Raw genomic sequence first — 1,124,830 nt, forward strand, 5'->3', positions numbered from 1 at the left:
CATATGCTTGAAATATGCCTTCTTCTTGAACAGTTATTGTTTGCAGGAGTTTGACATATCTGAAAGGCTTGCAAAACCAATTCAGACAGCATTTAAGACTGAACCACGTTGACATCAGTAATGAACTTGATTTTGTGTATGTAACGTTTTCCTCTAAATTAATGTAATAAAACAGAATATCTACTAACTGCATGGTGAAAGTAGTTACTGCAATATAAATAATTACACCGTCTCAAAATGATGTGTATTCAAGACATCCTGTAAATCACAGAATCACACATTGAGCTATGTAACAGTCACTAATAGAAAGCCTTGGCAAGGATATCAAAGGCTTAAAAAGCACAAATATACCTCTGTCACTATATTTAGTTTCTAAAATAACAACTTTATCAATTTCTGATAAATAGGAGAACTTTGTGGTTCATACGTTTTACAAAGGTTTTTAAACATAGCTTTTATACATTGTCATTTGTGACAAGCGCCATTAAAATGCTGACGTTGGCATGCCACCAATATTGAGCTACATGAAAATGAAGAAACATTTTATATTACATCAGTTTTCAACATTAGTTTATATCATTAAATTTAACTAATTAATTATATGCTTAGCGATTTAGTTTAAGATCCTGTGATTTTTCTTTCACCCTACTTGAATGCATTTTCACCAAGACATATTTTTGTACTGCTGCTCTACAAGCCTAGAGTTGATATTATCATTTAATAATCGCTCTGGTGATCGATGCCAGCATTTCAGCACCACATACCTCAGTTGAAGTATATTAGATCAATTGCGATCACAACGTCACGGTCCCCCCATATTAAAACAAAGGGCCTGGAATGAGAGGTGAGCCACATTCCCCAGGGCCCATAGTTTCCACCTACATTGAAATAGAAATCTCAGCATTGCAGTCTTGTCTCATCAGAAAATAATGTCTTCTGAAATTGTAAATGGCATTCTAAATCTTTTGCACCACTTATAAGTTACATATTTGATGGCCATAAAATGTAGTCATTATTTATGTAGTCATTATTTGTGAAGCATGTAATCTGCTACATAATCCCACATCAATGTAGCTGAATATAATTCATTGTGCTACCACACAAATTATCCTGTAACATAATGGAAATTAATGTGTATTTCATGTAGTGTGAGCATTCACATTATCCAAAGTTATATGAATTGGCCCCACATCAACTGACTCAATTTCTGGTTCATTCTATCATTTTTCAGCCTTTAAATACATACCTTACTGCTTTAAAATATGTTGTACTACAAGTACAAACACTTTCAAAATAGTAGTAAAATTGTATAAACTATATACCAAGCCATAGGTACAATCAGGTAATTTTATACAAAGATTTTTGAATGAACCGAAAAAATTCAGCATTTTGTGAGATATTAATAATTAAATACATAAAACCAACTAATCTATTTGAAAATATATACTTTAAACTATCAATGTAACCACTGAATGATATATATATTTAGGATAGAAAATCAAGATTTTAAAAAGATACCAATACACCAGTGTACTGGAAAAATAAAATTAGAGTAAAGAATGCGGTTTGACCTCAAGGCTAGCACAATTTTCTCTCTGCCCTTTTCACAAAGTGTGGCAATTCTTTTTGTTTCAAAAAGTACTATAAAGTCTTATGGACACAATTATTTTCCCCCAAAAAATATACTTCAAATTTAAATTGCAGAAATAAAATAGTTTTGATTTGCAGAACAATTGTGAACAATCATACATATATAATATTGACATAAATATGTCAACAATATTTTGACCTAAGAGAAACTGAAATTGCCTGAAAGGTAATGCATTGGTCTCTTCTTACATGCAGCAATTAGATCATAACAAAAACTGGATTGTTAGAACATTAGAGGTACTGAGAGAATAGGTTTTTTTTTCCAGATAATTCAAGATCAAAACAACACTGGGTGTTTGTATCTTATCACTACCGTAAATCTTTGGTGTCATTCAAAATCATTAGTCATCAAGTGCTTTAGCATCACAACTATTTTTTTTAACCAAAGTATGTTAAATTTATAATTCATAGGACAAAGGTTCGGCACAACATCGTGGGCCGAAGGGCCTGTTCTGTGCTGTATTTTCTATGTTCTATATCTATTCCCCAAATACAGCAGTAATTTAGGTGTTTATGTATTTTACTTGAGTATTGAAATAGTTATCAACTACCAGTTACCACACTTAAGTAACCGTAACAGAATACATCTTTGGATAAATGAATCTTTTGAGCTTCCAATGGCTTTTTTGAGTGGCATCTAAGCAAAAATGATCATCAACATCCTATACTAGTCTACAGTGAAAAATGAAGTCAAGGATATCTAAATGTTTATACAATGCAGTTCATAATATGATCAAGTAAGTTAATTGATTCATTATAATTAAAAACACAATTTGGGGATAATTTGGAAAAGTATCAGAAATTCTGCCTGAAAGAAAATCATGCCAGCTAGATTCAAATCACAGACGTGTATAAATACAAAATTTGTGTAGCTACTATAATGTGACAGTCTTACATCTTGTAAAATGATGGTTTGCGCTGTGGTGTTCAACTCTGTATTAAGCATTACCTGGTGTGGCTAAGGACCCCACTCTGGCATGGTAGTCTCTGCCGAATATAATGCAAGACAGATGGCTGAGATAATTTAAGATGTAGACATTTCTTCTTTCTCCATCCAATCTGACATTTTTCAACAAAATTCACAAAAATCAACAGCAAGGTACAACTTCTGTTGTTCATACAGTTCTGATATAGCCCATAGTGCTTAAAATAGGGAGTCTTGAAATACAAATGCTACCACTTTATGAAATATATATGTTGTATTTATATACTTAAATTTGATCACTTTTACTATTTTCAATACTGCAAAATGAAATGATGTCAATAATTATGGCTGAGATTAGTAATTTCTGTGAAATCAAACAATTATTGATTCAAATCACAATCCTGTACTCCATACCATAAAAAGGCATATATTCTTCAAACGCAAATATTCCAACACTTCTGACTGCCTGACATCTGTTAAGCTGTTTTGGAATATTGCTCAGTTTGTAACATTTTGTTCACCATGGATACCATGGAGATTTTCTCGTCTTGCCAGCAGTTATCAAAGAAAGGCAACATAATTTGCAGGGATCAGTCCAGTTTTTCCATCATATGTTCCCTGTAGCCATCCTGGTTCCACTGATGTATGTACTAGAATAAACAGAATGAAAATGATTTAATCATCATTAAATGTACTGAATTTTAACGTTAAACTTTTATTACCATTAAATCTAAGAGCTGAAGGCAACGTAAACATTTTTTCTGAAACAAGCTTTTTAACTGTCAGCGTAACTGATATTACAGGAAAGCAATATGATAGTTTAGACAATCAAATAAAGTCGAAACAAGAGTGCAAAGGAAAATTTAAATATACATAATGAAAAGAAAATTGGTATTCCCACAAATAGAATTGATCTCAAAAGCAGAACCAAATGGATTTTAAAAATGCATAAAGCAATGTTTGGTGTTGAGGACCATGGGCTGGATTCTCTGTTTTCGGGACTATGTCCCCATGTCGTCGTGAAAACTGTGGTCTTTTACGCCAGGAAAACTGGTGTCAAAAGGCCACAGATTCACTGCTTTGCAGGGGGCTAGCAAGCAGCTGTTGTGGAGCTCGCAGCTCCAGCTGCCTATACGGCCATGCCATGCTCCATGGCAGACTCAGCCCGTGGACCTGAACTGCCGAAATAGTGCCCCTGATCGGCTGCTCGCCCGACCCAGACCGCCCACATGCATAGCCCCCAGTCCCGAATGAGGCAACCCCTGCCCTCCAATCGGGCCTCCCCCGACTGTGGTGGCCGTGGACTGAGTCCGCAGCCGCCTTGCGAGTTTCCCAAATGGCAGGACATTAGAAATACGCCGTCGGGAATTCGGCCGGTCGGGGGCGGAGAATAGTGGATCCGACGCCGGTCCCGATTTCGTGCGGAAAAACAGGGGCGAAATTCTCCGGTATCGATGTCCGCCGACTGGCACCCAAAATGGCGCAAATCAGTCGGGCATCGCGCCGCCTCAAAGGTGCGGAATGCTCCGCATCTTGGGGGGCCGAGCCCCAACCTTAAGGGGCTAGGTCCGCGCCGGACGAATTTCCGCCCCGCCAGCTGGCAGAAAAGGCCTTTGGTGCCCCGCCAGCTGGCGCGGAAATGACATCTCTGGGCGGCGCATGCGCGGGAGTGTTAGCGGCCGCTGACGGCATTCCCGCGCATGCGCAGTGAAGGGAGTCTCTTCCGCCTCCGCCATGGTGGAGACCGTGGTGAAGGCGGAAGGAAAAGAGTGCCCCCACGGCACAGGCCCGCCTGCGGATCGGTGGGCCCCGATCGCGGGCCAGGCCACCGTGGGGGCATCCCCCGGGGCCAGAATGCCCCGCGTGCGCCCCCCTCAGGACCCCGGAGGCCGCCCGCGCCGCCTTGTCCCGCCGCTAAGGTAGGTGGTTTAATCTACGCCGGCGGGACAGGCATTTTAGCAGCGGGACTTCGGCCCATCCGGGCTGGAGAATCGCGCGGGGGGGGGCCCGCCAACCGGCGCAGCGCGATTCCCGCCCCCGCCGAATATCCAGAAAATTCGGCAACCAGCGGGGGCAGGATTCACGCCAGCCCCCGGCGATTCTCCGACCCGGCGGGGGGTCGGAGAATCTCGCCCCAGATTCTCCACCAGATCGCCGAATGCAATTTCGGCGTTGGGGTGCGGAGAATCCAGCCCCATATATGGAGTACTGTCACCCTGTCCTAATATTTACTGTAACTCATTATTTTCCAGAATTTCAAATCAGGAACTCTTCATTTTCCTCGGTCTTCCATGTCTCGGACAACGTGCTGGCTTTAGAAACATAACCTTGGCTCACCTAGCCTTCATTACTTGCTCTTTTCAAACTTGGTGGCATTTTGTACCAGGTTTCGCCCTGATTTTTCTAATACTTATCATTTTCAATTGAATGAGAACGATAATGTGGGATTAGAATTAGAACCTTTCAGATTTTATCTGATCTCAGCCAGACTGGCAGACATCATTCCAATTATTATCAGTATCTAGAAGGAAGGTGGGTAGGGTGAAACGAATTGCCTAGAACTCCAATCATTATCCTTCTCTGGTGAATCCTGCTGGAAAGTACACAGGCATATATACATCCATGATTAGGCTTCGTGCTGATACTTCTGAGGTTGAATAACTACAGCCTTTGTTAAATTAGCCATACATTTCTAATTCATCTTGTTGTATTATTGTTGTTATTAAATTACATTGTTATATTAAAATAACCACTTGGTTGACATTGAAATCCTGGAACTATGTCACAGCACAAGAGGAAGAAAGATTTATATGATATTCAAAATTAGATATGTATAAATCTAAAAAGCAATTGACTGGACTCAAAATCAAATGAAACAAACTTCCCGTGACAGAAAAAACATAACAATGGATCAAATATCACATGAACAAAATATAGATGTTTATCTTCAATGGAAATGATGTCAACTTTGAAAAACGTATGTACATGAAATTAGTAAATGTAATACAAATGTTCTGTCTTCCTTCCAGCTGAGAGAGAGAGCTTCTAATCAGACTGTAACAAGTAAAATTTCTAGCTGGAATCTTCACTTAACTTATGAACATTGAAACAGAACTACAAAAATGCTTTAATGAGACTACACAGAGGTTCTGACTGATAAACTAGAAATATAGCCATAAGCTGGGTTTTTCTTAGCAGGGCTATATTGGGACAAAATGCAGGTCCTGAACCCATGTAGGTGGACAGCTGGGCCATGGCAGAAATATTCCCGATGGCGGTCTGTTAATTGACTGCCAACGGGCCTGCCACTCAATTGAGATAATGGGTTTGCTCTTCAAATCCAATGTAGACCACGAGCTCTGCAGCATAGATAGCACTACCGAGGGGTGCTGCAGATTCAAGAGTGGGCTTCTCCATTCTGAGGTCCCTCATCGCGAGAACATAGAACATAGAAAATACAGCACAGAACAGGTCCTTTGGCCCACGATGTTGTGCCGAACCTTTGTCCTAGATTAATCATAGATTATCATTGAATTTACAGTGCAGAAGGAGGCCATTCGGCCCTTTGAGTCTGCACCGGCTCTTGGAAAGAGCCCCCTACCCAAACTCAACACCTCCACCCAACACCAAGGGCAATTTTGGACACTAAGGGCAATTTATCATGGCTAATCCACCTAACCTGCACATCTTTGGACTGTGGGAGGAAACCGGAGCACCCGGAGGAAACCCACGCAGACACGGGGAGGATGAGCAGACTCCGCACAGACAGTGATCCAAGCCGGAATCGAACCTGGGACCCTGGAGCTGTGAAGCAATTGTGCTATCCACAATGCTACCGTGCTGCCCTTAAGAACAAATAAATCTACACTATATCATTTTACCGTAATCCATGTACCTATCCAATAGCTGCCTGAAGGTCCCTAATGTTTCTGAATTAGATTTTGGTTACTCTACTGGGGAGCTGCTGAGAATTAGTCCCTGTGCAGTTGGCCAGAGAATGGGGGGTATACATTATGCTACCAGCAAAACCGGCAGCCCTAGAAATGGCCCTTCATTGGTCTTACATCTGGCTAAGTTGGATGCCTGCCTCTCGATGCGGTAGCCAAATTACTGCCGATCCCACTGCTGTGGGGATCCACAGGGGTGGGACTGCATCTGGAAGACTCTCCAGCACATCTCAATGGCAGTTTATTGTCCCTGCCACCTCCTGGAGGCCAGTAAAACCTTGTCCATTGTAGCAGTAACAACATTAGGAAAAAGAAAGGAAACTATTGCACAAAGAGAATTGTAATTATATTGACTCAAAACAAAGCAACCCATTCCTTAAAAATGCTATAGGTAACATTTACAGACCCATTATACTGATCCCAAACTCACACTTAAAACATCTTTGGAAGTCTTGCCTAGATATACCACATCACAAAAAAGCACCAAAGGACTACCCAGTAAAGTTGCTCCCCAGTAAAGGCTTGTGAATTAAAACCTACTTTGTCTCCATTTCGTGCATTAATTTCAAAACACCATTCCTCAGGATCAGCTTACACTATTACTATGCTTGCTACAGGTGTTGCTAATACAGAGGCACTGGAGAAGGATACCACTGAATACATTCACATTCATATTTTATTATGATACGCAACCAATTTTTTCTTTGTACCTTCCTTTATTACGCTACTTTGCAAACCTCAATTTTGATTTTATTCACTTAAAATATTTAATCTGCTTTCTTCCAACCTCACAATATTCTGCATCAGGTTCCTTTTTTTTGTCCTCACAATTCTGTCCTTTTTCTCAACATCTTCATAAACCCCCTTTCTCCTGTCCATTACCGCAACCTCTTCCATCTGTCGGCATCCTCTTCCCTTGCTACTCTCTCCTGGGTTCAACTAACTTTTCACTCACTAACCTTGCTTGACCCGAATACTGCACTTGGTTTTGATTTCCACTGTATGATGCCACAGGAGGAAGAAATAAGACAACGTTATTTCTTAGCGAAGAGAGAAAAATAACATAAGGGACACTTTTGCACCTGCACAAGGAACCAACAGGACTACTGTCTCTCTCGTATATATAGCTTTTGATGAACTTTATACTTAATTCCATTAGAAGAGCTGGTGAGACATTGCAGGGAGAAGGCACAAGGAAATCCACAAAATTACAGTAAGACGTTGGTATACATGGTAAATACATATGGAAATTAAGCGTATTTCAAAATAAAAAGGGGGCAAGCCACAGATGCTCTGTATGTGGAGACTAAACTTCAAAGACCAAAGACTTCTAGTTGTTCTTTCTAATTGCATCTTTGCTCTCTGTCAGTGTAAAAACAGGTAGTGCAGCTGTGACAGTCTATGGATGGGATTCTCCACCCAGAGAGCCCGGATCGCATTCCCTGACGGGGCGGAGAATCGGGAGAAAATCGGGATTGGTGCCCGAATGTGATGCTCCACCCCCTCCCCCCCGCTGGTGGTGTGAATGAGGTCTACGATGTGTGCGGTGGAGGGGGGGGGGAAATGTGAATAAATGCAAATTGACCTTAATGACCCATTTGCATCTATTTAGCGGGCCCGGCACCCTACATTCCGACCCTCTGTGATTCTCTGGTCCCCGTGGCTGGGAATTGTGGTCTCTACCAGCATAGCCCTCGGATGGTGGATGTCGTGGTGGGCCAAGTGTGCAACCATTCCCCCTTGGCCCACTGCGAGGTCCACCATCCGAGGGCCACCCCGCCCAACAATCCACTACCTGCCCACTTCTCCTGTATCAGCCCCCCCATGGACCTCTGTAATAGGGGCACCCCGCATGGACCCCTATAATAACAGGACCCCCACAGGGGCCCCTGTAATAGCGGGACCCTCCACAGAGACTCCTGTAATAGCGGACCTCTGCAATAGGGTGACACCCCCAAGATCCCCTCTAATAAGGGGACCCTCCCCAGGCACCTGTGTAATAGGGGGACCCCTACAGGGACCTCCTTTAATAGGGGACCCACCCAGGCATATCTGTAATAGGCGAGACCCCCCCCCCATGGACCTCCAGTAAAAGTGGGACCCCCCACCACAAGGGCACCCCCTCCACACACCCCACCCCCACAAACCCAAAAAAGTTAACTGAGTTTAATTTAGTGTTTTAGAAGGGGAAAACTCTAGTTAGATTCATGTTAAACAAAGGTGTTTACACATCTGGGGGAATTTTGGTTAAATTTCAAAATGTGTCTCTATTGTGCTTTGAGAGGTTATAGTAAGAAAATTAAACAAGAGGTTGGAGAAGGATTCAGCTGTTGTTGAGCACCAGGGGCCACTTTTTAGGCGGGAAAAATGTTTAAATTTAATTTAAAGCTGAACCTACAGCAGAAGGAGCTTAGAAGCTAGAGAGTGAACAGCTCTCAGCACTGCCAGGAGCAGAACAATGCAGTAATAGACAAGAAAGCAAGTCACAGAGAAACTAAAGGACAGTTAGTCTTGATTCCAGTCTTTGGAGTAATAGTATTCAGTTGGGGACTGTATACCTGCGAGATTAGGTGAAAGTTTGAAAGCTCGTGACTATTCAAGACAAAGGAATACTGAGAGTTGGAAATCCTGCAGGTAGACCCTTGCTGAAAACAGCTGAAGGAAAGCATTGTTTGTAAGAAGATTCTAAAGCGTGTCTTCTGAGTGGAGTTTGGAAACCCTCATGCAACATTATAACAGAGATATATTTTGCACCCAGTGTTATCCTTGAAACTGGTGTACATTTGTAAAGTCTTTTGAGCCAGAGTTCCATTCGTGAATACTCCCATCCAGTAGTAACATCAACTGGGATCACAAACACCAATCAGCATTTTTCCACTCTTGTTTCCTACACGTTCAAAATGCAATATTATGGATGATGTCCTGATGCTCCATTTTGCTCCTCCCCTTGTGTGATAATGCCGGAGAGCGCCTGTTCAATTGAATTGAGGAACTGTTGATTTTTAACTGGGTAATCAGTTTGAATGACGATGATACTTTTTTCAAATCAGAGGGAAGCTGTGATCTGATTGGTTGAGAGCAAATCTGCCCCAAATTTAAAACACAGCTAAACTCGTAAACTTAAATTAAACTAATTAATTAATTAGAGATGGCTGGTCAGGTGATTTGCTTGAGCTGCTTGATGCGGGAGCTGGCAGATCCTATTGCAAGCTGCAGCGACCACATCTGAGTAAGTGTTGGTTGCTCGAAGAGCTCCGGCTCAGAGTTGATGAGCTGGAGTCTGAGCTTCAAACACTGAGGCACATCCGGGAGGGGGAGACTCACCTGGACACTGTGTTTCAGGAGACAGTCACACCTGTCAGAGTAAGTAGTTTAAATCCTGCCAGTGGCCAGGGACAGCAGGGTGTGACTGCAAGTCAGGCAGGTAAAGGGAACCAGCAGTCAGGAACTCAGGAGCCTCAGTCTTTGACCCTATCCAACAGGTATGAGGCACTTGCTCCCTGTGTGGATGGCGAACAGGGCTTCAGGAAGGATGAGTCAGCTTACCAAGGCACCATGGTTCAGCAGGCCATTCAAGGGGAGGGAGTAAATAGGCAAGTTGTCCTTGTAGGGGATTCTATTATCAGGGGGATAGATAGTATCCTTTGTGAGCAGGATAAAGAGTCCCGCATGGTATGTTGCCTGCCCGGTGCTAGGGTGCGGGACATCTCTGACCGTCGTTAAAGGATACTGGAGAGGGAGGGGGAGGATCCAGTTGTTGTGGTCCATGTCGGTACCAACAACATAGGCAAGTCTAGGAAAGAGGACCTGTTCAGAGATTATAAAGAGCTGGGATTCAAATTAAAAAACAGGTCCTCAAGGGTCATAATCTCCGGATTACTGCCCGAACCATGTGCAAATTGGCATAGGGAGGCAAGAATAAGGGAAGTTAACACGTGGCTGAAAGAGTGGTGTGGGAAAGAGGGGTTCCTTTTCATGGGACACTGGCATCAGTTTTGGGACGGGGGGACCTATACCGTTGGGATGGTCTCCACCTGAACCGAGCTGGGACCAGCGTTCTGGCGAAAAGAGTAAATAGGGTGGTCAATAGGACTTTAAACTAGAGATTGGGGGGGGGAAGGGAAAGTCAGGGAACCAAAAGGTGAAGTAATCAGTGGGAAGCGTAGCGTAGACAGAACTCAGGAGAGGTTACGAACTAAATAAGTACTTTGCGTCAGTCTTCACAGTAGAAGACATGAGTAATATCCCAACAATTCCGGAGAGTCAGGGGGCAGAGTTGAATATGGTAGCCATCACAAAGGAGAAAGTGCTAGAGAAACTAAGAGGTCTAAAAATTGATAAATCTCCGGGCCCAGATGGGCTACATCCTAGAGTTCTAAAGGAGATAGCTGAAGAAATAGTGGAGGCGTTAGTTATGATCTTTCAAAAGTCACTGGAGTCAGGGAAAGTCCCAGAGGATTGGAAAATCGCTGTTGTAACCCCCCTGTTCAAGAAGGGAACAAGAAAAAAGATGGAAAATTACAGGCCAATTAGCCTAACCTCGGTTGTTGGCAAGATTCTAGAATCCATCGTTAAGGATGAGATTTCTAAATTCTTGGAAGTGCAGGGTCGGATTAGGACAAGTCAGCATGGATTTAGTAAGGGGAGGTCGTGCCTGACAAACCTGTTAGAGTTCTTTGAAGAGATAACAAATCGATTAGACCAAGGAGAGCCAATGGATGTTATCTATCTTGACTTCCAAAAGGCCTTTGATAAGGTGCCTCACGGGAGACTGCTGAGTAAAATAAGGGCCCATGGTATTCGAGGCAAGGTACTAACATGGATTGACGATTGGCTGTCAGGCAGAGAGTTGGGATAAAAGGTTCTTTTTCGGAATGGCAATCGGTGACGAGTGGTGTCCAGCAGGGTTCAGTGTTGGGTCCACAGCTGTTCTCTTTATATATTAACGATCTAGATGACGGGACTGGGGGCATTCTGGCTAAGTTTGCCGATGATACAAAGATAGGTGGAGGGGCAGGTAGTATTGAGGAGGTGGGGAGGCTGCAGAAAGATTTAGACAGTTTAGGAGAGTGGTCCAAGAAATGGCTGATGAAATTCAACGTGGGCAAGTGCGAGGTCTTGCACTTTGGAAAAAAGAATAGAGGCATGGACTATTTTCTAAACGGTGACAAAATTCATAATGCTGAAGTGCAAAGGGACTTGGGAGTCCTAGTCCAGGATTCTCTAAAGGTAAACTTGCAGGTTGAGTCCGTAATTAAGAAGGCAAATGCAATGTTGTCATTCATCTCAAGAAGCTTGGAATATAAAAGCAGGGATGTACTTCTGAAGCTTTATAAAGCATTAGTTAGGCCCCATTTAGAATACTGTGAGCAATTTTGGGCCCCACACCTCAGGAAGGACATACTGGCACTGGAGCGGGTCCAGCGGAGATTCACACGGATGATCCCAGGAATGGTAGGCCTAACATACGATGAACGTCTGAGGATCCTGGGATTATATTCATTGGAGTTTAGGAGGTTGAGGGGAGATCTAATAGAAACTTACAAGATAATGAATGGCTTAGATAGGGTGGATGTAGGGAAGTTGTTTCCATTAGCAGGGGAGACTAGGACCCGGGGGCACAGCCTTAGAATAAAAGGGAGTCACTTTAGAACAGAGATGAGGAGAAATTTCTTCAGCCAGAGAGTGGTGGGTCTGTGGAATTCATTGCCACAGAGGGCGGTGGAGGCCGGGACATTGAGTGTCTTTAAGAAAGAAGTCGATAAATTCTTGATTTCTCGAGGAATTAAGGGCTATGGAGAGAGAGCGGGTAAATGGAGTTGAAATCAGCCATGATTGAATGGTGGAGTGGACTCGATGGGCCGAATAGCCTTACTTCTGCTCCTATGTCTTATGGTCTTATGATACAAGGACGGCATTGCTGCTTTGAATGGAAAAACCTTCCAAGGATTGCATGCTAACTCTAGTGTCACCAGAGAATGATCTGTATCACAGTCAGCACTGTGATAGCTGTTTCTGTTGGCAGAACCTGGTTGTTAGCATCCACCTGATTCCCAGCATGGTTTCAGAACTGAAAAATCTACAATTGACATGATCCTCTCAGTCTGGAAATTGCAAGAGAAATGCCGTGAACCAAGGCATTATGTATTGCCTTCATCGGTCTTACCAAGGTATTCGACAATGTGAGCAAAGGCAGTCTATTCAAGTTGCTGAGTGTGATCTCCTCTGGGTAAGATCAGCTATGACGGGACAACATTGGAACCCTTTGAGATCTGCAGTGCAGTCCACAAAGTGTTATGACACCCTGGGCTATCAATTCCAGCCCCACTTGACCCAGAGTTGCAGCACAGTTGAAATTAAGTCTTAATTTTAAAAATACCCAAAGACTTTGGCTGCCAATAATTACAGTCATCAGGTTTGTAAATTAATGTTTATTAATAAGAATTATTATAATTAAAAAGGCAACAAATACAATTGGTAAACTACTATCTAATTTCTAACGCCCCCCCCCTCTTTAACTCACCCCACCCTCTACATGCACACAAGACAGACAAACATAGAGGGGAAAGAGGGGTGTAAAAAATATACTAAAAGTAAAAGGCTATAAGTCTGTTTCACATGGACGTCTTCCAGTTACATTTTTCTTCAGTCTAAACCTGAGATAACGTCTTTGCTTTCAGTTTGTAATGGTTTTCACTGTAGACTCATTAAGATGTCACAAATTCTCTGCAGACTCAGAAATAGCAGACAGGAAACACTTGGGAGAGAGAGAGCAACACATAGCCTTCCCTCTCAGTGTCTAGGAAATTTCTGTTGGGTTCTCTGAAAACCCCACCTGACAGGACCTAATCGCTATCTGTTGCCGGGCAGAAAACGCCCCCCCCCCCCCCCCCCCCGGCTAATCCAGTGACCATCAGCCAACCAATCAAACTGAATTCTTCCAATCTCTCAGGTGCCATAAAGTCTGAGTTCTTCTGTTCAAAATCTAAATCTTCATAGCAGAGTGTACTATTTTTTTCAATTTTTGAGTTCCTCACTTCTACTTAAAGTCATGTCTCCATTAAAGATCCATGGACCAAAAAGGATAACTACAAAGTAAAATAAATACGAAATAAAGGAATCAACAGGCAGAGCCCTTACACAAGGTTGTGTGCTGACATTAACCCTCTTTGACATATACGTCTTTTTGCTGCTGCCATATGCCTTCAGGTCATCTACAGATGATGTCCAATTACATACTAGAACTGGCAGATAATTGTTCAGCCTTGATCACCTGAGATCCAGCACAAAGGTGTATCAAGTCCTGATCACGGAGCTGTTCTACGCTGACAATGCCACACTAGAATTCCATACCGAGAAACACTTTCAGCAGCAAATGGACAGATTCTCGCCTGTGAAGCATTTGCATTGACCATCTGTATCAGGAAGATAAATATCACGATCCAGGATGTTGCCTTACCGACATCTATCAGCATTGACAATGTGCTGCGGGGAAAGCAGCTTTTCCACGGGCTCTGGCGCCATTCACTTTATGATATTTTAACCTGTTTGTCCGGTACATGCTCGCCTAATCCAAAAGTTATATTTGGTAGTATGTCCTTGGAAGACCGTTGGATGATTATTGAAGAAAGAAAATGAAGAAACAGTGATAAAGTGCACAGTTAGATACGGCGGGGGTGGAGCCACCTTTTCAATATGACGACTTGATCCTCGAGCGCCGCTGAAAATAATGACTGCAAAACTATCCGAGTAATAGATCAAAGACTCAGCTTGCTGACACAAAATTTGAATGCTCATGAGGCTGAGCTGCAGAATTCTAATAAAAGGCTTGATGTAACGGAGGAAAGAATCCTGAACATCGAAAATGTTGCTTCCACAGCTGAAGCTCATATTCAATCCTTGGAAAACTAGCTATGTATCATGTCAGAAACCCTGGAAGATTTGGAGAACCGAGGCTGGACAAAGGATATCCAGGTTGTCGGTCTGCCAGAAGGAATGGAGGGCAAGGCTCCTGTTAAGTTCTTTGAGAACTGCTTGTAATGTCTTCTTTTTTTTAGAAAATATTTTATTGAGGCATTTATAGTTTTCTGCCATGTCGTCTTATGCTGGATGTGAAAGCTGGGTGTTTCAAATTGGAAAGGATATACCACATCCTGTCTTTGAGGTTGAGGGACAATCAATGTCCCAGACCTATAATCATTCGCTTCCACAATTTTAAAGATTGCCAGTGGATCCTGGTGAGGCGTGGTAGACCCTGGATCCATGAGGGGGGGGGGGGGATAATTGCCTTTTTCCAGGATCTTTCGGCGGCGACACAGCTAAAGCATTGAGGGTTTGACGAAGTTCTAAGGCAACTCAAGGCAGCTGGAATGAATTATGTCATGCATTATCCTGCGACCTTGTAAGTGATATACAACAATTCAGTTAAGTCTTTTGATGATCCGACAAGCACCTTGGCCTTTGTTAAGTCCATAGAGGGCAAGGAGTTGGACTGATAATCTTTAGCTCAGAAAATTTTAAATCCATACTTGCTTCCTGTCATGTTGCTGTTTGTCTGATTTCCTGCTTACTGGGAGGTGTTAACATTTGAGCGCTGAATGTCATTTGCTTGTCTTTAAGTATCCCAGGGACTTTTATTATTCGTGGTAGCTGTACCATGCGCTAATTATCCGCCATATTTTTGTATTATATCCTCTCTTTAATCATGTCAGAATCGAATGGCGCCATTGCCGGGAGGTGGGTGGAGGGTGCAGGTTTTCATGGGTGAGTTCAAAACACGTGAGGGGCATTTCCCATTCCCTTGTTAGCTTTTTTCCTCTCCACCTTGTTGAGGAGTCTTCTCATGATAATGACAGCCATAGGGTTAGCCTATGGGTTTTCAACATTTTGACGATTGTCCCCGAGAACTATTGATTGTACTTGTAATTCTTTTGCTTTTTTGATCTTTTGGGTTTCTATATTGTTGACTATATCCTGCACTGGGACTGAAGATCTTTTATCCGAGAGAAGAACATTTTAGGGATATTCTGGCACCTCTGGTTTTGCTTGAGATGAGGGAAGGGTGTTATGGCGCATGCCTGAATGTGGCGTGAAAATCTAATCATACTTTTTTTCTGGTGGTCTATGCAATGACAGTAATTAATTTAAAATGTTGCTCTTGGAATGTACGTGGATTTCATAATTCTATCAAAAGGAAAATGATTCTTTATTTTCTTACGAAGGAGAAAGTGGACATAGCCTTGTGACAGAAGACTCACTTGGATGATAAGGAACACTTAAAGTTAAAGTGGGAATGGGTGAGGCACGTCTCTTTTGCTTCCTTCTCGACAAACAGCAGGCGTGTGGCAATTATGGTCAACAAGAATGTCCCCTTCAAGATGGAGAATTGCGTTAAGGATAAGGGAGGCAGGTATGTGATTGTTAAGGGAGAAACATGTACGTGGAGAAACTGTTTCAATAATAAATGTATACGGCCCACTGAATTACTCCCCAGAATTTATCACAAAGGCTCTTTTGGATTTTGCAGAGCTAGCCTTGGCTAACTCTGGTGTGCGGAGACTTTGTCACCAAAATCCCTTGATGGACAAACTCCTGGTTATGCGTAGAACCAAAGGAAATGGGTGAAATTCTTAATGAGTACTTTGCATCAGTATTCACAAAGGAGAGGGACATGTTGATTGGTGGTGTCTCAGAGGGATATGTAAACACTTTAGAACAAGTCACTATTACGAGGGAGCAAGTGTTAGGTGTGTTAAAAAGCATTACGGTAGACAAATCCCCAGGGTCAGGTGGCATCTATCCCAGATTACTGAGGGAGACTAGAGATGAAATCATTGGGCCTCTAACAGAAATCCTTGTTTCCTCATTGCCCACAGGTGAGGTCCCAGAGGATTGGAGGATCGCCAATGTGTCCTGTTATTTGCGAAGTGTAGCAAGGTTAACCCGGGTAATTATAGGCCAGTGAGCTTGACGTCAGTGATAGTGAAGTTGTTGGAAAAGATTCGCAGAGATAGGATCTATGCACATTTGGAAGTGAATGACCTTATTAGCGACAGACAGCATGGTTTTGTACGAGGAAGGTCATGTCTCACTAATCTAATTGAGTTTTTTGAGGAGGTGACAAAAATGATGGACGAGGGAAGGGCTGTGGATGTTGTCTACATGGACTTTAGTAAGTATTTGACAAGGTCCCTCAAGGCAGACTGGTGCAAAAGATTAAATCACACTGGATCAGGGGTGAACTAGCTAGATGGATTCAGAACTGGCTTGGCCATTGAAGACAGAGGGTAGCAGTGGTAGGGTATTTTTCCGAATGGAGGTCTGTAATTAGTGGTGTTCCGCAGGGATCAGTAATGGGATCTCTGCTGTTTGTAATGTATATTAATGGCTTGGAACAAAACGTAGCTGGTCTGATTAGCAAGCTTGTGGATGTTACTAAGATTGCTGGAGTTGCGGATAGTGATGAAGATTGTCAGAGAATACAACAGGATATAGATAGGCTGCAAAATTGGACGGAGAGATGGCAGATGGAATTTAATCCGGATAAATGCGTGGTGATGCATTTTGGTAGATCCAATTCAGGTGGGAGCTATAAAATAATTGGCAGAACCATCAGGAGCATAGACACACAGATCCTTAAAGGTGGCAGCACAGGTGGAAATGGTGGTAAAGAAAACATATGGCATGTTTGCCTTCATCGGACGGGGCATCGAGTATAAAATCTTGGAAATCATCTTACAGTTATATAGAATGTTGGTATATTTGGAATACTGTGTCCAATTCTGGTCACCACACCACCAGAAGGACGTGGAGGCTTTGGAGAGAGTACAGAGAGAGTACAGAAAAGGTTTACCAGGATGTTGCTTTGTATAGAGAGTATTAGCTATGAGGAGAGATTGAATAAACTGGGATTGTTCTCCCTAGAAAGATAGAGGCTGAGAGGCGACCTGATAGAAGTTTATAAACTTATGAGGGGGATAGATAGGGTGAACAGTTAGAGGCTTTTTTCCAGAGTGGAAATGATAATTATAAGGGAGCACAAGTTCAAGGTGAGGGGAGAAACGTACAGTGGAGATGTGCGGGGAAAGTTTTTTTACACAAAGGGTGGTGGTGGCCTGGAATGCACTGCCAAGTGAGGTGGTTAAGGCAGATGCATTAGTGACCTTTAAGACTTATCTACATAGACACATGAACACACATGGTACAGAAGGATACAGGCAGTTGGTCTAGCTAGGCCATGTGATCAGTGCAGACTTGAGGGCTGAAGGGTCTGTTCCTGTGCTGTACTGTTCTTTGGTTCTAGAAATCCTCCCACCCTGCAGGCGACAATGCTTGCCTCAGCATGTGAGGAAATGGAATATCTGGAGGGTCTTCCATCCTAGAGATAGGGATTTTTCTTTTTACTCACCCCCTCACCAATGTCACACTAGAAATAACTATTTTTAACTATCCTACATTCAGTGTCCTCTTGCTCTATTGACCATTCTCCTGTTTTTCTTGAATTTTTGCTTGAGAGCTCTCTTTCCCCTCCAAGGTCTGGCTATAGTGTTTCAAAAGATTCAATTACCGGATGATTTAGACAGTGAGTTCATCAGGTGGCATCCCCTACCAATGCATCACCAAATTCGTGCAGTCTACAATGTAGCACACCTGTCAATCTCTAGAAACCAGGTCTTATGTCCAACATTCCGTCTCAGCTTCAGACATTTACCAATCTCACCCACATCTTGCAGCTTCCACACAGTTCCACTTTTCAACTATGACAGACACATCACCCAAAACCCTTGTAATACACTCATGACACTTTCCCCTCACCCTTGCAGGACTAGGTTGCAAAGACTTGTGTTCCTCAGCTTGCCACGCACTTGGCCAAGTGGTTCCAGTATAACTACAACACTGGTATCTAGCCAGCAATGTGGAAAATTCCTCACGTATGTCTTGTACACAAAACACAGGACAAATCCAACCCAGTCAATTACCGTGCCTTCAGCCTGCTCTCGATTATCAGTAAAGTGATAGAAGGGGTCATCAACAGTGCTATCAAGTGGCACTTGTTTAGCAATGACCTGCTCACTCACTCTCAGTTTGAGTTCTGCCAGTGTTACTCCACTCCAGACCTTATTACAGCCTTACTTCAAATATGGACAAAAAAAGCTAAATTTCAGAAGTGAGGCAAGAGTGAATGCCCCGGACATAAAGGCAGCATTTGGCAGAGTATGGCATTAAGTGCCCTAGCAAACCTGGAGTCAATGGGAATCAGGGGGTTGAAACTCTCTGCTGGTTGGACATAAGAAGATGATTATGGGGTTGGAATTCAATCATCTCAGTCTTGGAACATCACCGCAGGAGTTCCTCATTAAAGTGTCCTAAGTGCTATCATCTTCAACTACTTCATCATTGACCTTCCTTCCACCATAAGGTCAGAAGTGGGATGTTCGCTGATGACTGCACAATGTTCAGCACCATTCGCAACTCCTCAGACACTGAAGCAGTCCATGTGCAAATGCAGCAAGACCTGGAAAATATCCAGGCTTGGGCTGACAAGTGGCAAGTAACATTCATGTCACACAAGTGCCAGACAATGACCATATCCGACAAGAGAGAATCTAACCATCACCCCTTGACATGCATTGGCATTGAGATGGATAGAAAACTGGTTAGCCGACAGGAAGCAGAAAGTTGGAATAAATGGTCGTTTTCTGATTGGCAGGCAGTGACTTGTGGGATACCATAGGGATCTGTGCTAGGACCTCAACAGTTCACGTTATATATTGATGATTTGGAAGAGGGAACTAAATGTATTATCTCCAAATTTGCAGATGATTCAAAGCTGGGTGGGAGGGTGAGCTGTGAGGAGGATGCAGAGATGCTTAAGCGGGATTTAGACAGGCTGAATGAGTGGGCACATGCATGGCAGATGCAGTATAATGTGGATAAATATGAGGTTATCTGCTTTGGAAGTAAAAATAGGAAGGCAGGTTATTATTTTAATGGGTGTAAATTGAGAGAGGTGGATTCTCAGCGAGACCTTGGTGTCCTTGTGCATTAGTCGCTGAAAATAAGCGTGCAGGTACAGCAGGTAGTAAAGAAGGCAAATGGTATGTTGGCCTTCATAACGAGAGGATTTGGGTATAGTAATAAAGATGTCTTACTGCAAATGTATAGGGCATTGATGAGGCCACACCTGGAGTATTGTGTGCAGTTTTGATGTCCTTATTGGAGGAAGGATGTTCTTGCTATGGAGGGAGTGCAGCAAAGGTTTACTAGGCTTTTTCCTGGAAATTAGGACTTTCAAATGAGGAGAGACTATATCGATTAGAATTATATTAATTGGAATTTAGAAGAGTAAGAGGGGATCCCAGAGAAACTTACAAAATTCTAACAGGATTAGACAGAGAAGGTTCAGAAAGAATGTCCCCAATGATGGGGGAGTACAGAACTAGGGGTCATAGTTAAAGGATAAGGAGCAAACGTTTTAGTACTGAGGTGAGAAGAAATTTCTTTTAAAAAATATATATATTTATTAAAGTTTTTTAACACAATTTTTCTCCCTTACAAACAATAACCCCCCCCCCCCGTAACAAAAAAAAAAGAGAAATCGCACAGAGCAAGATGGCAAAATGATATATTTACACAGCTTTGCACACTGGCCCTCACCCGTACGTGCCAGTTTCCCCAACCCTTCATGTTATCTCTTGCTCATCCACCCTCCCAGGCAGTCCCCCCCTTTCCCCGCCCCCTCCCAGGACATCCACTCCACCCCCCCCCACCCCCCAAGGTTGCTGCTGCTGCTGACTGACCTTCCTCTAACGCTCCGCGAGATAGTCTAGGAAAGGTTGCCACCGCCTGTAGAACCCCTGCGCAGACCCTCTCAAGGCGAACTTAATCCTCTCCAACTTTATGAACCCAGCCATATCATTTATCCAGGCCTCCAGGCTGGGGGGCTTCGCCTCCTTCCACATTAGCAAGATCCTTCGGCGGGCTACTAGGGACGCAAAGGCCAGAATGCCGGCCTCTTTCGCCTCCTGCACTCCCGGTTCGTCCACTACTCCAAATATTGCTAGCCCCCAGCTTGGCTTGACCCGGACTTTCACCACCTGAGATATTGCTTCCGCCACTCCTCTCCAGAACCCCTCCAGTGCCGGGCATGACCAAAACATATGGACATGGTTCGCCGGGCTCCCTGAGCACCTTCCACATCTGTCCTCTACCCCAAAGAACCTACTCAACCTCGCCCCCGTCAAGTGCGCTCTGTGGACCACCTTAAATTGTATCAGGCTGAGCCTGGCACACGAGGAGGAGGAATTAACTCTACCTAGGGCATCAGCCCACAGACCTTCCTCGATCTCCTCCCCCAGCTCCCCCTTCCATTTACCCTTCAACTCTTCTACCAGCGCTTCCCCCTCTTCTTTTAACTCCTGGTGTATTTCCGACACCTTGCCCTCCCCGACCCATGCACCCGAGATCACCCTATCTTGAACTTCTTGTGCCGGGAGCAACGGGAATTCCCTCACCTGTCGCCTCACAAAAGCCCTCACCTGCATATATCTAAAAGCATTTCCCGGGGGTAACTCGAACTTCTCCTCCAGTGCCCCTAGGCTCGCAAACGTCCCGTCGATGAACAGGTCCCCCATTCTTCCAATCCCCGCCCGATGCCAGCTCTGGAACCCCCCGTCCATCTTCCCCGGGACAAACCGGTGGTTACCCCTGGTCGGGGACCACACCGATGCTCCCATTGCACCCCGGTGCCGTCTCCACTGGCCCCAGATCCTTAGCGTTGCCGCCACCACCGGGCTTGTGGTATACTTTGTCGGCGAGAGCGGCAGCGGTGCCGTCACCAACGCCCCCAGGCTCGTTCCTTTACAGGACGCCATCTCCATCCTCTTCCATGCCGCCCCCTCTCCCTCCATAACCCACTTGCATATCATCGCCACATTTGCTGCCCAGTAGTAGCTCCCCAGGTTTGGCAGCGCCAACCCTCCTCGGTCCCTACTGCGTTCCAGGAACCCTCTCCTTACTCTCGGGGTCTTATTCGCCCACACAAACCCCATAATACTCCTGCCTACTCTCTTAAAAAAGGCCTTAGTGATCACGATGGGAAGGCACTGAAACACAAACAGAAACCACGGAAGGACCACCATTTTGACTGACTGCACTCTACCCGCCAGTGAGAGCGGTAACATGTCCCATCTTTTGAAATCCTCCTCCATTTGCTCCACCAACCTCGTCAAATTCAGTTTATGTAGGGTCCCCCAACTCCTGGCTATCTGGATCCCCAGATACCGAAAGCTCCCCTCCACCCTCCTCAGCGGTAGGTCCCCTATCCCTCTTTCTTGGTCCCCCGCCTGTAAAACAAAGAGCTCACTCTTCCCTACATTGAGCTTATAGCCTGAAAACTCCCCAAACTCCCTTAGAGTCTGCATGACCTCCACCATCCCCTCCATTGGATCCGCCACGTACAGCAACAAGTCATCCGCATATAGCGACACCCGATGCTCTTCTCCCCCTCGGACCACCCCCCTCCATTTATTAGACTCCCTCAATGACATGGCCAATGGTTCGATCGCGAACAACAGGGGGGACAGGGGGCACCCCTGCCTCGTCCCTCGGTACAGTCGAAAGTACACCGACCTCCGCCGGTTCGTCAGTACATTCGTCATCGGGGCTCTGTAAAGGAGCTTAACCCAATTGATAAACCCTACCCCGAACCCAAACCTACGCAGCACCTCCCAGAGGTACTCCCACTCTACTCGGTCAAAGGCCTTCTCCGCGTCCATAGCTGCCACTATCTCCTCCTCTCCCTCCTCCGATGGCATCATTATCACGTTTAAGAGCCGCCGCACATTGGTGTTTAGTTGCCTGCCCTTTACAAATCCCGTCTGGTCCTCGTGGATTACCTCCGGGACACAGTCCTCGATCCTTGTGGCCAGCACTTTTGCCAGCAACTTTGCATCCACATTGAGGAGCGAGATCGGCCTGTACGATCCACATTGCAGTGGGTCCTTGTCCCGCTTTAGGATCAAAGAAATTGTCGTTTCCGACATTGTCGGGGGCAGGGTCCCCTCCTCTCTTGCATCATTAAAGGTCCTCACCAGTAGCAGGGCCAACTGGTCTGCGTACTTCCTGTAGAACTCCACCGGGAATCCGTCCGGTCCCGGGGCCTTCCCCGCCTGCATGCTCCCCAAACCCTTGCTCAGCTCCTCCAACCCAATTGGTGCCCCAAACCAGCCACCTCTTGCTCCTCCACCCTCGGGAATCTCAGCTGATCTAGGAATCGTCTCATCCCCTCTTCCCCCGCTGGGCGCTGGGATCTGTACAGCTCTTCATAAAAGGCCTTGAATACCTCGTTTATTTTCGTCGCACTCCGAACCGTGGCTCCCCTTCCATCTTTGACTCCCCCTATTTCCCTCGCTGCCATCCTCTTACGGAGCTGGTGTGCCAGCATCCGACTAGCCTTTTCCCCATACTCGTAGGTCGCCCCCTGCACTTTCCTCCACTGTGCCTCCGCCTTCCCTGTGGTCAACAGGTCAAACTCCGTCTGGAGCCGTCGGCTTTCCCCAAGTAATCTTTCCTCCGGGGCCTCTGCGTATCTCCTGTCCACTCTTAAAATCTCCCCCACTAACCTCTCCCTTTCCATACCCTCTGTCTTCTCCCTATGAGCCCTAATGGAAATTAGCTCTCCCCTGATCACCGCTTTCCATACCACCCACCCGCACCTCCCCGTTGTCGTTGGCCTCCAAGTACCTTTCGATACACCCCCTCACCTTCCCACACACCCCTCGTCCACCAGCAGTCCCACATCCAGCCGCCACAACGGGCGTCGGTCCCTCTCCTCTCCCAGCTCCAGTTCCATCCAGTGCGGGGCATGGTCCGAAACGGCTATAGCTGAATACTCCGTCCCCTCCACCCTCAGGATGAGCGCCCTACCCAGAACAAAGAAATCTATCCGGGAGTAGGCTTTGTGTACATGGGAGAAGAAAGAAAATTCCCTGGCCTGCGGCCTTGCAAACTGCCATGGGTCCACTCCCCCCATCTGATCCATAAACCCCCTAAGTACCTTGGCTGCCGCTGGCCTCTTTCCAGTCCTTGATTTGGAGCGGTCCAGTGCTGGATCCAACACTGTATTGAAGTCCCCTCCCATTATCAGGCCTCCTGTCTCCAGGTCCGGAATGCGCCCCAACATGCGCTTCATGAATCCTGCATCATCCCAGTTCGGGGTGTATACGTTTACCAACACCACTCACGTCCCTTGCAGCCTACCGCTCACCATTACATATCGCCCTCCATTGTCCGCTACAATAGTCTTGGCCTCAAATGACACCCGCTTTCCCACCAATATTGCCACCCCTTTATTCTTCGCGTCCAGTCCCGAGTGAAATACCTGTCCTACCCATCCCTTTCTTAGCCTGACCTGGTCCGCCACCTTCAGGTGTGTCTCTTGGAGCATGGCCACATCCGCCTTCAGTCCCTTTAAGTGCGGGAACACTGAGAAGAAATTTCTTCAGCTAGAGAGTGGTGAATCTGTGGAATTCGCTGCCACAGAATATAGTTGAGGCCAAAACGTTGTGTAATTTCAGGAATGAATTAGATATACCCACTGGGGCTAAAGGGATCAAGGGCTATGGAGAGAAAGTTGGGATCAGGGTATTAAATTTGATGATCAGCCATGATCATAATGAATGGCAGAGCAGGCTCGAAGGGCCAAATGGCCAATTCCTGTTTCTATTTTCGATGTTTCTATTACCATCACTGAATCCCTCACTTTAATCATCCTGGGATTACCATTGACCAAAAACATGACTGGACTGGCCATATAAATACTGTTGCTACAAGGGCAGGGCAGAGGCTAGGAATCCTCAGTGAATATCTCACCTCCTTATTCCACCATCTGCAACACACAAGTCATGAGTGTGATGGAATACGCTCCACTTGCCTGGACCAGTGCAACTCTAATAGCACTGAAGAAGCTCAACACCATCAAGGACAAAGCAGATCATTTGATTGGTATCTCTTCCATAAACATTCACTCCATCCACCACCGACACACATATGTAGGAGTGTGTACTATCTACAAGATGCACTTCAGGAACTCACCAAGGGTAGAACAAAGTACAAAGAAAAGTACAGCACAGGAACAGGCCCTTCGGCCCTCCAAGCCCGTGCCATGCTGCCCGACTAAACTACAATTTTCTACACTTCCTGGGTCCGTATCCCTCTATTCCCATCCTATTCATGTATTTGTCAAGATGCCCCTTAAATGTCACGATTGTCCCTGCTGCCACCACATCCTCCGGCAGCGGGTTCCAGGCACCCACTACCCTCTATGTAAAAAACTTGCCTCGTACATCTACTCTAAACCTTGCCCCTTGCACCTTAAACCAATGCCCCTAGTAATTGACCCCTCTACCCTGGGGAAAAGCCTCTGACTATCCACTCTGTCTATGCCCTTCATAATTTTGTAGACCTCTGTCAGGTCGCCCCTCAATCTCCGTCGTTCCAGTGAGAACAAACCGAGTTTATTCAACCGCTCCTCATAGCTAATGCCCTCCATACCAGGCAATATTCTGGTAAATCTCTTCTGCACCCTCTCTAAAGCCTCCACATCCTTCTGGTAGTGTGGCGACCAGAATTGAACACTGTACTCCAAGTGTGACCTAACTAAAATTCTATACAGCTGCACCATGACTTGCCAATTCTTATACTCAATGCCCCGGCCAATGAAGGCAAGCATGCTGTATGCCTTCTTGACTACCTTCTCCACCTGTGTTGCCCCTTTCAGTGACCTGTGGACCTGTACACCTAGATCTCTCTGACTTTCAATACTCTTAAGGGTTCTACCATTCACTGTATATTCCCTACCTGCATTAGACCTTCCAAAATGCAGTATCTCACATTTGTCCGGATTAAACTCCATCTGCCATCTCTCCGCCCAAGTCTCCAAACAATCCAAATCCTGCTGTATCCTCTGACAGTCCTCATCGCTATCCGCAATTCCACCAACCTTTGTGTCGTCTGCAAACTTACTAATCAGACCAGTTACATTTTCCTCCAAATCATTTTTATATACTACAAACAGCAAAGGTCCCAGCACTGATCATTGCGGAACACCACTAGTCACAGCCCTCCAATTAGAAAAGCATCCTTCATTGCTACTCTCTGCCTTCTATGACCTAGCCAGTTCTGTATCCACCTTGCCAGCTCACCCCTGATCCCGTGTGACTTCACCTTTTGTACTAGTCTACCATGAGGGACCTTGTCAAAGGCCTTACTGAAGTCCATATAGACAACATCCACTGCCCTACCTGCCTCGATCATCTTTATGACCTCTTCGAAAAACTCTATCAAGTTAGTGAGACACAACCTCCCCTTCACAAAACCATGCTGCCTCTCACTAATACGTCCATTTGCCTCCAAATGGGAGTAGGTCCTGTGTCGTGTGTCGAAGAATTCTCTCCAGTAATTTCCCTACCACTGACGTAAGGCTCACCGGCCTGTAGTTCCCTAGATTATCCTTGCTACCCTTCTTAAACAAAGGAACAACATTGGCTATTCTCCAGCCCTCCGGGACATCACCTGAAGACAGTGAGGATCCAAAGATTTCTGTCAAGGCCTCAGCAATTTCCTCTCTAGCCTCCTTCAGTATTCTGGGTAGATTCCATCTGGCCCTGGGGACTTATCTACCTTAATATTTTTCAAGACGGCCAACACCTCGTCTTTTTGGGTCTCAATGTGACCCAGGCTATCTACACACCCTTCTCCAGACTCAACATCCACCAATTCCTTCTCTTTGGTGAATACTGATGCAAAGTATTCATTTAGTACCTCGCCCATTTCCTCTGGCTCCACACATAGATTCCCTTGCCTATCCTTCAGTGGGCCAACCCTTTCCCTGGCTACCCTCTTGCTTTTTATGTACGTGTAAAAAGCCTTGGGATTTTCCTTAACCCTATTTGCCAATGACTTTTCGTGACCCCTTCTAGCCCTCCTGACTCCTTGCTTAAATTCCTTCCTACTTTCCTTATATTCCACACAGGCTTCGTCTGTTTCCAGCCTTTTAGCCCTGACAAATGCCTCCTTTTTCTTTTTGACGAGGCCTACAATATCTCTCGTTATCCAAGGTTCCCGAAAATTGCCGTGTTTATCCTTCTTCCTCACAGGAACATGCCGGTCTTGAATTCCTTTCAACTGACACTTGAAAGCCTCCCATATGTCAGATGTTGATTTACCCTCAAACATCCGCCCCCAATCTAGGTTCTTCAGTTCCTGCCTAATATTGTTATAATTAGCCTTCCCCCAATTTAGCACATTCACCCTAGGACCACTCTTATCCTTGTCCACCAGCACTTTAAAACTTACTGAATTGTGGTCACTGTTCCCGAAATGCTCCCCTACTGAAACTTCTACCACCTGGCCGGGCTCATTCCCCAATACCAGGTCCAGTACAGCCCCTTCCCTAGTTGGACTGTCTACATATTGCTTTAAGAAGCCTTCCTGGATGCTCCTTACAAACTCTGCCCCGTCTAAGCCCCTGGCACTAAGCGAGTCCCAGTCAATATTGGGGAAGTTGAAGTCTCCCATCACAACAACTCTGTCGTTTTTACTCTTTTCCTAAATCTGTCTACCTATCTGCTCCTCTATCTCCCGCTGGCTGTTGGGAAGCCTGTAGTAAACCCCCAACATTGTGACTGCACCCTTCTTATTCCTGATCTCTACCCATATAGCCTCACTGCCCTCTGGTATCCTCCCGTAGTACAGCTGTGATATTCTCCCTAACCATCCCCCTCTATCCCACCTGAAACATCTAAATCCTGAAACGTTTAGGTGCCAATCCTGCCCTTCCCTCAACCAGGTCTCTGTAATGGCAACAACATCATAGTTCCAAGTACTAATCCAAGCTCTAAGTTCATCTGACTTACCCATAATACTTCTTGCATTAAAACATATGCACCTCAGGCCACCAGACCCGCTGTGTTCAGCAACTTCTCCCTGTCTGCTCTGCCTCAGAGCCATACTGGCCCTATTCCCTAGTTCTCCCTCAATGCTCTCACCTTCTGAGATATTGCTCCAGTGCCCACACCCCTGCCATACTAGTTTAAACCCTCCCGTGTGACAGGAGCAAAGCTCGCGGCCAGGATATTTATGCCTCTCCAGTTTAGATGCAACCCGTCCTTCTTATATAGGTCACACCTGCCCCGGAAGAGCTCCCAGTGGTCCAGATAACGGAAACTCTCCCTCCTACACCAGCTGTTTAGCTGCTCTACCTTCCAATTTCTAGCCTCATTGGCACGTGGCACAGGGAGTAATCCCGAGATTCCAACCCTAGAGGTCCTGTCTTTTAACTTTCTGCCTAGCTCCCTGAACTCCTGCTGCAGGACCTTATGCCCCTTCCTGCCTATGTCGTTAGTACCAATATGTACAACGACCTCTGCCTGTTTGCCCTCCCCCTTCAGGATGCCCTCTACCCGTTTGGAGACATCCTGGACCCTGGCACCAGGGAGGCAACATACCATTCTGGAGTCTCTTTCACGTCCACAGACGTGCCTATCCGTGCCCCTGACTATAGAGTCCCCTATGACTATTGCTCTTCTGCGCTTTGACCCTCCCTTCTGAACATCAGAGCCAGCCGTGGGGCCACTGCTCTGGCTGCTGCTGTTTTCCCCTGATAGGCTAGCCACCCCGCCCCCCCCCCCGACAGTATCCAAAGGGGTATACCTGTTCGAGAGGGGGACAACCACAGGGGATTCCTGCACTGACTCACCCATTTCTCTACCTTTGGTGTGACCACATTTATATAACTGCTATCTATGACGCTTTCCGCCACCTGCATGCTCCTAAGTGCATCCAACTGCTGCTCCAACCGAACCATGCGGTCTGTGAGGAGCTCCAGTTGGGTGCACTTTCTGCAGATGAAGCCATCCGGGACGCTGGAAGCCTCCCGGACCTGCCGCATCTCACAGTCAGAGCACTGCACCCCTCTAATTGACATTGCGTCAATTAATTAGTAAATTAAATTTAAAAGTAAAAAAAAAGTTACTGTTAACTATATGTTTCCTAGCACTAGATTTCTACTATAAATGTGAAAGCTAAATACTGTACTCCCCGATCTCTGGCTTAGACACCCCTCTAAATTATAATTAAGTAATTATGTTTAATTAGTTTACCAATGCTTAATTTTTTAAATTTAGTGTAGATTCCCAACCAGCCAATCAGGTCACAGCTTTTCTGTGATGTCACTTCAGTGTCCCCCCCCCCCCCCCCCCCACACACACACAATTTGAAAAGGTAATAAAAGTAAAAATGAGTAGAAATCACTTACTTACCTTCCGAGGGTCTCAGATGCTCTCTGGTTCTCTCCCTGCTGATTAAAAGTTACAGGCCAGAAGAAAGAGAGAGAACAAAACAGTGGGGGAAAAGCACCTTCTCCCACTCTGCACCGAATTACCTCACTGCACCAAATTATCAAGTTCCAAATTCCCACTCTGGATGTGTCTCACTCAGGCTGTGTCTCTTTGACCTGCGCAAAGCTTACTGAGTGCGCTTTCTGTCTGTCTTTTATACAGACTTCAGCTGACCAGGTTGACTCACACTACTTAAATTTCAAAGAGAAAAATACAATGTGCACCTTTGTGCCCCTAAACAGGCCTCAGGTGACTGACAGATAACTGCCTCTCAGCAATTAGGGTGGGGGCAGCTTCAGCCAATCAGACATTAATCTACACACTGCACTTTTGACTGAAAACAGCAGAATTAGACTTACCACTTACGTTTCCTGATTACCTCACTGCACCAAATTACCAAGTTCCAAATTCCCACTCTGGATGTGTCTCACTCAGTGTCTCTTTGACCTGCGCAAAGCTTACTGAGTGCACTTACTGAGACAACACCTTCCAAACCCGTGATCGCTAACATCTAGAAGGCAAAGGGTAGTAGGCACATGGGAACACTATCCCCTGGGGGTTCCCCCCCAAGTCACTCACCATCCTGACTTGAAAACATATCGCCATTCCTTCACTGTCACTCGGTCAAAATCCTGGAACTACTTCCCTAACAGCACTGTGGATGTACTTACACTTCAGGGACTGCAGAAGTTCAAAAAGGGAGCTCTCCACCACCTTCTTAAGGACAACTAGAAATGGGCAATAAATGTTGGTCAAGCCAGCAACGCCCACATCCCATAAATGAATTTTGATTTTTGTTATAAAACGAGATACCAGCAGAGAATTGAGAGACTTCATGCATGCTTTTCAGTTTAGCTGCCCGCTTCCGTGTTTCTTCAGCAGGATTGTCCAATCTGTGCAATTATAATTACATCAGAGCAAAGTTATTCTCCTGTCTTGTTCAACGTTTCCTCTAATTTCGATTTATTGTGTACAGCCTGCTTGTTGCACGACGCAGTTCTTCTAAGATTGCACATATCTTAAAGGGAACTTTTGCCTGTGCATGACCTGTTCTCTGTGTGGCACATTCTCAACTGCTTCATGGCTGCACATCCATGCATAACAACTGTGACATTTCAAAAGTAATCTGTTGGTTGGTAAAGCAGTTTGGATGTTCTGAGCATATAAAAAGTACCAGTTTTTTTATTTTCTTTTGTGGTGATAATACATATACCTCAAAGGAAAATTCCATGCATATATCTTTGTTGTTGAGAGCAACTATGTGATACTATCTAAAACATCTGAGGGAAGGTATTCATCTTGAATTCTTATTAGATGGAAGAGTTCAAGAGTCTGAGCACTTAGATCAATCTGAATACCTGCACTTTTGGAATTCCAAGGCAATGCAAATAAAATCATGGGATTTGCTATAAGTGCAATAGATGAGGACACAGCAACAAAAGACTTGCTCAAGAGTTCTTTCAGTCAATATCTTGCATTTGAAGTAGCTGATCGAGGCTGATGCTTTAGCTGGGAGTATGCAGTCATGGAGCATCTCTTTCTTTTGCACTTTGCTTTGGTATCCACCTCAAACTATATTTGAGCTGAACTCAAATTTATCTACTTCAATATGAAGGTGAAAAGCTTTTGATCACTGGCACAACTGAACCAACATTGGACTAATTGCTGAACATAAGCCTGCATGGATTAGTGACTAGTTCTGCAGAATAGTAACACCATGCAAACTACTATAAAATACAAATTAACCGGAAAATTCTTTCTGAATCTTGCTGAGAGTTGGCATTGGATTCCCAACCTGATCTAGAGCTGGTGATATCTTTTATGCACAACTGGAACCCAAGGTTTTGTTATGGCTGAAGGAATTAAGTTTGGATGTACTTTCATCAGTGCGACATCACATTTATTGAAATGGCTGCAATGTGCTGTTGTGTAGAGTTTACTACAGGGTTTACAATTTGAAGGTTCATAATTAAAATAAAAGACAGCAGACACAGGTTGCAGATATAAGTTACTGGAAAGGTTAAAACCAAGAATTAGAACTGAAAGCTGCCATTGATCAGAAGTCGAAGAGTGGTTAACTAAGATTGAGCCAACTAAGTCGGTGAATCAATGCAGGAATGCAACACACATCTGTTGAGGACTTAAAAACATAAGTTGATAAACTTGCAAAACTTTATTACAACATTATTTTCAGTGCACAAAACACCCAAACTGAGCAAACAGACCCAAGAAACCAAGAAATGATGCAAATGTGCTGGACAACAGAGAAAATTGAGTCACACTAAAAGAGCCTGGTCTGGGGCAAGGCCTTGCCCACCGCACAGATCACATGATCAAGATGGGTATAAAGATGAAATTCCAAGACTTCCGGTGATGGCGGGCAGGAGACAGCCGCACACTGGTAGGCGCTCACTCGGGAATAGGAATTTCGGAGTTTTAACGCCCGGTCCCGGGGCAACGGAGGCTGAAAAGGCTGTAAGAAGGCACAGTGAGGAGAAATGTCCAAGTTTGGAAGAAATACGGCTGTGAAAAAGGGGGTTAACGGAAGTCCACCGGGGAGTGAAAAAGTCAGCGCAGGAACTGTAAGGAAAGCGGAGGCTGGAGCACCAAGGAGAAGCCGCATCGCTCACAGCAGAAGAAATGACCAAGGTGATGGCTGTGGAACTTGAAAAACAGTTCACAAAACACATGGATGCGATGAAGAAGGAGATGGGGGCGGTATTGAAAGTGCTGGTGGAGGAGACGATTGCCCCGGTGACGGCGGCGGTATCAAGCGCAGTGGCGGAGGTGCAGGAGCAAGGTGAGACACTGAAGGAAGTGGAAGAGGCATTATCGCAGCACAGTGATCAACTCACCTCGATGGGGAAGGAGTTGCGGAGGGTGATAGAGACCAACAAGGGTCTGCGAGCCAAAATGGAAGACCTGGAAAACAGATCCAGGCGACAGAATCTGAGGATTGTGGGTCTGCCCGAAGGGGTGGAAGGCCCAAGGTCGACAGAGTATTTTGCCACAAAGTTGGCGAAGCTGTTGGGGGAAGGGGACGATCCCTCCCGATATGAACTGGATCATATGAACTGCCGCCAAGAGTAGTAACTGTGTTTCCGTAGGAGAAGCGTGAAAGAGAAAGTCCTGTGCTGGGCAAAGCAGAAGCGGGTGGTCAGTGGGCTGGAGCTGGTATACGCATATACCAGGACTTTACAGTGGAGCTGGCGAGGAGGCGGGTTGCCTTCAGCCGGCTGGAGAAGGCACTGTACATCAGCAAGATGCAGTGCGGCATAGTATATCCAACTAAGTTGAGGGTGACCTACAAATCCAAGGACTTTTATTTTGGGACGGCGGAAGCAGCGGAGGAGTTTGCGAAGGCAGAAGGACTGTGGCAGAATTGAGAAATGGTCGTGTACCAATGTAGCCTCATGTAACTTTATTTTTTCACTGCGTGTTGGTGCATGTACTAAATGAATCGACGCTGTACATATTTGGACAAGGGAAGAGATGGGACTTTCATTTGCAATGATGGTTCTTTGGGGCTTGGGTGTGTATGCGGGCATTGTGTGCTCAAGGAGATTTCTTGGTTTTCCTGGGACCAGGCAAGGGTGAAGGAGACCCGGGCGGGAGCCTCCACGCTGGCCGGTTTAAGCCGGCCAGTGAACGGGAGTGAGGTGGGGGGAGAGGCTGCGGCCATCGGAGTCTGGTGTAACAGGTTTCGGTGAGTCTAGCCGGGGTGAAAAGTTGGGGGAAGGAATCGAAGTTGGAGGGGGAGTTTACAAGAGGAAGTGGAGGGAGGTGTCTGGGAGGGGATGGTGTCTACGATTCATGGGTGTCATTCACGGTACTCTTTCGGGGATTGGATGGCGTTGAATATTCGAGGGGGGGGGGGGGGTTGGGGGTGTGAACTGTATATGTCAATGGTGACTGACCATACGCGATTCCTGATTCCTTTTTCTTTTTTCCTTTTTTTTTCCACCTTGGGAGGGTTTGTTTTATTTGATGCTTATATTGTCAGATGGGTTGTTGTTTGGGGTGGTGGGAGGTTGGGATTGTTGTTGTTAATAAGGGGATTGACATTGTATTCGTTATCATTTACTGTTTGTTGGTGGGGTGTAAATTCTGAAGAAAATGTGAAAATGGAGAATAAAAATATTTATTTAAAAAAAAGATGAAATTCCAAATCAAATTTGCTTTTGTCCTACTCCTAATTAGATGAGGCAAACTCTTAATTGCAGGCAAAGATTAGATGAATATGTAACATTTTGTGAATCTGAAGGTAGAACATGCATTTGAAACTATAACCTGCTTTTCCAAATAGATAGAAGCACCATCTAACAATGAATGTATATTTGAACTGTTGATGATACGACACGTTAACTATTATTTTAATTTGAATGTTCCAACAAGAATTCCAAGATAAATATTCTTAGTACTTACCATTAGTGAACATTGCCCCCTGTGGGAAAGAAAGCTCGTGACTGTGCTCTGCTTTACAAGCATACATGGCTTTGGCTTGGCTGTAAAAAAAACAGAAAGCACTTGCAGTACTATTACTAGTAAGTAGAACATTTCTTTATATTACTTGTAAACAAGATAGCCATGAGAAGTAAATATAATACACAACAAATCCTAAATTACTTTTCCAAATAAAGTATACCATCCTATGTAAGTAAATGTAAAGCCACCACAGTCCCAGATGACCATAGGCTGCTTTCTCCTTTGAGGGGGAGAGGTAACTGGTGGTGATTTAACCTGGGGATCACCGCACCTCAAGCGAGGGGTAAGGTTGAGAAGGTAGGGCCTTCATGAATAACCTAAGCCGGTACGGGAATTGAACCTGCGCTGCTGGCCTGGTTCTGCATTATGAACCAGCTGTCTAGCCAAGTGAGCTGAACCAGCCCAATGACATGGTAGCACAGTGGGTAGCACTGTTGCTTCACAGCTCCAGGGTCCCAGGTCCGATTCCCGGCTTGGGTTACTGTCTGTGTGGATTCTGCACGTTCTCCCTGTGTCTGCGTGGGTTTCCTCCGGGTGCTCCGGTTTCCTCCCACAAGTCCCAAAAGACGTGCTGTTAAGTAATTTGGACATTCTGAATTCTCCCTCTGTGTACCCGAACAGGCGCCGGAATGTGGTGACTAGGGGCTTTTCACAGTAACTTCATTGCAGTGTTAATATAAGCTTTCTTATGACAATAAAAATTATTATTTTACTGTCACAATTCAATTACGGTCTGGAGTTCATCTCAAGTAGGTTTGAATGTGTCTTCTGCTGCATACTATGCACAGACTATTTGTGAAGTTTTGAGTTTGATGGATGTCATTGATAATCTTCAAAACTGAAACCTTTCATTTAAAAGTGATGCCAATGCTTTATTACTGTTTACAAGACCTACAAATGCTGTACATTATGAGGCCATGGGGACTTCAGGTTTTTCTTCCAGAAAAGTCAATTTTACAAAAGATTTTAAATAATCAGCTAATGACTAATATTATACTTGCACTCAAGTGTATTTCCAAATATGGATTGTTACAAAGGCTTTGAATTTTTAAGTGTTTTTTTTATCTGATATAAAAAAATAAAAATCAGTCTCGAAATACTTAATTTGCCTCAGTTGGTTCAAAAATATTACAAACATCTTCTCTATGTTGATGGCATTATACAATATTCATCTTTATGGTTACAGACATGAATTCTAATAGTTCTGGGCTGAAATGCAGAGCTGATCAATATTGGATGAACCTTAGCTATGAACTGGCCATTTGAGCAAGCCACAAGTAAAGGTGAGCTTAAAATTACATTTTGTATTTTTGTTCCAGTATTTCAGGATTTTGCTCCACCTGGCAATGGCAGTTTGTAAAATTTTTTGTACAATTGGCTATCGACCAGCTTACCTATTAAGAAACATATGCTGTCAGGTATCAGCAATGTAAAGGTATTACATATGTGATCAAACTTGGCTTGTTGTTTGCCCAGATCCTTCTGACTGACTGAAGTGCAACTTAAGAAACAGTTAGAAGTCTCACAACACCAGGTTAAAATCCAACAGGTTTGTTTGGAATCAGTAGCTTTCGAAGCGCAGCTCTTTGATGCAAGATGATACTTTGAATGAGAGGTTTTTCCAGGTAATTAAGTCTTTACAGGTACAGACAGTGCAACTGAAGAGAGAGATAATCACAGGTTAAAGAGGTGTGAATTGTCTCAAGCCAGGACAGTTGGTAGGATTTTGCAAGCCCAGGCCAGATAGTGAATGTAGTGCGTCATGAATCCAAGGTCCCGGTTGAGGCCATACTCATGCGTGCGGAACTTGGCTATCAGTTTCTGCTCAGTGATTCTGCGTTGTTGTGCGTCCTGAGGCCGCCTTGGAGAATGCTTACCTGAAGATCAGAGGCTGAATGCCCTTGATTGCCGAAGTGTTCCCCGATTGGAAGGGAACATCCTGCCTGGTGATTGTTGCGCGATGACCGTTCATCTGTTGTCACAGCTTCTGCATGGTCTCGCCAATGTACCACGCCTCGGGCCATCCTTTCCTGTAGCGTATGAGGTAAACAACGTTGGCCGAGTCACACGAGTATGCACCGCGTACCTGGTGGGTGGTGTTCTCACGTGTAATGGTGGTATCCATGTCGATGATCTGGCATGTCTTGCAGAGGTTGCCATGGCAGGGTTGTGTGGTGTTGTGGTCGTCGTTCTCATGAAGACTGGGTAGTTTGCTGCCAACAATGGTCTGTTTGAGATTGCGCGGTTGTTTGAAGGCAAGTAGTGGGGGTGTGGGGATGGCTGTGGCAAGATGTTTGTCTTCATCGATGACGTGTTGAAGGCTGCGAAAAAGATGTCATAATTTCTCCACTCCGGGGAGTACTGGACGACAAGGGTACTGTCAATGTTGTCCCGTGTTTGTCTTCTGAGGACGTTGGTGCGGTTTTTTGTTGTGGTTTGTTGGAACTGTCGATCGATGAATCGAGCGCCATATCCCGTACTTATGAGGGCGTCTTTCAGAATCTGTAGATGTATGTTACGTTCCTCCTCGTCTGAGCAGATCCTGTGTATACAGAGGGCTTGTCCATAGGGGATGGCTTCTTTAATGTGTTTAGAGTGCAAGCTGGAAAAGTGGAGAATCGTGAGGTTATCCGTGGGCTTGCAGTAAAGCAAAGTGCTGAGGTGAATGTCCTTGATGGAGATGCGTGTGTCCAAGAATGCAAGCGATTCTGGAGAGTAGTCCATGATGAATCTGATAGTGGGATGGAACTTATTGATGTCATTGTGTCGTTTCAGTGGTACTTCACCGTGGGTCCAAAGGAAAAAAGTGTTATTGATATATCTGGTGAAAAGCGTCGGTTGAAGGTCCTTTGCGGTGAAGAGGTTTTGTTCGAACTTGTGCATGAAGATGTTGGCGTATTGAGGTGCGAATTTTGTCCCCATGGCTGTTCCGTGTGTCTGGTGAAGAACTTGTTGGCAAAGGTGAAGACGTTGTGATCCAGGATAAAGTGGATGAGTTTAGAATTGCGCCTGAAGATTGGCAGTTGTCAGTGTTGAGTACTGAGACTGTTGCAGCAATGCCGTCGTCATGGGGGATGCTGCTGTAGAGTGCCGAGATGTCCATTATGACGAGGAATGTTCCTGGTTCAACTGGTCCATGTGTGCTGAGTTTCTGCAAGAAGTCCATCGTGTTGCGACAGAAGCTGGGGGTTCCTTGTACGACGGGTTTCAAGATTCCCTCGATGTAGCCAGAGAGGTTCTCACACAGGGTCCCATTGGCCGATACGATAGGACGATCTGGTGAGTTGGCCTTGTGTATTTTCAGGAGGCAGTGAAGATCTCCAACGCAGGGAGTACGTGGGATGAGAGCACATAGGGTGCTCTGAAGGTCTGGATTCAAGGTTTTGATCAGTCTGTTGAGTTGCTGGGCAACTGTCTGTAGTGTTCCTGGTTGTTGAGTTGTCGGTACACTTCTTTGCAGTAGTCCATTCTGTTCAGTATGACGGTAACCCCTCCATTGTCTGCTGCTTTGATGACAATGTTGCGGTAGGTCTTGAGAACACGGATGGAGTTGCGTTCTGCTTGGGTGACGTTCGGAGCTGTCTTGTGAATGCGACTGATAAATCGGGCAGTGACACAACTCCTGACGGCTTGAGCATACATGTCGAGTCTAGGGCAGCAGCCTTCCAGTGGGGTCCAATGCGACTCTTTCCTCTTCGGTTGCTGCACCGCAGATCGTTGGGTCTGTTGTTCCGATTCATTGGCTGTCTCATTGGGTTCACTGTCAGCCTTTTGGGGTCTGTGGATGAACTCCCGGAGCCTCATTCGCCTGATGAATTCCTCCGTGTCTGCCGCGAGACTGATGTGGTCCATTTTGGTGGTGGTGCAGAAATTGAGCCCTCTGCTGAAGACTTCGATATCGTCTGGTTGAAGGGTATAGTTCAACAAGTTAACAATGGATTTCCCTGTATTGTTTTCTACTGTGGTACCGGGGACGGCTTGGTTGCTGCTGCTGGTGATGCCGAGTTTCTCAAGCTTCCTGTTCTCGGTGTGCATATAGGTGGCGTAGTACTGTTGTCTCATCTGCTTGGCGGCGTAAGAAACAGTTACCAGCTGATTTTAGTCAGTTTAAAGTCAGTGGGTCTGAAATTGCTTGAGTCTCCAGCTGTTGTTATGCGACAGGGGACTGAACAATTGTGCTAACTTGAGTGGACGATAGAAGTTGAGTTCCAACTTGGAATTTGTTTAGAGGGGGTGTTTAGAGGGACAAGGGGATGATGAAGAATGGGGAGGTATAAAAATGTTACTGTAAACTGGAAGGGTTGGACAATCAGAATATCTTTGTTAAAAGCTGGGGAGTTGGATGAGTTAGTGTTTCTGTGAACTAGGTCCAGAAAGATAGGGTGCCTCTATGAATTAGATTAGAGGTGAGGGATTCATCAATATCGGTGGCTGAAACTATTTTTATTAAGGAGTCATATGATTAACTATGATCATAGCATGTAAGCAAGAGAACCTCAATTATTCAATTTGAACATTAGAAAATGACAGTGAACCCATCATTAATTAGTCACAGGGTTGGCACCTGGCTCTTCATGGAAACCATTTACTGCTTCAAAAGATTCATGGTTTGTGGCAACAGATGATAAAAAATGTGATATAAATACGGATTTAAAACATATAAAGTTAGGTTCTTACCGTCTGGAGGAATTTTGTTTAGGAGTACCAATATTTTCAAACAACTGAGCTCTGGATGCAACCCTGGACAGGGAGTAAATAATTCAACAAATCAAGATACTTAGTCTTTTGATATCACCAATTTTATCAGAATTCACCCTTTTTATATAATGTTAATGCATTAAAGTCCATAATAAACCATTAAAATAGCATTTATTAGTCTAATAAACAGAGTAATCTGAAGAAATGAAAACGTGGGTGTATTTTCTGTAATTCCTCTTGTATTTAAAGAAGTACCTCTACCTGCTAGGAGACATCTTGATATTTTTTACCTGGCATGGAGATCTGCTATTTTCTCTTCCCCTTTCACCTACTTATTCCTGTTAGCCCATCCTTTTTCAGCGCCTTACCCCAAGAGTGCCTCTACATCAGAATTAAGTTCTAATCTGAGCAATAATGGAAGCCGCTCCTCAAAGTTGTATCACTGGAGTAAATTAGAAGGACAAAAATATGCTATCAAAACTGGAATATTCATTGATGGTGAGAAATGATAAGTATTTTGTGGAAAGCTTTATCCTCCCCACTTTTGATTTTTTTCTTGACTTTATTTTCAACAACTGTTTGTTCAGCTGGTTTTGGGAGAGTAAGGACAATATTTGCTTATTTTTAATGAATTTTGCTAGTTCAAGAATCACCAAATGAATACTGCTTTACCAGTCACATCATTGTGACATCTATCATTTATCTATATATTTTGTACAATATACTTCCATAGGAAACACTATCAAAATGAGATGTCGAGGAGCAATTTGTTCCCCAATATCTATAAAATAAAAATATGTGTGTGTGAAATGTCTGTCTGATTGTTTATTTGTTGGCATATTGCTCCGGTCCTTGGACCAATTTCAATCAAAGTTCGTGAGATGATATCTTGAACCAATGGGCATTGATATCTTGAACCAATGGGTGTTGACATCTAACCACTCCCACAGTGGGATTACCATTTGTCTCTGAGCAGAGGATCTTGTGACCCTGCCTACACTGTATCCCTGCTGACAAGACAGGCTTAAACTGCTGTCACAGTTTTGCATCTCAATGTTCAAAGGGACATACAGGTTTTTAAAGCAGTCCAGCAATATGTCCTCCAAAGGATTGCTCAGGCATGCCTTGGGGAGTGGCACTGGCAACAGTATTTGTGCTCCCACCACTGCACTGAACAGTATTTTTACTACTGCCCCTCAGCCAGTCAGACAAAACCACTGCCCATGCCAAGGTGATGCAGCTCTAAGCTGCACAAGACCCAGAGTTTCTCAGGAACATACTGAATACCGAATGACCCCCTAGTCCCCACCACTAGCGTATCTTTGCGAAGCTCCTTCAAATAAATCGTAGTTAAGATGTCCACCTGAAGAAGAAAATGCTTAGCAGCTTACAAAATCATCCTGTTATATCACTGCAAACCTGGTGTCTCTTTTTCATTTGAAATGTAACCCAAACTTTGCCATCTAACGTTCCAAAGATCTCAGACGAGCACTCAATTTATGTTATGACACCCCAGGCTAGTGCACAGTCGATTCCAGCCCTACAGGCCCCAGAGTTCCAGCACAAGTGAATTAACCAATAATTTGTATAAAAATTCACAAAACTGTTGGCCCTTGGCTGCCCAATAATTTACAGACACCAGGTTTGTAAGATGAAACACAATTACTGCCTATTTATAACAGAAAAAAAATGAAACATACAGTAATTACAATGGAGTAAAGGCAAGCTAACCTAATACTCCCCTTTTATTGTCCCACCCTCTACCCCCCACACACAAAATAGACAAACACAGAGGGGTGGAAAGGGGTAAAAAAGAATAATAAAGATTTAAGGTGAAAAAAAATAAAAGAGTCCTTGCTTTCAATGTTGAATTCTTTGCAGCAGGCGATGCTCCCAGCAGGCTGCTGATGGAAGCCACTGGTGTACAGTTGGTGATAGTCTTTATGCAGAAACATTCATTCTGTACTCACAGGGAGTAGGATTTCTTCTGGAGAGACACTTTAGGCTTTATTAAACTGGGCCTTCAACTCAAAGGTACACCTTTGAGTGTACTTCTCTCTTCAGACTCTTTGTCTTCCAGCCCGAGTTTTAATCCCAATCCTTTGTAGTTTCATTAAAATGGCATCCAGCCTTACTGGGGAAAAGAGTTCTAACACTGGATTTTTGGGGAGATTTCATCATAGCAGTGATGGATTATTGCTTTCTTGATTTATTCATGGTTTTATGTGCTAATTGAATGCATAACTAAAGAGTAAAAGTATTAAAAATGTCTTGACTGTGTGAATACAGTCATTGTTTTAGATAATGAATAAACCATCAAACTTTGGTGCCATGTTTGCAGAAATGCAAAACATTGTTTCATGTCATGTATAAAAGCCCATTGTAATGCTTAAAATGTCTGAACAGCAAGGTTAATGTAAGCACCATATCTTTGTAGGAATGGCGTAAGTGGCAGGTGCACGTAAACTTAGGTATAGGGGCACGTTTAGGGGCTGGTTTACTGCACGTATAGGGGCTGGTTTAGCACAGGGCTAAATCACTGGCTTTGAAAGCAGACTAAGGCAGGCCAGCAGCACGGTTCAATTCCCGCACCAGCCTCCCAGAAACAGGCGCCGGAATGTGGCGACTCGGGGCTTTTCACAGTAACTTCATTTGAAGCCTACTTGTGACAATAAGCGATTTTCATTTCATTTCATTTCAACTTTTAATTAATTTGATGGACAATAGTGAATTTTAAGTAATGACCAATGCATGGATAACAAATCATTTTCTAAGTGACAGACAGTTGTTTGAATAAACCAGAAAGCCTCAGCTGAGAATTAGAACCAATGAGGGTAAATAACAGGTTAGACCATAGATATGGACTCCCTTAAAAATAACATAAGAACATAAGAATATAAGAACGAGGAGCAGGAGTAGGCCATCTGGCCCCTCGAGCCTGCTCCACCATTCAATGAGATCATGGCTGATCTTTTGTGGACTCAGCTCCACTTTCCGGCCCGAACACCATAACCCTTAATTCATTTATTCTTCAAAAAACTATCTATCTTTATCTGAAAAACATTTAATGAAGGAGCCTCTACTGCTTCACTGGGCAAAGAATTCCATAGATTCACAACCCTTTGGGTGAAGAAGTTCCTCCTAAACTCAGTCCTAAATCTACTGCCCCTTATTTTGAGGCTATGCCCCCTAGTTCTGCTTTCACCCGCCAGTGGAAACAACCTGCCCGCATCTATCCTATCTATTCCCTTCATAATCTTATATGTTTCTATAAGATCCCCCCCCCTCATCCTTCGAAATTCCAACGCGTACAGTCCCAGTCTACTCAACCTCTCCTCGTAATCCAACCCCTTCAGCTCTGGGATTAACCTAGTGAATCTCCTCTGCACACCCTCCAGTGCCAGTACGTCCTTTCTCAAGTAAGGAGACCAAAACAGAACACAATACTCCAGGTGTGGCCTCACTAACACCTTATACAATTGCAGCAGAACCTCCCTAGTCTTAAACTCCATCCCTCTAGCAATGAAGGACAAAATTCCATTTGCCTTCTTAATCACCTGTTGCACCTGTAAACCAACTTTTTGCGACTCATGCACTAGCACACCCAGGTCTCTCTGCACAGCAGCATGTTTTAATATTTTATCATTGAAATAATAATCCCTTTTGCTGTTATTCCTACCAAAATGGATAACCTCACATTTGTCAACATTGTATTCCATCTGCCAGACCCTAGCCCATTCACTTAGCCTATCCAAATCCCTCTGCAGACTTCCAGTATCCTCTGCACTTTTTGGTTTACCGTTTATCTTAATGTCGTCTGCAAACTTGGACACATTGCCCTTGGTCCCCAACTCCAAATCATCTATGTAAATTGTGAACAGTTGTGGGCCCAACACTGATCCCTGAGGGACACCACTAGCTACTGATTGCCAACCAGGGAAACACCCATTAATCCCCACTCTTTGCTTTCTATTAATTAACCTATCATCTATCCATGCTACTACTTTCCCCTTAATGCCATGCATCTTTATCTTATGCAACAAACTTTTGTGCGGCACCTTGTCAAAGGCTTTCTGGAAATCCAGATATACCACATCCATTGGCTCCCCGTTATCTACCGCACTGTTAATGTCCTCAAAAAATTCCACTAAATTAGTTAGGCACGACCTGCCCTTTATGAACCCATGCTGCGTCTGCCCAATGGGACAATTTCCATCCAGATGCCTCGCTATTTCTTCCTTGCTGATAGATTCCAGCATCTTCCCTACTACCGAAGTTAAGCTCACTGGCCTATAATTGCCCGCTTTCTGCCTACCTCCTTTTCTAAACAGTGGTGTCACGTTTGCTAATTTCCAATCCGCCGGGACCACCCCAGAGTCTAGTGAATTTTGGTAAATTATCACTAGTGCATTTGCAATTTCCCTAGCCATCTCTTTTAACACTCTGGGATGCATTCCATCAGGTCCAGGAGACTTGTCTACCTTTAGTCCCATTAGCTTGCCCATCACTACCTCCTTGGTGATAACAATCCTCTCAAGGTCCTCACCTGTCATAGCCTCATTTCCATCAGTCACTGGCATGTTATTTGTGTCTTCCACTGTGAAGACCGACCCAAAAAACCTGTTCAGTTCCTCAGCCATTTCCTCATCTCCCATTATTAAATCTCCCTTCTCATCCTCTCAAGGACCAATATTTACCCGAACCACTCTTTTTTGTTTTATGTATTTGTAGAAACTTTTACTATCTGTTTTTATATTCTGAGCAAGTTTACTCTCATAATCTATCTTACTCTTCTTTATAGCTTTTTTAGTAGCTTTCTGTTGCCCCCTAAAGATTTCCCAGTCCTCTAGTCTCCCACTGATCTTTGCTACTTTGTATGTTTTTTCCTTCAATTTGATACTCTCCCTTATTTCCTTAGATATCCACGGTCGATTTTCCCTCTTTTTACCGTCCTTCCTTTTTGTTGGTATAAACCTTTGCTGAGCACTGTGAAAAAATCACTTGGAAGGTTCTCCACTGTTCCTCAACTGTTTCACTATAAAGTCTTTGCTCCCAGTCTACCCTAGCTAGTTCTTCTCTCATCCCATTGTAATCTCCTTTGTTTAAGCACAAAACACTAGTGCTTGATTTTACCTTCTGACCCTCCATCTGTATTTTAAATTCCACCATATTGTGATCACTCCTTCCAAGAGGATCCCTAACTATGAGGTCCTAAATCAATCCTGTCTCATTACACAGGACCAGATCTAGGACCGCTTGTTCCCTCGTAGGTTCCATTACATACTGTTCTAGGAAACTATCGCGGATACATTCTATAAACTCCTCCTCAAGGCTGCCTTGACCGACCTGGTTAAACCAATCAACATGTAGATTAAAATCCCCCATGATAACTGCTGTACCATTTCTACATGCATCTGTTATTTCTTTGTTTATTGCCTGCCCCACCATAATGTTACTATTTGGTGGCCTATAGATTACTCCCATCAGTGACTTTTTCGCCTTACTATTCCTGATTTCCACCCAAATGGATTAAACCTGATCCTCCATAGCACCGATGTCATCCCTTACTGTTGCCCGGATGTCATCCTTAAATATCAGAGCTACACCATCCACTCTGTCCTTCCGAAAAGTTTGATACCCTCGGATATTTAACTCCCAGTCGTGACCATCCTTTAACCATGTTTCAGTAATGGCCACTAAATCATAGTCATTCACGATGATTTGCGCCATCAACTCATTTACCTTATTCCGAATACTCCGAGCATTCAGGTAAAGTACACTTATATTGGCTTTTTTTTACCTCTGTTCTGAATCTTAACACCTCGATCAGTAACCTCTCCTAAGTTATATTTCCTCTTAATCTTTCTCCTAATTTTCCTTGTCGTTGAACCCATATCTTCATGTAGCAACCTGCTGCGTCGCTTACCATTAATGTTTTCACTTCCCGTTTTATTTATTTTAGTATTCCTGGTCCTATTCACTGAGCTCCCCTCAGCCACTGTACCTTGTACTGTCGCCCTTTTTGATTTTTGACTATGGCTTCTCTGCCTTACACTTTCCCCCTTACAGCTTTTTATTTCTGTCCCTGTTTTACTACCTTCCAACTTCCTGCATCAGTTCCCGTCCCCCTGCCACATTAGTTTAAACTCTCCCCAACAGCTCTAGCAAACACCCCACCCCCCTTCCCAGGACATCGGTTCCAGTCCTGCAGGGATGCAGACCGTCCGGTTTGTACTGGTCCCACCTCCCCCAGAACCGGTTCCAATGTCCCAGGAATTTGAATCCTTCCCTCTTGCACCATCTCTCGAGCCACGCATTCATCCTCTCTATCCTGACAGTCCTACTCTGACTAGCTTGTGGCACTGGTAGCAATCCTGAGATTACTACCTTTGAGGTCCTACTTTTTAGTTTAACTCCTAGCTCCCTAAATTCAGCTTGTAGGACCTCGTCCCGTTTTTTACCTATATCGTTGGTGCCTATGTGCACCACGACAGCTGGCTGTTCACCCTCCCCCCCCAGAATGTCCTGCAGCCGCTCCAAGACATCCTTGACCCTTGCACCAGGGAGGCAACATACCATCCTGGAGTCTCGATTGCGTCCACAGAACCGCCTGTCTATTCCCCTTACAATTGAGTCCCCTATCACTATAGCCCTGCCATTCTTCTTCCTGTCCAGCTGCGCAGCAGAGCCAGCCACCGTGCCATGAACCTGGCTGCTGCTGCCTTCCCCTGGTGAGCCATCTCCCTCAACAGTATCCAAAGCGGTATATCTGTTTTGCAGGGAGATGACCGCAGAGGACACCTGCACTGCCTTCCTACTCTTGCTCTGTCTTTTGGTCACCCATTTTCTATCTCCCTCAGTACCTTTCACCTGCGGTGTGACCAACTCGCTAAACGTGCTATCCACGACGTCCTCAGCATCGCAGATGCTCCAAAGTGAGTCCAGAGCCATCAAGCGGTCTAACAGGAGCTGCAACTGTACACAATTCTTGCACGTGAAGGAGCCAGGGACAGTGGATGTGTCCCTGAGCTCCCACATCGCACACGAGGAGCATGACACGGGTCTGAGATCTCCTGCCATGTCTTAAACCTTCGGTTAACTTCAACAACTACAATTTCAAAAAAAAACAACAAAGAAAAAATAAATAAATATGCCAATGAAAAGAAACAGAAAAACAGAAACACCACTTACCAGTCACAAAAAGCACTTCCTCCCCACCCAGCTTCGAATTCCCACCTAGATTCAAATTCCCAAACTCACTCTTAGCTGTGTCTCACTCCTGGCTCTGTCTTCTCTCTGGCTCACTGGGAGTGAGTTTACAAGTGGCTCTTATTAAACTGTCCTGAATTGACTCCCCTCCCCCACCTGCTTTTAGATCAAGGTAGATTTAAGTGACTGACACTTAACTGCCAACCAGTTATGTGAGTGGGTGGGGCAGCCCTTGTTAACCCACACTGCACAATACTAGATTAATTTAAACTCCTGAAATTTAAAAGGAACTGCCTTACTGATTTAAATCAATTCCCACCTAGATTCAAATTCCCAAACTCAATCTTAGCTGTGTCTCACTCCTGGCTCTGTCTTCTCTGGCTCACTGGGAGAACTCACTGTAAGATCACATGGGCGAGGTTTCATTCATGAATTCCTGCCTTCCTGAGTTCTTGAATCATCTGTCTGTTCATGTTTAAAATGATTTCTTTATGCTTTTATGCTTAATTCTTTTCGCTATGTTCTGACCAGTTTATGTATTATTTGATCTAAGTTTTGATTCAGTTCTTATGCAAGTGTATTTAAGTGAATATTTAGTGTGTTTTGGACATCTCCATCCACTGGACTTTGTACCTTATTTTTGGGAGAAAGATAAGAGATCCTACAGCAGCGAAAGCAAAACTAAAAAAAAACAACTTTACTGGGCAGAGACATTCCAGAGAATTCAGAACCAATCACCACTGGTTACCGGCAAAGTCCAGCATTCTGAGCCAGTTTATTGGCCGTCAGCCAAGACAGTCAAATGGAGTCATCACTGATTTCTCCTGATTGAATCAAATGCATTAAAGTTACAGGCCCATTAATCATCCATGGATCAAAATCATAATAGCTGAAAAAAATGGGGACAAACAGGGAATAAACAGGGTTTAAACAGGAGGATCTTGACATTATTGCATGAGCGTGTGCAATGTGCAGCACGATGGAACGCAACCTCACAGCCAAAGTGTGCATCTGCAGTGATTAATTGTATTATACGTTAGCTGCTACCGCAAAGGATCTTTCAGAAAAACAGCACTTACACTGATCCAGGTTTCTGATAGCCATTGCTCGTTGATGTGTCTAACCTTCGTCTAATCGCTGTCTTTGGAGGAAGTGCTGGGTTGGATGCAGTTTTGGGTGTATCTTTTAAATCCATTGAAGAAAGATTTTGAACAGAACTGCTAAAAGTTCTGGTATTAGTACCTGGAAAGAATTTAGCAAAAACTCTTCAATTTATTTTTAACTTTTCAATTTGCAACTTTAACCATTAAAAAAATGACCTGTGAACCTACCATCTGTTGTAGGGAGAGAGGTTAGGGAAGTTGTTATTGATCTTTTAAGTCCAGTATATTTATAGGATCCCTCACTGCACAGGTTTAATGGCAGAGGTGGGTTTTCCACATTAGTAACAGACAACAGACTCTGTGAATCTGCCTGACCATCTGTTTTAACAGTATCTTCACTGGAGCTTGATTCTGGGCTTGTGGTCCAAACAATTGTGCCCTTTTGTCCAGGCAATGACACAGGTGCTGATACCCATTGTATTCCACTATCTCCTATTTCCCTTGGCAAATGATGCTGAGAGGAGCTGGTTTTCGAGGAGCTGTTTAATTCTGATGAATGAGAGGACAGAGACTCTATGCTTCCCATTGGTGTACTGTCTGGGCTGCTGCTGAAAGCATCACCTGAAAAAAGGAACAAATATAAGAGTATGTACAAATTCCACCCCAGATAATGGAAAAAGATAATAGTACCGACTTATGTGATTTTCTATTGCATATATACAACCAGCATAGATCATAGATCATAGATCATAGAATTTACAGTGCAGAAGGAGGCCATTCAGCCCATCGAGTCTGCACCGGCTCTTGGAAAGAGCACCCCACCCAAGGTCAACACCTCCACCCTATCCCCATAACCCAGTAACCCCACCCAGCACTAAGGGTAATTTTGGACACTAAGGGCAATTTATCATGGCCAATCTACCTAACCTGCACATCTTTGGACTGTGGGAGGAAACCGGAGCACCCGGAGGAAACCCACGCACACACGGGGAGGATGTGCAGACTCCGCACAGACAGTGACCCAAGCCGGAATCGAACCTGGGACCCTGGAGCTGTGAAGCAATTGCGCTATCCACAATGCTACCATGCTGCCCCATGCATGATGAGGCATAAGAAGCTTTTCTAAATATTCTCAAGTATACTGCGAGAGGACACCTCAGAGGGCAGTGAGGCTATATGGGTAGAGATCAGGAATAAGAAGGGTGCAGTCACAATATTGGGGGTATACTACAGGCCTCCCAACAGCCAGCGGGAGATAGAGGAGCAGATAGGTAGACAGATTTTGGAAAAGAGTAAAAACAACAGGGTTGTGGTGATGGGAGACTTCAACTTCCCCAATATTGACTGGGACTCACTTAGTGCCAGGGGCTTAGACGGGGCGGAGTTTGTAAGGAGCATCCAGGAGGGCTTCTTAAAACAATATGTAAACAGTCCAACTAGGGAAGGGGCGGTACTGGACCTGGTATTGGGGAATGAGCCCGGCCAGGTGGTAGATGTTTCAGTAGGGGAGCATTTCGGTAACAGTGACCACAATTCAGTAAGTTTTAAAGTACTGGTGGACAAGGATAAGAGTGGTCCGAGGATGAATGTGCTAAATTGGGGGAAGGCTAATTATAACAATATTAGGCGGGAACTGAAGAACATAGATTGGGGGCGGATGTTTGAGGGCAAATCAACATCTGACATGTGGGAGCCTTTCAAGTGTCAGTTGAAAGGAATACAGGACAGGCATGTTCCTGTGAGGAAGAAAGATAAATACGGCAATTTTCGGGAACCTTGGATGACGAGTGATATTGTAGGCCTCGTCAAAAAGAAAAAGGAGGCATTTGTCAGGGCTAAAAGGCTGGGAACAGACGAAGCCTGTGTGGCATATAAGGAAAGTAGGAAGGAACTTAAGCAAGGAGTCAGGAGGGCTAGAAGGGGTCATGAAAAGTCATTGGCAAATAGGGTTAAGGAAAATCCCAAGGCTTTTTACACGTACATAAAAAGCAAGAGGGTAGCCAGGGAAAGGGTTGGCCCACTGAAGGATAGGCAAGGGAATCTATGTGTGGAGCCAGAGGAAATGGGCGAGGTACTAAATGAATACTTTGCATCAGTATTCACCAAAGAGAAGGAATTGGCAGATGTTGAGTCTGGAGAAGGGGGTGTAGATAGCCTGGGTCACATTGTGATCCAAAAAGACGAGGTGTTGGGTGTCTTAAAAAATATTAAGGTAGATAAGTCCCCAGGGCCTGATGGGATCTACCCCAGAATACTGAAGGAGGCTGGAGAGGAAATTGCTGAGGCCTTGACAGAAATCTTTGGATCCTCGCTGTCTTCAGGGGATGTCCCGGAGGACTGGAGAATAGCCAATGTTGTTCCTCTGTTTAAGAAGGGTAGCAAGGATAATCCCGGGAACTACAGGCCGGTGAGCCTTACTTCAGTGGTAGGGAAATTACTGGAGAGAATTCTTCGAGACAGGATCTACTCCCATTTGGAAGCAAATGGACATATTAGTGAGAGGCAGCACGGTTTTGTGAAGGGGAGGTCGTGTCTCACTAACTTGATAGAGTTTTTCGAGGAGGTCACTAAGATGATTGATGCAGGTAGGGCAGTAGATGTTGTTTATATGGACTTCAGTAAGGCCGTTGACAAGGTCCCTCATGGTAGACTAGTACAAAAGGTGAAGTCACACGGGATCAGGGGTGAACTGGCAAGGTGGATACAGAACTGGCTAGGCTAGAGAAGGCAGAGGGTAGCAATGGAGGGATGCTTTTCTAATTGGAGGGCTGTGACCAGTGGTGTTCCACAGGGATCAGTGTTGGGACCTTTGCTGTTTGTAGTATATATAAATGATTTGGAGGAAAATGTAACTGGTCTGATTAGTAAGTTTGCAGACGACACAAAGGTTGGTGGAATTGCGGATAGCGATGAGGACTGTCTGAGGATACAGCAGGATTTAGATTGTCTGGAGACTTGGGCGGAGAGATGGCAGATGGAGTTTAATCCGGACAAATGTGAGGTAATGCATTTTGGAAGGGCTAATGCAGGTAGGGAATATACAGTGAATGGTAGAACCCTCAAGAGTATTGAAAGTCAAAGAGATCTAGGAGTACAGGTCCACAGGTCATTGAAAGGGGCAACACAGGTGGAGAAGGTAGTCAAGAAGGCATACGGCATGCTTGCCTTCATTGGCCGGGGCATTGAGTATAAGAATTGGCAAGTCATGTTGCAGCTGTATAGAACCTTAGTTAGGCCACACTTGGAGTATAGTGTTCAATTCTGGTCGCCACACTACCAGAAGGATGTGGAGGCTTTAGAGAGGGTGCAGAAGAGATTTACCAGAATGTTGCCTGGTATGGAGGGCATAAGCTATGAGGAGCGATTGAATAAACTTGGTTTGTTCTCACTGGAACGAAGGAGGTTGAGGGGCGACCTGATAGAGGTATACAAAATTATGAGGGGCATAGACAGAGTGGATAGTCAGAGGCTTTTCCCCAGGGTAGAGGGGTCAATTACTAGGGGGCATAGGTTTAAGGTGAGAGGGGCAAGGTTTAGAGTAGATGTACGAGGCAAGTTTTTTACGCAGAGGGTAGTGGGTGCCTGGAACTCACTACCGGAGGAGGTAGTGGAAGCAGGGACGATAGGGACATTTAAGGGGCATCTTGACAAATATATGAAAAGGATGGGAATAGAAGGATACGGACCCAGGAAGTGTAGAAGATTGTAGTTTAGTCGGGCAGTATGGTCGGCACGGGCTTGGAGGGCCGAAGGGCCTGTTCCTGTGCTGTACATTTCTTTGTTCTTTGTTCTATGGCTCATGGCATATTGTTAAGAAGTGAAAATGTTTCCTATTCAACTTAAAAATTATTTCATAAAACAGTTAGGAGGAGATATTTTTAACATTACCTGAACATTTTTGACAAAGTTTAAAAAAATAATTTTAGAGTACCCAATTATTTTTTTTCCCAATTAAGCGCCAATTTAGCACAGTCAACCCATCTAACCTGCACAAGTTTGGGTTGTGGGGGCGAAACCCACGCAGACACGGGGAGAATGTGAAAATTCCACACGGACAGTGAGCCAGGGCTGGTATTCGAACCCGGGTCCTCAGCGATGCAGTCCCAGTGCTAGCCACTGCACCACATGCTGCCCCATTTTTGACAAAGTTTAAAAAAATATATATTTATTAAGAATTTTAACACAATTTTTCACCCTTACAAACAAACCCCGCCTCCCGTAACAAAAAGAAAGAAAGCGCACATAGCAAGACATGAACATGGTAAAACAATATGTTACAGAGCTTTGTACATTGGATTCCTCCCGTACATGTCAGTTTTCCAGATCCTTCATGTATTTTCTTGCTCAAATACCCCCCAAACAAACCCCCCTTCCACCGCCACGCAAGACAACCCCCCTTCCCCCCCCCGGGTTGCTGCTGCTGCTGATCGACCTTCATCTAACGCTCCGCGAGATAGTCTCGGAACGGTTGCCTGTAGAACTCCTGCGCAGACCCTCTCAAGGCAAACTTTATCCTCTCCAACTTGATAAACGCTGCCATATCATTTATCCAGGCCTCCACGCTGGGGAGCTTCGCCTCCTTCCACATTAGCAAGATCCTTCGCCGGGCTACTAGGGACGCAAAGGCCATCTCCAACCTCTTCCATGTCGCCCTTTCTCCCTCCATCACCCACTTATGGATCATCGCCACATTTGCTGCCCAGTAGTAGCCACCCAGATTCGGCAATGCCAACCTTCCTCTGTCCCTACTGCGCTCCAGAAACCCTCTCCTTACCCTCGGGGTCTTATTCGCCCACACAAAACCCATAATACTCCGGCCTCTTTCGCCTCCTGCACTCCCGGCTCGTCCACTACTCCAAATAGTGCTAGCCCCCAGCTTGGCTTGACCCGGACTTTCACCACCTTAGATACTGTTCCCGCCACTCCCCTCCAGAACCCCTCCAGTGCCGGGCATGACCAAAACATATGGACATGGTTTGCCGGACTTCCTGAGCACCCCCCACATCTGTCCTCTACCCCTAAGAACCTACTCAGCCTCGCCCCCGTCATGTGCGCTCTATGAACCACCTTAAATTGTATCAGGCTAAGCCTGGCACACGAAGAAGAGGAATTAACCCTACTTAGGGCATCAGCCCATAGCCCCTCCTCAATCTCCTCCCCCAGCTCCTCCTCCCATTTACCCTTCAGCTCCTCTACCAACGCCTCCCCCTCTTCTTTCATCTCCTGGTATATCGCCGCCACCTTGCCCTCTCCGACCCATACACCCGAGATCACCCTGTCTTGAATCTCCTGTGCGAGGAGCAACGGGAATTCCCTCACCTGTCGCCTCACAAACGCCCTCAGCTGCACGTATCTGAAAGCATTTCCCGGGGGTAGCCCAAACTTCACCTCCAGTGCCCCGAGGCTCGCAAACGTCCCATCAATGAACAGGTCCCCCATTCTTCTAATCCCTGCTCGATGCCAGCTCTGAAACCCCCCCGTCCATCCTCCCTGGGACAAACCGATGGTTACCCCTGATCGGGGACCACAACGAGGCTCCCATTGCACCCCTGTTCCATCTCCACTGGCCCCAGATCTTTAGCGTTGCCGCCACCACCGGACTCGTGGTGTACCTTGTCGGCGAGAGCGGCAGCGGTGCCGTCACCAGTGCCCCCAGGCTCGTTTCCTTGCAGGACGCCATCTCCAACCTCTTCCATGTCGCCCTTTCTCCCTCCATCACCCACTTACGGATCATCGCCACATTTGCTGCCCAGTAGTAGCCACCCAGATTCGGCAATGCCAACCTTCCTCTGTCCCTACTGCGCTCCAGAAACCCTCTCCTTACCCTCGGGGTCTTATTCGCCCACACAAAACCCATAATACTCCTGCCTACCCTCTTAAAAAAGGCCTTGGTGATTACAATTGGAAGGCACTGAAACACAAAAAGAAACCTCGGGAGGACCACCATTTTGACCGACTGCACTCTACCCGCTAGCGAGAGCGGCAACATGTCCCATCGTTTGAAGTCCTCCTCCATCTGCTCCACCAGCCTCGTCAGATTAAGTTTATGTAGGGCCCCCCAACTCCTAGCCATTTGGATCCCCAAGTACCGAAAGCTCCTTTCCGCCCTCCTCAGCGGTAGATCATCTATCCCCCTTTCCTGGTCTCCTGACTGTACTACATTAAGCTTATAGCCCGAAAAATCCCCAAACTCCCTTAGAGTCTGTATGACCTAAACCATCCCCTCCACTGGATCCGCCACATACAGCAACAGGTCGTCTGCGTAAAGCGACACTCGGTGCTCCTCTCTCCCTCGGACCACCCCGCTCCATTTCCTAGACTCCCTTAATGACATGGCCAAGGGTTCAATTGCTAATGCAAACAACAAGGGGGACAGGGGGCACCCCTGCCTCGTCCTACAATACAGCCAAAAATACTCCGACCTCCGCCGATTCGTAATCACACTCGCCACCGGGGCTCTGTATAGGAGCTTAACCCAACTAATAAACCCTCCCCCAAACCCAAACCTACGCAGCACCTCCCAGAGGTACTCCCACTCTACTCGGTCAAAGGCCTTCTCCGCGCCCATAGCCGCCACTATCTCTGCCTCTCCCTCCACCGATGGCATCATTATCACGTTTAGCAGCCGCCGCACATTGGTGTTTAGCTGCCTGCCCTTTAAAAATCCCGTCTGGTCCTCGTGAATCACCCCCGGGACACAGTCCTCGATCCTCGTAGCCAGCACTTTTGCCAGCAACTTAGCATCCACTTTGAGGAGCGAGATCGGCCAGTACGACCCACATTGAGGTGAGTCCTTGTCGCGCTTCAGGATCAAAGAGATCGTCGCCTCAGACATTGTCGGGGGCAGGGTCCCTCCCTCCCTTGCCTCATTAAAAGTCCTCACTAGCAACGGGGCTAACAGGTCTACGTACTTCCTATAGAACTCAACCGGGAACCCGTCCGGACCTGGGGCCTTCCCTGCCTGCATACTCCCCAGACCTTTGATCAGCTCCTCCAACCCAATTGGTGCCCCCAAACCAGCCACCTCCTGCTCCTCCACCCTCGGGAACCTCAGTTGGTCCAAGAATCGTCGCATCCCCTCTTCCCCCGCTGGGGGCTGGGATCTGTACAGCTCCTCATAGAAGGCCTTGAATGCCTCATTTACTTTCGTCGCACTCCGCCCCGTAGCTCCCCTTCCATCCTTGACTCCACCTATTTCCCTCGCTGCCATCCTCTTACGGAGCTGGTGTGCCAGCATCCGGCTCGCCTTCTCCCCATACTCATACGTCGCCCCCTGCGCTTTCCTCCACTGTGCCTCTGCCTTCCTTGTGGTCAACAGGTCAAACTCCATCTGGAGACGTCGCCTTTCCCTAAGTAGTCCCTCTTCAGGGGCCTCTGCGTATCTCCTGTCCACTCTTAAAATCTCCCCCACTAACCTCTCCCTTTCCATGCCCTCGATCTTCTCCCTATGAGCCCTGATGGAGATTAGCTCTCCCCTGATCACCGCCTTCAGCGCCTCCCATACCACCCCCACCTGCATCTCCCCGTTGTCGTTGGCCTCCAAGTACCTTTCAATGCACCCCCTCACCCTCCCACACACCGCCTCATCTGCCAGCAGTCCCACGTCCAACCGCCACAATGGGCGTTGGTCCCTCTCCTCCCCCAACTCCAGTTCCACCCAGTGCGGGGCGTGATCTGAAATGGCTATGGCCGAATACTCCGTTCCCTCCACTTTCGGGATCTGCGCCCTGCCCAGAACAAAAAAATCTATCCGGGAGTAGGCTTTGTGCACGTGGGAGAAAAAAGAAAATTCCCTGGCCTGCGGCCTGGCAAACCTCCACAGGTCCACTCCCCCCATCTGGTCCATAAACCCCCTAAGCACCTTGGCCGCAGCCGGCCTCTTTCCGGTCCTAGATCTGGAGCGATCCAGTGCTGGGTCCAACACCGTATTAAAATCCCCACCCATTATCAAGCTTCCTACCTTCAGGTCCGGAATGTGCCCCAACTTACGCTTCATGAATCCAGCATCATCCCAGTTCGGGGCGTATACATTTACCAATACCACCCACGTTCCCTGCAACTTACCACTCACCATCACGTATCAACCTCCATTGTCCACTACGATATTCTTGGCCTCAAATGACACCCGTTTCCCCACCAATATTGCCACCCCTCTGTTCTTCGCATCCAGCCCCGAATGGAATACCTGTCCTACCCATCCCTTTCTTAACCTGACCTGATCCGCCACCTTCAAATGTGTCTCCTGAAGCATGACCACGTCTGCCTTCAGTCCCTTTAAGTGCGCGAACACTCAGGCCCTCTTTACCGGCCCATTCAGGCCCCTCGCATTCCACGTTATCAGCCGGATTGGGGGGCCTCCCCTCTCCCCCAATCAGTGTGCGTTCCTCCATTCCCCTCCCCTCCGTCCTTCCCTAGCACGGGAAAAATTCTGCGCTTTCCTAAGCCTGCCCCGCCCCCTCTGGCGCAGCTCCTGTCGCGGCCTTGTCTCATTTCCCCCATCCCCGAGCCTCCCCTCCCTCCAGCACCGGCGCCCACCGTCTCGTACGGTCTTCTCACCCGGTCCCTTTCCCCATCCCCATCCATCCCCCAACCTGTGGAACATTTCCTGCGCGTGATTAACACCCTATGTACAACAAACATCGAACATCCCCCCCACCCTCACAAACCCTCAGTTTGAGTCCAACTTTTCAGCTTGAATAAAGGTCCAAGCCTCCTCAGGCGTTTCAAAATAGTGATGTTGATCCTTGAATGTGACCCACAATCGCGCTGGCTGCAGCATTCCGAATCTCACTCCTTTCCTTGGCCCGGTTGAAACCCGCTCTCCTCTGCTACCTCCGTACTCCAGTTCGGGTATATTCGGATCTCCGCATTCTCCCAGCTGCTGCTCCGCTCTTTCTTGGCCCATTTCAAGACCCTCTCTCTGTCCGTGAAATGGTGAAACCTCACCACAATCGCCCTTGGCGGCTCATTAATTTTGGGCCTCCTCGCCAGCACCCGATGTACCCCATCCAGCTCCAGAGGCCTTGGAGGGGCCTCCGCGCCCATCAGCGACTCGAGCATCGTGCTCGCATATGCCCCGGCATCGGCCCCCTCCACTCCTTCAGGGAGACCCAGGATCCGAAGATTCTTTCTCCTCGACCTGTTCTCCAGGTCTTCGAATCTTTCCGCCCACTTTTTGTGCAGCATCTCGTGCGCCTCCACCTTCACCGCCAGGCCCAATATCTGATCCTCGTTCTCATTAACTTTTTTCTGCACCTCCTGGATCTTTACCTAGTGGGCCTTCTGGGTCAGCCCTAATCCTTCAATCGCCGACAGCATAGGCGCCAGCATCTCTTTCCGCAGCGCCTCAAAACAGCGCTTAATGAACTCTTGCAGCTCCGGCCCGCCTTCCACTTTATCTCCGGCCGGCGCCATCTTGTTTTTCTTCCCTCGCTTCTCCCGCTGCTCCAACGCCGCTTTTTTAGCCGTTTTACTTCTTGTCCGATCCATAAACAGTGAAGGGGGACCTCACTCTCACCTTCCCACACGGAATGTCTTCAAAAAATTCCTGTTGGGGCTCCTCTAGAGAGCCCGAAAGTCCGTGATCACGGGAGCTGCCGTATCGTGAGGCTTAGCTCCGCATCGCCGCAACCGGAAGTGATTTTTGACAAAGTTAACACTTGCATCCACTTGTAATATTTTGATTGGCATCAATACAACATGGAAAGCAGAATCTTCCATTTAAGAGACTTAAGTATGGTGGCAGATGGTTTCAATGGTGTGTATGCCGCTGGCCAGAATGGTGGGAACCCATGTCCAATTCAATGCTTAGAAGCTAATTAATTATGCACAGGCGAATATTATGCCAAATGATCTGACATGTCAGGAGCTGATTCGCCTGCCCGCCTTCAGCTGGCAGGTTCGAAGGTCTGGGCGCGATATTTAAATGCATGTCCAACACATACATCCAACTCTCTCCAGCCCACCTATCTTCAGGACACATGCAGAGATGTCTTCCAGTGACAAGAAGAAAGCTGAAAGCCTCAAGAGAAAGAAATATCCCACTTTACCCACCAGGTACTCAAGGCCTTGATTAGAAGACTGCGGGTGCACAGGCATATCCTGTATCCCACGGATGGCTTCAAGAAGCATGCCAACCTCACATCTTCTGCCTGGGAGGCTGTGCAGAGCAGACCAGCATTGCTGACAGCCACACCTGAAGCACCATCCAGTGCAGAAAGAGGATGAATGATCTCATCTGCTCCATTAGTATAAATCATCCTTCAACTCCCTGCAACATGAAACTCTCATCATGGCATCCTGCACTCAAACGGCCACTCTGTTCACAGATCTCACATAAGCATTAGAGGGGGACACAACCATTAGGCGGAGACTTTCACATCACCACCATCCCAGATCTCAAGTTGTTCACACCCATCCTCTGACCCTTCTGGGGAGGACTTAACACACAATGGGACATGCATCTTAGCCAACCTCTGCTCTATCCTTTCTCATTGCATTCCTTTCTTTCATCATCATACAGGCCAAGATGGCACACAAGATGGCACAAAATCTGGCAGACCAGGGGGCAGGGATGGCTAACATCATTGCCCTAACTGAGTTGGCTGGAGAGGACAGGGATCGCCATTGTGGGAAAGGGGAGAGCGGCCTCTCCCAGAAACCTAGTACAAACTATAGCTCCATCACTTCCTCAAATCCTGACAATCACAGTGAGTCGCATGCAGTCTTATATAACTCATCAACTAAAACTCTTGTTCTCCATTTTCTAGGCACCAGCAATTTGAAATGAAAATGAAAATGAAAATCGCTTATTGTCACAAGTAGGCTTCAAATGAAGTTACTGTGAAAAGCCCCTAGTCGCCACATTCTGGTGCCCGTTCGGGGAGGCTGTTACGGGAATCGAACCATGCTGCTGGCCTGCCTTGGTCTGCTTTCAAAGCCAACGATTTAGCCCTGTGCTAAACAGCCCCTGATTTGAGGCCTGCAAGGCAGCTAAACAGCTGTCCAAGCCCCCAGCCAGACCATGTCTGAAGAGGAAGCTCTGGAAGAACCATCACTGTGCTGAGCCACACCCTCCACCAGCGCAGAGACAAACACCTCAGTGGCACAGCTCTATATTAGACTCGGGCTCACTGACACGTGTCCCCAACAGTTGGAGGCAGGGGCAGCCCAGGTCTCCCGCACTCAGAGGGCAGCTGGAGACCTGTCACCTGCTCAGTACGAGTAAGGTGATGAAACTCTTGAAGTGTCCGCCAACTCAATGCTGGAGGTACAATACAGGTGGCAGAACATTAGGCAGAGATTTGACAGTTACTCAAACTAGGATGAACAATGGAGGACACTGTACACATCCCGTCTGATGATGTGGCTCTGAAATGCGAGTGCCTTCGTCACCATGGGAAAGTTGGAAACCCCACCATGAAGACCTTGGTCCAGTATGTCTTGCTGGATTTGCACTCAGCCTTCTACCCCGTGGTCACACACCCTGGCGGGCACCATCAAGATATAGGTGACATGGAGACAAGGCACCTTGACCTCCCTCCAAGAGCACCATTTCTTCAGGCACCCATAAAGAGGATGAGTTCCAGCTGGATATCCTGGAGGCCTCCGCTCGGGACACTCCAAGTGTGTGCAGCGCTCACAGTCCCCTTGGCCTGTGACCATCCAATCCAGCGGCTCAGGCCGCTGAAGGCACTTCTGCCCCTGAATAAGAAACCCTTAACAGTCTGGGTTCACCATGGTCATCGAAAAGATCGTGGCATAGTGTAGGAGTGTTTCCAAGGACTGGGTATTGAGTTGGCTTTTACGTGGGGTTCCTCCCTCTTAGTTACAGCTCAGCTGAACACAAAGACCTGCAGACACATCAACTCTGGTTAAGACGGCTTTATTTTTCCAAGCTTAGTCCACGGAAGAGGGACAGTGATTTGAATAAATGCCAAAACCACTCACTCTACTTTACATTGGTGTAGACGCCCCAATTATATAATGTTCAAAAAATCAATAGCCCACCTCAGTTGGACTTGACCAATCCTTGGAGCTGTCAACTTTATATTGACCAATCAAGGTTACTTTAAGCAACATGGTGACTTCTGATCAACTCATGATTTAACCCCATCCCGCCAGCTGTTGTTTACCAGGATACTTTATCCGTTATGACTTTGTTTTGCTGCCATTCCGATGTTACTTATCTCAGCCAGTTCCTGCCCATCTTATTATTCATCTAGGGGCAGGATGTTGAAGTTGGTTCCTCTTTATACCATGGATTGTCTGAGACAGGATGTTGGGGCCACAAGAACTGCTTGCTGAGCTGACTGCGTTATTGCTGACCACACTATTTCTGTATAAACCCTAACCCAAAGGTCTTAAAAACATAGGCAAGTTAGCTAGCTTAAATTCCATCATGAATTGCGGCCACTGCTTTTAGCAAGAGTCTGAATGCTTGTTACTGTTATGTTCTAAAAATACAACTTTTAAAAAATATATATTTTTATTCTCCTCCTTTTTCGCATTTGCTCCCAAATTTGCACCCAACAATAAACAATAATCAGTAACGAATGCAATGTCAATCCCCATATCAATAACGAGTCCATCCTCCCACCAAACCCCCAAACATTAGCCCGTATGTTAACATAAAAAAATGACAAAAAAGAATCAGCAATCACCCATAGTCACCATTAACACATACAGTCCTCCTTCTCCCAACCCTCCCAGCCCCCACCCTCCTAATGTTCAATGTAATCCAATTCTTGAAAGTGCATAATGAATAATGCCCATGAATTGTAGAACCCCTCCATCCTTCCCCTCAGTTCAAATTTGACCTTCTCAAACGTTATGAATTCCAGCAGGCCCCCCCCGCCACGCCAGGGCACAGGGTGGAGAGGTTGACCTCCACCCTAACATGATCCGCTTTCGGTCGATCAACGAGGCGAAGGCTACAACATCTGCTTCCGCACCCGTTTCCAACCCTGGCTGGTCCGACACCCCGAATATGGCCTCCCGAGGGCCCGGGTCCAGTTTCACATGCACCACTTTAGAGGTTACCCTAAAAACCTCCTTTCAGTAATCCTCCAGCTTTGGACAGGACCAACACATATGAATGTGGTTTGCGCACCCCCCGCAACATTCACACACATCTTCTACCCCCACAAAGAGCCAGCTCATCCTCGCCCTTGTAAGGTGTACGGTATACATCACCTTCAGCTGTATCAGCCCCAACCTCGCACACGAGCTGGAAGTGTTCACTCTCCGGAGCACGTCACACCAGAACTCCTCCTCCATACCTTCTCCCAACTCTTCCTCTCCCTTTGCCTTGACCCTTCCAGCGGCGCCTTCTCCTCTTCCAAAATAGCCCCGTAAACCACCGATACTACCCCTTCTCCAGTCCCCCTGTCATCAGCACCACCTTCAGCAATGTGGAAGCCCGCTCTACTGGGAAGCTCTGTATCTCCTTTCTAGCAAAGTCTCGAACCTGCATGTATCTAAATATTTCCCCCTGCTCCAGCCCATACTTTGCTCCCAGCTCCTCCAATCCTGCAAACCGACCCCCAAGAAACAAATCTTTTAGTGTCCTAATTCTTTTCTCCTCCCATCTCCGAAAATTCCATCTCACTTCCCTGGCTCCAATCTCTGGTTCCCCCGAATCGGCATTTCCCTTGACCCTGCCCCCAACTCGAAATGCTGGCGAAACTGCCTCCAAATTCTCAACTAAGCTATTACTACCGGACTCCCAGAGTATCTCCCCGGGGTCGTTGGGAGCGGCGCTGTTGCTAGCGCCTTCAATCCTGACCCCCTGCACAAACTCTCCTCCATTCTGACCCATTGAGTGTCAACACCTCTGACCCAGCTCCGTACCTTCTCCACATTCGCCGCCCAGTAATAATACATCAGGTTTGGAAGACTAAAAATACAACTTTAATGGTTAATAATGATTGCTGGGTATACTTTCTGTGATTTGACTCAATCCTCAATAAACTAACTTATGTAGAACTATTCCAGTGTTATCCTAGCTATCCGGTTTTAAGGGGTCTCATTTCAGGACACCCCCCTTCACATAGTAGTCAGCTAGCTGTCTCCACGTCTGCTGTGGATGTTAAGGCTGCACCCAGGCATATTGGTAGGGTTAGGAAAGTTAAAACTATTAATGTCACTTTTGGGTCACGGGTGTGCTATCATTGCAAAGAAATTGCTCTTTTGAAAACACACTTGATGGTTATGTGAATGTTTTGGTCAATTTAAGGCTTTGTGATTTTGTACATCAAAATCTTCTTACGTTGATTTTTAACCCACTCAGTGATCGTGTCCCACTGGGAGATTAATATTCATGTGATGTCAACCTCAGTTGATCTAGTCTCCACACCCTGGTGTGATGTCAGGGAAATGTGTTTAAATCTTTATTTGAAGTGTGAATGTTTCTAATCCCTCTCTCAAAAAGAACACGATTGAGTGAGAACAGCTCATTAGCATTGAAATTCTAGTGGCATTTGTGTGCCCTCAGTGGTAGTGCAGAAGGTAGGACATGCACGGAAAGAGGAGATCCCATGGCATGTCCTCATCACATTGGCAGCAGTGTTTGTATCATTGGATGGCTGTGAAAGCTTCAAGGGTGGTGGCAAAAGCTTCAAGTCTTCTCTCACAACATTGCTCCTCAAAGGACTCTCAGTTCCCGAAGTGAGCGCATTCACAGGATACCATGGATCAAATTGAGATCATGGTCTGGCGATTCATCAAGCCAGAACACACAAATGTGAATGCAGGACTTGTTCTTACTGTGAGTAGTTGGACACCACCTGAGACGAAAGGAAGCATTGAGGTCTAGGAGAGATGTGGTCATATGCTGTCACTTAACTTTGCTCTTCCTGCAACCTGTCAGCAATTAAAGTATCACAGGCACATCTTCCTTCCTCCATGGCATCATGGTGCTCATACTGAAGCGTTCTGAGCTTCCCAGACCTCCGGATCTTCATCCTCCAATGAGCTCTCATCCTCTTCCAGGTCACCCTCTGACAAGTAATCACCTCTTTGCATTGCCAGATTGTGAAGGACACAACACACTGCCATATTGTGGGAAACCCTATCAGGAGAGTATTGTAATGAGCCATCTGAGTGGTTCAAGCATTTGAAGCACATCTTCAGAATCATAGAATTTACAGTGCAGAAGGAGGCTATTCAGCCCATCGAGTCTGCACCAGCCCTTGGAAAGAGCATCCTACCTAAGCCCACTGCTCTTTGGACTGTGGGAGGAAACCGAAGCACCCGGAGGAAACACATGCAGGCATGGGGGAGAAAGTGCAAACTCTGCACAGACAGCAACCCAAGCCGGGAAGCGAACCTGGGACTCTGGAGCTGCGAAGCCACTGTGCTAACCACTGTGCTACTGTGCCCCCCTATGGTCTGCTCTATAAGGGAGCATGTGAAGCTGTGAGCAGCATTGTGCCTCTCCTTGGAATTAATCTGGGTGCGACGCACTGGTGTCATCAGCCAGCATTTCAGTGGTACGCCTTATCCCCAAGCGACCATCCCTGCAGACATAATGCCCCCCCAAAAATCTTCAGCATCTGGAAGTGACTCAGAATGTAGGAGTCAGGCAACTCTCAGGATACCAGGTATAAACATGTAGTAAGTGCTTCTAATGATCCAACAACAATTGTGCATTGATGGAATGGTAGCACCTTGAGGTTTATAAACATTAGCGTCTGCTGCCATGGATCCTGTACAGCCACATGGGTGCAGTCTATTGTATCTGTCACTCTTGGGCAGCTTGAGATGGCGGCAAAGCCAGTGAATCTCGCAGCCTCACTATCTTCATCCAGAGCAAACGTGACATAACGATGGCCGTTCCTGTAAAGCACCTGTGACCTTGTGATCATCACTCATTTTCAAATTGGTTGGAAGCCGCCGTAAATTCCCACTGGCATGACGCAAGATTGGAAGGCGCGAGGAGATTCTGGAGACCAGCTGTTTCAATGAGCATTCACAAGATTTAAATGAATGCAAATGGTCTTCACACCACTCGGCAGCGGGATAACCTACCTGCCATTGACTGCTATCAGGAGTATTGCAAACTGTTTTTACATTGGTATTTTTTTGACTTTTGCCTGCCTCTATATTTTCTACTCCGACCTGTCACAAAACTCATTGCAGGCAGGATGGGAGAATTGCACCTTCTATGTGAATCTTCAATGTCTTTCACTAGTAGAAATATCCCCATGGAACCGACTGTAGAAAATAACCACTTGATAGAGCAAAATAAAAATGTATTGACAGCACCAATAAAAAGGTGGATATTGCGAAACAAACATAAAAAATGAGGAGCAGCAGTCCATATGACCTCTCCAGCCTGCTCTGCCATTTATTAGAATCATGGCTGATCATCATGTTCTTTATTTGCTTGTCAGAGAAAACAACCTCTCAGTGCCTTCCCTTCAAACGCCTTCAGAAATGTGTATGTTTCAATGAGATCATCCCTCTTTCTTCTAAACTCCAGGGAGTTTAGACCTAATTTACTCACCCTCTCATCCGAGGAAGCAATCCAATGAACCCTCATTGTACTATTGCCTAGGCAAGTAATATACTGCCTTAAATATGGTGACCAAAACTGCACATAGTACTCCAGGTGTGGTCTCACCAAAGCCCTGTACAATTCTAGCGAGAGCTCCTTCTTCTTGTCATCATATGCCATTTACATTGTGAATTGCTTGTCCTACATGCTAACTTTGTATTCCTTTTCGAGTACATCCAAGTTCCTTTTAACATCAACATTTACAGGTTTCACGCCTTTAAAAAAATATTCTGCTTTTTGATCCTTACTATCAAAGTGTATAGCCTCACACTTACCCACATATCCTCCATCTACCACCTTGTCACCACTAATTAAACTTGTACACTCACTGAACACACCTCATAAACCCACCCCAGAAAGTCTGTATGACCGACACTGCACCTGAGCTGTGTTTTCTCCACACACTGCACACGGAGGCGGCATGGTGGCACAGTGGTTAGCACTCTTGCCTCATCACCAGGGACCCGGGTTCTATTCCAGCCTCGGGACACCGTCTGTGTGGAGTTTGCACTTTCTCGCCCTTTATGTGTGGGTTTCCTCCGGGTGCTCCGATTTTCTCCCACAGTCCAAAGATATGCAGATTAGGTGGATTGGCCATACTAAAAATTACCCCTACATGTCCAGGGATGTACAGGATAGGTTATGGGGTTACAGGGATAGGTTGGGGTGGACACTTGTAAATGGGCAGAGTGCTTATTCAAAGGGTCGGACAGGCTTGATGGGCCAAATGGCCTCCTTCTGCTCTGTAGGGATTCTATGACTGACACAGTACTTAACTCACTTAACGTACTCACACTAGGATAACAGATTATGTGGTTTAACACAGTATCACTGGAAGCAAAGGGGATCAAATTATTGCCCTCCAGCTCCCCTGGAGCAGAACATGGATGGCAGTCTAGTGGCTCTCCTGAGTAATGGCTCTCCTGGGCCTGCTCTGGCCTCTCTATTAGTGGAGACTCTTTTTTTTCGGATTCTTTTTGTCAGCCTCCCAGAAGTTGGTAAAGGATTGGTGACAGTGCAACTAAGAGTCCATTTGCATGACAGTCATGGGACCAGCTAGAATAATGGCTCCAGATTCTCCATTCATAGGTTTCCTCCCTCCCACTCTTTCTGCTCTCCCAATCATGGAGAGCAAATATGGGAGAGATAGAGATATTATGGAAACAGATAGGTTTGATAGAGGTAAACTATTTCTATTTGTTGGGACTAGGGGGCATAATGTGAAATTTGAGCCAGACCTTTCAGGAGTGAGGTTACAGACTTGGTATGGTGCAGAAGGAGGCCATTCGGCCCATTGTGTTTGCACAGGTTCTCCAAACGAGCATTATGATTTAGTGTCATGGCCCTGCTTATTCCCCATACCCTTGCACATTGTTTTATTCAAATAATTATCCAATACCCTCTTGAATGCCTTGATTGAATCTGCCTCCACCACACTTGCAGCAGTGCATTCCAGAATAAATCACTCACTTTGTGAATAGTTTTTTTTTAAACATCACATTTGCTTCTGATGGCCTCTCTTTCTCGATCCTTTTACGAGCCAGAACAGTTTCTCCTGATATCTACTCTATCCAGATTCCTATCTCTATCCAATTTCCTCTTGGCCTTCTTCTCTCCAAGGGGACAGTCCCAACTTCACTAAGCTATCCTCATAATTGAAGTCTCTCATTCCTGTAACCATTCTTGGAAACCTCTTCTGCACTAAAGGATAAAGAAATCTGATAAATTATTTGGTATCTATTTTTTTTACTATAGCCAAAGGAACCTCTTCTAATACATCTCTCAATTGTAGATATTCAGAAAAGATTTGAGTTTGTGGTTTGCATTTTTCAAATGAGGGCGTGTTGTCAAAAAAATTAGTATAGCTTTTTATGTTGTGCTTACTGTCTGCATCCGCCAGGCACAAAGTTGGGCTGTAGATGCCTCTTGGCCTTCTTGGACCTGTTGACAGGCAAGTCGCCTTGCTTCGCCTAGATCCAGATCTCTGCTCAGGTTGAGGAAGAGGAACATTTGGGTCAGGTAGAGTATGGAATATCTATGAATGAGGAAAACAAACATGCATTGGTAGAACATTATAAAATACTATAACATTTATAAATGTACTGAAATAGAAAATAAGCTGCCCAGCAACAAATTATTCAATTACTATTTTAAACAAACAAGCTAACCATAAAATACATCAATTAGGATATACACACATGGATACATCCATACACACACATAAACGCAAGCATCACAGAGATTGGCACGCCCTTTAAAAAGTGACAGTTCAGGCTTCCCCACCCCAACATCGCAGGCATCAGGGCTTCAATGCCCCCCACCCACCCTCGCCTGTATCAAATCCCTCACTCCCAAGGAACGCTGGCATTGGGGCTCTCCCAATGGGTCTCCATTCTGCCCCCATTCCTGTCTCGCCAGCATCAGGACCCCTTCCCCCAAACACCAGTACGACCACCTCACTTCCCCCAGGTGAGCGACGCCCCTGCATGGAGTCGCCAAAGGCCTCCTCCCTCATTCATGTCCCCCTTTCAGGCTCAGCTCTCTTTCAGCCCTTGCCCACTTGGCAGTGCCAATCTGGCACCTTGGCAGTGCCAACTTGGCACTGTTAGTGCAACCTAGGATCCTGGTCGACATTGCTAGGGTTTTACCATGTCCCCGACTGCTCAGAAGCTCCAATGTCCCTTGAGCCCGCTGGCCTGGTCATCACATCTGGTGCCCGGTGGTGGAGACCAGTAGTGATTCTTGTGGACCTCCCGGTGCCATTGGGGGGGGGGGGGGGGGGGGGGGGGGGGGGGGAAGAGATATACCGGGAGCCGGGAAAATATGGTTTGAAACTGATCCAGCATATCTAAATGATATGGTTCACGCTCAACAAGTACATGAGCCAGATTATGTCTGTTGCAGTGAGTCGGGAGCATCTGATCGCACCTGCCGCGAACTCCGTTCACGGGCTCTACCGCTACTCTTCCGACACAGCGGGATGTACGCCGGCACAACGTGGCCAAAGAATTGCCCCCATAGTGTTTCCATAATAAGCCAATCAAAACCCAAAGCTGCAAAAAAATCTCTTAACCTTCTTTGCTCTACTCCAAATAAATAGTCTCAGTGTCTCAAGTTAGAAAATAAAAAAAGTAATTGCTGCACATTAGAGTAGTTATATTAATTAAACAGAAATTACAATCTTGTATGAAATATATGCAAAACTAAACAAGAAGCATATAAAGTATAATGGCGTAACCAGCCAATAATTAAACAAATCTTAAAGCCCCACTGCTAGTGCTCTCCATTTCAGTATTGAATTACAATACAATATGTAGAACAAAGACATTTTTGTTTTAATTGCATCGGATATTATTAATACTGAAGGTTTGAGTTAGCGTTTTGAGAAACCCCCCCAATGTCGCTAACCCAAACTCCCGACTTCGGGGACTCCGACTCCCTCCGTCCCAGTAAAATCCGTCTCCGGGCCACCAGGGAAGCAAAGGCCAAAACGTCGGCCTCTCTCTCCCCTGGGTTCTCGGGTCTTCTGACACTCCAAAGATCGCCACCTCTGGACTCGGAGCCACCCTCACTTGCAGGACCTCTGACATGACGTCCGCAAATCCCTGCCAAAAGCACCCCAGAACATGTGTACATGATTCGCAGGACTTTCCCCACATCACCTGCACCTGTCCTCCACCTCCTCAAAGAACCTGCTCATCCGGGCCACAGTCATATGAGCCCATTGGACCACCTTGAATTGGATCAGGCTGAGCCTGGCACACGACGATGATGCGTTAACTCTCCGCAGGGCTTCCTCCCATAACCTCGCCTCCAACTCCACCCCCCCACCCCCCAAACTCTTTTTTCCACTTTATCTTCACCTCTCCTACTAGAGCTGACTCCCACTCCATCTGCTCCCAATAGATCTCCGAGACCTTCCCCTCTCCAACTCCTGTTCTCGACATCACGTTATCTTGTAACCCCCTTCGCGGGAGGCGTGGGACGCTCGAGACCTGCCTCCATACAAAATCCCTCACTACAGATACCGGAACCCGTTTCCATCTAGCAACTCAAACTCCTCCTCCAGCTCCTCCAAACTCAGAAAGCACTCATCAAGAAAGAGATCCCCAAATCTCTCGATTCCTGCCCACTGCCACCTCCGAAGGCCCCTGCCCAGCCCCCCCGGAACGAACCAATGATTATCGCATAACGGTGCCCACTCCAAATCCATGTGCAGCCACCACTGTCTCCACACCCTCAGGACTGCCACTAATACCGAGCTTGTGGAGTATCGAGCTGGCGAGAACGGCAGATGTGCCATTAACAATGCCCTTAAACTCGTGCCCTTACAGGATGCCGCCTCCACTTGCCCCCCACACTGACCCCTCCCCCACTATCCACTTCCTCACCATCGATATATTCGCCGCCCAATAATAGTTAATAAAGTTCGGAAGAGCAAGCCCCCTCTCCCCACGCTCCCACTCCAGCAGCACCTTCCTCACCCTCGGGTTTTACCGGCACAAATAAATCCCAAAATTACTGCATTCATCTTCCTAAAAAACACATTGGTGATAAAAATTGGGAGACACTGAAAAACAGACAGCAACCTCGGAATGACTGTCATTTTCACAGTCTGTACCCTTTCCACCAGAGGCAGAGGGAGCGCGTCCCATCTCCGGAAGTCCCCCTTCATCTGCTCTACTAGCCTACCCAGATTCAATTTGTGGAGCTGTCCCCATTCCTGTGCCACCTGAATGCCTAAAGCTCCCTCCAAGGATCTTGAATGGCATCTTCCCCAATCTCCTCTCCTGCCCCCTTGCCTGGATCGCAAATACCTCAATTTTGCCCATATTCAATTTATACCTGAAAACCGGCCGAATTCCTCTAGTATCCCCATAATCCCTCCAATACACCCCAATGGGTCTGATATATACAAGAGCAAATCGTCCGCACAGAGCGGGACCCTATGCTCCACCCCCATTGTACTATCCCCTGCCAGACCATCGAAGCTCGCAATGCCATTGCCAAAGGCTCTTCGGCCAGGATAAACAGCAGTGGGGAAAGTGGACATCCCTGCCTCGTCCCCCGGTACAGCCTAAAATACTCTGACCTCACCCGATTCATGCACACGTTTGCCACCGGTGTCTGATAAAGCAATCGGACCCAGTCCACAAATCCCTACCCAAACCTAAACCGTCCCAGGACCTCCCATAAGTACTCTTACTCCACCCGATCGAAGGCCTTCTCTGCATCCATAGCCACCACCACCTCAACCTCGCGCCCATCTGCAGGCATCATGATTACGTTCAAGAGCCTCCTAATATTTGTCGTCAGGTGTCGCCGCTTAACAAACCCCATCTGGTCTTCCGCTATTATTCCTGGGACACAATCCTCGATCCATGTGACCAGGATCTTTGCCAGCAGTTTAGCATCCACATTCAATAAGGAGATTGGTCTATATGACCTGCAGTTTTCTGGGTCTTTGGCTGCTTGAAAATGAGAGAGATTGATGCCTGCGACAACATCGGGGCAAGCACTCCCAGCTCCTTTGCTTCATTAAATGTCCATACCAACAGCGGCCCCAGCACCCCCGAAAACTTGTTATATAATTCCACCGGGTATCCGTCCGCGCCCTGGGCCTTACCCGATTGCATCGCTTCCAGCCCCTCTATTACCCCCCCAAGCCTAATTGGGGCCCCTAGGCCCTCCACCAGTTCCTCATCCACCTTTGGGAGCTACAGCCCTCCCAAAAATCACCTCATCCCCTCTTCTCCGGCTGGGGGTTCCGAGTTATACAGCTTGCAATAGAAATCTCGAAACACTCCATTCACCTCCGCCGGAACCAAGGCCATCTTCCCCCCTGTATCTCTCACTTTCTCAATCTCTCTCGCCGCCTCCTGCTAATTTTGTTTTACTTTTATACATGACCAATGACAATAAAGAACTTAAAATATAAATAGCTCAGACAGTACCTTTTCATAATTCTCAATCAGAATAATAGCTCAGGCAGTACCTTTTCATAATTCTCTATCAGAATCTCAACCACAATGTTCTGAAATTTGATGTTCATCATAGCTGCTACAGTTTCCTCTTGGGATCTCATTAGCGTTGGTCCAAAAATAACACCCAAGTTGGAAACAGTCATCAGGTTTTTTTGACTGTGAGTGGATACTCTGCAATTATATAACATGAAAATATTCATTTATTGTATTGAGATGTGTTAGTAATTCACATTTAATGTTAACTCAAAAACAAGCGCAAAGAAAATCTAAAGCTGTAAGAACTGCAGAAATGTTGAGGTTGAACGAGATCTCTACAGTTAATCTGACGATAGATCTCTAGTACCTTCAATCACTTTCTCTGCCAAATATCTATCCCATAAATATAATCGATCTTCAATAACTTTGTGAATAGACTGCGCAACATATTTATCATCATCTGTGTTACTGTGTAAAGAAGTGTCATTATGCCATTTGCTCACCTTCCACTTCTGGACTCAGTCTACAAGTTGATTATCATTTCCTGAGATTTATGATTTATCTCTCTGATCCAACTCCCCTACTACTGCTACCACATGCTGCAATGAAACTTGGTCTCAAAGACTTATGCACAAAGTACTTCCTGTATTACATCCTATGCACGATTACCATTTAGCTGCATTTCCATTGTTTATTCACCTTCCAACTGCCTTTTCCAGTCTCAACTTTATATTTATCTGCTACTTTTCATCCCGCCCCCTCATGAAGGGCAGCACGGTAGCATAGTGGTTAGCACAATTGCTTCACAGCTCCAGGGTCCCAGGTTGGATTCCCGGCTCGGTCACTGGCTGTGCGGAGTCTGCACGTTCTCCCCGTATATACGTGGGTTTCCTCCGGTTTCCTCCCACTGTCCAAAGATGTGCAGGTTAGGTGGATTGGCCATGCTAAATTGCCCTTAGTGTCCAAAATTTCCCTTCGTGTTGGTTGAGTGGGGTTACTGGGTTATGGGGATAGGGTGGTGTGGGCCTGGGTAGGGTTCTCGATGGGCCGAATGGCCTCCTTCTGCACTGTAAATTCTATGAATACTATGAATTTATTCAATTTCTTCCATATTTGGTTAATCTGTTTCATTTGTACAATTTAATCAATGCATTACAATTATGGAGATTTGAGTTGTTCTGCATCCTAATATATTTTTCCAATTACATTAAACATTGAATTTGGTGCACTTGTATGTGATATTTGGTGCATTGAGAATTATCTATCAGGCCAACATGGATTTCTGATAAATCTCCTATTGCAACCCCACCCTTCATTCCCAGTCATGCCTACCACCCACTCCGTCTTTGTTGTATTTGTTGGTTTATTGCAGGTACTGCTACTCAATTTGGTGTTGACAATTCTGTGAGGAAGCCAGAAACAAAAAAAAGAATTTGGCTGGAGGTTGTTGTGTCAAGTGTCTGTCATTATGTTGTCCCAGAATTTTTGGGGGATTGTTCTAAAATTACATCACCATAGTAGGCACAAGCCTATCAAGCATGGACGGGATCATTATTCAGCCTTTTCAACCTTACTTTGCTCCTCATTTGTCCATTAGCCATCCAAATGGAGATACACATAAAGAAATTTGGCAATGGAACTTGAACCAGGAACCTCATGGATTGGAGGCTCTGCCGCAATTTGAGGGCAACACAAAATGTTTGCTTCTTCCTGAGTTTGCAGCTTCTTTTCTGAAACCTCTTGCCCCCTGGTGTCAGTGCAAGGTTCTGCTATAAGTCAGCCATACACTTGACTTGTGCATTGATAATAGGCATAGGCAGGAAAAATTGGGGGCTACTCTCCCCTTAACGGTACAGTTCCTTCAGTTACAATTCACCTATTGAGTGATCCGGGAGAAAGTCAGCATGCTTGGTTTGCATGCTTTTGTTTTTGAATATATTTCATTAGTATTGGCTCCTTTTTAATATGTGGTTGATTAGATTATTTTGTTTATTTTTCTATTTTTTACAGTTCTAATATTTTCCTTCATTTTTATGGTTATGAGTATCCTCTCATGATTTTAACTTTTAATTTGGACTACAATGTACTTTTCTTTCAATGTTAACTGTTTTTCAGATTCATGGACATCATACTGGATGAATGTAATTAGGTTTTTTTGTACATTCTAGGTCGTCTTTGTATGGCATGACTAATTCACCTCCATCACGTCCTCTATTTTTCTTCTCACAGCTTTTGTTATTACTTGTAATTGATGTAACTGCGATTGCCCTTTGAGTGAATAACTTGCTGGCACACACCATTAAGGCTCACACTTGTATAATGGTCACTTTGGGCAGAATCCTCTGTTCTGCAGTCTAAGTTAGGTGGTGGGACCGAAAAAGCAAATTTTCTTGCTTTAATAATCATCATTAAATTATCATTTTATTTAATGATTACTCGTGGATCAGCTCATCAGCCATGCATGCACAGGGAAAACTATGATTGTCGCGGTGGGGCAGGCAGGAAGTCATTGGTTTCGCAACTGACTCTGGGGTCGTAAGGTCCGGGCATCTTATTTAAAAGGGGCTTTTCACAGTAACTTCATTTGAAGCCTACTTGTGACAATAAGCAATTTTCATTTTCAATTCTCACCACTCTGACTTGGAAATATAGCGCTGTTCCTTCACTGTTGCTGGGGCAACATCCTGGATCGGCCAGCAGTCCCACGTCCAGCCGCCACAGCGAGCGTTGGTCCCTCTCCTCTCCCAGCCCCATTTCCACCCAGTGCGGGGCATGGCCGAATACTCCGTCCCCTCCACCCTCGGGATGAGCGCCCTGCCCAGAACAAAGAAATCTATCCGGGAGTAGGCCTTGTGCACGTGGGAAAAGAAAGAAAATTCCCTGGCCTGTGGTCTTGCAAACCTCCATGGGTCCACTCCCCCCATCTGATCCATAAACCCCCTGAGCACCTTGGCCGCCGCCGGCCTCTTTCCCGTCCTTGATCTGGAGCGGTCTAATGCTGGATCCAGCACTGTGTTGAAGTCCCCTCCCATTATCAGTCCTCCAACCTCCAGGTCCGGAATGCGCCCCAACATGCGCTTCATGAATCCTGCAACATCCCAGTTCGGGGTGTATACGTTTACCAACACCACTCACGTCCCTTGCAGCCTACCGCTCACCATTACATATCGCCCTCCATTGTCCGCTACAATAGTCTTGGCCTCAAATGACACCCGCTTTCCCACCAATATTGCCACCCCTCTATTCTTCGCGTCCAGTCCCGAGTGGAATACCTGTCCTACCCATCCCTTTCTTAACCTGACCTGCTCCGCCACCTTCAGATGTGTCTCTTGGAGCATGGCCACGTCCGCCTTCAGTCCCTTTAAGTGCGCGAACACTCGAGCCCTCTTCACCGGCCCATTCAGGCCCCTCACATTCCACGTTATCAGCCGGATTGGAGGGGCTCTCACCCCCGCCACGCCCCGCCGACTAGCAATCTCCTTTTCTGGGCCAGTCCCGTGTCCACGCCTCCCTCACCCTCCAGTCCACCAGAGGGGGGACCCCCGTCCCGACCACCTCTTCTGTGTCCCATTCCCTTTCGGCCAGTGCAGCAGCAACCCCCCCACCCCCCCCCCCCCCCCCCACCCCCCCCCTCCCCCTGCTAGACCCGTCTAGCTTTTTTGCTCCCCCCATGTCACTCCCGTAAGTCAGCTGACGCCTGCTGACCCCGGCTTTCCCCGCCGTCTCATTGACCTCCCTGCGTGGGAGTCTCCCAATCCATATGCATTCCTTCGTTCCCCTTCTCGCCTTTCTTCCCGCGCGCAGGAAAAAACCCCGCGCTTTCCAAAGCCCGCTCTGTCCACTCTGGCGCAGCTCCTGTCGCGGCCTTGTCGCTCTCCCCCAGCCCATGTAACATTTCCTGCACGTGATTGACCCCCTATATACAACAACCATCACACATCAAACCCCAAAACATCCCCCCCCACCCTCACAAACCCTCAGTTAGAGTCCAACTTTTCGGCTTGTACAAATGTCCACGCCTCTTCAGGCGTTTCAAAGTAGTAGTGTTTGCCCTTGTATGTGACCCACAGTCGCGCTGGCTGCAGCATTCCGAATTTCACTTCTTTCCGGTAAAACGCCGCTTTGGCCCGGTTGAAACCCGCTCTCCGCTTTGCAACCTCCGTGCTCCAGTCCGGGTATATTCGGATCTCTGCATTGTCCCACTTACTGCTCCGCTCCTTCTTGGCCCATCTCAGGACCCACTCTCTGTCTGTGAACCGGTGGAACCTCACCACCATCGCCCTTGGCGGCTCATTTGCCTGGGGCTTCTTCGCCAGCACCCGATGTGCCCCGTCCAACTCCAGCGGCCTCGAAGGGGCCTTCGTGCCCATCATCGTCTCGAGCATCGTGCTCGCGTATGCCCCGGCATCAGCCCCCTCCACTCCCTCAGGGAGACCCAGGATTCGCAGATTCTTTCTCCTCAACCTGTTCTCCAGGTCTTCGAGTCTTCCCGCCCACCTCTTGTGTAGCGCCTCGTTCTGCTCCACTCTCACCGCCAGGCCCACGAGCTTGTCCTCGTTCTGACTGACTCTTTTCTGTACCTCCTGGATCTTAGCTTCGTGGGCCTTCTGCGTGATCCCAAGTCCTTCAATTGCCGAAAGCATAGGCGCCAACATCTCTTTGCGCATCTCCTCGCGCTGCTCCTCGAAGCAGCGCTTGATGAACTCTGCAGCTCCCCTTTGTCCCTGGCCGCCGCCATTTTGTTTTCTTTCCCTCGCTTCTCCCGTTGCTCCAGTGCCGCTCCTTTGGCCGTTACACTTCTGGTCCGTTTCATAGAAGTTGGCAGTGTTTGCTTCACCAGTCTGCCCCAAAAAGTCTATGGAAACTCCTGAAAAAGGTCTGAGAGTCGGTTCCAGACGGGAGCTGCCGAATGTGCGACCTACTCCTCCATGGCCGCCACCAGAAGCCTCGTCCCCGCCTCTTCAATGGCCTTGGTAGATTCTTTCACAGTTGTTCCCTCTGCTGCTAGAATTCACCTTTGATAGAGTCAAGCCAGATTGCAGCTTTAAGCTTGCCCTTCCCCCGCCTGCATGCTGGAAGGGGCCTCTGTCTATTGCTGCAGCTCAAGCCAAATCCTTCACTGTTTCTGCCGGGTCTGGCAGCCAAAAGACACAACATTCCTGGGGGACACCGTCAGGGGAATGCTGCAGTCTTCTTCCCACACCGGGAAATGTCAAACAAATGCCGTGGGGGCCCTGTAAAAGAGTCCAAAAGTGCGTTCCAAGCGGGAGCTGCCGAATATGCGACCTAGCTCTGCATAGCCGCACCCGGAAGTCTCCACCAAGGGCTTTTTCAAGAGAGTAGGTAGGAGTATTATGGGGTTTGTGTGGGCGAATAAGACCCCGAGGGTAAGGAGAGGGTTCCTGGAACGCAGTAGGGACCGAGGAGGGCTGGCGCTGCCAAACCTAGGGAGCTACTACTGGGCAGCAAATGTGGCGATGATCCGCAAGTGGGTTATGGAGGGAGAGGGGGCAGCATGGAAGAGGATGGACATGGCGTCCTGTAAAGGAACGAGCTTGGCGGCGTTGGTGACGGCACCGCTGCCGCACTCGCCATCAAAGTACACCACGAGCCCGGTGGTGGCAGCAACGTTAAGGATCTGGGGCCAGTGGAGATGGCACAGGGGTGCAGTGGGAGCCTCGGTGTGATCCCCGATCAGGGGTAACCACCGGTTTGTCCCGGGTAAGATGGACGGGGGGTTCCAGGGCTGGCATCGGGTGGGGATTAGAAGAATGGGGGACCTGTTCATTGACGGGACATTTGCGAGCCTAGGGGCACTGGAGGAGAAGTTTGAATTACCCCCGGGAAATGCATTTAGATATATGCAGGTGAGGGCTTTTGTGAGGCGACAGGTCATGGAATTCCCGTTGCTCCCGGCACAAGAAATTCAAGACAGGGTGATCTCGGGTGTATGGGTTGAGGAGGGTAAGGTTTCAGCAATACACCAAGAGATGAAAGAAGAGGGGGTAGCCCTAGCAGAAGGGTTGAAGGGTAAATGAGAGGAGGAGTTGGGGGAGGAGATCGAGGAAGGTTTTGGACTGATGCCCTGGGTAGGGTTAATTCCTCCCCCTCATGTGCCAGGCTCAGCCTGATACAATTCAAGGTGGTTGTGGTTCAAGAGCGCACTTGACGGGGGCGAGGTTGAGTAGGTTCTTTGGGGTAGAGGACAGATGTGGAAGGTGTTCAGGGAGTCCGGCGAACCATGTCCACATGTTTTGGTCATGCCCGGCACTGGAGGGGTTCTGGAGAGGAGTGGCAGGAGCAATATCCGGGTCCGGTGAAAGTCCGGGTCAAGCCAAGCTGGGGGCTAGCAATATTCGGAGTCGTGGATGAGCCGGGAGTGCAGGAGGCGAAAGAGGCCGGCACTCTGGCCTTTGCGTCCCTAGTAGCCCGGCGAAGGATCTTGCTAATGTGGAAGGAGGCAAAGCCCCCCTGCGTGGAGGCCTGGATAAACGACATGGCTGGGTTCATAAAGCTGGTGAGGATTAAGTTTGCCTTGAGAGGGTCTGTGCAGGGGTTCTACAGGCGGTGGCAACCGTTCCTAGACTACCTCGTGGAGCGTTAGAGGAAGGTCGGTCAGCAGCAGCAGCAACCCTGGGGGGGGGGGGGGGGGCGGGGGGGGGGGGGACGAGGGACGAGAGACTGTTTAAGGGGATGGATGAGCTGGAGATAACATGGAGGGGGGGGGCGGAAACTGGCATGTGCGGGCGAGAGGCAGTGTATAAAGCTATGTAAATATACCATTTTGCCATGTATATATCTTACTCAGTGCGATTTTGTGTTATTTTGTTACGGGGGGGGGCGCGGTTATTGTTTGTAAGGGGAAAAAAATTAACCAGTGATGTCCACATCCCCGTAAATGAATTTTTAAAAAAGCATTACTGTTGCTGTCGTTCTCACAACCTTGGGAGACATTTCTGTACAAGGGGAAACCAACTGGTGCGACCAGTGATGTCTCAGACAAAGCAACGAATGGCGTCACATTTCAGTGACATTGGGAAAAGGTGGGATGTGTTCTTTCCCAGAAATGGCAAATGAGGCCCTCCTGCCAAACCAAGCTGTGTAGTATTCTCATGAAGTTCACTCACTACTGAGGGGGTTTGGCTTCAGTCAGCCCATGGAGCTGCCTGTTAATTCCTCTGATTTGAACTGACCCTCCTCCCACTGCAGGTGCTCAATACTAACAAAGGACTGTGTTGTGACGTTGAGGCAGCGAGAATGGTGCATATTACTTTTCATCAATGGCCCACCACCTTCGACCCTTCCCCATCCCCTACCACCTTCCCCTTTACAAGTGACAGTCTGAATATTATAATTATCCTCCTCTTCATCCCCCTTGATCCTCCCCCATAAACTTGGACTCAATTACTGTCGCCATTTACATACCTGCTCTCCCCACTGACCCATACCCATCACTGTATTTCCCTATTCCCACCCTGATCCTGGAACCCCATTATCGAGGCAACTTTATCCTCCCAGAATACCACCACCCTCCTTCCCTGATGTCATTGACCTCCCTCCTATGACCCTAGAACTCCCACACTACCATGTCACGGTAGCATGTGGCTAGCACAATTGCTTCAAAGCTCTAGGGTCCCAGGTTCGATTCCAGCTTGGGTCACTGTGCGGAATCTGCACATCCTCCCCGTGTGTGCGTGGGTTTCCTCCGGGTGCTCCGGATTCCTCCCACAGTCCAAAGATGTGCAGGTTAGGTGGATTGTCCATGATAAATTGCCCTTAGTGTCCAAAATTGCCCTTAGTGTTGGGTGGGGTTACTGGGTTATAGCGATCAGATGGAGATGTTGAGCTTGGGTAGGGTGTTCTTTCCAAGAGCTGGTGCAGACTCGATGGGCCCAATGGCCTCCTTCTGCACTGTAAATTCTATGATAATCTATGATGTCACAATCTTCACTATCACTGTTACTGTCTCAGTGACTGCACAGTACCCTCAGCTCAATCTCCAGGACACCTCCATTGACACCAATGACCCTGCCCATTAGGTTCATCTATCATCAAGCCTCCCTCCCCACTAATCCTCCCCCTTCCTTAGCACTGACACCCTTGCTGTCTTCCCTTTACACCCTTGCCGCCTTGCCTGCATAAACTGCCCTCCTCCATGTACAATACCCCTCATGCCTTCCCTGGTCACACTACCTCCCTTAGTCAGGCTTCTTGCCATGGAAAAACTACCTCCCTTGTCCAGGTACCTTGTAGAATACCTCCCTTGGCATGCCTCCCTGCTCCGCACCCTTATGGACTGTCCCCAAACGTATTTGGCTTGGCATAGGCAAATGTTTTTCGAAGAGCCAAAGCAGTGGGTACTCAACAGGAGGATGAAGACCTTGCCTGCTGCAAGTGACTTATATGCTGTCAGGTTTCTAAAGGCATTTATTTCTTGTTGGTGGAGAACTTAATTGGGAAAAGACATGTAATTCTGGCAGGTTGGGGTTTTAATGACCGTACATAAGATGCAAATGCATAAAAAGAGCTTCCTGCCAATTACTGTCAGGAAGCTCAGCGCACCTTTAAATTTCTGACAACGTAATTCCAAAAGTTCACCCTGCCATCGGGTTTCTAAATTTTGGCCTCCTGCTTCACGCCCACCTTTCTTCCCACTCTCTGCAAAGGCATAAGATTACACCCTTTGTGTTAGGCACAAAGAGCAGATCAGCGTTCCTATTACTGTACCTCAGAAAGCACTTTTTGAAGAAAAAGGAAGGGAAGAAATACACACAGGCAAAATAAAAGTTCAAACATAAGACCAATAAGGCCTAAATGGGTGGACAACTGTACATACCATCCTCTACAGTGACTGATCACAATTTAAACTGACCGTTTCATGTTAATATTTGTAAACCATCATGATATCAAATAAGGGCAGTCAAAACCAATTGATGCTGACAGGCGGGGATAATTGAACTAAGTCACACACATGCAATTAAATCCACATTTTAAAGATCTACATTTTGTCCTTATTTTCTATTATACATTGTAATTTTATACATTTTGCTCTTTAATTATAAACCAAGATAAATTTGGGAAGAAAGTAAGTTGTTTAGAGCATGGGCTTTTCTCTGCATTTGAGGTTGAGGGGCATTAAAAACTGAAGTGCCACAGTATCAACTCTGGTGTGAGGGTGGTAAACACAAATATCACTTTATAATAACCACTTCCACTATAACATTTAAATGCAGAAATTTGTAATAGGAAAAAAAGGTACCACAATTTGGCAGATTCATTTAATATAATATACTATCTGTTACAGTACCATTTCCAAAGGAAACTTGAGGCAACTACAGTAATCTCCATATATAGTGTGAAATGTAACTAAATAGAAACAAAGTCCCATAGCAAGTGCGTTTAGCCGCGTGTAACCCGCCACTCACAGTGCCGAGAAACACAACGCTATAAAATGGCACCCGGGTTAGATACGGGGCCTCAGCAGGGACTGTGTAGCCCTGTTTTGTGCACTGAGGAACTCCGCTTGGGGGTACTCCACAGTGTAGCAAGAGATCAGGATGCCACAAAGCGATCCCCAATCTCCCCCCACATGCCCCAACGCACTATGGGAGGGTCCTCGGGCCCGACCGCAACCCTCAACATCTGAGCAGGTACCCCGGCCAGATCGCCACCGCGTAATAAATGCCAACTTGGCAGTGCCCCTGCAATCTGGGCACTTGGCAGTGCCAGGCTGGCACCCAGGATACCACCCTGCCAAAAGGGGATGAATCTGGAGGCTGCCGATCCCCTGAGAGACTCCCCACGAGTGCCATTCCGTCTGGTCCCCGTTTGTGGAGACCAGTGTTGAATGGCACTCGTCTGAGGTCTCCAAGGCGAAGGGGATTGATCGGATACCTCGGGAAACTGCATATAAAAGTGTCTCGCTTTAATATGCAGATTTGCCAAAACGTGAAAATGAATTGGAAAATTAATTTCATCAGAGGAAGTTATGAATGTTACTACATTACTCAAACTTCAATGTCACCATTACTGGCATGACCTGTAGCCTTCATTTAATAGAATCATAGAATCTACAGTACAGAAGGAGGCCATTCGGTCCATCGAGTCTGCACCGGCCCTTGGAAAGAGCATCCCACTTAAAACCCACACCTCCACCCTATCCCCATAACCCAGTAACCCCACCAAACCTTTTTTTTGGACACTAAGGGCCAATCCACCTAACCAGCGCATCTTTGGACTGTGGGAGGAAACCGGAGCACGCGGAGGAAACCCACACAGACACTGCGAAAACGTGCAGACTCCGCACAGACAGTGACCCAAGCCGGGAATCGAACCTGGGACCCTGGAGCTGTGAAGCAACTGTGCTAATAACTGTGCTACCATGCTGCCCTCCTAGGGTAAGAGATTACACCAATGAGTTAACACCAAGGTATCCATTATCATCTGCTAAATGTTACTTGAGAAATGTTTTATCTCACGAGACAACAAAGATATGAGCATCAAAAAACAGTAAATGACATCTTAAATCTGTTCAATTACATTTCCAAAATGTAACATAAATTAGTTTAGCATAATCGCCTTTGGTAGAAGTCTTGTAATGGCTAAAGAAAGATATAACTACTTACTTCACTAAATGTTTTAGCAAAAGGTCGAGCATCTCTCTGTTCTTTTCTGGAAGTTTATAAACCATTGCATGAACAGCACGAACTCTGTAATTCTGGTCATCTGACTCTGCAGAAAAGAATAATAGATTCAACATATTAATACTCATTGAAATACCAGCAATATTGGGATATAAATTAATACTTCAGCTTGACATGAATACATTTTGTTTAAAGCAGAACATATTTTAAAATAATGGTGACGTATGGCTTAATACACCAACGAACTCCCCCTTGACAGATACAACAATCTAATCAACTGATCGGAAAATGGAAATTGTTCAATGCACCATCCGCAAACTGACTGCCTTGACACAATGGAAAAACTGCCACTTTACTAATTGAATTTTCTTCATGACATAATTATGGCCGGATTTTTCTGACCATTCACACCAGTGGGATCTCCTGGTCTTGCCAAGAGCGCACCTCAACTGTGGGTTTCCCAGCGACAAGAGGTGCATTCAATGGGAAATCCCATTGACAACGGCGGGACCAGAAGGTGCCACCGCCGGCCAATCACCGGCCACCTCACGGCAGGCTGCGTGGAAAAGTCCCGCCCTATATCTGATTCTCTAGTAGTTGGTCCAAAGATCTAGAAATGTTATAATGTCCAAAAAACGGTTTACATTAATGCATACAATATATAAATCATTGTCTTCTTTCTTCCACTGCCAATTGCTTGGCAAGGAGCGATATAGGATCAGAAGGCATAGAATCTCTGTGGGTAGTGTTGAGGTAATGGTAAAAAGACCCTGATAGGAGTTATGTACAGGCCCCCTAGCTGTAGTCAGGATGTGGGGCAGAAAATAAACCAGGAGACAGAAAAGGCATGTAAAAAAGGCAATATTACAATAATCACGGGGGTCTTCAATCTGGAGGTGGACTGGGAAAATCAAGTTGGTAGTGGATCCCAAGAAAAGGAACTTGTGGACTGCCTCAGAGATGTTTTTTTTGAGCAGCTTGTGACAGAGCCTACTAGGGAACAGGCAATTCTGTATTTGGTGATGTGTCATGAGGCAGACTTGATTAGGGAACTTAAGATGATTGAGCCCTTAGGGAGCAGTGACCACAATATGATAGAATTTACCCTGCAGTTTGAGAGGGAGAAGCTGCAAACTGATGTAATGGTATTACAATTAAATAAGGGTAACTACAAAGGATGAGGGAGGAGCTGATTGGAAAAGGAGCCTAGCACGGAAGACAGTGGAACAGCAATGGCAGGAGTTTCGGGGGGTTATTCGGGAGGCACAACAGAAATTCATCCCAAGGAGTAGGAAACATGTTAAGGAGAGGACAAGGCCTTCATGGCTGATGAGGGAAGTCAAAGACAGCATTAAAACAAAAGAAAAAGCATACAAAATGGTGAGGATCAGTGGGAAGCCAGAAAATTGGGGGGGGGGGGGGCGGGGAGAAGATGAAATATGTGTGCAAGCTAGTAATATAAAGGAAGGTAGGAAGAGTTTTTTTCAATATAGAAAAGATAAAAGAGAGGCAAAAATAGACATTGGACCACTGGAAAATGTGGCTGGAGAAGTAATAATAGGAAAAGAAAATGGTAGAGGAACTGAATAGTTACTTTACATCAGTCTTCATGGTGGAAGACACCAGTAGGATGCCAGATCTCCAGGAGAATCAGGGGACAGAGGTGAGTGCAGTGGCCATCACTAATGAGAAGGTTCTGGGGAAACTGAAAGGTCTGAAGGTGGATAAATCACCTGGACCGGATGGACTACACCCCAGGGTTCTAAAAGAGATAGCTGAGGAGATTGTGGAGGTATTGGTGGTGATGTTCCAGGAATCACTGGAGGCAGGAAGGGTCCCAGAGGACTAGAAAGTGGCTAATGTAACACCACTGTTTAAAAAGGGAGGGAGGCAGAAGACAGGAAATTATAGGCCAGTTACCCTGACTTCAGTCATTGGTATGATTTTAGAGTCCAATATTAAAGATGAAATTGCAGAGTACTTGGAAGTGCATGATAAAATAGGACTGAGTCAGCACGGCTTCAAGGGGAGGCCATGTCTGACAAATCTGTTTCGAGTTCTTTGAGGAAGTAACAAGGAAGTTAGACAAAGGAGATTCAGTAGAAGTGACTTATTTAGATTTCCAGACGGCCTTTGACTAAGTGCCGCATAGGAGACTTTTTAATGAGTTAAGAGGCCATGGTGTTAAGGGTGACATCCTGGCATGGATAGAGGATTGGCTGACTGGCAGAAGGCAGTGAGTGGGGATAAAGGGGTCTTTTTCAGGATGGCAGCCGGTGACTAGTGGTGTGCCTCAGGGGTCGGTGCTGGGACCACAACTTTTCACAATATACATTCATGATCTGGAAGAAGGAACTGAAAGCACTCTTGCTAAGTTTGCAGATAATACAAAGATCTATAGAGGGACAGGTAATATTGAGGTTGCAGAAGGACCTGGACAGGCTAGGAGAGTCGACACAGAAGTGGCAGATGGAATGCAATGTAGAAAAATGTGAGGTTATGCACTTTGGAAGGAGAAATGGAGGCATAGACTAATTTCTAAGTGGGGAAATGCTTAGGAAATCAGAAGCACAAAGGGACTTGGGAGTCCTTGTTCATGATTCTCTTAAGGTTAACGTGCAGGTTCAGTTGGCAGTTAGGAAGGCAAAGGCAATGTTAGCATTCATGTCGCGAGGGCTAGAATACAAGACCAGGGGCGAAATTCTCCGGAAACGGCGCCATGTCCGCCGACTGGCGCCCAAAACTGCGCCAATCAGACGGGCATCGCGCCGCCCCAAAGGTGCGGAATGCTCCGCATCTTTGGGGGCCGAGCCCCAACATTGAGGGGCTAGGCCGACGCCGGAGGAATTTCCGCCACGCCAGCTGGCGGAAACGGCCTTTGTTGCCCCGCCAGTTGGCGCGGAAATGACATCCCCGGGCGGCGCATGCGCGGGAGCGTCAGCTGACAGTTTCCCACGCATGCGCAGTGGAGGGAGTCTCTTCCGCCTCCGCCATGGTGGAGACCGTGGTGGAGGCGGAAGGGAAAGAGTGCCACCACGGCACAGGCCCGCCCGCGGATCGGTGGGCCCCGATCGCGGGCCAGGCCACCGTGGGGGCACCCCCCGGGGCCAGATCGCCCCGCGCCCCTCCCAGGACCCCGGAGCCCGCCCACGCCGCCTTGTCCCGCCGTTCAAAAGGTGGTTTAATCCACGCCAGCGGGACAGGCAATTTATCGGCGGGACTTCGGCCCATCCCTGCCGGAGAATCGAGCGGGGGGGCCCGCCAACCGGCGCGGCCCGATTCCCGCCCCTGCCGAATATCCGGTGCCGGAGACTTTGGCAACCGGCGGGGGCGGGATTCACGGCAGCCCCCGGCGATTCTCCAACCCGGCGGGGGGTCGGAGAATAATGCCCCAGGAATGTACTTCTGAGGCTATTGAAGGCTCTGGTCAGACCCTATTTGAAGTATTGTGAGCAGTTTTGTGTCCCGTATCTAAGAAATGATGTGCTGGCCTTGGAAAGGGTCCAGAGGAGGTTCACAAGAATGATTCCTGGAATGAAGAGCTTGTCGTATGAGGAACGGTTGAGGACTCTGGGTCTATACTCGTTAGAGTTTCGAAGGATGAGGTGGGATCTAATTTAAACTTACAGGATACTGCGAGGTCTGGATAGAGTGGATGTGGAGAGGATGTTTCCACTTGTAGGAAAAACAAGAAGCAGAGGACCAAATCTCAAACTAAAGGGACGATCCTTTAAATCAGAGATGAGGAGGAATTTCTTCAGCCAGAGGGTGGTGAACCTGTGGAACTCTTTGCCGCAGAAGGCTGTGGAGGCCAAATCACTGAGCATCTTTAAGACAAGAGACAGATAGGTTCTTGATTAATATGGGGATCCGGGGTTATGGGGAGAAGGCAGGAGAATGGGGATGAGAAAAATATCAGCCATAATTGAATGGCGGAGCAGATTCGATGGGCCGAGTGGCCTAATTCTGCTCCGATGTCTTATGGTCTTATGCTTCTTAAAACATCTCTGCTCTCCCTTTCCATAAATGTGATTTTATTTTATTTATTTGCTCAATCACCACCATAATGTCAGAAAGCTCATGAATGTTATTGTCACTAAGACTATCTAATCACTTACATAAGAACATAAGTACTAGGAGCAAGAGTAGGCCATTTGGCCCTTCGAGCCTGCTCCACCATTCAATGAGGACATTGCTGATCTTTTAAAGAAAATAAATTTAGTGTACCCAATTCATTTTTTTCCAATTAAGGGGCAATTTAGCATGGCCAATCCACCTACCCTGCACATCTTTTGGGTTGTGGGGGCGACACCCATGCAAACACGGGGAGAATGTGCAAACTCCACACGGACAGTGACCCAGAGCCGGGATCGAACCTGGGACCTTGGCACCTTGAGGCTGCAGGGCTAACCCACTGCGCCACCATGCTGCCCTCATTGCTGATCTTTTGTGGACTTAGCCCCACTTTCCCACCCGAACACCACAACCCTTTATTCCTTTATTCTTCAAAAAACTATCTATCTTTATCTTGAAAATATTTAATGAAGGAGCCTCAATTGCTTCACTGGACAGGGAATTCCATAGATTCACAACCCTTTGGATGAAGAAGTTCCTCCTAAGCTCAGTCTTAAATCTACTTCCCCTTATTTTGAGGCTATGTGCCCTAGTTCGGTTTTCACCCGGCAGTGGAAACAACCACACCCCATCTATCCTATCTATTAACTTCATCATTTTATATGTTTCTATAAGATCCCCCCGTATCCATCTCAATTCCAACGAGTACAGTCCCAATCTACTCAACCTCTCCTCGTAATCCAACTCCCTGAACTCTGGGATTAACCTAGTGAATCTCCTCTGCACACCCTCCAGCGCCAGTGCGTCCTTTCTCGGTAAGGAGACCAAAACTGAACACAATACTACAGGTGTGGCCTCCATAACACATTATACAGTTGCAGCATAACCTCCCTAGTCTTAAACTCCATCCCTTTAGCAATGAAGGACAAAACTCCATTTGCCTTCTTAATCGACTGTTGCACCTGGAAACCAACTTTCTGCGACTCATGCACTAGCACACCCAGGTCCCTCTGCACAGCAGCATGTTTTAATATTTTATCATTTAAATAATAATCTCTTTTGCTGTTATTCTCAACAAAATGGATAACCTCAAATTTATCAACATTGTATTCCATCTGCCAGACCCCAGCCCATTCACTTAAACTATCCAAATCCCTCTGCAGACTTCCAGTATCCTCTGCACTTTTTGCTTTACCACTCATCTTAGTGTCATCTGCAAACTTGGACACATTGGGCGCGATTCTCCACTCCCGCGCCGGTCGGGAGAATTGCCTGGGTCGCCAAATTTTCCCGCGACGCCGGTCCGATGCCCTCCCGCGATTCTCCCAAGTGGCGAGAACGGCCCCGTCGAGTTCACACCTGGTCGCTGCCAGCGGGAACAGCGCGGGAATGCTGGGGGGGGGGGGGGATCCTGCACCGGGGGGGGGGCCTCAAATGGGGTCTGGCCCGTGATCGGTGCCCACCGATCGTCGGGCCGGCCTCTCTGAAGGAGGACCTCCTTTCTTCCGCAGCCCCGCAAGATCCGTCAGACATCTTCTTGCGGGGCGGACTCGGAGAGGACGGCAACCACGCATGCACTGGTGACGCCAGTTATGCGGCGCCGGCTGTGTCACGTATGCGGCGCCGCCTTGACGTGGCGCCAAGGTCTGGCACGTGTAAATGACGCGGCGCCGCTCCTAGCCCATTATCGGGCCCTGAATCGGTCGGGATAGGGGCCGTTTCGCGCCGTCGTGAACCTCGCCGATGTTCACGACGGCGAAAACACTCTGCCTCTATTTTGGAGAATCCCGCCCAATGCACTTGGTCCCCAACTCCAAATCATCTATGTAAATTGTGAACAATTGTGGCCCCAACACTGATCTCTGAGGGACACCGCTAGCACTGATTGCCAACCAGAGAAACACCCATTAATCCCCACTCTTTGCTTTCTATTAATCAACCAATCCTCTATCCATGTTACTACTTTACCCTTAACGCCATGTATCTTTATCTTATGCAGCAACCTTTTGTGTGGTGTTGCTCTCTTTGGCGTTGTCTCTTAATTTGGCTCTGTTTAATTACGTTTGCTCAAGAGTCGCCAGGTATCTTTTGACACCGCCACAAGGTTCAGAACCGAATACTGATCAAAGACTCGATACACCAGTTAGTAAGTTCAAAAACAATACTCGTTTATTTACACACAGTCAAAACTACTCATGCATAAACTCTACAAACTAAACTATCACTATTACTAAAAGCCGATACTTAGCTTCGGGTGCCCACTCAGTCAGAGGAACAATGGCCGTTGCTCAGTTCTGAGGCTGCTGGGTTGAGCTGTTTACAGGATAGCAACTAGGAGCGTCTATCTCGTAGCGTGCGTTGACTTGGAACTTACTTGGTCTGGCGTAGCTGCTCGGCTGGTCTCTCTCTCCGCTGAGAGCCAAGGCCAAAGAAGAAAGATTCTCTCTTGGGGAATACCTTTTATACCTAAAAGGGCTTCACGCGCTTTTGGGTGGGCCTTGAACTTGGCCTCAATTAATTGGGCCTTTCCCAATCATTCTTATCGACCTTCCTCCAATAGAGGGGTGGGTTCCCTGGTTGCTGGGCATGTCCTAGGTGGCCGTTGGTTTGCTTTGTTTGAGTCTCCTCTGGTGCCGGAGTGTCTGCCTTAACATTGTTTATCTAAATGTTTCCCTTTTGTCCCCGGAGATGGCTCATTAGTATGTAGATGGCTTAGCAGTTTCTGTCCTGTCTGAGAGCCAAGGCTCTATTCAACAGACAGACCTTGCACCTGCTTGTTTATCAGTATTGTCCAATTTTCCCTGCATTCTTTGCAAGTGTCCATTTTGTAATCGGGCGTGGCCATCCCAGATGGCTTCAGTGGCACCTTGTCAAAAGCTTTCTGGAAATCCAGATATACCACATCCATTGGCTCCCCTTTGTCTACCGCACTGGTAATGTCCTCAAAACATTCTACAAAATTATTTAAGGCATGACCTGCCCTTTATGAACCCATGCTGCGTCTCTCCAATGGGACAATTTTCATCCAGATGCCTCGCTATTTCTTCCTTGAAGATAGATTCCAGCATCTTCCCTACTACTGAAGTTAAGCTAACTGGCCTGTAATTACCAACTTTTTGCCAACCTCCTTTTTTAAACAGTGGTGTCATGTTTGCTCATTTCCAATCCGCCGGGACCACCCCAGAGTTTAGTGAATTTTGCTAAATTATCACGAGCGCATTTGCAATTACCCATGCCATCTCTTTTAGTACCTTGGGATGCATTCCATCAGGGCCAGGAGACTTGCCTACTTTTAGCCCCATTACCTTGCCCATCAGTACCTCCTTCGAAATAACAATCTTCTCAAGGTCCTCACCTGCCATTGCCCCGCCACTGGCATGTTATTTGTATCTTCCACTGTGAAGACTGACCCAAAAAACCTGTTCAGTTCCTCAGCCATTTCATCATCTCCCATTATTAAATCTCCCTTCTCAACCGCTAAAGGACCAATATTTACCTTAGCCACTCTTTCTTGTTTTATATATTTGTAGAAACTTTTACTATCTGTATTTATATTCTGAGCAAGTTTACTCTCATAATCTAATTTACGCTTCTTTATAGTTTTTTTAGTAGCTTTCTGTTGCCCCTTAAAGATTTCCTAATCCTCTAGTCTCCCACTAATTTTTGCCACTTTGTATGCTTTTTCCTTCAATTTGATACTCTCCCTTATTTTCTTAGATATCTACGGTTGATTTTCCCTCTTTCTACCGTCCTTCCTTTTTGTTGGTATAAACTTCTGCTGAGCACTGTGAAAAAACCCTTGGAAGGTTCTCCACTGTTCCTCAACTGTTTCACCATAAAGTCTTGCTCCCAGTCTACCTTAGTCAGCTCTTCTCTCATCCCAATGTAATCTTTGTTTAAGCATAAAACACTAGTGTTTAATTTTACCTTCTCACCCTCCATCTGTATTTTGAATTCCACAATATTGTGATCGCTCCTTCCGAGAGGATCCCTAACTATGAGTTCCTTGATCAATCGTGCCTCATTACACAGGACCGGATCTCAGATCGCTTGTTCCCTCGTAGGTTCCATGACATATTATTCTAGGAAACTATCGCATATACATTCTATAAACTCCTCGAGGTTTCCTTGACCGACCTGGTTAAACCAATTGACATGTAGATTAAAATCCCCCATGATAACTGCTGTACCATTTCTACATGCATCAGTTATTTCTTTGTTTATTGCCCGCCCCACTGTAATGTTACTATTGATGGCCTACAGACTAGTCCTATCAGTGACTTTTATGCCTTACTATTTCTGATTTCCACCCAAATGGATTCAACAGCATCCTCCATAGCACCGATGTCATCCATCACTACTGCCCGGATGTCATCTTGACATAGTGAGGGATGCCAACTTGACCCTCTTATTTTCCCCTTACTCCCCAAACCAAAGCTGCCACATGTTCCCTTTGCTGAAGCTTTTCATCCGCATATCTCTCTTCTATAACACCCATCTGTGGGTGTACCTACACCTCAGGGTCTGCAAATCACCACCACCTTCAGAAGGGTAACTAGGGATAGGCAATAAATGTTGGCCTAACCAGTGACACCCACATCCCGTAACTGAATAAAAAAAATCTTCCCTCATATTCTCTCCAAACTCATTTTCTCTGCAAGAATCATCTCCTGTGGTAGCACTGCAGTCTCACGGCGCCTAGGTCCCAGGTTCAATCCCGGCTCTGTGTCACTGTCTCCTCGTGTTTGCATGGGTTTCGCCCCCACAACCCAAAGATGTGCAAGGTAGGTGGATTGAACATGCTAAATTGCCCCTTAATTGGAAAAAATGAATTGAGTACTCTAAATTTATAGGAAAAAAAAGAATTATCTCCTGTATCCCTGACACCATTCTCACTAAACTGCATATCCTGAAACTTCCCTTCCTGCCTCTCATATTAGCTGGCGTTGTAATTGGTTTCCTTTCAACAACTATCCCTTTCCTTTTCATAACTATTGGTATCACCTGCTCCCTGAAGACACATATTCGACTCCCACTATCCTTAAAAACAAATATCCTATTTAAAATCTCCCTTTCCTCTACAATCTCCTTGAATATATTTCAATCCATTGACACTCTCCCATGCGACATATTTATGGGCACCTCAAAAAATTCAATAGCTTAATCATATATGCCATACTCCTCAAAAAGCCTGCTGACTATTTTTGAGAACTTGGGCGAGTAGGAGTAGATCAGTCACTCCATTTCTGATAATAGATTTTACATAAAATTCCGACAATTAATATTGAACAGGAGTTATTTGAATATTATTAGATAATTGCTCTGGAAAGAGTGCAGAAGAGACTTACAATAATGTTTCCAGGGCTGGAAAATTGCAGTGATGAGGAAAGATTATGTAGGCTTGTTATCCTTGGAACAGAGAAGGCTGAAGGGTAACTTGATTGAGGTGTAAAAAATTATGAGGGTCCTAGATAGAGTAGATAGGGAAGACTTATTTCCCCCAGCCATAAGACCATATGACATAGGAGCAGAAATAGACCATATGACATAGGAGCAGAAATAGGCCAGTGTAGTCTTTGGTTGCCTGAGGAAGAGAGTGTTTGAAGACCAGGATCTCAGATCCGGCACCAAGCTCATGGTCTACAGAGTAGGAGTGCTACCTGCCCTCCTGCATGGCCCAGAAACATGGGTAGCAGTTTTCCAGCTGTTCACATAATCGGGACCTTCCAGTCCTGCCGGCAATGCAGCCCCACTGCAGGTTTCCGGCGGTGAGGGGTGTATACAACGGGAAACCCTGTTGACAACGACGGGACCAGAAGAACTTGCCACTGGTCCTAGTCCTAGGCGGGACATAACAACTGCACCAGAGGTGCTTATGCTTTTCAGTGTGGACTTCTGTTGCTAAGCAACAGCTTAGGTTTTTTTATAATTCTATTGTTTTTCCATCAAAAACCCTCAATTACAATGCAGGCAGAGTTTGAAGTAAAACTGAAACCTATAAACATACAAGTACCTCTAATATGAAGCTAAAGTAAAATTTTAGCCCTTTTTAATTATTAATTCATGGGATGTGGGCATTGCTGGCTGGGCCAGCGTTTATTCCCCATCCCTGAGGGCATTTAAGAGTCAACCACGTTGCTGTGGATCTGGAATCACATGTAGGCCAGACTGGATAAGGGAGGCAGTTTTCCTTCCCTAAAGAATATTAGTGAACCAGAAGGATTTTTACAATTGACAATGGTTTCATGCTTATCATTAGTCTTTTAATTCCAGATTTTTATTGAATTCAGGTTTCACTATCTGCCATGGTGCGATTTGAACCTGGTTCCCCAGAGCATTACCTTGGGTCTCTGAATTACTAGTCCAATGACAATACCACTATACCACTGCCTTCTTAGCACATAAGTATAGAAACACAAATTAAGCTTAAATTTGAATTATACCTTATTTCCAATTCCCACAATACACATATAAATTACTTAAACCAACTCTGTTTCTTTACAGTGGCTGGAAAATTGCAAAGGAAGTAGGCTGGATAGTGCACCCATTGCCTTTTTCTTCATGCCATCATGGCATTCTGCCACCAGCAGGGAAATTGGGGGATGGCCGTCTTGTTGTCCTGAAAAGTTCAATCCAATGAGGGTGAAACTATCATGGACTGATTGAGCCAAATAGGTTGTTTGCCTGTTGTCATTGTAAGTATTTCTGGGATGTAGAAACCAAATAAAGTCTCCAGTGACCCCAGCAACTACTGGTCTGTCAGTCTGTTGAACTGTTTAAGAAAGCCCAAATATGGCATGATGACATTGGGTCAGTAATTCAATGTCATTCTGTCAGTCTCCAATAAAATGGAAGGCCAGCGGGTATTAAAATTGGAAGCATACTCTTTTGAAAAAGACAACCAACAGGCTATCACGCTTGTTATGCAGCTATTCGGCAAATTTCGGTTGCACACTCCATTTTTCACTAGTTGCATGGGAAAAAGGTTATGCCGGATATGAGGTGGTGACATAAGAATAGATGAAAAGGCCTTTAAACACGATGATGGCTGCATGTATTGTTCGATTGATTTGTTGTCACATGTACCCAAGTAGGGTGAAATTTATTTTTCTTTGGTCAAGGGAACGTACACAAAAAGTAGACAAAAAGAATAATCGACAGAGTACATCGACAAATAGTACATTGACAAATAGTGAGCACGGTAGCACAGTGGTTAGCATTGTTGCTTCACATTGCCAGGGTCCCAAATTCGATTCCCGGTTTGGGTCAGTGTGGAGTCTGCACGTTCTCCCTGTGTCTGCGTGGGTTTCCTCTGGGTGGTCTGGTTTCCTCCCACAAGTCCCGAAAGACGCAAAGGATGCCTGTTAGGTGAATTGGACATTCTGAATTCTCCCTCAGTGTGCCCGAACAGGTGCCGGAGTGTGGCAACTAGGGGATTTTCACAGTAACTTCACTGCAGTGTTAAAGTAAGCCAATTGTGACACTAATAAAGATTATTATTACTCTATTCCTTTAGCCGTAAGTGCCAAAATTCCATTTGCAATCCGTATTACCTGCTGGAGCTGCATGCTAGATTTCTGCGATTCATGCACGAGGACACCCAGATCCCTCTGCACCGAAGTGCTCTGAGGCTTCTCTCCATTTGGATAAATAAATTGCACTCCATCTGCCAAATTTTAGCCCACTAACCTAACCTATCTATATTCATTTGAAAATGTATTATTTCCTCATTGCAACTTACTATCCCACCTCTTTTAGTGTCATCAGCATATTTGACTATAGTACCTTCTATCCCTGAATCCAAGTCATTCATATAAATTGTGAATAGTTGGGACCCAAGCACCAATCCCTGTGGCACCCTACTAGTTACATCTTGCCAACCAGAAAAAGACCCATTTATCTCACCTTCTGACTTCAGTCAGTTAGCCAGCCTTCCATCCAAGCTAATAAATTACCCGAAATCTCATGTGATCTTACCTTGTGTATTAATCTTTTGTGCCGCACCTCATCAAATGCCTTCTGAATCCAGATATACTACATCTACAGGATCCCCATTAACCACTTGCCTTGTTACATTTTCGAAGAACTCTAGCAAATCAGTCAAACACAATTTACAATCATACTGCATGATATTTACTCACTGACAGCTGCAATTAAATCCTTATGAAGTTTGTAAGTCATTAACGGTTCCACAAGGCATCTAGGATAGAAAATAAAATATCTTTATTTAAGTTTTAAAACTTTTGGCAGTCTACAATGTACAACTTCAACATTATTTGTAATTTCATAACTAACCACGAGTAACTAAATAAACCTAAACCGGATTACGACTAGTTATAGCTACAAAATATCACTATTTTCACATGTCTTAATATTTCCTGAGTCTCAAAAAAATATTGCCATAGACAAAATTCCAATGGGCATCCTTTGCGTATATCTAGAGAATTGTACCTGATAACATTGGAAAAGAAAAGCATAAAACCAACAAGAGTGTTCTAATAATTTTAAATTAAGTCTAACAGTCCAAAGATGTGCAGGTTAGGTAGATTGGCCATGCTGAATTGCCCCTTAGTGTCTAAAGATGTACAGGTTAGGTGGAGTTATGGGGATATGACAGGGAAGTGGGCCTCGGTTGGGTGCTCGTTCAGAGGATTGGTGCAGACTCCATGTGCCGAATGGCCTCCTTCTGCACTGTAGGGATTCTATGATTCTAACACAGCCATTCCAAGCATAATTGAAAAAAAAAAACAATGAACTGAATTTACCTAATTTTGGGGACAGGCTGAGATGGAGGAGCTCTCTTCCTATCATGGAGAAGATATCGGAGCAGGAGCCTGATATCGTACCATTGTTATGGCATGTTGCCAGCAACAGGAACCTGAGGGGCATCGACGTAGACCGGCTGGCCAATTAAGGCAATAAATTTCCAGTTAAGGCACTTCCTTCGTCTGCTTACATTTTACCTGTGTGAGGAGAGGCTGTTTCTACATGGTGCAAGTGTCAGGTAAACCCTAATGGCTTCCCAGTGGGTTACTCGGTGACCTCCTAAATTGATGCTGTTCCTCGCAGCCAAGCAACACTACTGGAATAAACCCCTCCCACTATCCCAGGGGTCTGCCTGTCTACTCAGCTCAGGCATTAAGGTGTCCCCTCCTTCATACTGCAGCCTCAGCAATGGCTGCCACTAGTGTCGAGGCTGACAGTTCCCTGACTGGGCTGGCAGCTCTGCAGGCAAGTTTACTGTGGCTGTTAATTAGCCTCAGCGCAAATGTTGCCTCATGCTCCACCTACTGCAGAGGGAAGTTGATTCCCTCTTTCAGGACTGGCGGCAGAACTTGATCTTGTTCAGGAAAATTCAGTCCAATATTTCAGGTTAGAATCACACATTACTTAGCCAAACAAGATTTATTGTTTTGTGGTAATGGAGAAAAGAGGATTTTACTTTTACCAACATCTTTATCAATTATCAAAGGGAACTATTTTGATGTTCTACAATTTGCTATTTAATCAAACATTCTGCCTGTAACCCAGTAACTGAGACAGAAGGAAAACACAGGCCAGAATCTTCCATTCTGAAATCCAAGTTCAATGGTGGGTGTTGTGGTATGTGACCTTGTCTTTGCAATGATTCATATAGAACTGCTAGTGACTTAACTAGAATGCTGAATTATTGATGTACACGTGGTAACAATCAGAATGCTGTACAGACTATGTTACTGATTGAGTGACATAGACTCTCCTGGAACTACCCTTATGTAGTTGGTGTACGCAGTACAAACTTCTGACGATCGCCGGTTGTCACATGACTAATGTCTGACACCACCTGTTGGTGGGAGGTTGCATTGCTGAGCGTATGCAATATTATTCACCACAGTGGAAACAAAGATTGGCGTGATTTTTGCCAGGGGAATGGGATGGCTGACCACTCACGATCCTGCACTATTTAGCTCTTGACCTATGCATCCACAAGGTCACCGAACCTTGTGGCAGGGCGGGCAGGACGTCGTTGTCTCCACCATTACTTCATGAGATTAAGGGTCTGCCGCCTTATTTAAAGGACATCCATCAGCCCTCATTCACTGCAGGTCAGCAGCTCCGGGTTACTCACCCAGGGTGTCCCAGACCAGACTAACTGTGGCCTCATGGTTCAGCGAAGCCTCCCTGGAAAGGTGGGAGATCCTGTTTCCCCAGGATTTCAGCAGAAGACCTACCCAGCTGACCATGGAAGACTGGACGTAGGTTGCAGCAGAGGTGAGCACGCATAAGGCCAGCACAGAAAAGTCCAGTAGTGCCGGAAGAGGATGAATCATCTGTTGTACTTACTGTGAACTGACACTCATAAGGGCATTTAGGCAGTCTAAGTGTGCTAGTGCACAGGGATGTCAGACAGGATTTACATTCCAGGCAGTTCATGCTTTCAATCGTCTATCAGTTGCAGGACATACTGCTTGGGAAGCACTTACTGGAGAGGGCTCAGCAGCTGCCATAGGAACGCATGTTCCTGGTCATGTCATGCAACTATTGAGATAATAATCAATCCTTGTATCTTTCTGCAGGACAAGAACGCCTTCAGTGAATGGAAGTGATTCAAGATCAGAGACTGTATATGAGACATCAGAGCACTCACCACGTATGAGGATCAGGCTGCTAAGACAGCTGGAATGAGTAAGACAGTGCCTAAGTTGATGTCAAGATCAGGGGCGGGATTCTCCGCAATCGGCACGATGTCCGCCGACCAGCGCCAAAAACGGCGCGAATCAGTCCGGCATCGCACCGCCCCAAAGGTGCGGAATTCTCCGCATCTTGAGGGGCCGAGCCCTCACCTTGAGGGGCTAGGCCCGCGCCGGACTGATTTCCACCCCACCAGCTGGCGGGAAAGGCCTTTGGTGCCCCGCCAGCTGGCGTGGAAATGACTTTGCCGTGTGGCGCATGCGCGGGAGCGTCAGCCGCCGCTCACGGCATCCCCGCGCATGCGCAGTGGAGGGGGTCTCTTCCGCCTGCGCCATAGTGAAGACCATGGCAAAAGTGGAAGGAAAATAGCGCCCCCACGGCACAGGCCCGCCCGCTGATCGGTGGGCCCCGATCGCGGGCCAGGCCACCGTGGGGGCACCCCCCACCGGGGCCAGATCGCCCCGGGCCCCCCCCCACAGGACCCCGGAGCCCGCCCGCGCCGCCGTTCAAAAGGTGGTTCAATCCACGCCGGCTGGCGTGGGTTGACAGCGGCGGGACCTCGGCCCATCGCAGACCGGAGAATCGCCGGGGGATTTCCGCCGACCGGCGTGATTCCCGCCCCTGCCGAATCTCCGGTGGTGGAGAATTCGGGACACGGCGGGGGCGGGATTCACGCCGGCCCCCGGCGATTCTCCGACCCGGTGGGGGTTCGGAGAATCGCTCCCAAGATTCACAGGAAGCCAGTGAGGATATCTCCAGTCTACAGTTGTCAGCTGCACCCACAGTGCGATACATTGATTTAATTAAGGAGCCTGTTTAGCAATCACAAAATCTTTTTCTCTATTCCAGGTACTAGCAAGAAAAAGGAGGCGCCAACAAGGTGTGACATTATGTAAAATGTTCAGAATACAAAGGGTTAATGTCATATCATAATTAACCACTAGATGGAGCTAGATGCAGAACTATATAAAGTACTGACTCACAGGCTTTTGGGAGAAGGCTGGAGAGGAGCAGTGAGAGTGTACAGTACAGTTATAGATAGTGTGTATCGACTGGTGTTAGTAGAGTGTAGATTACTAGATAATTGTTTACTGCAGAAGTAAGTGGTCGATCTTTAATAAGTAGTGTAAATAGTTAGCTTTGTTAATGGACTTAGCTTCTGTGGTCTTTGTCAACACTACAATATCCATCCTGATAACAGAATCACAAAGAACACCACACAAGGTAGACCAGGCACAGCACTATGTCTAGCACCACCACTGAGGGAGGATGCCTCAGAAGCATCAGCAGATGCACTGTCATGGCTTTCACCTGCTCCTCCACCAGTGCAGATACAGTCATCTCAGTGGGATCATTAGAGTAGGTGTGGGGTCACAACCTGGTGAGCACATTACTGACATGGATCCACAGCTGACTGAGGAAATGACAGTCGAGGTCTCTGACACTCAGAGCATTGGTGACCAGGCCACTGCTCAGACCCTTGCAGATAACATGCCTCTGGATTCTGTCCTAAAAGACATGTTTCCCTGCCTGTCTCTGCATCTCCAACATCAGGCTGAGTTGCCAGAGACAATGTGTAGACTTGACCCAAGAGTAGTCCGTACATGTGTGTGATGTCGTGACTCCAGCATGAGTGCTTGGCTGCCTCTATGAAACGTGGGGTAGCCGCCTTGGGGGACCCAGGTCCAGCAAAATGCCATGGCTACATTACAGCAGTGACTAGGGGAAAGGGATCTGGAATACTTCAATCTCCCTTCACCTTAATGCTATTGGGCACCCGCAGGGAGCAATACCAGCCAGCATCCCAGGATACTCCAAGGGTATCTTGCTGTTCCACCTTCCCTCTGCCAGTGACCCCCTCGCCTCCTGCAGATCAAGCCAAGGAAGGTGCACCTGGATTTGGGCAGGAGATTCTTAACAGGTTAGGTTCTTTAGGCCTTGGGCCAGATTGATGTCTGCCAAATTGATCAGTTAACAGGGTATAGCAGTCAGCAGGGTGCCTCCACCTTAGCTGCGGATGTCGAGGCTGCACCTAGACGCAGTGGCATGAAAAGAAATGTTAAGATGCTTTGAAGCCAAACAAATATCATAGTGCACAACCTTTCTATATAGTTTTGGAGCTTCTAAGTATATGCGCACCTGCATTATTTTGAAATTTCCTGGATTCCAACCCTCTGCAAGTTACTTCAATAGCCATGGGCCTTTAAGTCTGTGGAATTTAGGCCTCCATCAGAACTCAATAAGATCTGACGGCTAGCCTTGCAAAGAAGGTGACTCAATCTGGTTTGGGATGGGGGTGGTGGGGGAGAGCACAGCGAGGCTGGTATGGTGTTGCAGGTAGAGGGTGGACGAATTAACCAATTAATGCACTTTTGTCTGTATAGGAGAAGAGAAGTGATGTTGTTGTGAAGCACACACAAACGGGTTTTGAGGTGGCCAACCTATTCATATTAACCAAGTTCATGACGGAGGCCAAGTAAGAGTGCAGACACGGAGGAAGTTCCTCAGGTGGCAGAAAGGCAGCAGTCACAAAGGAAGGTAAGAGTCCAGTGGGCAGATGCGAGATTGGCAGAGAGTGCAAACAGCCAAAGAGTCAAACAACATTTTGTCGGCTCATCGCAAATGAGCAGTATTTTTAAAAAATAAATTTAAAAGTACCTAATTATTTTTTTTCAATTAAGGGACAATTTAGCGTGGCCAATCCACCTAACCTGCACATCTTTGAGTTGTGGGGGTAAGACTCACACAGACATGGGGAGAATGTCCAAACCCCACACAGTGACCCGGGCCGGGATCAAACCTGGGTCCTCAGTGCCATATGCAGCCGTGCTAACCACTGCGCCACCGTGCTGCCCCACACATAATCAGTACTAAGCAAGAGTCCCCAATTATTCTGAAATCAAAATGCAACCATGATGCAGTTGTCCATAGACACACCAGCCCGCTTAGCATGCAAATTGACTATTTGCTGATTGATACTATTGGAGTCATCCTCAAGAGGCAGCCAGGACCCTGAGGATCCTCCTTGACACACAAGGAGGAATCGTGGACTCCATCATGCCTGCCCTCGGAACCTGGCAGCAGCACAGATACAAGCATGTCGCTGGCCTTTAAAGTTTTGGCTCAGATGGTAGTGCACAATGGGCGGGCAGAACACTCTTGCGAGGAGCTGGTGGAAACAGTGTTGTCATCAGTGGGAGGCCTGCTGAAGAGCAGGATCATGTTGAATCTGAGGCAGATGGTGAGCCTCTGGAGTCATCCATCAGATGCTTTACATCCAGCAGGATGCATGAAAGTTCTGGCGGAGATCCCACAGGGTCTGCTTGCCATAGTATCTATCACAGAGGAGCCCATGCAGAAGGTGAGCACTCTTCCTCCCTTGAGAGAGTGCTGACTCTCATAGGAAGGCAGCTCCAGGAACAAAATCAGGGGTTCCTGGAGTTGTGCTTGGACCTGCAAGCCCGTGCATTGGCAGGGAACTCGGGAGGCCACTGCCAGTGTGAGAGATGGATGAGGCACCTAGTCTCTCTATTCGCAACTCATCCATCTATGGTGGGCAGGGAAGTCCAAACCCACCTTACATTGATTTGTGCTGGCATAATGGCACAATGGTTAGCACTGCTGCCTCGTGGCACCAGGGACCCGGGTTCAATTTCAGCCTCGGGTGACTGTGTGGAGTTTGCACTTTCTTCCCGTGACTAGGTTTCCTCCGGGTGCTCCGGTTTCCTCCCACAGTCCAACGATATGCAGGTTAGGTGGATTGGCCATGCTAAATTGCCCTTAGTGTCCAGGGATGTGTAGGTTAGGTTTAGGGATTATTTGGATCGGGTGGAGTGCTTTGTCAGAGGGTTGGTGCAGACTCGATGGGCTGAATGGCCTCCCTTCTGCACTGTAGGGATTCTATGATTGTTGGATGAGTTGCCTGTCATTTCTGTGAGCACTCCAGGTGAGGGCAGCAGCTATGCCGCCCATGTCAGTGATGGTCATATCTGAGAAGACCGCAACGACTGAGAAGTACCCAGTCATCGCGCATGATGCACACTCCTGGGTGGAGCTTTTTCAAGCTCTGCTGGCCAGAGGGTGACAACCAAAGTCATCAGAGCTGAAGGAGTCAGAAGACTGTCTCCAATGCCACTGACAGCGCGGGGAGATGATAAAGACACCTTGTAATATTTGATTTGTGTATGACATTTAACATATTCTTACATTATGTTCATTCTTTGTTACTGTGTACAATATGTAAGTGTTGATTTTTGTTTCCGTGGCCTCTGCATCCTTCATGTGCGATATAAGAGACTGCAGGGGTTGCAAAGCTTATGACAGAGGTTATTATTCAACACTGGGGGCGATAGGATTGTGTCCTCAGAAATGTTTAAGGAGGCGGTGTTCTTGCCATGAAATAGAAGCCATGCCAAGGTAGCCTAGTCGAAGGAGCATTGAATTAAGACATCCTTGGTGTCCCTGCCTCCATGCAAGTTCCTGAAGTTTGCTTCCACACCCTCACCCTGTGCCTCCCTGGACTCCTCATCAGATCCATCACTACAGTCACCCTCTGCGGCTTGTGGTGCTGCCTCACTACCCTCATCATCCATTGGATCCCCCCTTGCCAGATCCAGACTATAAGACCACAACCATGCTTTGGAGGATATTGCAGTGCCCCCGAATTGATCCCGGCATCTGACCCTCATCCTTAGTAGCCCAACGGTCCTCTCAACCACCACCATTGTGAAGGCATGATTTCTATTGTCCTTTTCCTTTGCCTTGGTTCTGAGGTGCTGGAGTGGTGCCATCAGCCACCATTTCAAGGGATAGCCTTTGTTGTCCAAGAGCCATTCATCCAAACAATCTGGAGCAATGAACAGCTATGGACCTGGGACCTTCCACAGACTGGCAGAATCAGCATCTCGCTGTCGCAGACTACCCACATGTTCATGGAATGGAAGCACTTTCTGTTCACCATCTGGCACCTTGATGCTCACGTGAGTACAGTCTATGACACTCTGGATGCAGGGAAACCCCGAAATTGTGTCAAGCCTCTGACTCACTCCACCCTGCTGGCTGTAGTGATATGCATCACTGTATATACACAAGGGGTTAATGTAAATACACTACAACTAAGTAACCACTAGAAGGAGCACCAGAGATGTCATGACATGCAGACACGCAACTAATGGGTCATTAGAACAGGACACAACCAATGGGCAATCAGGACACCCAGAGGTGGCATTACCACAAGGGGGCACTACACGACCCATATAAAAAGGACAAGGCACACACGCTCTGCCCTTCCCACCGGCAGAAACCAAGAGAGCAGAACAGGGTTGATTATAAGCAACATCATACCCTAGCACACGGTCGAGAGCAAGCTTGTATAGTTAGCAGAATATACAGAGTTACTAAAGGCAGATTAGTAGAGTGTCGAACTCGTTTAAGAGCATTGTTAATCGTTCAATAAATACGTTAAACTTATCTCCGAGTCTGGAGCATCTTTCAGCAGAGCCTACATCAAGTGGCAGCTTATGTTGCTAGCAATACCATAACACAACACTGGCCTTGTCCATCTGGAAAAACAATGAATGTCATGACTTGTCAGAAGAGAGTGACCAGCTGGATGCAACTGTGGGCAGCAAATTGGGACACACCATGCAGATGCTCCACTATCCCCTGGAACAACCTTGAGTCAAAAATGTTGAGGAATACAATTGCGTTTCGAGCCATTGGCATAGGGTGGCCACTCACACACTTGGAGGTGATGTCCAGCACCATCATCTGGCAAATGGAAGTTATGATGTGCCTAGAGAGGCGGAGTCTCCTCCGGTACTAGACTTCAGTTGTGTTGAGGAAGCTAAATCTCTGTCTTTCCACTTTGGCTGGAGGATGGTGGCATCTTCTGAGGAACTTTCTATCTTGCATTCCTTGCTGATCCTGCACCCAAAGTGTCTGCATCTCTCCTCCCACAGGTGATTCCCTGGGAGACTCACCGCAGACACCTGGCCGGCTTTCCCTTCTGTCCTTACCTTCCTTTTCAGATGAGGTCCGACCAGCAGAATATACAATCCCCATATGCAGATATACAGATAGCACTGTCTTGTACACTGTGGGGTGCACTCAAAAGAATGAAAGTCAGGAAAATTAAGGTTTCCTAAAAGAAATCTTCCAATGCAAACAGTTCAGCAGAAATATCCCTTTCTTGTGTGAAAGGGATATTTCACACCCTTTCACACAAGAAAGGGTGTGAAATATCAGCAAACACTCACCTGAATCCTTAACAACTCGTACTGCCATTGCTTTGGTCCCCTTTCATCCCAATCTTGGATGAGGAAAGTGAAAAAGACAGAATTGCCGCCTGTTCGTGTTGCCCTTGCAACGATCGCAAAATTGCATGCATAATGTCAAGTTACCCTGAATTGTCCTTTTAATTGTCTTCAGTGGCTGATGTAATTGTAAGCTGACCCGCTTCTGAGTCCTGGGGTGCCTGCCAATTGTAATATTGCACGAGTGCGCTGCAGCCATCTGGGATGGCCAGTTACAACCAGGAACAGAGAAGGTCGCAAAGCATAGCGGGAAAAATGAATAATGCGAGATTCAGGCAGGCTCAGAACCTGAAATGTATATTTGTGAGTGAGGAATCCAGACGGTATCGAAACCCCAACTGATTAGCATTTGATGGACCGATTAGCATTTGATGGCCCATCTCCACCAGACAAAGGACCGGTACAGTCCCAGACATTTTGGCGCCACACCCTGTACTAGGGAATCGTAAACAACAGGGTCAGTGACCGCTTGGGACACGCCCAGCCATCAAGGCACCCGCCCATTTATTGGTTTGAATCGAACATAGTGATCAGGGATCACCCAATTAGTTGGGTCCAAACTGAAGGACCGCCCAAAAGAGCGCGAAAACCCCCAAGCATAAGAAGAGAGTCCACCGTGTGTTCGGCCACTTTTGGACCTGGTGCTCCGGCAACGTCCATCTCCAATCACAACACCACCAGAAGCAAGTTCAAGTTCAACGCCCGCTACCCGACGGATGAGCCTAGCTGAGCAGCAGTTACTTCTACAGACCCGATAGATTCAGAATCGAACAACGGTCACTGTTCCTCTGACCTAAGCCGGGTGCCTGAAGGTAAGTACAGGTTGTCATAGTCGATAGGTGTAGTTTAACTAGTAGTGTTTATGTTGCATGATTAATTGTGTGTGTAAATAAAGTACCCTTGACCTTGAACTAACTAACTGGTGTTTGGCTCTTTGCTCGATAGCCAGTTGAACCTTGTGGTGGTATCATTTGATACCTGGCGACTCTGAGCATTAGAATATTGATATCCAAAGGAAGGAGGGCAACCTCACTGACTGCCATATTTACAGTAGGTAAAAAAGGCTACAGCGCAATGACGCTGGGACATCTTCTCACAAGATTTTGCACTAACTTGCATCAAGCGAGTGCTCGCTACTACTGTGTTAAATTCTGGCTTATGAGGCAGGAACAAACCTGCTGTGTGTGGGCTTCACCATAGTATGGAGAACACAATTTAGCAAGGTTCACATCCAGCTGCCCTCATGATTATTAGGGTTTCCCTTTAGTTGGCCAATTGTGCTGACCTTGAAATCCACCCACCTGAAAAGACCCTCTCCCTACTTTGTGGCATCACAGTTTTACATCAACTGTGATTGCAGAAGTAAGAATTGAAAAATGTTTTGCGTTATATTTCAGAATCACTCTGTAACCTTCTACCCTCTTCCATCACCTACCAACTTCCTCCCATCACAGAAAATACTGGACAATCTCAGCAGGTCTGACAGCACCTGTGGAGAGAAAAGGGAACTAACGTTTTGAATCTGGATGACTCTTTGTCAAAGCTTCCAGACTTGAAATGTTAGCTCCCTTTTTGCTCCTCAGATGCTGTCAGATCTGCTGAGATTGGCCTGTATTTTCTGTTCTTGTCTCAGATTCCAGCATCCGCAGTAATTTGCTTTAACTTCCTCCCATCACCCTTGCATCTATGATCACCGCCCTCCACATGCCTTCCCTCCCCTCCTAGGCCTACAACCCCATGCCCATTTTGACTTTGACCCCTTCCATTATCCGAGACACCCGTGTTGTCTGTTTCTACCCCCCTCTCAACAGCTACCCAACTATCACGTTGGACCTGCCAACCGACTTCATTCCACTGTCCCCTTTCACTATGGTGGTTTTCTCCGCTGCCCGGTACCCTCAGTTCAACCCTCAGGACCCCACCACAGATATAAATGAACACTCCCACTATGACCCTCATTCTTTGTCCCGTGAGGTCTCCCTCTCCTCCGTGGAGAGTCTCTTCCTTCTCTGGAGAGCCCCTACCTGCTCCAAAAGTCTTCCTTGTGGACAGCCTCATTCCATGCTCTAACTGTCTTTTCCTTCCCTGGACAGCATTCCCCCCTTCCACGCTTCAGATGTCTCCCATGTCCAGCCTTTGCTCCACCTTCCACCTTACTCACCAGCCACCTTTTCCCTTCGTCCCATGTCCAGCCTTCGCGCCGCTTGACTCTCAAGTCAAGTTTTGTGAACGAATCATAAGGTGGCCAAAGTAGTGTCTACACACGTTAAAGTCATGGAAGAAGTCAAAATTGCCAGATGCACACCACTCATATACAGTCGTAAAAATAAACATTCTAATTTCTGATTGGCAGAGCACTTAATTTAGAGCAGGAACTTAAGTCCGGTTAGCATGTATGATATGGTGGCCATCTTCTAAGATTCTATAGACTCTGGAACAGTTCTTACAGATTGGAGGGTCTCAAATGTAACCACACTATTTAAAAAGGGAGGTAGAAAAAAAACAGGGGATTATAGACCGGTAAGCCTAACGTCAGTTGTGGGGAAAATTCGAGAATCCATAATCAAAGATTTGCCAGCAGAGCACTTAGAAAACAGTGGCCAGATCGGACAGAGTCAGCATGAATTTATGAAAGGGAAATCATGCCTGGCAAATCTACTGGAATTTTTTGAAGATATAGTAGAGATAGTGAGGAGGAGCCAGTGTATGTGGTTTATTTGGACCTTCAGAAGTCTTTCAACAAAGTCCCACATAAGAGATTAGCGTGTAAAATTAAAGCACATGGGATAAGAGGTAGTGTGTTGAGATGGATAGAAAACTGGCAGGAAATAAAGAATAGGAATTAACGGATCTTTTACCAAATGGCAGGCTGTAACTAGTTGGGTCCCGCAGGGATAGGTGCTGGGACCCCAGCTATTCTCAATGTTTATTAATCATTTAGACGAGGGAATAAAATGCAATAAATCCAAATTTGCGGATGACGCAAAGTTGGGTGGGAGTGGGAGCTGTGAGGTGGATGCAGAGACCATACAGGACAAGTTGAGTGAGTGGACCAATGAATGGCAAATGCAGTATAATTCGGATCAATGTAAGGTTATTCACCTTGGTAGCAAAAGTGGGAAGGCCGACTATTATTTGAATGGCCATAAATTCCCGTTCAATTCCCGTAACAGCCTCCCCGAACAGGCGCCGGAATGTGGCGACTAGGGGCTTTTCACAGTAACTTCATTTGAAGCCTACTTGTGACAATAAGCAATTTTCATTTTCATTTTTCATTCATTAGGAGAGAGGAATGTGCAACACGACATGGGTGTCCTCATATACCAATCGCTGAAGGTAAGCATGCAGGTACAACAGGTAGTAAAGAAGGCAAATGGTATGTTGCCCTCCATAGCGAGAGGATTCGAGTACAGGATTAGGGATTTTTGCTGCAATTATACAGGGCCTTGGTGAAGCCACACCTGCAATATTGTGTGCAGTTTTACTCTCTTTATCTGAGGATGTTCTTGGTCTGGAGGAAGTGCAGCAAAGGTTACCAGTCTGATTCCTGGGATGGCAGGACGGCCATATGAGGAGAGATTGAGTTGGTAGGATTCTATTTGCTGGAGTTCAGAAGAATACGGGGGGAATCTCATAGAAACCTATAAAATTCTAACGGGACTAGATAGTGTTGATTCAAGAAGTATGTTCCAAATATCCAGAACCAGGAGTCACTGTCTGAGGATATAGGTTAGATCATTTAGGACAGAGATGAGGAGAAATTTCTTCTTCAGAGAGTGGTGAGCCTGTGGAATTCGCTACCACAGGAAGCAGTTGAGGCCAAGACACTAGGTGGCACAGTGGTTAGCAGGGTCAGCACATGGGCACTGCTGCCTCACAGCACCAGAGACCCGGGTTCAAATCCGGCCTCGGGTCACTGTCTGTGTGGAATTTGTAAATTTTCTCCCCCCGTGTGGGTTTCCTCCGGGTGCTCTGGTTTCCTCCTACAGTCCAAAGATGTGCAGCTCAGGTGGACTGGCCTTGCTAAATTGCCCCTTAGTGTTCAAAGATGTGCAGGTTAAATGGGGTACCAGGACAGGGCGGGGGGAGACCTAGGTAACATTCTTTTTCAGGTGGTCAGTGCAGCCACAATGGGCCAAAGGGTACTATAGGAATTCTATGCTCTGAGGTATGTTTTCAACAAGCAGTTAGATATAGCACTTGGATGAAGGGGATCAAGGGATGTAGGTGGGAGGCCGTTTTAGGCTATTGAGTTGGAAGATCAGCCATGACCATAAATAATGGTCTATGTTATATATGTCTATGTTTCTACGTGTTAATGCATGCGAAAGGGCTTCCCAACATTGTTTATCGGAAGCTCGACTTGCCTTTAACCTGCATTTAAAGTCCCAAGAATAGAATTCTAAAATTCACCCTTAATTTGGGATACGGACTTTTTTGTTGCACATGAAATTAAGTTTCCCTCCCGCCAAGTTTGCCACTGATGGCAGGACAGGAAGATTCCACACAGAAAAATTGTTAAGATTTCATTTGACTATTACATGCTGGATAGAAATTATAAACAAGCCAGCTTTTGTCCTACCCACCACAAATATAAAGTATGTACTACTTGTTCTTTCATAGAATGAATAAGCTGAAATCATCACAATTTCAATAATAGGAACTCAAGACCACATAGACTTTTACTTCCGTCTCCTTTTTAAGATTACCATTGAACAGAATGATATGGGATAAAATTAGGCTTTTTAAATTCATGCTATAAAATTATCTGAGATCTTACCACCACTAGATCAAGAAAACCATTAGTAAAATGGCCTAGTAAGATGCATGCAACTCTCTTACTGGTGTATAGTTGCATTCAGGTATGCAGATGGTACCTTTAAAGCATTAAGGAGCACTGAGAATCTGTCAATCACAATGGTATGCTATCTTTGTGCAGTGATTCATGACAAAACAACCGGCTGCTTTAAAGAAAGCAGATTTGGGTAGAGAAGGAAGCCATATTTTCTTGCGTGGCTCAGTGTCAAATGTTGTTAGATTATACTCCTGTGAGTGTCTTGAATTTAAAGACGCTAAACAAATGCAAAAATAGAACCAGTAGATGCCCGAAATTATAGGTAGGTCATGGGTAACATTTCAAGTTGATGGTGTTTTGTCAAATGCAAGTTGTTGTTTGTGTTAACATTTCAGATCAAAGGGGCAGCAAGGTGGCACAGTGGTTAGCACTGGGACTACGGCGCTGAGGACCCAGATTCGATTTTTTTTATTGTCACGTGTACCAAGGTACAGTGAAAAGTATTTTTCTGCTAGCAGTTCAAACAGATCATTTAGTACATGAAATGTAAATAAAACAAAAATAAAATACATAATAGGGTAACACAAGGTCCACAATGTAAATACATAGACACCGGCATCGGGTGAAGCATACAGGAGTGTAATAATAATCAGGTCAGTCCATAAGGGGGTCGTTTAGGAGTCTGGTAACAGCGGGGAAGAAGCTGTTTTTGAATCTGTTCGTGCGTGTTCTCAGACTTTTGTATCTCCTGCCCAATGGAAGAAGTTGGAAGAGTGAGTAAGCCAGGTGGGAGGGGTCTTTGATTATGCTGCCCGCTTTCCCCAGGCAGCAGGAGGTGTAGATAGAGTCAATGGATGGGAGGCAGGTTCGTACAATGGACTGGGCTGTGTTCACGACTCTCTGAAGTTTCTTGCGGTCTTGGGCCAAGCAGTTGCCATACCAGGCTGTGATGCAGCTAATTCCGGCATTTTCTGATTTTATCCCAGATTTTCAGCATCGGAAATATATAGCTTTTGTTTTGTTCTTTTTTACAGGGTTCAGAATAGTGTTGGAGGTAGCTATTTAGCTTAAAAATAATTTAAAGGTTTTGTGAGTCATGAAAGAATCAGAGGACCACAGGATTGAAAAATAGAAAGTTCAGGAAATTGGACAGTTATAAAATATTTTGAATAACTAAAAATAATTTCCTGTTCACCAACTACTCCTAAGCCTATTTGGAAGTACCATTTCTCATTGTATAGTCATACTAGAAAAAAGGCATGAAATGTTTACATATTCCGTCTTTGAAAGTCGTATTTGAGATTTACAAAATTAACAGCATAGCATGACCTGGGAAGAAATATGAAGCTACATCATTTTTTTCTTGGTAATTTGAGTTACCTACAGCCTGCTGACTGGCATCCCACCCACTATCTTAAACATCACTCTCTTCACCACCGATGCACAATGACAGCATTGTGTACCATATGCAAGATGCATTGCGCTGACTCACCACGGCTCTTCAAAACAGCACCTTCAAAACCAGTGACATCTACCACCTGGAAGGACAAGGGCAGCAGATGTATGGGAGTACTGTCACCTGCAAATACCCTCCAAGCCACACACCATCCTGGCTTGGAGCTATATTGCATTTGCTTCACTTTACATGGGTCAAAATCCTCGATCTCTCTCCCTAACAACACATGAACTGTAGTGCTTCAATTAGGCAACTCACCAGCATGTTCTCAAGGGCAATTAGGGATGGACAACAAATGTGGACCTAGGCAGCTACACCCAGATCCTGTGACAGAATATAAAACTTTATACTAGCACTGCCGGACACTGCCTTGTCAATGCTTCATCACATATTGATTCACTTGATCTTGGTTGTGCACTGATGTGGATGTGAAAGATCCCAATGTACTAAATAAAGAGGAGGAAGTTCTTATAATGTCCTAGTCAACATTCCTACATTATCTAACACTGAAGGAGAGCTATCTGCTCTTGACCTCATGGGACTTTTCCGTTTATAAATTGGCTGGCAAAGTTTGCTGACATAATTGGTCTTGTAATGTTGAGGACATGATAAGGTACTTGAGAAAAGAAAAATCTTCTTCAAGTTCAACAGAACTAGGTTTCTTCAGGCTGAAACACATATCCGAAACCAGGGGTGGATATTAAGGCCACAAATCAGGCATCGTGAGGGCCACCCCACAACACCTGCCCCCACCGCTTATATAAAATATGGCATGATGATGTCAGGTCAGCACTCTAACATCGGAGACTGGCAGGATGTCAATACAGAATGTGAGCAGGTGCTGAAATCAGAACTCTGCCTGACCTTTTGAAAAAAAAATTAACAAGCTCCTGAGGTTTTTAAAAAGCTAATTGACTGCAATTTACCACTTCCAATTCTATTTTTCGCTAGTTGCATGGGAAAAACATTGGGAGTGAGTTATGTCAAGTATGAGGAGTGGTGGATGAAAAGGTCTGTCATTGGCTGGCTGGCTTCTAATTGGCTGGCCAATGCTTGATTAGGAATGCTGAAATGGCGGGGGTGGTAATGGGAGCTAGCGAACCATGCACTTCCTGTTTCGGCTCCCTTACTGTGCCAGAAACCGTAAAATTCAGCCCCAGGTTAATAAAGGTGCAGTTTTGATCCTGTTTTTACCATTAACCCATACCTGAGATAGGTTTTAAGGCCGCTTGTAATAGTCTTCATGTCCCACAATTCAGTGTCAAGTTCCATGTCAGGAGCTGCTTTTGGTGCTATTAAGACAAAAATGTAATAAATTTGGTATAATATCAAATGATTCAGTTTAACAAAACATGTAATAATTGAAGAAAAAAGACAAGGTAAACATCCCAGGCTCAGATCAACTAATTTGCACAGAACAAATCGTCTTTCAAAAATCAACTCTAACTGTTCATGCTGAAGAGCCTACAGGAAGACGGTAAATCATTTTCTGAGCCAATCCCAATTGTATGGAATATCATTCAGTATAAAAAAATTAGTTTATTCATTTTTTTGTATCTTGCTATGGTTATCCTGTGTGACAGCCACCATCCAATTCTCATAACTTTCAGTGCATAACGATGCTTGAAAATGTTGCTTAACAAAAATGCTGGACCTAAAGCAGCACCAAGTGAAAAGGTTTTATTGCAAGTGTGGAAGATGAAAAACCATGCAGCTCTACTATATTGGTGGCAATAGCTGACAATGGGAATCATTCTTTAGAGAGGTGTGACCCAGTACTTGGAGTTGAATTGTATGACAGTATGTGGTCAGGCATGATTATGTGGTCAGGCATTATTGCATTGTACTATGTTCAGGAAAAGTACAGATCAGTGCATACATGTGTAAATAAAAATAAAAGTACAGCTGACTTCAGTTGACAGTATAATGTAGTTAAAGCAAAGCGAAGGTGCTGTCAGACTTGTTGCTCAAGTAGTCTTGCCAGAGATCAATGTATATAAAAAAAAATCAATGTTTTCATTCACCAAAAACTACGATATAACAGCTCCATAAAAATACCATCTGGGAGTGCAATATGCGCTGGCAATTTTTTTTCTTCAGTCAACAAGCACTCAAACAAAGACCCAATATTTATGTAAGATGCAACTCCAAAAAGGGCAATATTCAATCTGTTACACATCTGGTGATGTTGGAGAATGACAATCTAAAATCATTGGCTATGCTACATAATACTGACTTACAGAAATACAATTAAAGAGGCAAATTCATTTCCCCATTTCAGTTTTATACTACTTAGTTTCATAAATATCCAAAACACTAATTTCATAAATCTAATTATGAACAAAAAAGTATTTAGTTACTCAAAAACAAAAAGGATTATTCAAACAGAAGTTTATTCAGCTTTAAAAGGAAAGAACTCCTTATTAAAAGTAGGAGGAAAGTCAACGTATTTCTCATAATTAATCTCAATAAGTAATCATATGGTCACTATATTTGACACAGCAATAATGTAGGAACAGATATATTTCCAAGTCAGGATGGTCTGTGACCTGGATAGGAACTTGCAGGTGGTGGTGTTCTCATACACCTGCTGTCCTGGTTCTTCCAGATGAGAGAGGTCAGAGATTTGGAAGATTCTATCGATGGGAGTCTGGCAAGTTCCTGCTGTGTTTTTTATTCGACAGCACACACTACAACCACTGTTGTATAGATAGCACTGTAAATGACACTTTACATCACTTCGCTGTTGATTGGGAGTAGATGGAGGGAGTAATTTACTGAATTGGATCTGCCCTGCTTTTTGTGGACAGGACATACCTGGTCAACTTCCCACATTGTCAGATAGATGCCATTGTTCTAGCTCTCCAGTAACAGTTTAGCTGGAAATGAGGCTAGTTCTGGGGACAGCTCTTCAGCACTACAGTTGGGATGTTGTTAGAGCCCATAGCCTTTGCTGTTTTCACTGCAATCACCCATTTCTTAATATCATACGGGGTGAATTGAATTAGTTGAATACTGTGAAGATGGTGATCTCTGGAAAAAGCCAAAATAAATCCTCCATTCAGAATTTCAGGCTGAAGATGATTGCAAGAGGTTTGGCATTATCCTTGGCACTGACTTACTTCGCCATCATTAAAAATGGGGATATTTTAGGAGCCCTTTATTTGGTTCATTGTCCATCACTGGGTGCAGCAGGACCTCAGAGGATTGATCTGATCGTTTTTCAGTGGAATTACTTTGCTTAGCTTGCTGCTGCCATGTGTGCTGTAGTTTCATCAGGTTGGCATCTCATATTTAGGTATGAGTAGTGCTGTTCTTGGCATGCTATTCTACAATTCATATTGAAGCCAGGTTGGTCCCCTGACACAGTGAGTGATTTCCCGGACCATGGGATTACAGATTGTGGTGCATTACCATTCTGCCTCAGTAGATGGCCTATGCGCCTCATGGATGCTCATTTTCATCTGCTGGACCTGTTCTTAATCCATCCCATTTAACACAACAATAGTGCCGCACATAACAATGGTTGCCTGTCCATACAAATAGGATTACTAACATGCATAAATGTACACCCAAAGGCAATAGTACCTAGAAGATATATATACATTAATATATAGTTAAATCTGTTGTGTGTTTAATTCTTTCATGTGTTGTGAATTCATGTTTATTCCTAGTGGGAACAAGGTCACTTTAAGAGTTCGATCGTGTGACATACTGATGACGTCATCGGCAGTTTAGGCAGGCCAAAAGTCGGTCTAGACTAGCAGCCTGTAGAGTAGATACCATTCCAACAGAGCTCTTATTTGTTTCTGCCTTTGTGGTCTGCAAGCTGTATTTTAGTAAAAACACAAAGAAACTGGCAACGAGGAGGGAAAAACATGTTGGCAGACTCCCAGAGAAGAAAAAATATAGAAAAAATTGTTGATCCGTGTGCAGTCATCCAAAAGGATTAAGATGATAAAAAACATCACCACTTCAAAGCTGGCAATTGATTGCTGCTGAAAATTAGCAGCAATCAATGAAGGAACCAAAATTTAAACACAGATTTTGCAGAAAACAGCACCAAAAGAAGCTTGCTATGTTCTCTGCCCAGAAAGCTCCAGAAAAGTGCTCCCTCTACTGTGAGTAACAAGTAAAGAATACCCTGCAACAATAGTTTGGAGCTGGGGTGTTCCAAACTCGGAATGAAATAAACTGAATTCAGGGATACCTTGTTTGAAAAAGAAAGTGAGGTAGTGTTAAAACATTTCGAGGCACATTGTGCTTATATAGTAAAAATGGCAGGAATATTTGACACCACGAGGATGAAAGCACCAAGTGTTGGTGCTCATACACTGAAAGATTCAAATACTTTGTTCAGGTGAACAAAATTTTGGCGGACATGGTAGTTCTGATTTTCCGGAGTACAATGGAGTTTGGCGGGGGGGGTGGAAAACCTTCAACCTCCTACAAAGTCTGATGCAACCAGAGAGACCAGAAATTAGCTGCATTTTTTGAATTTGAAGATTGATGCTCTATCAATAACTCCAGAAGTGAGATTGGAGACAATTGAAGGCTTTATTGTACTAGATGTTTCCCCCAGCAGCGCAGGTACAAAATGCAGCTGCTGGGGAGACACAGGCTCTTATACTCCGCCTTACTGAACCAGCAGGCAGGCTTCCCCAATGAAACAGCAGTCTCAGGTACCTCCCACACCAATGGTCTTACAGCATTTTTCAGGGTACCGTAAAACCCCTAATACAGACTACCACATTCACCCCCTGCGGGGGTGGTGGTCTCATGTTATACAGTGGTAGAGGTTGAGGTTATGGTGGTACCCGGTATACATTAGCACAGTGTTTTGCCTCGTTACATGTCACAACTATTTATAGTAATTATTTACAGTCAGAATGAAGCAATTAGTTGATTGGGGGCCCTGGTCGTCCTCTGCGATCGTCGTAGCTTCGGCGGTGATGCGGGCACCGGCTCGGGCATCCGTAGCTCCAGCAGCATGGCTTCGGCTTCTTCAGCAGCTTCATCAGCCCTAGATGGGACCAGTGGAAGGACCGATCCACCTGGGAAGGGGGCGGCTGTGGGGTGCGCCGGTGGGAAGGAGGGTGGGGTCAGTGGTGGAGGTGTGGGTGGGGATCCAGCGGGCACCAGGTCCCGTAGGGAGACCGTATCCTGTCAGCCATCGGGGTACACCACGTAGGCGTATTGAGGGTTAGCGTGAAGGAGGTGGACCCTCTCGACCAATGGGTCCAATTTGTGTGCCCGCACGTGTTTGCAGAACAAGATGGATCCAGGAGCTGCCAGCCAAGTTGGAAGCGAGGTCCCGGAGGAGGACCTCCTAGGGAAGCCAAGGAGACGTTCATGAGGGGTTTGGTTGGTCGTGGTACACAGCAGTGATCGGATGGAGTGGTGAGCATCCGGGAGGACCTCATACCAGCGGGAGACTGGGAGATTCCTGGACCGTAGGGCCAATAGGACGGTCTTCCAGACTGTTCTGTTTCCCCTCTCCACCTGCCCGTTTCCCCGGGGGTTGTAACTGGTCGTCCTGCTCGAGGCAATGCCCTTGCTGAGCAGGAATTGACGCAGTTTGTCGCTCATGAAGGAGGACCCCCTATCGCTGTGTATGTAGGCAGGGAAACCAAATAGCATGAAGATACTGTGCAAGGCTTTTATGACGGTGGCTGTGGTCATGTCGGGGCAGGGGATGGCGAGTGGGAACCGGGAGTACTCGCCAATCATGTTCAGGAAGTACGTGTTGCGGTCGGTGGAGGGGAGGGGCCCTTTGAAGTCCATACTGAGGCGTTCAAAGGGGCGGGAAGCCTTTATCAGGTGCGCTTTCTCTGGCCTGTAGAAGTGCGGCTTGCAGTCCGCGCAGATTTGGCAATTCCTGGTGGCGGCCCTGACCTCCTCGAGGGTAGGGCAGGTTGCGGGACTTAATGAAATGGAAGAATCGAGTGACCCCCAGGTGGCAGAGGTCCTCGCCCGGAGGCGGTCCACTTGTGCATTGGCACATGTGCTGCGGGATAGGGCATCTGGAGGCTCGTTTAGCTTCCCGGGACGATACAAGATCTCATAGCCGTAGGTGGAGAGCACGATCCTCCACCGTAAGATCTTATCGTTCTTTATCTTGCCCCGCCGTGCATTATCGAACATGAAAGCAACCGACCGTTGGTCAGTGAGGAGAGTGAATCTCCTGCCGGCCAGGTAATGCCTCGAATGCCGCACAGCTTCTACTATGGCCTGGGCCTCTTTTTCAACTGAGGAATGGCGGATTTCTGAAGCATGGAGGGTGCGTGAGAAGAAGGCCACGGGTCTGCCCGCTTGGTTGAGGGTGGCCGCCAGAGCTACGTCGGATGCGTCACTCTCGACTTGGAAGGTGAGGGATTCATCGATTGCATGCATCGTGGCCTTGGCGATGTCCGCTTTGATGCGGCTGAAGGCCTGGCGAGCCTCTGCCGACAGGTAAAAAACTGTGGATTGAATTAGTGGGCAGGCCTTGTCCGCATAGTTGGGGACTCACTGGGCATAATACTAAAAAAATCCCAGGCAGCATTTCAGGGCCTTGGAGCAGTGGGCGAGGGGGAACTCCATGAGGGGGCGCATGCGTTCGGGATCTGGGCCGATAACTCCATCATGCACTACGTAGCCGAGGATGGCTGGACGGTTGGTGCTGAACATGCATTTGTCCTTGTTATATGTTAGATTAAGGATTTTTGCGGTATGGAGAAATTTTCAGAGGTTGATGTCGTGGTCCTGCTGGTCGTTGCCGCAGATGGTGACGTTATCGAGGTACGGAAGCATGGCCCACAAACCATACCGGTCAACCATTCGGTCCATCTCCTGTTGGAAGACCGAGACTCCATTTGTGATACCGAAGGGAACCCCCGCCCATCTGCTTCGAATGCGGTGTATTTGCGGTCGCTGGGGCGGATTGGGAGCTGGTTGAAGGCGGATTTTAGATCCACCGTGGAAAAGACCTTGATTGTGCAATCTGATTGACCAGATCAGATATGCGGGGTAGAGGGTACGCGTCGAGCTGCGTATACCTGTTGATGGTCTGACTGTAATCGATGACCATCCTATGCTTCTCTCCAGTCTTTACAACCACTACTTGAGCTCTCCAGGGACTGTTGCTAGCCTCAATAATACCTTCCTTCAGTAACTGCTGGACTTCTGACCTAATGAAGGTCCGGTCCTGGGCACTGTACCGTCTGCTCCTGGTGGTGGCGGGTTTGCAATCGGGGTGAGCTTCGCAAAAAGGGAAGGCGGATCGACCTTGAGGGTCGAGAGGCTGCAGACAGTGAGGGGGGGTATAGGGCCGCCAAATTTTAAAGTTAAACTCTGGAGGTTACTTTGGAAATCTAACCCTAGGAGCGTGGCAGCGCAGAGGTGAGGGAGGACGTAGAGGCGGAAATTTTTTAATTCCCTTCCCTGGACCGTGAGGTTCGCTACGCAGAACCGTTTGATCTCTACCGAGTGGAACCCGGAGGCCAGGGTGATTTTTTGATTAACTGGGTGGATGGGAAGAGAACAGCGCCTTACCGTGTTGGGGTGTATGAAGCTCTCTGTGCTCCCGGAGTCGATCAGGCGGGATGTTTCGTGCCCATTGATGAGCACGGTCGTCGTCGCGGTCGAGAGCGTTCGGGGCCGAGACTGGTCCAGGGTCACCGAGGCGAGTCGTGGCAGAAGTTGGAGGTTTTCCTCGGGCGGCGTGTGGTCATCCGAGCCGGGATCCTGAGGCTCCAAAATGGCGATGCCCACTGGTCGCACATGGTTGGGGGTGTGCAAGATGGCGGCGCCCATCCGTCGCACGTGGTCCCTGGGGTACAAGATGGCGGCGCCCGGGGCCCGCACGTGGCCCTGGAACAGGAATATGGTGGCGCCCGCTGGCTGCACGCGGCTCGTGGCGAGTGTTGGGATGACGGTCTCTGTTCGCCCCCGGAGACCGCAGCGACCGCCCGGGCCTGGCATACCGCCACGAAATGGCCTTTTTTGCCGTACCCTTTGCAGGGGGGGAAGCGGGCCGGGCAGCGATGCCTGGGGTGCTTGGCTTGCCTGCAGAAATAGCAGCGGTGCCCCCGGGTAGTCACGCAGCACATGCTTGTGGGGCGATGGGCGATGCATTGGAGTCGGCTGCAGGGGGGTTCCACGCTGCCCAAGGGGCCGCCGCACGGTCGGATACGTAAGCGCGGGCCTTTCGGGAGGCCACATCCAGGGAGCTAGCAAGGGCCCATGCTTCCTTGAGGCCTAGTGTCTCTTTTTCTAGCAGCCGCTGGCGGATTTGGGAGGACAGCATATCTGCAACGAATCCGTCCCGCATCAAAAGTTCTGTGCGGTCGCTGACTGAAACTTGTGGGCAGTTGCTGCCTAACACCAGGATTGCCTGGTAGAATTCGTCCAGCGATTCCCCGGGGATTTGTCGCCTCGTCACTAGTAGATGACGGGCGTATACCTGGTTTACTGGACGAATATAGTGTCCTTTCAGCAGGGTAATTGCGACCTCGAAATCGTCCGTATCCTCGATGAGGGTGTAGATCTCTGGACTCACCCTTGAGTGGAGAACTTGCAGTTTCTGGTCCTCCGTAAGTTCGGTCGTGGCTGTCCCGAAGTACCCTTTGAAGCATGCCAGCCAGTGTTTGAAGGTTGCCGCTGAGTTTGCCGCGTGGGGCCTGAGTTGCAGACACTCCGGCTTGATTCGGAGCTCCATTCTTTAAAATCTAGTACAATAAATTGATGCTCGATCAATAACTCCAGAAGCAAGATTGGAGAAAATTGAAGGCTTTATTGTACTAGATGTTTCCCCCAGCAGCGCAGGTACAGAATGCAGCTGCTGGGGAGACACAGGCTCTTATACTCCGCCTTACTGGGCGGAACCAGCAGGCAGGCTTCACCAATGAAATAGCAGTCTCAGGTACCTCCCACACCAATGGTCTTACAGCATTATTCAGGGTACCGTAATACCCCTAATACCGACTACCACAAAGATGTCTTGAACTACACCATTAGAGACAGACTTGTGTGTGGGTTAAGAAGCAAAGCTATACAGAAAAGGCTGTTAAGAGAAACCAACTTCAACCTAAAGAAGGCTTTAGATGTCATGATCTTTATAGAACTAACAGTTAAGGAAGCACAATTATTAAGCTTGAACATTAAAATCCATAAGGAATTAGCTGAAATCCAAACACTGACAAAGGTTTGAAATTGCCATCAATGAACAAAAATTGGACACTCAGCAACTGATTGCTGGAGTACAGATGCAAAATGCAAGAGTTGTGGTAAAAAGGGGCACATCAAACGTACGTGTTGGAGAAAGAAGTAACAAGTTTCAAACAAGAATTATAAAAAGAACCAAATACATCAAATGAAAAATCGAATAGAGGGAAAAGTATCCACGTGATACAAAAAGGGCATGAGAAAGGACCAGTCATAGTCAGAATATGAACTGGAATACAAGCTGGTGTTGTAAGTCTTCTTACAGAATATGAACTGCCATTGGGCGGCACAGTAGCATAGTGGTTAGCACTGTTGCTTCACAGCACCAGGGACCTGGGCTCGATTCCCAGTTTGGGTCACTGGCTGTGCGGAGTCTGCGTGAGTTTCCTCCAGGTCCTCCCACAAGTCCCGAAAGACATGTTTGTTAGGTGAATTGGACATTCTGAATTCTCCGTCAGTGTACCCGAACAGGCACTGGAGTGTGGCGACTAGGGGATTTTCACAGTAACTTCATTGCAGTGTTAATGTAAGCCTACTTGTGACACTAATAAAGATTATTATTATTCTTGAACATACTGGTCATTTCTAGTGCAACAAACTATTACTGGGTTACTCCTTTATTGGACGGATAACCGGTGAAAATGGAGGTGTATACTGTTGCAGTCATTTCATTGGCCCCAGAAACTAGTTACCAAGAGAAATTATGACATACCACCTTGAAACCATCAAAGAAAATGCTCAAAACATATACCAGGGAAGTAGTGCCGTCGAGGGGTCATATCAATATGAACGTCCAGCTAAATGGATAGACCACAGACTTGTCCCTGCATGTCGTTAAAGGTAACTAGCCAGCCCTAATAGGGAGAACCTGGTTGGAGTGAATCAAGCTAAACTGGACCAAGGTGAATCTCATGTCAGTGTCCAAAGCAGGACTACCGTAGATCCTAAAGATACATGCTATTGTCTTTAATGGAAAGCTGTGAAGCATGAAAGATCTCAGTCAAACTATAGATTAAGGTCAAAAGCCAAGCAAAATGATTAAAGGCTAGGTCAGTGCGGTATGACATCATATCTAAGGTCGAGGCAATTTCAAGAAGCTGGTTAAGATGAGGGACCTCAAACTTGTTAATGTAAGTGATTGGGTAACATCCAAAGTACCTGTGATGAAGAAAGATGGTTCGGTATGCATATGCAATGATTTTAAATTAACTATCAATCTGGTACTGTGGAGAGCATTCCCCTATGCGTTAATTGATGACTTATTTGCTAGGTTAGCTGGAGGCCAGCACTTCAATAAAGTTACCTTGGTCAGGCTTATGTCTAGATAAACGTGGATCCAGATTCGCCACAATATTTAACAATCGTGACAAATGGCTATTCAGATATAAAAGACTTCCATTTGACATCATATCTACACCTGCGTTATTCCAGCGTGCCATGGATCACATTCTAAGCGGACTAGAATGGGTCCAGTGCGACTTAGATGATGGCAGGTATCCACTTCTCATTGGTTATACAGTATCTTGTCAATATTTCCTGACATTTCTGAAAAACATGGCATTTAGCCCTGTTCTCACATCTCAAAACCCCATTTTGCTGTTTTCTCTCAACAATTTCTCTTGTCTTAGGCGTCTTCAGCAAATCAAACGCTGTGCATAACTGATATTTTATCATGGGTAATGCCGGGGAACTGTGGGTTATCGAATGTGTCATTAGGAATTGGTTTAGTCATTTTGACAATAATCCTTGTTAAACGGTCATGCTGGATTGGATTGGATTGGATTTGTTTATTGTCACGTGTACCAAGGTACAGTGAAAAGTATTTTTCTGCGAGCAGCTCAACAGATCATTAAATACATGGAAAGAAAAGGGAATAAAAGAAAATACATAATAGGGCAACACAACATATACGATGTAGCTACATAAACACTGGCATCGGATGAAGCATACAGGGTGTAGTGTTAATGAGGTCAGTCCATAAGAGGGTCATTTAGCAGTCTGATGACAGTGGGGAAGAAGCTGTTTTTGAGTCTGTTCGTGCGTGTTCTCAGACTTCTGTATCTCCTGCCCAATGGAAGAAGTTGGAAGAGTGAGTAAGCCAGGTGGGATTATGCTGCCCGCTTTCTCCAGGCAGCGGGAGTTGTAGATGGAGTCAATGGATGGGAGGCAGGTTCATGTAATGGACTGGGCGGTGTTCACGACTCTCTGAAGTTTCTTGCGGTCCTGGGTCGAGCAGTTGCCATACCAGGCTGTGATGCAGCCCGATAGGATGCTTTCCATGGTGCATCTGTAAAAGTTGGGAAGGGTTAATGTGGACATGCCGAATTTCCTTAGTTTCCTGAGGAAGTATAGGTGCTGTTGTGCTTTCTTGGTGGTAGCGTCGACGTGGGTGGACCAGGACAGATTTTTGGAGCTGTGCACCCCTAGGAATTTGAAACTGCTAACCATCTCCACCTCGGCCCCGTTGATGCTGATAGGGGTGTGTACAGTACTTTGCTTCCTGAAGTCAATGACCAGCTCTTTAGTTTTGCTGGCATTGAGGGAGAGATTGTGAGATTGTTGTCGCTATAACACTCCACTAGGTTCTCTATCTCCCGCCTGTATTCTGACTCGTCATTATTCGAGATCCGGCCCACTATGGTCGTATCGTCAGCAAACTTGTAGATGGAGTTGGAACCAGGTTTTGCCACACAGGCGTGTGTGTACAGGGAGTAGAGTAGGGGGCTAAGTACGCAGCCTTGCGGGGCGCCGGTGTTGAGGACTATTGTGGAGGAGGTGTTGTTCATTCTTACTGATTGTGGTCTGTTGTTCAGAAAATCGAGGATCCAGTTGCAGTGTGGGGAGCCAAGTCCTAGGTTTTGGAGCTTTGATATGAGCTTGGCTGGGATTATGGTGTTGAAGGCGGAGCTGTAGTCAATAAATAGGAGGCTGATGTAGGAGTCCTTGTTTTCGAGATTCTCTAGGGCTGAGTGTAGGGCCAGGGAAATGGCGTCTGATGTGGACCGGTTGCAGCGGTATGCAAATTGCAGTGGATCAAGGCGTTCTGGGAGTATGGAGGTGATGCGCTTCATGATCAACCTCTCGAAGCACTTCATTACGACTGAAGTCAGGGCCACTGGACGGTAGTCATTGAGGCATGTTGCCTGGTTCTTCTTTGGTACCGGTATGATGGTGGTCTTCTTGCAGCAGTTGGGGACCTCGGAGTGGAGTAGGGACAGGTTAAAGATGTCTGCGAATACCTCTGCCAGCTGGTCCGCGTAGGCTCTGAGTGCACGACCAGGGATCCCATCCGGGCCCGTCGCCTTCCAAGGGTTCACTTTCAGGAAGGCCAATCTGACTTTGGAAGCTGTGATGGTGGGTATGGGTGAATTATGGGCTGCTGGGGCACTCGACAGCGGATTGTTGGTTACCTGCTCGAACTGAGCATAGAATGCATTGAGTTCATCGAGGAGGGGTGCGCTGCTGCCAGAGATACTGTTCGGCTTCGCTTTGTAGCCCATGCTAAATTGCCTCTTAGTGTCCAAAGGTTAGGTGGGATTACGGGGATTGAGTTTAGGTACAATGCTCTTTCGGAGAGTTAGTGCTGACTCGATGGGCCGAATGGTCTCCTTCTGTACTGTAGGGTTTCTATGATTCATGAGTTACCTTCAATGAATGCTTCATTGTTTTAACAAACCTTTCAGCCAGCCGATTTGTGACAGGATGATAAGGAGCGGATTGGATGTGTTGGATTCCGAGTGTGGAGAAGACACACTAATCAGCTTTTCCCAGCTAGAATAGGATTGCCAGAGGCAGAGACAGATTGCCAACTGAAAACCTGTACATACCTGAAAACCTGACAATACCGAAAGGAACTGTGGGAGACAGAACTCAGCGGAGGACATTTCAACACCGAGTCAACCTTCAGATGCTTTACTCCGGTTGAGGCAACAACGGGTGATGTCCAAACTCAATCAAAAACATCAGCGGTTACAGTCAAAACAAAAAAGCAGATACTTGAGATTCGTCAAAAACCACACAGGAATCAGTATCCTTTGATATATTTAACTTATTGATTGTTGTGTTTGTTAATTGTTCATATTGTAAATTTTGATTGTTAACGTTATACTGTGTTTCATTGCAGGAACCTTTAATGTAAAGGGGGAAGAAAGTGTTGTGTATTCATGTTTGTTCCTAGTTGGAACAAAGTCACTTTAAGAGTTTGAATATATGACATACCGATGACATCATCACGGTTTGGGAGGGCTAACAGTCAGTCTAGTATAACAGTCTGTAGAGGAGACACCTTTCCAATAAAGCTCTTGTTTGTTTTTAAGCAGGTCTGCACATCTGTATTTTAAAACTACCACATTTTGAAATACCTTCTTCTTAAAAAAATGTTTTTTTATTGATTTACAAGATGTGGGCACCGCTGGCTAGGTCAGCATTTATTGCTCATCCATAGTTGCCCTTCAGAAGGTGGTCATGAGCTGCCTTGTTGAACCGCTGCAGTCCATGAGGTGTAGGTATACCTCAGTGCTGTTAGGGAGGAAATTCCAGCATTTTGATTCAGTGACAGTGAAAGAACTGTGACTCGGAAGAGAACCTCCTGGTGATGGTGTTCCCAGTATCTGTTGTGTTTCTCCTTCTAGATGGTAGTCGTCATGGAACTTTGGTGAGTTCCTTCAGTGCATCTTGTAAATCAGGAGTTTTCAAACATAGGATCGCGACCCGCGGGTGGGCTGCAAGCAGGTTCCAGGAGGGTCGCAGCCCTCGGTCGCGGCATCCCTATTGAGGGAGGAACATTCGACTGCCGCGACCAGCATTTAGTAATGTCGGCAGCGACTTACTTTTGAGGTTGCCGGCCATCCCGCGCATGCGTGCCGGATTGAGCAGTACGCAGGCCCGGAGCTCAGTGGGCTGGACCGCCTCCTCCTGATGTCAGCACAATGTCCAGGGCCAGTTTTTTTCAGAAAACGACAGAGTCCTCCCAACGAGAAAGGCGGCAGGGAGCAGGTCATGCCCCCAATGCACTGACATCATGTGTTATGGCGTGAGAGAGATTCCTCCATTTTGCAGCTTCCAGCAGTGCTGGACCTCTGGCGAACAACCCATGAAGAAGTAGTTGAAAACAGGAATTGAGCAGCATAAAGATGATTAATTGAAATGTGGGTTATTAATTGTTCCCCTGCAAATCAAGATTCAAAGATCATGTGTGTTATATGCAGGGAAGCACTGGCAAATGAAAGTTAAAAACGCTCAAAACTTCAAAGACATTTGAAGACTTAACATGACGATTTCGAGGACAAATCTTTTTTTTTCAACGGATGCAGTGAGATCTTAAATCATCAGCGGAAGACATTATCAGAAATGTAGCATTGAATAACAAAGTAAGTGATATCATGAGGGCAGCACGGTAGCATAGTGGATAGCACAATCGCTTCACAGCTCCAGGGTCCCAGGTTCGATTCCGGCTTGGGTCACTGTCTGTGCGGAGTCTGCACGTCCTCCCCGTGTGTGCGTGGGTTTCCTCCGGGTGCTCCGGTTTCCTCCCACAGTCCAAAGATGTGCAGGTTAGATGGATTGGCCATGATAAATTGCCCTTAATGTCCAAAATTGCCCTTAGTGTTGGGTGGGGTTGCTGGGTTATGGGGGTAGGGTGTGGAGGTGTTGACCTTGGGTAGGGTGCTCTTCTCCAAGACCCGGTGCAGACTCGATGGGCCGAATGGCCTCCTTCTGCACTGTAAATTCTATCTATCTATGAGGATCAAGCAGGCTCACCTGCCACTGTAAAGGTAGTGAAAATGGTGGGTCGCGAAGGTCGGCCAGTGTGGGTCCCAAAGGATGGCTGGTTGGCAAAACGGGTCCCGGGCAAAAAACGTTTGAAAAAGTTGTAGATGGTACACATGACTGCCACTGTTTGTCGGTGGTAGAGGCACTAAATGTTTGTGGAAGGGGTAGCAAATCAAGTGGGCTGAATTGTGTCGAGCTTCTTGAGTGTTGCTGGAGCTGCACTCATCCAGGCAAGTGGAGAGTATTCTGTCACACCTTGACTTGTGCCTTGTAGGTGGTGGGACAGGCTTTGGAGGGGTCAGGAAGTGAGTTACTTGCCTTTGAATTCTTAGTCTCTGACCTGCTCTGGTAACCACAGTATTTATATGGCTAGTCCAGTTCAGTTTCTGGTCAATGGTAACCTCAAGGATATTGATGGTGGGGAATCCAGCAATAGTAATGTTATTGAATGTTCAGGACTGATGGTTATTTCCTCTCTTGTCAGAGGGTGATTGCCTGGCACTTGGGTGGTGCAAATGTTACTTGCCATTTGTCAGCCCAATTCATCCACGTGATGTGGCTGGACGAGTACTTATTGCCCCTAACTGAATTACTTACTAGGGCATTTAAGAGTCAACCACACTGCTGTGTGGTCTGGAGTAAGTAAGCTAGATCAAGCTGGCAGATAAGCAAAGCAGATTTCCTTCCTTAAAGGACATTAGTGAACTAGGTGGGTTTTTACAATAAGTGACAATGGTTTCCTGGTCATCATTAGACTTTTAATTCCAGATTTTTATTGAATTCAAGTTTCATCATGGTGGGATTTAAACCCGGGCATTGCTCTGGGCCTCTGGATTACAGGTCCGGTGACAATCTCACTACCGCCTCGCCTCCCTATCTCTGAAAGTCAGCCTAGTGCACCCTAATTTTCATCACTCTATCTGTGGTGGTTCTGTATTCAGTTGTATTAGCTCAAAGCTATGAAATTCCCTCAATTATAAACCCTCTGCTTTTCTTCCTCATTCTGCAGGTGTAAGTTGCTCATTAAAATCCAGCTATTTGACCAAGCTTATGTCAACATTTTATTTGATGAGGCTCCTGTGCAGCACCTGGGATGTATTACTACATTGAAGGTACTACATAAATGCAAACTGTTGTTTCTCTTAGCAACGACAATAATGTGGCACTGTTAATATTCCTTCAGATTGATTCTTTTTTTTTAATTGGTACAATCTTTTCAATCTTGAAGCTAACACAAAGGCTGAGGGTCAGAGTGTAAAACACAGCCAAAGTTAAAATAATGAAAGAAAAGATAAGGGGCGGGATTCTCCTTTTCTGAGAAATAAGTGTTGACGCCAACGCAGAGTTCACAAACTTTCGCGAGAGCAAAACTGGCGCCGCACTTGGATCGATTCTGCTACTGTTAAGGGGATAGAACCGGCGTCACATGGAACACAATTGATTCCAATGCAAAACCATGCTGGATTCACCATGTGATGAAAGATTACTGCCTTATCATCATGTAAGGTGATGTCCCCTTTAAGACCGGGCTTGGAAACTTGGGGACTCCGCCTCTGGCTCCGCCCATCTGGGAGCCATACATAAAGGGCTGCCTCATGGACTGCTTCGAGGCCTACCTGGACTCTGCAGAGACTCCCATCCTGGGGCCACGCAAGCTGCGTCTACTCCACGCCCGGGTGAGTCACAGAATCTCCGCCACGCTCGAAAAGGCGACGACTTATGATGCGGCAATCGATTTGCTCCGCAAGCGGTTTGTCAAACCCATCAATGAGGTGCATGCCCGGCATCTACTCTCTACCTGCCGGCAGCGCTCGGGGGTTAACCGGCTCGTCCATTTCATCAAGTCCCGCAACCTACCTTACTCAACCAAGGAGGTCAAGGCCATGGTCAGGGCCTGCCAAGTCTGTGCGGAGTGCAAACCGCACTTCTATCGGCCAGACAAGGTTCAGCTCGTGAAGGCCTCGGGCCCCTTTGAGCGACTGAGCGTGGACTTCAAGGGGCCCCTCCCGTCCACCAACCGTTATGCCTATTTCCTCACTGTGATCGATGAGTTCTCCCGTTTCCCATTCGCCATTCCCTGCACCGACATGACCTCAGCCACGGTGATTAAGGCACTGCACAGCATCTTCACCCTGTTCGGTTTCCCTGCTTATATCCACAGCGACCGGGGTACATCGTTCATGAGCGATGAACTGCGTCAGTATCTGCTCAGCAAAGGCATCGTCTCGAGTAGAACGACCAGTTATAACCCGCGGGGAAACGGGCAGGTGGAGAGGGAGAACGCGACCGTGGGGAAGGCTGTCCTTCTGGCCCTGCGGTTGAGAAATCTCCCAACCACCCGCTGGCAGGAGGTCCTACCCGATGCCCTACACTCCATTAGGTCACTCCTCTGCACGGCCACGAATGAAACCCCACACGACCGATTGTTTCTCATCCCCAGGAAGTCTACCTCCGGGGTCTCACTTCCACCTTGGCTGATGGCTCTGAGACCTGTTCTTATCCGGAGGCACGCGAGGAGCCATAAAACGGACCCCCTAGTTGAAAAGGTCCGACTGCTCCACGCCAACCCCAGTTACGCCTACGTGGAGTACCCCGATGGCAGGCAAGATACGGTTTCCCTCCGGGATCTGGCACCCGCTTGATCCTCCACCACAGACGCCCCTTCCCGCGCCGCTCCCCTGCAGGATCCGTCGCCCCCTACAATACACCCCCTTCCGGCCCTACCACCCGTTGGTGAGCCCCTACCGTGCGCCCCCCCCCCCTTGCACACCCCGCCGGCGCCGGCACCGCTACCCCCGGCCCTGCCTAGTTTACCTGCCCCGACCCGAAGCTCCGACTGCTGTGCTCCCGGATGTGCCCTCAACCGGGACGTCTGTGCCCGCCGCACCACCGCCCGAATTAAGGAAGTCGAGGAGGGCGATCCGGCCACCGAGATGGATGGACCTATGATGGCACTTCACACCCGCCGGACTCTTTTTTTAAACAGGGGGTGAATGTGATGAACGGTTACTGCCTTATCATCATGTAAGGTGATGTCCCCTTTAAGACCGGGCTTGGAACCCTGGGGACTCCGCCTCTGGCTCCGCCCATCTGGGAGCCATACATATAGGGCTGCCTCATGGTCTGTGCAGCAGTCAGCTCTCGTCTCTAGCATAGTTATTAGTCTAATAAAGCCTTCTTTACAGTTTAATCTCTAAGCGTCATTATTGAGGGTACCTCACACCAGTTCTGCGATTGACACGGAGTAGGTTGACAAGCAGCAGCCGCATGTACACACTGCACTCCCCACACCATTCCAGCCAACAAGATGGCAGCGAGGAGAGCAGCCCTGAGGTTTACCGATGCTGAGCTGGAGATCTTCTTAGACGCGGTGGAGGATGACCCTGTACCCCGGCCGGCAAGGAGGCTGTCAGCCGCCGCCATTCGCCGTGCCTGGGCACAGGTGGCAGAGGCTGTCAGAACAGTGGGCAACATCGTCCAGACTGGCCAGCAGTGCCATAAAAAACTGCACGACCTCCTCAGGGTGGCCAGGATCAGTAGGCAACACTGTGCCCCGGCAGTAACCCCCATAACCCGACCTCACCCCCCCCACACCGGGACAGCTGCCGAACCCCCACCCTGCACCTCATGCTTGCACCCATACCGGCCGCCATGCCCAGGTGCACGGCCGCTGGGGCCACCAGCTACGCACCGCCTGGGCTGCATGTGTCGGACTGTCTAAAGCTGTTGTCTTCTGTTTGCCCCCTTCCCCCCCTCCCCCAGGAGGAGGCCACGCACAACCGCCGGGAGCGGGAGAAGACAGGGTAATAATGCATCTTGTCTTGTGTCTTACAGGACCTGCTGGTGATGGGGCGGGTCCATCAGGCATTCCCCACTCCCAGCCAATGCCACAGCCAGAGCTCCCCCGTGAGTCAAGCAGTGATGGGGTTAGCAGCTTGGACACCAACCCTCCGCCCTAAACCCCAGAACTCGAGTCAGAGGATGACACTGATTTCTCATCACAGCTGTCTCCAACGCCCTCCGCCATCCCAGAGTTACTCACCTCGGTTGGGCACTTTAGTGAAGAGGCTCCTGGGACTACATGGTGCTCATCACGCAGCTGATCCGGTACAGAAGGTGGAGGTAAGAACACCCGAGGGGGCGGACGGTTGGAGGGCAAGCTGACCCCAGGGACTAGCTGCCGTCCAGATGGGTTTTAGGCTTCTGGAATGGACAGTCGCATCTATAGTGGAGATGCAGTTGCAGAGCCAGGGACTACATGAAGGGTTGCCGGCGAGCATCCAATACCTGCAGGCGCAGTTGGAGGAGTCCAACTGTGTGCAGCAGCAGGAGGTGGTGCCAACAATGCATGCCACCCAGGCCAACACCGCATGGGTGGCATGCATGTTGGATGCATTGGGGGTGACGGTACTGGCTGTGGATCAGTATGTCCAAGGCCTGGGGCATTCTGTGCAGGCGCTGGCCGAGGCCTAGGACAGAGGTGCCGTCTCACAGGCAACCATGTGCCAGAGCCACCTGGACATTGCAACGGCGCTTCTGAGCATGAGCCAGTCACAGCAGGCCATGGCTGAATACATCAACAGCATTGTCCAACGCTGGCCGACGTGGCGCAAACGCAGAGGGAGGTGGCCCATTCCCAGAGGGAGATGGCGCTGTCACTGGCTGACTTGACACAAACCCGGAAGGTGGTGGCATAGTCGCAGCGTGATGTGACGCAGTCCCAGATGGAAATTGACTACTCTCTGTGCTCCATGACCGTGAGTGTGCAAACCCTGGTCGAGACCAGAGCGGGCCTACAGGACTGGCAGTGCCAGGTGGCAGGGGAGTCTCAGGGGATTTCTCCACTCACACCCCCGTCCCATGGATTAGCCTGGCGGCCATCGGGCATCGCGAGAGGAGGAGGAGGAGATGTGGCCTGTGCCAGTGACTCCTGCAGGGGAGGTACCGGAACACCACAGCACCTAGGACTCCCTCCCCTTGTCTCTGGTGCATCTGGTGGGAGTGGGCAGAACAGGGTGGCACCACGCCACCAGGACACCCAAGGAGCCCCAGAAGACGCCCGCTAACGAGGACCCAGGTCGCAGGGCAGGAATCACAGCAGGCCGCCTGGAGAACCATCAGACGTAGCATTAGGCGCCCCAAGGCCAGTAAGTTAGACACCAGTTAAGTTGGCACAGGTGCAGGGCACAGTTTAATGATAGGGGTTAGGGCACAAACCTGTTAATATTTGTTCACATTAAACACCTGTTGCCACTGTTACAACCTGCCTCAGTGCTTTGTCTGATGGATGTGAGAGGTGGACAAGTCTAGGCTGGCAAGAGAGAGGGTGGGGGGTGCGGGGGGGGGATGGGTGGACGCCGTGGGTGGGCTAGACTCCCCACCTCCTATTCCTGCCCCCCCCCCCCTCGACTGTCCCCACCACCACCACCCCAGGGATCCGATAGGATCGTGTGATGGAATGGCCAGCTCGCATGCAGGTGGAGAGTGCTACCGTGGGCAGGAGTCAGAAGTTGGCATACAATGCAGTGCACACCAGAGCTCATCGCAAAATGGATTGTCATCATCCTCCATCCCATGGACCAGACCTGGTGCTACTGCCAACCCAGGGCCCACCCCATAATGCGGCAGGTATGTATCATGGAGGGAGTTGCAGGCAGTGGAGTGGCTGGGGTGTAGGGTTTGGATGCGGTGTCCATGCCTCCCTCCAAGTCGGTGAATCTGGAAGCGACAGAGCGTCCCATGCGTGTTGGCCCTGGCGCATACATCGTGCAGCCTCCCTGTGCCTGCTTGGGCCCCATGGCCTGCCCATCCTTGCCCTCCCCCGTATCCTCCTCATCGGACGAGGCCTGGTGTTCATCCTCCTCCTCCAGCACATCGCCCCTTTGCTGCGCGATGTTGTGGAGGACGCAGCAGGCCTCCAAATGCGGGCGAAACGTCCAGCATCATACTGGAGGGCCGCTCCAGTGCGGTCCAGGCACCTGAACCGCATTTTCAGGAGGCTGAACCACCGCTCGATCACGCCCCTGGTTGCTGTACGGGCATCTGGATAGGTGTCATCAGCCGCAACCGCAGTGGACAACCCCCGCCATCCAGGACCCAACCCCCAGCCGGGGGGGTGGGGGGTGGGGAGGTGGTCTCTAACATGTCAGGAATCGTCAAGTGTGCCAGGATGAAGGCATCGTGCACGCTGCCGAGTATCGGCCGCAGAGGTGACTGATGCGTAGCTGATGGTCACATATCAGCTGCACGTTCATCAAGTACCCCTTTCGGTTGGTGTAGAGTGGCCTGTCATCTACAGATGCTCGTAGGGTGACATACATCCCGTCGATCACCCTTTGGACCCAGGGCATCCCAGCGATGGCAAATCCCGCCATGGTCCGCATTGAAATGAATGCATTGGGCATATAGGGCCTCCGTGATTGCGCGGATGCACCTGTGCACCGAAGTCTGTCAGATTCCAGACATCTCCCCACTCGGTGCCTGGAAGGACCTCATTGCGTAAAAGTACAAGGCAACCATCACCTTTTGAAACCTGCCCCTTTCTTTAGGTGTGGTGTTGACATCCGCAGCAGAGGTGCAGGCCATTGCTGACTGCTGTGCCCTGTTGTCTGATTGCTCTGGAGGACCGAGACTGGAGGTTCCCAGCCTACTAGGTGTTTCCTGCTTTGGGGTTGGTGCGCTCTCCTCGGCATGAACTGTTGGAGATGGTGGGGTACTAGCAGAGAGGTGTTGGTGCAGCAAGGCACCCTTGTAATCCTGGGTGGATGCTCCCAGGGTGCCTGGATGAGGCTCTCCTCTCTGTCAATACCCCATGACACCTCCTTGACTTCTCAAAAACACCCTCTTTTATTAAGCTTAACACTCGTATTGCTGACTTACCCTGTGTTTTACTGATAACTATCTGAGGTGCTTTTGAAAGCTCTTTAAATTAAAGAAACTGTGTAAATCCAAATGGTTTCAAAATACCAAGAGATGTATCTTTTGAGGACTAGTAGTATTGGTGAAAAGACAAGATCCTTTGGGGAAAGATAGAGGCTGGTTCTGGAAGGTGCTTTGTGAGCAACAATTTTCCTTCTGTGCCGTCTGTGAGCAAGGAATATGCTCTTTCAGTCTTGGTCAGATTTGACAATAATAAGAGTTGAGAGTCATGAACACAGCCCAGTCTATCATACAAACCCGTCTCCCATCCATTCACTCTGTCAACACCTCCTGCTGCCTTGGGAAAGCGGGCAGCAGAATCAAAGACCCCTCCCACCCGGGTTATTTACTCTTCCAACTTCTTTCATCGGGCAGGAGATACAAAAGTCTGAGAACATGCACTAGCAGGTTCAAAAACAGCTTCTTCCCCACTGTTACCAGGCTCCTGAATGATTGCCTTATGGACTGAATTGATCTCTTTTTGGGATGGCCCATACAGAGAAAGAAGAAGAAAAGCAGTGCCATGAAGATAAGTACCACGTTCATCCACCCCGCACGATGAAATGTAACAGCAACCATGAATCATGCAAAGGAAGAAAAGAATGAAAGCATACCCAAATGCCAGTCCAACTTCCAAATCAACAATAATAACCAGAACAAAAAGAGCCTGCCACTCTTCCGACAGAATAGCAAATAAGATGTGGATCACCTGAACCTGAACCAAGGACTTGAAGGGGGAAGGTGGGGTAGTGAGAAGGTGGTTAATGCTAACACTGTAATAACAAAATTGTTCGAATAGCATAAAGGCTGTAACAATAAGGCAAATGTATAACACTCATGTAAGGATCACCCTGCTTAATCCCTGTCTGTTCCCTTTTTCTCCTTTTAATTTCTGTTGTTTTGCTATTACAATTTTTGTACACGGACAGTTAATGAACTGTTGCCTTTAAGATGGACTTTTACTTTAATTCAAGTGGCTGGTTTTAACTGAAGAGCGATTTATGAAGCTAAGGCAAGGCAGGTTGCATGAAGCTATTTACATTTCACCCCAACAGTTTCCACAGAGATCAGTGCTGCCACATCTTGATGAACTTGGCTGTCGGCCAATTTACTGACATGATTTGCTGGACCTTGTCAATGATCACTGCCGATTGTTCGGGATTTTCTCTGGAATATTCCTTGCATTGTGTGACTGTGTTTTTCTCTTTTACTTTTGTTTTTGGCTCGCAAGGCTGGAAGGAGGCAATCTGGCCCTCTCTCTCTCATCAAATGGATTATTTCTAATGATCAGAGTTAAAAACCTCTCTCTCTGCACAGCCAGACCGAACTACAAGGAAATCCGGTCCAGCCATCAGCTGCAGGCAGAGTTCAGTTGTTTAAAACTCTTTTAAAATTTCGAGTGGTTTCTCAGTAAGGCTGTTGGTTATTCTGGTGGAATTGGAAACAAGTAAGAATTAAACAGCCTGAGGCGATTCCTTTGAAAGAAGGCCCAAGTTAATACAAGTTTAAGTGACTCTCCAGAGTAAATCCTATTGTCTGGGAGTACGGACTGAATGCTGCTGCCAGACACATTAACACACCGGTAGCTTTGATCCGTAAGAATTCTGGGAGTGACGAATGTGATATAAAATAGTTACTTTAGAGATACTAGTTAATGTAATGTAGAAATAAGCCACTTTGATTTTTGCAGTTAGGGACAAAGGAATTTGGGACCGCATGGAAAAAGCAGGAAGAGGTGTGTCTATAAGAGTGAGGATGCATTGATAGGGGCCAGAGAAAGGGATTGGAAGTGAGCCAATCAGAATGGATTAAACAGGTCAGGAGGGACCTAGGCTGACCTATGTCCGTCGAGTATGTGAAACTTGATACCATTTGAACTGATTTTGCAGAGATTCCTTTGTCTGTTAGTTCAGTCGTTTTCTGGAGTGTAAGAGGCAGGACGTCCTGTTACATTCTGTAAGATGATTAAGCTTGCAAGCTAAATAAATAACTTCTGTTTACGTGCGAATCCGTCTCAACTTTTATTGAGGCCAGACTGACAGAGAAAGAAAATAGGAGATCAACATTTGGTGCCGAAAACCGGGATTTCTCTGGGCGATCCTGTTCCAACTGCGAAATCAGAATTAGACTGATTATGAACAGGAGGACGGGAACAAAGGGCCCTCAATGTAGAAATGGAAAACGACCAGCATTGATTGTTCCCCTCTTCTTATCGTCTGATTAGTCTGGTCACTCGCGGTTGGCACAGAAAGACCGCCTCGACGAAATCACAGGTCAGTCTGGGGATTAGCACTTTAATTGATGGGATTTCATATTGTTGTTTCGGCTTGGGTTAGGGTTTTGGGCTGATGTGACTTTAAATAATAAAGGTTCAGTCTATTATTGGGGTTCAGAGGCTGATGTGACTTTAAATAATAAAGGTTCAGTCTATTATTGGGGTTCAGAGGCTGATGTGACTTTAAATAATAAAGGTTCAGTCTATTATTGGGGTTCAGAGGCTGATGTGACTTTAAATAATAAAGGTTCAGTCTATTATTGGGGTTCAGAGGCTGATGTGACTTTAAATAATAAAGGTTCAGTCTATTATCGGGGTTCAGAGGCTGATGTGACTTTAAATAATAAAGGTTCAGTCTATTATCGGGGTTCAGAGGCTGATGTGACTTAAATAAATGGGGGTTCAGTCCAGTATAACTGTTTTTAAATCTGAAGATGGTTCAACTCTATGTGTGAGTGTTTTAAATATATAGTTGATTAAGCTAAAATTGTCTCCTTGGACTGTAAAGTTCCGAGGTCTAGTTGAGATTGTGAGGTTGAAGCAGAAGTCTCTCAAAGGGTTAACAGCAGCAGGCGGAGTTGAAAACAGACAGTGCTTCTCACTCAGGCCTTGAGATAACAGTCTGCAGTGTAATCGGATACCTTTCCTTTGAGTCAGTGAACACCAGCAAAGTTACGTTTTGAATTAATTAAAGGAAACCAGTGGGTTTCTCCACCTCTTTGATAAAAGTTATTATTTTCGAAAGCAATTGATTGAAATTGCCAGAATCTTAAATTTTACTTACTTGAAATAAGGTTTATCTCATTTTATCTGGAGATTAATAGAAACTTAAAGAAGATAATGGACACCATTTTAAAAAGTGTCAATTTGAAGATGATAATTGATTTTGCTAATACTTATGATAGTTGATTTTGCTAATAACAGTATGTATGTAACAGAAAAAAAAACTTGTTAAAAGAAAAAATTGTTAAGATAAAGAAATAATTAAGTTGTAAATGTTATACAAGTTTGTGTTAAGCAAATTGTAAATTTAGTTCTGAGTTGAGATCAGAGCTAAGCTTGCAAGTTGCAGTAATTCAATTTGAATTTTCAAACATTTTGAAGTTTTAAAAAAAAAAGAGAGCAAATAGAGAAAAGAAGGACACAGATCTTGAATGCGTTGAATAGCACATTTCAGGGGCCCATGAATCTTTCTGTTATCTTAGACCTAAAACCTAGGAAGATTGGTGAGCCATAGGAATGTCTGGGGCGTTTTAATGAAATCTACCGGGGGCAGTCAGGCGATTTGCTGTATCAAAATGGTCAGAATTCCCCTCAATACTGTGCTATGTTAATGCATTGCCTACCACCTTCTGTGGTTACTGCTGTGAAATGTAATAACATGAATTGGACAGAGAACGACCCTTCCCAGATGGCAAGGGCAGTCAGATTTTACTGGAAGGAGGGTGTAGGCCAAGAAGGAGGCTCAGTTACAAAGGTTAAGACTGAGTATGTAATGAAAAAGGATGATCTGCGATCCCAACAAGCGGCAGAAATGGTAGTTTACCAGCAGGAGCTCCAATATAGTGACTTTGGGTGGGTGGATCAGCGAAGAGGAGGATGAGACAACAGTGCTATATTTCTATCACCCCCCAGTGGTGGACGTTAGACATTGAACAGCCACTATCACTGCATCACGTTACCCTGGCCTATGACAGAACTGGACGAAACAGGGAGTTGGAGGACAAATACTGGCCATTACTTGAGACCGAATGGCCAGTCAAGGTTACAGCCACAGTCACGGGAAAAGAAGGTACAGCCGATTTTGTTACAATATCACCACATTTATGGCCACAGTCAGCTTCGGTAAGCCCTCATATTACACGTCAGGTCCATGACCAGTACCATGCCAGGGATATGGGGCGAATGGTCAGCATCTTACCGCAGCTCGTCAGAATAGGTATGAGATATACCTTTTGAACAATCCACGTCTGACATTTAAATACTGTACCACTATCAATCCAGCCTGTTTTCTTAGTGGTCCCCCTGTCCATGAAGACGCACCTGGCCACGACTGTTTAGCCTTGATTCAGGAAACTACCACAATAAGGGGCGATTTGAGTGACATTTCGTCAGAACAACCTGACATGATTATGTGTGGTCAAATATCCCACCGGGGTTTAGTTAATGACCTACTGCAGGCCCTCCTTCTGCCAGCGCAGATTTCCGTTATTAAATGTGCTGCCCACACGAATGGTACAACCCCAGTTGACGTTGGTAATGAACGAGCAGATTGTGCAGAGCGCACAGCCGCACAAATTCAGCAAGTGATGGTGCCTAAAATGTTAAGTCAGACTAAACGATCTACTATGAATGTGTCTGCTTCTGACAAGCCAATGCCAACCATCCAAGACGTCATAAGGTTACAGGAGGACGCTCCTGAGAGTGATAAACAAATGTAGAAACGGTTAGGTTGTACATATGATTCTGTTTCCTCTTTATGGACCACGCCTGCACATCAGACTTGTATGTCTGATGTGCTGGCTTTATGGGTCATCGAATGTGTACACTTTGCAACTCATTGTGGGGCTCGGGGGACTAGTGATTTGTTGCTGGACACTTGGTGGCACCCTAAAATGCAGGGGTTGGCCCAAAGTATCAGTAATCGGTGTTTGATTTGTCAGCAATATAACACCGGAAAAGGTATCCCTTGTGGGAAGGGGCAAACCCCGTTGCCCAGTGGTCCCTTTGAGACGCTCCAAATGGATTACATTGAGTTGGAAAGGTGTCAATGTTATAAATATGTTTTGGTCATTGTGGATGTGTTCAGCAGATGGGTTGAGGCGTATCCGACTATCTATAGTAAAGCTGCTACTGTGGTTAAAGTCTTGATGAGGGAAATCATTCCCCGGTACGGTATACCAGCTCAGTTAAGTTCTGATAATGGGCCTCATTTTATTGGACAAATTAACAAGGAGTTTTGCTCCCAGTTGGGCATACGCCAGCAGTTACACTGTGCTTACAGACCACAGGCAGCCGGGGTGGTTGAAAGACACAATCAGACCCTCAAAACTAAATTGGCTAAATTAAGAGCAGACACGGGACTGACATGGCTTAAGTTGCTCCCCGTTGCCCTCTTCCAGCTGCGGGTTACACCTGCGGGACCAGCCCGGCTCTCTCCCGCCGAGATTCTCTATGGCAGGCCTCTTAGAACTCCTTGGAGCCTGCAGGTTCCCAGACGGGTTCAGTTTCATCAGATGACTGAGGAAATGACCACCTATGTTCTGGCCCTTACGCAAGTGCTCAAGGAACTCCATGGCCAGGTCCGCGCGGCTCACCAGCCATTGCCCCAGTACCTAGCTCACTTTCAGTCCAGCCCGGTAGTTATGTAATGGTCAAAAATTGGACTAGGAAGGGGTCGGAGCCGCGATGGGACGGGCCCTTCCAAGTTCTCCTTGCCACCCCCACAGCAGTTAAAGTGGAGGGGCGAAGTGCTTGGGTCCACCTACATCACTGTAAATTGAGCCCATCTCCACTACTGTAAAAGGTCGGATACTAACCTGCCTCCCTTCTCCAGTGCTATTTTACAGGTGTGGAGCATGATGGAGTGGCTACGCATCGTCTGTCTGATATTTGGCCTCACTTCGCTTGGCGTGTTATTGGCGATGGACATGGAAAAGGGGAATATTATGTATCTGTGTAGCCCCAACCAATCTACAAGGATACATCACCTATGCACAGGTGATGTTCTTCACTGCCCCCATATACGAGGACATGGTATCGACTCATGGAAGGTCATCAAAGTTAAGGAGAATGCGGGAGTCATGAAGCAGTTGCACCGGTCCCGGCGATGGGAAGGGAACATTATATGGACATTGCCTTGTTTTTGGAATACATGTAAATTTGATTTTGGATGTGTTAAAAGTGGTACAATAAAGGTAACATCAAGCTGTCAGAAGAGTGTAGGAAGAGACCATGAGAAAGAGAAAGGGACTAGAGAGAGGACGGGGCGTGTGAGAAGGGAAGTACAGCTGGAACGTAGGTTACCGGGAGATGCACGTAAGTTAATTAAAGGCCAAACTGAGGAAAACCCTGGTAGTATGAATCTCTTCTACCAGATTTACCACCGTCTGTATGGCCAGGGACGGGTTGTCTGATACCCAAACCCCGCAGCGGTGTCTAGGTTATTTTCTGTTTCACCGCTTTGGGGCACTCCCCAAACGGTGGTTCATTGTCAGCGTTCCGAGCCATTGCCCGAGCAAGTCACTCTTCCTTACGATCCGGATTCAGCACCACCGGCTATTTGCCTTCCCCTCCCTCGGGATAATTCCCATTCACAGTACGATAGGCTGCGACGGTGGAGGGCGTACATACCTAGCCACTTCACTCCCAATAGGGATTCCCGGTCGTACGAGAATTGCTTCAGCAGTGAAGGATATGGCTGTTTGCTGGTAGAGGTGGACACAAATATAACATGTCTGTTTCCCACCTGTACGGACAGGAGGTGCCATATCACCCAGGCGTCTGGCCAATGCGTTTGTTATAGCACCACTTGCGTTCCATTGAACGCTGGCCTCCAGCTCCTTTGTGGCTGGGCGAATGTCTCTCATATCACTGTCGGGAATAGGGCTTTCCGCATTGCTGGGCGGCCCGAATGGGCATTTCAAAATTGGATAAACTGGGCTACTGGGAGGTCCTTACGCAACCGATATACTGATTGTGATGCTAGTCTCCACACGGAACAAGGATACTACTTTTTATTTAATGGTACGGCGACCAACGTTTTGTCACCCCCATTTCCCCGCCGAATTGCTATAGGGACTCTAGTCCCTACCACAGTCCCCTGCCCTTCGGCGTGGAACCTGCATAATCAGTTAGCACGCCGGGCAGTCTCTGCTGAATTTTGCGAGAACTGGAAAAAACCTCAGGTTCTTGCACCCAACCGGGGCCACTCAGCCGGGTGGGGCATTCTGAGCGTATTGACACTGGGAGGTGTGGGGGGTTCCTTGGCTGTTAGTGATCGGAATTATTTTATTTGCGGCCTTACCCTTTTGGGAAATGAAACCTTGGGAGCCCTCGGGGCAATAACTAAGGAGTTGTCTCAGCTACGGTTGTTTGCAATGCAGAACCGGTATGCTCTTGACTATCTTCTGGCCCGTGAGGGTGGGGTATGCGCCATAGTACAGGGCAAGTGTATTATGGGGATTCAGGACTTGACTGCTAACATTACTAAATTTATGGATCGCATACGGGATCACTTGGACGGGATGCAGGATCCTGGCTCTTGGGGTAACTGGGGATTTGGAGGATGGAAGGACTGGTTGATAAATATGGCCATGTATCTAGTGGTAGCTATCGGCTGCATCTTTGTGGGCCTGGCCATCCTTAAATGTGTGATGGGTAGAATGCTGGGTGCACTGGATCAGATCACCGCCCCAATCACCGAGAAAAAAATTTAACTGTTAAAATCCATGAGGGTGAAGCAGATGAAGGGGGGCTAAGACAGGAATTGGAAATGCAGCGACGAATCTTTTTAGATGAGGAACCGTAGCTATAGATTGGATAGTTCGGTTATCATGGAATGATAAAAGGAGGGAATGACGAATGTGATATAAAATAGTTACTTTAGAGATACTAGTTAATGTAATGTAGAAATAAGCCACTTTGATTTTTGCAGTTAGGGACAAAGGAATTTGGGACCGCATGGAAAAAGCAGGAAGAGGTGTGTCTATAAGAGTGAGGATGCATTGATAGGGGCCAGAGAAAGGGATTGGAAGTGAGCCAATCAGAATGGATTAAACAGGTCAGGAGGGACCTAGGCTGACCTATGTCCGTCGAGTATGTGAAACTTGATACCATTTGAACTGATTTTGCAGAGATTCCTTTGTCTGTTAGTTCAGTCGTTTTCTGGAGTGTAAGAGGCAGGACGTCCTGTTACATTCTGTAAGATGATTAAGCTTGCAAGCTAAATAAATAACTTCTGTTTACGTGCGAATCCGTCTCAACTTTTATTGAGGCCAGACTGACAGAGAAAGAAAATAGGAGATCAACAGGAGGACAGACTGCTGCAACAATTTCAACTTTCACCCATTTTCCTCCCCCTGCGTGCGCCTGTCTTCTGTATGTTTGGGTAGAGAGTGGGACGATTAAGGGGGGGGGGGGAGGAGTAGTAGATTAGCTGGCCGTTATTCCGTTCTAATTACTGCACATTTCAACTTTATTTCTGTTATAAATAAACAGCTATTGTGTTCAATTTACAAACCTGGTGGCTCTAACTTATTGAGCAGTCAAGGGGTCAAAGATTCTGCAAATTTTGTAAAATTATTCATTAATTTGCTTGTGTTGGGACGCCAGGGTCTGTGGGGCTGGAATCGACTCTGCACTACCCCAGGATGTTGTAACACTTATAACAATGTATGGCTTAAAGGAAACTTAAATAACTCTATATCCATGTGATAAAGACTGTTTGGGGGTGTAGGGGGAGTAGTATAAGGGTCTTGTATATACAGGATTAATGTGGGTCTGGATACAGTACCACCCATACAGTGACGAAAGAAGGCCCAGTGATGAACTAGACCAAGGATCAGTGTGGTGTGGCCAGAGACATGTTAAGGTCTAGACATGGAGATAGCTCTTTGTCTGTACCTGTTACCGTATATATGTATATAGTTACAATAAATACTTGCTGTTAATATACAGAAGGTTACAAACGCTTCCTGAACAGACACATTCTGTAACCAACACCATTACAATACTAATAAGAATAAGTAAGGCATAGCTGATACTAAGAGTGGGGGACTTTCCGGTCCTACCAGTGATGCCATTCTCCAAATTTTCCGGTCCTGCCTGTGACTTTTCCTGCCACTGGCAGGACCAGAAAATCGTGACTTAAGTCTAAAATCTAATAATTTGTACTGATATGCACTTGTGTATCTACACCAGAGTGTCTACTGACATTATGTCAGTCAATGAGTTGGGAGAAGAAGATCTGTAAACAATGTATTTTATTGCAGAGAAAATAACGTTTATTTACTGAGTGAACTGCAAAGCAAAGAAGCCAGTCTAAAAATGTTTTCACAAACAAAGAAAACTCATGATAAAACTGTAGCAACTTCTTCTGATAAAAGAACAGTAATTTCTCAAGGAAAATTCAGTGTGAGTAGATTCATGCTAATAGACGCAAGACAGTATAGAACTGGAGCACTGCTGAAAATAGAGACATGCTGTTGAAGATTTATGTCTTATACTCATCAGGACAGATGAAAGAATGTCAAATTTCAAAGGGAGCAACAATTTAAATTGCTTGAGAAAAGAGTTCTGGTTTGTTGGCAAGTCAACTCTGATTGGTTGAGGCATTTCCATGAGAATGCACAAGGGAATTATTGTTCTTTCATGTTTTGTATAATTCAAAAAAGGTACACTACCTGGACATGCTCTTTTGCCTGACAAATACGTCTCTGCCTACGAATATATATAGCCTCTAGCAAGTGAAAATGAGCCACATTGTGAGCCTGACTGATAATTGTTTGTTTTGTGTAATTTGTAGCACATTAAGCATTGTTCAGCAAGTGCTATTCAATTGAGGAATCTTATCTAATGTTAGATATTATGTTCAGAATTTTACAAGCACTGGTTCATTGATTACAAACACTACTCTTCCAATTACGGACAACTGAAGGGGGTTGTTGTTTGAAACCATCTGCCAGTCATTGGGCCATGCCACCTATGCACCTGACATCGTACTGGCACTGAAATTCATATACTACAATACTCATTTATGTGATAAGTAGATCGTCTTTTTGGCTTGACGGCAGCATCCTGTTCGTGGAATATATCACTTTTGATGTTACTACATAATAGCAGTGGGAAATGGCTAGCTTCAGATATTATCAAATTTTTGTGATATCTTACTCTCCAGAGTAATGTGAAGCAGACTGGGTACTTTTCAGGTACGGAAATGGTGGCTTCAGGCCTATGCATGATACACAGTAAGCAAGGATCTGATCAGAGTAGCCATTATCCTGCAGGATGGCTTTGATGTGCCCTACTTCGGCATTAAGCTTGCACGATGAGCAAATGGCTCGGACCCTTTTTACAATATTATCGATAAGGCCAATTTTATAGCCCGTGTGGAAATTTCAAAGCCTATATTGAAAAGTGAAGCAGGCTTGCAGTAGACAGTAGTAGAGAACCCATTCGTGGAATTCTCAGCCAGCACGTGGAGCAAAGGTCTGCGCCACTGAAATTGAGCAGGAGTTGGAGCACATTAAGGTGTGTAAGGAAATTTTGTTTTTTGCAGCTGCAGATTCAAATATAGCAAACATATCATCTACGTATCAGAAATATTCAATGGGTCATTTTATCGAAAACATGTCTCTCATGGAAACCTACAAAAATGTTAGCAAGAGCTGGACTTTGAGGGCAGCCCAGGGCAACACCATTTATTTGGGCATATATAGTGTCATTAAAGCTGAATTTCAATGCGCGAATTGCGTTTGTAAATTCAATGAATACAGAAATGCAGATTCAGAAAATGGCAGTGCATGTGGATTGCAAATGCCCTGCCCGGTAATGGCATGTCATATTTCTCACTTTTAAGATACATACTTCATTTAATAGGGACTCTTTGAAATTGTTTTGTCTTTAAAAAAATGGACAATGTGATGCATACGACCTACCATGTGTATTCAAAAACTTGCTGTCAAACAGAGACAAAAGGGCACATCTCTGGTGAAAATATACTAACTGCACACATTCTGAGATCATCAACTGACATTCCGATTTAAATGGTCATTCTTGAAGCAAAGAAGTCTTATCCCCCTAAGGATGATTGTCTTCAAACAACAAAACAATAAACCAGGATGTGGTTAATCAACCCAAGGCCACCATCATATTTGGAAGAGGAGCTGCATCGTGAGGAGTCACATGGAAGGCGACCACGATTGTCCCTTTTAATCTTTAAAGTGATGTCTGCCGAGAGACAATAGCAGCAGAAAAGGCAGTAGCATCTTTGCCTTGGAAGAACCAGAGGCTGCAACATTGCAAGTTTTCAAGATGTTCTTTTTCAAAATAAATTTAGAGTACACAATTCATCTTATTTGTCCAATTAAGGGGCAATGTAGTGTGGCCAATCTACCTATCTTGGGTTTGCAGGGGTAAGACCCACGCAGACACTGGGAGAATGCACAAACTCCAAACAGACAATAATCGGGGCCGGGATCTAACCCAGGTCCTTGGCGCCGTGAGACAGCAGTGCTAACCACTGTACCTCCATGCCACCCCTATCCAAGGTGTTCTTATATTAATACACAGGGAGCTGTCCGCTGCAACCAAAGAAACTTGTCCAGCGATAGTGCCTTTTCTTAATTAAACAAAAGCATGGGGGCAAAATAATTCCATGGCATATTCGCCATGTCAAGGCCTCCACCAATCAGAGTAGTGTAGTATAAATTGTTGCTCCCTTCTGGTGGATGCAGGACAAAAAACTTTGACAGCATGTCTCTTTTTTTCAGCAATACTCAAGACACAAATTGAGTATTTTATGGCAAGTGCAACAAGTGGCGGATAATTACATGCGGAAAATTAATCCTATCCTATCCACACTAAAAGAGTGTGGTCTCCAGACATGATTGACAGGGAACTTACCTAATTATTTTCATTTTGGCCAGGTATCACTATCGGCACTCCATGTGTACACTTCATACACAAAGCTTTCAAAATATTACACGTGAACCAATTTTTCTGATTAATTTTGAATACGCACAGAAATGTACCCAGTGGCCCATGCTATTTTTTTTTTTTTTAAATCATTTACAGGATGTGGGTGTGGCTGGTTAGACCAGTATTTATTACCCACCCTAGTTTCTCTTCAGGAGGTGTGGGTGAGTTGCCTTCTTAAACCGCTTTGGTCCTTGAGGCATAGGTACACCCACTGTGCTGTGAGGGAGGGAGCTCCAAGATTTTGCCTTAGCAACAGTTAAGGAACAGTGATATATTTCCAAGTCAGGTTGGTGAGTGACTTAGAGGGGAATCTCCAGGTGCTGGGGTTCCCAGGTATCTGCTGCTCTTGTTCTTCTGAATGGTAGTGGTCGTGGGTTTGGAAGGTGTTGTTTAAAGAACCTTGGAGATTCCTCAAGTGCATCTTGTAGATGGTACGTTTGGCTGCCACTATTCGTCGGTGGTGGAGGGTTTGAATGTTCGTGGAAGGGGGAGCAATCAAGCGGGCTGCTTTGTCCTGAATAGTGTTGAGCTACTTGACTATTGTTGGAGCTGCACTTATCCAGGCAAGTTGAGAGAGTTAACATAGAATATACTTGCAGAAGGAGGCCATTCGGCCCATCGAGTCTGCACCGACCCACTTAAGCCCTCACTTCCATCCTATCCCCGTAACCCAATAACCCCTCCTAACATTTTTGGTCACTAAGGGCAATTTATCATGGCCAATCCTCCTTACCTGCACGTCTTTGGACTGTGGGAGGAAACCTGAGCACCCGGAGGAAACCCACGCAGACACGGGGATAATGTGCAGACTCCGTACAGACAGTGACCCAGCGGGGAATTGAACCTGGGACCCTGGCGCTGAGAAGCCACAGTGCTAGCCACATGTGCTACCATGCTGAGAGTATTCCATTGCACTCCTGACTTAGTGTCTTGTAGATGGTGGACAGTCTTAGGGGATTCAGGAGGTGAGTTACTCATTGTAGGATTCCTAGCCTTTGACTAGCTCTGATAGCCACAGTATTAATATGGCTAGTCCAGTTCAGTTTCTGATCAATGGCAGCCCTCAGGATGTCGATTGTGGGGGATTCAGCAATAGTAATGCCATTGAAAGTCAAGGGGTGATGTTTAGATCCTCTCTTGCAGGATCATGGCACTTGTGTGGCATGAATGGGACTTGCCAATTGTCAGCCAAGCCTGGATATTGTCCAGGTCTTGCTGCATTTGGACATGGACTGCTTCATTATCTGAGGAGTCGCGAATGGTGCTGAACATGGTGCAGTCATCCGCAAACATCCCTACTTATATCCTGTTTTCATCTGTTGCAGGTGAATACATTATTATATTACGCCTTACAACAATGTAACACAGGAATTGATTATGCACAATGTCATGACATGCATTCAGTTTAAGTTCAGTTTAAATTTAAATTCATAAAAATAAATGCTGAAAATTTTCCTAACAAAACTCTTTACTGAATAATGAATACGAGTATTTTCAGTATGATTTACATGTAAACGTTGAGGAAAAGATATTCTCAACAGTAATTATAATCCATATTATTAATTAGTTAACCTTCTTTCCCCCACCTCCAAAATCAGACCGGACGATTCAGGCTGGATTGGAGCTATAACATGGACTCAAGCTAATGTCAGTTATTCAGCATTGGCCCAGTTAGTCAGCACCGACATTGATATGAAGACATCAGCAGACTTATCAATTTCTGGAAACCTAGTCATAGTAATATTTCCATGCTCTTTCCATCAGAATAACCTTCAAAATTAACGTGGAAAGGAGCTGTTCATTTCAATTTTCATTATGTTTCAAAGAGAAAAGTTCACTGAAGCACAAATTTACTTGGTTTTAAAAGCACTTCAACTACTATTCCAACTACAATGCTTTGAAGGTATGACGGGTGCAATCCCCCCCCCCCCCCCCACGTCGGGTGGGAGAATCGCCGGGGCGCTGCGCGAATCGCGCCACGCCACCCCCCCGACCCCCGCACGCAATTCTACCACCACCCGGAAACTGCGGCGCGCGATTCACACCGGGCCGCTCGGAGAACTGGCGAGCAGCGATTCTCCGGCCCGGATGGGCCGAGCGGCTGCTACGACACGACAGGTTCCCGCCGACACCGTCCACCCCGGTCGCTGCTAGCGGGAATGCTGGGGGGGGGGGTGGGTGGCGCGGACTGTTGGGGGGGGGGGGGGGGGAAGAGGGGGGCTCCTTCACCGGGGTGGCATCCGATGGGGTCTGGCCCGCGATCGGGGCCCACCAATCGGCGGCCCGGCCTCTCCCCCCCTCCCCGGGCCTACCTCCTTCCGCGCGCGGCCCCAGAACACCGGCTCCATGTTGGTGAGAGGCCGGCGTGCGTAAGACGTTCCCCACGCATGCGCAGGATGACGCGGCCCAACTGCGCACGCGCAGGATTGGGCTGCCCCAACTGTGCATGCGCGGGTTGGCATGGTGCCCATTTGGCGCCACGTAAGGACGCTGGAGTGTCTTGAACTGCTCCAGCGCCGTGCTGGCCCACTGTGGGGGCCAGAATAGGTCGTGTCCGGGCCCTGTTTGCACCGTCGTGAAACACGACGGCGTTCATGATGGCGCGAACACTTGGCCTCAATATCGGAGAATCGCCCCCGACATGTTTAAAAAATGTAAAGCATTACATATGGCAGACTTAACAACATACAAGATTTGTTCTGTACCAAAGTTGCATTTTTGCGAGGAAATGGATCCACACTCCTTCTTTGGCAGAGATCCATAAGGAGTCAATATTTCCTACTTACAGCTAGAATATATATTAAGGAATTTGAGGAATAAGTGAAACCGATCACAAGTTCACATAAAATTTTAAAGCTGTGTTTAAGAATAGAAATTGAGAATTTAAAAGCAAGATCAAAAGTTACATAATTCCTGTATATAAAATGGACAATATGCAATAAGCATCAACCTCTTTAGAATCAAAATAAAATATCTTACCAAATACCGTGTTCATTAGCTTCTGCACTTTGGAATTTACTCCGCTCATTCTGTACAGTCCCATGGCATTAATACCTAAGAGTACATATGTCAAAGTTTCAAACATGCAGAAATCTGATGAATCAAACAAGCCCTTTCATGTAATTTTTAAACATCAAATGGAATATCAAATTCCTATTTATAATGTGAAAGTGATCAAAATTGCCCGTGTTTGATTTTCTCTAATGTAAAAATGGAAAATGCTGGAATTACTCAGCAGGTCTGACGTCGTCATTAGAGAAAGGAACAAAGTTAACATTTAAGTCAGTGAACCTCCATCAGAAAAGATTTTTGGGTTGAAAAATACAGGAAGGGTGGGTAGGGAGGGCGGAAGCAAAGTCATGGTTACATCCCGCAGCCTTAAAGCACTGTGGTGTGGCTAAACGTGGGCCAAGTGAGACTTTGCCCCTGAGGAGGAGGGCCCGCACTCTGAAGCGGACAGCCAATTCAAATGGCCAGCAGCTCCATCAGTCCTGACTGCAACAAAGGGGGATAAGTGGCAGCTGCTGGGACCAGGGGATAAGAAGGAAAAAGGCCCATGGATCCCTGGAGCAAGTAAGTCTTGGGCAAGGAGATTTTGGGTAGGTCAGGAAGGGTGGCAGGGTGCGATGCCACCCTTCCTGGGTGGGGGGGGGGGGGGGGGTGCATGGGTTTACTGCTGCTGACAGTTAAGGAGGAGTGGGATTTTCTCTTAAGGGCCTACCTGCGATCAGCAATGGGTAGCCCCCAAAGTGTGAACACCCTCCCTTTGAAGAGCATTTTCAAAAATTGGGCTGATCGTTCCTGCCCAGTTCTAAAACTTTATGGCATTGACAGCCTAGTATCAGGGTCTGTTAATAACAGGCCTAATTAACTTGATTACGTATTTGAATATGGTGGGTTGACTTTGGCATCGACCCACTCCCTGTAATATGGGGGTTGGATAGGAGGTGATGGGCTAGACACCCACCCTACTTTACGTCCCCCCCCCCCACTTCCCATTGCCTAAAATGCATCTAATGAGTGGGGGGGGGGTGTAAAATATACCCAATTAACTCCATTTCTTTCTCTACAGATCCTGCTAGACCTACTGAGCATTTCCAATATTTCCTGCTTTTATTTGAGTTCCAGCATCCACAGAATTTTGACTATTATTTTAATTTTCTGTACTTCAGAATTTCAGTCTTTTATAGCATTAAAGGAGTAGTGCATTAGAAAATTTAAACTTCTCTAAAAAAATATTTTCGAGCAATAGCAAATGTTTTAACTGCAGTTTGTTGATGGACAACGGCAAGTAGGTTTAACTGAGCTGCCATTTTTGAGGCAATATAGTAGGATCTCTGGCACATGTAATGGCCAGACAATCATAGAATCATAGATTCCCAAAGTGCAGAAGCAGGCCATTCAGCCAATTGAGTGTGCTCCAACCATCTGAAAGAGCACCCTACCTAGGCTCTATGCCCCACCCTCTCCCTGTAACCCCACCTAAACTTTGGACACAAAGGGGAAATTTAGCAGAACACATCCATTTAACCTGCACATTTTTGGACTGTGGGAGGAAATCACAGCACGCGGAGGAAACCCATGCAGACAAGGGAAGAATGTGCAAACTCCACACAGTCACCCGGGTCAGAATTGAACCCAGGTCGGTGGTGCTGTGAGGCAGCAATGCTAACCATAATCCCGGAAACTCATCAGGCATTCACACATCTCTGCTCACAGGAAGAAAATGAATTTTGTCAATTGTTGATAAACTGTGTTCAAACATGAAGGATAGATATGATTGAACAGCATGAATTTCTGCAATACTAAGGTACAGTTACTATTGGTCAGTCACGGAGTGGCACTCACTCGGATTATAAAGTGCCAAGTAATTGAGACTGCGGGAGGAGTTCTCCATTGCGAGTCCACCTCACTACCGCTGCCAGCGAGGACAGATATTTGGCGCTCAGCCAAATCTCCATACTTTGCAGCAGGAACAGAGAATCCTGAAGGCATGAACGAACAGTGGATCAAAGTCTACATATTCACCATAGCAGAATAATGTGCTTAGAATCATAGAATTTACAGTGTAGAAGGAGGCCATTCAGCCTATCAAGTCTGCACCGGCCCTTGGAAAGAGCACCCTACTTAAGCCTTAACCTCTACCCTCTCCCCGTAACCCAACCTAACCTTTTGGACATGAAGGTCAATTGTGCACAGAAAATCTGGGGAAGTCGGTGGTTTTTACCATCATGCTGGCAGGGAGGGGCCTGATAGAGCTGGAAATGTTGGCTCCACAGAGATCAGGGCACCATTTTTAAAGGGCTCCTTGATCTGCACAGAGAAAGTACTCCCCCTTGCTCCCGTGGATACGGGGAAACCCCCAACAAGCACTGAGGCAACCCCCGCCCTCACGTATATGAAGAACACACCCTCCCACAAGCAAGTCAGGAGCTTCCTCCCTCACACATAAGGGGAATTCCTCCCCAATTGAGCTCCCCAGTGTACCTGCCCCAGGGTAGCAGGGACACATGTCCCTCTCCCCCCAGGGGTTATACTCAGCTTTGTGCCCCCGGCAGGTTCCCTTCGACTGCTTCACATTTGTAAAATCCTGTTAGGGAGGAATTCTTTATTTGGTGGAGCATATGGCAGGAGAGCTCTTTTAGCATATTTAAGTTTTTTTCAAAGTTATTTAAATGAAGACCCCGTCCATTACATCACCATGAGCGGTGGGGAAAATTGGAATATCCCGCCAGTGAGAATTTTGTTTTCTGATTCTCAAGAGATTTTACGCCAAATCACTGTTTATGCTCCCATGGATGCAGGCACAAAATCGCGCCCCCTCCCCAATATATATTAATTACTGTGTGGGTTACAAATTTGATTTCAAAGGGTGCTTAAAACTCCTAAGGCAGGCTCAGTCAATGGAAAACCTGTAGTATCAGTTATATCTTTAGGCAGGGTGGCACAGTGGCGCAATGGTTCGCACTGCTGTCTAAGGTGCAGAGGACCCGGATTCGATCCCGGTCCCGGGTAACTGTCTGTGTGGAGTTTGCACATTCTCCCGTGTCTGCGTGGGTTTCACCCCCACAATCCAAAGATGTGCAGGTTAGGTGATTGGCCACGCTAAATTGCCCCTTAATTGGAAAAAAATAATTGGGTAACTCTAAATTTTTTTAAAAAGTTATATCTTTAGGTATTGCTGTGATTGATAAGAAGCTAAAAGATCTGTTATGAAAGTTGAGCTCCTAGACCAGCACTGGAACTGTGCAAGAATGTGTTTGCTCCCTGAACCAGGCTGTCAAGCTAAATACTAATTTTTGAACTGGCTGTGAATTGCAATAACAACCTGAAACAAACACACTTTGAATTTTATTAAAATTCCAACATGAACCTTTCAACGCAGCTTAGCAAAGCTTCCATGCACTTTGGCACAGGGGTTAAACACCACCAGCCCCACAACCCCTCCAAGAACATTCATCCTCTGCTGGCAGTTAAGTCTTCTGACTTAGCACTGTTCTCCTTTTCCAGCTGCACATGGGACATGCTGGTGCCAGTACGAATACAAATCATAAGCACAGTCATCGATTTCTGCAAGTGTGAGTACTGCACTATCTTGGGCTGTTAAATATTGCCTCACACTGGAGCCATAGCCATCTTACGATTTCAACCATATTCACCTGCATGTCTTCGGAACCAAGCCCTTGGAATATTTTCTGATCTCACAAGCTCACGACTCCTAAAGATATATTTTCCAGAGTCCTTCGGCCTCCCATTTTGTGTTCAGAAACACAGAGTGCCTTAACTCCTCCTTCACTGACGCTCTGCATAGATTTTGCCCCTCACCCTGCTCGTCACCTGTCTCCAACCATCCACTTCCCCTTTCCATGTTGTAGACCCTGCCACTAGCCTCCTCATCATTCCTCTCTCTGCATCCTGTTTTTCTCCCCTTTCCTCTCTATTTTCCCCTTTCCTCTCTCTTCCTCCTTGCGTCCTTATCCTTCCAATTCCATTTACCTCCTTGCCACAATTTGTGAAATTAATTTCATCCTGTAACACTGCTCAACCTGAATAATATACTTAGACTGAACTCTTTTTGCAATGCTATGGATCATAGACTTATGATTTTAATACAATTGCCAGTTTAGGAGTCATTGCCTACAAGTATTAAGAAACAGCAGTCAGTCTCATACCTCTTGCTTCCACAGCTTCAATGCACTTCTTTACAAAATTAAAACCGGCCTCATTAAGGTACACTGCAAAACAAAATTGAGTCCCTTAAGTCTCACAACTAATTAAAAAATTAAGTCAGTAAATTCAGGAGAACAAAACATAGAAATTACAGTGTTATTCTTGTTAGTCATGCACCTTAAATTAGATTTCATCAACATTAACTTGAGTTTTAATCACATTCCAGCAAATACCTATGTAGAATTTTAAAATCTAAGTCTTTGTTTTTAATTACTGAAATTCCCATGGCTACATGTATTGTCTCTGCCTACAGTTTTTATGGAAGGGAGCATAAAATTAACTTGCTAAATATTCAAAAAAGAGGCAATTGATGCTTTTTATTCCCTATGCTAAAAGTAACATTGAACAGGTGATAAACATATTTGAACTGAAAATGATGCTTACTACAACAGAATGTTACATTGCCAGCAGTCTCAGCCAGCTAACTGAGTAAAAGATTAAAATTCTTTATTATGGAATACATATTTAAAAGGCTCAACATCAATAAAAATTCAAAACAGTTATAATGCCATACTGAGGTGATTCCCCACGGGCTCAGCAGCAATTTTTAAATAAAGCAAAATTGATTTTTTGTAAATCTCATCATGTTAGGATAAACATGAGAGAATATGGGGGAGGCAGGAGGCAAAGAGGAGACATTGGGCTTGTTAGCTACAAGTGCCTTTATAGCTCCAAAATAGTGTGCATGGCTTACATGTACACTTGTGATCATGTACACTTGTTAACTGCACAGAGCAGATGGATTTAACACAATTCACTTCAACACTTCAGCACAGTAGCACGGTGGTTAGCACTGTCGCTTCACAGCTCCAGGGTCCCAGGTTCAATTCCCAGCTTGGGTCACTATCTCCCCATGTCTGCGTGGGTTTCCTCCGGGTGCTCTGGTTTCCTCCCACAGTCCAAACATATGCAGGTTAGGTGGATTGGCCATGCTAAATTGCTCATAGTGTCCAAAACGGTGTGGTTACTGGGTTACGGGGATGGGGTGGGGTGTGGGCTTAAATAGGGTGCTATTTCCAAGGGCTGGTGCAGACTCGATGGGCCGAATGGCCTCCTTTCACTGTAAATCCTACGATTCTAAGAGACCCTCAATGGTCCTTAAGGCCAATCTTGAATGGCTCTGGATCTAGCTCTGGACTGCACTATGTTGAAAGGGGGAACAGCAGTCTGGGCTGGCTGGCTAAAAAGGAATAGAAGGAATAGCAAGGCATAGGGCAGCACGGTAGCACAGTGGTTAGCACAGCTGCTTAACAGCTCCAGGGTCGCAGGTTGAATTCCCGGCTTGGGTCACTGTCTGTGCAGAGTCTGCACGTTCTCCCTGGGTCTGCGTGAGTTTACTCCGGGTGCTCCGGTTTCCTCCCACAGTCCAAAGATGTGCAGGTTAGGTGGATTGGCCATGCTAAATTGCCCTTAGTGTCCAAAAAGGTTGGGTGAGGTTGCTGGGTTATGGGGATAGGGTGGAGGTGTGGGCTTGGGTAAGGTGCTCTTTCCAAGGGCCGGTGAAGACTCAAATGGACTCCTTCTGCACTATAAATTCTATCATTCTATGAGGACATAAAGAATCTACAATGGGATATAGATACTGATAGAGTGGCAGGGGTGCGGAAACAGCAGGTTCGTGCTCTACTGAGTCACTGCCACTCCCCTCAGACATCACCTCAGAAATCCGAGTAATCTGGTGAATGACTGATCACTAGATTGCGGTGACATCCCAATGCCCTTTTTCATGCTGTAATACACAACCATGATAGCAGCAGTTTCAGCTTGTAGAACTGTAAGCTGACCTTGCATGACTAATTTAACTGAATATTTTGATGAGTCAACAGAGAATCACTTGGTTGCATGGTGTATCGAAAACAACCTCTTTCTAAATGTTGGAAAGACCAAGGAACTGATCATCGACTTCAAGAAGCGTAGCATGACACACATGGCTCCAAAGTGGAGATGGTCGATAGCTTTAAGTTCCTGGGGGTCACCATCACCAACAGTCTGTCCTGGTCCACTCACATTGATGCAACAGCCAAGACAGCCCAACAACATCTCTACTTCCATGGAAGCTAAAGAAATTCGGCATGTCTGCATCAACTCTTACAAACTTCTATAGGTGTGCCATAGAGAGGATCCTATCTGGCTGCATCACAGCTTGGTATGGCAACTGCTCGGCCCAAGATCGCAATAAACTGCAAAGTGTGGTGAACTCAGCCCAACGTATCACACAAGCTTGCCACCCTCCCATTGTATCTGTCTACACCTCCCGCTGCCTCAGGAAGGCAGACAGCATTGTCAGAGACCCAGGCTTTGGCCTCGTCCAGATCTTTCCATCAGGCAGAAGATACAGAAATCTGAAGACCCGCACATCCAGACATAGGAACAGGTTCTTCCCCAGAGCTACTAGACTCCTCAACGACTCTCCCTCGGACTGATCTGTTCCCTGTAAGAACACTATTCACGATGCCCTATGCTGCTCTCCAATCACTGTTTGTCAATATACCATTTGTCAATGTACTCTGTCGATTATTCTTTTGTTTACTGTGTACGTACTGTGTACGTTCCCTTGGCCGCAGAAAAATACTTTTCACTGTACTTCAGTACATGGGATAATGAACATCAATCAATCAATCAGAGAAGGCTGATGAAGAGAATTCACCAATGTTTGTATGAATTTTTTAAAAAGGGTTTGTCAAAGCACCACATAAAAAGCTAGTTAAAAAATCTGAATTATGGTGGCAACGGGTTTCGGTACCTACAGGTATGGGACTTTGTCTGGAGGCAGGTTCCAGGCTTTCCTCGCCTCCCCTTGAGGGGAGTACAGGATAAGGTAATGTCAATAATGCGGGTTGGGGAGGGGAGAGTCTCGGAGATATATAAGGAGTTGATGGACTGGGAAGGGGTCCCTATCGGGAAGGTGAAGAGGAAGTGGGAAGAGGAGCTGGGAGGAGAGTTGGAAATCAAAATTTGGGAAAAGGCTTTGAAGAGAGTTAATTCATCCTCGTTGTGTGCCAGACTTAGCCTGAACCAGTTCACGGGGTTCATAGGGCCCACATGACGGTGGCCCAGATGCGCAAGTTTTTTGAGGAAATGCAGGATAGGTGCCGACGCTGTGGGGGAAGCCCGGCGAATCATGTACGTATGTTCTGGGTGTGTCTGAAGTTGAGGGGATTCTGGCAGGGATTTGCAGACGTTATGTCAGAGGTCCTGGAAGGGAGGGTGACTCCAAGTCCAGAATTGGCAATATTTTGGGTATCAGAAGATCCGGGGGCCTAGGGGGGGAGGGAGGCCGATGTTCTGGCCTTCTCCTCCCTGGTGGCCAGAAATGGGTTTTGCTGGGATGGAGAGACTTGGAACCTCCAAAGTCAGGAGTGTGGATCACTGACATGGCAGGGTTTCTCAGGCTGGAAAAGATTAAGTTCACTTTGAGAGGATCAATTCAGGGGTTCCCCCAGAGGTGGCAGCCGTTCATCGAATTCTTCAAGGAAAATTGAACGTCAGCAGCAAGGGGGGGGGAGAGAAGTAAAATGGGAGGCAAGGTAGTGTAAGACAAGGACGGGGAACTTAATATAATTAACTTAGTACACGGGTAATTAGGAAATAGGGCGGGGGTAGTAGGGGGTGTTGTTTTTAGGTTTTTTGCATGTGTCTGCTCGTGCGGTTGTTTAAGGAATGTTAAAGTGTGAAACTGTAAACTGTGAAAATTACAAATGCTTCAATAAAATATTTTCTAAAAAAACAATCTGAATTATGAAGGAGGAACAGTTTAAGCATAGATTAAAACAAATTGGCTTAAAGATAGAAAAAACAGTGAATGAATTGTTGCTTTTCAGTCTGGAGAATGTTAGACAGTGCTGTTACCCAAGGTTAGTGCTGGATGCATTTTGCTCGACATGGTAGGAAGAGGAAAATTGACATGATGACGCAATTCTCAAGGGTGTGCAAGGACAAAAAACATTGGTTCATAAACATAGGTCTTTGAAGGTGGCAGGATATATTGAGAGAGTAGTTAGCAAAATATTTAGGATCTTTGCCTTCATAATAATGGTATTGAGTCCAAAAGCAGGAAAGTTATGTTGAACTAATATAAACATCTGGTTCGTTTGGCCACAAATTTCATAGAATTTACAGTGCAGAAGGAGGCCATTCGGCCCATCGAGTCTGCACCGACTCTTAGAAAGAGCACCCCACCCAAGGTCCACACCTCCACCCTATCCCCATAACCCAGTAACCCCACCCAACACTAAGGGCAATTTTGGACACTATGGGCAATTTATCATGGCCAATCCACCTAACCCGCACATCTTTGGACTATGGGAGGAAACCGGAGCACCCGGAGGAAACCCACGCACACACTGGGAGGATGTGCAGACTCCGCACAGACAGTGACCCAAGCCGGAATCGAACCTGGGACCCTGGAGCTGTGAAGCAATTGTGCTATCCACAATGCTACCGTGCTGCCCACGGTATTGTATCTAGTTCTGCTTGCCACACTTTGGAAAAGATATGTGGGTCCTTGAGAGTGTGCAGAGATAATTTACCAGAATGGCTTCAGTGATGATGGATTTTAGCTACAAGTTTAGCTTAGATGTTCTCCTTGAAGCATAGGAGGTTGAAGGGAGATTTGTTAGAGATCAGTAAGACGATGCAAGGTGTAGATAAGGTAAACAACAAAAGTTGTCACCATCAGCAGATGGTACAAAGAAAGTAAGGTGGCACAGTGGTTATCACTGCTGCCCACAGCACCGGGAACCTGGGTTCAATTCCAGCCTTGAGTGACTGTGTGGAGTTGGTACATTCTCCTTGTGCCTGTGTGGGTTTTGTCTGGGTGCTCCGATTTCCTCCCGCAGTCCAAAGATGGGCAAGTTAGGTGGATTAGCCATGCTAAATTGTCCCTTAGTGTCCAAAAGGATAGGTAGGGTGCTCTTTCAGATGGTTGGTGCAGACTCGATGGGCCGAATGGCCACCTCCTGCACTGTAGAGATTCTATCCAGATTTAAGGTTTTAGATAAGTGATTTAGGGGTATGTGAAAAATGAATATTTTTAAGCAGCTAGTGGTAATGACATGGACATTGATGCCAATGAGGCCAGTGGAAGCAGAGATGATCAATGATTTCAAAAGTAAATCAGATAGGCAATTGAGGAAAATAAATTTTCATGACTCTGATGTTACAGCAGGGGTTAAGAGGACTGACTAAATTCCAATCTATAAAGAATCAGCGTGGTTTTGATGGGCCAACAAGCTCTTTCGTGCTATTGTGACAATAGTAAGTTTTTACTACAACACTCAGGCATTGGGTAGGTTGCAATGGAAGCTGCTACAATGGACCCCAGACAATGCACTCTGATTTGGTCCATAGTGTCTGAATGGAGTTGCTCACCACTTCCATCCTAAAAAAGATGGTTTCCAAGGTTTGAGCAGAGCCCCGCATCAACTTGGTGCTCTATTCTTCATGCTCTTTGACAGTGAACGGCAGGATTTCCAATGCAACAAGCATTCTTCCATAGGCTGCCCCATCACAGTTCTCATTGACATCCTTTGCAGCAGAACCTATGTGCAATTTCATCCTCCGGCAACCTGGCCACTGCACTAACCTTACCCTATTCCTAGTTGGGAGTCATTTGTACTTGGTGTTTCAGAACATGCAAAGTCTCCTTCTAATCTATTGTGTAAGATGTGTGCAGTGACAGTATCTGAGCTGTTGGCCTCTTGGAATGTAAATATGAGGCTTTCAAGAATGCTACGTTTGTGAGCGTGAAGTGAAGTATATGCATGTTAGGTATGATTTCTGATTGATCGAGATTGCTGGTGATTGTGTGATGTGAATGTGGTGGTTTGAGCAGTGATTGAGGCTAGTGTCGCAGGTACTGGATATAGCATTTGAAGATGCATTCACTTACCTTAATTCTGTGAGAGATCATTTAACTTGCATCACTACAATCAAGTTTGTTTTCTATTATTTCATGGGATATAGGAGTCACTGGTAAAGCCAATATTTGTTTCCTATCGCTAATTGCCCTGGAGAAGGTGGTGGTGATCCACCTTGTTGAACCGCTGCAGTCAATCTGGTGCTGGTATACCCACTAGGAAGGGAACCCAAATCCTCTCTTGAGATTGATGCCAAAACTATCTGATTCTACTGGCTTTTTAACTGTGTGTCTGGAGTGCCTCATTTTGCTCTTCCACACCGCCATCTTCCCCCATCCAAAAAAACACTGCTTCTGTGAATACAGGATAATTCTCCTCCTCATTTCCTCTAAGATCATCCATGCAATGTCTGAAACTCAGGGAAGCCTGTTCCCTCCCACGTGTCTATTCTTTTCTCTTTCCCAAATCATGTAAGTCTTCCAATACCAGCTCCTGTCGCAATACACTTCTCCTTTAAGAGGTGCAGGTTGCTTTAAGTAGTGCTGGAAATTATTGATTTTTGGCACGGCAAGCAGTCACCTTTTCAGGAACAATGCTTCAGTCCCTGACAATGAAGAGTCAAAAAAACATTTTTCATTTCCCTTCTATATCTTTTGCAAACGATTTTGAATCTATGGTCAGGATTTTCTGGACTTCCCCCTGGTGGGATGTTTCCGTCACACCGAGGGCGAACCCCATGGCAGGTTGGCCTGTAGCGCAGCTGGCGAGAAATGCAAGCATTCATTGACTTTGGCGGGACAGGAAGAGCTTGCCAGCAGCCATTGGCGAGCCATTTTTACCGCTGGATAACCCGCTGTGGGGTAGGGGATTCTAGCGTATGATTTCTAGCTATTTATCCACTCATTAGAGGGAATATTTTTTTCCACTCATCATCTTGGCAACCTCTGTTCAAGCATCTCTTAAACTTCTCTGTTCCGAGGAGAATAGTTTACCATTCCAACCTCTCCTCATAACTTAGGTTCTTCAGCCCTTGTAACATCCTGGCAAACCTCCAGCATACCTTTCTATTACATTTACATGTTTCCTGAATTGTCCATAATACTCTTAACGAAGCTCAACCAGTGTTTTTGATGCTGGGGTGAATGCCCCGATGGCAGGACTGGATGTGAGTGAAACTTCCATACTGAGGCAGGGCGCTGGCCACGCTCAATCACACTACACACAGTTGATGGCATGGTCAATTGTGTGGCAGTGCACCATTACCTCATGGTAATTGAAGGTCCAGGCACCATATTTAAAAGGCATGCAGACAGGCATCCATTCCCCGCAAGGCAGTAACATAATTCTGGCTGTCTAAGAGAGGATTTTGCCACCGCCTCCCTACCTGCCATACTTTAATTCCTCAAGCTTATTGTCCTGCACTCTCTCTCAATCACGTTTGACCTCTCCCCCCAATGCCCACCCATCACCCTTGACCATCCTGCTATCATCCTACCTTAACCACACACCATCATCTTTGATCAACTGTCAACCTAGAGCTGCCACTCATCACTATCAAGCTGTCCCACAATGCACTGGACCTGCCGCACATTACCCTGAACATGCCAATTGTCATATTCACCCTCCCTCTATCCCCCTGACCTGCCCTCGGTTACCAGTAATTCTCCCAGCCTCACGACTGATCTGGCCACAATCATCCTTGATCTCCTCTCCATCATGCTTGAGCTGCCTTTGCATATTTGACAATAGTGACTTCATTTCAAAATCATTTATTAGCTGTGAAGCCCATAGGGACATCCAGCGGGCCTGGAAGGCACTACACAAAGGCAAGATTGTTATTTTTTTGCCTGACGGCTATACATTTTATCGATTTAATTGATGGAAGGAATGGGATTCTTTTGATATGCCACAGAATTTCAATTTGGTATTCCAAGGTCCAGAATAATTCCGATGAATTTCATGGCCTGAAATACACATTTCTATTATATCATTTGAAGGGTGCTGGCTGACAATTTATGCTACTGTGCTTTGATAGTTGATTGTTACCTGGTAGAGTTACATCCTTATCTTATTTGCATTCATTTGAAATAAACAGCCATCTATTAAAAACACTAACAGAGGTGTATGTGAGGAACACTGAAAACGTGCACATTTCTGAGAAGCCAAAAGATTTCTTACACTCTTCTTTCTTGCTAAGAGGCGGCAAGGTGTATATCTGGAAAAAAAATGATATTATTAACAACTTGACAATTTTGATACCAAGCAAACTGGTATTAATTCTTCATTGTAATAATTTGATCTAAAATCACAAATTGAGCACTTAAAGCATAACATTAAGACTGGAACAGATTATTTATTGTGCAATATTCTGAGAATGAAGACAGTTCATAGAATATTTTCCGTAGTTTACTTAAAATATTGTTCATTTTTTGTTACATCTTCCATTAAAAAGGAATAGATTAACTTCATTCTTACTAAACTTGCAACAGAAATATTCCAACTATATTTTATTTCATGATATAAATAACAAAACATGTACTGCCAGCTGGGGTGCAAGTTCAGGACTCAAACTTCCAGTTTGTCTGAATTAAAAGAAACCACTATTGATACCACTTCAGGAACTGCATGAGTCCTTGGCACTCTGCTGTCACTTTGCTCCACGGAATATTACAGCAATCCTATCCCAAATGTTCTTGTTCTAATTTAGCCTGTGTTTTCTTACTACTAACTTCAGCAATTTTGTGCCACATGATAAGAAAACATTTTAAATGTTTTATGTGGATTTTAGGGTGTCTGGAATAATTAATTTTGTATCTTGAAATACATTTTAACAAATCAGATGCTGTAATTTGCATTTGTCATTTACAAATATGTTAATTGAAATATGTCATGCATATGTATATTCTTCTATGCTATGACTTTTTAAAAATAATTTTGGAGTATCCAATTCTCTTTTTTTTCCAATTAAGGGGCAATTTAGTATGTCAATTCACCTACTCTGTACAACTTTAGGTTGTGGGGGTGAGACCCACGCAGACATGGGGAGAATGTGCAATCGTCACAAGGACAGTGACCTAGGGCCAGGATCAAACTCGGGTCCTCAGAGCCATGAGGCAGTATGTCGCCCCTCTTCTATGCTATGACTGAGTGTTCCTATAGTCTGTCTCAACGAGCTAGTAAATGAGATAGCCAACAGAGAAAGCAAATGCGAGAATTATAAAATGGAGGAAAATGGTTGCTCATTTGACAAATGAAGCTTCTTTTTTATTCCATTTGTGTGGAGCAGTTGTACGGTCATGGGAGAACTTTACTTCATGGTAGCAATATGAATGTTTAGGCTCAGCGGATGTTGGGCAAATGACTTCCATATCTGTCAAGGATAATTGCTATTGTTTCTCCTGGTCTGCCTCCAAATATGGTAAATCATGAGTGGGCAGGTTTCACAATACTGAATCCATCCTCCAGCATCAAATAAAATACTAATAACATTCTAAACTACATACAAAAGCAGAAAGAAATATACAATCAAAACACAAAATAAAGGCCGTCCCTGGCTAAACCAACCAATCCGTAAAGACCTAAAGTGCAACTCTGAAATTAGAGATTTCTGAGGAACAGTTTTACATTAAACTACACCCCCATGCTATTTATTACAGGTGAGTTGAGTGCAGAGACATTCAGTTACATCACTGCAACCTTTTCAAGTGTAAATGTTAGGAAAGTCAGATAAGCTTGAGAGTGTTTTTCAGGATGCAAAAAGGAGCTATATGGAGTACAGCACAGGAAAATCTTCCTGTTTTGCACCATTTCTCAATTGAAAAGGCAGCCAGTTTAATAATCTATTACTAGAAATATGTCTACACATACAGACCAACTTTGACTTACACAGTAACACACTAAAAATGGTAGCAGGGTACTGCTAAATTTTCAGCTATCATTTACATAGTTTTATTCAACTAAATAGCATACCTACAATGTATAAAATCTTACACCTGTGTACATTCCTGGTCTGCATTTGGCTTACACAGGGACATTAGGAACAGAAACAGGCCATTCAGCTGTTCTAACCTGTATTACAGAGGAATATGCCATTCAACTTCTTCTATATTAAAAATAGGCCAGGCAACCCCTCTAGCATGCTCTACCAGGCAATCAGATAATGAATGATTTGCATTTGGCTGTCATGGTTCTATATCCCTGAATGCTTCGTGAGGTTGAAATTCAAATGCTTAATGCCCCCGAACTACATTCCCCTTTGTGCTAGATTTAGGCAAGCACTAGCCCCTTTTAATTAAACCCTTTTGCTCGTCAGAAACAGTGGTTGACCTTGGCGAGGTGAACAGAGTTTGTACTGTTGAATTGAGACATACAGGGCAGAATTCTCTGACCCCCCCCCGCCAGGTCGGAGAATCCCGGGGGGCGACGTGAATCCCGTCCCACCGCTCCGACGCCGGCTGCCGTATTCTCCGGCGCCGGATTTTGGGCGGGGATCACGCCACGCCAGTCGGGGGCCACTGGCAGTGGCCCCCCCCGGCAATTCTCCGGGCCCCGATGGGCCGAGCGGCCGTCGGCTTCTCGCCAGTCCCGCTGGCGTGGATTGGACATGGTCCCACACAGCGAGACTTGGCAGGTACGTTGGCTGGTGCGGTCCTCGGGGGGCGCGGGTGGATCCGACCCCGGGGGGAAGCCCCCACGGTGGCCTGGCCCGCGATTGGGGCCCACCGATCTGCGGGCGGGCCTGTGCCGTGGGGGCACTTCTTCCTTCCGCACCAGCCCCTGTAGGGCTCCGCCACGGCCGGTGCGGAGAAGACACCCCCCTGCGCATGTGACAGAATACGGCGGCCGGTCTGCGCATGCGCTGAACCACGCCGGCGGTTCTGCACATGCGCTAACCTGCGCAGTCCCTTCGGCGCCAGCTAGCATGGCGCTATCCCCTCTGGCGCCGGCCTAGCCCCCGGAAGTGCGGAGAATTCCACAACTTCCAGTTGGCCTGTCGCCAGAGTGGTTTGTGCCAGTTTTTACCCAGCCGTCGGGCCATCGCACCGTTTCGGGAGAATCCCGACGTCAGAGTGTGGGATTTTCTTGCCCTTCATGCCAGTGGGGTTCTCCGGTCACAGCAAAGACAACCCCCGCAGCATGTCCCTTGGCGGTGGGCGGGTGCGCATTGAAGAAAGGCGTAGACTTTGGCAGGACCAGGAGATCCTACCGGGGGCCAAGGGCGAGGCACCTCCTCCGCCGAAAAACATGCTGCGGGGAGAACCAGAAAATTCCACCTAGAGCTTTTAGTGCTTCAACTCTGCACCCGGAATTATTTTCTACATACTGCCTTCAATTGAAGAATTTTCTGCCACATTATTAGTCTGATATGTCTGTCTCAAAATGCTTTGTGAACTTTAACTTTTAAAGAACTCATTTAAGATGATTAGCTGCAATAGATGGAGTTTGACAATAGGGGATGGGACTAACATATATTCTTATTTCAGGAATAATGAACTGTGCTCCGTTCCTCCCCTAGTCCCACAACTATAGGTATGACTTAAGTAGAGAGGGATGGAGAAGGCTCATGTGCAGCGTAAGCATTAGTATGAATCTGTTGGGTCAAATGGCCTATTTCCACATTATAAATAGGTGTAGGCTCAATGGTAATGGAGGAGAGTTCTTTGTATTCAATTGCTTATTGGAGATTGAAGGGTAGTGAATGGGAGGATTTTAAAATGTAGGTTCATTGACATTTACAGCAGTGAAGGAGGCCATTTGGCCTATTGTGTCCATGTCGGTCAACAAAGATCTGACCACACTAATCTCATTTTCCAGCACTTGGCTCACAGGTCTGGAGGTTACGGCAGCACAAGTGAATATCTAAATACTTCTTAAATGCTAGGAGAGTTTCTGGCTTAACCACTTTTTCAGGCAACGAGTTCCAGACTCACTCCCACCATCCTCTGAGTGAAAAAGTTACTCCTGAACTCCCCTCATAGCCTTCTTCAACCTTAAATCTGTGGAACCTGACTACTGACCCCTCTACTGGTAGAAAGGTCCCTTTGTATCCACCCTATCCATGCCTCTCATAAACTTTAAAAAAAAATTTAGAGTACACAATTCATTTTTTCCAATTAAAGGACAATTTAGCATGGCCAATCCACTCAGCCTGCATATCTTTGGGTTGTGGGGGCGAAACCCATGCAAACACGGGGAGAATGTTTAAAATCTACACAGACAGTGACCCCGAGCCGGAATCCAACCTGGGACTCGGCACCGTGAGACAGCAGTGCTAACCACTGCGCCACCGTGCTGCCCTAGCCACTCAATCTTATACTCCTCTATCATGTCCCCTCTCATCCTTCGCTGCTCCATGGAAACCAACCTCAGCCTATCCAATCTTTCCTTTTAGCTCAGACCCTCCAGCCCAGCCAGCATCCTACTAAATCTCCTCTGCACACTCTCCAGTGAAATGACATCCTTCCTATAATGTGGTGACCAGACTTGAAGACAGTACTCCAGTTCTGGCCTAACCAACGTTTTATACAGTTCCAACATGACTTGCCTGCTCTTGTATTCTATGCCTCAGCTAATAAAGATAAATATCCCATATGCCTTCTTAACCACCTTATCTACCTGCCCTGCCACCTTCAGGGATCTGTGGTGCGATTCTCCAGAAAAAGTTTGAAGTTCATTTATGGCGTGTTTTTCAGGGAGTTCCTCACCGCTATTCAATGACATTTAGGGCACGATTCTCTGGCCGCGTTGTATTCAAGGGAAACCTACTTACGACCGACTCACGTGGGACCCACTGGCCTCCGTCGATTCTTAGGCCTCCGCAGAGAGGCTGCAGCCCGGCGCCGATCAGTGCTGGTCCACACAAATGTGGACCAGGTAGAACGGCACCCAGTCTTGGTTTTGCTCATTTGGAGTATGCAGTGAGAGAGAAGGCAGCTCTCACAGATCTGATAGAAGCAGTTGGTTTAGAAGGTTAGAGAGGGAACATCTCTCTCAGCTTTGCTAGAAGAAAAGCAATACTATGGAGTAATGGTTTGGAAAACAGATGCCGGATATCTAAAGTTCAGCTGATTAAGGAAACTAGAGAAATGAAGAGAAGTGTCCAAGCAGTCTGGAGTTAAGTGAACAGAAACCAAGGTATTGTTCAGAAGAATTCAAATTTGAGTAAACAAAGTATTCAAAGTTAAACAGACAATTGCAGTAATCAGATTTAAAGTGGGACAGCAGCCTTCAATGGTAAATCAAACATCTGATGCCATTTTAATACAGCCTGGGAATCGAGAGTTAAAGCAATTGTGAACAGTTTGCATAGCAGTCAAGAGAAAGAAGTCCTCAAGGGCTTGGTATAAAATCTTGGACTGGGGTCGCTGTTAATAGTGGAGCAGAAGGATGTCTGGTGGCGGCCATGGAGTGAGTGGTTGCACATTTCGTGGCTTCAGCTTGATTGGACTGGATTTTGTTTATTGTCACGTGTACGGAGGTACAGTGAAAAGCATTTTTCTCCGAGGTAGAACTGTTTGGGAGGAGCGTGTGGGAGGGGGGATGCTGACGTGGATTGAATTGGTGTGGCACAGTTTGTTAAATGGGAATGGCGGCGGACATCCTGGGAAGGCCCCGAGGGTGAGGGAGGCGTGGATCTGGGTAAGCTGGTTAAAGAGAGGTTACGGTTGATTGGGGAGGGTGTTGGCCAAGTCTGTTCATTACATAATAATAATCTTTATTGTCACAAGTAGGCTTACATTAACACTGTAATGAAGTTATTGTGAAAATTCCCAAGTCGCCACATTCCGGCGCCTGTTCAGGTACACAGAAGGAGAATTCAGAATATCCAATTCACCGAACAGCCTGTCTTTCGGGACTTGTGGGAGGAAACCGGTGCACCCGGAGGAAACCCACGCAGACACAGAGAGAACATGCATACTCCACACAGACAGTGACCCAAGCCGGGAATCGAACCTGGGACCCTGGAGCTGTGAAGCAACAGTGCTACCCACTGTGCTACCATGCTACATGGAACGTTCGGGGATTGAATGGACCGATTCAGAGGTCTCACGTCTTTGTGCATTTAAGGAGTTTGAAGGTGGAAGTGAACATAGAACATAAAACATACAGTGCAGAAGGAGGCCATTCGGCCCATCGAGTCTGCACCGACCCACTTAAGCCCTCACTTCCACCCTATCCCCATTACCCAATAACCCCATCTAACCTGTTTGGTCACTAAGGGCAATTTATCATGGCCAATCCACCTAACCTGCACGTCTTTGGACTGTGGGAGGAAACCGGAGCACCCGGAGGAAACCCACGCAGACACAGGGAGAAAGTGCAGACTCCTCACAGACAGTGACCCAGCGGGGAATCGTACCTGGGGCCCTGGCGCTTTAAAGCCACAGTGCTATTCACATGTGCTACCGAGCTGCCCGAAAGGTGTTTCTTCAGGTGACACGTTTGAAGGTGGGGACCAGATGAGATTGAGGAAGGGCTGGATGGGTAAGTATTCCATTCGTGGTTGGGCATGAAGATGAGAGGGGTGGCATTGTTGATCAATAAATGGGTAGCTTTTGAGGCAGGGAATATAGTGACAGGCCCTGGGAGTAGATTTGTGATGATGAGTAGGAGATTGGAGAGAGCTCCAAATTGGGATGATGTAGAGTTGTTGAGGTGGGTTTTGGCGAAGATTTCGGACCTGGACACATACCGGCTGATTAAGGGGAGGATTGATTTTAAGGTGCAAGGACTGGAAGCCCCGATTGGGCTGAGGGAGGTAATGGATTGCATAAAGTCAATGCAGAAGCGGAAGGTCTCAGGTTTGGATGGTTTCCCAGCTGCGTTCTACAAGATTTTGGGTTGGAGATGGGGCCCCCGTTAGTCAAGATGCATCATAAGTCGACGGTGAGAATAGAACATAGAACATACAGTGCAGAAGGATGCCATTCGGCCCATCGAGTCTGCACCGACCCACTTAAGCCCTCACTTCCACGCTATCCCCATAACCCAATAATCCCTCCTAACCTTTTGGACACTAAGGGCAATTTAGCATGGCCAATCCACCTAACCTGCACGTCTTTGGTCTGTGGGAGGAAACCGGAGCACCCGGAGGAAACCCACGCAGACATGGGGAGAACGTGCAGACTCCGCACAGACAGTGACCCAGCGGAGAATCGAATCTGGGACCCTGGCACTGTGAAGCCACAGTGCTAGTCAATTGTGCTACCGTGCTGCCCAAATGAGAGAGGAGAGCTCCCCCACCATGCTGTCTCAAGCCTCAATATTGCTCATTTTAAAGAAAGACAAGGACCCTGAGCAGTGAGAGCCGTACCACCCGATTTTGCTGTTGAATGTAGATGGAAAGTTGTTGGCGAAGGTACTGGCGACGCAGATAGAGAATTGTGTGCTGAGGATCATAGGTGACGGCCAGACAAGATTTGTGAAGGAGCTGCAGCTGTTGACGAATCTTCAGAGATTATTGAATGTCATTATGATGCCCTTGGAGGGCGAGAAGTTGAAGTGGTCATGGCGAAGGACGTGGAGAAAGCTTTCAATCGGGTTGAGTGCGCGCACTTATTCGGGGTCCTGGGGCAGTTGGGGTTTGGGCAGGGATTTGCGGACAGGGTTCAGCTGTTGTATAAGGTGCCTAAGGTGAGTGTTCAGACTAACAAGGTCAACTCGAGAGTATTTTGGTTTGCATCGGGGGATGAGGCAGGCGTATCCGGATAATCTCCTGCTGTATAATTCTGACGTGGTCGGGAGCTTCGACAGGTTCATGGGGATTTTTGAGAGGTTAGCCTCTTATCGGGGTATAAGCTCAACATGGGGAAACGTGTGATATTCCCAATTTTTTTTTTGTAAAATATTTTTATTCTCCATTTTCACATTTTCTTCAGAATTTACATCCCACCAACAAGCAGTAAATGGTAACAAATACAAAGTCAATCCCCATATCAACAACAATGATCCCATCCTCCCACACCCCACACCTGACAATATAAGCACCAAATAAAACAAACCCTCCCACGTTGGGAAAAACAAAGGGAAAAAATAGACAAAGGAATCAGGAATCGCCTATGGTCACCATTGACCTATAGAGTCCACCCCCCTCCCCCAACATTCAATGTCATCCAATCCCCGAAAGAGTATCGTAAATGATATCCATGAATTGTAACCCCCCCCCCTCCCCGACTCCTCCCCTCCACTTCCTCTTATAAAACTCCTCCCCCCAACCTCTGTTCCTTCCCCCCCAACTATCCACTCCGGCTAGACTCATCGGAACCTGTTCTGCCAGGCTCCGATGGCCGCAGCCCCTCCTCCCACCTCACTCCCGTTCACTGGCCGGCTTAAATCGGCCAGCGTGGAGGCCCCCACCCGGGTCTCTTTCCCCCTTGCCCGGTCCCAGGAAAACCAAGAAATCCCCTTTAGCACACAAACCCCGCATACACACCCAAGCCCCAAAGAACCATCATTGCAAGTGAAAGTCCCATCTCTTCCCTTGTCCAAATATATACAACATTGGCTTATTTAGCACATACAGCAGCATGCAGTGAAAAAATACAGTTACATGAGGCTACATCGGTACATGACCATTTCTCAATTCAGCCACAGTCCTTCTGCCTTCGCAAACTCCTCCATTGCTTCTGCCGTCCCAAAATAAAAGTCCTTGGATTTGTAGGTCACCCTCAACTTAGCTGGGGACACTATGCCGCACTGCACCTTACTGATGTACAGTGCCTTCTTCACCCGGCTGAAGGCAGCCCGCCTCCTCGCCAGCTCCACCGTAGAGTCTTGATATATGCGTACACCAGCTCCAGCCCACTGCACCAGCCGCTTCTGCCTTGGTGATATTCCCAATTAATGCCCAGGGACAAGAGAGGGGTTTGGGGGGGCTGCCGGTTCAGTTGGTAGGGGCGAGTTTTTGTTATCTTGGGATACAAGTGCTGCATAAGTTGAATTTGGCGCAGTTGGTGCAGGGAATGAAGGCAGACTTTAAGAGCTGGGATATGCAGCCATTGTTGTGGGCTGGCCGGGTCCAGACGGTAAAGGTGACGATGCTACCAAAGATTCTGGGCGGGATTCTCTGAAATAGAGGCAGAGTGTTCGCGCCGTCGAGGTTCACGACAGCGCGAAATGGCCCCTATCCCGACCGATTCAGGGCCCGATAATGGGCTAGGAGCGGCGCCGCGTCATTTACGCGCGCCAGGCCATGGAGCCGCATCAAGGCGGCGCCACATACATGACGCGGCCGGCGCCGCATAACTGGCGTCACCCGCGCATGCGGGTTGCCGTCCTCTCCGAGTCCGCACCGCAAGAAGATGTCAGACGGATCTTGCGGGGCTGCGGGAGAAAGGAGGTCCTCCTTCAGAGAGGACGGTCCGACGATCAGTGGGCACTGATCGCGGGCCACACCCCATTTCAGCCCCCCCCCCCCCACCCCAGCATTCCCGTGCTGTTCCCGCCGGCAGCGACCAGTTGTGGACGGCGCCGGGGGGAACCCGCCGTTTTGGGTTGGCCGCTCGGCCCATCTGGGCCGGAGAATAGCAGGGGTGCCGGAGAATCGCCATTTTGGGTGTCTCAGGCGATTCTCCGGCCTGCGCCGCACGGACCTCGACGGGGCCGTTCTCGCCGCTTGGGAGAATCGCGGGAGGGCGTCGGACCGGCGTCGCGGGAAAATTTGGTGACCCAGGCGAATCTCCCAACCGGCGCGGGAGCGGAGAATCGCGCCCTCTGAGTTTCAGAACTTCCCGATCTTTGTGCCCAAATCCTTTTTTGGGAAGGCTATTGGGATGATTTTGAGGTTCGTGTGGGTGGCTGAGGCGTCCCAGGCTAGGAGGGTATTCTTCGAATGGGATCGATGGGATAGATTAGCGTTGACAAACTTGCAAAACAATTATTGGGCAGCAAGCATTGCAATGGTTAGAAAATGGGTAGTGGAGGAGAGGTCGTGTTGGGGCGGATGGAGGTGGCCTCATGTAAAAAGACCAGTTTGAGGACACTATTGCTGGCGCCTCTTCCATTCTCGCTGGCCAGATACTTCACGAGCCCGGTGGTTGTATCAGCATTAAGGATGTGAAACCGTGCCGGCAGCATTTTAGAATTGAAGGCATGTCCCTGTGGGCTCTGATTTGTGATAATCATAGGTTTGCCTGCTAACCACTGTGTCACATGCCTCCCCCGCCTTAATACCATATTGGTTTATTGCTGCTCGACAGCCAGTAAATTTCCTACCACAAGTGTTTCCACTTTTATTGTCAAACTTGCATTTCAAACGTATGCTGAGAAAATAAATCCATCACTTGGACTGAACAAACTGGCCACTGTTCACTACCAATCTATTAAAATGCTTTCTGAAAATTTTTCATGCTTCGTTTTCTCACTATGACTGACACCAGGGATAAGAAGTTTTAGTTATGAAGAAAAATTGGACAAATAGGGGGCGGGATCTACCGGCCGTGTTGCACTCGAAAGGCAGCCGCGGCCAGTAGACGCCAGGAGATCCCACTTCCGGAATCTACGCGGTCGCCACGCCTCGCGAGATCTAATATAATCTTGCGAGACATGACAATGTGAATCCTGCTCATTGTTCCTGTGATCTAACCAAGGCTTGAGATCTAACATCTCGCCTTAGAGACATCGGACGAGCGCTGTCCAGTGCTGGTCTCCACTAATGGGGACCGGAAGGAACTGCACTTGTAGCCACCTAAAATGGCTGATTCCCTATTAATTTGGCCAAAACCCGATTTAAAATGGCTAACCGAAAAGGCTGATGGGAAAAGCAGCCAACAGGACACAAACGGACAGCTGCAGACAGAATAGCGTATTCGACTCTGGGGAAGTCGGCCCAGATCGATACTCAAGACTATTAGCAGCACATCAACCCAGACATCTGCAGTTTAATCGGCTATCCTCGGGAACAATTGCAACATATTAACAATTGAAAGCCGGGCCAGACCTGTCGCCGCCTGCAGTGGCCGAAACAAAGACAGGTGAACGACCACCCCCCGATCGAGGAATCGCCCCGTTATTGGACATATCAAACCCAGTGATTGGGAACAAGTCCAATCACTTGGGACTCAGGGTCAAGGGCCGCCCCGAGAGGCGGGAAGCCCCTGGGCCCTATAAAGTGAGGGGCCAAGTTCAGATCTCTCTCTCTCGCTCCCTTCTTCACCTGCTCGCAGCCTTCGCAAGAACCTTCAGCAAAGAACCGTAAGTTTGACTCCAGCGATCGCTACCCAATAGAGATTCCTAGCCATCGACCCGTATCAGCCTTTTTGAATCCCGCAGGCCAAATCCAATTCAATAAGCCATTTGTTTCCCTGACCTGGTGGGCCCTTCCTAAAGTTAAGTATTGGCCAGTAGTGGTAGGTTTCGATATAGATTGTAGGATTATTGTGTAAGCATTAATTGTTGTATATAATAAATGACCGTTGATTTCAATCTTACTAAGCGGTGTGCTGACTTATTAATCATAACTTGAGCTTGAACCACGTGGCGGTATCAGAAAGATACCTGGCGACTCGTGAGCAAAGGTGACATAATCAGAGCTAATAAACTAAGGCTAAAAAGAGCAACACACTCATGGGGGTCTCCCAGGGGACCGGAGGCCCCCAGATGCATGACCTTTGGTGAGGATGGCACTGCTGGTGCCACCTGGACACCCTGACAGTGCCAGCCTGGCAGTGCCACCTCGGTGCCAGCCTGGCACTGCCAATGTACCCAGATGGCACTGCCAGCTGTTGGGGGTACTGCAAGGGTGTCACTGGTCATTTTGCATGCAGAAGGGATCGGGCCACGGTGCCCTGTGTGGGTGTGAAGGGGTGCGCCCCCTTCCCACCCCAGAATCCCTTACAGTGATTTAGGACTTAAGGGAGGAGGGGGGGCATGTTGGGGGCTCGAGAGATTGGGATGCCATGAGTGGAACTCGGCAGTGCAGGGAATGGGGCTAAGTGGGGCCTCGATGGAACATTCCCCATTGAGGCCCCCGATCTACCCGGATGGGTGTTAGATAGCAGAGTTTTTCTTGGCCCTCCTAGCGCTGGGAAAGACACGGCTAATTGCACTACGGGACTCTGTCCTCATTCGGGTAGATCGAGCCCAGGATCTTTTCAGAATGACAGAGAAAGTTGAAAGAAGATCTAGTTCACAGTTCATGTCAATATCTTAGATATAGTGTTTAGTTTTGCTAAGATTGTTGTTGTGAAGATATGGTAATTAAAATACTGGTCTTTAGAGACTGCCAGAACAACCAAAGAAAATGGCAGCTCAGAGTTGTCTATATTTGTTTAATAGCATCAAAATAGAAGAGATGGAGCCATAATGCAGCAGGTGGGCCTACATAGCTGGAGAATTGGAGATGGGTCCAGAACTTTCAGGTGCCTGCCAAGTGAAGAGTCGGCTGGGAACACTATCTGCCAACTCCAGCAGGCCCAATGTCATTTCATTCTCTAATGAACACTGAATGACAGAAGGTGGGACTTCAGCCCGTTACCTGCCTTGGAGAGCTGCCGGCTAATCTGATTGGTTGACAGCTCTCTAGTCATTCCAGGAATAGCACTACAGTAGTCATAAGGGACACAGTACCTTGCTGCCTGGAATTAAGTGCCAAGAACCAGAGGAAAGGAAGGTGGTAAGTGCAACAGCCCCCTCTCCCACCCCTCTTCGGCTTCCCACAAGGAATTTAATTTTGGTTCCCCCTCAGCCCCCCAAATCTAGCATTTTCCCGTCAGCCTACAAATCGAGGATGGGCAGAAAAAGGCCCTTAAAATGACCATTAAGCGGTTTAAGTGATTTAATTGGGGCAAGAACGGACTTCCCCTGTGAGGCCTGGTCCCACCCGGAGTATAATCGCAACCAAGTCAGGACTGCAGGATCGTGGAGGCGATTTCATGCATGGAATTTCACAGCCTCCCCTGACCTCCCATCTTAGAAGCCACCGAACGGAGCGTAAAATAATGTCCATGATGTCTACATTAATTGCAATTGAAGTGCAGTCCAAAAGATGTTTTGTTTTGGGAGTCAGAATTAAATTAGGTTTAGGGTTAGGGTTACGTTAAATTAGTTTAAAAGCATTTATTGAATCCTGAAAGGCTATAGTTGTAATGGAGATGGGTGAAGCGTAAAAGGATTCTCTGTTTGCTGAGAGAGTTGGTTGCAGTTTGGACCTCATGTGGTTTGCAGATCACAGGGAAGCCCTTGGAGTTGTTAGCAGGCTACAGGCAGTTCGGGATCAGAGAAGGTCTGGGGAGCTGAGAAAGTGCTGGAAGGTTGCTGGTTCTGTGCCAGGAAGTTAAAGGATTCAAACAGAGAGCTTTACTAGGGCGTGAACGGGCTATTATTTCTGTTTTGTACAGAGCAATGATCATTTCTCTAATGCAAAATCTAAGTAAATGATATGAAGACCCATAACATTGCATCTCAAACCCTTTAGTGTTACCCTTAGATTGAGGAGATTCCCGCACTGCCACCTCAAGTAGATGCCACTTCAACGAACCAAGGATGACATAACTCTGCCTATCACCTCATTTTCCTTTCTCTGTCTTTGGTAGGTGCCCATTTGAAGAAGCACCAAAAAGGACTGAGCCATAAATTCAGCACCAGCCTGTATTGGAGGGAATAAGGAGGGATGGAAACAAGGGGCAGGGAGCCCAGAAAAAGTACCCCCCACAACTGTTCCCAAGATGATCTTCAGAGCATTGATGCTCTGGATTCTGCTACATGTGCAGCATAAAGATGAGTATAACTGTAAGTAGTACAAATGACTATATCTCTTATAAAAAAATCTCATACTGGTTCCTTTCCATCCATTGCTTCTAACCAAAGTTTTCTGTTTGCTTCAGACTGAGCCTGGAGTGTAACGATGCCATGCCTGTAAAAAGAAAAAAAAGACCAAGGAAATTAAAAATACTGAAAATGCTCACAAACATTTATTTTATTGAATTTTCAAATTTTATATCCCAATTACAAAGTATCCCAAGTATCAAACCCAATTACAGCATAACAAAAAGACAACCATATTACCTCTGCCGCAATGATTTTCCTTGTCATCCATTCACCAAAACCTTCCCCAGCAATTTTTCCATTTCCCATATCAATTATTCTCATGTCTGAGATTATCTACCCCTTTATAGGGAAGGGCATCGATGCCTCCATGGATCAAAACCTTTACTTGATTGTCCTCTTCACATCCTTGTGCAGTTGGTCCTGGTCAATTCTCTATTTCTGCTCAGGTACAACAGCTAACACCGCAGCTTCAAATCTAAAGAACACTTTATTAGTGAGTGAACCATAAAAGGCAAGTGGAAAGCACTGCTAATCACATTTAGTTCTGTGATCACTCCTATGGCTATGTCTTCTCACTGCTACTACAGGGGAATAACTCTAGATTTGTCTTGTACACCAATCTCCTCCAAATAATTTCTACCATACACTCCATATTCACCTCCGATGCAAAACACAATGAGCATTTTGGCCCTGTCAACCCTGCAAAATCTGCCTCACTGACATCTGGGCGCTTGACATCTGGGGACTTGTGGCAAAATTGGGTGAGCTGTTTCACAGACTGGGCAAGCAACCTGACAGTCACACCTGTAGTGATCTGTATATCTGCTGGTATGTAAGGGGTTAACATCTGCAAGATAACCACTAGATGGCAGCACTAGATCGATGTATATAAACTGCACTCAAAGGAGATTCCCGCCTCTTTGTATCAGGAGTGACTAGTGAGCAGAGTGTTAGAGATATAGCTCAGTTGGAAAGTGAACAGCACAGGCATTGCTAAAAATGAGGTGTCAACCTGGTGAAGCTACATCACAGAACTATGTGCATGCTATAAACAAAAGCAACATTGAATAGACAGAGCTTAGTGAACCCACAAAGGGTCAGAACTAAGTTCTGCAGTTCTGTCACATCCAGCCATGATTTGTGGTGGACAATTAATCAATTACCTGAAAAAGAATGCTCCACAAATATTCCCATCCTCAATGATGGAGGACCCAAGCACGTTATTGAAAAAGACAGCTGAAGCATTTGCAGCAATCTTCATCCAGAAGTTCTGAGTAGATGTTCCATCTTGACCATCTCCAGAAGTCACCATCGCAGATGTCAGTTTTCATCAATTCAATTCACTCTACATAATAGGCTGGAGTGTCCCCTTCGTGATGCCGGAAGTAAGAATTTTGATCGGGGGCAGAATTGCGCAAAATGGAAAAAAATCCATTTTGCATCTGGCGCAGATTTTGACTCCATGCTCTGATCCCTCGCTGGCGAAGATATTGACGTTTGCACCCCATGTCGGCTGTCTCCATCCCTCTGCGATACTTCGCTCCTCTTAGCCATAATTCTTGTGGCACAAATTAGTGCAAGTGTTTATAACAGGGACTGGGCGCCATGGCTGCAGTGGGGGGGAGGGGGAGGCTACAAAAACTCTGGAAAAGCCTCAAACATTGTCAGGCTTGCTGGGGATGGGGCGGGGGGGGGGGGGGGGTGGCTCCCCATGCTGGGAACAGTAGAGGGGAACAATTTGGTGTTAAGTCTGTGGACTCTCGGTGTCCCCTTGGGATCAGGGTGGTCTGGCTTAGACCACCATTGCAGCAGTTTGTGATTTAAATGTACCTCTTTGATGCTTACAGGCTCCTGGCTGCTCACACTACACCCTCATACCCCAGCTGTGTCATCGAGGGGAAATGTCAAGCTCAAACAGTGGCCCACCATGTGTTGGCACTCCTCAGGAGCGCTGTCCCATTGCAAAGTAAGCAGGGGATCAGCAGAGCTCACCCCAACCAAAGGACACCTGCATCGTGCCCTTTGGAAACATCCCTATTTCTTTGCCCCACTCATGGCAGAGGCTTCACAACAGACTCCCACCGCTCAGGATCACCATCTGTCGCCTCCTGGTGTGGATGGCAGCTCTGACAGCATCTGCCACCTCCGATACTCGGCACTTTTCAAGAGGACAGGTTTGAGTCTGCTGCCTACCCTAGGGAAGAGGGTGCCCCTCCTCTCTAGCATGGAGCTGTGGGTCCACATCGGATTCCAGAAATCAGGGGGGCAGCTCTTCTGTGAGTTATCTTCGTGGCTGCAGTGAATGTGTGGTGAGTGGAGCTCTTAAAAACACTCCAGCTGTCAGGCTCTTTGGCACTAATTCCGGCCCCAGCGGTTACAACACCCGCTGGGCCTGGAATTGCTCTCAATTCTCACCGGTGGATTGATGGCCAATTTGCATGTCCTGACTCACTTACCAAATAGCGCCCCCAAAAGAAGAGGGAATCGCCTGCTAATCAGTCCTGATGGGAACACTTAGGACGGGATTCTCCATTGCCTGATGCCGATATCGTAATTGGAGATCGGGCAGAAGATTCCGGTTTACGACCGAATCGAGATGGCGCCTGTTTTCAGATGCTCCGCCCCCTTCAAAACTGCATCATCGAGGAATACGCCGCACGCCATTGGGACGGCCTCAGGGCGTTACCTGAAGGCCCTCCCCTGATGCTCTGCCCCGATGGGCCGAATTACCGATGGCGCGGGACACGTGTGATTTCAATTTTTGTGAACCCGGCGTGGCGGCTGCGGGCTGTGTCCAGCGCCGCCACAGTCTGGGTGGAGCCATGCTGTTAGCAGGGGGTGGCAAGGAGGTGTCGGGGGGGGCACTATCTGCCTGGTCGGGGCCGAGCGCAGCTGGCGCCATGTTGTACGGAGTGGCCGCTGCATGTCATTGCCGTGCACATGCACGGCCACGGACCCGGCAATTCTCCAGGTGTTTATATCGGGCAGGCCGTGCATTTTACGTGGCGCAGTTGCTAGCCCCTCACCGGTTGGAACATTGGTGCTGGGGTCTCAACAACTTTTTCGGCGTAAAACCAGTCACTTCCTCCGGGCATAGCCTCAAAATCAGAGAATCCAGCCCTTAGTCTCCCAAGCGGAGAATCCCGGCCAAAATCAAGAAATGACTAAAGGCACTGAATAATGCAAAGGCTATGGGATCTGCAACATTCCAGCAACAGCACTGAAGACTTGTGCTCAAGAACTAGCAATGCCCTTCGCCAAGCTGTTCCAGTACAGCTACTACACTGGCATCTGCTGGGCAATGTGGAATGTTGCCCAGTAATGATCTGCCCACAATAAGCAAAACAAATCCAATCCAATTACCACTCCATCAGTCTACTCTCGTTCATCAGTAACTTGATTGAGGAGTCATTGCCAGAGCAGTAAAGTGGCACTTACTCAGCAATAACCTGCTCACTGATGCAGTTTGGGTTTCATCAGGGTCATTCAGCTTCATTGTAGACTCAGTCCAAACATGGACAAAAGAGCTGACCTCAAGAGGTGAAGATGACTGCCCTTGACAACAAAGCAATGTTTGACCAAGTGTGGCATCATGGAGTTCCAGCAAAACTGAAGCCAATAAGAATCGGGGGAATATTCTCCAATGGTTGGAATCATACCTGGCACAAAGGAAGATGGTTGTGGTTGTTCGAGTCAATCATCTTAGTCCCAAAACATCACTGCAGGCGCTTCTGAGGATAGCCTACCATCTTCAGCTGCTTCAATGATCTTCCCTCCATCACAAGGACAGAGATAAGACTGTTTGCTGATGATTATACACTGTTCAGCACGAATCGTAACTCCTCAGATACTGAAGCAATCAGTGTCCATATGCAGCGAGACCAACATTGAGGCTTGGGCTGATAAAACAGCAAGTAACGTTCGTGCTCTGTAACTGTCAGGCAATTGTCATCTCCAACAAGAGAGAATCCAACCATCTCCCCATGGCATTCAATGACATTACCATTGCTACATTCCTTGCTATCAACATCAAAGGGGCTACCACTTATCAGAAATTAAACTGCAGAGTCATATAAATAGTGTGGCAAAAAGAGCAAGTCAGAGGCTGGGAATTCTGTGAAGAGTAATGCACTTGCTGACTTCCCAAAGCCTGTTCAACAAGGCTCAAGTCAGTAGTGTGATGGAATTCTCGATGATTACAATTCCAACAACAGTCAAGAAGCTTGACAGCATTCAGGACACAGCAGCCCACTTTATTGGCACCCCATGCATCAACTTCCAACATTCAATCCCTCCATCGTGACAGCAGTGTGTACTATCTACCAGATGCATTGCAGCAATTCATCCAGACTCCTTCAAAAGCACCTTCCAAACCTGCAACCTCTAGATGGACAAGGGCCGCAAATGATTGGGAATACCACCACCTACATGTTCCCCTATAAACCACACACTGTCCTAATTTGGAACAAAATCACCGTTTCCTCATTGTCACTGGGTCAAAATCCTGGAAGTCCCTCTAGAACAGCACTATGTGTGTACCTACAACAACTAAGACTGCAACAATTTAAGAGGGAAGCTCACCACCATATTCACAAGAGCAATTAGGGATGGCGAATAAAAGTGATGCCCACGCCCATGAAAGGATAATAAAAAATAATTGTCTAAAATCAAGGGTATCTATCCTTCTGCCCCTGGCCCTTCTTCCTTTCAGCGACCCCCTCCTTCTCCTTAAGACATCCATCCTCTATTATTTCATAGACCCCCCTCTCCCACCCTACCGCATCAGCAGTTACTAATCTTATTCATGAGGACTCCTTTGGCTCTTCCCATCCATGTTGTTTACCACTCAACATCACTTTCCCAGTCCTAGATCAACAAAGGACATTTGGTGATGTGATGTTATGTGAACTTCCAGAAAACTATGGAGAATGTCTTACACTCCAGGGCAAACTGAAGCGGCACAGAATTAAGCGAAAAGCAGTTTATTCAAAGTGTTTGGAAGTAGGTCGTGGTGTCACACAGCATTCCACTCTGGGATCTCTTCCATTCACTGTGTACATGGGCAGCACGGCAGCACAGTGGGTATCACTGTTGCTTTACAGCTCCAGGGTCCCAGGTTCGATTCCCGGCTTGGGTCACTGTCTGTGCGGAGTCTGCACGTTCTTCCTGTGTCTGTGTGGGTTTCCTCCGTGTGCTCCGGTTTCCTCACACAAGTCCCGAAAGCCATTCTGTTAGGTAATTTGGACATTCTGAATTCTCCCTCTGTGTACCCGAACAGGCGCCAGAACGTGGTGACTAGGGGATTTTCACAGTAACTTCATTGCAGTGTAAAAAATGTAAGCCTACTTGTGACAATAAAGATTATTATTATATCAATGATTTGGATATGCGGCTAGTTAGTGTTCAAATTTAACATATTGTTAAAATGCGAAGTACAGCAAATAACTTTGAAAACTGAAAAGGGCTATTGATAAGATAGAGGAATGAGCCAATGTAATTCAATGTGAGTATGTTATTTTTATATACACTTTGATTAAAAACAGGTTATAAATATGATTCAAATAGGGGAAGGCTTGGTGATATGTAAGAGCAGAAGTATTTGGGGAGACACATTTGTAAAATAGCAAAAACAGCACAAGTGGAATAGGCCATCAAAAAGCAAAAGGAATGTTTGATTCTTCAAGAAATGTAGAATATAAAAGTGATGATGAATATACCCTAGTAACGCTATATCTAGAGTACTGATTCAGATTTGGACTTCATATTTCAGGAGTCTACTCTGTATCATCAGCAAAGTGATGGAAAGAATCATCAACAGTGCTATCAAGCGGCACTTTCTCAGAAATAACCTGCTCACGGATGCTCAGTTTGGGTTCTGCCAGGGTCACTCAGCTCCTGATCTCATTACATTCTCGGTTCAAACATGGACAAAAGAGCTGAATGCCATTGGTGAGATGAGAGTGACTGCTCTTGACATCAAGGCAGCATTTGACCGAGTATGACATCAAGGAGCCCAGCTAAACTGGAGTCAATGGGAATCAGGGCGAAAACTCATCGCTAGTTGGAGTCATACCTGGCACAAAGGAAGATGGTTGTGGTGGTTTGGAGGTCTCAGCTCCAGGATATCACTTCAGGAGTTCCTCAAGGTAGTGTCCTAGGCCCAACAGTCTTCAGCTGGTTCATCAATGACTTCCCTTCCATCATAAGATCAGAAATGGGAATGTTCGCAGATGACTGCACAATATTTAGCACCATTCGCGATCCCTCAGATAATGAAGTAGTCTATGTCCAAATGTAGCAAGACCTAGACAATATCCAGGCTTGAACTAACAAGTGGCAAGTAACAGTCGCGCCACACAGTTGCCAGGCAATGACCGTCTCCTACAAGAGAGGATCTAACCATCGCCCCTTGACATGTAATGGTATTACCATCGTTGAATCCCCCACAATCAACATCCTGGGGGTTACCATTGACAGAAACAAAACTGGACTAAATATATTAATGCTCCCAGGGCAGGAGAAAGGCTAGGAATTCTACTGCAAGCAACTCACCTCCTGACCCCCCAAAGCCTGTCCACCACCTACAAGTCACAAGTCAGGAGTGTGATGAAATACTCCCCACTCGCCTGAATGAGTGCAGCTCCAACAATACTCAAGAAGTCCGACACCATCCAAGACAAAGCTCCCCCTTCACAAACATTCAAACCTTCCACAATAGATGAAAATTGGTAGCGGTGTGTACCATCTGAAAGATGCACTTCAGTAACTCGTCAAGATTCCTTAGCACCTCCCAAACCCACAACTGGATATCTAGTAAGGCAAGAGCAGCAGATACGCAGGAACCCCACCAACTGGTGGTTCCCCACCAAGTGATTTGGGAATATATCACTGTTCCTTCACTGTCGCTGGGTCAAAATCCTGGTACTCCCTCCCCAACAGCACAGTGGGTGTACCTACACCTCAAGACTGAAGCTTTTCAAGAAGGCAGCTCACCACCATCTTCTGAAAGGCAACTAGGAATGTGAAATAAATGCTGATCTAACCAACGACCGATGATTTAAAAATCCTATGCTGGGGAGATTGCAAGTTACGACCAAAATTCTCTTTCCTTGTTCTTCCTACGGAATGTATTAGTTCACACTTCCTTAAATTAAGTTTCACATGTACTTGTCCATTCCATCTGCCTTTTTATATTCTCTTGAAGTTTACCACTATCCTCACAGTTCACAATACGTCTAGGTTTTGGGTTATCTGCAGTTTTGAAACTGTTTCTGCACACTCAAGCCTAGGTGATTAATTTATATCAAGAAAGATAATGGTCCTAATCCCCACCCTGGGGAATCCTACCATATTCGTTCCCCCAATCCAAAAGCAACCATCACAACGGTGTTCTGTACCCTGTCAGTCAGTCCACATTATATCCATGCTGATCCTGTCCAACTCAACTTTGTGAACAAACCTGTAATTTTGCACTTTATCAAACACCTTTGGAAATCCATGTGCACCATATCAACCATATTACCTTCAAAATACCTGAAGTCAGTGTCCTCTGGCTTTTGACCCTTCCACCAATGGGAGACAATTCTCCCCGCACCCCAATCTACTGTCAAGACCCCTCCCTCATTATTTTGAACACTTCTATTAAATTCCCTCTCTATAACTTCTTGGAAAAATTCAATCAAATTGTTGAAACACAGTTTACTTTTAAATTAATCCACATTGATTCAAGTGTGTGTTAATATTGTTCCAGGTCACCATTTCTTTTTTTTTAATAAATTTAGAGTACCCAATTTATTTTTCCAATTGGGTGATTTAGCATGGCCAATCCACCTACCCTGCACATCTTTTGGGTTGTGGGGGTGAAACCCACGCAAACACGGGGAGAATGTGCAAACTCCACACGGACAGTGACCCAGAGTCGGGATTGAACCTGGGACCTTGGCGCCGTGAGGCAGCAGGGCTAACCCACTGCACCACCGTGTTGCCCCAGGTCATCATTTCTAAACTTTCTCCCATCACTGAGGTTAAAATAACTTACTGGCCTGTAGTTGCTGGGCTTATCCTGACAAATCTTTCTAAACAAGAGTTGCAATTCGCTAGTCCTCTGGCACCATGCCTGTATCAAAGCAGCACTGGATGATTTTGGCCAGCACCACTGCAATTTCTACTGTTTCTTTCCTCAGTATCATTGGATGCATCACCTTGGGTCCTGATGACTCATTAACTTTACATGCAATCAGCCTAATAACTCTTGAGCGATTATTAGTCTATCCAATGTTTTAACTACCTTCTCTTTCACTACAACTTGGCAGCATCTTCATCATCGAGAAAGGCAGATGCAAAGTACTCATTTCGTGTCACAGCCATGCCCTCTGCCTCCATGCATAAATCCCCATTTTGATCATGAAACACACCTATTCCTACAATAACCACCTTTTAACTATTTAAATGCCTGTAGAATGTTAATGTTCGATACTTTACATGTGTAATTAAAAGCAGCTGCCACCAATTGGGGAAATATTAGGGATTTATTGCAGGTGTATCTAAATCATTTCACACTGAGTGATGGGGGGGGGGGACCAAGAGGAATCTGTGCCTGTACTCAGGGTCTTGGAAATAAATCTAGATTAAGGAAAAAACTGGTTTCAGACTCATCCTTTCAACGTGTGACCAACATGGTAGCAGAGGATGAACACTGAGCTTTGATGGTTGGATGTTGAATGAAAAGTTTTTTGCCTCTGGGAAAGGAAAAATATACTACTCCGGGCAATCTCTGGTACCGAATGGCTGAGACCCAATGTAATATCTCAATCTTTGATCGTCTCCGGTTCTTTTTTCCACCTGCTGCGGGACTGGAAATTCCCACCCCAAATCAATGGACCTTTTGCTGATCCATCAAACTTTCCATCCCACCCGCGATGAATCCGCCACTGGTGGGACTGGAAATTCCTGGCCATGGCAATGGAAAATGAGTTGGTACTGGACTAAGAACACCAATGAAACGTTCGACAGATAATGGAGGAGCATTTGCAAATGATAAACTTGGGACATGGGTGAGAATTTGAATACTATAGTCATGAACACTGTGGCTGAGAACCTGTTCAGTAATGGTTTACATGAGAGGAATTGTGCAATAATTGACAAAATATTGCATAAGATGTTGGCCAACCACCAAATTGCAAGTTGTAAATGGCATTGAAAGTTGCCATTGTCCCAGAGGGCCATAGGTGGCGGCTTTCCCCTTTGAGAAAGAGAGCTGATTGGTGGTTATTTAACCTGAGGGTTACCACAGCTAAGGCGAGGGAAAAGGTTGAGATGGGCTCCATGGTAACTCTGATAAGGACACGAGAGTCCATGCCGAGTAAAATAAGAACAAAGTTTTATTTACACAAACGATTTATACACTACCAGGTTCCTCTTTGGGAACAAAGTTTTATTTACACAAACGATTTATACACTACCAGGTTCCTCTTTGGTCGGTGCTTAACTAGGCGACCTTATATACATTGGTTAATTAAGATACCCTGCCCCTTGCGGTGGAGCTCTTACTCCACAAGGAGATCCTGGAAGACAAGCATTCCCACCCTGTAGGTCCTGTGTGGGATATTACATTTCCCCCTCCCCCCCCCCCCCAACACCACAAAGTCCAAAGACCCCCTTGATGAGCGATGAAGCTGAGAACGAGAAGCAGGGGGAGGACATTGGAGTCTCTGGTAAGTTACCATGGAGCTGATGCACCAAATCAGTCAGCATATACCGATGTCATCTGTAGCAAGAATGTCGTGGCACACAATCATCAGGAGGCAGTTGAACTACGGAGTTGACAGCCAAGACCTCAGAGGTCTGTATCCCCATTTTGGAATCCAAACCTTGCCACCAGATGTAGCTCCTCGCCAGCATCATAATTTTGGATACTCTGGAATGTCCGTTGTGAAGGTCCTTCTACATGACAGCCTATCCTTTCACTGACACAACAACGATGGTGCTCCACACGAGGATGCCGTCCTTCACGGTCAACTCTGACAATTTGGACGAGAAAGCTTTCAACCCCTCTGGTAGCTGCCACTGTATAGCGCCAAATGTCACAACTTGACAAGAACAAGGTTGGTTTGCATCCAGTCACGAACACATGAGGCAGTGACAGGCAACGAGATTCAGTTCAGCAATCACTTTGTCCACTGTAAGAAGGTTCATGGATTCTATCTGCAGGGGAAGATGGCATAATGCATCAGCATGCGCAATCTGGATCCCTGGGCAGTGCTCGAAAGAGTATTCGCAAGCAGCCAATAACAGAGCCCAGCACTGAATCCGTGCAGATGCTACTGGTGGAATCACCTTGTCTTCACGGAAGAGGCCTGACATTGGTTTGTGATCGGTGACAATAAAAAAAATGGCAGCCATGGATGTATTGATGAAATCGCTTGACACCGAATACAGCCACCAGGACTTCTTCTTCGATCTAGGGACCTGGGTTCGAATCCTGCCATGGCAGATTGTGAAATTTGAATTCAATAAAATAATCTGGAATTAAAAGTCTAAAGATTACCAGGACACCATTGTCGATTGCCTTAAAAACTCATCTGGTTCATTAATGTCCTTTAGGGGAGGAAATCTGTCGCCCTCACCTGGTCTGGCCTGCATGTGACTCCAGACCCATAGCAATGTGGTTGACTCATAAATGCTCACAGGGATGGGCAATGAATGCCTGTCAAGCCAGCAACGCCCACATCCCATGAATGAATTTTTTAAAAATAGATATATTCTTGGCTAACGTACTAAAATACCCCTGTCCCAGGGAAAACATTGCTTGTTTGACATAACCTGGTATGAGGTGGCATGAATGGGGTGTGCGAGTGTGTGGGGGAATGTGGGACTTTGAGGGGTGAGGCTAGAAGACTTTCTTTTTAATTGTGACTGGGTTAAAGTCTTACTGCATCAAGGTGGGCCTTTTAAAATGCCCGCCTCGGCACATAGCAGCCCCTTTAACTACCTATAACCTATTTCCTGGATCAGCTCTAGCCCGAAACCGTCCCAGCATTGAAGATCCCTTATTTCCCTGCACATAATCCAGAGGAGGGTGCGGAAAGCCTGGAATTTTACCAACTCGTGCTACCCGCTGCAAAGATGAAAATCCAGGCCTTGATCCACTTTTCTTTTTCAACATTTAAGAATAGGTTAGATAGGTGTTGAAGGAAAGGTGGATAAAAGGAATATAAGAACAAGATACATGCAATAAGAATTACTGCTCACGTGCAGGACAAATACCAATATGGACTGCTTGAACTGAATTTTTTCTTCCATGCAATAAAACTTACACCTATTATACCTATTGACCTTAAGTAGTCAGAAAGAGTATACATTTAACTCACCTTTCCACGACTTCTATATCAAAACAAAAGCGTTTATCAATTGAGTCCGTCTTCCTTCGAATGCAAAATTTCAGTTTGAACATTTCTGAAGCTGTTACAAGGCCATTCTATTTAATTGCAAATAAATAAGTCAGACATGTTCATGGTAAATACAACACACATTCAGACAAGCAACTCTATGGCAGATCGACTGAGGTAAATCAATATGTCAACAGAAAAGGAATTGATTGTTCTTGTCTTTTCTATGTATAACAGCTTCTACAATCCTAATTCTGTTGAAAGGATTAATACAAACACTTATTACACCAACTACTAATAATAGGTCAAAAGAAATTACTCAACCAAACAACTCATTTGCAATGTTGTTATTACAAGTACTTGCATTTATATAGCATACTTAACATCGTAAAAAGCATGTTACCAAACAAAATTTGATGTTAAGCCACACAAAGAGGTTTAAGGACAACTGGCCAAAAGTTTGATCTATTTGAAAGGAGCAACTTAAATGTGGAGAGTGGTTGAGAGGCAGGGGTTTACAGAGGGATTTCCAAAGCTGTGGGCCCAGGCCACTGAAGGCACAACCACCAACCATGGGGTGATGAAATTTAGGGATGTGCAAGAGCAGTGATCTTGAAGAGCTGCTGGGAGGCCAATTAGGAGAGCATAAGAATCAGACTGAGATATCAAAAGCTTGGAAGAGGATTTTAACAGCAGATGAACTGAGGCAGGGGTAGGGACAAGCGATTCTTTGGAAGTGTTAAGTTGATGCTCTTGGTGATGGAGAATATATGGGGCCAGATGCTGAATTCAGGGTCAAATAATATGCAAATGATCTGGTTGAGTCTTAAGACAATGGCCCAGGAAAGGGATCAATTTATTGGCTAGGGAACGCATTTTGTGGCAGGGGTTAAAGAAATTGGCTTAGGTATTCTCAATATTTAATAGGTAAAGCAACTGCTCATAAATTACTTGTGGGATAAGCAGTATGACAAATCAGGAGCTGAAAAAGGTATTGGTCACATATAGCAAGGTACTGCCGGTGCACATCTTGAACATGATCTGTGTTTTCAGATGATGTTGCTGAGGTATAGCATGTGGATGAGAAATACGAGTGGGTGATCCTTGGAAGACTCCAGAGATAGTGGGAAGAAAGCCATTGCAAGTGATGCTGGCTACAACTGGATAGATGTAGAGGGATAGGTTACTATGATCATGGTTGCATAAGCTGTAAATTGTGCCTTTCAAAGGGGCCATTTCAGTGCCATGGTGGGGTGGAAAACTGATTCGAGTTGTTCAAAATTAACATTTACGAAAAAGATGGGCATGGATTATCTTTCGATAATGTAAGCGAAAAGTAAATTTTTTGTCACTTATATGAGATAAAATTTTGAATTTACCAATTTCCCCCCTGACTTTGGTTCACATAAAGTCATTGAAAATGTCTTTGTTGCTTTTTCGTAGGTACAGTAGTGTTTTATCCATGCAAACCCAAGGGGTCCTAAAAAAGAAAGAACAGCTGTTATACAGCTTACATATAACGATGCAATGCCAGTAAGAGTGTAAATACAGCAAGGCCTGGATTTTTATTCCCGGGTCGGGAGCGCAGTCAGGACATCTCCCGACTTGGCTAACGCAATCTGGGAGAAATGCCCCAGTTGTTGAGATTTTTGTTCCAGGGCGGCGGAGTCTCTGGGAGTTTGGCCAGACAGCCCTGGAACAAGTGGAGGCTGCTGGGCTTGGAGATGGGCTGGGCTTGGTGCTCTGGCACATATTGCCCCATCCATAGCCCCTCCTTGGCAATCTGTTCCTCTCTACCCACCCCAATGGACTGTTATTTTCTTTATGTTAACCTGTACCTCTCTGCCCACACTCCATGGTTCCTCATTCTCCCCATGCCCTTCTGCTCCACCCACCCCCCCTCCAGGGCCCTTTGTAGCCCACTGATCAATGCATGCCAACCCATGACCCCCTCACCCCCCTCCCCCACCACCCGTTGCCCATACACCTACATGCCAGCTCACCCAGTATCCACCTTGGGCAGACCATGCTGAGATGAAATAATATAAAGTTCGAAGTGTCCATTGTAGACTTCATGGGCGAAATTCTCCAGTATCGGCGCGATGTCCGCCGACTGGCACCCAAAACGGCGCAAATCAGTCGGGCATCGCGCCGCCCCAAAGGTGCGGAATGCTCTGCATCTTTGGGGGCCGAGCCCCAACCTTAAGGGGCTAGGCCGGCGGCGGAGGAATTTCCGCCCCGCCAGCTGGCGGAAAAGGCCTTTGGTGCCCCTTCCAGCTGGCGCGGAAATGACATCTCCGGGTGGCGCATGCGCGGGAGCGGGAGCGGCCGCTGACGGCATTCCCGCGCATGCGCAGTGGAGGGAGTCTCTTCTGCCTCCGCCATGGTGGAGACCGTGGCGAAGGCGGAAGGGAAAGAGTGCCCCCACGGCACAGGCCCACCCGCGGATCGGTGGACCCCGATCGCGGGCCAGGCCACCGTGGGGGCACTCCCCGGGGCCAGATCGCCCCGCGCCCCCCCCAGGACCCCGGAGCCTGCCCGCGCCGCCTTGTCCCACCGGTAAGGTAGGTGCTTTAATCTACGCCGGCGGGACAGGCATTTTAGCGGCGGGACTTCGGCCCATCCGGGCCGGAAAATCGCGGGAGGGGCCCACCAACCGGCGCGCCGCGATTCGCGCCCCCGCCGAATATCCGGTGCCGGAGAATTCAGCAACCGGCGGGGGCAGGATTTACGCCAGCCCCCGGCGATTCTCCAACCCAGAGGGGGGTCGGAGAATCTCGCCCCATAATTTTTTTAAATCACTCATTCATTAAAAAGTAATTTACTACATCGACATTCAAATACATAATCGCAATCGGAACCAACATTTAATTCATACAAATTAGCAACAGGAGTAGGCTCTCAAGCTTCCTGTACCATTCAATTAGATCATGGCTAATCTGAATGTAACGTCAACCCTACATTCCTGCCAACACCGATAATCTTTCATCCCCTAGCTCTGTCATAAAAATATTCAAAGACTCTGCTTCACTGCCTTTTGAGGAAGAGTGTCCCAGAGGCACAAGGCCCTCTTGAGAAAAAACATTTCACCTCCTCTCAGACTTAAATGAGTGACCCTTATTTTTAAACAGTGACCCCTAGTTCTATATCCTCTGACAATAAGAGACATCCTCTTCATGTATACCTTGCTAATATGCCTCAGGATCTGAAAGATTTTGATCAAGTCGTCTCTTACTCTTCTAAACTCTAGTGGATACACATCTAACTTCTCCAACCTATCCTCAAACGACAATCCATCCATTCTTGTTATTAATCCAGAAAAACTCCTCTGAATTGCTTCTAAAGCATTAACATATTTCCTTAAATAAGGAGACCAATGCTGTACAAAATTCAACTACATAATTTTATTATTTAATTTTAAACAAACATGCATTGGAATAGATAGTCCCAATTAAAGAGTCTATAACTACTTGGAACTGTAAGTCAAATTGTAAAATGTCAGACACCCTATTGTGATAATTAAGGTTTGTGAAATCAGTTATGTAATGGCAGCGCTCAGGCTTATGCCAACAGAGTGAAATAGAAAGAAATTATTTTTAAAAACACTCCAGATATATTTTTCAGATTTAAAGGGTGGGAATTTTAAATGTCTTTACAGTTTGACAGCATCTTTTGACAGTCCATTTGAGCACGTTTGATAGTTTATTTTGACACTTTTGACAGTTCCAATTAATTTGAAGTTAATGAGTTTATGCACATTTACACATATTTATGCCTATTTTTAACAATTCCAAAGGACACCTGACCTCCCCAAAGGTGTTCTGTGGTAAATTCAACAGGGATACCCTGAAGCTCCAAAAGGGTGCCCCAACTATCCAAAGGATGCCACAAAATTCAGACCTGCTCCTACAGGTCTAGCCTGCATACATTAGGTTTCACACTTGGATCAACAAAATTAGACACGAGTGGAGGCAGCTTCTGTTTCATATGGCAGCTGCCACCCCGAAACATGCATGTGCAAATCCTGACGCGGGCCCCTACAAAAATGGTAGGTGCTGCGTTCAAGGGCAAAACCTCCAAATTATGGCCTCCTCCACCATTTTCACAACTGAGAGGTTCTCTGTCATTGCAAAAATCCAGGCCCAAATTTAAAAATAATACAGCACTTGCTTGAAGACCAAACTGGAAAAAGGGATAAGTGGAGAAGGATAATGAAATAAAAGACCCAGCCCCGGGGTGGAATTTGTACATTCTCCCTGTGTCTGTGTGGGTTTCCTCTGGGAGTTCCGATTTCCCCCCACAAGTCCTGAAAGACGTGATGTTCGGTGATTTGGACATTCTAAATTCTCCCTCAGTGTACCCAAACAGGCGCCGGAATGTGGCAACTAGGGGATTTACACAGTATCTTTATTGCAATGTTTTCATTTAAATTTAGAGTGCCCAATTCATTTTTTCCAATTAAAGGGCAATTTAGCGTGGCCAATCCACCTAACCTCCATATTTTTGGGTTGTGGGGGCGAAACCCATGCAAACACGGGGAGAACGTGCAAACTCCACACGGATGGTGACCCAGAGTCGGCATCAAACCTGGGACCTCGGCGCCCATGCTGCCCTTATTGCAGTGTTAATGTAAGCCTACTTGTGACACGAATAAAGATTATTATTAAATGCATCAATGACTGCTGCTAGGGCAGCAGGCATTCACCTGCACGATATGCTGAGCATAACCACATACCAATTACCCATTCCGGGAGTGAGTCCTTTGTGGTTCGTGTACATTTATGCAGTCAGATGCAGTGCCTGTAAAACCATGTATGTGTAGTCAATCACACTCTGCACATACAAACATACAAAATAGGAGCAGAAGTATGCTATTCAATCCCTCAAGTCTGCACCGCCATTCAATAAGTTCATGGATGATCTGTTTGTGTTCCAAATTTCATATTCCCATCCATTCCCTTCTGCACTATGGGGAGAGCACGCTATCCTGACAAAGCAATACCTGCTTTTCTCTGGTCAGAGAGAACACAATGTACTTCTCTCCCTCAGCATAAAGAGGGAGAATTTCCTCCCTAATACAGATGTGGATGGCAAACTGAGAATGTTACATATTTTGCATGTCCGAACTGGAAGCATCCTGATTTGAAGGAGGTCTAGGCCATGGTCATCTTCATCGCCCTTAGCAGCACTGTCCTTGCTTATCTTTGAGGTTGTAGGTAAGAAAAGTGCTCCCAGAAGATCCAAGGTTGGTAAGGCCCATTGATGAGTGCTCTCCTCCCCCTCCTCTCTCTCTAAACAGCCTATTCTCTTCCATGCTGCTTCTGCACAATCTTTTTCTCAAGCTGAAGATCAATGAGGATGGTTATTCTGTATTTGTGACTGGGAGCGAGTGATGTCAACAGTACTCTTGAAGTCAGAATCCCAATATGCAGCACCATCTTGACTTTAAGCAACTTTGGAAATCACCAAGCACTTCTGCTGGCTCAGTCAGAGCCACTAGAAATTAATTTGCAACTAACACAGGAGTGGTTGGCAATCCATTTGAATAACTCTGTTTTGGGCTCCTTTGCTGCTTAACACACATTCAGTTTAAGATTGGATTTACTGGAATGGTGAAGTTGAAAATGACAATGCTGGCATCAAATCAGCTGATATTGCATACTCCAGCACATGGTCCTAAAGCCACGCAACCAACCTTCCGAAAATGTGCCCGATATGTTAACCCATGGTACAGATGCCATTTTGAAACTAAAATAACAACCCTAACACTGCAACTATGAGCAGTAGGGAATCAAAATTTTGTGTTCATGGACTTTTCAAAGAAATGGATGATATACAACATAGCAGACTTATTAAGAAAAAATAAGAAAATAGGATTAAAAGTATGGTGGTAAGTAATTGGCTGAGGGATAGGGACAGCGAGTAGTGGTGAATGGGTGTTTTCCTACTGGAAAGCAGTATGTAGAGCCGTCTCCCAGAGATCACAGTTCTTTCTTAAAAATGTATTCTTTCATGAGATGTGGGCATCGTTGGCTAAACCCCCATTTATTGCCCATTCCTAATTGCCCTTTAGAAGGTGGTGGTGAACTTCCTCCTTGAACCGCTGCAATCCATGTGGTGTAGGTAACCACAGTGCTGTTAGGAAGGAAGTTCAAGGATTTTAATCCAACAACAGTGAACAGTGAAGGAATGTCAATATAGTTTCAAATCAAGATGGTATGTGCCTTGGAGGGGAACTTGCAGGTGGTGGTGTCACCATGTATCTTCTGCCCTTGCCCTTCAAGGTGGTACGGGTCAAGGGGTTGGAAGGTGCTGCCAAAGGATCCTTGATGAGTTGCTTCAATGCATCTTGTAGATGGTACAAAATGCTGCCACAATATGTCGGTGCTAGAGGGAGTGAATGTTTCTATTTAAAGCAGTGGATAGGGTGCCAATTAAGCGGCTTGCTTTGTCCTGGATGGTCTCAGGTTTCCAGAGTATTGTTGGAGCTGCACTTAGCCAGGCAAGTGGAGAATATGCCATCACATTCCTGATTTGGGCCTTGCAGATGGTGACCAGGAGGTGAGTCATTCACTGCAGTATTACCAACCCCTGTTGGTGTAACCAGAGTATTTACATGGCTGATTCAGTTCAGTTTCTGGTCAATGGTAACTTTGATGAATTTGATGGTGGGGTTAGCGGAATAGTGATGCCATGTCAAGGGAGATGATTACATTTTCTCTTGTTCAAGACAGTCATTGTCTGGTACTTGAGTAATGTGAATGTTACTTGCCACTTATCAACCTAAGCCTGAATATTGCCCAGGCAATGGACTTGGTTTGCTCCATTACCCAAGGAGTCTAAAATGGTACTGAATATTATGCAAGCATCCCCAATTCCCACTTTATAATGGAGAGACGGTCATTGATGACACAGCTGAAGGAGGTTTGGCCTAGGACATTACCCTGAAAACCTCCTACAGCGATGTCCTGGGACTGAGTTAATTGACCTTCGAAGATCATACCAATCTTCTTTTATGCCATGTTTGACCCCAATTAGTGAAGAGTCAATCTCTGGATTCCCATTCACTCCAGTTTTACTCGGGTTCCTTGATGCCACATTCTGTCAATTGCTGCCTTAATATCAATGGCAGGCAATCACACCTCACCTCAGCTCCTTTATCCATGTTTGGACCAAGACTCTAAGGAGATCAGGGGCTGAATTACCCTGGCAGAACTCAAACGGAGTGTCAGTGAGCAGGTTATTGTTGAGTAAGTGTCACTTGATAGCATTGTTGATGAACCCTTCCATCACTTTGCTGATGATGGGAGTGATTGGCTAGATTGGATTTGTTCTGTTCATTCTGGACAGGACACACATGGGCAATTTTCAACATTGTCAATGTTGCAGTTGTACTGGAACAGCTTGGCTAGGTTGCAGATTTTGGTTGAGTACCACTCTGCTGCTGATGGCCCAAAGCGCCAGATGGATGCCCAGTTTTGAGTAGTTAGATCTATTCAAAATCTGTCCCATTTAAAGGGTGGTAGCGCCACATGACATGATGGATGTAAAGGCAAGGTGTAATCAGGAAGTTTGCTTGCCATTTTTGAGACGTAATAGGGTTTGGAGTCAATGTTGAGGACTCCCAAGGCAACTTCCTATTGACTACATATCACTGTGCTGCCATCTCTGGTAGGTCTCCTACCAGTGGGACAGGGCTTACCAAGGGATGGTGATGGTATCTGGGATATTGTAACATTTTCCAATTTTGTAAACACTTGGCAACATGGTAAATAATGGGATGATAGTAACAGATTACAGAAAGGAAGGCAAACTAGTGAAATGAGCTAACTGGTGAAATGAGCTCACCAAACCAGTTGTAATTTAATGAAGTATGGAGTGATTCTGTTTGGGAAGAACCATGGCAAAATAATAAAATCTGCATGGTACTATTTTGAGGGTAATCCAAGGTAGTGAGGTTTGGGGATGTGTGGACATAAATCTTTGAAAGTGGTAGGACAAGTTCAGAAGGCTGTTAATAACGTATACGGCATCCCACTGCATCCTTGGTTTTGTAAATAAGGGGAATGAATACAAAAAGAACTAAGTCACGCTGAACTTTTAAAAATTACCAGATTAACTTCAGCTGGAGTATTGTGATCAATTATGGTCAGCACATATTAGGAAGGAAGTCAAATCTTTGGTAAGGGTGCAGAAGGGGTTTATCATGATGGTAGCTGGACTGAATGGAGAGATTATAGAAACTAGGATTGCTGCCATCAAAACAACATAAGTCAAGGAGAAGCCAATTAGAGGTATTCAAATAATGTTACTCGAACAGGTTTCTGGGCTCTCAGCCAATCATATATAATAAGGCTGGTTGAGAGCCTAGGTGTCCATTAGGTTTGATTAAGAAGCTGCTCCTCAAGGAAAACATTATTTGATACATTACTTAGGTTCTTTGTTCTCTGCTGTCAATCTCACAATGTTGTTTTAGACAATTTGTAAGTGGTTTCAGAGGTTTATGGTTTAGGTTATTGATACTTTAAAGGACTTAGATGATTGACACTTTATTAGCTTATAGTGAAGACGCTTTTTTCCATTTCCAAACATAGGAGAAAGTTATGAATGAATTACTTGTTTTCAAAGATTCTTTACACGTACCACTATATACAATAGTTGATTCTAAAATATGCACAGCGGGTACAATGGTTTATTGGCAAAGCTTGAGGTACACTGCTCCCAGTGATATCCAACCGGGTGTGAGTGTGGCCAGCCCCCAACTGGCCAACCTTCTATACAATAGCAATTAAGCTTCCACCGCCTCCTTAGCGGGGAAGCTTGTATTCCGCAAAGGACATGGGAATACAATCATCCCCACTCCATTAGTCCCATGCGGATGCAGGTTCTGGCACTGTCTTTAATATGACAAGCAATATAGCGCACAGTGATCATGGCATCTGATGTGTTCAGTCAAAAGAACTCCAAAACTCAAATAGCTCAGTAGCATTGTTAGAATTATGCATGCACTCTATTATGTTATATTCTCTTTTTTCACTTTCATTTTACATTCCTACTGAGTTTTGGCAGTCATTGGAAGGAATTTCAATGCTGAAGTATTTGAACACTTTTTGATCTCAAGACACTCATTTGCGGCATTAAGTATTCATAGGTCAGGTATACAAATCACAACCGTTTAAAGGTTCTCTTTAATCTTCCAATTTGTTTGAACTCCAATCCGAGAACATATGCTTAATCTGCCAGTGTAAATTTTTCTCCTTGTATACTAATTAGCTTCATGGCCTGAGTAAGATTGACAATTTGTGTTGAATTACGAGAAATTTAGTGTGGTGGACACTTACACACACTTCCCTGCCCAAAACCCCATCTCGGTAGTACTGGGAGGAGACTGCACAAATGTATTTAATTTATAATTCATTAACCAGCAGAGTGAAAGACATTCATCTCATAAATCTAAAATGCAATTGAACCAATAACTTAAATGTGAACAGGCAGTGTGCTATTAGAACACCAATAAATATAAGATTTTTTTAAATCATAAAGAAATGCAATTGAAAGATCTTTAAAAGGCAGCAGGAAGTCTACTACTATATTTTATTTTAAAATGGCAATTGGTAAGAGAATAAATAACAAGAACAGCTTTTGTGCACTCACGTTTTTCCTGCACATAGAGATATCCTTCCATTGTCCATTGGCCAGGCGGTTTGTAATCCTGAGGGGCTGATTTCATTCTCTGCATCAGTCTTTCCACTTCCTGCCTGGTACTTTCAAAATTGTTTCTGGTCTTGAGATAGAATAAAATCATTGTATTGGCCTTAAGGCTTAGCAATCAAAAGCATGATGGAATTTACTAAATATGCAAGGCTAACAGTGCTCTCCATTTTTACTCCCAAATCAGACAACGACTGCGAGGTACATATACGCAGCTGAACACAAGAATCTGAAAAATTATCTCCAAGGTGTGCTGCACCTCCACAAGCTAGGAAAAAGCTACATCTCACCAAACGGATTTCCTTTTAAACATATTAATAGCATGAAAGTCCAAAATCCTAAACTCACAAGAGAAATTTAGTCAAATCATTCCAGTCTAAGTACCTTTTAGTTTTACAGCATAAGTCCTGCCAAACTAACACTCTGGCATTGAAAATGAACTTCAAATGTGGAATCTCATTCTTTAGTGCCATTTGGCCCAAATCCAGGCCTGCTACAGGGAGGACAAACTGGTCAGTCCCATTCCCCTAGTTTATCCTGTAACCCTGCTAATTTATTTCCTTCAAATGTCCATCTAATTTCCTTTTGAAATTATTGATCGGCTCTCTTTCCTGGGCAGTGGGTTCCAGGACTTTACCACTTGCTGTTTAAAACCATTCTTCCTTACATCTCCCTGCATGTTTTGCCCCAAATCTTAGATCCATGTCCTCTAATGCTTGTACAATAAGCTGAGGGGACTGTTTTTTTTTGTCCACTTATTGAAACATCCATACTAAATCTCCTTTGCTCCAAGGAGAACAACTTCAGCTTCTCCAACCCAATTGTGTAGCTAACATTTCTCTTGCATGAAACTATTCTGGTGACTCTACCCACCCTCTGAAGGACCCTCGTATATCTTTTCTAACATGTGGTGATCAGAAATGGTCACAATACTCTTCTGGCCTAATAGCTCTATGCATGAAACTCAAGATCCCATTTGCTTTGCTAACTATTCTCTCAATATGTCGCAAAGATTTACACACATGCACTTCCAGGTCCCCTTGGCCTTACACACTTATCAGAACTTTGCCATTAAGTCTATCATTGGTTCTCCCTATGTCTTCTCCCCAAATGCATCATTTTGCACTTCTCTTTTCAAATCCATCTGCCACTTATCTGCCCATTCTGCTAGCCTACCAATGTCCTGTTGCAGTTGATTCCCGGCATCCTCAATTTTTGTCACTACTCCAAGATTGGTATCATCGGCAAATTTGGAACTTTTACTCTATATGCCAAGATCCAAGTATCATGAATTTTATGGCAATAACTATTTTCCCAGATGGTACGACAGGGCCAAAAAAAATTATTATTGCAGTAGAGACCCAAAAATACATATTACTTTGATTTCATTACTGTTAGCTTGTGTCTGTCATTTGTTGATCTGCAAGCAAAACTCACTAATAGCATAATTGAAAAAAAACAAGTGGATAAAAAGAAAGAATGAGATTGCAGGTTTAAGGATATGTACAGATATGGATGACCAAAATAATGAGAAAATATGGCCCTGTTCTGCTGCAACCACAAAAGCATCAACTGTGCATTCCAGCAAGTCATGGTTGAATAATATTGGTTCCAATATTAGGATATTCCACATTCTTGGTAAATAATTTTTGCAGATCCACCTTCCTGGATGAATGCAGCTCCAACAACACCCAAGACGCTCTACACCATCTGGTACAAAGCAGACAAAGGGGTAGCTTGATTGCTACCCCTTCCACAAACATTCAATCCCTCCTCCACCACCGGTGAACAGTGGCAGCCGTGTGTACCATCTACACGATGCACTTCAAGAACTCACCAACGTTCCTTAGGCAGCACCTAACATGTGGTGTTCAGAAATGGTCACAATACTCTTCTGGCCTATCTAGGACAAGAGCAGCAGATACCTGGGAGCCCAACCACCTGGAGGTTCCTCTCGAGGTCACTCACCACCCTGACTTGAAAATATATTGCAGTTCCTTTACTGCCACTAGGTCACAATCCTGGAACTCCGTCCATACAGCACTGTGGGTTAACCTACACCTCAGCAGGGACTGCAGCGGTTCAAGAAGGAAACTCACCACCACCTTCTGAAGGGCAACTAGGGATACGCAAATAATTCCACAAATTAATTTTTTAAATCCTAATTTTAAATCCACAGCTTTACCACAAATAAACTTGCGAATCTGTACATTCCACGTCCAGGCAAAAACGCTGAACACGATAGGTGAGAAGTAGAGTGACAGATGGATAAAATGGGGCAGGCAGAATTTGAAGCACGCCATTGTGGAGTTTTTAAGTGTATTATCAAAAGGGAATAGCCTAACTTCTGTCTCTCTATATCTACGTCACTACTTCTCCATATCTCTGTACCAATCTCCCTATATACCTTTGTAACTCAAATTCTACTTTGACATACAAGAGTGCTGAAGTAACTGAGACAGGCATGATGCTGGGGGAAGAAAAACAAAATTGGCGGGCAGAGACACAGAGAGAAAATTAAAGTTGCAATTTGGGAACAGGGAAAAATAGAGAGGCGAACAAGGAGCAGGAGAGTGACTCGGATAAATAGGAACAGAAAGAGAAACAAGGAGACAAATAAATTCCTGGTGATAAAAGAAAAAATGGAAAAAAAGAGTCATCATTAGGAGAAACCCAGGAGAAGAGAGACTTACAATGTTTCAGTGAAAAGGGGAAATAATGTCAGGCACGGAGATAATGACAATCAGACATGGTGGAGGATGCAGAGCAACTAGTAGGTAGATAAACATTGATAGGAACAGAGCGAATCCGAAATGATTTTGGATACCCCAGGAAGGGATGGGGGGGTTCACTTCATCCCATTTCCTACACTCAGGAGCTCTGCTCGCTTGAACTCCTCAGTGCAGGAGGACGACCCTCTGACATGACCATCAAACCCCGCCCCCTAAAGCTCAACTCACTTATAAGGGGGTCCATGGTCTCTCTCCTACGCCACCTCACACGTGCAGGGCACCCCTGGGCCCAAACCCCAGTACAGGAAAAAAATCCAGCCTGGCACCCTGGCAATGCCCATGTCATCTAGCAGTGCCACATGGGCAACTTAGCAGTGCCAGGCTGGCACCTAGGTGGCACTGCCAGGGTGTTAGCGTGTCAGGCTGGCAGAGCAAAGGTGCCCAGGTGGCACCAGCAATGCTAGGGTGCCACCCTGCTTAGAGAGAAAGCACTTGGCGGCCTCCAAACCCCTGGGAGACCCCCACACGTGTCGCTCCAGCTGAATGGCGCTCGGCCGAGCTCTCCGAGGCAAAGGGGTTAGATCCCAATGCCTCCGGTAGATCAATGGAGTGCATATTAGAATGAGTGCATATTGGTACAGAGATAGAGAGAAGTAGTGACGTAGACATAGAGAGACGGAAGTGAGGCTATTCCCTTTTGCTAATACACTTTAAAACTCCACAATGGCGTGCTTCAAATTCTGCCTGCCCCATTTTATCCATCTGCCACTCTACTTCTCACCTTACGGTGTTCAGCGTTTTTGCCCGGTCGTGGAATGCACAGATTCGCAAGTGTATTTGTGGTAATGCTGTGGATTTAAAATTAGGATTTGTAAAAATTAATTTGTGATATGTGGGCCTCGCTGATTAGGAAAGCATTCATTGCGTATCCCTAGTTGCCCTTCAGAAGGTGGTGGTGAGTTTCCTTCTTGAACCGCTGCAGTCCCTGCTGAGGTGTAGGTTAACCCACAGTGTTGTAAGGACGGAGTTCCAGGAATGTGACCTAGTCTCACTCTAATATGCAAGTTTGCAAAATAGTGATCGCAGCCACATTGGGTGGGATTCAGATCGTGTTAGATCTCTCAAGATGTGGCGAGCCTGGTAGATCTCGGAAGGCTCTTCCGGCATCTACCAGCCACGCCAACCTTCAGGCACAACGCGACCGGTAGATCACGGCCAGAGAGAGGGGCATGTTTTCTATGCGCTCCAGTTACTCTGCGCGATGCAGATGGGGGCATGCTTCCTTCCTAGACTCACCTAGCCTGAGGAAGGAAATTTGGGATAGACAAGATGCAAAGCCAATGGAGTGAGGTTGTGACGACCAGGCAGGCTCACCTCTCACATTAAAGGGAAGCGAATGTGGCGTGGGTCCCAAAGGTCGGCCGGCGTGGGCTTTGAAGGTCGGGCAGTTGGCAAAAGTCGGTCCCGGGAAAGAAAGTTTGAAAAACACTGCTGTACACCACTCTTCCAGGGCAGACCGGTTCCTACCCTCCGCCTCCATGCGAACCTGGTCCTCATGGACAACACAATGGCGCTGGACCCATTGACCCTCAGTATAGCCCCTGGGGTTGGGGAGTACAGGGGTCTCTTTCCCCCTTATGTCACACACATATCAACAATCCTGGTTTAGCTCAGTGGGCTAGACAGCTGGTTTGTAGTGCAGAACAAGGCCAGCAGAGTGGGTTCAATTCCCGTGCCAGCTTACCCGACCAGGTGCCGGAATGTGGCGACTAGGGAATTTTCGCACTATCTTCATACTTGTGACAATAAAAGATTATTATATTATTATTATTATTATTAACAAAGATCTGTGGCTGGATTCTCCATTCCTTGGACGAAGTGTAGCTGTCGGGGCAGGATTCATGGACTTCCACGACAGCAGAACTGGTGCTGCACCTGGACCGATTCAGCGACTGTTAAGGGGCTAGCACCAGTGCCACATGGAACACAATGATTCCAATGAGAAATGATGCGAGATTCACTGGGTTTGTGATTGGCACTCAAGCTGCAGCCACATATACACACTTTACCCCCCACACACACCATCCCAACCAACAAGATGGCAGCAAGGCGCGCGGCCGCACGCTTACAGATGCCGAGCTTGAGTCCCTCCTGCAAGCTGTGGACGAGAGGCAGGCAACCCTGTACTCGGGCCCGGGAAGGAGGCTGCCAGCCGTTGGCGTCTACTGTGCCTGGGTGCAGGTGGCAGAGGCGGTGAGTGCCATGAGCAACACCATCCTGAAGAAACGGCACGAGCTCCTCAGGGTGACCAGGTGAGTAGGCAGCACTGTGCCCTTGGCACCAACCCCTGTCCCACACACATGTAACCCCCCCCCCCCCCACCAGAGGGGGGTAGAACCCCCACTTGCACCCATACCAGCTGCCATGGCCGGGTGCCCAGGCCAGTGAAGCCACCAGCTACGTCAGACTGTCTAACACTGCATTTTCTGTTTCCCTCCCCACCTCCAGGAGAAGGCCGCCCAAAAGGGCCGGGAGTGGGAGCAAACTGGAGTGGGACCGCCAGACCTGTGGCCCTTCATTGTGGCAGAGCAGCAGGCTCCAGATGTGGTTGGCGGGCCTGAGGAAAGGGAAGATGCCGGGGTGGAGATCGGCCACGGGCAAGGAAGTGAGATCCCGCTTAGCGTCAGTTCCCCTTTCCACGTGTGTCAACCACTCTCAACCCATCCCCACCCTCACCCCCAACTTAAAACACCCACACCATCACCCTAAACCCCACATCACCCTCACCCGCACACCACCCTCACCCTCAACCGCCCTCACTCGGCCCGCGGTCTAATCATGTGTCTTGTCTTGTGTCTTGCAGGAGCTGCTGGTGATGGGGCAGGTCCATCTGGTGTCCCCTGCCCGCACCCACAGCCAGTGCCACAATCAGAATCTCCCCCCCCACCCCATGTGCCGAGCAGCGATGACCACACCGACACGGAGTTGATGCATGTGCCTGAAACCCAGGACACCCCGGAGCTTGATTTCCATGTGGACACTGATTTCCCGTCACAGCTGTCTCCAACACCCTCCACCTTCCCAGAGACACTCACCTCAGGTTGAGCACTTTAGTGAAGAGGCTCCTGGACACCCTCTACTATGCACCACACAGCTGCCAACGGTACATCAGGTGGAGGTAGGAACACCCGAGGGGGCTGACGGTTGAGTGGTGGGCTGTCCCCAGGGACTAGCTGCCATTCAGACAGGTTTTGGGTTTCTGGAACGGACGGTCCCATCGGTTGTTAAGATGCAGTCGCAGAGCCAGGGACTACATGAGTGATTGTCGGCGAGCGTCCAACACTTGCAGGCACAAGTGGAGGAGTCCAACTACGTGCAAGAGCAGGAGGTGGTGACGACCATGCGTGCCACACAGGATAACACCGCACATGTGGCAACCATGGTGGAGGCCTTGGAGGTGAGGGTTTTCGCTATGGATCAGCATCTTCAAGGCCTGGGGCAATCTATGCATGCATGGTCGGGGTCCAGGACAGGGCTGCCCTCTCACAGGCAGCCAGGTGCCAGAACCACCTGGATATTACAGCGATGCTCCTGAGCATGGCCCAGTCACAATGGGCCATTTCTCAGAGCGTCGGTGGCATTGCCGACGTGTCGTAGACGTAGAGGGAGATGGCCCAGTCCCAGAGGGAGAAGCGCAGTCACTGGCTGATGTGGGACAGACCCAGAAGGTGGTGGTACAGTCACAGTATGATGTGGCACAGTCCCAGACGGAGATGGTCCGCTGCCTATGTTCCATGGCAGCGAGCATGCAGACCATTGCCGAGATGAGAGCGGGCCTCCAGGACTGGAGCACGGGTGTCTCAGGGGATAGCTCCGCTCACACCCTCACCCCAAGGAGTACCCCGGAGGCCATCGGGAACCCCGAGGGAGCAGGAGTGATGGGGCCCGTGCCGGTGACTCAGGGGAGTTGTTGGAACACCTCAGCACCTCTGACACATCGCTGGCACATCTGCTGGGCAGCAGGCAGAACAGGGCGGCACCACATCACCTGGGATTAACGAGAAGCAGCTGGTCCCATCCAGGCAAGTTCATCCCAGAAGACGGACGCTGACGTGGACCTTGGTCGCAGGGTGGGAATTGCAACAGGCCGCTTCCACTCCTGATGTACTGTCTGGGGATCCATCTAAACGTAGTGTTAGGGCCCGTAAGGCCAGAATGTTAGACACCAGTTAAGTTGTCACGGGTGCAAGGCACCATTTAGTTATAGGGGCTAGGTCATGTATGTGTATATGTTTGTTCACATTAAGCACCTGTTTACACTATTACAACCTGTCTCGGTGCTGTCAGATGGGTGTGAGTGGTGGGCTGGTCTGGTCTGGCCAGAGAGGGGGTGCGGGGGGGGGGGGTGGGTGGATTGGGAGTGCTGACACCCCTGCCTCCTCCCTGACCATCCCTAGCTCCGCCACCTCAGGGATTTGATGGGACCGTGTGATGGGATGGCCAGCCTGCATGCAGGGATCACCCAGGTGGACGGTGAGAAGTCCCATTGTGAGTACCGTCCATCCCATGGACCAGACCTGCTGTTACTGCCAGCCCAGGGCCCATAGCCCCGTAGTGGCAGGTATGTATCATGGAGGGGGTTGCAGGCAGGGGTGTAGTTGGGGAGGGGAGGGGGGGGGGTGAGTGAGATGTGGTGTCCTTGCCCCTGGCCTGTCACCCCCCCCAGTCGGTGAATCTGGAGGCAATCAGAGTGTTCCGTGTGTGCTGGCCCTGGCTCACACTTCGTGCAGCCTCCCGCGCCTGCCTGGACACAGCAGGCCGCCACGATTCGGGCGACCCCCCGAGCACCATACTGAAGGATCCCTCCAGAGCGGTCCAGGCACCTGAACCGCATCTACAGGATGTTTAAACACCACTCGATCACACTCCTGGTTGCTGCATGGGCGTCATTGTAGCGGGTCTCCGCATTGGTCTGCGGCCTTTGGATAGGTGTCATCAGCTACGACCGAAGCGGATAACCCCCATCGTCCAGGAGCCAAGCACACAGCCGGGGGAGCGTCTCGAAGAGGCAGGGAATTGTCAGGTGTGCCAGGATGAAGGCATCGTGCAAATTGCCTACGTATCGGGCACAGACTTGGCACCCATCCGGTGCCCTCATATGGGATACAGTGGACGTTGCCCTGTGTGGGCCGCCAAATGCCCGGCCTGCAGGTGGTGGCCATTTTGGGTTGGGGGTTATGGCGGAGGTTGGGATGTGGGGATGGTGGTGTGGAGAGTGGGGGCTGGGGTGCGGGGGGTGGTGGGGTGGGGGCACCCATATGGCCGGTGTCACTCTGCAGACCAAGGACCAAGATGGGTGGTCAGTGGGGTGCGCAGTAAGATGGCTGCCTTGCAGGCTGCGGCAATGTTGGTCCGTGCCTGGACACCGCCCTAGTCCCATGAGGTTCACCCCAGTCACACAGCCCGTTCCCCCGCCGCCAACCCCCTTCTCCTTCGGCAGGGCCCCCCCACCCCAGCCAGTGGCTGGCCCAGCAGCCCACAGTCGCGCCTCTCTGTGTCCTATTTCTTCTCACTCCTTCATCAGCCATAGCGCCAGTTTAAAAGCGCAAGTGAACCTCGCCTTCAGGAATTCACCCCAATGGAGGCGGAGAATCGCGGAAGTCCTGGAGAATACCAGGTCGGGCCCGCTAATGATATGCGAAGATTGTTTGCTTTACGTGCGTCGCATTGTCGCCACTGCCGAGATGACAGTATTGCGATTTTGCGTGACACTAGCGCCCACTTTGATTTTGACATCGGAACCAATTCTCCGCCCAATCGCATTTCCCAATTCCGCCATCGGCCGACGGAGAATCCCGCTGTAGATGTTTGACCGGGGTGGCCTGACGAAGACAAGGGGGAAATGCAGGAGAAGGAGCTGTGCAAGGCGTTTGGGGGGCGGCGGGATGTTCTACATGCAAGGATTCACAATGGCACACAGAGGGGCAAGCTGGTGGATGAAGAAGACTAAATGATGAAAGGGAGTAACATCCTTACTAGGGGAAAATTGAAGCAAATGCATAGTTCCTTAATTTTTTAATTGTTTTCCAGGAGCTTGAATATTGCAGAATTCCTTGCCTCCCAAGTTATTCTTTCTTGTTGAAAGCTTCAAGCTTAAAAAAAAAACAAGATTGGCATCACTAATCCCTATTGCCTGATTTGTCTCTTTTTATATCATGGTATAATCCTGCATTACTGATCATTGTTTTTATAAATTTAGATTAACCAATTCTCTTTTACAATTAAGGGGCAATTTTAGTGTGGCCAATCCACCTAGCCTGCACATCTTTGGGTTGTGGGGGTGAGACCCACACAGACATGGGGAGAATGTGCAAACTCCACGCGGACAGTGACCCGGGTCCTCAGCGCCGTGAGGTAGCAGTGCTAACCACTGCACTACTGTGCCGCCCTTCCTGCGCCACTGATCTAAACTTTTCACCATGTTTTGTAACAGAAGGTACCTTACATTTTGTAGATTGTACTGTAGCTGTTGTTTGTAAGGTGCAAATTCCTGTGCAAGCTCATAACCTTCATGGTAGAATGTGAATAACCCTTGAAGAAATGCCAACAGCTGTGGAAAAATAAGCAGATTTGTACAGAACAATTAATAAAAAAGACAGTATTGCATAAGATTTACTCTGCCGTGCTTCCACCCCCCAGCACCCCCCCCTACCCCCAACCCCATGCTCTGGGGCAATGTATATTTGAAATGGTATTTATTTATCCATCAGACCAAAGATAATTATAAATATCATGAGAAGGATTAACAGACAATTGTTTTCACATTTTCGTATATAATTTCGTAGGAAATATAGAGTACCCAATTTGCCAGAATGATTCAATTATTTCAAATGTTATCACAAAAAACCTGTTGAAACAAAAATCTTCCATATATTTCATAAATTTACTAATTAAGGTGTGAGGTGTTCCACATATATCAAATACAATGAAGCCGATGGAATTTGTAATGCAGGGTGTTAAATGGGCGGCATGTTAGCACAATGGTTAGCACTATTGCTTCACAGCTCCAGGGTCCCAGGTTCGATTCCCGACTTGGGTCACTGTGTGTACGAAGTCTGCACGTTCTCCCCGTGTTTGCGTGGGTTTCCTCCGGGTGCTCCGGTTTCCTCCCACAAATCCCGCAAGACATGCTGTTAGGTGAATTGGACATTCTGAATTATCCCTCAGTGTACCTGAACAGGTGCCAGAGTGTGGCGACTAAGGGCTTTTCACAGTAAGTTCATTGCAGTGTTAATGTAAACCTACTTGTGACAATAAAGGTTATCATTATTCAAATTCAAATCAAGCCATTCATACCAAACAAAAATAATGACTTGAATGATGTGTCACTTGCAAAGTTCATTGTGTTCACATTAAAAGAACAAACTTTCATGTAGCACCTTTCATGATCTTTAGATCCTAAAAACCTTCAACCAATAAGATACTTTTAAAGTGTGGCCACATCTATAGGGAAAATCCACAACCAATTTGCGCACACCAAGGTCCCACGAACAGCCATGAATAAGTGACCAGTTTTTGTGGTGTTAGATTAAGATTAGATGTTGGCAATGGACTCCGAACTCCATAACTTTTCTTCATTCTAAACATCCACCACCCTCTTTTGTAAAGTCGTTAAATCTAAACTCTCTACAAGTTCCCTCTTGGAAATAGGGATGATGCCAAATCATTTTTCTATTCCCTTAAAGGTCTTGATGTGGAGATACCGGCATTGGACTGGGGTGAGCACAGTAAGAAGTCTTACAACACCAGGTTAAAGTCCAACAGGTTTGTTTCGAATCACTAGCTTTCGGAGCGCTGCTCCTTCCTCAGGTTTATATTCCTGTGATTTATACTCTGTTACTCTATATCTCAAGATCCATTCAGCGTTAAGCTACCACGAACTGTGTTGTTAAATTTCAGTGAGCTATCCACCAGATCCTTGCTGTTTCATCCTTTGGTCTAGAGGTATTTATTTTATAATCCCATTTATTTCCTTGATAAAACTTCATCACTTTCCATACATCTACCTTAAATTACATTTGCCACTCGTCAGCCCAATTTCAGCAAATTTCATGGTAATTGGTTTTCCTGTTCTTAATTATTTGAAATCTGCTCCCACCAACATTTGATACCATTTGCAAATATAGGCAGTTTTGTTTCTGTACTCAACTACAGATCAATTATAGACCTTGTGTCCCTGTGACTCCTGCAATTTGGTCCAGCTCCACTAACAGGAAGTAACGTGTCACAAGGATATTTTTGCATTCAGTATGTAGTCCATTTCAGTTTTTGATATTTTTAGTTAACTTGGGCAACAAGAAAGACATAACTGGCTTGGATTTATGTATGGTAACACCTTATTATATACTCAGGATCGCCCAAAGCATTTCACATCCAATACAATACTTTTGAAGTGAAATTACAACAAGCTACCATAAAAATAAATCAAAGGAAGAATCATTCAATCGAGGTAATCAATTCTTGATTATGTTCATTCCGGGCGGAATAATGCCCCACTTTGATTCTGCTATGGGTCCTTTTGTGTACACATGATTGGGCTTTATTTAAACGGTTTGTCTGAAAATTCACGAATGGTACCTTAAAAAAAATTTTTTAAAGTAAATTTAGAGTATCCAATTTTTTTTTCCAATTAAGGGGCAATTTAGTGTGGCCAATTCACCTAACCTGTACATCTTTCTGGGATGTGGGGGTGAGACCCACGCAGACATGGGGACAATGTGCAAACACCACGTGGACAGTAACAGTAATCTGCTGCCGGAATTGAACCCTGGTCCTCAGCGCCGTGAGGCAGCAGTGCTAACCGCTGCATCACCACGTTGCCCACTCACAAGTGGTACCTAAGTCAAGTCCCAATGATTGGCGGATGGTATCAAATAGCACGCAATAGCTAAAATATTTACCTTACTCAACCAACTCATACTTGCAAAACTCAGAACTATAACTGGTGGAATCTTGCAGTCCATCCAGCAGCAAGAATCATGGAGACTGGGGAACTTAATTTAGCAGATGCCAAGAATCTGTTTTCCAATATCGGGGTGACCTATTAGAATTTTGTTCTTGGGACTTCTCAATGAACAATTTTGGGAAGCCTATTTGCAGAAATCTTGCAAATGCTCATTAGTCTGCCCTGCAAATTAATTTCCCCACCAGTGAGAAAATAGAACATTCAGTTTACAACCCTATATATAGGCCAGGGGCTGGCTATGGAAGACAGGACCAGCAGGGAATTGTGCAGCATAGACAGGACCTTGTGGGGGGTGGGGGGAACAGAACAAGCGGGGTTAGGGCAGAACAGCAGGCCAGGGTGGGTATTTGTCCTGGGAAGGAGGACAGACTGCCTGCGGCATGTTTCAAAGGCAGTCCCATGGAAGGAATCCAGACAGTCCCGGGTGTATTAGAAGGTCAATGTGTCTTGGTCCGTTGTAGGGTGGTTGAATGTCTCACTGGGCAGTGTGAATTGTAGACATGTGTCAAAAGGGTGTGGTCTATGAGTTACTTAAATTGGTCCAAAGGGTTTAAAAGAGCAGGTAGGGTGCAAGGCTCATGGGAGGCTAGTGGATGGTCTCGTGGTGGGGGACGGAGGAGGTGGTCACAAAAGGTCAGGGAAGGGTCAGGGTTCTGCCTTGAGAACAGGAGATGTCAGGGTGAGGAGGAGCATGGGCACATCAACAGTAAAATGAACAGGCAGGAAGAGGAGGAATGTCATTAACTCCTCCCACCTGTTCTGAGACCCCTCTGAGGTTTTCGTAACTGTGCAATGACTGTTAGATTTTAAGATTGTTGTATTTGAGGTTTGGCAGGGCTTCCAACACATTCTACCCTCCCACGTCACCCACCAAGTTCCTCCTTCTTCCTCCTACAGTTATCACCTAATTACTCTCCCTCCTGTAATTATTCAGCCCCCCCCCCCCCGCCCCCCATTACCCTGGACCCAATTATTATTTATGTTGACATTTTGGGCCGGATTCTCCGGCCACGTTCGTCCCGCGACCAGAGAATCCCGCCTGACGTCAATGGATTTTTCCATTCTACGTGACTCGCCTGTGGCGTTCTTGCGGCAGGTGGGGCAGGAGAATTCAGCCCTATATAGTTAAATGTTGTTTATTTGCTGTATAAGAGCAGTCTTTTACAGTTAACAGTATAGTGCAGAAATCCTGGCGTACTGTTAAGGAAAACATTGCAACAACATGTCACTGGTTTGGAAACTATGGAGCAGGTCAGGATCACTGAATTGAGAAAGAAGAAAAAAAAACTGTGATATCACAGCAAAGCCATGAGTTGATTGCGCAGTGAATACTGTGGCTTGATTTCTCTTTCTACAAAGTTAAGGAGTTAGACTGATAAGCTTGGAAATTTAATAAAATAATGAGCTGGATTCTCCATTTCTGAGACTAAGTGTTGACGCCGACGCAGAATTCGTGGACTACCACGACAGCAAAACCGGCGCTGCACCTGGACCGATTCAGCTACTGTTCAGGAGCTAGCACCGGGTGCGCCACATGGAACACAATCGATTCCAATGACAAATGGTGCGGGATTCAACCGATTGGCACTCAGGAGGCTGACAAGCTGCAGCCTCATATACACACTTCACTCCCCACCCACGCCACCCCAGCAAACAAGATGGCAACAAGGAGAGTGTCTCCAAGATTCATCAACACCAAGCTGGAGACTCTCCTGGACGCGGTAGAGGAGAGGCCGATGACCATGTAACTGGCCTGGGAAGGAGGCTGCCAACCGCTGCCGTTCATCGTGCTTGGGCGGAGATGGCAGAGGCGGTCAGTGCCATGGGTAACACCATCCTGTCCGGCCAGTAGTGCCGGAAGAAACTTCACAGGGCGGCCAGGATGAGTAGGCAACGCTGTGCTCCTGGCACCAACCACACCATCTGATAGGAATCGACTATTTCCTGATAGACCTGATAGGTAAAAGAAGGCTATTTAGTGTAAATATTAAGCCCCAGTTTTAATACCCATTTTAAATTGAGGATTTCAGCACTCATAACCTCAGGTCATGATAAAACACACAGCTTCAACAGGGACACAATAAACCTGACACATGCATAAACTCATTGGAGATTGAAACAACATTTTTACTATGCAAAGATGAAAAAGCTATTGTTTTAACAAACATATTTTCAAAGACAGTTTGACATTAGGACATGAGCTGTAGCAGTAATCTGACCAAGGACGAAGCAGGCACCATAGCAACATGAAGGCACTATTGTTCATAATGTGGATAAAGCGAAGTCAGCAGAAAACCAGTAGAAACTAGTCTTGATAATAGCACAGAATTGCATTCCATAACATACACAAATATTCAAACATGAAACATTCAGAACTTATGTTGCACATTAAGGATTGACAGCTAACCGTTGAATCAAATACATTTGATTCCAACCCAAACCAATTAGGACGACATAGAGGTGTAGATAGATGGCTCAAGACTGATAAGATTTCCAATAAACATGATGGTACGTACGGCCATCTTTATTCCGGGATCATCCTGTACTTTGATCTAAACTATTTGCTATCTCTATTTTTCATATTTTCACTTTTCCACTCTAACTCTTAGAAGTAAATACAAGCTGTTTTGCCGTAAGCAAGAAACCATTTCTGTATTATTTTGAAAGTTAAATTGTGTACAAGTTACTTCTCTTTACGTCCTTTTGCTAGCTGGACTTTATTGAGAATAGATTTAAGTTTCTCTCAATTGTAATCAAATAGAGGCAATAAAGATTTTAGTTTGCATCCAAGAAGTTTAACTCAAATTTCTACTGAGTTTTAGTGTCGCAAGACCTCACTAATTCCACATGATAGATCTCATCACCATCCCACACACCCCTTAAACCGACATCCACCCCTCCCCCCCCCCCACCCCCCAACACCCACACCCAATTCCCTGAGGGCAGCCGAAAACCCACCCTGCACATGTCGGTACCAATGCTGGCCGCCACCCTGAACACCGACCTCACCCTCAACCTCACATTAGTCTCACCTGCACACCACCCTCACCTCACCATCCCCTCCCCCCCCCCCCACCCACATGCTCAACCCCAGCACCCCCACTCTCCCCTGGCCCGCGGTCTGATCATGCATCTTGCCTTGTGTTTTACAGGTCCTGCTGAAGATGGGGCGGGCCCATCTGGTGTCCCCTGCCCCCAGCCAGTGCCACAGCCGGAGCTCCCCCGTGAGCCGTGCAGCGAAGAGGATAGCAGCTCGGCAGCCAGCCCTCCGCCTGAGACGCAGGACACCCTGGAGTTCAATCCTGAGGATGACACTGACTTCCCGTCAGAGCTGTCTCCAACACCCTCCCACCATCCCAGAGACACTCACCTCGGTGGGGCACTTTAGTGAAGGGGCTCCAGGGGCACTCTCTGGTGTGCACCACACAGTTGATCCTGTTTAGCAGGTGGAGGTAGGGACACCCGAGGTGGCGGATAGTCGGAGGGCGGGCAGGCCGACCCAGGAACTTGCTGCCATCCAGGCGGATTTTGGGCTTCTGGAACATACAGTCCCATTGATTGTGGAGGTGCAGTTGCAGAGCCAAGGACTACATGAGGGATTGTTGGTGACCATCCAGTACCGGCAGGTGCAGTTGGAAGAATCCAACCGCGTGCAGGAGCAGGAGGTGCTGCTGACCATGTATGCTACCCAGGTCACATCGCACGGATGGCATTCGCGGTGGAGACATTGGGGATGACGATTTTGGCTATGGATCAGCATGTCCAAGGCCTGGGGCATTCTGTGCAGGCCCAGGCCCAGAACAGGGTTTCCGCCTAACAGGCAGCCATGTGCGAGAGCCACCTGGAAACTGCAGCGGCGCTTCTGAGCATGGCCCAGTCACAGCGGGTCATGGCTGAGAACACCGGCAGCATTGCCCAGGCACTGGCTGATGTGCCGCAGGCACAGAGGGAAGTGGCCCAGTCCCAGAGGGATATGGCGCAGTCACTGGCTCATGCGACACAAATCCGCAAGGTGGTGGCACAGTCAATGGGTGATGTGGCGCAGTCCCAGATGGAGATGGTCTACTTGCTGTGCTCCATGGCTGTGAGCATGCAAACCCTGATCAACCAGAGTAATCCTCCAGGACTGGCAGCGCCAGGTTGCGGGGGAGCGCCAGGTTGCGGGTTAGCTCTGATCATGCCCCCATCCCATGGAGTAGCCTGTAGGCCATTGGGCACCCCAAGGGAGGAGGAGATGATGGGGCCCGTGCCGGTGACTCCCGCAGGGGAGTTACACCTCCCCAAGTCCCTGGTGCATCTGGTAGGCAACAGGCAGAACACAACAGCATCATGCCGCCTGGGTCACCCGAGCAGCAGCAGGGCCCATTCAGGCTCGGTTGCCCCAGAAGACGCCCGTCAATGGGGACCAGGTCGCAAGGCGGGAATCACAGCAGGCTGCCTCCACTTCTGATGTACCCGTCTTGGGATCCACCAAGATGCAGTGTTAGGACCCGTAAGGCCAGAAAGTTAGGCACTAGTTAAGTTGGCACGGGTGCAGGGCACAAATCTGTATCGAGAGGCGAGGCCATATTGGATTTGGTACTGGGTAATGAACCAGGACAGGTGTTAGATTTGGAGGTAGGTGAGCACTTTGGTGATAGTGACCACAATTCGATTATGTTTACTTTAGTGATGGAAAGGGATAGGTATATACCGCAGGGCAAGAGTTATATCTGGGGGAAAGGCAATTATGATGCGATGAGGCAAGACTCCATACATCGGATGGAGAGGAAAACTGCAGGGGATGGGCACAATGGAAATGTGGAGCTTGTTCAAGGAACAGCTACTGCGTGTCCTTGATAAGTATATACCTGTCAGGCAGGGAGGAAGTGGTCGAGCGAGGGAACCGTGGTTTACAAAAGCAGTCGAAACACTTGTCAAGAGGAAGAAGGAGACTTATGTAAAGATGAGACATGAAGGTTCAGTTAGGGCGCTCGAGAGTTACAAGTTAGTTAGGAAGGACCTAAAGAGAGAGCTAAGAAGAGCCAGGAGGGGGCATGAGAAGTCTTTGGCAGGTAGGATCAAGGATAACCCTAAAGCTTTCTATAGATATGTCAGGAATAAAAGAATGACTAGGGTAAGAGTAGAGCCAGTCAAGGACAGTAGTGGGAAGTTGTGCTTGGAGTCCAAGGAGATAGGAGAGGTGCTAAATTAATATTTTTTGTCAGTATTCACACAGGAAAAAGACAATGTTGTCGAGGAGAATACTGAGATTCAGGCTACTAGACTAGAAGGGCTTGAGGTTCATAAGGAGGAGGTGTTAGCAATTCTGGAAAGTGTGAATATAGATAAGTCACCTGGGCCGGATGGGATTTATCCTAGGATTCTCTGGGAAGCTAGGGAGGAGATTGCTGAGCCTTTGGCCTTGATCTTTAAGTCATCTTTGTCTACAGGAATAGTGCCAGAAGACTGGAGGATAGCAAATGTTGTCCCCTTGTTCAAGAAGGGGAGTACAGATAACCCCGGTAACTATAGACCAGTGAGCCTTACTTCTGTTGTGGGAAAAATATTGGAAAGATTTATAAGAGATAGGATGTATAATCATCTGGAAAGGAATAATTTGATTAGAGATAGTCAACACGGTTTTGTGAAGGGTAGGTCGTGCCTCACAAACCTTATTGAGTTCTTTGAGAAGATGACCAAACAGGTGGATGAGGGTAAAGCAGTTGATGTGGTGTATATGGATTTCAGTAAAGGGTTTGATAAGGTTCCCCATGGTAGGCTACTGCAGAAAATACGGAGGCATGGGATTCAGGGTGATTTAGCAGTTTGGATCAGAAATTGGCTAGCTGGAAGAAGACAAAGGGTGGTGGTTGATGGGAAATGTTCAGACTGGAGTCCAGTTACTAGTGGTGTACCACAAGGATTTGTTTTGGGGCCACTGCTGTTTGTCATTTTTATAAATGGCCTGGAGGAGGGCGTAGAAGGATGGGTGAGTAAATTTGCAGATGACACTAAAGTCGGTGGAGTTGTGGACAGTGCGGAAGGATGTTACAAGTTACAGAGGGACATAGATAAGCTGCAGCGCTGGGCTGAGAGGTGGCAAATGGAGTTTAATGCAGAAAAGTGTGAGGTGATTCATTTTGGAAGGTATATCAGGAAGACTGAGTACTGGGCTAATGGTAAGATTCTTGGCAGTGTGGATGAGCAGAGAGATCTCGGTGTCCATGTACATAGATCCCTGAAAGTTGCCACCCAGGTTGAGAGGGTTGTTAAGAAGGCATACGGTGTGTCAGCTTTTATTGGTAGAGGGATTGAGTTTCGGAGCCATGAGGTCACGTTGCAGCTGTACAAAACTCTGGTGCGGCCGCATTTGGAGTATTGCGTGCAATTCTGGTCGCCACATTATAGGAAGGATGTGGAAGCATTGGAAAGGGTACAGAGGAGATTTACCAGAATGTTGCCTGGTATGGAGGGAAGATCTTATGAGGAAAGGCTGAGGGACTTGAGGCTGTTTTCGTTAGAGAGAAGAAGGTTAAGAGGTGACTTAATTGAGGCATACAAGATGATCAGAGGATTGGAAAGGGTGGACAGTGAGAGCCTTTTTCCTCGGATGGTGATGTCTAGCACGAGGGACATACCTTTAAATTGAGGGGAGATAGATATAAGACAGATGTCAGAGGTAGATTCTTTACTCAGAGAGTAGTAAGGGCGTGGAATGCCCTGCCTGCAGCAGTAGTGGACTCGCCAACACTAAGGACATTCAAATGGTCATTGTTTTAGACATATGGACAATAAGGGAATAGTGTAGATGGGCTTTAGAGTGGTTTCACAGGTCGGCGCAACATCGAGGGCCGAAGGGCCTGTACTGCGCTGTAATGTTCTATGTTCTATGAGTTATGGGGCTAGGGCACAAATCTGTATATACGTTGCCACATTAAGCACCTGTTCACACTGTTACAAACTGCCTTGGTGCTCTGTCAGATTGGTGTGAGGGGTGGGCTGGTCTCGGCTGGCCGCAGAGTGGGGGAGTAATGGGTGGAAGTTGGGGGGGGGGGGATGGGCAGATGTTGTGGGTGACCTGGGCTCCCCGACCTCCCCCCACCACCCCCCGAACCCACCATCTCCACCACCGTCACCCCAGGGATCCGATGGGCAACACGGTAGAACAAGTGGCTAGCACTGTGGTTTCACAGCGCCAGGGTCCCAGGTTCGATTCCCCGCTGGGTCACTGTCTGTGCGGAGTCTGCACGTTCTCCCCGTGTCTGCGTGGGTTTCCTCCGGGTGCTCCGGTTTCCTCCCACAGTCCAAAGACGTGCAGGTTAGGTGGATTGGCAATGATAAATTGCCCTTAGTGTCCAAAAAGGTTTGGAAGGGTTATTGGGTTACGGGGATAGGGTGGAAGTGAGGGCGTAAGTGGGTCGGTGCAGACTCAATGGGCCGAATGGCCTCCTTCTACACTGTACGGTCTATGTTCTATGAATGGCCAGCTTGCATGCAGGGATTACCCAGGTGGACGGTGGAAAGTACTACCGTGGCCAGGAGTCAGATACTGTCAAACGATGTGGAACACCAGACCTCATCGCAGAGCAGGTTGTCATCATCCTCCATCCCATGGACCAGACGTGGTGTTACTGTCAACCCAAGGCCCCCACTCCATAGTACAGCAGGGTATGTATCATGGAGGGGGTTGCAGGCGAGGGAGAGGCTGGTGGTGATGGGGGGGGGGGGCCTGGCCAGTTCTCCCTCCTCACCACCGTCTAGTTGGTGAACCTGGAGGCGATTGGAGCATCCTGTACACGTTGTGCGACCTCCCATGGCTACCTGGGCTCATGTCCTGCCCATCCTCCACCATCACCCACATACTCCTCATCGGAAGAGGACTGGAGTTCATCCTCCTCCTCCAGCACGTCACCCCTCTGCTGCACGATGTTATGGAGGACGCAGCAGGCCACCACGATGCGGGCGACCCTCTCAGTATCATACTGGATGGCCCCTTCAGAGCGGCCCAGGCACTTGAATCGCGTCTTCAGGAGGCCGAAACACCGTTTGATCATGCCCCTGGTCGCTGTATGGGCATTGTTGTAGCGGGTCTCCACGTCAGTCTGTGGCCTCCAGATAGGCATCATCAGCCATGACCGCAGTGGATAACCCCAGTCACCCCCAGCCGGGGTGGGGGGGGCGTCTCGAACATATCAGGAATCGTTAGGTGCGCCAAGGTGAAGGTGTTGTGCACACTGCCCAGGTATTGGGCGCAGACCTATATGAAGCGCTGCTGATGGTCACATATCAGCTGCACGTTAATTGAGTGGACCCCTTTTGGACCCGGGGCATCCAGTCGATGCGGCGAACCCCGCTCCTCGGGCATCCTAGTGGCTCGGTCCACATTGCAGTGGATGTATTGAGCCGCCTGGGCATACAGGGCCTCTATGACGGCACGGATGCACCTGTGCACTGAGGTCTGTGAGATCCCATCCTGGGCGTCTGCCTCCTGTTCCTCAGCAGAAAGCTCTGCTGCTGCAGCTTCCTCCTCCTCGAGCAGCGCCAGCCCGTACAGCCGCAGGGCATCCCCCAGGGCTGCAGCGACGAGCAGGATGGTAACCATTGCTAGTTGAATTCCAATATCCATTGTCTGCAGGGTGAAAGGCCGAAATGTTAGCATGCTGCGTACCCCCGTGCCCAACCAGGTCGACCGGATTACATGGTGCCCCCAGTTGGCACTGCAGGCTCCGCCCCTGCATGGCCCCTCCCCATCCCTGCCGGGACCGTGGGGACCTCTGGCGCCTGTCCCTGATGCCAGGAATACCGTCAGCTGGCACTGCCCTTGCCACCGGTAAGCGCCGCAGCCCCCGCCGGTGCCCTCATTGGGGCTACAGTGGGCATTGCCCTGGGTGGGCTGCCGGCGTGTGGTGGCTGCTTGGGTGGGGAGAGGGTATAGTGGAGGGTGGAGTGCGGGGGGTGGATGCACCCATATGGCCAGTGTCACTCTGCCGAACCAGGGGCCAAGGTGGGTGGTCAGTGGGGTGCACAGCAAGATGGCTGCCTTGCAGGCCACTGCACTGCCCCAGTCCCCCGGCCAGTTCCCCTGGCACCCCCCCCCCCCCCCCCAGGCAGTGTCTGGCCCGGCAATTTATTTGATGATAGAAATTCACAAAAGCATTTTAATTAATCTCTCTATTTTTAAGTGACAGCAGAAGGAGGCGTGAGTAGCAGGTGACTCTATTTTGACTAGTAAGGTTTATAATATATCAAGGAATGTTAGGGCAGCTTTGACCCCTGGAGTACATATATTGTTCTATGTAGGAACGTATATGTGCAGGAAGTGTTTTGGTGTTTGAACAGCAGCTGGTGTCAATGTGTTGCAATCGCTGAAGGTTGAGAGCTTTGTATGTAGCACGTTTATAGACGTAGTCACTCCACAGCTTAAAGAGTATATAGGGAGAAAGAGAACAGGTAACCACCAGGCAGCCAAAAAAATAGGCTGGTAGTGAGAAGATATTAGGAGACTAATATAATTCAGAATCACTTTGAATATAGAAGGAAATTGATAAAGCAAATAAGGAAAGCAAACAGATAGTAGGAAAAGAGACAGGCAGCAAACATAAAATGGATCCAAAAGTTTTCTATAGGCACATAAATAGTAAAAGAGTGGTAAGAGGATTCTTAGGGCCAAGTAGGAACCACAATGAGATTTATGCAGGACTGAGATATCAAATAAATACTGTGCTTGTCTTTACCAAGGAAGAAGATGTTGCCTGTGTCATGGTGAAACAGAAAGTAGTTCAGACACTTTGAGGGTTTAAAACTAATAAGGAGGACATTTTGGATAAGCTGCCTTTACCTGAAGTTAATAAGGCATCAGGACTAGATCAGATGCATCTAAGGATGTTGAAGGAAGTATGAGCAGAAATGGTGCAGGCAATAGCCATAATTTTCCAATTGTCCGCAGACTGGAAAATGGAGCCAGAGGAGTGGAGAATTGCAAATTTTACACATTGTTATAAAAGGCTGCAAAGAAAAGCTCAGCAACTATAGGCCAGTCAGTCTGACCTCAGTGGTGAGGAAGCTTTAGAAATGATAATTCAGGACAAACTTAATCACTTAGGTAAATGCAGGCTAATTACAGAAAGCCACCATGGATTTAAGAGCAAATCATGTTTAACTTGCTTGAGATTTTTAGATGAGTTAACAGAGAGTGTTGATGAGGGTATTGCTGTTGATGCAGTCTACATTTGCTTCCAAATCACATTTGATAAAGTGCTGTATAAGAGACTTGTGAACAAAGTTAGAGCTTATTAAATGCAAGGGACACTAACAACATGGATATTAAATTGTCTAAGAGACAGGAAACAAAGAATGGCGATGGATGACTATTTTTGAACAGGAGGATGGTTTACTGAGGAGTTCTCCACAGTAGTGTTTGGAACCCTGCTCCTCCTCATATATATTAATGACTTAGAACTTGGTGTACAGGAAGCTATTTCAAAAATGATGGCTCATACGAAATTTGGAAGTATCGTGAACCATGGGCGGAATTCTCCCCCCCACACGCCGGGTGGGAGAAACGCCGGGGCGCCACGCTAGTCCTGCCACGCCGCCCCGACACCCGCACGCGATTCTCTCACCCCTCCCAAACCAGCGCCGCGAGAACCACGCCTGGCTGCTCGGAGAATCGCCGCTAGCCGTTTGCAAAAGGCGAGCGGCGATTCTCCGGCCCGGTTGGGCCGAGCGGTCACCCCAACACGACAGTTTCCCGCCGGCGCGTCCACAGCTAGTCGCTGCCGGCGGGAACTGCGTGGGAACGCTGGGGGTGTGGCCTGTGGGGGGTGGGGGGGGGGGGGAGGTTCCTGCACCGGGGGGGGGCGGCCTCCGTTGGGGTCTGGCCCGCGATCGGTGCCCACCGATTGGCAGGCCGGCCTCTCTAAAGGAGGACCTCCTTTCCTCCACTGCCCCGCGAGATCCATCCACCATCTTCTTGCGGGGCGTCCTCGCGCATGCGCGGGTTGGCGCCGGGCAACCCGCGTATGCGCGGGTGACATCATTTACGCGACACCGGCAGCGTCACTGACGCGGCGCCGCTTTTTACACGGCGCCAAGGCCCAACGCGCGTAAAATACGCGAAGGCGATCCTAGCCCCCCGGGAGCAGGAGAATAGGGGGCTAGGAGCGGGCTCCGACGCCGGAGTGAAACACTCCGGTTTTCACACCGGCGTCGGGACTTTGTCTCCATTTCGGAGAATTGCACCCCATGAGTACAGTGCAGAATATCAAAGAACATACTCAAGTTTGTGGAATGGATGGATAGGTGACAGATTAAATTAATTCAGAGAACAGAGAGAGAACAAAGAACAGAGAAAATACAGCACAGAACAGGCCCTTCGGCCGACGATGTTGTGCCGAACCTTTGTCCTAGATTAATCATAGATTATCATTGAATTTACAGTGCAGAAGGAGGCCATTCAGCCCTTTGAGTCTGCACCGGCTCTTGGAAAGAGCATCCTACCCAAACTCAACACCTCCACCCAACACCAAGGGCAATTTGGACATTAAGGGCAATTTATCATTGGCCAATTCACCTAACCCGCACATCTTTGGACTGTGGGGGGAAACCGGAGCACCCGGAGGAAACCCACGCAGACACGGGGAGGACGTGCAGACTCCGCACAGACAGTGACCCAAGCCGGAATCGAACCTGGGACCCTGGAGCTGTGAAGCAATTGTGCTATCCACAATGCTACCGTGCTGCCCTTAAGAACAAATAAATCTACACTATATAATTTTACCGTAATCCATGTACCTATCCAATAGCTGCTTGAAGGTCCCTAATGTTTCCGACTCAACTACTTCCACAGGCAGTGCATTCCATGCCCCCACTACTCTCTGGGTAAAGAACCTACCTCTGATATCCCTCCTATATCTTCCACCTTTCACCTTAAATTTATGTCCCCTTGCAACGGTTTGTTCCACCCGGGGAAAAAGTCTCTGACTGTCTACTCTATCTATTCCCCTGATCATCTTATAAACCTCTATCAAGTCGCCCCTCATCCTTCTCCGTTCTAATGAGAAAAGGCCTAGCACCCTCAACCTTTCCTCGTAAGACCTACTCTCCATTCCAGGCAACATCCTGGTAAATCTTCTTTGCACCTTTTCCAAAGCTTCCACATCCTTCCTAAAATGAGGCGACCAGAACTGTACACAGTACTTCAAATGTGGCCTTACCAAAGTTTTGTACAGCTGCATCATCACCTCACGGCTCTTAAATTCAATCCCTCTGTTAATGAACGCGAGCACACCATAGGCCTTCTTCACAACTCTATCCACTTGAGTGGCAACTTTCAAAGATGTATGAACATAGACCCCAAGATCTCTCTGCTCCTCCACATTGCCAAGAACTCTACCGTTAACCCTGTATTCCGCATTCATATTTGTCCTTCCAAAATGGACAACCTCACACTTTTCAGGGTCAAACTCCATCTGCCACTTCTCAGCCCAGCTCTGCATCCTATCTATGTCTCTTTGCAGCCGACAACAGCCCTCCTTACTATCCACAACTCCACCAATCTTCGTATCGTCTGCAAATTTACTGACCCACCCTTCAACTCCCTCATCCAAGTCATTAATGAAAATCACAAACAGCAGAGGACCCAGAACTGATCCCTGCAGTACGCCACTGGTAACTGGGATCCAGGCTGAATATTTGCCATCCACCACCACTCTCTGACTTCTATCGGTTAGCCAGTTCGTTATCCAACTGGCCAAATTTCCCACTATCCCATGCCTCCTTACTTTCTGCATAAGCCTACCATGGGGAACTTTATCAAATGCCTTACTAAAATCCATGTACACTACATCCACTGCTTTACCTTCATCCACATGCTTGGTCACCTCCTCAAAGAATTCAATAAGACTTGTAAGGCAAGACCTACCCCTCACAAATCCGTGCTGACTATCCCTAATCAAGCAGTGTCTTTCCAGATGCTCAGAAATCCTATCCTTCAGTACCCTTTCCATTACTTTGCCTATCACTGAAGTAAGACTAACTGGCCTATAATTCCCAGGGTTATCCCTAGTTCCTTTTTTGAACAGGGGCACGACATTCGCCACTCTCCAATCCCCTGGTACCACCCCTGTTGACAGTGAGGACGAAAAGATCATTGCCAACGGCTCTGCAATTTCATCTCTTGCTTCCCATCAAAAGTGATTCATTTTGATAGGAAGAACACAGAAAAAGAATGGGTGTGACTTTCTGGTCCCGCCCACCCCAAGACCAGAAATTCCCACCCGTGGTCAACAAACCTTTCACTGGTCTGTCAAATTGTCTGTTCTGTATGCGATGATTCACGTGGCTGGCAGACCTGGCAAACTTACCCTAATATAAAATAAAAGACACAATTCTAAAGGGGGTGCAGGAGCAGATGGACCTGGGTGTATATATGCATCAGTCAATGAAGGTGGCAGCACAGGTTCAGAGAGTGGTTAATAAAGTAGACGGTATCCTGGGCTTTATAAATAGGGCTATAAGTTACAAATGCAAGGAAATTATGTTAATCCTATAAAAGACGCAGGTTCAGCCTCAACTGGAATATTGCGTCCAATTCTGGGCATCACACTTTGTGAAGGATGAGAAGGCATTTGAGAGGATGCAGGAAAGATTCATGAGAAGGTTTGAGGTGTGAGGAACTTCAGTTATAGAGAAGTTTGAATTATTTTCTCTGGAAAACAGGAGGTTGACAAGGGATTTGAGATTCAAAATTATGTGGGGTCTAGACAGAGCAGACAGTGAATAACTATTCCCAGTGGTGTAAGGATTGAGAACTATAGAGTCATAGATTTAAGTTCACAGGAAAGAGAAACAATGGCAATATTTAAGAAAAGCTTGTTCATGCAGTGTGCATGGTTAGGATTGGGGATGCACTGCCTGCACCTGTGGTTGAGGCAACGTCAATTGAAGTTTTCAAAAGGGAATTGGATCATGAACACAAAAGGAAACCATTGCAGAACTATGGTGAATTGCTGCTTCAGAGGACCAGTACAGACACAATAGGCCAAAAAGTCTCCACATGTGCTGTAACCATTTCATGATTCTATGACTTACAGGTTCAACAAACTCAAATTTCTTCTTTTCCTGAACTTCTTGTACTTTGATCACATACTCCAATGAAGCTTCATAAAAATTCTGTCGTTCCTTGTCAATTTGTGTGTCAGCCTGTAAATAGAAAGAATTTTAATTTTGTTAAATTAAAATTAACAAAATGTTAATCCTATGTAGATATTCACATCAATCAAAACCTCAAAAGTTTGAAGTTCATCAGATTGAATGCTGGTGCATAAATAGTTGAAAATAGGTTTTCGCATATCCTCCAATATAATTCCAGATTGACTTTTGCAATTAGTAAGTCATTTAGCATAATTTTAACTATTTCCTGCTTTTTAAAATCATGTGTTCACATGTATTTATACAACAACCGAAACAAGTTGTCAAAGGTTACCATTTCTGTTGGTTTTTGTGTGTTCTTTTTGTTATGTTCATCACAAGGGGCCTGACTTATTTTCAAGTAATCACCTAGGGTTTGTACCTGAATTGTTCATCTCTGTTTTCTTTCTTCAGGTGCTGACAAATAGGTAAATTACCATAATATGAGAATGAAGTAAATGTTGAATTAATTTGCACGGTTCACACTAACAACAGCTAAACAAAAATAGCATCAATTTTTGATTTTGTGCAATTTATTTTGGAAATATTTTACTTGGTGTTAAGAGAGATATTGAAATGGTAGTTGCCCAAAGGCTGAACAGGATTTTGAAGATAGGCAATGAGTCGGATTATACTCCAGCAGGTAAGAGACCAATATCCATAGAAGATAATTCTTTTTAGACCAGCACGTTGAGGAACCCCAACTGGGGAACATGCTATTCTACATATGGTATTATGCAATGAGAAGGGGTTAATTAATAATCTTGTTGTGCCTGGTCCCTTCGGGAACAGTGACCTTAACATTATAGCAGGGAGAGTGAAGAAGTCTGATCTGTAACTAGGGTCCTAAATCTAAACCTTTCTGGCACAAAAACACAAGAAAAGCGCCCAACCATGGCTCACAAATAAATTAAGGGTAATATTAGATCCATAGAGTAGTCATATAAAGTTGCTACAAAAAGAACCAAGCTCGAGGATTGGGGACAGTTCAGAATTCAGCAAAGGAGGACTGAGAGATTAATTAAGAGGTGAAAAATAGAGCTCCTGGACTTCCGGTGGCGGCTATGAAGGAGTAAGTCGCACATTTGGTGGCTTTCGCTCGGGTCGGACTTTTATACCTTTCCCCCCAATTTTCTACCGGACTTGAACTGTAAAACTGAAGACAGAGGCAATTGTGTACTGAATTCCCAGATCGGTGCATGGAGAGAAGGACGAGATGTGCTCGTAAAGGTAGAAACAGAAAGACAGAGAAGGCTTGGGCTGAAGCTGCAGCGGGAGACACCATGGTGGAGGACCGGGCCCTCTGGTTTGTCGACCCAGCGGTCAATGGAGCAGCTGATACAAGTTATTCAGGAAGGCTTTGCTAAGCAGAAACGGGACTGCTTGGACCCGATAAAAGAGTCAATTGAGTGGCTGGAGCTTAGATTGGACGCCCAAGATCGGGCGATCCAGAAGGTGGAGAAGGAGCTGGCTGAGCAGGAGGAACATCAAACTGCAGTGGAGTTGGAGGTGGGGGTGCTGAGAGACCAGCAGAAGAAGCTCCTGGAGAAGGTGGAGGAGCTAGAGAATAGGTCCCGCCGGCAGAACTTGAGAATCATTGGGCTCCCGGAGGGGTCCGAAGGAGCGGACGCTGGGGCATACATCGCAGATATGTTTGAGAAGCTGCTGGGGGATGGGGCATTCTCCCGACCCTTGCAGGTGGATAGGGCTCATAGAGCACTCGCGAGGAAGCCGTGAATGGGAGAGCCCCCCCCCCCCCCCCGAGGGCATTCTACAGTGGGCCAAGCAGACACGGAGCTGTAAGTGGGACAATAGTATCCTGCAGGTCTACCAAGACCTGAGTGTGGAGGTGGCCAGGAGAAGGGCAGGCTTCAACCAGATTAGGTCGCTCCTTTTTAAGAAAAAGGTGAAGTTCGGACTGTTGTATCCGGCCCGTCTCTGGGTCACGTACGAGGAACAGCACTATTATTTTGAGTCGCCTAAGGACGCGCTGGACTTCGTGAAAAGGAAAGGACTGGTGTTGGACTGAGAACTTTTGAACTTTGCTGCAGCATTCGTGTTTTTTTTTCTTTTTGTTTCTCTGTTCTTTTTTAAAAAAAGTTTCTTGTTTTTCATTTTGTGGAAGCGGTTTGCAACACCTTCTGTATTGACTTTGAACCAGTGGCAGAGCTGAGTGAGTTAAGGTTTTCATTTGCACGGTTGGGGGATGGAGGTGTGCTTGTTTAGATTTTGGTGTTTTTCTGTCGGGCAATTGTGTGGGGATTGTTTGATGTTGGAGTATGTTTGCATGAGTGGGGGAGGGAGGGGGGAACAATAGGTGGGAGACTATCCGGCGCCAGGGATGGGGGCCATCAAGTTATCTGGGCGGGCTAGCTCTCGGAAGCGCAGTGGGGGTGTGCATATGTTCAGTTTATCAAAGGGGTTGGGTTACAGAGTGTTGTTACAGGGGGGGTAGGGGGAAATATTCTGCTGACAAGCGAGGGACTTGGGCCAAGGGAAAGAGAGGAGGCTGGGGGCAGAGGCAGCCTGGGGGCTGGCTGTTGGAGGCATGGAGGATGGGCTGGAGGTGGCTCCAAAAAAGGGGATGGCTGATCAGCGAGGGGGGGGACGGACAATGAGCCCCCAACTAGGCTGATCACCTGGAATGTTCGAGGGCTAAATGGGCCGGTCAAGAGGGCACGTGTGTTCGCGCATCTTAGGGGACTGAAGGCAGACATGGTAATGTTGCAGGAGACGCACCTTAGAGTAACTGACCAGATTAGATTGAGGAAAGACTGGGTCAGTCAGGTCTTTCACTCGGGACTGGATTCAAAGACTAGAGGGGTCGCGATCCTGATCAATAAGCGGGTGGTGTTTGAGGCGGTTAGAATAGCTTTGGATGTGGGAGATCAGTACATTATGGTCAGTGGGAAACTGGAGGGGGTGCAGGTGGTATTAGTAAATGTGTATGCGCCAAATTGGGATAATGTGGAGTTTATAAAGAGGATGCTGGGGAGATACCGGACCTGGACTCGCACTGGTTGGTTATCGGAGAGGACTTCACAGTTATTGACCCTGGCTTGGACCGGTCAAGCTCGAAAACGGGCAGGGTGCCAGCAATGGCAAAGGAACTAAAAGGGTTCATGCAGCAGATAGGGGTGGGGGGGCGGGGGGGGGGGAGGATCCATGGAGATTTGGGCAGCCGAGGGTGAAGGAGTTCTCCTTCTACTCACCCGTGCATAAAGTGTACTCCCGGATCGATTTCTTCATTTTGAGCATAGCCTTACTGGCAGGGGTGGTGGGCACGGGGTACTTAGCGATCACAATCTCAGACCATGCTTCGCACTGGGTTGACCTGCAGGTTAGTAAAGACAGTAACCAGCGCCCGCACTGGAGGTTAGATGTGGGACTTTTGGCTGACGAAGGGGTGTGCGAGCGGCTGAGGAAATGTATCCAGAACTACCTGCAGGTCAACGACACAGGGGAAATTTCAGCAGCGATGGTTTGGGAAACACTGAAGGCGTGGTCAGAGGGGAGCTGATCTCGATACGGGCCCATAGTGAGAAGGTGGACAGGACAGAGACGGACCGACTGGTTAAGGAGATACTACAGATCGATAGGAGGTATGCGGAGACCCCAGAGGCAGGGCTTTTAAGGGAACAGCGGAGGCTACAGGCGGAGTTCGGCTTGTTAACCACAGGGAGGGCGGTGGAGCAGCTGAGAAAGGCGAGGGGGGCGATCTATGAGTATGGAGAGAAGGCCAGCAGAATGCTTGCACAGCAGCTTAGAAAGAGGGAGGCAGCCAGGGAGATAGGGAAAGTAAATGACGGAGATGGGAACCTGGCTGGAGATTAAGATAGGGTGAATAAGAAGTTTAGGGATTTCTACAGTAGGCTGTATAGGTCGGAACCTCCTGCGGGGCCGGAGGGGATGAGGCACTTCTTGGGGGGGCTGAATTTCCCAAAGGTGGCCGGGCGCTGGTAGAAGGGCTGGGGGCCCCGATCGGGTTGGAAGAGATAGTGGAGGGTCTGAAGACCATGCAGGCGGGTAAAGCCCCGGGGCCGGACGGGTACCCCGTGGAGTTTTATAAAATGTTCTCTGGGATATTGGGGCCAGTGTTGATGAGGATGTTCAATGAAGCAAGGGAAAGAGGGGTGCTGCCCCCGACGATGTCACAGGCCACGATTGCGCTGATTCTGAATTGGGAAAAGAACCCGGAGCTGTGTGGGTCCTACAGGCCGATATCCCTGTTGAATGTGGACGCCAAACTGCTGACCAAAATCTTGTCCTCCAGGATTGAGGATTGTGTTCCAGACGTTATTGGGGAGGACCAGACAGGGTTTGTTAAGGGTAGATAGTTGGTGGCCAATGTAAGAAGGCTGTTAAATGTGATCATGATGCCCCCGGAAGGTAGGGAGGTGGAGGTAGTGATCGCAATGGATGCAGAAAAGGGAGAATGGGATTATCTGTGGGAGGTACTGGGACGGTTCAGATTTGGGCGGGGCTTTATTGACTGGGTCAGGCTCCTGTGGCAAGTGTACAGATGAATAGGACAACATCGGACTATTTTAGACTGCACCGGGGGTCGAGACAGGGATGCCCCCACACCCCACTGTTGTTCGCGCTAGCTATAGAGCCATTGGCAATTGCTCCGCGAGCCTCAAGGTGCTGGTCCGGGGGCGGGGCGGGGGGGGAGCACAGAGTCTCGCTCTATGCAGACGACCTGCTTCTGTATGTCTCGGACCCATTAGAGGGGATGGAAGAAATCATGAGGATTCTAGGGGAATTTGGCCGGTTTTTGGGGTATAAGCTCAATATAGGGAAAAGTGAGATGTTTGCGGTCCAGGCAAGGGGATAGGAGAGGCAATTGGGGGAGCTGCCGTTCAGATTAGTAGGGGGAAGCTTTAGGTACCTAGGCATTCAAGTGGTGCGGGAATGGGACCGACTGCATAAATTAAATCTGGCCCGGCCAGTAGACCAAATGAAGGACGATTTTCAGAGTTGGGACGCGCTCCTGTTGTCATGAGCTGGGAGGGTGCAGACGGTGAAGATGACAGTCCTCCCGAGATTCCTGTTCGTGTTTCAATGTCTCCCCATCTTTATTGCGCGGTCCTTTTTAAAACGGGTCAACAAAGTGATCTCTGGCTTTGTTTGCGCGGGCTAGACCCCGCGGGTAAGGAAGGTAATGCTTGAGTAGAGTCAGGGAGAGGGTGGGCTGGCGCTGCCAAATTTTAATAACTATTACTGGGCGGAGAATATAGCCATGATCAGAAAGTGGGTGGTGGGGGAGGGGTCGGCATGGGAGCGTATGGCGGTGGCTTCATGCAAGGGCACCAGTTTGGGGGTGTTGGTAACTGCGCCTCGGCCATTCCCGCCGGCACAGTACTCCACTAGCCCTGTGGTAGTGGCGGCTCTGAGAGTCTGGGGACAATGAAGGAGACATATGGGAGCAGAGGGAGCATCGGTCTGGTCCCCAATCTGTAATAATCACCGGTTTGCCCCGGGAAGTATGGATGGGGGGTTCCGGTAATGGCGGAGAGCAGGGATTGATAGGATGGGGGATATGTTTATGGAGGGGAGCTTTCCAAGTATAAGGCGCCGGAGAAGAACTTTGGGTTGGCGAGGGGAAACAAATTCAGTTATCTGCAGGTGCGGGACTTCCTACGTAAACAGGTGTCAACCTTCCCGCTCCTACCCCTAAGGGGGATTCAGGAGTTTCCAGAGGGTGGGTAGGAGAAGGGAGCGGCTCGGACATTTACAAGGAACCTATGGGGTCAGAGGAGATGCAGACCGAGGAGCTGAAGTGCAAGTGGGAGGGGGAGCTGGGAGGAGCGATAGTGGATGGTCTATGGGCGGACGCGTTGAGTAGAGTCAACGCGTCCGCAACATGTGCCAGGCTCAGCCTGATACAATTTAAGGTTGTTCACCGGGCTCACATGACAGTGGTCTGGATGTGCAGATTCTTTGGGGTGGAAGACGGGTGTGCAAAGTGTGCGGGAGAACCAGCGAACCATGTCCACATGTTCTGGGCATGTCCGAAGCTTAGGGGATTTTGGCAGGGGTTTGTAGATGTCATGTTCACGGTGTTAAAAACAAGGGTGGTGCTGAGGCCAGAGGTGGCGATTTTCAGGGTGTCGGACGACCCGGGAATCCAGAAGGAGAAAGAGGCAGACGTTGTGGCCTTTGCTTCCCTGGTAGCCCGGAGACGGATATTATTAGCTTGGAGGGACTCAAAGCCCCTGAAGTCAGACACCTGGCTATCGGACATGGCTAGCTTTCTCTGTTTGGAGAAAATCAAGTTTGCCTTGAAAGGGTCACTGTTAGGGTTCGCCCGGAGGTGGCAACCGTTCGTCGACATCTTCGCGGAAAATTAATGATCAGCAGAAGCGGGGGGGGGCGGGGAGGTTAGTTCAGCTTAGAGTAGGGGGTTAATAAAGGTGGGACCTGTAGGGGAGGGGGAGGGCTTTTGCACTATGTTTATAGTTCATGTACATTGTTTATTGTGTTGCTGTTATAATACCAAAATATACCTCAATAAAATGTTTATTAAAAAAAGATAGAGCTCCTGGATGCCCTTTTCCATGTTCCCATGGGAGAGTGACAATTATATGGCCCTTTTCAGATCCAAGGCTGATTCCGTTTAACAGCTACCTTTGAGTTGCCATGTTCTTAATACCACACAACAAACAATCTCTCAACATCTCAGGGTGGGATGGGCCAAAGTCACAATGTTTGGCCAACTTACAAAGGCACATTAGAAATTCCGTAACTCATTTCCCAAGGGTTTGCCCTGCTGTATTGAACAGATATCTCTGCTTTATTATTGACAGCTTAGGGTCGCAATGATCCATGACAAGTTCCATGAGTTCACTAAAGGTTCTCAAGTTGGGTGACGTTGGGTAGGTAAAGCTCTTGATTGGGCTGAATGTCAGGCCCCGCAGGCAGTCAGGAAAATTACCTTTTGTCACTCGTCTCCATCAATACCATTTGCCTGTAAGAAATACAGCATCTGTTTGGTATACTGGGCCCAATATACTTCACCTACATCAAAGGCCTCCAGTCGTTCAAAAGGCGGCATTTTTAATGTCACACGATCCCAGTGCCGGAAGGCTTTTATAAAGCAATTTTACGAACCCCAAGTGGTCGGGTTCCACAGGAAGCTCGTATTCCAGGAGTCCCATGGGGAGATCAATTGGGGTGTCCCCATGAGTCTCGTGAGGGTTATTACACAAATGTAGGCACCTTACACTCCAAAATAAGAGAATTCATAATAGGGTACAAGGAAATGGCAGAACAATTAAACAACTACTTTAGTTCTGTGTTCATGTAGGAAGACACAAATAACTTCCCAGAAAAGCTAAGAAATCAAAGGTCTTGTGAGAAGGAGGAATGGAAGGAAATTACTAGAAAAATAATGCGAGAGAAATGAATAGGTTTGAAAGCTGACAAATCCCCAGGGCCTGATAATCTACATCCCAGGGTACTAAAGGCGGCGGCCATGGAAATAGTGGATGTTTCGGTCATCATTTTCCAACACCCTGTACATTCCGGAATAGTCCCAGCGGATTGGAGGTGGAAAATGTAACCCCGCTATTTAAAAAAGGAGGGAGAAAACAGGGATCTGTTAGCCTGACAAGAGGAGTAGGGAAAAGGCTAGCATTTATTATAAAGGACATGATAACAGGACACTGAAAAAATACCAATGGAATTAGACAAAATCAGCATAGATTTATGATATGGAAATCACGTTTGACAAACCTACTGCAGTTTTTTGAGGATGCAATTAATAGAATAGATAAGAGTGAACCAGTGGAAGTGGTGTTTTGGATTTTTAGAAAGCTTTTGATAAAGTCCCACCCCACACAAGAGATTAGTGTGCAAAATTAAAGCACATGGGATTGGAGTAATACGTTAGCATGGATTGGGAATTGGTTAGCAAACAGGAAAGAGAGAGTAGGAATAAATGATCTTTTTTAAAGTAGCAGACAGTGACTAGTGGGGTCCCGCAGGGATCAATGCTTGGGCCCAACAATTCACAATATATGTCAATGATTTGGATGAAAGAAACAGAATGGTGGGGTATTATTTAAATGGTGATAGATTGGAAAATGTTGACGAACAAAGGTACTTAGACGTCCTCGTACACCAGTCATTGAAAGCAAGCATGCAGTACAGAAAGCTGTTAGGAACGCAAATGGTATGTTGGCTTAGTTGTGAGAACACTTGAGTACAATAACAAGGATGTCTTACTGCCGCTTTACAGGGCCTTGGTGAGACCACACCTGGAGTATTATGTACAGTTTTGGTCTCTTTATCGAAGAAATTATATACTTGCCATAGAGGGAGTGCAGCAAAGGTTCACCTGGGATGGCAGGATTATTGTGTGGGGAGTGGGTCGACAGGGTCTATATTCACTGAAATTTAGAAGAATGAGAGGGGATCTAATTGAAATATATCAAATTCTGACAGGGCTGGACAGACTGAATACAGGGATATTGCTTTCTCTGGTTGGGGGGGGGGGTCTAGAACAAGAGTCACAGCCTCAGGATAGGGATAGGCCATTTAGGACTGAGATCAGAAGAAACCTCTTCACTCGGGGTGGTGAGCCTGTGGAATTCTCTACCACACCAGGCTGTGGAGGCCAAATCAGTGAAAATATTTAAGGAGGAAATAGATTTTCAAGACTCGAAAGGTGCCAAGGGTATGGGGGGAGTGTATGAGTGTTGAGATAGAAGATCAACCATGATCGTATTGAATGGCAGAGCAGGCTCAAAGGGTCAAGTAGCCTACTCCTGCTCCTATTTTCTATGTTTCCATATCCAAGAGTGAGGCTGCCCAATATCAGTTTGCAGGATTTGGGGCCAGGTTTTCATGTAGCAAAGGGAAAGTTCCTGACTCTGCAAAATGCCTCTGTTAAGGAGGCCCCACCCACCATATTTTCATTCCCAGGAGGCAGGGGCAAATTGGGGTCAGCTCCCTCATCTCTGGAGGCAGGCCTGAGGCAGCACCTGAGGTGGGCAGATGGCAAGACCAGCAGGCTAGAATGCCTGCCTTCATTTACTGGGACATCATTCAGCTGTAATCATGTCTGTTAGACCCCCTTCATGACCGTTAGGGCCAGACTCCTCCATGCCTCCCCATCCCCATGCTCAGAACCTCAAATTCCCTCATATCACAATGCCCCCTCCTTGCCACCCCCCATATCTCCTTTGCCCTCACATCTTCCATGCCTCATGTGCACCATCCATATCTATTTTCCCAATATCTATGACACACAGATCCAATGAGCCATTGGCAAGTCTTCGAAATGTTCTTGACATTGACAAAACAAGCAGAGGCTTTGAAAACCTTAAACACTGCTCTTTAGAACCTTGTAAAAGTCAATCATCCACAGTTACTCACAATATCAATGCAAGAAACCTTAATCCACTTCCAATCTCTTAACCTTGTGTAAATAAATACAGCAGGGTTGACAAAAGAGCAAGGGAGTGTGCAAAACCTTAAAGACACAGCGGGGCTGAAGAGAGCAAGAGAAAGCACAAGGCTTTGGAGACACAGCAGAGCTCACAGAAGAGCAAGAGAGAGCAGGAGACGGGAGACACAGCGTGACTGACAATAGAGCTAGAATGCGTGCAAGACTTAAGAGACACAGCTAACTAAAACAAAGTGTGAGAGAACATGCAAGACTTTGAAAACAGAGCGAGGCTAGCTGTAGCCAATCTGTGGGTTCAAAGCCTGCTTTCAGAAGCAAAAATCGAAATATGATATCACAGGGCAGCAGTAGGTGATTGGCTATTGAGTATTTCCAAGGGAATTTCAATCAGGTTAAGTAAAACAAAAATGAACGTGATAAGATTATAAGCACAAACAAGACTAGACACATTAATTAAAACATTTAATTCAGAAAATAAATAATCATTTAGTTAATCAAAACACAATGAAGTTGGCCAGGCTGGTGATGTGTTGCGATTGTGGTCTGTGGGAGCTAATAGTTGCCTGTGTGATTCATGGTAACCACATCTGCAATAAGTATCTGCGCCTCGAGGAATTTAGACACAAATCATTGAGCTGAAGGCTGACACTGTAATGCATCAGAGAGGGAAAGGGGTGTGGGACGGGAGAGGGAAGTTGCCTGGATACTTTATTTCAGAAAGCAGTCACAGCCCTCAGGTTAGGACATTTGATTTGGTCCATGGTCAGGGACAGGAGGGTATGACTACGGGTGCAGCATGGGGACACAGTCTCAGGATATGGGGTAGACCATTTCGGACTGAAATGAGGAAAACTTTCTCGACTCAAATGATAGTGAAACTGTGGAATTCTCTACACAGAAGGCTGTGTAGGCCAAGTCACTGAATGTACTTGATAATTTTAAAAAGATAATTTTAAATTTTTTAATGGCTTTGAGATAAAGGATCAACCACGATCATATTGAACAGTGGAGGAGGCTCAAAAGACCGAATGGTCTACTCCTGCTCCCCATATCTATGTTTTCTCTGTTTCTAGATGATGCCACTGCCCTTGCAATTGTCGAACATAGGTTCTTACAGCTTGCATAGAAGAAAACGTGGCCTGCAGGGCAGATAAGCAAACTGGTACAGGAAACCATTCAAGCAGGGTCTGTAAATAAGAATATAGTGGTACATAGAGGACTGTATGGTCAGAGGGGTTTCTCTATAATCGAGTGTTACGTGACCAGCAAGGACTTGGGACATCCACTCTGGGCTGGAGATGAACCTGTAATGGGAGGGAGAAGATCCAGTTGTCATGGCCCACATGGTACAAACAATAGGATCAGGATCGAGGTTCTGCTGAGTGAAAATGAGCATAGAGAAAAATCTCTGGATTATTACCTGAGCCACAAGCAAATTTTCAGAGGGTAATTAAGATTAGGGAATTGAATGTATGGCTCAAAGATTGGTGTGGAAGAATGAATTTTGATTCATGGGATACCAGTTCTGGGGAAAGTGGTACCTTTGGGGCAGTCTTCACTTGAACTGTTTTGGGACCAGTGTTCTAGGACTTGAACCTAATTAGTGGGGGGGGGTATCGCGTGAGGGTGATGTGATAAACTAAAGGAAAAGGACAAGGCAAAAGAACAAGGCAGAAGAAATGAATCAGAGGGTGATGATATGAAGGGATAGAGTGTACAAACGTAAGAGTGCGACTTCAGATAAGGCCAGAGTTTGCAAAAATAGTAAAAAGGCAGAACTAAAGACTCTGTATCTGAAAGCCCATAACATTCAACAATTGTCAGCTGAACTAGAAATAAATATGTGTGACCCAATAGCCATTACAGAAATGCTGCAAGGGGGCCAATGCTGAGACCCAAATATTCAAAGGTACTTGACATTTTGGAAGGACAGGAAGCGTGGAATAGGTGGTGGGGTTGCTCTGTTAATTAAGGATGACAGCACAATAGATGAAAGATGATCTTAGTTCTAAAATCAATATGTGGAATCAGTTTGGGTAGAGATAAGTATAGCATAGGAAATAAATCAATTGTTAGAGTTTACAGGTCTCCTAACAATAACAATGCTGTAGGATCAGGTATACAGGAAGGAATAATGGGGGATTGTAGTAAAGACACTCACAGTAACTTCATTGAAGCCTACTTGTGACAATAAGTGATTATTATTATTATTCAATTATCGTGGGTGATTTTAATCTACATATAGTTTGGAAATTTCACATTAGCAAACGTAACATGAAACATGAATTCATTCCAATGAATTCGGAGTTCAGAAATGTTAACTTTATTTCTCTCTCCACAGATGCTGCCAAGCCTGCTGAGTTTTTCTAGCAGTTTCTGTTTTCAGGTCTCCATTATCCACAGTATTTTACATTTATTTTAATTTGTAGCATGTTTTCTGGACAATTTCTTTGAGCAGCGTTCTATGGCTAACCTATTCGAGACCTAATACTGTGCAATGAGGCAGGATTAATTAATGGATCGCAGTGTGAAGGAGCCTCAAGGTAGCAATAATCATAACATGATTGAATTTTGCATTCAATTTGAAGGAAAGAGTGGCCCCTAGGCTAGTGTTAAGAGTAGGCAATTACCAGCATGTGAAATCAGAGCTGGCTAAAATGACCTGGGGAAAACGGTTGAGTGGTACGTCAGTAGAAATATAGTGGCAGATATTTTAGAAAACATTTCAGAATGTTCAGCAAAGATATATTCCAGTGATAAAGAAAGACTCTAGGTGAAAGATGCACCACCATCTGTGATTAACTAAGGAAGTTAAAGATAGTGGGAACAATTCAATGGGAACATTTCTGAGATCATTTGTGGAGGGTTTCTCAGGGAGTTTCCTGTCGGCTCTGCTGGTGTGTTCCCTGTGGTGATGTGCATCAATGTAAATACATGTAGGCAAGCGAGACACTAGAGGGAGCACCAGAGACATCTCACACACACACACTCAACCAATAGATCGGTTAGATAGGACACGACTCACAGAGGTGACATTACACCAACCCATATATAAAGGACACCACAGACATGATCTGCCTCTTTCCAGTGGAGACAGTCAGTGAGTACAGACACAGGGTTGATTCAATATCACTCCCACCACATGGTTTGCAGCAACTGGTTAGTCAGTCTGGGTAGCTATAGTAGGATTAGCAGTAGTGTCGAACCCAAGTAATAGAAGTATAAATAGTTTAATAAACGTGTTGAAGTTATCTCCACGTCTGAACCTTCCTTTGTCAAGTGCACCACAAGGAAGCCGCTTATGCTACACCTAGAGCATAACAAATCATGGTACCAGCAGTGACCTGTTTCAATCCATATAGCCATACCTCAGCGTACAGTGACAACCAGCAACAATACCCAGGCAAGATGTTCGAGATCCGGGTTCCGCAGCAGCTCCAGTGCCACGGCGATCTCCGCGAAAACTGGCGGGCATTCCGGCAAAAGTTTGAAATCTTCCTGGTAGCAGTCGACCTACAAGACGTGGCCGATGCTGAAAAGACAGAGCTTCTGCTCACCATCGCCGGTGCCAGAGCAGAAGAAATCTTTTAAAAATTCAATTTCTCCAAAGGGCAAAACAGGAGCGACTTCCAGGCAGTCCTGGACAAATTCGGCAAATACTGTGAGGAAAACACACTCCAACCAGCAAGAAAAGGTAAGAGAAGCACCTGTACTCACCACGAGGCTGAGATCCCAGAGCAGAGAACAATTTTGATCGGCGGCCATCTTTCTAAAGGGACTGCACTTGCGCAGTTGCGCGAGAAGCGCACAGAACGGAAAGGTCCGTTTACGCATGCGCGACACGCCACGCATGCGCAATCACGAAAACGGCCCCGGTACAGGAACAGCGAATTGCACACGCGCAAACACTTCCTACGTATGATGTCACATGCGTCATGACGCAAAGACCCCGGACCACGCCCATTTAAGGGGGAAATGTCCCAAATCAAAGAAAAAAATCTTTTAAAGCCGTAAAACAACCTTCTTTCACCTGGAATGACAGCACAATGCCTCAAATTGAACCAGGAAATGAAATTAACCTCCGAAGAACCCTGCAACAAGCAGTTACCCAAGCCCAAATCGATGATTCCGACCTTGAATTCTTCGAAACCGACCTTTACATTTTCTCTGGACCTCGCGAGCCCAATGCGACCTCGGACGCAAACCGTGATGATATGGTCCTAGAAGACTATGACTCGGACAAAGGTTTTTTCATTAGAAATGGCGACCCCCGTACTGAATCCAACGCAGACGCGGGTTTATTCTTCGCATTTGAGGATCTTCAGCCCAGCATCTACAATACACCGACTCGTGAGTGCAGGATTATGTTGTGGCCTGAAACAAAGAGACAGAGAGCGGTACAAGCCCACAGAGAGCGGCCTGCTGCCACACAGAGCGTGGTACATGCACCGCTCAAGGTTCCCGACTCTACGAAAGAAGACACGCAAGACTCCACACCGCAGTCCTTACATGAGCAAGAAGTGACTCCAGTGTCACAAGCCTCCACAGCGAGCTCGTGGACAGACTCCACAATTGCAGAAACGCAAGACTCCAGAACGCAGTCCTTGCACGAACAAGACGTGACTCCAGTGTCACAAGCCTCCGCAGCGAGCTCGTGGACAGCTTCCACGATAGAAGCAATGCAAGACTCTGACATGCAGTCCTTGCAGAAACAAGACCATGAGGGTCTAGCAACCTCCTCTGACCAACTAGCGGCACACGATGCAAGTCTGCCATGCTCAAGTAAACAGCAAGAATACTATGACAGTCTACCACGCTCCAGTGCACAGCAGGATGACCATGACGGTCTATCATGCTACAGTGAAGAACAAAGCGACGATGACAGTCCAAGCCCAAAAGGACAACAGCAAGATAATGACAGTCCACCCACATTGTTTGCACCACCAGATGAAGACTTTGACAATTTACCCAACCCAAGTGAACAACAAGCAGCTACTGAGGCTCTACCCACGGTATGTGAGACGAGTGACGACAGCATCCCACTTCTCATGCAAGATGTGCAAAGTGACAGACCTCAGCTAGTGTGTACAGAGGCACTCGGCGATCACTGTGAGACCACTGGTGACTCCGGTGACACCATGATACTTCCACCCTCATTCGCTCGAACCTCTCCACAAGTTAATGCATTCCTGCATGTTCCGACTCCAGACGTGCAGCTTCAAGAAATCTTAGCTGACTCCAGTGAACCTGCTGAGACTCCGGACGGGGGGCATCAACAAACCAACACTGACTTAGTTAAAACAGACCAGAGTCCAGATGGGGAGCAACCAAACGCCGACTCTGATTCACGTAAACGGACTTTACTCCAGACAGGGAGTTCCGCAACCTCAGTGATGGCACGCTCAGGGTGACAGTAGATGCCACAATGACAGGAGATGGATCACACTGCGTCAGTAATAACAAGCAGCGGCTGCAGTCCAAGAGGAATACACCAATATTCACCACAGCTATATCCACACATTTGTTCCACATAAGCAGTGCAGCCAATGACAGCTCATGCTGGACAAACCCAGTATTCAGGCATGCAGCAGCCAGCAGTCTATGCAGCATATTCTCAAACAGGCCAGCACTACGGATTGCCCACTAATGGAATCAAGACCAAAGGAGGACTACCGCAAGCGCAATCTGCACGACAGACTGGATGCCTTAGTTACAGCCCAGAATTTGCTGCACCCCAGCCTGGCCAGACGGCATATTCCTATCAGATGCAAGGTTCTAGTTTCACACCATCACCAGGTATTTATGCCAGCAGCAATTCTGTTTCCAACTCGACAAGCTTCAATGGTTCTCAGCAGGATCACCCTTCCTGCACAGCATGTGGCCAGAACCAGTATGTACAGTCTTATCCAACTTCAGCATATGGCACATCCATGACCTCGAATGATACTGTTGATGGTATCTCTTCAACGTCAACACCTTATCAGCTACAAGATGCCATCCGACAGCACCATCACAAACATCGAAAAAGAAAGGGACTCCAAATCAGAGAGCGAAGTGATTTGACCACTTCTTGGTTCCTGTGGCACAGGGACGTTGATGGCATTCATAACGAAGAGAAACATTTGACCATGATGAGTGATGATTTTTGGACTTATTGTTTAATCACTGTTCCCATGACTTGTCTATAACTTAACATATCTACCTGTTTTTTGTTCAATTTTCTTAAAGTGTACAGAAAATATGTAACATATAAAAAGGGTGGATGTGGTGATGTGCATCAATGTAAATACATGTAGGCTAGCTAGACACTAGAGGGAGCACCAGAGACATCACACACACACACTCAACCAATGCATCAGTTAGATAGGACATGACCAATGGACATTCACGATACACACAGAGGTGACCAACCACAGGAGGGCATTACACCAACCCATATATAAAGGACACCACACACATGATCTGCCTCTTTCCAGTGGAGACAGTCAGTGAGTACAGACACAAGGTTGATTCAATATCACACCACATGGATTGCAGCAACTGGTTAGTTAGTCTGGGTAGCTTTAGTAGGATTAGCAGTAGTGTCGAACCCGAGTAATAGAAGTGTAAATAGTTTAATAAACGTGTTGAAGTTATCTCCACGTCTGTACCTTCCTTTGTCAAGTGCACCACAAGGAAGCCGCTTATGCTACACCTAGAGCATAACAAATCATTCCCCACCACTATCCAATGACACTTGGTCACTTTTTGGGGCCCTGGGGAGTTTCTCACCGGTTTAGCCCACACTTTGGGCGGGATTTACCAATCAGCCTGCCAAATGGTTTTCGGGGGTAGTTGGCCCAACAGAGCAGGGTCTACTGGTCCCGCCGCTGCGCTGTCATTGAGATTTCCCGTTAACAGCACCGCTCACCGCCGGGAAACCTGTGTAGTGTGGTGGGACCGGAATTTCCCACGGGCGTGAAATGCCATTAAATCCCGCCCTTAGAATCATTTTCAGCACTGGGGAGCTGATCATAGTTCCCATGTGTGGGGTGACATTGCACTGGGTGGGGAGTGTGGGGTGGGGGGGGGGGGGGGGGAGGGGGGGGGGGAAGAACCCACAAGCTCACTTAGAGATTGGGGCACTCTTTCAAATCATCGCCCGGAAGTGAGGCTTTGGGTCCCCCCACACTATCCACCCATGGGCAATGTCATGGCTCCACACACATGGGAACTATGTGAGGACACCCCGCTATAGGGTCCTGGGGGTCCCGGCTCTTCAGGCCCCCCCCCCATACCTCCTTATAGGCCTCTCCCTTCCAGGATTCCGGCCCGTCACTCCCCCAACTCCCAGAGGCCCCTGTTTACCGGTTATGAAACCCCCACTTTTCGAACCACCTTTCCTGCCTTCCTTTCATGGGCATGGCCCCCCTCGGCCCATGACCCTTGCACTGCCACCCTGGCACAGAGGCAGTGCTCCTGCCAGCTTGGCAGTGCTACACAGGCACCTTGGACATGCCAAGGTGCCACCTGGGCAGTGCCAAGGTGATGCGTTCCGGGGGGGGGGGGGGCAGGGAGCCACCCTGCACTGACCCTGACCACCCAGGGGTCTCCAATAGCCCGTGCGACCCCTTGGGTGCCGTTCTGCCTGGTCCATGTTTGTGTGGGATGGCCAATAGATCACGGATAAGCACGGTGAAGTTGGTTTAAAACCGACTTTGGCAAACACGGTTTGGTCACACCCCATTTGGGCATGATTCTGATCCGACACTTCGTGGGACTTCGGTTGATCCCGCGAGGTGTGAAGGCTGCCTGGAAGTCCGCGGGAGGCCCCTCAAGGGATCTACCGGCCATGTTGCGCTCGAGTAAGTACGCAACACTGGGTGGATCGTGCCCAGTGTCGAACAGTTTCAAATTGAAAGAAAAAGGATATGACTCTGTGAAGATTAGTGGTAGGTTAGAATTTAAAAAGCAGAAAATATTTTGCATGTGTCTTCTCTATAGAAGACACAAAGAACATTCAAAAGATGAAAGGGATGGAGAAACTTAAAACAATTACAATCACCAATTAAATGGTACTAAGAACATTGATGCACGATCAATTACACAAAGACGAGAGTTGGATGTAATCGAGGCTTTATTACACTAAGATGTGTGGCCTCCTACAGCAGCTGGCGAAATGGTTGCTGTACGAGGAGCACACATATTTATACTCCGCCTACTGGGCGGAGCCAGCAGGCAGGTAACTACCCCCGTACCTGTAGTACAGGACCTTACCACAAAGCACCTAATAAAAACATCAGTGGTGACTACCACAAAAGATTTTAGGACTAAAGGCTGACAAGTCACCAGGCCACGACAGACTTCATCCTAGGGCCCTAAAATATTTGGCTGCAGAGATAGGAGATGTACTGGTTTTAATTTTCCCTAGATGTGGAACAGTCCCAGCAGATGGGAAAACATATTCAAGATGATTTTCCTTTATTCAAGAAAGGAAGGGCAGAAAGCAAGCAACTACAGGCCAATTTGTCAAAGTGAAAATGCAGGAATCTGTTATTAAACAAGTTATAGCAGGGCACTTAGAAAATCTTAATGCAATTAGGAAGCGTCAACATGGTTTTGTGAAGGAGAAATGATATTTTACTAATTTATTAGTTCTTTGAGGAAGTAATAATTAATGTGGATAAAGAGGCATTTCCAAAAGGAGTTTGATAAAGTGACACATCAAAGGTTACCACATAAATAAGAGCTCATCATGTAGGGGGAAACCTCACGGATAGAGGTTTGGTTAGCTAGCAGAGATTAGGGATAAATGGGTCATTTCCGTATTGGCAAGCTGTAACCAATGGAGCTCCACAGGAATCAATGCTGGATCCTCAAGGATTTACAACCTGTATAAATGACTTGGAGAAATGGTTGCTAAATTTGCTGATGACATAGAGATAGTTAGCAAAGTAAATTGTGAGGAGGACATTAAAAAGTCTACAATGGGATTTAGATAGGTTAGGTGAGTGGGTACAAAATTGGAAGATGGAATATAATATGGGAAAATGTGAACCTGTTCACTTTGGCAGAAATAATAGAAAGGCAGTGTATTATTTAAATTGAGAGGGATAGCAGAACTCTTGAGATACAGGGATTTGGGTGCCCTGGCACATGAATCCAAAAAAGTTAGTCTGCAGGCATAGCAAGTGATTAGAAGGGTAAATTGATTTTTTAAATTCATTCATGTGGGTGTCACTGGGTAGTGAATATTTTTAAGGCTAAGTCAGTCAGATAGATTCTTGATTAACAAGAGAGTCAAAAGGTAGCGGTTGACAAGAGAGTAGAGTTGATACCTCAATCAGATCAGCTATGATTTTATCAAATGTCGCAGCGGAATCAAGAAATTGAATGGCCTACTCCCTCTCAGTTTTATGCATATACTTGCATATTTAAAGAAAATAACTATTACAAGGTATTAGAGTTATCAATCAAATAAACCTCTCACACTCTAAAAGGTGGCTTAACATAGCATGCTGTGCTGAGTGTGTTAATCATTTTTGGACCACAGTCAAGCATTCAAAATGAGGCGATCTGACAACTGTTTCAACAGAAGCAAATATCTGTTTTTCCAGAAATATTACCCTCACAAGAAGTCAAGAGGTGAGCAGGAAAAACTGGCAAGAGAAAACTCATATACTGTGAAGAGGTCTTCCACAACAGCACTGATATCCCAAATATTTTTCATTTCTTGCATTCCTCTTCCTACAATCGTGGTCCAGAAGGGTGGGAAGCTCTTTTCAACTCTGCAATGAAGAAATGGAAGGACAATCTTCCAGTCAGCCTGGGCTGACTACCTCTAAACAATACCAATATTGTTTGATACCAATCCAGTATGATTCGCTCTCCTTAACCTTTGACATGAACATAAGCTGTAGAGTCATGACCCAGGAACATTAAATAATCCAATATGTCTTCTGAAATAAAATTCTTGAAAAAACAGTAAAATTTTCAATTATTCAAAATAAAAATAGTTGATTTACACATCATTAAAATTGGGTATTTCTGGAATGATCAAAAGCTGACCTGACAATTAAGGGAATCTAAAAGTTTGAATAAATATTTGCATTCCAAGTTGCAATAAATATCCCTGCAAGACAAAAAACGTTCTTACCTCTTGTAAATGTGCTTCTTTTTTCCTTGATGACAGATTCAAATGCTTCTCCAATATAGAATAGTATTTCTCGCTTTCTTTATCAAATTTTTTCTTTCCATCCTGCAAAAAAAAAAAAAAATCTTTGGAAACAATTGACGAGGAACATTTCAATGTTTTATTTTCTTTGTTTATTTGGCATTGGCAATATTGGGCTGTTAGGGGAGTGGATTCCAATTTCTGTACAAGGTGAGCAGTGATTCATTTATAAAAATTCAGTAAGAATGGAAAAGAAACCATTTAGTTGAAGCGACCACAATTCATCTACTAATCTTGAACGTTGATAATTGATTGAAGGGTACTTATTTTCCCTGTGTCTTTAGTCTCTTAAAACATTGCTTATCAATGTAAGAACTGAAAAAATAATGCGATTTTGATTAACTCAGACCAAATTTTTTTCCATAGCCCGATGCTGAAATCGGGATCGGCGATCGGGCAGGAAATGGCTTCCGACGCCAGATTCGGGGCAGGCACCGGTTTGACGCCAGTTTGCGATGCTCCGCCCCCTCCAAATTGACGTCATCAGGATGCACGCCACATGCAGTTGCAAGGCCGTTGGCGCATCATCAGCTGGCCCACCCACTATGCTCCGCCCCCTATGGGCTGAGTTCCCTGATGGCGTGAGCCATGTGTACTCCCAGCGGTTGGGACTCTGCCACACCGACTGCGGACAGTGTCCAGTGCTGCCACACTCGTCCAGGATCCGTGCTGCTGGCTGGGAGACTGCTGCTGGGGCTGGGGGGAGTGGTGGCCTTGGGGATCGGGGTGGGCGAGTTAGGGTTCCAGCATGGCCAGTGCCATGTTTTCCAGCGCAGTTCGTCGGCCCTGCTCACCCGCGGCTTGGGACCCGCCGATTCTCCGGCTGTTTTCTGTGTGGTCTGCAGGTGTTCCATGTGGTGCCAGTGCTAGCCCCTCACTGGTACCGGAATCGGTGAGGGGTTCGCGCCAATTTTCCCATCATGAATCACCCGCAGATTCTCCGTTGGCACTGTCACTTTGTCTCAGGAACAGAGAATTCCGCCCATTGTTTCTTAAATCAATCATCTTATATTGGTTGCAGGTGTGAAAATAAAAAGTTAGTATTTGTAGGGATTGCCCCATCAGGATAATATTTGAATGCATTATATCCAAATACATTTTCCCTTCAATGTAACTAAGTCTTCATTTCAATATAAAACAATATTTGTCTCATCAATTTCAACATTTGTCTCATCAAAGATTATTCAAAATTGGCTGAACAATGGGTTTACATGAGTGTTTGGAAAAGAAAATGAAGACCAATACAAAAATGATTACATTTCCTTCTAAGGCTGACATGGATTTTAATGCTTCTGTCATAAAAAATCTGCCTCAATGACTGAAACAAATTGAACTGGTAAAATACATAATTCCATGAAAGAGCAAGTAGATAAATCCATTATAAAAACAGTATTTTGCTTTTTTATAAATAGGTGCATAGAGTATGAATAAACAAGTAATCAAAGTTTATGCAAGATACTCGTTAGCATGCACTGCAAATTCAGTGTTCTATTAAAGAAAGGACATTAAAATCCAAGAGAGCATACAAAATGATTTCATCAGGATGATGCCAGGGATACCAACTATGAGGAGAAATATGAGGACTGAGGACTATTTTCACTACAGCAGAGAAATCTATATACAAACATATGGATTCAGAACAGGAGTAGGCCTTATCACCTCAAATCTGCTTCACCATTCAATAAGATCATGGTTGATTTTAACCTCAACTCAACATTCCCACCTACTGCTCATCAAGAACCTATCTACCTCTGCCTTAAAAATATTTTGACTCTTCTTCCACCGCCTTTTGAGGAAAGACGTTCCAAAGACTCTCAACCCTCAGAGAAAAATAATTCTCAGGTTTTCCTTAAATGGATGACCCCTTATTTATTCACCTGACAAAGGAGTAGTGCTCCAAAAGCTGGTGATTCGAAACAAACCTGTTGGACTTTAACTTGGTGTTGTAAGACTTCTTACTGCCCTTATTTATGAACATTGACCTCCTAGTTTTGATTCTCACACAAAAGTAAACATCCTTTCCACATCCACCCTGTAAACATCATTCAGGATTTTGTATGTTTCAATCAATTCACCTTACTCTTCTAAACTCCAGCAGGTACAATCCTAGCTTGTCGAACCTTCGCTCTTTAGACAAACTGTCAATTCCAGGTATAAGTTTAGGAAATTTTAATTGAATTTCTTCCAAAGCATTTGCATCCTTCCCTCATTAATATAATAATATTAATCTTTATTAGTGTCACAAGTAGGCTCACATTAACACTGCAATGAAGTTGCTGTGAAAATCTCTTAGTTGCCGCACTCAGGAACACTGAGGGAGAATTAAGAATGCCCAAATTACCTAACAGCACATCTTTCGGGACTTATGGGAGGAAACCGGAGCACCCGGAGGAAACCCACACAGACATGGGGAGAACGTGCAGACTCCGCATAAACAGTGACCCAAGACAGGAATCGAACCTGGGACCCTGGCGCTGTGAAGCAACAGTGCTACCCACTGTACTACCGTACCGCCAATACTCTACACAATATGCAAGGCATGGTCTCACCAATGTCTTGTACGACTGATGCCCCTTGCAATAAACAATAACATTCTATTAGCTTTTCTAATTATTTGCTGTATATACATACTAATGTTGAGCGATACATACACTAGGACACCCAGATCACTCTGCATCTCCGAGCTTTGCAATCTCTCACCAGTTAGATAACATGCTTTTTTTATTCTTCCCAAGCAAGTGAACAATTTCATTGTTTCCTACATTACACTACAGTCCATTTGCCAGATCTTGGCCCAGTCACATAATCTATCTATATCCCTTTGTAGCCTCCTTAAATCCTTATCAGAACTTACTTTCCGACCTGACTTTTCAACATCAGCAAATTTATCAACCATACCTTTGGGCACTTCATCCAAGTCATTTATATAAATTGTAAAAAGTTGAAGCCCCAGCTCTGATCCTTTTGGAACACCACTTCTTACACCTTGCCTACCAGAAAATGAACTGAAAATAAATGGAGGACTTTAAAATTATAAATGAACAATAAGACTGAGGAGACAGGTTAGGATCAATTTCTTTACATGGAAGGTTGTTGGAACATGCTTTGCCACAGGAAGTAGTTAAGGGAGTCCATTTGCACCTTTTAAGGAAAGGCTGGATAAGTATGTGAAGCAGAGGAAGATGCTGTAATATGAAGGCAGATAAGGCACTAGGGATTAGTTCTGGAATGCTCCAGCAAAGAACTAGCACAAAACCACAAGCTGACTGGCCCCCCGGGCTGTCGATCTCTATGAACTAATGTCACGGTGGCACAGTGGTTTCACTGCTGCCACACTGCACCAGGGACCAGGTTCAATTCCGACTTTGGATAACTGTGTGAAGTTTGAGCTTTCTCCCCGTGTGTGCAGGGGTTTCCTCCGGGTGCTCCGGTTTTCACCCACTGCCCAAAGATATGCAGGTTAGATTGTCAGGCCATGGTAAAATTGCCCCTTAGTGTCCTGGGATATACAGGTTAACTGGGATTACAGGGATAGGGCAGGGTACTCTTTCAGAGGGTCTGTGCAGACTAGATGGACTGAATGGCCTCCTTTTGCAATGTAGAGATTCTCTGATCTGTTTGCATGAATAAAATTGTAATACTGGTATGTAACAAGCATTTTAACTTCCAGCAAGATTCAGAGCCTCACTTTATGAATTGTAAAGTAATTGCACGGGTAAAAAGTGTGTTTTGACTTTCTGAAAAAATTGGAACGTGCAATATACACAGCCAGTTGTCCAGATATATGTGCACCACCTATCAACTAAGACAAGCTCATTGACTGCAAATGTGCAGGTGAAAAATGCGGTATCACGATTAATTGTGCAGCCTACTACTAAATACCTTTAAAATAAATATGACCATAGTTTAGATGATATTCACCATTAATATAGATACTTATAGAATGTTTCCTATCACATAAGAAACCACCTTTAGAAAATAACCTGCTCTTTCGCATCTCTACACATTTTGCACACTAACTTGGTGGAAGTGTACCATAGTGGTCATGTTACTGAACTAGGAATCAAGAGGCTTGAATTAATGCCCTGAACATACAAGTTCAAATACCCACCATGGCCGCAAAAGGAATTTAAATTCAATTAATAAACCTAGTATAATATGCTAGTCTTTCCAAGCTTGTCAGTGAAGATTTGCACAAATCCTCATCTGTTTTAATGTGGCACCCTCTACAGAAAATCGTAGGCATTGTAAGCAGGAAAAGCAGGAGCAAAGTTCTTCAATCACTCAGGTTGAACTATACACCATGTAAATGTCACCAGAGGACCATAGGCTGCTCTCCCCTTTGGGTGCGGACTGGTGGTGATTTAACCTGAGGGTCACCAAACCGCAGGCAAGGGGCAAGGTTGAGAAGGCGAGGTCTTCATGAATAACCTCAACTGAAACGAAAATTGAGCTTGCGCTCTTGGTATTGCTCCACATCACGAACCATCTATCCAGCCAACTAAGCTAACCGATCCCCTGCAAACAAGAAGAAATAACGGAACATAGAAATTACACCTAATTCATTGCACAAGGACTGAAATAAAGATTGTGATCTGCAGATTAGATTAGGAGATAGAAACGAGAGTAAGGGCAGCACGGTAGCACAGTGGTTACCACTGTTGCTTCACAGTGCCAGGGTCCCACATTCGATTCCCAGCTTGGGTCACTGTCTGTGCGGAGTCTGCACATTCTCCCTGTGTCTGCGTGAGTTTCCCCCGGGACCTCTGGTTTCCTTCACAAGTCCCGAAAGATGTGCTCTTAGGTGAATTGGACAATCGCCTCGGTGTACCCGAACAGGCGCCGGAATGTGGCGACTAGGGGCTTTTCACAGTAACTTCATTGCAGTGTTAATGTAAGCCTACTTACTACTTAATATATTATAGTATTATTATAACACAGAAATCTGGAAAAATGTTTATCTTTAAATCTGCAAAATTAATTTTCTCCTGAGGAAATAAAACTCTACACATCTAAAAAAAAAATTCAGGGCCAGAAAAGTTGTTCATCAGTAATTATCATTGATTATGATATTAAAAACTTACTACAGAGGATACAGGTTGGGTATCCAAAATCTGGTTGTCTGAAAACTGGAATAGTCAGAAAATGTTAAATTTTTAAAATATTGAATTTGATATTCAGTTAAATAAAATTTGGTCTTATCACCCAAATACCAGGTAAATTTGGTTCAACACTAGTTATCAATGGTGCACTGGACTAGTTATTGGCTTCACAGAATCCTTACAGTGCAGAAGGAGGCCATTCGGCCCATCGGGTCTGCACCAGCCCTCTGAATGGTCATTCCACCCAAGTTCTCCCTGCCCTCCCCCATCCCAATAACCCTTTAACATAACCTACACATCTTTTTGGGACATTAAGGAGCAATTTTAACATGGCCCCAACCTAACCTGCATATTTTTGGACTGGGAGAAGAAACCGGAGCACCAGGAGGAAACCCACGCAAATACGGTTGAGAACATGCAAACTTCACACATAGTCGCCCAAGGCCAGAATTGAACCTGGATCCCTGGTTCTGTGAGGCAGCAGTGCAAACCACTGTGTCACCCTTATTTGTTTACAGTGGTGGGCTGGTCTTCTTTCTATGCTCCACATCAACGTGATTGCCCCTCGACCTCCCAAGGCCCCAAGTGTCCAAAATTGGGGGAAAATCAAAATCTGAATTTTGGGTATTGAACATGTTGCCATAATTCTTATGACTATTTTTAATGTGGAATAAATGGTCAATGAGCCAAAGGTCACACAGTAATACTGATTTTGGTGCAGATCCTATTGTTAAAGATTGTAAAAGCAGCAAGGTAGCATTGTGGATAGCACAATTGCTTCACAGCTCCAGGGTCCCAGGTTCGATTCCGGCTTGGGTCACTGTCTGTGCGGAGTCAGCACTTCCTCCCCATGTGTGTGCGTGGGTTTCCTCCGGGTGCTCCGGTTTCCTCTCACAGTCCAAAGATGTGCAGGTTAGGTGGATTGGCCAGGATAAATTGCCCTTAGTGTCCAAAATTGCCCTTAGTGTTGGGTGGGGTTACTGGGATATGGGATAGGGTGAAGCTGTTGACCTTGGGTAGGGTGCTCTTTCCAAGAGCCGGTGCAGACTCGATGGGCCGAATGGCCTCCTTCTGCACTGTAAATTCTATGAAAAGCACAGTAAATGGAAGGGGAGAGGGTATACTTGACATTAACTTCTGAATTTCATGTTTAACTATGCATACACTGTAGCCATCTGAGTTGGCCAAGTCCCGATTTAAAATGGCGAACGGCAAAGGCTGAAGGGAAATTCAGCCAACACAGGCAGAAACCAGAAGGTGCAGGTTTGCTGTGTATTTAACTCTGCAAAGGCCCAGACAGCATCGACACTAGCAGCCATCTGCATAATAATGTAGCAACCATCTACATACTAATAAGCGATCCCCGGGAACAATAGCAACATTTGGGACAAACAAAACTAAGCCAGACTCCTCGGCGCCAGCAGGAACCAACACAAAAGAGGTTAACGGACACCTCAAGACCGCCCATCGATCAGGGAACCGCTCCAGTATTGGAGAAATCGAACCAAGCGATTGGAACGAAGTCCAATCACCTAGAACCAGCTACAGGGTCCGCCCCGAAAGGCGGGAAGCCCCTGGGGACTATAAAGCTAAGCCCCCAAGTTCAAATCGGCTCCTCTTCTTCTTGACCGGGTCACCCAGCAACACGAACCAACATTGACCATGACCGGTCCAACGGCCGCCGAGAGATCGTAAGTCTTAAGTCAACGCTCGCTACGAGAAAGGCGCTCCTAGCTATCACTCCGTACCAACTTCGAATCCCGCAGACTCAGAAACCGAACGAAAGGCCATTTGTTCCCCTGACCTGGTGGGCCAGTCCGAAGTTAAGTACAGGCCTGTTAGTCGTAGAAGTAGCTTAGACGTAGAATTTGTGCATGAGTAGCGATTACTGTGTATAATAAATGTGCTTTGATCTAAATCTTACTAATCGGTGTATTGAGTTATTGGTTATTACTCAAACTTGAACCTCGTGGCGGTATCATAAAGATACCTGGCGACTCGAGAGCAAAGGTTATAAAACAGAGCCAAATGAACCAACCAAAAGTTAGTAACAACACGAACGGCAAATGTTACTGTCAGATTTACCCTATAATACTAGTGAGCACTGATAGCCTTGCCATTATTATTACAGCAAAATGTAGACCAGGAGGTACTATTCAGCTATTTAGGTTTGTGTAAGCTGGTCTCTTTCTAGAGTTAAGATCATGGATCACATATTTTATATTTATTTTAGATTAAAAGATGTTGGTCAGTTAAGAGTTGTGTTGTTAAAAGTGTTGGCAATTTAAGATTATTTTGCACTTATAATGTGATGCCTGCACGTACCAATGGGATATTTTCAATATACCCACGTTTTATGTTTGTGTGTACTCTGCTGCAGTCTGCATTTTCACCACTAGAGACCATCAATGAACCACGGAAGAGTTCTAAACTCCATGAGTCCTTCAAAATGTACAGGTGGCAGTCAATTTATGTACAACATTACTGCACATATTTTACATAATTTACAGAACCAACAGCTCATAATTGCATTCCTAATGTTTTTAGTCTCACATTGGTTAAAAAATGGTGACAGCTTTCAAACCACTTTACAGACCTTGCCCAAGTATTTTCAGTTAATAACTATATCTCTGTATCACGTAGTCTCACCATGTTTCTTGAAGTTGTTTCCATTTCTGTCACTAACCGTCCAGTGACCTCAATTATATTATAATTTAATGCCAAATTATTATACTGCAGTTATTCATTCAATCTAGATTTAAGCTGAGCAAACTTATTGGGCATAGAATCGTACAGAATCTTATGGTCATACAGAATCTTATGGTCAGTCAATGAAGCAGAATTCAAACATATCAATCTGGGCCAGATTTGAACCTAGGTCCCAGAGGTCAAAGGCTGGTGTCTAAAGCACTGGCCCACCCAGTTCCCCACCATCTTGTCTAAAAGCACCACTGAAAGAGATGCAAATTAACTCCGATCAGCTCTGGCTGCAGCTGCATTTCCACCCTGAACAAGCAAGCAAAGCAGTTTTTCCCGTCCTGGCCTATATTGATTTTTCTTGGATATCTGAAAACTCCCTAGCAAGACAATCAAAATCCTAATAATGACATCACTAACTGCATGGGCACAAGATTTGTTCCTGAGATTGCTGCAAAGTTGCACTCACAGATTTCATTATTAAAATCTTATTCTTAAAATATTAAAAATAGCAATCTGATCTTGTGCTCAGATTTTCTCTTCATTCTTGTCAGAAGGTGCTTGTTTTCTGCTAGGTATTTCTCATAGAAACACAGATGAGAACAAGGATTCTGACAAGTTGCCAACTCTAGTTGGGGATACTTCTGGGGGTTTCATCACACAATCTCCCTTTGTTAAGAGCCCTGGCCCCATCGGGTGGAATTTTATGGCACCTCCCACCGGCAGTGTCTTCTGGTCCCACCAAAGTCAATAGACCTTTGAACGGTTCACCACATTTTTCAGATCTGCTGCGCTGCAGTGAGGCCAGAGAGTTCCACCTATATCTAGCCATTAGTCACCAAGCACTTACACTGTTGTAGTACGCCAACAGCAAATCAAACAGCCTCTTCATTACCCAACTACATGATTCCTAATAGTAAATCAACCTTCTTCTCTAATCTCCAATGATTTTTATACGATAAATTAGTTTTTAAAGGAAATGAAAACACTTTTTGAAGGGATGTTTATCCCAAGTTGCTCAAGGTAGTGTTCAGGAGATTATATTTATATCTTGGTGACTCCGGGACAGTCCTGGAGAATTGGCAACCCTTAAGCTTTATGAGAAACAAAGGCCGGAGTTCTCCCTTTTTGAGACTAAGTGGGTGGTGGGTGGCTTCGTCAGCGCCTTTCTCTGGCCAGAATGGTAGAATCCCATGCCAGATTCTGCGCTTGGAATTCATTAATTATGCACAGGTGAGTTCCCCTCCGAATCACCTGGAAGAATATCCCACCACCCTGCCATATATAAGTATCACTCTCTCCAACCCATTTACCTTCACGAGACCCCCACTTCACAGTATAGTCACAGTGCTGAAGGAGACCATTCAGCCCATAATTTATGCACCATCTCACCAAACAAGCACCATGGTTTAGTGCCATTCCACAGGTTTTTCCCCGTACTCCTATGTTTCTAACCAAATAATCATCTAATGCCCTCTTGAATACCTCGATTGAATCTGCCTCCACCACACTTCCAAGCAATGCATGTCAAGCTCAAACCCCTCATTGTGTGAAAATGTTTTTTCACACATCACATTTGCTTCTTTTGCAAATTGCTTCAAATCTGTGCCCTCTCGTTCTTGATCCTTTTACGAGTGGGAACAATTTCTCCCTATCTATTCTGTCAGCAGCCCCCACGATTTTGAATATCTCTGTCAAATCTCCTCTTAGGAGAACAGTTCCAAACTCTCCAATCAATCCTCATAACTGAAATTTCTCATCCCGGGAACCATTCTTGTAAACTGCTTTTGCACTCTCTCTAATGCATTCACATCCTTCTTATAGTGTGACACCCAGAACAGTACACAATATTTCAGCTGAGGTCTAACTAGTGTCTTGCATAAGTTCAACATAATCTCCTTGCTCTTATACGCTATGCCCCTAAAGCCCAGGAAACTCTGGGCGCGATTCTCCGAAATGGAGACTAAGTGTTCCCGCGTCGTGAACGCCGTCACGTTTCACGATGGCGCGAAGCGGCCGCGGGCAGTAGTGATTCTGACCCCCACAGGGGGCCAGCATGGCGCGGGAGCGGTTCACGCCGTTCATGGCGCGGCGCCCATTTGGCGCCGAGAAGGGAGGCTGGAGCGGTTCACGCCGCTCCAGCCTCCCTTCTCGGCGCCAAATGGGCGCCGCGCCAACCCGCACATGCGCAGTTGGGCCACACCAACCCGAGTATGCGCAGAGGACTTCTTCAGTGTGCCGGCCCCGACGCAACATGGCGTAGGGGTTCAGGGGCCAGCCGCGCAACAAAGTAGGCCCGTGGGGGGAGGGGGTGGGGGGCGGCCCGCCGATTGGTGGGCACCGATCGCGGGCCAGACCCCATCGGAGCCCCCCCGGTGAAGGAGTGCTTTTCCCCACCCCACAGGCCGCCACCCGACCCTTTGCGCAGAGTTCCCGCCGGCAGCGACCAGGGGTGATTCTCCACACCTCGGAGAATCGCGCGCCGACGTCGGGGTGGCGTGGCGCGGTTGTGGCGATTCTCCGGCCCAGCGCAGGGCTCGGAGAATCGCGCCCTCTATGTTTTATTAAGTGTTCTCTCCACTCAGGTCCCTCTGCTCCTGTACTCTCTTAAGAATTTTGCCTCTTATTTTCTATTGTCTCTCCATATTCTTCCTACCAAAAGGCATCACTTCACAGTTCTCTGCATTGAACTTCATCAGCACCAATCATATGCCTACTCCACCAACTTGTCTATGTCCTTTTGAAGTTCTACACTGTCATCTCAATTTACAAGAATTCCAAGTTTTGTACAATCTGCAAACTTTGAATTGTCCCCTGTGCACCAAGATTTAGATCATTAATATACATCAGGAAGAGCAAGATCGCCGTACGGACCCCTGGAGAACATTACTACAAACCTTAGACCAAGTCAACATGGATTTATGAAAGGGAAATAATGTTTGACAAACCTACTGGAGTTTTAAGAGGACGTAACTAGTAAGATAGATAACTGAACGTATGAATTCGGATTTCCAGAACATTTCTGATAAAGTCCCACATAAGAGGTTAGTGTGCAAAATTAAAGCACATGGGATTGGGGGTAATATATTGGCCTGGATTGAGAATTGATTAACAGCTAGGATACAGAGAGTAGGAATAAATAGGTATTTTTCAGAATGGCAGGCAGTGACTAGTGGGAACTGCAGGGATCAGTGCTTGGTACCCAGCTATTCACAATAGACATGAATGATTTGGATGAGGGAACCAAAAGTAATATTTTCAAGTTTGTTGACAACATAAAATTAGATGGGACTGTGAGTGGTGAGGAAGAAGTTTCAAGATGCTTTCGACAAGTTAAGTGATGGACAGATACATAGCAGATGCAGTCTGTGGATAAGTGTGGTTATCCACTTCAGTACGAAAAACAGAATGGCAGAGTATTATTTAAATGGTGATTGATTGGGAAATGTTGATGTACAAAGGGATCTGGTGTCCTAATACACCAGCCACTGAAAGCAAGCATGCAGGTGCATCAAGCAGCTAGGAAGGCAAATGGTATGTTGGTGTGTATTGCAAGAGGACTTCAGTACAGGAGCAAGGGTATCTTACTGCAACTGTACAGGGCCTTGATGAGACAACAGTTGGAGTATTATGTGCAATTTTGGTCTCCTTACTCAAGAAAAGATATGCTTTCCATAGAGAAAGTGCAGTGAAGGTTCACCAGACTGGCTCCTGGGATGGCAACATTATCGAATCAGGAGAAATTGGGTTGACTGAGCCTGTATTCACTATGGTTTAGAAGAATGAGTGGGAAGCTTATTGACACATTTCAAATTCTGACAGGACTGGCAGACTGGATGCAGGGATGATTTCCACTGGCTAAGTGGTCTAGAACAATGCGTCGCAGTCTCAGGATACGGCATAGGTCATTTAGGACTGAAATGAGGGGAAATGTCTTCACTCAAAGGGTGGTGAATCTGTGGAATTCTCTAGCAGAGAAGGCTGTGGAGGCCAAATTACTGAATATATTAAAACAACAATACATTTCTAGACACCAAAGGCATCAAGGAATATGGGGAGAGAGTAGGGGTATGGTGTTGAGATAGAGGATCAGCCATGATCATGGTGAATGACTCAACGGGTTGAGTGACATCTTCATGTCCTATTTTCTATGGTTTTTTTCATTACATGTTTCCATAAAGAGATGTCAATAACATTGGAGTGAAGGGAGAAAGGGAGCAGAGGGGCCAGCCCTAGATTCAATGAGGACTCACTCAGAGCTCTCCTATGTGCAACATACTGATGTGAACAGTTATGCCAGCCCCTGGCAAGAGGAGGAAGCCCAACCAGACACAAGCTGTGTGGGAGGAGGTAGTCAATAAATAAATAATAAGTAACCTTGATTGTCACAAGTAGGCTAACATCAAAATGAAGTTACTGTGAAAAGCCCCTAGTCGCCGATTTCCGGCTCCTGTTTGGGTACACAGAGGGAGAATTCAGAATTCTCAGCTGGTACGGGAATTGAACCCGCGCTGCTGGCCTTGTTCTGCATCACAAACCAGCTGTCCAGACCACTGAGTTAAACCAGCCCATTTGTGTGGGTTTGGTCAGAAGGACTTGGTCCCATTGGCAGAAAAGGTGCAATTACCTAATGAGGTCAGCCAGGAAGAATATGATTTCATTATGAGCTATCTTGGTCCAGTGTGCTAGAGTTCACTTTTACAAATGCAGGAGGTGACTGCATTTGGCTGCTTTTCAAAGGCAGCATGATTCTATAAGAATACAGCTGTTCTTGACAATGTCTTTGTGCATTTCAAGCAATGGTCTAATTATAGGGCGGTTTGCAGGATGTGTATATGACACATGACCTCTGAGCTTCTAAGCTGGTATACACTGAAGAATATGGGGTTGGAGACATACAATAAGAGTTTTTAAAATTGTTAATGATTGATCTCTCAAATCCTTCCAAGTGAAATGAGCACGCAATACCACAAAAGAAACTGTAGAGGCAGGGGAGTTCCAACCTGAAAGTCTTGGGTTATTTTGAAGAGGAGGTGCTGGCACTAATGGACTCTTTGCGTATCAGCAGAGATACAACAGGAGGAAGGTCTGGCTCACGCGAGGTGGCAAAAGGCTCACACTGTTAGGAAAGGGAAAGGGCCATTGGAGGTATAATGCAGGGTAGGCATTATCCAAACCGGATAGTGAATATAGTTTATACATTAGAAACATGACAGGCTTCATAATTTGAAGCTCAGATGATTGTTCAAGGGCACATTGCATCTGCCGAGTCCAGTCGGATCAACAGTAAAACCTCCACAGATAAGGGTCGTGTGATCGGGCTGATGTGGCAAAATCTCTAATGTCCAATAATCCTCTTACTCATGTATCTGTTTCAGGAGAAGTCTCTTCCACTCACCGTTTTCCAGAAGTCAGGCCACCACCTCCCTCTTAGGAAAAGGAACCCTAGAAGGATGTAGCATCACCTCCTCTCTCAGCACCAAGCGTCATTGCAGATAACTGGCAACTCAGAAGAGGGTCATGCACGTGCTGGTTAAGGCAGAGAAACAGGCCTCAGACAGTCAGAGGAGTGTCCAGGTTATCCAGCGACCAATTCCAAGTTGGATGATGAGCCTTTGGAGTCGTCTGTGAGGCAGTAGATGCTGGATGTTGAGCACGAGGTCCATTAATATTTGGCAGCTACACCAGAGGGGTTGCATGCTCTGGCCCGAACTGTGGAGGTGTTCACCTAGGACACGTGCACTGTGATCAGCCACTCTTTGGAGCACGAAGATTCCTCAAAGGACAGATTGTAGACTGCCCTGCAGGAACAAACCAAGCACAGTGCAGACACTACCATGTCGATGTACTCTGGCCTGCACACCATTGTTTTGGTTCTGACCTCAGAGGGGCTGAGCCAGGGTGGGATTTGGGAGCTTACTCGCAAACCCAGCTGGAACCTTGCCGATTGGCAGAGAGGACCAATCAGTTCTCGTGGGCCAAACCTTATGTTACAATGATTTTTTAAAAAAATATATTTTATTGAAAATGTTTTCGATCAAAATGTTTTCCCTTCACAGATCGAACATAACAGTAAAGAAAGTTTAACAATAAACAAATGGCTAATCAACATGGTAATCTAATCGTTTAACATAAACTAAAACTTCCACCCCCCCCCCCCCTCCCCCCCTGGGTTTCTGCTGCTGGTCATCTTTCTTCCCTCTAACGTTCCCCTAGGTAGTCGAGGAATGGCTGCCACCGCCTGGTGAACCCTTGAGCCGATCCTCTCAGGGCAAACTTTATCTGCTCCAGTTTTATGAACCCCGCCATATCGTTTACCCAGGCCTCCAGTCCGGGGGGTTTCGCCTCCTTCCACATGAGTAGAATCCTGCGCCGGGCTACTAGGGACGCAAAGGCCACAACGTCGGCCTCTTTCGCCTCCTGCACTCCCGGCTCATCCGCAACTCCAAATAGAGCTAGCCCCCAGCCTGGTTTGACCCGGGCTTTCACCACCTTGGAAATCACTCCCGTCACTCCCTTCCAATACCCCTCCAGTGCCGGGCACGACCAAAACATATGTGCGTGGTTTGCCGGGCTTCCGCCGCACCTCCCACACTTGTCCTCCACTCCAAAGAACCTGCTCAGTCTTTCTCCCGTTATGTGTGCTCTATGTAGCACCTTGAATTGAATCAGGCTAAGCCTGGCGCACGAGGAAGAGGAATTTACCCTGCTTAGGGCATCAGCCCACATACCCTCCTCTATCTCCTCCCCTAGCTCTTCTTCCCACTTTCCTTTTAATTCGCCCACCAACTCCTCCCCCTCCTCCCTCATCTCTCGGTATATCTCTGACACCTTGCCCTCTCCGACCCACACCCCCGAAAGCACTCTGTCCTGAATCCCCTGTGCCGGGAGCAGTGGAAATTCCCTCACCTGTTGTCTTGTGAACGCCCTCACCTGCATATATCTAAGGAAGTTTCCCAGGGGCAACTTATACTTTTCCTCCAATGCTCCCAAGCTCGCAAACGTCCCATCTATAAATAAATCTCCCACCCTCCTAATTCCCAACTGGTGCCAGCTCTGAAATCCTCCATCCATTCTTCCTGGGGCTAACCTATGGTTGTTCCTGATTGGGGACCCCACCAGGGCTCCCCGCACACCTCTCTGTCGCCTCCATTGTCCCCAGATATTCAATGTTGCCGCCACCACCGGGTTCGTGGTAAACTTTCTTGGTGAGAGCGGTAGCGGCGCCGTCACCAGCGCCTCTAAGCTCATCCCTTTACAGGACTTTCTCTCCAGTCTTTTCCACGCCGCTCCCTCTCCCTCCATCATCCATTTACGAATCATCGCCACATTGGCGGCCCAATAGTAGTCGCCCAAATTCGATAGCGCCAATCCTCCTCTGTCCCTGCTACGTTGTAGGAACCCTCTCCTTACCCTCGGGACTTTCCCTGCCCACACGAAGCTCGTGATGCTCCTGTCTATTTTTTTAAAAAAGGTCTTAGTGATTAGTATAGGGAGACATTGAAATACAAATAAGAACCTCGGGAGGACCATCATCTTAATTGCCTGCACTCTGCCCGCCAACGACAGAGGCTGCATGTCCCACCTCTTGAAGTCCTCCTCCATTTGTTCTATCAATCGTGTCAGATTAAGTCTGTGTAAGGCTCCCCAGCTCCTAGCGATCTGAATCCCCAGGTATCGGAAGTTTCTTTCCACTTTTCTTAGAGGCAGGCCTTCTATCTCTCTACTCTGGTCCCCTGGGTGTATCACGAATAGTTCACTCTTCCCCATGTTCAGCCTATATCCCGAGAAATCTCCGAACTCCCTCAACATCTGCATAACCTCTATCATCCCCCCCGCTGGGTCCGACACATACAACAGTAGGTCATCCGCGTATAGCGAGACTCGGTGTTCTTCTCCCCCTCTAATCATCCCTCTCCATTTCCTGGAGTCTCTCAACGCCATGGCCAGAGGTTCAATTGCCAACGTGAACAACAGTGGAGATAGCGGGCATCCCTGTCTTTTTCCCCTATATAATCGGAAATACTCCGATCTTTGCCGACCCGTGACTACACTTGCCGTTGGGGCCCCATAAAGAAGTTTGACCCAGCTAATAAACCCGTTCCGGAACCCAAAACTCCTTAACACCTCCCATAAATACTCCCACTCCACCCTATCAAATGCCTTGTCTGCATCCATTGCCGCCACTATCTCTGCCTCCCCCTCCACTGGAGGCATCATTATCCCCCCTAATAGTCGTCGCACGTTGACATTCAGTTGTCTCCCCTTTACGAACCCTGTCTGGTCTTCGTGCACCACCCCCGGGACACAGTCCTCTATCCTCGATGCCAGTACCTTTGCCAGCAATTTGGCGTCCACATTCAATAATGAAATAGGTCTATAGGACCCGCACTGCAACGGATCTTTATCCCTCTTCAGAATTAGCGATATCGTCGCCTCCGACATTGTCGGGGGTAAAGTCCCTCCTTCCCTGGCCTCATTGAACGTCCTCACCAACAACGGGGCCAACAAGTCCACGTATTTTCTATAAAATTCCACCGGGAACCCGTCTGGTCCCGGAGCCTTCCCTGCTTGCATGTTCCCCAGCCCCTTAATAACCTCGTCCACCCCAATCGGTGCCCCCAGGCCTTCCACCTCCTGCTCCTCCACCCTCGGGAACCTCAATTGATCCAGGAACTGCCGCATCCCCTCCTCTCCCTCTGGGGGTTGGGACCTATACAGTCCCTCATAAAAGGTCTTGAACACCTCGTTTATCTTCCCTGCTCTTCGCACCGTGGCTCCCTTTTCGTCTCTAATTCCCCCTATCTCCCTCGCCGCTGTCCTCTTTCGCAACTGATGAGCCAGCAGGCGACTAGCCTTTTCCCCATATTTATACCTCCTCCCCTGTGCCTTCCTCCACAACACCTCAGCCTTTCTGGTGGTCAGGAGGTCAAACTCTGTCTGGAGTCATCTCCTCTCCCTGTACAGTCCCTCCTCCGGGGTCTCTGCAAATTCCCTGTCCACCCTTAAAATCTCCCCCAGTAATTCTTCCCTTTCCTTGGCCTCTGTTTTCCCTTTGTGGGCCCCAATGGAGATCAGCTCTCCTCTGACCACCCATACCACTCCCACACGGACCTCCCCGTCGTCATTGACCTCCAGATATCTCTCAATACACCCCCGCGCTCTTCCACACACTCCCTCGTCCGCCATCAATCCCACATCTAATCGCCAGAGTGCTCTCTGCTCCCTTTCCTCTCCTAGTTCCAGGTCCACCCAGTGTGGGGCATGGTCCGAAACCGCTATGGCTGAATACTCAGCTTCTTCCACCCTTGAGATCAACGACCTTCCCAGAACAAAAAACTCTATCCGGGAGTACACTTTATGGACATGGGAGAAGAAGGAGAACTCACTGGCCCTCGGTCTAAGACATCGCCATGGATCCACTCCCCCCATTTGGTCCATAAACCCCCTGAGCACCTTGGCCGCTGCCGGCCTTCTTCCGGTCTTTGATCTGGATCTATCTAGCCCTGGGTCCAGCACGGTATTGAAGTCCCCTCCCAATATCAGGTTTCCTACCTCCAGGTCCGGTATACGACCCAACATCCGTCTCATAAATCCCGCATCGTCCCAATTCGGGGCATATACATTAACCAACACGACCTCCATTCCCTCCAGCCTGCCACTCACCATTACATATCTACCTCCGCTATCTGCTACGATGTTCTTTGCTTCAAATGCTACCCGTTTCCCCACCAATATGGCCACCCCTCTATTCTTTGCATCTAGTCCTGAGTGGAACACCTGTCCCACCCATCCTTTCCTTAACCTAACTTGCTCCGCCACCTTCAGGTGCGTCTCTTGGAGCATAGCCACGTCTGCCCTTAGTCCTTTCAAGTGCGCGAGCACTCGGGCCCTTTTAATCGGTCCGTTCAGGCCTCTCACGTTCCACGTGATCAGCCTCACTAGGGGGCTACCTGCCCCCCTCCCGTGTCGACTAGCCATCACCTTCTCTAGGCCAGTCCCATATCCCGCCTCCGCGCTCCCACTCGCTCCCCAGGCGTCGCATTCCATCCCCGTCCACCCACTCTTTAGCCATTTCCCTTTTGATTTCCGCAGCAGCAACCCAGTTGTCCCCCCTCCACCCCCCCCCCCCCCCGCCCCGCTAGATCCCTTTCTAGCGTGATTGCTCCCCCCATATTACTTCCGCAAGTAAGCTGACTTCAACTGACCCCGGCTACTCCTGCTCACTCCTTGACCCCCCCGTGTGGGGAACTCCCATCCGCCTTGCGCCTGTCTTCCCGCCATAATCTTTCTGGCGCGGGAACATCCCTTTATCTGACCCGCCTCTTGTGGCGCAGCTCCCTTTCCTCTTCCCCTCCCATTCCTCATTCTCCGCCTATGTCCCTTCTTTCCCCCCTCACCGGCGCCCACATTTCCTAGTGTCTCCCCCCATCCCAATTTACTTCTCTATTTACATCAACCATAACAATAACAATAACATTCCCTACAGTATCAGTCCCTCAGTTCCGATCCAATTTCCCCTCTTTAATAAAGGTCCATGCTTCTTCCGCCGTATCGAAATAATGGTGTCTCTCCTGGTACGTGACCCATAGTCGTGCCGGCTGCAGCATCCCGAACTTCACCTTCTTTTTGTGTAACACCTCCTTGGCTCGGTTAAAACTTGCCCTCCTTCTCGCCACCTCCGCACTCCAATCCTGGTACACCCGTACCACTGCATTCTCCCATCTGCTACTCCGCACCTTCTTAGCCCATCTCAGGACCTCTTCTCTACCTTTAAGGCGGTGAAATCGCACGAATGTCGCCCTGGGTGGTTCTCCCGCTTTTGGTCTTCTCGCCGGGATCCGATGTGCCCACTCCACCTCCAAGGGGCCCGTAAGGGCCTCAGCTCCCATCAATGAGCTTAGCATCGTACTTACATAAGCTCCACAGTCCACTCCTTCCACTCCCTCAGGGAGACCCAGTATCTGAAGATTCGTCCTTCGGGCTCTGTTTTCTAGGGCCTCAATCCTTTCAATGCACTTTTTATGGAGTGCCTCGTGCGTCTGTGTTTTGACCGCCAGGCCCAGGATCTCGTCCTCATTATCCGTCACCTTCTGCTCCACCACGCGGAGCTCTGTCTCCTGGGTCCTTTGTGCCTCCTTGAGCCCCTCAATTGCCTGTAGCATCGGGGTCAGCACCTCCCTCTTTAGTAGCTCCACACACCGTCTCAGAAATTCGTCTTGCTCGGGCCCCCATGTCGCCTGGGCTTTCTCCGCTGCCATCTTGTGTCTTCTGTCCCTTTCGTCGACGATTCCTCGCGCTGCAGCTGCCGCCGCCGATATTTTCCTCTTTCATTGGGGGGGGGGGGGGGGGGGGGGGGGAGGACTCCCTATTCACTCACCCCACACCGGGTTGCGTCGCCCAAAAATTTCCCGTTGGGGCTCTTAAAAGAGCCCGAAGGTCCGTTGGAGCTGGAGCCGCCGAAACGTGCGGCTTAGCTGGGCATCGCCGCAACCGGAAGTCCTTATGTTACAATGATCACTGTCCCCTAAATTTTCTCTGAGGAAAATCCACTTGACCCACCTCATTCCCAAGAACCAGGTCTAATAGTACCTCCTTTCGGTTTTTTTTTTCAAATTTTGATTCAAACAAAATTTTACAATATTACAAAAATAACCCCAACACAAAACAACCCATGCAAACCAAGTGTTATATCAATACTACCTCGCCCCAAGAGTATGTCCTTTCTTGTTGGGCTGGAAACATACTGCTGTGGAAAATTTTCCTGAACACACTATGGGAACTCTTACTCCTCATTGCCTTTACATTACGACTAACTCAGTCCATAATATGGCATTAAAGTCCCTCATTATAAATTTCCTAGAATTTTTGAACCTCGATAATTGTCTTGCAAATTTGTTCCTCTACATCTCCCCCATTAGTTGGTGGCCTATAGACAACACCAAGCAGTGTAATTACATCTCTTTTGTTCCTAAGCTCTCTTCAAATAGATTCCATCCTAAATCCCTCTGGGACATCTTCTTTCTCCAGCATTGCCCACCCTTTTCTTCCTTTCCTATCTTTCCTGAAATCCAGGTATATTTAAGACCCAGGATGGAACTATACCATCTGGGACTTCCGCCCCATTGTAATTAATTATGCATCCGGGGTGTTTGTGCGGTCTCCATAGCAGGGCTGGCTTGGCTTGATGGCGTGCATTCCGCCGTCATATCTGGATGCCATATTTAAAAGATGCCCAATATCACTAATCCACTGTTGAAGAAAGAAGATGGACCTCCAGGGACACTCTTGAGTCTGAAAAATGGACATCCTCGATGAAACTGAAGATGGAAGATCCACCTGATAGATGTTGCCCCCGCCCACTGCTGTGGTGTTCCATAGTCCAGAATTGCTGGTGACCCCCATTCCAAACTCCTGCTGTGGTATTCTGGAGCGGTGTTTTGTCCTGCTGGCATCACAGAGAATCAGTCGGGCCTCCTTCCATATCCGAAAAGCAGGATGCAAATTGATTTCACACCGGCCTCCAGCAGGATTCCCGAACTGCCATAGCAGGCAGCATCAGAAGGTCCAACTATAATTTCAAGCCAGTGTGAAACTGATTTTTGTGCCTTCTGCAGACTTGTATACTCTTTTGTGTAAAACAAACAGCCACTTAAACTAAATCAAACAAACTGAGGGACAAATTAAAGGAGCAACCCCTTAAAGGAATACTGCAGAAACCCCCCCAGAAAATTCAAAGGAAACTTAAAGCATTGAGCCAAAATGTGACAAAAGGGGTCAATAAATGTTGAATCCTGTACACACTTCCATTTGATTTGAATCAGGATATTACTACTTTTGAGGTCCTACTCATTAATTTTCTACCAGCTCCCTAAATTTTGACTGCAGGACCACATCCCTCTTTCTGCCTTTGGTGTTTGCACCAATGTGGATTACGACTGCTGAATGTTCACCCTTCCCACTCAGGGTGCTCTGCAGCCACTCAATGACTTCCTTCATCCTGACATTAGCTAGGTAGCAAACCTCCTGGATTCACTTCTGCCACTGCAGAAACACCTATCTATTAATATCCCTTAACTATTGAATCAGCTATCACTCTTGCTTCTTCAGTCTAACTTGAATCTCCCAGTGTAGCTAAATCCCACCCATGGTGACATGGACGTGGCTCCGATTTTACTCCCCAGATGAACCATCACTTTACTCTCATCAGCATTCAGAACTGAATACTGGTTGGAGAGTGGGATGCACTCTGGAGACGCCTTCACTACCTACCTGTTCCTATTTGACTGCCAGTCCCATTCCTTCTCTTCCTGCATACTTTTAAGTTGTAGGGTGGCCACATATACTCAAACATGTTATTCATAAAGCTCTCAACCTCATAGGAGTATTGAAGTAATGCCAGCTGCTGCTGACGTTCTAAAACCTAGAGCTCAAGCTGCTGCAGTTGATGACATTTCCTGTACAAATGGTTATCCAGGACATGGTAGGCATCTTGAAGTTCCCACATATCACACCATCACTTCACCTCCACTGCTTCTACTCAAGTCTGTAACTCCATTGCGCTGCCCTCAACTGCCAACTTGACTCACCAAACTTTCCTCCCAAACTCCTTGTTCCAATTAATTTCTCGGTACCATCTTAAACCATTCTAAAATCTTTTTAGCCAGCCACATCTAACTTTACACCATAACTCAACAGCTGTGCTATTTCATTTATACATTTTAGTTTTCTCCCCTCTATGTCAAGCATCTGGGACATTTGTCTACATTAAAGAGTGCCTTATAACAGGAGTTTTATTGGAATTTCAATCGATATTTTAAGACTTCTGCAGAGTGACCCTGAAGCATTCGTTGGTAATTAGTTCCTGGAAGAAAATCTAGTATTTTATTTATTTGTTACAGTTAGATTAATAAATAGGTAGGGCAGCTACATAAATAAGCCTTGTGCCAATGATCATTGTTTTACATCTCACAGTATAAACAGTATTAAGTACCATCATACCCCTCTTCGTCCCCCTCTATTTCCATCTGTCAAAGCAAAAATTAAGCATTTTATAATAGCGTTCTTTATCTTAAAATTTGGAATTTGTTTTCACATTATTTGCAAAAATAAAGTCAAATACTCTTACAGCCGAAGGGAAGGGAGAGAAGGATAAACTGAGTAACTCTTAACCAGTTAATTTAATATTAGTTACACTAAAACTCTTTGTAGCCATTCCAGATAAAATTTGTAAACATTTAGAAATTCATGAGTAATTCAAAGTCAGCCAGTGTACTATTTGATAAAGGCAAGTTGTGTACCATATGTATTATAATATTTTTTGATAAGTTAAAGGAATGAAAGAGGTATAGTGTATTTGGATATTCAGGGACAATTTAATAAGGTATCTCACAAGAGGTTTGTTAGAAAAATTCAGATATGCATCATAAGAGATGAAACCTTGCAGCTAACAGGAGTCAAAATAAGAGTAAACAGATGTCGCTGAGACTGGAAAAAGATGAGATGTGGGTACTGGGTTTACGTTTTTCTAAACAGAGAAGATATGGAATTCAGTGTAGGGAGAACAATCTGTAAGTGATTTGGTAAAAACTGAAGAGGATAAGAAGTTGCAGGAAGACAGATAATCAGAATGGATGGAAAGGTGGAAGATGAAATTTAACATGAACAAGTGGAATGAAAACAATTCCCAATGCTATTCTTCAGATTCTCTCTTGACCCATTCCCTTTTTCTCATCCGTGTCTTCGCCCCACACCCCGTTTCATCATCTGTGCCCCTCTCTCTATCCATTCCCTGGCTTCCCTTCTTCAGATTCCCAATCCGCTGCAGTGGACCCTAACTGGCCACACTTCCAAGCCACCACCACATCCTCCCCCACACCTATCTCTAACCTCAATTTTCTTTTAAATTATTTACTGGACATGGGCATCGCTGGTTAGGTCAGCATTTATTGTCCATCCCTAGTGCCCTTCAGAAAGTGGTGGTGTGCTGCCTACTTGAACTGCAGCAGTCCTCGAGTTGTAGGTACCTGTTCACCCATGCCCCAAATTTTTCCCTGCTCCTGTATGACTCCATTCCTGCCTCCGTTCTCACTTCTGCCTGGATTTTGATCCTTGAAGCAGAAGGGAGAGTTAGGAAAATTCCTGGCTTGACCCAAAAGCCTTAGGAGAAAGTACGATCTTCATTACTGAAGGGTGGATGCAGTCTGTACTTGGGTCAGCCAACCAGGGAAGATGTTTTGAGGCAGCCAAAGAGACGGGCTGTTTAAAAAGCCCGCTTCAGTGCTTGCAACTTTGGTCCAGCTAAAATAAATACACAAAGGATCTCCACCCCTCACACCCCTTTAACCTTCAGAACTTCACCCAGTTTACAGGGGTAATTAGGCATGGAAGGGCCATATCTTGGTTTAGGGAGCATTCTGGGGCCATAAGGGGTGGGTAAAAGGGCATGAGGAAAGGGAGAGCTTGGCATTGTGGGGGAGGTTGGGTGGAAGGGCAGGTTTTGGCAGATGGGCTTGAGGGGCAATGGGGTGGGATAGATGGGGGCTAGACTTGGCATTGGGGGCATGAAGGAGTCCTTCTGAACTCACGTTTTAAAAAGATCCCTCATCAGACTAGGGTTCACATCCCTCTCCTCTCTAACAACACCCCACTACCACCCCTCTCTCCCTGCACCATCAGTTGGTCCAGTTTCCAGGCAGTCTAAGTGGGCACTATTCTGTGGTTGATGGGTGAGGTGACATCACCAAGCTGGAGGTGGCTAAGTGACAGCTAGCAATATCATGGACTGGGAGTGGGACACCATGGTGCCAAATTTAAAATATAAGGTTCTCCAAAGAAGCTAGAAGTAGAACCTGGGAGATGCATGTTCAAATTCAAGAAACTTCCAAGCAATCCTGGAAAGTAGGTGTTACACCCATGAGGACCATGTGGAAACCATAGTTAGAATAGAATAGAATTCCTACAGTGCAGGAGGTGGGCATTCGGCCCATCGAGTCTGCACCGACCCTCTGAAAGAGCATCCTAGCTAGGCTCACACCCCCACCCTATCCCCATAACCCCACCTAACGTGCACATCTTTAGGCACTAAGGGACAATTTAGCCTAGCCAATCCACCTAACCTGCACATCTTTGGACTATGTGGGAGGAAACCGGAGCACCCGGATGAAACCCACACAGACAAGGAGAAAATGTGCAAACGCCACACAGTCACCCGAGGTCAGAATCAAACCCTGGTCGCTGTGAGGCAGCAGTGCCACCGTGCCATCGATCTCCCCATAGGACTTGTGGGGTACGAGCTTCCCAGATAGGGAGTGGAAGCCACCCAGCTGGAGCGCATTATAGCAAATATAGCTAGCCCAAAGCAGGGCCTGGTGTGGTTAGTTCTCCCAGCAAGGACCGTACTGGGAGCAAGTTGCTGCCTTGAGCAGAATATTGTATATCGTTAAATAAACCTCTGTTCCCTTAAGTGTGGCTTCCTGAAGTTACTAGAGTTGACAACCATATCCGCACTGCACTATGATGTGCTGGGAATTGTAGGTTTAGGCCTGGTAATTAAATCTAATCTGCTAACCCAGTCACAGCTCTGAAAGCAATAAACTCTAGCCTTTATGGGTGTCTGACCTATCTGAGAAAAAATAACGTAAGTAGATGAGAACAAAATATAATTCTATTGGTGAATTCAATTATATTGAGCATGTAATGTTCTTCTGAGATGGTTGGGGTTTGTGAGAACTAAAAATGAACTAAAAACAGAAATAAATTAGTGATTTCATTAGTTCAAATTCTATTTTTTTTAAGTGATAGATTTTCTTATTTGATATTGTTACACTGAGAACCAATTGGAAGATGGGGTCAATACATTGGCATGTGAAGCATAAACAAACAAGGGAAAATTGTCAAATTACATCAAACTAAAGGCCAAAATATGAAACGTTTTAGAAAATTCTCAATTTCAATTAAATGATTTAAGAAGCATAATATTGGCTGGAATTTTCCAGCGCTTCATGCCAGCGGGATCTTCCGATACCACTAATGTGAACAGAGATTTCAATGGCTCGCCGGCCCTGCCGCTGGGGGTTGGAAAATTCTGGTCATTCTTTCTCATTTCAGACCACAAATTATCTCAACAAGTGAACACAATGTTGTGGGAAAACAGGTTTTTCAGTATTCTCCAGTACATTATTAAGTAAACAAAAAAAGCTATTCTGAATGTCACCACATATGCCACGAAGCAAGAAATAAACAACAAAGCCTACAAGCAAGATTCTGAACATCTGGAAAGATAAGGTTCATTCACCAACTTTTCGCTGATCGGTGCTCTAAATTCTTCATATTCTTTTTCCAGGATTGGACAGACAGTAGCCAGAGTGTGGTTGGGCACAAAAACTGCTTTTACATTTTATCTGGTAGTTTTTTCTTGTTAATGCCAAAATACAGTTTAAAATTCTTTGTAATGGATTTCAACTTAAACAGCATTCACAAAATATTTAATACAACCAGCATTTTTAGGTGAAAACATCAGTTGTTTTGGAATTTAACCATTAATTATTTAGCCATTGATGTAACCAGTCTGTAAAAGTCATTGGACATTAAAATAAATGTTGTTAAATGTCTGATGAATTCAATGAACCAGGGCAAAGGAAATCACAATCATTTCCTAAAAGTTATCAGCCATATGCCAACAAAATTACTTCATGCCTGAAATCCTTTCCGAGTTACATCATCAAGCTACTATTTACATTAGCTCAGGCACTGCATCGGCTACATATCTAAGTGGGACCTGTAATTCTTTTGGTTTCATAGAACGAATGACGCTTGGCTAACACATGCTAAGTCCTTGTTATCGTAAGCCTTTATGTACATAGTATACAAATTTCCAATAACCAAGGAATCCAAGAATAACCTGTTGTTGCAAACACAATTGATGCAGTGCTGCTTCATTGATAAATGAAGAAATTCATCAAAAAGTAGTTTATAAAAGTACTGTTTCTCTCCTCTGATGAGAAACTTTAAAGATTTCCGACCATCACTTCTCAATTTTTCTCCTCAAGGCTCTAACACATGCAAGCGTGCAATTCTATGGACACCAGAAGCCTCCTTATCTTGCCCAACTAATCATTTTTCACACATGTCGAGACTACAAGGGTGGAATTTTCCGTTCCAAAGACTAAGTGAGGTGGTGAGGCGGTTTTCGCTCGACTTTCCTGTGACATTATGGGAAATGTTCAGTACACACAGAGTTAATGTCATATCACAATTAACCACTAGATGGAGCTAGACACAGATATATAAAGCATTGACTCACAGACTTCTGTGAGAAAGCTGGAGAGGAGAGCAGAAGAGCGTGAGAGAGATCAGAGTACAGTTATAGATAGAATGTAGTAGTGTTAGTAGAGTGTAGATTATATAATGCTAGATTATTGTTTACTATAGGAGTACGTGGTTGAGCTTTAATAAGTAGTAGTGTAAATAAATGTTAGCTTTGTTAATGAACTTAGCTTCTGTGGTCTTTGTGAACACTACAACATCCATCCTGATAACAGAATCACAAAGAACACCACATTTCTCGCTGGCATGCAGGTCACAAAATCTCATCCAATTTCACACTCTAAGGTCATTAATTATCATCAGTGAGTAGCTCTCCGAATCACAAGGCACAATTCATCTACCCCTCCGTCTCCAAATGCAATCATAGTTGAAACCCAAATTTAAACACCACCCAAACCACACACGTTACTCTCAGCAGGCCAACTGTTTGTCAGGAATCTTCTCGGTATGACTCCACCAAGAAAAAAAAGCTCCCAGGTTCTGCAATGACTCACTTAAGGCCCTCCTCTATGGAGTCTGCCAGCACTGGAATTGTCTTCGACTTGAAGGATGGCTCCAGCAGGCCTATCAGCCTCGCCTTGCTGACCAAGGAGGCAGTAACAAGGGAGGTCAGTTTGCCAGGCACCTGCCAAGAATCACCATCCAGTGTAGGAAGCAGATTAACGATCTCATCCACTCCGACAGCGTAAGCTAACCTTCAGCTCACTCCAATGTCACACTCTCGTAATAACATCATAGGTTCAAAGGATGGATTTCCGGTGGTGGTTATATGGTGAGCAGTCGCACATGCAGTGGTTCCCACCAGGGTACTTGGTTTTTGGCCCTTTTTGCCCAGTTTATTGCTGATTTTTTAGAGCAAATTGGCTTAGTCCAATGGAATAAGTTCCCCTCATATGAGTAATGGCTGCTAAATATAACATAAGGCAGAAGTCAGGCAAGGGATTGTCGTCAGACTCAGAAGTTCCTTGAGCCTCAACAGGCGGAAACATGGCAAAGGCTTCTGCTGAGTTGGTGGCCCCTCAGTGGTCGACAGAGATGTTGGTTAGCTTCTTGCCCGACAAATTTAAGAAGCAGCGGCAAGCGGTTGCCGAGGATCTGGAGAAGGCAATGGAGGGGCTTTAGTCCCAATTGGGGCACATATGGAAAAAGTGGACAGGCGGACATGAGTAAAATGGGCGACAATACAGAAGATAGAGGTCTCTGACCATAGCGATTGGATTGTTTCCCTGGAGGCAGAGATGGCATTACTAGCTGAGGAGAGTAGAGTGCAGAGTCAATGGATGGGAGGCTGGTTTGCGTGATGGACTGGGCTACATTCACCTTTTGTAGATTCCGCAGTCTTGAGCAGAGCAGGAACCATGCCAAGCTGTGATACAACCAGAAAGAATACCTTCAATGGTGCATCTGTAAAAGTTGGTGAGGGTCGTAGCTGACATGCCAAATTTCCTTAGTCTTCTGAGAAAGTAGAGCAGTTGGTGGGCTTTCTCAACTCTAGTGTCGGCATGGGGGGACAGGACAGGTTGTTGGTAATCTGGACACCTAAAAATTTGAAGCTCTCGGCCCTTTCTACTTCGTTCCCCTTGATGTAGACAGGGGCATGTTCTCCTCTATGCTTCCTGAACTCAATGAAAATCTCCTTCATTTTGTTGACATTGAGGGAGAGATTATTGTCATCGCACCAGTTCACCAGATTCTCTATCTCATTCCTGTATACCACTTGGGTTTTGATTGTAGGGCGCAGGAGGCTACTGTGTTGATTAATAAGAGGGTGTTTTTTCCTACGGTTAATATCTTGGCAGATCCAGGTAGGAGGTACGTAATCATCAATGGGTCATTGAAAGGCACACCAGCGGTGTTGGTCAATTTGTACGCATCGAACTGGGATGACATGGCATTCATTAACAAGGTGCTGCCGTCTATCCCAGATCTTGATTCACATCAGCTAATTATGGAGAGGGGGGTTTCAATTATGTTTTGGATCCTAGATTGGATAGGTCGAGTCTCAAGTCTCCGAGTCCATCAGGGAATCAGGGGTGGCGAGAGAGTTACTGGTGTTCATGGAACAGGAGTGTGAGGCAAACCAGTGGAGATTTAAGTTTTCTTTTTTCCCCCATGTCCATTGGGCCTACTCCCGGATTGACTTCTTCAAGGTGGGTAGGTCTCTTTTCCCTGGGGTCAGGGTAGTGAGGTACTCGCCGATCGTTATAGCAGAACATGCTCCACATTTTATGGGCCTGTTGTTGGAGCCGGGTGGCTCTCAGCGCCCGCCGTGAAGATTGGACATGGCGTTGCTTGCAGATAAGTGATTTAGTGAGCGGGTATTCTCTGCCATTGGGGTGTACATTGAGTTCAACAGGAATGAGGCGTCTTGCCTTCCATGCTCTGGGAAGCCTGAAGGCAGTTATTAGGGGGGAGATAATCTCTTATAAGGCATATAGGGATAGATCTGGGAAGTGGAGAGGCAGAGATTGGTGGATTCCATTCTCATGGTAGATCGCCAGTACTTAATCGCCCCAACACCGGAGTTACTTACGGACAGAAAGAAGTTGCAAACTGATTGTATCAACGGGTAAGATGGTGAGCCAGCTGCGTCACTTGAGGGGGATGTTTTATGAGTATGGACATTTTATGAGTATGGGGAGAAAACCAGCCGTCTGTTGGCTCACCTGGTGTGTCGGCAGGCTGCCTCCCAGGAGATAGTACAAGTCAGAGACTCGGGTGGCGAGTTGGTTTTTGCCGAAGAGAAGGTTAATGAAGTGTTTGAGGCCTTTTACCGTGGGTTCTATGAGTCAGAGCTCCCAGAGGAATGTTAATCACCCCTGGAGGAGTGTTAATCAACCATGCAATTTTTGGTTGGGTAGACCTTCCCGGAAGTGGAGCAGGAGAGAAGACAGAAGTTGGAGATGCCAGGCTGGAGGAGATCATGAACTGTATTCATATTAATATAGATGGGTAAAGCACCTGGTCCAGATGGATTCACCATTGCATTTTACAAACAGTTTGCTGATCAATTGGTCCCACTTCTGCTGGATATCTTTAACGATTCCGTGTCCGGAGAGGGGTTGCTGGTTACGCTGATGCAGGTTTTGATTTCCTTGATCCTAATGAAGGACAAGGATCCCATGGAATGTGGGTCGAATCGGCCTATTTTGTTGTTAAACGCAATGCTAAGTTTTTGGTAATGCATTTGGAGCCCTGCCTACCAGGGGTAATTTGGAAGAAGCAGACTGGATTAGCTGAGGGCCGGCAGTTGTCAGCCAATATCAGCTGATGTGTATCCCATCTTAACTTTGCTTCACTTCAACATGCTTGCCTTCACACCTTTTGATGTTTTTAACCTTTCAGTTTAACTAAATTTGTGCCACCCACACACAAGCCCAGACCACAATATACCACAGGGATATTAGGAAAATATTATATTTCTTTCCAACTCTGACTAGGACGATAGTCTTTCAGAGAGCTCTTTAACTCTCGAGTATCCCTTCTCCCCACCCCCAAATTAGTCTCTGTGCAACCTGTCTCATGTGCAACACATCCTTCTTGCACCACACTAACACAACACCCCCTCTCCTATTCGGGATTCTGCATGCATCCCCTCCCATTCATATATTTCGATTCTCATCCACCCCCTTCTGCATCTGCATTCTAGTATTCCATGTCGAGCTCCATCTTCCCCATCCTCGGTCTCCCATCTACCTGTCATCATTACCTTCAAAGCCACCATAACCTATTGACTCTTCTCCCCCCCCCCCCACACCCCCCACCCCCACACACCCAACACCACCACTACTTAATCTCAATGCTGGTCTCTGTTTCATACACATGAACATGCAAATAGGGCACAGGAAAAGGCCATTCAGCCCCTAAAGCCAGCTTCACCATTTAATAAGATCATGGCCGATCTGATAGTGAACTTAAATCTGCATTTTGCCTACTCCTGACAACCTATCACGCTCTTGCTTATGAAGAATCTATCCATCTCTGCCTTAAAGATATACAAAGACTCTGCTTCCACAACCTTTTCAGGGAGAGTCCCAAAGACTCACAACCCACTTCAGGTAAAAAATAATCTCAATTTTAAATGGGACTACCTTTATCTTTAAACAGTGAAGGCTAATTTTTTTTTGTTGGTTTCTGTGCATTTATCTGTATCTCTCATTTTTGTTCCATCTCGTAGGAGCCAGTAATTAGAAGGTTTGGCCCACATCTTCTGGTGAACAGCAATCACCAAGATGGAACTTACAATAGGATGGAACTCCACATTTCTGGCCCAGACTACTGAACTGGGTTCCCTTCAAAAATGCCTGTTCTGGGAGTCCTCCTTCATAGCACAGGACTGGGGATGGGAGTGGGGGAGCCAAGTCAGGCCCCTTTTCTCCCTTTTTACGGCACTAGCAGCTATATTTTATCCTCATTCACTAAAATAATGAGAAGCTTTTAGATTTAGATTTGTTGTCATGTGTACTGAGATACAATGAAAGGTATTGTTCTGCATACAGTCCAGGCAGATCGTTCCACACATGAAAAACATAGGACATACAATAAATACTGAATGTAAATGCATAGACATAAATATTAGCTGAAGCATATGGAATGCTGTGCTACACAATAGAGAAGATGAGTGAAGATATCAGTTCAATCCACAAGAGGATCATTCAGGAGTCTGGTAACAGCAGGAACTAAGCTGTTTTTGAATCGGTTAGTGCGTGTTCTTAGACTTTTGTATCTCCTGCCCGATGGAAGAAATTGGAAGAGTGAGTAAGACGGGTCGGAGGGGCTTTTGATTATGCTACCTGCTTTCCCAAGGCAGCGGGAGGTGTAGGCAGAGTCAATGGATAGGAAGCAGGTTCGCGTGATGGACTGGGATGTGTTCACGACTCTCTGTAGTTTCTTATGGTCTTGGGCGGAGCAGTTGCCATATCAAGCTGTGATGCAGCCAAATAGGATGCTTTTTATGGTGCATCTGTGAAAATTGGTGAGAGTCAATGTGGACATGCTGAATTTCCTTCGTTTCCTGAGGACGTATAGGCACTGCTGTGCTTTTTTGGCTATGGACGAGGACAGATTGTTGGTGAAGTGTACACCTAGAAATTTCAAGCTGTCAACTATCTTCACCTCGGCACCAGGCAGACAGGGGTGTGTACGATACTTTGTTTCCTGAGGTCAATGACCAGCTTCTTAGTTTTGCTGACATTGAGGGAGAGATTGTTGTCGTTGCACCATGCCACTAGGTTCTCTATCTCCCTCCTGTATTCTGACTCATCGTTGTTTGGCTTCCAACTCACTTGTAACAGATTACAAAGAGCTTACAAGATCTAAAAATACTTTTTGCTATATTGCACAAATCCCTTCAGCCTCCATTCTTACACAGAATGGAGATCACTATTGCCAAAGTGACAAATAACAACTTAACTGGTACATTACTTCATTTTTTCTATGATCACGCTGCTCAACACATCTACCCTAAAGCAGTTTGTGCCTCCATGCAGCAATTAGAGATGGGTGATAAAACTGACCATCTCAAGAATGAATTTTTAAAAATTCTCCCCATCACCTTATGTCTGCCATCAAGCTACATGGACTGGCCTTTTACAGTTCTAAAAACAGAACCAGTGCATCTCCAACAAATGTTTCCCTTCTCACCCTTGCATGATCACCTCCACAATTCCTGAAGGATCTTTCCTTGGGCTCACTCTTTTCTTGTTGCTATCATTAATGTGCAAAGGAGTCAAAATTCATGCACATGTTGATGGCATCCAGTAGTACTTCTCTAATATCTCGAACATCTCAATTTCACCATGATTTGGTTTTGTTAGGCTGTTATTCTTTTTCATTATTCTTTCACAGGATGTGGGCATCACTAGGCCAGCATTTAATGCCCTTTTATCATTGTCCTGAGAAGGTGATAGTGAACTGCCTTCTTCAACCATTGCAGTCCATGTGGTTTAGGTATACTCACAGTGATAGTAGGGCTGGGAGTTTCACGATTTTGACCCAGCAACATTGAAGGAATGATGATGTGGTTCTGAATCAGGATGGTGTGTGGCTTGGAGGGGAACTTGAAGGTGGTGTTTTTTCATGCATCTGTTGCCCTTGCCCCGATAGCAAGCAGAAGTTGTGGGTTTGGAACGTTCTGTCGAAGGAATCTTGAAAAGTTGCTGCAGTGCATCTTGTAGAGGGTAGACAATGTTACCATTGTGCATTGATGCTAGAGGAAGTGAGTGGAGAAGGGGATGGATGGGGTGCCAATCAAGTAGGTTGCTGTGCCCTGGATGGTATCCATCTTTTTGAGAGTTGGTGGAGCTGCACTCATACAGGCAAGTGTTGAGTATTCCATCACACTCCTGACTTGTGCATTGTAGATTGTGGACAGTCTTTGGGAAGTTGTGGGATGAGTTGCTTATCACAGAATTCCTAGCCTCTAACCTGCTCTTCTGGCACAACATTTATATGGCTTGTCCAGTTCATTTTCTGGCCAACGGTAATCCGCGTGGGGAATTTAGTGATGGTAATGCCATAGAATGTCAAGGGAAGTTGGTTAGATTCACTCGTTAGATATGGTTATTGCCTGGCACTTGTGTGGCATGAATGTTACTTGCCACTTATAAGCCCAAACCCGAATGCTATCCAGGTCTTGCTACACATGGCACAGACTGTTTCAGTATCTGAGGAGTCATGACTGGTGCTGAACATTGAGTAAACATCAGTGAACAACCCCAATTCTGTCTCTAAGATGGAGGTATAGTCACTGATGAAGCAGCTGAAGATAGTTGGGCCTTGGCTACTACCCGGGGAATTCCTTTAGCAATGTCCTGAGAGTGTGGTAATTGACTTCCAACAACCACAACTATATTCCTTTGTGTTAGTTATGACACTCAACAACTGAAGAGTTTTCCCTGTGATTCCCAATAACTCCCGTTTTGATCAGGCTCCTTGAGGCCACACCCGGTCAAATTCCACTTTTGTCAAGAGCAGTCACTCTTGATTTACCACTCTCAAGTTCAGCTCTTTTCTCCCTATTTGGATTAATGCTGTAATGAGACCAGAAGAAGAGTGGCCTTAACAGAACCTTCCACCTCCTCAAGGATGGACAATCAATATTGGCCTAGCCAGCAACACCCTAATCTCATGAAACAATAATTAGCAAACAACTGGGAAAATATATTTGTAATGTCAAATTTAATAGAATATAAAAAAGTAAACTTGCATTTACCTTTGCTGCTCCAATTTGATCTTTACGAAACTTCTCCAGTGGTGCAATTAAAACATCATTGGCATTCTGAATCTTGAACAGAAATGCAGAACAGTATTTTAAATGATGTAACAACTTGCATTAATCTACCATTGTGCATTATACTAAACTTAAACCAGAGTTTAACTTTTCTGGAAAGAAATACTTAAATTCTCACATGGATGATTTTCTTGAAGCAAGATATTGAAAACATTAAACAAGAGCCTTTTAGAAGACTTTTAATGCAGCTCCAGAAATAAAAATTATAGGCTAGAAGATGATCCAATCCTATCAAAATAATCTTCAGGCGGGCCAAACTTTTCTCTGGCTCAGAAAAATGGGACGTATACACTTTCACAGTTCACAAACTGCATGTCCGATTCGTCTATGACTTCACTTGTCAATTTGCCTTTTTATCCTGAGGTTAGAATTTCAGTGCAGTTTGTGAGGTGCACAAGAGAGCGTGAGGAGTGTGGGTGCTAAAGGAGGCTGGCTTAAAAGGTCTGCCTTGGTTCTCAGGCATATTATCCCAGCTGCCAACAGTATTTAAAGGCTTCCTAAACCTTATCTCTCATCTCCCTCATATCAGCCATCCCTCCATGCCAGTGCATGGCCTCTCAAATCACCCAAGCAACCTTATCCTACCTCTAAGGCTCCATACATCTTCATAAATACCTATATTACCTACGCACCGTCCATGCTCCGCCACAACACCCATGCCACCTTGAGTCCCCTCATGTATCCTTCATGGAGACTCACCTAGTTTGCACTATGTTGTGTCCTCAGACTCCATACAATATCCAATGCAAATATTTTACATTCCGTGAGCAAAAACGAATCCTCTCACCATCTAATAAAAGTTTCCACATCATTGAACTTGATAAAAAATGCATTCTGCAAAGTGATAAAACTTGTAATCCTATTTAGCTTGATTCAACAAACCACAAAGGGCCAATCTGTTATTACAACTCCTTGAAACTGTCATTCATTCTCAGATGGATTGAATAGATGCTTCGCTGAAACCCATTAGCACTGAAAACTCAAGTTACTGGCCACAGCTGGACAAACAATGGATTACTCCAGGATTTCTCAAACATTTCCAGCCACAGAACCCTTTTGAGTTCCCATGAGTACTGAAGGAACACCTGAGAAATAACCTTATTATACTGAAGAATTAAAACACAAAAACCACAGCCTTGGCACTTCTCCAGCTACATAGTCCGGCTGGCCTAGACTCAGCTCTTCTCAGGAACCCTCTCCCCCCCTTCCCCCCCCCCCCCCCAACTTCGCCTCTCATCCCGCCCCTGGCTTTAGCTCTTCTACCCCTCCCCAGACCAACCACAGGACCCCTGCAAAACCCGGGACTACTCTTTGGAAGGTGAAAATAACAGGTTTTCATTTCAATTTCAAAGCAAAGCAGTGAGTTGCGAAAAGGGGGTCTTTTGCAGGTTGGAGGACAGTAATAAGTGGAGTGCCACAGGGATCAGTGCTGCGACTGCATCTCTACACAATATATTAATGATTGGGAGGAGGAAACAAAATGTACTGTGAGCAAATTTGAGAATGAAACAAAGTTGGGAGGGAAGGTAGGATGTAAGGAGGATATAAATAGTTTACAGAGATATTGGCAGGTTAAGTGAGTGGGTAGAAAACTGGCAAATGGAAATCAGTGTGGGAAAATGTGAGATTGCACATTTTGGAAGAAAGAGTGAAGAGGTTGGTTATTATTTAAATGGAGGGAGACGGTCTAAAATTGCAACATGGCTTGGGGGCACTTGATCATGAAACCTAGAAAGCTAGCATACAGTAATAGGGAAGTTCAATTAAATTCTGGATTTTATTGCAAGCAGACAGGTTTGGTATCCTTATTTTAGGAAATATATATTATTATTGGAGGCAGTACACAGGTTTACTAGAAAGACTCCAGATATTGCGGGACTGCCATATGAGGAAAAATTAACAGTTGGGTCTGTATTCCTTGTAGTTTAGAAGAATGAAAGGTGATATAATTGAAATATAAGATTCTTAAGGGGTGAGACAGTGTAAATGTTGGGAGGATGCTTCCACTCATGGGGGGGGGGGGGTGTAGGACAAGAGGGCATAGTCACAGAATAAGGGGAGCTCATTTAAGATGGATTTGAGGAAGAATTTCTTCTCTCAAATAATGATAAATCTATGGAATTTTTCACACCTCGCAGCTGTGAAAACAGAGACCTTGAACACTGTCAAGGCTGAGGCCAATAGATGTTTAATCAGTGTAGGAATGAAGGGTTACAGAGAGATGGAGGAAAGTGGATTTATTGAGTATTAGATCAGCCATCATCTTATTAAATGACAAGCAGGTTCGAAGGGTTGAATGGCCTACACCTGTCCCTATTTCTTATGGCCTTATTATCTAATCAATGAGCAGGTTATTAGATTTTTTCAAGCATCAAAACAAACGCGTTAATCAGCAAAATCCATTTAAATCACTGTAGAAATGATGACAGCACTAGCTATGGACATTTTGCAACATTTTTCACTGAATTATGGTTTTTTTTCTCCATTGGAAAAGCACTGTAATGCATTAGAATAAATACACATGGCTCTCAATGTAAGGATCGATTCACCATTTAAAATGGGGAACCTGATCAGACTGGGGTCGGGAATGTGGAGGAAAATCATATTTCCCTAAAAAGAAACTGTGGTCTTTTGCGCACCGAAATGTGCCTCTGCACCCTGATGAAAATTCAGTCCTGGATCTTTATTCTTGGAACAAGTTATGAAAGGAGCAGTTGGCTACCTTCAGAGTTGGATTCCCAATGGAGGAAAGTTTACCACCAGGGATAGACTTTTAAACTTGCCAATGCTGTCATTTTTTAAGCTGTGGGCCTGACCTAGTATTCTCATTAAATTTTAGTTTAAGAAGTAATTACTAGCACAAGAAATTTCACATTTAAACTTGGTGATTGTTTCCTGCCGTACACTTCTGTTTATCTTTGTGTCTTACAGGTGTTAGTAATTAGAATTTTCACACCTTCGAACTTTCAGTAAGTCATGCTTAATCAAGGAACAGAGGCTTTGTTGTCTTCAGAATTCAACTGATTTGTTTTATTAAGTGAGAACTTGAATTAGGGTGAGAAAATTAGATGTGTTGGTAATTTTGCTGGTTTAAGATTTCTGAAAATTATAGGGTACAATTCAAACACCAACTAAATTTATTACAACAGGTCAATCTGTATAGTATGGGTGGGATTTGTTGTCATCCCCCCCCCCCCCCCCCCCCAGTTGTGTGTTTCTCGGCAGCACACTGTTCACTGGCGGTGGTATTTTCTGCTCCCGTTGCTGTCAATGGGAATTTCCATTGAAGCCTCTTCACACCGCCAGAAAACCCTCAAATGGGGGTGTACTGCCGGTGGGATGAGAAAATCCCACCACCCGCAAATGCCCGGAGAATTCCAGCCTAGGGCATTGTGTCTCTGTTTCTCACGTATACACACATTCTCCACTTGAAAAACACTATATGATTTAACCTGAAGAGAAACAGTCAAGTAAATTATATTAGAGACTGTAACAGCATGTTTTTGAAGAAATTGTGAGCACTACACACACTCAGACCTTGAACCTGCGTGAAGCTCAAAGTCACTACTCCAAGCAAAAATACCAAGTTCAAGTCCAAGGGTGCATATTCCTGGTCCTGTCAACGGTGAGGATCATAGCAGGTTGGGGCACAACATTTGGCAAAGTCAGTTTTTCACCGGAGGAAAGGTAAGTTGATATTTTCTCCTTCCAACTTTCATGGCGGTCTAATGGCAGATTGATTTTTCCGCAAATCCAAGCCCAGAACCATATTTGCATCCGTTTCTATATCATAAATACTAATTAAAAACCCAGCTTGCGAGAATCACGTTCACCCTCCAAATCTAATTGCCAAGCCAGTCAATGATTAGACTGATCTGATTCATGGTCATATATAAGTGGAGTGCACCTGGTGACCTTCACTTCACTTGTGACACATCGTTCACATACCTTTAACTGGGCTGCTGTCATATCTTGCAGCTGCTCTGATTCTGCACCAAGGCTGTGTAGGTTGCATACAGCATGCTGTTCAGTGGGTGGTCAGTCAATACATTTGGTTCCCGGGAGCTAGTGGCTTGGTATTGGGCAGCAGATGGCACTGTCACAGTCAAGGGGGACATCAGCAGCCTGTAAATGGGAAACTGTAAGGGAGGTGGATAGTCAATGGTCTCAAGGCAAGTGGGTAGGTCAACATAGGGCATGGGGACATCAACAGAAAACGGTTCGGGGGAGGACAGGAATATTGAAAACAAACATGATGGGCTCTCGGGTTAAAATGGAAGGCAAGAGAGTGATCAAAGGAATAGAAAGTTGGACATAGTGAGTATCGAAGAGGATAGGAGGAACTTGTATGTTAACAGGTGGAGGTTGGAAGCTGTTCTTGAAGCCAAAATACAGAGACACCATTTTGATGGTTTGATTAATGGTTAGGCACGGATTGATGCCAAGTCCCCAGCATGACATCGCTCTTCAGGATGCTGTGATCTGTCATTCTCGAGTGTGGAAGCGAGTCTGGTTCCCTTGGAGTGCACAGCGGCCCTGGGTCACTGTGCATGTGAAGTTTGCACATTCTTCCCATGTCTGCGTGGGTCTCATCTCCACAACAAAAAGATGTGCAGGATAAGTGAATTGCCACGCTAAATTGACCCTTAATTGGAAAAAAAGTATTCGATACTTGTGTGCAGCATGGTAGCACAAGTGGCTAGCACTGTGGCTTCACAGCGCCAGGGTCCCAGGTTCCATTCCCCGCTGGTCACGTCTGTGTGCGGAGTCTGCACGTTCTCCCCGTGTCTGCATGGGTTTCCTCTGGGTGCTCCGGTTTCCTCCCACAGTCTAAAGATGTGCAGGTTAGGTGGATTGGCCATGCTAAATTGCCCCTTAGTATCCAAAAAGGTTAGGAGGGGTTATTGGGTTACGGGGATAGGGTGGAAGTGAGGGCTTAAGTGGGTGAGTGCAGACTCTATGGGCCGAATGGCTTCCTTCTGCACTGTATGTTCTATTTTTTAAAAATACTCTAAAGTAAAAAAAAACCTTTGTGTGCACAGAAAGTGCTTCAGCAGTATCATCATGACTGTGCATTCGTCAGGACCCTTGCAATTTCAGGTCAGCATTGGTTTGGCAACTGGGAGTGATGTGGCCCAGTTAATGTCAACACGGCAGTTAAGGATAACTTGGTATCCTCGTAAATACTAAAGACCACTCAGGAAATGTGCAGAAGCTTTGCTCTCATCGCACTATAGTGCTTCACATTTTCATTCTACCAAAATGCGATGTCTACAAGGAAGCTTAATATACTGACTGCACTGTTACATTCAGAGATCCATGTCGATTGGCCTTATGAGACCTTGCACAGCAATTCAGTAAAGCCACGTCAGCCAGTTCGACAGGTACAAATTTAATTCCATTCCTCACATGCAATACACGGCCATTATGAAGTTAGGCACATGCCGATAAGATTGCATTCTCATTGCTGTCTAGCAGATATTATTAGAGTCACCATTGTTCTACATGCCGAGGGTGGAAACTAATAAAAGAGTACGGTTCAACTGTAAAAGCAGTAATGAGCTAACATGTGTTACAATCCCAGTTGATCTTGTAACTGGATGGGAAGATCCCAGAATGGAATCCTGGCTCAAAAGACTCTTGATCTTTTTAAAAATAAAACATGGAGGGACTTCCGGTGATGGTGATGTGCTGAGTAGACGATCTCCTCCAGACCATAACAAAATAGGCACTTTTAGGCGCATTTTGCCCGAAAATTCTAAAGCAACTCACCCTTAATCGAGAAAGGAAATAAATGGAACCATGCCAGGGAAAGGGAGCTCAAGAGGCTGAAGGGACAGTAGAAGCGGTAGAAAAGGACACGAGCAACAGGCGGACGAACCAGCGGACCCATGAGGCGAGGGGGCACCGGTCACCCAAGAGAGAGGGAGACCAACAACCCGAGCATCAGCCGCCCCACCACTACCTAGAGACAGATGGAAGGCATTCCTTATGAAGGAACTCAGCGCAATGAGCGAGACGATAAAGGTCTAAATCCAGGTGGCAGTCAAGGTGGCGATTACAGAGGTGATGATTTCCATGCAAAAAGCAATCGATGGATTGGGGAAGAAGGTGGAAGCGCAAGAAAAAACGATCCAGGAGCTGGAGAAGGCAGCGACAGACCAGAGCGACAGGATTGTCGCCCTGGAGGCAGAAGTCAAAAAAAGTTAGTGGCAGCCCAGGAAAGCTTGAAGGAGAAAGTCAAGGACCAAGACAATGGGTCTCGATGCCAGAACATTCAAATTGTGGGCCAGCCAGAGTGGATCGAGAACAGGTACCTGACGGGCTACATCATCCAAATGCTGGGCAAACCTAGTCGGGAAAGACAGCTTCCCCCAACCCCCGGAGATCGACAGAGCGTCCAGGTCGCTCTGACCGAAACCCAAGGCGGGGGTACAACCGAGGGCGATCATCGCAAAACTATATCGATACCAGGATCGTGAAAGGATCCTGAGGTGGGCGATACGGTCCAAGGCGAGTAGCTGGGAAGGACGCAAAATCCGGGTACATCAGGACATTCAGGGGGACTTGGCAAAATGCAGGGCCGAATTTAATCAGGCAAAACTGGCCCTGTACAAGAAAGGGGTAAGATTCGGAATTCTGTTTCCAACCAGGCTTTGGGTCACGTTCCAGAAGGAGCAACACTATTTCAACACACCGGCGGAGGCGGACAGGTTTGTTTGGTCAAACGGCCTGGACACGGGGTAGGCGAGGCAGCAATGAAGGTGAAATAGGAAGAAAGAGAGAGATAAAGAAATCTAATGGACGCATGATATGTTTGCGCGGGACTATGCTGCCTCGCTTTGATCAGAAAGACTGGGTCACAGGTAAGGGCGAGGGCAGTGGAACGCAGGTGAGGGTGAGGCATAGGCAGAGGGAGCGGACAGACAGCAGGCATAAGGCAAGGCGGTGCACCTCTAGGCAGGGAGAGAGTGTCTGGTTGTGGGGGGGGGGGGGGAGCACAGGGACAAGGTAGAGACCACTGAAGGTGGAGAAGGGGAGGGGGCGACAGAGGTGAGGGATTGGGGGGGGGGGGGGAACACGAAGGGGAGAAAGGATTGGTTTTCACATTGGCTTTGGCAGGTTCAGGGAACAAGATGGCGCCGCAAGCAGCCACTTTGGAGGGTCCCTAAACAAAGTGAGACCCCGGAGTGCAGAGCGCACCCACAATTGGCAGCAATTTTGGGTGCGCCCTGGACAAAGAGAAACTCTGGAGTACAGGGGTCCAACCTCATGGTGAGAACAGTGACTGTAGCCATTTTGGATGGCATCCTAACAAAAGGAAACCCCAGAGTTCAGTGGCACAACCACCAGGTGAGTATGGTTGTTCCCGCAGAAAGGGGGAGGGGCAAAAACCCCTCACCAGGATTATCACCTGGAACGTCAAGTGACTTAACTGCCCAGTGAAAAGATCCAGAGTCTTTGCCCACTTTAGAAGTTTGAAAGCCGACATAGTCTTCCAGCAAGAGACACACCTGAGGGAGAAGGAGCAACTGCAGGTAAGGAAGGGCTGTGTGGGACATACAATTCACGGGTGTTACAGGACGTGGGCTACGGGGGTAGCCATACTGATTAGCAAGGGGACGGTGTTCACGGCGAAAAGAACGGTTACGGACCAAGGGGGACGATACGTCATGGTCAGCGGTGTCCTAGACGGGGCACCGATAGTTCAGCTAAACGTGTACGCTCCCAAATGGGACGACGTAGACTGCATAAAGAAGACCATGGCCAGGATTCTCCAAAATCCCGGCCAAGTGTTGACGCCGGAGTAAACACTGGAGTGGTGTTTACGCCTGCTGGCCCAGCGATTCAGAGGCCCTTGGGGGCCAGCACGGCACCGGAGTGCTGCGCGCTGCACCGGCACTGAAAGGCGGCTCTGCACTGCAGGCGCCGGTCCGTGCATGCGCATGGCGGCCGTCTCCATGCTGGCGCATGCGCGTGATGTCTGTTTCTGCGCCAGCGCCAAGCAACAAGGCGGAGCCCTACAGCGGGCCCACGCAGAAGGAGATAAGCCCCCCTCCAGATCGTGGGCGCCCACCGATTGGTAGCCCCTGATCACGGGCCTTGACGCCGCGGAGGCCCCCCTCAGAATCTGATCCCCCCCCACCCCACCAGGACGGCCACCGGGGCCGCAGGTCCGAGCCCCCACCGGGTGGTACCAGGTTGGAACCACGGCAGCGGGAATTCGGCCGGTTGACCGCGGAGAAACGCCGCGGGTCCTTTATCACCGGCGCCACGTCGACCACGTGGGGGCACGATTGCCAGCGATTTTCCGGTCGCCATAGAATCACGTCCCGGCGTCGGAGAGGCATGGCGGGGATTTCCCACATCACTGGCGATTCTTCGACCCGGCGCGGGCTTGGAGAATCCCGGCCCATGGTGGAAATTCCCAACATCAACACACTCCAACTGATCATGGGGGCCGGCTTCAACTACGTACCGGACCCACTGACCGACCGGTCAAACCCCAAAACGATGGCTAGGGAACTGGGATCTTTCATGGAGCAGATAGCGACAGTGGACCCATGGCGGTTCCTACACCCTGGTGAGAAGGCAGTCTCATTCTTTTCGCCAGTGCACAAAGTATACACAGAATCGACTTCTTTGCAGTGAGGAAATTGGGTGTAAGGGCGGAATTCTTTGCCATAGTCATCTCCGATCCCTCTCCACATTACATGGATGTGAGGTTGGAGACGAGCCATGTCCAATGTCCTACGTGGAGGTTGGACACAGGCCTTTTGGCCAACAAGGTTTTCTGCCAGAAAACATCACAGGCCATAAGTGAGCATATAATTTACAACCAGAACGGGGAAGCCTTACCTTTCACTTTCTGGAAGGCACTGACGGCGGTGATTAGCGGAGAGATTATAGCCTACAAGGCACATAGAGATAGGGAAGAGAGGGTGGATAAGCAACAATTGATCGATTCCATCCTGGAGGTCAACAGAAAGTACCCCAAAGCCCTGAACGTAGAGCTTCTGGTGGAGAGGTAAAAGCTACAAACGGACTTTAACTTGCTATCCACCAAGAAAGCCAAGTGGGCCAACTCCGACATACATGGAGGGCCTTTACAAACACAGAGAGAAGGCTAGATGCCTGCTGGCTCACCAGTTGAGAAAGCAGGCAGCCACAAGGGAGATAGCGCAGGTGAAGGATAGAAGAGGTGGACTGGTAGCCCCCGGTAGGTGTGGGGCCAAGGTTGGTGCAAATTCGGCACCTTGCCCGCCTGCAGTGTAGCTGAGCCAAAAAAGGTCAACCAAGCATTTGAAGCACTCTACCGAGGACTGTACACCTCTGAGCCCCACGACGGGGACGCGGGGATGAAATGGTTCCTCGATGGACTGGACATGCCAGTCATGGGGGACGATAGGCGGAGGGAGCTGGAAGCGGTCATGGAGCGTATAAACTCCATGCAGGCGGGGAAGATGCCGAATTTGCACCAAGCTTGGCCCCACACCTACCGGAGGTTTTTGCGGATACCTAGCGAGGGGCACCCTGCCTCCAACACTAACACAGGCCACGATATTGCTGATTCCCCAAAAGGACAAACACCCACAGAATGTGGATCATACAGACCCATTTCACTGCTCGATATGGACGCAAAGATATTCGCAAAAGTCCTGGACAAAAAACTGGAGACCTGCGTACCAGAGGTGGTCGCAGAGGACCAATCAAGCTTTGTTAAGGGTGAACAGCTAACTGTGAACATCAGGCGCCTGCTGAATGTAATAACCCCATCTGGGGTAAGAACACCAAAGGCGATCGTCTCCATGAACGCAGAAAAGGCCTTCGACAGAGTCGAATGGAAGTACCTCCTTGAGGTATTGGAGTGGTTTGGGCTAGGGACAGGGTTCACCGCGTGAGTGAAATTCCTGTACAACGCCCACAAGGTAAGCTCTGAATAATTCCAGTTGCATAGAGGTACAAGGCTATGCCCACTGTCCCCACTCCTGTTCGCCCTGGCAATCGAACCCTGGCGATCACTGTTGTCATATGAGGAGAGATTGACCAGGTTAGGATTGTTCTCGCTGGAGTTCAGAAGAATGAGGGGGGATCTCATAGAGACTTATAAAATTCTAACAGGACTAGACAGGGTAGATGCCGAGAAGATGTTGTCAATTCAAACTCCACATGGATAGTGATCCGGGGCCAGGATCGAACCCGGTTCGTCGGCGCCGTGAGGCAGCAATGCTAACCACTGCACCACCATGTCACCACAAAATATAGTTATAAAGGTGCAAAGCACATACAGGGACAGAATGGCCATGCCACCATTGTGCTTGCTGTACTTCTTGACTTTCCTAACCCTACTGCTATACGTAGGTCTAGTTCTGACATTTGAACTACAGGTGAAGGTAGCCTACTGACTGCGATGCCCAGTTGTCTGGAGATGACCTTGGCGGGCATCTTCTTGAGGCCTGGAGGCCCTCAGTCTGTCCTGGAGCAGGTGCACCCTCCTTGGCCTGACAAGTTGACAGACAAAGGCAATTTAGAATGGCTGGACAAACACAGGAGTGTCCTGGGTGGATGCCCTGGGGTGTCCAGCAAACATACCTCCTCCCTGTGGTTGCCTGAAGACTCCTTTTGTAAGGGCCACGAAGAATCCAGCACGAGTTTTAAGGATACAAAGTAATAACATTTATTTACTGTAACAGATATACATAACAGTAGCAATAACTTCCCTTGCTACATACTCCTTCCTGCTGGTTCCTGAACTGGCCAGCTTTAATTATACTAGGAGTTTACTAGTGGTTTCTCCGCCCCCCTCATTGGGGAAGCTCATACTCCCACAGGATTGTGGGATAGTCATTAGTCCCCAGCCAATGGCAAGTAGGCAGGTTATAACATCCCTCCCCCCCAAAGTCCAAGGAATCCACCGAAGACCCTGGCGAAGGAGGGCGTCGGACTCGTTTGGCCGCAGGCCGGACACCATTTGCACGCGGCGCTGGATCAGGCGGCGTGTAACGAGATGGAGACCGGCGCTTCCGTGATGAACGGCGCAACGGTTGTACATCCACGGCCCGTGGACCCGAGGATTCCCCCTCTGATGCATCCTGTGTCTCCATCTCGGAGTCAGAGTCTGCTGCCTCCGTCATGTCAGCGTCTCTATCTCCATTCGGTCCCGTAGCGACCTGCACAGGCTTCGAGTGAGGCACCAGTGGAAGATTGTGAGGACTACCTTCCCTTGTCTCTGGTCTCTGCGGCTGTTGAAATGAGCTCTGGGGGCGGGGAATCTTTTGAGGGGGTGGTCTTCTGGACCGAACGTGGTCTACATGTTTTCACTGGAGACGACTGTGGTAGTATGCATTAGGGGGTCATGTGGGACTGTGAAGCCGTGATGTCATTGGCTGACAGATCCCGGGTCCTGGTTGGCTGTTGAGCTCTAGCTCCGCCCTGAAGGTGGAGTATAAGAACCAGGAGTTCTCCCCCGCAGGCCAGTCTGTTACTGAACTGCGGGGAACAAGTCACGCTTAATAAAGCCTCATCGACTTCATCTCTATTCGTCTCTCGTGAGTCTTTGTGCGCTACAATTTATTAAGCGTGCTTAAAGGACTATGGAGCTCAGGATCATCCCGGAATGCCTGAGGATCAGCCCCAACGCAGTGAACTCAGCAGCAGTTTTTAAACACTGGCAGACTTGTTTCGAAGCATACCTCCGAACGGCCCCCGGCCGGGTCACAGAAGACCAGAAACTACAGGTCCTGCATTCGAGGGTAAGCCCGGAAATTTTCCCTCTCATAGAAGACGCAGAGGATTTCCAGACAGCGTTCGCAGCACTAAAAAGCATCTATGTTCGCCCAGTGAACCAGATCTACGCACGCTACCAACTTGCAACGAGACGGCAAAGTCCCGGAGGATCGCTAGACGAATTCTACGCCGCGCTGCTAATTTTGGGACGGGCCTGCAGCTGCCCGCCGGTAAACGCGATTGAACACACGGACATGTTAATTCGCGATGCGTTTGTGGCTGGTATGAACTCTCCCCAAATCCGCCAAAGACTTTTAGAAAAAGAGTCGCTAGGACTCTCAGAGGCAAGGGCCCTTGCAGCCTCACTAGATGTGGCCGTACGGCCCCGACCGCGCGGCAGACCCTTGGGCTCCATGGACCCCCGTCGCGACAAACCCCCCCCACCCCACAGGCTTGCGCGGTTCAGACGCCAAGTCGTCCCGGGGGAGCCCACTGCTATTTCTGCGGCCAGGCGAAACACCCCCGGCAGCGCTGCCCGGCCCGCACAGCGATTTGCAAGATATGCGGGAAAAAGGGCCATTTTGCGGCTGTGTGCCGGTCTCGGGAGGTCGCCGCTGTCCCCGGAGAAGAAGGAGTCCTGCGCGTTTCTTTTTTTTAATATAAATATTTTATTGAAAATTTTTGGCCAACCAACACAGTACATTGTGCATCCTTTACACAATATTATAACAACACAAATAACAATTACCTATTTTATAAACAAAAAAATTTTTTTTAAAGTGAATAAATAATAAATAACAAAAATGAAAACTAACCCTAATTGGCAACTGCCTTATCACAAGTAACTAGCTTTTGGAGCGCTGCTCCTTCCTCAGGTGAATGAAGAGGTCTGTTCCAGAAACACATATATAGACAAATTCAAAGATGCCAGACAATGTTTGGAATGCAAGCATTAGCAGGTGATTAAATCTTTACAGATCCAGAGATGGGGTAACCCCAGGTTAAAGAGGTGTGAATTGTCTCAAGCCAGGACAGTTGGTAGGATTTCGCAGGCCAGATGGTGGGGGATGAATGTAATGTGACATGAATCCCAGGTCCCGGTTGAGGCCGCACTCATGTGTGCGGAACTTGGCTATAAGTTTCTGCTCGGCGATTCTGCGTTGTCGCGGGTCCTGAAGGCCGCCTTGGAGAACGCTTACCCGGAGATCAGAGGCTGAATGCCCTTGACTGCTGAAGTGTTCCCCGACTGGAAGGGAACATTCCTGCCTGGTGATTGTTGCGCGATGTCCGTTCATTCGTTGTCGCAGCGTCTGCATGGTCTCGCCAATGTACCACGCTTCGGGACATCCTTTCCTGCAGCGTATGAGGTAGACAACGTTGGCCGAGTCGCACGAGTATGTACCGCGTACCTGGTGGGTGGTGTTCTCACGTGTAATAGTGGTATCCATGTCGATGATCTGGCACGTCTTGCAGAGATTACCATAACAGGGTTGTGTGGTGTCATGGTCACTGTTCTGAAGACTGGGTAGTTTGCTGCAAACAATGGTTCGTTTGAGGTTGCGCGGTTGTTTGAAGGCAAGTAGTGGGGGTGTGGGGATGACCTTGGCAAGATGTTCATCGTCATCAATGACGTGTTGAAGGCTGTGAAGAAGATGACGTAGTTTCTCCGCTCCGGGGAAGTACTGGACGACGAAGGGTATTCTGTCGGTTGTGTCCCATGTTTGTCTTCTGAGGAGGTCGGTCCAGTTTTTCGCTGTTGGAACTGTCGATCGATGAGTCGAGTGCCATATCCCGTTCGTACGAGGGCATCTTTCAACGTCTGTAGATGTCTGTTACGCTCCTCCTCGTCTGAGCAGATCCTGTGTATACGGAGCGCTTGTCCATAGGGGATGGCTTCTTTAATGTGTTTAGGGTGGAAGCTGGAGAAGTGGAGCATCATGAGGTTATCCGTGGGTTTGCGGTAAAGCGAAGTGCTGAGGTGACCGTCCTTGATGGAGACGAGTGTGTCCAAGAATGCAACTGATTTTGGAGAGTAGTCCATGGTGAGTCTGATGGTTGGATGGAACTTATTAATGTCATTGTGTAGTCGTTTCAGTGATTCTTCGCCGTGGGTCCAAAGGAAAAAAATGTCATCGATGTATCTGGTGTATAACATCGGTTGAAGGTCCTGTGCGGTGAGTAGGTCCTGTTCAAACTTGTGCATGAAGATGTTGGCGTATTGGGGTGCGAATTTGGTCCCCATGACTGTTCCGTGCGTCTGAATGAAGAACTTGTTGTCGAAGGTGAAGACGTTGTGATCCAGAATGAAGCGCTTCTGAATGAAGAACTTGTTGTCGAAGGTGAAGACGTTGTGATCCAGAATGAGGCAAAGGAAAGGGGACAGCTGCCCCCGACTATGTCTGAGGCAATGATATCGCTTCTCCTAAAGAAGGAAAAGGACCCGCTGCAATGCGGGTCCTATAGACCTATTTCCCTCCTAAATGTAGACGCTAAGATTCTGGCCAAGGTAATGGCAATGAGGATAGAGGATTGTGTCCCGAGGGTGGTCCATGAGGACCAAACTGGGTTTGTGAAGGGGAGACAGCTGAATACGAATATACGGAGGCTGCTAGGAGTAATGATGATGCCCCCACCAGAGGGGGAAGCGGAGATTATGGTGGCGATGGATGCCGAGAAAGCATTTGATAGAGTGGAGTGGGATTATTTGTGGGAGGTGCTGAGGAGATTTGGTTTTGAAGATGAGTATGTTGGATGGGTGCAGCTGTTGTATAGGGCCCCAGTGGCCTCCACGGAGTAGGGGAGGTTGCGGGACTTTATATTGGTCACGAATGGATGGGGATCTGCATACCTTTGGCTCCATAGAGGGACAAGGCAGGGATGCCCTCTGTCCCCGTTACTGTTTGCACTGGCGATTGAGCCCCTGGCAATAGCATTGAGGGGTTCCAAGAAGTGGAGGGGAGTACTTAGAGGAGGAGAAGAACACCGGGTATCTCTGTATGCGGATGATTTGTTGTTATATGTAGCGGACCCGGCGGAGGGGATGCCAGAGATAATGCGGACACTCCGGGAGTTTGGAGAATTCTCAGGATATAAACTGAACATGGGGAAAAGTGAGTTGTTTGTGGTGCATCCAGGGGAGCAGAGCAGAGAAATAGAGGACTTTCCGCTGAGGAAGGTAACAAGGGACTTTCGTTACTTGGGGATCCAGATAGCCAAGAATTGGGGTACATTGCATAGGTTAAATTTAACGCGATTGGTGGAACAAATGGAGGAGGACTTCAAGAGATGGGACATGGTATCCCTGTCACTGGCAGGGAGGGTGCAGGCGGTTAAAATGGTAGTCCTCCCGAGATTCCTCTTTGTGTTTCAGTGCCTCCCGGTGGTGACCACGAAGGCTTTTTTCAAAAGGATCGAAAAGAGTATCATGAGTTTTGTGTGGGCCGGGAAGACCCCGAGAGTGAGGAAGGGATTCCTACAGCGTAGTAGGGATAGGGGGGGGCTGGCACTACCGAGCCTAAGTGAGTACTACTGGGCCGCCAATATCTCAATGGTGAGTAAGTGGATGGGAGAAGAGGAGGGAGCGGCGTGGAAGAGATTGGAGAAGGCGTCCTGTAGGGGGACTAGCCTACAAGCTATGGTGACGGCCCCACTGCCGTTCTCACCGAAGAAATACACCACAAGCCCGGTGGTGGTGGCGACTTTGAAAATTTGGGGACAGTGGAGACGGCATAGGGGAAAGACGGGAGCCTTGGTGGGGTCCCCGATAAGAAATAACCATAGGTTTGCCCCGGGGAGAATGGATGGGGGATTTGGAATATGGCAAAGAGCAGGAGTAACGCAACTGAAAGATCTGTTTGTGGATGGGAAGTTCGCAAGTCTGGGAGCGCTGACCGAGAAATATGGGTTGCCCCAAGGGAATGCATTCCGGTATATGCAACTGAGGCTTTTGCGAGGCAGCAGGTGAGGGAATTCCCGCAGCTCCCGACGCATGAGGTGCAGGACAGAGTAATATCAAAGACATGGGTGGGGGACGGTAAGGTGTCAGATATATATAGGGAAATGAGGGACGAGGGGGAGATTATGGCAGATGAGCTGAAAGGGAAATGGGAAGAAGAGCTGGGGGAGGAGATTGAGGAGGGGCTGTGGGCGGATGCCCTAAGTAGGGTAAACTCATCGTCCTCGTGTGCCAGGCTAAGCCTGTTTCAATTTAAGGTGTTACACAGGGCGCATATGACTGGAGCACGGCTCAGTAAATTTTTTGGGGTAGAGGATAGGTGTGCGAGATGCTCGAGAAGCCCAGCGAATCACACCCACATGTTCTGGTCATGTCCGGCACTACAGGGGTTCTGGGTGGGGGTGACAAAGGCGCTTTCAAAAGTAGTAGGAGTCCGGGTCGAACCAAGCTGGGGGTTGGCTATATTTGGGGTTGCACAAGAGCCGGGAGTGCAGGAGGCGAGAGAGGCCGATGTTTTGGCCTTTGCGTCCCTAGTAGCCCGGCGCAGGATACTGTTGATGTGGAAGGAAGCCAAGCCCCCGGGGGTGGAGACCTGGATAAATTACATGGCAGGGTTTATAAAGCTGGAACGGATTAAGTTCGTCCCAAGGGGATCGGCTCAAGGGTTCACCAGGCGGTGGCAACCGTTCGTCGAATACCTCACAGAAAGATAGAGGGAATGGAAAACAAGAAGGCAGCAGCAGCCCAGGGGGGGGAGGGGGGGGGGGGAGGAACCAGAAGGAGTCTCAGGGTTATTAATATATATGTATAATATGTATAGGTCGTTGCTATAAATAATTGTATATTGGACTGTTAAATCATATTTTTGGAGAGTGTTTATCTGAGACAAGGCAGTTGCCATTTAGTTTTAGTTTTAGTTATATATTATTTATTCTTTGTTTATAAAACAGGTCATTGTTATCTATACTGTTATATTATTGTGTAAAGGATACACAATGTACTGTGATGGTTGACCAAAAATTTTCAATAAAATATTTAAAAAAAAAAAAAATAAAGCCTCATCGACTTCATCTCTATTCGTCTCTCGTGAGTCTTTGTGCGCTACAACGACCCTGGGCTTGCACTTGGTAAGATATAGGGCCCGTTTGGCGAAAGATTACACCAGGAACCCATTGGGCACCACCAGCAAAATTCCGAACGAACACTGGGTCGCCGGGCGCAAACTGCCGAGTCGGCCGATGCCGAGAAAATCCCTGTCCCTGCCGTTCTTGTGTGCGGCGTACTTTTGCGCCAATGTCCGGGAAAACCATACTAAGGCGGGTGCGAAGTCTCCAGCCCATTAGGAGTTCTGCGGGAGCTACCCCAGTCACTGCATGGGGGGTGGTCCTGTATGTAAACAAAATGCGAGCCAGTCTCGTGTCCATTGATCCGAAAGACTGCTTCTTTAGGCCTCTTTTGAATGTCTGCACTGCGCGCTCTGCCAACCCATTTGAAGACGGGTGGTAAGGGGCAGTGCGGATATGGCGGATGCCGTTCATCTTCGTGAACCTCGCAAACTCCTCACTCATGAATGGAGTGCCGTTATCCGTGACCAGCACCTCGGGGAGGCCATGCGTACTAAACGATAAACGCATCTTTTCAATTGTTGCGCAGGACTTTGTCCCCTGCATCTTATGCACCTCTAGCCATTTGGACTGGGCGTCAATGAGTAGAAGGAACAGGGATCCTTGAAAAGGGCCTGCGAAATCTGCATGCAAGCGTGCCCAAGGCCGCCCTGGCCATTCCCAGTGATGTAGGGGCGCGGCCAGCGGAAGCTTCTGATGCTCCTGGCAAATGGAGCAGTTTTGGGCCACCTTCTCAATGTCGGCGTCGAGGCCTGGCCACCAGACATAACTCCGGGCCAACATTTTCATTTTGGTCACGCCTGGATGCCCATTGTGCAAGTCTGTTAGTATCAGCTCCTGGCCTTTTTCCGGGACAATCACATGCGTCCCCCACATGAGGATGCCGTCTTCCACGTTGAATTCTGACAGCTTGGAGGAAAATGCCCGCAACTCGCCTGGGAGCTGTCTATGCTGCCCACCATACAGGACTATGTGCCGAACCTTTGACAGGACTGGCTCCGTCTGGGTCCACTCATGGATCTGTGATGCCGTGACAGGCAAGGTGTCCATAAAATTTAGGGTTGCAAGCACCTCGCCGGTTGTGGGGGTCGACATGGGGCCGGTCGATAAAGGCAATCGGCTCAGTGCGTCGGCATTTGCTATCTGCGTACCTGGTTTGTGCTCCAGAGAATACTCGTATGCAGCAAGCAACAAAGCCCAGCGCTGGATCCGTGCAGAAGCAATGGGCGGTATTGGCTTATCCTCTCTGAAAAGTCCCAGCAGGGGCTTATGATCAGTCACGATAGTGAAATGGCGGCCGTACACGTACTGGTGGAAGCGTGTCACCGCATAAACCACTGCCAGGCCCTCCTTCTCGATCTGCGCGTACTTTTTCTCTGCTGCTGTCAATGTGCGGGATGCGAAAGGTATCGGTCTTTCGGCCCCGTTGTCCATCTTGTGGGACAGGACAGCCCCAATACCATACGGGGATGCATCACATGTGACGAGCAAAGGCTTTCCAGGATCCTAGTGGGTTAGTAACACAGACGACGACAATTGTTGCTTTACCCGCCGGAAAGCGGTTTCTTGCGGCTGACCCCAAACCCAGGTGTGATTTTTCTTTAGCAGAAGGTGCAAAGGGGCCAGCGTAGTTGCCAGATTGGGGAGGAACTTCCCGTAATAGTTTACGAGACCGAGAAAAGAACTAAGATGCGAAGTGTCAGTCGGGGCGGGGGCATGTTGAATTGCACGCACCTTCTCTGTGACGGGGTGCAGACCTTCGCGATCCACCCGATAACCTAGGTAGACTACTTCCTTTGCCTGAAATACGCACTTTGTGCGACGTAAACGGACTCCAGCCTCCGAAAGGCATCTAAGGACAGCCTCCAGATTTTCCAAATGTTCCTGCTCCGACGTCCCTATAATCAAAACGTCATCTAGGTAGACAGCCACACGTGGTAAATCTCTCAAAATGCCCTCCATAACACGTTGAAAGATTGCACAGGCAGAGGATACTCCAAAGGGCAACCGTGTATATTCATACAGGCCCCGGTGTGTATTAATCGTTACATATGGTCGGGAGGCAGGGTCCAGCTCCAACTGCAGGTAGGCGTGACTCATATCTAATTTTGTGAACGAGAGTCCACCTGCAAGTTTCGCGTAGAGATCCTCTATGCGAGGCATTGGATATCAGTCGAGTCGGGAAACCGTATTCACTGTAAGTTTATAGTCGCCACACAAGCGAACTGTGGCATCTGGCTTCATTACAGGTACAATTGGTGCTGCCCAGTCAGCAAAACAGACGGGCCTGATAATACCCAAACTCTCCAAACAAGTGAGCTCCCCTTCTACCTTCTCGAGCAAGGCGTAAGGCACTGGGCGCGCCCGGAAATAGCGCGGCCTGGCTCCTGGTTCAACTTGGATACGGGCTACGGCCCCTTTTATTTTCCCCAAACCAGGCTAGAATACATCTGGGTATCGTCCTAGCACCTCAGTCAACCCTTCAGAAACTGTTTGGAGGATGTGCTGCCATTGCAACCGCAAAGGTACATGGATTACGGGAAAATTATATAGTGTAGATTTATTTGTTCTTAAGGGCAGCACGGTAGCATTGTGGATAGCACAATTGCTTCACAGATCCATGGTCCCAGGTTCGATTTCGGCTTGGGTCATTGTCTGTGTGGAGTCTGCACGTCCTCCCCGTGTCTGCGTGGGTTTCCTCCGGGTGCTCCGGTTTCCTCCCACAGTCCAAAGATGTGCGGGTTAGGTGAATTGGCCAATGATAAATTGCCCTTAATGTCCAAATTGCCCTTGGTGTTGGGTGGAGGTGTTGAGTTTGGGTAGGGTGCTCTTTCCAAGAGCTGGTGCAGACTCAGGGGGCCGAATGGCCTCCTTCTGCACTGTAGATTCAATGATAATCTATGATTAATCTAGGACAAAGGTTCGGCACAACATCGTGGGCCGAAGGGCCTGTTCTGTGCTGTATTTTCTATGTTCTATGTTCTATGTTAAATTGCGCAACCAGTCCCGACCCAACAGGCTGGGCCCATGGCCCCGCACCACGATAAGTGGGAAACGTCCCTCCTGGCGTCCATAGACAACAGGGGTCATTGTAGTTCCTGCAATGTCCAGTGGTTCCCCTGTGTAGGTGGCCAACCTGGCCTGTGAGTCGGTTAATGTAAGGGTCTGTATACCCTGCTTGATGAGGTCGAATGTCCTCTGGGCGATCATGGAGACCGCTGCGCCAGTATCCAACTCCATCTCAAGCAGGTGGCCATTGACCCGGACTGTCACCTTAATGGGGGCCACACGGGGAGCTGCCACACAATGCAGCTGCAGGCAGTCGCCCTCCGTCTCCACGTCCTCAGGAGTAGTCGCCGCAGGTTCATCCACATGGAAGGTACGGCCTCTGGGCTGGTCCCAGTTACGGCCCCTGGGCTGGTCCCAGTTTTGGTCGGAACGGCGCCCCCAGGACCGCCGTCCGCGACGGGGTCGGCGCCTACAAGTCTGACACGGACATGGCTCCCCATCCATTGGCTCTGCAGAAGGCTCCCTTCGGGGAGGAATGTCCGACCGCCACGGGCGTCGGTCCGGACGTTGCCTCGCCCAAGGTACCGCAGGAGTGCGGGGGGACGTTTTCGGACGGAAGGGGTTGCGCCCCAAGGCATGCACTTCCATTCCCTGTAGCTCCTGTACTCCTCGCTCTGCGCTCTCTCGGGACAATACTATTTGAATGGCCTGTTGAAAAGTCAATGTTGGCTCCGCTAACAACTTTTTCTGGGTGGCCGCATTGTTAATACCGCAAACCAAACGGTCGCGTAACATTTCTGACAAGGTCTCACCATAGTCACAGTACTCCGCAATCCTGCGTAGCCTGGATAGAAAATCGGCAAGGGATTCTCCAGGGGTCCTCTCAGCGGTATTAAACCGGTAACGCTGGACTATCGTGGACGGGGTTGGGTTAAAATGTTGCCCCACTATATTCACAAGTTCATCAAACGTTTTGGTGTCCGGCGCAGCTGGGTACGTAAGGCTCCTAATCACCCCAAATGCATGCGGGCCGCAGGTGGTGAGCAATATGACCACCTGCCGCTCGTTTTTGGTGATATTGTTTGCCCGGAAATAGTAACGCATCCGTTGTGTGTACTTATCCAGCTTTCCAGCGCAGCATCAAAAACATCCAAACGCCCGTACAGAGGCATGGTATAATAGAAAACAACTTCCAACCAGTATCCAACAAAAATCCAGGGAGGTGGCTTCAGCAGTGTAGACAGCTGTTCACTTTAACGTTCGTCGCCAGTTTTGTAAGGGCCACGAAGAATCCAGCACGAGTTTTAAGGATACAAAGTAATAACATTTATTTACTATAACATATATACATACCAGTAGCAGTAACTTCCCTTGCTACATACTCCTTCCTGCTGGTTCCTGAACTGGCCAGCTTTATTTATACTAGGAGTTTACTAGTGGTTTCTCCGCCCCCCTCATTGGGGAAGCTCGTACTCCCACAGGATTGTGGGATAGTCATTAGTCCCCAGCCAATGGTAAGTAGGCAGGTTATAACAACTCCTCCCTGACTCCTCGAGAAGAACGGACACCTCCCTTGTCCCACTCTCACCTAACCACTAATGGATCTTCACTCATGGCTGTAGTGATGATGTGCACATCCAGCACAAACTGCCACACCCTTCTCCAACATGACCTTCATACTTCTCATGGAGATTTCGATGTACTGACATGACAGAGTCATTACATCAGACAGAATGTGGATGGAATCCTCCATTCATCATCAAATCTGCTTACAGCTTCGGATAACCATGCCTGTTGTTCCCCTGCCTGTCTTTGAAGTTCCATTATTTCTTGGAGCGGCAATTCCAGAGACTTGCCATCGAACCCGAACTGAAACTCAGCTAGGGCCTGGTCTCCAGCAGACTCCGAGTGTCGGAGAGCTTGGCTGTCACTGCCCGTGTCTTTGAGGGGCTCACCAGATAATGACGCTAAGCTTACTCTAGAACTAGTGTCCACCAAGCTGTGTGTCTCTGTGTTGTTGGAAGGTGCATGTGAACGCAGTGAAGAGTATTCCACGGATGCTTCCTCAGGATCCTCATCTGATGTGGTGTGGGGCTGATGTGCTGGCTAGTGTTCTGCCTTTGTCTTTTCTTGCTGAAATAGATAATTAGTCATTGCATCCTAATTGGGTTAATAGGTCACTCAAAGTCATTGTCCATGTGCAACCAATGTATGCTGTGTGGACCCTCACTGGCTTGATGCGGGACACTGATATTGCCTTCCATGCAGGCATGGACGCTGTCCTCTCTGGTGAGATCTGCTCTTTGTATGGACAAGAGTTGTTTCAATTCTGCCATCTCCCTCTCTAGTCTGAAATCTTTCCTTTTTGTTGTAGATCTTATCCTGTGTAAATACAGATATGTTGACTGAACACCACGGATGAAAGAGAAGATCAGAAGCATGCAGCCTGTTATGTGCACTGAGCCGTCCCCAGTAAGGGCTGATGGCATGTTTTGTTGCAGGATGTTACATGAGATGGTGATGTTGAAGTATCTGTCAGAGAAGTAGTGCTGATGTTCTTCCTGCTGGTAGTGCATGAGATCTTTGTGAACTGTAACCATTAGACTTCCTGACGAGAGTGAGAGTTTGGTGTGAGAAGGATGACTTACGGGGGCTGAACAATGAGATCATTCATCCCCATCCTGCACTGCAGGGTGATCCTCTTCGGAGGTCCACACATGCTGACCTCTCTGGCGACCTCCTCAAAAGCTAGCATGGTGAGGTTAGTGGATCGCCAGCTCCCATCCCAAAGGTAGAGGACTTCCTGCTGGTGCTGGACCATCTGAAGGAATCTCCAGAACTTGGAGGTTAGTCCTCATGGGGCTATTTTTGTCTTTACCACAACAGGTTCTGGGATGTTTGTGGGTGCCATTTAAATATGGCATCCTGCACTTCAGCTACAGGAGGTAATGGTGGGCTGGACAAATCCCCACTTATGTATAATTGATGCTCTGGTATGAGAACCCGCCCCACTACCCAGGAAGTATTACAGCAAGTTTTGCATCCCCCGCTGGACTTATTCTCCAGAACATAAAACTCTGCCTCAAATTTGGGGGTGGGGGGGATAGGCAGAAATTGTTTTACAGAGGCCATCAGAAGACATAAAACAATTCAACTGATAAATGCAATTATACCATAGTAATATATGTCAACTTTAAAGATTTTGAATGTGTTGTTACGGAACCGGCCAGATCCCCAATTTAAATTGGGAAACCAGATGAGAAACCCCAACAATTTTTCAATTTGTAAATTGTGAGGAAAGAGATTTTTTTGCATTAAAACACAGTTTATTAGCATTAAAGAAAAAAATGCTTTTCAATTAACAGTTAAACAGTTCTTTAAAAAGTAAAGGGTGGGATTCTCTGAAATGGAGACAGAGTGTTCGCGCCATCGTGAACGCTGTCGAGGTTCACGACGGCGCGAAACAGCCCCGGTCCCGACCGATTCAGGGCCCGATAATGGGCTAGGAGCGGCGCGTTTCATTTACGCGGGCCAGGCCTTGGCGCCGCGTAAAGGCGGCGCCGCATACATGACGCGGCCGGCGCCGCAAAACTGGCGTCATCCGCGCATGCGTGATTGCCGTTCTCTCCGAGTCCGCCCCGCAAGAAGATGTCTGACGGATCTTGCGGGGCTGCGGAAGAAAGGAGGTCCTCCTTCAGAGAGGCCGGCCCGACGATCGGTAGGCACCGATCGCGGGCCAGACCCCATTTGAGGGGTACCCCAAGCGTTCCCGCGCTGTTCCCACCGGCAGCGACCAGGTGTGGACGGCGCCGGGGGGAACCCGCCATTTTAGGCAGGCCGCTCGGCCCATCCGGGCCAGAGAATCGCGGGGGTACCGGTGAATCGCCATTTTGGCTGTCTCGGGCGATTCACTGTACCGCGCCGCGCAAAACGCGATTGTGCCGATCTGGCCACCTCCGTGAATCGCGAGGGCGTCGGACTGGTGTCGTGGGAAAATCTGGCGACCCAGTCGATTCTCCCAACCGGCGCGGGAGAGGAGAATCGCGCCCAATGTCTTTCAGCTTACTTCCCATCTATTTCTAAAATTATAATTAAGCAATATCCACACACAGGTCAAATGCCATTTATTAATACACTTAACACTTAGTGGCTTACAGATTTATTCACAAAGTCCTTGGAGAGAAACTTTCATAAGTGAGACTAAGAAACATAACTCCTTTTGTCAAAACCCAGAGCAGAACACTAAAAGGAAACTAAACAACAGACACAGGACAGTGCTGAAAAAACTAAAAACTGACCCAGCCTCTCCCATGAGTGACATCACAGCCTGCCTAGCAGTTAATCCCTTAATCATAGCTTTAGCAGACATTAATGGGAACAATGGCCCACAGCGAGCACATTTAGCCGCGTGTTTCCAGGTGTTTGCAGCGCCGAGAAACACAACGCTATCACACGTCACTCAGGTTAGATAGGAGTTCACAGCAGCTGAGGAGCTCCACTCACCGGAACTCCTATTTCAGTTAGCTAATCTTCTTAGCCATATCAGTTTGTGAACAGGACAACAGAAACTGCACTAATGGCAGGAATAGCAAAGTATGTTCCATTCAGTCACATTATTTCAGCAGACAAGATGACAATTTGACTAAAATGGTTAATGTAAAGTAAATTAAAATAGCGCTGATGTTTCTGGAGTATCCAATTGTTAGTGAAGAATTGGCAAACAATACACATTTTGGGATCTTTGACAATGGCTTGCATTTCTATAGCTTTTAATGTAGTCAAACATTTAAAGGCACTCAAGTGGTACGTTGTAAGAAGTGTAGGAGATGAAAGGCTTTCAGCTGAAAATGAAAAAACGAAGCAAAAATGCGAAAGGGTGGGAGTTCTACACATTCCAAGGTGTTTCACAGCCATTGTAGAACTTTGAAATGCAACCACTACTGCAATGCACTGAAACATAGCTGTAAATGAATGCACATGGTTCCAAAAATAGCCAAATAATAATAACCAAATAATTTGTTCTGGTGATGTTGTACAGGACAGCAGGAAATTTCCTTTTGATTAGTGCCATAGGATCTTTTATGTTCTTTCAGGGAAACTTGACTTAATGTCTCATCTGTAAAATGACACCGACATCATGCAGCACTTAAATGTCAGCCGAGATTATTTGTTCAAGCCTCTGGATTGAACCTTGAACCAATGGCTTTCTCAGAGAGGTGAAGGTTCTATCACTGAACCACAACTGGCAAATTAGTGTGGACATGGAGGTGGAAATTAAATTCAAGTTGTCTTTTTACCAATCTGAAAAATTTACTGAAATTTACTAAATTTTGAATATCCTACCACTTGCACTTGAAAAAGAACCATGGGCGGGATTCTCCGTTAGCTGATGCCAAAATTGGGAAATACCATTGGACGGAGAATACCTTCCGTCGCCAAAATCGTGGCATGTAGCGATTTGACAACAAATCGTGATTCTCCGTCACCTCAAAAACGGCGTCAATGTGTTTCACTCCGCACGTACAATAAACACCGTTTGCATATCATTAGCGGGTCCGACCTGGTATTCTTCGCCTCCAATGGGTCGAGTTCCCGACGGCGTGATTCACTTGTGCTTTTAAAAATAGAGAAACCGGCATGGTGGCTGCTGAGGGAGATGGACGGGGTACAGACAGTGTCCAACATTGCCATTGTTTGCTGGCAGTTGCGCTGCTGGCCGGGGAGCATCTGCCAGGGCCAATGGGCGTAGTGGGGATGGCCAGGAGGTGAGCTATGGGGTGGGGGTGGGCAGGCACGGAGCACCATTGCTGCAGCCGGCAAGGCAGTATGAAACTGTGCACACTGCTAACAGTCCACTAAGAACACGAGTTATAAACGTGTCCCCCAGCCGACCCATCAGCTGTATGAGTGTGCTCCAGCACAATCAGTGCCATCGTTTTGGCTCATATAAATGTGTGTGGAGAGTGTAATGTATGTGCGGCTTCAGTTTGTCAGTCTCCTGAGTGTCCACCACGGACCGAGCAAAACCTGCACTGTTTTTCATCCGAATCAATGGTGTTCCACCCGGCACTTGTGCTGGCCCCTAAATAGTTGCAGAATCAGTGCAAGTGTGGTGCCAGTTTTTCTGTCGTGTAAGTCCACAAATTCTCCGTTGACGGCTACACTTAGTATCAGAAACGGAGAATCCCGCCCATTGAGTCTTGAGTCACCAATAAGACAGCATTGTTATTTTTCTCCTAAAATCTATTTAACCTGCAACACTAGGATGGATTTTATGTGCCTCCATTGGATGTGTTTTTGGTGGGGATGCATGTAAAATAGAGTGGGTGTCAACCTCACCATTCCCGAGTTCATTTCCATAATACATGTGGGGGTGGGGGTAACTGAAATCGGCAGCCCACCCACCATTATTTAAATAAATAATTAAGGGGAAATTGAACTTCTTAACAAGCCAACTGACATCAATAATATGCTGCCCTACCATAATAGGGGAGTCAGGTGGGCCGTCAATTTGAAATGCGTTATAAAAGGGTGGAAGGAAGGGGGGATAATATTTTCGGAGATGTCCCAAGACAATAGGCCCCTTTCCTCCTGCTTTATATAACACACCGCCCCTAAACTATCCAAACCCTCCCTGCCCAAAGCCCCAAACTTACCTTGCTCCGGGAACATAGAATCATAGAATCCCTACAGTGCAGAAGGAGGTCATTTGGTCCATCAAGTCTGCACAGACCCTCTGAAAAAGCACCCAACACATCCCACCACACCAGCCCCATACGCCCCACCACCCCAGCAACCCCGCAACCCCAACTAACCTTTAGACACTAAGGGTCACAATTTTGCATCGCTAATCCACCTAACCGGCACATCTTTGGACTGTGGGAGGAAACCGGAGCACCCGGAAGAAACCCATGCAGACACATGGAGAATGTGCAAACTCGGGCGGCACTGCGGCACAGTGGTTAGCACTACTGCCGCATTCTGCTGAGTGCCTGGGGTAAATCCTGGCTCCGGGCCACATCGGTGTGGATTTTGCACCTTCTCCCCGTGGCTGCATGGATCTTGTAGTGATCTGTATATCTGCTAGTTTATTAAGGGTTAATAACTGTATCATAGTGTTCATGTATTCATGTATATAAACTGAACTCAGAGGTTCTTCCCTCTCTTCGAACCAGGGGTAACTGGACAGCAGAGTGTTAGAGAGATATAGCTTAGTTGGCACGTGTAGTTAAACATAGTTCATTCTTCTTCTGATTTACTTTATCATCAGTTATAGTTGTGGAGAGTGAACGCATTCATTAGTGTTTATATTCGTTATTTATTAAATGTTATTTGTTTTAAATTGAAGACTAATACAACCATCAGATCATTCTGGGAGTAAGCAAAGAGTAACGCCGTATTATGATCACGTAATATAACAGGTCTCACCCCCACAACACAAATATGTTCAGGGTAGGCAAATATGCTAAATTGCCCCTTAATTGGAAAAAAAAGAATTAGGTACTTTAAATTTATAAAAGTAAAGAATGTGCAAACTCCACACAGTCAACCATGGTGGGAATCGAACCCGGGTCCCTGGCTCTGTGAGGCAGCAGTGTTAACTATGGGCCTTCTTCTTGGGCCTGCTCACAGTGCCAAATAATGTTTGCCTAATGCTGTTAGATCGGTAGAAAATTCGCTCCACACCAACTTTGCTTCTATGGGAGGAGGAAGTATTGTGTTGCAAATGGAGCTGTCCATCTCGCTCAATAACTGGCTGCCCATTATATGAGAATAACCTTGTTTCAAGGATTTGGCTGCTGTGGAAAATATGTCTGGGCACTGCGTCAGAATTTAAAAGATCATCCACAAACTAAATATCAATGGAAATATCAATTTTTGTCACAAATGAGACAATCTTACATGTGGGTCATGGTGGTCCAGTGGTATTGCTATTGTAGTAATAATCCAGAGGTTGAAACTAATGCTCTGCGGACACAGATCCAAATCCCACCACAGCAACTGGTGGAATTTAAATTCAACTAATAAAAAATCTAGAATTGAAAAACAGGGTGAAATTTTACCTTTTGTCACAGACTGTGGAAGTGCAACATTTAAGACAACGACACCTACGCCGGCTTTCCCCACCCTACTGTTAGGAACATAGTGCAAAAAAAATGGGTCCTACAACATCAGGTTTTTAAAGATCAGGGTGCCTTTTTAAAGGTCACCCATGTGCACAAAATTTAAAATGGATCCCCCCTCCAACCCGGCACTCGCCTGTGACACTGCCCGGCAAGTGTAATGGGGCAGTGCCGGTAGCAGTTTGCAGGTATGACCCTCCTCTGAGCGATGCACTCATCTGACTTTCTCTGGGAGGTCTGCCCACTGGGTGCACGTCACGGGAGACCAGCTGCAATTCACAAAGACATGCCCTCATATCGCTATGAATGGGTTATTTAACATGGGGGTGGATTGAATGAGGGGTTGATCAGGCATAGAGGCCTGATAAAGAGATTCAAACTAATTGTAATGGTGTTCCCCATGTTGAACAGTGGGATTCCCAGAACATCATTGGCGGAGGGTGGGGACAATTGGGTTGAGACTTCCCGCCAATATAAAACATGATTTGGGCCTCTTTTGAGATTTTCCATTCCCATCATCGAACCTGCCCAAAAGACAAAGAGCAAAAAGTCCCGGCCATAATCTCAGTAATGGATTTATTTAGGTCCATTAGGGAGGAAAATCTGCCATCCTTACCTGGTCTGGCTTAAATGTGACTAAACCCACAACAATATCATTGACTTTTAAAGTGCCTTCTGAACTGGCCTAACAAACTGTTTAGTAAAAGTGCAATTAGGGATAGGCAACAAATGCATGCCTTGTCAGTAATGTCCACATCCCATGAATAATTGATTTAAAAAATAGCTATTGAAACTGTTATTTTCTGAATTCAAGTCAGTTTGTTGAAGACTGAAGATGCATTAGCTTCATTATTATCTGCAACTATGACTAATTAGTAACAATCAATATCCCTTGTTTCATTGTCCACATGAAAGATTCATTAGAAATATTTGAGCTGTGAATTAATAATAATAATCTTTATTATTGTTCCAAGTAAGCTTACATTAACACTGCAATGAAGTTACTGTCGCCTGCTCGGGTACACTGAGGGAGAATTCAGAATCTCCAAATTACCTACCAGCATGGGCTGGATTCTCCCAAAATGGGACTATGTCCCCACGCCAGTGTAAAAACGCTGGAGTTTTACTCTGGAGATTCCTGCGAAAAGATGAGCTGATTCAAGCATGGGGCTACCAGTACCCAGAATAATGCATGCAGCTTTAGCTGCGGACACAGGCCCCATCACTTCCGGTTTTGAGTCTGTGCATGCGCACGGCGGCTGCCTCCAGCGGCCATGGCGGACACGAACCGCAGAGCCACACGTACAGACTAACACCCCCCCCCGGACCGGCCGCAAGTCCGAGGATCTGACCTCGCGGTTCTGTCCCTCGGCCGCCTAAAAGGCCCTCCCCCCTGTCCGATTCCCCCACCCCCCACCAGGGTGACCATGAACGGAGTCTGCAGCAGCCACGCGAGCATCCCGACCGGCAATAGCAGGTTTGTTCCACGCCATCGGGAACACGCCCGGTCGGGAGCGGAGGATTGCTGGGCTGGCCTCTGGCAATTGGCACCCAGCTGCTCTGAGTACTCCGCAATCACGCTGATTCTCCGGTCCCGGAGAATCGCCAGACCTGCACCGGGCCCGATTTCGCCGTGAAACTGGATTCTCCATCCCTGCACCGAATGCGATTTCGGCGCGGGGCTGTGGAGAATCGAGCCCCACATCTTTTGGAACTTGTGGGAGGAAACTCCGCGGAGCATCCGGAAAAAACTCACGCAGACACAGGGAGAACGTGCAGACTCTGCATAGACAGTGACCCAAGCCAGGAATCGAACATGGGACTCTGGCGCTATGAAGCAACAGTGCTAACCATTGTGCTACCATGCCGCCTCACTGGAGTAGTAATGCAACTTGCATTATATAATTCCTGGTAATCACTGGTGTTTAAACCAAGACTGCCCTGTGATTTAGAATCTGCAGATCTCCACGGTCAAGATCAGTAAATATGTGTTACACAAGTAGCATCCCAATCCCACCACACTTACCATATCAGCCCATAACATTTTTATTACATATTTGGATTAATTTTTGTTTGCTGTGACTGCCTTTGATCAGGAAACAGTAACAGTAAGGGACATTTGCAATTACTTTTAAAAGCTTGGGAAATCTGTAATAATTTTGAAAAATGTTTTGATAAGGAATTTTAAGAGTTTGTATCAATTGTAAAATATCAATTATAGTTCCATTTGTTATGGGCAAGGGTTTAGAGAACCCCAAAGTGTATCATGGAGTTCACCTCACCGACAGCTTTGAATAGATTGTGGTATGGGGCACACGGCCCACTCTACAGGTGTGGTACAGCAGAAATGGAAAAGTATTTTTTAAAGCGAAACAATGTTTATTCTATGAACTCAAGTTAACTTTTTAAAACATACAGTGAACATCTCAGCAACCATCAAGTCAAATACAACCCCCAAAGAATACAACACTAAGTAATCCTTTAGATGCCCTCCCGCGATTCTCCCAAGCTGCGGGAACGGCCCGGTCAGGTTTCGCGGGCCGCAGGCCGGAGGATCGCCGGAGACACCGAAAATGGCGATTCTCCGGCACCCCTGCTATTCTGAGGCCCGGATGGGTGCCCACCGATCGTCAGGCCGTCCTCTTTGAAGGAGGACCTCCTTCCTTCCGTGGCCCCGCAAGATCCGTCCGCCATCTTCTTGCGGGGCGGACTTAGAGAGGACGGCAACCACGCATGCGCGGATGACACCCGTTATGCGGCGCCAGCCGCGTCATCTATGCGGCACCGCTTTTACGCGGGCGACAAGGCCTGGCGCGTGTAGATGACGCGGCCCCGATCCTGGCCCATTGTCAGGGCCTGAATCGGTCGAGACCGGGGCCGTTTCACGCCATCGTGAACCTCGACGGCGTTCACGGCGGCGTGGCCACTTTGGCGTGGGAGTTGAGAATCGCCCCCTTTATCTCCACTGGCAAAACCACAAACTTTGGATTTCTTGTCTGCTACCCGTTTCCTCACATTTTGTGCAACTTTCAAATGTTGTCTAGCCAATTCACCTGCTCTATTTAATCGTTCCCGGAAATTTGACACGTAATCCAATAATGTAAGTTCTGATTTCTCACTCACCAATTTTTCCTTAATCAATTTAAGTGGTCCTCTTACATCATTACCAAAAGTTAGTTCAAAAGGACTAAATTTGTTTGACTCATTAGGTGCATCCCTAATTGCAAACAGTACAAATGGAATTCCGTTATCCCAATCCTCTGGATAATCTTGACAATAAGCCCTCAACATTGTCTTTAATGTCTGATGCCACCTTTCTAACGCTCCCTGCGATTCTGAATGGTACGCAGTTGATTTAAGTTGTTTTATTCCAAAGCTATCCATTACTTCTTTGAATAACCTCGAGGTAAAATTTGATCTCTGATCCAATTGTATTTCTGTGGGTAGTCCATATCTCGCAAAGAATTTAAGTAATTCCCCCACAATCTTTTTAGCTGTAATATTACGTACTGGAATGGCCTCTGGAAACCTAGTAGACACATCCATTATAGTCAAAAGATATAGATTCCCACTTTTTGTTTTAGGAAGCGGTCCGACGCAATCAATTAGGACCCTTGTAAAAGGTTCCTCAAATGCTGGGATGGGTATTAAGGGCACTGGTTTTATCACTGCTTGAGGTTTCCCTGTCACTTGACATGTGTGACATGATTGACAAAATTCAACTACATCTTTATGTCGTCCAGGCCAATAAAAATGTTTTTGGATTTTAGCTTGAGTTTTCCTTATTCCCAAATGACCTTCCACTGGTATCTCATGTGCAACTTGCAACACCTCCTTTTTCTACGCTACCGGCAATACTACTTGATGAATTTCTGTCCACTTTTCATCCACCTGCACATGTAAAGGTCTCCATTTTCTCATCAAGACATCACGTTTACAGTAATAACACTCTGGTAAACACTCAGATTCCTCTTCCGTATATGCTTTCTGATACATCCGTTTTATTTCTATATCTTTCTGTTATAACTCCGCCAATTTTCCTGAACCAAAAATATCCGCCTCATCCTCCACCTGTTCTTGTTCATTTTCAACCATCTGATCAAAAATAGTTTCTGATAATTGCACTTCATCTTCACTCTTTGATTTCTCCTCTTGTCTTAACCTGTGACTTTGCAACCTTGTCATTACACAATCCGGGCAACTCTCAGGATATTCATCCTTCAACATTTCAGTTGTCTGATTTTACACTGGCTTATCCACCGCAGTAGGCATCACTCCCTCCTGCGATCCAGCTATATCATCACCCAAGATAAACTGTATTCCTAGACAAGATAGTTTCTCTATTACTCCTCCTACCACTTCACCACTCTTCACTGGACTTTCCAACCTTACCTTATATAATTGCACACTACTCCCCTCACCCTGAATTCCACATATTGCCACTTTTTCTGGCAACATTCTTCCCAAACTACATAACTCCTCATCTCTTACCACTAAAGATTGACTAGCTCCCGTATCTCTTAAAATTGTGACTTCTTTACTTGTTCCTCCTGATACACATGAGTAAACTTTACCCACACAAGTAAATTCTTTAAAGACATCTGGCACCTTCTTATCAATCACCTCTTGAACAGTCTGTACAATCTTTTGCACCTCCTTCGCTTCCCTTGGGCTTTCCTTTCCCACTTTAACAAACCCTACTGTCTGATCCTGTTTTACCACATTAGATTTCCCAGTGCTTTTCTTCAATCACCAACACTGTGACTTTACATGGCCTAGTTTATTACAGTGAAAACATTTGAAACTTTTTATTTCTTTTCCACCCTCCTGGATTTCTTTTTTAATCTGAGGTACACGCTCCTTATTATCTCCCATCAGATCACCTTTACTTTTACCACTTGAGTATTTCTCATGTCCCCAGTTTCTATCCCTCACAGGCTGAAACTGATGTCGGAAACCAAGCTTCGATTTATGAACTAATTCATAATCATCTGCCATTTCTACTGTTAATCTCGCAGTTTTAACCCTCTGCTCTTCCACATGAGTTCTCACTACATCAGGAATTGAATTTTTAAACTCCTCCAAAAGTATAATTTCTCTGAGAGCTTCATACATTTGGTCTATTTTCAAAGCACTTATCCACCTATCAAAATTACTCTGTTTGAGTCTTTCAAACTCCACGTATGTTTGAACAAATTCTTTCCTTAAATTTCTAAACCTTTGTCTGTAGGCTTCGGGCACTAGTTCATATGCACCTAAGATGGATTTTTTCACCTCCTCATACGTCCCAGATACCTCCTTCGATAGTGATGCAAACACTTCACTAGCCCTACCTACCAATTTTGTTTTAATCAGTAATACCCACATGTCCTGTGGCCATTTCATTTGTTTAGCTACCTTCTCAAATGAAATGAAAAAGGCTTCCACCTACTTCTCGTCAAACCTTGGCAATGCTTCGACAAATTTAAATAGATTCCCATCAAGCCTTTGACTTCGACGCTCTTTCTCACTATCCTCATCACGATCATGCAACTGTACGTTTCCCTTTAGGTCTGCCAATTTTAACTGACTGTCATGTTTCATGGCCATTTTCTGAAGTTCAAACTCTCTCTCTTTATCTTTTTCCCTGATCTGTATCTCCCTTTCTCTTTCTTTTTGTTCTGCTAGGGCTATTCTTTCTTTTCTCCTTTCTTCTCTCTCCTTTGCTTTTTCCTCTCTCTCTTTTGGCTCTATCTCTTTCTCTTTCCGCTCTCTCTCTCTTTCTTTTTTCTCTCTTTCGTATTCAAGCTGCTTTAATTCTTTCTCATGTTCCATTTGTTTAAGTTGTAACTGAATTTTTGCCATTTCCAATGAGTCAAACTGTATCTCAGGCAACTTCAAATGCTTAGCCACCACCATAATACCTCAACTTTTCGCATTTTATCAGGTAATGTTAACTGCAATGTTTTGCCAAATCTAAAAGTTTGCTTTTAGTCTCTGTCCATAAGGTACTGCGTGTGACCGTCTCCACCCCCAAAAACGTCAGAGCCTCTGAAAGAGCCATTGTCCACAACACACTCCCTACTTAAACTAGAATACCACACCTGAAAAGCAACCACAATATGCTCACCTCTCACTGTCTTTAAGTTCACTAAGCCATTCCAATAGATAGACATGTATCCCCCTCGAGCCCCCAGTTTTTTATGGGCCAGGGTTTAGAGAACCCCAAAGTGTATCATGGAGTTCACCTGACCCACAACTTTTAATAGATTGTGGTATGGGGAGTACACGGCCCACTCTACAGGTGTGGTACAGCAGAAATGGAAAAGTAGTGTTTTAAAGCGAAACAATGTTTATTCTATGAAATCAAGTTAACCTTTTTAAAACATACAGTTAACATCTTAGCAACCATCAAGTCAAATACAACCCCCAAAGAATACAACACTAAGTAATCCTTTAAGCTTTCCTCAACATCCATATGACTTAAAATGTCTTTTACCAGTAGCACATCAGGTTAAAGTCACTACTGTTATTAGTTTTAGATCACCAGGATCGTTTTACAGTCTTTAGATTACAGAGAGAGATTTATACACCTTCTGGCTGTGACTACAGCTATCCAGCTCTGAAAACGAAACTAAAATACACCCTGCGACCTGCTCAAAAATGAAAGTAAAAAGCTGACAGACAGCCCAGCTCCACCCACTCTCTGACATCACTGCAGTAGTAAACACCCATTTTTTAAAGGTACTCTCACTACAGGTATTTATATACACACCCATTTATAAACACTAATTTCTTAAAGGAACTCTCACATGACACCTTGAACTGGAAGCAGCATCAATGGGAAAGAAGTTAAAATATTAAGTCTTTGTGGCAGATAAGAACAGAGCAACCTAGCAAAGACCAGAGAGTAGAGAATGTTCCAGAAAGAAGTGTGTCATTGTGTGGAAGATTGCATGGGTGAAACATGGTTTATGAAGACCATGTTCCATTGCTGTTGCAGAAAATAGGCTATATGCCCTTGAAAGAATGGGATTCTTGGAAGAACTGTGGAGCTGAAACTGGGACCATACAGGTGGAGTAATCTGTCTAATACCACTGTATTTCATGTGTAATTTATAGTCTGTACTGATAATTTGCCTGTTGATTCATGTTTGTGTTGATTCTGATTTATGTTCAAGTAATGTTACAAAAAGTGAAATCTTGTCCAGTAATTTCATCATTCAGGGGTAATTTGGCAAATTTGGTTATTTTGGTTTTAAAATCCTCACAGGGTTTGCAACATCACGCTAAACGAAGAATGGTTAACCTCTTCACATTGATCCCGTATTGAATAATCCAAGATCAGGTAAAGGATGGTGGGCACAGTGGTTAGCGCTGCTGCCTCACAGTGCCAGAGACCCAGGTTTGATTACGACCTTGGGTGACTGTCTGTGTGGTTTGCACGCTCTCCCCATGTCTACGCAAATTTCCCCCGGATTTGCTCCAGTTTCCTCCCAAAGTCCAGAGATGTACGTTAGGCAGATTGGTCATGCTAAATTGCCCCTTAGTGTCCAAAGGTTAGGTGGGGTTGCGGGATTAGGGTGGTGGATAGGGCCTGGGTAGGGTGCTCTTTCGAAGGTTCGGTGCAGACTTTTTAAAAAAATAAACATTTTGAGTTATTTTTTGGTATTATAACAACACAATAAACAATGTACATGAAACTATAAACATAGTGCAAAAGCCATCTCCCTTCCTTACAGGTCCCACCTTTATTAACCCCCTACTCTAAGCTAAACTAACCCCCCCCCCCCCCCCTTTCTGCTGACGATTAATTTTCCGCGAAGAAGTCGACGAACGGTTGCCACCTCTGGGCGAACCCTAACAGTGACCCTCTCAAGGCAAACTTGATTTTCTCCAAACAGAGAAAGCTAGCCATGTCCGATACCAGGTCTCCACCTTCAGGGGCTTTGAGTCCCTCCAAGCTAATAGTATCCGTCTCCGGGCTACCAGGGAAGCAAAGGCCAGAACGTCTGCCTCTTTCTCCTCCTGGATTCCTGGGTCTTCCGACACCCCGAAAATCGCCACCTCTGGACTCAGCGCCACCCTTGTTTTTAACACCGTGGACATGACATCTGCAAACCCCTGCCAAAATCCCCGAAGCTTCGGACATGCCCAGAACATGTAGTTCGGTGCAGACTTGATGGATCGAATGTACTGCAGGGATTCTATGTAACTGCAGCATAAAAATCTCTCCATTCTCCATCAAAAATGTAACTCAACTTCAAACTCAAAAAGACATGCTTTAGCACTTATGTTACACTTATACTATATACACTTGAAGGAACTTTAAGTGAGAATGGGTACAGTGCCAAATTTTTTATGCACATGTGTTGTGAGCATGGTTGATACTATCCGAAATAATTTTAGGCAAGGTCACTAAAATCCAGAGGCTTTCTAGCACTTAGTCTGTATTATCCTTTACCTTACTGCACTCCCTTTTGCTATTCTATCGCCACCATTGTTTTTAAGCAGTATTAGACAACCATACAGAGCACGGGTAAGCAAGATTTGATCCCTAGTTTATACAAAATAAGTAATGCAGATGCTACCATTATTCTCTATGTCCTTGAAAAACAGGGGAGGAGGGAGGATACTGTTTGCCTATTTGAGGTCACTATGCAACGATCCCTGTTGCAAATGAATATATGTGGACACCTGGAAGCAAAGATTCAGACTCAGCTTTCATTTATGGTTCAATTATCCATCAGCACCCACCCTCTAGAGTCTAGACTCAAATTCGAAGAATTACTATTCCAATGCGTGAAAAAGAATCATTCTTATACCCTGTATGAAAAAAATGGGTACGCCATGAATTTCTGCAGTGGGTTGTCCTGATCGCTCATGATAATTTCAATGGAAGACAGGAATAAATATCTGAAAACTGAATTTTAGGCCGCTTGTCAAGGGATTCTATCAACCTATTGTTTAAGTTATAGCAGAAAATAAGACCAATCCCTACAGATCATAGTCTGTTAAGTTAATTTAAAACAACTGAAAATAATATTTGGCTTGTTGAAGTTAATAATTCAATTTAATTCCTGTAAATTATTAACAATTCAAGATTTGCTTTAATTATGAAGATATTTGAGTGGTTCTGATGAAGAATACTTTTCAAAAGAAGTATTTGTTGAAAGAAAGATTGCTCTTTCCACACTTAAAACCCAACAGATTCATTTTATGCTGTCACAGGTGGGAAAGGGTAATTTTGCCAATTTAAGCAGGGAGTACATCACTGAGTGGATCTTATAACATTCTAGTATGGATTGAATCATTCTCCCAAAATAAAAAGCAACATATTATGATCCAAACAAGTAACAGCAGCCAAACTGTTAATTTTTAATTAAGTCAGGACAACCTGGCAACTAGGAAAGGACATCACGTTGATCTACTTCACTGCAATGGTTGTCACCAACTAGGTCTTCTGAGTGGAATTAATAGCAAAGACAAATAATCAATCCATGGACAAAGGTTGAAGAGACAATGTTGAAATAAGCATTCTTACGTCACCTAGCAATAAGCAGAAGATGATAACAGAAAACAGAAATCTGTCTGAAAGTACTCAGAATTGACTTTTATTTGCACTTAAGGAATTCTAAAATCAGGAGCAAAATGCATTTACTCAGCAATTCTGTAGAGGATTCCAAACTCAGCTGTAAGCAAACTCAGCTTTAAACTTTATAAACATTTTTACAAACAACATCCAGATGTTAATGAATATTTCATATAATGGAATTAGAAATCCTTTGCAAAGCTTCATGGGAGGTCCATTTCAATGCAAATGAAACAAAATCACTCAATCATTAAAAGGCCTACACAAGTATTTAAGTGAATATTTAATCCTCAAATATTATTGTATGCATGACTTTTTGATTAATTTGTCCTGTAATTAAAATGCAAAAATCTATGGCTGCTAGAAGGAATTCTGAATAGGTTTTACTTAAAATGCAATTGCCCCTGATACAGAATGAAACATCTGGCAATATTTCAATGAAAATTCAGGTTAGAAGATGCATTCTTTTCTGTATCCAAACTAGAAAGCAAATTCAAAAGCCATGTCCAAAACCACAAACAGTAATTGAATTCCGGATGCATGAGACCTTCCATACCCCAAACCAGCCCTGGCTTATTTCCAGTTGGCAGTTTACATCTCAGTCAGAGACAGGATTATTGGTGCAAAGTCAATCATTAGTCTACTTACCAACTAAATACAGAAAACCGCCTGATGGCTAGTAACGGGCCTGCGGTAAATAAGATAATTAGAATTGGGTTGCAACAGTTCACACTCTTGTTGCTTTATCATGTACTCTTCCCACCTTCGTGTGTATCTTTTTTGCATACTTTGTATATGAGTGTGCATGTGGCTCTCTCATACACACATGGCTGGCTTTCCATGTTTGGGCTAGGACCCAGACTTTGGGATTTTGACTGGGGCCTAACCTCGCAAATTGCAATTTTGAAATAAATCGACAATTAATGACCAGAAAAAATGCTTGCATCCAATTAAGGGCCCACAACGCTGGAGGGCCAGGTAAGGGAGAGGGAGAACGCCTCAAGGGCCATCTCAGCACTTCTAAAAAAAATTTAAATTAAAAAGGCGATATTGCCAGACTGTCGGTGTAAAGGAAGATTTTATAGGTATCTAGAGCACTAACGTGGTGCCACTTTCTTCCATTGGCCATGTTTCAACCGCCGTGGGAGCCTGCCTGCTTATCGTAAATTTCCAGGCCTCTTATTCGCTAACTTCTGCTCATAGAAAGATAGCCATTTCACCCCCGATAAATGGCCCAAAGGAAAGATGGGACAATATCGTCAACAAGCATGCAGGCTGCAGTAGGAATTTCTGTGCCCACCCACCACTTGGGACTAATTAAAGATCCGGCCCAAAAATTCTCTTCATCTCTCTCACACACAGCTGGATTTTACGTTGTACAAGTGGTTTACTCGCCCACTACCACCGAGTCCAGTGGTCCTACAGCAATCTCATGGCTAATTAATAAGACCTCCTTCATCTCTCTGGCATCCCGCTCTGCTGGCCTTCATTGTTGGACTGAAGATGCCTGGTGACGCTCCAGGTCACCATCTGCCAGTTCTTCTCTTCTCTGCGATGCCAAACTGTGTACTTGACAGCAAATGATGATGGTCAAGGAGACACGATTGGTTGTGCAATGCAAGGCACAAGTTGATCAGTTGAAAAAATCTTGCAAAATCTCACTTTGAGCAGACCAGTGATCCTCTTTATGTTCGGGCTAGTGGAGGTATAGTTCACATTATACCTTTCCTTTCCCCAAGAGTTTGTTCCCACTAGAGTTGAATATTCCAATATGGTCCTGGTTAACCTCCCATCTTCAATCCTAGGTAAAATTATACCCATCCAAAACATTACTGCCCATATTTTAACTTGCTCCATATCTCATTCAATCATCACTCCTGTGTTTGCTGATCTTCACTGGTTCCCATCTGACAATAACTAAATTTTAAATTCCTCATCCTTGTTTTCAAGTTCCTTCATGGCCTTGTACCTCACTATCTATATGGTCTGCTCTAGTTTTATAAACCTGTACGGCCTCTACACTCCAACTGTTGCCATTTGCACATCTCTGAATTTAACTGCTTCACTAATGGAGGCCATGCTTTCAGCTGCCTTGGCCCTTAGCTCTAGAATTCCCACTCTAAACTTTTCCACTTCTCTCTCTTCTTTTAAGATGCTCCTTAAACTCTACCTGTCCTCTGTCATGATTTCTCCTTTTGTGCCTTAGTGTCAAAAAATGTCAGAAACATTTGCTAAGTGCCTTGAGACGTACGACCAGTTAAATGTGCTGTGTAAATATAAATTGGTGCTGTTGGTATTGTTTAAGGAAAAGGTGAACACATGAGAGTAACGATATGTTGAAGGATTAGATGAAGTGTGCAAGGAATCTCCTGCGCAGCATAAACACCAGCACAGACTCTGTGCAATTGTCTCTTCTGTCTTTATATGGCTGCAAGAATATTCCTAATGGCTGTACTGTATATTATCTGGTCATGTGCAGTTTCAAAAAGAAGTTATAATTTGATGACTGTAAAAGCATGTCAGCCTATCCAAAGGAAATTCAAAGTTCCACAGGTAGCCATTTCAAAAGAAAACAAGATCTTGATAGCAGGAAGTCATATAAACTCTGGTGGTGATTATCTGAATTTGCAGTAACACACAAATACAGCATTTTTACAGATAGCATGCCTGACAAAAAACTATATTGGGTGCAACAGCATAAATCTAGGACAAAACAAAATGTACAAATGACACACAATGCAACTTTGTATATCCTACATAATACTGATAAACCTTGTGCAGGATGAGTTAAATAGAAGATCCAGGATAGTACAGTAGACATAAATAAATGATGCATGATGTTGTTCTATGGATTAGAAAAGTCCTTAATCTTCCCTTCAAAATAAAAAAATGTAATCAGACATGGAAAAGCATTGCGATATAAATAAAGAAATATCTGTAAATCCATTTTTACATTCCTCAAGTTCTGTTTCAAGATACTAAGCAATACATTTTAACAAAGCACAATGAACATAAATGTAGTATTTGTGGATAGCAGGCATGGGAACAGCAGCTTTTCCATGGGTGCTGGCTCTACTCATTTTTTAACCTTTTTTTATCCTGCTTGCATGGCACATGCTTGCTGAATCCCAGAGTTAATACCCCATCATATCTCCCTAGAATATTTTTGGTTAAATGTTGGAGAAAAAATACAGAGTAATCCTAAGAAAGCTGGAGACAAAAGGGAGCAGTCAGATGCAATGGTGGTGGAACTGTCTTCTCAATATGGCAACATGATCCTCGAGCAGGCTCTTAACCCGGCACTTTTGAAGGCGCTGCAAATGATGACTGCGAGCATTATCAGAGCAATAGATGACAAACTAAGGGTAATGGAGAAAGAAATACAGAGGAATCCTACGAAAGATGGCGATAAAAGGGTGCAGTCAGATGCAATGGCGGTGGAGCAGTCTTCTCCATATGGCGACCTGATCCTCGAGCAGGTTCTCAACCGGCACTTTCGAAGATGCTGCAAATGATGACTATGAGCATCATCAGATCAATAGACTACAAACTCAGCGTATTGACACAGAATATAAATGCTGATGAGACGGAGCTGCAGAATACTAATAAAAGAACTCGAATAAATGGAGGAAAGAATCATGAAGGTCAAAAATGGTGCGTCCTCAGCCGAAGCTCGCACTCAATCCTTGGAAGATCAGCTGCATGGCATGTCAGAACTCCTGGATGATCTGGAGAACCAAGGCCTGAGGAAGAATATCTGGGTCATAGATCTGCCAAAAGGAGTGGAGCGTAAGATCCCTATTAATTCTTTTGAGAGCTGGCTATCATGTTTCCTTAAGCTGGAAGTGAGGCTGGACGTTTCAAGTTGGAAAGGGCAAATCGCATCATGTTGTTGAGGCCTAGGGACAATCAAAGTCTCGGATCCATAATCATTCGCTATTACAACTTCAAAGATCGCCAGAAGGTTCTGGAGGGAGGCAGCGAGGCGTGGTATGGCAAGACCTGGCTCCTGTCAGGCTGAGGATCTCATTTTTCCAGAAACTCTTGGTGGCAACTCCGCAGAAGTGAAGAGGCTTCGATGAAGTCAGAAAACAGCTCAAGGCAGCTGGAGTGAATTATGCCCTGCTTTATCCTGTGACCTAGGGTGATAGCCGTCAACTCCAGTCTTTCGATAATCTGGCTAGTGCATTGTCATTCGTAAATTTCATAGAAGTCAAGGACATGGATTGACGGTCTGCAGGTTATTGAAATATTTGGACTTTCTCCCTCTTATAATGCCTTTTCTCTGATCTTATTTTGTCTTATATCTAGTTTATTGGGAGGTATTAAGAATTGAGCTGAATGTTTTATCCTTAACAATCTCAAGGACCTCCATTTATGGTAGCTGTGCCATGTGTTCGTTATTCATCATATGGCATTTTTTCATCTTTATAATAGTAATACTGAATATTTAGTATCCTTTAATTAACCATGATAGAATCAATTGGCGTCATTGCTGGGAGGTGGGTGAAAGATTCAGGTCTTCCTGAGTGGGCACAAAATGTGGAAGGGAGATTTGGCTCATCTCTCCTAGAGGAAGAGTATGTTCCCTAATGGTAGTGATGGTATGGCCATAAGGTTAGCCTTAAGGGTCCTTACTTGCATTGAGGAACGTCCCCTTGGAACTAATTGTGCTCATGAATTTTTTGTCGTTTTATTGTGTTGGGGTTAGAAAGGTGTTGACTGGATCCTGTAATAGTACAGACAGGTCTAATCTGAGACAAGAACGCTATAAGGACTTTATGGTTCCTCTGGTGTGACTTCAGATGGCGAGGTGAGTTTTGGTGCATGCCCGAATGTGGTGTGAAAATCCTATACTATGGGCTAGATACTCTCGCATTAACCACCGCAAGAACACCACGAGCGAGCCACGCACAATAGAGAACTCCATTGACCTCGGTGGGACTCTCCATTCGCCGGGAGGACGCGGCCGGAGACTCCCGCCCCATATTTCTTCTGGTGAATTGTCCAATGGCAGTAGCGTTATGATTGGAAGATGTTAGGAAAATTGGATTATAAACATAGTGGGCAATTTAAGAGTTAAAAGCCTAGGTTAGACTGTGTTTGTTTAAAAATAATTCTGTTCTGCAGGGCCTGGGTGGTTTTAGCAGCCAGCAGATGTAATTGATGAAGTGTGCTTTCAGTCTGGGCTAATACACAGTGGTTTGCCTGGAGAAGTCCCTGGGGAGTTAATGTGCTTTGCAGCCTGCATAGGTAAATTGTTTTCAGCTTTGGGAGATGAGGTCATTGCTGGGTGGAGCCAAAGAAGGCAGAGAGACATTTTGAAAGCATTAGAGAGGCAGTTGGTGGATAAACTTTGGAGAGAAGAGTTGCCTTCTGATCTGCCTGATGCTGAGTCTACAATTCTCCTACAGTAAGATAGATTAAGGTCTGTGTATTTCTTTTTTTGTTGCTTTTTGGAAGTTGAATAGTAGTGTTTAAAGTGTAAATTGTAAGCTGTTCTTTTTGGATGTGAAGTTAAAAAGTTTAAAATTGTAGTTATAATAAAAGATTGTTTTTAAAATAACCAAGTCCTAGTTCTTCATGCAATCACTTACTGGAGCAAATCATTCTTTCCGCACAGTTTTTCAAATAAACTAACATATTGGGGTTTTGGTCCAGTATCCTAGCCACTTTTAGGGTCTGGTCTGGGATAGTAAAAGTAGCTCATTTAAAACCATGCTCCTGGATGTGCGGGGAATTCATCATCACATCCAAAGGAAAAAGATCCAGGGCGGGATTCACCGTCAGCCGTCACCGATATCATAATCGGCGATCGGGCGGAGAATCCCTTCTGACACCCAAATCGGGGACGGCGTCGATTTGACGCCAGTTTTCTATTCTCTGCCCCTTCTGAAATGACGTCATGCGTCGTGTGGCGCACACCATTGGAACGATGTTGTAATGTCACCTGAAGACCGACCCCTAATGCTCCACCCCACATGGGTCGAGTTCTCGACCGCGCAGGGGATGTGTGGTCTCAGTGGTCGGGAACCCAGCGTGGCAGTTGCAGACTGTGTCCAACGCAGCCATAGTCAGCCGGGAGCCGTGCTGCTGGCCCGTGAGGGGGGGGGGGGGGGGGCGCAGGGAGGCAGTATTTGACAGGTCGGGTCCGTGCATGGCCGGCACCATGTTCTACGGCGCGACTGCTGCAGGTCGTCGCCATGCACGGTCACGGACCAGGCCATTCTCCAGCCATTTTTGTCATGGGAGCAGGGAGTTTTACCAGGCATGGCTGCTAGCCACTCACCGGTTCCATGATCGGTGAGGGTTTGACGCTGATTTTAGCAACCCACGCCGGCGTCGGCACTTAGCCTCAAAAACGGTCAAGCCAGCCCACAGACCTTTCTTAAAAAGGAGAAAGGGAACATAGCCTTGTTACATGAGACTCATTTGAATGACAAGGAACACAAAGTTAAAGCAGGAATGGATGGGGCAGATTTTCTTCGCCTCATTCCCGACCAATAGTAGGCAAGTAGCAATTTTAGTCAACAGAAATGTTCCCTTGGAGAATTGTGTGAAGGGTAAAGGGAATAGATGTAATTGTTAAGGGTCTTGTATATGGAGAATCTGTTTCAATAATAAATTTGTACGGCCCTCCAAATCATTCCCGGGAATTTGTTACTACAGTTTTCATGGACTTTGCGAATTGGCCTCAGCTAATTCTTTTGTGGGCGGGGACTTTAATTGTCACTTAAATCCTTTGGTGAATAAGCTCCCAGTAACGAGAAATCCCCCCAAGTTTCAGGCAAGGATGTTGACGTCCGTTTGTAAGAAGATGGATTATTTAGATGTGTGGAGAACATTACATCCTAGAGATAAAGCATTCACATTTTTCTCAGTTGCTCATCATTGTCAAACTGGAATTGACTATTTCTGCATACCTAGAGCAATCCTACATTTAGTATCCCTGCTCAATAGGTAGCATTGTGATCTACGGCCACTATGACCATGATCCTATTTTCGTGAGCTTTTACGTGAAGGCCCCCTTAACCTCCACACCCCACCACCCCCCAATCTAGGTCAAGAGGTTTTGATGCATCCTTTCTTAGGGATAAATACTTTACTACACATGTTGAGAAGGAGTTTGAATTTTTAACTCAGTTAGCTCCCTTTCTGGGTCCCAGAGGACTGGAAAATGGCTAACGTAACAGCCCTGATTTAGAAGGGAGGGAAGCAGATGACAGGAAATTATAGGCTGGTTAGCCTGACTTTGGTTATTGGTAAGATTTGAGAGTCCATTATTAAGGATGAGATTGTGGAGTACTTGGAAGTGCAAGATAAAATAAGACTGAATCAGCCTGGCTTCATCAAGGGGGGGTCATGTCTGATAAATCTGTTAGTGTTATTTGAGGGGGTAATAAGCAAGTTAGACAAAGGAGAACCTGTGGACGTGATTTATTTAGATTTCCAGAAGGCCTTTGACAAGGTGCCGTATATGAGGCTGTTAAATAAGTTCAGAGCCCCTGGTGTTAAGGCTAAGATATTAGCATAGATAGAGGGTTGGCTGACTGGCAGAAGGCAGAGAGTGGGGATAAAGGGATCTTTTTGAGGATGGCAGCCGATGGCTAGTGGTGTACCTCAAGGGTCTGTTGTGTTCAGTGATCTTGTCTAGCAATGATTCTACAGAACCACTGGTGACTTAGTCAGAATGATGATATATTAATGTACACGTGATACGGTAACGATTAGAATTCAATACCGACCAAGTCATTACAAAGGAACATAGAACATACAGTGCAGAAGGAGGCCATTCAGCCCATCGAGTCTGCACCGATCCACTTAAGCCCTCTCTTCCACCCTATCCCCGTAACCCAATAACCCCTCCTAACCTTTTTGGACACTAAGGGCAATTTAGCATGGCCAATCAACCTAACCTGCACATCTTTGCACTGTGGGAGGAAACCGGAGCACCCGGAGGAAACCCACGCAGACACGGGAGAACGTGCAGACTCCGCACAGACAGTGACCCAGCGGGGAATTGAACCTGAGACCCTGGCGCTGTGAAACCACAGTGCTATCCACTTGTGCTACCGTGCTGCCATTAGACTCTCCTGGAACTACCCTTATGTGCAACTGTCCTCATGTACGCCGTGTAACTTTTGCTGGTAGCCTGATTTGACTGGTGTGGTGAATGTATTCACCATAGTATAAGCTGTCTGTATAGCACTGTGGCACAATGGTAATGTGATCTCCTTCCAGGTATTGTACTGGAACCTGGTGGGCTCCGCCCCCCTCGGACAGTATATAGACCAGCCACCTGGGGGCAGCGCTCATTTGTACAGCAGTCACAGGCAGGCAAGTTCTTGGTGAATAAAGCCTATGTTCACTCACTCTCATCATCTTGTAGTGAATTAATGGTACATCAATTTATTAACCAAAGACATCACTATGGAAGCCACTCTAAAACCTGATAAACTGGAACTCGACACACGAACAGCAGAAGCTAAGAAAATCTTCTCCCACTGGCTCCGCTGTTTTGAGGCCTACCTCGACTCCTTCGAAGCGCCTCTCTCCGATGCCCTCAAGCTGCGCATCCTCCAGGGCCGACTGAGCCACCGAATATCAGGTATGATTCAGGACATGGCCACGTACGAAGTGGCAGTCGCGATCCTAAAGAGACAGTTCGTGAAGCCCGGGGACGAAGTGTTCGCGCGGCACCTCCTCACTACCCTCCATCAACGCGCCGGGGAAATCGCTGGACGAGTACCTAGAGAACCTGACGCTACTCGCCCGCAACTGCAACTGCAAGACGTGACGGCCGATGAGCACATGAAACTAATGATCCGGGACACCAACGTGGCTGGGTCCGGTCTAACTACATCCGGCAGCGAATGCTGAAAAACGGGGCCACTGACCTACAGGATACGGTAAAACTAGCCACCTCGTTGGAGGTGGCCTACCAGAGCCTCAGCGCGTTCCCTGCAGACCCAGCAAACCCCTCGTGGGCACCACAGACACGGCCGTCACCAGACCCGACCCGACTAAGTTTCAGGCCTGTGCCACGCGGCTGCCCGTGCAGCCCGGGGGATTGTCGTGCTACTTCTGCGGGCAGGGCCAACACCCCCGGCAAGCTTGCCCAGCTCGCACCGTGACATGCATCGACTGTGGCAAAAATTATTTGCCAGAGTCTGTCTGGCCCGATCCAAAGCCCCAAAGTCGAAAGCTCACCAGGCTCGATCCACGGACTCACAGGCCCACAGACCTCATAAGGTGGCTGCGTGCCTGCCGGTACTGCCCCCTTCAGACACGCACCCGCCTCGTGCAGCTCGTGGGGCGGGGGGGGCCATCTTTAACTCAGCCCGACATGTGTGACCCGTGGGGGCGGCCATATTGGCCGCCATCTTCAACACCAGCTGACACGTGCGACCGATGGGGCGTCCATCTTGGTCGCCATCTTCGACTCAGCCCGACACGTGCAACCCGTGGGGGCCGCCACTTTATGACCTCGCTACTTCGGACCCTTGGGTAGGGTGCTCTTTCCAAGAGCCGGTGCAGACTCGATGGGCTGAATGGCCTCCTTCTGCTCTGTAAATTCTATGACTACCTGCAGCTCGGCGCAGTAATCCTCGACCAGTCGCGGCCAAAGCATCTGAGGAATTCGATGATGGCCGTCCGGGTCAATGGGCACGAGATCCCCTGTCTTTTCGACTCCGGGTGCACAGAGAGTTTCGTCCACCCCGACACGGTAAGGCGCTGCTCCGTCCACATGTACCCCGCATCCCAGCCAATCTCCATCGCCTCCGGATCCCATTCGGTACAGATCCGGCGGCACTGTGGTGTGAATCTCGCGATACAGGGCGCTGAGTACGCCCAATTTAAACTGTATATCCTCCCTCACCTCTGCGCAACCCTACTGCTTGGACTCGACTTCCAATGCAGCCACCGAAGCCTGACGCTAACGTTCGGCGGACCCCTACCCCCCCTCACTGTATGCAGCCTCGCGAACCTTAAGGCATTCCCCACCTTTGGAAATCTCACCCAGACTGTAAGCCCGGCGACACCAGGAGCAGGCGGTACAGTTCACAAGACATAAGACCATAAGACATAGGAGCGGAAGTAAGGCCATTCGGCCCATCGAGTCCACTCCACCATTCAATCATGGCTGATTTCAACTCCATTTACCCGCTCTCTCTCCATAGCCCTTAATTCCTAGAGAAATCAAGAATTTATCAACTTCTGTCTTAAAGACACTCAACGTCCCGGCCTCCACCGCCCTCTGTGGCAATGAATTCCACAGACCCACCACTCTCTGGCTGAAGAAATTTCTCCTCATCTCTGTTCTAAAGTGACTCCCTTTTATTCTAAGGCTGTGCCCCCGGGTCCTAATCTCCCCTGCTAATGGAAACAACTTCCCTACATCCACCCTATCTAAGCCATTCATTATCTTGTAAGTTTCTATTAGATCTCCCCTCAACCTCCTAAACTCCAATGAATATAATCCCAGGATCCTCAGACGTTCATCGTATGTTACGCCTACCATTCCTGGGATCATCCGTGTGAATCTCCGCTGGACCCGCTCCAGTGCCAGTATGTCCTTCCTGAGGTGTGGGGGCCAAAATTGCTCACAGTATTCTAAATGGGGCCTAACTAGTGCTTTATAAAGCTTCAGAAGTACATCCCTGCTTTTATATTCCAAGCCTCTTGAGATAAATGACAACATTGCATTTGCTTTCTTAATTACGGACTCAACCTGCAAGTTTACCTTTAGAGAATCCTGGACTCGGACTCCCAAGTCCCTTTGCACTTCAGCATTATGAATTTTGTCACCGTTTAGAAAATAGTCCACGCCTCTATTCTTTTTTCCAAAGTGCAAGACCTCGCACTTGCCCACGTTGAATTTCATCAGCCATTTCTTGGACCACTCTCCTAAACTGTTTAAATCTTTCTGCAGCCTCCCCACCTCCTCCATACTACCTGCCCCTCCACCTATCTTTGTATCATCGGCAAACCTAGCCAGAATGCCCCGAGTCCCGTCATCTAGATCGTTAATATATAAGGAGAACAGCTGTGGCCCCAACACTGAACCCTGCGGGACACCACTCGTCACCGGTTGCCATTCCGAAAAAGAACCATGATTTTTATCAAGTCGGAGGTCCAGCGACTCTTGAGGGATGGGATCATCGAGGCCAGCAACAGCCCCTGGAGAGCACAAGTGGTGGTCGTCAGGACCGGGGAAAAGAATGGGATGCTTGTGGACTACAGCCAGACCATTAACCGGTTCACGCAGCTTGATGCGTACCCCCTCCCCCGCATAGCGGAGATGGTCAACCAGATCGCACAGTACTGGGTGTTCTCCACAGTCGATCTGAAGTCTGCCTACCATCAGCTCCCGTTCCACCTGGGAAAGCGCCACTACACTGCTTTTGAAGCAGCCGGCCGACTCTTCCACTTCCTCAGGGTCCCTTTCGGCATCACTAACGGGGTCTCGGTCTTTCAGAGAATGATGGACCAAATGGTGGACCAGTACGGGTTGCAGGCTACATACTAGTATTTGGACAATGTTACCATCTGTGGCCATGATCAGCAGGACCACGACGCCAACCTCCAGAGGTTCCTCCAGGCCGCCCAATCCCTCAACCTCACGTATAACAAAGAGAAGTGCGTTTTCCGCACTACCCGGCTAGTCATCCTCGGCTATGTCGTCGAAAACGGGGCTCTGGGGCCCGACCCCGGCAGCATGAGCCCCCTCATTGAACTTCCATTTCCCCACAGCCCGAAGGCCCTCAAACGCTGCCTGGGGCTATTCTCCTATTACGCCCAGTGGGTCCCCAACTATGCGGACAAAGCCCGGCCACTTATCAAAGCCACGATATTCGCCCTGCCGGCTGAAGCCCGCTCGACCTTCAGCCGCATCAAGGCAGATATTGCCAAAGCCGCGATGCACGCGGTGGACGAGTCCATCCCTTTTCAGGTAGAGAGCGATGCGTCAGACGTCGCCCTGGCCGCCACCCTCAACCAGGCGTGCAAGCCAGTAGCCTTCTTTTCTAGAACCCTCCACGCCTCCGAGATGCGACACTCCGCTGTCGAGAAGGAAGCACAAGCCATTGTGGAAGCTGTGCGGCACTGGAGGCACTACCTAGCCGGTAGGAGGTTCACCCTCGTCACCGAGCAACGGTCGGTAGCCTTCATTTTTGACAATGCACAACGGAGCAAAATAAAAAACGACAAAATCTTGAGGTGGAGAATCGAACTCTCCACCTATACTTACGATATCAAGTATCGTCCTGGGGAGCTCAATGAGCCCTCAAATGCCATGTCCCGCGTCACGTGCACCAGCTCGCAAGATGACCGACTTCGGGCCATCCACAATGACCTCTGTCACCCGGCTCATCCACTTTATTCAGGCCTGCAACCTGCCCTACTCCACCGAGGAGGTCAGGGCCATGACCAGGGACTGCCAAGTCTGCGCAGACTGCAAACCGCACTTCTACCGGCCAGACAAGGCCCACCTGATAAAGGCCTCCCGGCCCTTTGAGCGTCTCAGTATCGATTTCAAAGGGCCCCTCCCTTCCACCAACCGTAACGTATACTTCCTGACCATCATTGACGAGTACTCCCGCTTCACCTTCGCTATCCCATGTCCCAACATGACCTTGGCCACGTTATAAAGGCACTGCATAGCATCTTCACCCTGTTCGATTTCCCTGCATACGTCCACAGTGACCGGGGCACCTCTTTCATGAGCGATGAGCTGCGTCAGTACCTGTTCAGTAAGGGCATCGCTTCGAGCAGGACTACGAGTTACAACCCGCAGGGAAACGGGCAAGTGGAGAGGGAGAACGCGACGGTGTGGAAGGCCGTCCTTCATGCCCTTCGGTCGAGAAGTGTCCAGATTCCCCGCTGGCAGGAGGTCCTCCCCGACGCGCTCCACTCCATTAGATCGCTCCTCTGCACAGCCACGAACGAGACCCCTCTCGACCGTTTGTTTGTCTTCCCTAGGTAGTCCATCTCCAGGTCTCGCTTCCATCCTGGCTGACGACTCCGGGACCTGTCCTTCTCCGGAAGCATTCGAGGAGCCATAAGACCGACCCCCTGGTCGAGAGGGTCGAGCTGCTGCACGCCAACCCCCAATATGCTGACGTCGCTCACCAAGACGACGGCAAGACATGGTCTCCCTCCGGGACCTGGCGCCCGCTGGTTCCCAGGCCAACGTCTCCCCTCCCCTCCCCCCACCCACTACCACCCCCCAAATCTCTTACGCCCCCCCCCGGGGCTCCTGTACTGTCCTGAGCCTACACTGCCGCCATCCACCACCCCCTGCCGCCATCCACCTCCCCCTGCCTACCCCCACCGCTCAACCGTCGCCGACACACCGGACCAAAGCTCCAGACAACACGCTCTCTGAGTCAACAACTGCAACGCCCGTACCCGCCGCACCGCCAGAGCTGAGGAGGTCCAAAAGAACAATCTGGCCTCCAGACAGACTGAACATATGATGATCCCATTTCACCCCCGCTGGACTTCATTTTTTTAAACAGGTGGTGAATGTGGTGAATGTATTCACGATAGTATAAGCTGTCTGTATAGCACTGTGGCACAATGGTAATGTGATCTCCTTCCAGGTATTGTACTGGAACCTGGTGGGCTCCGCCTCTGGCTCCACCCCCCTCGGACGGTATATAGACCGGCCGCCTGGGGGCGGCACTCATTTGTACAGCAGTCGCAGGCAGGCAAGTTCTTGGTTAATAAAGCCTATGTTCACTCACTCTCATCGTCTTGTAGTGAATTAATGGTACATCAACTGGACTGATATCTGATGCCATCTGTTGGTGGGAGATCACACTGCTATGTACATGGCTACCTGCTGGTGGGAGGTCACACTGCTGAGTACATATAATATTATCTACAGTCGTATCACCACAGGGTCGGTTTTGGGATCACAACGTTTCACAATATACACTACACAATCTGGAAGAAGGAACTGAGGGCACTGTTGCTAAATTTGCAGATGATACAAAGAGATGCAGAGAGACAGATAGTATTGAGGATGCAGGGGGGCTGTAGAAGGACTTTGACAGGCTAGGAGAGTGAGCAAAGAAGTGGCAGATGGAATACAATGTGGAAAAGTGTACGGTTATGCACTTTGGAAGGAAGAATGGAGGCATAGACTATTTTCAAAATGGGGAAATGCTCAGGAAATCAGAAGCACAAAGGGACTTTGGAGTCCTTGTTCATGATTTTCTTAAGGTTAACGTGCAGGTTCAGTCAACAGTTAGGAAGGCAAATACAATGTTAGCATTTATGTTGAGAGGGCTAGAATGCAAGAATGGGAATATACATCTGAGGCTATATAAGCCTCTGGTCAGCCTCACTTGGATTATTGTGAGCAGTTTTGTGCCTCATAGCTAAGGAAGGATGTGCTGGCCTTGGAAAGTGTCCAGAGGAGGTTCACAAGAATTATCCCTGGAATGAAGAGGTTGTCATATGAGGAGCAGTTGAGGACTCTGGGTCAGTACTCGTTGGAGTTTAGAAGGATGAGGGGGGATCTTATTGAAACTTACAGGACACTGCGAGGCCTGGATAGAGTGGACATGGAGAGGATGCTTCCACTTGTAGAACTAGAGGGCACAACTTCAGACTGAAGGGACAATCCTTTAAAACAGAGATGAGGAGCCATTTCTTCAGCCAGAGGGTGGTGAATCTGGGGCTGTGTGGGCCAAATCGCTGAGTGTCTTTAAGACAGAGACAGATTAATAAAGGGATTAGGGGTTATGGGGAGAAGGCAGGAGAATGGGGATGAGAACAATATCAGCCATGATGATTGGCAGAGAAGATTCGATGGGCCAAATGGCCTAATTCTGCTCTTATGTCTTATGGTCATTGAACTTTGGAGTTGCGGTATGTATAGGATGTGGGCACACGGGGAAGGGGGTGGTTGGATTGGCGACGGTTATGGCGATGGGAATGGAATATGCATTTTGCTTTTTCATGCATGTTTGTTGTTTGGGGGAATGGGGGTTGAAGGGCGGATTGGGGAGGATGAGGGATGTATGCTAGCTGGTTCGAAGAGTTAATGGGAGTGAAATGGGGGAGGGGGGGTTGTCCCCTTGGTATCAGATTTTGTTGGGCTGGCGGGACTCGGAACCGGCAAAGGCGGGGGTATGGGTGAGCAACCTGGCAGAATTCCTCTACTTGGAAAAGATGAAGTTCTTATATGGGGACCGGAGGACGGGTTCACCCCGAGGTGGAAGCCATTTATCGACTTCTTTAAAGTGAAATAATATTTCTATGTATAGTGCTATTAGTAATTTGGGCATTCTGTATTCTTCTTCTGTATACCTGAACAGGCGCTGGAATGTGGCGACTAGGGGATTTTCACAGAAACTTCATTGTGACAATAAGGATTATTCTTATTACATTCTACCCTCATCCAAAACTTGCCTGTTCATGCCTTAACCAAGTCATGTTCTCCTAGCACCCAGGCACTCATTGACCGAAGTTGGCCCCCAGTCAAATGGAGTATTAATTTTAAAATTCACATCCTTGTTTTCAAATCTTTCCATGGACTTGCTCCTTCCTGTCTCTGTGCTCTCATCCAGCCGCACAACCTTATGAGCTATCTGTGCTTTTTGAATTCTGACCTCTTGTGCAACCCGTTTTAATTGCTTCACCATTGTTGGCCATGCCTTCAGTTGCCTGTGACCCAAACTTTGGAATAATCTCCCGACTCGTGGGGCAGCACGGTGGCACAGTGGTTAGCACTGCTGCCTCACAGCACCGGGGACCCGGATTCGATTCTGACCTCAGGTGACTGTGGTGTTTGCACGTTCTCCCCGTGTTTGCGTGGGTTTCCTCCGGTTACCTCCCACAGTCCAAAGATGTATGGGTTCGGTGGATTGGCCATGCTAACTTGCCCCTTGGTGTCCAAAAGATTAAGTGGGGTTACAGGAATAGGGTGGCCGTGGGTACAGGTAGGGTGCTCTTTTGGAGGTTCGGTGCAGACTTGATGGTCCCAAAGGTCTCCTTCTGCACTGTAGGAATTCTATGATTCTATGATATGCAAAATGCCGTTAATAAAAATATATATTTTTAAAAGATATTGAAGTAAGCCAGTCATTGCATCCTTTACAGGCCATGTTCTTTTTCAGGGATTTTAGATCAGGCTCTGCTAGGTGAGAGAACCCAATAATTATTAACACCCTTAGAGCGTTGAGGATAGTCCGTCAATTAGAAGAAGAATCTAAACTGACATCTGTTCTCTCCCCCAGGGAAACTCAGACTTCCCACCAGGTCTTATGGACCATAGATTCAATATTGGGAGAGATAGAGGCATTGGAAGCTGGGAGGTATGTTCAGTGATGCCTCCTTGTCATCCTTTGAAAATGACAAGTGATGCAATCTACTAAAATAATTTTCAAGTATTCATAAAAATTATTACACATTTCAAAAACACTTTAATGAAATTTCAAATTTTCCTTCCTTTACAACTTCTGGAGCTAATGTCTTCATAACAGCTGGCTTTTCCTTTTCAGAACACTTCATTGCCCTGGATGTTTCTCCACTTGCAACAATGTTATGCGAGTTAGCACATTTTAATACCTTGAAAACTACCCAGGCTTAGCTTGAAGTTGTTCTGTGTTTGATTTTTCATCATGGCTTTTTTTTAAGATCATCATACAAACTCCTAGCCTTTTCTTGAATAAGCATTAAATTTAGAGGCAGATATCGTTGAGTTAGATGTTCAATCCAAATGGTTAGCAGCCTTTCCACATCCATCTTAATTCCACTCTGATTATTTCTACTTAATCCATCAGCAGCCGAGGGAATTGTTAGCCTAACAAATTCTTATTTCATTATTTTTTTAACATTTGTCCTCAACTTTGTTGCTGCAAGTCAATAGCTCCAGCAATATCCACTGAATGTTCACCCATTTCACAGCACTTTATAATATTGAATTTCAAATGAAGTGTTACTTCTTTTGCTGTCTTTTCTCAGTAGAAAATTATAATCACTGGCATTTTTCTTAATTCATTATGAACACATTTTATAGTTAAAATTAATGAATAATACCTAAACAATTCAAAACAACCAACATGGTTATTTGTTGTTTTGTGTTTTGTTCACAAAATGGCACACAGCATACTTATCTCATTTCCTCTGTGCAAGAATCCAAACATTTAATTAGTGATCTTTAAAAGGACCAATGGAGACCACTTGATGCACTAAGCGTCAAGAACCACAAAGACATGTGAGACTTTAACTAAGGCTTTAATATACTACATGGGAGGCTTACCCGACACAGACGACCCCAGACAGAATGGGGCCGGTCCCAGAAGAGGGTTCTTATACGTAACTCCCGGGGGAGTGGCTAAGGCAGAGCTCTCCGTGGCCAGGTTGGGTTACCTACCGGTGACCGAACCTCTACAGAGCTACAGTACAATACACAGTATTACAGGGCCACGTCACACACAACTATTATATACTATGTACAATGGTAGGGAAGTGCAGTGGTGTATCACCACACCACTACAGAACAGTGCAAACTGCCCCTGTAAATATAAATATCTTGCAGTTTCTAACCTGCCTGAGGCTCATAACTATCTTCCAAGATTGACTGCACCACACCTCACTCAGAAACCCAGCACTCGAAGGATCAGTATGGCAGTAATGCAGGAACATCCAGGAGTGACATTAACATAAAACAGCAGCAACGCAATGTGAATGCAAGGTCCTGTGTTTGTGAAGTTATTACTGAACTATCTTCATGTACACCTCCCCAACAGAGAGGGCAATGTAACTAAATGCTCAAATCTTGTAACATACTACAATTCTTCCCGACTAAAAATAGTTTTTTTTAAATTAATTTATAGGCTGTCTAGGCCAGCATTTATTGCCCATCCCTAGTTGCCCTTCAAAAGGTGGTGGTGAGTTGCCTACTCGAATCGCTGCAGTCCTTGAGATGTAGACCCACTGTGCTGTTAGGGAAGGAGTTCCAGGATGTGGCACCAGCGACAGTGAAGAAACGGCGATATATTTCAAAGTCAGGGTGGGGAATGACTTGGAGGGGAACATCCAGGTGGTGGAGTTCCCAGGTATCTGCTGCTCTTGTCCTCCTAGATAGTAGTGGTCGTGTGTTTGGAAGGTGCTGTCTAAGGAACCTTGGTGAGTTACTGCAGTGCATCTTGTAGATGGTACACATGGCTGCCATTGTTCGTTGGTGGTGGAAGGTTTGACTGTCTGTTGAAAGGGTAGCTGTCAAGCCAGCTTTGTCCTGGATGGTGCTGAGCTTCTTGAGTGTTGTTGGAGCTGCACTCATCCAGGCAAGTGGAGAGTATTCCATTACACTCATGACACTTGCCTTATAAATGGTGTACATGCTTTGGGAGGTCAGGAGGTGAGTTACTCGGAGGAATCCTAGCATTTGACCTGCCCTGATAGGCACAGTATTAATGTGGCCGGTCCAGTTCAGTTTCTGATCAATGGTAACCCCGAGGGTGTTGATTGTAAGGGATTCAGTGGTGCTAATGCCATTGAATGTCAAGGGGCAGTGGTTAGATCCTCTCTTGTAGGAGATGGTCACTGTTGATAGGGCTGTAATTGGCGAGGTTGGATTTGTCCTGTTTCTTGTACACATAGCACACCTCAGCAAGTTTTCACATTGCCGGGTAGATGCCAGTGTTGTAACTGTACTGGAACAGCTTGGCTCGGGTGCGGTAAGTTCTGGAGCACATGTCTTCAGTACTATTGCCGGAATATTGTCAGGACACAGCCTTTGCAGTATCCAGTGCCTTCAACCATATCTTGATATCATGGGGGCTAAATCATACTGGCTGAAGACTGACAGCTATGATACTGGGGACCTCTAGAGGAGACCGAGATGGATCATCCACTTGGCACTTCTGGCTGAAGATTTTGGCGAATGCCTCAGATGTCTTTTGCACAGATATTCTGGGCTTCTCCATCATTGAAGGTGGGGATATTTGTGGAGCCTCCTCCTCCAGTGAGTTGTTTAATTGTCCACCACCATTCATGGCTGGATGTGGCAGGACTACACAGCTTAGATCTGATGCGGTTGTTGTGGAATCTCTTAGCTCGGTCTATTGCTTGCTGCTTATGCTGTTTGACAAACAAGTAGTCCTGTGTTGTCGCTTCACCAGATTGACACCTCAAGTTGAGGAATGCTTAATGTTCTTTCTGGCATGCTCTCCAGTACTCTTCATTGAACCAGGATTGGTCCACTGTCTTGGTGGTAATGGTAGTGTGGGATGTAGCCACCTAAAATGGCTGATTCCCGATTAGAATGGTCAAACCCCGATCTAAAATGGCAAACGAAAGAGGCTGATGGGAAAATCAGCCAACAGGACTCAAACGGACAGCTGCAGGTAAAACAGTGTATTCGGCTCTGGGGAAGTCAGCCCAGACCGATACCTGCAGCCATCAACATCACAACAACCCAGCCATCTGCATGTTAAGCAGCCATCCCCGGGAACAATTGCTACACATTACAACATAAAGCCGATCCAGACCTTTTGGCGCCAGCAGGGGCTGTGACAAAGGAAGGTAGACGACCACCCCCCCGATCAAGGAATCGCCCCATTATTGGAGCATATCGAACCAAGTGATTGGGACCAAGTCCAATCACTTGGAACCAGGTACGAGGTCCGCCCCGAGAGGCGGGAAGCCCCTGGGAACTATAAGAATAGGGGCCAAGTTCAGATCGACCCTTCTCTTCCTGCTCGCAACCTTAGAGACCCTTCGACCCAGAAAACAGTAAGTCTTACTCCAACGATTGCTACCAGATAGGCGCTCCTGACTATCGACTTGTACCAGCTTTGAATCCCGCAGGCTCCGAACCAATTCGAAAGACCATTCGTTTCCCTGACCTGGTGGGCCATTTCCAAAGTTATGTATTGGCCTTTAGTGGTAGGTAGTAGTCTAGAAGTAGGATTATTGTATAAGTATTTATTGCTGTCGATCGTTGATTTAACTTTTACTAAGCGGTGTGCTGCATTATTAATCATTACTTGAGCTTGAACCACGTGGCGGTATCAGAAAGATACCTGCCGACTCGTGAGCAAAGGTGACAGAATTACAGCTAATAAAACTAAGGCTAATAAGAGCAACAGGGAGATATGCCAGGCCATGATGTTCAATACAAGTCTGTTGCTGCTGATGGCACTCAGCTCCTAATGGATGCCCAGTCTTGAGTTGCTAGATCTGTTTGAAGTCTGTCCCATTTAGCACAATGGTAGTGCCTCAGAACACAATCGAGAGTATCCTCAATGTGAACACAGAACTTTGGCTCCACAAGGACAGTGCGGTAGTCACTGTAGCCATCTGGGATGGCCACGTCCCGATTACAAAATGGACACTTGCAAAGAATGCAGGGAAAACTGGACAATACTAAGAAACAAGCAGGTGCAAGCTCTGTCTGTTGACTAGAACCTTAAACTCTCAGACAGGACAGAAACTGCTAAGCAATCTACATACTAATGAGCCATCTCCGGGGATAAAAGGAAAACATTTGGATACACAATGTTAAGGCAGACACCCCGGCGCCAGAAGAGGCTAAAACAAAGCAAACCAACGGTCACTAGGACACGCCCAGCAATCAGGGAACCACCCCTCTATTGGAGGAAGATCGATACGAATGATTGGGAAAGGCCCAATTAATTGAGGCCAAGTTCAAGGCCCGCCCAAAAGCGCGCAAAGCCCTTTTTAGGATAAAAGCTATTCCCCAAGGGAGAATCTTTCTTCTTTGGCTTTGGCTCCCAGCGAAGAGTGAGACCAGCCTAGCAGCTACAGCAGACCAAGTAAGTTCCAAGTCAACGCGCGCTACAAGATAGACGCTCCTAGTTGCTACCCTGTAAACAGCTCAACCCAGCAGCCTCAGAACCGAGCAACGGCCATTGTTCCTCTGACTGAGTGGGCACCCGAAGCTAAGTATAGGCTTTAGTAATAGTGATAGTTTAGTTTGTAGAGTTTATGCATGAGCAGATTTGACTGTGTGTAAATAAATGAGCATTGCTTTTGAACTTACTAACTGGTGTATCGAGTCTTTGATCAGTATTCGGTTCTGAACCTTGTGGCGGTGTCGAAAGATACCTGGTGACTCTTGAGCAAACGTAATCAAACAGAGCCAAATTAAAAGTCAAACAGCCAAAGTTAGCAACAGTCATTCCTCCCGATATTGCCACTGCGCCACCGTGCGGCCCTAACTTTAACAAAACTGACCGTACCGAAAAATACCTGACTCTAGACGCATCATTTAATCCATATACACATTTGTTCAACATTTGTCACAGACAGTGACCCAAGCCGGGAATCGAACCTGGGACCCCGGAGCTGTGAAGCAATTGTGCTATCCACAATGCTACTGTGCTGCCCCTGGGCATCAGCCCAATAGCAATTAGTCGTGGCCAGGTTTCACAAAAAGACGCAATAATTTCAAAGATGGAAAAAGAGCAACTGCGAAGATTAATTGGGCAACTGAATTGGTTAGGTAGACAGGCTAGACCGGACGTGAGTTTTGATGTCTTAGAGTTGAGTACAAAAATGAATGATCCCAAAGTGCAAGACCATAAGATCAAATAAAGCGTTGGCCAAACTAAAAATGCAGGAGTGTGTTTTGAAGTTCCCAGTTTTAGGTGACCTTAGGCACTTGAAACTCATAGTTTATAGTGATGCGTCCTATGCAAATTTAAGTGATGGGGTTTCAAGCGCAGGAGGTTTTATAATTTTCCTTTTGGGGAACCATGGTAAATCTTGCCCTCTTGTGTGGGAAACAAAGAAAATAAGGAGTGGTCAAAAGCACTTTGGCTGCTGAGACGTTAAGCCTTGTAGAGGTGGTGGATATGGCCTTGTATATATCTCAGATATTGACAGAAATTTTGAGGTTAGGGAATTTGGATGATATAACTATTGACTTTCACATTGACAATAAAGCCCTGTGGGAAAATGTGCACTCTACAAAAAGTGTCAATGAAAAAAGGTTAAGAATCATAGAATTTACACTGCAGAAGAAGGCCATTTGGCCCATCGAGTCTGCAACGGCTCTTGGAAAGAGCACCCTACCCAAGCCCATACCCCCACCCTATCCCCATAACCCAGTAACCCCACCCAACACTAAGGGCAATTTTGGACACTAAGGGCAATTTAGCATGGCCAATCCACCTAACCTGCACATCTTTGGACTGTGGGAGGAAACCGGAGCACCCGGAGGAAACCCACGCACACACGGGGAGAACGTGCAGACTCCGCACAGACAGCGACCCAAGCCGGGAATCGAACCTGGGACCCTGGAGCTGTGAAGCAATTGTGCTAGCCACTATGCTACGTGCTGCCTAAAGGATAGACATCGCAAGTTTGAAGCAGATGTTGGACAGAGGGAAATAGCAAAAATTAAATGGGTCGACAGTAGCTATCAATTGTCAGACTGTTTTACAAAACGAGGGGCTAGTTCACAGAAACTTTTGGATATTGTTAATGAAGGGCACCTGTTTCTATGACTTGTTTTTTTTCTTCCCCCAAAAAATGAAAAAAAAGTGGGGAAATTGCGTGTGTTTTGAGTTTGTTGTAATTTGGTTTTTACCTAATAATTTTTTTTTCTCCAAGGAACGAGAGACTGTTAAGTAATGGGTTAAGAGACATTCCAATTAGTTGTCTCATACCTGCTGCCTCATGGCGCCGAGGTCCCAGGTTCGATCGCGGCTCTGGGTCACTGTCCGAGTGGAGTTTGCACATTCTCCACGTGTTTGCGTGGGTTTCGCCCCCACAACCCAAAGATGTGCAAGGTAGGTGGATTGAACACGCTAAATTGCCCCTTAATTGGAAAATATGAATTGGGTACTCTAAATTTTTTTTTTTAAGTGTTCGCGTGGGTTTCGCCCCCACAACCCAAAGATGTACAGGTAGACGAGGGTAGAGCAGTTGATGGGGTGTATATGGATTTCAGCAAAGCGTTTGATAAGGTTCCACACGGTAGGCTATTGCAAAAAATACGGAGGCTGGGGATTGAGGGTGATTTAGAGATGTGGATCAGAAATTGGCTAGCTGAAAGAAGACAGAGGGTGGTGGTTGATGGGAAATGTTCAGAATGGAGTACAGTCACAAGTGGAGTACCACAAGGATCTGTTCTGGGGCCGTTGCTGTTTGTCATTTTTATCAATGACCTAGAGGAAGGCACAGAAGGGTGGGTGAGTAAATTTGCAGATGATACTAAAGTCGGTGGTGTTGTCGATAGTGTGGAAGGGTGTAGCAGGTTACAGAGGGATATAGATAAGCTGCAGAGCTGGGCTGAGAGGTGGCAAATGGAGTTTAATGTAGAGAAGTGTGAGGTGATTCACTTTGGAAGGAATAACAGGAATGCGGAATATTTGGCTAATGGTAAAGTTCTTGAAAGTGTGGCTGAGCAGAGGGATCTAGGTGTCCATGTACATAGATCCCTGAAAGTTGCCACCCAGGTTGATAGGGTTGTGAAGAAGGCCTATGGAGTGTTGGCCTTTATTGGTAGAGGGATTGAGTTCCGGAGTCGAGAAGTCATGTTGCAGCTGTACAGAACTCTGGTCCGGCCGCATTTGGAGTATTGCGTACAGTTCTGGTCACCGCATTATAGGAAGGACGTGGAGGCTTTGGAGCGGGTGCAGAGGAGATTTACCAGGATGTTGCCTGGTATGGAGGGAAAATCTTATGAGGAAAGGCTGACGGACTTGAGGTTGTTTTCGTTGGAGAGAAGAAGGTTAAGAGGAGACTTAATAGAGGCATACAAAATGATCAGGGGGTTGGATAGGGTGGACAGTGAGAGCCTTCTCCCGCGGATGGATATGGCTGGCACGAGGGGACATAACTTTAAACTGAGGGGTAATAGATATAGGACAGAGGTCAGAGGTAGGTTCTTTACGCAAAGAGTAGTGAGGCCGTGGAATGCCCTACCTGCTACAGTAGTGAACTCGCCAACATTGAGGGCATTTAAAAGTTTATTGGATAAACATATGGATGATAATGGCATAGTGTAGGTTAGATGGCTTTTGTTTCGGTGCAACATCGTGGGCCGAAGGGCCTGTACTGCGCTGTATTGTTCTATGTTCTATGTTCTATGTTCTATGTGCAGGTTAGCTGGATTGGCATCACTAAAATTGCCCCTTAATTAATTGGGTACTCTAAATTTATTAAAAAAAGAAAAGAAAAAAAAGTTTTGTTAAAGTTAGGCTGTTGCCAGTTGAAAGCAGATCCGGCAATGTTTTACTGTCACCATAGGGGAAATCTTTCTGGCATCTTTATGATGCATGTTGACGATTTTTTGTGGGGTGGGACTAGTGATTTCGAAGCTATTGTAATCTCTGGTTTGAGGAAAGAATTCAGTATTGGAAGTCAGGTTTCCGGTGCATTTAAATATATTGAACTGGAAATCGGACAGACTAAGTTAGGGGCAATCGTTTTTGGAAAGCATCTTATCATAGCATTTACAGTGCAGAAGGAGGCCATTCAGCCCATCGAGTCTGCACCGGCTCTTGGAAAGAGCACCCAACCCAAGGTCAACACTTCCACCCTATCCCCATAACCCAGTAACCCCACCCAACACTAAGGGCAATTTTGGACACTAAGGGCAATTTATCATGGCCAATCCACCTAACCTGCACATCTTTGCACTGTGGGAGGAAACCGGAGCACCCGGAGGAAACCCACGCACACATGGGGAGGATGTGCAGACTCCGCACAGACAGTGACCCAAGCCGGGAATCGAACCTGGGACCCCGGAGCTGTGGAGCAATTGTGCTATCCACAATGCTACTGTGCTGCCCCTGGGCATCAGCCCAATAGCAATTAGTCGTGGCCAGGTTTCACAAAAAGACGCAATCATTTCAAAGATGGAAAAAGAGCAACTGCGAAGATTAATTGGGCAACTGAATTGGTTAGGTAGACAGGCTAGACCGGACGTGAGTTTTGATGTCTTAGAGTTGAGTACAAAAATGAATGATCCCAAAGTGCAAGACCATAAGATCAAATAAAGCGTTGGCCAAACTAAAAATGCAGGAGTGTGTTTTGAAGTTCCCAGTTTTAGGTGACCTTAGGCACTTGAAACTCATAGTTTATAGTGATGCGTCCTATGCAAATTTAAGTGATGGGGTTTCAAGCGCAGGAGGTTTTATAATTTTCCTTTTGGGGAACCATGGTAAATCTTGCCCTCTTGTGTGGGAAACAAAGAAAATAAGGAGTGGTCAAAAGCACTTTGGCTGCTGAGACGTTAAGCCTTGTAGAGGTGGTGGATATGGCCTTGTATATATCTCAGATATTGACAGAAATTTTGAGGTTAGGGAATTTGGATGATATAACTATTGACTTTCACATTGACAATAAAGCCCTGTGGGAAAATGTGCACTCTACAAAAAGTGTCAATGAAAAAAGGTTAAGAATCATAGAATTTACACTGCAGAAGAAGGCCATTTGGCCCATCGAGTCTGCAACGGCTCTTGGAAAGAGCACCCTACCCAAGCCCATACCCCCACCCTATCCCCATAACCCAGTAACCCCACCCAACACTAAGGGCAATTTTGGACACTAAGGGCAATTTAGCATGGCCAATCCACCTAACCTGCACATCTTTGGACTGTGGGAGGAAACCGGAGCACCCGGAGGAAACCCACGCACACACGGGGAGAACGTGCAGACTCCGCACAGACAGCGACCCAAGCCGGGAATCGAACCTGGGACCCTGGAGCTGTGAAGCAATTGTGCTAACCACTATGCTACGTGCTGCCCAAAGGATAGACATCGCAAGTTTGAAGCAGATGTTGGACAGAGGGAAATAGCAAAAATTAAATGGGTCGACAGTAGCTATCAATTGTCAGACTGTTTTACAAAACGAGGGGCTAGTTCACAGAAACTTTTGGATATTGTTAATGAAGGGCACCTGTTTCTATGACTTGTTTTTTTTCTTCCCCAAAAAAATGAAAAAAAAGTGGGGAAATTGCGTGTGTTTTGAGTTTGTTGTAATTTGGTTTTTACCTAATAATTTTTTTTTCTCCAAGGAACGAGAGACTGTTAAGTAATGGGTTAAGAGACATTCCAATTAGTTGTCTCATACCTGCTGCCTCATGGCGCCGAGGTCCCAGGTTCGATCGCGGCTCTGGGTCACTGTCCGAGTGGAGTTTGCACATTCTCCACGTGTTTGCGTGGGTTTCGCCCCCACAACCCAAAGATGTGCAAGGTAGGTGGATTGAACACGCTAAATTGCCCCTTAATTGGAAAATATGAATTGGGTACTCTAAATTTTTTTTTTAAAGTGTTCGCGTGGGTTTCGCCCCCACAACCCAAAGATGTGCAGGTTAGCTGGATTGGCATCACTAAAATTGCCCCTTAATTAATTGGGTACTCTAAATTTATTAAAAAAAGAAAAGAAAAAAAAGTTTTGTTAAAGTTAGGCTGTTGCCAGTTGAAAGCAGATCCGGCAATGTTTTACTGTCACCATAGGGGAAATCTTTCTGGCATCTTTATGATGCATGTTGACGATTTTTTGTGGGGTGGGACTAGTGATTTCAAAGCTATTGTAATCTCTGGTTTGAGGAAAGAATTCAGTATTGGAAGTCAGGTTTCCGGTGCATTTAAATATATTGAACTGGAAATCGGACAGACTAAGTTAGGGGCAATCGTTTTTGGAAAGCATCTTATCATAGCATTTACAGTGCAGAAGGAGGCCATTCAGCCCATCGAGTCTGCACCGGCTCTTGGAAAGAGCACCCAACCCAAGGTCAACACTTCCACCCTATCCCCATAACCCAGTAACCCCACCCAACACTAAGGGCAATTTTGGACACTAAGGGCAATTTATCATGGCCAATCCACCTAACCTGCACATCTTTGCACTGTGGGAGGAAACCGGAGCACCCGGAGGAAACCCACGCACACATGGGGAGGATGTGCAGACTCCGCACAGACAGTGACCCAAGCCGGGAATCGAACCTGGGACCCCGGAGCTGTGGAGCAATTGTGCTATCCACAATGCTACTGTGCTGCCCCTGGGCATCAGCCCAATAGCAATTAGTCGTGGCCAGGTTTCACAAAAAGACGCAATCATTTCAAAGATGGAAAAAGAGCAACTGCGAAGATTAATTGGGCAACTGAATTGGTTAGGTAGACAGGCTAGACCGGACGTGAGTTTTGATGTCTTAGAGTTGAGTACAAAAATGAACGATCCCAAAGTGCAAGACCATAAGATCAAATAAAGCGTTGGCCAAACTAAAAATGCAGGAGTGTGTTTTGAAGTTCCCAGTTTTAGGTGACCTTAGGCACTTGAAACTCATAGTTTATAGTGATGCGTCCTATGCAAATTTAAGTGATGGGGTTTCAAGCGCAGGAGGTTTTATAATTTTCCTTTTGGGGAACCATGGTAAATCTTGCCCTCTTGTGTGGGAAACAAAGAAAATAAGGAGTGGTCAAAAGCACTTTGGCTGCTGAGACGTTAAGCCTTGTAGAGGTGGTGGATATGGCCTTGTATATATCTCAGATATTGACAGAAATTTTGAGGTTAGGGAATTTGGATGATATAACTATTGACTTTCACATTGACAATAAAGCCCTGTGGGAAAATGTGCACTCTACAAAAAGTGTCAATGAAAAAAGGTTAAGAATCATAGAATTTACACTGCAGAAGAAGGCCATTTGGCCCATCGAGTCTGCAACGGCTCTTGGAAAGAGCACCCTACCCAAGCCCATACCCCCACCCTATCCCCATAACCCAGTAACCCCACCCAACACTAAGGGCAATTTTGGACACTAAGGGCAATTTAGCATGGCCAATCCACCTAACCTGCACATCTTTGGACTGTGGGAGGAAACCGGAGCACCCGGAGGAAACCCACGCACACACGGGGAGAACGTGCAGACTCCGCACAGACTGCGACCCAAGCCGGGAATCGAACCTGGGACCCTGGAGCTGTGAAGCAATTGTGCTAACCACTATGCTACGTGCTGCCCAAAGGATAGACATCGCAAGTTTGAAGCAGATGTTGGACAGAGGGAAATAGCAAAAATTAAATGGGTCGACAGTAGCTATCAATTGTCAGACTGTTTTACAAAACGAGGGGCTAGTTCACAGAAACTTTTGGATATTGTTAATGAAGGGCACCTGTTTCTATGACTTGTTTTTTTTCTTCCCCAAAAAAATGAAAAAAAAGTGGGGAAATTGCGTGTGTTTTGAGTTTGTTGTAATTTGGTTTTTACCTAATAATTTTTTTTTCTCCAAGGAACGAGAGACTGTTAAGTAATGGGTTAAGAGACATTCCAATTAGTTGTCTCATTTATGTTAAGTATCCAATAATTGACACTGATATGTAAAGGGGCTTCAGGTGACCTTTGTGTCAGGTGATGTGAAGATAGAGTTCTGTGCAGAGTCTGTTAAAATGAAATAAAGGTGTTTGTAAAAAGGAGCAGTACCTTTGAATCTTTATACAACAGCAGCTAAACGTCTAACATGGGCCCTGGCTACAGCAGCACTCCCATCCCCCTCAACAAGATACACAAGGAGCCCGATGGTAGCAGCCATGCTGAGAAAGTGGGCCCAACTGAGACAACACTACGGGCTAACTAAAATGTCCCCCATGGCCCCCATCTGCATTAATCATAGATTTCCCCCAGTCATGCTAGATACCACCTTCAAAAGATGGAGGCAGAACGGGGGCACACTGACGGTCGGGGACTTCTATGTAGGGCACAGACTGGCAACACTGGATGAACTGACGAGGAAGTACAAACTAACAAAAGTACAGGAAATGAGACACATCCAGATTCCAGATAAGCCACTTCCTACGCAAAGAGAAAGCAGAGTACCCCGAGCCCCCATAAACCACACTACTGGAGGATCTAATAGGCACAAGCAGCAAGGAGGGAGGGTGGCTTGGGGGGGGGGGGGGAGGGGGGGGGGACTGTGTGGGACAATATACGGACAGTTAATGTACAGAGCTCGGACACCACTGGTCAAGACCAGACAAAAATGGGAGGATGAACTGGGGACAGAGGTAGGGTGGGGACTCTGGAACGAAGCACTGAGCAGGGCTAATTCCACCTCCTCCTGCGCAAGGCTCAGCCTAATGCAGCTCAAAGTGATGATCAGAACCCTAATGATCAGGTTCTTCCTGGAGGTGGAGGAAAATGTGAACGGTGCCAGTGGGGCCTGGCCAACCATACCTACATGTTCTGGGCTTGTCCCAAACTTGCCGGGTTCTGGACTTCCTCCTCCAAGGCAATGTCCAAGGTTGTGGGTGTGAGGGTGAAGCCATGCCCCAATAGTGGAAATGTTCGGGTTATCGGAGCAGCCAGAACTACACATGGGGGGGGGGTATAAATATGAGAAATGGCAATAAAAAGATTTGTTTTTTAAATGATTTGAATGGCACTATAGGAGGCATGGTTAGGAAGTTTGTAGATGACACCAAGATTGGTGACATAGTGGATAGTGAAGAAGGTTATATAAGATTGCAACAGGATCTTGACCAATTGGGCCAGAGGACCGAAGAATGGCAGATTTGGATAAGTGTGAGGTGAAGCATTTTGGTAGATCAAATCAGGGCAGGACCTATTCAGTTAATGGTACGGAGTTGGGGAGAGTTACAGAACAAAGATATCTAGGGGTACAGGTTTATAGCTCCTTGAAGGTGGAGTCACAGGTGGACAGGGTGGTGAAGAAGGCATTCAGCATGCTAGGTTTTATTGGTCAGAATATTGAAGACAGGAGTTGGGACGTCTTGTTGAAGTTGTACAAGACATTGGTAAGACCACACATGGGATACTGTGTTCAGTTCTGGTCACCCTGTTATAGGAAGGATATTGTTGAACTAGAAGGAGTGCAGAAGAGATTTACAAGGGTGCTATCAGGACTTGATGGTCTGAGTTATAGGGAGAGGCTGGATAGGTTGGGACTTTTTTCCCTGGAGGGTAGGAGGCTTAGGGGTAATCTTATAGAGGTCTATAAAATAATGAGGAGCATAGAAGGGTAGATAGTCAACATCTTTTCCCAAAGTTAGAGATGTCGAGAACTAGAGGACATAGGTTTAAGGTGAGAGGGGAGAGATACAAAAAAGACCCAAGGAGAAATTCTTTCACACAGGTGATGAGCATCTGGAACGAGCTGCCAGATGCAGTGGTAGAGGCGGGTACAATTTTGTATTTTAAAAAACAGTTAGACAATTACATGGGCAGGGTGGGTATAGAGGGATATGGGCCAAATGTGGGCAAGTGGGACTAGCTTAGTGATAGAAACTGGGCGGCATGGACAAGCTGGGCTGAAGGGCCTGTTTCCATGCTGCAAACATCAATGTCTCTTTGACACTCCGATCCAGACGTGAGGAAGAGGCGGGGAAAAAAGAGATGCACGACCGACGGCATCTTTGCTGTGGTGCAAAATCAGAAACGTGGTCCGAGCAGCGGCAATTTTCAAAAACTTTCGGAGCACAGAATTTTGTGCCAGAGGTGAGGCAGAACACACTGTCCGAGAAAAATCCCTGCATTTGGCAAAACTTGTGCCAGATATGCCAAAAAATCACTTTGCACAGCAATGCGTGTTCGATGAAAGGAGGCAGCAATCAAAGAGCGTGAATGTAATAGCCAAAGCTACAAAAACTAGCGATTCTAGCTGGTGCAACACCAAGGGCCCAGCAAAGTTACCGAGACAGCCTTTGATCCCTACCCTGGCTGTTGAATTACTGATGACCATGAGCCACACCAAAAACTTAGCCATCAGGATGTAGGCTGCACATCAATACATGACTATGGGGTAAGGCAACAGTCAAGAGTAGAAGCACTTTGAGTCACGGTTCCAAATCCATGGCTCTTTTCATGGCTCAACTGCATTTCCCATGTAGCAATGCAATGGAAAATGATTTGCTGTAAACCAGTAGGGTAGTGGAAGTCCAAGGCTAGGAAATCATTTATCCTGTTTAAAGTGGCATTTAGAATATGAAAGCCACTGTTGAAGGCCTGCAAACATTCATGTGATTGGCATATTTGATGCTTCGTGCAGGCCGAAGCAAGGCAACACCGCAAAGGCTTGAACAACATGTCATTTAAGCTAAAGGCAGACTCTTCTAAGCCCTCTGAAATCACGCAGTGCGCTTAGAACACCTGCCAGTGTATCATACATTTTGTGGTGTTGCTCAAGGGGTACTCTCTTCATCGCACGCTGGGGTACAATATCTGTGCCCAGCTGAGCTGAGCAGTCCCGAATCCTCCAACTGCTTTTAAAATGTTCTTCTGAGGAAATGTGGTTCCATTCAAAATTGTATTTTTAGGGTTGGAAAGGTGGTTTAGTAGTAATTGTGACATAACAGACCATTTGAAACCCAGTTATGTTTAAAACCATTTTAACCTCAATTAAAGAAGGTTTAGAATTTTCATTTTTCTTTGCAGAGTGTATAGTGTATATAGTATATACTTGAAGTTCACGACAAATCAATAATTTCGAATGATTCACCTCTGAAGGTACAATGGTATGCCCTTTAGAAGAATTTGGTCAACATCTAGTCCTATATCTTATGTTAATAAATAGTTAATTTAGGGGGTAAATTGTATTAATTTGTATAAAACGAATGCATAGTTGGACAACAGACATTTCCTTGCATGGAGAAAATGACCAAGACTAAAACAACAACTCAAATCAGCAAAATACCGCAGATGCTGGGATCTGAAACAAGATAATAATAATCTTTATCAGTGTCACAAGTAGGGTTACATTAACACTGCAATGGAGCTACTGCGAAAATCCCCTCGTCGCCACACTCCGGCGCCTGTTTGGGTACACTGAGGGAGAATTCAGAACTTCCAATTCACCTGACAAGCACGTCTTTCGGGACCTGTGGGACAGAGGATGCTGCAAAAACTCAGCAGGTCTGCCAGCGTCTATCAGGAGAGAAACAGAGTTAACTTGTCGAATCCTTTAGACTCTTCATCAGAATTGAAGGGAGGGAGAATGTGTTAAAACTGCAGATATTGCAATTAAACGTTGCAACTTTAAGAACAAAAGACAGGTGACCTAGAGTGAGATGGGGGGGGGGCAGGGGTCTGCGGGGAGGAGTCTGTGTTGAGGTAATACATGTATGGGATATTTTAAAAATGTGGGGGGGGTGGGGGTTAAAGATGGAGGAGAAAAGTCAAAATCTAAAGTTGCCGAACTTCACATTGAGACCTGAGGGCTATAATGTGGCCACCCGGAAGATGAAATACTGCTTCTCCAGGGTTTCACTGGAGCATTGCAGCAGGCCAAGAATGGACATGTGGGCAACTGACTGCTCCATTTTATTATTTTTTGTACTATCTTCACAACATAGATAGAAGGAAATCAGAACAATGATTGAATTAGGTCATTCCGCCTAATTCATACTATCTTGTCATTTTAGATGTCATAACTGGAATTTTTCTTTCAGCTGCACAGGTATGCCAAGGCTCGCAAATGTCTCACAAATTGATGAAAGCAGTCACATTTTGTTTTAAAAGTGATATTTGGCCCTGAATTGAAATTAGCCCTCTGGATTCCTTTCTCTCAAGGTTTTTCATTAAATATATATCATTCAATGCCCTGTGCACAAAAAGCAGAACAAACCCAACCTGGCCACTTACCGCCCTATCAGTCTACTCTCAATCATTAATAAAGTGACGGAAGGGATCATCAACAGTGCCATCAAGCGGCACTTACTTAGCAATACCCTGCACACTGACACTCTGTTTGGGTTCCACCAGGGTCACTCAGGTCCTGACCTCATTACAGCCTTGGTTCAAACATGGACAAAAGAACTGAATTCCAGAGGTGGGGTGAGCGTGTCTGCCCCTGACATCAAGGCAGCATTTGATCAAGTATGGCATTAAGAAGCCCTCGCAAAATTGGAGTCAATGGGAATCAGGGGGGAAACTCTCCACTGGTTGGAGTCATACCTAGCACAAAGGAAGATAGTTGTGGCTGTTGGAGGTCAATCACCTCAGTCCCTGCACTACCTCAGGGTAGTCTCCTAGTGTCAACCATCTTCAACTACTTCATCAATGATCTTCCTTACAACATAAGGTTAAATGCAGAGATGTTCACTGCAATGTTCAGCACAATTCGCAACTCCTCAGACACTGAAGCAATTCACATGCAAATGCAGCAAGACCTGGACAATATCCATGCTTGGGCTGACAAGTGACAAGTAACATCCATGCCACACAAGTGGCAGGCAATGACCATCTCCAATAAGAGAGAATGAAACCATCTCTACTTGATATTCAATGGCATTGCCATCACTGAATCCCCCACTATCAACAGCCTGAATGTTATCATTAACTAGATACTGAAATGGACTTGTCATATAAATAATTTGGCTACAAGGGCAGATCAGAGGCTAGGAATCCTGCAGCGAGTAACTCATCACCTGACTCCTCCTGTCCACCATCTACAAAGCAGAAGTCAGGAGTGTGATGGAATATTCCTCACTTGCATGGATGAGTGTAGCTCCAAATACTCGAGAAGCTCAACACCATCCAAGTCAAAGCAGCCCGCTTGATTAGCACCCCTTCCACAAACATTCATTCCCTCTACCATGGACGCACAGTAGCAGCAGTGTGTACGATCTACAAGATGCATTGCAGGTACTCACCAAGGCTCCTTAGGCAGCACCTTCCAAACCCACGACCACTACCATCTAGGAGGTTAAAGGCAGCAGATACCTGGGACCACCATCTGGAACTTCCAAGTCACTCACCATCCTGACTTGGAAATATATCACCATTCCTTCACTGTCACTGGGTTAGAATCCTAGGACTCCCTCCCTAATAGCACTGTGGGTGTATCTATACCACATGAACTGCAGCGGTTCAAGATGGCAGCTCACCACCACCTTCTGAAGAGCAATTAGGGATGGGCAACAAATGCTAGCCAGTGATGCCCACATGTCGTCAAAATGAATTTTAAAAAAATTATTAGCAATTTGACAAATAATAAAAAAGTGAAATGTATATGAGGAATAAAGAGAACTGACCTTCCTACATGAGAAAATAAAATCATATTTAACTAATTAACAAAAAAGCATGAGAACCATTGTTAACTTGGCAATGTTTAAGTGCCTTGGGAACTCTATAATAAGAAAATCTAAGAAAAACAATGTTCACAATAATAACAGAAAGCTAAAGATTTCTTACGAGTGGGAATGCAATTTAGTTTTCCCACGGGACAGATCAGATTCAGAGACAGTTTAAAAACCTCCTAGCTATTTAGCAAATGTTAACATTTCCTCAGAAATGTTGCACAAATTGCACAAGTATAATCATAAAGGCTCACCATTTTTGCAAGGAGTAAAATGCTTTACTCCTAGATTGGCCACCCTGCCTGCACACTATTGTATGTTTTAAAAAGGTAAAACATTATTCTGTTGAACATTAAAAAAATATAGATTGTCTTTTCCTTGGTTGAAAAGGTTGATGACGAAAAACAAGGAGGTGCTGAAAATGTTTGGAGGGTTTTGTTTAAATAAATGGACTAGTGTGTGCAAAAACATGATTTTTGTAAAATTGGGGTTGGCTTATATGTTGCAATTTACAATAGCTATCTCTTAAATATCAAGGACCGTGAAGTTTAATATGCATTATTAAAGATAGCCTGTCAATGCTTTTGGTGGCAACTTGAGTGCAGTCAATGAGCCCCTGGACCTGGCACAATCAATCGATGACAGCAAAGCCCAATGCCTTTGTGCTTATACTGATCCATCTGTATCAAAAAGGATGTCGTCAGTTACCCACCCTCCTGGATAAGTCATCCATGGCCTACCTGACGAACTGCCATATGCCAGTAACTCCCAAGTCAGCAGCATCAGCTGGAATAACCTGGATGCCAAAACCTCAAGGTGTTGGTGACCTTGATGGCTGAAGATATGGATTGCCTTGGGAATCATGGTACATCAGGTCATTGTGTCCAAGTACAACTACCTGGACAGGTGCGGTCTCCTATTGTCCCAACACTCTTGCCATTTGTAAGTTGCCCACTTGTGGACAGTAGCTTCAATGTCTTGGGTAATGCTTTCTTCCCCTTGCAACCCTTCTCTGTGCTCCACTGGCCTCCACCTGACTAGTTCCTCCTCACTACATAGTCCAAAGTCAGTAGCCTACTCCTATTTCCACTCCCGCAAATACACACCTTGACAAATACACACCTCTCAACATCAACTGATTGTGCAGCTGAGTATTATTCTGCCTCTTTTAAGTTAGTTTCTCTGTGTATCCATTGGCCGTCATGGCTCTCCACTATGGTAATGGCAGCTGCGCCCTGAGGTGCCCTAGACACCGCGTGATCCTTGTGCCTGCCAATTGAAAATTTGAAACTGTTTCTCCGAGTCCTTTTAATGAGAGGCATTCAGGCGCTGCCCCCTCCCCAACCACCACCACCCTCCCTTCGAAAATCACATCACATTCCGGAGGCAGGAGGATCTGGTGTAGCGGAGGCGGTGGCGTAGTGATATTGTCACTGGACTAGTAACCCAGAGTACTTTGGGGTTTTAGGCTCAAATCCCGCCACTATAGATGGTGAATTTAAATTCCATAAAAATCTGGAAGTAAAAGTCCAGTGATGGCCATTGTTGATTGTCGTTAAAACCCAGCTGGTTCACTAATGTTCTTTAGGGAAGGAAATCTGCCATCCTTATAGGCCTTATAGGTGCAGACCAACAGCAATGTGATTGACTCTTAATTGCCGCTCAAGGGCAATTAGGGATGCACAATAAATGCTGGCACCGCCTGCGATGCCCACGTCCCATGAAGGAATTTTTTTAAAGTATCCCAGGAAAGCAATTTTCTGATTCCACCCGCACCCAAATGGCAATTCCCAAACGGCAATTGAAAATCCAACACCTAGGGCAGGATTCTCCCCTACCCGGCGGGGCGGGCCATAGCGGAACCGAGGAGTGGCGTCAATCACCCCGGCGTCAGGCCGCCCGGAAGGTGCGGGGGGATTATTCTCTGCGCCGGCAATGGCGGACCGTTACACCGTCCGGCGCAGAGGGAAAGAGTGCCGCCAGGGCACAGGCCCGCCTGCGGATCAGCGGGCCGCGATCGCAGGCTAGGCCACGGTGGGGCCCCCCGGGGCCAGAACCCCCCGCAACCCCCCCCCCGTCCCCCGTCCCCCCCAGGTCTCCGCAGGCCGCCCGCAGAGCCAGGTCCCGCCGGTATGGACCTGGTGTATTTAACACTGGCGGGACCCGCCGAAAACGGGCAGCCACTCGGCCCATCGCGGGCTGGAGAATCGCCGGAGGAGGGCACTGCCAACGGTCTCCCACCGGCGTGGCGCGATTCCCGCCCCCGGAGAAACCGGCAGCTGGCGTCGGGGCGGGATCCACACCCCCCCTCCCGCGATTCTCCGGCCCGGCGCGGGGTCGAGAATCCCGCCCCTCATGTTTTCTTAATTGCCCTATGTGTGACATTTTACAAATGTACAGCACGTGAAGAGTTAATGCGACGTTAAAACTAGCCAATTGAAGGAACTAAGGGACAGGACTATAAATTGCACTGACTCTTAGATTTCTGGGAAAGTGAGCTGGAGAGTGTAGATTAGAGTTAGAGGAGACTGGAGTAGAGTGCATTGTAGAGCTAGAGAAAATAGAATATAGTTGCAGTTGGAATATAGAGATAGTGGGGGCAGCACTGTGGCGCAGTGGTTAGCACTGGGACTACGCCGCTGAGGACCCGGGTTCGAATCCCGGCCCTGGGTCACTGTCCGTGTGGAGATTGCACATTCTCCCCGTGTCTGCGTGGGTTTCACCTCCACAACCCAAAGATGTGCTGGTTAGGTGGATTGGCCATGCTAAATTGCCCCTTAAGTGGGAAAGAAAAAAATATAGAGATAGTGTTCGTGAGTTTAATAATATATTTAATAATAATCTTTATTATTGTCACAGGCAGGTAGGCTTACGTTAACACTGCAATTAAGTTACTGTGAAAAGCCCCTGGTCGCCACACTCCGGGACGTGTTCGGGTACACTAAGGGAGAATTCAGAATGTCCAATTCACCTAATAGCACGTCTTTCGGAACTTGTGGGAGGAAACCGGAGCATCCGGAGGAAACCCACGCAGACACAGGGAGAACGTGCAGACTCCGCACAGACAGTGACCCAAGCGGGAATCAAACCTGGGACCCTGGTACTGTGAAGCAACAGTGCTAACCACTGTGCTACCGTGCCGTCCGTTTACCATAGGAATAAGTGACGAACTCTAAATCAAGTAGTATAAATAAAATTAAGTTTAGTTCATGAAAAAAACTTCAAGTGTCTTTGTGATCACTACGCTTTCCATCCTGAAGTCAACCTCACAAAGATCACCACACTATGAAGCACAGATCTGACGTGACACTGATATCATTTATCAAGTGCTAAGACACTTGAAGTAGTCCTTCAATTTGGAGAAGATAGCAGGAGGCACCAAGAAAACATCGTTGCTCTTTATAATTGCTGCATTATCAGCCTGCATGTCATCACATAATTGTTTCAAAACAATGCACTCTGCAGGATGAGAACAGAACAGCAAACCTTGATAACTTGGACTTGTTTCTGCTATAAGTTGCAATTCATGATTTTTGGAGGACTGATAGCCAATATCATCGCAAATCCCAGAGCTCCTTCAATAGTTAAGAGTTCGGCCTTTCCATATTTTGAAATTAGATTATAGCATTCATTGTATAATATGCAACCAGGTGCTAAAATGCCTGGGGATTGAAAAATCCAAGAGAATACAAGCTTTTTTAAAATCTGAAGTTCCTTAAACATAGAGGAAATTAATACTTTCCAGCCACTTTGCAGAGAAAGCCTAGCTCCCAAATAGCGAATACATGTAAGGAACACATGTTTATGGTACAATTGAGGAAAATGTCTTAACATACTTAAACATTTTCCAAAAAACCATCACAATTATGGCATTTAATGAACAACGCGTGTGTTCTTACTATATCTCAGAAAATATTATGCAAATAGTAGTTTTAATCTATCCTGTGATAGATTTTCTAGATTTACTTCACCTCCCAGTTGGCATTTTAGTGGACTGAATACCAACATATCCAAAATTACATTCCCCAAACTGCCAAATTTCAAAAACAACTGAAACATAAGGGACACACATCATTCATCAATCTTGATGAAAAACCATCATACGCAAATTTAATTTCTCAAATAAAATGGGTGCACAAGAGTCAATTGTGTCATGCGACATGCATGCTTATCCCACAGTGGAACTACTTCGCTTGATCTTTGGATTGGGCTGCTCTGTAGGCACCTCATAATGATATTCAAACAATTGCCCTATGTGGTTTTTTCTGTTTTGCAAACAGCTTATTCCAGTCATGAGTGGTCTTATGGGTCTGCTTTGTGGCTGGAGGATGAGGGGGAGAAGTAGAGACAAGACATGAGGAGCATATGGGAGTAGACAGAGGAGGAAGGCACATCACTGGATGGCAAACCCACAATGTGTCTTCAAAGGGGACTTCAACTTCACTGTGCCTGCACTTCGCCAAGGAAACTGACCCTATGTTAACTGCTGCAGCCACACTGGATACAGGATAGAGCAGGCCTTTCAGACCATCCATTCAATGTCAGAAATGAGCACATTGGGTAACACTGCACATAGCAGTCAGGGTCACCTTGAGTTTTCTGTGCACTGCTGAATCAGGGAAGTCACCAAGACTCTCTACAACAGGAAAAGAAACTTCCAGTTCTTACCCCATATACAGACCGAAGCAGGATAAGACAGCATTAGCCTTCACAGTGTGTACACAGTGACACCGTTGCCTTGCATGCTCACCATCACCGACCTGACGTCCTTAATAGAAAGGGGTCACTACTCCCTGAATATGTCACTTTTTGCAACCGCAAGCAATACATCATACAGATCTATGCCCAGTTTCCTGCACAGTAAGAAGTCTTACATCAGGATAAAATCCAACCGGTTTGTTTCGATATCACTAGCTTTCGGAGCGCTGCTCCTTCCTCAGGTGAATGAAGAGGTATGTTCCAGAAACATATATATAGACAAATTCAAAGATGCAAGACAATGCTTGGAATGCGAGCATTAGCAGGTGATTAAATCTTTACAGATCCAGAGCTGGGGTAACCCCAGGTTAAAGAGATAAATTTGAATTTGTCTGTATATATGTTTCTGGAACAGTTGCTGGAACAATTGTTTCACAGCTCCAGGGTCCCAGGTTCGATTCCGGCTTGGGTCACTCTCTGTGCGGACTCTGCACATCCTCCCAGTGTGTGCGTGGGTTTCCTCTGGGTGCTCTGGTTTCCTCCCACAGTCCAAAGATGTGCGGGTTAGGTGGATTGGCCATGATAAATTGCCCTTATGTCCAAAATTGCCCTTAGTGTTGGGTGGGTTACTGGGTTATGGGGATAGGGTGGAGGTGTTGACCTTGGGTGGGGTGCTCTTTCCAAGAGCCGGTGCAGACTCGATGGGCCGAATGGCCTCCTTCTGCACTGTGAATTCTATGAATTTTATACTTCTTCATTCACCTGAGGAAGGAGCAGCGCTCCGAAAGCTAGTGATATCGAAACAAACCGGTTGGACTTTAACCTGGTGTTGTAAGACTTCTTACTGTGCTCACCCCAGTCCAACGCCAGCATCTCCACATCACAGTTTCCTGGCAGCAATCACGATTCCTTCATCATGTGCCAATTCTGTGATGCCTTATTCTAACAAGGCCATCTGGTCTTAATTTGGTTACTTTGCAACAAGGGATAATTCTTGAATTATGGCACTTGACCCTGTTAGGAATACAGACACAGACACAGGAGTATACAGCAACTAAAGCCATGCCACCACCAGAAATACAATTCTGCAGATGATCAGAAGTTAGTTAACCCTTTATGCTGCCTGGACAGTTTGGCAGGAGCTTAGAACTATACGCCTGACCATGTTTACAGATTTGATTATAATATGCTGTCCAACTTCACTATATTGAGGGACCAACGTCTGCCACTAGTAACGTAGCAACAGTTGGAAGGGTAACTGCATGAAGAAGTGTTACCGCAAAGGGATTCAACACCAACAGGGTAAACAGCATATCCCTTCTCCTGTCTATCTAGGGGCTGGTTTAGCACACTGGGCTAAATTGCTGGCTTTGAAAGCAGACCACGGCAGGCCAGCAACACAGTTCAATTCCCGTACCAGCCTCCCCGAACAGGCGTCGGAATGTGGCGATTAGGGGCTTTTCACAGTAACTTCATTTTAGCCTACTTGTGACAATAAGAGATTTTCATTTCATTTTTTCATCATATAGACCAGGGACTAAAATGTAGGTTAACCTGGGATCACAGTCAAGCCATATTTGTTTTCCATATTCTTGGGATGTGGGCATTGCTGGCTGGGTCAGCATATATTGCCCATCCCTAATTGCCCTTGAACTGAATGCCTTGCTACACCATTTCAGAGGGCATTTAAGAGTAACCTATATTGCTGTGGATCTGGCAGATTCCTTCACAACCTTTCTTCTTATCTGCAACCACAATGCACCTTTCCTTTAAGAGGAACTGGCATCAGATGCACTCAATTCCTAGTACCTCGCCCCCCAAAATATGTAGAACTTGTAGTGTAGGGACATTCTATCTGAATGCCCTTTTACAGGCATGATCAAATATCTAGGTGCATAATTTTTCACAAAAAGTAATATATCGTGCAAAATATTATAGACTAGATATAAGCACTTACATGAAAATGGACCCCTTCTTCAATTGTTGTTATGGGTATTTTATCATCCACCCTTGCAATTTGGATTTCAGTTTCATATCTCATCCAAAGAATCACACCTCTAACAATGCAACATAGTAGCACCAGGGACCCAGGTTCGATTCCCGGCTTGGGTCACTGGCTGTACAGAGTCTGCACGTTCTCTAAGTGTCTGTATGGGTTTCTTCCGGGTGCTCTGGTTTCCTTCCACGAGTCCCGAAAGATATGCTTATTAGGTGATTTGGCCATTCTGAATTCTCCCTCAGTGTACCCAAACAGGCGCTGGAGTATGCGGCGACGAGAGGACTTTCACATTAACAATGTTAATGTAAGACTCCTTGTGACACTAATAAAGATTATTATTATTAAACTCTTTCAGTACTAGATTCTGCAAGCCACAAGCTGGACAATATGATCGCTCTTCTGAAGCAAAATCCACCATCAGATGTGGTATCTTCAGACTGAACTAAACCTCCTTCAGGCAATAAACCATTCAAAATTGCTGTGGGGAGCCAGTTGTCCAACGGCTTGCATGTTTCACTGCAGGTGGAAAAGCGAAAAAGGCCACCCTAGCTGAAGAATTTGAGTGGGTGGTTAGTGCTCCAATGCCAAGGGATTCATAATGGCTAAAAATCATAATAAGAATAGTTTCAGCAGGCAACTGGAGGAATAATTTGGGGTTTCAATGGGAGAAAAATCTACCAAGAAGAATTCTGTTGATAATAGTAATGTGAGGACTGAATTCAGTTGCTCCGGCTGATTAATTATAATGAAGAGCTCCTTGACATTGGCTCATAAAGCATCACTATCGTGAACTACTATTGCACATTTTATAGCTTACGCATAACTGCTGTTAACCCATAATAACAATTTTGTTATACCCTGTAGATGGCAATGTGTAAAATAAATTTGAAAAGCAGCAGTAAACTGATATTCTGTATTTAAAATGGGGTGGGAACATAAATATGACTGCATTGTAAAAATGATTCATCTTACTTAATTTGCACTGACACAAATATACTTTCTGACAAAAGAAACATATTTATAACACTTCTTAAAAATGTAATAATTTCTTAAAACACTAGCCCCTGCAATGGTGGCCAGAATTTGCGAAAGCGACATTAGCGTCAAACACCTCAAAATAGGCCAGAATTAAAATATGTTTCAGTGAGCATAGCAGTTTAGGAGCAGCATAGCTGACATAATTCAATATGGCGTCCAATGCAAAAGAATAGATTGGCTCAGATTGCACAGTTACAGTGACAATGTTTGCTGTACAACTATGAAACTCTAGCATCCATACATGCAGTTAAACACAGGAGTCATCAGTGATTCTCTCCTTCTCCACAGGAGGAATTGAAATGCCCACAGGTGGCAATCTTTAAAAGCCAAATTCCGTTTTTAGGCTGACATATTGCTTTAATAAAAAACATTCACCTTGTGAAACAGGTTTTCTGGCAAGAAAATTAATTTCTATTTGTTTGATGCCAAATTATTACTCCATGAGCACGATCCAACAGCCACGCTGCCCTGGAACAGCAACTCGCCGCGGCTCAATGTGGCTGATAAAAGCCTGGAGACCCTGCTCCCAGAATCTACCCAGCTTGCAAAGCCTCGCGAGTTCCAATGCGATCTCGCAAGATGTTGCGATGTAAATCCCACCCACAATGGGCTCACTCTAATATGCACATTCTCGAGGTACTGGACACTTTGGGATTCATCCCTTTAGTCTCGGAGACCTTGAGCGAATGCCTTTCAGCACTGATCCCCACAAGTGCAGACTAGACGGAACGGCACTCGTGGGGGGGCCCCCAGCTGCATGCCCACTGGGAAGAGTGGTGCCCTGGTACTGCTGGAGAAACCAGGGCACCTTGGCAGTGTCAGCTTGGCAGTGCCAACCTTTGAGCCAAATTGGCACTGCCAAGGTGGCACTGCCGAGGTGCCACCCTGGCATTTTTGCACGTGCGCGATTGGGCTGTGGGGTGCCCTGCCTGGGTGTTGAAGGGGTGCGGAAGAGGGCCTCAGAGATCAGGGCGTCATTTAAAAATGGTGTCCTGATCTCTAGCTACACTGGGGAGTTCCACAGAGCGGAGCTCCTCCACTTTGCAAAATGGGGCTATGTGCGGCTTCAGCCGTGTGTTCTCTGTTCAGGCCCCTTATACAACGCAATACGTGTTGAATAGCTATGTTTTTCTAGACACTGTGAGAACCGAGAAACATGAGGCAAAACACGCTCGCTAGGGGACTTTCTTCCCTTTTGGGAGAATCGTGCCCTATGATAAAAGTTTTGTAGGTTTTTAATATAATTATTTTAAAAACATTTATGATATTGCAGCTTCTGCTTCTACCAGCACAGGTTGAGAGAGTCGTTAATAAAGCATATGGCATCCTGGGCTTTATCAATCAGGGTAGAGAGTACAAAAACATGGAAGTTATGTAAAATTTGTATAAACACTGGTTTAGCCTCAATTGGAGTACTGTATCCAGTTATGGGCACTTTAGGAAGGTTGAGGATGCACAAGGATGTAGCATTTGGTGTTTTTCTCCTTGAAGAGACAGTTAAAATGAGGTTTATAGAGTGTTCAAAATCATATCTGGACAGAGAAGATCAGGAGAAACGGTTCCCATCGATGGATGGATTGAGAATCAGTAGGCACAGATTTAAGGTAACTGGCAAAAGAAGCAGTGGTGTTGTGCACAAAAATCTTTTGCAAGCAGTGAGTGGTTAGGATGTGAAAAGCACTACCTGGGAAGTGTGATGGGGGCAGGGTCAACCATGACTTTCAAATGAGAATTGAATCATTGCCTGAGAAGGAAAAAATTGCAGGGCTATGCAGAGGACTGCACTAGGTGAATTGCTTCTTCAGAACCACAACAGACACAATGGGCTAAATGGCTGACTTCTGTGCTGTGACCATTCTATGATTCTACTTTATTCCAATTTGTGTGTCCCAATCTTTATTTTGCTGTCTGCAAAATGATTTAGAAGAATTATTAATGCATTTTACTTCATTGTTGGCCACCTTAGAATTATTTTTTTTATTTTTATAAAAGTTTTACATAATAACCAACAACCAGCTAAAACACTAAAATGTAAAAATCACAAACAGCAAAAAAAAAAACCAATTGACTTAAACACTAAAATGCTAAAAGAGGACTGTGTCTAGATTCTTAAAAAAGGAAATAAATGGTAACCATTTCAGGTAAAACCGCTCCACTGAACCCCTGATGGTGAATTTAATTTTCTTCAAGCATAGGAAGGAATTTAAGTCTCCCAACCAGGAGATTTCAGGAGATTCAGAGAAATTAAAGACCCGTGACGCCAGGAGAAAAGGGTGTAAAGATCAGTTTTACAGCGGGAGCCACCTCATGCATGTCTTCCCCTCACATTGTGCCACTGGAGGTACCTGCTATCTTAGAATTCTATAAAGTGGTTGGCTATTTAGTATTCTTCATGACATCACTCCTGCTGGATGCCCTTAACCTGGCACCAAAATCAAACTAACAGCAGGACAGGTGAAATCCATGCCATAGATTAAGAGATCTTTCTTCAAAATCAACAGTGAGTGTCAGAACTTCACATTGACTGCAAATTCCAGGCCAAAATTTAATATATAACTTAACCCAGGCTTTAAAATCATTACTGCAACAGATGGGCCGGTTTAGCTCAGTGAGCTAGACAGCTGGTTAGTAATGCAGAACAAAGCCAACAGCGCGGGTTCAATTCCCGTACCGGCTTACCCGAATAGGTTTTGGAATGTGGCGACTAGGGGCTTTTCACAGTAACTTCAAACTTGTGACAATAAAAGATTATTATTATATAAAATATAATATGTAACAGTTTCTACATTCATCACACACTGATCTGACATCACAAGATGGGTGCTAGTATGTGAGGAAACAATGTCCAAGTGGATTTAATTTGATTGATTAGTTTAACAAATATATAATCTGACAATGAGAAAGGTTTGGCACATATTTATTTTCATAATATTGTGCAGTTTCTAACCATATTGCATTACCGGTCACCATCTATGCTTAGCGCAAAAGCACAATAATTAAGATAAATTAACAACGGAGGGAAAATAAGGAAATGCTATGCTCTCAAAACACTTTTAATTGAGGTTTAGGATTTAAATGGAGTTCCTTGAATAAATCAGTAAAAAATGTGTTACTCTCAATTAACCTGCTAAGCAACTGAATATTTTACTGTTTCTGAGCCCAGCAGCCGGTCATTCAGTAACATAACAGTATTTGTCACAAACACAGAGTCACAGTTCTCCTTTGATTTCGATGGGCACAAAATAATTAGTTGTTTAACTTCTTATGGCAAGTATCTGATGACTCAGAATGCTCTTTTGCCACCAGATTGACATCTGCTGCATGTGTGCACTTTATTAACCATACTGGATGCCATTTTGATGAGTGCATGAGCACCCAATCACTGGGAACATCCATCAGAAGTATACAGATTGTGACATTCAACAGTATGCAACAACGTTTTGATATGCCGTTGATGCCATTTTGGAGCTCAATGCTCCATCTAATGCCATTACCGAAGCACAATTAAACATCTATTCAGCAGATAGGATCCCCACTCCAACAACATTTTTTAAAAAGATCAATTATTTTCTGGTTAATCAGCTAGCTCTTCTGCGATTGTGGAATAGTTTGATGGGGATTTCTAGACTCCTCTAAAATTAAAGTGTACAGGGAGTGATGTGGCCTATGCTGATGGACTTTGCCCATACTTCAAAATTCTACAGAAACCAATTGTTCCCGGGCACGAATGCAGTAGTATGCATCCACCTTCGCCTACATGATGATGAGAATGAGTAGAGATGACAAAAAGCAGGACAAGCTGTTACAACAGGAAGAAGGAAGGTGAAAAAGAATTTCAACAGGAGGCGATGTCAGCCCAGGTGTCCCAGGGGCAATTCTCTTATCTCAAGCCCAATGCAGAACAGTGTGTCAGAGATTTGTGCTTCACTGAGGAGAGCCTCATTGAAATCTGACACTTGCTGCAGCCACAAATGCAGGCTCAGAGCACAATGAAAATGGCACCACTAGTGGATACGAAGGTGATTGTGACCATGAATTTAATGCACCTGGCTCTGTTCAGGCTGTGGCAAGCGATATTTGCAACATCTCCCAGCTTGCCATCCGCTGTTGCATAAGGAAGGTCACGAAGGATCTGTGATCTAAGAATGCAGAACACATTTCATTCTCTTTTGCCATATTGAAGCAGAGAAAATCAACCAAGTGGCTTTGTAAGGATTACAGGCTTCCCCAATATGCAGGGTTCCATTGAATGCATGCATGCCATTTTGAGGGCACTGCACGTTAGCTTGGAATGCACCACAACCAAAACTGATTCTACGTTTTCAATGTCGAGCCAGTGTGAGACCATCTGCACTGTATCATGCAGGTCAACGCCTAGCATGCTAGAAAAGACCACAATCACTTAATTCTGCAGAAATCTGCTGCGCCTCCCACAGTTAAGCCACGACGACAAACTGGAGGGTGGCTACTGGGTAATAGGGATATTCTTTAAAGGAATCCTCATGACTTTGGTGGGTAACCCATGCACACATAGGCAGCATGTATGTAACAAAAGAAAATCACTGTAAAGCAAACCATTGGCATCTGAAATAATGTTTTTGCTGCTGAGACTAATCCAGGAGAACCATGGAGCGGTATGAGCATAGTTAAAGCACAGAAGATGGTCATTTAAACTTGTCGAGTATGTGCCACCTCTCTACAAAAGCAACTTAGCTAGTCCCACTCCCCCGCCTTTGTCCATTAATCCTACAAATATTTGCTCTTTAGATGCTTACCCTTTTGGTGTTCGCAATTCCTCCACCACACCTAAAGGCAGTGTGTTCCAGATCATAACCAATCACTTCATAAAAATATTTCACCCTGTAGCACCATTGGTTCTTTTACCAATTATATTATATCTATGCCCTCTGGTTCTTGACCGCTATGCCAAGGAGAGAACATTTTCCCTCTATTCACTCTGCTTGGACCCTTCTGATTAAGGGCACCACTGTTGAATTTCCTCTCAAACTTCTCTAAAATCAGTTTCACCAATCTATCCATGTAAGGGTAGGTACGGTAGGGCGGCATGGCGTAGTGGTTAGCACTGCTGGTTCACGAACTTCGGGAGACGGGGATGTGCTGAGCGGGTGCACAAAAGGTAGCTCGCCTGAGAATTTGAATTTTGGCTCCCTTAATCACAAATAGTCCTCCAGAATCAGAAGAAAAAACATCCCCTCACCCTCTTCAAACAAAACGGAACGAGAGATGCCGAACAGCAGCACTGCCAGGGGTCGAAAAGGAATTAAAGTGGCAAAAGCCTGGAGAAACGAGTGGAGGAGATGGCGGACACACGGGGCGACAGGACCCCAGAGACACCTGACAGAGAGGGACGACTAAGAAGCGCACGGAGCTCCCCCACACCAGGGGGCGGATGGGGAGAGTTCCACGCCAAGGAACCAAAAGAGGCCATCGAGCCATCAAGGCCGATACAAAGGCAGCGGTCAAGGTGGCAATGACAGAACCATTGGTCGCCATACAGGCAGCCCTGGACAAGGTGGAGAGGCAACTGAAGACCTAGGGGAATACCATTAAGGAGTTGGAGAAGGCCTCAACTAACCAGAGCTATCAGATCGCCGCCCTGGAATCGGAGGTAACGAAGTTGGTGGCAACACAGGGGAAGCTAAAAGGGAAAATTGAAGACCAGGAGAATCGGTCGGGGTGCCAAAATCTAATAGGCCTGCCAGAGGGAACCGAGGGCAGGGACCCCAGCTAACGGGTGGAATTCCCCGGCCTCCCAGCCGCATATTTCTCAGTGGCAGGAGGCAGCGCGCCGTTCACTGGCGGTGGAATTCTCTATTACCGCTGCTTGTCAATGAGATATCCCATTGAAGCCAACCTATGCCAGCAGGAACCCCGGGGGCGGGGGGGGGACTGCCAATGGCAGCAAAGAATCCACCAACGAGCGGCTGAAGAATCATGGCCAAGATAAAAGAACAGATTCAAATTATGGCAAGATGGGCATTTCAGGAAAAATATAATTTTTGAAGATGACCTCGAGTCGTCAAAATAATTTTGAGTTGAAATATCCCAGCTCAAAGCCATGTATTGAAGAAGTTAATTTTAAAAGAAACTGCTTTGTTGTGAGATAAAGGAAAATTTCTTACGCTTACAAGATTTTAATAATTTTACTCATTAAAGTTAATTTTTTAAACTTTCATTCTTCGAATGTGGCTGTCTCTAACATTTACAAGTCACTCTCCCCTTCCCAAGAATGTGGTGCTGGGCCTTCTTCCTGAACCATAGAAGCCATGTGATGAACTTGTTCCCACATTGCAGTTAGGTAGAGTTTTAGAATTAGGCGTCAATGATGATAATTGCAAGTCGAAGTATGTCCAAGTCAGGATGATGTGACTTAGTGCGGAACCTGAAAGCAATAATATTTCCATGCACTTAGTTGCCTACTTTTCTAGATGGTGGGTTTGAGAGGTGTTGCCCAGAAAGCCTTGCTGAGTTATAATGATAATAAAAAAAATATTCTTTATAATAACCTTTATTGTCACAAGTATGCTTATATTAACACTGCAATGAAGTTACTGTGAAAAGCCCCTAGTTGCCACATTCTCACGCTTGTTCGGGTACACTGAGGGAGAATTCAGAATATCCAAATTACCTAATAGCATGTCTTTCGGGACTTGGGAGAGGAAACCGGAGAAAGCCCACGCAGACACGGGGAGAACGTGCAGACTCCACACAGACAGTGACCCAAGCTGGGAATCAAACCTGGGACCCTGGTGCTGTGCTGTGAAGCAACAGTGCTAACCACTGTGCTACTATGATGCCGACGGTATCATTGTGTGTCCTGTATATAGTGTACACTGCAGCCATGATGTATCGCTGATATTTATTTTTACTGTTTAATTTTAAGATGTGGTGCTGATCAAACTGGTTGCTTTGTCCTGGATGGATCCGAACTTCTCAAGTGTTGTTGTAGCTGCACGCATGCCAGTAAGTGGAGATCATTTATTTCATCACATTCCTGACATGCCTTTTAGGTAGTGAAGAGATTTTGGCAAGTGGGAAAACATTAATTAATAGGTACCCCTTTCTTTGTTGGTAGAGACAAGATATTTACTGTTGTCTTTGTGTTATAACCTGCCTGTATACTATTGGCTGTGGACTATTGGGGATTCCATAACTCGTGGGAAGTATGAGCTCCCCCAATGAGGTGGGCGGGGAAATCATTAGCAGTTTCACCTGTATTAATAGAGCTGGCCAGTATGGTACCAGCTAGAGGAGTGAAGCAGTGGTGAAGTACTACTGCTGCTGTATCTATAAAATTGTAAATAAAGTTATTTCTTTTGACTCTACAAACTTATGCTGTATTCTTCGTGGCCCTCACAAAAGGGGGTTAAATTATTTATATGGTTTCCCAGAACAAAGGAAATGTTTGGAAATGTGGGATAATGAGTTTGGATCTCTATCTGGTACAATCCAGCTGTATCACATTGCTGCGAGGATAGATTGTAGCATTTTTCCCAAGTTGGGTTCTGTCTGCGGTTTTCTCAAAAAAGGGTAGTTGCAGTTGGAGCCTAGAAGCCGCTTTGAGAAAAGCACAGCGAGAAATCCACCAGAAGCTATATACCAGAAGCAAAAGGGGAGTCACTGAGCAACAAAACAGTGAGGGTCATACTTGAACAGGGCTGCCCACCATTGTGAGCTGCTTAAACAGAGATAGAGGATCACCCAGCTTGGTTCTAGAGGAAGGACTCCAAAAAATATCAGACCTCAGGAATATGGAAGAGGATCAAAGTGAATTTCCAAGAGCTGTGGCACACCCTGGTTTGGTCCTAGGAGAACTGAAGGAATTCTCAAGATCCTGTAAAGTATAGGAAACTCCTGGTGGATATTTTGGGCTTAAAGAATAAGTGCTTACAAAATATAGTTTAAATTAATAGTACTTGATTTGTTTAATTAATGTACAATCAAATCCTTTGTCTAAAATATAAAATCTTGTACATAATTCTGTTAAATCTGAGAGTTCAATTTTTTGGAGGGAGGTTAATGTTCTCCTTCGAGACATAGCAATACCCAGCCCCCGGCCATCAAGGTCACACGACTTTTATGGCTCTTCCAGTTGAATTTTCAATCTTAGCTGACTCTCAGGATTTTGATTGTGATGACATGGCAATGATAATGTCACTAAATGTCACAGGTAGGTAGTTGGGATCTGTGTTGTTGGAGATGGTTATTGCCTGCCACTTGTGTAGTGCAAATGGCAATAACTAAATAAGCCCAAAAGGTTGTCCATGTTTTCCTGTGCAAAGTGATGGACTGCTTCAACATCTGAGAATTTGTGAGTGGAACTGAAAACCACAATTATCAGAAAACAATACTTCTGGCTTTATGATACAAGAAAACTCATTGGTGAAGTTGCGCCTAGAATGCTGACAAATGCCTGCAAAGATATGACTGTCCTTCCATAACCACAAATAATCTTCCTTTGTGGCAAGTATCGGTTTATCCACTGGACCATTTCTCCTAATACCCAAAGACTATAATTCTTTTATGGTTTCTTAATGCCACATTTGGTAAAGTGCTTCTTTCCCATCACGAGCAATTATTCTATCATCTCCTTATGGAATTAATTTTCCATTCATATCTGGACTGAAGGTAATGGTACCCTTGCACAACCCAAACTGAGCATCAGTGAGTGGATTACAGGTGAGTAGATGCTGCTTGATAGCACTGCTGACGGTCCTCCTGATTGGGAGCAGGTCTTCAGGCACATAGTTAGCTGGGTTGGATTGGATAGCTGGATGTCAGTCTTGTAATTGTACTGGACCAGCTTGGTTTAAAAAAAATATTTTTATTAAGAAAAGTTTTCCCAATACAACACCTTCACAACCATATTTGGATCAGGTTGGTTAGGGGTTTGTCCCATTCTAAATTACTATAGCCAGAATGCTTTTTATGGCTAGTCAAGTTGAATTTCCAATCCCAGGATGTTGCTTATTGTGCCGTGGCAATGATAATGCCACTGAAACCTAACTGAACATTGATGAGCAGATTGTTGCTCTGTGAGGGCTGCTTTATTGCACTGTCAACAACCTTACATCCCTTTGTTGATTATGCAGAACAGACTAATGGGACGGTAACTGGTCAAATTGGATTTTCCTGGCTTTTTAAGGTTGTGTTGCCAGGACCCATTTGACCTTTGCGGTGTCCAATCGCTTAGCCATTTCTGGAGGTCATATTGTGTGAATTGTGGTGTTGGGGCCTCAGAAGGTGGTTTAGCAGGATTGCCACTCAACAGTTCAGGCTGAAGATGGAACAATTCAGCCTTGCCTTTTCATTTATATTGCTGGGTTCCACCATGATTGGAGGTAGAATACTCATGACAGCCTGTCCTTCCCACTAATTGTTTATTTGTTCACCATCAGTACATTCTATAACCTTACTAATCTCAGTGCGATTTAACAAGGAGGATTCATCAGCAGAAGGCAGGTCACATGTTGCAATCAGCATGAGGTTCTTTACCAAACTATAACACGATTTGTTGGGTCCAGAGTTAATATTCAGTATTATTGTAAATCTGAGCTGTTAAGAAAATGGAGTACTGAGCAGTAGAAAGCATCTGTCACTGTTTACTTTATCATAACCCTTCAAGAATATATGCCTGGAATATTCTAGTGAGTCCATTTTCCTCATTACTAACATCTACTTATAATAGGGTACCACAACATCTATATCCTCCACAATTGTTCTACTATCTTCATCACTTTGACATTCCTCTAGTCCCAATCTTGGTGTCATTAGCAAATGTTGATAGTATTTAATCTAGCAAGTCCTGTCATTCTTGCATTTAGCAAAAAACACTGGTTCCAAAACACACACATGTGGCGCACCACATCTTTTCAACCGGAGAAACATCTCTTTACCCCTAGTGCTTGCTTTTTGCCTCCAATCATCGTTTTATCCATATGGCCACATTCCTGTTTCTGTAAGAATTTTAAAATGAAGATAATTCTCACCAATCTTCTTCGCTCTTCTTCAACTGTATGGAGAAGCTGTGCAAACTCTTTGAAGGACTGAGCTGGAAAACATAGGTTTCACATGTGAACTCTGGAAAATCACATCTCATATAACTTTTAACCCACAATTCACTACTGGAACAAATTATTTTGAAGAATTGCTTAAAATCAGTACAAATGGACATTTGTAAATGTTCCAATATTACATGAGAATGCATTATACAAAACGTGACACAGTCAATATTGAGAATAGAAAGACTCTGCACCTTGAGTACAGTTTAACAAACAGCACACAAATCAGACAATGCTTTGGTGTGAAAAAATGATTTTAATAACACTGCAAATTCACAGAAGCTGGGAAATATCAAAATGTATTGGATGTGTTTGAGTAGTGTGAAATTCCGATGGCAAGGTTATCGCAATAAATGAATGCACTACAAAACTGAGCATCGGTAAATGGAACTTGTTAACAACAACATTTTAATAATTTACCTTGCTCTGATCATTCTCTACTGAAAAGAATTCTGGAACAGAAAAAGGAAAATAAAGACAGAGTAAGGAATTTTTTATGACCTAAAATTCCTTTGGTTTTTATTATGCACTGGGTCCTGCTATAACATGTGCCATGGGGACCTTATCAGAAGACTATATTATACTAGAGACCATGGGCTGGCTTCTCTGTTTCTGATGCTAAGTGCTGGGGCCAATGGAGAATCCGTGGTGGTCCACGGCGGAAAAATCGTCTCGAATCCCTCACCGATTCCGGTACCGGTGAGGGGATAGCACTGGCGCTGCGTGGAATACCTGCAGATCGTGTGGAGAATGGCCGGAGAATCAGCGGGTCCCGGGCCGTGCATGCACTGGGCTGACAAGCCGCACACGCCTACAGCCCACCGGTCACGGGGAAACATGGCACCAGCCAGGCTGGACCGCATACATGCCCACCCCTCCCCCCCCCCCCGCCCCTCCCCCCCCCCCCCCCCCCCCCCCCCGCCCCTTGGCCCAGCAGAAGCCTCCCGGGCAGCGGTGCGGATCTCGGCGCTGGAACTGTCCACAGTCGGCATGCCATAGTCATGACCACTGGGACCACACGTGGCCCGCGCTGTTCAGAACTCGGTCCATTGGAGGCGGAACGTCACGAGTGAGCCGGCTGATGACGCGCCAATATCATTGCGGCTTGCCACGGCGCTTGACCCAATGATGCCAGTTTGGAGGAGGCGGAGCATCACGAACCGGCATCAAAATGGAGCCTGTCCCGATTCCGGCGTCGAAAATCATTCGCCACCCGATCACCGTTCCCGATTTCGCCATCGGGCTATGGAGAATCCCGCCGCCTGTTAAAATTACGTCCTTTCATAAGCATCAGTTAGTAGCCGGAATATTGTAGAACCAAGTAAATGACTTCAAGCAGATAAATCATCTGATAATAATAATCTTTATTGTGGTGATGTGCATCACTGTAAATACATGTAAGCAAGACAGACACTAGAGGGAGCACCAGAAACACCACACACACACACTCAACCAATAGATAAGTTAGATAGGAGGCGACCAATGGATATTCACGATACACAAGGAGGTGACACGACCACAGGGGGGCATTACACCAACCCATACATAAAGGACACCACACACATGATCAGCCCCTTTGGCCAGTGGAGACAGTCAGTGAGGAGAGGCACAGGGTTGATTCAATATTACACCCACCACGTGGAAGACAGCAGATGGTTAGTCAGTTATATAGTTATAATAGGATTAGCAGTAGTGTCGAACTCAAGTTATAAAAGTGTACATAGTGTTAATAAATGAGTTGAAGTTATTTACACGTCTCGACCTTCCTTGACAAATGCAACACAAGGAAGCCGCTTATGTTAGAAAGGAAACATAACAAAACATTTATAATAATCTTTATTGTCACAAGTAGGTTTACATTAACACTGCAATGAAGTTACTGTGAAAAGCCCCTAGACGCCACATTCTGTTGCCTCTCAGGGTACAGTGAGGGAGAATTCAGAATGTCCAAATGACCTAACAGCATGTCTTTCGGGACTTGTGGGAGGAAACTGCAGCATCCGGAGGAAAGCCACACAGACAAAGGGAGAACGTGCAGACTCCGCATAGACAGTGACCCAAGCCGGGAATCGAACCTGGGACCCTGGCGCTGTGAAGCAACAGTGCTAACCACTGAACTACAGTGCCGCCCATGATATGATGTAAACAAACAAACAAACTTCTGCTCACAAAATGAAGTTAATCACTTAAAATAAATTACATTTGATTTAGTCGCTTGGGAGTACAAAGCTCAAGTATTGCTGAAAAAAGCTTTTCACCTTGCACTCATTAGGACAGGCACAAGAATGTCTAAATTCAGAGGGACAAACATTTTTTACTGAGAAAAGGGAGTTGACTAGTTGGCAAGTTGACTGATCAGCACGGGCTGTGGAACTACTCCCCACGCTTTTGTTTAATTCAAAAATGGTGCAATGGCTGGACAGCCTGAAAAGTACCGAAAAATTACCTCGGAACGGCTAAATATATTAAACATTTGTGCAACAAGTGAAGCTAATCTTTTCAGCTAATACTACTCAGTAGCAACATGAGTGCATTTTCCTCCAACAGGCCTATGAGACGTTTCGCCTACCACACAAGCTTAATGGCGATGTGATGTCAGGCACGTAGGCAATATGACCATTGGGGGAAGGAAGAGAGAGGAGGAGGAGAGGGGTGGGGAGGGGGGGGGGGGGGGGGGGGGGTTGACACGACGTAGCAGGGGGGGAGAGATAACATGGTCAGGGTCGGAGTAGGGAGCCATCTGGAATGGGCTAGGTACAGGGTGGAATGAACGGGACTGGAGTTAAGTGGGGAGAATGACGGACAGTATAGGGGAATGGAGGCGTAAGCCTCCGGTACGGCTGGTAACATGGAATGTCCGGGGACTGAATGGGCCGGTTAAAAGGTTGCGGGTGTTCACGCGCCTCAGGAGCTTGAAAGCGGGAGTTGTCTTTCTGCAGAAGACGCACCTCCGTGTGAAGGGCCAGGTTAGGTTAAGGAAGGGGTGGGTCGGGCAGGTTTTCCACTCTGGGTTTGCTTCGAAATTGAGGGGAGTGGGGATTTTAATGAGCAAAGAAATGGGATTTGCCAATGCGAAGGAGGTGAGGAATCCGGGTGGGAGATGTGATTGTGAGTGGGGTATTGGAAGGGGCACCAGTGGTGTTGGTAAATGTGTATGCCCAAATTGGGATGATATGGATTTTATAAGGGGTTGCTGGCAGCAATCCCGGATTTGGCCACGCACCAGTTGATCATAGGAGGAGATTTTAACTGTGTCCTAGTGCCGAGGGTGGATAGGTCGAGACCCAGGTCGATGGGTAGGGTCCAAATGGCGAGGAGCTGGGGGGGTTTATGGAGAGGTTGTGTATGGTGGACCCATGGCCTTTTCAGAACACAGGAGGAAAGAAGTATTCCTTCGTTTCACATGTACATAAGGTGTATTCAAAGATTGACTACTTTGTAGTGAGTCAGGAGATTTTAGTTGGGGTGGAGAGGGCAGCGTATGCGGGGATAGTTATATCGGACCATGCGCTCCACTGGCTGGAGATTCGGTTTAGATCGGGGCGAGAGCAAAGGCTGGGGTGGAGGTTTGACTCAGGGTTGTTGGCGGATGGAAGTTTTTGTGAAAAGGTGCGGGTGGCGATTATGGAGTACGTGGAGTTTAATCAGAATGGGGAGGTGTCGGCGTCCATTATTTCGAAAGCACTGAAGGCAGTGGTCCAGGGGGAAATTATTTTGTTTAAGGCTCTTGCGGATAGGGAAAGGAGGGAGGAACAAGGCCGTCTAGTGAGCGAGATAGTGGAGATGGACAGGAAATATTCGAGGGTGCCTACCACGGAGGGATTGGTGAGGAGGAAAAAGTTGCAGGGGAGTTTGACAGGCTGAAAACTGGGAGGCCAGTAGGGCAACTGCTTAGGGCACGAGGGGTGCAATATGAGTATGGGGAGAAGGCGAGCCGCATGCTGGCACACCAGCTGTGGAGGCAGGCCGCGTCCAGGGAAATATTAAAGATATGGGCAGGGGCTAGGGATGTGGTGTCGGAGCCAGGGAAGATAAACTGGGCGTTTCGGAAGTACTACCAGGGACTTTATGAAGGGGACCCAAGGGTAGAGGAGGGGGGTATGGGGCGGTTTCTGGACAAGCTGGAATTTCCCCAGGTGGAGGAAGCAAAGAGGCAGGCATTGGAGGAGCGCCTGGGGCTGAGGGAGGTGCTGGATAGTATCAAGGGTATGAAGTCGGGGAAGGCCCCTGACCCGGATAGGTACCCGGCAGAATGTAATAAGAAATTTGCGACGGTCCTGGCACCATATTTGTTGGGGGCGTTTAATGAAGCACTGGAGAAGATGGAGTTGCCGGAGACGATGACACAGGCAGTAATCACACTAATTCGGAAAAAAGGGAAGGACCCGGTGGAATGTGAGTCCTGTCGATCCATATCACTATTGAACATGGATGTGAAAGTGTTGGCTAAGTTGTTGGCAGGGAGGATGGAGGATTGCATCCCGGGGTTGGTTGCCGAGGATCACACAGGCTTTGTGAAGGACAGGCAGCTTGCGAGTAATATGAGACGGCTGTTGAATGTGGTGATGAATCCGTCGGGGGCTCTGGTACCGGAGGTGATGGTGTCCATGGACGCAGAGAAGGCGTTTGATCGGGTGGAGTGGCGGTCCTTGTTCGAGGTTTTGGGAAGGTTTGGGTTTGGGCCGACATTTTTGGCATGGGTGCGGTTGCTGTATGTGGCACCAAGGACAAGGGTGAAAACGAATGATATGAGCTCACGAAGCTTTGACTTACGCAGGAATGTCCACCGTCGCCGTTGCTGTTTGGGCTGGCCATAGCACCATTGGGGATGGCTTTTAGGGGGTCGGCAGAGTGGCAGGGAATGATGAGGGGACAGAGGGAGCATTCGGGTGTTGCTCCATGCCAATGTCCTCTTTCTGCATGTTATGGATCCGTTCGCGAGTGTGAGAAGGATAATGGGCATGCTGGGGAGGTTTGGAGGGTTCTCGGGACACAAACTGAATGTAGGGAAAAGCAAGGTTTTCCCGGTGAATGAGCTGGGACAGTGGGCTAATTTAGGGGGGGGGTGCCATTTACGGTAGCGAGGGACAGGTTTAGATATTTGCAGATTCAGGTAACGAGGCAATGGGTGGGACTCCATAAGTGGAACTTAACAAAGCTGGGGGAGGAGACCAGGGAGGATCTTAAAAGGTTGGCGGGGAGGGTCCAAGTGGCAAAAATGAATATTCTGCCGAGGTTCCTGTTTATTTTTCAGCTTCTCACAATCTTTATACCAAAAGCCTTCTTTCGGAAAGTAGACACGATCATTTCGGACTTTGTATGGGCGGGGAAGGTGCCGAGGGTGGGGAGGACCCTGCTACAGAGGCAGCAGGGGGGGGTTGGCGTTGCCGAACTTGCTTCATTATTATTGAACGGCAAATGTGGACAAGGTGCGGCAGTGGTGGGAAGGAGAAGAGGTAGAGTGAGTTAGGATGGAGGAGTAATCTTGTAAGGGGTCTAGTTTGAGGGCTATGGTGACAACAGCGTTACCAATGGCTCCGAGTAGGTATTCAGGGTGCCCTGTAATGCAGTCCACAGTGAAGATATGGAATCAGTTGAGGAACCATTTTAGGATGGAAGGGATAGCGGTGTTGACGCCGCTGTGTGAGAATCATAGGTTTGAGCCGGGGGGGGATGGATAGTGTATACAGGAGGTGGAGGGAAGTAGGGCTGGTCAAGGTGAGGGATCTGTATTTGGAGGAAGGGTTCACCAGTCTGGAGGAACTAAGGGAGAGGGTAGAGTTGCCGAGGGCGAGTGAGTTCAGGTATCTGCAGGTTAGGGACTTTGTGCAAAACGTCTGGAGGGGGTTCCCTAGGTTACCTGGATACATCCTGCTGGAGCAACTGCTGCTTCTAGATGTGGAAGGGGAGGGAAGAATTGGGGATAGACACAAGCGGCTCAGGGAGCAGGGAGGCGAGCGGGTGATGAAGATCAAGGAGAAATGTGAAGCAAAGTTGGGAGGAGAAATCAATTGGGGAATATGGAGTGAGGTACTGCGTAGAGTAAATGGGATCTCCTCTTGTTCAAGGATAAGCCTGATGCAGTTTAAGGTGGTGTACAGAGTGCATATGACTCAGGCGAGAATGAGTGGCTTCTTTCGGGGGTAGCAGATGAGTGTGAGAGGTGTGGGTGGGGGCCAGCGAATCACACGCACATGTTTTGGGGTTGCGAAAAATTGGGAAGATTCTTGGCGGGAGTGTTCGCGGTCTTCGCCAGGATAGTAGAGGAGGTGGAGGACCCGGACCCTTTGGTGGCGACATTTGGGGTTTCAGAGAAGCCGGAGCTCATGGTGAGGAGGAAGGCCGATGTTGTGGCCTTTGCCTCTCTGATTGCACGGCAGCGAATTTTATTGAAGTGGGGATCAGCATTGCCACCGGGGGGGGGAGGGGGGGAGGGGGTGCTAAATTGCCCCTTAATTGGAAAAAAATAATAATTGGGTACTCTAAATTTATTTTTTAGAAAAAGAATCGAACCCGGGTCCCTGGCACTGTGAAGTAACATTGTTAACCACTGTGCTACCCTGCCGCCTTTTAACTCAATAAAGGTAAAGTCGCCATAGTCCCAGATGACCATAGGCTGCTTTCCTCCATGAAGGGGAGAGCTGACTAGTGGTGGTTTAACCTGAGGATCATCACACCTCAGGCATGGAGCAAGGTTGAGAAAGCGAAGCCAACAAGCAATAGCTGTTGATCAACTCACGTGTCGAACTCAAACGTCACCCCAGTCAGAACAGTTGGCCAGGCTTTCTCAAAAGCTGCTTCACTGCTCACTGAGTCTTTGACTCAGGGTACTCTTCTGCGATGGTTGTTCCCAGGTTTTTCACTGATGAACTTTGTATCCCTGCTTCTTTATACTATTTCTTCTAGATTTCCAAAGATTCGATGATGTCAGTTTTATTACCCTCTGGCTGCAGAGGTTGTGTTTCACAGATCCAGTAAACGGGATCAATTTATTCCATTATGCCATAAAACTACTTCCAGATTAACAGCTTCTGTGACTACAAAAGTTATGTAGCCCCTTCATTCGGCTTTCCTTGTCACATAGCTGTTATCTTTTGCCTTATCACGTAGCTGCTAATGATCTCCTTTTGAAGCTAGGGGCCGCCTGCAGTCCAGCATCCTGCTGTAGAAACTGCATTTCTCGATATTCTCAGGAGAGCCTCTGTGACTTCTTTGGTATCTTTGTTACTTGGCCACATTTATCATCAGGTTAGTGTCTTTTGTAACTTGGCCATATTTTCCAGTAGGCTTAGGGCTAGATACTGTACTCTCCAGAAACTCCAAAATGGCACACCTATTGCATTGGATCATAACACCCAAGAGAACCACGGGAAGCCAGTGTCGATCTCCCTGTGGGACCTGTGGAGTACGAGCTTTCCAAGTAGGGGTCAGAGGCAACCCAGCTGGAGCTCGCTAGACCTACATATAAAGCCAGCCCAAGCAAGGCCCGGACGTGTTGGTGGTCCCAGCACCAACTAGATTGGGAGAGAATTACTGCATAAGTAGAGTATTGTCCATAGTTCTCCTACTGCTGGCTTCCTAATTACTAAACACTGCCATTTCCATCTCGCCTTATTTTATGTTTAGTGAAATTTTATGCAGTATAATTAATATACTTGGTTTCATTTTAATATTTTTAAACTAATTAATTAGATTAAATTATGACTTTAATGAAGTATTATAAACAGGTTCCCACTCGTAACATCTTTATGCCTTACGCTTACACAAATCACTATAAGTCATAAAGTGTCAAAACGAGCACCTGTTGCAATCTGTGGTTTTGATCTGTGCCACAGCTCCCCAGCAACCCATCGCTATGCTGCCGAACCAGAAGTTTCTCTGAACAGCCAGCAATGTAATGGAGCAGGGGCATGAATGGATGCTGCTGTGGCAGGAAAGGAGCTGATCTCCTCGGCTGCTAAAGACAGCATTCAGGGAGGAATCCAAACATACACCAAAAATTCAGAAGGTGAGGGATCCCTAACTTCAAATATTAGTGTGTTAAATCGATTTCCAAATCCCAGTTCTCAGCTGATTTTTCAAGATCGTTGGCACAACTATTTCGTACAGTATATACAATGACCACTGTGAAAATGAAGGATACCTGATTCTAGTCCTTTAGGTTTCACTATAAATTATTTCAGAACAATTATATGTTGTTGGGGAAAAAATGGATTGGAAGATACGGTCAGAAGGGAATTTTGTGAGATCAATACGTCATAGACTTCATAGGCCGAATGAACTTTTGCTGATCAGACTTTTAATAAATGATCTGGCCCCCATTCGCTCCTCCCACCCGTGTCATAGATACCTCTGGAGTAACCACAAGGATCTATCATTAGCCCCCTCCTTTTCCTCATTTGCATACTTCCATTTGGAGACATCATGCAAAGAAATTAGGTCAGGTTACATATGCATAGTAAAAACAGCCAGTTCTACCTCACTCAATCCTATGATGTCAGGTAATTCATTTAACATCCAGCCCTGGTAAGCTAGAATTTCCTCTTGTTAAACTTTGCAGAGACCAACATCATTATCCCCAGCCTTGCCACAAATATGTACCCTCACCATTGATTCCAGCCCAACCGCTACTATCTAAGGTAGAACCTAACTAATAATAATAATCTTTATTAATGTCACAAGTAGGCTTACATTAACACTGTAATGAAGTTACTGTGAAAATCCCCTCGTCGCCACACTACGCCGCCTCTTTGGTACACTGAGGGAGAATTCAGAATGACCAATTTCTGCATGTCTTTCGGGACTTGTGGGAGGAAACCCACGCAGATACTGGGAGAACGTGCAGACTCCGCACAGACAGTGACTCAAGCCAGGAATCAAACCCTGGTCCCTGGCCCTATGAAGCAACAGTGCTAACCACTGTGCTACCGTGCCATCCTACTTGTAGCCTCTGAATTCTTTTTGTCCCACAACGGAGATTCTGACCCCATCACCACAAAGACCACCTACTGCCACCACCATCACATCACTAAATTCTGCTCCTGCATTCACCCACCTTCTGTCAAAAGCTATCGTCCACACTTTTGGCAGCTCCAAACTCAACTATTATATAATGCTCTCCTGTAGGGCATGCCATCCATAAGTTTCAGCTGATCCAAAACTCGATGTTTCCTTCCTACCCACACCAAGACACACAGACTACCCAAATGCTACTGACCTCTAATGCCTAACTACCCATCCAATATCTAAAATTTAACATTCTAACTGTTGTGTTTAAAATCTACTTTATTGCATCATTCCACTCGCTTTCTCTGAAACCTGCTCGAACCCTACAACCATCTAAGAACTCTGAATTCCTCAAGTTCTGGTCGCTTTGGCAGGTACAATGCAATCATCTTGGACCCAACTATCAGAATTCCCTCCCCAAAGCTCTGCTTTTCTACCTCTCTTTAAAAACCTGCACTGATAAAGTGTTTTGGAGTAATTTTCTATGTTAAAAGGTTCGATACGAAGTTAAAATTGTTTATGTGAAAATAAATTATGTAACACGTTTAACTACATAACAGGGTAAATGACTCTGGTTATATGCAGTGCAAGGTCAGGCACACACAACCAGCAATTTTGGACATAAGACTGCTAAAGCACTCTGGCTACAGCACTCTGAAGAGCTTGATAACATAAATGGCCCCTGCAACTCATGCTAAGTTTCATGAGTTATTTAACATATTTTTGGTTCAATATTTTTCCTCACATCCTTGGACACACTTTAAGAGAGGTCAAAGATGTGCAAACTAGCTTCTCCTGCTCCGCTTTGCTCTGTTAGAATCCCCATGGAAACTGATCATTTTTAAAAACAGATTTGAAAGAATTTAAAGGAATCGCACTAAAGATTTCAAGTTTTAAGACCTTCACTATAACAAACAAACCAAAATCGACATACACTAAACATTACTTAATGAGCAATTAACACTCTAAACGACAAAAAAGATAACCGTTATTAATTTCTTAACACGACCCGTAACCTCACATCGCAAGTGGTGTTCGATTGTTTGTTTCACCTGTGTTTGGTTATGCTAGTCTGTTAATTGATCCTTGCCTGGAGCTAGGGAGTTAAGAAATAAGCAACTATTGCTGAAAAAAGATGTGTTTTGCACTCATCAGGACAAGCACAAGAAAGCAGTATCAGGGAAAGAATAACTTTATACTTTAGGAGAAGAGAGTGCTGATTAGTTGGCAAGCAGACACTGATTTGTAGAGGCGTTGACATGGAGAATGCACATGGATAGTGACTGACAATTAACTTCCAAGCATCGTTTGAAATTCAAACCAGGCAGCTTAGCTCTGACTGGTCAAGGCATTGTCCTGTGGAATGAAGTAGCGAAAGGCTATCACTTATTTTGCTCAGCTGAAACAGGTGAAATGTGCATATATGTTTGTTCTGTTTCCAAAGAACAGAGCCCTGTGTATTAATGTATGTAGCTTCCAGTACACACTAAAGCACCTACCAACTGCAGCACCATCAACCAGTCAAGTTCACGGACCCACGATTACTACCTGAAGGACGAGCCGCAGCCTAGAAGTACCTGACAACTTCCAGTCGCCGCACATGGGGATTCAGACAAAGGCCTTGTCTAACCTGCACAGAGCCGGTCACTTGAAAGTTAAGTAAAGGTCATTTAAACTGTTAGGTATAGTTTAATGTGTAGCCACATGTAGATTATTACACATAGAACCAAGCCTGTGTTTAGTAATAAACAATAATTGAACTAATATGCTGGTTGTGTGGTCATTTGACCAATACACGGAACATACTTGCCTCTTGTAGTTATTATTGATAAAGATAAAAGAGCAACATAGGTAAGACAGGCAACTGGATGAGAACCATGCTCAATAGTGTTGTGTTTTTGGTCCTGGTATCTTTAAAGATAAATCAGTGCACAAGTAGACACAGGGGGTGATTAACATTGCAAATGTTCTTTATTGCTGTTGCAGTGGAACAAATAAGAAAACATGGATCCTGCAATCCCACAATGCACTGGCTTGAAAAATACAGTAAGCCAACCAAAACACATAATACATAACAAGTTGTGTTGTCTTCTCCAAGGTTAAGTCCACATGCTAGCAGATTTTTTCCTGACTCATGGGTTTTATAAAATCGAGGCCCCAGCAATGTTTGGAGTTATAGTTCATTCTGTGCTATTAGCTACCTGCTGCGGTCAGAGGGAAGGAGGGAGAGAAGGAGGAAGGGAGATAGGTAAGTAGGTCAATGCCTCCAAGTAGCATGGTTGATGGACGGCAGGAAACTCCCGACTCAAAACTCCCTGGTGATTGGTCATGTCTGACAAGGGCTCATGTGGTTCTTCTTTCTATACCTCTCAGGCAATGGTCTCTAGAGTCTCAAATAGAGACAAGCTCCATAATATTAGAGGGAGGATTCTTGCACATGGCTGTCATCGCCCCGGTCAAAGAGCAATGCCCTCATGCGCGCCCCAGTCAAAGAGCAATGCCCCCATGAGCACCTCAGTCAAAGAGCAATATCCCTCATGTGCACCCCAGTCAAAGAGCAATGCCCCCATGAGCACCCCAGTCAAAGAGCAATGTCTCCATGCACACCCCAGTCAAAGAGCAATGTCTCCATGCACACCCCAGTCAAAGACCAATGTCCCCATGTACACCCCAGTCAAAGAGCAATGTCTCTATGCGCCACCCCAGTCAAACAACAATGTTTCCATGCGCACCCCAGTCAAACAGCAATATCCCCATTTGCACCCCAGTCAAAAAGCAATGTCTCCATGCACGCCCCAGTCAAAGAGCAATGTCTCCATGCGCACACCAGTCAAAGAGCAATGTCCCCATGAGCACCCCAGTCAAAGAGCAATGTCTCCATGCACCCCTAGTCAAAGAGCAAGGGGCGCATACCAGTTAAAGAGCAATGTCTCCGTGTACATGCACATGCTAGATGACAGGACTGGGGGCATTCTGGCTACATTTGCCGATGATACAAAGATAGGTGGAGGGGCAGGTAGTATGGAGGAGGTGGGTAGGCTGCAGAAAGATTTAGACAGTTTAGGAGAGTGGTCCAAGAAACGGCTGATGAAATTCAACGTGGGCAAGTGCGAGGTCTTGCACTTTGGAAAAAAGAATAGAGGCATGGACTATTTTCTAAACGGTGACAAAATTCATAATTCTGAAGTGCAAAAGGACATGGGAGTCCTAGTCCAGGATTCTCCAAAGGTAAACTTGCAGGTTGAGTCCGTAATTAAGAAACCAAATGCAATGTTGTCATTCATCTCAAGAGGCTTGGAATATAAAAACAGGGATGTACTTCTGAAGCTTTATAAAGCACTAGTTAGGCCCCATTTAGAATACTGTGAGCAATTTTGGGCCCCACACCTTAGGAAGGACATAGTGGCACTGGAGCGGGTCCAGCGGAGATTCACACGGATGATCCCAGGAATGGTAGGCCTAACATACGATGAACGTCTGAGGATCCTGGGATTATATTCATTGGAGTTTAAGAGGTTGAGGGGAGATCTAATAGAAACTTACAAGATAATGAATGGCTTAGATAGGGTGGACGTGGGGAAGTTGTTTCCATTAGCAGGGGAGACTAGGACCCGGGGGCACAGCCTTAGAATAAAAGGGAGCCACTTTAGAACAGAGATGAGGAGAAATTTCTTCAGCCAGAGAGTGGTGGGTCTGTGGAATTCATTGCCACAGAGGGCGGTGGAGGCCGGGACGTTGAGTGTCTTTAAGACAGAAGTTGATAAATTCTTGATTTCTTGAGGAATTAAGGGCTATGGAGAGAGAGCGGGTAAATGGATTTGAAATCAGCCATGATTGAATGGTGGAGTGGACTCGATGGGCCGAATGGCTTTACTTCCGCTCCTATGTCTTATGGTCTTATGGTCTTAAAGAGCAATGTCTCCATGCGCACCCCAGTCAAAGAGCAATGTTCCTATGAGCACTCCAGTCAAAGAGCAATGTCTCCATGTGTAACCCAGTCAAAGAACAATGTCCCCATGCACCCCTGGTCAAAGAGCAATGTCTCCATGCGCACACCAGTCAAAGAGTAATGTCTCCATGCACACCCCAGTCAAAGAGCAATGTCCTTATGAGCACCGCTGTCAAAGAGCAATGTCTCCAGACGCACCCCAGTCATAGAGCCCATGTCCCCAGGCGCACACCAGTTAAAGAGCAATGCCCCCATGTGCACCCGAAAAAGCAATATCCCCATGCGCACCCCAGTTAAAGAGCAATGTCTCCGTGCACACCCCAGTCAAAGAGCAATGTCTCCATGCACACCCCAGTCAAAGAGCAATGTCCCCATGTGCACCCCAGTCAAAGAGCAATGTCACCATGTGCACCCCAGTCAAGGAGCAATATTTCCATGTGCACTCCAATCAAAGAGCAATGTCTTCATGCGCGCCCCAAGTCAAAGAACAATGTCCCCATGTGCACCGCAGTCAAAGAGCAATGCCCCGATGAACACCCAGTTAAACAGCAGTCAAAAAGCAATATCCTCATGTGCACCCCAGTCAAAGTGCAATGCCCCGATGAGCACCCAATTAAACAGCAGTCAAAGAGCAATATGCCCATGTGCACCCCAGTCAAAGAACAATATCCCCATGTGCATCCTAGTCAAAGAGCAATGTCCCCATGCACACCCAAGTCAAAGAGCAATGTCTCCATGCACACCTCAGTCAAAGACAATGTCTCCATGTACACCCCAGTCAAAGAGCAATGTCCCCATGTGCACCCCAGTCAAAGAGCAATATCTCCATGTGCACCTCAGTCAAAGAGCAATGTCTCCATGCACAGCTCAGTCAAAGAGCAATATCTCCATGCGCACCCCAGTCAAAGAGCAATGTCTCCATGCACAGCTCAGTCAAAGAGCAATGTCTCCATGCACAGCTCAGTCAAAGAGCAATATCTCCATGCGCACCCCAGTCAAAGAGCAATGTCTCCATGCACAGCTCAGTCAAAGAGCAATGTCCCCATGTTCACCCCAGTCAAAGAGCAATATCTCCATGTGCACCTCAGTCAAAGAGCAATGTCTCCATGCACAGCTCAGTCAAAGAGCAATGTCTCCATGCACAGCTCAGTCAAAGAGCAATATCTCCATGCGCACCCCAGTCAAAGAGCAATGTCTCCATGCACAGCTCAGTCAAAGAGCAATGTCTCCATGCACAGCTCAGTCAAAGAGCAATATCTCCATGCGCACCCCAGTCAAAGAGCAATGTCTCCATGCACAGCTCAGTCAAAGAGCAATGTCCCCATGTGCACCGCAGTCAAAGAGCAATGTCCCCATGCGCACCCCACTCAAAGAACAATGTCTCCTTGCACACCCCAGTCAAAGAACAATGTTTCCTTGCACAATCATATACGAGCAGATAGAACATTCAGTTCTGGTCCTCCACGACTTCAAAAGGGAAGGGCGTGGTGGAAATGAAGCATCTAGATGGAAACCAGGCACAGGGCTTCGGACTAGCTGGGTGAGTGAAAAGGAGCCAAACTTGAAGCCTAGATACTGCAGGCTCCAGACAATCCTGCCTTTCTACAGGCTATCTCCCAGATGACGAGGAAGGCGGCCCGTCACAGGTTGCCGGAAACAGCAAAAGCCCGAGTAGCAACAGGCAATGATGTCTGAAGCAGGTCAAGAAGGATAAACAATACAGATAACTATATAACTATACACTATTATAACAAACTAGTTCTATCTTCTCTCACTCTAGCTATTCTATGTCTTGCTTGTTCACTGTTCTGAATCACATCATCATGTGAGTAGAAAAGGTGGGAAATTAGTTCTTATAGTATCTGACTGTGAGCCATCTAGTGTTGAAATGACTGTACTACATTTCATACATTGATCATGTATATTGATATCTGAATATCACTACAGGTACCCGAGCACAGTCTCCTAATATTCTAGGCAGGCTCACCCATTGGGGGCGGAGCATCAGGGTAGGGCCTCAGGTGACATCCTGAGGCCATCCCGAAGGCGTGCGGCATAAAATACACTGTTTTTGAGGGGGCAGAGCATTGCAAAAGCAGAGCCACTCCGATTTTGGTGCAAACGGGGATTCTCCGAACGCAATTCCGGCGTTAGCAACCGGAGAATCCCGCCCATTGTTTCCCAACGGTGTATGAAACAAATAGGGCTGGTTTAGCTCAGTTAGCTGGACAGCTGGTTCAGGATGCAGAATGAGGTCAACAGCACAGATTCAATCCCTGTACTGGCTGAGGTTATTCATGAAGGCCCCGTTTCCTCAACTATGCCCCTCGCCTAATGTGTGGTGATTCTCAGGTTAAATCACCATCAGTCAGCTCCTCAAAGGGGAAAGCAGCCTATGGACATCTGGGACTATGGCGACTAAAAGATTAAACAAATAAAACCAAGAACAATAAACCCCTAAACCCCCTTTTATGGCATCTATTGAGCAAGTATTAGGATTACTAACACACAACGATCTTTAGTGAACAATCTGCATTTGAGAACGGTACCTCACTCAAAATCATGCAATTCTGCAAGGAATGTATCTTAAATTAAATGTTCAACAGAAAGGCGACACAAATGATTCACTCACACTACATTTACCCACCACAAGTGAGACACCACACTGCAGGCAAAGCCTTATAAAAACCAACCTAAAAGTGGAAACTGACATTTTTCAATTTCCAGGCAAAACTGCGATAAGAAACTAATTCCAGGATGTCACGCCTCCTTCGCTGACTGAGATGGAGTTGAAGGTAAGAGGGAGAGTCAGGGCGGGGAGCCTCCGCCTGGGGGGCTGGAAAGTGCAGGAGGCGCGGGCACGTGGATGGCCTAAAAAAGGATATGGCTAGTCGGCGGGGAAGGGGGTAGTCCGCCGATCCGGCTGATCACGTGGAACATGAGAGGCTTGAATGGGCCGGTCAAGAGGGTCCGGGTGTTTGCGCACTTAAAGGGGCTAAAGGCAGACGTAGCTATGTTACAGGAGACGCACCTGAAGATCGCGGATCAGACCAGGCTGAGGAAGGGATGGGTGGGGCAGGTTTTTCACTCTGGGCTGGATGCGAAAAACAGGGGGGGGTCGCAATCCTGGTGAGTAAGCGGTGGCATTTGAGGCTGTGGGTATTGTGGCAGATAAAGGGGGTCGATATGTGATGGTGAGTGGCAGGCTGCAGGGATCCAGGGTGGTGCTGGTGAATGTGTATGCCACAAACTGGGACAATGCAGGGTTCATGAAGCGGATGTTGAGTCAGATCCCGGATCTGGAGGCAGGTAATCTGATAATGGGGGGGGACTTCGACACGGTGCTGGACCCGGCACTAGATCGGTCTAGGTCGAGGTTGGGTAAGAGGCCGGCAGCGGCCAAGGTCCTGAAGGGGTTTATGGATCAGATGGGGGGAGTGGATCCGTGGAGGTTTGCCAGGCCAAGGGCGAGGGAGTTCTCCTTCTTCTCCCATGTGCACAAGGCCTACTCGCGAATAGACTTTTTTGTGGTAAGCAGATCCCGAGAGTGGAGGGGGCGGAGTATTCGGCCATTGCGATTTCGGATCACGCCCCGTACTGGGTGGAGCTGGAGTTGGGGGAGGAGAGGGGCCAGCGCCCGTTGTGGCGAATGGATGTGGGACTGCTGGCGGACGAGGAGGTTTGTGGGCGGGTTCGGGAGTGCATCCAAAGATATGTGGAGGCCAATGATAATGGGGAGGTGTCGGTGCGTGTGGTCTGGGAGGCGCTGAAGGCAGTGGTCAAGGGGGAGCTAATTTCAATCAGGGCTCACAGGGAGAAGAGGGAGAGGATGGAGAGGGAGAGATTGGTGGGGGAGATACGGAGGGTGGATAGGAGATACACAAAATCCCCCGAAGAGGGGCTGCTGAGGGAGCGCCGGAGCCTCCAAACGGAGTTTGACTTGCTGACCACGGGGAAAGCGGAGGCCCAGTGGAGGAGGGTACAGGGAGCAATGTATGAGTATGGGGAGAAGGCAAATCGGATGTTGGCACATCAGCTGCAGAAGTGGAAGGCGGCTAGGGAGATTGGGGGAGTCAGAGATACAGGGGGGAACATGGTGCGGAGTCCAGCTAAAATAAACAAGGTCTTTAGGGACTTTTATGGTAAGTTGTACAAGTCAGAATCCCCGGAGGGTGGGGATGCGCCAGTTCCTGGACCAACTGAGGTTCCCATGGGTGGAGGAGGGGCGGGTCGAGGGTTTGGGGGCCCCGATCGAGATGGAGGAGCTAGTTAAGGAGTTGGGGAGTATGCAGGCGGGCAAGGCCCCGGGGCCGGATGGGTTCCTGGTTGAGTTCTACAGGAAGTTCTCGGATCTGTTGGGCCCGTTGTTGCTGAGAACCTTTAATGAGGCGAAGGAAAAGGAAATCCTTCCCTCGACGATGTTGCAGGCTTTGATCTCGTTTATCCTCAAGCGGGATAAGGACCCGCTGCAGTGTGGCTCTTATAGGCCGATTTTGCTCCTCAATGTGGATGCCAAGCTGTTGCAAAAGTTTTGGCCACCAGGATTGAAGATTGTGTCCCGGGAGTGATACATGAGGACCTGACGGGATTTGTGAAGGGGAGGCAGCTGAACATGAACGTGCGGAGGCTCCTGAATGTGATTATGATGCCTTTGGAGGGGGGGGGGATGCAGAAGTGGTAGCGGCAATGGTCGCGGAGAAGGCCTTTGACCGGGTGGAGTGGGAGCACCTGTGGGAGGTGTTAGGCAGATGGGGGAGGTCATGCGGACCCTTGGGGAGTTTGGAGACTTCTCGGGATATAAGCTCAACGTGGGGAAGAGCGAGCTGTTTGTGGTGCATGCGTGGGGTCAGGAAAAGAGGTTGGAGGAGCTATCACTCAAGATGGTGGAGAGGAGTTTTCGGTATTTGGGTATCCAGGTGGCTAAGTGGACCAGATGGAGGAGGACTTCAGGAGGTGGGACATGTTGCCACTCTCCCTGGCGGGTAGGGTGCAGTCCGTGCAGTTCCTGTTCGTCTTTCAGTGCCTGCCCATTCTCATCCCCAAGGCCTTCTTTAAGCAGGTAAACAGGAGCATTATGGGATTTGTGTGGGCAAATAAGACCCCGAAGATTAGGAGGCTGATCTTGGATATCAGTCCAGGGGAGGGGGGGGATTGGCGCTGCCGAACCTGTGCAGCGAATGTGTCTATGATTTGGTAGTGGGTAATGGAGGGCGAGGGGGCAGCGTGGAAAAGGTTAGAGGCGGTGTCCTGTATAGTTATTAGCCTGGGGGCACTGGTGACGGCACCGTTGCCGCTTCCGCTGCCGCGGAATACCACGAGTCCAGTGGTGGCGGCGACATTGAGGATTTGGGGGCAGTGGAGACGACATAGGGGGGAGGTAGAGGCCTCAGTTTGGGCTCCGATACGGGACAACCATAGGTTTGTTCCAGGTAGGATAGATGGTGGGTTCCTAATCTGGCACTGGGCGGGAATTAAAAGGATGGGGGATTTATTCATCGATGGGACTTTTGCCAGTCCGAGGGCGCTGGAGAAGAAAATTGGGTTACCTCTGGGAAATGCCTTTAGGTATATGCAGGTTCGGGCGTTCATGAGAAAGCAGGTAGGGGAATTCCCGCTGCTGCCTGCCCGAAGGATACAGGACAGGGTGGTTTCGGGCGTGTGGGTCGGGTAGGGTAAGATATCGGAGATATACCAGGAGCTGCAGGAGGCGGAGGAAGCCTCGGTGGAGGAGCTGAAGGGCAAGTGGGAGGAGGAGCTGGGTGAGGAGCTGGATGAGGGCCTGTGGGCTGACGCCCTGGGCAGGGTCAATTCCTCCTCATCTTACGCCAGGCTCAGCCTGATCCAGTTTAAAGTGGTGCACAGGGCGCAGATGACAGGGGCGAGGATGAGTAAGTTTTTTGGGGTGGAGGACAGGTGTGTGAGGTGTTAGTGGAGCCCAGCAAACTACGCCCATATGTTTTGGGCATGCCCGCCGCTTAAGGAATTTTGGAAGGGCGTCGCAAAGGCTATGTCCAAGGTCTTGGATACTCGGGTAAAACCGAGCTGGGGGATAGAGATATTTGGGGTATCGGATGATCCGGGAGTGCAGGAATCGAAAGAGGCCGGAGTTCTGGCCTTTGCCTCCTTGGTAGCCCGGAGAAGGCTCTTGTTAATGTGGAGGGACGCGAAGCCCCCAAGCGTAGAGGCTTGGGTCAACGACATGGCGGAGTTCTTTAGATTGGAGAAGATAAAGCTTCGGTCCAAAGTCCCCAACCCACTTTCACCCCCAGTTCGTCCTCCCATTTTCATCTGGCTTTGTCCAAAGGTAGTCTTGCCCTATCCAGTAACCATCCATTGATGTATCCACAGTTCCTCCCCTCCTTTTTGTCTGTGTTCATTAGTTACTCTAGTAGTGTCTCTCGGGACCCTCGGGTGTCTTACACGCTGTAGCAGAGGATCCTTGGCCGTTTCCTCACAAATATGGATGACCCTCTCGTCAGTGGCCGGAAGGTTGGAGGCACACAATTGCACTTGCGCATCGATTTGGCAGACAAAGTCAGTTTGTTCACACGGTGTGGTGATAGACCTGGAAAAGGCATCTGCAACAATGAGTTATTTGCCTGGCGTGTAGACAAGTTCAAAGTCATAGCGGCGTAGCTTGAGAAGGATTCGTTGTAACCAAGGCGTCATACAAAGAACAAAGAAAATTACAGCACAGGAACAGGCACTTCGGCCCTCCCAGCCTGCGCCGATCCAGATCCTTTATCTAAACCTGTCGCATATTTTCCAAGGATCTACTTCCCTCTGTTCCCCGCCCGTTCATATATCTGTCTAGATGCATCCTGAATGATGCTATCGTGCCGGCCTCTACCACCTCGGCTGGCAAAGCGTTCCAGGCACCCACCACCCTCTGCGTAAAAAACTTTCCACGCACATCTCCCTTAAACTTTCCCCCACTCACCTTGAAATCGTGACCCCTTGTAATTGACATCCCCACTCTTGGAAAGAGCTTTTTGCTATCCACCCTGTCCATAGCTCTCATAATTTTGTAGACCTCAATTAGATCCCCCCTCAATCTCCATCTTTCCAATGAAAACATTCCTAATCTACTCAACTTTTCTTCATAGCTAGCACCCTCCATACCAGGCAACATCCTGGTGAACCTCCTCTGCACCCTCTCTAAAGCATCCACATCCTTCTGGTAATGTGGCGACCAGAACTGCATGCAATGTTCCAAATGTGGCCTAACCAAAGTCCTATACAACTGTAACATGACCTGGCGACTCTTGTACTCAATACCCGTCCGATGAAGGCAAGCATGCTGTATGCCTTCTTGACCACTCTATTGACCTGCGTTGCCACCTTCAGGGTACAATGGACCTGAACTCCCAAATCTCTCTGTACATCGGAACAGCAATTTTCCCCAGGACTCTTGTCATTCAAATCCTTCTGGATTATGTGGACTAGTGGCCTGTGGTCCGTCTCAACCGTGAATTTTGGGAGGCCATACACATAGGCATGAAATTTGTCGATTCCCGTTAGGAGACCCAGTCATTCCTTCTCGATCTGAGCATACCGTTGCTCAGTGGGCATCATGGCTCTGGAGGCATACGCAACTGGGGCCCATGAGGAGGAGTCATCCCGTTGGAGGAGCACCGCCCCAATACCGTCCAGGCTCGCGTCAGTGGATATTTTAGTCTCTTTGGTAGGGTCGAAGAATGACAGAACCGGGGCTGTGGTGAGTTTTGCCCTCAGCTCACGCCATTCGTTCTCATGAGCGGGCAGCCACTGGAATTCCATCGACTTTTTGACGAGATGGCAGAGGGCTGTGGTGTGTGCTGCCATGTTGGGAATGAACTTCCCGAGGAAGTTGACCATCCCTAGAAAGCGGACGACCGCCCTCTTGTCCTCTGGGGTCTTCATGGCGTTGATCGCCAAGACTTTGTCAGCATCTGGCCGCGCGCCTTGCTGCGAGATGTGGTCATCAAGGAATTTGATTTCTGATTGACCAAACGAGCACTTGGCTCTGTTGAGTCGGAGGTCATGCTCATGGATTCTGTGGAATACCTGCTTGAGGCGATCGATGTGTACTTGAGGAGTTGCAGACCAGATTATGGCATCGTCAACATACATGCGCACCCCTTCGATACCCTCCATCATCTGTTCCATGATGCGGTGAAATACCTTGGAGGCAGAGATGATGCCAAAAGGCATCCGGTTGTAGCAGTAGCGACCGAACGGGGTATTGAATGTGCACAGCTTGCGACTGGATGCATCCAGCTGTATTTGCCAGGACCCTTTGGAGGCATCCAGCTTCGTAAAGAGTTTGGCATGAGCCATCTCACTGGTCAACTCCTCTCATTTTGGTATCGGGTAATGTTCCCTCATGATGTTGCGGTTTAAATCCTTGGAGTCGATGCAGATTCGAAGCTCCCCTGACGGCTTCTTGACGCAGACCATGGAGCTGACCCAGTCCATGGGTTCTGTGACCTTTCATATGATGCACTGGTCCTGGAGGCCCTGTAACTGCTGCTTGAGGCGGTCCTTGAGGGGTGCCAGCACCCGACGTGGTGCGTGGATCACAGGGGTGGCGTTCGGTTTGAGCAGGATTTTGTATCGGTATGGGAGTGTGCCCATTCCGTCGAACACGCTGTGGTACTGCGTGATAATGTCATCAATTTCAGCCTGGAAGTTCTCATCGGGTGAGGCCGTCGCCTGTGAGGGTGACATGGCGTGGCCTCGCTGAACCAAGTTCAGAAGTTTGCAGGTCCGAGCACCGAGCAGGGATGTTCTGTCAGGTCCCATGATCTCAAATCGCAGTGTCGCTTTAAATGACTTATTGGAAACTCCGAGTTGGCATGAGCCACTGGCAGCTATGGCATTGCCATTGTAGTCAAGGAGCTGGCAGGCCGGTGGAAGAATGCTTGGTCTGACGTGGATGGTGTCGAGATCGGATTTGGAGATGAGGTTCGCCGATGCGCCGGTGTCCAGTTTGAACCAGGTGCGAGCCTTGTTGGCTGTGAGGACAGCACACCACTCATCATCGGGATCCACGCTGAGGATCGGGAGATGCTTCGCTGTCTTGGAGAAAGGCAGCGCATGCTTCGTAATGATGCCCACCCGGTATGGATATTTGAAGAACGCAGCATCAGGATCTGTTGGGCTGTCGGGGTCGGAGTCTGGCATGGCCTGCTGTATTGAATGGACGCTTCTGCACCGCAGCTGGGATCGCTGGATGCTGGGCAGTGGAGCAGATCTGCAAAGGGCTGCGTTGTGGCCAAGCTTGCCACACTGTAGGCACCGTCGTGATTTTGCCGGACATTGCTGCTTTAAATGGGCGGAGCCACAATTCGGACACGTCATGATGCGGCCTTGAGGTCGGTGGCTTCTAGATAAGAGTTGGAACTTTTGTTTGAAAATCTTCCAATTTGCACCGAGGTTACCAGCGATGCGGAGCTGCGGAGGAGGGCGGACGTTTTCCATGTCACCGGATGGCTGTTTGCTGGTCAACGTTGATTCACTCAAGGTATGTCCGTCTGTTTGCGGGTCAACGCTGATTCACTCAAGGTAGGTCTGTCAATTTTCAGCATCACACCTTGGTACCATGATGTGTTGGGTAGGCTGGGTCAATGTGGACTGCACTTGATGCAGTGTAGAGAGAGACAGACCTCCAACACTTGATAAGATGCAACAGGATTTTATTTAACATCTAAACTATTATACATGTTCAACTGTGGGTTGACACTATGCTGACTTGACTGGAGACCTGATACTATCCTAACCAGACTTATTAGCTACCACATGGTGTTTGCACTGGCCAGCTCAATACCTCTGACTGTCTCAGAGGCTGGGTCCCGAGAGAGCGGGAAAACTGGTGCCCTCTGGCTTTATTGTGGTCGTGTCCTGTCTGGTGATTGGCTGCTCTGTTCTGTATGCTTACTGGTCATCCTGTGTGTCAATCACTGCCTGTCTGCACTCCATTGTATACATAGATGTATATTATGACAGGGATCTCAATTGTTTACAATTTATATAGATGATTTGGAGTTGACCAAGTGTAATGTGTCAAAGTTCTCAGATGACACTAAGATGAGTGATAAAGCAAAGTGTGCAGAGGGCACTGAAAGTCTGCAGAGGGATATAGATAATTTAAGTGAGTGGGCAAGGGTCTGGCAGATGGAAAACAATGTTGGTAAATGTGAGGTCATCCATTTTGGTAGGAATAACAGCAAAATGGACTATTATTTAAATGGTCAAAAATTGCAGCATGCTGATGTGCAGAGAGGGACCTGGATGCCCTTGTGCATGAATCGCAAAAAGTTCGTTTTCAGGTGCAGCAGGTAATTCAGAAAACAAATGGAGTTTTGTCCTTCATTGCTAGAGGGATGGAGTTTAAAAGCAGGGAGATTATGTTGCAGATGTAGAGGGTGCTGGTGAGACCGCACCTGGAGTACTGTGTACAGTTCTTGTCTTACTTGACAAAGGATGTACTAGCATTGGAGGGGGTGCAGAGGAGATTCATTAGGTTGATTCCGGAGTTGAGAGGATTGGCTTATGAGGAGAGACTGAGTAAACTGGGACTATACTTATTGGAAATTAGATGAATGAGGGGGATCTTATAGAAACATATAAAATTGTGGCAGGAATAGATAAGATAGAAGCAGGGAGGTTCTTTCCGCTGGCAGGTGTAATTAGAAATGGTGGCATAGCCTCAAAATAAGGGAGAGTAGATTTAGGACTAAGTTGAGGAGGAACTTCTTCACCCAAAGGGTTGTGAATATGTGGAATTCCCTTCCCAGTGAAGCAGTTGAGGCTACTTCGCTAAATGTTTTTAAGGCAAAGGTAGATAGATTTTTCAACAGTAAGGAATTAAGTGTTATGGTGAGCAGGTGGGTAAGTGAAGCTGATGGACCATAATATTATTGAATGGCGGAGCAGGCTTGAGGAGCAAGATGGCCTACTCCTGCTCCTAGTTCTTATGTTTTTATGTTCTTTGCCTGGCCTAGTACGCTTACCCAGTACTATCCGAGTAAATGCAGCATAGCTAATGGGAGACTGCTGACTTTCAGCTGGAAGGCTGCAGATGATGTTACATGCCGACCCAAAACAGCTCTGAGCCTTAAAGTTGCAGCTTCGGACAGCATCACCTCGGTTTGGACGGCTGTAGTCTGGGCTCCACAGCTGAGAGGCTATAACAACTTCTGGGATGGCAGGGATGGAAACACAAGCCATCAATCAGAGAGAGGACAACAGGTTCATCCTCCACAATATGACTGCTGCTACCTGGGGTGATGCCCCAGCAATCCTAGTAATCAGTTGGGAGGACAAAGTGATGGAATGCTGCTGGAGCCTGAATATTCCTTTGAACAGTCTGAGCCTCCATGGCAATAAATATGGATCTCGTGATATCAGACTAAAGTTCTGCAACAGCAGATAGAAATATCAGGTGTTTTCCACCTGTGCTATCATGGAATCTGAGGCAGTGACCACCAGATGCTGGATTATGGAGTTGGTTACCATTTTGAATTATAGAATGGTTACAACAGAGAGGAGGCTATTCATAGAATTTCATAGAATTTACAGTGCAGGAGGAGGCCATTTGGCCCATCGAGTCTGCACCGGCTCTTGGAAAGAGCACCCTACCCAAGGTCAACACCTCACCTTATCCCCATAACCCAGTAACCCCACCCAACACAAAGGGCAATTTTGGACACTAAGGGCAATTTATCATGGCCAATCCACCTAACCTGCACATCTTTGGACTGTGGGAGGAAACCGGAGCACCCGGAGGAAACCCACGCACTCACGGGGAGGATGTGCAGACTCCGCACAGACAGTGACCCAAGCCGGAATCGAACCTGGGACCCTGGAGCTGTGAAGCAATTGTGCTAACCACTATGCTACAGTGCTTCAGCCCATTGTATCAGAGCTAGCTCTCTGCCAGAGCCACTGAGTTCATTCCACTACCCTGTCTTTTCTGTGCAGTCCAGAAACTCTTTTCTCTTTATAATCCAGTTCCTCTCTGAAAGTTGAATCTGCTTACATCACGCTTTCAGGCTGTGCATTCCACATTTTAACAACGTGATGCGTAAACAGTTATTTTTTGTGTCACCTCCTATTCTTTTGCCATTCACCTTAAACTAGTGTCTTCTGCTTCTCGATCAATTGAACTGTCACTGTACCTACTCTATTCAGAACCCTCATGATTTTGATTTTGAACTCTGTAATCAAATCTTTTCTCAACTTTCTCTGCGCGAAAGGAGAACAGTCCCAGCTTCACAAATTAATTCTCATAATTGAAGTCTTTCATTTCTGAAACTTGTTTTGCACCCTTTCCAATGCCTTCAAATTCTTACCAAGTGTGGTGCCCAAAATTGAATATAATATTTTAGTTAAAATCACAGAATTGTCACATTGTAGGAGACCATTTGACCATCTTGACTACAATACAACGTAGTTCTATTCCCTTGCTTTTCCCCGTACACCTTCACATTCTTGTTTCTATTGAAATGATCATCGAATGCCCTCCTGAATGCCTCGATTGAACCTGCCTTCACCACACTTAAGTGCATTCCAGACCCCAACCAACTCCTTTGAGAAAATCTTTTTTCTCACATCACATTTGCTTCTTTTGCAAATCACTTCAAATTTGTGCCTTTTACGAGCAGCCTTTTGTAGCCACCAACTCTTCACAACTCACTTTCCTACCGACCTTTATGTCATCAGCAAATTTATCAGGCATACCATTAGTCTGTTCATCCAAGTCATTTATATAAATTATAAAAGATTCTTGCCCCAGCACTGATCCCTGTGGCACACTACTCATCACATCCGGCCAATTAGAAAAAGACCCATTTATGACCACTCTCTGCTTCCTGTTAACTAGCCAATCCTTTATCCATCGCAGTATGTTACTCCCCTCTATCATGAACCTTTACATACCGCAATAACATCTGACAAGGCACCTTATAAAATGATTCCGAAAATCTTAGTACAGTAAAATCCATCAGTTCCCCTTTATCCACAGCATCCATTATTTCTTTAAAGATCTCCAATAAATTAGTAAACGTGATAGATTATTGACTTATTGATTTATAAATGTTTTTAGGTACTGATTGAGTGCATAGCTAAAGAGTGAAATTATTCAAAATGTCTTGACTGTGAAAAGTCATTGTTTCAGATAATTAATTAACTATTGAACTTTAGGGTCTGCAGAAATTTAGACATTGTTCCAACGAATGTTTCATATAATGAATAGATCACTGTATTTCAGTGCATTTAGTAATAAGAATATCAAATAATTGGTTACAATAAGGTCTATGGTCAGCAGTGGCGTGAGAAACCTATTTTCATGAGGTGGCACACGTAGACACTGAATTATTCCTGATGGATACCAGTCAATCTTAAATAATGGCCAATGTTTGATTAATAAATCGTCTCTCAGTAACAGACATCTATTTGAACAAATCAGGAGGTCTCAGCTGAGAAGTAGAAAGCAATAAGAGTAAATAAGGGATTAAACCATCTATAAGGATTCCCTTAAAGTAAGACCTCGTGGCCAAGGTCAGCCTCCTGAGTTCCTGCCTTCCTGAATTCTTGAATCATCTTATTTGTTTATTTTGAAAGTGATTTCTTTATGCTTTTATGATTTATGCTTTCCTTTGCCATGTATTTGACCAACTCATGTATTGTTTGATATTGCATTTCTAAGTTTTGATTTAGTTTGTATGCAAGTGTATTAAAGTGAATAATTAGCAATAAAGTTGTATTTTCAACACCTCCAATCAACCGGACTATCGACTCTTATTAGAAGATAAAATAAGTGGCCCTACCACATGGTTTCCCTTTCACACAACCATGTTGATTCTGCCTGATTAGCTTGAATTTATCTAAATGCTCTATTATAACATCTTTTAACAACAGCTTCTAACATTTTCCCCATGACAGATGTTAAGTTAACTGGCCTCTGGTTTCCTGCTTTCTGTCTCCCTCACTTCTTGAATAGCTATTTCCCAATCTAATGGAATCTTCCCCAAATGTAGTGAATTTTGAAATGTTAAAACCAACGCATCAACAATCACACTAGCCACTTCCTTTAAAACCCTGGGATAAAACCCATCAGGATCCAGGGACTTGCCACTGCACATTTCCAACAATTTGCTAAGTACCACTTCCCTGGTGTTTGTAATTTTCTTGAGTCCCTCCCTCCCTTCCAATTCCTGATTTACAGCCACATCTACAATATCACGTCTATCTTCTATAGTGAAAACTGATGGCATTATTAACTCCGTAGACTCACTTTCTATCAGACCAATACTCACTTTGTTAACTCTTTTTAAAATATCTATGGAAATTTTTACTATCGGTCTTTATATTTCTAGTTATCTTTCTCTCGTACTCTAATATTTCCCTCTTTATGGATCTTTTCATCATTATTTGTTTTTCTTTGACTTAATTAAGGAAAGACTCATCGGCTACTCACCAATCAGCTATTTCCCTTGTGCTGGTATCACTTTATTTCAAAGGGAGATTAACTTAAGTGTTTTACTTAACTCTTATTACCAGTATATTTCAGATTTTAATTTATTTCTCTGCTGGAAAGGATGGATACCAAGCTCTGTTCAATGTCAAGTGCAAAATTGCAGCCCAACAGCTCCACACTTCTGAAAGGTGACAACAGATTGACTGGTAGGCCTGCGCTAAACATCTTACTATACACCCTCATCAGAGTTCACTTGTATCATGATAGGAGATATTTGGAACTTGGGTTCAGAAATGGGGTCCAAGATGTAGCAGGAAATTGAGGGGGTTAACAGACTGAAGGAAAAGACTGCTAGCAGCAGAGTCAGGAGGATATGCCCACAGCCTGAGTTACCGTGTCCCATTCAGATAACCTCATTAGTGGAAATACACAGGATGGCCTGGTTCAACCAGGATGACCTACTCAAAATCCATTGTCATTCAGGACAAACTTGTTTGACTAGTCATTATCCCATCACAGAATCTGATTACCTATTTGTCTGCTAATGGAAGGTTGGTTGCACATGAATAGCACAGGTCTGTTCTTCTGTAGAAACGAGGAGTGGGAAATCAGACAGCCAAGGTAATGATTTACGTCTGGCCACCTCAGGGGAGAACTTTTGTTGAGGGGGTGGGCAGAGCTTAGAGAGAGAAAGAGAAAGAATGCTGTTCTGAACAGTTACAGGCAGAAGGCTGTGGAAATTGACCAGAGAGGTCATGAAAATTGCCACTGAGGCAGGCTTTGAAAAAGGGTTCAGAACGAATGTCGGTACCAGAAGAAAAATTGCTTTGTAAATGCAAGTATTATTGTTGTCTGTTTGTGTGGAATGAGAGCTGCATATTCTGTTGCAGAGTTGTTTCATGGGAACTAGTGTATCAAGGTTAAGAAACTACATGTAATCTGTTAATATTAGAGTTGAAGTACGTTTAAATATTGTTTTCTTTCGTTTTAATAAATTGGTTTATAAAATAATCAAGCCCTATTTCTTGAATTATCACTCCTGGAATGAATCAATCTTTCCGCTCCATCTTAAAACTTTACAAAGTTATGGCCTCTGGCCCAGTCTCTTAGCCATTGTTGAGAGCCGACAAGGTGTCCACACCTGCATGCTACCTCTTTCAAGTCCTCATCAAAGTCTCCAACTACAAAGCTCATCTGTGACCTCGCCCTCTGGGAAATAGGCAAATATATTGCCCAACCCCCCAGCCCAGCAGCCCATTTATGCATCCATTTTAAAAATAAATTTAAACTAATGTGGCAGGGGGATGGGAACCGATGTAGGAAGTCAGTGGGGACGGAAACAAAAGGCAGGAAGGGAGAGTGTGTAAAGCATGACCAGAGAAAGCAGGGCAGAGAGCAAGGAAAGTCTACATTAAACTGCATTTATTTCAATGCAAGGGGCCTGACGGGCAAAGCGGATGAACTCAGGGCATGGATGGGCACATGGGACTGGGATATTATAGCTATGACTGAAACATGGCTAAGGGAGGGGCAGGAATGGCAGCTCAATGTTCCGGGGTACAGATGCTATAGAAAGGATAGAACAGGAGGTAAGAGAGATGGGGGAGTGGCGTTTTTGATTAGGGAGAACATCACGGCAGTACTTAGAGGGGATATATCCGAGGGTTCGCCCACTGAGTCTATATGGGTGGAACTGAAAAATAAGAAGGGAGAGATCCCCTTGATAGGACTGTACTACAGGCCCCCAAATAGTCAGCGGGAAATTGAGGAGCAAATATGTAAGGAGATTACAGATAGCTGCAAGAAAAATAGGGTGGTAATAGTAGGGGACTTTAACTTTCCCAACATTGACTGGGACAGCCATAGCATTAGGGGCTTGGATGGAGGGAAATTTGTTGAGTGTATTCAGGAGGAATTTCTCATTCAGTATGTGGATGGACCGACTAGAGAGGGGGCAAACCTTGACCTCGTCTTGGGAAATAAGGAAGGGCAAGTGACAGACGTGTTAGTGAGGGATCACTTTGGGACAAGTGACCATAACTCCATTAGTTTTAAGATAGCTATGGAGAATGATAGGTCTGGCCCAAGAGTTAAAATTCTTAATTGGGGCAAGGCCAATTTTGATGGTATCAGACAGGAACTTTCAGAGGTAGATTGGGGGAGACTGTTGGCAGGCAAAGGGACGGCTGGTAAATGGGAGGCTTTTAAAAATGTGTTAACCAGGGTTCAGGGTAAGCACATTCCCTTTAGAGTGAAGGGCAGGGTTGGTAGAAGTAGGGAACCTTGGATGACCCGAGATATTGAGACTCTGGTCAAAAAGAAGAAGGAGGCATATGACGTACATAAACAACTGGGATCAAGTGGATCCCTTGAAGAGTATAGAGATTGTCGAAATAGAGTTAAGAGGGAAATCAGGAGGGCATAAAGGGGACATGAAATTGCTTTGGCAAATAATGCAAAGGAGAATCCAAAGAGCTTCTACAGATACATAAAGGGAAAAAGAGTAACTAGGGACAGAGTAGGGCCTATTAAGGATCAACAAGGACATCTATGTGCAGAGCCACAAGAGTTGGGTGAGATCCTGAATGAATATTTCTCATCGGTATTCACGGTGGAGAAAGGCATGGATGTTAGGAAACTAAGGGAAATAAATAGTGATGTTTTGAGAAGTGTGCATATTACAGAGGAGGAGGTGCTGGAAGTCTTAAAGCGCATCAAGGTAGGTAAATCCCCGGGACCTGATGAAATGTATCCCAGGATGTTGTGGGAGGCTAGGGCTGAAATTGCGGGTCCCCTAACAGAGATATTTGAATCATCGGCAGCCACAGGTGAGGTGCCTGAAGATTGGAGAGTAGCGAAAGTTGTGCCCTTGTTTAAGAAGGGCAGCAGGGAAAAGCCTGGGAACTACAGACCGGTGAGCCTAACGTCTGTAGTAGGTAAGTTGCTAGAAGGTATTCTGAGAGACAGGATCTACAAGCATTTAGAGAGGCAAGGACTGATTCGGGGCAGTCAGCATGGCTTTGTGCGTGGAAAATCATGTCTCACAAATTTGATTGAGTTTTTTGAGGGGGTGACCAAGAAGGTAGATGAGGGCAGTGCAGTAGACGTTGTCTACATGGACTTTAGCAAAGCTTTTGACAAGGTACCGCATGGTAGGTTGTTGCAGAAGGTTAAAGCTCACGGGATCCAGGGTGAGGTTGCCAATTGGATTCAAAAATGGCTGGACGACAGAAGGCAGAGGGTGGTTGTAGAGGGTTGTTTTTCAAACTGGAGGCCTGTGACCAGTGGTGTGCCTCAGGGATCGGTGCTGGGTCCACTGTTATTTGTGATTTATATTAATGATTTGGATGCGAATTTAGGAGGCATGGTTAGTAAGTTTGCAGATGACACCAAGATTGGTGGCACAGTGGATAGTGAAGACGGTTATCTAGGATTGCAACGGGATCTTGATCAATTAGGCCAGTGGGCCGACGAATGGCAGATGGAGTTTAATTTAGATAAATGTGAGGTGATGCATTTTGGCAGATCAAATCAGGCCAGGACCTACTCAGTTAATGGTATGGCGTTGGGGAGAGTTATAGAACAAAGAGATCTAGGAGTACAGGTTCATAGCTCCTTGAAGGTGGAGTCGCAGGTGGACAGGGTGGTGAAGAAGGCATTCGGCATGCTTGGTTTCATTGGTCAGAACATTGAATACAGGAGTTGGGACGTCTTGTTGAAGTTGTACAAGACATTGGTACGGCCACACTTGGAATACTGTGTGCAGTTCTGGTCACCCTATTATAGAAAGGATATTATTAAACTAGAAAGAGTGCAGAAAAGATTTACTAGGATGTTACCGGGACTTGATGGTTTGAGTTATAAGGAGAGGCTGGATAGACTGTGACTTTTTTCCCTGGAGCGTAGGAGGCTTAGGGGTGATCTTATAGAGGTCTATAAAATAATGAGGGGCATAGATAAGGTAGATAGTCAACATCTTTTCCCAAAGGTAGGGGAGTCTAAAACTAGAGGGCATAGGTTTAAGGTGAGAGGGGAGAGATTCAGAAGGGCCCAGAGGGGCAATTTCTTCACTCAGAGGGTAGTGAGTGTCTGGAATGTGCTGCCAGAGGTAGTAGTAGAGGTGGGTACAATTGTATTTTTAAAAAGCATTTAGATAGTTACATGGGTAAGATGGGTATAGAGGGTTATGGGCCAAGTGCGGGCAACTGGGATTAGCTTAATGGTAAAAACTGGGCGGCATGGACTGGTTGGGCCGAAGGGCCTGTTTCCATGCTGTAAACTTCTATGATTCTACCCAATAATTTTTTTTCCACTTAAGTAAAAGGCAATTTAGCGTGGACAATCCAGCTACTCTGCACATCTTTTGGGCTGTGGGGGTGAGACCCACGCAGCCACAGGGACAATGTGCAAACTCCACACGGACGGTGAAAGCTGGGTTCTCGGCACCATGAGGCAGCAGTGCTAACCACTGCACCACCATGCTGCCAATGCTGACTCACCAAGTGAAGATTCCATATCTACATTACCCTCTCAGGTACTCGTACCAGTATTGGAGTCGTTGGCTGCGAGTGTCATATCCGGTGAAGGTACTTATTAAGCAGAGATCTAAAACATCTCTTGGCCTTTCTCATGATGCTGCAGTGGCTGTCCTGGCATCAAATATTAAGTATTTGAAAAGATATATCTCGAAGATAAGTGTTATGTTGAGGTAGAAAGCAAAATATCCATGGTCACACTATCTGCAGCTTGCACCTCATGCCAGATAGCAGTATGAGTACAAGTTGGAATTTGAGAAGGATCATTGGATGTGAACATACCATCATTCTGAAAGTTCTTGGTAATGCCTAATTTAATGGGTTCTGTCAAAACCTCCCCACAATGCAGTGCATAATTTTCTCCAGAGGGCTCAGATGGTGCAGGCATTCCTGTTTCCTCCAGTTCTGATCTGCTCCCTCTGGTTATGGGCCACGTTGTCCTGCTAGAGAGAAGTAAGATTGGCAGTGACGGTGTTGCAATGTGTTACGGTGATATGTCTTGCCGTAGTTGAATAGCTGGAGGAATGTGCAAGCATGAAGCGGTGGGTGTGAGATTGACAGCATTGAAAGGTGTGGGAAAGAGTAATGGAGTATCTGAAAGTTAGGCCTCAAGTCCTGATTACTAGAGATAGCTGAATGGTGAGTGATTGTGGTGTGGTCCATTGAGCAGCATGAGAAGATGACAACACAGTGCTCAAAGATGGCCTTTAAAGATATAACCACTTCAACCTTGACCACTTGAGGTTGTCATTGAATGTCTTCAGACACTGTTATCAGGTTCTAGGTGCTGGATTCCTGGAATTGAGTCTAGCCACCTGCTCATAATGCCTTCTGAGGTTTTGTCTTGAGAACCTCTTTAACCGCTGTGGAAGCATTTTTCCCCTCCAATTTCGACCTCTTGCACTGATGCCTCTAGCACCAAATCAAATATCCTGGGAGTTCTCTCTCTTAGCCATTTCTCCATTTGGGTGTCTTTCCTTGCAGTCAATTCCTGCAGTCAACAGTAGCCTCCTTTATAATGAGTGTTGTGTTAAAAGAAACACATTGCCACTAAGAGATGCAGGCTAGCTGAAATACATGCAAGTCATGCATACTGCTGGACTCTATGTTGTGTGGGCAGTCAGCCCACATAGCATTCGGCAATTGGCTGCACGTTCAAATCATGAAAATGTGGAGGCAACATGTTTGCATACTGCCTAGCTCAAAGCGCCAAGGCATGAGAATCATGAACCCCTGCAACTAAAAACAGGAGCAACTCAATGATATAATACAGGCAAGTTACAGAGTACAATGAAGGCTAATCACAAACTTTAATTTTAATAGTGTTGATAAGCAGTTTCTCCAAACAATCAGTAACATTATTAGAGAATATACAAGGAAACTATGTGGATTCCAACTCTTAAATCAGGCTTCTAAGCTTATCCTGTTTACAAAGAACAACAAAGAACAAAGAAATGTACAGCACAGGAACAGGCCCTTCGGCCCTCCAAGCCCGTGCCGACCATGCTGCCCGACTAAACAACAATCTTCTACACTTCCTGGGTCCGTATCCCTTTATTCCCATCCTATTCATGTATTTGTCAAGATGCCCCTTAAATGTCACGATCGTCCCTGCTTCCACCACCTCCTCCGGTAGTGAGTTCCAGGCACCCACTATCCTCTGTAAAAAACTTGCCTCGTACATCTACTCTAAACCTTGCCCCTCTCACCTTAAACCTATGCCCCCTAGTAATTGACCCCTCTACCCCGGGGAAAAGCCTCTGACTATCCACTCTGTCTATGCCCCTGATAATTTTGTAGACCTCTACCAGGTCCCCCCTCAACCTCCTTTGTTCCAGTGAGAACAAACCGAGTTTATTCAACCGCTCCTCATAGCTAATGCCCTCCATACCAGGCAACATTCTGGTAAATCTATTCTGCACCCTCTCTAAAGCCTCCACATACTTCTGGTAGTGTGGCGACCAGAATTGAACACTATACTCCAAGTGTGGCCTAACTAAGGTTCTATACAGCTGCAATATGACTTGCCAATTCTTATACTCAATGCCCCGGCCAATGAAGGCAAGCATGCCGTATGCCTTCTTGACTACATTCTCCACCTGTGTTGCCCCTTTCAGTGACCTGTGGACCTGTACTCCTAGATCTCTTTGACTTTCAATACTCTTGAGGGTTCTACCATTCACTGTATATTCCCTACCTGCATTAGACCTTCCAAAATGCATTACCTCACATTTGTCCGGATTAAACTCCGTCTGCCATCTCTCCGCCCAAGTCTCCAAACAATCTAAATCCTGCTGTATCCTCCGACAGTCCTCATCGCTATCTGCAATTCCACCAACCTTTGTGTCGTCTGCAAACTTACTAATCAGACCAGTTACATTTTCCTCCAAATCATTTATATATACTACAAACAGCAAAGGTCCCAGCAACAAACAGCAAAGGTCCCAGCAACAAACAGCAAAGGTCCCAGCAGATCTCATTATTCTTACGATCCATCTTTTCTCTATTAAATCTGGTAACAGACGTTGAGTGGTCAAATAGCAAGCAGGTTCAGAGCAGCAAGCACTTAGCTAGCTCCCTTCTCCAAGTAATTGTAAAATACACTGGTATGCTTCAGGAAGGATTATTATCTTCTTCGATCAGGCATTTCTCCTGTGTGTTTTCTCAATAAAGGCCATTTGCTGGACCTTTCTTCTGAGGCAGCAGATATAGAACTTTGTGGAAATATTTTAGTTATAACAGTTGCAAATTACAACTTGGTTTTTGATAATTGCTTTGCTATTTCCTGGTCTATCACCAGTTTTAATGTAACTTCCACGGTTTTGGAATTATTTCTTCCGGAAAGAATCCAGTCATTTTTAACAGATTTCAAGAATTACTTATTTTAAATGTTAGCTTGTACATTTTTTTTTTTTTAAATATACATGAGTTCTTATTAGGGACACTTCACATCAGTAGATCTTTAAACTTTAACACTGTTTATGAATGTCATTTTGAAAGAATCATAATTCAATACTTTTTGACAAGAATGATATTTTTTCTTTCCCTTAAAGGTTTAACATCCTGGTGTTTTCTTTGTCGATCTATAATGTGAATGACTCAGTAGCCTAACCTCAAATAAACTTATACATTGGAGTCGTGTGTCCACTCATTTTTCCAATCGTAATATCAGCACAATCCAAGTGCAATTAACCAAACCAGTGTATAAGACTAATGAATTTTAACAATGTTAAAATGGCTGAATTACAGCCCAAATCACTTGGACTCATGGTTTCCACAACCTTTTGTATGCCAATGTAAGATTCCATTCATCAGATCGGGGATTACTTAAGATGAGGAACTGTGTATAACATATCCAGGTTTGCGGATGACAAAATTAGGTGGGAAAAAGCGGTGAAGATGAAGAAAATAAGCTGCACAGGGATATAGACAGGTTGAATGAGTGGCCAAGAACTTGACAGGCGAAATGCAATGCAGCAATGTGCGAAGTTATCCACTTCAGTCGGAAAAATATAAAAAGTCAGAATATTTTTGAATGGCAAGGCTAAGTCATATATACATTCATATATACATCCAGATCGGCCTGGGTGCCCTTGTACATGAATCACAGAAAGTTAGCAGGCAGGTACAGCAAATAATTAGGAAGGCAAATTTATGTTAAGTTTTGTTGCAACGAGTTTAGAGTTTTGGGGGCCGGTTTAACTCAGTTGGCTAGACATCTCGTTCGTGACGCTGAGCGAGGCCAACAACACGGGTTCAGTTCCCATGTCAGCTTTTACTCAGCCTTCTCACCCTTGCCATTTGACTGAGGTGTACTGATCCTCAGGTTAAATCACCACCAGTCAGCTCTCCCCCTCAATGGGGAAAAGCACCCGATGGTCATCTGGGACTATGGCGACTTCACTTATACTTTCGAGTATAAAAGTAAAGAGGTCTTCCAACAACTACAAAGAGCATTGATGAGGCCAGACATAGAGTACTATATGCAGTTTTGGTCTCCTTGCCCTAGAAGGAATGCAACAAAGGTTCACCAGACTGGTTCCCAGGATGACAAAATTGTCAATAAGGGGAGATTAAGTTGAATAATCCTGGAGTATAAAAGAATGAGAGATGTTTTCGTATGAAATTGTTAAATGGCTTGACAGAATAGATGCAGAGAATATGTTTCCTCTCAGCTGATGAAATCTCAGAATCACAGAATAAATCTAGAACAAACGGTCACAATCTTTGCGTAAGATTGTGAATCTTTGACAAAGAGTTGTGGATGCTCAGTGATTAATACATTCAAGAAAAGTTTGATAGAATTTGGGTGGTAAGGGATAAGGGGATTATAGTGCGGGAAGGTAGATTTCAGGCAGAACATCAATCATGATCTTGCTGAATGGTGGAACAGGCTTGCTGGTCCAAATGGCCAACTCCAGCTCCTATTTCTTATGCTTCTGTGACTGGAAACTCTTATTCAAATGGCTATTTTTGCTGATCAACTCATTACCAACAAAATTAAGAAAACTGCACCAGATTACCACTCAAATACATCAAGTTGTTTTAAAAAAAACAATGTTGTGGACCCCTGAAGAAGTAAATTGTATTCATAGATATATAAGCATGGGGTGAGTCTCAGGCCAGTGACATTATTTTCATTTTTGTATCACCTTTGCTGCATTCAGAGTAATCACATTAGGTGACAAGGTCATTGATCTATTGTGGTTAAATAAATCAAATTTAATTTTAATTCCGAAATCTTCATTGAGGATCAATCGGGATCAAGTTAATTTTCACCATTAATTAGTTTGTGAAAGCTGAAGGAGTGACCTTTGGACTCAGCTCATCTGGTGCAGAAAATCTCATCCATGTCTGTATCCAGTGCTCTCCTTGCTGTCCTCCCATCCTTCAAATCCCATAAAATTTGAATGCACCCATGCTTCTGCAGTCAATTTCCCACACCAAGTCCCAATCTCCAGAGTCTCTACTCTTGCCACCTTACATTGGCTCCTGATTAGCCAGAGTCTCAAATTTAGCATTTTCACGCTAGTGTTTAAATTTCTCCACAACTCGTCCCCTTCCATTTCTGCAACTTAATCAACACTGTAAAGTTCCCCACCCAAACATTTCATTCCTATGATTCTTGCCTCTTGGGTATCCCTCCTCCTTTGCAGCTGTGCTATCTGACACCATGCTCTGGATTTCCTTCCCGAAAACCATCTGACTCTCCACAACACTCTTCTCCTTTGAGACTCATTTCTCTGACCAGACTTTTTATTATCTGTTTCTTTGTCTCAGTATCCAATTTTTCCTTACACCTTTTGAGCAGAAACCCGTGGTATTAATACATATTAAAACGTAGGAAGCATAAGAAATAGGAGCAGGTGCAGGTCATGCTTCTGCTCCACCATTCAGTAAGATAATGGGCAATTTTCCTGCTCAACTCCACCTTCCTATTGTACCTTCATATTCCTGGATTCCCTTTGTCTCCAAAAATAGATTAAACTCATCCCCAACTATACTCAATTATTGAGCATCCACAGTTTCTGGGTAGCATTTCAAAGATTCACAACCCTCTGAGCAAAGAAATTTCCATTAGCTCTTTGTGTTGAGACTATGACCTGCAATTCCAAGCTCTTCAGCGATGGGAAATAGTCTCTCCGCATCTACTCCTTCAAATCTCCTCAAATTTTATACGTTTCAAATAGAACATCTCTCATCTTCTAAAATTCAGAGAACAAAGACCCATTGTGTTCAATCTTTTCTCACACAAGAACTTTCATATTAATGCAATATTTATATTATGCAAAAGTGTTCAGTACTTACCAATATTAATTTCATCATCAGTCTCTGCATCACCAATGCACTCAAACTGAAAATCCTGCAATGACTGTGAAAATCTCTGAACAGCTGCAGATAGATCTGTAAAGATAATGTATAAATACTGGATTTAGCTGAATTTTCTAGAGATAAAACTCAATCAAGTTGATAACCTTCACAGTAAACAATTCAAAAACAGCCAGTGAATAATAATGCCCATGGCCTTTTCTAAATAAAACTTAGGAATCTCTGTTGGCCTTGTTGATTACTCTGTCAAGTAATGCAAGGATTAGAATCTTACAAGCATGTACCTTGTTAAGAATTATTCTATTGCAAAAGTGATATTTTGTATCTTCAGGTCATAAAGTTTAACAGCCATTGAGTAAAAGCTGATTCATTTCAGCATTTGATTACTTGCTGGCAATTATCATATCCTTCCTTCACTATGCCTTCCTTTTTACAACTGTGACAGCTATAGTGAATTAGGAGGCAGTTTGCATTCTGCCTCTGTTATTTTCTGTTCCTGGGGAATGTTTCTTTACAATATGCTTATATTTGGATGGTTTTACATGTGCAATTTGAAAACCTTTTATACATTTACTGGTAAAATGGTAAGATAAAAATAGTGTGCAAGTAATTTTTTGCTGTTGTGAGTTCCTGATTTCCTTGGTTACTAAATAGTAGTAGATGTTTGATAGGTAAATATATATATATATACACATACATATATTGTGCGTCTATAGTCAGCAATTTCTACTAGACAACATGATGGCTATTAAAGACAGGCGAGACGTTTTACAATTTACAATAGGGAAGCAAGTGGGTAGGTGGTTGAGTGGGTGGAGGAGTAAGTGGGTAGGGGTGTAAGTGGGTAGGGGTGTAAGTGGGTAGGGGTGTAAGTGGGTAGGGGTGTAAGTGGGTAGGGGTGTAAGTGGGTAGGGGTGTAAGTGGGTAGGGGTGTAAGTGGGTAGGGGTGTAAGTGGGTAGGGGTGTAAGTGGGTAGGGGTGTAAGTGGGTAGGGGTGTAAGTGGGTAGGGGAGTAAGTGGGTAGGGGAGTAAGTGGGAATGGTGGGTAAACAGGTGAGTGGGCAAGCTGGTAAACAGCTAAGTGGGTAGGGGTGGGGATAAACAACATGGGTAGGTGAGTAAGGTGACAAAGTTGGCAATTAGTTATAGTGGGTAATTAGGCCAAGTGGTAGCAGTGTGTGATGGGCAAGATGAGGTGCATGGGTAGACATGTTTAGTGGGTGTGGGGTTAAGTAGGGATTGAATGGTGAGTGAGTAGTCCTGTGGTTTGGGGGGAGGAGAGGGTAATCAAGTCTCAGGGCAGTCAGGTTGGGTGGTAGTGGGTCGAGTCATGAAGGTAGTTCGATCAAATAGTTTGTTGGATGGTCTGAGGTTATTGAATGGTCAAGAGGGTGATTGAATGCGAAGAGGGTCATTGAATGGTCAAGAGGGTGATTGAACAGTATGAGCAAAACAAGAGCTACTGTATGAACTTTAAAGTCTGGCACTCTAAAGCACCATGGCAAAACGAAATGCATTTTTCGTTTTTACCCTAGGTAGCTAGATTTCAAACTTGCTAATAATGTTTGTGTTCCATCAATACATCCTGGGCTGGATACCCTTTACATTTAGCTGCCGTTGATGTGGTGAGGGGCTGGCAATCACAGCAAGAATGTTGATAGGCTATCAAGGGATTTCAAACCCTTGGAAGTGTATTGAACATAAGAACACAAGAACTAGGAGCAGGAGTAGGCCATCCGGCCCCTCGATCCTGCTCCGCCATTCAATGAGATCATGGCTGATCTTTTGTGGACTCAGCTCCACTTTCCAGACTTATTGGGCTTAGAAGGAAGTCTCTGACATGTGTAACAAACATTGCTTTGAATATTTCTATCTGAGGCAACAGATGTTAGGAAAGGGTAAGTAAAAATGCAGCGATTTTTCAGCCTACTGCCTGGACTGCTTTTCAGATTTCAGACAAGGGACTCTGATGGCTAGGGGGTTAATTCCTGTGGTGGTGGGTGGGAGGATGCCCCTTCTTGACTGCATTGGGGGGGGGGGGTCAGCCACCAGACCTTGTTATCGGGCCACCTGCTCAAAATGACGTCCAGGTAGCAAGATTTCAACAGAATAGAGAGAACTTAAACTCACAAACAGAGAATCCAGCCCCCTGTGTATTTCTGATAAAGACATTTTATTAAGTATATGTAGTGGAAAAAGTGCAGTGTTTAAACTGTACATTTAATTTGAGTTAGCACTTAGACCACAGTACAATAATATAACATTAGAACTGGGGACGGGTAGCCCTCCAAGCCTGTTTCATCATTCAATTAATCCATACTGATCCATATCTCAATTCTATTTATCTGCCTTTGAAAAATAATCCCTTGATTTGCTTAATAAAAATGTGATCATGCATTTCCCAATTTCTCAGTAAAGTAAAGTTGTCAATTCTTGTAGGACATATTCCTGGAAGTTTCATCACATAAGCCCCTGCCTCCAAATGCTCAAACCAGTAAAATAGTCTTCCATTTAAAAACATCTTACCTCAGGGAACATAAGAAATAGGAGCAGGAGTAAGCCATTTGAGCCTGCTCTGCAATTGAATAAAATGTTGGCCACAACTCCATGTTTATGCTCACCGCCACCCCCTAATCTGCTGTTAACATTAAACATCTATACTCTTATTTTCTGTATTGCACTGAAGTTATCCCCCCCCCCCCCCGCCCAGTTTATTTTAAGTTTACATTAAAAAAAGGCAAAAAAAATCAAATATTTAAATCCCTACAGATAGAAGGTACAGAAGCCAAGGATCCAATGCATTTTCATTAATATCCTGGATAATTCTCTATACAGTATGATTTCAGGCACATACAGCACAATTATTATAAACCGAACATGAAACTGTTTAATAAAAGCAAATTACTGTGCATTCTAGAAATCTGAACCAAAAACAAAGTGCTGAAAAGGCTCAGAAGGTCTAGCAGCATCTGAGGAGATGTAGACTGGATGGAGGCGGCAAATGGAATTCCATTATTTAAAAAAGAGGGAGAGAGAAAATAGGGAATTACAGTCTTGCTAACCTAACATCAGTAGTAGGGAAAATGCTGGAGTCTATTATAAAGCAGGCATTTTCAAAGTGGGGGGGGCGCGACACGCGGACAGATATCGGGAGGGTCACGGAGCCGTCCATCATGGCATTCCCGATCGTGGGAATACACACGCAACAGCCGCAGCAGCTGGCTTTTAACAATGCCGGCTGCGAACGACTTTGAAAATGACCCGGGGTCAAAGTGCGATAGCGGCATGGCGGCGGCTGACTGCGTGGTGATCACCAATGATGAGCAAGGCTATGACCTCGACCTGTTTTGCATCCCTAAACATTACTCAAATGATCTGCAGAGAGTATATATTCCTCATGGGTTAATCATGGACAGAACTGAACGTTTGGCAAGGGATATAATGAAAGCCATGGGAAATCATCACATCTCGCCCTTTGTGTACTGGAGGGTGGCTATATGTTTTTTGCTGACCTTTTAGACTACATTAAAGCATTGAATCGAAACAGTGACCAGTCAATCCCAAAGATAGTGGACTTTATCCGCCGGAAGAGCTACTGTAATGATCAGTCAACAGGGGAGCTACTCAGAGTTTACGAACGGAGGTACGAAATCCATGCTTTCCTCCTCGATAAATTGGCCTCACTGGCTGATTCATTTCCTGATGAAACTTGCATGCTAACTATGTCTTACTTCTCCTCCTGTGATCGGAGTGAGATTGTGAGGACCAAGTAGGCTCACCTCGTGCATTAAAGGCAAGAGAAAATGGTGTTTCGCGAAGGTCGGTCAGTTGATAATATTGGGTCCCCAGAAAAAAAGTTTGAAAACACTGTTATAAAGAATGTGATAACGGGACACTAAGGAAATAGCAACGGAATTGACAAAATTAACATGGATTTATGAAAAGGAAATCATGTTTGATAAACCTACTGGAGTTTTTGGAGGATGGAAATAATAGAATAAAAATGGTGTATTTAGATTTTCAAAAAGCTTTTGATAAAGTTCCACATGAGAAGTTAGTGTGCAAAATTAAAGCACATAGGATTGGGGGTAATATATTGGCATGGATTGAGAATTGGCTAGTAGACAGGGAACAGAGAGTAGGAATAAATGGATCTTCTGGGGGAGTGGCAGGAGTTGTCGAGTAGGGTACTGTAATGATCAGTCCTTGGACCCCAGCTATTCACAATATATATCAATGATTTGGATGAGGGAACCAAATGTAATATTTCCAAGTTTACTGATGACACAGAACTAGGTGAGAAAGTGAGTGGTGAAGAGGGTGTGAAGAGGCTTCCAGGCAATTTAGAAAAAGTGAATGAGTGGGAAATATATGACAAATGCAACATTACATGGATAATTGTGAAGCTATCCACTTCAGAAGGAAAAACAGAATGGCAGAGTATTATTTAAATGGGGATAGACTTAAAAATGTTGATGCACAAAAGGACCTGGATGTCCTGTACACCAACCACTGAAGGCAAACAACAAGATACAGCAAACAGTCAGGAAGGTGTTATAACCCACACGGGTCTCACGGGGTAGGGACGAGTTTGCAGAATATGAGCTCCCCCGATAAGGGGACAGGGACCCTTAACACAGTTCATGTGCCTTTGTATAAATAGAGTCGACCAGTCACGCACCAACTAGAGAAGACCCAGTAGGGGACTACTGGAGCTGTAGATAATAGATAACATGTTCAATAAAATACATTTTGTTTTTCTCCACAACTCAGTGTGGACTCCTTTTGTTGACCCTTACAGAAGGCAAATAGTACATTGGCCCTTGTAGCAAGAAGATTTCAGTGCAGGAGCAAGGATGTATTACTGCAGCTGAAATTGTACTCCAGCCCTGACTTCCGACACACTCCCCAAACCATACCCAGCCCCCCTTTGCCCCTTCGCCACACTCCCCAAACCATACCCAACCCCCATGCCCCCTTTTGCCCCTTCTCCAAAATGGAGACTAAGTGTTCGCGCCGTCGTGTGTGTAAACCATATGTTCGAGCCGGCGAGGTAGATTCCAGAGATGGGGAAGAAGGGGGTTGCTGTGATGAAGGTTTGTTTGTGGAGGACCGATTTGCAAGATTTGAGGAGGTGAAGGCAAAATTTGGGCTTTTGCAAGCAGACACGTTTAGATATTTGCAGGTGCGTGACTTTGCCATGAATATTTTTCCATCTTTTCCTGTGATGCCCCATTCCTTGTTGTTGGAGAGGATTCTGGTGTTGGCGGAGATGGAGGAGGGGAGTATGTTGAGGATTTATGGGAGGCTTATAGAGGAGGAGGGAGCATCCTTGGTTGGGGTCAAACCAGGTGGGACAAGGAGCTGGGGTCTGAGCTGGAGGATAGGATGTGGTGTGAGATTCTGCGACAGGTGAATGTGACATCGTCATGTGCAAAGTTAGGGCTGATACAGTTGAATGTAGTGCATAGGACACATTTGACCAAATCCAGGATGGGCAGGTTGTTTGAGTGAGTGGAGAATGAGTGGGGGAGGTGTGGGAGGGGCCCAGCCAACCATGTGCATATGTTTTGGGGCATGTCCTGGGCTCATGGGATTTTGCATCTCTTTCAGCACCATGCCAGCAATTCTACAGGTTGATGTTAAGCTCTGTCCAATATTGGCCATATTTGGAGTGTCAGACCTGTCGGAGCTGCAGACAAGGCCGAGGGGCGATGTTCTGGCCTCCGCCTTGCAGATTGCTCGTAGGCGGGTGATAGGGTGGAGATCAGCTTCTCCACCCAGTGCCTCAGTATGCCTGGGGGATCTTATGGCATTTTCTGTATCTCAAAAACGTTAAGTAAACCCTGAGGGGCGCAATCGAGGGGTTCTACCGAAGATAGCAGTCGTTCATTTGGTACTTCAAAGAGCTGGTCACGTGAGCTGTTAGGGGTGGGGGAGGGATAGCTGTGATTATTGCTATTGTTTGTATTATGTATAAAATTGGAAAACTGAATTAAAATATTTTTTAAATAAAATAAAATTTGACAGGAAACTACAGCGCCTATACTTCCTCAGGAAACTAAGGAAATTCGGCATGTCCATATTAGCCCTTACCAACCTTTACAGATGCACCATAGAAAGCATCCTATCGGGCTGCATCACAGCCTGTTATGGCAACTGCTCGGCCCAGGACCGCAAGAAACTTCAGAGTCGTGAACACCGCCCAGTCCATTACACGAACCTGCCTCCCATCCATTGACTCCATCTACACTTCCCGCTGCCTGGGGAAAGCGGGCAGCATAATCAAAGATCCCTCCCACCCGGCTTACTTACTCTTCCAACTTCTTCCATCGGGCAGGAGATACAGAAGTTTGAGAACACACATGAACAGACTCAAAAACAGCTTCTTCCCCACAGTCACCAGACTCCTAAATGACCCTCTATGGAATGACCTCATTAACACTACACCCTGTATGCTTCATCCGATGCCAGTGCTTATGTAGTTACATTGTATATATTGTGTTGCCCTATTATGTATTTTCTTTTATTCCCTTTTCTTCCCATGTACTTAATGATCTGTTGAGCTGCTCGCAGAAAAATACCTTTCACTGTACCTCGGTACACGCGACAATAAACAAATCCAATCCAATCAGGACTAGGGGCCTTATACGATTGCAGCAACTCAAAGCCCTTCAGTACTTCTTCCTGACTCAACGGGGCCCCCAACACCTCCTGCCTTTCTCTCTCCATCACAGGAAAAGACAACCCACCTAAGAACGGCGACATGTCCAACCTACTCTCTGGGGGCTCTGATCTTTCGACATTCCTGTAAAAAGACTGAAAGACTGCATTGACTTACTTTGGGGCGCAAACCAAACTGCTGCCCGAGTTTTTAATTTGTACAAACTGTTGTGAAGTCCCCTGCCACCTCAGTTGGTGGGCTAGAAGACAGCTGGCCTTCTCCCCATATTCATTTAAAAAAAAGCTCTCGAGTGCCAGTGCTGGCTCACTGCCTTCCCAGTGGACAACAAATCAAACAGGGCTTGCAGCTTCTTCCTATTCGCAAGCAACTCTGGGGTAGTGTCAGATGAATATTGGCTATCTGCCTCAAGGAACACATCCACCAGTCATTGCCGCTGCACCCTCACCGTGCTATTTAAATGTGCCTTAAAGGAGATTACCTTCCTCCCTTACAACCGACTTAAGGGTTCCCCACAGTGTGGAGGGACAGACAGTGTTGTTCCTATTTAATCTAGTGTATTCCTCGATGGTCCTGGACATATGCTCTCAAAACCCCCCGTCTGCCTACAGCGCTGCATTAAGCCTCCACGATGGGCGCGGGTTAGGAACTGTTTCTAAATCCACGAAGGGTGGGACATGATCTGAGATTACAACTGCCGAGTATTCTGCTCTCCGCTCTCAGGGTAGACGGGACCCACCCATTAAGAAGAAGTCAATCCTGGAATAAACTTTATGCACATGGGGAAAAAAGGAGAACTCTTTGCCCCAGGGTACAAAAACTGCCACGGGTTTGCCACCCCATCTGTTCATTAAAGGCCAGGAGCACCTTCACCATCCCAGAGCGAGCAAACGATTTAGGCCTGTAACAATCTAGTTTAGGATTCAGTACACAGTTGAAATATCCTCCAAAGATCATTTGGTGTATGTCCAGGTCAGGAATGGAGGTCAACATTCTTCTAACAAGTGTCACACCATTCCAATTTGGCATGTAGACATTTACTAGTACCACCGAGGTACCCGTCACTGACCATCACAAATCTGCCATTAGGATCCGCCACGAAAAAATAACCTATTTAGTAACTAAGATCGCTGCACCTTGGGCAAAGCCCAAATTGAACACTTGCCTCAGTGGATGCACCACCCCAAACCAAACTCCTTTCTTGTACAAGACAGCCTTAGCCTTGTTGAAGGCTGCCCACTTCCCACCAGCTCAGCTCCCACGTCCAGCTATACCCAAACGGGAATGCATTCCCACCTTCCAATCCCGGTGAGCCTTGGCCCATTTCAGGACTTGATCATTTTCTTGGAAATTATGAAAGCGCACTATTACCCATCTGGCGTCTCTTTCGGCCAATGTTTTTGGCGAATGGTCCGGTGGGTTCTGTCAAGCTCCAAAGGGGGAACGGGTTCACCCTCCTCCATCATTTTCACAAACATTCGTGCAAGATATGCAGCTGGATTCAGGCTCTCTATTCCCTCTGGCAACCCTACGACTGAGGGTCTGCCTCCTAGATCAGTTCTCGAGGCCATCGGCCTTAGCCTTCTTCATCCTGTTTTCATCAGCCACTACCGCTATTTCAGCTTCTCGCGAGGCAAGCTGGTCCCAGTGTCTCATCAGCACTTTTTCCATACCTTTGATCATCTCGCCATGCTTTTTTACTGATTCCGCAGTTGTTTCCAATTACACCCAGACAGGAAGACAGGACCCAGAGCTTCCTCAAACGACTTTCGTAGGTTCTCTTCCATCCAGCTTCACTGCTTGTCGAAGTGGGCATCAAATTCCTTGACTCGCACACCGGCCAGCGTGTCTGCAGTAATCAGGGAGGCTGCCATCACCGACAAAGCTTCTACAATTTCTTCTACGGAGGAGCTGCGCGACACCTCCGAGTCGGTCGAAGAGTTATTTTCTGTGGGCTGTTTATGCTTTCGGCATTGCAGAAGGTTATGGATCCTTTATATTCAGTTAGAAACATTTCTGTGAAAAAATATCTAGAAAGAAACAGACAAAAAGAGCAAACAATTGTTCCTGGTGGGAGTTGCTATGTGAGCGTCCTCACCTCATATGATGTCAATGGAAGTCTCCCAGCAGTACCCTTCTTTAATAATCTGATCAGTTAGGCTGTGATGAGTAAGCAATATTATGAATCTACATCAGGAAGCTCTGCCTGTCATCAAAATAGACATTTACAAATAGGCAAGTCAGTACAAGGAAATTCTGGATTATAAAATGCTGGTTTCATTCAAATCTTGAAATGCCAAAGATAGAAAACATCCATCATATTTTCACTGAACACTAGTCTCAAGGCTTCTTCCTCTCTTCTAAAATGCTAATTTCCAATCACACAAACAGAAAGTTGCACAAAAAACCCACTTGACAGTGCAAAAATTACAGACAACAAATTTCTGCAGTGGTGCAAAAATACAGCCATAATTGCTTTTTACTTACATTCACATTTTATGAAAGACAATTATCAAAAGAGAAAGGAAAAACACTTATTTATTGCATCAAGGAAATTTCTTCAAAGCTATTCATCTCCCTTTCTGATAATGTAGTTCATGCTGTTATGACAGTGAACTTATTTTAATGTTGAGAGCGGGGGTTGGGAACTTCAACTCCCGATAGGCCTTGGAGCACTATGGAAGACGAGTGTCCCAGGAAGGAGCCAAGGCGAGTTCCAAAAAGAGTCCCAGAGTAGGCAAGGGTCAGGAAAAAAATCCCAGTTTGGTTAAAGTTCATAAGAAATAGGAGCAAAATTAAATAATTTGGCCCATCGAGTCTGCTGGGCCATTCTATCATGGCTGATACGTTCCTCATACATAGATACATTTAGATACATAGAAGATAGGAGCAGGAGGAGGCCTTTTGGCCCTTCGAGCCTGCTCCGCCATTCATCACGATCATGGCTGATCATCCAACTCAATAGCCTAATCCTGCTTTCTCCTCATAGCCTTTGATCCCATTCTCCCATAGTGCTATATCTAGTCGCATCTTGAATATATTCAATGATTTAGTATCAACTATTTCCTGTGGTAATGAATTCCACAGGCTCACCACTCTTTGGGTGAAGAAATGTCTCATCTCTGTCCGAAATGGTTTACCCTGAATCCTCAGACTGTGATCCCTGGTTCTGGACATACCCATCATTGATAACACCTTCCCTGCATCAATCCTGTCTAGTCCTGTTAGAATTTTATAAGTTTCTCTGAGATCCCCCCCTTATTCTACTAAACTCCAGCGAGAACAATCCCAACCTAGTCAATCTCTCCTCATATGACAGTCCTGCCATCCCTGGAATCAGTCTGGTAAACCTTTGCTGCACTCCCTCGAATGCAATAACATCCTTCCTCAGAGAAGGAGACCAAAACTGCACACAATACTCTAGGTGTGGCCTCACTAAGGCCCTGTATAATTGCAGCAAAACATCTGTTACGTACAATGCTACAGATGAAGAGCTGGATTGCAAATTCTGCCAGAGCATCTCCTTGCTAGAACACATGATCTAGGAACAGGAATTGGCAATTTGGACTCCCGAGACTAAAAAACTTTCAATGCGAGTGTTCATGGCTGATCCCATCATGGCCTCAACTCCACTGTCCTGCCCGTTTTCCATAATCCTTCAACCCATTGCCAATTAAAAATCTGTCTAACTCTTCCTTAAATTTACTCACTGTCCTTGCAACCACCGCACTCTGTGGTAGCGAATTCCACAGATTCACAACCCTTTGGGAGAAGTAGTTTCTCCTCAAATCTGTTTAAATTTGCTACCTCTTATTCTATGATTATGAACTCTTGTTTTAGAATGCCCCACAAAAGGAAGCATCTGCTTCACGTCTACTTTGTCCATACCTTTTAGCATCTTGTGTACCTCAATTTGAACTCCCCTCCTTCTTCTAAACTCCAGAGAGTATAGGCCTAAACTGTTCAATCTCTCCTCATACGACAAACCCCTCATCTCTGGAATCAATCCAGTGAACATTGTCTGAAGTGGCTCCAATGCCACTACATCTTTCCTCAAATAAGGGGACCAAAACTTTGCACAATACCCCAGGTGTAGTCTTACCAATGCCTTGTATAGTTGCAACAACACTTCCTTACCTTTATACTCAATTCCTTTTGCTATAATGCCAGCATTCCATTTGCTTTCCTTATTATCTGCTGCAGCTGCATGCTCGGTTTCTGTGATTCATGCACTAGGACACCCAGATCCCTCTGTATCTGAGCAGCCCGAAGTCTCTCCCCATTTAGATAATAAGTTGCCTTGCCATTTTTTCGGCCAAAATGCATGACCCACACTTAGCCACGTTAAACACCATCTTCCACATACTGCCCCATTCTCCAAATCTATCTATATCCATTTATATTTCCTCATTGTAACTTACGGTCCCACCTATTTTTGTGGCTAAAGAACCTTCGATCACTGTATCCAAGTCGTTAATATAGACTGTAAATAGCTGGGGCCCAAGGACCGAACCCTGTGACACCCCACTAGTTATATCTTGTCATCCAGAAAAAGACCCATTTATCCTGACTCTCTGATTCCTGTCCATCAGCCAGACTTCTATCCAAGCTAATGATTTACCCCTAATCTCATGTGACCTCACCTTGTGAATTAACCTTCTCAAACGTCTTCCGAAAGTCCAGATATACTACATCTACAGGATCCCTCTTATCCACTTTGCTTGTTGCATCTTCGAAGAACTCTCGCAAATTAATCAAACCTGATTTGCCCTTCATAAAACCATGCTGACTCTGTTGGATAGTGCTTTGGCTTTCAAATTTCCCTTTATTACATCCTTGATAATTGATTCTACCAATTTGCCAACAACAGATGTTAAACTCACTGGTCTGTATTTATCCACATTCTGTCTCCATCCCTTTTTGAATAAGGGCGTTATGTCAGCATTTTTTCAATCCACTGGAACCTTTCCCTTGTCCAGAGAAATTTGGAATATCCACTACCTCTGCTGCCACTTCCTTTAACACCCGAAGATGTAGGCCATCAGGCCCTGGGGACTTGTCTCTCCTTCATCTCAAGAGTTTGTTGAATACCGTTTCCCGATTGATGCTGATTGTTCCAAGTTCCACCCTTTCTAATAAGTTTTTGGTATTGTGCGCTAGTTTTTTTGTAATTTACCTGAACTCTTTTTATTACTTTTTAACATCCCTTTGTTTATGTTTGAAAGTTTCCCGATCTTCCATCCTGCCACAGGCTTTTACAATGTGATATACCTTAGTTTTTGTCTTTATAATGTCCTTGACCTCCTTGTTTAGCCATGAATGTTTTTTACGCCTCTTACTATCTTTCTTCATCACTGGGATATATTTTAGTTGTGAGGAATTGAGTTTATCTTTAAACAACTGCCACTGCTCATCAGCTGTTCTACCTTTTCAGCCTTCCTGCCCATTCTACTCAGGCCAAATCTGTCCTCATGCCTATGTAATTTCCTTTGTTTAATTCCAGAACACTAGCTTGGGACTCCACTTTCTCACCCACAAACGGAACCTTGAATTCTATGAAACTATGGTCACTACTCCCTAGCGGATCGTTAACTACGAGGTCATTAATCAATCCCTCCTCATTACAGAATACCAAATCAAGAGTAGCCCCCTCCCTGGTTGGTTCCCCAACATACTGTTCCAGGAAACAATCTCTAATGCATTCAATGAGCTCTGCCTGCAGGCTACCTTTACCAATTTGATTCCTCCAGTCTATGTGCATATTAAATCACCCATTATTATTGCCGTACCTTTCTTGCAAACCCCCCAGTATTTCCTGGTTAATACTGTGCCCCAATACTGTGCCCCACTGTAGAACTACTGTTTTGGGACCTACAGATTACTCCTACCAAGGACTTATTCCCTTTGTTACTTTGCATTTCTACCCAGACTGAGAGAGACAAGCAGGGAAAAAAAGAATATAAATAGGAAGCAGGCTGTTGGTAGAGGACTTTAAGTGAAGAGGGCTCACGGTAATTCATGGTAATCAAAGAGTGCTCAGGAGAAATGCTGAAAATCCAAGCAATCAGCCAAAGGTTGGTAGCTCTGTGTTGGGCTTTAGGCAAAGGTACCCATTGTTTGTCTCGGCGCAGCTAAAGATCTGAAATTATGCTTGCGAGTTGGTGCTTGGTTGCATCCTCAGGTATCTAGGGGAATGGAATCTTGGGAGACTGGACTGAAATTCTACAAGGTAAGCCATTGTTGTTGCCTTGGGTTGGAGCAATTTTTGGAGGGAATTCCAAAAGTAAATCTTCAACGGTAAAGTTTGGAATCCCTGATGAGATAGACAGAATTTAAATGAGATTGGTTGTCCCACATTTTTATCGACGTCGGGGATTGTTGAGAAATCCAGTGTCTCAGTCTTGGTCACATTTGTGTAGTGCTGTGTGTTCCACCAATTTGCCCGTTAATTCACATGTATCCCATATTAACTACAAGTGTTAGAGCATAAGCTAGATATTATGAATTGTTTTATTTTTACAGACATTTGTGAGGATGGAATTTTCAAAGTATTTTCAGGAATATTCTGTTATTCTGTGAAGAAGGATGTGTGTGTGTGTGCCAATGTATGTGCAAATTACTTAATCAAGCTGGGAAAAGGTTAATGAAAGAGCTTCTCCGAGAGAATTGAGAGAAGAAAGGGGTAGAGGTGTTGATTACATCCATTTGCAATGAAGCTATGGTCAAGTGGATTTAAAAGTAAATAGATTGAGTTTCGAAATTTGCATTAGGAGATAAGATAGAGTTGTTTTTCCCAGCTGTCAAATTTCAATGGGGTATATAGAACGTTTACAACTTGCAAGGAAGATTATTACATTTTATTTGACCTGAAAGTGGGGGTCATGGGAAAACATGAAAGATTTTTACATTTTGGAAAAGATGAATTAAAAGAGATGCTGAGGACAATGGTATTGAAGATGACAAAGAAAAAATTATATTTAAGGAGGTATGTTGAGTTGTGTTGGTGGTGTGGGAAAGACATCCTGGAAACAGCATTGTGCTGGGAAAAGGTGCAAAGTCTGAAGTAGCCCATCTAGAAATCCAAAAATGTCCAGGGTTTCAGAAAGTAGTCTTACTTCTGAAGTTTCTTGGATTTCCACAGCAAAGTGGAGGAGTTTGAGAGGTGAGATGGCATATCATAACTACAGTGACAGCAGTTTTGCCTTGGGTAATATTACTGACTTTTTATAGTTGAATATTTTTAAGGGAGTGTTGCTTGGAAGGTGTTCATTTGTGGATATGACCATGCAGGTTTTTGTGGGGGGGAAGGATGTTTTGCAAGACTATTTCAACTATGTCACTGTATTTTTGTGCGTTCAGTCTTCTTTTCTTGCTGTTAATAAATGTTTTAGATTTTTTTAAATCCCAGAGTATGACTGGAATTTTATTTCACTGAGATCAGTAGGTTTCTTCTCATTTTCAGAATATAAGCAAAAAGGGTTATGGGGTGTAAGTCAAGTTTCCCTCTGGGATTTGGCAATTAACATTTGCTGTGGTCATAACACCTTGTGTAGTCACGTTTATTTATTTATTTTTTCAAACCGGTGGAATCTCTTGGCTTTCTTTACTGAGTAAGTATTTTGAATTTCAAACTTTATCTACTTCAAACCAAACATGATTGATCCCCAACCTGATCTTACCGATGTCTTGGGGACTGATCAAGGATAATAATAATACTACAAAATACATCATCTTTACTATTATATATAGAGGCATTTATAATCAAGAATGCACAATAGGAGACATAGAAACAACAGAACAATTACTTCACTGGGGCAAGCTCCAAGTCTACACCAAACTAAATTTTAGCATTTTCCTTGCAATTTTCTATCAATTATCTACTGTTATGAAAGCTATACTTACCTTGTTAAGCTTGGAAGACAGGAACTTTAACTCCCAATGGACTTTCTACATATGCACAAGCCAGGAATACGCTGTCCATATGTGGGTCTGAATCTATAAGTTCTTTGGGCCAAGGATAGACCCAGTGCGCCTGAACATAAAGAGAAAGGAAGGAAAACGGTGTGAAAGATCAGGTCAGGTAACCAGGAGCAGAGTGCCATGGAAGACTAATATCCCAGACAGGGGCAGGGAGAGGTCTGAAAAGAAAGTCCCAGGTAGGAGACAGAGACAGGAAACAGAGATATGTCCCAGTTAATTTTACCATAGAGGGCTGTAGAGGCTGGGTCATTAAGCTTGTTTCAAGGCTGAGATAGACCGATTTCAAATCAGTAAGGGAATCAAGAATTATGGGGATAAAATGGGAAAGTGAAGTTGAGCATTATCACATCAGGGCAGTCATGATCTCACTGAATGGGAGAGCAGACTCGATTGTTCGAATTGCCTACTTCTGTTCCTACATCTTATGGTCTTTAGTTTAGAGAGAAGCAAAGAAACAGGATCTAAATTTGAGAAAGGCTGGCAAGGAGCAGACTTTAAGTAAAGGTAGCAGCTCTGGTAATTGAAGAGAGTTCAGAAGAAATCCTAAAGACCCTTGAAGGTAGCCAAAGGTTGTGACTCCATGCTGCGGGCTGTTGGGGCAAAGGTCCCCCTTCGGAACAGTAGTGTGCTGCTTGGCATGGCCAAAGATCTGAGGTTATGCTTACAATTTGGTACTTGGGTGTATGCTTGGGAATCCAGGGGAATGGAATCTCAGGAGAGTCGGGAAGCCTGCAAGGTGGGCGTTTCTGATGCCATCCAAGCCTGGAAAGCAGCCAAAGGTTGGTGACTCTGTGTTCCTGGATGCCAGCAGTAGATTTCCACTCGGCATGGCAGAGCTAAAGTTGTGTTCATGAGGTAGTGCTTGAATGGGTACTTGGTAATCCAAGACAATGAACACGCAGGAGATGAGTTCAAAACCCTGCAAGGTGGTTCGCTATTGAAGCCATCCAAGTTGGAACGGCCTTTGGAGAGAATTCCAAGACAAGATCTTCAAAGGTGAAGATGAGAAACCCTCATGTGAGATGGAGTTACGGTGAGATTGATTGATACATGGGTGGGTTACTGAGAAATCTGTGGAGTTTGTTTTGATTGCATTTGTCATTTATTGTGCAGTGTGGTTTGCTTGACCACAGTTTGCCTGTTTACACATATGCATCTCAAGTTAACCCTGAATGTTAGAGCATAAAACAGATTATTGTTTCATCTTTCTGATCTTGTATAGTAAAGTTTATTTTTGTTTGTTCAAAACCTGTGGCTTTCTTTACTGAGAACATGTTTTGAATCTCAAATTTTTAGCCTACTTTAAACAAAATATTATTAGGCCCTAACCAATCTCAACAACACTATTCAGAGATAAATGATGGTATGACTCAAGCCTACTTGTGTAATTGTGGTTGTTTCAAGCAGTAATGAAGTCCACTCAATTCTTCATCTTCATTTACGGGGCATATGCTTGGAACTGCTTTACAGTAAAATATTTGACCTTATGCATCATGTACTGAATCATAGTATTTGCCCTGTTCATCACTGTCATCATTCCAAACCCCAACGAGGGAGGCTGTGGCATAGTGGTATGGTCACTGGATTAGTAATCCAGAGACCCAAGATAATGTTCTGTTGGCCGGGACTTGAATCTCACCAAGACAGATGGTGGAATTTGAATTCAATAAAAAAATCTGGAAATAAAATCTAATGATGCCCATGAAACCATTATCAATTTTCGCAAGAACACTGGTTTACCGATGTCCTCTACGTGGTCTGGTGTACATCTCCCGATCCAGAACAATGTGGTTAACTCTTAACCACCCTCTGAAATGTCCTAGCAAGCCATTCAGTTGAGGACAATAAGAGATGGAAAATAAATGCTGGCCCAGCCAGTGACGCCCACATTCCATGAATGCATTTTTAAAAAGCCATCAAAGATAGTGAAGAAGAGTGAAGTAACTCCAATCTTAATTTGTGTTCTGTTTGTGTATTCCTGGTGTGGCAAAATCCTGAATCCTAGCACTCATTATTGCATACCATCCTCCTTCACCACCATACTGCCTGGTTTCTTTTTATTTTCTTTATCAGTATTGGTAAAAGTGACCACTGCACAGTCCTTCTTCACAATGAGGATACCCTCCATCGTGTTGTGTGGCTTGACTACTGTGCTAAATGGGATGGACTTCGAACTGATCTAGCAACTCAAGACTGGGCATCCATGAGACGCTGTGGGTTATCAGCAGCAGCAGAATTGTACTCAACCACAATCTGCAACCTCATGGCCTGGCATATCTCCCACTCTACCATTACCACCAAGCCAGGGGATCAACCCTGGTTCAATGAAGAATGCAGGAGAGCATGCCAGGAGCAGCATCAGCATACCGAAAAACGAGGTGTCGACCTGGTGAAGCTACAACACAGGACTACTTGGAAGCCAAACAGCTTAAGCAGCAAGTAATAGACAGAGCTAAGCGATTCCACAACAAATGCATCATATCTAAGCTCTGTAATCCTGCTACATCCAGCCGTGAATAATGGTGGACATTTAAGCAACTCACTGGAGGAGGAGGCTCCACAAATATGCCTATCCTCAATGATGGGGGAGCCCAGCATATATGTGCAAAAGACAAGACTGAAGCACTCACAACAATGTCAGCTTTCAGCCAATACGATTCCGTCCACGTGATAACAAATGGCTGAAGTCACTGGATACTGCAAAGGCTATGGGCCCTGACAATATCCCAGCATTGGCACTGAAGACGTGTCTTCCAGAACTTGTCGCACCCCTAGCCAAGCTGTTCCAGTACAACTACAACTACCCGGCAATGTGGACAGTTGCCCAGGTGTGTCCTGTACACAAGAAACAGGACATTTCCAACACAGCCAATTACCGCACTATCAGTCTACTCTGCATCATCAGAAAAGTGATGGAAGGAGTCATCAACAGTGCTGTCAAACGGCACTTACTCAGCAATAACCTGCTCATGGATGCTCAGTTTTTGTTCCGCTAAGGTCACTCAGCTCCTGACCTCATTACAGCCTTAGTTCAAACATGGACAAAAGAGCTGAATGCCAGGGGTGAGGTGAGAGTGACTGCCCTTGACATCAAGACAGCATTTGACCGAGTATGGCATAAAGGAGCCCAGCTCAACTGGAGTCAATGGGAATCAGGGTGCAAACTCTCCGCTGGTTGGAGTCATACCTGGCACAAAGGAACGTGGTTGTGGTGGTTGGAGGTCAATCATCTCAAACTCCACAACATTACTGCAGGGGTTCCTCAGGGTAGTGTCCTAAGCCCAACCATCTGCAGCTCCTTCATCAATGACCTCCCTTCCATCATAAGATCAGAAGTGGGGGTATTTGCAGATGACGGCACAATGTTCAGCACCATTCGTGACTCCTCAGATAATGAAGCAGATCATGTCCAAATGCAGCAAGACCTGGACAATATCCAGGCTTGGTCTGACAAGTGGCAAGTTACATTTCTGCCACACAAGAGCCAGGCATTGACCACCTCCTACAAGAGAGGATGTAACCACCACTACTTGACATTCAATGGCATTACCATCGCTGAATCCTCCACAATCAACAACCTGGGGGTTACCATTGATCAGTGATGCACAATCAATACGCTTGAGTCCACGTGGAGTCATATCGATTCAGCTTTAATCAGATAGAACTGTAACCAGCAGCGAAGTTACAGAAGTGAAGGCTGCTGGGGAAGGCACAGGCTCGTATACCCCGCCTCTCAGGGCAGGGCTATGTACATTGCCCAATGGCTAGACCCCGTGGTCTAGCCAATGGTTATTCCTCTCTCTGGTACCGCAATACCTGGTATTACCACAATCAGAAACTGAACTGGATTAACCACATTAATACTGTGGCTGCCAGGGCAGATCAAAGACAGGCAAGTAGCTCACCTCCTGATCCTCCAAGGCCTGACCATCATTTGCAAGGCACAAGACAGGAGTGTAATGGAATATTTTCCACTTGCCTGGATGAGTGTAGCTCCATCAATACTCAAGAAGCTCAACACCATCCAGGACAAAGCAGCCCGCTTGATTGCTCCCCCTTCCACAAAATTTCAAACCCTCCACAACCGACAGTGGCAGCCATGTGTACCATCTACAAGATGCACTGCAGTAGCTCACCAAGGTTCCTTAGACAACACCTTCTAAACACATGACCACTACCATCTAGAAGGACAAGAGCAGCAGATACCTGGGAACCCCACCATCTAAGAGGTTCCCCTCCACGTCACTTACCACCCTGACTTGGAAATATGTCGCTGCTCCTTCACTGTCGCTGGGGCAAAATCCTGGAACTCCCTCCCTAACAGCACAGTGGATGTACCTACACCTCAAAGACTGCAGTGATTCAAGGACGCAACTCACTACCACCTTCTGAAGGGCAACTAGGGATGGGCAATAAATGCTGGCCTAACCAGTGATGCCCACATCCAGTAAATGAATAAAATAGAAACTTGACTTTCTCGAGGTATAGACACTCCATCAGATCTCCCAGCCACACTGAAGCACTGGGTGGAGAGGCCTGTTGACTCAAATGCATCTCAAGTTAACCCTGACTCAATGTAATCCATCCCATCAGCACTCGCCTCCGAGCAATCAGCAAGGTGAAGGCCAGCACATCAGACCCGGGCACCCGTCTGAAGCTCCGGCAAGTCTGGCACCCCAAATATGGAAAGAATGACTTGACAAGATTTCACGTTTTAGAACTTTTACTGCAACAAATTACTAAACAAAAACAAATGACTGAACGATATTTTTGTTTTGTCGGCAACCTATTCTTTTTTTATTTATTTAGAGTACCCAATTATTTTTTCCAATTAAGGGGCAATTTAGCATGGCCAATCCACCTACCCTGCACATCTTTGGGTTGTGGGGGTGAAACCCACGCAGACACGGGGAGAACGTGCAAACTCCACAGGGACAGTAACTCAGAGCCGGGATTCGAACCCGGGTCCTCAGCGCCGTAAGCAGCAATGCTAACCATTGTGCCACCATGCTGCCCTGGCAACCTATTCTTTAACTACAGAAAGTGACATTCCCTTTATATACGTATCGCCCTTCGCATTCTCTGCAGAGTTACTGTCTTTCTAGCAAGAATTCCAAAGTTGCTCCCAGTTTCCAATGGGTTCCCGTATCCCTATTTTGGCAAGTAGCAACTTCGAGTGACCACGTCCAGGTGCTTGGCTCAACTTTTGGGGAGTTCCTTATATCTGCCACCAGCAGTAAAGCTTGTTCCAATTATTATTCTTCCCCCAGACATGCCAGAACCTATCTCCCAGAATCTTGTAGAAGGTTGCAGGATGTCTTTTTGACTCAAGATGGTCTTCTTCCTGCATTCCGATGAGGTAGTTCGTAAAGTCAAGATGACTTTTTCTCTGCTGATCACACATAATTGCTGCTGTCCATCTCTGACATTCAGTGATTTATAGAGAAATCTGTGACCTGATCTCAAAAATTGATTCCTTTGCTCGCTTGTCCATGGCAACATGAAACACATTCACATTGCATCTAGGTAGAAATGTTAATTACCAATCTTTAATCCCAACTCCCTTTTATCGTGTAAGTAAATGGACAGTTTACAATACAATTGTTTATAACCCAATAACAACAACATTTTACTGAGACTTGGGTAAGCTCAAAGACTGCTGTCATTGTCACCGAGCATAAATACCTTGCACCTTCTTCTCAGTGAAACAATCAAAGCCTTTCTTTGGTCTTGAACAATCAAACAAGTTTACTTTCAGAATAGGTCACACAGGCTTTGGTGCCCGCCATGAACTGAACAGTTGCATGAAAAGCAGCTCTCATCTAAGAACTTCGACTATGGTCTTTTAACCCCAACAAACAAGTACTCATAATCCCCCAGACAAACCCCCATCAACCGCACTGCCAAGAATGGATGGGAAAGAATCAGCCGCCCAGCTGAAAAGTCAGTGAAGACGATAGGAGGGGAACCTCAGCCTCTGGACAGGAAATTGCACATTGAACTGCACAGAACCAGGGAGGGTTGACCCTGCAGAGTTTCCAGCGCAGATACAGGCATTGATGGAAAAATTGACATAGGGAGGAAATGAGAAAAGACCTCCTGACAGCCGTCAAGGCAGGAAGCCGGGACGGCTCCCATGAGGGAGCCAATGGACAATACGGAGCAGAGGCTAGAGGCCCAGGAGACGACGACATGGCCCATCGAAAAAACCACCGCCGACCAAGGGGATCGAATCATGACACTCGAGGCCGATGTGGCGAGCCTGGTCAAGGCCCAGAAGGAGTTGAAGGATAAAGTTGATGACCAGGAGGAACGATCGCGTCGGCAAAACCTGAGAATCATGGGGTTCCTGAAGGGAACAGAGGAGAGAAACCCCACCGAATAAGTAACAGCAATGCTCGGGAAGCTAGTCGGCACAGAGGGGTTTGCCAAGCCTCCATATGTAGACCGTGCCCACAGGTCGCTTCAGAAACGGCGCAGGGCTGGGGAACTACGAAAGGCGATAATCATGAAGCTCCACATATACCACGTTATTACTGAGGTGGGCAAAGAGCGCAAGAACGTGCTGGTGGGAAGGACATTCCAGCCGCCTGTACAAAGACATTTGTACTGACCTGGTCAAGCGCTGGTCAGAATTCAACGGTGCCAAATCCGCGCTGTACAAAAGTGGGGTGTGGTTTGGTATGCACTACCCTGCCAAGCTATGGGTTACATACCAGGATAAAGAACATTACTTTGACGCTCCGGAAGAAGCCAACATGTTTGTCCAGAAAAATGGACTAGGCAACAAACGATAGAGGGCAATGACCAGAACACGGGCTGCCGGAATTCGAGAGGGACAGGGGTGACCACAGACAGAAGCACTGGGTGGGTGGGTTGGAGGGGGGGGGGGGGGGGGGGGGGTAGTAGTAGATGGGGGTTAAATAGGGGATCAGACCTGTTAGGGGAACCGGGCTGCTGTATGGAAGTACAATAAAGGAGGGGGCCGCAAGATGCCTCCTGAGAGGGAGAGAGCGCCTGGCAGAGAGGAGGGGAAAAACAGAACTTCAGGGGAAACAAACTCAAAAGGGGGACGGACTAGGAGGTGGGAGTACAAGGGTAGGAGGGAGGGTTGAGCGCTGGTTGCAACAAACAACACGTGGAGATGGTGAAAGGACTGACTGCAGGTAAGGAAGGTCTAGAATGACATGCTTCATTCATGTTTCGACAGCAGAGCAAGAGGGGTGACCATACTAATCAACAGGACAGTTTCATTCACAGTGATGAGAACAGTGACGGGCCCAGGGTAGGGGGGACCATACATTATGGTCAGTGGGACCCTGGAAAGTGCCCCTGTCCTCTTGGAAAATATATTTTTTTTAAATGATGGCCGAAATCCTGGACCTAGACACCCACCAACTTATCATGGGGGGGTGTACTTTAACCGACAATGGACAGATCCAGCCCCAGGAGAGTGAGAATTGAACTCCTTTATGGAGCAGATGGGGGTGGGGGGTAAGGCCTGTGGAGGTTCAATCACCCAAGAGAAAAATAATTCTCCTTCTTCTCCCACATGCACAAGGCATACTCACGCACAGATTTTTTTGTTGTAAGGAAAAGAGTGCTTCCAGGGATAACAACAGTGAAATACTCCACAATCTTTGACCACGCGCCACATCACATGGACGTGAGGTTGGAGAAGGGTCACCCCCCTCCCAACCACTGACCACCTGACGACATTCCTCAGCACACCCATCCTACCCACTTACCTTACAAACCTACCTTCTCCCCAGTTTGAAGGTGGTTGGACCTTTAAACCTTGCTGCTTTATGGCAGCAAGTTCCACAAAAAGGCTGGGGTGGCCTCCTTATCTTCGACAATGCAGCCCTTGACTGAAGGCTTAAGAAGCATGTTGCCCTATGTAATTCTCATCATGCCGAGGTCGGGCAGGAAAGTATAATTTGGATTTTGTCGTAGGAAACTAGGAGAAAAGTTGCAATCCGACTCAGATTGCCCCAACTGCTACTAGTTTCCTACCTCAGGCCCAATATGCCAGCTTCTAATAGCTATATTTCAATCTTTATTTCACTCCCACTAAAATTTACAGAATGTGAAGAATATTATTTGCACTGTACACTCTGGTTTGCTGTCTGAGAGAATTCTTTAGTATGACTGGCTACTTACTATGGTTAATGGCATCACTGTTGCTGAATGCCTGGAGATTCTTTGCTTGGTATCAGATTCAAATTGACATCACAAAAGAGCAAAATCCACATGACATAGATTGTTAGGTCTTCGTTTTCTTTGAGGTCAGTGGCATGCACTATCGTTTCACTGCTAAATCTAAGCCATAAACTGGTTGTTCATTGCTCTTGTTGCACCTTGCTATATGCACATTGATTCCGGAAATTGCCTGTAAAAATGACTACACTTTTTTATTTATTCTTTCATGAGGTGTGTTTTCATACCAGATTTTTTTTATTTAGGAATTTAATTCATTAACTGAATTTAAATTCTACCAGCTGCCCTGGCGGGTTTCAGAATTACTAATGCGGTGACATTACCACTACGCCATCATCCCATTATAAAATATTAACTTCAAAAGTAATTGATTGGCTGTGAAATGCTCTGCAACACCCTGAAAGACACAGTACGAATTCAAGTCCTTTTCAATTTATTCCATAGCCATCTCTTCAGACTTACCCATTTGGGCTGACTATTTCGTCTATCTGACAAAATATTAATTTTCTTTTGTGGACAATCTGGCAGGACTGCAATCTGGGAATAATCAAGTAGGTCCTGAGGATAAGACGGACTTGTTATCAGAATGGAAGGGATGGTAATTAGTGTTAAACAGAAGGTAAGGGCCTGGTAGAGCAGGATGTGGAGACATTGAAGTTCTATCTTGGTGGGCAAAACTAAAGAGTGATGGAAAGATGTAGAGGCAGCTAAATGATGATCCTTTCATATCAACAAAGGCATTGTTGAGCTCCTCACATTTGTTAAGCATGGGAGTGATGGAGCAGTGAATAGTGTAAAAGGCAGATAGCAATGGCGCAAAGGTTATATTATCTATGGTCTTTTAGGATTATCCTAGCACATTCAGTCATTTGAAGTGTATCTCTCTAGTGGCCTCCCACAGAGAAACTCATGTTAGAATCCATCTGTATTTTGAATATCCCAGATGATTTCACTTTGGTTACTCAGCTTGCCCAATGATTCCAAGGACATCCTTTGTTTCTTCATTAATAATTTTATCTCATTCTGTTTTAACTTTCTTTATAAAATGCTGTTGCAAAATAAGCATGTTGACTCGTAATTATGCACTCATTTTCAAAATGTTTTTTTCTTATTCATTCAAGGGGCTTTGCTGGCTAGGCCAGCATTCATTGCTCATCCCCAATTGTCCTTGAGACGGTAGTGGTCAGTTGCCTTCTTGAACTGCTGCAATCCATGTGCTGTAGATAGTGAAGGTCGGGAGGCAGTTCCAGGATTTTGACCCAGTGACAGTGAAGGAACAGCAATATATTTCCAAGTCAGAATGGGGAGTGCCTGGAAACTGGTGGTGTTCCCATGTGTCTGCTGCCCTTTTCCTTCTAGATGGCAGTGATCATGGGTTGGAAGGTGCTGTCTAAGGAGCATTGGTGAGTTCCTGCAGTGCATTTTAGATGGTACAAACTCCTGTGACTGTGCATCACTGGTGGAGGGAATTAATCTTTGTGGAGGGGATGCCAATCAAGCAGACTACATGGATAATGTTGAATTTCTTCAGTGTTCTTGTAGATGCAGTCATCCAGGCAAGGGGCAGAATTTCATCACATTCCTGACTTGTGCCTTGTAGGTGAAGAACAGGCTTTGGAAGTCAGGAGGTCAGTTATTCACCGCAGGATTCCTAACCTCGGAACTGCTCTTGTTGCCACAGTATTTATACGACTAGTCCAGGTCAGCTTATGGTCAAAGTAACTCTGAGGATAGTGATAGTGGCAGATGCGATAATGATAATGGCACTGAACTTCAAGGGGAGATGGTTAGATTTCCTCTTGTTGAAGATCGTCATTACCTGGCACTTGAGTGTTGAGAATATTACTTTCCACTTATTACCCAAGCCTGGATATTGTATTACTTTCCACTTGTTACCCAAGCCTGGATATTGTCATGGTCTTGGTGCATCTGGGCATGGACCACTTCAATATCTGAGCAGTCATGAGTGGTGCTGAACATTGTGTAATCAGGAAACACCCCCACTTCAGACCTTATGATGGAAAGAAGGTTGTTAATGAAGCAGCTGAAGATGGTTGGGCCCAGGATGCTCCACTGAGAAGCTTCCTGTGCTGATGCTGTGGAGTTGAGATGCCTGACCTCCAACAACCTTAACCATCTTCCTCGGCGCTAGGTATGACTCCAACCAGCAAAGAGTGTTTCCCGATTCCCACTGACTCCAGTTTTTTCAGGGCTCCATAATGTAATTCGGTCAAATACGGCCTTGATATCAAGGAGTCACACTCACCTCTGGAGTTCAGCTCTTTTGTCCATGTTTGAACCAAAGCTGTAATGAGGTCAGATGTTGAATGGCCCTGGCAGAACCCAAACTGGGTGTCAGTGACCAGGTTATTACTAAGCGAATGCCACTTCATGTCACTTTTGGTGTCCCCTTCAATCACTTTACTGATGATCAAAAGTAAACTTATGGGACGGTAATTGGCCAGGTTGAATTTGTCCAGCTTTTTCTATACAGGACTTACCTGGGCAATTTTCCACATTGCTAGGTAGATGCCACTGTTGCAGCTGTACTGGAATAGCTGGGCTATGGCATGGTAAGTTCTGGAGCACAAGTCTTCAGTGTTATTACTGGGATGTCATCGGCGCCCATTGTTTTTGCAACATCCTGTGCCTTCAGCCGTATCTTGATATCACTTGTTCACTTGGAGTGAATCAAACTGACTGAAGACTGCTATTTGTGATGCTAGAGACCTCGAAAGGAGACTGAAATGGATAATCCACTCGGCACTTTTGGCTGAAGATTGTTGTGAATGCTTCAGCCTTATCTTTTGCACGGATGTGCTGGGCTTCCCCATCATTGAGGATAGGCATATTTGTGGAGCCTCCTCCTCCAGTGAGCTGGTTAATTGTCCACTACCATTCACGACTGGATGTGGCAGGACTGCAGACCTTGGATCTGATTAATCAGTTGTGGAATTGCTTAGCGGCAGACATCACGTGCTGCTTCTGTTATATGTTGCAAAAATAGCCCCTTGTTGCAGCTTCACCAAGTTAGCATCTTATTTTTAGGAATACCTGGTATGCACCTGGCATGCCCTGCTGCACTCTTCATTGAACCAAGGTTGATCTCTTAGATTGGTGATAATGGTGGAGTGGGGAATATGCCGGGCCAAAGTGCAGTACAATTCTGCAGCTGCTTATGGCCCACAACGCCTCCTGACTGCCAAGTTGTGAATTGCTAGATCTGTTCGAAGTCTGACCCATTTAGTATGGTGGTGGTGCCATACAACACCGATGGAGGGCATACTCAATGTGAAGACAGGACTTAGTCTCCACAAGGACTATACGGTGGTCACTCCTACCAACACTGCCTGTGGCATGTGCATCTGCAGCATGCAGGCTGGTGAGGATGAGGTTAAGTATGTTTTCCCTCTTTTGGTTACCTCACCATCTGCCGCAGACCCAGTCTAACAGCCTTTAGGACTCAATTAGCTTGGTCTGTGGTGGGTCGACTGAGCCACTCTTGATGACGGGCAGTCCCCAATCCAGTACTCTTGCCACCCTCCAGTGCTTTCGCCAAGTGTTGTTCAACATGGATTCAATTGCAGAGGTGGTGTGGCATGTGATAATCAGGTATGATCTGGGAACTGCAGGCCGGTGAGCCTGATGTCAGTGGTTGGGAAATTACTGGAGAGAATTCTTCGAGACAGGATCTACTCCCATTTGGAAGCAAGTGGACGTATTAGCGAGAGGCAGCACGGTTTTGTGAAGGGGAGGTTGTGTCTCACTAACTTGATAGAGTTTTTCGAGGAGGTCACAAAGATGATTATTGCAGGTAGGGCAGTGGATGTTGTCAATATGGACTTCAGTAAGGCCTTTGACAAGATCCCTCATGGCAGACTAGTATAAAAGGTGAAGTCACATGGGATCAGAGGTGAGCTGGCAAAATGGATACAGAACTGGCTCGGTCATAAAAGGCAGAGAGTAGCAATGGAAGGGTGTTTTTCTGATTGGAAGGCTGTGACTAGTGGTGTTCCGCAGGGATCAGTGCTGGGACCTTCGCTGTTCGTAGTATATAGAAATGATTTGGAGGAAAATGTAACTGGTCTGATTAGTAAGTTTGCGGACGACACAAAGGTTGGTGGAATTGCGGATAGCAACGAGGACTGTCAGAGGATACAGCAGGATTTAGATCATTTGGAGACTTGGACGGAGAGATGGCAGATGGAGTTTAATCCAGACAAATGTGAGGTAATGCATTTTGGAAGGTCTAATACAGGTAGGAAATATACAGTGAATGGTAGAACCCTCAAGAGTATTGACAGACAGAGTGATCTAGGTGTACAGGTCCACAGGTCACTGAAAGGGGCAACACAGGTGGTGAAGGTAGTCAAGAAGGCATACGGCTTGCCTTCATTGGCCGGGGCATTGAGTATAAAAATCGGCAAGTCATGTGGCAACTGTATAGAACCTTAGTTAGGCCACACGGAATATAGTGTTTACTTTTGGTCGTCACACTACCAGAAGGATATGGAGGCTTTAGAGAGGATGCAGAAGAAATTTACCAGGATGTTGCCTGGTATGGAGGGCATTAGCTATGAGGAGCGGTTGAATAAACTCGGTTTGTTCTCACTGGACGACAGAGGTTGAGGGGCGACCTGATAGAGGTCTACAAAATTATGAGGGGCATAGACAGAGTGAATAATGAGAGACTTTTTCCCAGTGCTGAGCGGTAAATTACTAGGGGGCATAGGTTTAAGGTGCCAGGGGCAAGGTTTAGAGGAGATGTATGAGGCTAATTTTTTTATACAGAGGGTAGTGGATGCCTGGAACTCGCTGCTGGAGGAGGTGGTGGAATCAGGGATGATAGTGACGTTTAAGGGGCATCTTGACAAATAAATGAATAGGATGGGAATAGAGGGATACTGACCCCGGAAATGCAGAAGGTTTTAGTTTAGATGGGCAGCATGGTCGGCACAGGCTTGGAGGGGCGAAGGGCCTTTTCGTGTGCTGTACTATTCTTTGTTTTGTTCTTTGTAAAATATCTTCACTCTTCAGAGGCTTCGCAGAGGTCCGCATATAGACACAATTAACAGAAACTCACCATGGTGTTTAATTCAATTTGAGCTCATGACCAATTTTGTGGGCAGGGGTACATTCCAGCACAAAGTTTTTAAAAGCAATGACATAAACGAGAAAAGGACCTCCTGACATTTTTTAAATTTCAGATTTCCAGTATGCATTGTATTTTGCTTTTGCAGAAGATCACAGGAACTCAATTGCCACTGGTGTAGTGTAAAGATAACAATGGCACAGATAAAGATTTCAACATCAGGTGACCCGAGGGAGGGGCAGAGTCAGGGGCTGTCACAGAGGTGGAAATAGCCATAAATGCTGCTGGAAATTCATCTCAGGGTCAAAGTTAATAACACGGGTACAAAAAGTCTGCTTCAATCTCAGACAGTTACAATAGGGAGAGGAATGGAGTTGGTGGCGAGGGAATAAGTTGTCCAGAAACCAAAGAAAACAGCTTCAGTCTTAGCAATATTTAGTTGGAGGAAATTGCTACTCATCTAAAATCAGATTTTGGACAAGCAGTCTGGTACAGATACTGGAGGCTGGAGGGGTCAAGAGTGGTGGTGGTGAGATAGAGTGGGGTGTTGTCAGTGCACATATGGAAACTGGTGCTTCACTTTCCATGTAAACTATCAGAAGTGGTACATAGTACCCTGCAGCTGGTCACAGCATTTGGGGGAAATGAAGAGAGAAAAAGAATTAGCCAGAATTCCTACTTTAGAAATGCTTGCTGAAACTGTATCCACATGGATACTGGGTGATGACTCTTTCGAATCAAAATCGTCGAAAAAGTTACCATCAAGGCTCACTATAAATGAATGGCACCCGAAGTCAATGGAACAACTATTCCATCAAGAGATTAATGCCTTCATAAGATACAAAGACAGGAGGCAAGAATAGTGGCCAGCTCAATAAATTAAGAAAAGTTAAGTAAAGCAGGAAAAAATAAAAGATCAAGAGAGTGATGAAAGTAAACAACTTCAACATGGACAAAGTTTCTCCAGGAGTCTCCTTGTTCAACTTTCTTAACATATGGAAATTTGTATCTACTGATGTATTTCACTTATGTTCTTTCAATCCTAATGTAGCCTAATTCAGCTAACAGTGAAAACTTATTTTTCAGAGAAACATCAAACACCAATTGATGCGACCATCAATTCACACAAAACCAGGAGTAGAAGTAAACTGTGGCTTTAATCAACTAGAACAGTGCCTGCCTGCGACTGATCTGTTAGTGGGTGCCGCCTACAGGGCGACTGCTCTTATACCTCCCCTCAAGGGGTGGAGCCAGGGGCGGAGCCCACACAGGCCCCAACATGCTACATCATAGGTAATACCTTACAATGGTCCATAGGTGGAGCCTGTAGCCATCTGGGATGGCCACGTCCCGATTACAAAATGGACACTTTGCAAAGAATGCAGGAAAAATTGGACAATACCGAGAAAGCAGGCAGGTGCAAGGTTTGTCTGTTGATTGGAGCTATAGCTCCCAGACATGACCGAGACTGCAGAACCATCTACATACTAATGAGCCATCCCCGTGAACAAAAGGGTAACATTTAGGTAAACAATGCTAAGACAGACAGCCCGGCGTCAGAGGAGACTAAAATATAGCAGATTAACGGCCACCTAGGACACGCCCAGCAATCAGGAAACCCATCCCTCTATTGGAGGAAATTCGATAAGAACGATTGGGAAATGACCCAATTAATTGGGACCAAGTTCAAGGCCCGCCCAAACGTGTGCGAAACCCTTTCAAGTATAAAAAGGACTCCCAAAGAGAGAATCGCTCTCTTGGCCTTGGCTCTCAGTGAGGAGAGACCTGCCAAAGCTGCTCCTACCAAGTAAGTTCCAAGTCAACGCACGCTACGAGACAGACGCTCCTAGTTGCTATCCTGTAAACCACTCAACCCAGCAGCCTCAGAACCGAGCAACGGCCATTGTTCCTCTGACTGAATGGGCACCCAAAGCTAAGTATAGGCTTTTAGCAGTAGTGATAGTTTAGTCTGTAGAGTTTTATGCATGAGTATATTTGACTGTATGTGTAAATAAATGAGCATTGATTTTGAACTTACTAACTGGTGTATCGAGTCTTTGATCAGTATTCGGTGTTGAACCTTGTGGCGGTATCGAAAGATACCTGGCGACTCTTGAGCAAACGTAATTAAACAGAGCCAAATTAAGAGAGAACACAATTAGCAACAGAGCCCACATGTGCAACAGCGTAATACAGATATGTACATGGTGAATTGTTACAGCAATACATTCACTACATTCACCCCCTGTTAGAAAAATGAAGTCCGGCAGGGGTGAAGGTTCATACGTTCAGCCTGTCCTGCGCACGGATTGTGCGCTGTGATCATCGAAGCTCTGGTATCGCAGCTGGCCCGGGCGTCGAACTCAGCCGTGTTGGCATTGGTAGTGAAGTCGCCGGTGCAGACACAGACGTGGACTCTGGGAGCATGTCTTCTGAGGCTTCATTCCTGTGGGTCGGTGAAGGGGGAATGGCAGGCGGGAGGGAGTGCGGGTGCCATGTAGGGGCGGGGGTGCTGGTCAGCGTCGGTTGGGTGGGGTAAGATGGGGTGACGGTGGTAGTGGAACCTGCGGGTGCCAGGTCCCGGAGGGAGACCATATCCTGTCGGCTGTCAAGAGTGTTCGATGTATGCGTACCGGGGGTTGGAGTTTAGGAGCTAGACCCTCTCGACCAGGGGGTCGGACTTATGGCTCCTGACGTGTTTGCGGAGCAGTACGAGCCCCGGTGTCTTCAGCCAGGACGGAAGCGAGGCCCCTGAGGTGGATTTCCCAGGGAAAACAAACAGGCGGTCATGAGGGGTATCGTTTGTGGCCATGTAAAGTAGGGACCTAATAGAGTGGAGTGCGTCGGGGAGGACCTCCTGCCAGTGAGGAACTGGGAGATTCCTAAACTGTAGGGCCAGGGGGACGGTCTTCCAGGCCGTCACGTTCTCCCTCCCCACCTGCCCGTTTCCCCTGGGGTCATAACTGCTAGTCCTGCTCGAAGCGATGCCCTTACCGAGCAGGTATTGACGCAGTTCGTTGCTCATGAACGATGAGCCCCGGTCACTGTGAACGTACGTGGGGAAACCAAACATGGTGAAGACACTATGTAGGGCTTTAATGACGGTGGACGGGAGAACTCGTTGATGATGTTGAGGAAATATGTGTGGCGGTTGTTGGAGGGGAGGTGCTCTTTGAAATCGATACTTAGGTGCTCAAAGGGCTGGGATGCCTTTACCAGGTGGGCCTTATCCGGTCGATAGAAGTGCGGCTTACACTCCGCAGATTTGGCAGTCCCTGGTCGTGGCTCTGACCTCCTCAGTGGAGTAGGGCATGTTGCGGGCCTTGATGCAGTGGAGAAGCTGGGCGTCCCCCGGGTGGCAGAGGTCATCGTGGATAGCACGTAGTCGGTCATCTTGCGCGCTGGCGCATGTGCCGCGGGACTGGGCATCTGGGGGTTTGTTGAGTTTCCCAGGACGAAACATTATATCGTAATTATAGGTGGAGAGTTCGATCCTCCACCTCAAGATCTTATCATTCTTGATCTTGCCCCACAGCGTATTATCGAACATGAAGGCTACCGATTGTTGGTCGGTGACGAAGGTAAACCTCCTACCAGCGAGATAGTGCCTCCAGTGCCGCATGGCTTCCATGCTGACTCGGGCTTCCTTTTCGACTGAGGTGTTTTGAATTTCGGACGTGGTGAGGGTTCAGGAAGAAAATGCTACTGGCCTGCCTGCCTGATTGAGGGTAGCGGCGAGGGCGACCTCTGATGCGTCGCTCTCCACCTGGAAGGGGACGGACTCGTCCACCGCGCGCATTGGGCCCTGGCGAAATCCGCCTTGATGCAGCTGAAGGCCTGGCGGGCCTCAGCCGCCAGTGGGAAGATGGTGGCCTTGATTAGTGGGCGGGCTTTGTCCGCAAAGTTGGGGACCCACTGGGCGTAATATGAAAAGATTCGAGGCACCTTTTCAGGGCCATGGGGCAGTGAGGAAGGGGGAGTTGCAGGAGGGGGCGCATACAGTCAGGGTCAGGTCCTAGAACCCCATTTTCCACGACGTAGCCGAGGATGGCTACTCTGGTTGTGCGGAAAATGCATTTCTCCTTGTTGTAAGTGAGGTTATGGGTTCGGGCGGTTTGGAGAAATCTCTGGAGGTTGGCATCGTGGTCCTGCTGATCATGGCCGCAGATGGTGACGTTGTCCAAGTACGGAAATGTGGCCCGCAGCCCGTACTGGTCCACCATTCGGTCCATCATTCTTTGGAAGACCGAGACCCCGTTCGTAACGCCAAAGGGGACCCGGAGGAAGTGGAAGAGAGGGCCGTCTGCCTCAAAAGCCGTGTAGTGGCGGTCCCCCAGGCGGATTGGGAGCTGGTGGTACGCAGACTTAAGATCCACCGTGGAGAACACCCGGTAGTGTGGGATCTGATTAACAATGTCTGCCATTCGGGGAAAGGGGTACGCATTGAGGTGCATATACCGGTTTATGATTTGGCTGTAATCTACAACCATCCGGTTCTTTTCCCAGGTCCTGACAACCACCACCTGGGCTCTCCAGGGGCTGTTACTGGCCTCAATGATCCCTTCCCGCAAGAGTCGCTGGACCTCGGACCTGATAAAAGTCCTATTCTGGATGCTGTACCGCCTACTTCTGGTGGCGACTGGTTTGCAGTCGGCGGTGAGATTCGCGAAGAGCGGTGGCGGGTCGACCTTTACGGTCGCGAGGCTACATACGGTGAGTGGGGGTAGGGGCCCGCCGAACTTCAGGGTTAGGCTCCTGAGGTTACATTGGAAATCCAGTCTCAATAGAAGAGGGGTGCAGAGGTCGGGGAGTACATATAATTTAAAGTTGCCGTACTTGGCACCCTGTATTGCGACGGTTGCGGTAGTTCATCCCCGGACCTGCACCGAGTGCGACCCGGAGGAGAGGGCCGGCAGACATGCAGCCTCACTGCGGGATCTGCGGGCCTGTGAGTCTGAGGGTCGGGCCTGCGATTCAGAGTTTTTGGACCTGGCCAGGCAAACTTTAGCAAAATGTCCTTTTCTCCCGCAGTCAAAGAACAAAGAACAAAGAAATGTACAGCACAGGAACAGGCCCTTCGGCCCTCCAAGCCCGTGCCGACCATACTGCCCGACTAAACTACAATCTTCTACACTTCCTGGGTCCGTATCCTTCTATTCCCATCCTATTCATATATTTGTCAAGATGCCCCTTAAATGTCCCTATCGTCCCTGCTTCCACTACCTCCTCCGGTAGTGAGTTCCAGGCACCCACTACCCTCTGCGTAAAAAACTTGCCTCGTACATCTACTCTAAACCTTGCCCCTCTCACCTTAAACCTATGCCCCCTAGTAATTGACCCCTCTACCCTGGGGAAAAGCCTCTGACTATCCACTCTGTCTATGCCCCTCATAATTTTGTATACCTCTATCAGGTCGCCCCTCAACCTCCTTCGTTCCAGTGAGAACAAACCGAGTTTATTCAATCGCTCCTCATAGCTTATGCCCTCCATACCAGGCAACATTCTGGTAAATCTCTTCTGCACCCTCTCTAAAGCCTCCACATCCTTCTGGTAGTGTGGCGACCAGAATTGAACATTATACTCCAAGTGTGGCCTAACTAAGGTTCTATACAGCTGCAACATGACTTGCCAATTCTTATACTCAATGCCCCGGCCAATGAAGGCAAGCATGCCGTATGCCTTCTTGACTACCTTCTCCACCTGTGTTGCCCCTTTCAATGACCTGTGGACCTGTACTCCTAGATCTCTTTGACTTTCAATACTCTTGAGGGTTCTACCATTCACTGTATATTCCCTACCTGCATTAGCCCTTCCAAAATGCATTACCTCACATTTGTCCGGATTAAACTCCATCTGCCATCTCTCCGCCCAAGTCTCCAGACAATCTAAATCCTGCTGTATCCTCAGACAGTCCTCATCGCTATCCGCAATTCCACCAACCTTTGTGTCGTCTGCAAACTTACTAATCAGACCAGTTACATTTTCCTCCAAATCATTTATATATACTACAAACAGCAAAGGTCCCAACACTGATCCCTGTGGAACACCACTGGTCACAGCCCTCCAATTAGAAAAGCATCCCTCCATTGCTACCCTCTGCCTTCTATAGCCTAGCCAGTTCTGTATCCACCTTGCCAGTTCACCCCTGATCCCGTGTGACTTCACCTTTTGTACTAGTCTACCATGAGGGACCTTGTCAAAGGCCTTACTGAAGTCCATATAGACAACATCTACTGCCCTACCTGCATCAATCATCTTAGTGACCTCCTTGAAAAACTCTATCAAGTTAGTGAGACACGACCTCCCCTTCACAAAACCGTGCTGCCTCTCACTAATACGTCCATTTGCTTCCAAATGGGAGTAGATCCTGTCTCGAAGAATTCTCTCCAGTAATTTCCCTACCACTGAAGTAAGGCTCACCGGCCTGTAGTTCCCGGGATTATCCTTGCTACCCTTCTTAAACAGAGGAACAACATTGGCTATTCTCCAGTCCTCCGGGACATCCCCTGAAGACAGCGAGGATTCAAAGATTTCTGTCAAGGCCTCAGCAATTTCCTCTCCAGCCTCCTTCAGTATTCTGGGGTAGATCCCATCAGGCCCTGGGGACTTATCTACCTTAATATTTTTTAAGACACCCAACACCTCGTCCTTTTGGATCACAATGTGACCCAGGCTATCTACACCCCCTTCTCCAGACTCAACATCTACCAATTCCTTCTCTTTGGTGAATACTGATGCAAAGTATTCATTTAGTACCTCGCCCATTTCCTCTGGCTCCACACATAGATTCCCTTGCCTATCCTTCAGTGGGCCAACCCTTTCCCTGGCTACCCTTTTGCTTTTTATGTACGTGTAAAAAGCCTTGGGATTTTCCTTAACCCTATTTGCCAATGACTTTTCATGACCCCTTCTAGCCCTCCTGACTCCTTGCTTAAGTTCCAGTCGCTGCAGTTTGCGTTCCGGTCCGGCCAGCGCTGCCGGGGTTGTTGAGGCTGGCCGCGGAAATAACAGGGTAGCCTCCCATGGTGGGCGGGCAGCTGCGCTGCACAGGCCTGGGGTATTCTTTGGTATGGGGTCCACGAGGGGGTCGCGTGATCGGACGGGAATGCATTAAGGCTTTGGAACGCTACTTCCAGGGAGGAGGCTAATTTTACCGTGTCTTCCACCCTTTCGAGTAGGCGCTGTCTCACGTAGTTGGACCTGACTCCAGCCACGTACGTGTCCCGGATGGTGAGGTCCATATGTTGAGTGGCCGTAACGGCCTGGTAATTGCAGCTTCGTGCAAGGACTTTTGAGGTCACGTCGGTACTCTTCCAGCAATTCCCTGGGATGCTGGCGGCGAGTTGTGAGGCGATGCCGCGCATATACCTCGTTCACGGGCCCTACGTAGAGGCACTCTAGCGTCGCAAGGGCGTCTGCTTAGATGGAGGCTTCCTCGAGTTGAACAGAGATTTGATGACTCACCCGTGCATGGAGGAGACTCAGCTTCTGTTCGTCGGTGACGGAAGGCGAGGAGGAGGCGGCGAGGTAGCCTTGAAAGAGCGGAGCCAGTGCGAAAAAATCTCTTTCGCCTCCGCGGCCTGCGGATCGAGTTCCAGTCGGTCAGGTTTGAGGGCCGATTCCATAGTGGCGTTGTCGTTGATTAAATTGATGCGACCATCAATTCACACAAAACCAGTAGAAGTAAACTGTGGCTTTAATCAACTAGAACAGTGCCTGCCTGCGACTGATCTGTTAGTGGGAGCCGCCTACAGGGCGACTGCTCTTATACCTCCCCTCAAGGGTCAGAGCCAGGGGCGGAGCCCACACAGGCCCTAACATGCTACATCATAGATAATACCTTACAATGGTCCATAGGTGGAGCCCACATGGGCAACAGCGTAATACAGATATGTACATGGTGAATTGTTACAGCAATACATTCACCCCACCAAGCTTATTCTAAAATCTAATTCCCATGCATAGTGTCATTTAGAAGTCTACCACCTACTTCAAAGTGATACAATTGTCAGCAAACCTACCTTCAATGGAATATTTATTTAACCCATTTATTTTCAGGGAAATAAACTTTTTAAAAATTCTTTTAGGGGGTGTGGGTGACACTGGCAATGCCAGCATCGGATTGCCCATCCCTAATTGTGTGGCTTGCTAGGCCAATTTAATAGGCATTTAAGAGTCAACAACAGGTAAGGATGACAGATTTATTCTCTACAGGACATCAGTGAACCAGATGTGCTTTTACAACATTCAATGATGGTTGGCACGGTCACCATTACCAAGGCCAGCTTTATATCCAAAATTTATTAATTAAATTCAAATTTCACCAGCTGTCATTAGCCTGGGCCTCTGGATTATACTAGTCAAGTGACATTACCAGGACATCACCGCCTCCCCATGTTGGATCAAACTGTAGGACCCTACACACAATGCTATGCACTTCATTTGAACTGGACAGCCTTCGTTGATTTTTAAAACAAAAGAGATATACAAATACAGAGCTAAAGATTTCCAGGCTCCCAGTATTCTTTCTCACGCATTACTGAAATATTTCAAAGCTTTGCATCAGTCCCTGACAGTGTCCCGAGTGGCAGCATCAGCAGATTAATTTATACTACTGAACTACACAGAATCCCATAAAGAAATAGTATATTTAAACTCACACAAGACAACAGGTGTATGGAAATAAAAATTTAGGGGTTTTTCATTACAATATTTGCTTGATTTTGGCATAACATTTAACAAAATAAGAATGCGATGTCAGATGAATATTTCCTAATAATGTCGGAACAGTAGTTTTACAAAAATAACAAGTTTTGAAACAATGAAATCAAAAGACTGAAGCTAGAGGGATTGATGAAACTTACATGCTTGAGTCTTACTGTGAAAGATTTTTCCATGGCTTGAACTGTAAATGCATGTAAAAAGGCTTGGTTCTCCACACCATCCCTTTTAAATCCCTTGACATCCCTCATCATTCAATAGGCAAGATGTTTCTTAATGATACTTTGTATGAAACACTTTCTCAACGGCAGTCCAGAATGACAACTTTAAAATTATAAACTCACCACCGTTCTTACTGGGATCCACTCCCATCTGTCCAGACAACCTATTTTGGGTAACTTTATCTGATGGCATGGACAGGAGGATATGCAAACCTCTATACCTTCAACTCAATGGTCTCGCACATCTTCATATCAACATTTATATGTTATATATTAAGACCACCTACTAAATTACATTTATGAAAAATTCTAGCTCAATCAATAGTGTGGTGGGTAAATTCACCATCCTGTGTAGCATAGGATCACAAGTTGTTTATTGTCAAGTTAGTAGATCTCAGCCAGATTGAGCATGGGTGACATTAGCATCTGCTAAATGGTGCTCACCTTCCACCTGGGGGCGGCACTGTAGCACAGTGGTTAGCACTGTCTCTTCACAACTCAAGGGTCCCCGGTTTGAGTCACTGTCTGTGCGGAGTCTGCACATTCCCCCCACGTCTGCGTGGGTTTCCTCCGGGTGCTCCAGTTTCCTCCCACAGTCCAAACCTGTGCAGGTTAGATGGGTTGGCCATGCTAAATTACCCTTAGTGTCCAAAAAAAAGTTAGGTGGAGTTACTGGGTTATGGGGATAGGGTGGAGGTGAGGGTGTTTTGGTACACTTTCCGAGGGCTGGTGCAGACTCGATGGACCGAATGGCCTCCTACTGCACTGCAAATTCTATGATTGTGTTTAATACTTGTGATTCCTGCAGCAAATGCTTTACTTGACACAGCCAGAATCAGTTTCAGTTGTGCCTCTTAAGTTCCACAGTCGTGGACCAGGCATTCCGGCATGAGGGGGTTCCCCTGGGTGGTCGGGCCCCGGGGTGGGTGTTATCCTGGCACCCCGATGCCACCCAGGCACCATGGCACTGCCTGGGTGCCACATGAGCAGCACCAGAGAGCCCAGGTAAGGTGCCCAGGTGGCAATTTGCCCACGCTGGGGATCGGGTCCGGGGGTACCCTGTCCTTATGAGGTGGGATGCGGAGGGCTCAAGGACCCCTAATCAGTAAGTTGGTGGAGTCTAGAGAACAGGGCGCCATTTAAAAATGGAGCCCCATTCTCTTCCTGCACTGGTGGACGGCGCTCATTAGTGCAGGTAATGGAACTAAGTGCAGCCTCGGCAGGGCACAGAAATGAAGCAGAGTCCTGTTTAATAGCGGGGTCGTTCTCAATGCTACCAGCCGCCCCCGACATGGGACTCTGTTTTATTTCCATTAAATTGCACCCTACATCTTACACAAATACAGGCACCCACATCACTTCCCATAAAAGAGTGGCACCATGTGCAATCTCACTGTCTTCTCAACTTGGCTTCCGGTACTTGGGGTCTCTCATTTTCCAACTCAATAAATTAATTCCTCAAGTTGCGTGTGTAATGATATATAGATAAACAAGTTAGTGAAGGGTTAATTATTACATCTCATTATAAATAAAGCACTAGAGGGCGCCACCACTTCTCTGTATTTATGTCAGACCCTGAGGGAATTCTGGGAGTAGCATTGGTGAAAGCATGGCGACAGCATTAGGAGAAGATTAGATTCGACAAGAGTTAACACAAGATGAGATCATAGTGTAATTAGTGACTATTTAGTTTATTGAGTACTGCTAGACAGATTCAATATTGCTTAATTATTAACTGAAGCTCTGTAGAGTGTGCGAACTTCATTTACTTAATAGTTTTAATAATAAATTAGTTTTGTTTCATAAATTGGATTGGTGGATTCTTTGTCAACAACATAACATCTGTCGAACTCAGCCTGAATATACTCAATGACGCAATCTATACTGCTCTCTGTGGAAGAGAATTCTGAAGAAACATTACCCTCTGAGAAACATTACCCTTGTGCGTCGGCTCTGTTTGAAATGTTTTCACCGTTACATTTTTGCCCTCCTTCCAGTCAATCTTACAGCCTGCACACCCCGAGATTTCTAGTTAATCGAAAAACGATTTGGACGGCCACGACTCCACTTCATATTTCTTCGTGAGCACCCAATTTGTGAAATACTCATCAGGTTAGAATTTAAACTCCAGAGTGAAGTTCCACGGCTTCTCCTGCTCTGTCCATTTAATATTCACATCTCGAGATGCTTTATTACAGGCTCTTTATGCTCCTATATCATGGCCCTGAACACATGCACATTCTTCAAGACTGTTAATCAGAACCGCAAAATGCTCACTGACTGTTCCACCTTCTCGTCTGGATTTGTCATCGTCCACCTGGATTTGCTCTAAATCCTCATACAATGCCTTGCAGTGCGCGCTCTGGTGACTAGCTATGTTCTAGTCTATCAGTGCAATGAGATCAATGAAAAAAAAAATTCAGTGTTTATCTCATCTATTGCATGCACTGCTCATGCATAATCTATGGCGGAACGCGCAAAGCACTGCTTTGCAAAGTGCCCAACACGGCCGCACCTGGAACAAATGTTTCCATAGGCCGGACATTGCCGTGGGGAATGTCGAATGCCACATTTTTGGCACAAGATGGCGGTGGCAGCGCCTGTCGGACGCTTAAAATGGCCACCCGCACTGAGACCACGTTTCTTTATGACGTGCGTCACGGCACTAATGGCGCTGGCTTCTTCATCCATGTTGCCACCCAAAATCTTTTGAGCAGAGTGCACCTATTCTTTGTGCAGCAATCCCGCTGGCCTGGCAAATCTTCACTGCCTTTTCCAGCACGAAACCTTCCTCCCGCAATAATATCACCCGAAACTTATCATCAAGCAAACCAAAGACAATTTGGTCGCGGATTTAGGAAGATTGTAAGTCACCGAAGTTTCATGACTGGGCTTCAGCCTGAAGTCGGTGACAAAACTGTCAAATGATTCGCCAGGTCTCTGCGTAAGAATACAAAACATATAGCGCTCAAAGTGTTTATTATTCTTGGGGGAACAATGCTGATCGAAGCGCTTTCTCACTTCATCAAAATTCTTCTGATTCCCCTATGTTTAAAGGCAAACTAGTTATATAGTTCGAACGCTTGTGAACCTGCCAATGTTAGCAGCAGCGCAATTCAACTTTCATCAGGCTGGACCCTGCAGGCCCACAGCCAAAACATAAATTTTGAACTGTTGTTTGAACAGTCGCCAGTTCTCACCTAAGTTACCGGATATCAGAAGCTGGTCGAGGGCCCTCAATCCGTCCATCTCGAGCTTCAGCATTTTTGACGCATTAGGTCGCCTCAGGTTGCAGTTCACCAAACCGGTCTTCAAGCCGAAGCCTAATGTTGTCACTACCGTTGCCAACCTCAAATCTTCAGCACACATGGTACCATGTTGTGTTTAGTCCCTTGTACTTTATGAAGTAGCACAGCAAACACCACAATATGTCTCAACCAGGATCCTTTTATTTTGTCTCGTGTGGTAGGATGGCAATCTGATACAGAGCACGTTATCATGGAGTCTTGCTACTCCTCTGGAACTTACACCTAGCCCTGACCAATTACATGTATTACCCTCTCAATCTTCTTCTGAAGATGGCCGATGTGTCTCTCTTAATATCTGGGACCCAGGTCACATGACCTTGGTCTGGAGACCTCAAGGTGTGTCTCTATCGCCACCTGCTGGTTGGAGGTCACACACCTACAAAGAACAATGTACAGCACAGGAACAGGCCCTTCGGCCCTCCAAGCCCGTGCCGACCATGCTGCCCGACTAAACTACAATCTTCCACACTTCCTGGGTCCGTATCCCTCTATTCCCATCCTATTCATGTATTTGTCAAGATGCCCCTTAAACGTCACTATCGTCCCTGCTTTCACCACCTCCTCTGGTAGCGAGTTCCAGGCACACACTACCCTCTGTATAAAAAAAACTTGCCTCGTACATCTACTCTAAACCTTGCCCCTCTCACCTTAAACCTATGCCCACTGGTAATTGACCCCTCTACCCCGGGGAAAAGCCTCTGACTATCCACTCTGTCTATGCCCCTCATAATTTTGTAGACCTCTATCAGGTCCCCCCTCAACCTCTGTCGTTCCAGTGAGAACAAACCTAGTTTATTCAACCGCTCCTCATAGCTAATGCCCTCCATACCAGGCAACATTCTGGTAAATCTCTTCTGCACCCTCTCTAAAGCCTCCACATCCTTCTGGTAGTGTGGCGACCAGATTTGAACACTATACTCCAAGTGTGGCCTAACTAAGGTTCTATACAGCTGCAACATGACTTGCCAATTCTTATACTCAATGCCCCGGCCAATGAAGGCAAGCATGCCGTATGCCTTCTTGACTACCTTCTCCACCTGTGTTGCCCCTTTCAGTGACCTGTGGACCTGTACACCTAGATCTCTCTGATTTTCAATACTCTTGAGGGTTCTACCATTCACTGTATATTCCCTACCTGCATTAGACCTTCCAAAATGCATTACCTCACATTTGTCTGGATTAAACTCCATCTGCCATCTCTCCACCCAAGTCTCCAAACAATCTAAATCCTGCTGTATCCTCTGACAGTCCTCATCGCTATCCGCAATTCCACTAACCTTTGTGTCGTCTGCAAACTTACTAATCAGACCAGTTTCATTTTCCTCCAAATCATTTATATATACTACAAACAGCAACGGTCCCAGCACTGATCCCTGCGGAACACCACTGGTCACAGCCCTCCAATTAGAAAAGCATCTTTCCATTGCTACTCTCTGCCTTCTATGACCTAGCCAGTTCTGTATCCACCTTGCCAGCTCACCCCTGATCCCGTGTGACTTCACCTTTTGTACTAGTCTACCATGAGGGACATTGTCAAAGGCCTTACTGAAGTCCATATGGACAACATCCACTGCCCTACCTGCATCAACCATCTTTGTGACCTCCTCGAAAAACTCTATCAAGTTAGTGAGACACGACCTCCCCTTCACAAAACCATGCTGCCTCTCACTAATACGGCCATTTGCTTCCAAATGGGAGTAGATCCTGTCTCGAAGAATTCTCTCCAGTAATTTCCCTACCACTGAAGTAAGGCTCACCGGCCTGTAGTTCCGTGGATTATCCTTGCTACCCTTCTTAAACAGAGGAACAACATTGGCTATTCTCCAGTCCTCCGGGACATCACCTGAAGACAGTGAGGATCCAAAGTCCAATTACGATATAGCACATAGGCATATCACCACAACCTGATCTAAGCAAAGATAGACTGACATTGGAGGCAGTCCATAGAAGGTTCATTCTGGGTATGGAGGGATCTTCTTATAAGGAGAAGTTGAGTAGGTTGGGCCTGTATTCATTGGATTTTAGAAGATTGGGAGGCAACCTTATTGAGACATAAAGGATTCTCAGGGGGCTCGATGTTGAGAGGGTGGATGTTGAGAGGGTGGATGTTGAGTTTGTTTCCCCTTGTGGGAGAATCTAGGACCAGAAGGCATAACCTCAGAATTAGGGGTTGCCCATTTAAGACAGAGATGAGGAGGAATTTCCTCTCTCAGAGAGTAGTGAACCTGTGGTATTCTTTACCACAGAGCTGTTGAAGGCTGGGTCGTTAAGTATATTCAACGCTGAAATAGAGATTTTTAGTCAGTTGGGGAACCAAGGGTTATGTGAGTTTGCAGGTTCTCCCAGTGTCTGCATATGTTTCCTCCAGATGCACCAGTTTCCTCCCAGTCCAAAGATGTGCAGGTTAGGTGCATTGGCTATGTTAAATTGCCTCTTAGTGTCCAAATGTGTGTAGGTTAGGTTATGGGATAATAGGAATAGTGCAGGAGTGGGCCAACCTAGAGTACTCTTTTGGAGGGTCGGTGTAGACCAGATTTGCCGAATGGCCTCATTCTGTACTGTAGGGATTCTATGGGTGGGATTTATCGACACCCTCCGAGTTTTTCGGCGGGGGAGGTGGCCCGTCAGCAGGATCTACCAGTCCAGCCATTGTCAACTGGATTTCCCGTTGACAGCACCATTCGCCACAGGAAACCGTGCGCCGGCATGGGGCTGGAATTTTAGACCGACGTGAACAGTCGGCAAATCCTGTCCTATGAATGTACTTTCTTACCTATCTTTGTATCATCAGCAAATTTGACTACAGTGCAGACTGCCCCTTCATCCAACTCATAGATATAAAATTCTGGGCGGGATTCTCCGTTTGAGTGTTGACGCCAACGCAGAATTTGTGGACTTACACGAGAGAAAAACTGGTGCCACAGCTGGACCGATTCCGCTATTGCTAAGAGAATAGCATTGGTGCCACGTGGAACACAATCGATTCTAATGAGAAACGGTGCCGGATTCGCCAGTGTCGCGATTCACACTCAAAGGCTGACCAGCCGCAGCTGCATGTACACACTTCACTCCCCATACACACCACCCTAGCCAACAAGATGGCAGTGAGGAGAGCAGCCCCAAGGTTCACAGATGCCAAGCTGAAGATCCTCTTGGACGTGGCGGAGGAGCAGCGGATGATCTTGTACCCTGTTCCAGGAAGAAGACTGCCAGCTGCCAGCATTCGCTGCACCTGGGCACAGGTTGTGAGCGCCGTGGGCAACATCGTCCGAATGGTCCAGCAGTGCCGGAAAAAACTGCACGACCTCCTCAGGGCGGCCATGTTGAGTAGGGAGCACGGTGCGCCTGGCAGTAACCCGCGTCTCACACACCCGTAACACAACCGCCCCCCCCTCCGCCCCCCCCACTAGGAGGATGCCGAATCCCCACCCTGCCCCACATGACGGTACCCTGGCCACCGAGGCCACCAGCTACCCACTCCCTGGGCTGCAATCGTCGGACTATCTAACACTATCACTTTCTGTTTCCCTCCCCCCCCCACCCGGCCCCAGGAGAAGGCCGTGCCCAACTGCCAGGAGCGGGAGAAGACAGGAGGGGGACCGCCCGACCTGCAGCCCTCACCGTAGTTGTGCAGGTGGCTCTGGACATGGTCGGTGGCCAAGAGGAGCAAGAGGTCGCCAAGGTGGAGCTGACGGAAAATTGTGGTTTGGCATCAAATCTGCACCCGCCACGATTTTATCGTTGGAGCCTATTCTCTGCCCAATCGCGTTTCCCGATTCCGGTGTCGGCCAATGGAGAATCCCGCCCTATATACTTGAGGCCACAGCACTGATCCCTGTGGCACCCCAGTAGTCAGTTTGTCAACCCAAGCTTGACAATTATCCCAACTTGGTTTCCAGGTAATTAGTCATTCCTCTATCTCGGTTAATATTTCACCCCCATGAGCTCCTACCTTGTGTAGCAACCTTTTGTATAGCACATTATCGACTGCCTTTTGAATCTAAATACATTAGTGGTTTCCCATTATCGATCTTGTGTACTGCAATCTCAATGTACTCCAATAAATTCATCAAACATTGGGTGGAATTCTCCCCTCTGGGACTAAGACCAATAGTGGAGGCGGAAACGAGGAGTGTTTATCACTGTGGAGGCCAGTATCTTCCTGCCCCAACCTCATTAATTATGCAACCATGTGTCTTTCACCATATTCCCTGGCGGGGAAGGCGTGATTGTGCACAGTCTTGACATCATATTCGGGCATCATACTGGAAAGCCACACATCATCGATCCACTACTGAAGATATTGAAGATGGACCTCCTGGAAAAAAAGATGGATCTCCAGGAGCACTCAGAGGCTCGTAGATGGATGGATGGGCAGCACGGTAGCACAGTGGTTATCACAGTTGCTTCACAGCTCCAGGGTCCCAGGTTCGATTCCCGCTTGGGTCACTGTCTGTGTGGAGTCTGCACGTGCTGCACCTGCCCCGTGTTTGCGTGGGTTTCCTCCGGGTGCTCCGGTTTCCTCCCACTGTCCAAAGATGTGCAGGTTAGTTGGATTGGACATGCTAAATTGCCCGTAGTGTCCAAAAAAAGGTTAGGTAGGATTACTGGGTTACGGGGATAGGTTGGAGATGTGGGCTTAAGTGGGGTGCTCTTTCCAAGAGCCGGTGCAGACTCGATGGGCCGAATGGCCTCCTTCTGCACTGTAAATTCTATGATTCTATGATTCTGAGAAAGAAGGTGGATCACAGGAACATCCTGGGGTGGAAAATGGGTTTCCTGAGAAAGAAAATGGATCTCAGGAACATTCTGAGGCTGGAAGATGGACCTACTCGATAATACTAAATCTGGGAGATCCACCCGGGATGCTCCTCTCACCTACTGCTGTGGTGTTAGAGTCCAAGGTTGCTGGTGGCCTTAATTCCAAACTCTGGAGGCAGCCCCAGGCATTGTTCTAGTGAGTCCTGACATCTGCACATGATTTTGTTCCAGGTGTGTTTTGCACTGGTGTGTTTTCCCGCTGGTGTCATGGGGAATCAGGCATAGGTTGGAAGATTCTGGTCAAGCTTTGGTCTACATCCCATTAACAGGATGCAAATCACTTTTGTAGCCACCTAAATTGGCCAACTTCCGATTTAAAATGGCGAACGGCAAAGGCTGATGGGAAAGTCAGCCAACAAGACAGAAACCGGCAGGTGCAGATTTGCTGTGTATTAAAACTCTGCAAAAGGCCAGACAACATCGATACCAGCGACCATCACCATAACAATGTAGCAGCCATCTGCATACTGATGAGCAATCCCCGGGAACAATAAGTAACATTTGGGACTCCTCGGCGCCAGCAGGAGCCAACACAAAGGAGGTGAACGAGCACCTCAAGACCGCCCATCGATCAGGGAACCGCTCCAGTATTGGAGAAATCGAACCAAGCGATTGGGACAAAGTCCAATCACTTGGGACCAGGTACAGGGTCCGCCCTGAAAAGCGGGAAGCCCCTGGGGACTATAAGAGTTAAGCCCCAAGTTCAAATCGCTCTCTTCACCTCTTCGTCCTGCCCGGGTCACCCAGCAACACGAACCAACATTGACCGTGACCGATGCAGTGACCGCCGAACGAAGTAAGTCTTAATTCAACGCTCGCTACGAGATAGGCGCTCCTAGCTACCAATCCATACCAACTTCGAATCCCGCAGACTCAGAACCTGAACGAAGGGCCATTTGTTCCCCTGACCTGGAGGGCCAGTCCGAAGTTAAGTATAGGCCTGTTAGTTGTAGAAGTAGCTTAGACGTAGAATTTGTGCATGAGTAGCGATTACTGTGTATAATAAATGTGCTTTGATTTGAATCTTACTAATCGGTGTATTGGGTTATTGATCATTACTCGGACTTGAACCTCGTGGCGGTATCATAAAGATACCTGGCGACTCAAGAGCAAAGGTAATAAAACAGAGCAATTGAACCAAAGAGAAAGTTAGCAACACTTTCAAGCCGACCTCCAGCAGGTTTCCCAATCCGCCATGGCAGGCATCAGCGGAGATACATGGGGAAATTCACACCAGCCTGAAATTGATTTTTGCACCCCTGCCAAATTCTCCACTCCATCCCTCCCACCATTGAACCTGCCAGTGAGGCCATGGGGGAATTCCATTATTTCTCTTTCACAAAACCATGATGACACTGCCGGAATTGATTATGATTCTCCAAATGCCCTGCTATTACTTCCTTAATAATAGATTATGACATTTCCCAACTGGCCTGTGGCTTCCTGCTTTTTGTCCCTTTTTTCTTGAACATAAATTTTGCATTTGTGGTTTTCAAATCCACTGAAACCTTTTGAATGTAGGGAATTTTGGTAGATTACAACCACTTCATCCTTATCTCAGAAGTCATTCTTCTAAGACCCTAATATGCAAGGCCATGTGGTCCAGGGGAATTTTCAACCTTTAGTCCCTATAGTTTCCCAGTATTTTTTTTGTTATTGTTTTAAGTTCCTTCCTCCCTTTTTCCATTTGATTTCTTTACTATTCTTGGGGTGCATTTTATGTCTTCAACTATGAAGACAGGTACAAAATACCTATTCAAAGTATTTTGCCATTTCCTTATTTCTCATTATTAACTCTTCAGTGTCATTCGGGACCAATAGTTACTGTTTTCCTTTTTTATATTGCACTTGTATAAGCTTTTACTGTGCTTTTATATTTATTGCTAGTATTTTCTCATTCTCTCATTTTTCCCTCTTCTTTTTAAGAAAAGAGTGTGACACCAATGAGTTGTGGACAGGAAAGAAACTTCAGTTAGTTCAATTTTGCACAGAATAGCCTCCGATTTCCTCACATTTTGTGTCCAAGGTGAATTTGAGAATTGTAGAGAAGGAAACGCCATCAGGATGATTTGTTTTGAAAAGAGGAGTTTGAAGTAATTCTGCTCTCCAGGATAATTTTTTAGCAGTAAGCAAATTTAGCTTGATATGGCCAAACCAGGTTTATATGTTATTGCGTATTCTAAAGAAAATGGCCAACTGAAGCCATTTCATACTGCTATGGGGAATATTATCATAATTGTCAACACTCAGTTGATAGCTGTGTAAGTGAAGGTAAATAGTCATTAGTACAGATATTGACCTACTTCAGAATAAAAGTTATCATTTGAACAAATCAACATTATATTGTTTTAAAACATGCAACAGCAGAGATCACAAAACTGTCAGTACAGAATTCAAGGATTTGAAGTATCAAGTGCCAAAAGGAGGCGTAGTAGTATCTTCACTAGATTAGTAATTCTGAGCCTCGGGTTCAAATCCCAACATGACAGATGGTGAAATTTGAATTCAATAAAAATGTGGAATTAAAAGGCGAATGGTGACCATGAAACCATTGTTGTAAAAACCCATCTCGCTCATTACCGTCCTTTGGGGAAGGAAATCTACCATCCTCACCTGGTCTTGATATGACTCCAGATCCACAGCAATGTCGTTGACTCTGAATGGGCTGGCAAACCATTCAGCTCAAAGGGAAATTAGGATTGGGCAATAAATGCGGACCCAACCAATGATGACCACATTCCATAAATTAATTTTAAAATATATAAATTCCAAGTGCGCAGCATCTTGCGCCTCAGACCACTTTAAAATAAGGAAAGCACTGTGGGGAATTCAGCGAGACTTTTTAAAAAATTCTTTCATGGGATGTTGGCCAGCATTTGTTACCCATCCCTAATTGAGAGGGCGATGGTGAGCCATCTTTATGAACACTGTAGTGCATCTCCGATAATGCTGTGAGGGAGGGAATTCCAGTATTTTGATCGAGCGATAGTGAAGGAATAATTATATACCTCTTAAGTCAGGATTATGTGTGGCTTGGAGGAGAACTTGCAAATAATGGTGTTTCTATGTGTCTTCTACCCTTGTCCTTCCAGGTGGTACAGATCACTAGTTTGGAAGAGGTTGTGAAGAATCCTTAGTGAGTTGCTCTATTGCATCTTGTCTAGTACACACTACTGCCATTGTGCACTGGTGATGGTGGGAGTGAATGTTGAAGTTGGTAGATGAGGTGCTGATTAAGCGGGCTGCTTTTCCCTGGATTGTGTCGGGCTTTGAGTGTTGTTGAAGTCAGGCAAGTGGGGAATATTGCACCACACCCGTGTTTTTGGCCTTGAAGATAGCGAACAGCCTTTGGGGAGTCAGGAGGGGAGTTATTTGCTGCAAAATTCCCAGTCTCTGACATGTCCTTGTAGCCACATCATTTATATGGCTGCCCAGGATGGTGACTGTGGTGAGTATGGGGTATTTTCTTAAAATATATGCAATGCTTAGGGTTGGTTTTCCATGGCTGGATGATTCCTCCCTATTGGAATCGGGGTCTGAGCAGGCAACAGCCCCTTATTTACATATGCAAAGGACTAATGGGATAAAGAAAGCCATTTGTTTCTCCTTACTTAATTTGGCACATGGTGCATGCCTGGTCCACCATTACAGGGCCTTAAGAGGTTAAGAGCCTGTGGTAATACCAGGTATTGCAGTACCTGAGAGGTGGATGCCCATTGGCTAGACCTAGGAGTCTACCATTGGCTAACGTATATAGCTCCACCCTGAGAGGTGGGGTATAAGAACCAATGACGTCCCAGCAGCCTTCACTTTCTGTATCAAAGCTGCTGGGTACAGTTCTAGCTGATTAAAGCCGATTAGTTATGACTCACATTGTCTCGAGAGTAATTGATTGTGCATCAATTTAATCAGCTATTAATTCTGAAAGGATGGACTTCCGCATCAAGCCGGAGTGCCTTCAGCTCAGTCCCCACGCAGGCAACTCCGCTGCTATCTTCAAGCACTGGCTGGCGTGTTTTAAGAGCTTCGTCGACACGGCCGCCAACACCCCCACGGGAAGGCAGAAAATGCACCTTCTACGCTCCCGAGTCAGCCCTACAACCTACCCTCTGATCGAGAAGGCGGAGAATTATGCTGTAGCTATCGAGCTGCTAGAAGGACATTACATCCGTCGCCTGAACCAGGTCTACGCCCGTCACCTGCTGGCAACTAGAAGGCAGAGCCCTGAAGAAACACTGGAAGACTTCTATCGGGCTCTACTAGTGACTAGTTACGATAGTGACATTTAAGGGGCATCGTGACAAATACATGAATAGGATGGGAATAGAGGGATACGGACCCAGGAAGTGTAGAAGATTGTAGTTTAGTCGGGCAGCATGGTCGGCACGGGCTTGGAGGGCCGAAGGGCCTGTTCCTGTGCTGTACATTTCTTTGTTCTTTGTAGTGCTGGGCCGGAACTGTGGCTTCCCAGCAGTCACGGGGAACGAGCACACGGAACTTTTAATTCGGGACGCTTTCGTGGCAGGTATGACTTCCCCCGACATCCGCAGAAGGCTCCTTGAAATGGACATACTGGGCCTCACTGAGGCACGGGCCCTGGATGTTGCGTACAAAAACGCACTGGCTTTTGCTCCCGGACGCACGGCGCCCCCCTGGGCTGCGTGGCACCCCGTCGCGGCGGCCCCCCAGACTTTCCCGCTAACCTCGCAGGCCTGCGCCGCTAGATCGCCCGTTTTCACCGCCGGCCAACGCTACTTCTTCTGCGGCCAAGCGAATCATCCCCGCGCGCTGCCCGGCCCGCACCGCCACCTGCAAAGGGTGCGGAAAGAAAGACCACTATGTCGCGGTCTGCCAGGGCCGTGCCGTGGCAGCGATTGCCAACGACTATCAGCAGCCTTTGTTTCAGGTCCCAGCCGTCCAAGGCGCATCGCCGCCCTGCTATCCCCAGGCAACATGCGACCCACGGGCGTGGCCATTTTGCCCCCCGGCCACCACGCTGGATGGGTGGGCGCCGCCATTTTGTCCCTCACCGACGCCATCTTCTGCATCCCCGGACTCCATGTGCGACCCGTGGCTGACGCCATCTTGGATGGGACCTCAAGCCCCCAGCACTGCCGACTCCACGCTGCCTGACCAGAACTCCCCCTTGCTGCAGCTGGCCTCCGTTACCCTGGACCAGAGTCGGCCCTGGATGCTAGCGAAAGCCACCACAACGATCGGCATCAACGGCTCCGGGAGCACAGAAAGCTTTGTCCAACCTGACACGGTAAGGCGCTGTTCTCTTGTCACCCATCGCGTAAACCAACGGATCTCCCTGGCCTCTGGGTCACACGCGGTGGAGATAAAGGGGTTCTGCCTAGCGAACCTCACTGTCCAAGGCAGGGAAGTCCGCAATTTTCGCCTGTATGTTCTGCGCAGCCACCCTTCTTGGGCTGGATTTCCAGTGTCACCTACAAAGCCTGACCTTTAAATTTGGCAGCCCTCTACCCCCCCCTCCCTTACTGTCTGCGGCCTCGCGACCCTTAAGGTCGACCAGCCTTCCCTGTTTGCGAACCTCACCCCGGATTGCAAACCCGTCGCCACCAGGAGCAGACGGTACAGTGCCCAGGACCGGACCTTCATCAGGTCCGAGGTCCAATGGCTGCTGAAGGAAGGGGTCATCGAAGCAAGCAACAGCACCTGGAGGGCTCAAGTAGTGGTGGTAAAGACCGGGGAGAAACATAATGGTCATCGACTATAGCCAGACCATCAACCGGTTTACGCAGCTGGACGCGTACCCTCTCCTCCGTATAGCCGACCTGGTAAACAGGATTGCGCAATACAAGGTTTTCTCCACGGTGGATCTCAAGTCTGCCTACCACCAGCTGCCCCTCCGTCATGGGGACCGCCAGTACACTGCCTTCGAAGCAGATGGGCGGCTCTATCACTTTTTAAGGGTTCCCTTCGGTGTCACGAACGGGGTCTCGGTCTTCCAGCGTGAGATGGACCGAATGGTTGACCGGTACGGCTTACGCGCAACGTTCCCGTATCTTGATAACGTCACCATCTGCGGCCATGACCAGCAGGACCACGACACCAACCTCCGAAATTTTCTCCAGACCGCGAATATCCTTAATCTGACCTACAATAAGGGTAAATGCGTGTTCAGCACCGAGCGTCTAGCCATCCTCGGCTACATCGTGCGAAATGGAGTCATAGGCCCCGACCCTGAACGCATGCGCCCCTCATGGAGTTCCCCTCCCTCACTGCCCCAAGGCCCTAAAGCGCTGCCTCGGCTTCTTTAGCTATTATGCATAATGGGTCCCTAATTACGCCGACAAGGCTCGACCCCTGATCCAGTCCACAACCTTCCCGCTGTCGACGAAGGCCCGCCAGGCCTTCTGCCGCATCAAAGCGGACATCGCAAAAGCCACGATGCGCGCCATCGACGAGTCCCTCCCCTTCTAGGTCGAGAGCGACGCGTCCGACGTAGCTCTGGCGGCCACCCTCAACCAAGCGGGCAGGCCCGCGGCTTTCTTCTCTCGCACTCTCCATGCTTCCGAAATTCGCCACTCCTCGGTCGAAAAGGAGGCCCAGGCTATAGTCGAAGCTGTGCGACACTGGAGGCATTACCTGGCCAGCAAGGAGATTCACTCTTCTCACGGACCAATGGTCGGTGGCCTTCATGTTCGATAATGCACAGCGGGGCAAGATTAAGAACGACAAGATCTTGCGGTGGAGGATAGAACTATCCACCTACAATTACGAGATCTTGTACCGTCCCGGGAAGCTGAACGAGCCTCCTGATGCCCTGTCCCATGGCACTTGTGCCACCGCGCAAGTGGACCGCCTCCGAGCCCTCCACGAGGACCTCTGCCACCCGGGGATCACTCGTTTCTTTCCTTTCATTAAGACCCGCAACCTACCCTACTCCATCGAGGAGGTCAGGGCAGTCACCAGGGACTGCCTAATCTGCACGGAGTGCAAACCGCACTTCTACCGGCCAGAGAGAGCGCATCTGATAAAGGCTTCCCGTCCCTTTGAACGCCTCAGCATGGATTTCAAGGGCCCCCTCCCCTCCACCGACTGCAACACGTATTTCCTGAACGTGATTGACGAATACTCCCAGTTCCCATTCGCCATCCCCTGCCCAGACATAACCACGACCACCGTCATCATGGCCCTCCAGGGTATTTTTACACTGTTCGGGTTCCCCGCCTACATACATAGTGATAGGAGGTCCTCCTTTATGAGCGACGAACTGCGTCAATTCCTGCTCAGCAAAGGCATTGCCTCCAGCAGGACGACCAGTTACAACCCCCGGGGAAACGGGCAGGCAGAGAGGGAGAACGGAACGGTCTGGAAGACCGTCCTGCTGGCCCTTCGGTCCAGGAATCTCCCAGTCTCCTGCTGGCAAGAAGTCCTCCCAGTGGCCCTTCACTCCATTCGGTCGCTGCTCTGTACTACCACAAACCAGACACCTCACGAACGTCTCCTTGTTTTCCCCAGGAAGTCCTCCTCCGGGACCTCGCTCCCAACCCGGCTAGTGACACCCGGACCTGTCCTGATGCGGAAACATGTGAGGGCGCACAAGTCGGACCCGTTGGTCGAGAGGGTCCACCTGCTGCATGCCAACCCCCAGTACGCCTACGTAGCGTTCCCCGACAGCCGCCAAGACACAGTCTCCCTTCGGAACCTGGCGCCCGCCGGAGCCCCACGCGCACCCGCACCATTGCCCCCCCCACCCCCCCCCCCCCACCCCCTCCCCGCAGCACCTGACCGGAGGGTCAGTACTGCCGCCGCCCCTACCCAGCGCCGAACAGGCACCGACGCCCCCTACAGGCGCCCCTCCCCCTGCCCACTTTTCGCCCCAACAGCGCCGCCTAGGGGTGATGAAGCTGCCAGGGAGGAAGACACCACGTTCCCGGAGCCACAACCACCGGGGCCCCCACCGAAGGATCATCGCCGAAGCCCAGACACTCCAGAAGGACGACTAGGCCACCCAATCGTCGGATTGCTGCACCATAAAACAATAAAAACTTTCTCTGTTACCCTCAACATCACAGTACCTGCAATACCTGGTCCGACCATGCAAAAGACGACAGTAACGCTGGCCATCACCCCGTTGGGTTCTTTTTTAACAGGGGGTGAATGTGGTAATACCAGGTATTGCAGTACCCAAGAGGTGGATACCCATTGGCCAAACCTAGGAGTCTACCATTGGCTAACGTACATAGCTCTGCCCTGAGAGGTGGGGTACAAGAACCAATGCTGTCCCAGCAGCCTTCACTTTCTGTATCGAAGCTGCTGGGTACAGTTCTAGCTGATTAAAGTCGATTAGTTATGACTCACCTTGTCTCGAGAGTAATTGATTGTGCATCAGAGCCATATTGCGCCTAAAAGACACAGGGCATGATCTAAGGCTGTGCCCGACTCAGGATGCAATGCAGCCGGTAAATCCCACGAGAAGCCTCACGTAAGATTTACCTGGCTCGTCATGCCTCGCGAGATCTAACGGGACCTCAAGAGACATCGTGATCTGGATCCTGCCCACAATTGGCTGGACACAGACTTGCATATTCAAGTGAATATGTTTATGCTTGATCGACCCAGCAGCTGGTATCGAATCCGCTCGCCCTGGAGACCCTTGCTGGGCCAGGCAGAACGGCACTTGGGGAGTCTCCTCCGAGGCGATCGGAGGCCCCCGTGCGGTCAGCCTCTGGGCATGGTGGTACCCTGGTGCTGATGCCAGGCTGACAGGGGCAGTGCAAGGTTGCACGATTGGCATTTTGCCTGCATGGATATTGGACCTGGGGATGTCCTGCCCTTATGAGGTGGGATGCGGGGGCTCGATGACCGCTTTATAGGGTCGTTGGACTGTCTCAAGGCCGTGGAAGGGGCGGGGGTGCTAGAGATTGGGGTGTGATTTTAAAATGTCGCCCGATCTCTTCCTGCATTGGCGGGCAGGTGCTAGTTAGTGCAGGGAATGGAACTAAGGTGCGGCCTCAAGAGGGCGTGCCTCGCTGAGGCCCTGGAATGAAGCAGAGACACATTTAATAGCGGGGTCATTCTCGCCGATGCCAGCTCTAGGAAACACCCGGCTAAAAGCGCTCGACATGGAACTCTGTTTCATTTCCATTTAATCGTGCCCACAGTTTGCACCCCAATTTAAACACTTCCTCATTCCCACCCCATCCCTCATGGTTTAGCACACTAGGCTAAATCGCTGGCTTTTAAAGCAGACCAAGGCAGGCCAGCAGCACGGTTCAATTCCCGTACCAGCCTCCCCGAACAGGCGCCGGAATGTGGCGACTAGGGGCTTTTCACAGTAACTTCATTGAAGCCTACTTGTGACAATAAGCGATTTTCATTTCATTTCATTTCATGTGCTTTATTACTTCTCCAGTTATTTCCTTGCTTCATTCCAGTTGAAGCTTGGCAATCTACTATAAGCATTGAACAAAACAATCAAATCCACAATTACCATTTAACAGGAGTTGAACCAATGCCAGCTAGGATGCTGAACTGCTTCCAACAGACACAACTCTTTTGGTGGAAATGACAAAAAGTCCATATATGCCTATTGTGCCTTTGTACCAATTTACTAATCGTTTGAACAGGATCTATCACACAGCACAGGAGCAAACATATTGCAAAAAATGTATTTACAAATTTAAAAGTTGAACAGGTAGCAACAATGCCCTCCTCATAACATAAAAACAATTTACTAATCACTTGAACAGGATCTATCACGCAGTGCAGGTGCAAACATGTTGCAAATAAATGTATTTACAATTTTAAAAGATGAACAGATAGCAAAATTGCCCTCCTCGTAGCATAAATCATTTCTCACTGTTTTAACAAACAATGATCCTATGCATCTCCTCCATTGAAAATCACAAATCAAGCACAAAAACTTCCATTCATCATTTTAAAATAATTTCCATCCCTGAATATATTTTTAGCATGATCTTAGTAAAAAAAGGCAGCAGTAAATGGGTGGTAGAAACAAAACAGCTGTATACAATTACTCATAACCACCCCCTATTGCTAATGTAGTCTTAAATGATGGAATTCACAGTGAATCATTCTGCACCAAATTCACACAACCATTAAAGGGCATGTTCTGCAGTCATTGCTTAAACAGATTATCCAAAGCTCGGATATGTAAAAAAAAAATATTTGGCTCCATAATTGAAAGCCAAACTCATTCCATTCTTGTACTATGGTACCCAGAATCCATTTATTTTCTCCTATAATGATTACTGCTACCCTTTGTAATAATATAAAGCAAAAGCGAAAAGGAAACGATACACTATTGTCAGTGTTTTCCTCTTGTACACTAGCCAGCCTGTGACTTGCTTATCGATTAAAAGAGAGAAAGATCCCAAGCTGGTAAGTTATCTCCATGTGAAACTGTAAACAAACCCCAATAGTTTAGGGTCATACATTCAAAGAATCTGAACAAAATGGTTTCAGTACATTTCAATTCAATGCTTGATTACAAGAAGAAAAATAAAGAGTCCAATTCATCATTTTGTTTTTTTCAGTTAGATGTTTCCACAGGTTTATTTCGAGTAATTGACCTGAAGCTATATTTTCCACATATAGCAGTGGAGAATGAGAAACGGATATAGTACATCATCATGCTAGTAGAAAAGGTTGTCAAATGAAATTCTCCAATTTAAAAAGGTATTATGGAAAAAAGAGTTGTAATTATATTGTTAGAATCGCAACTGATGTTAATACTGGCCAAATCAGATCCCAGAGTGAAACCTGGCTCGATAAATTCCAACTTTTTTTTTTAAAGTTGAGGATGAAAGTTACTTAACAACCCCATCCTTATACCAAAGGCCTTTTTCGGAAATTGGGAACAATCATTTTGGACTTTGTATGGACGGGGAAGGTCCCGAGGGTCAGGAGACCCTGCTACAGAGGCAGAAGCAGCAGGAGGCGTTGGCGTTGCCGAACCTCCTTCATTGGACTGGGTGCGGCTGTGGTGGGAAGGAGAAGAGGTAGCGTGGGTTAGGATAGAGGAGGAATCTTGCAAGGGGTGCAGTTTGAGGACTATGGTAACGGCAGCGTTGCCAATGGCTTTGACTAGGTATTCAGGTAGCCCGCTGGTGCAGTCCACAGTGAAGATATGGAATCAGTTGAGGAGGCATTTTAGGGTGGAAGGGATGTCTGTGTTAACGCCGCTGTGCGAGAAACATGGGGTGGAATTCTCCCCCCCCCCCCATGTCGGGTGGGAGAACCGCCAGGGCAGCGCGCGTGTCCTGCCACGCCACCCGCACGCGATTCTCCCACCCCCCAAACCGACGCGGCGAGAATCACGGCTGGCCGCTGGGAGAATCGCCGTTTGCAACGGGCGAGCGGCGATTCTCCGGCCCGGATGGGCTGAGCGGCCTGCCCAATACGATGGGTTCCTGCCGGCGCCGTCCACACCTAGTCGCTGCCGGCGGTGCACACCGATCGGCGGGCCAGCCTCGCTGAAGGAGAACCTTCTTTCCTCCGCCGCCCCGCAAGATCCATTCGACATCTTCTTGCGGGGCGGCCTCGGGGAGGACGGCAACCGCGCATGCGCGGGTTGGCGCCGGCTAACCCGCGCATGCGCGGGTGATATCATTTACGCGGCGCCGTTATTACTCGGCGCCAAGGCCCGGCACACGTAAATGACGCGACACCGCTCCTAGTCCCCTGGGGGCGGGAGAATGTGGGGCTGAAACACTCCGGTTTTCACTCCGGCGTCGGCACTTAGACTCCCGAAGGGAGAACTGCACCCATGGGTTGGAGCCAGGGTGGGGGGATGGATAGTGTATACAGGAGGTGGAGGGAAGTGGGGCTGGTCAAGATGAAGGGTTCACTAGTCTGGAGGAGCTAAGGGAGAGGGTAGAGCTGCCGGGGCGGACTGTGTTCAGCTTTCTGCAAGTTAGGGACTTTGCCAAAAGGTCTGGAGGGGGTTCCCTCGCTTGCCGGGATACACCCTGCTTCTGGGTGTGGAAGGGGAGGGAAAAATTTGGGATATATACAAGTGGCTGGGGGTTCAGGGGATGAGCGGGTGGTGAAGAATAAGGAAAAATGGGAAGGGGAGTTGGGAGGGGAGATCAATTGGGGAATATAGAGGGAGGCACTGCGCAGGGTCAACGGGACCTCCTCCTGTACAACGATGAGCCTGATACAGTTTTAAGGTGCTACACAGGGTGCATATGATTCGGGTGAGAATGAGTGGGTCCTTTCAGGGGGTAGCAGATGAGTGTGAGCGGTGTGGGAGGCAGCCAGCGAATCACGTGCACATGTTTTGGGGTTGCTAAAAATTGGGAAGGTTCTGGGTGGGAGTGTTTGTGGTCTTAGCCAGGATCATGCAGGAGGAGGTGGACACGGACCCTTTGGTGGCAATATTTGGGGTTTCAGAGAAGCTGAGGCTCATGGAGAGGAGAAAGGCCGATGCTGTGGCCTTCGCCTCTCTGATTGCACGGCGGCGAATTTTACTGGAATGGCGTAGGGCATCGGCCCCTGGGGTAGCGTCTTGGTTAGATGACCTGTACGACTTCCTGCGGTTGGAAAAGATAGGGGGCGATTCTCCGATATTGAGGCCAAGGGTTCACGCCGTCGTGAACGCTATCGCGTTATACGACGGTGCAAACAGGGCCCGGACATGACCTAATTCTGGCCCCCATAGGGGCCTGCACGGCACTGGAGCGGTTCACGCCGCTCCAGCGTCCTTACACGGCGCCAAATGGGCGGCGCGCCAACCCGCGCATGCGCAGTTAGGCCGCGCCATCCTGCGCATGCGTGGGGAACGTCTTACGCATGCCAGCCCCTCACCAACATGGAGCCGGTGTATTGGGGGCGCGTGCAGAACAAGGTAGGCCCGGGGGGGGGGGGGGGGGGGGGGGGGGAGAAAGAGGCCGGCCCGCCCATCGGTGGGCCCAATCGCTGGCCAGACCCATCGGAGGCCACCCCGGTGAAGGAGCGCCCCTCACCCCCCCCCCCCCACCTACCCCCCCCCCCCCCTCCCCCACAGGCCGCCCCTCCCAACGTTCCCGCAGAGTTCCCGCCGGCAGCGACCAGGGGTGGATGGCACCGGTGGAAACCTTTCGTGTCGATTTGTGCGGCGCCCCGGCGATTCACCCACCCGGCGTGGGGAGGGAGAATAGCGCCCATTAGATATGAGTTATGGGGCTCTGCAAGGGGTTTTGAGAACAAGTGGAGGATGTTTGTGACCGTGTTTGAGGAGCTGTTCGTCGCAGTGGGGGATGAAAAAGGGAAAACATTTGTACAGACTGTGTAGTTGATTGCTGGGAAATATGTTTCCTGGGGTGTTTATTTGCAGTAACCTGTTTTAATACATGTTTGTAATAAAATACATTTTTTTAAAAAGTTACTTCACAAATTCACAGAGTCTACTGATGGACTTTTAACACAAATAATGAAATATTTATTCAACAAGAAAAATTAACTATATTCCACCAGGCAAAAACCGTGAAAATCTCAATACAAACACAAGATGATGATTACAAATTTTGAAAGATAAAACAAGGTAAAATATCTAACTTATACTCTAATATTCAGCTAAGTATGAAGTACATGGCGAACTGTGGTCAGACGCACCACACTCTAAAATAAATTACAGATGCGACCAAAGCAGATTCTGTGGGTTTCTTAGCAACCCACTCAGACCTTTGTCACATCCTGAACAAACAATTCCACTGAAACTTGGTCTTTCACATGGGAATTTTGAATTGCCTCATCTGAAGAACTTTCTGTGGAATTCTCTCCAAACAACACTCCCACTTGGATGGCTGAAACAATGGTTCACCTCTCAGGACATAAATCTCACTTCCTAAGATTCCTTTGCCCTGGATCATTCAAACTTCACCTTCCAAGTACAATCAGATCCTCGGCCATGCCAAGCAAAACGTCGCAGTAAGGAGTCACCAACCTTCGGCTGCTCCTCAGACCTTCAAAGCTGCTCTCAAATCCATTTCATTTCAAGTCTGCTCCTTGCATTTCTCTGTTTAACTCTGAGCCTATTGCTCTGCTCCTTTTCTTTAAGTTGACCCTGGGACCTGTTTCTAATCCCTGTCTTAAACCCTGCCTGGGACTTTTTTCTGGGACCTCTCCCTGTCCCCTTCCTAGGCCCCTTTCCTGGGACATCCTCAGCACCATGATGCTCCATTAGCAGGTCACCTGACTTGCTTTTCACTCCTTTCTACTTCTTTTCCTCTACACATGCATGAAGAGCCGGTTCCCAGCAATGAAGAAGATAAAATAAACAAACTGTGCATGTACGGCAATTTCCTAGACTAAAGCATGCACAAAAAATTCAAGAAACTGGATTTCCTAACCTCCAACTTCAGCTTAAGGTCACAATAATACGTTATTAAGTCTGTCAGAAACACTTCAAAGCACTTCACATGCAATTAATTTCTTCAGTAGCCATAGCCAAGTTCCTCTCCAAATTCCACACAGTTTTGATTTGGAAATTGCTATGCCTTCATCATTCAATGGGTTAATACCCTGGAATTTCCTATTCAATCAACAGCATTGTGGAAACACCATCACCAGGACAAAAACAGCTCCTGGAGAGTACCACCACCTCTTCTCAGGGCAACCAATGTTTGGCTTTACAGCATCACCCCTAAAGCTATTTAAAAATGTTTTAATATAAAGCTGGATATTAAGTATCCAACAAGAGCCGACAAATAAGTCTGAAATGAATTACCAGGTTATTTGTTTTTGGTTGACCAGGGAAAACATGTTCTTTTTATAGTGACTTCTTTCAACATCCATTTCATTTTTTTTTAAAGTGGGGACATGCATTGCTGAATAGAGGTTACAAGTTCAACTTAAAATATTTCTACAATTCTATGGGAAAGTTTTTTTTTCCCATGTCCAAAGGTTAATGACTTATGGTTGTATCGCAATTTGTCCCATTTTGTCAAATGCAAGATAGTTGGGGGCCCCCTCTAGCAAGTTTTTGGGATAACAAAAGTCTCACACTTATCAACTTACAATGAAATAAATCTTAGAATTATGCACTTGACAACATGCTTTGGGGAGAAATGTTATAAATAAAAATCTACATCAGTAAAATGAAGGTATGCTTATCTACAGCATCAGTTTCGGGCAACTTTTAATTTGACTTGACCACTACCCCACCCCCCAAATTGAATTATTTTGGTGATTTTTGAAAAATAAATGAGCTAGTGTATCTCTTGAACTGCCCCATTGAATTCCAAGCATGTCAGAAGCAGACTTTAAGAAAACAAAACTTCACAAGAGAAGTAGTTTGATCTAGCCAGCCCTCATTCATTTTGGGTGCTCTCTCAATGAGATTTTTAAAAAACAGACACAGGTTTAAGCATAGGAAATCAAAGGAATGCAAAACCTTTCTGCTTTTCAATGGCATTTGTTTCTTTTCTAGCTGTTGTAAACATGGTTAAATAATCCCTGTCCTTTAGTGGTTATATTTTTCACTCTCTATTGACCCTGGATGGGATTTAACTAAATGGAAACATAGCGAATGGCACGAAACACAAAAAATGGCACTGGCGTTAGGGGGCCTCAGCAGGAAACGCGCGGCTGAGGTCACACATATCATAGTTTTCTGCACGGAGGAGCACTCCTCAGTGCAGCGAGAGATCGGGATGCCATTTTAAAAATGGCGCCCCAATCTCTGAAGCCCCTAAGCAACCCCCGACACCCCCTCCCCCCAAGCCCAACACATTAAGGAAGAGTGTGTCACTCCTCCACCCCCCTCCCCCCCTGACACACAATCACCCGCGCAGGGCACCCCCAGCCAAATCGCCACAATGCTAAAAATGCAAGCTTGGTGCTTTGGCAATACCAGATTGGCACCCTGGCAGAGCACACAAAAAGGAGAGAATGCACAAAAAGGAGAGTGAAAGAGAGCAGGCATGAAAAGGAAAGAGAGAACAGAGAAGGAGAGAGAGTGAGTGTGAATAAACAAAATGGAGAGAGTGAAATCACAAAAAGGAGAGAGAGAGAGAGATAGAGTGAAAGCACAAAAAGGAGAGAAAGTGAAAGCACAAAAAGGAGAGAGGGAGAGAACGCACAAGGAGAAGGGAGGGAGAGAACGCACAAAAAGGAGGGAGAGAATGCACAAAAAGGAGTGAACGCACAAAAAGGAGAGAACGGAAAAAAAGGAGAGAATGCAAAAAATGGAGAGAACACACAAAAAGGAGAACACACAAAAAGGAGAGAGAACAAACAAAAAGGAGAGAGAACACGTGCAAAAAGAAGAACACACCCAAATCGGAGAGCGAGAACACGCCCAAAAAGAGCAAACATGCCCAAAAAGGGAGAGACAGCACGCACAAAAAGGAGGGAACACGCACAAAAAGGAGAGAGGGAACACGTACAAAAAGGAGAGAGGGAACACACACAAAAAGGAGGGAACACACACAAAAAGGAAAGAGAACACGCACAAAAAGGGGAGTGTACACGCGAAAAAGGGGAGTACATGCACGAAAAAGGGAAAACATGCACGAAAAAAGGAGAACACGCACAAAAAAGGGGAGAACATGCATGAAAAGGAGAGAAAGAATGCACAAAAAGGAGAGAGAACACACACGGAAAGGAAAGAGAGAACGTACAAAGAGAGACAGAGCACACGAAAAGGAGAGAGAAAACGCACGAAAAGGAGAGAACGCCTGAAAAGTGGAGAGAGAACACCCACAAAGGAGAGAACACACAAAAACGAGAGAGAGAATGCACAAAAACAAAAGAGAGAATGCACGAAATGGAGAGAATGCACAAAAAGGAGAGAGTGAGAATGCTCAAAAAGGAGAGAACACATGAAAAGGAGAGAGTGCATGAGAGCGAGAGTGAGCAAAAGGGACAGTGAGAGAGGGAGAGAGAGAGAGAGAGACAGTCGGAAAAGTCAGAGAGGCAGATAAACAGACAGCGTGGAATAAGAGAGAGGTAAAAACCGGAGTTTTCCAGCCCCTCATGCCAGTAGGATTTTCCAGTCCTGCTGACGTGAGCGAAGATTTCAATGGCTCGCTAGCCCCATGGCAGGAGGCCAAAGATTGGGAACGAAGAGAGATAGAGAGTTGAAAAGGCAAGGTGAGTGGACTTGTGCGGGAGTGCGGTGGCAGACCGTGTTTGGAAGGAAAGAAGGCAAAACGTTGAGCTCAGTTTCAGCAGTGCCATGCGCGAGACAGGAGCTGTACTATTTAGGGCTTGTTTGGCTGATTCAGTGTTAGCTAATTTAAAGTTATATAGTATTTCTGCTATTTTCAATGATTTATTTTATTTTTCCAAGCTATTCCAGCCAGCAATTCATATATCTCCACATGTGCTAAACAGTACAGTATTTCAATTTGTTCATTTTTTTCCCAGGCAAGAAATGTCCCAAAGAAACAAACTTGGACTTGAACACTGATTCCTGTGGGAACCAATTATTTACATAAATTGTTGCATTTAACGCAACCACAACTTTAAGTCAGGACTTGCTGCATCTTCATGCCTGTACTATGCATGACAAAAGGAAAATTCAATCTTCATATTTCAACATTCATACACAGTGTTTTATTTTTCTGAAATGTATTATTTATTGGTAAAAACGTCTTAGAACCATAGAAGTTACAGCACAGGAGGCAATTCGGCCCATCGTGTCCATGCCAACCAAAGGACACCCAGGTGCCCTTCCTAACCCCACATTCATATATCCAGTCCGTAGCCCTTTAGCTAACAGCACAGAAGTTACAGATCTTGTGGTGAAAAGGGGGCACTGCCAGGATGCCAGGTTGGCGCTGCCAAGCTATCATTTTTTGCGTGCGCGCGATCGAGCCAGGGGTGTCCTGCATGGGTGTGCTTGGGTGTTCAAGGGGTTAAAAAATGGTGTCCAGATCTCTTGCTACACTGGGTCCAGTGAGAGGAGCTCTCCAGTGTACAAAACGTGGCTCTGTGCAGCCTCGGCCGCGCACTCCCTGCTGAGGACCCTTATACAACACTGGGAGCACGGCTAAAAGAGCTCGCTAAGGGACTTTGTTCCCAATTAGTTGAGTGATGTCCTAAAAAATCTGCTTGCTTTTTGGACGGTCTACCGCTGGGCGATATGTTTTACTGTGGCTGCTGTGTTTAGAGTAGCTATTAGGACAGATTGAATAGCTATTGATAATTTTAAACATAATAGATGATTACGCAGTGGGTAACATAAAAATCCATACGAAGTGTGTGTAATGCAAGTGGATTACGGTATGAACATTTAATGGGTGGGCTTGGTAAAATATCTTACAAATTCAGTTATGGTTGGTACAGTCATAGTGAGTAAAGTCTTGTAATGGGTCGCAAAGTTCGAAAACACATTTTCCACTAACAACATTTTTTTTTTTTAATTTTAGAGTAGCCAATTATTTTTCTTTTCTAATTAAGGGGCAACTTAGCGTGGCCAATCCACCTAATCTGCACATCTTTGGGTTGTGGGGGTGAAACCCACACAGACATGGGGAGAATTTGCAAATGCCACACGGACAGTGACCCAGGGCCGGGATTCAAACCCGGGTCCTCAGCGCCGCAGTCCCAGTGCTAACCACTGCGCCGCATGCCGCCCTTCCACTACCAAAATTTAAACCTCATATGAAAGTGCATGTACATCCTTTTCTTCTGTATTATAAATAAGCCAAACTGCTAACTCCTACACTGCCCTTGCATCATCTGGAGGCTAGGCTTGCACACCTGCACCAGAAGGGATGTCTCATTCAGGCTTCATATTGCCCTCCTCCACTTCTGGTGGCAAGTCATCTTCTGGCTGAATGCTCAGTCCATGCTGAATGGAAAAATTATGCCCTGCACAACACACAACTGCTAGGAGTTTCATCTTCACTGTTAAGGCAGTGCAGCAGTTAAGAGTTTGTCTTCAGGTCTTCGTTCAACATTTCGCAATGGCATCCCATTGATTCCTTGCTGAAGCACAGTTGCCTGGCACACATCTCGTCTGAAATCATTTTGTATGATGTCCTTTGCTTTCACACTCTAAGGGGTGGGTAATTGATTCACCTCCTCACCAGACAGACATACAGCTTGACTCCTGGGGCGTCGGGTCGCCCCAAAGGTGCGGAATTCTCCGCATCTTTAGGGGCCAAGCCCTCACTTTGAGGGGCTAGGCCCACGCCGGAGTGGTTTTCGCTCCGCCAGCTGACGGGAAAGGCCTTTGGCGCCATGCCAGCTGGCGCAGAAAGGTCTTCGCCTGGCGACGCATGCGCGGGAGCGTCAGCGGCCGCTCACAGCATCCCCGCGCATGCGCAGGGGAGGGGGTCTCTTCCGCCTCCGCCATAGTGAAGACCATGGCGAAGGCGGAAGAAAAAGAGTGCCCGCACGGCACAGGCCCGCCCGCGGATCGGTGGGCCCCAATCGCGGGCCAGGCCACCGTGGGGGCATTCCCCGGGGCCAGATCGCCCCGCGCCCGCCCCCCCCCAGGACCCCAGAGCCTGCCTTCGCCGCCTTGTCCTGCCGTTCAAAAGGTTTAATCCACGTCGGAGGGCGAGGGCTGACAGCGGCGGGACTTTGGCCCATCGCGGGCTGGAGAATCGCCGGGGGTGGGCCCGCCGACCGGCGCGGCGCTATTCCCGCCCCCGCCAAATCTCTGGTGGCAGAGAATTCGGGACATGGCGGAGCGGGATTCATGCCAGGCCCCGGCGATTCTCCGACCCAGTGGGGGGTCGGAGAATCGCACCTCAGATTTTGAATCTATAATATAATAATCTTAATTGTCACAAGTGGGCTTATATTAACACTGCAATGAAGTTACTGTGAAAAGCCCCTAGTCGTCACATTCCGGCGCCTCTTTGGGTACAAGAAGGGAGAATTCAGAATGTCCAAATTACCGAACAACACGTCTTTCGGGAATTGTGGGAGGAAACCGGAGTACCCGGAGGAAACCCACGCAGGCACAGGGAGAACGTGCAGACTCCGCACAGACAGTGACTCAAGCCAGGAATCGACCCTGGTGCTGTGAAGCAACAGTGCTACCCACTGTGCTACCGTACCGCCCCATTGGATTCTGCAGCACCTGTCTGAGAGATTGTCCATATTATCTTACAGGAGGCTTCTATACGTTAACCAAGGCATTAACCTTTGCTAAAACATTTGAAGTAATCACTGGTGCTTGTAAGTATGCAAATTAAATCGGGGGAATCTCAAATAACACTAAAATACACGCAAAATCCAAATTTACTTTAGCTCTGCACCAGCTGGGAGAACAAGCATAGGTAGGAACATTATCATCCTTGAAGGAGCCAAGAGCACCAATATCAAGGCCATGATCATCCGAATCCAACTCCTCTGGGCTGGCCATGTGCTTCGGATGTCAGTGCCCCGACTGCCAAAGCAAATCTTCTTCTCCCAGCTCAATGAAAGATCCCGAACAACAGGAGGTCATAGGAAGCACTTCAAAGACACCCTGAAGGTTTGCCTCAAGAAATGTAACATGGACATCGATGCCTGGGAGATCCTTGCTCAGAAGAGACAGACTTGGGACACAGTTCACCAAGGATACCCAATGGCAAGAGGAGGCCTGGAAAAGGAGCCCGAGAAAGGAATACCCACAATGTAGGTCCCAAGGAACAATCCCACTTACCAAAACCAACTGTCAAGTGTGCGGTCAAAGATGCAGCTCTAAGGTCGGGCTCATCAGTCATGCAAGGACCCACAGAACCCATGGTCAGTAACACAAAGTTTCTTCGGTGGACAATCTTACTCATTAGCAAGTGATTGCCAAAGATTACATACACTCTAAAACCATTCTATCTATTTTTCTTCAATGGAATTAACATCCTCATGACAAATCAACATTTTGAAAAAACCTTTCACTTTTGTGAGTCACTTTATACAGTAAAGTACTTTGTATACAGTAAATTAACAAGCTTCATGACAAGCCAATGTTTAAAAAAAAATCTTTCTTTCACTTTATTTGCATTTTAAAATATTTATAAACACTAAGTACTAATATTATAAAACATAATTCCACCAAAAGAAATGGCTCCCAATGTTTGATGCCTCTGCTCAATGATTCTGGACCAGGAAAAAATGCAAAACCAGAATGTGTAAAAACTTTCCTAATATCGGGGCAAGCTGGCCAAGGTAGCGCTGTCCCGTGATTTTTAATACAGGTGGTTCAGCGTAAAGGTCGAAGGAAAGCAGGTGAAAAAAAACAGCCCAATAGTTTAAACTATCCAGCGCCCATGTCCGTGTGCTGGGACTTCCACATTGTCCCGACACGCATGTGCAGCGGAGAATCTCTGGAAACAAAAAAAAAGGAACAAATGTTACAGGCCAATGAGGCAAATTAGGAGTTTAAAGAAAAGAAGAATTTGTTGTGTTGGGTGTTCTGGTCTACAAACAGGTCAACATGGCTGGAGATGGTGTAACTCTATTTGATTAACAACTCAACTGTAATAACATACTGTAAGCTTGGGTACATGCATTACCAGCTTATCTGTGGACCCTGACCTATCACTATCTAGGTGAGGCATTCAGCATGTTGCAGGCTGTGAGCTCTGTGCTCTGAGCTGGCTGCTGCTCGAATGAGCAGGAACTCTGGTGTCCCCTGTCTTTATAGTGCTTGTGCTCTCACTGGTAATTGGCTGCGATGTTGTGTATGCTGGTTGGTTCTACTGTATGTCCATCAGTGTGTCAGTGTGTGTGTGATTGCACCATGATATGCTGATGTATATCATACAGAATTGACTCAAATCATAGATCAACAATGTGTAAAATGTAAACAGGAAATGATGAGGTCTCACAGTTATGAAGTGAGGCTTGAGAAAATAGGACTTTTTAAATAGAAATTAAGAAGTATAAGGAACAAACATGACTGAGGATTTCAGAACTAGTAAACATTTTAAGGCAAAAGTAAAGATTTTTCTACTAGTTTGGCATAATCATAGCACGATGGGATATATGCAAGGGGAAAATGTGGAAACTTGTGCATATGGTGAGTCATCTCAATTTCAAGCAAAACAGGTACTATATGAATATAAAAGCAAAATACTGCACATAAGACGATAAGATATAGGAGTGGAAGTAAGGCCATTCGGCCGATCGAGTCCACTCCACCATTCAATCATGGCTGATTTCAACTCCATTTACCCGCTCTCTCTCCATAGCCCTTAATTCCTCGAGAAATCAAGAATTTATCAACTTCTGTCTTAAAGACACTCAACGTCCCGGCCTCCACCGCCCTCTGTGGCAATGAATTCCACAGACCCACCACTCTCTGGCTGAAGAAATTTCTCCTCATCTCTGTTCTAAAGTGATGAAACAAAAACATAAAATGCTGGACAAATTCAACAGGTCTTTGGCAGTATCTGTGAAGAGAGAAAATAAGAGTTAACGTTTTGAGTCAATTTGACTCTGAAGAAGTGTCATAGAGACTCGAAACATTAAATATTTTCTCTCTCCATTATATAAATATGTTATGGCAAAAGTTACACCACCCGAAGGGCCAAGTTAGTCTGATAGTACCCATTTGCTTCATTTCCATCCTCACTTTCACCACTACCCTGTCACATCTGGAACTTTGAGGGTTTGCTTTAGTCAGCTGTTCAATTAGTCACATAAATAATGAAACTTAATTACCAGAAATAGATTAAATATTTAATAAATCTACATGAAACTTGAATTATATTTCTCATCGCTTTGTCTCGGTCATTAGAATTCCCTCCTTTCCTCCAAAAGTAAAGATTTAATCTTAGCTTTGTGGCTTTGTTATATGCACAAGATTTTTGTTTTTAAAAACTTGCATATCAGCAAGCAGACGTCAAAAGAAACAAGTTTTTTGAAAACATTGCTACATTAATGCAAATGCAAAGCCAAGAGGAGAAACTAAGAGCCAGTTACAAGAGAAAAATCTGTTGCTCATGTCCATGCATGAGCACAGCTATCACAGCCAGCGGGCAGACGAGTACTCGTTCATCTCATAGATGCACAAGATTTTGGTTGAGGCAAGTGCAGAAGAAAATAACATGCTTTACATGTAATTCAACAACATAATGCATTTGGATATTAATTGATCATGGCAGAGGTGTGGTTCCTCATCCTCATGTGCCGTCAATTTCAGCTAACGGACAAGGCAAGAGAGTGCAGCTGCTCTTGTACCTACTTTCAGGCTAAGGGCACAATAGCAAAGGCCTATCCACATATTATCTGCAGAGCAACCAAAAAGAATGGTAGAATATAAGGACATATCTTAAATTTAAAGTTTCAATATACTTTATACTTGATATAATTTATTCATTGTATTTGTAATGTTCTCTGTATGCACGGATGGCGAAATCCTTGTATTTGAAGTGATCAGAAAACATACGGCTTTGTAAATGAACAAAACTGTTCATTAACAAATTAAAACACTAAGAGTTTCTGTGATGTCTACTATGGTTACAGTTGGATACTATGGCTAAATACAAATAACAAATTTAATTAGTATTAACTAGTATTGACTAAGGAGCCACTCGATATGCGACTGGACTCTGCGACTGCTATCACCTTCTGGCTCACATGTGGCTGTGTTCCAGTAACATTCTCCTGTAGCCACGCCACCTCTGGTCAGATGCTAGAATTGTAATCTGTACATACAGGCACATGTGTCTGTGTTCCATTAACATTTTCTTGTCACCAAGTCACCTGTGTTATACATACAGGCACTAATGTTTATATATACTGTGGTTAGTATATTATATACACAGATGATAGTTCAAATATCATCACAGTATTATTCCACTACAACTCTTGTGGGAAGGGACAAGACAGGGTGATGGAGAGCACGGATTTCATTTCAGAAGGAGGGAGAGCAGAGTGAGATATAAAGAGCTAAATACACAGCCCGCATTCGGAAAGAAAAATCAAAATGTGACATCACAGGAAGACAGCTAGGTAATTCGCTTGCGATATGCCTTAATTATGTTATCTAAACCAGGGAATTTCAATTCAGGAAATCAGAACATGAAAACTAAAATAATAAGAATATAAGTACAAGCAGGACTAGAGGGCTTAATTAAACTTTAATTAAGTAAATGTTTACAGGTACTGGACACCATATCTGGGAAGCTCGGGACCTGACGTGTACTGGATACAAGCATTTTCCAGATTTTGGGTGTTGCATTACAGATAATTTAAAGCCGGGCTGATTCCTCTACTGAGATGTACCCAGCCGGGCCGGGAAAAATAAGGGATGAATGGTGGACAACGCTGACATCCACCATTAATCCGGAATCCAAATAGCAGGGATCAGCGTGCCGCTGTAAATTAGGAAATGGAAGGGAGGGAGGAACTCAGGAAAATTACAGACACCAGGGAAGTGGTACTCAGCAAATTGTTGAGACTGCAGGCTGATGAATCCCAGGGTCTGGGTGGACTTCAGCCACGGGTCTTAAAGTAGCAGCTAGGGAAATAGTTGATGCATTTGTTCTAATTTTACAACATTCCCTAGATTTGGAGCAGATTCCATTAGATTGGGAAACAGCAAATGGAATTTCTTTATTCAAAAAGGGAAGGAGACAGAACAACGGGAACTACAGGCCAGTTGGCCTGAAACCTGTCATAGGGAAAATGTTAGAAAAAGATATTATAGCAGGAATCTTGTAAAAGTTCAAGGCAATTGGGCAGAGTCAACATGGTTTTATGGAAGGGAAATCATGTTCAACCAGTTTACTGGGGTTCTTCAAAGGAGTCACGTGCAATGGATAAAGGGGAACCAGTGGAAGTACTATACTTAAATTTCCAGTAAGAAATTGATAAGGTGCCACATCAACAGTTATTGCAGAAAATAAAAGATCATTGTGTAGGACGTAACATAATGGCAAGAATAGAAGATTGGCTACCTAACAGGAAACAGAGAGTAGGCATAACGAGGTCTATTTCTGATTGGCAGGATATAATGAGTGGTGTGCCAAAAGGATGAATGAGAGGGCTTCAACCTTTTATAATTTATATAAATGACTTACATGAAAGGATGGTTGCCAAATTTGCGGATGAACAAAGATAGGTAGTAAAGTAAGTTGTAAAAAGGACATAAGGAGGCTACAAAGGGACACAGATAGGTTAAGTAGGTGGTCCATACTTACCTTCATTTCCTGCACTGTGGAGTTCCACTTGTCAGTTCAGGAAGAGATTGGGACACCATTTTCAAATGGCGCCCCAATCTCTCGATCCCCCAACACCCCAACATACCTGTTGGGGGGGTGGGGGTCCTTGAGCCCCCCGCCCCCCACCTCATAAGGGCAGGGAGCCTCTGGGCCCAACCCTGCCCAGAGGCCGACCACCCAGGGGCCTACCACCTGAGAGACTATGTCTCCCAACCACCCCCCACCCCACTCCCAAGTGCCGTTCTGTCTGGTCCCCATTTATGGAGACCAGTGCTAAGCTGGGGTCTCCTCAGTGAGGCAGTTAGATCCCAGGGGCTGGATGGCACTGGTGGAGACATATTTAAGTGTGCAAACATATGCAAATGTTGGTCCCTCCTATTGTGGGCAGGATCAAGATCGCGATCGCAGTTAAATCACGTCCATTTAAGACGGAGATAAGGAGAATTATTTTCCCTCAGAGGGTCGTGAGTCTCTGGAACTCTCTTCCTCAAAGGGCAGTGGAAGCAGAGGCTTTGAATATTTTTAAGACAGAGCTAGATAGACTTGTGATTAACACAGAGGTGCAAAATTATTAGGAGTCGGCATAAATGTGATGTCGAGCTTACAATTAGATCAACCATGATCTTATTGAATGGCAAAGCAGGCTCCAATGGTCAAGTGGCCTACTCCTGCTCTGAATGCACATGTTCGTATCAACCCCAGACAGCAGAGTAGCAAGAAGGATAACGCAACAAGGAAGTGACAGAAAGGGACATAGAACAAGGAGCAGAAGTAGGCAATTCAGCCCTGCGAGCCTGCTCCGCCATTCAATCAGATCATGGCTGATCTCTTCCTGGTCAAAATCCAACTCCCCACCTGTTCCCCATATCCCTTTAACCGTTTTCTTAAAATCAGAAATATATGGGCGGTACGGTAGCACAGTGGGTAGCATTGTTGCTCCACAGCTCCAGGGTCCCAAATTCGTTTCCTGGCTTGGGTCACTGCCTGTGCGGAATCTGCACATTCCCCCCGTGTGTGCGTGGGTTTCCTCCGGGTGCTCCAGTTTCCTCCCACAGTCCAAAGATGTGCAGGTTAAGTGGATTGGCCATGCTAAATTGCCCTTAGTGTCCAAAAAGGTTCGGTGGGGTTACTGGGATAGGGTGGAGGCGTGGGCTTAAGTGGGGTGCTCTTTCAAAGGGCCAGTGCAGACTTGATGGGTCGAGTGGCCTCCTTCTGCACTGTAAATTCTAGATTCTATGATTCTATCTCCTTCTTGAAACCAGTTAATGATTCTGATTGGATTGTTGGATTTGTTTATTGTCACGTGTACAGAGGTACAGTGAAAAGTATTTTTCTGCGAGCAGCTCAACAAATCTTAAGTACATGAAAAGAAAAGGAAATAAAAGAAAATATATAATAGGGCAACACAAGGTACACAAAGTAACTACATAAACACCGGCATCGGGTGATGCATACAGGTGTGTAGTGTTAATTAAGTCAGTCCATAAGAGGGTCGTTTACGAGTCTGGTAACAGCGGGGAAGAAGCTGTTTTTGAGTCTGTTCGTGTGTGTTCTCAGACTTTTGTATCTCCTGCCCGATGGAAGAAGTTGGAAGAGTGAGTAAGCTGAGTGGGAGGGGTCTTTGATTATCCTGCCCGCTTTCCCCAAGCAGCGGGAGGTGTACATGGAGTCAATGGATGGGAGGCAGGTTCGTGTGATGGACTGGGCGGTGTTCACGACTCTCCACTGCACTATGAGGCAGCGAGTTCCACAAATTCACCACCCTCTGCGAGAAGTCATTCCTCCTCATCTCAGTTCTAAATCTTTGTCCTCTCAACCTATATCTGTGACAGAACGGACAAACCAAAGAGTGTACCATAGGTTGCAAAAATAGTAAAAAGGCAGGGCAAAAGCTCTGGATCAAAGTACATAAATTCAGATGAATTGTCTGCTTAAATAGAAATAAAATGCATGACCTGATAGAAATTACAGAGACGTGGCTGTAAGGTGACCAGAGCTGGCACCTGAATATTTAACAGTAGTTGACATTTCGGAAGGACAGGAAGCTGGGAAAAGGTAGTGGGGTAGCTCTGTTAATTAAGAATAACAACTGTGCAATAGTAAGAGAAAACTTTAGTTACAAAGATCAAGACCGAGGCCAAGATTTTCTGCTCCCATTCTCAGTAGGCAACAAGGCTGCGAGCAAACAATATCACAAGATGGCCAAAAATCATTGTAAAATAGGTAATTGAGCACTCCAGCCTTCAATGTCAGACCACGTTTCCACAGGACTTGTAGAGTACTGAGCCGGCGAGAACGGCAGGAGTGCCATCAGTAAAGTCACCGGGTCCGTGATATAAAACAACAAATCGTCCGCATAGAGAGAGACCCTGTGCTCCACACCCCCTCTCACTGTACCCCTCCAGGTATTCGCTGCTCTCAGAGCCATTGCTAAGGGTTCTATTGCCATGGTAAACAGTAATGGGGAGAGTGGGCATCCCTGCCTTGTCCCCCGACAAAGACTAAAGTATTCTGACCGATCGCGGTTAGTTCTTACATTTGCCACCAGGGCCTGGTACAGTAGCCGGACCAAGGCCACAAATCCCTGCCCAAACCCATACCTACCTAAAATATCCCATAGATACTTCCACTCCACTTGGTCGAAAGACTTCTCCGCGTCCATGGCAACTACCACCTCAGCCTCGTGCCCCTCCGCTGGCATCATAATTACATTAAGAAGCCGTCTAATGTTGGATGTCAGGTGCCTGCCCTTTATAAATCCCGCCTGATCCTCTCCAATTATCTCTGGGACACAATCCTCTATTCGAGTGGCCAGGATCTTTGCCAATAATTTGGCATCTACATTCAAGAGGGAGATTGGCCTGTACGATCCACAGCTCCCCGGATCCTTGTCACGCTCCAGCATGAGAGAAATTGATGCCTGTGATAACGTTGAGGAGAGTACTCCCAGCTCCTTGGACTCGTTGAAAGCCTTAACCAGGAGTGGCCCCAGTAACCCAGAGAACTTCTTATACAATTCCACTGGGAACCCATCAGCTCCCGGGGCTTTACCCGATTGCATCGCCCCCGTCCGTCTATCACCTCCCCAAGCCCAATCGGGCCCCCCAGGGCCTCCACCAGCTCCTCATTCACCTTCAGGAACTCTAGCCTCCCCAGGAATTGATTCATGCCCTCCTCCCCAACCGGGGGTTCCGACTCGTATAGTTGGCTATAAAATTCCAGTAACACTTCATTCACCGCCTCCGGGTCCGTCACCGTCTTCCCCCTCAAATCCTTTATTTTCCCTATTTCTCTCACTGCCTCCTGTTTCCTCAACCGATGTGCCAGCATCCTGCTAGCTTTCTCCCCATGTTCATATATTGCCCCTTTTACCCTCCTCAGCTGTGGAAAGGAGCCCAAACTCCATTTGAAGTCTCTGACACTCCTTCAGGAGGTCATCATTTGGAGACTCCGAAAATCTCCTGTCCACCTGTAAGATTTCTCCTAGGAACCTGTCCAGCTCCGACCGCTCAGTTTTATCCCTGTGAGCTCGAATCGAAATACATTCCCCTCTAATGACCGCTTTCAGTACCTCCCAGACCACCCCAGCTGCAGTCTCTCCAGTGTCATTGATTTTTATGTACCCCCGAATGGCCTCTCACTCGCTCACAGATCTCCTCATCCGCGAACAGCCCTGTATCTAGTCTCCACTGTGGGCACTGGGACATTCCCGTGTCTGCCCATAGGTCTATTCAGTGTGGTGCATGATCTGAGACTACAATTGCTGAGTACTCAGTGTCCTCAACCCCTGCTAACAGTGTTTTATCTAGCACGAAGAAATCTATCCTGGAGTACGCCTTATGTACATGGGAGTAGAATGAATAGTCCCTGCTCCTTCTTCTCTCAAATCTCCACGTATCCACCCCTCCCATGCTCTCCATGAACCCCCGTAGTTTCTTTGCCATTGCTGACAGCTTTCCCGACCTAGCACTCGACTGGTCCTACCTCAGGTCCAGGACCGTATTAAAGTCACCCCCCATGATCAGCCGGTGCAAGTCAAGGTCTGGGATCTTCCCCAACACCTTCCTGATAAACGGAACATCATCCCAGTTTGGGGCATATATATTCACCAGCACCACTGTCATTCCCTCTAGCTTCCCGCTAACCATAATAAATCTGCCTCCCGGGTCTACCTCTATCCTCCCCACCTCAAATGTCAGCTTTTATTAATCAGGATAGCCACCCCCCCTTGTTTTAAAGACCAGTCCTGAATGAAACAATTGGTCGACCCATCCCTTCTTTAATCTAATTTGGTCTCCCAGCTTCAAGTGTGTCTCCTGTAACATAGCCACGTCCGCTTTTAACTGTCTCAGGTGTGCGAACACACGAGCTCTCTTAACCGGCCCGTTCAGTCCACGAACATTCCATGTAACCAATCTGGTCAGGGGTGTTGGTCAACCATGACCTTTCCTAGGCCAGCTCCTAGCCCGTGTTCCGCACCTCACTTGATCCGTCCCTCGGCGGCGACCGGCATCTGATCTCCATCTCCAGTCTCCTAACTATCCATTACCCATCAGCAGTACCCCCCCCCCTCCCCCCGCACTTACTCTTTCCTCAGCTCTCCCCCCACTTTGTTCCCATGAACCAGCTATCCCAGCTAGCTCAGCATCTCCCACCCTCTGGCATCATAAAGCCTGCTGACTGCCAGATTCTATCACACCTAGCAATAACACAAGCACTCAACACAGTAACACCAATCCCAAAAAGCAAATATACCATCCCCCAACACACAGGCAATGAGGCAAACCCCTCCCCCTTTAACCGATTCTTATCAGTCCTATCACCTTCAAACAGAATCCAACGCAAAAGAAGCTTCAAGCAGCTTAAGCGAGATTATGCACGCAAGAATCAACCATCCTTCTTGCAGAAACTAAAACACCCCATTGCATCTTAAACGTTCTTCCCTCTATCCAGTACATAAAGCAATAAATCAAAATCAAATTACACACGAAGAGAGGAAAAAAATAAATAAAACACCAAAACCCTTTTCTTCCCAAACATCGCAACTGAACACAGAGTTAAAAGACCGAAATATTAAACAAGTCATAGCAAAACACAGAACCATTTTTCTCACCTCCCCGCCATCCTGTCCCTTCCCCCAAACTCAGACCAGTTTGAGTTTAAAAGTCGTTACACCAGATTGCCAGATTCTACCCCTCCCCTTGAACCGATGCTTATCAGTCACATCACCTTCAAAGATAATCAAACACAATAGAAGAAGCTTCAAGCAGCTTAATCAAAATTATGCATGCAAGAATCAACCATCTTCGTTACAGAGAATAAATCAAAATCAAATTACACAAGACGAGAAAAGAAAAGAGAGAAAAACATTTTTTTAAATAAATAAAACACCCAAACTATGTTCTTCCCAAACATTGCAACTGAACTCACAGAATTAAAAGACTGAAATTTTAAACAAGACAAAGCAGAACCCAGAACCATTTTTCTCTCCTCCCCGCCACTCCATCCCTTCCCTCAAACTCAGCCCACCACAGTTAGAATTTAAGACTCCTTAAACCAGATTATTGCCTTTCATGAAAGTAACCACCTCTTCCGGAGAATTAAAGTACAGCTCCCGGTTCTTGTAGGTCACCCAAAGACGCGCCGGGTACAACAGTCCAAATTTAATGTCTTTCTCAAACAGAGCCGCCTTAACTTTGTTGAAACTTGCTCTCCTCTTTGCGAGTTCTGGTCCGCAGTCTTGGTACACCCGGATCTCTGCTTCTTCCCACATGTACTGTTTTGTCTGCCATGCCCACTTCATGATACGTTCTTTATCGAGGAATCGATGTAGCCTCACCACCATGGCCCTCGGGGGCTCACAACCTCGGGGGCTTGCGTACGAGCACCCTGTGCGGCCGGTTCACCTCCAGCGGTTTGTCAAACACATCGGCGCCGACCATCTCCTGCAACATCTTCCCCACATACGCTCCCACATCTGATCCCTCCTTTCCCTCTGGCAGCCCGACGATTCGGATATTTTGCCTGCAAGATCGGTTCTCCAAGTCTTCCACTTTATCGAACAGTCGTTTCTGGCTGTCCTGTAGTATGCTAATTTCCAAAGCCATTGCAGTGGACTCCTCCTCTCATTCAGTCGCCAGCTCCTGCAACTTCAGAATCTCCTGTCCCTGGGTCGTCATTTTCTCCTCCACCCGGCCAACCACCTCCTTAATCGAGGTTATCATCTGGGTTACATCTTCTGTACACTCCTTGCGATGCCAGGCGAACTTCTCATCCAGGTTCTCGACCCATTGCTCCATCGACCAGTGAGCTGGCGTGGACACACTTTGTCTCATTACCATTGAGCTCGATGACCTCTGATTCTTGCTTTCACTCATCTTTTGGTTTCTCCTTTTTCGACTCTTATTTGGACACGATTCCATAAATTGAGGGTCACCTCCTTATCCTCTCCCTTTGATTAACTTATGTTGAGAAATTTTCGGGAAAATCCAGCTTAAACACCATAAAAAAAACACTAAGGGCGAGAGCTGCTGAATGCGCGACCATTTGCCCCGAGACCGCCACTGGAAGTCCTACGCCAGCATTTATTGCCCATCCCTAGTTACATGTGAGGTAGTGGTGTTGATCTGCCTCCTTGAACCGCTGCAGTCCCCGAGGTATAGGTACACCCACAATGCAGATAGGGAGAAAATTCCAGGATTTAGACCCAGGGACAGTGAAGTGGCTTGGAGGGTGTTATAACCCCCACGAGGACCATGGAGAAACCATTGTTAATCTCCCCGTAGCACTCATGGAGGACAAGCTTCTCAGATATGGGGCAGAGGCCACCCAGTTGGAGCTTGTCACAAACTAACATAAAAGCCGGCCCAAAGCAGGGCCTGGTGTAGTTAGTTCTCCCAGCAAGGACTGTACTGGGAGTTAAATAAACCTCTGTTCTCTTACCGCTGGCATCCTCAAGTTACTAAAGAGGGGAACCTCCAAGCGGTGGTGTTCCCAGGTACACCCTTTCAACTTCCCGAATCGTCGCGCCCTGTGACTCCATTCTCTTAACCACCCTTGCCAAAGCCCTGCGAAGAGGAGCTACTGCTGCCTTGATCACCCTAGACAGATCGTCCTGCATCTCCTGCCAGTGCTTCTTAAATTCTCGGAGATAAACTCCATTAACTGCTCCATAGGCAATGAGGAGGACGACAACAACATGGCCAGTTTCACTATACTTACTTTCGCTGCGCAACGAGTCATCCAACTTTTGAGCAGGGGCTTTATTTCACTTCAGCCTGGTATTATAACCCACTGACAATCTTCAATTTCTTTGTCCGGTTTACCATCAAAACGCCCATTAATCAGGTAGAAAGGGCCAAAACCTAAGCCACCAAGCAGGATCCACCTTGTGTGCGACTAATCAGTTCACGGCTGCCACCAGAAGTCAAATGTTACTTATCACTTGGCAGCCCAAGCCTGGACATTGTTCAGGTCTTGCTACGTTTAGATATAGACTGCTTCAGTATCTGAGAAGTCATGAATGGTGCTGAATATTATGCAATAACATGTAAATGGAGTTTAATGTGGGGAAGTAGGAGATAGGAGGAATCAAAAGGCAGATTATCAAAATGAAAAGAGACTGCAGGTGAGTGAAGAAAAGAGGGATATGGTGTTCTAGTGCATGAATAACAAAAGGTTAGCAGGCAGGTCCAACAAGTAGTTAAGAAGACAAATGGCATTTTGGCCTTTATTGCAAAGAGGTTGGAGTTTAAAAGTATGGAGTTTGTTTTTACAATTGTACAGAATTTGGTGAGGCCTCACCTAGAATAATAAGACGATAAGACATAGGAGCGGAAGTAAGGCCATTCGGCCCATCGGGTCCACTCCACCATTCAATCATGGCTGATTTCAACTCCATTTACCCGCTCTCTCTCTCCATAGCCCTTAATTCCTTGAGAAATCAAGAATTTATCAACTTCTGTCTTAAAGACACTCAACGTCCCGGCCTCCACCGCCCTCTGTGGCAATGAATTCCACAGACCCACCACTCTCTGGCTGAAGAAATTTCTCCTCATCTCTGTTCTAAAGTGACTCCCTTTTATTCTAAGGCTGTGCCCCCGGGTCCTAATCTCCCCTGCTAATGGAAACAACTTCCCTACATCCACCCTATCTAAGCCATTCATTATCTTGTAAGTTTCTATTAGATCTCCCCTCAACCTCCTAAACTCCAATGAATATAATCCCAGGATCCTCAGACGTTCATCGTATGTTACGCCTACCATTCCTGGGATCATCCGTGTGAATCTCCGCTGGACCCGCTCCAGTGCCAGTATGTCCTTCCTGAGGTGTGGGGGCCAAAATTGCTCACAGTATTCTAAATGGGGCCTAACTAGTGCTTTATAAAGCTTCAGAAGTACATCCCTGCTTTTATATTCCAAGCCTCTTGAGATAAATGACAACATTGCATTTGCTTTCTTAATTACGGACTCAACCTGCAAGTTTACCTTTAGAGAATCCTGGACTAGGACTCCCAAGTCCCTTTGCACTTCAGCATTATGAATTTTGTCACCGTTTAGAAAATAGTCCATGCCTCTATTCTTTTTTCCAAAGTGCAAGACCTCGGACTTGCCCACGTTGAATTTCATCAGCCATTTCTTGGACCACTCTCCTAAACTGTCTAAATCTTTCTGCAGCCTCCCCACCTCCTCCATACTACCTGCCCCTCCACCTATCTTTGTATCATCGGCAAACCTAGCCAGAATGCCCCCCAGTCCCGTCATCTAGATCGTTAATATATAAAGAGAACAGCTGTGGACCCAACACTGAACCATGCGGGACACCACTCGTCACCGGTTGCCATTCCGAAAAAGAACCTTTTATCCCAACTCTCTGCCTTCTGCCTGACAGCCAATCGTCAATTCATGTTAGTACCTTGCCTCGAATACCATGGGCCCTTATTTTACTCAGCAGTCTCCCGTGAGGCACCTTAACAAAGGCCTTTTGGAAGTCAAGATAGATAACATCCATTGGCTCTCCTTGGTCTAACCTATTTGTTATCTCTTCAAAGAGCTCTAACAGGTTTGTCAGGCACGACCTCCCCTTACTAAATCCATGCTGACTTGTCCTAATCCGACCCTGCACTTCCAAGAATTTAGAAATCTCATCCTTAACAATGGATTCTAGAATCTTGCCAACAACCGAGGTTAGGCTAATTGGCCTATAATTTTCCATCTTTTTCCTTGTTCCCTTCTTGAACAGGGGGGTTACAACAGCGATTTTCCAATCCTCTGGGACTTTCCCTGACTCCAGTGACTTTTGAAAGGTCATAACTAACGCCTCCACTATTTCTTCAGCTATCTCCTTTAGAACTCTAGGATGTAGCCCATCTGGGCCCGGAGATTTATCAATTTTTAGACCTCTTAGTTTCTCTAGCACTTTCCCCTTTGTGATGGCTACCATATTCAACTCTGCCCCCTGACTCTCCGGAATTGTTGGGATATTACTCATGTCTTCTACTGTGAAGACTGACGCAAAGTACTTATTTAGTTCCTCAGCTATTTCCTTGTCTCCCATCACTAGATTACCAGCGTCATTTTGGAGCGGCCCAATGTCTACTTTTGCCTCCCGTTTGTTTTTAATGTATTTAAAGAAACTTTTACTATCATTCCTAATGTTACTGGCTAGCCTACCTTCATAATTGATCCTCTCTTTCCTTATTTCTCTCTTTGTTATCCTCTGTTTGTTTTGTAGCCTTCCCAATCTTCTGACTTCCCACTACTCTTTGCCACATTACAGGCTTTCTCTTTTGCTTTGATGCATTCCCTAACTTCCTTTCTCAGCCATGGCTGCCTAATCCCCCCTCTGATAACCTTTCTTTTCTTTGGGATGAACCTCTGTACTGTGTCCTCAATTACTCCCAGAAACTCCTGCCATTGCTGTTCTACTGTCTTTCCCACTAGGCTCTGCTCCCAGTCGATTTTTGTCAGTTCCTCCCTCATGCCCCTGTAGTTACCTTTATTTAACTGTAACACCTTTACATCTGATTCTTCCTTCTTTCTTTCAAATTGGAGATTGAATTCTACCATATTATGATCACTGCCTCCTAAGTGTTCCCTTACTTTAAGATCTTTAATCAAGTCTGGCTCATTACATAACACTAAGTCCAGAATGGCCTGTTCCCTCGTGGGCTCCATCACAAGCTGTTCCAAAAAGCCCTCCTGTAAACATTCAATGAATTCCTTTTCCTTGGGTCCACTGGCAGCATTATTTACCCAGTCCACCTGCATATTGAAGTCCCCCATGATCACTGTGACCTTGCCTTTCTGACATGCACTTTCTATTCGTGGTGCATTTTGTGCCCCCTATCCTGACCACTGTTCGGAGGCCTGTACATAACTCCCATTATGGTTTTTTGCCTTTGTGGTTCCTCAACTCTACCCATACAGACTCCACATCATCTGACCCTATGTCGTTTAGTGCTATTGATTTAATTTCATTCCTAATTAACAAGGCAACCCCGCCCCCTCTACCCACCTCTCTGTCTTTTCGATAGGTTGTGAATCCCTGGATGTTTAAATGCCAGTCCTGAACCCCCTGCAACCACGTCTCTGTGATGCCTACCACATCATACCTGCCAGTCACAATCTGGGCCACAAGCTCATCTACCTTGTTCCGTACACTGCGCGCATTTAAATATAGCACCTTTAATTCTCTATTGACTGTCCCTTTTTGTTTTCTTAGTGTGGTGGACCTTGGTTTACTGAGCCTTTCCATACACTGTGTCATATTTTGTGGGATGGGGACTATCGTAACCTCTCCTGAGTTTTGTCTTTTTGTGCTTTTTTGTATTCCTAAGCAGCTACGCTTCCCACTGATTACTTCATCTCTTGGTTCCCTGACTTTCCCTTCCCCCCCCCAATCTCTAGTTTAAAGTCCTATTGACCACCCTATTTACTCTTTTCGCCAGAAAACTGGTCCTAGCTCGGTTCAGGTGGAGACCATCCCAACGGTATAGGTCCCCTCTGTCCCAAAACTAATGCCAGTGTCCCATGAAAAGGAACCCCTCTTTCCCACACCACTCTTTCAGCCACGTGTTAACTTCCCTTATTCTTGCCTCCAATGCATACAGTTTTGGTCCCCTTACCTAAAAAAGCTATAATAACATTTCAGGTACTCCAAAGTAGATACACCAGGCTAATTCCTGGGATGAGAGGGTTGTCCAATCAAGAGAGGCTAAACAGTCTGGCTCTGTATTCCTTGGAGTTTGATGAGTGAGGGGTGACATTTTTCAAACATAGGTGGGCTTAACAAGGTAAATGATGAGATGTTTTCACTAGTGGGGGAGTCTCAAACAAGGGGACAAAGCTAAAAGATAAACGGCCAGTCGTTTAAAACTGAGGTGATAGAAATTTCCTCTCGCAGAGGGTGGTGTATCTCTGGAATTCTCTGTCCTGGAAGGTGGTGGAGACTGGATCATGAGTGTTCAAAGTGGAGGTTGATAAATATTTGATAGAATAGAGGGTTACGGGGAAATGGCACAGAAAAGAAGTTGAGGCCGGCATAGATTAGCCATGATCATATTGAATCGCGGGACATGATTGAAACTATTGATTCTATTTCTTATATTCTCGTGTATTGATGAGACAATACAACTCAGGCCAGGTAGGTGTATCATGTCTCAGTGCTAGCAGAACCTGGATAAAAGAAGGAACACGAAACACATGATCAGCAAGACTCCCGAATCTCTGAGAGCATCCATCGCAAAAGAGGAGCCTTAAGCTCGAAGCTCAGAGAAAAAGATATCCACACCGAGTAATCATGGCCTAGCCAGCCTCCTTCACTAGTGTGGATAATACCTATGGCTCAGTAGTGAATCTGGTTCATCTCTGTACTATGGGCGCAATTCTCCCATCAGATTACTAAGTCCCGACGCCGGAGTGAAAACCGGAGTGTTTCACTCCGGCGCGGAGGTCGTTCCAAGCCCCCTATTCTCCCGCCCCCGGGGGGCTAGTAGCAGCGTCGCGTCATTTCCGTGTGCCGGGCTTTGGCGCCGCGTAAAAGCGGCGGCATGTAAATGACGCGGCCAGCACCGCGTAAATGACGCGGCCGGCACCGCGTAAATGACATCAACTGCGCATGCGCGGGTTGACCGGCGCTAACCCACGCGTGCGCGGTTGCCGTCCTCCCCGCAAGAAGATGGCGGATGGATCTTGCGGGGCGGCGGAGGAAAGGAGGCCCTCCTTCAGAGAGGCCGGTCCGCCGATCGGTGGGCACCTAACGCGGGCCAGACCCCTTTTGAGGCCGCCCCCGGTGCAGGAATCCCCCCTCCCCCCCCCCCCCCCCCAGCATTCCTGCACTGTTCCCGCCGGCAGCGACCAGGTGTGGACGGCGCCGGCGGGAAGCCGTCGTGTTGCGTGAGCCGCTCGGCCCATTTGGGCCGGAGAATCGCCGCTCGCCCGTTACAAACGGCGAGCGGCGATTCTCCCAGCGGCCAGCCGTGATTCTCGCTGTGCCGGTTGGGGGGGGGGGGGGGGATCGCGTGCAAGTGCCGGGGCGACATGGCGGGACTCGCGCGGCACCCCAGCGATTCTCCCACCCGGCGTGGGGGGGGGGGGGGGGGGGGGGGATTCCGCCCTATATTTTCAGAAATCACGATTCAGATTTAGATTTAGATTTGCCATATATACCGAGGTACAGTGAAAAGCATTGTTCTGCGTACAGACCAGGCAGATCGTTCCATACATGAAAAACATAGCACGTACGATAAATACACACTGTAAATACATAGACTTAGACATGGGTGAAGCATTCGGCGTGTAGTGCTGCACAGTTGAGAAGATGTGCGGAGATCAGTTCAGTCCATAAGAGGGTCATTCAGCAGTCTGGTAACAGTGGGAAAGAAACTGTTTTTGAATGGGTTAGTGCATGTTCTCATACTTTTGTATCTTCTACCCGATCGGCGAGATTGGAAGAGAGAATAACCGGGTGGGAGGGGTCTTTGATTATGCTGCGCAATTTCCCAAGGTAGCGGGAGGTGTAGACAGAGTCAATGGATGGGAGGCAGGTTCACGAGATGGACTGGGCTATGTTCATGACTCTCTATAGTTTCTTATGCTTTGGACTGAGCAGTTGCCATACCAAGCTGTGAGGCAGCAAGATAGGATGCTTACTATGGTGCGTCTGTAAAAATTTATAAGTGTCAAATGTGGACCTGCCGAATTTCTTAGTTTCCAGAGAAAGTATACGCGCTGTTCTCCCTTTTTGGTCATAGCGCCGACATGGGTGAGCCAGGGCCGATTGTTGGTGATATGCACACCGAGGAATTTGGAGCTGTCAACCATCTCCACCTCAGTCCTATTGATGCAGACAGGGGTGTGCACAGCACTTTGCTTCCTGAAGTCAGTGACCAGCTCCTTAGTTTTACTGACATTGAGGGAGAGACTGTTGTCGTTGCACCACTCCACTAGGTTCTCTATCTCCCTCCTGTACTCTGACTCATCGTTATTTGAGATCTGACCCACTACAGTGGTGTCATCAACAAACTTGCAGATGGAGTTGAAGCCAAATTTTGCCACGCAGTCTTGTATGTGTATAGGGAGTATAATAGGGGGCTAAGTAAGCAGCCTTGCAGGGCCCCGGTTGAGAGGACTATCGTGGAGGAGGTGTTATTGTTTATCCTTATTGATTATGGTCGATGGGTCAGGAAGTTGAGGATCTCGTTGCAGAGTGAGGAGCCAAGTCCTAGATTTTGGAATTTTTATATAACCTTGGCTGGGATTATGCTGTTGAAGGCGGAGCTGTAGTCAACAAATGGGAGTCTGATCTAGGAGCCTTCTGAATAAAGTAGAGTTGTACTAAATGCAGGTGTCTTCAATTTGTCTGTCTAAACTGGTCTAGCAGGGTCTTGTCAACACAGGGGCTAACAAACAAATATGCACTGAAGCATGACGGGATCAAGGAATACAGGGATGAATGAAGAGAATGTCTCAGCACTAGCAGAACCTGGATAAAAGAAGGGACATCGGAAGATATGGTCAGCAAAAACTCAGGGATCCCTGAGAGCAACCATAACAGAAGAGGAGCCCTGAGCTCGGAGCGCAGCTAGTTTCCTTCACTGGTGTGTGCAATACCTCGATTTCAGTAGTGAATGTGGGTCATCTCTACTTTATTCTCAAAAATCACAATTAAATTGAGTTGTACTAAATGCAGGTACCTTTATTGCGTCTGTCTAAGCCGATCGATCAGGGTCTCGGTCAACACAGGAGAAGAAACAAAGAAGAAATATGAAATGTGTTGCAACCTACAACACACTGGACCAAGAGCTGTAATGTGGGTGTAGGTTGGATAGCTCTTTTTGGCTGGCAAAGGCATGATGAGCCAAATGGCCTCTTTCTGTGCCATAAAGTTCTATGATTGTGCGTAATGTCACAAGGATATTCAGGAAATGAAATCTTGATTACATTCAACCCTGAATAGAAGCTTCCACTAGCCCAGTGCATCATGATAAAATAACGTTAATATCAATCTTTTTAGAAGTGGATGGGGTGTGAAATCAGTGCCGATTTCAAACAGACCACTATTTCACTATACCAAGGGCCTCATGTGCAGGGTGGGAGTCACCGATTTATGGAGAAGCCACAAATGCTTGTGAAAGGCAAGTTTACAACTGTAAATCTATTAAGTTATTTAAATCAGAGAGAAAATATTTGGCACACTGTCCTAAAACAGTGAGCCAAGCCAGGCAATGTTCAAACTTGAGCTGCCCACCTCAGAAACAGAGCTCTGGCCCATAGTTTATACCATAATGAAACTTTCATCGTGCTTCACAGGAACATTAGAGAGCAAAATATGACATTGAGCCACAATGGAGATATTAGGTCAGATGATCAAAAGGTTGGCAAAGAGGTACGTTTTCAATAGTACCTTAATGTATGAAAGGGAGCTGTAGGGAGGAATGTCCAGAGCTTGGAGCCTAAATGAATTTAATGCAAAAGTAGGGGAACAAAAATGAAAGACTAAGAATAGAAATCGCCTGAGCCAAAAGTTCACAGTTGTGGAAGCAATTAAGCTGTTTAATGGAAAATACAGTGTTACAAGTATGCAAGAGTAGGAATATACCAGACATTAGGCAGTTCTTTCTTTCCCACACACTAACAAGCTACTGAAAGACATTGCCATCTGGTGTGGTGGGTGTTAACTCTTTGTATGATGCCAACGGGGGAGTTGGACTGGGGCCAAGAAAGCATCATTGCCATGTCCCAGTATATTCTGAACTTCCAACTAATTTTTATATCTGACGGAAAACTGACCACAGAAGATTTCAACAAGTTGACTGTCCAAGGATTAGCTGACTTCTCTTGTAGATTGAAGCCAATCCTCCATCTCAAGCAAGAGCAAAATGAACCTTCCAGATTAATGTTGACTCAATGCCTTTCCTGAAACTAACTCAAAAGGATAATTTTAAATTGAACGGTTAATTCTTCAACTCCAAGGTGTAAAATCCACAACAATGAATATAATCGATCTAACCACCCACCTTATTTGGAAAAGAACTTTAAACTTGTAAAAAGTCTCATAATGAGAAAACCATGTTTTTTCTTTGCTTTAAAAAAAGCAAGAAGCTTTTCGATAGAGTTCCATCAGAAAGCCATTGAACCAGCTGTCATTCATCCAAGCCATTTGGTTGTAATACCTTGAAATTCTGAGGGCTCTGCATGGCGTGCATGTCTTGGTCCTGGTCTTGGAAAAGGGAAGTCCTCTCTATCCAGTGACAGTCATGCACAGCATTGTGTGCAAGGCATGGTCAGTCACCTAAGGAATTTAGTCCTGGGGGTTAGGGGCATGGTACTGTGACAGCCCAGTCATGTTCAATGAAGGCATCTATATCCTGTAAGTTGGCAGCTGAAAAGTCATGGGGGGATGGTCTCAATGGTGGTAAGGAGTTCCATAAAGTCAGGGTGCATGTGGCCGAAAGAGGAGGTCAGGCTGACAAAGAGCAAAGGGATTTTAAAATTAAAAGAGTCCGGCAAAGAGGATCCCCTGTTCCTGTCCCTTGCAAAGTGGACCGCCAGGGCACAATTATGCGGAAAGATTTCCGAGTGTTGTAGCGAGTGGGAATTGCCGTGAGCTTCCTAGCACTCGGCCCAGCGAGGACGGCAACGCTATTCAACATTAATTGGTCCACTTAACAACGCCTCACAGGCTTCTCACCAAAAACGAAGACTCGCCAGCTGATTCACCGGGACTGCACTCGACAGCCCCCCCCGCTAACAAGGTCGAGCAGCACTGAAGCTGCATTTGCTCAGCCAGCTCGCAACAATAGCGCCGAGGAGACCAACCCCATGATTCGGGGATGCAGACCTGGGGAGATTCCTAGACTCAGTGGGGGTCAGGAGGGGTGTCCTGTTCCCCCAAGAGTCCAGCATGGTCAGTCATAGGGCTGATGGTGGCGATGGCAGTGAGCTTGAGGAGTGTGCCCAGGAGGCCTGGCCTCCAGTGCAGGAAGGTCAACAACCTACAAAAGGCAGCATGAGTGAGTAGAGCCCCCCCCCCCCCCCCCCCCCCCCCCCAGCAGAGAGCTTTCCGCCCTCAGGGGAGCATCCACCCCCTTCAACCCCCCCAAACCCTTCTTTCACAACACCCCCCCCCCACCAGCCCCACAACAACCACCATGAACCACCGTTCACATCCAGCGCCCCCAGGCTCTTTGCCTGTGAGCAAAGATGGCTACTCACCTCCTCGGCTTCCCACAGAAGCCCTTCCGCCAGGTTCACGTTTTTCAAAAGGAGCACTAATTGGCGTCAGCATGACCACTAACTGGGGAGGCCAATGAATAACAGGAGGCCATTGGATATGGGATGGCTCTCGTTAATTGTATGGAAATGGGGTTTAAGTGGTGATGATAGGTTTCTCGCCACACTACGGCGAGATCCCGATTTCACCTACGGGAGTGGGCCGGTTACATTGTAAACTGTTTGGCACCTGGCGCGTTCTCATTTTCTACCGTCCCGCTATTCACCGGCCTCGTTTCACTTGAGCGAGAGGGTAACGAGGCCGGAGAATTGCATTCCCCATCTTTCCTGGACAGCCTGAAGAAGAATGCCTCAGGAGATTTTGTTGAACCATGGAGCAGACAGTTTGAACATTTGGTCAGCATACTAACATAGACCTTCAGCACACACCTGGTATGCAGTGAGTGAGCGTTTAATAGGGCACCAGGACTTTGATCCCATAAGGTAATGGAGGAGTGGCCGAATTACTGCCCACCTCACCACGAGATTCAATAAGCTCCTAACTGATGCATAAATAATGAGCTGCAAAGTAGAAAATCGAATGCGGAAATCATCCTCGGTGCACAGTGGGAATCACACTGACTTTCCCGCCACCATCGCACTTAAACCCTCAGAACAGAAAATTCCAGTTTTTTTCCTTTTGGCCCTGGGAATTTTACTCTATTTTTTGCAGCATCCAATAAATTACATAACTGTGGAATTGGGAAAAGGGAATGAGTGCTTTGCCACAATACTCCAGCTATAATGTTCCAGAGCAGGATTGATAAATCAACTGATTTGCTTGTCACCGTCACGTGTTTATATAACAGAATCCAGAGAAAAGGTAGGAATTGGGTTTTAAAAGAAAAAGTGTTGCTTTGCCTCACAAAATGACAGAGCAAGGTGGCGGTTAAGTGGCTTGTTCCTGTTACCTTATTGATGGAAACAGTAGGGGCTTACAGTAACAGAGTGACTGGTTTTTGTCCACCATAAAGATGTCAAATCAATTAAACATTGGAATAGTGCATGAGATTTGGTATTTTATATGGTGTTTAACTGAAATTATGTTTGCACATTGTTTGCAGAGGATTAATCAAGAAGTTGCTCAGAATGTTATTTGACCTCTCCCAAGAGATTACATAGCTGTAGGACTGGATAATAAATAGGGGAAAATGGAATAAATATTTGGTCACAATGCTCCACAAATCAGGGGCTGGATTCTCCGCCCGCGGGATGCCCCGTCTTGCCGGTAGCCCGGGGGTTTCCCAATGGCATGGCGCTGCCCCACAATGGGAAACCCCATTGATCAGCCAGCGTAACAGAGCAACCCGCCGGCGGGGCGAGAACAGCTGGAGAATCCAGCCCCTGGTTTAATGATCTTGGCACCTTAAACATTAAAACAGGATTGTAAAATTCAGCTTCTTCTGAACAGTTGTTGGGATCATTCAAGGACTCAGAAGAAACATCAAAGATATATGAAAATTTAAAAAGTCTGAATTTACGAATCAGAAGTACCATTTTGCCCAATATTAAAGATTTCATTTCACAGACATTGTCCAAGATAATTTACCAATTTTGAACTTTCCTGTATTCTTGCATATATTGAACTTTCATCATCTTTCACGCAAGACTATTTAATAACTGTAAATAAAAGTTATTTTAGTCCCTGAAATACAGTCAGTGTTTAATAAATGCTATTTTGAGGAGATGTTTGTCGTGCAAACAAGAGACCATACTAACTTCAAAACTGGAAGATAGCCACAACCAGGAGAGCATGTAACCACAGTTTTACAAGGTTTTTGGGGACTACTCAGGGGCAGGTAGGCTGGCAAAATATTATGCAAGGTGGCACTGGTGTGGCTAATGTCTATTCACTGCCGTGCCGCTTTGCCAGTGGCAGAAAATGTGGCTGATCCGCCTGGAATTCAACTTAGCCATTTAAGTAGCCAATTAAAGGCTTTTTTATCCCTCCATTGGCATTTTACCAGCAGCAGACCCTCATCTATGTGCGGAAGAAACCAGGTTAGCTAGTGGGCTCCAAGCTGGATGGGGCATCTTTTTTAAGCATCTACGAGCCTTAAATGCTTTCATTTCAGCTAGCATGGCTGTTATGGTAGGAATTATGGTGCAAGAAAGTGCATGTTTAAGTTGGTAATTAAGAGCAGCTGCTCCCAATTGGAGAGGGCATCATTGCAAAAGTAGAAAAAAAACAGTTCACAGGGGTGTTGGGGGGGCGGGGGGGGGGGGGGGTGGAGTAGTGAATTTGCGTCTTTACTCTGTAAACTTGGAAATAAATCTGTTTTAAGGAAAAAAATGACTTCAGGTTCATCCTTCCCTCAATATATGAATGCAGTAAGAAGTCTTACAACATCAGGTTAAAGTCCAACAGGTTTATTTCAAATCACTAGCTAAGAGGTATGTTCCAGAAACATATAGATATAGACAAAGTCAATGATACAAGACGATACTTTGAATGCGAGTCTTTGCAGGTAATTAAGTCTTTACAGGTCCGGGCGGAGCAACTGGAGAAATGAAAATATGAAATTGTCACAAGTAGGCTTCAAATTAAGTTACTGTGAAAAGCCCTGAGTCGCCACATTCTGGTGCCTGTTCGGGGAGGCTGGTACGGGAATTGAACCGTGCTGCTGGCCTGCCTTGGTCTGCTTTCAAAGCCAGCGATTTAGCCCTGTGCAAAACCAGCCCCTGGAGAGACGGATAATCACAGGTTAAAGAAGTGTGAATTGTCTCAAGCCAGGACAGTTGGTAGGATTTCACAAGCCCAGGCCAGATGGTGGGGGATGAATCTAATGCAACATGAATCCAAGGTCCCGGTTGAGGCCATACTCACGTGTGTGGAACTTGGCTATAAGTTTCTGCTCGGCGATTCTGCGTTGTCGCACGTCCTGAAGGCCGCCTTGGAGAACGCGTTCTCGAAGATCAGAGGCTGAATGCCCCTGACTGCTGAAGTGTTCCCCGACTGGAAGGGAACATTCCTGCCTGGCGATTGTCACGCAATGTCCGTTCATCCATTGTCGCAGCGTCTGCATAGTCTCGCCAATGTACCACGCTTCGGGACATCCTTTCATGCAGCATATGAGGTAGACAACGTTGGCCAAGTCGCACAAGCCCTCCGTATACACAGGATCTGCTCAGGCACTACAGAAGCTGAAAGATGCCCTCGCACAAACACCGCTCGTCTCATTAATCGACAGTTCTAACGCGCCACTGCAACAAACCGCACCGACACCCTCAGAAGACAAACACGGGACACAACTGACAGAGTACCCTTCATCTTCCAGTACTTCCCCGGAGCGGAGAAACTACGACATATTCTTCGCAGCCTTCAACACGTCATTGATGAAGATGATCATCTTGCCAAGGTCGTCCCCAGTACTTGCCTTCAAACAACCGCGCAACCTCAAGCAGACCATTGCTTGCAGCAACCTTCAGAACAGCGACCACGACACCGCACAACCCTGCCATGGCAATCTCTGCAAGACATGCCAGATCATCGACATGGGTACAACCATTACACGTCAAAACACCACCCACCAGGTACGGGGTACATACTCGTGCGACTCGGCCAACATTGTCTACCTCATACGCTGCAGGAAATTATGTCCCAAAGGATAGTACATTGGCGAGACCATGCAGACGCTCGACAATGGATGAACAGACATCGCGCAACAATCGCCAAGCAGAAATGTTCTCTTCCAGTCGGGGAACACTTCAGCAGTCAAGGGCATTCAGCCTCAGGTCTTCGGGAAAGCGTTCACCAAGGCAGCCTTCAGGACGCGTGACAACGCAGAACGGACGAGCAGAAACTTATAGCCAAGTTCCGCACACATGAGTATAGCCTCAACTGAGACCTTGGATTCATGTCACATTACATTCACCCCCGGCCATCTGGCCTGGGCTTGTGAAATCCTACCAACTGTCCTAGCTTGAGACAATTCACACCTCTTCAACCTGTGATTATCCCTCTCTCCAGTTGCTCCGATTGGACCTGTAAAGACTTAATTACCTGCAAAGACTCACATTCAAAATGTTGTCTTGCATCATTGACTTTGTCTATATATCTGTTTCTGGAACCCACCTATTCATTCACCCGAGGAAGGAGCTGTGCTCTGAAAGCTAGTGATTCGAAACAAACCTTTGGACTTTAACCTGGTGTTGTAAGATTTCTTACTGTGCTCACCCCAGTCCAACACCGGCATTCCACATCTCAATATATGACTAACGGAATAAACAATGACCACCCCACATGAGCTTAGAAACATCAACGTCCCCATACCCCTTGCTGGGGCATACGTGAATGGCCCTAGCGTCATGATGTGGTTCAAACAGCTTGATAATCAGCCTGCTAATTGTTCCAACACTTCCCCAAAATTAGGAAAAAGCGTGGAGGAAGATGCAAAACAAATAAAATGTGACTCCTGGCCCTGCCACCCACTGAGGTAGGGACACCTCCAGCTTTTGTTCCTGGCAATAGGCCCTCTCCACGTCAAATAAATCGCAACCGGTGTGTGAATTTGTCACTTCATGAGCAGCCAACATCAATAGGTTCACTATGTGTAGGTCATAATTGATTGAAATTAAAAGGGATTCAGGAATTTAATGACCTTCCTTCTATTATATGGTCAGAAGTGGGGATGTTCATTGATGATTGCACAACATTTTGCACCATTTGCGACTCCTCAGATACTAAAACAGTCCATGTCTAGCTGCAGCAAGACCAGGATTGGACTGATAGATGGCAAATAACATTTGGGCCACAGAAGCACCACGCAATGACCATCTCCAACAAGAGATAATCTAACCATCATCCTTGACATTCAAATGGCATTACCATTACAGAATCCACCCACTAACAACATCCTGGACTTACCATTGACCAAAAGCTGAACTGGAGTAGCCATATAAGTACTGTGTCTACAAGAGATCAGAGGCTAGGAATCCAGCAGCGAGTAGCTCAATTCCTGACTCCCCCTAGGCTGTCCACAATGTATAAGACTTAAATCAGGAGAGTGATGAAACATTTGCCACTTGCAATAAGTACAGCTCCAACAACACTAGAAGCTTGACACCATCCAGGACAAAAGAGTCTGCTCGATTGGCACCCCATTCACAAACATTCACTCCCTCCTCCAACGATGCACAGTAGCAACAGCATTTACAAGATGTACTGCAGGAATTCACCAAAGCTCCTGAGACAGCACCATCCAAACCCAAGACCTTGGCCATCTAGAAGGACAAGGGCAGCAAATACATGGGAACATCACCCCCCGGAAGTTCCCCTCCAAGCCACTCACTATCCTGGCTTGGAAATATATCGTTGTCCCTTCACGGTCACTGGGTCAATATTCTGGAACTCTTTACCTGACAACACTGTGGGGTACCTACACCATATGGACCTCAACGGTTCGAGAAGGTAGCTCCCCACCATCTTCCCAAGGGAAATTAGGGAAAGGCAATAAATGCTGGCCGAGCCAGAAAAGTTCACATCTCTTGAATACATTTTTAAAAAGGTGACAAGGTGAAAGCCTCTCGAGAACCTTTATGCTCATTCATATCGTGGAACATTGGCTCACATACAGCTGCTCAACATCTCCTGTGCCAACATTGACTCATTTTTTGATTTAGCAGTTTAAACATTTGGGACTGGACAACAGATGCAAACTAATCCGAACTAAAGATGCACAAATGTAATAAGTGTTGTTTACTTGGAGTTCAGACTAAAATTGCCAGTACAGTTGCATCCTGAAGGATTCAAATCACATGGAAGGCTTCAGACAAAAGTTACACAAAACAGCAACGACTGTTCAAAAAAAAAAAAAAAAAAAAAAAAAAAAAAAAATCGGACAGCCACAGGAAGCTTAAAGAAAGTTACATTTTCAATTCAACATCTGGTAAAATCACAAGTAAAGACTCTCAAATATCAATTATGCATCTTTTTAGAACCTGGAGTATTCTATCAAATTCAATCTACATTGGACATTTCCAGGGTGAAGGCAAGTCACAAAACTAAAAGAAAATATAAAAATATCAAATAAGTTATAATAAAATGACTATTTGAAAATATGTTAAGAATCAGAAGAGACCTTTAACATTATAGACAACCCATAAAATCAGAGCCATGCAGGACTGCTCCTTTGCTCTGGTCAAGGGATACATCAACCAGCAATACAATCTGTAACACAGATTCAATAATAAGTTCATCCGTTTATGACAATCTCTGTCTCCACAATTATTTTATCAGGCTTAATAAAGGCCAATTAATGTAGAATTTTTCAAATCATTAACAGTAACTGAACAGCCAAACTGTTGCACTGTAAAGTTTTCAACTAGAAAGCGTGCATCCAGTTAAAAGACAGCGCTGGCTCTTCATCACATTATATAGTTCTTACAACATGAATTACTGCTTTCCAGGAATCTTTTTCTCTTATCCACTGTATTTCTATTGGCTTTGTAAAATTGTTGTAAAGACACATCTTCTACTCAAAAACAGTTTGAAAATACTTTTCCCTTACACTTTTGTTTTCACAGCTGCATCAACAACTTTCAGCAGTATAGCATTTAAATAACCACGTCACAAACAGATCCAATGACAAAATCACTCTCACCAATTATTTCATTTCTTGATTTCATTGAGTTAGCTATTGATTAATTCAACGACAGACCTAATGAAGAACTGACCTTGGAGGCCAAAGCTGAATTTGTCTCACGCCTACTTCTCAGCTATTTTGAATCTAATTAAAACAATCCAGAGTGGTATTAGGAATTCCTGCTACATTATAAGAAAAATAATGCACCTAATGAAGTGCAATGAAAGCCTAGTATTGTTACCAACTTTTATCCTGTATTGGATCTGTAAATAAAAGCTATGTAGTATTATTTACAAAGGAAGAATTTCCACTGCAGCTCAGCAGAGAAGAAAAATTCCATTCATTGAGTGGGAAGGAGTTTTAATCACACACAATAAATTTCTCACATCACTCAATAAGAACTAACCTTAAGGTTGTCCATGTAGAAGAATGTGCAAATGAGGAAGGTAGTCATCTGTTACATCCTCTTAACAAATAAACTAAATTCTGTACACAAGTTCTTTAAAGGGTTATCTGACAATTTCAGGAACTAACCACTAATCATATAAACATTGAATGGAAGAATTTTAATTGTGGATCTGTATATTCATACTTCATTAAAATAAGCTTTTTAATTGAATAAATGAAGAGTTCAGAAAGATTTTTGTTTATTAACTCAATCAGCAATGTGTCAATAACATGAGCAATTGCACAAGACTATCAAGGATTGCCAGGCATCAATTTAGTCTTTTCTTGGTCATACCTTGAGGTATGTCGAAGTTCACCTAAATTCCAGTATGTCCAATTTGTGCACTACATAATATAAACAGTTCTCAAAGAGTAAGCTATCGACAAGAACTGATAATGTATAGTTACAGAATATGGAAAATCATAAATAATCTGCATAAAAGTAACAGAAAACTGAAAGTTAGTACTGTTCATTTCTTCTGGTTTGATAGTAGTTAAAATGCAGCTAAAATAATTCTGGGGTCCAAATAGTACTCATTCATAACTCAGTATGGAGTTTTACCTCCTGCACAAAAGTATATTATTAATTGCGATCAAAACACATTGTGTGCTATTATATACAGGTTATGTTAGACAAGTACAACATTACCTATGTGAGAAAGATCACAGGTTTGGATCCAGGTCATTAACATTTGGTATATTGCAACTAATGTGCAAAGTGGACAAATATAAAAAGATGAGAAAAATAAATTTGCATTCAGAAAAACAAGAGATTAGCTGCTGCTTAAATTCTAATGTACGCATACATGCTGCACAAAATGAGGGCCAGGAACTATTAACAATAGAGCTAACAGATTCTCAACCACAAACCACTTTCACAGTCTATTCAAAAGAGGTAATACAGTTATATAAGGAGAGTATTCCATCCTGAAATCATCTCCACCCAGAAGTACAGACAAATTAAACGAGTAAAAAAGGTTTCTTCCAAAAACATTTTTCATTTTGCCATCTGTTCCCAGCTTTACTAAATAGATTAACCTCAATAAATTCTCCCTGCAGACTGATTATTCTGATTTCTTAATTTTCTGAGACATATTTAGGAGTATTTTATGGGCAAATAAGAAAATCTACAAACTCAAAAATGTCTGTTTCTAGATCTCAGTTATGACTAACAATATATTGCATTTCTGTATCATAAATTTTACATTTTGACTAACAATGAAGAAATGTTGCTTCCTTCTCCCCTAATCAATATGACAGGCTTATGTTCTCAAGTCTGAAGATTAGGCCTTTGTTTCTATACTTATCTCTTGCCTTCTCAACACTTTAGGCATGATGATTATTTTTTAGTATCTATTTCATCTACTACACACATTCCATTGGCATTTTGACAGAAGGAATTCTTCTTTCATGTGAGGCATAGTACTGGGCCAAGCAGATCAGAAAGATTCTGCATTCGATCACTGGTCTGTGCAGAGTTAACGGATTTCAGCTAGGCTGGTTATGTAATTGGTTCTATAATTTGCGTTTACACCACGGGGAGAGAAACAAAAAATCAATCAGCAATCTTACTGACTGCCTACCAACCCTTACTGAAAACTGGAATATGGGTTTAGCCCGTCAACACCATCTAGGCTCCTGGTACTTGCTACTTGTTGGGGTGGAACTTGGGGGTGGGGGAGCTGGTGCCCCCCCCCCCGCCTGCATTGTATCTAAAATGGTATATCTGTTAGAGAGGGGATGGTCAGAGGGGTCCCCTGCTCACACCCATCACCTGCATGTGGTGTGCCAGGGCAGGAGGGGTGGGGGTGTCCAGGACCACCATGCCCAGGGGACTGGGGCAGGGGATTGATGGTTGGCCCGCACTGCGGAAAAAAGAGCCGTAGGAGTCATATGTCTCAGATGCGGATTGAGCCCCTGTGTCATCTGGTTCTGCCAGCCCAGGTGACTACCAATGCCTGCAGTATGGTGTCGACGCCCTGAGCGATGCTCCTCAGGTATCCTGGGGCATTTTCTGGAGTGCCCCGACAATACCTACCTGCAACTGCGACATGCTCTGGAGTGCCTCGGTAATGCCCACCCGAGGCTGGGACTTGCTCTGCAGCGTCACATAAAGGTCCACCTGGGACTGAGACAGGATAATAATTCCTCTGTTGTAGAAATAGAGGTCAATAAATAATTCAGCTACTTTATTTCCATTTGGAATCGTGCATAATTTTCCTTTGGAGATCACAAAGCAAATTCAGAACACATCAGGATTTATCCAGCGAGACACGACAGTACGTACGTTCCCCAATTGGAAACCACGGCTTAACCGGGAGATTGACTGCCTACTGAAGGACAGGTCTGAGGCATTCAAGTCAAGTGACCCTGACTTGTACAAGAAATCCAGGTACGACTTCCGGAAAGCCATCCGGGATGCCAATAGACAATGTAAGACCAAGCTAGAGTCACAAACGAGCATTACAGACTCTCGTCAGTTGTGGCAAGGCCTAAACAACATAATGGGCTACTAAGCGAAGACAAGAGGTATCTCCGGCAGCAGTGCACCTCTCCCCGATGAACTCATTGCACCCTATGCTCGGTTTGAGCAGGAAACCATCAATTTGCTGTCAAGTATCCCAGAAGCCCAGGACACACCCATACCTACTATCACAGCTTCCGAAGTCAAATCGGCCTTCCTGAAAGTGAACCTTCCAAAGGCGACTGGTCCAGACGGGGTCCTGGTCCTGCACTCAAGTGCCTGCATGGACCAGCTGGCAGATGTGTTTGCAGACATCTTCAACATGTCCCTACTCCACTCCGGTGTCACCACCTGCTTCAAGAAGACCACCATCATACTGGTGCCAAAGAAGAACCAGGCAACGTTCCTCAATTACTACCATCCGGTGCCCTGACATCAATCATAATGAAGTGCTTAATGAAGAGGTTGGTCATGAAGCAAATCAACTTCACACTCCCAGGATGCCTAGATTCCCTGCAATTCGCATATCACCACAACCAGTTCACAGCAGACGCCATCTCCCTGGCCCTACACTCATTCCTGGAGCATCTCGACAACAAGGACTCCTACATCAGACTCCCTCAGCCTTCGACACCATAATCCCAGCTAAACTCATTTTAAAGCTCCAAAACCTAGGACTTAGTTCCTCACTCTGCATCTGGATCCTTGACTTTCTGACCCACAGACCGCAATCAGTAAGAATAAACAACAACACCTCCTCCACAATATCGGGTCCCGCAAGGCTGCATACGTAGCCCCCTACTATAATCCCGATATACACAACGACTGCGTGGACATATTTGGCACCAACTCCATCTACAAGTTTGCTGACGGCATGACCATAAGTGGGTCGGATCTTGAACAACGACGAGTCAGAATACAGGAGGGAGGTAGAGAACCTAGTGGAGTGGTGTAATAACAACATTCTATCCCTCAATGCCAGCAAAACTAAAGAGCTGGTCATTGACTTCAGGGAGCAAAGTACTGTACACACACCCATGTCTGTATCAACCGAGCCGAGGTGGAGATGGTTAACAGCTTCAAATTCCTAGGTGTGCACATCACCAAAAATCTGTCCTGGTCCACCCATGTCAACACTACCACCAAGAAGCCATATCAGCGCCTTTACTTCCTCAGGAAACTAGGCAAATTCGGCATGTCCACACTGACTCTTACCAACTTTTACAGATGCACCATAGAAAGCATCCTATCTGGCTGCATCACAACTTCTTGGCTGAAGACTACAAGAAACCTCAGAGAGTCGTGAACACAGCCCAGTCCATCACACGAACCCGCCTCCCATCCATTGACTCTATCTACACTTACCACTGCCTTGGGAAAACGGGCAACATAATCAAAGATCCCTCCCACCCGGCTTACTCACTCTTCCAACTTCTTCCATCGGGCAGGAGATACAAAAGTCTGAGAACACACACAAACATTCAAAAACCGCTTCTTCCCTGCTGTTACCAGACTCCTAAACGACCCTCTTATGGACTGACTTGATTAATACTACACTCCTGTATGCTTCACCCAATGCCGGTGTCTATGTATTTACATTGCGTACCTTGTGTTGCCCTATTATGTATTTTCTTTTCTTTTCATGTAGCAAATGATCTTTTGGGCTGCTCGCAGAAAAATACTTTTCACTGCACCTAGGTACACATGACAATAAACAAATCCAATCCAATCCATTGATCATGGCCAATCAACTTAACCTGCAGATCTTTGGACTGTTCTCATGGTGCATTTGGCCTTGGCTGTCTTCATCATGGTGGATTCTTTCTTCCATTCTCACACCAGTTTTTCACTGAATTGAATTCCCTCACTGCAGCATTGTTTTTTGAAAAGTTAGAAAATGTTACTTTTAGCTTGAAACCAGTTTCATACCTCATTTTCTTTGTCAGAGTAGCCACTTCTGATCATCATTCGCCATGGGTAATCTAATCTATGGGGGCCTGTCTTAAATTTTCATGCATCTTGTGGCAACACTTATTGCCTGCTTGAGATCCCATGGGCTGACTGGCGAGTAAAACACACATCATGGAGGTAAAAGAATTGAGGCAAACCCCTACAGCAAACTCCTACGGTGAGTCTACCATGTCTTAACGGAAAGGGGAGGATCGACTTAGACGCTGAGCATAGGCCCAAACATGATTTTTGGTGCCCAAAAAAAAGGTCATTGTATATGCCTCGATCTACAGTACATGGCTCAGAGGGAGTACGAAGTATCTGTGTCATTATGCAGGAGATATCACAATTATAGGGGGAAGGCTAGAAAGACTAATTAATCTTTTACAGTCTCTCATTTTTATTTGCTTCTTTCCTCCTGGAGTATTCCACTGTAGTGGGCATGGCTCTGAGTAATTTTTTAATGTTCATTAACAAGAATATGTTCTAAATGTTCTCTTTATTCTCCACACCAAGTATCATAATATGGTCCCTGTACTTAGTCAGGAAAATACCTTGAGATTCTGGTTAATGCCACTCAGCAATTGGGAATGGAATGTTTGAGCAAATTTCAACATAACTCAAATACATTTTCTCCTTGTGAGAAGCATCACCAGATACCTCCAATAATAGGAAATCAAAGTGTCAAACTGCATCCTTTTACTACCTTCCATTTTCGGGTGCATACTATTCATACTTTACATATCCACCAATTGACTTTACTTGTTAGATAGTTTTTCATTACACATGTGAGCAGTCATCACAAATACATTTATTTACAATGACCTAAATTGTCAATAAACACAACTCAAAATCAGCTCAAAAGTCAGCTCAAAAGTCCAGTCCAAAGCCATACTTGCGTGCTTTCTGACCATATCTCCATAAAATTCCAAAATCCCATGCACATATCCTGCCCTTCATTAAATGCGGCATTCTCATTATTCTATGCTTACCAACTTCAAATGGCTATTCATCCTCTAGCCCATTGAATTCAAAACCTATCAACCTCTGCAAACTTCTCACCCCTTATGTCCTAGTCCTATTATTTTCAACTCAGATTTGCGCTCTCTCTCCTTCCTCCATTCCAACAGGAGTGGAATGGATTTTAGTTACTTCAGACTAATCTCTGGTGGCCCCTTGCCAAAACACCAACATCAACGACTCTTTAAAATTTCCCTCTTAACCATTTCCCTAATACTTTTATAAGAGACCAGAGACTGCAAATGGATTTCTCCAGAATTATAGAAACATCAAAGAAACAATGGCACGTTTAAAAATAACTTTTCACCAAGATTGAATGTCAAATCATTCTTCAAATACAGATATTTAACAAATAACCAAGCTTGAACCAACAGTAGAAATGTTTTGAAGACAGGAACTGGATTTTCTACAATGGACTCTAAATAACAATACGCTACATCACCAAGTGCTAATCTGAATAAAACCTCACCACAGGACTATCATTCCACGCTGAGTCAACCCTTTCTTTTCTAAAGAAACTTTTTTAAATATAGCTCAAATTAATAGGAAATCATCCTACAGCCTCAACATATCCAAATGTATTGTCCACGGTGTCATGATATTCAGGTAAACATCATGGTGCAAACATACATACATACTGATGGACAGATCAACGGACCAATCAATACACACACAACAGCCAATCATAGGCAAGAGCATACACACTATAAAACGGGGAACACGACACTTCCCACTCATTCCAGCAGGAGACAGCTCCGGGCACAGAGCTCACAGCGAGCCACTCAGACATCCACCATGTGCTGAGGGCCACTCCAAGATAGTGTTAGGGATAGGTCCACAGATTCAAAGGTAATGAACGAACCACAGTAACCAGTTTACCATTGTAAATATTGTTAGTAATAAAACTGAGTTGTACCATCCGCAACCGTGTTGGTTCATCTGTGTAGCAGAGCACCCAACACGACATAGTACCAAGATTGGAACCCGGTAACTGTGAGACCTACCTACGAATCCTCAGGAATCCGCCATCCTGCGCCATGGACACAGTCAGCACGCCGCAGCCGTTACAAATCGCTGGATACCTCAGCGTCAATTGGAAGCTGTTCAAACAGCGCTTCCAGTTCTTCCTGGAAGCCACCGAAAGGGAGCGCGCTTCGGACACCAGAAAAATCGTCCTCCTCCTCTCCACGGCAGGGCAACACGCCATCCATATCTACAACTCCCTGGTGTTCGCGGAAGGTGAGGACAAGACCAAGTACAAGACGGTCCTTCTCAAACTCGAGCAACACTTCAGCGTCGAGGTAAATGAGAGTTTCGAGAGGTATCTCTTCCAGCAGCGCCTGCAGGGTAAGGATGAGCCCTTTCAATCTTTCCTTACACATCTCCGTATCTTTGCGCAGTCCTGCGGTTACGACACCACCTCCGATTCAATGATTCGGGTCCAGATTGTTTTTGGGGTCACCTCAGGCGCCCTACGCCAGCAGCTCCTCAAAATTAAAGGCCTCACCCTAGCCTCTGCAATCGAAGCCTGTGTCCTTCATGAAAACGCAACCAGCCGCTACTCCCAATTTCAAGCGGCCGAATCGGTGCGGCAGGGGTCCTACGCGCCCGAATCGGCAAGGCAGGCGTCCAACGAGGCCGAACGGATCCAGGCAATCGAGTTCCTCCCGGCCTGCGGCCCGGACGAGGGCGGCCATTTCGCGCGCTTTCCGCGGTCTCCCGCGTCTGTGCCATGAGCTGTCTCCTGCTGGAATGAGCGGGAAGTGTCGTGTTCCCCATTTTATAGTGTGCACACCTAGGAATTTGAACACAACACTTCCCGCTCATTCCAGCAGGAGACAGCTCATGGCACAGAGCTCACAGCAAACCACTCAGACATCCACCATGTGCTGAGGGCCACTCCAAGATAGTGTTAGGGATAGGTCCACAGATTCAAGGGTAATGAACGAACCACAGTAACCAGTTTACCATTGTAAATAGTGTTAGTAATAAAACTGAGTTGTACCATCCGCAACCATGTTGGTTCGTCTGTGTAGCAGAGCACCCAACACGACACTCGGCACTGAAACAAACCATCTTGCAGTATCTTGTAACAACTTTGTTCACTATGCCAATCTATCACACGATGGTCTGGAAGTCGATCCCCGTGGCGGGTTCCCCAATAGTGGGGCCAGCGAGCCATGCAAATTGCCACTGGCTTCAGCACGACTGGAAGATGCCAGCGAGCCATGCAAATTGCCACTGACTTCGTCAGGACTGGAAGATGCCGCCGTCGGCCAATAGCTCGCTGTCCCGGACGGTAAAAAGAGGGAAAATTGACCGTGGATATCTAAGGAAATAAGGGAGAGTATCAAATTGAAGGAAAAAACATACAAAGCAGCAAAGATCAGTGGGAGACTAGAGGACTGGGAAATCTTTAGGGGGCAACAGAAAGCTACTAAAAAAGCTATAAAGAAGAGTAAGATAGAGTATGAGAGTAAACTTGCACAGAATATAAAAACAGATAGTAAAAGTTTCTACAAATATATAAAACAAAAAAGAGTGGCTAAGGTAAATATTGGTCCTTTAGAGGATGAGAAGGGAGATTTAATAATGGGAGATGAGGAAATGGCTGAGGAACTGAACAGGTTTTTTGGGTCGGTCTTCACAGTGGAAGACACAAATAACATGCCAGTGACTGATGGAAATGAGGCTATGACAGGCGAGGACCTTGAGAGGATTGTTATCACCAAGGAGGTAGTGATGGGCAAGCTAATGGGGCTAAAGGTAGACAAGTCTCCTGGACCTGATGGAATGCATCCCAGAGTGCTAAAAGAGATGGCTAGGGAAATTGCAAATGCACTAGTGATAATTTACCAAAATTCACTAGACTCTGGGGTGGTCCCGGCGGATTGGAAATTAGCAAATGTGACACCACTGTTTAAAGAAGGAGGTCGGCAGAAAGCGGGTAATTATAGGCCAGTGAGCTTAACTTCGGTAGTAGGGAAGATGCTGGAATCTATCACCAAGGAAGAAAAAACGAGGCATCTGGATGGAAATTGTCCCATTGGGCAGTCGCAGCATGGGTTCATAACGGGCAGGTCGTGCCTAACTAATTTTTGTAAGGGCCACGAAGAATCCAGCACGAGTTTTAAGGATACAAAGTAATAACATTTATTTACTATGACATATATACATAACAGTAGCAGTAACCTCCCTTGCTATATACTCCTTCCTGCTGGTTCCTGAACTGGCCAGCTTTATTTATACTAGGAGTTTACTGGTGGTTTCTCCGCCCCCCTCATTGGGGAAGCTCATACTCCCACAGGATTGTGGGATAGTCATTAGTCCCCAGCCAATGGTAAGTAGGCAGGTTATAACATCCCTCCCCCCCCCCAAAGTCCAAGGAATCCACCGAAGACCCTGGCGAAGGAGGGCGTCGGACTCGTTTGGCCGCAGGCCGGACACCATTTGCACGCGGCACTGGATCAGGCGGCGTATAATGAGACGGAGACCGGCGCTTCCGTGATGAACGGCGCAACGGTTGTACATCCACGGCCCATGGACCCGAGGATTCCCCCTCTGATGCATCCTGTGTCTCCATTTCAGAGTCAGAGTCTGCTGCCTCCGTCATGTCAGCGTCTCTATCTCCATTCGGTCCCGTAACGACCTGCACAGGCTTCGAGTGAGGCACCAGTGGAAGATTGTGAGGACTACCTTCCCTTGTCTCTGGTCTCTGCGGCTGTTGAAATGAGCTCCGGGGGCGGGGAATCTTTTGAGGGGATGGTCTTCTGGACCGAACGTGGTCTACATGTTTTCACTGGAGACGACCCTGGGCTTGCACTTGGTAAGATATAGGGCCCGTTTGGCGAAAGATTACACCAGGAACCCATTGGGCACCACCAGAAAAATTCCGAACGAACACTGGGTCACCGGGCGCAAACTGCCGAATCGGCTGATGCCGAGAAAATCCCTGTCCCTGCCGTTCTTGTGTGCAGCGTACTTTTGCGCCAATGTCCGGGAAAACCATACTAAGGCTAGTGCGAAGTCTCCGGCCCATTAGGAGTTCTGCGGGAGCTACCCCAGTCACTGCATGGGGGGTGGTCCTGTACGTAAGCAAAAAGCGAGCCAGTCTCGTGTCCATTGATCCGGAAGACTGCTTCTTTAGGCCTCTTTTGAATGTCTGCACTGCGCGCTCTGCCAACCCATTTGAAGCCGGGTGGTAAGGGGCAGTGCGGATATGGCGGATGCCATTGATCTTAGTGAACCTCGCAAACTCCTCACTCGTGAATGGAGTGCCGTTATCCGTGACCAGCACCTCGGGGAGGCCATGCGTAATAAACGATAAACGCATCTTTTCAATTGTTGCGCAGGACGTTGTCCCCTGCATCTTATGCACCTCTAGCCATTTGGACTGGGCGTCAATTAGTAGAAGGAACATGGATCCTTGAAAAGGACCTGCAAAATCGGCATGCAAGCGTGCCCAAGGCCGCCCTGGCCATTCCCAGTGATGTAGGGGCGCGGCCGGCGGAAGCTTCTGATGCTCCTGGCAAATGGAGCAGTTTTGGGCCACCTTCTCAATGTCGGTGTCGAGGCCTGGCCACCAGACGCCTGGATGCCCATTGTGCAAGTCTGTTAGTATCAGCTCCTGGCCTTTTTCCGGGACAATCACATGCGTCCCCCACAAGAGGATGCCGTCTTCCACGATGAATTCTGACAGCTTGGAGGAAAATGCCCGCAACTCGCTGGGAGCTGTGTATGCTGCCCACCATACAGGACTATGTGCCGAACCTTTGACAGGACTGGCTCCGTCTGGGTCCACTCACGGATCTGTGATGCCGTGACAGGCAAGGTGTCCATACAATTTAGGGTTGCAACCACCTCACAGGTCGTGGGGGTCGACATGGGGCCGGTCGATAAAGGCAATCGGCTCAGTGCATCAGCATTTGCTATCTGCGTACCTGGTTTGTGCTCCAGAGAATACTCGTATGCAGCAAGCAACAAAGCCCAGCGCTGGATCCGTGCAGAAGCGGTATTGGCTTATCCTCTCTGAAAAGTCCCAGCAGGGGCTTATGATCAGTCACGATAGTGAAATGGCGGCCGTACACGTACTGGTGGAAGCGTTTCACCGCAAACACCACTGCCAGGCCCTCCTTCTCGATCTGCGCGTACTTTTTCTCCGCTGAAGTCAATGTGCAGGAGGCGAAAGCTGTCGGTCGTTCGGCCCCGTTCTCCATCTTGTGGGGCAGGACGGCCCCAATACCATACAGGGATGCATCACATGTGACGAGCAAAGGCTTTCCAGGATCATAGTGGGTTAGTAACCCAGACGACGACAATTGTTGCTTTACCCGCCGGAAAGCGGTTTCTTGCGGCTGACCCTAAACCCAGGTGTGATTTTTCTTTCGCAGAAGGTGCAAAGGGGCCAGCGTAGTTGCCAGATTGGGGAGGAACTTCCCGTAATAGTTTACGAGACCGAGAAAAGAACGAAGATGCGAAGTGTCAGTCGGGGCGGGGGCATGTTGAATTGCACGCACCTTCTCTGCGAAGGGGTGCAGACCTTCGCGGTCCACCCGATAACCTAGGTAGACTACTTCCTTTGCCTGAAATACGCACTTTGTGCGACGTAAACGACTCCAGCCTCCGAAAGGCGTCTAAGGACAGCCTCCAGATTTTCCAAATGTTCCTGCTCCGACGTCCCTGTAATCAAAACGTCATCTAAGTGGACAGCAACACGTGGTAAACCTCTCAAAATGCCCTCCATAACACGTTGAAAAATTGCACAGGCAGAGGATACTCCAAAGGGCAACCGTGTATATTCATACAGGCCCCGGTGTGTATTAATCGTTACATATGATCGGGAGGCAGGGTCCAGCTCCAACTGCAGGTAGGCGTGACTCATATCTAATTTTGTGAACGAGAGTCCACCTGCAAGTTTTGCGTAGAGATCCTCTATGCGAGGCATTGGATATCGGTCGAGTCGGGAAACCGTATTCACTGTAAGTTTATAGTCGCCACACAAGCGAACTGTGGCATCTGGCTTCATTACAGATACAATTGGTGCTGCCCAGTCAGCAAAACGAACGGGCCTGATAATACCCAAACTCTCCAAACGAGTGAGCTCCCCTTCTACCTTCTCGAGCAAGGCGTAAGGCACTGGGCGCGCCCAGAAATAGCGCGGCGTGGCTCCTGGTTCAACTTGGATACGGGCTACGGCCCCTTTTATTTTCCCCAAACCAGGCTGGAATACATCTGGATATCGTCCTAGCACCTCAGTCAACCCTTCAGAAACTGTTCGGAGGATGTGCTGCCATTGCAACCGCAAATGGCGCAACCACTCCCGACCCAACAGGCTGGGCCCATGGCCGCGCACCACGATAAGTGGGAAACGCCCCTCCTGGCGTCCATAGACAACAGGGGTCATTGTAGTTCCTGCAATGTCCAGTGGTTCCCCCGTGTAGGTGGCCAACCTGGCCTGTGAATCGGTTAATGTAAGGGTCTGTATACCCTGCTTGATGCGGTCGAATGTCCTCTGGGCGATCACGGAGACCGCTGCGCCAGTATCCAACTCCATCTCAAGCGGGTGGCCATTGACCCGTACTGTCACCTTACTGGGGGCCACACGGGGAGCTGCCACACAATGCAGCTGCAGGCAGTCGTCCTCCGTCTCCACGTCCTCAGGAGTAGTCACCGCAGGTTCATCCACATGGAAGGTACGGCCTCTGGGCTGGTCCCAGTTACGGCCCCTGGGCTGGTCCCAGTTTCGGTCGGAACGTCGGCGCCTCTGGCGCCCCCAGGACTACCGTCCGCGATGGGGTCGGCGCCTACAAGTCTGACACGGACATGGCTCCTCATCCATTGGCTCTGGAGAAGGCTCCCTTCGGGGAGGAATGTCCGATGGCCACTGGCGTCGGTCCGGACGTTGCCTCACCCAAGGTACCGCAGGACTGCGGGGGGACGTTTTCGGATGGAAGGGGTTGCGCCCCAAGGCATGCACTTCCATTCCATGTAGCTCCTGTACTCCTCGCTCTGCGCTCTCTCGGGACAATACTATTTGAATGGCCTGTTGAAAAGTCAATGTTGGCTCCGCTAACAACTTTCTCTGGGTGGCCGCATTGTTAATACCGCAAACCAAATGGTTGCGTAACATTTCTGACAAGGTCTCACCACAGTCACAGTACTCCGCAATCCTGCGTCGCCTGGATAGAAAATCTGCAAGGGATTCTCCAGGGGTCCTCTCAGCGGTATTAAACCGGTAACGCTGGACTATCGTGGACGGGGTTGGGTTAAAATGTTGCCCCACTATATTCACAAGTTCATCAAACGTTTTGGTGTCCGGCGCAGCTGGGTACGTAAGGCTCCTAATCACCCCAAACGTATGCGGGCCGCAGGCAGTGAGCAATATGACCACCTGGCGCTCGTTTTCGGTGATATTGTTTGCCCGGAGATAGTAACGCATCCGTTGTGTGTACTGGTTCCAGCTTTCCAGCGCAGCATCAAAAACATCCAAACGTCCGTACAGAGGCATGGTATAATAGAAAACAACTTCCAACCTGTTTCCAACAAAAATCCAGGGAGGTGTCTTCAGCAGTGTAGACAGCTATTCACTTTAACCTTCGTCGCCAGTTTTGTAAGGGCCACGAAGAATCCAGCACGAGTTTTAAGGATACAAAGTAATAACATTTATTTACTATGACATATATACATAACAGTAGCAGTAACTTCCCTTGCTACATACTCCTTCCTGCTGGTTCCTGAACTGGCCAGCTTTATTTATACTAGGAGTTTACTAGTGGTTTCTCCGCCCCCCTCATTGGGGAAGCTCATACTCCCACAGGATTGTGGGATAGTCATTAGTCCCTAGCCAATGGTAAGTAGGCAGGTTATAAAACTAATTTAGTGGAATTTTTTGAGGACATTAACAGTGCGGTAGATAACGGGGAGCCAATGGATATGGTATATCTGGATTTCCAGAAAGCCTTTGACAAGGTGCCACACAAAAGGTTGTTGCATAAGATAAAGATGCATGGTATGGCATTAAGGGGAAAGTAGTAGCATGGATAGAGGATTGGTTAATTAATAGAAAGCAAAGAGTGGGGATTAATGGGTGTTTCTCTGGTTGGCAATCAGTAACTATTGGTGTCCCTCAGGGATCAGTGTTGGGCCCACAACTGTTCACAATTTACATAGATGATTTGGAGTTGGGGACCAAGGGCAATGTGTCCAAGTTTGCAGACGACACTAAGATAAGTGGTAAGCCAAAAAGTGCAGAGGATACTGGAAATCTGCAGAGGGATTTGGATAGGCTAAGTGAATGGGCTAGGGTCTGGCAGATGGAATACAATGTTGACAAATGTGAGGTTATCCATTTTGGTAGGAATAACAGCAAAAGGGATTATTATTTAAATGATAAAATATTAAAACATGCTGCTGTGCAGAGAGACCTGGGTGTGCTAGTGCATGAGTCGCAAAAAGTTGGTTTACAGGTGCAACAGGTGATTAAGAAGGCAAATGGAATTTTGTCCTTCATTGCTAGAGGGATGGAGTTTAAGACTAGGGAGGTTCTGCTGCAATTGTATAAAGTGTTAGTGAGGCCACACCTGGAGTATTGTGTTCAGTTTTGGTCTCCTTACTTGAGAAAGGACGTACTGGCACTGGAGGGTGTGCAGAGGAGATTCACTAGGTTAATCCCAGAGCTGAAGGGGTTGGTTTACGAGGACAGGTTGAGTAGACTGGGACTGTACTCGTTGGAATTTAGAAGGATGAGGGGGGATCTTATAGAAACATACAAGATTATGAAGGGAATAGATAGGATAGATGCGGGCAGGTTGTTTCCACTGGCGGGTGAAAGCAGAACTAGGGGGCATAGCCTCAAAATAAGGGGAAGTAGATTTAGGACTGAGTTTAGGAGGAACTTCTTCACCCAAAGGGTTGTGAATCTATGGAATTCCTTGCCCAGTGAAGCAATAGAGGCTCCTTCATTGAATGTTTTTAAGATAAAGATAGATAGATTTTTGAAGAATAAAGAGATTAAGGGTTATGGTGTTCGGGCTGGGAAGTGGAGCTGAGTCCACAAAAGATCAGCCTTGATCTCATTGAATGGTGGAGCAGGCTCGAGGGGCCAGGTGGCCTACTCCTGCTCCTGCTCCTAGTTCTTATGTTCTTATGTCCCAGCCAATGGCGAGATAACCGCTGAGTGCAACCACAGTACAACTCGAGCATCTAGACCATACTCCATCATACTCTGGAAATCAACAAACCTTAAAAAGGACAGAAGGTATTTTGCTGAACAATTGAGCAGATTGAAACAAAATATGTTTCACTTAAAATTTTTCATAAATGTATAATGTTATAAAATACACTTTTGGGGAGTAGCAACTTCAACCATTTTGTAATAGGGCAATGGTTTCAGAGCAAGTCCAATGAGTGCACCAAACATAAATTATACCCCCTGACAATTTAACATACCATTGATTAACAGGATTATGATGACATCATTTTACACCCAAGTCAATACAATGCAAGTGATAACAGTCTAAATCAGAGAATGAATTCCAAATAATTTTAGTGAATGTTCAATGAGGTAGACCTTTTTTTGCAAGTTACATTAACATCTATCTCAGACCATGAGCTTTCCGTGAGCTAGTAATGTAAAGATTATTTCTGAATTGTAGTAGACATGCCTGTATCAATACCAGAATCAGTCCTAGCTTACATGGCACTTTCCCACAACCTTTAGATCAACATACAATTAGGGCATCTGGTTTCTTTCAAATCCCAAATCTCCCTGCAACAGCTGCACTGGCATTGTATACTGCTCTGCATAGACATATTTCACCAAGTACTAAAAATAAAACTCAAATCACTGGTGAAGTTAACTCTCATTCATATAATATACATCTAACAAAGTTATCTCAATGCCAGTGTGTAGCTGGAGCTGGCGACATAACCATATATGTCAATCCTTTCCCAAAAAAAAGTAATAAATGTATAGAACATTCCAATACTCCCCCAGTTCCTTTGTCACTTCTCTTAACCTTTCTTTCCTGTGTTTATGTATTATCCAAGTGAAGCAGAAAAGGAGTTACAGCCAGATGCAGTGCAACCCTGCTGGCCTCAGGGAACACAATTTAAATAAAATATACAGTTCATACTATCTTGATCAGCTCATCAACCTTTAAATATCAAATAAAGAATTACACGTTAGCATTGATTTAGTTCATAAAAAGGAATACAACAGCTCAGCACACAATATTTTGATGTATCATTAGCAGCATTTATAAACTTATGAAGTGAGTTATTGGAGACCATCTGTCTCAGGAGCCGATGGACTGTAACCAGGGTGTATGTCACTTCTATACTGAATATCATTGGTGTTGGCTCCAGAGGCCAATCCATGAGTGACAGTCCCTTGCCACACCTCGCACAGATGAAATGCATTGGTCTGAGGTCCATGATGTTTGTTCCTTTCATAGGGCTCTCTTTTCCACTATATGGTCATTTCTTTGGACTACTGCTTTAACCATGCTCTTCCCGACTCTCATCTGCAGGCACCTAAGTTAGCAACCAGGACTTCCCATGCACTGACTCTGATCCCAGTCAATATTAAATCTTGTTTCCAAACATCTTAAACCATCTTTGTCTTAAACCAAGAGGAAACTCACCATAAGACAGGACTTTGGGGTTGTGACCATCATCTTTCAGCTCCCATGACCCGGCCAATGGTGTCACCACTGTCTCAAGAAGACAAACATACTGGAATGCTTGTATGCTGGTGTACTTCCATATTCAGCACTCTTGTGTTGCCAAGAGATGCCCAATATTCTTTGATGTAGTAGAGGTGGAAGCTGTTCAGCTACTTTTCTTGGCTTACATAAGTTGTCCATGCCTTGCTACTGTAAATGAGGGCATTGAGAACACAAACCCTGTACACACAAGTGCTCTATTTTCAGTTAGTTTGCTGTTGGTCCACACTCAAATTCTCAACTTTAACATGACAACTGTGGCCTTGACATTCCTGGTACTGATTTTGACATCAAAGGATAGTTTGCTGGTAATTATTCATCCACGGTATACGAGCTGTCAATAACCTCCAGAATGAGGTTGTCAGTTTTGATGGGAAGTGAAGTCTCTACACCGTGGCTCATAATTTTGGTCTTCCTTGCGCTGACTGTCAACCCAAACCCCTTGCAGGCCAAGGAGAACTGATCCACAAGCTGTTGCAAGTGAACTTCAGTATGGGATGCCAGAACAGCACCTCATGCACTTTGGTCTTTTACAAACTGTGGTGTATTATATTATGCTACCAAGGATAATATTTGATTGGGCAGCACGGTGGCGCAATGGGTTAGCCCTGCTGCCTCACGGCGCCGAGGTCCCAGGTTCGATCCCGGCTCTGGGTCACTGTCCGTGTGGAGTTTGCACATTCTCCCAGTGTTTGCGTGGGTTTCGCCCCCACAACCCAAAGATGTGCAGGGTAGGTGAATTGACCACGCTAAATTACCCCTTAATTGGAAAAATGAATTGGGTATTCTAAATTTATTATTTTTTTTTTTTTAAAGGATAATATTTGATTTATCTATCATTAATTAAAATCATTATGTGGGACACCCATTTCATTGGAAACTCATGAGATCTGCAATACCTTTTATTCCTCTGTACAACAATGCAACAAGTTTTTCAATCTTAAAGACATCACACTCTGTGACGCACAACAGCTTTGCACTTAATTGGGAAAATATGTTCATCCTGTGATTCCACAATCTGGCCACCAGTCCTACTCTAACTCACTCAAAATGCTCTCTTGGAAAGAAATTTCACCAGATTACTTTCTTCTCCAACAGATGTTTCTGATGCCCAAGATAAGGATTTCAACAAAGGTTAAAAATATGTTTTAAAAGAATTGTTTCATAATAGCAAAGGTTTCACAAGTAGATAGAGAGTTGTTTGTGTGGTCTGAGATGAGAACATACGGTCTAATTATTAGAACCAGACCTTTCATGAGTGAAAAGTAAAAAGGTGATCGTTTGGAATACGTCACTGCAATTGATAATTGATGCAAGATAAATTGTTCATTTTAAAACTAAGATTGATAATATCTTTTGGGTAGCAAAAATCTAAGAGATATGAAGAAAAGGCAGATATGTGGAAGTAGGTCACAGGTCACCCATGACCTCACTGAATGGCAAAATTGGCTTGAACAGTTAAATGCTCTTGTTTCTACATTCCCATACTAACTGCGAGTTCTCAAGTTAGAAAGTCTTTTCCAGAACCTTTGCAAAATGATTGAAATCATAATAAACCCTGTCAGTTGAAATTTAATAAAATTGCATGTATAGCACCACTTCAAATAAACATATATCAGATTGAGGGAAGACATCAAAGACCAGAAACCACTAACATTTTTAAGGAAGCGATGCTTTGGAACTATTAACCAATTCTATGCTTCAAAAACTTCAAACCCTAAATGATTTGAAACATTAACATAAAAAAGAAAGAAAGGCAGATTTATCACAGTTGGAGGTGATATAGTGCACAGTGACAAAAACATCGGATCGCACGCAAAACAATATTTGTTTGCAAGGACTATTCTCCTTTTCTAATGAATGGGCTGAAGATGCAGTTTGAGGCAACACTTGCTGTTTAGCATGATTTTCTACTTTTTTCTTTTCTGAAGAAAGGGTTACAGCTGTTTAACTTAAAATTCAAGTTCTGAGATGTCCATGCAAGGACAAAATAGTTCCATAAAAAGTTCATAATGGACAATGTAGTCAATAGCATAGTATAAAAATAATGCTATTTCCACACTGTTGTTATAAAATATAATGATATCATTTAATTGCATAAACTCTGTACAAACAGTGCAACAATGATTATAAGGAACTATCTTTAGACTATTTTACAATGTCAGAATGTCCAACTACCTTTGGAAGGAATATTTTATTTATATAATTGCAAATTCTAATGTAATATTTTGAAATTTAAAATAAAATTGCATTTTGAGCTGGTTGTTTCTCTTCTGCAAAGTGGAGCTCAATTCATTGTTCTGTCATTGGGAAGTGATGCTACGGAACATTTATCTCAACTGACACTCAAAATATAATCGTTTGATTCACGTTATGACCTCACAAATATCATACTCCATTTACATATGACATATTCCATGTTTTGCCAGTCAGATGATGTGCTGTATAAAGATGGTTTATTCAGCAAGCTAAAAGAAACAAAAGTATTTACACAACATTTCACGAGCTATATACCAACATTTAAAATGCTAATCACTTCGGAAATGATCAATCAATTATGAACTTAACATAAAACAAACATTTCCTGCAAAGTTTTGAGCGATAAAAATACTTCAAGTACTGTCATTATCAAGGAACTCCTAACTTTACAGTAGATCTTTTACTAGGTGTTCCGGGTACCTGTACTTAATCTGGCCAAACTGAATTCAGTGTCAATGTCCTTTTAAACTGAGCGCAATATTTTGACGATATACACGCAAGAACATTAGTTAATTTGCACGCCTACACAAATGATTCTTTTGGCCTGAATAAAATGTATGTGCCTACCTATAACAATCATTGTGACACAAATTGTAGTTTTTCTATATCAATTTGGCAGTATAACTTTGATAAGATAGCAGGGTCTTTAAGCAGGGCATAATTATAAAACGTTCACCAGATTGCACAGGAACATAAACTTCCATACAGATTTTCAAATGAAACCAATACAAAATACATTCTTAAATTTAGATTAACTTTAATTAGAAGGATCCTCATTGTATTGGAGTCCTGGAAGACAAATTCATAATACGTTGCAGGAAAGGGGAAACAAGGATACAGGATCAGAGAAAACACACGGATTTAAAGCTGCTATTTGTGCAAAATAAACAACTCACACGGTTTATGCAGAAAAAACAGTTTTCATTTAGTAACTTTGGTATATTCTTACATTGGATATTCGGACTTGAGAATTACAATTGAATACCATGTCTTCTGATCACCACTGGAACTCAGATTTGAATCTGGTTCAAGTTAATAGGATGTTAATCCAGAGTGTGGCAGAAAGGGACAGAGCAGACAAACATAAAACTGCATCAGCAAATCAAGTCAGAGTAGGGAGTAATAGCAGAAAGACAGAACTAAAAACTCTTTTTTATCTGAATGCACATTGCATTCATAACACATGAATTAATAGCAGATATACAAATAAATGAGAATATGATAGCCATTACAGAGAAATGGATGCAAAAGTGACCACATCTGGGACCAGAATATTTAAGGATATCTGACATTTCGGCATGACAAGAAGAAAGGAAAAGGAGCTGGGTGGTTCTGTTGATAAAGGATGAGATCAGCAAAATGGTGAGAAATTATTTTGATTCTAGGGGTCAAAATATAGTTCGAACGGAATTAAGAAATACCAACATGGAAGTCACCGATGAAAGTGGTTCATAATGTTCCTAACAGTAGCAACACTGACAATGGTGCGCAAGTGGGTGATGGAGGGGGAGGGGGCTGCATGGAAGAGGCTGGGGACGGCGTCCTGTGTGGGTATGAGTCTGGGGGCGCTGGCAACGGCGCCGCTGCCGCTCCCTCCAAGGAGGTATACCACGAGCCCGGTGGTGGTGGCGGCCCTCAAAATTTGGGGGCAGTGGAGGCGGCATAGGGGGGAAGTTAGGGCCACAGCGTGGACCCCATTACGGGGGAACCACCAGTTCACCCCAGGAAGAACAGGTGGAGGGTTTTCAGGGTGGCACAGGGCAGGGATACGAAAGTTGGGGGACCTGTTTGTGGACGGGAAGTTCGCGAGCTTGGGTGAGCTGGAGGAGAAGTACGGGCTCCCCCCGGGGAACACCTTCAGGTACTTATAGGTAAGAGCGTTTGCCAGACGGCAGGTGGTGGAATTCCCACGGCTACTGCCACACACAGTACAGGACAGGGTGCTCTCGGGGGGGTGGGTGGGAGTGGAGAAGATCTCGGAAACTTACCAGGTGATGCAGGAGGAGGAGGAGGCCTCGGTGGTGGAGTTGAAAGGAAAGTGGGAGGAGGAGTTGGGAGAGGAGATCGAAGAGGGGACGTGGGCAGATGCTCTAGGGAGGGTGAACTCTTCCTCTTCATGCGCGAGGCTCAGCCTCATACAGTTTAAGGTGCTGCACAGGGCACACATGACCGGGACAAGGATGAGCAGGTTCTTTGGGGGTGAGGACAGGTGTGTTAGGTGCTCAGGGAGCCCAGCAAATCACACCCATATGTTCTGGGCATGCCCAGCGCTGGAGGAATTTTGGAAGGGCGTAGCGAGGACGGTGTCGAGGGTGGTAGGATCCAGGGTCAAACCGGGCTGGGGGCTCGCAATATTTGGGGTGGCAGAGGAGCCGGGAGTGCAGGAGGCGAAAGAGGCCGGAATTCTGGCCTTTGCGTCCCTGGTAGCCCGGCGAAGGATTCTCCTTCAGTGGAAAGATACGAGACCCCCAAGCGTGGAATCCTGGATCAGCGATATGGCAGGGTTCATTAAATTGGAGAGGGTGAAATTCGCCTTGAGAGGGTCAGTACAAGGGTTCTTTAGGCGGTGGCAACCGTTCTTAGACATTCTGGCAGAACGATAGACATTGGTCAATGGCAGCAGCAGCTCGGGGGGTGGGGTTACTTTATTTTTGTTTATGTTATTTACACTGGAAGGGTCTGAGGGGGTGTATACACCTGTTGTCTTACGTCGGGGTGTTAATGTTAATTTATTATTTAGGTGCGGGGGGGGGGTTTGGGGGGGTTGCTTTTTTAGATTGGGTTTTGTACTTAACCCTGTTGGGTTCTTTTTTCTTTCTCATTTTGTTATTGATATTTTATGAAAACCTTTAATAAAAATTACTTTTTTTTAAAAAAACAGTAGCAACACTGTAGGGCAGAAGATAAACCAAAAGATAATGGGGGCTTGCAAGAAAGCTATAGCAGTCTCCTGGTAGATTTTAAGCTTCATGTAAATTAGACCAATCAGATTTTCAAAAGTTGCCTGAAGGACGAGTTCGTCGAGGGTATTCGGTACAGTTTCTTAGACCAATACGCTCTGAAACCAACCAGGTAACAGGCTATTTTTGTCTTGGTAATGTAACTTGAATTAATTAATTACCTCATGGTGAAGGATCCTCCGGGTAAGCATGATCATAACATGATAGAATTTCACAATCAATTTGAGGCTGAAACCTTTGGGTCTAAAACTAATGTCTTCAACTTAAATGAAGGTAATTAAAAGTGTATGAAGCCAGAATTGGGTAACATGAACAGGGAAAATAGGTTAAAAGGTAAAACAGGAGCGAAGCAGCACAGACATTTAAGGAGATATTTTATAACTCTCAACAAACTGATAAGCTGATATCTAAAATTGCATCAAAACTTCTAATTCATTTAAACATGCTCCTTGCCTTGTTGAGTGATGTCTGAAGCATATATTTTGCATCTTTAATGCTGTCAAATGCTAATAATATTTAGAGGTGCACTGAACAAGTGATATCTAAGACATTTATTCCACAAATATTAGGGAATCTCCCCTGTCTTTGTACATCATAATCAGGAATATCTTAATGTCACAATAAAGATAGATATGTTGCTGAAGGTTTTCATCTTGCACTCGTCAGTACAAACTCACAAATGCCAAATTTCAAACAGTCATAAATATATGTACTGTAAGAGAAGAAGGGTGCTGATCGGTTGGCAAAACAACTCTGATCAAGGCATTGTCATGGAGAAAGTTACAGGGTTGATCTGATCTGGATAGCCATTGTCCCGTCGGTTTGCTTTGATATGTTCTATTTCTGCATCCATCTTGGATGTTCATTCTTTGCGAAGAATTGTGCAAACTCATAAATTGGCAGTTTAGGCCCTGAGAAGTGCCCAGTCTACCTCAAATTATCCTGGAAAGACAAAGGGATCTGAAAAGTTTTAACAAGAGGTTAAGCAAAAAGTGTTGCATGCTGCTACTATGCATTGGCTACGCAAGTAGTATTTTCTACTGACGACATGATGCCATCAGTCCAATATGATGTGCTGCCTACCACACAATTGAGCAACATTGTGAATGAATTTCAGTGCTACATGTTACCAGGAATGTACGCCATACATTCCAGAAATGGCTGATCGAACCAAACAACATGTTTCTTCAGTTGCTCAGAATAAACTAAGTACAGACGTTATTCAACCATTCTGTACTTTTCAAATCCAAAAGAGAATGTATACTGTTAGATATGATTTCCAGATAGGGAAGTACTTGCTGACCAATCCTGAGCATACTAATAGCTACATGAACAGCCAATTTAAGATAATCAGTCAAGCTCATAACGTGGCTCATTTATACTTGCTAGAAGGAACATGCAATTGTAAACATGGACCTATTCTCTGCAAATGAAAATAATATGTTCAAGCATTGCACCTTTTTTTTTAAATTGCCAGAGGTTTGGCCTCAGCCTCAAATTGAGGGAAGCAAAGAATGACCTTTCTAAAGAGCCTCACAGACTGGATGAGTATGCCACCAACGAAGAAGTTCCATGTCTCCAGAGCAAGATGAACATGTAATTTGTTTACTGGTGATCATCATTGACAGATCTACCGAATGAGGGAGGGAGGGCTCTGACACCTCCCAATCACTTTGAGATCAGTTTTCTATGTCAGCACTCAGTAACTTGATCATCAGTTATTCGCTCACTTAGGTTTTAGGTTCCTGATCACAATCACATTGCCATTAATCTAAGAAATACAACATGACATTAGTGAATGTCATCATGGTTTTACTGTGCCAAGGAGGCCAACTTCAGACGTCCTGCCTGGCCTGACCTGCACGCAAGTGTAGTTCTATGCTATGTGATTGAGAACTATGAATAAACAACAACTACTGGTTTTCCAGTGTCACCAACATCCCAAGACGTGCAGGTTAGGTGGATTGGCCATGATAAATTGCCCTTAGTGACCAAAAAGTTTAGATGGGGTTATTGGGTTACGGGGATATGGTGGAAGTGAGGGCCTAAGTGGGTCGGTGCAGACTCGATGGGCCGAATGGCCTCTTTCTGCACTGTATGCTCTATGAATCTATGAAGAAGAGACCGATTAAAAAATAGGCATAACTTAAGTAGTAACTGTATTTTTACTACAAGCAAATCTCATTAGCTCTGTCCCTATATCAAATCCAAGGGAGTAGAGCTTTTTCAAGCATTAACTGACTAGAGTAAGATGCAAGTTTCAAACTCACTATTGTCATAGGAAAGACCATCAAGGATGAGCCTATCCTATGGTTCTCTGCCCTGCATCTCATTAAGATACAAACAAAAGATTTATATTCTAACAAAAGTTAATCTCCCTGCCTTTTCAGGTGACTAAAGGGAGAATTCTGATAGGCGGTAATAAGATAGGAAAATGTTGATAAAGTGAAATCCAAAATGCACTGTATTGAAACAAGCAAGATGCTTCCTGAAGAGTGACAGAAAAGGTCAATCAACACTTTTTATGCATCATTTCATGGTCAGCTGAAAAAAAGTGACAGAGATCCAAGATCAAGTATCTGCTCACCCTTAAATATAAGCTACATTGGAAAAAGCAAAATACACTGTAAGGGGAAACTAAATATAATTCTCATTTATTTTGAATACTAATTTCTTGCAAACCATTTGATCCAAATTTAAATATTCATCAACGTAATTGTATGTACTTGGAAAATTGTGTTGTTCTTTCTAACGTTTATAGAATAACTGGTGTTATTCCATCTTCATTAAAGGTTGCATTTTGCTTGTGGCAGTTAGTCTGTTAACAGTAGACTCCCACAAAAACATTGAGCAATTTGAACCACACTGATATTGTACCATGTCAAATTAACTGAGATGTTACAGTATGACTTGAACTGGCATAGTATTGCATTTTACTTCAATGCACATTAGAGGAACAGCATATTTTATACTGCAACATCCTGTCACCCCAATGGAGATAAGAGTTCAAACTCAGGCCAAAGAAAATGAATATCTACTCTCAAAGAGATCTGGTTAAGTGCCTCTCCCTTCACAGACAGCTGTTGAGGGTCACTGGTAAGCAGAGTTCTCAGTTTAAGTCTAAACCTCAGACATGACTCAACTGCTGAAAGCAAAATCCCATCTGTAAAAACAGCAATGTTTGGAATTGAAAAGAAAGGACATAACCATTGAATGCTGGTTGCCTCCTTTATCGAGATATAATAAATAGTATAAAATTCAGCATTCTTAACATCAAGAGACAAAGGGAAAATTGGAAAAATAAAAGCAAACACCTTTAATGATGGACTTTTGAGTGCACAATCATGGTCTATGTCAACTCTTGACAGCAACCATTTGTCATGTCTTCTTGTCAGTAATTATCACATTTAAATTATTAGAGCAGTCTGATAATGTTCAATAAAAACCAAAAATTCTGAAGATAAATATAGGGTGCATATTACATTTGGGAAAGCGGAGTTGTATTTTTGCAATTACATTATTTTAGGAACATTTAGAACACTACATCAACTGAAATACTACATTTTGAGTGATAAGATTCAGAAAAAATTAAATTTTGCCAAAAAAGTTGCAATAAGCCTTTCATGTGCTTAATGTTCACTTTTTGGAGTTACAGACTCTTGAAATAAATATAAAAACGTAACATTGTGAAAACAATATTGTAACCGTAGAAGAACATTTTTTTCAGCTTTGACAGTTGAAAAGTATTCCTTGATGACAGAAAAATATGCAGACGCATGTTGCTGAAGGAGAACTTTTATTCACTCGGACACAATGGCTTAGATTTCCAATCCTGGATCGAGTCCATAGATATAAAAAAAATTCCGGTTCAGCAAACTCTACCTTGGGCAATCCCAGACCCTAGTCTGGGCAATCCCAGACCCTAGAGGCGGGCCTGACACGTTGGGTGACTTGGGCGCAGATAAACAGAGGCCTTTCAGAAAGGCCCATTTGAGAGCAAATTGTCAATGGAGAAGTCCCTGTGCCTCAGGGGAAATGTTATTATCTTGTCAGATGAATGTCAAAGGCGTATATATTGTCCAACGGTTAGCTGGTGCTGGAACGGGTGGCCCATCATAGGCTTTCCCTATTGGAGAACTGTTATTGCTGCTGCCTCATCAAACTGTACTCCACTGAACCAATGAAAGCACTGAGTGGTTTCACAAGACACAGCCATGGAGATGGCAAGATCTTGCCGCAACTACCTTTTTCAGATATCATGCAGTTGTGTAGTTAGCTGCAAAGACTCAATAGGTGGATGAATGATGAATAGTGCCATGCTCACTGTCCCATCCACTTTCCCTCTTGCCACACTTCAGGATGCCCCAACACCATTGACCCTTGGCCAAGTCTTGCATAGTTACGGACCATCGTATCATAACAATGAGAATAAAGGGAGGAAACTAGTAGGGCTGTCAGCAGAGCACAGTGTTCTACTTTGGAGTGACAGCCTCAACATATGCGGCACCAAGCATTTGCAAAGAGCCATTTTCTCCACCAAACCGTACCAGTAACCACTGATGATATGGTGAAAATAGTTAGTGCATATAAACACAGAAAAGTGAATAGTATATTGTAATCTGATTGGTTCGCAATCTATTTGTGTCCATTTGTATTTGTGGAATGTCACAGAGGGAAAGGATGAATCCAGCTGTCCCATAATTTTCTGACCAGAATGTTACAGACGCCTGGTCAACTCTGAAAAGTGGCTAAGAGACTGGACCAAAACCATAACTTCTTAAAGTTTTAAGACAGTGCGGAAAGACACTCGTTCCAAGAGTGATAATAAGAAATAGGGCTTGGTTACTTTACAAACAAACTTTATTCAAACGAAAGCAAACAATATTTCAACTTCAACCCTAACAATAGCAGATTGCATGCAGTTTCTTAACCTTAACACACTAGTTTCCATTAAACAGGAATTTAACAGAACATCTAGTTCTCATGCCACTTACACAGACAAACAAAGGCAATACTTGCATTCACAAAGCAATTTTTCTTCTGTAGGGACATTCGTTCCGAACTCTTTTCCAAAGCCTGCCTCGGTGGCAACATTCATGACCTATCTCAGTCAATTTCCAAAGCCTTCTCCTCCTACCTGTTCAAAGCAGGATTCGTTTTCTCACTCTCTAAGCTCCACAGAACCCCCCAAACAATGGTTCTTTGGAGGTTTCCAGGCTTGAGCCTATCATTGTTATCTTGGCTGTTTGATGGCCCATTCCCATTTAGCCTCCCGAGCCTAAACGCCTTCAATGTGATCATGGCTGATCCCATCATGACCTCAACTCCACTGTCCTGCCCATTTTCCATAACCCTTGAACCCATTGCCATTGAAAAATCTCGTCTAACTCCACCTTAAACTTACCCACTGTCCCAGCATCCACCACACTCTGTGGTAGCGAATTCTACAGATTCACAACCCTTTTGGAGAAGTAGTTTCTCCTCAAATCTGTTTTAAATTTACTACCTCTTATTCTAAGATTATGACCTCTCATTTTAGAATGCCCCACAAAGGGAAGCATCTGCTTCATGTCTACTTTATCCATACCTTTGAGCATCTTATATACCTCGATTTGATCTGCCCTCCTTTTTCTTTTTTAAATATATTTATTAAAGTTTTTAAACACAGTTTTTCTCCCTTACAAACAATACCCCGCGCCCCCCCACCCCCGGTAACAAAAAAAAAGAAACGAGAAATCGCGCGGAGCAAGATATATACATGGCAAAATAGTATATTTACATAGCTTTGTACACTGGCTCTCTCCTGTACGTGCCAGTTTCCCCGACTCTTCATGTTATCTCTTGCTCATCCACCCCCCCAGGCAGCTCCCCCTTCCCATCCTCCCCCTCCCCGGACGTCCCCGTTCCCCGTCGTGACCCCCCCCCCCCACCCCCAGGTTGCTGCTGCTGCTGACCGACCTTCCTCTAACGCTCCGCGAGATAGTCTAGGAACGGTTGCCACCGCCTGTAGAACCCCTGCGCAGACCCTCTCAAGGCGAACTTAATCCTCTCCAACGTTATGAACCCAGCCATATCATTTATCCAGGCCTCCACGCTGGGGGGCTTCGCCTCCTTCCACATTAGCAAGATCCTTCGCCGGGCTACTAGGGATGCAAAGGCCAGAATACCGGCCTCTTTCGCCTCCTGCACTCGCGGTTCGTCCACTACTCCGAATATTGCTAGCCCCCAGCTTGGCTTGACCCGGACTTTCACCACCTGAGATATTGCTCCCGCCATTCCTCTCCAGAACCCCTCCAGTGCCGGGCATGACCAAAACATAGGGACATGGTACGCCGGGCTCCCTGAGCACCTTCCACATCTGTCCTCTACCCCAAAGAACCTGCTCAACCTCGCCCCCGTCAAGTGAGCTCTGTGAACCACCTTAAATTGTATCAGGCTGAGCCTGGCACACGAGGAGGAGGAATTAACCCTACCCAGGGCATCAGCCCACAGACCTTCCTCGATCTCCTCCCCCAGCTCCTCCTCCCATTTACCCTTCAACTCTTCTACCAGCGCTTCCACCTCTTCTTTCATCTCCTGGTGTATTGCCGACACCTTGCCCTCCCCGACCCATGCACCCGAGATCACCCTGTCTTGAATTTCTTGTGCCGGGAGCAACGGGAATTCCCTCACCTGTCTCCTCACAAAAGCCCTCACCTGCATATATCTAAAGGCATTTCCCGGGGGTAACTCAAACTTCTCCTCCAGTTCCCCTAACCTCGCAAACGTCCCGTCAATGAACAGGTCCCCCATTCTTCTAATCCCCGCCCGATGCCAGCTCTGGAACCCCCCGTCCATCTTACCCGGAACAAACCGGTGGTTACCTCTGATCGGGGACCATACCGATGCTCCCATTGCGCCCCGGTGCCGTCTCCACTGGCCCCAGATCCTTAACGTTGCTGACACCACTGGGCTCGTGGTATACTTTGTCGGCGAGAGCGGCAGCGGTGCCGTCACCAACGCCCCCAGGCTCGTTTCTTTGCAGGACGCCATCGCCATCCTCTTCCATGCCGCCCCCGCTCCCTCCATAACCCACTTGCGGATCATCGCCACATTTGCTGCCAAGTAGTAGCTCCCTAGATTTGGCAGCGCCAACCCTCCTCGGTCCCTACTGCGTTCCAGGAACCCTCTCCTTACCCTCGGGGTCTTATTCGTCCACACAAACCCCATAATACTCCTACCTACTCTTTTAAAAGAGGCCTTGGTGATCACGATGGGGAGGCACTGAAACACAAACAGAAACCTCGGAAGGACCACCATTTTGACCGACTGCACTCTACCCGCCAGCGAGAGCGGTAACATGTCCCATCTTTTGAAGTCCCCCTCCATTTGCTCCACCAATCTAGTCAGGTTCAGTTTATGTAGGGCCCCCCAACTCCTGGCTATCTGGATCCCCAGGTACCAAAAGCTCCCCTCCGCCCTCCTCAGCGGTAGGTCCCTTATCCCTTTTTCCTGGTCCCCTGCCTATAATACGAAGAGCTCACTCTTCCCTACATTGAGCTTATAGCCCGAAAACTCCCCAAACTCCCTCAGAGTCTGCATGACCTCCACCATCCCCTTCATTGGGTCCGCCACGTACAGCAACAGGTCATCCGCATATAGCGACACCCGATGCTCTTCTTCCCCTCGGACCACCCCCCTCCATTTATTAGACTCCCTCAATGACATGGCCAATGGTTCGATCGCCAATGCGAACAGCAGGGGGGACAGGGGGCACCCCTGTCTCGTCCCTCGGTACAGTCGAAAGTACTCCGACCTCCGCCGGTTCGTCACTTCACTCGCCACCGGGGCTCTGTAAAGGAGCTTAACCCAACTCATAAACCCTCCCCCGAACCCAAACCTACGCAGCGCTTCCCGGAGGTACTCTACTCGGTCAAAGGCCTTCTCCGCGTCCATAGCTGCCACTATCGCCGCCTCTCCCTCCTCCGATGGCATCATCATCACGTTTAAAAGCCGCCGCACGTTTGTGTTTAATTGCCTGCCCTTTACAAATCCCGTCTGGTCTTCATGGATCACCCTCGGGACACAGTCCTCGATCCTCGTGGCCAGCACTTTTGCCAGCAACTTTGCATCCACATTGAGGAGCGAGATCGGCCTGTACGATCCACATTGCAGTGGGCCCTTGTCCCGCTTTAAGATCAAAGAAATTGTCGCTTCCGACATTGTCGGGAGCAGGGTCCCCTCCTCTCTTGCCTCGTTAAAGGTCCTCACTAGTAAGGGGGCCAACAGGTCTACATACTTCCTGTAGAACTCCACCGGGAACCCGTCCGGTCCCGGGGCCTTCCCCGCCTGCATACTCCCCAAACCCTTGCTCAGCTCCTCCAACCCAATTGGTGCCCCCAAGCCAGCCACCTCCTGCTCTTCCACCCTCGGGAATCTCAGTTGGTCTAGGAATCGTCTCATCCACTCTTCCCCCGCTGGGGGCTGGGATCTGTACAGCTCTTCATAGAAGGCCTTAAATACCTCGTTTATTTTAGTCGCACTCCGAACCGTAGCCCCCCTTCCATCCTTGACTCCCCCTATTTCCCTCGCTGCCATCCTCTTACGGAGCTGGTGTGCCAGCATCCGACTAGCCTTTTCCCCATGCTCGTAGATCGCCCCCTGTGCTTTCCTCCACTGTGCCTCCGCCTTCCCTGTGGTCAACAGGACAAACTCCGTCTGGAGCCGTCGTCTTTCCCCAAGTAATCTTTCCTCCGGGGCCTCTGCGTATCTCCTGTCCACTCTCAAAATCTCCCCCACTAACCTCTCCCTTTCCATGCCCTCTGTCTTCTCCCTATGAGCCCTAATGGAGATTAGCTCTCCCCTGATCACCGCCTTCAACGCCTCCCATACCACCCCCACCCGCACCTCCCCATTGTCATTGGCCTCCAAGTACCTTTCGATACACCCCCTCACCTTCCCACACACCACCTCGTCCGCCAGCAGTCCCACATCCAGCCGCCGCAGCGGGCGTTGGTCCCTCTCCTCTCCCAGCTCCAGTTCCACCCAGTGCGGGGCATGGTCCAAAACGGCTATGACCGAATACTCCGTCCCCTCCACGCTCGGGATGCGCGCCCTGCCCAGAACAAAAAAATCTATCCGGGAGTAGGCTTTGTGTACATGGGAGAAGAAAGAAACTTCCCTGGCCTGCGGCCTTTCAAACCGCCATGGGTCCACTCCCCCCATCTGATCCATAAACCCCCTGAGCACCTTGGCCGCCACCGGCCTCTTTCCAGTCCTTGATTTGGAGCAGTCCAGTGCTGGAACCAACACTGTATTGAAGTCCCCTCCCATTATCAGGCCTCCTATCTCCAGGTCCAGAATGCGCCCCAACATGCGCTTCATGAATCCTGCATCATCCCAGTTCGGGACGTATACGTTTACCAACATCACCCACGTCCCTTGCAGCCTACCGCTCACCATTACATATCGCCCTCCATTGTCCACCTCAATAGTCTTGGCCTTAAATGACACCCGCTTTCCCACCAATATTGCCACCCCTCTATTCTTCGCGTCCAGTCCCGAGTGGAATATCTGTCCTACCCATCCCTTTCTTAACCTGACCTGGTCCGCCACCTTCAGGTGTGTCTCTTGGAGCACGACCACGTCTGCCTTCAGTCCCTTTAAGTGAGCGAACACTCGAGCCCTCTTCACCGGCCCATTCAGGCCCCTCACGTTCCACGTTATCTCCCCCCCCCCCCCCCCCCGCCGACTAGCCATCTCCTTTTCTGGGCCAGTCCCGTGTCCACGTCTCCCTCACCCTCCAGTCCACCAGACGGGAGACCCCCGTCCCGACCACCTCTTCTATGTCCCATTCCCTTTCGGCCAGTGCAGCGGCAACCCTTTTTCCCCCCCTTCCCTCCCCCCCACTAGACCCCTGTCTAGCTTTTTTGCTCCCCCCATGTCACTCCCGTAAGTCAGCTGACACCTACTGACCCCGGCTACCCCCGCTATCCCATTGACCTCCCCGTGTGGGAGTTCCCCCTCCCACCTTTCTTCCCACGCGCGGGAAAAACAAGAAACCTCGCGCTTTCCAAAGCCCGCTCCGCCCCCTCTGGCGCAGCTCCTGTCGCGGCCTTGTCTCTCTCCCCCAGCCCATGTAACATTTCCTGCGCGTGATTGTGATTGACCCCCTATATACAACAACCATCACACATCAAACCTCAAATATCCCCCCCACCCTCACAAACCCTCAGTTAGAGTCCAACTTTTCGGTTTGTATAAATGTCCACGCCTCTTCAGGCGTTTCAAAGTAGTAGTGTTGGCCCTTGTATGTGACCCACAGTCGCGCTGGCTGCAGCATTCCAAATTTCACTTCTTTCCGGTGCAACACCGCTTTGGCCCGGTTGAAACCCGCTCTCCGCTTTGCAACCTCCGTGCTCCGGTCCGGGTATATTCGGATCTCTGCATTGTCCCACTTACTGCTCCGCTCCTTCTTGGCCCATTTCAGGACCCACTCTCTGTCCGTGAACCGGTGGAACCTCACCACCATCGCCCTTGGCGGCTCATTTGCCCGGGGCCTCCTCGCCAGCACCCGGTGTGCCTCGTCCAACTCCAGCGGCCTCGAAGGGGCCTCCTTGCCCATCATCGCCCCGAGCATCGTGCTCGCGTATGCCCCGGCATCGGCCCCCTCCGCTCCTTCAGGGAGACCCAGGATCTGCAGATTCTTTCTCCTCGACCTGTTCTCCAGGTCTTCGGCGTCTTCCCACCCACCTCCTGTGTAGCGCCTCGTTCTGCTCCACTCTCACCACCAGGCCCCAGATCTCGTCCTCGTTCTGACCAACTCTTTTTTGTACCTCCTGGATCTGAACCTCGTGGGCCATCTGGGTGATCCCTAGTCCTTCGATTGCCGAAAGCATAGGCGCCAGCATTTCCTTACGCATCTCCTCGCGCTGCTCCTCGAAGCGGTGCTTGATAAACTCCTGCAGCTCCACTTTGTCTCTGGCCGCCGCCATTTTGTCTTTTTTCCCCGTTTTTTCCCGTTGCTCCAATGCCACTTTTGTGGCCGTTACGCTTCAAGTCCGTTTCATAAAAGTTGGAGGGGGACCTCCCCCTTACCTTCCCCACGGGTTAGTATCAAAAAAAGTTCCGTTGGGGCTCTTCTAGCGAGCCCGAAAGTCCATGGTAGCGGGAGCTGCCGAATCGTGCGGCTCAGCTCCGCATAGCCGCAGCCGGAAATCCCCTCCTTTTTCTAAACTCGAGAGTGTATAGGCCTAAACTGTTCAATCTCTCCTCATACGACAAATCCCTCCTCTCTGGAATCAATCTAGTGAACCCCCTTTTAACTGCCTCCAATGCCACTACATCTTTCCTCAAATAAGGGAACCAGAACTGTGCACAATACTCCAGGTGCAGCCTTGTATAGTTGCAACATTTCCTTACCTTTATACTCAATTCCTTTTTCTTTCGTTATTATCTGCTGCACCTGCATGCTCATTTTCTGTGGATCATGCACCAGGGCACCAGGACACCCAGATCTCTCTGCATCGGAGCACCCCAAAGTCTCTTGCCATTTAGATAATAAGTTGCCTTTCTTTTTTATTGACCAAAGTCCATGACCTCACACTTATCCACGTTAAACTCTATCTGCCACATTTTGGCCCACTCTCCGAACCTATCTATATCCATTTGTAAGGTTCTTATTTCCTCACTGCAACTTACTGTCCCGCTTATTTTTGTGTCATCTGCGAATTTGGCTATAGAACCTTCTATCCCTGTATCCAAGTCTTTAATATAGACTGTAAATAGCTGGGGCCCAAAGACCAAACCCTGTGTCACCCCACTTATTACATCTTGCCATCCAGAAAAAGACCCATTTATACCAACTCTCTGTCTCCTGTCCATGAGCCAGTTTTCGATCCAAGCTAATAAATTACCCCTAATCCCATGTGATCTCACCTCGTGAATTAAGCTTCTGGCGGCACCTTATCAAGATATACTTGATGAGCCATCAATTAACACAAGACGAGTAGTGAACGAAACTGTGGCTTTAGTAAGCTAAACAGAAAGCCTCCTGGCCACTGATCCTGAACTGGGGCAGGGCCGGAGGTCAGCCACCTTTATACCGAGCCCGAGGGGAGGCAAGGCCATCAGGCAGTGGTTTACTACAATACATGTAGTACAGTAACAGTTTACCACAATACATATAATACACTAACAGTGGTTTCCCACATTCACCCCCTGCTAAAGAGAGTCCAGCGGGGGTGGAGTGGACTTAAATGTCGAGTCTGTCGCGGGCTTTGACCTTCCGCCGTGATCGCCTCTGCCCCGGCTGTGGTGTGTGCACTGGTGTCGAGACCTGCGTGTCCGGGAGCATGTTGTCTTCTTCTTCGTCCAGTAGTTGAGTCGGTGGAGGGGGGGGGGATGGTGGTGATGGTCACCGGTGGGCCTGCGGGTGCCAAATCTTGAAGTAGCCGGGTAGTGGTGGAGGGAGACGGTGTAGGGGGGGTGATGGTCAATGGGGAACCTGCAGGTGTCAAATCCCGGAGGGAGACTGTGACCTGCTGCCCGTCATGATGTGCCACGTAGGCATATTGTGGGTTGGCATGGAGGAGCAGGACCTTCTCGACGAGGGGATCCAATTTATGACTCTTCGCATGCTTCCGGAGGAGGACGAGCCCTGGGACTGTCAGCCAGGACGGGAGCGAGACCCCTGAGGTGGATGTCCTAGGGAAGGCAAACAGACGTTCGTGAGGGGTCTCATCGGTGGTAGTGCACAGGTGCGACCGGATGGAGTGGAGCGCAACGGGAAGGAGCTCCTGCCAGCGGGAGACTGGGAGACGCCTAGACCGTAGGGCCAGAAGGACGGCCTTCCAGACCGTTGCGTTCTCCCTCTCCACCTGTCCGTTTCCCCGGGGGTTGTAGCTGGTCGTCCTGCTTGAGGCGATGCCCTTGCTAAGCAGGAACTGATGCAACTCATCGCTCATGAAGGAGGAACCCCGATCGCTATGGATGTAGGTGGGGAAACCGAACAAGGTGAAGAGACTGTGCAGGGCCTTGATGACAGTGGCAGAGGTCATGTCAGGGCATGGGATGGCAAAGGGGAATCGTGAGTACTCGTCAACAACGTTGAGGAAGTACACATTACGGTCAGTGGAGGGAAGGGGCCCTTGAAGTCGATGCTGAGGCGCTCAAAGGGGCGGGAGGCCTTTACCAGGTGTCCTTGGTCGGGCCGATAAAAGTGCGGTTTGCACTCCGCGCAGACCTGGCAGTCCCTGGTCATGGTCCTGACCTACTCGATGGAGTAAGGCAGGTTGCAAGCCTTGATAAAATGAAAACAACGGGTGACCCCCGAGTGACAGAGGGCATTGTGGAGGGCCCGAAGTTGGTCTACTTGTGCGCTGGCACATGTACCGTGGGATAGGGCATCTGGGGGTTCATTGAGCTTCCCAGGTCGGTACAAGGTATCGTAGTTGTAGGTGGAGAGTTCGATCCTCCACCTCAGAATCTTGTCATTATTGATTTTGCCCAGCTGCGTATTATTGAACATGAAGCTAACCGACCGTTGGTCAGTGAGGAGAGTGAATCGCCTGCCGGCCAGGTAATGCCTCCAATGTCGCACAGCTTCTACAATGGCTTGGGCTTCCTTTTCGACGGAGGAATGTCGAATTTCAGAGGCATGGAGGGTACAGGAGAAGAAAGCCACAAGCCTGCCCGCCTGGTAGCGGCCAGGGCAACATCCGACGCATCGCTCTCCACCTGGAACGGAATGGACTCATCCACAGCATGCATTGCGGCTTTGCCAATATCTGCCTTGATGCGATTGAAGGCCAGGCGGGCCTCAGCCGTCAGGGGAAAAATGGTGGATTTAATGAGTGGACGGGCCTTGTCCGCATAATTGGGGACCCACTGGGCATAATAAGAGAAGAACCCCAGGCGACTATTCAGGGCCTTGGGGCAATGGGGGAAGGGAAGTTCCAGGAGGAGGCGCATGCGGTCGGGGTCGGGCCCTAGGACTCCGTTTTCCACAACGTAGCCAAGGATGGCTAGGCGGGTTGTGCGGAAAACGCCTTATTGTATGTGAGGTTAAGGAGCTTAGCGGTGTGGAGGAAATGCCGGAGGTTTGCGTCATGGTCCTGCTGGTCATGGCCGCAGATGGTGACATTATCGAGGTACGGGAACGTGGCCCGCAGCCCGTACTGGTCAACCATTCGGTCCATTTCCCGCTGGAAGACCGAGACCCCATTGGTGACGCCGAAGGGAACCCTGAGAAAGTGGTAGAGGCAGCCATCTACCTCGAAGGCAGTGTATTGGTGGTCCTCCGGGCGGATAGGGAGCTAGTGGACTTCAAGTCAACAGTGGAGAAGACTCGATACTGCGCAATCTGATTTACCATGTCAGATATGCGGGGGAGGGGGTATGCATTGAGCTGCGTGTACCAGTTGATCATCTGACTGTAGTCGATGACCATCCGGTGCTTCCCCCAGTCTTGACGACCACCACTTGGGCTCTCCAGGGGCTGGTACTCGCCTCAATGATCCCCTCTCGTAGGAGTCGCTGGACCTCCGACCTGATAAACGCCCTGTCCCAGGCACTGTATCGTCTGCTCCTAGTGGCGACGGGCTTACAGTCCGGGGTGAGGATAGCGAAGAGCGAGGGTGAGGCGACCTTAAGGGTCGCGAGGCTACAGACGGTGAGGGGGGGCAGGGGTCCACCAAATTTTAAGGTAAGGCTTTGGAGGTGGCACTGAAAGTCGAGCCCCAGTAATAGGGCAGCGCAGAGATGGGGGGAGGACATAGAGCTTAAAGTTAGTGTGCTCTACGCCTTGTACCGAAAAGGTTGCGACACAGTACCCCCGGATTTCTACGGAATGTGATCCGGAAGCCAGGGAGATTTTCTGGGTCGCGGGTAAAATTGGGAGGGAGCAGCTCCTTACTGTATCTGGGTGGATAAAGCAGTCTGTGCTCCCAGAGTCGAAGCGGCAGGCCTTCTCGTGCCCGTTGATCCAGACGGTCATCGTGGATTTTGTGAGATGATGAGGTTGAGACTGGTCAAGTGCGATGGTTCAGAAGGTGGTGGGTGGGCTGGTCGGAGGTAGCGGTGGCCAGCGTATGACCGGGTGAGCAGGGGTCCCGGGAGGCGGCAGAGTGGTTGGAAAATGGCAGCCCCCATGGTTCGCGCGTGGCGGGTGGCAGCGAAGATAGCGGCCCCCACGGGTCGCACATGGCGGGTGGCAGCGTAAATCGCAGTGCCCATGGGTCACACATGGTGGGTGGCACGGCAGATGGGGGCAGTCCCGACAGACAACAGGCAGCGCTGCTGGGCCTAGGAACTTTATGGACAGGTCGGGCCTGGCAGACTTTGGCGAAGTGGCCCTTCCTCCCACACACGTTGCAAATCGTGTTCCGTGCAGGGCAGCGTTTTTTGGTGTGCTTACCCCGACCACAAAAGTAGCATTTCAGGCTTCCGCGTTGGTGGGCTGCTACGCAGCACAGGCTTGCGCCGCACTCGAGTTGGGCGATGGCGGCGCCAACGACGTCCAAGAGGGTGCCGCGTGTTCGGAGGTGTAGGCCTCCATGTTCTGGAAAGCCACTTCCAGCGAGTTTGAAAGCTGCACTGTCTCTGGGAGGTCGAGTGTACCCCCTTCTAGCAAGCGCTGGCGGATGTAATTGGATTTGATGCCCGCGACGTAGGCGTCCCTGATCAGCAGCTCCATGTGTTGGACAGCAGATACCGCCTGGCAAGCACAGTTCCGGCCGAGTACCCGCAAAGCACGCAGGAATTCGGCCTGTGATTCTCCGGGGTGTGGTCGCCTCGTGGCAAGGAGGTACCTGGCGTACACCTCATTTACTGCCTTTACGTACTGTCCCTTCAGCATCATTATCGCCTCCGTATACGAGGGGGAGTCTCTGATAAGAAGGAAAATTTGCGGGCTCACCCGTGCGTTGAGTATTTGAAGCTTTTGGAGGTCGGTGACGTTGGCGGTGGAGGATCCGAGGTAAGCTTCGAAGCAACTTAGCCAGTGCTCGAATGTCGCAGTGGCGTGGGCTGCTTGTGGGTCCAGCTCCAGGCGATCTGGCTTGAGTGACGAATTCATCTTAAACGTTTAGCTTATTAAATTGATGTGCCATCAATTAACACAAGATGAGTAGTGAACGAAACTGTGGCTTTAATAAGCTAAACAGAAAGCCTCCAGGCCACTGATCCCGAACTGGGGCAGGACCGGAGGTCAGCCACCTTTATACTGAGCCTGAGGGGAGGCGGAGCCATCAGGCAGTGGTTTACCACAATACATGTAGTACAGTAACAGTTTACCACAATACATATAATATACTAACAGTGGTTTACCACAATACTACAGTTACAGGATCGCCATAATCCACTTTGCTTGTTACATCTTCGAAGAACTCACCAAATTAGTCAAACATGATTTGCCTTTCATAAAACTATACTGGCTCTGATGGATAGAGCTTTGGCCTTCCAAATGTCCTGTTATACGTCCTTGATAATTGATCCTAACAATTTTCAAAGAACAGATATTAAACTAACTGTCTGTAATTTCCCACATTTTGCCTCCTTTCCTTTTTGAATAAGGGCATTATGTTAGCATTTTTCCAATCCACTGGAAACTTACCCGTGACCAGGGAATGTTGGAATATTATAACTAATGGGTCTACCACCTCTGCTGCCACGTGCTTTAACACCCTAGGATGGAGGCCATCAGGCCCTGGGGACTTTTCTGCCCTCAATCCCAAGAGTTTGTGGAGTACCATTTCCCTATTGATGCTAATTGTTCTAAGTTCCACTCTTTCTATTAACTCTGAATTGCCCATTCCTATAGGAATGATACTAGTGTCCTCCACTGGGAAAATTGAGGCAATGTATTGATTTCGCATTTTTGCCATTTCTGCGTTCCTCACTATTATGTCACCGGTTTCATCTTCCAAGAGGCCAACATTCACCTTAGCAACTCTCTTCCCTTTTATGTACCTGCAGAAGCTTTTGCAGTCCTTTTTTATATTCTGTGCTAGTTTTTTTTCGTAATTTACCTTCATTGACCTTTATTACTTTTTTAGTATTTTTAGCATCCCTTTGTTTATGTTTGAAAGTTCCCCAATCTTCCAGCCTTCCACTGGCCTTTGCAATGTGATATAACTTAGTTTTTGTCTTTATAATGTCCTTGACCTCCTTGTTTAGCCATGGATGTTTTTTACTCCTCTTACCATCTTTCTTCCCGACTGGGATATACTTTAGTTGTGAGGAATTGAGTATCCCCTTAAACAACTGCGACTGCTCATCTGCTGTCCTACATTTTAGCCTTCCTGCTCAGTCTATACGGGCCAAATCTGAACTCAAGCCTATGTAATTTCCTTTGTTTAATTCCAGAACACTCGTGTGGGACTCCACTTTCTTGCCCCCAACTGAATCTTGAATTCTACCATACTATAGTCATTACTCCCTCGTGGATCCTTAACTATGAGGTTATTAATTATCCCTCCTCATTACAGAATACCAAATCGAGAGTAGCCTCCTCCCTGGTTTGTTTCCAACATACTGTTCCAGGAAACAATCTCGAATGCATTCAATGAACTCTGCCATTAGGCTATTCTTTTATTATAATAATAATATAATAATCTTTATTGTCACAAGTAGGCTTACATTAACACTGCAATGAAGTTACTGTGAAAATCCCCTAGTCACCATACTCCAGCGCCAGTTCGGGTACACTGAGGAAGAATTCAGAATGTCCAAATTACTTAACAGCATGTCTTTCGGGACTTGTGGGAAGACACCGGAGCACTCGGAGGAAACCCATGTAGACACGGGGAGACGTGCAGATTCTTAACAGACAGTGACCCAAGCCGGGAATCGAACCTGGGACCCTGGTGTTGTGAAGCAGCAGTGCTAACCAGTGCCACCGTACCACCCTATTTGATTCCTCCAGTCTACGTGCATATTAAAATCACCCATTATTATTGCCTTATCTTTCTTGCAAGCTCCCTGTATTTCCTGGTTTATACTGTGCCCCACTCTAGAACTACTGTTTGGAGACCTATAGATTACTCCTACCAAGGACGTATTCCCTTTGTTAGTTCTTATTTCTACCCAGACTGATTCTACATCTTGATCGCCAGTGCTTATGTCATTTCTCATTACAACACTGATCCCTTTCCTCACCAGCAGGGCTTCCTTTCATCCTATCTTTCTGAAATACTGCATAGCCGAACAGACAGCACGCCGACAGTTCCAATTCATTATCGGCGACAGTGTGATAAAGTGAGGGGAGTCCAATGAGTTTCTTAAAAGTCTTTTTATTCTGCAACAGCATTATCCACACAGGGCCTGATTACATTTCACTGGGTCCTCGCTCCTTTTTAGCGGGCTCTACAGCAGCCGTCCTTTTATACTAGTGCTGGGTTAACTCAGTCCAATGAGCAGAGGGAAACAATCATCCCCATCTGGATGAGTCCTGTGCAGGTTATTACAGTACCCTTGGATATTCAATTCCCAGACCTGGGGCGGGATTCTCCGACCCCACGCTGCATCGGAAAATCGGCAGGGGGCGGCGTGAATCCTGCCCCCGCTGGCTGCCGTATTCTCCGGCGCCGGGGTTTGGGCGGGGGCGGGAATCACGCTGCACCGGTCGGTGGATGATGGCAGCGGCCCCCCCGGCGATTCTCTGGCCCGCGATGGGCCGAGTGGCTGCCCATTTACGGCGGGTCCCGCCGGTGTAAATCACAACAGGTCATTACCGGCGGGACCTGGCTCCACGGGCGGCCTGCAGAGTCATCGGGGGGGGGAGTGGGGGGGGATCTGGCCCCGGGGGTAGCCCCCACGGTGGCCTGGCCCGCGATCGGGGCCCACCAATCCACGGGCGGGCCTGTGCCGTGGGGGCACTCTGTCCCTCCGCACCGGCCGCTGTCAACCTCCGCCATGGCCGGTGCGGAGAAGAACCCCTCTGCGCATGCGCTGGGATAACGCCAGCACACGCTGCCGCTCCCGCACATTCGGCAACTAGCGGCGGCTGGCGGAGGCCCTTCAGCGCCGGTTGGCGAGGCGCCAAGCCCTTCCGCGCCGACTGGCATGACGCCACACACTCCGGCGCCAGCCTCGCCCTTAAAGGTGCGGAGGATTCCGTACCATTGGGGCGTCCGACGCCGGATTGGTTCACACCACTCCTCAGCGCCAGAGTGGCCCGCCCCACCGATTCGCGGAGAATCCTCCCCCTGGTCTCCTTGCAACCACGTTTCAGTAGTCCCCACCAAGTCTTTAACCTTTTGTTTCTATTTGCGCCGTTAGCTCATTAAGTTTGTTACAAGTGCTTCTTGCATTTAGATACAAAGCTTTTAAATTTGTTTTCATGTTAGATTTCCCATAGTCTTCCATAATTCCTTGGTGCATAAAGACATTCATCTGTTCTGTCCCCCACTTTTATTTTCTGGTAACCATCCACCACATTGCTAACCTGCACTCCTACCTCCTCCTTTAAATTGGGTTTTCTAGTTTCCCCTACAACAGAACCCACACTCCCCCTACTTTTACTACCCCCGATTACGACTACATTTCTTTTCTCTCCCCCCACTTGAATGGCTCCCTGTACCACGGTGCTGTGGTCAGTTTGCTCATCTATCCTGCAGTCTCCATTCCCATCCATGCAGGGAGCAAAAATCTCAAACCTGGTGGGCAAGGATAAAGGCAGAGGTTCTTGCAACGCTACCGCCTGGATCCCTCTACCTTCCTCACTCGCAGCCACACCCTCCTGTCTCTGACCACTGGCCAAATCTAAGTTAGTTTTTCTAAGGGGTGTGTCTGGCTCCTGATATAGAGTGTCCGGGTACCTCACCCCTGGATATCTACCCAGTGTGTTGCAGTGTCTGAAGCTCAGACTCCAGCTCATCGACTCTGAGCCGGTGTTCCTCAAGCAACCTCAACCACTTACTACAGTTATGGTCACTGGGTACCACAGTGGGGTCCATCAGCTCCACATCATGCAGAAACAACACATCATCTGACTCTCCATCTCTATTTTATTCAATTAGTTGTTAATTTGATTTTTAAACTCTTTAATTTTTTATTTTATCAACTTTTTTTTAGAATCTCTCTGTCCGCTTTCAGTGTCCTGTTCCTCTTGCATGACACCTAGTGGTCGGAGGCTGTATACACTTGTTATATACACTGTTACTGCATATATTACAAGCAGAACATCAGATAGTGGGAGCTTCTGCAAAGCCACCTGATTAAGTAGTAATATCAACCAAGTTAAACAATTCTCATGTTCACGTCTCTGCCTAGCAGGTAAGCAGTGCTTGGCATAAAAATACCAACATTTATGTATTGTGAAATCAAAATGGTTTCAGATAACAGGGATTTTCTAATCCCCACTGAATCATAGTTCATTAATATCAAAACAAATTTCACCTGCTGACCTGGATATCTCAATGGTGTTAGATAATTCCTATTCCTTTCACAACTTCAAACTTTGACCGTGTAAAAACAGAAGGACAAAGTGTGAATTGTATAATCAGTATTCGGTGGTGCCAGACACCAGGGGCGAGATTCTCCACACCCGTGCCAGTTGGGAGAATCGCCTGGGCCGCCAAGATTTCCCGCGACGCCGGTCCGACGCCCTCCCGCGATTCTCCCAAGCGGCGGGAACGGCCCCGTTGAGTTCCGCGGGCCGCAGGCCGGAGAATCGCCGGAGACACCCAAAATGGCGATTCTCCGGCACCCCCGCTATTCTCAGGCCCGGATGGGCCGAGCGGCCAGGTCAAAACGGCGGGTTCCCCCCCCGCCGCCGTCCACACCTGGTCGCTGCCGTCGGGAACAGCGCGGGAACGCTGGGGGGGGGCGGCCTGCGGAGGGGGGGGGATCCTGCACCTCAAATGTGGGATGGCCCGCGATCGGTGCCCACCGATCGTCGGGCCGTCCTCTCTGTAGGAGGACCTCCTTCCTGCCGCGGTCCCGCAAGATCCGTCCGCCATCTTCTTGCGGGTCGGACTCGGAGAGGACGGCCACCACGCATGCGCGGGTTGGCGCCGGCCAACCCGCGCATGCGCGGGTGACTCCAGTTATGCGGCGCCGGCCGCGTCATGTATGCGGCGCCGCCTTTACGCGGCAACAAGGCCTGCCGCGTGTAGATGACGCGGCCCCGCTCCTAGCCCATTATCGGACCCTGAATCTGTCGGGATAGGGGCCGTTTCACGCCGTCATGAACCTCAACGGCATGGGCACTTCGGCGCGTGAGTGGAGAATCCCGCCCCAGATTTTGGAATGATAGATTTTCAAATAAAGTCTAATACAATTAGACGGGCAGCACGGTAGCAACGGGCAGCACGGAACATTATGGTTAGGACAATTGCTTCACAGCTCCAGGGTCCCAGGTAGATTCCCGCTTGGGTCACTGTCTGTGCGGAGTCTGCACGTTCTCCCCATGTGTCCGTGGGTTTCCTCCGGGTTCTCCGGTTTCCTCCCACAGTCCAAAGATGTACAGGTTAGGTGGATTGGCCAAGCTAAATTGCCCTTAGAGTCCAAAATTGCCCTTAGTGTTGGGTGGGGTTACTGGGTAATGGGGATGGGGTGGAAGTGTGGACCTTGGGTAGGGTGCTCTTTCCAAGAGCCGGTGCAGACTCGATGGGCCGAATGGCCTCCTTCTGCACTGTAAATTCTATGTAAATTACCTTGAGAAATTTTTAAAAATAGCAGGGAGAGGTTCCACAGCTGTGGAATCAGAACATAGAATGAAAAGAAAACAAATCATCTCTGTGCCACTTGAGAGAAAAATGAAACTCTGCAAATACAGGCACACATATTCACATACAATCATTCAAATGTCAGTTAAATTTGAACGTTGGCAAAGAATCGGCACGTCATATTAGGAAGCTTTAAATTTCACTTGACATTGTTCCCAGTAGTTTTGGAGCACGAGCCAAATGAAGCTGTCAGAACATTTCCTCAACATAGTTTCATACCGCTTGCTGAAACTCTGAAATTATATCAGTGTTTACTAACATTCTTTTGAAACCACTTCATCTTAACACAAAATGAGGGTAAATTGGCCTATTTCCATTAATCTTAAAATTAAAATGCTGTCAATTATAGAATTAGCCAGCCTGTGTCAATGTATCAGCAATTTCATTGTTTGCAAATGTTTTGCAATTACATTATTAAGTAAATTAAGTCTGTTCAGCCACCAGGGAAACAGTGAGTTTTTAATCACTGGACTAGTAACCAGAGACCCAGAGCAATGTGCTGGGGATCCAGGTTCAAATCGCATCAGGGCCGATGGCGAAATTTGAATTCAGTCAAATAAATCTGGGATGAAATCATTGTTGATTGTCGTAAAAATCCATCTGGTTCACTAATAATCTTTAGAGAAGGAAATCCTTAGATGGTCTTGCCTACATGTGACTCCAGATCCACAGCAATGCGGATTAGAATCATACATTAATTAGATTCATAGAATCATACAGTACAGAAGCGGCTCTTTGGCCCATCAAGCCTGCACCAACAAAACAAAACTAATCGACACTAATCCCACTTCTCAGCACTTGGCCCATAGCATTGAATGTTATGACATTTCAAGTACACATCCAAGTACTTTTTTAAAATAGTGAGGTTTCCTGTCTTAACTACCTTCCCAGACATTGCATTCCAAATTCCGACCACCCTCTGGGTGAAAAGAATTTTCCTCAAATTCCCTTCCTGCCTTTCAATTTAAAATTATGCCCCCTTGTTATTGACCCTTTAATTAAGGGCAACAGCTGCTTTCTATAGACCCTATCCATGCTGCTCAAGAATCTTTTACACCTCATTTAGGTCCCCCTCAGACTTCCCTGCTCCAAAGAAAACAACCCGAGCTTATCCAGCCTCTCTTCATAGCTAAAATGCTCCATCCCTGACAACATCCTGGTGAAACTCCTCTGGACCCTCTCTAGTCCAATCACATCCTTCCTATAGTGCAGGGATCAGAGCTGAACACACTACTCTAGCTGTGGCCTAACCAATGTCCAACATAACCTCCTTGCTCTCATAATCCATGCCACGAGTGATAACGGTAATGTTGTGTTCTATGGCTCCCCTTATCATGAAGACACACATAGAACATATGAATAACGAGTATTTATTATTAAACACGTGGACAGGAAACCAACAAACTTATGTACAGACAATTATATCAAAGTTACTGGAAAGCTGTGATGAGTTGTGACTGTCCTGTTGTCCGTCCTGCTACCAACTGCCTGTGTCGCGTCAATCATCTGATATATATATGTGTTTCTGGCTCCACTTACTGGCAGGAGGTCATAACTCTCATTACATGTATTGATGATCAGCTTTATACATTGATACTGTTATATACAGCTACATACGTTGGTACAATTATATACAGCCAGAGACAGATATGTATATGTGCATATCACCACATCCCCCTTCCTTTGGAGACAAGTGCATTTACAACCACATTTCTGGAATGTTCAGTTACAAGTTCAGCCTATCAGGCTTGCGCCTAATTCTGGTCGACCTTCTGAGCACCTGCTGGGTTGGTGAGCATGCCTCACCTTCATCAATCGCTGGCCTTTCCCTCACCACCACAGTGGATGCATCATTAGTGCCAGGCTGTGCTGGACACTGTGTCTTTCTCTAGCTTGGGATTACACCCAGACACATCTACAGGGTGAAGAACAAAAGGTTGTTGTACAAAAAGTGCTTGTCGGTTCCAACGCAGACGTGAGCCATCCTCGGTAAACACCATATATGAGTGCGCACCCGCTTGATGAACAACCGTTGCCATTGATTCTGGTCCTTGATTCTGACCGTGTCCCTTATTTGCAAGGGCTGAATGCCCTTACAGACCTATCGTAGATCTCTTTCTGCTTTTGTTTCTGCAGAATCAGGTTCCTCTGGACCGTGGGCATCACCATGAAGGGCATTGTTGTCTGCAGCTGCCTGTTCATAGGTAGCTGTGCTGGTGACAGGCCATTTACCAGTGGGGCTGAACGGTAGCTGAGTAAGGTGAGATACACGTCTTCCCGGTTGTCCAGGACCTTCGTCAGCAGCTACTTCACAATGTATGCGCCCTTTTCCGCCTTCCCATTCAACGAGGATAGAACGGGCTCGAAATAATGTTTTTGAAGTCATGCCAGCAAGCAAACTTGGTCCATTCATGATTACTAATGGACCACTGTCCGACATGACAATAGATGGTATGCCATGCCGGGCAAAGATCGATTTGACCTGCTGAGCTGTCGCATTGGGCAGCTGTGTCAACTCTGGGTAATTGGAGAAATAGTCATTAATGACCAGGTAGTCTCTCCTCTGAAAGTGGAACAAGGCCATACCGACTTTCGGCCATGGGCTGGTAACAACGTCTTCCACATGCATGGGTTCCTTGCTCTGTCTGCAGCAAAACCTCGGACAGGTATCACATTGCCTTACCATACCCACAACGTCTTTGGTAATGCCCGGCCAATATATCGTCTCCCAAGCCCTACGTTTGCATTTTTCAATGCCAAGGTACCCTTCACCCTTCGTGAAGCTTTTTTAGCATGAGCGGCCTGAGAGAATGCGGATGACAATCCTGTGCTCCCTTAAAAGACTATTCACCTCACAGAGCTCGATACGAACATTATAGTATGCAGGGCAGGAGCCTTTTGGCCAACCTTCTTTGAGACACTGCTGACCTTCTGACGTACCAGATCTTTGGCCATTTCTGCCTTAATTAGCCTGGACTTCTCATCAGAGAGCGGCAGTGACACAGCCACCATGTCGCCATGTAGCTGAACCTCGTCAGCCACTGGACAGACCTCACTGATGGCGCAGCTCTCGAGAGTGTGCCTGCGACAGCCAGAAACTTGCCTGATGTGTACATCAGGTTAAAGTCATACCACTGGAGTTTCATCATGAGTCATTGTATCCTCGGGGACATCTGGCATAAGTTCTTGTGGACTATCGCAACCAGAGGCCTGTAGTTCATCTTAACCAAAAATGTGGGCAACCCATATACATAGTCATGACATTTTTCGAGGCCTGTGACTAGCCCCAGGCATTCCTTCTCGATTTGCGCATATCTGTGCTCTGCTTCCGTCATGGCCCTCAAAGCATAGGTCACCAGCAGCCAAACCCATTTGCACTCTGTTGCAGAAGTACTGCCCCAATTCCATCCTGAGACGCATCCGTGGAGATTTGTGTCTTCTTGGCCGGATCGTAAAATGCCAGGACAGTCGCCATTGTTCACGACGCACATAGCGCTTTCCATTCCTGTCCGTGCTTCGGTGACCACTGGAAGACTTTTAATTAAATATTTTTTTTATTCTACTCCTTTTTCATATTTTCTCTCAGGTTTACACCCAACAATAAACAATAATCAGTAACAAATGTAATGTTAATCCCCATATCAATAATAACGATCCCATCCTCCCACCAAACCCCCAAATATTAGCCCGCATGTTAACATAAACTAATGCCAAAGAGGAATCAGGAATCACCCATAGTCACCTTTAACACATACAGTCACCCTCCCTCCAACCCCCCTCCCCCCAACCCCCCTAATGTTCGATGTGATCCAATTCTCGAAAGTGCATAATAAATAACGCCCATGAATTGTAGAATCCCTCCATCCTTCCCCTCAATTCAAATTTGACCTTTTCAAGCATCAAGAATTCCAGCAGGTCCCCCCATCACGCCAGGGCACAGGGTGGAGAGGTTGATCTCCACCCTAACAGGATCTGCCTTCGGGCGATCAACGAGACGAAGGCTGCAACATCTGCCTCCGCACCCGTTTCCAACCCCGGCTGGTCCGACACCCCAAAAATGGCCTCCCGTGGGCCCGGGTCCAGTTTCACGTGCACCACTTTAGAGATTACCCTGAACACCTCCTTCCAGTCATCCGTCAGTTTTGGACAGGACCAAACATATGAATGTGGTTTTCGGGGGCCCCCTGCAACGTTCACCCCCTCAAAGAGCCGGCTCATCCCTGCCCTTGTAAGGTACGCTCTATACACCACTCACGTTCAGCTCTATCAACCCCAACCTCGCACACGAGGTGAAGGCGTTCACCCTCTGGAGCACAACATCCTTTTTAATGGATTCCCTGAGCTGTGATGTCTTTGAGGCAAGGTTGGGAATGAACTTTCCCACAAGTTAATCATGCCCAGAATGCGCAGCACACCCTTTTTGTCCATGGGTCTTGGCATCTTGATGATGGCCTTGATCTTTTCATCATCCGGTTGCACATCTTTGATGATAGACTATCTCTCAGAAAGGACCACAATACCATTGGTTTTAGGGTACTTTTGGATAGGGATGAGGCTAACCCTCGGGTTAAAGTGCTAAACTGTGGAAAGGCAAATTACAATAACATTAGACAGGAATTGAAAAATTTGGATTTGGTGCGGCTGGTGGAGAGTAAATCAACATCGGACATGTGGGAGTCTTTCAAGCGGCAGTTGATTAGGGTTCAGAAAAGCCAGGTTCCTGAGAGAAACAAGGACAAGTATGGGAAGTTTAGGGAGCCTTGGATAACAAGTGATATTGTGAACCTCGTCAAAAAGAAAAAGGAGGCTTTTGTACGGTCTAGAAGGGTGGGGACAGTTGAAACCCTTGAGGAGTATAAAGAAAGTAGAAAGGTACTTCAGCATGAAATTAGGAGGGCTAAGAAGGGTCATGAAAAGTCCTTGGCAAGTAGAATTAAGGGGAATCCCAAAGCTTTTTATTTATATGTAAAAAGCAAGAGGTTGACCAGGGAAAGGACCATTTAAATGCAGTGGGGGGAATCTATGTGTTGAGCCAGAAGAAATGGGTGAGGTACTAATGAGTACTTTGCATCAGTGTTCATCAAAGAAAAGGACTTTGTGGAAGATGATTATTGGGTAGGGTGTTTGGATAGACTGGGTCATGTTGACATCAAAAAGGAGGTATTGGGTGTTTTATAATATATTAACGCAGATACGTCTCCTGGGCCGGTATACCCCAGAATACTGAGGGAAGCAAGGGAGGAAATTGCTGGATCCTTGACTGACATCTTTGTATCCTCATTGGCTACAGGTGAGATCCCAGAGGACTGGAGAATAGCTAATGTGGTACCACTGTTTAAGAAAGGTAGCAGGGATAATCCAGGAAACTATAGGCTGGTGAGCCTCATGTCGGTAGCAGGTAAATTATTGGAGAGAATTCTCAGGGACAGGATTTATACCCATCTGGAAACAAGTGGATTCATCTGCGACAGACAGCATGTTTTTGTGAAGAGGAAATCAAGCCTTACTAACTTGATCAAGTTTTTTGAGGGGGTGACAAAGATGATTGATGAAGGGAGAGTGGAGGATGTTGTTTATGTGGACTTCAGTAAAGCCTTTGACACGGTGCCTCATGGCAGACTGGAACAAACAGTGAAGTCACATGGTATCAGAGGTGAGGTGGCAAGGTGATGTGAGGTGGCAAGGAGACAGAACTGATTCCATTATAGAAGGCAGAGGGTAGCAGTAGAATGGTGTTTTTCTGAACGGAAGGATGTAACTAGTGGTGTTCCACAGGGATCAGTGCTGGGGCCTCCGTTGTTTAGTAGTATACATAAACGAGTTGGAGGAAAATGTAGCTAGCCTGATTAGTAAGTTCGCGGATGACACCAAGGTTGGTGGAGTGGCAGATAGTGTTGAGGATTGTCAGAGAATACAACAGGACATAGATAGGTTGGAGACTTGGGCAAATAAATGGCAAATGGAATTTAATCTGGAAGAATGTGAGGTAATGCATTTCGGTAGGTCTAACATAAAGGGGAAATATACAGTAAATGGCAAAACCCTGAGGAATATAGAAAGTCAGAGAGGTCTGGGCGTACAGATCCACAGATCTTTGAAAGTGGTTACACAAGTGGACAAGGTAGTCAAGAAAGCATATGGAATGCTTGCCTTCATTGGACGGGACACAGAGTATAAAAACTGGCAAGTCATGCTGCAGTTATATAGAACCTTGGTAAGGCCGCACTTGGAATATTGCGCACAATTCTGGTCGCCACACTGCCAGAAGGATGTGGAGGCTTAAGAATAAATCGACCTGAGGTAAAAGACTAGATTTAAACTCATTCTTTTACCAGAGACAATTATTAGGGTTATCAGCCGGCGCCCTTCTATTTACAAAAGCTGATGGATACACAGCGAACAAATCCATTTCAGATGGGTGGCTTCATACAACACTTTTGCTGATGGCTAAAGAGGCCAATCCTTCAGAAGCAGGTTCTGGAACAAGAGCCACATACAACACTGTCAAGTGTCATTGTGGGTTGTTTTTTTCAGCATTGATATCTGCTGCCAAACTACTGTAGATACTTGTCATCATGGTGGTGCTTACAAGTACACAGGAGGTGGTGTCGCAATTTTTCTATCATCAGCTAATAACTTAAAGAATTAGATTGTTAAAACACCACTGTGAACTCTTATTTGTTTATGCCTCAATGTGTCCAAAATTTAAATATGCGTATTTCTAATGTCAATTTCTAGAGGACACACCATCTGAAAAATTTAAATAATTAAAGAACAGATTAATTAGCCATGATCTCCATTTCATCGGATTTAGTGCTTGTACCGGGGGAGAAAAATCATGTAGCTGCATTCTGCTCCACCTACTCATCATCTTAGGAGTCCTAGTTAAGGATTTTCCTGTGTTTAACATGAAATGTTAGCATTCATTTCGAGAGGGCTATAATATAAGAGCAGGGGTGCACTGCTGAGGCTTTATAAGGCTCTGATCAGACCCCATTTGGAATATTGAGAGTAGTTTTGGGCCCATATCTAAGGAAAGATCAGCTGGCCTTGGAGGGGGTCCAGAGGAGGTTCACAAAATGATCCCGGGATTGAAGGGCTTGTCATATGAGGAGCAGTTGAGAAATCTCCGTCTGTACTCGATGGAGTTTAGAAGGATGAGAGGGGATCTCATTAAAACTTTACAGAATACTGAGAGGCATAGACAGAGTGGACGTGGAGAAAGAAGCTGTTTCCACTGATAGTTGAAACTAGAACCCGAGGGCACAGCCTCAGACTGAAGGGGTAATCCTTTTAAACTGAGATGAGGAGGAATTTCTTCAGCCAGAGGGTGGTGAATCTGTGGAACTCATTGCCACAGGAGGCTGTGGAGGCCAAGTCACTAAGTGTCTTTAAGACAGAGATATATAGGTTCTCGCTTTAATAAAGGGGATCAGGGGTTATGGGGAGAAGGCAGGAGAATGGGGATGAGAAACAGTTCAGCCATGATCAAATGGCAGAGCAAACTCGATGGGCCGAATGGTCCAATTCTCCACCTATGTCTTTTGGTCCATGGCAGGGTTTTTCAAACTCAGGGTCACGACCCACAGGGGGTGTCAGGAGGGTCACGGAGCAACCGGTCCCGCCGTTCCCGTGGTGGTCCCAATCGCGAGAGAAGCACCAAACAGCCGTTATCAGATTTTAAATGGAAAATTGCAGCCACTGCCGTCTTTCTAATGGATACAGATTAGGCTGCATGGAGTCTTCCGGCCAGAAGTGGCAGCAGAGAGTAGGTCACATAGGAGGGAGAGAGAAAACAGAGAATTATAGACTAGTTAGCCTGACATCAGTGGTGGGGAAAATGCTGGAGTCAATTATTAAGGATGAAATACTGAGCATTTGAAAAGCTGTCATTGGCCTGCGGCGGAATCTTCTGGTCCCACTGTTGTCAACTGGATTTCCCATTGAATGCACCCCTCACGGCAAGGAAACCACTGCCGAGGTGCATCGTTGGTCATACCAGAAGATCCCACCGGTGTGAATGGCTGGAAAATTCCAGCCATAGTTTACTAACAGTATTGCGTCCAGCTTTATCTGCAAGTCCAGGACCGCAACTCCCACATCCTAAAACCAAAGATACAGGAACAGATGATGGCAATGCTTAAATATAACCCAAGGAGCAACAAGTGAAGAGCACAGTGGCTGAAAGGAATAGGAAGGGAACTGACTGCAGAAAAAGAACAGCACAGAAAAATCGTCAACCTAACTCCAGAAGAAGCAACAGTAAAAGGAAGAGATTTAATAAATCCTACTTCTGCCGAGTGCTTCAACTACTTGCAACACTTAGATTAAGCCAAGTGTCAGAACTGGTGTCACAGATATTCCAGGTAAGGAACTGCATCAGAACTTTCAGAAAAAAACTAGCAGAGAGCAGGTATTATACATGCCATCAGCAGTAGTGCATAAGACATTAAAATCTGACAGGCATAAATGAAGACGCAGCATCATATGAAGTAGTTATTAAAACCTTCAATACTTATTTTAAGCTTCCCAAGAACACCATAATTGAACAAGCAGAATTTAATAAGCACACCCAAAGACTGTGTTGGAGCATAGATTCTTTTATTCATGAACTATATCGATCAGAAGAAAATTGTGAATATGGAGCCCTCGAGGACTAACTATTTCAAGATCACTTTGTCTTGAGAGTCTTAGAAGAGACACTCTCCAGTTTTTTTCAGTCACAGAAAACTTGATCGTATCAAAAACGGTACAGATAGTGAGGCAAGCAGCAGAAGAGAGAAAGCAAAAGAATTTTTATGCGAGGCAACAAAGAAGTCTTGTGGAGAAAAAAGTTTGGCAAAGTCCAGTTTACAGCACAAAAACATTGTAGTGCACTTAGTCCCAAACAGAGTCGAACAGAAAAGGATGCAGCAGCCTTTATTATTCAGCTCCATTATTCAGGTTCCTCATTGTGGTGGGAAAAGGATGCATTGGCATGAAGAGAGGCCATTTTAAATCAGTTTGCCACAGCAAACAGCTTTCAACCAAACAATTGAAGGAGAAACAGACAAGATCACATACCATTCAGGAAATTAAAGAGATTCGGGAGAATGAAGATGAAAAGGAACCAGAAGTGCCATTGTTGGGAGAAATCACAGGATCAAATGGAAATTTTTGGAGTGCAGATATGGTCAACTAACGTAAAACCAACTTGAGGTTAGATACTGGAGCAGGGATTTCATTTTTGTCAGAGAGGTGGCTAAAAGCAGAGATTCCAGCCATCAATTATAGGATTACATGGTTCAGGAAGGATTCAGCTGAAAGACTGCAAAACTCCAACATAAAGGAAGAGAAATTACAGAAACCTTGTATGTCACTTTAATCAATAATGTTCACTTATAAACCAAAAAAGGTTGAACACATTTACAACCCATCTACAAAGTCAATGAACTAGTAAGCTCAGAAAAAAGCAATAGCATTAAGGGCAGAATTCCCAAAACTATTCAGAGGTCTGGGAAAGCTAAAAACAGCCTATCGCATTACACTGATTCATAGAATGATTCATGGAATCCCTATAGTGCAGAAGAAGGCCATTTGGCCCATCAAGTCTGCACCGACCCTCTGAAAAAATACCCTTCCCAGGCTCAATCCCCGCCCGTTCCTGTAACCCCACTTAACCTGCACATTTTTGGACATGAAGGGACAATTGATCATGGCCAATCCAGCTAACATTGACATCTTTGGAGCAGATGCAAATGTGCCACAAGGAAGATCCCACACCCGCATTTTAAAGATGATGAAACAAGAAACAGAGTGCATGCTGCATCTGGGAGTCATCTCACCAGCTACCATAACCACACATTGATGTTGAGGGTTCCGGTACCTAAGTGGCTCAATATGCATGTACGTTGACCTCCCGCTATTGAAAGGGAGATGCACCCAATGACATCTGTGGATGAGAGACTGGCAAAGATAGCAAAAAGTAATTTTTGTACAAAGTTGGATGGTAACTGTGATTTATGGCAACTAGCTCTGGATGAGGAATCCAAACTACTGGCAAAGATTTTCCACCACCTTACAATGTTGCGGAGCTCAATCACTTAAAGGGAATGGTCAATCGGGCAGCGGAGTTCCTCCCTAATTTGGCACATATGAACAAACCACCAAGACAACTGCTCAGATAAGAACAAGCATGATGTTGGGGAGAACAACAGCAATATCATTCAACTTCAAAAACATGCTCATTTCATCAGACACACTGGCACAATATATAATATATAGATAGTTTAAGTGAGTGCGCAAGAGTCTGGCAGATGGTGTTCAATGTTGATAAATGGGAGGTCAACCACTTTGGTAGGAATAACAGCAAAATGGACTGTTAATTAAATGGTCAAAAATTGCAGCATGCTGCTGTGCAGAGGGACCTGGGAGTCCTTGTGCATGAATCACCAAAAGTTAGTTTGCAGCTGCAGCAAATAATCAAGGCGGCAAATGGAATTGTGTTCTTCATTGCCAGAGGGATGGAATTTAAAAGCAGGGAGGTTCTGTTTCAGCTGTTAAGGGTGTTGGTGAGGCCATACCTGGATTACGGTGTACAGTTTTGGTCTCCTTACTTGAGAAAGGATGTACTGGCCCTGGAAGGTGTGCAGAGGAGATTCACTAGGTTGATTGAAGTTGAGAGGATTGGCTTGTGAGGTGAGACTAAGTAGACTGGGACTGTACTCATTGGAATAAGAAGAATGAGGGGGAATCTGATAGAAACATATAAAATTATGAAGGGAATAGATAGGATAGAAGCAGGGAGTTGTTTCCACTGACAGGTGAAACTAGAACTAGGGGACATAACCTCAAAATAGAGGGGAGCAGATTTAGTACCGAGTTGAGGAGAAACTTCTTCACCCAAAGGGTCATGAATCTGTGGAATTCCCTGCCCAGTGGAGCAGTTGAGGCTACCTCATTTAATATTTTTAAGACAAAGCTAGATAGATTTTTTTAAACAGTAAAAGAATAAAAGGGTACGGTGAGCAAGCGGATAAGTGGAGTTAAGTCCACAAAAAATCAGCCATGATCTCATTGAATGGCAGAGCAGGCTCGAGGGGCCAGATGGCCTACTCCTAGTACTTATGTTCTTGTGACCCAGAACTGCTCACAGTAGTTGCTCTAGATGTATCAGAAACCTGACTGAGATATTCCAGATCCTCAAAAACCGGAATAGACCTGTATATTATGCATCCAGGTAATAAACCAAAACTGAAAAAAGGTACACGGTGATTGAAAAGGATACACTGGCCGCCACATGGATCCAGAACAGGAGGACAAAAATCTTAATCGAAGTAGTAGTCATACAGATCGATCATAATAACATTTTCACCAACAACCACACAGAAGCTAAACAACATGAAGAATGCGCTAAAATCAGAGAATACTGTGAAAATGGATGGCTAGAATATGCTCCCAATAATATCCTTATCAGTAGTTCAAGCAATGCAAGCATCTCAGTATTGCGGACAGCTTATTAATCTATGATGAGAGTGTAATAACCTGCACGGAATACACAGGGCTGGATTGATTGTTTTCCCCATGTGGCTCGAAGAATATGAGCTCTCCCATTAACTAGAGAGAGAGAGGGAAAGAGACCCGGTGAGGTTCAATTGGGCCTCTTTGTAAATATTACGTATTATAAATAAACGTATTCTTTGTGTTACTCGTCTGACTTCCATTGCCTTTATTAAACATGAAGAAACTGAAACTGTCAACGTGCTACTCTGCCGCCTACCCAATTTCTCCGTGACTTTGCTTCTCTTGGGACTAAGGTATACCATTGGCTACTTCACTATGCCTTTGCTTGGTTGATTGGATGCTTTGGACCTGCAGTTCAGTCTTGGAATCTGTATGTGGAACGCTTGCAATATCCTTTCAGTGCAAATAACATAACTGAACATGAGCGCCGGACTGTGATTCTATTGACAGTCTGCGGTGCGCACATATTTGGCATAATTAGGGGCCTCATGTTTCTGGCAACGCCAGATATGGCAACATTTGACCAGCTCATCGCACTGGTGGGGAATCATTTCAACCTGACACCATCCATCATTGTGCAATGGTACAGATTCAATGCGGTGGGTGGAAAGGGAGTCAGTTGCAGAGAAATTTTCCTGGTTATGGAAAATCACAGAGTTTTGTGAATAAAGGGCACTGTTGGCGGATGGGCTTCATGTTTTTTTTGTTTGCGGTCTTAACAATCTCGACATACAAAAAAGGCAAGGCTTCGAAGTGAAAATTGCCCAACATTCCAGCAGGCTTTGCAAATTTCTCTTCAACAGGAGAGGGCCGCTTGGGCATGCAGGAGCTTCAAGGAATGGAGGTAAATGTGATTCGATGCACACCCACCGTGCCTTTCAGCGAGTAGAACAAACAACCACGATGCAGTAGGCCAGAGGTCTCAAGGCCCTAGGCCGCGGGTACACCCTCTTCAAATTCAGGAGGAGCCATTGGAGAAGTGTGGGCATTGGAGTCGCCAAAACTGCCGGTAGCGTGAGGGAAAACACCCTGACCACCCGGGACGAGGCAGGCATCAGCCCCAAGCTTGGGCCCTACATTTGGATGACTCTGAAGAAGCTGCAGACGAGTCAGAAACACAGCTGAACTGTGTGGCTGCAGCACAAGTGGCCTCTATTTGCATCCTGGTACGGATCAACGGGCACTTAATTCGGATGGAACTGGATACGGGTGCTGCTGGTGGAGAGAGTGAGAGAGCAGAAACCAAGCAAGGAAGGCAGCAGCCATAGTGTGGGAGGGGAAACGGCCATGGACAAAGGAGGCAGTGACCTAGGAGTGAGGGACAGAGATGAGAGTATGTGTGTGAGAGAGAGAGAGAGCACAAGCAAGCAAGCGTGCAGGAGACGAGTATGTAAGAGAAGGGTAGGTGGGTATGAGAGAGAGGAAGGCCAGTATGTGAGAGAGAGTGTGTGTGTGTGTGTGTCTATTAGAGCGGTTAGGGGCAGCATGTGGCGCAGTGGATAGCACTGGGACTGCGACGCTGAGGACCAGGGTTCGAATCCCGGCCCTGGGTCACTGTCCGTGTGGAGTTTGCACATTCTCCCCATGTCTGCGTGGGTTTCACCACCACAATCCAAAGATGTGCAGGTTAGGTGGATTGGCCACGCTAAATTGCCCCTTAATTGGAAAAAAAAAAAATTTTAATTGGGTACTCTAAATTTATTTTTAAAAAGAAAAAAAAAATTAGAGCGGTTAGTGTGGGTGAATGTTGAAATATGGATGAGAATGTGAATGAGTGTGCACGCATGCATGCACTTGTGCTTGATATGAGAATCCATCTCTCCAGCAGCATTCTTAATACTAAACAAACTTGAGCAAAAGAAGCAGTATCACTCCTATTAAAAATGACAAAATGGACTTAAGCAATTATAGAACATAGAACGATACAGCGCAGTACAGGCCCTTCGGCCCACCATGTTGCACCGACATGGGAAGTCAAAAAAACAAAAGCCATCTAACCTACACTATGCCATTATCATCCATATGCTTATCCAATAAACTTTTAAATGTCCTCAATGTTGGCGAGTTCACTACTGTTGCAGGTAGGGCATTCCACGGCCTCACCACTCTTTGCGTAAAGAACCTACCTCTGACCTCTGTCCTATATGTATTACCCCTCAGTTTAAGGCGATGTCCCCTCGTGCTAGCCATTTCCATCCGCGGGAGAAGGCTCTCACTGTCCACCCTATCTAACCCCCTGATCATTTTGTATGTCTCTATTAAGTCTCCTCTTAACCTTCTTCTCACTAATGAAAACAACCTCAAGTCCATCAGCCTTTCCTCATAAGATTTTCCCTCCATATCAGGCAACATCCTGGTAAATCTCCTCTGCATCCGTTCCAAAGCTTCCACGTCCTTCCTATAATGAGGTGACCAGAACTGTACGCAATACTCCAAATGCGGCCGTACCAAAGTTTTGTACAGCTGCAACATGACCTCATGACTCCGGAGCTCAATCCCTCTACCAATAAAGGCCAACACTCCATAGGCCTTCTTCACAACCCTATCAACCTGAGTGGCAACTTTCACGGATCTATGTACATGGACACCGAGATCCCTCTGCTCATCCACACTTCCAAGAATTTTACCATTAGCCAAATATTCCGCATTCCTGTTATTCCTTCCAAAGTGAATCACCTCACACTTCTCTACATTAAACTCCATTTGCCACCTCTCAGCCCAGCTCTGCAGCTTATCTATGTCCCTCTGTAACCTGCAACATCCTTCCGCACTGTCGACAACACCACCGACTTTAGTGTCGTCTGCAAATTTACTCACCCACCCTTCTGCACCCTCCTCTAGGTCATCTATAAAAATGACAAATAGCAACGGCCCCAGAACAGATCCTTGTGGTGCGCCACTTGTAACTGAACTCCATTCTGAACATTTCCCATCAACCACCACCCTCTGTCTTCTTTCAGCTAGCCAATTTCTGATCCCCATCTCTAAATCACCCTCAATCCCCAGCCTCCGTATTTTCTGCAATAGCCTACCGTGGGGAACCTTATCAAACGCTTTACTGAAATCCATATACACCACATCAACTGCTCTACCCTCGTCTACCTGTTCAGTCACCTTCTCAAAGAACTCGATAAGGTTTGTGAGGCATGACCTACCCTTCACAAAGCCATGCTGACTATCCCTAATCATATTATTCCTATCAAGATGATTATAAATCTTGTCTCTTATAATCCCCTCCAAGACTTTACCCACAACAGGCGTGAGGCTCACCGGTCTATAGTTGCCGGGGTTGTCTCTACTCCCCTTCTTGAACAAAGGAACCACATTTGCTATCCTCCAGTCCTCTGGCACTATTCCTGTAGCCAATGATGACATAAAAATCAAAGCCAAAGGCTCAGCAATCTCTTCCCTGGCTTCCCAGTGAATCCTAGGATAAATCCCATCAGGCCCCGGGGACTTATCTATTTTCAGCCTGTCCAGAATTGCCAACACCTCTTCCCTACGTACCTCGATGCCATCTATTCTAATAGCCTGGGTCTCAGTATTCTCCTCCACAACATTCTCTTTTTCCGGAGTGAATACTGATGAAAAATAATCATTTAGTATCTCGCCTATCTCTTTAGACTCCACACACAACTTCCCATCCCTGTCCTTGACTGGCCCTACTCTTACCCTAGTCATTCTTTTATTCCTGACATACCTATAGAAAGCTTTTGGGTTTTCCTTGATCCTACCTGCCAAATACTTCTCATGTCCCCTCCTTGCTCATCTTAGCTCTCTCTTTAGATCCTTCCTCGCTACCTTGTAACTATCAAGCGCCCCAACTGATCACACCTCATCTTCACATAGGCCTCCTTCTTCCTCTTAACAAGAGATTCCACTTCTTTGGTAAACCACGGTTCCCTCGCTCGACGCCTTCCTCCCTGCCTGACCGGTACGTACACGCAGTAGCTGTTCCTTGAACAAGCTCCACATATCCAGTGTGCCCAACACTTGCAGCCTGCTTCTCCAACCTACCCCCCCCCCCCCCCAAGTCATGTTCTAATGGCATCATAATTGCCCTTCCCCCAGCTATAACTCTTGCCCTGCGGGGTATACTTATCCCTTTCCATCACTAACGTAAACGTCACCGAATTGTGGTCACTGTCCCCAAAGTGCTCACCTACCTCCAAATCTAACACCTGGCCTGGCTCATTACCCAAAACCAAATCCAATGTGGCCTCGCCTCTTGTTGGCCTGTCAACATATTGTGTCAGGAAACCCTCCTGCACACATTGTACAAAAAATGACCCATCTAATGTACTCGAACTATATCTTTTCCAGTCAATATTTGGAAAGTTAAAGTCTCCCATAATAACTACCCTGTTACTTTCGCTCTTATCCAGAATCATCTTCGCCATCCTTTCCTCTACATCCCTAGAACTATTTGGAGGCCTATAGAAAACTCCCAACAGGGTGACCTCGCCTTTCCTGTTTCTAACCTCAGCCCATTCTACCTCGGAAGAAGAGTCCCCATCTAGCATCCTCTCCGCCACCGTAATACTGTTCTTGACTAACAGCGTCTCACCTCCCCCTCTTTTGCCTCCTTCTCTGAGCTTACTAAAACACCTAAACCCCGGAACCTGCAACAACCATTGCTGTCCCTGCTCTATCCATGTCTCCGAAATGGCCACAACATCGAAGTCCCAGGTACCCAACACTGCCAGTTCCCCTACCTTATTTTGTATACTCGAAATTAATTAGTTGAATAAGAGAACTTCTTAAGTATAATAAATGGATGCATGTAGTAAAATAGAAAAGACTTTCATCGATTTTTGTTTGTTTGTACCTATTGCATAAAAACAGTAAATTTTGTGTGGTTTAACTCTTCAACACAATAAGGATGTTTCTCAGGGTCATTACCTCTGGGAGGTCAAAATGGTTCCATGGTCAGAAAGGTTTGGGAAACCCTGCTCCAAAACAATTGGTTGGCTTGGACAGCTTTATGACATTATTGTATCTGTGATAGGCTGGACAGTAGAACAGGTTAAATACAGAAGGTTTCATGAGGGCTTGCATCCCTGGTTAGCTGACAAGAAAACCTCTGTCGTAGTTAGTAACACATTATCAAATAGGTAAAAGGGCTCACTCATTGGAGTGAAAAGTTACTGTAGGATATCAAGGAGAGGCAGAAGTCATCTCCTTTCTACTTTGGGACAGGTCGTTGTCCTCCAAGCATCACCTGTGCACTGCTCACTGGCCCCTGTCAGAAGTCAAAAGAAACTATTCTTCTCCTCAACATCCTGATCACCTATTAGCCCCAACACCTCTGGTAAGGCACCCACCCCCACCCTGATTGCTGGCATGGCCACCACCCCTCCTCAGTATACCTCTTTATCATCACCACCCCCTCCAGGCCTGCCCCTCATTTCCGCCCCCCCCCCCTTCAAGCTTACCTAATGGCAGTGCCAACCTGGCACCTTGCAGTCCAAGGGGGTGATAAATATGTGGGTACCCTCCCTAAAAATCACCTGGGGAGCTGAGGAGGTTTCCTTCATAGGCTGTTGGGGATCAGGGGGCTTCTGCTGGAAGGAGTCAGGTCGGGAGTCTTTCTTGGGGTGAGGTTGTTTAGGTGTCTTCCCATCTGCAGACTTTAAGCCATTTAAACAGTCTGTCAGTATGCCAAGTTTAATGATCTGTGAGGTTACGGTAAAATGATTCCCTTTAATGTGGTGGAAACCTTTGAAGTGGTTTTCTCACAGTAAATTTCATTGCTCTTTCAAGTAATCAAGCGAATTTGTAGGTCTAGAACGCTAAAAGCTTTAAACTGCATTGTTTTAATTCAATTTCTCGCAGCATTGCATCTTAAAAGCATTTTGATTGACAGGTTGAGGCAGGTTCAAAGGGTTGAAGATTGTTTATTTATATAGCTCTGCAAGGCTCTATTAACTTACGGGAGAAGCTGGTTTTCTAACTGCAGGGTTTTTTAAAAGAGGGCTGTGTCTTTATTCTCAAGTGCTTTCGAGAAAGAACAGGTGCTCCCCACACCTGCTCTTCCTGAGAAGCACTTGAGAACAAAGACTGTTAAAAAATCTGTGGTTAGAAAACCAGCTTCTACTCTGAGTTAATGGATCCCTGCAAAGCTATATAAATAAACAATATTTTTAAAAATAAATTTAGAGTACCCAATTCATTTTTCCAATTAAGGGGCAATCTAGCCTGCACATCCTTGGGTTGTGGGGGTGAAACCCACACAAACACGGGGAGAAGGTGCAAACTCCACACGGACATTGACCCAGAGCCGGGATCGAACCTGGGACCTCGGCGCCGTGAGGCAGCAGTGCTACTCACTGTGCCACCGTGCTGCCCCATAAATTAACAATCTTAATCCCCACCCCCTTTGAACATCAACACTGCACAATCTCTCATCATGTAAAAAAAAACCTTGCATTTCTGTTTTTCTCACAAAGTGGATAACGTTATGTTTCATAGAATCATAGTATTTACAGTGCAGAAGGAGGCCATTCGGCCCATTGAGTCTGCACCAGCCCTTGGAAAGATCATCACGCTTAAGGCCACACCTCCACCTCATCCCCATAACCCTGTAATCCCATCTAATCTTTTGGACACTAAGTGGCAATTTAGCATGGCCAATCCACCTCACCTGCACACCTTTGGACTATGGGAGAAAAGTGGAGCACCCAGAGGAAACTCACGCAGACAGAGAGAAAGTGCAAACTCCGCACGGTCACTCGAGGCCCGAATTGAACCCAGGGCCCTGGAGCTGTGAGGCAGCAGTGCTAACTACTGTGCCACCATGCCACCCTATTTCTCCACATTAGATTTCATCTGCCCTGTTCTTACCCACTCACTTAGCCTGCCTAAATCCTCTTGAAACCTCTTTGTACCCTTCCTCACAATTCGCATTCCCACCTCGTTGTCATTAACAAACTTGCAAATATTACACTTTGTCCCTATCATTAATGTGGATTGTGATTAGCTGACGCCCAAACATCAATCCTTTCAGTGCCCCATTAGTCAGAGCCTGCCAACCTGAGAATTATCTGCTCATTCCTGCCCTGTCTTCTGTCTGTTAACCAATTCTCAATCCATGCCAGTATATTACATGTAATCCCACATGCTTTAATATTGCTTTCTAAACTCCTGTAGGGAACTTACCAAAAGCCTTCCGAAAATTCAAATATACCACCACCATTGGTTCCCCTTTATCCATTCTACTACTTGTATCCTCAAGACACTCCGTTGGTTTGTCAACCATGACTTCTCTTTCATAAATCCCAATCCTACCATTATTTTCTCAGTTGCCAGTTATCACATCCTTTATCATAGATTCTAATATTTTCCCAATTACTGATGCCGAGCTATCAAGTCTGTAGTTCGCAGTTTTTTTTCTCCCTCCTTTCTTAAATAGTGGGGTTACATTTTCTACCTCCCAATGTGCAGGAACCATTCCAGAATCATAAACATTTTGAAAGATTTTATATAGTATACGTATACTTTCTGCCCAATTACTTTTTAACATTTTGCAGTTATAAAATCAGATTATTTCATCAAAAGAAGTTTATCAAAATTCAGTTTAATTAATAGACTACAACTTGCGACATCTACTAAAATTTTAGTAAAGTAAGATTCATGCATATGATCAAAGTATTTGGAGCCTTTCCCACATCAATTAAAGTTACGCAGCAATGACATCTGTAAACACTTCACTGCGTTCTGTTTATACTGAAAATTATGAACCATATGCCTTAATGTAAAATGAAGTCAGTCACTATTTTGCTTAAATGTTATAACTGTGGCAGCCATAGTACAGATTATAGTGTTTAAATATGTTCAACATAAAATTACCATAATATTAATTAGGTGCTTTTGGATCATTTACGTAATGAGCCTGTGAAAATAAATTTTAAAACTTGTGTGTGATATTTTGTGTTTAAACGAAAGGCATCACTTCAGGCAGCTGTTGTCAGATCTTTTTAAATCTAGCTCCCTCTATGTTGCTCCGATTCCTCAGCAGTGTGTTTCCAATACAGCCTCAAAAAAAACCGACTCCCATTTCCCACACTATCCATCCTGCAGTCTCCCACAAATTAGGAACATTTGCATTCCACAGACTGGGAATGCCCAAGCTTTATATTTCTGTGCACATGTACCATCGAATCTAAGTTCGTAGCAGTTTCCCAAAACGTGCATATAGTACATCTAAAGTTGCTTACCCTTCTTAGACTTAGAATTTTTCAAACTGAAAAAAAATCTCTTAAACGGCTCTCTCAAACTTTCAGACCTAAAAAATTCAAAAGCACAACCTAGCAAATAAGAAACTAATATGCATAAAGGACTGTATTGTTTGGTAGTCAAGGTACAAATTGTCACGGTTTGAGGCCCCATCTGATCCACAAGTCACAATTTGGACACTCTTATTGTAGACACATATTCCTGAGAAACTGCACGAAGACTGTCCAACCAATAGAAGGCCAAGTAAAATTTAAACTCCAGTTGCAGATTTTTTTTTTAAAATAATTTTTATTAAGGTTTTCATCGAATATCAATAACAAAATGAAAAAGGAACCCAACAGGGTTAAGTACACAACACCGTCTAGAAAAGCAACCCACCATACCCCCCTTCCCCCTGTACATAAATAATAAATTAACATTAACACCCCGACTTAACACAACAGGTATATACACCACCTCAGACCCTCCAGTGTGAATAACAGAAACAAAAATAAAGTAAACCCCCCCCCCCGGCGAGTTGCTGCTACAGACCAATGTCTACCATTCTGCCAGAAAGTCGAAGAAAGGTTGACACCGCCTAAAGAACCCTTGTATCGACCCTCTCAAGGCGAATTTCCCCCAAAGAACCGGCTCATCCTTGTCCCGGTAGTGTGCCCTGTGCAGTACCTTAAACTGTATGAGGCTGAGCCTCGCACACGAAGAGGAAGAGTTCACCCTCCCTGGGGCATCTGTCCCCGTCCCTTCCGCAATCTCTTCTCCCAACTCCTCCTCCCACTTACCTTTCACCTCCACCACCGAGGCCTCCTCCTCCTCCTGCATCACCTGGTAAGTTTCCGAGATCTTCCCCACTCCCCCCCCCCCCCCCCCCCCCCCCCCGAGAGCACCCTGTCCTGTACTGTGTGTGGCAGCAGCCGCAGGAATTTCACCACCTGCCGCCTGGCAAACGCCTTTACCTGTAAGTACCTGAAGGTGTTCCCCGGGGGGAGCCCGTACTTCTCCTCCAGCACACCCAGGCTCGCAAACTTCCCGTCCACAAACAGGTCCCCCAACCTTCGTATCCCTGCCCTGTGCCACCCCGAAAACCCTCCATCTGTACTCCCTGGGACGAACCGGTGGTTCCCCCGTATTGGGGTCCACACCGAGGCCCCAACGTCCCCCCTGTGCCGCATCCACTGCCGCCAGATTTTGAGGGCAGCCGCCACCACCGGGCTCGTGGTATACCTCCTTGGAGGGAACAGCAGCGGCACCGTTGCCAGCACCTCCAGACTCGTACCCACACTGGACGCCGTCTCCAGCCTCTTCCATGCAGTCCCCTCCCTCTCCATCACCCACTTGCGCACCATTGTCGCATTGGCGGCCCAGTAGTACCCACAGAGGTTGGCAGCGCCACCCCCCCCCCCCCCCGGTCTCTACTCCGCTCCAGGAACACCCTTCCCACCCTCGGAGTCCCTCGCGCCCACACAAACCCCATTATACTCCTGTTGACCCGCCTAAAAAAGGCATTCGGGATAAACACGGGGAGGCACTGGAACAGGAACAAAAACCTCGCGAGCACCGTCATTTTGACTGACTGCCCCCTACCCGCCAAGGACAGCGGCAACGCGTCCCACCTCTTGAACTCCTCCTCCATTTGCTCCACCAGCCTTGTGAAATTATGCCGAGCAGGGCCCCCCAGTTCCTGACCACCTGGACCCCCAAATACCTGAAGCTCCTCTCCGCCCTTTTTAGTGGGAGCTCGCCAATCGCCCTCTCCTGGTCCCCTGGGTGAACCACGAACAGCTCGCTCTTCCCCATGTTGAGCTTGTACCCCGAAAAATTCCCCGAATTCCCTAAGAATCCTCATTACCTCCGCCATTCCCCCCACCGGGTCCGCCACATAGAGCAGCAAGTCGTCCGCATAAAGCGACACCCTATGCTCCTCCCAACCCCGCACCAACCCCCTACAGTTCCTCGACTCAGTCAGTGCCATAGCCAGGGGACCAATCGCCAGTGCGAAGAGCAGGGGGGATAGGGGACACCTCTGCCTCGTCCCTCGGTGCAACCGAAAGTACTCGGACCTCCTCCTGTTTGTGGCCACACTAGCCATCGGGACTTCATATAACAGCCTAACCCACCTGACAAACCCCTCCCCAAACCCAAACCTCTTCAGCACCTCTCACAGGTACCCCCACTCTACCCTATCGAAGGCTTTCTCAGCGTCCATCGCCACCACAATCTCCGCCTCCCCCTCCCTCGCCGGCATCATGATAACGTTCAAAAGCCTCCGCACATTCGCGTTCAACTGCCTCCCCTTCACGAACCCCGTCTGGTCTTCGTGAATGATCTGCGGCACACAATCCTCAATCCTCGTGGCTAAGACCTTCACCAGCACCTTGGCATCTACATTTAGCAACAAAATTGGTCTGTACGACCCACACTGCAGGGGATCCTTGTCCCGCTTCAGGATCAAGGAGATCAGTGCCCGGGACATCGTCTGGGGCAAAGCCCCCCCCTCCTTTGCCTCATTGAAGGTCCTAACTAGCAACGGGCCCAACAGGTCCATATATTTTTTATAGAATTCGACCGGGAAATCGTCCGGCCCCGGTGCCTTCCCCGCCTGCATGCTTCCTATCCCTTTGGTCAGCTCCTCCAGCCCAATCGGGGCCCTCAGTCCCTCTCCACCTTCGGAAACCTCAATTGGTCCAGGAAGCGGCCCATCCCTCCCTCCTCCCGTGGGTTCTCGGATCGGTACAATTCCTCGTAAAAGTTCCTGAAGACCCCACTGATGCCAACCCCACTCCGCACCACACTCCATCCCCTGTCCTTAACTCCCCCGATGTCCCGAGCAGCGTCCCGCTTCCGAAGCTGATGCACCAGCATCCGGCTTGCCTTTTCCCCATACTCGTAAATCGCCCCCTGGGCCTTCCTCCACTGCACCTCCACTTTCCTGGTGGTCACCAGGTCGAATTCGGCCTGGAGACTGCGCCGCTTCCTCAACAATCCTTCCTCGGGCACCTCCGCATACCTCCTGTCTACCCTCGCCATCTCCCCCACCAGCCTCTCCCTCTCCCCCCGCTCCCTCCTCTCCTTGTGGGCCCTAATGGAGATCAGCTCTCCCTTAACCACCGCCTTCAGCACCGCCCATACCATCCCCACTCGGACCTCCCCGTTATCGTTGGCCTCCAGGTACCTCGCTATACTTCCTCGGACCCGCTCGATCACCTCCTCGTCCGCCAACAGCCCCACCTCCAAGCGCCACAACAGGCGCTGGTCCCTCTCCTCCCCCAGCTCTAAGTCCGCCCAATGCAGGGCGTGGTCCGAAATGGCTATCGCCGAATACTCGGTATCCTCGACTCTCGCTATCAGCGCCCTGCTCAAAATAAAAAAGTCAATTCGGGAATAAGCCTTATAGACATGTGAGAAGAATGAAAATTCCCTAGCCCCCGGCCTTGCAAATCTCCAAGGGTCCACACCTCCCAACTGGTCCATAAACCCCCTCAGCACTCTAGCCGCCGCCGGCTTCCTACCCGTCCTAGACCTGGAGCGATCCAGTGCCGGATCCAGCACCGTGTTAAAGTCTCCCCCCATTATCAGGCCCCCCACTTCCAAGTCTGGGATCCGACGCAACATACGCCGCATAAAACCCGCATCGTCCCAATTCGGGGCATATACATTGACCAGTACCACCCTCTCTCCCTGCAACTTACCACTTACCATTACATACCTACTGCCATTGTCTGCCACAATGCTCGACGCCACGAATGACACCTTCTTTCCCACCAAGATCCCCACCCCTTGATTTTTGGCATCCAGCCCCGAATGAAAAACCTGACCTACCCACCCTTTCCTCAATCTTACCTGGTCTGTCACCTTCAGGTGTGTCTCCTGGAGCATAACCACATCCGCCTTCAGCCCCTTCAGGTGCGCGAACACGCGGGCCGGTTAAACCGGCCCATTCAGTCCCCTTACATTCCAGGTTATCAGCCGGATCAGGGGGTTACCAGCCCCCCTCCCCCACCGAGTAGCCATAACCCTTCCTCGGCAAGCCACTCGCCCGCACCCCATGCCCGGCCCGTTCCCCACGGCGGCAGACCCCCGTCTCGACCCCCCCCCACTCGCTCCAGCTCCCCCTTGACCATAGCAGCAGCAACTCAATACCCCCCCACACACTCCCCCACCACCCACCCCGGCTAGGACCCATCCTAGCTGATTTACTCCCTCTATTGCACTTCTGCAAGTCAGCTGACTCCTGCTGACCCCGGCCACTACCGCCTCCTCCCATTGTGTGACACGCCCTCCTCTTCCGTTCCTCATCCACAGGCTCTCCCCCTCCCCCTTCCATCCTAAGCGCGGGAAACAACCCTCGCTTTCCCACCCCGGCCCCGCCCCCTCTAATCATCAGCGCGGGAAAAAGCCCGCGCTTTCCACCTACCTGGCCCCGCCACCTCTGACGCAGCTCCTTTTACAGGCCCAGTCCCCTCACCCCGACTCGGGCCTCCCCCTCCCCCGGGGGACCCCATCTCACCGCCGGCCATCCACCCCTGTTCCATTTGCTTACCCCCCTCCAAGAGCCCCCCGACCAACTCAGCCAGAACAGTGCCCAACCCGCCCTAACCACCCTCACTGACCAGAAAGAGAAAAACACAAAGAAAAAGAAACCACGAGCAAAGGCCCCCCCCTTAAAAAGTAACATATCAACCGCAGTCCCCAAACGCCCATCCCGACCCTCAATCTGTGTCCAACTTCTCGGCCTGAACAAAGGCCCATGTCTCCTCACGAATGGTGCCGGTCCTTGTAGGTGACTCACAGTCGCGCCGGCTGCAACATGCCAAACTTCACCCCCTTCCTGTGCAGCACCGACTTCACTCAATTGTACCCGGCCCTCCTCTTTGCCACCTCCGCACTCCAGTCTTGGTATACTCGAACCTCCGTGTTCTCCCACCTGCTGCTCCTCTCCTTCTTGGCCCACCTGAGCACACACTCCCGATCAGCGAACCGATGAAACCGCACCAGCACCGCCCGCGGAGGCTCGTTAGCCTTGGGCCTCCCCGCCAGCACTCTGTGGGCCCCTTCCAGCTCCAGGGGCCCCTGGAAGGACCCCACTCCCATCAGCGAGTTCAACATGGTGACCACATAGACCCCCAACGCCGGCCCCTTCAGCCCCTCCGGGAGGCCCAGAATCCGCAGATACTTCCGCCTCGACCGATTCTCCATCTCCTCAAACCGCTCCTGCCATTTCTTGTGGAGCGCCTCGTGCGCCTCCACCTTTACCGCCAGGCCGAAGATCTCGTTCTCATTGTCGGAGATCTTGTGTCGGGCCTCGCGGATCACCACCCCATGGGCCATCTGTGTCTCCAGCAGCTTATCAATAGAAGACTTCATCGGCTCTAGCAGGTCCGCTTTAATCTCTCTGAAGCAGCGCTGGAAACCCTCCTGCTGCTCCTGCGCCCACTGCATCCACGCTGCCTGGTCTCCGCCCGCCGCCATTTTGTTCTTCTTCCCTCACACCTTCTTCGGGTCCACCATCACCTTTTTAGTCGCCCCGCTCCTAGTAGAAGCCATATACTATCGGGGAATTGTTATAATCTCCTTCCCACACCGGGACACGTCGAAAAAGTGAAAAGAGCCCAAAAGTCCATTTTTGCAGGAGCCGCCGAATGTGCGACTTAGCTCCGCATAGCCGCAACCGGAAGTCTCCAGTTGCAGAGTTGAAAGAATAGTATGCATCATTTGTTTGTCCCCAATTTTTCTACTTTTCATTTCCTGGGCCACTATTTTTACAAATCTTAAAGATGCAATTCATAACTTAAATTGGATAATACTTTGGGGTCTGCAATTAATGAAAATATTCCATCACTACCTGCAAAAATGCATTCTAATAATTAGCATATTAGGACCTGGATGAGCTGAAATTTTAATCAACAAAACGTTAAAAAAAACATCTTTGGCTGTCACCTGCAACTTTGAAATATGACTAATCTCCCCAGTTATGAACTCAGGCTAGGCCCAGAGGTTACAGAAATATTTAGGTGATTAAGGCCCTTCAGGCGATTTGATCTCATCCTTCTAGAAATTAACTTTATCATCTTCCCATTACAAATGTATTATTCAAGTACCCTTTCCCAAATATTATCCAATTACACATTGTTTCAGCCATCTTCAAGCAACCAAGCTCCTCCAACATTGGTTTACTCTTTGCTAATCTCTCCACTCCACCATCTGCAGTCATTGAAGTTACAATAATCTATTCTCTGAAAATCCTTCCATTATACTTCCATATCTGCTTTCAAGGCCTTTCTAAAAAGACTTGGCTTCAATCGTGTTTTCACGCATCTCTCAGGTCATGGCCATGCAGCCTCTCAGACATGTACTGCCAATCAGAGGTCATGGTTGATCTGTATTCCATTTCTATTCAGCTAGCTTAGGTACATAACCTTTATTGAGTTATATTCAGGTTGGCGGATTGCAATAAGTGAGCTGCTGCAGGATCAGTGCTTGGGCCTCAGTTATATTTCTATTGTTTCCTTCTCTCGTCTAGTGGTATAGGTCACTGAACTAGTAAATCACTAACCTTGGCTCGAATCCCACCACAGTAAATGGTAAAATCGTCCTGTGGCAGGCATGGGTGGGCTGAAAAATTTGGATTCCCGCTGTAACAGAATGGTATAGGTTACTGAACTGATAAACCATAAACCTAAAGCAATGCTCTGGGGTTTCAAGTTCAAATCCCACCACAGTAGATGGTAAAAATCATCCTGTGGCAGATATGGGTGAACAGAAAAATGTATTTACAATCTATATCAATGGCTCAGATGAGGGGGCTGAGTGTAATGTCACCAGTACAAAACTAGTGTGGTGACCAGTACAAAACTAGATTCTCACAATAGTGAGGAAGGATATTAGCTCCGACAATGTGCAAATTGTAAGGGTAGAGCTGTGAAACACCAAGGGGCAAAAACATTATTAGGGGTTGCATATAGACCCCCAAACTGTAGTCTTGATGTTGGGAATGGCATTAAACAGGAATGTAGAGATGCCTGCAATAAAGGAACATTTGTAAATATGGGCTATTTTAATCTGCACATACATTGGACAAATCAAATTAGTCACAATACCATAGAGGAGGAATTTCTGTAGTATATACGGGATTTTTTTTGGACCAATACTTTGAGGAGCCAACTAGAGAACAAGCCATCCTAGACTGCTTTTTGTGTAATGGGAAAGGGATCATTGGTAATCGAGTTGAGAGACATCCCTTGGGGATAAGCAAACATAAGATTTTTTATTTTTTAATATAAATTTAGACTACCCAATTATTATTTTTTCCAATTAAGGGACAATTTAGTGTGGCAATCCACCTAACCTGCTCATCTTTGGAGTGTGGGGATGAAACCCACGCAGACGGGGGGAGAATGTGTAAACTCCACATGGACAAGCAACCATAATATGATAGAATTTTTCATCAAGATGTAGGGTGACATAAGATTCGAAGACAAGGGTCCTGAATCTTAATAAAGGAAACTACGCTGGTATGAGGGATGAGTTAGCTGTGATAGATTTGGAAACATTACTGGATAGGCAATAGCAAACATTCAAGGGTGAACTGCAACAATGGTTTATTCCTGTCTGCCACAAACAGGAAAGGTAGCCGAACCATGGCTTACAAGGAAAATTAGAAACAGCATTAGATCCAAGGAAGAAGCATACAAATTGGCCAAGAAAAATAATAGACCTGAGGATTGGGAGCAGCTTAGAATTCAGCACTGGAGGGCCAAGGGATTGATTTAAAAGGGGAAAATAAAGTATGAAATTAAACTTGCAGCGAACATAAAAACTGTCTAAAAGTTTCTATAGATATGTGAAGTGAAAAAGATTGGTGAAGAAAAATGTAGGTCCCTTGCAGTCAGAAACTGGGGAAATTATTGTGGGGAACAAAGAAATGTCTGACCAACTAAATACATACTTTGGTTCTGTCTTCACAAAGGAGGACACAAATAAGATACCAGGAATGTTGGGAACACGGGGTTTAGTGAGAGACAGAAACTGAAGGAAATCAGTGTTAGTAGAGAAATAGTGTGGGGGAAACTGATGAGATTGAAGGACGATAAATCCCCAGGGCCTGATAATCTACATCCTAGAGTACTTAAGGAAATGGCCCGAGAAATAGTGGATGCATTGACAGTCATCTTCCAAGATTCTATAGACTCTGGAACCATTTCTGTAGATTGGAGGGGAGCTAATGTAACCCCACTATTTAAAAAGGGAGGTGGAGAGAAAACAGAGAATTATAGACCAGTAAACCTGACGTCAGTCATGGGGAAAATTCAAGAATCTATTATCAAAGATTCTACAGCAGAACACTTGGAAAACAATGGCAGGATCAGACAGAGTCAGCATGGATTTAAGAAAGGGAAATCGTGCTTGACAAATTTACTGGAATTCTTCGAGGATGTAACAAATAGAGTTGATGAAGTGGAGCCAGTGGATGTGGTTTGCCTGAACTTAAAGAAGGCTTTCGACAAAGTCCCACATAAGAGATTAGTGTGTAAAATTAAAGGGCATGGGATTAGGGGCAGTGTATTGAGATGGATATAACTGGTTGGCAGACAGGAAACAAAGTGTAGGAATAAACGTTTTTTTTTCCAAATGACAGACAAGTGGGGTGTCACATGGATTGGTGCTGGGAGCGCGGCTATTCACTTTATATATTAGTGATTTAGGTGAGGGTACTAAATGTGATATTGTAAGGACCCTTCCTAGTTGCAAAATAATATACTGTGCTATGAAGATTTAGATCTTTAACAGAAGAACTCAGAATTTCTGGCACTTGAGAGATCAGAGGGATTCAGTTTGATTGGTTGGCTGGTGGCCAACGGATTGACCAGAGGCTGTATTGTGCCCGGCAACAGAAAGACAGTGATTGGCTTCAGGAGGACCCAGGAAGGAACCAGAACACTTCTGGACGCTGTGAGAAGAAGCTGTGAGTCTCTGTCTCTCTCTCTCTCCGTCTGTCTGTCTCTCTCTCTCAAAAAAGGTTTCTTGCTCGCAGTTTTTCAATCTGCAGAAGTCTTGAGATTCTGACGAATCTAATCAAAACTATTACAGACTGAAAACAAAGACCGACCCCAACTGAAGGCATAGATGCAAAATAATCAAATTGCAAGACATCCATCTGAAACAAAGACTTTATCCTTTTACTCTTCATATTATTTTTCCTTCCACCCTCTTTCCCCTCTGTATTTTTCTGTCTTGTGTATGTGTGCATGTAGAGGGTGGGGAAAGTTAAAGAGGGGGGTTAGAATTAGGTAGTAGTTAACCAATTGTATTTGCTGCCTATTAATTATAGTTGTTGTTATTAATAAAAATTAATTGTGTTTAAATTTACAAACCTGGTGACTGTAGTTATTGGCAGCCAAAGATCATAGACTTTGAAATTAATTTTCTGGAAACGAATAATTAATTTCAATGGCGTTGTAACTCTGGGTCAAGTAGGACTGCAAATGACCGTGTACTAGCCCAGGGTGTCATAACAATATCTCCAAATTTGCAGATGACACAAAGCTGGGTGAGAGAGTGAGCTGTGAGGAGGATGCAGAGATCCTTTAGTGTGATTTGAACACATTAAGCGAGTGCACAAATGAATGCTAGATGTAGTATAATTTGGAGGTTATCTATTTTGGTAGCAGAAACAGGAGGGCAGATTATTATCTGAATAGCCATAAGTTAGGAGAGGAGAATATGCAATGAGGTCTGGGTGTCTTCGTACACCAGTCGCTGAAGGTAAGAATACTGGTGCAGCAGGCAGTAAAGAAGGCAAATGGTATAAGTAGGGGTGTCTTACTGCAATTTTATGGGGTCTTGGTGAGGCCACACATGGAATATTGTGCGCAGTTTTGGTCTCCTTATCTGAGGAAGGATGTACTTTCTCTCGAGGGTTTACCAGACTGATTCCTGGGATAGCAGGACTGACGTATGGAGGAGAGCTTGAGTCGGTTAGGATTGTATTCGCTGGAGTTCAAAAGAATGAGAGGGGAACGCACCTGTACAAAGGGAAGGGAAACAAATCCATTGTAACAATCATTGTGTTATTTCACTTCTCTCCATCTTAGAAAACAATTATGTAAGGGTCATTTTCAACATGATTGTCACTCATTTTACATACGCTGTGTACCCACGCTGTGTACCCACAAATACAATGTGGCTTTCGTACTGGTGAGAAACAGTCAACATTACCTTTGCAGCACACCAGATTCAACAGAAGTTCAGCAAACAAGTGCGCAGTTTTGGTCTCCTTATCTGAGGAAGCGTGTTCTTTCTCCAGAGGGAGCGCAGAGAATGTACATGGTGTTCACTGACTTGACCAAAATCTTCAACATAGTAAACCGTGAAGGCCTATTGGAAGGTGCTGCACAATATGACTGCCCTGAAAAGATGATCAGGGTCGGCCACTCATTTCATGATGGCCAGTGTGATGCCTTATCAGATGCCTTTTCTGTCACCGAAGGCAGCAAGACTGTAATGGCTCCAGTTCTGTTGGCCAGTTACTTTTAGGCCACATTCATGTATGCGCTCAAAGATCTTTACAGAGGAGTCCAAATTCAATTCAGGACAGAGAGCAACATCTTCAATCTGCAAAGGCTGAAAATTGGCATATAGATCATAAAACAGCTACTAAATTAACTCTTGCTTGCCGACGATAACGCTCTCATGGCACACACTCCAGCTGTTTGTTGACCACTTTGCCCAGAATATCTTGGCTTTACAATAAGTGTGAAAGAGACATCTTGTACTAACTTGGCTACAAACTCAAAGATCCCATAGTCACAATCAATAATAGACCCCTCAACTTAGTTCAGACGTTCTGCTATTTTGGAAGAAACCTCACCAATACCACCACTTTGGATGATGAACTCACCTGATAAATGCAAGTTCAGTATTCAGTAACAGGCTTTGGAGACAGCATGAAGTTTGTCCCAAAGCAGAGATCAAAATCTACCAGGCAGTAGCTCTCACATCACTTCTGCGAGACATGGACAACCAACCCACCAGTGTCACATAAGGCAGACGTAATCCATTTTTGCTGCTTACAATCTGTCTGCAAGTGGCAGGACAAAATTTTTAACAATGTTTCTGCAAGTCCCGCGAATCTGGTAGCAAGAGCATGCTCATCCCAACTCCACTCCACTGGATCAGCCACGTGGTTCCTATGGAGCTTTCCTGAACATCAAAGGCAGTATTTTACAGCCAGCTGAGCACAGGAACCCGCATGATAACGTCTTACACAAAGACACAATTTACATTCTGAAAGCCAATTTCCAAGACTATGTAGGAAAAAGCAACCTTGGGTAGATGCAAATGGATTCATCTGTAACATAACATTTAAGAAAAAAAGGGTCAGGTCATTACAGGTCAAGGGAGCACACTGCAAAGCCAGTGCCTTCACTCGCCCTTCCAAACTATGTATATAACATCTGCAATCGGAACAGCAAATCAAGATTTGGTTTAACATCACATATGAGACAACACAACACCAACTTAGCTAGTAAACAACTGGTCTCCTTGCTGAGCACTAACCCGCCAAAGATGTGCAGGTTAGGTAGACATGCTAAATTGTCTTTTAGTGTACAAAAGGTTAGCTGTGGTTACGGTGATAGGGCTGGGGTAAACAAGGGGGTAATTACTCTCCCAGACTTGCCTCCAGGGTACCGAGGGGGGGTCCTTTAGGGGAGGTGGGACGTTTGGCTGGTCTTCCCATCAGTACCCTTTAAAACCGTTAAACTGTCTGTCAGCACGTCAAAATAAAACATCGGAGAATGAAATGAAATTCTTCTCTCTGTAGCCCTAAATCCTTTAAACTGTCTCCCAGAATATCAGTATGAAAGATTTGTGAGATGAAGATAAAAGTATTCCCCTGAATGTGGGGGAAACCTTTGAAGTGTTTTTTTTCCACCGTTAATTTCAATGACCTTTAACGTTTTAAAAACTGTGCAAGCTTAGAAGTCTAAAAGCCTTGAACTGCATTGTATACATTCAATTTCTCTGCACCTGGTCTTTTGAGGAAGCTCTTCAGAACAAAGAGACAGCCTCTTTTTTTTAAAAATGCGCTTAGAAAGAACAGCTGCTCAAAAGAGGAAGTACTTTGAGGTTACAGCGAGACACAAAGGTTGATGGAATTGCGAATAGTGATAAGGACTGTCAGAGGATATAGCAGGATATAGATCGGTTGGAGACTTGGGTAGAGAGATGGCAGAAGGCGTTTAATCCGGTCAAATGTGAGATAATGCATTTTGGAAGGACTAATACAGGTGGGAAATATACAGTAAATGGCAGAACCCTTAAGTGTTTTGACAGGCAGAGAGATCTGGGTGTACAGGTCCGCAGGTCATTGAAAGTAGCAATGCAGGTGGAGAAAGAAGGCATATGGTTGCCTTCATCGGCCGGGGCACGGAGTATAAAAATTGGCAAGTCGTGCTGTAGCTGTATAGAACCTTAGTTAGGCCACACATGGAATAAAGTGTTCAATTCTGGTCGCCACACTATCAGAAGGATATGGAGATTTTAGAGAGAGTACAGAAGAGGTCTACAAGGATGTTGCCCGGTACGGATGGCACTCGCTATGAGGAGAGGTTGGACAAACCCGGTTTGTTTTTACTGGAAAGACGGACATTGAGTGGCGACCAGACAGAAGTCTACAAAATTATGAGGGGCAAGGATAGAGTGGAGAGTCAGAAGCTTTTTCCCAGGGTGGGAGACACAATTACTAGGGGACATAGGTTTAAGGTTCGAGGGGCAAAGTTTCGAGGAGATGTGAGAGGGAGGCTTTTTTTTTTATACAGAGGATAGTGCATGCCTGGAACTCGCTGCCGGAGGTGATGTTGGAAGCAGGTACGATAATGACATTTAAGGGGCGCCTTGACAAATACATGAATAGGATGGGAATAGAGGGATACAGACCCCGGAAGTGTAGAAGGATTTAGGTTAGACGGACAACATTGTCGGTGCAGGCTTGGTGGGCCGAAGAACCTGTTCCTGTGCTGTACTTTTCTTTGTTCTTTGTCCTTTAATGGACCCCTTAGAGTTATATAAATAAACAATGGTAATCCTTCCTTTGAAATTGCCTGTTAATCAGGAGGCTTTTAAAAAGGAAAATGGTCTATGAAATTGAATGTAAACAATGCAGTTCAATGATTTTTGGCTTCTGAGCTTGCACAGAGACTTCATTTTAAAGGGCAATGAAATTGACTGAAAAATCAGGTATCCATCCCATATTTGGCCTCACGCCCAATTCACTGGGCCATCGCAATTCCCGCTGCTGCCTAGTGGCCCCGGAGAATTCGCTCCCATAGTTTGAGTGCTCTACACAGTTGTGGTCTCTTTACCTAAGGAAGCATGTGCTTGCCTTGGAAGGGATACAATGATTAACACAGAGATAAATAGAAATACCCTCCCTCAGAGGGCTGTGAGGAGAGGTTGGATAAACCCGGTTTGTTCTTACTGGGAAGACAGACGTTGAGTGGCGACCTGATAGAAGTCTACAAAATTATGAGGGGCAAGGATAGAGTGGAGAGTCAGAAGCTTTTTCCCAGGGTGGGAGAGACAATTACAAGGGGACATAGGTTTAAGGTTCAAGGCGCAAAGTTTAGAGGAGATGTGTGAGGGAAGCTTTTTTTACAGAGGATAGTGCATGCCTGGAACTCGCTGCCGGATGTGGTGTTGGAAGCAGGTATGATAGTGACATTTAAGGGGCGTCTTGACAAAGACATGAATAGGATGGGAATAGAGGGATACAATGATTAACACGGAGATAAATAGGAATACCTTCCCTCAGAGGGCTGTTAATCTTTGGAATTCTCTTATCCAAAGAATGGAGATGCTCAATCGTTGAGTATATCCAAAACCAAGATTGCCATATATTTGAACACCAGGAGGAAATCAAGGAAAGTGAGGATAGTCAGGGACAGTTGAGTTGAGGTAGAAGGTCAGCTATGATCTTATTGAATGGCAGAGCAGGACTGAGGGCCTCAGGTCTACTGCTGCATCATGTTGTCATGTTCTTGACTAGCAAAAATCTATCAACCTCATCTACTGCTTTTGTGAGAGAGTTCCACACTTATACCACCCTTTTTATGAAGCAGTGGAGTTGTTTCCTAACTTCTGTCCTGAGTGGCATGGCTCTGATTTTAAGGTTAGGCATCCTTGTCCTAGGCTCCACTTCCAGCAGAAAATGTTTTCCTCTATCTATCCTCTCAGTTCTTTTAAAATTTCTAAAATCTCAATCAAATCACACTTTAACCTTCAGGGAATACATGCTAGGTTATGTCATAATTCTTTATAAATTAAACCTTGGCATTCTGGTAGCATTTGCTTCACTAAACTATTATATCCTTTCCAAAGTGTGGTGCCCAGAACTGTACACAGTAATTCAGATGTGGTCTAACTAGCGCTTTGTATAAATATGAACCCCCCCCCCCCCATTTATATTCTAGTCTTCCAGATATAAAGGCTAACATTCATTAGACTTAACTTTTTTTTGTACCTGACCACTACATTTAGGAATCTATGCACATGAAATCCAAAATATCTTGTTCCTACCTTATCACCATTTTAAAAATACTCTGATCCAGCCTATTCTGGTTCAAAATGAATGATTTTCTATTATCCATCTGCCACAGCTTTGCTTACTCAATTAATATATCAGTACCTCTAATACCCCAACTATCTAGCAAACTTGGATATATATTATGTTGTCTAAGTCATTAATAAATATGGTGAATATTTAAAACGCCTGCACAATCTTTGTGGGTCACCACGAGTAACTTCCTTCCAGTTGGAGTACACAATCTTTACTGTCTTCTAGTAACAGTGTCCTGGCCAGTATTTATCCCTGACCAACATCACAAAAACAGATTAAGTGATCAATTGCTGCTTGTAGTGCACAAATTGGCTGCCAGATTCTCTACATTACAACAATGCCTACATTTCAATCGTACTTTATTGGCTGTAAAGCATGTTGGGATGTCCTGAGCTTGTGAAAGATGCTATTGGTGCTGGTCTTTCTTTTTTTAACCATCTACTTGTATTCACTATCAAATAAAAAGCTCCAAGATGTTACTCAATATATGAAAAGTATTCTGAAAACATATTTAGTTATTTGTTGCAGTACAAATGTTTCCATAACTACATATGTCTGATATTTTGACAATACATCAAAATAAACTTGTAGAATTATGTATAAATAGGGAAGGATGATCAGCAACAGTTATGGAAGAAATACAAAAATCACAGTCTATGAGCCAGTCAAATTTGTCATGTATTATGATCCCTAACAGTAACTAGGATACAGGGCCGAAAATACCAATATTTTATTTTATTTTTTAAGGCTGTGTGGAAAGATCAATTTGCTCCAGGAATGATTGCATGAAGATATAGGGCTTGGTTATTTTGAACTAGAATAATTTATAACTAGAATATTAAATACTTTAATTGCAAACCCAAAAAGAACTGCCTGGTTTCCTCCCATAAGTCCTGCTTGTTCGGTGAATTGGACATTCTGAATTCTTCCTCAGTGTACCCGAACAGGCGCGAGTGTGACTCAGAGATTTTCACAGTAACTTCATTGCAGTGTTAATATAAGCCTACTTGTGACAATAATAAAGATTATTACATGCACACTTTAAAATTACTATTCAATTTCCCATTAAACAACAAGAAAATACACATACAGCTAGCTCTTAATCCACCTTAAACAAGCAAGGCATAAAGTGGTACATGCATTAAAAAGCAGATTCTGGCTCTTATGAAAACCCTTTTTTACTCTGTCTGAACGTCTTCCAATGGCTGCATCACTTGATTTGTAAACTATCTTACTTGGAAAATAATTGTGGACTCAGAGTCAGACATATGGGAGCTCAATTTCTCTTTCTCTCTAATCTTCCTCAAACTAATTGCCTTTCTACTTGTGGTCTCAAGAAAAACCAGGGTAGCCAGATCAGACTTCACTTCCAAAAGCCTTTTGACTAAACCCTGTGTCTTTTCCAAACTACCTCTCTCCACAGCTTCTCTAAAAATGGTCCTGTGTCTCTCTGAGCTCCGATCAGCACTGATCTCACCTCCTCAATATAAAACTGCAAATCATTAACTCTGTAGGTACTTCGCCCAGTCAAACCACACTAACCCTTAAATTGCGACTACATTTATAATCCAATTTCCTAAATTCTTCCAGTCGTTACACGTGCAACTCAGGTGTGATGTCTTGTATTTATCAGACTAAAGATTTGCAACACTTTCAGAGGGTTGTATTTGACACAGACTGCTTCAAGTTAGAGTGGAATCAACACCCCATACATTGTAGAAAAAATTCCACAGCACCAAACATAATCATTTGCAAATCCAAAAACTCTCACAATTTTCAAGTTGAATTCTACATTTTTCCCCTGCAGCCAAGGAGATTGGTACAGTCCAATGTCTGGAAAATCACACCACCAGATCAAAAGAATAATGCTGGCTGGAACAAAAGCTGGCCATTTGCATCACTGCTCTTGCACTACACCCTGCAGAGGCACAAGAACATGTAATTTCTTCAGGGAGGTCTAGACACTTCTAAAAGCACAGTACCAACTCTTATATAGCATTAAAAATCTCAGAACAGGCACTCTGCAGTAAATGCAGCATTTTTTTATAATTGTTAGTCATTTAAGATATTTCAAAAGTTTGCCATGAGATATACAACAGATACAAACATTCACCTTGCCTCTGAATCAGAGTCACAGATCCAAGCTTTATTGCAGGAACTCAAACATTGAACCTTGGCTGACATTTCAGTGCAGTACTCATGAACTGTTGGTGGTGTAGTTTTTCAAATGAGACGTTAAACTAATGCCCCACCCACCCCAAAAACATCCAACCTTCTCAAATGGATAGAAAAGATCCTTTGGCACTATTCAAAAGGCAGGACATTATTTATCCTTCAACCTAACAACTAACAGATTAGCAGTTATCTCATTGATTCCCCGCTGGGTCACTGTCTGTGCGGAGTCTGGACATTCTCCCCGTGTTTGCGTGGGTTTCCTCCAGGTGCTCCTGTTTCCTCCCACAGTCCAAAGATGTGCAAGCTAGGTGGATTGGCCATGCTAAATTGCCCTTAGTGTCCAAAAAGGTTGGGTGAGGTTGCTGGGTTATGGGGAAGGGGTGGAGGTGGGGGATGGGTAGGGTGCCCTTTCCAAGGGTCAGTGCATACTCGATGGGCCAAATGGCCTCCTTCTGCACTATAAATTCTATGATTCTATGATTCTTGTGGTGCAATGCTGTTCACAAATTGACTGCCATATCCCCTACATCGCAATACTGACTATACTTGCAAGCCCCAAAAATGTGCAAGGTACCACAGAAGTGTGTTTCTTCTTTTTACCTTCCCAATGTCTCTATATTGTTTCATCTCATATGGATTCAAAAACTGTGCACAGTATTTTAAGTGTGTTCTGCCCGAAATTTTACTTAAGTTGTACATAACTTTCGAAATGTATTCCAGAAATGAACAGCAGTGCTTTGTTTACTTTTTTTTTACAGCTTTGTTGACCTGTGTTGCTACTTGTAATGATTTGTGCGTCACCACCTCACATCGTGTGCCTCTACTCAACTCACGAATTTATTCCTCCAACCAAATGCTCATATTTACCGATATTAGAAATTTCTGTGCCATAAATACATCCATTCTGCAAGTATTTGTGTCGCAGTCGTGCACAGTATTAAAAATATACACGTCATTTGGTGCTGACAACAAATTTTGATAAATTTCAATAAATCTTTAATTCATGAACCCAACCCATTTATGCAAATAGTGAACAGTGAACTTCGTAATAAGTTTGTGGAAGACTGATACCTGTCTCCCACTAGTCTTGAGTGACTGTTTTTGCTAGCCTAACTACTTATTCCCAATCCACGATGCTCTAATCTTGATCATGAATCCACTGTGTTGTACTTTTTGAAAGTCTATGTATATCCCATCCATTATATTACCGTTTTCTATCTTTCTGTTATTTTCTTCAAACAATTCAATAAAGTTGATCAAACATGACCGTCCCTTAAAATTCGTGTTGACTTCTTTAAAAGTATTTTTGATTTCTAGATTTTTTTTCCCCCATTACATCTTTTGAGAAACGATTCCAAAATCTTCCCCATTGTTGTTAAGCTAACTGTTTTAACTTGATTTCCTATCTTCTTCCTGAATATAGAAATACCATTGCCTGTTAGGAGTTGTCCCCCACTCATCCGACTCTCAGACGTCTGGATTGCAACTCCTGCTTTAACCTCTCTGGATTTGATCTACTCGTCTATTATCAATAATAACTTTGGGTGGTTGCACTTTCCAATTATTCTTACAAACTTCGTCACATTAGTGTAAAAATAGATCAGGGGAGTTGCTTGTTTTATTCCTCGAAAACATTGACTCAAGCCTCAAAAGACCCAAGAAGGCAATTTCTGTGGATGTATTGGCCACAGCCACGAGGAGCGCTCTTCCCCGTTCATTCAAACTTTTTCCCACAGTCTCAAACACGAGATTATTTTTTTTTTAAAGCCACTTACTTTTCAGCGCGTTAATCAGCATGAGGCCGTCTTTAATCAGTTCCTTGATGAATTTGTTGGTACGCTCGAGCTCGATTTCATGCGCTTTCAGTCGATCCCTGAAATCCGGGCTGTCCAGGGAGCAATCTGTGAACTCCAGAGTGGGGAGCCCCATCGCAGCTCGCGCCCGGACCCGAACCCCCAACTGCCGTCACTCAGCCTCGCGCCAGCCCGGACCCCCTCGCTCGCGTCCGCAGCTCGAGCCGCTCCTGGGGAACGTTCCAAATGTGCAGCGATGCGCCGCAACCCTCACAAAAGCGCAGCACTGCAGTCAGGCAACTCCCAGCACCTTGTCCACACACACCCAAGCCTCTTTTCGGCTTATTTTTCTTTTTGCCCCTATTTCTCAGCCAAGACTTAAAGCGAGAGGCCTTGGAGTTTTACGGATATTTAAAGGAGCAGGAAAACAGAGAGCTGGCTATGTGTTAAAGCCGTCATACTGTTCGTTTGCTCTGTCAGTCCTATACTTTAGTCCTGGTGTCCGCATCGCTCTTGGTGCCGCCCCTGAACAGAACACTTCCGCCTAGTCCAACGCCGAAGTAGCCCACCACTTTACATTCTTGCAGGGGGAGTATTTTCTGAGATTCGTATTTCACACTTTGATTTTAGGGTACTCGATACTTAATCGTGCTAAAGGAATACAATGTTTTCCGTGCAGGTGGTGTCCGTCTACAATGGCTGGTATTCTGGTCTGGACGATAGCAATTTCTGGTTTAGGACTTCGGTTTCCGAATGCATATACAGAATTTGATCCCATTATCTTTTATACGTTTAAGTGTGTTACTTTAAAATAAAATACAACATTAACATAGTTTTACCAGTTAAACTCCCACCTCTGTATATATTAAATATTTAAATCAACTGCCCTTCTCGAGGGCAATTGGGATGGGCAGTAAATGTTGAACATACCAGTGACATTCTGGCATCTTCGTGGTCTTAGGGGAGCTCATTATGGCTCTCCAAACATTTCTGTGCCATGATGTCACAACGGAGTAAGAAGACTCCAAGAACTACCTCAGTCCATATAGGTGCTGAAACCCCATGCTATCAGCTAATGGAGCAACCAGCCCCCTCGGTGACATTCACATCCCAAGGATGAATAAAAAATACCCAGTGTTTTGAAGTATCATTAGGTATTCAAGAATCTAGCCTGGCGATTCAAATATTCCGAATTTGATGTTGAAGCCATATGCTGCCAATGTTCCTATCCATATTAGGGTGTGGTATAGGAATATTTTTGGCTCTGTTCCTCATTCAATGTTTCAAATACACGAAAAGGCCATGTTGGGTTAGACAACTACATACAGAAGGAAGGGGGTAAGGACCAAGAAGTCTGGAAAAGGAAGGTGAGTATAGTCATGCAAGGAGAGGCAGGCGGAGACTTTGAGAGCAGGTCAAGATGGAAAGGGAAGAGAGAGGGAGGGAAAGGTAACAGTGGCCAAAACATTGGGAGTTGGACAAAGAAATATGAGCCAAAGTGCTGAAATATTAGGAAGGGAAGAGCTTTCAAAAATACTGATTATTGGGACAATCGCTAAGTGAGGGAAATTGCCTCCTAGGGTACGTGTTGACATGGAACCAAAATGGTGCTCAATCGGAGATAGTAACTCCATGTAAAGTTGTTTGGTGAAGGGGTATTGGCAAAATTCCTGATGAGTGGTAGGAGGAAGGCTTGAAGCTAATCTGAATAGGGATGAATGTGCTGCAGCCACAAAGAGAGAGATTCTAAAATCAACCAAAAATGTGACCGGAGCTAGATTGGTGCATTAAACTAGACTGCCTATGGATTAAGGCAGTGTTTGCAATTCCTGACAAGTAGGGGACTTGTGGAATTGGTTTGTGGTTTATGGAGCCTTGAGAAAAGGCAATAGTGTGCAGAACAATGACTGTTTAATGGTGATGGCCACCTAGCAACAATCCAGAGCTAAATGAGTGAGCTTCCAGAACCTACCATTGGCTCTTAGTGGAAGTCCATTTGAGAAGGTTAGGGGTCAAGGTGGAAAGCTGCTGTTCTGGAGAGCTGGGTAAAATTAATTTAAACATTAAAATATTTAAAAATCAGAACTCTTACCATTTAATTAACCTATAAGAACAGAGCCACAGTCTCGAACATTCAGACTGCTCCAAAATAACACCATATTACTATGGCATGCAGACTCCAGTAGGTTCATTGATGTTTCTGCTAAAATAGTGTTTGAAATGTCACATGACATATTGAAAACAATGAAATACTACCTATCATCTAGCATTACATTTCTAGCACTACCTACAGAAACAATACCTTTGGAAACTTAAGTCAGCTCGCTGTTTTTCAGATTTAATAGTTGTGCTAACTCAGGATATGGATTTTGATCCATAGAAGAGTGGATCAGACAATTTTCCTGTGCGATTTTCAGGCAGCCTGCTGCATAATACTGTTGGTGGTAGCCCAATCCCTTTTGAGAAGTAAACATCCTTAAAATAGGACACAAAAGCCGCAGGTAGAAAACTAGACTCCCCAGGGGCAGCAAGGTGGCGCAGTGGTTATCACTGCTGTATCACGGCACTGAGGACCGGTTTCTATCCCAGCCCTAGGTCACTGACTGTGTGCAGTTTGCACATTCTCCCCCAGTCAGTGTGGGTTTCACCCCCACAACCCAAATAGATGTGCAGGGTAGGTGAATTGGCCACACTAAATTGCCCCTTAATTGGAAAGAAAGAATTTGGTACTCTAATTTTCATTAAAAACTAGACCTCCCCAGGGCAGCCAGTGACCCTGGACTGCTAAAATATTAAGGTTGGTCTGGTCTGTAGATTGAAGATCATTCTTGGGACACTCCAATGTAGCTGTGGCCCAGATTGTTTCTGTGGAACATTTCTGCTCTTCCTGACCCCACAGAACTAAATTGAATCTGACCTTCTTTTCTCTTTTACGACTGAGTCATTTGTTGTAAGAGTGTGAATAATTTCTAAGACGACAATGGAAGTCTGAGCTATATCATAGGATCCTAATTTGCATCTGAAAAGGGCCTATCGACTGACTCAGGTGGACAATCTTGATAGCCTAAGTAATTCCTTGGGAAGATAGTATTGATAAAGCGTCATTGGTAGTGGGCAATAAATCATACCCCACCATTTTTAGGCTGCTATAACCTGTTTCTGTATTGCAGGTGGTCAGTAAGTCAATAAAAGATCCAATATTGAAGGTTAATCTAATCGTATAATACTATCTTAGACATTTAACTTAGAGAAAAGTAAACCTTTTGTGGTTGAATTAAGATGGGGCTTGGTTTCTCCTTGTGTATTACTTACTTCCAGCTGTTTTGTTTTGGTGAATTGTGTATGCACTGCAGAAGCTGCACAGCAACAGGTCAAATTTGTCATGCGCACAAAATGTGAGCTCAGGTCAGAAATTGCAGCTCTGGGCTAAGGTGATGCCAATTGGGGAAGGGAAAGCATAAATGATGGACACACAAAGGGAGAGAAAGATGGCACATACAAGAGAAGAAGAAAGAGACAAACTTCACTGGAGAACAACAATGAAAGAAAGTGTGAAGGGTATTAAGTGGAGCACAGGATATGTGCAAATCAATGTGATGTAAAAAGAGACCATGATAGTGAGGGGACATGTAAAAAGACAATGGCCAGGATCCCCGGGTACTACTGGAGTGGTAACGCACCCTGATGACTGCGTTCAAGACTGTAGCCTTACCTTTTTATGTTGGAGGCTTCGGAACTTCCTCTCCCAGCTGCAGCATGGATCCATCATGCAATGGTGCAATTGCAGTGATGCAGCTGCCCCTTTTATGCCAAGAAGTAAAGACATGCCCTTTGAGGCTTGTCTTCTGTTCACTAACTTTCAATATTTAAATTGGATTGTCATCCAAGTTTACGTTTATGTCCCCTCCCCACATCAAACCCATCACCTCTGGTTCTGCTCAATCCCCTCCTTCCCACACACCAAATACTGGAGCCCAGGCTCACCACCTAAAATCTCCGGCTCCTTATTTCAGCTGATGTGAGAGGAGGGTTGATGATGTCAGGATTTGAGCAGTGTCAGGGGTTTGTGTGAGGGCTTGTCAGCAATGACAGCAGATGCATGGGAACACCACTACCTACAAGTTCTCCTCCAATCCACACACCATCCTGATTTGGAACTATATTGCTGTTCTTTCCAGGTCAAAATCCCTGAACTTCCGCTGCTGAGGATGGGGACAGCTGTGGGATTGAATCCTTCAAGTTGTTGGTATTCTCAAACCAGCTCTCCTTCTCACATCCCACTCTTCCCTCATTTCTCACATCCCACTCTTCCCTCATCACACAATCTCTTCTGACCAAACTGTAGATTGTAAAAGCGTGCACTTCTTGCTTTCCCTCTCCCCTCAGCACAACCTTCCCACTATGCCCTTTTCCTTTCTGACATGCAAGGACTGCAATTTGGCCAGGTAATGGAGGAAAACCAACAAGAGAGTTGGATTCACAATCACAGCCAGCAGCTCAGATACAAGCATTGATACTGAGCGTATCTTAGAGGATGGATTAAAGCCAGAAAATATATGTGGTTGGATACCACACTCAAGTGCACTAGAGCCAGGGCAGGGTCACGGGTAGCACAGATGGCAGCTCACTGCTCACTACACACAACCATGCTCACTACCGTGGGCGCACTGTAGCACAGTGTTTAGCACTGCTGCTTCACAATGCCAAGGTCCCAGGTTCGACTCCCAGCTTGGGTTACTGTCTTTGCAGAGTCTGCACGTTCTCCTTGTGTCTGCTTGGATTTCTTCCAGGTGCTCCAGGTCCCTCCCACAAGTCCTGAAAGACGTGCTGTTAGGTAATTTGGGCAATCTGAATACTCCCTCAGTGTACCCGAACAGGTGTTGGAATGTGGTGACTAGGGGCTTTTCACAGTAACTTCATTACAGTGTTAATGTAAGCCTACTTGTGACAATAAAGATTATTATTATTATAGAGTGTGAGTTTACACACAAGTTCTGCTGCAGATAAGCACTTTGATGTGGCAGCTTTCAGAAGACTGATAGAGATGCAAAGTAAATGCATGGTGTATTGAGAAGGCCTGCGATCCATATCAAGGAGCATGGTGGAGTCAAGACCAACTTGGGACATGGCTTTGCACAGACCTTGGAGACCACCCTTCCCAGCATATAAGTAGTGACCAACTTCATCAATACACTGGTGGATTCAACTATTATGCAGCATCTGATGGATGATATCTCAGCTTCCATTGCAACACAACAGCTTCCATCAAAAGTTGTGGTGTTGCAATAGAAGTTTAGACTTTTGTCAAGCAAGCTCACACTCCTGCATAATGATACCAGTGTTCAAAGAGGCATGCAAGATCTCACAACAGTGCAGCATTGTGTCCTCAAACAGATTACTAGGATTGCTGAGACGATGTCACGAGAAAGTAGTGGTGACTCCATGGACCAGAAGCATGCTGCCCAATCTAAGAATGATAGGGCTTATGCTCCCAATCTGACATGCTACTGGTGAACATGTCAGACAGACAGCCAGACTGCTTTGACCCATGCCGAAATGGTGCACTCTGAAGCCCTGCATTCTCGACGCAGAGCTACTTGCGGTCACCCTCTAAGGCTAACAGCTGCCTCCTCAAGGTAAATACTGCCTCAGTAACATGCAACTGTCTGGAACATTGGTTGCCATTGAGGCTGAAGTAGGAGAATTACTCCATGAATACCCTGAAATGGCATTGTTGCTAACTTTGGTTGGCTCTTAATTCGTTGCTCGTTGTGTCTTTACTTAATTTGCTCTGTTTCTATAACCTTTGCTCTAGAGTCGCCAGGTATCTTTATGATACCGCCACGAGGTTCAAGTTCAAGTGCTGGTCAATAACTCAATACACCAATTAGTAAGATTCAAATCAAAACACATTTATTATACACAGTCAATCACTACTCATGCATAAAACTCTACTTACTAGACTGTCTCTAACACTAAAAGGCCTATACTTAGCTTGGAACTGGCCCACCAGGTCAGGGGAACAAATGGCCTTTCGTTCGATTCTGAGTCAAAAGCTGGTATAGACTGGTAGCTAGGAGCGCCTATCTCGTATCGTGCGTTGACTGGAGACTTACTTGGTTGATGCGGCAGCTAGGCAGGTCACTGTCAAGGGTTGTTTCGAGCTGCTGAGTGACCCTGCCAAGAAGGACGAATTGAACTTGGGGACTCTACTTTATAGTCCCCAGGGGCTTCGCGCCGTTCGGGGCGGACCCCATATCTGGTTCCAAGTGATTGGACTACGTTCCGATCACTTGGATCGATTTCTCCAATACTGGAGTTGTTCCTTGATTGCTGGGCGGTTCCTAAATGTCCGTTAGCCTTCCTTTGTCTTGGCTCCTGCTGGTGCCGAGGAGTATGGCTTGGCCTTATTTGCCTTAAGTGTTTCAATTGTGCCCGGGGATCGCTCATTAATATGCAGATAGCTGTTGATTTCAGTGCTGTCTGGGTTTCTGCAAAGTCAAATACACAGGAAACTTTGCACCTGCTAGTTTTTCCTGGCTTGACTGAATTTCCCTGCATTCTTTGCGGATCTCCATTTTAAGTCGGGAAGTGGCCAACCCAGGTGGCTGCAGCATCCTGCAAATGCACATCTCCCTCTCCCCTCTTCCCTTGTCCTGCAAATTGTCCTACTTTGTATGGCCTTTTCTCATTCTTCCAGTCATGTTGTATTCCAAGAAGAATGCATACCTGTCTATGTGTACCATGTCTGGGAGCAACTAGTGAGTCTGAAGCCTTGCAGTCAGCAAAATCAAAAATTAGCTTTTGCCACATAACTACTTGTAGACATTTAAAACTTGAAATAGCTACAGAAAGCACAAAAACGTGTGGAATTGTGATTATCATTGATGATTTCCATGAATAACATTTACGGGGAATCTTCCTACTGCTAAACACATCTTCACTGTGTAATCGTAGTAGGTGAAATAGTTGAAGTGTTAAGTTCCAAAATGGTGCTGCTGCCATCAAATCAACATGTACACTGATCGATGTCATGATTTGCCTTCCCTGTATATTTTCTGCAGATGTTAGTTGCACATGTGTTAATTCTTTTACTAAGATGGTGTCTCCTGTGCTTCACATCAGAAATATGCACACTCCAAGGATGCCCTGTTAGAAATCCAAAAGCACTCATAGTGCTCACAGAGGCACTAAGGAGCCCAATTTCTCACCCTATTTGTTCACAGAATAGGTCAGACACTTCATTAACTAGAATTATCAGACTTAATATGACTGCAGAATGGCTTTCAACGACTATACAGCTGTATGCCATTTGCAAAGTGGCATTCTCATTGGATGTTTTATACCCTTTTAAATTTCTCCTGAGACTCACTGGGACTGCATTCTTTTTTTGAAGTGGATGTGCTCAAAAACATTGAATATGAGTAAAGGGCTGATTGTGCATGACAAGCTGGCTTGTTTAAGCATGTATGGAGCAGTGGTTCCCAACCTTTTCAGTAACGGATGCACTTCAGTGACTCAAACAATTCCACAACACGCCCACTCTCTTCAGCTGAATCGATTGCTCATAAACATCACACTTACTTACATTTACTATAGTTACGGTCCTACTAAAGAGGTTTGCAACATAGTGCATACAACAAGATAAATAAGGATCAAATGAATTAATGTTACAAATCCATCACAGAATATACCATCTTCGACAGCGAGCACAAGCACATTTTCAAAATCTACTCAACTCAACAATTTCTAACTACTCATAGCCCAAAATCTGTTCCTCACGTGGCACTCAGTTCAGACATCTGAATTTCACCTTTTCGCTTTATGGATTTCATGTCTGTAACAATATTTTTTAAAGTATAATTTTTATTAAATAATTGGACTGATAAACAATTGAAATTCAATGGATAAGAGCAAAATGCAAAGTAAACTATATTTGGCATTTTAACTTGCTTGGTGCCATTGCAGTGTTTGCCAATGTCTCTCTGCAGATGAGACATTCAAGCAAGGGGCAACTCTTATCCATGAAAGTCCAAAGGCAAGATAACTCTTATTATATTGTTTCTGAACATTTCGTGTTTTTTTTTCTTGGAGGTTCAGATGTTTCATCAATGATTGAATAAGTGGAGAATTCAAACTTATCCATTTCTTCTTAGATCAGGGGATATAAAATAGATCCGGCAAAGAAATGTAGATACGGTCAATTTTGTTCCGTCTGTTAGCTCGTTTTACTTTGTTTTGCCATCGATAAAAAAGCGTGCGATCACCGTTCCTTGATTACTATGATGGGTAACAACAACTATCACATTATCACAATTTTACCCTTTGGTCATCTGCATTTAGAATGTTCATGTTTTAGAATTGAAAGACCGATACCTCACTTTTAAACTATTTAATGATTAATTTTCATGGGTTTTAATTTTGATTGGATTGCATATTGTTTAAGATGAAACAATGGCCGTGATTTAAAAGCCGTGTTGCACTCGGCATGGATCGGAGAGGCCAAAATCGGGATCCGCGCTGGGCGCGAACCAGTTTGCAGTCTAACTGGCCCACTCCCATTGGCGGGTTCCAGATCCTTCCCAGACATGGCAAGACACCAATTGAGTCCAATTAAGAGCAATCCCCATCTCATTAACGAGATGGAAGCCCAACCTAATAACCGGCTCCACAGCGAGAGGCCACAGGCGCAGTTTAGCATTCCTATTTAAAAATGGGAAGCTGGTGCAATGGCAGCTGAGGGGAGCTGAAGAGGTGAGTAGCTATTTCCAATCCCTGGCATGCAGCCCAGGGGCACTGGAGCTGCTGGTCCAGTGCTCAGGGTGGGATGCGGGACACCTCAGGGGGAGGAACATGGGTGATGGGTTGGGCGCCATAGGTCGGGGATCGCCCCTGGGCTGGGGGGGGTGATGGGCTCGGTGTCTGCGGGGCCTACAGGCCATCCTCCAATATTGTGCATAATCGTAACTAGGGCAACTATAGCTTCCGCCTGTCAGTCCTACCAAACACGTCCAGGACAGAGTCCTGTTCATGATTATATGCTGTCGATCACTTTCACTCCCTTTGACTGTGAGCAGCCTCTAGCTGCATAGCTGAGGGCTATTGATAATAAGGGATCGGCATTGTTAATTGTGAGAGCACAACACAACTGCAGGTTGTGTTAGCTGCTTGTAGCTGCAAATGCCTGGAGGCTCCTGTTGCTGTTTCCTTTCTTTTCTGTAGCTGGAATGATGGGCAATTTTTTCTAAGATACCTGGAGCCTGGAACACCGGGCTCAGGGGATGTATGAGTCCAGGAGGTAATCCGGTTTGAAGCAAGAGGATGCTGCGGGACCTGGTATGCGGCATTGATCCAAATGGGTCACCTGATGACGCCTTTGAAGAAATGCTTTCACAGATTGCTGATGCTTTTGATACTGGTATGGTGAGTGCTGCAAGTAACTGACATGTCACCGCGGGTTAAACACGCTGGAAGTCAAGATGTTCAACTGCACTTTGAGCACCAATGGAATAAGTGGATGCCAGGATTTGGTTCCTGTGAGACTGGGGTGTGTGGGAGGGCCTGCACAGCCGTGACTCCTGGATGGAGAATGCACTGAACAAGTCACACATTGATGGACAGCTCTTTCCAAGACAAATCTCTGGACATGATAACACATTCTCAGGTTTCTCCTCCATTTCTGTGGAGGAACCTGTGAGATACCTTTTTTTGTGTGAAAATGAGCTGCTATAGCTTTGTATTGATATCAATATGGAACGGTGCTGTTTCCTTGTTGTTTAATGGTTATAGTGATTTGTGGAATACAATACAGTTGATTTTCAAATCTTTGTTAATGTTGACTGTTTAATAAACAAAATATTCTCAAATGCATTCTCATTGGTACACGTGCCATGTCTCAGACGAGTGTTATTGCCTCGTATTCCAATCAAACTGTGAGGCATGGACACTTTGCCTGAACACTGAAGGCATCAGCATCACAGAGGCAGCATTCAACAATCAAACACTTTAGAGTTGGGCTTCGGCACTGGAAATATCCCCAAAACTAGAGGTTGAGCATGTGGATCAGGGGAGGGCATTTGAGCACGGACTCCCTGATGTTCCTGGCATGGATCTGGGATCTGGGGGCTGTGGCCGGGGGTTTGTGTGCAGAGCAGGGTCCTCCAGCACAACTGGCTCGGTGGATGGCACTCTGAGAGAATGCGGGACACATAAGGGTGGGGGAGACCCGGGGGATATGTAGGTCTCTGGGTGGAAGCCCTAACTGATTGTCACTCTCTCTCCTCCAGTTCCTTAAAAAATCAAGATGGATGGTGTTGTTCACCCTGCAGCAGCAGCCCTCACAGTGTTAGTGACAGCCCAAGCAGCAAGACACCAGAGAAGGCAGCAGCGTCGCCGCATGCTGGAGGCGATACCCCGTGTGCAGGGGGCCGCCGCACACTCTGCGGAACTGGCCACCCATCAGGTCGAGGAGGAATCCAGAGGAGGACGCCAGCAATGGTCCAAGGAGATGACGGACAAAGCATGCTGCAGGAGACTGTATGTCACCTGTGCATGTCCTTGCGGAAGTGGCACCCCATGGAGGAGGAGGACACCCGCTCCCGGTGGCCTTGAAGACCACCACAGCCCTGAAATTTTGTGGGTTCATTGCAGAGCTTGAGTGGGGTCATTTGTGGCATTTCCAAACCCACAGACCACAAATGCATCTGTGAGGTCACGATGCCTTGTATGCCAAGGCAGCTGACTATATTAACTTTGAGCTGGACCAAGCCCATCAAGATGCCCAGGCACCAAGATTCTTTGCCATTGCCGGGATGTCCCAGGTCCAGGGGGAAATAGATGACAAGCATGTCACCTTGCACTCACTGGGGCATCAGGGAGTGCCCTTCCTAAATAGGAAGGGGTTCCACTCGCTGAATGTTAACTTACGTGTGACCACCACCTCTGGATCCTGCATATCTGTGTTCACTTCCCAGGGAACGTCAGGGCAGCCAAATCCTGTGGCACTTGGAGATCCCCAGCATTTTCGAGGAGCACCCAGGATGACTGGTTGGTTCTTGGGGGATAAGGGGTACCCGCTGAGGTCCTGGCTGATGATGTCTGTGGGGAGGTCGGAGACCAATGTGGAGACTCGATTTTCAAGGCCCATGTGGCCACCTGGGCTGTCATTGAGTGCTGCATTGGACTGCTCAAAATGCGGTTCTGATGCTTGGACTACTCTGGTGGTGCATTGCACTAAGGTCCCCGTGGAGGGTCTCCCGCTTTGTGGTAGTTTGCTGTGCCCTGTGCAACCTGTGCACAACTGTGGGGCGACGTATTGGAGGAAGAGGAGGAGGATGGAAATGCGGCCTCATCTGAAAAAGAGGATGAGGGACTGGACCAGAAGGGGCAGGAGGACGAGCCTGGGGAGGACCTGTGAGAGAAGCCGGAGAATGGAGGACAGGCGGTGATGAGGGTCTGGCATGCACAGAGGGCCAGGGTGGCTCTCATCCTCGCCCACCTCTCATTTGACGAGGACTTGTCTGTCAGCTCACGCCCCCCAACTCCCCCAATCATCCCATCCCAGGTGGAGGTGGAGTGTGGGCAAACCTGCTGTGAAGAATAATGTGTCAGAGCCTTCACATGTATCAGGTGTAACATGTTTTGATAGTGAACATTCAAAACCCCCATTCTCCCGGAGTACAGATGGTGCCCGCCACCCTCCCCCCACCCCCGTAACTCCCTGTGTCCACTCAGTGATCCTCAATCTTCTTCATCTTCCTTGCTCAACCATTACGTCTAGGTGTATCTCCAGGATGGACATCAGAGGAGGAGCAGCCTGCCGCTTATCGCACCCTATGTCTTTTGATGTCCTTGGGGGTGGGGGGGGTCCTCTGTGAGGGCTGGAGTTAGAGGGCCTCGTCCGATTACCAATATCACTAACATTGCCGTGCCACCCATTTCTACCCATTGTCCTTGAGATGCACTGGTGTCAGGAGGGGGGGGGGGGGGGGGGGCGGTGGTGGGGGGGCGGGGGGGGGGGGGGATTCAGGTGAGATGGAGAGCACGGTTGTCTCCCTGGTGGCAGGCCACAGGTTGACCTCCAGTGCTCCCTCCTCCTGGACGGTGCCCATAGGACCCTGGGGATCTCCATGGGACAGAGCAGCAGCCAGAATGAGCTGCAGAGACCCCTGCATCATCCGTCTCCTCTGGTCCTGGCACCTACCCGTTATCTGCACCATGGTGTTGACACCCTCGGTGGTGCCCCTCAGTGGCCAGACAATGTCCATCTGCATCTGGGACAGTGACTGGGACATGCTGTTGAGGTCCTCAGCCATGACCGACGCAGACTGAGTCACGCCTTGGGCTCCACCAGTCATGACATTGGGCTCGATGCCACGTATTGCCGCCACCATTTTCTGCACCCGTGGCCTTTGAGACTCTTCCAATCGTTTGTGCACTCGCCGGAGTATCACTGACATCCCTTCCTCAATCTCAGCTTCGTGCCCTGTCATCTGCATCAGCTCCAGGATAACCTTGCACAGAGACTCAGCATCTGACTGAGACCCAACTGAGTCCTGAGATCCAGTAGACCTCTGACTGCTGACTCCCTTTGATGTTCCTGCCTCCACCTGATGTGCATCAGCAACTATGTGGTGTTCACTAGATTGTACCTCAGAAGCCTGGCCACTAATGTCGCCACTGAGATGTGTGTATCTGCGCTGGTGGAAGGTGGGGGTGACAGCTGTGTTGCGTCGGCGGTGATGATCGCCTCGGAGCTATCCTCCAGGGTGTTCTGTTGGGTGGCGGGTGTTGTGGGTGTCCCGAGATCTCCCTGTCCCATCAGGTGGAGATCCTGCAAGAGAATGAACATGTGGTCAGTGAGAGGGAAGGATCATTTTGTCTGACATGAACAACTCAAGGTCATCTGGGTGAAAGGGCAGTGGATCCACATCTCTGCAGCACAGGCCAACCTTGCAGTCGGTGACTGCTTTCTCCTCGGCCAATCCCGTGATCTCCAGAATCCATCCAGGGGTGAGGACTGTGAGGTCCGAAGCCCGCCTTCTGTCTGGGTCCTTTCCCACCTGTTACCTCATCATAGAATTTACAGTGCAGAAGGAGGCCATTCGGCCCATCGAGTCTGCACCGGCTCTTGGAAAGACCACCCTACCCAAGGTCAACACCTCCACCCTATCCACATAACCCAGTAACCCCACCCAACCCTAAGGGCAATTTTGGACACTAAGGGCAATTTAGCATGGCCAATCCACCTAACCTGCACATCTTTGGACTGTGGGAGGAAACCAGAGCACCCGGAGGAAACCCACGCACACACGGGGAGGATGTGCAGACTCCGCACAGACAGTGACCCAAGCCGGAATCGAACCTGGGACCCTGGAGCTGTGAAGCAATTGTGCTATCACAATGCTACCGTGCTGCCTGGGCCAGCTTTTCCTGCAGGGACAGAGAGGGGGCATTGTGAGTTGCACACTTGTTGCATTGTGGGCTCGGGGCAGGGGGGTGGGGGGGTGATCGGGTCTATGGCAGGTGGCATAAGTGGGTTCCACTCCTGGGCATGGAGAGGCTGTGCTGGTGGGTGACAGGGTGTGCTGGGGCAGAAGCACGCTAAAATGTTATTGGGGGGGGTTGCTGCGAAGTGTCAGCGGCGTCTTGCTGGGGGGGAGGTGGGTGCCTGAGGTCCGGGTGTCGCAGGCAGGACTGATGCCAGTGGGCCGGAGTTAACTTACCCTTGCGACCTGGTGGAGGTTGTTGGCCTTCATCCGACATTGGACAGCGGTCCTACTGGTCACGCTGTCCGAACTGACGGCCACTGCCACTGCCTCCTAGGCGGCATTGGCAGCCCTGTTGCTGGTCCTCTGACCCCCTCGGCAGAACAGGGTGCCCCATCTCACCTCCACGGTGTCCTGCAGCCTGGCCAGGTCAGCATCTCTGAAGCATGATACAGGTCTACGGGCTGCCATGGTCGTGTGCTGCCTGGGAGGGAATTCAGAGTGTTTCTGAGCAACTCCCCCTTGTTAGTGGGGATCTGCCGGGCACGGTTCTGGAGAATCAGCTGGCAGGACAGCCAGTTCCGCAGTGAAGTTCGTGGGGATCACTTCCAGCACGAAGTGCCATTAAATACGGATTACAGTCTCACCGGCTCAGCCGTCGGAAAGCACCCAGATGTCGCGCCCGACATGACATCTAGAACTTTCCTTGCTAAATCTCGGTCACTATGTTGTTTTTACATCAATTTTGATTACTTTGAACAAAATTTCATGGCACACTTGAACAGTTGTCATGCCATACCAATGTGTCCCAGCATACCGCCTGAAAACCACTGAGTGTTCTTCATCTGTCAAAAAGATCATCAGGCATAAATCCTAATCTATGACACACAAATTGGCGTGTACTCATCATTTAATGCTGAATTCGCACCTGAAACATGGGATTAAGCCTGGAGTTTAGCAAGAAGTAAAAGAGGAATTCTGGATATAGATTGTTGTTGTCACTCTCTATCTAATTGAAATGTATCCACAGTTAGCATTAGTTGTATAGAACAGGTTTTACGGCATGTTTATAACAATTTTATTTTTCTTTATTCTTGAGTTTAACTTTTGAATCAATACAGTTTAATGTGTTTCTTTTATTTATTTCTGGTAAATCATGTTGTTGTTTGCTTTTTGGTGCAGACTATAATTTTGGTCAATATTACACAATAGCACATGTAGCAATGCAACTAATTATTATGACTTCCTGTCAGCTGATTTCCTAATCAATAGGTGTGGTATTAGAGGTATTACGGTACCTGATAGGCTGGCGCAACATTGGTGGAAACTGTATGCTTTCTATTGGTTAGGATGTATGGAAGCTCCGCCCTGCTAGGCGGGGTATAATAGCCCGTGCCGCCCCGGCAGCCTTCATTCTGTACCTGAGCTGCTGGGGGAAACATCTAGCTTATTAAAGCCTTCAGTTGGACTACAACCTCGCTTTAGTGGTCATTTATCGTGCATCAATTTAATAAGCTAGTTTTTTTTTTAAAAAGGATGGAGCTCCGAATCAAGCTGGAGTGTCTGCAACTCAGCCCCCACGTGGCGAACTCAGCGGCAACCTTCAAGCACTGGCTGGCGTGCTTTAAAGGGTATCTCGGGACGGCCGAAAACACACCCACCGGAGAACAGAAAATGCAAGTCCTGCACTCATCGAGGAAGCGGAAGACTTTGATGCTGCAATAGAGCTGCTAAAAGGACATTATATTCGCCCGGCCAACCAGGTCTACGCCCGGCACCTGCTTGCAACAAGGCGACAAACCCCTGGGGAATCACTGGAAGAATTCTACCGTGCACTCGTGGTGTTGGGGAGAAACTGCAGCTACCCGCAAGTTTCGGCGAGCGAACACACTGAACTCTTGGTCCGGGACACTTTCGTGGCAGGTATGCTATCCTCACAAATTCGCCAGCGACTGCTAGAGAAAGACACTCTGGGTCTCAAGGAGGCACGGGCCCTTGCCGGCTCCCTGGACGAGGCCTCCGGGAACACCCACGCTTACGTTCCCGACCGCGCGGCAGTCCCCTGGGCAGCCGACCCCGAGACATCCCCCATCCCCCCACAAGCCTGCGCTGCAAGGCGGCCTGGCAACCCCGGGGGGCCTCGCTGCTACTTTTGCGGGCAGGCCATGCAACCCCGCCAGCGCTGCCCGGCCCGCGCATTCACCTGCAAGGGATGCGGCAAAAAGGACCATTTCGTTGGGGTATGTCAGGCCCTTGCGGTAGTCACGGTCTCCGGCAGCGAATGCGGACCACCACCACAAACTTCTCCATGGTCCCCGTGCGGCCAGTGGTCGCCGCCATCTTCCTATTCCAAGGCCACGTGCGGACCTCGGGCGCCGCCATATTATCCCACGGACGCCACGTTAGAGGGATGGGCACCGCCATTTTGTGCACCCCCAGCCATGTGCGACCAATGGGAGTCGCCATCTTGGATGAACCACCAGGACCCCAACTCGGCTGACCACGCACTGCCCGAAGAGAACTCTCAACTGCTGCGATTAGCCTCGGTGACCCTGAATCAGTCCCAGCCTCGAACACTCTCAACTGCTACAACGACTGTATTCATCAACAGGCACGAGACGTCCTGCCTAATCGACTCTGGGAGCACGGAGAGCTTCATACACCCCGACACGGTAAGGTGCTGTTCTCTCCTCATCCACCCCATTAATCAAAAAATCTCCCTGGCCTCCGGTTCACACTCAGTGGAGATAAAGGGGTTTTGTGTAGCGAACCTCACAGTCCAGGCAAGGGAGTTCAAAAATTTCCGTCTCTACGTCCTTCCCCACCTCTGCGAGGCAACATCCTGGGTTTAGACTTCCAGTGTAACCTCCAAAGTCTAACCTTCAAATTCGGCGGCCCTATACCCCCCCTTACTGTCTGCGGCCTCGCGACCCTTAAGGTCGACCCTCACCCTGGATTGCAAACCCATCACCACTAGGAGCAGACGGTTCAGTGCCCAGGACCGGATCTTTATTAGGTCAGAGGTCCAAAGGCTACTGAGGAAAGGGGTCATTGAAGCCAGTAACAGCCTCTGGAGAGCTCAAGTAGTGGTGGTAAAGACCGGGGAGAAGTATAGGATGGTCATCGACTACAGTCAGACCATCAACAGGTTTACGCACTGGCAGGTACCCTCTCCCCCGCATACCCAACCTGGTAAAGAGGATCGCGCATTATAAGGTCTTCTCCACGGTGGATCTCAAGTCCGCCTACCACCAGCTCCCCATCCACACTAGTGACCGCAAATACACTGCCTTCGAGGCAGATGGGCGGCTCTACCACTTCTTAAGGGTTCCCTTCGGTGTCACCAACGGGGTCTCGGTCTTTCAGCGCGAGATGGACCGAATGGTTGAATGGTACGGTTTACGGGCAACATTCCCAAATCTCGATAATGTCACCATCTGCGGCCACGACCAGCAGGACCACGACACCAAAGTCCGAAAATTCCTCCAGACCGCAAAAATCCTTAACCTTACATACAACAAGGATAAATGTGTGTTTAGCACCGACCGCCTAGCCATCCTCGGCTACGTAGTGCGAAATTGAGTTATAGGCCCCGACCCTGAACGCATGCGCCCCCTCATGGAGTTCCCCCTCCCTCACTGCTCCAAGGCCCTGAAGCGCTGCCTAGGGTTTTTCAGTTACTACGCCCAATGGGTCCCCAACTATGCGGACAAGGCACGTCCCCTGATCCAATCCACAGCTTTTCCCCTGTCGATAGAGGCCCACCAGGCCTTCAGCCGCATCAAAGCAGACATTGCAAAGGCCACGATGCACGCCATCGATGAGTCCCTCCCCTTCCAGGTCGAGAGCGATGCGTCTGACGTAGCTCTGGCGGCCACCCTCAACCAAGCAGGCAGAGAGGTGGCCTTCTTCTCACGTACCCTCCATGCTTCTGAAATCCGCCACTCCTCAGTCGAAAAGGAGGCTCAGGCCTTAGTAGAAGCTGTGTGACATTGGAGGCATTACCTGGCCGGCAGGAGATTCACTCTCCTCACTGACCACCAACAGTCGGTTGCTTTCATGTTTGATAATGCACAGCAGGGCAAGATAAAAAACGACAAGATCTTGCGGTGGAGGATTGAACTCTCCACCTACAACTACGAGATCTTGTACCGTCCCGGGAAGCTAAATGAGCTTCCTGATGCCCTGTCCCGCGGCACATGTGCCACCGCACAAGTGGACCGCCTCCGAGCCCTCCACGAGGACCTCTGCCACCCAGGGGTCACTCGCTTTTTCTATTTTGCCAAGACCCGCAACCTGCCCTACTCCATCGAGGAGGTCAGGACAGAAAACCAGGGACTGCCAAATCTGAGCGGAGTGCAACCCGCACTTCTACCGGCCAGAGAAAGCACACCTGATAAAGGCTTCCCGTCCCTTTGAATGCCTCAGCATGGATTTCAAAGCCCCCCTCCCCTCCACCGACCGCAACACGTACTTCCTGAACATGATTGATGAGTACTCCTGGTTCCCATTCGCCATCCCCTGCCCCGACATGACCGCAACCACCGTCATCAAGGCCCTCCATAGCATCTTTGCACTGTTCGGGTTCCCCGCTTACATACATAGTGATAGGGGTCCTCCTTTATGAGCGACGAACTGCGTCAATTCCTACTCAGCAAGGGCATCGCCTCGAGCAGGACGACCAGTTACAACCCCCGGGGTAACGGACAGGTTGAGATGGAGAACGGAACGGTCTGGAAGACCGTCCTACTTGCCCTATGGTCCAGGAACCTCCCAGACTCCCGCTGGCAGGAAGTCCTCCCGGATGCCCTCCACTCCATCCGGTCACTGCTTTGTACCACTACCAACCAGACACCTCCCAATTGTCTCTTTGTCTTCTCCAGGACCTCGCTCCCGACCTGGCTGGCAGCACCCGGACCCATCCTGCTCCCAAAACACGTGCGGGCGCACAAGTTGGACCCGTTGGTCGAGAGGGTCCATCTGCTCCATGCTAACCCCCAGTACGCCTACGTGGCGTACCCCGACGGCCGACGTGATACGGTCTCCCTACGAGACCTGGCGCCCTCCGGAGCCCCACGCCCACCCCAGCCACCAGTCCCACCCTCCCCTCCACCGGGGCACCTTACAGGAGGATCGGTCCTTCCGCCGGCCCCGTCTAGGCCTCCCCACCCACCGATGCTCCCCGCAGGCGCTCCCTTCCCAGGTCAACCGTTTTCCCCACCAGCGCCGTCTATCGGTGCCGAAGCTGCCATGGAAATCGAAGCCACGCTCCCGGAGTCACAGACGCCCGAGCCTCCACCGGAGTCACCGCCGAAACTGCGACAATCGCAGAGGACGACCAGGCCCCCGATCCACTGATTGCTTCATTTTAAATTGTAAACTGTAAACTGATTGATCCATTTTAAATTGGAAACTGTAAACTGTAAATTTAAATCATCAATTGTAAATAGCTACCAGAATTGTAAATAGTTACAAAACACTGTGCGGAGGTATTACGGTACCACCATAACTAATTCTACCACGTTGCCATGTTTGTAGTATCAGGCCACCACCCCCGCCGGACTCTTTTTTTAACAGGGGGCGAATGTGGTATTAGAGGTATTACGGTACCTGATAGGCTGGAGCACCATTGGTGGAAATTGTTTGCTTTCTATTGGTTAGGATGTATGGTAGCTCCGCCCTGCTAGGCGGGGTATAAGAGCCCATGCCGCCCCAGCAGCCTTCATTCTGTACCTGAGCTGCTGGGGGAAACATCTAGCTTATTAAAGCCTTCAGTTGGACTACAACCTCGCTTTAGTGGTCATTGATCGTGCATCAATAGGACTTAATTTGATAAACATGGTTCACATCGCCACATTTAAATTTCCTGAACCTTGTTGTAAAGTCATGGCGATGATGCAACTCAGAGGTTCTTTAGTCACAATAATTTATTGATACAAACTCGTTTTTTTAAAACTCATACATCTAAGGGTAAACATAGAAACTAAAATTATTATATAGTCTCTCACTCTTTGCAATCATTTATTGTACCAGCTGAAGAACAAAACTTTATGTTACTTTTGGGTTATGAGACTAATTTATGCATAAGTCAACGCAGACACTTTTTTACAAAAAAGTTTTCATCATGTCATAAACTTTTCTGAAAGGATCACAACAGTTCAACAGGATTTTAAAACCATATTAAAACGTCATATCCAATAATGAATTTCTAAAAACAATAATTGAGGACACAAGATACACAACCAAAATATAAAGTGACTGTATCATGCCACATTCGGCTATTTTGAACAGCCCAAGTGTCTGCATATGCTCTTTCCCTCCTTAACTGTCTTCACCACTTGATTATTGTTTATATAATTATGATTGCACTGTAGACTATACTACAAGTAAATCATTCTGTTGGTATTCAAAATAGTTTCATATCTTATTGTTCTAAAAATAGTTTTCCCATAATTACAATCATATTCTCCAATGGATTGAATGGACAAATATGGTGCTGTGTTATTACATAGAATTACATAGAATTTAGAGTAAAGAAATTTAGATTACAGAATTTAGAGTACTGAATTTAGAGTACTGAATTTAGAGAAGCAGGCTATTTGGTCTGACTGGGCTTTGGCAGGATTTATGCTCCACACAAGCCTCTGCTCACCTTACTTCATCGAACCCTACAACATATAGTTTTATTCCTTTTCACCTCAGGTTCTTATCTAGTATCCCCTTTGATTGATAGCATCTAACTGTTCCTCAAATGAGTCCCCAGAGCTTCTGTATTTCTTTGTCCGAAAGATTAATAGCATCCTTGCACAGTTTCTCCTTCTGCCAACCATCTCCTAATCTCTCACCTCACCATGGGTTTAATCTTTTTTTATTCATTCAGGGGATGTGGGCTTTGCTGGCTAAGGCAACATTTATTGCCTACCCTAATTGTGGCATGGTAGCATAGGGCGGCACTGTAGCACAGTGGTTAACACTGATGCTTCACAGCTCCAGGGTCCCAGGTTCGATTCCAGGCTTGGGTCACTGTCTATGCGGAGTCTGCACGTTCTCCCGTGTCTACGTGGGTTTCCTCCAGGTGCTCCGGTTTTCTCCCACAGTCCAAAGATGTGCAGGTTAGGTGGATTGGCCATGCTAATTTTCCCTCAGTGTCCAAAATGTTTCGGCGGGGTTACTGGGTTAGGGGGATAGGGTAGAGGTGTGGGTGTAAGTAGGGCTCTCTTTACAGGGCTAGTGCAGACACATTGGGCCGAATGGGCTCCTTCTGCATTGTAAATTCTATGATTCTATGAATTGCCCTTGAGAAGGTGGTGATGAGTTGCTTCCTGAACTGCTGCAGTCCATGTGGTGTAGAGACACCCACAATGTTGTTAGCGGTGGGGTGGGATGGGAAGTTCCAGTCACCGACTCAACGACGGTGAAGGAACAGTGATATATCTCCAAGTCAGGATGGTGAGAGTGAGAGGCCGAGAGAGAAATTTCCAGTTGATGGTGTTCCCATGAGTCTGCTGCCCGTGCCCTTCTACACGGTAGTGGTCATGGGTTTGGAAGGTGCTGGAGCCTTGATGAATTCTTGTTATCTGTTACTTTGCATTTTCTCTTTCAACTCCCCCTGCCCTCTTATTTTCCAAGCTGATCTCTTCCAGGACACCCACCTTCTGCCTCTTTGATTCCTTCTCAATTCAACAAATCATACATAATTTATAATTTTCAATAGTTTCTTTTATTAGTTTCTATCCATCGACCTATTAATACTGACATCATCACTTTCCCAAAAGTGCTCCTATACCTTCCATTGCCCAATGACCTTCCAACCTCTAACAGTCTTCTCAAATGTAGCATTGCCTGCTCACAACAATTTACAACTACACAGCACATAAAGTTAGACCCACTGGGATTGAAAATGGACATTGGTGCAAATTCAAAACAGGTGCTATCACATTTGTTGTCTGTTCTATGCTCTGGCCAAATGACTGGGATAGAACTGAATTTTGGACCTGTCGTATAAGCATTGGTAATACAATTCTGCCTGCTTTATTGTGTTCTGCCCACTTCCAGTTTCACCCTGACTGAGGCACCTGCCTCTATTCTCACAGAACTTACCCGTGAACAGCAACAAAAATGAAAATAAAAATCTATATGATTGCAAGATTTGCATTTGGAGTGCAACCATACCATTGTATCTGAAAGGTGCTGCTCCTTGGGCAGCACAGTAACACAAGTGGATAGCACTGTGGCTTCACAGCGCCAGGGTCCCAGGTTCGATTCCCCGCTGGGTCACTGTCTGTGCGGAGTCTGCACATTCTCCCCGTGTCTGCGTGGGTTTCCTCCGGGTGCTCCGGTTTCCTCCCACAGTCTAAAGATGTGCAGGTTAGGTGGATTGGCCATGCTAAATTGCCCTTAGTGACCAAAAAGTTTAGGAGGGGTTATTGGGTTACAGGGATAGTGTGGAAGTGAGGGCTTAAGTAGGTCGGTGCCGACTTGTTGGGCCGAATGGTCTCCTTCAGCATTGTATGTTCTATGTTCCTTGAAAGGATTTCAGGACAGATTTTGCATTGGCGCCGCATCAACTTCCAGGCAAGACACACACCAAAAATAATCAGACAGAGAACTGTCGACTGATTTCACATGGCCAGCTGCCAATTTCACATTTTTTTACTGGACATTTAATACTGTCAAGGTATTTACTTACAGTGCAATTAATTTATTCTCTGCAGGGTTTCTTTTTTAAAAGCTCTGCCATGGAAACAGCCCACGTGCTCTGTTGCCGCAATTTCCCAAAAATTACAGCTCAAGTTTTCCTCCTCCCAAAGGTAGTTTCCCCACTACAAATGGGAAACTATCCAGCTGACTGCCCAGATGATTCAATAGAGGCTGATATTGGTAAGCAACAGGATACACAAATGGGCACAAAGTCCATCCACAGTGATGTGTTGGGTGTTCTGGATCACAAACAGGTCACCAACATTGGAAGTGGTGCAACTCTATTTTATCATAAAGTTAACTATATTAACATACTTGAACTGTGGGTAAATGCAATACCAGCTTTAACTGTTGACCTTGCCTAGTCCTAACAAGTTGGGGTTGATGTTCTCCATATTTCAGGATGCCGGAATGCTGATTAGTTGCAGGTGGGTCTCAGATGTGCTAGTATGCAACCACTCCTTGTACCATGATGTGTTGGGTGTTCTGGATCACAAACAGGTCACCAACACTGGAAGTGGTGCAACTCTATTTTATTATAAAGTTAACTATATTAACATACTTGTACTGTGGGTAAATGCAATATCAGCTTTAACTGTTGACCCTTGCCTAGTCCTAACCAGGTGATGCCCTCAGCACATGGTGAATGTCTGTGTTAACTCTGCAGGCTGAATGCACATTAACTCCCCAGGGACTTTCCCCAGTAAAACCACAGTGTTTTAGCACAAATTGAAAACGCTTAAATTATCCCAATATTTACAAGTTCCTATTCCTAAAATCTGCCATTTGTCACATATGTCACCACAACTTTCGACCCAATGACATAACAGAGGAGTGTGCGACTTCTTGCCTACCCCACCACAAAATTTGCCGAGGTCCTCACAGATGCAAAATTAATGAGCTGAAAAGCAGAAGGTTGTGTGTGTTCACCCTCGCTGCCACCCAACAGGAATGATGCCAACTAATGCTGCCTGCCACTGTACTTCATCTCATAATGAAAATTTCTGCCCAATAATTTGATTCATATCTCAAAGGGATGACATCTTAATAGTATTAAATTTTAAAACATCAAAGACGGGATTCTCCGTTCCTGAGATTAAGGGCTGGATTCTCTTTTCAGCAGCTAAGTGCTGACGCTAGTTGAGCACTTCTTTTATGACCAGAAAATCTGCATGAAAGCCTCACCGATTCAGGGGCCGGTTGGGGGCTAGCACCGGTGCCGGGTGAACCTCCCGGCTCCCCTGGCGAAAATGGATGGAGAATGGCCAGGTCCATGGCCGCGCAGGCGCACGGCTGACAACCTGCAGTGCTCGTGCCGTACAATGTGGCGCCTGTTGTGTGCAGACCCGACCTGCCATCCGCAACCCCACTGGCCACCCCCCACCAGTCCCCCCAGGCCTCGCAGAAGCCCCGACCGGCCAGCGGCACAGATTCCGGTCGAGTGTGCCGCCGTGGACACAGTCCGCAGCCTCCACGCCGGGTTCCCCACGGTTGAGACCACACGTGCCCCGTGCCCTCGGTAACTTGGGCCATTGGGGTGAGGACCGACCGATGACGCGCCAACACCATTGCAATGATGTGCAGCGCGCAACGCAATGACACCATTTTAGAGGGCGTGGAGCATGGCTGACTTGCTTCAATCCGACACCGGCCCCAATTTCGGCGTCGGAGTTGATTCTCTGTCCGATTGCCGATTACGATATCGGCATCGGGCAACAGAGAATCCCGCCCTAAGTGTTCCTTTTATAAGGCCGCCCTAAGTATTGACGCTGAGGCAGGATTTGTGGAATTTCACGACAGCAAAACTGGCACCAACCTGGACTGATTCAGTGACTGTGGAGGGGCTAGCAATGGCGCCACGTGGAACGCAATCGATTCCATTGGGAAATGGTGTGGGATTTGCTGGGTCCATGATTGACACACAAGGAGGCTGACAAGCAGCAGCCGCATATACACATTACAATCACCACACACACTCATCCCAGCCAACAAGATGGCACATGTTGTGCTGGAACGCGCCCAGTTGATAGGTCGGCTGGGACCAAAGGGCACCTAGGATGGTGTCTTGGGGGGACACCTTTTTGACTCGTGACCTTAAGGTCACAATGGGCTGTCAGCAGCGTGCGCAGCTGCATGGCTGCCTTTCTGGCTGCAGCAATGGTATTCCGCGCCCATCCATCCCGACCCCACAACACATCTCGTGGCCACCCCCCGCTACTCCCCCGACTCTGTCAGAAGCCCCCGGCCAGTGGCACAACTGGCCAAACTATGGCGATGTTGGATATTTTCCGTACCCCCTCCCTCTCCCTTAGCAGTCATGACGCCGTTTTCATGATTTTTAAAAGCACAAGTGAACCACGCCGTCGGAGGTGGAGAATCGCGAAGGCCCCGGAGAATGGGTCAGGCCCGTTAATGATCAGAAAACGGTGCTTAATGTACGTGCGTTCTGGACCGCATTGACGCCGCTGACAAGGTGATGGAGAATTGCGATTTGGCATCAAATTGACGCACGCCTTGATTTTGGCGTCGGAACCTATTCTCCCCCCAATCGCGTTACCAATTTCGCAGACAGCCAACAGTGAATCCCGCCCCTCATCTCAAAGCCATCATATGTCCATAAAGGGAAAATATGATAGTCTCAACTATCTATTCGACCAAATGTGAATAAATGAGAAGTTCCATTGACTAGATACTAAAAACAACTGACAGCAACCAGCAAACTAAGCATCTGAATATTCATTTTATTTTGAAACATTGCTATTCACAGATCAGTGAGTATCACAAAACCAAGCTACAAATCTTTGCTCTGATTTCTCTTAGTGCTTATATCGTGTTTTGAGCTATTGACTAAAAATATTAAATAATGAATATAACTGCATAAATAAAACTGTCAAAATCATTAATCTTATCCAAATACATTTTTAAAACTCTTAAAGAAGTCACTGAACTAAGCAAACCAATTGATCTTTGAAATCCTTATAATAATCGTGCTCTTCACAAGCCTGATCTTTTCTGTACGATCTAGGCTGGAGTTCATATCAAGGTCACAGAAACGATATATCCTGCTGATATTCCCAAGCTTCTGACCATGGTCTACCTCAAGGAGCAGTCTGTTTTTGCAGCTGTGACAATTTGAAGGATGCCATTTATTTGCCTGGCAAAATCTTTACTCTTGGCAGAATCTCATCCTTTTTCTGGCAAAAATAAGTAATTGAATCAAGTCAGACTACATTTTAATAGTAAAGTGAATAAACAGATAGCCTTTAGTACAAAGGCAGTGTTTACAGAGTGCTACTTGAGAGATGCTTTCAGGGCATTTTGGATATCAACTATAATGCTGGTTGTTCTGCTAGAAATGTAATTGGATTTAAAAAGTTAGGTCTTTATTACTTCTCTGGTGAAGTTGTTTTAAAGGTGACAAACTCCTGAAGAAAAATTGTAACATGGCCAAATGTTATAACCTGCCTGCTTACCGTTGGCTGGGGACTAATGACAATCCCACACTCCTGTGGGAGTATGAGCTTCCCCAATGAGGGGGCGGAGAAACCACTAGTAAACTCCTAGTATAAATAAAGCTGGCCAGTTTGGAACCAGCAGGAAGGAGTGTGCAGCAAGGGAAGCTGCTGCTGCTGCTGCTGCTGCTGCTGCTGCTGCTGCTGCTGCTGCTGCTGCTGCTGCTGCTGCGGCGGCGGCGGCGGCGGCTAAAGTGAATAGCTGTCTACACTGCTGAAGCCACCTCCCTGGATTTTTGTTGGATACAGGTTGGAAGTTGTTTTCTATTATACCATGCCTCTGTACGGACGTTTGGATGTTTTTGATGCTGTGCTGGAAAGCTGGAACCAGTACGCACAAAGGATGCGTTACTATTTCCGGGCAAACAATATCACCGAAAACGAACGGCAGGTGGTCATATTGCTCACCGCCTGCGGCCCGCATACGTTTGGGGTTATTAGGAGCCTTACGTACCCAGCTGCGCCGGACACCAAAACGTTTGATGACCTTGTGAATATAATGGGCCAACATTTTAACTTAACCCCGTCCACGATAGTCCAGTGTTACCGGTTTAATACCGCTGAGAGGACCCCTGGAGAATCCCTTGCCGATTTTCTATCCAGGCTACGCAGGATTGCGGAGTACTGTGACTATGGTGAGACCTTGTCAGAAATGTTACGTGACCGTTTGGTTTGCGGTATTAACAATGCGGCCACCCAGAGAAAGTTGTTAGCTGAGCCAGAACGCCTTCTCCAGAACCAATGGATGAGGAGCCATGTCCGTGTCAGACTTGCAGGCGCCGACCCCGTCACGGACGCCGGTCCTGGGAGCGCCCGAGGCGCCGTCGCTCTGACCGAAACTGGGACCAGCCCAGGGGCCGTACCTTCCATGTGGATGAACCTGCGGCGACTACTCCAGAGGACGTGGAGACGGAGTACGACTGCCTGCAGCTGCATTGTGTGGCAGCTCCCCTTGTGGCCCTCATTAAGGTGACAGTACGGGTCAATGGTCACCCGCTTGAAATGGAGTTGGACACTGGCGCAGCGGTCTCCGTGATCGCCCAGAGGACATTCAACCGCATCAAGCAGGGTATACAGACCCTTACATTAACCGACTCACAGGCCAGGTTGGCCACCTACACGGGGGAACCACTGGACATTGCAGGAACTACAATAACCCCTGTTGTTTATGGACGCCAGGAGGGGCGTTTCCCACTTATCATGGCCCAGCCTGTTGGGTCGGGACTGATTGCGCCATTTGTAGTTGCAATGGCAGCACATCCTTCAAACAGTTTCTGGAGGGTTGCCTGAGGTGCTAGGACGATACCCAGATGTATTCCAGCCTGGTTTGGGGAAAATAAAAGGGGCCGTAGCCCGTATCCAAGTCGAACCAGGAGCCACGCCGCGCTATTTCTGGGCGCGCCCGGTGCCTTACGCCTTGCTCAAAGGTACAAGGGGAGCTCACTCAATTGGAGAGTTTGGGTATTATCAGGCCCGTCCATTTTGCTGACTGGGCAGCACCGATTGTACCTGTAATGAAGCCAGATGCCACAGTTCGCTTGTGTGGCGACTATAAACTTACAGTGAATACGGCTTCCCAACTCGACCGATATCCAATGCCTCGCATAGAGGATCTCTACGTGAAGCTGGCAGGCGGACTCTCGTTCACAAAATTAGATATGAGTCACGCCTACCTACAGTTGGAGCTGGAACTTGCCTCCCGACCATATGTAACGATTAATACACACCGGGGCCTGTATGAATATACACGGTTGCCCTTTGGAGTATCCTCTGCCTGCGCTATTTTTCAACGTGTTATGGAGGGCATTTTGAGAGGTTTACCACGTGTCGCTGTCTACTTAGATGACGTTTTGATTACAGGGACGTCGGAGCAGGAACATTTGGAAAATCTGGAGGCTGTCCTTAGACGCTTTTCGGAGGCTGGAATCCGTTTACGTCGCACAAAGTGCGTATTTCAGGCAAAGGAAGTAGTCTACCTGGGTTATCGGGTGGACCGCGAAGGTTTGCACCCCGTCACAGAGAAGGTGCGTGCGATTCAACAGGCCCCCGCCCCGACTGACACTTCGCATCTTCGTTCTTTTCTCGGCCTCGTAAACTATTACGGGAAGTTCCTCCCCAACCTGGCAACTACGCTGGCCCCTTTGCACCTTCTGCGAAAGAAAAATCACACCTGGGTTTTGGGTCAGCCGCAAGAAACCACTTTCCGGCGGGTAAAGCAACAATTGTCGTCGTCTGGGTTACTAACCCACTATGATCCTGGAAAGCCTTTGCTCGTCACATGTGATGCATCCCCGTATGGTCTTGGGGCCGTCCTGTCCCACAAGATGGAGAACGGGGCCGAGCGGCCGATAGCTTTCGCCTCCCGCACATTGACTGCAGCGGAGAAAAGGTACGCGCAGATCGAGAAGGAGGGCCTGACAGTGGTTTTTGCGGTGAAACGTTTCCAACAGTACGTGTATGGTCGCCATTTCACTATCGTGACTGATCATAAGCCTTTGTTGGGACCTTTCAGAGAGGATAAGTCAATACCGCCCATTGCTTCTGCACGGATCCAACGCTGGGCTTTGTTGCTTGCTGCATACGAGTATTCTCTGGAGCACAAACCAGGAACGCAGATCGCAAATGCCGACGCACTGAGCCGATTGCCTTTATCGATGGGCCCCATGTCGACCCCCACAACCAGTGAGGTGGTTGCAACCCTAAATTTTATGGACACCTTGCCTGTCACGGCATCACAGATCCGTGAGTGGACCCAGACGGAGCCAGTCCTGTCAAAGATTCGGCACATAGTCCTGTATGGTGGGCAGCATAGACAGCTCCCAGGCGAGTTGCGGTCATTTTCCTCCAAGCTGTCAGAATTCAGCGTGGAAGACGGCATCCTCTTGTGGGGGACGCGTGTGATTGTCCGGGAAAAAGACCAGGAGCTGATACTAAGAGACTTGCACAATGGGCATCCAGGTGTGACCAAAATGAAAATGTTGGCCCGGAGTTATGTCTGGTGGCCAGGCCTCGACAACGACATTGAGAAGGTGGCCCAAAACTGCTCCATTTGCCAGGAACATCAGAAGCTTTCGCCGGCCGCGCCCCTACATCACTGGGAATGGCCAGGGTGGCCTTGGGCGCGCTTGCATGCAGATTTTGCAGGCCCTTTTCAAGGATCCATGTTCCTTCTATTAATCAACGCCCAGTCTAAATGGCTAGAGGTGCATAAGATGCAGGGGACAACGTCCTGCGCAACAATTGTAAAGATGCGTTTGTCTTTTAGTACGCATGGCCTCCCCGAGGTGCTGGTCACGGATAGCGGCACTCCATTCACGAGTGAGGAGTTTACGAGGTTCATAAAGATGAATGGCATACGCCATATCCGCACTGCCCCTTACCACCTGGCTTCAAATGGGTTGGCAGAGCGCGCAGTGCAGACATTCAAAAGAGGCCTAAAGAAGCAGTCTTCCGGATCAATGGACACGAGAGTGGCTCGCTTTTTGTTTACATATAGGACCACCCCTCCCCCCAACCCCCCCATGCGGTGACTGGGGTAGCTCCCGCAGAACTCCTAATGGGCCGGAGATGTCGCACCCGCCTTAGTATGGTTTTCCCGTACATTGGCGCAAAAGTACGCCGCACACAAGAACAGCAGGGATAGGGATTTTCTCGGCATCGGCCGACTCGGCAGTTTGCGCCCGGTGACCCAGTGTTCGTTCGGAATTTTGCTGGTGGTGCCCAGTGGGTTCCTGGCGTAATCTTTTGCCAAACCGGCCCTCTATCTTACCAGGTGCAAGCCCAGGGTCGTCTCCAGCGCAAACATGTAGACCACGTTCGGTCCAGAAGACTATCCCCACCAAAGATTCCCCGCACCCGGAGCTCATTTCTACAGCCGCAGAGACCAGAGACAATGGAAGGTAGTCCCCACAATCTTCCTCTGGTGCCTCACTCGAAGCCTGCGCAGGTCGTTACGGGACCGAATGGAGATAGAGACGCTGACATGACAGAGGCAGCAGACTCTGACTCCGAGATGGAGACACAGGACGCATCAGAGGGGGAATCCTCGGGTATACGGGCCGTGGATGTACAACCGTTACGCCGTTCAACACGGAAGCACCGGTCTCCGTCTCGTTACACACCGCCTGATCCAGCACCGCGTGCAAATGGTGTCCGTCCTGCAGCAAAACGAGTCCGAAGCCCTCCTTCGCCAGGGTCTTCGGTGGATTCCTTGGACTTTGGCGGGGAGGGATGTAATAACCTGCCTGCTTACCATTGGCTGGGGACTAATGACAATCCCACAATTCTGTGGGAGTATGAGCTTCCCCAATGAGGGGGGCGGAGAAACCATTAGTAAACTCCATGGGCGGGATTCTCCGTCCCCCCCCCCCCCCCCCGCCGGGTCGGAGAATCGCCGGGGGCTGGCGTTAATCCCGCCCCCGCCGGTTGCCGAATTCTCCGGCACCGGATATTCGGCGGGGGCGGGAATCGCGCCGTGCCGGTTGGCGGGCCTCCCCCGGCGATTCTCCGGCCTGCGATGGGCCGCAGTCCCGCTGCTGGAATACCTGTCCCACCGGCGAGAATCAAACCACCTCTCTTACCGGCGGAACAAGGCGGCGTGGGCGGGCTCCGGGGAACTGGGGGGGGGGGCATCTGGCCCTGGGGGGTGCCCCCACGGTGGCCTGGCCCGCGAGCGGGGCCCACCGATCTGCGGGCGGGCCTGTGCTGTGGGGGCACTCTTTTCCTTCCGCCTTCGCCATGGTCTCCACTATGGCGGAGGCGGAAGAGACCCCCTCCACTGCGCATGCACGGAGATGCCATGAGCGACTGCTGATGCTCCTGTGCATGCGCCGCACGGCAAAGTCATTTCCGCGCCAGCTGGCGGGGCACCAAAGGCCTTTCCCGCCAGCTGGCAGGGTGGAAATCAGTCTGGCGCGGGCCTAGCCCCTCAAGGTGAGGGCTCTGCCCCTCAAGATGCGGAGTATTCCGCACCTTTGGGGCGGCGCGATGCCGGACTGATTCGCGCCGTTTTTGGTGCCGGTCGGCGGACATCGAGCCGATTGCGGAGAATCCCGCCCCATGTATAAAGAAAGCTGGCCAGTTTGGAACCAGCAGGAAGGAGTGTGCAGCAAGGGAAGTTGCTGCTGCTGTTTTATATATATATATATTATTGTAAATAAATGTTATTACTTTGTATCCTTAAAACTCATGCTGGATTCTTCGTGGCCCTCACAAAACCAAACTTATTACATTCTTATTTATTGATGTCAGCAGTGAGTTGTTTGCCTTCCAGCCATATTGACTCAGCCTTTCAGCCCAGCCCTAATTAATGCATGCGAGGTCTAGCCATGAATTTGCTACTTTCCAGTTTGCAGCCTTGCACTAATTCTAGCTTTACCAGGCCACATGTACCCAGTTTGGCACCCGCACATTCCCCTTCCTGACAGAAATATGCTACAACTGTGATAATGGGCGGGATTCTCCGACCCCCCGCTGGGTTGGAGAATCGGCAGGGCGGCATGAATCCCCCCTCACTGGCTGCCGAATTCTCCGGCGCCGGGGATTTGGCGGGGGCGGAAATCGCGCCGTGCCGGTTGGTGGCCGCTGGTAGTGACCCCCCCCCCCGGCGATTCTCCAGCCCGTGATGGGCCAAGTGGCCGCCCGTTTCCGGCAAGGTCCCGCCGGCGTATATTACACCAGGTATTTGCCAGCGGGACCTGGCGGTGCGGGCGCCCTCGGGGGGGGGGGATCTGGCCACGGGTGGTGCCCCCACGGTGGCCTGGCCCGCAATCGGGGCCCACCGATCCGCGGGCGGGCCTATGCCGTGGGGGTACTCTATTCTTACACGTCGACCGCTGCGGTCCTCCACGATGGCCGACACGGAGATGACCACCCCCCCTGCGCATGCACTGGGATAACTCCAGCACACGCTGGCGCTCCTCGCATGCGCCAACTCGTGCCGGCTAACGGAGACCCTTCGGCGCCGGTTGGCGTGGCACCAAGCTCCTTCCCCGCCGGCCGGTGCGGCGCAACCCACTCCACCGCAGGCCTAGCCCCTGAAGGTGCGAAGGATTCCGCACCTTTGGGGGGGCCCGACGCCAGAGTGGTTCACGCCACTCTTCGCGCCGGAGTTGCCGCCCCGCCGATTCCCACAGAATCCCGCCCAATGATTTTGATGCAGAAGTAAAAGTGAGGCTAAATTGGACAGCAACAGACCACGACCACTTAAACATGAAATAAGGATCTTATTGTCACTATGTTGCCCTGCTCCTTCAGAAGCTTTGTCACACTGCCACCTTGCCAAGAGACTGCCATTGCAACACACGGAACAATCTGAAGATGCTCTGCTGGACTCATTAGAAAAAAATAGGACTTGCCCAATTTAATGCTTGATCACTCTACCTGTCAGCCTCCATGCTTCTACCCTCCACAAACCATAACTTGGCTGGAGTGATGTAGGCCACATACTCTTGCACAATGATCCACCACCTCTGTCCTGGTTAACTATGTGGGTTTTCTGCAATCAACAAACTGATTATGAGATCCATCCCTAGCATTGCCCCACCCTCCCTCCCTGTCTGAGGCTAATACATTCCCATCCACACTGGGCGCGATTCTCCGCTCCCGCGCCAAAGTGCCCACGCTGTCGTGAACACCGCCGAGGTTCACGACAGCACGAAACGGCCCCGATCCCGACCGATTTAGTGCCCGAAAATGGGCTAGGATCGGGGCCGCGAGAAACTCGGGGGGGGGGGGGGGTCACGGTGCCCAACTATCTACTCGACCCACATGAGCCCCGAGACACCCCCGGAGCGAAGGCATGCGTGCTGTCTCCTGAACCAGCAACAATGTAGTCTATATCTGCATGCCCTGATGATACCTGCCTAATAGTGATGCGTTATTCCCCCCCGCCCCCCCCCCCCCGCCCCCCCAGGACAAGACAGCTCACAACCAGCGTGAGCGCATGAGAACCGGAGGGGCTCATCCTGTCCTGCACCCCCTAACCGTTCACAAGCAGAGGGCCCTGGACCTCGCTGGGGGATCTGCCACCCGGGAGGTCGCGCCATGCCAGGTCGGAGGCGCAGAAGCAAGTGAGAGAACCCTGCATGTCCTCCCCACCCCCAACCCGTCATCGCCCCCCTCACACTCTGGCCACTGCACCCCGATCCCATCCCCCCTCACACTCTGGCCACTGCACCCCCGATCCCATCCCCCCTCACACTTTGGCCACTGCACCCCCGATCCCATCCCCCCTCACACTCTGGCGTTTGCACCCTCGATCCCCTCCCCCCTCACACTGTGCACCCACCACCACCATACACCTGGGCCATCGTGTCCAACGAACCCCGAATCTTTATGTTCCCCAGGGCCACCCGCCGAACGTCCAGGGACGTCTCGCCCAGAAAACAGCGGAACATCGGCAACCACAACTGCACCCAGGGACGCATGCCAGAGGTTGGCAGTTGGTCGGACAGGAGGGCAGACCTCTCAGTCTGGGACGCAGGACCGGGACGCTCAGACCACCGAGACAGACAATAGTGAGGGGCACAGGGTGGACATTCATGTCGAAGCACACATCACGGCCACACACCCGCTGGATTCACCCGGAGGTCAACACGACATGGCCCGCATGGAGCTTGCGCCGGGCCATGAGGGGGACCAGTACACACCAGACTTCCTGACGGACGATGACCTCGAGCTTACGGCACTGCTGTCTCATTCACCATCACAGAGGCACTCACCTCGGTTGGGCATATAAGCGATGAGGCTCCCGGGTCACTGTCTGGTGCGCACCCCACAGCCGAGCCGGTACAGCAGGTGGAGTTTGGAGCAGCCGAGGGGCTGGACGGTCGGAGGGCAGCCCAGGCCCAGCAACCAGCTGCCACCCAGACGGTTCCCGGGTTCCTGGATGTAATTGACCCACCGCGTCTATCCGCGTCCAGGAGCAGGGTGTGGTGCCGCTCATCACAGCCACCCAGGCCAACACCGCACGGGTGGCGTCCACGGTGGAGGCAATGGGTGAATGGGTTTCGGCCATGGGTCAGGTTCTGCAAGGCGTTGGGCTTAACGTGCACGCGTCATCCATGGCCCAGGAGAGGTCTGCCCTCTCACAGGCAGCCATCTCACAGAGCCAACAGGACATTGCCGCCGCTCTCGGGGCCCTGGCTGAGTCTCACCATGCCATGGCCCGGTCCCAGCAAGCGATGGCACAGTCCCAGCAGTCGGTCGCGGAGAGCATTGACTGCCTGGCGCACGTGATGGATGGCATCGCGCACTCACAGGCCGAGATCGCACAGTCCTTGGCAGGAATGTGGCACTCCCTGTGCTCCGTCTCGGCGAACATTCGGACCATGGTCGATACCGCTGCAGGCCTCCAGGACTGGAAGTGCCAGGTGTTGGTGGTGCGACGGGGCATGTCTCCGAGCGCATCTCTGACCCACAGTGAGGCCCACCGGGCTCTCCGAGGGAGTAGGAGGTTCTGGGGCCCGTCCTGGTAGCTCCATCAAGGGACGTCCCGGTACACTCGGCCTCCCCCCCGTTCTGTCCCTGGTGTATCTGGTGGGGAGCGGGCAGGTCAGGGTGGCACCACGCCATCCAGCACGCCCGCCGAGCAGCCTGGCCCATCGAAGCCGGGCCGCCCCAGGGCGTGATTCTCAGCAGTCCGCCTCCACTCCTGCTGTACCATCTGGGAACACACCTAGACGTAGTGATAGGGCTCGTAAGGCAAAGACGTTAGGCACGTAAGAAGTTGGCACGGGTGCAGGGCACAGTCTAGTTGTAGTGGGTAGGGCACCTATGTTAACCACACGAATAAACGCACTGTTAAATTTGACTTGTAAGACTGTGTGCTATGTCCGGTGCCAGGGGGCTCGTGAGGGTGCCCGATTGGCTTAGTGGTATACGAGCGGGTCAAGGTCTGTTCCAGATGTGCTGACCCTTTCCCCCCTGCCTCCCATATTCGGACACCGTTGTCCTCGGTACACCGATGCCAGCCACCCCACGGGCATGTGGTGAAATATCCGTCACGAAGGCTGTGACCACCGGAGTGCATGGTTCAGCTATAGCCATGAGTCAGACCTCGGCTGGCGAATCTGAGCACACAGCTCATCGCAGAGCGGGCTGTCATCATTCAACATGGCACTGATCACACCCGCTTACCCAATCATTACTGTTGTGCAATCCCGTAGTGCCGCAATGGTAAGGTGATGTGGAATTGGTGCCGTGAACGCGGTGCGGGGGTGCGGGGGGTGGTGGTGGGCGCTGTGTGGTGCCCATGTACAGGAGTGACGGTGCAAGTGGCAGTGTTCAGTGAATCCCACCCCCACAATGCGTGAACCGTGCGACCACCAACGCATCGCGTGCCCGCTGTCCGCGGCGGTGCTGTCGCGCAGCCTCCTGGACATAACGAGCAGCCGGGCAGTGTCTGTGTCCTGCGCCCCTCCCCCCACCCTGATGCGCGCCATCATCCTCATCCTCCGCATCCTCCTCTTCCCCATCCCCCTCGTTTGCGTTGGCTCCGGTGCCATCGGGCCCTCCCTCCGACTCCTCCACCAGGTCATCTCCCCTCTGCATGGCAATGTTGTGCAGCGCAACCATGCGACCGACCCTGTCGGGATGGTACTGCAGGGCCCCTCCTGATCGGTCCAGGCATCTGAATCGTATCTTCAGCAGCCCGAAGCACCGCTCCACCACACCCCTGGTTGCTGCAAGTGCCTCGTTGTATAGGCTCTCCGCGTTGGTGTGAGGCCTCCGTATTGGCGTCATCAGCCATGACCTCAACGGATAGCCCTTGCCGCCCAGCAACCAGCCCCTCAGCCGGGGGGGGCATCCATCGAACATTGCGGGGATGAACGACTGTGCCAGAATGTAGGCATCATGCACATTGCCGGGGTACTTTGCGCACATGTGCATGATCTTCATGTGGGGGTCGCACACCACCTGAATGTTCATGGAGTATGCGCCCTTTCTGTTCATGAACACTTCCCTGTTGTCTGCAGGCGGGCGCATGGGGATGTGCACACCATCGATGACACCCTGGACCATCGGTATCCCGGCCACCTTGGCGAATCCACGTGCCCGTGCTTCCTGCTGTGCTTGGCCCTTGGGGAATTGAATGTACCTGTCCGCGATGGCGTACACGGCGTCGGTGACGGCCCTGATGCACCTGTGGACCGATGCCTGTGATATCCCGGAGAGGTCCCCGCTTGGCGCCTGGAAGGAACCGGTCGCATAAATGTTTAGGGCCACCGTCACCTTGACGGAGACTGGTATCGCGTGTCCTCCTCCCATTTAACGTGGTGCGAAGTGCGCCACGAGCTGGCATATATGTGCGCCACGAGCATGCGACTGCCTCCCTGCTGAACCGTAGTCTCCTCCTGCATGTGATGTCCGTTAGGGCCTCGAACGACATTCTGTCACGGTCCACCCTCGGCCTTGCTCGACGCCTGTGGCGCCCTGGCACCACCATCAGTGGATCCTCCTGCCCCACCTGCACCTCCTCCTCCTCCTTCTCCTGCTCCCCCCCCAAGCACTTCCTCTGCATTCCTCGCCGTCTGGCGGTCAATGTTCCCCTCGACATCCCCCTGTACATTCGGGTCCTGAGCGCCTGCGGCCTGCGCGGCGACGGGCCACTCCGCAGCCATCCCCTCTGCTGCACTGGCAACCGCTGCATCTGCAGCCACTGTGGGCCGTCTGACTCTACGCTGCCGGATGGCAAACTCCAGAGCTGCGGCTCCAACCACGGCAGTGAACATCGCTGTCTGGTTGGCATACATGGTGACCTGCAGGAGGGTGGTGGGGGGCAGAGAAACAAAATGTTACACCAAGGTTCTTCCACACCTCGCCAGCCGGGCTGCATAGCATCCCTGTGTGTCCCGTTGGCCTGGTCGCACTGCAGATACGCAGCCAGCCTAACACCTGGTCACTGTCTGCGTCCAACGGTCAGTTCACACCATCCTCCTCACCAGTGTGCCACTCGCCTGTGCCCATCAGCCACACGCACCCTGCGGCCGTGTCCTCGTCACCGTCCTGCCATATTAGGGCGGCTGACATGTGGCATCCGCGGATGGACGATACCATCCACACTCTCCCTCGCCCCCTCCCACCTGCACGCCGCTCCCTCAACCCCCCCTCCTACCTGCACACTCTCCCTCAAGCCCCCCTCCTACCTGCACACTCTCCCTCAACCCCCCCCACCTGCGCACTCTCCCTCATCCCCCCTCCTACCTGCACACTCTTCCTCTTCAACCCCTCCCACCTGCACATTCTCCCTCACCCCCCTCCCAGCTGCACGCCGCTCCCTCATCCCCCCTCCCCCCTGCACACTCCCTCTCATCCCCCCCTCCCACCTGCACACTCTCCCTCATCCCCCCCTCCCACCTGCACGCCGCTCCCTCATCCCCCCTCCCACCTGCACACTCTCCCTCAACCCCCCCTCCCGCCTGCACACTCTCCCTCATCCCCCCCTCCTACCTGCACACTCTTCCTCATCAACCCCTCCCACCTGCACATTCTCCCTCACCCCCTCCCAGCTGCACGCCGCTCCCTCATCCCCCCTCCCACCTGCACACTCCCTCTCATCCCTCCTCCCAACTGCACACTCTCCCTCATCCCCCCCCTCCCACCTGCACGCCGCTCCCTCATCCCCCCTCCCACCTGCACACTCTCCCTCATCCCCCCTCCCACCTGCACACTCTCCCTCACCCCACTCCCACCTGCACACACTCCCTCACCCCCCATCCCACCTGCACACTCTCCCTCACCCCCCCCTCCCACCTGCACACTCTCCCTCACCCCCCTCCAATCTACACACTCTCCCTCACCCCCCTCCCACCTGCACACTCTCCCTCACCCCCCTCCCACCTGCACACTCTCCCTCACCCTCCTCCCACCTGCACACTCTCCCTCACCCCCCCTCCCACCTGCACACTCTCCCTCATCCCCCTCCCACCTGCACACTTTCCCTCACCCCCCCTCCCACCTGCATACTCTCCCTCACCCCCTCACACCTGCACACTCTCCCTCATCCCCCTCCCACCTGCACACTCTCCCTCACCCCCCTCCCACCTGCACACTCTCCCTCATCCCCTCCCACCTGCACACTCTCCCTCATCCCCCTCCCACCTGCACACTCTCCCTCATCCCCCCTCCCACCTGCACACTCTCCCTCATCCCCCCTCCCACCTGCACACTCTCCCTCATCCCCTCTCCCACCTGCACACTCTCCCTCATCCCCTCTCCCACCTGCACAATCTCCCTCATCCCCCCTGCACACTCTCCCTCACCCCCCCTCCCACCTGCACACTCTCCCTCACCCCCCCTCCCACCTGTACACTCTCCCTCGCCCCCCTCCCACCTGCACACACTCCTTCACCCCTTCCCACCTGCACACTCTCCCTCAACCCCCTCCCACCTGCACATTCTCCCTCACCCCCCCCTCCCACCTGCACACTCTCCCTCATCCCCCTCCCACCTGCACACTCTCCCTCATCCTCCCTCCCACCTGCACACTCTCCCTCAACCCCCTCCCACCTGCACATTCTCCCTCACCCCCCCCTCCCACCTGCACACTCTCCCTCATCCCCCCCTCCCACCTGCACGCCGCTCCCTCATCCCCCCTCCCACCTGCACACTCTCCCTCAACCCCCCCTCCCGCCTGCACACTCTCCCTCATCCCCCCCTCCTACCTGCACACTCTTCCTCATCAACCCCTCCCACCTGCACATTCTCCCTCACCCCCTCCCAGCTGCACGCCGCTCCCTCATCCCCCCTCCCACCTGCACACTCCCTCTCATCCCTCCTCCCAACTGCACACTCTCCCTCATCCCCCCCCTCCCACCTGCACGCCGCTCCCTCATCCCCCCTCCCACCTGCACACTCTCCCTCATCCCCCCTCCCACCTGCACACTCTCCCTCACCCCACTCCCACCTGCACACACTCCCTCACCCCCCATCCCACCTGCACACTCTCCCTCACCCCCCCTCCCACCTGCACACTCTCCCTCACCCCCCTCCAATCTACACACTCTCCCTCACCCCCCTCCCACCTGCACACTCTCCCTCACCCCCCTCCCACCTGCACACTCTCCCTCACCCTCCTCCCACCTGCACACTCTCCCTCACCCCCCCTCCCACCTGCACACTCTCCCTCATCCCCCTCCCACCTGCACACTTTCCCTCACCCCCCCTCCCACCTGCATACTCTCCCTCACCCCCTCACACCTGCACACTCTCCCTCATCCCCCTCCCACCTGCACACTCTCCCTCACCCCCCTCCCACCTGCACACTCTCCCTCATCCCCTCCCACCTGCACACTCTCCCTCATCCCCCTCCCACCTGCACACTCTCCCTCATCCCCCCTCCCACCTGCACACTCTCCCTCATCCCCCCTCCCACCTGCACACTCTCCCTCATCCCCTCTCCCACCTGCACACTCTCCCTCATCCCCTCTCCCACCTGCACAATCTCCCTCATCCCCCCTGCACACTCTCCCTCACCCCCCCTCCCACCTGCACACTCTCCCTCACCCCCCCTCCCACCTGCACACTCTCCCTCGCCCCCCTCCCACCTGCACACACTCCTTCACCCCTTCCCACCTGCACACTCTCCCTCAACCCCCTCCCACCTGCACATTCTCCCTCACCCCCCCCTCCCACCTGCACACTCTCCCTCATCCCCCTCCCACCTGCACACTCTCCCTCATCCTCCCTCCCACCTGCACACTCTCCCTCAACCCCCTCCCACGTGCACACTCTCCCTCATTCCCCCTCGGTAAGCAGACCCGGTCTCCAGGAACTGCGGAACAGTCCGCTCACCTCCTCACTGGTCAGCGTCAGCCAGCACGACTGGCTGACGACTTTAAATAGCAGGTGTAAATGGCAACGCCGTGAACTGGGGTCACGCCGTCGGGACTTCGGCCCATCCGGTCCTGAGAATAGCGGGGGTGGTGGAGAATCGCCCGAGACACCCAAAATGGCGAACTCGACGGGGGCGTTCTCGCCGCTTGGGAGAATCGCGGGAGGGCGTCGGACCGGCGTCGCAGGAAATTTTGGCGACCCAGGCGATTCTCCCAACCGTCGCGGGAGTGGAGAATCGCGCCCACTGTTTCCTCCACCTTTACCTTTCTATCTTCCAAACCATTTAAAAAAAATGTATTTTATCCAAAACTCAAACCAAATATTGTTACAAAGAATATCCACAAGTACCATTAATATACAGTTTGTACAATTTTTTCCCTTTTATATCCCAACCCTCCCCCTCCCTCCTGGTGACAAACAGTTCCTTAAACACGGATAGGAACGGATACCATTGCGCACAGAAAACTTCCCCAACCCCATTTGGGCAAATTTAATTTTCTCCAGGCTCAGAAATTTCTGTAGGCCCACCATCCATGCCACTACCCCCCGGTGGTGCTGACGACTACCAATTCAGCAGTTATCCTTCGCCGGAGGCAAAGGCCACCACATTGACCCCTTCCGCCTGCAGCTCCGGCATTTCCGACACACCAACTATCAGTGAAAAGGAGCATGCCGTTACCCCAATCTCCAGAACCTCTGACAAAGCCTTAAACACCACCCTCCCCAAACCCATCCAATTTCTCACACCCCCAGAACATATGGGCGCGGTTCGGCAGCCCCCTCCCACATTTCATTTTTTTTTAAATTTAGCGTACCAATTCGTTTTTTCCAATTAAGGGGCAATTTAGCGTGGCCAATTGACCTAGCCTGCACATCTTTGGGTTGTGGGGGGCGAAACCCACGTAAACACGGAGAGAATGTGCAAACTCCACACGGACAGTGACCCAGAGCCGGGATTGAACCTGGGACCTCGGTGCTGTGAGGCAGCAGTGCTAACCACTGCGTCACCGTGCTGCCTTCCCTCCCACATTTCTTACAGCAATATTCCACTCCAATCCAGTATTAGTGATTGTTCCTTAACTACTATACCCTCGACAAGATTCTCCATTTCAGAAAGTAAGTGTTGACGCCGGGATTGAATCAGTGGACCTCTACAACAACTAAATTGGGGCCGGCCCGGAGCAATTCAGACCCGTTAACAGGCTAGCACCTGCGCCACATGGAACACGATCGATTCCAATGAAAAACAATGTCCGATTTGCTGAGATGGTGATTGCCACGTGAGAGTCTGACAAGCTGCAGCTGCATATTAGCCCTCCCCACACATACTCATCCCAGCCAACAAGATTGCAGCATGAACAGCGCCAGCCTGGTTTGCAGACATGAGCTAGAGACCCGACTGGACGCCGTGGAGGAGAGGCAGGCCCCCCATGTTCCCTGGGGTGGGAAGGAGGCTGCCACCCGCTGCCATACACTGGGCCTGGGTGTAGGTGGCAGAGGCTGTGAGCGCCGTGGGTTCCACCGCAAGGACCGGGCAGCAGTGCCGGAAAAGCTGCACGACCTCCTCAGGGCGGCCAGGGTGAATAGGCAGCACTGTGCCCCTGGCATCAACCCCACCGAAACACCGGTACCCCACCCACCACGTGGAGGGTGACCGAACCCCACCCGCTGGCAGTGTGCTCGCTCCCCACCCTGCACCACATGAGAGCACCCATACCGGCTGCCATGGCTGGGTGCCCTGGTCAAGACAGACACCAATTTCCCACCCCCTGTGGTGCTGGCATCTGAGTGTCTCACACTGTGCATTGTCTGCCATCGTCGTCGTCCCCCCGTCCCCCCCACCCCCTCCTCCCCGCTAGGAAAAGGACGCCCACAACCGCGGTGAGAGAGAGACTGGAGGAGGGCCAATAGACCTGCACCTCCTCACCGCAGCGAATTGGCGGGCACTGGACCTGGTTGATGGGCCCAGAGATGAGGGTATCACCAGGACTGGCAGTGGCAGGTGGCGGGGTAGCCCCAGGAGTTCACTCCGGTCACACCCTCATACCACAGAGTAGCCTGGAGGCCATCGGGCAACCCTAGGGAGGAGGAGGTGATGGGGTAGTGCTAGTGGCTCCTGCAGCAGAGGTGCTGGAACACCACAGCGTCTCGGACCTCCCCCCGTCCCTGGCACATGCGATGGGCAACAAGAAGAACAGAGTGGCAACACACCATTTGGGACACCCGAGCAATGGCTGGGCCCATCCAGGCCGGGTCGTTCCAGAGGACGGCCGCCAAAGGGGACCCAGGTCACAGGGCGGGATTCGCAGCAGACTGTCTCCACCCATGGTGTATTGCCAGGGAATCCACCTAGACGTAGCACTGAGGCCTGTAAGGTCAGAAAGGTAGCCACCAGGGTGGCATGCTTGCAGCACATAGGATAACGTTAGGAGCAAGAGCACAAACCTTTATAGTGATGTTCACTTGTTCTTTGTAAAATAAGTGCACTAAGGTTCGAAACTGCCTCAGTGCTCTGTCAGCAGGGTGTGAGGATGGGCTGGGCTGGAACGAGCTGGACCGGCTACAGAAGGGGTGACAAATATATGAATAGGATGGGAATAGAGGGATACGGACCCAGGAAGTGTAGGAGATTGTAGTTTAGTCGGGCAGCATGGTCGGCACGGGCTTGGTGGGCCGAAGGGCCTGTTCCTGTGCTGTACATTTCTTTGTTCTATGTTCTTTGTTGGGAGTGGTGTAGGATGGATGATCATGAGAGGGGATGGTAGGCCGGGTTGGGGGGAATAGGGTGGGATGCTTGTGCCATCGGCCAGGCACCCTAGTTGGTGAACCTGGAGGCGATTAGAGCAACCTGTGCACGGCGGCCCTGGCGTACGGCCAGCCCATCCTCGCCCACCCCCACATCCTCCTCGTCAGATGAGGCCTGGCTTTTGATGCGACCATCAATTTACGCGAAACCAAGAGTAGAAGTAAACTGTGGTTTTAATCAACTAGAACAGTGCCTGCCTGCGACTGCTCTGCTAGTGAGAGCCGCCTACAGGGCTACTGCTCTTTATACCTCCCCTCAAGGGGTGGAGCCAGGGGCGGAGCCCACAAGGCACCACCATGATACATTACAGGTAACACCTTACAATGGTCCATAGGTGGAGCCCACATGGGCAACAGCGTAATCCAGTTATATACATGGTGAATGGTTACTGCAATACGTTCAGCACAGCTTTCATCCTCATTCTCCAGCATGTCGCTCCACTCTCTTAGCGATATACTCTCTTAGCGATATACTGGAGAGCTCCTTCAGAGCGGTCCAGGCAACTGAACCGCATTTTTAGGATGCCAAAGCACTGCGTGATTACGCCCCTGGACGTTGCATGGGCTTCGCTGTAGTTGGTCTCCGCGTCAGTCTGTGGTCTCCGACTGCAGTCATCAGCCATGACCGCAGTCAACCAAGAGTCGACCCCTCACCCAGGGGTGCATTTCAAAGGTGTCAGGAACCGTCGAGAGTGCCAGGATGAAGGCATTGTGCACACTGCCCGGGTATCGGGCGCAGACATGCATGATATGCACCTCATGGTCACACACCAACTGCACGTTCATTGAGTGGAACCCTTTTGGTTTGTGAAGACCGATCTGTCGTGGGCAGGTGCTCGTAGGGGGTCATGCATCCCATCGATCACCCCCTGAACCTGGAGCACCCCGGCAATGATGACGAACCCCGCTGCCCAGGCATTCTGGTGGGCTTGGTCCACATTGAATTTGATATATTGTGCCGAGCGGGCATACAGTGCCTTTGTTACGCCACGGATGTATGTGCCCCCTGATATGTGCAATTCCGGATAGGTCCCCGCTCAGCGCCTGGAAGGACCCCGTGGCGCTAATGTTCAGGCGATCATCGCCTTGATGGTCACCAGGAGAGGGTGTCCTCCCCCTACCACAGCGGGTCCAGGTGCGCCATGATCTGGCAGATCACACCTTTGAAAATATGTCCTCCCTCCTCTTTCTCTCAGTCGCCCAACGCCTGTTTCCTGATTTTTAAAATCACCAGAGGATACTGGGTCGGTCCCATTAATGATATGCCAACAGCATTTACTGTACGTGCATGAGTATAATGCATTGACACCGTTGCCGAGGCACCAGAGCATGGCTTTTCATCGGGCGCCCCATGTCGCCACGATTTTCACACGTGATTTTCCACCGAATTGCGTTTGCCAATTCCAGCGTCACTGGATGGAGAATCCTGTCCCCTATAAGACATAGGAGCGGACGTAAAGCCATTCGGCCCATCGAGTCCACTCCACCATTCAATCATGGCTGATTTCAACTCCATTTACCCGCTCTCTCTCCTTAGCCCTTAATTCCTCGAGAAATCAAGAATTTATCAACTTCTGTCTTAAAGACACTCAACGTCCCGGCCTCCACCGCCCTCTGTGGCAATGAATTCCACAGACCCACCACTCTCTGTCTGAAGAAATTTCTCCTCATCTCTGCTCTAAAGTGACTCCCTTTTATTCTAAGGCTGTGCCCCCGGGTCCTAGTCTCCCCTGCTAATGGAAACAACTTCCCCACGTCCACCCTATCTAAGCCATTCATTATCTTGTAAGTTTCTATTAGATCTCCCCTCAACCTCCTAAACTCCAATGAATATAATCCCAGGATCCTCAGACGTTCATCGTATGTTAGGCCTACCATTCCTGGGATCATCCGTGTGAATCTCTGCTGGACCTGCTCCAGTGCCAGTATGTCCTTCCTGAGGTGTGGGGCCCAAAATTGCTCACAGTATTCTAAATGGCGCCTAACTAATGCTTTATAAAGCTTCAGAAGTACATCCCTGCTTTTATATTCCAAGCCTCTTGAGATGAATGACAACATTGCATTTGCTTTCTTAATTACGGACTCAACCTGCAAGTTTACTTTTAGAGAATCCTGGACTAGGACTCCCAAGTCCCTTTGCACTTCAGCATTATGAATTTTTTCACCGTTTAGAAAATAGTCCATGCCTCTATTCTTTTGTCCAAAGTGCAAGACCTCGCACTTGCCCACGTTGAATTTCATCAGCCATTTCTTGGACCACTCTCCTAAACTGTCTAAATCTTTCTGCAGCCTCCCCACCTCCTCCATACTACCTGCCCCTCCACCTATCTTTGTATCATCGGCAAACTTAGCCAGAATGCCCCCAGTCCCGTCATCTAGATCGTTAATATATAAAGAGAACAGCTGTGGCCCCAAAACTGAACCCTGCGGGACACCACTCGTCACCGGTTGCCATTCCGAAAAAGAACCTTTTATCCCAACTCTCTGCCTTCTGCCTGACAGCCAATCGTCAATCCATGTTAGAACCTTGCCTCGAATACCATGGGCCCTTATTTTACTCAGCAGTCTCCCGTGAGGCACCTTATCAAAGGCCTTTTGGAAGTCAAGATAGATAACATCCATTGGCTCTCCTTGGTCTAACCTATTTGTTATCTCTTCAAAGAACTCTAACAGGTTTGTCAGGCACGACCTCCCCTTACTAAATCCATGCTGACTTGTCCTAATCCGACCTTGCACTTCCAAGAATTTAGAAATCTCATCCTTAACAATGGATTCTAGAATCTTGCCAACAACCGAGGTTGGGCTAATTGGCCTATCATTTTCCATCTTTTTTCTTGTTCCCTTCTTGAACAGGGGGGTTACAACAGCGATTTTCCAATCCTATGGGACTTTCCCTGACTCCAGTGACTTTTGATAGATCATAACTGACGCCGCCACTATTTCTTCAGCTATCTCCTTTGGAACTCTAGGATGTAGCCCATCTGGGCCCGGAGATTTATCAATTTTTAGACCTCTTAGTTTCTCTAGCACTTTCTCCTTTGTGATGGCTACCATATTCAACTCTGCCCCCTGACTCTCCGGAATTGTTGGGATATTACTCATGTCTTCTACTGTGAAGACTGACGCAAAGTACTTATTCAGTTCCTCAGCTATTTCCTTGTCTCCCATCACAAAATTACCAGCGTCATTTTGGAGCAGCCCAATGTCAACGTTTGGCTCCCATTTGTTTTTAATGCATTTAAAGAAACTTTTACTATCATTCCTAGTGTTACTGGCTAGCCTACCTTCAAATTTGATCCTCTCTTTCCTTATTTCTCTCTTTGTTATCCTCTGTTTGATTTTGTAGCCTTCCCAATCTTCTGACTTCCCACTACTCTTTGCCACATTATAGGCTTTCTCTTTTGCTTTGATGCATTCCCTAACTTCCTTTGTCAGCCATGGCTGCCTAATCCCCCCTCTGATAACCTTTCTTTTCTGTGGGATGAACCTCTTACTGTGTCCTCAATTACTCCCAGAAACTCCTGCCATTGCTGTTCTACTGTCTTTCCCACTCGGCTCTGCTCCCAGTCGATTTTCGTCAGTTCCTCCCTCATGCTACTGTAGTTACCTTTATTTAACTGTAACACCTTTACATCTGATTCTACCTTCTTTCTTTGAAATTGGAGATTGAATTCTACCATATTATGATCACTGCCTCCTAAGTGCTCCCTTACTTTAAGATCTTTAATCAAGTCTGGCTCATTACATAACACTAAGTCCAGAATGGCCTGTTCCCTGGTGGGCTCCATCACAAGCTGTTCCAAAAAGCCCTCCTGTAAACATTCAATGAATTCCCTTTCCTTGGGTCCACTGGCAGCATTATTTACCCAGTCCGCTGACAATCCTTCCCAAACCGGCCGCCTTGCTTTAAAAACCTCCTCAACACCCTTACTATTGAACATTTCTTTCCCTTTCTTGATCACCTCTTTTCTCGCTCTTCACTGTTCATCTTCGGCTCAGTGTCCAGCTTTCTGTAAACCTCTCTGAGAATATGTGAAAAGTGTTGTAAATTTGTTATTGTTTTCCTGCCAACAATGCATCCGACTAATAGTACTGCTTATAACAGGAATAATAACAGTGGAGCAGTCCATATCCCATATCCTTTTCTTTCCTATCCATACTCCAGCCTTCAAATTCCTACTCCCTTCCAGGCCCTAATTCCTTATGCAATCTGCCAAGGATGATGCACACACCAATAATAATAATGATCTTTATTGTCACATGTCAGCTTACATTAACACTGCAATGAAGTTCCTGTGAAAATCCCGTAGCCGCCACATTCAGGCACCTGTTCGGGTACACTGAGGGAGAATTCAGAATGTCCAAATTACCTAATAGCACATCTTTCGGGACTTGTGGGAGGAAACCGGAGCACCCGGAGGAAACCCACGCAGGCACGGGAGAACGTGCAGACTCCGCACAGACAGTGACCCAAGCAAGGAATCAAGCCTGGGACCCTGGCGCTGTGAAGCCATAGTGCTAACCACTGTGCTACCGTGCTGCCCAACACCTACACACAGAGACATTTGACATTTATGCAATTATCAGAAGTTTCGAACAAATTTCACCTCCAACTCACCATAGCAGGTGAGATGAAATGAAGAGAATTCAAGATTGCATAAAATATGTAGAAAGACAATTACACAGGAAGGCAGAAAGATAATTTTGTGCTTTGCAGATAGTGTAAAATAGGTGATGTCAAAACATGTACACTTGTACACTTCCCCATGTACACTTCCAATTTTAATTTTCACAGTAGAAATAGATGCTGGCAGGATTGTACACTGGATGATGATTTTAATATTGACCATTTAACATTACAGCTCAAAGTCAAAATTACTCCTAGTGTGATAGGCAGACATACAAAAAAGTTGACCAAAAAGACCTGCAGGCAAAAATCATGTGACAGCTACAGGGAGTGAATGGGACATGCTGAAGAGAAGGTGGCAACCAGGAGAGGTTTACATTAAAGGAGAGGGTATGGGAAAATTTAAATTCTAGACGGACCCAAAGGACCAGAGGCCATGCAAGTGTACAGAAACACCCAGAAAAGGAAAGAGAGAAAGTTATTTATTTGCAAAATGAAGGCAAATTGATCATGGAATGCACATCCACAGCTGAAATAGCAGTTAGAAAACTAATTCAGAAGTGTCGTCAGAGGCCTACGATTTTGGGGATAATGACAGTGCTTTTGGTCACATTGTTTGAGGAGAAGTGCCTCATCTCTTAATCACAGAATTACAAATTGTTAAAGCATAGAAGGAGGCCATTTCTCCGTAGGATTAATTTTCCTAATACAAATCCCTCACCTTCTCCCTGCCCTGCATATTCTTCCTTTCTAGATAACAATCCAAATCCACCTTGACTGCCTCGATTTTACCCAACTCCACCATCCCAGGCAGTGTATTTCAGATCCTAACCACGCAAAAATATTTTTCCTCGTGCACCCATTGCCTCTTTTTGCCAATTAGCATAACTTTTTGTCCTCTCGTTGAAGGGTCAAAAACAAATGAGAACAGTTTTCCCCTATCTGTCCAGATCTCCCAAGATTTTGAATACGCCTATCAAATCTCCTCTCAATTGTCCCTTCTCTAAGGTAAACAGTCTCGAACTTCTCAAATCTAGCTAAATAATTGAAGTTCCTCATTCCTGAGACTATTCTTGAGAAACTTTTATGCACCCTCTCCAATGCATGAATTCCTTTCCTGAGTGGTGCCCAGAACTGGTTGCAATACTCCAGTTACGACCAAACAAGTGTTGATGTAAGTGTTATATAATTTCCTTGTTTTCATACTTTATGCCCCTTCAGTAAAGCCTAGAATCATGTTTGCTTTATTAGCCACATTCTCAACCTGTCCTGCCACGTTCAGTGATTTGTGCACATACACCCAGGTCCCTCTGCTCCTGCAACTCTTTGCAATTGTACCCTTTATTGTACATTCTCTCTCAGCATTCTTCCGATCAAAATAAATCACTTCACACTCCTCTGCATTAAGTTTCATCTGCCACTTGCCTGCTCATTCCACAAACCTGTCTATATTCTTGTTAAGTTCTACACAATCTTCCTCATTGTTCACATTGCTTCTACAAATCTATCTATCTCAGCCATGAACATATTTAATGACCCAGTCTCTATAGCCCCGCGGTAAAGATTTCCACAGATTCACTACCCTCTGAGAGAAGGAATTCCTCTTCATCTCTTTCTTAAAGGGTGGTCCATAACTCTGAGGTTATGCCCTCTGGTCCTAGATTCTCCCACAAGGGGAAGTATCCTCTCCACATCTACCCTGACAACCCCCCTGAGAAACCTATATGTCTCAATAAGGTTGCCTCTCATTCTTCTGAACGTCAATGAGTACAGGCCCAACCTACTCAATGTTTCCTCATAAGAATATCCTTTCATACCCGGGATGAACCTAATGAACCTTCTCTGGACTGCCTCCAATGCCAGTATATCTTTCCTTAAGGGGACCTAAACTGCTCACAGTATTCCAGGTGAGGTCTAACTAGTGCTTGGTATATTTACAGCAAGTCTTCTCTATTTTTATATTCCATTCTCTTTGAAGTAAAGGAAAACATTCCATTTGCCTTCCTTATTACCTGCGGAACTCGCATGCTAGCTTTTTGTTGCATATGCCCGAGGACCCCCAAATATCTGTGCTGCAGCTTTCTGCAGTCTTTCTCCATTTAAAGAATATTCAGCTCCTTTATTCTTCCCACCAAAGTGCATAACTTCCCATTTTCCTACAATATATTCTATCAGGAAAGTTTTTTCCCACTCACTTAATCTGACTATATCCCTCTGTAGATTCTTTGTGTAATCTTCACCATTTTCCATCCCCCCCCCCCATTTTTGTGTCATCCACCAGCTTAGTAATAAACACCTCAGCCAAATCATTAATATATATTGTAAATCATTGTGACCCCAGACTGATCCCTGTGGCACTCCACTATTTACCAGTTGCCATCCTGAAAATGCCCCTCTTATCCCAATTCTCTGTCTTCAATTAGTTATCCATGTTAGACGTTTAAAGAGTCAAAGGTTCTGCTCCTTTTCACCAACACCTTTATTTCACTTCAACAGACTCTGCACAAAACTCTCACATCACATCACCTGACACAAAGGCCACCTGAAGTCCCTTTACATATCAGTGTCAATTATAGAATACTTAACATAAATGAGACAACTAATTGCAATGTCTCTTAACTCATTACTTAACAGTCTCCCCTTCCTTGGAGAAAAAAAAAAATTAGGTGAAAACAAAATTTCAAGAAACTCAAAAACACACACGCAATTTCCCTCCTTCTTTTTTTTCATTTTTTTTGGAAGAAAAACAAACAAACAGTCATTAACAATATCCCTTCATTAACAATATCCAAATGTTTCTGTGAACTAGCCCCTCTTTTTGTAAAACAGTCTGACAATTGATAGCTATTGTCGACCCATTTAATTTTTGCTATTTCCCCTCTGTCCAACATCTGCTTCAAACTTGCGATGTCTATCCTTAACCTTTTTTCATTGACACCTTTTGCAGAGTGAACATTTTCCCACAGGGATTTATTGTCAATGTGACAGTCAATAGGTATATTACCCACATCCCCTAACCCCAAATTTTCTGTCAATATCTGGGATATATAAAAGGCCATATCCACCGCCTCTACAAGGCTTAACGTCTCAGCAGCCAAAGTGCTTTTGACCACTCTCCTTATTTTCTTTGTTTCCCACACAAGAGGGCAACATTTACCATTGTTTCCCCAAAGGAAAATTATAAAACCTCCTGCGCTTGAAACCCCATCACATAAATTTGCATAGGACACATCACTATAAACTATGAGTTTCAAGTGCCAAAGGTCACCTAAAACCGGGAACCTCAAAACACACTCCTGCATTTTTAGTTTGGCCAAAGTTTTATTTGCTCTTATTATGTCTTCCACTTTTGGATCATTCATTTTTGTACTCAACTCTAAGACACCAAAACTCATGTCCAGTCTAGTCTGTCTACCTAACCAATTCAGTTGCCCAATTAAACTTTGCAGTTGCTCTTTTTCTATCTTTGAAACCATTGTGTCTTTTTGTGAAACCCAGCCACGGCTAATTGCTATTGGACTGATGCTTTCCAAATAAGATTGCTGACGTAAAGTTGCCCCTAACTTAATCTGTCCGATTTCCAGTCCTATATATTTCAATGCACCGGAAGCCTGACTTCCAACCCTGAATTCTTTCCTCAACCCAGAGACTACAATAGCTTCAAAATCACTAGTCCCACCCCACAAAAAATCATCGACATACATCATAAAGATGCCAGAAAGATTTCCTTTATAGTGCCAGTAAAACATTGCAGGATCTGCTTTCAACTGGTAACAGCCTAACTTCAACAAAACTGACCTTACCAAAAATACCAGACTCTAGACACATCATTTAATCCATATACACATTTGTTCAACTTCCAGAGTACCCGTTCTGTGTTAGCTGCCTCTGTAGGAGGACGGAGAAAAATATCTCTCTGCAGCTGATGTCCCTGCAAGAAGGCAGCTTTTATATCTATAGATTTGCATTCCCATGCCTTTGTGGCTAATAGAGCCAAGAAGATCTTTAAAATAACCTTTCCTGCTGTAGGTGAATCTACCCTTAAATCCTGATCTTCTAAGTTTTCTTCAAATCCCCTTGCCACAAGCCTGGCCTTTGCCTTATAAGTTCCATCCGGAAGAACCTTTTCCGTGCAAATCCATCTGTGGGATAGAGCTCTTTGTCCCCTATCCGGTACTTCAGTGCATACCCCAAATTCACTCCAACTATGCAGTTCTTGCTGTTTGGCATCTTTGATAACTTTTTCATCAAATTTATTGGAAGCCACCAAAATCTCACGTGCATGTGGGCTTCTACTCCTGTTAATATTCGTAGTCTTACTCATGTTCCGAGACCTTGATAAACTACGTCCCCTCTCCCGCCTGGTTTCTCGTTCTGTGCTGCTACTGCTTGATCTTTCCCTTCTGCTGTGGGATGTCCTTTCAATAGTTCTCGACCTTTTCCTGCGGACCTGTTCACTATCCGATGTACTATCTGAACCGGCACTGCGTTTCTGTGCCGTCCATTTTGAACTTTGTTTTCCCAATCCATTGTCTTGACTCCCTACCCTGAATGCTGTACATTCAACCAACGTTTATATTTTCCAGTGGCCTTCCCTACTCTATTAATACCAGTTGCATCCTTCCATCGACTAGACCCTTCAGGCAAGTATGTCACTTTTGTACCAACTTTTGACAGTTATCCTTTCGGAAAAATGGCCTGTTCTAATTCATCAGAAGTGTTGTGTTCTTCTACAGAAGCCCTGTCTATATCAGTTAACTGGTCCTCATAATTCTGTAACACGTGCGTACAAGATGACCCTGGTTCCTCGTCATGTCCGTCTGCTCTGTCTAAATTTGAAAATTTGTAATCTGTACCCATTATCCTTGATGAATGTACCCTAACAGTCTGATTGCCATGTTGCAAAATAATTGTTTTGCCATCTATGCCCATTATCTTCCCTGGGCCTTTCCATTCATTAAAATTGTCTCTCTTATAGTATACTATGTCTCCTTGTTCAAAAAACGTTATTTGATTGGCCGTACATTATGCCTTAAAGCTCTGCGAATTCTTTCAGAGACTTCTGCTTCCAAAAAGGCTTTTCTACTGCTATGTAATGCATTTAAATGCTCAGCAAACACAGAGCTAATTGTAGTCCCTTCCCAAGCTGGAGGCTGGTCATGCAAAATGGACAGAATTTTAGGATTTCTACCAAACACTGATTGATAGGGACTATAGCCCCCAACCACCTGCAATGAACTCTTTGCATGTACCGCCCATGCTAAATAAAGCTGAATTTAGCCTGCAATTCGGTCTTATTCTGCCAAAATATTCCAGAGCATGTCATCGGTGACAGCATGGTTTCTTTCACAGACACCATTACTAACTGGCTTTCCGCAGTCGTATTCATAACTGTGACATTCACGTTTTCACACATATCCCTAAACTCATCATTAGCAAATTCTCCCCCATTGGCCGTAAGGAATTTTGCCGGTGGGCCAATTCCTGTCCCTATCCATTTTTCCACGATTTGATCCAGAATTACTCTCTTTTGTTTAATTTTGTACAATCGTTGATTGATTAAATCTGATTGCTAAATCTACAAAATGCAAAATAAATATATTATTGGCTTTATCCCAGATCTTAAGGTCCATGGCCACAATGTCGTTAAAATCCCTGGCCAAAGGTAGGGTTACTATCGGTCGTGCTGGTGTCTTTCTGTACTTCCTACAAACTTCACAGCGGTCACTAACCTGTTCTATCAGGTTAGTATAGTCTTCATCCCTTACCCCTGCATCCTTTCATAAATTTTTCATCCTCCGAGGAGACGTATGTGCAAATTGCCTTTGCAGTTTTAACACAACAAGCTTTTTATCAGCTAAAGTCCCATTTTCAACTGACATTAACACATCCTTAACAACTCTACTTGAAATATTATTTGTCAGTAATGGAATACAATAGTGTCCCAACTGTGTAAATTGTAAGTCCACCGTCTTTCCAAAAACTGTTGCCTTATCCTGTTCCATATCCAGTTTCATGTGTGCTTTGTTCATCGATGGTCTGCTCAGAAGCAAAGGTATCTCACTTGAAACAACATCCGTACCAATGAAATGATTCACTCCGGCAATATTGCAAAGGATCACCACTCTTTTCAGCGACTTCGGAGTATTATCATCCCCAAACCTGAAACTTGTGGAATTTTCAAATTCCTTAACCTTGTTCCGATTTTCAGCATTCATGGAGTCCAGGTAACATTTTAACCAGTCAATTCCACACACAGTAGACGTACAGCCAGTGTCCAATATAGCACAATTGAAGGATTCTGCAACTAACACCCTCATTACCGGCGTAAAACTGCTTGTTAATAGGACAATTACTTCTTTCTGATCACTATCTTTTTCCACTTCTGACTCTTCCGTGTCATGTGTCGCTTCAAACACTCTATTATAACGTGTTGGACAGTTGAAAGCATAATGGTATTGAGAGTCACATCGAAAATATCGATTCATCATGCCCCGTGCATTTCTGCGGTTCATCTTCCTATTGTAGGCTCTAACTGGGTTTCTATCTTCCTAATTTCCGGGTCTCGATATTCTTCTATAGTCTTGGGACCTGTTCCTAGCCATACGATTTCACCATCCTGTTAGTAGTGTATCTTCCATATTCTGCTTTATTGCAGGCTGACCTATTTGGGTCATCAGAGCCATCGGAATTGAATGTTTCCCCAGAAACCTTATTAAAGCTTCTGTCATCTGATCGAATAAGGTATCCTTACCGCAAACTGAACTCCTGTCAAAACCAGGAGCTAATCCATGTTGCTCACTCAAGTAATTTAAAGGCCAACACAGACTGTGGAAATTCCAGGTTGTGTTTCTGCAGCCTTTTATGTAGTCTGCCAAATTCGGGGAGGACCTCTTGCCAGCAGGAGGCCAGGAGATTTCTGGACTGTAGGGCCAGTTGGACCGCACTCCAGACCGTCCCGTTCTCCCTCACCACCTGCCCGTTTCCCCGGGGGTTATAGCTGGTCGTCCCACTGGAGGCGATACCCCTGCTGAGCAGGAACTGACGCAGCTCATCACTCATGAATGAGGATCCCCTGTCACTGTGGATGTAGGCGGGGAAGCCGAACAGCACGAAGATTGTGTTGAGGGCTTTGATGACGGTGGCAGACGTCATATCAGGGCATGGGATGGCGAAGGGAAATCTGGAGTATTCATCGACCACACTGAGGAAATACGTGTTACGGTCGGTGGAGGGGAGGGGCCCTTTGAAATCCAAGCTGAGGCGTTCAAAGGGACGGGAGGCCTTCACCAGGCGCGTGCGGTCCGGCTGGTAGAAGTGCGGTTTGCACTCCGCACAGACCTGGCAGTCCCTGGTGATTGCCCTGACTTCCTCGATGGAGTAGGGCAGATTGCGGGCCTTTATGAAATGGTACAACCATGTGACTCCCGGGTGACAAAGGTTATCGTGCAGGGTCCGGAGTTGGGCCACCTGTGTGCTGGCACATGTACCTCGGGATAGGGCATCTGGGGGCTCATTGAGCTTGCCGGGGCGATACTAAATCTCTTGGTTGTAGGTGGAGAGCTCGATCCTCCTCCTCAAGATTTTATCATTTTTGGTCTTACCCCACTGTGTGTTGTTGAATATGAAGGCTACCGACCGTTGGTCAGTGAGGAGAGTGAATCTCCTGCCGGCCACGTAATGCCTCCAATGCCGCACAGCTTGAACGATGGCTTGGGCCTCTTTTTCGACGAGGAGTGCCGCATTTCGGAGGCATGAAGGGTGCGGGAAAAGAATGCCACGGGGCTGCCTACCTGATTGAGCGTGGCCGCTAGAGCGACATCTGATGCGTCGCTCTCCATTTGAAAGCAGTGTCTCGTCTACTGCGTGCATCGCGGCCTTGGCGATATCGGCTCTAATACGGTTGAAAGCATGTTGAGCCTTGGCCGTCAGGGGGAAAAGGGTGGACTGGATGAGTGGGCGGGCCTTATCCGCGTAGTTTGGGACCCACTGGGCGTAGTATGAAAAGAACTCCAGGCAGCATTTGAGGGCCTTGGGCAGTGGGGAAGGGGGAGCTCAAGCCAGGACAATTCACACCTCTTTAACCCGGGGTTACCCCATCTCTGGATCTGTAAAGATTTAATCACCTGCTAATGCTTGCATTCCTAGCATTGTTTGGCATCTTTGAATTTGTCTATATATGTGTTTCTGGAACAGACCTCTTCATTCACCTGAGGAAGGAGCAGCGCTCCGAAAGCTAGTGACATCGAAACAAACCTGTTGGACTTTAACCTGGTGTTGTAAGACTTCGTACTGTGCTCACCCCAGTCCAACGCCGGCATCTCCACATTTTGTGTAATGATGTTAATACAAGAATAAATCATTTGGCAGTGTTTTGCTGATGGAATGTAGTTACATCATTTGGAAAGTTTGTCCAAAATTTATGGTTTCCAAAACCTTGTATGTAAAATATTCTGATTACTCACTTTAAGTAAATCACCATGCTAAACTTGTAATAGCAAACTTTTAAATTTTGGCAAAGAAATGGGCTGAGCGTCTTCATTTTATGTTCAGAGACTAATCCTGTTTATTTATCCCACCTATTCTAGGAGAAGCCTTCATAACTCCTCAACCCAGTTGGGGGTAGCTTCAAGAGAGGTGCGGCAGTGGATCAACTGGCCCTTATCGCAGCGGTTCCTACATAAGCATAATGACTGCACATCAAAAAATACTTAATGGACTGTGAAATGACTTGGGACATCCTGAAAGGCATTATACAAATATAAAGTTTGTGTTTTGTTAGTAAATGGTAAACAGGAACTGGCTGAGTACTTAGTGAATATGGGTGGTGCTTGGTTGTTAACAAAAGAGGGCATTGGGGTTACAATGTCTTGAAATTCGTTCAAAACAATATGAAAGATATTATCATAAGCAGAAGTATTAGAGACGCTACTTACTGTAGAAGAGGGCAAAGTTCCGAGGGCTGGTGGGATATACCCAAGGAACCTGAGGGAAATGAGAAATTTTATTGAAAGTCAATTCGTGCAGGAGGTCTGGAGGGTGGTCAATATAACACCTACTTCCAGAAAGGAGACAGTTAACCCAAGTCATTGCAGGCCATAGTATAGGAACCTTTTTGAGGCTTTAGAGAGAGTATCATGCAGATTTACTAGGATGATGACTGGGATCAGAAAATTAAAAATATAAAGAATCATTTTTAAAAAATAGGAGGACTATTTTTATTGGGTCTTGGGAGATTAAGGGGTGATTGGAAACGAATATTTAAAATTACCAAGGTATAGGATGGAGTAGGTAGAAAGGGATGCTTTCTTGTGAATTATACATCTAAAGTAAGGGGAAATTGATAAATGTTGAGAGATTTAGGACACGGGGATGAGAACCTTTTATGCAGCAACCAATGTTTGTACAGCAAGGTCCCATTAACATCAATGAAATATTTGATCAGGTAATTTGGGCGGGATACTCTCAGCCCTGGGCCAGGCCGGAGAATCCCCGTGACTGGGCTACGCCGCTCCGACGCCGGCACTCGACTTTCCGCAGAGCGGAGAATCGGGCGGCGTGGTTGCCATTGCGCCAGTTGCGGGCCGCTCTATGCGGCGGCCCGCGGATTCTCGGGTCGGGATGGGCCGAGCAGCCGTCGTGGAAACGCTGAGACCCGCCGGCGCTATCCATACCTGCTCTCAGCTGGCGGGAACTCAGCGTGGAACGATCTGGTGGCGGCCTGTGGAGGGAGGGCGAGGGGGGCTCCGACCTCGGGGGGGGGGGGGCCTCCGATGCACCCTCCAGCTGGGGGATTCATTTCCTACGCGCCAGCCCCTGTAGCCCTGCATCACGTTGCGTCAGGGCCGGCGCGTTGAGGGGTGCCACTGCGCATGCATGCGTTGGTGCCGGCGCCACTGCGCATTTCCGCGTTGGCGCCATCGCCACTGCACATGCACGGATCCCGCGGCGCCCAGTTTGCGCCGGGATTGACAGCTGGAGCAGCGTGAACCGCTTCAGTGCCTTGTTGGCCCCCTGCAGGGGCCAGAATTAGTCCTGGGAGCAGCCCGTTCACGCCGTCGTAAAACGCGGTGGTGTGTACTACGGCGTGGACACTGTCGCAGGATGAGAGAATCCCGCCCCCTGTTTTTAGATGTTGGATATAATCATTTATAAAATTGCAGAATGAAGACACAAGCCCTCAAGTCCTAAATTGCCCACACTACATGTATAGGGCCATGAAAAACCAAGAGTTAATCTTAAATCTGTCATAAATTTCAAAGCGCCAAATGGTGCAGTTTAGTAAAAATAGAAAATAAAATATGTTACAAAAATACTGTTTTTTGGACAATTCTGTTGATAGATTATTAGAAACTTAGTTGAAGAAATATTTGTACAACATGGTTATAAGCAACATTTCTATTTTTCTAGGTATTCTTAGCACTGCAAAAAGAAAGTTTCTATTAAGATGAACAATGAATCAAAAGGTGCAGAGACCTGAATTAATTTTTTTCCAGGACCTTTTTCAAGCACTGCTTCCTGCATTTGATATTTAATTCCTGGTGAATCATTTTGTAGCACAGCGGCCTCCAGTGTAGCAAATAGGAACTTCAGCATAAAGACAAACCCTTGGCGCGCACTCAAAAAAACAGGTCCTGCACCTCAGACCTGAGGAATTTTCGACCCTTGGAATGTCTGGAAAATCATTTTGTTTTGCAAACTTCTGAATTTGATTTATAAACCTTTTTTCCGGCTTTACAATCCAGCCGTCGTCATAAATTTGGAGCATTATTCCCTCCTAATGCCTTCTCGGCCTTCTTTTCTAGTTCAAAAAAAATCTCTGGAAAAATAGTAAAAGAAATGTGGACAAGAAAGTTGGTGTAAAAAGGAGAAAAGAGCGTAACAAAATTAATTCAAAGGGCCACCAACACAATCACCCTTTAAAAAAATATATATGTACATTTGATACAGTCAGAGAATCAGTGTCGGATTATATCATACACTAATTCCCTATTCTCACCTCACAGGATAAACAAACAAAGAAAGATCACTGGCATGAGATACCAATACATGCCAGTGACATGTAAGACACACTATCTGCCATGGCAACACTAGGTCAAATTCCACGCCATCAGCACAAGTATCATGTTTCCTTTTATACTGGATTACAGATCATTTTTCTGTTAGAAGGATCAACGTTGGGAAATATTATTGCAAGAGATATTTTGAAATGATTGGAATATTTGCTCCTTCTAGCATAGTAGCTATAGCTTGTTCCGGAGAGTTGTATCAATCTCCTTCACTGAACTATATTAAAGTAGTTTCATTTCAGTATGTAAAGGATTTCCTTTCTGGTCTATTTCAGTGTTTTTGCAGCGGTGACTTCTGTAAGTTCCTTAGCTTCGCCCATGTGTGCATTGTTAATGCAGATGTTTTATCTTTTGAGCTTCCTTTGCAGTAGCTTCTGATTTTCCGGTTGAAACCTTTGATTCTGATGCTCAGTCGCAAGTTATCCACTTCTCCTAAGTTATGGTGCAAAAGTATCACTTCCTGCAAATATCAGAGCTACTGTTGTAATTGTGGGAATCCTAAGGCAGGTCAGATCTTATGTAAGATCAGTTGTACAAAAGAATGGTTTATTGTGGAAATTGTGACATTTTGGGAAATGCAAGACAATGTTCACATTAGTCACCGCACGTTCAATGTACCATATGCTAAATTAGTATGTGATAAGTAATTGAAAAGAGGCTGTACACACTCTTCTTGAAATTCCTGTAACTCCTCCTTCAAAGTTTCCAAACAACAGAATCCTAACAGATGTTGCTTAACCGATTATAGAACCCAAAGGAAGAGACGCAGGAATGCATGGTAGGATAGGATGAACAAAGGTGTATTACGGTATCCACAAAATCACAAAGCTACAACTCCTCTCCCTAAAGGGCCACCCTCCTTGACCTGCACCCAGGTCAGGGTTTTTATACTGAGAGGTTCCCCCTTGTTAAGGGGAAACCCTGCCCCCAATTACCGGGGGTTGTTCATACTCAGAGGTGAAAAGGGGAATCGTACAGAGCAGTCCTTGGCCCCCAAAGAGGTCATAACAGCTCTCCTCCAGCTCCCCCAAGGCCAGAGAAACATCCATGTACCCTGGCCTAGGCCCTCTTGTTTGCTTGGGGAGCGGCCGAAGGTCCGGCGTCGACGGGACGGGCCCAGGAGCAGACCATCGTTTTCGAACAGAGCATCGAGGTGGGAGTGATATGCTCGGTAAAGGCGCCGAGGTTAAAGTTGGCTGGATGACTACTTCGGGCATGTTGGAGTCAGTGACGAAGTTCTCTGAGGAGGCCTCGGGCATCTCAGCCTCCTGGTCTCGACAGGCGGAGGCGACAGCGATCTGTGTGGCGATCCGGGTGACACTCCAGGGGGCGATCTCGGCGGTGACGGAGATCGCGGGCGGACCTGGACTGGCATATCCTGAGCCTGCTCTGGAGGCCCTGCGTGCGGCGGCGCAGGTGGTCCAAGTGGCAGCTGGATTCAAGTCCTTGTGCCCGAACTGAATAGGAAACCAGACCAGTTGCCGGGAGCATCATGCCTGGGATTCATGCTTCTCTGATGCCGAAATTATGAACGTGCGCTGTGTCTCCCGGCTTGAAATTGCGCAGCTGCGTGTACCGACCAGTGTCTGTCACAGGATGGTCTTGTTGCTGGCGGATCCAAGCACCTATGTCCAGAATGACGAGGCTGAAGCGTGTTCTGAGCCAACATCCCATAAGTAATTCCGGCGGTGCCATTCCCGTGGTACCATGAGGGGTCATCCGGTAACTGAAAAGGAAATGGCCACTCACGTGTCCCAAGATCTGGTGGTCAGTTTCTTCATGGCCCTTTTGAAGGTTTGGACTGCCCTTTCGGCCAACCCGTGTGTGGCTGGGTGATATGGGTCGTCTGCACCTGTTGAATTCTGTTCAAGGCCACAAACGACTCAAACTCCCTGCTAGTGAACGCACTGCCGTTATCAGACACCAATACTTCGGGTATTCCATGGGTACTGAACGTGTGCCTCAGCCTGTTCATGGTCACCTTCATGGACACGGTCTGCACCTTGTGGACCTCGAGCCATTTGAGTGGGCGTCCATCATGACAAGGAACCTTTTCCCCCTGGAATGGGCTGGTGAAATATATGTGGATGCGTGACCAAGGTTTTCCAGGTCACTCCCAAGGATGCATTGGAGCAGCAGGTGGGGCCTTCTGGTTTTGTTGGCAAGGGCCGCAGCGTTGGGCCACCTTCTCGATGTCCGAATCTATCCTGGGACACCAAACATAGCTGTCGGCAAAAATCTTGGATACCCCCTGGTGTCCATCAGGGAGGTCTAGTCGTAAAAGTGCACGACAGGGCTCCGGGTCGACCACACGTGTCTCCCACAACAAAACACTGCCCCAAGCTCAACTCCGGGAGTTTTGTCGTATAGGCCGCAGATTGCCTGGCAGGGCTCCGTGTTGGCCACCATACTGGACCATCTGCTGGTCCCAGATAACTGTGGGCCCGTCTGGGCCCACCCTTTAATGCGAGTCGCTGTGAACGGCAAAGAGTCCATGACGTGAAGGGCTGCCATCACATCTGCAGCCAAGGCGGGTGTCGGCGGCCTCGTGGAGAGGGGCAGGCAGCTCAATATATCAACATATCCGCGTGTCCGAGTGGTGTTCCAGTGTATACTCATAAACAACGCTGGACCTTGGCGAACGCGATCAGGGGAAATCACTCGACCCCTTTGAACAGCCCAAGCAGAGGCTTGTGGTCTGTATAGACCATGAATGCATGACCATAGACATACTGGTGGAGCGTCCTCATGCCAAACACGGCAGCGAGGCCCTCCTTTTTGATGTCGGCATAGTTCTGCTCGGCATCAGCGAGTGTGTGAGATGTGAAAGCTATCGGCTTCTTTGACCCGCCAGGGTTCTCGTGTGCGAGAATGGCCCCCACGTAAGGGAAAACATCACACTTTAGGAGACCAGTACGAAGTCTTACAACACCAGGTTAAAGTCCAACAGGTTTGTTTCGATGTCACTAGCTTTCGGAGCGCCGCTCCTTCCTCAGGTGAATGCAGAGGTCTGTTCCAGAAACACATATATAGACAAATTCAAAGATGCCAAACAATGCTAGGAATGCGAGCATTAGCAGGTGATTAAATCTTTACAGATCCAGAGATGGGGTAACCCCAGGTTAAAGAGGTGTGAATTGTATCAAGCCAGGACAGTTGGTAGGATTTCACAGGCCAGATGGTGGGGGATGAATGTAATGTGACATGAATCCCAGGTCCCGGTTGAGGCCGCACCCATGTGTGCGGAACTTGGCTATAAGTTTCTGCTCGGCGATTCTGCGTTGTCGCAGGTCCTGAAGGCCGCCTTGGAGAACGCTTACCCGGAGATCAGAGGCTGAATGCCCTTGACTGCTGAAGTGTTCCCCGACTGGAAGGGAACATTCCTGCCTGGTGATTGTTGCGCGATGTCCGTTCATTCGTTGTCGCAGCGTCTGCATGGTCTCGCCAATGTACCACGCTTCGGGACATCCTTTCCTGCAGCGTATGAGGTAGACAACGTTGGCCGAGTCGCACGAGTACGTACCACGTACCTGGTGGGTGGTGTTCTCACGTGTAATAGTGGTATCCATGTCGATGATCTGGCAAGTCTTGCAGAGATTGCCATGACAGGGTTGTGTGGTGTCGTGGTCACTGTTCTGAAGACTGGGTAGTTTGCTGCAAACAATGGTTCGTTTGAGGTTGCGCGGTTGTTTGAAGGCAAGTAGTGGGGGTGTGGGGATGACCTTGGCAAGATGTTCATCGTCATAAATGACGTGTTGAAGGCTGTGAAGAAGATGACGTAGTTTCTCCGCTCCGGGGAAGTACTGGACGACGAAGGGTATTCTGTCGGTTGTGTCCCATGTTTGTCTTCTGCGGCGGTCGGTCCGGTTTTTCGCTGTGGCGCGTTGGAACTGTCGATCGATGAGTCGAGTGCCATATCCCGTTCGTACGAGGGCATCTTTCAACGTCTGTAGATGTCTGTTACGCTCCTCCTCGTCTGAGCAGATCCTGTGTATACGGAGCGCTTGTCCATAGGGGATGGCTTCTTTAATGTGTTTAGGGTGGAAGCTGGAGAAGTGGAGCATCATGAGGTTATCCGTGGGTTTGCGGAAAAGCGAAGTGCTGAGGTGACCGTCCTTGATGGAGACGAGTGTGTCCAAGAAGGCAACTGATTTTGGAGAGTAGTCCATGGTGAGTCTGATGGTTGGGTGGAACTTATTAATGTCATCGTGTAGTAGTTTCAGTGATTCTTCGCCGTGGGTCCAAAGGAAAAAAATGTCATCGATGTATCTGGTGTATAACGTCAGTTGAAGGTCCTGTGCGGTGAGTAGGTCCTGTTCAAACTTGTGCATGAAGATGTTGGCGTATTGGGGTGCGAATATGGTCCCCATGGCTGTTCCGTGCGTCTGGATGAAGAACTTGTTGTCGAAGGTGAAGACGTTGTGATCCAGAATGAAGCGGATGAGTTGCAGAATTGCGTCTGGAGATTGGCAGTTGTTGGTGTTGAGTACTGAGGCTGTTGCAGCAATGCCGTCGTCATGGGGGATGCTGGTGTAGAGTGCCGAGACGTCCATTGTGACGAGGAATGTTCCTGGTTCAACTGGTCCATGGGTGCTGAGTTTCTGTAGGAAGTCCGTCGTGTCGCGACAGAAGCTGGGTGTACCTTGTACGATGGGTTTCAAGATGCCCTCGATGTAGCCAGAGAGGTTCTCACACAGGGTCCCATTGCCTGAAACGATAGGGCGGCCTGGTGTGTTGGCCTTATGTATTTTCGGGAGGCAGTAGAGATCTCCAATGTGGGGAGTACGTGGGATGAGAGCACGTAGGGTGCTCTGAAGATCTGGATCCAAGGTCTTGATCAGTCTGTTAAGTTGGCGGATGTGTTCCTTGGTCGGATCTGCGGGTAACTGTCTGTCGTGTTCTTGGTTGTTCAGTTGTCGGTATACTTCTTTGCAGTAGTCCGTTCTGTTCAGTACGACAGTGGCCCCTCCTTTGCTGGTTTGATGACGATGCTGCGGTTGGTCTTGAGAGCGCGGATGGCATTGCGTTGTGCTTGGGTGACGTTCGGGGCTGTCTTGTGAATGCGACTGATGAATCTGGCATTGACGCGACTCCTGACGGCTTGAGCATACATGTCGAGTCTAAGGCAGCGGCCTTCCGGAGGGGTCCAATTCGACTCTTTCCTCTTCGGTTGCCGCACCGCAGATCTCTCGGTCTGCTGTTCCGGTTCATTGGTAGTCTGCTTGGGTTCGCTGTTGGCCTCTTGGGGTCTGTGGAAGAATTCCCGGAGCCTCATTCGCCTGATGAATTCCTCCGTGTCTGCCGCGAGACTGATGGGGTCCATTTTGGTGGTGGTGCAGAAATTGAGTCCTCTGCTGAGGACTTCGATTTCGTCTGGTTGAAGGGTGTAGTCTGACAAGTTGACAATAGATTTCCCTGTATTGTTTTCTACTGTGACACCGGAGGTGGCTTGGTTGCTGCCGGTGGTGATGCCAAGTTTCTCAAACTTTCTGTTCTTGGTGTGCATATAGGTGGCATAGTATTGTTGTCTCATCTGTTTGGCAGTGTTCCGCAGCTGGTCTGCTGCATCCTGAATGCAAGTTGAGAATATGGCCTCTATCTTGGTTTCCAGGTTGCGTCGTCTGCTGTAGAGCTGGCGGACGAGGTGGTTGAGGAGTGTGAGAGAGGTGCGACTGCAGAGTCTCTCAGCGAAGTCTGTGTTGTAGGTCGACTTGAGTGGGTTTGTGATCTGTAGCCCTTTCGGGATCTTGTCTGCTTTCTTGCATCTTTGTAGAAACTTAATGTCAGTGTCTATATTCGCGATCTTCCTGGAGATCATAAAGTGGCCACACTTTAGGAGACGTGTGTGAGCCGCTTCTCAGAAAACAACTGCCGCTTGGCCTCTTGGAACGCGTTTTGGTGCAAGGATCCCATTCCCACTGGTGTCCTTTCTTCAACAATTGGTGGATCAGACCAAGCAGCGTGGCTAAGTTGGAGATGAATTTTCCATCATAATTTATGAGCCCTTAGAAAGAACAAACTTGGTGGGACCTTGAAGGATGGGAGCCTGCCGAATGGCCCGCACTTTGTCTTTCACTGGATGAAGACCGTGCCTGTCTACCTGGTACCCTAAACAGGTGACCTTGGGGGAGGTAAAAATGCACTTCTCTCTGCGGAGGCGGGTGTCGGCCTGTTCAATATGCCAGAGGGCTTCGGCCAGGTTCTCCAAATGTTTTTTGTCAGAGTACGTCATTTAGGTAGACGGCCACCCTGGGTAGGTCCCGCAGGGTGTTTTCCATTATGCGCTGGAAAATCACACAGGCTGATGAAACCCTGAATGGGAGCTGGGTGTATTCGTACAGCCCTCTGTGGGTGTTGACTGTGACGAACCTCCGAGAGCCTGGATCTAAGACCAGCTGAAGATACACTTGGCTCATGTCCTTGAAACCCCACTGAGCTTGGCATACAAATCCTCACTGTGAGGGACTGGTAATGGTCAAGACAAGAAACCCGATTCAGTGTTGGCTTGTAGTCCCTGCACAGCCGTACAGACCTCTAGAGGGGCGGTAACGCCTGGGGGGTCGGTTGGGAATGGCGCCTTCACAGGTCTGTCTAGTGTCCTGGCCCTGGTCGTGGCAGCCAGCCTGCAGCCTGCAGCCGCCATATTGGCACTCCGGTTCAGGGGAGTCATCTCGATTGTGCCCGGGTGCTTCATAGCGACGGCCTTGGGACCCTCACTTGGTCCTGCTTCCTGCAAACTCGCGTCCTTTCGGCCTCGGTGCAACCGGTTAGCAATCGCTTCGGCGACCGAGGTTCAGGACCGCCAAGCCCTGCAAGCTATGTGTCCTCTAGGGAAATGCCGATGTTTACTGCCTGTTGGAGGATCAAGTGGGCCTCCATAAGGATTTCCTCTGCATGTCGGCGTCTCGGAGTGCACAGATGAAACGGTCCCGTAGAGATTCGGACTGTGCGGTTGAACTCACATGAATTGGTGAGTGTCTTTAAGCGTGCCAAAAAGCTGCCAATGGATTCCCCTTCGGCCTGCGACACCATGTGAAAACGGAACCAGCGAACCATTATCGGGGGCTGTGGGTTAAGATGTGCCTCGACCAGAGCCACCAACACGGCAAAAGGCTTGGAGTATTGGAGTACAGCCTGTCCGGGTGGATGAGGCTTTTAATGAATTCATAGATGGGTCCCCCGACTGCGGTCAGTAAGGTAACAGTTTGTCGCTCATCCCCAACAATTGTGTTCGACCGAAAGAAGTACTGTACCCGCTCAACATACTGGATCCAGTCATCGGTACCAGCATTCAACTGTTCAGGTTTCCCAATGTGCAGCATCTCACCATTTGGATTGGAGGCCTCATTGAGCCTGGACGAAGTGGGTTGGCGGTTTAACGCACGATGGCTGCGGCAGCTCCATCCACTTCACCCTCATCACCAGTGTAGAATCCAACGGAAGAGATGCAGGAACACACGGTAGGTTAGGGATGAACAAAGATTTATTTCAGTATACACAAAATCACAAAGCTACAACTCCCCTCCCTGAAGGGCCACCCTCCCTGGCCAGGGTTCTTATATTGAGAGGTTCCCCCATGTTAAGGAGAAACCCCGCCCCCAATTACTGGGGAAGTTCTTACTCTGAGGTGAAAGGGGGAATCTTAGAGAGCACAGTCCTTGGACCCCAGGGGGGATCATACCACCAATATAATAAGATAACTTGCCAGCTGAAACAGCCATCTTTTATTTTGGGCAGCATTTTACCATGGGCTTCGGACCCAGCTGCTGGGATAAAATGGGGGCCCTGAGCATTTGGAAATGTATGTTTTAAATTAATATTAGAGTTGTTAAGCAGGCAGGCTGCTCTCGATGGCACACTGGTGTAGCCATCTGGGATGACCACGTCCCGATTACAAAATGGACACCCGCAAAGAATGCAGGGAAAATTGGACAATGCTAAGAAACAAGCAGGTGCAAGCTCTGTCTGTTGATTAGAACCTTAAACTCTCAGGCAGGACAGAAACTACCAAGCAATCTACATACTAATGAGCCATCTCTGGGGACAAAAGGGAAACATTTAGATCCACAATGTTAAGGCAGACTCCCCGGCGCCAGAAGAAGCTAAGACAAAGCAAACTGACAGTCACCAGGACACGCCCAGCGATCAGGGAACCATCCCGCTATTGGAGGAAAATCGATACAGATGATTGGGAAAGACCTAATTAGTTGGGGCCAAGTTCAAGGCCCGCCCAAAAGCGCACAAAGCCCTTTTCTGTATAAAAGGTATCCCCCAAGGGAGAACCGCCCTCCTTTGGCTTTGGCTATCACCGAAGAGAGAGACCAGCCTAGCAGCTGCACCAGACCAAGTAAGTTCCAAGTCAACGCACGCTACGAGATAGATGCTCCTAGTTGCTACCCTCTAAACAGCGCAACCCAGCAGCCTCAGAACCGAGCAACGGCCATTGTTCCTCTGACTGAGTGGGCGCCCGAAGCTAAGTATAGGCTTTAGTAATAGTGGTAGTTTAGTTTGTAGAGTTTATGCATGAGTAGATTTGACTGTGTGTAAATAAATGAGCATTGCTTTTGAACCTACTAACTGGTGTATCGAGTCATTGATCAGTATTCGGTTCTGAACCTTGTGGCGGTGTCGAAAGATACCTGGCGACTCTTGAGCAAACGTGATTAAACAGAGCCAAATTAAGAGCCAACCAAAAGTTAGCAACATTTACTGCCGACATCTGACGGAACTCGATTTAGAAGTGGCCTAACCACTCCGAGAGAACCCAAAATTTGAATTAGAAACCAATTGGGAACAGAAAGAAAAAACCACAAGCGTCAAAACAGTACTGATCAAGCCTCTGAGATTCGGAAGTGTATTAATGCATGCGTACTAACAGGGATATAAGGTAAACCTGAGAGATTTTGTTGCGTGAAACTGTTGGGAGTTTTGTAGGACGAAAATTAGCATAAGCCGTACCCGTGTTTACATCACCAATTTATCACCACCTGTTCCAAATTCAGTAGAGATCCTAGATAGAGAGAATGGCAATGAAGGCAATGGAACGCCTTCTGAACCCCCAGGAATTTGAGGTCGCAGCGACCAGTAGAGTAGGACAGTGTCCCGTTTGGGAAGACGAGATCAGGAAATATCTCAAAGGGAAAGGATGGCCCCTTTGGAGTGAATTCTGTGATAATGAGGAAACAGGACCCGGGAGTATAGGACATACTTGGTGGGAGAACCTGTCAGAGATCCACAAGAAGAGCTTAGGGACAGCTCACAAGCCGATGGCAATCGTGTCCTGTTTGGCACAATTGCGAGGCACAGAGGAGGTTGTTAGGACGCTCCGTAGAGATTTTGAGGAGAGAAACAGAACCAGTGAGGTAGACGTGAGTGAGGTAGAGAAAGAGAACCGAGATCTGAAAGAGCAGTTAGCAGCAAGGGACAAAGAGGTGGATGATGCCAAGTGGGCACATCAGTCTTGTCTCGCGCATTTGAACAGTTTTCAGATGCAATACGATAAGGCCTACCAGGACACACAACATGCAGTCTTGGTAAGACAAGAAACCGAACAGCAAGTCGAGAAATTGCAGAAAACAGTGCAATAATTTAAAAGCAGCCCTACGAGCACTCCATACTTCCACAACGGAAGAAAGGCAGAGCTCTGTAGACCACGCAAAATGCCAGAAGCAAATTGCAGAATTGCAATCTCTGCTGTCCGTGCAAAATGGATTTCAGAGTACATTCGGACCCCAATTAGATCAAGAAAATGGCCCCAATTGGCAGGAATTGGACGAGACTGCCCATAGATACGTATATGGGACATGTACGCAGGAAAAACTCCAGAACAGGAAAGCGCCCTAACCCCCAACGAAACAGGCAGAACACACCCTCATGAATCCTGTAACCACACACCGCAGGGCCGCAGGAGAAGGAGAAGCAGACTTCCTTTACACAACCCCATTAAACGTGACCCAATTACGGGACGCGGGTGGAAAAATTACACCGTTCCTTCCCACTTCAGACTCCCACCAATTTTTGGCTAAAGTCAAACAACAGGCTACCATGTACGGCCTGGACCGAAAAGGAGCAAGTGAAGCTCACAGTTTTTAGCCTCGACCCTTAAGTCTTAGCAGCCCTTCCCGACCCACAGAATGTAGGAGGAGGCACACTCCAAGAGATGCACACAGCGATCCTTGATGCGATTGGCTTTAACAGAGGAGACCCCATAGAAGGCCTAAATAAATGTAGGCAAAAGAAGACAGAGCACCCCACAGCGTTTGCTGGACGTTTGTGGATTCACTTTACCGCAGTTTTCGGAGAGTTAGCCCGTGCCCATTTGTCCCCAGATAATATGGCCAAATGGACCCGAATTCTAGTCTCCCACGCCACAGAAGCAGGACGAAAAGCTTGCGCAAATTATGACCCCTCAGATGAGACCCACAATGAAAAATGGGTTTTGAAGAGATTGTCCCGCGCTTGGGAGCAATCAATTGATGGCAAAACTGCATTTACAACACCCGATGAAGAGCAGGTAGAAATGAACCCAGTTAAAGCACACCAGAACCCCGCATGGGTAAATGAGGGCAGGAACAGCCAACCCCAGCCAAAACCTCAAGAATGTTATAATTGTGGACCGCTAGGACACTTTGCACGAGAGTGCAACGCGCCCCAGAAACAGCAGAGAAACCAACAGACAGACACCCTAAACAAGAATAGGGCAAAGCCGATCCATAGTGTTAGCGCCTGTTCAAAGAGTACAGACATGAACGGCACCCCACCTTGGGTCTGCGACACCCTTTGGGACAAGTCTGGTAGACCGGTAGTAGCAGGCAAAGTTCGGGGACAACCCGTAGAATTTCTTTGGGACACAGGAGGGTCCCGCACCACACTCAATTCCTCCACGATGTTTCAGCGAGACACATGGCCCACAACAGACACCATCACACTCAGCGGCTTTACAGGCCATTTACAACAGGGACACATCACAGCCCCTATAGCAATACAGATAGGTAACATCGCAACCAAGCACCCCATAGTTTCAGTTGATCTGCCCCAGATAGCAGAACACATCCTTGCGATCAATTTCATGAGCTCCCATAACCTTTCTTTTGATCCAGTTAATAAGTGTGTTTGGAGAATGGCAAAGGCAGCACGAGCCCCCACCATGCTCACAGTAGGAGAATACGTAAATAGGGTTAGCTCAGTAGGAGACATCTGGTTTGACCCTCGAGCCATTAGTGCAGACAAACAGGTTAGGGCAGTCCTGCAGGAACATAAGGCAGCATTTGCACAGCACAAGCATGACTGTGGCAATTTGGCTGGCTTTGTGAACATTATAAGTCCCGACCCTAAACCCCAGAAGCAGTACGGATTTCCCCAGGTAGCAGAGGGAGAAATCTCCAAAGTAACAGAGAGTTTGTTGGATCAAGGCGTACTCAGATCAGTAGCCTCCACAAACAACGCACCGATTTGGCCCGTCAGGAAACAGGATGGATCATGGCGACTGACCATCGATTACCGGGAACTGAACAAAGTAACCCCAGCAGCAGCCCCCACCGTAGCTACGCGTTCCGAGACTATGCTCAAACAGGGACTCCAGTCAAAATTATTTTCGGTTTTGGACATTAGTAATGGCTTCTGGTCCATTCCATTGGCTAAAGCGTGCCAGTACAAATTCGCCTTTACATTCCAAGGGCAACAATACACGTGGACGTGCCTTCCACAACTCCCCCTCCATTTTCCACCGACAGCTGGCAAATGGTTTAGCAAAATATTCCCGCCCCGATTGTCTGGTCCAGTACGTAGACGACTTGTTACTACAGACAGACACAAAGGGAGAGCACATTTTGCTTCTCGCCGAGCTCCAAGAACTCCTAAAAGAAATTGGTTGTAAAGTCAACCCCAAGAAGGCCCAGATTCTGAAAGAACAAGTGATTTACTTGGGAACAGTGATCACTCATGGTAAACGCGAGATCGAGCACAAGAGAATTGACTCGATCGTCAAATTGCCCCTTCCCCACAATGTCTCAGCCCTCCGGTCATTTTTAGGACTGGTTGGCTACTGCCGAAAACATATTGACGGTTTCGCCACTAAAGCAGCGCCCCTTTCCGAACTTCTCAAGAAGCAGGCACCTTGGGAATGGCTTCCACAGCATACAGATGCCGTGGACGCTTTAAAAAGAGCACTCAGCACAGCCCCCGCACTACAGGTCCCAGATCCACATTCCCCGTACGCTATCGAGGCAGCAAGCACCGACCGAACCCTTTCGGCCGTGCTCCTCCAGGAACGCCACGACCTCACGCATGTTAGACCCCGTAGAGCAAGGATTTTCTGCCTACGAAAGGCACCTGCTCGCAGTTTTTTGGGCAGTACAATACTTCGCCTACATTACAGGACTGAACCCCATCACCATCCTCACAGAACACACCCCGACACAGCTATTGTTAGACAGCCGACTTAAAGATGGCACAGTCAGCCAAATCCGCGCAGCCCGTTGGACCCTTCTTTTACAGGGACAGGACATCACGGTAAAGAGAACCAAAACCCACACCTTCCTTGCCAATAATCTGCAGTATGCAGGCACCCCTCATGAATGTGAGATCATCACCACGAAACACAACACAGGCCCATTTATTCCCAAAACACCCTCCAGGAAAACAGGTAGTACACCCCAGAGTCCCCAGCCCACAGACACGTGCGCACCCCCCAAGATATATGTGGATGGCTCATCCACAGTGTTAAACTGAAAGAGAATTACCGGTTGCGGTATATATGTAAGGGACGCGCCCTAGATGAAATTTCCTTAAAGTTGCCAGGACACTTAGACTTGCAGGCAGCAGAGCTGGCAGCGATTGCATATATAGTAGACCACTCAGACTCGTTCCCGACCCCAGCAGATATCTATTCAGATAGCTTGTATGTCTGTAATAGTTTGACAGAATTCCTACCACAATGGGAAACAAGAGGATTTGTTTCCGCGGACAGTAAACCCCTACCCTCAGCCCCATTACTCCGCCATATCTTAGAGACAGCGAAGGATAGGAAATACGGAATAATTAAGGTTCGCAGTCATCACCATTCTTCCTCCCCATGTAACGTTAAAGCAGATGCCCTAGCAAAGGCAGGCTCCATGCATGGTTATTTTTGGAACCCCCCCTGAAAGCACCCCAGTACACGCAGTTCAAGTCTCACAGACCAACATTCAGGATTTAGCGAAGACCCAGAAAGAGGACGAGAAACTCAGGGAAGTTTTAAAGGGAACCTTCCCAGCCCCGTACGACAAGTTTAGTAACGCAATCACCACGCACGACGGTGTGATTTTAAAGGATGGCCTTTATATAGTTCCCAGCCAGGACAGGAACCAGATCATTTGTCAGTTCCATGACAATCATGGACACCAAGGAATTGAACCCACCCTAGCCCACCTCAGACCGCTTTGCTGGTGGCCTGATTTAAAAATCGATGTCACACACTACGTAGAGAATTGTTTAATCTGTGCCCAGAACAATCCGGACAGATATGCGAAAAAGGCTCAACTTAGCCATACCCGCCCCGTTAATGGACCCTGGACAAATCTCCAGATAGATGATATAGGACCCCTACCCCCGTGCAGAAATGGTTACATGTATGTGTTGGTGGTCATAGACATCTTCACAAAATGGGTGGAAGCATTTCCATCGAGAACTAATATGGCCAAGACAACGGCTAAAATATTAACACACCACATCTTTACAAGATGGGGCCTCCCACGCAGTATAGAGTCCGACCAAGGCTCCCATTTCACCGGACGTGTAATGGAAAATGTCCTCATGATTTTCGGCATTAGACAAAAGTTCCATATTGCATACCACCCCCAGTCAAGTGGTATTGTGCAACGAATGAATAGGACATTGAAAGCCACCCTCAGGAAAATGGTACAGCAAAATAATAGCACCTGGGATTCAGTACTCCCATTTGCTTTGATGTTTTTAAGAAACACGGTATCTACATCCACAGGATACACCCCACACCCTCATGAAAGGCACTGAGTATTTATTAGGACTGGATTTGGCCAGCCCTGCAGTTACAGCCCTCGCGCATGAAAATGCGGTTCCACAACTCGTACAGAACATAAAGGCAGCCCAACTCGCCGCAGCAGTGAGACTTGGAACCAAGAAGAAACAGAGCAAGGCTTGTTTCGACAAAACAGTACACGCCACTGAGTTTACAGTAGGACAACAAATTATGCTTTCCTTTTACAATCCCAGTTCATTCCTCTCCCCAAAATTTTCCAGACCGTACTCCATTTCAGACAAAGTCAGCCCCTCAGTATACAAAATAACCTATCCCAATGGTAAGTCTGCGTGGTTTCATATAAACCAGCTCAAGCTTATGGCTCACAGAATAACCACACACACCACATCCTGCTCGCAGCAGCAGACGATCACGCCCCGCCCACAGTTAACGTATTCCTACCCTCCCCCATCCACTCCAGCCCGTCCTCAGACACGACTTCAACTCCACTCCCAGAGGCACGACTCCACCTCTCCCTTCCCTCAACCAGCAGCGACAGCGATCACAATGACGACAGCCACAGCACACCACGTTACGACTACACCCCTGCACCAGGCCCCACTCCCAGCGAATCCGAGCATGATTCTACTGACCTATTTGAGATCACTTATATCAGAGCCCCGACCCAGACCCACCGCCCGATGATTATGGATTGAAGCATAGTAGCTCCAACCTCGACACACGATTCTGGCACCAAGACAATTCGTTCAGGCTCATCCGGAATGATGAGATGGACCCCAATTCACCCCAAGCAGCTTTAGCACGGTTACTACAGATAAGAGTTTGGCAGCAGGGAGAAGATGATGACTTAGCGTCTGACTCCCACCAAACCAATCCCTTTGCGACCCTGTTCGCTATTGAGCAGTGAGGTGTCCAGTTGATGGAGAAAAAAGGAACCGCTGGAGAGATACGGTGTCCTTTCTGATGGAACCTTCACCATGTTGTTGAATGTTTGTTCGTTAGTGTTATCGTTAAGTGTTGTGTGTAAACTCGGAAAGTTTTTCACGGCCCCACGTCACCACTCTTTTAACGCCCCCGGCTGTTAATGGGACAAGTTTGTCCCAGACAATAATTCAGAGGAACTAGTTTGTCACCAGAACATTGTGAAAGGTACAAGTTTGTCCCAGACAATAGTGTAGAGGAACCAGTTTGTCGACAGAACACGACTAATAGTTGCTCTCCTAATTCGAGAGGCAGCCCCCCATAACGACCACATTCTTACCCGTTCTTGCCGGTTGCTCAGGCAGTGGAGAAATGGCATTGGTCCCCGCCCTGCCTGAGGACCCCCCTCTGGTCAGCTACGCTCAGGTAGAGCACATACGGCATTGATCACCGTCCTACCCGGGGATTCCACCCATTTCTTACCCACCGCGGCCCATACGCACCCCATTTTGGCTCGTTACGTTCAAAATTCTTTTGTTTGGTTTTGGCAACCCTTAGGTTGCTTCCCTATGCTATTTACATCCTCAAACACTGGGATGGTAAATCACACAGGCTGCGAGACGGCTCACAGTACGGCAGTATTTTTCTTAGATGTCTGGTCCAAATATTCGGTTTAAAAAAAAATGAGGGAGTCACAACTGGTGACCAATTATAAAGGGAAATTGGCAATAAAGGACAGACAGACAGACATACAAGATCTGAAGCAAGATAATAACAGAAATTATGCTTGTGTTCACAGAACTCCAGAAACCCAGGAACCCCAGAGGAAGACAAAGAAGAAGTCCGACAAAGATGAAGACAGCCTTCGTGTTCACATGAATCTTAGCAGGATCCCTTCAGTTGTGCGCGGACGCTACCCCCCTGACCCCTACCATACGAACCGTAAACAATTCTCACCCCTGTAATATACGGAACACCGAGATAACTAGCCCAGCGACAGCTAGCAATACCCCGACCTGGTGTGATAAGTTTATCACCTGGTACTCACTCTCATATTTAGAAGAAGTACTCTTAGTGCTGGCGATACATTGCAGTGTCGTGCAAACGTTTAGAGTCAAGAAATGGCGAAGGAGAGCATATCGCTCTCGCACCCCGGTATACAGATTTAGGTCCCCCATTTTCGGATTTCACCAAACCCCCGAACCCATTGGGACGGATTAAAGAGCATCCATTTTCTTTATGTATTCTATGGAATAAAGCGATGTAAACCTCTGTGTCTGACTGCCAGGCCAAAGAAATTTGTGTGCTGCTATTTTGTACAGTTTAAGATGTATAGATTATTTTTGGGTTGTTTGTATTTTTGGACTGATTAAATGAGGATAGTTTATTGAGAATAGTTAGAGGTTCCAGTTTTTTATTTTTCTGTAATGCATGTATTAAAGTCATAGCGCCCCGTAGAGTTTTATGATAGGTAAAATTGTGTTGCATAGGATAGGACAGTGTAGAGCCTAAGTATGGGTGCCCCGGTGATCAGAGGATGAAGACGACATAATAATGTGATCCTTCACGTTTCGCGTTGAGGATCACAAGGAGGGTATGTAGCCATCTGGGATGGCCACGTCCCGATTACAAAATGGACACCTGTAAAGAATGCAGGGAAAATTGGACGATGCTAAGAAACAAGCAGGTGCAAGCTCTGTCTGTTGATTAGAACCTTAAACTCTCAGACAGGACAGAAACTACCTAGCAATCTACATACTAATAAGCTATCTCCGGGGACAAAAGGGAAACATTTAGATACACAATGTTAAGGCAGACTCCCCGGCGCCAGAAGAAGCTAAGACAAAGCAGACTGACAGTCACCAGGACACGCCCAGTGATCAGGGAACCACCCCTCTATTGGAGGAAAATCGATACAGATGATTGGGAAAGACCCAATTAGTTGAGACCAAGTTCAAGGCCCGCCCAAAAGCGCGCGAAGCCCTTTTCCGTATAAAAGGTATCCCCCAAGGGAGAACCGCCCTCCTTTGGCTTTGGCTCTGACCGAAGAGAGAGACCTGCCTAACTGCTGCACCAGGCCAAGTAAGTCCCAAGTCAACGCACGCTACGAGATAGATGCTCCTAGTTGCTATCCTCTAAACAGCTCAACCCAGCAGCCTCAGAACCGAGCAACGGCCATTGTTCCTCTGACTGAGTGAGCGCCCAAAACTAAGTATAGGCTTTAGTAATAGTGGTAGTTTAGTTTGTAGAGTTTATGCATGAGTAGATTTGACTGTGTGTAAATAAATGAGCATTGCTTTTGAACCTACTAACTGGTGTATCGAGTCATTGATCAGTATTCGGTTCTGAACCTTGTGGCGGTGTCGAAAGATACCTGGCGACTCTTGGGCAAATGTGATTAAACAGAGCCAAATTAAGAGCCAACCAAAAGTTAGCAACACTGGGACCATGAGGGTGGCCTCCCCTGCTTGCCTTTGAATCATGAGCCTCCAGCTCTGATGGCTCCCTCGGCTGCCTGCAGGAGGTTGGCATTCTTTCTCTTGCCGAAGAGGCCACTCCAGCACCAGGAAAATGCAACTATTCCCCGAGTCCACTATCACAGAACGAAGAAAATCCTGCGAATGGATTTGAAATTTCAGAGCCAGTTTAAGGTCTTGAATAATCTCTCCCCCAAATCTTGACCTCCAGGATCTCTAAGGATCCACAATGAAAATCTGTTAAACTTTTTAATTAACGTGGCCTACATTGTGCATCTACCGTGAAAACTTCTGGGGAAGACTGTGGAGAAAAACCTTACCAAGTACTGAGTATCAAGTAGCAAAGCACCGAGTGATTATGTATGCATTTACAATGTAGCTACAATTCTGGGTTGTTCTGGTAGCTTCCAGGATTCAGTGACATCAGCACTCAAATTGATGGTCGTAGAATCCTACTTTTATGGTAATTGATACACACTGCCCTAGGTGAAATGAAATGCAATGAAATGAAAATGAAATGAAAATTGCTTATTGTCACAAGTAGGCTTCAAATGAAGTTACTGTGAAAAGCCCCTAGTCGCCACATTCCAGCGCCTGTTCAGGAAGGCTGTTACGGGTCTACTTGAACAATCATGCATTTTGAGAGAGGGAAGATGGATGGGTGGATGGTTGTAACAATAATACCCGCTGTGTCCTGGATGAGGAGCTAGTGGGCGGGATTCTCCCGTAATCGGCGGGATGGCCCGACCACGGCGCCAAGAATGGCGCAAACCACTCCGGCATCGGGCCACCCGGAACGTCAGGAAACCTCCGACCCGGAAGGGGCTAGCAGTGGCGTGACGCCAATCCCGAGGGCATCACCCATCACAGACGCGCGCGCCATCATTAATATCGCAGCACAAAAGACGCCACCGCCTGAGACTCGGCAAAATGGCCGCCTGCCACGCAGTGCCGAGGTTCCAGGAACGGGACATCGAGGCGCTCCTGGACACAGTAGAGACCCTGTACCCTGGACACGGCCGCAGGGTGGCACCACGCCTCAGCCGACGCCTGGGGAGGGAGGTGACAGAGGCCGTCAACGCCGTGGCCGTAACAGCCAGGACAGGCATCCAATGCCACAAGAAGGTCAATGACCAAGTCGGGGCAGCCAGGGTGAGTACCCCACCCCCGATGGGCGGTACAGCCCTAGCTGAAACCGACATGGCTGCACCCACCCATGCAGGCTGCATTGGCAGGATGGGCTGTGAACCTATGCCAACATACACACAACCGCTGGTCTGCAAGTATATGTCCGCCTAACACTGTTGCCCTTTATCTCTGTCACCCTCCCCTCGACAGAAGGGCACTCATAACAACCGGGAGCCTGAGAGGACAGGAGGGGGTCCACCTGAATTGCGCCCCCTCACCGTTCCTGAAGAGAGGGCCCTGGACCTTGCAGGGAGACCCGAGGACCGGGAGGTTGCGGATGCAGAGATCGGGGGTGCACCACCAAGTGAGACCCGCCCACTGCCTGCCCCCCTTTCCCCCCCTCTCTCTTCCCATGATCCACCTCTTCCCCCCATCCCCCCTTCCCTCTTCCCCATACCCTTTCCCCCCATCCCCCCCTTCCACTTCCCCCATCCCCCCTCCCCCATCCCCCTTCCCCCATCCCCGTCTGCATGTCTAACCATGCATGCTGTATTGTGTATTGCAGGACCAAACGTCGAGCCACCTGTCCCTCCGGATGCCGATCGGCCCCAGGACGTGCCAGGGCGCCCACAAGACAGGGATAGACCTGGGCCGTCAGGCATCCGACGCCTCCACCCAGTGCCAGGGTGCCCACGAGCCAGGGATAGATCCAGACCGTCAGGCGTACGCCTGCTCCATCTAGTGCCAGTGCGGCGATGCCGTCGGGCCACACCCAGCGACGGGGAGGGCAGCCACACCAACAGGCCCCCGTCCCAGTCGACCCAGGACACTGACACACAGGACACTGACACACAGGACACTGACACACAGGACACCCACACACAGGACACCCACACACAGGACACCCACACACAGGACACAACCACCCAGGCCGCCCACACACAGGGGATGGGTGGACAGGAAACACCACTCCAGGGGACCCCGGATTTCGGGTCGGATGAGGAGTGCGACATTACACCACTGCTATCTCCTACACCCTCTACCATCGCAGAGACTCTCACCTCGATTGGGCACTTTAGCAATGAGGCTTCTGGTACACTAACTGGTGCGCACAACACAGCCGTCCAGGTAGAGCAGATGGAGGTAGGAGCATCTGAGGGGCCGGACGGTCGGAGGAAAGCCCGGCCCCAGCAACCATCTGCCGCCCAGACGGGTCCCGGGTTCCTGGAGTTACCACACCCACCCGTAGACCCGATGCAGTAACAGACCCAGGGACTAGACAACGGGATGACGGCTGGCTTGCAACAGCTGCAGATGAAGGTAGAGGAGTCCACCCGCGTCCAGGAGCAGGGAGTGGTGCTGGGCATGCTTGCCACCCAGGCCGAAACCGCATGGGTGGCATCTGCGGTGGAGGGAAAGGGTGCAACAGTGTTAGGCTTGGGGAGCAGTATGCAAGGCCTGGGGCTTTCCGTGCAGGCGGCATCTGTGGCCCAGGACATGGCTGCCCTCTCACAGGAAGCCAAAAGCCAGAGCGAACTGCAGATCGCAGTGGCGCTCTACGCCATGGCCCAGTCTCAGCAGGCCATGGCCCAGTCTCAGCAGGCCAAGGCCCAGCTTCAACAGGCCATGGCCCAGTCTCAACAGGCCATGGCCCAATCTCAGCAGGCCATGGCCCAGTCTCAACATGCCATGGCCCAGTCTCAGCAGGCCATGGCCCAGTCTCAACAGGCCATGGCCCTGTCTCAGCAGGCCATCGCTGAGGGCATTGGCACCATTGCCCAGGTGCTGGCCGGTGTCTCCCAGACCCAGACAGGGATGGCCAACTCCCTGAGCTCCATGGCTGAAATCTTGCAGACCCTTGTTGATACCAGGGCAGACCTCCAGGGCTGGCAGCGCCAGGTGCCGGGGGTGCGTCGGGTGCTGGATCCATTCACACCCCCGACCCCTGGAGAGGCCCAGGGGCCATCGGGCACTCCAAGGGAAGAGGAGGTGCGGGTCCCCGTGCAGGAGTGGTCCCGGAACACCACAACACCTACAGAAGCTGCCTCTGCGCTCTTTCCGATGCATGGGGGGGGGGGGGGGTTGAGATGAGCGCCAGTGTGTGTGTGAGGGATGATAGGACGTCGAGCTCAGGTGAGTGTGCCCCCCCTCCCTCACCGGGTCTCCCTCGCCATCCCCCCGGGCAGACGACGGGACCGTGCGTTGCAGTGTCAAGGCTGCATGCCGGGCAGGTCCAGGTGGAGGGTGATACTGTGGCCCCGAGTCAGACATTGTCTGATATGTAGAGCCCAGAGCTCATCGCAGAGCAGGTTGTCATCATCCTCCATGGCCTCCAATAGACCCACTTCCACTGGCGACCGTGTGAGCCTGGCCCGTTGTGCCGCAGATGGATGTGCAATGGAGGAATGGTGTGCATGCGGGTGATGCGGTGGTGGGCGGGGTGAGGGTGGTTGGTGGTGAGAAGGGTGAGGGTGGTTGGTGGTGGGCGGGGTGAGGATGGTTGATGGTGAGCAGGGTGAGGGTGGTTAGTGGTGGGCGGGGTGAGGATGGTTGGTGGTGAGCAGGGTGAGGGTGGTTAGTGGTGGGCGGTGTGAGGATGGTTGGTGGTGGGTGGGGTAAGGGTGGTAGGCTGGTGCCGTACTGTGCTGTATGTGCCCATACTTGCCGATTCCCCCCCCCCCTAGTCTGTGAACCGTGCGGCTATCAACCCGTCCCGTGCCCGCTGGCCCAGCTGGTAACGGTGGGCAGCCTCCCGTCCATGTCCAGCCCGTCTGTCCTGTACGTTGCCCCCATCCTCCTCATCTGGGAGGCCTGTCCTTTGTCGTGTTGCTCCCCCTCCCCCTCCTCTGCCTCCAGCACATCGCCCCTCTGCTGGGCTATGTTGTGCAGGACGCAGCAGACAACAACGATGCGGCCGACCATCTCCGACGGGTACTGGAGGGCCCCTCCAGAGCGGTCCAGGCACCTGAAGCACATCTTCAGCAGCCCAAAGCACCTCTCGACCACAACCCTGGTCGCTGCATGGGCCTCATTGTAGCTGTTCTCCGTGTCGGTCTGTGGCCTCTGTATAGGCATCATCAGCCACGATCGCAACGGGTAACCCTTGTCGCCCAGCAACCAGCCCCTCAGCCGAGGGCGGGTTCCCGCGAACATGGCGGGGATGAACGATTGTGCCAATATCAACGAGTCATGCACACTGCCTGGGTACCGGCACAATTGTGCAGGATCCTCATGCGGTGGTCACAGACCACCTGAATGTTCATGGAGTTCGTGAACACAGCCCTGTTATCCGCTGGTGATCGCATGGCGATGTGCCCCCTGTACCATGGGTATCCTGGCAATCGCGGCAAAGCCCCCTGCCCAAGCATCCTGGTGGGCGTGGCCCACAGGAACTGGATGTAGCGGTCTGCGATGTCGTACAGGGTGTCAGTCACTGCACGGATGCACCGGTGCACCGACGCCTGGGAGATGCCGGACAGGTCCCCACTCGGTGACTGGAACCACCCCGTGGCATAAAAGTTCAGGGCCACCGTCACCTTGACGGCCATCGGGAGAAGGTGTCCACCCCAGTCCCATGTGATGCCAGGTGTGCCATTAGGTGGCAGATTTGGGCGACGGTTTCCCTGCTCATCCTCACTCTCCTCCTGCATGCCCGCTCTGTGAGGACCTGGTACGACGAGCGGCGCCGGTACACACAGGGCCTCATCGGGCGCCTCCGTCGCCGTGGCACCACCACCTCCTTCTCCTCATCCTGACGGGCGGGCAGCTCTCCAACCTGGGCGGCTGCCACCTGCCTCCCTGCGGCACGCTCATGTGCGGCAGCCTCCGCCGCCTCCCTGGCATGCTCCTGCTCCAGCTCCCCCAGGGCAACATGTAGAAGAGCAGCTCCCGGCGGCCAACATCGTTGGGTAATGCCCAAACATAACGGCCTGCAGGGGATTGTGGGTGGGAGTGGGAGACGACATGCCATCATTGCCCATAGCCCCCTCTGCAGCCAGGTGTCATGGGCTGCATGGTCGCGACTGTTGCCAGCTGGCACCTGGCCAGGCAAACTCCCCCCTCCCCGGCACTCCCCTCCTCGGCACTCTCCTCCAAGGCCACCCCCCCCTGCCCAGTACAACCCCCTCCCCGGCACCCCCCCCCCTCCCCCCCTCTCAGCAACACCCCTCCCCGGCACCCCCCTCCCTGGCACTCCCCTTCCTGGCACTCCACTCCCCTGCACTCCCCTCCCTGGCACCTCCCCCCCCGGGCACTCCCCCTCCCCGGCAACCCCCCTCCCTAGCACTCCCCTCACCGGCACTCCCCCCTCTCCGGCACTCCCCTCCCCGGCACCCCTCCCTCCCCAGCACTCCCATCCCCAGCACTCCCATCCCGGCACTCCAATCCCTGGCAACCCCTCCCCACGGCACCTCCCCCTTCCCCTCCATTCCCAAACCCCAAGCCCAGCCCCCCACCCCCGGCACCGACCCCGATCACCGGCACACACCCTCGGTCCTGGGGAGCACCCTCCACTGTCACCCGCTACCCCCCACCCCCACCTACGGCCGTGCCGTCACTTCTCCGGCAGCCGCCCCACGCTGACCCCTACCTCCGCGCTTGCCCGCGTCAGCCAGCACAACTGGTTGATGCCGTTAAAAAGCTTGTTTGATTTACGCCGGCGTGGCCTGTGCTGGCGGGACTTCGGCCTATCTGGGATGGAGATTTGGAGCAGCCCTGGGGCCCATTGCTTCGCGCCGATTCTCGCGATCCTGTGAGGCGTGTGCGCATTTCCCGTCGGCGGGATTTTTCGCCGTCCGGAGAATACGGCGGCGAGCGTCGGAGCAGCGGGGCGGGATTCACGCCCCCCCCCCCCGGGATCGGAGAATCCCGCCCTGGGTCTTTCAGGGCACAGCTGCCACGTATAAAGTATTGAAGATCCCAATCTGCTGTATGTAAATCCATAAAACAGATAACGGATGGATTATATGCCAGGGCTGGGAGATATATAAAATTGTGCTGTGATGGATACAGAATTTACTGAATGACAGGAAACATAGCACAGAAACATAGAAATAGGAGCAGGAGGAGGCCATTCAGCCCTTCGAGCCTGCTTGGCCAATCAATTCATCCAACTCAATAGCCTGATATGACCATAAGACATAGGAGCAGAATTGGGCCACTCGGCCCATCGAGTCTGCTCCGCCATTCAATCATGGCTGATATTTTTCTCATCCCCATTCTCCTGCCTTCTCCCAATAGCCCCTGATCCCCTTATTAATCAAGAACCTATCTGTCTCTGTCTTAAAGACACTCAGTGATTTGGCCTCCACAGCCTTCTGCGGCAAAGAGTTCCACAGATTCACCACCCTCTGGCTGAAGAAATTTCTCCTAATCTCTGTCCTAAATGTTGTACCCTGTATCCTCAGACAGTGACTCCTCATTCCGGATACCCCCACCATCAGGAACATCCTTCTTGCATCTACCCTGTCTAGTCCTATTAGAGTTTTATAGGTTTCTATGAGAAACCCGTCATTCTTCTGAACTCCAGCGAATACAATCCTAACCGATTCAATCTCTCCTCATACGTCTGTCCCATTCATGGCTTTCGAGTAGCGGTTTGCGATTGACAGCCCGTAAAAAGCATCTACAGCTTTGATCCATCCATATCCCTTCATGCTTCAGTGGCCTCAGCCGTGAAACCCAACGTTTGTAAACATTGCCCACATCAAAGAGATGAGAGTGTACTAAATACATTCCAATCACTCAAGCATACAATTTCACTACACTTACCTCTCACCCCTCCCCACAGCGCACATGTATGATAGTGACCCAACCATCTCTCCATTGATCCCTCCTGCCCCCATCAGACACCCTCATCAGATGCCCATCAGATACACCTTCATACTCCCACATCAGAGACCCGCAACAGAGACCCGCATTAGCGATCCCCAACAGAGATCGCCAACAGAGACCCTCCATCAGAACCGCCATCAAAGTTCCCCCATCAGCAAACCCAACAGAGACCCCCGTCAGAGACTCCCGTCAGTCATCCCTGCCTGAAAGCTGAAAAGAAGTCCAGGCAGTAGAGTGAAAAATCACTGCATTTTCATTTACCCTTCCCTAACATGCCTCAGACAAATGTTACAAGTGTCAGAGGCTTCCAAAACAGCCAAGTCGACTTCAAAGGACATCAAATCCCTTGACAGCCTATGAAATGTCGATCTTCCATTCAATTTCACAGCAATACATTGCACTAGCCAGTGATTGACAGTTTTATTGGTCCAGACACAGCTGAATCAGGTTGTTTATTTATCTTTCCCTTCAGGCTTGAATGCACCTCAACTACTCTGCTTTGATGCTAACAACAATGTTTATAAACACTTGTCCTATGATTAACAGCACCTCATCACATCAAAAGGAGCTAAGTATTTTCTGCTGAGAAAAAGAGCAAGTGAAAGCACTCAGCTCCTTTTGATGTGGCCACAGTTAAAAAAGATGGCATGGGAGGATATGTATTGATCCACTTGTACAAAGTACTGCTCAGATCCCATGAAGACATTGGACCAGGTGACATCAGACATGTTATTATTCCCATTCACGATGTGAAGTGGAGGTTCTGGCAGATTCTGTTAGATGAAGAATCCTCAAAACTAACCACATTCATTTCTCCAGTAGACAGATATTGTTTGCCCTATGGGATCTCCACTGGCAGTGAGATCCAATTCCAGTGGTGCACGGAGCAACGTTTTGCAGACAAACCTTGCAAGATCATTGTTGATGACATCCTTGTTTGGAGTTCTACGATGCAAGAACATAATACATGTCTTTGTCTAGTCCTTGACAGAATCAGGACCATCCAGTTAAAGCTAAACCCTGTGAAATGCAGATTTATGGCCAACCAGGTTCCATTTACTCACAGATGATGGTGTAAAACCCAATCCATAGAAGGCAATGGCTCTACGATAGATGGCCATTCCTGTGCTCATGCTTTCCAACGCTTTCTTGGTGTGACAAATTTTCTTCCTAAACTCATTCCATGTTATAGTGAGATACCTGGACCTCTTCTTTAACTTTTCCACCAGGATATGGAACGGTGCTGGCAAGGGCACCACATAGCCATCTTCAACAGGCTCAAACAAGCTCTCACAGGCCGGCCGGTGCTACAATACTTTGACATCTGAGCACCCGTACTCATCAGCAGACACCTCCTAGCATCGACTTGGCACAGCCTGCATCCAGAATGGCAGACCAATAGATCAATGGCAGACCAATGAAGTGTTTGCTTCAAGGGCCCTCACGGACACTGAGACTTGTTATACACACATTGAAAAGGAACTTGTTGCTTTTGTCTTTGCCTGTCAGAAATTTCTTGCCTTCATAAATGGTTGTCCTGCAACTCAGCCACTCATAACTGTCTGGAAGAAGTGACTCCGCACTGTGTCTGCATGGCTGCAACGCATGACGCTAAAGTTGCAATGTTACAACTTCAACAGTGTCTGCAAACATGGTCAGGAGCTGTACTTGACTGATGCTCTCTCCAGAGCTTTCTTGCCCACAACAGGCCAGGCAGATCGTGAGGAAGACATGGTCATTATGGCAATAGAGGTATGTCGTCTCGTCGATTTCAGGAACTCAAACAGGCCTTACAGACGGACATCACGTTGTCAATTGCATGATGTCATCATGAGGGGCTGGCCAGAATTCTCAAGCGAGCTTCACTACAAAATAGAACATAGAACATTACAGCGCAGTACAGGCCCTTCGGCCCTCGATGTTGCGCCGACCTGTGAAACCACTATAAAGCCCTTATCGTCCATATGTCTAGCCAATGACCATTTGAATGCCCTTAGCGAGTCCACTACTGTTGCAGGCAGGGCAATCCACGCCCTTACTACTCTCTGAGTAAAGAACCTACCTCCGACATCTGTCCGATATCTATCTCCCCTCAATTTAAAGCTATGTCCCCTCGTGCTAGACATCACCATCCGAGGAAAAAGGCTCTCCCTGTCCACCCTATCCAATCCTCTGATCATCTTGTATGCCTCAATTAAGTCACCTCTTAACCTTCTCTCTAACGAAAACAGCCTCAAGTCCCTCAGCCTTTCCTCATAAGATCCTCCCTCCATACCAGGCAACATTCTGGTAAATCTCCTCTGCACCCTTTCCAATGCTTCCACATCCTTCCTATAACGCGGCGACCAGAATTGCACACAATACTTCAAATGCGGCCGCACCAGAGTTTTGTACAGCTGCAACATGACCTCATGGCTCCGAAACTCAATCCCTCGACCAATAAAAGCTAACACACCCTACGCCTTCTTAACAACCCTCTCAACCTGGGTGGTAACTTTCAGGGATCTATGTACATAGACATCGAGATCCCTCTGCTCATCCACACTGCCATGAATCTTACCATTAGCCCAGTACTCTATCGTCCTGTTATTCCTTCCAAAATGAATCACCTCACACTTTTCTGCATTAAACTCCATTTGCCACCTCTCAGCCCAGCGCTGCAGCTTATCTATGTCCTTCTGTAACTTGTAACATCCTTCCGCACTGTCCACAACTCCACCGACTTTAGTGTCATCTGCAAATTTACTCACCCATCCTTCTACGCCCTCCTCCAGGTCATTTATAAAAATGACAAACAGCAGTGGCACCAAAACAGATCCTTGTGGTTCACCACTAGTAACTGGACTCCAGTCTGAACATTTCCCATCAACCACCACCCTTTGTCTTCTTCCAGCCAGCCAATTTCTGATCCAAACTGCTAAATCACCCTGAATCCCATGCCTCCGTATTTTCTGCAGTAGCCTACCGTGGGGAACCTTATCAAACGCTTTACTGAAATCCATATACACCACATCAACTGCTTTACCCTCATCCACCTGTTTGGTCACCTTCTCAAAGAACTCAATAAGGTTTGTGAGGCACGATCTACCCTTCACAAAACCGTGTTGACTATCTCTAGTCAAATTATTCCTTTCCAGATGATTATACATCCGATCTCTTATAAACCTTTCCAAGATTTTGCCCACAACAGAAGTAAGGCTCACTGGTCTATAGTTACCGGGGTTGTCTCTACTCCCCTTCTTGAACAAGGGGACAACATTTGCTGTCCTCCAGTCTTCTGGCACTATTCCTGTAGACAAAGATGACTTAAAGATCAAAGCCAAAGGGCCAGCAATCTCCTCCCTAGCTTCCCAGAGAATCCTAGGATAAATCCCATCCGGCCCAGGGGACTTATCTATTTTCACACTTTCCAGAATTGCTAACACTTCCTCCTTATGAACCTCAAGCCCTTCTAGTCTACCAGCCTGAATCTTAGTATTCTCCTCGACAACATTGTCTTTTTCCTGTGTGAATACTGACGAAAAATATTCATTTAGCACCTCTCCTATCTCCTCGGACTCCAAGCACAACTTCCCACTACTGTCCTTGACTGGCCCTACTCTTACCCTAGTCATTCGTTTATTCCTGACATATCGATAGAAAGCTTTAGGATTATCCTTGATCCTACCTGCCAAAGACTTCTCCTGGCTCTTCTGAGCTCTCTCTTTAGGTCCTTCCGAGCTAACATGTAACTCTCGAGCGCCCTAACTGAACCTTCATGTCTCATCTTTACATAAGCCTCCTTCTTCCTCTTGACAAGTGTTTCGACTGCTTTAGTAAACCACGGTTCCCTTGCTCGACCACTTCCTCCCGGCCTGACAGGTACATACTTATCAAGGACACGCAGTAGCTGTTCCTTGAACAAGCTTCACATTTCCATTGTGCCCATCCCCTGCAGTTTTCCTCTCCATCCAATGCATCCTAAGTCTTGCCTCATCGCATCATAATTGCCTTTCCCCCAGATATAACTCTTGCCCTGCGGTATATATCTATCCCTTTCCGTCACGAAAGTAAACTTAATCGAATTGTGGTCACTATCACCAAAGTGCTCACCTACCTCCAAATCTAACACCCGTCCTGGCTCATTACCCAGTACCAAATCCAATATGGCCTCGCCTCTCGTTGGCCTATCTACATACTGTGTCAGGAAACCCTCCTGCACACATTGGACAAAAACAGACCCATCTAAAGTACTTGAACTATAGCGTTTCCAGTCAATATTTGGAAAGTTAAAGTCCCCCATAACAACTACCCTGTTGCTTTCGCTCCTATCCAGAAACATCTTTGCAATCCTTTCCTCTACAGCTCTGGAACTTTTCGGAGGCCTATAGAAAACCCCTAACAGGGTGACCTCTCCTTTCCTGTTTCAACTCAATAGAAAAACTGATCATGGCGTTTGTGTGTGTGTGTGGGGTGGGGGGGCGGCGGGGAACAACACAAGGAGCCTAAAAAGGGTACTGCAAAGAGCAAGAACCATGGGGGGCCGAACCCTCACAAACCTACAATATTACCATGGACATTGACCGAGATGTCTCGCAGCCCTTGTGAGGCCGAGGTGTGCGTTTGTTCTCTTGGAAGATCTCAGCGGCAATATCTCGAGCCCTGGAACGGCAGGCCTCCGAGTCCTCCGTGTCGGCTTTTCCTACCACTGTGTCCCTGTCCCTTTGGCCGAACACACTTTTCCTGCCAACAAAAGGAAGAAATAAAGGGTCGCACACCATTCCCATGCGTGTGTCATACCTCTTCCGCTTGAGTTGGTTGCACAGTAATTCTAGTTGAACCCGGTACCTGATTTCCTGTCCGGAGGGAAGCCGCGTACCCCCCGTCAGACACGGGCGGCAACTGTGGAGAGGGTAAGGGGTGGATAAAAGAGCCAAAAGCTGAGTGGGTGCTTATGGAGGAGGGCCCTCCAGGGGGACCTCCCTCTGGGCCCTGGCCATGGTGGCACTTCCATCCCACCGAATAAATACTCAATGAGCCCAGTGATAGTAGCAACACCCTGGTTGTGGAACCAACTGCTTTAGCACTTCAGGCTAACCAAAATGTCTGACAAGGCCCTCCATCTGCAACAACCACAGGTTCACGCTGGCGACAATGGACCCCGCCTTCAAAAGGTGGAGATAGGACGGGGGATGCTGATAGTTGGGGACTTCTACACTGACAACTCTCGAGGAACTGACCGAGAAGTTCCAGCTGACGGCAGGGAATGAACTACGTGTGGTAGTCACCACTGTTTGTATATAGTACACATATGAGATGTAATACGGTAAGGCTCCTGTACTGCAGGTACGGGGGTAGATCCCTGCTTGCTGGCTCCGCCCAGGTGGCGGAGTATAAATGTGTGTACTCACCGAGCTGCAGCCATTTCGGCAGCAGCTGTAGGAGGCAACACATCTCTGCGTAATAAAGCCTCGATTACTCTCTACTCTCGTCTCATTGTAATTGATAGAGCATCACTACGATACATGCCGATCAAAATCATCTTACGCAGGGAAACAAGGACATACCCACGACCACCACTGCAATCACTGCTGGAAGAACTACTGGGCACGGACATCCAAGTGAAGGGAAATTGCAGCGACATGTATGGGCGACTACTGAGGAGGGCTAACACCCAACGAGATGAGAGGAAAGTGGGAGGAGGACTTGGGCTTTGAAATTGTGTGGGGATTCTAGAGGGAAGTACCACACAGGGTCAACTCCACTTCCACATGTGCAAGTCTAAGCCAAGTGGTACACAGAGCCATTTAACGAGGACCCGAATAAGCAGGTTTTTCCCGGAGGTGGAGGACAAATGCGAACGGTGCCAAAGAGGCCTGGCTAACCAGGCTAACATGTTCAGGTCTTGCCCCAGACTTGCTGAGTTTTGGGCAGCCTTCTTTTCGAGACAATGTCCAAGGTAGTGGGGATGAGGGTTGGAGCCTTGGGGTATCAGAGCAGCCAGTTCTCTTCTTGGGGTGGCGGGCTGAAGCCTTTGCCTTTGCCACCCTAATCGCAGCGGACCGAGCCAGAACCAAATGTCTACTGGAAAATGAAAAACAGGAAGCTGTAACCATTGTAAATAACAGAAGCCGACCGATGTGTATATGTTTCTCTTTATTTTTTCTTTCATCCTCAAATGTATGTCCACGCTTATCCTTGCTCTGTATATTACAAAAACCTCAATAAATGCATTTTTTAAAAATTCAGACCATTTCCTAATAAGGGAAAAGGAATAGTCAATTGGGGATAAAAGTTGAGCTCTCAGAAGCCTTTCCTGGCGCAGTTTACCATTGTTTCTGTGGTATCATTTGTCTGAAACAGTTCAGTGTCTCGTTACTTCGGTGAAGAAGGTATCACCTGTACTGGCAGTGCTCGAGGAATCCTAGGGCCTTAAGGGACAGGGAACCTCTTCCTTGCTTTCGTTAAGTGCATATAACATTTTGCTTAATAAATTCTGCTTGATTCTTAAATACTGCCTGTTCTTCCCTGTTAGATCAGAAACAACCAAGGATCCTATTGTTATAAATTAGGAACTTGAAACTTAAATATTTTAAGTAAAAGGTTTTAATACCTCCAAAAAGCTTATGGCAGGAAATGTGGTAGTAACATTCAATAATTTTATTAAGGAAATTGTGGTGGTGGTAGACCATAGTAAGTGAGAAGTGAGGGGTTGAATATATGCTTCTGAGGTAAATGATGGTGGTTTTGAAAGGGCTTAGTGGGATAGAATTTACAGTGCAGAAGGAGGCCTTTCATAGAATTTACAGTGCAGAAGGAGGTCATTCGGCCCATCAAGTCTGCACCAGCTCTTGGAAAGAGCACCCTACCCAAGGTCAACACCTCCACCCTATCCCCACAACCCAGCAACCCCACCCAACTCTAAGGGCAATTTTGGACATTAAGGGCAATTTATCACGGCCAATCCACCTAATCTGCACATCTTTGGACTGTGGGAGGGAACCGGAGCACCCGGAGGAAACCCACGCACACACGGGGAGGACGTGCAGACTCCGCACAGACAGTGACCCACGCCGGAATCAAACCTGGGACCCTGGAGCTGTGAAGAAATTGTGCTATCCACAATGCTACCGTGCTGCCCTTTCGGCCCATCAAGTCTGCACCGGCCCTTGGAAAGAGCACCCTACTTAAGCCCACGCCTCCACCCTATTCACATAACCCAGTAACCCCACCTAACACTAAGGGACAATCTAGCATAGCCAATCCACCTAATCTGCACATCTTTAGACTGTGGGAGGAAAACGGAGCACCCGGAGGAAACACCTGCATACACGAGGAGGAAGTGCAAACTCCACACAGACAGTCACCCAAGGCCAGAATTGAACCTGGTTGCAACCATTTTATAATATAAAAGAAAAGCATAATGATTATTGTACATCTTGAAATAAAAGCAAATACTGGAAATACTCAGCAGGTTTGGCAGCATATGTGAAGAGGGAAACTGTTAACATTTCAGGTTGATGTTCTAAAGGCAGGTCACTGACATAAGGTTAATGGTTTCCCTCTCCACAGATGTTCTCTGGTCACCTACCCCACCCAACAAAGGATCTCCCTGGCCTCCGGGTCACACGCGGTGCAGATAAAAGGGTTCTGCCTCGCGAACCTCACCGTCCAAGGCAGGGAATTCCTCAATTTCCGCCTATACGTGCTGCCGCACCTCTGCGCAGCCATCCTTCTGGGACTGGATTTCCAGTGCCACCTACAAAGCCTCACTTTTAAATTCGGTGGCCCTATACCCCCCCCCTTACTGTTTGCGGCCTAGCGACCCTTAAGGTCGACCCGCCTTCCTTGTTTGCGAACCTCACCCCGGATTGTAAACCTGTCACCACCAGGAGCAGACGGTACAGCGCCCAGGACCGGACCTTCATCAGGTCCGAGGTCCAAAGGCTGCTGATGGAAGGGGTCATCGAAGCGAGCAACAGCCCCTGGAGGGCTCAAGTAGTGGTGGTAAAGACCGGAGAGAAGCATAGGATGGTCATAGACTATAGCCAGACCATCAACCTGTTTACGCAACTGGACGCGCACCTCCTCCCCCGTATAGCTGACCTGGTGAACAGGATCGCGCAATACAAAGTCTTCTCCACGGTGGATCTCAAGTCTGCCTACCACCAGCTACCCCTCCGTACTAGTGACCGCCAGTACACTGCCTTCGAAGCAGATGGGCGGCTCTACCACATTTTAAGGGTTCCCTTCGGTGTCACAAACAGGGTCTCAGTCTTCCAGCGTGAGATGGACCAAATGGTTGACCGGTACGGCTTACACGCAACGTTCCCGTATCTTGACAACGTCACCATCTGCAGCCATGACCAGCAGGACCACGACACCAACCTCCATAAATTTCTCCAGACCGCGCACCTCCTGAATCTGACCTACAATAAGGAGAAGTGCGTGTTTAGCACCGACCGTCTAGCCATCCTAGGCTACGTAGTGAGAAATGGAGTCATAGGCCCCGACCCCGAACGCATGCGCCCCCTTATGGAGTTCCCACTCCCTCACTGCCCCAAGGCCCTAAAGCGCTGCCTCGGCTTCTTTAGCTACTATGCACAATGGTGCATAATTACACCGACAAGGCCCGACCCCTAATCCAATCCATGACCTTCCCCCTGTCGACGGAGGCCCGCCATGCCTTCTGCCGCATCAAAACAGACATCGCAAATGCCACAATGCGCGCCATCGACGAGTCCCTCCCCTTCCAGGTCGAGAGCGACACGTCTGACGTAGCTCTGGCTGCCACCCTCAACCAAGCAGGCAGGCCCGTTGCTTTCTTCTCCCGCACTCTCCATGCTTCCGAAATTCGCATTTTGTAGCATGGTACCTGCAATACCTAGTCCTACCAGAAAAAGGCGACAGCAATACTGGCCATCACCCCGCTGGCTCTTTTTTTTTAACAGGGGGTGAATGTGGTAATACCAGGTATTGCGGTACCAGAGAGAGGAATAACCATTGGCTAGACCGCGGGGTCTACCATTGGGCAATGTACATAGCCCCGCCCTGAGAGGCGGGGTATAAGAACCTGTGCCGTCCCCAGCAGCCTTCACTTCTGTAACTTCGCTGCTGGATACAGTTCTATCTGATTAAAGCTGAATCGATATGAGTCCACGTGGACTCAAGCGTATTGATTGAGCATCACTGACCTAATTAAGGATTGAATTATTGTTCCTCTTCATTGCAAGGGGAGAGTGATCATTGATTCTCTCTATGTTTGCCATAATCAATGTACATTCTTATTAAGTGATGATGTTGTCATGCTTCTAGGAATCCTTGAAAAGGCGAATGATACCCATCATTTGTACAGCTCAATATCATTCAGGGAACAATCTTCATTTTATTTGGAACCAGTGGAACTTCAGCAGCTGAAGAAATCTATTCAATCGGCAGCAAGTTCCTGGGCGTGATTCTCCACTCCCACGCCGGTTGGGAGAATCGCCTGGGCCGGCAAAATTTCCGGGGACGCCGGTCCGACGCCCTCCCGCGATACTCCCAAGCGGCGGGAACGGCCCGGTCGAGTTTCGCGGGCCGCAGGCCGGAGAATCGCCGGAGACACCCAAAATGGCGATTCTCCGGCACCCCCGCTATTCTGAGGCCCGGATGGGCCGAGCGGCCAGTCCAAAACGGCGGGTTCCCCCCAGCGCCGTCCACACCTGGTTGCTGCAGTCGTGGGCGGTGCGTGAACGCTGGGGGGGCGGCCTGTGGGGGGGGCGGGGGGGGGGGGGAGCGAGGGGGGATCCTGCACCGGGCTTCATCTGGAATGTGGGGTGGCCCGCGATCTGTGGCCACCGATCGTCGGGCTGTCCTCTGAAGGAGGACCTCCTTCCTTCCACGGCCCCGCAAGATCCGTCCCCCATCTTCTTGCGGGGCGGACTTAGAGAGGAAGGCAACCACGCATGCGCTGGTTGGCGCCGGCCAACCCGCGCATGCGCGGATGACGCCCATTATGTGGCGCCGGCCGCATCATCTATGCGCCGCTGCTTTTACGCGGGCGACAAGGCCTGGCGCGTGTAGATGACGCGGCCCCGATCCTGGCCCATTGTCAGGGCCTGAATCGGTCGGGACCGGGGCCATTCCGTGCCGTCGTGAACCTCGATGGCGTTCACGACGGCGCGGCCACTTCGGCGTGGGAGTGGAGAATCCCGCCCCCTGTCTTTTACAAAGACACTATCCACTTAAGCCCGGGTGGGAATTGAAGTTAGGAAGGAAATCTGTCGTCCTTTCCTGGTCTGGCCTACATGTGAGTCCAGACCCACAGCAATGTGGCTGACTCTTAACTGCCCCCAAAGGGCAATTAGGGATGGGCAACAAATGCGGGCACTGCCTGTGATGCCCATGTCCCAGAAACAAATTTTTAAAATTTAAAAGTTAAATGTTGTGGAGACCCATAACAGAGGCAACATCAGCTGCAGCCTGTCTGTCCTACCAAACCCTTCCAGGACCATGCTTTGGCTTCTATCCTGAAAGGAATTTCTCCCTTTGACTGTGAGCAGCTTCTAGCTTCACAGCTGAAGGCTGTTTCAAATGAGGAATTAGCCAAATGAGGAGTCCCATGTGCAGGGAGCCACCGTACCCCCTGAAGACCTGGCCGCCCATCAGGCTGAGGAGGGAGCTTGAGTGGGAGGCTAGCGACGGCCCAAGTTGTACAGGCGTCATTGGTCATTCAATGAGCTGACGGACAGCATGTGTCATGGAAGACTCCGTCTCAGAAGATAGACAATGCAGCACCTGTGGTACATCCTCGCGGAATTCATATCTGTGGAGGAGGAGGAGGGCACCCACTCCCGGTGGCCATGAAGGTCACCACAGCCCGCAACGTTTATGCCACTGGTTCCAGGGCTGAAGCAGCGACCTGTGCGGCATTTCACAATCTATAGCCCACAGGTGCATCTGGGAGGTGATGGATGTCCTGTATGCCTGGGCATCAGACTTTATCACTTTCGACATGGACCAGGCCCACCAAGATGCCCGGGCTGCAGGATTTGCCACTATCGTTGGGATGACCCAGATCCAGTGGGCCATCCATGGCACGCATTTCACCCTTTATTAACAGGAAGGGGTTCCACTCCCTGAATATTCAGATCACGTGCGACCACCACCTCCGTATCATGCATGTCTGTGCCAGCTACCCAGGGAGCGTGCATGACAGCTACAACCTGGGGCACTTAGAGATCCCCGGTGTCTTTGAGGACGAAGGATACCCGCTGATGTCATGGCTGATGACGCCGGTGCTGAGGCCTGAGACTGATGTGGGGGCCCATTATAATGAAGCCCATGTTGCCACCCGTTCTGTCATTGAACAGTGCATTGGGCTGCTCAAAATGTGGTTCCGGTGCCTGGACTGCTCTGGTGATGCCCTGTGGTACAACCCCCAGAGGGTCTCCCGCTTTGTGGTGGTCTGCTGTCTGGCACAGCAGCGTGGTGACATGCTGGAGGAGGAAGAGGGACATGTGGCCTCGTCTGAGGAGGAGGAAGCGTACAGGATGGACTGGAGGACGAGCCCGAGATAGAGTTGTAGGATGGAGCACAGGCGCCAGCTGCAAGAGTCCAACAAGCCCGAAGGATCAAGGCGGACCTCATCATCTCCAGATTCTCATCGGACAAGGCTGTGTCCATCAGCTCTATCATCCGCCCCCATTTCCCTCCCTCCCAAATCCCCCTTTCCCCCATTTCCCTCCTTCCCCCCAATTCCTCCTCCAGTCTCCACGCCCACCCCCCCCCCTTCACAGCACTCCCTCTCCGATCCCCTGTTCCACCCTCCAAGCGCCTGTGGAACATCACTCCAGGGTGATGGGTCTGTGTTGGCACTGTCAGTGCAGCAGAGTGACGATAACTCGCTGCGAGGAGAGATCTGGTGATCTTCAGTTTCTGTAAAAGTCTGACTCTTGTCTTTCTGTACGCCTCACACCCATTCTCTGAACGGGGTCATTTGATCTTGAACCTCTGTGCCCGGGGGGGAGGTGTGGTATGAGGAGAGCGGAGGGAAACATAATGGGGTGGGTGCAAGCAGGCCCGTTGTGAATATTAACATGACAGAGGCTTTATGTGTATCAGTGTCAGTGCCATCTCCTGCACCTGAAGCCTTTTGGACTCCTCCAATATGCAGTTGCTGGAATGTCACTGACACCCCCTCCTGAATGTCACGGCTCTGACCTATCATCAGCATCAGCTCTGTGAGAACATTTTCCAGAGGACTGGCACCTGACTGGGACTCAGCTGAGTCCTGGGTTCCAACAGACCTCCGACTGCTGTCTCTCTTGGATGTTCCTGCCTCCACCTGGTGTGCATCAGCAACCACGTGGTGCTCACCAGATTTTTCCCCAGATGCCTGTCCACTAATGTCGCCCACCGAGGTGTGTGTCTCTGCGTTGATGGAAGTTGGGGATGATAGTTGTGATGCCTGGATAGTGATCTCCTTGGAGCTGTCCTCCAAGGTGGTCTCTTGGGTGGCGGGGGCGGGGGGGGGGGGGGGGGGGGGGGCGGGGGGGTGAATCTGGATGGCCCTGCCTCATCAAATGGAGATCCTGTGAGACACTGGACATATGGTCAGTGAGAAGGAAGGATTATTTTGTCTGACATGAACAACTCACTTGAGACAGGCCATCTGGGTGAAGGGACAATGGATCCTCACCTCTGTAGCACAGGCTAACCTCCCTGTCAGTGACTGCTCTCTCCTCAGACAAGTCGTAAATTCCATGGCCCGTTATGGGGTGAGGACTCGGATCTCTGGCATTTCGCCTCCATCTTCTCCCTTTCCCACTTATTATGGACTCTCTTCTCCTGCAGGGACAAAGAGAGGGCATTGTGAGGTGCACACTTGATGGGTCAGGGGGTCTAAACCAGATGCATGTGTGGGCACCACACCGGAGTTGGCGGGGGGGGTGGGGGTCGGGGGGGGGGTGGTTTAGGAATTTGAGCGGTGGCAGGAGGAACTGATGCCAGGAAAGAGGTGGAGGCCATTGGTCTTGTTCCGGCATTGGACAGCGGTCCTCCTGATCATGCTGCCCGCACTCACTGCAGCTGCCACTGCCTCCCAGGCGACATTGCCGACCTTGTTGTTGGCTCTCCGACTGCCTCAGGGGAACAGGGTGGCCTGTCTCTCATCAACGGAGTCATGAAATCTGGTTAGGTCGGCATCGCCAAAGGGAGGAGCAGGTCTGTGTGCTGCCATGCCCATGTGTTGACTGGGAGAGAGTGGTGAGGGAGTGTTTAAAAGCAGCTCCCTCTTGTTAGTGGCGAGCAGCTGAGGTGTAATCTGGCGAATCAGATGGTGAGACAGCCAATAATGGCAAGAAGCAGGTGGGGACTCATTTTTGGGTTGAATACCATAAGACCATAAAACCATAAGACATAGGAGCAGAATTAGGCCACTCGGCCCATCGAGTTTGCTCCGCCATTCAAACATGGCTGATATTTTCTCATCTCCATTCTCCTGCCTTCTCCCCTTCTTCTGCCTGATCCCCTTATTAATCAAGAACCTATCTATCTCTGTCTTAACGATGCGGCCATAAGGGCAGCACAGTGGCACAGTGGTTAGCACTGCTGCCTCACGGCGCCGATGTCCCAGGTTCGATTCCGGCTCTGGGTCACTGTCCGTGTGGAGTTTACGTATTCTCCCCATGTTTGCATGGGTTTTGCCCCCACAACCCAAAGATGTGCAAGGTAGGTGGATTGGCCACACTAAATTGCCCCTCAATTTGAAAAAATGAATTGGGTACTCTAAATTTTTTTTAAAAAGATGCAGCCATCGACAAACACCCCGTTGACAAACACCCTGCCAAACACACTCAAAATCACGCTCAGAAAAGTTTTTGTTGAATCATGCCCAAGGACTGTTCCATGTAACTTTTATTTTATATTTACATACTATTGGACTCAATTCTTAATTCTAATCTGTTTAAATATAAATGCATGTGTCTTTCCATTTCCCCTCACCTTTTTAACAGTTAATGAGTTTATTCTATCTTAACTCAAGAAATCCTGGCTAAATTGACTCCTTTTTAAACATGACCATGAGATCCAGAAAAGGTTCCCAAGGGAAAGGGAACCTTGTTTAACTAAACCTTGTTGCTACCGGCAGAGGGTGGGTTGAATAACCTTAGGGAGCCAGTCATTCCTCCTCACCTGGGTTTGTTACAATTTGGGTGTAGCCCAGCCAGATGGTGACAAATTGAGGGTTTTGCCCGGATTAACAACTTTTGGGAAAACCCATTTGGGGCTAGTTGTAACACCATGTTTTGTTGTCCATGAAGAGTCTCAGAGCTGGAATTTCCAGCCCCCTAGCGGCGCATTTACCGGCAGCAGAGATGGTTCACCATTGGCCATAGGTGGGGTCTTCTAGTCCCGCCAATGTCTACAGCATTTTGCGTGGCTCACCCATATGGCCGTTGGATTAACCACCACAGGGGTGACCTTTGGCGGAACCAGAAGATCCTGCTGGCAGAAAGGGCCAGAAAATCCCATCCTTAGATAGAATATATCTTGCTTGAGTCTATGTCAGAGTCCGTAGAGGATCACAGTGCCAAAGAGCTGGTAGCATCCAGTGGTAAAAGTCAAGTGACGCACGTGTAAAAATCAAGTGACATTCGTACTTCAATCCCATCTGAAAGTTTTCTTTCTGCCAGAGCTGTGTATCAGCACAGAAACTGCGTCACAATCTTTAGCATCTCTTAAGCTGCAGAATCCTATACAGCAACCTTGCCTCTGAGCTATTCGTCTGCAGGAAATTCATCTTCATTTTGTTGTGATATTCATCCCATTACAGAAGGTGGTGTGCCTTGTCTCTATACCCTCAGTGTTACAATCCCAGCTGATGTTACCACTGGACAGTCAGGTCCCAAAATGGAACCCTGGCATGATAGACAGTAACTTTTACTTTGTTTAGAGACATGGATGAACCAAGTCGCAGGACTGCCAATTAACTTTGAACAAAAGAGGACTTCCGGGTGCGGTGATGACCAGCTAAGCCGCACGTTTCGGCAGCTCCCGTTGGAACGGACTTTTGGGCTCTTGATAAGAGCCCCAACGGCAATTTTAAACAGCCAAAATCACTGTGCGGTGAAATAGAAGGGAATCCCCCCGGACGTTGATGGACAAAGGAGAGGATAGCGGCAGGATTGCAGTGGATCCTTCGGAGCAGCGGCAAGGAAGGGAAGCTCGAAGCAAGATGGCGTCGGAAGGTGGCAGTTCGATATGGGGCCCGGAGCAACAAGAGTTCCTGCGGCGCTGTGTGGAAGAGCTGAAGAAGGAGGTGTTGGCCCCGATGCTACAGGCGATTGAAGGGCTAAAGGAGGCGCAGAGGACCCAGGAGCTGGAGCTTCGGGTTGTGAAGGCAAAGGCTGCTGAAAATGAAGATGAAATTCAGGGCCTGGTGGTGAAGACAGAGATACACGAGGCGCAGCACAAGAGGTGTGTGGAGAGGTTGGAAGCCCTGGAGAATAATTCGAGGAGGAAGAATCTAAGAGTCTTAGGTCTTCCCGAGGGCGCAGAGGGGGCGGACGTCGGGGCATATGTGAGCACGATGCTTCACTCGCTAATGGGATCGGAGGCCCCGACGGGCCCTTTGGAGGTGGAGGGAGCTTATCGAGTTATGGCGCGAAGACCAAGGGCAGGAGAAATACCTCGAGCCATAGTGGTGAGGTGTCACCGCTATAATGACAGAGAGATGGTCCTAAGATGGCCGAAGAGAACTCGGAGCTGCAGGTGGGAGAACGCGGTGATCCGCGTATACCAGGATTGGAGTGCGGAGGTAGCGAGAAGGAGAGCAAGTTTCAATCGGGCTAAGGCGGTGCTTCACAAAAAGACGGTGAAATTTGGAATGCTGCAACCGGCGAGACTGTGCGTCACATACCAAGGGAAGCACCACTACTTTGAGACGGCAGAAGAGGCGTGTGTGGTGTTGGGTGCTCTGGTGCACAGATGAGCCAACACAGTTGTATGTGGTACAACTCTATTTTATTTTAACTCTTATAATACAGTTCGTTCTGGATACTCTGCACGTGCTGTCTCCCTGAGTGTGTCGTGTAGTAGATCTGTCCTGGTCCTCCTCTGCAGCTAATACTGACCACCGGGGGTCGTGTCTGTGCTTTTATATCTTTCTGTCATTGGTTGTGGTGTTGTGTGTTCTGATTTGTCTGTTGGTGTGTCTATCATGATGTGTGTGTTTGAATATCATGACATCCCCCCTTTTTACAAAGATATGTGCCTACGTGGTTATAAATATAATTGTGTCGTGAGTGCATCTAAGAGTGTGTGTGTGTGTTGTGTACAGCGTGTGTATATGACGTAACTATTTACATGGGGCGATGTCGGGTGCGTCACACTAACAAGGTTGTACCATAACAAAACATGGATGCGAGAGAAAAAAAACTTGAACAGTGGTCCCGTCAGACGATATCTGGAACAATAAACAACAACAGGTTATAATACAGAAGTGTTTGACTTTTTGAACGTATGAACAACGTTATAAGTCCAGTCTAATGGGTGACCGCCTCAGGAATGGGCTGGTCCTCAAGCCGGTTCAGCTGTGGAGATTTGTGGTCACACTGGTTCACCTTGGACTGTTGGAGGTGATGCTGTTGCCGAAGTCTCTACTTTACCATTTGTTGTACTTCGTGCAGTGCTTGGTTTTTCATTCGTGCAAATATAACATTCAACATCTTTGTTATTGTTGCCTTGGCTGTGGTTTGGTTCTGGTGGCGATGGAAGGGGCATGATCCGTGGCATCTCCACGAAGTCATCCTTGGGAACCAGTGGAGGATCCGGCGTGTGCGTACGGTTCAGTTGCGAGCGTGGAAGGCGGCGCAAAGCTCGCTGATTGCGCCTACGCACCAATCCATCCGCCCTGCATGCCAGGAACAAGGTGGAGTCTGTTTTCTTTTTATGTTTGTGGTGGACGGCATCTTGTAGCCGATGGGTCGTTGCCATCGAAGTAGCACCATCACTAATATCATGCAAGGCGATGACGGTGCCAGATGTGGAAGTTGGCCGAGACCGTGCACGCTGGTTCCGGCCACCTGCTGTGCCGGAAGGGCGACTCCGCAGAGAAACGTCGAAGCATGTCGCCTTGGAGAGAGAATTGTTGCTCGCATCAACGTCTGGCGATGGCGCGAATTGGTGTGTCTATCTTGGACCGCCGGTGCTGGTTGCCACTGCCGACCCAGTGGGACTGCCACGCGATCCATTCCCTGTCGCCGTGGCATCCGCCGTCACCCTGAGCGTGCCATCACCGAGGCCGCGACACCGCCCGTCCGGAGCAAGGTCTGGCGTGCGCGAATCAGAGTCGGCGCTTGGCTGCTCCCCATCTGGAGTCCGGTCTGCCTTCCGTCGATGCCCCCCGTCCGGAGTCCCAACAGGTTCACTGGAGGCAGCCGAGATTCCCTGAAGCTGCACTTCTGGAGTCGGAACATGCAGGAATGCACCAACCAGTGGAGAGGCTCGAGCCATCGAGGGTGGAAGCAGTGCGCCGCCACCGCAGTCGTCAGTGGTCCCACCGTGATCGTCAAGTGCCTCGGTACGCACTAGGCGAGGTCTGTCACCTTGCACCTTTTGCATGGGAAGTGGGATGCTGTCGTCACTCGTCTCACATCCCGTGGATAGATCCTCATTAGCAGCTTGCTGTTCACTAGGGTTGGGTAAATTGTCAGAGTTTTCATCTGGTGGTGCACACCATGTCGGTGGACTGTCATTGTCTTGCCGTTGTCCTTCATTTGGGCTTTTCTTCTTTGGAATTTTAAATCTTCCCCCAGACATTGCAGAACCTTGTTTCTTACCCCCAAATTCTCCCATATGTATGGTCTCTAATATAGGATCCAATGTTTCTATCGACATTGTACTATTTTCCAAAGAACATTCCGTTTCACTTTTCTTCTCAGGTACCTCATATGTATCTTTGTCTAATGTACATGCCTTCATGGTCTCTGGGTCTGATTTTGCTGGGACTGGCATGGTCACAGTCTCTCTTTTACTGTTCTCAATTGCCCACATTATACTCCCCATACATAACTGCTTAATCACTGGGGTTAGTGTGGTACAATGGATAATCGGGTCGACCTTATCTGCATCTTCACCATTAGTGGAAAGCACACTTGGTTCACGTGAAACTGCTGTGGGTTTTAAATTCGTTATCTGGCTACTCGATGTCGGTGTCCTCAGGATTCTTGCTCCAATGTTCTGCTCATTTATCAGTGGAGTGTGTATAGGTTCAATGCAATTAATGTTCCCCTCAAGGTTTGAAGAGTCATTACTGACTAACTGCTGGTCTCCGAAGTTGGGAAAATGCGGCGTTGTGTTGAAGGGAGACATTTGTCCCTGCTGTAGATATGATTCAGGTTGTGTTATTTCCATTACCTGAGGATCAATGTCTTGTCCATTTTCTCGATCCATACTAAAACACTGGCAATTCTCAGTCTGCTCCTTGCAAGTTAAACATTCAATTAATTTCTTTAGCAAATCCTCAGCATCCTTCTGTGGCCGTGCAACATTATTAATCTCTGTTCGGCTATAATGATCCTGAAGGTCAGCGCATAAACCTTTTTTCTTCGGGCTTGGACGAGGCGATTCCTTTGGCTTGTCCTCAGTTGGGCTTGAACAGTCTTCAGCGCTATGCCCTTCATTGTAGCATGAGAGACCATCATGGTCATGCTGCTGTGTAGTGGAGCATGGTAGGCTGTTATAGCCTTCTTGCTGTTCACGTGAGCATGGCAGACTTGCATCATCTGCCGCTGGTTGGTCAGGAGAGGTTGCTAGACCCTCATGGTCTTGTTCCTGCAAGGACTGCACATTGGAGTCTTGCGTTGCTTCTATCGTGGAGGCTGTCCACGAGCTCCCTGTGGAGGCTTGTGACTCTGGAGTCACTTCTTGTTCATGCAAGGACTGCGCTCTGGAGTCTTGCGTTGCTTCTATCGTGGAGGCTGTCCACGAGCTCTCTGTGGAGGCTTGTGACACTGGAGTCACTTCTTGTTCGTGCAAGGACTGCGCTCTGGAGTCTTGCGTTTCTGCAATTGTGGAGTCTGTCCACGAGCTTGCTGTGGAGGCTTGTGACACTGGAGTCACTTCTGGTTCATGCGAGGACTGCGCTCTGGAGTCTTGCATGTCTTCTTTCATAGAGTCTGGAACGTTGAGCGGGACGTGGACCACGCTCTGTGTGGCAGCAGGGCGCTCTCCGTGTGCTTGCAGCGCTCCCTGTCTGTTAATGTCAGGCTGCAGCATCATCCGGTACTGATAAGTCAAATTCATCTCCTGGGTCAATTTGCGGCAATGTGCTGTCATTCCAGGTGAGGGAAGGTTGTTTTACAGCTTTAACAGATTTTTGTTTTTTTGATTTGGGACGTTTCCCTTTTAAATTGGATTTGGGACGTTTCCCCTTTAAATTGGTGCAGTCTGGGGCCTCTGACATCCTGACGCTCGGTATGTAGCACGTAGGAAGCGACTGCGCATGCTCAGATCGCTGTTCCTTTACCGATGGCCGTTTTCTTGACTGCGCATGCGCAGCATCTCGCGCATGCGCAAACAAAACTTCCGGTTCTGCGCACTGCTCGCGCAACTGTGCTAGCGTGATACCTTTAGCAAGATGGCCGCCGACCTCGACCCAGCCCTCTCTCAGGCCCGGGATTTCGGCCTCTGGGAATTCGGCCTCCGGGATCCCAGCCACGAGGTGAGTACTGCAGCTTTTCTTACCTTTACTTGCCGATTGGATTGCGTTTTCTTCACAGTACTTGGAGAATTTGTCCAGGACTGCCTGGTAATCGTACCTTTGCTGCCTCCTGAAGAACCTGAACCTTGTGAATATTTCTCTTGCCCTTGCACCGGCGATGGTGAGGAGAAATTCAATTTTTTCGCTATCATCCAGGTCTGGGAGTTCAGCTGCCACCAGGAACAATTCGAACCATTGCCGGAATCGCCGCCAGTTTTCGCGGAGGTCGCCGTGGCACTGGAGCGGCTGCGGAACCGGGAGCTCTATCATTTTGCCTGGGCACTGCTGGTTGTCTGTGTACACTGAGGTATGCCGGCAGGTATCGATCCACTCCTGTACCATGTGGTGTTGGGTGCTCTGGTGCACAGATGAGCCATCACAGTTGTATGTGGTACAACTCTATTTTATTTTAACTCTTATAATACAGTTCGTTCTGGATACTCTGCACGTGCTGTCTCCCTGAGTGTGTCGTGTAGTAGATCTGTCCTGGTCCTCCTCTGCAGCTAATACTGACCACCGGGGGTCGTGTCTGTGCTTTTATATCTTTCTGTCATTGGTTGTGGTGTTGTGTGTTCTGATTTGTCTGTTGGTGTGTCTATCATGATGTGTGTGTTTGAATATCATGACAGCGTGGACATTCATAGTGGACGAGAAGCTGGAATAGTCTGGCGAGAGAAAGAGCTTCTGGGGCAAAGTGGTGGGGTGACTATGTGGGACGAGGAAGGGGGGGGATGATTTTTCAATTGTTAACTCTTTAATCCTGTAAATTTTCTCTCTTCCCCTCGTTTGGGGGCGGGGGGGGGGAGTATGAGGAACTGTGGGCGCCGGTGGGTAGGAAAGCGGGGCTGAGTGGGAAACGCGGGCCTCGTTCCCGTGCTATGGTAATTAAGGCGGGAACAGGGACACAGGAAGGTGGGGGCCTCGCACAGTGGGAGGCCGAGGGCAAACGGGGAAGCCGAGGTCAGCCAGAGTTCGCTGATTTCTGGGAGCAACATGGGGGGTGTAATTACGCTAGAGGGGGATCTAGCGGAGGGGGGGGGGAGGGAGCTAACTGGGTTGCTGCTGCTAAGGGGAAGGGGGAGCTGTTATGGGGCGGGGTGGTCGAGGCGGGAGGGCACCGTCAGTGGGATATACGGGTACGTGGGAACCGGGTGAGGAGCTGGGTTAAAAAAGGGGATGGCTAGTCGACAAGGGGGGGGGTGGGTAAAGAGCCCCCCAACCCGGTTGATCACGTGGAACGTGAGAGGGCTGAATGGGCCGATTAAAAGAGCGCGGGTACTCGCACACCTAAAGAAATTAAAGGCAGATGTGGTTATGTTGCAGGAGACGCATCTGAAATTGACAGATCAGGTCAGACTACGTAAAGGATGGGTGGGACAGGTGTTTCATTCTAGTTTGGATGCAAAGAATAGGGGGGTGGCTATTTTAGTGGGGAAATGGGTACTGTTTGAGGCAAAGACCATAGCGGCGGACAGTGGGGGTAGATATGTGATGGTGAGTGGCAGACTGCAAGGGGAGGCGGTGGTTCTGGTGAAACTGGGATGATGCAAACTTCATGAGGCGTATGTTGGGGCGTATCCCAGACCTGGAGGCGGGAAAGTTGGTAATGGGGGGAGATTTCAATACAGTGCTTGATCCAGGGCTTGACCGGTCGAGGTCCAGGACCGGGAGGAGGCCGGCAGCGGCCAAGGTGCTTAAGGACTTCATGGAGCAGATGGGAGGAGTAGATCCTTGGAGATTTATCAGACCTAGGAGTAAGGAGTTCTCATTCTTCTCCCATGTTCACAAGGTATATTCACGGATAGACTTTTTTGTCCTGGGAAGGGCACTGATTTCGAAGGTGACAGGGACGGAGTACACGGCCATAGCCATCTCGGACCACACTCCACACTGGGTAGATCTGGAGGTAGGAGAGGAAAAGGAACAGCACACACTCTGGAGAATGGATTTGGGCCTGTTGGCGGATGAGGGGATATGTCTAAGGGTGAGGGGGTGTATCGAAAGGTACTTGGAGCTTAATGACAATGGAGAGGTTCAGGTGGGAGTGGTCTGGGAGGCGTTGAAGGCGGTGGTCAGAGGGGAACTGATATCCATAAGGGCACATAAAGGGAAGCAAGAGAGTAAAGAAAGGGAGCGATTGCTGAGAGAACTTCTGAGGGTGGACAGGCAATATGCAGAGGCACCGGAGGAGGGACTGTACAGGGAAAGACAAAGGTTACATGTGGAATTTGACCTGCTGACCATCGGTAAGGCAGAGGCACAGTGGAGGAGGGCACAGGGAGTGCAGTATGAGTATGGAGAGAAGGCGAGTTGGTTACTGGCCCAACAATTGAGGAAGAGGGGAGCGGCGAGGGAGATAGGTAGGGTGAGGGATGAGGAGGGAGAGATGGAACGGGGAGCGGAGAGAGTGAATGGGGTGTTTAAGACATTCTATGAGAGGTTGTATAAGGCTCAGCCCCCGGAAGGGAAGGAGGGAATGATGCATTTCCTGGATCAGCTGGAATTCCCGAAGGTGGAGGAACAGGAGAGGGCGGGACTGGGAGCACAGATGGATGTGGAGGAGGTGGTAAAGGGGATTGGGAGCATGCAGGCGGGGAAGGCCCCGGGACCGGATGGGTTCCCGGTGGAATTTTATAGGAAATATATAGACCTACTGGCCCCGCTCTTGACGAGAACCTTTAATGAGGCCAGGGAAAGGGGGAAGTTGCCCCCGACTATGTCGGAGGCGACAATATCGTTACTTTTGAAGAAGGATAAAGACCCGCTGCAGTGTGGGTCCTACAGGCCCATTTCCCTTTTGAATGTAGATGCTAAGCTCCTGGCCAAGGTAATGGCGACGAGGATAGAGGATTGTGTCCCGGGGGTGGTCCATGAGGATCAAACTGGGTTTGTTAAGGGGAGACAGCTGAACACGAACATACGGAGGCTGCTAGGGGTGATGATGATGCCCCCACCAGAGGGGGAGGCGGAGATAGTGGTGGCGATGGATGCCGAGAAAGCATTTGACAGGGTGGAGTGGGACTACCTGTGGGAAGTGTTGAGGAGATTTGGTTTTGGTGAAGGGTTCATTGGATGGGTACAGCTGCTATATAGGGCCCCGGTGGCAAGTGTGATCACGAACAGGCAGAGGTCTGACTACTTCCGTCTTGAGAGACGGACGAGGCAGGGATGTCCCCTGTCTCCGTTACTGTTTGCATTGGTAATTGAGCCCCTGGCCATAGCACTGAGGGGCTCCAGGAAGTGGAGGGGAGTACTCAGGGGAGGAGAAGAACACCGGGTATCATTGTATGCAGATGATTTACTGTTGTATGTTGCGGACCCGGTGGAGTGGATGCCTGAGATAATGCAGACGCTCGGGGAGTTTGGGGAATTCTCGGGGTACAAATTGAACATGGGGAAGAGTGAGTTGTTTGTGGTACATCCGGGGGAGCAGAGCAGGGGAATAGAGGATTTACCGCTGAGGAGGGTAGCAAGAGATTTCCGGTACTTGGGGATCCAGATAGCCAGGGGTTGGGGAACCTGACAGAGGCTTAATTTAACACGATTGGTGGAATAGATGGAGGAGGATTTTAAGAGATGGGACATGGTGCCCCTGTCACTGGTGGGGAGGGTGCAGGCGGTCAAAATGGTAGTCCTCCCGAGATTCCTTTTTGTGTTTCAGTGCCTCCCGGTGATGGTCACGAAGGCTTTTTTCAAGAAAATCGAGAAAAGCGTCATGAGTTTTGTGTGGGCTGGGAAGACCCCGAGAGTGAGGAGGGGGTTCTTGCAGCGTAGCAGGGATAGGGGGGGGCTGGCACTACCGAGCTTAAGTGAGTACTATTGGGCCGCCAATATTTCAATGGTGTGTAAGTGGATGGGAGAAGGGGAGGGAGCGGCATGGAAGAGATTGGAGATGGCGTCCTGCAAAGGAACCAGCCTACAAGCACTGGTGACGGCACCGCTGTCGTTCTCCCCGAAGAAATACACCACAAGTCCAGTGGTGGTGGCAACACTGAAAATTTGGGGGCAGAGGAAACGGCATAGGGGAATGACGGGAGCCTCAGTGCGGTCCCCGATAAGAAATAATCATAGGTTTGTCCTGGGGAGAATAGATGGGGGATTTGTAGCATGGCAGAGAGCTGGGATTGTGCAACTGAGGGATCTGTTCCTGGACGAGACGTTTGCGAGTCTGGGAGCGCTGACGGAAAAATATGGGTTGCCCCAAGGGAATGCATTCCGGTACATGCAACTGAGGGCTTTTGCGAGGCAACAGGTGAGGGAATTCCCGCAGCTCCCGATGCAGGAGATTCAGGATAGAGTGATCTCAGGGACATGGGTGGGGGATCGTAGAGTGTCAGATATATACAGGGAAATGAGAGATGAGGGGGAGAACATGGTGGATGAGCTGAAGGGAAAATGGGAGGAAGAGCTGGGGGAAGAGATTGAAGAGGGGCTGTGGGCAGATGCCCTACGTAGGGTAAACTCTTCGTCCTCGTGCGCCAGGCTTAGCCTGATACAATTTAAGGTTTTGCACAGGGCACATATGACCGGAGCAAGGCTCAGTAAATTTTTCGGGGTAGAGGATAGATGTGGGAGATGCTCGAGAAGCCCAGCAAACCACACCCACATGTTTTGGTCATGCCCGGCACTGCAGGGGTTCTGGGTGAGGGTGGCGAAGGTGCTTTCAAAGGTGGTGGGGGTCCGGGTCGAGCCAGGCTGGGGGCTGGCCATATTCGGGGTTGCAGAAGAGCAGGGAGTGCAGGAGGCGAGAGAGGCTGATGTTTTGGCCTTTGCGTCCCTAGTAGCCCGGCGAAGGATACTGCTTATGTGGAAGGAAGCCAAGCCTCCGGGCGTGGAGACCTGGATAAACAACATGGCAGGGTTTATAAAAGTGGAACGGATAAAGTTTGCACTAAGGAGTTCGGCTCAGGGGTTCACCAGGCGGTGGCAACCGTTCATTGACTACCTCGCAGAACGATAAAGGAAATGGGAAGGTAACAGCAGCAACCCAGGGGGGAGGGGGGGAGGGTGGGGGGGGGAGGGCCCAGGTGGGTCCTCAGGGGTGTTTTTGTAAAGATATTGGTACTTGGTTATGTATATTGAATTGCTGATTTTAATATTTGGGAGAGCTATTATTTTTGTTATGGCAGTTGCCATTTAGTTTATATATTATTTATTTATTTGTTAAAATACGGTCACAGTTATTTATACTGTTTTGCTGTTGTAAAAAGGGGAAAAACCTTTGTACTGTTTTGTTTGGCCGAAAAAGCTGAATAAAATATATTATTTTTAAAAACTTTGAACAAAAGAATAAAACATTTATTGAACAGAAAAGACAATGTAATACTCCTTGACCTCACCTGTATCTTCGCACATATACACAGATTTTTAAGGGTATAACAAGTTACAAAATATTTTAAATTCTAATTTAAACCAATGGGCAAATTGTGGTCAGGCACACCACACTCTGAAACCAAGTGGCAGCTGCCACCCAATATAACTTCTGCGGATTTCTCATCAAATTCTCCCAGTTGCTTATCACACTGTAAGACAACTGAAATTCTCTGTTATCGGCGCAAAATACGGCGCAATTCCGACTTGCGTCACGCCGGAAAAATGGGTAAAAAGTCTCCGGCCCGAAATGGGCTAGCAGCGACGTAACGGGATCCGCGCTTGCGCAGTGGTTCACGCCGTGCAGTGTCATACGCGCCGCACGGCGTGACGGCTCATAAGGCCGCACTGCTCCCCCCCACCCGACCGGAACACCCGACCGGAACACCCGACTGGATGGCTGGCCGCCGCTCAGCCCCGAGGTTCGAGTCACGGGATGTGGAGGCGCTCCTGGACGCAATGGAGCAGAGGAGGGACGGCCTGTATCCCGGGCACGGCCGCAGAGTTGCCCCACGCCACAGCCGGCGCCTGTGCAGGGAGGTGGCAGAGGCCGTCACCGCTGTGGCCCTGACACCACGGACAGGCACCCAGTGCCACAAGAAGGTGAACGGCCGCGTCAGAGCAGGCAGGGTGAGCCTCCCCCATATCCCCCCTCCCCCATATCCCCCCTCCCCCATATCCCCCCTCCCCCATATCCCCCCTCCCCATATCCCCAAGTGAATCCAGCCCTAACCTTAACCTCTGCAATGCACGCGCAACCGATGGCGTGCATTCATATACCTGCCTAACAGTGTTGCCTTTTACCCCTGCCCCCCCCCCCACAGGAGAAGCGCGCACACAACAATAGGGAGCATGTGAGGACTGGAGGAGGCCCCGCTGATGAGAGGCCACTGACCGAACACGAGGAAAGGGCCCTGGAACTGGCTGGCGGACCTGAGGACCGGGAGGTTGCTGATGCAGAGGTCGGGGGCGTACTAGCAAGTGAGCCACCGACAGCCCGTCCCCATATCCCCCCTCCCCTATATCCCCCTCCCCCATATCGCCTGATCACTGCCTGCGTGTCTAACCATGCATGCTTCATTGTGTATCGCAGGACCAAACGTCCAGGCACCCATCCCCGCAGATGCAAAACGCCCGCAGGATGCCCCTCGGAGGCCGCGGGAGACAGAGAGACCCGGACCCTCCAGCATGCAATGCCCGCAGGATGCCCCTCGGAGGCCATGGGAGACAGAGAGACCCGGAACCTCCAGCATGCGATGCCCGCAGGATGCCCCTCGGAGGCCACGGGAGACAGAGAGGCCCGGACCCTCCAGCATGCGACGCCCGCAGGATGCCCCTCAGAGGCCACGGGAGACAGAGAGACCCGGACCCTCCAGCATTCGACGCCCGCAGGATGCCCCTCGCACACCACGGGAGATGGAGAGACCTGGAGCAACAGGGAGACGACACCCCCGTCACGTGCGGAAGCGACCACCCAGCGACGAGGGGGGCAGCGCAGGCCCCCATCACATCCGAGCCAGGACACCACGACCCAGGACACCAGTACCCAGGACACCACTACCCAGGACACCACTACTCAGGACACCACTATCCGGGACAGCACTACCCAGGACACCCCTACCCGGGACAGCACTACCCAGGAAGACGAAACACCGGACAGTGACTCAGAGTGGATGGGTGGAGACGAACCCCCACCCCAAAGTGCCATGGACTCAGAGTGGGATGAAGAGCACAACACAACGCCACTGCTGTCACCAACACCCTCCACCATCGCAGAAACACTCACCTCGGTTGGGCACTTTAGTGATGAGGCGTCTGGTACACTCACTGGTGCGCACAACACAGCCGTCCCGGTACAGCAGGTGGAGGTAGGAGCAGTAGAGGGGCCGGGCGGTCGGAGGGCAGCCCAGCCCAAGCGAACATCTGCCGCCCAGATGGATCCCGGGTTCCTGGAGTTTCCACACCCACACATAGATCCGATGCAACCACCGACCCGGAGACGAGCGAAGAGGGTGACGGCCGGCTTGCGGCGGCTGCAGTCGCAGGTGGAGGAGTCCACCCGCGTCCAGGAGCTGGAAGTGGTGCCGGTCATGCGTGCCACCCAGGCTGACACTGCACGGGTGGCGTCCGCGGTGGAGGCAATGGGTGCGACGGTGTCAGACTTGGGGAACGGTTTGCGAGGCGTGGGGCTTTCCGTGCAGGCGGCGTCTGTGGCCCAGGACACGGCTGCCCTCTCACAGGAGGCCATGAGCCAGTGCCAGCACCAGATGGCAGAGGCGCTCAACACCATAGCCCAGTCTCAGCAGGCCATAGCCCAGTCTCTGCAGGCCATGGCCCAGTCTCTGCAGGCCATGGCCCAGTCTCAGCAGGCCATCGCTGAGGGCATCGGCGCCAGTGGCCATGTGCGAGCCGGCGTCGCACTGTCACAGACAGGGTTTGCCAATCCCCTGGGCTCCATGGCTGCAAACCTGCAGACCCCTGTCGATACCAGCACGGGCCTCCAGGACTGGCAGCGCCAGATGTCGGGGGGGCATCGGATGGCCAGTCCGTTCGCATCCCCCACCCATGTAGAGGCCTGGGGGCCATCGGGCACCCCGAGGGAGGAGGAGGTGGTGTGGTCCGTCCCGGCTCCCCCTGTAGGGGAGGTCCCGGAACACCGCGACACCTCGGACTCCCCCCCTTCCATCCCAGGTGCATCGGGTGGGCAACGGGCAGGACAGGCTGGCAGCTCGCCATCCCAGTCGCCCGGGCCGCAGCCTGGCCCATCTAGGCCAGGATGCCCCAGGAAACGGCCGCCAAAGGGATCCAGTGTCAGAGGGCAGGAATCACAGGAGTCCACCTCCAGTTCTGCTGTACCGTCTGGGGAACCACGTAGACGTAGTCCACGGGCCCGTAAGGCCAAACAATTAGACACTGAGTAAGTTGGCACGGGTGCAGGGCACAGGTGAGTTTTAGGGGCTAGGGCACGTGCATGAACTCGTTTGGTTATTCAAGTCAATGTTACACCTACAGAAACTGCCTTTGTGCTCTGTCCAAAGCGTGCAGGGGTGTCATGTACGTTGAGCGCAAGTGTGTGTGTGAGGGCTGGTCTTACCTCAGCCCCAGGTGAGTCTGCCCCCTTCCCCCTGGGCCGCCATCAACATCCCCCCGGACAGAGGACGGGACCGTGCGCTGCAGTGTCACAGCCGCATGCAGGGATGGTCCGGGTGGATGGTGGTACTGTGGCCATGGGTCAGACATAGTCCAACGATGTGGAGCCAGGAGCTCACCGCAGGGCGGGTTGTCATCATCCTCCATGGCCTGCAATAGACACGCGTCCACCCGCAACTGTGTGAGCCCGGCCCGTTGTGCCGCAGGTGGATCGGCAATGGGGGGTGGGTGGTGTGCATGCGGGTGGGGTGGGTGGGGTTGGGGAGGGAGGTGAGGGTGCTGGGTGGGTGGATGGGTGGGGGGTGTGGGTGGTCGGCTGTTGCCATGGTGTGCGGTCTGTGGCCATACTACCCGATTCCCAAGCCCATCTAGTCAGTGAAGCGGGCGGCTATCAGTCTGTCCCGTGCCCGCTGGGCCAGCCGGTAACGGTGGACAGCCACCCGCCTGTGTCTACCCCGTCTGCCCTGACCATTGCCCCATCCCCCTCATCTGGGGAGGACTGCGCCTCTTCCTGCTTCTCCTCCACTCCGCCCTCCTCTGCCTGCGGCACATCGCCCCTCTGCTGGGCTATGTTGTGCAGGACGCAGCACACCACAATGATGCGGCCGACCCTATCTGACCGATACTGGACGGCGCCCCCAGAGAGGTCCAGGCACCTGAAACGCATCTTCAGCACGCCAAAGCACCTCTCTATCACTCCCCTTGTCGCTACATGGGCATCATTGTAGCGGTTCTCCGCCTCATTGCGTGGCCTCCGTATAGGCGTCATCAGCCACGATCGCAATGGGTAGCCCCTGTCGCCCAGCAACCAGCCCCTCAGCCGGGGATGGCGTCCCTCGTACATGCTGGGGATGGATGACCGCGACAACACGTATGAGTCGTGTACACTGTCTGGGTAACGGGCGCAGACTTGCAGGATCATCATGCGGTGGTCGCAGACCACCTGTACGTTCATCGAATAGGTCCCCTTCCTACTGGTGAACACGGCCCTGTTATCTGCAGGTGGCCGCACGGCGACGTGCATCCCATCAATCGCGCCCTGGACCATGGGGAACCCGGCCACGGCAGAGAAGCCCACGGCCCGGGCATCTTGGCTGGCCCTGTCCACAGGGAAGCGGATGTAGCGGTGCGCCATGGCATATAGGGCATCTGTCACTGCCCGGATGCACCGATGCACCGATGTCTGCGATATGCCGGACAGGTCCCAACTCGGTGCCTGGAATGACCCCGTTGCATAAACGTTCAGGGCCACCGTAACCTTGACGGACACGGGGAGAGGGTGTCCCCCGCCAGTGCCACGCGGTGACAGGTGTGCCAGCAGGTGGCAGATGTGTGCCACGGTTTCCTGCCTCATCCGGAGTCTCCTCCTGCATTCCCGGTCCGTGAGGTCCCGGTATGACTGCCTCGGGTGCCTCCGTTGCCGTGGGGCTGCGACGTCCTCCTCCCCCTCCTCGTCCTGTCGGTCAGGTGTCCCTCCAGCCTGGGCGGCTGCCGCCTGCCCCTCTGCATCAGCCTGCGCCACCTCTCTGGCACGCTCCTCCTCCTCATCCAGGGCAACATGGACATTAGCGGCTGCCGCCATGGCGGCCAACATCGCTGGATGATCGGAAAACATGACGGCCTGGTTGGGGGGGGGGGGGTGGGGAACGACGACATGTCATCATTGCCCATATCCCCTCCTTCCCCCCAGCCAGGTGGCATGGACCGCATGGGTCCAACTGTTGGAGGCTGGCCAGGTGGACCAACTCACTTGCCCTCGCACCCCCCCTCCCCGGCATGGACCCCCTCATCCCCCTCCCCGGCACGGACCCCCCATCCCCCTCCCCGGCACGGACCCCCCCATCCCCCTCCCCGCCACGGAACCCCCATCCCCCTCCCCGGCACGGACCCCCCATCCCCCTCCCCGGCACGGACCCCAACCTCCTCCCCGGCACGGGCCCCCTCCCATCCTCCTCCCCGGCACGGACCCCCCCATCCCCCTTCCCGGCGGCATGGACCCCCCATCCCCCTCCCCGGCACAGACCCCCCCATCCCCCTCCCCGGCACGGACCCCCCCCCCATCCCCCTCCCCGGCACGGACCCCCCATCCCCCTCCCCGCACGGACCCCCCTCCCGGCACTCCCCCGGAGCCCATCCCACTCTAACCCCCCCCCCCCCCGCCGCACACACACACACACAACCCGAGACACACCTTTCCTCACACATTCAGACTGCGGCCACGCCATCGCCTGCCCAGCGGCCAACCGCCCAGGCCGTCACTCACCTCCACGCTGGTCGGCGTGAACCTGGAGCACAGGTTCACGCCAATGAAAAGGAGGTTTGATTTACGTCGACGTGAACGGTCATCACATCGACGGGTCTTCGGCCCATCCGGACGGGAGAATATCGGCAGGCCCAAAATCGGCTGCCTTGCGCAGACCCGTGCCATTCTCCGACGTCAGCGGCGCCATTAACGCCCCGCCGACTTTTCTCCCTTCGGAGACTTCGGCAACCGGCGGGGGCGGGATTCACAGCGGCCAACGGCCATTCTCCGACCCGCTGGGGGTTCGGAGAATGACGCCCCCCCGGTCTCACTGGAACTCTGATTTTCTCGCAAGTTTCTAAGCTCCACTCTTGAAAAACATGCCTTAGAATCTCCTGGAAAACAATATTTTATCTTAGATGCTGTCACCAAGGATCCAGCTCCAGGATTTCACTCCCTCCTTTCAGTATTCCTCTGCCTTGGATTTCCATATGCATTCAAGTTTCCACAAAATCTCTCAGGTACCCAACCAAGCTAACTAAACACTACTGCTTAACAGGCTGTATTAAGATATCATCAAACTTTTGATTTATCTCTGATGTCTGTTTCCCCACTTTAAATCAGGTTACTGCCGTTGTCTCTTTGCTCAGAGCACATTCTCTGCGTTTTACTTTACCTTCGTCCAACAGGACCTTGTTTAACCTCTTATTCTTTGTTCCTTTAACTTAACTGTCTTCTTGAGATATTCTTTTTGTGCAAACTTCCTGTTTTTCTGAACTTTCTCTTATTCTTTTGGGAAGTTTGCTATTCCCAGCAGCTCCCTTGTCCTGTTCAGCTTCTTCTGGGTCCAGTTTAAAACTAAACTCAAACGTTATATCTAACCTAAGATAGCCCCTGGTTGCTAAGCAACAGCCTAGTCTTTGACCGCATTTACTTTCATGCCATAAACCCTTTAATTACAAGACAGGTGCAGTTTAAAATGAAACCAAAATCCGCAGACATGCAGGCACCTTTGGTTTGCATGAACTGAAGTTTTATCCCTATCTCAGCACAACTGCAAAAACACAAATTAAGTTTAAATTTAAACTTTTACCTTATTCCTAATACCCACAAAAACAAATGTAGATTACTTAAAACGACCTCTGTTTCCTGACATCATGAATACTTATGATTGACAAGACTGGAGTAGACTTACATTGAGACAAGCCTCTGCTTACAGAATGTCGACAATCCTTCCAAAATATCATCGAGAAGTAATCTCTTCAACTTTTCCTGAAAGGCTGGCAGGAATGTTGTTGTTTTTTCCTGTCATTTGTATTCATTGAAATCTCAAATCGTCAATGCCTTTTCAGTCTTCAATGCAGTAGTGAATGATGTTGTTGTGACAGTCTTCCCTGGGGTTGATGATTTCCCCCCAAGAAGGTCTTTCCCTGTGTGTTTTGAGCGAGCACCAAGTTCCTCAGAGGGTTTTGAGTTCTTAACTTCTGTTCGCAGAGTCCAAAGCTGATGTCCTTCAGTCTTCTCTCTTGGATAAGTCCGTTGTTGATAAGTCTTTGTTGTCCTTGTTCAGTCATCCTGATGTACATTCTGCTTCCCAGTGCTGCTAACATCTGATGCTGATGATGCCATCCAAGACAAAGAAGAAATTCCACATGCCTCCAAGATGTTTTCCCGGAGGGCTGATAAAACTATGGGAGAATCTCTCAGGGCTGTGACTTGGGGGAGGGGAAGAGGAGAAGTTGGAGTTTGGTAGACACTTTAGTTGTAAAAGGGGAGTTTCAGAAATTTCGTGAGAACAGTTAAAGGCAGAGTTTCATATTGTTGGTTAACAGATAGGATATGCTAATGTACAATGTAGATTTTGATGTATCACTGACATCAGTCAGTCATGTTTAGACTCTTGAGAGAGGAGAAATATGCCTACTCTGTAACCTTTTTAGTTGTAATACTAATAAACAAGTGCTAAGCAAATACAGAGTATAAACTACAACCTGTCTAGCAATTAATTACCATGTCGAGAGTCCTCAGTTAAGAATCATAGAACTTACAATGCAGCAAGAGGCCATTCGGCCCATCGAGCCTGCACCGGCCCTTGGAAAGAGCACCCTATTTAAGTCCACACCTCCATCCTATACCCGTAACCCCACCTGTCCTTTTTGGGTCCTTAGGGGCAATTTAGCATGGCCAATCCACCTAACCTGCACATCTTTGAACTGTGGGAGGAAACCGGAGCACCCGGAAGAAATCCACGCAGACACGGGGAGAATGTGTAGACTCCGCACAGCCAGTGACCCAAGCAAGGAATCGAACCTGGGCCCTGGAACGGTGAAGCAACAGTGCTAACCACTGCGCTACCGTGCCGCCCATCTCAGAACAACTTTAGGGAAAAGTGATCAAACTTTTAATCAAAGAGTTGAATTCTAAGGAGGTCCTTCAGGGAGGCGAGGGAAGTGAGAAGGTGGCATGGTTAGAGAGGAAATTTCAGAGCATGGGGTCAGGCCAATGGTAATCGTAGCATAGTGGGTAGCAAGTGTTTGCGGATATAATGTTCGAGGTACTGGGATGAAGGTGATCCCGAGTCCAGAAGTGGCAATATTCGGGATGTCGGAAGACCTGGGAGTCCAGGGGGCGAGAGAGGCCAATGTTTTGGCCTTTGCCTCCCTGATAGCCTGGAGACAGATTTTGGTTGGGTGGCGGGATTTGTAGCCGCCGTAAGCAAAGGTGGGTGAGCAACCTGGTGGAGTTCCTGAGGCTGGCGAAGGTCAAGTTCATTATGAGGGGGTCGGTGGATAGGTTCACCCGGAGATGGAAGCCGCTTATTGATTTCTTTCAAGAGGTTTGAGGGGTCAGCAGGGAAGGATGGATGGGGGGGGGGGGGGGTACAGGGATTAAAATGGAGAAGGCGGGAGATGAGGAGAGGGTGGTATTAGGGGAGCAGAGTGGGGGTGGGGTGTTCATAATGTCTTATGGTTGTTCTTCAGCTTTTGTTTGTTTTTCTGAAAATGCCTTGAATAAAATGTTCTTTAAAAAAAAGGAATGCCTAAAGCCTGGATTGGAGAATGGGTGAGTATGGGGAAATGAGTTGTACACTGAAGGAAGTTTCAGAGATAGGGAGGGGCATGGTCATGCAGGAGCTTAAATCAAAAGGTGAGAATTTTTAATTTGAATGTGGAGCCTGAGCATGACTTGCAGTGAGGTAAGGTACAGGTAACAGAATTATTGGATAAACCAAATTTACTGCAGGGAATCTGGTGACGTAATTCAGTCCCGAAGTGATAAAGGGATGAATGAGAGTTTCATTAGCAGATGGACTGAGGTACGTTCAGAGACAGCAAACAATACACTAGTGGAATTAGGTATTCTTTATCAGCTCAAGATTATGAAGTGGGCAGCTTATTTTGGGATTGACCAGAATGCCAAGTGTGCAAACAATGCAACCCAGTTCACCCTGGGATATCGGCCAGAATTATCCGGTCCCTCTTGTTGGTGGGGTCTTCCGGTTCCGTCAAAGTCAATGCATGGAGTTTGTGAGGAGAACAAATATGATGGTTGCAGCTTCACATGCTTAGCAGCTCATGAAAGACTGAAGTTTGCAAAATAGTCTGATGGTTCAGAGTAAGTGGATAGGGAGGTGACGCAAAGCAGCATACATATAGAAGCTGGTTATGTGGCTTCAGATAAATGTTACAATGGGTCATATAGGGCATGATCTAACTTTTTTAAAAAGTCAGTTCTGGGCAAGATTAATGGGGTTATTCCCGGCGCTTGTAATACAAAGAACAACCGGCTATCTAACGACACTCTTTTTCATGCCCTGGCCGGGAATGCCCCCCCCCCCCGCCCCCCCCCCACGAGACCGCACTCAGCATCATATCCTTCACTAAGGAGCTCCGGCAACCAGGTGGCACTGCCAGGATGCCAATGTGGCACTGCCAGGATGCCAAGCTGGCACTGCTAAGGTGCCAGGTTAATACTGCCAAAGTGCCCAGGTGGCACCAGCAGTGCCACCCTGCCCAGAGGCCAATCGCACGTCGGCCTCCAATTGCCTGGGAGACACTCTAAGGTACTGTTCCGCCTGATTCCCTTTTGTGGGACTAGTATTGAATGGTGCCTGGCTGGGGTCTCCTCGGCGAGGTCAATAGATACCAGGTGGCCATTAGATTTGGTGTGAGCACGGCAAATAGGTTCTTAAACTCACTTAGCCATGCAAGATGGTACTTAAACTCACTTAGCCGTGGGCAGCACGGTAGCATAGTGGTTAGCACAGTTGCTTCACAGCTCCAGGGTCACAGGTTCGCTTCCCGGCTTGGGTCACTGTCTGTGCGGTGTCTGTACGTTCTCCCCGTGTGTGCGTGGGTTTCCTCCGGGTGCTCCGGTTTGCTCCTACAGTCCAAAGACGTGCAGGTTAGGTGGATTGGCCATGCTAAATTGCCCTTAGTGTCCAAAATTCCCCATTCGTGTTGGGTGGGGTTACTGGGTTATGGGGATAGTGTGAAGGTGTGGGCTTGGGTAGGGTGCTCTTTCCAAGTGCCGGTGCAGACTCGATGGGCCGAATCACCTCCTTCTGCACTGTAAATTCTATGAGACTGGTTAGATCTTACCAAGGGTAACGGCTATTGGGATTCCCGGGGGAGACCTCTCCTGGGATCTACCAGCTATGTCGCATCCGGGTTCCCGCGGGAAGACCACACCCATAATGACAAACAATTGCTTCAAAAGGATGAATTAAGCCACACTTTAGTAATCCGGCAAGCTCTGCAATTACTGTGCAAACTGCATATGCAGTGTGACCTTTCTTGTCTACTTTTTCTGATCTTAGATTACATCACCACTTGGAATTCATTCTTTCATTTAAGGCCAAGCGGCTGAACGCACATGCTTTCTACCATGGGCTGAACATACGTGTTTTATACCATGGGCTTGATTTTAACCCACTAAAACCCACCCACTTGCAGAGTGTTAAAATCGGACTCATGCATGAGTCAAGGTGACACGTAGAAAGTCTTTGTGCAATTTTACCTAGTCTGATATTATTAAAGACATGTCATTGGACATGATACCGTGTAATAGGCGCTATTCTCCAGCTTCATTTGATGAATTTGTTTTTGGATGTGTGCATATCAAACTGAGGGGGAAAGTGGTGCAGAATGTATTTGCATTTTTTCCATTCTTCAAAGGTTCTGCTTCCAAATATTTTGCAGACGAAAAGACTTCCATTTATGGAGTTAAAACACAGAGAATCTGAAAGCTTCCACCCTGAGTAAAGCCAAGTACCATGATACGGGTTCTTGGCAATTTCTAAAAGGTTTCTAAATGTAATTGCACAATTGAACAGCATCAGTGAGCAGCTGAAGGATGAGACTGTTGAATATGAACCATTGTTGAATACTGACAAAAACTGAAAAAAGATTTAGCAAGTGCTGGCACTATGCCTGGATGATGAAGAGTCTCACACAAAGAAATAAGCCTGTCTGGATTCCTGATGTTGAGCAAGCCAGTTTACTGGCTGTGTCCCATGGTAATGTGGTCACTGAAACCTTACCCAGTGAACTGAAGAGGACAGGAGCCGAAAGAAAGGGCAGGATCTTACGAAGCTCCAAAGAGTGGGAAACGAGGCAGACAAGGGCACTAAACTGAATGGGAGGCAAAAATTCACCTTGGCGGTGGGATAAAAGTATAGTATTAAGTTGGCGGAAGGTTGAGAGTGGATTGAACTTCATGGTAGCAAGTGTTGGGAACCTCTTTTTAAGACAACGTGCATGCTCATTAAAATGCAACTTTTCCAGAATTAAGTATACCTTTTGAATTAAGCAATCAGCAAATGAGAAACATGTGCCTTCAGAGTCATGAGTCCTTAAACAGGATGCGATCGGCTTCCTGATGGATTTGGACTGAGTAGGAGCTACGTTTTCTTATGTGGGAACCTTGTTGAACCATAGCAGATGGGGCATTGACGCATTAAGATTTGGTGGTAGCTCTGAAAGGAGAATGGGCATGTTACAGTCCATTATAAAGGATGTAATAGCAGAGCATTTAGAAATGCATAATATAATCAAGCAGAGTCAGATTGGCCTCATGAAGGGAAAATCATGCCTGACAATTTTATTAGAATGCTTTGAGATGGTAATGAGCAAGATAGATAAAGGGGAGCCAGTAGATGTAATATATGTGGGGCGGGATTCTCCAAAATGGAGGCAGAGTGTCCGCGCCATCGTGAACGCCGTCGCGTTTCACGATGGCATGAAATGGGCACGGGCACTATCGATTCTGGCCCCCGCAGGGTGCTGAAGCGGTTGACGCTGCTCCAGCCTCCCTTCCCGGCACCAACTGGGCGCCGCGTCAACCTGCGCATGCGTGGGGGACTTCCTCAATGCGCCGGCCCTGACGCAACATGGCGTGCAACATGGGTTCAGGGGCCGGCCGCGTAACAAAATAGGGCCGGGGCTGGAAAGCCCACCCGCCGATTGGTGGGCCCCGATCGCAGGCCAGACCCCATCGGAGGCCCCCCCGCCCCCAGTGAAGGAGACCCCCTCCAACCCCCCCCCCCCCACAGGCCACACCCCGACCTGCGTGCAGAGTTCCCACCGGCTGCGAGCAGGTGTGGACGGCGCCGGTGGGACTCTGCCATTTCCGCTCAGCCGCTCGGCCCACCAAAGCCGGAGAATTGGCAGCCCGGCCGCGGACAGCGGCCCACGACCAGCGCCGTGCCAAACGCGCCGGCGCATATGGCGCCGATTCTCCGCTCCTCGGAGAATCGCGTGCCGGCGTCGGGGCGGTGTGGCGCGGTTGCGGCGATTCTCCGACCTGGCGTGGGGCTCGGAGAATCTCGCCCGTGGATTTCCAAAAAGCATTCGATAAGGTACCGCACAGAGACTACATTATAAGATAATGTGTTGGGGGTAGTATATTAGCATGTAAAGAGGATTGGCTAACAGATAGAAGATGGAGAGTTGGAATAAGAGGGAAATTTTCAGGATGACAACCTGTAACTAGTGGAGTGCAACAGTGATCCACGCTGGGGCTACAATTATTTACAATGTATATTAATAACTTGGACGAGGGAAGTGAATGCACTATTGCCAAGTTTGTGGATAACACAAAAATAGGTGCGAGGCAAGTGATGAAGGTGACACAAAGAGTCTACAAAGGGCAGGTGGACAGGTGGGCAAAAACTTGGCAGATGGAAAAAATGTTGGTTAATATGAAGTTATGCGCTTTGGTAGGAAGAATAAAGGAGCTGAATATTATTTAAAATGGAGAAAGACTGCAAAAAACCTCAGCACATCTATCCCTGATAACTTTGATTCCCTTGTCTAACAAGAATCCATCCAACTTCACCTTAAAAATATTCAGTGGCCCACTTCCACCGCCATCTGAGGCAGAGTTCCAAAGTCGCACAATGCTCTGGGAGAAAAGGCTCCTCTTCATCTCTGACCTATAAGGGTGGCCCTTATAGGTCAGAGATGTTTTTAAAAGTGCTCCTTTTCACACCCACCATGCCAAGATCGTTCAGGATCTTCTATACTTCAATCAAGTCACCCTCACTTTCCTAAACCCCTGTGGTGTTTCGATCAAGGTTGCACATGGCCTTGGGAATCTCCTCCAGATGTTCATCCAGCCTGTCTTTGCATCTCCAACAGGTTTCTTAAGGCTGTTTCCAGTGGCATGTTATCAGTATGGGTCTCAGCTTTGACCATCAACAGCCCTAATCATAAACTTGTACCCACCAATGTGAGAGTCTCTGCGCTGGTGGTGCGTTGAGGGGAATGACGTGAGAGTGTATCAGAGTCTTCAGTCTCACCATCCTTGGAGGTGGTGGCAGACTTGGGAAGGACTGCCTCTTCCTTTGGCCCTTTCTGTGAGGGCCTGTAGTGGACAACACGAAGAGTTAGCTCACGGTTATGCACAATCCCTTTTCCCAACAAAAGTATCCTCTATGCCCAGTTGTCAACGATAGGCTGGAGGCATCCTCACTTAAATGCACTGAAATTCCTGCTCTCCATTTGCATAGGATTATCTTTGTTTCTTCCTGGAAAATTCCTCATCGTCCTCTGCATCAGGGGTTTAATGCTGGGGACACCCCCAACAGTCTTCGAGCATTCCCTCATGTTGTGAGCTCTTTCATTTGGCAGGCAGGCAGACAGAAGAATTGTCTGTCATCCAGTGGGTTTATTAGTGCTTTTTGAACATGCTTGCCTATGACAGCTCTGATACCTTCCCTAGTACAGGTGGTATCCTGCAATTAATACAACTTAAGGATCATGAAGTGGCTTTAACTCATTCAGTCCACATTTCCCATCTGATGCTGACGCCTGCAACCCAAATCCCTTTTCCACTCACACTTTTATATTGCTTCTTGCCCTGATGAGTGCCACTTTGCAGTGGTATGATGCCACTGACCCTTCCGGAGTACATCCTTTTCCTGCGCAGGATCGAGTTTGTAAAGCCCACAACTGCTAACCTCTGCTGCCAACTCCATCAAGGCCGCCTTAGTCAGACGTGAGGCCTCTTGCTGCCATCCCTGGGGAAGAGAATCTCCCACCATACCCGACCAGCCTGAAGGAAAACATGCAGCGAGGTATCATTGAACCGTGGGGTCACTTGCTTTCTTCCCTGAGAAATCACTTTGGTAGCAGAGCAGATTAAGGTTATCTCCGGGGTTGAGGTGGTGGGTTGGGGGAAAAGTAGAAGATTCCAGCAGCAGCTCACCCACTCACACAGCCAAATTGATGCTACTCACCTACAGGGAATGGATACTGGTCCAGGTGCTTTTTAACAATGACACCCAGACCTTTGATCTTTTGAGATAATGGTAGGATTGCCTACTTCCTGTCTGTTGCCCACTACATGATTGGCCTGGTTCCTTTTGCATGAATAACTAATTGGCTGACCGCTGTGTGATCCTGTGTGACCAGCCAGCCCACCTACAAGGATAAGTATTGCGCACATTTAGTCCCACCATTGGGACCCGCGGTACAAGAAGAACATTCTGCTCAGAGAGCAGGCCTTAAATGCTCTATTGTGATTGCTCTTTAATGAGGCCTAGATTAAGTGCTTCTGGCTCAGAAAGGATCTTGTTTCACCATGAAGTCAAAAGAAAAATAACTCATAACATTGATAGAAATGGAGCTGATTTTAAACCCATGTGGGTTTAACTGCTCCAAGTGTTCATTTGCTAAATGTCAGAGGCAGTAGGAGGCTAAAGTAATGTTGATATTAATGGTTGGGCCCCACTTAAATATTTCCAGTCCATTTTCCACTGAGAAAGGGTGTAAAGTGTCTGCTGAGATTTAGTGATCTCGAAGCTCTTGACCACCTTTCAGGTTCCAGGTGAATGGAAGCGAGGGTGAGTTTGGGAAGGTCTTGTGAAGCAGGAGGGAGAAAGGAGGGCAGGAGAAGCAGCAATTTTCCTTCTTCTTGGGAAGGAGGAACAAAAGGAAATCTTTAACCTTTCAAGAAGGACCAGCTATAGATGTGTTTCTGCCTAGCAGGATAAGACGGAGTGACAGCAGCTTTCTGGATGAAAATGTTGCCATTTCCCCGAAAGTTTCATTCATTTAATTGTGAAAATGATTTCAACTGTTTAATCATGATGCAAATTCAGAGAATTTCGATTTTCTGTTTGCACCTGCTTGCCCAATAATGGGATATATTTTTGCCAAGATATAACCTTTGCCATTGAAACTGTTCACGTTTGGAGAATTATAGAAAGTGATGGTTGAGTTAAGCATTTCCCAACCATCTAGGTCATGGAATTGTGTCCACAGTCCAAGCCTGGTTTCACAGCCCCATAACCGGGTGAAGAGCTGCTGAATAAGGGAAAGATGATTCCCTATAATATGTCCAATGAATGTTACACTTCAGCCACCATACAGTCTTCTTCTTTGTCTTTGCCTTCTCCTTTCAGCTTCCCCCATTTTACCTGGGGTTGCCACAATGCTGGTCGATCACCCTTCTCCATCTCGTCCTGTCAACTCATTCCTCTTCCAGTCCCGGTGTGTTTAAGCCTGTCCTCACCGCATCTTTCAATCTGGCCTTAGGCCTTCCACTTCTCCTTCTTCCTGGCAGTCCCATCTCAATCATTCACCTTATCATATGTCTTCTCTCTCTCTCTCTCTGCAACACATGACCATACCATTTCAATCTCTTCTTGGCTACTGTCTTCGATGGTCTCACAATCTTCACTTATTCCCGATGTGCTGGTTTCTGATATTGTCCTTTCTCATTACTCCACATATCCATATCCCATTAGAATCCAGTCCATCGCTACTTGATGTTGCTACCTGTCTACATGATATAACAAGGCTATGTCTCACAATGTCTTGTAGATTTTTCCTTTCAGTATCAATGATATAATCCCATCACATATCACTCAACTGCATTTCCTCTAACTTTTCGACCAGAGGTAATCTGTTGCTAATTTCCATGCATTATTACTGATTCAAAATACTCTTAAAATGTTGGATGCTCTGTTCTGCAACTTAAAACAAATAAATTCCAATGTGCAAACTTCACTGGCCAAAGCACATATAATTCAAAATTACCCGAGGGCTCTGTTAACTTTATGGCCTTCAAAGCTGTTTGGAAAGTTCCCAAGATGGCAGCTCACTTCTGAGCTTTCTTCTTCTCTGTAACTGCAACTTTGATGATTCACTACCATCCTCTTCCCTTCTCCACCCTAGTCTTTTCATTGTTCACTGTATTGTCGTGTATTCATGTTTATTCCTGGTTGGATCAGGCCACTTTAAGAGCCTGATCATGTGATTTCACAAGGAAGCCCAACAATTACGTTTGATCACTAGAATCCATAAAATGTTGGCTGAGACCCAACACAGATTTAGGTTTGAAATTGCCTCTAATGTGCAAAAACATGTAATTGCCTTTAATGGAGAATAATCCAATGGAAGAGACACAGGAATGCACGGTAGGATAGAAATGAACTAAGATTTATTTAGGTACACATAAAATTACTAAGCAAACAAACTCCTCTCCCTAAAGGGCCATCCATCATAATCGGCATCCAGGTCAGGATTTTTATAGAATTTACAGTGCAAAAGGAGGCCATTCGGCCCATCGAGTCTGCACCGGCCCTTGGAGAGCACCCCACTTAAGACCACACCTCCACCCAATCCCTATAACCCAGTAACCCCACCCAACCTTTTTTGGACACTGAGGGCAATTTATCATGGCCAATCCACCTAACCTGCACATCTTTGGACTGTGGGAGGAAACCAGAGCACCCGGAGGAAACCCATGCAGACACGGGGAAAACGTGCACAGACAGTGATCCAAGACGGGAATCGAACCAGGGACCCTGGAGCTGTGAAGCAACTGTGTTAACCACTGTGCTACCGTGCTACCCGAAAGGGCAATCTCAGGAGTGGGATTTAAAACCACGCCCCAAAAATCACCAGGCTTAAACAAGGCAAGGAAACACACTCCTTGAGACTGGCGTCTTGACCACTCGGCCATTCTGACAAGTTATACTGAGAGGTTCCCCCTTGTTAAGGGGATACCCCTTCCCAATTACCAGGGGAGTTCATACTCTGAGGTAAATGTGGGGAATATTATTGAGCAAACTCTGTGGCCCCCAGCGGGGTCATAACACCTCTCCCCCACCCTCCCCCAAGTCCGAAGAGACGTCCATGTCTGTTGGCCAAGGCGGAGGGCCTCTTGTCCTCTTGGGAAGCAGACAAGGGTCTGGCATCGATGGGGCTGGGCCAGAAGGAGTGCATCGCATCAATGACTGCTTTTCCGTGAGGAGGGCCGAGGCGGGAGTGGTGTGGCAGGTAAGGTGGTGGCTGTTTGACGACATTGGGTGTGCCAGTGTCCATGTCGGAGAGTGCGTTTGAGTTCTCTGAGGAGGTGTTGGGTATCTTAGCCTCTTGGATGTCGATGGGCAGAGGTGCCGGCGATCAGGACGCTGATCTAGGCTGCCCTCGAGGCAGTGATCTAGGCTGTGACGAAGACCGTGGGCTGTCCTGGACCGGCGCATCTGGAGCCAGCTCTGGAGGTTCTTGCGCTGTACGGTGGATGTGGTCCAAGTGGCGACTGGCTTCATATCCTTGTACCCAGACCAAATAGGAGACCGGACCAGTTGCCCTGAGTAGCACGCTTGGGATCCATGTGAGGCCAGCCCCGAAATTTGAATGTAGGCGACATCCCCTGGTTTGAAGTTGCGCAGATGTGAGCGCCGACCAGCGTCCATCCCTGAGCGGTTCAGACATGCACCAATGTCCAGGAGGACGAAGCTGAGGCATGTCCTGAGCCGATGTCCCATTAGCCACTCCGCTGGTGCCGCTTCCGTGGTGGCATGAGTGGTTGTCCGGTACCTGAAAAAGAGCCAAGCCAGCTGTAACTCCCAGGATGCGGCAGTTAGCTTCTTCATGGCCGGTTTGAAGATTTGGACCGCCCGTTCAGACAACCTGTTCAACGCCAGGTGATACGGGACAGTCCATACATGTTGGATACCCTTTGAGGCCACGAACAACTCAAACTCCCTGCTAGTGAAAGCCGCGCCGTTATCGGACATCAACACTTCGGAGATGCCATGGGTACTGAATGTGTGCCTGAGCTGGTCATTGGTCGCCTTCGTGGTTATGGGCTGCACCTTGTGGATTTCAAGTCACTTCCAGTGGGTGTCCATCTTGACGAGGCATGTCACTCCCTGGAATGGACTGGCGAAGTCTATATGAATGCGGGACCATGGTTTCCCAGCCCATTCCCAAGGGTGCATCGGAGCAGCAGGTGTGCCTCCTGATTCTCTGATTCAATGGCAGTGTCGCAGTGCTGGCCCATCTTCTTGATATTGGAGTCTATCACGGGCCATCAAACGTAGCTGCGCGCAACCATCTTCATCTTGGACACCCCTGGATGTCCATTGTGGAGGTCCTGCATGACCACACTCTGGGATGACTACCCTAGTCACCATAACAAGATGCCATCCTCCATACTAAACTCCAGCAGCTTCTTTGTATAAGCCTGCAGGTCATCAGGCAGGGCTCTGTGTTGGGCTCCGTACTGGACAATGTGCTGGACCCGGGATAGCTATTGGTCCGCCTGGGTCCACGCTTTGATGCCAGCAGTCATGATCAGTAGAGAGCCCATGAAGTGGAAGGCTGCTATGACATCCGTGGCAGAGGCGGGCACTGGCGGCCTTGTGGAGAGGTGCAGGCGGCTCAATGCGTTGGTATGCTGCATCCGTGTGCCCGGGAGGTGTTCAATGTGTGCTCATAAGCCGCTAGGAGTAACCGCCACTGCTGAACCCTGGCGAATGCGATCGGGGTAATCACTCAATCCTCCTTGAACAAGGGGCTTGTGATAATATAGATCGTGAATACATGGCTGTAGATGTACTGGTGGGACTTCCTCATGGCAAACACGACAACCAGGCCCTCCTTCTCAATCTGTGCATAGTTATGCTCGGCGTTGGCAAGTGTGCGAGACGCGAAAGCGATCGGCCGCTCCATCCCGTCAGGCATCCGTTATGCGAGAACGGCCCCCATGCCCCTAGGGGAAGCATTGCATGGGAGGAGAAGTGGTTTTTCAGGGTCGAAATGTGTGCTTGTCGAAGGGGAACCGCCACTTGATCTCTTGGTACGTCTTCTGGTGCGGGGGGCCCCATTCCTCCTGGTGTCCTTTCTTCAACAATTGGTGGAGCAGCATGGCTAAGTTGGGGATGAATTTCCCTCAGTAATTGTTTAGCCCTAAGAAAGAGTGGAACTCAGTCTGACCTTGAGGTATGGGAGCCTGTCATACGGCCTGCACCATTCTTCGTTCCTGAGGCTATGTGCCGGCGCGAATGGAGAATCCGCGGGAGTTTCTCGACAGGAAAATCAGCGCGAACCCCTGACCGATTCCTGTACCGGTGAGGGGCGAGCACTGGGGCCACGTGAAACGCCTGCGGTTCGCGCCAAAAACAGCCGGCGATTCGCTGAGTCCCGGGCCGCGCTTGAGCAGGGCTGGCGACCTGCACCAGTCGTGCCAGAAATATGGCAACAGCCATGCTCGAACCCTAACCCGCCAACCGCGATCCCACAGCCCAAAGCCTGTCCATCCCCCACCACTCCCCCCAGCCGTAGCAGAAGCCCCCGTGGCCAGCGGCACAGATACCGGATGCATGTGCAGCGCTGGACATTGTCCGCAGCCGGCACGTGAGGTTCCTAACCACTGGGACCATACGTGGCCCACGCCATCGGAACTCAACCCATCGAGGGCGGAGCATTACGGGTGGGCTGGCCGATGACGTGTCAATGGCATTGCAAAGGCGCACGACGCACGTCCCGATGACACCGATTTGGAGGGGGCGGAGCATGGCGAACCGGAGTCAAACCGCCGCCTGCCCTGATTCCGGTGTCTGAATCCATTCTCCACCCGATCAGCGATCACGATTTCGGCGTCGGGCTACAGAGAATCCAGCCCCTTGTCTTTGACCAGGTGAAGATTGTGCCTGTCTACCCGATACCTCAAATAGGTGACCTCATAGGCGTTAAAATTGCACTTCTCCATCAGAGGGCGTCGGCCAGATTCTCCAAATGCTCCTTGTCCGAGGCCCGGGTGTTGAGGATGTCTTCCCGGTATACACATAGGATGTTTTCCATCATTCGCAGGCCGATGGAATTCCGAATAGCAACCGGGTGTATTTGTACAACCCTCTGTGGGTGTTGATGGTGATGAACCTCCGGGAACCCAGATCTAGGACCAGCTGCAGAAATGCATGGCTCATTTTGAGTTTGTGATCATTTTTCCCACGCTGAGCTTGGCGTTGTGGTAAACACCACTAATGGTGGCACAATCGAGGCTTTATTGAACAAGTGTTGTGCCTCCTGTAGCTGGAACCAGAATGGCTGCAGCATCGGAGAGCACACTCTTTTATACGCCACCTGCTGGGCGGAGCCAGCAAGCAGGGATTTACCGTCGTACCTGTAGTATACGGGCAGTGCCGTAATACATACAATATACCACTAGTGGTGTTTACCACAGGCATGCAGATACTCGATGCGAGAGACCGAGAAACGGTCAAGTCGAGAATTTTGTCCACACTCCTTCCGGGCCATAGTGGTATATGCGGCAAACACGTTCCAATCCAATTTTGGATGGCGCAGCCAGTTGCGGCCCAGTAAGCTGGGTCTTCCACCGCAGACTGCCACCAGGGGCAAGCATGCTGACTGGTTATCATATGTCATGGCCACGTGGGTGGTGCCTTCAATGATCAAGGGCCCCCCCGTATATGTAGCCAACTGCTGGAGGCCGGACTGGATCATGGTGAACGTCCGGTAGCCGATGGCCACTCTGGTGTTGAGTTCCATGTCAATGGGGTGCCCATTTACCTTTAGTGCAATTCCCTGGCCCTGGGGGTTATAACGCTGGTTGCATCTTACTGGTCCTCAACATAATATGATTGCCCTCATGGTGGGGAGGGGGGGGCTACTAACTCTTGGGATGGTGAGGAATGGTGCCATCACAGGCCCGCCTGGTTACCTGGCCCTGGTCGCGCCACCTGGCCTGCTGCCTGCGGCCGCCATCTTGGTACTTCGGCTCAGGAGACTCGCCGCATTCACCCCTGCATGCGTCCTGGCGACGACCTCAGTTTCTGTGGTGAATCCCACCTTGTGGAGCCTCGGGGCTCTCGAGCCAGGTCACTGCTGGTCAGCGGTCGCTCTGATGACTGAGGTTCTAGACCACCAGGCCCTGAAGCTTTGGACCCCGCATTCTGCACTCTCCCGGGAAATTGCGATGTCTATTGCTCGTTGGAGGGTTAAGTGGGCCTCTGTAAGGAATTTCCTCTGGGTGTCAGCATCTCGGAGTCCACGGATGAAACGATCCCTCAGTGATTCGGACAATGCGGCCCCAAACTCACAAGAGGTGGCAAGCTTTCTTAAGCGTGCCAAAAAGATCACCATTGGATTCCCCTTGGGCCTGCGAGGCCATGTGGAAACACAACTGACGGACCATTATTGGGGGCTGCGGGTTCAGATGTGCCTTAACCAAGGCTACCAATGCGGCAAAGAACCTGGAGTCTAGCCTGCCCGGGTGGATGAAGTTTTTGATTAGCGCACTGGACGGTCCCCCGACCATGGTCAGTAGGATAACGGTTTGTCGCTTATCCCCCACAATGGCATTAGACCAAAATAAATACTGTACCATTCATTGAATTGGCAGTATAATGCGCAAAGGCTGCGGCAGCACCACTTCATCCTCATTGCCAGCATAGAATCCAACGGAAGAGGAATGCACGGTAGGATAGAAATTAGCTAAGGTTTATTTGAGGACATAAAATTACTAAGCAAACAACTCCTCTCCCCTTCATGACCTGCAGCCAGGTCAGGGCTTTTACACTGAGAGGTTCCCACTTGTTAAGGGAAAACCCCGCCCCCAAGTACCGGGGGAGTTCGGACTCTGAGGTAAATGCGGGGAATCTAATTGAGCATAGTCCGCAGCCCCCGAGGGGCCGTAACAGAGAACTGGGAAGTGTGAAGGAGATTTCAGTCAAGCTAAAGATTAAGGACAAAAGCCAAGCAAGATGTTTAAAGGCAAAGTCAGTGCCATATGCCATCAGGCCTAAGGTCGAGGCAGAGTTAGAGAGGTTGTTCAAGATGTAAGTGATTGGGCCACGCCGATAGTCCCCGTAATGAAGAATGTCTGACAATCATGACAAACAAGAGGCTTTTCAGATGTAAAATACTTCCATTTGGCATCACGTTCGCACCTGCGTTGTTCCAACATACCAAGGATCAAATTCCAAGAGGACGAGAAGGAGTCCACTGCTAATTAGAGATTACCTTAGTTACTGGATAGAATGAAGAAAAGCATCTTCAAAATTTAGATGCTACACTTGAGAGACTAGAAGATAATCTGGATTCTGCAGATTTACATCTCAGTGGAGCTCCCAAAAATGTCCTCAGTGCTGCATGGGCCGATTAAATCTAGCACATTGTATTCTTTGCTGGGCTGCCTCTTGCCATCAACATAATAAAAACAGGCTACGATCAAAACCATAAAAGCAGAGGGTAAATTATGGCCATTAACACATTGCTGTTTCTGAGAGCTTTCTGCATTCAAATGGAAAGCTGCGTTTCCTAGATTATAACAGTAACTAGACTTCAAAGGGACTTCATTGGCTCTTCAGTTCTTGAGGTGTCCAGAGATCATGGAAGGCACTATATAAATGTAAATATCTTTATTTTCACCTGAATGACATTACAAACCTGTTTCTGCTCCTCGACGCAGAGGGCGGGATTTTCTGTGCATGTTTCGCAGTGGCAGAGGCGGCCCGCTATTGATCTTCTGGTCCCACAGTTGTCAATGGGGTTTCACGTTGAATGCACCCCTCACTGCTGAGAAACCCACGGCAGGAATATGCCATCGGTGGGACTGGAAAGTCCAGCTGGCGTGACCGGCCAGAAAATTCCAGCCAGATTCTCTGTTAACTGCTGGTCTGGCTCTTGCTTGCTCTCATCCATGTTTCAAACCCTTGCTACTGAATGGTTACTATCCTTCCACTATTTGCTCACTTCTGCAATTGTTGATATTTCTGTCGTATTTTTAGGTTATTACATTATTTGTAAAGAGCTAGGATCTAATTGTAATGTGAACATATATCCAGTGGCATCACATTTCATTGCTGCACTGCAGTCATGTGCCAAGTAAAAATGTATCAGTCTACCAACCACATGGAGAGCTGTAAGAAATAAACTCATAGAACCACTGCAGTGCAGAAGGAGGCCATTTGACCCATCGGGTCTGCACCAACCCTCTGAACGAGTGCCCTAACCAGGCTCCCATCCTATCCCTGCAACACCATAACCCCATCTAAGCTGCACATCCCTGGACACCAAGTTTCGCATGGCCAATCCACTAAACCTGCATATCTTTGGACTGTGGGAATAAACTGGAGCACCCGGAGGAAACCCATGCAGACACGGGAAGAATGTGCAAACTCGACACAGTCACCCAAGGCTGGAATTGAAACCTGGTCGCTGGTGCTGTGAGGCAGCAGTGCTAACCACTGTGCCACTGTGCCACTCAATCAAGCTCCAGCATTTGGGCTCGAAGTGTGATTATTTCTAACTTTTGGGTGTCAGTGAACATTACATGGTGGCAGTACAGCTGTCTGTAAGTAAAATCCCGGAAATGGCTGCCTCAGCAATAAACATACAGCTCCAGCCTCTGGTGAATTAAAGGTTGATGATATCATTAAAATATTTGAAAAGGTGGTACAGCAGTGCTAGTGGTTAGCACTACTGCCTCACGGCGCTGAGGACACGGGTTTGATCCCAGCCCCGAGTTACTGTCTGTGTGGAGTTTGCATATTCTCCCCCTGCCTGTGTGGGTCTCAGCCCACAACCCAAAAAGATCTGGGGCTGATTTAGCACTGTGATGAACGGTTACTGCCTTATCATCATGTAAGGTGATGTCCCCTTAAGACCAGGCTTGGAACCCTGGGGACTCCGCCTCTGGCTCCGCCCATCTGGGAGCCATACATAAAGCCCTGCCTCATGGTCTGTATAGCAGTCAGCTCTCGTCCAAATCTGTAGCATAGTTATTAGCCTAATAAAGCCTTCTTTACAGTTTAATCTCTAAGCATCATTATTGAGGGTACCTCAATTTATTAGACTAAACTAGATTCAGGATGGACGCAGGCCTAAAACCAGAGAAGCTCAATCTGGAAGCACGAACGCCGGAGGCAAAGGAAATTTTTAAATACTGGCTGCGGTGCTTCGAGGCCTACCTGGACTCCGCAGAGACTCCCATCCTGGGGCCACGCAAGCTGCGTCTACTCCACGCCCGGGTGAGTCACAGAATCTCCGCCACGCTCGAAAAGGCGACGATTTATGAGGAAGCGATTGAGTTGCTCCGCAAGCTGTTTGTCAAACCCGTCAATGAGGTGCACGCCCGGCATCTGCTCTCTACCTGCCGGCAGCGCTCGGGGGAATCGCTCGACGAGTTTGTTGAGAAACTCACCGCGCTGGCCAGGGACTGTGACCATCAGGATGTGACAAGGGAAGTCCATATGAACCTGCACATCAGAGATTCTTTCGTGTCCGGCATCCGCTCGACCTACATCCGGCAGCGACTGCTCGAAAACGGGGCAAAAGACCTCCAGGAGACGCTAACGCTCACCTCCTCGCTGGAGGTGGCCCGACATAACTTGGGTATGTACCCCGCGGACTCTGCCAGCCCCCCCCGGACTTCCTCAGACTCGCCCGTAGTACAGGCCTGCGCCACGCGGTGACCCGCTCACCATGGGGGCACACCTTGCTACTTCTGCGGGCAGGGCCAGCACCCACGCCCACGCTGCCCAGCCCGCTCCGCGATCTGCAGCGACTGCGGGAAGAAAGGGCACTTTGCGAGGGTCTGCCTGGCCAGACCCAGGGGCCAGAAAAACAAAGGACAGCCGGCCCGAATATCAGGCTCTCAGGCCCGTAGGCCTCGCAATGCTGCTGCGCACCGACCCGACACGTCCTCTTCTGACGCGGCATCAGCCTCGTGCGAATCATGGGAGCGGCCATCTGGTCGGCGGCCATCTTCTCGACCCGACACGTGCGACCAACGGCAGCGGCCATTTTACGACTCCGACTACCCGCGACTGGGTGCGATCACCCTCGATCAAACTCGGCCAAAACACCTGCAGAGCTCCATGATGCAGGTCCAGGTCAACGGGCACGACACTGCATGCCTCTTCGACTCCGGGAGCACGGAGAGTTTTATCCACCCTGAAACGGTAAGGCGCTGCTCCCTACTAACCCATCCCACATCCCAAACCATAGCCCTCGCATCTGGGTCCCACTCGGTACAACTCACGGGGTACTGTATTGCGGATCTCTCGATCCAGGGTGCCAAATACACCTGTTTCAAATTTTATATCCTCCCTCTCCTCTGTGCCCCCCTGCTGCTCGGACTGGATTTCCAGTGCAGCCACCGAAGCCTGACACTGAAGTTCGGCGGACCCTTGCCCCCCCTCACGGTGTGCTGCCTTGCGACACTGAAAGTCGCACCCCCCTCGCTATTCGCGAACCTCACTCCCGACTGTAAGCCCGTCGCCACCAGGAGCCGGCGCTACAGTGCCCAAGATATGGCTTTTATCAAGTCAGAGGTCCAGCGGTTACTGGGAGAGGGGGTCATCGAGGCTAGCAACAGCCCTTGGAGAGCGCAAGTGGTGGTAGTCCGGTCCGGGAAAAAGAAACGGATGGTCGTGGATTATAGCCAGACCATAAACCGATTCACGCAGCTTGATGCGTACCCCCTTCCTCGCATCGCGGAAATGGTAAATCGGATCGCCCAATACCGAGTCTTTTCCACGGTCGACCTCAAATCTGTCTACCACCAGCTCCCCATCCGACCAAAAGACCGCCTCTATACTGCCTTCGAAGCAGCCGGCCGGCTCTTCCACTTCCTCAGGGTCCCCTTTGGTGTCACAAATGGGGTCTCCGTCTTTCAAAGGGCGATGGACCAAATGGTGGACCAGTACGGTTTGCGGGCTACATACCCGTACTTGGACAATGTCACCATCTGCGGCCATGATCAGCAGGACCATGACGCTAACCTCAAAAAGTTCCTCCAGACCGCCCGAGCCCTTAACCTGACCTATAACGAGGGCAAATGCGTTTTCCACACCACCCGGCTGGCCATCCTCGGCTATGTCGTGGAAGACGGGGTCCTAGGTCCCGACCCCGACCGCATGCGCCCCCTTAAGGAACTCCCTCTCCCCCGCAGCCTCAAGGCCCTCAAACGGTGCTTGGGGCTTTTCTCCTATTACGCCCAGTGGGTCCCCAAGTATGCGGACAAAGCCCGCCCACTCCGAAAGACCACCACTTTTCCCCTCTCGGCTAAGGCTCAATCGGCCTTCAACCGCATCAAGGCCGACATCATCAAGGCCGCCATGCACGCGGTGGACGAAACCATCCCTTTCCAGGTAGAGAGCGATGCATCAGACATCGCCCTGGCTGCTACCCTCAATCAAGGAGGCAGACCAGTAGCGTTCTTCTCCCGAACCCTCACCGCCTCCGAGATTCGACACTCTGCAGTCGAAAAGGAGGCACAAGCCATTGTGGAGGCTGTGCGGTGCTGGAGACACTACCTCGCCGTGAGGAGGTTTACCCTCGTCACCGACCAACAGTCGGTCGCCTATATGTTCGATAACACACAACGGGGCAAAATAAAAAACGATAAAATTTTGAGGTGGAAGATCGAACTCTCCACCTACTCGTACGATATCAAGTATCGTCCAGGGGAGCTCAACGAGCCCCCAGATGCCCTGTCCCGCGGCACATGCGCCAACGCGCAGGAGGACCGCCTGCAAGCCATCCACAATGACCTCTGCCACCCGGGGGTTACCCGGCTCGTCCATTTCATCAAGTCCCGCAACCTACCTTACTCAACCAAGGAGGTCAAGGCCATGGTCAGGGCCTGCCAGGTCTGTGCGGAGTGCAAACCGCACTTCTATCGGCCAGACAAGGTTCGGCTCGTGAAGGCCTCGGGGCCCTTTGAGCGACTGAGCGTGGACTTCAAGGGGCCTCTCCCGTCCACCAACCGTTATGCCTATTTCCTCACCGTGATCGATGAGTTCTCCCGTTTCCTATTCGCCATTCCCTGCACCGACATGACCTCAGCCACGGTGATTAAGGCACTGCACAGCATCTTCACCCTGTTCGGTTTCCCTGCTTATATCCACAGCGACCGGGGTACATCGTTCATGAGCGATGAACTGCGTCAGTATCTACTCAGCAAAGGCATCGCCTCGAGCAGAACGACCAGCTATAACCCACGGGGAAACAGGCAGGTGGAGAGGGAGAACACGACCGTGTGGAAGGCTGTCCTTCTGGCCCTGCGGTCGAGAAATCTCCCAACCACCCGCTGGCAGGAGGTCCTACCCAATGCCCTACACTCCATTAGGTCACTCCTCTGCACGGCCACAAATGAGACCCCTCATGAGCGATTGTTTCTCTTCCCCAGGAAGTCTACCTCCGGGGTCTCGCTTCCACCTTGGCTGACGGCTCCGGGACCTGTTCTTCTCCGGAGGCACGCAAGGAGCCATAAAACGGACCCCCTAGTTGAAAAGGTCCGACTGCTCCACGCCAACCCCAGTTACGCCTACGTGGAGTACTCCGACGGCAGGCAAGATACGGTTTCCCTCCGGGATCTGGCGCCCGCTGGATCCTCCACCACAGACGCCCCTTCCCGCGCCGCTCCCCTGCAGGACCCGTCGCCCCCTACAACACACCCCCTTCTGGCCCTACCACCCGTTGGTGAGCTCCTACCATGCGCCCCCCCTTGCGCCCCCCCTTTACACACCCCGCCGGCGCCGGCTCCGCTACCCCCGGCCCTGCCTAGTTCCTCTGCCCCGACCCGGACCGAAGCTCCGACCGCTGTGCTCCCGGATGTGACCTCAACCGGGACGTCCGTGCCCGCTGCACCACCGCCCGAACTGAGGAGATCGAGGAGGACGATCCGGCCGCCGAGACGGATGGACCTATGATGGCACTTCACCCCCGCCGGACTCCTTTTTAAACAGGGGGTGAATGTGATGAACGGTTACTGCCTTATCATCATGTAAGGTGATGTCCCCTTTAAGACCAGGCTTGGAACCCTGGGGACTCCGCCTCTGGCTCCGTCCATCTGGGAGCCATACATAAAGGCCTGCCTCATGGTCTGTATAGCAGTCAGCTCTCGTCCAAATCTGTAGCATAGTTATTAGCCTAATAAAGCCTTCTTTACAGTTTAATCTCTAAGCATCATTATTGAGGGTACCTCAAGCACACTGGACTAAATAGCTGGCTTTTAAAGCAGACCAAGGCAAGCCAGCAGCACGGTTCAATTCCCGTACCAGCCTCCCCGAACAGGCGCCGGAATGTGGCGACTAGGGGCTTTTCACAGTAACTTCATTTGAAGCCTACTTGTGACAATAAGCGATTTTCATTCATTTCAAGATGTGTAGGTGAATTAACCACACTAAATTGCCTCACAATTGGATTAAAAGGAAAGAGTTGGATACTCTAAAAAAATTTTAAAATGTGAATAGTTTAAACAAAAGTACTTACTGACTGCAAGTACTGCTGGTAAAGGGCACCAGCAAAGAGGGAAATGGTCAGCTGCAGCGCTTTGTGGGCAGGAAAAAAGGGGTAAATTTGCTCAACATCTGGAAGCTGAATGAAGACAACAGAAACCTAGACAAAATATTTGAAAAGTTCAGCACATTCCTCCAGCCAAAATCAAATCATTGGATTGACCAGAATGAGTTTCAAGGTCTGAGGCAGGAGTCAGGTGAGCCTGTTGACAATTTCCTAACAAGATTAATACATGCAGCCAGAAAATGTAAATTTAAGGACACAGATGAAAGACGACTAGATCAGATATGCCTTTTGTGGTGCACGTTTAAGGGGATGTTGTTATTTGTCTGTATACATTATGAGAGACAAAATGAAGCCATGCATCATGTCATTCAGACTCCATTTAAGTTTGCTATGAGGAAGAAAACAGTTCAGATATGCTTCTGAGTCTTCCAACTTTGTAATACTGCGATCAACTTCTCAAGTCCTTATTAATTTAACCCACGTCTTTGTGTGTTGACCAATCCCTTCTACACGATCAATGCTTTGATTTTTTTTGTCAGTTAGCACAAAAGAAGGAAACACAATGCCCTGCACCCTGAAGTTCAAAATGATTTGATTGGAAAATACATGCTCACAATTTCACAGGCTGTAGACACTGCCACAACATCTAAAGCCACAAGTAGACAGATGAAGATGCTGACTAGATTTCAGTTAAAGCAACATGGTTGAGGCAGTGTGAAACAGCAATAAAATAATTGACACCAGACAGAGAGAAATATGTGCAAGAGATGTGGGTGACCACATGCGCTCACAGACAGAAGAGAAGGTCCCGCATATGGATGAAATAGCAGAGCTTGTAGGAAGCCCAATCACTGGGAAAAGATGTGCAGAAGGAAAAAAAGATGGTAAAGGAGTTATCAGAGACCAAGCAGCAGAATGAATGAGAAGCAAAAAGAACCAGCGCATTAACACCTTGGAAGATGGTGATGCATTTGAGGACACAGTCAGCATCGGAACCATACAACTGGTAGGATGGCTGGTTGCAACATTTCCCAGAGAAAAAAACTTCACACAACTAATCAGATCAGGAAGATGGTGAGAAATAAATAAACAGCCATAAATCTGAAACTCGCGACCAGGACACAGTGTAACATCAAGATAAAAGCAAATTACTGAGGATGCTGGAATCTGAAACAAAAACAGAAAATGCTGGACAATCTCAGCAGGTCTGACAGCATCTGTGGAAAGAATGTTCTGTCCATAGGGTCACATCATCCTGCTCAGACTATACCAGAAGATCTTTCCTGAAACGTTGGAGACAAATGGTTACCCATAGAAAGGAATTCTGATACCAAGCAACATTTGGCTAACGACTTATGGGGAAGTTTATATTTGACAGCTCGGAACAACCCAAATCAAAGCAATGCAGAAAGGACAATCTATTACTGGGGTTGGTTTAGCACACTGGGCTAAATAGCTGCCTTTTAAAGCAGACCAAGGCAGGCCAGCAGCACGGTTCAATTCCCGTGCCAGCCTCCATGAACAGGCGCCAGAATGTGGCGACTAGGGGATTTTCACAGTAACTTCATTTGAAGCCTACTTGTGACAATAAGCGATTTTTGTTTCATTTTAACTGTATATTCTACGTCACTGAAACAAATGGCCCTACCACACAAGTGCTAGGCAATGGCTCATCTCCACATGATAGTTAGTGGCATTACCTTTGCTGAATCCCCCATTTTCAACATTCTGGGGTTTACCATTGACCGGAAACTGAACTGGACCAGCCATATCAGTGGACTTCATGAAAACATAAAAACATGACTTCAGCAGTCAAACACACTCTAACCCAGGCTTTTAACCCCTACTTCACCAACTACTTCTAATCCAAATAGCTGATATTCCTACATTCATTCCACCTCCCCTGTAAAAAAAAATGAACCAGCAATATAAAAATGTGGCTTCATTTTCCAAACTCTAACCATTTCTCATTGCTAAACACAATGTATACTCTATATGATACATATCACATTACATTTTAAACATGCAAACGTAAACATGAGTTTAGTTCATTTCAGTCTTTCTGTCCCACTTTCAAACGTTTAAGACTTCTCACACTTTAAAGTCATGATAAACCATCGGCAATCATGTGTCCTCTTCCTGCCACATGTAGAAATTTTTAGTTAAACAGTTGTAAAAATAAACTACATCTGAACAGCCTTGTATTTCGATCCTTAAATGTTTCCAAAAGCTTTAATGGATTATGATCTGTATGTACTATTGTCTTCGATGAATTGTTCGCAACATAAATGTCAAAATGTTGTTACACCAACACCAAACCCAATATCTCCTCTCGATGGTCGAATATTTCTTTTGATGTATATTTAGTTTCTAAGAAAAATAACAAACAGGCCTTTCGATTCTTTTGTTTCCTGAAGCAGTACAGCACCAACACCCACATCACTCACATCAATTATCACCTTAAATTTCTTGGCATAATTAGGTGTCATTAACACTGGTGTGGTGGTTAACACAGTTTACAGACGATTGAATGCCTCCTGACATTCCGACGTCCAATGGCATTTCCTGTGCTTTTTAAGAAGTTCAGTCAGCGGAGTAACAACACTGCTGAAATTTGGCAAGAATTTCAGGTAGAAACCACTCATGCCCAGAAATCTCAGAACTTCTCCACTTATTGATGATGTTGTAAACTCTCCAATAGCTTTTGTTTTCAGGTTCTGTGGGGCCATCTGACCATATCCAATTATATGGCCTAAGAATGTGATTTGAGCTTTCGTAAACTCACTTTTAGTCAAATTTACCATCAATCCAGCCTCCTGTAGTCGATCGAATATTTATTTTAAATGCTCCTTCCATGTTTGACTAAACGCCACCAAATCATCAATGTACACTGCACAATTCTTTAGAAATGACCTTGGTGGTTAATCTTTAGAATGTTGGGGACTTCCGGTGTCGGCTATGAGGGTGTAGGTGGCACATTTGGTGGCTCCCGTTTCGGTCGGACTTTTGGACCTGTTCCCCGACTTTTTTGCGCTTTTGAGCGCGGAACTGGAAAGCAATAGTACTCAGGCACTGAATCCATACAGAGTTGTATGGACTTAAGAAGCCGGAGGGACCGTAAACAGCAGAAGAAGTGGTCAAGCAAGGGCACGGCGGAGGCTGTGAGAGAGACCAATATGGTTGAAGTCCAGAGCAAGGCGCCGACAGCCCAGCCTACAATGGAGCAGCTGCTACAGGCCATGCAGGAGGGCTTTTTAGCTCTGAAGCACGATAATTTGGAGCCGCTCTAGAAGTCGATGAACCGATTGGAAAAAAGGCTGGATGATCAGGCTGAGAAGCTCCAGAAGCTGGAGAAGCCGGTGGAGGAGCAGGCAGACTTTCAAACGTTGGCAGATGTGGAGATTCGGAGGTTGAGGGCTCAGCAAAAACTGCTCCTGGAAAGGCTGGAGGACCTGGACAACAGATCTCGCTGGCAGAATGTAAGAATCGTTGGCATCCCGGAGGGGGCTGAGGGACTGGATGCTGCCACGTATGTGGAGGGTATGTTTCAGAATCTGTTGGGGAACGAGGTGTTCCCTCGCCCGCCGGTGGTGGACAGGGCACACAGAGTGCAGGTGAGGCAGCCGTGATGAGGGGGACCCACATGAGCTATGGTAGTCCGGTTCCACAGGTACCTGGACAAGGAGCAGGTTCTGCAATGGGCCAGGAGCACACAAAGCTGTACTTGGGACAATAGCACCCTGCATGTTTACTGTTATGGGCCAGGGTTTAGAGAACCTCAAAGTGTATCATGGAGTTCACCTGATCCACAACTTTTAAAAGATTGTGGTATGGGGAGCACACGGTCCACTCTACAGGTGTGGTACAGCAGAAATGAAAAGTATTTTTGAAAGCAAAACAATGTTTATTCTATGAACTCAAGTTAACCTTTTTAAAATAAACAGTGAATATCTTAGCAACCATTATTTCAAAGATAACCCCCAAAGAATACAACACTAAGTAATCCTTTAAGCTGTCCTTTTAACATCCAAAAGACTTAACAACCTTTAAACAGAAGCACATCAGAATTTTCATTCAATACTGAAAACATTTAAATTTCTGAATTCACCAAATGATCAAGAGAAAGTCCTTCATGGCAGAGAGCTCAACAGTACAGCTGCTTTGGCTGACTTCAGCTGCAACACACTGAAAAACGAAACCAAAAAAGACAAAGACACACCCAAGCTTTTCTCAAAGTGAAACTAAAAAGCAGAACCTGAGCTCAGCTCCACCCACACTCTGACATCACTGCAGTAACATGAGCAGCTAACTATTTCTTAAAGTGACATTCTCATGACATTACCAAGACCTGAGTACTGAGATGGCCAGGAGGAGGGGAGGCGACACGCAGTTAAAGGAGATTTTGTATAAGAACAATGTGAAATTCGGGCTGCGGCCTTCTATTCAGGTGCGGAGCTGAGCGGAGCCAACTGAGACCAGTCTGGGTAAGATAGGTGAGGTATAACATTCAGGGACCCTCAGAGGGCATTGCGGGGTGTGGTAGCCACCACTGATGTATTATACTGTATATATATGGGTTTTACGGTAAGGCCCCTGTACTACAGGTACGGGGGTAGATCCCTGCCTGTTGGCTCCGCCCAGCAGGCGTAGTATAAATATGTGTGCATTCCGAACAGCAGCCATTTTGTCAGCTGCTGTAGGAGGTCACACATCTGTGTAATAAAGCCTCGATTACATTCTATTCTCGTCTCGTTGTAATTGATAGTGCATCAATTTATTACATAGAGATTTTTCAGAGATAGACCTCCGCATCAAGCCGGATCGCCTGCAGCTGCATCCTCAAGCCAAAAAAGACTTTGAACATTGGCTAGCCTGTTTTGAAGCTGACATCGGGTCTGCGCCAGATCCAATCCCAGAAGAACAGAAGCTCCAAATTCTGTACACTCGGCTGAGCTCCAACGTTTTTCCCCTCGTCCAGGATGCGCCAACCTACGCAGAAGCCATGGCGCTACTGAAGGAAAGTTACGCTCAGCGGACCAACAAAATTTACGCCAGGTATCTCCTATCCACGTGGCGCCAACTTCCCGGTGAGTCTGTGGAAGATTTCTGGCGTGCCCTGCTCGCCCTAGTGAGAGACTGCCAGGCCGTTTCGGTCACTGAACACTCGAACCTGATGATGAGAGACACGTTCGTTACGGGCATAGGGTCTGACTACATTCGCCAGCACCTCTTAGAAGGGGCCACGCTGGACCTCGCGGCGACCAAAAAACTAGCGCTCTCGCTTACGGTCGCATCACGCAACGGTCAGGGATATGCCCTTGACCCGGCGGCCACCCCCCTGTGCATCGTGGACCCCGGCGACGGCCACACCATCATGGATCCCATCAGCGACAGCCCCCAGCTAACCCCACACCTGCGCCGCGCGGCAGCCAACCAACCCCGGGGGACCCAAATGATACTTCTGTGGACAGTCAAAACACCCTGTACAGCAGAGGGAAGCTTGGTAGCATAGTGGCTAGCACAATTGCTTCACAGCTCCAGGGTCCCAGGTTCGATTCCCAGCTAGGTCACTGTCTGTGCGGAGTCTGCACGTTCTCCCCGTGTGTGCGTGGGTTTCCTCCGGGTGCTCCGGTTTCCTCCCACAGTCCAAAGATGTGCAGGTTAGGTGGATTGGCCATGCTAAATTGCCCTTAGACTCCAAAATTGCCCTTAGTGTTGGTTGAGTGGGGTTACTGTGTTATGGGGATAGGGTGGTGTGGGCTTGGATAGGGTGCTCTTTCCAAGAGCCGGTGCAGACTCGATGGGTCGAATGGCCTCCTTCTGCACTGTAAATTCTATGATCTATGACCCCCGGCAGCGCTGCCCGGCGCGGAGCGCCCTCTGCAAGGTCTGTGACAAGAAGGGACATTTTGCTGCAGGGTGCCAGGCCCGTTCAATCGCCACTATTGTCTCGGCACCCCCCACGTGTGGCCAGTGGGCGCTGCCATCCTCCCCTCCTTGGACCACCTGCGGCCCGTGGGCGCCGCCATCTTGCTCTCCTCACAACACGTGCGACCCGTGGGCGCCACCATCTTGCCTGCCTCAGAACCAATGGGCTCCGTCATCTTGTCTCCCAGGACACGTGCGGCCCGTGGGCACCGCCACCTTACCTGCCTCAGGACACCTGCCTGTCGGGCACCTCAACAGGCCGCTCATTGCCTGCAACCGCCAACGACCAGCCGCTTCTCGCCTCGGTTATGATTGACCAGTCTCGACCTCACAACCTCGTCACCACTTCGACAAAGGTGAAGGTCGATGGGCACGAGATCTCCTGCCTTCTGGACTCAGGGAACACTGAGAGCTTCATCCACCCCGATACAGTAAGGCGCTGCTCCCTCGCGGTACACCCCGCTAACCAGAGAATCTCCCTGACCTCCGGATCCCACTCTGGCGTTCCGGGGGTACTGTATCGCCACCCTCACCGTCCAGGGCGTGGAGTTCAGCGGCTTCTGCCTCTACGTCCTACCCAACCTCTGCGCTGCCTTGCTACTCGGCCTGGACTGCCAGTGCAACCTCCAGAGCCTAACCCTGAAATTTGGCGGGCCCTTACCACCCCTTACCCTTTGCGGCCTCGCAACCCTTAAGGTCGACCCTCCTTCCCTTTTTGCAAACCTAATCCCGGATTGCAAACCCGTCGCCACCAGGAGCAGATGGTACAGCGCCCAGGACAGGACCTTCAGCATGTCTGAGGTCCAGCGGCTGCTGCAGGAAGGTATCAACGAGGCCAGGAACAGCCCCTCGAGAGGTCAAGTGGTAGTGGTGAAAACTGGGTAGAAAAACAGGATGGTCGTTGACTACAGTCAGACCATCAATCGGTACACGCAGCTCGACGCGTACCCACTCCCACGCATATCTGATATGGTCAATCAGATTGCACAATACCGGGTCTTCTCGACAGTGGACCTGAAATCTGCCTACCACCAGCTCCCCATTCGCAAGGCGGACCACCCATACACTGCGTTCAAAGCAGGCGGCCGCCTTTACCACTTTGTTAGGGTTAACTTCGGCGTCACCAACAGGGTCTCGGTCCTCCAAAGGGAGATGGACCGAATGGTTGACTGGTACGGACTGCGAGCCACCTTCCCGTACCTGGACAATGTCACCATCTGTGGCCACGACCAGCAGGCCCACGACGGTAACCTTTCCAAATTTCTCCACCCCGCCACTCTCCTCAACCTCACGTATAACAAGGAGAAGTGCGTGTTCAGCATGAACCGATTAGCCATCCTCGGCTGTGTGCTCCAGAACGGAGTTCTGGGGCCCGGCCCCGATCGCATGCACCCCCTCATGGAACACCCCCTCCCCCACTGCCCCAGGGCCCTCAAACGATGCCTGGGGTTCTTTTCGTATTACGGCCAGTGGGTCCCAAACTATGCAGACAAGGCCCGCCCACTCATTCAATCCACCGTTTTCCCACTGACGGCCGAGGCTCACCAGGACTTCAACCATATCAAGACCGACATCGCCAAGGCCGCGATGCACGCGGTCGACGAGACGCTCCCCTTCCAAGTCGAGAGCGATGCATCAGACGTCGCTTTGGCCGCCACCCTCAACCAGGCAGGCAGGCCCGTGGCATTCTTTTTCCGCACCCTCCATGCCTCCAAAATTCGGTACTCCTCCGTCGAAAAGGAGGCCCAAGCATTGTTGAAACTGTGCGGCATTGGAGGCATTACCTGGCCGGCAGGAGATTCAATCTCCTCACTGACCAATGGTCGGTTGCCTTCATATTTAATAACACACAGCGGGGCAAGATCAAAAATGATAAAATCTTGAGGTAGAGGATCGAGCTCTCCACCTACAACTACGAGATTTTGTATCGCCCCGGTAAGCTCAACGAGCCCCCCGATCCCAAGGTACATGTGCCAGCGCACAAGTGGATGGACTCTCGACCCTGCACGACAATCTCTGTCACCCAGGAGTCACCCGTATTTACCACTTCATTAAGGCCCGCAATCTGCCCTACTCCATCGAGGAATTCAGGGCTATCACCAGTGACTGCCAGGTCTGCGCGGAGTGTAAACCAAACTTCTACCGGCCAGACCGTGCGCGCCTGGTGAAGGCCTCCCACCCATTTGAACGCCTCAGCGTGGACTTCAAAGGGCCCTTCCCCTCCACCGACCGCAACATGTACTTCCCCAGTGTGGTCGACGAATATTCCCGATTCCCCTTTGCCGTCCCATGCCCTGGTATAACGTCTGCCACCGTCATCAAATCCCTCAACACCATCTTCGCTCTGTTCGGTTTCCCCGCCTACATCCACAGCAACTGGGGATCCTCATTTATGAGCGATGAGCTGCGCCGGTTCCTGCTCAACAGGGGCATTGCCTCGAGCAGGACGACCAGCTACACCCCAGGGGAAACGGGCAGGTGGAGCAGGAGAATGGGACGGTCTGGAGGGCCGTCCAGCTGGCCCTACGGTCCAGAAATCTCCCAGCCTCCCGCTGGCAGGAGGTCCTCCCCGATGCACTCCACTCCATTAGGTCCCTCCTGTGCACCGGGACTAATGAAACCCGTCATGAACGTCTCTTTGCCTTCCCCAGGACGTCCACCTCCAGGGTTTCGCTCACAACGTGGCTGGCAGCTCCAGGACCCGTTCTCTTCCGTAGACACGTGCGACTCCACAAGGCAGACCCGTTGGTTGAGAGGGTACAGCTACTCCACGCCAACCTGCAGTACACTTACGTAGCGTACCCCGACGGCCGCCAAGACACAGTCTGCCTCAGGGACCTGGCACCAGCTGGTTCCACACACACCCCCCACTGCCCCTGCGCCACCCTCCCTTCCCCCGGCGCACCCCACCTCAGCCCCCGCTCCAGGACAATCCATCCTCCCTGTCATGATATTCAAACACACACATCATGATAGACACACCAACAGACAAATCAGAACACACAACACCACAACCAATGACAGAAAGATATAAAAGCACAGACACGACCCCCGGTGGTCAGTATTAGCTGCAGAGGAGAACCAGGACACATCTATTGCCAAACACACTCAGGGAGACAGCACGTGCAGAGTATCCAGAACGAACTGTATTATAAGAGTTATAATAAAATAGAGTTGTACCACATACAACTGTGTTGGCTCATCTGTGCACCAGAGCACCCAACACCACATGGTACAGGAGTGGATCGATACCTGCCGGCATACCTCAGTGTACACAGACAACCAGCAGTGCCCAGGCATGATGTACGAGCTCCCGGTTCCGCAGCCGCTCCAGTGCCACGGCGACCTCCGCGAAAACTGGCGGCGATTCCGGCAAATGTTCGAATTGTTCCTGGTGGCAGCTGAACTCAAAGACCTGGATGATAGGGAAAAAATTGAATTTCTCCTCACCATCGCCGGTGCAAGGGCAAGAGAAATATTCAGAAGGTTCAGGTTCTTCAGGAGGCAGCAAAGGTACGATTACCAGGCAGTCCTGGGCAAATTCTCCAAGTACTGTGAAGAAAACGCAATCCAATCGGCACATAAAGGTAAGAAAAGCTGCAGTACTCACCTCGTGGCTGGGATCCCGGAGCCCGAATTCCCAGAGGCCGAAATCCCGGGCCTGAGAGAAGGCTGGGTCGAGGTCGGCGGCCATCTTGCTAAAGGTATAACGCTAGCACAGTTGCGCGAGAAGTGCGCAGAACCGGAAGTTTCGTTTGCGCATGCGCGAGATGCTGCGCATGCGCAGTCAAGAAAACGGCCATCGGTAAAGGAACAGCGATCTGAGCATGCGCAGTCGCTTCCTACGTGCTACATACCGAGCGTCAGGATGTCAGAGGCCCCAGACTGCACCAATTTAAAAGGGAAATCCCAAATCAAAAAAACAAAAATCTGTTAAAGCTGTAAAACAACCTTCCCTCACCTGGAATGACAGCACAGTGCCGCAAATTGACCCAGGAGATGAATTTGACCTCCGAAGAACCCTCCGACAAGCAGTTACCTACGCACAAGCCGATGATTCCGACCTTGAATACTTCGATGACGATCTTTACAGTGTTTCCGGACCTCGCGAGCCCAATGATAGCTCCGTGGTCCTATATGACTATGACTCGGACGAACCTTTCGTGTTGCACATTGGCGGCCCCCACATTGAATCCGACGCAGATGCGGATTCATTTTTCGGATTTGAGGATCTTCAATCCAGCAGATATGACGTTCCAACTTATCAGTACCGGATGATGCTGCAGCCTGACATTAACAGACAGGGAGCGGTGCAAGCACACGGAGAGTGCCCTGCTGCCACACAGAGCGTGGTCCACGTCCCGCTCAACGTTCCCGACTCTATGAAAGAAGACATGCAAGACTCCAGAGTGCAGTCCTCGCATGAACCAGAAGTGACTCCAGTGTCACAAGCTTCCACAGCAAGCTCGTGGACAGACTCCACAATTGCAGAAATGCAAGACTCCAGAGCGCAGTCCTTGCACGAACAAGAAGTGACTCCAGTGTCACAAGCCTCCACAGAGAGCTCGTGGACAGCCTCCACGATAGAAGCAACGCAAGACTCCAGAGCGCAGTCCTTGCACGAACAAGAAGTGACTCCAGTGTCACAAGCCTCCACAGAGAGCTCGTGGACGGACTCCACGATAGAAGCAACGCAAGACTCCAGAGCGCAGTCCTTGCACGAACAAGAAGTGACTCCAGTGTCACAAGCCTCCACAGAGAGCTCGTGGACGGACTCCACGATGGAAGGAACGCAAGACTCCAGAGCGCAGTCCTTGCAGGAACAAGACCATGAGGGTCTAGCAACCTCTCCTGACCAACCAGCGGCAGACGATGCAAGTCTGCCATGCTCACGTGAACAGCAAGAAGGCTATAACAGCCTACCATGCTCCACTACACAGCAGCATGAACATGACGGTCTCTCATGCTACAATGAAGGGCACAGCGCTGAAGACTGTTCAAGCCCAACTGAAGACAAGCCAAAGGAATCGCCTCGTCCAAGCCCGAAGAAAAAAGGTTTATGCGCTGACCTTCAGGATCATTATAGCCGAACAGAGATTAATAATGCTGCACGGCCACAGAAGGATGCTGAGGATTTGCTAACGAAATTAATTGAATGTTTAACTTGCAAGGAGCAGACTGAGAATTGCCAGTGTTTTAGTACGGATCGAAAAAATGGACAAGACATTGATCCTCAGGTAATGGAAATAACACAACCTGAATCATATCTACAGCAGGGACAAATGTCTCCCTTCAACACAACACCGCAAAATCCCAACTTCGGAGACCAGCAGTTAGTCAGTAATGACTCTTCAAACCTTGAGGGGAACATTAATTGCATTGAACCTATACACGCTCCACTGATTATTGAGCAGAACATTGGAGCAAGAATCCTGAGGACACCGACATCGAGTAGCCAGATAACGAATTTAAAACCCACAGCAGTGTCAAGTGAACCAAGTGTGCTTTCCACTAATGGTGAAGATGCAGATAAGGTCGACCCGATTATCCATTGTACCACACTAACCCCAGTGATTAAGCAGTTATGTATGGGGAGTATAAGGTGGGCAATTGAGAACAGTAAAAGAGAGACTGTGACCATGCCAGTCCCAGCAAAATCAGACCCAGAGACCATGAAGGCATGTACATTAGACAAAGATACACATGAGGCACCTGAGAAGAAAAGTGAAACGGAATGTTCTTTGGAAAATAGTACAATGTCGATAGAAACATTGGATCCTATATTCGAGACCATACCTATGGGAGAATTTGGGGGTAATAAACAAGGTTCTGCAATGTCTGGGGGAAGATTTAAAAGTCCAAAGAAGAAAAGCCCAAATGAAGGACAACGGCAAGACAATGACAGTCCACCGACATGGTGTGCACCACCAGATGAAAACTCTGACAATTTACCCAACCCTAGTGAACAGCAAGCTGCTAATGAGGATCTATCCACGGGATGTGAGACGAGTGACGACAGCATCCCACTTCCCATGCAAAAGGTGCAAGGTGACAGACCTCGCCTAGTGCGTACCGAGGCACTCGACGATCACGGTGGGACCACTGACGACTGCGGTGGCAGCGCACCGCTTCCACCCTCGATGGCTCGACCCTCTCCACTGGTTGGTGCATTCCTGCATGTTCCGACTCCAGAAGTGCAGCTTCAGGGAATCTCGGCTGCCTCCAGTGAACCTGTTGGGACTCCGGACGGGGGGCATCGACGGAAGGCAGACCGGACTCCAGATGGGGAGCAGCCAAGCGCCGACTCTGATTCGCGCACGCCAGACCTTGCTCCGGACGGGCGGTGTCGCGGCCTCGGTGATGGCACGCTCAGGGTGACGGCGGATGCCACGGCGACAGGGAATGGATCGCGTGGCAGTCCCACTGGGTCGGCAGTGGCAACCAGCACCGGCGGTCCAAGATGGACACACCAATTCGCGCCATCGCCAGACGTTGATGCGAGCAACAATTCTCTCTCCAAGGCGACATGCTTCGACGTTTCTCTGCGGAGTCGCCCTTCCGGCACAGCAGGTGGCCGGAACCAGCGTACACGGTCTCGGCCAACTTCCACATCTGGCACAGTCATCGCCTTGCATGATATTAGTGATGGTGCTACTTCGATGGCAACGACCCATCGGCTACAAGATGCCGTCCACCACAAACATAAAAAGAAAAAGACTCCACCTTGTTCCTGGCATGCAGGGCGGATGGATTGGTGCGTAGGCGCAATCAGCGAGCTTTGCGCCGCCTTCCACGCTCGCAACTGAACCGTACGCACACGCCGGATCCTCCACTGGTTCCCAAGGATGACTTCGTGGAGATGCCACGGATCATGCCCCTTCCATCGCCACCAGAACCAAATCTCCACAGCTGAACCGGCTTGAGGACCAGCCCATTCTTGAGGCGGTCACCCATTAGACTGGACTTATAACGCTGTTCATACGTTCAAAAAGTCAAACACTTCTGTATTATAACCTGTTGTTGTTTATTGTTCCAGATATCGTCTGACCAGACCAATGTTCAAGTTTTTTTTTTCTCTCGCATCCAAGTTTTGTTATGGTACAACCTTGTTAGTGTGACGCACCCGACATCGCCCCATGTAAATAGTTACGTCATATACACACGCTGTACATAACACACACACACACTCTTCGATGCACTCACGACACAATTATATTTATAACCACGTAGGCACATATCTTTGTAAAAAGGGGGGATGTCATGATATTCAAACACACACATCATGATAGACACACCAACAGACAAATCAGAACACACAACACCACAACCAATGACAGAAAGATATAAAAGCACAGACACGACCCCCGGTGGTCAGTATTAGCTGCAGAGGAGAACCAGGACACATCTATTGCCAAACACACTCAGGGAGACAGCACGTGCAGAGTATCCAGAACGAACTGTATTATAAGAGTTATAATAAAATAGAGTTGTACCACATACAACTGTGTTGGCTCATCTGTGCACCAGAGCACCCAACACCACACTCCCCTTGCTCCCACCCAGGGATAAAGAGGATTTCGACACGCTCCCGGAGTCACCGAAGACCAAGCCGGCGCCTGAGTCACCACCAACACTGCGGCGCTCTCGACAACAGATCAAGGCACCGGACCGCCTAAATTTGTAATATTCTCTGCGATTTTTAAAAGCAACTTGCCTGTATATAGTTCTCCACCACCCCTACTGGACTCATTTTTGACAGGGGGTGAATGTGGTAGTCACCACTGATGTATTATACTGTATATATATGGGTTTTATGGTAAGGCCCCCGTACTACAGGTACGGGGGTAGATCCCTGCCTGCTGGCTCCGCCCAGTAGGCGGAGTATAAATATGTGTGCTCTCCATACAGCAGCCATTTTGTCAGCTGCTGTAGGAGGCCACACATCTCTGTGTAATAAAGCCTCAATTACATTCTACTCTCGTCTCGTCATAATTGATAGCGCATCACGGGGCGGGATGGGGGGGGGGCGAACTGAAAAGAGACATCGCAGGAAGGCTATGATGATTGGCTATGCGGGAATCTGCTAGATTTGAATCTGTCTGTTAAATTTGAATCTGTGTCTGTGTTAAATTTGAATCTGTGTTAAATTACTGGTTATAAATTACTGGTTAGTCAATAAATAATTAATGAAGTACAGCTGGAAATGGGGTTTAGAGGTGTGCAGTCTTCATTTACCAGATGTGGGAGATCCGTGATGCCGAAGGCATTCTGGGCAACTACATCGGCAATAATTGCAGCTCCTCACGCGCTGCATAGATCAGTTGGAGCAGCAATTGGATGCACTTAGATGCATGCAGGCGGCGGTGAGCGTGGTCACATCCAAAGAGCAGGCAGATAGATGGGTGACCACTAGAAGGGGCAGGCAGTCAGTGCAGGAATCCCCTGTGGCTGTCCCTCTCTGTAACAGGTATACCGTTTGCATACTGTTGTGGGGGGAGGGCCTATCAGGGGAAAACAGATAAAGTGGCATCACAACTGGCTCTTTTGCTCAGCAGGGGAGGGCAAAGTGCAGGAGAACGTCTGCACTCTCCCCACCAGAGAGAGTGGGAGTGTGTTCCATCTCTGCAGGTCCTTTTTATAAGCGGCACGGTAGCACAGTGGTTAGCACTGTTGCTTCACAGCTCCAGGGTCCCTGGTTCGATTTCCACTTGGGTCACTGTCTAATAATAATAATCTTTATTGTCACAAGTAGGCTTACATTAACACTGTGAAAAGCCCCTAGTGCGGGGTCTGCACGTTCTCTCTGTGTCTGCGTGGGTTTCTTCCAGGTGCTCCAGTTTCCTCCCACCAGTCCTGAAAGACGTGCTTGTTAGGTGAATTGGACATTAGGAATTCTCTCTCTGTGTACCCGAACAGGCACCGGAGTGTGGAGACTAGGGGCTTTTCACAGTAACTTCATTGCAGTGTTAATGTAAGCCTACTTGTGACAATATTAAAGATTGTTGTTGTTGTTATAACTTCCTCTGTCAGACTGGTCAGGTTCCATTTGTAGAATTTGTGGAATTTGTGTCGGGCCTGTTTAAACGGCAGTCCCACCAGCTCTGCCCTCACCATTGCGGGTTCGCCGGCAAGATCTCGTTTTTGATCATGTTGAGTTTGGAGACCGAGAAGGCTCCGAACTCTTTCAGGAGCGCGATGATTCCTTCCATACTGCTTTGTGGGTCCGAGATGTAGAGGAGCAAGTCATTCACGTAGAGCGAGACTCGGTGCTCTCTGCCTCCTCTTCGGATCCCCTTCCACTTCTTTGCTGTTCTGAGCGCGATAGCTAGTGGTTCGATTGCTAGGGCGAACAGCAGCGGGAATAGCAGGCATCCCTGCCTCGTGCCCCTGTGCAGCTGGAAGTACATAGAGCTGGTGGTATTTGTCCACATGCTCGCCATGGGGTATTTGTTGCTCTATTTATTTATCCCGGTGAACCACAAGCCTTTCCCTTATATCGATCAAATGACCACACAACCAGTTAGTTAGTTCAAAAGATGGTTTATTTACATACACAAGAGTTATGTCGACATGCAAACACAATATCTACTATGAGTTAAACTACACCTATCAGCTACAATAACCAATACTTAACTTCAGGGCGACCGGGCACTGTGCAAATGGATAAAGGCCTTTATCTGGATTTCACTTGGCTGGTTCGAAGAAAGTGGCTCTGTCTCTGCTGGGCTAATCCGTCAGGTAGCGATCGTTGGTCTTGAACTTAACTGGCTGTTCCTGCTGCAATTGGGTGGCACAGGCCGGATCCAAAAGAGACAGAACACATGGCTGCGTTCTCTTTTATCCCTCTGGGATTTTGCGCTCTTTGGGGCGGTCCTTAACCTTGGACCCAATAGTACGACAGGGCTCTGATCACTCTCTTCGATTTCGGCCAAGAAAGGGACGGGTGCCTTGGTAGCTGCGCGGGTCCTTAGTGGTCATTGACCTTGGCAGTTGTGCTTTCTGAGTAAGGGAGTGGCGCCGATCAGTCTGTGGCTGTACCGATTGCTTGATTGGAGTTCCATTGTCCTGGGAAAATAGGTCATTGAAATGTAAATAAGCGGGGGTTTCGGTCAGGTCTGGTTACCTGTGTTTTAGATACACATAGGCTGTGTATCTGTCTGAGTCCTGGGTTGGCCATAATTCCCATGGTCCTTTGCAGGTGGCCATCTTAGATAGCTATATATTGTACAGGAGTTTCACCCAGGCGGTGAATCCTGCTCCGAGCCCGAACCACTCGTGTACCTCTATGAGATACTTCCATTTGACTCTGTCGAAGACCTTTTCTGCGTCTGGGGAGACGATCACATCAGGTGTTCCCTCCCCTGATGATGTCAAGATCAGGTTCAGCTGGCACCTGTTCAATGTTAGCTGTCTACCTTTGACAAAGCCCGCTTGATCCTCTGCAACCACCTCTGGTACGCAGTCCTCTAGCCTCTTGGCTAGTGGAGGTGAGACCTCCCCATTCTGGTTGTTCTTTATGTATTCTCGTATGGCCTGTGATATTTTCTCGCTGAAGGCCTTATTGGCTAGTAAGACCATGTCCAACTTCCACATGGGGCTTTGGGCACTGCCTGTCTCCAACCTCACATCCATATAATGTGGAGTGTGGTCGGACATTACAAACGTGGAGTATTCCGCCCTGAACAGCCCCGGAAGCACCGATTTCCCCATTATAAAGAAGTCAATCCTTGTTTAATACGTTATGTACTGGGGAGAAGAAGGAGAACTCCTTCTCCCCTGGGTGGTGAATCGCTATGGGTCTACCGCCCCCATCTGCTCCATAAAGAGACTGAGTACCTTTGCCATGCTGCAGGTCCTTCCCATTTTGGGGACCACCTGTCCGTCCGTGGGTCCTGTACACAGTTAACGTCCCATTCCCCACCATGGTCAGTTGCTGCGTGTCTATGTCGGGGATTTCCGCATGGTCTTTTTTATAAATTCCGTGTCATCCCAGTTGGAAGGGTACACGTTAACGAGGACTACCAATGGGCACCGTTGATCATGACATACCGTCCCCCTGGGCCCGTAACAGTCCTTGTCGCTGTAAACATCGTCCTCCTATTAATTAGAATGGCTACCTTCCTGGCCCTTGTCCCGTAGCAGGAATGGTAGGATTGTCTGTTCCACCCAACCCTTCCTTACCCGCACGCGGTCGGTCCTTCTCCCTCAGGTGCGTCTCTTGGAGGAAGACTATGTAGGCTTTAATGTTCCTCAGGTGGATGAAGACTCTGGATCTTTTCACTGGGCCGTTAAATCCCCTGACATTTCAGGTGACTATACTGGTGGGGTTTTTTTGTTCCCTGCTCCTATGGGATTAACCATACTTACCTGGTGGACGTACCCCTGCACTCCGGGGTTTCCCTTTGTTAGGAGGCTATCCAAGATGGCCACGGTCACTGTTTTCCCATGTGGTCGGGTCCCTGCGCTCTAGGGTTTCCCTTTGTCCAGGGGGCATCCAACATGGCCACCAACTGTGCGTCTGCCAAGTGAATATGCTCCTCCGCTCCGGGGTGTCCCTTTGCCCAGGGACCAAACAAGGTGGTTGCTTACAGTGCCATTTTGTTCCGGGCTGCCGTTTGCAGCCTGTTGTAGCCATACTACCGTTATAATTCGGCCCTTATCTATTCCTATGTCCCCGTGCCCTCCTCCCATCCCCTTTCCCTTTCTTCCTGTAGCCCACTCCCCTCTATCCCCCTGCCCCCTGCTCCTCTCTCCCCTTACGCCCCCATCCCCATTTTTTGTCGTCCCCCCCCTGCCAGGCACAGTCCCCCTTGCTGGGGGCGCACCGCGTCCTTTATCTGCTGCATGAGTCCCAGTGCTAGCTTTCCCACTAGTGTGGTGACTCCCCTCCTGGGAGTTACTGTCCTTCTTTTCCTTGCCTGCTCTCTGGATTCCTACCTGCTCTATCCCCTGTCTTACCATGTACTTTTCCTGGGTTCCACTCTGCCTTCCCTCTGTCGCTACTGTCATTGTCCCGAACGTGACCATGTTCTCCTGTGTAAAGCAGTCTCTTTGATGCTGGCTTGCTGTTGGTCGTACAGGTCATGGTAGGGGTGGGGGGAGAGATTCTTCTCTCCCCTCCCCCCCACTCCCATGTCAGTCCATTGTAGCATTGCTGTTTTCAGTGGGCTCCTGAACGCTTTCCTTGTTGCTGTTTCTCCAGCCCGCATTCCGCGACAAACTTATCCGCCTCCGCCGGGACTGTAAAGAAATGTTCTTTGCCCTGGTATGTAACCCAAAGCTTGTCTGGGTACAGCATACCAAAACGTACGCCGTTCTTGTACAGCGTGGCCTTTGCCTTGTTGAACTCGGCCCAACGCTTGGCCAGGTACGTATGTCCTGATAAATTCTAATTTTGTGTCCTTCCCAACTGCAATTCTTGGACTGCCTGGCCCAGCGCAGGATTCTCTCCTGGTCTTGGTACCCGTGCAATTTCGCTATCACCGCCCTTCATTGGTCCCCGGCTTTGCGCTTTGAACAGCGATCGATATGCTCTGTCTATTTCTAGTGGGTTGGGAAAGGACTCCCTGCCCACCAGGTTGCCCAGCATTTGGGCCACATAGTCTGTGGGGTCCGTACCTTCGATCCCCTCCGGTAGGCCCACGATTCTGCTGTTTCGACCGGTTCTCTTGGTCCTCGACCTTTCCCTTTAGGCTGCCCTATGTCACGACCAGCCTCGCCACCTCTTTTCCAGGGCAACAATCCGGTCACTCTGGTCTGTTGCAGCCCTTTCCAGGTCTATGATCGTCGCTTCCTCGGCCTCCAGTCTCTTTCAGCTTTGTCCAGGGCTAGCTGTATGTGTGCCAGAGCTTCGGCTGCTGCATTCTTCACTGCTGCCTTCATGTCCATTTCTGTTTCTTCCCTGTGTTCCTTCAGTGCTTCTGAAAGGAATGCCAGCCAGCTATCCCCTGGTGATGGAGGGCTTTGTGTGCGGCTGGACTGCCCTTCTCGCTCCAGCGAAACTTGGGTTTCGCTGCCTCGTGCGCCGATCGGCTCGTCTGTTCGCTTTAGTTCCAGTCTCTTTCCACTTCTGGTCTCTGCTCGGCCTCTGGATTGACTTTTGCCAGGCATTATTTCCTCTTCTTTCTTTTCCCCTCTGTTCTACTAAGGTCGGGGGGATGAGTTGTTAAGTTCTTAGGCACATTTTCAGTGCAAAGTGGCTATTTTGCGGGTCCGCGGGAGAAGAGCCACCTGATGTGCGACAGCTCAGCACATCGACGTCACCGGAAATCCCCAGCCTGTTTCTTAAACCACCAACACTGCAACTTCACATGTCCACCTTTATTACAATGAAAACACTTTGCTTTTCTTACCTCTCTTCCACTATCATATGTTTCCTTTTTTCAAAATGTTTTTATTTTATTTTTTCAATTAAGAGGCAATGTAGCATGGCCAATCCACCCACCCTGCACATCTTTTGGACTGTGGGGGTGAGATCCATGCAGACACGGGGAGAATGTGCAAAGTCTACACGGACAGTGATCCAGGGCCGGGATCGAACCCGGGTCCTCGGCGCCATGAGGCAGCAGTGCTAACCATTACAACACCATGCCGCCTATATGTTTCCTTTATAACCTGAGGCAAACTCTCCTTAATATCTCCAAATAGACCTCCTTTGCCTTGACCACCTGTGAATTTCTAAATTTCCCAGTTTCTATCCTTACAGATTGAAAGTCGAATTCAACTAATTGAACTAATTCAAAATCATCTGCCATTTCCACTGCCAGTCTAGCAGTTTTAACTCTTTGCTCTTCCACATGAATTCTCACTACTGTGAGAAGTGAATCTTTAACTCTATCAGTTCTTCCAAAATAATCATTTCCCTGAGAGCGTCATACATTTTAAAGCTCTTATCTAAAGCTTCTGGCACTAGTTCATTTGCATCTCATCATAATCCCTAGATACTTCCTCTGATAGCGATGCAAACACTTCATTAACTCTTCGTACCAACTTTGTTTGAACCAACACTATTCACATGGTCTTTGGCCAATTCAATTGTTTATCCACTTTAACAAATGAGATTTTAAAAAGGCTTCCACGTCTTTCTTATCGAACCTCGGCAGTGTTTGAATATATTTAAACATATCCCTACTAAACTTTTGACTAGTAAATGTTTCTCCTTCCTCTTGACCTTCCTCAGCTCCTGCCTTTAACTCCAACATTTTCCATCGATGTTCTCTTTACAGTTCCAGTTTCCAAAGTTCAAATTCTCACTCCTTTTCCTCTGCCAATTGCCAATTTCTCTTTTTTCTTATCCCTTCCTTCCTTTGCTAATCTTTCCAGTTCCTTTTGAAAAGTCCTCTCTTTTTCCTTTTCTTATGTTTCTAATTTCTTCCGTTCCATTTCTTTCGAATTATCTTTTTCCTGCATTTCTAATTGTTTCATTTGGAATCGAATTCTAGCTAATTCTAACGATTCAGGTTGTGTTTCTGGAAATGTTAAATGCTTGTTGTTTGTATTATCTCTACCTTCCTCACCTCTTCAGATAAGATTAAATGCAGTTTTTTGGCAAACCCTAAAGTTTTGTATTTGTCTCCCTTTGTAAACCACCCTGAGTAATCTCTTCCACACCCAGGAAAATATTTACAACTGAAAGATCCATCTCCAATCACTCCCTGTTTAATCTTCAAAACCTGAAAGAAAGCAACTGACTGTCTTTAATTTCAATAATCCCAAGCCAAACAAGGAATTATACTTCCACATCCTGGAAAAAAGACCCAATTTTATTACATCCATTGCACTTCTGTAGCCATCAAGACACAGAAAGGCACAGTGTCCTCTTCCATCGGGCAGGAGATACAAGAGTCTGAGAACACACACGCTTCTTCAAAAACAGCTTCCTCCCCGCTGCTACCAGACTCCTAAACAACCCTCTTATGGACTGACCTCAATAACACTACACCCCTGTATGCTTCACCTGATGTCGGTGTTTATGTAGTTACATTGTGTGCCTTGTGTTGCCCTATTATGTATTTTCTTTTATTTCCTTCTATTTTCATGTACTTAATGATCTGTTGAGCTGCTCGCAGAAAAATACTTTTCACTGTACCTCAGTACACGTGACAATAAACAAAATCCAATCCAGTGAGATTCATCAAGAGGAAGGCCACCCTTGTGCTACTGTGTTTTATCAGATCGACAGTAAATGCTTTCAGAACTAATAATGCTGCAAGACAATAGAGACAATATTAATCCTGCCCACCGGACTGAACATGGGCTATTGGGCACTGAAAACACACAGGTTGTCAACTTAGATGATGACCATTTCCAGCTGCTTTGGAGGTAGCTGAGGTGCCCGCCTGAAGCAGGCAAGAGCCTCATACATTCACGCAATTGGCATTCTTAGTGTCTCAAGAACCAGGACTTTTTATAAAATAGCAAATTAGAGGTGTGTACACTCCCAAATAGATACTGGGGGGAGAGGGCCGCATTTCTGGGGCCTTCAGTCTCCACATACACACCTTAAAACTCAGGAGAAGGATATGAATCACATGCTGCTGTTCAAACTAGATTGCAGAACATGATAACACAAAAATAACCCTTGAAATCAGAAGGAAAAAAAGTAAATTAAACTAATTCAGTTCCCTTGTGTATTGTGCAGACTGGGTCAACACTTGGTTGCATGATGATGTGGTCACGTGGAGGGTCACGGGAATGGAGCTTGGCAGAATTTCCCGGGAACTCGGGCAGAATATGTGTGTTAATGAGAGTTTGTTTGTTTAGTTAATAAATCTTTTGTTTGTTGAAAACCCCTTGTGCAGTCGTTAATTTAATGGACCACCTAGGATTACATTGTGTCAGGGCTGGCAGTACGACATAGGGACTTCGAAGCATTGACCCACTTCTCCTCAATTATAACGCGGTGGATGATTGAGAGAGATTCAAACAGGAATAGATCATCTTTTGTGGTGCAGTTCTGTATGAAAAAAACAAAAAGGTACAAGCCTGTACTCTACTGATCTTAGCAGGTCCTTCAGGGGTCGCAAAGTTTAGATTGTTTAAATTCAATTCGGAAGAACATAAAGTGGGAATTTGGTGCAGAGGGATAAGAGGTGTTCTTTGCTTTTTTCTTTACTTTCTAACTTTTTAAATCTTCAGAGAGTGATATTGCCTGCTGCAGCATTAGACGCTACATGGGAGAGAGCTGATTGGTAAGCAATGGGTAGGTTAAGATAAGTGTTTAGTACTTCTATAGCTCTTAATTTGTAAGTGCTATATTCTGTAGTAATGAGGACCAGGAAAGAAAAGCCCTAGAATAATTAACAGTATCTGATATTAAACATCTTCCAAGGGTTTAATTTAAAGGGGTAAGTCATGGCAGGAAAACTCCAAGCCACAGTGTGCTCTTCATGCTCCACATGGGAAGCTGGGCACATTTCCAGTGTCCAGGGCCAGCATGTGTGCAGGAAATGTCTCCAGCTGCAGCTCTTGGAAGCCTGAGTTTCAGAGCTAGAGCAACGGTTGGGGACACTGTGGAGCATCTGCGAGGCAGATAGAGAGGTGGGGACACCACAGACCCAGACCCCACAGGCAGGAAGGGAATGGGTGACCAGCTGCAAAACAGATACACTGCTTTTGGATTCTGTTCAGGAGAGTGGCCTCTCAGGGGAAAGCAGTGACAGCCAATTTAATTGCATTACAGTTGGCTCTGCTGAACAGGGGTGGAGTAAATTGTGTGAATGCAATAGTTAGAGAGGATTCAATTGTATGGGGAACAGATAGGCATTTGTTTGGACACAGACAAGACACAAGGCTGGTACATTACCTTCCTGCTATTAGGGTCAAGGGTGTCTCAGAGCAGCTACAGCACATTCTTGAGGGGGAGGGATTGCAGCCAGTGGTCCTGGCACACATTGGTACAAACAACATAGGTTATAAAAAGGAATGAGGTGCAAAAGGTAGAATATAGGGAATTAGGAAGTAAGTTGAAAGTAGGACCTCAAAGGTAGTGATCTCAGGATTACTACCAGTGTCACATGTTAGTTAGAATAGAAATAGCAGGATATTTTGGATGAATATGTGGCTAGAAAGATGGTGCAAGGGGGAAGGTTTCAGATTCCTGGCACATTGGGACTGATTCTAGGGAGGTGTGAACAGTACAAACTGGACAGGTTATACCTGAGCAGGACCGGGACTGTTGTCCGAGGGCAAGTATTTGCTGGTGTGGTTGAGGAGGGTTTAAACTAGAATGGCAGAGGGTAAGAACCGAAGCAGGGTGACAAGACAAAGAGAAACAAGGGAAGCAATAGAAAGATCAGTAAAATGCAAAAATGAGAGGCAGGGTGATCAAGGGTGAGAGGCAAATAAGGCCACAGTACAAAGAAAGGTAAGGATGATTAAAAATGCCAAAAAAGCAAGCTCAAAGATGTTGTATCTTAATGCATGAAGCATTCAGAATAAGGTTGGTGATCTGATGGTGCAAGTCACGGTAAATGAATATGATCTCATAGTCTTTATGGAAACATGGTTACAAGGAGATCAAAACTGGGAACTTAACTTTCAAGGATATTTGACCTTTTGGAAGACAGGAGGGAAGGAAAAGGTGGTGGGGTAGCACAGTTAGTAAGAACTGAAATGAGGACAGTTGTAAAAAATGATCTCGAGTCTATCTTGGTTGAGGTAAGAAATAGCAAAGGAAAGAAGACATTGGTAGGAATAGTGTACAGACCCCCAAACAATAGCCATAACATAGGAAAGGATATAAATCAACAAATAATAGGAGCATGTAAATAGAATAGAGCAATAATTATGGGTGACTTTAATCTTCATGTTGATTGAGTTAATCAAGTTGGAAAGGGTAGCTACGACAATGAATTTCTGATGAGTGCATTGGGAATAGCTTCCTGGAGCAAATGTCATGGAGCTAACCAAAGAACAGGCTATCTTGGAACTGATAATGGATAATGAGACAGGTTTAATAAATGACCTCAGAGTAAAAGATTAGCGGGAAAGTCGTGATCATAACATGTTGAATTTAATATCCAATTTGAGAGTGAGAAATTTGGGTTGGAAATAACTATGTAAATAAAAAGGGTTACAATGAAATAAGGATAGAGTTAGATAAAGTGGATTGGGCAGATAGATTAGCAGGAAAGACAGTAAACAAGCAATTGCAGGCATTTAAGGAGGCAACTCATGCCTGACAGCTAAAATCTATCCTAGTGAAGAAGAAAGATTCTAAGAGAGGGATAAACTAACCATGGCCAACCAAGGAAGCTAAGGAGAGTATTAAGTTGAAAGAAAAAGCATATAAGGAGGCAAAAGTCAGCGAGAGCCTCGAAGATTGGGATAAATTCAGAATCCAGCAAAGGAGGACTAAAAAGATAATAAAAAGAGCGAAAATAAACAACGAGGGCAAACTAGTGAGAAATATAAAAACTAACAATAAGACCTTCTTTAAATATATAAACACGAAGGTGAGGTCAAAGTGAACATAGGCCCCTTAGAAAATAAATAGTTATGGGGAACAAGAAAATGACAGAAAAGTTAAACAGATGTTTTGCATCAGTCTTTATGATGGAAGATACTTCGAACATCCATTAGTATTAACGAATACGGGGGTGCGGGGGGGGGGGGGTGCGTGGGGGCATGGGGGGAAGAATTAAATACCATCATCATCACTAAAGAAATAGCATCAAACAAACTAATGGAGCTAAAGGCAGACCCTTGGTCCTAATGGCTTGCATCCTAGGATTCTAAAAGAAGTACCTACAGAGATAGTGGATGCATTTGTTGTAATTTTCCAAAAAATCTAGAATTCTGGAGAAGTACCAGAGGATTGAAAAACTGTCAATGTGACACCCCTATTCAAAAAGTGAGTAACTATAGGCTGATTAGCCCAACATCAATTGTTGGAAAAGTGCTGTAATCATTTATTAAGGAAGGAATAGCAGCACATTTGGAAAATCATAATCTAATAAAGCAGAGTGGTAGGGCCTGGTTTAGCACAGTGGTCTAAACAGCTGGCTTGTAATGCAGAACAATGGCAGCAGCACAGGTTCAATTTCCGTACCGGCCTCCCCGAACCGGCGCCGGAATGTGGCGACTAGGGACTTTTCACAGTAACTTCATTGAAGCCTACTTGTGACAATAAGCGATTATTGATTATCGAGTGAGTATGGCTTCATGAAAGGGAAATCATGTCTGACAATGCACAGCTGATGGTCACAGACCAGTTGAACGTTCATTGAGTTGCACCCCTTTCGGTTAGTGTAGAGCGGCCTGTTATCCGCCGGTGACCAAAGGGTGGCATGCATCCCGTCTATTGCCCCCTGGACCTGGGGCATCCCGGCGATGGCAGCTGCCGGGCCATCCTGGTGGGCTCCAGGTCTAAGAGGTGCAGGACAGGTCCCCACTCGGCGACTGGAAGGACCCCATCATCCAGAAGTCCAGGGCAACCGTCACCGTAACGGTCACTGGGAGGGGGTGTACTCTCCCATATCCCCACGGTGCCAGATGTGCCATCATCTGGCAGATGTGTCGCACTGTCTCTCTGCTCATTCAGAGTTTCTGACGGCATGTCTGCTCTGGCAGGTCCTCGAATGACAAACGGTGCCGGTGCACATGAGGCCTCATGCGGCGCCCCCTTGGCACCTCCTCCTCCAAGGCCTGTTGGGAGGCCAACCCTCCAGCCTGTGTAGCTGCCACCTGCCCTTCTGCAGTCTGTTCCTCTGCAGTCCATTCTGCTGCTGGTCGCTCTGCTGCTGCAGCTTCCCCCTCCTCTCCAAACGGCCCCCGCTCACGTGGCTGCAGGGCATCTCGCAGAGCTGCGACCAGGGCGGCCACCATTGCTGGCTGAACTCCAAATGCCATTGTCTACAGGGGCTGAAGTCCAACATGTTAGCATGGTGCATACTCCCATGCCCGGCCAGGTTCCATGGGCTATACGGTGGCCCCAGTTGGAACTGCGGGCTCCGCCCCCGCATGACACTCACCCACCCCCTCACTTCTGCCCTGTCGGTGACCGGCACCGTGGGGGCCCCTGGTCCTAGTGCCCATCCCTCCTGCCAGGGATACCATTGGCTGGCACTGCCCTCACTGCAGACTGCCATGGGTGGCCCTGGGTGGCCCCCCGGAGTGGAGGTCGGTTGGGTGGGATGTTTGGGGCTGGGGGGGGGTGCGCTGTGGCAAGGGTTGGGGTGCAGGGGTGGGCGCACCCATATGGCCACTCTCACTGTGTAGAACCAGGGGCCAGTTGGGTGGTCAGTGGGTGCGCAGCAAGATGGCCGCTGTAATGGCAGTCGGTGCCTGGGCACCCCGGGGAGGACTCCACAGCTGCTCGGCCTGTTCCGCTCCCTCCCCCAGCAGGGGGCCCCCACCCTGGCCAGCATGGCCAATGTCCAGGCCAGCAGCCAGCAGTCACTCCACGCCATTTCCTACCCCCTCTCTCTCTCGCTCAGCAGTTAAAATGTCAGCTTCACGATTTTTGATAGCACAAGTGAACCACGCCTTTGGGAACTTGGCCCATCAGAGGCGGTGAATCTCGGAGGACCTGGAGAATAGGGTGCCAGGCCCGCTAATGATATGCCTACTGAACTTTAACGCTGCATGATGAGTGGCGCTTTTATGCCATTTTCCTGCCGGAGCTTCCCGATTTGGCATCAAACCGGCACCTACCATGATTTTGGCGTCAGAGGTTATTCTCCTCTCAATCGTGTTTCGCGATATCGGCATCGGCAAGCTGAGAATCCCACCCAAGGTGTCTCTCGGTTTAAGAGTCATCTGGGAGGATTTGAGGAGAAATCCATAGACATTCACTTGGGTTCAGAGAGGAGTGTATCTTACCACAGTCATCGTGTGTGCTTTATGTGTTAATGAGACCATTGTAACTTAAGATACTTTGCAATCTATGTTAACTTAAAATCTGTGTGTAATTGTTAAACTAAGAGGGAGTAAAGGAATATTGTGTCATAATCCAATTTTTCCATGTTTAATATTTGTTTTGCTTGTTGTTAAAACTAATTAATGGTCCTGTGAGTCTGTTTCTTCACATTTTATTAAAAAAAAGTAAAACTTGCAGTTTTTTGAGCCAGTGTCCCATTTTGGGATCTTCCTGTCCAGTTATAACATTAACTGGGCTTGTAACAACAACACGTGCATTATGACAAACACCCACGCTCTATGCCCTCTAGCACCCTGCCAAATGGTATGCAGACCACATGAGGTTACAATCAGTTAGCAGTGGTCAATGACATGCCCTGCAGCCCAACAGTCACGTGAGGGTCTCCAATGGCGGCCAGTATGTATGCAATTACCGTCACCTGTTGCCAGTAGCCGAAGCACTGATTACTCAGATTGACCTCTGCAAGAACCAAATTGGCGTTTCCTTGTTTGTACAAACAGTTGTACACTTCTGTAAATTTGTTGTTTTGTTTGCACACTCTTTGTTGTACATAGTTATATGTATACACTGTTACATCTCACACCATTGGGGTCCAAACTAAATGGGGAGGATGAAGACCAGCTTGTCATGTGACGACGTGATGATGCGGTTACGTGGAGTGTTACAGAGGTCGAGCTTGGCAAAATTACCCTGCACCTTGGGCAGAGCAAGTGAGTTAATTAGAGTTCATATGTTTAGTTAATAAATCTCCCGTTTGTTCAAGTCCTTTGTGCAGTCGTTGATTTAACAGACCACACAGAACTATGCATTGTTCATTGAGCAGTCAACCTTTTCAGGGATGTGTCAGCTTTTCTGCCTTTTGTAGGTTTCCATGCATATTAGTGGCGTATTCAAACAATCTAACCCCAGCTTAAACATTTACAGAGGAGGAATTCTCTTACTTTGTAAATATTTACATTTTTACCTGTTGGGTGAGAGTGCTGGCGACATCTCTTTTCAGACAAACATCTTGTGAGAGAGACTAGAACTAGGGAACACAGTTTAAAGCTCAGGGATCTCCCATTTAAGACGGAGATGAGGAGAATTTATTTGCTCTCAGAGGACAGCTAGAATGTGGAATCCTCTTACCCAGTAAGTAGTGAAGGAAAGGGGCGGGATTTTCCTTTGGCCGACATGGAAATCGGAAACACGATTGGGCGGAGAATCGGTTCCGAAGCCAAAATCGCGGTAAGCACCGATTTAACGCCAAATCGCAATTCTCCATCACCTTGACAATGGCGTCAATGCATTCCGGAACGCACGCACAGTAAACACCGTTTGCATATTATTAGGGTGGGGTGCCTGACCTAATACTCCGGGGCCTCCGCGATTCTCTGCCTCTGATGAGCGAAGTTCCCGATGGCATGGTTCACATCTGCTTTTAAAAATCGTGGAACTGGTGTTGGGCCGCAGAGGTAGAGAGAGGATGTATAGAAAATGTCCAACATCTCCATAGTTCGCTGGCAGTTTTGCTGCTGGCTGGGGGGCTTCTGCCAGGGCCGGGGAGAGTAACAGGGGGTTGCCAAGAGGTGGGATGTGGAGGGGGGTGGATGGGCAAGGAACACAATTGCTGCAGCCCGCAAGGCAGCCATGCAGCTGCGCACACTGCTAACAGCCCACTGTGAACTTAGTGCCACGGGTCATACAGATCCCACCCCACGGCACCCCCCTAAGTGCCCTCTGGCCCCAGGCAATCCATCAGCTGTATGGGCGTGCTCCAGCACAACCAGTGCCATCTTGGTGGTTGGGATGGTGTGTGTGGGGATCGTAATGTGTATATGCGGCTGCAGCTTGTCAGTCTCGCGAGTGTCAATCACAGACCCGGCGAACCCTGCACCATTTTTCATTGGAATGGATTGTGCTCCACACGTGCCAGTGCTAGTCCCTCCACAGTAACGGAATCGATCCATGTGCGGCGCCAGTTTTGCTGTCGTGAAAGTCCACAAATTCTGCATTGGTGTCAACACTTAATCTCAGAAACAAGATGGTCCCGGTTTGTATTCCCAGCTTGGGTCACTGTCTGTGCGGAGTCTGCACGTTCTCCCCGTGTTTGCGTGGGTTTCCTCCGGGTGCTCCGGTTTCCTCCCGCGGTCCAAGGATGTGCAGGTTAGGTGGATTGGCCATGATAAATTGCCCTTAGTGACCAAAAAAGGTTAGGTGGGGTTAGACGAAATAGAGTGGAGGTATGGGGATAGAGTGGAGGTGTGGGCTTAGGTAGGGTGCTCTTACAAAGGGCCGGTGCAGACTCGATGGGCCGAATGGCCTCCTTCTGCACTGTAAATTCTATGAATTCTATGACGAGTCCCTCCCAGGGTCTGTGAATATGTTTAAGGTTGAGTTGAATAGATTATTGATGATTAAGGGATCGAAGGTTATAAAGGGTAAACAGGAAAGTGGAGTTGAGGCCACAATCAGATCAGCCAGGGTCTTATCAAATGACGGAACAGACCCATGGGCCAATGGCTTACTTCTATGTATGTGCAGTTCCTTACAGGGCAATGGTTTTTAACCCTTTTTGGTTAACCTATAATATATTGTGAAATTCTGTGGAACCCCCAACTCTTTCTCCCTCCTCCCATCTCAACGTATATTAACAATAAAATAAAGATGAAGACAAAGTAAAACATTGCTGAATAAGTGAATGATTATTTTCATTAAACGTAAGAACAGTATTCCTTGAGAAATTGGTCCAATTTTCGAATGACCGGAAAATTGTGTGAAACCCCTGAGGGGTGCTCAGGGAACTTCATTGAAAAACACTGCTTTACTAAAGGTGTTGTTTGCAATGTGGGGGTGACGACCCAACGTTCAAAAATTGGTCACCAAAATTGATTTTGCAGATTCCCTGATCTTTTTTTCGCTGGGTAAGTGAAATACAAATTCTTTCCGCAGTACAAAGTATGACCACATGAGGCAATAAACAGATCAACGTGCCATGTACATGCAACTGGCACCAGAGTCAGTGATTGACTTCAAGCTGACTCCGACTGAGGAGACTGAGCTGCTGCACCTGACATGCGTCAGCATATTAAAAACATGCCACAAGTCAAGGGTGGCAAGATGGAACAGTGGTTAGCACTGCTGCCTCACAGCGCCAGCGCCAAGGACTCAGGTTCAATGCTGGCCTTTGCTGACTGTCTGTGTGGATCTTGTACTTTCTCCTTGTGTCTGCGAGGGTTCTCCAATTTCCTCCCACAGTCCAATGACGTGCAGGTTAGGTGGATTGGTCATGCTAAATTGCCTCTTAGTGTCGAAGGATATGGAGATTAGGTGCGGTTACAGGGATCGGGTGAGTCAGTGGGTCTAGGTAGGGTGCCCTTTCAGAGGGTCAGTGCAGACTCGATGGGCTGAATGGCCTCCTTCTGAGCTGTAGGAATTCCGTGGTTCTATGTCTGTAAGGTTGCCACCATTCTGGAGTAGCATCTCCCTGGAGTACCCAGTGCTCAGAAAAACAAGCATTTTGTTGCTATTGCCTATCACAACCACCTACATGTGCGAGATGGGTTTTCCATTTTGACAAAGTGAAAACAAAGCAAAGGAAGCGGCTGAACTCTGAGCCTGATAGGCGCTTACCCTTTCATCCGGTGAACCTGATTGGACTGAGATCATGAGGACTAAACAGGCTGATCTGTCACATTAAGTAAGTGAATGTGGCACACAGGCATGTACAGTGAAATATACGTGACATTTCATTTTCTCATCACTCTGTCTTTTCTAAAGTTGATGGATTGCATCTCCAATTAGATTTATGGTTATTATTGGCTCGCACATGTGAACCATTTGATTAAAGTGGGTGGCCTGAAAAAAGTTTGCAAACCACTGTTCTCGAGTAACACCACTACATCTCCAGCCAGACAGGAGCCAGGCAATATAAATGCGGTTTTACCTGGCAGGAACCTGAACTGAAGTTGCAGTGACCTTGTGATCTTGTCTAGATATTGAAAATTCCTATTAATCCAAGTCTCAGTCTAAGTCTCACTGTGATAATGCAAACCAGAGGTGACACTCTGATTTTATCCTAGTCTTCTTAGATTAAAAATATTCTGAAGAAAATATTCAAAAGCTCTTTCTAAAGTAAAGATCATTTTGTAGAAATGCAGGCCTTTCATCAGTAGATGGTGCTGTGTGGGAGTTGCGAAGTAAGTCCAGTTTCCCCACATCCTTCTTGTTCATTAGAACTTTCATTGTTTGGATCAGCTGAAATAAGAGTCTAGTAGCGAGATGTCTGCTGTTCGGACGAGCAAGTGAGTTATATTGTTTGTCATTTTGTGTGGATTGGATTTATATATTATTATTCCTTTGAATGTCTTGAGCTTTCGTGTTTATAATATCTCTATTTTACATAATTTAATTTTATTATATATGTCTGGTCTCTCCTGATTCGCTGTTTTTTAAAATTGTACAGGTGTGGCAAACTGGTAAATGCTAAATGGTACAGAAAAATCATCCATTTAATTGAGCATGTTAATTTTCACGGTTGTTTATTTTAATTGTTTTTTGAAAAAGCAATCATCAGAGTGACCCATTGGAAGTAGCAATTGACCATACTGTAACAAATGTCTTCATGTTCCCACTGTCTTATCTGCATCTTTTATTATCCAGGAAAGACAATAAATTTCCCAATAAAACAAATCAACTTTCAGACGAGTCTGCAATTAGTCTCAGAAATTTTATGATGAACAAAAATCATCATGTTTCACACCAAAGCAAACAGTTGGCAACTTTATTTGTTAATTTCTGTCCTCTTCCTGTTACAACCCCCGCGGAGGTCATGGGGTGTAGACCATCCGGCTCTCCATGACCTCAACAGAGTACGAACTTCCCCGGTAATGGGGTGGGTCACCCCCTTTAACAAGGGGAGCCTGCATAGCATACAAACGGCCCGAGATCACCTGACCCCCCCCCTCCCACACCGCCGTTCCACCAGGCACAACCACCCCCCTCATGACAAGGCATACTATTTGGATGAAGAAGATAGCTCCTATCAGCAGCTACACTGCGTAGCGGCACCATGGTTGGCACCGATCAAGGTCACACTTCATGTAAACGGGTACTGAATACAGATGGAACTGGATACCAGAGCAGCGGTCTCAGTTGATGAGCCATCGAATGTTCGGCAAAATCCAGGTGGGCATCCAGATGTTGGCTCTACGGGACACCAACGCCCAACTGGCGATGTATACGGGGGAGCCATTGGTAATTGCAGGTACCTCAGTAGTTCCGGTCACATATGGACTTCAATCGACAAATCTATTGTTGGTGGTGGCATGTGGGAGGCAGACGAAGTTTGCTGGGCCGCAGACTAGTTGCAGTAGCTCCGCTTGGATTGGCAGCGTGTCTGCTGTGTGTGCCCGCATGGACCAGCAGGGGTCTTGCAAAATTCCCCAATGTTTTTCAGTAGGGCCTGGGCACCATAAAAGGGGTAATGCCCAGGGTTAGTGTTGATCCGTTGGTGCAACAATCCATTTTTTATGCTGGACCAGTCCCGTACACACTGAGGTTGAAAGTGGATATAGAACTGGATCGTTTGGAACGCTTGGGCATTTTACACCCTGTACATTTCTCTGACTGGGCAGCCCCAATTGTACCCGTGATGAAGTCTGATGGCTCTGTACACCTTTGCGGCGACAGCAAGATGACGGTTAACTGTGTCTCTCGTCTGGACCGTTACCTGGTTCCACGCATTGAGGATTTATACTCTAAACTCAATAGTAGTCGCACCTTTACGAAATTAGACATGAGCCACCCACATCTCCAGCTGGTTTTGAATCCTGCCTCCCAACGGTTTGTGCCGATCCATACGCACTGAGGGCTATATGAATATACCTGGTTGCCTTTTGGGTCTCCTCGGCATATGCTATCTCCCAGCGGGTAATGGCGAACATCCTGCAGGGAGTCGCAGTCTACCTGGTCGACATGTTGTTTACAGGCTCCTCTGACCAGGAGCATCTACAGAACCTGGCTGAAGTTCAAAGGTATTTTGAGGAGGCTGTCGTTTATCTACGCTGGGAGAAATATGTGTTCCATATGGCATATTTAGGATACCGTGTGGACCATCAAGATTTGCACCCCATCCAGGACTAGGCAGGCCCCTGTGGCGGAGGGTCCAATGGAACTTTGTTCTTTCTTGGGACTTGTAAACTACTACGGGAAATTCATCCCCAACCTGACGACCATATTAGCCCCATTCCATCAACTGGTGAAAAATGGCCAGCTGTGGGAATGGGCTCAACCTCAATGGGCGGCATTTTCTGAGGTAAAAGACGGCTCTCATCATCCAAATTGTTGACCCATTTGGACCCAGCCAAACCATTCATACTGACGTGCCACGCGTCTCCTTATGGGGTTGGGCTATCTTCACCCACCGCATGGATGACTGGTCGGAGCGACCCATTGTGTTCGCCTTCAGGAGGCTTGCCGATGCAGAATGAACCTATGCATAGATCGAGAAAATGGCCATCATTTCTGGAGTGAAGAAGTTCCACCTGTTTGTCTATGGACTTGCGTTACAATGTTCACAGGACACAAGCCTTTGTTATGTCTGTTCAGAGAGAACCGGATGATCCTTCTTGACGTCTGCTCAGATCCGGCATTGGACCCTGCTACTGGCCGCATGGAGTATGTACTAGAACACCGTTCAGGGGTGAAGATTCCTCATGCAGATGCTTTGAGCTGCACGGTAGCACAAGTGGTTAGCTCTGTGGCTTCACAGCGCCAGGGCCCAGGTTCGATTCCCTACTGGGTCACTGTGTGGGGAGTCTGCACGTTCTCCCCGTGTCTGCGTGGGTTTCCTCCGGGTGCTCCGGTTTCCTCCCACAGTCCAAAGACGTGCCGGTTAGATGGATTGGCCATGATAAATTGCCCTTAGTGACCAAAAAGGTTAGGAGGGGTTATTGGGTTACGGGGATAGGTATATGCCTCCAGACCCTGCTAAGATAATACCCTAATGCCTTCTCCTGGTGAAGGGAATGAGGGGCAACTCGTGCCAGTCTGCCGCTGCAGACGACACTCCAGACTTGGAGGGGCGCAGGCGCGGAGATCACGGGGTGTGGACCATCCGGTTCTGGTCCAAATGAGCTTCCCTGGTAACAGGGTGGGACTTCCCCTAGGGGAGCCCAAGTAGTAAAAACCCCGACCTGAGTGTAAGTCGAGTAAGAGACCCTTCGGGGAGTAGAAAGAGTTAGTGTCGGTGTCAATAAACCAATATTTTTGCATTCTACCCTTCGTTCCATGTATGTTCACTGTGCGGAATCTACACTTTCCCTCTGGGGATGTCTTTGTGCTTGTGAATCTGTGAGCATCAGAGCGTTTTCAGCAGTAATATTAAAGGTTTTAAGGATAATTGGATTATTTCTGTAATTGTAATAAGAAATATACTCATGAGGGAAATAATTCATTATAAACAAATAGTTTATAACATTGGCATGTGTAAATACTAAGATTTAAAACACTTTTTTTCAAACCATGAAGATTTATGGATAATTATCTTAGCAACCAGTTCAGTGGTTGATTCTGATTTAATTTCACCTGTATATTTAATTGTTTAAATAAATGCATTTGGACTGTTTTGCAAATGTTAGAGCTAAAAGGATATTCACTTTTAACACACTGCATCCTGGGATGTGGTTATTGCTCTATTTTTGTAATCAATTCCAACCTGATCCTGACTACACATAGCAGGCATAAACACCAGGATCGGTAGATAATGAACAAAGTTCGGAACAAAGGACAAGTTAGGCAAGAGGACTGACTCTAATCCTTATTCCTCTGTTGATGTAACCCAGGCTGAAGTCAGCTACCATAAATGTAAATGTCGCCATAGTCTGATGATCATAGACTTCTCTCCCCTTTGAGGGGGAGAGCTGACTGGTGATGATTTAAGCTGAGGGTAACCATACCTCAGGCAAGGGTCAAGGTTGAGAAGGCGGGGCCTTCATGAATAACCTCAGCAGGTACGGGAATTGAACCCGTGCTCTTGGTGTCGCTCCGCATCACGAACCAGCCGTCCAGCCAACTGAGCAGCTAGCACAACACCAATCATTGAACAAACATTGGACTTTCCTGCTTTTTATGATTTGGTTTTACATTAGGTTTATTAATTGTGCTATGTGGATGTAATATAGTCAGTTGTTATCGTTTTTACAGTTAACCTTTATGAAGGGGAGGAGACAATCACCTGGAGAAAACAAGTCTCCAGTGTAGAATGCCCCTGAAGTGGTCTCTATTGCAGAAAGGAGGGTAAAGGGTTCAGATATTGAATTACATTCTTGAACTTCAAAACAAATTGACACTCATGAACTTTAGTATTTTGTTAATGTTAATGGTTAACGGTGCACAAATGATTTCCAGCCACTAGTCTCTCATTAACCCTGAGCTAACTAATTTTTACAAAGCAATTATACAATGAAGTCTCACAATTACTCGAACTGCTTACTTATATTCTGAATGATAATGATTGTCGAATTAGTTAAAAGAGAGGAAATACACTCTAGCACCAGAATACAACAAGGAGTGATTAATATTTTTCTGAAATTTGTGTGATCCTGGGTGGGATTCTCCCATTCGGTGGCAGAGTGTCCACACCGTCGGAAACACCGTCACGTTTCACGACAGCGAGAACAGGCCGCTGGGAGTACCGATTCTGGCTCCTACAGGGGCCCAGCGCGGCGCTGGAGTGGTTTACGCCGCATGCACGGTGGCCTCCCTCAACGCAGCTGCCCCGACGCAACATGGCGCAGGAGTTCCGGGGCTGGCGCGGAAGAATGTCGGCCCGGGCAGCAAGAGGCCAGCCCGCCAATTGGTGGGTCCCGACCAGCGCTGCGCCAAACGCGCCGCCGCCAATGGCACCGATTCTCCGCTCCGCGGTCGGGGTGGCGTGGCCTGGTTGCAGGGATTCTCTGGCCCGGCTCCGGGCTGCGAGAATCCCGCCCATAGGCTGTGATTTTCCCAAAAGGGAACAAAGTCCCCTAGTGAGAGCATTTAGCTGCGTATTTCTCAGTGCCGAGATTTACATGGCTATTCAAAGCGACTCACTTCGAATACGGGGCCTAAACGAGTAACAGGCGGCCGAGGCCGCCCATAGCCCCATTTTGTACAATGGGAATCTGTGCTTTTTGCCATTTTGGGCGGGATTCTCCTTGCAACATCTCGTGAGATTGCGTTGAATCTCACGAGGCAGTGCGAGCTGGGTGAAACCTGGGAGCAGGGTCTCCCGGCTCTCTCTGGCCACGCTGTGCCATCGCAAGCTGCTTTTCCAGTGCAGCACGGCTGGAAGATTGTGCCCATGAAGTCCCATTGTGGTGGTATGGAATGCTTCAGTCCTGATGTAGAAAATAGGCCCTTTGAGACTACTCCACCATGCAACTTGATTATGCCTGATCCTCGATCTAAACACCACACTCCCACTCACTCCCCATACCCCTTAACACCTTCAGAGTCCAGAAATCTATCTATTTCCTTCTTAAATATATTCAGCGACATGGCCCCATAGCCTTTTGCGGTAGAAAATTCCACAGGGTCACTACCCTGAAAAGGTTCCCCCTCAACTCAGTTCTAAATGGCCTACCCCAATATCTGAAATTGTGACCCCCTGTTCTAGACCCCTCCAGCCAGAGGGAAAAACATCCCTGCATCCAGTTTATCCAGCCCTGGCAGAATTTTATACTATTCAATTAGATCCCCTCTCATTTTTTTTAAGTTCCAGTGAATACAAGCCTAGTTGACTAGTCTCGCCTCATACGATAATCTTGCTATCCCAAGAATCAGTTTGGTGAACATTCGATGCACTCCCTCTGTGGCAAGTACATCCTTTCTTGGGTAAAGAGACCCGAATCTGTACACAATACTCTAGGTGTGGTCTTACCAATGCCCCGTACCGCTGCAGTAAGGCATCCTTCCTCCTGTTCTCACTCTTTTCCAGTAAAAGGCCAACAGACCATTTGCCTTCCTAACTATTTGCTGTACCTGCATGCTTACTTTCAGTGTTACGTGGGGTTACTGGGCAGCACGGTAGCACAGTGGTTAGAACTGTTGCTTCACAGCTCCAGGGCCCCAGGTTTGATTCCCGGCTTGGGTCACTGTCTGTGCAGAGTCTGCACTTTCTCCCAGTGGCTGCGTGGGATTCCTCCGGGTGGTCCGGTTTCCTCCCACCAGTCCCAAAGGTCGTGCTTGGTAGGTGAATTACACATTCTGAATGCTTCCAACTGATCAAGTTGGCGAAGTTCTGAAGGACATATCTACCGGACTAGACCTGTGAAAGGTGAGGAAACCAACAAGAAGGAAAAACCTACCAGAGCTTGTCCTGATCAATTTCCCTGTTGCAGATCCATCTGTCCGTGTGCACATTTCCTTTTTTGTCTGTTCTTAGTTTATGCTATGTCCCGAGAATTGTTGGTTAGAATGATTAAATCCTCGCTTGTTTGTGGCAGCTGGAAATGGTTCGGGTCGGGTCCTGCCATTGTTGGCTCAGTTGCTTTTGAGCAGGCTCCAGCCCCAATGTGCGGTGTTCAACGACAAATGATGGCTGCCTACAAAAGTGCAGGTCGTCAAGGCCTGATCCCAAGAATTTCAGGGTGTTTTTATGGAGGCAATGGAGGAGCAGGAGTGGGTTTTTACAATCGAGAAAGAGAGAGCACTGTCCCTGGCGGGAGCCCGCCATATGGTTGAGTTCCTCCTGCGTGGCCTGTCGTCCATCCAAATGGAGTCGGGAGAGATGGAATCGGGAGAGAGACGGGGTGTAACAGGAGCGAGACGGGGGTAACAGGAGAGAAGTGCTTCTGAGCCCAGTCTCGAGCCCCCCCCCCCCCCCCCTGTCAGCCTGAGCCGAGGTTGTTGATCACCTAGGTTCTGATGTGACGGTATGGTGGAAGTAATGGGGCGTAATTCTCCGAAATGGAGACACAGTCCCGACGCCTGAGTGAAAACCGGAGTGTTTCACTCCGGCGTCGGATGGCATTCCCAGCCCCCTATCCACCCGCCCCCGGGGGGCTAGGAGCAGCGTCGCGTATTTTACACACGCTGCGTCAATGACGCGGCCGGCGTCGCGTAAATGATGTCACTCACGCATGCGCGGTTGCTGTCCTCCCCGAGGCTGCCCTGCAAGAAGATGGCAGATGGGTCTTGCGGGGCGGCGGAGGAATGGAGGTCCTCTTTTGAGAGGCCAGCCCGCCGATCGGTGGGCACCGACCGCAGGCCAGACCCCATCGGAGGACTCCCTCGGTGCAGGAACCCCCCCCCCCCACAGGCCGCCCCTCCCCCCCCCCCAGAATTTCTGCTCAGTTCCTGCCGGCAACGACCAGGTGTGGATGGCGCCGGCAGGAACCTGTCTTGTTGGGGCGGCAGCTCGGCCCATCCGGGCCGGAGAATCGCCGCTCGCCTTTTGCAACCGGCGAGCGGCGATTCTCCGAGCGGCCAGGTGTGATTCTCCCGGTGCTGGTTTGGGGGGGGGTGGGAGAATTGCGTGCGGGTGTTGGGGCAGCGTGGTGGGACTCGCGCAGCGCCCCGCCGATTCTCACACCCGACGTGGGGGGGAGAATTCCACCCACGGTGTCTTGTGCTTCGATCGTTGTAGTCCGTGAGAGATCCTGAAGAGTGCTCATTGAGATCCTGATCCTGCCTCATCCTTGATTTTGGCTTTCTTTGTACGCCAGTGAAGAAGTAGAAGTCTTTATCCTGAGGACTGCCTTGCATTTCTGCATCTCGGCCATTATCCTGGACTTGGCTCCCTATTGATCATGTTATTGTCAGCTTGCTATTGTCAATTTTTTCCAATTACAGGGAAGTGAATGATGTGGGTGGGACGGCCCGTGATGCACGATCAATTACACAAAGACGAGAGTAGGATGTAATCGAGGCTTTATTATACTGAGATGTGTGGCCTCCTACAGCAGCTGACGAAATGGCTGTGTACTGGATGCACACCTATTTATACTCCGCCTACTGGGCGGAACCAGCAGGCAGGGATCTACCCCCGTACCTGTAGTACAGGGGCCTTACCGTAAAGCACCTATATCAACATCCTATATATACATCAGTGGTGACAACCATATTCACCCCCTGTTTAAAAAATGAGTCCGGCGGGGATGGTGGAGAACTATATACAGAAAGTTGTGTTTTAAAAGTACAGATAATATTACAAATTCAGGCGGTCCGGTGCCTTGATCTGTCGTCTAGAGCGTCGCAGTGCTGGTGGCGACTCCGGCGGCGGCGGCTTGGTCTTCAGTGACTTCGGGAGCGTGTCGAAATCCTCTTCATCCCCGGGTTTGAGCAAGGGGAGGACGGATTGTTCCGGAGTGGGTGCTGCGGTGGCGTGTGCCGGGGGAGGGGTGGGTGGTGCCGGGGCATGGGGGGAGGTGTGGAACCAGTTGGTGCCAGGTCCCTGAGGGAGACTGTGTCTTGGCGGCCGTCGGGGTACGCTACGTAGGCGTACTGCGGGTTGGCGTGAAGTAGCTGTACGCTCTCAACCAATGGGCCCGCCTTGTGGAGTCGGACGTGTCTGCGGAGGAGTAAGGGTCCAGGAGCTGCCATCCACGTTGGGAGCGAAACTCCAGAGGTGGACTTCCTAGGGAAGGCAAAGAGACGTTCATGGGGGGTTTCATTAGTCGCGGTGCACAGGAGCGACTGAATGGAGTGAAGTGCGTCGGGGAGGACCTCCTGCCAGCGGGAGTCCGGGAGATTTCTGGACCGTAGGGCCAGCTTGACGGCCCTCCAGACCATCCCATTCTCCCGCTCCACCTGCCCGTTTCCCCTGGGGTTGTAGCTGGTCGTCCTGCTCGAGGCAATGCCCCTGTTGAGCAGGTACTGGCGCAGCTCATCGCTCATGAATGAGGATCCCCGGTCGCTGTGGACGTAGGCAGGAAAGCCGAACAGAGCGAGATAGTGTTGAGGGCTTTGATGACGGTGGCAGACGTCATGTCGAGGCATGGGATGGCGAAGGGGAATCGGGAATACTCGTCGACCACACTGAGAAAGTACGTGTTGCGGTCGGTGGAGGGGAGGGGCCCTTTGAAGTCCACGCTGAGGCGTTCAAAGGGGTGGGAGGCCTTCAGCAGGCGCGCACGGTCTGACCGGTAGAGGTGCGGTTTACACTCCGTGTAGACCTGGCAGTCTCTGGTGATCGCCCTGACTTCCTCTATGGAGTAGGGCAGATTGCGGGCCTTGATGAAATGGTAATAACGTCTGACCCCTGGGTGACAGAGGTTGTCGTGCAGGGTCCGGAGTCGGTCCACTTGTGCGCTGGCACATGTACCTCGGGAAAGGGCATCGGGGGGCTCGTTGAGCTTACCAGGGCGATACAAAATCTCGTAATTGTAGGTGGAGAGCTCGATTCTCCACCTCAAGATCTTATCATTTTTGATCTTGCCCCGCTGTGTGTTATTAAACATGAAGGCAACCGACCATTGGTCTGTGAGGAGAGTGAATCTCCTGCCGGCCAGGTAATGCCTCCAATGCCGCACAGCTTCAACGATGGCTTGGGCCTCTTTTTCGATGGAGGAGTGCCGAATTTCGGAGGCATGGAGGGTGCGGGAAAAGAATGCCACGGGCCTGCCTGCCTGGTTGAGGGTGGCGGCCAGAGCAATGTCTGATGCATCGCTCTCGACTTGGCAAGAGAACGTCTCGTCGACCGCGTGCATCGCGGCCTTGGCGATGTCGGCTTTGATACGGTTAAAGGCCTGGTGAGCCTCGGCCGTCAGAGGAAAAATAGTGGATTGAATGAGTGGGCAGGCCTTGTCCGCATAGTTTGGGACCCACTGGGCGTAATACGAAAAGAACCCCAGGCAACGTTTGAGGGCCTTAGGGCAGTGGGGGAGGAGGAGTTCCATGAGGGTGCGCATGCGATCGGGGTCAGGCTCCAGAACTCCGTTCTGGACCACACAGCCGAGGAGGGCTAAGCGGTTTGTGCTGAACACTCACTTCTCCTTGTTATGCGTGAGGTTGAGGAGAGTGGCGGTGTGGAGAAATTTGGCAAGGTTGGCATCATGGTCCTGCTGATCGTGGCCGCAGATGGTGACTTTGTCCAGGTATGGGAAAGTGGCCCGCAGCCCGTACTGGTCAACCATTCTGTCCATCTCCCGTTGGAAGACCGAGACCCCGTTGGTAACGCCAAAGGGAACCCTAACAAAGTGGTAAAGGCGGCCGTCTGCCTCGAATGCAGCGTATGGGCAGTCCACTTTGTGGATGGGGAGATGGTGGTAGGCAGATTTTGGGTCTACTGTCGAGAAGACCTGGTAGTGTGCAATCTGATTGACCATATCAGATCTGCGTGGGAGTGGGTACGCGTCGAGCTGCATGTACCGATTGATGGTCTGACTGTAGTCAATGACCATCCTGTTTTTCTCCCCAGTTTTGACCACTACCACTTGGGCTCTCCAGGGGCTGTTGCTGGCTTCGATGATGCCTTCCCGAAGCAGCCGCTGGACTTCAGACCTGATGAAGGTCCTGTCCTGGGCGCTGTACCATCTGCTCCTGGTGGCGATGGGTTTGCAATCCGGGGTTAGGTTTGCAAAAAGGGAAGGTGGGTCGACCTTGAGGGACGCGAGGCCGCACACAGTAAGGGGTGGTAGTGGCCCGTCGAATTTCAGGATTAGTCTCTGGAGGTTGCACTGGAAGTGCAGGCCGAGTAGCAAGGCAGCGCAGAGGTTGGGGAGGACGTAAAGGCGGAAGCCGCTGAACTCCACGCCCTGCACAGTGAGAGTGGCGATGCAGTACCCCTGGATCGCCACGGAGTGGGACCCAGAGGCCAGGGCGATTCTCTGGTTAGCGGGGTGTACTGCGAGGGAGCAGTGGCTTACCGTATCGGAGTGAATGACGCTCTCTGCTCCCATAGTCCAGCAGGAAGGAGATCTCGTGCCCGTTGACCTTCACTTTAGTTGAAGCAGTCGCGAGGTTGTGTGGTCGAGACTGGTCAATCGTGACCAAGGCGAGACATGGCTGGTCGTTGGTGGTTGCAGGCGATGAGCGGCCGGATGAAGTGCCCGACGGGCATCGGTCCTGAGTCGGGTAAGATGGTGGCGCCCGCGGGCTGCACATGTCGTGGGGGAAGCAAGATGTCGGCGCCCTTTGGTCCTGGAAGGAACAAGATGGCGGCGCCCACGGGCTGCTCATGTTGTGAGTCGGGCAAGATGGCGGCATCTACTGGCCGCACGTGGTCCTAGAGGGGAAGATGGTGGCGCCCACTGGCTGCAAGTGGGGGGTGCCGGAACAATAGCGGCGATTGAGCGGGCCTGGCACACTGCAGCAAAATGTCCCTTCTTGCCACAGGCCTTGCAGAGGGCGCTCCGCGCCGTGCAGCGCTGTTGGGGGTGTTTTGATTGCCCACACAAGTAGCATTTGGGCCACCCGGGGTTGGTTGGCTGCCGCGCGTCACAGGCGTGGGATTGGCTGAGGGCGGTCGCTGATGGGATCCACGATGGGGCGGCCGTCTTCAGAGTCCACGATGCACGGGGGGGTGGGCCGCACGGTCAGGGCCATAGGCCTAAATGTTGCGTGATGCGACCGTAAGTGAAAGCGCTAGTTGTTTGGTCGCTGCGAGGTCAAGCGTGGCCCCCTCTAAGAGGCACTGGCGGATGTAGTCAGACCCTATGCCCGTAACAAATGCGTCTCTCATTAGCAAATTTGAGTGTTCCGTGGCCGAAACGGCCTGACAGTCACAGTCTCTAACTAGGGGGAGCAGGGCGCGCCAGAAATTTTCCACCGACTCACCGGGAAGTTGACGCCGCTGAGCGTAGTTTTCCTTTAGTCGCACCATGGCCTCTGCGTAGGTCGGAGGGTCCTGGACAAGTGGAAAGACGTTGGCGCTCAGCCGCGTGTAAAGGATCTGGAGCTTCTGTGCTTCTGGAATTGGGTCTGGCGCAGACCCGATGGCTAGCCTGTTTTGAAGCGTACAATGTTCAAAATCCTTTTTGGCGTTGTCTGCTTGCGGATGCAGCTGTAGGCGATCCGGCTTGATGTGGAGGTCCATCTTCTGAAAAACTGTGTAATAAATTTATTACACTGAGATGTGTGGCCTCCTACAGCAGCTGATGAAATGGCTGCTGTACTGGGAGCACACATATTTATACTCCGTCTACTGGGCGGAACCAGCAGGCAGGGATCTACCCCCGTACCTGTAGTACAGGGGCCTTACCGTAAAGCACCTATATCAACATCCTATATATACAATATATACATCAGTGGTGACTACCACAGCCTGTATCGTTGATTATCCTGATTTAACAAGTTCCTATCACGTTAAACCGAATGTTGATTTGTGCACAGTCTTTATTCTTACCCTAAATGTATTCGAGCTATATATTGCCTGATGATCCTTGTGGTGGAGGAATGTAAGTGCTTTTTGATGGCTGTTGAAGTACTACTCATCCCATCTCTTTCTGGATGCTGATCACTTTTTGTTTTGAATTCAGATTTCTAGTGGTTACAGATATCCTCTAAAATTCAAGTTGTACAATTGTAGTTCAGGCAGCTAAAGACTATATTGTTCTCTGTATTATTACAGAATGGCAGCAACGGAGAAGCAGATCCTCTGTGTTGGGCTAGTCTGTTTGGACATTATTAATGTGGTCGAAAAATTTCCAGTTGAAGATACAGACACACGGTAAATAATATCATCAATGAGTTCAAAGTTTTTAACCTTTAGCAATTTTATTAGAATCAATTAACTAATTTTAAAAATTCTGATTTTTACTGCTTTTCATCGGAACTTTGTCATATTTGCTATCGCATGAAGTTTCCCGGAATGTGGCAAGGTTTTGTTTTCTTCAGTCACCCCTTTCAATTGAACTGGGATTACCCTCTTGTTTTCTATCTAGTGGATTGGCATAAATGAAAAAGAAAAATATATTTACATTTATATGGTGCCTTTCATGACCTGAGAATGTCCCGAAATGCAACAGAACTCATGAAATACTTTTGTAATATAGTATACGTGGCAACCAATTTTCACATTGCAGGGTCCCAAAAATAATGTGTTATTGACCAGATAACCTGTATTGCTGATATTGGCTATGTATGAATGTTGGCCAGTATACGGGGAACCTCTCTGCTCTTTTTTTAAAAAGAAAAGTGCCATGGGACCTAGTTTAGCAACTTATCTGAAAGGCACCTTTGACACTACAGCTAGTACTCAGTTCTGACTCAGCGTATCTAATTGGGGCTAGAATCCATTGAGTGCAAAAATGCCATAAACCTATCAAAAATAAAACTGGAAAAAATGATTTTGAAACTACATAACCAAATTTCACTTCTTAACTTTTTAGATGTTTGTCTCAGAGGTGGCAGAGGGGCGGGAATGCCTCCAATACATGTACAGTTCTGTCAATACTTGGTGCTCCCTGTGGATTCATGGGCTCCTTGGCACCTGGACGTGTTTCAGAGTAAGTTCGAATCATTGGGCGTGATTTAATGGAAAGAAAACTCCTGTTTTGGGCGTGTTTAATGGGGTGTTTCTCGGCGCATGCAGCACCGAGAGCGACGGCGCTATCAAATGGGACTCTCTTTGCTTCGGGCTTCGCCGAGAAAGACTCTGCTGAAGCCACACTAACTTTAATTTCCTGTACAGATAAGCTCAGCCATTTTGTAATGCTGCCCCTCAGACTACCCACCTAGTTCTCTGCACCCCTAGTGCCCCAACCTACCCGTTAGGGGGTCCTCAAGCCCGCTCCCCATCCCCATCCCACCTCAGAAGGGCAGGGCACTAACTGTTCACTTAAATGAGGGCGAGATCCAGATTGCGATGCCAAGGTTTAACGGCCTCATTGCAACACTGAGTTGGGTGGCACGGTGGTTAGCACTGTTGCTTCACAGCTCCAGGATCCCACGTTCGATTCCCGGCTTGGGATACTGTCTGTGTGGAGTCTGCACGTTCTTCCCGTGTGTGCGTGGGTTTCCTCTGGGTCCCGGTTTCCTCCCACAGTCCAAAGATATGCAGGTTAGGTGGATTGGCCATGATAAATTGCCCTTAGTGCCCAAAAGGATTGGTGGGGTTGCTGGGTTGCGGCATGGGTTGGAGGCGTGGGCTTAAGTGGGGTGCTCTTTCCGGAGGCCGGTGCAGACTCCAAGGGCCGAATGGCTTCCTTCTGCACTGTAGATTCTATAATTCTATCTCCCCCATTATTTTTATTGCATCACAAAGCATTTTTGTACATTGATGTCAGCGTGACACACTTCTAAAAGTGTTCTTTATGCTGAATGATATTTCAGACATATTTGTTGTTTGGTTTGTTTAAAATTAATGTATGGATAGCCTCTATGATGGCATGGATCACTAGGGTTGTAATCCACGAAAGACTTGTATATAGATTCCTAAGTGTAATGAGATGGCTAGAAAATTATTATACCTCATTTGTGTACAGGAAAAATAAATTTAACTGATCAAATCATGAAATGGAATCTCCAAGTTTTAATTGTTTAATTTTTGCTGTAAAAAGAGACCTATTGAAACTTTTTGTCTTTGACTTATCAGAACATGAACAGGCATAAGAATGCCAAATTTCAAAGGAGTCAACAATTTATACTGCATGAGAAAAAATTGCGGACTGGTTGGCAAGTTGTATCTGGTCGATGTATTGCCATGGTCTAAGGTCAATGAGCAACGGAACAATCTCCCCCCTCCCTCCTGCCCACTCACCTTTGTTTAATTCAAAAATGGTGCAGTGTGCAATGCCAGGACATGTCCCTTTTTCCTGCAGAGGACATGTCCCTGAATGTGATTATATGTAGCTTCTAGCAAACGTACGTGAGCCACATTGCCAGCCCAAGGGCGGAATTTTACAGCCCCAATGCAGCAAGCTGTAAAGTCCATTGGTCGCGATTCTCCGCTCCCGCGACTAAGTGCCCACGCTGTCGTGAACGGCGTCGAGGTTCACGACGGCGCGAAGCGGCCCCGATCTCAACCGATTCAGGGCCCGAAAATGGGCTAGGATCGGGGCCGCGAGAAAATCCCCCCGGGTGTCGTGAAAGCAGCCTCATCAGCGCGCGCCGGGCTTTGGCGCAGGCGCGTAAATGACGCGGCCGGCGCCGCGTAACTGCCGTCACCCGCGCATGTGTGGTTGCCGTCCTCCCCGAGGCCGCCCCGCAAGAAGATGTCGGATGGATCTTGCGGGGCGCGGAGGAAAGGAGGTCCTCCTTCAGAGAGGCCGGCCCGCCGATCTGTGGGCACCGATCGCGGGCCAGACCCCATTTGAGGCCCCCCCCGGTGCAGGCCCCCCCCCCCCCCCCCCCCCCACAGGCCGTCTCCCCAGCGTTCCCGCGCTGTTCCCGCCAGCAGCGACCAGGTGTGGACGGCGCTGGTGGGAACCCGTCGTATTGGGCAGTCCACTCGGCCCATCCGGGCCGGAGAATAGCGGGGATAGCGGAGAATCACCATTTTGGGTGTCTCGGGCGATTCTTCGGCCTGCGCCGCGCAGAACACGATGGGGCCGTTCTCGCCGCTTGGGTGAATCGTGGGAGGGCGTCGGACCGGCAACGCGTGGAAAAATGGCGCGCCAGGCGATTCTCCCAACCGGCGCGGGAGCAGGTTTGGCAGGACAGGAAGATGTCTGCAGGAGGGGCAGTAAAATTCCACCCAAACTGATCATCTTAAATTGGTGTTGGTGTAATCTTAGCACATTTGGGATTGTTCAACACGTGTTCAATTGCAGTATCACATCTAACATTAAACATTATGCTCTGGGTTTTGGAAGCTCAGGCTGCTTGAGTACAGTGAGTACTCAGCCTATTGCGAATTTGAATCACAATGCACTCGAAATGGTGAAAGTACACTAAAGTGTCCAAAGATTGAGGATTTTTATGAAAAGGTAACTAAGTCTTGCATTTTCCGATTAAAAAATCTCAAATTCCATTATTTTGAATAAAGCATTTTTGCGTCTTTATTACCCTTCAGTAAAAATTGGACAATTTTGCCTTGTAATGAATTGAACTCTGTACTAAACCCCAGAGTATGAACATTCTTGTTGGCGAATAACCTTATTGACGAAATGGACAATCACTAATTTAGAATACAAACTACCAAAATGTATTTATCAATAAAGATTCATCCTTAACATTCCACAAGTTGAAGCATGGCATGGTCTTTGCTGTAGATCCCAGGATTTCTGGAGTCTTCTATTCTTGGTCCCTAGGACCTTAATCGCTTGAGTCTTGAAGATTCTACTTTAGCCAATTTACAAATACTCTGCAGCATCGGTTTGACAGGTTGAATGTTTTCTCTTTCTCCCTCTCCCAGTCTACAGTTTCTGCTGAGTGCTGAAGGCAGCTTTCACTTTCTAATCCGAATACTGATTTCTAATATTGATCTAACACTGATAACTTGGATTCTTCCTTATCCTTATTTCCGGATTCAACAATCCCTAACCTCACTTCTGGATTCTTATGGAAATCCATAGCATGTGGTTTCTTGCTGCAAACTCTAAAGCTATATTTACTTCTGGTTTTCTTGGGGTAACATCCCAAACATTCCTGTCAACTGGCACAGCTACTGACTCCTAACTCACTCTTGGCAAGAGCCCCTTTTCGTCTGTCCTGAGACAGTGCTACCCCCTGGTGAATGCAAAGACCCCGGGCGGGATTATCCGACCCCCCGCCGGGTGGGAGATTAGTCGGGGATCGGTGTGAATTGTACATCCGCCGCCCTCCCAATTCTCCCACCCCTAAAAATCGGCGTGGCGTGAGCCGCGCCGCACGCTTCGGAGAATGGCGCGGTCCGTGCGCGACTCAATGGGCCCTGGGGCTGTGCCAAAGTCCCGCCTGTTCTATGCCGGTCCCGCCGGCGTAAATTGGAGTTGGTCCCTTACCGGCCGGACCTGGCGGCGCGGGCGGGCTCCGGGTTCTTGGGGGGGTCGCGGGGGGATCTGGCCCCGGGAGGTGCCCCCACGGTGGCCTGGCCCACAGTCGGGGCCCACCGATCCGCGGACGGGCGTGTGCCGTGGGGGCACTCTATTCCTTCCGCACTGGAGGCCGTGGTCATCCGCCATTCCCGGTGCGGAAGTGACTCCATGTGCACATGCGCGGGGATGACGCTAGCATGCGCTGGCGCTCCCGTGCATGCGCCGGCTGGCGGAGGCCCTTTGGCGTCGGTTGGCGTGGCACCAGGCCCCTATCCCACCGGCCAGCGGGGCGCCAACCACTCCGGGGCAGGCCTAGCCCCTGAAGGTGTGGAGGATTCACAGAAGTCAAAGAGGTAACTAATTCTTGAAGGTCCTCTTAGTTAAAATGTACTGAAAGGGTAAGTTGGTTATTGGTATTGTGACAGATGGGGTTATTCTGAGTTTACCAGTGCAACGGGCTGACCTATTGCTGGACAATGTCTTTGTGAGGTGTCAGGTACTGTGCCCAGAAGGTCCACAGAGACTGGGGAAGCTGAGGGGAACGAGCAAAATTCTGCATAGCTGCAGAGGGCTGAGGAAGTCCCCAAACTCCAGTAAGGATTTAGGGGGCCAAAGGAAAGCCAGTAGAATTTAAAGAGGCAGAGAAAGAGACAAAGGATAGCAAAGATGCTGGCTGAAAGCAGCAGAGATTGAAGGGAATACAACAGAGGTATGGTTGGCAGAAATCTTCTTTAAGGATTTAAATAAGGACAAAGAAAGTTTACAAGCCGGCGAGAACAAATTGAGGGAGATGCCTGACCTAGTTGAAGTGCCACAGTGGAGTGCAGCGGAAACTGAACAACCACATGGGAGCTGTGTCCCAGAAGACCTAGGGGCAGATCTGGGGAAACCCCATCCCTGAAATAAGGGAAAAATGAAAGATAATTTATGTGCCCTCAGGGAAACAGCACTTCTGAAAACCACAAGGAAATAAAAGTGAAGTCAGTGTGGATTTGCCCTCTGAAGAATAAAATAGTTAGGTGATAAATCCAAAGGTCACTGAACCCAGCAGTCCAGATTCAGAACCCACTAAAGACAAAGTGCTTGAGTGGAGCGCAGATGCCTTCCAGGGGCTAAAGGATAGTTTATCACCCATCATCAGCTAGAGATACGAATTATCAATGTGCCAGAACTAGAACTATTAATCCCATGGGTTGTGGAAACAGGAATTAAAGGGTTAAAGACTTTACAGGCAGTGCAGCAATAACAAACATTTGCACGTTAGAATCTTTGGAACAGAAAAGTTGTCTCTTCAGTAGTCTGTGAAACTTGATCCCCTCCAGGCCTCGAGCTGAATTTGAGTTTCCACTTGGCGCAAACCTCACCTGAGACCACAGATCTGTTGGCATTAAAGTTCCCAAAGCATGAAGAACAGATGCCAATGAAAATTAAAACCTGCTAGACACCACACAACTTGGATTAAACAATGGAAAAAAGGGTGGATGGTACCAGGTTTTCTAAACAAAATTCTCCCTGGGGTCAGACCCCCAAAAAATAGATTTAATTATAATTGTGCCTCATCCAAAAAGGGTGAGGAGAAACGCAAACTTTGAGTGGGATTATTGGGGCCCGGCGACCAGTAATTCCCACCCGTGTCAATGGACCTTTCCATGGTCCATGTCCCATCTGTGGCAATCTTGTGGTGGGCGCAGCTGAAGAATCCAGCCCTTTATGTATGGATGCCCGAATGAATGTATGTCTATTTTCCTTATTTTTGAATGAATATTGTAATGATATGCCTTCGACATTTCATTTCTCTGGCAGGGAGATGTTATAAAGTGCTGGAAAAATACATCAGGCCTTGTACTATCTGTGGAGAGAGAAACAGGAGTTAATGAGTGCGATTTAATGGGACAAAAACAGAGTTCCATTTTGGGCATGTTTAGTGGGGTGCTCTCGACGCTTCACCACTATTTAATGGGACTTTGCTGGTTTTTGGCCTTGGCAAGGAACGTCCCGCTGAGGCTGCACTTGCATCATTTTCTGCACTGGCGAGCAAGAAGTGTATTCGCAGATCGGTGCACCGTTTTTAATGCCACCCCAATCTTACGACCCCCTCAGCCACCCCACCATGGCCTCCAGAGCCCCCCTACTGCACCCAACCTACCTCTTAGGGGATCATCGAGCCCCCCTCACCCCACCTCTTAAGGGCAAGGCACCCCCAGGCCAGATCTCTGGCATGGGCAACCTGGCAACCAGGCCGTTGGTACTGCCAGCCTGCATGCCGGGCCGGAGAATCCCCACAACCGCGCCACGCCACCCCAATGCCGGCACACGATTCGCCGCGGCGTTCGCTGCGGGCCGCCGATTCTCCGGTCCGGATGGGCCGAGCGGCCGCTCTAAAAAGGCAGAGTCCCGCCGGCGCTGTCCACACCTGGTTGCAGCCGGCGGGAACTCTGCGCGCAGGGTCGGGGGGCGGCCTGTGTGTGGGGGAGGGGGGTGGGGGTGGGGGGGGGCTTCCGATGGGACCTGGCCCGCGATCGGGGCCCACCGATTGGCGGACCGGCCCCTTGCTCCCCGGGCCTATTTTCTTTTACGCGCCACCCCTGAACTCCCACGCCATGTTGCGTTGGGGCCGGCATGTTGAGGGAGGCCACTGCGCATGCGCGGCTTGGTGCGGCGCACAGTTCGCGCCGAGATGGGAAGCTGAAGTGGCGTGAACCGCTCCAGCGCCGTGCTGGCCCCCTGTAGGGGCCAGAATCGGTACTCCCAGCGGCCCGTTCACGCCGTGATGAAACGCGACCGTGTTTCCAACAGCGTGGAGACACTGCCGTCAAATGGGAGAATCCCGCCCATAGCCTTAATAACCAGGATCCATCTTGTTTGTCCTGCTAAGTCATTTGTAGTTGGTTGAGTGGCAAGAAAAAAGACATTATGATAGCCTCCCTCCTCTAGAATTAAAATGCAGCATCCTTTGATGGGCATCACAAGAATTTTGCACACACAGCATGCGGAATCCCTCCCTGCTGAGACATGTTGCTGGTTCCTTGAGTAGAGCCTTCAGTGCCATATGGGTCCATCTCCTCCTGCACTCTGGGAAGCCAGAAATGTTGAAGGTTGGGTGCAGTAGGGGGGCTCTCTGCTTAATAAGGTTATATTTGACGAAATCAGATGCCCAAAGGAAGAAGCCATGTGTTGAATGCATGCATTCCCGTGTCCTTGGCTAATGTTATGGAAACCTCCAAAGGATGACTGGAAGACACTGAAGCTCTAGATGTTGAGGGCCATTCTCACCTCATCTTCACTAATAATAGCCTGGCTTCAAACTTTTCTTTCATATAGTGGGCAATTCCTCCCAACAACCTATGTACACACAGCTGCTCCTACAGTATGCTGGGCTGACATTCATTCCCTGTACACTTTATGAACAGGTTGGCAGTGGTGGTGCAGGGATGGTAGTAGCAACCTTGCTGCAGTCTTCTGCCATGGTACCTCACTTACTGTGCCTGCTGCCTCACCTCTTTTTCATGCTCATCTATGATAATGCAAAATAGGTCAATGTGCTGTCAAAATGCCACATTGAACTTTTGAATGCTTTGAAAGGAGTGGAAGCCCAAAAACTATTGTCTTCAGACACTCACCGGGACCTGGGTGGTAAAGTAGAATGTACCGTAACAGGAAAGTAGAGAAAGCACTCTGGAGCATCAGTTCCAGAATGCGGACATGAAGTTCCACAGCTTTCTGCTCCTTCAATGGTCTTCGAAGGCTGCAAATGTTGTAACAGCCATAGATCACTTCAACAATAGGTGACCAGGGACCCATCTGTGCAGAAATATATTTGTTTAAATTTGGTTGTCAAAGCGAAGTTAATTTGATTGTCAAAGCTAAGTATCAATTTAACTGGAAATACTTGTTTAATATCCTTCAAATTGAATATTACCTCTGAACTCAAGCTATTAAGCAGTGGTACCTGGTCATTCACAATGTCCGTGACCTCTATCTTAGTCATCTGCAAAGGCCGAGTTAACAGGTTTCACAGAGTGAGCAATCTTTATTACCTGTCTCCTGACAACAAAAAGACAGAAAGTGTAGGTTTCAGTAGTGACCACGAGAGGAATCTTTCTGACAATTTATGAACTGCAATTAACAATGTCGGGGTGGCAGTGTGGCCCAGTGGTTAGCACTGCTGTCTCACGGCACCAAGGACCCAGGTTCAATCCTCGCCCCGGGTCACTGTCGGTGTGGAGTTTGCACATTCTTGCTGTGTCTGCGTGGACCTTATCCCCACAACCCAAATATATGCAGGGTAGGTGTCTTGGCCACACTAAATTGCCCCTAATTGGAAAAAATTTAATGTTGCCTCATCTAACACGCTGGGGAGAGGACATATATATTACACATCTAAAAATTCAGTCTCTCCTTTACTTAAAAACAGAAACTTTATTCTTGGGCAAGAGGTTTTCTGCAATGTTATTTTAAAATGCAACTTCAATGAACCATAAAAATTGGAAAAGCTCTTCTGAGTCAGAGTTTGTAAATGTAATGGCTAATTGCTTCGTAGCTGTATTTCAGGAAGGCTGGACGAGATTGTTCTCATTGCAGTCTGGTGCTTGTAATGAACCGTACACATAAAGGATTTGTAATATCACAGGGGAACAATGGCCACAGAATCATTAAATTCAGCATTGTCCATGATTCAGAAGTTCCAACAATGAGGAAGCGTTGTGCAGGTCAAAGAGACACAGCCTGAGTGAGTGGGACATGTCCAGGGTGGGAATTTGAAACTTGGTGGTTTGGTGCAGTGAGGTAATTTGGTGCAGAGTGGGTGAAGGTGCTTTTTCCCTACTGTTTTGTTTTCTTCGGGCCTAGTTTTGGGAGCCGTTCGGAGGAGGAGGAGCAGTCTCTGTGTGAGTATAAAAACCTAACGGTAACTTCCTGTTTTTCACTTTTTTTTTTCAAAAGTGACGTCAGAGGGAAGCTGTGATCTGATTGGTTGATAGCAAATCTGCCCCAAATTTAAAAAAAAAAACACAGCTAAACTCGTAAACTTAAATTAAATTAATTAATTAGAGATGGCTGGTCAGGTGATGTGCTTGAGCTGCTTGATGTGGGAGCTGGCAGATCCCATTGCGAGCTGCAGCGACCACATCTGCAGTAAGTGTTCGCTGCTCGAAGAGCTCCGGCTCAGAGTTGATGAGCTGGAGTCTGAGCTTCAAACACTGAAGCACATCCGGGAGGGGGAGACTTACCTGGACACTGTGTTTCAGGAGGCAGTCACACCTGTCAGAGTAAGTAGTTTAAATCCTGCCAGTGGCCAGGGACAGCAGGGTGTGACTGCAGGTCAGGCAGGTAAAGGGAATCAGCAGTCAGGAACTCAGGAGCCTCAGCCCTTGACCCTGTCCAACAGGTATGAGGCACTTGCTCCCAGTGTAGATGACGAACAGGGCTGCAGGAAGGATGAGTCAGCTGACCAAGGCACCATGGTTCAGCAGGCCATTCAAGGGGTGGGAGTAAATAGGCAAGTTGTAGTTGTAGGGGATTCTATTATCAGGAGGATAGATAGTATCCTTTGTGAGCAGGATAAAGAGTCCCGCATGGTATGTTGCCTGCCCGGTGCTAGGGTGCGGGACATCTCTGACCGGCTTGAAAGGATACTGGAGAGGGAGGGTGAGGATCTAGTTGTTGTGGTCCATGTCGGTACCAACAACATAGGCAAGTCTAGAAAGAGCACCTGTTTAGAGATTATAAAGAGTTAGGATTCAAATTAAAAAAACAGGTCCTCAAGGGTCATAATCGCCGGATTACTGCCCGAGCCACGTGCAAATTGGCATAGGGAGGCAAGAATAAGGGAAGTTAACACGTGGCTGAAAGAGTGGTGTGGGAAAGAGGGGTTCCTTTTCATGGGACACTGGCATCAGTTTTGGGACAGGAGGGACCTATACCGTTGGGATGGTCTCCACCTGAACCGAGCTGGGACCAGTGTTCTGGCGAAACGAGTAAATAGGGTGGTCAATAGGACTTTAAACTAGAGATTGGGGGGGAAGGGAAAGTCAGGGAACCAAGAGGTGACGTAATCAGTGGGAAGTGTAGCTGCTTAGGAATACAAAAAAGCACGAAAAGACAGAACTCAGGAGAGGTTACGATAGTCCCCATCTCACAAAATATGACACAGTGTATGGAAAGGCACAGTAAACCAAGGTCCACCACACTAAGAAAACAAAAAGGGACGGTCAATAGAGAATTAAAGGTGCTATATTTAAGTGTACGGAACAAGGTAGATGAGCTTGTGGCCCAGATTGTGACTGGCAGGTATTATATGGTAGGTATCACAGAGACGTGGTTGCAGGGGGTTCAGGACTGGCATTTAAACATCCAGGGATTCACAACCTATCGAAAAGACAGAGAGGTGGGTAATTCCTTGTTAATTAGGAATGAAATTAAATCAATAGCACTAAACGACATAGGGTCAGATGATGTGGAGTCTGTGTGGGTAGAGTTGAGGAACCACAAAGGCAAAAAAACCATAATGGGAGTTATGTACAGGCCTCCAAACAGTGGTCAGGACCAGGGGCACAAGATGCACCACAAAATAGAAAGGGCATGTCAGAAAGGCAAGGTCACAGTGATCATGGGGGACTTCAATATGCAGGTGGACTGGGTAAATAATGTTGCCAGTGGACCCAAAGAAAGGGAATTCATTGAATGTTTACAGGAGGGCTTTTTGGAACAGCTTGTGATGGAGCCCACAAGGGAACAGGCCATTCTGGACTTAGTGTTATGTAATGAGCCAGACTTGATAAAAGATCTTAAAGTAAGGTTACACTTAGGAGGCAGTGATCATAATATGGTAGAATTCAATCTCCAATTTGAAAGAAAGAAGGTAGAATCAGATGTAAAGGTGTTACAGTTAAATAAAGGTAACTACAGTGGCATGAGGGAGGAACTGACGAAAATCGACTGGGAGCTGAGCCTAGTGGGGAAGACCGTAGAACAGCAATGGCAGGAGTTTCTGGGAGTAATTGAGGACACAGTACAGAGGTTCATCCCAAAGAAAAGAAAGGTTATCAGAGGGGGGATTAGGCAGCCATGGCTGACAAAGGAAGTTAGGGAATGCATCAAAGCAAAAGAGAAAGCCTATAATGTGGCAAAGAGTAGTGGGAAGTCAGAAGATTGGGAAGGCGACAAAAACAAACCGAGGATAACAAAGAGAGAAATAAGGAAAGAGAGGATCAAATATGAAGGTAGGCTAGCCAGTAACATTAGGAATGATAATAAAAGCTTCTTTAAATACATTAAAAACAAACGGGAGGCAAAAGTAGTCATTGGGCCGCTCCAAAATGACGCTGGTAATCTAGTAATGGGAGACAAGGAAATAGCTGAGGAACTAAATAGGTACTTTGCGTCAGTCTTCACTGTGGAAGACATGAGTAATATCCCAACAATTCAGGAGAGTCAGGGGGCAGAGTTGAATATGGTAGCCATCACAAAGGAGAAAGTGCTAGAGAAACTAAGAGGTCTAAAAATTGATAAATCTCCAGGCCCAGATGGGCTACATCCTAGAGTTCTAAATGAGATAGCTGAAGAAATAGTGGAGGCATTGGTTATGATCTTTCAAAAGTCACTGGAATCAGGGAAAGTCCCAGAGGATTGGAAAATTGGTTGTAACCCCCCCCCTGTTCAAGAAGGGAACAAGAAAAAAGATGGAAAATTATAGGCCAATTAGCCTAACCTCGGTTGTTGGCAAGATTCTAGAATACATTAAGGATGAGATTTCTAAATTCTTGGAAGTGCAGGGTCAGATTAGGACAAATCAGCATGGATTTAGTAAGGGGAGGTTGTGCCTGACAAACCTGTTAGAGTTCTTTGAAGAGATAACAAATAGGTTAGACCAAGGAGAGCCAATGGATGTTATCTATCTTGACTTCCAAAAGGTCTTTGATAAGGTGCCTCACGGGAGACTGCTGAGTAAAATAAGGGCCCATGGTATTCGAGGCAAGGTACTATCCTGGATTGACGATTGGCTGTCAGGCAGAAGGCAGGGAGTTGGGATAAAAGGTTTTTTTCGGAATGGCAACCGGTGATGAGTGGTGTCCCGCAGGGTTCAGTGTTGGGGCCACAGCTGTTCTCTTTATATATTAACGATCTAGATGACGGGACTGGGGGCATTCTGGCTAAGTTTGCCGATAATACAAAGATAGGTGGAGGGGCAGGTAGTATTGAGGAGGTGGGGAGGCTGCAGAAAGATTTAGACAATTTAGGAGAGTGGTCCAAGAAATGGCTGATGAAATTCAACGTGGACAAGTGCGGGGTCTTGCACGTTGGAAAAAAGAATAGAGGCATGGACTATTTTCTAAACGGTGACAAAATTCATAATGCTGAAGTGCAAAGGGACTTGGGAGTCCTGGTCCAGGATTCTGTAGGTAAACTTGTAGGTTGAGTCCGTAATTAAGAAAGCAAATGCAATGTTGTCATTTATCTCAAGAGGCTTGGAATATAAAAGCAGGGATGTACTTCTGAAGCTTTATAAAGCACTAGTTCGGCCCCATTTAGAATACTGTGAGCAATTTTGGGCCCCACACCTCCAGGAAAGACATACTGGCACTGGAGCGGGTCCAGCGGAGATTCACACGGATGATCCCAGGAATGGTAGGCGTAACATACGATGAACGTCTGAGGATCCTGGGATTATATTCATTGGAGTTTAGGAGGTTGAGGGGAGATCTAATAGAAACTTACAAGATAATGAATGGCTTAGATAGGGTGGACGTAGGGAAGTTGTTTCCATTAGCAGGGGAGACTAGGACCCGGGGGCACAGCCTTAGAATAAAAGGGAGTCACTTTGGAACAGAGATGAGAAGAAATTTCTTCAGCCAGAGAGTGGTAGGTCTGTGGAATTCATTGCCACAGAGGGCGGTGGAGGCCGGGACGTTGAGTGTCTTTAAGACAGCAGTTGATAAATTCTTGATTTCTCGAGGAATTAAGGGCTATGTAGAGAGCGAGCGGGTAAATGGAGTTGAAATCAGCCATGATTGAATGGTGGAGTGAACTCGATGGGCCGAATGGCCTTACTTCCGCTCCTATGTCTTATGGTCTTATGGAGGAGCCAAATATGTAACTTTAAGCAACTGCCTTCAAAGAAATGGCGGAATAACGCTGGACATGCCCAAGGATAAAGACATGCTTAGAATAAGAAAGCTCAGACTAAACAAGTGTGACTCCAAATAGATCAGTAAAAAATGATTAAAGATGGAAAGTATGCAGCACAAATCCTGTAAGATGAAGAGTTTACTGGGAAGAATGAGGGAACATGCCAAAATGTGGTGAAAAGGTGATCAGAAAGGCTGAGAGTGTTAGACAAAACATAGCTAGAGGGGGAAAAACATAACCATGAAATTCCCAGCAGTAATTACATAGTCAGAGAATAGGTGAGAAACCATAAAAGGTATTAATGGACTGGAAACAGAGTGAGCATGAAACAATAATCATTCTGAATGATTATTTCCAGCATACATTTGCAAGGGAAGATCATGAAAAACATGCCGTTCTCAAGCAGAGATACATTGGGTAAAATTAAATGACTTTGACATATATGAGATGGCAGTCTTAGGCTGAAAGGCGCAAAACTAATGAATAAATTACCAGGAATAAATTATTTATATATCAAAGTACTAAGAAAAAATTAGTACAAAAAATTATTGCAATGTAAACTGGGGAGTTGTTGGAAGGTTAGCAACAGGACATTGTGGTGCTCATGTTTGGAAAGGATGAGAAATCGGGCAAGGACATCTCCATGAGCCTGAATTAAGTTCTGTGTAAACTTGTGTGTTGCGAATATCTAATTTGTGATTCATAAGTTTTAGAATGTAACTTTTAGTATTATGAAGTAAAGTTTAAAGTGTAGCAAATGGGGGGTTTTCTGGATAAGCACCCGTGAAGTAAATGCAATTCAAACAATCTTGGAGTTTTTTTACACTTAAAAGGTTGGATCATGTTGATTTAACAGCCAGAAAGGTAAGATCATAAATCAGCAGATGGGTTTACTTAGCTAAAGAACTGGCGACATTGCATTTGCAGTTATTCCAGTAAAGGGTAAATTATTCCTGTGATTTCCTAGAATTAAGGAAAGCTTTGAAATTAAAAGGTAATTAATTTGCTTTTCTCCCTGTGAACAGTAGAAGAAAAATTTGGAAAGGGACGAATGACTGAAAGATTTGTTTAACTTGAAGCTAAAGGAAGAGATAGAATCATAGAATCCCTACAGTGCAGAAAGAGGCCATTTAGCCCATTAAGTCTGCAGCAACCCTTGAAAAGACTACCCGACCCAAGCCCAATCCCCCTCCCTATAACCCCAGCCAGAGGGGTAATTCAGCATGGCATATCCACCTAACCTGCACATCGTTGGACAGTGGGAGGAAACCATCTACATCTAATCCTCAGTGAATATCTTGTTACATAAGTAATCAGCTTGGTTGCAGTTTGGAACCATAGCAGCGGGCTATTGGAAACCAAGGCTGTTTTCTGATTTTTAAACCACTGCGCAGGAGTCACAGGAAGGCCCATGCTTGAGCTGTGGAAACCAGAGTCATGGGGTGGGATTCTCCCAGGCCCGCGCCGGGCCGGAGAATCCCCACAACCGTGCCACGCCGCCCCGACGCTGGCACGTGATTATCCACAGAGCAGAGTATCGGCGCCATTGGCACCGGCGCGTTTGGCACGGCGCTGGTCGCGGGCTGCCGATTCTCCAGCCCGTATGGGCCGAGTGGGCCGCTCTAAAAAGGCAGAGTCCCACCGGCGCTGTCCACACCGCTTGCAGTCGGCGGGAACTCTGTGCACAGGGTCGGGGGTGCGGCCTGGGGGGAGGCTCTGACCCCGGGGGGGGGGGGGGGGGGGGGGGCACTGATGGGGCCTGGCCCGCGATCGGGTCCCACCATTTGGCAGGCCGGCTTCTCGCTCCCCGGACCTATTTTCTTACGCGCCAGCCTCTGAACTCCCGTGCCATGTTGCGTTAGGGCCGGCATGTTGAGGGAAGCTACCACGCATGCGCGGGTTTGCGCGGCGCACAGTTAGCGCTGGGATGGGAGGCTGGAGTGGCGTGAACCACTCCAGCGCCATGCTGGGAGAATCAGTACTCCCAGTGGCCCGTTCACACCGTCGTGAAAGGCGACGGCGTTTCCAACGGCATGGACACTCTGCCACCGAATGGGAGAATCCCGCACATGAGGTCTGTAAAAAAATTGGAGGGGCAGTTAGCCAAAAGCTAATGGTGGACCCCCATAAAACCTTGTACCCTGGCGAATGTCTGGAACATTCGGTCCCAGAAATAAAGTGAATAAACCTTCCAGATTTTGTAAGATAAGAAAACTTCTGGGGCTGGGGAGGGAAATAAAAAGTAGAACTGAGTTTACAGCATAATTTTTTGATAAGTTAATAGTGCTTCTTTTTGATCTACAATAAAGTTTGTTTCTGTCTAAGAATGTGAAATCCCATGGCATAGGTCTGTCAGTTAATTGTTGGTTGTTCAGATTTCTTCTTTAAATATTAATGGCCCCCTAACACATGGATTTTCAAAGTTTCGGTTGCGACCCATGGGTGGTGTTGGGAGAGTGGCGGAGCGATCGACCACGCCCGCAGGAGATCCCGATCGCAGGAGAAGCGCCCAATTGCCAATACCGCCTTTAAGATTGAGAATGGCAACGGCTGCCGTCTTTTAAATGAAACAAAATGAGGCTGTGTGCAGTTATCCGGCCAGAAGCGACAGCAGTGAGAAGGTCGCCTGCCCTGTGTGTACACTTGATGTCAAGTGCCCCGTGTGTGCTTTTCGCATCAAAGCACGAAGGACAGCTGATTCCATTATCTAGCTTCTGGCAAACAAGACTAGAGCACTGTATAGATGGAAAATGTTCTTCCAAGTAAGAGGCTGGTTTAGCATAGTGGGCTAAACAGCTGGCTTGTAATGCAGAACAAGGCCAGCAGCGCGGGTTCAATTTCAGTACCGGCCTCCCGAACAGGCACCGGAATGTGGTGACCAGGGGCTTTTCACAGCAACTTCATTGAAGCCTACTTGTGACAATAAGCGTTTATTACTATTATTATTATTATTATTTTTATTAAGCTATGGCCAGAGACACACATTAAGCGGTGTACCTACTGGACAGGATCTCACAACAGAATCTGCTGGCAAGAGCTGCCCAGGAGAGTCCAGGACAGGACAGAGCAGTGATGGTGTTAGCTCTGTACAGAGCTCTAGGGACTCTGGATAACAACCCAAAAAGAAGAAACTTAACTCGGGCCAAAGCAGTATAAAGATGATTCCTTGAGGGATGGTTTTGTCAATTGTGCCAATGCAAATATGGATGCAAAGCCCATGTGTGTTATGTGCAGGAATACTGGAAAATAAGAGCAGAAGTTTCAGATTTTGAAAGAGAAGTGGTGGGTGAAAAATTCATTTTGTAGTTGAGACCCCAGAGTTATTAACTTACAGCTGACTCCAAGTCAAAAGACTATGCAGCTGTACCTGACCTGTGATACTACATCAAAAGCACACCAAAAGCTCATGAGGCTGTCAGCATTCAAGAGTATCCAGTGCTGGGTAAAACAAGCATTTTGGTGTTATTGCCATGATGACCGACATCTGCGAGGTTTGACTTTCCATTTTCACAAAGGTGAAGACGGCACAAAGGAACTAGCTGAAGTTTGCACCTGATATGCGCATTGCCCTCTCCTTCTTTGAACCTGATTCAAGTGAGATCGTGAGGACCAAACAGGCTCCCCTTTTGCATTAAATGTACGCGAATGTGGCATGGGGCGTGAAGGCTGGCTGGTGGGCCACGGAAGTCAGCCGGTGTGGGTCGTGACGGTCGGCCGGTGTGGGACTGAAGGTCATCCTTTAGCAAATGTGGCATGTGTCGCGAAGGCCGGCTGATGGGCCATGAAAGTCAGCCGGTGTGGGTCGTGAAGGTTGGCCGGTGTGGGTCGTGAAGGTCGGCCGGTGTGGGTCTGAAAGTCGGCCGGTGTGGGTCCCAAAGGTCGGCCGGTGTGGGTCCCAAAGGTCGGCCGGTGTGGGTCGTGAAGGTCGGCCGGTGTGGGTCGTGAAGGTCGGCCGGTGTGGGTCGTGAAGGTTGGCCGGTGTGGGTCTGAAAGTCGGCCGGTGTGGGTCCCAAAGGTCGGCCGGTGTGGGTCCCAAAGGTCGGCCAGTGTGGGTCGTGAAGGTCGGCCGGTGTGGGTTGTGAAGGTTGGCCGGTGTGGGTCTGAAAGTCGGCCGGTGTGGGTCCCAAAGGTCGGCCGGTGTGGGTCCCAAAGGTCGGCCAGTGTGGGTCGTGAAGGTCGGCCGGTGTGGGTCGTGAAGGTCGTCCGGTGTGGGTCGTGAAGGTCGTCCGGTGTGGGTCGTGAAGGTCGGCCGGTGTGAGTCCCGAAGGTCGGCCAGTGTGGGTCTGAATGTCGGCCGGTGTTGGTCTAATAGGTCGGCCAGTTGGCAAAAGTGGGTCCCGAGAAAAAAGTATGAAAAACACTGCCCGAACTGGATCATACCAAATGATCATTAGTGATCAGGACTAAATTTGGGGATTAAAAGTACACTAATGATCTAATAATCAGCAATAAACAAAGGGAGAGATTCTGCCTGTCTAAACACCTTCGCTTCTTTGGAGAAGCAACATCCTAAATGAACTGAAGTAAAGCTAGAAATATTTTGGACCGACACTTGCAAAAACAATTTGCCGAAATGTCACCATTAGTCACTCAAAACTTCTTCCAGGCTCTCTTTGTGGCACTGGAAATAATTCCATCATCCCAAGTCACCATTGGAACTATAGTTTCCCATCCTGCATTATTCTGGTGAATGAATCTATGATGTGCACTGTCTATGTCTTCACTGCCTTTTTAATAAAGGAATAGCCTAAAACCTAACCAATATTTTTTTTAAAGCCTTTGTTAATTATTTACTTGTGTCCTATTGCCCATTTTTACAAAATGCTATTGGCCTTCTTTTGGTTTTATTTACGTGCGCTCATACTTTTCAGGAATTATGTATTTGACTCTTATTCTGTTGAATCATTCACACCCTGTTGACTATGTATAAAATCCCAGCCTTTGCATAAAATCCCAGCCTTTGCACAAAATCCCAGCCTTTGCACAAAATCCCAGCCTTTGCATAAAATCCCAGCCTTTGCACAAAATCCCAGCCTTTGCACAAAATCCCAGCCTTTGTTTTTTATTGCTCTCCGAATGTATGTTTCATTCTTGTCCACATTAAATGACATCTACCATTGTCAAATCTCTCCTACTTTTGTCAGCAATTCTTGAAATTGTGTCCCTTGTACCCAAGTTTAAGCTGCAAAAAGTACATAAAATATAAACCGGTCCAGCAGTGACCTCTGCTGTACATCACTTCCAACTTCCTCAAATCCAGGCTACCCATTTAGTCTCACTCATTCTTTCCAGTCTGTCAGTTGATTTGTTATCTCTGCTCCCACATTCTTCTTATATGCCTCCAAATTTTGAACAACCCTCTTTTGAGACACTTATCAAACACATTCTAAAAGTCCATATGCATTCCATTCTCAGCATTAGCCCAATCACATACTTCTTCAAAAAAGCTCTTAAATTTGCCTTTATTGTTTTAATAAATATGTGCTGGCTGATGTGATTAATACATGCATTTTGAAATGTTTACTAATTTTATCTTGAATTTTGACAGCTGCTGGAATTCGATGCTCTGAACAGTATATATTTCTGATCCAGTATTTTAAAAAGTTGTTAAGTGTTCATGATATATTTTGTCACCTATAAATATTTTCATTGCACTGAATATTTACAAGTGTAATACATGCCAAGTGGCCCATTATAAATGGTCAAATCCCCTTTTCACTTTGTCTTCCCCATTGTTATGAAGGACTTCAGTGAAGGAATTTCACTCTTTTTTTTTTTTCTCTTAACCTGTTTGAAACCAATTTAGTCTTTTTGGAAAATCTGACATGAACGGAAAAATTAAATTATGTTGTGTTAAGTTCATAAAGGCAAAAATGCAATGAAGGCAGTTAAAGAGGTCCCTTACAGTATTTCGTGGTCAAATAATTCATGCTGGACATTGAATAACTGATACTGTACAGCAAAACAATTGTTCTTTTGTCTTTTTTAGTTCTGCAATTTGGAAATTAAGTATTGAGCTCTCAATAGGTTAACATCCTTTTGGATTGAAAGTTCTCCTCCTATTGACAGTGTCCCATCTACCTGAAATTAACTTCTAAGATCTTTCCTCTATAACCATCTCACAGTTTTGTTTACGATGACATCAGACGTTATGGGATTGATGTGACTAATGTGATTGTTCATGCAGAATCATCCTTCCCAACCTCCATTGTCATCAGCAACATAAGCAATGGTTTGCGTACCATCCTTCACACAGACAGGTTTGTATGTGCAATGTGAAAGCTTGGTAATTGTGTTATGCAGGATTTCTGTTCCCGTTGCTTGGCAAGGATAGATTCCCATAGGGTTCAAGTCTGAATGTCGCATTGCTTTCTCAGCATCTTGAAGCTGTTCACTGCAATGGCTTTTGTTAGATTGCCACCTATTGACTACAAATAGTTGGAAATCTAGAAGATGGGACCAAACTTGCCTCTCAAAATATATCGCTCATGTTGAGTACTCCAACTCCAATTACACCGTTAAACACTACGTCAAATACAGAATTTTTACTTTTTAATCATAGAAATCACTGAGAGTTAGGGTAAGACTAAAAACTTTGTTCTAATCACAGGCTACTAAGGTTGGAATGGGTATCAGTGGTCAGGTATGTGATTAACAACCTCCAGCATTAATGTTGCTCTCAATCATTATTATCAGTGTTTGGACAAACAGATGGTTTCATCAGAGGTAAGCAGGTTTCTCCAACCAAATGCACAGACTTGTGGTTTTGTATTTTCATTTTTTTATTTCAGAAACAGCCAAGTAACACCAGACTTTCCCTATCTTTCTGTCTCCTGCCTTTGCCATTTTCCTTGGCGAAGTTTCATAACAGATGATTTTCAAAGCAGAGGTGTTAACATATCGAATATTGTGTGGCAATGTGTGGGAATCACACCTTGTGCCTGCTGCATCGTGAACCATTCCAATGGCTCGCGAACAGTCATACTGTCTGACACGTAAGATTTGTGGACGCTTCAATCTTTTTTGCCTATATTTTTTTAAAGTGCCAATGCAGAAATATTCCTTTCGTAGTCTTTTTAATATTCTGAGTAGTAAGTAACTGGTTCAGTGAATAAATACGGTGAGCATTGAGCTACACAGACGAAGAAGGTCCAGGTCACATGCAAACTGTTGAGTTTACTGAGTCCGGTGAATGCGTGTGCTGCAATGTGCAGTTTGTCTCTGTTGTTAAGTAAGAAGTCTTACAACGCTAGGTTAAAGTCCAACAGGTTTATTTCAAACATTAGCTTTCGGAGCACTGCTCCTTCCTCATTCACCTGAGGACGGAGCAGTGCTCCGAAAGCTAGTGTTTGAAACAAACCTGTTGGACTTTAACCTAGTGTTGTAAGATTTCTTACTGTGCTCACCCCAGTCCAACACTGGCATCTCCACATCTGTTGTTAAGAGAAGAGAAACAAAATTAGTCAGGTTATCTATTCATGATAATTGACTTGTGCCCCTCCCCACTAGAAAACATACCTGTGTGAAATGTTGGGCAACTATTTATGCTCAGCTGGGATGACCCCTGTGGTGGAAGGGCTTTTTGCTACGCTCTTTAGATTGCACAGCTGACAACAATTTAGTTGAAATACCAAAGTGTAGCTGCCATCTGAAACCCACATTGCAACATATGAGGTCAGTACTTTGAAGAGTATGAGGGTGAGAGAGTTTCAATTCTGACGGCCTGGGTTTTTGCGGTGATCTTCATCATCATTACTCCTCTGAAACTGACAGCAGCTCCTGGAGACTGCATGTGCGCAGTTATGAAATGAAATGAAAATCGCTTATTGTCACAAGTAGGCTTCAAATGAAGTTACTGTGAAACGCCCCTAGTCGCCACATTCCGGCGCCTGTTCGGGGAGGCTGTTACGGGAAGTTAGACATAGAAATCCAGAAAAAAACAAAATGTTGTGAAGCTGGAAATCTGAAATAGAAACAGAAAATGTTGGAAAGACTCTGGTCTGGCAGCACCTATCAAGCGAGAAACAGAATTAATTCTCAGTCCATATGACCCTTCAGAGCTGATATGAGGCAAATGTAAAGAATTTTATACTGCCGAAGAGAAGGTGCCACAAGTGGAGCAAAATAGAAAGGTCAGGGAAAGGTGGGAGTTCAGGAGAGATTTCCTGGACTCCTAGACAAAGGAAATGTTAATGATAGTGTTAAAGACCATGACAGGTGCTAATAGTGGCATAAAGGTCAGACAGAAGAATACGGGTCAGCACTCTGAAAGCAAAACATAAGATCAAGTTACAGACTTGTGTGTGTGTGTGTGTGTGTGGGGGGGGGGGTTGGGGAAAAATCAAAATGGAGGACAGAGTTCATGGTTGTTGAGCTCTATGTTCAATCCAGAAAGCTGGAAAGTGCCTAATTGGAACATGAGGTGTTGTTCCCCCAGTTTGCATGGACTTCACTGGAAGACTATAACAGGCCAAGAACAGAAATGTAGGCATGAGAGCAAGATGGTGAATTAAAATGGCAAGCGACAGGAAGGTCAACTTCATGCTTACGGACTAAGCAAAGGTGTTCTGCAAAGCAGTCATCCTGACTGCTTTTAGTCTCGCAGTGTAGAGGAGACCACATTGGGGAGCAGCGAAACAATAACTAAATTGCAAGTAGTACAAGTGAATGACTGGTTCAGCTGGAAGGAGTGTTTTGGGGCCTTGATGGGGGAAGAGGTAAAGGGTCAGGGACACTTCCTGTGATTGCATGGGAAGGCGCCAGGGGAAAGGGGTGAGGTGTTTGGGGGGGGGGGGGGGGGGATGATAGAGGAGTGAGCCAAGTTGTTACGGATAGAACAGAGCCTACTGAATGCAAACAGGGTAGGTGAGAGGAGATGTGGTGCTGGCGGAAATTGTGGAGGTGATCCTTTGAATGCGGAGACTGGGAGGGTGAAAAATGAGGACGAGGGGAATTCGATCATGGGTCTGGGAGGGAGCAGAGGGCGAGGGCAGAAATGCGGGAGACGGCTGGGATACAGTTGAAGGTGCTGTCACAGTTGGGGAAAAGCTTGACTCAGGAAAAAGGAAAGCTTGACTTAGGAAAAAGGAGACATGTCAGAAGACCCATTTTAAATGGCAGCATCATCAGACCAGATATGATGGAGGCAGAGAAACTGGGAGAATGGGATGGAGCCCTTATACGAAGCAGGGTGTGAGGAGGTGTAGTCGAGGTTGCTGTGGGAGTTGATGGGCTTGGAATGAATATTAGCAGTCAGGCTATCAGCGGAAGAGGAGACCGAGAAGTCAAGGGAGGTAAGTGTCAGAAATTGAGCATGTGAAGGTGAGAGAGGGGCGGAAATTATAAGCAAATTGATAAGTTTGTTTAGGACATTTCAGCTTCTAGTTTCATCTCTGTGTAAGTCACAATTATTTATTTCACTCTGGTAAATTTGATCAAAAGTGAAGATAATCGGTATGTTTTATCTCTTGGTTTACTGTCTGTGAGTTGGCTGCTTACCCTGCTAGATGACGTAACTGTTGCCGGATACCTGCAAATTCCTTTATTTGGTGCTAGATTCAACTAACACAGGGAAAGGGGAAATCCAGAAATCATTATGGCAATTTGTTTTTGAGGGGTGGTGAGTGCTACCACTTTGCCGCTGACTATGAAATCCGGGACTATAATCTTGGAATTCACCTTCTAATTATCCAATCAAAGCCTTGCAAAAATGAGAAAATTCATAAGCTCCTTGTAAAAGCAGTTTTCTCATGTTTGCAATAAAATAAAGTCCCAAAGAATGATTCAGTTCAGTTTATAATATTTATATTGTTCATTCATTCATCATCTTGCTCTGCCCTGGCTCATTTTCTGCTGATGCTTCATCCTGAGCTATTTTCTTGGCAGTTTTTGTCAGTGGTTTGCCGTTGCCTTCCACACTCAGTGGCAGGGTGATGAGGCAGGTCCCAAGTCTGCCTCAACTGGAACAGAAGTCAAACCCGCAGTGTTGCCGTTATGCTGAATCACACACTAGCCAACTGAGCTAACAAGCCCTCATTTATGTCGCATCCGTCTTCATTTGTGTGTCTTGGGTAATACTGTCTCATACACGCAAGACCAAAATTTGGAGACTAATTATTTCAAAAATTCCCATTAACCAATTATGTCTTCCTCCATTGTGGAGGGCCAACTGTATTTACAAACATTGAAAGTTGCTCACAACTTCCAGGTTGTATGTCTGCTTTGCCCCTTAGGAATGCAGTTAAAAATAAGTTGAAAGAAACATTCTTTGTATTTTTTAATAGCTGTTGGCGATCTGGGGCGGGATTCTCCCGAACCCGGGGCCGGGCTGGAGAATCCCCGCAACCCGGCCACTCCGCCCCGATGGCGGCACACCATTGGCGCAGGTGCATATGGCGCAGCGCCGGTCGCGGGCCGCTGCACGCGGCCGGGCTGCCAATTCCCCGGCCCGGCCGCTCTAAAAAAAACAAAAAAACAGAGTCGCGCCGGCGCCGTCCACACCTGGTCGCAGCCAGCGGGAACTCTGCGCCCAGGGTTGGGGAGCAGCCTGTGGGAGGGGGGGGGGCCTCCAACCCCGGGAGAGGCCGCCCTCCGACCCCGGGGGAGGCCTCCGAGTGGGCCGTTGAGGGAGGCCACCGCGCATGCACGGGTTGGTGCCGGCGCCACTGTGCGTGCGCGGATCCCGTGGCACACAGTTCGCACCAGGATGGGAGTGAACTGCTCCAGCGCCGTGCTGGCCCCCTTTAGGGGCCAGAATCGGTACTCCCAGCGGCCCGTTCATGCCATCGTGAAACGCAATGGCGTTTCCGACGGCGTGGACACTCTGCTGCTGAATGGGAGAATCCCGCCCCTGTGCTTCCAAGTTTTAAATTGAAGTGTTGGGCACTCTGATACACAGACGAACCAACACGGTTGCGAATGGTACAACGCAGTTTTATTTCAATGAACAATTAACATATTAAACTCTGGTATTCAGCACATGGTGAACCTCTGAGTGGCTGGCAATGAGGTCTGTGCCCTGAGCCCTCTCCTGCTCGAGTGCCCAGGAAGTGTCGTGTTCCCTGCTCTGTACTGTGTATGCTCTTGTCCGTGATTGGCTGTCATGTTTTGTATGTTGATTGGTCCGTTGATATGTCCATCATTATGTGTGTATGTATGTGCTGTGATGTTCACCTGAATATCATGACAAAATAATACAAAGGAATGAATGAGTGAACAATTGAGTGAGCTAAAATGTAGCAATATACACATCCAAGGCCTTTGTGAAGAAACTGAAATCGGGAACAAAGCAGTATAAAGTTGATTTCTTGAGGTATGGCTTTGTTAATTGTGCCCATGGGCAGGATTCTCTGTTTCTGAGACTGAGTGTTGATGCCGACGCAGAATTTGTGGACTTCATGACAGCAAAACTGCCAGCAAACGTGGGTCGATTCAGCAATTGTGGAGGGACTAGCAGCATGTGGAACACAATCAATACCAATGGAAATCGGCGCAGGATTTACCGGGTCCGTGATTGACACTCGGGAGGCTGACAAGCTGCAGCCACATATACACATTACAATCCCTACACACACTCTCCCAGCCAAGAAGATGGCAGCTGATGGGTTCACTGGGGCCTGAGTGCACCTAGGGGTGTGGCCTGGGGGTACATCTGTACGACCCATGGCCCTAAGTTCACAGCGGGCTGTCAGCAGCGTGCGCAGCTCCGTGGCTGCCTTTCCGGCTGCGGCAATGGTGTTCCCTGTCCATCCAACCCAACCCCACAGGCCACCTCCTGACCACCCCCGGCTACTCCCCTTGGCCCTGGAAGAAACGCCCTGGCCAGTGGCACAACTGTCAGCAAACTATGGCGATGTTGGACACTTTCTGTACCACCCCTCTCTCTCCCTCAGCAGCCATGACGCCGGTTTCACAATTTTTAAAAGTACAAGTGAACAGCGCCATCGGGAACTCTGCCCATCGGAGATAGAGCATTGTGGAGGCCCCAGAGAATACTGGGTCAGGCCCGCTAATGATATGCAAACGGTGTTTACTGTATATGCGTTCTGGAATGCATTGACGCCGCTGTCAAGGTGACGGAGAATGTCGATTTGGCGTCAAATCGGCGGCTGCCGCGATTTTAACATCGGAACCGATTCTCCGCCCAATCGCGTTTCACGATTTCCACGTCAGCCAATGGATAATCCCACCAAATATGTGTTTTATGCAGAGAAGTATTGGCAAATGAGAGCTGGGTGCCATCTATGTCTTATCTTACAGACATCTTTTCAATTCTAAAAGAACTGAACCTTAAATTTAAAGAAAGGATGATGATTTGATTCGGCACTGTGAAGAAATAGATGTTTTCCAAAAGTAATTGAAAGTTTTTAGCAAGTGCGAGTACAAAGCCAAAACTACTATGTGTTCCCCACACTGCTACGACATATCCAAAAAAAGTGTTAGTAAGGGAACTGTCAGTAGACTTGTAAGCCATATTTTCTATGTTCTCTGTTCATCTGGCTGCACTGATCAACAGTTTTTATTGCTACTTTCCAGAGGAGAAGTTTCAGATTTTGAAATAGAAGAAGTGGGTGATATATCCTTTTGAGTTTGAGACTCCAGAGTCAATTATTAAATTGCAGCTGACTCCAAATGAAGAGACTAAACTTCTGCGCATCACTGTGACAGCACATTAAAAACAAACGTCTCCAAAGGATATCCGGTGCTGAGCAAACCAAGCATTTTGTTGCTATTACCTTCCACAATGACCGACGTGTGCGAGGTTGGAATTTCTGTCCTCACAAAGATGAAGACCGCATAAAGGAACTGGCTGAACTCTGCACTGGTTATACGCATTGCCCTTTCCTCCTTTGAACCTGATTGGAGGTGTTGACCTTGGGTAGGGTGCTCTTTCCAAGAGCCGGTGCAGACTCGATGGGCTGAATGGTCTCCTTCTGCACTGTTAATTCTGTGATGATAATCTATGGAGTGGGATCATGAGGACCAAGCAGGCTCACCTGTTGCATTAAAGGTAAGCGGAAATGGTGTGTTGCGAAGGTCGGGGCATGGGTCCAGAAGGTCAGCCGGTTGGTAAAAGTGGGTCCCGGGGGAAAAAAGTTTGAAAAACACTGATCTAAAGAACCTTAGTGAGTTGCTGCAGTGCATCTTATAGATGGTAAACACTGCTGCAACTGTGAGTTGGTGGTGGAGGGAATACTGTTTGTGGAAGGGATGACAATCAAGCGGGCCGCTTTGTCCTGGATGGTGTCAAGCTTCTTGTGTGTTCTTGGAGCTGCACTCATTCAGAGAAATGGAGAATATTGCACCACACTCCTGACTTGTGCCTTAGAGATTGTGGACAGGCTTTGGGGAGTCAGGAGATGAGTTATCCGCCACAGGATTCCTAGCCTCCGAACTGCTCTAGTAGCCACCGTATTTATGTGATCAGTCCAGTTCAGTTCCTGGTCAATGGTTACTGCCATACTGTTGATAGTGGGGCATTCAGTGATGGTCTGCCATTGGTTGTTATGGGTGATGGCTAGATTTTCTCTTGTTGGGGATTGTCATTGCCTGGCACTTGTGTGGCGCGAATGGTACTTGTCAATGGTTAGCTACTCCTCCCACCCCTTTTCATTTAAACCTACAAGCTTAATCCTTGCCAACAAGACCGCATTTGAGTGACTGTGGTAGGAAGGAATCCCAGTAAAAGGTAAATCAATGGGAATCAGGGGTAAATGCTTCCCTGATATGGAATCACACCTAAGACACAGATAGTGGTGATTTTGACAGACAATCGGGCGGGATTCTCTGATCCTGAGGCTAAGTGTTGATGCCGTCGTAAACATGGCCTCAGGAGCAGCAATTCTGACCCCTACGGGGGACCAGCATGGTGCTGGAGTGATCCGCGCCGCTCCAGCTGCCGAACCCCAGCGTCAGATGGGTGCCGCAGGTCTGCGCATGCGCAGTGGGGCCAGCGCCAACGTGCGCATGCGCAGTGGCTCCCTTCTCCGTGCCAGCCCCGACGCAACATGGCATAGGGCTACAGGGGCCGGCGCGGAACAAAAGAGGCCCCCAGCCCGAGAGGCCAGCCCGCTGATTGGTAGGCCCCTGATCGCGGAATAGGCCGCCCCCGGATGCATCCACGCCGAGGTCCCGCCGGGTAAGAGCAGGTGTGAATGGCACCGGCGGGACTCGGCTTTTTATGTGTGGCCGCTCGTCCCATCCCGTGCCGAGAATCGCCGGGGGGGGGGCAACCGGCACCGCATCGACCGCGCCATCGGCAATGGCGCCGATTCTCTCCAGAGAAACGGTGGATGGTGATTCGCGCCGGTCGCGGCGATTCCCCAGCCTGGCCCCGAGCTGAGAGAATCCCCCCCCCCAATCATCTCAGCCTCGTCTCTGTAGGAGTTCCTAAACTCAACCTATTTAGCTGCATCATCGATGACCTTCCATTCAATATAAGAAGCAAAGTGAGGATCACAAAGGAAAAGTACTGCAGAGGTGTTTTTCTCCATAGATGCTGCCTGACCTGCTGATTGTTTCCAGAATTTTCTGTTTTTATTTCAGAAGTGAAGATATTCACTGATGATGGCAAAGTTTTCAGTTTCATTTACAACTCCTTAGATACTGCAGCCGACTATGCCCAAATGCAGCAAGACCGGGGCAACATTTGGGCTGCTAAATGACAAGTAACATTTCTGTCATGCAAGTGCCAGGGTGTGTTACCACTTTTAACCAGAGAGAGTCTAACCACCTTCCTTTGACATTCAATGGCATCACCATTATCGATTCCCCAACCATCAATATTCTTGGTACAGGGAGGGAGAGTGTGGGGGTTGGAGGGATTTTATTATGTGGGGAGGTTGAGTAGATTGGGCCTGTACTCTTTTGAGTTTCGAAGAATTAGACACAATCTTATTGAGACATGTATAATTCTTAGGGGCTTGACAGGGTGGATGCTGCGAGGTTGTTTCCCTTGTAGGAGAGTCTAGGACCAGAGGGCATAATCTCAGAGTAAGGGGTCGCCCATTTAAAACAGCGATGAAGAGGAATTGCTTCTCGCAGAGGATAGTAAATCTGTTGAATTCTTTACCACAGAGGGTAGTGAAGGTGTGGAATTCTTTACCAAAAGGGCTGTAGAGTCTGGGTCATTAAGTATGTTCAAGGCTGAAATAGATTGATTTTTAATCAGTGAGGGAATCAAGGATTATGTGATTCAGTGGGAAAGTGGAGTTGAGATTTATCATATCGGATCAGTCAGGATCTTATTGAATGGCGGGCAGACTCGATAGACCTAATGGTTTACTTCTGTTCCTATGTCTTATGATGTTATGGCTAAATAAATTCTGTGACCATGAGCAGATCAGTGGTTGGGTGTTCTGTGCCAAGTGAGTCATCCCCTGATTCCCAAAAGTCTTGCCACCATTTACAAGGCACAAGTTAGGAGTATGGTGGAATACTTTTCACACTTTTCACTAGACTGGCTATGTACAACTCCAATAATGCTCAAGTAGCTCAACCGCTTTAAGGGAAAGTAGCCTATTTGATCAATGTCCCAACCACCACCTTAAATATTGACTCTGCCCACCACTGGGGCACAGTACAGCAGTGTATACTATGTACAAGATGTGCTGCAGCAAGCTGAAGCTTCTCCTACAGTACCCCAAACTCTCAACTCCCACCTAAGGGGATCAGGGGTTATGGTGAGAAGGCAGGAGAATGGGGATGAGAAAAATATCAGCCATGATTGAATGGCGGAGCAGACTCGATGGGCCAAGTGGCCTAATTCTGCTCCTATATCTTATGGTCTTATGGTCTTCGAGAAGGTAAGGGAAGAAGTTGCATGAGAATACCTCCATCTTCTCCTCTAAGTAAGACATAATCCTTTCTTGGAAAATGTCACCATTCTTTCACTGTTACTGGGTCAAAATCCTGGAACTCCCTCCCTAACAGTCATAAGAATTATCCCCACATTAGCAATTCAAGAGGACGGCTCAACACCTCCTCTCCCTTCAAGATGGACAAGAAATGCTGGCCTTGCGATGCCCACACCCCATGAATTAATAAGTAAAAGAAAAGGGAATCTTTTTTTATTCCTTTCATTCTCTTATTTATTCAGCTTCCCTTCAAAAGCATTTACGCTATTCCCCTCATCTACTACTTGTGAAAGAAAATAAAGTGAAGAATATTAGATGGCTGATGTCATCAACCCATCGCTTTCCCAGACTTCTGGCTGTACCTTTTATTTCGCTAAAAGATGTGAAACAATTTCTAGAATTCAGTTAATGTCCTTAAAAGAAGTATTTCTGCTTTGGCACTTGTAATACATTTCCTGTACATGGCAACAAAATCAAATAATTACACGATCAGTTCAATAATATGTTAAATTGCAATTTTTAATGGTAAAAACAAAACCTAATTCACACAGTTAATGAAAGAAAAAAATGAAATCTTTGTTTCCAAATCAAACAATCCCTACGTCAGTTTTTCAATTTTTGCCTAATGCATTTAGTGCCTGGTTATTATATCATGCTTATATGTCCACTTTTCAGATTTTACATAAATATGATTTTTAGACTCCTAACTTAATTGAATAAGCGAATATAATGTGTGAACTATTCTCTCTCATGTGGTTTCAGTTAAGTACTCATTTCACTTCAGGCCTGAATTTTATTTTTCGTGCCTCTGATCTGTGTTTGAAAGGAAGTGTTTGGAGCCACTTCAAACTTCTTCCTGTTGACCTTTTTGTCAGGTGGAGTTTCACAATCAACAAACAGAACAAATGCCTGAAATTGGCAGAACTTCAAGCCTTCATAATTAAATGTTTTCTCAGAATTTTTTGATGACTTGACCTTCAACCACTGACTGAATGCCAGACTGTATTCTGTATCCAAGTCCATCTGATTTTGTGTGTTTGTTCAATGATAACAGATCTAATAAGGACCTTGGCAATAGAGGAACTTTGAAATGAGTCTAAAGTCAAAATTTGGATTGGACTATGAATTTGTGGAGTACAATACTCATTTAAAGTGCTGACCACAGTTTTATAAAGCTCGATTGATAGAGTTAATATTTTCCTCTAAAGTAAATGTTACTGTCACATTAGTTTTGCAAGTTAGATTCTGGATACATTCTACCATCCTCTGCATGTGAGATGTTTATTGATTGATAGGAGCCATACATTCATATGGAAAACTGACCAGGATCCAGTTCTCTGATCTCTGCCTGCTTCCTGCCAGTGGAGTGTCCATGTATAGAGTCTAACTTTCCTGGAGAACACTGACAAGAATTCTGTTTTTTCCCTTGATATCTGTTTTTGGGAACATGTCCAGCTGTCTACGCCACAGCAACACAAGTGTAGTTGTGGAGCTTGAGGCACGTCCTGCACACTTGGTGGTTTGGTCAAAACACTTAAAAACAGTGAGAATCTAAAGGCGGGAGGTGGGGGGTTCCAGAAGGGATTGCAAGGGAGAATCATAGAGATCGAAGGAAGCACAATACTTTCAATTGGAGAGTTTGAATTATCTTTCTGTGAAATTTCAAAATTTAAATGAATGTTGCAATAATTTTGTGCATGTGAATTGAAGGCATGTTAAATTTGCATGATCTTTTATTATGATAACAACTTCGTACAATATATTCCTGCTGTTAATCCAATTAATCCATGTAAACAAATACTTGTTGACGCATTCAAAAAGTGGAACTCGATCTCTAATCTTAATACCACAGCCAATTGCATAATTTTTGATTTTAAATGTGGTTGTGTTTAGGAATTTACCTGATGTTAACTCTGAAGATTTTAGGAAAATTGATCTTTCACTGTACAAGTGGATTCACTGGGAGGTGAGTAGTCGTTCCAATATTAATTTTATAATGGGCCCTCGCTTTACGTGCGCATCACTTCAGTCATACCGCTAGGAAATAACTACACAGACAGAAATCAGCGGCAACCCCGTAGGTGGGCAGCGGTCAACAAAATGTCTTGTGGACCGCACTCAGAACCCAGATGGGCCACAGGTTACCACCACTGGTCCAGAGCCAGCAGTGCTGCGTTTGTTAAAATGGGCTTGCAATGCCTCACAGTTTCACCTTGACCAAGAGCTTGGTTTTAATAAGTCTGAAGTAGGATAGAAAGAGTGAATTGGTTGAAGAAGAGGCCTTAAGTAAAAATGTGGACCTACGTAATTAACATCACTTCAGTGATGTGTGAACAGATATAACCTGAACATTATTGTTGTTTTAAAACAGATTTTATATTCAGCAGATCTCACTCTAACATTATCCAGAGTGCCAATTGGAAATCAGGATTTGGATTTTGTACACCATAATCTGCAATGTGGGGCGGGATTCTCTGACCAGTCCCGCTGCTCCGACACCGGCTGCCATATTCTCTGGCGCTGGTTTTCGGGCGGGGCGCGGTTTACGCCACGCCGGTCGGGGGACGTTGGCAGCGGCCCAGCTCGGCAATTGCCCAGGCCCCGATGGGCCGAGCGGCCATCGTTTCCTGGCCAGTCCCGCCGGCGTGAAATGGACATGGTCCATCACGGCGGGACGGATCTATCTTTGTCTTAAAGGCACTCAGTGACTTGGCCTCCACAGACTTCTGCGGCAATGAGTTCCCCAGATTTACCATCCTCTGGTTGAAGAAATTCCTCCTCCTCTCTGTTTTAAAGGATCATCCCCTCAGTCTTAGGCTGTGCCCTCGGGTTCTAGTTTCTCTTCCCAGTGGAAAGATCCTCTCCACATTTGCTCTAACTAGGCCTCTCAGTATTCTATAAGTTTCAGTGAGATCCCCCTCATTTATCATAGAATTTACAGTGCAGAAGGAGGCCATTCGGCCCATCGAGTCTGCACCGGCTCTTGGAAAGAGCACCCTGCCCAAGGTTAACACCTCCACCCTATCCCCATAACCCAGTAACCCCACCCAACACTAAGGGCAATTTTGGACACTTAAGGGCAATTTATCATGGCCAATCCACCTAACCTGCACATCTTTGGACTGTGGGAGGAAACCGGAGCACCCGGAGGAAACCCACGCACACACGGGGAGGATGTGCAGACTCCGCACAGACAGTGACCCAAGCCAGAATCGAACCTGGGACCCTGGAGCTGTGAAGCAATTGTGCTATCCACAACGCTACCGTGCTGTAATTGTGCTATCCACAATGCTACCGTGCTGCCCTCATCCTTCTAACCTCCATCGTGTTCAGACCCAGAGTCCTCAACCACTCCTCATATGGCACCTAGAGTCTTCATGCATTCCCTTCCAGTAAAAGATGTGGTATCCCTTGAGAGCCTTGTTTGTGAGCTTTTCATGCAACCTTATCAGAGTCTAGCTTCCTCCCCTCAGCCTACCCTCTGCCTTCCATTATTTATCATCCTTATCTACATCCTTGCCCCTCTGCCTGCCATTAGCCCTCACCCTTAGCCCCTCTTCTCCCTCACCCCCCGCTGTCCTTGCACAGCTTTCCTTCCACTTTGCCCCTCCTTATCTTTGTTAGGTCACATCCCCCCCCCCGACCTCACCTCGTACCCTACCATCAGTCGACCTTTGGACCTTTGTTATGGTGGCTACATGAGTCGCACAGCACAGTCTTATTTAAATAGTGGCACCATATGGGAGGACACCCTTGTACCCCCAACTGCAGGTACCATCTTGATCCGACACAGGAAAGTCCACGGTGCTGTCCATGAAGACCAGCTCGGCATGGACATGTAGGCAGGATTCGATATGGCCCGGCAGAGTGGCGAACAGCACATCAGGAGCACCACGGCACTATGGCAGAAAGTTGTTGGACTCACCCCGAAGTCTCTGCGAACTGAGGACTGCCTTGTGCACGACAGCCATTAGCAATTGAGTTTGATGTCGATGTAAATTCCCGCTGGCTTGACGCAAGATTGAAAGGCCTGATGGGATGCCAGCAGGCAGCTGTTTTTTTTTTATATAAATACTTTATTGAAAATTTTTGGTCAACCAACACAGTACATTGTGCATCCTTTACACAATATTATAACAACACAAATAGCAATGACCTATTTTATAAACAAAAAATGAATAAATAATAAATAACAAAAATGAAAACTAACCCTAATTGGCAACTGCCTTATCACAAGTAACACTCTCCAAAAATATAATTTAACAGTCCAATATATAATTATCTGTAGCAACGACCTATACATATTATACAGTATATATTAACAACCCTGAGAGTCCTTCTGGTTCCTCCTCCTCCCCCCCCCCCCCCCCCCCAGATCCTGGGCTGCTGCTGCTGCCTTCTTTTTTCCATTCCATCTATCTTTCTGCGAGGTATTCGACGAACGGTTGCCACCGCCTGGTGAACCCTTGAGCCGACCCCCTTAGGACGAACTTAATCCGCTCTAGCTTTATAAACCCCGCCATGTCATTTATCCAGGTCTCCACCCCCGGGGGCTTGGCTTCTTTCCACATTAGCAATATCCTGCGCCGGGCTACTAGGGACGCAAAGGCCAAAACATCGGCCTCTCTCGCCTCCTGCACTCCCGGCTCTTGTGCAACCCCAAATATAGCCAACCCCCAGCTTGGTTCGACCCGGACCCCCACTACTTTTGAAAGCACCTTTGTCACCCCCATCCAAAACCCCTGTAGTGCCGGGCATGACCAAAACATATGGGTATGATTCGCTGGGCTTCTCGAGCACCTCGCACACCTATCCTCCACCCCAAAAAATTTACTGAGCCGTGCTCCAGTCATATGCGCCCTGTGTAATACCTTAAACTGAATCAGGCTTAGCCTGGCACACGAGGACGACGAGTTTACCCTGCTTAGGGCATCTGCCCACAGCCCCTCCTCGATCTCCTCCCCCAGCTCTTCTTCCCATTTCCCTTTTAGTTCATCTACCATAGTCTCCCCTTCGTCCCTCATTTCCCTATATATATCTGACACCTTACCATCCCCCACCCATGTCTTTGAGATCACTCTGTCCTGCACCTCTTGTGTCGGGAGCTGCGGGAATTCCCTCACCTGTTGCCTCGCAAAAGCCCTCAGTTGCATATACCTGAATGCATTCCCTTGGGGCAACCCATATTTCTCGGTCAGCGCTCCCAGACTCGCGAACTTCCCATCCACAAACAGATCTTTCAGTTGCGTTATTCCTGCTCTTTGCCACATTCCATATCCCCCATCCATTCCCCCCGGGGCAAACCTATGGTTGTTTCTTATCGGGGACCCCCCCAAGGCTCCAGTCTTTCCCCTATGCCGTCTCCACTGTCCCCAAATCTTCAGTGTAGCCACCACCACCGGGCTTGTGGTGTAGTTCCTCGGTGAGAACGGCAATGGGGCTGTCACCATAGCCTGTAGGCTAGTCCCCCTACAGGACGCCCTCTCTAATCTCTTCCACGCCGCTCCCTCCTCTCCCATCCACTTACTCACCATTGAAATATTAGCGGCCCAATAATACTCACTTAGGCTCGGTAGTGCCAGCCCCCCCCTATCCCTGCTACGCTGTAAGAATCCCTTCCTCACTCTCGGGGTCTTCCCGGCCCACACAAAACCCATGATGCTCTTTTCTATCCTTTTAAAAAAAGCCTTCGTGATCACCACCGGGAGGCACTGAAACACAAAGAGGAATCTCGGGAGGACCACCATCTTAACCGCCTACACCCTCCCTGCCAGTGACAGGGATACCATATCCCATCTCTTGAAATCCTCCTCCATTTGTTCCACCAACCGCGTTAAATTTAACCTATGCAATGTGCCCCAATTCTTGGCTATCTGGATCCCCAGGTAACGAAAGTCCCTTGTTACCTTCCTCAACGGTAGGTCCTCTATTTCTCTACTCTGCTCCCCTGGATGCACCACAAACAACTCACTTTTCCCCATGTTCAATTTATACCCTGAAAAATCCCCAAACTCCCCAAGTATCCGCATTATTTCTGGCATCCCCTCCGCCGGGTCTGCCACGTATAGTAGCAAATCGTCCGCATACAAAGATACCCGGTGTTCTTCTCCTCCTCTAAGTACTCCCCTCCACTTCTTGGAACCCCTCAACGCTATCGCCAGTGCAAACAATAATGGGGACAGAGGGCATCCCTGCCTTGTCCCTCTATGGAGCCGAAAATATGCAGATCCCCGTCCATTCGTGACCACGCTCGCCATTGGGGCCCTATACAACAGCTGCACCCATCTAACATACCCCTCTCCAAAACCAAATCTCCTCAACACCTCCCACAAATAATCCCACTCCACTCTATCAAATGCTTTCTCGGCATCCATTGCCACTACTATCTCCGTTTCCCCCTCTGGTGGGGCCATCATCATTTCATTACCCCTAACAGCCTCCGTATATTCTTGTTCAGCTGTCTCCCCTTCACAAACCCAGTTTGGTCCTCGTGGACCACCCCCGGGACACATTCCTCTATTCTCATTGCCATTACCTTGGCCAGGATCTTGGCATCTACATTTAGGAGGGAAATAGGTCTATAGGACCCGCATTGTAGCGGGTCCTTTTCCTTCTTTAAGAGAAGCGATATCGTTGCTTCAGACATAGTCGGGGGCAGTTGTCCTCTTTCCTTTGCCTCATTAAAGGTCCTCGTCAATACCGGGGCGAGCAAGTCCACATATTTTCTACAGAATTCGACTGGGAATCCATCCGGTCCCGGGGCCTTTCCCGCCTGCATGCTCCTAATTCCTTTCACCACTTCTTCTACCTCGATCTGTGCTCCCAGTCCCACCCTTTCCTGCTCTTCCACCTTGGGAAATTCCAGCCGATCCAAGAAGCCCATCATTCTCTCCCTCCCATCCGGGGGTTGAGCTTCATATAATTTTTTATAAAATGTCTTGAACACTCCATTCACTCTCTCCGCTCCCCGCTCCATCTCTCCTTCCTCATCCCTCACACCCCCTATTTCCCTCGCTGCTCCCCTTTTCCTCAATTGGTGTGCCAGCAACCTGCTCGCCTTCTCCCCATATTCGTACTGTACACCCTGTGCCTTCCTCCATTGTGCCTCTGCAGTGCCCGTAGTCAGCAAGTCAAATTCTACATGTAGCCTTTGCCTTTCCCTGTACAGTCCCTCCTCCGGTACTTCCGCATATTGTCTGTCCACCCTCAAAAGTTCTTGCAGCAACCGCTCCCGTTCCTTACTCTCCTGCTTCCCTTTATGTGCCCTTATTGATATCAGCTCCCCTCTAACCACCGCCTTCAACGCCTCCCAGACCACTCCCACCTGGACCTCCCCATTATCATTGAGTTCCAAATACTTTTCAATGCACCCCCTCACCCTTAGACACCCCCCCTCATCTGCCATTAGTCCCATGTCCATTCTCCAGGGTGGGCGCCCTCCTGTTTCCTCCCCTATCTCCAAGTCTACCCAGTGTGGAGCGTGATCCAAAATGACTACAGCCGTATACTCCGTTCCCCTCACCTTCGGGATCAACGCACTTCCCAGCACAAAAAAGTCTATTCGCGAGTAGACTTTATGGTCATAGGAGAAAAACGAGAACTCCTTACTCCTAGGTCTGCTAAATCTCCACGGGTCTACACCTCCCATCTGCTCCATAAAATCTTTAAGTACCTTGGCTGCTGCCGGCCTCCTTCCAGTTCTGGACTTCGACCTATCCAGCCCTGGTTCCAACACCGTATTAAAATCTCCCCCCATTATCAGCTTTCCCATCTCTAGGTCCGGAATGCGTCCTAGCATCCGCCTCATAAAATTGGCATCATCCCAGTTCGGGGCATATACGTTTACCAAAACCACCGTCTCCCCCTGTAGTTTGCCACTCACCATCACGTATCTGCCCCCGTTATCCGCCACTATAGTCTTTGCCTCGAACATTACCCGCTTCCCCACTAATATAGCCACCCCCCTGTTTTTCGCATCTAGCCCCGAATGGAACACCTGCCCCACCCATCCTTTGCGTAGCCTAACCTGGTCTATCAGTTTCAGGTGCGTTTCCTGTAACATAACCACATCTGCCTTAAGTTTCTTAAGGTATGCGAGTACCCGTGCCCTCTTTATCGGCCCGTTCAGCCCTCTCACGTTCCACGTGATCAGCCGGGTTGGGGGGCTTCCTACCCCTCCCCCTTGTCGATTAGCCATCACCTTTTTCCAGCTCCTCACCCGGTTCCCACGCAGCTGTATCTCCCCCAGGCGGTGCCCCCCCGCCTATCCCCTCCCATATCAGCTCCCCCCTCTCCCCAGCAGCAGCAACCCAGTAATTCCCCCCTCCCACCCCCCCCGCTAGATCCCCCGCTAGCGTAATTACTCCCCCCATGTTGCTCCCAGAAGTCAGCAAACTCTGGCCGACCTCGGCTTCCCCCCCCGTGACCTCGGCTCGCACCGTGCGACGCCCCCTCCTTCCTGCTTCTCTATTCCCGCCATGATTATCATAGCGCGGGAACCAAGCCCGCGCGTCTCCCTGGGCCCCGCCCCCAATGGCCAACGCCCCATCTCCTCCACCTCCCCCCATCACCACCTGTGGGAGAGAGAAAAGTTACCACATCGCAGGATTAGTACATAAAACTCCTCTTTCCCCCCTTTTTAACCCCCCCTTTGCCCCCCACATTCGCCCCACCACTTTGTTCAAACGTTCTTTTTAATAACCCGCTCATTCCAGTTTTTCTTCCACAATAAAAGTCCACGCTTCATCCGCCGTCTCAAAGTAGTGGTGCCTCCCTCGATATATGATCCACAGTCTTGCCGGTTGCAGCATTCCAAATTTTATCTTCTTTTTATGAAGCACCGCCTTGGCCCGATTAAAGCTCGCCCTCCTTCTCGCCACCTCCGCACTCCAGTCTTGATAAACGCGGATCACCGCGTTCTCCCATTTACTGCTCCGAGTTTTCTTTGCCCATCTAAGGACCATTTCTCTATCCTTAAAACGGAGGAATCTCACCACTATGGCTCTGGGAATTTCTCCTGCTCTCGGCCCTCGCGCCATCACTCGGTATGCTCCCTCCACCTCCAACGGACCCGCCGGGGCCTCCGCTCCCATTAACGAGTGCAGCATCGTGCTCACATATGCCCCGACGTCCGCTCCCTCCACACCTTCAGGAAGACCAAAAATCCTCAGGTTGTTCCTCCTTGCGTTGTTCTCCAGTGCCTCCAACCTTTCCACACATCGTTTCTGATGTGCCTCATGCGTCTCCGTCTTCACCACCAGGCCCTGTATGTCGTCCTCATTCTCGGCTGCCTTTGCCTTCACGACCCGAAGCTCCCGCTCCTGGGTTTTTTGTTCCTCCTTTAGCCCTTCAATCGCCTGTAATATCGGGGCCAACAGCTCTTTCTTCATTTCCTTTTTGAGCTCTTCCACACAGCATTTCAAGAACTCTTGTTGTTCAGGGCCCCATGTTAAACTGCCTCCTTCCGACGCCATCTTGGTTTTTGCTTGCCTTCCTTGCCGCTGTTCTAAAGGATCCACTGCAATCCGGCCACTTTCTCCTCCTTTTTTCATCTGTGTCCAGGGGGGATTCCCTTCTGGTTTACCGCACAGTGTTTTTAGCCGTCAAAATTGCCGTTGGGGCTCCTATCAAGAGCCCAAAAGTCCGTTTCACCGGGAGCTGCCGAAACGTGCGACTCAGCTGGTCATCGCCGCACCCGGAAGTCGCAGGCAGCTGTTTTAATGAGATACAAATAAATGCAAATGGCATTTGTGCCACCTGCCAGTGGGAAGAGCGACCCACCATGAACCTGCAATTGGAGAATTGCAACAGGATTTTCCGCCGGCGGGTTTGTAACTTTTTGCCTCTTGCCAGATTTTGTGTGCCTGCCACCAGACATGCCATGGGTGGGTTGGGAGAATTTTGCACAAGGATTCTAAAAATATAGATCTTGCTGCCTCAAATTGAAAATGGATACTGTTTTAGCAGTTTCTATCCCTTCCAAAATGAAATCTTTTGTTAGTCCACATTTATGGGATCTAGTTCCATTAATACCATATTGAATCAAGTCTCAGTATTTTGCTAATAGGAAATGAGGCGAGAGAATTTAGCCCACTATTATTTTATTTGAATCATGTGAAATATGGGAGATCTCACTCCGTGTTCAACAGAAGCTTTAAAAAGGGTCATCAGCCTTTCAAAATTCCAAGGGGGAATTTCCTGTGTCCCCTGCGGTGTGTTTCTTGCCGGTGGAAGGGGGCCCGCAGTTGGCAATGGGATCTGCCATTGAATCCGCCACCGGCAAACGCACGGCGGGCTTCGCCATCAGCAGAACCACAAGATCCCGCTGGTGAGAGGGGTCGGAAAATTCCTCTCCAATTTTCTGATCTCGCAGCTTATTAGTCACGAAAAGAGCTTAACTCTAAAAAGGTGAAACCTCACCTAACTCTTCACAAAGATTTATGCCCTTACCCCGACAACCGGTTCCTAGCAAAACATTTTTCTTCAGTATGGTACTAGCCCCGTGCCGTGTCACTTTAACATTTTCACTTCCACATTCTCCCATTCAAAAATATTTTCTCCACCCACCTATTTCCTGATTAAGGTTCTTTGTTCAACAATTCATGTGCGATTCCAGAGGCAATGCACAGTTCTGAGAAAAAACACAACAAAGCCTGTGAGTGACATGGATCCTGAAATTTGCCACCACTTTCCAATCTAGTTCCCTAACAATTAAAGTCTTATCTGAGTCTGAACAGCAGTTGTACATTTATGAGGGCACAGCTGCACTTTAGCAATAGAATAATACGGTGATTACATGGTGCCGCAGTCCAGTGCCTACTTAACTCGCCATATGCAACTTTGAAACAAGGTTGTTAGTTAAAAAAATAAACAGAGTGGTTGAACTCTGAACCAAATGAATTTCTCTCCTGATGAGATAGAGGGACGGGGCCGAGTGAACAAAGAACCTCTTTTGCTCGTCCCTGTGTTACATGCTACCTGGGGGAATGAAGCCTGGTTTCAGATGAATGGGAAAATGCTCCCTGTGTGTTCCGTCATTTTCAATTTTAATTTTAGAGCTTTAACATTTGCAATTATTTTTTCTTATTTCAGCATAAGATAGTCAGACATTACATTGAGAACTTACTATTTTTCAGCGTATCACTGGTAAATAAGAACTGTTAGTTGCACAGTTTAAAATTTCACAAATCGTATTTCCCTGTAAAAGCAGATCTTGTACCACAAGGTACCTGTTGACGGCACTGAATTTGCGGTTTTTAGTAGCACCAGCAGCAGGCGGTTTATAATCCTGCATCTTTGATTTTGGACTACTGTCCTGCATTCTTGATTTTGCACATTTATCATCCATTTGGGAACATTTTATTTTAACTTTATATCTATATTGACCAATGGACAATCGAGTAGCCAGCAACTTTTTAACGATGATATTGTGACTCCTCATCCCCAATCAATATCCCAGGATTACGTCAGGACCAGATTCAGCATTATACATTGAACCAGATTTTGCTGGAGCAGGACATCTCTTGCACCATGGTCTATCAGTTAGAATTACAATTGCATACTTTTCCCACATAATTGCTGGAAGTGTAACCTGATAACAGCACAGTGATGGCAAAGGGCATCCAGGACCTTGGTGAACAGTGGGCCCAATATCTCAGTAGCCAGTGAGATTCAAGGATGAAAAAAATAAATATTGGGACTGAGGGGGAGAGTAGATTAGAGTTGAAATGTCAAATCAGAAATAGGGGGCGCGATCTACCAGAATGGGGACAGAGTCCCGTAACGTGAGAGATGAGCCGGGTCTTTCCCAGCACTCGGAGCGCCAAGAAACACCTCGCAATGTAACGACCATCCGGGTAGATTGGGGGCCTTAGCGGGGAAACCGTGATGAAAATCATGGAGAGTCTTCGGGTGAGGTGCCATACTTGAGAAGCAAATGGTGGAGTGGCACAAATCAGCCAGTGTCTCTGGTAATTTGTAAAATGCTGGGTACCTCCATTTGCCACAAGTTACTGACCAGCTTGCAGATAATAACAGCATGTGCTGTTTACATGTAATTACTGTTTCAGAAAATTCTGGCCCATCCTCTGGATCGATAAACTATTTGCTTCAGTGGCTAACTCCAACGTCCCCAGATTGCTGACTTCCTGCGTTGTTTGTTGGGAAGTTATGTAACACATCAAAGAAGATGTGCAATACCTTCTCCCCTGGATTCATTTCTTCCAGCTTCCACATTTTTCACAACACCAATCGTAAAAGACAGATGGATAATCTGCTTCCCCCCCCCCCCTCCCCCAACAAAGCTCTGGATAAGTTACTCATATTGTCTCTCATACCCTTGCGTGTCAGTGTGCGTTATCTTTAAATACAAAATATCAACAATAATAGCATGTATTTTATAATGATCATTATGTCTAGGGCAGAAATGCATCTGAGCAGGTTGCTATGATACAGCAAGTTGAGCAGTACAATGCCACTGTGCCAACAGAGCGTCAAATTACTACCTCTGTAGAGATTGAGAAAACAAGAGAACCGCTTTACCAGCTTTTTGGACATGGAGACGTGGTATGTTTTACTTTAGAAATGTTTAAGAATGAGCTATTATATGAACTGGGTCATTAAACCGACATGTTTATTAACATCAAGAATACTTACATTTATGTAAAATTATAGTGCAGTACAACATCTCAGGAATACTTAATGAAATTAAATACTTTCAAAGTCTTGTGATTGGGTTGTTTTGTGGGCGAACAAAGCAACTATGATCCATCAGCAAAACCTAATGATTAGCAATAAGCTGGGCCGCTCCGACACCGGCGACCAGAGAATCGGCGCCAATAGTGCCGGCGCAGCGCTGGTCGGGAACCGTGCCTGACGATTCTCCGAGCTCGACGGGCCAATTGCCCGCCGAGTTCAGCGGAGTCCCGGCGGCATCTGTCGTGAAGCGGGACCTCGGCGTTGTGGATGCGGCGGCCGTCCTGGTGGGGGGGGGGGGGGAGGGGGACCCGACTCTGTGGGGTCTCCACATTGTCCAGGCCCGTGATCAGAGCCAACCGATCAGTTGGTGGGCTAATTGTGGAGGGGGCCTATGTTCTTGGAGTGCCATATGTCCCGGGGGGCGGTGCGGAGGTGGCAACTCACACGCATGCACGGACCCGCACCGGCCGTGCTGGCGCCTGTATCGGTAGCTGTAGCTGCGTGAGGCGCGTCAGTGCCGTGCTGGCCCCTGTGCGGTGCAAGGTTGCTGCTCCTAGGGGCCAGATGGCACCGTCGTAAAACGCTCCGCCGTTTACGTCGGCGTCAACACTTAGCCTCATTATCGGAGAATCCCACGCACAGTTCCTCACCTGAGGTTCAGTTAGGAGAATCGCCGGGTCGGAGAATCGCCGGGGGCTGGCGTGAATCCCGCCCCCGCCGGTTGCCGAATTCTCCGGCACCGGATATTCGGCGGAGGCGGGATTCGCGCCGCGCCGGTTGGCGCCCCCCACCCCCCCCCCTGCGATTCTCCGGCCCGAATGGGCCGAAGTCCCGCTGCTAGAATGCCTGTCTCGCCGGCGTAGATTAAACCACCTACCTTACCGGCGGGGACGGGCTCCGGGGTCCTGGGGGGGGGGCGCGGGGCGATCTGGCCATGGGGGGTGCCCCCACGGTGGCCTGGCCCGCGATCGGGGCCCACCCATCCGCGGGTGGGCCTGTGCAGTGGGGGCACTCTTTTCCTTCCGCCTCCGCCACGGTCTCCGCCATGGCGGAGGCGGAAGAGACTCCCTCCACAGCGCATGCGCGGGGATGCCGTGAGCGGCCGCTAACGCTCCCGCGCATGCGCCGCCCGAAGATGCCATTTCCGCGCCAGCTGGCGGGGCACCAAAGGCCTTTTCCGCCAGCTGGCGGGGCGGAAATTAGTCCGGCGCGGGCCTAGCCCCTTAAGGTTGGGCCTCGGCCCCCCCAAGATGCGGAGGATTCCGCACCTTTGGGGTGGCGCGATGCCCGACTGATTTGTGCCGTTTTGGGCGCCGGTCGGCGGACATCGTGCCGATACTGGAGAATTTTGCCCATGCTTCTTGAACACCCTTGGCAGTATGGCCGCTGCTGGGAACCTTGCTCCCACACCACCATGTCATGTTGTTTTCCAAGGGGAATGGTCAGATTCACAGCACTGTTACAGTGTTACAGTCTATCATGTCTGCACTGATTCTCCAAGCGAACACTCCCCCACTTTCTCAGATAACAGTCCAATTCTCATGCGAATGCCTTGATTGAACCTGCCTCCACTACACTCTCGGACATTGCATTCCAGACCCAGCCACTTGCTGCTTGAAAAAAGACTTTCCTCAGGTTGCTTTAGATTCTTATGCCCATTACTTTAAATGTGTGCACTTTCCTTCTCAATCTGTTTCTCGCTGCCTACTCTGACCAGACCCCTCGTGATTTTGAATACCTTGATCAAATCTTCTCCTAGCCTACTTTACTCCAAGGAAAATAGCCCCAACTTATCCAATCTATCTTCATAATTGAAGTTCCTCAACCTGAGAAGGTAAAGTCCCAGGTGACCATAGGCTGTTTTCTTCTTTGAGGGGGAGAACTGACTGGCGGTGATTTAACCTCAGGATCACCACACCTATAATAATATAATAATCTTTATTGTCACAAGTGGGCTTACATTGCAATAAAATTACTGTGAAAAGCCCCTAGTCGCCACATTCCGGTGCTTGTTGGGGTACACGAGGGAAAATTCAGAATGTCCAAATTACCTAACAAGCACGTCTATGTGGGAATTGTGGCAGGAAACCAGAGCACCCGGAGGAAACCCACGCAGAGAACATGCAGACTATGCACAGACAGTGACCCAAACCGGGAATCGAACCTGGGACCCTGGCGCTGAAAAACAACCGTGCTAACCACTGTGCTACCATGTAGCCCCTCAGGCAAGGGGTAAGATTGAGAAGATGGGGCCTTCATGAATTATCTCAGCCAGTACGGGAGTTGAACTTACGCTTAGCCTTGCTCTGCATCACAAACCAGCTGTCTAACCAAGTGAGCTAAACTGGCCCCCAAATGATTCATCCCTAGAACCATTCTTTTGAATCATTTCTGCAGTTTCTCCAATATCTTTACATCTTTCCTAAAGTATGGTACCCAGAACTAGATGCAACACTCCAGCTGAGGCTGAGCTTGTACAAGTTCAGCATAACTTCCTGGCTCTTGTACACTAGGTCCCTATTAATAAAGCCCAGGATACTCTATGCTGTATTAACTGCTTTCTTAACCTGTCCTGTCTCTTCAATGATGTATGCACAGATACATCTAAGTCCTTCTGCTCTTGTACCCTCTTCAAAGTTGTATCCTTTATTTTATATTGCTTCTCCATGTCTTCCTACAAAAATGAATCGCTTAACATTTCTCCGCATTGAACTTTAACAACCACTTGTCCGCCCATTCCACCAACTTGTCCATGGGCAGGATTTTCTGACCCTTCCCAGGATGTTACCCTCTTCCGAAGTCAAACCCCGCTGCAGGTTCCCTGGCAGCAGGAAGGGCAAACCACACAAATTGCCGCTGACTTCGGCGGGACTGTAAGAGCCCGCTGGCGGTCAATGAAGAGCCGCTGGCGGTCAATGAAGAGCCTGCTGGAGGTCAATGAAGAGCCGCTGGCGGTCAATGAAGAACCTGCTGGAGGTCAATGAAGAGCCCGTTGGCGGTCAATGAAGAGCCTGCTGGAGGTCAATGAAGAGCCGCTGGCGGTCAATGAAGAACCTGCTGGAGGTCAATGAAGAGCCCACTGGCGGTCAATGAAGAGGCCGCTGGAGGTCAATGAAGATCCCACTGGCGGTCAATGAAGAGGTTGCTGGAGGTCAATGAAGAGCCCGTTGGCGGTCAATGAAGAGCCTGCTGGAGGTCAATGAAGAGCCGCTGGCGGTCAATGAAGAACCTGCTGGAGGTCAATGAAGAGCCCACTGGCGGTCAATGAAGAGGCCGCTGGAGGTCAATGAAGATCCCACTGGCGGTCAATGAAGAGGTTGCTGGAGGTCAATGAAGAGCCCGTTGGTGGTCAATGAAGAGGCTGCTGGTGGTCAATGAAGAGCCCGCTGGAGGTCAATGAAGAGCCCGCTGGCGGTCAATGAAGAGCCCGCTGGCGGTCAATGAAGAGCCCGCTGGCGGTCAATGAATAGGCCGCTGGAGGTCAATGAATAGGCCGCTGGAGGTCAATGAAGAGGTTGCTGGAGGTCAATGAAGAGCCCGTTGGTGGTCAATGAAGAGGCTGCTGGTGGTCAATGAAGAGCCCGTTGGAGGTCAATGAAGAGCCCGCTGGCGGTCAATGAAGAGCCCGCTGGCGGTCAATGAAGAGCCCGCTGGCGGTCAATGAAGAGCCCGCTGGAGGTCAATGAAGAGGCCGCTGGAGGTCAATGAATAGGCCGCTGGAGGTCAATGAAGAGCCCGTTGGTGGTCAATGAAGAGCCAGCTGGAGGTCAATGAAGATCCCACTGGCGGTCAATGAAGAGGCCGCTGGAGGTCAATGAAGAGCCCGTTGGTGGTCAATGAAGAGCCCGTTGGTGGTCAATGAAGAGGCTGCTGGTGGTCAATGAAGAGGCCGCTGGCGGTCAATGAAGAGCCCGCTGGCGGTCAATGAAGAGCCCGCTGGCGGTCAATGAAGAGGCCGCTGGCGGTCAATGAAGAGGCCGCTGGCGGTCAATGAAGAGCCCGCTGGCGGTCAATGAAGAGCCCGCTGGAGGTCAATGAAGAGCCCGCTGGAGGTCAATGAAGAGCCCGCTGGCGGTCAATGAAGATCCCACTGGCGGTCAATGAAGAGGCCGCTGGAGGTCAATGAAGAGCCCGTTGGTGGTCAATGAAGAGCCCGTTGGTGGTCAATGAAGAGGCCGCTGGAGGTCAATGAAGAGCCCGCTGGAGGTCAATGAAGAGGCCGCTGGAGGTCAATGAAGAGCCTGCTGGAGGTCAGTGAAGAGGCCGCTGGCGGTCAATGAAGAGGCCGCTGGTGGTCAATGAAGAGCCCGCTGGAGGTCAATGAAGATCCCACTGGCGGTCAATGAAGAGGCCGCTGGAGGTCAATGAAGAGGCCGCTGGAGGTCAATGAAGAGGCCGCTGGTGGTCAATGAAGAGCCTGCTGGCGGTCAATGAAGAGGCCGCTGGAGGTCAATGAAGAGCCCGCTGGCGGTCAATGAAGAGCCCGTTGGCGGTCAATGAAGAGGCCGGTGGCGGTCAATGAAGAGCCCATTGGCGGTCAATGAAGAGGCCGGTGGCGGTCAATGAAGAGCCCGTTGGCGGTCAATGAAGAGGCCGGTGGCGGTCAATGAAGAGGCCGCTGGAGGTCAATGAAGAGCCCGTTGGCGGTCAATGAAGAGGCCGCTGGTGGTCAATGAAGATCCCACTGGCGGTCAATGAAGAGCCTGCTGGTGGTCAATGAAGAGCCCGCTGGTGGTCAATGAAGATCCCGCTGGCGGTCAATGAAGAGCCTGCTGGTGGTCAATGAAGAGCCCGCTGGTGGTCAATGAAGATCCCACTGGCGGTCAATGAAGAGCCCACTGGCGGTCAATGAAGAGCCCGCTGGCGGTCAATGAAGAGCCCGCTGGCGGTCAATGAAGAGCCCGCTGGAGGTCAATGAAGAGGCCGCTGGAGGTCAATGAAGAGCCTGCTGGAGGTCAGTGAAGAGGCCGCTGGCAGTCAATGAAGAGGCCGCTGGAGGTCAATGAAGAGCCTGCTGCAGGTCAGTGAAGAGGCCGCTGGCGGTCAATGAAGATCCCACTGGCGGTCAGTGAAGAGGCCGCTGGCGGTCAATGAAGAGGCCGCTGGAGGTCAATGAAGAGGCCGCTGGAGGTCAATGAAGAGGCCGCTGGAGGTCAATGAAGAGGCCGCTGGAGGTCAATGAAGAGCCCGCTGGTGGTCAATGAAGATCCCACTGGCGGTCAATGAAGAGCCCACTGGCGGTCAATGAAGAGCCCGCTGGCGGTCAATGAAGAGGCCGCTGGAGGTCAATGAAGAGCCCGCTGGAGGTCAATGAAGAGGCCGCTGGAGGTCAATGAAGAGCCTGCTGGAGGTCAGTGAAGAGGCCGCTGGCAGTCAATGAAGAGGCCGCTGGAGGTCAATGAAGAGCCTGCTGGAGGTCAGTGAAGAGGCCGCTGGCAGTCAATGAAGATCCCACTGGCGGTCAGTGAAGAGCCTGCTGGAGGTCAGTGAAGAGGCCGCTGGCGGTCAATGAAGAGGCCGCTGGAGGTCAATGAAGAGGCCGCTGGAGGTCAATGAAGAGGCCGCTGGAGGTCAATGAAGAGGCCGCTGGAGGTCAATGAAGAGGCCGCTGGAGGTCAATGAAGAGCCCGTTGGCTGTCAATGAAGAGCCTGCTGGTGGTCAATGAAGAGCCCGCTGGTGGTCAATGATGAGGCCGCTGGAGGTCAATGAAGATCCCACTGGCGGTCAATGAAGAGCCCACTGGCGGTCAATGAAGAGCCCGCTGGCGGTCAATGAAGAGCCCGCTGGCGGTCAATGAAGAGGCCGCTGGAGGTCAATGATGAGCCACCGCCACCCGAGGGGTCTGTAAAATTCTGGCACATGTCTTTTGAAGTCCTTTTCAATTCTCCGCACCAATCATAAACCTTCCAAGTTTAATATCATCCACAAATTTTGAAAGTGCCCTGTACACCAAGGTGTTGGTCATTAATATTTATCAGGAAGAACAAGGATCCCAACACTGACCCTGGGGGAACTCCATTATAAACCTTTCTCCTGCTTCACAGTGATCCTGACCTGCTTCACTCACCTCCCGGTCTGCTTCACAGTGATCCTGACCCTGTTTAAGGGCAGCACGGTAGTACAAGTGGATAGCACTGTGGCTTCACAGAGCCAGGGTCCCACGTTCGATTCCCCGCTGAGTCACAGTCTGTGCGGAGTCTGCACGTTCTCCCCGTGTTTGCGTGTGTTTCCTCCGGGTGCTCCGGTTTCCTCCCACAGTCCAAAGATGTGCAGGTTCGGTGGATTAGCCATGATAAATTGCCCTTAGTGACCAAAAAGGTTAGAAGGGGTTAATGGGTTACGGGGATAGGGTGGAAATGAGGGCTTAAGTGGGTCGGTGCAGACTCGATGGGCCGAATGGCCTCCTTCTGCACTGTATGTTCTGTGTTCTATTTTCAATGCTTCACTCTCTTCCGGTCTGCTTCACAGTGATCCTGACCTGCTTCACACTCCCGGTCTCTTCACAGTGATGCTGACCTGCTTCACACTCCTGGTCTGCTTCACAGTGATGCTGACCTGCTTCACACTCCCGGTCTGCTTCACAGTGATGCTGACCTGCTTCACACCCCCGGTCTGCTTCACAGGGAACCTGACCTGCTTCACTCTCCTCCCAGTCTCTTCACAGTGATCCTGATCTGCTTCAATGTGATCCTGACCTGCTTCACTTTCCTCATTCAATGCCTACTAGTGCACCATCTTTGGGAGCGGCTTGTTTGTGCTGAAGCCTGAATTCAGCAAAAACATCCTTTAACACTTCCACACCTGTTCCTGTAGATGTTTGCCAGTTGAAACGATGATAGAAGGAAGCAAGGACAATTAGAAATTATCAACCTGCAACTATCCTGTAAAAACTGCTGACGTATGCTCAGTTGTGTGTGTTTAAAATACACCATCAGCTGGAGTGTCGACCTCCAAATGGCAGGACTGGCATCAAATTCTCCTTTGTAAACTGATTGACTTCCTGATCTGCCTACTCCGCATACCTCGAGTGGCCCTTCACAATTCACACTCTCGAGCTCTCATCAATATGGTGTCCAGTGCACTCGCACCAGTCGTGTCTGTGTGCACCTGGGATTTCACTTTGGACATTAAATGGTACCCCTAACACCCAAACAATGGATGTGCTGGAATCTAACGCCGTATTTCCCTATAAAATGTAGGCATGCAATGGTGAGAAGGGAGTTACGTGAAAACTGCTGCAGTATCAGGCCTTGAATGAGTATCATAAAAAGGAATGGAAAATATTATCAGTAAAAATATTTTCCATGTCTTGTTTAATTTTGGACCTCAGGTGGTCCAAAGTTAAAGTTAAAAAGGAAGCAGACTATAACCGTGAATCTTAAGGTATATGAAGGCTACATTTCATAAGAGTTTGGAAATGTCCCAGAGATTTTTAACAAGAAGAATGGCTGGAGCGTAATTTTCAAGAAAGCTGGGATATCTGTATAAGAGGATGGAATGGAGAGTGTTCAGCCTGTGCATTAGGATGCTGTTAATATCATTTTTGAGAAGTGCTGAACAACATATTTTCAATGGCCATTACTAAGTTTGTTACCAAATACCTGAAATGATCTTCAATAAAAATGCCAATAAAGAGTAAGTGCCATCAAGTTAAGCAATGCCTGCACGCTTTCAAGATAAATATACTTTTTTTTGTCTGTGTGCATGCCGTAGGTTTTTGTCAGCAAAGATGTTGCCAGACATTTTGGGTTTAATTCAGCATCAGAAGCAGTAAAAGGACTTTACAGCCGTGTAAAACCAGGGTAAGTACAGCCAGAGCCCTTAATTTAAGTGCATTTTCTGTCACATTTCATTTATATAAGTAGATTTGACTTAAAAATATATAATGCAAATAGGGCTTTATTACCACATTGTCACCTGTCCTCCCGGCCATAGCAACAAGCCTCTGTAGTTAAGTACCTGGAGCAGTGTGAACATGCTTGTCTCAGACCTTGAGCGCGATTCTCCGACCCCCATCGGGTCGGAGAATCGCCGGGGGCTGACGCGAATCCTGCCCCCGCTGTGTCCTGAATTCTACGCCACCAGAGATTTGGCGGGGGCGGGAATCCCGCCGCGCCAGTCGGCGGGGGCGGGAACCGCGCTGGTCGGCAGGTCCACCCCCTGCGATTCCCCGGCCCGCGATGGGCCGAAGTCCCGCCGCTGTCAACCCTCTCCCGCCGACGTGGATTAAACCACCCTTTGAACGGCGGGACAAGGCGGCGCGGGCAGGCTCCGGGGTACTGGGGGGGGGGGGCGCGGGGCGATCTGGCCCCGGGGGGTACCCCCACGGTGGCCTGGTCCGTGATCGGGGCCCACCGATCCGCGGGCGGGCCAGTGCCGTGGGGGCACTCTTTTTCTTCCGCCTTCACCATGCTCTTCACTATGGGGAAGGGGAAGAGCCTCCCTCCCCTCCGCATGCGCGGGGATGATGTCAGCAGCCGCTGACGCTCCCGCGCATGCGTCGCCCGGCGAAGACCCTTCGGCGCTGGCTGGCGTGGCGCCAAAGGCCTTTCCCACCAGCCGGCGGAGCGCAAACCACTCCGGCGCGGGCCTGGCCCCTCAAGGCGAGGGCTTGGCCCCTAAAGGTGCGGAGACTTCCGCCCCCTTGGGGCGGCCCGACGCCGGAGTGGTTCCCGCCACTCCATTACGCCGGAACCCCCCGCCCCGCCGGGTAGGGGAGAATCCCGCCCCTTGTCTGAACCCTGTGCAAACTACATAAAATTGGATAGAGCTTAGAGCAAACAGGCCTTTAGGCCGAACCAGTCGAGAGTCATGTGTGTGTTCCATTTGAACCTCCTCCCATCTTTATTCCTCTTATCTCTATCAGCACAGTCCTCTATTCCCTTTCTCCCACATATGTCTATCTAGCTCCTACTTAAATGTATCTATTCTATTCCTCTCAACGCCTCCCTGTGATAGTGAGTTCCACATTCTCACCATTGTCTGAGCAAAGAAGTTTCTTATGAATTCTTGGCAACTATCTTGTATTAATGATATCGAATTTTGCTATTCCACAAATGTTGAAAAATTCCTGTGTTTGCTCTGTCAAAACCTTTCATAGTTTGAAGACCTCTATTAATTCACCCTTCGATCATTTTACAAGATAAAATAGATTAAACAAACAACAGCTGTTCCTGTTAGCTGATGGGGCAAAGACTAACAAGCTCAGATTTAATGTTTTGAGCAAGAGATGCAGGAGGGACATGAGGAAAGACTTTTTTAACACCGAGAGTGGTAATGACCTGGAACTCGCTGCCTACGAGGGTGAGAGACGCAAAGGTGTTCAATAATTTCACAAATAAGCTGGATTGACACTAGAGGGAAATAAACTTGCAGGTGTACAAGGATACAGAGGGAAATGAGACTGACTGAGGTACGCGATGGAGAGGCAGCATGAATGGGCTGAATAGACTCTATCCGTGTTGTTCTGATGCTATGAGTGGAATCTTACTGCCTTTGAAGATGTTCTGAGGTCTGGCCAAAAGTGGGTCCTGGCCCTGTTAGTGATACGTGGCTTCCCACCTCTATGATATTACCCGAGGCGCCCAATTAATGGGCTGTCCATATGACACTGTCCTAATGTGGTATAGACACGCAGCCAGACCAATGGGAGGAGGGCTTCCGTGTTGTCCTGCTGGCTGCCTCACCCGGAGAATTGGGTACTGCTGTGGCAGGCTGGGGAACGCGAGGGTCCTTCAAGGTGGAGGTGCCTTCAGAAGATGAGTAAAACTTTTTAAATACCTGTGGTCACAGCTGCCAGGTCATATTTCTAGAGGCGATGGCCTGGGCTGCAGCTGTGACCTTGTGGCAGATGTGGCTCTGATGAAGGTTAAAGCTCACAGCCCCGCAAGCCAACCAATGGCATGCCAGCTCCAGACACCTGCTGGACTTTACCCTCAATGGGGGACCCATCCGCCACTGAGAAGATGCCGTCAGCATCTCCAACCTGACCACAAATGGGCATATAAATGTTCAGATTGGCTACCCACCATTACCAGTTAGGTGGTCCTTGCTGATTCCACCCCACGTTTGGTAAGAGCAGCTAGGAGTAGGAACTTGTCAGCCTGCTAATATGTAGCCCTCCTGTTCTACCTTCCTCCCAATCCCACCGTCAAGGCCGGTTTATAGGAGCAGTAAGATTCCAACCACTGACTCCATAATTTCATATCCTTCCCATAATATGGCAACAGAAACTGTAACAGTTCTGATAGTGTGGTCTAACCAGGGTTTGACATAACTTAAGTATAACGTCTTTACTTTTAAATTCAAACCCTGCAGGAATAAACCCCAGAGTGTTGTTTTGTAGCCTCATTAAGCTGAATTGTTTTTTTAAAATAATACTTTATTAAGGTATTTCAAAGTGTTTACAACAGTAACAAGCAGGAGGAGGAGGAAACCTTGGTGGAGGAGCAAAAGGGTAAATGGGAGTAGGAGCTTGGGGAGGAGATAGACGAGGGTACGTGGGCGGATGCCCTGGGTAGGATTAATTCTTCCTCCTCTTGCGCCAGGCTTAGCCTGATACAATTTAAAGTTCTTCACAGAGCGCATATGACAGGGGCGAGGCTGAGCAGGTTCTTTGGGGTGGAAGACAGGTGTGGGAGGTGCTCGGGGAGCCCAGCAAATCATACCCATATGTTCTGGGTGTGCCCGGCGCTGGATGGGTTCTGGAGTGGTATTGCGAGGACGATGTCTAAGGTGGTGAACACCAAGGTTAAGCCGAGCTGGGGGTTAGCACTATTTGGGGTATCGGACGAGCCGGGAGTGCAGGGGACGAAAGAGGCTGGTATTCTGGCCTTTGCGTCCCTGGTAGCCCGGCGGAGGATTCTGCTACAGTGGAAGGATGCGAGGCCCCCGAGCGTGGAAGCCTGGATCAGCGACATGGCAGGGTTCATTAAAGTGGAGAGGGTAAAATTTGCCTTGAGAGGGTCTGTGCAAGGGTTTTTCAGGTGGTGGCAACCGTTCCTAGACTTTCTAGCGGGGCGTTAGGAGGTGGTCAGCAGCAGCAGCAACCCAGAGGAGGTACTTTGTGTTTTCTACTGTGTTCATTATTGCTTAATGGGGAGTTTGTATATTGGGGGAATTCGTGATTTAGTTGTAAGATGTTTATTTATGTGTTCTTTGTTTCTTTTTTTTCAGTAAGGGTTTGTTGAAAATATGTAAAAATTTGAATAAAAATATTTCTTTTAAAAAAAAATGACATCAACATGGTAAAATAAACATTTTCCCCCCAGCCCAATCTTCACACACCTCGAACATACAACAACAACCCCCCCCCCCCAGAATACTACATCCGCTGACAGTTTTTATTTTCCCCGAGAAAGTCGACGAATGGCTGCCACCTCCGGGAGAACCCCGCCATGGACCCTCTCAAGGCAAACTTTATTTTCTCGCGACTGAGAAACCCAGCCATGTCACTAACCCAGGTCTCCACACTCGGGGGCTTCGAGTCCCTCCACATTAATAAGATCCGTCTCCGGGGCACCAGGGAGGCAAAGGCCAAGACATCGGCCTCTTTCGCCCCCTGAACTCCCGGATCTTCCGACACTCCAAAGATCGCGACCTCCGGATTCGGCACCACCCGTGTTTTTAGCACCGTGGACATTGCCTTAGCAAAACCCTGCCAAACCTCTCCAAGCTTCGGGCAAGCCTAAAACAGTGACATGATTTGCTGGGCTTCCCGCGCATCTCGCACACTTATCCTCTATCCCGAAAAACCTGCTCATCCTAGCCACTGTCATGTGTGCCCGGTGGACTACCTTAAATTGTATCAGGCTTCAGGCTAAGCCTGGCGCACGATGAGGAGGTATTAACCCTGCATAGGGCATCCGCCCATAGCCCCGCCTCCATCTCTCCTCCGAGCTCGTCCTCCCACTTGCCCTTAAGCTCCTCCACCGGAGTTTCCTCCGCCTCCGAAAGCTCCTGGTAAATATCCGATACCTTCCCCTCTCCCACCCAGGTACTGGAAACTACTCTGTCCTGTATCCCCCGTGGCGGCAGCAGCGGAAAGACCGGCACCTGTTTTCTCAGGAAGTCTCGCACCTGTCAATACCTGAAACCATTTCCTGCTGGCAATTTAAATTTATCCTCCAAAGCTTTCAAGCTGGGAAAGTTCCTATCTATAAATAGATCCTCCCCATCCTTCTAATTCCTGCCCTCTGCCAACTCAGGAACCCGCCATCTAGCCTACCCAGTACAAACCTGTGGTTGTTATAAATCGGGGTCCAAATCGATGCTCCCTCCATTCTCTTATATCTCCTCCATTGCCCCCAGATCCTCAGAGCCGCCAGTACCACCGGACTTGTGGAGTATCGGGCCGCAAGAATGGCCAAGGTGCCGTTACCAATGCTCCCAGACTGGTGTCTTTACATGACGCCGCCTCCATCCGCTCCCATGCCGACCCCTCCCCCCACTACCCACTTCCTAATCATGGCTATATTAGCCGCCCAGTAGTAATTGCAGAAGTTCGGCAGCACCAACCCACCCTCCCCCCGACTGCACTCCAGCAACACCTTCTTCACTTGCGGGGTTTTACTCGCCCACACAAAGCCCAAAATAATCTTATTCACCCGCTTGAAAAAGGCCTTTGGAATAAAGATGAGGACGCACTGAAAGACAAACAGAAATCTGGGGAGACCGTCATTCTCACGGTCTGTACCCTCCCGGCCAGTGATAGCGGGAGCATGTCCCATCTCTTAAAGTCCCCTTCCATTTGTTCTACCAACCGGGATAGGTTTAACTTGTGTATTACCTCCCATTTCCGGGCCACCTGGATTCCCAGATATCGAAAGCTCTTCCCTACCATTCTAAGCAGCAGCTCTCCCAGTCTCTTCTCCTGCCCTCTTGCCTGGATCGCAAACATCTCGATTTTCCCCTTGTTCAATTTATACCCCGAAAAATTTCCAAATTCCCCCAAGATTTGCATTATTTCCTCCATCCCCTCCAACGGGTTCGAAATGTACAAGAGCAGGTCCTCTGTGTGGAGCGAGACCCGGTGCTCAACTGACCCAGAAATTGCCTCATCCCCTCCACCCTAGCCGGGGATTCCGACTCGTATAGTTTACTATAAAAGTCCTTAAACACCTCGTTCACTCCCGCTGGGTCCAGGACAGTATTGCCGTCTCTACTTTTTACTTTACCTATCTTCCTGGCCGCCTCTCTTTTCCTGCGCTGGTGCGCCAACATTCTGCTTGCCTTTTCCCCGTAGTCATAGATCGCCCCCCTTGCCTTCCTCAACTGTTCCATTGCTTTCCCTGTGGTCAACAGCCCAAATTCCCATGTAACCTCCGCCGCTCCCTCAGTAGCCCCGCGTCTGGGGCCTCCGAGTATCTCCTGTCCACCTGGAGTATCTCCTCCACTAATCTATCCCTCTCAGCCCGTTCTACATTTTCTCTGTGGGCCCGTATCGAGATTAATTCCCCTCTGACTACTGCCTTCAAAGCCTCCCAGACCGTCGCTGCAGAGATCTCCCCCGTATCATTTGTTTCCAGGTAGTGCTGGATGGACTTGTTAACCCACCCACAGACCGCCTCGTCCGCTAGCAACCCCACATCCAGTCTCCAAAAAAGGAAAACTCCTTCGTCCTCGGCCATGCAAACCTCCATGGGTCTACTCCCCTCATCTGTTCCATAAAACCCTTCAATTCCTTTGCTGCAACCGTCCTCCTCCCTGTCCTGGATTTTGACCGCTCCAATTCCGGATCAATGACTGTGTTGACGTCCCCTCCCATGATCAGGTTATGTGACTCTAAGTCTGGGATCTTACCTAACACCCACCTCATAAATTCCACGTCATCCCAATTCGGAGCATGTATGTTCACAAGTACCACTTGCACCCCCTCCAGCTTCCCACTCACCATTATGTACCTACCCCCCTTGTCTGACACGATTCTCCCAGCCTCGAATGGCACTCGTTTACTGATCAAGATCACTACCCCCTGATGCGCGATCAATAACCACTAAAGCGAGGTTGTAGTCCAACCGGAGGTTTTAATAAGCTAGATGTTTCCCCCAGCAGCTCGGGTACAGAATGAAGGCTGCTGGGGCGGCACAGGCTCTTATACCCTGCCTTGCAGGGCGGAGCTACCATACAGCTTGACCAATAGGAAACATACAATATCTACCAATGGTGTTCCAGCATTACCAGGTACCGTAATACCTCTACACAGACTACCACCCCCCCCCCCCCCCCCCCCCTGGTCTTTGAGTCCAGTCCTGAGTGGAACACTTGGCTAACCCACCCCTTCCTCAATCTCATCTGGTCTGTAACCTTTAGGTGTGTCTCTTGTCACATTGCCATGTCCGCCTTCAGTTCCCTCAAATGCGCGAACACACGAGCCCTCTTGACCGGCCCATTCAGTTCTCTCACGTTCCATGTGATCAGCCTGGACAGGGGGGGCTTCCAACTCGCCTCCCCCCCCCCCCCCCCCCCCCGCCGACTAGCTATCACCCTTTTTAGGCCAGCCCCGAGCTCGCGCCCTCCGCTTCCTCGAGTCCCCACTCGGGATGTCGCCGTTCCCGACCTCACATTTGTCCCCTAGTAACAGTTCCTCCCCTGTCACCAAAGCAGCTCCCCCTCCCTCTCCCCTAGCAACAACACTAAAAACCCAATCCCCCAAGTCAAGCTCCAGCTTAACACCTGTCCACCCCCCACTGTGCTTCTGAGAGTCAGCAGACCCATGCTGACTCGATAGCTCCCGCCCCTGGCACCAAGCAGCCTGTCTCCCTATTGTACTCTCCTCTCTCCCCCCCCTCCCCCCCCACACATGAATAAACATTTTAAAAGCATCACATTCCCCAGTAAACAAACAACAGAAGAAACAGTCACTTTAGAAAAATAGTCACCCAAAAAGCAGAACTAAATTCAAAGCCCATCCCCCCCCTCTAAAAAGGTCCCTGCAAGACAGATCAACCTTTAAACATCCACACAGCCCATTATTTCTCATAGAGCTACTTACATTTTTACAATCCAGCACCGCATATCGCTGCCACTGTACTTCTCCAAAGCTTAAGTGTCTTTAAATTCGCCTCCAGCTTCATTTCTTTAATAAAGGTTCATACTTTGTTTGGCGTTTCAAAGTAGAAGTCCCATTTCTCATGCGTGACCCACAGACGGGCTGGGTACAGCATCCCACACTTCACCCCCTTCTTAAAGAGGGTCGTTTTTGCCCGATTGAATCCAGCTCGCCTCTTGGCCAAATCTGCTCCCAGGTCCTGATAAATGCGCAACTCACAGTTCTCCCACTTGCTGCCCCGTTCTTTCTTGGCCCACCGCAAAACGTGTTCCTTGTCCATGAAACAGTGAAAACGTACCACCATGGCCCTCGGCGGTTTGTTCGCTCTGGGCTTCCTCGCGAGGGCTCTGTGCGCTCTGTCCAATTCCAGAGGCCGAGGGAACACCCCAGCCCCCATCAACTTCTCCAACATGTCCGTCACATAGATCCTCGCATCCGATCCCTCACTGCCTTCAGGGAGGCCAACAATTCTGAGATTCTGCCTCCTGGACCTATTCTCCAGGTCCTCCAGCTTCTCCTGCATTCTTTTCTGGCGGTCGTTCATCATCCCCACCTTGCTTTCCAGCACGGTTATATACTCCTCGTGCTCGGACAACTTTTGTTCGACCTGCTGGATCGCTCTCCCGTGGGTGTCCTGATTCTGAGCCACTTGATCAATCGAAGCCTTAATCGGGTCCAGCGTGTCCTTCTTCAGCTTGGCGAAGCAATCCTCGAAAAACTTCACCAGCTACTCCGTCGACCACTGTGCCGTCTCCCCGCGGCCCTTGCCCTCTGCCATGCTGTTCCGTGTTACCAGCTCTGCTTGCATCTCCCTTATAGGACTTTGTCTTCTCACATGTCCACTTCTGGTCCAATTCTCCATACACTGGAGGGGGATTTCTCCTTACTGTCTCACTCTTCACTGCTTTATCCCATAAAATCCAAACAAAAACCGGGGGGGAAAAAGGTCCAAAAGTCCGTTACAGGCGGGAGCTATCAAATGTGCGACCTACCAGCCCATGGCCGCCATCGGAAGTCATTAAGCTGAATTGTTAACATCTAATATCAAGCTCTTTGCTTCTGGTACTTTATTTTTTTTAAACGTATTTTATTACAAACATGTATCAAAACAGGTTACAGCGAATAAATGCCCCGGGAAACATACTTCCCAACAATCAACTGTACAGTCTGTAGAGACGTTTCCTCTTTTTCACCTCCCCCTCCCCCGCAACGAACAGCCCCTCAAACATGGTCACAAACATCCCCCACCTTTCCTCAAACCCCCCTGAAAAGCCCTTAACTCAAACTTTATCTTCTCTAATCGCAAGAAGTCGTACAGATCACCCAACCAAGCCGCTACCCTAGGTGGCGATGCCGACCGCCACTCCAGCAAAATTTGTGTCGTGCAATCAGAGAGGCGAAGGCAACGACATCGGCCTTCCTCCTCTCCATGAGCTCCGGCTTCTCTGAAACCCCAAATATCGCCACCAAAGGGTCCGGTCCACCACTCTCTCCACTATCCTGGCGAAGACTTGCTTCTGGTACTTGCAGTCCTTGTTAATTTGATGAAACATTTTGTATAAATTATTACCCTTTCTCTGATAACAGATTCAAAATGAATTTCCATTGAAGCAACAAAATTATACTGTTATTATCTGTAGACTTGATTCTCTCTTTCTCCTTTAGTGCTTACCTAATCTGTGCCTGGGCTGAAAAAGGAGCTGATGCAATGGGTCCTGATGGAGCCTTTCATTCAAATGCCTTTCCTCCTGAAAAGCTGGTGGATACACTCGGAGCGGGAGATACATTCAACGCCGCTGTACTATTTTCACTGTGTAATGGTGGGTCTATATGATTACTTTGATATGTTGTTTTATCTGGGGGAGATGTGTCGTCATATTTTGTGGCGGGGAGGGTGTGGCTGTATTTTAATGAAGCAAGATTAGTTTCAAGGGGAAAACAACTTACTCCAGAGCTAAAATTGCTCTTTGTACACATTAGATTAAAATAACTTTGTTCTAATGTTTGTGAAGGCATCTAATGGCTTTTTCAAATTAATACACCACAGTGATGCCCATGGGTTTTTAAAATTCCCCCTCACTAGATTACCAACACATTGTACACTGGACATGTAAATTGGGCATCTGCATTTGGGAATTATCATTTGGTGAGTTCCCCATTTCAACCTGGCTACAAGGAAAGAGCAGAGATGAGGGGCTGGATTCTCCATTTCAGCAACTTAAGTGTTGGTGCCAACGGAACATGTATGGTCTTTTATGCCCAAAACTTCTGTGCGAAACTCTCACCGATTCCGGGACCGGTGAGGGGCTAGCAGCACACCGGATGAAACTCCTGGCTCCCGTGGCGAAAACAGCCAGAGAATGGCCGGGTCCCTGGCCACACATATGCACGGCTGACGACCTGCAGCGGTCGCGCATTAATACATGGCGCCAGCCGTGCATGGACCCGACCCACCAATCCTCCCAGCCCTCGCAGAAGCCCCCCAGCCAGCGGCACGGATTGTGGCTGAGTGTGGTGGAGCTGGTCACAGTCACAACTGCCACGCCAGGTTCCCGCACGGCTGAGACCACATGTATCCCGTGCCATCGGGAACTCGGCCCATCGTGGGCGGAGCATTGCGGGAGGGCTGGCCAATGACGTGTCAACGCTGTTGCAAAGGTGCGCCACACAATGATGCCATTTTCGAGGGGGCGGAGAATGGCTGACCGGCATCAAGCTGCCGCCGACCCCGATTTGGGCATCGGAGTCGGTTTTCCACCCGATTGCCGATTACAATATCAGCATCGGGCAACGGAGAATCCAGCCCGAGATATTTTACAGAGCAACAGAGAGAATCAAGCATGTTAATCATAGGTGTAATTGGTTAGTTACTTCTGCCTGTGGTTTGCCTAATACTACTTTGAATGAAGGTGGGGTTAAGGACATCAAAATATCTTCACAAATTGAGACGTTCTTTCCTTGCCCTTTTTCTTTCATTAGGGCACAGACCTAGACCGACAGCTTCCCTGGGTGTCACTTTGCTGAAGTTAGCATTCATCATGTGTGAATTTGGAAAGTGGGATGAGTTATTTGGATGTGTATAACACTGCAGTCATGCTTGACTCTGTCCTCACAGATACCCATACATGCAATTTTAAAATATTTTATAAATCACTGGATTAGGTGTGGAAAGGTGAATTCAGTGAAGTCACTGAAGATAACTGTAGTTTGCTCCCAATACCACCCTGTCTGAGATCCGTTAATTGAGTCCAAACCAGGGCATTGCTGATTTAAATAGCTTAATATCATACGGCCCATTGTATTTACAAACAGAGCACCAAGAATGCTATTTTTGTGGGATTGTGTAACATTGTCATATGATCTTGTTACATTCTGGGCAGAATCTTGTGAAAGTAATGGAGGTCTCAGCTACAAGCTGGTGAGCCTTTTGGGAAAGCCCGCCACATCTTGTGGCGCTCAGTAACTTGATAGGTCAGCAGCAGGCCTTTACCCAGGATCAAGGACCCCATGGGCAGAGGTCCTGCCTACTGAGAGCTGCCAGCTCAGAAGCAAGCTCTTACTCAGCAGCCTCACTCACGAAAAGACCCGCAAACACGGGTTAATACCAACAGTGGCGAGATGCAATCCTTAAGTGGGCACTAATGTGAGATCCTTCAGGACAGCATCGCTGGAAGGCTGACCAAAAGCCTTCCTGCCACAGGCTCAAAGTGCCGCCACCCTCCCACTGGATTAACTGCTGTCCTCCCCTTTGTCATGAAAATCGCCATGGGTGAGTGGACAAGATTTCACTCTCAGTATTTACATTGATTAGAATATGGCCCAACAGGGAAAAGAAAGGATCACAAAAGTGTTTAATTCTAACGTTATGTGGATAAACTTTGATTGGTAATGATGTGTGATTATTAGCATGATGCTCTTTGTTGTGATTTTTCTACAGGCAAATCTATCCAGGAATCACTGATGTTTGGATGCCAAGTTGCAGGGAGAAAGTGTGGGATTCAAGGATATGATGGAATTGTATGATGAAATGTGTTGGAGGAACAAATAGTCACATATCATAGAAATGAGAAAGTTCTACAGAGGAACCTAGATATTTGCTCATGAACACACCTGATACGCAAATAGATAATGGTTTTGATGATTTTCTTTGATTTTAAAACAATTAAACACACTTAAATTATCAAGATATAAAGGAATCAGCTGGGGTAGACAGAAATAGCCTATATCTGCTGGTTGGAGAGTCTAGTATGCAGGTAGTGAACACTGATTTATGCTCCTATAAATTGGTACAGACTGAAACTGTGGTTATTGGGTTAGGAGGTGCAGGTTTGTAATGTATCCCTGTAAGTAAATGCCAGTTCTATATTTCACCACCTGGCCTTCTGGAGTATAGCATTGAGGGCTAGGAACATAGGAATTGCTGAATGAAGAAAGACTGTAGTCGGTCGAGTTTGCCATCTACCATTCTGGGAAGTACATGATAATGATATAATAATGTGAGTTGTTGATTAATCATAGCAATCAATCTCTATCAATTAATCTACAACAGACCCAGGCATGGGGCATGGAGAACTCCCTGTGGATAAAAGCTTTGGAATCCATTGTTCAAAGTCATCCGTTCCAGCTTTGAATCATCAAATCATAGAATCTCTACAGTGCAGAAGGAGGCCATTCGGCCCATCGAGTCTGCACCAGCCCTTGGAAAGACTACCCTACCTAGGCCCATGCCCCAACCCAATTCCCGCAACCCAGTAACCCCACCTAACCATTTTGGACACTAGGGGACAATTTAACTTGGCCAATCCATCTAAACTGCATATTTTGGACTTAATAGCTTGCTACTCTAAAGTTGAATGTATGAAGATGCAAGTTTGCAATGTAGTAAATCCACTGGATTTTGAACCTAAAGAAGTCACTCAGCGAATTGATCTAGAATTGGTTCCTGACAACTTAGTTTAATATTTTAATCACACACAATCAATTAATTACATGATCGTTTGACATCAGTTTGTTATTTGGAAATCGTGTAGTTCAATCACCTGAATGTTGGTAAGATTTGCTAAATTCAGGGGTTATTTGGTACAAAGAACTTCACCCAATTCTTTTCCTGCAGAATTCTAGTCTGGAAGAGTGGGAATGTTAGTCAGTAGAAAAAATTAGCTGATTTTAATTTTATACATTTGTTCAATCAGTAGATGGAATTTGTGCATATTGGATTCCATGTTTACAAACAATTCATGTCAAAATTACAAATGCACCCGCAGTGGGTAGTTTACAAAATTGCCGGTCCACTATGCAATTATTTGAAATCCAGAATTGAAAATACTAAACCCTGTAATATATCATTTATACTTCTGTTTTTTACCTTGATCAGTTGTCCTATTACAACAATTATCACCCCTTTTTCCTGATAGTTTATATCATGTTCACTACATTGTTATGTAAATAGTGTACAATATAATGTCTGTGTTCACTGATTTCAACCAATGAATTGTATGTACACTACCAGTTTTGTCTGTACACAGTCATGTTTCACTGCAAAACCTATAATTCTGCCTGCTAGTTGGTGTCTACATATACTGTAATGAATATATGCTGTCAGCATTTATCCCCATGCTTATTTTTGCAGGCTGTGAGATAACTTTGCAAGAAACATTTGAAACTTTGGATTGAGACATAAGCTTCATTAGGATTTCTATCTGAAAAGCAATTTATCTTTCACATTTACAATGTCCCTAATACTTCGCCAAAACATTAGTCAACCAAAGTCAAAATATAATAATTGAACAGAAAATATGGCTGCGATTTTATGAGATGGCAATGGCACCATTCGCCTGTCACCACTCACCTGGCATTGTTCACCTGCCAAAAAATGGGGATAGACCACCTCAGCTGAACATGGAAGCCTGATTGGATTTTACGATCCTCACAGTTTATTGCCTGCAGTCAAGAATTCCATTCCTTGCATCCCATCTTCAGCTGGCCAATCATGGTGCTGGCAGTTCAACAGTCCCAGCATTGGCACAGGGAGCTGGGACTGCAACAGGCCCTGACCAGCAAAGGTCCCAGAATTGAGTTCATGGGGATTACCATGGGCCAGTCAGGCACGCCCTGGAAAAGATGTTGCTGGGTGAGTCCAGAATTGGTAAAATGCCAGTGACATATTTTGTTGTCAGTGCTCTGGGTTAAGTCGTGGAATCAGAGAATTTACAGTGCAGAAGGAGGCCATTCGACCCATCGAGTCTGCACTGGCCCTTAGGAAAGAGCACCCCACTTAAACCCACACCTCCACCCTATCCCCATAACCCAATAACCCAACCTAACCTGTTTTCTGGACACTAGGGGCAATTTAGCATGGCCAATCCACCTAACCTGCACATCTTTGGACTGTGCGAGGAAACTGGAGCACCCGCAGGAAACCCACGCAAACACGGGGAGAACGTGCAGACTCCACAGACAGTGACCCAAGCCGGAAATCGAGCCAGAGACCCTGGAGCTGTGAAGCAACAGTGCTAACCACTGTGCTACCGTTCTGCCCCAATTTCTTTTTTAAAATAAATTTAAAGGTCCCAATTCTTTTTTATTAAGGGCAATTTAGTGTGACCAATCCACCAACCCTGCATATTTTTGGATTATGGGGGTGAGACCCACGCAGACATGGGGAGAATGTGCAAACTCCACACGGACAATGATCCGGGGCAGGGATTGAACCCGGGTCTTCGGCGCCATGAGGCAGCAGTGCTAGCCACCGTGCCGCCCCCCCCCCCCCGCCAATTTTGTTTTTACTTACCTGAAAATCTATCCACTCCTTGACAAGTACATTTCCAATTCCAAGTGCTTTTCTACAGAAGAGGGTAAATCGGTGAGTGAGTCAACAGATGCAATTCAAAAATATCCCATTGGAGCTGCTTGTCAAAACATGTTGGCAATCATATACTAAGGAGGTAGATCAGAGAACAACGTTCGCATTCGAAAGGACGGAGTGGGTGTGGGGGGGGGGGGGGTAGGGGAAAGGGGAAAGGGAGTAATTCCAGTAGATATAGGTAGATCTTGACTATTTCTAGAGAAAAGTATGATTCACATCAGGAGCCATTGACAGGGTAAGTGCCACTTTGAAAGGTCAGCAGCTGTACATATTCAGTGGCTGGCCAATTAGATCAGTGAGTATTGTTGGCTGAACTCCTGAGGGATCATTATTGATGGTGACATACATTTAGTTTGTTGAGACATTTGATTAGTTAACACCAGCTTTGTATATCTCAAATGGCTTAGTATCAAAAGCTTTCCAATTGACAGCAGCCAGATGACGCTTTCAGGTTTTGAGATAGTGGATTCTTCTGTAAAGATGTCATTGATGGCATATTGAATTCTCATCGTTTATAGCTGGTTTCCTATTTGGAAGGTTTTCGAAATAGTCAGCCCATCTTCTCAGGATCTGATTTCTATCTGTGGGAAGACTAGTTCATCAATGCTCATAACAATTGTGGGCTGTGTACAGCCATAGGCATATTCATATATTCTAGAAGTGTTTCATGTCATCCTAGTCAGCACAGGACTGTAATTAATTTGCCTTTTTTCTCTGTCAAGTGTCACACACAGGTGGTGAAATTGGCCTACTCCATCAATGCAAATTGGGCTTAGAGTTCAGCAGTCTATTATACAATATACCAGTTTTCATTTTCCATTGACCTGGAAAATATTGTCAACATTTTTAATGACGAACCAAGTCCAAGCAACAGTGAGACTAGGTAACAAGTCTCCAAAAGAATTTAAACTATTGTTCTGAGAAGTTCAATGAATTGAGCAGAATTAAAATCACTGCTGATTCACTATGAGCCTGTTTTGTGTGGGCATAGCCCAATTTCATCCCCACCATCTTTAGTTCTGTTCATAAATGTTATCATATTGTTTCCATACATAGACAATGACATATCCTTCATCCATGATGAGTGCAGCGTTTCTCATTGGATAGCCTTTTTATATCGTTAACTTTATCAAACCAGTCTTAATATTTACGGATAGTTGGATTTAAGGGTACCAAAGCTGCTTTGTGAACTGTGCCTTTGAAGCAGTTCTATGCAACATTAAATGTTGCCATAATTTTATGCCAGGGTCCGTTAAGGAGAACTAATGTGAACATCAGATTTTAAGTGAATGTTTTTGTAGGGTTAACAAAGACACTGTTAGAATCTACATTTCACTCTCTACATTTTTCTTGGAGATATCTTGTTGCAAAAATTCCACCAATTGTGCCTCTTCACTAATATAGAATAAAAAGAGAAAATGTTGGAAAATCTCAGGGTGTTCTGATGAAGGGTTGTTATCGATTAAATGCATTACCTGTTTCTCTCCCCAGATGCTGTCTGACCTGCTGAGTATTTTCTGTTTTTATTTCACAGCGCCAGTGATCCGGGTTCAATTCCAGGCTTGGGTGACTGTGTGGATTTTGCATTTTCTCCCTCGTGTCTGCGGGGGTTTCCTCCGGATTCTCCGGTTTCCTCCCACAGTCCAAAGATCATGGAATTTACAGTGCAGAAGGAGGCCATTCAGCCCATCGTGTTTGCACCGGCCCTTGGAAAGAGCACCCTACTTATGCCCACACCTCCACCCTAACCCCGTAACCCAGCAACCCCACCTGACACTAAGAGCAATTTAGCATGGCCAATCCACCTAACCTGCACATCTTAGGAGTGTGGGAGGGAACCGGAGCACTCAGAGGGAGTGAGCGCAGACACTGGGCGAATGTGCAGACTCAGCACAGACAGTCACCCAAGACTGGAATCGAACCAAGGACCCTGGAGCTGTGAAGCAACAGTGCTAACCACTGTGCTACCATGCAGGTTAGGTGGATTGGCCATGATAAATTGCCCCTGGTTAGCACTGCAGCCTACGGCGCTGAGGACCCGGGTTCGAATCCCGGCCCTGGATCACTGTCCGTGCCGAGTTTGCACATTCTCCTGTGTCACGGTGGAAGACACCAGTGGGATGCCAGAGTTCCAGGGGGAAGAGGTGAGTGCAGTGACCATTACTAAGGAGAAGGTTCTGGGGAAACTGAAAGGACTGAAGGTGGATAAATCACCTGGACCAGACGGAATATACCCCAGGGTTCTGAAAGAGATAGCTGAGGAGATTGTGGGGGCATTGGTGATGATCTTTCAGGAATGACTGGAGGCAGGAAGGGTTCCAGAGGACTAGAAAGTGTCTAATGTAACAACACTGTTTAAGAAGGGAGGGAGGCAGAAGACGGGAAATTATAGGCCGGTTAGCCTGACTTTGGTCATTGGTAAGATTTTAGAGTCCATTATTAAAGATGAGATCGCGGAGTACTTGGAAGTGCATGATAAAATAGGACTGAGTCAGCACGGCTTCATCAAGGGGAGGTCATGTCTGACAAATCTGTTAGAGTTCTTTGAGGAAGTAACAAGGAAGTTAGACAAAGGAGAACCAGTGGACGTGATTTATTTAGATTTCCAGAAGGCCTTTGATAAGAGCCCATGGTGTTAAGGGTATGATCCTGGCATGGATAGAGGATTGGCTGACTGTCAGAAGGCAGAGAATGGGGATAAAGGGGTGTTTTTCAGGATGGCAGCCGGTGACTAGTGGTGTGCCTCAGGGGTCGGTGCTGGGACCACAACTTTTCACAATATACATTCATGATCTGGAAGAAGGAATTGAAGGCACTTTTGCTAAGTTTGCAGATGATACAAAGATCTGTAGAGGGGTAGCTAGTATCGAGGAAGCAGGCGGGCTTCAGAAGGACTTGGACAGGCTAGGAGTGTGGGCAAAGAAGTGGCAGATGGAATACAATGTGGAAAAGTGTGAGGTGATACACTTTGCAAGGAGAAATGGAGGCATAGACTATTTTCTAAATGGGAAGATGCTTAGGAAATCAGAAGCACAAAGGGACTTGGGAGTCCTTGTTCATGATTCTCTTAAGATTAACATGCAGGTTCAGTCGGCAGTTGAGGAAGGCAAATGCAATGTTAGCATTCAGGTCGAGAGGGCTAGAATACAAGACCATGGGTGTACTTCTGAGGCTATACAAGGCTCTGGTCAGACCTGTCAGGTGGATGTACCTTTAAGAAATGGGTGTTTATCAAAAAGCTGCAGTGATGTCAGTGTGTGGGTGGAGCTGGGCTGTCTGACCTTCACTTTTGTTTTGAGCTGGGTGCTGCAGTGTGTTTTTGTTTTTTTCAGAGTTGGAGAGCTGTATTCAAAGCAAGCCGATATGTAAAATGATCTTTCTCTCTACAAGCTAAAGAATGTCTTCAGCTCATTGATGATTTTAAAGTAATACCTGTTTCTGTAGAGAATTTAAACCTGCTGTCTTTGTAAGAAAAAAGGGTTTAACTTATGGATGTTGCTAGGAAAGGTATCAAGGGTTACCTATAGAGTATTGCATCTGTGGGGTTACTTGTGTTGGTATTTGATAAGATGTTTACTGTGTGTTTATAAACTGTTAACTGGGTTCATAGAATAAACATTGTTTTGTTTTAAAAATACTTTTTAGATCTCTGTTGCATCACACCTGTAAAGTGGGCCCTTGGGCTCCCCATTACCAAAATCTATTAAAGGTTGTGGGTCAGATGAACTCCAGATATACTTTGGGGTTCTCTCAACCCTGGCTATAACAGACCCCATTTGGAGTATTGTGAGAAATTTTGGGCCCCATATCTAAGGAAGGATGTGCTGGCCTTGGAAAGGGTCCAGAGGAGGTTCACAAGAATGATCCCTGGATTGAAGAGCTTGTCATATGAGGAACGGTTGAGGACTCTAGGTCTGTACGTGTTGGAGTTTAGAAGGATGAGGGGGGATCTTATTGAAACTTACAGGATAGTGAGAGGCCTAGAGAGACCTCTTATAGGAAAAACTAGAAGCAGAGGACACAATCTCAGACTAAAGGGACGATCCTTTAAAACAGAGATGAGGAATTTCTTCAGCCAGAGGATGGTGAATCGGTGGAACTCTGCCGCAGAAGGCTATGGAGGCCAAATCACTTGAGTGTCTTTAAAACAGAGATAGATAGGTTTTTGATCAATAAGGGGTTCAGAGGTTATAGGGAGAAGGCAGGAGAATGGGGATGAGAAAAATATCAGCCATGATTGAATGGCGGAGCAGACTCGGTGGGCCGAGTGGCCTAATTCTGCTCCTATGTCTTATGGTGTCTGCGTGGGTTTCACACCCACAACCCAAAGATGTGCAGGTTAGGTGGATTGGCCACGCTAAATTGCCCCCTAGTTGGAAAAATAAATAAATGGGTACTCTAAATTTATTTTTTAAAAAGGATAAATTGCCCCTGAGTGTCCAGATGTGCAGGTTAGGTGGGGTTACAGAGTTGCAGGGATGGAGTCGGGCAGTGGGCCTAGGTGGGGTGCTCTTTTGGGGGGTCAGTGCAGACTAAATGGGCCATATGCACTGTAGGGATTCTATGAATTTGTGTGGCCCAGTAGTGAACGGCGCCAAGCTGCAGCCTCCCTGGGTAGGCTGGTTGATCCCGGAAGGCATGTAGATACCGGGTAAGTAGGCCTTCAGTAGGTTTAAGGCCTACTTATGCGAGCACGGCTTGCCCCCGCCTATTATGGGTGGGTTTGTGATCCCGACATCTCGCGGGACGATCCCGCGAGTCGTCATGGCTGCTGGAAGGCTGGCAGGAGGCTTCACCTGGAATTTACCGGCCACGTTGCGCTCCCATTGGGTTGCGACGAGGCCAGTAGATCACGCCCCTTTATGTTTACTGAATGCAGCAGTGGTTCTGTGGTTTTAAGATGTATGATTTAATTTTTTAATGTGGTAATATTTAATTGAATCAAAAATCCTTGACTTTCTATCCAGAGGCATAGAATATTGAATTAGTGCAAGACTTTAGTTAAGTGCAGTTGACGTATTGTGTACTGTATTGCACACTATTATAGGAAGAATTTAAAAACATTGGAACAGGAGAGAAACTCATTGTTATCAGCAGCGAGGGTTAAGCTTTACAAGGAGAGACTTGAAAAGTTCAAGTTTACATCAATGCAGTGGGGAAGGGTTATAGAATCGACAAGATCATTACAAGGGTAAATATTGTTTTTTCCCACTGACTGGCAAGATGGTAATGAAAGAACATAAATGTAAAATAATCACCAAAACCACAAAATTAGAGGTTTCAAAATATGGAATTTTCTGTTTTAAAAATCTGTATAAAAGCCAATTATATTATTTTTAAAAAAAATAAATTAGATAGCTGTTTAGAAATGTTAAGTGTTAAAGAGTCTGGGAAATGAGTAGGAAAATAGGGAGAGACAACGTGCGCAATGCTCCCATCGGGTGTCCAAGTGCCGACACCGGAGTGAAAACCAGAGTGTGTCACTCCGGCGTCGGAACCAGCTCCCAGCCCCCTATTCTCCTGCCCCCGGGGGGCTAGGAGCGGCGTTGCGTCATTTACACGCGCATGCGTGGTTGCCGTCCTCCCCGAGGCCGCCCCGCAAGAACATGTCAGATGGATCTTGCAGGGCGGCGGAAGAAAGGAGGTCCTACTTCAGAGAGGCCGGCCCGCCAATTGGTGGGCACCGATCGCGGGCCAGACCCCATTTGAGGGCCTCCCCGGTGCAGGAACTCCCCCCCCCCCCCCCCCCACAGGCCGCCCTCCCCAGCGTTCCCGCGCTGTTCCCGCCGGCAGTGACCAGGTGTGGACGGCGCCGGTGGGAACCCGTCGTGTTGGGCAGGCCGCTCGGCCCATCCGGGCCGGAGAATCGCCGCGATTCTCCCAGCGGCCAGCCGTGATTCTCGCCGCGCCGGTTTGGGGGGGTGGGAGAATCGTGTTGGGGCGGCATGGCGGGACACGTGCAGCGCCCCGGCGATTCTCCCACCCGGCGTGGGGGGGGGGTGAATTCCGCCCAAGGATACTACTTGGAGAAGAATGTCAGTGTTGCAATATTCTATTCTGTTCTACTCTAGAATATAATTTGTCTCTCATTTGTGGATTTAAATGTTATGCAATAACCCTGAGACAAATTGGTTCTTTTTCAAATGAATCGGCCTAACACATGAGCAATCCTAAAATAATAGCTTAATTCCACAACTATTTGTTAATTTAACTGTTTATACATTAGGAGAGGGGCATCAGCTGACACTGCTGCATTGTTTTAGGTTAGACGGACAGCATGGTATTAGGTTAGACTGGGAGCATAGTCAGGAGGGCCGAAGGCCGTGTTCCTGTGCTGTACTTTTCTTTGTTCTGTGTGTGGTTTGATGACATACAATGAAAAGGAGTTATCATTTTTTTAAATGTTTTTATTAAGGATTTATAATTTTAACAATTTTAACTACCAGGTAACAAAAGAATAAAGTGAACAACACACACCCAACCAAAAACAAAACCCAGCCAACATGCCTTACATACACAATTCCCCAATCCCAATTTCCCACTAACCATTTCCCACCTTACCCAACCCCCCTGCCTCTCCTTTTACGCCCCCCCCCCCCCACCCCCCCCCCCCCCACACTGCTGACAGCTTAACTTTTCCCAAAGAAATCAATAAACGGCTGCCACCTCCGGGTGAACCCTAGCATCGATCCCCTCAGGGCGAATTTAATCTTCTCAGGTCTAAGAAACCCAGCAATATCACTAACCCAAACCCCTAATATCAGGGGTTCCGAGTCTCCCCATGCCAACAAGATCTGCCTCCAGGTTACCAGGGGGGCCAAGGCCAAAACATCGGCCTCTCTCGCCCCCTGGACTCCCGGATCTTCTGACACACCAAACTTCGGCACCTCTGGCCTAGGAACCACCCTTACCTTCAATAACTCCGACATTATGTCAGCAAACCCCTGCTAAAATCCCCTAAGTCTCAGACATGCCCAAAACATATGGACATGATTTGCAGGTTCACCCGCACACCGCCCACACCCATCCTCCATCCTTTCGAAGAACCTGCTCATCCGGGCCACAGTCATGTGGACCACCTTAAATTATATGAGGCTAAGCCTGGCACACAATGAGGATGCATTGACTCTACTCCGGACCTTCTCCCATAACCCAGCCTCCAGCTCCCTGCCTAACACTTCCACCCACTTCTGCTTCACGTCCCCTATCGGGGCTCCCTCCCAACCCATGAGCTCTTTATAAATTTCTTATATCTTCCGCTCACCCATTCCTTCTCCCGACACCACATTATCCTGAATCCCCTGGGGCAGTAGGTGCGGGAAGGACGAAACCTGCGTCCGCACAAAGTCCCTCACCTGCAAGTAACGGAACCCGTTCCCACCGGGCAGCTCAAAACTCATCCTACAGTTCTTCCAAACCCGGAAAGACCCCATCTATAAACAAATCACCAAACCGCTTGATACCTGCCCGCTACTACCCCCAATCCAGCCCCCCCGACGCAAACTGGTGGCTGCCACAAATTGGTGCCCACACCGATGCCTCCTCCAACCACATGTCCCATGTCCCCTGCCCTCAGGGCAGCCACTACTACTGAGCTTGTGGAGTACCTGGCCGCCGAGAACGGCACAGGCGCCGTTAACAGTGCCCCTAAACTCGTGCCCCTACATGAGGCCGCCTCCACCCGTTCCCACACCGACCCCTCCCCCACTATCTATTTCTTGACCATCGCTACGTTCGCCACCCAATAATAATTTACAAAGCTCGGAAGGGCCAGCAGCCCCCCCCCCCCCCCCCGACTCCGCTCCAGCAACACCTTCTTCACCTTCGGGAGGACCGTCATCTTCACTGTCTGCACCCTCCCCGCTAATGACAACGGGAGCACATCCCAACTTCTAAAGTCCTCCTTCATCTGCTCAACCAACTGAGCCAGATTCAGCTTGTGCAGCTGCTCCCACTCCCACACCATCTGGATGCTGAAATAAGAAAAGCTCCCCACCCACCAACTTGAACGGCATCTCCCCCAATCTCATATCCTTGGATTGGAAAGACCTCGCTTTTGCCCATATTCAATTTATACCCCGAAAACTGGCCGAATTCCTCTAGGATCCCCATAATCCCTCCAATCCCCCACCCCCAAAGCGGGTCCAAAATGTACAAAAGCAGGTCGTCCGCGTTTAGTGAGACCCTGTGCTCCACAACCCGTACTATCGACGCTCTCAGCGCCATTGACAACGGCTTTATTGCCAAGGCAAAAAGCAGTGGGAAGAGGACACCCCTGCCTCGTCCCCCAATACAGCCTAAAATAGTTTGAACTCACCCTGTTCGCCCATACACTCGCCATCGGTGCCTGTTACAGCAACCGGACCCAGTCCACAAACCCCTGCCCGAACACAAACTGCCCCAGGACCTCCCACAAATACTCCCACTCCACCCGATCGAAGGCCTCTTCCGCATCCATGGTGACCGCCACCTCCACCTCTCCTCCCTCGGAGGGCATAATTCTAACATTTAACAACCTCCTTATATTCGCCGCTAGATGTCTCTCCTTAACGAACCCCGCCTGGTCCTCCTCTATCAACCCTGGCACACAATCAGCATGGCAACCACATTTAACAGGGAGATCGGCCTGTACGACCCACATTGCTCCGGATCCTTATCCCGCTTCAGGATGAGAGAGATAGAGGGCTGTGACATCGTCGGGGGGAGCACCCCTCGCTCGCCTCATGAAACGCACTTACCAACAGGGGCCCCAGCAATCCTGAGAACTGTTTATAGAACTCCACTGAGTACCCGTCCGAGTACAGGCCTTGCCCGACTGCATCGCCTCCAGCCCCTCCACCAGTTCAACCAGCCCAATTGGGGCCCCCAGGCCCTCCACCAGCTCCTCTTCCACCCTCGGGAACTCCAATCCCTCTAAAAACCACCTCATTCCCTCCACCCCGGTTGTGGGTTCCGTCTCAGATAACCTGCTGTAGAAATCCCTAAACACCCTATTCATCCCCACCATGTCCAGGACCATGGGCGTCATACTCCGACCCCCCCGCCGGGTCGGAGAATGGCCGTTGGCCGCCGTGAATCCCGCCCCCGCCCCCACCGAAGTCTCCGGTACCGGAGATTGGGCGGGGGCGGGAATCGGGCCGCGCCGGTTGGCGGGACCCCCCGTTCAATTCTCCGGCCCAAATGGGCCGAAGTCCCGCCCAGAAATTGCCTGTCCCGCCGGCGTAAATCAAACCTGGTATTTACCGGCGGGACCAGGCGGCGTGGGCGGGCTCCGGGGTCCTGGGGGGGGACGCGGGGCGATCTGACCCCGGGGGGTGCCCCCATGGTGGCCTGGCCCGCGATCGGGGCCCACCGATCCGCGGGCGGGCCTGTGCTGTGGGGGCACTCTTTCCCTTCCGCCTCCGCCACGGCCTCCACCATGGCGGAGGCTGAAGAGACTCTCCCCACTGCGCATGCGCGGGAAACTGACAGCGGCCGCTGACGCTCCCGCGCATGCGCCGGGAAACTGACAGCGGCCGCTGACGCTCCCGCGCATGCGCCGCATTTCCGCGCCAGCTGGCGGGGCAACAAACGCCATTCCCGCCAGCTGGCGGGGCGGAAATCCCTCCGGCGTCGGCCTAGCCCCTCAATGTTGGGGCTAGGCCGCCAAAGATGCGGAGCATTCCGCACCTTTGGGCCGGCGCGATGCCCGTCTGATTGGCGCCGTCTTTGGCGCCAGCCGGCGGACATCCCGCCGTTGGGGGAGAATTTCGCCCCATGTTCCTCCCTTGTCTTTCGAAGCTATCATCATTAATAATTGCCATTTATATAGTGTCTTTAAAGCAAAATAAAGTCCCAATATTCTGCATATATACTTAATCAAGAAAATAGCAGAGTTAGAAAATGAGTAAGGGCGGCACGGTGGCGCAATGGTTAACACTGCTGCCTCACGGTGCCAAGAGTGCGATCCCAGTCCTGGGTCACAGTCCCCTCTTAATTGGAAAAAACATAATTGGTTTTTTTTTAAATTTAGGGAACGAGGTATTGGTCAAAGAGAGAGATTTTAAGGAGGATCTTTAAAAAGGAGAAGGAGGCGGAGGAGTGAAGGGAATTGAAAATCATAAAGCTTGGATAGCTGATCGTATAGCGGAGAGATACCAGAGAAATTCTAGAGATTAGGTTCTTAGCAATTAAAGGTGCGATCATCTGTGGTAAACAAGGTTATTGCATTATATGTATTGTATTGTATTGTATTGTGCATACTTGTGCATGCCTGGGCTTGTCCAGGCTGGCTCCGCCTGTGGCTCCTCCCCTCGGACTTATGTATAAAGGTGGCAAGTCTCCGCCTCTGACCCAGTTCGTGTCCAGAGGCAGGAGGCTTGCTGTTTAGTGTATTAAAGCCTCAGTTACGTTCATCACTTGTCGGTGTTATTGATGGTGTATCAATTTAATACACTAAACTTCTAAAGATGAACTCCTCACTCAAGCCTGATCGCTTGGAGCTGGACCCACAGGCAGCTGACGCTACAGAAACGTTTGAACACTGGCTAAGCTGCTTCGAGGTGTACCTAGCATCCTTCAACGAAGACCTCACAGAACTCCAGAAGAAGCAGGCCCTCCACGCACGGGTGAGCCCAAGAGTCTTTCCTCTCATCAGGGACACCCCCTCGTACACGGAAGCAGTAACGCTGCTAAAAGGACAATACGTGAAATCTGTTAACCAGGTACATGCTAGACACCTCCTCGCCACGAGTCGGCAACGCCCTGGGGAATCACTCGCAGAATTCCTGCGTGCCTTGCGCATCCTCTGCCGGAACTGTGACTGCTGGGCGATATCGGCTACCCAGCACGCGGAGCTGCTGATCAGGGACGCTTATGTCGCGGGCATGAACTCTAACTATATCCGCCAGCGATTATTAGAAGGGGGACGCTCAGCCTCCCAGAGATGGTACAACTCTAACTCGCTGGAGGTGGCCTCCCAGAACATGGGGGCCCACACCTCTGACCGCGCGGCGGCCTCGTGAGCGCAGCCATCAACCGACCTGGGTGCGATGCAAGCCTGTGCCGCGCAGCAGCCCGTCAACGCCGGAGGCCCGAGGTGCTACTTTTGCGGCCAGAGTAATCACCCCAGACAACGCTGCCCGGCACGGAACGCAACTTGTAACGACTGTGAGAAGAAGGGCCACTTCGCAAAAGCCTGCCAGGCCCGATCCCCCCTAAATCATCTGGGCCCAGCAGTGCTGCCTGCTGCCTGTCGGGGCCGCTCCCAGCTGCCGCGCCACCCGCCCTGTGCGACCCGTGGGCACCGGCATCTTTAATTTCGGCCTTCACATGCGACCCATGGGGGCCGCCATCTTGGACGCCATCGCCGCTGACACCCGCCACCCATGGGGGCCGCCATCTTGGATGCCATCATAGATGCCACCTGCCACGCGCGACTCACGGGGGGCCTCCATCTTGGGACCACTCCGCAGCCTCCCGGGAGTCCAGCTCACCCGACCGTACGCTGGCCGCCGCTACCTCCGACCGGTCTACCGACCGCCTTCCGACACTCGCCTCCATCACACTCGACCAGTCCCAGCCACACCACAATGACCGTCCGGATCAACGGGCAGTAGATGGCCTGCCTTTTCGACTCCGGGAGCACAGACAGCTTCATACACCCAGATACGGTAAGGCACTGCTCCCTCCCCATCCTACCCACGACCCAGAAAATCTCGCTGGCTTCCGGATCCCACGCAGTAGAAATCCGGGGGTACTGTGTCGCAACCCTTACTGTACGAGGCGTAGAGTACACTAACTTTAGGCTCTACGTTCTCCCCCATCTCTGCGTGCCCTATTACTGGGGCTCGACATCCAGTGCCATCTCCAGAGCCTTACCTTAAAGTTCGACGGACCCCTGCCCCCCCCCCCCCCCCCCCTCACCATCTGTCGTCCACCCTCCCTCTTCGTAAACCTCACCCCGGACTGTAAGCCCGTCGCTACCAGAAGCAGATGCTATAGTGCCCAGGACAGGGTCTTTATCAGGTCGGAGGTCCAGCGACTCCTGCGAGAGGGGATCATTGAGGCTAGTAACAACCCCTGGCGAGCCTAAGTGGTGGTCGTCAAGACTGGGGAGAAGCACCGGATGGTCATCGATTACAGCCAGACCTTTAACCGGTACACGCAGCTCGATTCGTACCCCCTCCCCCGCATATCTGACATGGTCAATCAGATTGCGCAGTATCGAGTCTTCTCTACAGTCGACTTAAGTCTGCGTACCACCGCCTCCCTATCCGCCCGGAGGATCGCCAATACACTGCCTTCGAGGTAGATGGCTGCCTCTACTACTTCCTCAGGGTCCCCTTCGGCGTCACCAATGGGATCTCGGTCTTCCAAAGGGAAATGGACTGAATGGTTGACCAGAACGGGCTGCGGGCCACGTTCCCGTACATAGACAACGTCACCATCTGCGGCCATGACCAGCAGGACCATGCCGAGAACCTCCGGCGCTTCCTCCACACCGCTAAACTCCTGAACCTAACCTATAATAGAGAGAAATGCGTCTTCCGCACAACCCGCCTAGCCATCCTCGGCTACATCGTGGAACATGGAGTCCTAGGGCCCGACCCCGACCACATGCGCCCCCTCCTGGAACTCCCCCTTCCCCACTGCCCCAAGGCCCTGAAGAGATGCCTGGGGTTCTTCTCGTACTATGCCCAATGGGTCCCCAACTATGCAGACAAGGCCCGTCCACTGATCAAATCCACCAATTTTCCCCTGACGACTGAGGCCCGACTGGCCTTCAATCGCATCAAGGCAGATATTGCCAAAGCCGTGATGCACGCTGTGGACGAGGCCATCCCATTCCAAGTGGAAAGTGATGCGTCGGACTTTGCTCTGGACGCTACACTAAACCAGGCGGGAAGGCCCGTGGCTCTCTTCTCCCGTACCCTCCATGCCTCCGAAATTCGACACTCTTCCGTCGAAAAGGAAGCCCAAGCCATCGTAGAAGCTGTGAGACATTGGAGGCATTACCTGGCCGGCAGGCGATTCACTCTCCTCACTGACCAACGGTCGGTTGCCTTCATGTTCAAAACACACAGCGGGGCAAGATCAAGCATGCCAAGAGGTGGAGGATCGAGCTCTCCACCTACAGCTATGATATCTTGTATCGGCCCGGGAAGCTCAATGAGCCCCCAGATGCCATCTCCCGCGGTACATGTGCCAGCGCACAGGTAGACCAACTCCGGGCCCTCCACAACGACCTCTGTCACCCGGGGCTCATCCGTTTTTTCCACTTTATCAAGGCTCGCAACCTGCCTTACCCCATTGAGGAGGTCAGGTCCGTGACCAGGGACTGCCAGGTCTGTGCGGAGTGCAAACCGCACTTCTATCGGCCAGACAGAGCACATCTGGTAAAGGCCTCCCGCCCCATTGAGCGCCTCAGCATGGACTTCAAAGGGCCCCTCCCCTCCACTGACCGTAACGTGTACTTCCTCAACATCGTTGACGGGTTGTCATGATTCCCCTTCGCCATCCCCTGCTCTGACATGACCTCTGCCTCCGTTATCAAGGCCCCGCACAGTCTTTTCACCCTGTTCGGGTTCCCCGCCTATATCCACAGTGATCGGGGCTCCTCCTTTATGAGCGACGAGTTGCGTCAGATCCTGCTCAGCAAAGGCATCGCCTCCAGCAGGACGACCAGCTATAACCCCCGGGGAAATGGACAGCTGGAGAGGGAGAACACGACTGTCTGGAAGGCCGTCCTTCTGGCCCTACAGTTGAAACATCTCCCAGTCTCGTGCTGGCAGGAGGTCCTCCCCGATGCGCTCCACTCCATCCGGTCGTTCCTGTGTACAGCCACTAACGAGACTCCTCATGAATGTATGTTTGCCTTCCCCAGGAAATCCACCTCCGGGGTCTCACTTCCGTCCTGGCTGACACTCCCAGGGCCCGTCCTTCTCCGGAAGCATGCGAGGAGCCATAAAACCGACCCCCTCATCGGGAAGGTCCTGCTCCTCCATGCAAACCCCCAATATGCCTACGTGGCACACCAGGACAGGTGGCAGGACACGGACTCCCTTTGGGATTTGGCACCTGCGGGTTCCGAAGCGACCATCCCCACCACCCCCCACCCTACACCGTCTTCCCCCGCCCTTGCCCACCTCCCTCACGAACTGACACCCACAGGCCCACCGAGGACAAGCAGCACCACCTCCGCCCATGCCCCCCCCCTCACCCCCCCCCCCCCCCCCCCTTCGCCGACTTAACATCTGGGTGAAGAAGAAGAAGACAGCACGCTCCCGGATGCACAGGTCTCGACACTGGCGCCCACACCACAGCCGGGACTGGGGCGATTACGGCTGAAGGTCAAGGCCCCTGACAAGACTTGACCTTTAAGACCACTTCACCCCTGCCAGACTCTTTTTTTTTTTTAAATGGGGTGAATGTGGTAAACCAGGTGATTGCATTATATGTATTGTATTGTGCATGCCTGGGCTTGTCCAGGCTGGCTCCGCCTGTGGCTCCTCCCCTCGGGCTTATGTATAAAGGTGGCAAGTCTCCGCCTCCGATCCAGTTCGGGACCAGAGGCAGGAGGCATGTTTAGTGTATTAAAGCCTCAGTTACGTTCATCACTCGTCGTGTGTTAGTGATGGTGTATCATCATCAAAGGTGGACCAATTAAAATTGGAAATGCTCAAAGAAGGTAGAATTAGATGAATGCAGATATCTTGGAAAGTTGTGGGGCTGGAGGAGATTACAGGGATAGGGCAGGACTGTATCAATATCGTTTTCTGCCCTTTCCCTGAACTTTGTCGACATTGCTTCCAATTTTCTCACATCATTTTCATTATTTGATCATGTATATGGTATAGAGTCATGGAGATATTTTATGGCACAGGAGGCCATTTGGCCCATCAAGTCCATGTTGGCTCTCTGAAGAAAGCCAGTCAATCCCAATCTCACCCTCTATTAGCCTTGTAAATTCATTTCTCTCAGGTTCTATCCAATTTTCTTTGGAAATCATTTCCTTTCTCAACTCTATGTTTTGCTTATTTTCTACTCTCTGTATATTCGTCTTTCCCTTTCTTCCGTCATTTCAGACAGGACCTGGTGGACAAAATGGCAGAAAAAGATGTTGCTAAGTTTAGAGTGGCATTTTCCAGTGGTTAATAAGAGGAAGGAGCAGCCTCTTGGCCTCCTTCCCATCATTCACTCTGTTCTTTCCTTTCTCTGCTGCCCTTTTCCCTGTCTGCCCCCACTCCTCACCACCCCCTTATCCTAATCACACTCATGATTCCTTTTCACTTCCACTTCATAATCTGTATGATCCCCAACCTTTGCCATTGTGATTATCTTTTTGTCTGGTCCCACTGAATTTTTAAAGTGCATTTAGTGCTGTGATTTACTAAAACGTAAATTAATGGTTTCTAGCTTTGCGCTGGGAAACTCTGGATGAGACTCTGACTGGGTGAAATGGTGTTGGTCTGGGCTTGGTGGAGCCCACATAGTCACATAGTGTCATCTCTGAATGAAGTTCCAAAGTAAGCTCACTCCTTCTATTGGTTGAAAACAAGAGATGGACATCTTCTTACCAAATGAACCAGCTCTGCCTCACCAATTGCAGTGACTAACCAGAGGGAATCTTGGGGTCCGTGGCTCCTGATTTGAACCCGTGCAGCCATTCAGAGTTCGGAGTATTTGGGAATGAGGTTTGAGAATTGGGCGCTCTCCGAGACGGATTGGTTGCTCAGGGGCACAATGGGCAGAATTTTAACTGCCGAGGGGGTGTAGGCAAGAAATGAAACACCTAAAAGAGGCAATGGGATCAGGATCAAGATTTGGAACTTGATATGACCCCATTCACTATTGGGCTTGACCCGAGTGGAGAATCCTCGTTCAAGTGATTATAATATTCAAAGCTATTCACTTAAGCTTTAACTGCATTCTGGCTTTAATAATCTTTATTATTGTCACAAGTAGGCTTACATTAACACTGCAATGAAATTACTGTGAAAATCCCCTAATTGCCACACTCCGCTGCCTGTTCGGGTACATGGAGGGAGAATTTAGAATGCCCAATTCACCCAACAAGCACGTCTTCCGGGAATTGTGGGATGCACAGTTTTCCCAAGCTTTCTATCTTGCCAGGGTCATTGGGTGAGTGCACCACCAGGGGGAATGATTGTTTGATAGAATTGACATGCTGTGAAGATTTAATCAGTGAAATTGATCAGCTTGCAGCCAGTGAACTGCTTGTGCTTGTAGGATTACTTCAGACAACCTGAAATCACAACTTTGAGTGTCAATTTCAACTGTTACTGTGAAGGTTATTTTTCGCTGTGACAAAAATATTGAAGTGTTTGTAATGTTCTTAGTGCTGAATTGAAGCACCTTGATCTCTGGAGAAAATGTGAATCTAACTGCACTTTCCTGTTATGAAAATTTGAAATATTTTGTAATGTTTCTTTCCGATATTTTATGAATGAAGTGTATTCTTGCAAAGAATAAAATTGCACACTTGCCTTTATCTCAACTTCCCTGCAGTCAGCAGCCTTCACTGCAACAACGTCTGCAGCAATAGGCTATATCTCTGATGAGAAACACCAGGAGCAGCGACAGTGACAGCTGCCTTCTCTGCTGCCATCCATCTCTTTCCACATAACATAGGGATGAATGCAGAGCTTCAGTTTGAAGGAGGCAGTACCCCCAGCTGCTGCTGTTGATATTGTATCTGCTGCTCCTTCGAGGTCCAGGCTGCTGCTGCAGAAGTTGCTCCCATACTGGAGAAGGTGAGCTTCCCCAACCATAACAGTAAAACTGTGTTATTGTAGGTCCAAGAGCAGGATCTCCGTCCAGGAGGATGAGCTGGACCATCAGCCGCTGTTGCTATTCACTATCGAGGTCAAGCTCAACACAGCCCTGACTTTTTGCCTCCAGGGATATGCTGGCGGCATTTTCCAACTTTGTGGGATTGAAAAACGAGAAGGAACAGGCTAAACATGAGCCCAGCATCATACCATAAAGCTCTCCAGCCAGCTTGGAATCAGCCATCACCTCATGGTTATCATCAAACGTAGCTCCATTCTTCCGATTAAATCAGATGAGTTTCTTTTGCAGTGGCAAGCGGAAGTGTAGGAATGGGAGGTGGTCTGTGGGCCTTTTGCCTTGTCTAACAGGAGCACAGATGGAAAAAGGAGAAATACTGGTTTAGATGGATATTACAGATCCCTGATGTTTGAGGAATAGAAGCTCTTCCAGTGCAATGTTCTTCAACATCATCAGAAACACACTAACTCACCTTTTCCTCTGTAAACTTTTTGAGGAACAATATAGTGAGTACAAAGACAGTCAAGTTAATGTTACTGATTCTGGACAATATTTATACCTCAGAAATCCTGTCATATGCTTCGTTTCAAGGTTGAAGCATCCAATTTTTAAAAATAAATTCTATTACTTGCTCTCGATGAATAAGTTGGCTATCTACCCTCCCTCACCATGATTGTGCTTTTTGAAAAGACTGGAGTTTATGCTTAAGTAAAAATTAGGTGGCGTTGATCTTTTTAGAATCTTCGTGCCGAAGTGTTCAAAGATGTACAGGTTAGGTGGGCTGGTCATGATAAATTTGTGGGGTTACCGGGATAGGGCAGGGGTGCAGACTCAATGGGCCAAATGGCCTCCTTCTGTACTTTAAGGATTCTGGGATTTCCAGGATATCAATCTGCTGCCCATATCAGTGCAATCTAATGGTTATTTGAGGCTTTGTTTTCCAGGGTTGACAATTATAACTTTACTGCATGTGAGACCAGTCAACCACTGGGGGCTGTCAGCTTCACTGTAATGTTTGGATTCCCACTGGTACAGGGAGTTTTGACAACAGACAAATGGCAATCAAAATGCCCTCAAATCCACTTGGTGTTTTCATTAATCACAGAAAATTCCACCCGGTCAATGTTCAGATAGTTTGTAACAATCGGAAGGTGATCATGCCTGTCTCTATTATATATTCAGGGAGCTATCATACATTCTGTGGCAGTCGCATCCCCAGCAGGTTTTCACTCCTCTACAAAGCCTCAATGGCTGGCTCCTGAGAGACATGAACAACCCTCTGAAGACCTTGCACCTAAATGCAGGCAGTATTCGGAATAAGGTCAATGAGCTTACATCACAAATAGAGACAAATGGGTATGATGCTGGCTGGGATTCTCCCCTACCCGGCCCGGGGGGGGGGGATCCGGCGTAATGAAGTGGCGGGAACGACTCCGGCGTCGCACCGCCCCAAAGGTGCGGGTTCCGCACCTTTATGGGCCAAGCCCTTAACTTGAGGGGCTAGGCCCGCGCCGGAGTGATTTCCGCCCCGCCGGCTGGCGGGAAAGGCCTTTGGCGCCACGCCAGCTGGCGCCGAAAGGACTTCACCGGGCGACGCATGTGCGGGAGCGTCAGCGGCCGCTCACGGCATCCCCGCATATGCGCAGTGGAGGGGGTCTCTTCCGCCTCCGCCATAGTGAAGACAATGGCGAACGCGGAAGAAAAAGAGTGCCCCCACAGCACAGGCCCGCCCGATGATCAGTGGGCCCTGATCGCGGGCCAGGCCACCGTGGGGGCACCCCCCGGGGCCAGATCGCCCCGCGCCCCCCCCCCCCCCGGAGCCCGCCCGCGCTCTCTGCTCCCGCCGGTAAGGTAGGTGGTTCAATCCACGCCGAGGGTTGACAGCGGTGCGACTTCGGCCCATTGCGGGCCGGAGAATCGCCTGGGGGAGCCCGCCGAGCAGCGCGGCGCGATTCCCGCCCCCGCCGATTCTCTGGTAGCGGAGAATTCAGGACACAGCGGGGGCGAGATTCACAACAGACCCCGCCGATTTTCCGACCCGGCGGGGGGTCGGAGAATCGCGCCCCTGGTTGCATTTACTGAAACATGGTTGCAGGAGGACCGGGACTGAGAGTTGAATATAGAACATAGAACATAGAACAATACAGCGCAGTACAGGCCCTTCGGCCCACGATGTTGCACCGAAACAAAAGCCATCTAACCTACACTATGCCATTATCATCCATATGTTTATCCAATAAACTTTTAAATGCCCTCAATGTTGGCGAGTTCACTACTGTAGCAGGTAGGGCATTCCACGGCCTCACTACTCTTTGCGTAAAGAACCTACCTCTGACCTCTGTCCTATATCTATTACCCCTCAGTTTAAAGTTATGTCCCCTCGTGCCAGCCATATCCATCCGCGGGAGAAGGCTCTCACTGTCCACCCTATCCAACCCCCTGATCATTTTGTATGCCTCTATTAAGTCTCCTCTTAACCTTCTTCTCTCCAACGAAAACAACCTCAAGTCCGTCAGCCTTTCCTCATAAGATTTTCCCTCCATACCAGGCAACATCCTGGTAAATCTCCTCTGCACCCGCTCCAAAGCCTCCACGTCCTTCCTATAATGCGGTGACCAGAACTGTACGCAATACTCCAAATGCGGCCGGACCAGAGTTCTGTACAGCTGCAACATGACCTCCCGACTCCGGAACTCAATCCCTCTACCAATAAAGGCCAACACTCCATAGGCCTTCTTCACAACCCTATCAACCTGGGTGGCAACTTTCAGGGATCTATGTACATGGACACCTAGATCCCTCTGCTCAGCCACACTTTCAAGAACTTTACCATTAGCCAAATATTCCGCATTCCTGTTATTCCTTCCAAAGTGAATCACCTCACACTTCTCTACATTAAACTCCATTTGCCACCTCTCAGCCCAGCTCTGCAGCTTATCTATATCCCTCTGTAACCTGCTACATCCTTCCACACTATCGACAACACCACCGACTTTAGTATCGTCTGCAAATTTACTCACCCACCCTTCTGTGCCTTCCTCTAGGTCATTGATAAAAATGACAAACAGCAACGGCCCCAGAACAGATCCTTGTGGTACTCCACTTGTGACTGTACTCCATTCTGAACATTTCCCATCAACCACCACCCTCTGTCTTCTTTCAGCTAGCCAATTTCTGATCCACATCTCTAAATCACCCTCAATCCCCAGCCTCCGTATTTTTTGCAATAGCCTACCGTGGGGAACCTTATCAAACACTTTGCTGAAATCCATATACACGACATCAACTGCTCTACCCTCGTCTACCTGTTCAGTCACCTTCTCAAAGAACTCAATAAGGTTTGTGAGGCATGACCTACCCTTCACAAAGCCATGCTGACTATCCCTGATCATATTATTCCTATCTAGATGATTATAAATCTTGTCCCTTATAATCCCCTCCAAGACTTTACCCACTACAGACGTGAGGCTCACCGGTCTATAGTTGCCGGGGTTGTCTCTGCTCCCCTTTTTGAACAAAGGGACCACATTTGCTGTCCTCCAGTCCTCTGGCACTATTCCTGTAGCCAATGATGACATAAAAATCAAAGCCAAAGGTCCAGCAATCTCTTCCCTGGCCTCCCATAGAATCCTAGGATAAATCCCATCAGGTCCCGGGGACTTATCTATTTTCAGCCTGTCCAGAATTGCCAACACCTCTTCCCTACGTACCTCAATGCCATCTATTCTATTAGCCTGGGGCTCAGCATTCTCCTCCACAACATTATCTTTTTCCTGAGTGAATACTGACGAAAAATATTCATTTAGTATCTCGCCTATCTCTTCAGACTCCACACACAATTTCCCATCCCTGTCCTTGACTGGTCCTACTCTTTCCCTAGTCATTCGCTTATTCCTGACATACCTATAGAAAGCTTTTGGGTTTTCCTTGATCCTTCCTGCCAAATACTTCTCATGTCCCCTCCTTGCTCGTCTTAGCTCTCTCTTTAGATCCTTCCTCGCTACCTTGTAACTATCCATCGCCCCAACCGAAACTTCACACTTCATCTTCACATAGGCCTCCTTCTTCCTCTTAACAAGAGATTCCACTTCCTTGGTAAACCACGGTTCCCTCGCTCGACGCCTTCCTCCCTGTCTGACCGGTACATACTTATCAAGAACACGCAGTAGCTGATCCTTGAACAAGCCCCACTTATCCAGTGTGCCCAACACTTGCAGCCTACTTCTCCACCTTATCCCCCCCAAGTCACGTCTAATGGCATCATAATTGCCCTTCCCCCAGCTATAACTCTTGCCCTGCGGTGTATACTTATCCCTTTCCATCATTAACGTAAACGTCACCGAATTGTGGTCACTGTCCCCAAAGTGCTCTCCTACCTCCAAATCCAACACCTGGCCTGGTTCATTACCCAAAACCAAATCCAACGTGGCCTCGCCTCTTGTTGGCCTGTCAACATATTGTTTCAGGAAACCCTCCTGCACACACTGTACAAAAAACGACCCATCTATTGTACTCGAACTATATCTTTTCCAGTCAATATTTGGAAAGTTAAAGTCTCCCATAATAACTACCCTGTTACTTTCGCTCATATCCAGAATCATCTTCGCCATCCTTTCCTCTACATCCCTAGAACTATTAGGAGGCCTATAAAAAACTCCCAACAGGGTGACCTCTCCTTTCCTGTTTCTAACTTCAGCCAATACTACCTCGGAAGAAGAGTCCCCATCTAGCATCCTCTCCGCCACCGTAATACTGCTCTTGACTAGCAGCGCCACACCTCCCCCTCTTTTGCCTCCTTCTCTGAGCTTACTAAAACACCTAAACCCCGGAACCTGCAACATCCATTCCTGTCCCTGCTCTATCCATGTCTCCGAAATGGCCACAACATCGAAGTCCCAGGTACCAACCCACGCTGCCAGTTCCCCTACCTTGTTTCGTATACTCCTGGCATTGAAGTAGACACACTTCAAACCACCTACCTGAACGCTGGCCCCCTCCTGCGACGTCAAATCTGTGCTCCTGACCTCTATACTCTCATTCTCCCTTACCCTAAAACTACAATCCAGGTTCCCATGCCCCTGCTGCATTAGTTTAAACCCCCCCAAAGAGCACTAACAAATCTCCCCCCCAGGATATTTGTGCCCCTCAGGTTCAGATGTAGACCATCCTGTCTGTAGAGGTCCCACCTTCCCCAGAAAGAGCCCCAGTTATCCAAAAATATGAAACCCTCCCGCCTGTACCATCCCTGTAGCCACGTGTTTAAATGCTCTCTCTCCCTATTCCTCATCTCACTATCACGTGGCACGGGCAACAACCCAGAGATAACAACTCTGTTTGTTCTAGTTCTGAGCTTCCATCCTAGCTCCCTGAAAGCCTGCCTGACATCCTTGTCCCCTTTCCTACCTATGTCGTTGGTGCCAATGTGGACCACGACTTGGGGCTGCTCCCCCTCCCCCCTAAGGACCCGGAAAACACGATCCGAGACATCACGTACCCTTGCACCTGGGAGGCAACATACCAAACGTGAGTCTCTCACGCTCCCACAAAATCTCCTATCTGTGCCCCTGACTATAGAGTCCCCAATTACTAATGCTCTGCTCCTCTCCCCCCTTCCCTTCTGAGCAACAGGGACAGACTCCGTGCCAGAGGCCCGTACCCCATGGCTTACCCCTGGTAAGTCGTCCCCCCCACAAGTATCCAAAGCGGTATACTTGTTTCTCAGGGGAACGACCGCAGGGGATCCCTGCACTGACTGTTTTTTCCCAGTCCCTCTTACAGTTACCCACCTATCTCCAATCTTTGGTGTAACTAATTCCCTGAAGCTGCTATCTATGACCCCTTCTGCCTCCCGAATGATCCGAAGTTCTTCCAACTCCAGCTCCAGTTCCCTAACTCGGTCTTGGAGGAGCTGGAGATGGCAGCACTTCCTGCAGGTAAAATCAGCAGGGACACTAACTGCATCCCTCACCTCAAACATCCTGCAGGAGGAACATTGCACTCCCTTCCCTGCCATTCCTCTAACTTTCTACCAAGATCTGGCTAACAACTAAATTAAATTTTTATAAAAAATAAAAATAATATAATAAAAATATGGTACTTACCTCAGACCAATGGGTTTTATTATTAGGTAAGAGGAGGAGGGCGGGTGGGAGACACTACACGTGTAGTGTCTTGGGTTTCCTCTCCACCAGAATTTATTGGTGAGGGTCTTCCCAGACGTCCGCGGGTCGACTTCCTGATCCCGCCTAAAAAACTAATTTAAAAAAAAAAAAAGAAAGAAAAATTCTCAGCTCCTGCTGAAACTGACTCACCACTCACCAGCTGTTCTCCCGCCGAAATCGACTGGCCTGCCCCTGCAAAGAGAAGTGCTTTTAAAGGTTGACTTACCTCCCAGCAACCTCCTTCCGCAATGCTCCCGCTGAAATTGACTAACCAGCTGCTCTCACGCCGCCGAAATCGACTAGGGTACTCAGTATTCCAAACGGGTAGCTAGGATGGAACAGGAAGTGGAGTTGCTTTATTGGTTAAAGATGACATCAAGGCTGTATTAAGAAATTATATTGGCACTAAGGGCCAAAATCTTGAATCGATCTGAATGGAAATAAAAAACAAGGGAGATAAACTCCTTAGTAGGAGTAATTTACAAGCCCCCGAGCATTACTTCCACAGTGGGGCATAGTATAAACCAAGAAATAAGGAAAGCTTGTGAGAAGGGCACCACAGTAATCATGGGTGATTTTAATATGCATATCGACTGGACTAATCAAATTGGCAAGGGTAGCCTCAAGGGAGATTTCATAGAGTGTATGAGGGATTGTTTCTTAGAGCAATATATTATGGAGTAGGCTATTTTAGATTTAGTATTATGTAACAAAGAAGGGTTGATAAATAGACTTGTCGTTAAGGATCCTCTTGGAAGGAGTGATCAAAGCATGCTTGAATTTAAAATTCAGATTGAGTGAGAGAATACAGAGTATCATACCTGAGTTTTAGCATTGGGCAGAGGTAATTATACAGACCTTAAGAAAGAGTTGCCCCAAGTAGACTGGGCACAAATAATTGAGGGTAGGTCAGTTGAGGAACAATGGGGAATGTTCAGGGAGATATTAAATACCTCTCAAAGTATATTCCTGAGAGGAAGAGGAATTATAAAAGGAAGAAAAACTTTCCATGGTTAAACAAGGAAGTCAATGAAGCCATAAAAGCAAAAACTAGGGCACACCATACAGCAAACGCTAGTGGTACGCTGGAGGATTGGGAGAGCTTTAAAGTTCAGCAAAAGGCTACTAAAAATAAAATGAAAAGAGCTAAGATGAACTATGAAAGGAAACTAGCAGGAAACGTAAACACTGATACCAAAAGCTTCTATAAATATATAAGGAGGAAGAGAATAGCTGAAGTAAATGTTGGTCCTTTAGAGGATGATGTGAAGGTTAGGTGGATTGGCCATGCTAATTTACTTAGTGTTCAAAGATGTGTAGGTTAGGTTAAGGGGTTATTGGGATAGGGGGGGGAAGTGGGATTGGGTGGAGTGCTGTTTCAGATCATCCCTGCCAACTCGATAGGCCAAATGGCCTCCTTCTGCACTGTAGGGATTCTATGGTTCTGATGCGACCATCAATTCACACGCGACAGAGAGTTGAAGTGAACAGTGGCTTTAATCAACTAGAACAGCGCCTGCCTGTGGCTGCTCTGCACTGAGAGCCGCCTACAGGGCAGCTGCTCTATATACCTCCCCTCAAGGGGGCGGAGCCCACAAGCGCACCAACATGATACAAGCAGTGTAATACAGTGCAATGGTCCATAGGTGAAGCCCACATGGGCTACAGCATAGTACAATGTAATACAGTGGTGAATGGTTACCATAATACGTTCACTACATTCACCCTCTGTTAAAAAATTGAAGTCCGTTGGGGCTGACGGGCTCACAGGTTGAGTCTGTCCGGCGCCCTGATCGTGCGCTGCGATCGCCTGAGCTTTGGTTTCGCAGCAGGCACGGGTTTTGAACTCGTCGATGCGGGCACAGGTGTGGACTCCGGGGGGTGTGTCTTCTGGAGCTTCATCCCTGTAGGTCAGAGATGGGGGGAGGGTGTATAAGGGGGGGGGGGGGGGTGGAGGCCATGTAGGGGCGGGGGCGCTGTTCGGAGTAGATTGGGGGAGTAGGTGATGGTAGGGGATCCTGCAGGTGCCAGGTCCCGGAGGGAGACCGTATCTTGTCAGCCGTCGGGGTGCGCTACGTATGCATACTGGGGGTTTGCGTGAAGGAGCTGGACCCTCTTGACAAGGGGGTCGGACTTATGGCTCCTCGCGTGTTTCCGGAGTAGTACGGGCCCCGGTGTCTTCAGCCAGGGTGGAAGCGAGCCCGGAGGTGGATTTCCTAGGGAAAACAAATAGGCGGTCATGAGAGGTCTCGTTCGTGGCTGTGCAAAGAAGTGACCTAATGGAGCGTGTCGGGGATGACCTCCTGTCAGTGGGAAGCTGGGAGATTCCTAGACCGTAGGGCCAGGAGGACGGCCTTCCATACCGTCGCGTTCTCCCTCTCCATCTGTCCGTTTCCCCGGGGGTTGTAACTGGTAGTCCTGCTCGAGGCAATGCCCTTACCGAGCAGGTACTGACGCAGTTCGTTGCTCATAAACAAGAAGCCCCGGTCACTGTGGACGTAAGTGGGGAAACCGAACAAAGTGAAGATACTATGTAGGGCCTTAATGACAGTGGCCGCGGTCATGTCAGGGCAAGGGATTGCAACGAGAAAGCAGGAGTACTCGTCAATGACGTTAAGGGAATACACATTGCGGTTGGTAGAGGGGAGGGGCACATTGAAGTCGATACTGAGGCGCTCAAAGGGCTGGGATGCCTTCACCTGGTGGGCCTTTTCCGGTCGATAGAAGTGCGGCTCCGCGCAAATTCGGCAGTCCCTGGTCATGGCCCTGACCTCGGTGGAGTAGGGCAGGTTGCGGGCCTTGATGTAGTAGATAAGCTGGTTGACCCCCGGGTGGCAGAGATCATCGTGGATGACCCGGAGTTGGTCATCTTGCACGCTGGCACATGTGCCGTGGGACAGGGCATCTGGGGACTCGTTGAGCTTCCCAGGACGATATACTATCTCGTAATTATAGGTGGAGAGTTTGATTCTCCACCTCAAGGTCTTATCGTTCTTGATTTTGCCCCGCTGTGTATTGTCGGACATAAAGGCTACCGACCGTCGGTCAGTGACGAGGGTAAACCTCCTACCAGCGAGGTAGTGCCTCCAGTGCCGTACGGCTTCCACGATGGCGTGAGCTTCTTTTTCGACTGAGGAGTGTCGAATTTCGGAGGCATTGAGGGTACGGGAGAAAGATGCTACTGGCCTTCCTGCCTGGTTAAGGGTGGTGGCGAGGGCGACCTCTGATGCGTTGCTCTCCACCTGGAAGGGGACGGACTCGTCCACCGCACGCATCGCGGCTTTGGCAATATCTGCCTTGATGCGGCTGAAGGCCAGGCGGGCCTCAGCTGCCAGTGGGAAGGTGGTGGCTTTGATTAGTGGGCGGGCTTTGTCCGCATATTTGGGGACCCACTGGACATAATAGGAAAAGAGTCCGAGGCACCTTTTCAGGGCCTTAGGGCAGTGGGGAAGGGGGAGTTGCAGGAGGGGGCGCATACGGTCGGGGTTGGGCCCTAGAACTCCGTTTTCCACGACATAGCTGAGGATGGCTAGTCTGGTTGTGTGGAAAATGCATTTCTCCTTGTTATAAGTGAGGTTAAGGGCTTGGGCGGTTTGGAGAAATTTCTGACGGTTGGCGTCGTGGTCCTGCTGGTCGTAGCCGCAGATGGTGACGTTGTCCAAGTACGGAAATGTGGCCCGCAGCCCGTACTCGTCCACCATTCGGTCCATCGTTCTTTGGAAGACCGAGACCCCATTGGTGATGCCGAAGGGGACCCGGAGGAAGTGGAAGAGGCGGCCATCTGCCTCAAAGGCCGTGTAGTGGCGATCCTCCGGGCGGATTGGGAGCTGCTGGTATGCGGACTTCAGATCTACCGTGGAGAACACCCGGTAGTGTGCAATCTGATTAACCATATTCGCTATGCGGGGAAGGGGGTACGCATCGAGGTGCTTATACCGGTTTATGGTTTGGCTGTAATCTACAACCATCCGGTTCTTTTCCCCGGTCCTGATGACCACCACTTGGGCACTCCAGGGGCTGGTACCGGCCTCGATGATCCCTTCCCGCAAGAGCCGCTGGAGCTCGGACTTGATAAAAGTCCTGTCCTGGGAACTGTACCGCCTGCTCCTGGTGGCGACGGGTTTACAGTCGGCGGTGAGATTCACGAATAGCGGGGGAGGGTCGACCTTCAGGGCCGCAAGGCTACATATGGTGAGGGGGGGTAGGGGCCCGCCGAACTTCAGGGTCAGGCTCCTGAGGTTGCACTGGAAGTTCCGTCCCAATAGGAGAGGGACACAGACATCGGGGAGTACATATAGCTTAAAGTTTGTGTATTCGACGCCCAGTATCGGGAGGTTCGCGACACAGTATCCTCGGATCTGCACTGAGTGCAATCCGGAAGCGAGGGAGATTGTTTGAGATGCGGGAGAGATTTGGAGAGAACAGCGCCTTACTGTGTCTGGGTGCACGAAGCTCTCCGTGCTCCCGGAGACAAACAGGCAGGGCGTTTCGTGCCCATTGACCCGGACGGTCATCATAGAGTTCCTGAGGTGCTTTGGGCATGACTGGTCAAGGGTAACCGCGCCGAGTTGCGGGTAGCCGGCGTGGTCGGAGGTGGTGGGATGGTCCCAAGATGGCTGCCCCCGTCGGTCACACGTGTTGGGTGGCAGTGAAGATGGCGGCCAAGATGGCGGGCCCCATGAGTTGCACGTGTTGTGTAGAGTCGAAGATGGCTGCTCACACGGACAACACGAGGCGGGTGACCATTCAGAAGGGGGCGGAGACGGCAGGCACGCAGCCACGCTGCGGAGTCTGCGGGCCTGTGAGTCTGAGAGTCGGGCCTGTGATTTGGAGGACTTGGACCCGGCCAGGCAAGCTTTGGCAAAGTGTCCTTTCTTGCCGCAGTCGCTACAGTTCACGTTCCCAGCCGGGCAACGCTGCCTGGGGTGCTAGCTCTGGCCGCAAAAGTAGCAGGGTAGCCCCCCGGGTTGGGCGGGCAGCCACGCAGCACAGGCCTGGGGTACTCTCAGGTCGGGTGTCCACAAGGGGGTCGCGTGGTCGGAGGGGAAAACGCTGAGGCCCTGGAACGCTACTTCTAGGGAGGTGGCTAGTTTTACCGTCTCTTCTAGTTCGAGGGCGCCCTTCTCGAGCAGGCGCTGTCTGACGTAGTTGGACCTGACTCCAGCCATGTAGGCGTCCCGGACGGCGAGTTCCATATGTTGGGAGGCCATGACAGCCTGGTAGTTGCAGCTTCGCGCGAGGACTTTGAGGTCGCGTAGGTACTCCTCCAGCGATTCCCCGGGGCGTTGGTGGCGAGTGGTGAGGAGATGGCGCACGAACACTTCGTTCACCGGCCTCACGTATAGGCGCTTCAGCATCGCGAGCGCGTCTGCGTATGTGGTCGCTTCCTCGAGTTGCACGGAGATTCAATGGCTCACCCGGGTGTGGAGGAGGCTCAGCTTCTGTTCATCGGTGACGGAGGGCGAGGAGGAAGCAGCGAGGTAGGCCTCGAAACATCGGAGCCAGTGTGAAAAAATCCCTTTGGCTTCCGCGGCCTGTGGGTCGAGTTCCAGTCGGTCAGGTTTGAGGGCTGCTTCCATCACTATGTTGTGGTTGATTAAATTGATGCGACTATCAATTCACACGAGACAGAAAGTTGAAGTGAACAGTGGCTTTAATCAACTAGTACGAAGTCTTACAACACCAGGTTAAAGTCCAACAGGTTTGTTTCGATGTCACTAGCTTTCGGAGCGCTGCCCTTTCCTCAGGTCCGATCGCGCAACAATCAACAGGCAGGAATGTTCCCTTCCAGTCGGGGAACACTTCAGCAGTCAAGGGCATTCAGCCTCTGATCTCCGGGTAAGCATTCTCCAAGGCGGCCTTCAGGACCCGCGACAACGCAGAATCGCCGAGCAGAAACTTATAGCCAAGTTCCGCACACATGAGTGCGGCCTCAACCGGGACCTGGGATTCATGTCGCATTACATTCATCCCCCACCATCTGGCCTGCGAAATCCTACCAACTGTCCTGGCTTGGTACAATTCACACCTCTTTAACCTGGGGTTACCCCATCTCTGGATCTGTAAAGATTTAATCACCTGCTAATGCTCGCATTCCAAGCATTGTTTGGCATCTTTGAATTTGTCGAGATATGTGTTTCTGGAACAGACCTCTTCATTCACCTGAGGAAGGAGCAGCGCTCCGAAAGCTAGTGACATCGAAACAAACCTGTTGGACTTTAACCTGGTGTTGTAAGACTTCGTACTGTGCTCACCCCAGTCCAACGCCAGCAGCTCCACATCATTAATCAACTAGAACAGTGCCTGCCTGCGACTGCCCTGCACCGAAAGCCACCTACAGGACAGCTGCTCTATATACCTCCCCTCAAAGGGGCGGAGCCAGGGACAGAGCCCACAAGGGTACCAACATGATACAAGTGGTGTAATACAGTACAATGGTCCATAGGTGGAGCCCACATGGGCAACAGCATAGTACAATGTAATACAGTGGTGAATGGTTACCATAATACGTTCACCATAGGTTCTAAGCCCAATGAGTTGTCAAGGTTATTGTATGCTTCTTTACATGATATCTACTACAAGTTATGTCAACAACCTCTCTCACTACTCAATGTACCACTCCCCCATCATTAATCCAGCAACAGACTATGGCACTCAGAGTTCTGGCCTTATATGCAGATCCAATTTGGCCTAACACACCTACCAATGCACCATGCTGCATACCCACCTTTCAGTACCTCCACATACCTTCAGCTATTCAGCTATGGCAGACAAATCACCTAACACAGTGCAACACAATTAATGACATTCTTCCCTCTCTATTGCAGCTCAAGTTGGCACATAATAGAAGGGATCAGAGTCGAGCTTGGAGCAGGTGCAAGGGGGCCTATCTCTCCTGAGCCTTACAGAGCTGAATGCTCTCAGCATCATGGAACTAACTGTGACAGAGCTCTTGGCAGCTCACCAGCTCACCCTCAACCTCTTTTTAAGGACTGCACGGTGGCAAGTGGTTAGCACTGCTGCCTCACTGCCCCAGGGACCCAGGTTCAATTCCAGTCATGGGTGACTGTGTGGAGTTTGTACGTTCTCCCCGTGTCTGCGTGGGTTTCCTCCGGGTGCTTCGGTTTCCTCCCACAGTCCAAAGATGTGCAGCTTGGGTGGATTGGCCATGCTAAATTTCCCATTAGTGTCCAGGGATGTGCAAGTTGGGTTACGGGGTTACACGGATAGGGTGGGCTAAGCGGGGGAGTGGACATAGGTAGGATGCTCTTTCGGAGGGTCAGAGCACACTCGATGGGGTGAATAACCTCTGCTGTACTGTCGGGGTTATATGGGATTCTATGATCTGGCATGACCAGCAAGCTGCAGATGGTGTGGGCACAGACCTCTTGTTTTTAACCTCAATCCCTTCCTTTACCCATCATCCTCTTCTTATTTCTGTCTTCAGCCAGCCAAGAACTGCCACCTGCCCAAGCACAGCAGCAGCAGAAGAAAGAGTAACACCACACCACTGATGAAAATACACCATCGGTTGATTGGAAAATTGCAGCCGTCACTTGAGGTACTGGTGGTGCATGTACCTTGGAGCGTGGCAGAGTTGGAATCTCACTGTGGTCACTGGAGTGAGCGAGCTGCAGCCTGGCCTCCTGTGCATTTCCAAAATTCCCGTTACTTTTATTTCTTCATTTTTATCTATGTTTTGAGCACGTCCCACAGAAACTTGCAAGGAGCCTCAATGGATAAATAGATTTCAGGTAACTGCTTTTATTGCCACAGACAACAGCCACAATGCAACCAGTGTCATTTTTGATGCAGGCATTATTGTTTAAAATGACACTTTTTAATGTTCATCGTTAAGAAGCACGTTCTGATCAAAGTTCTCTATATTGCAAAACCTATTTGTTTTGTTCTTTGTGTTGTTCTTCAGGATGGTGAAGGTTGTATTGTTGACACAGAACAGCAAGCAATGTTTAACAAACAAAGCTAATTTATTACACTACACTTAATTAGATTTGAACATTTGCTGGGGAATTAGATGAGTAAAGAATACAGCACATGTCTACAGTACTAAATTATGCTATCAGCTAAACTATCTCACATCCACTCAGTCTGACTTCCAGAAGTCAAGGCGGCATGTGGGGCTGGGTTCTCCGTTTTCGGAAATATGTCCCCATGACGTTGTGAAAACTGCAGTCTTTTACGCCAGGAAAACTGACGTCAAAAGGCCACAGAATCACCATCTTGCAGGGGGCTAGCAGGCAGCTGCCATGGAGCTCGCAGCTCCAACTGCCGATACGACCCCCCGCACGCCCAGGTCAGAGGCCGTGCTTGCGAATGGCGGCAGCCTCCAGCGGCCGCGCCGTGCTCCATGGCGGACTCAGCCTGCGGACCTGGACCACCGAAATGGTGTCCCGTATCGGCCACTCGCCCGACCCGGACCTCCCGCACACGTTGCCCCCAGTCCCGAATGAAGCTCCCCCCCTGTCCTCTGATCGGCCCTCCCCCCTATTGTGGCAGCCCCGGACTGAGTCACGCGTGGTTCCCGAATGGCAGGACCACATTAGAAACACGCTATCAGGAATTTGGCCGGTCGGGGACAGAGAATAGCAGGGCAGGCCTCAGGCAATGGCCTGAGGCAGTAGATGCTCAGCGTGGTGTCCTCCCTGAGTACGCCGCTTTTGGGGATGGGGGGGAGCGGGGTGGAGAATAGCGGAACCGGCGCCGGTCACGATTCCGTGCGAGAAAACGGATTCTCCACACCCCTGTGCGGAGAATCCAGCCCATGATATTTATATGATTGCTCTATAGCACCATCTAGTGACTAGAGTAGTAACATTATCTTAACACTTTATGTTCCTGACAATATCCACATATTGGGACACTATTTTAGTTGCTCTGCCTTCTTTCACATTCAAACACATTACAAAGTTAAATAAAGAGTTAATAAATACGAAAAACTAAATGCTCATAACATTGAATGCATTAATTAAAATTATAAATCTTTTAACAACAGATATTTTATAAAATGCCATAAATCTCATGAAAACAATAAAACATTTCAGGAGAAATTGTAATCTGCATTGCAGCAAAAAACTTTTATTTCAGAACCAGTGAATCAATGTGTACAAATGTAAAGTGAATTGGATTAAAATAATATACTGGAAGAAAGTTACTTCCAGGAGAAGCAAGAAGAGAAATAAGTTTAGCATTGTTCAAAATGGAAAAAGACTGCAGGTAGTGTGTGTCATGATATCCACATCAGAATATCATGGTGCAATCACACACACACTGATGGACAGGTAGTTGGACCAACCAACACACACACAACATCGCAGCCAATCACCAGTGAGAGCACACGCACTATAAAACGGGGAACACCACAGTTCCCGCTCATTCTACCAGGAGATAGCTCAGAGCACAGAGCTCACAGCGTGCCACTCAGACATAGACCATGTGCTGAGTGCCTCATCAAGATAGTGATAGGGCTGGGTCCACAGGTTAGCTGGTGAAGCATGAACCTAAGCCAGCAGTTAGTAGTTGTCGTTTAAGACAATAAAACAGAGTTGTACCATCTACAGCCGTGTTGGATCATTTGTGTATCGGAACACACAACACGACATGATACCAGTAGTGGAAGCTAACCAGCGACTGTGAGACCTACCTGCACCCTTTCAGAAATCCGCCATCCTGCTCCATGGAAAATATCAGGCCGCCGCATCCGCTCCGAATCGCTGGGAATCTTGGCGTCAACTGGAAGCTGTTTAAACAGCACTTCCAGCTGTTCCTAGAAGCCACAGAGAAGGAGAATGCATCGGACACCAGGAAGATCGCCCTCATCCACTCCATGGCGGGGCAACAGACCATCCACATCTACAACTCACTGGCATTTGCGGAAGGCGAGGACAAGACTAGATATAAGGTGGTGTTTCTAAAGTTCGAGGAACATTTCAGTGTGGAAGTCAATGAGAGCTTCGAGAGGTACCTTTTCCAGCAGCGCCTGCAGGGTAAGGATGAGCCTTTCCAATCTTACTTGACACACTTCCGTATCCTCGCGCAGTCCTGCGGCCATGAGGCCACCTCCGACTCCATGATACGGGATCAGATAGTTTTTGGGGTCATCTCGGACACCCTACGCCAGCAGCTCCTCAAAATTAAGCGCCTCACCCTAGCGACTGCCATCGAGACCTGCGTCCTCCATGAGAACGAGACCAACCGGTACTCCCAAATCCAGGCGGCCGAAACGGCACGGCACGTGTCCTACGAGGCGGAGCGGGTCCAGTCGATCGAGTTCCTCCCGGCCCGCGGCCCGGACGAGGGCGGCCATTTTGCGCGCTTTCCGAGGCCTCCCGCGCTTGTACGCGCCAAACGATGGGACGTTGATGCAGAGGGACGTGATGCGCAGGCGAGTTCTACGCAGGACCACACCGCGCATATGCGGTGGCGCAACGAACGCCATGACGTCACGACGTGCAGCAACTATGGCTCCGCCCATTTAAAGCGGCAATGTCCGGCCAAAGCGCGACAATGCCTCCGCTGTGGCAGGATGGCCACTACGCTGCCTGCTGTCGAGCAGCTCAACCTGCCAACTCTCAACAATTCCGCCAGCCTCGGAGGACGTGTGGGCAATTCAGCCCCCATACACTGAGTCATACCCTGACAGTATGCAGACCAGCGATACCGAAGACAGGGAGCCCTTCCGCGTTGCGGTAATCCACAAGAACCGGATGTCCCCAAGTCGGAACCACCAGCCGCTGCCAGTGCACAGCATTGATCCGGGCGATGGGTGGTGTGCCACCCTAACGGTCAACCGATCACAGATCACATTTCGCTTGGACACTGGTGCCTCCGACAATCACCTCGCATGGTCAGCCTTCCAGACTTTGAAGGTTAAACCACTGATTCTGCCATCCCACTGTCAGCTGGTTGACTACAATAGAAACGTCATCCCGGCCACAGGGTCCTGCCAGCTCGAGGTTACACACAACTCACACAAAGCCACATTGTCGTTTGAATTAGTTGGATCCTCGAAGGACTCTCTGCTAGGCGCACAGGCGTGCAAGTTCCTCCACCTCGTGCAGCGGGTACACACTCTTTCTCCAGAAGGCACGTCCAATTTCCCGGATGCAGACTTTAGGGCGCAGCTCCAATTACTCCTCGCGCACAACCAGGAGGTTTTCGAGGGCATGGGCACACTGCCCTACACGCACAGAATACGGCTCAAACCGCCCGCCACCCCAGTCATTCACGCACCTCGTAGAGTCCTGGCACGATTCAAGGACCGCCTCAAGCAGCAGCTGCAGGACCTGCAGGACCAAGGAGTGCTTTCCCGGGTCACGGAGCCAACGCCATGGGTCAGCTCCATGGTGTGCGTCAAGAAGCCCTCCGGCGAGCTCCGGATCTGTATCGAGCCCAGATATTTGAATAACAACATCATGATTTAACACTACCCCATACCCAAACGAGAAGAAATCACGAGCGAAATGGCTCGGGCAAAACTATTCACCAAGCTTGATGCCTCAAAGGGTTTTTGGCAGATTCAATTGGATCAGTCCAGCAGGAAGCTGTGCACTTTCAACACTCCATTTGGCAGATACTGCTACAATAGGATGCTATTTGGCATCATCTCGGCCTTCGAGGTATGATGGAACAAATGATGGAGGGCATCGAAGGGGTACGCGTCTACATAGACGACGTTATCATCTGGTCCACCACACCACAGGAGCACATCAGTTGTCTCCAGCGTGTCTTTTCACGGATACGAGATCAGGGCCTGCGCCTCAACCGAGCCAAGTGCTCTTTTGGCCAGACTGAGCTAAAGTTTTTGGGGGACCACATCTCCTGGTCAGGTGTGCGGCCGGATGCCGACAAAGTGGCAGCCTTCGCAGCCATGCAGCAGCCGTCAGACAAGAAGGCAGTGCTGCGCTTTCTCGGGATGGTCAACTTCCTGGGGAAGTTCATTCCTAACCATGCCTCACACATGACTGCTCTTCGCCACCTGGTCAAAAAGACAACGGAGTTCCAGTGGCTGCCCGCACACCAGAGTGAATGGGAGGAGCTCAAGGTCAAGCTCACCACCGCCCCGGTACTGGCATTTTTCGATACCAGACGGGAAACAAAGATCTCAACTGATGCCAGCCAGTCCGGCATTGGGGTGGTACTCCTGCAACGGGACGACACCGAATCATGGGCCCCGGTCGCCTGTGCGTCGAGGGCCATGGCCCCCACAGAACAGCGCTATGCGCAGATTGAGAAGGGCTTGTTGACCGGCATCGACAAATTCCACGATTATGTGTATGGTCTTCCACAGTTCACTGTGGAGACCGACCATCGCCCCCTGGTCGGCATCATTCTGAAGGACCTCAACGATATGACCTCACCTCCAGCGCATTCTGCTCAAGCTCCGGAGGTACGACTTCCAACTTGTCTACACCCCAGGGAAGGATCTCATCATCGCGGATGCTCTGTCCAAGGCAGTTAACACACCGCCCGAATCGGAGGGGTTCGTTTGTCAGGTCGACGCACAAGTAGCCTTTACATCGGCCAATCTGCCGGCCACTGACGCACGTCTGACCCACATTCGCCGTGAGACTGCGGCTGACCCCCTTCTACAACATGTAATGCACCACTTGACGGAAGGGTGGCTCAAGGGGCAGTGCCCACAATTTTACAATGTCCGGGACGACTTGGCCATCATTGATGGTGTCCTCTCGAAGTTGGACCGGATCGTGATCCCACACAGCTTGCACCGGCTTGTCCTCGAACAACTGCACGAAGGCCATCTCGGAGTTGAAAAGTGCAGGCGGAGGGCCCGAGAGGCTGTGTACTGGCCGGGCATCAGCGACGACATCGCCAACATGGTGCTCAACTGCCCCACCTGTCAAAGGTTTCAGCCGGCGTAACCTTCTGAGACACTTCAGCCCCATGAGTTGGTAACGTCCCCCTGAGCGAAGGTGGGCGTGGACCTCTTTCATGCGCTCGGCAGGGACTACATCATTCTGATTGACTACTTCTCAAATTATCCGGAGGTCATACGCCTGCACGGCATGACGTCATCAGCTGTCATCCGGGCATGCAAAGAAACCTTTGCTCGCCATGGAATTCAGCTCACCGTCATGTCTGACAACGGGCCTTGCTTTGCGAGCCAAGAATGGTCTTCCTTTGCCACTTCATACAACTTCACGCACGTGACGTCCAGTCCCTTCAATCCCCAGTCGAATGGCAAGGCGGAAAAGGGCGGCCACATTGTGAAGCGGCTCCTCTGCAAGGCTGCTGATGCCGGATCTGACTTCTGTTTAGCCCTGCTGGCCTATCGCTCGGCCCCATTGTTCACGGGCCTCTCGCCAGCCCAGCTGTTGATGGGTCGCACCCTCAGGACCACTGTGCCATCCATTCATGTTCCTGAACCCGACCATGCTCCAGTACTGCGAAGGATGTAACAACAGCGTGCTCAACAGAAGGTGGCACATGACGATCGGGCGACTGATCTTCCTGCCCTGGCGCCTGGAGATAACGTACGCATACACCTACCGGAGGGTGGCTGGTCGGCAACCGCCGAAGTTCTCCGCCACGTGGCTCCCCGCTCATTCCTGGTTCACATGCCTGATGGCTCCATTCGCCGGTGTAATCGGCAGGCCCTTCGGCTGCTTCCGCGCTCGCTACGTGATCATGCACCGGTGCCACGCACTCCTTTTGTCCCTGATGTCGACTTTGTTGAGCTTCCTGCCACTTTGCCTCTTCCTCTCTCGCCCGTGGCCAGGCCCATTCCTCAGCCGGTGGATCCTGACCCACCCTTGCGGCGGGCAACCCGAATTTGTCGCCCACCTGAGAGACTTGACTTATGAGCCTGTTAGCACATTGGACTCACTGAATTGTTTTACAGTACTGTTAACGTGTTTCTCTCTTGTTGTATATTGTTCCAAAAGTTTTCTCCTGTCGTTTGCTGATTGCATTGTTTCTGTTATTGGTACAACCTTGTTGTTCTGTTGCACCTGACACCTTCCTATGTACATAGTTTAGCCTCATGTACATGTTGTAAATATTGCACACACATATTCAAATGCACTCAGTACACATTTCTATTTATTAGCATGTAGGCACATATCCTTGTGAAAGGGGGGGATGTCATGACATCCACATCAGCATATCATGGTGCATTGTTAATGCCACATAAAGGATCAAAATGTATTATGACCTCACTCTTTGCAGTAAATTGCATTTGCCATCCAACTGCCCATTGCACTAAGCTATGTTTTAAACATTCACAGTAACAAATGACTAAAAATAGCACTATTGACTAAGCCTGTTACTTTTTAGGCAACTTATACTTTAAACTACTTAAACTACTTAAAAGGGGAAGGAGCATTCCCCTTTTATACTTATCACACATTGCACTTTCCATAGGAATTACAGCCCTTATGTCATAAGAACATAAGACCTAGGAGCAGGAGTAGGACACCTGGGTTCTTGAACCTGCTCTGCCATTCAAATAAGATCATGGCTGATCTTTTTGTAGACTCAGCTGCACTTACCCGCCCGCTAACCATAACCCTTAATTTCTTTACTGGTCAAAAATCTATCTTTCTTTGCCTTTAAAACATTCAATGAGGTAGCCTCAACTGCTTCACTGGGCAGGGAATTCCACAGATTCACAACTCTTTGGGTGAAGAAGTTCCTTCTCAACTCAGTCCTAAATCTGCTCCTCCTTATTTTGAGGCTATGCCCCCTCTTTCTAGTTTCACCTGCCAGTGGAAACAATCTCCCTGTTTCTATCTTATCTACTCCGCTCATAATTTTATATGTTCCAAAAGATTTCCTCTCATTCTTCTAAATTCCAATGAGTATAGTCCCAGTCTACTCGGTCTCTCCTCATAAGCCAATCCTCTCAACTCCGGAATCAACCGTGTGAATCTCCTCTGCACCCCCTCCACTGCCAGTATATCCTTTCTCAAGTAAAGAGACCCAAACTGTACACAGTACTCCAGTTGTGGCCTCACCAGCACCCTATACAGCTGCAACATAACCTCCCTGCTTTTAAACTCCATCCCTCTAGCAATGAAGGATAAAATTCCATTTGCCTTCTTAATTACCTGCTGCACCTGCAAACCAGGTTTTTGAGATTCATACACAAGGACACCCAGGTCCCTCTGCACAGCTGCATGCTGCAATTTGTTACTATTTAAATAATAGTCCCTTTTGCTGTTATTCCTACCAAAATGGATGACCTCACATTTCCAACGTTGTATCCATCTGTCAGACCATTGCCAACTCACTTAAACTATCTATGTCCCTCTGCAGACTTTCAGTGTCCTCTGTACACTTCGCTCTAGCGCTCATCTTAATGTCATCTGCAAACTTTGACACATTATAATTGGTTTCCAACTCCAAATCCTCTCTGTAAATTGTAAACAATTGAGGTCCCAACACTTTTCCCTGAGGCACACCAGTAGCCACTGATCGCCAACCAGAAAAACACCCATTTATCCCCACTCTTTGCTTTCTGTTTGTTAATCAATCTACTATCCATACTAATACATTATACCGTGCACCTTTATCTTATGCAGCAGTCTTTTGTGTGGCACCTTGTTGAATGCCTTCTGGAAATCCAGATACACCACATCCACCGGCTCCCCCTTGTCCATCGCACTCGTAATGTCCTCAAAGAATTCCAGTAAATTAGTTAAACATGACCTGCCTTTCATGAACCCATACTGCGTCTGCCCAATGGAACAGTATGTTTACTGTAGTCTACAGGGTTAACAGATGGGATATGCTAAAGTATGACATAAATTATGATGTATTAGACTCTCTCAAAAGAGGTTGAAACATCATGCCTAAGAGCAACATACCTATTCTGTAACTTGTTTTGATGTAGTACTGATTAATAAATGTCAAGCATTTGCCAGAGTATAACTGCAGTAACCAAATACCATGCGTGAACTGATCGAAGGATCATCTCAGTACATAGTCTTTCCCAAAATAACATATTCCTCATTCTGTTATGCGAGTTTCACAAATTTGCACATTTATATGATCTTGACCAACCAAAACTGTGAACCAGTAAATAATATCAAAGAATGCAATTTATTCTTGTCCAATCTATAGTAATGATTATCAATCATGTAAATTGCACTTAAAATTATCTGCTGCAGGGAACTCATATAATGTGTATTTCCTCTAGTACATATCCTATGAATAATAAGAAATGTACAATCGATATCAAGAAATTATTCATTTTCATGTAAAATACATCTGTAATTATAAATGCAGAATCTTTGTTCATACTAATGCACAATATTTATTTTCAAAAGTTAATGGGGTGGTGGGGGAGAGGAGTGGATACGGCTGGAGGTTTGCCCAGGAGTTTAATACTCTTTCTTGCACCAGCCCTGGTGAAAACTGAAAATACAATTTGTGCAATTTATTGAGAATCATTGTTGCGCAACAGTTTGGATATTTCTGGAAAGCGTTATCAACAACTCAGGTGAATAAGTAGCAGGTTCTGTGCAAGTGAATTATGTCCAGTAGCCAAAGAAAAATCCTATAATGCACTGAAGTCTTTTCAGAAAATATGTTGGGTGATATGGCAAGCGCCAGGGCATTCGTTTTGAAAGTCATTACACTGCTGAAAATCCTTCTCTGCCACATTTACTCGGCTTTTATTTAATGAATCTAATTTGAGGTGGAATTAGCATATCACTCGGGTCTACAAACGCTGTTTCAGGGGATCAATTGGAGCCAAGCGATTTTACTTTCACTTTTACACGGAAAGCTGTCAATGGTCATTTTGCTGATGGGTGCTTCCATTTTAGAGGCGACCTCAGTTCCCCACCGTTCAGATACTCGCCAGGCGGCACTTTAGTTTCATTGTATGATTATTTAATTTGAACCCCGTCCCGCCTCTGAAGCTTAAAAAAAACAACTGGGCGTGTTTGAACCCATGACGAAAGGCGGTTTGGTTTTGAGAACGCAAACGGCGCAAACACTGATCCAAAACAAGACGCCGAAACGGAAATGTTTTGGGGTATTTGAACGACAGAAAAGCCAAAACCCTTCTTTAATAAAGTGAAATCTGAGGAGCCGCTGCTGGAGGGGGATATTGGTCTGGTGAGTTCAAGGATTACTTATTGCTTGTAGATTTCCGTGGATCAATTAAAGAGAACATTTTGCAAGATGATCACCCCTGTTCTCCCCCTTTTGCTTTTCCAAAGGGTTTCTGGATTGAGCTGCTCTGTGAGTTTCTAAAGCGCCAGGGCCCGCCAGCCAATCCCAGGGCAGCGCCAGAATTGCTACATCCCACTGGGGGCGGGGCCAGAGTCATTGACATGACTTCCTGGCTCAGCAGAAATGACAAATGCAACCCCCACCCCCCTCCCCACAGTCTGTAAGGGCTGTCTAGTTTGTTCATAGACATTTAACATGGGTGTCTGCACCCACCTCAATCTCAAATTGGGGTCTGTTGCCACCCAGCAACCAATGGCACAGCTACTACTTGGATTGTTTTAAACAAAATCGAAAATTCACTGTCAAATAATTAAAAGTGAGATCAGTGAACAAATTGTACCAATTTTCCTGCGGTGTGACGCTATTGTGCAAAACGACAATGCTGCACTAAAGCCGATTCTCTCAATACTTGTCCTCAGAGATCATCCTTGGTACAAGAGTAGGAAAAGTGGTAGAAGTCCATTTTGCTGTTTACTGCCTTTTCCTATTACTGCAGAATTCCCAGGAGAGGGCAAACTATGCCGTCCTGTAGAGTGGGCACAGGAGTATTGTGACAATCAGTGAGAGCACTGTGGCCTTTTCATTTGTGACCACACTTCAGGATTGCAACCTGTAATCTAGGCTGACAGCACAGTGCAACATTGACAGACTGCTCTTAATTGGAGGTACAGTCTTTCAGATGAGGAATTAAGCCAAGGGCCATCTGTTTGTTCAAGAGGGCATAAAATATTGTGTGACACTTTTTAAGAAGAGCAGTGGAGTTCCTTACCAACACCACCAAACAGATAAACCGGTTGTTATAATATGCACCCATGCACATCATGAGGTAAAAGCAGGCAGTGGCAGACACCCAGGTGAGCCAATCAACATACAGAACAGAACACGATCAATCACCAGACAGAACACCAGAGGGGGGCTTCCAACGAGACATCAGCACTCTGCCTCTTTCCACTGGTGACAACTGTCGTGACAGTCAGGTTGTACAAATCATTCAGCACCTTCTACATGTGGATCAGAGCTAGCCTGGTCAAGATAGTTAATGTTAGTTTACTTAGAGTAGTAGAGAGTCAACCCACAGGCATCTGTGTGCTTCGTTACTGAAGTTCAATAAATCTTATTGAACCAGCGCCTACGTTTGGTGTATGCTTGATCATTTAACAGCATCGTGTTGCAGTCCGTGTTACCTCAGGGTGAATAACATGACATGATACCAGGAGTGGCTACTGCTTCTAAGTAATTTACCTTCGAAAATTCACTGACAACCAGCAACTGCCTTCCAGCAGCATGGAAAAGATCCAGGCATCTCCACAGCTCCGGATCTCCGGGAACCTTGGCGCCAACTGGCGGGTCATCAAGCAGAAATTCAGTCTATACCTTGCGGCCTCGGGCCTCGAAAGTGCATCCGATGCCCGAAAAATCACGCTGTTACTGTCGACTGCGGGGGACCAGGCCATCCAAATCTTCAATTCGCTCACTTTTGCTGAAAGTGAGCACAAGACCAAGTTCCAGACCGTCTTAGCCAAATTCAACAGTCACTGTGAGGTTGAGATGAACGAAAGCTTCGAGCCTTATGGCAGTGCCTTCAGGGTAAGGATGAGCTTTTCCAGTCTTTTCTCACTAATCTTCGCATTCTAGTGCAATCCTGCAACTACGGTGACACCGCTGACTCCCTCATCAGGGATCAGATCGTGTTTGGCGTCCACTCCGCGCCCTGCGGGAGCAGCTACTAAAAATAAAAAATATGACCCTGCCAAAGTCCACGAACAGGCGAAAAATCGCTATTCCCGCCTGAAGTCGGCAGAACAGGACCAACTTGCCTCCCACGAGGCTGAGAGTGTACAGGCCATCGCCCGAATGTGCCGCCTGAGCATCGATGAAGGCGGCCATTTTGCACGCTTTTCCAGGGGTCCCACGCATGCGCACCACGGTAGGGAGAACGAAGCAGCCGAAGACTACACTGCGCAGGTGCGAGCGGCGGCTGACCGCACTGCGCATGTGCGACGACGCACCCAACTGCGGCACCGCCCATGAAATGAAATGAATGAATGAAAATCGCTTATTGTCACGAGTAGGCTTCAATGAAGTTACTGTGAAAAGCCCCTAGTCGCCACATTCCGGCGACTGTTCGGGGAGGCTGGTACGGCCCATTTAAAGCGGCAATGCCCTGCAAGAGGTAGGCGATGTCTCAACTGCAAGAAGCTTGGCCATTATGCGGCTTTGTGCAGGTCTGCACCTCCGATAGGGGGTCAGCAATCCCAGTTCCAACGCAGACGTGTTCGAAGTGTACAGCAAGGGCTGCTGGATTTGGAACCTGATCGCGCCATGGATCCAGAGGACGACTGCCCGGAATCCCCATATCGAGTGGGCATCATCACCATGCATGACAAGGCCTCCTCGCATTCAGCAACATACACACCCATCCTCAAGGTGGATTCTGCGGACGTGTGGCGTGCAGCAGTACAAGTCAACCATTGTAACATCCGGTTCAAGCTGGACACCGGTGCTGCGGCCAGTCTAATATCCCAAGCAGATCTTGCTCGGATCCAAAGGCAGCCAAAAATTCATCCGTCGGCCTGCCAGTTGCTCGACTACAGTGGAAATGCCATCACTGTGTTGGGTCCTGTCACCTGCATGTATCTAACAAGGCCACTTTGCAGTTTGAGATCGTCAAGCCCGGCAAGGCTTCCCTGCTTGGTGTCCAGGCATGCAAGCTACTCCATCTCGTCCAGCGAGTACATGCCATGTCCTCTGCCAACAGCACTGTTCAGGCCGACATTGAGGAGCTACTATTGCAATACCCGGATGTGTTCAGTGGGATGGGTACGTTGCCCTACCGCTATAAAATTCTGCTCAGGCCTGATGCCACACCTATGCCCCTAAAAGACCGTCTAAAGGCGCAGCTGCAGGCGCTCCAAGATTAGGGAATAATATCCAAGGTGATGGAACCAACTGACTGGGTCAGCTCGATGGTCTATGTCAAGAAGCCCTCTGGAGAACTGCGCATTTGTATCGATCCCAAGGATCTGAACCGCAACATTATGAGGGAACACTACCCAATCCCAAAGCAGGAGGAGCTGACGAGTGAGATGGCACATGCCAAATTCTTTACAAAGCTGGATGCATCACGTGGCTTCTGGCAGATACAACTGGACGAGTCCAGCAGGAAGCTCTGCACATTTAATACACCCTTCGGAAGATATTGCTACAATCGCATGCTGTTTGGTATTGTTTCGGCCTCCAAAATCTTTCATCGAATAATGGAGCAAATGCTAGAGGGCATTGACGGTGTGCGGGTTTATGTTGACGACGTCATCATATGGTCCACAACCCCGGAGGAACATATTTCTCGTCTGCAACAAGTCTTCAGGCGCATACATGCCAACGGCCTGAAATGAAATAAAACCAAATACTCCTTTGGCATGTCGTCAATTAAGTTTCTGGGTGATCAGATCTCCCAGCAGAGCGTGCAACCAGACTCAGACAAAGTCAAGGCCATCAACACAATGAAGACCCCAGAGGACAAGAAGGCGGTCCTCCGCTTCCTGGGGATGGTACATTTTTGGGGGAAGTTCATTCCCAACCTCGTGGTCACACACCACGGCCCTCAGGCACCTGGTGAATAAGTCCACCACTTTCCAGTGGTTACCCGCACATCAAGCAGAGTGGCTTGAGTTGAAAGCTAAGCTAACCACCGTGCCTGTTCTAGCTTTTTTTGACCCAGCAAGGGAGACTAAAATCTCCACAGATGCCAGCCAGGACGGCATTGGGGCGGTGCTCCTCCAGAAGGACGACACCTCGATGAAAGGCCTTTATCCCAGAGGTATGTCGCCATCTGCAGTTTGAAATTTCCTGCGCCTTCTAGACCTGGAAAGAAACAGCATTCTGGTTGGGAGGAGCAAGACAATCTCCTTATTGTATAGACACATTTTAAAAAGGTATTAAAATATACCAAAGGGAAATGAACAGAAATCAAAGTTTTGAAATTTGGGGCTGGATTTTCTGTTCGGGAGACTATGTTCTCCCGCCGGAGTTGAATTGCTTCAGTTTCACGCTGGTGCTGGGAGTGGTGCCCAGGAGCGATTCCGTTAGCTTGCCATGCAAATTCATGCATGGCAGAGATTGCAAATGATTCCATCGTGAATCATGTTATTGGGCCACCGTTTTGAACAGGCGGCCTGATATCGAGGTCCTGCTGCCGGCCCCCCCTCCCTCCCGCAACGCAAAACCTGATCCTGCCACCCCCTGACAAGTAGGGGCCTCCTCCCACCCCTCAACCATGGGAATTTTGGGTCACCACACCCCCACACAGAAAGCACGCATGAGGTTGACCCGGACCCCCACCCATGACCCCTCACCAGAGACGCCCACCAGACTCCCCCACTAGAGATCCCCCCCCCATTACAAAGATCTCCCCATAGCAGAGAACCCCTCCGTAGCAGAGATCCCTCCTTATTGGAGAGAACCCCCTCATAGAAGCGAATCCGCTCTGTCAGGCCCCCGCCCCCCCCCCCCCCCAAGCAGAGACCCCCCACCCCCCCCCATAGCAGAATACCCTCCCCTCCCCATCAGTAACCTGAGCCTGGAAACTAAAGAGCAGTCAAGGCAGAAACAGTGGAAAGAAAACACTGCTTTTTCACTCACATGTGCCTTACACCTGCTGCCTCACACAGATGTGTAGAAATCAGCAGGTATAACTTGATTGAAAGCCAAAACCATATCACAAGGCTTTAAACCCCCTTAGGTCCTTTGACCTGGAAGGCTTCTATTCACTTCGAAGATAAATAGCTTTTAGTAGCCTATTATTGACAGCTTCCAGACAGCCAGAAGTCTGGATTGTTTATTTTCATTTCCTTTTCGCTTGAATGGATCTCAAGTAGCCTGCTGTGAAATTAACCATCTAACTCTGATTGACAGCTGATGACCACATCAATAGCAGTTTAGAGGTTTTTGTGGAGAAAAAGAGGAGGTTAAACCACTTAACTCCTAGATATTTATAATAATTGCTGTGGTTTTATTTTGAGCTTATTGTCAATGTGTGATTGGAAAACCGTGATATTATGCAGTAGGACATGCATGTGGAAGCTGGATGTTAACAGTTTTATAATTTCAAACATTTTCTGTTTTTTTCCCAAACAGAAACAATGGCGACAACAGTCGTTCGATACAAAACAAGAGCAAGAACAAGCACACCACAATGTTTACCAAAAGCACGGATTGATCGAAGGCGCACACGGATGGACTCAATTTCTCTTTTGTGTGACACAGATGAGGAAGAGGAATCTGCTTGTGAGGAGAGTGAAGAACAAAGCAGCGGTACCTCGGATGATGAAGAAATTCAGAACAATGCCAATAAAGCAGGGAGCTCGGATGAGGATAATGTTATTCGAAGGAAACGCTTCTGTTTGAGCACCCTCTTGACAGACAGTGACAGCAGTTCAGAATCATTTGATAATCCACCGGTCAGGAAGATAAAAGGCAATTCACGTCGTATTCATATACAAGATGTGGATGAAGGCAGTGAGGAGGAGAAATCGTCTGCTGTTAATTTCTGTGTAAAAAATGAAGATGTCTCTCAAACAGAGAAAGAACTAGCAATTGCTCGAAAGAGGAAACGGCAGATGGAGCTTGAACGGTTGTCAAAGAAGAAACAGCCTCATTGCACAACCAGCAGTGAGTTATTTGAGGTTTGTTTCCTCCAAAATTTATAAAGACTCATGAACGTACTTTATTCCCTTGTCAGAGATTCTGCCCTCTCTTCACAGTTTCAAGTTGAACCAGACTTTGCAGCATTTAAGTTCTGTTCAACTCCAAGCTGTGCTTCAAGTCCCATATCCTCCCCATTCAGGAATCATGGGCGGGATTCTCCATCTCTCCGCCCCAGATTTCCACCCCGCTGGCGTCGAGATTCGCTGTCCCGCTAGCTGGCCCATGGGGTTTCCAATGTGGGCAATCCCCCGCCGTCGGGAAATTCCCGGGTGTGGGTGCGCTGCCGGCACAACGGAAAATCCCGACAGCGGAGAATCCAGCCCCATGTGCTTTCATCTACATGGCCATGATTTTTAAAATGGCAGGGTTTCCCCCAGCATTCCGCAGAGCCTAAATCTCGGGAATCCAGGAGCAGGTAGGTTTGGGGGTCTCCGAGTAGTGAGGGGATGTGAGTGCCAGGAGAGTGGGCAGCAGGGGGTGAGATGTTGGTAGAGAGGCGGGGGATGGTGAAGGAGACCCCGCAGAGGCTGCCATTGTTAAAAGGGCGCAGCTGTTGAAGGCATCTGGCTGAAAATTAAAGTTAAGCTGGAAAAGGCCCTTCAACGGTCAGTAATTGGTCACATAAGGCCTTAATTGATGCAAGGGCGGGCAGGCTAGCCAATGCTTTGCCCGTAATTGTCCTTTGCCTTCGGCTCTTTGCTGCTGTAGTGGAGGTAGAGTCTTCATCATCCTGGGCCGGAATTCTCCGGTAGTTATGATTCAATCTTCCCACCAGCTGCCCAGCCTCTTGGGGTGGTCACAATGGGAAATCCCATTGACTATCAACAGGAAGATAGAATCCCACCACCAGCGAACGGCGCGCGGCCCAGAAACATGCGGCTGGCGGACCGGAGAATCCTGCCCCTGGTTTCTACACTGTAAAGTTTTCTCCTTAAATACTTCCAGCTCTCTTTCCCAGGGAAAAAGACTGGCAGGGCTATAGTCATAGGGGATTCAATCGAAAGGGGAGGGCTATAGTCATAGGGGATTCAATCGAAAGGGGAGTAGACAGGCGTTTCTGTGGTCAAAAACGAGACTCCCAAATGGTATGATGCCTCCCGGGTGCACGGGTCAGGGATGTCTCAGATCGGCTGCAGGACATACTGAAGGGGGAGGGTGAACAGCCAGTTGTCGTGGTGCATATAGGCACCAACGATATAGGTAGAAAATGGGATGAGGTCCTACAATCAGAATTTAGGGAGTTAGGAGATAAGTTTAAAAAGTAGGAACTCAAAGGTAGTAATCTCAGGTTTGCTACCAGTGCCACGAGACAGTCAGAGTAGAAATTCAAGAATAGTCAGAATGAATACGTGGCTTGAGAGATGGTGCAGGAGAGAGGGGTTCAGATTTTTGGGACATTGGAACCGGTTCTGGAGGCGGTGGGACCATTACAAATCGGATGGTCTACACCTGGGCAGGTCTGGAACCAATGCCCTAGGGGGTGCTTTTGCTAACATTGTTGGGGAGGTTTTAAACTAATGTGGCAGGGGATGGGAACCAGATTAGGAAGTTAGAGGTCAGTAAAGAGGCAGCAACTAAAGCCAGTAAGGTACTAGACAATAAACTCATTGTGACTAAGGGGAAGAGTAGACAGGGACGAGATGATGAACGCAAAGGGACAGGTGGTCTGAGGTGCATTTGTTTCAATGCGAGAAGTGTAGCAGGTAAGGCAGATGAACCTAGGGCTTGGATTAGTACCTGGGAATATGATGTTATTGGTATTACTGAGACTTGGTTGAGGCAAGGGCAAGATTGGCAACTAAATATCCCAGGGTATAGATGCTTCAGGAGGGATTGAAGGGGAAGTTAAAGGGATGGAGGAGTTGCATTCCTGGTCAGAGATGATATCACAGCTGTGATAAAGGAGGTAACTGGAGGATTCGAGCACTGAGGCAATATTGGTAGAGCTAAGAAATAGGAAGGGTGGAGTAATATTGTTGGGACTTTACTACAGGCCTCCCAAAAGCGAGCGTGAAGGAGAGGTACAAATATGTAGACAGATTACAGAAAAATGTAGGAGCAATAGGGTGGTTGTGATGGGAGATTTTAACTTCCCCAACATTGAATGGTACTCATGTAGTGTTGGAGGCGTAGATGGAGCAGAATTTGCAAGGAGCATCCAGGAAAGCTTTTTAGAGCAGCATGTAAATAGTCCGACTTGGGAAGGGGCCTTACTGGACCTGGTATTGGGGAATGATCCCGGCCAGGTGGTTGAAGTTTCAGTCGGTGATTACTTTGGGAATAGCGATCACAATTCCGTAAGTTTTAGAATACTCATGGACAAAGACGTGAGTGGTCCTGAAGGAAGAGTGCTAAATTGGGGAAATGTGGTTTGGCAGTAGCTGTTTAAGGGTAAATCCACATTTGAAATGTGGGAGTCTTTTAAGGAAAGGCTGATTAGAGTGCAGGACAGACATGTCCCTGTGAAAATGAGGGATAGAAATGGCAAGATTAGGGAACATTGGATGGCGGGTGGAATTGTGAGACTAGCTAAGATGAAAAACAAAGCATACGTAAGATCTAGGCGACTTAAACTGATGAAGCTTTGGAGGAATATCGGGAAAGTAGGACAAATCTCAAACGCGCATGAAAGAGGGCTAAAAGGGGTCATGAAATATCTTTGGCTCACAGGGTTAAGGAAAATCCCAAAGCCTTTTATTCGTATATAAGGAGCAAGAGGGTAACTCGAGAAAGGATTGGCCCACTCAAAGACAAAAGAGGGAATTTATGCGTGGAGTCAGAGGAAATGGGTGAGATTCTTAATGAGTACTTTGCATCGGTATTCACCAAGGAGAGGGACAGGACGGATGTTGAGGTTAGGGATGGATGTTTAAATACTCTAGGTCAAGTCGGCATAAGGAAGGGGGAGGTTTTGGGTATTCTAAAAGGCATTAAGGTGGACAAGTCCCCAGGTCCGGCTGGGATCCATCCCAGGTTACTGAGGGAAGCGAGGGACAAAATAGCTGGGGCCTTAACAGATATCTTTGCAGCATCCTTGAGCACAGGTGAGGTCCCGGAGGACTGGAGAATTGCTAATGTTGTCCCTTTGTTTAAGAAGGGTAGCAGGGTTAATCCAGGGAATTATAGACCTGTGAGCTTGACGTCAGTGGTAGGCAAACTGTTGGAGAAGATACTGAGGGATGGGACCTATTCACATTTGGAAGAAAATAGACTTAACAGTGATAGGCAGCATGGTTTTGTGCAGGGAACGTCATGTCTTACACACAATAGAATTCTTTGAGGAAGTGACAAAGTTAATTGATGAGGGAAAGGATGTAGATGTCATATACATGGACTTCAGTAAGGCGTTTGATAAAGTTTCCCATGGCAGGCTGATGGAAAAAGTGAAGTCGCATGAGGTTCAGGGTGTAGTAGCTAGATGGATAAAGAACTGGCTGGGCAACAGGAGACAGAGAGTAGTGGTGGAAGGGAGTGTCTCAAAATGGAGAAGGGTGACTAGTGGTGTTCCACAGGGATCCGTGCTCTGACCACTGTTGTTTGTGATGTATATAAATGATCTGGGTGAAGGTATAGGTGGTCTGATTAGCAAGTTTGCAGATGATACTAAGATTGGTGGAGTTGCAGATAGTGAGGGGGACTGTCAGAGAATACAGCAAAATATAGATAGATTGGAGAGTTGGGCAGAGAAATGGCAGATGGAGTTCAATCCAGGCAAATGCGAGGTGATGCATTTTGGAAGATCCAATTCAAGAGCGGACTATACGGTCAATGGAAGAGTCCTGGGGAAAATTGATGTACAGAGAGATCTGGGAGTTCAGGTCCATTGTACCCTGAAGGTGGCAATGCAGGTCAATAGAGTGGTCAAGAAGGCATACAGCATGCTTGCCTTCATTGGGCGGGGTATTGAGTACAAGAATCGGCAGGTCATGTTACAGTTGTGTAGGACTTTGATTCGGCCACATTTGGAATACTGCGTGCAGTTCTGGTCGCCACATTACCTGAAGGATGTGGATGCTTTAGAGAGGGTGTGGAGGAGGTTCACCAGGATGTTGCCTGGTATGGAGGGTGCTAGCTATGAAGAAAGGTTGAGTAGATTAGGATTGTTTTCGTTGGAAAGACGGAGGTTGAGGGGGGACCTGATTGAGGTCTACAAAATTATGAGAGGTGTGGACAGGGTGGATAGCAACAAGCTTTTTCCAAGAGTGGGGGTGTCAATTACGAGGGGTCACGATTTCAAGGTGAGAGGGGGAAAGTTTAAGGGAGATGTGCGTGGAAAGTTTTTTACGCAGAGGGTGGTGGGTGCCTGGAACGCTTTGCCAGCGGAGGTGGTAGAGGCGGGCACGATAGCATCATTTAAGATGCATCTAATCAGCTATATGAACGAGCGGGGAACAGAGGGAAGTAGATGCTTGGAAAATGCTTGAAAAAAGGTTTAGATAAAAGATGTAGATCGGCACTGGCTGGGAGGGCCGAAGGGCCTGTTCCTGTGCTGGAATTTCCTTTGTTCTTTGTTCTTTCTGAGCTTCCTGAAAACTCATTCTTCAACCAAGCTTTTGGCCACCAATTCTAGTATTTTCTGCTCTGGCTTAGTGTCCACTCTCCAAATGCATAACTTTTTATTCTATCATGGGATGCAGACCTGGCAAAGCCAAGATTTATTGCACAGCCCCCTTGAGAAGGTGATGGTGGTCCACCTTCATTAAGCACTCAAGTCTATGTGATGTATAGAGATATAGGTGAGAAATTAATAAATTCTTTACCCGTCAGTCTGGCCTCAATAAAACTCGAGATGGATTTGTAGGCATAGCATTCGTTATTTTTATTCGACTTGCAAATCTGACTCGTTTCACAGAAACCCAGGACACAACTAGTCTCCTAGCTCTCCAGAATCGAGTGATTCTGTAGAACAAAGAAATCTCTACCAACACATTCAAATGGCATCAGGTTTCACATACACGATTCCCATACGTCATCCTATACCCCTCCTGACCTGGCCATACATCCTAATTGGCTCACTTCTCATTCCTTTCTCCGGCCTCTTTTTACCCAGCATCCTTTTCTCCTCATTCTCTAAACACCCCCCCCCCCCTCCTTTGCCATGCTCTCTGAAATCCTTTGTCTGTGAACTAACATGAATTAGACCGGCCTATATCTACATTACAGTAACTAATATCTTTAAAGTAACTATTTTATACCACATTCGTCATAGGTACATAGATGCAGAAATATGAATTGACTTTGGGATATTCAGTACATTGATGGTATGTAAATGTCATGATATGCACATAATGAGATACAGACAGGCAGTGACCAACACCCAGTACAGCCAATCAACACACAGGACAGAACACAACTAATCACCAGGCAGAACACTAGAAGGTGGTTTCCCACTATAAAACACATGAGGCATCAGCACTCTGCCTCTTTCCACTGGTGACAACTGTAGTGACAGTCAGGGTGTACATATCAGTTAGCACCTTCTACATGTGGCTCAGAGCTAGTCTGGTCTAGTTAGTTATAGTAAGCACGCTTAGATTAGTAGAGTATCAAACCCACAGCGAACTGTGTTCACTGCGTAACAAGTTCAATAAAGCGTATTGAATGAACATCAAAGTTTGGAGTCTACTTTCAAGTACAGTTGCAGTCCGTGTTATCCCAGGGTGATTAACTCGACAAATGTTAGTGGGTAATGTTAAAGAAAAAGAAAAATGAGATAGCTGGAAATCTTTACTGTACTACATTCAAAGTTTATTATACATTAGGCGGGATTTACCTACCACCCTGCCACGTGTCTTGCGGTGACCAATGGGATCTACCGGTCCCACCATTGTCAACGGGATTTCCTGTTGACAGCATCCCTCGCTGCTGGGAAACCCGTGCGCCGGCAAGAGATCGGAATTTCAAGTCGGCGTGACCAGCCGTTATATCCCACTGTCATGTGAGTGTCCCTTTATGAAAAGCGTGTTTATCAAATAGCTGCAGTGATGTCATTGTGTGGGTGGAGCTGAGCTGTATTTCTGGCTTTTACTTTCGTTTTCAGCTGTCAGCTGTTTTTTGGTTAAGTTTTTGGCTTCGTTTTCAGTTGGGAGCTGCATTTCAATCAAGAAGGTGTATTTTGATCTCTCTCTGCATGCTAAAGAATGTCTTCAGATCACTTGATAATTTAAAAGTGATAACTGCGTTCTGTAGAGAATTCAAACTTACTGTTTTTTTAAAAAAGATTTGACTTATGGATGCTGTTAGGAAAGTTATTAGGGGTTACCCATAGAGTATTGTATCTGTGGTGATTATTTGTGTTGGTAGTTGATAAACTGTTTACTGTGTGTTTATAAAATGGATTCATAGAAATAACATTGTTTTGTTTTAAAATACTTAAGGTCTCTGTTGCATCACACCTGGAAAGTGGGTCCTTGTGCTCCCCATAACCAAATTCTATTAAAAGTTGTGGGTCAGGTGAACTCCATGATATACTTTGGTGTTCTCTAAACCCTGGCCCATAACACCACCCATTGTTTTCTCTAATTAACTGCAACACATTTTTACCATCAGTGTCTGATAGTGTGAACACTGAAAAAATGTCTGTGAAGCTATGAAAATCTTTAAAAAAAAATTATCTTTATTCAAATTTTCAACAGATTTTCAACAAACCCCCGCCCTACAGAAAAAAGAAACAAGAACATAAGAACACAACCCGCAAGAATTATACGTAGAATTTCCCCAAACTACCATAATCCCCCATATAACAATAAAAACACAAATAGGGACACCCCCCACCTTCACCCAAACGCCACCCCAAAAGAACCCGCCCACCCCGGGTTTGCTGCTGCTGCTGACCTCCTCCTAATGCTCCGCGAGATAGTCTAGGAACGGTTGCCACCGCCTGAGGAACCCCTGCGCAGACCCTCGCAAGGCAAACTTTATCCTCTCCAGCTTGATGATCCCTGCCATGTCATTAATCCACGCTTCCACGCTAGGGGGCTTCGCATCCTTCCACAGTAACAAAATCCTCCGCCGGGCTACCAGGGACGCAAAGGCCAGAATACTGGCCTCTTTCGCCTCCTGCACTCCCGGCTCGTCCGATACCCCAAATAATGATACTCCCCAGCTCGGCTTGACCCGGGCGTTCACCATCTTGAACATAGTCCTCGCAAAGCCCCTCCAAAACCCATCCAGCGCCGGGCACGACCAGAACATATGGACGTGATTTGCTGGGCTCCCCGAGCACCTCACACATCTGTCCTCCACCCCAAAGAACCTACTCAACCTCGTCCCTGTCATGCGCTCTGTGAACAACTTTAAACTGTATCAGACTGAGCCTGGCGCAAGAGGAGGAAGAATTAACCCTACTCAGGGCATCAGCCCACAGACCCTCATCTATCTCCTCCCCGAGTTCCTCCTCCCATTTGCCCTTTAGTTCCTCCACCGAGGTCTCCTCCTCTTCTTGCAGCTCCTGGTAAATCGCCGAGACCTTGCCTTCTCCACCCCATACGCCCGAGATTACCCTGTCCTGAATCCTGCATGCTGGAAGCAGCGGGAATTCCCTCACCTGCCGCCTCACAAACGCCCTCACTTGCATGTACCTGAAAGCGTTTCCCGGGGATAGCCCAAACTTCTCCTCCAGCGCCCCTAGGCTCGCAAACGACCCATCAATGAACAGGTCCCCCATTCTTTTAATCCCTGCCCGATGCCAGCTCAGAAACCCCCCATCCATCCTTCCTGGGACGAACCAATGGTTCTCTCGAATCGGGGACCAAACCGAGGCCCCCACCTCACCCTATGACGCCTCCACTGCCCCCAAATCTTCAGAGTCGCCGCCACCACTGGACTCATGGTGTACCTTGTCGGCGGGAGCAGCAACGGTGCCATCACCAGCGTCCTCAGACTCGTGCCCACACAGGACGCCATCTCTAGCCTCTTCCATGCCGCCCCCTCCCCTTCCATTACCCACTTACAGATCATCGGCACATTGGCTGCCCAGTAGTAGCCACATAGATTCGGCAACGACTGCACCCGACCCGCCAGTGAGAGTGGCAACATATCCCATCTTTTAAACTCCTCCTCCATCTGCTCCACCAACCGCGTCAAATTGAGCTTGTGCAGGGCCCCCCAACTCCTAGCTACCCAGATCCCTAGGTACTGAAAACTCCTTTCCACCCTCTTCAGCGGAAGCTCGTCTATCCCCCTTCCCTGGTCTCCTGGGTGCACCACAAAGAGCTCACTCTTCCCTATGTTAAGTTTATACCCCGAAAAGTCCCCAAACTCCCTACGGATCCGCATGACCTCTGCCATCCCCTCCACTGGGTCCGCAACATACAATAACAGGTCATCGGCATAAAGCGACACCCGGTGTTCCTCTCCCCCCGAACCCATCCCCTCCAGTTCCTGGACTCCCTCAATGCCATGGCCAGCGGCTCAATTGCCAGTGCAAACAACAAGGGAGACAGGGGACATCCCTGCCTCGTCCCCCGGTACAGCCGAAAGTACTCCGACCTCCGCCGGTTCGTAGCCACACACGCCACCGGGGCTTCATAAATTCGCTTAACCCAACTGATGAACCCCTCCCCGAACCCAAACCTCCCACTCCCAAAGATATTCCCACTCCACCCTATCGAAGGCTTTCTCCGCGTCCATAGCCGCCACTACCTCCGCTTCCCCCTCCACCGAAGGCATCATAATTACATTAAGAAGCCTCCGCACATTGGTGTTCAGCTGCCTACCCTTCACAAATCCCGTCTGGTCCTCATGAATCAACCCCGGGACACAGTCCTCAATTCTCGTAGCCAGCACCTTTGCCAGCAACTTTGCGACGACATCAAGGAGCGAGATCGGCCTGTACGATCCACACTGTAATGGGTTCTTGTCCCTCTTCAAGATCAAAGAGATCAGCGCCCTGGACAATGTCGGGGGCAAGGCCCCCCCTCCCTCACCTCATTGAAAGTCCTCACAAGCAGCGGGCCCAGCAGGTCCACGTACTTCCTATAAGATTCTACCGGGAACTCATCCGGCCCCAGGGCCTTCCCTTCCTGCATGCTCCCTAGTCCCTTAGCCAACTCCTCCAGCCCAATCGGTGCCCCCAGCCCAACCACCTGCTCCTCATCCATCCTCGGGAACCTCAGCCGATCTAGAAATTGGCCCATCCCCCCTCCCCCGTCAGGGCTCCGACCTGTACAGCTCCTCATAGAAGTCCCTGAATGCCTTGTTTATTCCCACCGCACTCCGCACCGTGTTCCCCCCTTTATCCCTAACTCTACCAATCTCCCTCGCTGCCTCCTTCTTCAGAAGCTGATGTGCCAGCATCCGACTCGCCTTCTCCCCGTACTCATACGCTGCCCCCTGCGCTTTCCTCCACTGTGCCTCTGCTTTCCCAGTAGTCAGCAAGTCGAATTCCATCTGGAGCTTCCGTCGCTCCCGAAGTAGTCCCTCCTCGGGGGCCTCTGCATAGTTCCTGTCCACCCTTAATATACCCCCCACCAGTCTCTCCCTCTCTCTCCTCTCTCTCCCCTGACCACTGCCTTTAACTCCTCCCAGACTACCCCCGCCTGCACCTCCCCATTGTCATTGGCCTCTAAGTATCTTTCGATGCACCCCCAAATCCGCCCGCACACCTCCTCATCCGCCAACAGTCCCACATCGAGGCACCACAGCGGGTGCTGGTCCCTCTCCTCCCCCAGCTCCAGTTCCACCCAATGCGGGGCATGATCTGAAATGGCTAAGGCCAAATATTCCGTGCCCTCCACTCTTGGGATTAGCGCCCTACTCATGATGGAAAAATCTATCCGGGAGTAGGCTTTGTGGACGTGGGAAAAAAAGGAAAATTCCCTGGCCACCGGCCTGGCAAACCTCCATGAATCCCCTCCCCCCATCTGGTCCATAAACCCCCTAAGCGCCTTGGCCGCAGCCAGCCTCTTACCCGTCCTGGACCTAGAACGGTACAGTGCTGGGTCCAGCACCATGTTGAAGCCACCCCCCCCCCCCCCCAATTATCAGGCTCCCCGCCTCCAAGTCCGGAATCCAACCCAACATGCACTTCATAAATCCGGCATCATAAATAATACCACCTACCACTCACCATCACATATCCATTATCTGCCACAATGTTCAGCGCCTCAAACGACACCCGCTTCCCCAGCAGAATCGCCACCCCTCTATCCTTCGCATCCAACCATGAGTGGAAAACCTGCCCTATCCACCACTTTCTCAGCCTAACCTGATATGCCACCTTCAAATGCGTCTCCTGGACCATGACCACATCTGCCTTCAGTCCCTTTAGGTGCGCGAACACCCGGGCCCTCTTGACTGGCCCGTTCAGGCCCCTCACATTCCAAGTTATCAGCCGGGTCAGGGGGCTCCCCCCACAACCTCCCCCCTCCCCTCCTACTGACTAGTCATCTCCCTATTTAGGCCACCCACGTGCCCACACCTCCCGCACCCTCCATTCCCCCAGGCGGCGTACACCCCACCCCCCTCCCGACTCCCTCTCCTAGCTCCAGCTCCCCTTTGGCCAATGCAGCAGCAACCCAGTCTCCTCCCCCCCCCCTCCTCTAGCCGTTTTGCTCCCCCCATGGCACTCCCGTATGTCAGCTGACTCCTGCTGACCCCGGCCACTCCCGCCACTCCATCGACCCCCCCCCGTGTGAGAATCCCTCCACCTCCCCCTGGCAATCAGTGTGTGCTCCTCTCCAGTACCGCCCTTCCCCCCCAGCCCTGCCCCCTGTCTTCCCCAGCGTGGGAAAAAGCTCACGCTTTCCATCCAAGCCGGTCCCGCCCCCTCTGGCACAGCTCCCTTTTTGCGGCCTTGTCTCAACTCCCCATCCCCGGGCCTCCAACCCCCTTCCAACACCGACGCCCACATCACACAGCCCCCACATCGAACCATTTCGCCCAACCCCAACCAGCACCAAAGAAAACAGAACAGAGTATCCCCCAAAATACAGTAACCCCCCTAGGCACCCCCTCCCATCAAACCCTCAGTTCGAGTCCAACTTTTCAGTTTGGATAAAGGTCCACACCTCCTCCGACGTCTCGAAGTAGTGGTGCCGCACCATTACCACCCACGGCGGCTCGTTGCCCTTGGGCCTCCTCGCCAGGACTCGATGAGCCCCTTCCAGCTCCAGGGGCCTCGGGAAAGCTCCCGCGCCCCTCAGCGCGTCGAGCATCATGACCACATATGCCCCGGCATCAGACCCCTCCTCTCCCTCTGGGAGACCCAGAATCCGGAGATTCTTCCTCCTCGACCGATTCTCCATGTCCTCAAATATTTCTTGCCACTTCTTGTGCAGCGCCTCGTGCGCCTCTACCTTCACCGCCAGGCCCAAAATCTCATCCTCATTCTCCGAGGCTTTTTGCCGCACCTCCCGGATCGCCGCCCCTTGGGCCTTCTGGGTCTCCACCAGCTTGTCGATCGACGCCTTCATCGGCTCTAGCAGTTCTGCCTTCAGCTCCGCAAAGCAGCATTTGAGGAACTCCTGCTGCTCCTGCGACCATAGCGCCCACACTGCTTGGTCTCCACCTTCCGCCATCTTGCTTCTCCTCCCTCGCACTTTTCGCTGCGCTAAAATCACTTTCTTGACCGCTCCACTCCTGGTCCAATCCATACAGTGCTGGGGGAGGCGCACTGTCACCTTCCCACACTGGGAACCGTCGAACAATTGCCTTTGGGGCCCCTCAAAAGAGCCCAAAAGTCAGTTTCTGGCGGGAGCTGCCGAACGTGCGACTTAGCTCAGCATAGCCGCACCCGGAAGTCTCCCGCACCCGGAAATCTCTGAAGCTATGAAAATCTTAACATACGTCTCTTTAGCTTGCTGATCATTAAATTATTTTAAAAATGTAACTTAGACATATTTTACAATACTCTGAACACTAGACTTTTCCTAAAATTTCCTATAATTATAAATACAATAGTTTCACAAGAGCTTTGTACAATTAAGAAGATAAAAAAATCAGGCATTTTAATAGCTTTTCTAGCCACAGACCCTGCATATAGAGTTTGGATATACTGTTATAGAGAGAGAGGCTACCCATATAATAAGGACATATAACAATTTCTTACAGAGTACTGTAGCGGCAATTTTTCTGGATAGTCTTTCTTGAAAAGAGGCCAGCACCACTTAGATAAATTAGTGATGAGATGTAGCTTTGTGGGAGTTGCACACCTCCTTTCAACAAATTTTAGAAACAAACCTGTTTATTTTTGGGTGGATGTATACTTGAGGTAGCATCATAGAACATATTTTCTATAATTTCTGCTCATATGTATTTATCCAAACCAAAGACTATTTAATACATGTGCCCAGGATTGCCAGGTGAATAGAGAACACAGAAGATAATTCAAGGAGCAACGATTCAACTAAACACAGATGTTAAAAAAAAATTCACAGTCACGAACAAAATGTTTTGATTATTTTGCTTTGCCATCTGCCTTTGAACCTTTTGCTCATTTGTTGTCATTTTCTTTGCCTTGTTCCTCCATCTAACACAGAGCATTGGGAATTCTCTAACTTTGCTTCTTGTATTGATGTCAGGCGACTCAAGTTGCACTGGAAGCTTCTGACAGCCAGCTTGGTAATTTATACCAGAGAATACAGCGCTCGTTTGGTAAACAGTGTGGACAGAGGTCTTGTTTTCCAAAATGGAAGTGCACAGGCACCACTCTGACTGACATGGGGCCATTACAATCTGGGGACATCGGGGTGACACGGTGGTTAGCACTGCTGCCTCACAGCGCCAAGGACCTGGGTTTGATTCCGACTTTGGGTGACTGTCCGTGTGGAGTTTGCACATTCTCCCCGTGTCTGCGTGGGTTTCCTCCAGGTGCTCCGGATGCCTCTCACAGTCCAAAGATATGCAGGTTAGATTGGCCATGTTAAATTGCTCCTCAGGGTGGGGTTGCAGGAATAGGTTCGGGGATTGGGTCTAGATAGTGCAGTCATTCAAAGGGTTGGTACAGACTCAATGGACCGAATGGCCTCCTTCTGCACTGTAGCAATTCTATGACTCTACCCGCAGACATTAGCTAAACAGCTGAACCGAGGTGTTAAGTATTAGATGCTATTGTTTGTTCCCGTGCTACATAGACGATAGCAGCAGCATGACATGACATTGCAATTTTACATAGAGGCAGAATCCCTGAAGAACCATGGAGGAAGGTTGTGCTTCCTTGGCCCTTTGAGCTTGCTTGCGCAATGCTGTCACATATCTCCACACCTACAATCTCCAACTCATTAGTGACCAGCCAAACAGCATCATTCAAGTAAATGCCCACACTTCTGGGAGTCATCACAATGCATTTGTTTGTCAGCAATCCACTGTGTCGAGAAAGGCAAATCTGGGTGGCTTCTGGCAGATCAAAGCCAACCTGGAAAGCACAATCAAAGCTGGTGATTCCTGTAAAGTGCATAAAGAGCGATTATCAGATCCAACATTAAACAGGATTCATGTGTCACTGTGAATACAGCTGGGGTCAGGCTGAACCATTTAGGTTGTTATGTTAAATTAATAGCCAGTTTTGCTTCGCTTCATTTAGAGTCGTAAAGATATTTCAAAGACTTTTATCCCAATGATTTTACCTGTACAAACTAATTAATAGAGTGTAATGATGGGGTGGATTTACATAGAAATTGATTATTGTTTAAGTGTTGCATCCTTTAGATTTCCAAGATATTGTGATATCTATCTATTTGCTCATCATCAGGAATCAGAAGAGGACTCCAGGCAATCTTCTCTCTCCCAAGTGGAAAACACCTCCGATACAGAGTGGGAAAATGACAGTTTAAAAGACTTCATTGTTTTTGAGGAAAAAGAGCCCCATGTGACGACACCAGAGCAACATGAAAGATCAACATCCCTCCTGGCAAAACATCTTCCAAAGTGTAAGTAATAATGGGCTTCTGTTTTCATAAGATTGCTCTTAAGACCCTCGTATAGTCAGAAGACAAGGGGCAATTATCATTAACTCAAGACTGACCAATTACAAACCTTAACTGAAGTTTAACTCTATTTGCAGAGGTTATGGGGGGGGCAAATTAAATACTCGTTTATTTTCAATTATTTTTTGATTTTCTTATATTTGACTTCATGAAGATAAAAGGACTGGGTTAATTTAATGCCTTGCAGTGATGTCAGTGTTAAGCCCTCCCAGGTCAGGTAAGTTTGAATTATAGCAGAAATGTTCCAGTTTAACATTTGTGAGCAAATATCAATTTAAAAAATCAACTCCGACTGATAAACTGTTTTGGAAAATGTTGATCTCCTGTGCCATGGATAACTACATTTGAAATAAAGTGTCTGTATCTTTCTGCAGTATGACTCACTCTCTAATTGTTTCTAAAATTCTTTCCATTTTTCAGTTTGTCTTTCACTTATTCCGGCTGGGATTCTCCGAAATCCCGGCCAAGTGTTGACGGCGGCGTAAACCCTGGAGTGGGTTTAGCCAGCATCAACGGGCCTCCCGGCCCAGCAATTCACTGATTTTAAGGGGGCTAGCACGGTGCCGGAGAGCTGCGCCCTGCTCTGGCGCCGAAAGGTGGCCCTGCACGGCTGGCGCAGGTCCGCGCATGCGCGTGGTTGCTGTCTCCGCGCCGGCACGGAGCAACATGTCGGGGACTTCGCAGCAGGCCGCACGGAAGAAGGTAGGCTCGCTCCAGATCGCGGTCGCCCGCTGATCGGGTACCCCGATTGCGGGCCTGGACCCCGTGGAGGCCCCTCCCGGAGTCAGATCCCCCCCCGTCCCCCCACCCAGATGTCCACAACGGCCGCGGGTCCAAGCTCCTGCCGGATTGGATCAGGTTAGAACCACAGCAGCGGGACTCAGTGGAACTCGGCGGGAGTTCGGCCCGTCATCAGCGGAGAATCGCCGTGGGGGCCTATTTCAGCCGCCCCCGACCGGTGACCACGTGGGCGCGATTGGCGCCAATTCTTCTGTCGCCGGAGAATCGTCGGCCCGGTGTCGGAGCGGGATGGCGGGAATTTCCGCGCCCCTGGCGATTCTCCAACCTGGCGCAGGCTCTGAGAATCCCGCCCCCTGTCTTTCAATCTCATTTTTCCTCCGTTCCTCTCTCACATTATCTTTTTCTATGGTTTCTCTATCTTTGGGAATCAATTTGTCTGATCCTGTCCTATGGTATTGGACAGCTATTTTACACCCAGTCAGATTTTACTTTCCATTGACTGAATTTCCAAACCCATTTATAGCTTCAATTCTCTGAGCATTAATGCCACCACTGTGTGGTGCACAGCGGTTGAGTATGATTTGAGAACTCTGTCTGGAACATCAGTAGCATCAGGAACTGAAGCATTGCTGAGGGGGCCTGATGGTGGTTCAATTACTTTCTTTTTGGTGACTTGCTTTTCATTGTATCTGATTACTGTGGCACTACGCGGCTGCATATTAGTATAAATAGCCATGGTTGAAGCGGGGTAACCCTTCGCCCCAAACAGCCTTCAATGAACACCCTAGGTTGAAACACGGGGGAGTGGGGGGGAGGGTGGGCTGCTGTTAATAGGCACAAGATGAATGGTTAATGACAGCTGCCCATCAGGCAGACAGAAGATTACATGATTTGCGTGGTACGCTCACATATATACTGAGCATTGATAGAATTAGACACCCTCCGCTTCATGAAAACTCTTCTCTAGTCTTGAGATACCCTGAAGGCTACATAAGTGCAGTCATTTATTGGGGGAAGCCCAATTTCTGGGAATTCCAAGGCTTTCATTCCGACTATTGTCATCCAGAGGAAAGACAATGGGCTGGGAGTGTGGATCAGGAAGCAATTCACTGTCCTTCCCCATGCATATTATGCATGCTGAGTATCAGAGCAACTCCTGAGGGAATACCACTACCAGGCTGCCATTTTGAACTGGTGGCCTAATAACGAGGTCCCGCAGCTGGGCACCGCCCCCCCCCCCCCTCCCCCCACCCCCCGCATCACAAATGAGCTTCCACACACACAGCTGTGAGCCTTGCTTTATTCTTCTTCCTTCATGGTTCAGTAGCTCTAAAGTGTTCTGACCACAATGTTTACAAACATCAACCACTTCAAAGAGAGTTAAGTGCATTCCAATCACCTCCTTCACACTTGAGTGATTTTGAAGTGATGAGCTGGAAATTGGTCGCTTTACTTAGGAGGTCTCTAAGGGGTCTCATTATTTAGTAGGTCGAGGTGGGGAGCCATGGGGGTCTTGTGGGGGTGGGGTGGGCAGGTGTGGCATTGTGGGGGAGGGGTGGAGAATGGTCCTCGGATGGACTTTGGGGGCCTTAAGGGGTTACCCCCTTGGCCCTCTGCGAGGTCCACCATGTCAGGGCCATGCTGGGAAATACCTGCAGTAAATCCTGCCCATGTGATTCCCAGCCCAGAGGACCGGGGAATCGCGCATGCCCAGAGAATATGTTGCCCATCCCACTAAGTGGATGCAAATGGGTCATTCATTGAGATCAATTTGCATCCTCCTGTGGCGCGCGGGCGTAAACCTCGATCTTGCCGCCAGCGGGAGACTGGCGCATCCCTGGACGCTCGATTCTCCGCCACATCCGGAACCCCGCTACTGGTGGTGGGCGGCAGAGAAATTCACCTAAGGTCTTGGTTCCTCTGTTCTAAATAATGCATTCCTAAATGGCTACACTTATGGGACTATAAAGAATGTCGCCTCCATTCAAGTCCCTCAAGTTATAAACACTGCATTCATTAATATGTTTAATATCCCAATCTGTATCACTATTAAACCTAAAGGGAGGTTATTTTACCCAAAGGCTGAAAACAGATACCAAATGGGTGCAGGACAAATAAGAATTTAAATAAGGATTTATCACACCAATTTGGTTGTGTAGCGCACAATGACTTACGAGAGACGAGAAGTGATGAAGTCGATCCAGGCTTTATTAAGCGATGCTTGTCCCCAGCAGCTCAGCAACAGAATGAAGCTGCGGGGAGAAGCTCGGGTTCTTATACTCCGCCTTCAGGGCGGAGCCAGAAGTCGGCAGATCCAACCAGGACCCGGGATCTGTCAGCCAATAGCATCTCGGCTTCACAGGTCCCACATGACCCCTAATACATACCACCACATTCACCCCTTGTTAAAAAGGAACCCGGCGGGGTGGTGGTTTGCATGGTGGTAGGGGTTTACAAGGCTGGCCCTGGAACAAATTTCGGACAGTGTTACTACAGCTTTAGCCCTATACCAGGCGTACTGCGGGTTCGCGTGGAGAAGGTGAACCCTCTCGACCAACGGGTCCGATTTGTGCGCTCGCACATGTTTCCGGAGCAAGATGGGTCCTGGGGCCGCCAGCCAGGTCGGCAGCGACGTTCCGGAGGAGGGCTTCCTGGGGAAGACAAGGAGGCGCTCATGGGGCGTTTGGTTAGTGGTGGTACACAGTAGCGACCGGATGGAGTGGAGAGCGTCCGGGAGGACCTCCTGCCACCGGGAAACTGGGAGATCCCTGGACCATAGGGCCAGTAGGACGGTTTTCCAGACCGTGCCATTCTCCCTCTCTACTTGCCCATTCCCCCGGTGGTTGTAGCTGGTCGTCCTGCTCGAGGCTATGCCCTTGCTGAGCAGGAACTGGCGCAGCTCATCACTCATGAAGGAGGACCCCCTGTCGCTATGGATATACGCGGGGCAACCGAACAGTGTGAATATGGTGCCAAGGGCTTTAATGACTGTGGCCGCTGTCATGTCGGGGCAGGGGATGGCGAAGGGGAAACGAGAGTACTCGTCCACCACGTTCAGGAAGTATGCGTTGCGGTCGGTGGAGGGGAGGGGCCCTTTGAAATCCAAACTGAGGCGTTCAAAGGGGCGGGAAGCCTTGATCAGGTGCGCTCTATCCGGCCTGAAAAAGTGCGGTTTGCACTCTGCGCAGATGTGGCAGTTCCTGGTGACTGTACGGACCTCCTCCACAGAGTAGGGGAGGTTGCGGGACGTTACGAAATGGTAGAATCGAGTGACCCCCCGGGTGGCAGAGGTCCTCGTGGAGGGCTTGGAGGCGGTCTATTTGTGCGTTGGCACATGTGCCGCGGGATAGGGCATCGGACGGCTCGTTCAGCTTTCTGGGACGATACAACATCTCATAGTTGAAGGTGGAGAGCTCGATCCTCCACCTTAGGATCTTGTCATTCTTAATTTTGCCCCGCTGTGCATTATCGAACATGAAGGCTACCGACCGTTGGTCGGTGAGGAGAGTGAATCTCCTGCCGGCCAGGTAATGCCTCCAATGTCGCACAGCTTCCACTATGGCTTGGGCTTCCTTTTCCACTGAGGAGTGGCGGATTTCTGAGGCGTGGAGGGTCCGGGAGAAAAAGGCCACGGGTCTGCCCGCTTGGTTAAGGGTGGCCGCCAGAGCTACGTCGGATGCGTCGCTCTCGACCTGGAAGGGGAGGGACTCGTCGATGGCGCGCATCGTGGCTTTTGCGATATCCGCTTTGATGCAGCTGAAGGCCTGGCGAGTCTCTGTCGACAGGGGGAAGGTAGTTGACTGTATTAGCGGGCGGGCCTTGTCTGCGTACTGGGGGACCCACTGGGCGTAATATGAAAAGAAACCCAGGCAACGTTTCAGGGCTTTGGAGCAGTGGGGGAGGGGGAATTCCATAAGGGGGCGAATGCGTTCAGGGTCGGGGCCTATTACTCCATTGCGCACTACGTATCCCAGGATGGCCAAACGGTTTGTGCTAAAAACGCTTTTTTCCTCGTTATATGTGAGGTTCAGGGCGTTAGCGGTCTGGAGGAACCTTTGGAGGTTGGCGTCATGGTCCTGCTGATCGTGGCCGCAGATGGTTAGGTTGTCGAGATACGGGAACGTGGCCTGCAACCCGTGCTGGTCAACCATTCTGTCCATCTCCCGTTGGATGACCGAGATCCCGTTCGTGACGCCAAATGGGACCCTTAGGAAGTGGTATAGACGCCCGTCTGCCTCGAAGGCGGTGTACTTGCGGTCACCTGGGCGGATGGGGAGCTGGTAGTAGGCGGACTTGAGGTCCACGGTGGAAAAGACCTTATACTGGGCAGTCCGATTGACCATGTCGGATATGCGGGGGAGAGGGTACGCATCTAGCTGCGTGTACCTGTTGATGGTCTGACTATAGTCTACGACCATCCTTTGCTTCTCCCCGGTCTTTACTCCTACCACCTGGGCTCTCCAGGGACTATTGCTGGCCTGGATTATGCCTTCCTTCAGCAACCGCTGGACTTCAGACCGAATAAATATCCGATCCTGGGCGCTGTACCATCTGCTCCTAGTGGCGACGGGTTTGCAATCCGGGGTGAGGTTTGCAAACAAGGACGGCGGTTCAAACTTGAGAGTTGCGAGGCCGCAGATAGTGAGTGGGGGTATTGGGCCGCCGAATTGGAATGTTAGGCTCTGCAGGTTACACTGGAAATCTAATCCCAGTAATGTGGGCGCGCAGAGTTGGGGAAGGACGTAGAGCCTATAGTTCTTAAACTCCCTCCCTTGCACCGTTAGGTATGCGATGCAGAACCCTTTGATCTCTACGGAATGGGATCCTGCAGCTAGGGAAATCTTTTGCGTGCTTGGATGGATGGTCAGAAAACAGCGTCTTACCGTGTCTGGGTGAATAAAACTTTCAGTGCTCCCGGAGTCGATCAGGCATGGCGTCTCGTATCCGTTGACCAGCACCGTCGTTGTCGTCGTCTGGAGCGTCCGGGGCCGCGATTGATCCAGTGTCACTGAAGCCAGTCGTGGTAGTAGTGTCGCGGCGTCTTCTTCGGACCCCGTGGAGCCGTCGATGCTGGGGTCCTTTGTTGTCAACCAAGATGGTGGTGTCCATGAATCGCACGCGGCTGGGGTTGGACAAAATGGCCGCCCCCATGAATCGCACGTGGCTGGGGGTCCCAAGATGGCACCGCCCATCCTCCCCTCGTGGTGCCCCGGACCCAAAATGGCGGCGCCCGCGGGTCGCACATGGGGTGCTGGGGGGGTTGGGGGGTGTTTGGGATGTGCTGGGCTCGTTCTTCTCTGGAGATTGCGGCGCCCCCTCCCGGGACCGGCACACTGCCGCGTAATGGCCCTTTTTGCCTCAGCTTTTACAAATAGCTGCGCGGGCCGGGCAGTGCTGCCGGGGGTGTTTCGCTTGTCCGCAGAAATAGCAGCGGGTCCCCCCCCGGGATGGTCTGGCGTTTTAACCGCGCAAGCTTGCGAGTGGGGGGGGGGGGGGGGGGGGGGTCGCGACGGGGGTCCACGGAGCCCAAGGGGCTGCCGCGCGGTCGGGGCCATAGGCGCGGGCGTTTTGCAAGGCCACATCAAGGGAGGCTGCAAGGGCCCGTGCCTCTGAGAGTCCTAGAGACTCTCTTTCCAAAAGGCAGAGTTCATACCTGCCACAAATGCATCACGAATTAGCAGGTCCGTGTGTTCGATCGCGTTCACCGGCGGACAGCTGCAGCCTCGTCCCAAAATTAGCAGCGCGGCGTAGAATTCCTCTCGCGATTCTCCAGGACTTTGCCGTCTCGTTGCGAGTTGGTGGCGCGCGTAGACCTGGTTAACGGGCCGAACGTAGATGCCCTTCAGTAATGCGAGCGCCGTCGGGAAATCCTCTGCGTCTTCTATGAGAGGGTAAATTTCCGGGCTTACCCTCGAATGCAGGACCTGCATTTTCTGGTCTTCTGTGATCCGGCCGGGGGCCGTTAGGAGGTAGCCTTCAATGCATGCTTGCCAGTGTTTGAATACTGCTGCCGAGTTCGCTGCGTGGGGGCTGATCCGCAGGCATTCCGGGGCGATCCGGAGCTCCATAGTCTTTTAAGCTCGCTTAATAAATTGTAGCGCACAATGACTTACGAGAGACGAGAAGTGATGAAGTCGATCCAGGCTTTATTAAGCGATGCTTGTCCCCAGCAGCTCAGCAACAGAATGAAGCTGCGGGGAGGAGCTCGGGTTCTTATACTCCGCCTTCAGGGCGGAGCCAGAAGTCGGCAGATCCAACCAGGACCCGGGATCTGTTAGCCAATAGCATCTCGGCTTCACAGGTCCCACATGACCCCGAATACATACCACCACAGGTTGCATTTGCAGATTACGGTAATTTGAATTTGCCTGGCGGTGCTAAACTAAAACCCTAAACGTTTAGTGTTTGATTGCTGATTAGAAGCAATTTTCATGGATATCTAAAGGGGGTGCAGGGACAGAGGAACCTGGAGGTATATGGACATAGGTTGCTCAACGGGCAGGAGATGCTGAGAACGTGGTTAATCAGCCATACATGATTTAATGGGCTTTAATGCATGTCAAAGCCCAGAATTGATGCATAGCGTGCAAAAGCAAAGATGTTAGATGCTGTTCCAGCCTCAATTGGAATATCATGTCCAATGCTGGACATTACACTTTAGGAAAGATGTGAAGTCATTGGAGAAGGTGCAGAAAACAATGACAAGATTGGTTCCAGGAATGAGAGGCTTCAGTTATGAGGAGAAATTGACTGGAGCTGTTCTTTTCAGAGAAGACCTTTCACAGAGATGTTCAAAATCATGAGGGTTCTGGATGGAGCAGACAGGGAGCAATTTATCCCATAGGTGGGTGGGCCAAGAACCAGAGTTCACAGATTTAATGTGATTGACAAAAGATGCAATGGTGACTTGAGGAAAAGGTGTGCAGGGCTGTGGAGAAGAGGAAGGGAGTGGGACTAGCTGAGTAGCTCTAACAGAGTACCAGTGTGGACTGGTGCTCATTCTGGGCTGTGACCATTCAATGATTTTATGTGGACTCTTTGATGAACCCATCTCCATTGAAGGCATGGAGCGCTCTGATTGGCACACAAAGTTACATTGCAGATTGTCAAAGGCTATAAGGAAGAGGTTTACCTGTTATCGGATGTGGCACTGACAGGTCTGGTGGAAGAGATCCAAAGCAGCACTGTTCCTGCAGGGGGGATGAATGCCACCTCTTCCTCCTCACCTTTCTCTCCTTCTCGTGTGTTCGGCTTGTCTTATCTTCTTCCCTATTTCTCATCCAGACCAAGAAGGTCCCTAGAAAGATGTCCATGACCAAGCAATGCCTTTCCCCCAGTGACTTCCATAAGTTGTCCAGTGAGGTGAAGGGTTCGCCCTCAAAATGCCATGCTAACTCTTCTGTGACTGGTAACAGGCATTTTAAGTGGCAACTAGCTGTCTGACAAGCCTCCAGGTGTTGGTTCTTGCACTGGCTTTAACTCCTTCCCCAACATGACGTTTTGGGTTAAATAAGGGCGAAAGCAACACGAGACCCCCATCTTCATCATTTGAAGGCTGTTTGGCATCTAAAGCATTCAATTGAAAATCAACCCAATGATTTTTACTGTTTATGTAAAATTCTCTCTTGTTAAATTTCTGTAGCTACATCAATTTTTTCTGTCATTTTTATCTTTGTGTTTCAATTTACATTCACCTAAGATTAACATCTAATAAATCTTGCAAAATGACATGCCTCCCCTTGTAAATCAGAGGGTGGGGTGTCACACAGACCTGAAAGATTATTCTGCAGATAGTAAAAATTATTTTGTTTAAAATGTGGAATATTGTGACTTTATTCTTTCAGGAAATAACTAGGATTTTGCATTTTAAAAAAAAGTTACTGTCTCGAATGAGATCGTAACAAAATTGAGGCCTCTTTGTGGATTTTTTTTTCTTTTTTCAATTTAGAGTATTCAATTCTTTTTTTTCCCATTAGGGGAAATTTAGCTATTTTTGGGTTGTGGGGGTGAGACAGATGAAGACACGGGGAGATTGTGCAGTCACAGTGACCCGGGTCCAGGATCGATCAATCCACAGATGGATAGAGATGCTGGCATTTGCTGAAGATTAGAGCAACAAGACTTCATAGTGAATTTTACTGTACCTTTTAGAAAGCACAATGGCCTTGTTAATTGCTCAGGTTTCTCCAGAAGAGAAAGTTCCTTCTGAGTATTGATAACAACTAACAAAGCTTCAGTTAATACCATTGGCAGAAATGCTAAATGTGGGGCGCGATCTCACTGAATTGCAAGAGTGGTGTGTCGAGCGCGTTTAGCTGGGTGTTTCCCGGCACTTGCAGCACTGAGAAAGACCACGCTATAGAACAGGACTCTGTGGCAATCCCGGACCTCAGCGGGAATCGCCCCACCGAGGCCACACTTAGTCCCGGTTCCTGCACTGAGGAGCTTAGCTCACCAGAACTCCTCAGTGCAGGAAAAAAATCAAGACACCATTTTTAAATTGCGCCCCGATCTCTTGACTCCCCACCCAAAGTGAGCCTCAGACATCACAAAGTCAGAACTCAGCTATAAGGGATCCTTATAGCTCACCTCCCCTCACTCCACCTCACGTGGGCAGGGCACCTTCAGGCCTGCATAATGCCAGCCTGGCACACTGGCAGTGCCACCTTGGTACCTTGGCACTGCCAGCCTGGCACCAGGTGGCACTGCCAGGGTGTCAGGCAGGCAAATGTTACACCCTGCCTCGGTGCTCTATCAGTAGGGTGTGAGGAGTGGTCTGGTCTGGTCGCAGAGGGGGCGTGGGTTCGGTGGGGGGGGGAATGGATACATGTTGGGGATGGACTTGGCTCAGGACCCACAGTTCAGCCAACGCTCACCGCACCGGCGTGCCACCCCTCCTCCCCACAACCCGTCCTCACCCCGTCCCCACCTCTGCCACCCCAGGAATTCGATGGGACCGTGTGATAGAATGGCCATCCCGATTGCAGGGATCACCCAGGTGGATGGTGGAAAGTGCTGCCGTGGGCAGGAGTCAGATGTTGTTGAACGATGCGGAGCACCAGAGCCTCATCACAGAACGGTTTGCCATCATCCTGCATTCCATGGACCATACCCGCTGTTACAGCCAACCCAGGGCCCGTTGGCATCCCATTGTGAGGCAGGTAGGAATCACGGAGGGGGTTGCAGACGGGAGGTGGTTGGCAGGGGGAAGGGGGTACTGGGTGAGTGGGATGTGGTGTCGGTGCCCCTGGCCAAGCCCCCCAGCCCTAGTCGGTGAACCTGGAGACGAGCAGAGTGTCCCGTGCGCATTGGTCCTGGCACAGACGTTGTGCGATCTCCCGTGCCTGCCTGGACTCTGAGTCCTGCCCATCCTCCCCCACCCCTCATCCTGCTCGTTGGATGAGGCCTGGTGTTCATCCTCCTGCTCCAGGACGTCGCCCCCCCCACTGCTGCACGATATTGTGGAAGACGCAGCAGGCCGCCACAGTGTGGTTGACCCTCCCAGTGCCATACTCGAGGGCCCCTCCAGAGCGGCCCAGGCATCCTCTGGGTGCCGAAACACTGCTTAATTATGCTCCTGGTTGCTGCATAGGCATCGTTGTAGCGGGTTTCCGCATCGGTCTGTGGCCTCCGGAGAGGCGTCATCAGCCACGACTACAGCGGATAACCCCTGCTGCCCAGGAGTCAACCCCCCAGCCGGGGGGCGTGCCTGGAAGAGGCCGGGAGTCGTCCAGTGTGCCAGGATGAAAGCGTCATGCACACTGCCCGGGTATTGGGCACAGATTGTCATGATACGCATATGATGGGCACACACCACCTGCATGTTCATCGAATGGAATCCCTTGTGGTTGGTGAAGATTGATCTGTCATCTGTAAGTGCTCAGAGGGGACATGTATCCCAATGATCATCCCCTGGATCCAGGGCATCTTGGCGAGGGTGGCGAACCCTCGTGGGCTGGGTCCACGTTTAAATGGATGTATTGTGCTGACTGGGCATATAGGCCTCTGATAGGGCGCTGATGCATCTGTGGACTGAACTTGGTGAGGTCCAGGACAGGTCCCCATTCAGTGCCTGGAAGGACCCTGTGGCATAAACCTTCAGGGTGACCGTCACCTTGATGGCCACCAGGAGCGGGTGTCCTCCCCCATTCCCCTATGGTGCCATGAAATGGCAGATATGCTGTACTGTCCCCCTGCTCAGCTGGAGTCTTCGACGGCATGCCCGGTCCGTGATGTCCTCGAATGACAGGCACTGCCGATACACACGAGTACTCATGCGGCGCCTCCTTTGCACCTCCTCCTCCTCCGCAACATGTTGGGCGGCTGGCTCTCGGTCCTCAAAGGCTGCCTCCTATTCCTCTGGGGCAGGCTTCACTGCTGCAGTTCCTCCTCATCGAGCAACTCAAGCTCATACCGTCAGAGTGCAACCCCAAGGACTGCGGCGACTAGCAGGAAGGCCACCATTGCTGGTTGAATTCCAATATCCTTTGTCTGCAGGGGGTGAATGCCAGCACGTTAGCATGGTGCGTACCCCCCATGCCCAGCCAGATTCAACGGGCTACATGGTGGCCATGGTTGTCACTGCGGACCCTGCCCTCGCATGTCCTCCCCTCCCGCAACCCCGCACCCCGGGCCTCGTCGGTGCGCGGCACTGTCGGGGTCTCTGGCCCTGACGTCCATCCCTGCTGCCAGGAGTACCGACAGATGGAGCTGCCCTTGCCAGCGGTACGCTCCACAGTCCCTGTCCGGCGCACACCTCTAGGGGCTACTTTGGTCGTTGCCCTTGGGTGGCTGTGTGATGCTCTGCTGCTGGTCGGCGGCCGGTTTGGGGTAGGTGGTATGGCAGAGGGTAGGGTTCGGTGGTGGTGTGGTGGGAGAATGGGGGCTGTGGTGCGGGTGTGGGAGCACCCATACGACCGGTGTCACTCTGTAGAACCAGGGGCTAAAGTGGGTGGTCAGCGTGTGCGCAGCAGGATGTCTGCCTTGCAGGCTGCAGCAATGGTGGTCAGTCCATGCCTGGACACCGTCTCAGTCAACTGGGGGGGTCACCCTCCTTGACTTGGCTGCCCCCATCCCCAGCCAGCCCGCCCACATTAGTGCCTCTCCGTGTCCTACCTCCTCTCTCTCCCCCATCAGCCACGGCAACAGTTTCGTGATTTTTAAAAGCACAAGCGAACCTCACCGTTGGCAATTCCCCCTGGTGGAGGCGGAGCATCAGGGTCGCCCCGGAGAATACCGGGTCAGGCTCACTAATGATAAGCCAATGGCGTTTACTGTATGTGCGGAATGGAACACGTTGAGGCACCGGAGAATTGCAATTTGGCGTGAAACTGGCGCATGCCATGATTTCGGCATCGGAACTGATTCTCTGCCCAATCGCGATTCCTGAGTCTGGCATCAGCCGACAGAGAATCCCGACCTGGATGTTTATTCGAATCGATTGGGTAACAGTCTTCAGATAATTAAACCGTTAAAACTTTGGTACCTAATGCTTATGAGCCTGTCTCCAAAGGCTATCAATTCACAACTTTGGCCTTCCAAATAATGACAGAATGAAATATTTGTATAATTTGTTATTGAGAAAGAAATGTTTTACTGGCAGTTTTGGTCAATTAAGTCAAAAGACACTTGAGAATGTGAGGCAAGTGCTAATAACGGAGGAATTTAGAAATTGTGTACTAGTAACTATTAGGTAACACATGGAAGGCTGTAGGATTTCTAAACGAAGGAAAGCTACAGTTCTGGGGCGCTATTCTCCCCACCCACGCTGGGTGGGAGAATCGCCAGGGTGCCGCGCGAATCGCGCCACGCCGCCCCGACCCCCGCACGCGATTCTCCCACCCCCCGGAAACCAGCGGCGCGCGATTCGCACGGGGCCGCTCGGAGAACCGGCGAGCGGCGATTCTCTGGCCTGGATGGGCCGAGCGGCCGCTACGACACGACAGGTTTCCGACGGCGCCGTCCACCCCTGGTCGCTGCCGGCGGGAACTCTGCGGGAACGCTGGGGGGGGCGGCCTGTGGGGGAGGGAGGGGGGCTCCTTCACCGGGGTGGCCTCCGATGGGGTCTGGCCCGCGATCGGCAGGCCGGCCTCTCCCCCCTGAGCCTACCTCCTCCCGCGCGTGGCCCCAGAACACCGCCGCCATGTTGGTGAGGGGCCGGCGTGCACGGCCCAAGTGCGCATGCGCAGGATTGGGCTGCCCCAAATGCGCATGCGCCGGTTGGCGCGGCGCCCATTTGGCACTGCATAAGGACGCTGGAGCGGCATGAACCGCTCCAGCGCCGTGCTGGCCCCCTGTGGGGGCCAGAATAGGTCGTGCCTGGGCCCTGTTCGCGCCGTCGTGAAATGGGACGGCGTTCACGACGGCGCGAACACTTGGCCTCCATATCGGAGAATCACCCCCCTGGTATATGGGTACGATATATCACGTAGGGAGCTATGGGATAGTCGATCTTCATTTTAAACCGACAGGGAAACTGGAGGGATAGAACGTTTGAAAATGGAAAAGATTCTGGCTTTATGGAGAAATCGGAAGCAGTTCCAGTTAATAAAAATGATAGTATAGAACATAAAAGTGATGTAAAGAAACCAGTACGCTTTCACTGCTGTAAAACAAGTCATGTAAAAGTGAGTTATTAGAAGTTGAAAGATAAATCAGAGCCAGTAATAAAAATGCCTAAGAAGTCTTCAGAAAAGACTGTACCAGTAAAGGGAACAGGCGATCAAACAGTAGCAAAAGCACAATTGCAAAGTGTTCCCTTAGAACCTGCTAGAGTGGTTGAAATAGTTTAGAGTAATCAAGAGGATTTTTCCCAGTACTGATGTCGGGTTACTGGAGGTTATCGACATTTTGACTCTAAAGGGAGAAGTATTTCTTTATTTTTCCACCAAAACAAGTATCAAATTAATATTTGGAGAGATGTTGGTGCTGTTCATTTATTGATGGTAGCTGATGATACAATTACCTTTCAGACGGCTTGATGAAAAAAAAAGTAGTGTTGGAAGTGTTCATGGGAAATATGAACCTGTTCCCTTGCAGAAAGTTAATTTATGAAGTAACTAAATAAACTGAGTTGTTGTCAGAATTGTTCTTGTTTACCTAATGAAGGGGTGAATGTTATACTGGGTAATGATTTGACAGGTTTGAGAGTATTAGTATCTTCAAGAGTTTTGAGGGAATCAGTTGAGGTGAGAAACTGAGATTTTACAGGAGGACCTGTATTGTCCTGAATTGTTGTCAGATTGCTTGGTAACTAGGGCTCAGGCTTATAAGACTAAACACGATGAAGTGGAACCAACTGAGAGGGAAGATCATTTAGGTGTTTTGCTAAATGGGACATTTTTTCAGGATTTGAATGAGGTTAAAGACTGAAAAGAGCGGGACCCAATTATTCAGCCTTACTTCCTTGACTGACGCCCAGTAGGTTTGAGGGGATTGGCTCGGCTGGTGTTTCCTGAGGAAGGATCAGAAGGAGTTGCTGAAGTTATTACTTAAAAAATGGCCTATTGCTGAGGAAGTGGAGACTTCCTCCGAGACAAATGGATGAAGAGTGGACAGTTGCCCATCAAATTGTTGACCTTCCTGTTTATTGCAACAACATTTTTATAATCACCCATAAGATTCCAATGGCCGGTCATTTAGAAATAAGAAAAACTTGGGTTAAAGTAATGAAGCACTTTAATCGGCCATGATTGCATGGAGATGGGGTTGAATTCTGTAAGATATGTCACACCTTGTCAATTGGTTGGGAAGCCCCCATTGTCGATTAGACCAGTTCCATTTATCCCAATATCTGCTTTTGATGTAGCATTGACTAGGGTCCTAGTGGTTTGTGTGGGACCGCTATCAAAACCAAAATGCAGCATCAGTTTCTTTTGTCTACCTAATTCCCCACAATATCATTAAGAAAAATGACTGCAAAGATGGTAATCAAAAGATTAACTCCGTTTTTCATCAGGTATGGGTTACCCAGAGAGATTCAATCTGATCAGGAATTAAATTTCACGTTACGGTACTCCAGGAGGCAATGCACATCTTAGGAATTAAATCACCTACATACCATGCACAATCTCAGATGGCACTGGAGAGATGCCATCAAAACTTAAAAACCATGATTAGCACTTATTGCCTTGAATATCCCAAGGACTGGAAAATGGGGATTTAATTTTCATTATCTGTCAACAGAGATGTATCTCATGAGTCAACTGGTTTCAGCCCCATTGAGTTAGCCTTCAATTCATTTATGAGAAATGTATGCCCTGGAAGAAGAAATACTCTCTTAGACCACGTGTCCAAGTTTCGAGAACTCTGTCAAAACATGCACAATAGCTCGGGAATATTTAAAGGTTTCCTAATAAGTCATTAAAAACTGAGCAGATGAAACTCAAACTTTTAAACTTGGGAATAAAGTGCTAGTTCTGTCACCTTTGTTGGGTGAACCACTAAAGGCTAGTGGACCCTATTATGTTAAAAAGAGACTCAATGAGGTAAACTATGGAACTAGTACCCTGGACAGAGGGCAGCATCAATGAATGTGTCATATACATACGCTAAAATGGTGTTATGACAGAGATGCTGGTCAACCAGTGAGTGTACTCCAGGGAGCAAAGGAAAAAAATATGATCTGAATACATTTAATGGTTCAAACAGTGAGTCAGAAGTTTGAGGTTCTAATGTCAAACCCCCAATAATGAAAAGAGCCAATACAAAGATAATAAAACATTTGAATAGAATATTACACCATCTTCCAGCGAAGTTTCAGGATGACATAGCCAAGGTGCTAAGAATGCGTCAGTGTGCATAGCGAGACCAGGGTGAACTTTGCATGACAATGTGGGAAATGCTGCACAAATCAACAAAACCTTTACCAACTCAATCCTGGAACATTGGCTCTCGACAGAGAGGAAATTAAATTTCTGCTGGACAGTGCTATCATTGACAAAATCGAATTAACTGGAGTTCTCCAGCCATACTGGTACAGAAACATGATGGACCTCTAAGATCTTGCATTGAAAAGTTAATGCAGTTAATTAAAACACTGCAGTTCCTCGATTTGAATATTGCATTGGTACTTAATACGAGGACACTGCTCGCTCAACTTATCCCACATTTCCCAGATCCTGTGAACCTCTAAGTGTTCACCAATACCCAAACCATGTTCTCCTCAATTCTACACTACTGAATTTTAGACCCTGAAATCTTCCTCTCTGATTCCCCCAGATCCCATCACCTACTGCATTATTCCTGGTACATCTCAGTGCAATGTCTATTCCTGACGCCACTATAAATGCTGCTAAATTCTGGGGCCCATCTGGTACTTTCAGAACCTGGGCCTGTTCCTCATGCTTTCCCACCATAGGGACACCCCTAATTTTGGTACATCAGTGCCCCTGATAACTACTCGGCATAACAGCCTGGATCTTATAAAAGCACTGACACACCATGATCCTCCAATATTTAAGTCCGGTTAAGAATTAAGGACCTATATAAATTTACCTTTCTATTTATATTTGCAGTACTCATCAATGATCTCTGCACCCACTTCAGAAGAGTTATTAAAGCTTTGGTGATCAATGCATTTGATGGCAATTTCCTCAAATCCTTATATGGTGAGTATTCGCTGTATAAAGGGAGGTAGGACTTCCCCAATATTTCAATGAAGAAAGGTACTGTCCACCGTAAAACTGAGTGCTACAGATGAGACCGTTTGATTCCCATTGTGTGCTGAATGAGACAATTTTAGTTGCAGCCAGAGGAATGATGCAATAACAGATTAGGACCCCGTGCAACTTGCTTATGGGGAATAAATAATGTAAGCCTACTTGTGACAATAAAGTTAATTATTTAAAATCAGCATGGAATGCTATTCGCCCACTCCTGAATAAGGTCAGAACCAAACTCCAGTGTGATTCCTCCATAAATTCAGTAGTCTACTAGCAGTACTGTCAGGCTTCACAAATAAGGAATGCCCACCATCGCTAGTAAGGGACTTCAGGGCCCATTGCCAAGAGTGGTTTAGTAGCACCACTACTGACTAAACCGACCCAAGTCCTGAAGAACACATCAGCAAGACTCGGCCTGCGAATGGTGGTGAGGGAACCAACAAGAGGGAAAGACCTTCTTCACCTCACCCTCATCATCTATCTGTTGCAGATCTATCTGCCCGTGATAGCATTGGTAATAGTGACCACCGCACACAGCTGCTGGAGACTAAGGGCGGTATTCTCTGGCCGCACTCACCTGGCGACTGGAAATTTCTGCCCGAGGTCAATGGACCTTTACATGGTCCGCATCCCACCTGTGGCGATCTTGTGGCGGGCGGGGCGGAAGAATCCAGCCCCAGGAGTCATCTTCATGGTGAGCATACCCTCCATCGTGCTGTGTGACACTACAACCACAGGTCAAAATTGGGCAATCTGTGGGTCATCGGCAGCAGCAGAAATATATTCAACCGCAATTTGTAGACTCATGGCATAGCTTATCCCTCACTTTCCCATTACCATCAAACCAGGGAACCAAGGCTTTCAGATTCAGTAAGACGTTTAGGAGACTATACCAGGACATAGAAGAAAATGAGGTGCCAACCTGGTGAAGCTATAACCCAGAACTACATGTTTTGAAAACATAATAATAATAATAATATACTTTTATTGTCACAAGTCTGAAGTTACTGTGAAAAGCCCCTCGTCGCCAATCATAACTAGCATGTTAAAGACCGAGCTAAACAACCCCACAGCCAAGGGATCAGATCAAATCTCTGAAACCAGTCACATTCGATGGTGAATGATGGTGGGCAGTTAAACATCTAATTGGAGGATGAGACTCCACTAACATCCCAATCCTCAATGATGGGAAAGTAGACACATCAGTGTAAAAAACATCTTTGCCAGAAATGCCAATGGATGATCCATCTCAACTTCCTCCTGACGACCCTAACATCATAGCTATCAGCCTTCAGACAATTCAGTTCACTCCATGTGATATAAGTAATGGTTGAATGTACCGGCTGTAGCTAAAGTACTGGGCTCTGATAACTCCCTGCTGTCCTATTGAAGACTTGTAGTTCAGAACTAACTGCAGAACAAGCCAGGCTGTTTCAGTACAGCTACAACACTGGAATCTACCCAAAATTGTGGAAAATTGCCCAGATATAGTTTGTCCATAAAAAGCAGGATAAATCCAATTTTGTCAATTACTGCTCTACTCTCAAACAAAAGTAAAGTGATGAAAGGAAAGATGTCATTGACAATGCTATCAAGTGACACATACTCACCAATAACCTGCTCACCGATGCTCAATTACATTCCCTCTGGGCCACTTGGCTCCAAACTTCATTATAGCCTTGGTCGAAATGCCAAGCAATAATCATCTCCAGGAGGAGAGAATCTAACCATCTGCCCTTAACATTCAATAGCATTACCATCATTGAAGCTCCGATCATCAACATCCTGTGGGTTACCATTGACCAGAAACTGAACTGGACTAGACATATAAACACTGTGGCTACACGAGCAGGTCAGAGGCTGGGAATTCTACAGTGAGTAACTCATCCCCTCATTTCCCAAAACCAGTCCATCATCTACAAGGCATAAGTCAGGAGTGTGAGGAATACTCTCCATTTGCCTGGAGAAGTGCCAACACTCAAAAAGTTAATTATCATCCAGGACAAAGCAGCCTGCTTAATCAGTACCTCATCCAGCACCTTGAACATTCAGTCCCTCCACCACCGATGTATGTTGCAGCAGTGTGTGTACCGACTACAATAAGCAGTGCAGCAACTGATCTAAGCTTCACTGACTGCACTTCCAAAACCCATCACCTCTACCACCTAGAAGGACGAGGGCAGCAGACGCATGGGAACACCACCTCCAAGCAAAACCCAGTCCTGACTTGGAAATATATCACCGTATAACAGCACTGTGGATATAACTACACCACATGGATTACAGCTGTTCAAGAAGGCTCACCATCACATTTTCGAGGGCAATTGGAGATAGTAACAAATGCTGCCCTCGCTTGTAATGCCCACACCCATGAGTGAGTAAAAAAAAGAGTCCTCAGCAGTATCTGTTTACTGTATTTGTCAACAAAGAGGAGGTGTAAGAGAAAACTTGGAAAAAGAAAGGATAACTGGTTACAAAATTAGAATCAAAACAGTGAAGGCCCAATAACCAGACATGTTAAATCTGTTTCTATCCCCTTGGCTGCTGCCAGACCTGCTGAGCATTTCTAGCATTTCCTATTGTTATTTCAGATTCTCACCATTTGCAATATTTTGCTTTGTGTCACTGAGTAATCTGTACAGGTTATATTTCTGTTTTCCCAGTTTGGAGTTGGTGCTCCATAAGCAGAAACCCCATTTATCCAAATCCAGACATTTTAGGTGAAGATTGCCAGAAGTCAAAATTTAGCAGTACAGTTGCTGTTAATCAAATCAACAAGATTCAGGCAACATCACCATCTTTTCCATCTTGGATTCTGCTGTTCCTTCAACATCACTTTGACAAAACTCTGAAATTCATTCCCTGACACCATCAGCACAAGAACTGCAGCAGTTCAAAGAGAAGATCCACCACCATCACGTTTTAAGAGCCAATAAGGACAGACAATAAATGCGACCTTGTCTACAGTCACCTGCATCCTGCAAATTTTTGAAAAACATGCAACTTACCAGCACACAACATTGGAAAACCTTTACTGCCTGTCCAACTGGTACCACCCCTGGCTTGCAGAGTTATCTGGAACTGTGAGACAAGATTACCAGTTCCCTGTGACATAATTACCCCTACAGGTCATCCATGCGTCTCTCTTTTACAGCCCAAGGCCATTTAATGTATGAAACGTCACAAACTTCAGATTGAATCGTCAATAATCAACAATGATTTGATGGCCACAGACCTGCCTGGCTCTGGTACCTCAGATTTTAACAATTTTACGCTGTATTGTGAAAGTATCTAAAAGTCAAAAGATATTACTTACCACAAAAGCAACTGCAGATGCTTGAAATCTGAAATAACACCAGAACATTCTGGAAACACTCAGTGGGTTAGGTAGAATCTGCGGAGAGAGAAACTGGATTAGCACAATATCATTTGAGAAATAAGCAGGAGTAGATCACACAGACCTTGAACCTGCTCTGCTATTCAGTACGATCATGGCTGATATTCTGCCACTACTGCTCATGTATTTGCTTTGTTTGGCCCCTTGTTCCGCACTGTAACCAATCACTGTTGTCGATGTACCATTTGTCAATGTTCTCTGTTGATTATTCTTTTGGTCTACTATGTACATACTGTGTACGTTCCCTCGGTCGCAGAACAATATTTTTCACTGTACTTCGGTACATGTGACAATAAATCAAATCCTTCACTTCCTGCTGACTCCCCATATTTTTGATTCCCTGAGAGACCAAAAATCTGTTTCTCTCAACTTTGAACATACTAAACCCCAACCGTCATTGACCTGCTTCTCTTTCCACAGATGCTGCCAGACCTGTTGGGTATTTCCTGTATTTTCTGATATTATTCACCTCTTTACTCCAACAGAGGGAAGCAGGAAAAAGAAATACGCACAAGAAATGCTGAAATCACTGGATCATTTTGATGGCCGGTGTATAGAAACACGTCTTGTAAACTTGAGAACAACGAGTAAAATGAAAAAACGCTACCAGGTCAGTTTTAAGAATGTGATTTCTCTGCATATCAGGTAAGGCCAGGGTTGTATTTATATATGATGCCAAATGCCCCCTCCCAGGCTGTTTCCTTGCTTAAATAGCCCAGTGACACTCACTGCTGAGGGTCACACATGAAGGCAAGTCCTCGGGTGAGGGATTGTGCGAGTGGGCGATGCAACTGTAAAATAGTGAAAGTTGTTGTCTTCTCAAGAGGACAAATCAGACATAAATGGAATTTAGGAAGACATAGTTTCTCGATAATATACTTCCTGTGTCCAGTTCTGAAACCTGTGACGTAGACTAGGTTTATTAATGCTCAATTTACATGTTCTGGTTCACTGGGCATTGTTCAAAATGTGTCTCCAGTGAAGCATGTTATTTATCAATCGTTTCTATCATATGACCAATTGATACAGACAATACGGATGTGAGGTATTGATGGTTGGAACTCAAGGAGCAAGCACCTCCTCTCGAACTCTGAATAAGGCATTCAGCGTTCCTCACACAAAGTCTCTAAAAGCATGAATTAAGGAAGAACTAATTGCTCATGGTCCGCTAGATTCTGAGGATCGACCCATTGAAGACTCTGAAGGTGAAGTTCTGGCAGAACTACGTAAGCGGAAGGCTGAATTGAAAACCATCAGGACACACAATCAGGAAGAAACAGGAACCTCTCGGACTTGCCAAAGAGGAGTTTAACAAATGAAATGAAAATCACTTATTGTCACAAGTAGGCTTCAAATGAAGTTACTGTGTAAAGCCCCTAGTCGCCACATTCCGGCGCCTGTTCGGGGAGGTTGGTACGGAATTAAACCGTGCTGCTGGCCTGCCTCGGTCTGCTTTCAAAGCCAGTGATTTAGCCCTGTGCTAAACCAGCCCCGGTAAACAGGAATTACTGGGTAGAACAATGACCATCAATGGTGACTCCTCGGATATCGATGGTGGGGGACTTCAAGGATGGTAATGCCATTGAATGTCAAGGGAGGTGGTTAGACCCTCTTGCAGGAGATGGCACCTGTGTGGCATCAATGTTGCCTGCCATTTATTAGCCCAAGCCTGAATATTGCCAAGCCTACTCCAACATGGGAATGGATTGCTTCATTACGTGAAGAATTACAAATCGAATACAATGCACATATCAGAGAACACTCCCTCCTTGTGATGACAAGAAGGTAATTGATGAAGTAGCTGAAGATGGTTTAGCCTAGTACACACTCATGTGGAATTCCTGCAGTGATATTCTGAACCTGAGGTGAGTAGCCTGCAATAACCACAACCATCTTCCTTTGTACTAAGAATCACTTGATCGGGTCGGGAAAGTTCGCCCTGATGCCCAGTGACCTCAGTTTCACTAGGGTTCCTTCTCTCACAGTTCTGTGGATTTTAAGCAGTAATTACATTGTGAAACCTGACAGCACATAACAAATATCAGTAAATGCAGGTTGTAAATAAAAAGGTGAGAGGAAAGTCAGATGTAAGATGGAGGATTTGTTATGAAGATATTACCATCCTCCATGGTTTTAGCCCTGTTGCTAGCCATGGACCCAGCAATGGCTATCTCAAAATGGCTAGGGGCGAGATTTTCCAGCCTTTCTTCACAGTGCACCCTTGCTGTGGGTTTTCCAGGGGCGGGGGTGCATTCAGCGGGAAGCTCCGTTGACAAGGGTGGGACCAGACGATCCTGACACCAGCCAATGGTGGGCTGACTCATTTTGTGGTATGTTGCTTGGCAAATCCTGCCCCAGGGGCGTCTTTTGGGGGTGAGGACATACAGGGGATTGAATTGTAGACTGAATGTCGCCTGTACATACGGTAGAGGTTTTGGCCATGGGGCAATATCTTCATCCATACTTTTGGTGGATGAGGACGAATGTACAGTTTGTGCATTGTTCAATATTTCAAACTTTGTAAAGTAAAATGATAAACTGTCTTTTTACCTAGCTTTGTCCTTTTGCCTCGCCTTCAATTTTCTGCATTTTGCCAGATGAATAGTGTTGCTTCATATTGACTGATCTTTCTTGATTTTATGAATTTTCTGAAAGAGTGGGCTTTGTAGCCTTCTGCACCCCTAGAGGTTGAGTCGTCCCTGCTCCCCTCGCTGCTTGACAGCGGCTATCCCCAGTCCCGACCTACTGGCTGGTTCATCACCTCCCTGCCTCGTGGCTTTTTTTGCCAACTCGCCTGTCCCCAGCTGCATCTTGCATCTCACCTCGACGACTTCACCTCAATGCTGACTTGGCTGCCTGGCTAAGACCTGACCAGCCCTGGCCTGGGGGTCAAGTCGCCCCTGCTCCCTTCAATGACGGGTTGCTTCTGGGTCCCCATTGGCTGACTGGCTCACCACCTTCCTTCCATGTGGCTGTTTTCACCAATTTGCACAAAAGTTAGCTAAGTAAACATGAGATCTTCACCCTGACTGCTGCCTCTCTCCCTCCTCATCACCTCAACGTTCACCAGTGTTTTCCCACTCTAAGGGGACTTAACCAATCAGAGTCTGATGTTGCTCTGCATTGTCTGCGTAGGCTCATTTGTTTTTGTTGAGGCTATCCGCAAATGTAGAGCTATTAGGCACTGATTGGTGCTCACCCGGCACAGGCCAGTGTGATGAATATCACGTTCGCCGCAGAATTCGGTTTGAAATAAGGCAACAGAAATTAATACGACCAGTATTTTAATTCAAAATGGAATAAAACCACTTCAGGTAAAGGTCGTCCAGAAGTCACCATTTGCTGGGAGAAACTCCTAGCTGACTTCAAGGATCATTAATACATTCCAAACAAAGATAGGATAAGGAACACCTTGCATTGACACACCGTAAATTCTCTTGATCACTCTCCTACACCTATAATTATCCAAACCATGAGGACAGGAAATTCTTCAGAAAAATAAGACACAAATCCTTCCTTAACTATATAACTTTTGACACTTAGAATAACACCCTCAAAGAAGTGTCTGGTTGACAATCTATATATCTAAGAAACATGGCAACACTGAAAAGAGACAGATCTCTATAAGAGTCCCTCTTTGCCAATATATCTTAAGACACCTGACATTCATGCAGACGCTAACATCATTAAAATATATGTTGATGATTATCATATCATCATAGATTATCATAGAATTTACAGTGCAGAAGGAGGCCATTCGGCCCATCGAGTCTGCGCTGGCTCTTGGAAAGAGCACCCTACCCAAAGTCAACACCTCCACCCTATCCCCATAACCTAGTAACCCCACCCAACACTAAGGGCAATTTATCATGGCCAATCCACCTAACCTGCACATCTTTGGACTGTGGGAGGAAACCGGAGCACCCGGACGAAACCCACGCATCAAATTAGCTATTTGGCTATAGGCAATTAACCAACAATAAGTGATAAGATAACAGAGACAGTCCTTGACCGATTTAAAAGGTTTTATGTATAAAAAGAGGGGCATTTTGGCAGAGAGGTACCTTCTCACTCCCCAGTGGGAGTGTGGGTCAAAGCTCTGTTCTTCAAGCTTGCCTCGTCAAACAAAGACCATCATGGTTTTGTAAGTATGTTTCTGTTAAACCTCTTAGAAATGTATTAGAAATTGATAGGAGATACTTTAGGATTTTCCATGGTTTATATATCTCATTCTCTTAAGAGAATTTTGTGTGTTAGCAGATAACAAAGGACTGTTAACAGGTTTTATATTGTTAGCAGATAACAAAGGACTGTTAACGGGTTTTTATATTATTAACAGATAACTAAAGACTGTTAATCAATTTATATTTTTAACTCTGCAATTCTGTATGTATCAATTGAGAGGATTTCACAATAAAAATACTTTGATTAAAATTATACTGTGTAGACTTACTCTCAAAGTTTGAAATCCTAGACACTCATTTAGGAAGTCTTAAATGACTAGGACCCACAACGACAGAGGTAATGATTTAGTTATGAGAGACACATCTGAACTTTTCCCATAAAAAGTAACTGAGATTCTGTTTCACTGTCTGAGACCCAGAAAAACATTCTCCCTTCGTGAGATCTATTCTGAATCTTAGCAAAGAAACAAATTTCTCTCTTTTGTGGGTTAACCTAGAGCATAGGTTAATAATAAAGTATTATCTTGTCTCGGAATAACCTAATTCCTCACACCAGCACGGGGACCCCCCATTGGTCAGGGTCCTGTGCCTAGGCATCGTGTGTTTCATTGTAAGTCTGCCTTTGCTGGCAGCTGTTCCAATTCAGCCCCAAAGAGTTATAATTGTTTTTCTTTTTTATTTCTTATTTTCCTATCTGTTTCTCTCTAGTTATCCAATATTTTCCCCTCTCTTAATAAGCATTGCAGATTTGATAAGTAAACTCTGAAGGAATGAAATGACCCTTGTGTAAAAATTAATCTCCGTTTCAAAGAGATTAATTGGCAGTAATTAAGAATTGACATGTCATTACAGGGGTACTTCGACTTGACTGGACAACCTCTAATATTTTTGTTGAGTTTGGTTGATTTTTGTGAAGTAAAAGCAGCAACTTCATGTTGTTGAATGTATTTGAATGATGAGCCAGATGGTAAGATGACATTTTATGAAGCTTTCAAAGGAACAGGTTATCCCGGCAGAAACATTTGGATTTCTGTGCTTAACTGCACATGTGCAGTTGTTGAACATTGTTGGCCGATAAATAATGGTACAAAATTTATAATTGATCTTTGTCTCACAGCAAAATTTGACTGTTGGTTAAGAATATACATTGTTTGGAAAGGGGGCTGGGGAAGGAAGTCCTGCTTGTATAAGCCATGTTGGCTGGGGTTTGTTACTAGGGGTATGTGTTGGTTATATTGTTTTGTTCTTGTTGAAATCTGATGTTTAAAATTATTAAAATTATAAATGCCTTAATAAAATATTTTCTAAAAAAAAAAAGAATATACATTGTTGTTCCAACCATTCATTAAAGTCCCAAATGATTCATTACCCTCACTGTCCTATCAGCTTGAATTTTGTCAGCCATATCTAAGTTGGTAGCAATCTCACCTCTGGGTACGAAGGTTGTGGGTTCAAGTCCCACTCCAGGACTGGAGCACAAAGTCCAGGCTGACACTCCAGTACAGTATTTGGGGGGTGGGGGGATTGCGCCCTTGGAGGTGCCGTCTGTCAGTTGAATCCTTGAACTGAAAATGTGTCTTCCTTCTTCGATGGACATCAAAGATCCCACGGCACAATATTGAAGAAGAACAGGGGAACTACCCCTCATGTCCTGCTCAATATTTATCTTTGAATTGACATCACAAAAGGAGATTATTTGGTCATTTTCACAATGTTATTTGTGGGGCTTTGCTGAGTGTAAATTGGTGGCTGTGTTTCCTTCATTGTCTGTTCTGCACCATGCACAGACCGTGCTAATGTTTCACAATGCAACCTGGTCTCCACTCCTCTTGAAAACCCCGTGCCATTGGACCAGGGCCCTGCCGTGCCGATGATGTGGCGATGCCAGCGTTAGACTGGGATGAGCACAGTAAGAAGTCTTAAAACACCAGGTTAAAATCCAACAGGTTTGTTTCAAATCACTAGCTTTCGGAGCACTGCTCCATCCCCAGGTGGATGAAGAGGTAGATTCCAGAAACATATATATATATATAGACAAAAGTCAAAGATGCAAGACAATGCTTTGAATGTGAGCATTTGCAGGTAATTAAGTCTTTACAGATCTAGAGAGAGGGGTAATCTCAGGTTAAAGAGGTGTGAATTGTCTAAAGCCTGGACAGTTAGTAGGATTTTGCAAGCCAAGGCCAGATGGTGGGGGGTGAATGTAATGCGACATGACTTTGTCTATATATATGTTTCTGGAATCAACCTCTTCATTCATCTGAGGAAGGAGCAGTGCTCCGAAAGCAAGGGAGATGGACCGAATGGTCGACCTGTACGGCTTGCGGGCCATGTTTCCGTACCTAGACAATGTGACCATCTGCGGCCATGATCAGCAGGACCACGACGCCAACCTCGCTAAATTTCTCTGCACCGCCACTCTCCTCAACCTCACGTATAACAAGGAGAAGTGTGTGTTCCGTACAAACCGCTTAGCCATCCTCAGCTACGTGGTCCAGAACGGAGTTCTGGGGCCCGATCCCGACCGCATGCGCCCCCTCATGGAGCTTCCCCTCCCCCACTGCCCCAAGGCTCTCAAACGCTGCCTGGGGTTCTTCTCGTATTACGCTCAGTGGGTCCCAAACTATGCGGACAAGGCCCGCCCACTCATACAGTCCACTCATTTCCCCCTGACGGCAGAGGCCCAACAGGCATTCGCCCGGATCAGAGCTTATATTGTCAAAGCTGGAATGCCGCTGTAGACAAAACACTTCCTTTCCAAGTAGAAAGCGACGCATCGGACGTCGCCCTTGCCGCCACCCTCAACCAGGCAGGCAGGCCCGTGGCATTCTTTTCCTGCACCCTCTATGCCTCCGAAATTCGGCACTGATCCGTCGAAAAGGAGGCCCAGGCTATCGTTGAGGCTGTGCGACATTGGAGGCATTACCTGGCCGGCAGGAGATTCACTCTCCTCACTGACCAACGATCGGTAGCCTTCATGTTGAACAACACACAGCGGGGCAAGATCAAAAATGACAAAATCTTGTGGTGGAGAATCGAGCTCTCCACCTATAATTACGAGATTAAGTATCGCCCTGGCAAACTCAATGAGCCCCAGACGCCCTATCCCGAGGTACATGTGCCAGCGCACAGGTAGACCGACTCCGGGCCCTGCACAACAGCCTTTGTCACCCAGGGGTCACTCGGTTGTACCACTTCATTAAGGCACGAAATTTGCCCTACTCCGTCGAGGAAGTAAGGACGATCACCAAGGACTGCCAGGTCTGTGCGGAGTGCAAACCGCACTTCTACCGGCCGGACCGCGCGCACCTGGTGAAGGCCTCCCGCCCCTTTGAAGCCTCAGCGTGGATTTCAAAGGCCCCTTCATCTCCTCCGACCGACACACGTATTTCCTCAGTGTGATCGATGAATACTCCCGTTTTCCCTTCGCCATCCCATGCCCCGACATGACGTCTGCCACCGTCATTAAAGCCCTTAATTCTATCTTCACTCTGTTCGGCTTCCCCGCCTACATCTACAGTGACAGGGGATCCTCATTCATGACTAATGAGCTACGCCAGTTACTGCTCAGCAGGGGTAGCGCCTCCAGCAGAACGACGAGCTACAATCCCTGGGGAAACGGACAGGTAGAAAGGGAGAATGGGACAGTATGGAGAGCCGTCCAGCTGGCCCTACGGTCCAGAAATCTCCCTGCCTCCCGCTGGCAAGAGGTCCTCCCTGATGCACTACATTCTATTCGCTCATTACTTTTCACTACTCCTAACAGTACACCACATGAACGCCTTTTTGCCTTCCCCAGGAAGTCCACATCCGGGGTATCACTCCCAACTTGGCTCACAGCTCCGGGAACCGTGCTTCTCCGTAAACATGTGCGGCTCCACAAGGCGGATCCGTTGGTGGAAAGGGTGCACCTGCTCCACGCAAACCCACAATACGCCTACGTGGCATTCCCCGACGGCCGCCAGGATACCGTCTCCCTCAGGGACCTGGCACCAGCAGGTTCTGCCCCCACACCACCCCCATCGCCCCCGGCGCCACCCTCCCCTCCCCCGCCGCCCCCATCACCCCCCCCTAGGACCGTCGGTCCTCCCCATGCCCACCCCTGTTGATGAAGTGGATTTCGGCACGCTCCCGGAGTCAACTTCGACCACAACAGCACCAACATCGCCAGCTCCACTTCGTCGTTCTCACAGGACCATCAAGGCCCCGGACCGGCTGAACCTCTGACCGGCCCACCGGATGACCAGAGTCATTTTTTTTACTGCTCTTTAAATATTAAAGATTGCTAATTGTATATAGTTCTCCGCCACCCCCGCAGGACTCAATTTTAACAGGGGGTGAATGTGGTAAACCACTGTGTTCCTATTACTAAGGGTTGTACGGTAGAACCTGCACTACAGGTTCACCCGGGCCCCTGCATGCCAGCTCCGCCCAGGAACCGGGTTATAAATATGCGTGGCCTCCAGCTCGCAGCCATTTTGTCAGCTGCTGTAGTAGGCCACACTTCAGATACTAATAAAGCCTCAGTTTGAATTCAACTTCGTCTCCAGCCAAATTGATCGTGCCTCAGGGAGACGAGTGCAATTGCAGTAATTGTCTTTTTGAAAACATGTTATTGTTTCATGTGAAGTGTGCATCGTTGACAAGGCCAGCGTTTGTTGCACATCCCTGATTATCCTTGAACTGAGAGATTTGCGAGGCTAAAGCTTGCTAATTAATGTTTTATGCCCTTTTATTATTTTTACAGGAACGTGTAGATTGTTATCCTCATCTGCATGTGAAAGAACATCCAGGTTTCAAAACATCGTGTCAGGCCTGTGAGCTGCAACGTTACTGTAGATTTACAGTTATTCTATCGGGGCAGCTATATGACAGCAAGAGTTTGGAACAAGACAGCTTCATGTCAAATGACAAACAGGTAAACCAAAGGGATAGAGTGAGAAAGTAAATTTGCAACATTGTGGTTCTGAGGAAACTATCACAGCTCTGTAAGTCTTGCAAGCGAGATAAACTCTATCCCACAATTATGGTTATATTTAGACACATTAAATAGTGTTCATTTTTTTGTACGTTCCCACAGCTGGCTCGGACTTCCAGACAAATGACCATCTCCCTCTGCCGATTAATTTTGTAGTTTTTTTAGCTGATGCACTGTGACTTGAAAGATAGTCAGAGGCTTTTCCTGGATAGTCAGAGGCTTTTCCCCAGGGTAGAGGGGTCAATTACTAGGGGGCATAGGTTTAAGGTGAGAGGGGCAAGGTTTAGAGTAGATGTACGAGGCAAGTTTTTTACGCAGAGGGTAGTGGGTGCCTGGAACTCACTACCGGAGGAGGTAGTGGAGGCAGGGACGATAGGGACATTTAAGGGGCATCTTGACAAATATATGAATAGGATGGGAATAGAAGGATACGGACCCAGGAAGTGTAGAAGATTGTAGTTTAGTCGGGCAGTATGGTCGGCACGGGCTTGGAGGGCCGAAGGGCCTGTTCCTGTGCTGTACATTTCTTTGTTCTTTGTTCTTTGTATATGTTAACAGTAAAAAAAAGTTAGCATCACAGTTAGGTTTGAGCTTTTCATCAGCGATTATCCATTTACACAGACAATTGCACAGGCATATTCACATGCTGGCATACACACACTGGCATACATACACACACACAGGCATACATACACACAGGTATTCACACACTGGCATACATACACACACACAGGCATTCACACACTGGCATACATACACTGGTATACACACACTGGCATACACACTGGCATACTCACACAGGCATATACACATACAGACATACACACACTGGCATATGCACACACTGGCATATGCACACACAGGCATACAAAGACTGGCATACACAGACTGGCATACACACACTGGCATACACACACACAGGCCTACACACACTGGCATACACACACACACAGGCATACACACACAGGCATACACACACACAGGCATACACACACACAGGCATACACACACAGGTATTCACACACTGACATGTATACACACAGGCATTCACACACAGACAGGCCTTCACACAGGCATACACACACCGAGGCATTCACACACACAGGCATTCACACATACACATACATTCACACAGAGATATTCACACAGAGGCATTCAAACACACACTCATGAATACATATGCACTCTCACAGACACAGACATACCCATACACACGCTCGCACACAATACACTCACAGACATTCATACAAACACACAGATACACATACATTCTCATACAGAAACATAGACACACATATGCATGGCATCGTGGTATTGTCATTGGACTAGTGATCCAGAGACCCAGGGTAAGGATCTGGGGAACCAGGTTCAAATCCCACCAGGGCAGGTGGTGGAATTTAAACTCAATGGAACATCAGGAATTGAAAGTCTAATGAAAACCATGAAACTATTGTCGATTGTCATAATAAACCATCTGGTTCCCCAATATCCTTTAGGGAAGGAAATCTGCTGCTCTTACCTGGTCTAGCCAACATGTAACTCCAGACCCACAGCAGTGTGGTTGACTCTTAAGTGCCCTGTGAAATGGCCTCGCAAGCCACTTCGTTGTATTCAACCGCTACAAGGAAAACACAAAAGAATGATATCAGATGGACTACCCAGCACTGACACAGGCACCGGAAACAACGGCAAAACAGGTCCTATTGACCCTGCAAAGTCCTCCTTACTAACGTCTGGTGGCTTGTGCCAAAATTGGGAGAGTTGTCTCATAGACTAGTAAAGCAACAGCCTGACATAGTCATACTCAAAGAATCATACTTCACCGGCAGGACAGACCCAGCAGAGGTGCCGGCACAGTGGTATACAGTCAGGAGGAAGAGGAAGTTGCCCTGGGAGTCCTCAACATTGACTCTGGACCCCATGAAATCTCGTGGCACCAGGTTAAACATGGGCAAGGAAACCTCCTGCTGATTACTATGTATCATCCCCCCTCATCCACGTTCGAGGAAGCACTGAGCGTGACAAGGGCACAGAATGTATTCTGGGTGTGGGACTTCAATGTCCATCATCAAGAGTAGCTTGGTGGTACCACCACAGACTGAGCTGGCTGGTTCCTAAAGGACCCACTGGCTGCTACACTGGATCTTCGGCAGGTGGTAAGTGAACAAACAAGAGGAACAAACATACTTAACATCATCCTCACCAATTTGCCTGCCACAGATGCATCTGTCCACAACGGTATCAGTAGGAGTGTCCATAGCACAGTCCTTGTAGAGACAAAGTCCAGTCTTCCCTTTGATGACACCCTCCATCATGTTGTGTAGCATTACCACTGTGATAAATGGAATAGCAATGAACAGATCAAGACTGCGCACCCATGACATACCATCTGCAAAAGATACGACTCAAGCACTCGCAACAATCTTCAGCCAAAAGTGCTGAGTGGTTGATCCATCGCGGTCTCCTCCGGAGGTCCCCAGCATCACAGATGTCAGTCTTCAGCCAATACGATTCACTCCACGTGACACCAAGAAACGACAGAGTGCTGGATAGTGCAAAGGCTATGGGCCCTGACAATATCCCGGCAATAGTACTGAAGACTTGTGCTCCAGAACTTGCCACACCCCTAGCCAAGCTGTTCCACTACAGCTACAACACAGACACACACACACTCTCTCACATGCATACACACACACACAAACACATAAACAGACTCACACACAAAGAAATTTGGATTTGTTTATTGTTACGTGTACCGAGGTACAGTGAAAAGCATTTTTCTGCGAGCAGCGCAACCAGACCATTTAGTACATGAAAAGAAAAGAAAACACATAATAGGGCAACACTATAAATGCCTAAACACTGGCATCGAGTGGAGCATACAAGAGTGTAGTATTAATGAGGTCGGTGCATAAGAGGGTCGCTTAGGAGTCTGGTAACAGCTGGGAAGAAGCTGTTTTTGAATCCGTTTGTGTGTGTTCTCAGACTTTTGTATCTCCTGCCCAATGGAAGAAGTTGGAAGAATGAGTAAGGTGGGTGGGAGGGGGTCTTTGATTCTGCTGCCCACTTTCCCAAGGCAGCGGGAGGTGTAGATGGAGTCAATGGGTGAGAGGCGGGTTTGTGTGATGGTCTGGGCGGTGTTCACAACTCTCTGAAGTTTCTTATGGTCTTGGGCCGAGCAGTTGCCATACCAGGCTGTGATGCAGCCCTTTAGGATGCTTTCTATGGTGCATCTGTAAAAGTCAGGAAGAGTCAGTGTGGACATGCCGAATTTCCTTAGTTTCCTGAGGAAGTAAAGGTGCTGTTGTGCTTTCTTGGTGGTAGCATCGACGTGGGTGGACCACGACAGATTTTTGGTGATGTGCACACCTAGGAATTTGAAGCTGTCGACCATCTCCACCTAGGCCCCGTTGATGCTGACAGGGGGGTATACAGTACTTTGCTTCCTGAAGTCAATGACCAGCTCATTAGTCTTGCTGGCATTGAGGGAGAGATTGATGTTGATACACCACACCACTAGGTTTGTTGTCTCCCTTCTGTTTTCTGACTCGGCATCATTCGAGATCCAATCCACTATGGTCGTGTCGTCAGCAAACTTGTAGTTGGAGTTGTAACCAAATTTAGCCACGCAGTCGTGTGTGTGTATAGGGAGTAAAGGGTAGGGGGCTAAGTACACAGACTTGCGGGGTCCCGGTATTGAGGACTATCGTGGAGGAGGTGTTGTTTATTCTTACTGATTGTGGTCTATGGGTCAGAAAGTCAAGTATCCAGTTGCAGAATGTGGAGCCAAGTCCTAGGTTTTAGAGCTTTGATATGAGCTTGGCATTATGGTGTTGAAGGCGGAGCTGTTGTCAATAAATAGGAGTTTGATGTAGGAGCCCTTGTTGTCGAGATTAACCAGGGATGAGTGTAGGGCCAGGGAGACGGCGTCTGCTGTGGACCGGTTGCGGTGGTATGCGAATTGCAATGGATTAAGGCGTTCTGGGAGTATAGAGTTGATGCGTTTCATGACCAACCTCTCGAAGCACTTCATTATGATTGTTGTCAGGGCCACTGGACGGTAGTCATTGAGGCACGTTGCCTGGTTCTTCTTTGGCATTGGTATGATGGTGGTCTTCTTGAAACAGGTGGGGACCTCGGAGTGGAATAGGGACAGGTTGAAGATGTCCGTGAACACACCTGCCAGCTGGTTCGTGCATACTGACATACAGACACATGCCCACCCGCATACAAAGAGACACACACACACACACACACACTTTCAGCCATCTCCATCTGCTGGTTATTTTCGGTAATACACACACACACATCCCACTGCAGTGGTTGCTGGATAGCAGTCAGAACTCGAGCACTGAGGCGATTGGGGTTTCTACACCATCCTGGCTAACAGCAACATAACTTGAGGATAAAACTGGTACATGGTTCGTATAGACCAGCTACTCCCTGACTTAAACATGAGGGCAGGGTGAGGAACACCAAAAGGATTAATTCTCCTTGCTCCATTGTTCCTTTACTTCCTCGCTGTCACACTGTCATGGCCTTTCTGAGCCATGCTTTTTTCAAACATAATTTTTTTATCAATTGGAGAAACTGGTAGAAAACTAGGGGAGACAGATTAGAGCTGCAACTGCTGAATTCAGTGTACAGAACAAAGTGGTGCAAAGCCATCAAGTGAAGGATGGGCACATAATCCTGAAGCTTGCATTGAACTTTGTTGGATTGGCGTCAGGAATCAAAGGTGGAATGTTTGGAGTGAGGCCAGAATCAAGGTGAAGTTGGTGAGCCAGAGGTGTTTGGGAAAGCAGTCACTGAATCTGCATTTACATAGAAAATAGGAGCAGGATTGGCCATTCTGCTCTTCAATATGATCATGGCTAATCCTCTATCTCAATGTCATATTCGCCATGCCCCTTTATGCTTTTAGAGTCGAGAAATCTATTTTCTTCATATATGTATTTATTGACTGGACATCCTCGGCCTTCTATTGCAGAGAATTCCATAGGTTCACCACCCTCTGATCGAAGAAATCCTTCCTTATTTTAGTCCTAAATGGCCTATCCATATCCTGAGACTGTGACCTCTTGGTTCTAGACCCAGGAGCCAGAGGAAAGATCCCTGTATTTAGTCTGTCCAGCCCTGTCAGAATTCTATGTGTTTCAATTAGATCCCCTCTCATCCTTCTAAATTCCAGTGAATACAACCCAGGTCAACCCACTCTCTTCTCAGACGACAATCCTGCCATCCCAGGAATCAGTTTGGTGAACCTTCGCCGCACTTGCTTTATGGAAAGTATGTCTTTTCTTAGATATGGACATCAGAACTGCACACAATACTGTATAGCTGCATCTTTGTTCATGTGCTAACATACCATTTGCCTTCATAACTACTTGCTGTACCTGCATGCTTGCTTTCAGTGACTGGAGTACAAGGACTCCCATGTTCCTTTGTAGATCAACATTTCCCAATCTATTACCAGTTAAATAACACTCTGCCAGTCTGTTTCTCCTTCTGAAATGGATAACTTCACATTAATCCGCATTGTACTGTATTTGTCCATATATTTGTCCCCTCACTCAACTTGTCTAAATCACCTTTAAGCCTCTTAATATCCTCCTCGCCAATCACCTTCCAACCATGTTTGATGTTGTCAGGAAACTTGGAAATATTGGGTTCCCTAATCCAAGTCATTGATATATATTATTAATAGCTGGGCCAAAGCACTGATTCCTGCAGGACCCCACTAGTCACCGTCTGTCATTCCAAGAAAGACCCATTTATTCCTACTCTCTGTTTCTTTCCTGCTAACCAATTCTCAATCCATGCTAATATATTACCCCTAAACCTATGTACTTTAACTTTGCACACTAACCTCTTGTGTGGGACTTTATCAGAAGCTTTCTGAAAATCGAATTACACTTCCTCCACTGGTTGAAATGTAATTCTGCTAGTTAAGTCCTCAATAGACTCCAGTAGGTTTGTCAACATGATTTCCCTTTCATAAATCCATGTTGACTTTGTCAACTCCCGTTGATATTTTTTAAGTATCCTGTTATCGCATCCTTTATAATAACGCCAGCATTTTCCCTACTACTGATGTTAGGCTAACTGGTCTATAATTCCCTGTTTTCTCCCTCCCTCCTTTTTTTAAATAGCGGGGTGACAGTTGACACCCTCCAGTCTGCTGTAACTATTCCAAAATCTGCAGAATTTTGGAAGGTGACAACGCATTCACCATTTCCATGGCCACCTCCTTTAGTACCATGGGGTGCAGATTATCAAATACTGGGGATTTCTTAGCTTTTAGCCCCATTAATTTTGCCAACGCTACTTTTTTAGTAATGCTAATTTCCTTCAATTCCTCCTCACTAGATCCTCAGTTTCCTAACATTTCTAGGAAGATATGTGTCTTCCTCCGTGAAGACAGAATTAAAGTAGTTGTTTAATTGCTCTTCCATTTCCTTGTTCTCTATTATAACTTCTTCTGTTCCAGACTATAAGGGACCTACGTTTGTCTTCACTAATCTATTTCTTTTTGTGTGCTTAAAGAAGCTTTTACAGTCTGCTTTTATGTTAACTGCAAATTTACTCTCATACTCTATTTTTCCCCTTTAATTAATCCTCCTATGCTGAATTCGAAACAACTGCCAATCCTCAGGCTTGCTACTTTTTGTAGCAACTTTACATGACTCCTCTTTGGATCTTAGTTTATTTTGTTATCCATGGTTGGGCCTCTTTAATTTAATCCTCTCAATGACAGCAAACACAATGTGTTGGATTGAAGGAAGTGCATAAAAAGTGCTATTCTTTAGATCTCCGTCGTGTACTTATTTATCTTCCCCTTGCCTGTATCTATGCTGTTCATCTCAATCAGCCCTTATGCTGGCACATTCCACATTCTAACTACACTATGGGGAGGATAGTTTGTTCTAAGTGAAAGCAAGCTAGCAATTGATCATGCCATCATTGCCTAGTCCCAGTCTCAAAACTTTTTCTTGCAAAACGAACCCATTATTCTAGAAGTATTTCTGATTAGTAGTCAGCCTCCCCTGGAATTGCTTGAGGTGAATTGGAAGATATACCGGGGCGGGGGGGGGGGGAAGATATACGGGGATGGGGGGGGGGAGCATCATAAATCTGGTGGCTGGAAGTTAAAGACTCATCCGTTAACTCATCTGTTTTACATATATATACTGAGTACTGATTATGTCATTTTACTGATTGCCTGTGTGCTACTCTCCCATCAGGCTAAACCAGTGCCCAAATAGGGGCTAAAAAGGGTATTTCTATTCCTTTTCTTTGTGTGGTCAGGAGAAACGAGTGAGAATCCAACCTCAGGACCTACCTCTCTGGGGGTGACCTAATTTTCCACTGCTTCCAGGAACACAAGAAATAGGAGTAGGTATAGGCCATTTGGCTGGTCAAGTCTGCTCCACCTTTCATTACGATCATGGCTGATCTTGGGCTTCAACTCCACTTTCCTTCTCCCCATATCCCTTGATTCCCTTTGAGATTAAAAATCTCTCAGCCTCAGCACACTCAAGGAAGGAACATCCACAACCCTCTGGGGTGGAGATCTCCAAAAGTTCACCACCGTTTGAGAGAAATAATTTCTTCACATCTCAGTCTGAAATGATCGTCCCCTTATCCTAAAAGGGTGCCCCATGTTTTAGACTCCCTGACCAATGGAAACATCATTCAGTGTACACCCTATCAAGTATCTTTTATGTTTGAGTGAGATCACCCCTCATTCTTATAAACTCCAGAGAATATAGGCCTAATTTACTCAGCCTCTCATCATATGACAACCCCCACATCTAGGGAATCTTCACTGTATTGCCTCTGATGTAAGCATATACTTCCTTAGATTTGAAGACCAAAACTGCACACAGTCTTCTTTATTCCTGTACTCCAATACTTTTGCAATAAAGGCCACACTGTAATTTCCCTTCATAATTGCTTGCTGTACCTGCTTGCTAACTTTCTGCATTCCGTATACCAACACAGCCAAGTCTCTTTGAACGTCAACATTTACAAGTTTCATGTCTTCTAAAAAATACTCAGCTTTTCTATTTTTATGACCAAAGTGAATAACTTCACACTTCTCCACATTATACTCTCATCTGCCATTTTGTTACCACTCATGTAACCTATCTATGGGCGCGTTTAATGCGCAAAAACAGAGTTCCATTTTGGGCGCGTATAGCAGTGTCTTTTTCGCTACCCGCAGCACAGAAAACGACCCCGCTATCAAATGGGACTTTGTGCTTTTTTCTGGCCTCGGCCGCAGTTACCTCACTTCGTTAGTTTGGGGTGCCATTTTAAAATCTATCGACTCCCCTTGGACGCTCCACCGTGGCCCCCAGATCTCCCCCCACTCACTTTTTGGAGGTCCTTGTGCTCCCCCTCACTCCACCACTTAAGCGCAGGACACCTCCGGGCCCAATCTCTGGAATGGGCAACCTGGCACCTGGGCATATTGGCACTGCCAAGGTGCCAGGCTGGAAGTGCCAAAGTGCCCATGTGCCAGTGGGAGGAGTGCCAAGGTACCACCCTGTCAGGAACCTGACCACGCCCGGGTGCTTTTACCCCGGTCTACGTTTGTGTGGACCAGTGCTAAATGACGCCTTGGCAAGGTCTCCCAGGTGTGGGCGCTAATTCCCGGGTCTCGGGAAAATCGGGCGCTGACATATTTAAATGTGCTTAATGGCTGGGTGAGATCCCCAGATCTCTCGAGGCATTCCGAGTGGCACAAATCACGTGGGATTTCACGGCCTTGTCGCGTCACCGACTCGGACACAATGAAGCCATTCGATTATGCCCATTGTTTACAGCTTCTCTGTGTTCTCGCCTCAGATTACCTTTATGACTAGCCCTGTATCATCTGCAAACTTAGATATATTCCTTTCTGCTTCGTTGTTTAATTCATTGATATATATTGTAAATAGCCGAGGCCCCAGCACTCAACCTTGGTGCACTCCGCTGGTTACAACCTGACAACTTATAAATGCCCCATTTATGTCCACTCACTGCTTCCTGTCCATTAACCAATCCACTATCCATGCTAAAATACTAGCCCCAACTTTATGAGCCTTCATCTTGCCTCCTATCCTTTTGTGTGGCACCTTTTCGAATGCCGTTTGGAAATCCAGTTATTCTATACCTGCTGGTTTCCCTTTACCTACCCCACTAGTTACATCCTCAAAAAACTGTAATAAATTTTGTCAGACAGGATTTTCCTTTTGGAAAAGCATGTTGACTTGTTCTAATCATACTATACATTCCTAAGTACTGTGTTTTTTAAGATAAATTTAAAGTAGCCAATTCATTTTTTCCAATTAAGGGGCAATTTAGCGTGGCCAATCCACCTAACCTGCACATCTTTGGGTTGTGAGGGCGAAACCCACGCAAACACCGGGAGAATGTGCAAACTCCACACGGACAGTGACCCAGAGCCGGGATCGAATCTGGGACCTCGGCACCGTGGGGCATCAGGACTAGCCCACTGCGCCACCGTGCTGCCGCCCGGTGTTAAGACTGCTTAATAATAGATTCCAGCATATTTCTGATGACTAATGTTGAGCTAATAGTTTCCTGTTTTCTCTCTCCCTTCGTTCTTGAAAAGTGGCATTATATTTTGTGAGGGAATCTGTTTTTTTTAGATTTTTGTCTCTGTGTAGTTTAGGTGTAGAGCCATTGTAAGTGCGAGTGATCTTTGGTCAACATTAAGGTGCAGAACGTGCCCAGCTTGGATGCAGCAGATCCTGCCTCAGGACAGGGGCAGACCCTTGCTGGGAGACATTAACAGGTCCCAGTTTGTGCACAGTGAACAACAGCCCTTGGGCTACAGACAAAGAGAAGGGTTGCCCCCATGCAACGGAAGTGGTGCCATTTGTTCCGTGCTGCTGAGGGAACTGAAGTTCAGTGAAGTGAGTTGGGAGCTGAAGAGTTGGCAGCTGATTGCTGTTGTCAGCTCTCTGTGTGCAGCTGCAGCTAAGAGAAGTCTGGGGGTAGCTGAAAGGACACCAGAAGGTTACTAGCTCCATGTGGTTGTGGGTCAGAGCAACCTGTGGAGAGCTGGGGCTCAGGGAAGCTCAGGAGCAGTTGCTAGCTCCCTGCTTTCTGTGAGTTGGGGCTCAGGGGATCCTGGGAGCGGAGGTGTTCTGCCGTTGATTAGATGCTGGTGTGCAGCCTCTTGAATTCAGTGTAATGCAATCTTGGGAGAAGAGATTGAGCAGCTGGGAGGTGAGCAGTCAATGGGGCAGTCTGAATTTGAGCTGCAGTTGAGGGAAATCGAAGACTAGATCTTGGGAGAGGGGAACTGAAATCCCCCACGAAGAAGACCGAATTCTAAAGAATTCTGGTGATCGCGGATGTCTGGTTGGGTTGAAAATTCATTGAGTCTACCTGGATTTTGTTCGCTGTTTCAGGTGCAGTTTGTGATTTGTTCGACCACAGTTTCCCTGTCAGTTCATTTTTCCTCATGTTAATTCTGTATGTTAGAGCATAAGAGAAGGGTATTGATTATTTGCTTTGTTGACTTTTGTATTGTAAAAGTTCTTCTGTTTGTTTAAAACCATGGAATCTTGTGACATTTATTCTCTTAGTAGATAACTGTGACCTCACATTTGGTCAACCTTAAAAAATGTTACTGACCACTAACTGGATGATAAGAAAATTGGGGTCTTGTCTGGGATCATAACTCGAACCCAATTACTTCAAATACATAGATGGATAGGGGTGTATGGACTTGCTAAGGTTAAGGCAAACAGGATGTCATTGTGAAGTTTACTATACTTATTGAAAAGCAGAATGGCTTTATCAGTTGCAATGGCTTTTCGGGAAAGGGAAGATTTTTCCCTGAGTGATTTACAACAATTAACCAAGGCTCTGTTGATGGTGTTTACCAGAAGTGTTGAAAATACAGTTAAAGGTAGAAATGCAGATATAATTGAGGTAATAGCCCAGCATTTAGAATTTGAAAAAGCCTGGTACAAGTATAGCACAGCTTGAGTTAGCTAAAATGTAGTTGCAGGAGAAGCAGCTTGGAATAGAAACAGATAGAGGAAAAACAACAAAAGCTTGAACTTGGAAAAGTAGGAAAAGGAAAAAGCAAAAGAAATGGAACTGCAAAGGCTCAAATTTTCCCTGGAAAATACAACGCTTGGATTATGGGGTTGTTTAGCACAGGGCTAAATCGCTGGCTTTGAAAGCAGACCAAGGCAGGGCAGCAGCACGGTTCAATTCCCGTAACAGCCTCCCCGAACAGGTGCCGGAATGTGGCGACTCGGGGCTTTTCACAGTAACTTCATTTGAAGCCTACTTGTGACAATAAGCAATTTTCATTTCATTTCATCTCAAGAGAGGCTAATAATTGGGTAATGAGTTGAATTCAACTCCAAGTTTTGATTTAAGAAGGAATCCTCACCTAATGCCGAAGTGCACTGAGGACAGAATTGAGAAGATTTTAAAAAATCCCCAGCTATGTCCATGTGCGGTTTGCTGGATCACCAGATTTTCTGTCCCGCCAATGACGGGTCCTACCCGAAGGTCCCGGCTATGGACTCTTAGAGGGTTTTAGTGAGGAAAGCAATGTTTATACTTGCCTTTTGAAAGAATGATTGTCAAAATTCTGAAACAGCTGCAACTGTAGTACTTAATGTTTATGTGCTTGTCCCTGAAGCATATCAATTAAAGTTTTGGACTTTAATGGAAATTCCAAATGAATTTGCCAGGGAGAAAGTAATATTGTGGGACCGGTGGTTTACAGCGCTGAAACCTGAACGGAGGTTTGAGAATGTAAGTGAGCTAATTACAATGAAAGTATTCCCAATAGCCATCAGCTTATACCTAGAGGACTGCAATGTTTCTAAAATAAGAGAAGCACCAGTTCTGGAGATGGGTGTGCTATATCACATAGGCCCCTAGGAGGCAGTAGATCTCCATCTGTAAACTATGATAAATGTAAGAAATTGGTATGTGTATTGTATTATATGTATCTGGTGCAGTCATGTTTTCCAAAGCCTGGGTTAGGATGTATAGGTATCTGTTGCTCTAACATTTTTTTTTAAATCCTGGTTTGAAAGGCTAGCCAGATTTTGTGGCTGCAAAAGATGCAATTAAGATGTCATAAAAGTGAGATCATCCTTCTTTCCAACCTGTATATGTTTACAAAGATGGGCCTAATGGATTTTTGTTATGATTTCTGGGAATTCCCTGGGGAGTAGATAATTAGAGATTGTGTTTAAACTTAAGCAAGTAGATCATGGGATTTGTGTGGAATGCAGATGATGTATTAAATGGGAGGAGCCAGGGCTGTAGCAGGCAGAGTTTGAGTTTAGTTTTGGCTGTAAACTGAACAGGTAGCTTCTGCAGAAGGCTGTCAGAGATTCAGCATTAATCCAACAGGATGTCTCTCTCTCTGTTTAAGCAGTCTCTCAAAATATCTCTCTATCCAAAGATTGGCAAGTATCCTGGGCGGAGTTCTCTGATCCTGAGGCTAAGTGTTGACGCCGTCGTAAACGCCGTTGCGTTTCTCGATGGCGTCAACATGGCCTCAGGATCAGCAATTCTGGCCCCTACACGGGCGCCCCTCGGGCGCCGACCGCGCCGGCACCAATGGCACCGATTCTCCGCTCTGTGGAGAATCGCGTCGGGGCGGCATGGTGCGATTCGTGACGCTCCTCCGGCCGGTCGGCCCCGGGCTGAGAGAATCCCGCCCCCTGTCTTTACTAATTCTATTTAAAATTGATTTTTGATCTGTGATGGAAATGGTTTGATTGGAGGTAAGGAAGGTATCAGTTAGAAGTTAAAGTGTTTATTTTAATTTTCAGCATTGTTTAACTGGTAATTGTATTTCTGTGATGTTAAGGTAGTTTAATATTGTGTTCATAATAAAGGTTGTTTCAATACACCATATCCCTAATTTTGCGTGGAATCACTTCTAGAGTGAAATATCCTTTCCTGACAGTTTTACAATTTAAAAAATATATTGAGATTCCTGTCCAGTATTCTAGAAAATGTTGGTGTCTAGTCCAGGATCATATTAAAATCCACAGGGAAGCTAGATGCATAGAGCAGAATCCGACTTGAGGGAGAAGGCAGAAACTGTGCGAGTCAATAAAAATTATAGGGTAAAAGATAAAAGTGATGTACAGAAACCAGAATACTTTCATTTCTGTAAGGTAGGGCAGGTAAAAGCACATTGAGGGAATCTGAACTGTAAATCGGTGGCAGTAATTAGGATTCTTAAGGATATTTTGGAAAAGACAGTACAAGTAAAGGAAATTGGTGTTTAAAAAATAGTATCAATGATACAAGTGAAACATGTTCCCTCAGAACCTACTAGAATGGGGGATCTGGGGCGAGATTCTCCGACCCCTCGCCGGGTCGGAGAATCGCCGGGGGCTGGCTTGAATCCCGCCCCCGCCGGTTGCCGAAGTCTCTGGCACTGGATATTCGGCGGGAGCGGGAATCGCACCGCGCCGGTTGGCGGGCCCCCCCGCGCGATTCTCCGGCCCAGATGGGCCGAAGTCCCGCCGCTAAAATGCCTGTCCTGCCGGTGTAGATTAAACCACCTACCTTGCCGGCGGGACAAGGCGACGCGGGCGGGCTCCGGGGTCCTGGGGGCGATCTGGCCCTGGGGGGTGCCCCCACGGAGGCCTGGCCCGCGATCGGGGCCCACCGGTCCGCGGGCGGGCCTGTGCCGTGGGGGCACTCTTTCCCTTCTGCCTCCGCCACAGTCTCCACCATGGCGGAGGTGGAAGAGACTCCGTCCAATGCGCATGCGCGGGAATGCCGTCAGCGGCCGCTAACGCTCCCGCGCATGTGCCGCCCGGAGATGTCATTTCCGCGCCAGCTGACGGGGCACCAAAGGCCTTTTCTGCCAGCTGGCGGGGCGGAAATTCGTCTGGCGCCGACCTAGCCCTCAATGTTGGGGCTCAGCCCCCAAAGATGCGGAGCATTCCGCACCTTTGGGGCGGTGTGATGCCCGACTGATTTGCGCCGTTTTGGGCGCCAGTCGGCGGACATCGCGCCATTTCCGGAGAATTTCACCCATTGTTCAGGATAGTCAAGGACATTCTCCCCAAGATGCTGATGAAATGAGTCAGGTTACTGGAGTTACTCCAACAAAAGTAAACAAATAAATATTTTGAGAGTCGCTGGGGCAGTTCAGTCATTGGCAATGGCTAATGATATGGTTTGTATTTCAGATGACTTGAAATGATGAAGTATTATTGGGGGTATTCATGGAATTCAAAACCTGCTCCCTTGTACAAAGTGAATTTACAAAGTGTTTCGTAAATAGAGTTGTTATTGTGGGAATTGTCTCTAGTTTACCCATGGAAATGATAGATATTATACTGGGTAATGATTTGGCAGGCACAGACAGTAACATGGTGGTGAATGGGTTGCAGCAGTCTCTTGATCATGCTGAACTTACCAAAGTCCCCAGAAATAGTGTGGCCAAACTTGCGAAGCTTATCAATCATAAATTTAAGGTAAGGAGCAGGACATTTAGAATGGATTTGAGGAAAATCTTTTTCACCTAGAGGGTCATGGGAATCTGGAATTCATTGCCTCGAAGGGTGATAGAGGCGGGAACCCTCACAACATTTAAGAAGCATTTAGATGAGCACTTGAAAACCCATAGCCAGAGACTTTTCCCCAGGGCGGAAATGGCTGTCACGAGGGGACAAACTTTTAAAGTGTTTTGTGGAAGGTATGGGGGAGATGTCAGAGGTAAGTTCTTTACACAGAGAGTGGTGGGTACGTGGAATGCCCTACCTGCGGAGGTGGTGGAGTCAGAGTCATTAGGGACATTTAAGCGACTCTTGGACAGGCACATGGACAGCAGTAAATTGAAGAGGTGTAGGTTAGGTTGATCTTAGATTAGGATAATTGGTTGGCACAACATCGTGGGCCGAAGGGCCTGTACTGTTCTATGTTCTATGTTCATACAAGGCTACAGACCAAGTGCTGAAAAATGGGATTAAAATCGATAGGTGCTTGATGGTCGGTGTAGACACGGTGGGGCGAAGGAACTCTTTATGTGCTGTAAAACACTTATGACTTGGTGAAATGTAAAAATGGCTAGCCCAAGGCCAAGACAAGTTGAATCAGAGATTTTTAAAATGATTTTCATGGGATATGGGCATTACTGTCTTGGCCAGCGTTACTGCCCATCTCTATTGCCCTTGAGGAAGTGGTGGTAAGCCGCCTTATTGAACTACCACTGTTCATGTGATGTAGAGATGCCCACAGTGCTGTTAAAGAGGGAGTTCCAGCATTTTGGCCGAACAACAGTGAAGGATTGGCAATGTATTTTCAAGTCGGAATGGTGTGTGTGGTTTGGAGGGGAATATGCAGGTGGTGGTGCCCCGATGTACCTGCTGCCCACGGCCCTCCAAGAGATAGAGGTTGCAGGTTTGGAAGGTGCTGTCAAAGGAGCTGTAGTGAGTTGTTGCAGTGCATCTTGTAGTTGGTACACACTGTTGGAATGCCAAGAAGCAGGAATGTCAAAGGCTACTTGTGGAACTTTCTGTACTTAAAGAGCGATCGATGGGAAAAACTGATCAGTGTAGGGAGCCAACTTACATGCACAAAACCTGAGTTAGATAATAAAAAAGGAGAGTGGGTGGGAACAATTAAACATGGTCACAGGAGGTAGAACACTTGGATGAGGATTTGAAATGTCTAAATGATAAACTTGTAGAAACACATTCAATAAATGATGTGGAGATGCCGGCGTTGGACTGGGGTGAGCACAGTAAGAAGTCTTACAACACCAGGTTAAAGTCCAACAGGTTTGTTTCGATGTTTCAAACCTGTTGGGCTGTAACCTGTTGTTGTAAAACTTCTTACTACATTCAACAAAGATAGATCTTCAGTTAAAACTTGATGAACTTCAGTTATATTTCATCTCTATTAAATAGCATGAAAAACACCTTGAACATGCAAAAAAATTACTGATGCGTCAGTTAGTTGAATGCAGAATTTAAAAAAAAAAACACATTTTCAACAGAAAAGACTGTGACCACAAAATGCCCCTGAAGGATCAAGGACCCCTGATACCAAATCAAAAGTGCTCGTCAATGTTGAGACTCATGATTCAGCAGCAGGAATTCAGGCACGAGGATGTTCACGGAAGACCCTTTAAAGCCCCAAAATGATTGTGAAAATGTGGGGCTGGATTCTCCGTTTTGGGGACTAAGACCCCAAACCAGTATGAAAACGGTGGTCTTTTCAAAAGGCCACCGATTCTCCATTTTGCTGGGGGCTAGTAGGGAGGCAGCATCGAGCTCGCAGCTCTAGCTGCCAATACGGCCCCCAGCACTTCCGGTTCAGAAGCCGCGCATGCACATGGCGACGGCCTTCAGCAGTTGCTCCATGGCGGGCTCAGCCCGCGAATCTGGACCGCCAAAGTAGTGCCCCCCCATCGGCCGCTTGTGCGCCCCGGAACGCCCGCCCAGTTGCCCCCAATGAGGCCCCCTCTGCCTGCCGATCGGCCCGCCCCCGACTGTGGCAGCCCCGGCCTTAGTCCGCAGCCACAACGCGAGTTTCCCGGACAGTGTAAGCACACGTAACCCACACTATCGGGAATTCGGCCGATCGGGAACAGAACATCGCGGGGCAGGCCTCAGGCAATGGCTTGAAGCTGTGGACAAGGGGCAGAGAATTATGAAACCGGCGCCGCTCCCCATTTCGGCGCCAAAACAAATTCTCCGTCCCGTCGTCAAACACGATTTTGGCGTCGGGGAGCGGAGAATCCAGGCCGTGGTTTGTGAATTGCAAGTGTTATGGGCCAGGGTTTAGAGAATTCCAAAGTGTATCATGGAGTTCACCTGACCCACAACTTTTAATAGATTGTGGTATGGGGCGCACACGGCCAACTCTACAGGTGTGGTACAGCAGAAATGGAAAAGTATTTTTTAAAACAAAACAATGTTTATTCTATGAACTCAAGTTAACCTTTTTAAAACAAAGAGTGAATATCAAAGCAACCATTAATTCAAAGATAACCCCCAAAGAATACAACACTAAGTAATCCTTTAAGCTGTCCTTTTAACATCCAAAAGACTTAACAACCTTTAAACAGAAGCACATCGGAGTTTACATTCAATACTGAAAATATTTATAATTCTGAATTCACCAAATGCTGAAGAGATAGTCCATCATGGCAGAGAGATCAACAATACAGCTGCTTTGGCTGACTTCAGCTGCAACACACTGCAAAACGAAACCAAAAAAGACAGACACACCCAAGCTTTCTCAAAGTGAAACTAAAAAGCAGAACCAGAGCTCAGCTCCACCCACACTCTGACATCACTGCAGTAACATGAGCAGCCAAACATTTCTTAAAGCGACATTCTCATGACACCTCCCCCCAAGAAAAAATAAATAAACCATCAACTTCAAGATGGTTTCATTTTTCACCTTTTCACCATCCTTTAAGAACTGTACACAGTAAATATACTTTATCGTTTCAAAAAACACGCAAACCGGTATACTAATATAGTCCACTGTTTTTTCGTTCTTCTTCCTCCAACTGAAATCCTTCATGATTGACAGTCTCTTTGAACAATAAGGTCTCTGCACGATCCGTCCATTGCTCTACGCCTCGACATTTCTCTTTAAAGTCAGATACTTTAGTTCAATCTGATCACAGAGTCCCTTGCAATTCTCCAACACAGGACCATTGGTTTCACAGCTTTCAGGCAGTCAAATGCCTATCGAAAGTCCGCTGTCCATTGAAAATTTCAACGTTTCATCAGCAAGTCCATCAGTGGAGCAATCACGCTACAAATCTTTTTCACAAATGTTCGAACATATCCACTCATGCCAAGAAATCGCATCATTTCCCTTTGTCTTGAGGGTATCGGAAACTCCTCAAGGAAAGTGATTCGGGCTTTTCCAAATTCACTTTTGGCTAGGTTTAACACCAAACCCGCCTCCTGAAGTCGATCGAATAACTCCATCAGATGTTTCAAATGTTCTGTCCATGTCTGGCTGAAAATTACCAGATCGTCGATGTATACCGCACAATTGGGTAATCTTGAAACAACTTTGTTAGTTAACCGTTGAAATGTGGCAGGGGTGTTTTTCTTGCCAAATGGCATAACTTTGAATTGGTATATGCCATCTGGAGTCACAAAAGCTGAAATCTCCTTTGCCCTTTCGGAAATAGGTACCTGCCAGTAACCTTTATGTAAATCCAGTTTGGAAATAAAAGCGGACTGTCCCACTTTCGCAATGCAATCCTCCAAACGTGGGATAGGATAAGAGTCCATTCTTGTCACTGCATTAACCTTTCTATAGTCCACACACAACCGTTGGGTACCGTCTGGTTTAGGTACCATCACTATGGGTGAGCTCCATTGGCTGCAACCCACTTCAATTATGCCATTTTTAAGCATACTCTCAATCTCTTTGTTAACCTGTGCCAATTTTAAAGGATTACGTCTATATAGATGTTGTTTGAATGGAACAGCATTTCCCGCATCTACATTATGTATAGCCATTTTAGTACTTCCCAATTTATCTTCACAAACTTGCCCATGTGATATCAATAACTCTTTCAGGTCAGTTTGTTTTTCCTCTGGAAGATAACTCAACAATTAATTCCAATTTTTAAGAACATCCTCATTTTCCAATTTAATTTGAGGTATGTCAAATTCACAGTCGTCCGGATTTGGTTCGTCACTTTGAGTTAGAATCATTAAAATCTCCTCCTTTTTCTCTCCTTCCCTTTCAAAGTACCTTTTAAGCATATTCACATGACACACTCGGTGAGTCTTCCTTCTATCTGGCGTTTGGATCACATAATGCACTTCACTTAATTTCCTTTCAATCTGATAAGGTCCACAAAACCTAGCTTTTAAAGGTTCACCTACCACTGGTAACAATACTAAAACTTTATCTCCACTGGCAAAACTATGAACTCTGGATTTCTTGTCCGCTACCCGTTTCATCACATTTTGTGCAACTTTCAAATGTTATCTAGCCGATTCACCTGCCCTATTTAATCTTTACCGAAAATTTGACACATAATCCAATAATGTAATTTCCGATTTCTCACCCACCAATTTTTCCTTAATCAATTTAAATGGTCCTCTTACCTCATGACCAAATATTAGTTCAAAAGGACTAAATTTGGTTGACTCATTAGGTGCATCCCTAATTGCAAACAGTATGAATGGAATTCCTTTGCCCCAATCCTCTGGATAATCTTGACAATAAGCCCTCAACATTGTCTTTAATGTCTGTTGCCATTTCCTAACGCTCCCTGCAATTCTGGATGGTATGCAGTTGATTTAAATTGTATCTCCCTTTCTTTTTCTTTTTGTTCTGCTAGAACTATTCTTTCTTTGTTTCTTTCTTCTCTATCCTTTTCTTTTTCTTTTTCTCTCATTGCATATTCAAGCTGCTTTAATTCTTTTTCATGTTCAAGATGCTTAATCTGCAACTGTATCTTTGCCATTTCTAATGAGTCAGACTGTATCTCAGGCAACTTTAAATGCTTAGCCACCGCCATAATTACCTCATCTTTTCTCATTTTGTCAGATTATGTTAACTGCAATGTTTTTGCCAAATCTAACAGTCTGCTTTTAGTCTCTGTCCGTAAGGTACTGCGTGTGACCGTCTCCACCCACAAAATCTTCAGAGCCTCTGAAAGAGCCATTGTCCACAACACACTCCCCACTTAAACTAAAATACCACAATATGCTCACCCCTCACTGTGTTTAAGTTCACTAAGCCTGTCCAATAGATAGACTTTTATCCCCCTCGAGCCCTCAATTGTTATGGGCCAGGGTTTAGAGAATCCCAAAGTGTATCATGAAGTTCACCTGACCCACAACTTTTAATAGATTGTGGTATGGGGAGCACACGGCCCACTCTAGAGGTGTGATACAGCAGAAATGGAAAAGTATTTTTTAAAACAAAACAATGTTTATTCTATGAACTCAAGTTAACCTTTTTAAAACAAACAGTGAATATCTTAGCAACCATTAATTCAAAGATAACCCCCAAAGAATACAACACTAAGTAATCCTATAAGCTGTCTTTTTAACATCCAAAAGACTTAACAACCTTTAAACAGAAGCACATCAGAGTTTATAACAAAGAAAGGTCCTTCGGCCCTCCAAGCCCATGCCGACCACGCTGCCCGACTAAACTACAATCTTCTACACTTCCTGGGTCCGTATCCCTCTATTCCCATCCTATTCATGTATTTGTCAAGATGCCCCTTAAATGTCACTATCATCCCTGCTTCCACCACCTCCTCCGGTAGCGGGTTCCAGGCACCCACAACCCACTGTGCAAAAAACTTGCCTCGTACATCTACTCTAAACCTTGCCCATCGCACCTTAAACCTATGCCCCCTAGTAATTGACCCCTCTACCCTGGGGAAAAGCCTCTGACTATCCACTCTGTCTATGCACCTCATAATTTTGTAGACCTCTATCAGGTCGCCCCTCAACCTCCGAATGTAAATTGAATTTACATTCAATACTGAAAACAGTTATAATTCTGAATTCACCAAATGCTTAAGGGATAGTCCTGCATGGCAGAGAGATCAACAGTACAGCTGCTTTGCCTGACTTCAGCTGCAACACACTGCAAAACGAAACCAAAAAAGACAGACACACCCAAGCTTTTCTCAAAGTGAAACTAAAAAGCAGAACCAGAGCTCAGCTCCACCCACACTGTGACATCACTGCAGTAACATGAGCAGCCAAACATTTCTTAAAGCGACATTCTCATGACACAAGGAAGGCTCAAAGTGTTGGAAAGAAAATTAAAAGTTCGGAATGAGGAAGCTGGTGACGTCGCTCGAGAAGAATGAATTAAGGCACATTCTGAATAGGATCAGGAAATATGGAAAAATTACAATATTTAACAGCCAGACCAAACAGGATATCAAGTTTTTCTGCTTGAGCATGAAAGGCATCTGAACGTTATTCTGCAAGTGGCTAAGGCCGATTTGGATCAAGGGAAAAAGGAATTGTTGGCAGAAGCAGAAGTCATTTTAAATCAAAAGAGAAATTTTAAATGTTCAAGTCGGAAAAATGAACTTAAAGGAAGATATGCCAAAAGCTGAAGAGGGCAACAATTTGACTGTGTAGCTGAGACTCTTTAATGCAGAGTTAAAGAAAAGGAGTATGGGAACAGATTCTGAGTTATGACAATTCTATTATGTTTAAATTCTACTAATCCTACTTATCATATATACTTGCCTTTGTTTTATTTAAGTTCTTATCACTCCGTAAGTAACATATGTGTAATTGTGGATAATGAAAGAGTTACGTATTACTATGTAATAAGCTATTTGTTCAAAGGGTTTATGATGAAAAGCGCTTTTTGTAAAGAAACTGTTAAGCCACTGTTTCACCACAGTGAAGCTTTCTTTTTCCTAAGTAAACGGTATGAGAGAATCCATATTTTTGGAATTGTGTCTGTGTTTTAGGTTTGGAGTCATTGTAAGTTAGCACCGGTGAGAGTGACCTTTGGTTAACTGGATATTGTAATATTTAAGGTACAGATTGGATACATCAGATCCTGCCTCAGGGTAGTGGGGGGGGGGGGGGGGGGGATACTAACAGGTTTGTGGGCGGAGGAGCAGATGAAGAGGAGAGTCAGCGGTCTCTTCCTGTCCCACTTGGCTTGTCTTTACCAACATTGTTACACTGTGCTATTGCCTCAACCTTTCTCTTTGGATTTCTGAATCTCCCTTAATCTGAACCCAGCTCCACACACGCAACAAGCACCTCATACCTGTTTGACTAAGTCAGGTGCTGAGGCTCCTCCATTACCACATACTGCTTCCCCATACCTACCTGACTCCCAGAAACACCCCCCTGTCCCTGTCCCTGACCATTGACCAACTCTAAAACTACCTCACCTAAGGGATGTGACTAGCTCCAGGAACATAGGATCCAGGTAAACCCACCCTCCCTGATGGCCCACAATGTCTGCAACTCAGACTCCAGCTCAGCAACTCTGAGGCTGCACAAGCTGCAGACACTCATTGTGGATATGATTGCCCAGGATTGCAGTGCATTCCGCACATTCCCACATGCTGCAGGTATGACAAACCACAATCCCTGCCATGTCCGACTGACCTTATTTATTTAGTCAATAATTCATTAATTTACATAGCTAAAGTAATTGAATGTTACAGAGTTAATGTCTCGAGTCCAACATGATTTATTTGGAACAAAGAATGAAAGGGAGTTCCGAAGAAGATTCATATTCGACTGGAAACTGTAACTCTGTTTCTCGCCACAGTTGCTGGCAGAGCTGCAGAGTTTATCCAGCATTTTCTGTTATTATTTTAGATTTCCAGCAGTATTTTGCTTTTATTCTTACAATAGAAAGTTACACTCTCCAAACTTGGAGTCAAAGGAAAAAGACTCACCAGCTAGTGGGGCTGAGAAAAGGTAGAAAAATGAGCACCTTCTTTCCCCCTCCGCACTAAATTCCCATATGAACCAAATTCTCGACTTCACACTCTGTCTACATCTCACTCCTCTCTGCGTGCCCCCTCAGTCCCCGCTGACTGTTTACACAGTGAACTGAAGGAGAATTGCAAGAAGGCAAAACTTAAATAAAAAATAAATTTTAAGTTGATTTACGTCAGCAAGGAATGCAAGAACTGTCACTGTGACATTGCAATGAACTGAAGCACTGAAGTGCTATGCTAATAACTAGGATGGCATAGGTACACGTTCATGGTTTTTGTGCAGTAAGCCCTTAGCTGTATCTGTGCATGGTGTTGAGCCAGAGTGCATCCTCACAGGAAACAAAAGTGTGGAAGTTACCTCAACCACTCACTTGCCTTCAAGTCTGCAGAGTAATATTTATATCAGTAGAGGAGCAGGTCTCTAATCTATCCTCTTGGCCAAGGAAGAACTGTGGCACAAGAAGGAAGTGAGAGGTGAAAATACTGTACAGAGGGAAAGTAGCATTATAAAAAGTATATTCAGCTATTTGGTGGGAGGGGGTCTGTTCTCGCTCTATGTCCCTGACAGGACTATAATTTTCCTTTCCCTGGAGATGTTTCTCTCCTGTCTTTCAGCTCCCAGACAATAACTCGTGTCTATTAAAAAAGAAAGAAAATTAGACTTCTATTTATAATGCCTCATCAAAGATGTCTCACAACACTTTGCCATGCAATGAATTATTTTGAATTGCAGAGAATTGGTGTGTTGGTAGATGTGGCAGTTATTTTACATGAGGCCTCAAACAGCAACAAGATAAATGATCAGTAAATGTTTTTTTATGATTGAGAGATAAATATTGGTCCGGGCAGTAAAGAACCTGTTCTTCGGATAGCGCCATGGGACCTTTAATGGCCATCCCAACCATCAGAGCGGGAAGGTGGGACTTGTGCTTCTTCAGATATTTCTCTTGTATTCAGCACCAAAGATCAGACCCACATGTAATCCCATGTTTGCTACAAACGGCACTCTTCTTCTTTCTGGTAATGTAGAATTGCTTCCAGACCCTTCTTACTGTATTTATCTAGAGGATTCACGGGCATCCTTTTGTGTTTTTCAAGCCTTTGGATTGTCATATTCAATTGTTCGATTGTTTGATTGTGTGTGTGTTAACTGTTCTCGGTGCTGTGTGCTATTAGCCAAGCCTGCAGGTGTGGTTATAGCAAAAGAGAAACTAAAAGCAAACAGGAAGATTGTCTCTGCAAACATTTAAAAAGTATTGTAAATAAAACTCCAGTTCACATATACAAGCCAGCTGTGTGTCACCTGTGTAGCATTAAGCACAGAAGCTGGGTAACAGAAGGCACAATAACAAGTGTGCATTAGCTTTAAAGTACAAATTGGGTTTATTAAAAACAACAATTGGAAAGCTGCAGAAATTCTATAAAGCAGCTTTGGAGAATTATAGCTTACCTCCTTGGATATAACAATATTAACATTTTAACACTTTGCTAACTCTCTTGGTAGTTTAAAACCTGGTCCAAGTTTAATCTGTAAAGAAGCTTGTATGTCAGTTTTATGCACTAGCACAGAGGTCCTGGTTTTAAAGGTGGGATCGGTAGGTACATTGTGAGCTCTGAAGCTCGTAATGAAGTTAGATACTACAGGATCCGGGCGATTGAGCTTTCTTATCCCGAGGATCGCAGACAGGGAGCCCAGTCACATACTGGGTTATCTTTGAGAGGGCAAGAGTCAGAGGGCATCTTTTATGATGTAAGCATTCTGCTGTCTACTGCAGAGAATGTGGCCACCTCTAACAATGTTGCAGCCTGGCCCACACAAAGAAAGTCAGTGTTACCAGGATTTGTTACTGCTTTTTTATGCAGACTCTGGGCTCTGCTTGGAGGAGATCATTGGAAAGTAGTGAATCTCAGCTCTTCGGTAGTGATGGTAGTACAGTGACAGCAGTGTGCGTTAGCTCCTCCTAGGATGTCAACATGTCTGCACATTTTCCCTCCCCTCAGCCAACAGATGTATTGTCTCCAGCAAGCCACCTGGGCCAGACTTCCCTAAGAGCAGCTGAGGCAAAGTCATTTTCAGCCAGGCTTAAGCACCGAGAAGTCATCGGCCACGAGCATTTCAGGGGTGCCGACGTGAGCAACAGCTTTCTGCTTCGGCTTCGAGTGAAGCAAATCGTAGAGTACAGAAACTGGAGCTAGGAAACCTTCTTATCAGAAAGACACATGGTTGACACTTAGATGAGAAATAAATGAGATGCATGATTGGGTTGGGAATTCAATTCATCATCTTTATCACATTCAGTAATTTGCTCTGCTGTGTGTTTTGGCAGCAACTTCTGGTCCTGTACAGTCAATATGTCATTAATGTAAATTTTGGCTTAATGGTTTCATTGATCTTTAATGCAGGCTTAAGGGAGTGATAGTGGAGATATCAAGGACTGTTAATGCAGACAGACTTTGTATAACTTTACTGGAAAGGATATTAACTCACTGGAATTGCCAAACAATGAACTCATCACGACATCTCTTGCTGCAAGGCAATGAAGTGCTGTTCCTTCTGCTGCTTCCTTGCATTTACTCTGGTCGTCCTCATCCATGCGCACTGCTATCGATGCTCTGATTACTCCAAATACAAGCTTCTCTGAATGGCAAGGGATCTTCCATTCAGTCATCTGAATCTCTGCTTCAGTAGCCCTATGATGAGCCACATCAGGTATCAGCAGTAATTCTTTGACCATAGAATCCCTACAGTGCAGGAGGCCATTCGGCCCATCGAGTCTGCACCCACCCTTCGAAAGATCACACTACCTAGGCCCAATTTCCTGCCCTATCCCTGTGACCCCACATAACCTTTGGACACTTAGGGGCAATTTAGATTAGCAAATTCACCTAACCTGCACATCTTTGGACTGTGGGAGGAAACCAGAGCACCTAGAGGAAACCCTCGCAGACACGGGGAGAAAGTGCAAACTCCACACAGGCAGTCGCCTGAGGTCAGAATCAAATCCAGATCCCAGGTGCTGTGAGGCAGCAGTGCTAACCACTATGCCACCATGCCATCCAATTCTACCAATTCAGTGGTAGAACACTTATCTCTATATCATGTCCTATTCCAGAGACTCATATTCTAGGCTGACACTTCTTTGCAACACTGAAGAACTGTGTCACTGTTAGAGGTGGCATCTTTCAGAAGAGTTTTTAAGGAAAAGCCTTAGTAAGAGCAAGGGTGTTGTCCTAGTGCCTTGGTCAACATTTATTCATCAACCAGCACCTAAAACAGATTATCTTTTGACTGCAAATTGGTTGTTGTGTTTCATACATGACAGCTGTGATTGCTGTTTAAAATTACTTCATTGGTTATAAAATGCTTCGGAACACACTGAGATAATTAACAAAAACGTGATTTAATTGCAAGTCTTTCCTTTTCTCAATAATAATTCTGGTAATAACATGGAACTGCTTAAACCTGTGTGGCTGCTGTGATTTCCAATCTCGTTAGGTTTTGCTGTGGGATTAGACATTGGGAGTAACTTTGCGTTTTCAAGTTATAGTTGCACCAGGCTCCCAATAGTATCCTAGCAGACCAATGTTCATGTATTCATAAGGTCGCGCGTGTTTCTGTTGGGCATCTCGGCCGAATCAGAAAATTCTGGCTGAAATGGCGGAAGGTGAGAATGTATCCAGAACAGAGCAGGAGGTAATGTACAGCAACTTGAACCACCTACCATGTTATCATGGACAGACGGCGTTAGAAATGACCTTATAGAACCTTCCAGATTTATGCTTCAGAGCAAATTAGCACAATAGGACTACATAGTTAACTGTTCACAAATCTTGAAAGTTAAATGTTTCTGTTGCACCTTGTGATTTATTTTGTCTGAAAAGTGCAGTTTAGGCTGAGGACAGCATGACTATTGTGAGGGTGACCCATCAAACATTGCACGCAAATCTGAAATAATTAGGTAGGAGTATTCAAGTTATTATGTGGAGCCCACTCAAGAATATGTTTTAATCATGAGGCTGAGGACAGTCCTTAACATGGGTGATCCGATCCAAAAATATTTTGTGGATGCTAAAAGTTGTTTGAATCCTTTTTTTTATCCGTTCTTGGGATGTGGGTGTCACTGCCTGGGCCAGCATTTGTTTCCCATCCCGAATTGCCCTTGAACTGGGTGGTTTGCTAGGCCATTTCAGAGGGGACAGTTAAGAGTCAACCGCATCGTGGTTACCATATGTGATGTGATAATGTAAACATGCACATGTTGTATTATAATTCTTGTTTTCTACTGGGAGAATTGTTACCCTCACAGTTCCATTAAAAAAAGTAAAAATACTGTCCTGTGAAAGCAACAATGGAGTGAAAGCTCCAAGTAGTTATATCCACACGGCTCCATTAGATGGCACTGTAGTACATCGGAATATCGGAACCTTGGCGCAGGAGTAGGCCATTCAGCCCCTCAAGCCTGCTTCACCATTTAACAAGATTGTGGTTGATCATCTACCTCAACGCCATTTTCCTGCACTATCGCCATAACCCTTGATGTCATCCGTAACTAGAAATCTATCGGTCACTGTCTTGAACATAATAAATGACTGAGCTTCTGCAGCACTCTGGGGTGGAGAATACCAAAGATTCACCACCATCTGAAGGAAGCCCTTATTCTGAGACTGTTTGTAGGTTTTGGATCCCCCACCTAGGGGAAATATCTTCCACATCCACCCGGTCTAGCTCTTACAGAATGTTGCATGTTTCAATGTGATCACCTCTGTACAATCATATTATTATTTTCTATGTGCCTAGTTATTACATTCTTTATAATGGATTCTAGCATTTTCCCTACTACTGTCATCAGGCTAACAGGTCTGTAGATTCTTATTTTTCTCTCTCCCTTCCTTCTTAAACATTGGGGTTACATTTGCAACCTTCCAATCTGCAGGCATCATTCCAAAATTTTGAAAGATGACTATCAATGTATCCACTATCTCTATAGCCACCTCTTTCAGCACTCTGGGATGTCAGGGCCCTGGGATTTATCAAATTTCAGCCCCATTAACTTCTCCAGTAATACTTTTCAGCGAATACTAATTTCCTTCAGAACCTCATTCACACTAGTCCCGTGAGTCGCTATTATTTCAGAGGGATTTATTATATCTCCTTCTGTGAAGACAGACATAAGTGTCGTGATTTTCGGGTGGGAATGGGAAGTTTTAATTGGATTGGATTGGATTGGATTTGTTTATTGTCACGTGTACCGAGGTACAGTGAAAAGTATTTTTCTGTGAGCAGCTCAACAGATCCTTAAGCACATGGTAAGAAAAGGGAAGAAAGGAAAATACATAATAGGGCAACACAAGGTATACAATGTAACTACATAAGCACCGGCATCGGATGAAGAATACAGGGTGTAGTGTTAATGAGGTCAGTCCATAAGAGGGCCATTTAGGAGTCTGGTAACAGCGGGGAAGAAGCTGTTTTTGAATCTGTTCGTGCGTGTTCTCAGACTTCTGTATCTCCTGCCCGATGGATGAGTGAGTAAGCTGGGTGGGAGGGGTAGTTGATTATGCAGCCCGCTTTCCCCAGGCAACGGGAGGTATAAATGGAGTCAATGGATGGGAGGTAGGTTCGTGTGATGAACTGGGTGGTGTTCACGACTCTCTGAAGTTTCTTGCGGTCCTGGGCCGAGCAGTTGCCATACCAGGCTGTGATGCAGCCAGAAAGGATGCTTTCTATGGTGCATCTGTAAATAAAAGTTGGTAAGAGTTAATGTGGTCATGCTGAATTTCCTTAGTTTCCTGAGGAAGTATAGGCGCTGTTGTGCTATCTTGGTGGTAGCGTCGAGGTGGGTGGACCAGGACAGATTTTTGGAGATGTGCACACCTAGGAATTTGAAACTGCTAACCATCTCCACCTCGGCCCCGTTGATGCTGACAGGGGTGTGTACAGCACTTTGCTTCCTGAAGTGAATGACCAGCTCTTTAGTTTTGCTGGCATTGAGGGAGAGATTGTTGTCGCTGCACCACTCCAGTAGGTTCTCTATCTCCCTCCTGTATTCTGACTGGTCGTTATTCGAGATCCGACCCACTATGGTCCTATCATCAGCAAACTTGTAGATGGAGTTGGAACCAGATTTTGCCACGCAGTCGTGTGTGTACAGGGAGTAGAGTAGGGGGCTAAGTACGCAGCCTTGCGGGGCCCCGGTATTGAGGACTATTGTGGAGGAGGTGTTGTTGTTCATTCTTACTGATTGTGGTCTGTTGGTCAGAAAATTGAGGACCCAGTTGCAGAGTGGGGAGCCAAGTCCTAGGTTTTGGAGCTTTGATATGAGCTTGGCTGGGATTATGGTGTTGAAGGCGGAGCTGTAGTCAATAAATAGGAGTCCTTGTTGTTGAGATGCTCTAGGGATGGGTGTAGGGCCAGGGAAATGGCGTCTGCTGTGGACCGGTTGCGACGGTATGCGAATTGCAGTGGATCAAGGTGTTCTGGGAGTATGGAGGTGATGTGCTTCATGATCAACCTCTCGAAGCACTTCATTACGACTGAAGTCAGGGCGTGAAGTTTGGTGATCGAGCAAAAAGAATCATGGACATTTGGTGGGAATTTCTGGAAAATACCTTCCAATACCTTGTTTAGCTTCTCTGCCATTTTCCTATGTTCCAGGTTTTGCACTGTAGTGCTGCCTTGTTGCATTAGAGTGCAGCTGGTGTTTGGTGAAACAGGGAGTGAGGGGGGAGGTGATTAGTCCCTCCTTTTCTCTGATTGGTGAGTCCTCCTGCTCTTTAAAATGAAAAATGACAGTAAGGTCTCAGGGAATTTGGAGCATAAGGGGAAAGAGGGACTTAAAGTAACCCCTTAAGTGCATAGCACCCGAGGTTACAGAGAGAGTGAATCTGATGAGGAGCAGCTGAGCAGAGTAGCGGGAAATCTTTGAAAGAAGCAGACTAGTGTTCCTTAACTCAAACTAGAGGCAGAGTTCCTGAGGTCACGGTAGGATTCAAATGTGATGTGGTGCAAGTGGAAGGTGCTAATTGGGTGAGTATAGACGGTGAGTATTCATATTACTATTATCACCTATAGTTTGTAATTTCTTTATTTTATGGTTTATAGTTTGTAAGGGCTATATTCAGTATATTCAGTAAGGAAGACGCGCCCTAAAATAATTGATATTATTTGACTTTAAGAGTCCGTTAAAAGTTTAATCCAAAGGGGTAAGTCATGGAAGGAGGGCACAAAGCTGTGGTTTGCTCCTCCTTTTCTATTTCTATGTCCTTTTCTATTTCTATGTGGGAAGCCAGACACATTTCAAGTGCCTGGGGCTGGCACGTGTGTAGGAAGTGTCTCTAGCTGCAGCTCCTGGAAGGCTGGGTTTCGGAGATGGAGAGGCGGTTAGGGACACTGTGGAGCAGTGCGAGGCAGAAAGTATCATGGACAGCATGTCTGGAGAGGTGGTCACCCCACAGGCTAACACTCCACAGGCAAGAAGGGAATGGGTGAGTAAGAGAACTAGGCAGGCCGTAGTGCATTGATTCTGTTGGGGGGAATGGCCTCTCAAGGGAAAGCAGTAACAGCCAAATTCGATGCACTACGGATGGCTCGGCTACACAGGAGAGGAGAAGAAATGTGGAAATGCAATAGCTATAGTGGTTTCAACTGTAAGGGAAATAGATAGGTGTTTCTGTGGCCGCAAATGATACTCCAGATTGGTATGTTGCCTCCGTGGTGCTAAGGTCAAGGATGTCTTAGAGCAGCTACACGACATTCTGGAGACGGGAGGGTGAACAGCCAGTGGTTGTGGTACACATCGGTACCAATGGTATAGGTTAAAAAAAAAAGATGAGGTCCTAAAAGCCAAATTCAGGGAGTTGAAAAGAAGGACCTCAAAGGTGATCGCAGGATTACTACCAGTGCCACTTTCTAGTCAGAGTGGAGATAGCAGGATATATGAGGTGAATACGTGGCTGGAAAGATGGTGCAAGGGAGGGGGTTTCAGATTCCTCCGACATTGGAACACCCGGTACTAGGGGAGGTGAGACCACTTCAAATTAGACAGAGTTACACCTGGGCAGTACTGGAACTGATGTTCTAGGGTGAATATTTACTAGTGTGGTTGGGAGGGTTAAAATAGAACGGCAGGGGAATGGGAACCTAAGCAGAGTGACAAGGGAAAGAGAAACAAGGACAGTAATAAAAGAAAGAACAGTAAAATGCAAATTCGGTAAATAGGGTAATCAAGGGTGAGAGACAAATAGGATCACAGTACAAAAAAAAGTAAGGATGATTAAAAAAGGCAAGCCTAAAGGCTTTGTGTCATAATGCATGAAGCATTCTGAATAAGCTAGACAAACTGACTGTGTAAATCGAGGTAAATGGGTATGATCTCATAGCCGTTACAGGGAGATCAAAACTGGGAACTTCATATTCAGGGATACTTTCGGAAAGAAAGGAGGGAAGGAAAAGGTGGTGGGCTGGCAGCGTTAATAAGAGATGAAATGAGGACAGTTGTAAGAAACTATCTATATTCTGATGATGAAGAATCCATCTGCATTGAGGTAAAAAATAGCAAGGGAAAGAAAGCATTGGTAGGAGTGATGTATAGACACCCAAACAGTAGCCACATTGTAGGAAAGAGTATAAATTAACGCATAATAGCAGCATATAAAAAGAATAGAGTAATAATTATGGGTGACTAATCTTCATGTTGATTGGCTTAGCTATGACAATTAATTCATAGTCTGCATTAGGGATGGTTTCCTAGAGCAACATTTCATGGAGCCAACCAAGAAACAGGTTAACTTGGATCTGGCAATGGGTAATGAGGCAGATTTATAAAATTACGACAGAGTAAAAGATCACCGAGGAAGTAGTGATCATAACTTGTTGAATTTAATATTCAGTTTGAGAGTGACAAACATGGGTCGGAAACAATTGTGTTTAACTGAAATAAAGGGAATTACAATGAAGTGAGAATAGAGTTAGCTAAAGTGGACTGGGCAGATAGATTAGCAGAAAAGACAGTAAACCAGCAGTGGCAGAAACTTAAGGAGGTCATTCATGACGGTCAGCAAAAATATATACCAGTGAGGAGGAAAGATTCCAAGAGAGGGGTAAATCAACAATGGCTAACCAAGGAAGTTCGGGAGACTATTAAGTTGAAAGATATAGCATATGAGGAGGCAAAGGTCAGTGATAGCCCCGAAGACTGGGATAAATTCAGAATCCAGCAAAGGAGGATTAAAAAGATAATGAAGAGAGAGAAAATAAACTACGAGGGCAAACTAGCGAGGAATATGAAAACTGACAATAAGAGCTTCTTTAAAGATATAAACAGGAAGCGACAAGTCAAAGTGACTATAGGCATCTGAGAAAATGAATCTGGGAAGATAGTTATGGGGAACAAGGAAATGGCAGAGGAGTTAAACAGATATTTTGCATCAGTCTTATTATTAGTACTAAAGAATATGGTGGAAGAATTAAATACCAACATCATCACTGAAGAAGTAGTGTTAGACAAACCAATGGGGCTAAAGTCCCCTGGCCCTGATGGCTTGCATCATAGGATCCTAAAAGAAGTAGCTACAGAGATAGTGGATGCATTGGTTGTAATTTTCCACAAATCCTTGGATTCTGGAGAAGTACCGGATGATTAAAAAACTGTGACACCTCTATTCAAAAAGGGGGAGAGGCAAACGAGGATAGATATAGGCCGATTAGCCTAATATCTATTGTTGGGAAAATGTTGGAATCAATTATTAAGGAAGTAATAGCAGCGCATTTGATTGATCATAATCTAATCAAGCATGGCTTCTTGATAGGAAAATCATGCCTGACTAATTTATTAGAGTTTTTCGAGGACATCTCAATCAGAGTGGACCGAGGGGAGCCAGTATATGTGTTTTATTTGGACTTCTAGAAGGCATTCGGCAAAGTAATTCACAAAAGGTTGAGTCATAAAATAAGATCCCATGGTGTTGGAGGTAGCACATTGGCAGTGATAGAGAAATCCAGTCAGGAAACAGCCTGCATATTCTTGTCTGTCTCAGACTACTGTTTAACCTGCCAGCATTTGATGAATCTTTAACTCACTATTTTGAGAGAAGCTGCTGGTCTGTTCCCATCCCAATCTATTACTGAACTCAACACCTGACCATCTTCATCCCTGGCTCCTCCTATTAACACAGGGGCTGGTTTAGCACAGTGGGCTAAATAGCTGGCTTGTAATGCAGAACAATGCGAGCAGCGCGGGTTCAATTCCCGTACCGGCCTCCCTGAACTGGCGCCGGAATGTGACGACTAGGGGCTTTTCACAGTAACTTCATTGAAGCCTACTTGTGACAATCAGCGATTATTATTACAATGGCCGGGATTCTCCTAGCCCGCGCCGGGTCAGAGAATCGCTGAAGGGGCGCGAGAATCCTGCCACGCCGCTCCGACGTCGGGCCACGGATTCTCCAATCGCGCCCTGGCAGTCTCCGCAGCACCGCATGTGGGCCACTGAAATAGGCCCCCGCGGTGATTCGCCGTGTGCGACGGGCCGAACTCCCGCTGAGTTCCGCCTGCGTTGTTCAGACCACCTGGAGCCCGGACACGTGCGCTGATGTGGACATTCTGGTGGTGGTGGGGGGAACTGATTCCGGGGGGGGCGCCTCCACAGGGTCCAGGCATGCGATCGGGGGCGTCCGATCGACGGCGGCCACGATCTGGAGGGAGCCTACCTCCTGCCGCGTGGGCCCACTATTTGGTCGCCGACATGGCGCAGAGACGGATACCACGTGCATGCGCCGGCGCGGAAATGGCCGTTGCGCACATGCGCAGACCCGCACTGGCCGTGTAGGGCCGGCTTCATCATCGGAGCGGAGCACAGCACTCTAGCGCCACTCTAGCCCCCGAAGAAGAGGAGAATTACTGGGCCTGGTGGCCCGTTGATGCCAGCGTCAACACTTGGCCGCAATATCGGTGAATCCCAGCCAATGTTTCTAATTATCTACTCCCCAAGGAACCATCTTTATATAAACAAAATTCCATTAGCCTTTATACTTTTACAATGCTTTAATTATCCGCTTTGTAACCACGTTCATCTTTAAAACAAGGAATTTAAAAACATTTCTGCAGCAGTCATATACTCACACTAACCCAGACTTTTAACCCTTACTGCACCAAATACATACATTAGATCTGAAATTCCTACATTCATCACACCTCTCCCCTTAAAAAAATGAACCAGCAATATAAAAAGATGGTTTCATTTACACAAGCCTTTCAACTTCAAAAATTAGTCATTCCTAAACACCACTAGTTACTTATCATATTACATTTTAGCATGAGTATAGTCCATTTCAGTCTTTCTTTTACAACCTCGAACGTTCCATTCTTCTCACATCTCAAAGTTGTGATAAAGCATCTTCAATCACATTTTCCCTTTCTACAAATATATAATTTTTAAGTTAAATGGTTGTAACAATAAACTCCATCTAAACAGTCTTGTATTTCAATTTTTAAACTTCTCCGATAACTTTAATGGATTATGGTCTGAATATACAATTGATGAATAATTAGCAACATAAATGTCAAAATGGTGTAACGCCAATACCAAACTCAATGTCTCCTTCTCGATGGTTGAATATTTCTTTTGATGAATATTTAGTTTCTGAGAAAAATAACTAACAGACCTTTCTGTTCTTTCTTTATCTTCCTGTAACAGTACAACATCTTTTTTTTAAAGTCACCATTGTCCCAGATGAACATAGGCTGCTTTCCCCTTTGAGGGGGAGAGCTGACTGGTGGTGATTTAACCTGAGGATCATCGCACCTCAGGTGATGTTAAGTAATGGGTTAAGAGACATTGCAATTAGTTGTCTCATTTATGTTAAGTATCCATTAATTGACACTGATATGTAAAGGGGCTTCAGGTGGCCTCTGTCAGGTGATGTATAGTGAGAGTTTTGTGCAAAGGCTGTTGGAAGGACATAAATGTGTGTTTGTGAAAAAGGAACAGAACTTTAGACTCTTCATATCACAGCAACTAAAACGTCTAACAATTGGTAGCAGAGGACGGTTGCTGTGTAAATGTGAAGGGTTGAAAGATCCAACTTTTCCAGATCAAACCAAGGAGTGAGTGAGAAAAGAAAAAAAAAGGGATATATGGCTGAACCGAGGATAAAGATGGCTGGATATGACTATCCTCCCTGATTTTCTGAAAGGGAATCGTACGACCAATGGAGAAGTGCAGTAGTTATGTGGACTAAGGTAACTGCTTTTGGAAAGAGAAAACAAGGTATGGCATTGGCTCTTTCTCTACCATATGGCAGTAAAATCCGAAACAAAGTGCTTTCTGAGCTGGAATTGGAAGAGTTAGACTCAGAAGAAGGTCTGGAGACTTTATTACATTATATGGATAAGATTTATAAGAAAGATGACTTGTTAAGTGCGCATGAAGCATGGTCGGATTTTGATAAGTTCCGGAAAATGGAGGATATCTCCATGGAAGACTATATAATGGAATTTGGCAGACTATATAAAAGACTAAAAAACACAACCTGGAATTTCCACAGTCTGTGTTGGCCTTTAAATTACTTGAAATGGAAATTAAATGAAAATCGCTTATTGTCACAAGTAGGCTTCAAATGAAGTTACTGTGAAAAGCCCCTAGTCGCCACATTCCAGCGCCTGTTCGGGGAGGCTGGTACGGAGCAACATGGATAGGCTCCTGGTTTTGACAGGAGTTCAGTTTACTGATAAGGATACCTTATTCGAACAGATGACAAAAGCTTTACAAAAGTTTCTGTGGAAACATTCGATTCCGATGGCTCTGATGACCCAAATAGGTCAGCCTGCACTAAGGCAGAATATGGAAGATGCACTACTAACAGGATGGCAAAATCGTATGGCTACGAACAGGGCTCAAGACTATAGAAGGAGACCGAAACAAGGAAATTATGAAGACAGAAACCCAGTTAGAACCTACAATAGGAAGATGAACCCCAGAAATGCACGGGGCATGATAAATCGATGTTTTCGATGTGACTCTCAATACCATTATGCTTTTAACTGTCCAACTCGTTATGATAGAGTGTTTGAAGCGACACATGACACGGAAGAGTCTGAAGAGGAAAAAGATAGTGACCAGAAAGAAGGCATTGTCCTATTGACAAGCAGTTTTACGCCGGTAATGAGGGTGTTGGTTGCAGAATCCTTCAACTGTGCTGTATTGGACAGTGGCTGCACATTTACTGTGTGTGGAATTGACTGGTTAAAATGTTACCTGGACTCTTTGAATGCTGAAAATCGTAACAAGGTTAAGGAATTTGAAAGTTCCTCAAGTTTCAGGTTTAGGGATGATAATACTCTGAATTCGCTGAAAAGAGTGGTGATCCCTTGCAATATTGCCAGAGTGAATCATTTCATTAGCACGGCAGTTGTATCAAGTGAGATACCTTTGCTTCTGAGCAGACCGTCGACGAAGAAAGCACACATGAAACTGGATATGGAACAGGATAAGGCAACAGTTTTTGGAAAGACGGTGGACTTACAATTTACACAGTCGGACACTATTGTATTCCATTACTGACAAATAATATTTCAAGTAGAGTTGTTAAGGATGTGTTAATGGCAGTTGAAAATGGGACTTTAGCTGATAAAAAGCTTGTGGTATTAAAACTGCATAGGCAATTTGCACATCGTCTCCTTGGAGGCTGAAAAATGTATTAAAGGATGCAGGGGTAAGGGATGACGACTATACTAAACTGATAGAACAGGTTAGTGACCGCTGTGAAGTTTGTAGGAAGTACAGAAGGACACCAGCACGACCGATAGTAACCCTACCTTTGGCCAGGGATTTTAAAGACATTGTGGCCATGGACCTTAAGATCTGGGATAAAGCAAATAATATATTTATTTTGCATTTTGTAGATTTAGCAACCAGATTTAGTCAATCAACGATTGTACGAAGTAAAGAAAAGAGAGTAATTCTGGATCAAATCGTGGAAAAATGGATAGGGACAGGAATGGGTCCACCGGCAAAATTCCTTACGGACAATGGGGGAGAATTTGCTAATGATGAGTTTAGGGATATGTGTGAAAACATGAATATCAGAGTTATGAATACGGCTGCAGAAAGCCCATTTAGTAATGGTGTCTGTGAAAGAAATCATGCTGTCGTCGATGACATGCTTCGGAAAATTTTGGCAGATCGACCAAATTGCAGGCTAAATTCAGCTTTAGCATGGGCAGTACATGCAAAGAATTCATTGCAGATGGTTGGGGGCTATAGTCCTTATCAATTAGTGTTTGGTAGAAATCCTAAAATTCCGTCCATTTTGGATGACCAGCCTCCAGCTTGGGAGGGGACTGCAACTAGCTCTGGTTTTGCTGAACATTTAAATGCATTACATCGCAGTAGAAAAGCTTTTTTGGAAGCAGAAGTCTCTGAAAGAATTCGCAGAGCTTTAAGACATAATGTACGGCCATCAGATGCCGTTTTTCAGTAAGGAGGCATGGTATACTATAAGAGAGACAATTCTAATGAATGGAAAGGCCCAGGGAAGATCATAGGCATAGATGGCATAACAATTATTTTGCAAAATGGTAATCAAACTGTTAGGGTACATTCATCAAGGATAATGGGTACAGATTACAAATTTTCAAACTTAGAAAGAGCAGACAGACATGACGAGGAACCAGAGTCATCTGGTACACATGTGTTACAGAACTATGAGGACCAATTAACTGATATAGACAGGGTTTCTGTGGAGTGCACTAAACGACATGTTGAGAGACAGGCTAGTCTGTGGTGTTAAGAACAAGACCATATAAAATAAATTGTTAGCAGAAGCAGAGATTATCTTAAAGAAAGCATTAGACATTGCCCAGGCTATGGAAAGTGCCAAAAGTGAGGCGATGGAACTGCAGAGCGTATCAGCAGGCGAGGTCCACCAGATGTGATGGGAAACTGCTGGTAGTTGTGATGCCAGAGGTGAAGTGGCAGAAAGTAATGAGCAAAGCCGCTTGGAGCAAAAGAGAGTGTAACGATATGGAAAATGCACTCCGAGGGGATGTAGTTTATCAAGATCTCGGAACATGAGTAAGACTACGAATACTAATAGGAGTAGAAGCCCACATGCACGTGAGATTTTGGTGGCTTCAAATAAATTAGATGAAAAAGTTATCAAAGAAGCTAAACAGCAAGAATTGCATAGTTGGAGTGAATTTGGGGTATCCACGGAAGTACCGGATAGGGGACAAAGAGCTCTACCCACAGATGGATTTGAACAGAAAAGGTTCTTCCGGATGGAACTTATAAGACAAAGGCCAGGCTTGTGGCAAGGGGATTTGAAGAAAACTTAGAAGATCAGGATTTAAGGGTAGACTCACCTACTGCAGGAAAGGTTATTTTAAAGATCTTCTTGGCTCGATTAGCCACAAAGGCATGGGAACGCAAATCTATAGATATAAAAGCTGCCTTTTTGCAGGGGCATCAGCTCCAGAGAGACATTTTTCTCTGTCCTCCTAAAGAAGCAGCTAACACAGAAGGGGTACTCTGGAAGTTGAACATATGTGTATATGGATTAAATGATGCATCTGAGAGTCTGGTATTTTTCGGTAAGGTCAGTTTTGTTAAAGTTAGGCTGTTGCCAGTTGAAATCAGATCCTGCAATGTTTTACTGGCACTATAAAGGAAATCCTTCTGGCATTTTTATGATGCATGTCGATGATTTTTTGTGGGGTGGGACTAGTGATTTTGAAGCTATTGTAATCTCTGGTTTGAGGAAAAAATTCAGGGTTGGAAGTCAGGCTTCCGGTGCATTTAAATATATTGGACTGGAAATCGGACTGACTAAGTTAGGGGCAACTTTACGTCAGCAATCTTATTTGGAAAGCATCAGCCCAATAGCAATTAGTCGTGGCCGAGTTTCACAAAAAGACGCAATGGTTTCAAAGATAGAAAAAGAGCAACTGCGGAGTTTAATTGGGCAACTGAACTGGTTAGGTAGACAGACTAGACCGGACGTGAGTTTTGATGTCTTAGAGTTGAGTACAAAAATGAATGATCCCAAAGTGGAAGACATAATAAGAGCAAATAAAGCGTTGGCCAAACTAAAAATGCAGGAGTGTGTTTTGAAGTTCCCGGTTTTAGGTGACCTTAGGCACTTGAAACTCATAGTTAATAGTGATGCGTCCTACGCAAATTTATGTGATGGGGTTTCAAGCGCAGGAGGTTTTATAATTTTCCTTTTGGGGAACAATGGTAAATGTTGCCCGCTTGTGTGGGAAACAGAAAAAATAAGGAGAGTGGTAAAATCACTTTGGTTGCTGAGACGTTAAGCCTTGTAGAGGCAGTGGATATGGCCTTTTATATAAGTATGATATTGACAGAAATTAGGGGATTAGGGGATTTGAGTAATATTGACTAGGGCAGCATGGTAGCATTGTGGATAGCACAATTGCTTCACAGCTCCAGGGTCCCAGGTTCGATTCCTGGCTTGGGTCACTGTCTGTGCGGAGTCTGCACATCCTCCCCCTGTGTGCGTGGGTTTCCTCCGGGTGTTCCGGTTTCCTCCCACAGTCCAAAGATGTGCAGGTTAGGTGGATTGGCCATGATAAATTGCCCTTAGTGTCCAAAATTGCCCTTAGTGTTGGGTGGCGTTACTGGGTTATGGGAATAGGGTGGAGGTGTTGACCTTGGGTAGGGTGCTCTTTCCAAGAGCCGGTGCAGACTCGATGGGCCGAATGGCCTACTTCTGCACTGTAAATTCTATGAGATTCTATGAGACTGTCACATTGACAATAAATCCCTGTGGGAAAATGTGCACTCTCCAAAAAGTGTCAATGAAAAGAGGTTACGGATAGACATCGCAAGTTTGAAGCAGATGTTGGACAGAGGGGAAATAACAAAAATTAAATGGGTTGACAGGAGCTATCAACTGTCAGACTGTTTTACGAAAAGAGGGGTGAGTTCACAGAAACTTTTGGATATTGTTAATGAAGGGCGCTTGTTTCTGTGACTTTTTTTTCTTTCTCGTCCAAACAAAAAAAAGGGGGGAAATCATGTGTGTGTTTCTGAGTTTCTTGAAATTTTGTTTTCACCTAATTATTATTTTTTCTCCAAGGAAGGGGAGACTGTTAAGTAATGGGTTAAGAGATATTGCAATTAGTTGTCTCATTTATGTTAAGTATCCATTAATTGACACTGATATGTAAAGGGGCTCCAGGTGGCCTCTGTCAGGTGATGTATAGTGAGAGTTTTGTGCAAAGGCTGTTGGAAGGAAATAAATGTGTGTTTGTGAAAAAGGAACAGAACTTTAGACTCTTCATATCACAGCAACTAAAACGTCTAACAGGTGAGAGGCAAGGTTGAGAAGGCGGAGCCTTCATGAATAACCTCATTCAGTGCTGGAATTGAACTCACGCTGTTAGACTCGCTGTGCATCACAAACCAGCTGTCCAGCCAACTGAGCTAAACCATCCCCCAAGTACAAAACAAACACTCACATCACTCGCATCAATTGGCACCTTCAATTCCTTGGCATAGTTAGATGTCACCAACACTGGTGTGGTGGTTAACACAGTTTTCAGATTGTCAAACACCTCCTGACATTCTGATCCGACCTTTTAAAAAATTTCTTTTTAGTTTTTCCAATTAAGGGGCAATTTAGCGTGGCCAATCTGCCCACCCTGCACATCAGTGGGTTGTGTGTGTGGGGGGGGGGAAAGAGAGACCCATGCAGGCACGGGAAGAATGGCACGGGAAGAATGTGGAAACTCCACACAGACCGTGATCCGGGGCCAGGATCGAATCCAGGTCCTCGGCAACATGAGGCAGCAGTGCTAACCACTTCACCACCGTGCTGCCCTTCCTCCTGACATTCTGAAGTCGACTGAAATTTCCTGTGTTCTTTCAGAGGTTCAAGCAGTGGAGCAGCCACACTGCTAAAATCTGGCACGAATTTCCGGTAGAAACCACTCATGCCCAGAATTCTCTGGACTTCTTTTCTCATTGATGGAATTGCGAACTCCCTAATGTGGTTAATTCTGTGCTTAAATTAAAGTTTGTTTCAACATAAACGATATCTATTAGTCAGAGTCACCACTCCTGGGGTGAAGTATTCTTTCCTCACAGTTTTACAAATAGAAAAATTGTTTGGTGTGCTAGTCCGATATCCATTTTTTTCTTTTCTTTTTTTAAATTTAGAGTATCCAATTATTTTTTCTTCCAATTAAGGGGCAATTTAGCGTGACCGATCCACCTGCACATCTTTGGGTCGTGGGGACGAAACCCATGCAGTCACAGAGGGAATGTGCAAACTCCACATGGACAGTGACCCAGGATCAGCATCGAACCTGGGACCTCGGTGCCGTGAGGCGGCAGTGCTAACCACTTCACGTGCTGCCCCTTTCGTCCGGTATCCTAACAAGCGTTGGGGTCTGGTCCAGTATCCTACACCAGTATTTAGCAAATTTTTTTGCCCGGGACCTATTTTTACCAACCCGCCATCATTCAGGGCCCACGCCGCCCAAACTTTGCGACCCACCATTTTCACTTATCTTTAATGTGACAGGCGAGCTTGCTGGTCCTCACAATCTCACTTGCTTTGTTATTCAATATTACATTTCTGATAATGGCTTCAGCTGATGATTTAAGATCTCACTGCATCCGTTTAAAATAAATCAAGAGATTTGTCCTCTAACTTGCTATGCTTAGTCTTCAAATGCCTTTGAAGTTTTGAGAGTTTTAAACTTTCATTTGCCAGTACTTCCACGTGAACTTTGTATCCTGATTTACAGTTGCACACTTAATAAACCTGTACCTCAAGTTATCATTTTTATGCTGCTTTGTTCCTGTTTTCAGCTTCTTCTTCATGAGTTACTCCCAAGAGGCCCTGGAGTTCACACCACCACTGCTGGCAGCTACAAAATGGAGGAATCTCTCTTGCCCAGAACATGTGATGTCAGTATACGGGGTGTGTGACTTGCTCTCTGCCACCACTCCAGGCAGGAAGAGTCCAGCAATTCTTTTTTAAAAATCTGCTCCTGGGTCAGCGCACTGACGTCAGGCCCTGCTGTGCTCCAGGCCTACGCACTCTGAGGGGGCAGAATGGCTGGCATTCTGAAAGTCGGCTGCAGCCTGCCATTTTAAAAATCCGGTTGCTCCATTGGGCACTTCTTCCTGCAACGCGACGCCTGGCCCCGCGATCGGGAGTGACATGATGCGTGGCCCTCGACCCTCTGATACCTGTCCGCTACCCACCCACGGGTTGCAACCCTGGGTTTGAAAATGACTGTCCTACACTTTTTCTTTTTACATACCGATGGGAGGGTGCATCGTCCATTTTTATGTTTCGTGCTAGTTTGACTTCATATTCTGTTCTCCCTATCATTATTAGTTTCTTAGTCTGCATTCACTGAATTCTTAAATGCTACCACACCTCAGGATTCCTACTTTCTTTTGACAACTTTATAAACCTTTGATCTAATACAATCTTTAACTTCATTAACCACAGTTGATTCACTTTTCCTATTGGTTTATTATGTCTTAAAAAATATATATTTGTTGTAAACCAGGTATTATTTCTTTAAATACGAGTCAGAACCTTGGCATAATAACAGTTTGCACAAACTGCCCTTTCACCACCAGAATTTCTTTAAAATCCAACTGATTAAAAGTAATTAGCATCAAATTGGCCACCATTTTCCCATCCCATTTCCTTTATGAATGAATTATTGAGCACCGCCTTGGAGGAATTAACATATTCCACTGAGCATAATGACCACTTTGTGAATACCAATGTGGATGTTGGAAATATGATGTGAAAATGTTGAGACAGGTAGTTTATGCTTGTGCCTAATAGAAGCTGTTTGGTATATGGGAGCTGCATCCTCATTTCAAGCATACTTGACTGGACCGTGTTGTGAATGCACAGATGCCGTTTTTAATGTCCAGCATTGAAAATACAACTTTTTATTCTGTGCATTGTCCATAAACCCTGAAACTGTGTTGTCGCGATTGAATCTGAACAGGTCTATACCCTACCCAGTGATGTGAAGGAACTGAATTAACCTGCATACAGCTGAACGTAAATCACTTCTGTGCTAGGGTGCTGTCAGCTGCTATTAATTCAGCTCCCTGTGGGAACTAGTAAATCCTTCAGGTTCGTATCAAATTGATGCCTGCTTGCCTGATCACTTTTCTCTCATCCTCAAAGATGCTGATTTAGCTTCTAAGCATTTCTATTTGCCTCAGTAAAAGGTGTCCTTATTGTATGAACCTGGATAGTGAGTGTCAGCAAGCTATTTAGCTGCACGGAGGGGGGACTCCAACCAACAGGCTATTGGAAATAATGACCAGTAGGGGTCACTTGAGTAACAAGGAGCTGGCTGATGTTTTCTCATCTTGCTTCGGTTTGCTAAGGATATTTAATTTCTGGCAAATCAAATATTGATGCAAAAACTTGTCTGTATGGATCAGTTACATACTCACTTTACCAAAGTAGTCTTTGGGAGATATAATATCTACTGTTTAAACAATATAATTTAAGAAACAACGGTATTTTCTAAAAAGGCAAATTTATTCAAATAATTCCCTGCTATATATTTGATCTTGAAAGGGTTGCTGATGATGAAACTCCCTGTTCGCTTCATAATGAAATGAATTCATATTGAAATGCTATGCTCTGGATCTGTGCTCAATCCATCAATTTTCTATTTTGTTCAAAATGTTCTAGGTGATGGTAGTTGGCAGAGTGTGTGCAGAGAGGACAGAAGTGTACCACCGTCTAAAACATTTTAAATACAACCTGTATCAGCACTGCCGTTCTATTGCACAGAATGATGATCACCAGGACGAAAATGTGAAAGATTCTGTCAGTAGGATCTATGAGCACCTGGAAGAACAAGCCTGGATTGAAGAGGTAAGCCTTTCCATGAAATGTGGCATGTTGTTCATTTATTCTACTGGGAAATTAAAATATAATCTGAGTAAGTAAAGCAATGAGTGAATTAATGAGATAGTGAGACCAGAGGCAGTAATTAGGTAGGCAAGTAGGTGATTAGTTGGTGAGTTTCAAGGTTTCTTTTGTTTAAACTGGGGCAGTGGTTTAAATTAGTAGCATGCTGAAGTAAATTTATAGTTTAACTAGCAAAACAACTTACTGCAACTACAAATATTTCTTGAAAGGTGTTTGTAAACCTGATACCCTAATTAGTTAAATGAAATTGTCTAAAGGTGACAGGGCCGGTGACATATTGCAGCTGTGGTATGTGGATGCTGGTGGACATGAGTGTGATTAACAGTGACCACATCTGCACCAAGCAATGCAGCAAGATGAACTTTGGCTGAGAGTGGATTATCTGGCACCTGAGCCTGCAATTGGGTCCCACCGATCGGCGGGCCGGCCTCTGTGGCTGGGGGCCTCTCCTACGCACTGGCCCCTGTAGTCCTGCGCCATGTTGCGTTGGGGCCGGCGTGTTGAAGGAGGCCACTGCGCATGCACATGTTGGCACCGGCGCCACTGCGCATGTCCTCGTTGGCACCGGCGCAACTGCGCGTGCGCAGATCCCCCGGCGCACAGTTCACACCGGGATCGGCAGTTGGAGCGGCATGAACCGCTCCAGCGCCATGCTGGCCCCCTACAGGGGCCAGAATTAGTACTGGGAGAGGCCCGTTTACGCCGTCGTAAAATGTGATGGCATTTATGACGGCGTGGACACTCTGCCGCGGGATTGGAGAATCCCACCCTGTGTTCCAGGAGGTTGTCACACCCTTTAGGTTAGGTACATTAGATTTAGTCCATAGTCCGGACAGGAGGATTTGACTGCAAATGAGGCAGTTATGGGATCCAGAAAGTAGCACTGGAGGTGCCTCAGCCCATTCACTTGTTCAAGAAGTTTGTGGTTCTGCAGCCTGTGTGGATGAGAGCAGCGACTGCAGGAAGGGTGAGCAAACTGACCACAGCACCAGGGGGGGGGGGGGGGGGGGGGGCTGGGCGTCGGAATTCAGGTGGTGGAAGTAAAAAGGAATGCATTTGTTGGAGGACAGTTGTCATGGTCCATATAGGTATCAACAACATAGGTAAGACTAAGTAAGAGTACTGCTGAGAAGGTATGAGCAGCCAGGGTCTAAATTAAAAACCAGAACCACAAATGTAATATGTAACCTGTGGTTTACTACCTGACACACAAGCAAATTGGCATACTGTAAATAACATTAGAGAGTTAGTAACGTTGCTCAAAGATTGGTATCGGAGTAATGGATACATTTCATGGGGCACTGACTGACACTAGTACTAAGGATTCTGTAGTGAGTACCCCAGGATACGGTGGAGGTTGGACACTGATATACTTTTTTGTTATAAATTTAGAATACCCAATTATTATATTTCCAATTAATGGGAAATTTAGCATGTCCAGTCCACCTACCTTGCACATCTTTGGGTTGTGGGGGCGAAACCCACGCAGACACGCGGAGAATGTGCAAACTCCACACGGACAGTGACCCAGGGCTTGGAGGACACTGATATACTTTAGGCTGAATTCGAGATATTGATTGACAAGGGAGTCATGGATTATGGGCACTGGCAGGAAAGTGGAGTTAAAGCCACATTCAGTTTGGCCATGATCTTATTGAATGGTGGACAAGGCATGAGGGGCTAAATGGTCAACTTCTGCTCCTAATTCTTATCCTCTTATGGTTGCATGATGATCTTATTGAATAGTGAAGCAAGCTCGAGTGGTCAGAACGCATATTCCTGCTACTTATGCTTTCCTTTGTACAAAGCAGCTTTAGATCATGGATGTGCAGCTGAGAACTGTAGCTTGCAATTCCTGCAGCATGTTGGAACTTCAGGACTCATTGTTTGTCTTCAAGGAGCCACATGTGTAGAGAGCTTTTTCACCTTGAAAGAGTGCAGTCCGACCATAGACACCAATGGGCAGGGGACTGGGTAGGGAGGAGCAACAACGCGTAGAAATACAATTGTTCCAGGAGGTTCTATTGTTGGGGTCAGACAACCATTCCTGTAACCGTTCAAGCGACTTTCATGCTATGTTGCTTCTCTGGTATGAGGTTAAAGGAGATCACAGAGGGTATGCTGAATATGCTACAAGGGAAAGGGAGTGAACCAGAAGTTGTGGTACACATCAATACCAACTACATAGCAAGAGCAAGTTCTACAGTCCTTTGGAATAGGTTTTCAGGAGCTAGGGCTAGGATTACAGTAATCACTGGATTAGTCCCAGCGTCACTCATTGGCAAGAGTCAAAGTAGGAAGATAGGAAGGGGCAATGCATGACCGAGCATGGTGCAGGAGGGAGGACTTCATACTCTTGAGCCTTTGGGCACAGATCTGGGACAGGAAGTGCTTATTCAAAAAGGAACAGAATTTGGATATGTGTTCCCATGGCGAAATCCACTGGTGTGGTTGGGAGCATTTTTGCTAAATTGGCAGGTAGATGGGGACAAGCATATGTAAGTAGAAAATAGGAATAATTTGCGTAAAATGATTGTTGGATATTTTTGGAGAAAGAAATAGTGCAGTATCAGACAGGAGCAGACTTAATACGACTATGAGGAATACAAAGACAGGCTTTGAATGCACTTAGAACATAGAACATACAGGAGGAGGCCATTCGGCCCATCAAATTTGCACCGACCCACTTAAGCCCTTATTTCCACCCTATCCCCGTAACCCAATAACCCCTCCTAACCTTTTTGGTCACTAAGGGCAATTTAACATGGCCAATCCACCTACCCTGCACGTCTTTGGACTGTGGGAGGAAACCGGAGCACCCGGAGGAAACCCACACAGACACGGGGAGAACATGCAGACTCCGGACAGACAGTGACCCAGCGGGGAATCGAACCTGGGACCCCGGCGCTGTGAAGCCACAGTGGTATCCACTTATGCTACCTTGCTGCCCACTTGTTGTAAATGCACAAAGTGTGGTGAATACGTTTGGTGAGTTATAAGTGTGAATATCCTTGTGGGAACATGATGTTGTGGCAATAACGTAAACATAGATTAAAAATGGTGATAAAAACAGAAATTGCTGGATAAACTGAGCAGGTCTGGGATCATCTGTGCAGAGGGGAACCGAGTTCACCTTTCAAAACTGTGGTTGAGTGCCATTTTAAGGAGGCCAATTCTCGGAGAGTCATGTGACGAGGGCCATTCGCGCTGAAGCGGGCAAATCCTTGGGCTGAGCATGGGTTTTATCGTTGGTTAGGAGTTTGGAGTTGTGGAGTAAGGTAGCCTTTATCTCACTCTCTGTAAATAGTTATTATCAGAACAAACCGTTTATTTGTTGATCTACTTGGCGGGCGTCAGTCTTTCAAGATACTACATTTGGCGACGAGGACCAAATGAGGCAAACTCATTCAGCAGTCTGGGAGCGTCTCAAAATGCCTTTTTCTGGGAAACTTGAGCCATTCAATCCTAACACGGAGCAGTGGGTGCTACATGTTGAATGCCCGCGTTATTCCTTTAAGGCCAATGACATTGTGGGGGGCGGGGGGGGGGGGGTGGTGGTGGTGAGGAAGAGCAGCAAAGGGTAATCCTATTGACAGCCTCCGAGGCCCCAACCTATAACTTAATTTGGAGTCTGACTTCTCCATATGCCCTCGAATCCAAAGCTTTTGAGGAGCTTGCGGAATTAGTCAAGGGACATTATCATCCAAATCCCTCAATAATGATGCAACAATACAAATTTAATTCAATGACAAGAGCCTGAGAGGAAACTATAGCGATGTTTGTGCCATGCCTAAAACAAATAGTATTGCAAGTGCGGGAGTGCACTCAACGACATGTTGAGAGACAGGCTAGTCTGTGGTGTTAAGAACAAGACCATATAAAATAAATTGTTAGCAGAAGCAGAGATTATCTTAAAGAAAGCATTAGACATTGCCCAGGCTATGGAAAGTGCCAAAAGTGAGGCGATGGAACTGCAGAGCGTATCAGCAGGCGAGGTCCACCAGATGTGATGGGAAGCTGCTGGTAGTTGTGATGCCAGAGGTGAAGTGGCAGAAAGTAATGAGCAAAGCCCCTTGGAGCAAAAGAGAGTGCAACGATATGGAAAATGCACTCCGAGGAGAGATGTAAATTCAGGGAAGCTACATGCTATGCCTGCAATAGAAGGGGGTACATTAGGAGGAAGTGGAAAGCTCGGCAGAGCCTGCAGGGGGCCAGCAAAAATAAATCTGACTTCAGTGCACAATATTGAGAATAACCCTAAAAACAGACCTGAAGTATACAGTTTAAACAATGTTAATATGGACAAGATGGTCCCAATTACAATTGTGTTAATGGTAAACAGTCAGCCACTTAGAATGGAGGTGGACACAGGTACCTCCGCTACAGTTGTAAGTGAGCAAATGTATCATTATTTATAAGGTGGGGTCCTGCCCCTGAAGTTAAGAAGCACAATGGCCAGGCTAGCCACGTATACTGGGACACTTAAAGGATCCTGGGAACAACCACAATGCCTGTGAGCTACCGGGATCCTGGACCAGTCAACTGCCTCCAATAATAATGGGGAGCCAAGGGCCAAGTCTGATGGGCCAAAATTGGCTTCGCCAAATTAGATTAAATTGGCTAGAAATTTTCAAAATTAACAAAGCATGACATCTTAAAAAATACCAGACGTTTGTCATGATGTGTTAGCCAAGATGTGGAGATGCCAGTGTTGGACTCGGTTGGGCATAGTAAGAAGCCTTACAACACCAGAGGACTTCACCTGTGAAAGGAGATGCGCCCCGAAAGCTAGTGATTCGAAACAAACCTGTTGTGTTAGGGAAGATACGGGGCGTGAAAGAAAATATTTGTGTGGATCCTTTTTCACAGATACCCAAACTATCCCCTATGCCTTATATGAGAAGGTTAAGTCTGAACTCAAGCGGCTAACAGAATTAGGAATCTTCAAGCCTATACAATCTTCAGAGAGGGCAGCTCCCATCGTGCCAGTGGTTAAGCCAGATGGAACCACTACAAATTAACTGTGAATTGGGCGATAAAGTTGGACCGATACCCAGTACCAAGAATTGAAGGTTTATACTAAGTTAGCAGGAGGTTTAAATTACACTAAACTTGATATGAACTATGCGTACCAGCAATTAGAATTAGACAAGTCTTCTAGAGAATTTATTACTATAAATGTCAATCGAGGCCTATACCAGTATACCCGGCTACCCTTTAGAGTCTCATCGGTGTGTGCAATTTTCCAGCGTATGAAAGCTGACTACGGGACCCTGCAATTGCACCCTTTCCACCAGCGGGTCCGCCTTGTGGAGGCGGACGTGCCTACGGAGCAGGACTGGTCCTGGAACTGCGAGCCAGGTCGGGAGCGACACCCCGGATGTGGACTTCCTGGGGAAGGCAAAAAGACGTTCATGGGGTGTGTTAGTAGCGGTGCACAGCAGTGACCGAATGGAGTGGAGTGCATCAGGGAGGACCTCCTGCCAGCGAGAGGCTGGGAGGCTCCTGGACCGTAGGGCCAGTTGAACGGCCCTCCATACTGTCCCATTCTCCCTCTCTACTTGCACGTTTCCCCGGGGGTTATAGCTGGTCATCCTGCTGGAGGCGATACCCCTGCTGAGCAGGAACTGACGCAGCTCATCGCTCATGAATCAGGATCCCCTGTCACTGTGGATGTAGGCGGGAAAACCGAACAGCGCGAAAATAGTGTTTAGGGCTTTGAAGACGGTGGCAGACATCATGTCGGGGCATGGGATGGTGAAGGGGAACCTGGAGTACTCATCGACCGCACTGAAAATATACGTGTTTCGGTCAGTGGAGGGGAGAGGCCCTTTGAAATCCCCGCTGAGGCGTTCAAAGGGGCGGGGGGCCTTCAACAGGCGCGCACGGTCCGGCCGGTAGAAGTGCGGCTTGCACTTCGTACAGACCTGGCAGTCCCTGGTGACTGTCCATACTTCCTCGATGGAGTAGGGCAGGTTGCGGGCCTTTATGAAATGGTACAACCATGTGACTCCCGGGTGACAAAGGCTGTCGTGCAGGGTCCGGAGTCGGTCTACCTGTGCGCTGGCACATGTACCTTGGGATAGGGCGTCTGGGGGCTCGTTGAGTTGCTGGGGGCGATACAAAATCTCGTAATTATAGGTGGAGAGCTCGATCCTCCACCGCAAGATTTTATCGTTTTTGATCTTGCCCCGCTGTGTGTTATTGAACATGAATGTTACCGACCGTTGGTCAGTGAGGAGAGTGAATCTCCTGCCGGCCAGGAAATGCCTCCAATGCCTCACAGCTTCAACGATAGCTTGGGCCTCTTTTTTGATGGATGAGTGCCGAATTTCTGAGGCATGAAGGGTGCGGGAAAAGAATGCCACGGGTCTGCTTGCCTGATTGAGGGTGGCGGCTAGGGCGACGTATGATGCGTCGCTCTCCACTTGAAAGGGCAGTGTCTCGTCTACTGCGTGCATCCCGGCCTTGGCAATATCGGCTCTGATAAGGGCGAAGGCTTACTGTGCCTCGGCCGTCAGGGGAAAATGGGTGGACTGAATGAGTGGGCGGGCCTTGTCTGCATAGTTTGGGACCCACTGGGCGTAGTACGAGAAGAACCCCAGGCAGCGTTTGAGGGCCTTGGGGCAGTGGGGGAGGGGAAGCTCCATGAGGGGGCGCATGCGGTCAGGATCGGTCCCCAGTATTCCGTTCTGGACCACATAACCGAGTATGGCTAAGCGGGTTGTGCTAAACACGCACTTCTCCTTGTTGTAGGTGAGTTTGAGGAGAGTGGCGGTGTGGAGAAATTTGGCAAGGTTGGCATCGTGGTCCTGCTGGTCATGGCCGCAGATGGTGACGTTGTCTAGGTACGGGAAGATGGCCCGCAAACCGTACCGGTCGACCATTCGGTCCATCTCCCTTTGGAAGACCGAGACCCCGTTAGTGACGCCGAAGGGAACCCTGAGGAAGTGATAGAGCCGAAATGGCGGCGCCCATGGGCCGCACGTTGCGGGGCTTGGACAAGATGGCAGTGGACTGAGGGGGAGAAGATGGCGGTGCCCACTGGCAGTGCGTGGTCCGGGAGGTGAAGATGGCGGCGCCCACTGAGTGGTCCCCGCCGTGTGTAGTCCGGGGATTGTGTGTAGACTAGGGGGATGGGGGCGATAGCGGCAACTGCGTGGGCCTGGCACACCGAAGTGCCCCTTTTTGCCGCAAGCCTTGCAAAGGGCATCGCGGGCCGGGCAGCGTTGGCGAGGGTGCTTCTGCTGGCCGCAGAAGTAACATCGGGGATCCTCGGGGTGGGCGGGCTGGCATGTGGCGCAGGCGTACTGGCTCGGTAAGGCCCCCGCTGCAGCAGCCATCTGTGGGGTCCACGAGGGGTAGGAGGGGTGGGCCGCGCGGCTGGTGGGGTAGGCTTGAATGTTACGTGAGGCAACCGTCATGGAGAGCGCTAGCTTCTTTGTTTCAGCTAGGTCGAGCGTGGCCCCTTCTAACAGTCTTTGGCGTATGAGGTCCAACCCAATTCCCGTTACGAATGCATAAGAAGGTTGGAATGTTCCGTGGCCGTAACGGCCTGACAGTCACAGTCCCGGACGAGTGGGATTAGGGCCCGCCAGAAGTCTTCTATGGACTCACCAGGGAGTTGAGAGCGAGTGGCAAGTATGTGCCTGGCGAAGAGCGTGTTCGTTTTCTGTGCGTAGTTTTCTTTGAGAAGCGCCATGGCATCGGCATAGTTCGGGGCATCCTGGATCAGCGGAAACACGTTGGAGCTCAACCTTGAGTATGCAATCTGTATCTTCTGAGCCTCCGGAATAGGGGTGGTCGCTGAGTTGATGCACTCCTCGAAGCAAGCTAGCCAGTGATTAAAGTCCTTTTTGGCGTCGCTTGATTGCAGATCCAGCTGCAGGCGATCTGGTTTGATTCGGAGGTCCATCTTTTAGAAAATCTTAGAGCAATAAATTGAGGCACGATCAATTGAAAAAAGACTAGAGTTGGATACAACTGAGGTTTTATTGCTCTAAGATGTGTGGTCTCCCACAGCAGCTGGTGAAATGGCTGCTGAATGGAGGACACGCATATTTATACTCGGCCTACTGGGTGGAGCCAGCAGGCAGGGACTACCAACATACTTGTAGTACAGATACTACCATACATCACCTTATAGAGATGCAACAGTGGTTTACCACACCTACCAATCAGTTCAGACCCTCTGCTATTTCCTCCAACCCGATTGGGCCCCCTAGCCCTTCTACCAACCCCCCGTCCACCTTCGGGAACTTCAGCCGCCTTAAAAAGTGCCTCATCCCCGCCGGCCCAGCTGGGGGTTCCGACTCATACAACCTGCTGTAAAACTCCTTGAACGCCTTATTAACCCCTGATGAATCTCTGACCAGGTACCCGTCCCCGTCCTTTACTTTCCCTATCTCCCTGGCTGCCTCCCTCTTTCTGAGCTGCTGTGCTAGCATTCTGCTGGCCTTCTCTCCATGTTCATAAATCGCCCCCCTCGCCTTCCTCATCTGCTCCACCGCCTTCCCTGTAGTTTCATGACCCCTTTTAGCCCTCTTTATTGTGCGTGTGAGATTTGTCCTACTTTCCCGATATTCCTCCAAAGCTTCATCAGTTTTAAGTCGCCTAGATCTTATGTATGCTTCATTTTTCATTTTAGCTAGTCTCACAATTCCACCCGTCATCCATGGTTCACTAATCTTGCCATTTCTATCCCTCATTTTCGCAGGGACATGTCTGTCCTGCACTCTAATCAACCTTTCCTTAAAAAACTCCCACATTTCAAATGTGGATTTACCCTTAAACAGCTGCTCCCAATCCAAATTCCCTAGCTCCTGCCGAATTTTGTTATACTTGGCCTTTCCCCCAATTTAGCACTCTTCCTTTAGGACCACTCTCGTCTTTGTCCATGAGTATTCTAAAACTTACGGAATTGTGATCGCTATTCCCAAAGTAATCACCGACTGAAACTTCAACCACCTGGCCGGGATCATTTCCCCAATACCAGGTCCAGTATGGCCCCTTCCCGAGTTGGTCTATTTACATACTGCTCTAAAAAACTCTCCTGGAGGCTCCTTACAAATTCTTCTCCATCTAGGCCTCCAACACTACATGAGTCCCATTCAATGTTGGGGAAGTTAAAATCTCCCATCACAACCACGCTATTGCTCCTACATTTTTCTATAATCTGTCTACATATTTGTACCTCTACTTCACGCTCGCTTTTGGGAGGCCTGTAGTAAAGTCCCAACAATGTTACTGCACCCTTCCTATTTCTTAGCTCTACCCATATTGCCTCAGTGCTCAAATTCTCCATCGTGCCCTCCTTAATCACAGCTGCGATATCATCTCTGACCAGTAATGCAACTCCTCCACCCCTTTTACCTCCCTCTCTATCCCTCCTGAAGCATCTATACCCTGGGATATTTAGTTGCCAGTCTTGCCCTTCCCTCAACCAAGTCTCAGTAATACCAATAACATCATATTCCCAGATACTAATCCAAGCCCTAAATTCATCTGCCTTACCTGCTACACTTCTCTCATTGAAACAAATGCACCTCAGACCATCTGACCCTTTGCGTTCATCATCTTTTCCCTGTCTACTCTTCCCCTTAGTCACATTGAGTTTATTATCTAGTACCTTACTGGCTTTAGTTGTTGCCTCTTTACTGACCTCTAACTTCCTAATCTGGTTCCCATCCCCTGCCACATTAGTTTTGTCTCCAATTTCCACATCTTGGGTGGATTCTCCGATATCGGCGCGATGTCCGCCGACCGACGCCAAAAACGGTGCGAATCAGTCCGGCATCGCGCCGCCCCAAAGGTGCGGAAGTCTCCGCATCCTGAGCGGCCGAGCCCTCACCTTGAGGGGCTAGGCCCGCGCCGGACTGATTTCCGCCCCGCCAGCTGGCGGGAAAGGCCTTTGGTGCCCCGCCAGCTGGTGCAAAACTGACTTTGCTGGGCAGCGCATGCGCAGGAGCGTCAGAGGCTGCTCACGGCATCCCCGCGCATGCGCAATGGAGGGGGTCTCTTCCGCCTCCATGGTGGAGACTATGGCGAAGGCGGAAGGAAAAGAGTGCCCCCACGGCACAGGCCTGCCCGCGGATCGGTGGGCCCCGATCGCGGGCCAGGCCACCGTGGGGGCACCCCCCGGGGCCAGATTGCCCCGGCTGGCGTGGGTTGACAGCGGCGTGACTTCAGCCCATCACGGGCCGGAGAATCGCAGGGGGGGGCCCGCCAACCGGCGCGGCGCGTTTTCCACCCCCGCCAAATATCCGGTGCCGGAGAATTCGGCAACCGGCGGGGGCGAGATTCACGCCAGCCCCCGGCGATTCTCCGACCCGGCGGGGGGGGGGGGGGGGGTCGGAGAATCCCGCCCCTGGTCTCCAATTGCCAACAAATTCAGCTAAAACTAAGAACAAAGAAAACCCCTTCCCTCTGGAAAGTGCTAAGCACCGACTTATCCTTCTCGAGGTTTTTATTTCATGCCGTAGCCCTCTCTAAGCATAATCAAATCACAGTTGGAACTTAACGAACCCCCATATATACAAACACTTTTGTCCAGTGTCAATCTAACTATAGGTTTTACACTTCCAGACACCTGCCTCTTGTTACCCACTTATAATTTGCATTCTAGAAGAAGTGGGAGGCAGTGCTATGGTGGCAATGTCACTGGACAAAAATGAAATAACCACTAGATAAGCTACTTTCATTGTGATATTTATTGTAGGATATAGTCACCATGACCCCTGGAAACACTTTCCTTCTTCAAAATAATGCCTTGGGATCTAGGTGGAGCTTGAGTTTTGAACACCATAAAAACAGTTTAAATAGCATTCATGAGCTATGAGAGTAAAGACATGCAGAAGGAGTGAAAAAGGAAGCAGCAGAAACATGTTTGTAAGCTTGGAAAGTCAATAGCAGGTAGCAAAGCACAGCTTCAGTTATTTGACATTTTCAAAACAAAAATCAGAATATATTGCTTCAAGAGCAATAACGAACAATGCAATAGATCCATGCATTGCTCTGAAAAATCATTTTTTATAACACTGATTGCATTTTGTATCCAACAGCTGTTGTTCCACAGCTCCCTGGCCATACATATGATATTGAATGTAACCATTATCGCTTATGATTATCTTAGAAGACATAACTTCCACAATTACACCATCTGTTAAACTTCCTCTTTCCCTGTGCTCAACTCTTAGTACTGTGTTTGTTGGAACAGTGCCATAAATTTGCATTTCCCTCATGCATCAGGGTTTTCTCTTCTAATTGTGTTTTGAGAGGCAGAATTGCCACTACTGCAAGGTATCTCGCAGAGCAGTTTAAATGGACATCATAACCAACTAGTGAAATGATAATTGCAGTTGGGGCTCCAACCGTAGAAATGTGGCTGCTACATTGCTAATGCTTGCATTTTGTAGGTTTAGTGTATGATGAAGTAATGTTTGCTGGTGAGGTGAACTGTGCATGAAGCAAACCTACTCAAAATTCCCGAAAAGGACATTACACCTGTGATTTGTTGACTGTTTTTGCGGCAGTGTTTTCTCACTTGATGCCACAGTGCTGCACAAGAATGGGGGTTCAGAACTGTTATGGTACTTAGTTGATGCGAAGAGAAAGGTTATGGAGGTGCTCACACTCTGGATTCTTGTAATCACGGAGAGGATTACTTAGGGTGTTGCACACACAATCAAGATGGTGATCTGCTCAATGCCTACGCAAACACTCTGCTAACATCACTACACATCATGTGGTGCAGAACCAGCAAGAATGTATTCCCAGATACATAACATCCCTCCCTCTTTACTTCATTAGAGCAACGACAATAATTAACATTTATTCATCAGACCTCCTGAAATGTTATTGCTATACATATGTACTGTTATGACTCCTTATAGGGACAGAGCTGTGTAACATCCACTTCTGCTCCTACACACCTGAGAATGAACTTTTCGGGTGACTATGGGGTAGAGGTCCCTCCTAATTGGAGGAGCTCCCCACAGAATATAAACTCTGACCTGGAAGCAGTTCAGGGAAGGAGACCCTGCGGGGGGTGAAGTGTGGAGAGGAGTAATTATTGTGATTAATGTGGAATAAAGTGAGTTGTGTCCTGTCAGCCTGACCTCTCGTGGAGTCTTTACCTCCGTCTACAACATCTACAATTCAATAAGACAATCGCTGAGGTGGATATCTATTCCTTTTTTTGTAGAATTCCAACTTTATGGAACTCGGCTACTTGCAACCTCAGAAGTGTCCTCATTCCTTTCTGTAGATGGTACTTCTTGAGTAGTTATTTCAGTATCTTTCACTGTAGGCATTGAAACATCCTCAGAAACAGAATCGGAACTTGTCCCTATCTCTTGTCTCCGTTCCAAAGTAAAGCTCTCCAGATCTTCTAAAAGTAGAACCTCTTCAGAAGTTTCTGCGAACTCACTCCTTGCAATGAGTAACTGATCAGCATGACGTCACCAAACTCTTTCATCATCCGTCTGTACGGTGTATGACATTGGACCTGTCTTTGCTAGAATCATAGCTGGTACCGTTTCTCGTTGGTGGTGTAATTCGTAGTTAACACTGTCTCTCCTTGGTTGAATACTCACGTTTTCTCCCTCCTAGCAATTTATGTTTGTTGTTGGCATTTGAAAATCTCTGAAGTATGTTTGTTGTTTCCTCTTAAACAACAGTAGAACTTTGAGTGGTTGCATGTACAATTTTCCAGTAAGATATTAGAAATTTGTTTACTCTTCTTGAAATGTCCCCTGGTCCTTTGATGCTTTGATAGAATGCTTTAATGATTGCACAAAACGGTTACCCGATCTATTGGTTACTGGATGTTATGGAGCTTACTTGATAGGCTGTATACCGTTCCCTTTCAAATAGTCCTCAACCTCCTTTGAAGTGAACTGCGTACCCTCATCACTGACAATCTACTCCAGTGTTCCAAATCTTGTGAATATTTTGTTAAGTTTCTCAGTGGTCTCCTCAGTCATCGTTGACTTCATGATCGCGACTTCTGCACATTTTGTGTGCGCTTCCACAATCACCAAGAACATGCGACCCTCTAGAGGACCAATATAATCGATGTGTATTCTCTGCCATGGCTGAGTCAGCCATTCCCACAGATATAATAGTTGTAGTGGTGGAGTGTTCCTTAGTTTTGCACAAGATTGGCATTGCCCAAGGACAGCACGGTAGCACAGTGGGTTAGCCCTGCTACCTCACGGTGCCGAGGTCCCGGATTCGACCCCAGCTCTGGGTCACTATCCGTGTGGAGTTTGCACATTCTCCCGGTGTTTGCGTGGGTTTCGCCCCCACAACCCAAAGATGTGCAGGCTAGGTGGATTGGCCACGCTAAATTGCTCCTTAATTGGAAAAAATTAATTGGGTACTCTAAATTTTAAAAAAAGATTGGCATTGCCCAACTTTCTTTTCAATTTGAGCTTCTAATCCTGGCCACCAAAAATAACTGCGTGCCAATTCCTTCATCCTTACTACACTGGAATGTCTCTTCTGTAGTTGGTCAAGGACTCTACTATGCAAGCACAGAGGAATAATCATAAGGTTGTCCCATAATAAAACTTCATTCTGTACTGTGAAGTCAAGTCTTTGTATGATGTAGAGCTTGAGGTCTGAATTTTCCTGTGAATGTCTTGACAATGTTCCTTTTTGGACTAAGTCCATCACCTTCCCCATCACTGGATCAGTTCTTGTTTATCTTTGAACTGGAAATGAAGTCACAGGTACGCTATTCATGAGCGAGAAATACAAAATATTGACAAAATTATCTTTTGGGTGATGCTTGACTTGTAACGTCAATCGTGCATGCAGCTTCGACTTGCAATACTGAACATTGCAACTGTGTGCCCAACCGTCTTCAGCTGTTTGATCAATGAACTTCCTTCCAACATAAGGTCAGAAGAGGGGACGTTCGCTAATGACTGCACAATGTTCAGCAGTATTTGCAACACCTCAGATACTGAAGCAGTTAATTTCCAAATGCAGCAAGACCTGGACAATATCCAGGCTTGGGCTGATAAGTGGCAAGTAACATTCACATCACACAAGTGCCAGACAATGACCATCTCCAATAAGGGAGGATCTAACCATCGCTCTTGACATTCAATGGCATTACCATCACTGAATCCACCAGTATCAACCTGCTGGGCGTTACCATTGATCAGAAACTGAACTGAACTAGTCAGTAAATACTTTGGTACCAGAGCAGATCAAAAGTTAGGAATCCTGCTGCATGTAACTCACCTCCTGACCACCCCCCCCCCCCCACCACCCCCCCCCCCCCCCCCCCCACCCCAAAAGGCTGTCCACCATCTACATGGTACAAGTCAAGAGTGTGTTGGAATACTCTGCACCTGCCTGGATGAGTGCAACTCCAACAACATTCAAGAGGTTTGACACTATCCAGGACAAAACAACCCACTTGATTCCTACCCCTTCCACAAACATTCAAACCCTCTACCACCGACGAACAGTGGCAGCCATGAGCACTATCTGCAAGATACATTGCGGGAACCCACCAAGGTTCCTGAGACAACACCTTCCAGACCCACGTCCACTACCATCTAGAAGACGAGAGCAGCAGATACCTGAGAACATCATCACCAGGACGTTCCCCTCCATGTCACTCACCATCTTGACTTGGAAATATATTGCCATCCCTTCATTTTTGCTGGGTCAAAATCCTGGAACTCCCTCCCTAACAGCACTTCGATGTACCTACACCCCAGGGACTGTAACGGTTAAAGAATGGAGCTCACCGTCACCTTCTGAAGAGCAACTAGGGATGGGTAATAAATGCTAGCCTCACGAGCAACGTCCACATCCCGTAAATTATTATCTTTTAAAATTTCTAATGATTTATGGCTTGAGGTGAGAATGAGTCTTCAGTAACATTTAGCTAGGTGCAGCTCTGAAAATGGATTAAAAGGTTAAGTCTAATTAGGAAATTGCCACTTTGGGTAAGCTCAAATATAATCAAAAGATTTGTATTTGTTCAGTCAGAAGTCAGAATATTCTGAGGATGAATCAAGATGGAACATTGAGTTTTTAAAATGATAATCCAGAATATCGGGAATTTAGTATCGGGAACATTTGTTTTTCTTGCTAAGAGAGAAGATACTGTGATAGACCACATTTGTTGTGCATGGTTCATCAGATATCACAATCAATTAAAATTCATTCACAAAAAAGCTTTTAAAAAAGAACAATAATTCCTGCTGCACAATAGAACTTGGGCATCTGTAGGATAGTTCATAGAACATAGAACAATACAGCGCAGTACAGGCCCTTCGGCCCACGATGTTGCACCGAAACAAAAGCCATCTAACCTACACTATGCCATTATCATCCATATGTTTATCCAATAAACTTTTAAATGCCCTCAATGTTGGCGAGTTCACTACTGTAGCAGGTAGGGCATTCCACGGCCTCACTACTCTTTGCGTAAAGAACCTACCTCTGACCTCTGTCCTATATCTATTACCCCTCAGTTTAAAGTTATGTCCCCTCGTGCCAGCCATATCCATCCGCGGGAGAAGGCTCTCACTGTCCACCCTATCCAACCCCCTGATCATTTTGTATGCCTCTATTAAGTCTCCTCTTAACCTTCTTCTCTCCAACGAAAACAACCTCAAGTCCATCAGCCTTTCCTCATAAGATTTTCCCTCCATACCAGGCAACATCCTGGTAAATCTCCTCTGCACCCGCTCCAAAGCCTCCACGTCCTTCCTATAATGCGGTGACCAGAACTGTACGCAATACTCCAAATGCGGCCGTACCAGAGTTCTGTACAGCTGCAACATGACCTCCCGACTCCGGAACTCAATCCCTCTACCAATAAAGGCCAACACTCCATAGGCCTTCTTCACAACCCTATCAACCTGGGTGGCAACTTTCAGGGATCTATGTACATGGACACCTAGATCCCTCTGCTCATCCACACTTTCAAGAACTTTACCATTAGCCAAATATTCCGCATTCCTGTTATTCCTTCCAAAGTGAATCACCTTACACTTCTCTACATTAAACTCCATTTGCACCTCTCAGCCCAGCTCTGCAGCTTATCTATATCCCTCTGTAACTTGCTACATCCTTCCACACTATCGATAACACCACCGACTTTAGTATCGTCTGCAAATTTACTCACCCACCCTTCTGCGCCTTCCTCTAGGTCATTGATAAAAATGACAAACAGCAACGGCCCCAGAACAGATCCTTGTGGTACTCCACTTGTGACTGTATTCCATTCTGAACATTTCCCATCAACCACCACCCTCTGTCTTCTTTCAGCTAGCCAATTTCTGATCCACATCTCTAAATCACCCTCAATCCCCAGCCTCCGTATTTTTTGCAATAGCCTACCGTGGGGAACCTTATCAAACGCTTTGCTGAAATCCATATACACCACATCAACTGCTCTACCCTCGTCTACCTGTTCAGTCACCTTCTCAAAGAACTCAATAAGGTTTGTGAGGCATGACCTACCCTTCACAAAGCCATGCTGACTATCCCTGATCATATTATTCCTATCTAGATGATTATAAATCTTGTCTCTTATAATCCCCTCCAAGACTTTACCCACTACAGACGTGAGGCTCACCGGTCTATAGTTGCCGGGGTTGTCTCTGCTCCCCTTTTTGAACAAAGGGACCACATTTGCTGTCCTCCAGTCCTCTGGCACTATTCCTGTAGCCAATGATGACATAAAAATCAAAGCCAAAGGTCCAGCAATCTCTTCCCTGGCCTCCCATAGAATCCTAGGATAAATCCCATCAGGTTCCGGGGACTTATCTATTTTCAGCCTGTCCAGAATTGCCAACACCTCTTCCCTACGTACCTCAATGCCATCTATTCTATTAGCCTGGGGCTCAGCATTCTCCTCCACAACATTATCTTTTTCCTGAGTGAATACTGACGAAAAATATTCATTTAGTATCTCGCCTATCTCTTCAGACTCCACACACAATTTCCCATCCCTGTCCTTGACTGGTCCTACTCTTTCCCTAGTCATTCGCTTATTCCTGACATACCTATAGAAAGCTTTTGTGTTTTCCTTGATCCTTCCTGCCAAATACTTCTCATGTCCCCTCCTTGCTCGTCTTAGCTCTCTCTTTAGATCCTTCCTCGCTACCTTGTAACTATCCATCGCCCCAACCGAAACTTCACACTTCATCTTCATATAGGCCTCCTTCTTCCTCTTAACAAGAGATTCCACTTCCTTGGTAAACCACGGTGCCCTCGCTCGACGCCTTCCTCCCTGTCTGACCGGTACATACTTATCAAGAACACGCAGTAGCTGATCCTTGAACAAGCCCCACTTATCCAGTGTGCCCAACACTTGCAGCCTACTTCTCCACCTTATCCCCCCCAAGTCACGTCTAATGGCATCATAATTGCCCTTCCCCCAGCTATAACTCTTGCCCTGCGGTGTATACTTATCCCTTTCCATCATTAACGTAAACGTCACCGAATTGTGGTCACTGTCCCCAAAGTGCTCTCCTACCTCCAAATCCAACACCTGGCCTGGTTCATTACCCAAAACCAAATCCAACGTGGCCTCGCCTCTTGTTGGCCTGTCAACATATTGTTTCAGGAAACCCTCCTGCACACACTGTACAAAAAACGACCCATCTATTGTACTCAAACTATATCTTTTCCAGTCAATATTTGGAAAGTTAAAGTCTCCCATAATAACTACCCTGTTACTTTCGCTCATATCCAGAATCATCTTCGCCATCCTTTCCTCTACATCCCTAGAACTATTAGGAGGCCTATAAAAAACTCCCAACAGGGTGACCTCTCCTTTCCTGTTTCTAACTTCAGCCCATACTACCTCGGAAGATGAGTCCCCATCTAGCATCCTCTCCGCCACCGTAATACTGCTCTTGACTAGCAGCGCCACACCTCCCCCTCTTTTGCCTCCTTCTCTGAGCTTACTAAAACACCTAAACCCCGGAACCTGCAACATCCATTCCTGTCCCTGCTCTATCCATGTCTCCGAAATGGCCACAACATCGAAGTCCCAGGTACCAACCCACGCTGCCAGTTCCCCTACCTTGTTTCGTATACTCCTGGCATTGAAGTAGACACACTTCAAACCACCTACCTGAACACTGGCCCCCTCCTGCGACGTCAAATCTGTGCTCCTGACCTCTATACTCTCATTCTCCCTTACCCTAAAACTACAATCCAGGTTCCCATGCCCCTGCTGCATTAGTTTAAACCCCCCCTAAGAGCACTAACAAATCTCCCCCCCAGGATATTTGTGCCCCTCAGGTTCAGATGTAGACCATCCTGTCTGTAGAGGTCCCACCTTCCCCAGAAAGAGCCCCAGTTATCCAAAAATCTGAATCCCACCCGCCTGCACCATCCCTGTAGCCACGTGTTTAAATGCTCTCTCTCCCTATTCCTCATCTCACTATCACGTGGCACGGGCAACAACCCAGAGATAACAACTCTGTTTGTTCTAGTTCTGAGCTTCCATCCTAGCTCCCTGAAAGCCTGCCTGACATCCTTGTCCCCTTTCCTACCTATGTCGTTGGTGCCAATGTGGACCACGACTTGGGGCTGCTCCCCCTAAGGACCCAGAAAACACGATCCGAGACATCACGTACCCTTGCACCTGGGAGGCAACATACCAAACGTGAGTCTCTCACGCTCCCACAAAATCTCCTATCTGTGCCCCTGACTATAGAGTCCCCAATTACTAATGCTCTGCTCCTCTCCCCCCTTCCCTTCTGAGCAACAGGGACAGACTCCGTGCCAGAGGCCCGTACCCCATGGCTTACCCCTGGTAAGTCCCCCCCCCCCACAAGTATCCAAAGCGGTATACTTGTTTCTCAGGGGAACGACCGCAGGGGATCCCTGCACTGACTGTTTTTTCCCAGTCCCTCTTACAGTTACCCACCTATCTCCAATCTTTGGTGTAACTAATTCCCTGAAGCTGCTATCTATGACCCCTTCTGCCTCCCGAATGATCCGAATTCTTCCAACTCCAGCTCCAGTTCCCTAACTCGGTCTTGGAGGAGCTGGAGATGGCAGCACTTCCTGCAGGTAAAATCAGCAGGGACACTAACTGCATCCCTCACCTCAAACATCCTGCAGGAGGAACATTGCACTCCCTTCCCTGCCATTCCTCTAACTTTCTACCAAGATCTGGCTAACAACTAAATTAAATTTTTATAAAAAATAATAATAATATAATAAAATATGGTACTTACCTCAGACCAATGGGTTTTATTATTAGGTTAGAGGAGGAGGGCGGGTGGGAGACACTACACGTGTAGTGTCTTGGGTTTCCTCTCCACCAGAATTTATTGGTGAGGGTCTTCCCAGACGTCCGCGGGTCGACTTCCTGATCCCGCCTAAAAAACTAATTTAAAAAAAAAAGAAAAATTCTCAGCTCCTGCTGAAATTGACTAACCAGCCAGCTGTTCTCACGCCGCCGAAATCGACTGGCCTGCCCCTGCAAAGACAAGTGCTTTTAAAGGTTGACTTACCTCCCAGCAACCTCCTTCCGCAATGCTCCCGCTGAAACTGACTCACCAGCTGTTCTCCCGCCGAAATCGACTGGCCTGCCCCTGCAAAGACAAGTGCTTTTAAAGGTTGACTTACCTCCCAGCAACCTCCTTCCGCAATGCTCCCGCTGAAACTGACTCACCAGCTGTTCTCACGCCGCCGAAATCGACTCAGTTCACCCAGGAACATCATGTATGTTCAAGTTTACCCCATGAGCGATGACCTTTCAGAACAGTACCAATCACTGTCAACAGTGAAAAGATTATTCACTGGTTTTATTCCAAAAGTATTGAAGATCTTTACCTGAGGGTCGGAGTGTCAAATGGCTTATGAAGAGAGGTCTGGTATGGGCACATTTCATTCTACTATTTAGCAAGTTTCAGTCTGATAGCCAACTTGATTGACTACATTTTCCTTTTACAAAAGCCATGTAAGTCGAACATTGGCACATGAACAACAAAATCTTTATTTTACTAAAAAAATATTTTTTATTCAATTTGTGTCTTCAGAACAAAGTTTGGAGTTTTAAATTGTTTCAGAACAGGTGCAGTTTAAAGCCCAATTAAACTTTTTCTCTGATTTACCTTGAACATAATCTATTCTGCCTTCATCAACCTGTGATTTTCTGGCCATGTACTTCAATGGGGCGTGTAGAAGTGGAAACCCCCAGCCAATTTGTTCTAAAGTAATTATTCACAAGCAGTACTCACATTGCCTCAGCGGAGTATAGGCAGATTCCAGCTTTTGCCTCATCGAGTTCCTGATCTCACACATGTTCATCTGCCCCTGAGCACAGGCAAAACATCTACCTATAGGAGAAAGTGGAATCATTGGCAAATCTCCACTGGTAGTCCTTGGCACCTCCTGGCAATTGGTTGAAAATTGTCACTTCCATATCTACTGATAAAGGTGAACTGTGAATATTGTTTTAAAAAAAAGAACCTCATGTCATAGACACTAAAGTGGCACCTCCAATACCCCAATGAATGAAGCTGCCATATGGTATCCCCCACATCCATACTGACCAGGAGGGTCCCATCAAACAATTAATATTCTAATAACTAGCGAAGGGAAGAAAAGGGTAGGGTGATATATAAAGGTTGTATGTCCTCATAATAGAGTAAATAATCTCCAAGTCAACTGCGATCACGTATCATTTATCTTTTTACATATCATTAAGCTCCTTAGACAGCACCTTCCAAACCCATGACCACCACCATTTAGAAGGACAAGAGCAGCAGATACCTGAGAACACCACCACGTGGAGGTTCCCCTGCAAGCCACTCACCATCCTGACTTGGAAATACATCATCATTCCTTCACTGCCACTGGGTCAAAATCATGGAACTCCCTAACAAGACTGTGGGTATACCTACACCTCATGGACTACAGTGGTTCAAGAAGGTAGCACACCACCACCTTCTCAAGGGCAACTAGGGATGGGCAATAAATGCTGGCCAACTCAATGGTGCCCTCACTCCTTGAATTAATGAAAAAGATAAATAAACCGGCAAAATATTCCTTTAAGAATTCATTTTTATGAACTGCAACCTAAATTAACAAAGTAAACCCTGAGAATTTCCTTGAGGAATGTTGTTTCTGAATTTCCAAACAGGACAGTTTGAATAATTGCTATTGTTAGGATACCGGATCAGACCCCAACCTTTATTAGGATACTGGATGAGAACTCCAAACAATTTCTCTATTTGTAAAACTGTGAATAAAGAATACTTGACCCGACGAGTGATGACGAGTTTATGCTAAAACGAATGTTAATTTAAACACAGAATTAGCCACATTAAGATCAAAGAAATAGCTTTATAATTATCAATTAAACAGTTCTTAAACAAAAGGGAATAATCTTGAACTTACTATCTATATCTGCCACCATTCCAATTAAGCAACCAATACATTTCAAATGCCAGTTATAAATAAAGTTACTAAAACAGGCTACTTGCTTAGCTGTGTGGAGACTTTTGGAGAGAGTTCCTTTCAAGAGCAGATTCAGTACACTTCTGTTCAACCTAACAGCATTTGGCAAAACTGCTGTTCAACCTAAAATCCTATAACAGGGGTTGGTGCAGTGGCACTGTGGTCAGCATTGCTGCCTCGCAGCGCTGAGGACCCAGGTTCGATCCCGACCCGGGTCACTGTCTGTGTGGGGTTTGCACATTCTCCACGTGTCTATGTGGGTCTCGCCCCCACTAACCAAAGATGTGCAGGGTAGGTGGATTGGCCATGCTAAATTGCCCCTTAATTGGAAACAAATAATTGGGTACACTTTAAAAAAAAAATGTTTTAAATCCTATAACAGAGTGGCTCCTCTCATTAATTACATCTTCTGCATCCCAATAAGTTCCATGACCTGCTTAGCTAGGACTAAACACTATTCCATCATAAATTTTCTAAACTCCAGAGAATCTCCAGCAATCAAAACATGATTCCATTAGCCCTTTATCTGTAACCAAGTAAGTGGTTGGAATCAATCATTAACTCAGCTTTTACGACTCTTTAATTACAGCTTTAGCAGACATACTGCCTCTATATTTTAAACCAAGCTTTTTAATAACATTACTGCCACAGAATATAATTCACAATACATAGCAATTTCTACCTTCATCACACTATAGCTATTGTAGAAAAGTGTGTTCTTCCTCATCACAATTTCAATATTTGGATCATGCTATGCTCCTCATCGGGACAATAACCTTTAAATAGAGAGGAGTTTCCCAAACAGTCACAATGGAAATAAACAAGTGGGCAAGATTTCACTTTTTAAAACTTTTGCTGAAACAAATAAACTAAAAATCAGCAGAGATCAAACATTAATTACCAGGCAACTACAACATCAAACTGAAGAAAAAGCATTCAGTAACTAACAGCTAAAATATGTCTTCAGAAATGTCTATGCAATGCCACATTTCTGGATTCCAGAAACGGTCCCACATCCAATCCCAGCTCGCTAGCAGAAGTTCACTTCTCCCCGCCATACCTGGTCGAAACTTGCAACGTCATTCGACACTTGTTCTACTCGACCCTAGTTTTCCCAGTTTGGTTGCCACCAACATGACACATCTTGGTGACTCTCCATTTCTTAAATCTTCATTAGCCTTCTATGTTTTGTTTCCTTTCTTTTGAACAGAAACAAAACGCTCACCAGCATCCTGTTTGGGTGTTAACCCAAAACCAGTTCACCCTGCTGTCCTTTGTAGCTCCCTGTAGCTCCTTGGTTTCTGTGTATTAAACAGCAGCTGTCCGTTTTCTGTGAGATACAGTGAAAAGATGTTAAAACTGCCTCCCCACTTCAACAGATTTCTGTTTGATGTTCTGTCCCCGTGGCAACTGGATCATGCGTGAGCTGAGATGTTTATCTGGAATTATCTGTTTTGCTTTCAGTTAATGCTGCATTCCAAAACATAACCGTCTTGTATAGTTTAATGTTCATGACAATAATGCCATAACTTTGAGCCTGTTTGATTCTGTTTTATATCTGATATAAGACCATTAATAATCTGGATTTCCTTGTAACTCTGCCATTTATTTATTTACCAAGGAAAGGTGATCAGTTGCCTTGCAAAAGCCAATGAGAGCTCCATGAAACTATGGGGCTGATTTACTGAGTCACTGCCCAGTGAGAAAAGGGCAATGGCAGTGCAGCAATTATTGTCCATTCCAGTCCCCAATATAGCCACAGCTATTTCCAAGGTGTCTGCATCAGGTGAAAATTTCCTTTTTAATTGGAGTCAGGTGCCAGTTGTGGGAATAATAGGCTTTGTGCATAAATGCTCCTTGTGGCCCACCACAACCACCTAGCCTGCTCCTGACCCAGAGGCATGCCCGGCCCCTCTCCTCCGAACATGGAAATTTGAGCCTGGATCTGCAGAGGAACCACTGGAATCCATGCTCAACTCCCCTTCCTGATTGGACAGCTGCCTAATTTGGTGCGCCGTTTTTATCCAAATGAATACTGGACTTCAAAATGGCTCCAGCCTCTTGCTGAAGACATTGAGCAGGCGGTGCAATTGCATGGCCTGTCTGGAGTCAAAATTGCCCTCTGAATTTCTTGTTACCTACCTCACCCAAAAGCATTGATTTGTGGAAGACTGATTTTGTGAAGGATGGTAGAAAGAGGGAAAATCGACCGTGGATATCTAAGGAAATAAGGGAGAGTATCAAATTGAAGGAAAAAGCATACAAAGTGGCAAAGATTAGGGGAGACTAGAGGACTGGGAAATCTTTAAGGGGCAACTGAAAGCTACTAAAAAAGCTATAAAGAAGAGTAAGATAGATTGAGAGTAAACTTGCTCAGAATATAAAAACAGATAGTACAAGTTTCTACAAATATCTAAAACAAAAAAGAGTGGCTAATGTAAATATTGGTCCTTTAGAGGATGAGAAGGGAGATTTAATAATAGGAGATGAGGAAATGGCTGAGGAACTGAACAGGTATTTTGGGTCGGTCTTCACAGTGGAAGACACAAATAACATGCCAGTGACTGATGGAAATGAGGCTATGACAGGTGAGGATCTTGAGACGATTGTTATCACTAAGGAGGTAGTGATGGGCAAGCTAATGGGGCTAAAGGTAGACAAGTCTCCTGGCCCTGATGGAATGCATCCCAGAGTGCTAAAAGAGATGGCTAGGGAAATTGCAAATGCACGAGTGATAATTTACCAAAATTCACTAGGCTCTGGGGTGGTCCCGGCGGATTGGAAATTAGCAAACGTGACACCACTGTATAAAAAAGGAGGTAGGCAGAAAGCGGGTAATTATAGGCCAGTTAGCTTAACTTCGGTAGTAGGGAAGATGCTGGAATTTACCATCAAGGAAGAAATAACGAGGCATCTCGATGGAAATTGTCCCATTGAGCAGACGCAGCATGGGTTTATAAAGGGCAGGTCATACCTAATTAATTTAGTGGAATTTTTTGAAGACATTACCAGTGCGGTAGATAACAGGGAGCCAATGGATGTGGTATATCTGGATTTCCAGAAAGCTTTTGACAAGGTGCCACACAAAAGGTTGCTGCATAAGATAAAGATGCATGGCATTAAGGGTAAAGTAGAAGCTTGGATAGAGGATTGGTTAATTAATAGAAAGCAAAGATTGGGGATTAATGGGTGTTTCTCTGGTTGGCAATCAGTAGCTAGTGGTGTCCGTCAGGGATCAATGTTGGGCCTACAATTGGATGTCCCGAAGCGTGGTACATTGGCGAGACCATGCAGACGCTGCGACAACGAATGAACGGACATCGCGCAACAATCACCAGGCAGGAATGTTCTCTTCCAGTCGGGGAACACTTCAGCAGTCAAGGGCATTCAGCCTCTGATCTCCGGGTAAGCGTTCTCCAAGGCGGCCTTCAGGACCCGCGACAACGCAGAATCGCCGAGCAGAAACTTATAGCCAAGTTCCGCACACATGAGTGCGGCCTCAACTGGGACCTGGGATTCATGTCGCATTACATTCATCCCCCACCATTTGGCCTGCAAAATCCTACCAACTGTCCTGGCTTGGTACAATTCACACCTCTTTAACCTGGGGTTACCCCATCTCTGGATCTGTAAAGATTTAATCACCTGCTAATGCTCGCATTCCTAGCATTGTTTGGCATCTTTGAATTTGTCTATATATGTGTTTCTGGAACAGACCTCTTCATTCACCTGAGGAAGGAGCAGCGCTCCGAAAGCTAGTGACATCGAAACAAACCTGTTGGACTTTAACCTGGTGTTGTAAGACTTCGTACTGGGCCTACAATTGTTCACAATTTACATAGATGATTTGGAGTTGGGGACCAAGTGCAATGTGTCCAAGTTTGCAAACGATACTAAGATGAGTGGTAAAGCAAAAAGTGGAGAGGATACCGGAGGTCTGCAGAGGGATTTGGATAGGTTAAGTGAATGGGCTAGGGTCTGGCAGATGGAATACAATGTTGACAAATGTGAGGTTATCCATTTTGGTAGGAATAACAGCAAAAGGGATTATTATTTAAATGATAAAATATTAAAACATGCTGCTGTGCAGAGGGACCTGGGTGTGCTAGTGCATGAGTCGCAAAACGTTGGTTTACAGGTGCAACAGGTGATTAAGAAGGCAAATGGAATTTTGTTCTTCATTGCTAGAGGGATGGAGTTTAAGACTAGGGAGGTTCTGCTGCAATTGTATAAGGTATTAGTGAGGCCACATCTAGAGTATTGTGTTCAGTTTTGTTCTCGTTACCTGAGAAAGAACGTACTGGCGCTGAAGGGGTTGGATTACGAGGAGAGATTGAGTAGACTGGGACTGTACTCGTTGGAATTTAGAAGGATGCGGGGGGGGGGATCTTATAGAAACATATAAAATTATGAAGGGAATAGATAGGATAGATGCGGACAGGTTGTTTCCACTGGTCGGGGAAAGCAGAACTAGGGGGCATAGCCTCAAAATAAGGGGAAGTAGATTTAGGACTGAGCTTAGGAGAAACTTCTTCACCCAAAGGGTTGTGAATCTATGGAATTCCTTGCCCAGTGAAGCAGTTGAGGCTCCTTCATTAAATGTTTTTAAGATAAAGATAGATAGTTTTTTGAAGAATAAAGGGTGTTCAGGCCGGAAACTGGAGCTGAGTCCACAAAAGATCAGCCATGATCTCATTGAATGGCGGAGCAGGCACGAGGGGCCAGATGGCCTACTCCTGCTCCTAGTTCTTATGTTCTTATGTTCACTTGTATCTATAGGCCTTAGTCAAGTAGCCGTTCTTTATCGCTGCATTTGACAGTGAATGTTGGCAGTATCAATAGCCTAGCTGTACTGTTCATGCATGCACTGAGTAGCAATTCAACAAGCTCATACTGAGTATTCCCCCTTTCTGACACAAAATGATCCACTGATTCAACATCAACTAGTTATTGAACCCGGGAACCACGCTGGTCTGTTTTCTTCAGTGCTGCTTTATTTAGGATATTTACTGGTCAGGGAAATTTATAATGACTAGGTACATATCCGTGTACCACAGTCTGAGTTTGAAAATAATTTCATTGTAAGGAAGAGTTTGCATTAGCAATGACATTCAGCACTTCACAATGAAGTACTTTTGATAATGGAGTCACTGCTGCAATGTAGGAAATGTGTCGCAGGTTTGCAGACAGCAGTTGGGCCAGCACGATGGCGCAGTGGTTAGCACTACTGTCTCATGGCACTGAGAACCTGGGCTTGACCCCGGCCCCGGGTCACTGTCCGTGTGGAGTTTGCAAATTCTCCCCGTGTTTGCGTGGGTATCACCCCCACAACCCAAATATGTGCAGGGTAGGTGAATTGGACACGGTAAATTGCCCCTTAATTGGGAAGAAATATGAATTGGGCACTTTAAAATTATTTTTTTAAAGTTTGCAGACTGCAATTTCCCAATGTTGTAACCTACACGAGACCCAGGGGGCCAGGCCGATTAGGCTCCCCGTGAGTCTCGTGGAGTATGAGCATTTCCGCTTTGAGGCGGTGCGCCCTCATCAGCGGGAGAGCAACCCAGAATATAAAAATCCAGCCCAAGTGATAGTGTCTTTGTTCTTCTGTGAATAAATCTTTCGTTCCTTACACTCCCTGTGTGGCCAATTCAACACTAGCGACGAGGATTAAGTGGAGCTGCAGGTAGCGCCATTTTCGCTGTACACGGCCGACTCTCCAAAGACCTCTGTAGGTTTTTCATCTGACTCAGCGATGCCGCATTTCGGGAAGCTGGAAGTATTTGATGCAGGTATTGAAGATTAGTCACAGTATATCGAGCAGATGCATTATTTTCTTCGGGCCAACGCGATTATTAGAGATGAGCGCCAGACCGTGATTCTCTTGATGGCATGTGGAGCACTCACCTTTAGTGTGATGAAGAACGTAACATACCCCGCCACCCCGCACTCGTTCATGGACCTGGTAGCACTTGTGGTAGATCATTTCACCCCCAAACCATCAGTCAGTCACCGTCCAACACTACCATTTTAGTACTGCAGAACAGATCCCTGGGAAGACATAATGAAATTTTGGGCACATCTCAGGAACCTCATGGCACTGCCCTCTCCGAAATGTTGCGACCCATCAACCCAGCGGGTGTTACTCGCTGAGCCTCAACTGGACCTGAAGAGAGCCATGGAAAGTGTCACAGGAAAGCACAGAAAAGGGTGTAAAAGAATTGCAGGGGATGGAAGTTCTTAGTTTAGGCCACACCCTTCTCTGGAGCACGGCACCCCCTCGACCAGGCAACCCCGGATCTCCACCCTGGGCGGCAACGCGCCGGGGTCAGGCCGGTGGCCAAGGACCTCAGCCACCAGGCGGGACTCCTCCCCCAATATGGATGAGGAAGACCCCAGGCATTGTGGGACATGTGGTGGCAAAAAACGGCTTCCATGAGATGGTGTGTCTGCTCGTCACCCTGCTGGTAGCCGCCCGGCCAGGTCCTACACCTTTTTTGTGAAAGGGCCCACGGATGATTGTCCTACCATTGAACTGCGTTTCCACACCCATAGTCACGGTTTCAGTCAATGGTCTACGGGCGTCGGTTCACAGTATTGTCTGATCACAAGCTGCTTCTGGGGCTATTCAAGGAGGCTGCAGCTATCCCGCCCAGCGCATTGGCCAGAATTCAGTGGTGGGCCCTCTTACTCGCGCTGTATGAATATGTGCTGGAAAACCACCAGGAGACACAGATCGCGCATGCGGAACCTTTGAGTAGGCTCCCAACACCGACGCCCCCCAAGGCCGACGCGGTCGTTGCTGCGATGCATTTTATAGATACATTGCCAGTCCCGGCACCCGGGTACGTGCGTGGACCCAAACAGACCCCCTGTATCCAAGGTTCGTCCTATCGTCTTTAATGAGATGCAGCATCTCACACGCTCCCCAGCAAACTGAAGACTATTACCACAGAAATTGCTGAGTTCAACGTGGAAATGAGATGAAATGAAAATGAAATGAATGAAAAATGAAAATCGCTTATTGTCACGAGTAGGCTTCAATGAAGTTACTGTGTAAAGCCCCTAGTCGCCACATTCCGGTGCCTGTTCGGGGAGGCTGGTACGGGAATTGAACCGTGCTGCTTTAAAAGCCAGTGATTTAGCCCAGTGAGCTAAACCAGCCCCTTCATTGGGAAAAAAGGTGAATTGGGTACTTTAAAATTATTTTTTAAAAGTTTGCAGACTGCAATTTCCCAAAGTTGTAACCTACACGAGACCCAGGGGGCCAGGCTGATTAGGCTCCCCGTGAGTCTCGTGGAGTATGAGTATAATCGTTTTCAGGACATGCGTTCTGGTTCCACACAAAGGCCCTATCTTTACAGACCTCCATAATGGGCACCCCAGCATGTCTAAAATGATGATGCTCGCCTGCAGGTTCATGTGGTGGCCAGGTTTGGAGGCGGAGATTGAGAGACTCGCCTGGTAATGTGGAATGTGCCAGGAGCAGCAGAAGCTCCCACCTGCAGCACCACTTCATCCCTGGGAGTGTCTGAGTCGCCTGTGGGTACACCCCCATGCCGATTTTGCCAGCCCTTTTCAGGGGTCCATGTTCATCCTCCTTACTGATGCACACTATAAGTGGCTGGACATCGTCAGGATGTCATCGACAACTTCGAGGGCGATGGTTGAGATGCTTCGACTTTCATTTAGTACTCACTGCATTCTGGAGGTACTGGTCAATGGAACACCATTTATTAATGTGAAGTTTGCAAATTTCATGAGGATCAATGGAGTACGCTGCATACACACTGCCCCATGTCACCCCACTTCCAACAGTTTGGCCGAGCAGGCGGTCCAGAAGTTCAAGCGGCAATGAACAAGCAGACCACAGAGTCCCTTGACACGTGTTTGCCACGCTTCCTTTTCTGCTACTGCCCCACACGGCATGCCGCCGCTGGTGTGGCGCTGGCAGAACATCTCATAGGTCGTCGGCTTTGGACTCACCTCAGCCTGACATTACCCAATATTGGCGTGAAGGTGCACCACAGACAGGAGCAGCTGGGGCATTGCCCTGTCGAGCAAGCCCCACCTAGATGGTTCGCACCAGGCAACACGGTCCATGTGCGCAGTTTCGGAGACAGTGCCAAGTGGATTCCAAGCACTGTCATCCAGCAGACCAGGCCAGTGTCGTACCGGTTTCGTGTGCAGGACCTGGGGTCAAGTAGGCACCTTGCTCATCTCTGCAGTAGGAGCTCTGTATTGTGCGATGCCCTTTTGGAGGGCCCAGCACAGTCCCTGGACGCCCCTTCGCCACGGACACCATCCCATGGGGGTTTCGACGCCGAGATGCTAGATGCCGGGGATTCGGACTCCGAGATGGAGGTGCCACCACCGGATGTTGCCAGTGACAAATCTCCGGACAACCTGGCACTGATGGTGGTACCACCGAGGCATCGAACACCCGCCCACTATATGCCTCCTGGCCCTGCCCCGACGACACCTGAGAGGCAGCCACTAGCAAAGTGGTGCAGGGCTCCGCCTCCGCGGCCTCCTTTTTCAGATGCATTTTCGGACATTGCGGGGGAGGAATGTTGCAACCTACACACGACCCACGACGTTTGGCCAATTAGGCTCCCGTGAGTCTCGTGGAGTACGCACTTCCCTGCTGAGGGGTGGAGCTCCCTCATCAGCGGGAACGCAATCTAAAATACAAAAACCCTGCCCGAGTATGGGCTAGGTGCCAGGAGCCCCTCCTGGAACCAGTGTCTATAGTGTCTTCATTCTTCTGTAAATAAATCTTTTGTTCCTGAGGCTTCCTGTGTGGCCGCGTCTGTGAACTCAACACCCAGATAAGCTGTTTAGAGTGTTAGTTTATGGCTGCTGTTGAGTAAAGAGTCAAGAGTTCTGCTGCTTTCCCAAACACCATGGGCACAATTCTCCGCTCCCGCGCCAGTTGGGAGAATCGCCTGGCGCGCCATTTTTCCCTGCGACGCCGGTCCGACGCCCTCCCGCAATTCACCCAAGCGGCGAGAATGGCCCCGTCGAGTTCTGCGCGACGCAGGCGGAGAATCGCCCGGGACACCCAAAATGGCGATTCTCCGCTACACCCGCTATTCTCCGGCCCGGATGGGCCGAGCGGCCTGCCCAAAACAATGGCTTCCCACCAGCACCATCCACACCTGGTCGTTGCCGGCGGGAACAGCGCGGGAACGCTGCGGGGGCGGCCTGTGGGGGGGGGCGAGGGGGTTTCTTTCACCGGGGTAGGACTCAAAAGGGGTCTGGCCCGCGATCGGTGCCCACCGATCGGCGGGCCGGCCTCTCTGAAGGAGGTCCTCCTTTCCTCCGCGTCCCGCAAGATCCATCCGACATCTTCTTGCAGGGTGGCCTCGGGGAGGACGGCAACCACGCATGCGCGGGTGACGCCAGTTACGCGGCGGATGACGCGGCGCCGCTTTTATGCGGCGCCAATGCCCGATGTGCGCTGACGACGCTGCTTTCGCGACACGCCCCCCGAGTTTCGTGCGGCCCCGATCCTAGCCCATTTTCGGGCCCTGAATCGGTCGAGATCGGGGCCATTTCGCGCCGTCGTGAACCTCGACGCCGTTCACGATGGCGTGGGCACTTAGTCGCGGGAGCGGAGAATCGCGCCCCTTTATTTTTCCTTGAACACACGCCATACAAAACCCTATCACCACACCAAGTGCCATCTGCAACCCCTTTACATATCAGTGTCAATTATTGGATACTTAACATCAATTTGATATGTAATTGGACTGTCTCTTCACTCATTCCTAACAATGAGTGCCATTGGTTAAGGGATATCTATAATTCCAGGACACTGGGAAAGCTCCCCTGCTCTTCTTGAATGAAACCAAAGGATATTTTGTGTGCATCAGAGGGGACAAATGAAGCCTCCATCTAACAACTAATTCAAAAGGTCCTGCACTGAAACGCCAGCCTAGATAAAATGTGTAAGTGTCTGGACTAACACTTGAACCCAGAACTTTCCGACTTCAAGGCAAGAGAGCCACCATTGAACCATAGTTCAGTGACTCATCTAAAAGCCTCAGATCATAGACTAAAATAAGATGCTAAACAAAGGCCCATCTGCCTATTTATTATAATTTAAAAGGTCCCGTTACATACTTAAGAGTAGAGCAGGGTCTACCGCTGATGTCTATGCTAAAGTTCAACGTTCAGCCATTAACACCAAAACACTGCAGTTTGTGAAACTTTGCTGTGTTCAAGTCAGCGGCTGCATTCTCCTACAATTGCCAATAATTTTACTTATTTTTTTGAAAAATATTTTCTTGGAGGTATTTTCAAATATATACAGAACAGAAACAAGCAAACCTTGTGGAGAACCCCTTCTCCGCCCCTCTTCTGCCCAACTTGATCTTTTTCTAGGTGGAGGAACTCTGCCAAGTCGCTCACCCACGTCCCCGCTTTCGGCGGCTCTGAGTCCCGCCAGCACAGCAAGATCCACCTCCAGGCTATCAGGGAGGCAAAGGCTACCACATCAGCCTCTCTCCCCACCTACACTCCCAGATCCTCTGATACTCCAAATATCACGCCCCCCCCCCCCCCCCCCGCCCGCCCCGCCCATGGGCTTGGCGCCCCTCCATTCCCATGATCTTCGACATTACATTCGCAAACTCTTTCCAGAACCCCTCCAACTTTGGACATGCCCAAAACATATGGACATGGTTCACCAGTTCCCCTGCACACCGCCCACACCTATCTACCACCCCGGGAAAAAAATGACTCATCCTGGACCCCGTGCACCACCTTAAACTGTATTGCACATGACGAAGACGAGTTTATCCTCTGCAGCGCCTCACTCCACACCACAGCTTGCATCACACCTCCCAACACCTCTTCCCACTTGCGCCGGACCTCCTCTACCACAGCATCCTCCCTCTCCATCGCCTCCCCATATGTTTCTGCACCTTGCCCTCACCTATCTCATCCTCGGACAGAAGCTTGACCTGTCGCGCTGGAGGCAACAGCTGCGGGAATGAACCCATCTCTTTCCTCAAGATGTCCCTCACCTGCAGGGACCCGAACCCATTCCCCTTCGGCAGCAAGTACACCTCCTCAGGCTCCTCCAATTCTGTAAACCTAACCTCCACAAACAGGTCCTGTATATACTCTATCCCCAACCGCCCCCACCACCGGAACCTAGCATCCAAACCCACCGGAACAAACCTGTGGTTGCCACAAATCGGCACCCACAGGGACAGGCCTTCCATCCTATAGTGCTGCCGGCATTAATTCCACACCCTCAACGCTGATACCACCACCGGGCCCATGGAGTACCTGGCCAGTAGGAACAGCAGAGGTGCCAACAATAGTGCCCTCAGACTGGCCCCTTTACACAAAGACTCCTCCATCCATTCCCACACCACCTCGCCTCCACTGCCCACTTCCATACCATAGCTATGTTCGCCATCCAGTAATAATTCTGCAGATTATGCAGCGCCAGCCTCCCGTCCTGGTCCTGGTCCTGGTCCGGGGAATCTTACCTGCCCACACAAAACCCTACTGAAAAAAGACTTGGGCAAAGAAATTGGGAGATTCTGAAACGTGAACGGAAACTTTGGGAGCACCGTCATCTTTACTGTCTGGACCCTTCCAGTCACCGACAGAGGCAGCACATCCCACCTCCGGAAGTCCTCCTTCATTCCCTCCACCAGCTTTGCCAGATTCAAGTTGTACAGCTGGGCCCAGCTCTTTGCCACATGTATCCCAAGATAGTGAAAGCCCGCTTCTATCAACCAAACGACAACCTCCTTAAACTCGTCCCCTGTCTCCGGGACGTTGATCGGGAATACCTCACTTTTCCCCATATAGAGGTTATACCCCAAAAAAAGACTGAACTCCCCCAAGATCCCCATAATCCTGTCAAAACTTTCAACCGGGTTAGCAACATATAACAAGAGATCATCAGCGTAGAAAGAGACTCGGTGCTCCACCCAGCCAATCCCCCCCCCTCTATGTCCCGCCACCTTTTTGAAGCTCTAAGTGCCACGGCCAACAGTTCAGTTGCTGGGGAAAAGAGCAAAGGGGCGAGCGGGCACCCCTGCCTCGCCCCATGATGCAACCTAAAATACTCCGGATTAACACTATTGGTCCGCACACTTACCTGAGGAGCCCTATACAACAATCTCACCCAGCGTCTCGAATCCGTACGGCCACTCCAAACAGTCAAACGTCTTCTCCCTATCCATAAACACACCCACCTCCATCTCCCGGCCTGTCAAGAGCATCGATACAACGTTTAGTAACCTCCGAACATTGGCCAATCGCTGTCGCCCCTTCACAAACTCCATCTGGTCCTCTCCTATCACTCCGGCACGCAATCCGCACCACCAGCACCTTCGCCAATAGCTTCACATCCACATTTAACAATAATATAGGACTGTGCAAGCCACACTGCTCTGGGTCTTAGAGGCACGGTAGCACATTGGTTAGCACTTTTGCTTTACAGCGCCAATGTCCCAGGTTCGAATCCCAGCTTGGGTCACTGTCTGTGCGGAATCTGCATGTTCTCCCTGTGTCTGCGTGGGTTTCTTCCGGATGCTCCTGTTTCCTCCCACAAATCCCGAAAGACATGCTGTTAGGTAATTTGGACATTCTGAATTCTCCCTCAGTGTACCCGAACAGGCACCAGAATGTGGCGATTAGGGGATTTTCACAGTAACTTCGTTGCAGTGTTAATGTAAGCCTACTTGTGACAATAATAAAGATTATAGAATAAAGATTATAAATGAGAGATAGATGCCTGACACAGCGTGAGGGGAAGCTCACTCCTCCCCAACGACTCATTGTACAACTCCACTAACAGGGGCTCCAGCTTATAAAACCTCTTGCAAAACTCCGCAGGGAACCCGTTCGGGCCTGGGACCTTACCCAACTGCATCGCCCCCACACAATCCATCACCTCCCCCAGACCAATTGGGGCCACCAGTCCCTGTACCCTTACCTCATCCACCCTTGGGAACTCCAGCCCATTCAAAAACCACCTCATGCCCTCATCCCCCACCGGGGCCTCTGAACTGTACGACCTCCAATAAAATGCCTCAAACAGCCCATTTACATCCTCCAACCCCGTTACCAGCTGGCCCCCCATGTCCCTCATCCGTCCAATCTCCCTCATCGCTGACTGCCTCCTAAGTTGGTGCGCAAGCATCCTGCTCACCTTCTCCCATACTCATACACTGCCCCTTTGGCCCTGCGCAGCTGGCCCATCCCCTCCCCCGTCGACACTAGCCAAACTCCATTTGGAGCTTCTGCCTCTCCATCAACAGCGTGTCCTTAGGGGCCACCAAGTATCTCCGGTCCACCGCCAGAATGGCCTCCACTAACCGCAGCTTCTCTGCTTGCTCCACCCTCACCTTATGCACCCTAATGGAAATAAAGCCCCGTCTAACCACTGTCTTCAACGCCTCCCCCAATGTAGCCGCCGAGACCACATAGTTCCGGATAGCCGCCCCTATCTTCTGACAGACCACCTGCAACCTCCACTGTGGCCGCTGGCAGCTCAGCCCCTTTACCCACAATCCACCCGGTGTGGCACGTGGTCAAACACCATGATCGCCGAATATTCGGTCCCAACCACCCCCGCCAGCAGTGTCTTGTCCAGGACAACAAAATCAATTTGGGAGTACCCCCTGTGGACATGCAAAAAGAACAAAAATTCAGCTTCTCAAACCGCCATGGGTCCACCGCCTCCATCTGCTCCATAAATCCCAGCAACTCCTTCACCATTGCTGACACTCTCATAGACCTGAGGCACGACCTGTCCAGCCTCGGATCCAACACGGAATCCAACCCCCATGACCAGCCAGTGCGTGTCAACGTCACCAAGACTCGCCTCATAATCTCCACATTGTCCTAATTTGGGGTCTTAATGTTCACCAGCACCACTCTCGCCCTCCTCCAACCTCCCGCTCACCATCAAACCTACCCCCAGGGTCCGCCACTGTTCTCTCCAACATAAAGGACACCCTCTTATTAACCAACTCCCACCCTCTTCTTCATCGTTTCCAGCCTTGAATGAAACACCTGTCCCAGCCATCCCTTCCTTAGCCTCTTCAAGGGGGGGGGGGCTGCCCTGCCCTGCCCTGCCCTGCCCTCGTCTCCAGTCAGCAATATCTCCACTTCAAGCAGCTCCCCAGGTCCAAGCCCTGCGCCCATAGATGTCGATGCCCATCACCACTGAAGAAACTGTGCCACAGTAACTTCCTCCACGTCAGCAACCCACCCCTCCCCTCCCCAACCATCCCGAACAAAGAAAAAGAAAACAACCCCCCCTTCCCCGACCGGCAACAGACCTGTCCCGCACTTCACGCTCGTTAACTAGCCTATCCGCTATCATTGTGGCCACCACTTGTGACAACTGCCTTCCCCCAACTCCCCCCCCCCCCATTCCCTCACACCCGCTTCTCCACCTTCCCCCCCCCCCACCCCCCCCACCCACCCCCCACAACCCCAATAACCCACATAATATAAAGCATGATACAACATTCAATCCAACCAAAGAACCCGAACCCTACCCCACAGTGGTATCTCCAGAGTCCAAAGTTCTTGCAAGTCCCCAAGTCTGTGGTCTCCCAAAAACCTGCTCGCCTCCTCTGGTGTGTCCATGTAAAACTCCTGGCCCTTGTATGTGACCCACAACTGGGCTGGGTACGGCACCTCAAACTTCACTCCCTCCTTGAACAGGACGACTTTGACCCTGTTAACCCCAGTCCGGCACTTCGGCAGCTGTGCACCCAGATCCTGGTAGATCTGAATCACATTCTCTTCCCAGGTGCTCTTCTTTGTCTCCTTTGCCCACCGGAGAATCTCCTCGTTGTCTAGATATCTGTGCAGCAGTACAAACAGCGCCCTCGGCTGCTCACCCGCCTTCGGCCTCCTTCTCAGCGACCTGTGCGCTTGATCCACCTGGGAGGGGAGGGGTGGTCAGCTGAAGACCCCCCCCAGCTTCCCCAGTGTTCTGCGCCCCCTCAATGCCTTTGGGCAATCCCACAATCCAGAGATTCATCCTCCAAATCATCCACTTTCTCCCTCAACTTCCTTTGGCCCTCTCTCACCAACGTAATCTCTGCCTTCAACAAAGCCAACCAGTCCTCATGGTCCGCCACTGACTCTTCAACATTTTGCAGCGACACACTATGTACCTCAAACCTTTGCTCCACTCTCTCAATGGTTGCTCGAATCAGGTCAGCCACCTTAGCCAGGTCTCCTGAGGCCTGCTGCCTTTGCTGCTGGAACGTGACCATCAAAAACTCCACCAACTGTTCCGTGGGCCACTGAGCGGACAGTGACGCCACAGAGCTCGCCGCCATCTTTCCTTCTATCACACTCCTCGAAAGCTCATGGTCTGACTGTTGCACCTTTACAGTTGCACTCCTTGTTTGATAGGGCTGAGACATGCCCAACCAAAGAAGAATCCTTAGCTCTATCTGACCCTGTACTTTGTACCAGCAAACACCCCTGTGAACGGGTAACAAGGACCAAACAATTCCGCCTCAATCAGGAGCCACCAAATGTGCGACCACTCACTCCATGGCCGCCGCAGGAAAGTCAGTTTATTTTCTGTGAAACATTTTGGATATCTGAAGGGCGTGAAAGACTCAATATAAATGCAAGTTCCTTTTTCTTTCTTCCCTAATTTTTAAATCGCAGTACAATATTAAATAAAAGAGTCTGTGGAAAAGGACTATTGTTCTCGTAAAAGTCTTGGTTTGTACAGGTTAAACTTCCCTCTCATGTTGTCAGGATGCCCACCATTTTGGAGAAAGCCAATCACCAGAGGTCAGTAGTTGAGCTGGACGTACTGACACTTTGCATTTCTATACAACCAGTATGAATACGCAATTGTGTACGATTTTGCTTCTGTTCAATACAACATTGAGCTCTGATGAAGCCTACCTTTGCGGTTTGATTTGCCACCGCAGCAGAGAATTGATGTCTTTGCCCGGATTTTGAAGTAAGTGGTGGCCGTTGACCTCTAAGAAGGCTGCCCACAATGATCTGCCAGTGACATGGATTTCAATGTTCCAATGTTAATCTCATTCTGACGACAGCTCGAGCCGATCTTCAGCGTCCAACAGCAGCGATATCGTCAAACAAGCTAAGCAGCGAACGACATTGCAATTCAAAGCTCTGATTATCCTTCCATTTTAATTGTTTTGCAGAGTGAAATAGTGTGTAAGTTGAAATATCAATAACCAATTTAAAAAAAATATATTTCAACAATCTAAGGAACTTTTTCATCATTATTGGGGACATTTGACATTCTGCAAATGTTAAATTAGTTTTTTTTAGCGCCAGAGAGGTTGCTGAGGAGTAATTCTGAACTTATGCTTTGAAAACAAGGTAGATGAGCTTGTGGCCCAGATTGTGACTGGCAGGTATGATGTGGTAGGCATCACAGAGACGTGGTTGCAGGGGGTTCAGGACTGGCATTTAAACATCCAGGGATTCACAACCTATCGAAAAGACAGAGAGGTGGGCAGAGGGGGCGGGGTTGCCTTGTTAATTAGGAATGAAATTAAATCAATAGCACTAAACGACATAGGGTCAGATGATGTGGAGTCTGTGTGGGTAGAGTTGAGGAACCACAAAGGCAAAAAAACCATAATGGGAGTTATGTACAGGGAGTTATGTAACAGTGGTCAGGACCGGGGGCACAAAATGCACCACAAAATAGAAAGTGCATGTCAGAAAGGCAAGGTCACAGTGATCATGGGGGACTTCAATATGCAGGTGGACTGGGTAAATAATGCTGCCAGTGGACCCAAGGAAAGGGAATTAATTGAATGTTTACAGGAGGGCTTTTTGGAACAGCTTGTGATGGAGCCCACGAGGGAACAGGCCATTCTGGACTTAGTGTTATGTAATGAGCCAGACTTGATTAAAGATCTTAAAGTAAGGGAACACTTAGGAGGCAGTGATCATAATATGGTAGAATTCAATCTCCAATTTGAAAGAAAGAAGGTAGACTCAGATGTAAAGATGTTACAGTTGAATAAAGGTAACTACAGGGGCATGAGGGAGGAACTGACAAAAATCGACTGGGAGCAGAGCCTAGTGGGAAAGACAGTAGAACAGCAATGGCAGGAGTTTCTGGGAGTAATTGAGGACACAGTACAGAGGTTCATCCAAAAGAAAAGAAAGGTTATCAGAGAGGGGATTAGGCAGCCATGGCTGACAAAGGAAGTTAGGGAATGCATCAAAGCAAAAGAGAAAGCCTATAATGTGGCAAAGAGTAGTGGGAAGTCAAAAGATTGGGAAGGCTACAAAAATAAACCGAGGCTAACAAAGAGAGAAATAAGGAGAGGATCAATTATGAAGGTAGGCTAGCCAGTAACATTAGAAATGATAGTAAAAGTTTCTTTAAATACATTAAAAACAAACGGGAGGCAAAAGTAGACATTGGGCCGCTCCAAAATGACGCTGGTAATCTAGTGATGGGAGACAAGGAAATAGCTGAGGAACTAAATAAGTACTTTGCGTCAGTCTTCACAGTAATAGACATGAGTAATATCCCAACAATTCCGGAGAGTCAGGGGGCAGAGTTGGATATGGTAGCCATCACAAAGGAGAAAGTGCTAGAGAAACTAAGAGGTCTAAAAATTGATAAATCTCCGGGCCCAGATGGGCTACATCCTAGAGTTCTAAAGGAGATAGCTGAAGAAATAGTGGAGGCGTTAGTTATGATCTTTCAAAAGTCACTGGAGTCAGGGAAAGTCCCAGAGGATTGGAAAATCGCTGTTGTAACCCCCCTGTTCAAGAAGGGAACAAGAAAAAAGATGGAAAATTACAGGCCAATTAGCCTAACCTCGGTTGTTGGCAAGATTCTAGAATCCATCGTTAAGGATGAGATTTCTAAATTCTTGGAAGTGCAGGGTCGGATTAGGACAAGTCAGCATGGATTTAGTAAGGGGAGGTCGTGCCTGACAAACCTGTTAGAGTTCTTTGAAGAGATAACAAATAGGTTATACCAAGGAGAGCCAATGGATGTTATCTATCTTGACTTCCAAAAGGCCTTTGATAAGGTGCCTCACGGGAGACTGCTGAGTAAAATAAGGGCCCATGGTATTCGAGGCAAGGTACTAACATGGATTGACGATTGGCTGTCAGGCAGAAGGCAGAGAGTTGGGATAAAAGGTTCTTTTTCGGAATGGCAACCGATGACGAGTGGTGTCCTGCAGGGTTCAGTTTTGGGGCCACAGCTGTTCTCTTTATATATTAACGATCTAGATGACTGGACTGGGAGCTTTCTGGCTAAGTTTGCCGATGATACAAAGATAGGTGGAGGGGCAGGTAGTATGGAGGAGGTGGGGAGGCTGCAGAAAGATTTAGACAGTTTAGGAGAGTGGTCCAAGAAATGGCTGATGAAATTCAACTTGGGCAAGTGCGAGGTCTTGCACTTTGGAAAATAGAATAGAGGCATGGACTATTTTCTAAACGGTGACAAAATTCATAATGCTGAAGTGCAAAGGGACTTGGGAGTCCTAGTCCAGGATTCTCTAAAGGTAAACTTGCAGGTTGAGTCCGTAATTAAGAAAGCAAATGCAATGTTGTCATTTATCTCAAGAGGCTTGGAATATAAAAGCAGGGATGTACTTCTGAAGCTTTATAAAGCATTAGTTAGGCCCCATTTAGAATACTGTGAGCAATTTTGGGCCCCACACCTCAGGAAGGACATACTGGCACTGGAGCGGGTCCAGCGGAGATTCACACGGATGATCCCAGGAATGGTAGGCCTAACATACGATGAACGTCTGAGGATCCTGGGATTATAATTATTGGAGTTTAGGAGGTTGAGGGGAGATCTAATAGAAACTTACAAGATAATGAATGGCTTAGATTGGGTGGACGTAGGGAAGTTGTTTCCATTAGCAGGGGAGACTAGGACCCGTGGGCACAGCCTTAGAATAATCGGGAGTCACTTTAGAACAGAGATGAGGAGAAATTTCTTCATCCAGAGAGTGGTGGGTCTGTGGAATTCATTGCCACAGAGGGCGGTGGAGGCCGGGACGTTGAGTGTCTTTAAGACAGAGGTTGATAAATTCTTGATTTCTCAAGGAATTAAGGGCTATGGAGAGAGAGCGGGTAAATGGAGTTGAAATCAGCCATGATTGAAAGGTGGAGTGGACTCGATGGGTCGAATGGCCTTACTTCAGCTCCTATGTCTTATGTCTTATGGTCTTAAAACATACCCCATTGAGGAGCAGGGAATCACTGAGAAAGATCTGGATTTCCATGTTTAACAACGCTTGTGCAGATGCCAGAAGTTGCTGGCAGTTTTACAGTTGTAATGACGGCAGCACTGGCAGTTGTGACTATCCTCAATTCTTAAAAATCCAAATCCAAATTCTTAAAAGGCATCCAGAATGCCAATAACACCTAAAGTTGTGGAATGTAACTCAAACCGGCAGTGAGAAAGTCACAAGCAACATATTTGACCTTTCCAGCAATTTCTTTTTAATACACATGACTCACAGAGGTGGAGGCAAGACTTGCACAGTGACAAAGTACTGCACGGTTAAAAAGCTCTCTTGCTCCTCTCCCACGTCTGTTTTGCTTCTGCAGGAAGGGAGAAACTGTGTGTCAAAGAGGAATATTATCAGGTTTTGGAAGCAAGCAGGAAAATGTAACTCTAGTCTACAGGCTAGTGTGACCAGAGGCCTTCAGATGATTATACAACAACATCAACAACAAATTGGGGTCCATTGTCAGTCCGGGGGAGGGAGCACTCCTCTGGAGTCTGGCTCAATCTGAGTCTTTAAAATAGTTACTCGAAGTTAGAAGTGTTTTTTCTTTCCTTCTAACTTTTTTGGGGTAACTGAGGGTACCTAGTCAGAACCATCGAAGGTTGCGATTTAAATTGCTTTGTCGAATAGTTCCCAGCCCAGTGCAATTATGCAGCAGAAGTTAGCGCTTCTGGACAATTGCGCTTCTAAACTAAACCCTTACCTGGGAACCTCTAAGACGGATTCCCCCCCCCCCCCCAAATCCGACACTGGGGAACCAGGAAATTATGGGTCAGTGTTTCAAGTCCAAAATGATTCTTCTTTGGAACTGAGGAATTGAGAACATTTCAAAAAAGAATCATATTGTGCCCGAAATATTAACTGTGCTGCTGAACCAGCTGAGTTTTTTTCCAGCACTTTCTGATTTGATTGCAGTATTGTTCGCTCAGAACGCATCAGATCTTGCTGGAGAATGTGCCTGTTCTGAGACAGAGAGTGTTTGAAGATTAATATACAATTGGGCGCATCTTAATTGCGCACAATTCTTTTATCCAATATGTTACAATTCCTGTAGAGATTGATAATTTAAAAAAGAGAAATGTATTCCAGTGACCAACTCAAAGTATCACACAAGTTGACACGTTTTAAGGCTTTTACTGTAAGAAAAATAAAATCATCGAATAAACATTACTTAGTCAGCAATTAATACACCAAACTATAAAAAGGTAATCCCCTTTTTAATTTCTTAAACAGAAAACCCATACCATGTTGTCTGTGGAGCTGTATTCTTAAGTTTAAAGTCCAACCCCTCCCAATGTTAACAGAATCCCTCCTCCTGCTCCTCCAAGGTGAATTTCCCAGTGTCCTTTTAAACCAAATACTCTTCACTCAACCCTTTGAGAATAATAGAAGGTGCACCCTATTGTAAGGTTCCATCTGTTAGTGCCATGGTCTCTCTGGTTTCTAACTTCTCACAACCTTTGTTTCCTCGGACATGAGTGTTTTGTTACTGGTGTGTAGGTAACATGTGCGACTCAATCCTTGGTTAGTGAAGTATTCTGAATCCCGATGAAGAAAATTTGAACTCTTCCAGTAGTAACAAAAGGTTTATTGAGTAACTACAACAATATTTACATGAGTTCTTTACTTTAACTTTGATGCTAGTGATAAGGTTAACAAGATTGAACAATGATAACTATACGTAACTCCAGTTGCCATATAAACTAGTCTGCTGTTACTTTGATCACCGTGCACCCAAGAGAGAGGGAGAGCCCCAATGTGGCTGCCTTTTATGCCTTCTAGTGATCATGTGGTGCTACTGATGACACATTAACCCCTTGTGTACATACACACATAGAGATCACCACATCCCCCCTTTTTTCATGTTACATATTTTCTGTATGTTGTAAAGAAAATTGAACAAAACATAATGGATAAAGCTTGCAAATGCATTACAGAAAATCAATGAGTTAGTCCGTCAAATGTTAATACATTTAGTCTCATAATTTTTTTGTTTTTTGCTTGTGTAAAATGGGTAGGCAAATGATGTTATGTACAAGTTGTGATGATCTTGACGATTATACAAAGCCAATTAATATTTATGAGTCCAGTCTTAATTTAAAAAAAATTTGAGAGTCTGATTTATGCTTTTTTTTTCTATGCTTGTGGTAGCAATTCTGTCTTACATCTTTGTTGTCTGACCTGGACTTTTTCCTGTGTTTGTGGTGTTGATTCTGTATGTCATCTTTCTTGACAGCTGGTTTGCTTGTTTGTTGTAGAGCAAATGTGAATTTGTGAGATTTGTTGCCATGCCATGGCATGTTTGTACTCTTGCCATTGTTTTGCAGTGTGCTGTGGCATTGTCCTTCATGTGTAGAGTTGTACCATGTTGTACAGGTCGTTGTTTCATTGTTGTTGTGTCTGTCTTGGTCATTTTCGTTGTCGTTCTTAATGTTTTTCTCGTCGTGCTCGTTGTTTCTGTTTTTGTTATACTTCTTGTTGTGTTTGTTGTTGTTCTTGTAGTTTTTGTTGTTGTGTTCAATGAGTGTTCCGTTTGGATGATGTGAGTCATTGTCACAGTTATTGGTGTGAGTGTCCTTTTGCGGTATTTGTTACATTGAGCGTTTCTTCTTGAGAATTGTGAGAATGATCTGATGCTGCATTGATGTTGGTGACATCAGTCATTTGTGGTGGATTTGATTCCTCTGCTTTGCTTCCTTGGTACTCCTCTTCTAGAGTCATTTCTGGTTCACTTGAATCATCTGTGATCTCTTTGTGCTCCTCTTCTGGAGTTATTTCTGGTTCATTTGAATCACCTTTGGTTTCTTGGTGCTCCTCTTCTGGAGTCAAAGCCTTCAAGATTTCAATTGACGTGGTCTCTCTGGACTCTTGGTGCTCCTCTTCTGGAGTCAAAATCTTCAGGATTTCTATTGACGTGGTCTCTCTGGACTCATAAGTAGCCATCCTCTGATTATTGAGTACTTCTGTACAGCCGAGCTGAAATATGTCAGACTCGCTGTGATCCTGCACATCCAGTATGGGAATTGTGATTTCTTCGTCACTTGTCTCACATACAGTGGGTAGACATTCAGTGTCTTCTTGTTGGTTAAATGAGCTGGGTAGACTTTCATAGTCTTCTTCTGGTGGCTCAAATAAGCTTGATAGATCTTCATGGTCTTGTTCATGCATGGCGTTCGCTATGGAGTGTTTGCTTGCTTCCATTTTCGAGTCTGTCACCGAGCTGTCTGTGGAGGCTTGCGTCGCTCGCTTTGTGGAGGCTTGTGTCACTCTCTTTGTAGAGTCTTTAATCGCTCTCTCTGTGGAGTCTTTTATCGCTCGCTCTGTGGAGTCCTTCACATTGCTTTCTCTGTGGAGTCTGTCATCGCTCTCTCTGTGGAGTCTGTCATCGCTCTCTTTGTGGAGTCGTCCAGTGTTCTCGCTGTAGAGTCAATCTGTGCTCTCTCAACGGAGTCACTCTGTGCTCTCTGTGTGGCGTCGTCTCGTCTTGGGTATTGCTGTCATCCAATATATCGACAATCTTCCATGGCACCATGGTATTGGATTCATCTACCATGAGAAGAGGCGTGTTGAGCTTTTCAACCATTTTGCTGATGCAATGATCATCAATTCCGAATAACTCATCCATGTCTGAGCCGTAGTCTTTAATGAACAAATCATCTCTTTTTGTTTCAGAGTTGTTATCGTTCTCTTCATGTTCAATGAACAAATCATCTTCTTTGGTTTCGGATTTTTCATTGTGCTCTTCACTTTGGATGGTGCAGACTGCTTGTTCCAGGGTGTTGTGAAAGTTGTTTTCAACTGCTGGTGTAAGTTCGGGCATTGTTCTGTCTTTTGAGGCAAGAAAATTGGGTTTGGCAGTTTTAAATTTATTTTTGTTCATTTCCGTGCATTTCCCTTTTAAGTGGGCGTGGTCTTGGTCCTCTGACATCATGACACTCGTGACGTCATGCGTAGGACTCAATTGCACATGCGCAATTCGAGTTTCCTTTACTGTGCGCTCTTTGCACAACTGCGCATGTACGGCTCCTTTCTCAAGATGGCTGCCGCTCAGAACTTCCGTCGTCTTCTGTTTCAACCCTGCCTTGGTCTCGTGGTAGGTTTTACTCCGCCTCCCCGCCGGGTCGGAGAATCGCCGGGGGCTGGCGTGAATCCCGCCCCCGCCGGTTGCCAAATTCTCCGACACCGGATATTCGGCGGGGGTGGGAATCGCGCCGCCCCGGTTGGCGGGCCCCCACCCCCCCCCCCCCCCCCGGCGATTCTCCGGCCTGTGATGGGCCAAAGTCCCGCTGCTGGAATGCCTGTCCCGCCGGCGAGAATCAAACCATCTCTCTTACCGGCGGGACAAGGCAGCGCAGGTGGGCTCCGGGGTCCTGAGGGGGGCGCGAGGCAATCTGGCCCCGGGGGGTGCCCCACGGTGGCCTGGCCCACGATCGGGGCCCACCGATCCGCGGACGGGTCTGTGCCGTGGGGGCACTCTTTTCCTTCCGCCTTCGCCATGGTCTCCACTATGGCGGAGGCGGAAGAGACCCCCTCCACTGAGCATGCGCGGGGATGCAGTGAGCGGCCGCTGACGCTCCCGCGCATGCGCCGCACGGCAAAGTCAGTTTTGCGCCAGCTGGCGGGGCACCAAAGGCCTTTCCCGCCAGCTGGCGGGGCGGAAATCAGTCCGGCGCGGGCCTAGTCCCTCAAGATGAGGGCTCGGCCCCTCATGATGCGGAGGATTCCGCACCTTTAGGGTGGCGCGATGCCGGACTGATTTGCACCGTTTTCGGCGCCGGTCGGCGGACATCGCGCCGATTGCAGAGAATCCCACCCCAGATTTGTAATAAAATCAGTGATGGGCCCTCCGTTTCTCTGGCATTTATGACAATTGTTAAATCGTTCCAGCATCTCACCAGAGTGACTCTTACAGTGTTCATTACATTTTTTGAGTATTACTTCTATTTTGGTATCGTCTTCATCTTCTAAGTGATTAAAGCAATTATAGATTTCTCTCGCTTCATGCCCTCCTATTGAGAGGAGTAGTGCTATTTTTGTTGCGTTAGAGACCGTGCTTAAACCATTAGCTGCGATAAATATTTGGAATATCTGTTCAAATCTTTTCCAGTCATAACTTAAATTACCGGTTGTTTCCAGCTGTTCTAGAGGTCCAATGAGTCCCATAGTTAGTCGTCGAGGATCCATTTGCTGCGAAGTCTTCCACAGTCGAATGTCCAGTCTTCTATTTTTCTTCTCTTTTTGTCTAACCTAATCTAGCTAGTTCTGTTAAAGCCACTCGACTCGTACCATGTTTTGTTACCGGTGTGTAGGTAACATGTGCTCCTCAGTCCTTGGTTAGTGATGAGGTATTCTGAATCCCGATGAAGAAGATTCAAACTCTTCCAGTAGTAACAAAAGGTTTATTGAGTAACTACAACAATATTTACATGAGTTCTTTACTTTAACTTTGATACCAGTGATAAGGTTAACAAGATCTAACTATGGTAACTATACGTAACTCCGCTGACCATCTAAACTAGTCTGCTGTTACTTTGATCACCATGCACTTAAGAGAGAGAGAGAGCCCCAATGTGGCTGCCTTTTATACCCCTGTTGGTCCGGCCCTCTAGTGATCATGTGGTGCTACTGAGGATACATGACCCATTAACCCCTTGTGTACATACACACATAGAGGTCACCACAATGAGTTCCATCCTCTTTAGCCCGTCGCTTGATGATTGACCCAAATACAGTTTTATCTTCTGCTTGTAACACCTCATGTGGGTTCTATTTTCCCAACTCCTTCAGTCTGGTTGCCTCTGAGAGACTGTGACTGGATTTTTAAAAACATTTTTACAGGATGTGAGGTCGCTGGTTAGGTCAGCATTTATTGCACATCCCTTGTTGCCCTTCAGAAGGCGGTGATGAGTTGTCTTCATGAACCGCGGCAGTCCTTGAGGTGTAGGTACACCCACTGTGCTATTAGGGAGGGAGTTCCAGGATGTTGTACCGGTGACAGTGAAGGAACGGCGATATATTTCCAAGTCAGAGTGGTGAGTGACTTGGAGTGGAACCTCCTGGTGGTGGCGTTCTCAGATGTCCTTCTAGATGGTAATGGTCATGGGTTTGGAAGGTGTTCATAGAATCATAGAATTTACAGTGCAGAAGGAGGCCATTTGACCCATCGAGTCTGCACCGGCCCTTACAAAGAGCACCCTACTGAAGCCCACATATCTACTCTATCCCCATAACCCAGTAACCCCACTTAATCTTTTTTAGACACTAAGGGCAATTTAGCATGGCCAGTCCACCTAACCCTCACATCTTTGGACTGTGGGAGGAAACCGGAGCACCCAGAGGAAACCCACGCAGACACAGGGAGAACGTTCAGACTCCGCACAGACAGTGACCAGCCGGGAATTGAACTGGGACCCTGGAGCTGTGAAGCAATTATGCTAACCACTATGCTACCGTGCTGCCTTGTTGTCTAAGGAACCTAGGTGAGTTACTGCAGGCATTTTGGAGATGGTACGCATGGCTGCCACTGTTTGACGGTGGTGGAGGATTTTACACTTGGCACCAAAATGTGTCACTTCATACCGGTTGTTTCCAGCTAGTTCTATGCATTTAAAATTCATCTGCCATGTGTCTACCCATTTCATCTCTCTGTCTCTGCTCAACGGGCGGCACGTTAGCATTGTTGCTTTACAGCTCTAGTGCCCCAGGTTTGATTCCCGGCTTGGGTCACTGTTTGTGCGAATTCTGCACGTTCTCCCCGTGTCTGCGTGAGTTTCCTCCGGGTGCTCTGGTTTCCTCTCTCAGTCCAAAGATGTGCAGGTTAGTTGGATTAGCCATGCTAAATTGCCCCTTAGTGTCCAAAAGGTTAGGTGGGGTTACTGGGTTCCAGGGTGGAGGTGTGGGCTTAAGTAGGGTGCTCTTTCCAAGGGTCAGTGCAGACTCAATGGGCTGAATGGTCTCCTTCTGCGTTGTAAATTCAATGATTCTATGATGAACTGAGGTCTGTTGTCAAGAATAGTTTATGCACTGGGCCAAAACCGTGGTGTTAAAATGTATAGTTGTGCTGGAATACTCATCTGTTTATAATGCAAAGAACCCATGCAGATCATTTTCTCCCTTCCTACCTCGAGTGATGAGGGAAAGTATGAAGCCCATAACTTTTGTTCTGGCAGAGTTCAGATATCATCAGAGACTGGAATTTAATAAATGGGACCTTCTGGTTAATATGGCTCTTTGCTACACTGGATGGGGTTTTATCCGTTAGATTGTCAGGGAATCTTTGAACAAAAGACCTTAGGCCAAAAAGACAATGTGCGGATTCACTCTGACACCTGATCCTTACAGTGGGTCCTATTACCAGGAAGGTATGTTAGTGCTCCACAACCTTATGCCAGAGACTGATCGGATATGGGTTTGATTTGCAGTTTATCAGGTGGTCTGTTTCTAATTTCAACCTTGCCATTCGGAAATATGCCAAGTTGGGGTCAGACACACTTCCCCACAAGGAATGAGGGGAAAGCCGTGATCCAATCACCCGAGGCCATCTTGAGCATTTCCTCAGCAGCTGTTTAAAGTGTCAATGTTGGAAGATTTGGAGTCTGTTACCTACCCTTTTGGCTGCATGAAAATATAGAAGCTCCTCTGTCTCTTAAAAAATGAACCAGCTCCTTAAGGATACCGTTTAGTGCTGTCCAGTGCTGGGATTGATTTGAATTCCTGCCCACCTGCTTTGCTCACCCACTAGTTTAGTTTTGCTCTGACTAACATTGTGGAAAAAATCTGCAATAAACAGCCACCTTGGTGCTTGAGCTATACAAGCCGGATAAAGCTACTATTGAATACAGACAATGCCTGAAATGTTCTGGCCTAAACCCAACCCCCATGGTAATGTTAAATCGACACTGACTGTTTGAGTCCGGGCTGTGTAATTGGTTCCATTTGTGTGTGTTACTAACATGTCTCTCTGACTCGCAACTGTGGCTATGCTAGCAGGTGGTAACTCAATACTGTGAATGCACGATTGGTTCTCAGACCAATTAGTGGCTTTGTTGCTCGGTGAAGCTAACCAGGGCAGGCATCACTCTATGTGCAATGATCTGCTTTATTAGTTGTGTTTTTCCTTCAACTTTGAATGTAAAACATATATCAGCAAAGCTCATGTTTTGTTCCTTTCTTACCCTGCAGCAATACACACATCTTGAAACAATTCTGAGCGATGCCGACAATTTCTGTGAAGAGAAACTTCTTGATTAAAACTGCTAAGAGGCAGACAGAAGGAAGAAAACGTTTTAGAAACTGTGCATTCCGCGCACCTCTCATCTCTCCCTCACTTTTAGAGTTTGGAACAATCTGGGCTGCAGGCTGCCCTATTGCCAGCCGAAAGACTATTCTGATTGGCCAATATTAAAGGTCAACTGTGGGACAAACTTCACAACCGATTTCCTGCTGGAGGTGAGAAATCCAGGTTGTCAGTGGTTTCCTGCCATCACGCTAATACGGAAAAATCACGAGCAACATTGACCTTCAAGAATTGAAAGTTACTATTCAATCTGCTTCCAACAGCACCAGCACCCTTTCAGGCTATCCTTTCCAGCTCAAAACAACTTGCGTATAAGTCTTCATTTGGCTTCTGGACCATCAGACACACAAATCAGTTTCTGCCAAAGACCACACTCAAATCCGAACACCTCCATGAAATTTCCATCCCCTTCCCCACCCCACCAATCCTTTTGGCTGTGAGCAGAACAATTCCAGCCTCTCCAGTCCCTCCCTCTTTGCTTAAAGTCCCTCATCCCTTTAAATCTCCTCTACTTTCTCCTAGGTCCCATCATCACCGTAAAGCGTGATGTCCAAAGCTATATATCACATTGTGGCTATGCTGAATGGGTGTTTTAGAAAGATTTTGTATAATTTCCCTTTTCCTGTACTCTAAGACTCCACCCATAAAGCCAAGGATCTCACATCCTCCCCCAACAGCTTTCTCAACTTGACCTACCACCTTCAAGGATGTGTGTATGATTCTTCAATCCTGCAACCCTTTCCTGCACACATTTAGTTCATGTTGCCTTTTCTTACATTTGCCACCAAAATGTGTCACTTCATAGTTCTATGCATTTAAAATTCATCTGCCATGTGTCTACCCAGTTCATTTCTCTGTCTCTGCTCAACGGGCGGCACGGTAGCACAGTGGTTAGTATTGTTGCTTCACAGCTCTAGGACCCCAGGTTCGATTCCCGGCTTGGGTCACTGTCTGTGCGAAGTCTGCACGTTCTCCCCGTGGCTGTGTGGGTTTCATCCGGGTGCGGTTTCCTCCCACAGTCCAGAGATGTGCAGGTTAGTTGGATTAGCCATGATAAATTACCCTTAGTGACCAAAAGGTTACTGTGTTCCGGGGATGGGGTGGAGGTGTGGGGTTAAGTAAGGTGCTCTTTCCAAGGGTCCGTGCAGACCCGATGGGCCGAATGGTCTCCTTCTGCGTTGTGAATTCTATGATGAACTGAGGTCTGTTGTCAAGGATAATTCATGCACTAGGCCAAAACCGTGTTGTTAAAATGTATAGTTGTGCTGGAATACTCATCTGTTTATAATGCAAAGTATTAAATTCAAGCAGATCAATAGAATGAAACTTTACTTTAGGAAAACTGATTATTTTAGTTGTTAAAAGTCTCAAAACAGCTTTTTATTGCACTTTTGTCATTTTGGAATGATTTTGCAGTATTTCACAATGCTAATTCCTGCTGTTTTTCCAATTTTTGTGGTAAAGCATACAAATTAGTAAACGTTGCTCCATTTTATGGCTTCCTTTTGAAACAGCTACTTGTTTCCTGTCTTCATTACTTTGATTTTGAACACTGTATTTTGTGTACATTGAGCAACATCCTCTAAGTGTATTTTTGTGCTGCTGGGTGGTTTGTTTAGTGTTATTCCTTTTGTGTTAGATCTTAAAAATTTAAACAGACAAACTCATCAGCGTACAAAATAAAAGTGCATATCGAAAATGAGTCACTGGAGCTCTATGGGACTGCTGGCAAGAGCACATATGGTGCAAAGCCACTTCTTTGACACCTTAGCAGTATGTTACAGGAATAAAAATGCACTTAAGATAATACTCTATATTGTATGATACTCTTGTGACGCATTTCATTCATCTCTTAAGTTGCTCACACTGCTATTACTCATCAGTGGCAAATGTGGAACCAACAGAATCTTGCGCTGGTATTATACAGCCCAAATGGTTTCTAGTCAACCTACGTTTGTTCGGAGAGTACCAACAATGGACTTAAAATGTTACATGCCCATGATTGCATTTGAGTGAAATCGCAGTGACAGTTGTCAAGGACTTAGAAATGGTGAATTCTCTGCATAACTACCAGTTTCTTTGGTAGCAACTGCATTGAAAGTTACCTGGACTTGTCATTTTGGATTGCTTTCCACCACAGTCGCTCCTTCATATTCATATTACTGTGTACATTGGGCGGGATTCTCTTAGCCCAACACCAAAATTGAGAAAGACGATCAGACGGAGAATGGCTCGCGACGCCGGAATCGGGGCAGATGCGGGTTTGACGCCGGGTCGTGATGCTCTGCCCCCTCCAAATCGACGTCATCAGGTCGGGTGCCTAGTGCAGTCGCAACCCCGTTGGTATGTGATTCGCCGGCCCACCCGCGATGCTCTGCCTCCGATAGGCCGGGTTCCCAATGGCACAGGCCATGTTTGGTCCCAGTCATCGGGAACCGGGCGTGCCGGCTGTGGGGAGAGAGGGCTTGCGGACAGTGTCCAGCGCCACCACACTCAGCCAAGATCCATGCCGTTGGCCGAGGGGCTTCCGCCAGGGCTGGGGGGATGTGGTGGGGGGTGTCCAGGAGGTGGGCTGTCGGTCGGAGTGGCGGGAATGCGGTCCAGCACGGTCGGCGCCATCTTTTCTGGCGTGACCGGTGCGTGTGGGGGTTGTAGGCGTACATGTGGCTGCAGCTTGTCAGCCCTGCGCATGTGCAGCACGGGACCCGGTGATTCTCCAAGTGTTTTCTACACATTCCGCGGGTGTTTCGTGCAGTGCGTGTACTAGCCCCTCACCGGTAGTGGATTTTCCCGTTGTGAAACAACACGGATCCCCCATTGGCGTCAGCACATAGCCTCAGGAACGGAGAATCCAGCCCATTGTTCTTCTCCAACACTCACTTCCAGATTGCGATAGCACGTGTAAATATTTGCAGGTTGCATGCTGCTCAACCTTAGCACAAGCTTGATGCTGAATAAAGTAGAGCAATGGTGTTATGCTGCCTTCGTAATAGACAGCATTGTACATCTTGGCTAGAATTTAACTTACCTGGCATGCTGGGAGTGGAAGGGTGTCAGTAAGGTACGGGGAGTCTGGAGCTGCGTATGCATGTGCTGTCACTGAACAGTTCAGAAACTGGACTGAACTGATTGGTAGGTGTGGTAAACCACTGTTGCACCTCTATTAGGTGATATATGGTAGTACCTGTACTATAGGTACGTTGGTAGTCCCTGCCTGCTGGCTCCGCCCAGTAGGCGGAGTATAAATATGTGTGCCCTCCATGCTGCAGCCATTTCGCCAGCTGCTGTGGGAGGCCACACATCTTAGAGCAATAAAGCCTCAGTTGTACCCAACTCAAGTCTTTGTGCAATTGAAATGAAATGAAAATCGCTTATTGTCACAAGTAGGCTTCAAATGAATCGTGCATCAATTGATCGTGCATCAATTTATTGCTCTAAGATTTTCAAAAGTTGGACCTCCGTATCAAACCGGATCGCCTGCAGCTGGATCCGCATTCAAGCGACGCCAAAAAGGACTTTCAACACTGGCTAGCTTGCTTCGAGGCGTACATCAACTCGGCGTCCACCCCTGTCTCGGAGGCTCAGAAGATACAGATCCTGTACTCAAGGTTGAGCTCCAGCGTCTTTCCGCTAATCCAGGACGCGCTGAACTACGCCGAAGCCATGACGCTTCTCAAGGAGAATTACGCTCAGAAGACAAACACGCTCTTCGCCAAGCACGTACTCGCCACTCGTTCTCAACTCCCTGGTGAGTCCATAGAAGACTTCTGGCGGGCCCTAATCCCACTCGTCCGGGACTGTGATTGTCAGGTCGTTACGGCCACTGAACATTCAAACCTCCTTATGCGGGACGCGTTTGTTACGGAGATTGGGTCGGACCTCATACGCCAGCGACTGTTAGAGGAGGCCATGCTCGACCGAGTTGAGACAACAAAACTAGCGCTCTCCATGACGGTCGCCTCGCACAACACTCAGGGCTACACCCCCAGCCGCGCGGCCCACTCCTCCTACGCATCGTGGACCCCACAGACGGCCGCCCCAGTGGGGGACTTACCCAGCCAACACGCCTGCGCTACACGCCAGCCAGCAAACCCCGGGGGTCCCAGATGTTATTTCTGCGGCCAGCAGAAACACCCCCACCAACGCTGCCCGGCCCACGCTGCCCTTTGTTAGGCTTGCGGCAAGAAGGGGCACTTCACCGCGGTGAGCCAGGCCCCTGCAGTCACCGCTATCGTCCCCGCCCCCCTCATTTACGGACAATGAGCGCCGCCATCTTCACCTCCCCCAGACCACGCGTGGCCAGTGGGCACTGCCATCTTCCCCCCGAGCAACACGTGCAGCCCAGGGGCGCCGCCATCTTATTCAACCCCTGCCACATGCGCACCCATGGGGCCACCATTTTGTACTCCTCTGGATTTTCAGCCACCATTTTGTCCTCCTCGAGATCTTCAGGCGCCGCCATTTTGTCTCCCCCACGACACATGGGCAACACTCCCCGTCATCCTACACCAGCGACGACCGACCACGACTCTTCTCAGTGACCATTGACCAGTCTTGTCCGCACAACCTGGCCACCGCATCGACCACCGTTAAAATCAACGGACACGTGACCTCTTGCCTGCTGGACTCCGGGAGCACCGAAAGCTTCATCCACCCGGATACGGTAAGGCGTTGCATCCTCGCGATACACCCCGCCGACCAAAGAATCTCCCTGGCCTCCGGATCCCATTCCGTGGCGATCCGGGGGTACTGTACGGTCACAATCACGGTCCAGGACGTAGAATTCAGCGGCTTCCGCCTCTACGTCCTCCCTAACCTCTGCACTACCCTACTACTCAGCTTGGACTTCCAGTGCCACCTCCAGAGCCTAACCCTGAAATTCGGCGGGCCCCTACCACCCCTCACTGTGTGCGGCCTCGCGACCCTAAAGGTCGATTCGCCTTCCCGCTTCGCAAATCTAACCTCGGATTGCAAACCCGTTGCCACCAGGAGTAGACGGGACAGCACCCAGGACAGGACCTTCACCATGTCCGAGGTCCAGCGGCTGCTTCGGGAAGGCATCATCGATGCCAGCAACAGCCCCTGGAGAGCCCAAGTGGTAGTAGTTAAAACTGGGGAGAAACACAGAATGGTCATGGGCTACAGCCAGACCATCAATCGGTACACGCAGCTCGACGCATACCCACTCCCACGCATATCTGATAAGGTCAATCAGATTGCACAGTACCAAGTCTTCTCAATGGTAGACCTCAAATCCGCCTACCACCAGCTCCCCATTCGTAAATCGGACGGTCCATACACTGCCTTCGAGGCAGACGGCTGCCTCTATCACTTCCTCAGGGTTCCCTTCGGCGTCACCAACGGGGCCTCGGTCTTCCAAAGGGAGATGGACTGAATGGTTGACCGGTATGGTTTGCGGGCCACATTTCCATACCTAGACAACGTCACCATCTGCGGCCATGATCAGCAGGATCACGACGCCAACTTGCCAAATTTCTCCACACCGCCACGCTCCTAAACCTCACCTACAACAAGGAGAAGTGCGTGTTTAGTACGACCCGCTTAGCCATCCTTGGCTATGTGGCCCCCTCATGGAGCTCCCCCTCCCCCACTGCCCCAAGGCCCTCAAACGCTGCCTGGGGTTCTTTTCGTACTACGCTCAGTGGGTCCCAAACTATGCAGACAAGGCCCCGCCCACTCATACAGTCAATCCATTTTCCCCTGACGGCCGAGGCACAACAGGCCTTCGCCCGTATCAGAGCCGATATCGCCAAGGCCGGGATGCATGCAGTAGACGAGACACTGCCGTTTCAAGTAGAATGCGACGCATCGGACGTCGCCCTAGCCGCCACCCTCAATCAGGCAGGCAGACCCGTGGCATTCTTTTCCCGCACCCTTCATGCCTCAGAAATTCGTCACTCATCCGTCGAAAAAGAGGCCCAAGCTATCGTTGAAGCTGTGCGGCATTGGAGGCATTACCTGGCCGGCAGGAGATTCACTCGCCTCACTGACCAACGGTCGGTAGCCTTCATGTTCAATAACACACAGCGGGGCAAGATCAAGATTTGTTTTAATTTATTAAAACATTTTTTTTTTTTTTTACCTTTTCTGAGTTACCAAGCCAGGGCTCAGAGTGTGGGTCAGGGGCAAACCCCTAATCCAGCTCCTCGCCTGCTCCAAAAAAACTAATTCAAATTGAATCCAATTCATGGTCCCCACAATAGAGACATACCAGATCTGAGCCAAAGGCTCAATCTACAGACACTTGATCTTAGCCAAAAGGCCGAGAAGCGATGGCAAGATCAAGAATGATAATACTATGATACTATGATGATAATGCAGATGATACTAAGATTGGTGGAGTTGCAGATAGCGAGGAGGACTGTCAGAGAATACAGCAAAATATAGATTGATTGGAGAGTTGGGCAGAGAAATGGCAGGTGGAGTTCAATCCAGGCGAATGCGAGGTGATGCATTTTGGAAGATCTAATTCAAGAGCGGACTATACGGTCAATGGAAGAGTCCTGGGGAAAATTGATGTACAGAGAGATCTGGGAGTTCAGGTCCATTGTACCCTGAAGGTGGCAACGCAGGTCGATAGAGTGGTCGATACCAGGATGTTGCCTGGGATGGAGGGTGCTAGCTATGAAGAAAGGTTGAGTAGATTAGGATTGTTTTTGTTGGAAAGACGGAGGTTGAGGGGGGGCCTGATTGAGGTCTACAAAATTATGAGAGGTATGGACAGGGTGGATAGCAACAAGCTTTTTCCAAGAATGGGGTGTCAATTACAAGGAGTCACGATTTCAAGGTGAGAGGGGGAAAGTTTAAGGGAGATGTGCGTGGAAAGTTTTTTAGGCAGAGGATGGTGGGTGCCTGGAACGCCTTGCCAGCGGAGGTGGTAGAGGCGGGCACAATTGCATCATTTAAGATGCATCTAGACAGATATATGAACGGGTGGGGAACAGAGGGAAGTAGATCCTTGGAAAATAGAAGACAGGTTTAGATAAAGGATCTGGATCGGCGCAGGCTGGGAGGGCCGAAGGGCCTGTTCCTGTGCTGTAATTTTCTTTGTTCTAATTTCCTTTGATCAGATCTTGAGTTGGAGGATCGAGCTCTCCACCTACAATTACTAGATTTTGTATCACCCCGGTAAGCTCAACGAGCCCCCAGATGCCCTATCCTGAGGTACATGTGCCAGCGCATAGGTAGACCCACTCCGGACCCTGCACGACAGTCTTTGTCACCGCGGGAGTGTTGCTAATTGTGTTTCTCTTAATTTGGCTCTGAAGATGGCGGCCAATATGGTCACCTTCCTTAATTCTAATTATGTTTTGCTCTAGAGACGACAGGTATCTCTCGATACCGCCACAAGGTTCAAAACCGAATACTGATCAAAGACTCGATACACCAGTTAGTAAGTTCAAACTCAATGCTCTTTTATTTACACACACAGTTAAATATATTCATGCACAAAACTCTACAGACTAAACTATCACTACTGCAAAAGCCTATATTTAGCTTCAGGCGCCCACTCAGCCAGAGGAACAATGGCCGTTGTTCGGTTCTGCGGCTGCTGGGGTTGGACTGGTATGGAATAACAGCTAAGAGCGTCTGTCTGGTAGCGTGCGTTGACCTTGGACTTATTTGTTCTGATGCAGCTTTGGCAGGTCTCTCCTTGGTGAGAGCCGGAGCCAAGAGAGCGATTCTCTCTTGGGGGATCCTTCTTATACCCAAAACGGGCTTCTCGCGCTTTTGGCCGGGCCTTGAACTTGGCCCCAATTAATTGGGCCGTTTCCCAATCGTTCCTATCGATTTCCTCCAATAAAGGGGTGGGTGCCCTGATGGCTGGGCGTGTCCTAGGTGGCCATTGGCCTGCTTTGTTCTGGTCTCCTCTGACGCCGGGGTGTCTGCCTTGGTATCGTTTACTTAAATGTTACTCTTTTGTCCCCAGGGATGGCTCATTAGTACGGTAATGGTTTTGCAGTTTCGGTCTTGTCTGGGAGCTGTGGCTCCAATCAACAGACAAACCCTGCACCTGCTTGTTTTCTCAGTATTGTCCATTTTCCCTGCAATCTTTGCAAAGTGTCCATTTTATAATCGGGAAGTGGCCATCCCAGATGGCTACACTCGCTCCTTGTGATCCTCAACACAAAGCGTGAAGGATAACATTACTGTGTCGTCTTCGTTCTCTGACCAAGCGGGGCACCCATAAGCACTTCACGGGCTCTACACTGACATATCCTATGAAACACAGTTTTTACCTAAAATCATTTTACTTACATACATCAGTATAAAATTCTACAGGGCGCTATGACATTCAGGCATGCGTTACAAAATAAAAAAAGTGGAACCTCTAACTATCCTCAATAAACTATCCTCACACAAACAATCAACAATAATTCTACAACATTTTAAATGTGCAAATAGCAGCAACACAAGTTTCTCTGGCTTGGCAGTCAAGCACAGAGGTTTACATTTCTTTATTGGAACAAAACACACATAAAGCGAAACGGATGCACTTTAATTCACTTGAGGGGTTGGGGGGTTTGGTGAAGTCCGAAAATAGGGGACCTAAACGTGAATAGCGGGGTGCGAGAGCGGTAGGCTCTCCTTCGCCATTTTCTGAGTCTAAGTGCCTGCATGACACTGCAGAGTATCGCCAGTACGAAGAGTGATTCTACTATGTACGATAGTGAATACCAGGTTATGAACCTGTCACACCAAGGGTGTCGTTAACTATCTCGGGGTTAACTCTCGGGGTACGGTGTACGGTAGGGGTGGGAATCATTCACGGCATTTATGGTAGGGGTCAGGGGGGTAACTTGCGCGCGCAACTGAAGGAATCCCGCTAAGATCCAGGTGAACATGAATGTTGTCTTCATCTTTTCCGTCTTTCTGTCTTCTTTTTCTTCATCTGGGGTTCCTGAGGTTCCGGAGTTCTATGGACACAAGCATAATATCTGTTATTATCTTGCTTAAGATCTCGTATGTCTGTCTGTCTGTCCCTTGTTGCCAATTACCCATTATGATTGGTCACTATCTGTGACTCCCTCATTTTTTTTTACTACCAGATATTTGGGACAAGACATCTGAGAAAAAGACATGGTGCGAGCTGTCTCGCAGCCTGTGCGATCTACCATCCTAGTGTTTGAGGATGTAAATAGCATACGGGGGCAACCTCAGGGTCGACAAAAACAAACAAAAGAATTTCGAACTGAAAGTGCCAAAATGGGGTGCGTATGGGCCGCGGCGGGTAAGAAATGGGTGGAATCCCCGGGTAGGATGGTGATCAGTGCCGTTTGTGCTCTACCCGAGCGTAGCTGACCAGAGGGGGGTCCTCAGGCAGGGCAGGGACCAGTGCCATTTCTCCACTGCCTGAGTGACCGGCAAGAACGGGTAAGAATGTGGTCGTCGTGGGGGCTGCTTCTCGTGATCGAATCAGGAGTGTAGTTATGAGTGGTGTCTGTCGACAAACTAGTTCCTCTGAACGGTTGTCTGTCGACAAACTAGTTCCTCTAACAGTCATTGGGCGTCAAAAGGGTGGTGGCGTGTGGCCATGAAAAACGTTCAAATTTACAAACAACAAACATGTACATTAAACAAACAAGCATACAAAACATGGTGCAGGTTCCATCAGAAAGGACACTGTATCTCTCCATCGGTTCCTTTTTCTTTTCATCATGTAGACACTTCATTGATCAGCAGCGAACAGGATCGCAAAGGGATTCATTTGGTGGGAGTCAGAATCTATGTCATCATCTTTTCCCGGGTGCCATACTCTTGACTGGAGTAGTTTGGCTAAAGCTGCTTGGGGTGAATTGGAGTCCATCTCATCATTCCGGATGAGTCTGAACGAATTGTCTCAGTGCCAGAATCGTGTGTCGAGGTTGGAGCTGCTAGGTTGTAATCCGTAATCGTCGGCGGTGGGTCTGGGTCAGCGGCTTTGATGTATGTGAGTTCGAAGGGGTCACTGGAATCATGCTCGGATTCGCTGGGAGTGGGGCCTGGTGCAGGGGTATAATTATAACGTGGTGTGCTGTGGCTGTCGTCGTTGCTATCTCTATCACTGTCGCTGTCGCGGCTGGTTGAAGGAAGGGAGAGGCGGAGTCGTGCCTCTGGGGGTGGAGTTGAAGTTGTGTCTGAGGACGGGCTGGACTGGCTGGGGGAGGGTAGGAATAAGTCATCTGTGGGCGGGGCGTGCTCATCTGCTGCTGCGAGCAAGATGTGGTGTGAATGGTTGTTCTGCGAGCCATAAGCCTTAAGCTGCTTTATGTGGAACCACGCAGACTTGCCGTTGGGATATGTGATCTTGTAGACCAAAGGGCTTACTTTGTCCGAAATGGAGTACGGTCCGGAAAATCTGGGGGAAAGGAATGAACTGGGGTTTTATAGGGAAAGCATCACTTGCTGCCCTACTACAAACTCGGTGGTGTGTACCTTTTTGTCGAAACAAGCCTTGCTTTGTTTCCGCCTGGTCCCAAGTCTCAGCAGCTGCGAGTTGGGCTGCCTTTATATTTTCAAGTAACTGCTGTGCAGCATTTTCATGCGTGAGGGCGGTGACTGCGGGGCTGGCCAAATCCAGTCCTAATAAATACTCTGTCCCTTTCATAGGGCGTCTGGTCATGAGGGTGTGGGGGGTGTATCCTGTGGACGTGGATACCATGTTTCTTAGGAACATTAAAGCAAATGGGAGAACTGAATCCCAGGTGCTGTTGTTCTGTTGTACCATTTTCCTGAGAGTGGCTTTTAAAGTCCTATTCATCCTCTCTACCATGCTGCTTGACTGGGGGTGGTCGGCTATGTGAAATTTGTGAGGACGTTTTTCATTACTCGTCCTGTAAAATGGGAGCCTTGACCGGACTCTATACTGCGTGGGAGGCCCAATCTTGTAAAAATGTGCTGTTTTAGTATTTTAGCTGTTGTCTTGGCCGTATTCGTTCTCGATGGAAAATCTTCCACCCATTTTGTGAAGGTGTCGATGACCACCAACACATACTTATAACCATTTCTGTAGGGGTCCTATGTAGTCAATCTGCTAATTCGTCCAGGGGCCATTAACGGGGCGGGTGTGACTAAGCTGAGCCTTTCTTGCATATCTGTCCGGATTGTTCTGGGCGCAGATCAAGCAATTTTCAACGTAGCGAGTAACATCGGCTTTTAAATCAGGCCACCAGCAGAGCGGTCTGAGGTGGGCTAGGGTGGGTTCAATGCCTTGGTGTCCATGATTGTCATGGAACTGACAAATGATCTGGTTCCTGTCCTGGCTGGGAGCTACCTAAATGCCCTATTTTAAAATCACACCGTCGTGTATGGTGATTGCGTTTTTAAACTTGTCGTACGGGGCTGGGAAGGTTCCCTTTAAAACTTCCCTGAGTTTTTCATCTTCCTTCTGTGACTTTGCTAGATCCTGAATGTTAGTCTGTGAGACCTGAACTGCGTGTACTGGGGTGCTCTCGGGGGGGTTCCAAAAGTAACCATGTCTGGAACCTGCCTTCGCTAGGGCGTCTGCTTTAACATTACCGGGGGGGAAGAACGGTGATGACTGCGAACCTTAATTATGCCATATTTCCTATTTTTGGCTGTCTCTAGGATATGTCGGAGTAATGGGGCTGAGGGTAATGGCTTTCCGTCTGCGGAAACGAATCCTCTAATTTCCCAAGGGGTAGGAATTCCGTTAAGCTATTACAGACATACAAACTGTCTGAATATATGTCTGCTGGGGTCGGAAACCAGTCAGGGTGGTCAACATTGTAAGCTATGGCTGCCAGTTCTGCTGCCTGCGAGCCTAGATGTCCTGGCAACTTTAGTGGAATCTCATCTAGGGCGCGTCCCTGCGCGTCCTCTACATAAATGCCGCAATCGGTAATTCTCTTTCCGTTCAAAACTGTGGAGGAGCCATCCTAAACTTTCAGGGGTGCGCACGTGTCTGTGGGCTGGGGTCTCTGGGGTGTATTACCTGCTTTCCTGGGAGCAGTCTTGGGTATAAATGGGCCTGTGTTGTGTTTTGTGGTGATGATCTCACATTCATGTGGGGTACCTGCATCTTGCAAATTATCGGCTCGGAAAGTGTGGGTTTTGGTTCTTTTGACTGTAATGTCCCGTCCCTGTAAAAGAAGGGTCCAATGGGCTGCACGGATTTGGCTGACTGTGCCATCTTTAAGTTGACCGTCTAATAATAGCTGTGTTGGGATGTGTTCAGTGAGAATGGTGATGGGGTTGAGTCCTGTAATGTAGGCAAAGTAATGTACTGCCCAAAAAACTGTGAGCAGGTGCCTTTTGCAGGCAGAAAATCCTTGCTCGACAGGATCTAACATGCGTGAGGCGTATGCCACGGAGCGTAATTGGTCATGGCGTTCCTGGAGGAGTACGGCCGAAAAGGTTCGGTCGGTGCTTGCTACTTCAGTTGTGCATGGGGAAAGTGGATCTGGGACCTGTAGTGCGGGGGCTGTGCTGAGTGCTCTTTTTAAAGCATCCATGGCATCCATGTGCTGTGGAAGCCATTCCCAAGGTGCCTGCTTGAGAAGTTCGGATAGGGGCGCTGCTTTTGCGGCGAAACCATTGATATGGTTTCAGCAGTAGCCAACCAGTCCTAAAAATGACCGGAGGGCTGTGACATTATGGGGATGGGGCAATTTGACGATTGAGTCAATTCTCTTTTGCTCGATCTCGCGTTAACCATGTGTGATTACTGTTCCCAAGTAAATCACTTTTTCCTGCAAAATCTGGGCCTTCTTGGGGTTGACTTTACATCCAATTTCTTTTAGGAGTGCTAGGAGTTCGGCGAGAAGTGAAATGTGCTCTCCCTTTGTATCTGTCTGTAGTAGCAAGTCATCTATATACTGGACCAGACAATCGGGGTGGGAAAACTTTGCTAGTCCATTTGCCAGCTGTCGGTGGAAAATGGAGGGGGAGTTGTGGAAGGCACGTCCACGTGTATTGTTGTCCCTGGAATGTAAAGGCGAATTTGTACTGGCACGCTTTATCCAATGGAATGGACCAAAAGCCGTTGCTAATGTCCAAAACCGGAAAAAAATTTGACTGGAGTCCCTGTTTGAGCATGGTCTCGGGACTCGTGGCTACTTTGGGGGCTGCTACTGGAGTTACTTTGTTCAGTTCCCGGTAATCAACGGTCAGTCGCCATGATCCATCGGGTTTCCTGACGGGCCAAATTGGTGCGTTGTTTGTGGAGGCTATTGATCTGAGTACACCTTGATCCAACAAACTCTCTATTACTTTGGAGATTTCTCCCTCTGCCTCTTGGGGAAAGCCATACTGCTTTTGGGGTCTGGGGTCGGGACCTGTAATGTTTACCAAGCCAGCTATTTTGCCACAGTCGTGCCGGTGCAGTGCAAATGCTGCTTTGTGTTGCTGCAGGACTTCCCTAACCTGTCTGTCCTGACTAATGGCTCGAGGGTCGAACCAGAAGTCTGCTACTGAGCTAATCCTGTTTTCATGGTCTCCAACTGTGAACGTGGCGGGGGCGCGTGCTGCCTTTGCCATTCTCCATACATATTTATTAACTGGACCAAAAGAGAGGTTGTGGGAGCTCATAAAATCGATTCCTAGGATGTGTTCAGCTGTCTGGGGTAGATCAACCAAAACTACGGGGTGTTTAGTTGTAATGTTCCCTATTTGTATCGCTACAGGGGCTGTGATGTGTCCTTGTTGTAAATGACCTGTAAAGCCGCTGAGTGTGATGGTGTCTGTTGTGGGCCACATGTCTCGCTGAAACATCGTGGAGGAATTGAGTGTGGTGCGGGACCCTCCTATGTCCCAAAGAAATCCTACGGGGTGTCCCCAGACTTTGCCTGCTACGACCGGTCTACCGTACTTGTCTCAAAGGGTGTCGCAGACCCAAGTTGGGGAGCCCGAACACCGTCAGTCGGTGCCGTTCATGTCTATGGCCTCTGAACGGGCGCTAACGCTATGGATTGGCTTTGCCCTATTCTTATTTAGGGTGCCTGTCTGTTGGTTTCTCTGCTGCTTCTGGGGGGCTTGACATTCTCGTGCAAAGTGTCCTACTTGTCCACAGTTGTAACATTCCAGGGATTTTGGCTGAGCTGGGCTGTTCCTGCCCTCATTTTCCCATGCGGGGCTCTGGTGCGCTTTAACTGGATTCATGTTTGCCTACTCTTCCTCGGGTTTTGCAAATGCGGTTTTGCCTTGGACTGTTGTTCCCAAGCGCGGGACAATCTCTTCAAAACCCATTTCTCGTTGTGGGCCTCGTCTGAGGGATCGTAATTTGCGCAAGCTCTCTGTCCTGCGTCTGTCGCGTGAGAGACTAGGATTCGAGTCCATTTGGCCATGTTATCTGGGGACAAATGGGCGCGGGCTAGCTCTCCAAAAACTGCTCTGAAATGTAGCCACAAGCGCCCAGCAAATGCTGTGGGGTGCTCTGTTTTCTTTTGCCTACACTTGTTAGGCCTTCTACGGGGTCTCCTCTGTTATAGCCGATCGCATCAAGGATCGCAGTGTGCATCTCTTGGAGTGTGCCTCATCCTACATTCTGTGGGTCGGGAAGGGCTGTCACGACTGAAGGGTCGAGGCTTAAAACTGTGAGCTTCACTTTCTCCTTTTCGTCCAGGACGTACATGGTAGCCTGCTGTTTAACTCTAGCGAAAAACTGGTGGGGGTCTGATGTGGGAAGGAACGGTGTAATCTTTACACACGCGTCCCGTAATTGGATCACGGTTAACGGGGTTGTTTATAGGAAATCTGCATTTCCTTCTGCTGCGGCCCTGCGGTGTGTGGTTACAGGCTTCATGGGGGGGTGTTCTGCCTGTTCAGTCAGGGGTTGGGGTGCTTTTCTCTTTTGGGGGTTTTCTTGAGTACATGTCCCATGTACATATATGTGGGCAGTCTCATTTAACTCCTGCCAATCGGGGCCGTTTTCCTGGTCTAATTGGGGTCCAAACATACTTTGAACCCCAGTCTGGACAGAAAGCAGAGATTGCAATTCTGCAATTTGCTTCCGGCACTTTGCGTGATCTACTAAGCTCTGCCTTTGTTCCGTCGTGGAAGTGTGGAGCACTCGTGGGGCTGCTTTCAAATCATTGCATTGTTTCTGCAATTTCTCTCCCTGTTGCTCGGTTTCTTGTCTTACCAAGACCGCACATTGCGTGTCCTGGTAGGCCTTATTGTATTGGGTCTGAAAACTACTCAAATGGGTGAGACAAGACTGGTGTGCCTCTTGGCATCATCCACCTCTCTGTCCCTCGCTGCTAACTGTTCTCTCAAATCTTTATTCTGTCTCTCTCCTCTATCTCTCTATGGAGCGTCCTAACGACCTCCTCTGTGCCTCGCAATTGTGCCAAGCAGGACACGATTGCCATCGGCTTGCGAGCTTTCTTGTGGATCTCTGACAGGTTCTCCCACCAAGTATATCCTATATCCCCGGGACCTGTTTCATCATTCGCGCAGAATTCGCTCCAAAGGGGCCATCCTTTCCCTGTGAAGTACTTTCTGATTTCCTCTTCCCATACGGGACACTGTCCTACTCTACTGGTCACTGCGACCTCGAATTGCTGGGGATTCATAAGGCGTTCCATTGCCTTCATTGCCATTTTCTCTATCTGGGTTCTTTACTGAATTTGGAACAGGGGGTGATAAAGTGGTGATGTAAACACGGGTACGGCTTATGCTAATTTCTGGCCTACAAAACTCCCGACAGTTTTACGCAACAAAATCTCTCAGGTTTACATTATATCCCTGTTAGTACGCATGCATTAACACACTTCCAAATCTCAGAGGTTTGATCAGTATTGTTCTTACACTTGTGGTTTTTCTGTTTCTAATTGGATTCCAATTCAAATTTGAGTTCTCTCGGAGTGATTAGGCCACTTCTAAGTCGAGTTCTGCCAGAGGTCGCCAGTAAATGTTGCTAATTGCGTTTCTCTTAATTTGGCTCTGAAGATGGCGGCCAATATGGTCACCTTCCTTAATTCTAATTACGTTTTGCTCTAGAGTCGGCAGGTATCTCGATACCGCCACAAGGTTCAAAACCGAATACTGATCAAAGACTCGATACACCAGTTAGTAAGTTCAAACTCAATGCTCTTTTATTTACACACACAGTTAAATATACTCATGCACAAAACTCTACAGACTAAACTATCACTACTGCTAAAGCCTATATTTAGCTTCAGGCGCCCACTCAGTCAGAGGAACAATGGCCGTTGTTCAGTTCTGCGGCTGCTGGGGTTGGACTGGTATGGAATAACAGCTAAGAGCATCTGTCTGGTAGCGTGCGTTGACCTTGGACTTATTTGTTCTGATGCAGCTTTCGCAGGTCTCTCCTTGGTGAGAGCCGGAGCCAAGAGAACGATTCTCTCTTGGGGGATCCTTCTTGTACCCAAAACGGGCTTCTCGCGCTTTTGGCCGGGCCTTGAACTTGGCCCCAATTAATTGGGCCGTTTCCCAATCGTTCCTATCGATTTCCTCCAATAAAGGGGTGGGTGCCCTGATGGCTGGGCGTGTCCTAGGTGGCCTGCTTTGTTCTAGTCTCCTCTGACGCCGGGGTGTCTGCCTTGGTATCGTTCACTTAAATGGAGATGGCTCATTAGTACGGTAATGGTTTTGCAGTTTCGGTCTTGTCTGGGAGCTGTGGCTCCAATCAACAGACAAACCCTGCACCTGCTTGCTTTCTCAGTATTGTCCATTTTCCTTGCAATCTTTTCAAAGTGTCCATTTTGTAATCGGGAAGTGGCCATCCCAGATGGCTACAGGAGTCACACGGTTGTACCATTTCATAAAGGCTCGCAATCAGTCCTACTCCGTTGAGGAAGTACGGACAATCACCAGGGACTGCCAGGTCTGTGCGGAGTGCAAACCGCACTTCTACCGGCTGGACCGTGTGTGCCTGGTGAAGGCCTCCTGCCCCTTTGAGTGCCTCAGTGTGGATTTCAAAGGGTCCCTCCCCCCCCCCCCCCCTCCCCCCCCACTGACCGTAACACGTATTTTCTCAGTGTGGTCGATGAGTACACCAGATTCCCCTTCGCTATCCCCCCGATATGACGTCTACCACCCTCATCAAAGCCCTCAACACAATCTTCGCTCTGTTCGGTTTCCCCGCCTACATCCACAGTGTCAGGGGATCCCCCTTCATGAGGGATGAGCTGCGTCAGTTCCTGCTCAGTAGGGGTATCGCCTCCAGCAGAACGACCAGCTATAACCCCCGGGGAAACGGACAGGTAGAGAGGGAGAATGGGACGGTCTGGAGGGCCGTCCAACTGGCAGCAAGGTGCTGAAGATAAGTTGAATGCGACCTTGGATTAACTAGGACTTAATAATTTAAAACTGATGTTATTGAGTTGTCAGAATTTGCAGGAGAAAGGAGAGACATCCTGGACTTTTCACAACAAAACTCTCTTCAAGGACAGCAGCCTTTTGACGTTTTGTCCTGTTTTTATTTTCCTGTAACCCGGTTGGGGGGGTGGGGGGTGGGGGGGGGCAGTCTTAGTTATTGGGAATTGCATTTAGCTGATGAGCAGAAATTCTTTTAGAAAGCAGGTAACCTTAATTCCTTACTTTCCTACTGAAGCTTGCCTGTCTACAATTATACATAATCCATCAAAGTTAGAAGCTTAGAATCTCTGCAGTGCAGAAGGAGGCCATATGGCCCATCGAGTCTGCACCGACCCTCTGAAAGAGCACCCGTCCTATCCCCATAACCTTACCTAACCCACACATCCCTGGACACTAGGGGGTAATTTTCACACGGCCATTCCACCTAACCTGCATATCTTTGGACTGTGGGAGGAAACCGGAGCATGCGGAGGAAACCCACGAAGACACACGGAGAAAGTGCAAACTCCACACAGTCACATGAGGACGGAATCAAACTTGTGTCCCTGGTGTTGTGATGCAGCAGTGCTAAGCACTGTGCCACCTTACCATTAGTAATCAAAAAGTAGCCCTTAAGAAAATCTCAAAATAGCCCTCTCACAAAAAGTTATTTTGACTCCTAATTGGAAAGGTGGATGTGGGTTTTACAGGTAGGCTTTTTGGATCCAGTGGGTAAGTGAAAAGGACTCAGTTCCTGGACAAGGCAGCCCTCATCTTAGTTTAGCTGCCGGGTTCCCCGAGGCACAGGCGAGTGGTGAATTTCAAATGGGGATAACAAAGATGCTCACAGACTCATTGTAACATTTCAAAACTGCTAACCTGCCTCCATGGAGCAGTTTGGTTGCCTGCCCACCGTCCCACCTCCATTAGAACCAGAAATGGATGGGTTGGAGGTCAGCAAGCATCAGGATTCATGCTTTCAACAATTTGATCTCCCACCTGACCCAAAACCACCTGTGGAAGCACGTAAAATCCAGCCTCTTGTGTCAGTGAAAGATGGAGAATATAATACCGCAGTGATCCTAATAGGACAATCATTGGTGCAAGAAATACCACAGTAACAGAGAGCGATGAGACAAAGATTTGGCGTTAAAGAAATTGCAGAATTTTGAAAATCTCCCACAGTCACAGAACAGACCATTATCTCAAACTTAAAATTCAAATACTTGCAAATAAGTATTTAGTAACATTTTGCTTTATTTTACACATTTATCGCCACATTTTCACACAAATGTTGAGAAAAGATGATACTTCGCTACCGATGAGCTTTTTTAAAAAAAATATGTTGAGGAACTGTTTTACTGTCCATTTTTTGCCAGCTTGGTGGTATTCAATTCTGACATTTAGCTTTCTCATATAATAAATCAGTGTTGAAATTTATTTTAATAGATAAAGAGGCAAGAGTTGGGGTATAAATCTGTCTTTGGCAAATGTGAATCAACACTCTGTTTTGCATTTCGCCCATATTTCTTTTCCATTGACTTCAAGGGTGGAGAAATGTGAAATGTAACATTTACTCCTGATTTGCTATTCCAATCCTACACTGTACCCAAACCCAATTTATATCCTGTCACAATCATGTGGTTGAGAAAAGGTCAATATTAATGTTAATTCCTTCTTTCCCTCAGAAAGTGAGCAGGAACTGTTGAGTAGAGCCAAGTTATTTCCTTGCTTGGTGCAGTTCCTGTAGCTGTGGGCCGGGGGGCTGTGTGGGCATGATTCAACCACCACGTTGCGCCTGCTGCAGATCCAGGTGCAGCGGGTGAATAGCGAAAAAGGCCAAAATCGAGATTCGTGAAGGGTGCGAACCATTTTACGATTCACCCATCCCATTCACGATGGCAAATTCCGGATTTCTCCCCAAAATGACGAGAATATCATTAACCCTCATTTGCATTCATTTCAATCACATTAACGAGATTGAAGTTGAATGTAGCAGCCTCCTGGGAATTACCCGACTGGCCAGCGGGAAGTCACGTGGACGCTGCTTGGTGCTCCTTTTCAAAACCGTGAAGCTGCTGCAATGGCTGCTGAGGGGAAGTGAGGAGGTGAGTCGTCATTTCCATTTTCCAGCATGCAGCTCAGTGGGCTGGAGCATTATAGGTCAGAGGTCGCCCCAGGACCAGGGGGCTAAGGGGCTTTCCATCTGTGAGGCCTTCAAGCCATCTTGAAATATTGTGGAGACCCAGAACAGGGGCAACCAGAGCTGCAGCTTGTCTGTCCTACCAAACACTTCCATGGCAGCGCACTGCTCTATCCGTTGAATGAAAAGGCACTAAAGTCACAAGGGATTAAATACCCAGTCTGGTTTTGTCCTCACACATGCGCTTTGTGGTGGAAGTTGCTGGTGACAATTAAGACTGGGAACCTTGCTTTTCCCTCCATCTGGATAAAATGGCCAAATGTATTGGGCTGGATTCTCCAAAACTGGGGCCATGTCCCCACGGCGGCAAAAAAAACGCTGGTGTTTCACTCCCCAGTTTCCTGCAAAATATAAAGAGCGATTCACTTACCTTCAGGGGGCTGGCAAGGACTGCGTAATTCATGCGGGTTAGGCTGCGGATATGGGCCCCCACACCTCCAGTTCCGAGTGCGTGCATGCGCACTCTGCTGGTTTCCAGCGGCCGTGCCGAGGTGCAATGATGGACACAGACCGCAGACCACCACGCAGAAACAAGGTCCCCCCAATCGGCCCCGGGCCCCTGCATCGGACCGGCCTGAACGTTGCCCCAGCCGCCCATAAGGCCCCCACCCCCGGTGCTGGATCCACCCGCCCCCCATCAGGGCAGCCGCGGACTGAATCCGCAGCTGCCACGCGAGAGTCCTAATCGGCCATACGTGGTTAGAACCACACCGTCGGGAAATCGGCCGGTCGGGAGCGGAGTATCGCTAGGAAGGCCTCTGGCAATGTCACCCAGCCGCGCGGCATGATTCACGGGTCCGGAGAATCGCCGGAGCGGTGCCCGGCGCGATTTGGTCGTGAACATCGAATCTCCGCCCCCGTGCCAAATGCGATTTTGGCGTGGGGCTGCAGAGAATCCAGCCCATTGTGTTTTATGCCTCAGAGATATGCAGAGATGAAACACACCTGGTTGTATGTGTGTACAAAATGTTATTCCAAATATATTTTTTAAATGTCAGCAGCTACCGCTTATTTTCAGTTTCTCTCTCTCTGGAACCAGCCCTAACAGCACAAAACACAGAGAACAGTCAATGGACATAAATAATCAAACACAGAACAATTCAGCGCACCTCCCCGCGTGCTCCCCCCCCCCTCCCCCACCCCCCTCCAGTGCTGTAGAACTAATGAAGCTTATTTTCAATTAAGCCATCCTAAACAACAAAAGTATGTGTATTGAGTTCCTTTTCAAATTCAGAATGTCCATTTTCTCGAAGTACTGAAATAATCTTTGAGACATGAATGTCGCTGATTACGCTGCTGAGATCAATGGGCTTGAGGTTGTGGTTCTACGTGATAACTTGGATGAGGCAGATAATCAACATCACTCTCATTCATCTGAAGAGGAGATATACTCTCATTATCACTGTCCTCGAAATATTGTGGTCTTCTCGCTGTCAAACATCTTGTGATTCATTTTATGTTGTCATCCACCAGGTAAGTGTTGGCTCTGAGCAACCACTTGGTCTGCTTTAGTCCGTTTGAGATGATGCAAACTTATGGTTGTGATTTGGCTGTTTGATGTGAACCCAAACTCTAATTTCAAATTGTGGTTTCCTGGCATATGTTCCCTTGTCAAAATGTGCTTTTGCTTTACTTTGTTGCTTTGTGATTTCTTCTGCTTTCACTCTGACTTTTTAAAAAAGATTTTTATTCAAGTTTTACATTTCTGTACATTTGTTGAAGATACATGAGACGGTTACAGTTAACATGTGTTTTCGGCACTCCCCCCCCCCCCCCCCCCCCTCCCGCTGGCCATGCCCACCCCCTTCCCCCCACCCCCTTTCTTTCACTGTTTCAGGGTCTCATCCTGGGCCCTTTATTTCACCATGGGTGGTTGTTTGTTCGGTGTTTATCTGATCAGTGCCCTCCTTTTCCTTTCCCTCTCCCTGCCGCTTGGCCTTCCCTCCCTTTTCCCCTCATCCCATTCTGTTGCTTTCTTTTTGTGTGTTCTTTTTCAGGTGACCTTGTGCTGGGCCTCTGGTCCCTGTGTCAGCCACCCTCTGGCATCCCCCTTGGTGTTTCCTCCGGTCTCTCCCCCCTGTTTCCCTCCCTCTCATTTCTGTCTGCTCTCTGTGGCTCCCATGCATTACCCTACCGCCCTCCCCCCTCCACTCTATCAATTATTGGCTTGGAACCGGTCTTGGAACAGGTTGGTGAATGTCCCCCATGCTTTGTGGAAGCCATCTTCAGACACTCCAATGACTTCTTCAGGTGGAGAAATTCCGATAGGTCTGTCAGCCAGTCTGCAGCTGTGGGTGGTGCTGCTGATTGCCAGCCAAGCAGAATTTTCCGACGAGCGATTCGGGAAGCAAAGGCAAGGGCGTCGTTTCGTTCAGTGGGGAGTGTGTCCTTTCTAAAAGTCGTCCACACAGGTCCCCGCAGTTCCCCTTCCCCAGACTGTCTGCGTCCAGTAACTCCTCCAACAGTGTATCTTTTGGGGCCATTGCGTACCTTGTTTACTCCTTGTGGAGAAAGTTTTCTCCTGTGCTTCGGTTGTTCCAATCTCTCCATCAATTCCTGCAGGCTTGCCCCCACATGTAAAAGTCCCTGATCGTCATTGCTCCCCCCCCCCCCGTCCTGTCCCCACCTCTTGAAGGTGGCTTCTGTGTTGTTCCTTGTCTCTGAATAAAGCTCATGTTCTTAAAGTTGAAGTAGATACTTTTTTGTGAGTTTGTTCTCTCTCCAACATTTAAACTATGTTACATCTGAGCTGCCTGTCTGTGTTCTGCTCCCAGCTGCCATTCCTGTCAAGTGCCCTCTAACTTCCTGTCTGTCTCGATTTATACCTCTCCCATGCTCCCTCCAGTGCTTGCTCAGTTGTATTGCATCTACATTGACCTCTTGTATATATACACAGATATACAGATCACTACATTCACCTTTTTTTCTCTTACGTATTTTCTGTACAGTGGTAAAGAAAATTGTACAAAACAGTTAGAGTACTTATGATATGTATATCTGTACAAGTGATGATGATATTGGTTATTATATAAAGTCAATTGATATTTATGAGTCCAATCTGAATATAAACATTTATGAGTCCAAACTTTATGAATTTGTTCAGTGAGATTTTTTCCTTTTTTGTTGTTGACGTGGTGATATTGATATTGCAACTCCTTTGTGAATGTCGTCAGTGTTCTTATGTGTTAAGTAACCAACAAGTCATCCCGAGGTGTTTGAATGGTCGAAACACTGATGTTGACTGACGTGGACATTTTTTTTCTGTGCTTGTGGTATCGATTTAGTGTGTCATCTGCCTTGAAAGCTGGTGTGCTTAATTGTTCTGGAGCAGATGTGAATCCGTGAGATTCTTTGTCATGCCATGGCATGTTTGTAGTCTTGACATTGTTTTGCAGTGTGCTGTGGCATTGTCCTTCATCTGCAAAGTTGTACCATGTTGTACAGGTCGTTGTTTCATTGTTGGTGTTTCTGTCGTTTCTGTCTTTGTTGTTTTCGTTGTCGTTCATGTTGTTGTCGTTCTTGTTGTTGTTTTTGTCATGCTTGTTGTTTCTGTTTTTGATGTTTTCGTTATTGTTCTTGTTGTTTTTCCTGTCGTACTTGTTGTTTCTGTATTTGTTGTTTTTGTCGTTGTTCTTGTCGTGCTTGTTGTTGTCTTTGTTATGCATCTTGTGTTTGTTGTTGTTCTTGTAGTTTTTGTTGTTGTGCTTGTAGTTTTTGTTGTTGCTGTTGTTGTTCTTGTTTCTGCAGTGCTTCTTGTGGTTTTTGTTGTTCTTGTTGCGCTTCATGTTGTTTTTGTTGTTGTTGTTGTTGTTTCTGTTGTGCTTCTTGCAGTTTTTGTTGTTCTTGATGCGCTCAATGAGTGTTCCGTGTGGATAATTTGAGTAATTGTCACAGTTATTGGTGTGAGTGTCCGTTGTGGTATCTGTTACATTAAGCGTTTCTTCTAGAGAATGTTGAGAATGATCTGATGTTGCATTGACGTTGGTGACATCAGTCATTTGTGGTGGATTTGATTCCTCTTCTTTGCTTCCTTGGTGCTCCTCTTCTGAAATGAAAAATAAATGAACATCGCTTATTGTCGCAAGTAGGCTTCAAATGAAGTTACTGTGGAAAGCCCCTAGTTGCCACATTCCGGCGCCTGTTCGGGGAGGCTGGTACGGGAATTGAACCGTGCTGCTGGCCTGCCTTGATCTGCTTTCAAAGCCAGCGATTTAGCCCAGTGCTAAACACCACAGTCATTTGTGGTGGATTTGATTCCTCTTATTTGCTTTCTTGGTGCTCCTCTTCTGGAGTCAAAATCTTCACGATTTCATTTTCTTGTTGGTCTTGGTGCCCCTCCTCTGGAGTCAAAATCTTCAAGATTTCATTCTCTTGTGGGTCTTGGTGCTCATCTTCTGGAGTCAAAATCTTCACGATTCCATTTTGTTGTGGGTCGTGGTGCTCCTCTTCTGGAGTCAAAATCTTCAAGATTTCAATTGACGTGGTCTCTCTGGACTCATGGGTAGCCGTCCTCTGATTGTTGAGTGCATCTGTACAGATGAGATGAGATCTGTCAGTCTCGCTGTGATCCCGCACATCCTGTATGTCGATTGTGATCACATTGTCACTATTCTCACATACAGCGGGTAGACATTCAGTGTCTTCTTGTTGTTTAAATGAGCTGGGAAGACTTTTATAGTCTTCTTCTAGTGGCTCAAATAAGCTGGGCAGACTTTCATAGTCTGCTGCTGGTTGCACAGATAAGGTGGATAGACCTTCATAGTCTTGTTCATGCATGGCGTTCGCTATGGAGTGTTTGTTTGCTTGCTTCCATTTTTGAGTCTGTCACCGAGCTGTCTGTGGAGTCTTTCATCGCTCTCTCTGTGGAGTCTTTCATCGCTCTCTCTGTGGAGTCTTTCATCGCTCTCTCTGTGGAGTCTTTCATCGCTCGCTCTGTGGAGTCTTTCATCGCTCTCTCTGTGGAGTCTTTCATCGCTCTCTCTGTGGAGTCTTTCATCGCTCTCTCTGTGGAGTCTTTCATCGCTCTCTCTGTGGAGTCTTTCATCGCTCTCTCTGTGGGGTCTTTCATCGCTCTCTCTGTGGAGTCTTTCATCGCTCTCTCTGTGGAGTCTTTCATCGCTCTCTCTGTGGAGTCTTTCATCACTCTCTCTGTGGAGTCTTTCATCGCTCTCTCTGTGGAGTCTTTCATCGCTCTCTCTGTGGAGTCTTTCATCACTCTCTCTGTGGAGTCTTTCATCGCTCTCTCTGTGGAGTCTTTCATCCCTCTCTCTGTGGAGTCTTTCATCGCTCTCTCTATGGAGTCTTTCATCGCTCTCTCTGTGGAGTCTGTCATCGCTCTCTCTGTGGAGCCGTCCAGTGTTCTCGCTGTGGAGTCGGTCTGTGCTCTCTCAACGGAGTCATTCTGTGCTCTCTGTGTGGCGCCGTCTTCTTCTTGGGTATTTGACAGGTTGCTGTCATCCAATGTATCGACGATCTGCCGTGGCATCATGGTATTGGAATCATCTACCATGAGTAGAGTCGTGTTGAGCTTTGCAACCGTGTTGCTGCTGCTGTGATCAGCATATCCGAATAACTCAGCCAACTCAGCCATATCTGAGTCGTATTGTTCGATAGACAAATCATTTCTTTTTGTTTCGGAGTTGTTATCGTTCTCTTCACTTTGGGTGGTGCAGACAGCTTGCTCCAGGGTGTTGTGAAAGTTATTTTCAACTGCTGTATAAGTTCAGGCATTGTTCTGTCTTTTGAGGTAAGAAAATTGGGCTTTACAGCTTTAAGTTTCTTGTTTTCAATTTTCAGGCATTTCCCTTTTAAGTGGGCGTGGTCCGGGTCCTCTGACGTCATGACTCGCGTGATATCATGCATAGCAATCGATTGCGCATGCGGAAATCGATCTTCCTTTACTGTGAGGTTTTTGTACACTGCGCATGCGCGGCTTGCGCATGCACAGAATGATCTGCGACCAAAACCTCTTTTCCTAACTGCGCATGCGTGGAATGCGCATGCACAGAATGCAAAATGGCTGATTTTAACTGCGCATGTGTGGCTTCTGTTTCCAGCGCATGCGCAGACGCAGATGTTCGTTGTTTGTTCCCCAGAGACTGTAAAATGTGCTCAGACGGCATTTTACTGGATTTCAGCGTTTTTCCTTTGTAAAAAGTTCAAAGTTACTTTTTCCTTTCGATCTGGACTTTTCAATCGCGATTTCTAGACTGAACATTTTCTGTTCTGGTAATGATTGTTTGAGTTTTGCATCACTCATTCCCTGTGCAATATGGTTCCTGAGCATACAGTACTCGTCAAATTCCGTACAGTACTCTTAAATTTTTTTCAGTATTACTTCCAATTTGGTGCTGTCTTCACCTTTCAAGTATTTAAAGCAATTATATATTTCTCTAGCTTCATGTCCTGCGATGAGCAGTGTTATTTTCATTTCTTCTGAGGCTGCTTCTAAATCATTAGCTATGATATACATATCGAACATTTGTTTAAATCTTTTCCAGTTGTTGCTTAAATTACCGGTTGTGTTCAGCTGCGGTTGTTCCTTGTCTCTGAATAAGGCTCGTAGTCTTAAAGTTGAAGTAGATGCTTTATTGTGAGTTTGTTCTCTCTCCAACTCTTAAACTATGTTACATCTGAGCTGCCTGTCTGTGTTCTGCTCCCAGTTGCCATTCCTGTGAAGTGCCCTCTAACTTCCTGTCTGTCTCTATTTATACCTCTCCCGTGCTCCCTCTAATGCTTGCTCAGTTGTATTGCATCTACATTGACCATTTGTATATATACACAGATATACAGATCACTACAGCTTCGAGCATAGCTGGTGGAAACCTGTGGTTGCTGCAGATGGGGGTCATGGTGGACACTTCGGTCAGACTGAAGTGCTGCCTCATCTGATTCCAGGTTCTCAGGGTAGCTCCCATCACTGGGCTTGCTGACGGTGATGGGAGCGCTGCCATGGTGAAGGCTCGGAGGGCCGTTCCTTTACAGGAGGACTCCTGTTTGGTTCCTTCTCCCATCCCCTCACTCTCTCGGCCATGGCTGCCCAGTCATAATATTGCAAGTTCAGGAAGGCCAGACCTCCTATGCTTCTTCTCCTTTGTAGTACCGCTTTGGGGATTCTTGGATTTTTCCCTCCCCACACAAGTGCCGTAATCATTTTGTCTGTTGCTTGGAAAAAGGCCTTGAGGATGTAGATCGGTATGGATCTGAACAGAAGAGGAACCTGGGTAGCACGTTCATCTTGATCATCTGCACCCTCCCCGCCAGGGAGAGTGGGAGTGCATCCCATCTCTGAAGGTCCTTTTTGACTTCCTCCACCAGGTTGGTCAGGTTCCACTTGTGGATCCATGTCCAGTCATGGGCTATCTGGATCCCCAGGTGGTTGAATTTGTTTTGGGCTATTTTAAATGGTAGACCCTCCAGCTCTGCTCCCCCCCACCCTTTGGGTTCACTGGGAAAACTTCACTTTTGCCCAGGTTGGGTTTCTGGCATGAAAAGACTCCAAACTCTCCCAGGAGCATCATAGAAACATATAGAATTTACAGTGCAGAAGGAGGCCATTCGGCCCATTGAGTCTGTACCAGTGCTTGGAAAGAGCCCCCTACCTAATCCCACACTCCCACTCTATCCCATAACCCAGTAACCCCACCCAACCCAACCTTTTTTTTGAACACTAAGGGCAATTTAGCGTGGCCAATCCACCTAACCTGCACATCTTTGGACTGTGGGAGGAAACTGTAGCACCCGGTAGAAACCCTCGCAGACATGGGGAGAATGTGCAGACTCCGCACAGACAGTGACCCAAGCCGGGAATCGAACCTGGGACCCTCGAGCTGTGAAGCAACTGTGCTAACCAATGTGCTATGTGTCCCCCCTTTCATGATTTCTTTCATGCCGTTTTATGGGTCCGAGATGTAGAGGAGCAGGTCATTCGCATAGAGTGAGACCCTGTGCTCTCCTCTTCGGTTTCCCTCCAGCATTTCGCAATTCGCAGGACGATCTCCGGAGGTTCAATGGCCAGGGCGAACAGGAGTGGAGGCAATGGGCAGCCCTGCCTGGTGCCTCTGTGCAGCTGGAAGTACTCAGAGCTGGTGGTTTTGGTCCAAACGCTCACCTTGGGGGCATTGTACAGGAATTTTACCCATGAGGTGAATGCTGTCCCTAGCCCAAACCGCTCTTGTACCTCTGTTGAAGGCCTTCTCTGCAGACAGGAGACGATCACCTCTGGTGTTCTCTCCCCGGATGGTGTCAGTATCACATTCAGCAGCTGTCTGATGTTCGCAGTTAGTTGTCTACCCTTAACAAAAATCCTGTCTGGTCCTCTGGGACCACCTCTGATACGCAGTTCTCCAATCTCTTGGCCAGGACTTCTGTGAGTACTTTCGCTTCCACATTGAGCAGCAAAATGGGTCTGTATAATAACATAAGAACTAGGAGCAGGAGTAGGCCATCTGGCCCTTCGAGCCTGCTCCACCATTCAATGAGATCATGGCTGATCTTTTGTGGACTCAGCTCCACTTTCCTGCCCGAACACCATAACCCTTTATTCCTTTATTCTTCAAAAAAACTATCTATCTTTCTCAAGTTAACCTTTTTAAAACATACAGTGAACATCTTAGCAACCATCAATTCAAATACAACCACCAAAGAATACAACACTAAGTAATCCTTAATAACTTCCCAAACAACATCCAGAAGACAGAAGAAATACCTTTTAACAGAAGCACATTAGGTTTACATTCACTACTAAGAACATTTATAATTCTGAATTCACCAATGATCAAGAGATAGTCTTTTCATGGCAGAGAGATCAACAGTACACCTGCTCTGTCTGGCTTCAGCTCCAACACTGAAAACAAAACTAAAACACACCCTGCAGCAAACAGCCTAAAACAAAAGTAAAAAGCTGACAGACAGCCCAGTTCCACCCAAACTCTGACATCACTAATAAACACCATTTCTTAAAGGTACATTTCTTAAACACCCATTTCTTAAAGGTACTCTCACATGACAATACTTCCGCTTATATTGAGGCTATGCCCCCTAGTTCTACTTTCACCCGCCAGTGGAAACAACCTGCCCGCATCTATCCTATCTATTCCCTTCATAATTTAATATGTTTCTATAAGAACCCCCCACAGCCTTCTAAATGCCAACGAGTACAGTCTCAGTCTACTCAATCTCTCCTCGTAATCCAACCTCCTCAACTCTGGGATTAACCTAGTGAATCTCCTCTGCACACTCTCCAACGCCAGTATGTCCTTTCTCAGGTAAGGAGACCAAAACTGAACACAATACTCCAGGTGTAGTCTCACTAACACCTATACAGTTGCAGCATAACCTCCCTAGTCTTAAATTCCACCCCTCTAGCAATGAAGGACAAAACTCCATTCGCCTACTCAATCACCTGTTGCACCTGAAAACCAACATTTTGTGACTCATGCACTCAGGTCCCTCTGCACAGCAACACGTTTTAATATTTTATCATTTAAATAATAATCCCTTTTGCTGTTATTCCTACCAAAATGGATAACCTCACATTTGTCAACATTGTATTCCATCTGCCAGACCCTAGCCCATTCACTTAAACTATCCAAATCCCTCTGCAGACTTCCAGTATTCTCTGCACTTTTTGCTTTACCACTCATCTTAGTGTCGTCTGCAAACTTGGACACATTGCACTTCGTCCCCAACTCCAAATCATCTATGTAAATTGTGAACAATTGTGGGCCCAACACTGATCCCTGAGGGACACCACTAGCTACTGATTGCCAACCAAAGAAACACCCATTAATCCCCACTCTTTGCTTTCTATTAATTAACCAATCCTCTATCCATGCTACTACTTTACCCTTTTTTTAAAAAAATGTTTTATTCTCCTCCCTTTCACATTTTCTCCCAGATTTACACCCACCAACAACAAACAATAATCAGTAACAAATATGTCAATCCCCATATCAATAACAACGATCCCATCCTCCCACTAAACCCCAAACATTAGCCCGCATGTTCACATAAACAGATGACAAAAAGGAATCAGGAATCACCCATAGACACCACCAACACACACCGCCCCCCTTCCCCCAACCCTCCCACCCATCCACCCCAACTAATGTTCGATTTCCATTTCTTGAAAGTGCATAATGAATAATGGACATGCATTGTAGAACCTCTCCGTCCGTCCCCTCAGTTCAAACTTAACCTTCTCAAGAGTCAAGAATTCCAACAGGTCCCCCCGCCACGCCAGGGCACAGGGTGGAGAGGTTGCTCTCCATCCCATCAGGATCCGCCTTCGGGCGATCAACGAGGCGAAGGCTACAACATCTGCTCCTGCACCCGTTTCCAACCTTGGCTGGTTTGACACCCCGAATATGGCCACCCAGGGGCCCGGGTCCAGTTTCACGTGCACCACTTTAGAAATTACCCTAAAAAACTTCTAGCTTTGGACAGGACCAAAACATATGTATGTGATTAGCGGGGGCCCCACTGCAACGTTCACACACATTGTGGTAAACACCACTGGTAACTTTGCATGTATTACGGCACTGCCCCTGTATTACAGGTACACCAGTAAATCCCCGCCTGCTGGCTCCTCCCAGCAGGCGGCGTATAAAAGTGTCTGCTCTCCTGCGCTGCTTCCATTCTGGTTCCAGCTGCAGGAGGCACAACATCTTGTGCAATAAAGCCTCGATTGTTTCACCATTCTCGTCTCGTGGTAATTGGCGGTACATCAATTTATTGCACAAGATTTTAAAAGATGAACATCTTAAACAAGCCTGATCGCCTGGAGCTGAGCCCTCACGCAGCCAACGCCACATCCACCTTAAACCACTAGCTAGCCTGCTTCGAAGGCTACCTCAGAGCAGCCATTGAAGAACTCTCAGACTCACAGAAGCTCCAAGTCCTCCACTCACGGGTGAGCCCTGAAATTTTTCCCCCTGACGGCTGAGGCCCGCCAGGCCTTCAACCACATCAAGGCGGACATCGCCAAGGCCACGATGCATGCGGTCAACGAGACCCTCCCCTTTCAGGTGGAGAGCGATTCGTCAGACGTTGCTCTGGCCGCCACCCTCAACCAGGCGGGCAGACCCCTGGCTTTCTCATCCCGCACCTTCCATGCCTCCAAAATTCGGCACTCCTCTGTCGAAAAGGAGACCCAAGCCATTGTGGAAGCTGTGCGACATTGGAGGCATTACCTGGCCGGCAGGAGATTCACTCTCCTCACTGACCAACGGTCGGTTTCCTTCATGTTTAACAATACGCAGCGGGGCAAGATCAAAAATGACAAGATCTTGAGGTGGAGGATCGGGCTCTCCACCTATAACTACGAAATCTTGTATCGCCCGGGAAAGCTCAATGTGCCCCTGATGCCCTATCCCAAGTGGACCTAATCCGGGCTCTCCACTGTGACCTCGGGGGTCACCCGGTTCTTCCATTTCACCAAGGCCCGCAGCCTGCCCTACTCCATTGAGGAGGTCAGGACCGTAATCAGGGACTGCCAAGTCTGCACAGACTGCAAGCCGCACTTCTACTGACCAGATAGAGCGCACCTGGTGAAGGCCTCCCACCCCGATGAGCGCCTCAGCATGGACTTCAAAGGGCCCCTTCCCTCCACCGACCGCAACGTGTACTTCCTCAACATAATTGATGAGTACTCCCGGTTCCCTTTCGCCATCCCATGCCCCGACATGACTTCTGCCACGGTCATCAAAGCCCTGCACAGCATCTTCACCCTGTTCGGTTTCCCCACCTACATCCACAGCGATCGGGCATCCTCCTTCATGAGTGATGAGCTGCGTCAGTTCCTGCTCAGCAAAGGCATCGCCTCGAGCAGGACGACCAGCTACAACCCCCGGGGAAACGGACAGGTGGAGAGGGAGAACGGGACTGTCTGGAAGGCCGTCCTGCTGGCCCTGCGGCCTAGAAATCTCCCGGTCTCCCGCTGACAGGAAGTCCTCCCCGATGCGCTCCACTCCATCCGGTCGCTCCAGTGCACTGCCACTAATGAGACCCCTCACGAATGTGTGTTTGCCTTTCCCAGGAAGTCCACCTCCGGGGTCTCGCTCCCAACATGGCTGACAGTTCCTGGGCCCGTCCTCCTCCGGAAGCATGTGCGGAGCCATAAATCGGAATCCTTAGTTGAGAAAGTCCACCTCCTCCATGCAAACCCACAGTACGCCTACATGGCACACCCCGACGGGCGACAGGACACAGTCTCCCTCCGGGACCTGGCACCCGCTGGGTCCCCACCCACAACCCCGACCTGATATCGCTCCTTCCCCCCCCCGGTTGCCTCATTTACCCCGCGCCACCCTCCCACCCACCAGCGAACCTTATCGCAGCCTCCACCCCAGCAGGATCCGTCCCCTCACTGGATCCACTAAGGGGTGACGGAGAAGAGGACAACAGCTCCCGGAGTCGCAGGTGACCACGTTGGCGCCCACATCACCACCAGGACTGGGGCAATCGCAGCAGAGGGTCAGAGCCCCTGACAGACTCAATCTGTAATGTTTTTCTTCACCCCCGCCGGACTTTAAACTGGGGGTGAATGTGGTAAACACCACTAGTAACATTGCATGTATCACGGTACTGCCCCTGTATTACAAGTACAACAGTAAATCTCCGCCTGCTGCCTCTTCCCAGCAGGCGGCATATATGCTCTCCTGCGCTGCATCCATTCTGGTTCCAGCTGCAGGAGGCACAACATCTTGTGCAATAAAGCGTCGATTGTTTCACCATTCTTGTCTCGTGGTAATTGACGGTACATCACACATCTTCTACTCCTTCAAAGAATCGGCTCATCCTCGCCCTCGTGAGGTGTGCTCTGTATACCACCTTCAGCTGTATCAGCCCCAACCTCGCGCACGAGGTGGAGGCATTCACTCTCCGGAGCACCGCACACCAGAACCCCTCCTCCATATCCTCTCCCAACTCTTCCTCCCACTTTGCTTTGATCCCTTCCAGTGGTGCCTTCTCCTCTTCCAAAATAGCTCCGTAAACCGCTGACACTACCCCCTTCTCCAGTCCCCCTGTCGTCAGCACCTCCTCCAGCAATGTGGAGGCCAGCTGCACTAGGAAGCTCTGTATCTCCTTTCTGGCAAAATCTCGAACCTGCATGTATCTAAACATTTCCCCCTGCTCCAGCCCATACTTCGCTTCCAGCTCCTTCAGCCCAGAAACCGACCCATAAGAAACAAATCTTTTAGTGTCTTAATCCCCTTCTCCTCCCATTTCCGAAAATTTCCATCCCACCTCCCTGGCTCAAATCTGTGGTTCCCCCGAATCGGCATTTCCCTTGACCCTGCCCCCAACCCGAAGTGTTGGCGAAACTGCCTCCAAATTCTCAATGAAGCTACTATTACCGGACTTCCTGAGTATTTCCCCGGAGCTATTGGGAGCGGCGCTGTTGCTAGCGCCTTCAATCCTGACCCCCTTCACAAACTCTCCTCCACCCTGACCCACTGAGAATCAACCCACCCCTCTGACTCAGCTCCGCACCTTCTACACATTCACCGCCCAGTAGTAATACATCAGGTTCGGAAGACCCAAACCCCCAGCCTGCCTTCCCCTCTGTAGCAGCACCTTTCTCACTCTGGCCACCTTCCCTCCCCATATGAATGAAGTAATCCTTCCCTCAATCTCTCTGAAAAAAGCCTATGGCAGGAAAATCGGCAGGCATTGAAAAATAAACAGAAATCGCAACAACATGTTCATTTTAATCGCCTGTACCCAACCCGCCAGTGACAGAGGGAGACCACCCCACCTTGCCAGATCAGTTTTCACTTTCCCCACCAAACTAGAAATGTTGTACCTGCGGAGGACCCCCCCCCCCCCACTCCAGGGCAACCTGCATCCCAGGTACCTAAAGTGAGACCCTGCCCTACGAATGGCAACCCCCCCCCCCCCCCCCACCCCTGCCCTCACCCCCGGCCTAGACACCACAAAATACTCACTCTTGTCTAGATTTAGTTTGTACCCCGAGAAAGACCCAAACACTCGAAGCAGCTCCAATATTCCCCCTGTTGACACACTCTGTTCCGACACGTACAACAGCAAATCATCAGCATTTAAGGACACCCTATGCACTATCCCCCCCCCCCGCACTATTCCTTTCCATACCCCCGGACTTCTTAATGCGATGGCCAACGGCTCAATCGCGAGTGCAAACAGCAGGGGCGACATAGGACATCCCTGCCTAGTCCCACGGTGGAGAGAAAAGTATCTTGAGCTGGTGTTGTTAGTGCGGACACTCACCCTTGGCTCCTTATATAGTAGCTTTACCCAGTTCACAAATCTTGGTCCAATCCCAAACCGCCCCAGAACTGCCATCAAGTACCCCCATTCTACCCGATCAAACGCCTTCTCAGCATCCAGTGCCACAACCACCTTCCCCTCTGCCGGTGCCATAACAACATTCAATACCCTTCTAACGTTTGAAAAGAGCTCTCACAAACCCCGTCTGATGTTCACCTATCACCTTCGGGAGGCACTCCTCCAGTCTACCTTCGCCGATACTTTTGCATCCACATTCAGAAGCGATATGGGCCTATACGACCCACACTCCGTCGGATCCTTATCTTTTTTTGGCAACAGGGAAATCGATGCCTGCCCCAAGGTTTGTGGCAACACCCCCTTCCCTATCACCTCTTCAAACATCCCCACCATCAGGGGTGCCAGCTTATCCTTGAATTTTTTATAATATTACACCGGAAACCCATCCGGCCCTGCCACCTTCCCCGACTTCATCCTCCCAATCGCATCCTTTATCTCCTGCTCCACTATTGCTCCTTCTAATGTAGCCCTGTCCCCCTCCCCTAGCCTCGGGTACTCCAACCCATCTAGAAATTCCTGCATCTCACGGTCTCCCCCAGGTGGCTCTGACCTGTACAACCTCTCATAAAATTCCTCAAAAACCTTGTTAATCAGATCCAGAGCCACCACCAACTTCCCTGCCCTATCCCTCGCCTGAACAATTTCCCTTGCCGCTGCTTCCCTCAGGAGCTGACCTGCTAATGTACACCCTGTCATAATATGCATCCATGAGGTAAAAACAGGCAGTGACAGACACTCAGGTTAGCCAATCAACATACAGGAAAGAACACAACCAATAACCAGACAGAACACCAGAGGGAGGCTTCCAACTATAAAACACACGAGGCATCAGCAATCCGCCTCTTTCCACTGGTGATAACTGTAGTGACAGTCAGGGTGTGAATATCAGTCAGCACCTTCTACACGTGGATCAGAGCTAGCCTGGTCTAGTAAGTTAGAGTTAGTACACTTAGAGTAGTAGAGGGTCAACCCACAGCCAGCTGTGTGCATTGTTACAGAACTTCAATAAATCATATTGAACCAACGCCTACGTTTGGTGTATGCTTTACCGTTCATCTGCATCATGTTGCAGTCCATGTTACCCCAGGGTGAATAACACAACATGATACCAAGAGTCTACTTCATCTAAGTAATTTACCTTGAATAATTCAGTGACAACCAGCAAGTGCCTTCCAGCGGCCTGGAGAAGATCCAGGCTCCTCCACAGCTCTGAATCTCCGGAAATCTCGGCGCCAACTGGCGGGTCTTCAAGCAGAAATTCAGTCTATACATTGAGGCCTCGGGCCTCGAGGATGCGTCCGATGCCAGAAAAATTGCGCTGCTCCTATCGACTGCAGGGGACCAGGCCATCCAAATCTTCAATTCGCTCACTTTTGCCGACAGCAAGGACAAGAAAAAGTTCCAGACCATGTTAGCCAAATTCGACAGTCTTTGAGCGCTATGTCTTCCAGCAACGCCTTCAGGGTAAGGATGAGCCTTTCCAATCCTTTCTAACTTATCTCCGCATATTAGCGCAATCCTGCAACTACGGTGACACCGCTGATTCCCTCATCAGGGATCAGATCTTGTTTGGGGTCCACTCCGACGCCCTGCGGGAGCAACTCCTAAAAATAAAAAACATGACCCTGTCAGTAGCCATCGAGATGTGTAAAGTGCATGAACAGGCGAAAAGTCCCTACTCCCGCCTTAAATCGGCAGAACAGGACCAACTGGCCTCCCACAAGCAGAGAGTGTACAGGCCATCGCCCGAATGCAGCGTCTTAGCATCGATGAAGGAGGCCATTTCGCACGCTTTTCCCAGGGTCCCACACATGCGCACCACGGACGGGAGAACGAAGCTGCCGAAGACCACACTGCGCAGGTGCGAGCACCGGCTGACCACACTGCGCATGTGCGACGACGCACGGAGCGTTACGACGTCAACGTCATGACGTGCTGGAATTGTGGCGCCGCCCACTTAAAGCGGCAATGCCCTGCAAGAGGCGGGTGATGTTTAAATTGTGGGAAGCCTGGCCATCATGCAGCCTTGTGCGGGTCTGCACCTCTGATCATGGGCCAGCGATCCCAGTTCCAACGCAAACGAGTTCGAAGTGTGCAGCAAGGGCTGCTGGATTCGGAACCTAGTAACACCACGGTCCCAGAGGACGACTGCCTGGTGTCCCCATATCGTGTGGGCATCATTACCACATATGACAAGTCCTCCTCAAATTCAGCAACATGCCTACCCATCCTCAACGTGGATTCTGCGGACGAATGGCGTGCTGTCGTACAAGTCAAACAATGCAGCATCCGGTTCAAGCTGGACACTGGTGCTTCAGCCAATCTAATATCTCAAGCAGATCTTGCTCGCATCCAACGGCAGCCAAAAATTCTTCCGCCGGCCTGCCAGCTGCTTGATTATAATGGCAATGCCATCACTGCGTTAGGGTCTTGTCACCTGCATGTCTCCAACAAGGCCATCAAAGCCACACTGCGATTCGAAATCATCAAGCCTGACAAGGCTTCCCTGCTTGGTGCCCATGCATGCAAGCTACTCAATCTCGTCCAGCGCGTACATGCCATGTCCTCTGCCAACATGAATCTTCAGGCCGACATTGACAAAATCCTGTCACAACACCCGGATGTGTTCAGTGGGATGGGCACGCTGCCGTACCGCTACAAAATCTTACTCAGGCCTGATGCCACGCCTGTGATCCATGCACCACGCCGGGTGCCGGCTCCTCTGAAGCACCATTTAAAGGCGCAGCTGCAGGAGCTCCAAGACCAGGGTATAGTCTCTAAATTGATGGAACCGATTGACTGGGTCAGCTCGATGGTCTGTTTGAAGAAGCCCGCTGGAGAACTGCGCATATGTATAGATCCCAAGGATCTTAACCGAACCATAATGCAGGTACACTACCCGATCCCGAAGTGGGATTAGCTGACCAGTGAGATGGCACATGCCAAATTCTTCACGAAGCTAGATGCATCGCGTGGCAGATACAACTGGACGAGTCCAGCAGGAAGCTCTGCACGTTTAATACACCTTTCGGAAGGTACTGTTACAACCGCATGCCGTGTGGTATTGTTTCAGCCTCTGAAATCTTTCACAGGATCATGGAACAGATGCTGGAGGGCATTGCGGGTTTATGTAGATGACATCATTATGGTCCACGACCCCAGAGGAACACATATCTCATCTCAAACAAGTCTTTAGACGCATACATGCCAATGGCCTCAAGTTGAACAAGGCCAAATGCTCCTTTGGCATGTCATCAATCAAGTTTTTGGGTGATCAAATATCCCAGCAGGGCGTGCAACCGGACTCGGACAAAGTCAAGGCCATCAACACCATGAAGACCCCGGAAGAGAAAAAGGCAGTACTCCGCTTCCTGGGTACGGTTAACTTCTTGGGAAAGTTCATTCCCATGGCTCTCAGGCATCTGGTGAAGGAGTCCACTGCCTTTCAGTGACTACCCACACATCAAGCAGAGTGGCTCGAGCTAAAGGCAAAGCTCAGCGCTGCTCCGGTACTCGCGATTTTTGACCCAGAGCGGGAGACAAAAATCTCCACGGACGCCAGCCAGGACGGTATTGGGGCGGTGCTCCTCCAGAAGGATGACTCCTCGTCCTGGGCTCCAGTGGCCTATGCGTCCGGGGCCATGACTCCCAGTGAGCAGAGGTATGCTCAGATAGAGAAAGAGTGCCTGGGCCTCCTCACCGGTATTGTAAAGTTCCATGATTACGTCTATGGTCTACCAACCTTCACAGTAGAGACTGACCACAGACCCCTAGTCCAGATCATTCACAAGGACTTGAATGACATGACGCCCAGGCTTCAGCGCATTCTCCTTCGACTCCGCAGGTATGATTTCAAATTGGTTTACCGACTGAGCAAGGAGCTAATCATTGCGGATGCCCTGTCTCGCACCATCAATTGAGGCACAGGTGCAACTGTGTGCCAGCAACCTCCCGGCCTCAGACGAACGAGTCGTCAACATTCGAGAAGAGACTGCCAAGGGCCCTCTTCTGCAGCGGGTCATACATCACCTTGCAAATGGTTGGCAGAAAGGGCAATGCCCCCAGTTCTTTAATGTCAAGGATGACCTAACAGTTGTCGAGGGGATCCTCCTCAAGCTGGATCGTATCGTTATTCCTCGCAGCCTCCAGAGCTTAGTGCTGAAACAGATCCACGAGGGACACCCCGGTATCGAGAAATGCAGGCGCAGGGCCTGGCAGGCTGTCTATTGGCCTGGCATCAACGAGGACATATCCAACATGGTCCTCAATTGTGCGACTTGCCAGTGTTTCCAGCCTGCTCAGCCCAAAGAAACACTCTAGCAACACGAGATCGTGACCTCTCCGTGGTCTAAGGTGGGAATCGACCTTTTTCACGCCAATGGGCGTGACTGCGTGCTTATAATTGACTACTTCTCGAGTTACCCCGAAGTGGTGAAACTGTCCGACCTCACATCAAGGACTGTCATCGAGGCCTGCAAGGAGACATTTGCCAGGCATGGTATTCCGCTCACAGTCATGTGCGACAACGGTCCCTGCTTTTACAGCCAAGAGTGGTTTAACTTCACGAAGCTATACCAGTTCAAGCACATTACCTCGAGCCCGCATTACCCGCAATCTAACGGGAAGGTCAAAAAAGGGGTCCATATCGTGAAGCAACTGCTCTGCAAGGCTGCGGACTCAGCTTCTGACTTTAACCTTGAGCTCCTGGCGTACAGGGCAACCCCTCTGTCCACCGGTATGTCTCCAGCACAACTCCTTATGAATCGTGACCTGCGGACAACTGTTCCGGCCGTTCATTTACCTGAACTGGATCACCTCCCAGTGCTGCAAAAGGTGCAGCAACTCAGAAACCGGCAAACGCTGACACACGATGGTCATGCCTGGGCTCTCTCCGGAAGATGCTGTTCACATCAAGTTGCCTGGTGGAGGCTGGGCAGCTCCAGCTGTTGTTGTTTGACTGGCTGCTCCCAGGTCGTTCGTGGTTCGCATGGCTGATCGATCCATTGGCAGGCGCAACAGAAGGGCACTATGCAAACTTGCCTGCCCACCACCGGATCTCACGTTCCCAGCTGTCGTTATGCCTTTTCCGGACACCTCGCTCCACAAGGCCACCAATCTGGCTGCAATCCCGCCTGTCAAGGCGCCGTCGTCCCCACCTCCACCTCTCAGGCGGTCGACAAGGATCCGACGCCAGCCCCAGAGATTGGACTTATAAATATTTCCTTTGTACATACAGTTCTGTATCTGCGCTCTAGACACCTTACATGTACATATGCCTTCACTCGCCATTTGCTGTAAATAGTTATTTCTGTAAATATGTTGTACATGCTCTAAGCAACCGACAAATTTGTTTTAAAAAGGGGGGGATGTCATAATCTGCACCCATTCACACCATGAGGTAAAAACAGGCAGTAACAGACACCCAGGTTAGCCAATCAACATACAGGAAATACACAGAAATAACCAGACAGAACACCAGAGTGGGACTTCCAACTATAAAACACAGAGGCATCAGCACTCCGCCTCTTTCCACTGGTGACAACTGTAGTGACAGTCAGGGTGTATATATCAGTCAGCACCTTCTACACGTGAATCAGGGCTAGCCAGGTCTAGTAAGTTAGAGTTAGTACACTTAGAGTAGTAAAGTGTCAACTCACAGCCAGCTGTGTGCATTGTTACAGAAGTTCAATAAATCTTTTTGAACCAATGCCTACGTTTGGTGTATGCTTTACCGTTCATCTGCATCCTGTTGCAGTCTGTGTTACCCCAGGGTGAATAACACGACATGATACCAGGAGTGTACTTCATCTAAGTAATTTACCTTGAATAATTCAGTGACAACCAGCAAGTGCCTTCCAGCGGCATAGAGAAGATCCAGGCCCCTCCACAGCTCCGGATCTCCGGAAATCTCAGCGCCAAGTGGCGGGTCTTCAAGCAGAAATTCAGTCTATATATTGAGGCCTCGGGTCTCGAGGATGTGTCCGATGCCAGAAAAATCGCGCTGCTCCTATCAACCCGCCTTATCTCCATGTTCGTAAACTGAACCCCTTGCTCGCCTCAGTTGGCGCACCGCCTTCCTGGTAGATAGCCGGTCAAAGCTTGCCTGTAGTTCCTTCCTCTTTTCCAGCTTCGCTGGGTCCCCATCTTCTGCATAACTCCTATTTACCTCCAACATCTCATCTATTACCCTCTGCCGCTCCAACCGCTCCTCTTTGTCCACCCTGGCCTTAAACAAAATCACCTCGCCTCTCACCACCGTCTTTAGAGCCTCCCAGACAACTGCCTTCGACACCTCACCCATACAGTTGAAACCTACATATTCCTTAATTACCTTTTCAATTTTGTCACAGAATACTTGGTCCCCCACAAGTCCCATATCTAATTTCCACCCCGGCCTCTGTGCTACCCCCTTCTCCAGTACCATATCCACCCAATGCGGAGCATGATCTGACACTGCAATTGCTGAGTATTCCGACCCCTTAACCCCAGCCAGCAAAGCCTTCCCCACCACAAAAAAGTCGATCCGTGAGTATATCTTATGGACTGCTGAGAAAAACGAGTACTCCCGTTCCCTCGGGTGCAGAAACCTCCAAGAGTCCACCCCTCCCATTTCCACCATTAGCCCAGCCAATGCCTTCGCCCCCCCCCCCCGATGGGACCAGCGAGCGCGGCCATGATCTGTCCAATCTTGGCCCCTGCACCAAGTTCCAGTCATAGAATTTCATAGAATTTACAGTGCAGAAGGAGGCCATTCGGCCCATCGAGTCTGCACCGGCTCTTGGAAAGAGCACCCTACCCAAGGTTAACACGTCCACCCTATCCCCATAACCCAGTAACCCCACCAACACGAAGGGCAATTTTGGACACTAAGGGCAATTTATCATGGCCAACCCACCTAACCTGCACATCTTTGGACTGTGGGAGGAAACCGGAGCACCCGGAGGAAACCCACGCATACATGGGGAGGATGTGCAGACTCCACACAGACAGTGACCCAAGCCAGAATCGAACCAGGGACCCTGGAGCTGTGAAGCAATTGTGCTATCCACAATGCTACCGTTCCCCCCCCCGCTATCAGTTCAAGTGTGTCCAAGTCGGGGATGGCCCCAAACACCTTCTTTGCGAATCCCACATTGGGACCGTATACACTTAACAGCGCCACTAACCTTCCCTCCAGCGCCCCTGTCACAATCACATATCTAGCCCCCTGATCTGCCACCACCTTCTCCATCTGGAAGCGTACTCTTTTTCTAACCATTACCGCTACCCCTCGAGCCCTTCCGTCAAATCCAGAGTGAGACACCTGACTAACCCAGGCCTTTTTAAGTCTCACCTGGTCCTTTACCCTCAAGTAAGTCTCCTGCAGCATTGCTACATCGGGTTTCAAAATTTAAAGATGCGCAAGCACCCTGTCGTGTTGGGTGCTCTGCTACACAGACGAACCAACAGGTTGCAGATGGTACAACTCTGTTTTATTACTATCAATAACAACATCTGTAAACTTGTTACTGTGGTTCGTTCATTACCCTTTTCCCTGTGGACCCAGCCCTAACACTATCTTGGAGAGGCACTCAGCACATGGTGAATGTCTGAGTGGCTTGCTGTGAGCTCTGTGTCCTGAGCTGTCTCCTGCTGGAATGAGCGGGAACTGTGGTGTTCCCCGTTTTATAGTGCGTGAGACCTTGCTTGTGATTGGCTGTGATGTGTGTGTGTTGATTGGTCCATTGATCTGTCCAGCAGTGTGTATGTGTGTTTGCACCATGATGTTTATCTGAATATCATGACATCCCCCCTTTTGTACAAAAATATGTGCCTATGTGTTAACAAATATAGATGTGTACTGAGCGCAGCTGAATGTGTGTGTGCAATATCTACAACATGTACATGAGGCTAAACTATATACATAGGAAGGTGTCAGGTGCAACATAGCAACGAGGTTGTACCATAAACAAAACAAGTGTAAACAACAAGCATCAAAACGAACTCCTGTAACGACAAAAAGAGAAACATATTAACATTGTGGCATAAAACTATAGTGAGTCCAATGTTCAAACAGGCTCATAAGTCCACCCTAGTAGGTGGGTGACGAATTCGGGTTGACCGCCTCAAGGGTGGGTCAGGATCCACCGGCTGAGGAATGGGCCTGGCCACGGGCGATAGAGGAATAGGCAGAGTGGCAGGAAGCTCCATGAAGTCGACATCAGGAACAACAGGAGGGCGTGGCACGGGTGTATGATCACGTAGCGAGCGTGGAAGCAGGCGAAGAGCCCGCCGATTGCGCCGGCGAATGGAGCCATCAGGCATGCGAACAAGGAACGAGCGGGGAGCCACGCGTCGGAGAACTTCGGCAGTTGTCGACCAGCCACCCTCTGGTAGGTGGATGCGGATGTTGTCTCCAGGCGCTAAGGCAGGAAGATCAGTTGCCCGAGTGTCATGTGCCACCTTCTGCTGAGCACGCTGCTGTCGCATCCTTTGCAGTACTGGAGCATAGTTGGGTGTAGGAACAAGAATGGATGGCACAGTGGTCCTGAGGGCGCGACCCATCAACAGCTGGGCTGGTGAGAGGCCAGTGGCTAGTGGGGCCGAGCGATAGGCCAGCAGGGCTAAACAGAAGTCAGATCCGGCATCGGCAGCCTTGCAGAGGAGCCGCTTGGCGATATGAACGCCCTTTTCCGCCTTGCCATTTGACTGGGGACGCAGAGGGCTGGACGTCATGTGTGTGAAGCCATACGAAGCAGCAAAAGAAGGCCATTCTTGGCTTGCAAAACAGGGCCCATTGTCCGACATGACAATAAGCGGAATGCCATGTCGAGCGAAGGTCTCTTTGTATGCCCTGATGACAGCGGACGATATCAAATCGTGCAGGCGTATAACCTCTGGATAATTCGAAAAGTCATCTATGACAATGACGTAGTCCCTGCCAAGCGCATGAAAAAGGTCCACACCCACCTTCGCCCAGGGGGACGTCACCAACTCATGGGGCTGAAGCGTCTCAGGGAGCTGCGCCGGCTGAAACCTTTGGCAGGTGGGGCAGTTGAGCACCATATTGGCAATGTCGTCGCTGATGCCCAGCCAGTAGACAGCTTTTCGGATCCTCCGCCTGTACTTCTCAACCCTGACATGGCCTTCGTGCAGTTGTTCGAGGACCAGCCTGTGCATGCTGTGTGGAATCACAATCCAGTCCAACTTTAGGAGGACACCGTTAATGACGGCCAAGTTGTCCCGGACATTGTAGAATTGTGGGCACTGTCCTTTGAGCCACCCTCCCGTCATGTGGCGCATCACACGTTGTAGAAGGGGGTCAGCCGCAGTCTCCCGGCGAATACGGGCCAGACTTGAATCATCAGCTGGCAGATTGGCCGATGTGAAGGCCACCTGCGCTTCGACTTGACAGACGAACCCCTCCGAATCGGGCGGTGTGCTCACTGCTCTGGACAGGGCATCCGCGATGATGAGGTCCTTTCCCGGGGTGTAGACCAGTTGGAAGTCGTACCTCCGGAGCTTGAGCAGAATGCGCTGCAGGCGAGGGGTCATCTCATTCAGGTCCTTTTGTATGATGCTGACAAGGGGGCGATGGTCAGTTTCCACGGTGAATTATAGAGACCATACATGTAGTCGTGGAACTTATCTATGCCGGTTAACAAACCCAGGCACTCCTTCTCGATCTGCGCATAGCGCTGTTCTGTGGGGGTCATGGCCCGCGAGGCATAGGCGACCGGGGCCCATGATGCAGTGTCATCCCGTTGCAGGAGTACCGCCCCAATGCCGGACTGGCTGGCATCAGTCGAGATCTTCGTATCTCGAGAGGTGTCGAAGAACGTCAATACCGGGGCTGTGGTGAGCTTAATTGTAAGCTCTTCCCATTTCTTCTGGTGTGCGGGCAGCCATTGGAACTCCGTGGTCTTCTTCACTAGGTGGCGAAGAGCCGTTGTGTGGGAGGCAAGGTTGGGAATTAACTTCCCGAGGAAGTTGACCATCCCGAGAAAGCGTAGCACTGCTTTCTTGTCTGCCGGCTGCGGCATGGCTGTAATGGCGCTAACTTTGTCTGCATCCGGACGCACTCCTGACCGGGATATGTGGTCCCCCAGAAACTTCAGCTCAGTTTGGCCAAAAGAACACTTGGCTCGGTTGAGGCGCAGGCCGTGTTCTCGTATCCGAGTAAAGACACACTGGAGATGACTGATGTGCTCCTGTGGTGTGGTGGACCAGGTGATGATGTCGTCAACAGAGACGCGCACCCCTTCGATGCCCTCCATCATCTGTTCCATGATTCTGTCAAACACCTCGGATGCTGAGATGATGCCAAACGGCATTCTGTTATAGCAGAACCTGCCGAAAGGAGTGTTGAAGGTGCACAGCTTCCTGCTGGACTGATCCAGTTGAATCTGCCAAAATCCCTTCGAGGCATCAAGCTTTGTAAAAATTTTAGCCCGGGCCATTTCGCTCGTGATCTCTTCCCGTTTGGGTATGGGGTAGTGTTCCCTCATGATGTTGTTGTTTAGGTCTTTCGGGTCGATGCAGATCCGGAGTTCGCCAGAGGGCTTTTTAACGCACACCGTGGAGCTGACGCATGGCGTGGGCTCCGTGACCTGGGAAAGCACTCCTTGGTCCTGGAGATCCTGCAGCTGGTGCTTGAGGCGGTCTTTGAGTGGTGCTGGGACTCTACGAGGTGCGTGAATGACCGGGGTGGCGCCCGGTTTGAGCCGTATTCTGTAAGTGTAGGGAAGTGTGCCCATGCCCTCGAATGCCTCCTGGTTGTGGACGAGGAGCGAGTGGAGCTGTGCCCTAAATTCTGCATCCAGGAAGTCTGACGTGCCTTCTGGAGACAGAGCGTGTACCCGTTGAACGAGGTGGAGAACCTTGAATGCCTGTGTGCCTGGCAGGGAGTCCTTTGATGATCCAACTATCTCAAAGGACAGTGATGCTGTGTATGCATTTTGTGTCACCTGGAGCTGGCAGGATCCCATGGCCGGGATAACGTTTCCGTTGTAGTCGACCATCTTACAACGGGATGGTCGAATTGGTGGTCTGACGTTCAAGGCGTAGAAGGCTGCCCATGCTATTAGGTTGGCGGAGGCACCAGTGTCTAAACGGAATGTGATTGGTGATCGGTTGACCGTTAGGGTGGCACACCATTCATCACCCGGATTGACACTGTTCACTGGCATCGGCTGGTGGGTCCTGCTTGCGGCATCCGGTTCCTGTCAATGACCGCAACACGGAAGGTTTCCTGGTCGTCTGTATCACCGGTCTGTATATCGTCAGGAAATGACGAGGTGTATGGAGGCTGAATGGTCCGCACGTCCCTGCGAGGCTGGCGGAATTGGGGAGCATTGGCACGTTGAGCTGCTCGACAGCAGGCAGCGTAGTGGCCCATCTTGCCACAGCGGAGGCATTGTCGGTTTTTTGCTGGACATTGCCGCTTTAAATGTACGGATCCACAGTTGCCGCACGTTGTGACGTCATGGCGTTCGTTGCGCCATCGCGCATGCGCAGTTCGGTCCTGCGTAGAGCGCGCCTGCGCGTCACGCCCCGTAGCAGGAAAGCGCGTGAAATGGCCGCCCTTGTCCGGGCCGCAGGCCAGGAGGAATTCGATCGCCTGGACCCGCTCGGCCTCGTGGGACCCCTGCCTTGCCGATTCGGCCGCGTAGGATCCCTGCCGTGCCGATTCGGCCGCCTGGAATTGGGAGTAGCGGCTGGTCGCATTTTCATGGAGGACGCAGGCTTCGATGGCGGTGGCTAGGGTGAGGCTTTTAATTTTGAGGAGCTGCTGGTGCAGGGTGCCCGAGGTGACCCGAAAAACTATCTGGTCCTGAATCATGGAGTCGGAGGTGGCCTCGTAACCGCAGGACTGCGCGAGGATACGGAGGTGTGTTAGGAAAGATTGAAAAGGCTCATCCTTATCCTGCAGGCGCTGCTGGAAGAGGTACCTCTCGAAACTCTCATTTACCTCGACGCTGAAGTGTTGCTCGAGTTTGAGAAGGACCGTCTTGTACTTCGTCTTGTCCTCACCTTCCGCGAACACCAGGGAGTTGTGGATGTGGGTGGTGTGTTGCCCTGCCGTGGAGAGGAGGAGGGCAATTTTCCCGGTGTCCGAAGCATTCTCCCTTTCTGTGGCTTCTAGGAAGAACTGGAAGCGCTGTTTAAACAGCTTCCAGTTGGCGCCGAGGTTTCCAGCGATTTGGAGCGGCTGCGGCGGGCTGATGGTGTCCATGGCGCAGGATGGCGGATCGCTGAAGATGTGCAGGTAGGTCTCACAGTTGCTGGGTTCCAATCCTGGTACTATGTCGTGTTGGGTGTTCCGCTATACAGACAAACCAACACGGTTGTAGATGGTACAACTCTGTTTTATTACTATCAATAACAACATCTGTAAACTTGTTACTGTGGTTCGTTCATTACCCTTTAACCTGTGGACCCAGCCCGAACACTATCTTAGAGAGGCACTCAGCACATGGTGTATGTCTGAGTGGCTTGCTGTAAGCTCTGTGCCCTGAGCTGTCTCCTGCTGGAATCAGCGGGAACTGTGGTGTTCCCCGTTTTACCGTGCGTGTGCCCTTGCTTGTGATTGGCTGTGATGTTGTGTGTGTTGATTGGTCCGTTGATCTGTCCATCAGTGTGTATGTGTGTTTGCACCATGCTGTTTATCTGAGTATCATGACACACCCTTGACCTCTTGACCGGACCTCCCAACCCCCTCACGTTCCACGTGATTATCCTAACTGGGGGTCTCTCACCGCCCCCCCCCACCCTTCTTATCCACCATCATCATACCACCGGGCCCTGCCCCATGAGCCTGACCCACCCCTATCCATTAATAACATCGAACCCCTTCCCCCCCCCTCCCAAAAAACCCCCTTACATTTCCTCTCAAAAAAACATCTCCTAGCATCAATCTCCCCCCCCCCCCCCTCACCCTCACCCCCCCCCCGCCCCACCTCCTAGGCCCTACCGAAACCTGCTAACCAGGCTCCAATGTCCGCAGCCCTCCTCTCACCTCACCTCCGTTCACCAGACGACTTTAGTTAGGTGGCTCCCCCCGCCAAGATATACCGTCCCCTTCCACCCAGTCCCAGAGAAAGAAAAAATAAAAACAACAAACCAATCCATACAATTCACTAAACTAAGATATAACCGTCACAACACAGAATGCCAATCAACCCAACCAATAACTTGAACTCTGTAACAATGTGAAGAGAAGTAAATTACAATACACATCAGTAAAAAGAAAGTTGTAGCATTTGTACATTTTCCAGCTCCCCAATCACAGTCCACAGTCTCTCTTCCAGCTCCGCTCCTCACGTCTGTCCCAAGCCTTCTGCCCTCAGAAACGCCTCAGCCGCCTCCGCTGCCTCAAAATAAAAGTCTTTGGCATCATACGTCACCCTCAGCTTCGCCGGGTATACCATACCAAATCGCACCCCCTTTTTGTACAGTGCCGCCTTCACTCGCCCGAACGCCGCTCGTCTTTTTGCCAACTCCACGGTCAAGTCCTGGTAGATCCGAACTCCAACATCATCCCACTGCACCTCGCGCTTCTGCTTCGCCCAACTTAACACCTTCTCCTTCATGCAGTACTTATGGAAGCAGATAATTACTGCTCTTGGCGGCTCATTCACTTTGGACTTCGGCTTTAATGACCGATGAACTCAGTCCAGTTTGTACCGGGAGGGGTTCTCACCCTCCCCCATCAGCTCCGCCAACTTCTTAGCGAAGTACTCTGTTGGCCTTGGACCCTCTGCCGCTTCGGGCAAGCCCACAATTCTCAGATTGTGCCGCCTCGAGCGGTTCTCCAAGTCCTCGAGCTTTGCTCGGAGTCCTCTGTTGACCTCCACCACCCTCCGCAGCTCGTCCCCCAGCGAGGTGAACTGGTCGCTGTGCTGTAACACGGCCTCCTCCTTCATCTTCTCACCCTGCTTCTCTCACCTCGGCCGATATCTTTGCCACAGCTACCCTCACCGGGGCGATTGCCTCCTCCACCAATGACTTCAATGCGACCGCCGTCTCCTTCCTCAAAGCTTCCATGTGCCTCGCAAACTGCTTTCCAGCTCCACCGCCATCACCTCGGACATCTTCTCCACTGTAAGTAGTGCGACCCCACCATGTGGTCCGGCATCCGCCATCTTGTCAGCACTTTTGCTCGTCCTCTCATTCAACGGCGAGCCCGCGTTTCCTCCCTTCTTCGACGCTGCTCTTCGCTCCTTTACGGCTTATTATTTTTCCTTTTTTTTCCCACCCTTCCTTTCTTCTTCAATCTTTTTTTTTCTTATTTTTTTTAATAGAGAAAAAAAAAATGTTTTCCCCTTCCTTCAAAAAAAACAGAAAAGAAAAACTTTCACAAAAGTTCTTTAAAACCTCTTTCTCTTCTTTTTTGTATTCCTCCAGAATTTCCCTGGGACCGGACGTCAATCTTCTCACCACATTCTAGGCTGGAACCATTCGATGTGGGACATCTCACCTACATTGTGCCCTGGCTTCGGGTCTGCTGCCTCGGCCTCAGTTTAGCTCCGCACCCGTTGCTCCAACCTCCGCGCACGCTGGGCCTGGCGCCTCAGCACCAGCCGCCCGACACCCGCGCGGGGTTCCTCGCCGGTTTTCAAACCGGCCCCGCTTACTACCCAGGACGGCCCCAAAGGCCACCAATAATCAGGGGGGGGGGGAGCGAAGAAAACCCCAAAAGCGCCGCAAATAGTGGCCACCGGTGGGAGTTATTCTCGATGCAGCCGACCCGCTCGCAAACGCTACCAGAAGTCCTACTACTTTACCCTTAACACCATGCATCTTTATCTTAGCAGCAACCTTTTGTGTGGCACCTTGTCAAAAGCTTTCTGGAAATCCAGATATACCACATCCATTGGCTCCCCGTTGTCTACCGCACTGGTAATGTCCTCAAATAATTCCACTAAATTAGTTAGATACGACCTGCCCTTTATGAACCCATGCTGCATCTGTCCAATGGGTCAATTTCCATCCCGATGCCTCGCTATTTCTTCCTTGATGATAGATTCCAGCATCTTCCCCACTACCAAAGTTAAGCTAAGTGGCCTATAATTACCCGTTTTCTGCATACCTACTTTTTAAAATAGTAGTGTCACGTTTGCTAATTTCCAATCCGCAGGGACCACCCCAGAGTCTAGTCAATTTTGGTAAATTATCGCTAGTGCATTTGCAATTTCCGTAGCCATTTCTTTTAGTACTCTGGGATGCATTCCATCAGGACCAGGAGACTTGTCTACCTGTAGCCCCATTAGCTTGCCCATCACTACTTCCTTAGTGATAACAATCGTCTCAAGGTCCTCACCTGTCATCGCCTCATTTCCATCAGTCACTGGCATGTTATTTGTGTTTGCCACTGTGAAGACCGACCCAAAAAACCTGTTCAGTTTCTCAGCTATTTCCTCATCTCCCATTATTAAATCTCCCTTCTCATCCTCTAAAGGACCAATATTTACCTTAGTCTCTCTTTTATGTTTTATATATTTGTAGAAATGTTTACTGTCTGTTTTTATATTCTGAGCAAGTTTACTCTCATAATCTATCTTACTCTTCCTTATAGCTTTTTTAGTAGCTTTCTGTTGCCCCCTGAAGATTTCCCAATCCTCTAGACTCTTACTAATCTTTGCCACTTTGTATGCTTTTTCTTTCAATTTGATACTCTCCCTTATTTCCTTAGATATCCACAGTCGATTTTCCCTCTTTCTACCGTCCTTCCTTTTTGTTGGTTTAAACCTTTGCTGAGCCCTGTGAAATGATTCGCATTCCATTGGATCTTTGTCTTTTTTGGGTATCAACGATATGGTGGCCTGTGTTAGCGTCGGAGGCAGGGTGCCCCTCGCTCGTGAGTCTGCGAATATCTCTCTCAGGTGTGAGGCGAGAGCCGGTGCGAATGTTTTGGAATAGACGGCCAAGAACCGATCGGGTTCCGGCGCCTTCCCGCCTGCAAGGAGTTGATGCTCTCCATGATCTCTTCCAGTCCGATTGATACTTCCAGCTCCCTCCATCTATTGTTCCCACAACTGGCATGTCCAGTCCATCGAGGAACCGTTTCATCCTCGGGACCCCGTCGGGGGACTCAGAGATGCACAGACCTGGTAGAAAACCTCAAATGCTTTGTTGACCTGTTTTGGTTTGGCTACCAGTCTGCCGCTGCTATCCTTCACCTGCGCTATTTCCCTTGTGGCTGCCTGCTTTCTCAGCTGGTGAGCCAGCAGGCGGCTAGCCTTCTCTCCATTCTCATAAAAAGTCCCCCATGCCTGGTGGAGTTGGAATACTGCTTTCCTGGTGGAGAGAAGGTTAAAGTCCATTTGTAGCTTTTTCCTCTCCATCAGAAGCTCTACGATCTGGGCCTCGGAGTATCTTCTGCCGACCTCCAGTATGGAGTCGATCAGTTGTTGCCAAGCCAACCTCTGTTCCCTACCTCTACGAGCCTTGGAGGCAATAATTTCTTCCCTAGTCATGGCATTCAGTGCCTCCCAGAATGTGGAAGGTGACATTTTCCCGTTCCAATTGTTCAGAATATGCTCGCCTATGGATTAAGATGTTTTCTGGCAGAAGACCTTGTCAGCCAAGAGGGTCATGTCCAACCTCCATATGGGACGTTGGGCACGGCCCGTCTCCAACCTCACATCCACGTAATGTGGAGCGTGGTGGGAGATTGTGAGCGTTCCGCTCTGACTATTTCTGGAAGCACCAATTTCCCCAATACAAAGAAGTTGATGCAGGTGTAGACCTTGAACAAAAATTCCTTCTCCCCTGTATGCATCCACTGCCCCCATCTGCTCCATGAACATTCCCAGTTCCCTAGCCTAGCCATGCCTGCCTTTTTCCCCGTTCTGGGGTTTGATCTGTCCATCAGTGGGTCCTGTATACAATTGAAGTCCCCCCTCCATGATCAGTCGGTTCCTATCTATGTCGGGCATTTCCACCATTGTCCTCCTTATAAGTTCCGTGTTTTCCCGGTTGGCCATGTCCATGTTCACCAGAACTACCGGTGCCCCATCTAGGACACTGCTGACCATGATGTACTGTCCCCTTGGCCCGTAACCATTTTTGTTGTCGTGAACACCATTCTCTTGCTTATCAAGATTGCTACCCTTGCCCTCGTCCCCTAGCAGGATGATAGGTCTGTCCCACCCAACCCTTCCTTTTTTAAAAAATAAATATTTTTATTCTCCTCCTTTTTCACATTTTCATCATATTTACAACAACAAATAATAAACAATAACAACAAATACATTGGCAATCCCCGAGCCCACACTCCCCTCATCCCACCCACTCTCAAACAGCTCCCAACATTTCAAATACAAAACACCAATGAAAAAGAATCATCATTAATTTATACATTCCAAACCCCCCCTCCAACCCCTCCCCCTCATGTTCAATGTCATCCAATTCGTGAAAATGCACGATGAACAAGGCCCATGAGTTGTAGAACCCTTCCATCCTCCCCCTCAGCTCGAACTTTACTTGCTTGAGTATCAGGAACTTCAGCAGGTCCCCCCGTCACACTGAGGCACAGGGCGGAGAAGCCGACCTCCACCCCAACAGAATCTGCCTTTGGGCAATCAGGGAGGTGAAATTTAAGACATCTGCCTTCGCACCCGCTTCCAACCCGGCCGATCCGACTTCCCAAATATGGCTTCTAGGGGACCTGATTCGAGTCTCGCATGCACCACCTTTGAGATTACAGAAAAGACTCCCCTCCAATACCCTGCCAGTTTTGGGCAGGACCAAAACATATGAACGTGATTTGCGGTGCATCCCCCCAACAGCGTTCACAACATCCAGCCCTTCCTTACTTGTAGTCGGCTTTTCTCCCTCAGGTGCATGTCTTGGAGGAAAACTGTCGGCTTTTGTACTTTTCAGGTGGGCAAAGACTCTGGATCTTTTCACTGGGCAGTTAAGTCCCCTGACGTTCCAGGTGACCCTCCTGGTGAGGGGTTTCTGTCCCCTCCCCTTCTTGCAGAATCAACCATATTTATCTTGCGGATGCGTCCCTGCGCTCCAGGGTTTCCCTTTATGAAGGGTCCACCCAACATTGCCACCAACTCTGTGTATGCCGTGTGGGGGAGCCCTGCACACCGGGGTTTCCTTTTGTTTAGGGACCCTCCAAAGTGGCTGCTTATGGTGCCATCATGTTCCAACCTTCCCCCATGGTCATGTTGCCCCCTTTTATCCCCTTCTCTACCCTCGTCCAATCCCCCCATGCCCCCCTCATTCTATTTGCCCCCTACCATCCCTGTGTTTCCCCCCCAACCCCCGCCAGGCGCTTTCTCCCCACTGGGGAATGCACTGTGGTCCCTCTCTCTCATACTTCTGGGTGCTAGCTTTCCCCGCAAATGTGGTGGCCCCACCGTTCCGGGGTTGCTCCTCACCCTTCCCTGCTCTGCTGCCCTTGCACCTTCCTTTCTATGTGCAAGTTCTCCTGTTCATAGCGAGGCAGTGCAGGCCTGTGCAAAATTATCTATTTTCAACACTTTTTCTCTCTACGTCTTCCTCACCGCTGCCTCGTTTGCCTTTTGTCCAGTCCGTTCGCACTGACAAACTCATCCGCCTCTGCTGCGGTGGTGAAATAATGTTCCTTATTCTGCTATGTCACCCAGAGCCTGGCTGGGAATAACATCCCAAATGTAACATTGTTTTTGTACAGGGCCAGCGTTCCATGGTTGAACTTGGCCCTGCACTTTGCCAGGTCCGCCAATGTCCTGATACACCCTTATTCTGTGTCCTTCCCAACTGCTCGCTTTGGTCTGCCGAGCCAACGCCGGAACCTCTCCCGGCCCTGGTACCTGTGCAGCATGGCTATTATCGCCCACAACTGCTCCCGAGCCTTGGGCTTTGGTCAGACCTGTGTGCCCTGTTGATCTCCGGCATCTTGGGGAAGCTGCCCCTTCCAACCAAGTTGCCCAGCATCTGGGCCACGTAGTCGGTTGGGTCCCGATTCCATCTGGCAGGCCCACTATTCTAATGTTTTGTCATTAGTCCTCAATATTCCCTTTCAAGCTCACTTGGGTCGCCACCAACCTCTTTATCTCAGCTTCCAAGGCGACGATCTGGTCGCTCTGGTCCTTCGATGCCTGTTTCGAGTTCTTGGATCATTTTTCCCGGGCCTCTACCCTCCGTCCCATCCCGTTGAGCGTCGTCTGCATGGCAGCCAGTGCCTCCGCCGCCCTGACCGCCATTTGGATCTCCACCTTGATCCCGTCTTTCATTGTGGTCAGTTCCTTAGTTAGGAATGTCTTCCAACCATCTCCAGGTGGGAGAGGGGAGCCTGCTGTCTGGGTCACCGGTCGCCCTCTCTCTCGGTGGTGTCCGGGGATCCCTCGCCTCGTGGGTCTGCTGACCCACTCGCTCGCTGCTTCTGCCCTTTTCCGTCATTTCTGGCTTCCCTGCGGTTTCTCGAGCTAGTGCTTCCTGTCATATTTTTCTTCTTCTCTGTCTTTGTGGGTGAGGGGCTGAATGAGTCTGATTTTCCAAGCTAAATTCAGCCAAAAGTGCCTATTTTGCTGTGTTCTGGAGGAGCCACCTGATATGTGACTCCACAGCACATCCCATGTCACCAGAAGTTTTTCTACTCTCACATTTTTATTGGATAGCAATGATGGTTTCAGAATGGTGAGCAGCGTGCGGAAGTTATCACCAGTCATTACGTTTGGTTGGTGTCTTTCTGGTCCGAATGTGTGAGGTGGATTGATACGTGCAAAGTAGGATGCGAATGGATTGTTCAGACATTTTCCCCTGCAACATAGTAGCTCTCAAACTGTCCTTTATCACCCTGTTGAATTGTTCAATGCTACCATTCAATGGCGAGTTGTATCGCGATGTCAGATGGTGATGAATTCCATGGCTTGCTGGGAACTCGGAACAGACTGGAAAGAATCATGGTCCATTGACTGTATTGATAGTCTCTAGCAAACCCGTACAACCTGTACAAAATCTCAATGACTTAAGTGATGGTTATGGAATTTATTGTAGCAATTGCCAACCAATTGCTATGTAGATCATGAATAACAAGCAAAAAACATATTTGCTCAGGACTGCTTGTGGTTCTCCGAATCTATCTACTTAAAGTTGTTTCTATGGTTTTTGTTGGCTGTGGGTCGATTGTAGAGATGCAGGACACAATTGAATAGTTTTGTTCACGGGTGTACAAGCTATGTTGTTTCTAATGAACTCTTCTACACAACCATCTACTGCTGACCATCATACTGGGAACATTGTTTTGTTTTAACAGCAACCAGATGTCCTTCACAGACAAGGTGCAATACACGTAGCAGTCGCACCTTTGGGATAACCACTTAAGCTGCACATGTGATACAGTTGTCTTAAAACAATACAAGCTCATTGCATATACTGTAGTATGGGACCAGTTGTTTCTTTATTTTGTGCGGCCACTCAGCTGATGATAATGATCTGACCATCTATAGTCATAGCCATATCTAACAATGTAGTCAATACTTGGTGATTGGTGCAGAGAGTGACTTTTTACCATGGGGATACATGTGCCAATGTTCACAAAGATGCAGGCTAGTGCTTTCTGCTCTCCAGTAGAGTATTTGCATCTGATTCCCAACAACAAGCGTGTCCGAAAGGGGGGATACACAATTAATTGTTTACTTCCTTCAATGTACTGTGAGAATACAGTTCCAATCGCATTTCTTGACACATCTTTTGTAACGTATGTTTCCACATGTGGGTCGAAATACACAACGACTGGTGGAGACGTTATTTTTGTCTTTACCGTGTTAAGCGCTGTTTGCTGTGTGACTGTCCGTTTCCCGTTGTGCATTTTTATGTATTATCTTTCAAAGAGGCTTCGCAATCTCTGTGAACTCAGGAATGAATCTGTGATAAAAGTCGGTTGCACCAAGGAACAATGTTAACTCTTTCACTTTAGATGGAGTTGGAAATGCATGATTGGCATTGTCGTGTGTAGGCTTTACTCCAGCTGTCGTCACTCCATGTCCTAGAAGATCACTCGCAGATGCGGCAGACCTGCATTTACCTTTGCTGAGCATCAAATTGTGCTGTGTGCTGCTGATAACCACTGATCATCAACTGCCATAGACAACAATGTCACTAGGGACACTCAATCTACTCAATGTCTATCAAGACTGAAGGAACGATTTTCCGGTGCAGACTCAATGGGCCGAATGTCCTCCTTCTGCACTATAGGGATTCTATGAGGATCACAGGAAGTGGATACTTACCGAGAATAATTAAATTGACCGCCTTTTTTACAATATATTTTTATTGCAAACATTGCTAAATTCTCACATACAAAGGCATTTCAAGATAATACGAACAATTTGTCATTTTAATTTTAACAAAGTAAAAGTAACAACCTCGAAAGCCCCTATCCCTCTTCCCCTTCCCGCCCGCCCCCTAGCTTCTGGCCACGAATAGATCCTTAAAATATCCACCTGGAATAGAACCCTTCCTCCGACCCTCTCAAGGCATACTTAATCTTTTCCAATCTCAGGAACACTGCCAAGTCTCCATGAAGTGCTTCAAAAGTTAATCATGGCACAAATCAACTCCAGCCTCCCGGATTGCCTTGATCCACTACAATTCGCCTACCGCTGCAACAGGTCCACAGCAGACGCCATCTCCCTGCCCCTGCACTCAACACTGGAACACCTAGATAACAAAGTCACCTATGTCAGACTCCTATTTATTGACTACAGCTCAGCCTTCAACATTATTATTGCTGCAAAACTCATCTCCAAACTCCGTGGCCTGGGCCTCGGCTCCTCCCTCTGTGACTAGATCCTGAACTTCCTAACCCACAGACCACAATCAGTAAGGATAGACAACAACACCTCCTCCACGATCATCCTCAATACCGGTGTCCCACAAGGCTGCATCCTCAGCCCCCTACAATACTCTTTGTACACCTATGACTGTGTGGCTAAATTCCCCTCCAACTCGATTTTCAAATTTGCTGATGACACCACAGTAGTGGGTCGAATCTCAAAAAATGACGAGACAGAGTACAGGAATGAGATAGAGAATCTGGTGAACTGGTGTGTCGACAATAATCTCTCCCTCAATGTCAACAAAACAAAGGAGATGGTCATCGACTTCGGAAGCGTAGTGGAGAACATGCCCCTGTCTACATCAATAGGAACGAAGTAGAAAGGGTCGAGAGCTTCAAGTTTTTAGGTGTCCAGATCACCAACAACCTGTCCTGTCCCCCCATGCCGACACTATAGTTAAGAAAGCCCACCAACGACTCTACTTTCTCGGAAGACTAAGGAAATTTGGCATGTCAGCTACGACTCGCACCAACTTTTACAGATGCACCATAGAAAGCATTCTTTCTGGTTGTATCACAGCTTGGTATGGAGCCTGCTCTGCCCAAGACCACAGGAAACTAAAAAAGATTGTGAATGTAGCCCAGTCCATAACGCAAACCAGTCTCCCATCCATCGACTCTGTCTATAATTCCCACTGCCTCGGAAAGGCAAGCAGCATATTTAAGGACCCCACTCACCACGGACATACTCCCTTCCACCTTCTTCCGTCAGGAAAAAGATACCAAAGTTTGAGATCACATACCAACCCACTCAAGAACAGCTTCTTCCCTGCTGTCAGCAGACTTTTGAATGGGCCTACCTCATATGAAGTTGATCTTTTGTCTACACCCTCACTTTGACTGTAACATTACATTCTGTAGTCTCTCCTTCCTTCCCTATGTACGGTATGCGTTGTCTGCATAGCATGCAAGAAACAATACTTTTCCCTGTATACTAATACATGTGACAATAATAATTCAAATCAAAACATGCCAAAGTAGCACCGCTGGCCTCCATCCGTCTCCGGGCTATCAGAGAGGCGAAGCCCGGGACATCAGTCTTCCTCCCCTCAAGAAGCTCCTGTGAATCCAACACCCTAAAGCTCGTCACTAATGGACACGTCTCCAGCCTGACCCCACAATCTCTGACATGGTCTCAAAAATCGAGACCCAGAACCCAATCAGCTTAGGGCAGGACCAGAACATGTGTGAATGGTTCGTCGCTCCCCTCCCCACTTAAACAATGCTCACACCTGTCCTCTAATCCAGGGAAGAACCCACTCATGCACTCTCTCATCAAGTGTGCTCTATGGACTACTTTAAACTGTGTCAGGCTCAGCCTGGCGCAAGAAGAGGTGGAATTCACCCTACGCAAAATCTCACTCCACTCCCCTCCCTCTAGACCCAGATCCAGTTCTTCTTCTCACTTCTCCTTTACCTCCGCTAACGATGCTTTCCCCGTCTGCAGCAAACACCCATGTATATCGGAAATCTTCCCTTCCCCATCTCTTCCCGAGATAGCATCCTGTTTGTCCATCAAAGTAAGCCTGAGCAACTGGGGAACAAAAACGGTTCTTTACAAACAAAGTTCCTCACCTACAGATACCTAAACACACTCCCCTCCAGAGTTGAAATTTCTCCATCATCTCCTCCAGTCGCAAAAAACCATCTTCGACAAACAATCCCTGAACCTCTCCACCCCTTCCCTCCTCAAATACTTGTACATTATATCCATCCCCAACAGTGAAAAACTATGATTCCCACAAATTGTTGACAGTAAGGACAAGGCTCCTAATCTAAAATGCTGCCTAAATTGGTCCAGACTTTTAGAGATGCCATGACTACAGGGCTCATCGAGAATCTGGCTGGAGACAATGGAAAAGGTGCCATAACGAACACTCTCAGGCACGACCTTACACAAGAGGCCTCATCCAACTGCCCCCACCTTGGTCCCGGATCTTCAAACCACCCTTGGAATTTCCCGATGTTCGCCGCCCAATAATAGAACATTAAATTTGGTAACATTAGCCCACCCAACTGTCACTCTCTCTGCAAGAAGGTTTTTCGAATCCTAGGTGCCTTAGCCGCCCAAACAAAGGCTGAGATTAACTTATCAACACTAATGAAAAAGGATTTAGGGAGGAAGATCAGGAGACACTGGAACACAAATAAGAATCTTGGCAGAACGTTCATTTTGACCGTCTGCACTCTACCCGGCAAGAAAAGCAGGAGGGCATCCCACCTCTTCAAGTCCCCCTTCACTCCCTCTACCAGACTGGTCAAGTTCAGTTTGTGCAACAGAGCCCAGTCATTCTCCAACTGAATCCCTAATATCTAAACTACGTCCTGGCCAAATCTGGGACATTGCCTGTGGGTAAATGGCCTCCTCTCCATTCCGGCCCTCTCTTCCTCTTCTCCAGAGGTCCCTCCAGCAGAGTAGATGATTCCCATCTTGTTAAAAATGATTGTTTAGCATTGTCTACTGATGGGGCCTCTCAGCAGAGAGCCTACACAAATGCTGAGAATTCAAAGAACACCAGGAAAATGCCTTTATAGAAATGCATTCACGGGATGTGGGCATCACCGACTAGGCTAGCTTTTATTGCCCATGCCTAGTTGTCCTTCAGAAGGTGGTGGTGAGCTGCCTTCTTGAACCGCTGCAGTCCCTGAGGTGTAGGTACACCCACAGTGCTGTTAGGGAGAGCCTTTTTATTGACTTTGTAGTGGCTGAATACAACTGACCACATTGCTGTGGGTCTGGAGGCACATGACCAGGTAAAGACAGTAGGTTTTCTTTCCTAAAGGACATTAGTGAACCAGATGACTTTTTATGACAGTCGACAATGGTTTTATGGTCATCATTAGATTTTTAATTCCAGATGTCTTATTGAGATTGTAAATTCCACCTGTGGTGGGATTCGATTGCCAAACTTCAAGACCTTCTCTGCTCCCTGCATTCACTGTATTATCCAAGTCACCGTACAAAGTCAATTGGTTTATAATTAAAGGCAGTATCATTGATTTCATAAAAATACATTGTGCAGAAATAAATGATTTTTAAGCCAGAGCTTTTGTGTCAGTGATAAAGAAAAACCTATTGCTGTTTATGCAATTTGACATAACCTCCAACCACGGAGCTTTACCCTGTGCCTCCGGATTACTAGTCCACTGACAATACCACTACGCCTCCGTCTCCCTACTACCTGTAAACAAACTCTAACCAATTTACATCAACACTCCTACCTACTCACCTTACCAAGATCCTGTGCACCTTTTAACCCATCCTGTATGTAGGATTCATGAAAAATGTGAGGGCTGCCAGGCTGGGTAGTCCATGTGCCGTGTGTGAAAGCACACAGACCACTCAAAATCAGAAACAATTGCTTGTTCAATGGCCTTGATTGGCCCTTAACAGTCAGCAGGCAGGTTCGCGACTTCCATTTGCGCCTGTCGACTAAATTATTACGCAATGTCCTCCCAACGTCACCGCGCCTCATTTCCCATTCCAATGTGTCGGGTGCACATTTGCCCAGGGAGCACAATATTCTCGTCATCATGTTGTAATTGTATTGCATAGCCACACCATTGGACTTTTATAATCTTAGTCACTGTCTGGGATATATTTAGTCCTTGTAACGGCACCTTTTCACATCTCGGTAATGATTACTGAAGAAGAATGTTAGAGAGGCCAAAGAGCATTTCAAAACACACAAAACAAAGAGTATTTTCTTCCAACTGAACAAAAAGAATTTGCTGAGGGGAGTGCCAAGTGCCATCATACCTTAGATTCCAAGCAAGCCACCGTTGTATTCAATCTGTGTGACACACATTTCTCCCCAGCTCTTCAATCTTTTCTTTAACAAAGAGTCCGACAAAGGATTCGATAAGTCATGACATATTTATTTCCCACTGATGAACTATCTCTGGGTCTGCCCCTTCAAAAGTAGCTTTCTGTCACTAGGACGGAATGTTTTATTTATTAACACTGGCTTGAGAAATAGTTATTGTTTTAATTACATTTTCCAGGCATTTCTCTGCAGTAAGTTTAACCACTGAACCCATTCAATTTTGGGCACAAAAGTTAAAACTCAATTTTGAGGTCTTTAGTCAAGGAAAGATGGAATAATATTCCCAATTGCTAACTTCAAGACCTTCTCCGCACCCTGTTCCCTGCATTCGCTGCATTATCCAAGTCATCATGCAGAGTCAATTGGTTCATAATTAATGCCCAAATCATTGATTTCATAAACATATATTTCCCAGAAATGAATGATTTGAAAGCTAGAGTTTTTGTGTCAGTGATAAAGAGAAACCTGTTACAGTTTATGCAACACAACATCATTTGGATGGAATGCTTGAAAGCTAGCCGTGACCTCCAAGATTGTAACTGAACATTTCTGACAATCTGAATTGGTGAAAGCAAAGCCTGAGAATTAGCAGAGTTGCAAAATTACATTATTACTATTTCAAATGCCAAATCACTGACTTTTAATGTATTGTGTAGGCTTTGTTTCTCTAAATTATATCTATTTTTACTTTTCTTTCCATGATGTGACTCTTGCGATAGAGGTGGCACAACGTGCTGAGATTATAAAGCTGCCAATGATGTACAAGTGAAAGCTGTTTGACAGTAGGATACTGGTACCAGTGTGTCCAAAACAGGTTAGCTGGCTTTTCCTATTTATTCTCTTTATACAAGCAGGTGGAAAGCACAAGAAAGGTTTTGAAACAAATCAGTGCGCTGCTAAGGCACTTTGGTTCAAGGTTTTTACAAAAATTGCTGAAGAAATGCTGGAAATAAATGTGTAAAAGCAAATATATGGTAGAAGCACATTTTTTGATTTTATAACCCTCGGTTTTCTCACCATTTTTGCTCAAATCATAGTTTAAAGTCACCGTATTAGAGTTTTGTGGGGAGGATTCTGGGACTGGACCTGCAGTGGTCATGCTTTCATTTTGAAAGGAATCTTCTCTCTGGAATCTTCCATATGTCTTGACTGATACAACTGCGTCCTCATTAGCATTTACTAAAATAAGGAAGAGCAGCACCGTGTCTCTCTTGTCCTTAATCACAGTGCAATGTGAGCATTAATTAACACAATTAACAATTTTAGAGAGTGAACAGTGTGTTAATGCAATTGTGCCTAAGGGAAAACAGTGATTGGAAATATTGGCCTACGTTTTACCAATTCATCAAACATTGAGGCCATATTGGGGTTGGTAGCATGCACAGGCAAGCGGTGGGACTTCCTTTGCAATTTTAGAACAAACAGGTTCATTTCCTTAATCATAGTATGGCTTTTCTTCGAGCAAAGCTGAGAGTGATGTTCTCTCTCCAGCCTTCTAAACAAACTGCTTCTACAGAATTGTGAGAGATGCCTTCTCTTTCACTACCTATCTTCAGCAGCTGTCAAATTAGCTAAAGTAAAAGTTAAAAGCTTCTCTACCTTATAAGGCGATAGTTGCTAAGCAACAACTGCTGGTTTATTTATTCTTCACATTGTAGCCCTCTCTAAGCACAACAGAAATGCAGTTGGAACTTAACCAGCCCCCACACATGCAAACACAGGGGTACAGTCTCTAACAAAGAAATCCAGTCAGGGTCCCAAAGCCAACTGCCCTCTTAACCAGACTTGCCTGATGGGTAGTGAATTTGATATAGGGCCAGCTTGATGGTACATCAGGGGCTGGATTCTCCGCCCTGCCGTGCCACATTTCTATTTCACCCGCCATCGGGATGCTCCGTTACGCCAGCCGGTCAATGGGGTTTCCCATTGTGGGGCTGCCCCACGCCGTCGGGAAACCCCCGGGCTGCTGGCAAAATGGAGCATCCCCCCGGCAGAGAATCCAGCCCCATAGCTGTGATCTCCTCCTCACTGGACAAGTCAAAGTCAGTTTTGTAGGCCACAAACGAGACCAAACTGAGAAGGTGTAAGGAAACTTGGTTTATTAAAAAGCAATTATATTTACAATATATATCAGCCGAGTCTGCTCTGTCAGTACCATGCTTGCGGGATCTAACAGAATCTCGTGAGATATCACGATCTGGATCCCACCCATTGTGGGTGGGATCAGTATTTGGCCAATCTGCATTTTAGAGTGAATAGCTAGTCTCTCTCTAATATGCAGCTCAACTGATCTAACCAAGGCATCAGGATCTAACCCCTTCGCCTTGGAGACCTTAGGTGAGCGCCGTTCAGTACTTGTCCCAGCAAATAGGGAACAGGTGGAACGGCATTTGTGGTGGTCTCCCAGGGGATCGGAGACACAGGGTGGGTGACTTCCGGTCAGGGTGGCACCCTGACCCTGCTGGTGCCACCTGGGTACCTTGGCACTACTATCCTGGCACCCTGGCACTGCCAGCATGGCAGCCTGGCAGTGCCACCTGGATGCCAGCCTGGCACTGCCAAAGTGCCCAGGTGGAATTACCAGGCTGACATTGTGTCCATGCCGGGGATCAGGCCAGCGAGTGCCCTGCCCGTGTGAGGTTGGTGCGGGGGGCCTGAGTACCCCCTTTGGGTGAATTGGGGCTTTGGGGAGTCAGGGGAGTATCTGGAGGCTCGCGCGATTGGGGCGCTGCAGAGTTCCTCAGTGCAGGAAACGGGACTCAGTGTGGCCTCGACGGGGCATATCCCGCTGAGGCCCTGGATTGCAACAGAGTCCTGTTTGTTTAGCCGGGAAACACCAGGCTAAATCCGCTCGACACGGGACAATTCAGTTAAATCATGGCCCGTATCTACGACCTCTCCCATTTCAGTGCCTTGGCTTGCTTGGGGTAATGCTCGCGCCTCTACCGGAGTTGGATTTGGTATGACTGTAGTTTTCCTCTCCCGAGGAATTTTTTACAAGACTGGTCTTCCGGACCTTATGTGATCGAGGTGCGTCCTCCTGACACACACTTGTGCCTGAACCTGATAAGATACCGGCCCTGTCTAGAAGACGATGGTCCTTGAGATCCACTGGGCGCCATCTGCAAATTTTCTAACAGAGACTGCATCACCTGGTACAAACAGTCTGAGCAGTTTTCATCTGACAGGGCAACGTCCTTGTTGCTCCTGCCTGTCGTGTACTTTCCTGCCAATATTAGGAAAGACCATACTTCGACGGGTTTGAAGCCTTCGGCCGGTGCCTCCCTGGTCATGGAATACGGAGTGGTCCGATAGCAGAACAAGAACTTGGCCAGTCTCGTGTCCAGTGACCCTGAAGTCTGCTTTTTCAGTCCCCGTTTGAATGTTTGTACCATCCTTTCTGCCAAACCCCGTTGGATGCCAGGTGACGGGGCCGTATGCATGTGCCATACCCCATCATTCTTCAGGAGCCCTGAGAACTCTTCACTTGTGAAAGGTGTTCCATTGTCGGTCACTAACACTTCAGGATGCCGTGCATACTGAAGGACAGGCGCATTTTCTCAATGCTCGCCTTTGAGGTGGCCCATGTCATCTTATGGATATTCAACCACTTGGAGTGAGCATCTATCAGAAGGAAGAACATCGAGCCTTGGAAGGGGCCAGTGAAATCGATGTGTAACTGCACCCACAGCAATCCCAGTCTACGGGTGAAGTGGCACGGCTGGTGGAAGACTTTTTGTTGTTCCTGACATGTGCCACTGGGCTACCCTCTCTATGTCTGAGTCTAAACCCGGCCACCAACAATCAACAATCTTTATTAGTGTCACAAGTAGGCTTACATTAATTAATACTCCAATGAAGTGACTGTGAAAAGCCCCTCGTCGCCGCATTCCAGCGCCTGTTCGGGTGCACTCCGGAGAATTCAGAATATCCAATTAACTTAACAAGCACATGTTTCGGGACTTGTTTAGGAAGAAACCGGAGCACCCGGAGGAAACCCACGCAGACACCGAGAGAACGTGCAAATTCCGTACAGCAAACGTAGCTATGGGCAAGCATTTTCATTTTGGACACCCCCGGGTTCCCATTGTGGAGATCCCTCTAAATCAAGTTTTGGCCTTTGCCTGGGACGATGACTTGCTTATCCCACAAAAGGCTGCTGTCTTCCCCACTAAATTTTCATCGAAAAGGCCCGTAATTCATTTGGCAGTCTTCGGCTGACCCCCATGCAGGACTAAGTGTCACACTTTCAAAAGGACCGTGTCAGTCTACATCCATTCACAGATTTGAGACACTGTAACCGGCAACAAATCCATAAGGTTGATCATGGCCACTACCTCGTTAGTCCTGGCAGGAGAGGGAGAGCGCCTAGGCAGCGGCAGTCGGTTCAATCCATCCAGGTTAGTGATCTGGATACGCGGACGATGTTCAAATGAGTACTCATTGGCGGCCAGCAGGTGGGCCCAATGCTGTATCCTGGCGGAAGCGATGAGCGGAATCGTCTTGCCTTCTTTAAAAAGACCTAGCAACGGTTTGTGGTCCGTGATGATCAAGAATCGCCAATCGTACACATACTGATGGAATTTCTTCACGACAAAGACAACTGCCAGACCCTCTTTCTCAATTTGCGCATAATTGCCTCGGCCATGGCCATGCGGTGTGGTAGAACGTCACCAATGCTGTACGGTGACACATCACAAGTGACTATAAGTGGCGTAGTAAGCCTGAGGAAGTCAGTTGTTTTTTCACCTGTGCGAATGCTTCTTCCTGTGGCTTTTTCCACGGCCATTCCTGGTTCGTCTCCAAAAGGGAGTGTAGAAGGGCTAACATGGTTACAAGGCCGGGGATGAACTTTCTGTAATAGTTCACCAATCCCAAAAAAGACCGCAGCTCCATGGAGTTTTCAGGTGTAGGAGATTGCTGAATTGTCCGACCAGGTGCAAACCCTCACGGTCCACTCGATAGCATAACCTCCCTCGCATGGAATTCCCATTGTTTCTCAGGCAAAAGCCCGTCTCTGAGAAACGACAAAGAACTTCATTCAAATTACTTCAATGCTCCTGTGCTGTCACCCCTATGACTAATGCATCGTGCGGATACACTGCCACCTCTCAGAATGTTTTCCATTACCCTTTAGAATATGGCACAAGCTGATTACACTCCAAAGGGTAGTCAGGTCTATTTGTATAGGCCCCTGTAGGTGCTTATTGTGATGTATTAATGGGAGGCAGTACACATGGCTCATATTGAGCTTTGTAAAGGAGTGTCCATTGGCCAGTTTTGCGTAAAGGTCCTCGATGTGGGGCATCGGGTAATGATCCAACCAGGAGGCCTTGTTGCCCATCAACTTATAGTCCCCACACTTATCCGGTTTGAGTGCCAAGACGACCGGTGCCGTCCAATCAGTAAAGTGCACTGGTCGAATGATTCCAAGGTTTTCGAGCATGGCCTCATCTCTCAGCGCTTTTGCAGGAATGCAAAATTTGCATCGCCTGCTGAAGGTTTAGGGAAGGTTCGGCTAGAAACCTCCTTTGGGTAGCCATGTTATTTATACCACAGACCAACCGGTCATGCAGCATTTCGAACAAGGAAGTTCCACATTCACAAAATTCAGCTAATTTTCGGAGCCCAGTCTAAAACTCTGCCATATTAAAATGATATCCCTACATTACAATGGATGGTTTAGGGTTGACGTGTGGCGCCACTATTGTCACCAATTGTTCAAAAGTTTTAGTGCCTGGAGCTGCAGGATATGTAAGGCTTTTAATCACATCGTAAGCATGAGCTCCACAGGCAGTCAGCAATATTACTGTCTCTCAATCAAACTCTGTGATATTATTCACCCGGAAAATGTAACGCATGCATTCTGCATACTGTGTCCAATCCTCTAAGCTTGTGTCAAACATGTCTAATCTTCCAAATAAAGGCATATGTGTAAAATTAAACTCTCCAGCCTTAGTTCAGTGGTGAATAGGAGGTGACAGTGTAGCAGCATCAATAGTAATCCAGTTTTATCCTCGTCACCACTGTTGTAGGCCACAAATGAGTCCAAACCGAGAAGGTCTGAAGAAAACTTGGTTCATTGCAAAGCAATTATATTTACAATATACAGCAGATCCCAGCCGGGCCTGTTCAGTCGGTACTATGCTTGGCCGACTTTTACAGAATTCATTTGGTATTAGCCTCGGGCACCCAGCCCTTTAGTAGGGGAGCACGCATTCAGTGAGACTCATGGGGAAGACTGATTGCTCGAACCCCATAAGTCTTGTGCGGGTTATAGGTCCCATAGGAGATGAAGCCTCCACTGGGATGAACCTGTCAAGAACCTTGTCCTGTGTGCCTGCCATGGTCCCGGGATCCATCCTTCAAAGAGTACTCAGCCTCTACACTGTCTCTAAATTTGACAGTGTTGATCCTTGAATACACAGCCTGCAGACAGTTTCATAGGATGGCTGCCTGTTCCCTTCACAACTTAATTGCCTCTCAGATCTCATCTCCTTTGAGCTTCCGTGCATCCCGAGCACCTGTCGTAAAATCAAGAAAACCTGACAACTGGCCGTTTAATGACCTGTCCACCACTGATCCGTCTGCTACTAATCTGTTCTGCTGCATGCCAGGAGTGTCTGAATGTTAGTCCCATTGAATTTCTGTTCTCTTCTTTCAAACCTCCGCCAGGTCCTCCACTTAGAACATCGAACATACAGTGCAGAAAGGAGGCCATTCAGCCCATCGCGTCTGCACCGACCCACTTAATCCCTCACTTCCACCCTATCCTGTAACCCAATGACCCCTCCTAACCTTTTTGGACACTAAGGACAATTTAGCATGGCCCCACCTAACCTGCACGTCTTTGGACTGTGGGAGGAAACCGGAGCACCCGGAGGAAACCCACACAGACACGGGGAGAATGAGCAGGCTCCGCACAGACAGTGACCCAGCGGGGAATCGAACCTGGGACCCTGGTGCTGTGAAGCCACAATGCTAGCCACTGTGCTACCATGCTGCCACTTAATTACATATTTTTTAAATGCCATGAAATCATTCATGTACAATGCATTTAAGCTACCTGACAAACAGTTCACTAAGCCAAATGCTTTTTCCAACTACCTGCTGTTTCAATCTTCAGCTATTTTTGTTTGTTTTAAAGGTTTCATTCCTAGGCCAGGGTTTTACAGGGCACTGGTGATCCCGCCCCCAAAACCTGTCAATCAATTGGAGCCAGAGGTGTCAGCTCCTCAGTCCCAGCAGTGTCTTCGGAACTGGAGGTCAGGATCAGCCTTATGGCACAGGGCCAGGAATGAGGTTGAACTTGTGGGACTTACTGAGGCCGGCAAGGAAGGCCTGGTGATGGGGTTGTGGGTTGGTCGGTCGTGAGGATAGGGAAGGGGACTTTTTATAGATTGGCAAGAGGGGTCCTTTAGCGGGCCATAGGAACATGAGCAGGCCACCCCACCCCCTCTGCCCATAGTGGGGGCCACCAGGATATGCCTGGCACTTTCCCCACATATCAATGTGCCCACCCCTTGCTGATAAATTACCAATGGCAAAGAAAAGACGCCCATAAGTGGCCCTTAATTGAACACTTAAGGGCCTCAATTTGACTCAGAGTGTAAGGGAATGCACATGAGGGAGACAATACCTGAGTGCGAGTTAGATCCAATGCAAAGTTGGGAATTTGGGTCAAGTGGTAAGTTCTGGTAAGTTTTTCTGAAGTTGAAATTAAGTTTAAGAGTCAGGCTCTGACATAGAACTTTCAACCAACAAAGTTAGTTAAATAGTCTCATTAAACAAGGATCTGCCTGGCAGTGATAGCTATCTGTCAATCAGCTAAAATCAGTGACCTTGAATCAGGGTTAATTAGAGTAGCAGGAACGTGAAGCCATTGCAACTTGGAAGTGAGTCACCAGTGGCTGTATGAAAGCGGGCAGGATTGCAAACTATACGGAGTGAGGGGACACATGGAGAGGAGACCACGCCTGAGGGAGATATAGACCAAGTGCAAAGTGGTTCACCTGGGAACTTGTAGTGCAGAGGAGGAAAGAAATGTTCCATCTTCTATCTTTTTCCAGCCTCCAGTAATTGTACTGTAGCACTGGCTAGCTTGCTTCAAAGCGTATATTAACGCGGCACAAACCCCTGTTCTATTCAGATTTTATATTCCAGGTTGAGCTCCAAAATCTTTCCGTTTATCCAGGACGCGCCGAAGTACGCCGAAGCCATGACTCTACTCAAGGACAACTACGCACAGAAAACGAACACGCTCTTCGCCAGGCATGCACTCGCCACTCGCTCTCAACTCCTTGGTGAGTCCATAGAAGACTTCTGGCGGGCCCTAATCCCACTAGTCCGGGACTGTGACTGTCAGGCCGTTACGGCCGCGGAACACTCAGACCTCCTTATGCGGGACGCTTTTGTGACTGGAATTGGGTCAGATCTAATTTCGCCAGCTGCTGTGGGAGGACAAGCATCTGATAGCAATAAATTGAGGCACGATCAATTGGACAAAAGACGATAGTTGAATCTAACTGAGGCTTTATTGCTATCAGATGTGTGGCCTCCCACAGCAGCTGGCGAAATGGCTGCTGGCTGGAGGACACTCATATTTAGACCCCACCTCCTGGGTGGAGCCAGCAGGCAGGGACTACCGGTGAACCTGTAGTACAGGTCCTACCGTACATAACCTCATACAGGTGCAACAGTGGTTTACCACAGTGTGTGAGGCTGTGTTCAGAGCATTTGAATAAAAATTGGAAGAGTGATGCAGCAGGAACAAAGGTAAGTGATTGATTGTTGGATGAACATTTTCTCTTCTCTAAAGCAGGGAATTTTAATTGAGATAAATCAAACATTAATTCAAATAATAAGAATATTAAGAATATAAGCACAAGCAGGACTAGAAGAATTAATTAAAATTTGATTAGGAAAATAATTATTTTGCAAATTAAAACACTACAAGGATGGCAGAGCAGGTGGTGTGTTACAGCTGTACCATGACAGTAGAATTCCCCAGCCTGGTTGTGAAGAGGACACAGACTATATGCTTTGGTGAAGACTGTTTATTGCTTGCCATAGAGCTTATTTCTTGGCTGTAACACCAGACAGCCAGTTCTGGCTGACTCTCCTTTATATACACTTCTGTACATTAACCACGGAATACCCAGCACCGCTTCAACTTGTTATCGTAAACTACTGGATATTTAACATCATCGAGAGAACCTATCTGATAATAACGTAGCACAGGGTGACAGGTGGACGCCAGTGTGATCCATGGCAGCCAGGTCTGCAGTCAGTATCTATGGCTGGAGGAACTTTGGCTCAGAGCCTCAGACACTGCGATGCCTGAAGGGGAGGGGAAAGTTACCTGGATGCCTTGTTCCAGAAGGCAGTCAGACCACTTAGGCTGGGTACTTCAGATTTAGTCTATGGTTAGTGGCAGGACAATGTGACTGTGAGTGAGGCAGGTTTGGTATCAAGAAGGTAGAATTGCAGGAGCCTTCAGCTCTTGCGCTTATTCAACATGTTCAAAGTTCTCGCAGCTTGCACAGTGAAAGTGGGAGCTGCACAGAGGATGAGCGAACTGACCATGGCACTTTAGGGGAGGTAAAGTAAAATGGGGGGAGTAAATACAAATGTAGTAGGAGGCAGGGACAGTACAGTCAGGGATAGTTAGTTCTCTGCGGCCGATAAGAGTTCAGAAGGCTACGTTGCCTGCACAGTTCCAGCTTTACGATATCTGCTCAGGACTGGAGAGGAACTTACAGTGGGAGAGAGAGGATCCAGTTATCTTAGTCCATGTGGCTATCAATGACATAGGTAGGACTTGGAAAGAAGTTATGCTTTGATTTTGAGCAACTAGGGTATAAATTAAAAACCATGTATGGCATCAAGGAGTCCTAGCAAAACTAGAGTCAATAGGAATCGGGGAAAACTCTCTGCTGGCTGGAGTCACACCGAACACAAAGGAAGATGGTTGTGGTTGGTTGGACGTCAACCATCTCAGTTCCAGGACAGCGCTGCAGGAGTTCCTCAGCGTAGTGTCCTTGGACTACCATTTTCATCTGCTACGTCAATGCCCTTCCTTCCATCATAAGGTCAGAAGTGGGGATGTTTGCTGATGACTGCACGATGTTCAGCTCCATTCACGACTCCTCAGATACTGAAGCAGTCCATGTCCAAATGCAGAAAGACTTGGACAATATCCAGGCTTGGGCTGATAAATGACAAGTTACATTTGCATCACACAAGTGGCAGGCAATGACCATCTCCAACAAGAGCGAATCTAACCATTGCCCATGACATTCAATTGTATTACATTCACTGAATCCCCCACTATCAACATCCTGGGGGTTATCGGTGACCAGAAACTGTACTGGACTAGCCATATAAACACCCTGGCTACCAGAGCAGGTGAGAACAATTTAGAGTACATGGGAATCCAATACAAGTAACTCACCTCCTGGCTCCCCAAATCCCATCCAACATTCACAAGACGCAAGTCAGGAATGTGATGGAATACTCACCACTTGCCTGGATGAGTGCAGCTCCAATAACACTCAAGAAGCTTGACACCATCCAGGACAAAGCAGCTCACTTGATTGGTGCTCCTTCCACAACATTCAATCCCTCCACACCGGTAACAGGGCTGCAATGTGTACCATCTGCAAAATTCACTGCAGGATCTCACCAAGCTCCTTAGTCAGCATGCTCCAAACCTACAACTGCAACCGTGTTGCAGGAGAAGGCAGCAGACACATGGGAACATCACCATCTGGAGGGTCTCTCCAGGTCACTCACCAACCTGACTTGTAAATATATCGCCGTTCCTTCACTGTCATTGAGTCAAAATCCTGAAATTCTCTCTCTAACAGCACAGTGGGTGTACCTACACCACAGGGAATGCAGAGGTTCAAGAAGGCAACTCACCACCACCTTCTCAAGGGAAACTGGGATGGGAAATAAAGCTGGCCTAGCCAGCGACGGCAATATTCCAAAAAATAATTTTTTTAAATCATGGATGATTTTAATCTTCATTTAGATTACACCAATTAGATTGGCAAAGATAGCCTGGCAGATGAATTCATAGAGTGTATACAGGGCATCTCTTTATTGCAATACATTCTGATGCCAACCAGGGAGCAGGCTATCTTATACCTGGTCATGTGCAGGCAGCATTGATTAATGACCTCATAGTAAAGGATCCTCTGGGAAAAAGTGATCATAACAGGATAGAATTTCACATTCAGTTCGCTGGTGTGAAGCATGGGTCTTAGACTAGTGTCTTAGACTTAAAAGCATTACAAGGGTCTGAGGACAGAGTGGGCTGAAGTGAACTGGGGAAAATAGGCTAAAAGGTAGGGCAGTCGAGAAAAAGTGGCAGACTTTTAAGGAGATATTTCATAACTCTCAGCAAAGGTATATCGCATTGAGAAAGAAAGACTCTTGAAAAAGATGCACCATCCTTCGTTAATGAAGCAAATTAAAGATAGTATTAAATTGAACGGAGAAGCTTACAATACTGCAAGGATTACTGATAGTTCAGAAGAGAGGACATATTTTAGAAACCAGCAAAGTATAACTTAAAAAAAATAATGAGGGAGAATTTAGAGTACATGAGAGAAAATTAACTAGAAATATTAAAAACAGATAGTAAGAGTTTCTACAAGTATTTAAAAAGGATTGGAGTATCTAAAGTGAGCATTAGTTCCTGAGAAGGTGATACTGGAGAATTAATAATGGGATACAAGTAAATGGTGGAATAATTGAACTGGTATTTTGTATCTGTCTCCACTGTAGAAGTCATAAAAAACATTTCAAGAAAATTTGACAATCATGAGGTAAAAGCGGGGGAAGAACTTGAAACAATTACAAACACCAGCGAAAAGGTACTGGGGGAACTATTAAAACTAAAGTTTGACAAGTTTCCTGGACCTGATGGTACTTGAATTCAGGGTATTAAAAGAAATGGCTGCAGAGATAGTAGATGAAAAACGTGAACTTGGCAGAAGGGATTCTGTGGGTAGCCAAGGAGGTGAGGAGCCATCTTTGGTAATAGGCAAAGAGCACGGGGGCACTGGGCTTGTCTCCCAGTGCTCGGTGGGGGGTGGGGATCTGCTGGGGAAGGGAACCCCGGAAGCGGGTGGGCGACCATCCGGAGGGGTGGGTCGCCATGGGAGGGTGGGGGGGGGGGGGGCAGGGGTTGTAGGGGGCAATCGCCGTGGCACCAGTTTGCCAACACCTGGATTATGTGTATCCATTCTGGGGGCAACCCTTGTTCATGCCCATCGCCCCACCGACCACCCATGACCGCCACCGACTGCCAAGGCTCTTGCCCTGCGGCAGCAGGCTATTGATAAAAGGGAATTGGCAATCGTGGTTAAGTGAGCACTTCACACATCCCAAGTGGATTCCCATGGGTGGAAGGGCCATGTAGCGTGTGGGAGTCATTGCCTAGCATTCCAATCAGACTTTGATGCCTGGACACTGTGCCTGAGCATTTCGGGACACAACACCACACATGCAGCAGCCAACATCCGAACACCCAGGGTCTGTGTCAAATCACTCAAGGGTATTGGGACTGTGTTGGCAATGCCAGCGGTTCACTGTCAAGGGCAGAGGAGGTGACGATAACCTGCAGAGAGCCGAGCGCCAGTGCTCCTCAATCTGCCATAGTCTGACCCCTGCCTGTCCACTGAGTGCTCGCTCACACCCATCACCGGCACGCGGTATGCTCGGAGGGAAGGGGGAGACGCCTGGAGAGATGGGCCAAGGGTTCAGATGTCAGCCCGCATTGCAGAAGAAAGTGATAGATGCATCATATTGGTTATGCTCAAGGAGGATTAATGTGTTTTACAATTCCCCATTCTCCCGATGGTGCCGCCCCTCCACCTCTATCTATCACTCCTTCCCCCTCCCTGGTGCCCTCAGTGTTCCTCAATGTGCTTGGACTTCCAAGGTGTACGCTGCATCTAGGTGTGTCCCCAGACCTTTTTTGGCACTGGAGACCAGTCTTCCTGGTCACAGCCCTGGAGCTTACAGCTGCTGCCACCTCATCACAGGCAGCACTGTCAGCCCTGTGGCTCATCCTCCGGGACCCTTGGGGGAACAGGAAAGCTCTCCTGCCTCCACTGCATCTGGGAGCCTCCCCAGGTCCGCATCCCCGAATCTTGAGTCTAGTCTCCTTGGTGCCATTGTTGCGAGTTGGCTGAGCTAGTGCTGTCTAAGTGTTGCTTGACCTTGTCAGCAGGGGGCTGGCGAGCACGGTCCCGGCGAATCAGCTAGCGAGCCTTCGCGAGAAGCCTGTGGGGCCTCGTTAAGTGGATCAATTAACGTTTAATAGCGTTGCCGGCCTCACGTGGCCGAGCGGCGGAAAGCTCGAGGCAATTCCCACTCACTACCACACTAGAAATCTTTCCGGAGAATCGCGCCCAAAATGTTTACGAATGACTTGGATGAAGGGACAGAATGTATGGTAGCTAAATTTGATGATGTAACAGAGATAGATCGGAAGGTAAGTTTTCAAGAGGGCACAGAGCCTCCAGACGGATTAAAATAGGTTAAGTGAATAGGCAAAAACTTGGCAGATGGAGTATAATGTGGGAAAATGTAAACTTGGCCATTTTGGCAGGAAGCGAAGAAAAGCATTATATTATTTGAATGGAGAGAGACTGCAGAACTCACTTCTTGGCTAAGATCAGGTGTAGGAGGATATAGGTGACAGTTGCAGAATTGAAAAAAAACTCTTGATGCACGATCAATGACCACTAAAGCGAGGTTGTAGTCCAACTGAAGGCTTTAATAAGCTAGATGTTTCCCCAGCAGTTCAGGTACAAAATGAAGGCTGCTGGGGTGGCACGGGCTCTTATACCCTGCCTAGCAGGGTGGAGCTACCATACAGTTGACCAATAGGAAGCATACAATTTCTACCAACGGTGTTCCAGCATTACCAGGTACCGTAATATGGGCAAATCTACTAGTCATATCTACATCGTGACACTTGTTACGACCATCTCCAGGTAACGTTCCTCAGCAAGACTCCTCGAGTTGTCACTGTGCAGCTGGGATACCCCCGAATTGTTACAAACCCGGGTGACGAGGAATGACTGGCTCCATGTCTTTATTCAACCCACCCTCTGCTGGTAGCAACAAGGTTTAATTAAAGAAGGTTCCCTTAACTTGTATACCTTATCCAGACCCAACAATTATGTTAAAAAAGGAGTCAATTTAAACAGGCTTTCTTGAGTTATGATTGAGTAAATTTACTCACTACTAAAAAGGTGAGGGGAAATGTAAGACAAATGCAGTTACATTGATACAGATTAGAAGTAAGAATTGAGTCCAATAGTATGTAAATATAAAATAAAAGGTTAAACAGAACAATCCTTGACTTGCGAGATGTTGATGATGAAGCATTGCGTCCTTTACAAACAGTTTCCAATATCGTTGACATCTGCAGGCGAATAGTTGATTCTTTGATTGAGATGTTATGTGGTTTGGGGGAGATATTTCTATTCCTTTTCCCAGCTGCAATCCTGTTTTGCTGGCGGGTTGGTTTCCATAGTCAGAGAGAGAGTTTTTAGATACTCCTGCGAAAGATGGTTATTTCCTTTCTGTAGGGGCACTGCTTCTGATAATGTATCACACACCTTCTGTGTGGAAAATTTCCAGCTGCTTCTCCTCACAGCACATAGCACGGCAGCACGGTAGCATTGTGGATAGCAGAATTGCTTCACAGCTCCAGGGTCCCAGGTTCGATTCCCGGCTTGGGTCACTGTCTGTGCAGAGTCTGCACGTTCTCCCTGTGTGTGCGTGGATTTCCTCCGGGTGCTCCGGTTTCCTCCCACAGTCCAAAGATGTGCAGGCCAGGTGGATTGGCCATGATAAATTGCCCTTACTGTCCAAAATTGCCCTTAGTGTTGGGTGGGGCTACTGGGATATGGGGATAGGGTGGAGGTGTTGACCTTGAGTAGGGTGCTCTTTCCAAGAGCCGGTGCAGACTCGATGGGCTGAATGGCCTCCTTTTGCACTGTAAATTCTATGCTAATACACACTGCCAGACTGGCCGGGCAGGCAGGCACTGGGCAGTTCTCTCAGCTAGCTTTTAAACTCCGCTTTGCATATTCCAACTGAAAACCCGGAATACACTAGTCCGTCAAGGCAATTAGACCCAGGGTCTTTGAGATGAAATAGTCATTATGTCCATTTGTCTTTACAGGAGATGGTAATCAGTCTTTGGATGTTTTTAGATGTACTTTTTCTGGAAACAGGGAGGGAGGGTTTCCATTGTCCCTTAGAGAATCACCCTGCAACCATTCTTGTCACTGATAACTCTACATTCTCAACGATCTTCGGGGTTTGTGCCCATTTTAAAATAAAAGCACAAATATTTTTGAAGTCCAATATTTCCATGTATAATTCCATGTTTTTTTTCTCCATCATCATAGCATACTTGAGCACCCAATTAAACTGCAGAAAACTATGAAGGGAGTAGCCACTTGAAGTCGATTTGCAGTAGAGCCCCCTGTGACAGAGATTTTCAGTTAATTTCTCAATTGAATATCCATGTCTCAACCTGGCAACGATTTCCAATATTCAGCAACTCCACCATGCTACAAGATTGGTTGAAAGAAGCATATCATTAGCGTTCATTGTCTTAGTTGCAATTCAATGGTCTGCTCTCTAACAGCTCATTGATCAAGCTGACAAAGAGCCTTACAGTTGGCAGGGGCTGGCATGGGTGATGATGCTGTCTTTCGACTGCCCCTTGCAGCTATTGCTTGAATGACTTGTGCTGAACAAGGTACTGAGCAAGCAATCACATCACTTGTGTTACCTGCATTTTCAGGGCCACCTTCCAACACAGCACAATTAGACATTGGTTCACTTGGGCACAGATGAATATGACCATTTGTATATTAGATGTAGTAAGCATTTATGAAAACATTTCAGTGATGAAACCCCACCTTAGACTCTTTGGGCTGGATTTTATGCTCCCATGCGGTGTATAGGCAGGTGGGCAGGGGCATGCAATTGGCCGCTCATGGAACAATTTGGGTTTTTAAATGCTATTAATTGGCCACATGAGGCCTCTCACTGCCACTGCTGCAGTTTAGTTGGCAGTGGGCCATGGTAAATAAAACCGGGCAGATTTCACTACACCACTTTCAGAGGGCCACCCTGGGTATTCCCCCCCCCCCCCACGCTGATTTACACCCCACCCCAGAGTGTCCACCCTGACGCCTGATCCCTCTCAACCCATGTAACAGGGGTCTGCCAACCTGGCCCTGGCATTAAACCCCCACTCCCCTGTAGGAGCGATTTCAAGGACTGAGCATTGAGTTGGTTTTTACGTGGGGTTCCTCCCACTTAGTTACAGCTCAGCTGAACAAAAGACCTGCAGATACATCAACTCTGGTTAAGACGGCTTTATTTTTCCAAGCTTGGTCCACGTACGAGGGACAGTGATTTGCATAAATGCCAAAACCATTCTACTTTACACTGGTGCAAATGCCCCAATTATACAATTTTCCAAAAATCAATATCCCACCTCAGTTGGACTTGACCAATTCTTGGAGCTGTCAATTTTATATTGACCATTGAAGTTTACGTTAAGCAACATGATGACTCTGATGAATTCATGATTTAACCCCATCCTGCCAGCTGTTGTTTACCACGACACTTCATCCGTTATAAATTTGTTTTGCTGCCATTCCCATGTTACTTATCTCAGCCAGTTCCTGCCCACCTCATCTAGTGGCAGGATGTTGAAGTTGGTTCCTCTTTATACCATGGATTGTCTGAGACAGGATGTTGGGGCCATTGATAAGAATTGCTTGCTGAACTGACTGTGTTATTGCTGACCACACTATTTATGGCTAATTCTGTTTGTCTTAAAAACATAGGCAAGTTAGCTAGCTTAAATCCCATCATGCATTGTGGCCACTGCTTTTAGCAAGAGTTTGAAAGCTTGCTACTGCTATGTCCTAAAGATACATAAAACTGGGTAGACTTTCTATGATTAGTCTCAATCCTCAATAAACTATCTTATGGAGAACTATTCTAGTGTTATCCTAGCTATTCGGTTTTAAGGTATCTCATCTCAGGCACATCTTCATCCCCCATTTACCCTGGTGTCCAGCTCCAGTGACAATCTCCATTGGGGACTCAATGCAGTCCCAGAAGTGGTCACTGCTCTCAGGTAGGACTTCCTCCTCAGATGGGGCGTGAGTCAATTAACAGTCCACTGACCTTTAATTTGCTGCGGGGCGAGTTGGGTTCAGCCCTCTGACATTTGTACCGGGTATGCCGTGACCCTGACTGAGTGTAAAATCTGGGTGATGTGATGTACTGGATTTTTATGTGTACTGCGATGTCTTTATGTAGAATGAACTGTGGGCATTTTCGACATACAGCCCTTTGTGTGTGTTTTGATGTCTGAATTTACTTTTAACTGGCTTAGTTTTCATTTTAAAATTATGTTGTCTTGCTTTGAATTTAAGGGAAGATTCAATTCCTATTTAGCTTTCTAAATCCCTTCATTATTTTAAATATCTCCATTGGATTACTACTTCTCCTGCTCACAATCAGGGAGCATCCAAGTTTACCAAATCCCAATGTCAGCTCACAATTCAAATCTCCTCATAATTTAGACTGAATTATGGCACTCATCCCAGAGAGATAATAGGATACCTAGTATGGGAAACAAAAAAAAAATAACTCTTCAGAGTTTTGCGTTTGAAAATATTGGAGTAAGAACTCCTTAGGGTGCTATGTTAACGACATCAGGAATACATTTGTGAGAATTTCCTCTATTTGCAATATCTACCAAAAACATAATCATATTCTCAAGGTCTTGGCTGCCTAAAAATTCTTACACTGCTGTTGGGAAAATATAAGGAGAACCCTCCTCTCGCCGTTGCTTTTAAGGATTTTAAGTGGAATTATTGGTTTAAATGTTGCTGTCAAAATATACGTGGGGCAAATGACATTCAACTGTTATTTTAGTACACGTGCGACAGCAACCGCAGGTTAAGGCAGATGCGCGATGAAACACAAATGTTGCATTGGAGATGCAACATGCGCTCAATTGTTAACTTTTTGAAAATAGCAGTTTGGAGGCTGGCTTCCCATCAAATGCATTGAAGAGCATGAAGTTCCTGTACTTGTACTGAAGGCGCAAAGTTACCCTACCCAACCCCCTCTATCTTGTTTATGAGGAAAAACCTAACTAAAGTGAGTAACTTATCATAGAATCCCTACAGTGCAGAAGGAGGCCATTCAGCCCATCGAGTCTGCACCGGCCCTTTTCAAAGAGCACTAAGCCTCAGCCTCCACCCTATCCCCACAACCCCACCTAACCTTTTGGACACTAAGGGCAATTTAGCAAGGCCAATATACCTAACCGGCACATCTTTGGATTGTGGGAGGAAACCGGCCACAAAGTACTCTGAGAAAGGGGAAAAAATGTGTTGTAAGTAGTTTTCAAACAAACTGTCATCTAACACTGATACACATCAAACAAATTTAGCAAAAATGACTAAAACCCCCAAGCTGCTCTCTGATCTTTCATGGACTTCTTCCAATTGATTTTTAATTTGTAAACTGTTGAAACATTTTTTTGATGGGAAATGTTTAAAAAGGTTGTTGGGCACATGCAAGCATACATTCCCTGTCCTCTCTGGCAGCCAGTTTAAAGGAGCTGGGAGTCTGCACATTTGTCTGAAATCAGTTTGGTATACAGTGCTCTTCATGGAACTGAGCTTCTGAGGTGCAGTAAGTGCCAACCCTCATGTAACTTTTATGTTGTACGTTTATGAAGTAACAGAATGTGGGAAAGTTTTTGTTACACAAGCCAGATATTACATTCACAGACTGGTTTATATTATGTGACCCCAGACCTTGAACAACTTCTCCCTTACAGCATGAAAATGAAAAGGAACTTTTTATAAATACTACTAATCTAATGAATAACATGTACTGTATTGTGAATAACCTAGTCTGGCTCTTAAAAAAAAATTCTGATATATTAAAAGTGCTGGGGGTAATCCCATATGTGAGCGCGGGAGCGGCTGCATTTTCGCGAGCTCTGGCTCCACTTGCCTTTTAATCCTTTATTTTATCCTAATGCGCATTCCATAATTATCTTTTTTGGGGATATACTTCCTGCACAATCTCCCTGGAGAATCCTGTTCGGAGTGACAAGGAGTCGAGTTGAATCAGAGAGATTCCTCATTTGATTGAAGCAGTCGGAGATGGGTGAGGTGGGGTCCAGCTTGTTTTATAGCAGTTTTGGTGATGAACGAGCCTGCTCCTCGGTGGTGCTATTTGCATCGGGATGATGACTGCCATTGCGAATTATGTTTTAGATGATGATTGCGGTTCCATGGTACTCACTTTGATGAACTGTGAAGTATCTCTGGGAAAATGGTGGTAACGAAGCATAGAATCCTGGTATTTTTTTTAATTTATATTTTTATTAAAATTTTCTTATTTTTATAGATAACACAAAGTGGCACAGTACAGAACAATTATTTCTGCAAACATAAGAACAATGAAAGACCGGGTAATTTCAGAATATGGTCCTTAAGCACTAGTGCCTCTAATTACACAATGGATACAGTAAGAAGTCTTACAACACCAGGTTAAAGTCCAACAGGTTTGTTTCGAATCACTAGCTTTCGGAGAGCTGCTCCTTCCTGAGGAGTGCTCCGAAAGCTAGTGATTCGAAACAAACCTGTTGGACTTTAACCTGGTGTTGTAAGACTTCTTACTGTGCTCACCCCAGTCCAATGCTGGCATCTCCACATCATGGCTACACAATGGATCAAACAGAGAGTGGGGGGGTGGTGAGGATAAAGCCATACAAATATAGTAAAATTACAGAATAAGATGCACACTTTATATAGCAAAATCAAGACTTGCAACATGACTCATGGAAGCACTTGCAGGAGCAGGTCAGACAGAACGGAACCTATAAATTTGAGATCGGGGTCCCACCCTTTGTTGAATATATCTGACTTAGAATATAGTACAGAAGTCAGGAATTCCATAGGAATACAATCCATACCTATTTTATGTCCATTTTGAATTGAAGGATACTTGTCATTAATCCAGCAATAGAGGATTTTTTCTGAACTGAGAGTTAGGATGTTATACAGCCTTTTTTCATTAGCTTCAATAAGTCTCCTATCTGGAAGACCCAGAATTGGGAATAAAAGATCAAATTCCAAGTCTTGCCAAATATCCTCTCAAGCTCCTTAACTACAACAGATGAATAGGGTTGAATCTTGACAGAAGACCACACACTGTGTCTATAATCACCCTCCACTACCAGGCACATTATGCACATCGGGGAATAGCAGGATCAAATCTGTGTCTCAAACTTGGTGTAATGTGAAAACGGTGCAATATCTGGAACTGAATCTCCTTCATTCTGGTGCATACTGTAATTTTATTGGCATAATCCCAAATATTACCCCAAATATTACCCCTATCAGTGTTGGGGGGGGGGGGGTGCATGCGTGTGGGAGGGGGGGGGCTTGCAGTAAAAGCTCAAGGAAAACAGGAGCATGGTCATAGTGGTCAGAGATCACAATGCTACCTATTAAGCAGGAGGATACCAAATGTAAGATTTCTCTAGATGTGAAGAAATAGTCAATTCTGGAATGACATTGATGAGGAACTGAGGAAAATGTGAATGCTTTATCATAGAATCATAGAAATTACAGTGCCGAAGGAAGCCATTCGGCCCATCAAGTCTGCACCGGCCCTTGGAAAGAGCACCCCACTCAAGCACACACCTCCTCCATCCCATCCCTCTTAACCCAGTAACCCCAATTAGCCTTTTTGGACACTAAGGGCAATTTAGCACAGCCAGTCCACCTAATCCGCACATCTTTGGACTGTGGGAGGAAACCGGAGCACCCGGAGGAAACCCATGCACACACGGGGATAATGTACAGACTCCACACAGACAGTGACCCAAGCCGGGAATCGAACCTGGGACCCTGGAGCTGTGAAGCAACTGTGCTAACCACTGTGCTACTGTGCCAGGATGTATCTCTAGGATGTAACCTTCTCCACACGTCTAAGTAATCCACCTCCTCACAAACCGATGTCAACATCCTTGCCTGAAGCTTGGGAGGATTTCTGGTTACTGGGAGCTTATCCAATGAAGGATTTAAGTGACAATTAAAATCCCCGCCCACAAAAGAATTAGCTGAGGCCAACTCCGCAAAGTCCATGAAAATCTCAGTACAAAGTCCAGGGAATGATTTGGAAGCCATACACATTCATTATCCGAGACAGATTCTCCATATAGAAGACCCTTAACAATCAGGTATATAACCCCCTTTTCCATTCACACATTTCTCCACCTTGATGGGAAGATTTTTATTGACTAAAATCGCTACTCCCCAGTACTGGTAGAGAAGAAAAGCCGCCCCACCCATTCCTGTTTTAACATTAAGTGCTCCTCGTTATTCAAATGAGTCTCCTGTAACAAGGCTATGTCTCTTTTCTCCTTTTTAAGGAAGGAGAGGGTCTTTTTCCTTTTGACATGATGATGAATTCCCCACACATCCCAGGAGCATAGTTTTGAATTAGCGATCCTCATTGCACAATCCACCAGAAAGATATAGGATAGGATTTTCATGCCACATTCAGGTATGCACTAAACCATACCTCCCCCACTTGAAGGCAAACCAGAGGCACCTTATAGCATTCTTTTCTTGGATAAGAGAAATGTCTGTATCGTTGCAGGATGAGGGGCAGCACAGTGTGTAGTGGTTAGTATTGCTGCCTCACAGCGCCAAAGTCCTAGGTTCGATCCCGGCCCTGGGTCACTTTCCGTGTGGAGTTTGCACATTCTCCCCATGTTTGCGTGGGTTTTGCCCCCACAACCCAAAGATGTGCAGGGTAGGTGGATTGGGCAAGCTAAATTGCCCCTGAATTGGGTACTCTAAATTTATTTTTTAAAAAGCAAGCACCATTGCAGGATCCAATTACAAGCCCCAAGACAACAAAAATACAAAAAAAAAATCCAAGACCACAATGGTTCCAAGGGGATATTCCTCAACGCAAGTAAGGACCCGTAAGACTAACCCGAAGGCCATATCATCATTACCATCAGGAGACAAACTCGTGGAAAAGGAGAAGAGATGAGACAAAAAGAGAATGGGAGCCAAATGTTCCTCCCACAATTTGGGCCCACCCATGAAGACCTAAACCTTTCACCTGATTCTCGGCAGTGGTGCCACTCGATTCTATCATGGTTAATGAAAGGATATAAAATAACCAGTATTACTATCATAAAGATAGGGCAAAGAAGAGAAAGTGACTAATAACTAGCACACGGCACAGCTACCATAAATGGAGGTCCCTGAAATTCTTAAGGATAAAACATTCAGTAAAGTGCTCAATTGTTAACACCTCCCAATCTAGGGGGGCGAAGACTCTGGATCTTTTCACTGGGCCGTTAAATCCTCTGACGTACCAGGTGACTATCCTGATAGGGGGGTTTTGATGCCATTCCCCCCCCACGGGATTAACTCTACTTACCTGGTGGACGAGGCCCTGCACTCCGGGGTTTCCCTTTGTTCAGGGACCCTCCAAAGTGGCTGTTTGCGGTGCCTCTCTGTTCCAAGTCGCCTCGTGAGGCCTGTTGCAGCCAACCTAATACCCTTGCTATCTTTGTTCCTATATTCCCCTTGTGGTATTTTCTCCCCGCCCAGTCTTCCTCCACACCGGCCCCTCTCCTCCCCTGGTAGCTGCCCCCCCCCCCTCTCTTCCCTCTGTTTCTTCCCCTAGTGGTCCACCTGTTGGTGATGTCTACCCCCCCCCCCCCCCCCACACTCTTGCCAGGCACTCTCTCCCTTGCGGGACATGTGCCGCGGCCTCTCTTTCCTTCACGTTTCCTGGTGCTAGCTTCCCCACTAATGTGGTGGCCCCCCTCCCAGGGTTGGTTGTGTGTCCCCCATTGCCCATTCTCTGAGCTCCGTACCTGCCGTTCCCCTTATCCTTTCCTGAGCTCTACTGCCCTCGCTCTTTCCTCCTTCTATTTGAACGAGGCAGTGCAGTCCAGCGCAAAGTGTTCATCAAGTTGGTTAACATTTAATAAATAAACCAAAAAAGTCTCTTCAGATGATCTCTTCATCCCTGTCCATGCTGCCCGTTCTCCAGGACAAACTTGTCCACGTCCGCAGGGGGCTGTAAAGAAGTGCTGCCTGCCTTGGAATGTGACCCAGAGCTTAGCTGGGCACATTTTACGCTGCTCTTGTGCAGGGCAGCCTTCACCCTGTTGAATTCTGCCCGCTACTTTGCCAGGTCAGCCCTAATGTCCTGCTGGGTCCTGATCCGGCGACCTTCCCAGTTACAGTTCTTTGTCTGCCTTGCCGAGCACATGATTCTTTCCTGGTCTTGGTACCGCTGCATTTCAGCCATTAATGCCTTTGGCTGTTCCCCGGCACTGGACTTTGGGCGAAGTGGCCGGCGGGCTCTGCCTATTTCTGCTGGGTTGGGGAAACTGTACCTTCCCACCAAATTTCCCAGCATTTGGGCCACATAGTGCGTGGGGTTCCTACCTTTGATTCCCTCCTCCATGCCCACTATCTGCATGTTTTAGCGCCTCGATCAGTTTTCCTGGTTTTCGATTTTTCCCTTCAGATTCCCCCTGCGTTGCGACCAACCCTGATATTTATTTTTCCAAGGCGGCGATCCGGTCACCCTGGTCCGTTGCAACCTTCTCCAGCTCTTTTATGGTGCTTTCTTGAGTTTCCAGTCGCCTCTCTGACTTGCCTAGGACCACCTGCATGGCTGCCAGAGCTTCTGCGACTGAGCCCTTACCGCAGCCTGGATGGTAGTTTTCATTTCTTCCCTGTGTTCTCTCAGTTCACTTGAGAGAAACATCCTCCACCGATCCCCTGATGTGGGGGGGGCTCCTTCTGCAGTGGGCCAGTCCTTCTCGCTCTGGCGAGGCCTGACTTTCACCGCCTCGTGAGTCTGCCGGCTCAGTCATTTGCTTTCCCGGCTTTTTCCACTTCTAGTTTACATGCAGCGTCTGGAGTGGCTGTTGTTTGGCATTTACCTTCGCATTGATGTTCGTTGAGAAGTGGGGATATTTTTTCCTTCATATTAGTGGACTATTTCGGGTGAAAGAGCCTATTTTCGTGGGTTCGTGGGAGAAGAGCCACCTGATGTGCCACTTCTCAGCACATCCCCGTCACCAGAAGACCCTGGATCCCCAGGTTTTCTGATATACCACGCAACTGGGTTCCCAAGGATTGAGTACGAGCTTCGGCCGAGGAGCAACATTTTCGACATTCAGGATTCTTTTCTCCGTATGTGCGAGCCTTTTATTAGTTTTCTGCAGTTTGGCCCCATGAGCATTTATATTCTGCATCAACAAGCCGAGTTTGTCGTCTATTACTCTGATAAAGTTCACAATCACCATTTACAGTGCCTTCGAAAGTGTCGAGCCGACAGCCCACTTGAGGATCAAGTCACCATATTGAGAAGACGGCTCCACCCCCATGACATCCGACTGCTCCCTTTTATTGCCCGCTTTCTTAGGATTCCTCGGCATATTTTCTCCAACGCTCAACCAAAATCTTTTCGGGACACATGATGGGGTATTAATTCCCAGATTAGCCAAGCATGTGCCGTGCAAACAAGATAAAAGCAGGATTAAAAAAGTGTGCCAGAGCAATGCGAAAAAGCTGCTATCCCCATGCACGCATTATGTGATACCCCCCAGAATCTTGGTATTTGATAGAGCAAGTTTCCTGTTGGGGCCTGCCTTCAGTTTGTAGAAATTCTGCTGCATGGTTTGTCATCTGTCCTGACTGACTCAGGATGTGGGGCTGGACAAGGAGTGCTCGTGAGCCCCGTCTCTTGCAAGATGTAGGAGGCGAGTTCCTGATTGAGTTTGCAAATTGGCTGCCATACTTTAGCAATCTTGATTTGGAGGCTGGGGGCAATCAGGTTTGATGGAGCACTTTGTATCCAGCCTTTGAGGCCTGGGGTCGGTTGGGGCCCCGATCACTGGTCTTGAGTCCTAATCTTGATGCTTGTCATGAGGGGTTGAAGGTGGCTGGTCATATTGAGGCATTCTCTTCGTCATCCCCAGCCATCAAGGCTTGGGCCTAAGTTCCCAGTTACCTGGTTGTTGCGGCGACAGCATGGTAGAGGTGACACCGTTTTGCTTGATGTACGTTTTGAGAGATCCTAAGAGTTGTTCAATGATCCTGTCATTGCTTCGGGCTACCCAAGCAACATGGGTGGTGTTATTATCCTGCAGTTTGTCAAGAATCCAGGACTTCCCTTGTGATTATGCTGTTAATTTCTTGTTATTGTCTTTTCTCTGGGCAAGGTGTGAGCATGAGGACGAGAGTTGTCTGTTATCCTGTTTCCGCAAAAATCAAATTGAGTTGGTAATGTGATATGTGGTGTTGCTAACTTTTGGTTGGTTCAATCGGCTCTGTTTTATAACCTTTGCTCTTGTGTCGCCAGGTATCTTTATGATACCGCCACGAGGTTCAAGTTCAAGTCATGATCAATAACTCAATACATCAATTAATAAGATTCAAATCAAAGCACATTTAGAATACACAGTAAATCGCTACTCATGCATAAATTCTACTTCTAAGCTACTTCTACAACTAACAGGCCTATACTTAGCTTCGGACTGGCCCACCAGGTCAGGGGAACAAATGGCCTTTCGTTCGGGTTCTGAGTCTGCGGGATTCAAAGTTGGTACGGACTGGTAGCTAGGAGCGCCTATCTCGTAGCGAGAGGGTTGGTTCGCGTTGCTGAGTGACCCGGTCAAGAAGAGCGATTTGAATTTGGGGGCTTAACTTTATAGTCCCCAGGGGCTTCCCACCTTTCGGGGTGGACCCTGTACCTGGTTCCAAGTGATTGGACTTTGTTCCAATCGCTTGGTTTGATTTCTCCAATACTGGAGCAGTTCCCTGATCGATGGGCGGTCTTGAGGTGTCCGTTAACCTCTTTTGTGTTGGCTCCTGCTGGTGCCAAGGAGTCTGGCTTGGCTTTGTTTATCCCAAATGTTTTGATTGTTCCTGGGGATCGCTCATTAGTATGTAGATGGCTGCTACATTATTATGCAGATGGCTGCTTGTATCGATGCTGTCTGGGCTTTTGCAGTGTTTAATACACAGTAAACTTGCACCTGCTGGTTTCTGCCTGTGTTGGCTGAATTTCCCTGCAGACTTTGCTGTTCTCCATTTTACGTCGGGAGTTGGCCAACCCAGGTGGCTACAGTGGTGTGACGAGTCCAGTACTTCCCCGGAGCGGAGAAACTACGTCATCTTCTTCACAGCCTTCAACACGTCATTGATGACGATGAACATCTTGCCAAGGTCATCCCCACACCCCCACTACTTGCCTTCAAACAACCGCGCAACCTTAAACGAACCATTGTTTGCAGCAAACTACCCAGTCTTCAGAACAGTGACCACGACACCACACAACCCTGTCATGGTAATCTCTGCAAGACGTGCCAGATCATCGACATGGATACCACTATTACACGTGAGAACACCACCCACCAGGTACGCGGTACATACTCGTGCGACTCGGCCAACGTTGTCTACCTCATACGCTGTAGGAAAGGATGTCCCGAAGCGTGGTACATTGGCGAGACCATGCAGACGCTGCGACAACGAATGAACGGACATCGCGCAACAACCACCAGGCAGGAATGTTCCCTTCCAGTCGGGGAACACTTCAGCAGTCAAGGGCATTCAGCCTCTGATCTCCGGGTAAGCGTTCTCCAAGGCGGCCTTCAGGACCCGCGACAACGCAGAATCGCCGAGCAGAAACTTATAGCCAAGTTCCGCACACATGAGTGCGGCCTCAACCGGGACCTGGGATTCATGTCACATTACATTCATCCCCCACCATCTGGCCTGCGAAATCCTACCAACTGTCCTGGCTTGAGACAATTCACACCTCTTTAACCTGGGGTTACCCCATCTCTGGATCTGTAAAGATTTAATCACCTGCTAATGCTCGCATTCCAAACATTGTCTGGCATCTTTGAATTTGTCTATATATGTGTTTCTGGAACAGACCTCTTCATTCACCTGAGGAAGGAGCAGCGCTCCGAAAGCTCGTGACATCGAAACAAACCTGTTGGACTTTAACCTGGTGTTGTAAGACTTCGTACTGTCCTCTTTACAATGGCATACAGTGCTTACGTTTCTGGACTAGCTCAGGCGTTCCTCCCTTAGCGAAGGTTCTTTTTCTCTTCACCTGGGTAAACAATGTACTGTTATGAACTCTGGTTTGGTTCAATGGGTTATGGAGAGTTTCCCTTATCATTCTGGGGCTGAGGGAATCTGTCCCCCTCACAAAACACCCAATTATTGGGTGTCTTGACGATTCTCCTTCTCTTTGGTGGTGGGGTCTCCCCGGTTGAGGGTGGCTTGATTTTTTTTTAGTGTTAGTGGAGTTGGCACTCGGCCCTGGGTGTGGTTGGTGACTGGATGGTCGGTCTTGGTGTGTGCGGGGTGTCACTGGGGTACTGACTCCTGTGTGTCGGAGTGTGCTGGACTCGGCCAGGTCTGGTGCCGTGGTTGGTATCCTGTTGTCCCCTTATGCTTGGGATGTCCCTTCTTGAAGGCATTGATTAGAGACGTCCTGAGAGGCTGCGCTTTTCTTTTAATGTGTTTTAATGTCCTTGGTTGACGGACTCCTTTGTTCACGAGGGCCCGGGGTTGAGCAGGTCCTGTACTATGATTGATATTCTGTTGCCCCCCTTATGGCTGGGACCTTCCCTTTTCTGAGTGAGTATTTTTTTTCTCTTCTTCATTAATAGGTGGTGGGTGTACGACAGCGAAAGACCAAACCTTGGCTGGGTCCTGGTCCTCTTTTATCCTGCAACTTTCTGCTCCTGGTATTTCTCCGTTTACCCTGTTTCGATTAGGTTGTTGGGAGGCGCTGATGGGGCTGACCATAATCCCAACCTATAGCCACTCTGCATAAAATTCTTTTAGAACGGGGCTCTCGCTTATGTTCTTTGTATTTTTCCTTTTTTGTTTTGGTGGGTATGAAGAACCTGTGATTGGTTTCTGCAGGGGTGCAGACGGGTTTGTTATCCGAGGGGAGATTGCGCTCTATATGCCTGCTGAATTTGTGATTATAGGTTAACTGCTGGGCAGGCTGTGATGTCACTCATGGGAGGGGCTGGGTCACTTTTTAGTTTTGTTTTCAGCCCTGTGTCTGCTGTTTAGTTTCATTTTTAATGTCCTGCTCTGGATTTCTGAGGAAGTCCAGAGTTTCTCAGACTGACTTCTGAAAGCTTCTCTCCCAAGGACTTTGTGAATAAACCTGGAAGCCACTTGGTGTTAAATTTATTAATAAGTGGCACTTGACCTGCGTGTGTGGATTTTGCTTAATCAAAAGTTTAGAAGTGGATGGGAAAGTAAGCTCAAAGACCTTTCCATTATTTTAAGAACTGTTCTGGGGTGGCACAGTGAGGTAAACCACTGTGTTCTTATATTAAGGGTTGTACGGTAGAACCTGCACTACAGGTTCACCTGGGCCCCTGCATGCTAGCTCCGCCCAGGAGCCGGGTTATAAATATGCGTGGCCTCCAGCTCGCAGCCATTCGTCAGCTGCTGTGGGAGGCCACACATCTGATACTAATAAAGCCTCAGTTTGGATTCAATTTCGTCTCCAGTCAAATTGATCGTGCCTCAATTTATTAGTATCAGATTCAGAAGCTGGACCTCCGGATTAAACCAGATCGCCTGCAGCTGGATCCACACGCAAGCGATGCCAAAAAGGACTTTCAGCACTGGCTGGCTTGTTTTGAAGCGTATATCAACGCGGCGCCGACCCCTGTGCCAGAGGCTCGGAAGATTCAAATATTGTAGTCCAGACTCAGCTCTAAAATCTTCTAGCTGATCCAGGATGCACCCAATTACGCTGATGCCATGACTCAACTCAAAGAAAATTATGAGCAGAAGACGAACACGTTCTTCGCCAGACACCTGGTGAGTCAATCGAGGACTGCTGGAGGGCCCTGATCCCACTCGTGCGGGACTGTGACTGCCCGGACATTACAGCTAAGGAGCACTCAGATCTCCTTATGCGGGATGCTTTTGTAACTGGGATTGGGTCTGATGTTATCAGGCAGCAGCTCCTAGAAGGGGCCACGCGCGACCTCGCAGAGACTAAAACACTAGCACTTTCCATGGCGGTCGCCCTGCGCAATGTCCAGCCCTATGCCCCCAACCACGCGGCCCACTCCTCCTACGTTTCATGGGCCCCACAGGCAGCCGCCCCAGCGGGGCCGCTACCCACCCAATACGCCTGCGCTACGCGCCAGTCAGTGATCTCCGGGGGGGCCCGATGCAATTTTGCGGCCAGCAAAGACACCCCGGCCAACGCTGCCTGGCCCGCGCTGCCCTTTGTAAGGCCTGCGGGAAGAAGGGCCACTACGCAGCGGTGTGCCAGGCCCGCTCAGCGGCCGCGGGCGCCCCCACCCCCCCCCCCTTTCATGGACAATGGGCGCCGCTATCCTCCTCTCCTCCCCAGGCCATGTGCGAGCAATGGGTGCCACCATCTTGCTCCACCCCCGCAACGTGCGTTCCATGGGCGCCGCCATTTTGTAATTCCCAGGACCTCCGGGCGCTGCCATCTTGTCCACCCCGCAGCACATGGATACCAACAGCGTTTCAGGACCCCAAGTCAACGGCCGGCTCACCTCCCGACGATCAACCACGGCTCGCATCCATGGCAATCGACCAGTCCCGACCACATACGCTGACCAGCGGTTGCTTCGGGAGGGTGTCATCGAGGCCAGCAACAGCCCCTGGAGAGCTCAAGTGGTAGTGGTTAAGTCTGGGGAGAAAAATCGAATGGTCGTGGAATACAGCCAGACCATCAACAGGTACACGCAGCTCGACGCGTACCCCCTCCCACGCATATCTGACATGGTTAACCAGATTGCACAGTACCGGGTCTTCTCAACGATGGACCTGAAATCCGCTTACCACCAGCTCCCATCCGTAAATCGGACCGGCCATACACCGCCTTCGAGGTAGACGGCCGGCTATATCACTTCCTTAGGGTCCCCTTCGCGTCACCAATGGGGTTTCGGTCTTCCAAAGGGAGAGGGACCGAATGGTCGACCGTTACGGCTTGCGGGCTACGTTTCCGTATCTAGACAATGTGACCATCTGCGGCCATGATCAGCAGTACCATGACTCCAACCTCGCTAAGTTTCTCCGCACCGCCACTCTCCTCAACCTCACGTATAAGAAGGAGAAGTGTGTGTTCCGTACAAACCACTTAGCCATCCTCGGCTACGTAGTCCAGAACGGAGCTCTGGGGCCCGATCCCAACCGCATGCGCCCCTTCATGGAGCTCCCCCTCCCCCACTGCCCCAAGGCCCTCAAACACTTCCTGGGGTTCTTCTCGTATTACGCTCAGTGGGTCCCAAACTATGCGGACAAGGCCTGCCCACTCATACAGTCCACTCATTTCCCTCTGACGGCAGAGGCCCAACAGGCCTTCGCCTGGATCAGAGCTGATATTGCCAAAGCTGGAATGCACGCTGTAGACGAAACACTTCCTTTCCAAGTAGAAAGCGACGCATCGGACGTCGCCCTTACCGCCACCCTCAACCAGGCAGGCAGACCCATGGCATTCTTTTTCCGCACCCTCCATGCCTCTGAAAGTCGGCACTCTTCCGTCGAAATGGAGGCCCAGGCTATCGTTGAGGCTGTGCGACATTGGAGGCATTACCTGGCCGGCAGGAGATTCACACTCCTCACTGACCAACGGTCGGTAGCCTTCATGTTCAACAACACACAGCGGGGCAAGATCAAAAATAATAAAATCTTGCGGTGGAGAATCAAGCTCTCCACCTATAATTACAAGATTAAGTATTGCCCTGGCAAACTCAACGAGCCCCAGAAGCCCTATCCCGAGGTAAATGTGCCAGCGCACATGTAGACCGACTCTGGGCCCTGCACGGCAGCCTTTGTCACCCAGGGGTCACTCGGTTGTACCACTTCATTAAGGCACAAAATGTGCCCTACTCCGTCGAGGAAGTAAGGACGATCACGAAGCACTTCCAGGTCTGTGCGGAGTGCAAACCGCACTTCTACCGGCCGGACCTGCACGCACCTGGTGAAGGCCTCACGCCCCTTTGAATGCCTCAGTGTGGATTTCAAAGGCCCCGTCCCCTCCTTCGATCGACACACATATTTCCTCAGTGTGATCGATGAATACTCCCGGTTTCCCTTCCATCCCATGCCCCGACATGACGTCTGCCACCGTCATTAAAGCCCTTAATTCTACCTTCACTCTGTTCGGCTTCCCCAACTACATCCACAGTGACAGGGGATCCTCATTCATGAGTGATAAGCTACATCAGTTCCTGCTCAGCAGGGGTATCGTCTCCAACAGAACGACGAGCTACAACCCCTGGGGAAACGGACAGGTAGAAAGGGAGAAAGGGAGAATGGAGGGCCGTCCAGTTGGCCCTATGGTCCAGAAATCTCCCGGCCTCCCGCTGGCAAGAGTTCCACCCTGATGCACTACATTCCATTCGCTCATTAGTCTGCACTGCTACTAACAGTACACCGCATGAACGTCTTTTTGCCTTCCCCAGGAAGTCCACATCCGGGGTATCACTCCCAGCTTCGCTCACAGCTCCGGGAACCGTGCTTCTCCGTAAACATGTGCGGCTCCACAAGGCGGATCCATTGGTGGAAAGGGTGTACCTGCTCCACGCAAACCCACAGTACGCCCACGTGGCATTCCCCGATGGCCGCCAGGATACCATCTCCCTCAGGGACCTGGCACCAGCAGGTTCCACCCCCACACCACCCCCGTCGCCCCCGGCCCCACCCTCCCCTCCCCCGCCGCCCCCATCACCCCTCCCCCCTAGGACCGCCCGTCCTCTCCCTGCTCACCCCCGTTGATGAAGAGGATTTCGGCACGCTCCCAGAGTCAACTTCGACCACGACAGCACCAACATCGCCAGCTCCACTTCGCGATCTCAGAGGACCATCAAGGCGCCGGACCGGCTGAACCCCTGACCGGCCCGCCGGATGACCAGAGACATTTTTTTTACTGCTTTTTAAATAATTAAGATTGCTAATTGTATATAGTTCTCCACCACCCCCGCCGGACTCAATTTTAACAGGGGGTGAATGTGGTAAACCACTGTGTTCCTATATTAAGGTTTGTGCGGTAGAACCTGCACTACAGGTTCACCTGGGCCCCTGCACGCTAGCTCCGCCCAGGAGCCGGGTTATAAATATGCGTGGCCTCCAGGTCGCAGCCATTTCGTCAGCTGCCGTGGGAGGCCAAACATCTGATACTAATAAAGCCTCAGTTTGGATTCAACTTCGTCTCCAGTCAAATTGATCGTGCCTCACACAGTAACACAGTGGTTTGCACTGTTGCTTCACAGTGCCAGGGACCTGGGTTCGATTCCTGGCTTGGATCACTGTCTGTACGGAGTCTGCATGTTACCCCCGTGTCTGCGTGGGTTTCCTTCAGGTGTTCCGGTTTCCTCCCACAGTCTAAAGATGTGCGGGTTAGGTTGATTGGTCAGGCTAAATTGCTGCATTGTATTCAAACGTTAGGTGGGGTTGCTGGGTTACGGGGATAGGGTGCGGGCTTAGATAGGGTGCTCTTTCAGGGGCCAGTGTAGATGGGCCGAATGGCCTCCTTCTGCACTGTAAATTCTATGATTCTTTGATTCTATGAACTGGTAATTTAAAAGCTGTTTTTTCCATGGATATTAATGCGAATAATCCTGTTATAATAAAGTTTGCTTTATTGTAAAAGATCCCTAATTGTCAGTGGAATCACTCTTGGAGCGAAGTATCCTTCCCTCACGGTTTACAAATTGAAGAAGTATTGGGGTATTGTCTAGTTTCCTGATATAAATCGGGGTCTGGTCCGGGTGCTGTAATAGACCTGCTGATTGTCAAAATTGAAAGCCCATTGACAGAATTAAGGCCCCAAAGATAGAATTCAGGGACACATGACCATGCACACATTGCCCATTTCTCTTGGCATTAAGTGATTTAAAGGCTTCTTAAAGGGACTTTTGCTGGTAATTCCAATAACAAACAGAGAAGTTTCTGGTTGGTATTTTGTGCAGTCAGGAGGGGTGGCACAGTGGTTAGCACTGTTGCCTCACAGTACCAGGGACCCGGGTTCAATTTTGACCTCGGGTGACTGTCTGTGTGGGGTTTACACTTTCTCCCCGTGGTAGTGTGGGTTTCCTCCGGGTGCTTCAGTTTCCTCCCACGGTCCAAAGATGTGCAGGTTAGGTGGGTTTACACAGTTTTGGGGGAGTGGGCCTATCGCTGCTCTTTTGGTACAGACTCGATGGGCCGAATGGTCTCCTTTTGCACTGTAGCAGTTCTATGGTTCTATGGAGTGCTACTCCTAACTCAACAAGAATACTGTGAGTTGATATGGGTGCTAGCTCACACTATTTCGCATTTGCTTGCCCTGCTCCAAAACCTACTTACAACTGATGCAGCGTCTAAACTGCCTGATACTGAGGCAGCCCAGAGCTGGTGTGCTGCATTAGAATGCCCGGTTGAGGAATACAGCTTGCCAGCAAGATTTAAATAAGGCTTGAGCTCAAAATAACTTGAAATTCCTCATCCACTTGACAGGCAGGCAGATGATGAACTCTTCCAAAAAATTAAATTGTTCTCAATGATTGCCACCCAAATATGATTTTTCTTTACCCACAAAGAGCTGCTGGGGTTGGTTTCTGTCTCTGGTTTTCACTGTATTGTGGCATGTCTGACCTGCCTGGTGTCATAATATCCACTCATGTATATAATGAGATGCAGACAGGCAGTGATTGACACACAGGATAACCAATGAACATACACAACACATAACAACCAATCACCAGACAGGACACCACCACCATAAAGCACACAGGGCATTAAGACTCTCCCTCTCTCTACAGGACACAGCTACTGAGATAGTAAGAGTGCACAAGCCAGTGAGCACTATCACCATGAGGTAGAGAGTTAGTCTGGTCAAGCCAGTAGGAGGTTATCAGTTAGATTGATAGAGTGTCAACCCACCGCAGACTATGTACAGCAATCAGGAAGTTCAATAAAACAGTGTTGGACCATCTCCTGTGTCAGAAGCCTGTGTCTAGTTTCACTGCATCCAGTTGCAGTCAACGTTGAACCAACTTACTTAACACATCATGGTACCAGAGTGCTAATAATCCTAACAAACCTACCTCGAGTGCATCTGCAACGACCAGCAAGCAGCCATCCAGCGGCATGGAGAAGATCCAGCCTCCTTCGCAACTCCGGATCTCCGGCAACCTCGACGCCAACTGGAAAGTCTTCAAACAAAAGTTCCTCCTGTACATCGAAGCCTCCGACTTGAGGCAGCATCGGATGCCAGAAAGATCGCGCTGTTCCTGTCGACTGAGGGGGATCAAGCCATCCACATCTATAACTCGCTTAAGTTTGCCGATGGCGAAGACAAGACAAAGTTCAAGACAGTTCTGCTGAAATTCGACAGCCACTGCGACATTGAGGTGAATGAGAGCTTTGAACAGTACATCTTCCAACAGAGGCTTCAGGGTAAGGATGAACCTTTTCAGTCCTTCTTGACCCATCTCCGCATCCTAGCGCAGTCATGTAATTATGACTCGATGACTGATTCCATGTTCCGGGATCAGATCGTTTTCAGGGTCCAGTCCGACTCCCTGCGGGAGCAGCTCCTCAAAATCAAACAGTTGACCCTCTCCGTCGCCATCGAAACGTGCGTTGTCCATGAGCATGCCAGAAATCGCTACTCCTGCATCAGGGCGGCAGAAACTGCAAAACAGGCCTCCCACGAGGCAGGCCATAGCGAAAATGCAAGTCCTGAGCACTGAGAAGAGTGGCCGTTTCGCGCGCTTTTCTCGGGTCCCCACGCATGCACGCCACGACTGCGTGGACGATGAGGCCGAAGACCCTGAGGCGCATGCGCGAACGTCAGCCGACCGCACTGCCCATGCGCGATGGCGCACAGATCGTGCTGACGGCAGTGTCACGACGTGTCCGAATTGTGGCTCCGCCCATTTAAAGCACCAATGTCCAGCCAAAGGCAGGCGATGTCTACAGTGTGGAAAGCCTGGCCTTCTGCAGGTCCGCCCCACCGAACAACAGCCAGCGATCCCAGCTGCAGCACAGAAGTGTCCGCTGTGTACAACAAGGCATGCAGGATTCTGACCCAGACAGCCCAATGGACCCCGATGCTGACTGCCTCGAGTCTCCATATCGGGTGGGCATCATCACCACACGCGAGTTGGTCTCTACCGTGCCTGCCAACCACCTTTCGATCCACCAGCCTGTCAGCTCCTTGACTACAATGGTAATGCCATAGCTGCATGTGGGTTGTGTCAGCTAGGTGTCTCTCACAAGGCAATCAAGGCGACGTTGAGATTCGAGATTGTCCGGCCTGACAAGGCATCCCTGCTCGGTGCTCGAGCATGCAAACTCCTAAATCCAGTACAGCGAGTTCATGCCATGTCCTCGACACCGGTGACGGCCTCGCCCAATGCAAATCTCCAGGCTGAGATAGACGACATTCTCACACAATACCACAGTGTGTTTGATGGGATGGGCACGATCCCATATCGCTACAAGATATTGCTCAAGCCGAATGCCACCCCAGTCATCCATGCACCACGCCGGGTGCCGGTTCCTCTCAAAGATCTGCCGAACTCCGCATTTGTATTGATCCCAAAGACCTGAATCGCAACATCATGCGAGAGCATTACCCGATCCCGAAGCGTGAAGAATTGACCTGTGAGATGGCTCATGCCAAATTCTTTACCAAGCTGGACGCCTCACGTGGCTTCTGGTAAATTCAGTTGGACAAGTCCAGTCGGAAGCTGTGCAGTTTAACACTCTGTTCGGCAGGTACTGCTACAACCGCATGCCTTTTGGTATCATATCAGCTTCCGAAGTATTTCATCGCATAATGGAGCAAATGATGGAGGGCATCGAGGGGGTCCGAGTCTATGTGGACGACGTGATCATCTGGTCCACGACGCCCGAGGATCACATTGCTCGCCTCAAACAGGTTTTCCAGAGGATTCATGAAAATGGCCTCCAGCTCAACAGGGCCAAATGCTCGTTTGGGCGGTCCGCTATCAGGTTTTTAGGTGACCACATTTCACAGCAAGGTGTGCAACCTGACGCCGACAAGGTGCTGGCAATCAATGCCATGAAGACCCCAGAGGACAAAAAGGCGGTCCTCCGCTTCCTCGGGATGGTAAATTTTCTCAGAAAATTCATTCCCAACATGGCATCCCACACCACGGCCCTCCGGCATCTCGTTAAAAAGTAGACAGTGTTCCAGTGGCTTCCCGCACATCAAGCGGAGTGGCTTGAGCTGAAGGCGAAGCTCACCACAGCCCCAGTACTGGTGTTCTTTGACCCAACCAAGGATACCAAGATATCCACAAACGCAAGCCAGGACGGCATTGGGGCAGTGCTCCTCCAGCGAGATGATTCCTCACCATGGGCTCCAGTGGCATATGCCTCCAGGGCCATGAGTCCGGCCGAACAACGGTATGCCCAGATCAAAGAGGAGTGTCTGGGTCTCGTGACAGGAATAGTCAAGTTTCATGACTACGTATACGGTCTGCCAAAGTTCACGGTGGCCTTTAGTCCACATAATCCAGAAGGATTTAAATGACATGACACCTCGGCTGCAGCGAATTCTTCTTCGTCTCCGCCGATATGACTTCGAGCTCGTCTACACACTGGGCAAGGAGCTGATTGTAGCGGATGCCCTATCCCGATCCATCACCATGCCGTGTGAACCGGGCGACTTCATTCGCCACATCGAGGCACAGGTGCAGTTGTGTGCCAGCAACCTCCCAGCCACTGATGAACGAGTTGTCCAGATGCGCGAAGAAACTGCCAAAGATCCTCTACTGCAGCGCATGATGCAACACCTTGCCCATGGCTGGCAAAAGGGGCAGTGCCCCCAGTTCTTCAGCGTTAAGGACGAGTTAACGGTTGTCGAGGGGATCCTTCTTAAACTAGATAGAATCGTCATTCCTCAAAGCATGCAAGATATGGTGCTCAGACAGATCCATGAGGGTCACCTTGGGGTCGAAAAATGTCGACGCAGAGCTCGGCAGGCACTCTACTGGCCTGGCATCAGCCAGGACATTGCCAACACGGCCCTCAACTGCACAACATGCCAGAAGTTTCAACCAGCTCAGCCCAAGGAAACACTGCAACAGCACAAGATTGTGACTTCTCCGTGGTCCAAGGTGGGGATAGACCTCTTTCACGCAAATGGACGTGATTACGTGCTCTTGGTTGACTACTTCTCCAGCTACCCAGAAGTGGTGAAACTGTCGGACCTCACGTCCAAGTCAGTGATTAAAGCCTGCAAAGAGACGTTTGCCAGGCACGGCATACCACTCACAGTAATGAGTGACAGCGGCCCATGTTTCTACAGCCAAGAGTGGTCCGACTTTGCACGATCCGACTACTTCAGTCACATCACATCCAGTCCCCATTACAGGCAATCAAACGGGAAGGCCGAAAAAGGGGTCCATATTGTCAAGTGGTTGCTGTGCAAGGCTGAAGACACCGCCTCGGACTTCAACCTGGCGCTGTTGGCACACAGGGCAACCCCTCTGTCGACTGGTTTGTCTCCGGCGCAGCTGCTCATGAACCGCAACCTGAGGACGGTTGTTCCAGCCATTCATGTTCTAGACCTTGACCGCCTCACGGTGCTGCAGAAAGTGCAGCGATCCAGGGACCAGCAGAAGATCAATTATGATGCTCATGCCAAGGATCTACCTGCGCTGGCTCCAGACGATGTTGTTCGCGTCCAGTTGCCTGAGGGAGGTTGGTCAGCCCCAGCTATTGTTGTCAGCCAGGCTGCCCCCAGGTCCTTCGTTGTCCAAATGGCTGATGGCTCCATTCTACGGCGCAACAGCAGGGCGCTACGAAAAGTTCCCTGCCCACCGCCTGGCCGCACTTCTCAGCATGTCATCATGCCTCCTCCGGACATCTCGCTCCACGAGGCCACCGATCTGGCAGCGATCCCGCCTCTCCATGAGGCCACCGACATGGCAGGAATCCCGCCTGTCCAAGTGCTGGCATCTCCCCCTCCACCTCTGAGGTGATCGACAAGAATTTGTTGCCCGCCACAAAGACTGAATCTATAGACTAAATCTTGTAAATTTTGTTCAGTTTGCTCTGTATCTGCATGATAGACACCTTCCCATGTATATATGTTCATTCACTCACCACTTGTATATAATCATGCATGTATATATATTGCCACGTTCCAAAATTTACTTCAACAAGGGGAGATGTCATAATATCCACTCATATATATAATGAGATGCAGACAGGCAGTGATTTACACACAGGATAACCAATGAACACACACGACACAGAACAACCAATCACCAGACAGGACACCACCACTAAAAAGCACACAGGGCATTAAGACTCTCCCTCTCTCCACAGGACACAGCTACTGAGATAGTAAGAGTGCACAAGCCAGTGAGCACTATCACCATGAGGTAGAGAGTTAATCTGGTCAAGCCAGTAGGAGGTTATCAGTTAGATTGATAGAGTGTCAACTCACAGCAGACTATGTACAGCAATCAGGAAGTTCAATAAAACAGTGTTGGACCATCTACTGTGTCAGAAGCCTGTTTCTAGTTTCACTGCACCCAGTTGCAGTCAATGTTGAACCAACTTACTTAACACATCACCTGGTACTTTCCAGTTCTCCGCTTTTCCTCTGAACACATCACCCTCAAAGATTCCTGGTGGCAAATCATCTGATATCATCAAAGGGAGGTCCATGGGTGGCACTGTGGCACAGTGGTTAGCACTGCTGCCTCACGGGGCCGAGGACCCGTGTTTGATCCTGGCCCCGAGTCACTGACCCTGTGGAGTGTGGTGGTATGTATTAGGGGTCATGTGGGACTGTGAAGACGTGATGCTATTGGCTGACAGACCCCGGGTCCTGGTTGGCTGCCGACTCCTGGCTCCGCCCTGAAGGCGGAGTAAAAGAACCCGAGCTTCTCCCCACCGCTTCATTCTGTTGCTGAACTGCTGGGGACAAGTCTCGCTTAATAAAGCCTGAATCGACTTCATCACTTCTCGTCTCTCTCGTAAGTCATTGTGCGCTACAATTTATTAAGCGAGCTTAAAAGACTATGGAGCTCCGGATCGCCCCGGAATGCCTGCGGATCAGCCCCCACGCAGCGAACTCGGCAGCAGTATTTAAACACTGGCAAGCATGTTTTGAAGGCTACCTCCGAACGGCCCCCGGCCGGATCACAGAAGACCAGAAAAGGCAGGTCCTGCATTCGAGGGTAAGCCCAGAAATTTACCCTCTCATAGAAGACGCAGAGGATTTCCCGACGGCGCTCGCATTACTGAAGGGCATCTACGTTCGGCCCGTTAACCAGGTCTACGCGCACCACCAACTCGCGACGAGACGGCAAAGTCCCGGAGAATCGCTAGAAGAATTCTACGCCGTGCTGCTAATTTTGGGATGGGGCTGCAGCTGCCCGCCGGTGAACGCGATCGAACACACAGACATGCTAATTCGCGATGCATTTGTGGCAGGTATGAACTCTCCCCAAATCCGCCAAAGACTTTTAGAAAGAGAGTCGCTAGGACTCTCAGAGGCACGGGCCCTGGCAGCTTCCCTAGATGTGGCCTCGCAAAACGCCCGCGCCTTCGGCCCCGACCGCGCGGCAGCCCCTTGGGCTCCGTGGACCCCCGTCACGACAAACCCCCCCCCTCGCAGGCTTGCGCGGTTAAAGCGCCAGACCATCCCGGGGGGGCCCGCTGCTATTTCTGCGGGCAAGCGAAACACCCCCGGCAGCGCTGCCCGGCCCGCGCAGCTATTTGTAAAAGCTGCGGCAAGAAGGGCCATTACGCGGCAGTGTGCCGGTCCCGGGGGGGTCGCTGCTATCCCCGGAGAAGAACGAGCCCAGCACATCCCAAACCCCCCAGCGCCCATGTGCGACCCGCGGGTGCCGCCTTTTTGGGTCCCGGGCACCACGAGGGGAGGATGGGCGCCTCCATCTTGTGACCCCCCAGCCACGTGCGATCCATGGGGGCGGCCATTTTGTCCACCCCCGGCCGCATGCGATTCATGGACGCCACCATCTTGGTTGACAACAAAGGACCCCAGCATCGACGACTCCACGGGATCCGAAGACGACGCCGCGACACTACTACCACGACTGGCTTCGGTGACACTGGATCAATCGCGGCCCCGGACGCTCCAGACGATGACAACAACGGTGCTGATCAACGGATACGAGACATCATGCCTGATCGACTCCGGGAGCACTGAAAGTTTTATTCACCCAGACACGGTAAAACGCTGTTTTCTGACCATCCATCCAAGCACGCAAAAGATTTCCCTAGCTGCAGGATCCCACTCCGTACAGATCAAAGGGTTCTGCATCGCATACCTAACGGTGCAAGGGAGGGAGTTTAAGAACTACAGGCTCTACGTCCTTCCCCAACTCTGTGCGCCCACATTACTGGGATTAGATTTCCAGTGTAACCTGCAGAGCCTAACATTTCAATTTGGCAGCCCAATACCCCCACTCACTATCTGCGGCCTCGCAACTCTCAAGGTTGAACCGCCGTCCTTGTTTGCAAACCTCACCCCGGATTGCAAACCCGTCGCCACTAGGAGCAGACGGTACAGCGCCCAGGACCGGATATTTATTCGGTCTCAAGTCCAGCGGTTGCTGAAGGAAGGCGTAATCCAGGCCAGCAATATTCCCTGGAGAGCACAGGTGGTAGTAGTAAAGACAGGGGAGAAGAAAGGATGGTCATAGGCTATAGTCAGACCATCAACAGGTACACACAGCTAGATGCGTACCCTCTCCCCCGCATATCCGACATGGTAAATCGGATTGCCCAGTATAAGGTTTTCTCCACCGTGGACCTCAAGTCTGCCTACCACCAGCTCCCCATCCGCCCAGGTGACCGCAAGTACACAGCCTTCGAGGCAGACGGGCGTCTATACCACTTCCTAAGGGTCCCATTTGGTGTCACAAACGGGGTCTCGGTCTTCCAACGGGAGATGGACCGAATGGTTGACCAGCACGGGTTGCAGGCCACGTTCCCGTATCTCGACAACGTAACCATCTGCGGCCACGATCAGCAGGACCACGACGCCAACCTCCAAAAGTTCCTCCAGACCGCTAACGCCCTGAACCTCACATACAACGAGGAAAAGTGCATTTTTAGCACAAACCGGTTGGCCATCCTGGGATATGTAGTGCGCAATGGGATAATAGGCCCCGACCCCGAACGCATGCGCCCCCTTATGGAATTTCCCCTCCCCCACTGCTCCAAAGCCCTGAAACGTTGCCTGGGGTTCTTTTCATATTACGCCCAGTGGGTCCCCCAGTATGCAGACAATGCCCGCCCGCTAATACAGTCCACTACCTTCCCCCTGTCGACAGAGGCTCGCCAGGCCTTCAGCCGCATCAAAGCAGATATCACAAAGGCCACGATGCGCGCCATCGACGAGTCCCTCCCCTTCCAGGTCGAGAGCGACGCATCCGACGTAGCTCTGGCGGCCACCCTTAACCAAGCGGGCAGACCCGTGGCCTTTTTCTCCCGGACCCTCCACGCCTCAGAAATCCGCCACTTCTCAGTGGAAAAGGAAGCCCAAGCCATAGTGGAAGCTGTGCGACATTGGAGGCATTACCTGGCCGGCAGGAGATTCACTCTCCTCACCGACCAATGGTCGGTAGCCTTCATGTTCGATAATGCACAGCGGGGCAAAGTTAAAAATGACAAGATCTTAAGGTGGAGGATCGAGCTCTCCACCTTCAACTATGAGATCTTGTACCGTCCCGGTATGCTGAACGAGCCGTCCGATGCCCTATCTCGCGGCACATGTGCCAATGCACAAATAGACCGCCTCCACGAGGACCTCTGCCACCCGGGGGTCACTCGATTCTACCATTTCGTAAAGTCCCGCAACCTTCCCTACTCTGTGGAGGAGGTCCGTACACTCACCAGGAACTGCCACATCTGCGCAGAGTGCAAACCGCACTTTTTCAGGCCGGATAGAGCGCACCTGATCAAGGCTTCCCGCCCCTTTGAACGCCTCAGTTTGGATTTCAAAGGGCCCCTCCCCTCCACTGACCGCAACGCATACTTCCTAAACGTGGTGCGAGTACTCTCGTTTCCCCTTCGCCATCCCCTGCCCCGACATGACAGCGGCCACAGTCATTAAAGCCCTTGGCACCATATTCACACTGTTCGGTTGCCCCGCGTATATCCATAGCGACAGGGGGTCCTCCTTCATGAGTGACGAGCTGCGCCAGTTCCTGCTCAGCAAGGGCATAGCCTCGAGCAGGACGACCAGCTACAACCCCCGGGGGAACGGGCAAGTAGAGAGGGAGAACGGCACGGTCTGGAAGACCGTCCTACTGGCCCTATGGTCTAGGGATCTCCCAGATTCCCGGTGGTAGGAGGTCCTCCCGGATGCTCTCCAGTCCATCCAGTCGCTGCTGTGTACCACCACTAACCAAACGCCTCATGAGCGCCTCCTTGTCTTCCCCAGGAAGTCCTCCTCTGGAACGTCGCTGCCGACCTGGCTGGCGGCCCCAGGACCCATCCAACTCCGGAAACATGTGCGGGCGCACAAATCGGACCCGTTGGTCGAGAGGGTTCACCTCCACGCGAACCCGCAGTACCCCAACGGCCGACAGGACACGGTCTTCCTGCGGGACCTGGCGCCCGCTGGCAATACTCACACCCCCCGATACCGATCATCCCCTCCCTGCCACCGGCGCACCCCGCGACCGCCCCCTTCCCGGGGGGATCGGTGCCCGCCCAGGAGTAAAACAGGAACAAACACCGAAACGCTCCCGGAGACGACAACGCCCGAACAAGCACCTGCACCACCACCGGGGCTGAGGCGATCGACGAGGAAGACCAGACCGCCCGCTCGACTCGTGGAATCCACGTGACACCGAGAATGTTGTTGTAACAAAAAAAAAAAGAATTTTTTGCTAATATTGTAAATAGTTTTTCACAAACTTGTACATAGCCCAGTGTAGGGCTAAAACTGTAGTAAAATGTCCGAAATTTTGCTTCCGGGCCAGCCTTGTAAACCCCTACCACCATGCGAACCACCACCCCGCCGGGCTCCTTTTTAACAAGGGGTGAATGTGGTGGTATGTATTAGGGGTCATGTGGGACTGTGATGCCGTGATGCTATTGGCTGACAGATCCCGGGTCCTGGTTGGCTGCCGACTCCTGGCTCCACCCTGAAGGTGGAGTATAAGAACCCGAGCTTCTCCCCGCCGCTTCATTCTGTTGCTGAACTGCTGGGGACAAGTCTCGCTTAATAAAGCCTGAATCAACTTCATCACTTCTCGTCACTCTCGTAAGTCATTGTGCGCTACATGGAGTTTGCACATTCTCCCCGTGTCTGTGTGGGTCTCACCTCCATAACCCAAAAACATGTGCAAGGTAGGTGGATTGGCCACGCTAAATTGAACATTAATTGGGAAAAAATTGAATTGGGTACTCTTTAAAAAAAAAAAAAAAATGTTTTAAATAAAATCAAAGGGAGCTCCAGGGGGGAAATAAACAACTCCAATAGCAGTAAGGTTCATGACAAAAAAAAGAAGAAAGATTTTTAAAAGGCTCAATGCACTTGCCTTGAAACCCTGTGTGGCTTTTTAAATTCCCCCTGGTAGGTATTCCTAGCTTTTCAGATTTCACAGGCATGTCGGAGACCTGGTGTAACATGTGAACTGTTACAAGGATTCAGAGTTGCAAAGAATAAATAATGGCATTGGCAAAAACATGGGATTACAAACAGCTCAAACCAATTTTGTTAAACTACATTTCAAAATCGCAAAATAACACACTAATAGCTGATGAGCAGGTGAATAACACCATGCAGAATCTACCAATAAAATTTGCAAACTGATCTCTTTCAATTCAGTTGTGTCCTTGTTTTCTAAAGATCCCACAGAAGCTGAATCCACCCAATCCAAGCACCTATCTTACTTTAAACTATGAAATCAAAAGTTTACACATGTAGTTATCAGGGGGATAGCCACAAAGCTGAATATTTCACACTGTCCCCAGCCTTACCCTTCAATCTCTTTACTTTAACCCACAAAAAATCTGGTCTCTTTGACCCAGGCATTCTGTCTTCAAGTTGACCTTAGGAAACTGACACTTCCCCTCCAGCTCTCCACTTTAACTCAGCCAGGAAACTAAAGGGTTCACACTTCCTGAACGATACAAGCGTTCCTCTCACCCAGCCCAGCTGGTCTCCTGTACTCTCTGTTCAGAAGGAGCGCTGGTCAGGCATCCCGGGGAACAAACAAAGAACAACGAAAAGTACAGCACAGGAACAGGCACTTCGGCCCTCCAAGCCCGTGCCGACCATGCTGCCCGACTAAACTACAATCTTGTACACTTCCTGGGTCCGTATCCCTCTATTCTCAGCCTATTCATGTATTTGTCAAGATGCCCCTTAAATGTCCCTATCGTCCCTGCTTCCACCACCTCCTCCGATAGCGAGTTCCAGGCACCCACTACCTTCTGTGTAAAAAACTTGCCTCGTACATCTCCTCTAAACCTTGCCCCTCGCACCTTAAACCTATGCCCCCTAGTAATTGACCCCTCTACCCTGGGAAAAAGCCTCTGACTATCCACTCTGTCTATGCCCCTCATAATTTTGTAGACCTTTATCAGGTCACCCCTCAACCTCTGTCGTTCCAGTGAGAACAAACCGAGTTTATTCAACCGCTCCTCATAGCTAATGCCCTCCATATCAGGCAACGTCCTGGTAAATCTCTTCTGCACCCTCTCTAAAGCCTCCACATCCTTCTGGTTGTGTAGCGACCAGAATTGAACACTATACTCCAAGTGTGGCCTAACTAAGGTTCTATACAGCTGCAACATGACTTGCCAATTCTTATACTCAATGCCCCGGCCAATGAAGGCAAGCATGCCGTATGCCTTCTTGACTACCTTCTCCACCTGTGTTGCCCCTTTCAGTGACCTGTGGACCTGTACTCCTAGATCTCTCTGACTTTCAATACTCTTAAGGGTTCTACCATTCACTGTATATTCCCTACTTGCATTAGACCTTCCAAAATGCATTACCTCACATTTGTCCAGATTAAACTCCATCTCTCTGCCTTCTATGACCTAGCCAGTTCTGTATCTGTATCCACCTTGCCAGCTCACCCCTGATCCCGTGTGACTTCACCTTTTGTACTAGTCTACCATGAGGGACCTTGTCAACGGCCTTACTGAAGTCCATATAGACATTATCCACTGCCCTACCTGCATCAATCATCTTTGTGACCTCCTCGAAAAACTCTATCAAGTTAGTGAGACACGATCACCCCTTCACAAAACCATGCTGCCTCTCACTAATACGCCCATTTGCTTCCAAATGGGAGTAGATCCTGTCTCGAAGAATTCTCTCCAATAATTTCCCTACCACTGAAGTAAGGCTCACCGGCCTGTAGTTCCCGGGATTATCCTTGCTACCCTTCTTAAACAGAGGAACAACATTGGCTATTCTCCAGTCCTCCGGGACATCACCTGAAGACAGTGAGGATCCAAAGATTTCTGTCAAGGCCTCAGCAATTTCCTCTCCAGCCTCCTTCAGTATTCTGGGGTAGATCCCATCAGGCCCTGGGGACTTATCTACCTTAATATTTTTCAAGACGCCCAACACCTCGTCTTTTTGGATCTCAATGTGGCCCAGGCTATCTACACATCCTTCTCCAGACTCAACATCTACCAATTCCTTCTCTTTGGTGAATACTGATGCAAAGTATTCATTTACTACCTCGCCCATTTCCTCTGGCTCCACACATAGATTCCCTTGCCTATCCTTCAGTGGGCCAACCCTTTCCCTGGCTACCCTCTTGCTTTTTACGTGTAAAAGCCTTGGGATTTTCCTTAACCCTATTTGCCAATGACTTTTCGTGACCCCTTCTAGCCCTCCTGACTCCTTGCTTACGTTCCTTCCTACTTTCCTTATATTCCACACAGGCTTCGTCTGTTCCCAGCCTTTTAGCCCTGACAAATGCCTTCTTTTTCTTTTTGACGAGGCCTACAATATCTCTTGTTATCCAAGGTTCCCGAAAATTGCCGTAATTATCCTTCTTCCTCACAGGAACATGCCGGTCTTGAATTCCTTTCAACTGACACTTGAAAGCCTCCCACATGTGAGATGTTGATTTGCCCTCAAACATCGACCCCCAATCTAGGTTCTTCAGTTCCCGCCTAATATTGTTATAATTAGCCTTCCCCCAATTTAGCACATTCACCCTAGGACCACTCTTATCCTTGTCCACCAGCACTTTAAAGCTTACTGAATTGTGGTCACTGTTCCCGAAATGCTCCCCTACTGAAACTTCTACCACCTGGCCGGGCTTATTCCCCAATACCAGGTCCAGTACCGCCCCTTCCCTAGTTGGACTGTTTCCATATTGTTTTAAGAAGCCCTCCTGGATGCTCCTTACAAATTCTGCCCCGTCTAAGCCCCTGGCACTAAGTGAGTCCCAGTCAATATTGGGGAAGTTGAAGTCTCCCATCACCACAACCCTGTTGTTTTTACTCTTTTCCAAAATCTGTCTCCCTATCTGCTCCTCTATCTCCCGCTGGCTGTTGGGAGGCCTATAGTAAACCCCCAACATTGTGACTGCACCCTTCTTATTCCTGATCTCTACCCATATAGCCTCACTGCCCTCTGAGGTGTCCTGCCGTAGTACAGCTGTGATATCCTCCCTCACCAGTAGCACAACTCCGCCTCCCCTTTTACATCCCCCTCTATCCCGCCTGAAACATCTAAATCCTGGAACGTTTATCTGCCAATCCTGCCCTTCCCTCAACCAGGTCTCTGTAATGGCAACAACATCATAGTTCCAAGTACTAATCCAAATTCTAAGTTCATCTGCCTTACCCGTAATACTTCTTGCATTAAAACATATGCACTTCGGGCCACCAGACCCGCTGTGTTCAGCAACTTCTCCCTGTCTGCTCTGCCTCAGAGCCACACTGTCCCTATTCCCTAGTTCTCCCTCAATGCTCTCACCTTCTGACCTATTGCTCCCGTGCCCACCCCCTTGCCATACTAGTTTAAACCCTCCCGTGTGACACTAGCAAACCTCGGTGTATCTTCTGACATGTTCGCCGATATCCAGCTGTCTGGTGAGGAACAAAGGAAGGCGCGCCTTTCTCATGCACCTCTGTACACATGTTCAGAACCTGTAGCAATCAGGGACTGGTTACTCCCTGCATGGCCAGCTCTGTGAGTGGTCTAGGGTAATGTCGCCCCTCAAGGACAGAGTCCCTGTGAACTGTTTCGAAATACCCTTTTTTTTTCAATAAACATTTTATTGAGGTATCTTTTGGGCATTGTAACAGCAGCAGTATAATCAATGTACATAAAAATATAAACATAGTGCAAATAACACCTCCCTCCCCCACAGGTCCCACCATTAATTAACCCCCTAATCTACACTAACGTAACCCTCTTCTCCCCCCCGCCCCTCTGCTGACAATTAATTCTCTGCAAAGAAGTCAATGAATGGTTGCCACCTCCGGGCAAACCCTAACAATGACCCTCTCATGGCGAACTTAATTTTTTCCAGGCAGAGAAAGCCAGCCATGTCCGATAGCCAGGTCTCCGATTTTGGAGGCTTTGAATCTCTTCATGCTAGTAATATCCGTCTCCGGGCTACCAGGGAAGCAAAGGCCAGGACGCCTGCTTTTCTCCTCCTGGATTCCCGGATCTTGCGACACCCCGAAAATCGCCACCTCTGGACTCAATGCCACCCTTGTTTTTAACACTGTGGACATGACGTCCGCAAACCCCTGCCAAAATCCCCTCAGCTTTGGACAAGCCCAGTACATGTGGACATGGTTCGCCGGTCCTCCCGCACACTTTGCGCACCTGTCCTCCACCCCAAAGAATCTGCTCATCCGGGCCACCGTCATGTGAGCCCGGTGCACGACCTTAAATTGAATCAGGCTGAGTCTGGCACATGTCGCAGTCGCGTTGACTCTACTCAACGCATCCGCCCACAGGCCCTCCTCCATCTCTCCCCCCAGCTCCTCCTCCCACTTTCGCTTCAGCTCCTCGGTCTGCGTCTCCTCTGGACCCATAAGCTCCTTATAAATGTCAGAAACGCTCCCCTTACCTATCCATCCTCTAGAAACCACCCTATCCTGAATCCCCCTTAGCGGCAGGAGTGGGAAGGTTGATATCTGTCTTTGCAGAAAGTCCCGCACCTGCAGATATTGAAATGTGTTCCTCCCCGCCAATGCAAACTTCTCCTCCAGCGCCCTCATACTCGGAAAGCTCCACTCTATAACAAGTACCCTATCCTCTCAATCCCCGCTCTCCGCTTTATTCGGAACCCCCCGTCCATCCTCCCCGGGGCAAACCGGTGATTATTGCAGATTGGGGACCAGACCGATGCTCCCACTGCTCCCACATATCTCCTCCATTGCCCCCAGACCCTCGGGGCCGCCACCACCATGGGGCTGGTGGAGTAATGCGCCGGCGGGAACGGCAGAGGAGCAGTTACCAGTGCCCCCAAACTTATGTGCATGCAAGAAGCCGCTTCCATATGCACCCATGCCGACCCCCCCCCCTCCCCCCACCCCCCCCCAGACCCCCACCAGCCACTTCCTAATCTTGGCTATGTTAGCCGCCCAGTAGTAATTGCTAAAGTTTGGCAGCGCCAGCCCGCCCTCCCCCCGACTCCGCTCAAGCATTACCCTCCTCACTCATGGGGACTTGCCCCACCACACAAAGCCCGCTATAACTTTATTGACCCGCGGAATGAAGATTGGGAGACAGTGAAATACAAACCGGAATCTCGGGAGGACCGTCATTTTCACCGTTTGGACTCTGCAAGCTAGAGACAACGGGAGCGCATCCCATCTCCGGAAATCATCCTTCATCTGATCTACCAACCAGGCCAAGTTCAATTCCTGTAGCCGGTCCCAATCCCACGTCACTTGGATACCCAGGTACCTGAAACTGTCCCCTACCAATCTAAACGGCAGTTCCCCCAGTCGCCTCTCCTGACCCCTCGCCTGGACCACAAACAACTCACTCTTCCCCATATTAAGCTTAGACCCCGAAAACTGGCCGAATTCCCCTAAAATTCCCATGATTTCTTCCATCCCCTCAATCGGATCCGAAACATACAGAAGCAGGTCGTCCGCATACAGCGAGACTCTGCATGCATTTCCTCAGCCTCTCGCACACCGCTTCGTCCGCCAATAGTCCTATATCCAATCTCCATTGCGGGTGCTGATTGCTATCTGTACTAACCTGCAGGTCAGCCCAGTGTGGAGCATGGTCCGAGATCGTAATCGCCGAGTACCCCGTGTCCACCACCCTTGCCAGCAAGGCCCTACCCAAAACAAAGAAATCAATCCGAGAGTATACCTTATGTGCATGGGCGTAGAAGGAAAACTCCTTCGCCTTCGGCTGCCTAAATCTCCATGGATCCATCCTCACCCCCCATCTGCTCCATGAACTCTTTCAGTTCCTTTGCCATTGCTGGCACCCTGCCCGTTGTCGCACATGACCGATCCAGGCCGGGATCAATAACTATTAAAGTCCCCTCCCATGATCAGTTTGTGCGAGTCCAGGTCTGGTATCTTCCCCAACATCTTCTTTATAAATTCCACGTCATCCCAATTTGGCGCTTATACATTAACCAGCACTACCTTCATCCCCTCCAGCTTACCACTAACCATAATATATCAACCCCCACATCCAAAACTATTCTACCCACCTCAAATATCACCCGCTTATTAATCAAGTTCGCAATCCCTCTAGTCTTTGTATCCAGCCCCGAGTGGAAAACCTGACTGACCCAGCCTTTCCTCAATCTAACCTGGTCCACTACTCTAAGGTGCGTCTCCTACAGCATTACCACGTCCGCCTTCAGTCCCCTCAGGTGCGCGAACACGTGCCCTCTTAACCGACCCATTTAACCCTCGAACATTCCAGGTGATCAGCCTAGTTGGGGGGCAAAGTGTGTGTCCCCCTCGCCGATTAGCCATCCCTTTCTTGGGCCCGCCTCCAGCCCAAGTGCCGCACCTCCGGCCCACACCCCGGCGGCCCCCGCCACCGACCTCCTCACTGTCCCTCCACCGAAGTCCCTCCCTCGTCAGCAAAACCAAACCCCCCAGCAACACTACTTGAAACCTAACCCATATAATAAACTAAACATATGCACACCCCCCACTGCGCTCCCGTGAGCTATCTCACCCAGCTAGCTAGGCGGCCCCCGCCCCAGCGCCAAATATTCTCCCACCTATTGTTCCCTCACTCCCCTCCCCCCGGCTCATACAAACAAATTCCCTCATCTAACAATCCCCACACAATCACCCAGCTGCAAAAAAAAAACCACCACCCACCGAAACTCAAACAAGCACGTCTCCATCCCACAAAAGTGCACATCAATGAAAAAGACATTGCCAACATCCAGCAAAAACAAAACCCGAAAACGAAAAAACTTTTTTCTCCCCCCCTTCTTAAACAGAACTCAAAAACAGAAGAGAAAAGATAAGAGGAGAAATAACAAATTTAAAAAAGAAAGGGGCCCAATATAAGCCAACAAGTTGCATCAAAGTTCGAGAGTTCTCAGCCTCCCACCAGTCCTTTTTTTTTTCCAAAGTCCAGCGCATCTTCGGGCGACTCAAAATAATGATGCTGGTCCTCGTATGTGGCCCAAAGACGAGCCGGATACAGCAGCCCATACTTCACCTGTTTCTTGAAGAAGATCGATTTAACTTGGTTGAAGCCTGCCCTTTTCCTAGCCACCTCCACACTCAGGTCCTGGTACACCCGCAGGATACTGTTTGTCCTATTTACAGCTCCGCGTTCGCTTGGCCCACTGAAGAATACATTCCTTGTCCAGGAACCTGTGGAATCTCACCACCAATGCCCTCGGCGGGTACCCCATTCGCGGCTTCCTCGCAAGCGCTCTGTATGCCCTGTCCACCTCCAAGGGTCAGGAGAATGCCCCCTCCCCCAGCAGCTTCTCAAACATACCCGCTACATATGCCCCAGCATCAGCTCCCTCAGACCCCTCCGGGAGCCCAACAATTCTTAGTTCTGCCGGTGGGACCTATTCGCTAGGTGCTCCACCTTCTCCAGAAGCCTTTTCTGCTGGTCCCGCAGCATCCCCACCTCCAGCTCCACCGCAGTTTGATGCTCCTCCTGCTCAGCCAGCGCCTTCTCAACCTTCTGGAGCGCCCGATCCTGGGCATCCAATCTGTGCTCCAGCCGATCAATCGACTCTTTAATCGGGTCCAGGCAGTCCCGTCTCTGCTTGGCAAAGCCGTCCTGGATGACCTGCATCAGCTGCTCCGTTGATCGCTGGGCCGCCACCCCAGGGCCTGGTCCTCGGCCATGCTGTCTCCTGCTGCAGCTTCAGCACAGCTCTTGCCTATCTTCCTATTTCTGCCTTTTCGTGTACTTCTGGTTCTTTGCTCCATACACCGACACGTGGAAACGGTGCCCAATTGCCTCAGCCTTCGAATTCACAGTTTAAAACCAGAAAAAAGTCCGGGGGAAAGGTCCAAGCGTCCGACCAGAGCGGGAGCCACCAAATGTGCGACTTACTCCTTCATAGCCGCCACCGGAAGTCCCGAAATACCCTTTTTAAGTGGTACAAAACTCCCAGAGGCCGAACATTCCAAATGTTTGCTAAGCACCACCCAATTTCTTCACAATTCACAAATTCTTCACTTTCCTGACCATATTGATAATCATGAAAGCAGACATACTTACAAGATTACCTTGAGATTTTACCCGCCAGTGTTTTGATAATCATAGGTATTTGTATCATTGGAATGTTTGCAATAAGAACAGACCCCTTATCTGACTTCTCATTACAGGCTTTTGGTCAATTATTACTCATATCCTGTCTGAAGAATGAAACGTGGGTCTCACCCCCACAATCCAAAGATGTGTAGGGTAGGTGAATTGGCCACGCTAAATTGGCCCTTAATTGGAAAAAAATAATTGGGTACTCTAAATTTATAAATCAAAAGAATGAAGCACAAATTCCAATTTTCACACCCGCAAAGATCAAGCTAGCAAATTCAACGTTGTCAATTCGACTTAACACACAGAATCTTACCATATTTTTTCAAAATGTCAGGTTCTGACTGAAAACCAACGTGTAGCTTTCTAACTGCACAGACCAGTTTTCACTCCAGATCTTAAGTCTCTCTAAGTAAAATAAATGAGTGGGTGTGGTTTATGGCAGCACTCTGTAGGGCGGACCTGATAGAGCCGCAAGGCCGGCTGCACTAACTCAGTTCACTTTCTTCAACCATCTTCACAGAGATCGGGGAGACATCTTTAAAGAGTGCTCCAAACAGCACCAAAGTGGAACTTCCCCCTCCCTCCCCTATCACCTCATCCCACCACCACAAAGTTGTTGATGGGCTCCCCCTCCCCCTATCACAGAGGTAGTGAGTGCTTGCCACCCCCCTCCCCGGATGCCACCGTGGAAGTATCGCCACCGTTCCCCCCTCACAGTCCCCCCACCAAATCTGCAAGTTCCCCCCTCACTGCCCGCACTCCCTCCCCACCACACAAAACTGGAACCTCCCTAATGGGGTGTCTCCTATGAGGGCCTGCCACTGGAACTGCAACTTGGCACCGATTGACACTACCAGTTTGGCACTGTCAGCCTGGCAGTGCCAACCTGTGCCAGGAGGAAGTGTCAGGCACTGCCCGAGCTTGTTCCACTCCCCTCGTGGGTTATGTTTACCTTTGCGCCCTCCCCCGGGGGATTCCCTCGACTGACTCTCACCTTCCAAAACCTGTTGTAAACCTCGCCGATGTGAAATCACGGCCGGGATTCTCCAATCCCGCGGCCAAGTTCTGATCCTGGCGTGAAAAATGGCGGCAACCACTCCGGCGTCAACGAACCCCGATAATCAGAAATGCTCCCCTTCCTAGGGGGCTAGGTGGGTGCCGGAGTGGTCCCCGCAGCTCCAACCGGCGCGGATCGGCCGACGCGAGTTCGCACATGCGCGCTATGGCGGGCGTGATTCCGCACATGCATGGAACGGCCGGCGTGATTCCGCACATGCGCGTGGGTTCCCGTCTCTGCACCGGCCCCCAGGCAATATCCCGGAGCCCAACAAGGGCCAGGCGTGGAGGAACATAGGCCCCAACGGAACCAGCCCGCCGGACGATCGGTAGGCCCCAATCACGGGCCAGGCCACCGTGGAAAGCCCCCCTGGGTCGGATCCCGACGCCCCCCCTCCAGGACAGCCCCTGCAGACACACCTTCCTGGTCCCGCGTGTGGACCTGAGTAACCCATGCCGGCGGGACTCGGCCGAACTCGCAGGGCACTCGGGCTGTCGAGACCCGGAGAATCGCTGGGGGGGGGGGGGGGTGTGGGGGGGGGGGGGGGGGCGCTTTCAACGGTCCCCAACTGGCGCAGCGGCGATCCTGCGGGCACCCGAAAATCGGCCGGAGAATCAGCGAGCCAGCATCGGGGTGGCGTGGCGCGATTCTCGCGCCTCCCCGGGTATTCTCCGACCAGGCGCCGGGTCGGAGAATCATAGCCCATGTCGGCAAGGCTTGAATATTCAGTGAGGGGCAATCATGTGGTGGGGGGCTAGCTAATGATATTAACATTTATTGAAATCTATTAAAATGAGGTTCTCGCCCTTTGTGGGTGTGAACGTCGTGACGTTACCGGCAAGAGGCATGGAAATCAGTATTTGCGATCTCCACGGAGAGAATTGCATTTCCCGATCCTCTCCGGATTCAGTCTATATTGCCATTCTCTCTGATGGTGAAAGCGGGCTGAAAATCACCCCCAATATATCATGGCAATGGCACAGCATAGTACACTTAACTGTAGTCATGGTATGCAGCCAAACATTGATCAATTACATCGTCAGTTCAATAATTTCAGTCAATATTTACATAAGCATCTGTGAGATCAGAAGATCACAAGACATAGGAGCAGAAGTGGACCATTCGGCCCCTCGGGTTCTCTCTGCCATTCAATGAGACCACTGATCCAGTCTGACCCTGGGGCCAACAATGCCACAAAGCCCTTCAATGTCCCCTTTCAATCAGATAATGAAGCTCTCACCTGTTTCCACCAGGAGTTTCACATGTCCACCTCAGATCTGACACAAGTATCAATCATGGCTGTAACTAATGGGAGGATTTGGCAATGCTAAATTCAGCCGACTTTTTGTTCATTTTTCATTGCATTAGTGCCACAATTTTAGGGGACTAACACAATGGAAATTGCTCCACCTTTAGCCTGGTCCCTGGCTATTCTGTTCAGCTATAACAAGGCTAGAATTTCTTCAAAATTACTTGCACCACTATTCTATGAAGTTTCTATGAGATCTCCCTCATTCTTCTAAGCGCCAGCGAATATAATCCTCGCCAACTGAACTTCTCCTCATATGTCAGTCCCGCCATCCCAGGATTCAATGTGGTAAACCTTTGCTGCACACCCTCTATAGCAAGGACATCCTTCCTCAGATAAGGAGACCAAAACTGCACACAGTATTCAAGGTGTGGTGTCACCACGACCCTGTATAATTGCAGGAAGACAGCCATGCCACTTTACTCAAATTTTCTCGTTATCCTGGAAATGCCAGGGTGCTCAGGTGGCCGTGCCAGGGTACCACCCTGCCCAGAGCCCGACCAACCGGGGACCTCCAATAGCCTGGGAATTCCTCTCTCCTCCAGGTGCCAGTATGCCCTGTCAACATGGCAAGGTCTCCCGGGAGCAGGCGTTCGTTCCCAGAGAATCCGGCGCCGACAAATTTAAATGAGCCTAACTGCCCATTTAAATATGTAAATCAGGATCACGTCCAGTGAGGGCGAGATCCAGATTGCGACGCCTCACGAGATCAGGCATTCCGAGCATCACAAATCTCACAAAAGCCCTCTTGTGAGATTTAACAGCCTTGTTGCGTCACTGAGTCGGGCGCGACGAAGCCATCCGATCACGGCCATTGTGAATATTTGGGGCCCTAGCACTGACCCCTGCAGTACCCCGCTAGTCACTGCCTGCCACTTGGAAAAAGATCTCTTTATTGCTACTCTTTGTTTTCTATCCATTTCAATACATGACTCCCATCCCCATGCACTTTACGTGCTAAACTCTTACCTGGGACCTTGTCAAAAGCCTTCTGAAAATCCGAATAAACCACATCCACTGGCTTCCCCGCATCAACTCTACTGGTTACATTCTCGAAGAATTTCAGTAGATTTGTCAAGCATGACTTCCATTTTGCAAATCCATGCTGACTCTATCCAATCCCGCCATTGTTTTCCAAGTGCTCTGCTATTAAATCTTTTATAGTTGACTCTAGCATTTTCCCCATTACTGACCAATGTCAGGCTGACTGGTCTATAATTCCCTGTTTTCTCTCGACCTCCTGTTATAAATAGTGGAGTTACATTAGCTACCCTCCAATCTTTAGGTATTGTTCCAGAGTCTATAGAATCTTGGAAGATGATCACCAATGCTTTCACTATTTCTAGGGCCACTTCCTTAAGTACTCTGGGATGTAAATTATCAGGCCCTGGGGCTATATTGGCCTTCAATCCCATCAATTTCTTCAATACCATTTCCCTCCTCATACTAATTTCCTTCAGTTCCTCCCTCTCACTAAACCCTGTATTTCCCAATATTTGAAGTCATAGCATCGTACAGAACAAAAGAGGTCCTTCAGCCCATTCTGCACTGTCAAAACACCATTAAATCCACAGCAATCCCATTTTCCAGCACCTGGCCCACAGCCTTGAATGTTATGACATTTCAAGTGCTCATCCAAGTACCTTTTTGGTAGGTTATTTGTGTTCTCCTTTGTGAAGACAGAATCAAAGTATGTGTTTAGTTCCCCTGTTTCTGACTGTAAGTGATCTACATTTGGCTTCACCAATCTTTTTTCTTCACATACCTATAAAAACTTTTACAGTCAATTTTTATGTTCCCCGCAAGCTTACTCTCGCACTCTATTTTCCCCTTCATAATCAATCTCTTTGTCCTCCTTTGCTGAATTCTAAACTGTTCCCAATCGGGTCTGTAGTTTTTTTCGAGCCAATTTATATGCTTCTTCCTTGGATCTAATACTATCTTTAATTTCCCTTTTAAGCCATGGTTTGGCCTCCTTTCAGGTTTTATTTTTGCACCAGATAGAAATGAACAATTGTTGCCGTTCATCCATGCACTCTTTGAATGTTTGCCATTGCCTATCCATCATCATTCTTGTAAATAATGTTCCCCAATCCATCATTGCCAATTCGTGCCTAATACCATTGTAGTTCACTTTATTTAAATTCAGGGCCCTGGTCTCAGAATCAACTCTGTCACTCTCCATCTTGATGAAGAATTCCATCATATTATGGTCACTCATCCCCACGGGGATTGGCACAACTAGATTGCCAATTATTCCTTTCTCATTACAAAATACCCAGTCCAGATGGCCTATTCTCTATTTGGCTCCTCAACATCTTGGTCCGGAAAACCATCCTGTACACATTCCAGGTATTCCTCCTCTATGGTATTGTTACTAATTTGATTTGCCCAATCCATATGCAGATTAAAGTTTCCTATAATTTCTTGCATGCATCTCTAATTTCCTGTTTCATGTCATTCCCAACATCACCACTGCAGTTATGGGGTATATATATAACCCCCACTAATGTTTTTTGATACTTTGTGTTTCTCAGCTCTCCCCATACAGATTCCACATCCTTCCTCACTATTGTGTTAATTTCCTCTTTAACCAGCAATGCAACTCCACCACTTTTTCCTTTTTGGCTGGACGGACAGGTTGGCACACAAATATTGTTTACTAATTCAGCATTTACACTGTCACCCAGGCATCCTCATGAAGTACCACACAGACACAACTTTCTTCCCTCTTCTGTGTTTCTTAATCCCAGGACGTTGATACCATCCATTCTTAGCATGCACCATCTTTTCCTGTAGATCTGTGTCTGCAACACGCAGCACAGAAAGAGGAATATGATGACAGAGGTAAAGAGAGCGATGAGAACAATCCACTCTGCTGTTGTAGATACTTACTACTGCCATCTCTAAGGAGATGCAGAAGCAGATTCTCTGCCTCAAGACTCACTGTGAAATGGGGGAGACAGTGGCATCCAGTGGGCCAGGATATTGTTCTGGTGGCATGGGTTCAAATCCCACCATGGCAGCTTGTGGAATTTAAATTCAATTAATAAATCTGGAATTAAATGCTAGTATCAGTAATAATGACAATTAAACCATTGTCGATCTCCAACCAGAGAGAATCTAATCATCGCTGGCATTGCCATTGCTAAATCCCCCACTATCAACATTCTGGGTGTTACCATTGGTCAGAAACTGAATTGAACCAGCCATATAAGTACTGTGGTTACAAGCACAGGTCAGAACCTGTGATGGAATACTCTCCACTTGCCTGGAGGACTCCAGTTCCATCAACACTCAAGAAGCTCAACACCATCCAGCTCATCCTGATTTGGAAATATATCGCCGTTCCTTCACTGTCGCTGGGTCAAAACCCTGGCACTCCCTTCCTAACAGCCCTGTAGGTGTACCTACACAACAAGAATGGCAGCAGTTCAAGATAGTGGCTCACCACCATCTTTTCAAGGGCTCAAGGGCAAGTAGGGATGGGCAATAAAAATGCTGCCCTAGCCAGTGACTCCCAAGTCCCATGAAAGAATAAAATAAAAATGTGAGAGGCAACAGTAAGCCACAAAGAAACAAGCTGACAAGAGAGAAGGGTAATGGGCCTTCTATAGACCATGAGTAGCCAACCATCTCCCAGGACCCAGGCCCTCAGCTCGCATTGAGAAGGAGCACAAGATTAGTCGGCCATTGGGGATACAATACCAAAAGGCTCTGATGACGGGTAAAGAGTGTAGGTGGTGATGAGAATCTGCCAGTGGTCAGGACCAGTGAGAAGCAGTTGAAGTAAATGCAGGTGTCTGTGCGTAGAATCGCAAAAGAAGAACTGCTTTTAAATAATTTCCGATCTGTAGAAACCTGAATTTGAAAATCTCCAGCCACTTCTATTTTAGGAACTCTTCACTTCTGCCTTGAGCAGCTGACTCTGACAGCTGCTGCTCCTCACTGAACTGTGTCTAACTTACCCCAGGCAGAGCAGTAGTCCAGTTTCAGGAAACTCGGAGGTGTTACACCACTGGCTGTCGCTTTGACATACTTAAATGAGGCCAATGGTGATTCTGTGGGCGGATACAGGCAAGCTGCAGAAATGTGAGGAAACTCAAGCAAAGTAGAAGCAACTTCCACCCAACCTTCCTCTTACACCATTCCTGCTCAATAAATGCACTGGAAACGGGGGAAATTTACCTCCAAATCTTTCCACTGTGTGGCACTGTGCTATTGATTCAACAAACAACATCATAGTTTGGAAGGACAGAATGGTTCAAGCTTTCATCCAATGAATTTAAATTTAATGCAATTTAATTCAGCGAATGTGTCAATCATGGATAATTAAGTGGTTTACTGCTTTGCTTATTCAATAAACGCCGTCGAGTGGTAGGATGTGGCTTCATGTTCGTTATCCCCCCAGTTGCAAGTTGCAGATTCTGTTGTGCCATCTGGCAAGGTAGGAAATAGAAGCGAGGTACTTCTGCACAGTAAGAAAGGAGGGGAAGATTAATGGAGGAAGCACTGCGAGCCATTCTTGCACACCTCCTAGTGTCAAGGAAGAAGGGAAAGAAAGGAGATAATATACACCTTAAGATAAAGTAACATTTATAATAACAACGTACTCATAGATTGCCTGCAACTTTCTGAGTTTAATGTGTGAGACCTAACAAATGAAGAAGTAAAATCACTAAGGCAAAGATTTTCCACATTACAATTCAATTATTTTAAATTTACCAAAAGTGGCCTATCATTAACAAAATATAATTTATCATTATCTTGATTTTTATAAGGTATGAAAGTTGAAAGAATTAATAAGAGAATTAAAATACTAATGAATCAATTGTTTGCTGCTTTGGCTTGACTTTCAATGCGACTTAAAAGCATAGATTTCATAGATTTGCTATTGTTTTCCTCCAGATGGTGTGTTTTCAGCCTGGATGGTGGTATTATGGAATGGCTGGAGATTTCCTGCTGAGAAACAAAACCACAAGTGCAGGCAACCTTGTCTGTTGTGGAATCAGTCACCGATGAGGATCAGGGTGCCACCTCTCATGGGGCGTCGCCATCATTTTCAAACTCCTTGACACTTTTGACTGTGGGTCCATTTATGGCCCACCGGCACCTCCATGAAAAGGACAACCGCAGTGTGTGTCTCAGCTGTAAGCAGCCACACATGAGCAGACTGTCTCCACTTTATCTGATGCCACAAGAGGAGCACCGCATAGAAATGGTCGAGAGCAGAGGCCAGAAACCGAGTAGTCAATTGGAGATTGTTTTGCTTGTAAATACGAATTTGGGAAATGTTGAGCATTTGTGAGCTTTGTCATGTATACATGCAGTCACTGACCTTGGGCCCCCCATGGGAGGTCATTATACCTCTTGTAGCACTGCTGACTGTGCTTGGGTCAAGACTCCTGGAGTTGGCCTTCCTGGCCACCTTCTCCCTTTGCTTTCTAATGTTGGCCCTTTAGGGTCTGCCCCTCCATATGCTCATGGTGCCCACTTGCACCACCAATGGATCCAGCATTGCATCCATCAGTCTAGATTCTGTACAGCATTTTTTATCCAGCTTCCCAGTGTTGAGAAGAAGATAAGAGTTCTGTCGGTGTAGACAGGTGCACTTAAATAAATTCAAATTGTGATGGCCTTTGACGCAGAAGCAGCAACAGTCAGGAACATTTGTGATTACTGTAAAATGTTTGGGGAATCTCTTTTGAAAAATGTTTGAAAAGGACCTTTAAGAGTTTGTAAAGGGATCAATTATAATTTTTGGATAATAAAAAGTACTGGTGTATGTGACCTGATGACCCTTGACCTGGAAACAGTACTGACAGGCAGAAAGTTAAAATATGGAGACTGTGGGTTAGTCGCAAGAACAGGGACCAAGAGAATACAGGTGCTGAGAAGGTTTCAGGAAGAGGTGTGCCATTGTGTCGAAGATTGTATGGGTGGAACACTGTTTATGTAGACGGTGTTGCCCCTGAAGAATTGGCTAAATTATTGAAGGAAAGGGATTAGGATTTTGCTTGGAAGATGTTTGTGGCTGAAACTGGTACCATACAAGCAGAGTGAAGTAACCTGCTACCTTGTTGAGTTTGTACCAACTGTGATTTGCCTGTTAATTCATGTTTAATTTGTGTTGATTTTGATTGATGTTAAAGTAAAGTTACAAAGCATTTTACAAGCAATGAAGTACATCTGAAGTGTCCAATTCCCCATCTGTGCTGATGAGACTGACCGGAGGACCCAGTCCCACATTCCGCACTCCATTTATTTATTGAATCGTTGTAACACCGCTGTTGTTGTTTGTTTGTAGTTTGCTGTACTACTATTGGGAGAGCAGTGCTACACAACTTTCCACAACTGCTCCTGTTTACACTTCCAGTGACACAATACCTTGTCAGCCGTCAGGCTGAATTACTAAACTTGTCAACAGAAAAATTGTCTCTCTGGAAAATGGTAAATTAGGACGTTATATTCCTCTTAAGTGCTGCTGATGTCAAGAGGGCCATGTGTTTTCCATTAACTGCAGTTTTATAATATAAAAGCTCCCTTAGGATTGAGTGTCGATGACATCATGTGCTTGAATGAGTTTGCCTGATACTCCGAGTGGCTTCCATTATATAAATGGCTCCAGGCAGGTAAGAAATGTTTGTATTGTGATAAACTAGGCATCACAATTGCATGGGACAAGCTCAGTGGACCAGTAGATTTTCCCGACATCATTTTTGTACATTTATATGTTCATAACAATTGAAATGACAAGCTTGCTGAAGCTTTGTATATTAAGACCGCATCATCCCTACGGACACAGTGCTATTCTCACTAAAACATAAGCGTATAAGAAATCGGATCTGGAGTAGGCCACTTGGTCCCTTAAGCCTGCTCTGCCATTCAGTATGATCATAGCTGATCTTCTATATTTGCTCAACCTTCCTGCATTCTCCCCATATCCTTTAATTCCCCTAGTACTAAAAATATCTATGGACTTCTGTTTTAAATATTCACAACAACTGTGCATTTATAGCTAGAAAATTCCAAATATTCACAACTCTGAGTGAAGACATTTCTCCCAATCTCAGTCCTAATTGACCAATTCCTTCTTCTGAGTCTCTGACCTCGTATTCTCAATTGCCTAGCCAGGGAAAACATTTTCTCAGCAACTACTGTGTTAAAACCCCTTAAAAATTCCATCGGTCTTAATTACACTAACTCACATTCTTCTCAATGTTACAGAATACAGGCCTCACCTACTCAAACTCTTCTCATAAGATAATCCCTTAATGCCGGGAACAAATCCGGCGAATCTTTATTGTATTCCCTCTGGGGGAAAATATGTCCTTTCTTGCATAAGGAAACAAAAATTGCACACTGCACTCCAGAAGTGACCTCACCATTGGCCTGCATCGTTGTAAGACTTTTTTACTCTTGCACACAAATCCCTTTGCAAAAAAAGCGAACATACCATTTGCTTTCCTAATTCTTTGCTGTGCCTGCATGTTAATTTTCCGTGATTCATGTACAGGGATATCCAGGTCCTTCTGAATGCAAATGTTTCCCAGTCTCACCATTCAAAAAATATTCTGCTTTTACAATGTTTTCTTCTGAAGTGGATAACGTCACCACATTGTATTCCAAGTGCCGTGTTCTTCTTTATATCCCAGTTCCACCCTCTTTGCATCCTTCTCAACGTTAACTTTATATCATAGGGAAAACGAGTTGCATTACACTCAAACCCCTCATCAGTCACTCTCTGGGGAATGTGACCCAGTAGCAGGCTGTTGCTAACTTTGCCTTAGTTCAATTGCTCTGTTTTATCACCTTTGCTCTTGAGTCGCCAGGTATCTTTGTGATACCGCCACGTGGTTCAAGTCCGAGTAATGATCAATAATCCAATACACCGATTAGTAAGAGTTAAATCAAAGCACATTTATTATACACAGTAATCACTACTCATGCACAAATTCTACGTTTAAGTTACTTCTACAACTAACAGGCCTATACTTAACTTGGAAATGTCCCACCAGGTCAGGGAAACAAATGGCCTTTCGTTCGGGTTCTGAGCCTGCGGGATTCGAAGTTGGTACAGATTGATAGCTAGGAGTGCCTATCTCGTAGCGAGCGTTGAAGAAAGACTTACAGTTTCGATCAGCTGCTGAAGAGTGAAGAGCTGGAGAAGCGATGGAGAAGAGAGCGATTTGAACTTGGGGCTCAATTCTTATAGTTCCCAGGGGCTTCCCGCCTTTCGGGGCGGACCCTGCACCTGGTCCCAAGTGATTGGACTTTGTCCCAATCGCTTGGTTCGATTTTCTCCAATGCTGGAGTGGTTCCCTGATCGATGGGCAGTCTTGAGGTGCTCGTTCACCTCCTTTTGTGTAGGCTCCTGCTGGCGCCGAAGAGTCTGGTTTTGCTTTGTGTGTCTAAATGTTGCTTATTGTTCCCGGGGATTGCTCATCAGTATGCAGATGGCTGGTGTTTTGTTATGCTGATGGTTGCTGGTATCGATCTTGTCTGGCCTTTCCAGAGGTAATACACAGCCAACCTACGGCTGCTCGTTTTTGTCTTGTTGGCTGACTTTCCCATCAGCCTTTGCCGTTCGCCATTTTGAATCGGGAGTTGGCCATTTTAAGTGGCTACAAGGCTGACCTTGAAGAGGTTCTGCGGGACATGTCATAGGACTTTATGCGGGACTTTATATCATAGGGAAAATGAGTTGCATTACACTCAGTCCCCTCATCAGTCACTCTCTGGGGACTGTGACCCAGTAGCAGGCTGACCTTGAAGAGGGTTCTGCGGGACATGTCCCTCTCTCAGGTGGGCATTGCCGAGGCGCTGTATAGCATAGCCCAATCACTGAGGAGCATCTTCGATGATGGTGCAGACATCAGGGAGCCGCCAGGGCTGGCAGAGCCAAATGATGCAGGGGCAGCCAGGGCTTGAACCAGCTGCCCCTCCATCTCAAGGTGAACCCCAGGACCCTTTGGGCACCGACTGAGAGTAGGTATAACTGGATGCCAATCCTGACCCATACCATGGAGTGGTGATGATTGGTCTGTGTTCATGTGTTCCACCCTCTGATGAGGCCATTTGTCGCAGCCAGCACAGGGACAGGGGGGCATGGCTGTGCATGAGCTGCCGCCAAGTGTGCCGAGGCCCTCCAGCCACCAGAGGATGCCCGCCACAGGACGAGGTAAGCAGCTAGCTGCCTCCACATCTGAAGTGCATCCTGGGGAGACACCTAGACGTGGCGGTAGAGCTAGGATGACCAAGAACATTGAGGATCACTGAGGGCATTGGGGGAGGTGAGGTCAGGAGAAATGGGGCGGAGTTTGAGGGTGTGGGGGGTATCGGCACCATCGGGAGAGTGGGGAATTATAAAACACATTAAACCCCCTTGAGCACAACAAGTGTGATGCATCTGTCACTTTCTTCTGCATTGCGAGCTGACCTCCAAACCCTTGCCACTGTCGCCTGTCCTGCAGCCTCCGGCTGGTCCTCCGTTTCCTCCCTGGGCTCATCCTCTGGGCCCTGGTGGTCCACCGCCGCTGCCTCATCCTCCTTGTCATCTTTTTGAATGACCAGCGACACCTGTACACTCTGCTCTGTCACGGGACTACCCCTCTGGGTCCCTCCCTGGCCTGATAGGCAGTCAGGTCCTCAGGGTGTGGGGTGGGGTCCAACACTTGGCCTGCCACCTTGAGCATCTGCTGATGCTGCTGCTGACACCACCTGGCTGCCTGGCCTGGCAGCAGCAACACTGGGCAAGTTCTGTTGGGTCCAAATCCCCGTCATAGCGTTCAATATCTGTAAAGCAGAGGGGGAGGGTGTTAGACTGACAAACAGCAGGGGCTCCACACCAGACCATCTGTTGATCCTCCCTCCCTCCCACCCAGAGCTCCCTGCCAATCCACTCCCGGCCATGTCCTTGCCACAGCGGTCCCCACTCAATGGACCCAAGACTCTGTACCCGAACACTCATTCATAACATCACCTGAACTGTGCACAGTGTCCAGGCATCACGGTCTGATTGGGATGTTAGACAATCACTCCCGCATACTAAATGGCGAAAGCCAATGAAGCCGGAGACTCGCGCCCTAAGTGTCATTTTAGGGGGGGGGGAAACTGGTTTGAATCATGGTGGCAATTTCAATATGATTCCCATTGTGTAAATTGTGGCAACTCTCCATCCGTGCCAGTTAGTGCAACATTGCTACAGAAATGGCAAGACTTACAGACATTTTAAAATAAGAAAGCTTTCCTGCAAAATGCCTGCAACAAAATGGCGGGAAGCAGCCAAGAGAAATACACTGTGGTAGTATGCATTAGGGGTCATGTGGGACTGTGAAGCCGTGATGTCATTGGCTGACAGATCCCGGGTCCTGGTTGGCCGTTGACCTCTAGCTCCGCCCTGAAGGCGGAGTATAAGAACCAGGAGTCCTCCCCCGCAGGCCAGTCTACTACGAACTGCGGGGGAACAGTCACACTTAATAAAGCCTCATCGACTTCACTCTATTCGTCTCTCGGAGTCTTTGTGCGCTACAATTTATTAAGTGTGACTAAAGGACTATGGAGCTCAGGATCATCCCGGAATGCCTGAGGATCAGCCCCCACGCAGTGAACGCAGCAGCAGCTTTCAAGCACTGGCAGACTTGTTTCGAGGCCTACCTCAGAACGGCCCCCGGCTGGGTCACAGAAGACCAAAAACTACAGGTCCTGCACTCGAGGTTAAGCACGGAGATTTTCTCTCTCATCGAAGACGCAGAGGATTTCCAGACGGTGTTCGCAGCACTAAAATGTCTCTATGTTCGCCCAGTAAACCAGATCTACGCTCGCTATCAACTCGCAACGAGACGGCAAAGTCCCGGAGAATCGATAGATGAATTCTACGCCGCGCTACTAATTTTAGGACGGGCCTGCAGCTGCCCGCCGGTGAACGCAAATGAACACACGGACATGTTAATGTGCGATGCTTTTATGGCAGGTATGAACTCCTCCCAAATCCGCCAAAGACTTTTAGAAAAAGAGTCGCTAGGACTCTCAGAGGCACGGGCCCTAGCAGCCTCCCTGGACGTGGCCGCGCAAAACGCCCGCGCCTACGGCCCCGACCGCGCGGCAGCCCATTGGGCTCCGTACGCACCCGTCGCGACAAACCCACCCCCCCCCCCCGGACACCCCACAGGCTTGCGCGGTTCAAACGCCAAGTCGCACCGGGGGAGCCCGCTTCTATTTCTGCTGCCAGGCGAAACACCCCCGGCAGCGCTGCCCGGCCCGTGCAGCGATCTGTAAGAGCTGCGGGAAAAAGGGCCATTTCGCGGCTGTGTGCCGGTCCCGGGAGGTCGCCGCTGTCCCAGGAGAACAGGGAGCCCTGCACGCCTTTTACGCTCCCCAACCCCCCCAGCGCCCCATGTACGACCCGCAGGCGCAACCACTTTGGGTCCCGACCACCGCTCTCCCCGGTGAAGAGGGAGTTCTGCGCGTCTCTAACGCTCCCCAACCCCCCCCCCCCCCGCGCCCCATGTATGACCCGCCGGCGCTACCACTTTGGGTCCCGGCCACCGCTGTCCCCAGAGAAGAGGGAGTCCTGCGTGTTCCTAACGCTCCCAACCCCAAAAGATTTCCCTAGCTGCAGGATCCCACTCCGTACAGATCAAAGGCTTCTGCATAGTTACCCTAACGGTGCAAGGGAGGGAGTTCAAAAACTACAGGCTCTACGTCCTTCCCCAACTCTGCGCCCCCACATTACTGGGATTAAACTTCCAGTGCAATCTACAGAGCCTAACCTTCAAATTCAGCGGCCCAATACCCCCACTCACTATCTGCGGCCTCGCAACCCTCAAGGTTCAACCCCCATCCTTGTTTGCAAACCTCACCCCGGATTGCAAACCCGTCGCCACTAGGAGCAGACGGTACAGCGCCCAGGACCGGACCTTCATTCGGTCCGAAGTCCAGCGGCTACTGAAGGAAGGCATAATCCAGGCCAGCAATAGTCCCTGGAGAGCACAGGTGGTAGTAGTAAAGACAGGGGAGAAGAAAAGGATGGTCATAGACTATAGCCAGACCATCAACAGGTACACACAACTAGACGCGTACCCTCTCCCCCGCATATCCAACGTGGTCAATCGGATTGCCCAATACAAGGTCTTCTCCACCGTGGACCTCAAGTCCGCCTACCATCAGCTCCCCATCCGCCCAAGTGACCGCAAGTACACAGCCTTCGAGGCAGACGGGCGATTATACCACTTCCTAAGGGTCCCATTTAGCGTCACAAACGGGGTCTCGGTCTTCCAACGAGATATGGACCGAATGGTGATCAACACGGGTTGCGGGCCACGTTCCCGTATCTCGACAATGTAACCATCTGCGACCACGATCAGCAGGACCACGACGCCAACCTCCAAAAATTCCTCCAGACCGCTAAAGCCTTGAACCTCACGTACAACGAGGACAAGTGCGTTTTTAGCACAAACCGGCTAGCCATCCTGGGCTACGTAGTGCGCAATGGGATAATAGACCCCGACCCCGAACGTATGCGCGCCCTCATGGAATTTCCCCTCTCGCACTGCTCAAAAGCCCTAAAACACTGCCTGGGGTTCTTTTCATACTACGCCCAGTGGGTCCCCCAGTATGCAGACAAGGCCCACCCCCTAATACAGACCACGACCTTCCCTCTGTCGACAGAGGCTTGCCAGGCCTTCAGCCGCATCAAAGCGGATATCGCAAAGGCCACGATGCGCGCCATCGACGAGTCCCTCCCCTTCCAGGTCGAGAGCGACACCTCCGACGTAGCTCTAGCGGCCACCCTTAACCAAGCGGGCAGACCCGTGGCCTTTTTCTCCCGAACCCTCCACGCCTCAGAAATCCGCCACTCCTCAGTGGAAAAGGAAGCCCAAGCCATAGTGGAAGCGATGCGACATTGGAGGCATTACCTGGCCGGCAGGAGATTCACTCTCCTCACGGACCAACGGTCGGTAGCCTTCATATTCGATAATGCACAGCGGGGCAAAATCAAAAACGACAAGATCTTAAGGTGGAGGATCGAGCTCTCCACCTTCAACTACGAGATCTTGTATCGTCCCGGTAAGCTGAACGAGCCGTCCGATGCCCTATCCCGCGGCACATGTGCCAACGCACAAATTAACCGCCTCCAAACCCTCCACGAGGACCTCTGCCACCTGGGGGTCACTCGGTTCTACCACTTTATAAAGTCCCGCAACCTCCCATACTCTTTGGAGGAGGTCCGTACAGTCACAAGGAACTGCCACATCTGCGCAGAGTGCAAACCGCATTTTTTCAGGCCGGATGGTGCGCACCTGATTAAGGCTTCCCGCCCCTTTGAACGCCTTAGTCTGGATTTCAAAGGACCCCTTCCCTCCACCGACCGCAACACATACTTCCTTAATGTGGTGGACGAGTACTCTCGCTTCCCATTCGCCATCCCCTGCCCTGACATGACCGCGGCCACAGTCATTAAAGCCCTGAACACCATATTCACACTGTTCGGTTGCCCCGCATACGTCCACAGCGACAGGGGGTCCTCCTTCATGAGTGACGAGCTGCGCCAGTTCCTGCTCAGCAACGGTATAGCCTCGAGCAGGACGACCAGCTACAACCCCCGGGGGAACGTGCAAGTAGAGAGGGAGAACGGCACGGTCTGGAAGACCGTCCTACTGGCCCTACGGTCCAGGGACCTCCCAGTTTCACGGTGGCAGGAGGTCCTCCCGGACGCCCTCCACTCCATCCGGTCACTACTGTGTACTAGCACTAACCAAACGCCTCATGAGCGCCTCCTTGTCTTCCCCAGGAAGTCCTCCTCTGGAAAGTCGCTGCCGACCTGGCTGGCGGCCCCAGGACCAATCTTGCTCCGAAAACATGTGCGGGCGCACAAATCCGACCCGTTGGTCGAAAGGGTTCACCTCCTTCACGCGAACCCGCAGTACGCTTACGTGGTGTACCCCGACGGCCGACAGGACACGGTCTCCCTGCGAGATCTGGCGCCCGCTGGCAACACACACACCCCCCCGACACCAATCACCCCCTCCCTGCCACCGCCGCACCCCGCGACCGCCCCCTTCCCAGGAGGATCGGTCCTCCTCCCAGGCCCCACCAGGAGTGAAGCCCAAGCTGAAACCGTAAGGCTCCCGGAGACGACAACACCGGAACAAGCACCACCACCACCACCGGGGCCGAGGCGATCGACACGGACGACCAGACCGCCCGACCGACTCGTGGCGTCGATCTAACACTACAATATGTGGACTTTTAACGAGAACATTTTGTCTTTTTCTCCTGACGATTACTGTAAATAGTTCGAAACAAAAAAAAAACCTTGTACATACTGTAATAACATGCGAACGTTTTCCTCCCAGGACCAGCCTTGTAAACCCTTACCACCATGCGAAGCATCACCCCGCCGGGTTCATTTTTAACAAGGGGTGAATGTGGTAGTATGCATTAGGGGTCATGTGGGACTGTGAAGCCGTGATGTCATTGGCTGACAGATCCCGGGTCCTGGTTGGCCGTTGACCTCTAGCTCCGCCCTGAAGGCAGAGTATAAGAACCAGGAGTCCTC

General features: G+C 47.7%; 3 protein-coding genes and 1 non-coding gene across 12 annotated transcripts; 2 read left to right on the forward strand and 2 right to left on the reverse strand.

The window, feature by feature from the left end:
- Nucleotides 1–219: 219 nt before the first annotated feature.
- On the reverse strand, nucleotides 220–572,674 carry arhgap42a (Rho GTPase activating protein 42a). The gene is made up of 24 exons (XM_072476376.1): nucleotides 572,122–572,674; nucleotides 396,783–396,878; nucleotides 358,952–359,013; nucleotides 269,598–269,669; nucleotides 236,181–236,282; nucleotides 216,535–216,645; nucleotides 199,942–200,046; nucleotides 190,648–190,777; nucleotides 182,373–182,473; nucleotides 180,976–181,082; nucleotides 169,613–169,691; nucleotides 156,020–156,056; nucleotides 147,926–147,988; nucleotides 143,733–143,807; nucleotides 108,093–108,177; nucleotides 91,791–91,849; nucleotides 79,558–79,663; nucleotides 68,968–69,127; nucleotides 64,857–65,007; nucleotides 46,643–47,035; nucleotides 46,391–46,553; nucleotides 38,082–38,144; nucleotides 33,345–33,424; nucleotides 220–3,225 (listed from the first exon to the last, which is right to left on the reverse strand). Exons 1-24 carry the CDS (start codon nucleotides 572,273–572,275, stop codon nucleotides 3,137–3,139), a joined length of 2,643 nt encoding a protein of 880 aa, XP_072332477.1. The 5' UTR covers nucleotides 572,276–572,674; the 3' UTR covers nucleotides 220–3,136.
- A 163,270-nt stretch (nucleotides 572,675–735,944) lies between these two features.
- On the forward strand, nucleotides 735,945–818,976 carry khk (ketohexokinase). 8 transcript variants are annotated; one of them, XM_072476379.1, is made up of 9 exons: nucleotides 735,945–736,023; nucleotides 751,424–751,522; nucleotides 752,184–752,300; nucleotides 771,737–771,871; nucleotides 782,624–782,696; nucleotides 793,148–793,294; nucleotides 801,141–801,229; nucleotides 810,142–810,296; nucleotides 812,414–818,976. In XM_072476379.1, exons 1-9 carry the CDS (start codon nucleotides 736,004–736,006, stop codon nucleotides 812,497–812,499), a joined length of 921 nt encoding a protein of 306 aa, XP_072332480.1. In that variant the 5' UTR covers nucleotides 735,945–736,003; the 3' UTR covers nucleotides 812,500–818,976. The 8 variants fall into 8 exon arrangements, with proteins under 8 accessions (XP_072332480.1, XP_072332484.1, XP_072332481.1 ...); XM_072476383.1 differs by lacking the exon at nucleotides 771,737–771,871 and adding an exon at nucleotides 771,064–771,136 and having other exon boundaries at nucleotides 735,963–736,119; XM_072476380.1 differs by having other exon boundaries at nucleotides 735,963–736,119.
- A 36,193-nt stretch (nucleotides 818,977–855,169) lies between these two features.
- On the forward strand, nucleotides 855,170–998,060 carry ccdc82 (coiled-coil domain containing 82). Of its 2 annotated transcripts, none has more exons than XM_072476387.1 (8): nucleotides 855,170–855,396; nucleotides 860,650–861,197; nucleotides 874,910–875,087; nucleotides 891,401–891,493; nucleotides 895,430–895,554; nucleotides 903,876–904,046; nucleotides 947,278–947,463; nucleotides 959,828–960,226. In XM_072476387.1, exons 2-8 carry the CDS (start codon nucleotides 860,655–860,657, stop codon nucleotides 959,891–959,893), a joined length of 1,362 nt encoding a protein of 453 aa, XP_072332488.1. In that variant the 5' UTR covers nucleotides 855,170–855,396; nucleotides 860,650–860,654; the 3' UTR covers nucleotides 959,894–960,226. The 2 variants fall into 2 exon arrangements, with proteins under 2 accessions (XP_072332488.1, XP_072332487.1); XM_072476386.1 differs by lacking the exon at nucleotides 959,828–960,226 and adding an exon at nucleotides 996,432–998,060 and having other exon boundaries at nucleotides 855,172–855,396.
- Nucleotides 998,061–1,002,646: 4,586 nt separating this feature from the next.
- On the reverse strand, nucleotides 1,002,647–1,002,841 carry LOC140392203 (U2 spliceosomal RNA). Its single transcript, XR_011935268.1, has one exon. It is a non-coding gene; the product is annotated as a U2 spliceosomal RNA (small nuclear RNA).
- Between the last annotated feature and the right edge of the window lie 121,989 nt (nucleotides 1,002,842–1,124,830).

This window comes from Scyliorhinus torazame, chromosome 15, assembly GCF_047496885.1.
Source record: "Scyliorhinus torazame isolate Kashiwa2021f chromosome 15, sScyTor2.1, whole genome shotgun sequence".
NCBI classification, from domain to species: domain Eukaryota; kingdom Metazoa; phylum Chordata; class Chondrichthyes; order Carcharhiniformes; family Scyliorhinidae; genus Scyliorhinus; species Scyliorhinus torazame.

Coding starts and splice junctions, on each gene's coding strand:
- arhgap42a (XM_072476376.1), bottom strand. CDS start 572,275: ATGGGGCTCCCCACTCTGGAGTTCACAGATTGCTCCCTGGACAGCCCG. Junction 190,778..199,941: donor TACAGTACAATCTACAAAAT/GTAAGGTACCTT, acceptor TTCTATCTCAAG/ACCAGAAACAATTTTGAAAG. Junction 69,128..79,557: donor TTGCTAAAACATTTAGTGAA/GTAAGTAGTTAT, acceptor ATATAATTGCAG/AGTATCCACTCACAGTCAAA.
- khk (XM_072476378.1), top strand. CDS start 739,153: ATGTCTGCTGTTCGGACGAGCAA. Junction 739,176..751,423: donor TCTGCTGTTCGGACGAGCAA/GTGAGTTATATT, acceptor GTATTATTACAG/AATGGCAGCAACGGAGAAGC. Junction 801,230..810,141: donor TACAGCCGTGTAAAACCAGG/GTAAGTACAGCC, acceptor TTTCTCCTTTAG/TGCTTACCTAATCTGTGCCT.
- ccdc82 (XM_072476386.1), top strand. CDS start 860,655: ATGGCGACAACAGTCGTTCGATACAAAACAAGAGCAAGAACAAGCACA. Junction 861,198..874,909: donor CCAGCAGTGAGTTATTTGAG/GTTTGTTTCCTC, acceptor GCTCATCATCAG/GAATCAGAAGAGGACTCCAG. Junction 904,047..947,277: donor TCATGTCAAATGACAAACAG/GTAAACCAAAGG, acceptor AAAATGTTCTAG/GTGATGGTAGTTGGCAGAGT.